The following is a 985,000-nucleotide window of genomic DNA, read 5'->3' on the forward strand; positions in this document are numbered from 1 at the left end:
GATCTTGAGGTCCTTCTGCTCTCAGTTCAATGATCTAGTGAGTTTATAATTGATGGGGGGGGAGATTGTGAGAAAGCAGAAAGGGGGAAAAGAAGGGAAAGAGGCGGAGCAGAGGAAGAGGAGGGGAGAGGAGCAGGGCAAAGGGAGGAGGGGAAAGGGAGAAGAGGAAGAGGAGGAGGAAAGAGAAAGAGGAAGAAGATGGTGGTGTTAATGGTGACACATTAGGGATGATTGATGATGACTTGAGACAGAGTTGGCAAAGCAGCTTTTCCCTCTGGGGTGAGGGTGATAATGCATATGAATTCGAGTGTACAGTATGTCTATCTGGGAGGAGGGCAGGACTTACCAGTCCTTCCTACTCCCTCCCCGGTTGGTGGCCCAGCCCAAGGAGACCCCTTTGAAGTCTTCCCTCCCCAACTCTGAAAACCAAACTCCCACCTTCCCTCCTGCCACCCCAGGTGGTATGCGTGGGCCTATGTCTTTCTTAGGAAGAGGGGATGTTAATGTGCAAAGAGCTGGGTGATTTTTGCATGCACATGTAAGTGTGTGAATGTATTTATGTAGGGGGGGGAGAAGGAGAGACAGAAAGATAGAGACAGAGACAAACAGAGACAGAGAAAGAGACAGGGGAGGGAAGGAGAGAGACAGAGAAAGGGAGGGAGGGAGGGAAGGAGAAAGGAAGGTGAGAAAAAGAGAGAGAGACAGAGGGAGGAAGGGAGGGAATGAGAGAGGGAGGGAGGGTGATAGAGACTGAGAGACAGAAAGAGAACAAATGTGTTTTCCTGCCTATATCAGAGCTTGCAAGTCTTTTCTTTTGTGTGAGCATCTGAGGGAGGTGCACATAATCATCACAATTGCTACAATTTCTACAGTGCTGAGGCCTTGCCTCGCCACAATGGGTGGTGCTGGGAGCAGCAGCCTTCTTGTCCCCAGTTCCTGAGAAAGCTTCATCTGGGAGAAGTGACTGGTGCAGGGTCACCTCGCTGACGGGCACCCACTCTGATATTTGGACTCTGACAGTCCTGCAGTCTTTAAGCTATCGGCACAGCCAGCAGGCCTTAATCGGCCCAGCTGTGTGCGCACCTGAAGCAGGGGCCTGTGGATTTGGGGTGTACCTGACATTTGGATGTTAGAGGGAAGAGCAGGGAGAGAGACTAGCAGGATATGAAACCCGGGGCCTGAACCAGAGCCTTCTGCCTGATGCTCAGTGACCCTCTCCTCGACCCCAGCCAACCTCCCAGGCCAGGAGGAAAAAGGTGGCAGGAAGGGCTCCCCTACGCACAGCCTGGGTCCCGGCCTCCTGTCCCCCCCAGGTTGTAGCTGTGCCGTGGCCGCGATGTGTTTGTGTCTGTGTCAGAGGTGGGATCCACGTCTGCATCTGGACAAGTGTGCATGCTTGTTCCTGAGTGGGGATGTTCGTGCATCTGTGTGTGTGAACACCGAGGTGTGACTGTTTCCGTGCCCCTGAGGGAGTCTCTGCGTGTTCTGGATTGTGCCCCGTGCTACAGTGGGGAACGATGTGTGTGTGTGTGTGTGTGTGTGTGTGTGTGTGCCTTTTTCATCTTTCCCTGACATCTCCCCTCCTCTCAGATGACAATGAGAGTGAGTGGGAGGATCTGGGGAGGGGAAGGAGCAGGGGCAGCAATTACTCTGTCAGTGATGGGAGGAGGGCGGGCGGGAGCCATGTCAGGTTTCCTCTGACTCTGTTCCCCCAGATCCCCCTGAAACTTAACCCATCCTGACGACACCACGGATTCCGGCCCAGACAGACACAGACGCACTCACTTACCCAGGGACCCCCGTGGACACACACCCACCCTAACATTCTCGGGCACAGACATCCTCACACTAGTTACATACCTACTCGAGAAACACACACACTCCCCCTCAGAGCCGGAGGGCCCAGGAGGCGCCCACCCCCACCCCAGAATCCCCGCTCCGAGATCCGAGGGGCCATGAGGCACCTGCCACAACCTGAGAAGCCCTGCCCCCCCACTAGGGGAGCGCCCACTCTCCTTCCCTCTCTGCCTGATGCTTCTAGTCCAGCTTTCTGAGGCTAAGAGGCTGCCTCTAATCCTTCTCTCGGGAGGACCCTTTCAGGCAGTTCCTTGGTCTTCTCAGCCTGAAACATTCTCTTTTCCTCCACCCCATTGTCTCCAGTTCAGCTTCCTAGAGTGTGGACAGACAGAGTCCTCTAGACATGGACAGATATGGGCAGAAGGCAGCCGGGCTGTCCGGCAGCTAGTCCAGGGCTGCTTTTCAGAGTCTTTGGAGGGGACTTTTTTGGCTGCTGTATCACACACAAGGTATTTCTTTACCAAACTCAGTTGCCAAGGAGCCTTCAGCCTGCCGCCCAGGTCCAAAGAGACCGGGAAGCTTTGCATTTCAACAGCCCAGAGAGAATGAGGATCTCAGACACTGGGGAGGGGAAAACGCCAACTTTACCTTAGTGTAGGGCGGCTGTAGGTTGCAAAGTCCTGAGTAGGAAGGAGAAATGAAGGAAACAAGCTTTTATTAAGGGCTGATTATGTGCCAGGTTTATGTGCTTCACAACAGCCTCGAGGTGGTAGGAGCTGTTATTTTCTACATTTTACATATAGGGAAACTGAGGCAGACAGGGTTTGAGAGCAGCTAGATGCCACTGAAGAGTGTCAGACCTGAATTTGGGGAGATTCATCTTTAATATGGCTTCAGACACTAGCTGTGTAATCCACTTAACCCTGTTTGCCTCAGTTTACTCATCTGTAAAATAAAAATACTCCAAACAGGGTCACAAAGAATCAGCCTCAACTTAAAACGACTGAATAAACCCAATGATTGGAACTGATCTTCCCGACTGCAAGCCCAGTGTTCTGTCCACTATTCCTCCGAGCTTGCCTGGGTTTGGGCCACTTCCCACATCTGAAGGATTGGACAATTCTAATCCCTACTGTAGCATCATCACAATTCCCGGCACCGATCCCGGGCTGTCTAATTGTTACTTCAGAATATACCTTCTCCATGAGGAGGCTTCTTTTCCTGCTTCCTTCCAATACCGGCCCTGGACCCACCAAGTTCCAGAGATTGGAGATGGGGAGGAAGGATTGTTACAAGCTTGCAGGATGCTTGGGTATGATGACATAGAGAGCTCTGGGAGGGGCAAGATCTAGTGTTCAAATCTAGGCTGTTACAAATTCATTGACATTGATTATATACTTTTCTTCCATGGGCTCAGTTTTCCTGTCTGAAAAATGGGACTGCACGACATAGTGAACCAGGAAGCTTTCTCTCTGACTATCCTGACAGTGCCATCACAGGCAAGCCCTTTTATTTCTCTGCCTCCTGACCAGATCTCTAAAACCAGGGCTCAAGCACACTGACAAAAATCTCAGATCTGTACCTTCTAAAAATGGGGGCAATAACTCCCGCCTTCCAGGACTAGGCTAAGAGGAACAGGATTGACTTATTGACTTGTTAGTAGAATGACGATGCTCATGGAGATAGTGAGCCAGGAAATAATGTCCTCCACCTAGTCTGTTTCCTTCTTTTAACAATTACTCACATTTCTATAGCAGCTTAAGATTTACAAAGGTTTTTTTTTTTTTTCACCATCTTGTGGGGGTGGGGAGCACAAAGGTTAATAACCCTAATTTTATAGATTGAAACTGAGTCAGGGAAGGAGATTTTAACTTGAAAACTAGAAGACTGGAAATCATTCAGTCCTCATTTTATAGATTATGAAGCTGAGACTCAGGAAAAGATTTCTCTCTCTGTTTCTCTCTTTGTCTCTGTCTCTCTCTCATAATCAAGTTTAATTAAGAGATTTTAACTCAGATCCCCCTGACTCCAGGACTCTAACCACTGCACTACCTGGCTGCTCTGAAAGGTTTCTTTCAAGGTCAGTAGCCAGAATTAGATTCAGTTCTGATTCCCAGCGGGAGTCACTGAGGCTTGGAGCCCCCTAGTGAAGGTGAGTCTCTCTCTCCCGAGACAGCCCATTTCACCTGAGAATCATTTTCCTCTTCATGGCTTCCGGCCGCTGCTCTCCATTCTGCTCCTAGGGCCAAGAAGGACCCTCTGCCCCTGTGCTTCAGAAACCTGAAGGCATCGTCTGTCCCCATCCCTCGACCTTTAAATCTTACGTGAGGCTAACCGTGCCCATTTCTTCCAAACCGACTATTGCATGGAAGTGTCACAAAGTCGTTCCCCACTCCCATAGCCTTCCTCTGGGTGTTCTGCAGGTATCCTGTGACTTCCATTAACCAGGGCTACCAAAGAGGGGTTAGGGACAGTAAAGATGGAGTGTCCCCAGCAGATCGGGGGCCCTTCCTGCCAGCGGCTCCAGGAGCAGCCTAGCCCCCCTCTGCACCCAGGCTGCATCAAGTCTGAGATCTGGGAGCTGAACACCTTCCCTGCCTGGAGTTCAGTGCCCCTAAAATCCAGGTAACAGGCCTCAGAAATCCGGGAGCCAGCCCCGAGAACCAGGCTGCAAGGCCCAGAGAGCCCAGGCAGCGCCCAGGGAGAGCAGATTGACCTTAGTGTTCCAGTGAATACAACAGTGGCTCCTGCCAGGTTCCTGGGGATGGGGGGGGGGTGACCAGAGACAAGTGTTTCTGTGTCACCTGGTGATGTGCCCAGAGGAAGAGGGAGGGAGGAGGGGGCAGGGCCACTGGGGAATGAGGTGTAGCCAGGAAAGATTCCTCCCTGAGTCCAGTTGGTATTCGTCTGCGAGCCCCCTCCCCGCCCCTCCCGGCACGCGCGTGCGCGCGCGCGGAACCCCTTCCCCCCTACACCAAGTCTTGTCCACCCCACCAGCTGGAGAGTCCTGGGGGACCAGAAGGGGAAAATTGTCCTGGACAAAACCGAGGGCGCCGTCCAGGATCTGCCTTGGGAAAGATGGGGTACTCTCCCTGGCTTCAGACTGCCGAGGACCCCGCCAGCAGAGTGGGCGAGGAGTGCCCCCCGGACCTGCACGGGGTGGAGGGCGGGGCGCTGTCCGGCCAGGCGGGGGAGGGGAACGACCTTGCCCCGGCCGGCCTGCCTCGGGGATGGGACCGGGAGGGAGCTTGCGGCTCGGACCTTGGCAAGAGGCTCCTTTTCCGAGTCACCTGCTCCCCGAGCCGCCGGTGGCCTCGGCCCGGCTGTGCCTCTGGCCCCAGAAGGCAGACGGTCGGGGGCGGGCGTAAGGGAGGCGGAGCGGGGCGAGGCGGGGCCGCGGGAAACCCGACCCTCCCCGGCCCCCAGCAGCCCGGGCCGCCCCCTGCTCCGCCCCCCGCGCGCTCGGAGCCTCCTGCGGCTGAGCCCTGCCGCCCCGGGGGAGCCGCAGAGCCGGGAGAGCGGGAGGGTGGGCGAGTCGGGCTACCGGGATCCCGAATCGGAGCCGCCTGGCGGGGCGAGCCCTCGGCACCGAACCCACGGGCCGTAGCCGCCGGGACCCAGCACAGTCCCCCGGCCGCCCTCGGGATCCCCAGCCCAAACCCCTGCTCCGCCGTCGGGGAGCGGGCTCCTCCAGCTGCCCCGCCTGCAGAGCGCTCGAAGATCGCCCGCCGTCTAGGACTTCGGAGGCCCCAGCCGTGTCCGCCGCTGCCCCCCGGGCCCGGGATGACTGGGGCTCGGGGCTGAGGCCGGCGCCGGCGCCGGGACTGGACGGGGCGGCCCCCCGGCCCCATGGGCCAGCCGGCCCAGCCCCCCCGCGGCCGCCCCCTTCGGGCTGGGCCGGCTGGGATGGAGCCACGGCGCTGCCCAGGGGTCCCCGGGGCTCGGCCGGGCTCGGGTGGCCGGGGCCGGCGCCTCTGAGGGACAGCGCGGCCCGGGAGCCAGGTAAGGACGCGCCCTCCCCCCGGCCCTCCCGCCCTCCCTCCCTCTCCCGCGGCCCTGGGGGATTGAGAGACCTCAGGGACAGAGCTGGGGTCCGGGCCGCTGCCCCTGGGAAGTGGCCCATCCGTGAGGTCCCGCCGGGGAGCGGGCGGCTCCCGGGGGAGGGATGATCCGGAGAGGCGAGCCGAAGGAGGAGGATTCGCCCGAGGATGGGGGTTGTGGGACACTGGGAGTGAGGGGTGGGGTCTGTTTGGCATGGGTCACCGTGCGGCGAGAGGGACTTCTGCAGGTGGGAGCGGAGAGGTCCGGCGGAGGCCAGTGGGAGGGGGCTGGGAATGTGGGGAAGGGGATTGATAGTCTGTGGTCTGAGGAAGACTGACTGGAAGGTCAGTAGGGAAGAGGGGCATTTCAGGGGTCTGGATTAGTGGGAGGGGAGGGGTCCTGGAGGAGAAAGAGGCTCAGCGCGCAAAGAGGGGGCCTGTCTGTGTGATGAGGAAATTTGAAAGGTTACTAGGGCGCTCAGCGGAAGGGGGGCCACGACTGATCTCCTTGGGGCTCAGGTCCCCCGTCTTCCTCTGTCCCTCATTCTGACCAGCACCTTCTGTCCTTCCTGAGCACTGAATGCGCTGAGTTCCGGGGCTTCCCCTCCTAGGGTCCCTCCACCTCCACCTTGCCCACTCTCAATGCCATCAAACCCACCCCGCCCCCACCTCCCGTCTGCCGGACGGGAAAACTGTCCTTGTCCCTTTGTCGCCCCTTCCCGGGTGAGAAGGGCTTTGGTCGGGGGCAGCAGGGGCCCTTTGGAGGCAGCGAGGGGCGGCCGCCTGCTCCCCTTCCCAGATGCAGCTGCGGCGAAGTAAACATCTGTCGGCAGCCGGTTCCCAGCCACCAGCCTGCTCTCCTGCCTGCTCACCCGGGGACACGGTGTCCTCCCCCCAGGGCGAGGCCCTCCCCCCCTCTCTTGGGGCGCTGCAGCCAGAGACCACATGGGGGCACCAGCGAGTAGGAGAAGCCGACTTCAGTGGGTCTGGGGGCGGAGGGGGTGGGGGCGTGCGAAGGTTCTGGGGCTGGCCTGGAAGGGGGGGCTGTACCTGGCTTGTCCGGAACGGGGGAAGCCGGGTGGAGGAGTGCGTGGCTCTAAACCAGCTCCGGCGCTTTCCGAGTTTCCAGGACCTTCCTTTTACTGACTCCTAGGAACTATTTAGACTAATATCCTCCCCCTTTCCCGACTCCTCAGGACCCAATACTCCCGGTTTTGTAATACTGGGGGAAACCGAGGCCCGGAGCTGGTAAGAAACAGAATTTTCTGGTGCGGAAGCAGGGTTTGTAGAAGGGAGTTAATATTTTCTTTAAAAAATCCTGTTTTCAGGAAAGAAGGATCTAAGCTTAAGGCAGAAAGTCCAAAAGAGGGAGGGGAACACCCAGGAACTGTACTAGTGAAGGGAAATGCCCCTTCTCAGCATATTTATTCCCAAAGGAAACAGCAAGATTTAACCTTGGGCTTAGAGGGCCAGTCTGGGTATCTTGGGCCCACGTTTGTGTACAGGGCTGTATGAGACAACCCCAGGGTGGCCTGGGGGTAGTTGTGGAGAGGGGAAGAGACTGGGTGCTAAGAGCCCTGTGGTCCTGCTCTGTCCCATCTGAGAGCCCTCATGGTCCTGCTCTGTCCCATCTGAGAGCCCTGTGGTCCTGCTCTGTCCCATCTGAGAGCCCTCATGGTCCTGCTCTGTCCCATCTGAGAGCCCTGTGGTCCTGCTCTGTCCCATCTGAGAGCCCTCGTCGTCCTGCTCTGTCCCATCTGAGAGCCCTTGTGGTCCTGCTCTGTCCCATCTGAGAGCCCTGTGGTCCTGCTCAGTCCCATCTGAGAACCCTGATGGTCCTGCTCTGTCCCATCTGAGAGCCCTCATGGTCCTGCTCTGTCCCATCTGAGAGCCCTGTGGACCTGCTCAGTCCCATCTGAGAGCCCTGTGGTCCTGCTCTGTCCCATCTGAGAGCCCTCGTGGTCCTGCTCAGTCCCATCTGAGAGCCCTGTGGTCCTGCTCTGTCCCATCTGAGAGCCCTCGTGGTCCTGCTCTGTCCCATCTGAGAGCCCTTGTGGTCCTGCTCTGTCCCATCTGAGAGCCCTGATGGTCCTGCTCTGTCCCATCTGAGAGCCCTCATGGTCCTGCTCTGTCCCATCTGAGAGCCCTGTGGACCTGCTCAGTCCCATCTGAGAGCGCTGTGGTCCTGCTCTGTCCCATCTGAGAGCCCTCGTCGTCCTGCTCTGTCCCATCTGAGAGCCCTCGTGGTCCTGCTCAGTCCCATCTGAGAGCCCTGTGGTCCTGCTCAGTCCCATCTGAGAACCCTGATGGTCCTGCTCTGTCCCATCTGAGAGCCCTGTGGTCCTGCTCAGTCCCATCTGAGAGCCCTCATGGTCCTGCTCTGTCCCATCTGAGAGCCCTGTGGACCTGCTCAGTCCCATCTGAGAGCCCTGTGGTCCTGCTCTGTCCCATCTGAGAGCCCTGTGGACCTGCTCAGTCCCATCTGAGAGCCCTGTGGTCCTGCTCTATCCCATCTGAGAGCCCTCGTGGTCCTGCTCTGTCCCATCTGAGAGCCCTCGTGGTCCTGCTCAGTCCCATCTGAAAGCTCTGTGGTCCTGCTCAGTCCCATCTGAGAACCCTGGTGGTCCTGCTCTGTCCCATCTGAGAGCCCTCGTGGTCCTGCTCAGTCCCATCTGAAAGCTCTGTGGTCCTGCTCAGTCCCATCTGAGAACCCTGGTGGTCCTGCTCTGTCCCATCTGAGAGCGCTGTGGTCCTGCTCTGTCCAATCTGAGAGCCCTGGGGGTCCTGCTCTGTCCCCTGGTCTCAGGAGCCCTCCTAAGTCGCATTGTGATAGCCTAACTCTCAAGTATGAAATGTCCCCATGAAGGGGAGGAGAGCTGGGATACAACAAGAGAAATAGGATGGAGAAAATAAGGAGGAGAAATCTGCCCTTCAAAGTCTCAGACTCTTCCCAGCTGTTAGTTCTCTGGACTGTCTTTGACTCTGGGATTCCCCTATCCTTGAACACAAGATGTCACATCTGGAAGGGGACTTGGACATAAAGTATCCAAGCGGGGACCAGCTTTGGGGGAGCAGGTAGTCCAAGCCCTTTATGTATGTTACAGATGAAGAAACTGATTCATGGGGAAGTTACAAAATACCCAGATTTCTACTTCTAGAAACTGTCTGTCTTTTCCACCCTCTTCTGCCCCTTCCCTGAGTCTTATCATAAGTAGGATTGCCCCCCACCATCACCATCACTCAAGAGTGTGGAACTTCATGGTTCCTTATAAAAATCACAATTTCAGATTTGGAGGGACTCTCAGAGACCCAACCCATGCACTCCCCATTCCCAAATAAAATACCTATTCTGAAAGCAACATTTATATTTATGTGTGTGTGTGCATATATATGTATATAATATACACATACAAATTTATTTATATGTGTGTGCACACACACACTGTATATATAGTCTTACCTACTCCTCTTCACAAGAAGCCTGTGAATTAGATGATATTATCCCCATTTTGTAGATGTGAAAACTGAGAGTCAGAGAGGTTAATTCTGGCCCTGTTACCATATTCAATAAGAGTCTATGGAAGGATTGGAAGTTTTGGTCCTGTACTGTCTCCATTATGCCATATAGTTATCAGCTCTCTACAAAATACTTATAAATTGACTTTCTGGCCTCCAGTGAGGGGCAGCCCATCAGCTCTTGAGGAACTGTATCCCACACTTAGGTAGTTAAGTAGTAAATCCAAGACTCAAGGATAGGGACTGAGTGGCAGATAGAGACATCCTGCCCTGTTTGGCTACAAGACTGATAATCTGGGATTCTAGGCCGGACTCAGCAGCACCCACTGGTCCGGAGCTCTGATACTTTGCTCACTCTCACTCTTGCATAACTGGCAGTGTAGCTGACTGAGCCCTGGATTTGAACTTGAAGCAATTATGTTCAATGGTGTTCAAATCTCAGTCCTGCTGTTAATAACTCTTCCTTTTCGATAGCATGTGAGCTTTTTGAAGACAGGGACAGTTCATTTCTGTATCTTTACACTTAGCACAATCCTTGGCACATAGTAAGTGCTTAATAAATACTTATGGCTTAAAGTCTCAGCATCGTCCTCTGTGAAATGGGGACATGTGCCTTCTACCTCAAAAGTGCTCTGTAAGGTTTAATAAGCTTTATCTAGAGCTGGAAGAGTTCTTAGCATTAATATCATTTAGAGAAACTGGAGCCCAACTAGGGGAAGTTCCTTACTCGGGGTCACACAGTTAGCAAAGAGAAGAGCAGACGTTATATAATGCAAGTCACTAGGACTAGTGGGAGGCCTTTGGGAGCTGGTGTTGGAAAGTCTGAGAACAATGGTGGGGGAAGGCTAGAACAAGCAGCAGTTGTGCTGGGGAGGAACCCAGAGGAGGAAGAGTAAGGGACGGGGTCGCCCTTTAAACTCCAAAGTGTTTTTGTGGCCATGGTGGCCATGTTTATTATTCCTGTGGAACCGAGGCAGTCAGAGAGGGCTTCCTGGGACACGTGGGCCTTGAAGGATGGGGGGAGGTTCAGATATTGGGAGCATCAAGTTAGGAGAAGAGAGGAACCAGAGGTGAAAAGGGAGACCCTGTGGGATTGGGAGCTGGAGGGGAGATTAACGCTTGTGGGATCCAACCCCCTTGTTTTACTGGGAGGAAAAAGGCCCAGAGAGTGCAGGATGCCTGATCATGGTCACATAGGCAGCACCAGTAAGTACCGGGTTAGGATCTGAACCTCACCCTCTGACCAAGGCTCTTTCACTCCACAAATTGTCCTGAAGTCAGTGCCATCTCTGGAGTGAAAAACCTAGATGCTTTTTTCTCCTAAGCTGCAGAACTCCTAAAGACCCCATCTGGGGGACTGAGAGATGGGATGAGGTGGGCTACAGGACTAGAGAGGTCCTCTAGGGCCAAGATCAGGGGAAAGCTTCCTCCTGCTCACTACTCCTGAGCCTCCAGCAGTACGGCCTAATCCCAGAGAGCCAGGTGCTCCCAGGGGAGGTCATTCTGTGTCACTAAGGGGGTCTGAGGTCTTTGGGAGGCAAAGGATAGGGACCGTAGTGGTCTTTGAGGAGGTGGATTCTGGGTTCCTAATAGAGGGACAGGGCCACAGAATGCCAGAGCTGGGAGGGACCTTAGAATATAGAATGTCAGAGCTGGAAGGGACTTTAGAACTGATAATGTCCTAATTAAAGAGACCTTAGAATATAGAACTGGGACAGGGACCTTGGAACATGAAATGTCAGAACTAAAAGGGTCTTGGGACATGGAGTATGAGAGCTGAGGAGACATTGGAACCTGGAACGTTAGCACTAGAAGGGACTGGAACGTGAAATGTCAGAGCTGAGAGTGACCTTAGAACCCAGGAGGTCAGAGCTGGGAGGGCCCTTAGAGATCATTTCATCCAGGCTCCTCGTTTTACAGACGAGGGCCCAGAGAGGGGTTGTCTCTTCCTGGCCTAAGGCCACACAACTTGTAAGTCTGCTTGTGCCTTGGAGTCACTGCTGGGGGTCCCAATTGTCATGGGGGCAGGACTCAATAAAAGTCAGCTTTAAGTACGGACTCTTGGCCTTGAAGACTTGATCTCTGGACCATTCCCTGTGTCAAGGCTCAGGGGAAGATGGGACGCACTAAGGCTTCAGAGTCTACACAGATGTGGGTTCTTTGAGTGGCTGGTGTATGGAGGTAGAAGCTGAGGGAGACATGGGCACTCTGTAGTGTGGAACACTGTAAAGAGATCCAGGAGCATTGGGTCCTTGTTTCAGCTCTACCACGGATTCCTTGTGTGAGTTTAAGGGGATCCCTTCTTCTTCTGGGTCTCAGTTTCTCTGCCTGAGAAATGGAAGAGTTGGACTAAAAAGTAGGGAAGCTCCTTCCCTCCTTTGGCATCTTAAGAACTACAAATCCCCTTCCCTGACCCAAGTTTCTAGGAAGTCCTCATCTGATTTAGAACTGGAAGGGACCCCCAGGACCCTGTAGCCTACCCCTCTCCTTTCACAGATGATGAGTGCAGTGTCCAGGTCAGGAAGTGACTTGACCAGGCAGCAAGCACAGAGCTTAAATCTGAATCCAGGCCTCCCAGTTCCACATCGGATGTTCCTCCCCCAGCCTGGTCTAATTGTCCACCAGAGGAATGATTCCCTGGAGCCCCGTTGTGAGGGGGAGAGGGGCTGGGATCCTGCCTCCCCGCCCTGGCCCTCAGGATCCTGCACAGCAGGGCCCAGGCCAGGCAGCTCAGCAGTGCCAGCCCCAATTAGGCTGATCCTGTCACCTCCCTCCTGCTCCCCTCCCCCGCCCCAGATGCTGCCCTGGGCGGGTGCCAGGCCAAGGCAGCGTGGTCAAGGTGGGAACTTTATGGGGAGGCCCTGAGGAAATCAGCGGGGATCCAGCCTAACTCCACCCCTCCCCACACACACACTCTCTACCCGGTGCCAGGGACCCACTAGGTTTTTTCCACTCCCCATCAGTCTACCTAACTCCTTCCACTCCCACCCCCTCAGATTCCACCCTCTCCAACCCCATTGTAGTTATGTCAGTTGAGACTGAGACAGTGACTGTTCGGGATCCTTGACTCAGGCACTCAGTTCTCAGAGCAGAGCCGGTTCTTAGAGACCTTCTAGAGCCACCTGCTCATTTTACAGATGAGGAAACTGAGGCTGAGAAAGAGGGAAAGAGGCTGAGAAAGAGGGAAAGACCTGCTTCAAAGGCTCACGTAGTCCCATCTCCTCTGATTCCCAATCCAGGGTCCTTCCCGTGAGGTAAGGCTGGAGAGCTGCCAAGGGACCCTAGAGGTTACCGAATCCACCCTCCTTCCTTATTGTTCAGAAGGGGAAACTGAGGCTCTCACATGATTACCCAACTCTGACAAAACTTGGACAAGAGCCCAGGTTCTAGGCTCTCTCGCCACTTCTGGTATTCCGGAATGCTGGTTTCACAATCGGAAGAACTGGATTCCCTTCCCAGCCCTGCTCTTTCTCACCCTGGACAAACATAATTTTCCTTTTCTGGGTATTTTTTTCCTTCATCTTTTAAATAAAGGAGCAAGATTAAATGATTTCTAAGATACCTTCCTCTCTAAATCTCAAGAATCAATGGCCTTCTCAGGTCCGCTTGTGATCATGGAGAAATTACCCTCTCTGTCAGACTGTTATAACTCCCTCCCACCCCACAATACCCTAAGACTAGGAATGGAAGCCCCAAGTTTTCCTGCCCTAGGGACTCCTGACCCCACTGTTGAGTGCCAAAGAAGAACACACTTCCAAGAGTAGTGAGCTGGTAGAATCCTAATAGAGCCTTGGATGGCTTGTCAGTTTAAGACAGATGCCCTCAGATGTCTCTGATATCTCTGTAACTCTGTGATTACTGTCATAGCTCCCAGTGCCCAGCTCACACGGAGACTCTGACATCTGAATTTCAATAAAGAAAGAAATTCAGGGGGCAACTAGGTGGCGCAGTGGATAGAACGCCAGCCCTGAATTCAGGAGGACCCGAGTTCAAATGTGGTCACAGACACTTAACAAACTTCCTAGCTGTGTGACCCTGGGCAAGTCACTTAACCCCAGCCTCAGGGGGGGGGGGAAGTAAAAAAAAAAAAAAAAAGAAAGGAAGAAATTCAAGTCTACAGATCAATACTAAACTCCCCTCCTTGCCCCCCCTTTGTGCCTAGCCACATGTTGAACAGTTCCCTGAGAGATGGAGGAGGAGCAGAGGAGCTTCCAGTGTAAGGGATAGAGAAAAGGAATAGACAGTGTCATGAGACACACTCAGAAACAGAGAACAAATGAGAACCAAAAAGGAAGGAAACAAGGTGAGTTTGAGCAAATCCTGAGATTTAGAAGGAAGGATTCTGAAAGCCTCCAGAAGTGGGCTTCGGGCATCATCTGGAGTGGAACGGTCAGGCGAGGCTGCTCCGAGAAGCTCTGCCAAAGAGAAACAGGCTTTCTGTCTCATCTGGTCCAACCATCTTATCTTATCCCTGGGAAGTGAGAAGCCATGTTCCTGATTAAGGCTGAGTGGCCTTAGAATGAAGGGAAGAGCTGGCCGGGAAGGGGAAGGCACACCAGGAGGACAGGACCGCTCAAGCTAAGTTTTCTGGCTGGGAACGAGTCTAATGCACACAAGGTAGTGAGAACCCCAATCTGGATGGAGCTGGAGGGGAGGGCAGGAGAGAAATGAGGGGCAAGGGCAGGCGGACTATGAGATGGCAAGAAGAGTTAAGGCTAGACTAAGGCTCTAAAATACCAGACTCAGTTTGGACTTGATCAGGTTGGCAACTGGGAGTCCCTGACATGTCTTGAATAAGGGAGGGGACTGAATCAGATTTGGGTTCTGAGAAGGGAGAGATGGATGGTGGGAAAAGAAGGTAAGATGCTGGCTCTCTAGTGGTTGTGGGCTGGCACCTTTCAGGGCAATATAGTCATTTCCCCAGAGTCTCAGTTTCCTAATGTGTACAATGAGGAATATAAGAGATGCCCTCTAAAGTTGTAGAAGTTCCAGATTCTCTGGTTATGTGGTTCCCTCTCTCCACCTTTTCTCACCACCCATAATCTCCTATCATCCTCCCCCACCCCAGTTCATACAGACTGTCAGGTTTTGTCCCCAGCTTCATCTGAGGTAAGCCAGATCTCTGCCGTCTGGCCAGATCCCCTTCCCCCCGGCGGAGCGGCCCCCGTGTGCCCAGCCCCAACAGACAGAGCATCGGAAACAGCTGGCGGTCCAGATGTTGTTGGTTTTCTCCCCGAATACTTGCATGTTGCTCGCCTAGGTTACTCCTTTCCTTCCTCTCTTCCCTTCTGCCCACCCCCAGCTGGCGCAGAGATCCCTGCCCAAGTGAGTCCCCTCAGAGGGGCTGAGGGAAGGGGGCTCTCCTCTGGGGCTCCAGGAGGAAGGGAGGGCGAGAAGGACCAAGGCAGGGATGAGGAGCAGAGAAATTGGTCTCTGGTTGGTAAGACTGCTCTTCCCGTATAGGAGTGGCCAAGGAACGGGTCCCCCACTAGTGAGACTGAGCAGATGCATTGGGTGGGAGGGATCCGAGAGCCCTGGTTCAAGGAGGTGGACAAATCTCTCTGGATCTTTTCTCAGCCAGATCGGGATAATCCTCCTGGCAATACCTGCCTCTGAAGCTTTTTATGAGGCTGAAATGAGATAACAGGGGGCTCGGTAAACCCAGCAGAAATTGGGCTTGTGTCCCTGCTCATTGAGGAGTCTGGGAGCTGGGAAAGGCAGACTCCTGAGATGCGAGGGCCAGAGGTCTTAGGGAGCGCCCTGAGCCCTTGTGCTATGGCCCTGATGGGGACTTGTCCAGCCTTCGATGGAACAGGCCGAACTCGGGCAGCTCATTCCACTTTGGGAGAACTCGGACGCTTGGAAGTTTTTCCTTACATGGAGCCCAAACAGGCTTCTTGGCCACTCCCCTTACTCCCTCCATCAGGGCAGACCACAGCCCCTTCGTGACTTTTGCCTCTTGTCTGTGTCTATTGTTTTTATTATTTTTGGACTGGGACCTGGGATTTCACTGCTCAAAGGGAGGTCCTGGGGGGGGGGGGCAGCTCCCTCTACGGATTCAGGTCAGCGCCCCTCCACAAGCATCTTAGTTGTCTCAGGGACCTAGGAACGTTGCTAAATGACTTGTCCAAGATCACACAGCAGGCAAATGTCCAAGACAGCACCCGAACCCTCGAGGCTGGCTGGTCTGCTTTCTACCGGGTCTCATTACCTTTCATAAATCATGGAACGCGGCAGTTCTGATTTGCCCTCTCAGGCCTCCCTGACCCCTCACCAAACAACTTATTTCTTCAAGCCCCTCTTTACCTCCCTATAAAACGAGGATGCAAAGGTGACCCTGTGTCTCTGGGTGAGGGACTTAGACCCTGGGGACTGAAGTTTTAGTTCATCCATTAACAAGGTGATAACTCCTCCTGCCCCCCAAAATCCAGAGTCAGTAGCAGGGCCAGGACTGGGCCCAAAGACCTGGAGGGAACTCCAGAGGCCAAGTTTTCATTTTTCTGACTGGAGAACTGAGGTCTTGTAGGGAGAGGATGCTGCAGAGCCCTGTGGTGCCCTACACGATCACCCCTTCTGGAGCCATTTCGTCCTTATCCGTCCAAATAAGGGGTTGGATGGGACCATTCCTCAAACCCTCCTGGCTTGAAATTTTATTATCCACTTGTCCCAGTCGGGACTCACCCACAGCAGTGTAGACGGTGTGTGGGAGTCATTTGATTTGGAATCCAAGGAGCAAGGACTGATTCTCTGCTTTGTGTGACTTTGGGCTAGCTAACTTCCTTCCCACGGGCCCTAAAGCAGGGGGACGAGGAGATGAAATGATTCCTCAATCTCTCCCAGTATCAGGCTTGCCCACAGTTACACAGTGAGTCAATGGCAGAGCTGAGGCTCAGACCCAGGCAGGAGTTTGCTGATAAATATTTAACAACCAGCTTTCAAAAAAAAAAAAAAAAAGTAACCATCTCTCTTTGAAGTTTAATTAACATTTTCCTATCTTATTCTTTATCTTATCTCTATTTATAAATATAACAATCAACAAAAACAACTAATCACGCCCTGATTTGTAGGGATTGATGATTTTCCAAGTTGTCAATGCCCAGACTGAAACTTTAATCATCAAATCATTTAATCATCAGCTCTCAAAAGCTAGTAGGAGCTAGTTTCAGGATGGCCCTGAGCCCAGGACGCCTACCTCCCAGACTGGGGTTATCGCCCATTCTGATAGACTGTCTCTTATGACAGAGCATCTCTGGAGCCCATATGCTCAGAAAGCAAGATTGCAGCCTGGAGGTGACTAGGGTGGAGCAGCCCCGGTGAGCTGGAAGGGGGTCTGGGTGAGGAGAAAAGGAATGCTGAGTCTGGGGGCTTTGTTCAGCTGTTTTCAGTCCGGTTCTATTCTCCATGCCCCCATTTGGGGTTTTCTTGGCAGATACTGGGCCTGCAGAATATGCTGTTGAGGGGGGTAGTGGGGGCTCGGAAGCAATGGTGAAAATGCTTTCTTTAAAATCAGCGAGGCAGGAGAAATGAGCCTCGGACCCGTGTCCTAGACACTGGATGAGAAGATCCAGTCTGCGAATGACTAAGGGGATCATGGTCTCGCCTTGAATGACAGGTCACCTTGTCCTCAGACCCATTTCCCAGAAAGAACTAAAAAAGAAAGGAAGAGGCTTGGTCCATGACTAACCAAGAAGGGGCAGCCCCGGCCCCATAAAATCAGAAAATCTGGTTCTATACAATGCTCAGCAAGTCTTTTACTCTCTCTGAGCTCAAATTTTCCCTCTGTAAAATGGGCACAATAACCATACCTGCTCTCTTCACCCACCTCTCAGGTAGTTAATGGATGCTTATCCATTGTGCCATTCTGTAAGGAAAAGGGATGCTCTACAGCCAATAAAAAGCACCAAAGATCAGAACCAGGCCATTAAGGATGGGCCCTCAATTCCGTCCTGAAGGCTAGAAGCCCTCGGCAGGAGGAGAGCTGTGCCTGGGGAGAGTAGCTATGGAAGACTTGAAGGTCGGTCACAGCTGGTGGCCGGAGGCTCTCTGGGGCTTGGGAGGAGCTGGGCAGGATGAGAGCCTGGTCCCCTCCAGGCCATGAGGATGCAAACACATTGAAGAGTTTGGCCTTTGGAGCCAGGGGCCCCAGGTGCAAACCCGGGCTTGCTCTCCAGGTGACGGAGCCCCCTCCTTATATAATGGGGAGGTTAGCTGCCGAGGGGGCTCTCAGCTCCACTGCCATGATGCTATGGTCCCCACGCTCCTCCTGCTCATCTCCCCTAAGTCAGCTCTCTGAGGGCAGGGCACGCATTGCCCCCCCCCCCCCCCGACTCTCTCCTTCTCAGGCTGGCACAGTCCAGGCCCGGCACACAGAGGTCTTTGGGACCAAAGGCATTGAGGGCGGGGGCGCGTGGCTGCCTCCTCGGACCAGCTCCTCTCCAGGGACGCCCTGCTCGTTCTAACATATTGGCTCCCCTGCTTGGAAGGCAAGAAAATAAGCGCAGGGCAGGAACGCACTTGGTCTCTCCTGAAACTGGCTGGGACGGCTCCATGTGGGGGCGGCCCTTCCCAGGAGATCCCCGGGCTCAGCCCTGGGGTGGGGCTGCGAGAGCCGGTGCCCCCGACTGCCACCCATCTCACCCAGGCACTCCCTGGCCAAACCACGGCAGCCCTGGCACCTTGGGCCCAGCAGGTGCCCACCGACACAGCCTTTCCCAGCAGGGCCTGGGCACTGCCCCGGGGGAAGTCCCCATCTCAGGCCTTGTCCCTCAGGCCGGCTCCTTAGAGACCGCAGGGGGGCCCGAGTGAATTCCCCCAGACTCAGGACCTTACCCACCACTCACCAGAGGGGCTGGGGGATGCTAGGGCAGGGGGCGCTGAGCTCTGGGGCCCGACTTCTCAGGCTGCTGGGGCTGTTTTTGGTTTTTTGTTGGGCATCTTTCCATGGGGCTAATGAGGCCCGCAGGTGCTGGCAAGGCAGGTAATTAGCAGTTTCTGGCGGCCCCTGCCCGCCTGCCTGCAGCCTGCCTAAGGAGAGGGCTCCCACAGGCCCGTCCCCTCTGTTCTGAGGATGGGGTCAGCACCCGACATGGCCCCCTGCTTCTCGCCTCTCCCATCAGTCAGTCAGTGCATATTCCCTAAGCCCTACTATGTGCCAGCTCAGCCCTACTGTGTGCCAGCTCTGCCCTATGGACACAAACAGAAAAGAAATATCAGGGAGTTCCCTCTCATCAAGGGAAACAACCCCCACCCATGGAAGCCGGCACAACAAACACAACCTACCATTTAAAAGGAAAATGAAGTAACGGGGGAAGCACCTAGAGCGGGGTTAGGAGGCCGGGCTTTCCTGGAAGTTCCAGATTTTTTAGAGGAAAGGTGAAGAAGGAAGGTGTTCCAGGTATGAGGGACAGTGCAAAGGCCCGGGGGTTGGAAACCAGAAGAAGGCCAGTTTGGCCAGGCCAGGGTCTGTGCAAAAGACTGGGGCCTGGTTGTGAAGGGATTTAAATGGCACATCATGGAGTCTGCGGCTGGCGCCGGAGGCCATCTAGGAAGCTCTGGAGTTTATTGAGGGGGGGGGTGGCGCAGTCACACATGCTTTGGGAAAATGACTTTGGCAGCTGGGAAGAGAATGGATTTAAGAAGGGAAAGAACTCGGAGGCAGGTCAAGCAGCTGAAAGGCTGTTGTAGGGAATGGGTGAGAGGGAGAAAGGAGGGAAGGAAAGAGAGGAGGAGTGAGAAAAAGCAAAGGGGAGAGAAGAAGGGAGGAAAAGGAAGAAAGGAAAGAAGGAAGAAGGGAAGAAAGGAAGGGGGGAGGAGGGAGAAAGAACGAAAGGGAGAGCTGAAGGAAGGAAGGAAGGAAGAAAAGGAGCAAAAGATGGAGAGGAAAGAAGGGAAGGAAGGAGAGAGGAAAGAAGGGAAGGAAGGAGGGAGAAAGAGAAAGGGAGAGGTGCAGGAAGGAAGAAGGAAAGGAGGAAACAAATGGAGGAAAAAATGAGAAATGGAGGAAGGAAGGAAGGAAAGAGAAAAGAAAGAAAGGGAGAGATAGAAGGAAACAAGGAAGGAAGGGAAGGAGGAAGAGAGGGAGGAAAGCTGCATTAAGTACTTACTTCTGTTGAGTACTATGCTAAACATACTATGTAAGTGCTTTGCAAATATAATAAACTAAGTTCTATTATTATACTTATTTTACAGTTAAGGAAAGTGAGGGAGGCAGAGACTTGTGCATGGTCACAAAGCTAATAGGTGTCTGCGATGCAATTTGAACAAGGTCTTCCTGATTCCAGGCCAGTAAAAAAAAATATCCAAAGCTGATTAAAAGGAGAAGGATGCTGAAAAAATGACAAGCATTAGCAGTTGGTTGGATATATGGGGTGAAGAGGCAAGGATTCCTCTAAGACTGAGAACTTGGATGACAGGAGGCCCTCTGCAGAAATAATTCAATCAGCAAGGAGGGTGGGCTTGATAGTGCATTTGTTTTGGACATACTGAGTATGAGGTGTCCAAAGGACATCCAATGGGACATGTACCAAGAGAAGCTGGGACAGAGCCTGAGGGCAGAGCCATCCATCCTTTGCCAAGCCTGCCATTTATCACTGTCCCAGTTTACTTCATGGTCGGGCAGAAGGGTCTGACTTGTCCAGAAAGTCTGCTCAGAAAGGGATAGGGAAATTCTGGGCTGAAAGTCAAGAGAGCTGGATTCCAGTCCAAGGGATCATGGGATTTTCAAGCAGGAAAAGACCATAAAGGTTACTTAGTCTCACCTCCCCCCCTTAATTTTTCACATGGGGAAACTGAGATGCAGAGAGGGTAACTCACTCCCAAAGAACCAAGATTTACCTTCACCCAGTGCCCTTCTGGTAAACTTCGAGGCCCCAGCACCTCCTGTAAAACGGTTTTCCTCTCTGTAAAAAGACGAATCTCAACTGAGTAATGTGTCAGGCCCCATGTGCTGCTGCAGCAGCCAGGAGCTTCTTTCTGGTATTTCTCCCAGATCATTTCTTAAAAATGTAGTTCAGCCTATACACAGGCTGTCCCGAAAGTCTGAGTCTGAGTTTCAGCTAGTAAAACTTAAAACCGCAATTAGATTTTGGGGACGTCCTGTACTTTAAACAGGCCGTTGCTTGGTTCCCGGGGTCTCCATTGTTTATAACAGTATCTTGGATCCTAGAAAGGGGCTGAAGGGCCAGAGGGACATGGGTATCAAAACCAAGGGGATAACCAGAGGCTCTGGCCCAACCGGGTCCCAAGAACTCATGGTTCCTCTGATTCTAAGAAACAGTCCCATAAATCCTCCAACTTCTCTGCATCTTCCCTTTCCACAGGGGCCATCTCTTTCCCTTCCAACTCACTGTCACTGAACCCCCCTCGTCCAAGAATCCTTCCAGATTCTCGCAGAACTAGACCTATGTCTGCGCCCCTGCCAACGTCTGTGTGGGAGTCCGCGTACATTTGTGTACACAAACACACATTGGGGCACGGTGCTGCAAGGGGCCGTGCGTACCTGTGCCTTAGCAGTAATAACAGGATGTATGAGGCGCTTAGCTGGCCCAGCCCAGAGTCAGGAAGATCTGAGTGAGTTCAAATGCAGCCTCGGATACTTCCTAGCTATGTGATCCTAGGCAATTATTTAACCTCTATTTGTCTCAGTTTCCTCTTCTGCAAAATGGGGACACTGATAGCACCTGTATCCTAGGGCTGTTGTGAGGGTCAAATGAGGTAATTTTTGGTTTTTATTTTTCTTAGTTTATTTTTTAATACACATTATTTTATGAATTATGTTAGGAGAGAAAAATCAGAGCACATGAGAAAACTATGGGAGAGATAAACACACACACACACACACACACACACACACACACACACACAGAAAAAAGAAGTGGACACAGCATGTGTTGATTTACATTCAGTCTCCTCAGTTCTTTTTCTGGGTACAGCTGGCATTTTCTATCCAAAGTCAATCGGGATTCCTTTGTAACTGATCATCACATATTCTTGCTGTTATTGTGTATAACGTATTCCTGGTTCTGTGAGATAATATCTGTAAAGTGCTTAGTGCAGGGTCTGGCACATAGTAGGTGCTTGTTACTGTTGTCATTCCGTCACATCCGACTCTTCATGACCCCATTTGGGGTTTTCTTGTCAAAGACACTGGGGACACTTGGGGGATGCACCATTTCCTTCTCTAGCTCATTTTACAGATGAGGAAACTGAGGCAAACAGTGACCTCTCCACACAGCTAGTCAGGGGCTGAGGCTGGATTTTTCTGACACCAGACCCAGATCTTCATCCATAGCACTACCTTCCCTTCCACCCAATTAAATGGTATTTGGCGTTTTCCTAAGTGCTTTTTTCCATTTGAGTCTCACCATGGCCTGAGAGAAAGGTAATAATTATAATTGACATTTATAGAGTGTTAAAGTTTCGTGAAGTGTTCTGTATACATCACCCCAGTTAGAGCTTTGCAACAACCCTGTGAGGGAAGATACTACAGGTGTCTGTACGCCCATTTCACAGGTAGTAAAACTAAGGCTTTGATGGGTAGTGATTTGCCCAGAGTTACACAGCATGTATGGTCTTTCTGACTCCATGTCCAGCCCTCTATCCACTGCTCTATTACTTTACAGATAAGGAAATTGATAATTTCTTTCCACCAATAAGATGATTCAGGACAACAGATTTGTGATAGAGAGAGAGGGACTAAATGTGGCTCACAACGTAGTATTTTCACCTTTGTTGTTGCTGTTGTTGTTTGCATGCTTGTTTTTTATTTTTTTTTTTTCCTTTTTGACCTGATTTTTCTTGATAAATGTGGAAATATGTTTAGAAGAATTGCACCTTTGACCTATATTGGATTATTTGCTGTCTATGAGAGGGGCAAGGTGGGGAGGAAGGGAAAAAAATTACAAGGTCTTACAAGGGTGAATGTTGAAAACTATCTTTGTATGTATTTTGAAAAATAAAAAAGCTATTATTATTTAAAAAACAGATAAAGAAGTTGAGTCTTGGAGAAATCATGCATATCTTGGATTCTCGGACAGTAAGTAGCCAAGCTGGAATGCAGATCTTAGGGAGTAGCTCACATTAGGCTCACCCAAATTCTTATGCTACATTTACTTCTTATATAATTATGGGGCATTTGCATGCACTGCCATGTGCCCATGTCTGCATACCCATGTACAAATCTGTTTACACCCATGGAAATATAGGTCCATGCCCTATAGTCCAGCCCCAGCTCCTCCTTTTGAACACCAGAAAGGGGAAGGGGTTTTTGCAGGTTACGTAGCTGGTAAGTGGCCCAGCCAAGGGATCCAAACTCAGGCCTTTGGACTCTCATCCACTGCTTTTTCCATGGGGACTCCATACCCCTGATGTGGGAGCCCTAAAAGGCCGGGATAGTGGGGACAACCTGGGCAGGGAGCCAGGAGACTCAGGGCCAGGACCCAGCTCAGCCTCTGACTGTAAGAGCCTCCCTTTCTCAGGCCTCAGTTTGACTCTAGGGCAAAATTGGCTGATGAACTCTCAGGGTCCTGTTGGCGCTGATTTTCTAGGACTCTGGAGGATGCGTTTGGGACTTCCCCAGATGTCCTTGTCTTGCCTTGACAGCAGGGTTTAGTCCCTCCCCCAGGATCCCTTCGCTAGCTGGGAGTGTTGATTTTGGGAGCGAGCAGGGAGAAGAGGCAGGAATCCTAAGCCCAAGGCAGCAGCCACTTCCTCTAAGCCCAATGCCACTTAGGGTTCACAGGGCCTCTAAAGAGTGCTGGAAGGCGTAGAGGGGAGAAACTGCGCTTGCATGTGGAGGAGGGGCTGGCATGCGGTCGCATGGACAGCCTTTGACTCTATCCCACACTGGCTGCTTGGGATGGGGGAGAGGGAAGGCAGCCCTCGGCCCGAATTCCTGCTTTATAGCCTGAGCCCAGCCTTCCAAGCGACTGCTCTCACAATGGGCGGGCAGGCAGGGAGGCTGTGCCAGGGAGAAACCTGTTGGGTGACCCCCCGAGGAGAAAGGCCCCATTGTTACCAGAGCCTTATCAGGGCCTGGCGCTCCTACCCCCTCCCAACAATTCCTTCCCCTTACCCCCAGACCTGAGGCTGAAAGCTGGCTCCTGGTGGGGGACGGGCATTCCAGGCACAGGCCGGGTCCCGGGGTCCCAGGCCTCGCAGCTCTCAGCCTCTCCAGCCCCACGCTGGGGCCTCTGGGTGCAGTGGGGGATGGGAACAAGGGCAGCTTACCCTCTGACCCCCCCCCCCTTTGGTTCTTCATCCCTTTTCCTCCTCAGTGACTATCCATCACAGAGACAGAGGCAGAGGTCAGAAGGCTGGAGGTCAGGGAGTCACGTCCCTGGTGGGGATCGCCTCTCCTGCCTGCAAGCACGACTACCCCACTTCTTCCTCCTCCTCACTGTTATCCTTAAGCAGACCAACCAAGCCCACCCGTGGGCAGGGACACATGGAGCGTGCCATTAATTCTGGACTCCCCAGGTGGCTGAAAGGAGAAGGGGCCCTGGCTGCCCCGAGCTCAGGGAATCCCGAGGTGACCAGCGAGTGATCATTCCCAGGCCTCCTCTCCGGGCTAGGACGGCGTCCTTGGGCCGATGCTGCTGGAACACAGGTGTGTCTCACCTGGAAAGCAGCCCCCGCCAAAGATAACAGCCCAGGTACAAGCCACCGACTCAGGCCCGAGGAGCCGGGCCAATGTCCGGTTCCCCTCCCCGACTCCCAGCCAGTCCCTAACTCCTCCCTGCTCCCCATCCCGTGGGAACAGCCCGTTCCCTTTCAGGGCCAGGCAGAGTACCAGCCTAGGTAGAGCTGCCCTTTCCCAAACCGGGAATGACTGGCTGGCACAGAACTTCCTGCTGGGGAGCATCCAGCTCTTACCAGAGCATGTAACGAAGAGACGGACTCACAATCACAAGCCTCGGCTCCTTCTCCCGGCCGGCTCCAGGGGCCTGTCCTGAATCCACTCAAGTCTGCCTCCTGGTACCTCCTTCCAGCTTCTAGCTCCAGGCCCAGCCTTCTCATCCCTCGGGCGGCTTCTTTCCTCCCAGGTCCTGCATTATCGCCTCCCACACCCTGTGCCTCGGGCTTTTATTTGGCTTTCTTTGGCTGCCAGATCTGACTATAAACACATATATGTGTTTATATATGTATATACACACATAAATACACGTTATTGTGACTTCGACATTGCAGTTTTGTCTGACTCTGAACTCATTTGGAATTTATTTGGCAAAAATTTTGGAGCGATTTGTCATTATTTTCTTCACTTCATTTTGCAGTTTAGGAAACTGATCCTGTGTAAGTTGCTTACCTTGGCCTGCCTCAGTTTCCAAACTGTAAAATGGGGATAATTATAGCACCTATCTCTCATTTATTGTGAACAAATGAGATCATGTTAGTAATTATACCAAGTCACAATGCCTGTTCCCTAGGAAGTGCTACTTAAATATTGTTAGTATTAGGAGGAAGAGTGATGATTTATAAGGTTGCTTCTATGACTGAATCTTATAATCAGTTCTCAAGAAGCAAGATATTGTGTGGTCATTCTGTCTTCCATCCTTCAAGTCATGAGCTAATGGAGTTGAAAGGAACCTTTAGTGATCACTGAGTACTATTCTTTTAGATTACAGATAGAGAAACTCTGGCTAAAACAAGGTTGGGTACCATTGGCAATAAGCATTCTTTAATGCTCTGAGCTGACTCTGAATCTGAATATTTTCTACTATATACTCAGTCCAACCCTCATTAAAAGGAATTATTATCTCTCACTTGTACATCACCTTCATTTCCAAATATATACACCACCACCCCCTCTGTCAGCACACAGAGAGCCATCCCCTGTAACAAAGAATAAAAAATGAGAGGAGAAAAGCAGGTCAGCAAATTAACCAGTGTGTCAGCAGCGTCTCTGACTGATGGCCCGGGCTGCACCTCTAATTCCCCATCTGTGTAAAAGCAAAACAAAAGCAAAATAAAACCCCACAAACCTCCAGTCAATCCCTTTATTTTATATGGATGGGAAAACTAAAATCCAGAGAGCCAGAGAAAGATGTGCTGGAGTCCAAGTCAGGTTCAGACCCTTATTACTTGTACCGGCTTCCTCATCTGCACAAGGAGGACTTGAAGTCTTCTCCAGCTTGCCCGTGTTGCTAGGGAAAGGACTCTCCCAGTGCCATTGCCTCAAGGGCATCTCCTGCCTTTGTGCTCCCTCTTTCTGCTGCATCTCAATGGGTTATTTTCTACCCCGGTTTTAATCTTAGGGAGAGGCTGGCTGAGCATGGGGAGCTGGGGAAGGAGGGAGGGATAGTGCTAGACAGTCTTCAGATCTCAGACACTTAGGGCTTTGAATCTGAAATCATGTGGCCCCGAGCTCTTGGGACCTCAGAGCTAGAAAGGACTAAAGAGGTTCTTCAGTCTAACATCTTTCTCTTCCTTGCTCTGGTGCAGGAGTTCTTAACCTATATTAACTTATGAGTATGTTTGTATTCTGGACCTTTGTGGTAGTCAGTCTGATGATTTCTGGACCTGTTTTTCAAAGCAGTGTTTTTAAATGCATAAAATAAAATCCATCAGATTGAAAAGGAAACTAAGTATATTGAAATGCAGTTATCACAGTATTAAGATTAATACAGGTTAAGAAAACCTGATACAGTATCTCAGAGGTGATCATCCACTAAGCTTGAGGACCTCCAAGAAGAGGGAGTTGAGGCTGCTCCTTTTCTCTAATGGGTAAGAAGCCCTTCCTTGCCCTGAGCCCAAATTTGCCTCCCCTGAGCCTCTCTATCATGCTGCAGTAGAGAGTCTACTGGGTTCTGAGTTGGAAGAATTAGATTTGAGTCCCAGCTGTGTGGTCTTGGGCAACTTGTTCCACCTCCATTTTTCCATCTGCAAAATGGGAAGGAGGCAAGATGATCTCTCTAAGGACTTTTCTAGGTCTGATATTCTATTTTCTATGTCCTCAGATCCCCTTCTTCGTCTCTGATATTCTACGTTCTAAGTTCCCTTCCATTTCTGGCATTTTTTCCATTGTAGAATTCTTCCCATGTCAAATTTTCTTTGTCCTAGGAGATGCTGTCTAATATTAGCCTTGGTCCTGCCTGATAGGACACAGGACAAATTTGTTCCTTTAGCTGAACAAACAATGGATTAGGACAGCAGTCATAACTAAGCCTTCCACTTGCTCCCCAGATCCCTCTTCTTGCCTGGCCTCCAGAAGGGATTCCCTCCTTCTCTTTTTCCCTTCCAGCAGGGAAGTTTTCTTTTCTATTTTTTGTAGATTAAATATGTACAATTCTTTTTAACATATTTCCATATTTGTCATGTTGTGCAAGAAAAATCAGACCAAAAGGAAAAAACTATGACAAAACAAACAAACAAAAAGTGAAAATACATTCAATTCATATTGTCTCTGTAGTTCTCTCTCTGGATGTGATTAGAATTTTCCATCCCAAGTCTATTGGAAATGTCTTGAATCATCTCATTGTTGAAAAAAACCAATGCAGCACATAATCTTGCTGCTCTGTACAGTATTTCCTTGGTTCTGCCCACTTCACTCAGCATCAGTTCATGTAAGTCTCTGCAGGCCTTTCTGAAATCAGCTCATCATTTCTTATAGAACAATAATATTCCATTACATTCATATATCATAACTTTCTCAGCCTTTTCTCAATTGATGGGCATCCATCCACTCCGTTTCCAGTTTCTGGCCACTACAAAAAGGGCTGCCACAAACATTTTTGCACACGTGGATCCTTTTCCCTCTTTTATGATCACTTTCTAGTTAGTATAGTATCTCCAGATTGGTTGAATCATCTCACAATTCCACCAGTAATGCATTAATGTCCCAGTTTTTCAAGGGAGGGTTCTCCAAGAAGAAAACTACTTGAGAATTCGTAACAATGGGCAGATTTGGTTTAGGTGAGCCCAAAGTCTGGGATGTCACAATGGAAAAACAAACAAAACACTGGATACAGAGACCTGGTTCCAAATTCAGCCTCGGAAACTTAGGAGTCTTTGTTGGTCTGAGCTTTAGCTTTCCCAAGGATCATAATGGCTTTTGTCACTGTGACACTTACAGGGCTATTATGAAAAAATTCCCGGTGTAAACCTAGGTTATAAAAATGTGGCTGCCCTCCTTTGCCAATCCTGGGAGACCTGGTCTCCCTAATGTTTCCCTTCTCAGACCTCTGGGCCCTATCTGAGACAAAGCACTGGGAAGGGGGCTTTAGGCTGGGGAGGTCAGGCAGGGCCCTTTGCCCTCTTCTCATCTACTTTTTTCTTCACACAATTCATCTGCCTCTCCCCTCCCCCCCGGGGTCCTGGCTCTGTGGAGATGATGAGAAGAAAGAAGAAAAAAATATAGCAGGAAAAAAATGATTTCTTAACCCAACCTTTCAAATACTGTAATTCAAGCAGTCTTCTAGAAGACAGGCCCCTGTTCTTACTTTTTCAGTCAAGCATTTACTAAACGCCTACTCTGTGTCAGACATAATCCTAGGCTCTGGGGACATAAAGACAAAAATGAAACATTTTTTGCTCTAAAAAGGCTTGCCTTCTATTAGGGGAGATGACAAGTACTATTGCCTATCAACGTATATGCATAATCAATATAAGCTGATAATAACTAGCTAAGTAATAGAATTTTAAGGTTTGCAAAGAGCTTTACAGATATTGGAGGCAGATAAAGCGCTGGGTCTAGAGTCAAGAAGGCTTATCGTTCCGAGTTCAAATTTGCCCTCAGACACTTACTAGCTGTATGAGCCTGGGCCAGTCACTTAACTCAAATTGTCTCAAAAAATATATCAAGAACAATAGCCAGGTTGTGAATCTAGCTGAGTATATAAAGATTATTCTTTTCCCTTTTCTTTCTAGGCTATCTTTAGTGTCGTTAATGAATTGTCATGTGATCTGATCTCTAGCCCCTCCATCCTCCTCCAATTTGTCAGCATCCTACCTGAAATATGGCTCCCAGGAGGGAGAACGATCATCCCCCTGTCCCTGGACACCAGGATTCTCAATGCAACCCCAGATCTCATTCGCTCAAAGCAACGGCACTTAAAGGAAATCCATTGTTAAGTTGTATTCATAGACTTTGTGGTCTCCCCAGACCCCTGATTTAATTCAGATTCCTCCTATGGGGGGGGACAGGAGTGTGGTAATGAGGCAGATATAATTTTCCTGATAAGGTGACTCCCCTATTCAGTGGCCGACTATTGCCAGGGTCAATTATAAACTCCCTAATTTAGCTTTGAAAGCTATTCAAAACCTGGACCCAGTCTTTCTTTCTAGCCTCATTGGATGTCACTGTACCATCCTGCCTGGTGTGATGCAGCCAAGATCTCTCTGATCCTCATGGCAACAGGCTCCCATCTCGGTGCCGTAGCTCAGGCCATTTCCCTCTGCCTGGAAGTACCCCCCTCCCCCCTCGCCCTTCACGGATCCCTCGCTTCCCTCAAACGCTTCCTTCTGACTTTGCTGGGCCCCTCAACTGCGAGTGACCTCCTTACATTACCTTGTCTTTAGCTGCCTTTAATTTATTTGTTTTTATTCTTTTTATAATATATGTACATATGTGTATAGAATATATACATGCGATAAATATAGATATATATAATTACATATATACACATAAACTGGGGAGACAAGTTTGCATATACATTGTGTATATAATATATTTATATATGTAATATATATAATGCACACAATATGTAGCTGGATGAAGTTCCTTGAAAATAGGGATTGTTTCATTCTTTGTAGCTCCAAGGGAATAAGCATTTTAACAGGGCCTACTATGTGCCAGGTGCTGTGCTAAGTGCTTTTACAAATATCATCTCATTTAGTCCTCACAAGAATCCAATCAAGTGGGTACTATTGTTATCTCCATTTTACAGTTGGGGAAACTGAGGTAAAGAGAAGTGACTAAGATGAGGTTTAAACTGAGATATTCCTGACTGCCACACAGTAGGTGCTTAATAAATGCTTGTTGATTGATTGATATGGAGAAGAAATGAGGTTGGAGTAAAGAGGGAGCTTTTTGGATGATGTGAGAACAATAAGACAGCATGGGATGTGGGGAACAAAGGGCAGGGAAGGGGATAGATTGCTTCCAGCCTTGGAGTTCAGCGCTGGCCCCAGCCCTGCCATCAGTAGCATTGGGAAGCCTGGGAGGGATATATTGAGTGGCTAAGTGTTCTTTCTGATAGCTTTGGCTTCCCCCAGCCAGTGGGCACCTGCTTTGTTCCCTGTTTGTGGCTTCCACACAAAGGGCTGCTGTAAATATTTCATTATATATGGAAAAAAATGTTTTTTGATCAATGACCTCCTTAATGTATATGCTCAGGGTCAAAAAGTATGGGTATTTAATTTATTTTTTAAATTAATTTTATTTATTTGTTTTTTTGTTGTTGAGGCAATCGGGGTTAAGTGACTTGCCCAGGGTCACACAGCTAGGAAGTGTTGATGTCTGAAGGCAGATTTGAACTCAGGTCCTCCTGACTTCAGGGTTGGTGCTCTGTCCATTGCTCCACCTGGCTGCCCTGAGGTATGGATATTATAGTGACTTTATTTGCATAATTTCATAGCTTTCCCTGACAGATAGACCAATTCTCAGTGGAATTTGCATCCTACTCATTGGGACAATGTAGACAGAGGAGCGGTGGCCAGAGAAGGGAGTTGGGATGCGGAGAGTGGCAGGGATGGTGAGTGGATCCATCGCCCTTTCCCTGGCGTGTCCGACGTGATGTTGAGCTATCACTCCCCGAGCGTGGTGGTGGTGGAGGGCATTGGGAGGACGGGCTGTACATGTGACACAGGGCAGTTGGTCAAGGTGGACGCCTTTATAGGATGGGAAGCACGGCTTGGGCTGGGGCCAGCAGAAGTGAATCTGGTAAATTTACACCCATTCACCCATCAAGACAGCTCACCTCCAATGGGGACAAGGGAGAGAAGGCCCGCTCCCCTTCCCCCTGGTCCCCGGGGGGTCCTACCTGTAATAAAGAGAGCCTGAGTTCTTTCAGTAATACCCTTCAAGCTCTTGCCCCTTAATGCTTGTGTCTCTGCCTGTCGGCATTGATGGGGAGGGGGGGGAGGAGAGGTGAGTAAGCAGGGCCTTTCCCTGGAGCCGGTACCTCCTCACATTGGCCTGGGCCCAGAAGAGGAGACAGGACTCCTTAGCTCCCGCTCCAGAAAGCCGGCAATCTGGCCTGGCCCTTGGAGCTTGGGGGAGTGGAAAGAATCCTCCACTCAGAGCCCTAAACGCCTGAATTCAAATTCTGTGTGACACTGGCAAGTCCCTTCCCTCTCTGGTCATTTTACATCTGTAAAATGAAAGGGTTGGACTACATGGTCTGGAAGTTCCCCTCCAGGATCAGAGGCTGACAGCTGACCCAATAGATAGAACCCTGGACCTCAAGGTAGGAAGCTCTAAGTTCAAATCCCGCCTCAGACATTCAATGACTATGTGCCCCGGGCAAGTCATGGAACTCTGCCTGCCTCAGTTTCCTCCCCTGTAAAATGGGGATATTAACCACCTTGCAGAGCTGTTGTTGGGAAGACCAGTAGAAAGAATAATGGTGAAGTACTTAAACCAGTCCCTGACAGAGAGTAGGTGCTACATAAATGCTTATTCCCCTTCTTCCCTGCCTGCAACTTCCATCCCTGCTCCTTCCCCTTTACCTCCCGGTTTGGATGTTGTCTGGGTCTGTTTCTTCCCCAGGACTAGAGCAGGGCTTCTTAATCACTTTGTGGGGATGTCTGAGGAAGCCTGCGGTATGTTTTCCTTCCCAGAAGACCAGTTCTTTGCCTCCATTCATAAATAGAAACGCTAAATATCTGTTAGAAGGTATTAAAAAAAGATGCAGTTTCCCCCCATCCTCTCCAAGACTCTGAACTCCCTGAAATCTGACCGTAGACCTCTGGGGCATCCCTGGGCTTCAGGTTACACCCCTGGACTTTAAGGATCTCTTCATCTCTAAGACTCTCCGGAGGGTCCTGGGGTCGGACATCTGGTTTTCCAGACCGAGCCTGACAAGAGGGATCTCAGCGTGCACTGCCAGCACCTCCCCCAGCCCCCATGCTGACCCCGTTCTGGCCACCGCACTGTCTGCCCGCCCACCCACCACTCGCCCAGGCCGCTAGACACCCCGGCCTGGCTCTGCGATGCTCCATGCTAGGGCCCGGGCCGGACCTGGCAGGCCCCGACTTCCTGTTCTGGAGAAAGTATTCAGAGCTGAGGCCCAGTGTAAATGTTTACCCGGCAGCCTGGGAATGTAAACGGAGCCCTAGCCATCCCATCAAGCTTTCCGTCCCTGGCTCCGCCCTGGCCCCGGCTTTCCTCTTCCCCCCCATCCGCAGTTCAGCGCCCCCACCTTCCACCCTCGTTGGGCCTTCCTCAGCCCTCTCCCCCTAAAAGGTGGGCCAGAGGATCCTGGGACTTGGAGCGGGAAAGGACCTCAATGGCTAGTTTTACCAATGGGGAAACTGAGGCAATTCCCAACCCTGCTTCCCCTGAGAATAGCAGCTCCCATTTCTCTAGGACTTTAGTCTGAGGATCATAGAGATGAAGGGAATCGAGACAAGTAAGTGCCGAGCTGGGTGTAAGCCGGGCTCCCCGTCCTGCTCCCTTGCCTTCGGAGCTTGGGGAGCTCTGGGACTAGGGGAAGGCTTCTCTGTATTGGGGCTGGAGCTCCAAGGCAAGGCCCAGCTGTCCAGCGAGCATGGGAGCATGGGATTTATGGCTGGAGGAGACTTTAGGTATCCTCTCACCCCTCCTCCTTCCACCCCTCTTTTTATAGTCAACCATCCCAAGTGCCTGCCAATATCCACTGCTTCTGCAGCCTCCAGAAGGCCTTTGTTCTATAATCTTCCCTAAGTGGCTTGAGAATGGCCTTTTAACATGGGAGGGAGCCTCTCAAATCCAAGTCCTCTTGGAAGGATTAGGATCCCAGGCTTTAGAGCTGGAAGGAATCTCAGCAAGCATCTAGTCCAATCCCTCCTATACATGGGGGGTGAGGGAGGAGTGGAGGCCCCCCAAGATGGGCGGCCTTGTTTGTGGTCCCCAGGACTGCTCCCATACACCACCCAGGCTCTTAAACCCCCAAGGCCGCTAAGGAGAGGGGCTGCCCCCTCCCCGGGCTCGGCTCTTTCTCCATGCGATTTGGGTGCCAAGAGTCCCCCCTGCCTGCCCCCTGTCCCCCACCCCAGACTGCAGGCATTTTTCCATGGAGCCTTGGTGAGCAAGTCCGAACAGGGCTGTCTGTCAGGGCAATTCCTGATCCCAGATCTGGCAAGGACCCGGCCCGGGGCCAGGGGGGCCCGTCCCAGCGCCAGGGATACCATCCGGCTCTCATCTCCTATCTTTCCTAGGAACTGTCGGGCCCCTGAGTCCCTGGAGCCAGCCCCACTCCAGCCCCTCCAATCTGCTTTGGGACTGCGGGTAACCCCTCTTCTATTCTGGGCCTCGGTTTCTCCATCTGAGGGGCCGGACTGGGCGATCTCTGAGCTTCCTTCTCATGCATGTGAGCATGTTCCCTGGAAACCGCTCCCTGCAGGGTTTTGTCCTTTCTCCCTGAGTTCCTGAAGCCCAGAGCATCATGCCTGGTCCTCAACCTTGAACTCAAAGCCCTTCTCCTGGGTGCAGCTCGGGACCACAGGATGGGAAGAACCTTGGTGCATTTCCCAGCACTCCATGTTACAGATGAGGAAGGGGTTCCCTGGAGGGGAAGAGCCTTGGGAGGCAGTGGCAGGACCAAGACAGAAGCCAGCCCAAGGCCCGGACCGTCTCTACCCCTGCCCTCAGCCCGGGCCAGGCCACCGCCACCTCCCAGTTCTTGCTAAGGCTGCACTCCCCGCCCCCTGGGGGACTGGGCCGGCTCCCCTTCCTCTTCCCTGCTGCACATCTTCCTTATCCTTCAAGGCCTGGCTTCTGTCCCCCGCCCCTCCCCCTGCCCAATCCCTCCCAGATCATCGGAGCCCCTGGAGAGCTCCCGGCTCTCTTGCACTTAGCAGGGCTCTGAGGGCCTCCTGGGCTGGGACAGGCCTCCGGGAATCACAGGCCTAGGACTTCCCAGGCCTAGGACTTCCCAGGGTCACCGGCTTCCCTCACTAAGTGCTGCTGCCCACGTGTCTTGCAGGAGGCCAATGTCCCGCGGCGACTGACAATGAAGCTATGGAAGGTGGCGGCCCTGATCTCGGTGCTCTGCAGCTCCATGCTCTCGGTGTGGGTGTTCAGGGAGCTGGCCGGCAGGGACCGAAGACTTGGACCTGGTGCTCGAGCCTCACTGCGCAGGTCTCCTCGGGCCTTGGACCCCCGCTGGGCCCTCATCTCACAGTGTAAGGCTCTCCCCCTCTGGGCCTGGTCCCAGCCCTCTCTCCCCATCTCTCTGCCTCCCCCTCAGTTCTTCTGTCTTTTGTTCTCTCTGTCTCTGCAATCTCTCCCTTCACTCTTTCTCTCTCTGTGGCTCTCTGTTTCTCTCTCCCTCCCTCTCTCCCCTCTTCCCCTCCTCTGTCTTCCTATCTCTTGGTCTGTCTGGGTCTTTTTGTGCATCTCCCTGTGTTTTTGTTTGTCTCTTTTCTTCCTTCCTTCCTTCCTTCTCTCTCTCCCTCTGTCTCTGCCTTTCAGTCTGTCTGTCTCTTTCTCTCTCTTCACTGTCTCTCTGTCTGTGTCTCAATCTGTCTCTGTCTCTCTCTCTCCATCAATGTCTCCTTCTCTCTCTCTGTCTCTATCTCTCTGCAGTCTCTCTCTTCACTGTCTGTGTGCGTCTCTCAGTCTGTCTGTGTCTCTCTTTCTGCCTCTATCTCCCTCTTTCCTTTCTCTCTCCCTTTATTTCTCCTGTTCGGTCCCACAGGCACCCATCTCTTATTCTCTTCTCATGTGCCCCCTCCGGTACTCTGCCCCCCAGCCACCAAAACTGAAGTAAGCAGACCTTGATTAATCTCCTCCCAAGCCCCAGGCTGGTGCCCTGCAGGAGTGGGCCCGTCTCCGGGGACCCTGGGGGGCAGGCGCTGACTCCGTGTCTGGGAGCTCATGGTGCCTTAGAGCCCGCCCACCTTGACCCCCCTCTTGGGTATCCTGCCTCTCTTTCTCACATTTGCACACAGCCCTTCTGCATGCCTTAGGTTTGGAGACTGAGGCCTTGAGTGTAGTAGTTTCTCATAAAATGAGATTTGACTCTAGATAGGATCCTGAAGGTCCCTTCCAAACCCCAATCTTGTGGTTCTCATGGGCTTCCCGGTGTTTCCCTGGGGCTGGCAGAGGTTCACTGTGGGGCTGGGAGGTAGCAGGGGCACTTTACTCAGGCCCGGTGGACAGCCTCATATTGCAGCTGGGCAGGGGAACAGGGGAACGTTTGCTTTCCCTCTCCCCTCATTGCCACAGTACCTGACAAATCCAAGTCTCTACTGCGTAAGCTCTACAGAAATTGCGCCTAGACCATATTGGCTGCTAAGCGAAGGCTAAAAAATAAGCTGAAATCCAAGATTTACACATTCCCCCTCTCCACCAGTCCTGGGAGCTAGCCAGTCCCCAAGGCCTTCCCCTCTACCTCCCAGCACCACCACCCTAAGACCTGACCCAATGTCAATAAACTCACCCCCCCTCCCCTTGGAGCCCCTGCCCCACCCCACCCCTTCCCCGGCGCCAAGCTGCGTTCCCCACAGTCCGTGGCCCTGTGCCCGGTCCCTGAGCCCAAACTGGGGGAATAAAAGCATCTCTCACACACACAGAGATCTTCCCGGAGATAGGCAGGGAAGTTCTCAAGGAGAATAGGAAGGATCATAGAACCCAGATTTCCAGCTGGAAGCTCCAGCTGAACAGTCACACAGAGAGATGGAGAGAGACAGAAACACACACACAGCGCTGAGACACCCCCCGGGACTCCCCGGGGTGCTCGGTCACACAAATAACAGTCCCTCCCCCTCCCCCCCCCCCCCCCCCCCCGTGGGCCAGGAATGGTGCTGCGGCCCAAAGGGAAAGGTAGAGCTCACGTTCTAGCAGGGCAGGTAATGAGGGGGGTGTCAAGGGGACATAAGGTAGTCTCATGGGTGAGAGCCCTTGGAGGGCCGGGGAAGGCCGGTGTCTGACTAGGGCTTGAGGAAGCTGGGAATCTCCTCGGTGCCCGGGCCCGGCGGCCTTTCTCACGGCGTCTCTCCAGGGCGGGATCTCCAGGCGGTCCCCAGCCATGGCGGTTCAGGAAGCCGTCCACTCCTCCTAGCCTTGGGATCACAAACGTGAGCAGGAAGGGTCGTGGGCCTCCAGGCTTGGTATTGCCAGCTCTCTCTGGGTCCGAGGCCCTCTGGGCAGATGGTCCGGGAAGCTTCTGGACCCCCACGTAAAATGAACCGCGGAGGGTTACAAAGGGAGCCAATAATATAGAAGTATAGTTACTGAAATGTTAAAAAAAAAAAAAAATACTGGGATCCAGTTAAAAAGCCCCCAATCTAAGCCCAACGCCTGATTCCCAGTGGACACTTTGGAGGCTGTGCAGGGACGGAGTAGCCCAAGCAAGATTCGAACCTAGAACTCTGGGCTGACTTTCTGTGCAGGATCTCTCCAACTCTGGAGAACGCTGCTGACCTGCAGCCATTCTGCGCTCAGGACCACACGAGGGGAAAGTCCCCGGGTTTGTGGGAGGGGCCGGGACCCAGGTATCCCACGCTCCAGTCCTGCTGGGGTCAGTTCTGTTAGCAGCCCTGCCGGGGAGCTCCTAAAGTTCCAGGAATGGGGTACAGTTGTGCAAACTAGAAGGATGCATAGTTTCCACAGCATGCCACGGGTGGGCGTGGGAGGGCGCAGGAATGCACGTGGGCGCTCGGACAAGCGTATTTGCAGAATACGTGCATGAGAGCTTTGGGGTGCAGGTGCAGGTGGGTGCCGTTAGTAAGCACAATACACGCGTGTGCATCTGGGCAAGCGAGATGCAGCGAGCACACGCATGTCATCCCCGTGTGCACTCACCACTTGCATGGCCAGTGTAGACGAGTGTCCGTGCTCCCAGGGGACATCACAACAGTGCTCCTGTGTACGAGGGTGCGGTGCCATCTGCCTTACCCACGCTGCCCCAAGCTGCCCTTTCACATAAAACAATCAAGCTTTATTGCATTCACAATTGACAAACAGGAGGAGCCGCACAGGCAACCACACTTCCTTCCCTGCCGCAGGCAGGAGCTTGGAAAAGCTTTCACGGGCTGTGGCTTACACAGGGAACAACTTTTACACCGTGGGCAGGGGGCCAAGGGCCGGAGGGGCCCCAGGCAGAGCCTTGGAGAGCTGCCCCAGAGACCCGGCAGGGGCCTGGGGGCCTCCTCTTCCCGAGAATCAGAGCCCTGTAGCAGCACCTCCCGCCTCCGACTCCTTCCCGGGCCCAGGCCCACCAGGCCCACCCACCAGGACTTCTCACTCCCCCTACCCCGGTGCCCGGGCTTGTGCAGACCAGGCTACTGCGGAGAGGGGGACTGGGCTCCTTTGCAGCTCCCAGACTTAGAAAGGAGTTAGGGCACAGGACTTGGTGCACTGGCGATGGAGGGGACCTGAGAATGGGCTTCCCAGAGCATCAGAGCTGGAAGGGTCCTCAGAACACAGAATGGGCTAGAAGGACCCGCACTCATGTCCAACCCTAGAGAAACTGAGACGAGAGGTGAGAAGTACCTGTGGTCACTCGATGTATCGAGGGCAGAGCTGGGGGTTAGAGCCTGGGCTCTGCTCACTGCACTGCATGACCTTGTGGAACAAGGGGAGAGAGCAGAACTGGGGGTGGTGGTGGAACATCCCCCAGCTGGGACCCTCAGCATTGTCTGGGACAGCCCGGGATTCTCCCCGGAGACGGGCAGCCACCCCTTCTGTCCCTCTGGGTCTCCGCCTACCCCAGCCTGAATCCAGCCAGCACATCTGGAACTCATGTGCACAGCTGGGGAGCCGGCTTTCCCCTGCTCGCCCCCCAGCAGGATGTCGGCTGCCAGCCTTGGCTGTAAGTGACATCCTGGGGTAGCTGAGCCACCTGTTTACCCCGACGGGGGGAATGGGCAGGAGAGCCAGCCGGCCTCAAGCTGCTCGGGCAAGACACTGCCGGAGCTCGGAACCAGCGTGTGCTGGGGCACCTAGAAAAACAGAGTGCTTGAGTTCCGAGGGCAGAGACCAGCTTGTGGAAGCTGACGTGGAGCCCCTCGGAACAGGGAACCTTCAGGGGCCCTAGAGCTTGGAAGAGGAGCAGAGCTGGGATTTCTGGCTGCCCTTCATGGGTTCAGTCTCTGGGGTGGGGCCTGGCCAGGGGAAGCAGGGGGTTATAGGAATCAGCCTTGGAAAAGGGGCACAAGCAGGAGCCCTCAGACCCGAGCCAGGGCAAAGCCCCCAGCCGAGCTGGCCACCAAGGGGCACCCCCACCCCAGGGCACAAGCCTGGGCTGCTGCCTGCTTAGCAGGGTGCATCCCGAGGTGGGGGAGCCCTAGAGGCCCCCCTTCCTGCCACAGCCACACATCTGCTCACACATTAGGCAGTGACAGGTGTGTTTATAAACAAACGGCTGCAAATTCGGAATCCTCCCCAAGAGGCCCCGGCCAGCTCACCGCGGGCCTCTCGACGGGACATGCAAGAGGAGGGACCCTTCTGCCCCTGCCGTCTCCCCTCCTAGGACAGCAGAATGACTACAGTCAGGTTTCCCTGCACCTCTTCCCAGGGAATTAAAGAGATGTTGGCAAAGAGAATCATCCTGAGAGCTGAGGAGGAAGCCATTCCAGCCACGCCCCTGTCTCTGAAAGAGCTAGGCTTCCCTCCCCTTGGCCAAGGCACTCTGCAGAAGTCTGTCTCCTTTGTCCCTGCTCTCCCCTGCCTCTGTTTCCTTCCAGTGAATATTTAAAATCCTATCCCCTGGCTGGAGGCTTAGTGCAGCCGCCATATGTAACCCCAGAGTCCCTTGTAGAGGGAAGAGGAAGGAAGAAGGGGGAGAGAGAGAGAACAGTAAGTCATGGCAGGTTATATATAATTTTGGTTGAGACCACTCCCCTCTTTTAATTTCAGTTTAAGCATCTATTGAAAGGGGACATTGGACTAGCAGATCCCAATGGTTCCCCTCTGCTCTAGGATTCTTCGCCTAATTCTGTGGTCTAAGCTTCTGGGGGGACAGGCTGGCTCAGTGGCTAGAACAGCAGGCTTGGAGTCCAAAAGTCCACACCGCAGTCCTGTACAGTACGCGCCTGGGCAAGACATTTACTGAGCCTCAGTTTCTTCAGCCTTAAAGTGGCTATAATATTATCCGCAGAGCCTGCCTCGTGGAGGGGGATAAAGGAGGCGGAGATTAAGGGGAGAGGGACTGAGAGACTCCAATGACAGAATGTGAAGCGTTCTGCTCACCCAAATTACTATGCAAATGGCTATTATTCCAGCGTCTTACCTTTAACAAATGTTTGAATTTAATTGGATTTCCCTCTCTGGGACTCAGTTTCCTGAGGGAAAGCTGAATTAGACAGTCACGAAGGTCCCTTCCAGCTCTGATTGTCCATGGTTCTATGACAAAAGAAAGGTGATAGTGGAAGACAGAGATAGAGACACAGACCGGCAGACACAAACTAATGAGAAACCAAAATGATAGAGGGAGACTCCACGGTCTACAGCAGGGGCCCTTGTAAAAATAATAATAAATTTTGTTTAATTTTATTTTTTTCAGTCAACAACTACCTCTTTTCTCTCCCTCCCACCTCTTTCCCTGCTCCCACTGAAAAATTAAGGAAAAAAACCTTGTAGCACATAAGAATAGCCCAGCTAAACAAAGCCCTTCCCTGGTCACGTCCCAAAATCGTGTGTCTCAGTCTGCCTGAGTCCATCCCCTCCTTTAGGGGGTTTCCTCAGGAACCCTCTGGAATCATGGCTAGCTGTGGTCATACTGGATCTCCATGTGCTCAAAACTGAATTTATGATGTTTCTATTGTCATATACATTGTTCTTCTGGTTCCTTCTGAATCTGGGGACTGTGAACTTGTTTGTTTTTTGTGTGTATTTGTATTACATATGTATGTGTGTATATAATGAATAGTACACACAGAGACCACACACATGTGTGTATTGTACTGTAATACATGCATGCACATATATACATGTGTGTGTAATATACTCTCCATCTCTCCCTCTCGTTTTCTTTGCAATCCTATGCGTTTTGTTCTATACATCTGAGAACATTCTGAGCTTCCTGACTGCCCAAGGGGGTCCAGACTAAGCACCTAGTCTTGCATCAGACCATACCCAGGAATCTCTGTGGGCCTTTTCTCTGTGCTTTTCCCTAACTTGCCGTGGACCTGACAGGGTCCGGCTGCCCTAAAGCCTCTCCCATCCCAGAGCAGACACCTGGGGCCCCCACTGGCTTTTCTCTCCCTCCCTTTGAAGTCCAGGTGTGGCCCCTGCTGCCTCTGGCGGGAGGAGAGTCTCCCTAATCCTAGGATTTCCTCTCTGAGCCACAAAGGACGAACAGGGCTGTGTTCCAGCTCCTGTCCTTGTGTTCCACCGGTAAATCCTAATTGTCTGGGATCCCTGAGTGGAAAAAGCAGGTTTGGGCGGGGCCAAATGGGAGCTCCAAGCCTGGGTGGCCCTCAGTGTAGTGGGACTTTGCAGAAGCTTCAGGACAGTGCAGAAATCACCAGACACCCAGTAGGAGTATCTTTCAGAGGAACCGGAACCTGTCTATCCTTAGGACATCTGGGAGGTTAGGGGTTTGCCCCTGAGGACTTCTAAGTTCCTTAAGGTCTTGCTAATCACATCAATCCCTTAGGACTCATCTGTACTCATAAAGGAACTCTGATTCCATCTAGTCCAGCTCCTTCATTTTACAGATGGGAAAACTGAGGCAGAGATGGGGAGGGTTTGCCCGGTGTCATTTGGCCAGCTGGTGGCAGGACTAGAACTAGAATCCAGCACTTAGGACTAGAACTCTTCCCATTACAGAGAAGGTTAGGGCTACAGGGCCCTCCCTCCCCGCCCCCTGCTTCCTCCCTCCTGGACTTACCGGGAAGGAAAGGAACTGCCCCTTCTGGGCCTTGGTGCCCCATCCCTAAGTGGGGATGAATGGTCCCTTCCTTGTGCAGGACTCTGCATCGGCTGAAGGTCCTAAGGACCAGTAAGTGAGCATAGGTGTGATTATCCTGGGGGGGGGGGGTTGCCGGCCCTGCTGCTCCTGACTGGCTGAGGCCCGGTCCTTTTCCAGCTGCCCCAGAAATCCTGCCCTCACTGAGCCATTGGGCAGTTGTTCTAGTCTCTGGAAACAGGTTGCAAGGAAGGACAAACGCAGCCCATGGAGGGTCAGATGTGAACCAGCTGGGTCCCACAGATGCGAGGGCTCCAGGCCCAGAGGACATTCCACAGGGATAGAGGTTCTGGAAATAGGAGTGTCTGGGACAGACAGCTGGCAGAGACAGCTCCCTAAGGGGTGGCAACCCCCCCCCCCCCCCCGGCCTGCCACGGCCAACGGCCACAGCTGGGCTTGTTCCTGGCTAGACAGGGCGCTCTGCTAGGATCAGACTCAACAAGGTGGTGGAGCAAAGGAGGCCTCAGACCTGCCCCTGGACAGCCAGGGTGGGAAGGCTTTGCTAATCTGTGTCATGTTGGGAAGCCTCAGTTTCCTCATCTGTAAATGAGATGGTGGAGCAAGAGACAACGTATTAATTACCTTGGGAAGGATCCGGGCCTTGCATTTACCCAAAAGACCTGGCTTCTAGTTCCTGCTCTGATCCTGGAACTGTGACCTCGGGCAGATTCTGGAGCGCTCCAGACCTCAACATTTCCTTATCTGTAAGGTGAAGAAGGGCATAAGAGTAGTAATCAACAGGGCTTCTTCAACTCCAGATCTGGTATTGCACCAAAACATGTTTCTGTGTAACATCTATGCACTGTCCCAAAAAATGAGATCCAGAAGGGGAGAGGGATGGAGGAAGGAAGGAAGGAAAGAGGGAGAAAGAAAAAGAGAAAGGGATGGTGGGAGGAAGGAAGAAGGGAAAGGAGGAAACATTAATTCCATACCATGTGCTAAGTAAGTCCTTTACAAATAATATCTCATTTAAGCCGCACAACAACCTTGGTTCCCACTATTATTCTTCCCATTTCATAGTTGAGAAAAGTGAGGCAGGGGTCACACAGCCATTAAGCGTCCCTCCAGACCGAGCTCTCCCAACTCCAGCTCCAGCATTTTTTTTATTATTTCTATTTGCTTTTATGAATCATGTTGGGAGAGAAAAATCAGAGCACAAGGAAAAACCATGGGAGAGATTAAAACAAGACCAAAAAGAAGCAGACACAGGCCGCATTGCCTTCCCTGGGGTCCCCTGGTTCTTTTCTGGACGCAGACGGCTCTTCCTGCCCGGGTCATTGGGCTCGCTCTGGATCCGAACCGCTGGGAAGAACCAGCCTTTCGCGGCACCTTCTTGGTTACTGCGCACAATGTGTTCCTGGTTCTGCTTGTTCCGCCGGGCGTCGGTCCAAGTAACTCTCCCCGGCCTTTCTAAGGCGGCTTGTCCACCCTTTTTACAGAATGATGACGTTCCGCTGGCTGTGTGACCCCCACTTCGCCCCGATGCCTCCACAAATGATGACAATGATTCCCCGTTCCCTTCCCGCTTGCCGGCCGTCCCCGCTCCTTCTGCCGCCCCGCGCTTTATCCGCCCGGCACCGCACTAACCCCGTGTCCGTCTCCCTGCAGACCGAGCCCTGTTTGAGAGCTACACGGAAGGGGAGCTCCAGGAGCTGATCGCGGCGCTGGTGGAGCGCTCCGGCCCTGCGGGGCACTCGGGCGGGCACGCGCTGCCCTTTCCGGGCCCTGCGGGGGCGCGGCGGAAGCGGGCCCGGCTCCGCCACCAGCCCTGCGGCCTGCGGGAGCTGGAGGTCAGCGTCAGCGAGCTGGGCCTGGGCTACGTGTCGGACGAGACCATCCTCTTCCGCTACTGCAGCGGCACCTGCGAGGCGGCGGCCAGGATCTACGACCTGGGGCTGCGGCGGCTGCGGCAGCAGCGCCGCGTGCGCAAGGAGAAGATCCGGGCCCGGCCCTGCTGCCGGCCGCTGGCCTACGAGGAAGAAGTCTCGTTCCTGGACTCGCGGAACCGCTACCACACGGTCAGCGAGCTCTCGGCCAAGGAGTGCGGGTGCGTGTGAGAGCCCCGGGCCTGCTTGTCTACCTCACCGGGGCCCGGGCCGGGCCAGCCGAGCCCTCCGGCCTCCCTCCCGGGCCAGCCAGCCCTGCTGAAGAAGTGGCCGCCCCGAGCCCAGGCCGCGGGGCGGCCCTACCGGACACTCCGGCCCGGGGTCAGGGCCAGACAGACAGAGGCGGCCCCGGGCTCGGCCCGGGAGCCAGAGGACGCTGGCGATCCGCGGTGGCCTGACCGGGCCTGAGTGTATATACTTCATTGAGTAACTGACCGACCTTGTACAGGAAATTATATTCTATATATGTGAATCTCGCAATATCTATATCTATATAAAACATCAGTGGCTACTTCTGTCCGTCTCCTTCTAGCCCCGGAGGACACTGGCACGGATCAGGGAGACCGGGCTGAGGTGGACAGGAGGGGGAGGCTGACTTCCTGCGGGCGACTTCAGCAGCAGCTGTGAACCCCCCTGGGCCCCCCAAGGACCCCGTCTGAACCCCCTCCCCCCGGCTCAGTCCTTTAAGATTCCCCTCTCCCTAACCACCCTTGGGAGTGGGATGGCTGGGAAAGTGTCCGTGGATGTGGTGAGGGAAGGGGATGGAAGGAGTGAGGTTTCCCCTGAGAGGACAAGGAAGTGCTGTGGGTCAGGGTTAGTTCTCCTTAGTGAGAAGGAGGCAGAATAATTCCGATAGAAATATCTTAGAATGGATACAGAAGGAGGGGGCCGCGGAGTAGTGTCCGCCAGAGAGGAGGGGGCCGGCGGGAGTGATCTCCATTGGGGAGATAAGCGGGAGCAATGACGGAGTTAGAGTTTCCGGTGGGGAAATGAGAAAGGAGGAGGAGGAGCAGCTAAAGTCTTCATTGGGATAATAAGGTAGTGGGATGGTTTCCCACCAAGTTCCTCTCCCTTCACCCATACTGTCCTAACCAGGCTCCGGGACAAGTCAAGACCAGGGAGGCTGGGACAGACGCTCCCAGTGAGTGCTCCGGGTTGGTTACTTTGTTTCTCGGAGTCCCAGGATCCCCGGGGCTGCGGACAGTTCAGTGGTTTGGAGTCCCCCACTTTCCTTTTGGGGCTGCCCCCCCACATTCACCTTCTGCTCCTGAACACTCCCTGCCCTGAAGCCGAAGCTGGGGGGGGTGCTGAGGTCTGTGAGCCCCAGCCAGTGCTTAAGGCGCCCCGAACCCAGAGCCCCCAGTCAGAGCAGCATGGGGCAAAGTTGGAGGCGACCTTGGCTGTGCGGAAGTCAGGGAAGACCAGACATTCACTGCAGATCTGGGACTGGGATGAGAACTGGTTTTTCTGTGCTGGAAGCCGGTTTCCTGGCCAGACTCTGGCACTGTCGGCCCGTTTTGGAGCTGAAGCCTCTAGCCGGGCTCCCACCTTGGGTCTCCCCGATTCCAAGTTCTCAGGGGGTGCTCCTCAGCGCCCAGGGAAGGAGTCTGGGGATTTGGGGAGTCATTTTACCGAGGGAGAGGCTAGGTGGGGGGAGGGGGGAGAGAAGGAGGGGAGGGGGAGAATGATTTGCCCAGTTGGTTTCCCAGCTTCCAGACCTCTCAGTTAGCACCCTGCTCCACCCTAGCACTTTCCTCCCCCCTCTCGGCCCCCAAAGAAATTCTAAATCAACCATCTCCTTTCTTGGGCTAAAAATACCTCCTTTCTCCCTCCAGGGCCTGGGGGAAATTGTTTGGGCCCCAGAGTGCCCGACCCAGTATGGGGCCAAAGCCGGAGGTGGCGCCTGGCTAAATGGAGGCCCATCCCCCGCTGGGCCCCAGCTAAGCAAGGGGGTGGAAGGGACAGGACATTTATGAGTGTTCCCAGATAGAAGGGCCCAGGTTTTATTTCTGTGCTGTTGTTGCCCCGATTCCTGACAGTCCCAGGCCCCCGGGGGGTATCAGATTTCTGGACTGTTGGCAAAACCCAATTCATCTTCCCATGGCACAGAAGACCGGCTGATCCCACGGCCCAGAGCCTGGAGTAGGAGGGAGACAGGGCCCCTGGGGGTGGGGGAGGGTGCAGGAGATGTGCAGCATAAGAAAGTAGGGCCCCTAGGCCCAGCAGCTGGGCACCCCACGGGCCTAGAGCAAGCCTGTGCCTGGGCTGGGAAGATTGAAGGAGCTGTCCCCTTGGGGGGCTGTAAGCCTCCCCTGCACTGCCATTTTCTGCTTCTGTAAAAGCTCACTTAGCTTGGAAGGGTGCTGGGGACAGACCAGAAGAAAGGGGCACCGGGCAAGGCCCCAGTCTCCATGGAGTCATTGGACCAGACGTCTTCAAACTTTCCAGCTCTCAGGCTTCGGACCTGGGATCCCTTCTGACACCAGCTGGTGGCCCTTTGGAGCCTCTGCTTCCTCCTCTGTGAACCGGAGGGCCAGTCTAGATGACCCAGACCCCTTTCTGCTCAATCTTGCAATTGTTTTTAGGTGAACTGAAAGAAGCATGGCATTCAGAAGTACAGAAATACAGAGTCCTGGCCCAGCCACAGGGTCTTTTCTTCAGTGGGGACTGACTCTTTGTGATCCCAGCTCTGACCTCCTGGGTTCTAAGGGCCCTCCCAGCTCTGACCTCCTGGGTTCTAAGGGCCCTCCCAGCTCTGACCTCCTGGGTTCTAAGGGCCCTCCCAGCTCTGACCTCCTGAGTTATAAGGGCCCTCCCAGCCCTGACATCCTGGGTTCTAAGAGCCCTCCCAGCTCTGACAGCCAAAGTTCTATGTCTTAAGGTCCCTCATAACTTTGTCATTGTGTGTTCCAAAGCCCCTCCTAGCTCTAGCATTCTGTGTTCTAAGGGCCCTCCAAGTTCTGATATTGTGTTCTACATCCAACTATCCCTTCCTGCTCTGACATGTGATATATCTGACATGTGATTTGTTGAGCTCCTCCTGTGGGGAAAGAGGGGAAAGTCAGGGTGAACATTGCTGGCAACTTCTTGCAGAGGCAGTGGGGGACCCACCCCTTAGACAGGCCCACCAGGGTGGTCTGCTGTGGGAAACCCTCCCTGTGAGCTTGGCTGGGAAGGTCCCATTCCCACCGGTCCTCGAGCCTGAGGTCTGAATCTTGCAGGGGCTGTGGTCAAGCTGTGGTTTAAAACTGGGGTTCTCAGGAACCTCCTTATGCTGATTCTGCAGAGGTCTCAGCCACTGGGGGAGAGAAGCTATAGTGTCTGTCCCCCTCCCATCCCTGGAATGAGGGTGCTGGGATGAGCCCAGGAGCCCAGGCCCTGTTAGAACAGCCCAAAGTGGGGAGCTGGATGTGTGTAGGGGTGACCAGGAGACCCCACCATTCTGAGCCCCAGCCCACATGGCAGTTGAGGGGAAACCGTGGCCCTGGGGCAGAGCATCTCCAGAACATGAGCTGAGGGAAAGGCTTCCCTGCGTGCCCTCCCACATCCTGACTTCAGCAGGCCTAGAGGCCCCCGGATGTACGGGCAGTGGGGATCCTAGTTCATCTAGCAAACCCCTGTCTCCTCCCCACTACCCCATCCCAGGCTCCTGAGAAAGCCAGAGGAAACCCAAAGAGAAATATATGAGACACCCAAAGACATGTATAAAGAAACAGATGTATTCAGTCAACAAACATTTAACAAGTGCTCATACTTAGACATGGATGTAGCCACGCAGACATAATATACACATGTAAAGACTTACACAAATACACAGACATACCCAGAAGTACAGAGACAGAGACAGAGATATTCTTTGGTGTTCTCTGATCCTGCTTTCTAGAACTCTGCCCTGGTCTGCTTCCCTTCCTTCCCACTCCTGCTCTCTCACCCTGCTGGGATTCCCGTATGTCACCCCTCTGAGGGCTCTGAAGCATGACACAGTCTAAGCCTCAGAAGGAGCTGTTAGGGGGTGCCCGGCCCCTTCCTGCTTCCAGAACATCCAAGGCTGGTCTGGAAGTCAGGGCTCCCTGCTCTGCACAGACTCTTATAGTCCCCATCTCTGGGCTATTGCTCTTCCCTGCCATGGGGTTGAATTCTACTCGGGATTCTTCTCTCTTAGTACAACTTCCAACAGTTGGAAGCCAGGACATGCTCATTTATGAGTCTTGAGACATGCTCAGAGGTAGAGACTGCTCTCCCCACTCCCCATCTCCTGCCTGGAGGTCTTCAGGAAGAGTCAGTTTGTAAAGTGTGGATCCCACAAGTTTAGGGAATTAATCAAGGGCCAATTCAAGAAGGATAATTAAATGCCTGCTATGGACCTTGGCCCTGGGCCGGTCACTGAGGATGCAAAAGAAGGCAAAACTAGCACTGCTAATGGAGGAAACAGCATGCAAACAACATGTGCAAATAAACCGGAGGCAGCTCAAAGAGAAGGGACTGGGAAAGACTGCTTATAGAAGGTTGGACTTTAATAGAGGATTGAGGAAGCCAGGAGGTAGAGATGAAGAGGGAGAATTCCAGGTATGAGGGACCGCCGGCCAATGTTAGCAATTGGGAGAGGAACCCACGTCCCTGGGTAGGGAGTAAAGCATAAATGGACTGGAAAGTGGAAAGAGATGAGAAAGCCGAAGAGAAGAAGCCAGTTGTGCAGCCTATTCTGGTGATGTGCTTCAGACACTGCATTTGAGACAGGATTTCTACAAAGATTAGGTTCCATCTGATTGCTTCTGTCCCTGCCATTTCAAAATAAGATGCTTCCAGAACCAAAAATCTGGGATGGACTTGAGTCTGTAACCGCAGAATTGCTTATAAAGCTTAGCTCTTCAAAGGAAGGAAGGTCTTTTAAAAACATTTTGGGTTGAGATCTTGGATTTGAGTGACTTGGAATACTGCATTTGAGAAGAGTGGAGAACCTTCTGGTAAGAGGGCAGTCAAGCTTCTAAGACATTGGTTGAAGAAGAGCAAACATGCCCTGTACCTCAAGAAGAAGAGGAAGAGGTTCGGGTACTGACATTGTCCCTACAAGCCTACCATGCCATGGAGAAGATGGAGAAGTTTGTATATAAGGGTTTGGTCCTGGAGGAACAGGGAGCCATTAGAGTTTATCTAAGAGGGGAAGGACCAAGGCTGGGTGGAGGATAAGTTAGAGGAAGGAGAGACTTGAGGCAGAGATCCACCTGAAGGCTCTTGCAATGCCATCATCCCGAGGACCACTTGTCCTTAAGACCCAACCTGGACACCCCCAGTCTCTCACCACGTCCTGTATCCAAGTTGTTGCCAAGGCCTGTGATCTCCATTCTCCCGCTCCTCTCGAATCCGCCCCTTCCCTTCCCGGACACTGGGGCTGGCCCTTCTCACCTGGTCAGCTGTGTGGCTCCCAGAGGCCTCCAGGATCAAATACAAAAGGCTGTCTGACATTCCAAGTCCTCCAAAACCCAGGCCCTCTTCTTACACCCTTTCATCTGTTTTTGAGCCAGGACACCCATCTCCTGGGTTCCATACACAAGACACTCCATTGCTCAGCTCAGGCTCTTCCCCAAGCCAGGAATGCTCTTCCTCCTCCTCTCTGCCTCCTGGCTTCCCTGGGGGATCCATCTTTCATCTCTCTTAAGCCTAGTGCCTTTTCTTGTCAATGATTTCCTATTAATCTTGTATATAGTTTGTTTCTATATATATGTCTGGTTGTTAGCACTGGCACATAGTAAGTGCTTAATAAATGTTGACTGATTGATTATCTCCCTTATTTGATTGGGAACTCCTTAAGGGCAGAGCCATATTTTGCCCTTCTTTGTAACCCCAGCACTTAGCACAGAGACTTCCATACAGTAGGGATTTAGCAAATATGTACTGACTAAATGATCCAATAAGGAGAGGAGAAAGACCTAGCCTGTGAACCTGGGGGGCTGGGGAAGCTGTTGATATCTTTAAAAGCAACAGGGAAATTGGGAAGAGGGAAGAGTTTGGGGGAAAAGAGAATGAGTTCAATTCTGGGCATGTTGAGCTTAAGACGCCTACTGTCTATTCAGTTCAAGATAACCAAGTGACATGTGGAGATGTGTCGGGAAGTCAGCAGAGAAGTTAGGGCTGGATAAATAGATCTGAAAATCCTTAGTAGAAGATCAATCACTGAATCCATGAAAGCTGATGAAACCACGGAGCACAGCACAGAGGGATCAGAGAGGAAGGGCCAGGACAGAGCCTTGGAGGACATCCATGGACAGCAAGTGTGATAGAGAGGCAGGTAGGAGCAGAAGCTGGAGAGCAGGATCACAAAATCAAGAGAAAAGAGACCCAAAAAGAGGGTGATCCACAGTGGGGAAAAAACTATAGAGATGGTACAAAGGATGAGAATTAGAAAACAGAACAGAGGGGAGAGTTGAGGGTTTTTGTTTTTTGTTTTTTTAATTTATTAGTTCTTAACCTTTGCTTTTATAAAATTCTGATTTCCATTTTTCCCTTTTTCTTCGCTCCCCTCTCCATAAGATAGCAATCAATCTGATACAATCAATCTGATATAGGTTACAGAAAAACAATCATATTAAATATATTTCCACATTAGTTATGTTATGAAAAAAGAATCAGAAAAAAAAGGAAAAACCTTAAGAAAAAAAATGAAAAAGTAAAAATAGTATGCTTCAATTTGCATTCAGACTCCATCGTTCTTTTTTCCCCACATATGTATTTTATTTTTTACATGTATCATTAACTTTTTTAATACACATTTATGAATCATGGTGGGAGAGAAAAATCAGAACAAAAGGGAAAAACCATGATAAGAGAAAAAACAAACAAAAAAAGTGAACATAGCATGTATTGATTTTACATTCAATTTCCATAGTTGTTTTTTTTTTTTCTGGATGCAGATGTATTTTCTATCCAGAGTTTATTGGGATTGCCTTGGATTACTGAATCTCTGAGAACAACCAAGTTTTTCATAGTTGATCATCTTGTTGTTCCTGTGTACAATGTATTCCTGGTTCTGCTTATTTCACTCAGCATCAGTATATATAAATCTTTCCAGGCCTTTCTAAAATCAGCTTGTTCATCATTTTTATTGAATAATAATATTCCATAACTTTCATATACCCTTATTTATTCATCCATTCCCCAATTGATGCACATCTACTCATTTTCCAATTCTTTGCCACCACAAAAAGCAGACTCCATACTTCTTTATCTAAATGTGGATAGCATCAAGGTTGAGTTTTTTAACCCAAGTTGTAAGACTTGACATCTATTCCTATTGTATGTCATCATTTGATTCAGGCTAACCTTCTAGTCCAGAGGTGTCAAACTTGCTCCATGTTCCCAAATCAGATTAAAATGTATTTGGGAAATGCTTAACAAAATAAAAGTACAATACAATATATATGTTAGTCAGACTGTTCACTGGAAGGTCAAACACTGAAGCTGAAAATTAAATACTTTGACCACATAATGAGGAAATGGAACTCATTGGCAAAGCCTCTGATTTTGGAAAAGAAAAAGAGATGACAGAGGGATGATATGGATAGAGAGTGTTATGAGCAATGAGAATGAGCTTGGACAGATTTCAGGAGATAGTGGAGGACATATAACTGAAGATCTGACCAACAAAAGTCAGCATAGAACTGCCTGTTTCTATTTGAGCATCCCACCCCTGCTCTAGCCTTTCTGCATCCCTGACTGACATTCAGGTATTTCTTTGGCTTTGTGTCATTAAGGCCATATTGAGAGAGGGAGTGCCATGGGGAAAACTGTAGGCTAGAAGTTAGGGAACTGGATTGTAGTCTAGCCTCAGGCCTTAACCCCTTGAGTGGTTGTATGATTAAATCCCTTTCCCTTTCTAGGTCTTAATGGTCCTGTGTATACATGGTGGAGGGGGGGGCAGAATGTCAATAAAGACTGTCACTGAGGATGTTATTAAAGATCAGCAGCAGAAGAATGGCCAGAAGTGGATGTTACTGAAACTCTTCTCTGCAGGAACTCCCCTGGGATCATTGGTGGGCAAGGTCACTAATGAGAAACCGCAAAGGTCACTTTTGATGTCTCTGAGAGTCATGGAAAGGAAAATCTCAAGTCTCCAGTGTAGGATATAGCTGCAGATCACGAGAGACAAATGTCACTAAAGGTCATCAATGGGAGATGTCATCGATGGAAAGATCCTCTGAAGGTCACCAGTGGGAGACATCACTGTGGTGGTCACCAGTGGGAATGTGACCCAACCTCACCACTGGGAGGACATTACAAAAGAACGTCATCAGGAGAGGACATCACTCGAAATATCCAGCGGGAGAAGAGGCCCCTAAGAAGGCAGTGTGCCATCCCACCTCTTTTGAACATCAGCTCACTCACTGCCACTAGAAGACCCTGGATAGGAGGGGTGCCCCTCAGGAGAACCACTTGGACAGCATCGGCAGGGTCCGGTATGTGGGGGGCTCCAGGAGGATCCGGCACGCTTTGCAGAATTCCTGATACCAGCCAGTCCTTGTTACCACCTCCAGGTGCTTCCGCCACTGGAAGTATGACAAGTAGTGCTTCTCATCTGCATCCAGCTTCATTAGGTAGGTGGCCAGTTCCTGTGGGTTCTTGAAGTCATTCACATGGATAAAGGCATCGGGCGGCAGGAAGCGCTCATAGTTGTGCCTTGGTGGCCCGTGTACCACGGGGACGGCCCAGGACTTCAGGGCATTCTGCCAAAGCTTCTCTGTGATGTAGTCCTGGTGCTGAGAGTTCTCAAAAGCCAAGTAGAACTTGTACATGGAGAGAACTCTCTGCTGATTTTCAACGGGTAATGGCAGGTGATATCTCCCATAGACGTCCACAGGCAGATAGGGCTGTAGACTCCGGAAGTACTTTACCCTCGTAGAGTCTTCATTCCAGTTACTCACCACCCAGGCCACCAGCTTGGTTTTGGGAAAGGGAGGTTGAGTCAAGGAATCGTTCTTCTGTTCCTGCCGTGGTCTGAGCCAGCCATAAGGGGTGAAGATGTCCGAGTCAGTGCGATAGGTCATAGTCAGGTTGAAGAGGCCATCCATAGCGGCGAGGTTATCTAAGTGGCTGGGTGACTCCAGGCTGAACCAAATCCAGCGCTGGCCGGCGGGCCGGGGTTCAGGGGGCAGCTGCTCGGAGGGCATGGGACTCACTTCCCGGTGGTGGATGATAACTGCGTGCGCCCGCTCATACCAAGTGCGGTTCAGTGTGATCTGGCAGTTTGCCTCCCTGGCCCAGGGGCCCAAGCAACGGAGTCCTTGAATGGAGACGAGCTCATTAAACGGCCATGTCCACAGCAGAATGGTGAACGTCGGGGTGACAAGTGGCGCGACCTGCTTAGGGGGGCAATGATTCTGCATGGACTGGGGGAGCAGGTACCAATAAGAAAGGAGGCTCAGGGTAAACAACAGTTGCAAAAGCAGGAACAGGAATAGCTGGAAATAGAAGTATTTTTTCTTGAAAGATGAGGCGTTCTCGGCCTTCATGGAGCAGCTGGTACTGGAAGAAAGTGGGGAAGGATGGGGCTGTGAAGCCAGTCAGGACTGAGTAAGCTCCCGTCCTCCCCCTTTCTCCCATTTTCCCTTATTCACTTACTTCATAGTTCCTGCCGGTTCCCTATTCCTCCAACCTCTACCTCCCATCTCTTACTGTCCATCATCTCACAAAATCTCAGACTTGTAACAGGCTCTGAGGCCGTCAGTCCAATCCCTTCCCAACTGAGAATACTGTGCAGATCATTCCAAAAATAATAACAATAATAACCGTTCAGTCCCAACTTGGAAATTTCCAGCGACTGGGAAACTCATTGTCTCCCATGGCCGTCCATTCCACTTCTGCAGAAGTCTATTTGTACTTCTTTTTCTTCAACCTAAATCTACTTCTAGGTCCCTTCCAACCCTTGCTCCAAGTTCTCCCCTCTGAGCCAAAAGATGCAGTCCCTCCCAAAAGAGAGCTCTCCACTTACTTGAAGACGGATGATTTTGCCCCCTCCCGGGCTCCTCCAACCTGTGCACAGATGGCAGGCGTCGCCCTCTGGCTGGCGGAGGGCTGCTTGCCATGCCCAGGACTTACGTACCTTCCTGCTGCCCAGGGGCTCTGAGCAAATGGCTCGCGTGGGAAGGATGGGGACCACCACGCGTGCAAAACCTACATCTGGCTGTTTACCGTCTCCAGAGGGGGAAGGGCGGAAACTCAAAACTTTTTTTTTATTTTTAAAAAACACAAATTGTTTAATTATCTAATGGGGGGGAATAAGATTATATATATATATATATATATATATATATATATATATATTAAAGGGATCTGACAACTCTGAGACACCACTACACACCTGTCAGATTGGCTAAGATGACAGGAACAAATAACGAGGGGATGTGGGAAAACTGGGACACTGATGCATTGTTGGTGGAGCTGTGAAAGAATTCAACCATTCTGGAGAGCCATCTGGAACTGTGCCTAAAGGTATAAATCAGTTTTTGATCCTACTCTACTGGGCCTGTGTCCCAAAGAAATCGTAAAAAAGGGAAAAGAGCCCACATGTGCAAGAATGTTTGTGGCAGCTCTTTTAATAGTGGTGAGGAACTGGAAGCGGAGGGGACGCCCATCCATCGGAGAACGGCTGAATAAATTGTGGTATGTGAATGTAATGGAATAGTATTGCTCTGTAAGAAACAATCAGCAGGTTGATTTCAGAAAGGCCTGGAGAGACTTACAGGAACTGATGCTGAGTGAAATGAGCAGAACCAGGAGATCACTATACACTTCAACAACAACACTGTATGAGGATGTGTTCTGATGGAAGTGGCGCTCTCCAACAAGGAGGTGACTCCAGGCGTCTCTAACAGGCCCGTGACGGGAGCGCCATTCCCACCCAGGGAACTGTGGGGACCGGAGGTGGGTCACAGCACGGTGTTTCCACCTTTTGTCGTTTGTTGGCAAAGCTTCTTGTTTTCTTTCTCATTTTCCCTTATTTATGTGACTTTCCTTGTGCAGAGCGACAAATGTAGAAACACGTACACAAGAACTGTGCATGTCCAACATTTTTAAAAAGTGTCGGAGCAAGTTCTTAGCTCTCCTCCGCTCCGCCATCACAGCCCCCCCCCCCCAGGCCGTCCCCCCACACCACTGAGGATCCCGCGGGCTGTAAAGGTTGCCCCCCCACACCCCGCCCCCGCCGCTCCCTTCTCCCCCTCCCCTTAAAAAGCACCTACTTCTGAGGGGAACACATCACCACATGCAGGTCTCGCCAGAGGATGGAGGACCCGCAGGGCTGAGAGGGAGGACTTCCTTCCCAGACCGGAAGTAGGGGAGGGCCAGACCCCGCCCCACTCTCCACCCTCCCTCTGATTGGCCGGCTGGTCTCAGCCTGCGGGGCCGGGTGGGGAGAGAAATCCCCATCTTTGGCTCATTCTCCCCTCCAACCTTAGCCCCTGGCATCCCTGAGGAACTTTCATGAAAATCCAAAGGTTCTGAGGTTCTTGAGAGCCCAAAGGATCTGAGATTAAAGTTCTAAGAGCCTAAGATCTTAAGAGTCTGAGATTCTGAGAGTCAGATCCTAAGTGTAAGGTCCTAAGTGTAAGATTCTAAGAGTCTAAAGTTTTAAGTATAAGGTTCTAAGAGTCTAAAGTTCTAAGTGTAAGGTTCTAAGAGTCTAAAGTTCTAACTATAAGGTTCTAAGAGTCTAAAGTTCTAAGTATAAGGTTCTAAGAGTCTAAAGTTCTACGTGTAAGGTTCTAAGAGTCTAAAGCTCTAAGAGTCTGAAGTTCTAAGTGTAAGGTTCTAAGAATGTAAAGTTATAAGTATAAAGTTCTAAGAGTCTAAAGTTCTAACTATAAGGTTTTAAGAGTCTAAAGTTCTAAGTGTAAGGTTCTAAGAGTCTAAAGCTCTAAGAGTCTAAAGTTCTAAGTGTAAGGTTCTAAGAGTGTAAAGTTCTAAGTGTAAGGTTCTAAGAATCTAAAGTTCTAACTATAAGGTTCTAAGAGTGTAAAGTTCTAAGTATAAAGTTCTAAGTGTAAGGTTCTAAGAGTCTAAAGTTCTAAGAGTCTAAAGTTCTAACTATAAGGTTCTAAGAGTGTAAAGTTCTAAGTATAAAGTTCTAAGTGTAAGTTTCTAAGAGTCTAAAGTTCTAAGTGTAAGGTTCTAAGAGTGTAAAGTTCTAAGTGTAAGGTTCTAAGAATCTAAAGTTCTAACTATAAGGTTCTAAGAGTGTAAAGTTCTAAGTGTAAGGTTCTAAGAGTGTAAAGTTCTAAGTGTAAGATTCTAAGAGTATAAGGTTCTAAGAGTGTAAAGTTCTAAGTGTCAGGTTCTAAGAGTCTAAAATTCTAAGTATAAGGTTCTAAGAGTGTAAAGTTCTAACTATAAGGTTCTAAGAGTGTAAAGTTCTAAGTATAAGGTTCTAAGAGTGTAAAGTTCTAAGTGTAAGGTTCTAAGAGTGTAAAGGTCTAAGTGTAAGGTTCTAAGAGTCTAAAGTTCTAAGTATAAAGTTCTAAGAGTCTAAAGCTCTAAGAGTCTGAAGTTCTAAGTGTAAGGTTCTAAGAGTGTAAAGGTCTAAGAGTGTAAAGTTCTATGTATAAGGTTCTAAGAGTCTAAAGTTCTAAGTTTAAGGTTCTAAGAGTCTAAAGTTCTAAGTGTAAGGTTCTGACAGTCTAAAGTTCTAAGAGTGTAAAGTTCTAAGTGTAAAATTTTGAGAGTCTAAAGTTAAAGTTATAAGAGTGTAAAATCCTGAGAGTCTAAACTTGAGTCTAAAGATCTGATAGATGGAAGAGTCTACGAGGGTCTAAGTTCCAAAGTTCTGCATATCTCTAAATCTAAGTTCTAAGAGTCCGTGAAAGTCTAAGGATCTAAAGTTCTGAGACTATGAGTGTAAAGTCTGAACATCCATGATAATATGAGTCTAAACCTCTAAGTGTGTAATATTCAATCAGCCAATCATTGAACAGTCATTAAGACGAGCTTTGTGCCAAGCAGGGCATTTATGTGGCACAATAGATAAGAGTGCTAAATCTGGAATCAAGAAAACTAGAATTCAAATCCCAAACTCACTAGCTGTGTGACCCTGGGCAAGTCATGTAACCCTATTTACCTCAGTTTCCTATCTGTAAAATGAGCTGAAGACAAACCACCTTTGCCAAGAAACCCTCAAATGGGGTCACAAAAAAATCAGATACAACTAAAAACAGTAAAACAACAAATGTGCCAGACACTGTGCCATCCATTAGGGACATAAAGGAAGGCAAAGACTGCCCCTGCTCTCAAGGAGCTCCTAGGCTGCTGGAAGTGACAACATGCAAACAATTATGCAAGTGTTCAGTCAGTCAGTAAACATTTATTAAGCACCTACTATGTGCCAGTAGTCTTCTGTCCTGAGAATAGTAAGAAAAGCAAAAAACACTCTCTGCTCTCAAAAACCTTACCGTTTTATTGGGAGGAGGGTGGCAATACATAGATGATAGATAGATAGATAGAAGGATTGATGGATGATGGACAGATAGATGGATAGATAAATACGTGGATGGAAAGATGATAGATAGACAGATAGATTGATGAATGATGGACAGATGAATGGATAGATGATAGATAGAAAATAATAATAACAAACATTTTTTATAAAGGTTTACTGTGTGCCAGCTATAGTGGCTAAACACTCTACAAACATCAAAAATTTTACAAAATTTAATTTAAGGTTTTTTGGTTATATTTTACATTTTACCTTTCCACCTTTCCTCTCTCACTCCCTTGCACTAGAGAAAGCACCAATTATATGTAGATATAGACGTAAAACCATAATATGCATACTTCTATTTATCAGGTTTTTTTATGGAAATGTTATATAGGCCCTTTGTAATTAATTTGAATATTTATAATACTCAGCGTAGCTTTTAGCCATATTTTTTCATGGATGTTTAGAACTTTAAACTCTCATAGATTCTTTTCTTGGTTCTAAGATATCATTTGATACTGATAATGACCCTGAGAGGTAGGTGCCATTAATATAATTATTTTACAGATGAGGAAACCGAGGCAAAGAGAGGTTAAGCAACTTGCCCACAGTCATCTAGCTAGAAAGTATCAAACTGGATTTGAACTCAGGTCTTCCTACTTGCATGTCTAAAGCTCTATTCAAGCTGGTGGTGGGGGGGTGAAAATCACATAGCTAGTAAAAGTTTGTAGTTGGATTTTAACTCAAATTCAGGACTTGAGACTCATAACCCTATCCCTATGCCATCTAGTCTGAAAGGTTCTTTGGACTTAAGAGTCTAAGATTCTGGAATCACAGATCCTTAGGGATTAAATTTGAAACCCACAATTTACTTCCTTCCTAGAAAGGTGATAGACTCCAAATGTAGTAAGAGACATGTATGCATTTATTTTTATATATTTTAAAATTTTAATAGTATTTTATTTTTTCTAATTACATGTAAAGACAATGTTTAACATTCATTTAAAAAAAAATTTTAAGTTCCAAATTTTCTCCTTCCCTCTTTCCCTTCCCCTCTCCCTAAAAAAACCAAGAATTTTAAATAGGTTATATATGTGCAATCATGTAAACCATATTTCTAGATTACTAAGAGTTCTATAACTTGATTGGGTGACATGGGAGACACCAGCATGGTGTGCCCGCCTCAGAGAAGGTGCTATGCTCTATGAGCAAAGCAGAATTGAAATAACTCAAAAGAAACCCGATATGTGCAAAGTTAGAGAATCCATCCTAAACATTCATATGCACTATTAGTGCAGAACCCATAGTAGAGCATTCCACGCTCGTTTTGGTCTGATCAGCCACAGTCAGACACATTGTAACTTGATTCTAACATAGTGATGCCATTTCCATATTAGTCATATTGTACAAGAAGAAACAAACCAAAAGGGGAAAAAATGATAAAAATAAAGTGAAAATAGTATATTTCAATCTGCATTCACATTCCATCAACTCTTTTTTTGGCTGTGGCCAAAATAAGCATTTTCCACCTTGAGTCCTTTGGAATTGTTTTAGGTCATTGTATTATGAGAAAAGCTGAGTTATTTATAGTTGAACATCGTTCAATGTTGTTGTTACTGTATACAATGTTTTCCTGGTTCTGCTCACTTCACTCAGTATTAGTTCATGTCAATCTTTTTCTGAAATCCATCTGTTCATCATTTCTTCTAGCACAATAGTATTCTATTACATTAACATACCACAACTTGTTCAGTCATTCCCCAATCAACGAGCATCCTCTTAATTTCCAATTCTTTGCTACCATAAAAAGATTATGCATGCATTTTTGACATGACCTGGGAATTTGTTATGCATATTTTTAAGAGGGATTTATTTTTCATGTTGTTTGTTGTTGCTAAATGTGTTGAAGGAGGCTACAGTAGGAGCAAGAGATAACAAACGTGTGTAAAAATGAATGAATGGACAAGTACATAAATATATTAATAAAAAGATAAAGATCAATAGATGAGCAGATGAACAAACCAACTAATGAATGAATGAAAGACTTATACTTTTAGAAACTTGGGATCATGAAGCCTTAGAACCTCTTGCTATTCCTCACATGATAGACTCCATCTCTTCATTCCGGGCATTTCCATTGGCTGTTCCCCCCTCCCTGGAATGCTCTCCTCCATCATTCCTGTTCTGCCTCCTGGCTTCCATGGCTTTTTTCAAGTTTCCACTAAAATCCTTCTTTCTGTAGGAGTCTTTCTTTCCCCTTAAAGCTAGTACCTTCCCTCTGAGAGGACCTCTAATTTAATCTAACTCATAGAGTTAGAATTATAGACGCTTAAATTCTTAAAATTCTTGGAACCTTAGATTATACTTATAGACGTGTTAGACTTACAGACTAATAGAACTTGAGCCTTGCAGACTCTTAGAACCTTTAGAATCATATTCTTAGAACGTTAGACTTAAGGACTCTTAGGATCTTTATTAAGTTTTAGGATCTTATAATTTTACATTCCTAGCACCTTAGACATATAGACTCTTGATACCGTAGACTTATATATTCTTAGACAATAAATCAATTAACATTTATTGAGTTCCTACTTTCTGTCAGGCACTATGCTAAGATACAAAGAGAAGCAAAAAGCTGTCCTTGTCTTCAAGGAACTTTCAAGCAAATGGAGGAGAGATAACATGTAAACAAATATATATACATAATGCAAATTATATACAGGATAAATAGGTAATAACAGAGAAGAAGCATTAGAATTAAAAAAGATTGGGAAAGAAAGATGAAATTTTAGTTGGGATTTAACTGAAGCCAGGGAAGTCAGTAGGTGGAGTTGAGGAGGCAGAACATACCAGTCATGTGAGACAGCCAGAGAAATTGCCTAAAGCCTAGAAGTGTTTTGTTCCTGGAACAGTCAATAGACCAGTGTCACTAGATTGAAGAGTATATATCAGGGAATCGGGTGTAAGTAAACTGGAAAGGTAGGAGGGGTTAGATTATGAAGGGCATTAAATGCCAAACAAAACATTTTGTATTTGATCCTGGAGGCACACACTGGAATGTGTGGGAGTGGGGTGGGGTAGGGAAGGGAAGGAATGACATGGGACCTGGGCTTTAGGAAAATTACTTTGGCAGGTAACTAAAATTGGGAGAGACTTGCGGCAGACAGACCCACCAGCAAACTACTGCACTGGTCCAAGGATGTGTTGTAGAGGACCTGTATTAGAGGGGTGTCAGTGGGAAAGGAGGGAAGACATGTAGATGAGAGATATTGTAGAAATTAAATAGACTAGCCTTAGCAACAGCTGGGATTATGGGGGTGAGAATTTCATGATGACCCCTAAGTTTTGAGCCTGAGGGACTGGGAGAAGAGTATTGCTCTCTATAGTAATAGGAGAAGTAGGAGATGGGGAAAGATAATAAATTCTGTTTTGAACATAGCAAGTTTAAGTTGTCTACTGAACATCTGATTAGAGATGTCTAGAAGACATTTGGAGGTGAGAGATTGGAGATCAATAGAGATTGATTTAAGAATCTTTGGCATTGGAGATGGTAATTAAATCCTTGGAAGCTGATCAACGAGAGAGGTCATATAAAGGGAGAAGAAAAGAGGTCCCAGGACAGAACACTGGGGTAGGGAAGAGATACCTGAGGTTAGAAAGTATCATCTGGAGGAGGATTCAGCAGAGGAGACAAGAGGAGTGGTCAGAGAGGTAGAAGGAGTACCAGGAGAGAGGAGTGTTGTGAAAATCTAGAGAGAACAGAGTATAAAGAGAGAATGATCAACAGTGTCAAAGGCTGCAAAGAGGTCAAGAATGAGGATGGAGAAATGGCCTTTGGATTTTGCAACTGAGAGATCATTGTTAACTTTGGAGAGAGTAGTGTTGGTGGAAGGATAAAGTCAGCAGCTGTAGTGTGGGATTAACTACAAAGGACAAAAGAGAGAGGAGAAGATCCCAGGGACAGAAGGATCCAAGTGGGGGTTTTCTGAGGAGGAGATATGGGCATGATGGCAGGCAGTGGGGAATGAGCTAGTAGACAGGGAAAGGTTGAAAATAAGTGAAAGAGTGGGAGGAATCTGTTCAAAGAAATGGGATTGAATGGGATCACTGGGCATATAGGAGGTTAGCCTTGGTAAATTTCCTTGGATTTAAGTCAAAGAATAAGTTTCCCCTCTTTGCACCGGAGGTTGGGATATTGGCCCAGCAACAGGAGGTAGAAATGGCCTTGTGCTGACACAGATGGAAGTCAATGCTTTGGGGGCATATGGAAGATGTCTAGCCTGACTCTTCAGGGAGACTCTTAGAGTTTCAGCATCTTAGTCTTTTAGAAACTTAGAATCAAAGAAACAAAATGTTAGACTCATAGACTTTTGGAATCTGAGAATTTTAGGCATCTTAGTCTCTTAGAATCCTAAGTACTTACAAAAAGTATTATTGATCTTTTTTATTACTATTGAATTCATTTCCAAGGAGCCATCCACTGTAACATAAAGCAGAGCCTTTAGCAAAACTGATACATTAACCCAGTCTAACAGAGTGCCCAAAGTTCCAATCCATTTACCTAAAGCTCAGAGCTAAGAGTGTCATGTGATTATTTGATAAACTCCAATGGCTCCTTACTAACCATTAAAGACCTCCTCATTCCTCAATCAACAAGAATATATTAAGTGCTTACATTTCATGTGCCAGACGCTGTGTTAAATGTTAGGGGTATAAAGAAAAGTTAAAGACAGTCTGATTTTGAGCAAAAGACTTTGAACATAACCTAAAGGAGCAATATGCAAATAGTCATATACAAACAAGACATACACTGGATAAATTGGAAATAAGCAACAGGTAAGGCGTGAGAATTAAGAAGGAGAAGGAGAAGCTTCCTATAAAAGGAATGATTTTTGAAGCTTACTTGAGATTTGAAGGAAGACAGGAGCCAGGAGGAGAGATGAGAAGGAGGAGCATTCCGTGTATGTGGTACAGTCAGGAAAAATGCCCAGAGTTGAGAAATGGAAGATTTTATTCAAGGAACAAAAAGGAGGCTGATGTCAATGTACTACAGGGTAAGATATAAGGAGATTAGAAAGGTGTGCAAGAGGGGGTAGATTATGAAAGGCTTTAAACACCAAACAGAGGACTTTATCTTTGATCATAGAGGTGATTGCCAACATTAGAGTTTATTGATTAGGGGAGCAATGTGGTCAGACTTTTATTTTAGGCCCATCACTTTGATAGATGAGTGGAGGATGAACTGGAGTAGGAGAAACTTGAGGCAGTTAGAAAGCTGTTGCAATAATCCTGGTGGGAAGTGATGAGGGATTGCACCAGGATGGGGGCTGTGAAATCATACAAGAGATGTTGTGAAAACACAAAAGATGTTGGAAAGATTGGGTATGGGGAGTGAGTGTGAGTGAAGAATAGAGCATGATGAAATCAAGATTTCAAGCCTGAGTGACAGGGAAGGTGTTGGTGCCCTCTACAGAACAGGAAAGTTTTGAAGAGAGAAATATTTTAGGGGAAAGACAATGGATTCCATTGGGAGATGTCCACACGAATGCCCAGACTGTCCAAAAGTCACTTGTAATTTGAGTTTGTGAATGGAGCTTAGGAGAGAGAGAAGGCTGGATATATAAATAAATAGACACATGCACAATTAAAAGAATAAGTGAATGTATGTATATATATATATATATATATATATATATATATATATATATATATATATATATATATATATGCACATATATATATACATATATATGTATTATATATAGAGATAATGATATAGAGATGAACATTTAATCAATCAAATATCACCAAGTGAGATAACATAGTATGAGATGAGAAGGGACCCCAAGACAGAGCCCATGGTTGGTGGTCATGATCCAGATGAAGGTCAGCAAAGGAGATGGGAAAGAGTGAGAACCTATTCCAGTGGCTAAGCATAAATGCTTACTGGTGGATTGATAATTCTCCTTTACCTCTGCAAAGAAAGGAAAAGAGGGATATGTTTTCTCATCTCTTCTCTGGACCCAGTATTGGTCATTATAATGAAGTTATATATAATAATTATAAATTATACTTTATATAATATGTTTAACATATAATTGTGATTATAAATTATATATAACAATTTTATATTACATAATATATTTAATATACAGTAATTATAATAGTAAATTATACAATATATTTACTATAATTATATAATATTATTATTATAAATTGTATAATATATTTAATAGACAATAATTATAATTAAATTATCTTCAGGATCCAAAGCATAAAAGGTTTGACAACTACTGCCCATTTCTGAATATTCACCTGGGAATAAAGGTTGCTACCAGAAGGAATCTAGAAAAGATTTCTAATGATTCCTGGGCAAGAAACTGATAATCAATTAGAGACATAGGTAAAAGTAGTCTCTTTATTGTTTGATGGGTTGGTTTTAATCACTGCTAAAGCCTGCAGATCAAAGTCAAAGGCTTCCAAAGATAAAATCAGATCTGGGAAGTAAACATTTGGATAATAAGATAATGTTTGAGAAGAGGTTTTTCATTTATGGACCATAATTTAAAATGTTCTGTCCAGAAATGGAGTGTGTGTGTGTGTATGTGTATATGTATGTATGTAATATATATAATATAATATAATTATATTAATATATAATATATATGTTAATAATATATAATATATATTAATAATAATAATATATATATGATAAAAGCTGGGCAAACAATTCCTTTTTCCAGAGTCTAGCAAATCTAATCAGAAAAGATTAAAAAAAAAAAAAAAGGGAGAAAATATACTCACCAGTATATCCACAAAACTATCATAGAGAGTAGTTACAATGTAGGGGGGCAAATAGGAGACATGCCCATAAATGATCAAGAGACAAAAGCCAAGAAAGGAGACTTCAAAAACCCATGTCCTTAGATGTCTATACAGAAAGCATGGTTGATGATGCAATTGAACAAGCATTTATTATTGAGAGCTTCCTATGAGCATGCCGTGTCTAACCAGTCTATGAGATTCCTTTCCATGCCTTCCCCCAAATTCACATAGGGAGGCTATCTAAAAGCTGGGGACCTTCTTCAAATTCCCTTGGTATTGCAAGGAAACACATGGGATAATTTCACTTGTCATCCTTTACTTCTGCTACAAAATTACCCATCTTTTTGAATTAAACATTTCTTTGATGATATCCTGCTGGCAAATGTTGAAAGACCAGTTTGGGAGGGGAGGGCAGAATATAAACAGGACAAACTTTTTTGGAGGCTAGGCAGTTAGGGTTAACTGACTTGTCTAGGGTCATTAACTGACTGGTCTAGGGTCACACAATCTAGTATGTGTCTGAAACCAGATTTGAACTCTGGTCCTCCTGACTGTGGGGGTGCTCTATGCACTGTACCAACTAGCTGCCCCTAGGACAAACTGAATCTGTACTGTTGACATTTTCTTCATTTAAAGTCTAAGCCAGATGTATCAAATTGTTGTAGGCGACTTGATAGGGCCAGCAAAACTCCTGAGTGAATTGAGCCAGATTAAAATGTAATTGGAAAATGTTTAACAAAACAATTAAAAGCATAATACAACACAGGTAATGTTAATTTGAGGTTTCCTAAATCAAAATGGGTCCTTTAGGGATTCACTTTTATTTGAGTTTGATATTCTTGGTCTAGACCAGGGCTTCTTAAATTTTTTTCCTTTTGTGACCCCTTTTCTCCTGAGAAATCTTTACATGACTCCATGTGTACAGATATATAAAATAGCCATACAAATCAAAAATTTACTGTAATAAATGATAATTTCCAGACCCCACATTCAGTTAAGCCATCCCATATGAGGTTGTGACCCATAATTTAAGAAGCTTTGGATTCTAGACAATCAAGAAAAGGATAGATTAAGCCTGGATTAAATACTCAAACTGAAAATTAACAATCTCCCGAGGGTAGGTTTGAGCTGACTCCAGCACATTCCTTGAATTGTATTATAATAAGAATACACCAGAGAATAGATTCAGTAGCAAGAGCTGGGAAAGAATAGAGAGCAATTGGATTAAAAAAAAAAAAAAAATCAATGGAAACAGAAACAGGAGCAATATTATTGCTTCAGAATATCAGAGACCACCTGAACAGAAAGAGGAAACAGATGGGTCCTATCAGATCATAGCTTGGCAAGCTTAATATGGCAATGATGGATGACAAACTTTCTAGATGTCTTTCTGCCAATTACAGAGTAGTTGCTCTTTTCTTGGCTTGGCTTAATAATGATATCAACTTCTTTAGAGGAGTTGATCACTGACCATTCTTATTCCCCAGACCAGAAAGCCCAGGTGGTAATTACAACGTTTTAAGGAGATGAAATAAGAGATTTTAGAAAAGAATATTATAGATGAAATGAGAACCTGATATAAATATTTGAGAAGGGAATACATAGCTTAAGTTTAGAAGATAACAAAATCTTACCCTGACTTCCTGAAGATTAGACACCAGATAAAAATCATGACTCTATGAGACAACAAAAAAAATATGAAAATATTGGGAAAAAATCAAAAGTAATTGACATGGAAAGCAGATCAAGATGAAACCATTTAAAAATCGTTGAACCAACTGAAAACCACATCAAAAGAACTCTAGATACAATATTTCAAGAATTCATAATTTAAAACTGATTAGAATTCTTAGAAGAGAGGGCAAAATAAAAACGAAAAAGAATCACCCATTCTCTCATTGAAAAGAAATTATTTTGGCCTAGGCTAATGACCCAAAGAAATGAGGGAAAGAGAGAAAAGACCCATGTGTGCAAAAATGTTTGTAGAAGAAAAAAATATTTGTGGTAGCAAAGAATTAGAAAGTAAGAGATTGTCAATTAGGAAATAGCTGAATAAATCATGGAATTTGAAAAGAATGGAATAAGAAATGATGAAAGCTAGCCTTGTCAGGGAAACCTGGAAAAACTTCCACAAACTGATGCCGAGTGAAGTGAATAGTAGAATTATCTTTGTGATAACATTGCAAAAAAGCAACAATAATCTCAACCCTGAAAGATTTAAGACCTCTGATAAGTGCAATGATCAACCAGGATTCCAGAGGACTAATGATGAAACAGACCACTTGCCTCTTGACAGAGAAATCATAGTGTTCTTACTGATAATACAAGATAAGACACATTTTCATACATGGCCATTAAGCTGATTTGTTTTACTTGACTGATTATGCATATTTCTTACAAGAGTTTTTTTTTTCTTTTCAATAGGATGGAAGTTTGAGAAGAGTAGTTAACAATAGTATTTTTAAAATATTCTTTTTGAAAAAGAAGAAAAGTGAATAACTGAAATATTTACAAATACAAACAGAAAGAGACTAAATAATCAATTAGCATTCATTAAGTGCTTGCTATGTACCAGATGCTATATTAAGAATTGACCAATTGCTAGGTTGCAGTTAACAAAAATGATTGTACATTTGGCCACTGATTCACCTGCTTATGTACTTAATAACTGATTTAGTCCACTTCCTTTAGGGAAGGAAGACTCTGAGGGAGACCAATTAGAAAAGTAATGTAATAGTTTGGACAAAACATGATGAACCTGAACTTTAATGGCTACAGGAATGAAAAGGAGAAATATTTAACAGATGATGTCGAGAAATCAATGACAAGATCTGGTAATTGATTAGCTAAATGGGATAAACAAGAGAGAGAAGTCAAGGATGTCAACAAGGTTGCAAATTGAGTAACTGGAAAGATGGCCATGCCCTCAATGATAAAAAGGAAGATCAGAAGAAGTTTGGGGAAAATACAATGAGTTCCGTTTTAAACATTTTGTGTTTGAGAGACTGGGCAAGACATGCTGTTCAACAGAAAGTTGTTAATGTGGGTCTGGAGCTCAGGAAAAAGATACAAGTTGGATATGGCGTTCTAGGAGAATCTGTATTGAGATAAAAATTGAAATCATGAAAACTGATGAGATCAACAAGTAAGAGAATATAGAGAAAAGAAAAGAGGGCCTAGGAGAAGAGAGCATTGGAGAATCCTCACAGTGAGTAAGAGTAATATGGATAAAGAAAAGGAGACTTTTTTTTTGTAGTGGCAAGGAATTGGAAATTGAATGGATGCCCATCAATTGGAGAATGGCTGAATAAGTTATGGTATATGAATGTAATGGAATATTATTATTGTATAAGAAATGATGAGCAGGCTGATTTCAGAAAAGCCTAGAAAGATTTCCATGAATTGATGCTGAGTGAAGTGAATAGAATCAGGAGAACATTGTACATAGTAATAACAAGATTATGTGATAATCAACTGTACTGGGCTTGGCTCTTCTCAGCAATTCAGTGATTCAAGACAATTCCAATAGACTTGTGATGGAAAATGCCATCCACATCCAGAGAGAGAGCTAGGCAGAGTGAAGGTGGATCAAAGCATGGTAGTAAAGCAAGGTGAAAACCTTTTAAATTCATTTGTTTGCTTTTTCTTTCTCATGGTTTGTGTGTGTGCATCTTTTTATTTTACTTTTTCTCTTTCATGTTTACCTTTTTATTTTTACCAGTATTTTTTCCCAATTGCATGTAAAGACAGCTTTCAACATTCACTTTTGTGTGACTATCAATAATCATATGAAAAAAAATCCTTATCATTAATAATTACAGAAATGCAAGTGAAAGCCTTTTGAAGCTCTATCAAAATGAACAAAAAATCTTAGCTGTGTGGCTCTGGGCAAGTCACTTAACCCCAATTGCCTCAGCAAATAAATGAACAAAAAAAGGAAAATGACTGATGTTTGGGAGACAATAGGGGCTGCAGAAGAAGGAACATTAATGCACTGTTGATGAAGCTACAAATTGGTCCAAACACTCTGGAAAGCAACTTGTGATTACACCTTCAAAGTTACCAATCATTGCATATTCTTTGACCTAACAATATCATTACTCCATTCCAAAGAGACTATAGAAAGAAGAAAAACACCCATATATACAAGAATATTTATATCAGCTCTTTTTGTGATGGCAACAAACTAGAAACTCGAGGGGTGTCTATTAATTGAAGAATGGCTGAATTATAGCACAGCACTATCACTGTACATAAGAAAAATGAAAGAGATGATTTCAAAGAAACCTAGAAAGACTTGTGTAAAATGATTCAGAATGAAGTGAGCTGAAATAGGGTGATTTATGTAATAACAATGTTGTGAGGCAAGAACAACTCTGAAAGATTAAGGTTGATGCAGTGGTTAGAACACCAGCCCTGAAGTCAGGAGAACCTGAGTTCAAATCTCACCTCAGACACTTAACACTTCCTGGCTGTGTGACTCTGGGCAAGTCACTAACTAATTGCCTCAGGGGAAAAAAGAAAGAAAGACTTAATGACCAAGTAGGATTCCATAAGACCAATGATGAAGACCATTACCCATTTCCTAACAGAGAGGCGCTGGACTCTGCAAGATGAGATTCATGTTCTTGGACATGGTCAATGGGGGTGTTTGTTTTGCTTTACTGGGTATATTTATCCAAGAGTTTTTCTTTTAATTTTTTTTCCTTTAGTGGCAAGTGGAGGTAGGAGAGAAAATAAATTAGTTGATAGAAGGTGGGGATGGGGGTGGGAAAAGAGGCTTCCCCTTCCACCCTCAAAAAAAAAAAGAAAGAATATATTTACTAAAAGAGGAAAATAAGAATAGTTTGAGGGACACTCTCCCACAAGTACATATGAAAGCGAAGGTAAAAGGCATTCAAGTGTGGAGTACACGGGACCAAGAAAGTAATTCCTGACTCCTTTAAAATCCTTTTGCTGGAGTTCTCAGATTATACCTCTTCCACCGCTCCTTGTAAAGTGCTAAAGCTGGCTTTCCTTGTTGTGTCTAGTGTCTTGTCAGCCCTCACAATAGACCATGCTATAAGTCGTTGTTGGTCCTAGGATACTGATGTTCATACTCTAATTCTCCAAATTCCAAGGCCATCCTCTAGCCCAAGAGGAAGAGAGAGTTGGGGGAAAGGGAGAGGCTCTATTTCCTTTCTAGAGCTTGACTAGACTTGCGCTCTCCTCCAAGCAACCAAATACCACAGATGATGGACTCAGAACTGGCTTAACCTTACAAAATGGTTATGAACATTATCCAAAATTGACCCCCAAATATGGAAACTTTTTAGTGGCATAGAAGGGATAGACCAGGCATCCAATTAAGAACATATAAAAGATTAGTATTTAATAAATTATAGGAAACAAACATTCGGTAAGGAAACTTAAAAATATTATCTATGGGAAAATTGACTAGAAGTATGGCTGGGGATATATTTAGACTCTCACACAGTATAGGTTAATGAATTTCAACTTATGATAGACTTAAACATCTAAAAAAATGGAAGAAGGGGGCAGCTAGGTGGCGCAGTGGATAGAGCACCAGCCCTGAATTCAGGAGGACCTGAGTTCAAATTTGGTCTCAGACACTTAACACTTTCTAGCTGTGTGACCCTGGGCAAGTCACTTAACCCCAGCCTCAAAGGAAAAAAAAAAATGGAAGAAAATGGAATATTGAAATATCACCATTTTGGAGAAGAGGTAACCTTTCCTTTTATCAAAAAGATTGATTATTAGAGACTAGATGCACTTAAATTACATTAATTTTTAAAATATCTCTGTACAATCAAGGGAATATAAATTTTTTATTAAAGCTTTTTATGCATGGAAAATTCTTCAGTACTAGCCCTTGCAAAATCTTGTGTTCCAATTTCCCCCCCACTTCCCCCACCTTCTCCACTAGATAGCAAGTAGTCCAATATATGTTAAACATGGTAGAAATATATGTTAAATCCAATATATGCATACATATTTATACAATTATCTTGCCAAATAAGAAAAATTAAATCAAACCAGAAAAAAAATGAGAAGCAAAATAAAATGTAAGCAAACAACAAAAAGAGTGAAGATGCTATGCTGTGTTCCACACCCTATTCCCGTGGTTCTCTCTCTGGGTGTAGATGGCTCTCTTCATCACTGAACAAGTGGAACTGGTTTGAATCATCTCATTGTAGAAGAGAACCGCGTCATCAGAGTTGATCGTCATAAAATCTTGTTGTTGCTGTGTACAATGATCTCCTGGTTCTGCTCATTTCACCCTGCATCAGTTCATGTAAGTCTCTCCAGGCCTCTCTGAAATCGTCCTGCTGGTCATTTCTTACAGAACAATAATATTCCATAACATTCATATAACATAACTTATTCAGCCATTCTCTAACTTTCTGGGCATCTGATCAGTTTCCTGTTTCTTGCCACTACAAAAAGGGCTGCCACAAACATTTTTGTACATATGGGTCCTTTCCCTTCTTTAATATCTCTTTGGGATACAGGCCCAGTAGAAACATTGCTGGGACAAAGAGTATACACAGTTTGATAACTCTTTGAGAATAGTTAAAGGAATATACATAATAGAAAAATCACAAACTAAGAAAAATATCTGTGGCAAAATGACAGATAAAAACTTGACTGAAGTATATTCATAATTTAAAAAATATATATAAAAGTAATTCCCACTTTACAGTGAATAAATGATCAAAGCATATGAACAGTTTTCAAATAGAAGAATCACAAAAATGTCATGAGTCAATTTGAAAATGCTCAATCTCATTCATCAAAGAGATACAAATTACAAGAACTTTGAGATTAGTTATTTTATCTGCAAAAATAATTTTTAAAAAATGACATTCAGTGCTGACGAAATCATGTAGAAATAAACTTTGCGGATGGATTTAGAAACTAGAAGAATATTTTGGGACAAAAGTCTAGCAATGTACAGTAAAAGTTACCAAAAAAGATATTACTCATTGCTTAAAATATATCTTGAAAATGTTCTATAAAAAAGAATTATTCAAAGGTTTTCATAGGATCATTATTTGTAATTTTAAAAAAAATCCCAAACCTAGAAGGAACTTAAATGTCCAATATTAGAATGTTTAAATAAATAGATTCAATCAATTAAAAAGTATTTATTAAACACCTATTATATTAGATCTCATAAAAATGAGATAGCTTCTATCCTCGAGAAATTTACATTTTACTACAAGCTTTTATCAATTTCACAGATAAGCAAGTATACAATTTTGTTGTTCAGTCATGTCTTACTCTCTGAGACACCATTTATGAAAGATACTTGGCAGAGACACTGGAGTGGTTTGCCATTTCCCTCTCCGACTCATTTTACCGATGAGGAAACTGGGGCTTGCCCGGGTCACACAGCTAATGTCTGAGGATAGATTTGAACTCATGAAGATTCAAATATGTTGTGATTATACAAGACATACAAATAAATATAGAATGGCATAGAGGAGGCACTCAGAAACAGGGGGATCAGGAAAGTCCCTTTGTTGATGATGGTACTTGAACTCTGAAAGGAACCACAGTCTCAAGAAGTGGAGGTGAGGAAGACAGATCTCCAGGCCTGGAATGCATGTACACAAAGCAGAGTTGGAAGATGGAATATTATGCATGAGAATGTACATGTGAATGAGAGAAGAAGGACAGTTTGACTGGAACACAGAGTGAGGTGGAATAATACTTAATTGATCTGGAGAAGTGGGCTGGAGCCAGATTGTGAAAGACTTCAAATGCCAAAGGAAAGAGTTTCCATTTTATCCTAAAGATAATAAGAGGGTGTCATTAGAGCTTCTTAAGACATATCTATGCTTCAGGAATATGTATTTGGCAGCTCCTTGGACTTATTGGAGAGGGAAGAGACAGGGTACAGGTAGACCAATTAGATCAATTAGGAGATGAATGGAATAATCAAGAAGGGAGGAGATCCTGGAGTAGGTATAAATATTGTTGTGGCATAAGAAAAAAGAAGGGGAAGGATGAAAGGGCTGGAGGAGATGAATCAACAAGCTCAAGCAATAGATTGGATGGGAGGAAGTGAGAGAGAGAGAAAAAACTCTAAGATGGGTTCTAGGTTACAAATCCATGTGGAATAGTAATGGAATGGAATTGTATAATGTAGTTAAGACAGACACATGTATGGATTATTAAAAGATCTGAAAAGATCTTAATGAAGTAAAACAAAGTGGAGAGAGACAGAGAGCAGAACCAAAATAAATAGACTACCCATAACCAATGATTATTTAAGTAGAAAATGAATATCAAAGACTGGATGGTGAATTCTGATCCAGGTTTAAAATAAATGACTGAAAAATTATCATGATGTTTCATTACAGAAATGAATATATTTATAGAAATTTAAATAAACTATTTACATAAACAGTTATAAAACCAACTTAATTGAATTAATGATTATTATTCAGTTTACCAAAATCAATTTTTTTAAGGACGTTGGGTCACACAGAAGCAATGCTGATATCTAAATCAATTGGTACTTCTCTCCTATTTCATTTGGTGGGATTTAGAATAAGATTCCACTGTGACTGCCTCATTTGGACATTTGGAAATCTGGCCAATGGGTTATTGCCATGGTCCATCCTCCCCAGGATTTGGCTGTCAACAATAGCTTTGCAAGGGAAAGGATTGAGGAGAGGAAAATATTGTTAGGAGGGTGGTGACCTCCTTCAGGTTAAACTTAAAGATCAGGCATTTCTACACAGGTCATTGTGCACTAGAAAAGCCGAAGCTTTTGGTCAAGGTTCTGCCTGCATCGTCTGCCCTGTCAAGTGGTAGTTTTTCTAAAAGTCAAGAAGAAAAGAGGAGACTAAAGGAGGCAGAACTTCAGATGCTCAAGACCTACGCTAGCTCTAGCCAGCCTTCACACTGAAAGGCAGAGTCTGCATGCAGCCTTTGGATTGCATGCACTTCTGAATCATCATGGCCAGTTGTAGATGCTATTGTTACCCAAGGCCCAGAGGACAGCCTTTCACTGTGGCTTTCAGATCAAGTGGGCTTGGATTCCTTCTGGAGAATCCTGATTCTATAGGGGAGTTAAGGTTCTGTTTTGGTTAAGTTTGTTTGCTTATTTCTCTGGTTTCATTATATTTGCCACCACCATCATTGTAAAACTTCAAAGAAAATCACTAAATAAAAGTTTAAGATCTCCCCAGCAATGAATAATTGTGTCCTTTTGGGAAAGGTACTTAGTATACAAAATAGATATCAGGTATAAGACAGCTACTTATTTCCTCCCCTCTTCCCTATTGATATTTTACAAAAGATTTATACTTTTAAAACATGAAACAATAATCCAATCACACCAATTAACATACCAGTTATACTCTTCTGGGAGGTAAAGACAACTTTGTAGGACTGCTAGACAGATATTTCACATTTATCTCAGATCGGTACTATTTGAGCAACAGACAAGTTTGATAGGAGTAGCTCACTAGTTCAGAATAATTCTGTGGTCAACCTTCTTTTCCCCAGGGAAGTAGTGTAGTTTCAGGAAGCATTTCCTATTGAATCACTTAGACCAACTAAGAAATCTAGGAACTCTTGAATTCCTGAGTTAACTCTCAAGGCTAACATCCATATGTTGCTATTGGTGGCTGCTGGTTGCCCAAGGCTGAAATACAGAACAGAAGAGGCAGCTGGGCACTTGTGATCCAGTCCAATAAACATGCTCTCTTGCCATTTATTCAAAATCTACCATGAGTGGTAGTGGGAGCAAAAGAGAGAAATCACCTGCCCTCCATCAATGGAAGTTCAAGAGACAACTGACAATTCCAAAGTAACAAACTCAAAAGCAAGAGGGTAGAATCTTTCTACAGCAGAGCTTCTTAAACTTTTCCCACTAGATCTCTTTGCATCCAAGATTTATGCAGTCTCAGGGATATAAAATAAATATATAAATCAAAAAATTTCTGATAATAAATCATAGTGAAATTTATTTTAAAACAAGTCTGTGCTACAATATAATTTTACTATTTATTATAGTTAAAACAAATTTGCATACTGATGAGATGATTGCCATCTTTTTTGCATAAAGAAGTAAATCTTGGTGGAATATTCGATGCTGTTTACGGTTGCCAAATTTTTCATAATCTCTACCTTGAGTTACATGACCCTATTTGGGGTCATACTTACATTTTAAGAAGCTTTATTCTGTAGCACATATGTACTACTGAGTTGTGAGATCAGTTTAGTTGCCAGTAGTCTTACACACACACACACACACACACACACAGAGCAGACAGGTCCTCACAGATAGAGACCAGAGCACATGCTCAAGCCTCCTGGAAAAGGCCTGGAACCCCACTTAGATTGTGGGGTTCCCCTAATCATCCCTCCCTGTTCATGCCATATTTTAATGAAATGAGGATTGGGGACTCCTTGAGTGGAAGTCCACAGTATACCCTATGTGTAAAAAAGGAGAGGTACCCCAAAGGGAAATGTGGAGTAGAGGGCACTGAATTGGTTCCTAATATTCATAAAGCACTGATGTAGCTACAGATAGTTTAGGAAATTGTCTAATCCAGAAATACCTGAATTCCCCCTTCCCCCCTTCCCTCCTTTGGCTCAAGTTCCTCTGTGCTCGGTCTGTGGTTTAAAAATATTTTTTAAAAAGACTTTGCATACAATGTGCTATATTCACAAAATTGCTTCATTTCTTTGGCCCCATCTGGATTGCCAGGAATATCTCCAAAATTAGAGTTCATGCCTCATTTCCTATTAATACCTTTATCTTTCTTCCCCATTTCACATAATCCAAAAAGAAACACACTCCTATTATTCCTTTTGTGCAAAATACCATAATTTTAAAAAGACACAGTAATGAATCTTCAAGCAGTGGCATTCAGCAAAAGAAACAGGGATCTTCACGATTAATACCAGTCTACCTGTGTCCTATTAATTGTTGAAAAGCTCAAGGGAGGGATGGATTCCTTTTTTCCCAGGCTCCCATGTCCTCAATATCTGTAACCAGGTGAGCTCAAATGCTTTTTGTTTGGGAAGCATTCCCTACTTCCAGAAAAGGTCACGGAATCATTAATAAATGAAAAAGCACTTATAAGCTAATGATGTGCAAAATGCTACGAAAAGTGCTGAGGATGCAAAGCTGAGATAGTCTTGGCTCTCTGGGAGTTGCAAGTCTTTTGTTGGTCATTTAAAGGTTATCTCAGTCTGGACCATTCTGGTGGTTTCCCATTATCTTTAGGATCAATTAGGAAGTCTTGTGTTGGTCATTTGTGTTTGTCTTAGTCTGGACCCTTCCATTTCTTCCCTTCTTCCTGACATCTCTTTCCTATTTTCTAGGATCCAGGCAGGGTGGGCTGTTTACCTTCTCCCCCATGATGCTTCATCTGCCGTTGACCAATCTTTGCTTTGGCTATTCCTCGGCTTGGAATACTTTTGCTCCTCATTTTCGCCTCTGATGGTTTCTTTAAGATTCACTCCAACACTCCAAGGCTTTTCCCAGTCCTCCAGCTGCTATCCCTGCCCCCTTCCATAACTGTTCATGTCCACACGATTGTTCCATTAGAAGGTAAGCTCCTTGGGGGCAGGGACCAAGTTTGCTTTTTCTTTGCATTCTCAGGGGCTCAGCACGGGCTCTGTTACTTGTCCTTCATGTGATTTTCAACTTGACATCACAAGGTGATTTAAGTGAGGCAAAACTTCACCAAGTCCCCAGCCTCATTCTCCCTTCCAGGTCCTATGGAAAGACAAAAGGTCAGGCAGGCTGGCAGAGTCCCAGGATGCAGTGGGTGACCTTGCCACGTGTAATACCGACCAAGCTTCAAGCACTCCCCAGCACCTGCTGCAGCCGCCTTCCAGGACCCGGGAACAAGGTGTTCCCATCCGCCCGTTCCGCTGGGGTAGACGCCTCTCTAACTCATCAATGGGCTTGAGGTCTGACAGTTACTCTCCACCTGGTTCAGCCCGTCTGCCAGCATGGTTTTCTTGGGGTGTGACTGCTGTGCGTGCTGTGGAGCCCCAGGTTAGACTTGGGTACCCAGTGGCCCAAAGGTGGATGAGCAGCCCTCAGAAGGGCCTCACACCAGAGGGGCTAGTCCTCAGTGAGCACTTACACCCAATTCTTGGTGACCCGTTGCCTGAAAGGTCCACTGTCAGGTAGGACATTGACTAAAGCAGATCAGGGCAAGAGGAGGAGGAAGGGGCCAGAGACCTCCCTACATAGAGATTAGCTAAAGGAATCTGGAGAAGAGAAAATTCAGAGGGATTTCGTGAGGTTAACAAAACTTCTCTCATGAACTGAAGCTTCATTTTACACATATTGCAAGGGAACCAGAGACTCAAAAGTTTATTTGCATCATCATCAGACTCTCCTTATTGGTAGAGATCAATCGCTCAGTTCCCACTTGTCCAAGAGTCTCAAGAACTGTGGGTTGTTGTTTTTTGTTTTTTTTTGTTTGTTTGTTTTGTTTTTCTTAGATTTGTCAGTAGTCTGTTTTATATGACAGGATTGTAGATTTAATTAAAGTTTGAAGGGATCTTCAAGACCCTCTACATCAGTCCCCCCATCTTACTGGGCCATGGCCCAGAGTGGTTAAGGAAGGAAGGGATTAGCCAAAGAGCACCTAGACAGTAAGGTACAGAAGGAGGATTTGAACTTGGGTCCTGATACCAAATTCAACACTTTTTATCTCGTTGCCTAGGGATTCTTCCCAGGAGTGATTATACTAAAAGAGTGTTAATTTTGGGATGTAAGTACTCCTGATTCACCCAAGGGTATTCCTGGAGAAAGTGGAAGCTGATTGTTAAATTTACATTGCAAGCCTTTACACCTCAGGATATCAACAAACACTACAAAAAAAAAAAAAAAGGGGCAAGATTTGTTTGTTCTTTTTTGTTGATTTCTAGATTTGAGAAAGTGATGGAGAAAAATGTTAAACTTAAAAGGGTTTCAGGGCTTTTTGATGAATTGATTGTTAAATATTTACCAGCAAACCCCAGATATAACACTGAAGTTTTCTCCTCTATAAAAAATGAAAGTATTGGAGCAAATAACCTCTAAGATTTATTTAATGATCTTTTAAAGGAGATTGAATGTATGCTACATTTACTTCTTTATTTTCTGTTTTTTAATCTCTCCCATTGTTTTCTCCCTTTTGCTCTGATTTTTCTCTTCCAATATGATTCATAAAGCAATATGTATTAAAAATAAATAAATTTACAAAAAGAAAAGAAAGATTTTAAAAGATTCTTTCTAGTCTCAATCTTCCATTCTATGAATTCACATTTTCACTAGGTATAATCAGAGAAATCCCACCACCTTCCATCCACTATAACTATGAGAAAAAAGGATTAATAATAACCAATAATTTGGGGAGATCCAGAGTTCTCCCCTTCTTCTAAAAACCTGATTTTTAAAAGTTCCAGTCTCTTAAAGGACATTGCTGGGAAGGAGATTGGACAATGTTGTTCAAGACTCCACCCTGGTGGAGTAGCCATTGTGTTCTGCTCAGGCTTGGGTGGGGCATATTCTTTGAATAGATTGCCCAAGGCTGGGGGTGGTCTGGCTGTGGAGGTAAATCTCTCAGTCCAAGGGTGAAATGATGTCATACTCAGCACCTCATTGAACTCTTCTGAGGGAATATAAACTGGCTATAGATGAGTTCCTCAGTAACTGGGTGTGGTTGGGAGAGAACTGGACTGGAGTATTGATGGAATTATGCCCTGGGGCAGGCAGGGAAGGGCCCTAACAGTTTAGCCTCTGTGGAGATCTGGGAAGCCCCGCCTTGCTATGTCCAGTCAGAAATCTGAGTTATATCAAACTCCTGAGATTGAATTTCCCCTATAAATGTGTCCATGGCTCACGCCATTTTGCTGAACCCTTTTTTGGGGTTCACGACACTCTGCCTTATGGTGTCTCTCCTCCATGCTGTGTTGTCTCCTCACCCCAAATGGTTCATGGTGTCTTTCTCCTTATAACTAACTCCTTTAGGGTGTTAAAATCTATTTTGCCATTTAACCTGTCACAAAGGATACACTCTAACCTCATGGGGTGTTCCCTTTCTCTTGTTTAATTGTGAGTTCCACTAGAAAACTTGTCTTTTACATCATTATTGTTAAAAACCCCTTTCCTTGCTAAATATATGCTCTCCCACTCTAGTTCACATTTGGATGCCACAGAATAGGTGGTAACACCTTAACTGCATATGTGTTGTAAAGACCACTAGTTCGGAGTGCTAACCCTTCTCTCCTTTCATACAACTCCTAGTGTCTCTATTTTATCTATTTTGTCTATAATATCTTCTCCTAAATAAACCTATCTTTTGCTAAAAAAAAATGGCAACTGTGAAGTCTTCTCATGGTTGAACCTCAACATTTGGTACAATCTCATCATTTGGTTCTGAACCCCAAACATATTATTTGGAATCAGTAATTATTCCCTAAACCACATCAGCTTTAATTGTCTAAGAGAACCAGCCAAAGGACCATCCTTTTATTAATAACATACAAGTTTTATCATAAAATGATTCAATTTCCAGAATCTATATTTTTCAAACTTTTTTAATGGTCACAGTTATGGTGAATCTGATGAGATCAGAGACTTGAATTCTAGATTCTTAACAAAAAACTGCCCTATATCTTGGGCCTATGTGGAGAGCTCTCTACCAGAAGAGTTCTTTGTTACGATTCTGGCTGTGATCTGACCCTCCCTTTTACCAGTAAGAAAATTTTATCTGGGTAAATCTATATGTTTTGTATCTGTTTTTAATGCTACAGCTTCCTAATTTTTGATCTCATTAGCACGAGGTCCTCTTGAATCCTTTTAATTGCCACAGTTAGAATTTTCCCCATTCAACATGCACTGAATTTCCTTGATAACTCACCTGAGACACCTGAGCGTGATCCTGACGGATCTGGCATGAGGGATGATATAGTAATCTTTGGTATTTGTGCTTGTTATCAGCAGGAGATGGGGAGTGCCATCAGAATCACCGCACCCTCCTGGTCTCCCATCCTAGGTCTAGGACATGAAGGAAATAACTTTGCTCCTGGGACTTTCTGTGAAGAGCCGGAACGGCCACGACACCCACAAAGCCCCTATATCGGGGCAAACTCTTCTATTTCATGTTTTTGTCCCAGAGCAATTCTGAAATGAGTCTTTCTAGCTTTAGAGGTGGCCTTGTGAGCTTGATAGATGGGAAGCTACTGGTCCTTTTGCCAGGGTGGACTACACTATTAATGTGATTGAGATTTAACAGTCGATGATGAGATTGAGGAGAGCAATTTGCACCAAATGTTGGGGTTCAGTCATGTGAAGAATTCACAATGGCCATTCTTTTTGGCAAAAAGCAGGTTTATTTATGAGAAATTACATGCAACATGAAAAGATACAATAGATACCAGGAATGGTAAAAATGAAATATATTTGGCAGAGCAGTAGGTTTACTAAGGAAAGAAGTTTGGAAGAATCTGTTAAAGGAATAGACCATGAGGCAGGAGTACTCCATTGATGGACCCACTAAATCCATAGAGGGATTTAGCCCCCTAAAAGAGAAGAGAAGGGGAAAGGCACCATGACACAGAATGCCATGGTGGGGTTAACCCAAAAGGGGTTCAGCAAAGATGGCGTGAGCCATGGGGAACTGTATAGGGAAAATTTAACCTTGGGGATTTGACCTAACTTGGATTTCTGACTGGACCTCCAGAGGGTGGGATATAAGACTGAACTGATCCTCATCAGTGTCCTCCCCTGCTTGCTTCAGGGAGTAATCTTATCAGTGCTGCAGTCTTTCTCACCACTATGAGATTTCTTCCCCATAGCTATTCCAGGGCTCTTGGAGGGGAAGATTTCCACCAGCACTAAGAACACTGGTCTGCCAAGCAACATGGGTCCCGAGGGAGATAGGACAGAGGAAGAGGTGAAGGTGAAATTCCTATATTGCAATCCCACAAAATGTTTCATGTTTTGCTATTTTAATTGTTAACCTTGTGGGAAAGGAGAATAGTAGTTTTGAGTTACCATTATTCTTTTAAGTCTTTGTCAATCTACACTTTTAGAGTCAAGATGGTGCAATTGTTGGGGTGTGAGAATTGAGGGTTGAGAGACCCCCTAACAGCAATGGGACCCTCTTTGGCCAGTGGCAGGTTTTGAAAGAATTTGTAAATCCCAGTAAATACAGGCAAAGAATGGGTTTATTTATGCTAAGAAAATAGCTTTCTTAGGGGGCAAACTCCTGATTAGAAATTAGCAGAGATAGATTGGCAGACCTTAGGGTTTTATTGGGTTTGCCCTGGCTGGGAGCTGGGACTAATCTTCAACTCAGTAGAGGAGTTGACCATGTCCCAGACCGAGATTTCCAATTAAATGAGATCACTTATCTGAGAGTTACCCTCATGATGGACAGAAGGTTGGGCCCCTCCCAGAGGCCAGGAGGGTTTGAGAGTCGGGAGCACCAAAGGTTCCTTTCCGACCCTTTCCCCAAAAAGGGGACACAGTTTGCATCAGAGTTAGAATAAACATTTTTGCCCAGCTCACCCAAAACACCTTCACAACAACCTAGAGGATATGCCAGACCAAATCCCAATTGAGAAAGCCAAGAAAAAGTCATAGATATTTTTCTGGTTTGGGGCACTTTAGGAAGATAGACAACAAATTCTGTGGACACGGGGAGGGATTGTCCAGGAGTACAGGAGGCAGTAAGGAGGCACTCCAGGAGCCCCAGGGATGGCGAGGGGTCTGAGTCTGAATAGGGGATGGAAGCACCAGGGCACAAAGAGAAGCCGTTGACTCCTGAATCAGCACTGGGAACAGGAATGGGTGCCATTTAATAGCTCTGCTGCCAATTATCCAGTTCTAAGTCCTGTTTGCAGAGCGTAGAGGAGCAGTAGGGAGCAAGAGAGGGAACAAGAGTAAGGAACAAATCTCACAGCTCAAGTCTAAGGAACCTACAAATTTGTGTGTTAAGAAAATTATTAAGCATACAGAATTAAAATATACATTAATCATACTGGGGAAATTTTAGCTCACAGAAAATATGCAAATGATCATTCATCAAAATGAGAAATTAGCTCAATCAAATAATTGCTTCGCATTATGATTGCACACACATGCTGAAGTCAAGTAGAAAAGATTCACAAGGAAGATAAACAAGGATTGGGTTTTCAGGGGGAGGAGACGTACCAAAACACCCTTCGATAAAACAATTTAACCAACAGTGGGGCTTGCAACCTGCAATGAAGGCACCATGGAGAGAGGGGAAAAGGAAGCAAGGTTTCCTTTCTGAGAGGCATCATTGGCTTTCCCAATTTGCCAGTGTTACCGATGCCTATGGATGCCCAGTGTATACCATTCTTCAGGAGTTCAAATGTAGCTTCAGACACTGATTAGCTGTGTGACCCTGAGCAAGTCACTTAACCCTGTTTGCCTCAGTTTCCTCATCTGTAAAATGAGCTGGAAAAGGAAATGGCAAAAACACTTCAATATCTTTGCCAAGAAAGTCTCCAATGAATTCAGGAAGAATCACACAAGACTGAAAATGACTGAAGAATCTTGGATTCCGGGGGGGCACTCTGCTCGATTCTTCCCTAATGGGGTGTGGGGGGTTATGAGTAAAGAGGGCTCCCCTTGCCCTTATATAGGAGAGGGTCTGGCCTTTATAACTTAGGGAAGGGGAGTCGAAATGTTCTATGTCCAAAAGAGATGAGCCTGAGGGTAACAATAGGGAACAGTGTCCAGCAGAGACAACTGAAGAGCAGAATGATGGGCATTAGCCAACAATTAATCAATCAACAGGCATTTATTGTCTGCAGTTATAGTTGTGTTGGTCAAGCAAAACAGAGCCATTAATAGGGACATATGGTTTGTGTGACCTCACATGTATAATCAATAACATATTTCTTGCCTTTTTAAGGGGTAAGGGAAAGAGGGAGAGAATTTTGAACTAAAAATTCTAAAAAATGAATGTTAAAAAAAATTACATGTAATTGAGAAATATTTAGCAAAATAAAACTGTGTGTGTATAGACAGATAATTTTTTAAAAAGGAAAACAGAGTCATAAAGACACCATGTCCAAAAATGCCTGTCTTCTTCCATACACTGAGCCCTTCACTTCTTTGATAGGAAGTGGGGCCTGCTGGAGCTAGCTCAACCCACAAACTGATGGCTGATTTTCATTGGGAACAATAACACTTTAGAAATCTGCAATGCTACAAATCAGATCTTGAGTTATCCTTTGATTGTGTAAATTAAAGAGAATAACAGAAAGATGTTAATAATACAGATTAATTTTTTTTTTTTAAAGAGCCAGTTGTTAAACATTTACCAGAGCATCATTGACACATATATTTCATCATAGGTCTGCAGGAGAGATGATTGCTCACTGCTTTAATCAGAACTCTTGAGCATTTCAAAGTTGGGTTTTTTCCCACATTATTGCTGTTACTCAAGTCAAGACAAGACAATAATAATTTATTAAGCTAGCCCTGCTGAAGCTGTAAAGAAAGACAAAAAACAAAAAACCCCAAAATCCGAACAAAACAGTCCCTGTCCCAGGGATCAACATGCAAATAACTATGTATAAACAAGTTATATATAGGATAAAAAAAAAAGACATAATTAAAAGACGGAAAGCACTAGAATTATCAGGAGCTTAGAGAGATGGTTGAAGAAGGCTTCCAATAAAAGGTGGATTTTTAGTGAGGATTTAAAGCCAAAGAAGTTAAAAGTCAAATCAGAAGAGTAATAGTCTTTCAGACACCAGGATAGCCAGAGTAAATGCCCACAGCAAAGAAAAGCAGCATCTTGTTTGTGGAACAGCCAGGAGACTAGTGTTGAAGATTGAAGAACACATGCAGGAGAATTAAACTGAAAGGTAAGAACAGGCTCCTACTTCTGCTGCTTTCACTCTGTATCAGTATACGATACTCAGGATTCTCTGAAATCATCTCTTCAATTTCTTACGGTATAATATCCATTATAAGTATAAAGAACAAGGGGCAGCTAGGTGGCTCAGTGGAGAGAGCACTAGTCCTGAAGTCAGGAGGACCTGCGTTCAAATCTGGTCTCAGACATTAACACTTCCTAGCTGTGTGACCCTGGGGAAGTCACTTAACCCCAATTGCCTCAGCAAAAAATAAAAAAAATAAATAAATTATAGAGTACAATTTGTTCAGTCATTCTTCAGTTGATGGGCACTCTCCCAATTTCCAGTTATTTGTTTTTATTTTTCTTTTAATTCCCCAGTGGAATCAATCTTCTATTTACTCATATTCCCTTTCTGGGATTAGCATCTTTCTTGAGTCATCCCTTACTCCAACTCTATCCTCACCTGGTTCCATGTTGAGTTTGATATATTTCTACACTAAACTGTGTCTACTAGGAAATGGGGGTCAACCTTACTTTGTTTACTTCAGATAAAATTGAGGTTCATTTGATGTCCATTCCTCCTACTTCTTCCTCCTTTTCCTCCATTTTTGTATATGCTTCTTCTGGATCTGAGTTAAGAGTAATGGCAAATGCCTTCCTTTTATTCTTCCTTTCTATACCAGTGTATTCCTTTTATCCTCCCTTTTCTTTACCAGCTTAAAAATCCCCATTTCTAACAACTCTGTTTTTCTTATTTGATTACTTCATTGACTTTTGAAGACTTTAAGATCAAGAAGGGATATTCGTTACTTCTCTCCTTATTAAAATGTTAGTTTTGTTTTTTTTTTATCATCATACAGACCCTTATGAGGGCTCAAATAAGTGGATTTTTCTAGGTTTCTCTTGAATGTCTGGGTTTGGAAATGAAAGGAATATACATTTATATAGCATCTACTATGTGTCAGACATTGTGCTAAGCCTTTTTACGAATATTTTTTCATTTGATCCTCATAACAACCCTTCGAGGTAGCTGCTGCTATTATCCCCAATTTACAGTTGAGGAAACTGAGGCAGACAGAGTGCCTCAGTAACTTATCCAGTCACAGAGTTAGTAAGAATCTGATGTTGAATTTGTATGTCCTGACCCCAGACCCAGAACTGTATTCACTCCACCACTTTGGATTTCAAAGTTCCTACTCCACTCTGATCTTTTATATCAGGAATGTGGAAAATCCTCATTTCCATTAAAGTTCCACCTCTCCCATGACACCTCCCACTTCTGCCTTGTTTTCAGTCCCCACCTAGGATACTCAGCTTTGCTGGGTAAATCGTTTTACGCCCCTATCTTTTACCTTTCGCAGTATTGTATTTCCAAAACTACCCTCATTCACAAGATCTTGGGTGATCTTAATTTTGATTCCTTGGTACCTGAATTCTTTTTTTCTGAATACTTTCCATCTCTCTTTTTAAATGTGAAAGCTCTAATTTTTGATTATGACACTCCTGAGATTTTTACTTCTGGAATTTTTTTTAGGATACAATCAATGTTGTCATGTTTTCTTTTGTTTTGCTTTTTTCACTTTGTTCTATGGTACTTAACAGTTCTGAGCAATTTTCATTATAATTTATTAAAATAAAGAATGCAAACTTTTTTTTTTTAATTGGGGTTTGACACTTATTAAATTATCTCCTCTTGAATTGTTTTCCAGATTAGGTTTTCTTATCTTATATTTTTCCCTCCCATCACAGTTTTTTTAAAGTCTTTTGATTTTGTTCCAATATTTCTTGCTGTATCATGGAGTCATAGGTTTTTGATCAAGTTATTCTAGTTTTCAAGGAGTTAGTAAGATTTTCCACTTTGGCTTCTAAGCTACTTATTTTCTTGTCCAACTCTTTCCTCTAAGACTTTCACTTCATTATTTACATCTTGTTTTGTTTCTTTTAGCATTTATATAGTCCAAATCCATTTTTTCCCCTTTGAGTCCTGGCTTTAATATTAAGGAGTTACTAATTACTTAATATTTTTTATTTATTTTATTATTTAGTTTTAATGCCTTAAAAATTTTTGAGTTCTAAATTATTTTGCTTTCTTTAGACCCTTTCTCACTCATAGAGAAGGCAGTCAAAATCATGCCAATTATACATATTAAATCATGCAAAATTTAATTTCATATTTGCCATGCCACCAAAAAATGAAAGAAAAATAAAATTGAAAAAACAAATATTAATTTGCACTCAGAACTCATCAGTTCTCTCACTGGAGGTGGATAGCATCTTGGATTACTGTATTGACCAAAATAGCTAATATTCTCCCCTTCTAGGTAGATTTTTGTATATCTCTAGATATGATACAGGAAGACCTGAATTCAAATTTGACCTCAGACACTCATTAGCTATGTGATCCTTAGGCTCTGTTCGCCTCAGTTTCCCCAACTGTAAAATAAGTATAATAACACCTATTTCCCTTGGTTGTTGTGAGAATCAATAAGATCATATTTGTGAAATGCTTAGCAGGGTGCCTGGCACAGAACAGCCCTATGAAAATGCTAGTCATTATTATCATTGATTTAAATTCTTTACAATGATCTTTGTCTTCCAGTCTTAATACTGGAAATGGAGCTTAGAATGACCCAATCTCTGCTTCCTGTGATGATGGGTAAAGTGGTCTGCCTTGCTGGGTCTTGCTCTGGTCATCTCTAGTGTTTTCCACCTCCTGGATTTAGACATCCCTAAATCTTTGAGATTTGGATCTTCAGGGTCATCTCTGGCATCTCAGGACATCTTCATGCCCCTGGTTTGGGATGCTGTGGTCTGAGCACTCACACACCTAGAATGATGCTTCCTGAGTCAGCACTGCAGGTTTCTGACCACACTAGGGCTCTGTCCAGACTCCTCCACTATTTCTGGAAAGCTCTGGCCATAGACCTATCATAAACCTGAAAGGTCAGGCAATTGGGGGGTCAGAAAACTGGAGAGTTGGCCAAATCCAGCCTGCTGCCTGTTTTGTATTAAGCAGGGTTTTACATTTGTAATTAAAGTTATTTTATATATTTTAAAATTCTAAATTTTAAAACATTCTTAGCTAGAAGCCTGAGAGAAACAGACTTTCTGAAACGATTTCAGAAACTGCCTTTGTGGAGGCAGAAACAACCAAAGGAAAAAAATAATGATTTGGCTCAAAATGAGGTGGACTAGTAAGAAAAATTAAAAACACAAAAAGATTGGTTTGGGGTCTTTAAACCATATTGAAGAAAAGGCTAAAAGAAAGAGCGTAAATATTGGTAGAGAGACAAAGGATAATAAAATAAGAGACTATGAAGAGAGAGAAAGCAAAGTTGTTTAACTTTTATGTTTTACATTTTTTAAATTAATTTTTTTTGGTGGGGGAAGGCAAATTAATTCTAATTCTCATTTTTGGAAGCATCTGGTGGCTCAGTGGATAGAGCACTGAGCTTGGAGTCAGGAAGACGAAATAAAATCTGATCTCAAACATATTATCTGTGTGACTTTGGGCCAGTCACTTGATTCTATTTGACTCAGTTTCCTTATCTGTAAAATGAGCTGGAGAAGAAGATGACAAACCATTCCTGTGTCTCTGCCAAGAAAACCCCAAGTGGAGTCACAAAGGATCAGAAACAGCTGAAATGACTGAACAGCAAATCTTTATTTCTTATTCTGTCCCAAGGAGTGTGATCTTTGGGCAAGGACAGACCTATCATGATTAATAAGGAGCTGAAGCTCAAGATAAGCAGTTATTTTGAAAAAGTTCTGGAGATTTTGGTGAACTGAATGCTCAACCCAAGTCACAGGATTATGTAGTAATCAAAAAAATTCATTTGAGTTTGGGCTTTCCTGAAGGGCACAGTTTCTAAGAATGGGGGAGCCAGAGTCCCCTTTACTCTGCTCTCCTCGGATGTCATCTGGAGGACAATTCTGTTCCTAATACTGTTTTTTTTCTTTGTATTTGAAGCTCTTTCTAATCATCTTCAGCCTGAATTGAAGATTTCCAAGGTTTATTGCCTATTGTTCTCCTATATATACTCTCAAGTTCAACAAAAGCAGCCAATTTGTCATTCCCTGAGACTTAGCATAACATCTGTTGACTCCTGCTTTTTCTTTTTATTTGGTATTTTATTTTCCCCCAGTTACATGTAAAAACAATTTTTAACATTTGTTTTTAAAACTTTGAGTTTCAAATTCTTGCCCTTCCTCCATCTCACCCCCTCTCATTGAAAAGACAAGCAATTTGATATAGATTATACATGTGTAGTCATGCAAAACATTTCCAAATTAGCCATGTGGTGAAAGAAAACAAGCCAAAAAAACCCACAAAAAACCGAACCTCAAAAAAAAATAAAGTAAAAAAAAAAGCTTCAATCTGTATTCAGACACTGTCACTTTCTCTGGAGATGATCAGCATTTTTCATCTTAAGTGCTTCAGAGTTGCCTTGGCTGATTATTGCTGAGAAAAGCGAAGTTATTCACAGCTGATCATCTTACAATATTGCTGTTACTTCGTACACAGTACATTTCTCTTTGCATCAGATCGTGTAAGCTTTGCCAGATTTTTCTGAAAGCATCTTGCTCATCATTTTTTATAGCACAATAATATTTCATCATAATTACATTTATTTGTTCAGCCATTACTCAATTGATGGGCATCCCCTCAATTTCTAATTGTCACCAGAAAAGAGCTGATATAAATGTTTTTATACAAAAAACTTTTTTTTTCTCTCTTTCTCTTTTTTATTTTTTTTATCTTTTTGATATAGAGATTGAATAGTGGTATTTGCTAGGTCAAAGGGTATGTATAGTTTTATGTATAGTTTTGTAGTTCTTTGGGCATAGGTTCAAATTGCTCTACAGAATGGTTGAATGAATTTGGAACTTCACCAACAGTGCATTAATCTCTTATTTTTCCCACATCCCCTCCAACATCTCTCATTTTCCTTTTATGTCCTATTAGCCAATCTGATAGGTAGGAGGTAGTACCTCAAAAATGTTTTAATTTGTGTTTTTCCATTCAATAGTTAGAGCATTTTTTAAAATATGGTTATAGATAACTTTGATTACTCTTCACCTGAAAACTGTTCATCTCTTTTGATCATTGATTAATTGAGTAATAGATTTTATTTTTGGAAATTTGACTCAATTCTCTATGTTTGAGAATGAGGGCCCTTATCAGAGAAACCTGCTTCATTCTCCTCGCCCCCCCCCCATTACTATTGCTTAGTTCCCTCCATTTATTCCCCCCCCTTTCCTTTCAATCTTCAAAAGTGTTATGCTTTTGACTACCGACTTCCCTTCTATTACTGCTCCACCCTCTTTCTCTTTCTATTTTCCTATAAGATGAGATAGCTTTCTTAATTTGCTTTCTATACTCAACTGAGTATTTTTTTCAGCCTTTTTTTTTTTTTTTTTTTTTTTTTAGCCAATTCTGATGAAAGCAAAAGTTTACTCACTCCTCCTCATCTTGCCCTTCTTTCTTGCCACTGTAAAAGGTTTAGGGTTTTTTTAGTCTCTTTTATATGAAATAAATTACCCCATTCTACTTCTCCCTTTTCCTTTCTACCAATACATTCCTCTCTCACCTCTTAATTTTATTTTTTAAAATATCATCCCTTTATATTCAATTCACACCTGTGCTCTCTGTTTCTATGTACTCTTAACTTCCCTACTAATGAGAAAGTTCTTGTGAATTACGAGTTACTTATGAGTTATCTTCCCATGTAGGAATGTAAACAGTTCAACCTTATTAAACCCCTTATGATTTCCCTTTCTTCTTTCTTATTTACCTTTTTATGCTTTTCTTGAGTCTTGTATCTGAAAGTAAAATTTCCTATTCAGCTCTGGTCTGAATGCTTGAAAGCATTTCAAGAAAGATTTTGAGAATGCTTGAAAGTCTTCCATTTCATTGAATATCCATTCTTCCCCCCTGAAGAATTATATTCAGTTTTACTGAGTAGGTGATTTTTGGTTGGATTATAGTTTTCTTGCCCTCTGGAATATCATATCCTAAGCCCTCAGATCTTTAAAGTAGGAGCTGCTAAATCTTGTGTTTGCTTGACTGTGGCTCCATGAGACCTGAATTGTTTCTTTCTGGTTGCATGCAGTATTTTCTCCTTAATCTTGGAACTTTGGAATTTGGCCATAATATTCCTAGGAATTTTTATTTGGAGTCTCTTTCAGCAGGTAACCAAAAGATTCCTTCAAATTTTATTTTATCCTCTAGTTCTAGAATATCAGGGAAGTTTTCCTTGATAATTTCTTGAAAGATGATATATAGGCTCTTTTTATTTATTTTTATTATTATTATTTTTTTTGATCATGGCTTCTAGGTGACTTTTAAATTTTAAATTATTTCTCCTGGATCTATTTTCCAGGTCAGTTGTTTTTTTCAGTGAGATATTTCACAATGTCTTCTACTTCTTCATTCTTTCGGTTTTATTTTATTGTTTCTTGATTTCTCATAAAAATCATTAGTGTCCATTTACTCAATTCTAATTTTTAAGTAATTATTTTCTTCAGGGAACTTTTGTACCTCCTTTTTCATTTGATCAGTCCTGCTTTTCAAGACATTCGTCTCCTCATTGGCTTTTTGTATCTCTTTTACTATTTGGCCCAGTCTGTTTTTTAAGGTATTATTTTCTTCAGTGTTTTTTGGTGTTGCCTTTTTTAACCAAACTGTTACTTAATTTTTCAAGATTTTCTTGTATCATTCTCATTTCTCTTCCCAGTTTTTTCTCATTCACTCCACTTTATTTTCAAAACCCTTTTTGAGCTCTTCGATAGATTGAAACCAATTCATACTTTACTTGAACGCTTTGGATGTAGTAACTTTTATTTTGTTACCATCTTCTGAATATGTATTTGGATCTTCCTTGTCACCATATTAACTTTCTATGGTCAGATTTTTTTTTCTGTCATTCCCTCATTTTTCCAGCTCATTTCTTGACTTTAAACTTTTTGTTAAAGCAGGGTGTTTCCAGGATGGATGGCACACTGCCCCAAGTTTCAGGGGTTTTGTGCAGCCATTTTTAGAGATTCTTCCAGGCACTTATAAGTTCTCAGTTCTTCCAGAGTGATATGATGAGAAAGGTGTGTTCAGTAGTCTCCTGGCCTATGGTCTGGTCTGTGAATGACCACAAGCACTCTTATCTGGCCTGGAGCTGTGATGGGGTCTGACTATGGGCAAAGCCACAGAGTCCTGCTTCAGTGCTAGCAAAGAGACCCCCTATAATCTCCTTCTGACCCCCTTACTGCCTGCTGGCTGAGAGCTCCAGAGGCAGCTACTGGTGATTCTATGGTTCCCAGTCCTGGTGTATCAGACGTTTCCTGCTGATATTCTAAATAATCTTTGACTGGAAAATTATTTCACCCCCTCTTTTTACTGATTCTGCTGCTCCAGGAATTGTTTTATGGAATTATGTAAAGGGGTCCAGAGGGACTTTGGGGAGAGCCTTTTCTCTGTCATCTTGGCTCTGCAACCCAGACAGAAATTTAAGAAAGATATTAATAAGCTTCATGGTGCCCAGAGAGTAGCCTAGATAAAGAAGGGCTTTGCTAGAGTCCAAGACACAGGAGGATCAGTTGAAAAAAGTGGAAATGCTTAATCTGGTAAGGAAAAGGCCAGGTTTGTGACAAGTGGGATGGGGGAAAGGGTGGGATTTCATAGCTGTCTTTCAGTATTTGAAAAAAGAAGGATTGGATTTGTTCTGCCAGACTCCAGAGGGAAGAAACAGTAGCTAGGGATGGCATCGACATAGGGCAGAGACAGGAAAGCATTTCCCAATAACTCGAGCTGTGGGATGGGCTGCTGCAGAAGGTAGGGGAAAGCTCTCTCCTTGGAGATGTTTTGGGCTTTTTTATGTTTATCCATAATTTATTTCATGTTGTAATATAAACATGCGATGAGCTTGTTTGAACTGTAAGTTAACATGCCCAGGAATGGAAGTCCTATAGGAGGGCACCAGCCTTTTCTCCTCACTGACAGCGTAAATCAAATCTGTTGGCAACTCAGTCTGCCCTGCTGGGAACAATCTCTTCACTTCAACATGGTTCAGAGATCTTTAGCGAGAGAGTTATTCTCAATATAGAATATATTCTATATTTTAGTGGTTCCCCCAAACATCCCCACCCAGATGCCAGGACGCCTGAAATTTCCGCTGGCACACATTCCATTGGGACTGGTGGTCCCTCTCTGACTGTTTTCTCTTAGTCCCAAATTATATCATTAAGAATCTCAAGGGAATGGGATTAGGGCTGTAAAACAGTGGAACCAGTATAAATGGAGAGAGACTTCCTTGTTTGCCTAAACTGGGTGAGAGTATTAACAAAGATTCAGAGATGGATTGTAAGTAACAAAAGAAGTGTAAAATATTCCAGGAGCTTTCTGACAAGTTAATTCATCTTCTGGGAGATTTAAATAAAAGTTAAAAAGGAAGGTGGAGAAACTGATTTATCTGAATGAATACATTAGTCAAATATTGTTGTCTCCCCAGTTGGTAGAAGGCCAAAATTCAAGTCTACTTTTCAAGTCTACTTCTATGCCTTGTTGTGACCTGTTTTTAAGGACAGGGAAAAGGGAATGCTCAGGTCACTGATTTGGGCAAATTTCTTAACCCTCTTTGCCTCAGTTTCCTCATCTGTAAAATGAACGGGGAAAAAGAAATGGCAAACTACTCCAGTATCTTTGCCAAGAAAGACCCCAAATAGGGTCATGAAAAGTCAGTGACAGCAAATCAAAGATTAACCATAAAATCAAAAATTGATTTTTTTTCCTCCTGCTATTAGCTCCAGTTCCATTGTCATAGGTTAACAATCTCAAATCACTCTCATTTATATCCAAATTCCCTCATTCCTACCCTCACACCAACCAGTTTCAAAACATCTTATAAAAATCCTATTACTAAGTAATGTCTCCTTGAGGGTCAGCTGTCCAATAATTCCCCCTTGGGGCTAACTTGATTAGCTGGTACTGTGCTTTTTTTCAACTCAGGTGTTTGTCTGTTCCAATGCTTTTTTAGCTAGAGCTGAAGAAGTTTCTTCTCTTTAACTCCCTTAGATCCCCAGCTCTCAGACGATTTGTAAACTCCCAAGCAAAAGATGGGAGAATCTTTCTGAATCAAAAGTCCCTTTTCCAGCAAGCCATTTCATGTTGCCTTAGGACGACAAGTTTCAGCTCATTATGATACCCTTATCCCGATTCCTTTGAGAGACTCTTAGGTAGATGAGTAGCTAGGGACAAAGGTATGAATGCAGCCTATGTCCGTGACAAGTTCGTTAATTAATCTGCCATTTGGATATTTGTTTCCTAACCCTTCTAGGAAGGGGAGCATCTACTTCTCATCAGCTGGCGTTCACCTTTATATTTTTATAACTGTCTTTTAGCCACTTCATATCTTCATTTTTTTTCTCACCGGGGAATCACTCTTACATCCTCAAACTATAGAATAAAAGCTATTTCTAGTCATTAGAGCAGCTATCATTTTCACAGAACTTTTAGGTCCTTAACTCACTTTACATCTATTATCCCTCTTGATCCTCAGCAACTCTGAAAAGTAGACACTCTAGGTATTATTGCCCTGATTTTATAGTTGATTAAACCAGGACTCACAGAGATTGTGACCTAAGCTAAGAAGTATCAGAGGTAAGGTTTAAATTCAGGTCTTCCTCATTCTTGGAGTTAGGCTAGAAGGATAGAACACTGAATCTGGAGTCAGAAAGACCCGAGTTCAAGTCTAATTTCAGATACTTACTGGCTATGTCACTAAATCCTGGACAAGTCACTTTTTTTGGTCACAAATTTCTCATCTATAGAATGGGTATAAGAATAGTATCTGCCTCCCAGAACTGTTGTGAGGACCAAATGCAATAACAATTGTAAAGTACTGGGCACATGGTGTGTAAGCAAGTACTAAATAGATGTTAGATTTTATTATTATTAAGTAAAGACTGGATGACCACTTGTGAATATGTTAAAGTGAAGATTCCTGTCATGTATAAGTTGAACCATATGGTCCCTTCCAGCTCCCAGAATCTGTGATAATAATGATAGTAACTATCATTACAAACATCATTTCATTTTTTAATTCTTGCAGCAGCCTTCAGAGGTGGGTGCCATTATTATTCCCATTTTACAGCCAAGGAAGCTGAGACAAACAGAGATTGCATGATTTGCTCAAGATCACAGAGTAAGTATCTGAGGTTAGATTTTAAATCAGTTTCTCCTGACTCCAACCCAGCTCTTTATTCACTTAGCTGCTTGATAGAAATAATAGAGAGATACAGTTGATGATGATGATAAGACTGTAAGAGAATATCTCACTATACACTATATCACAGAGTCCTGAAGGAATTGGTGTTTGGGATCTCTATGGTCTGATTGTGACATATGGAAGAGGTAGTCCAGAAATGAAGAAGAGAAAAAGTTCCAATTAAAAAAAAAAAGATAATAAAGGAGAGCCTAAAAACTACAAGCCAGTGAACTTGACTTCAATTCCTAGCAAAATTATAGAATCTACCATCAAAGCAATGGCAAACTTCCAGCCAAAGAAGTATTGTTAACAAAAGTCATCACAGCAGCATCAAGAAAGACCATGGAAGGCAAATCCTGTTTCCATTTTTGTCAGATTTTCCAGACTACTCTGTAAGATGAACTCTATAATGTGTTGTACAATGTATGTATATCTATAACGTGTTGTACAATGAGTTTGCCTGGCAAATAATCTATCAGAATTTCTTATGCTCTTTTTGTGGACAAGAAAGAGAAATGTGATTAGATAATAGGGCATCAGGTAGATTTGGAACTGGTCAAATGATTGGACTTCCACCCAAATGGAGGGTCAGTGGTAGAGTGCCACAGGGATGTGTTCTTGAATCCAGGCTACTTAACACTGGCTTGGATCAAGTGATGGATGTTCATCACATCTGCAGATAACACAAGATAGAAACAGATAGAGGCAGGAACCAAAAAGCCCCTGACAGGCTGGAGCCTTAAGCTGAATTAATCCATACACATTTACTAAGTGCCCCGTACAGCCGGGCACTGTGCTGAGATCCTTCAGTGCATCCTCCCGGGTGTGAATCCCTTCACTTTGCTGGTCTCCCTACTCTAGACACTCCATGTTATCAAAGTCCCTCCTAAAAGTGGGGTCCAGCACTGAACACAATTCATCTCATAAGATGAAAAGCAGCAGGTGTGTTTTCCTAGAGCCAGGTCTCCTGTCCCCGTCGGCCGTTCACGGCGGACCCTTAATTGGTGATTGTTTTTTTCTGCTACTACTCCCTTGAGTTCAGGGACCCCGCTTACATTTAATCACTTGACTTGGGAAGTTGGTGCAAAGGGATATTTGTTGCACAGATCTAGCAGGAGCACATGTGTAAACATTTCCCCCAATATCTTTGAGATATGTTCTTCTCTGCACCACATGGATTCCTAGGGGATCCTCTTTAGCCTTGGTCCTACCAAGTTTATGTTCAAACATGGAATCAATGCCACATGAGTGAGTCCTTCCATTGATCTGGGGTCCGAAGACCACTCCCAAACTTGATTCCCTTTTGCTTGGCCATCAGGGTGGGTCGCCCCTACCCTGGGTTTTGCCTCACAGATTCCTGTGGCTCATTCCTCTACAATTTAAGAATTTATACCTTGCACCAACAATCCAAGGGACCAAGTGGAAAGACCAAAGACCCGGGTTGGTCTCTCCAGGGCCATATGGCTCAGGAGGATGGAGGTCTTAAACTCTGCTCCTTCCACTAGAGTCTCTCCCAGATGCCAGGCACCGGGGTGCAGCTGAAGATGGGGAAAATAGAGGAAGCTGACTCAATCCTTTTTGATGTCGCTAGCTATGGGGCCAATCGTGGGGAGCTTACTGGAATCAGTTACAGCATGTCTACACATGCTCCACAGTTTCTCCCAAGCATTTTCCTTACACATCATCACTATTCTCTTAGAGGCAATCACCCCAGCATCCTCCATATGGAGGCGGCGTTTGATGTGCTCTGCGTACCTGCCAGGCATAAAATGTAAAGGCTTAGATTCGGGTTCACAAAAACAGCTTACTGAGTTCAAGAACAAGGAGGAGGGGTTAGATAGCATTTGGTGTTAAAAAAAAAAAAAAAAAAGAAAAAGAAAAAGAAAAAAAGGACCCCGGGGGGAAAAATACACGGGAGAAAAAATAATCTGCAATAAACTTATCCAATTAAAGTCTGATATCTAGAATCTGTAAAAACTATTATCTGACTTTAAAACTTTAAAATTAAAAATGTATAAATGATTTCTCATTTGTTCATAGAGCTATAAATAGCCAATTTACTAAGAAGGAAAAACAAATATTGATGAACTACATCTGCTTCTCTGCAACTTGCCTCCATCAGTCATGGGTGGAGCACGGGACAGAACACTGGGCCAGAATCAGATCTGTCCCCAGATACTTACTAGCTATGTAATTTACAAGTCATGGAACTGCTGTTTTCCTCAGTTTCCTCAACTATAAAATGGGAATAATAACATCACCTACCTTAATAGGGTTGTTGTAAGGATCAAATATTTATGGGTGGGAGGGGAGATTTGTTATGTACACTTTTTTTTTTTTTTACATATTTCCTTATGAATAATATTGGGAGAGAAAAATCAGAACAAAAAGGAAAAACCATAAGTTGCAAAATTATCACGACTTTAAATTAGAACTTGACCCTCAACAGAATGGAACAAAATAATGAAAAATGATAATTCTGATTTGGGCAGTGCTGCGTGTGGGGGAGTGAGTTCTATGTTATATTGGGCCAAAATCTGCCTCCCCCCATTGCCTGCTCTGCCCTCAGGGGCTGGGTTGAACAAGCTGCATGACAGTCCTTCTGACATTTGAAGGCAGCAATTATTTCCCCTCCCCTTCCATGCTCCCACCCTCCTAAATCTCCTTTTCTCCCCCAGGTTAAATAAACCGGTTCCTTCGATGGATCTTCCTTCACTATCCTGGCCTCCCTACTCTAGACACTCTCCAGATTATCAAATGTGATAAAAAAATAAAAATAAAAAAAAAGTGGTGTCCAGAGTTGGGTACAAGATGGGAGCTGGCTGGGGTACAGGCTGGCAGGACCTTCTCATTCTGTCTGCTATTCTCATGTGACATATACACATGGGTTGTCTAAATATAGACATGTTAATTGTGCATGTCACGGATGGCTATCTCTGGAATCTGGACCATTTCTTTCTAATTGATGGTCAGTTTTTTTCCAATGTGTGTGGGGGGGATTTGTTATGCACGTACATTCTTTTTTTTTTTTTTTTTGTTAACCCTATTTCCCTTATTGAATAATGTTGGGAGAGAAAAATCGAGAACAAAAGGGAAAACTATAAGAGAAAAAAAAAAAAGAAAAAAAGTGAACATAGCATGGGTTAATTTAAATCAGTCTCCATAGTTCTCTCTCTGGACATACCTGATAGGAATCAAATATTTGCAAAGCACTTAGCACAGTCCCAGCAAATAGAAAGTGTTCTAGAGATGCTTTCCCCCTCCTTTGCCATCTGGAATCAATCTGAACAAGTGTGATCTCGTCTCCCCTCAGGCCTTCAGCTATTTGAAGATCTCCTTCACCCTCATCCCTTTAGCCAGTGCTCATCTGCCATCTCAAGGACTCCCCTGGCTGTCCTCCTTTGGCCACTGTCCAGCTCATCCTTTTCCTCATCCCCATCCTTGTCAAGGTCCTTCTGAGAAGGTGATCTCCAGAACCTTGCCCCAGCTTCTGATGGGATCTGACGGGGACAGAACCTAGAAGGCACATCCCCCCACCCACCCACTGGGGATCAGACCCCACTGGCTCTCTTAATGTAGCCTAAGACCTCATTAGCTTTCTCACCTGCCATATCCTACTGTTGACTCACATGGAGCCTTGTGTTATTTTTTTTTAAACCCAATTACTATAAACTTAATAACTGCCAACAAAAACAATCCGAGAAAGACACACACACAGCATGGAGCAAACTCTTACTCAACAGTCTCAGACTTGAACGGGGCAGAACCAAAGGAATTGGCAAACAACAAAGCAAAGAAAACGCTTTTGTTCTGGGTCCCCATCTGGTTTCCCCACTTGTGTTTCTGCTTTCCTTTCTTTTCTTTTCTTTCTTATATGGTTTTCTGCAAGGGCGTAGACGGTGCTGGTTCTGCAGATTTCATGGTGCATCACAGGACCATAGAATTACAGATTTCATGCTGGAAGAGACCAAAGAAGCCATCAAGTCCAATTCCCTTTTATAAATGAGAAAACTGAAACCCAGAGAGATGAAGTGGAGTGCCCATAGTACCGCAGCTATCCGACCCGCTTACCCTTTATAGGTGTTTCCATATTTCCTTGTGTTTTTCAAGCGGATAGTTTTTGTTAAAAAGCACTATGATATTTCACCATATTGACTTTCAACATTGTTCATCCATTCTCTGATTCTTGGGCACTTAAGTTATTTCTGATTGTTTGCTATTAGAAAAGGAATATCAATGAATATTTTTATACGGATAGATTCTTTTCCCCATAATGTGCTGTTTAGAGGACAAACTGACAGCAATAGAACCAAAAGTTATTGCTCTCCGAGATAATTGCACCCACCTACAGTTACAAGCAATGGAGGAAGGACAGTGCGAGAGGAAGGTGCAGAAGACTGAGACCAGGATAGCAAAGGGTTTGGGGATCCTTCCATCTGAGACACAATTACAGAAACTGGGGGAGAGAGCTAGAGTAGGGAAGACTTGATTGTCTCCATCAGGTGTCCAAAGGCAGGTCACGGGGAGGAGGGAGGACTTTTGTTCAGCCCCAGAGGACAGTGAAGGGCAGGAGTGATGGATAGACATGGCAGAGAAGAATTGTAGGCTGAATGAGACACTCTTTCGTAATTAAAGCTATTAAAAAAGTGGAATGTGGGGCCTTGGGAGGTAATGGCTTCTCCCCGTGAGAGGATTTCAAATAATCATAATAATAATGTGCCACATTTACCCAGCACTTTAAAGTTCTCAGTGAGTTTCTGCACACAGGAACCTTCTGAGGATGGGACCTTTGTCTGGTGAGTCAAACCAAGACTACCACCTCCCCACAGACCCTGATGGAGATGATCCACGACCGCTGGGCCCTGATGGTGCTCCCCAGATTATCAGCTCTGCTTCTAGTCTGGCCCAGATATGAGGGAGGGAAGGGAAATAAATATTAAGCACCTACTATGTGCTAAGCACTTTACTAATATCTCATGTGTCATCACAATCACCCTGGGAGGTTATCTCTATTTTAATTATCCCTGTTTTACATGGAAGGAAACTGAGGCAAAGTGATTAAATGACACAGGGTCACACAGCTTTGAAGGCAGATCTTCCTGATTCCAGGCTGAAAGTCCCTAGGATAGCATCCCTGCCTCCCAAGGCCACTGGCCCTGTTTCTAGTTTAGCCTTTGCAGACCCCCTGACACCTGCCTCTGTTGGGGATGCAGCTCCCATGGACCAGCAGCCTCATCTACTGAAGACCTGGGGGGGGGGAGTTCTCACCCCCATAGGCCTTCTCACTGGCAAATGGGTCAGCATTATCATCATCAGTGGGTTTGCCGCTGCATCCCAGGGACCACAGGGTCTTTCCATTTGGATTTGCAGCTGAAACACAAGCTTCCTTCCCCCATTACAGGGTGAGCTCCTTGAGAGCCGGGACTGACTTACTATTCTGTTTGTGTCCCCAGCACTTAGCATAGGACTTTGCACACAGTAGGCATTTTATGAATGTCGGAATTCATTTAGTCGTTGGAAAGATGGAAATAATCCACTTTGGAGGGATCGAGGAAAACTCTAAATTCCATAGTTAGCCCATTGGGAAGGGCTAGATGAACTGCAGAACAGGAATGTAATGAATCATTACTATGTTTCAGGAAACAATGAACAGGAGGAATTCAGAGAAGATGGGAAAATGTATGAATAGCTTAATGATTATATACATATTTATAATAACGTAAATATTGTTATTATTCTGTTGTGACTTACTCGTCATGATCCCACTTGGAGTTTTCTTGGTAAAGATAATGGAGTAACTTGCCATTTCCTTCTCTGATATGTTTTACAGACGGGGAAACTGAGATAAATAAGATTAAGTGATTTACCCAGGGTCACACAGCTAGTAAATATCTAAGGCCAGATTTGAACTTGGGCTTCCTGATTCTAGGCCCGGCAGTGTACCCACTGAGTCACCTACCTGTATTGTAAATATAAAGATCAACAAAAACTGAATGCTGGAAGAAATATAATTATACATATATTTAAGTTTATATATTAAATTATGTTTAAAATTATAAATCCCCAAAGACAATAAATGTATACGTATGACTGGGTATGGGTGTAGACATACATACAGAGATGAATATTGATTTAGATGTAGATTCACGCACAAATATAAGGACATATAGAGATATAGCTATACTATAGAACAGAGATACACGTAGATCGGTAAGTCTAGGCACAGGTATGGACACAGACGCAGATATAGATGGAATTCTTCTCCCCGCTTTCTCTCCACAGCAGCTGCCATCCGGCGCCTTGGCTCAGGCCCTGCCCTGGCCCCCGGCCTGACCACTCCCGGACACCCCCTGCCCCCAGACTCCCTCCACGCGGGGCCGTCCCGAGGCTCTGGTGAACGCCGGCCCCGCCGCTGTCCCCGAGCAGACCCAGGAGCCCCGGCTCAGGCTGGACACTCAGGAGCGTGGCCGAAGCTGCCCAGACAGGCCGGGAGCTGCCAAGTCCCCAGACGGCAGCAGGGACGGAACGCCCAGCCCAGCGGCCACAGAGCCCATGCCAGCCGAAGGGGAGGATTAAGGAAAGAGGATTAGGGCAGATTTGGAGCTGCTGCTCAGGCGGGCCAGCGAGAGCCAAAGCAGGGAGCAGACAGGTGGGCTGAGCCCAGGCGCCCATGAATCCCCTCAGAGAACACTCAGCCCTGCCCCCCCCCCCCCCGGGGGTTGGTGGCTCCGTCTAAAGCCCGCTCGGGCTTGTTTTGTGACCCACTCGTTACTCTGTGGGGCAACAGGGGTGCCATCTGTGAAGGGAGGGGTGGGTCAGAGGGGCTCTGGGCCCCCAGCTCTGACACCCTGGGTTCTAAGGGCCCTTCCAGATTTTACATTCTAGAATCCATCTGCTTTTATGCTATTTGAGGGGAAGGACATTCTAGGCAGCAGAACTGCCTCCGCTCCCGCACTTCCCACCCTTCCTGAGCCTCTGCCACTGCTGAGACCCAGAAGTCAGATCGGACCCCAGCAGTCGCCCACGCCCGTCCAGTCGGGGGCCCAGAGCACGTGGATGTGCGCTTGTGCATAAACAGACTTAGATGGACCCCGCGCGCAGCCTCCGCCTGCACCCATGTATGTATGTGTACCTCACACAGGGACGGATTGCGCATAGATACCCATGTACACACACACAGACACGCATTTCTAGTGTTTACTGAGGGTCGGGCGCGGTGCTAAGAACGTTACGAGCCTCAAAACACCCTCACCAGGTGGTGCTTTATTTTCTCCCTTTTACGGGTGAGGAAACTGAGGCAGAAGAGATCAGGTGACTTGCCCCGGATGGCAGAGCCAGTAAAAGTCTGAAGCCAGATTTGAATGCAGACCTTCCTGGCTGCCGCCCCAGCCTTCTCTCCACTGTCACTTAGCTGCCCTGTTTAAAAATTTCATATTTTAAATTAATTTATGATTTTTGTTTTATTTTTCCAGTGCAATCCGCAGATCTTGGAGATGAGAGATGGAGATGGGTCTGGAGCAAGAAAGGGCCTTTTTCCAAGCCCGTCGGGCCAAATCCCTTCATTGGAAAGATGAGGAAACAATGGATCAGGATTTTTCCAATGACAGCAAACGGTCCGAAGCCTGGTTGACTGGCTCCAGACTGCTCCCTCTGTCTCCAGTGCTGTGGAGGCTGCTTCCCCTCCCAGCTCTGGGCCCGGTGGGGGGAGGGGCGGGGGTTAGGGGTACAGGTCACCCCTAAACCTGGAAGGGGAGGTAGGGGGTGGGGGCCCGGGGAAGGGGACGGGGAAGGCTTCCAGCAGAGGAGCTGTGGGCTGGGGACATGCTGGGGCCAGTGTGCCGGGGGCCTGGGGCAGGTATAGGGAGCCTCCTAATTAGTGAGGCAGCTGGTGGAAGGCCCTCCTGGGCCCGGGTTGGGCTGAAGTCAGGGTCTGCCCATGTCTGAGGCCCCCCACCGACCCCCCACCAGGCCTGTGACGCAGCCACTGCCCCTGGTGGAAATACCCTCCGGGGGGCCCAGATTCCCCCTTCCCCAACCGCTACCTAAGTGGGAGGGGGGCATCCTGGCAGGCTTCCCTGTTCTTTGTCCCTGTCAGCGCCAGGGGCCCAAGTTGGCAAACAGAGGCGGCGGGAAGTGTCCTCAGGGGCCCACCCCAAGGGGCGTAGGCGGGGGCTCTGAGAGAGGTGGGGAGAGACATGGGGGCTCTGCAGGAAGGGAGATGGGGACTGCAGGAGGTCAGTCCAGGGTGAACCGGGCTCCACTCACAGGAGCTCAGGATTTAAAATTGGAAGAAAAATCTATAGATGATAGAGATTGGAGGGTCAGAGAACATAGGTAGAAGGGAAAAATAAATCTTATTTTCACTAACCTCTGGTTTTCTTTAATCCCATACACAGTATTTTCTGCATTTGGACAAGTCATCGCACTGGGGTGCCCCATCCTCGGACTCCAGCAGGGATCCAGGTCCTCCCTCTGAGAAAAGCCCCCGAGGGTCCCTTTCAGCTGAGAATCCTGCAGCCTCGCATGGGGATTTTTGACTCCGGCCCATCCCGTCCTTCCCCAGCTGGACGGCTCACATTGTTAGCATGTTTTTAATCTGCCGAGCAGCCCAGAGGAGCTCACCAGACTGGTCAGCTGAGAGCTGGAGGGACATTAGAAATTACCTGGTCCGCGCCCAAAAGTTTATCGACGAAGGAGCTGGGGCTGAGAGACAGGAGGCTCTTCTCCAAGGATACTCTGGTCCCTCTGACTTCAAATCTCTTCCTCTTTTCCCTACAATCAATCACCGAACAGTTATTATGCATCAAGGGGAGGAAAGGAATAAGCATTTATTAAGCACCTACTACACACTTTACAAATATCCCTTTTGGTTCTCACAACAATCCTGGGAGGGAGGGAGGTGCTTTTACTATCCCCTTTTTACAGCCGAGAAAACTGAGGCAAACAGAGATGTAAGCTACTTGCCCCATAAGACTGGATTTGAACTCAGGTCTCTCTAGCTCCCAGCCAGCTCCCAGGCTAGACACCAATTATATAAAGACAAAAGTGAAAATCTCCCGGCCTTCTTGAGGCTTACATCCGTGAGGGAGTCAGTAAGGACTGAGTCCGTGCACGCATATGCATATTTAATACATGTGCAGGAGTACAAGTAAGTGTAGAGAGGGAGAGGAATCACAAAAGGCTCCCTGGAGAAGGTGATTCTCAGGCTGAGTCTTGAGGAAAGCCAGGATTTCAAGAGGCAAAGGCAAGGAGGGAGCACATTCTCAATGCCCAGGAGGCTGGACGGAAGTGCACAGAGAGAAGTAATATATTAAAAGCTAGAATGGTGGGAAGGGCCACATAGTGGAGGGTTTTACATGCCAAATAGAAGAGTCTATAAAATTGATCCTGGAGGGACTAGGGAGCCACCGAAGTTTATTGAGCAGGGGAGTAACAATCAGATCTGCACTTTAGAAAAACTTTGGCAGTTGGATCGGAATCGAGAGTATTAGAAGAGATTTTTTCAGGGCTTCAGACCTGAACTAGGGAGGGTGAGGTCTGGGTGGAGAGGAGGTTGGCCATCCGAGGACCAGTGACATCACAGGGATTGACGGCTTGACTTGCAGGTGTATGAGTTTCAGAATCATCCAAGTCCAGGACATCAGGCAGGGCTCCCGAGGCAGCGGGTCTCCAGCGGCTGGCCAAGCTCTGAGCATCACCTGCCCCATCCTCCCTCACGGCCGTGGGATCAGATTGTCCTCATCTGTCCGTGGCACCCCCGGTTCACCGATGGGTTTCCTGCCATCTGGTTTAGCTTGTCTGCAGGGATGGCTTTCCCGGGCGTGGCGTCTGTGAATGCTGCACCTTCCTGGAGCCACAGGTGAGAGCTGCACGGAGGTGGACACCCAAGGAGGATGGGCTGCCCGTGAACGCTCATCTCCCTCAGGGGAGAGGAGAGAGATCCGGCAGATGGCTGACTCTGAGGGGGAGACGTCTGGAGTGGCGACAGAGCTGCAAACCTCATCGCCTGGAAGAGCAGGAGCTCTGGGAGAAGGGACCGTTTGCAGGAGAAAGATAATGACTTCTACACATGTTGAGTTTGAGGGGTCTCTGGGATCTGCAGCTTGGACTTGGAATCAGCAGGTGAGGAGTTCGGAGGAGAGATCACGGATGACTGCGTAGAACTAAGAATCAGCTGCAGGGAGCCGGTGATGAAACCCAAAGGAGCTGAGCAGGTCATCGCAGAAGGCAGGAGAGTGAGAAAAGAGATTGTCCAAATGAAGCCTCGGGGTTCTCCACGGTCAGCGTCCATGGCATAGACAATGAATGAGCACAGGAGGCTCTGAGGAAACAGTTACAGAGATAATAGAAAAAACAGGACAGGGAGGACAAAGGGGGGCTTAGTAGGAGAGGCTGGCCAACATCGTCCCATGCCAGGGGAAGGTCAAGAAGAATAGCACGGAGGAGAGGCCATTGGACGGAGTAACTTTGGAGAGAATAGTTTTAGTTGAATAAGGAGGTGAGAAGTCAGATAATAAAAGGTTTAGGAGAGAAAAGGAGGAGAGGAAATGGAAGTATTGATTCTAGCTGGGAAGAGAAGGCATATATAGAAGCTAACAAAGTTTTTGTTTTTTTTAAAGATTGAGGAGAATGTGCATTTTTGTAGGAAGTAGGGAAAGAACTAGTAAATAGGAAAAGGTCAAAAAATAAAGTAAAGAAGGATGAGGGGGGGCCTGAAGATAAAAGGGATGGGATGGAATCAAAGGTACATGTAGAAGGAGTGGTCTTGGCCAAGAGAAGGACCACCTTTTCATCAGGGACTGGATTAAAGGAAAAAATGGTGGGGGGTGGCGTCAAGGAGCTATAAGGTAAAAAGAGAATGGATTTGCTTTTGTCAGCAAAGGTCACCTCAGCTAAGAGGCTGCAAGGGGAATATGGGAATATAAGATGCTGGGGACAGTTACGGGAAGTGGGATAGGGCAGAGTTTCTTACACTTTTTCCACTCAAGACCCCTTTTTGCCAGAGAAATTTTGATGCAACCTCAAGTATATATTTATTGATAATAAATAATAACTTCATAGCCTGCAGTTTCAGTTATGAGCCCCCCTGTGAGGTCCCGATCCACAGGTGAAGAAGCTTTGGATAGAGAATAGAGAAGAGTAAAAGGATTTTCTTGATGCAGGGAGGGCCCAGCGGGAGCACTTTGGCTCCTCATCTGGAGGAGCGCACCTTTCTCATGGGGTTGTGAGCATCATTGAGATTGTACAAGATGTCTAGATTTTTGTACACTTTGCAAAGTGCTTCACATAAATGTGAGCTTAGTGCAAACAACAGCACCAGTGACTTCCACATCTCACAATCTTGGGAAAATTGCTCCTAGACTCAAACCCTGCGTGGCTCAGCTCTTCGTGGGTGATCTGAACAGGAAAATTTCCTGCAGAGGCAAAAGCTCTGGACCAGGAGGCAGGAGAATGGAGTTCTGTGTCATCTTATATATGTCACTGCTCTTTAACAAGGAGATCATTGGATTCTAGGATTATTTCCAGTTCTGACATTCAGTGTCCTAAGGTTTCTCCCAGCTCTGATGTTCCTAGAATTGGAGAGCCAGAAGGGACCCCAGCAGCCATATAGTCCAAGCCATAGTGAGTATCATGGTAACGTCAATATTATACAACTGAGCGTGACTCTTTGCAACAGTGAGATGACTGAAGCCATTTCCAATTGTTCAGTGATGAAGAGAGCGTCTACCCCCAGTGGGGACTGAATGTGGACCACAACACAGCATTTTCACTCTTTCTATTGTTGTTCGCTTGCATTTTGTCTTCTTACTCATTTTCTTTCCTTTTTGATCTGATTTTTCTTGTGCAACAAGAGAATTGTATAAATATGTTTACACATATTGGATTTAACATATTTTAACATGTATAACATCTATTGGATTACTTGCCATCTAAGGGAGAGGGTAAGGAGAAGGAGGGGAAAATCTGAAACATAAGGCTATGCAAGGGTCAATGTTGGAAAATTATCTGGACATGTTTTGAAAATAAAAAGTTTTAAAAATTAATAAAAATACCAAAGAAAAATAATAAAACATGTTCATATATTTCATAATTGCATTTCTATATCCTTTATTTCCTTTGCAAGTCTATGTATTTTATTCTATGCATTTAAAAACATTACGAAGGGATTCACAAGACTGTCAAATCCTTGACACCCAAAAAGTTAAGAATTAACAGTAAAAAAACAAGAAGTCAATAAGAATTTATTAGGCACTTGGTTTACACCAAGCACTGTGTGAAGCACTAGGAATACAAAGAAAGGGAATAAAAATCCATAGTACTTGCTCTTGAGAGATTTACATTCTAATTGGAAAAAAACTCATCATCCCATTAAATAACTACGCAGAAACAAAATATAGGCAAAGGGAATGGAAATATATACAAATATATAGAAAGCAGAGCAGAAGGCTCTAACGGCTGTGGGACAGGGAAAGACCTCTTGGCGGAGGTGACATTTGAGCTAAATTGGTGAAGGAAAAGCAAAAAATTGAGAAAGAGGCTGGCTCAACATCCTGGAGAAAGTCACTGGAGGAGCTGGGCCCAGGCCCCAGGTATCTGGCTATTACTGACCCACCTTTGGGCCTGCTCAGTTTTTATTTTTTGAAGCACTCAGGGTCACACAGCTAGTAAGTGGCTGAGGCTGAATGGAACTCAGGCCCTCAGAGCCAGGAATCCATCTTTTGCTGACCCCTGGTCACTTTTTAAGATAGCTGTGGAGGACTTACTAGGAGAGGGATGAGGGATGATGGGCAGGACAGGAGGGGAGGGGGGGAGGAGGGAAGGCAGGGAGCCAGTGTGACTCCGCAGCCCTAACCACTCTGGTGGAGAGCCATCATGTTTGCCTCTGACTAGGGCTCCCTGGCTGGGAATCAGGGACGGAAGGTGGGGCAGAAAGGGAGAGGCTATGAGATGACGCCCCCTTAGAGACTCCTCACCACTCCTCCGGGCTGGTCAAGCCCTCCTGGGAGCTGCCCGCCCCTGCCACTGTCCCACACGGGCACAGTTCACACGGCTTAAGTTTCACCCCCTTCCTGGGCAAAGGGGGCATGGGAGGCCCAGCTGTGACACGCTCAATTTTCAATTTGCTGGAGACAAAGGGCCCAGCCTGGCCACTTCCTCCTTCTCTCCCATGGGGCCGGGGCATGGGCGCTCAGAGACAGGGACCCCCCCTCCCCTGGGGCATTTGGCTGGTCCTTGGCCCAGCTGCAGCTGCCCGCCAAGGAATGCACCGCACACCACGCCACTTGATGCAGAATACAACAGAAAAATGTCTTGGGGGTCAGGGATGTATTTCCCCCCCTTTCCCTTTTTTTCTAGGCTCTCAAATGTCAAAATCATTTTCTGAAGAAAATGACAGCTTTATGAACTCAAACAGGGAGACAGACTAAGATGCCCTGTCCCGAGCTGGCACAAGGCATCTGGAAGCTCGCAGACAGGAAACGAATTACACTGTCCTTCTGATCCCCAATTCCCATTCCCCCCAAAGAATTTCTAGAAGGTCCAGTCAATACGTCCCCTCCCCCAGCCTCTCACACCTGTCCAGCCCCACAGTGCTGCTGCCCACAGAGGGAGGGATCCAGGACCGGCAGACTCACAAATGACTCCCGGGAGCAAGAGTGGGAGCGAGGAAAGAGCCAGGGAAGTCTCGGGTTCGGGTCTTACCCATGACACTCACTGATCTGGGGCGCCGTCCCTTAGCTCCGGGACCTACAAAGTGAGGGAGTTGGACGGGAGAGCACGGGAGACCCTTCCCGCTCCAAATGCACGATTCCCTATGACCCCTGGAGGAGGGGAGAGCTCCAGAGCTCCTTGGAGGCCATCGCTGCTCCTGGCTTGGTGACCACCGTTCTCTCCGACTCTCCTAGGGTTACACTACATGCAGGAAGGCAGCTAGAGACCCCCCTCGGAACCCCGGGGCTCCCCATCCCGGGGGGGAATCCCACCAAGCCAGGGGGTTTGCAGGCATCGGAAGACCGGGAGAAGCCCTTGGTAAGGCTGTTAGCGAGCAGCTACTCGCCCTCCTGGTCCCCGAGGTCGGGTATTCTGGGGTCCTGCCTGAGGGCTCACAGAGCCCCCACTCAGAGGCCCTTCCTCCAGACGGCTCAGGAGCCGAGTCAGCAGCGGGGATGCGGGCGGGGAGGCCCCTCCTGGGCCCCCATTCTGAGCCGGGGCCTTCTCCTGGGGCTTCTCTGCCGTCTGACTCAGGATCACGGACTCCTGTTCTGAGGGAATAACTTAGAGCGACTCCCCCCACTCTCCTTTCACAGATGGCGAAATGGAGCCTGTGGAAGAGAGTGGTGAGTGGCCGAGGCCAGGCCAAATCCGGCTCTTTCTCCCGACCTCAGAGCACTCCTGCTCTGTCTGGGGAGGACAATCCTGGCCGCCCCCCCCCCAGGGGGGCCCAGCTCGCTGAGATCTCTCGCTGAGTTTGAAGCGAAGCTTGTGATTCTTCAGCAGAAAAATTTGGTCCTGCCCGAAGGAATAAGCGGGGCCTTGTGTCCTGGCTCGGCCGGCCTGGTAGGAAGGAGGGAGCAGGAGGGAAGGGAACCAGGCCTTTGAACCGCACACGAGAAGGGGCTGCTTGGAACAAAAGAGAGAGGCCGGGGGCCGGGCCAGGGGAAGGGGGAATGCCACCAGGGCTAAAATTAGCTTCTCCCCGGCCCACTTCCCGCCCCCTCCCTTCTGCCGTTTACCCAGCCCCCAGCACGGAGCAGCAGCCTCCCCTCCTGAGTCTGAGGCGGGCGGAGCAGGCCGGCCTGTCCAAGGGTCCCAAAGCCGCACTGGCCAGGGGGTCCCCAGGGCACGGAGGTGCGGGGAGGCAGGGCTAGGAGGGATACCGGCCGCCCCGGTGCCCGTGCTCATCCTGCTCTCCTTCCGCGCTGATGGAAATTCCCGTCCATTCCCATCCCAGCCCCATGCCCATCCTCGCTCCATCACCCAAGTCCTTCCCCGCCCCTGTCTGGAAGCCCATCTCGCCCCATCCCCACCCCCACTTCCATCAGCAACTCCATCCCGTCTGGTCCCCCGCCCCCGCCCCCTCCCCATTCCCATCCCCATCCTTCCCTCCGGCCCCTCCCCTCCCCCCTAACTTCTCTCCCGCTCCCAGGCCCGAGCCCCTGCACCCCCCAGACGGGTTTTGCCGCTTCCAGCCCGCTGCCCTTCTTCCGTGGCCGCCGCCAGGGACGGCCAAGGTGTGACTCGGGCACGCGGAGCTCACCGCCCCACACCGATGCCTAGAGCTTCCCCAGGGAGGGAGCTAGAGCAGGGGACGGAGCTGGCAGACCGGGCGTCTGTGGGCCCTGAAAAATGTGTTCTTAGTGAGGGGGCTGCAGCGCGGGCCCTGGAAGGGAGGCCCTGAGTTCGAATCCAGCCTCGGATGCTTGACCCTTAATCAACGTGTGACTCTGGAAAGTCAGCGGCGCGGATTGCCTCAGAAAAGGGGGCCGGCGTCCCTGGCAGCTTCCCTTGTGAGGCCCTCGCCTCCCGGTGTGTTCTCCGGGGGACTCACGCTAGGACTTGCCTCGGCCGGGCCGGAGTGGGGGCCTGGGAGCTGGATGGGTGATGTCCGAAGGCCGAGGCTGGGCAGCTGGGCTGGGACTGACCGTACGGGAGCAAAGGTTGGGGCTGGGGCCGGGGCTGGCAGCCTCCTGCAGGGACAGGAGCTAGAGGGTGGGCTGCAGTCCTGGGGAAATTGAATAAAGAGGAAATAAAATGCTCAATTGGAGAAAGCCGCTGATTTATAGCCCCCACGGGAGCCTAATGAGTTTCTCAGGAGCAATGAGCTAAGGCCAAGCCGAGGGGGGGGGGAGCCTGGGGGCTAAAGCGAGGGATAGAGGGGATGGGGGCGCCAGAAACTGATCTGGGCCAGGAGGGTCCCCAACAGCTCCCCAAGTCCCGCGGCGGGGCCCCCTCCCCCGCTTACACACGGTCCTGCTCTCTGCCCCAGAAGCTCTCGGCTCCGTAAGCGGCACAGTGGGGTGGGGTGAGCCGGGAGGGGCTTTCTTCCCACTCCCAGGGCCGTCGACCCCCCCTCGGAGCCCCGGGCAAGGGGGCCAGATCCTGGCCACAAAGGGGCCACTTCTAGCTGCTTTCCCTCTGGCTCAGCCCTCCGCCCGAGTCCTGCTGCCTCGCAGCCTCCCCAGCCTCCCCATCCCCGGGGCGCCCATCTCCGCCACTCCTACCCCCCCCACAATGGCGTCTCTTTTGATTTATGGAACAGTTGTCTCCCCAGCCTAAAGTAAACTCCTCAAGGGCAGAAAGGCGCAGGCTCCTCTTGTCTGCCCTGGAGCCCAGCTGGGCACACAGGAGTGCCAGGGAAATGGGAATGGATGGAGCGCGACAGAGGGGACAGAAGCCCTGTGGGACCTGGGACCAATCATTTTCTTTCTTTGGGACTCAGTTTCCTTCTTTGTAAAATGAGGGACCAGAATCAGATGATCTTTAAGGACTCCTCCACTCCTGACATTGTATGTTCTAAAGGCCCTCCCAGCTCTGACATCCTGAGTTCTAAGGGCCCTCCCAGCTCTGACCTCCTGGGTTCTAAGGACCCTCCCAGCTCTGACTCCTGGGTTCTAAGGACCCTCCCAGCTCTGACTCCTGGGTTCTAAGGGCCCTCCCAGCTCTGACCTCCTGGGTTCTAAGGGCCCCCCCAGCTCTGACCTCCTGGGTTCTAAGGTCCCTCCCAGCTCTGACCTCCTGGGTTCTAAGGACCCTCCCAGCTCTGACTCCTGGGTTCTAAGGACCCTCCCAGCTCTGACTCCTGGGTTCTAAGGGCCCTCCCAGCTCTGACCTCCTGGGTTCTAAGGGCCCTTCCAGCTCTGACCTCCTGGGTTCTAAGGTCCCTCCCAGCTCTGACCTCCTGGGTTCTAAGGACCCTCCCAGCTCTGACCTCCTGGGTTCTAAGGGCCCTCCCAGCCCTGACATCCTGGGTTCTAAGGGCCCTCCCAGCTCTGACCTCCTGGGTTCTAAGGGCCCTCCCAGCTCTGACCTCCTGGGTTCTAAGGGCCCTTCCAGCTCTGACCTCCTGGGTTCTAAGGACCCTCCCAGCTCTGACCTCCTGGGTTCTAAGGGCCCTCCCAGCCCTGACATTCTATATTATGTAAAGCCTGAACAGGACAGAGGACGAAGAACATAAACTGCCTCAGAAGGGACCTTCCATTCCCCTTCCCTCTCCTCAGCACCTTGCTGTGCTCTTTGCCCCCGTGCCCCCTTCTCCCAGGATTTCTCCAGAGGCCACACTAAGCCACCTCCCTCCATGGCTAGGACCAAGCGAAGGCTTCGGGGAGGATTTCCCAGTTGTGTCCCCCACGTGCCCTCTCAGCCCCGGAGGTGAGGGCCGGGGAAGCAGTCGGAGCATTTGGGTGCCGGAGCCCCCGCTTAGGCCTGGCGGGGGAGGGGGAGACATGGAGCACCCCTGTTCTCCCGGCTGCAGGATCGGGGTCAGAAGGCCGGGGGTCTCCTCCTGCTCCAGGCATTCCAGGCCGCTCCAGTACTGTGGGCAGGTGGGAGGGCAGGGCTAGCAGAGTCCAAAGTCCAGCCTGGGCTTCCTGGCTCACGCCGGGCCCTCACTCGGCACAAATGTGGGGATTGTATTTCTTCTTCCTTGAGGAGAAAAAGCAAGATGTCCCTGGCAGGCCGGGCGCAGTGGTGGCCGCCACATCTGGTTGTGTTTGCCCTTCAGCCCTGAAGTGTGATCTGCCTCTGTCCAGCAGCCCGGGGCCTGGCCCATGAGTGGGCGGGTAACCGGGAATGGCACCCCAGAGGCTTGGGGGGAAGGATCCTGGTGGGAAAGGCAGGCCTTAATTATGGAGGGGAGGACAAGGGGAGCCGGCCACGGCTTAGTGGGGAAAAACTACAGCAGCCCCCCGGGCAGAAAGTGGGCTCCCAGCCTTCCAGAGCAAACGGGGACCCCGGCAACTCGCGGGTCCCCGGGTATCACAGACTCAGGGAAGGGTTGGAACCCAATCTCGGAATGGGAGGGTCTTTGTCACAGAAAACCAGAGAGTGCGGAGGCCTGACACAGAAGGCTGAGTTACAGTTGGGAAAGTCAGAGAGTGTCTGAGCTGGGGGGGAGGAGCGTCCGAGCTGGGGGGGAGGAGCGTCCGAGCTGGGGGGGAGGAGCGTCCGAGCTGGGGGGACGGAGTGTCCGAGCTGGGGGGACGGAGAGTGTCCAAGCTGGGGTGCTCTTAGGAAGATGAGCAAAATGTCAGGCTTAGAACCCGGCACACGAGAGCGAGGAGGGGTCTGAGAACACTCCGGAAACTAGAACCCGACTGGGCGGCAGAAACCATTCCGGGGCAGCCAGGAGGCCCGCGTTCAGATCTGCCCTCAGACACTTAGCACTTCCTGGCCGTGTGACTCTGCGTTAGTCACTTATCCCCGGCCTCAGCCAGAAAAGAAAGAAGGAAAAAGAAAGCTGTTCCCTCCGTGGAAAAGGGACTCTCCTGACGCATACCAAGATAAACGGAACTGCCACAGTGGACACGTATTTTATTTAATGTACAAACTGTACATCTATATGTACATACACACACAGAGAGACTAATGGTTAGCTATTTAATTCTTAAACAAGGCTGGTTTTCATTTTTTTTAAATTTTATTTATAATTTTTTTTGCAGTATATATGCATGAGCAATTTTTTTTATAATATTATCCCTTGTATTCATTTTTCCAGATTTTCCCCTCCCTCCCTCCACTCCTTTCTCCCCGATGACAGGCAATCCCATACATTTTACATGTGTTACAGTATAACCCAGATACAATATATATTTGTAAAACCAAATTTCTTGTTGCACATTAAGTATTAGATTCCGAAGGTATAAGTAACCTGGGTACATAGACAGTAGTGCTAACAATTTACATTCACTTCCCAGTGTTCCTTCTCTGGGTGTAGTTGTTTCTGTCCATCATTGATCAACTGGAAGTGAGTTGGATCTTCTTTATGTTGAAGATTTCCACTTCCATCAGCATACATCCTCATACAGTATTGTTGTTGAAGTGTATAGTGATCTTCTGGTTCTGCTCATTTCACTCAGCATCAGTTGATGTAAGTCTCTCCAGGCCTCTCTATATTCCTCCTGCTGGTCATTTCTTACAGAGCAATAATATTCCATAACCTTCATATACCATAATTTACCCAACCATTCTCCAACTGATGGACATCCATTCATCTTCCAGTTTCTAGCCACTATGAAAAGGGCTGCCACAAACATTTTGGCACATACAGGTCCCTTTCCCTTCTTTAGTATTTCTTTGGGATATAATCCCAATAACAGCAATTCTGGGTCAAAGGGTAGGCACAGTTTGATAACTTTTTGGGCATAGTTCCAGATTGCTCTCCAGAATGGTTGGATTCTTTCACAGCTCCACCAACAATGCATCAGTATCCCAGTTTTCCCACATCCCCTCCAACATTCATTATTTGTTCCTGTCATCTTAGCCAATCTGAGAGGTGTGTAGTGGTATCTCAGAGTTGTCTTAATTTGCATTTCTCTGATCAGTAGTGATTTGGAACACTATTTCATATGAGTGGAAATAGTTTCAATTTCATCATCTGAGGATTGTCTGTTCATATAACAAGGCTGGTTTTCGAAGCACGAGTCAACATCTGCTAAGAGTCTTGGTCCCCCTTGTCCCTTGAAGGACGAGGTGAACGAGGCCTCAAAGAGGAAAAGAAGATTTGGCCTGAGGCCGCTTTCCACCAAAAGAAAGAAAATGAAGAAAGTGCATTTCATGTGGCACAGACTGTTATCAGTGATAAGCTTTCGTGGGAATTCTCCCTTACAGGTGCTTCTACACGTCCCAGAGACTGACGTCACCGAAGCAAGCCCTTCCTTTGGGAGAATAAACGGCCGGGAAACCGGCTCAGTGGGTAGCCGGGAGACGCGGGGACACCGGCCTCGTTCCCAGAAGCGCTTTGGAGGTTGCACGGGTCCCCCTCGGACCCCCACTCGGCCGCAGTGACGGAGGACTCACTGAAGGCTTTCCGAGGGGGCCGCCTCCTGCCCAGCGGCACAGATGAGCGCCTCCACCCCTCCTCGACGTCCCTGGCTTCTCTCCCTTCCCTTCCCTGGTTCAGCCTGGATTCAGGGCTCCGATGCACTTCCCCCGCCCCTCCCCCCCGTTGTCAGAGGGAAGAGGGGGAGGTGGGGGGCCTGGAGAAGGACACAAGCTGTTTGGGTGCGAGCGGTGCCCGGAGCGGGCCGCGGGGGTCCCTGGGGCAGGGGCCGCGCCCCCGTCACCGCCCAGGCTGAAACCGGGAGTACGTGCGGACCACCAGCCCCGCAGGAGCCCGCCGGGAGGGAGGCTTGGCTACAGGACGCCGGGTCAATGGAACGAGAGGAGCCCCTCTGGAGTACGGCCCTGGCTGACCACCGGGCTCTCACCGCAGCCCGGCTGCGGGGGGGGGGGGGGGGGGCGCGCGGCGCAGCGGGGAGGGGCTCCCACCCGCCGGGAGGGAGGCTTGGCTACAGGACGCCGGGTCAATGGAACGAGAGGAGCCCCTCTGGAGTACGGCCCTGGCTGACCACCGGGCTCTCACCGCAGCCCGGCTGCGGGGGGGGGGGGGGGACGCGTGGCGCAGCGGGGAGGGCTCCCACCCGCCGGGAGGGAGGCTTGGCTACAGGACGCCGGGTCAATGGAACGAGAGGAGCCCCTCTGGAGTACGGCCCTGGCTGACCACCGGGCTCTCACCGCAGCCCGGCTGCGGGGGGGGGGGGGGGCGCGGCGCAGCGGGGAGGGGCTCCCACCCGCCGGGAGGGTCCCATTCTCTGCTACGGAAGGGCTGGACGTTTAATCCGGCTCTCAGATTCTGGAGAGCGGGCATCCAGGAACGGAGGGGCCAGCGGAGAAGGCTCTGGGAGCCCCAAGGGAGGGGGAGGCAGGGGATGTCCGAGATGACCTCCGGAGAGCCCTCTGACGTCTCTCATATCCGGTGAGGCCGAGCCTCGCTTTGCATCCATGGAGAGGGGGAGAGGCGGTGCTTGGGACGGCCCCCTCAGGCTGTGACTAATTGTCGCTCTGGCCGAGCAGGGGCTGGGGGCCTCCGCAGGGGGGCTCCCACTCACAGGAAGGTGAGACCCACAGATAAAGGTCCTGAAATAGCTTCGCTGGGTCCCACCCACTAGATAGAGGCAGCTTTAGGGAACCGCGCTCCTGGCCCGGATACAAGACCTGAATTCAAATCTCGCCGCTCCCTCTTAGTAGCAGGGCGGCTTGGGGTAAACTCCACCTCCTCTCTGGAACTTTCTTCCTCTGTAAAAACAAAGTCAGACTGGATGGTGACTCTGGAACCCCCTGAATCTAGAACCTAGAACTCCAGGGGGGTGGGTGCCCCTCCACCGAGTGGTTACTTGGGAAGAGGGTCCTCCAGAAGAGCAGGGGATCCACCTGAGCAGCTGGGAGCCGGTCCCAAGGCTCCTGCCCCAGGCCCTAAGAAATGGCTCTCCTGCAGAGCCCCCTCCCCCTCGGTCACTCTCAGAACGGTAGGAAGGGACTGGGAGAGAGCCCAACACGCAGGGAGGAATCTCGGAGCTAGAGGTCACCTTCGCAGACAGAGTCCCACGCTGTTCTCCTCCTCCTCCTCCCTCCTCCCCGCTGCCGAGTCCTCCCCCCCAGCCCGGCCGCCCAGGGGTGGCAGATGGGCTCAGGGAGTGGAGGAACTGGATGGCTTCCTGGAACTCTACTTTCTGTGGGCATCGTGCCCAGGCCCCGTGCAGCCCCAGGCAAACAGACCTCTGAGACTAGCCAGGAGCAGAGGTTTGGGGGGCCTGGAATCCTACACTCTCCCTTTGCCCCTTCTGTCCTTCCTCTCTCCCACAAAAGATTATAGGGATATGTATATATATGCATGTGTGTGTATATTATACACATTATATATAATACGGAGACATCCTATGTATAGTGCTTGTGGAAGCAGGGCTGAGAACAAGGTTTTCTGCACCTAAATCTGCCTCTGGTTCTTCCTAGAGTCACTTTTGGTTCCTTGAGCCTCAGTTTCCATCTGTGTAAGGCAGGAGAACTAATGCTGATTTCCCTGTTTTCCATGCAGGACTGCTGGGAAATCAAAGGAGCTGAGAGAGACTTTGAAAGCACCTCGGTGACATGAGGGGCGATCTCTCCAGAGTCCTAGAGCCGACCTCTTTCCTAAAGAGTTTTAGAGTCCCGAAATCAGACGGGGATGCCGGCCCTTTGAATATTGAGCTTAGAATGATCCCCCTCGGGCACGCTATTGGACCAAGCCTTTCCTTTTATAAATGAGAGTACCGGGGCTCAGAGAGGGGCGGCCGTTTGATTATGGTTGCACAGTATCAGAGAACTAAGAACACAGAACTGAGGGAGAACAAGAACTAAGGGGTTTTGGTTCTTTCATTCCTCGTCTCCCAAGTTGCGTCCAGATCGGAGGGAGGGAGGAGCCCGCTGGACTCTCTCATGCTCTAGGAAGAGTTTACGAGGCCCGGGATCTCCCTGGGGATGAGTTTTAGGACCCCGGAGGATCAGGAGATGGCAACGCCTTCCATCCGGGGCCAAGGGAAGGGGCTGGGGGGGAGCCATACCACTGGGGGATGGCCATTGGGTCACCGCCCAGGAGCTCCTTGGGAAGCCCCAGAGCCATAAGCTCGGATGGCAGGTTAGTGGCAGGAGGGCGAGTAGAAACCTGGTCTCCTGAATCCCCGTTCCTTCTCGGGACTCAGTTTCTCCACTTGCGAAATGAGAAGGCAGCACGGAGTAGGGGAACGTCAGAAGACGTTCAGCCTCAGCCTCGAAGGTGACCTTCTTCTGTAAAATATAAGTTGGGGAGTTTCTGAGGCTGCTGCCGTCTCGAGGGGTCTCTCCTCCAGTTCTCCCCAGCTCTGGGTCCCAACGATTAGCGCAGTTCTTTGGGAATGTCTTTACCTCCTCAGCCGGCCCTTCTGGGGCTCCTTCTGGGCCGGGCCCCGGTCCCACTCCCTGCCCCCCTGCTGGACACTGGAGAAAGATTCATTAAGTCAGAGACTGACCTGGTTTGATATTAGCAGGTGGGAGGCCTGTGACCCTTCTTCCAGCTCTCGGTCTGCCGGGCCTTCTCAACGCTCGGGAAAGACCGATTCCACCTTTCTACAGATGAGTAAACTGAGGTCCAGGAAGGCTTGAGGGAGGCAGGATGATGGGCGCGGACTCCGGGGTCTCCTCCTCCATAACACGGACGATAATGCTCTTCCCACCCATTACTGAAGGCTTTTTGGACATTGTAACGATCATGATGTTGACTTCCACTCTGGGAGGCCCGACTTCAGCGATTTCCCCTCCAAAGGGGGGCTTCCCACCCTCCCCCCCATCTTCTTGGGCTTTTCCGCTTTTCCTGGGCCAGGGGCTCTGCAGTGGGACTGGCTGCCCCTGGGAACCTTAGTGGACACTGCTCCCTGGTGGTCACTGGAGAGAAAGCAACTGCATTGGCCCAGAGAGAAGGCTCCCCTAGGTGGCAGGTGGGGTGAGCCTGCCTCTCCCCTGAGGTTTCAGGACACCTTGAATCAGAACTCCGGCTCCTTGCGCTGATTTGAGGTAAATACCCTTGGAAAAGCCACTCGAGTCTCACTTTCCTAATCTGTTAAATGGGTGTAATACCCTAAGCAGTGGGTGGGAAAAAAAAAAAAGGTAGATTTTTAATCAAAGGACGGGGGATTGTACCCTGTTTTTTCTGTGTATGGTTTTTGGGTGCGTCCCTTCATTCCTCTGGGTCTCCATAATGAGAGAGCTCCCTCTGTACTTTGGCTATCTCCCGGGGCTTTTGAAGGCTCAGAACAGAGCGAGGACCACTGCTTCCCACGGAGGGTTTGAGGGTTTTACAGGTTCCTCCTAGACTTTGGGCAGCTGCCAGGCTGGACAGACCTCCTCTGTGCCTTTCCCAAGGTCACCAGGCAGGTAATGAGCAGGATAGGGCCAGGACCTGCTCAGGAGAGTGCCGCCCTGCGCGGGACACAGGCCGAGGCTGAGGCAGACAGAAAGCAGCCCGGGGCCCGGCAGACACTCACTGCCGGCGTGACTGGACCTCTGCCCGTCCTGGCTCCGGACCTGAAGCTGAGCCGGGCTCCAGGTCAGAGCCAGGAATGGGGCCGTCTCCCCCAACAACCCAGCCGGCAGAGCAACAGAGCTAAACACAGCTACCTGACGGTGCCTTGGGGACTGGGCTGGGTGGGGCAGGGAGAGCCTGATTCATTAATTTATGGCCTGCTCAAAGCTTGTCAAAGCGCGTCAGAGTTTGGGCTTCCCGGAGGCAGGTGATTCATCTCGGGAAAGTGGGCCTTCGAGGGGGATCTTCCTGGCTTCTGTGGATGCCAGACATCTGGTCCTTCAGCGTCCCCGTCATTCTGTTGTTCAGAAACGTCCTTCGTGTTTGACTCTTCCTGACACCGTTTGGGGTTTTCTTGGTGAGGATACAGGAACGGTTTGCTGTTTTACAGATCAGGAAACTGAGGCTATTTGCTCAGGATCCCCCAGCTACTAAATGCCTTGGTTAAGATTTGAACTCGGGAAGATGAGCCTTCCTGTCTCCAGACCTGGTGCTCTGTCCCCTGCACCCCATCGCTGCCCCTCTTGATCAGACCTAACGTAATATACAAATTAGTCTCCTGTTGACCCTTTCCCATTTGATTTGCTTGCCCCTTGGAATGCCAGTGGGCTGGGGTTTAGCATCCCCATTTCATGGTGGATCAGACAGGTTCAGAGGGGGATTGATTTATCCACTGTTGCCAGTAAATAAGGAACCTGGGTCCAATCTGACCTCAGACACTTAGTAGCTAGTTGTGATACTGAACTTTTACTAGTCTCCTAGTCTCGGTTTCCTCATCTGTAACATGGGGATCATAATGCAAACACCTGTCCAGATTGTTGTGAGGGTGAAATGAGATAACATAAGTCCTATGTAAATGTGATTATGATTTCTTGCGGTTATTATAATTTGGGGCTAAAACACAGCAAGGAATTATTTTTTGTGCCTCCTTGAAAAACTACCCTCCTCGTGGACCGGTACGATCCCTCCTGCTCCATTGGGCCGCAGCTAGTGAAGGGTTAAAGTGCTGTGAGCTTGGCGGAGCATCCCTCTGTGTCAGGCAGTGTTCCCGTGTGTTCATGGCCCACCAGCCGGCCAAATGTGGCTCCGGCTGCCCATCACTCTCTCCCCCCACCTGCCACAGGGCCGCAGGGTGCACAACCAGGGCTTCAGCCACGTGCTCTCCGTGACCCCACTTGGGGTTTTCTTGGCAAAGAATGGGTAAAATGAGCTGGAGATGGCGAACCATTCCAACATGCTTGCCAAAAAACCCCAGGTGGGGTCATGAAGGGGACCCTTCTCATGTGACAGGTGGGGCGAGGTGGCGCGGCCGGGATTACATGGGCACTAAGCATCTGAGGCTGGATTGGAAGTCGCGAAGAGGCGTTTTCCCAACTCCTGGCACCTCGAGATCGAGGCCAACTACATGCAGAAGGCTGGCTCTGGCTTCGGGCTGGAGCTTCCTCATCCTTTGAGGTCCATCATCCCAAGGCTCCTGTCCCATTACAGCCCCCATCAAGCTGCTTCCCCTTCTCCCTCTCCATTCGCTGTCTACAACGTACAATATGGATGGGGAAAACAAGATAAAACAAAATAAAACAAAACAGTCTTCTCTGAGACTGTACTTCTCTCTTCTCCAGCCTGGACTTTCAAGCGCCCTGCTGACCAAATTTTTCAGAGGAATTCCTTAGTGAAGCTGGATACATTATCTGGTCTCACCAAGCCTTAATTTATTCTGTGGAGTAGGGTTATTGCTCCTTTTTTGGTCTCTGAGATCTCGTCTCATCAGCCTAAAGCTCTCTGAGAATATGAAATCTCCCCTTTCCCCTTATTCCTCTATTTCTCAGCAGCTTCCCAGCTCCAGCCCACTCAATACAGGCCGGCACAGTGCTGGACAAATGAGTTGAGACATCATTCTGATTCCTGTTTCAATTTTCAGCCAACATTGGCTGTCTAGTTCTAAGATTTAGTTGGAAAGGTTGCTAATGATAATTTGGTTCATCGATTCTTAACTTGGAGTTCATGAAGCTTTTTCTTAAAACTTTGATAACTATTTCAGTGTAAGTGGTTTCCTTAATAATCCTGTATATTATTTCATAAATTTAAAAATATTCTCAAAAGTGAAAAAAGTAGCCAATTGCAAAATTTGTGTATGTACGTGTACATGTATACACACAAACCCATCAAATGGAAAATATGACCCTAAATATAAGTTTAAAAAAAAAAAAAGCAAAGTCATTGCATGTCCAGAAAAAGGCAGTTGAGATCCAAACAGCTGTCAGTGATTTATACAAAATGACTTCACTAGGAAGCTTCCTATGGGTATCCGTCTCTTTCTCAACTGACTGGAAATTAAATGAGTAAGAAAATGAGTCACCTTCTCCCAGTGTTATGTACAGGACTGATGGATTCTGGAGAAAGAACACTACTGGAGGCTGCTTTCTCCCTCCACCCAAAGTTTCCATCTTCCATTAGCAAGTTCCTCCCAAGAGCTCATTTTAAGGAAAGGCCCAGAGCAGCCATCCTTCATTCCCAGGACTCTGCCACGATTCCCTGTCCCTGCCATTCTCCCCTCCCCCCCCCCAACCATCCTCCTTGATTTTCAGCTCTTGATGCTGCCTTCCTGGAGACTGCAAGCTCCTTAAAGGATTCTGTCCTGCTTCTATTTGCATCTCCAGCGCTTGGTCCATTGTTCAGCCTTTAACTGCAAGTTGACTGGAGAAGGAGTACTTAGACTCTACCAGATTGCCACCAAGGTCCATGCAGGAAATAGCCCCAGAAAAGGGAGCGGTTTTGCATGAAGTCACAAAGGGGCAGACCCAGTCCCCTTATCCCAGATTCGATGATTCCATTCATACTCATGATTTTAGGAGCTTTAGAAATTGAGTCCAAACCCATTTCATACATAAACTGAGGCTCACCGAACAATTTACCTAGTCATGTGGCTGTTGAGTCCCACTGGAACTCGGATCTTAACCATAAATCCCGTACGGTCTGATTCACTCCATCATGATACCTGACCTGATGACCTTTACCTAATGTCACTTGTAAGCCAGTGGGAGCCAAGAACAATATAAATCCCTATTAAATGGAATTTTTCAGTCAATCAACTAGCATTTATTAAGTGCCTACTACATGCTAAGTCCTGTGCTAACTACTAGGAAAATTTAAAAAGGCAAAAGATAGTCCCCCTGAAATCAAATGGCTCAGTATAATGGGGAAAACAACAAATGTGGACAAGCTATATAGAGAACAAATAAAAAATAATGAACAGAGGAAAGGCATTAAAATTAAGAGGGACTGAGGAGGACTTCTTGTAGGAGACAGGCTTTTAGGCGGGTGCAAGGGAAACCAGGGAGGCCAGTAGTCAGAGGGGGTGGGAGAGCTTGGGCTTCCCCGTTTGTGGAATAGTGGCAGAAAGAAAGGCACAGGTGGGGCCTGGCTATGGAGGGTTCTGAAGGTGGAACAGAGCCTTTTGTATTTGATCTTGGAGGCCACAGGGAACCCCGTTGCTTCTGCACTAATCCAGGCTTTTAGCAAGGAGGGCCCGCTCCAAGTGGTGGCAGTGTCGGAGCAGCAGGCCTGGAGGGGAAGAGGACGGGGTTCGCTCACTTTGGGGTGTGTCAAGTTTAAGGTGTTTAGCGAACATCCAGTTCGAGATGTCTGGAAGGCGGCTGGGGAGAAGAAGTAAGAGAGGGAGTCCGGACGTCCTTTTCAAAGCTCTGGCCCAAGCACTACCTCAGCCCTGGGGCAGGACAGGGTCCCTGGGACTGAAGAAGACACTTCCACAAGGCATCAGCTTATTTCAGGCTTTATTTAACAGGAAAGTGAGGATACTGTTTGGGGAAACGCTGAGTGGGGTTCCTATATATATATATTGATCCTTCCTTTATACAAACTGTGTGATAAAGGCCTCACTGGCTCAGACTCGGGGCCCACTGGCCAGCCTCCAGCCTTCCATTTTGCCCGCCTTCAGAAGGGCAGCGGCAGCGCCCATGTACATACACGCCGCTGCGCCGGTGGTGTAGTTGTGCACTGAAAGAGAGGGAGAGTCGGGTGGTGGGCAGAGCCGGCCTGCAGCCCCCATGCCCAGCCCTGCAGGTGGCCGGCCCCAGACCCTCCCAGTTATCAGACCAAGGGGCCCAAGAGATCCCTTGTTTATGAGGGGACACAGAAGCAGAATGCAAAGATGGGGGTCAGAAGCTTGGGATCTGAATTCCGCTTCCCACTGATTTCCTGTGAGAGCTACTCCAGCTCTCTCAGCCTCAATTTCCTTGGGTGGAAAATGAGGGGGCTGAATGACCGTGAACCCTCCCCCCCGATGGAGCTACCAAGCCTCTGCCTGGGACTTACTCCGGGCTCCGAGGGTCAGGCCGGCCGCACAGCCTCCAAAGAAGTAGTTCAGTGGGTCGTCGGGCTTTTCCCTCACTTGAGCACTGATACAGGAAGCAATCCCAAATATGGCACCCACTGCAGCTGTAATGAGAGGGGGAGAACAGGAGAGAAAGCATGAACACACGAGACGACTAAAACCTCCCCAGCTCAAGAGACAAAGCTTTCTGAGACCAAGAAAGCCTCAGAATCAGAAATCTGGAGTGAGAAGGGACCAAACTGGCCAGAACCCCAGAACCGGCTGGGACCCAGGTGAAGGCCAAACTGAGGGCTCGCTCTAACATTTCTCACCAAGTGGTGAAGCTGCCTTCACCTAGCCGGGACCATCCCAGGATGCCCAAGATGGCCCATTTCCCTTCTCAAAAGCTTGAACAATTATGTCTTCTCACTGTTGAGCCTCCGCCTTCTCAGCATCCGCCGGTCCTAGTGCTTCTTTCTGGGTCCCGCCTGACCCCTCCCCAAATTCTGGAAGCCCACCACCACATCCCCTCTAAGTCTTCTCTTTTCCAACTGAAGGTGGCTCAGTTGATTCTAGAATGTTTGTCATAGCTGCCAGCCTCCTCCACACCCACTCTGGGGACTCCTGGCTGTTCCTCTGGCATGGCAGCTGGCCTGAAACCTATACTCAAGAGGCGGTGGGAGCAGGGCAGTGTGGGGCGAGGGCCGCCCCCTTCATGCAGGCTTCTGCCCAATAGGCCTCCACCTCTCCCCCCACCCCCTCACATCTAGCTATTCTTCTCCACTTTACACTTTTTACAGAGGAAGCACATGAAGTGAAACTGAGCCAAGATGAGTCAGGAAGGCCTATGCTGGGGCCCTGCTCTGCCACACGGGCCCAGGAGTCTTTGGGCACACCAGGTGACCTTCTGAGGCCTGGTCAGGCGGCCCCTCCAATACCTCCCGACCTATGACTGTGCTTCTGCAGCAGGAGGCCAGAGTGAGGGAGGCAAGGACAGGCCAACTCCTGCTGCTCACATGCTGCAATGCCCCTTGGTCAAGGCTACTCATGTGCCAGGCTCTCGAGGACACAGATTGGGTTTTCTGGCTGGGATCATAGGGTCTGCAGTTGGAGGGGTCTTTGAGGGCATCCAGTACATCTCCTCTCTGCTGGAGAGCTATGTCGAGATGAAGGGCAAAGCCCGGCCTGCGACACCACCTCCTGATGCCCCTGGAAGAAGCCCCAAGGGGTCTCCAGCTGTTCCAGTCCTTCTTATTAGAAAACCTGTAGACCAAAGACTGATGTCCCCAGGAATGTCGAGATGCCCGGCCAGGGTGGCTCCAGTGACCTCATTGGGGCCCCCAGCAGAACAAGCTGTATTCTGGGGCCCGAGCTGGGGCACCCCTCATCTGCTAGACCTTTTCATTCCTTCGCCCAGGGACCAGCCTTCCTTTCCTCCCAGGAACTGCCAGGGCCATGGCACCTGCTCCAAGTGGCCCTTCAGGAGAAGCTGTCACTAAGTCGTGTTCCTCGGTGGCAGAAACAGCTCCGACACCCTCCCTCATCCCAGGAGGCCTGCAGTCTTCTGCCTGGTGGGGACCGGGAGCTTCTCTTAAGGCTCTAAGGTAGAGATGAGATGCCATTTGGGGCATGGGCCCCAGGCAGGCTCAGCAAGCTTGGCTGACCGATCGGTGGGTGGTCCTCGGGGTCTAACCTGCTGCCACGACTCCCCAGCACTTTAGGACCACTGAACTTCAGAATACCCAGATAAGGGACAGGACCTCCCAAAGGCCCGGTCTGGGAGCCAGGAGATCTGGGCTGTAGTCCCACCTTACTCCCCTCTGTGGATCTGAGTGCAGATAGGCAAGGAGAAAGCAGTAAAGGCTTTTAATAAAAAAGTGCTACGGTCAGAGCAGTGCTTAGGAAGGTCCCTGAGACCATCAGAGCGGGAGGCAAGGAGGCCGATCTCAGGTCATGTGGGAATGACAAAGAACTATGGAGGGACAATTCTGACCCATGTCACGCTCCACATCCCACATGGGGGAGGCACATGGATCTACCCCCCCCCCCCCACAGACATTCATCTGTTGTGTTCCCTCACTCTCCCTGTGGCTGCAGGCCGTATCCTGTCGATACAGGCTGCACTGCTGCATTTCTACCCTTGGGGAGACACTCCCTTGTGCACTTAACCCCCTCTGCTTGGGCCCTGCCCTGGGTGCGAGGGGGGAGATGGAAAGAGTAAAAATGCCCCGTCCTCAAGGCAGCCCAAAGGCTGTGTCATCCGGCAGGGAGCAATCGCTGGCCCTGGAGCAGAGGCAAGATTAAGCAGGGTAAATACAGGAGGCAGGAAGAGGGAGGGCCAGAGCTGGAGCCAGAGGCTGGGACCCTACATTGGGGAATACGCGCGGCTTCTTACCCATATTGAATGTGAACTTCCCAGCCCTCAGCAGCGCCTCAGAAGTCGAGTCAGGGGGCACAAACACAAGGTGGTAGGCAGATGCCGCCAAGCCTGCAGAAAGAAAACGGGACTCATCAATGTCCACGAGCAGACAACGGGCCTCTGACCTCCTGAGCCCTCCCCCACAGCTCCAGCCAGCGCCACGGCAGTCCCGGGGAGAGGAGCCCCACTGTGGGAGCCTGGCCGTCGGCACGGTTACCTTCTGGGGAGCAAAGTCATGGCCATGCCGCACCCTATTGGCCCTGCTCTTACTTCCCAATCACCCCAACACTCATGATTCTCCTCATGCAACACTGTATGTACGGCGATAACCCACTAGCGCCCATCATGCAGCTCTCAAATGACCATGGGGCCGCTGCAACCCCCAGAAACTGTCCATCCCAAGACGTGCAAACACAAACACGCCTGAAGACTTTGGGTGTCCGAAGCTGGAGATCACCACGGCGTCCAAGTCTTCTTCCTGCCCCCTGCAGAGGCCGCCTGACCCAAATGTGTGACAAGGCTGGCGACGCCTAATTATCAGCCAAGTGACTATTCCTGTGTGACTGACCAGGCTGCCGGGTTCTCAATGATTTTCTGCCATTCCGGGGTGTGGTGCAACTGGGATGCAGTCACCCAAGAGGAGCTCACTCCATCCCAGCTGGCCACAAGAACTAACTTAATCTCACAAGAGTACTGTCCTGCAGCTGTCCCCTCATCTAAACCTGGGGGGCTCACCAAGGCCCCCCTTTCTACAGTGAGCCCCTCTTGCTGACCTCTGGACATACCTGGGCTACTCAGGGGCCCTCTATTATTACGTCTCTGCCCCCCTCTCCTCTGTGAGACTGTGAATTCTGAGTAAAGCCTGCATCTATTGTGACTCACATGTGATAAATGCCTCCTAAACACCCAATTGCCATTTTAGAGTAAAGGAAATGAGACCTAGACAAGAACCAAGGTCGCTGCCCCTACCTGCTCTCCCTGGAGGCCACCTCTTCAGTCTCCACCCCTCCAAGGGGCAGGAAACTCTCCAGAGAAAGGAAGGCAAGTGATGTTTAAGAGAGCCCCACAGCAATCCCTCATTTTACAGCAAAGTGCACTGAGGCAGGGATGACAAAGGTTGTACTGCTGCCTTTCCTACTAACTGACTAACTGCCAAGTCACCCCCAGGACTCTAGAGAGGCTGCGGGAGAGGGGACGTGGATGCCGCCTCTGACACTTCCTAGCTTTGGGATGCGTGGAAGCCATTCACTTTTTTCACCTAGAAAAATGGTGAGTTCTTATGTGATTTCTTTAGGAATAAACTGTACGGTGCTTTGGAATCCTTAAAGCACCATATAAATAGTAATCACTATACTCTTCCCCACACTGCCCTCAAAGCTGACAGCTCACAGACTCACGGAGCCGTTCTCAGGGAATTAGAGTTTTGGGGGGGTCTTTAGCAATCGCTGGCCCAACCCTTCACTCTGCAGGTGGGACCCAGAGGGTGAAACGCTTTGTCCTGCATCACAGCCCCTAGAACTCCAGCTTCCTGTAGTCCAGCACTGACTTCTCGGCCCTAGTTTTTCATCTCCCGGGGTTTTTGACATGTGGTATGTACAGAACGTCTCTGCCCCAAATATTGAAAGATTCATGTCAAAAATGGAGGCCTCCCGAGCCATTACCTCTCCTTAACCTCCTGTCGGCATCAATGGCACCATTCTGCTAGGGCCGTCCCTGGCTCGGCCTGACAACTGCTCCCCCAGGAAGCGCTGCCAATTCCTCTCCTCCCTCATACACACCCGGCCCATTGTCACCATCCTTCCAGCTGCACTCACTTCACACCTGGCCACCGCTGCCCCTTCGAGGGGGCCTCCCTGCCTTAGCCGCCAACGTTTCCACTTGGGTCACATTTTCCAACTCTTGATCCCCTTGCGGGGCGGAGCCTGCACTGGCCCCAGGACCGGAGTTTGGGTCTGGCTGGCGCTGAGTGGAGTGGATTCATTCCTGGCTCTGACGGGTTATCCGAGTGTTTAGACAGATCCCCAGGGAACACTAAACACACGGCCTCGCTGAGAGCCAGCCTGTCTGTACACTCCATGCATGGGGGCTCTGTCTGCGAGGTGAGGTCCAGGGCAGGCTGCTGAAGGGAGCCCCCCCCCCCCCCACCCAGGGAAACCAAGGCTTCTCTCCCAGCCGGGCCAAGCTACCAGTCTGCAACAGTAACCTCGGATGCCACTGCTTGTACAATGCCCAAGGGGAAAGGATCCTGGAATCATCCAGTCCAGTTTCTGTACTTCAGAGGAAGACCTGGGGCTCGGAGAAGCGAGCCTTGTCCAGGGTCGTGTAGCTCATGCCACTTACAAGGAGGTGAAAAGGTTCCCACCCCTGTTCACAGTTAAAGCAGAGCCCATCGCACAAGTCACCCTCAGGTGCCATTGGAGTTCGTGTTCCCGACTCAGACCATTCCCGCCCAGAATCTAAAACTTCAGGGAGTGCAACATTTAAAGAGCCCCCGCACATAAACTGGCGGGCAGCAGTGAGCCAACAGACAAAAAGACTCATCGCTGAGTCCAAGCGTGGCTGCAGGTGCTTCCTGTCTGGACAAATCACTTCACCCTGCCTCAGTTTCCTCATCTGACAAATGAGGCGGAGAGGGAAGGGCAGACTGCCATTGTGCCCTGCCAAGAAAACCCCCAGGAGGTCACAGCGAGTCGGATGGCGCTGAAGTGACTGGCAACAACACCGGCCCTTTCGTGGCCGCCTGCGGCCTGGCCCACCGAGTAAACGCTGTGTCTGCGCTGGAAAGCTCAGGTGAGAACAAAGGGAAGGACACGGAGGAAGGGACTCGCTCTGCTGCGTCTGCCCCTTAAGATGCTCCAAATCCAGGCACGTTTTATTACTTTCCAAACACATATCACACTCGGGGGGGGGGGGGGGGCCGAGAGTCCAGGGTGCCGCCAGCTCTGCTTTTGCTCACATTACTCCCTATGTCTGGGAGGGCCAGCAGCTACATGGGGCTAAAAAGACTCATCCAGCCATCTAAGGCATTTCCTAAAGCACTCAGCCCCTGCCAGGCACTGGAGACAAACACAAACGCAAACATTCTCTACCCTCAAGAACCCTACATCCTGACAGAGAAGCATTACATGGAAAGGGGAGGGAAGGAGTGCTGGGGAAGAGGTGGAGAAAGCCAGACAGCGAGTCGAGCCTGGAGGGAAAGGAGCATGGTGGTCCAGCTTCAGGACTCACCAACCAGGGAAGGGGTAGGGTATCTCTAAGGTAGAAAGCCCCCTGTGGAGGCGAGGAAATCCAGAGCCAAGCCCTGGGGGAGGTGCTGTGCCTCCATCAGGGAAGAAGCCAGATGCGAGGACTTCTCCATAGTGACCCCAGATACAATGGTGACACCATCCGCCTTGAGAAGGACTCAGAAGGCAAGTGACCCAATTCCTAACTCAACAGTAATCACCTGAAACACTGCCCACAGAGGGGACTCTGGCCTCTTCTAGTCAAGGGGAAGTCACCGCTGTGCAGGGCAGCCCACTTTACTTTTAGGCAACCATTAATGGGAAGTCTTCCTTTACACTGAGCCTCTATTTACCTCCCTGCAACTCCTACCCACCTTTCCTAATTCTGCCCTAGCAAGGACCAATCCCCATAGTCCATCTGGAACTTTCAAGACTTAAAGGGAAAACAACTACACCCAGAGAAGGAACACTGGGAACTGAGTGTAACTTGTTAGCACTACTGTCTTTCTACCCGGGTTACTTACACCTTCAGAATCTAATACTTAATGTGCAACAAGAAAATTGGATTTACAAACATATATTGTACCTAGGTTATACTGTAACACATGTAACATGTATGGGATTGCCTGTCATGTAGGGAAGAGAGTAGAGGGAGGGAGGGGAAAATTTGGAAAAATTAATGCAAGGGATAATGATATAAAAAAAAATTACCCATGCATATGTACTGTCAAAAAAAATTATAATTATAAAATTAATTTAAAAAAAAAAAGACTTAAAGGGAGTTTTGTTTTGTTTTTAAACAGGAGTCACACAGAATTCCAATGCATAAAGCAATAGGCTTGACTATGGAACATTTGAAATGACACAAGGGAAGACTCAAGACATAAAATGAGACACCTGGGATCCAAGGCTAACCCTACATTGGGGTTGCAATCATCAGAGGGGGATGGACTGGATAGAACCAGTTTTCTATTGCTAGACCCAGGCAGGGGATCAGCAGGGAGAGAGATGGTATTTCCTTCGGGGAGACTGTCTGCTGCTCTTCCTAAGTGATGTCTCCTCCACACTTAGGATCTCACTAACATAGGCAAGGACTAAAGTATGGAAGTTTTCCCAGAGGCATAGAAGTCTCCAGAGAAGGGCAAGAACGAGTCAGCGGCAAAAATGGCCCATGGTAAGCGAGCCTTTTCTGTCAGCTTCCCCCCTACTCAGAGAGCAGAGATTTCAAGCTGGAAGGAGCCTTAGTCTAACCTCATGTTCCAAGGAGCAAACTAAGCCTTGGATAAGTAAAGTGAGCTGTCCCAAGTCCCACAAATAACAGAGCAGAGCCAGGGCTTCACGCCTAGACCAGCTTGCTTTCTATTAAACCACAAGGCCTCCAGGATGTCATCAGCGCCTTCCTGATGGATAAAGAAATCTTCTAAGAGGATTCCAGGAAACTCAGAGACTGCTCAGTGAGGAGGTGGTGTTCCAGTAATCCCTGCCTCTCAGTGCTGGACAGGCCCTTGGAGAGCAGCCAGGAGAACCCTTAGGGGAGCAAAAGGCCTCTCTATAACCTCCCTAAGAAGGGATCAATTCAGCCTCCTCTCAGAGAGCTCCAATTAGGAGAGAATTCAAACTATGCCACTGAAGGACAGTTTTAATAGTTTTTAGGCAGTTCCTTCTCCTACCCCTATCGCTCCGAGGTCTGTCTTCTGAAGCCAAGTTCTATTTCCTGCGCGACCATAATTTAAAATACGAGGATGGTAGAATGTGTGCATCTGTGGAGGGAAAGGGTATGTATATTTGTGACAGTGTACAAATATGTCTAAGAGCACCACTCTGTGTCAATTCAGGAGTAAACATGTACTAAGCACCTTTTCTATACCAGGCCCTATGCAAAGTGGTGGAATAAAAAAAGAGGCAAGATACAGATCTTGTCCTCAACGAGCTCAAAGTCTGATGGAGACAACATGCAAACAAAAGTACACAAAATAAGCTACCTACAGGACAAACGGGACATGATTAATACACAAAGTATGAGGTAAAAAGTTGGATTTTAGTTGGGACTTAAGAAGCCAGAAGATCAGTAGGCCCAGCAGAGGAAAAGCATTCCAGGCAAAGAGAACAGTCAGAGAGGACGCCCAGAGCTGAGATGGGGATCATTCGCTGGGTCAGAGAGCACGCTGGGAAATGCCGTGTAAAAGGACCACAAAGGTGGCCAGTGGCCAGGTTAGGAAGGGCTTTGAATGCTATAGGGAGCCTAGGCACGTAACCCTGCAGGGGTGGAGAAGGATGGCAGCCTGTGTCCAGTGTCTGGAGTGGGAGGCGATGAGGGCGTGTCCCAGAGTGGGGCCTGTGGCACAGGAGAGAGCCCTGACTGAGGGCCCAGGGGCAGAGAGGACGACTGGGAGGATGGTGCTGTCCCCTCCGTGCCAGGGCAGGGGTAGGGCAAAGATAACGAAATCTGGTCTGGACACACTGGGCTTAAGGTACAGCGGCCTCTGGGAAACAAGGAGACCACTCGGGGAGGCAGCATAGAGGGAGCAGCCAGGGCAGAACCCTAAGGATTGGACTGAAAACACGGGCCTCAAAAAGAAACCCAATCAATAAACGGCACCAGAAGCAGCTAATCCCAGTTAGAAGGCTTGATCTGGAAGAGAACACAGCAAAGGAGACGAAGAAGAGATGAAGCAGGCGGGATGGGAGAGAGCCACGGCCTCAAAGGCATGGAGCAGCCCAGAGGACTCCCTGCCACCACAAGGGTGGCACTTTAGGGTTTGCAACATGCTCCCCGGTTACTCCTCATCTGGGAAGCACAACCCTGGGAAGGAGGGGACTGCAGGCCACATCGGTGCGTTACAGTGCCCCCTAGCACCAGCTCCTCTCACTGCAGCTCCAGTCCCTTCAAGCTTTTGTGGCAGCTGGGAACCCTGTTCACTCACATTGAGTTCCTAGTTATTAGAACCCCTCTATCAGATCTCACCCTGGTCTTCCAAGGGGGTCCCTCATCACTGGATTTCAAAGGTTTGTCAACTTTTGTGGCAGGAAAATTACATCTTGACTTTCACTAACTTTCAATTTTCTTGTTATCTCTGTATACTTTATATTCTGCATTTAAAAATATCTTGAGGCCCAGAGGCTTTATCAGACTCCTGACAGGGGCCAGGACATACACAAAAGTTAAACAAGCCATCCTAGACCTTTTTCATACAACTGTTGTTTAGCTACAATCCAAGCCCACTTTGAAATTGTTTAAATCTTATACCGGGGTCAGAAAATCAAGTTTACACTTAAATTTCATTTTGTGAGATTCACTGATCTAGCTGTATTTTTTGGAGATATTTTACTTTCTGATATATTGTCATCCAATATATTTATGAGCTACACACACACACGATATATATACATAAAGAACAGCACTAGGGCAAGCTTGATCCTCGGGATACTATAGTATAAAAGACCTTGAGCCATTAATGACTATTTTGGGGTATATATAATCATTCAATGAGGTCCAAATCCATTTATCTCTATTATATAGTCTACATCTTTTTATCTTTTTCACAAAGACAGCAAAGGGATGCTGGATACTTTCCAGAAATCAAAGTAATCCATGTCTACACTGATCCATTGAGCTAATAACAGAAATAAATTGAGACAGTTTGTTCAAAACAAAGTCATACTGTCTCTTATTGATTTCTTTCTCTGTTAAGTGCTCACAAACCATTCCTTTAATAATGGCCTACAATTTTGCCAGGATTTCATAAGATTAACGTTTATAGACTATCCCCCTTTAAAAAAAAAAAAAAAGAGTAAAGACTTGCCTTTTTTCAATCCTGTGTTATTTTCTTCTATTTTTCAAAATCTTTCAAAAATCTCTTCTGGGAATTCAGCAGTCACACATGCCTACTGTTCTCTCAGCGCCCAGGGATGTAGTTTATTTTAAGCCTCACTCTGATCTCACTGATTGAAAGGAAGAGTAGGATCTTGGTCTCAATGCTCTATTATCACTAGTTTTATTCTAGCTTTCTGAGTTCAAAGATCATTCTCTAGGGCAGGAAAAAAAAAAACCCTGAAGCAAAATAAGTTTTATAGTTTTGCTTTCTTTTATCTGCTATCATTATTCAAGCCACTCTAATCTCACGCAAAGTGTGATTGCCCTTTTACTTCCAAATGCAAGTAAAGACTGTTTTGCATCTTCAGTACCCACTACCAGTCTGACTTGGGCTTAAAGAGTTCTGATCAATTTTCCCAAATTCTTTCCCTCTTCCCAGTCCTTCCCCCATGCAATGAAAAGCTTTATAACTTTTGTTTTTCAGTACTTGTTCTTGATTCTATCATGTATTTCAGCCATGTCCAACATGGCCATTTGGGACTTTTTTGACAAAGATACTGGAGTGGTTTGCCATTTCTTTTTTCAGCCTATTTTATACGAGAGGAAACTGAGGCAAACAAGGTCTAATCCAAGGTCACACAGCTAGTAAGTGACTGAGGCCAAATCTGAACTCCAGTCCTCCTGATTCCAGGCCTGGCACTCTATTCATCTCAACACCTAGATTTCCTATCTCTTACACAAACCCTTTTTTAAAAAATCTGAATTATAGGAGCAGCTAGGTGGTGCAGTAGACAGAGCACCAGCCCTGAAGTCAGGAGGACTTGAGTTCAAATGGGGTCTCAAACACATAACACTTCTTAGCTGTGTGACCCTGGGCAAGTCACTTAACCTCAGTTGCCTCAGGGGGAAAAAATCTGAATTGGTCAATGATTCGCCTCTATCAGCCTCCTTAGGCCATTTTCTTCCTTATTGGAATAATTTGTGTTTCCGTCTATCTTTCTTGCAGGTTTTTTAAGACCAGAGAGTGCTACTTATTTATCCTCTCTGAAGTACGTGCTTCTAAGTCTTTAGTTCAGGTCACTCTAGGCCAGATTTTCCTTTTCTCTTCTAGCACAGATTTTAACATGGATCACAGGCCTTTTCTGAACCCTAAGGTCACAGAACTGGATTTGTAAGAAAAGCTCCCTAGGTTATTTCCATCATCTTCTGAGAATTAAATCATTAGTTTAATCCAGATTGAATTACTAGATTGTCTAAGAGAGAATAGGAGGGAGGAAAAAAAATCTGGAACACAAAGTTTTGCAAGGGTGAATGTTTAAAAAAATGCATATATTTTGAAAATAAAAAGCTAAAAAGAATTAAATCAATAATTTCTTGGTAACTGCTTTAAAAAAAAAAAAAGTGATTCTAGCAAATATTTGGATCCTCTTATGCCTTAGTTTTGTGGCCAGAAATCACCTAGCTTTTCCTTTGAGCCACGTGACACTGCTAATAGTTCAAACGCTGCCTTCACTGGACCTCATAGTTTCCAATTTACTTCTCCTCTTTGGTTCTAAAATTTTCCAGGGAGTTTATACTTTTTTTTTTTTTACTGAGATAGTTGGGTTTAAGTGACTTGCCCAGGGTCACACAGCTAGGAAGTATTAAGTGTCTGAGACCAGATTTGAATTCGGATACTCCTGAATTCAGGGGTGGTGCTCTATCCACTGCGCCCCTAGCTGCCCCAGTTTATACTTTTTAATACCCAATCCTATTCAATTTCTTCAGTTACTTTTAGGGGAGCCATGGAATTCACCTCCCCACGAGATCCCTTTCATTTTGCAGGTAGCTTGTGCATTTCTCTCCAGGTAAATGTCAGATGACTCACCATCTCTATTCCTGCAGGGAATCCTCCCTCCCACCGCTCTCCCAGGGACCCTAGCCCAGAAATCCCCTCCCATACCTGTGCGTCGGCGTCCAGACGCTATAACCCGAAGGGGGCCTCTTACTCTCGGTGATTCCCATGCAATGTCACCCCAAGAAAGCGCTCATTCTGAGGCTCCAGGGGTTTCTCACTCCCCGTAACTCCCCAGGGGGATTCCCTCATGCCCGTTAACAGATGCAGCGACCCCTCACTCCCAATTGGTGGGTGGGTGCGTCATTTCTATATTAAAACAGATGCAGTGACCCCCCCCCCTCTTCCTAGTCCCGGGGAATCTCCTAATGCCAGTTGATTTCCCAAGGGAAAGTTCATCGCCCCCTTTCCCGAGACAGAGGGGAACCTCACTCCTCAACCCGGATGCAGTAACTCCAGAGCATTCCCACTCATTCCCTGACCCTCTCCGGGGGGGGGGGGTCCCCTTTCTCCCATGACCATTAAACAAAGGCGCTCGTTTTCCCCCCTTGGCCTCACCAACAGCGGCGCCCATCTTGGTGGTGACATAGGCCTTGTGGTGACAATTTGTGCCATCGGGGATGTCCCAGTATTCCTTCATCAGCATAGACGCCATGATCACCCCCTCGTCCCGCCCCAAGGGCAGCTACTCCAAGTCCGGCGAGAAATACGCATGTGTCGACGTCAGGCGTGGGGACGGGAAGCGAATCCGTTTAACTTTATTGACGGCCGCTGCGCGGACACTGACACCCTAGTTGGGGGCGGAGCCTGAATTAAAGAAGAGGACGAAGTTGGTCCCAGGGTGGAGCATTTTACGAGGCTGCAGATTGGCTGAAGTGGGAGGGGCGTAAACGAGTGGGTGGCCTTGAATTGATCGAAGATGCCTGGTGAGCGCGGATTGGCTAAATTAGAGGGGCGGAATTGCCTGAAATAGACGAGGTGGGCCGGGCATGGTACAGATGGATGAGCAGGGATTGGCCGGTGTTCGTGGGTAAGGATTGGCCGAGATTATAGGCGGGGCTTGTTGAGGTGGGTAGCTGTGGATTGGCTCCAACACGTAAAGTTGTGATCAGTGATTGGTCCTCACGAGGGAGAGGGGCGGAGTCTTTGGGTCCGGCGGCGATTTCCGGAGAGAGTCTAGGGGCCCGGAGGGGCCATGTCGGGCCCGTCCCCTGTGCAGATCCGGGAGGCGAACGCTCATCTGGCAGCCGTGCACCGGAGGGCGGCGGAGCTGGAGGCGCGCCTCGGAGCGGCGGAGCGCACGGTGCGGGAGCAAGCGGAAAGTCTCATCCGCAAAGACGAGCAGCTGCGCGGGGCGCTCCGCGAGCTGGGCCGGACCAAGGACCGGTGAGAGCGGGAGCCGTGGCTGGAGGGGATGGAGCGGAGGCTAGGAGAGAATGGGGATGGGGACCCGAAAAGGGGAGAGGGGGGGCCCTACTTGGGAGATCCGATGTTGGGGGCGCTGGAAACGGGAGTGATTGGGAATGAGCATGGGGAAGACTAAGAGACTGTAGGGGGTTGGGAGTGTTGGGGGAGGAGAAGCGATGGGAGGACGGGGAGAGGGGTCTAGAGGAATAATAGGAGGATTGGGGAAAACTGCGGGGTCAAGAGGGGAATTCCGGGAGTGATGGCAGCCTGGAGGAGCCACAGGGGTGAAGGAGCTTCCAGGGGAACTGGAGCAGCGAGAGGGGACTCTGAAGGGGCGATAAAATGAGTGTGTGGGGGGGGAAAGATGTGGAGCCCAGGGGACTGAACCAGGCCTGAGCAGTGCTGAGGTGGTGAGAGTCGGGTCTGAAAGGTGAAGGCCTGAGGGATGGGGAGGAGATGGAATACTGACAAGTACCGAGGAGACTGAAGGAGGCTCAGGGGAGACGAGGAACTAAGGGCCAAAGAGACGAGGAAAGAAGCCGCGGGGACTTAGGAAGAACGGCGGTCTCGGGGTAAGGAGCCACCGTGCTGAAGCTAACATTTGTTAAGTGAGTTCCTCTCTAGCGTGTCACGGTGAGGGAGGGGCCGGGTCTGATCTGCCTCTGACACCTGCTGGCCGAGGGAGCCTCTCAGGCTCCAGGAAACCCGTTGGCAAAGGGAGTCTCCTCCCCTGAAACTTACACGAATGACCTCCCGCTGGTCTCCTCCCACATGCAGGACAGGGGACAATGGCACATGCCCGACGGAGGGGTCTGGACGAAGTAGCACAAGAAATCTGAGGAGGGGAACTCTTAGCAGGGGAGGGAGGGTGTGTGGTGAGAGGCTTAGTGGAGGCCGTGGACCCTAAAGTGGTGAAGACTAGAGGGTCCGTGGGTTGCACTGGGAGGGGGGAGGGGGGTAACAGTATTATCAAAGAGTTGGAGACGAGAACTAGGCATAGGGATGGGGGTGCTCAGTTTAGATGTATCTCACTGTGATAAGGAAGAAGCTAGTGGGGGAAGGACAGGTAAGGCTGGAGTTTTACTTTCATGGGGAAAGGGGTTAAAGAGGAAGAACACAGAAAAGTATAAAACTTCTACATTCAGAAAGAAACGAGAGGGCAAGGGGACAGTGTGTGTGGGAGAATCCAGGAGCCACTCTTAGCGGGGTCAAGAAATAGGAGGGCAAAGGTGGCAGATGGAAATAAAGTAGAGAAGTGAAGAGGGTTTATAGAAATAGGGTGAAACGAATAGTGTGGGAAAATGTACAAGTAATTATAGCTTAGAATGTGAATGGGATGAATTTGCCCATAGAATGGAGACTGATAGATTAAAATTTTGAATTCAGCAATGTGTTATTTTCAGGAAATGCTATAAAAATGAGATATACACAATAAAGGTCAAGAGTAAAATTCATTATATATAAAAAAAGCAGGGATAGTAACGATAAATTCAGACAAAGTTCAACCTAAAATAGATTTAATCAAAAGAGGAAAAAATAAGGAAACTATACTTTGTGTCAGCAATATTATTTAATATTGTTTAAAATTTTTAAATAACTAGACAATATAAAATACCTGAGAGTATACCCGCCCAAACATACAGGAGCTATAAGAATATAAACATAAAACACTTTTTTATACAAATAAAGTTAGATCTAAACAATTGAAGTAATATTTATTTTTCATGGGTAAGTAAAACCAATATAATAAAAAAAGGCAATTTTACCTAAGAACTTTTTTTATTTAATGCCTTCCCAATTAAATTACTAAAAAATTATCCGAGTTAGAAAAAAACAATAACATAATTTATTGAGAAGAACAAAGTCAGGAACTTCAAAGAAACCAGAGGAAAAACAGTGTAAAGGAAGCAGATTCAGTAATACCAGACCTTAAACCATATTATATTGTTGAAATGTAAAATGAATAATTTTGCTTATTTTAAATCAAAATTTCCTTGTATAAATGAAACTCTTGCAGCCAAGAATAGAAGGAATGCAGAAAATTGGGGGGGGGGGAAACTTTCATAGACAATCTGTCACATAGAATATGATTGGGTAGGGTAGGAAATGAGTTGGTTGGTTTAGAAAAACATGAAAAGCCTTGGATTTATGAAGGAAGATGCTATCCACCTTCAGAGACACAGATAGGATGAAATAAACATAATACAATCTTATATGTATATATATGTGCAAGACTGGATCTATGCCTATGTGTGTGTGTAGATAGCTTTACTTAATTGTGGGCTTCTTTGAGGAAGGGGAAGAGAAGGAATAAAAATGCACTAAAAACAAAAGAAAAGCAACAAGGAAACAAAAAGAAAAAAAGCTGGGCAGCTTTGAGAACAACTTATAATATTTATTATATAGATTTTCTTGAAATGGAAATTTATTGCTTTCTATTGAGGCCTCTCTTATGGTCTCTGTATACATGGCATTGTTTTTTCTTTTCTTATTTTGTATTTGTTTAAATTAAATTTTAAAATTTGAAAAAAAATCCAGTGAGGTAAAGCTGAAAAGGTAGATGGGATCAAGATAGAGTCTCAAATACAAGAGTATAATATTTATGCTTTTATTCAATGTGCATTTATTAAGATACAAAGGAGAGAGAGCACCTGAAGGTTTTTTGTTTGTTTTGTTTTGTTTTTTTAAACAAAAGATAAAGTTTTAGGAAGCTCATTCAAGCAGTAATCCATAAAGGATGACTTGGAGAGAGAAGTGATCCCTATAGAGGCCAGTTAGAGTAGAAGGCTATTCTTCTAGTCTAGAACAGAGCTGTCAGAAGCATGGTTCCTGGGGCTACACCAAACCACAGATCTGGGTGAGCCCTAGATGTCCTGGCTTGCTCTTGATTTGAGGGGGGCCCCTCATTTCCACAGACCCAGGGATACGTTTCACTAGGACAGGTTGCTTTCTAACCAGGATTTATTGGGAGGACATAAAGCAGCATATGAGCATTCTCCAGTGTCAGAAGAGCAGTTATGGAGTAACAAGAAAAGTGCTGTACTTGGGTCCAAGCCCTGGATCTTTCACTTATTAGCTCTGTGACTTTGGCCAAGTGACTATATGTCAGCTTCCATTCCCTCATCTATAAAATGGAGAGGCTACTTGTGTCACCTATGTCACAGAGTTATTCCTAGGAAGGCACTTTGCAAACCTTGAATGAGTAAAGAAATGTGAGTTGTACCATTTCCACTGGGTATAAAAGTGTGTGTGTGGGCAGTTCCCAGTAGAATGGGATGAATTGTAGCCTGCTTCAAAGTGTGCAGAGTCCCTCATATACATTTTTTGATGGGAAAATTTGCAGGTTCAGCATCTAGCTTCTCTCCTTTGAACATGGATGTCTTCTAGGATTTATCCTGGGTCCTCATTTCTCCTTTTCATTCTCCTTAGTGATTGTATCCACTCATCCAGTTATCATCCCCATGCAGGTAGATGAGCCTTAGATTTATAGATCTAATTCTAATTGATCCTGAGTCAGTGCTGTCTGTTGCATGTTTCTGCCTCTGGACATACCTTCCAGATCCCATATTCACCATGTCCAAAACAAAACTTGTGGTCTTGCCTGTGATTGCACCTTCCTCTAACCACTCTCTTTTTATTGAAGGTGTCTCTCTTCCAGCTAACTGAGTCACCTTTGGCACTTCCTCACTTTCTATATATAAAATCTGCCCTATCATTTCTGCCTCCATCACATTTCTCACATGGTTCCCCTTCTCTATACTTATGCAACCAGAACCCTAGTTTGGGCCTGCATCATCTCTCACTTGCACTAGAAAGGGAGGAAATAAGCATTCATTAAGCACCTTAGGTGCCAGTGTCAGGCACTATATAAATAGCTCATTTGATCCTCGAAACAACCTGTGAGTGAGGAGCCATTTGACAGTTGAGGAAAAAGGGGCAGGTAGGGAAGGGTTAATTGCCTTCCAAGGGCCCCCTGGCTAAGTTGCTAAGGCTAGGTTTGAACTCTTGCCATCCTGACCTCTCATTATTCTATCTGCTTTCAGCCTCTTTTTTCTCCAGATCATCTTGCATACAGCTGCTGAAGTGATATTCCTGAGTCACAAGTCTGACCATGAACATCAGTCCCTTGTGATCTTCAGTGACTTTATTGCTTTTGGGAAAAAAGTTTCCTCACTTGACATTGAAAGCCCTTCGCTTCCCACCTACCATTTCAGACCCGTTTCTCACTATTTGCCTTCACATGCTTTACTTTCAGGCCATATGCCAAATACTAGGTCCCACCTCTGCACCCTTACATCCTATGGGCCATCCATTCTCCTGCACATCCTTTAGGGCTTAGTAAGCTAAGTCAACTTTCCTGTTTCCTCCTCCCATGGTTGGTACTTTCTCTCTCCTCCAGGGACCTTGCATTTACTTCTTTGGGTCGGTAGAATGTAAGCTCCCTGAGAGCAAGAAAGGTGCATTCTGCAGTGTCTGACACAGGGTAGAATCTTAATCGATGCTTGTTGAATTGAATGAAACCAAAAGTTGTTGTTTTTTTTTCTTCCTGGTATGTGTCCCTACTCCTGCAAAGAGAGATCGCAGATCTTCAGGAAAAGCTCTTTTCTTCAGAGGGGACTGTCCAGAAGCTCCTGACTGTGATTCAGGAGAAAGATGCCCTGATCGTGCAGCTGAAGCACCGCAGTGAGCTCTTGCACAAAATCTGCCAGCGCCGGCCCCTGCTGGACAGCTTGTTGGCCTACATGGCTGAAGGGGAGCAACTGGGCCCTTTGGCCAGGTCAGGGTCCCCGAGTGGCAGCAGTTCCCCACTCCCCGATGGGACACCCGGGACTGGTGGGCCCTCCTGCCCACTCTCCAACAGCCAGGCCTTCTCTCTCAGTGAAGATGATGTAGACGACAAGGATTTGGACCAGACTATGTTTGGAACCACAGTGTGAGCTGTCCTGTATGGTAGCCTCTCCCTTCCTCCAGAGGCTTCTTTCCAGCCCTTCTCCTTGTGGTGGTAGCCATGAAAACCTGGGGCGATCAGGATTCTCCCAGGCCTCCTCCAGAGAAGCAATTCTGGTCTGTTCCTAGCCCTGCGGCACTGAGACAGTGGTCCTTGTAAACCCACCTGTCTTTCAGGAGAGGAACTGTGGGTATAAGGGCTCTAGATTCAAGGACATAGTTTCTTCCTTTATTCCCAATCTCTTCTCCTCTTAAAAAGATTTATCTTTCAGGATCTTCAAACTCAGGATGAACATAGGCTTGCATCTCAATGAGGGAGACAATGTCTTAGAGAAAAGTTTAAAGGAAAAACACAGGGCAGTTTCTCTAAATTTCCATTTGGGTTTGGAAGACAGGTCCTACTTGACAGTAGAAGAGTTTCTGGATGCAACAATGCAATGAAGTTATTGATAGGAAACCTGACTTCTTTGGGGAACTGAGTTTCCAGGCAAAGTTAACACTGCCCTGGAGAAACCTCAGACTTGGAAAAGGGAAAATCAACATGTAGTTGGGAAGGGCAGATCAATTGGCCTTTCTGAAGATCAACGTTATTGCAGGTTATTGAGGCTTTTAAAAAAACAGTAAAACCTGTGGCTCTTTTCCTACCCAATTCCTTCTGCTAGCTTCCTGTTTGTTAGCAGCCTCGACAGTGATCCATATTTTGAGAACAGTGCCATCCCTAGAGGTAGCAGAGGAATTCCTCAAGGAATTAGAATTATTCTTATTTTGAATAATACAGTAGTGATCTAGAACACAAAGGTTTGTTCATTTAATATGTAGCCTGTGTTCGAAGCCACTCACACTTTTGTAACAGCTTTAATAAGAAGTTTAAATGTATTTTAAAATGCTCTTTTTCAAATTCTACATTTTTTTATTTTTTAAAAATTCAAGGGGGAGTTGATTTCCCAAGTGGCCCAACTAACCTCCATTTAAATCATATGTTGGAAGGTTTAGCCAGGGATTATACTCCTCTATCTACTAATGTTGAGCCAACTGGTTTCCACAAGGCCTGTTACAGGGGAAACTATTGGATTAAAAAACAGTGGTTTCCATGCTCTGGTGAATAACTCTGATGTCAGATGAACTCAATAGAGCTGAATTCCAGCCTAAAAGAAGAATTCGAACCTTCATTTGAAGTCAATGGTACCAGGGTTTGACCTGGACATCTCTTTAGAAGAGCTCAGACTATGGGAATACAGACTGGGTGGCAGCTCTATATGCAGCTCTATGTAGCCAACTAGAACTCCTTTTTTATATCTAATAGATGTCTATATTTTACATGTCTGTTTTCTATGGGGGTCATTCTCAAGCTGAGCTATTAAGTGGGAAGTTCACCGTTGAGGATAAACATTTCACTTTTTTATAAAAGCAAATAAAAGAACATTTTGCCACTTAATTTCCCTAATTCTCTGATCAAATCACACAAGGTCGTCTCACATCTGTCCTGGCTTTACCCACAACAGACTAGGGAAGATTCACAGTGGACTGTTAGGGGTCGATGGAAGAAAAGGCCCATGCATGCTGTCTCTGCTTCCATGTGTCCTGCACAGGGTTCTGTCTGTTGTACTAGTGGATAGCAAGGCTTCACTTTGGAGCTGGAAGAGACCTTAGAGATCATCTAGTGTAACCCTTCTATTAGATACAGAAAGAAATGGGTCTAAAGCCGCACAGCTAGCAAGGGAAGAGCAAGAATTTGAACCCATGGAGCCTGCCTGCCTCAAGTCCAGTGTTGTTTCTTCTGGGACAGTTTCTCAGTGGTCTGATCTCTCTTCCTACCCCACCCAACCTGTCTTTGGGAAGGGTGCTGTGATAGTGCCTTTGTAGCTAACAATACTGGCTCTGTAAGGGAAGAATGTCCCTATTTTCTACTCTAGAAGAATGGGAGGGAGGTGGAGATCGCTAATTTTGTTCAGGTTTTCAGTGCCTGCCCTCTGACACTTGTAACAAAGGGAGGCAGGACTCTTGAGAATAAACCACAGGCAATGACTCCCTTGCTGTGAATGGGGAGAAAGCAGGCATGGGATACAGATCTGGGCTATCCTATTCCTCCTGTCAGCCGGGCGTGGGGCCTTAAGTGGGAGCCAATGCTCAAGCATCCATCCTCAACTTGCCTAAGTCCCTGGTGGGTAGGGGAATGGAGAGGGATCTGGGCTAAGTTGTTGATCGGTGGGGTGCCAGGATGGGGAGACCACCTGTTTAGCCCAGAAATCTGTCCTCAATCTCCCCTTGCCTCCTTGGGGGATTCAGAGGCCTGGACCATTACTGATATACTTATTTCAGTGCCATTGTCCAGCTTTTCTTGAATAGTGCCATTATAGCAGTGTAGTCCTCAGAGAGCTAAAAATTGGACCCTTCTAACTCCACATCCATCATTCTTTTCACTAAACCATATTTTTGACTGAATCCTAAGCACCAGAAAAGAGAATGGTGCCCACCACACACATACATACACATCTTGGTCTCATAATCATACCTGCTTGCCTGCAATCACAAGATCTCTGTCCTTTGCCCCGTTAGATTGAGGGCTCCAATTGCAATGGCTCAGAGTCTGAGAAACATTTAGACCCCACAGGGAACTTTTAAAGAGGATTTTGGTAAATGTCCCCATTTTACAGATGAGCAAACTGAGGCCCAAGGAACAGAAATTTTTTCTAGATCAGGCAATCTAGGAGCCAGGTTCCTACATCTAATTTGGGACTCAAACCTAGGTTTCTGAATTCCTCTATTTGTCTCTTCCCCCAGGCCATCCCTATGTGGCACTGAAGCACTGAGCACAAAGCAAGCCAAATAAATGATGTGGCTCCTTCAGGGAAAAGGAAGGGCTGCCGATGGCATTTTTGCAGGGGCCTAGACTGCAGCTACCTTGTGCTTCCTAGAACCTGGGGTCAATGATATCTGGGCCCACTGCAGAGGCCAGTCCCCATCGATGGCCTCTGGGCCATTAAAGTGCCAAGATCCCTGTAGGGATCTGAAAGGATATGAGAATTACTAAGTCAGATTCAACTGTTTACCATCCCAAGAGTAGTTGGCTTGGGGGTTGCTGACTCTAGGCAGTGAAAGGGTTACAGCTGGGAGGGTTTTAACTCCTCCCAGCCCCAGTGGACACACGGTCCCTTAGCAACATGCACTGCCAGGACGCTGACTTCTGGAGCTGGGACAGAACTCCCTAGAAGCCCAGAGGAAACATCTAGACCAGCATAATCTCTGAGGAAAAGCTGCAGGTGAGTGGGAGTTGGGCAAGGGGAACAATTTTGACCACTACTTGACCAAAGGATGGATCAGAATTTGTATGTAGTAGAATTCTCAGCTTTTTGAAAGCAGTTTGTATTGCCCTCTTAGGGCAGCCCACCCCTTATCAGGAGTCCTGGCACTTACCCAGGCTCTCTGAGAGCCAACTCAATACACTTAAACGATGCCGGGAACTGAGATCATCCATTCTGCCCCTTCCAGACTAGCAGGATCCCAAGCAGTAAGCTTTGCACTCTCAGGTTACAAAGAGATAGGCCCAGAAAGTATCTGTGTCTCTCCCGGGATTACAGGTGCAGAAACGGGGTAAGGACTAAGGTTGGAGGGGCTGAAGGGAGGATGATTATTTCCCTGGTTTACAAGGTCATGTTTAAAAAGCTAAACTCTGAAATCAGAGGCAAGGGAAGGGTGGATTACAAAATGATATCATGACAGCAGGAAGTGGCATGGGGGGGGGGGGGGGAGTAGTGTGAGGGGCCCCACTCCATCCACAGGGATCAGTCTGTCTTGCAGTTCACAAACTATGGAGGCCACCAATGCCATCGAGAAACTTCGAGCCAAGTGCCTGGAGCGGGGGGCATCTGGTATCAAAGGCCTGGCCAGGTAAATCTCCCCCCGAAGTTTCTGGTTTAGGTCCTTTCTGCCCAGCAGCCAGTTACCTCCCTCTCCATTTCCCAACCCACCAGATTTTTTCGCCGACTAGATGCCAACAGGAGTCGGGCCTTAGATGCAGAAGAGCTGCATCGGGGCCTGGAAGAGCTGGGGCTGGCCCTGGAGGCTGGTGAGGCTGAGCACATCTGCAAGCACTGGGACCGGGATGGCAGTGGGACCTTAGACCTGGAGGAGTTTCTGCGTGCCTTACGGGTAAGAATTCTCATTCCCCTTACAAAGAGCCTTGAAAGGGCACGTACCCACAGCCTGGTGAGCCAGCCAACTGCAGACTCTGTTAACAGGCATGTATTGTACCCACCAGGCCAAGAAAGCACTAGGCTCAGCTCAAAAAGCCCCTGCTCTCAAGGGGCTTCTGTTCTATTAAGGGAAACACATCCACAGACGCCAGTACAAAGTCTTTACACGTTAGATGCTTGGTCATTTGGGTGGGCTGGGGAACATCATTAACAGCAGGAAAGCCCTGGAGAGGTGACCTTGAAACTAATGTTTGCAGAGAAGGAAACCAACCAGGTCTTCTGGGAGGAGGGGGGAGCGGAGCTCCTTCACAGAACGGAACTTAGCCCACAAACAGGCATGGAGATGGAATGTTATGAGGAATAGTGTATTGGCAGGCTTGGCTTTGGGGAGAAAGTGAAGGGGAGGAATATGAGATAGGAAAGAAAGGTTGGTCCAGGTTGTGAAATGCTTTAAATGCTAAACAGAGGAATCAGCATTTTACCCTGACAGCAATAAGGGACTTGATTGGAACTATTTAAGGATGGGAAAGCCCTAGATCCGGCATCTGTGAAGGAGAAACAAGCAGCTAACAAACATAGCTAATGTAGGGGAGAGGTGAGGAGAATCTGAATCAGAGAAAAGGGGGAAGGTGTAAAATGAGGGAGGTTGTCTCTGAGGTTGAGACGTGAAAGAATAGTGTCATTCTGAACAGAAGTAGAGAAATTTAGGATGGAATTGAGGGGAAAATTGGTATGCTTAGGACATGTAGATTTGGAGGTGCCTATGGGTTATCCAGATACATCTAAAGGGCCAAGTACATTTTAATGTGGGACTAGAGGATGCCATTCTTAGTATCTTTTATGGGGGACTCAACCCCAAAGAAGGGGCTTTTCCCCCTACCGATATTAGACATTCCCCTTCCCCACCTTCCCCCAGTCCTTCACATAAAAAAAATGACACACATGGAAGGGAAGTAGTTTGCCCAGATCACAGAGAGGTAAAGAAAAGCCTAATACCAGATCTGACTCACATCATTCTATCATGAACCATCTTCTACACATGTCTACAAGTTCCCAGGCAATAACTGAGATCTTTCTACAGGTTCTGGCTTCCCCTCCCACCAGGATGAAATCTTCATTTAGCATGTTCTTTTCCCTCACTCCCAGCCACCCATGTCTCAGGCACGGAAGGATGTCATTTCAGCTGCCTTCGCCAAGTTGGACAGAAGTGGAGATGGCGTAGTGACTGTGGATGACCTTCGGGGTGTCTACAGTGGCCGAGAAAACCCCAAATTTCAGAGTGGCGAGTGGACAGAAGATGATGTATTCCGGCATTTCTTGGACAACTTTGATGCTGGTGACAAGGATGGACAGGTAGCCCCTTGGCTTCATGCACATATGCTTAGTTTATCAAGTTTCTCTGATCCCTAAGAGTTAGAAGATGATCATCTAGTCCAGGGATTTTTCACCTGGGGTTAGGACTTTTTGTTATTTTTGAATTCTGAAAGGTGTATTTCAACACAACTTGTTTCCTTTGTAATCCTAAGTATTTTATTTTTTTATTCATTTAAAAACATTTTTCTGAGGGGTCCCTAGGCTTCACCAAGCTGCCAAGGGGGTCCATCACGCAAAAAAAAAAAAAAACAAAAAAAAAACAAAAAAAAAAGTTTAAGATGCCCCAATTCTATTTCAACTCCCTCTTTTTACAAAGAGGATTTATTCAAGGGTGTGCAGCTAGTATGCAGGACCAGGAATCCAAACCAGTCTTCCTGACCCCAAAGCCAGTGCTCTTTTCACCACACTGCATGGCCTTGCTTCTTGGTACCTGGAACACCTTCCCCTTCCCCACTAAAAGGAACACAGCAGGGCACAGAGATGGGAAAGGAACAGGTCAGGCTTAGGGATGGCAGACTCCTTCTATTCCCCTGCAGGTCACAGCAGCAGAGTTCCTGGATTATTACAGTGGTGTGAGTGCTTCTGTGGACACAGATGAAGAATTTGTGGCTATGATGACTAGTGCCTGGCAACTGTGACCAATGCTTCTCAGAACCCAAGGGAAGGAACCGGAGGACCAGCCCTAGATTAGAATAGCGCCCTCCTCCCCTTCCCTCTCTCACCCAAACCAGTTCGTCTTTTTTTGCCTCAGCTAAACCACTTCTGCCTTCAGCCAACTGCTTGATAGGATATTTGGGAAAGCTTCAGTATCACTGAAATTGGAGTCAGAGGAAATGGATTCCAATTCTGACTCTACCTCCTTTGACCCATCTAACTTTGGGTGTAGTCCCTTCCCTTCCTTCTTTAGGCTTCATCATCTTCCTTTTTCAAATGTGGGGATTCAGAAGGTAGAATGAAACTAAGAGACCTTCTAGTCCAGGCCCTTCATCCCACAATGAAGAGGCTGCTCCTTTCTCAATTTGCCCCAAGAATGTTATCACTAGTCCCCTAATTCCAAGAGGGCTTCCCTCTCTTGTACTTCTCTCTCCAGAATCCTGGGCATGCATGAGAGACCCATCTAAGCCTCCTCTCCAGACCCTTTGCTTATCACTGGCCCTCCCGTCCCTGCCCCCACATCATCAGGAGGGGGGCACGGGCTGTGACCCTTTAGACAGCTTGGCTAATTAGTCTGGGAAACTACCCCTCCCCCTTTCCAAATCTACCCTCCTGTACCTGTGCTTTTCAAATAAATTCATGCTCCCTGATGGCTTCTCATTTTGTTGCCTTGTCATTCATTATTCAACAGATGGGAGGCAGGGACTGTGGATAGGGGAGGTATATGAACCTATTCAAGTATTTGGAGAGGTGTTCCAGGGAAGAGGTAAAATTGGTTTTGCTTGGTCGCAAAGGACACAACTAGGTGTAACAACACACGCAAGGTAAAGGAAGGCAGCTCTCAGCTTGATAAAAAAAAAAAAAATTCCTCATATCAGTGGTTCCAAAGTGGAATTTTAAGCAGATGTCTGGTTGGAGACATTGGTAGGAGTACAGAAGGGGAATTCCTGCTTGGACATGAGTTGGATGAAATGAATTCCTTCCTTGTTCTGGAGTTGTGAGATGGCATCCTCCCCCTCTGGCTCCCACCTTTCTACCACGTTCACAGGACGGCGGGGAAGGGGTAAAATAGGATATAGGGGATGGAAGATGGGTTGGAATCCCTTATTGTTGTCTATCACCACCTTTATGATCATGGACAAGACACTGTAACCTTTATTCATTTTAAGTTTCTCCATCTTTAATGAGAGAGGGCCTACAGTTATGACTGCTCAAAGGTACTTGTTAAGAGTGCAATGGCAAGGGTGTTGGATGGAGAAGAGAGCTGTCATCTTAAGATACTAGAAGACATTAATAAAGAGAGAGGAAGATGTTCAGCATTCACCCTGCTCAGGTAGAAGCTTGGGGAGGGGTCCAGGAAAGAGCACCACTTGAACAATGACAAGACTTTGAATGTCCAGTCCTAGTTTTGTTTGTTACTGGCTGTGTAAAGCCTGAGGTACACAGAGGGAAAAGTCTTCTCTCTGGAGTTGAGGAACAGGGCTCAGAGGGAGCCTCTGAAGTTCATGCACTGCCCAGGTACCTTTGGCTAAGTGAGGTGATTCAGTTCGCTCTTCTCCACAATGAAGGGCTTGGCGAAGTTGGCCCTTCCAACTTCTTCTGGCTCTGTGACTAAGTCACAATCTCTTGGGAGCAACCTTTCCTCAGGTTAATCAACTCTGAGGGCTTTTCCAAATCTAAATTCTAGGATTGTAATGAGTAAGAAGCTAAGCCTACGTTTGCCAGGAGGGAAAGACTCTATAGAGACACTCTACTTGAACCAGGCAAGGCTGTCAGGTTACCTAGACCCTCCTGAGAGGGAGCACTGAGAGATGAGGAATGGATGAGGGATCAGGATTTAAAAGGCAAAATAATCTTCCTGTTAAGAGGAACTTCTATTGCTCAGTGGTCTATGATTCTGGACCAACAGGTAGAAGAGAGATGGCCATGCTTCTGTGAAGGCTTTTAGTTCAAGAATGATGATCATTCCCTGAATAGTCCAAGAAACAGCGTCAGAGCCAAAAGGGAGCCCCTTCCTCCATTTCACTTTATAGAGGAGAAGACAGAGGTAGGAAGTGAGTCAGGTTTCAGTTCAAGGATGATTCAAAGTTGAAAGTTTTCCTCCTACTTGGAGAAGAGTGAGCACAAGAGAAGAGCCAAACTCTAGCCTTGTAAGACAGAAAAGAGCAAAGGAGAGACTACAGGTCTGGGAATCGATGACCAGGTTATTTTCCTGGCCCATCTGCCCTGGAGCAAGCTCTTTACTGGGCCTGTGTCTTTTTTATTTAATTTGATGCCTTTCATTTTGCAGACTCAGACTGTTAGAGATGGGAGACCTTTGAGTTGATCTTGTCTGCTCTCTTTGTTTTGTTGAATAGTACCTGCAAAGTCGAGAATCCCTAACAAGATCTCTGAACCAGTTGAGAATGCTAGTTTAGGTTCCCTTAGAAAAAGTGATCTCTAATCTTGTGTGGCAAAGAGCACAAGGCAGCAGACCCAAGTTTTTGTTAAAAGTTTTAATGTAATTCCCAAATACATTTCATATGACAATCTTACATAAATCTTCCAAAACACATGGGCATTATCTGGTTTTACCTGTCACTAGTTTTCTAAGGCTGAAAGCAGGAAGTGTAATAAAGTTTAGCTCTGGCCTATGTCTCTCATTAGATGGGGCTTCAAGATAATTCTGGGTCAAATTCACAAAAAGTTTCTTGTATGAGCTAAAGCAGAATCTGTCCCTCTTCGCAGTACAGAAAGAACTCTGCAAGGCCTTCACACGAAGCTGCCCTTTCCAACTTAGCAGCTGACAAGTCTGAAGAATGACCCCAACAGTGGGTGAGATCTGTGTGGGAGTACAGCTGGATCTTTCCAACACGACCCAAGACTTGCTGGTCCCATCTTCTCTCTGGGCTTTGGCCAAATCAGTGTGAGACCATCTGGGTTGGGGAGGGTAAGGAAACAGCACCAAGCTCACCTGCAGAGCCTGAGGACTCTGGATCTGTGAGTTTTGTCATCCAAGAGGGACTTTAACTAAGTTGAAAATGTGTTTAAATGTCCTGATATCAAGGCAGCACTGGGAGACATAAGGGGAAGAAAGAAGTCCAGAAGATAATGACAAAGTTATTTTGTCAGAAGCCCAGTTCTGATGGCACCCCTGGGATGTTAATCCTCCCAGAGAAACTGCTAATAGTCTCAGGATGAAAGTAAGTCAAAAGCAAAATAAATTCCTAGATGGAAAGGATTTCAGTTCCCACTACCATGGGAAGGACCAGGAAGAGTGTCCTATTTATGGTGGGCACCAAGAGCTCAAGTCAAATCCAGTTGTATTAAAAGGAATCACAGATTTTCTTATGTAACTATCCCTAAACTCTAGAGATAAAGCAGGGTTATGTCCTGAAAGCCAAACTTTCTTGAAACTGGTCAATGGGGTAGCTGTTCTCCCTGACATGGTGGACATAGGGCTGGGGATTTACACTACCGGCTGGAAGGACATATGAACCTGATATGGCATGGGGTGAAGTGAACAGGCCAGGGATGAGCAATTCCCCACCCTTTAACCTGCCCATAGTGGAAGACTAAGCTAGAGAAACAGTCCCTTTTCCTTCTGGTTGGTGAGGTGGGAGGGAGCCCCACTTCTTTAGCATTCTAACCTCAGCTGCTCCCATGGCGGTGTGTTCATGCAAATAGGAATTATTAGGGAAAAGAAGGAGTCATTGTATCAAAATATCAAAGGAAAGGGAAAAAGAAAAAAAAAAAAAAATTCAAACAACTCCAAAGACCTAGCTCCATGACTGGCTCCACTGGTGCAAAGACCCATTGTTTTCAGGAGTAACTAACTTGGGAGTTAGTTTTGGGGAGGCTAACAGGTGTTCCCCACTAGCTGTTGTTACTGGTAATATCTGTGAGCTTGCACCTGACCAGAACAAAACTGACTAAGCAAATGGTATATAACACCTATTATACAGAGTGGCTTAGCTCTCCCTTAAATAGTAACAGAAAAGTATAAAACAATAGAGCTTCACTTTCTCAACACACAAGAGCATCTTATTAAAAACTAAAAAAAAAACTTAAAAAAAAAAAAAAAAACTAAATTCAAAACCAACAAAAAAAATAAAATAAAATAAACCTTTTAAAAAAAAGGATCAGCACAATAGAAATCCCCCAAAACAATATTGGACACAGGAGAGGAAGGAGGAGTTAATGAAACACCCACTGGGCCCTTCAATGCTGCCTGGGGGCTTGGACCTGGGCAGCAGGGGCCAGTGGAAAAAAGAATGGGGCCCTGAGCCTGGCCAGACTGTCCTTGTGGTGAAATGGACCAGATGGAAAATACTCAGCCTGTCCATTCTCCAAGGAGCCCAAACCTGGGAGGTGGAACAGATTGAGGGTGATGATTTAAGGGACCAGAAATTACTCAGTGTTGTTTCCCTGCAGTTGGGCAGGGGTTCCAAGAGTCAGATGGTAACAAGGGCAGGAGGACAGACAGACCCAAGAGCTATGGCTAAAGCCCTAGGGGAGTGGGGCGGGGCTGCAAAATGAGTTTCCGGAGGCCGGTGCCACATGAGCTACCGAAGAAACAGAATCCTCAGGTCCCAAGGAGGGGTTGTGTGTGACAAGTCAATGTGCCATTTCAATGAGAAGAGGGGAAAGGAAGGTTATTTTTCTGCTCATCAATATGATGAGCTTTCATGTCCCAAACCACATTCAGGCAGTTTTCTGAGTCTGCTTTGTGTGGAATCTACTGATCCAGACCAAAGAAACGAACAAACAGAACAGGGATGCATGGTTCCTAAGTCCTGGAGCCGCCAACACTGCCTGGAACGATCGCGGCGCCTGCCGGGGGAAGGGGGGAGAGTGGACAAGCAGCAGCCTTGCAAGCAGATGAGCTTCCAGCTGCTATGTGCTCCCGACTGTCTGCCCATCCCCTTCATCACCGGTGCCTGAAAACAAAGCACAGGGAGGCACCTCACTCACCCTCCAAGAACAAAGTCCCACAAGTCCCTTCCCATAGGTTATTTGAGAGTAGAACTGGGACAAGGACCCATTCATCTCAGAGCAAAAAGCCTCCGGGAATTTTTTTTTTTTTAAAAACCATGTCCTTCATTTAGCTATCTTTTTAGGGACTCTATCTTGTATTTGGGAAAGAAGCCAATAACTGCAGATCTAAACAGCAGCTCCCTCTGGGTCAAATAATCCTGAGGGCCATGTCTGGAGCTAAATATGCATAATTAAGGGCTTTGGCAATTTTAATGGAGCTATATAAATGTCAGTTATTCATATCATTATGAACACATTCACAAATGACTGATTAGTAATGAGTTGGTTATTAGGGATGTCTGGCAATGATTCTAATTAAAATGCTTATGTCTGAGAAGGGGAAGAGAGAGGAAGAGAGAAACTAATCCATTCAGCATGGAGGTTAGTTCTTAGAATGTAGTATGACAGGAAGAAAAGGACAGGAGGATAAAAAATGAGTAAAGACAAGAATCTACAAGTTGCTGATATTCAACTACACTACCAGCGATTAGCTTGACCTGTTTCTACCTCTCCCAATAGGTAACACCAGATTACCAGAGTGGTCCTAGACACATAAACACTTAAAGAGACCATGCACTAGACTTATGAACAGCAAGAGGACAGGGACACTGTCCCAGATATACTTAAGGCCTCCATCAGTACACAGCACAGGGTACTATGGCCTCTTCTCAATCTTCTTTCTTCTTCGTCTCTCTGCAACTTTTCACATTGTCCATCACACTTCGCTCTAGGTTTTCATAACCCTGTTCTCTCCTGGTTCTCCTACTGTGTTATCATTCCTTTTCAGTCTCATTTGCTGGATATATATCTCATTGACTGAAGATGTTTCCCAAGGCTCTGGTCTAGGCCCTCTTTTCTCTTACTACATTATTGTGCTTAGTGATTTCGTTGGCTCCCTTGGATTCAATTAACACCTCTATACATGATTCCAGACTCTTAGGCTCACAGCTCCAATTAGATAATAGCTCATAGATATTTTAAACTCAACATGGCCAAAACTGAACTCATTCTCTCTCCCCCACCCCCCCCCAAACCCTCTTCTCTTTTGAGTGTCCCTATTACTCTACAGAGTACCATCTTCCTGATCACCTCAGTTCAGGACTCAGGTGTCATTCTCAGCCCCTCACTCTTACTACACCATCCCATTCCCATCCTCTGCCTTGCCAAGTCCTGTCCTTGACACTGTTGCAACACTTTTCCTATGTCTCTTTCACTCCTCTGAACCCAGCACAAGTCCTCATTATCTTAAGCCTCAATTATTACTTTAACATTTCAGTTCATTTTCCTGCCTCTATGGTCTCATCCCAGTCTATCCTCCACTTAGTTGCCAAAATGACCTTCCCCAACATGATTCTGATCATGTTACCACCATATCTCTCCCTCACAAATCTATCCCACTGGCTCCCTATTACCTACTTCCAGATTCAAACTTAAAAATCTGCCCAACTTAAAATCTCTTCATGACTTGTCCCTTTTATAACTTTCTGTTTTACATTTTCCTCTCTCCAGCTCTTCTACTGGGCAGTGACAGTGTTTCCCTGTTATTCCCTAAACTTGACTACCATCTCCCAGCTGTCCCTCCATGACTGCTGCTCCAGGTGTTCCTTCTCTTCCTCAATTAAAATGCTCCAAGAGGCCCATTTCAGTCCCCCAATGTCAATGGCTTCCCTATGAGACACCTGCATCTGCACTCTCTGATCTTGGAGTATTAACTCAGTCACAGTCGGGATGGCCTGGGGCCAGAGTCCTCACCCCCTCCGGTGGATGCAGAAGGAGCCAGAACATCATCATCACTGTCCTCCTCATTTGACTGTGTCACTTCAGGCTCTGGAGCTGGGATCTTGGTCTCCTGTTCTTGTTCTATCCTGCTGCGCAATGCTAAGATCCGGTGATGCAGTGCTGCATACAGCTGCCCAGTATCTTTGGAGCTGGCCTGGAAAGGCAAAGGGAAGTGGTGGAAAGAGAAAGATTAGAACTAGAGGGCAAGGAGGAGGGGAGGAGGACAAAAGATCCAGGTCCAAGGTTCAGGTGCTGTTACAAATTTCCTTTCTGTTTCAGGATTCTCCAAATAGAGCAATATTATAAAGTTTAAAGAGACATGTATGAGGCAGCAAAGACTTGGGCCAGTAATGTGTTTGAAAAAATGACCAGTCCAGGGAAAGAATCATAAAATTCATCTTCCTAGGAAAAAAGAAATAAATGCAGTTGGGGGAGGGGGGGGGAGAAACTTGGCTGAGAACCAGAAAAACCTGGATTCAGCCAAACCTGCCAAATAAAAACCAGCCAAGTTACCTTCCCTGTTTGGATCTCTACTTCCTTATATATAAAAGGAGAGAGTCCTTTCTGGCTCTAAACCCAATGATTCCAATCACCTACCTAAAGGCTTTGCTCACCAAGGTCAGCACAAGAGATGTCCCTGACTTACTGAGTCTGGACAGTGATTGTTCCTCCATCTCCACTCTGCTTCTTGTTAACAAGAGCTGAGGACATGTGAAAGCACGCTCAGCCCCAGCTCTCCAAGACATGCTCCAGTGCTACCAAAGACACTGTCCATCTTAGGAATGCCTCATGCAATTACACATTCTTATTTCCTCTTGTAGTAAATAAAGATTCTTCTGCTTAGTTTATACAGGTTTCCGGAAAGGTATCTTATACTCATTTTCTAGTTTGCTCCCCAGCCAGCCCTCTTCTACTTTTGTTAGGATGGTTTTCCTTGCTGTTCTCAACACCAGTCCAACATCATTTGTTGTCTTGATTCAGGTCACTGTCCTTGATTAGGATGTATACCCCACCCCAATTCCCTATTCTTTGACTGCTGAACTTGGAGACATGGATATAAATTCCATCTATACACAAATGTGAGCAATTATTTAAATTCTAGCTATTATTTGAGACTCAGTTCAACATCCTACTTTTTCTGTGCTACCCTGACTAATCAAAGCCTTGCTGATCTCTCTAACCCTTACAACTGCTGTCATTCAATCTAAATGCAGCCCTGAATTTTACTGTGTCTTGCATCATTCCCTATCTGGTGTCCCTTTAGGATCTTCACAGATAGGAGGGAGTCTCCCTCCTTGGGTCTTGTTGCTCTTATTCCTTCCCATTCCTCCAGCTGACGTGTCTGGTACAGACTAAGCACACAGGAGGTGCTGGGCTGGTACAACTCAAACCCCAGCCTAGGTGTGGTCAGAGGCCACGTGAAAAACAGACCCATCAGTGTCTAAGACAAGAATGAACTGTAAGCTCCTTCATGAGGAGAGTCCTGCTCCCAGAACCTACCGAGATCAGGAACACTTTGACTCCCTGATCCTCAGTGTCCATGGCTGTGATTCGAATGCTCTTCTCACTGGCTTTATCAATCTGCATTTGTGCCCACAGTTTGGTGTTGAGGATAAGCCGCAGGCTCCCCTGGGTCCGCATTACTGAAAGATACAAAAGCTGGCAGGTCAGTCAGAAAAGAGCTAAGCTTAAGCTGCAACCCTGTTGTTCCAAGAGGGCAGATCCACAAGGGGCATGTACCAGTCCCACTAGTTTTTCCGAAGTCTATTAGAAGAGAAGCACTGCAGCTAGCCATTTTCTGATTAAGCTAAACAAGGAGCTATTTGGTTTTCTACTTGCAAAAACAGAGGCTAGGAGAGAAGGTGGTAGAGGACACAAACCCATTCTTCTCCTGGAAGAGATGGGACTTAGGAGCTGGCAGAACATTCAGGACATCAAGGAAGGGAAAGGGAAAGCTTGGGCTTATCTTGGAGCTCTCCTTACCCAGTCGAGATTGTAACGTCCCATCATCTGTTGAAGCCATGTCATTAAGTCTGAGTAGTCCTCTGCCTCTTTCCACCCAAGACTGTGATGTTTTGTCAAATACAAACAACTTGCATTGGATCTGTAATACAGACAAATCCTTATTCACTGAAGGTGCCAGAGATAATTTTCCAAACCTGCTGGACAATCCTTGGGGATTCCTGACCAATAACTGGCTATAGGGTCTCCCAGGGATCAGATCAGTCTTCTCTAGCATCTGAGAGAACTTGAGGAACCACTTCCCCCCAGGCATGTAGTCCAATTACAAAAAACATACCACATAGCACCTTCTGAAATCCTAGGAGTGCCACTTATTATCAAGAAGCCCAATCAAGATGCTTTGGGCAACTACTCCTATTGCCAAGACCTTCTTAAGATGGGACATGCTGACTGGTCAAAGCTACTTCTGGTTCAGTTCCCACCTTACCTGTAACACGTTGCTCTCTGCCTCTTCCCCGGTGATCACTTCCACCTTTTCTAGTAAACACTTCCTGGCTGTGGCCTTGGTGTAGGCAGCTGCTGATTCTGCCAGTGACTCTGAAACATTATTAGCTAAACAACATTTTCCATGTTTGTTGGGAAAGGGGAACAATTTATCCATCACAAAAACACACACAAAAGATAATGAGTCTGATCATCTAGCCCCAGTATGGCAAGATGGTGGGCAGTCAGAAGAAGTGCCCCCATGAACAAATCTGAGATTAGGGTACTACAAGAAAAACTTCTTTCTTTCAAATAACAGATATATTTTTGACATCATAAGTCCCTATTAAGAAACCTCTAAACATATACCTCTACAAAGTGCATCCCTGGAAAGTTTTATTGACTGTTAATAAGGAGGATGTACCAATTACTTATGATGAATAGCACTAATAATGGCCAGTGTATCTGATAACAGAAGTTTTCCTTTTTGTTAAGTGGGAGGTAAGTATTAGATTAGTAAAAATTGGAAGAAAATGGAGATTATCTATTCAAATGGCCTGATTTTACCAAGAAAGAAACTGAGGTTAAGAAACCATAAAATGAGGCCAGATAGCTAACAAGTATTAGTAGAAGAGACCTCAATAAAAAGATCCCTGAAATGCAGACTTTAACTAGTGAAAAATAATGCTTCCAATAAAAAAGAGAGAGAGAGAGAACTATTACTAACTCTCACTAAAGATCAGCTCTTCAGGCTATATATGACTAACTCACTTTGAACACAGCATGTATAACATTTATTACCCAACAAGTCATGACAGCAGATTTGTCATTTTCAGAAATGATTCCAAAGTCTATCTGTCAAAGTTGCATGACTTCTGACTTGGAAGATTCAGGCATCTAGGCTTTCTGAACAATCTACAAGAGGTCTCTCTCCCTCTCTTTTTTTTTTTGTCCTGAATCATTGCAACTCCTTAAGTAATTTTAAATGCTATCAGCAAAACCAGCCAATCCCTAACTGCTCTCACATAGGATGCTCATGGTTTACCTTTCTCAGGGGTGGCTTCTAGGGAGGAGGATTCTGAGCCAGATTCAGCAGCAGTATTGTCCTTGCTGGCATCTATACTAGATTCACTAGATTTTGGTGGACTCTGCAGGAGACAAGAAATACATGAGATGAAATCACTATAAAGAAGAAAACTTCTAGGTGAGAATGATAGCCACTCATGAACTACAAATCTTATTTCCCCTTTCTTCTTACTTTTTTTCATAAAGGACTGGAATATCTGTCAGTGTCTGGTTAAACTAGGGATATCTGACACTGTACAGACTGGCTTTCCTGGACTCAACCTATCCACACACATTTCACCCCAGAAGCTATCCGTAAGATGTCTTGTGGGAAGTAGGAGTCAAGCTCTGTTATTTTCCACTGCCAGAGGCATCAGAAAGCCAGGTTTCGGCAGGAGATGGAAACTATTTCACTATTTTTGTTCACAAAGGGGAAGGAGCAATAACTGGCAAGTTAGAACAGTGAGGGTATTTGTTCAATACAGTTGAGCAAATGTGAGAAATGATATTTGAATTCAAACCACTGACAAAATATAGCACCCATTTCTATAACCCACTATATCACATTCAAATTTATAGTGAAGAATGGTATAGTAGCATTGGATATAAGCCAGGAAAATGTAAAATTTTTGCCTAAAATTCATCAAGGCAATGGAAGGTGAGAAAGTATGAAGTCGTATGCTCAGAAATGAGAACTAATGAGGGGAAGAGGGTGCACAAGGGGCCACAAGGAAGAGGAGAAAGAAGTAACTCACCAGCACTCTTTCACTCATGTTCTGTCCAAATATAAATTTGTTGCTGGAGGCATCAGCATTATTTGTTGAGTTCTCTAAACTGAAGAGAAAGACTATCATTAATAAGGCTAAAAGAAATACTAAACTATTAATCTGATGCATCCTCAAATATCATGTGAGCATATTAGAGGATACACATGAAAGCTGACATTAACATACTACTTATGTAAAATATCCCATTTGATCTTATCAACATATTATAAAGTTATGATTATTTCCATTTTCAGATGAGGAAACAAGCTCAAAAAGGTTAGGTTAAGATATTGTTAAGAATCAAACAAGTAATTTCTTCTATGCTGTTCACCATCACCCCCTTCCCCCAAATGCCATTAGTTGTCATAAGAGCCTATAAACTGCAGGCAATCAATACCTTTTAATTTCCTAAAATTAGCCTCCTTGTCATTTTTTAATAGCAAATATAGCTTGTTTAGCCTTTCCAAGTGAAGGGGCATCTTTCCCTTTGCCATCACAAAAAGAGCTGCCATAAATATTTTTGTACAGATAGGTTCTTTTCCCTTTTTGGGGATATTGACCTAGCAGTGAAATACTGCTGGATCAAAGGGTATGCAGTTTTATTGCCCTTTAGGCATAATTTCAAATTATTTTCCAGCATGATGGAACAGTTCACAACTCCAATTAATGCCCCAGTTTGCCCACATTCCCTCAAGCATCCAACATTTTCCTTTTGTCATATTAGTCAATCTGACAGGTGAGGTAGGTTGTTTTAGTTTCCATTTCTCTAATTGGTAGTGATTTAGAGCATTTTTTCATGACTACAGACAACTTTTTTTTCTGTCTGAAAATTGCCTTTGATCATTTATCAACTTATATCTTTATAAATTTGACTCAGTCCTCTATATATTTAAGAAATTAAGCTTTTATCAGAGAAACTTGTTTCCAAATTTTTTTCTAAATTCTGTTTTTATTTTGGTTGTAGTGGCTTTGCGCAAAAAATATAATTTCATATTTTGTAAAGCTCTCTATATTTTGGTCCCAAATTCTTCTCTTGTACATAAATGACAGATAAGCTATTCTACACTTTTAATATGCTCATAGTATCACCCCTTAGGTGTAAATCATATACCCATTTTGATTTTATTCTGATAGAGAACATGAGATGTTGAGTTCTACTTTTTTGATCCAATTTCCCCAGCAATTTTTGTCAAATGAGTTTTTGTTCCAAAAACTTCCATCTCTGGGTTTATCACACACCAAGATTACCATGCTCATTTATTATAATGTAATCTGTACCTAATCTATTCCAATGATCCATCTTTTATTTCTTAGTCAATAGACTGTTTTGATAACTATCAGTTTATAATATAGTTTGAGATCTGATATGACTAGATCACTTTCTTACTTTTTTATTGATTCCCTTGATGTCCTTGAAATTTTCCCTTCCAAATGAATTGTTTTTCCTAACTCTTTAAAATAATTTGAGTTTGATTGGAATGGCATTTAATAGATTAATTTAGGGATAATTGTCATTGTTATTATATTGGGCTTAGACTATCCACAACAATTAACATTTTCCCAGTTGTTTAGATCTGATTTTAGTGTGAAGTGTTTTGTAACTGTGTTCACATAGTTCCTGAATTTGCCATGGAAAGTAGACTCCAAGTATTTTATATTGTCTAACATTATTTTAAATGGAATTTCCATCTCCCACTCTTGGACTTTGTTGGTAATGTCTAGAAATTCTGATGATTTATGTCAATTTATTTTATATCCTGCAATTTTGCCAAGTTGTTACTTCAGCTAGTTTGTTTTTTTTAATAGAAGTATTATCTACAAAGAATGATAGTTTTGTTTCCTCATCACCAATTATTTAATTCCTTTTTCTTCTATTACTGCTATAGCTTATTTCTATAGCTAATATTTCTAGCACAATATTAAACAGGTGATAATGGGCCTCTATTAAATGCATCATCTAGCTAGACCCTCTCTTTAGTGTTTTTAATAGAAATGGGTACTATATTTTGTCAAAGGTTTTTTTCTGGATCTATTTAGGTAATTTATTAGTTGGTTTTGTTGATGTTTTCCTAATACATAATTAACAATAAATTAATAATAGTTTTTCTAATACTGAACCAGCCCAATATTCCTCGTATAAATCCCATCTGGTCACAGTATGTGATCCTTGTGACATATTGCTATAATCTCTTTGCTAATATTTCATTTACATTTTTTTTTTTTTTTTTTTTGCAATGATATTCATCAGGTGTTAAGGATTATGCTTAAGTGAAGGGGAAAATCAATTCTCTGAGATACTCCACATTTGTGAATCACAACACTTGAAGGAGTTGCAAAGCAGCCTTTATAAACGCAGATGTTCCTTGTGGATTGGGAATGAAATAAATTGGAGGCAAGAGGAGAGGTGTCAGAGAACGAAATTGCCTCTCAGTCTCCTTGATTCATTGTCCTCTCACATAAAGAGATCCATTCTACAGGTCTGTTAAGACCTCCAGCAGCCACTGGCAGGTGGCTCCTATATCACAACAATTAGGGAAATTGATCTACAATTTTCTTTCTATCTTGGCTTTTCCTGGTTTATGTATCAGCACTATATTTGTATTATAAAAGGAATTTGGTAGGACTCTGAAATTTTTTTCAAGTAGTATATATATAGTATAGGGATTGTTCTTTAAATGTTTGGCAGAATTCACTTGTGAATCCATTTGGTCCTGAGAGATTTTTTCTTTTTTGATGGCTTGTTCAATTTCTTTTTCTCAGACTGGGTTAAGTATTTTTTTCTCCTCAACCTGAGCAATTCAAATTTTTATATATATCCATCCATTTCTTTCAGATTTTATTGGTATATAATTAGGTAAGAAAGCTCCTAACAATTGTCTTAATTATCTCTTCATTGGTGTTGAATTCACCCCTTTCACTTTTGAACTCATAATCTGGTTTTCTTTCCTTTTTAAAAAGTCAAATTAATCAATGATTTATGTACTTTGTTTTGTTCAGAAAACCAGCAATTAAGTTTTATTTATTAGTTCAATAGTATTTTTACTTCCAACTTTATTAATCTCTTTAATTTGGGGGATTTTCAATTTGTTTAATTGGGAATTTTTTTATTTCACCCCTTTCTACTTGTTTTAGTTGCATGCTCAATTCATTGATCTACTTTGTCTTTATTTTACTTATGTTAAGGAATTAGATATATAAATTTTACTGTATCACTTTGGTTGCCCCCAAGAAATTTTGTCATCTCATTGTCATTTTAATAAAATTATCAATTGTTTCTATTACTTGTTCTTTTACTCACTTATTTTTTAGGATTATTTAGTTTCCATTTAAATTTTAATCTATCATGCATTATTGAATGTAATTTTTATTGCATTATGATCTGAAAATGATGTATTTACTATTTCTGCTTTTCTGCATTTGGTAGTGGTTTATATCCTAATTCATGGTTAAATTTTGTATAAATACTGTATACTGTTGAGAAGAAAGTATGTTCCTTTCTATTCCCATTCAATTTTTTCCAAGAGAGCTATCATCTCCAGAATTTTACTCACATTTTTATCTTCTTTCTTGCTTTTTGTTAAGATTTATCTAACAAAGTTAGATAAGTTCTGAGAAGGGAACATTGAGATATCCCTACAGTTTTATTATGCATTTCCTGCTGTACTTCTTTCAACTTCTTCAAAAATTTTAGATGGTATATCAAATAGAATGATATAAATTATATGGTATATATGTAAACATATGTGGCACATATATGTTTAGTACTGATAGGACTTTACTGTCTATGGTATCCTTCAGTAAGAGCTTCCCTCCTTATCTCTTAGATTTACTTTTGTTTTTGCTGAGATCATGATTGCTACCCCTCCCCTTTGCTTCAGTTGAAGCATAATAAATTTCGATCCAGCCCTTTATTTGTCTATCTCCTTCTCGTCTCTACTCCCCCTTTCCCTCCTTACCAGTGTTTTATTTTTGATCACTGACTTCCCCAATGTACTCTACCTTTTTTTGGTGTCCCTCCCCACATTGTATCAATCTTCCTTCTCCATTTTCCAGTGCAATTTTCTATTTTTTTTTTTTTTGAGGGGGAAGAGGAATCCCATCAAAGTCACCTTATATTTATATATTCTATCCATACATACATGCATTGTCATTTTTTTTTTTACTTTTACTGATAAAGAGTTACAAATATTAACTTGCCATATAGTCTTATATTTGGAAGTCAAGTTTTTTTTTTACTGAACTCTGATCTTTAAAAACCTCTATTTCATTCAATGTTCACCAATCCACTCACCTCCCTCCCCCTCAAAGACAATATTCTTGGTTGTAATCCTTTGCGCCTTCCAGCATATTATATTCCAAGCTCTCTGGTTCTTTCAAATCCTGTGTAATCCTGACCATAGCAGTACATTCTTCTTGATCTGTCATGATATTTCTGGGAGTTTTCATTTTGGGATCTCTTTCAGGAAGCAACTGATAAGATTCTTTCCATTTCTATTTTGCCCTCTAGTTCTAATTTTTAAGGAATTATTTTCTTTAATGAACTTTTGCATTTGATCACTTCTATTTTTAGGGAGTTATTTTCCTTGGTAAATTTTTTTATTTCTTTTTCCATGCTGTCAACTTGTGTGTGTATGTGTGTGTGTGTGTGTATAAGAGGCAATTGGGACTTAGAAGGACCATACACCTACAACAGTCAAGTATGTAAGATTGGATTTGAACTCCTGTCCTCTTGACTCCAGAGTCGATGCTCCATTCACTTTGCCACCTAGCTGCATCTACTGATTCTTTTTTCATGACTCCTTTGCAGTACTCTCATTCCTTTTCCCAAATTTTCTTCTACTTCTCTAAATTGCTTTTTTTTTTTTTTTTTTTTTTTTGAGGCTGGGTTAAGTGACTTGCCCAGAGTCACACAGCTAGGAAGTGTTAAGTGTCTGAGACCAGATTTGAATTCGGGTCAGCCTGAATTCAGGGCTGGTGCTCTATCAATTTCGCCACCTAGCTGCCCCCTCTAAATTGCTTTTAAAAGACTTTTTAAGCTCCTCCAGGGTTTCTTTTTGGGCCTAAGACCAAATTACATTTTCCTTAAAGCCTCCCTATATACCCATTTTGACCCTATTGTTTTAAGTTTTTGCCTTGATCCTCCCTGCTACCTTAGTAACTTTCTATAAGCAATTTCATTTTTTTTGAGTGTCGTGTTTTTTTTATTTTAGAGTTGGGCTCTGGCCTGCACTGTCCTAAACTTTTTGTGCTTGTCTTACTTTCACTGGGTTTCAAGGATTAGTGTTTTCAAAGTTTATATATATATATATATATATGTATATGTTGTAACAGTGAAAGTTATCCTTAGGTCTTATACTGGGATGGGGGGGGGGGTGTAGGATTTAGCTGCAGGCCTGCCCCAGAGGTGGGGCATATTTCTGCTAGGTTGCTTTGTAACAGTCTCTCTGGTGGCTGACCCTGAAGGAGGTATCTTGTTATTGGTTGGTCTCAGAGGCTGGGCCCAACTGCTTCGTTGCTATGGAAACACAGCCTCTCTGAAAAAGCAAGCCCTGGAGGAGTAATCTGTTCTCTGGAGGAGGATACTGCTACCGAGTGGCTATGGAAATGGAATCTCTCTGGTGGTTGGCCCCAGGGGCGATGGTTTCACTAGTGCTGATCAGTAATGGAATTAAAACCCAGCTGGTAGCTTGTGCTAAAAATGGGGTGGCTGGGGTGAAGAGCTGGGATGGAGCTTTGCCCTGCTGCACGGATTGCTCCTGTCCCGGAAGGCTGCTAGCTCTAAGCAGAGCAGGGCTTGGCAATTTCCTGCAAGCTCCTGAGTGCTCCTGGACCATACTCTGCTCCCAACCCAGTACGACAGACCTTTCTTGCTGTGTTGGTAAGCTGCTTTCCTGCTCCCAGATCAATTCTGAGGTGGTTTGGAGGAGAATTTGGAAAGGCTTTTTAGGGTGGGTTCTTTCTTCTGCCATTACAGCAAAAAACATTTCTATCCTCTTTTGAGAGATGAGGAAACTGAGGCCAAGAGAAGTGAGGTGACTTGCCAGGGTAATAAAACCAGTGTCAGGGAGGACTGCGGCTCCAAACAGCTATGTATGATGCCATCTAACTGTCTTCTGGAGCTTTTTTTTTTTTTTTTTTTGGTGAGGCAACTGGGGTTAAGTGACTTGCCCAGGATCATACAGTTATAGGAAGGTTGCTTTGTAACAGTCTTTCTGGTGGCTGACCCTGAGGGAGCTTTGAGATGAGGAGTTAACAGATTTAAATCTCTGCCCAGAACAGACCATTCGAGCAGTGGAATATGGGAAGGGAGAAAGGAAGGGAGGGCTTGGCAAAGACATGAGCAGCTTGATTTTGGATACATGTAATGAAAAGTGGGTAGAGTATCCTATAGGAAACTGGAGATTTGAGGCTAGAATTTTCAAAGTGAGATTGGCACTAGAAAGACAGAATTTTGGAGTTTATAAAAACAGAGGTGGTACTTGAAGGTGCAGAAATGAATGAGATTGGCAAAAGCTTGAAAACAGGAATTTTAAAATGCAGATGGGAAGAGAGAATGCATTCTATGTATAGAGCTACATTCAAGGCCACCTTGGAATGTAGAGCATATGAAAGGATAAAGAGGACAAAAACAAGAGAGTAAAGCTAAAAACAGACCTTTATGGAAGAAGATCTTTTATCAAGAGGCAGAAGAGGATAAGGCAGCAATCGAGAATAGAAATGATTCAAGATACAGAAAAACCAAGGGAGTACGATGTCTTTGAAGCAAAAGGAAGATATGAGTATCCAAGAAAAGTGGGTATCAACTTGTAGAAGCTCCTCCCCAACTCCCCTCCCCCCCAAAAAGGAAGAGGACTAAAAAAAAAGATCATTAGATTTGGTGATTAAATCATCTATGATTTTGTCAACAGCAATCTCAGCAGAATAGTACTGATAGAGGCCATATTCCAATGGGTTGAAGTGGTAAAGTATAGACACAGGGATAGACAACTTTTCCAACAAATTTAGCAACAAGGAAAAAAAAAAAAATCAAGACAGAAAATTAAAAAAAAAAAAAAAAAGAAAAAGATTAGCACGCCTTGAGGATGTATATTATAGGTTAGTAGAAAGATGCCAATAGTGAAGGAAAGATAACCATTCAGAATCAATCAGAAGATATGAAGCAATATAGTAGAGAAGATTTCTAATTAGATTCCCCATTTATTGTAATTGGAGAGTTCATGGCCTTTATCTCAAGGTTTTCAAGGTTTCCTTCAGAAAGGTAAATAAAATTCTTTTGTTTCCCAAGTTTTAGGTTGTTTTTGTCCATAGACCTTTGCAAAGAGCTAAATTGACCAATGTAAGCGGAATAGACTGCATGTCCATCAAAGTACTCTGGAAGATCAGTGTAAAAAGGAGAATGAAGGCATATACCCCAAAACTAACTTGATTCAAATGTTCCAATACATAAGAGAAGTAGGGATAAAATACTATGAGAGTTTTGGAAGGAGTAGTAACTTCTGAGTTGTGAAACTAACATATTAGCAGAGGAATATGTCTCATTTCACAGGGACTTCATTTAGATGCTTGGCAATAATGCTAATTCTTAATTCTCTTAACTTTCCAATTTTAAACTCATTTTTTCAGTCTTGTCATCATCAAATAAGAATACCCTCCTTCTAGCCCCAAGAGGAACAAAGCTTACAAACTTTTTAATCTACCACAATAAGTTGGAAAAAGCTCTTGGATAGGTAAAAATGTTCTTAGGAAGAAGGGCAACCTAATTACTATAAATCTTGATCAGTTCTTACAAAATTGCTAACTTTTCTATCACTGCCAAACTTTTTCAATCTTTTTTGCCAAAGATTTTCTATGGTGAGTGGTAGTGTAGAGAACAGAGATCAAATATCTGGCTCCCAAATATGTCCTGAACCAGATTAAAATGCAAATGGGAAATAGTTATCAAGATAAATACAAATACAGGGGCAGCTAGGTGGTGCAGTGGATAGAGCAGCAGCCTTGAAGTCAGGAGGACCTGAGTTCAAATCTGGTTTTAGACACTTAACACTTTCTAGCTGTGTGACCCTGGGCAAGTCACTTAACCTCAGCTTGGGGGGGAGGGGAAGATAAATATAAATACAAACAAGACATAATGTTAACATGTGGTTTTATAAATCTGTGCTTGGTTTAGTGGCATTTTTGTTTAAGTTTGATGCTCCTTGTGTAGAGCACTTGAAGAAGGAAGCTCCATGATGGTCATAGGATTATTGATTCAGAACCAGAGTGTGCTACCCAATACACACACTTCATTTTATAGATAAGGAACGCTGAGGCCCAGAATATTTAAATGTGTAGCCAAAGGTGATATCATAAACTTTCTTTGCTGCACTCCAATCCCAATATTACTGCTCTTTATTCTTTACTTATTTACTTACATGCTGTACCCCCCAGGAAATAATAAATTCCTTAATGGTAGGGACTGTTTCTCCAATTTTGTTGTTATATCCCTTTTGGCTGTGAATATTTTGTACCCAGCAGATATTTAATAAATCTTTACTGACTAGAATGAATTACAGTGGTCACCTTGATCACAACAGCACCACGTTAGAAGCCCTGCCCTGCATTCCTAGCAAAGTATTGGTAAAGAACATCACAGAAATCGTGCATCTTTGGAGCATAATTAGTAGTACAACCTTCTGTCATAGATCAGAAGATGCAACCCAGAGAGATGAACAGTCTTGCTTTGGAGCAAGAGTTGGTTACAATTTCCTACCTTGAGAATTCAGTACACTATACCATACTAATATTATTCACCCACTTCCAAGAGCACTAATTGGCTAATTATTATTAATGAAATAGAATTTATCCCCAGTTATGAAAGCATCACAAAAATCAGCTGCTCACCTGGAGCTGATGTATTGTAGGAAATAGTTGGTTGCAGAGGGTGTTTCAGAGCTCGGATGCCCTGCATTCTGTAAGTCACTTGTTTCAGCATTTTCATGTCCTAGCTAAGAAACAAAAAACACATATTTCAGACTAAGTGAATTAAGACAAGCCCAAAAAAAAAAAAAAAAAAAAAAAAAATCCAACCCAAATCCCTGCATTCTTTGGCCCACAATTATCATTTTATTATATGAACCGTGGGAAGTAAATCTCTCTTATTTTAGTCACTGGGATGAGGCGTAGGGAAGGGGACTTTACCATTTCTATTCCATCTATCTTTTCTTCCTTAAATAAAAAAATGTGAAAAAGCATGGAGGTATAAAACCTCAAAAGATCTGAGCTTGCAAAAAAAGTTACAATTAAATTGGGATCTAGATTTCATTTCCAACTTTCATAACAACAAAAATGAGATAACAGCAGTGACCTTTATTAACAAAATTTATCTTCAGGGAGCTAAAAATACCTCATCCATGTTTACTTTTTTAGTTTCTTTTTTAATCCCAATGCAAACTTACAACTCTCCTGAATTGATGGTATAACTAGGGCTCCTCCCCCCTTAAAATGTTCAGGTAACAGTGGCAAAGACAGGTTCAAAGCTTTCTTCTCATTTTCAATTCAGAAATCTTTCTATTAACCCAGACAATACTTGTATAATCACCATCAGCAGCCTCTACTAACACCTTGTCCCCAAACCCATCTGTTTTTGTCCCAAGAATAGCCCAAGAAAAATCAATTATCTTAGCTTGAAGCCATAGCAACAAGTACATGTAATCTCAAAGTCACAGATGGCACAGAATGAAGGTAATAACAAATGGTGCCAATTCTTCAAACATCTAACCTGCCATCACCATTGTTTTGACTTCTGGGTTTTTGAGAAAATACTTCTTTGGCCCATATGTTGTCAGCAAATCCATAGAATCCATTTTTCCATTAATAGGAAAGAATTACAATGTTTTGACATAGTCTACAATACAGTTTGTTGTTTCACAATCTCCTCTCTGACTAAAATGTTCCAACTACAGCAAACAAAATCTTGGGAAGGAAATTCCTTGTCTGTCTCAGTGAGAAGAAAGCAATATTAGCATTCCTCTTATCTAGACACCAAGACTCCACTTCCTAGCTCCTAACCCCCACCTACCTCATTTTACTAGAAGCTGCCCACGATAATAAAAACAGTTTTTGTCTCCTTAGACAGGTTCATTTGGACAAAGTACTCCAAAAGTACTAAGCTCACTTTGGCGTAGGTCTCCTAGAGAATAATGACTCAAGTGGATTCACAAGAGCTAAAAGTAACGTGCCCTTGGCTTAACAAAATGTACAGTGGAAAGAACAGAAACCTAAAATGAATAACAACATCTGTTCCCAGAGCTCTGATATTAATACCCAAGATTTAAGCAAAGGAATGGACTGTGCATAATATGATCCCCATGATCACCTGAATGAGAAGATAGGGCTTAAAAGAAATTCATGATAAACAACTATCTCCCCTGTGGTTGAACTTTGAGTAGAGGAATAATCTCAGTACTTCATCACATCATGCAAGTGCCGTTGCTCTGGTTAGATACCTTAACTCTGTCCCTCAAGTTTTGCCCAAATACAAATGCTTGCTGTGCAATTTGCTTTTTTCTCTCACAGGTCTCATCCTCGGAAGTATTGCTAGACTCATTTTTCTGGGGCTCTTTCTCCTAAAAAAAGGAAGTGACATTTAGCAGAGATGAACGAGATTAGCAATTTAACACTATCTCATTTAAATTGCACTTCTTTTAATCATGCGGGCATATGGATCAGCTGAAGTCACAGCCCAGCTTCAAAGGGCCATGAAGCAGCATCTCAATGGGTTAGGGTGAGGGTAGGAGAAATAGTTCAGTGAGTCCCCAAAAAGTCCCCCAAAAGTTAACATTTTAGAATCACCAAAAGCCACTGTATTGAGAGCAAGGAAGGGTATTTCGGCTGTACTCGTCTGCCCTGGTTGAAACACCTTTGGAGTGTTTAATTATAGGTGCCATATTTTAGGAAGGACTTGGATGAATTGGAACACTTCCAACAACAATTAGGAGATGGAAGTTCATCACAAATAATGAATGGCCTAATGAACAGACTGTTTAACCTGGAGAAGATAAGATATGAGGGGCTATAACAGCTCTAAGTATTTGAAACACTGTAATATTGAAAGCAATTTAGGCTTGTTTTACTTGATCTCAAAAGGCAAAAACTTAAGAATACTCAGTGGAAGTTCCAGAGAAATAAATTTAGGTTCCATATAAGGCAAAACTAAATAATCCAAGAGGAGAACAAACTTTTGTAGGCACAATGAATCCCCTCACTGGAGGGTGGGAGTACAGGCAGGATGATACTTTTCACAGGGGTGACTGCTATTCAAGTACAGAAGATGGACCAAAAGTTCTTCCATGAGATCCCTGTAATCTCTGAAACTGCATTTCAGTCACTTCATTAAAAGGATTAACAAAAAAGACTGACATTGTCTGATTTTACTGATACTTATGACAAACGAGAACCCTTACCTGAAATAAGATGCAAACTTACAAGCTAACTTAAATATTCTGGATTTAAATCATGGGAATGGCTGACTCAGAAATTCCAATTTTAAGAAGGATATGCCAAACTGCAGCTTTGAATTTCCAATCTTAACATGAACATGTGGCAATGGGCCTGAAATGTTAGGCTATTTGCCACACTATGATCTCTATATAGCAACAGTATTCCACCTTTCTCATTCTTGGTTTTAGTGGTTCCTACTTTGTTCTGCAGAATCTCAGTTTAGGAACATAAAGGCCACTCTCCTTACATTACATGTATGTGCGTGCACACGCACACTAATGGCAACAAAACAGAAACAATAAAATATAGTAGAAAGAAAAATGCTGCCTGCCAAAAATTTTTTCTAGTAACATCACATTGCTGCTCAAGTCAGTAGAAAAAACAAAGTCTTTGGGCCTAAAGTTTTAACATCGTATCACCTATATAGAGAATAATAAATTAAACTTTAGAATTATTTTTTAGAATTTAATTAAAAGCATATCCAATGGAAGAAAAATGATGTATACTACTTTTTAACCTAAGGACAGAAAAAGGGAAACACATTTCACCCATGTATTAAGTTTTAAATGTTGCATTGGTACATTGCAGACTATTAGATTTTGTTAGTCTAAACATAGGCAGCAACAGTTACGGAGAATTAACTGCAAATGACAAGGTTCTCTAGGCATTTCTGTTTTCTGAATGATGATGTGGCAATTACAAAGAGCCCTAGAACACCATCAGGGCCTTTGGAGCTAAATTTCAATATCCTTGTTCCCACTTTGCTTCTCCTCAATCCTATGTGACTCTCTATAAATGTAAGAAAAAAGGAACATTTTAAGTTTTACATGATTAATGCTGTCATGACCACTTTTCATAGATGACTGATTAATTCAGAACATGAAAACTCTTTAAAACAGACCAGAGTTTGAAAATACTAAAACTCCCCAATATTTTATGGAATCAACAATTGTTCAGAAAATCCTTCAGTCTGGGCTTCTTCTCTTTTACCTGTTGTAAGACACAAAGCCAGCTTACCTTGTCAACAGACTCAGAAGGATTCCTCAATGCACTATTATTTATTGATTCAGATGTAGCTGCTCCTAGACATTCTGAAGGTACATTAACACCATTGGTGCCACTGTTAGGAACTGCAAAAAGAAGGGAACAACCAAAGGATTAGAATAATTTTTATTTACAACCCATTTTTCTAGTTAATATTAAAAATTGCAGAGTCTCTCCTCATCTAAGACATATTTTAAACTTCTAAATACTGAAAAACACAAATTTATATGTTCTTATAATGTCTCTGTACTTCTTGGGAGGAAAAAAACAATCTCAATGTTACATTCAAATTATTCTAAGAAACAAAAAAATCAACCCCCCCCCCCAATTATATTAATTAAAAAGTTTATATACACTGTGTAAAAATGCCATTTAAAGGCAAAACTCACTAAGCTTCCACATTCTCTATCCTCAGATTTGCTAACATGTGAAATGGGAATGAGTGAATCAAAAAGCCATGTGTCAAGGTTCCAAAAGAAAAAAGCAGTAATAAGCTATTTAATCTAAAACTACCAATAATATCCCTGATTATTAGAAACACACAATGGAATCTTAAGGAAAAGGGAAAAGAGGGAAGAGAAATAGAGAAGAAAAGGATGAAAAGGTAAAAATACATATGATGCCACTGGACATCATGCAGACTGCTTGCTAGAACCTCAGAACACAAAATTCTCTGTGTTGAGTAATATGTAAGACAGAAGAAACTATATTTCTTTTTGTTTTTTAATTTGTTCCAGTTTTTTTTAATCTATTATAAATAATTTAGGAAGAGAAAATACCTAGCTCCCAAACTCCCAAGATATCTTACAAGGTTTAAGCAATCAAAATTCCTTTTGTCGAAACACCCATATCAGGTAAGGATATATTTCTCCAAGTGAATAGAGGGAGAGGATGATGGGAAGAAGGAAGGAACAGAGGGAAGGAGGGAGGGAAGAATGGGCCACATTGTCCAACTAACCAACTGGGTCCCCAGTGGGTCAAGTATTACTACTCACAGGTTGTTTTTTGTTCTTCTTTCTTGAGACTCTTGGCTAATACTAAGCTTGAATAAATAAATGAGTACAATATTTGACTCATAGTAAATACTTTTGTTAAATCCTTCCCCCACCCCCATCAGTATCAGTAGCCAAGCACTGGATATACAAATACAAAACCCTTTTTTAAATGAGATAAGATTTACATTGTGGGTAAGGAGAGGTATTTTGATTCAGAAAATCACAAGAGTAAGCAGAGCAAGAGGAGAGCAATAGCAACAATATTATTGATTGCTTAGGGAGAAACCACATTTCTATCACTGATACAATACAATTCAGGGCAAGATGGCAATCATTCCACTCCACTTAGCTCTTTAGCTAAGCCTGATCTGTGCCAATATAATTAGGGAATTTTTTTCAATGATATATTTCTAGATTTCATTAAAGAAAAAGCTTAAACTAGGAAAAAAAATTAACATTAAGAAACCCTAGACTCATCTTGCTATCTCCCCTCTAATATTAATAATTCTTGTTTTTTATCAGGACAGCAAGAAAAAAAAATCAGTGAGGATTCTGAAAAGATGGTGGAATAGGTCAGTAAATTCCAAATTCTCCAGATTTCCCCCACAAACTAAAGAAAATTGTGCCTTAGAACAAATGTAGACTGGTGAAAAACAAAACTTGAGGCAGAACAGGAGTGTTGCTGAGATAAGCAAAGAAAAACCCAAGACCAGGTGTGAAATGTAGACATCTTGAAGGTAGTTCCACAGAAACAGCAAGCAGGAAGCCCTGGGGTAACTGGGTGCAGAGATAGCCTCGGCTCAAAACCACAGGAACGTTCACCTCCAGCACAAGAGTGGGGAATCAGGGACTTGAAGATTGAGGGAGCCTCTACTGCTAAGGAAGGCAAGGATACAGCTGGGTTTTGCTGGGCAAGAAGGAACCAGCGCACCAAGTGCAGAAGTAGTGAAAAAATAAAAAAAGAATGTGAAGCATCTTATAAGAAAAACAACAGATCTTGAGAACAGATCAAGAAGATCAGGGCAGCTAGGTGGTTCAGTGGATAGAGTACAGGACCTAATGTTAGGAAGACTTCTCTTACTGAGTTCAAGTCTGACCAGCTGTGTCATCCTGGGTAAGTCACTGAGGGCAAATCCTGTTTGCCTCAGTTCATCTCTGTATTAATGATCTGGAAAAGGATATGGCAAACCACTCCAATATCTTTACCAAGAAAATCCCAAATTGGGTCACAAAGAGTCAGACACAAATTTAACAACCACAACTACTTTTTCTCATGCTGGTCAGTTTGTGGGCTATGAGATAAAATTTCAGATTAAAAAAAAATAATAATAATAATAATTTTATATATATATATATATATATGTATGTATGTTTGTATATATCTCAGTCAATTGGCGCATTTTCCCGTATGGTTGTTAATATATTGCAATAATTTTGAAAACTATTCACATCTTTATTGAGAAATAGTTTTTGGTTTTCTGTGAATGGACTATATAATTCTTAGATAACAGACCACTATGAGAGAGATTTAATGTAAAACTTTTTCAATTGTTTCGCTGCTTTATCCTCATTGCAAGAATTTTATTTGTGCAAAAGCTTTTCCATTTCACCTAACTTCAAATTCACCTTGTCCAAAATTGAATTCATTATTTCTTCATAAACTCTTTTTACTCTGAACTTCTCCATTACTGTCAAAGGTATCATCATATTCTCAGGCATGAAACCTTGATTTTACTTGATGTATTTATTGAGTTGTTAAAATTATTATTATTATTATTATTATTTTGTAGGTGTCACAATATCTGCATTTGTCTCTTCTGCACTCAACTATAGGGTACTTCCTCAACAACTCTTACATGGACTATTTCAAAAGGCTTCTGATCTTCCCATCCCAAATCTCTTCTCTTTCTATCTACCTTCTACTGTTTCCAAAGTGATTTTCCCAAAAAGAAGATATGATCATAACCTCTATATTCTAAAAAACTCCACTGGTACTCTATTAATTCCAGAACTAAGTATAAAATAATATAGCTTTTAAGGGAGAAAGGTAAGAAGTCACTTTGCTAATGAGTTTTACAAACATTATTTTATCTGATCAGTCGAGGAAACTGAAGCAAATTGGATTAAGTAACATGTCCCAAATCACAGAGTTAAGTATTTGAGGTCAGCTTTGAACTCAGTTCTTCCTGAATCAAATCAGATCCTCTATATCCACTGAGCCACCAGCTACCTCTTTAAAAAAAAAAAAAAAAAAATCCTGGCACAGTGGATAGAGCACCACACCAGAAATTAGGAGAACCTGAGTTCAAATCTGACCTCAGACACTTCCTAGCTGTGTGACCCTGTGGAAGTCACTTAACTCCAATTGCCTCAGGGGAAAAAAGGAGAAAGAAAAATGATTAAAAAAAAAAAACCAAAAACCTGATTTGGAAAGGAGGATCTAAGACTAGATAAAAATGGCTACATGAAAAAGCCCATGAAGACATTGCCTTTAAGTTTCAAATTATATTTAAAACCACTTTATATAATACAATCAAGACCAAAATACTGACCTGTTTGCGTAAGTGCCTTTGGCTGCGGAGCTTGTAATACTGCTGGGCGTAGCACACTTCGCTGCTGTTCCTTAGGTTTCTGGCTTGGTAAACCTAAAAACAAAAGCAAACTTCCAGGATTCAAGATTACAAATGCAAACTTCACCATCTCAACTCCAAGTTCCTATAATATTTAAAGGATACCACATTTGGGAGATGAGTCACAATCTTCCTTTCCACTGATCTCTGCTAATTTCTCACTTTCTGTTTTAATGGTTTTCAAGCTCAAGGAAACAAATTTCCCATCTAAATTTATTGTAGTCTTGGTTTAAATTAAACTAGTCACAAAAGATTCCAATAAGGACAGCCAAGGTATTAAAAATGAAAGCAACTCAAACCATCTACACTCACAAAGAGAACCATGGGAACAGAGTGTGGATGGAGCACAACATAGCATTCTCACTTTCTCTATTATTATTTGCTTGCATTTTGTTTTCTTTCTCAGTTTTTCTTTTTCTTCCTTCTTGATCTGATTTTTTGGAGCAATAAGATAATTGTATAAATATGTATACACATATTGGATCTAATGTGTATTTCAACATACTTAACATGTATTGGACTACTTGCCACATAGGAAAGGGGGTGGGGGGAAGAAAGGGAAAATTTGCAACAAAAGATAATACAAAGGTCAATGTTGGAAAATTTACCCATGCATATGCTTTGTTAATAAAAAGCTTTAGTAAAAAAAGAAAATAACTCAAAATACCAAACTGAAATAAGACAACTTGTTGAATGAAATATATGGTTTTTGGAAAAGCTGGGGGGTTAAAGAGGCAATGTTAAAACAAAAACACCCCCCCTCCCCAATACTCCACTAAATTTAGAGAATCTCTGTTCAAATCCTAGTGCTGTACTTATTACCTGGGCAAGTCATTTCCTCTCACTAAGCCTTGGTTTTTCAATCTATAAATTTAGATGGTTGGACTACATAATCTTTAAGGTCCTTCCCATCTCTAAATCCATCAATCCAGGTCTACTAATCTCTAGTGTAGTAGTTTTCAACTTTTAAAAATTTACTTTTCAAACACCCTAACTTTAATCCTTCAAAAATCTGTAACTGTATCAATATTGGGGCTTCTTCCATCAATAACCTTTTCACACCTTAATAGATATATGAGTTGCTAAAAGAGAAAAAAAAATTGATCCATTAAGAATCAACCTTTCTTTAATGATTCTTTTTTTTTTTTACACTTGAGTAGACTGAGTAGAAGTGATGGTAATTAGTCCAAACTTTCTAGAGCTAAAAGCTCTGCTGGAATGACTTTCAAAATCTTCAAGTCACCACATACTACTATGGTTTGTTTTTTGTTTTTTTTTTGAAGGGGAATAGGTCATATCAAGATAATGAATCTAAATAGCAATATGTGAACAAAGTTCTCCAGACTCAGAATGGGTGGGGACAGGGGTGAAGGAGGAATAGAAGTGGGGGGGTATATATAGGGGCCACAAAGCAATGCCTAAAATTACTGGATATTTTTGAGCACAACATTCATATATTAATTTTTGATCCCAATAAAAACAAAGTTCAAAGCAAAGCCAACTAAACAAAAAATGAATGTTTAACAACAATTTAATATGATATGCATAAATGAAGTCAAATTTGAGTCAGCACTTCACATCTCAATGTAGATAGATACAACCTGACCATGTCAATTGGCAGTTCATAATAAGTACTGCTACATTTATAAACTACAAGTTGAACAATCTTTGTAGGGAACTTAAAAAGAACCAGAATAATTATTACAAAGCAGCTGGCATATGGCAATTGCTTAACATGTGCTTGTAGACTGAGCACTCAACTTAATTTTAGTAAGAATAAGAACTAGATCATTTAAAATGAACAATTAGAATGAAATTGTTTTAAATGTTTTTATTAACTCAAATTTTTAAAAATGTTAAACAATATTCAGTTGTGAGAAATAAAATATTTGAAAAACAAATTCACTGAATAGCTGAAATAACGACAAGCAAAGAGAAACAATTTAAGTAATGGAAATATAGAAACACAAAGTAAAAAAGCTCAAATCTAGATATGATCTACTATATTCATCAGTGGGATTTACAAGTCTTAATATTAATAGAAAAACTTGTACTTTTTTTGTACAAATGTTTTTCTTGACAGCATAAAATTAAAAAAAGAAAAAAAAAACCCCACCCCAAAAACAAAAACCCAAAACCTGGAAAGAGTAAACATTGAGAAAAGCAAAAGAATTTTTCAAGGGAAAAAAATAACATGCCTTTAAAACAATAACAGACTTTAAAAAATGTTTCTGGTATCAAAATGATAACAAATGATATCAAAATCATTTGCTAACAGAACTGCTGAGTATCAAAGTCTCATTTGATGGAAAAAAGATTTGATTACATTTGTAGCTATTGATATAACACACACATATAAATGAGTAACAAACGTAGCTGAAAATACTCGTTTAAATGATTACACTAAATCTGTTAGATTTGTTTCTTTACAAATCTCATCACAATGCTATGCCAACAAAAAGCTCAGTACAGAAAAATTTTAAATGTAAATAATATAATGTAAGAAAATTATATTGTACAAGCAGAGATTAACCGATTTCAAAATAAAATGCAGATCTAAAGTACTAGTTAAAAACGTGGCCCCTGATGAAAACTTTATACACATTGCATGCTTCATGGGCAAGTGCATTTATCTAGAAATATGAATGAATAGCTATATGAAATTTTTCAAGTTGTTAACAAGAGCAATAAACTTTACAAAAAGTAATCTGTTACAAAGAAGACTCTTTGAAAAATCATAATTTTATAAAGGCAAAGTTATGCGAAATATATTGGTTTCTTTTGCCAAAGAATTATAAAAGGGTGCTTTGAGTCAAAAGAAAAAATGTCACTTTTCCCAGGGATAAAGATGAAGTAAATTCATTCTTTTTAAGAAAAATATTCCTTATTGCTCTGTAAGAAATGACCAGTGGGAGGAATACAGAGAGGCTTGGAGAGACTTGCATCAACTGTTGCTGAGTGAAATGAGCAGAACCAGAAGATCACTATGCACTTCAACAACAATACTGTATGAGGATGTATTCTGATGGAAGTGGAAATCCTCAACATAAAGAAGATCCAACTCACTTCCAGTTGATCAATGATGGACAGAAATAACTACACCCAGAGAAGGAACACTGGGAAGTGAATGTAAATTGTTAGCACTACTGTCTATCTACCCAGGTTACTTATACCTTCGGAAGCTAATAATTAATGTGCAACAAGAAAATGGTATTTACACACATATATTGTATCTAGGTTATATTGTAACACATGTAAAATGTATGGGATTACCTGTCATTGGGGGAGGGAGTGGAGGGAGGTAAAGGATAATTTGGAAAAATGAATTAAAAAAAAAAATTATTCCTCCTAAAACTTATGTATGTGGTAGGTATTCATGGAAAGAAACACCACTCTAAATAAATCAAGGCACAGTTCTCAAATGCATGTTCTGATCTAGAAATAAAATGTAATTTGTGCTCATGGAAAAAAAAGATTCTCAAAATGTGTCATTAGTGATGGCATTATTACTTGATTCCTATACACCCAGTCATGATAATCATTATTTTGTCTTTATATAGGACTAGCAGTCCTAGTACTGACTGGTAAGGGAGCAGGAAAGATCTTCAGAAAGTGAGATCTAAGCTGAATCTTGAAGGAAGCAAAGAAAATGAAAAGTACAGGTGGAGGAATATCAGTAAGGTGGGAATGGAGAAGACCTAAAGATGGAAAGGTACATACAGCATGGGAAACATTTGAATAGCTAATGGACCAATACAACTGAATCATAGACTGTATGGAAAGAAATGAAATACAAGAAGGGATCACGTTATGAAAAGCTTTAAATAAATAAAAGTGAAAATTCAATTTCATAAACTATACAATTCTCTTTACCTCTATCCAAAACACAATAAAGTTGTTCAGGTTAATTGTTCTTGTTTAGATGGAATAAAACCAATGTATCATATCGTATTTGTGCAACATTTATTCCTTTCCATTCCTATTTAGAAGCATCAAAATCTTAACTTTACTTTCTTATACAGGGTAACCCAAAAGTCTTAGTGTAGTTTTAAGCTTTAGTTATAATACCTTAAGAACTACTAGGAAATTTAATCTATCTGCCGAGCAAAACCAGTAGAACCAGGAATACATATTGTATATAATAACAGCAAGAATATGCAATGATCAACTATGAAAGACTTGGTTCTTCTCAACAGTTCAGTGATCCAAAGTAATCCCAATAGATTTTGGACAGATAATGCCAGCTGCATACAGAAAAAGAACTGAGGAGGACTGAATGTGAATGAGCACATGCTATGTTCACTTCTTTTTCCTAGTTTTTTTTTTTTTTGTCTCCCCTATGATTTTTCTGTTTTGCTCTGATTTTTCTCATCACGATTCAGAAAACAATGTGTATTAAAAATTAAAATAATAAAAAAAAGAAACTTAATCTATCATTTCAAGCAACTAAATGGGTGCAAATTTTCTATGCACTAGTGAGTTTCAAAGGCTAGGGAGTTTCAGTGGACAAGTGAGCTAGAACTAAAATATGTTCATTGCTTCCCAATATATAGCTACAAGAGCCAACACAGGGATGCATCTACTTTTCTATGCAACTCTTGGGTTCCTAGTTATTCCATCTTTTTTTTAAAAGGTGTTGGCAATTTAGATACAATTTATCAAGATCCCAGAATTTCATTAAAATATATGGCCCAGACACTGTCATATATAACATTCCCCTCTACCTCTTCAGGAGATGTCAAAACAAAACAAAACAAAACAAAACAAAAAAACCAAAAAACCCTCTATGGAGGAAGGCCCTGAAAAAGTATCACTTACCTTTCTTTTCCCAAGGAAAAAAAAAATTAATAAAAGATTGAACATACCTGCACTGGGTGCCTGACCATGGATTAGTGTGGGAGGCTTCAGTCGGAATCCACTGCTCTTTTCCTCTAGAAGTACAATACAAAAGGTAAGAAAGCAGGCCTTCGGCTGATGTCTAAGCCAGAGATGCAGCAGGGCAAAGAAAATGAGGGCTGCTGGTCCCAGCAGTCAATGAGGGAGGCCCAAAGAAGTAAGGAAAAGACCTCAAAGGACCTGAATTAAAACAAAATGGAAGAATCCCCACCCCCACCCCCCCCAAGTAAGAGCTACAGAGCTGCTGAAATGAGTATGTTTTATAGACATTACTAATGAGTGATACTGATTCATTCAATGGCTCTGTAAGCGGATGGGAGTTGACAACGAAACAGTAAACTGGATAATGACTAAGAGAAGTAGAAGCAGGAAGTTACAGCACAAAAAGATACTTTTCTAAGAAGCAGTATTATAGTGTTTAACAAAAGATGGTTAGCTACTAAAAGTCTACAGTGTACAGACACTCCTGAAGCTGGAAATGTTTTAGAATTTAGAATGTTTTTAAATTAAAAATAAGCAAAAAAGAAGGATCCTATCACAGACATGTTTTCACTGTGGAAAAGGATTGATTGATAACCAAGAATTGTAAAAGAACATGAGTCCACTTAATCCTGGTCTAGACCTTGATGACTTTACCAACTAAGAGGGGATAGTAACATATTATAGTAACTCCTAAAGTATTATATTGAAGGACTAAGAGTCATCATAAGGAATATGTTAAATGTGATAATCCTAAATGAAAAAAAAAAAATCTACTTCCAAAATCTAGTAGAAATTCTCCTCTATAAGTAGGAAATGTTCCTAAAAGTCTTAAAAGGTCCAATTAACTATTCAATGAATAGTAGCATCCCAGGAGTGTAAAACTCTCTACATACCAGAACAGATAGATACCATAATTCTAAAAGGCAAAACTAGGAAAATTCAGCTACAATTTGATATTAAAAAAAATTAATCCTACCAGGATAACTAGTTATCACCCGTAAGCCAATGTTTTAGAAAATGAATTTCATTAGCTAATTCATATTCTTTACTCTAACCCTAGAATAATCCTGGATTCTAATCTTACTCAGACCCAGGACTTCCTTCATCTTACTTCCAATCTTTGCCTTCTAGTTCCCTCTACTTGTAAATTCCTACAGGACAAGAACTATCTCACTTGTACTTGTATACTCATAGTAAGTGCTTAATAAGACTTTTGATTTTTTTTTTTGGGGGGGGGGGGTGGAGAAGGAGATTGTGATCATGGACTTCCTTTGGAAGTCTGATGAAACTAGCAGACTCTTTAGAATATGCTTTTAAGTAACTGATATAAAGGCTAAATTAGTCAGAGATTAGTTAAAAAATAAAAACTAAAGATGCAATTTTTTCCCTATTAAAGTTCATATGTTCCATGGGTCCATATGACCCAGATTAAGAACACCTGGTTTCATTTTTAAGTCCTTTCCTACCTTTTCCTCCCCTCTCATGGGATTAAAGAAAATCCAGAAATCATCTGATTAAGAAAGCTCTCTATAACATCCAACATAAATTGTCTCTATGTAATGGGGAAAATCCCTAAGCATTTCTTAATAACAGCATATAGACTAGGGAAGCTCACCTGGTTCTGAGTCAGAATTGCCTGCAGATGGTTCACAGAAGGTTGATGGCATAAAAACATTGTTTTTTGATACTGTCATCAAGGTGATATGGGGGAAGGAAGAGGAAAAGAGTGGGAGGAAATAAAAAAGCATGAGTAAAAGGGAAGACACATGAGATCACTTCTCTGTCAACTTAAAAATACAAATGGCTTATAGCCATGAAATGACATGTCATCATGGACAAAAGATTTAAAATATTCAACAAAACAAAAACAAAAACAAAACAAAACAAAAAAACACCCTTTAAAATCAGTGCTGTATTCATGTAGCTATCTCTTTATAGTGAAACTCAGGGACACGATCAATGATAATCTTACATATCATAATAAACTCTTGATTACTCAGAGTTGGTAATCTAGTACAACCCCCTTAGCCAATGTATCATTTCCCTGTACAACATTAACAATTGGCCAATTAATAAATGACTATTTCCAGTGAAGTTTATTGTCCCATCCAAAATTCTGAATGGTAAGAAACTCTTCCTTCCAAATCAATTTCACTGCAATTTGCAATCACTGGTTCTTTTTCTGACTTTTGATGGTACCCAGATCAAATCTAATCCCTCTGACTTTTGATAGTCCTTCAGAAAGATGAAGACAACAATCATGAGTCTTTCCCCTTTCCTAAAGTCACATCTTCTCCAGTTTAATGGTCAGTTTACCCAACTTCCTCACTAGATAGTTTCATGTTCCCACATTTAATCAAATGGCCTCATTCAGTTATTATGCTTCTTAAAATGTCTTTTAAGAGATGAACATGAATTCCCCTGTTTTAACAAGGAAAACATAGTGGAATTGCTTATTTTACCACTAGGGGTTTTTTTTTGAGTTCATAGTTTTAACTGTTTAGATATTCATTCAAGGGAATGGAATGAACAGAAAAAGGCCAAAATAAAAGATTTTAAATTACAGCCCCGTTCTTGATTATTCTTGCATCACAAATTTTTACTCTTAGATTGGATGTCAATCACCAGCCTTCCAGATACCTCCTGCCATAATTAACTGAGGTATTTATTCTCTGGGAAAAGAAACCAATTCTAACATTAGTGTAAGCAAAGCGCAGCTTATCTGTTACCAAGGGCTGCTATTATCAGCTTCTGCATGGAGAACTCACAATATGAATTCCTTACACACAATAATGATTGCAAAGAATTATAAATTTAGGGCTGGAAGGTTCTCTCTTACTTAGTAAATAGGTCCCAAGGGGCTGCATGAGGTAGTGGTTAAATGACTTGATCAAGGTCAGAGATGTAGGAAATACCAAAGTTAAGGTTTAAATATCACCCTCACCTTCTCCCACTCTTTTGCAACGGACATGGGTAAAAGAGTAAGAAAGGGTGTCCACAGAATATTACATACACTGTAAGTTTTTAAAAAGTATACTTAGTGTATTTAATATACTGTATGTATATGCCTAAAATTACAGTATATACAGCATTTGATATACTGATTTCTGCCCTGTTCATCATCTTCTTTTTAAAAACAATGTTATAAATAAAGGCTCTCTGAGGAAAAAGTGGTGAAAGGAAATGGAGAAATGTAAATAATGTAAAAGCAAAAGATAGAAATAAAAAATAAGAATATGTATATTGAAACACACACAGTGTCTTTCTGATTCTAAGTTTCAGATTCTATCTACTGCACCACAAGCATCTTCATCTACATGCCCAATCTCACCTGATCTCAGAAGAATCCCTAAGCAAGATTAGGTCTGGTTAAGTGTCTGGATGGAGTACTCTCAATAAAAGTTTCAATGCATTTCAAATCTGAAATATTTTTAATTATCCATACCATTAATCTCTTCCTTTTCTACAGATAAGAGATGAATGCTTTTTAAAAAAAGTTACCCCAAGGTCTAAGGAAAGCGATATTTAATATAAGATGATACAGGATTTCGAACTGGAAAGGACCTTAGAAATCATCTAATTCATCCTCTTTATTTTAGATGAGGAAGCTGAAAAAAAAATCAGAAAACTTAAGTCTTTACCAAGATCATAAAGGTAATGAAGCCAGGATGTGAATCCAAGTCCTGGACTCCAAAACTGGCAATTAGTTTTACTGTTTAGATCCTTCTTCCAAGGAACTGGCTAAAATCCAAGGCTCTTCTTTTGTGCCATAGTGCCCTGGTAAAGATGTCTGATGGGCCTCAACCTACTCGACCTTCCCCTGAATTCAGAATGCCTATGTTTTGTGGTAGCAGTGGCACTGGATGAATAAAAAAACTGAATAATTATATCCTTAAAACTAATGATATAGTTTATATATGAAATTTGTTTTTAAGCATGAATAAATCTTTACATAAGATATAAATTCTAAGAAAATAGACCCATGTTTCTAAATAGTTAACAAGTTACAGATAGAGAGCACAGGATAATGGTGACAGATATAATGGTATTAAAAATGAATTGGTAGAGGGAAGGAAAAGATAGAAACCAAACCATTTGACCTAATGTAATTCAAATCTTCAATAGCTGCCCTCCTGCTACAAACTTTTATTAAAGCCCTCTCCAAATTAATCTCAAACCTGACTTTTCAGTTAATCTTATCACCTGCCACTTTCCCATATGGTCTCTTTATTCCAACCAGATATTGATCCTCTCTCCTATGCCTTTTGCTTTGCACATATGTCCTGTCCTCTGCCTAGCAGTGCGCCTTTTCTGTCTATATATATCCCATCTTTAAAGATTCAGCTCATTTATATCCCTCAATAAAGCAGTTCTTTCTCCTTGCAACAGAACATCCAACATAACTGAGAATGCAGCATTTTATATACTGGACCATGACCTTTCCTGTAATATTTAATTTTTTATGTCTAAGTCTTATCTTTTCAAATAAACTCTTATTTTTTTGTTCATTTGGCTATCAATATAGTCAATTATACTAAAAGTTTTCTTAATACTGAACTAGCCCCGCATTCCTGGTATAAATCCTACTTGGTCATGGTATATTATCCTGGGGATGATTTTTTTGTAATCTCTTTGCTAATATTTTATTTAAGATTTTGGCATCATTATTCATTAGGGAGCTTGGTCTATAATTTTCTGTTTTCATCCTACCTGGTTTAGGTATTAGTACCATGTCTGTGTCATAAAAGGAATTTGGTAGGAGTCCTACGTTCCCTATTTTTTCAAATAGTTTATATAATAATGGAGTTAATTGTTCTTTAAATGTTTGATAGAATTAGCATGTAAATCCATCTGGTCTTGGGAATTTTTTCTTAGGAGTTGATTAATAGCTTGTTCTATTTCTTTTTCTAAAATGGGACTATTTAAGTAATTTATTTCTTCTGTTAATCTTGGCGATCTATATTTTTGTAGGTATTCCTCCATTTTTCACTTAGGTTATCAAATTTATGACATAAAGTTGAGCAAAGTAACTCCTAATTATTGCTCTAATTTCTTCTTCATTGGTGGAAAGTTCTTATTCTCATGCTTTGCTTATTTGCTATCTTTATTTCACAGTGGGCTCAAAAGTACTACTGATAAGATCATAGGATTTGAAGTAGGATAGTTCATCTTGAAGATCATCAATACTATTTTGTGGAGGAGAAAGTCAGGGCCCCCTAAAAGGTAGATTGTCCAAAGTCACATAGGTAGTAGCTGAATACACATTTCAAAATTCCAAATGCTGTGTTCTCTGCATTACAAAGTGCACTCTACCTTTTATGTGCTGATAACCTTAATTTGATAGACAAGGTCCAAAGCATATAACCAAATAATCAGTCTTTAATTTAAAACTATAAGATAGGACTGTATGACTTAGTGTGACCAACAGAGCAATCCCTTAGGGAATGGATAACCTTTTCTCATCCCTCCTTCTCCAATGTAGAACAAGCATTCATAAGAGGTGGTACTTCTTAGTTTCTAAGAGAGACTTTAGGAAAATCACCCTGTTTCATGTCCATTATTTAATTACACTCCAGATAAATGATAATTAGCCCTATATTTAAGGAAGAACTAAAATAACTTTCTATCTTCATTTTTGATGGAAATTTAAGTCTTAGATTCATTTTTTACGGACTTATAAATCATAGCTATTACACTCAGGCAGTTGAAGGGTGAAAAGGGAACAGGTGACATAAGAATAAATATGCCCTCTCCTCTCATTTTCTGGGATAATGATACTTTTTTTTTTTACCTGACTGTGACGGAGGAAATTGGGTTAATGAAGAAGTTCTTTCCCGTTTTACAGGAGGACAGTAATTTCCATCTTCTCGGTCAGAATCTGCAAAGGGTAATGAGAAAAGGGAAACATTTATACGTGTGTGTGTGTGTGTGTGTGTGTGTGTGTGTGTGTGTGTGTGTGTGTGTGTGTGTGTACAGGCTATCCCTTTAACAGATACTAACACATCCAATATCTGGCAGATTTCCTCACCTTCTCCATCTTCTGGACTTGAACCATCAGCGGATCTCTGAAACAAAAGCATAACAATAATAAAACAGACTTGCCCTAATAATCCATTTAAGTTCTAAAACATGAATTATAAACTATTACTCTACCAAGATCTATACATATACTACACAATTATTAAAATTATATTCAGAATTTCAACCAGCAGATCAAAGGATGATCATCAGAACAAAACATTTCTATATCTGGCTTATAAACACACATAGATCAAAGACATTTTTTTATTTACCTCCATAGATAATATTTACAAAATAAAAGATTAGTCATCATTATTTTCATAAATTATAACATTTTTGCTAACTGCAGTATTACCTTCAGAGGCCAAAAATATGAAAGAGTATTTTCAAAATCACTATGCCTATCACTGAAATATCTACTATCTCTGCAGAAGAGCCCAGCAGGCTGTATAAAAAGCACAGAATACTAACTTATGGAGCATTCCTAACAAAATAGGGACCTCTTAGTCTGAATCAAGCCATGAAAATTCATTCAGTAGGTCAGAATTATGGGATTTTTGCCTTTGGCACATAAAGCATTAAATTTCAGAACCAAAAATCAAATTTATCAAATATATTCAAGTAGATTACTTTTTACAATCTAATTAAATGCCAGAAGACATTAAATGAGAGCAAGATAAGAATTTCCTTATTCTGACCCCCGATCTTGAATTAAATCACTAAGTCAGCAATGAAATTGGCCTAATACTATTTTAAAATCCCTGACAAAACAAACTTTTCTCAAACAAGCCTAGTCCCCGAGCTTGAATTCACTGAAATAAATATTAAGTAGTGCTCAAGCACAAAGTCCTCTGGCTTTTTTGATACTCTGATGAACTAACCAAAATGCCATCTATCATATTATGACCTAAAATTTAATTTAGGAGCAATAAGAATATAGAGCTTTCAGATATTCAAGCAAATTACCAGAACTAAAAATCAGGTTTGGTTCAGCTAACCCAAGACTAGTTTATAAGGAATGATATGATACTGTAGACATAAAACCTTGAATTACAGCAACTTTCCCATCAGATCGCAACACCCACTCTGAATAACATGTTCTCTAATGGAACATCAGGTATCTTAATCCAACAGAATTCCAAATCATATTCTAGCATGCTGAATATATAATACTGAACAAAATGATGCAAACCACTGATGGCTAACTAACCCTATAGGAAAACTCTTTTTAAAAAAAATTTTCTTCACTAATATCAGAGCTCCTTTCAATAGAACAGATTAAAACCCATTAATGTTTTGTGGGTATTTTCTAATTTGCATTTCTAATTTCTCATGTGAAGGAAACCTTCCTGAAGCCTTTAAAATATGCCAGATATCAACACAAGTTATCAACTCCATTATCTCCCATTCATACTATATGACTATCCCAACTCTTTTTCCCATTTCTTAATTGCCCATCTATGTGACAATATTTAAAAAAGAAAATCACCATAAAATACATTTCAAACACTAGTCAACTTAAGCTATTAATGTAGGACATGACGAAAAGCTGTTATATTAATCCCATTATTATCAGCAATAAAAGTCCGGAGCTGCCAAACAAAAACATTGGTTGCTTCTTGAAGGATACAAAGTACTGCCCTTTCCTCTTTACAGAATCACAATCTCAGAGCTAGAGGAGTTTTCAGAAGTCATTTAGCCAACCTATAAACTAAATAATCAAAGAAGTACTCTATAATTCACATCAAAGTAGTAAACATGCAGTTTCTATCAAAATATTAAATGAAGACTAAAGTCATTATCTCCTCTCAACATTCCACCTCCGGGCAGCTCTGACCTGCTAGGAAATATTTCCTTACAGTAAACTGAAATCTAAGAGACTTCTCTCTTATAGTTATTTGTTCTGCATTTAGAGGTCAAATCTAATCTTTCCTTTTCCATGAAAGCCCATTAAATACTTTTAGATAATTATGTATTCTCTAATTTTTTTTTTCTTTTTCAGGTTAAAAATCCTCAGTCCCTTATGAATGCTTCCTATGAATGCTCCCTCATACCTTTACCATCTGAGTCAACCTTCTCTGGTTATATGCCATTCTGTCAATGTTTTTCCTAAAATGTGGCACCATAGAAATTAAAGATCTTAAAGGATCAACTCCCTCATTCTGCAGATAAGGAAACTGAGGTTCAGAGACTGAAGGTATTGGTCCAAGCTCACAGTTATAGAAAACAGAGGAGTTGGGATTTGAACTTGGGTTCTCTTGGCTGAAACCTTGTTTTGTTTTCAACATAATCTGTTGTCCTGGCTAAGATTTCTGGTGGTTCTTTCCTTTTTCAAATTAACCCATATCTCTACATAAGTCTCCTGTTTTCTAGATATCTGATCAGGTCAGAATGCAATGGGACTACTACCTACCTTGTTCAGACTCTGGCTCTATCAATATAGCCTCATATATATTTAAGCTTCTTTGAGGGCCATATTTCACTCATTAACTCATTGAATTTTCAGTCCATCAAAACTCCCATATATTTTCACACATCCAATCATCTGAACACTTCAGGAAGTGTTTTGACCTTCTGTCCCTATATTTGTCCCTTTTAAATTATATATTATTTTGACCCATTCTGAAAGAATGGAAAAATGACAATATTCATCAGCAAAAAGTTCATCATTCTTAAAAGTTCAGGTCTGCTATTACCCCTCCACCTTTTAAGTGAGTTCCAATCGCTTCCCATTGCTTTCAGGATTAAATTTAAAATCTTCTGTTTGACATTCAAATCCCTTGCCCCACTTCTACTTTTTCCATTTTTCTTATACTTAATCCCTACCCACCACTCTTTACCCCATATATAATGAGCAATCCAGTGACATCAGCCTGTGTTATTTTTCACACAAGACACTTCATCTTCAAACTGCAGGCATTTTTTCTAGCTGTCTCCCATTCTCTTCCTCCTTTTTGCCTCTCAACTTCTTTTACATCCCAACTTAAAATTTCACCTTCTGTAAGAACCACTTCCCTCAAACTCCTTTACTGCTAGTGCCTTCCTTCTTCAATTTGTTCTATATGTGATCTGTCTTTACATAACTGTTTGCATACTGAGTCTCCCATTAACCTGTGTACTTCTTGAGAGCAGAGATCATCTTTTGTCTTGTGATCTCAAATGCTTAGCACAGTACCTGGCACAGAGCAGACAGTTAAACAATGTGTAGTGACTGACATTCATCTATGTTCTCTGAGCTGTGCATAAGCTGGCAAATCAATTTCCTTATATAAAACAGAAAGCTGTATTAGCTAGTTTCTAATATTTTATCATCTTCTAATTCTAAAATTGTTGCCTCACAGCAAATTCAAATTTAAAGTAGCTACTTTTAATTAGTCTTGGAAAAAATATAGTCTTCTAAAACTTTGATTTCACAATATCTTCCTGAAGAGTCAAATAAAAATAATGGCGACAGCTTCAGAGGAGCTAGAATCATTGGCTAAAAAGGCACATGAATAATAAAGAAGAGACCAATTACAGAAAAGTACAAGTAATACATGGGTAAAGAAGATGACAGTGGAATGTATAAAATCCAGCACTGAGACCCCACACTTTGGAGACACTATCAACCAATCAACAAAAATGTATTTAGTACCCACTATCTACAAGGACCTGTCCTAGATGCTAGGGATACAAAGTAAAAAAAAAAAAAAAAAAAAAAAAAAAAAAAAAAAAAAACCAACACAACTTCAGCACTCAAGAAGAACAATCAGTGAAGCCTTTTAAACCACTAAAACTAAAATATGTGTAATGACTTATTAAATAAATGTATAATCTGAACTATGCATTTATGATATGCAAAACCACCGAACTTCAGCTATACTGAAGTGTAATTACTATTTGGGTAAATGACATTTACCAATTATATGTGAAAATACCCAGTTTTATTTAAAATTGAACAATGATAGAATTCTCAAATTTCATTTCAGCCCTTCCTGATGAGTATATGGTCTCCTTTCTCTCCCTGCCTGCTCCCCCCCCCCACTCCCTTCTCCCACTTTTTGCAACAAGGCAATCTACATGAGCTTTCCATCTTTACCTTTATCTCTTATTTCATGTCTCCAGAAAGAACTTCCTCTTCTCTAAAGCTAGTTCAGTTAAATAAATTTAATTCAGCATTTGTTAGGTGCCTACTACATGAAAAGTAATGGGAACATAGAATAAGCTCTTGGTAGAAAAGGGAGAATGAGACATTCGCAATTATTTAATGCAAACATTTCTAAGTGCAAAAGAGAGATGAATAAAGTACTATAAGAAATAAGAATAAAAAAGTACTATAAGAAATTTGAAAATGAAAAGATCATTTTTCATCTAAGAAAGGTTTTATGGAAAAGATAGCATCTAAACTGAGATATGAGGGAATCAATTTCAATATGCAGAAATAACAAAATAGGAGCAAAGTTCCAAAGAAAGGAGATGACTATGCATTTTGACTTGAACAAAAACAGTAGGCATTAAAAATATGAAAGAAAACTGAACCTACACTGTAGAAGACACTGAAAGCCAAGATAATGTGTTCATATTTTATTTTGTAAGGCAATGGAGAACACTGCCTAATCTTAGATTTGGCTTGAATAGGGAATAATATAATAGGAAGAGTATTAAAGCTTCAACATAAAAATGGATAGGAAAGAGTCAATGTCATAGAAAAAAAGATCAATTAGGCCAGCTATTTCAGTAATTCGGGTGAGGGGATGATAATGGTCTGCAGTGAGAATAGAGAGATATTATGGCCTGTGGAACACAATTTACCAACTGATTAACTGTAGAGAATGAAAATTATATTTAAAATTGAAGATGATTTCAAAATTAAGAGCCCAGTAAATTGAGATTTGTCAACAAAACCCAGCAATAATGTATATACTGGGGTAAGGCCAAGGTTAGTTGAGAAGAAGAGCTCTACTTTGGACAAACTTAAGTTTGAGAAGTCAATAGAACTTACAGGTGCAGCTGTCCAGATTTTTTTTTTAAAGGGTCTAAAAGAAGCACAATCTAATAGACTTGTGATGGAGGGAGCCATCTGCATCCAGAGAGATTACCATGGGGCTGAATGTGGATCACAACACAGTATTTTCACATTTGTTGTTGTTTGCTAGCTTGCTTGTTTTTTTCTTTCTCATTTTTTTCCCTTTTGATCTGATTTTTCTTGTGCAGAATGATAAATGTGGAAATATGTTAGAAGAATTGAACATGTTTATCTTATATTGGATTACTTGCTGTCTAGGAGAGGGGGGGAGGAAGGGAGAAAAACTTGAAACTCAAGGATTTGCAAGGATGAATGATAAAAATTGTTTTTGCATGTATTTAGAAAAATTAAAAAGGTATTGATGGAATACAGTTTCTAGGGGAAATATGGCAACAGCCCTGAGGCCACTAGGCTTTGGCAGTGCCAATAGTTCCACAGATAATGCTGGCTGTCAGATACTAGGGTTTACAAGACAAATGGTGGGGTACTCTTCCACTTCTGCCTCTAAACCATAAAATTCAATTTTGAGGAGCATGATAAAATTAGCATACCAGTGACATGAAGCACAAATCTCTCTGTCCTTTTCTTATAAATTTATATCCTCTATCCTGGTTCTTTGCTAAATCCTTTTGGAACTTAGTCTGCTTCAATTGGCATTTAAAATAAATGTTGCCCCCTGACCTGGATATGGGTTCAAGCCTGAAAATTCTTTGAACCTCAACACTATTATTATTGGGAAAGGAAAAGAAGGGAGGAGAGGAATGGAAATCAAATAAGGCTAGAATTATTATGCAGTATGGATGAGAGAATGACAACCAACAATATAGAGCTTTTCATTTCCTATATAACTTAGTTTTTCTGCCATGGAGAATGATTTTCAGGCTAGAAAGGATAGAACAAAAACAGCTAACAGAATTCATGCTAAATATTCATGCTGAACCCATTGTCACTAATCTTTTTAAGACTGTTAAAAAAAATTTTTTTTTGTTAATATAAAACAGCTTTGGAGAAAGAAAAATGTTATCTTGTTCTTAAAAAGAGGTGTCAAGAAGGTTAGAATCTGCAAATTATAGACTAGTGGGCTTGAGTTTAATTTTTTTATTAAAGCTTTTTAATTTTCAAAACATATGCACAGATAATTTTCCAATATTAATCTTTATAAAATTTTGTGTTCCAACTTTTCCCTGCCTTCCTCCCACCTCCTCCTGTAGATGGCAAGTAATCCAATATATGTTAAATGTTAAAAAAAATATATATATATGTTAATGTATTTCAATTTAACATGTATTGGACTACCTGCCAGCTAGGAGTGGGGGAAAGAAGGGGGAAATTTGCAACAAAAGTTATGCAAGAGTCAATATTGGAAAAAATTACCCGTGCATATGCTTTGTAAATAAAAAGCTTTTATATATATGTTAAATCCAACATATGCATACATATTTATACAAATATCTTGCTGCACAAGAAAAACCAAATCAAAAAGGAAAATAAGAAAACAGAATGCAAACAACAAAGAAGAGTGAAAGTATTATGTTGTAATCCACATTGAGTTTCTTTTTTTTTTTTCTTTCTTTTTTTTTTTTTTTGGTTGAGGCAATTGGGTTTAAGTGACTTGCCTAGGGTCACACAACAAGGAAGGAAGTGTTGAGTGTCTGAAGCCACATTTGAACTCAGGTTCTCCTGACTTCAGGGCTTGTATTCTATCCACTGGCACACCTAGCTGTCCCCCATTGAGTTTAATTTCTAAGCAAAACTCTAGAATATCTACTATTTACACAGCACTTTAAGGTTTGCAAAGCTTTTGCAACTATCTCACAACCTTCACAACAACAATAACCCCAAGAGGTAGGAGCTATTAGTATTTTATAGAAGAAAAAGGCTAAAATTAAATAATCTACCCATGGGCATGTGACAGAATTTGAACTCAGGTTTTCCTGACTCCAGCCAGGTACTCTATCCCCTGCAGGAATTTTTTTTTTTAAAGGAATAGTTTGTAAATATCTAGAAAAGGAAGCAATAATGAAATGACAAACAGATTCATCATGAAATGGTCATGCCAGATTAACCTCATTTCCTTTGTTTTGGATAAGGCTAAATTTGAAGATCAATCTGATATTGTAGATATAAATTAGCAAGAGTTTGGCTTTTTCAAAATCCCTCATGTTGTTATGAAAAAGAAGAAAACAAGAACTACCAGATCAGCAAATTACCAACTAAGTTCATGATCCAAGCCCATAAACTAAGAATTTTTTGTATATTTTTAAATACCTACCACAGTAGGTGGTAAGACTATTCAGAACTGGTTGATTGGTCAGTTAAAAACAGAAAGTTTTCAGTAGAGTGTCTAAGGATCTGTATTTGGCCCTAGGCCATTTGACATTTTATTAATGTCTTGCTTTTAAAAGTATAGATTGCGGCATACTGATCAAATCTGGAGATCACACAAAACTGAAAATAGTAGCTAAACAATCAGTGATAGTCAGGACTGAAAAAAGATCTTGAAAAGCTAAAAGAATGGAGCAAATCAAATTAATTTTTTAATTCTGTTCTGAATCTGTGCTTTTATCACTGTAGGAAACTCTTGGTGAAGAAACTTCTACTTTCCAAGAAAATCAACAGTTGCAATTGATTTGCCCATGGCATTCCTAATTCCAACATGAGTTCTCTATCTACTATGTTAAGCTACCAGAAATGTAACAGAAACAAATGCAAAAAATAAATAAATAAATAAAGATCGATTTCACAAGCACAAAATGAGAGGCCCGTTTTAAAAACAATCTGAAAAATGTGGAGGTTGTAGTGGGCTAAAAGCTTGATGCATATACTATGATATGGCATCTAAGAAAACTCATCAATTGGAAAAGCAACTAGGAAGCAATGAAAGCAGCAAGACATCCAAAACAGGGCATTCAGGTGTGGATGCATTTTGGAAGGACACAGTGACTATGGAAGAATCATGGAGAGCCTTGAATTTATACCATAAATATTAGTTGAAGGAGGAGCTGTTCAACCTAGATAAGTCAAGATTTGGGGAAGAGGGAAGGATGAGAAGGAAGAAATGAAACATGATAATTGTCTTTTAGATATTTAGGGCCCTCACCTAGAAGAGAGATTAGAGACTTCTGTTTACTCCTGAGTGCAAAATCAGAAGCAATTGGGTAAATGCTGAAAAGAATCAAATTTAGACTAGACAGAAATAAATTTTCTAACAATGAACACTTTCCAAAAATGTTCCTTCAAGAGAACTCCAAGAAAAAAGCTAGATGACCATTTGTCAGGTATTTTGTAGGGGGATTCAGATATAGGTTGATCTGAATTTATCTCAGAGCTCACTCCCAAGGATTAGACCATGTGATGTGATAACCAAAACAATGACAATAAATATGGCTGCTGAGTCAGTGTGTATGTGAGCCAAGGATAGAATCATAAAATGTAATCACATTTAAGGAGAGCAAAATTGAGGGAAATACTTAAGCACAGTGAGAAGGATTAGTCAGAAGAATAACAGAACTATGTAAATGTTAAATACCATGGCAAGAGTGGAGTGAATATCAAGCAACAAAGAGATGCTTTTTATCCCATCCCTTATTGATTTGTTAGGAACATCTTTAGTACACCTAAAACTTCCTTCTCTAGAAACGTCAACATTTTCTTTGGCTTCAAGACTTGGAAAACCTGTAATCATTCTAGCTACCTTCCTATTTTTCTCCTTTTCACTGTCACATATATAGCATCCTGCTATCTACATAGCATCTCCATTTCATCACTATTTATTCACATGCTATAATTTCACTTCTTTGCTCTACATAACTAATAAAGCTTCTCTCTTGAAAGTAACTAATTACCTTTTCACTACAAAAAAAAAAAATCCTTTTTCTTTTACTGCTCTCATTTCTAATGAAATCAGAAAACCTGAATTTGAGTCCTACTTCTATAACTCAACAACGTGATGCAAATTACTTCACCTTTTGAGATTTCAGTTTCCTCATCTGTAAATGAAAGAATAAACATTCTGTGATGTTCTGTTTCTCTCAATTGTAATCATTCTCTGGGAGCAGATCTCTTGGGGAGCTTCTGGAGGCAGCCTTAGTTTCAGTTCATTTAAATAATCCAAAAATGCAGCCAGGAGTTAAGTCCAGATCCTTTTTCGTCTCTTTCCAAATCTTATCTCTTTCACTTGGGGCTCAGCTAGCCTTCCTTACTCCTTGGTTCCCTAGAGCTCTTGTCAGAATGTCTCCAGCCTCTCGTCTCCCCAATGTCTCCAGCCAGCACAAAAGTTGAAGTGGGAATGAATCTGACTCTGCCTCCAAGAGTGTGGGATTGTGGGTTTCTGCCTTGTTAATCTCCCAGAAGTCAATCCTAGTTCTGAATCTCCTCCCAGAAAGTAGGCTTGTCCTTTTATATGCTCTCTTAAAGGTGTGAATTCTGAACTAGAGAATTGTTAAGTACCATACTAAATTAGATAATTATATCCATTCCAGTTACTTAGCACCTTGTAAGAACTAAGAATCTTCTTTAAAATCTCTGCTCTGCTAATGCAGAACAATCTAGATATAACAGTCTAATTCTTCAAACTTCTTAGATGGTCTTGCCATCCCTTCAATGTAGCAATTCTCCCAGTTTCATTCTTCAGCTTTCTGATCTCTAAACTGAGTAAGGGAGTTCATGTGTTTTCTATAATTCCAACTAACAATTCTATATTTCTAAATCTTTATCTTCAGTTTTCTCAACTTAGTTGTAATCAACAGATTTTGGACTCACAGGATTTCTCTTTGGTTATCCTACTCATCACTTTATTTCCCAAACAAGCTCTCCTTTGTAAAAATTTCCAGTCTCCATTCCCACCAGGCCAGAAATCATTTTAAATATCCCTTCTTCACCCTGAGTAGCCTCTTAAGCCTTGTTGACTAATCCAACTCCCTGACCTAAGTTTCTCTTCAGCATTGCTGGTTTCATTTTAATTCATTTAGATTTCATAAAATAAAGAAAAAAAATGTTAATAAATTAAATATGCACATGGGACAGAAAGCTAATTGTTAAACATTTACCAGCATACTCCTGTGCAGAGATGAATCTGAATAGCACTCCATCAGAGCCCAGAGTAATTTATAGCAAGCTGAAAAAAGTACCTAAGCTTTAACATTGTCTCAGCCCAGTCCAGATAATTAAGTTTGGAAAAGTTAAGCACAGAAAGATCTCACTCCAGGTAATAAAATGTTTTTGGCCATAGCAATTAACAAAACTAAGGCATGAAGAGATTTGATCTATGAAGGTAATACATATATTGATAAAAATGCAAATCTTAAAAGTATACTGTCTTCAACAGTTCATTAATTATCTCATGTGTCTGCTTAGTTTCTCTAATGAGTACTTCCCTGATGAAAAAAATCATATTCCTCTTATATTCCCTCCACAATCTCACAGGAAGTATTCAGTATAGATATTAAATTATCTGAACCAAAGTGAATGCTGACATCAATCATTTCATAAGCCTAGATTGAAATGAGGTAATTAAAATTAAAAGCAGTTTAAATAGTTCTTGATCTACAATAAAATGCTATTACACTTCTGTGCTTCTTGAAAACATCTGAGCTCTTCCTTCAGTGAAACAAAACTGAAGGTTAAAATCAACTGAAATCTTCAAATAACTATTTCCATCACTAAAGCAAGACCATGACAAAGAAATGGAAGGAAGCTATTGGTCCAGTAAATTATAGGTTCCCTATTATAGGGAACCTATAATTTCAATTTCTGTATCTCTAACTTCTAGCACAGTGCCTTGTATACAATTCGTGCTTAATAAATGCTTGTTCAATTATTAACTACTTGGTACCTGGAGAAGGCTGAGTTGACAGTGAATGGACAAGAAAAACAGAGCTTCTACAATCAATATTAATGGGGAACAACTCTAGTGAAAACATTCATCTTATATGCTAATATACATAAAAATTGTCTAAAATGATTCAACTTTAAGAGAACATTAAACCAATCAACTCCCCATTACATATAATAATAGGATAGGGGAAGTGGAGCAGATAACATGAAAAAGAGGTCCGATTTTGTTGAACTTGTCGCTCTCTAGTCTATTTCTTTCTACTTTCTATTGAGATTTCTCTTGTCCTTTCCAATTCTCAATCTATGAGCCTATGTCTAATAAGTTTGAGGATAGACAGCATCACTTAATGAATGCCCACTGTCTCTATCTAAAATTGAGTTTAAGTTCACTTGCATTAAAGGAAGGTTAAGTATTATCACACCTTATATTTCCATAGTGCTTTGCTATTTTCAAAAAGTTTTTACAAAGATCATCACATCTGAACACCACAAGACAGAAGCAGGACAGGTATTATCCTCATTTTACAAATGAGAACACTAAGGCTCATAAAGGAAGTGACTTGCCCAACATCACATAGCTTGACAGTGACACAGCCAGAATTTAATCCCAGAGCTTCAGACTCAAAGGTCAATGTTTGGGAAGAAAGCAAGGTTCTTTCCCCTTTCAAGTTTTCTCTGGACACAAATAAATTAAGATACTCTTAACTACACAAAACACTTCCCCCCCCCCCCCTTCATTTAAATACTGTAGGTAATTAAGTTAGTACTTTTTTTTTTTTTTTTTTTTGCTGAGGCAATTGGGGTTAAGTGACTTGCCCAAGGTCACAGTTAGGAAGCGGTAAGTGTCTGAAACCATATTTGAACTCAGGTCCTCCTGATTTGGGGGCTGGTGCTCTATCCACTGCCTGTCACCTAGCTGCCTGTTAGAACATTTTTGAAAACAATTTTAGGAAGGAGAAGAGGGGCTGTATAATTTTAATATATGTGTGTGAATAAGTCCCTGTGAAAATAACTTGCAATACACCCTACCTATTCATTCCCTCCCATCCCCAGCCAAACTATTACCTACCAGTGCCATCACTAAACTTTTCTTTCCCTCCTGAATTAGTCCAAAACCCCAGAGGAAGTCACTCTGCCCCACTCTAGACTTAAGAAAGAAACCAAAATGTAGTTAACTTATGTGGAGAGTACTTTATTTAAAATAAGCTAATAAATAAATAAAAGGATAGTTCACCCAGATAATCACCCCTCTAATACTATCCTGAAAGATGGAGCATAATGAACTTTCTAATTAGTTCAAAATTGAGAAATATCATTTCTCAGACAAATCATTATGACAACATTTGGGAAATAGTTGTAACAACATAAAATCACAATATAAGAAAGACTCTTGAGAAATAATCATTTCTTTTAAGATGACACTATGGAATGCCCTATCACTACTGCTAAAAGTTTTATCAGTCCTGTAAACTTAGGGAAAATATGCAGAGGTAGCCACCTTACAAGTTTCTTCTGTTGGAGTCAGAGCTTTCTCTGCCCAGGAACCAGTCGTAGCCCTGGGTGAATGAGGCCAGATTCTCTGAGATGGATTAGCCGAATATGACTCAGTTGTAACCTCTAATCCAGCATGAGATTGTAGACTTGGAAGGCTTCTGTCCTTTGTATAAAGGATGAAATGGCATAAATAAAAGTAGTTTTATTTATTTAAAGAAAAACAACATCATCCTCCCTCCCTCCCACAGCACATGATGCCTTCTACTTGCTTAATAAGCTTGGAATGGAAAAGGCACTTGCCAATGGAAAATCAAATTATCATGTCAGGATGTTACTCCTCAGCCTTGCTAGTTTATAATATCTAGGACTGGGACAGCCCTCTATTCCTCAATTGCTCTCTAGGTTTCAAATGAAGCAGAAATAAGTTTACCCATTTGTTAAATGCTATGGAAAGAAAGATAGGGATATAATAAAAAAAAAAATACAACTTTTTCCACCCAACTGCCCAGAAGAAAGAAAAGGGCAATGATTTCCAATCAAACCCTTACAGAGGATCCTGAAAAATCAGTAGACTGTTTATAAACAGAGTATCACTGTTGGGTTTGGACTCAAAAGACCTCAGCTCACATCTTGGTTCTGCCACTTATTAGCTATATGACCTTAGACAAGTCCCCTGTCCTCTCTGGGCCTTGATTTCCTCCTTTGTAAAGTAAAGGGATTAATTAGGATCAGGTGTTCTTAACCTGGGATAGATTTCAGCAGATCCATGAACTTAGATAGGGAAAAAAAGTACATTCTTATTTTCACTAGCCTATACCTGAAATTGAGCATTTCCTTCAATTACTTAAAAACATTACTCTAAGAAGTGTTCACTGGTCTCCTTGGATTGCTAGGAGAGTCCAGGACATACACAAAGTTTAATAATCCCCAGAATGGGTGATCTCTTAAGGTCTCTTTTACATTTAATATTCAGTAAATCTGTGACCACAGTTAGGGGATATCTAAAATGAATTATAAGCATTTTGTGTTTTTATTCTGCCCATACACTATTTATTCTGACAATCATTATTCACTGATTGACTTGTTAAGTCTCTATTATAAAATAGCAGATAAAAAGACATTTCTGTTTCTTGAAATGAGGGAAATGGTTCAGAAAGCAAACACATTAACTATTAAGTTAAAAGCTGTAAAGGTTTGAATTAGCATCATTTAATAAGGTAAAACTCCATAAAAGCCATTGTTTGAAAGTTAAGGAAGTATTTGCATTTCAACTTCTGTTACAGGAATCAGAAAGTAAAAGATAGTTTATCTATCAAGAGTGTCAATCTAAAATATTTCAAGATTTCTACATCTTCCTAGATCTAGTCCTGGTCTATTTTCTCAATCTATTAACATGATGAATTTTTGAAAATGTCTTATTTCTTATGACCAATATGACAAATCTACTATCTTTTGACAACCAGGCAGCTGGAAAGAAGTTTACTTAGCATTAGACCCTTACTGGCTAATGGTCTGATTCATTTGAACAGTAATAATCTTTTATACTTAGCAATATATAATAAAAATTCTATTTTCTCTGGTTTTGAAATATTCCCAGTGTCAGGAAATAGAGGAGAGCAAAATAAAGTATAACACGTGATGTCAGGACAAATACATTATTTTCTGAACTCTATTCCATTAAAGAACTAAAATCTATCTTAATTAGAAGTATAAGTATCTAATCTGTGAATACTTCAAAGTATCTGTAATGCCAACATGTCAAATGTAGAGAAGTTGTGGGATCAGAACTCATGTAAGCAGTGGCCATAAGGTCATAGATTCTCCTTAGCAGATGGTCTTTTGAGTTGAGTGCCCTGAAATTCAAGTCCATTTAATGGTTTTCTGGTATTTTAAAAGTTTAGGGTTTTTTTTCACATGCAGTGAGGGGAGGAGCCGTTGGCCTGAAAACTGTGATGCAAGTTACTGCTGACTACATGCAGATACTATGATAATACCATTAATGGGGGGGAAAGGAACACTTTTTTCAGAAAGTCAGAAGGTCAGAAATGACCTTCAATAAATAGCTTCTCACATACTGGTTTCTTCACATGTTGATGCATCTTAGGATTTTGATTCAGAATCTTTTAAAATGAAGTCTGACTTTGTTTATCAATATTAACAGCTGACTATTTCTAAGAATCAGAATTTTTAATAAGGTTCATGAGTTTCAGGTTTAATCTTATGTAATGATAGATATTCTCACATATAAGATTTTGAGGAAAGGGTCATTCTTTGGTGGGAGTGTCTAACAAGAGAAATAAGCTTTGAAATATAAAAATCGTACAAAAGTTATTTTGAAGATTAGCTGAAGCACCAACATTTCCAAAAAATTAAACAATTTTTAAACTTTAATTTCAAAATTCTGATTGTTTAAATTATTTACATTTTGAGTCTTACCTATCCTATTCTTCTTGAGAACCAGGATGCTAGTGAAGTGTATCAAGATCCTGTTGGATGGATACATCTGTTGGACAAATATTATCTGTTCTTGGGAGAACAAGAAGATGCTAGAAAACTTGTAATTTATCTTTTTGTATACACTAAAGCCAAAGATGGAATAATGAACAATATGAAACCTAGAATAACTGTTCAGAAATTCCTTGGCAAAAAACCCCAAATTTTCTCCTGTTCATGGTGGTTCTCATAAAGCCCATACTAGCACATCAATCCTGTAAGAAGACTTGTCCAGTAATACTTGTTTGAGGCTAATTTTTTAGGATTAGCATAAATTCACTTTGTTGACTAAAATATTCATGTTCTTAAAAAACTAGATTTTGTTATAGGTCTTGGCATATGATGATGATAATGATTATTTCTTTAGCACTTAACTGCTTTTTTCAAAATGCTACTTCTATGTAAATATAAACTATCTTCTCTTCCTGAAAGTCCAAGTATTTGACAGTTACAGATAATTTAACAATCTCCTTAGAAAACTACATCTTTTGCACTGAATAAGCTATATAAAAGATACTTAAGTCAAGAAAGATATTGAAGAAAAATTCATTTTGTACATCTAGGATTTCTTTTACTTCCAAATACAGGATCCTTTCAAGAATGCTGATTTTTAACTTCAGTACTTCATTGATATATTGAGGTCCTTTCAAAAATCTCTTTTAAAAACAAAAACTTTCTCCTTTGAATCATATGAACAAGATGATATGAAAATATAGTTTTTCTGTAGAAATTTTTTCTTTGATAGTGAAACAATTTGCTTTTCCTCATGTAGAACTGTGCCCAACAAACTTCAAAAATTTATGTTTTGTGTTTTGTAGTATAATGCCCAAAAGTCTTAATAAAAATGACAAATTCATGTATATTCAGAGGACTCCTTTCCTCTTCTTGATCTGATTGATTAGTCAGCAATCTACCTAAGCTCCACCTGAAAACAATCTATCTCGAATCAATCTTGTTTAAACTGGGTTAGAAAATTGCCCTTCTATCTCAAAGGAAGACCTGCTTTTTGGATTTATGAAGCATTCAAGAATAATGTCCAAGTACCGAACAAAAGAGACAAATGCCTTGACTTGATTTTATTTTGCTACCTACATCTTTTACGATTCATTGGTGAAACAAGTTTCTATGGACATACTCTATTAGAGAAGTCTGAATTTAAAGGAAAATTAATTTCTGCTGACTTTTTATTTTTTATTTAAATAAACTAGAAGGAACTGAATAATATTCTGTTATTTTCCTCTAAGTTAGCATTAACTGTTAATTATTCTAGGACTTGGATCCAAGAGAAGAAAGGAAAGGGGCAGGGAGTATACTCTAGGTTGGGACATCCTGAGCAGTAGTAGTACTGGGTAGATTTGAACTTACCCCTGCCAGTTCTTGTTGAATAGAAGTAGGCTGGGCTTCAGAAGCGGGAGGCGGAGAAGCTCTGGCTGAGGCACTAGCGGGAGTGGGAAGCTCTAAGACATGCTCACCAGCTGACTCTGTGTGACCCACACCATGGTGGGGGGACTCAGCCTTCCCCTGAAGCTCCTCTCCCGAATCCGACAAGCCTTTTTGCTCTGCAGAGGACTGGGAGCAAAAAAGACAATTTTCCTTCAATGCACAAGCTGCAACATGGGGGAGCAGTTGTCACAGTGCCAGGATATCTAAACCTTTTTAATAACTTCTGCCGGTTACTGGGAGGAGCTGCTCCAGGCAGAAGTACCAATGAGCAAAAGCACAGAACAGGTTTAAGAACCTGTTTAAACAAAAAAGTACTTCCAAATCAATAGCAGAGAAAATAAACCAATTTGGATCTGCTGCCAATTTGACGCTGCTAGAGGTTCTCAGATGGGATCTAGGAAATTTGGGTTGATTTTCAAAATTTCCAACAAAATTTTCATACCTGTCAGTTTTCTATAACTAAGGTAGCAGAGTGGATAAAGCACTGGTTTTGGAGTCAGAGAACCTGGTTTCAATTCTCAACTCTGCTACTAGCTAAAAGATCCTTGAACAAGATACTTCCCCTTTCTAGGACTTAGGAGGACAAAATGACATCTAAAGTCTTTTCCAGCTGTAAATTCCATTATCCTGTTTTTTGTTTTTGTTTTTGTTTTTTCAGTTTGTGGCACTCAAAAACAAAAATGCAGGTGTTTCCTCCCCTCACTCTTGATTTAGAGTGACTACTGATAGAATCTAACTGAAATGAAAATGTGTATATATTGTAGATATAGAGAAAGCTATTGAGTTTAAGAAAACAGAAGCTCAGCAAACCAATACAATCAAATCAAGTTGGGCAAAGGGCCAACAAGTTGGCCTGAGAACCTATAAGCCCTCTTTCCTATGCTTTTATCATGCTTTGAAGTGGGGCACCTGGATTCCTAAGGAATACCTTTAAACTGATACCACCAGTAGGGAATAACAAATTCATGGAAATTTATCCCAGGCTTGTTTTGCAGGAATTTAGGCACAATTTTCTGACTGAACTTAGTCTTGTTTTCAAACACCATTAAATCTAAGAATCTCAAAATTTGCAAAGACACCCTCAATGTACACAGTCCAACTCATACTTAAGTAGAAGTCTCATCAACAATATTCCTAATATGCCTCAATTGGTCACACAATTTCCTCTGACATACTACCAGTGAGAGTGGAAATGAATGATTAGTACTCATTATCTCCTTTTCACTTTGGGAGAATTCTTATTGTTCTTTCTTATATTTATTTGAAATGTACTACTCCTAGTTCTACCCTTTGAGACCAATAAGAACAAGTCTTTTCCTTCTACTTCATGACAGCCCTTTTTATTTATTTAAATACATGAAGAGAGCTCTCAAATATCTCTAGTTCCTTCCAGAGAGCTTTTTATTACATAGTTTTGAGATGTCACAAAATGGTGCAACTGCTAAATGAGTGGTACAGATAGTAAATCCTGATAGAAGTATTGTTCTATACTTCCTAAATTTATCCAGTACACAGGACTACACCGAACCTGCTACCACAAAAAGTCCCATTTGATCCTGGGGAATTAAAGTAGTAACATAAAATATATATAATGTGGACTTAAAATAACTGTTAACTGATCCACATCACTAACTATGGAACATTTCAATAGTAATCTGAACAGATAATTGGATAGAAATAACCTGAGAAGGAAATATAAATAGCTATATTTATCTATGTATGAGATCACTTTTCCCCCAAATAGAATCATTTGAATTAAACAAAAAAAGAGAACTAGGTTATTAAGTATACCCAACTTTTTACTTCTGGATATAAATGATCAAATCCCATCACAGCAAGTAAATGCTCAAAATCTAGGCCAAGAAATTAATAAGAACAAAAATCAGAGGCCTAACAAAATTCATCACCTTTGGTTAAAAAGTTTTACTACAGGTCACTAATATTAAAGAACTTCACACAGCAAACTAATTCACTCTTAACAACAATCTTAAGGATTTTACAATGAATTAATCAAATGATTAACAACATGCAAAGCACTCTGAAAATCTTAAAAAGCACAACATAAATGTTACCTATTATTGTTACAAATCACCAGAGAAGTCCTTCTTCTTTAAAGTTTTCCAATATTACATTTGTATAAATCAAATACCTACAATTCATTAGCTTCTGATATCACCTAAAAATAGTTTTTGTTTTTTGTTTTATCAAACATACTTAATTCTATATAGTCAGTACCTTCAGAGTTTTGAAATTGTTTTAAACACATGAAACAACATGTACAATCTTTTACATCAAATCAGTATTTTTAAAATCTATAATAATTTCCACTTAAAGTGCTATTCTAACATTTGAAAGTGATACTCTTTCAGGAATCCAGTTTATTAAGTCAAGGAAAAGAGATTAAATCAATGGAAATAACCAACACTAATGATATCACTGCACTGCTTTATCTTTTAGATGATTCTGAAGTATTTTTTAAAACCAAATGGCCAGTTATATTACTTGTATAAACTTAAAAATCACTCCTTATTTCTAAAATGCTCATAATAATGCAAAAAGACAATGAATTTAAAGTGGCTGAATCCTACACCTCCCAACTTTCTATTCTTCAAACCTCCCTCCTACTATTTTCACTTTCTGGCTCTGTTACTTTATCTTTCAAGTCTCAGCTTAAGTTGTACTTTCTCTAAAAAACCTTTCCAAGTTCTCCTAAATCTTAGTGTCTTCCTTCTAAAATTACCTCCAAGATGTTCTGTATAGATCATTTGTACAAATTTTTACGTTTTTAATCTCTCCTTCACACACCCACAACTAAAGTTCAGACTCTCCTAATGTCAGGCCTAGGCTACAATAGATGTTGGCCTCAAATCTCCCTTTAGTTCAGCCCATCCTCCATGTTGGCTCTCAAACTAATCTTCCTAAAGTGCAGATCTATCGGACTATGTCACCTGAGAGGGAAGGGGGATTTTCTTCAATAAACTCCTGGTTTATTGTGGCTCCCGATATATGTAAAATTCTGGCATTCATAGTTTTTATATTCACTCCCATTGTTCCAGTCTTCTTATAGTTTAATACTTCACTACACTTTTCCCAAATACTATGCAATCCAATCACACTGGCTTCCACCTAGCTGCTCACCCCCCTCCCCCCAAGCATTTTCACTGGCCTTATCTTCATCTTCTGGCTTCCTTCAAGTTCTAACTAAAACCCAATTTTCTACAAGAAGCTCTTAATGCTAGTGTCTTCCCTCTGGGTTCATCTCTAATTTAGTTCATATGTAGATCTTGCCAAATCTTTTTGTCATTATTTTCATATTGTCTCTTCTATTTGAATATGAGCTTCTTGATAGCAGGGAATGTCATTTGCCTTTTTTTGTTATCTTCAGTACTTAGTACAGTGCACAAGCACACAGCAGGCACTTAATAAATTGCTTGCATATATTTGTTTGCATGTTGTTTCTCCCATTGGACTAACTGTAAACTTGCTCCCTAAAAAGTGGGTCTAGCTTTTGTTTGGCTTTTTTTAGCCTTTCTTTGGATCACCTGCACTTAGCATAATATCTAGCACATAGAAAGCACTTAATAATTGTTGAATGAAACATTTAGCTAACATAAAGCAAATGAGAGAATGGGTTTCTTTTACCCAGATAAAATGATGGTTCCATAGAACTTGCAACAATTGGTATTTTTTTCAACTCCTGATCCAACACTCCTCCCCACTACTACTGTCTATTTCAGCTCTTTCAAAGTACTAGATCAAAAAGTGCTGCAAATGTGCCACTTAACAAATATACCAATCGTAGGAGTTTGTGCTGAACATGCAAAAGAAATGGAATTAGCCAGTAGCTAAATACAAGGCTTCATTCTCTTTGTCTGTCAATTAACAGTACAGCAATTGCAAAAGTTCTGCGAACTGCTTTTGCTAAGCACTAAATAAAATGCACATTTAACAGTATTCTATGAAAATTAAACCGTTAAGGAGATGGTCTAGCATTCCATATGCAATCCTATTGCAACTCACATGTTTGCTGGGAACAGAAACTAGATCAATTCTCTCCTTGTATAAGAGAAATTAATTGATTTTCCCAATAAACAAATATATTTGTATGTACATATATATATGTTGTGTACACACACAACACACAACTAATGTTCTGATAGTTTGTGTTTAAGCACAATTTTTATTTAAATCAATATTCAATAAACAGAATTTGAATGAAGCTATTTTCCTAAAACATACATATTTACAGGGTTGTCTTATTTGAAAAGGTGGGAAGGAAGAAGAATGGCTTTTTCCTGTCCCAATCATGTGTTATATTTGATAGGTAATTATGATTAACTAGTAATAAAGGAAGCTTAGATAATACGTCAAGTAATAGAAAAAAAAATCTACTAAACACAATCTTAAGAAGGTAAGTTATAATGGTTTTTGAAAGTTTGCTTTCACGTCTAATCTTGTTTGCAATACCAAATAAAGGAAACAAAAAGCTGACATTTAATAGACATTCTGATGCACTGCACTAACTTTTTTTCTCATTTGTAAGAAACAATGAAGGAATAAATGCATTATGTTCATTTCAATATTCAGTAGCATCATAAGCATACTACCTGATGAGAAGATATCTCAAAACAGGCAACAACTGGAATCACTGAAATGTTAAATGACTAATTTTTAGGGCTTTGTGAAAAATCACAATGATCTTATGACAAAAGTGTTGCTCAGTTAGCTCAGTACAAGATACCAAGATACTCTGCACCAAGGCACCAGGCACTTAAGTGCAATCTTTCATATAGAAAACTATCAGGGAGTTTCCTTCTAGCCGTTCACATCTGTTTACATTTAACCACTGTATTTATTTAATATTCCATGGTGCCTTTCATCTCACATTGAAACCAAACATACCAATTCCTTTATTAGTTTCCCAAGGAAGCCATTTTTCATGTTAGTTCCAACTTCTTTATGTCTTCTATGTTTGTTGATGTCAATACAAATGTAGCTCATTTCTTTTAGTACTGAAGTACTTACAGTCTCTGTACAAAAATCTCATATTGAAGTTAACAATAATTAAATTCACATAAGCTGTCTTAGACAAAAGGCAGCTTGTTTGCCAAGGATTCCTGAATTTGTGTTCCACTGTCAAAGATTTTGAAAATTCAGAGTTATCTTATGATGAGGCATTTAATTTGGATTTTTGTTGAACCTAAATTAACTCATTATTCTGATTTAAGGGGGTGAGGGGGAGAACACAAACTGGGAAAAAATAAAAGTAAAAAGCCCTTCTCATATGTTTTCCATGCAATTTCATCACAAATTATGTGATTTACAAGTGCCTCCTCTGGATCACACAGCAATGGAACTGCAACATCTATATTACTGGTAACTGCAAAAGAGGTGGTTTATCAGCAAGCAATAAATAGTTCTTAAACGCCACACAAACACACACACACACAGAAAACTTCTGATTTTCTTAATAACATATACCTTAAAAAGCAGTCAATTTCTATTATGAATATTAAACTAAAATAGATGGTTCAGAGGATTAAGAAAATCCTCAAAATTTGCAATTTATTGAACATATAGGGGAATTAGATCTAATATGACCCTAACCCTAAAACATAATCATAAGTTCATCTCTCAATGCCTTCATACTCATTTCTTTCACACACACCCCAGGCTGGGGTTAAGTGACTTGACCAGGGTCACACAGCTAAGAAGTGTTAAGTATCTGAGACCACATTTGAACACCGGTCCTCCTGAATTCAGGACTGGTGCTCTATCTACTGCACCACCTAGCTGCCCCCTTCATACTTATTTCTTAACAACTTAGGAGCTCATCTAGAAACTCTTTACATAGAATACTTAAAGCACAAAGAACAAGATTTATAAATAAACAAATTAGGGAAGAAGGTATCTTTATTCAGAATAGAAAGGAACATGAAAATCACTTGGATTATCAAACTCTGGATATTTTTTATGTTTTTTTTTTTTTTAACAAAGGAATCAATAATGGAAGGAGTTTAAATTACTATTTGATAAAAAATACAAAATGTTAAAAGTGTTATAAACCAGGTGAAAAATCAAATAATACAAATCCCTTTAAAGTTCATATTAATACAGTAAATATTGTGTGTGCAACAAAAGGGAAGGCTATTTTTTTAACCTGGTTTAATCACCTAGTCCTCTCAGTGATAACTTCCTGTAAAAAATGATCCAGAAAAACTAATCCATAAGATATCAGGATTATTTCACACATTTGTAGATAATACTTCAAGCAACAGAAAAGTATTATACGATCTTCATGTTATTTCTCACCGTCCTGGACTGACCAGCTTGATTTTAGCTGTTTTCTGTGCACTGTACTATAAGTATATGAACAAACCTAAAACTCATTTTGAAAAAAATGCCTTCATGGGTAAAGATGCCCATTAAGTATAAAGCAAATGAATTTGTAATTATTCTAAGTTATATTATCAACAATAACAACTCAAAACAGACATGTGACTGAAACTATTCCTAAAGGTATGAACAGTATTAATTTTTTCTGTTTTAATATCCACTTTTATCTCATCTCACTTTTTGAAAACAGAATTCTCTCATCCCATAACAAATCTGATCATCAATCCCAAAGTAACCTTATGGCCTCCTTCACTCTACTTCCAAAATTTCAGCTCTGACACTCTTTCTAGGTTTCCACAAATTTAGAACAGGCTTCTGTTATCTTATTCATTCGTATAGGTGAAATGCAGAATAAAGAAACCAACACATAGAAGATATAACTTACTGGCCCCTTACCTTTTGTCCTTTATCCTTCTGAAACACAAAGACGGGTGGTGCAATGGCAGGCTTTTCTGCAAAAAGAAAAATTGGTTTTTTTCCCCCCAACACTTAAAAACAACACAAAAAGCCATCATCTCCAAAGAATAACATATTAGGCAAAACAAAATAGCAGTAAAAAAGTGAAACCACATTGCATATACTCTCTGGGAGCTTGCGCCACACACCCCTCTTCCCCCCTGCCAAGACCACCCAGCAAGACCACTTGCCCAATAGCAAAACTTGTATTCCAAACTGACATACTAATTTAGAAGCTCAAAACAGCTTATTTGTCACTTTGGGAGTTTAATTTTAAGAAATGTTGCCAAAGGAATGAAATGGTTATCATAGGATAATGGGCACAATGAAGGAGTAGCACCAATGTGGGACAAACAAGACAAGTTGGATGGTATTTTAAATTTTTCTCATTCACTATTTTGATGCACATCTGTCCAGGAACTTGGCAATGAATGATGACAGAATCCCCTCCGTACCAATAACTAGAATATCCCATCCCTTTGTCTTTTCTGCCCATTTCTGCCAAAAGTTATGATTAAGCCAAGATAGGTTCAAGAAACTCAAAGGTGTCTCTTAAGGTAGGGGTCTCTTGGAAACCTCCCTTGTTCCCAATCCCATAGCTAAGTTATGTGGTAGTTAACAGTCAGGAGTGTGGTAGTTAACACTCTGTTGTCTTGGTCCCTAAGCTATCTTAGTTCCAACCCAGCTTATGAGATATATGAGAAAGTTCAGGATTCCAGTATATGCCCCAAAGCAACCCAAAGGCAGGCAAGCAGTAAGAGCTAAGTGGTGATTGCTTGTGACAAGCTAGCAAGTTCCCATAATGTTATTATAACAAATATTTTGGACTATATCTGTATGGAGGAAAAGCAGAACATAATTCCTATGGTAAAATTCTATAGGGCAGAGACATCCAACCCAGAATGCAACTCAGTAAAATATCTCTGCCATACTCTTTTGATGTTTAGTAAAATTCAGTTAATATGTGCCAAGAAGCCCTTTTCATATTCCATGTGCCAAACACAGGGTCTTGACAAGATCTTGTTTTGAGTTTCACTCAAATACCTTCTACAGTACAAATCCCAGTTACTTTTCTAACAGGATGATACAATCTAGGAACTGATGTAGCTAATATTCAGTTGTAGAGAGGTCAAAACTAGTCAGCTCTTCACAGGAGTTCTCACCCATACTAATATATTCCAAGAGATGGATATGGCTCTGGAACACTGGAGATGTCATTACTCCATTTACCTCACTTGGTTTCTGAAAATAAGCCTCTCTAAAGAAACTCTTTTCATTAAGAGAGCACAGCACCAATTTATGCCTAGTGCTGAGTTAGACAAAGAGCTCTAATTAGATGTTGCTATTTGAGTTCAAAACTTAATGGGAAGAAGTGGTCCCAGGGAAGAAATAGGGTGAGACTATAAAAAGGACAGTAAAGGGAGCATGGTCAGTAGACAGAAATGAGGTGCCAGGTTTTAGAGAATGTGACACATGAGAAGGTGTAAAAGAAACATTTGGATAACAGCAGGGAGGTCTTCCTAGTAGTGAAATAATTTGAGTTGTGTTTGAAGGGATGTAGGCATTCCCTAAGAACAACCATGCAGACAACTCTAAAGGAAGTTTAAACTCTCTCTGGAGGTCTAAGAGCGAAAAAATATTAAAAAGCCAAGCGAACACACCAAATGAAACAAGAAAGGATTATAGACACAATTCTGCTTGCTTTACCAACAATTCAAAAATTCTGCAGAGCTGCTTAGATACCTTTTTTTGTTGTTGCTGTTGAGGCAAATGAGGTTAAGTGACTTGCCCAAGGTCACACAGCTAGGCAGTGAGACCACAGGGCTGGTGCTCTATCTACTGAGCCACCTAGCTGCTCCTGCTTAGATACCTTATAAAAGTTCTCCTGTATTGCTGCTTTTAAATCAGTTGCAATGTGATCAACAAACAAACATTTAGAGAATTTACTACATAAATTGTACTATGGATAATATGCAAGGAATATTGAAGGGGGAAGGCTCTTCATAATCATTAAGGATGCCAGGTTAGAAAACCTTTGAATTAAATTTTTTTCCCCCCCTGTGAAACCTACTATACTGATAGATCCTTGGATCTCTTGGGAATTTTATAAGTTGAGAATTAAAAACAAACAAACAAACAAACATCCTAGTAGGATAAGAAAAGGAAATACAGGCCAAGATAACGGGAGAGAGGAGCAGAAGAATCACAGAGATGGGGGATGAATGATATCAGCATATATTTAAGCTTATCAAAGATTAAGCTTCTTGCTGCAAATGCTTGGGACTAAATACCCTATCTTCCAATACTATATTAAAAGTAATGTCTAAACATTACCAAAGACAGAAACAAACCAAAGTATAAAATACAGAAATCAATGATAAATCACAGTATCACAAACCATCTTAAGGACATAGTCAATTCCATTCTGCTAAAGTCACTAAAAGTTTTGAGTACAGAAGTAACTAAGAGTAGATGCAATACAAATACTTAAGTAGAAACCCCTCTATATAGACAAATCAGCAAATCAGGTATTTATAAAAATGGAAACATTTCCTTCCAAACAATTTCAAAATGTACATTCAGTTACTTAAAAATAAAAATTTACCCATGTTGGAGAAATAAATTTAGATTACTTTACATGAGTTTTGTGTAAGTCAACACTGAGTTCCATTCCCCTTCCAAACATATCTCCTAAAATTTCTTCCTGGTGAGTTGAATAAATGCTGTTCTTTTCTAGTTTTACTGCAGTTACCAAACAAACTTTGGATCAATACCAGAATTCTGAATCTCCCATCCAAGATCTTTCATCACAGTGCCCTGAACTTCATTCTTGTCATTATCCCTTCTTGGAACCTCTAGTCCAAAGGCCTCCAGCCAGCCCCTTATTCTCAAAGCTTTTAAAGAGCTCTGGAAATAACATCTCTTCTGTGAGGCATTCCTGGATCAACCAAGGGATTATCAACTTCCATAACACCCAATCAGGACCCCAGAGCCACATCTCCTTTGTCCCCAAAGGCACTTTTATTTGAGTCAAAATAAACACCGAGTTTATTTAGATTATAGCTTTTGTTTTGTTTTGTTTTGTTAAAGTATGTTTTAGTTAAAAGGAAATGAGAAATACTTTCAAAAATATTCAGACAAAGATTTGTGGGAAAGCATGGTCTAGCAATTAAAGACTAGTGATGAGTAGGGCTAATGTAAAACTTTAGACATATTCACTCTGGCAACCCTGCTATTATGCTGAACAACAAGAAACATCAATGAGAATGAAATCATTAAACTATCAGACAAAGAATCAGACACATTCCAAGGTTAGCACCTCAATGTTGAAACAAATGTGTACTGTGTCTTTGGTCAAATATTTAACCATGTAGCACTTTACATATACAGAATGTTAAAGCTTAAACAGAATAATAAAATATTTTTCACAAAAATGCCTTCCCAAAATATGAAGTGTGAATCAAGTAAACAACACTTCAGTGGCTCCCTATTAGCTCTAGAATCAAATAAATTCTGTTTAGTTTTTAAAGGCCAGTACAACCTGACTACTATTTTTCCAGCTTCTAGAACAATAATACCCTCTTCTCTAACACTCTTGATCCAGTCAAATTGGCAACATCTCTGTGGCTTGCATATACCAACATCCTCCAACTTTCATGCTTTTGCAATGGCCATTTTCCAAGTTTGAAATGCACTTATATCATATCCCATTAAGCCTTTACAGATTCCCTCAACTGCTAGTGCCCTCCCCTCTCAAACTACCTGGCATTTACCTGCTCTGTGTTTTATTCACTTTGTATTTATGTTGTATATATTTCTGTCTCCCATGAAAAAGCCCTTTTAAAGTAGGAATTTTTTTTAAATTTGTATCTCCATCATTTAGTTCAAGATACTGAATTGTTCATTTTTAATTGGTAATTCTAGGACCTGCTTGGGATACAAAGAAGCAAAATATGAAGCGCTATGAAACATAAGCCTTATAACAAAGAATAGGTACTGACAAAGAATGAGAAATTTCTATGCTAATTAATCAAATTTGCTTAGGACAGGCACATAGTAGGCCCCAAATAAAGGCTTATTTACTTGTTCCCTCTCCCAAAATGTAGGTGAGGAGTAGAGGAGAAGAGTCAATGACAAGGAAGGCTTCAAAAAAGGGGTGGCACAAGAATGGAGCCTTAAAAGAAGAGAAGAGAGTTCAATAATGGAAATGGAAGGAAAAGAAATCCACTCTAGTTAAGAGAATGACCTAATAAAGATGGAGAGAAAGACAAAAGGCGGGCAAGGGGGGAGGGAGGTCATTGTTTGACTGAAATGTTCAAACCATGAAGCCAGGTAGGGAGATTGAAGACAGACAGCTCTTAGTGAACCTTGAATACCAGGATCCAGTATTAATTTAAATAGAAATAAAGCAGTCAAAGTCCCTCAGATTCCCAAACTCTTTTCAATTTGTTTGCCTCCTACCATGATGACCCTTCTCCTCCTCTCTAACAGAATACAAAAAGAGGAAACATGGGAAGCTGAGAATTATTTATATTTTATATATATAAATCTTATTAACTGAAGAATCACAGTAACATCAGGTAACAGCTCTCACATGGAATGCCACTTAAAGTGAACAAAAAAATGCCATCAAGATGTCCAGGGAAGGCTTAATCCTAGTTAGTTGATGTTTCTTAATCTTCTTAACTACTAAGACAACATGGAAAGCATCATCATACCAAAAATAACAGCTCATTAGTAATATGATATCAGCCTTAATCCCTGCACCTGCTAGTTACTATAAACTCTACAAGTTATTAATTTTAAAATAAATTACCAACAGCTCTGAAATGAAAATTAAGGATAAAACAATTGCTAAGTGAACCATAAACTCATTATTTTAGGGTTAAAGCAAAGTTTTATGTAAGACAACAATGAATTCAGCTCCCTTCCCAAATATATCTCACAAATTTAATTTAAAATGAAAACAACAATATATATAGAAAGAACTACTACAAAATAACCAAAAATGAATGATGCAAAATCATAAAGAACAAGAATAACAACAAAGAAAAGGTATTAGAAGACACTTCCACTCCATTCCTTTACAGAAGTAGGAGAGGTCTATGGGAAGTAAATAAGTTTGATAAACTGATCAGTTTTACTGATTTTTTTTCCTACTGTTCTTCTAAAATTTTGTCATATGGATGTTAAGATTATTTTTGTCAATTAAAAAAACAAAAGTTATCAAGAAAATTTTATAAAAAGAAATGTATGGCATATACACACCTCAAAACAAGTCTCAAACAATAGCATCATTAAGCTGAGTCATTCAATAATTTATGAGATAGTAATTCACAAAATAATATAAATAATTTCTGATACAAAAAATTTTTTGTACAGTGCCAATTACTTTTAATAGGTAGATTATAAAAGGGAAGCTTTAAAAAAAATCAGGTTTTTATTGGTTTCCTGTTCAGAACTCTTCCCTTTAGCCCTAACATACTGAGAGTAATATCATAATTCCTAAAAACTACAAGTTGTAAACTTGCTGTACTTAATTCATATATACATTAATCTCATGCAGATAAAATTCATCCCCCACAGAACCATAAAAAACAACTACCAACTTCACTGCCAACTGGTAACAACATTTTCATGTTAAGAGCAGCATAATCCAAAATCTTTTCTATTGTGCTGATTCCTTATACCTTTCCAGACAAAAAAAAAGAAAAGGAAGGAAGTATTTTGGTTTAAAGATCTCAGAGATTCAGTTCATTAAATTTTTATTAAGTGCCTTCTGGGGAAGATACGAGTTTACACAAGACAAAATTCCTACCCTCTAGTAACTCAGAGTCAAACAAGAAAATATGACAACCACACAAAGAACATGGAACATGAAATAAAGTTTATATATAAGTGAGATAGGTAAAAAGTGCTCTATGTAAAGCCTGAAATGGAAGAACCAAAAAGATTTCTGGTAGGAGGTAGTAGTATCTGGACTGGAATTTAAAGACTGGGAAGGAATTCAACAGGTAAAATGATTATGGCCACTTTAAAAGTCTCAAACCAAATTAACATTCAGCGCAGTCTGCCCCCTACACCTCCCCTACCCCCCAAGGCAATGATCAGCCTAGTTTAACTGTGGCCTAGAATATTGCATAGAGGTAGATAACATATGAAGACTAAATGGCTGGCTGAAACTTTTGAAGAACTTTTAAGTGCCAGATTTCATCTGCAGGCAATGAGGATTCTTTTGTGAAATTCTGAACACAGAAGTGACATGTTACCTATGCATGAGGATTAATCTGAAAAGTGTTGACTAGAATGAAAGAGATTAGAGGAAAGGATGTTAAAATGTTATTATAACAGCCCAGAGGCAGAGGATAATAAGGGTCTATCAGAAACAACAGCAGGTTTAGGAGAGGAAAAACAGGAGAAGGGAAAGTAAAGATGACAAACACTGGATAAGTTTAGGATGGTAGCAGACCACCATACTTAGATCACAAGTGCAATCTCTTCATTCTATTCCTGAGGATGCCCAGAAGGGAAGTGACTTGCCCAAGATAGTCAATGACAAAGCTGGGTTCCAAACTAAAATCAACTCCTCTAACTCTGAGGGAAGTGCTCTTGGCACATGTTACTGATGTGTAAGTAGCTCAGGATAGAAGCTGGAATTGGATAAACAAATTAGGGAATCATCTGCACAGACTAGCTAGTAGAATCAATAAGTGATATGAGGAAAGACTGGAAATAGATGAGAAAAAATAGGAGTAAAATCCTAGACACATTAGAAGAAGCTGGGACCTAACACAGATAGAAGGAATGAGCTTTAGCAAGATGTACTCTATGTAACTATATAGAGAAGAGAAAAAAGGCTGGTAATACTAAGATATTTCATCGAGTGAAGCAAGGTGTTCTTAATATTCTCAATGAAATGGGAGGTTACTTTATTAATTCTCAGTAGGGGGAATGGGTGTGTTGTTGGAGAAGAGAAGAAAAAGTTTGAACAGTGTCAGTGGGGAAGGAGAATAGGAGTCAGGAGTTAGGTTGGTATGTGAGAGATAGCTAGCATTTAAAAATGACTTCATAGGGGCATCTAGGTGGCGAAGTGGATAGCACCAGCCCTGAAGTCAGGAGGACCTGAGTTCAAATCTGGTCTCAGACACCCCATTGCCTCAGCAAAAATAAATAACTAAATAAAAATTAAAATGACTTCATAAATAACTCCGTCTGATCATCTCTATAATAGCATAACTTGTGAAAAGAGAATAGCAAATTTGAGCGTGAGAGAGGGGTTCAGACCTTAGCTCCCATACTGGGCGGGCAGCTCCTTGACCACAGGAAAAACATCTTTCCTCATTGGTGTAATGATGATAATAGCATTTATATTACCTACTTCTTAGATTATGAGGCAACTGCTCTGTGAACCTTGAAGTACTACAGAAATGAGAATTCTAATTACTTCTGATAAGTATATGTAACTTCTCCAGAGCTGACCAGTTTTTTATTCTTACACTAGTAAGCAAGAAATAAAATCCAATTGTACAAGTTTTCTGCTACACAAAAAGAGTTAAAATTTTGGGGAAAGTCATGGTCTTATCCAATTTAAATATACCTTAAATGAAGAAAAGCTTCTATGGATGGAATTTATGGTATACGGTACTTTTGTTCAGGCTGTCAACCAAAATCAAAGATCCTTTTTTATAAAGGCCTTTCATAACAACAAAGCCTGAACATATGTCTCTTTGTAATTTTATTCATTTTGGATTTTAAGACAGGTGGTAGTACCAAAAGTTCCAGTAATAGCAGGGATATTTATTTGAAGTAGTTGGCTACTTCAAGTGCTTATAAGAGACCATATGCTGTTTGGGAATAGAAGTAGTCTTCTTTATATAATGGACCACAGGGGTTTGGGCTGGAAAGCACTTCAGAGATTTTTTCAACATCCTAATTTTATATAGGATGAAAACTGAGGATAAGGACTGCCTTTTGCTTTACTTGCATCACCACACCCTGAGCACCATGTCTCTGGCACATGTAAACAGGCATTTAATAAATGTTAATGAGTTGAGGCCCAGAATAGGGGACTGACAAAAATGACAAGTAGAAAAAGGGATAGGATTTTAACTTAGGGTTCCAGATTCAATGCTCTTTTCACCAACAAAAGCACGTAGGTCTAGGAATTTCTTAAAAGTTTTCTGTGCCTAAAAGAAACTGTGATCATCTACCACCTGCCAGGCAGGCAGAGGGACCCTTCTCTCCAAAATGATGAGGACAAAGGAAAGAAAATAACTTTTACCTGCAAGTTCTCTTGCCATATAACGATTTTTAAAATGATGAACTGTGTTGTTGATAAGAACCTATTAGAATGAGAGGTACTGATGGCAAGGACTCAGTGCTCGTCTCTCAGTTGGAGTTGCTGCTTCAATTATGTTACAGCCTTAACTCCCAATTGTATTTTGCTAAAATGTATGCTTGCCCTGGATCCCAGCCAGTCAAATCATCCCTAACACGCTGCCTTAAAAACATATTCACATCTTCACTTTAAATGAAAGAATTCAGGTCTTAGCAAAGCTCCAAGTACATACAATAAAAGGTGTTTTAATCTAGTTGTTTTACATTTAATTTAAGAGGTTACATACTCTTTGTCAACTTGGTTTGTGTAGAAACTTCATTTGTAAGCTCAATGTCATATAGTACCACAATTTTCTTCATCGGTTTCAAACACATCATCTTCTTATTAGTTACTAAACTTGAGTACCAGGCTTTTGATGACTTGGGGGATTTCCCTTACACATTCCTTCATGGTACAGTATAAAAAGTAGCAAGTCTTTACTTCCAGATCAATCAGTAGCTTGCTATCATACTGGGTAAGTTATTTAATTGAAGGTCCCAATTTCTCTAGCCATAAAATAAGAGATGAAAGAAATAGACTTGATTCTTAACCTGGAAACCAGAAATTTAAATTCACATTTTTTCTATAAATATATTTCAATAAAATTGGCTTTCTATGTAATCTTATACATTTTACTTTATGCATCAATTTCAGAAGTCCATAGACCTTTCTAAAATGCCAAAGGAGTTTATGATACCCCCCCCCAAAAAAGGTTAAGAACCTTTAGATTACATGACCTAAGAAAAGGAAATTCTTAAACTAATGAAAAATCTATGGACCTTTTCTCAGAAAGTTTTTTTTTTTTTTTTAATAATATAAGAAAATGCTAAATTCCACTTGATAAGTTAGTGAAAATAAAAATGTAATTTTTTTTCTAAGTTCATGGACCCCCTGAAATCTATATATTGTCCAATTAAGAATTCCCAATTCTAAATCCTATGATCTCTAAGGATTGTTCCAGTTCTAAAAATTCTGTAAGCTTATGATCTCACTTTGAGACACTAGGTAGCAGTGATTTAAGATGCAAAGGGCAGGGAAAACTTAAGATTCCCTCATTATTGAAAGGAAATCTTCTAATGATTACTTTACTACCAAATGGGATCTAAGGTATGAAAATTAATTAGTAACTTTTAAGTCAATAGTAAACAAACCACAGGCTCTGCTACATGCTAGTTATGTGACCACATTGGCAAGTTACTTAACTTTTTTGGATCTCAGTATCCTCTTCTGAAAAAGGAAGATAGTTAAACTAAATTCTCCATCTGGCTCAAGTATTCAATGATTAACTCATTTTGGGACCACAAGAAATCATTTACTTGAGTCTACCACCCACTACAAGCATGAAAACCCTTCAAAATAACAACATGCCTGAACTTCAACTAAGAATATAATGGTTTAATAGCACATAAATTAGCTCATAAGCAGTTAATTACAAGCTTTTGGCACATCAATTCTTAGTCCTGACAAGAACTACAGAAAGCTCATTATCTTTATATGAGCTATTGAAAAATATCTCAGTTCTTTATACTAAGCTGCACATATACTTTTTTGGACAACAATTATATTAGTGTACACTTCAATACTTTGAAAATAAGAAAAAAAGCAAGTCTATCTGAAGAGGAAAAATTTCTTTAAGCAAGCATACATCACAACCAATATTTCTTGAATTAAAGTACCATGGAGAGCTACTAAAAAATAAGTTACATTTCTTCAGAGTGGTCTTCTCTCACAAGTGATTTTGATCACAACTCCCCTTCCCAGAAGTTTTCAATTGTTCCAATTTCAAATTTCTCAACCAAACGATCCTAAAGCCACATCTGCTTGCCCTCATATCCTATACAGCCCTTTCTTTACTTACCCAGGCAAATTAGATCAAGTTTCGGATTCCATGCTAACTCCAAATCACTTTCAGGTTTTTGCCAAAACAAGTCCTCCCCACTTTCTTTCAAAAGTGTAAGACCTATGTTCATTGACTTCATCATCCAATCACTCTAGCAAGCCTCCTTAGAGGTCCAGCACTGTGATTAACCAAAATACTTGGGAGAAATGAAAGATTAATTCAGTTTTCCAGTTAAGTAGAAAACTCTTTATATCTTAATTTACATTGCTGAAAAACTGCCCTTTCTTTAGTATATGGAAGACAATTTCTGCTTTGGCAATTAAAGATTCTGAAGTGCTTCAAGATCAAGGAATATCACTATGCAATTCTTTGGATGTAAGAGGCATTAGGATATGCTAACAAGCATTTTGAACCCAGGACATAGTCTAGATTTTTTTTTTTTTTTTTATGGGGGCAGGTAATGAATTCTTGCTAGGATGTTTGAAAGGCAATTCAATAATTATCTTCAATTTCCTAATGATTTAGTGCAAGGAGAAAAATGTGACTAGTGGGAGGTTTTTAAAGCTGGGTTTCAGCTAATCATGTGTTACCAGTTACATTTTTATTTTGAACACACATGGAGGTATTCACTATACCTCTCTCAAACTATATGACAGTATATGCTGTAGAAAACCATCTGTGAAAGCTTGTTCCTTTCTTATTTGCATCTAGGACAGCTGTGTCAAACTTAAATAAAAAGTGATCCTCTAGAGTGGCAAACTGATTTGGAAAATTACAAATTAACATCATCTATGTTGTACTGTATTTTTATCTTATTTCCCAATGTATATTTTAATCTCATGGACTGCACTTAATAGAATAGTTGTGCAGGCATTTGACACATCTGATCTAGAATATATTCTTTGTGAACACAGTCAGAGATTTCATAGTTTCACAGAGGGCAGTTTGGTCGATAATAAAAAAGAGAAAGTTGTATATGCGCTATTAGGAGATATCTTCTCAGGTGCAGGTTCATAAGTTTAGAAGTAAAAGGTAGAATGCACCTTAAAGGATGTCTTTTTTATCCCTTACATTTTAAAGATAAAGAAATTGATACCAACAGAGGTTAAGTGAAATGCCCAAGGTCATACTGATTAAGTGGCAAAATTCAAGATTTAAAGCAGGAGTCAACTGTTAACTCCAAACCCAACAAGATCCATTGTACTGCACTGCCTCCATCTTTTAGAAAATATCACCTTGTCTTCTTATATTTTTATTTCCTTAGTTCCTTTCTCTTAGGTTATAATTCCTCAAGAACAGATTCAGTCTTCGTTCCTACATACAGTGGGCTATATTACTTGACTATCTGGTGATCTAGTATTGGAATCATGTTTCTTCCTCTTTCATCTCCAATTGTTCAACAATTACCCAAAGACACTTTCTTTCCATTTCTCATTAGTACCATATTGCCTCTAGCATACTTCGATTGGAAAGGAATTTTAACCCTTGAGTTCAGGGACTTCTATCTTAATCATCTTTGTGACACCTCCACAAAAACAAGGTAGTGAGTACTCAATGTCTGCTGGATACATGGGGAAAAAAAGGAAATGAAAGGAAACAAAGTAATTGTGTTGTACCTTAGAAAAATGTTTGGTAGAATTAAATTTAATCAAAGGTTTTTCTAAATTTGTAGATTTGATTTAAATTTCTTCTATTCCAACAGACTCCTAATTTTTAACTAAATTAGGAGCAGCAGTAAAATTTCAGTTATGTAAAATCCATGAATTATGGTGATTCTTCTAGGTATTAGCATTCAATTCATGATTATTAGTTCTTGATAATTGTTCTCCTTCTTAAATTAGAATCATTTCTGCATGTCCAGTCTCATTCCCAAGAAATGAGCCTTAAAGGATTTAAGGTGAAATGTTCCTTAAAGTATACTCCAAAAAGTAAATGTTTTGGAGACACAGCTAACATCTTATATATAATTTTAGGTAAAGTGCTGAGACCATCGTGGTGGTGAAAGGATTTAGAGCTGGAATAACTCTTAGAAGTCATTCTTAGAAGTTCTAGTATAACCCCATCATTTTATAGATCTGGAAACTAAAGTTCAGAGAGGCAAAATTAAATTTGTCTGTTTAATGTTACAGAAAGAGGCTAGGATTCAAACAAGTGCTGTGATTCTAAATCTACTGGGTTTTACACCACACTATTTCCTAAATTCCATAAATATTAACTAATACACTGACTTGATCAAGTATCATGGGGAAATATTAATTTCAGGATCCCAAATCCAGGAAAGAATTCAAATCCATATTCTTGCTCTTTTCTCGCTTTCCTTTCACATTTGCAATGACAATTATACCTCAACAATCAATTTTTAAATCAAAATAGGTAGTCTGAAATAGATAAATCTAGAGTTTAGGCTTAAATGTGAATTACTGAAGTACTACAGTAAAAAAGTAGAAAGATAACAATCAAGCTGTGTAAGTGGACAGAAAAATAGCAGATGAGCCACTATATACAAATGTAAGAAAGAGTATTCAGAGAAAAATAATCTGAACTCTACTTAGGATCAATTAGAGCTTGAAAGGACTTTAGCTCTCAGGTTATCCCATCTCATTTTCTAGATGAGGAAACTGAGGTCCAGAGAAATTTAATTATTTTGACCAAGTTTAAACTGGAACAAGTGGCAGATCTAGAATTGAACCCAGTGCTCTTTCTACTGTACTATAATGTTTCTCCAATGAGGAGCTGTGAGTTATCAGTAAACAACCAAGTTACTACAGCTTACTCCCTGAAGACAACATCCCTGAAGACAACAAGTGTGCTATGATTGCTGTATAAATCAGAAAAATGCTAGGCATCAATAACTGAACAATTATTAGATGCCTTTTTTGCTGTCAAGTATCCTGCCTGGTGCTAGATGGGACAGGAAATATACCAGAATGCATCATTCCTCTCGTTTGGAATGGAGAATTATGGTACAGATGCATCCAAATTTGCTGGATTGTTACTGTGGTCATAACTACAGAAATACCAGAAAAGAGGAACTAAAATTATCAAAAGAATGGAGAATCTTATGAGAACATATGACAAAAATAAGACCTTTTAGTATGAATAAAGGCTAAGAAATGATTTTATATGATTTCTTATCATAAGATATGATAAATTTATAAAATTACATATAGGTAAAGGTAAGCATGGCTTTGTTGGGGTTCATGGATACATTAAATGTGAATTTGTTAATTAACTCCTAAATTAGTGTCCCATCCTCAGAATTTCACATAGAAAAGAAATTTAGGTCACAAAATATGATGCCCCATTTTCCACTGAGGGTAATAAACCTATGTAATTCATCCCAAGAGCTAAAGACTGAAAAAACAAATTGATTAAAACGGAGTTTTGGTAAATTTGTGAAGAGTATCTAAACTGTGAGTTATCTGGGCAAAATAGGAATCAACTTAATCTAGTCCAAATCCTCCGTAATTATTCCCTCTGGAAAAAATGTCCTTTGGTGTCAGGTTGGCTTCAGAGATTAAGAGGTTGAGTAGGAATTCTGGACTGGATGGAATACTAGGCTGACTAAAGACAGCATTTTCTTAACTTATTACTTAAAAAAGATGATTCTATTTACCCAATTTATACCTACCTGTTTTGTATGCAATCAACAATTCATTAAATATTTACTATCAGTTTTGTGACCCGTGATGTCTATTTCTATCCCCATTTTAGTATGTCCAGTAAAGTAATAAAGAGCCAACTTTTTCCACCAGTGTTCGGATGTCCCTTAAACCTGTATTACCTCTCATTAACATTCTCAGGAAACTTTTTTCTATGTTTGACCTTGTTTTGGCCAATCTTTTTGTATCTTGGCCTCTTCTGTCAGCATTTGTCAGCTTAGCACGGTGGCGGAGTAAAGCAAGTCTGATGGCCCGTGCAGGATCCTATACTAAAAAATACAAGGAAGCTAAAAATATTACCTAGGAGTCATGACTCCCTCAATCACTTATAACTGTTTAAGAAGACACCTGTCCTAGAACACCGGGAGCCTCCTCTGGCCAACTCGGGACCGTAATCTCCAGAGGATTAATTAAGTGGACAAGTAGATGTTTCCGAGTATCTGGGACCCGAGTCATTAAGTGTCGTCTCACTCCAAAAGGCAGGAGCCCAGTCACAGCCTCCCTCCAGGTCCGGCAGAGCAGCCGAGAGGACGCCGCCCGCGGAGGCCCGGCCAGCAGGGAACCGCCGGCAGGCTACAGGACACAGCCAAGGGGAGGGGGAGGGGAAAAGGAGGAGGAGGGGGAGGGCCGAGCGAGCCACCAGGAGGCTCAAGGGAAGAGAGCGAGGGCGGCAACACATGAAGGCTGTCCCGGAACACGCCTCGGCGGCCGCGAGGGGTAAACCCGAGAGGCCCGGCCGGCAAACGCCGCTCCTGCCCTAAGAAAGGAACTGAAAGGGACGGCGGTGACAGGCGTGCCGAGCGGGGCAGGGAAGGACGGCGGCAGGGACGATGGGGGTCGCAGGAGCGCGCCACGGCCAGCGAAGGGCACCCCCTGAGGCAACAAAGTTTAGGGGGGGGCGGGCCTCCATGGCCGGGTGGCACAGAGCCGAGAGCGGCGGGGCGGCCCGGACGTGTTTACTTTGGAACCCGGGGTGCCCGGGGCCGCGCCTCTGCCCAACGGACCGAGGCTCGACCGAGGACATGGGACGGGGGATATGGAGAGGGGAAGCACAGCTCCAACAAGGTCGGGGCGGGACTCCAACTGGGGAGTCGAAGAGGCAGGGCCCGGTCCCAGGGCCCAGGACGGAGGAGAGTGGGGACTGCCCGGGCCGCGGCCGTGGGGCCAGGACGAGGGGGAGGGGGAGGCCCGCGACGTCCTCCGCCGAGGCCAGCTTGCCTGCTGAGAGCCCCGGGGCCACTTTCCTTTGGCGGGAGGAATCCCAGCACCCGGGGTTTCCATTCCTCGGGCCAACGGCCCTCGGGCCTCTCTCCCCGCCAGCTGCCCCGGGTGGCGCTTCTCCTACCTTCGTTCGCCAGGTCCGCCATTTTGCTCTCTTAAGCCCTCCCACAAGGCACCGCGCCGGCCCCAGCTCCCCTGCTTTCAACCGGGGAGTCCCGCGCCTGCGCACCCGCCACTCGTCCAGGATCTGAGCCAACAGCCGAGTCCTGGTTTCCGAAAGTAGCCGAAAGCTAGGATCTTTACTAAGTGAGATTAGGCGCCCCGACCCGGGGGCTGTGGAGTTCGCGCCTGCGCTCAAGAAGACTAAACCTTTTTTACCTCTTTTACCAGAGAAGGGATGCAAGAGGGGGAGGGGAAACACGAGGACTTGCGTGCGCGCGCGCGTAAAGTCTTGTGCGCGGGCAGACTTGCGCTGCGCTCACGGTTGGGCGGGAAAGGCCGAGCTGCAGCCGCCCTCCGGGATGCTCCTGAGCTCGGACTACCTCGGCAGCGCGCGGCACCGCCCCTTATGACGGCGGCTGAGCAGCCCCGAGCAGAGGGGCCCGACCCGACTTGGGGGAGCTCTGAGGCCCAACCCACGTGTTACCTTCTGCCGAGGTGGGGCCCGGTCCTTGCTCGCATCTCTCTGGGGAGGCCGGAGTCAGGTAACTAGCGGTGAGGAATGCGGGAGCTCGGCGGGGGCGGCTTCGTGTGTGGCCCCCACCCCCCAAGGCTCGGGACACGAAGGGAGGGGAAGCCACCGCGGGTTGCAGCACGGTGGGGCCCAGTGAGCACCCCAGCCGAGCGCCCCCCTTCCCCCCCACCCCCGCTGACACTGCCTTCTCCCCTTGTGCTCCGTCACCGCTCCCGATCTCCTGGAATCCCCGCTTTCCCCTCCCCCATCCCACTGTGTACATGTTTCCCCTAGTAAACCGTCCAGGCCTCGAAGGCACGGATTGTTATATTCCTGTAACTTATTTTTTACAACTTGTGTGCGACTGAATATAGAGCAAGCAGCTTGGCCGAAGCATGAGCTGGTAGCGTGAAAGCTCTGGAAGCGCGGGGGCCGGAGCGTGCCGAGGGAGCCAGCCTTGCAGAGGGCGCAGATTCCGGGGCAACCGAGTGCAAATCCTTCCCCAACATTTAGTAGCTGTGTGACCCGGACAAGTTGCCTTCCCCCAAAAAATAACTACAACCCCCAATGTGGTCACTGAATGTCAGAAACGACTCGTCAACAGTATTAAAATTTGCAAAGTGTTTTTCATGTGTTCACTTATTGGTGCGGGGACTGGAATGCCAAATGAGTTAGTTCCAATAGTCATAGGGTTAGGCAAGTGACATCAGGATCTTAGTTTAGGAAGCTCTTGTTTTCTTCCTCTCCTATGGGTGGCTGGGTATGTGGGGGGGAGTTCAGACATGACCCCATTTCGGGTTTTTTTTGATAAAAGATATTCAAGTGGTAGTCCGGTCAAGAAAGTTCCTTCACTGTCTCCAGTGCTACCTGCATGGCAGTGTAAGCGCACAAGTGTCCTGTGGGCATGCAGAGGTTTGGGGTAGTCAGACTTTTTCCATACCAACCCACCAAATGACGGAATGCAAGGGTAAAACACCTCAAAAGTCTGTTGGGGTGAAGGGCCAGTGTCTCGAGTTGTCTCAAAAGAATGTGTAGACTTCCAAATGAAGGGGCAAAGAATTTATTATGCTTCTAAGAGTGAGCTAAATTCTAAAAGAATTTAGGTTTTTTAGTAAAGTTTTTTAGCAATGAGTTTCCTAGTGGAACTCAGATGGGAGGAACATGCCATTAAAGCATTGAAAATGGGGGATTATGAGGATAACCCCAAATTTAGGGGTTTAGGGTCCTAATATGTGTTAACTACTGTGATGTTTAGCAAGTGGACTGATCCCAAAAAGGAGTTAGCTATAACAAGGAAAAGAAGCTGTAAAATGGTGGGCTAACCGTAAAAGGAGGTGGCAAGTAGTGAGATACAGTTAAGACCTTTTATAGGGGAAATAGAACCGTGGATGTTTGACAGAATAACTTGGCTCTCTAATTGGATGCAGAACAATGGGGTTACAACACATCTCCAAGTAGGGAGGGACTACAAATCAAGTCCACTTAAGGCTGAGATGATATTATCAGAGCCTCTGGAAGTACCGTGTTTCCCCGATAATAAGACACTGTCTTATTATTTTTTTGGGACTAAAAAACACCAGAGGGCTTATTTTCAGGGGAGGGCTTATTTTATCCTCCATCATGCCCATTTTAGCCTCCATCATGCCCCCTGAGTGCTTATTTTATTCTCCATCGCTTACTGAACTTACCGAGTTTTTAGATGGTCCTGTCTCAGCTCTACTCCGCGGCGCTGCTCTCAGTAGCGCCAGCAAGCAAATCACCAGGGAAGAAGAGGATGACGCGCTCACTGCTGCAGCTCTGATTGGATGCAGCTCGGAGCGCCACGTGCGTTTCACCCGGGAGGGGAGGGCGGCGCTGCTTACTGAAGGTACCGCTACGCAGCATATAGCGCAGGGGATCACCATGATGACCGTTTTCATAGTAAGTTCGATAGGGCTTATTTTCGGGGGAGGGCTTATTTTAGCGGAATATTAAAGAGTATGTGGGTGTCTTATTTTCAGGATAGGTCTTATTATCGGGGAAACACGGTAGCTAAACTTTTCAGATTATTTATCGAAAATCAGGCTTTCTTTCCTAAAGCCCACCTGGCTGCCAAGACTTAATAGGCAGACTTTTTGTATGTGCTTTGCATATAAATGTTGAACCAGCTGCTTTAACATGTAACTAAGCCTTAGGTTTGCCACCTACAAAATAAAGTGGGGGGAAATCTTTTAAGATTGCTTCCAGCAGGGGCAGCTAGGGGGCGCAGTGGATAGAGCACCAGCCTTGAATTCTGGAGGATATGCGTTCAAATGTGGTCACGGACACTTAACACTTCCTAGCTGTGTGACCCTGGGCAAGTCACTTAACCCCAGCCTCAGGGGAAAAATATTGCTTCCAGCTTCAGTTCCTGTTTTTAAAATGGTTGCCAGAACAGGGGAAGCATCAAAGAGATGATTAGGGGAGATAGAAGCAACTGGTTAATTTAAGTGAAGTGAAAGGGAGGAGCCAGGGATGACAAGGAACATAGGGTGGCAGAATGATAGTGTCTTGGACAATGAATTTGGAAGGGGTGGTGGGTTTGGAGAGCAAGATAATGAGATTGTGATTTCTTTGGATTTGAGATGTGATTCATAGAAGCCTTCTAAGAAATGACTGGTAATGTGGAACTGAAACTCAAGAAAGAGGCTAGAACTGGATATATATGGATGTGAGAGTCACTGGCATAAATAATTGAAATTTTAAAAGCTGATGAGTCACAAAATAAAGTAGAAAGAAAATATCTAATATAGTTCCTTGAAGTACACCCATAATTTGTAGGTGTAGCACAGGTGAAGACCTTCTTTATAAAGATTTTCTTAGTGTATTGGAGTTAGAGAAAAAAAGAAACTAAGGTGCTGTCAGAGAATAAAAGCTTGCCCATATGCTACAGAAGTAAAAAAGAAATACAAGTTGAAAAAAGGCCATTAAGAGGTGTCAATTAAAAAATCATTGGTAATGTTAAGAGAGCAATTGTGTGACAAGAGCCCAGATTTCAGAGAGAAGAGAAAGTCAAGGCTGCTAACATAGATGACTTTTTCAAAAAGATGGGCTGAGAAAAGATTTAAGATCATGAGTACTGAAAAGGATAATTGGATCTAATGAAAGATTTTTAAAGACTGAAGTGACCAGTAATCTGTTGCTACTTTTGGGTGGACTTTAATCCAGTCTTCATTCTTCTTGATTTATGTAGAGCTTTTAGCTATTGACAATTCTGTGAATAGAGCTGCCCCGTGGGGGACCTAAATGGAACTAGATGCTTGAGCAACACAGCTCTTCCTTTCTTCCTTTCCACATATCCTTACCTGTGGATGCTCCGCCCAAATTTCTTTTGTAAGGACCTTGTCTTAAACCCAAATCACTCTGGATCTCATTGATTAGCCACCAATAGGTCCCAAGTCGAGCTCCTATCAGTCTTTGTGTGGGCCCTGATTAACTCAGTGAATATAAATAGCAGTTGTTTTTCTTTTAGTTGTAAACTATTACCCCCTCTCAGATAGTATTTTTTTTTTTTTTTGGACTAGGTGAAAGAGGGCATTCTTACTTAGCCTTAGTCACTGAATCAGTGTTGCCTTACACAAACTGAAATCTATTAAAGAGCTTGTTTAAAAAGGCCAAAGTCTCTTTAAGATGGCGGAGTAAAGGCAAGAACTCACCCAACCTCTCCCCGAGATTGCTCCAAATTCCTCTAAATACTTAACAAATTGTAGAACATCAGAACACCCAAAAGGATGGAATAGAACATTTTCCAGCTATAGGCAATTTAGGAGGTCAGCACTGTTGTCTGGCAACAGATTGGGAGTCCGATGTGCAATACCAATGCAGGCAACACCAGTGCAGTCCCCATCCCAACACCAGCAAAGCAGGATCTCTGAATCATTGGTAGTACTTGCAGTTTCCTGACTTCTAGGTCCAGAGACATCAAAGACCACTTGCAAGCTTGGCAGAAAAGGTCCCTCAGCCTACTGAGCCTACTCTTGCCCTAGCAAGAGGGTCTTGGTAAACCAGCAAACCAAGAGTGGTATGAGCAAAGCAGTAGCAGCTTTTGGGGCTTCAGCTCGCAGGAGGTCTTTTTATTAAGTGAGGAAGATGTTGCTTTAGCACACTATATCTTACAACTATAGTGAGATGGGGACACTACTAACAATTCTAGGCCAGAAAAGAGAGTTTGTGTTGGGTCCCTACAAGGATTTTTGAAAACAGCTGTACAAAACCCTTGAAGCTTGGGTCAGTGTACCCTGTGTTCTAGAAACAAGAGCCCTACTTTAACAGAGTTAAAAGCCAAGTAATAGGCTAAGAACATGAGTAAACAACCAAAAAGTTTCTAACCAAAGAAAGTTACTATGGTATCAAGGAAGATCAAAACACATACTCAGAAGATGATAACAAAGTCAAAGATCCTACATCCAAAGCCTCCAAGAAAAATAATAACTGGGCTCAAGCCATGGAAAAGCTCAAAAGGGACTTTGAAAATCAAGTAAGAGAGATAGAAAAAAGATTAAAGAAAAAAAATGAGTGTGCTAAAGAAAATACAAAAAGCTAATGAGAAGAATATCTTAAAAGGCAAAATTGGCCAAATGGGAAAGGATATGCAAAAACTCAGTGAGGAAAATAATTCCTTAGAAATTAGAATTGAGCAATTGGAAGCTAATGACTTTATGAGAAATCAAAATATAAAGCAAAACCCCAAAATTGAAAAAATAGGAAAAAAAATTTGACCTGGAAAATAGGTCCAGAAGAGATAATTTAAAAATTATTGGTTTGCCTAAATGCCATGATGAAAAAAAAAAAAAAAAGAGCCTGGACATCATCTTTAAAGAAATTATCAGGGAAAATTGTCCTGGTTTTCTATAACCAGAGAGTAAAATAAAAATTGAAAGAATCCACCAATCACCTCCTTTTGAAAGAGATCCCAAAATGAAAACTCCAGGAATATTATAACCAAATTTTAAAACTTCCAGGTCAAGGAGAAAATATTGCAAGCATCCAGAAAGGAATAATTAAAATATAGTGGAGCCACAAAGTCAGGATAACAAGATTTAAAGGACCAGAGGACTTCTGATATAATCCAGAGAGCAATGGATCCAAGATTATAATCAAGAGTAACCTACCCATCTAATCCTGTCCTTTCTATATTACAGTCTCTGACAGCTATTTCCTTCTCTTCTTGGCACCATTTAAATCCTAATTGCCTATCTCCTGAACTATTGTAAAAGCCTTCCTAACTGATCCTTGGCCCTCTTCAGGTTTGTTTTGTTTTGTTTTGTTTTCCTCACACAAGAACCTCATTCACTCTTGTGATTTCAAAAGTTACCCCTATGTAGATAATATATCTTTCCATATTTCCAACAGGCTGCTATGTATGCTATTACTTCAAACATATATAAAACTGAACTCATGTTGAACTCCACAGTATTCCCTTCTCAGGGCTGCTTCAACTTTTTTAGGTCACCATCATTTATTTAGGAATTGCTGAATCCTTCCAATTTGCCTATAATTGCTCATCCTTGTTCATATTCAAATGGGTCGAAGAGTTATTTTCCACCAGATTGAGCACCTTATTATCAACACTTACCATAGTGTATAGAACATTAGTAGGTGCTTAGTCAATTTTTACTGATTTGACTGCAGATAAGAGGACAAGAATGTCTGAAAAATTGTGAGCTCCATTGATCAGAGGGAGCGTCTTATATCCTTGATCCTCTTTCCTCCTAAGTTTGAAAAACTTTATTATTCTAAGGCTTGTTTCCGTTTCTGCACAATAAAGTGGGTGCATGCATGGCTAATGGGGTTAAGAGGAAGCTTCCTATGCAAGAAAACAAAACTAGAAGCTAGGGGGTACAGAGGCCAAAAGACAAGTTCAAATGTGACATTTCCTAGCTGTGTGTAACCTTAGGGTAAGTCACTTGACTTTGATTCACTGTAGTAAGGATCAAATGAGTTTGCTAATTATTAAGCTAAGCACTTAGTTTAGCACAGTGCCTAGCTTAGTAGGCAATACTTTTCTCCAAAAAATCCTGCCACTCCCCCCAAATACTCAGATTCTGTTATAGCATCATTGTCTTCCCATTGGCTTCCCCTCTTCCTAACTAACACCATAGGAAAAGTTGCCTAAATAGCATAACTCTTTGTTAGACCTAAGTTTGAATTCTGCCCCAGGCATTTACTTAGCTTCTTTGAGGCTACATTTCAGCCACATGGAGTAGTGTACAGAAGGCCAGGAGTCACACCAGAGTTCCCTCAGATACTTCCTAGCTGTGCAACCTTGGACAAGTTACTCAACTCCATTTGTCTCAGTTCCCTTATCTGTCAAATGAGCTGGAAAAGGAAATAGCAAACCACTCCAGTATCTTTGCCAGGAAACTTCAAATAGGGTTGTGAAGAGTTTGACTTCACTGAATGACTACAACAAAATGAGGATAATGGTACCTGATACAGGTGGTAGCCCCTTTAAGATTCCTTTTCTGATTCCCAACCCCACTTTGGGACTGACCTTTGATTTACAACATCTGGTCAAAACCACCCTTTTGTATTCCAAGGGGAGAGATCAAACCTGAGCTAACTTAGGTTGTCCCCAGCCCCCCATTCTAATTATCTGCTCAGGTTTCCCAACTCCCACCTGGTGGGTTCTGGCCCTTGAGGAATCAACCTGGGACTCCACCCATAGGCCCCTTCAAGCCAATAAAAGAGCCAAGCTGCAATAATCTCTTTGCCGAGGGTCAAAACATGCAAGCACCATGCTTTGCATCACAGACTCTCTATCCCCCGCTTTTGGTATATTTCTTCCTCTAATACCTTTCACTAACCAGACTTTAACCTTACTTCCAAACCCTAGAACAAACCTTTTTTTTTTTTTTTTTTTTTTTTCTAATCAATCTAGGTTTTCGGGCATGTAAATTCCTTTACAGGGGACTCTCCTGCAGCCACTAGAACTCATTTAATTTTGTATCCTTGTGCTGAATCCAAAGGGATTGCAGGGGAGCTCCATTTGACTCCCTGTACCCCAAACCTGCCACTAGACCTCAATTAATCCTAATTTTATTTAAGTATCCCTTATCTAGACCTCATCATTTGGTTATACCTCATCAGTAACAATTTCACAATATTGTTGGGAGGGCCATGTGAGATAATGCCTGTAAAGCATTTGCAAAAGATAAATGTCAGCTATTACTACTTTCTGCTTAAGAATCTTCCCTGGTTCCCTGTGGCTTCTAAGATTAAAATAAAAACTTTTCAGCTTAACATTTAAATCCCTTCATTTTAGTTCCAAACTATTTTTCCTGGCTTGACTTGAGTTCCCAAATTGAATTACAAATTTTTAGTTCATTTGAAAATACAAAGAAAAAAAAAATCTCATCCAAAACCCTTTCCTGATTTAACTGAAGAAGACTATCAATACTTAATCAAATTTCTCAGTAATGAGTATCTTCCAATAAAATCCTTTTCCCCATTCTCTTGGGAAGAGATTTGGTCAAGAACTAAAGCTAAGACCTTGAAAAATGGAATTATATAAAATAAGTGATCCAATATAAAATGAAAAGTAATTCCTAGCAAGCTAGGTTCATTGCCTTAGTCTCTTTCCTGAAGGGATTAGAGGTGTTTACCCTCTGATTAAGAGTTAGGGTTTAATTTACCTTTGAGGGGTGTGATACAGGAGGTATTATATGGTTTTTAGGAAACCTCAGCCTCGGTCTCAAAGTGATTATTGTTCTAGAATCAAAAGTACTAACTTTGATCTTATCCTACATTGTAACTATATTATTTTTCCTTGTCTAGGATTCTTAAGAATTTAGAGATGTTCAAGGGCTTAAGGAGACATTGTCAGTGAAGTTGTTTTCTCCAAGCAGAAAAGTCCTTAGATTAGAATGATAAATTATGAAAATTTTCTCTAGAAGACTTATTCCTAAAATTTAGAGTATACTGTTGATAGTTTTTTTTTTTTTTTTTTTTTTTTTTTGGCCACATACTTTCCCAGAGTTCAGCATATCAACTCTTGTGCTTTAGCCCAGGCTATCCTCTTGACTGAAATGCATTCCGTAATGGATCAACTCAGAGTGCCCCTTCCTCAATTTTCCTGGCTGTAGTTGTAGAGTTGTAGAGTGTTGTATCATTTCAGTAGAACAAGCTCCCTGATGGCAAGGACTTAATAATTTTGTTTTTCTATTTATCTTCAAAAACAAGGCCCTTAAAAATATTTGTTAAGAGGGAAGCTAGGTGGCGCAGTGCACCAGCCCTGAATTCAGAAGGACCTCAGACACTTAATAATTCCTAGCTGTGTGACCCTCGGCAAGTCACTTAATCCCAGCCTCAGAAAAAAAAAAAAAGGGAAAAAAATATTTGTTAAATTGTAGGTACTATGTGAAGAAGTATAACATAAATAGACAAATAACTTCAAAGTAATTTGTATAGGTCGAGCACATTAGCATTTAGGAGAACTAGAAAAGTGGAGCTGCTCAGCAAAGGTTCTGAAAAAGAAAATCCAGTTTGGTAAGTAAAAAGGCAAATTTAGCAGAAATGGTACATGAATGGAAAATTTAAAGGCAAGCCAAAAAGGCAGGCTGCAGTGAGAAATGTGAAACACTTTAAATGTCTGGGTGAAAAAGGTGTTTGTTATCCTAGACTTTTGGACCTTTTTTTCCCCCCCCACACTGGGAGTTTTGTTTTTGTTTTTTTTTTTTGTTTTTTTTTGGTTTTTTTTGTTTTTAATTAATTTTATAATTATAACTTTTTTTTTTTTTTGACAGTACATATGCATGGGTAATTTTTTACAACGTTATCCCTTGCACTCACTTCTCTTCCGAACTTTCCCCTCCTTCTCTCCACTCCCTTCCCTAGGTGGCAGGCAGTCCCATACATGTTAAATATATTATAGTATATCCTAGATACAGTATATTGTGCAGAACCGAATTTTTTGTTGCGCAGGAAGAATTGGGTTCAGAAGGTAAAAATAACCTGGAAAGAAAAACAAAAGTGCAAACAGTTTATACTCATTTCCCAGTGTTCCTTTTCTGGGTGTAGCTGATTCTATCATTGATCAGTTGGAACTGAATTAGATATTCTTTTTGTTGAAGATATCCACTTCCATCAGAAAACATCCATACAGTATCATTGCTGAAGTGCATAATGATCTCCTGGTCCTGCTCATTTCACTCAGCATCAGTTGATGTAAGTCTCTCCAAGACTCTCTGTATTCCTCCTGCTGGTCATTTCTTACAGAGCAATAATATTCCATAACATTCATATACCATAATTTACCCAAACATTCTCCAGTTGATGGGCATCCATTCATTTTCCAGTTTCTAGTCACTACAAAAAAGAGCTGCCACAAACATTTTGGCACATACAGGTCCCTTTCCCTTCTTTAGTATTTCCAGTAGTAGCACTGCTGGGTCAAAGGGTATGCACAGTTTGTTAACTTTTTGGGCATAATTCCAGATTGCTCTCCAGAATGGCTGGATTTTTTCACAACTCCACCAACAATGCATCAGTGTCCCAGTTTTCCCACAGCTCCTCCCACATTCATCATTATTTTTTCCTGTCATCTTAGCCAATCTGACAGGTGTGTAGTGGTATCTCAGAATTGTCTTGATTTGCATTTCTCTGATCAGTAGTGATTTGGAACACTCATATGAGTAGAAATAGTTTCAATTTCATCATCTGAAAATTGTCTGTTCATATCCTTTGACCATTTATCAATTGGAGAATGGTTTGATTTCTTAATAGTTCTCTATATATTTTGGAAATGAGGCCTTTATCTGAACCTTTAACTGTAAAAATATTTTCCCAGTTACTTCCCTTCTAATCTTGTTTGCAGTAGTATTATTTGTACAAAAGCTTTTTAATTTGATGTAATCAAAATTTTCTATTTTGTGATCAATAATGATCTCTAGTTCTCCTTGGTCACAAATTCCTTCCTCCTCCACAAGTCTGAGAGGTAAACTGTCCTATGTTCCTCTAATCTATTTATGATCTCCTTCTTTATGCCTAAATCATGGATCTATTTTGATCTTGGTATATGATGTTAAGTGTGGGTCCATGCCTAATTTCTGCCATGCTAATTTCCAGTTTTCCCAGAAGTTTTTGTCAAATAATGAATTATCCCAAAAGTTGGGATCTTTGGGTTTGTCAAACACTAGATTGCTATAGTTATTCACAATTTTGTCCTGTGAACCTAACCTATTGCTGACCTTTTTGAGCAGGGAACTGATAAGTCCCAGTTCTTTAGGAATATTAATTTGGGAGATATGTAGAGCATGGTTTGGAGAGGGAGAGTCTGGAATCTCTTAAGAGACTGTGGCAAATAGCTGGGGGAAGAACTCGGCCATGTGAGCAAGGGCAGATATGAGATGTGAGTGGGAGGACCACGTACTGATCAAAAAGTGTCATGGATGACTTTGAAATTCAAACCTGGGCTCCTAAAAAGATGGTGGCACTTTGAACAGAAAGAGAGAAGTTTGGATCAGGTGCAAGTTTGAGGGGAAGCTGAATCTAGTTTGGCTGAGTTTGAAAACATGTTAAAGGAGATCCAGATGAAAGTAGTGATAGGAAAAACATCAGGAAATGATAACTGAAAACAGAGACTTGGGAGATGGTTTTCATAGAAAAGACAATTGAATTCATAGGAGCTCAGCCCCTCTCTGGTCACCAGAGAGAAAAAGAGAGCCCAGGATGGAGCAGGGACAAGTGAGGTGATATCCCTTGAAACAAAAGCCCTTATCCCCTGCTGTATACACGATGCTGATATTTGCCATTTCTTGGATACGATATGTTCTTCATACTCCATGTCTTTGCACTGCTGTTGCCCACATCTGAAGTGCTCTTCCTCTTCACCTCTGCCTTTTAGCTTCCTTCAAGATTCCAATTTCCCCTTTTTTGCAGGAGGTTTGTACTGGGCCTCTAAGATTGCTTGTAATTTACAGTCTGCATCTTATGAGGACGTGTTTCAAGTTGCCTCCTATGTTATACTGTAAGCTCCTTGAGGGAAAGGACCATGGTTTTTACTCTGTAGCCCCAGCACAAAGACAAGCACACAGTCAAGGCTGTAGAAATTGTCTTTAATAGTGTTTGGATGACAGAGCAGCAAATAAAACTGAGGGAGCAGTCCAGTAAGGAAGAATAGATTTAAAGTTGCAGAGTACCCAACAAAGCATTTAGTCTAACCTCTCATTTTACACTTGAGTGCCATCAGATGCTTCCTGCGCCCCTGGCAGTGTCTACACCCTAGAGACTTTGGGCAGGGTCTGATCAGCAGCCTCTCCACTTTACTATGCTGCCTTTCAAGTGAATGTCATGGGGGAGAGAAGGGAAGAATGGCAGTTGACATGGGAAGGACGAGGTCTGAGAAAATGCCGTGGGATCTAGTGGCCAGGAGATCACTGGTAACCTTGGAGAGAACTTTCCAGCCAAGTGGTAGTTTGAGGAGGCAGGTTGAGAATTGAGATGGAGAAGCCAGTCGAAGATAAAATGGCTATGAGAGTGTGGACAGTTTTTCTAGGAGTGAACAAAGGGAATAGAGAGATAGCGGATAACACCGATATAATAACTTAAAGTGAAGCCATTTCAGTGCTGGTGGAAGTAAGTACAAAATGCAGACCACAGAGAAAATTAACGTGGATAATCAGAGCCTGCTCCCCAGAAGATGGGAGGGGAGAGAATCCAGGTGACAAGTAGAGGCAAAGAGACTAGAACAAAGGCCTTAGGGAGGAGGGCGTCTTTGGGGGGTGGAGCATGGGAGGAGAGGGCATGAGATTTGGAGTCTAGTATAATGATTGCTGCATTACAGTCAGGGCTAACTTGAGTTTGGGTAACATTTGTGTGATTTCTCACTGGCATTCAACAGAATGTGATTTGTTTTGGTAAAAGGTTTCTTAAGGTGGGGTTTCAGACCGTGTAAGCAGTGTTAGGACATTCTGGGGTAGAGGTCAACAGGTAACTTGAAACTTAAATGGTTAATAGAGGGTTCAAGACTATGAAGGAAGAAAAATTTGGCCACATCCCAGATGGTGGTCTGGCTTAATCAAGAGGAATTAAAGAACTGAGAAAATAGCAGCAAATGATCAGAAAGAGGAACAGAGTTTATGATGATGAAGGTAGAAGAATCATGGATTATGGAGTGATCAAAAATGTACAGGTCTGGGCAGTTAGGTGGTGCAGTGGATAGAACACCTGCCGTGAAGTCAGGAGGATATGAGTTCAAAATCTGTCCTCAGACACTTAACACTTCCTAGCTGTGTGACTCTGGGCAAGTCACTTAACTCCAAATTGCCTCAGCCAAAAAAAAAGTGTGGTCTTAGAAATTTAGGAGGTTAATGAAATGCAAGACCAATTGAATAGTAGGGCAAAGGGAAAGTGGTAATTTTTTACAAGGGAAAGTGGTTTTGTTTTAGGAAAGAAGAAATCTGAGTGCAACTTAGAAGGAAAAGTCAGCAGAAGAGGAACTGTTATAGCATGAAAGGAGATTAATAAAGTCAGTATGCTCATCTATCTTGAGAGGTATTGGGTTCCTCCCACAGCTTCAGAGGAACCTTCAAGGTGCAGCTGATTGGGTACTAGAAAGTTTCAAAATGAGTTAAATGGCCTCAAATTCTTTGTAGCTCTAGGTGAAAAGGTGTGAAAAGACTAAGATGTGCCAGGAGTGGAAATACAACCCTCTCTTTTTTGACCCTTGATCTGGGGAATCACCATCTAAATCTTTTTTTCCCCCTTGTCCCATTCCTTGCCGGAAGTGCATGTGTACACGTCTGTCTGGGTCTATGTGTTTATAATAGGGAGAAGAGGGAACGGTAGGAGAGAGGAATAAAAATCTGTTAAGAGTCTTAACCCGTGCCAGGCATTGGGCATTGAGACTCCGAATTTCAAGACGACTTCTCTCTGCTCCACAGCTCAAAACATTGAAGACATAACAATCTAATGGAGACTATATGGAAGGGTGTTGGAAGCATGGCAAGTCCTGGCTATCAGTGTGATGAAGCCGATTTGGGGAGGCTTGTCAGCTTTTCTCAACAAGTAGCATACCTTTCCAAGGTGAAAACAAACTGAGTCTAGCTTCTACACTTGGTGTTCTCCTTCACTATGACCTCTGATAGGCAGTTCACTAAAAAAGACACTCATGCTCAGAAAAAAAAAAAAAATGTACCTTCCTAGAGTATTTTCAGAGAGAAGCCTTTGAAGACCCAGAAATGGAAGGCAGCTATGTTAGGCAGTGGCCACTGGAGGACAGCAGATCATCAGGAAGACAACATTTTTGGAAATCCTAAGGTTTGGAGAGTCGTTATGGGAACACCCTTTGTCCAGCACTTTGATTTTTATAGGAAGACCTAAGCCCATTGGGAAGCATGGCCAAGATTACAAAGATTTCAACACAACCTTGGAGGGTTTGGGAAGCTAGTGGTCATTTCTTGGGGGGAGCTGAATGAGGGTCCAACTACTTGGTATTTGTGTCATGTTTCTTTAATTCTGTGTGGAACTTCCCCTTGTTCTACACTGACTGTCATACAGGCAGAGAGACAGTTAACCCAGAAGAGTGCCTATTGCACCCAAAGCACAGCATTAAACACAGGGGAGAGGAAATGAAATGGAAAGAGTAGGTATTAGAGGCACTTATAGTATGAAAAGGGAAAAAATGAAAAACACAAGGAGAACTTGAGGCTGAGCTGAATATAATAGGAGTGATCGTGGAAATATTTCTGGAGATGAATTTTTTTTTTCCCCCTGAGGCTGGGGTTAAGTGACTTGCCCAGGGTCACACAGCTAGGAAGTGTTTAGTGTCTGAGACCAGATTTGAACTCAGGTCCTCCTGAATTCCAGGCTGGTGCTCTATCCACTGTGCCACCTAGCTGCCCCCATCTGGAGATGAATTTTGAGCTAGTTTGGAGAATTATCAAGAAATGGGACAAGCTTTCTTCTCTGCACAGGATGGTTCCTGACACAGCTCTCGCTTTCCACTTTGTCCTCCCTCTAACTTTTACAGTGCCAAATGAATCTGCATTATACATATATCTAGCCATGTTACTCCTCTGGTCAAAATTCTTGAGTGGCTCCCTATCAATCATAAAGTTGAACCTCCCTTGCCTGGTATTAAGAGACTCCCAATCTGGGGCCACTTTGCTTTTCTACACTTCCACATTTATGTTCTAAGTAATATGAACCATTCGTTGGCCCTTATGCTTTCTGACCTGTTTTTGCTCTGTTCACAGAAACATCCTTTGTTTTCCATCCCTGTGAGTTACTAACAATCTTTAAAGTCCAGATAAAGTAGTTTCTCCTCCCTGAAGCCTTGTTGATTTTCCCAATCACATTGACCTTCCCTTTAAACAGTGTTGTGTATCTCTGATACATTCATTGTGTATTTTATATTATAGTTATCTATGTCCTATTCCGTTACTAAATACGCTCCATAAGAACAAGAATGTCTTGCTCAATTTTTACATCTTATTTAACTTTTTTACATTCTCTGTATACAGGTACTTAGTGATTTTCTAATTAAAACTTGGCAGTTGAAATTCAGGGTTGCCACCTTAGTCTGAAAAGCTCCTATTTCTTCAAGCTTTCTAAACTACCACACGACACACATTGGTTCCTTTGCTTGGAAACCTTCAGCAGTTTGAACTTACCTTTAGAAATGAAGTTCAGTTATGCCCAAAGAGCTGTTAAACTGTGAAAATCATCTTTGATACCATCTCTGATCCAGCAATGTCTGTACTGGTCTGTATTCCAGAGAGATTACAAAAGAGGGAAAAGGACCCACATGTGCAAAAATGTTTGTAGCAGCTCTTTTAATAGTGGTGAGGAACTGGAAACTAAATCAATGTTCATTAATTGGGGAATGGCTGAATAAATTATGATATATGAATGTTATGGAATATTATTATTCTATAAGAAACAATCAGGAGGATGATTTCAAAGAAACCTGGAGAGGCTTACATGAACTGATGCTAAGTAAAATGAGTAGAAACAGAAGATCACTGTACACAGCAACAAAAAAATTATGCAATCAATTCTGATGGCTCTCTTCAACAATGAGATGATTCAGGCCAACTCCCAATAGACAGATGGAGAGTCATCTGCATCTAGAGAGAGGACTGTTGGGACTGAATGTGGATCACAACATAGTATTTTCACCTTTTTTGTTCTTTTTTTTAATTTGATTTTTCTTGTGTAGCATAAGTGTGGAAATTTATTTAGAAAAATTGCACATATTTAACCTCTATTGGATTACTTGCTGTCTAGGGGAGGGAGTAGAAAAAAATAAAAATGTGTAACACAAGATTTTGAGAGGGTTTATGTTGAAAACTATCTTAGCATGTATTTTGAAAAATAAAAAGCTATTATTTTTAAAAAAAGAAATGAAATTCAGATGTATTACCTATCAATTAATAAACATTAAGCACCCCCTATGTGCCAGGAAGTATGCTAAGCATTAAGGATACACTAGAAGTATTCTCAAGGAAATAAAAAGCTATTATTTTTTTTAAAAAAGAAATGAAATTCAGATGTATTACCTATCAATTAATAAACATTAAGCACCCCCTATGTGCCAGGAAGTATGCTAAGCATTAAGGATACACTAGAGGTAGTCTCAAGGAATTTACAATCTAATGGGGAAATAGGATGCAAACAAATATATACAAAGCAAGCTGCCCACAGGATAAGTAGGGAATTGACAGAGGGAAGATACCAGAATTAAGAGAGCATACATAGGGAAGGGCTTGTGGTAAAAGTAGGGATTTTAAAGTTGGGATTTAAGCCAGAGAAAATTCCTGGAGCTAAAAGATGAAATGTCTTGTTCCTAGAATAGCAAGAAAGCCCAGTATCTTTGGATTAAAGAGTATGTAAATTGTAAGAAGACTGGAAAGATAGAAAGATCCACAAGATTAATGCTTGAGGAAAATCACTCTGGAGCTACTGCCTACGGGTATAAGTGAGGAGGGGCCACACCAGAATGATAGTGATATCAGAGGAAAGAAGAGGAACATATTTAAGAGAGTTGCAAAGGTGAAAAAAAGCCTAAAATTCAACACTTCATACATCTTATCTTCCACAAAATTCAACATAAACCTAAGACTCAAAAGACTGATTAATAATGCAAGTGTACAAGATTAGAGTTTTGTAGGTACAAGGAAAACTCATCAAATTGAACCCCTACATCTTGCAGATGAGGCAACTGAGACCAGAAAATTTAAGCTCAAATTCAAGCTCAAGAGCCTGAATATCTTTGAAGTACAGATTTTTTTTTCACCATGACAATTGATGACCATTTCTGGATCATGGTTTAAAATATAAAAGTGTGGCCCCTTGTAACTAGCCAGACTTGTATGTAGGGCATTGCTTTGAGTTATACAACTAAGTCTTAAGCTAAAAAAAAATTGAGGGTGGGGAACCATCTGCATCTAACCACCAAATTAAATACCTTACAGAGTAGCAGGAGAGTAAGAAGAATAGCAATAGACACACAGAAATTCACGGGAGACAAAAATCTAAGAAAGGAGCCAGCTACAAAATCCATGGCCTTAGATGTCTGTATGTAAAATATGGGCAACACATGAGGCAAATCAGAAATCTTTGAGGATGCAGCTCACAGACATCCCTGAGGCAAATTGGGATTGTTGAGGGATAAGGCACCCCCAACAACATTTGGGGGTCCCCAGATTGGTGTCACAAGTGTGGCAAAAGAATTCACAGACCCAGTCTCCAAGTTAAGTGAGTAAAGAGTTTATTACTCTGACAACAGTGGGCTAAGTTTCAGGAAGGAATTTTAGCAAGGAATCAAAGGGAGGGAGATAGATTTATATAAAGTTGGATCAGAGTTCATGTTACTTATATGCTAATTTTATGGTTTATGAGTAGGTTTGAGAAGTGGTCTATTCACTATTGTCTCAGGAACCTGAAAATTACCGACCAAGAAGGGACTTTAAAGTTGGGACTCTTGTTTTGCTTTAGGTTTCCTCTGTCTGAAGACTGCAAAAGGTGGGACAAAATGAATGGCTAACGTTCATATCCAAGATAAGTAGGAGAGCAGCAAACTGCTAAGGATGGGTTAAATCACCAGGCGCAGATGAACTTCTTTCCAAGTTAATGAAAAGGGAAAAAAGGCTGAGCCACTGTCTATTGGAGAACAGAAGAGGTGCCACAGGATTAGAGGAGAATAAATGGATTTTTTTTTTAATTTATTTTTAAAAGATAGGACTTCCCTATTTTGACCAGGCTGCTTTCTGGTTCTACTCTGATTGCCCTTATCATGGTTCTTTAGGGAACTTGGTGGTTTCCTGTTTCTGGGGACTCATCATGGGTAGACATTCAGATACCTAATAGTTTAGCATACTACAACTTAATCCACCTGAAGTTAGATTTGCCATTATTGGTATCCCTAGTAACCTTATTACAGGCATATGTACAAGTTATATATTTGGCAAGTTAGCAGACACTCAAACAAGCAAGAGGTTTCATCAGGAAAAATGACTAACATTGGGTTTTTACAAAACTGTCATTCTGTTGTTATGGAAAATAGATGATCTAGATGATAGTATAGTAAATTTTTATAATTCATTCAGAATTGATTGAAGCTAAAGAATATTCAATGATGCCAACTGGTTATGGGTTATCTGTTCCATTTAACATTTTTAGCAATTAAATAAAAACATTTGTGATAGGGAATGTTTTATGTTTTATCAAGTTTATGGATGATACAAAAATCTTGATAAGCTAGGATGGATTAAATCTAATAATTTTTTTTCAAATGAACTAATGACTAGCAATGTTTCCCCCAACTTTTTAAACTCATATTAAGACTTCATACTTATCCCTAATTAAATTCCATTTTATTAAATTTATGCGCTGAGCTCAGTTAAGTGGGCCACATGTCAGGAAAGGCATTGGTTAGTTGGAATGTGTTCACAGAAGAATAAACTGGACAGAGAAAGGAGTTATATGAAATTGGGTGAAGGCACTTAGGCTGTCAGTCACCTAGAAGAACTTACTTCTAAATACTTGAGAAGCTGTCACATTGAAGACACTTTGAGATTTGTTCTCCTTGTCCCATCTAAAAGGCTTAACTGGAAGACTTTTTGTAACAAGGAAGCTATGGGGAATGACAGAAAAAACCTCCAGGAGGCCCATCTACTTTGGGAATACTCTGTATTCTAAAATACTCTTATCTAAAAATAAACTGGGCTGCCTTTAAAGGTAGATTTTCCCCCTCCATATGGAAGTTCAAGAAAAGTCTAGATATTCTATGGTAGAAGGGCTTCTTAAATGAGGGGGATGGATTGTACTAAATGGCCACTCTTGTTGTGAGGTTCTGGGTTCACACTTAAGAAAGGTTTCTTTTCTTTTCTTTTTTTTGCCAAGGAAATTTGGGGTCACATAGCCAAGAAGTGTTAAGTGTCTGAAGCCAGATTTGAACTTGAGTCCTCCTCACTTCAGGATTGGTACTCTATCCACTGCGTTAGAATAATTTTTTTATAGGCTTTTCTCCCAGAGTTATGAGCAAAGTCCTTTGTTAAACTTTAAAAAACAAAGTATATGGAATGTTTATTTGCTGGGAGGTGGAGATAATACATAACTGAATTCATGTCTTAAATGGTGGTCTGTGATCTATATATGCTGAAGGGTAGATCACATCATCAAGAATTGATGTCCTCTTGTTTCTACCTTTCTAACATCTCTTTTGCAAAGCCCCTTCTGCCCCAACATCCTATCCCTTCTGAGCTAGCCTGCTAATTGGTTTTCTTGTCTTAAGACTCCATCCTCTACTGCCAAACTGATCTTCCTATAAAGCAAAGGTCTGACCACCTCACCTACTTTCTAGCTAACAAACACTAGTCATTCTCTACTACCTCCAGAAATACAAAATCCTCTTGTTTGGCTTGGAGGGTCTAAAGAATGTAGGTCTGGCAATCTTCTGGCAACACTGAATAAACTCTGAAATTCACTTCTCCATTCCTCCAGGCTCTGAGACCCCCTCAATCCCTGTGCTTGGAGAAGTTGGGGGCTCTCCATGTGAGAAGTAGGTCCAGTGCAGCTAACTCATCATGTGCTTTCTGGTTCCAGATCATCATAGTTTGTTTCCCTGCCCTTGCCACCCACCATCTCCTCTCTCCCTTTGAGGGCAGGGATTGTCTTTTGCCTTTTTTTTTTTTTCCATAATAGTTTTATTTTCAGAATATATGCAAAGTTTTCCACATTCACCTTGCAAATTTTTAAAATGTATTTTAATGTATTCCCAGCACACTGTCCAGCATCTAATAGGTACTTTTTTACAATTTGAACTGTGTATTATTTTAAACTGGACTCAAACTCCATAATAAGACTTTTAATCCAGTTTTTAATCCAATCTGCCTGGATGGATAATTTCAGCACTAGTTTCTAGGAGATAACTGCTCTCAATGTCCTCTTTATCAAAATGATGCTTTTCGATTTAGTACATGAACATCTCTGTGAACTAGAAACTCTGGGCTTCTGGTTACCTGAAGTAGTGGTCTCTGGATTCCTCAACTTGTAAACAAAATAATAGATAAACAGAACCAGCCTGAGCAGCCACCGAATGAACAAGGGCCCATGGGTAATCAAAACCATGTGTTGGCAATCAAAAAGTCGGAATTCCGAATCTGACATTTCCTACTTGTGAGGTGCTGAGCATATCACTTAGTCTCTTCAGGCCCCAGTTTTCTTACTGATGAGAGAATATTAAAATTCAGCCTCACAGGGTTGCATTGTAAATGCTTTTTAAACCTTAAAGTGCTACAAAAACATCAATTGTCTCTGCCTTTTTTTGTTCTTTCTAAATTGTTTTCTTCCCAAAACAATCCTTTCATTGCTCCTCTTGAGTCCAAGGAACAGTTTTTCCTGATGTGGTTTTTATTATCTCAGAAGTCAAATTTCTAGAGCCATATTTGAGGACTTTTCAAAAGTGTTAAAGCAAACAGTCCTAGATGAGTGTGATGGGTGTGTGAACACTGGTGTAAACTGATTAATTTTCATAGTGGGTGGATATGACAAAGATGAAAAGAAGCTGGAATAAGGATCGGATGTTTGAAATGAGCAAAAAATCCTTTTGACGCAGCAGTAGAGCCAAGGACAAAAGTTCAGGAGATTGTGCTTCCTGTATCTTGCCACGGCAAAGATTCAGTCCCTGGGCACCATGAGGGTAGCACACTAGCCATAAAACCACACTGGGCTCTTATTTCCATTCACTTCCTACTTCAATTCTAATCCCCTTTTAGCTTTATCATGAGAACCACCAGGAGTGAGAGGTCTGCCCATGAGCACCAGGGAGCCAAATGGGCCAGCTGGGAGAACAACAACAACAAAAAAAAAATAATGAAAGAAAAAGTCACAGTCCAAAGCATGGAAGATTATTTCCAAGATGGGCACATTCAATGTTTATTGCTATTAAAAATGAAAGTGTCAATGAGATTTTTGTGCACATCAGTTTTGGCATTTATCAAAAGGGCTAATTCAAAAGGGCTAATCAAATATAGTCACTGTGGTATACACCTACACTTGACTTTTAACTTTGCTTGTTGGAATTCTTGCAAAGGAATAGATTGTATCATGAGGCAGAAGTTCATTTTTGTTGGGTTACCACACGTGAAAGAAAAACCAATTCATCACATTCCATAAAAAAATTAGCATAAATTTCTTCTAGGAAAAGGGATTTCTAAAAAAAAAAAAAAAAACCCAACAAAAAAAAACATTCTTTTGGCCTTGCTTCATTATAGATCCTGAAGCATTCAACCAGACAAATCCTGTAACTAGTACAGATTTTCTGAAATAAAAATGTGTTTTATTTACTCCCTACTCTTCCTGTATAAGCCCACATAGACTTAGGAATGTAAAGAGCCCTGTCAATATACACATCTTTCACTTCTCATGAAGTCATTTTTAAAAGGCCATCTGAGTTTCGTTAGTACCTTCTGCATTAATAGAATATTTGGGACAGAATATATTCAAATATACACATTTATAAGAAAATCCTGAAAATCATCAGAGCACAAAACTATCAGTATAAACATTTCCAGAAGGAAAAAAAAAAAACTATTACCTTTCATAATGTAATGCTAAACCAGATTTGACCTTTTTTTCTTTCTTTCTTTTTTTTTGTTTTTTTTTTTTTTGTTTTTTTTGTTTGCAATTTGGTTTTTGGCACAAAATTGTTACCTTGGAGCTAACCAATAATGCAAATGTTAATGTTTTACAAATATCTGACGTTCAAGACCACAAAGGCATTTGTGTTCTTCTTCCACAGAGGAGAACATTTATGTACTAAGACAATACAAGGATGGCTGTTCCCCCACATCAGATTGCTACAGACAGTGCCATTAGCTCAAAGCAGTCCTTGGCAATTAATGAGGGAAAAGGAGATAGATTCAGATTTTGTATTATGAGTAACAGGCACATCTGTTTGAATATCAACTAGAAACGGAAAATAAAATAGGCTAGTTGGTCCTCACTAAGGCACTGCCCTGTAACACTGATAATCCTCCCCCACCCACTACCCCTCAACTCATAGATTTGGTAAAAATTTCATTGCAGACACGCAATTTGGCGTGAAAGTAAATATGACCTTTAACAAATTTCAGAGGGGAAAAAAAAATCATTCTTTCCAATAAAATAAAACCAACATTTGAAGCTTGGGGACTGTTTTTTTTCTCTATACCAGAAAAATCTATGTGCTCTAATTCTTTAATTTTCTCTTTGTGCCATCTGGCTTGAGAACTGCTGAAGCTGAAGTACAGGGACTTGAGGGGTTAGCTGCTACTTCTAGAAAATCCTTTGATATCTAGAGTCAAACAGAAACCCCTGTACATATTTTGAGGCTATCTGAATTCTAAAAAATTTGTCTGCCCCTTGTACAGCAAAATAACTGCCCAGTATTGAAAAAAAAAAAAAAAAAAAAAGAAAAAAGAAAAAAAAAAACGGCTGCCAGATAGGCAGATTAATTCTTCCCATAAAACACCACTCAATGAGGAAGCAGATAGGCCAGGACCCACTTTTAGCCCATAATAAAATGTATGCTTCTGCTCCCCAAATGTGGGCCAGAGAACCTCTCCTTACACTTGTAGGGAAACCAGAAAATCTGTCACTTCTCACACTATGCCTGAGTTGCTTCTACCACAGTGAAAATTAATCAAGGCTGCAGCCGAAATGTGTGCACAGAGGAATAAAAACTGCTAGAAGGCGCTAACCAACTCACCGTGCCCCAGGCTTCAAAGAATCAGCCTAAAGTAACTGTCACTCTAGCTGGGACTGGCCACCGACATTTCAGAATGCCAACAGAGGAAGCAATTTATTCACAGTGATGGAAACATTACCTGAAGTAACAGAAGTATGAACTACTTAACTTAGAATCCATTCTCTCTCTCTCTTTCTCTCTCTTTTTCTCCAATGTACTACATGTACATTTTTACCCAATGGGAAGGAAGCACCATCCCAAATCTGAATTTCTAAAATATTTAAAAACTGCTTTCCCTCTTAAAAAATACTGCATCCTTTATACACAGACCCCTTTTCAGAAGCCCTTCCTTGAGTAGAAGTAAACATTTACATAATCTAAGAGGCACTAATAGAGTGGAGTCCTATAAAATCCAGGTTTCAGGAATTCCAGACCCAGATCCTTTGAAATCCTGTGAAATTTCTTCTGCTCAAAAAACAAGTCAAAGTGCTAGATGTCCTGTAAGGAGTGATTGGGATCACCACGTTCTCGCTTCACCAGAGGCTCACCCAGACCACGGGCATCTGTGTCTGTTTCACTGCTGAGATCACTGATGTCATCTGCAGACAACAATTGATACAGTAGGTTGGCATAAGGGAAGAAAGAAAAAAGGACAATTTTTATTGAGGGATTCTGCTAAAAAATACTAGGAAGGCACTTTAGAGGCCATCTAGTCCAATCCATACCTGAACAAGGATCCCTTCTAACATAGGCCACAAGAAATCATCAGTGCCTAACTGATGCCCAATAAGTAAATACTTGTTGACTTGACTAGCCTTTATCTTCCAAATTAACATCATCTATTGACAGTTTGAGGTAGCCAATTATTAGGAACATTCTCCTTCCATTACTTTAGATTTGTCTTTTGGCAATTTCCACCCCCTGTTATTAAGCTGAACAAATCTAGTGCCTCTTCTACAAGACAATCCTTCAAATACTTGAAAATAATTATCATGCCTCCAATCCTAACTACCCCAGCCCCGCCCTCCAAGTCTTCTCTCCAGGCTTAGTTCTCATAGAGTACAGTTTAAAGACCTAACTTCATGAATAGCTAATTGGCTAAGGCTCATTTCTATATATGTATTTTCTGTATCATCTTAACATAAGCTTATTTTTTTTCCTCTTTCCCTCCCTTCTCATTAGAATAGAAGGGAGGGTGGCAAGTTACCATCTTTCAAAGCTCTCTGGCCTCCCCTGACAGCTTTCCTTAGATCAAGAATGGGTCTTCAGTACACCCATTCAAAATGACTGTACAAGAAGCCTTGGACTGACCACCAGGATTTGGTATGTGGAGGTCTAGGAATCAAATAAATGACCTGAAGGTTCAGCATCAAAATCTGCATATTTGGACTTCCCAGTCCAAACCAGTGGTGAAAACAGTTTTTCCTTCTGTCACAGTTGGGTCTGAACAGGTGGGGATCATCTTTTTGAATGTCACCCTATTTACTACTGGACTAGGTTCCCATCATCTATTGGTCCTGAATTTCTAGAGGCTACTAGGAGATAGAGTTGACAGTGTTGGACTAGGAGACCTGAGTTCAAATGTTGCCTCAGTTTTTGACGAGCTATGGGAAATTGAACAAGTCACCCTTGCTCAGCCTCAGTTTCTTCCTTGTTTATAAGATGGGGGTAGTAATAGGAGCTACCTCCATAGGTTATTGTAAAAACTAGATAAAATAATATGCAGTGCAAATATTATTTTATTCCTAAACCTAGTTCCTGTTTCTACTTATTGTTAACAGACAGGATAAAAAATAAAACACTAAGTTAACAACAAGTCTTAAATCGCCCCCCTCCATCAGGATGGATCTGAGATCTTTCCTCTCTGCCACAAAAAAAAAAAAAAAAAAAAAAGCATATGATACCAGCACACACCTTTATCTAGCAGTGTCAGTGACAGGGAGGCAAGGTCATTGAACTGAAAGAGAAAATTAACATTTGTAATGATAAAAGGAATTCAAATTTATGCCAATTAAATTCATAACAAAATACTTTAAACATTTCTTAAGGACCTACTTCATATTTAAGATATTGTGTTAAAGCCTAAGGAATATAGAAAGCTCAGACTAGGCATAGCTCCAGCCATCAAAGAGCTTATTGTCTTAAGCAACTTCAACAGAGACAAAGCTGTTTTGTTTTTTCATGTCCTACAAACTGTTTTATATCCATTGTTATTACTTCATAAAAGTAGTATTTTCAGACCTTTGATTATGTCCACCTCTACTTTTATTTTGCCAAATAAACCAGGATCTTTACTCAGGACTTACTCAGGTATAAAAGGAAGAGTGAATTCTATAGTGAAAAACCCAAGTGACTAAGTGCAAACAGATCCCTCTCCAATAGGTAATTATGACAATTCACATATTCTCACATGGAATGCATGGGACAAGTAGTAAAATAAACTAATACAAATGAATTCCATTTGGCTTCTGGTGTTGCTGTCACTGTGAAAGAAGTAGAATTTCGATTAAAAAAAAAAATTGTACATTATTAATGTGAACTCCAGTAAAAATATTTCAGGTATCTTCCCTGCTATTTTTACACTGAAGGCTTGGTTCTAATCAAGTAAACACAAGCCATTTGCAGCCCTGTGGATTTTCTGAAACTTAATCTGTGGTTTACATGAATCATTTCTTTATCCAAGAGTGATTTGCTTAGAGTACATTTACAACCTCTACCCAAGAATATTTCTTTTAGAAGTTAAAATAGGCTTTCATAACTTATTCTTCAAAGTCTTAATGAAACAAGCATTCCATCAAGCACTAAGAGCAATGACACACTAGTCCTTTGTATTTATGTTCAAGGTTATTAGCACCTTGATGGAAAGAGCTCGCACCTCGCCCATTACAGCAATTGGCGTCTCTCCTGTTGCTTCAGCAACTCGATGTTCAACCAGGTAAAACATGTACTCATCATACAGCAGGCGAATCAGGTGAAAGGAACCAAAACTGGCTGCACTCCGCAGGGTGAGATCACGAATCACCATGGAGCTAGAAAAGTTTTGAAAACAAAAAGCTATTTAAAATGTTCTAGAAGATATTAAAATAGATTTCTCTATAGCAAAAAATAGGATTTGTTATCAAATTTTCACTTGTTTCCTTTGACCCCCAAATGCCCTTGTGACCCTTAGGATCCGCCTACTTGGTTGAGGCCTAAAATAGAAGTGCCCTCTCCAGCCACACCCACCATGTAAGTTATTATTTGGTCCTGGAAGTTGGAGCACAGAGATTACAGTAACATTCACATGCTAGGAGCCATGAGCAGTACAGCTGGAGTTTCTTGAGATCAGGAACTGTCTGTCTCATTTTGGTATCTATATTAGCACTTAATTATTTTCATTCATTCCTTCAGTATGAAATACTTTAGCTTTTTAGAGTCACTGGCAAAATGCAATAATGATTTTTAAGGTTTTTTAAATGAAGAGATATTAAGTCACACTGATTTACTAATTAGAGTAAGACCAGATACCCAATGCTAGTCTCCTATTTTCATTAAATTAAGCAAACTAATTCAATAGGACTTTGGGGCAAAATAACAGTCCCACATTTACTCCACCAAAACCTGAAAATCTTACCCAACTAAATGATTAATTAAAAATTAAAAAAACAAAACAAAACAAAACAAAAAAAAACACTACAGCAAGTGTCTTCTACCTCAGAACCGTACCAAGTCAACCAAAAGCCTCCCTCACAAGTATGGAAAAGGGAGCTTCCAGTATCAAGTAAAAAAGACTATACTCTCCCAAAAGAACCAGAAATACATGTAGCAAGTAAGGCTGTATGTCCTTAGATACTAAAAGCAAATGGCTCCCCTTTGAAAGTTCTAGGGATCAGAAACCCAAACTCATATCATTTGAAGATCCCATGTTCTGAATCTCAGATCCAGGAAAGCCTAATCAGGAAGGGGGAAAGGAGGGAAGGGGAGATGAGACCAGACGGAGGTTAGCCCAAGAACCTAAATAGCCAAAGGTGAAACCAAGCAAGGGCAATTAGCCACTCCAGAATTGCAGCTGACCCTGGCATAAAGCCCCAATTGAGGACTTCAAGCAGGAACTTGAAGAAAGAATTTCCTACAAAAACTAAATGAATACCTAAAAGAAATGAAGCAAAGATGAAATAAAAGAAAGAAAAGCTTCCATTAAAAGAACTGATTAACAGCTTAGAAGAAAAAAAGATAAACCTTACTCAAGAAACAGGCTCCCTCAGAAAGCTGGGAAAAAATTTTTTTTTTTTTCTTACAACCAATGTTTCTGATAGAACTCATTTCTAAATTATATAGAAAACAGGGAAGCACAATAGAGAGAGTACCAGTCTTGAGTCAGGAGAACCTGAGTTCAAAACTGGTTTCAGATACTTAACACTTCCTAGATGGGTGGTCTTAGGCAAGTCACTTAACCCCAATTGCCTAGCCAAAAAAGAAAAAAGAAGAAAATAAAACATATAGAGAAATGAGTCACATTTCTAAGAAAACAAGTCATTCTAAGAAAATGACAATTTTCAGATAAAGAAATTAAAGCCCTTTTTATATGAAAAAAAAATGCTCTAAATCAATACTGATTAGAGAAATACAAATTAAGACAACTGAGATAGCACTTCACACTTCTCAGATTCGCTAAGGTGACAGGAAAAGATAATGATAAAAGGGGATATTGGGAAACTGGGACATTAATGTAATGTGAAATGATCCTACCATTCTGGAGATCAATTTAGAACTATGTCCAAAGGGCAATGAAACTGTGCATGTTGTTTGATCCAGCAGTGTCTTATATCCCAAAAGAGGGAAAAAGATCCACATGTCCAAAAAAGTTTCTAATAGCCCTTTTGTAGTGGCAAGGAACTGGAAACTGTGTGGATGCACCATCACTTGGAGAATGGCTGAATAAGTTATGGTGTATGAATGTAAATGGAATATTATGGTTTTATTAAAAATAATGAACAGGCTGCCTGATTTCAAAAAAGCCTGGAAAGACTTACATGAACTGATGCTCAGTGAAGTGAGCAGAACCAAGAGAATACTGTACACAATGACAAGAAGATTATGTGATGAGCAACTATGATGGAATTGGCTCTTCTCGTGTGAAGAAGCAAAACAATTCCAATAGATGGAAAATGCCATCCACAGCCAGAGAGAGAACAATGGATACTGAATATTGCTCACCTTTTTTGTTTGTTTTTTTCCCTTTCATGGTTTTTGTTCTAATTTTTCTTGCACAGCATGACAAATATACATATATATATATATATATATATATATATATATATATATATATATATATATATATATATATATATATATATATATATAAATATGTTTAGAAGAATTGCATATATTTAACCTGTCAAGTTACCTGCTGTCTTGGGGAAAGGGAGGGAGGGAGAAAAATTTGGAATACAAAAGTTTTTACAAAAATGAATGTTGAAAACTATCTTAACATGTATTTGGGGAAAAAAATTATTATTGAAAATTGAAAAAAAGGAAAAGAAATAGGCTCCATGAAACAGAAAGAAACTTGAGGATAAAATATAAAATATCTGCTCTCAAAAACAACTGATTTGTATAACAGGACAAAGAGAGACAATTTAAAAATCTTTGGACCCCCTGAAAACTATGATTTTAAAAAAAGCATGCAGACTATAGTTCAAAAAATAATTGAAAACTGCCTAGATCTGTTAGAGCCAAAGAACTAAGTGAAGACAAAAAGAATTCACCAATCAATTCCTGAAAGAAACCCTAAAAGGACAAGTCTAAGGAATGATTATCATAACCAAAATCTAGAACCAAATTCAAAGAAAAGAAAACTAATACAAACATTTAGAAAGAAGCATTCAAATTCTAAGGAATGAACCAGAGTTAGAATCTACTATGAACAAAAGGAGATTTTAGAATGATCTTCCAAAAGGAAAAAGGCTTACAACCAAAAATAGCTTACCCAATAATCCTATTGAGTAGGAGTGGATAGGAAATGTATTTGTTACTAGAATAAAAGACTCCCAAGCATTTCTGATGGGGAAAAAAAGAGCTGAATAGAAACTCTGAAATATAATCACTACTTAAGAAAAAGTTTAAAATAAATGGCAAATTAGTTCTCTTCTAAGGTTTGTAAGAAGGGAGAGATAAGGAAGGAATATATTACTGCCGCCAAAAAAAAAAAAAAGAGTGAAACTTGATATATCTGATTATTGAGCTGGGTGAAAAGAAGAATATGAAACAAAACCAGGAAGAAGAGGTGGAAGGAAGGGGCATCACACTACTGCATGAATATTTTGCATGACTGCTTATCTGTTATACAATTGTTTGTTTGTTTTTTAATTCTTTCACTTTCTCAGCTGTGGGAAAGGTTAAGAGAGGGGATAATAGTAATATTAATGGGGGGGGGGGAATCTCATTGAAACTTTTAAAAAGATATACAAAAGAAAACAGAAGGATGCACAAATAAGAAAGTTTTGAAAGTAATGTGGAATTTCAGATGTAGGTATATTATACACAAGGATAAATATATATTATATGTAAACTATTTTACATACATAATCCCATGTAATATGAACTAAAGATTTACAATTTCATATTTTTGTGTTCTATCATGTATATGGTAATAGTCTCTTTTTTGTTTAAATTTTTAAAAATTTAATTCAATAAATTTTATTGAAAACCTACTCTGTTCAAAGACTGTACTATATCTTTTAAGTGTTAAGGAAACATAGAATAAGATAAATTTCCTGTACTCGGAGTTTACAATGGAATTCTTTCTTTTCTAATCTCAGTATTTCAGGTTACTTAACCATATCATGCAAGTCTTTTAAACTAATGTTATTATTAATCATTGTAAAATTAGATATTTTTGGTAGGGGAATCTATCCACCAACCTAAAAGTGAGGAAGGTTTCCTAGTGATACATACTAGGCACGTTTCCCAAAGAAACAGACATAATGCAACCAAACACAAACAGAGTGCCATATTGAACACTCAAATACCTCTCTCAATAATCTAGTTAATGAGTATTGTAATAAGCAAAAGAACAAAAAGTAAAGAGACATAAACACAGTCATTTGTTTTGGGTGACTATCAATAAAGTTATAGAGAGAACTAGGTTATCCAGTAAGAAAAGGAGATAACTACTCATTTCAAACCTGTTTTTTCTGGGCTAATACAGTAGTCATAGAAATTGTCAAAAGCAAGTGATTGTGTTTAGAAAAGAAAAAAAAAGGATCTAGACTTAAAATAAGTATGTATCTGAAATTTCCTAGGGGCCAAGAAATTAAGGAAATTGATGTTGCTGTGAAACCACTTAATTGTTATCACCTATTTCCATCACCCATTTCCATTTTTTTGTTAGTTTTGAGGTGAGGCAACTGGATTAAGTGTTCTGCCCAGGGTCATACAACTACTAAGGGTTAAGTATCTAAAGCTACATTTGAACTCAGGTCCTCCTGACTTCAGGGCTGGTGCTCTATCCACTTCAATATCTAGCTGCCCCAACATCACCCATTTCCAATCAGGCAATTAAAGGGAAAAAAAGCAACTTTTAAAATGTCCAACAATATGAAAGCCACAATTAAAAGGGAAAATATGGAATAGTCTAGGATTTTTCTGTTTAGGAGCTATTTTTAAAAAAATCTATATGCCATTCTGCTAACACTTCCAAGGGGTAATTCAATAAATTTGAAAAGGAGCCATGTAAATGTGAATCCACGCCACCTCAGAGCAGGGCAGCAACATTTAATTTCTCAAACACAGTGTCAACAAATTTTTTTCCATATGTAAATTTAGCTACAAAAATGTACAATGGGGGAAAATAAACCATAGCCAGGACATTACAACTCTGAAACCATTAAGAGGAGTGTGTGTGTGCCTGTTCATAAGCATACACAACCCCTAAGAAGACAATGTCTGGGACTTACCTGTAAAAGGACCATTTAAGCAGGAATTGTCTCGCTGCTTTAGGGAAACTAGGACTGCCAGCATGGTGCTTCAGAACCTGGGTGACAACATTATCGAGCCACGTGGCCCATTGATCCAGTGAGCTTTGTTGTTGCAAAGTCAGCTTGAAATCTTGCTCCAACTTCTGTACCATGCTCTCTTCACACTGGCACACCCATGAGGCTTGTTCCTGGGAGTGAGCACAAAAGGAAATCAGAAAAGAATTTAATGACAGATTTGAAACTAGTAGCCCTAAAGTTCCTTTCAACAATAAGGCATATGAAAACACAAATGTGACTGATAATTTTTTCACTTTTCATCTCTAATAATATTTTCTATAATAATTTTGGACAGTATAGAGGTTTTCCATAAAATTCAAAATTCAGTCAACATTTACATTCTTATGTGCAATACTATGTTAACATTAGGAATATAATTTTATAGTGACAGAGTCTTTGCCTTCAAAGAATTTACATTCCACTTAGGAGAGAAGCAGGATGGGAATATAACATGTTCAAGGAAAAATATAAAACAAAGGGAGTGATCAACAAGGGGAAAAGAGAGATAAACTACCCTAGGAAATTTTGAGAAAAGAGATCTAATAGGAGAGACTTATTTTAAAAATTAGAAAGGAATTAGTTTGTGGAAATATATTTAACATGATTGCACAAGTATAACCTATATCAGATTGATTGCTGTCTTGGGGAGGGGGAGAGAAAGGAAAGAGGGAAAAAAATTTGGACTTAAAAGTCTTAATAAAAGATGAATGTTTGAAACTATATGTATAATTGAAAAAAATACTATTTTTTTAAAAGAAAGGAATTGAAGGAAAAAAATTCTAAAAGGCAGAGATGAAGGAATAATTGAATGATTCTCTGAACAGTTTTATGTTTGTGTTTAGTTTATGTTGTGATGAAGATTTAGTTTCCACAGAGTTACACAAAAATTTAAAAAAAAATTTTTTTTAAATTAAAAATCCAGTAATGAAACATAAGAAATGAAACTGAAAGGTTAGGCTGATGTGGAACAAAATAAACAAAACTTAGAGAGAAAAGTCATAAAGTAGAATAAGAAACACACTTTAGTAGATGAAGAAGGGGTATATACACTCAAACCAGGGTAAAAGAAAATAAGGGCTAGAGCCCTTGAAATGTGGAGAATGGGAGTTGAAGTTAGGGGAGGGACCACCAATACAGACATTAATATATGACCAAATAAGACAGCCACCAATGGGAGATATAATCAGGAGTAGGGACTTACACTCCTGTAGGGAAATTAGGTTCTTCAACTAGACTATGTAACCTCTGTAAGTACTTAGCAAACAGAAGAAACAGAAGGTACTTGCATTTGGGGACAAAGAATAAAAGGCTGTACTTTTGAGATTCAAGGGTATGCCTACTGGCCGGGACAGTCCCTGTTAGAAGAACATAAATAAACATCTTTTCCTAGATTTATCTGTAAGTTCATTTTTCATAATGTGAATACATAAAGACAGAAGATGGAACATCAAGTTCAACTAAAATATAGACAATATGAAGGAGAATAGAATAAGGTAAGCATGGAAAGAAAGTTTGGAATTAGATTTTGCATGACAAATAGTTTATATTTTGTCCTTGAGGCAATAAAGAAACAAAGTTTCTGAGGGATCATTGTCTTCAGAACTTCTTCATAAAAGGGTAGAGAAAGCCAAAGTGTGTTCTGCAGAGCCTTATGATAGCGAAGAAACATTGTAAATAAAATATAATACCTCATAGAGCTACGAATACATACAGATAAAATACACAAAATCTCATGAGCTAAGGACGAACCGATGCCATTTAGTCTGATCCTCCTTCTACCACGTAGGTAAGTAAGTAAACATCTTTTTTTGAAATCTATGGTGAAGAATTCTCTACCTCCAGAGACAGTCCATACCATTTCAGAAATTTCTAATTATTATAAAATATTACATGAGATTCAAAAGAGAAAGTTCTTAATAGAATGGAGTGAAAGAAAGATAGGGAAGGGCTTTCTGGTACTTGTGATTTGGGCTTCAAAGGATGGATAGTAATTCAGTGAAAATTAAACAATGGACAGTTTCAAATATAAGTATTAATGTAAACTTCAGCATGGAGTGAAGAAAGCATCTGAAGAACAAAGAGAACAGTTTAACCAGAACAAAAAAAAAAAAAAAAAAAAGGCATTTCAAACAAATGGAATACAATTGTATTCCATTAATACAAAGAGGAATAATAATTATATATACTTGGAAAGGTAGAAGAATGCCATAGTGAAAGGCTCTAAATGACAAGGAGAAGAACTTAACTTAGTAAACAATAAGGAACCACTGAAGATTTTTGAGAGGTATAACATGACCAAATTAACACATAAAACAGATTATTATAGGAGCAATATAAATGGGGGAGGGGAAAGATTAAAAAAAAAGAAGAGAAAAGATTAAGTTGGGAAGTATTGCTAATAGACATTTATAGTACTTCAGGTGGGTGACAATGAAAGCTTTGTGTTAGGATGGTGACAATGAGGGATAGAGAGGAGAGAACAAATGTAAAAAAGGGTGGCAGAGAAGGAATTGAGAGGATTTAATAAATTAGCTTGTATTTACTTACTTTTGTAGATTTTGTATCCCTGGGTAGAATTCATTCATTCATTCATTAAGTACTTATTAAAGAATGCAAATTCCTTGGGAGCAGGAATTTTTGTTTTTGTCATATATAGATTTACGTCATAAGAAGTTTTGTTGAACAGACAATCACTTGCTTATTAGAGGATTTCAGGTTACATGAGTAACAAGATGGAGAGCTAGACATTTTCTCATTTCCCTATGACCTCTGAAACCTCTCCAAAATAGAAATTGTGTGTCAAAGATAACAGCAATTTCAGCTGTCTCCATGATCTAGGACACCCAGAATCCCAAAGAAAGTTTAAAAAAAAAAAATCAAACCAAGAAATGTTGCTTGACACTGAAATCACTTAGCACTTCTCCCCTACTTATCATACTACAACTAGCAGACTCAAGGACATTAAATAGGTTAACAACAAAATCCACCATTATACTCCAGTACTCTTTCACCAAAACCCCCTTTTTCCAGTGTTAGTGGAGACCCTGATTCCAGTTGGCAAAAGTTGTCTTATGCCATGACAGCCAGCTTGGTTACAGCCCTTTAGAAAAAAAAAAAAGTTTCTAAGAAGATTACAACCCTATAGGATCAGCAGTGCAAAGTTGTTGTTCTTTTTTATTTTTTTCCTGAGGCTGGGGTTAAGTGACTTGCCCAGGGTCACACAACTAGGAAGTGTTAAGTGTCTAAGACCATATTTGAACTCGGGTCCTCCTGAATTCAAGACTGGTGCTCTATCCACTGCACCACTTAGCTGCCTCCCTCATTGCAAAGTTCTTAACTGCCAGTGCTGGACCAGAGAATTGAGGAGCAGAGGAAGTGGAACAAGTCACCCTGATAGGACATACAGGTAGGTAGCTGGGTAGCACTCCTAACTATCATGGAAAAAAAAAATAGCACAACACCCAACTCAGACCAGTTCCAATCATCCAAAAATCATATGGGGCAGAGACCTAGGCTGGTGAGTCAAATTCTTCAGTGTAGGAGGAAATTAAGACAAATTGAGATCCTATCCCTAAAGGGAGGGGACCCAGGGGAACAGAGAGGAGTATGGAATGTACACAAATGGACAAGTTCTTTTTACCGATTCTCCAGCTAATGTTTTCTTTAAGATTCAGTGCCCAGAATCAAACACAGGATTCCAGTTGAAGTTTGATGAGGGCAGAGTACAGAGGAACAATCACCTAATTCTTTCTAGAATCTATTCCTTTCTTAATGTAGTCCAAAATTACATTAACTGTTTTGGATACAGAATCAAACTGCTAACTCTTGTCAAACTTGTGGTCTAAAATCCCAAGATCTTTTTTCATACAAACTAAGTGTCACAGCTTCCTCATCTTATATTTGTACAATTGATGTTTTGAACCCAAGTATAAGACTTTATCTTATTGGAGTCACCCTAATGTTCTAATATACAAATTTTTTTAAAAACTGTGTTTCCAAGCTAAACAGCCAAGACCTACAATTTTGAAGCAGTATCTCCAACTTCAGCATAAAATGGAGAATTTAGTATCAATGAACATGGCATAAGCTTGTCAATACCCACATCAAATGTTTCAAGTTACTCATAAACTCTATTTTTCTTTCCCTTACCAACCATTTACTCCATAGAATCCAGGAATTTTAGACATTAAGTAATGTACTGCAAAATGACATTAAAATTCATCTCTATTTCTTTTGGAAGAAAAAACATTAGGAAGTCACCTGCACATTAGCAAAGTCCACTCGATTTAGGTCACTGAGCATCTGATTTATCTGGGAAGTGTTCTGGAGAACTGCCCGGGCTGCCTGAGCAAGGTGATTCAGGGATGTGTATCTCCGCAGAGTCTGTGCAAAGGCACTCACTACTCCAACCTGCAACACAGAAGATACTGAATGATTAATGCACATAATGCACCACGGTAAAAGCTTTACAAATTTCCTTATCATCTATTATCATTCTGCCTCTTCCCTCTTGCTTTACAACTTCAAAACTTGTTCTCAGCAAAACCTCTAGTCTCTCTACTACTCAGTTCTTTCCCAGGCGATTAGTGCTATATTGGTTACATTCATCTCTCTTCATAACCTGACCTCCACCTACTTTTCCTGTCTTCTTATACCTTACTCTGCTCCTCCTTCCCCTACATGACCAGTGATCCAGTATACACTAGCCTGTCTAGTTCTGTTCCTCACACAAGACACTCTATTTCCTAATATTAGGCATTTTCACGCCATTCCCCATATCCCTATGAATTTTCTCCCTCTTTATCTCCATCCTCTGACTTATCTGGTTTCCTTCAAGTCTAAGTTAAAATCCTATCTCCCACATGAAAACTTTCTTAATCTTTCTTAATGCTAATACTTTCTGATGAATATTTCCAGTTAATCTTAGTATATGGCCTGGTACATAGTAGCTTCATAAATACTTGCTGACTTTATGACATATTTATAATGCACTTAAGACAAAAATGAAGAATATGAATATATCTGGAAAGATTTTTACTGAATAATAACAAAGTAAAAAAAAGCCACTGTGATTATGTGTATCCATTCCATCAGTAGATTTTGGAGCACAGGATGATTAGATATTATAACAGGTTACCAGGGAATGGTGCAGAATATGCCACCAGATATTTATGAAGAGGTTCCAGCAGGCATCTGCTATTTTAGACAATCTAGATGAAGGCCAGATGTACTACCTCTAAAAAAAATCCATTCTAGCTAACTTTACTCCAACCACCTCTATACTCCAATTTATACTGCATCTATACATAAAAACATATATATACACAGTTATTTGCATATTGTCTCTCCATTAAACCACAGACTCCTTGAAGAACAGGGTCCCTCTTTGCCTTTCTTTGTATCCAGAGCATTTAGCACAGTTCCTAATATAAAGGCATATAGTAAATACTGAATGCCGCAGAAACATGGGAAGAGCTTCATAGAGCAAAATAAGCAGAACCAAAAGAACAATATATACACAAAGATTACAACAGTATTTTAAAGATCACTAAAAGGAAATTGAATTCTGAGTAACTGAAAAGCCAATGAAATTCTAAGAGAACAATGAAACATACCATCTTTATGGCCAAGAAGTGGGGTACTACACAGTACATCAGATGTGCTCCTCATATACCTCCCTCAATCTCAAATGCTGCCTCTATCAATGAAGCTTGAGAATAATTATTCTAATTATATAAAAAAGGGAACTTTGCTATCTGATGCAAAGAACTATTCATACTTTCCAAGAAAAGAGAACAACAGATTCATTATCTTCACATTACTTTCATTCTCTGATTTTAGTTCAGTAAATTAGGACAGTACATCCATACTTGGTTTTGTAATTTAATCATTACCTCTTACTCAATAGTCAATAATAATAATTCATTCAGTGATTATTTGATGAGGGGTAAATCCCTTGAAACTGAGAATTTGACTAGATTTGAGTACTCCGATCAAGATTTACCATTTGTAATTTAAGTACTAATAACTAGCTATTATTGGCTCTTTTCCCCAAACTAATTACCTTTGTTTGAATAACCTGCTGGGGAAAATCACTCATAGCATTTGTCAACCAGCCTTCTAAGCTCTTTGCAAAATTTCGGATTGCCTGTGTCAAAGTACCTATAAAAAAAATCAGAATATTAACAAAGAAGATTTTCTTATGCAAGTAAATTTTATTACAATTAAATCTTTCTCATATCACTTACTTTTCATCTCATTTGAGCTGCATTTTTGCCCAATCTTTTTGATAATATCTAACTTTAACCTACTTAACCTACCTGACCCAGCAATCCTCCTCCCAGCATCTTCCCTTTCCAATTCATTCTGAATAATGCCACCAAATCAGCCTTCCTAAAACACAATTTTATTTGTTCAAAAACTTTAATTCCCTATCCTACCAAATAAAGTCCATAATCCTGCACTTAGCATCCAAGGCTTTTCCATCTAACCCACCTTATCCCATATTTTATCCATACATACAAAGTACATTCTAGGCAAATTACTCAGTCATTCCTGAGTAGAACTGGAACTTCCCTATCTCCATATCCTTGTTCAAATTATTTACTCAAGGATCCACTGTCACTACTTAACAAAATCTTACCCATCTTTCAAGACCTAGCTTGAATATTTGTCTTCCTCATGAAGTTTTCCCTATTCATTCAGCCAGAAGTGACCTCTTCCTCCCTGAACTCCCTTAATGCTTTGTTGTTTTGGATGTCACAATCACATTTTACATTGTGTATTAGCTATTTAACAACCTATTTTTAAAAAATGATATGGTAAAACTATAAAGTCCAGAAATAATGTAACAAAGAATGGTTAAGAAATAAAGATAATAATCTGGCCTTCAGAAGTGAAAACTAAATGAATATATAAAACACAGGAAAGTTATTATTCCTTCTCTCTACTGAGAACAAAATTAAGAGGAAAATACATTTCATTTGTATCAACAAAGATATAAATTAGAAGGAAGAATTTATCTAAATTCCTGTTATTTATTAGCATACCATTTAGTACTTAATCATGTAATGTCTCACATATTTTATGTATACATTTCCTATTCCAATGTCTAGCACAGTGCCTTGGATACAGTTAAGGCAAATATTTGCTGAATGATTGAATTAATGAATTTTATCCAAAAAAGCCTTCTTTTACAACATCTAATATTGTGTATAGCACATATTAGTGAGTATATACCTATGAATCCCATAACTAACATACCCTTTAATACTCTTAAGAATGCAGCCACTCAACGTTTGGTCAGCAGGAGGTTTAGTTCTCCTGACACAGTCTTATAAAAACCCAAGTATCCATTCCATCAGTAGATTTTGGAGCACAGGATGATTAGATATTATAACAGGTTACCAGGGAATGGTGCAGAATATGCCACCAGATATTTATGAAGAGGTTCCAGCAGGCATCTGCTATTTTAGACAATCTAGATGAAGGCCAGATGTACTACCTCTAAAAAAAATCCATTCTAGCTAACTTTACTCCAACTAACAAATAGTGAATGATTTTTCCCATGAGGTTTCACACAAACATGTCTGTTTGGTATTCCATAATGAGGGTCATAAAAACTAATTTAGTTGTCAAGATGGCCAATTTACAGACATATCCCAACCAAGGTACTTGGGAAAGATTAACTTCACTTAAATGTAAAACAAAACAACAACAAAAACAAAAACAAAAAAATCCTAGTTAAATGCCTTTTTTCTACAGTAAACCTTTTTTTGCCAGCACAGGAATTAGTAGCCTCAGACAATGACATTCTTTTTCTCTTCTTGATTTGGTAATAAGGAAAAACATCTAGACAAGAGAAAATATCTTAGGCATTAATTATATTAAGATGTTGTTTTAAGTTATATTTTGTACTATGTAGTTAAATATACATAAGAGCACAAAGACATGTTTCTAACATCAAAAGACTAGAGCTGAGCTAGAATAAGAATATGGAACAGAATTTGCTTACTGGGCACCGGTCTCAGCACATCAGGGATGAGAATCTCCACCAGAGCCTGATACAATATGTGATCACAATTTCTCATCCACTTTAATATAGGGTCATATTTACATAGTGTAATAAGCTTGTCCTTTGGGATGACAGCAACTTCATGTTCTTCTTCACTGTATGGAAATGGGCAAAATAACATCACTTGCATTCAGAGCAGTTATTTTAAGCCATAACATTCTGCAAATATTTAATGCAAGGAGAGGTTGCCTAGTGAAAATCTATTGAAAATGACTAGAAACAAGCAGAAAATATTAAAAACATGACCAAGAAATCTGGAAAAAGCCATATTTTTTAGATTTATTTTTCTTTTCATCACCAGGCCCCTACTACTCCTCTGTTTTTTTCCCTGTTCAGATGCTATATTAGAATATTGCTTCTTACTGATTTATAAATGTCTTTTCATCCTGTACTTTGCATGAAGCTGCATACTTTTTAGTGAGTATACTTCATCTAAACTCACTAACTAGCAAATTACATATAAAAATTATTTGTAGTTTTTCCTAATTTGGTTATACAAAGATATCTGAAATCTCTCTCTCTCTCTTTTTTTTTTTTTGTAATTCAAGTTGAAAAGTTTGAGGATCAGCAACCTGAACCCCTTCTTATACATTATGACAACTAAATAGAAAACAAAACTATCTGTTCTTTCTGAGGTTCTTTCTAGGTAACTAAGTAGTATAGTGGATAGAGTGAGCAAGACCTAAATTTAAGACCAGTTTCAATTATTTACTAGTTGTGTGATCCTGGGCACATCACATAACCTCTGTTTGCCTCAGCATCCTCAACTGCAAAGTGGGTATAAGTAACAGCACCTCCCTGTTATAGACTCAAATGAGACACTATTTGTAAAGCTATTTGTAAAGGATATAACAGGTACTTAATAAACATTCATTTCCTCCCTTCCTAAGGAGGTATCATTTGTATCTTTGATATCATTTGATTACTTAAGAGTAATTAGTAACCTCTGGTTTGCATGGTAAATTTGGACTAAAAAGCATTTTCTATGAAGCAGGCATAGGCAGCCCGGACTTGGGTAGGGCAGACATTTCTCAAAAGCTGTCCCTAGAGGTCACTGGGGCAAAATCCAGTTTGAAGGTGAAGCTTGCATAGGTTTTCCATTTCCTGAATTGGATGATCAAAGTATAGTCACTCACGTGGAAGGTAGAGCAGTGGAGCCATCACCTGAAGGTGGTTTTGAACTCCAGAATGACAGCCACAGCTTCTCAATGTAGTGAAACTGAAGATTCATTACAACATCCAAAGTTGCCTAAACAACAAATCATGATAAGGTATATCCAAGATGTAAAATAAGACTTCATTGGTTTATATCAGCATTTTAAAGAAATAGTTACTTTTTTCAAGAGGAAGAATGTGCTTCACCGATTCCTTCCTGGTGCCTTTAGAATAGATTGAGTTTTAAGTACCTGGTTGAGGATTTTGCTGTAATGTTTTCTAGAACATCCTCCTTGGCCACCTTGGATTATAAAGAAAAGCTACAGAACCCAAATTGACTGTGGTAGAAAGGGAAACATATAATTCTTATTGCTAATGATAATGAAAAAGCATTAGCTCATCAAAGACTCGCTCAAGCTTTAAGTGACAACTTTTCCATAACAGCAGTTGGCAAAAGACATGCCCATTTCCAATCATGAATTAAAGCAAAGTGTAATACTCGAAGGTAAAAAAGGCAAATTCCTAGTATGGCCAGCTTTATTCCCTTTAACTTTTGCTTACATAAGAAGTTGACGCTGACCAAAATGCATACACTGTTAAGTTTCCTGCTTAATTTTCTAAAATGAAAAGCAAATGATTCTGAAAAAATAGTAGTAAAAATGTTCTATTTTCTATGTTCCTTGTAACTATTGCCATTATGATATAACTGAGACTTTTGGCTTGGTTAAAAGGAAAAAAGCCATGGACTGCAGTCCTCTTCCAGGATTCTATCTTATCAATTCTATTAATATAATTATAATACTAGTGTCAGATATATTACTTAATAACGCTTATGATATATGTATTTTGTTTACAATCCAATTTTACTCAGTAATATGCATATAAACTGAAAACCTGAAATAAATGTAATTACTTATTTTTTAAAAAAAGGTGCTAAAAATAAAGATGACTTTTAAAATAGTCCTTATCTCATTAAGTTGAGCTTTCTTATCGGCAAAGAATTTGTGAACTGGACTGACATCATGCCCTACAGCAGTAAAGGGAGCTGCATTTATCTTTTTCAGTAAGTTTCTATAAGCAAAGTACTTTGGAAAATCCTAAGAGCATTAAAGAAATGTGAGCCATTATTGTTATCAAAAAGGGCACACGATGTCTAGGACATATATAGTACTACTCAACTAAATGGAAAGCAAGTTGATCAAAAGGCACAAGAAGTGCCTTCAACTGCCTGCCCAGAGAGAATCCATTATGTAAGCCAGAATCAGGCCCTAATTTTCCTATGAACAAAAGCAGACATATTATTCATATTGGTACCCTATTAATACTTGTATCTCCTCTATACACTACATTTCTCACTGGTCTATCGAGCCTCTATCTTTTTTTTTTTTTCTTTAGTCCCTATCCTTATATTTGTAATGTTCATCACTCTTCATTCCTGTTGAAATCTTTCTTATCCTTTAAATCTAACCTCACATGCTAAAGGAAGACTTTCCTGATCCTATTTATTGATAATGACATTTCCCTTTACGGAGAATTTTGTTTGTAACTCTCAAATCAATTTATCATTTCTCATATTTGGATGGATGCTGTAACTTGATGCTCAAATAGTATGGAAGGTCCTTGAAAGAAGGACATTTTATTTAAACTCTAAACAAAGCTAGCACAAGAATCACAGAACTGTTATTTAATATTTATTTCTTTGCTTATTGTTACTATAAGATGTTCACAAGAAAAATATCTTGTGCTATTGAAATCATACTAAATCTGTTCCATGCCACCCCAGAGTTAATCACAAACTCTTTTCCCCCCTAAATTTTGTATCACTAGTGTTTATTTCACAATACTTTGTACATATTAGGGTCTTAATAAACGTTCATTAAATTGTTGGATAATCCATTGATAATAAATACAAGAATATTTAGGCAATGAAATTCCAAAATACAAACTTACTCCTTTTTAGAAATAAGGCGTAATTAACAAAACAAGACCACACAAAAGGTAAAACAGTCACCTCGCAGTGTCTTCTGTAAAGAAGTTGTAGGGTCTTTATGTCATTCACAGTGATCCCCTCCTGTAAGAATACACTGCCTAGATCAGGAGCTGGGAATTCTGGAAAGACATGGGAAACATCTAGATGGCAGAAAAGGACAAAAATAATAGCAAAGCAAATATTAGGAAAATGAATGATAAACCAAAAATTAGATCAGACTACACAGAGAAAGAAAGCAACATAGGCCTAGTCAAAGCATATAACCAAAAATAGTACTTGGAAATCATGGTTGCCTAGTACTACTGGCAAACAGCATAGAGATTTGGCAGCTAGATCTAAGGTCTTTATTAAGCTCACCATATCCAAAGGAATGCAGAAAAAGTTATGGTCAGATCAAAAGATGCCAATGAAAATATGCCTATTTTTAGTAAAGAAAGTTCTCCCTATAATGGCAGAGAAGTAAGTGGGGGTGGAGAGGGAGTCCTAAAGGCTAATCTTATTCACTTCCATTTGTAAGGGCTTTTTGTAATCTGACAGAAAGGGTTCAGACTACAATAGCTAGACAGTAATAATAAAATAAGAATAGTTAGCTGATCTGTAGTCAAGCATCTCCTTTAGATTTCAGTGAGAAAATTCTACTATTCTGTTAAGAAGATGGGACAAATTTCCAATGAGTGTCACAGTTTCCAGGAAGGAAGGTCACTACTTAAAGCTCACATGCCTAGAAGATAACCACATTGCTTTCTAGAGGCCATGTGAAGCGGTCCCTCTTTCTCAGCTCCCACAAAAGGTATATTTGGGGCAATGTTTAAAAATATAAATGTGTTTGTATTTATGCATATGTATTCACATATTAAAATTCAAGAATCTGATATTTTGAGAATATGAATAATTTTTTTCCATTGACACTGATTGCAGCTCCTCTATAATTCAATATATGGTCTTCTTGAGTTGCTGTGGCTAAAAAAACTCTTCACCCTCTGGTCATCCTGGACGATGAACCACTTTAAACTCAACCAAGGAAGTCCCTGTATAAAAGAAGTGTCTTCTACCAGGCCTGTTACTTGAAGCATTTCCAGCTTCAGTAAGGGTTTCCAATGTTTGTGATCAACTAATATAGACTATGAAAACTCTGAATCATTTCCACATCATGATTAATTATTAACAGAAGTCTTTGCTAGAAGAAATATATAGGTAGACAAGTAGGTAGATAGGTAGGGTAGGTAGATAGATAGATAGACAGACAGGCAGAAAGATACCTAACTTTAAAAAGTATCACTAATTTTAGGAATTGTGGTGCCTATAATGGAAGAAAAAAAGGTTCCTATGAATGTCTAAATATGATACTGAAATGTGTCAGGCAGGTAAGAGATGAAATTCAGAAAATGACAAGCCTAGATATTCACTACTGACATCTGTTTGCTTTAAGGTTTACCTCAAAATTCTGGTAGTTTTCTTATGGTCATTTTACAAATTAATTACGTTGATGTCTACTTATACTAGCAGCATAAACTGATAAATCAGGTAGAGATATTCTAAAACTACATAAGAACTAAGTAAAATCCAAAGAAAGCTACCAACTGCTTATTTTTGGTACAGTTAAGTAGGGAAACAGATGAGCATAAAGTACAGCAACCCTGGCCTCCCAGAAGACAAAGTGAAAGTCATCCAACTCAGAAAATCAATAATACATTATGAAACCAAGGGAAACAGAAACAGTCAAGATCACAGGATTGTATTTCATCACCTATGAACTGTTGGTGGTGTTGGCTCTGAGCAGCTACTGACTGCTCAGGTGTGGCATGCAAATTGCTGTTAGAGCCACTTTCCCCAAGGCCATCCATCTTCTGTGCTGGCCTGTATCTTAAAGGAAGAAAAAGAAAAACCACAGAAATTTAATATTCATTTCATCATGTTAATTCAAGTCAAAGAAACATATTAAAATGTGCAAGGCAATGAGCTAGACTGTGAAAGTTATTTGGCCAACCAGTACATTTAAGAAACAATTCTTGCCCTGGTAGAGATTGTACTTCAGTAGTGCTGAAACACATATCCAAATAATAAAGAAGATAAAGTAGTTGATGCATATGAAAAGTACAAAGTATAATTTGCACTCAGAGAAAAGATTATTTACAACTTGAAAAAATTGGGATTTTCATTGAAGAGACAGCATTTGAAAGGGCTGAATATGTTGATGTTACAAACTTGATGGGTCCAATTTAGTACTCTTTGCATGTCTATGTTACTAAATGAGCTCAAAGACTAAATTAAAAAAAAAAAAAGTGTGCTTCTTACCAAAACAAGTTTCTTAAAAAAAAAAAAAAGAAAGAAAGAAAGAAAGAAAGAAAGAAAGAAAGAAAGAAAGAAAGAAAGAAAGAAAGAAAGAAAATTAACATGACATACCAAACTACTATGAATATGGATGTACTAGTGTCTGGGGAACCTGTGTAAGTTATAGACCCCATCAGCCTTGATTTCTCAAAGGTTTACAGGATTAGAGCTGGAAAAGAAGGAACTTTCATTTTGAGAGGTGGAATCACTTGCTCAAGACCTCACAGGCAGGATGTTTTCTTACACCAGAATAAAACAGACAGGAGGAAAACAACCAGGAAGAAAATCACATCACTAAAGATGGTTTTTGAACTGACACGTGTTAGTACTCAGACCAACAATAAACACTCAATTCCTTGAAAAAAAAGATTTGTTCAACTTCTGGGACTCTTATCTTTATTGAAATTTACTGATAAAAAACTTACTACTTTTGATTTGCTCTTCAAGAGCTTATCCCTCAAAAAAAGGTTGTAGAGATTCTACTTTAATTCTCCTATAATACTTTATATTTCTGAAGCCATGACTTAAAAGAAAAGGTGAAATAGAGAATACTGTATACAGCAGCAAGACTATGTGATGATAAATTTTGATAGACTTGGCTCTTTTCAACAATGAGTGATTTCGGCCAATTCCAATAGATTTAAGATGAAGAAAGCCACCTGTATCCAGAAAGAGTACTATGGGGACTGAATGTGGATCACAATATAATGTTTTCACTTTTTTTGTTGTTGTTTGCTTACTTTTTTTTCTTTTTCATTTTTGATCCAATTTTTCTTGTGCAACATGATAAATGTGGAAATATGTTAAGAAGAATTGCTTAGGTTTAACCTATATTAGATTACTTGCTGTCTAGGGAAAGAGGAAAGGAGGGAGAAAAATTTGGAACACCAAGTTTTGCAAAGATGAATGTTGAAAAATTATCTTTGTATGTATTTTTAAAATAAACAGCTATTATTTTAAAAAATGATACCAAAAAGAGAAAAAGAAAATTTAAAAATAAAAAACCTTTTAGCAGCACACACACACACACATATATATGTATATGTGTATATATATATATATACATATATATATATATATATTTCACTCTAGGCTTCATATCTCCCATCTCTCTATAAAAAGGTAGATAGTATGCATTTTAATATATTTTTCTGAAGCTAAGGTTGGTCATATTATTAATCAGAATTAGCAAGTCTTTCAAAAAAATGTCATAGTTACAAATTGTTTACCTAGTTTTGCTCACTTCACTCTTAATAACTAAGTTCCCTCAAGCTGAATCCATGCTGATTGCTTGCCTTTTTTTCTTTTCTTATTCATGTGCTTTAACTATTTAACTATTAAGAAATGATTGTTTTTATATATTTTATATATTTGAAAGATTTTGCTTAAATCATTTGTTTCCCTTATAATTTAAAATTTATAAATAATCAAAAATGTCCATTTCATCTTTTCTGGTTCTATCTTTAGCCATGAACTCTTTCTCCAAATCCATAACACAGAAAACATCTCCTTCCTTGCTCTTCTGACTTGTTTGTGTGACTTTTAATATGCAGATGATGTATTTATGCATTTGGAATTTTTGTTAAGATATAAAATGTTCTAAATTTAATTTCTACCAGGCTAATTTCCAATTTTCTCAACATTTTTTGTCAAAAATGGAGTCCTTATCCCAGCACTTGGGGATCTTTAGCTTTGTGAAATACTGTTTACTTTGTTTTATGTATTCTATACCTAATATGCTTTGCTGATCAACTTTTTTGTTTGTAAATCAGTATAAAATAATTTTGATGATTACTGCTCTGAAATACAGTTTGAAATCTGGGGCAAAGCTATCTTTTTTATAATTCCTCCCCCACTTTTTTTAGATTTTCACTTGAACTTTTGTTCCTTCATCTGAATTGGTTTGTGGTTTTTTTCCCCCTAGTTCTACAAGATAATCTCTTGGTAGTCTAATTGATATGGCACTGTATGTATGTATTTCCTGTAAATGAAATAAATTTTTAGTAAATTGGCATGGCTCAACCAAGAACAATTACTATTTCCTCGTTAGATCTGCCTTTATTTCTATTAAAGTGTTGTTATCTTATTATATTTACATTATACATATGACATTAATTATATTCTGTACAATTATTTTGAGACATCCTGATTTGTTTTGGTAAAGTATCAAAAGAACCCTAAGTAGCTAATGATATTTATGTGGTTTTATTTTATATACTACTACTTTGGACAAATATATTTACAATTAATTTTTAGTTGAATCTGTTGAGTTCATATCATTTGCATAAAAGTAATGATTTTGTTATTTCTTCACTTATTCTTCATGGGTTGCTGGGTTTTTTTTTTTAGCTATAGCTAGAATTTCTAATATTATATGGCAAAGAGTATTTAAAATATGTTCTTACTTTAATTATAATCATATTTGAAAAATTTCTAGTATTCCCACATTATGTATCATGTTGGCTCTTGATTTTTGATAAGATACTCATACTTTTGGAGAGATATTCTTTTGATTTTAGATTAATATTATTTACCATAATAAGGAAATGTCCATTTGTTCCCATGCTTTTTAGAACTTTTAATGTTAAATGAGTATTGTATTTTATAGGGCAGTTATAGTGCCACTCCTGAAGTTAGAAAGACTCATCTCCCTGAGTTCAAATCTGGCCTTAGTCTCTTAATAGCTGTATGACTGGGCAAGTCACTTAACCCTGTTTGCCTCAGTTCCTCATCTATAAAATAAGCAAGAGAAAGAAATGACAAACTCCAATATCTCTGCCAACGGAAAAAAACCGGAGCATAAAGAATCAGATATTATTGAATTTACTGCACAACAAAAATAATATTTTTGAAATACCCTTTCTGTATCTTTTGATATAATCAGACACCTAGGTGGTGCACTAGATAAAGTGATGGACCTGGAGTCGGGAAGACTTGAGTTACATTCTGACCTTACACAGGGACTGTGGTCCTGGGCAAGTTATTTAACTTTTGTCTCCCTCAGTTTCCTCATTTGTAAAATAGGGAAAATAAAAGTACCTATAACCTATATATATAATGAAGATTAAATGCACTTTACAAATCTTGAAGGGTTAAAAAATGCTAATAATTATTATCAGCAATAATAATAATAATTTGATTTTATTGTTACTATTACTAATGTGATCTGTTTTATAATGTTCCTAATACTGAACCAAGTCTTTTTATAATGTTCCTGATACAGAATCAACTTTTCATTCCTGATTTAAATCTAGTCTAGACACAGCACATCTCTCTAATTAATTTTTCTGGGGCCTCTGCTAATATTTATTGTTTTTTGCTTTAGTGTTCATCAGGGATTTTGGTCTATAGCTTTCATTCTCTGCTCTGTCTTTCCCTGGTTTAGGTATTAAGATCATATTTGTATCATCTTCAGAATTAGGCAAGGTACTTCCTTTTCCCATTTTAGCAAAGTGAAATATCACTGTTCTATAAATAACTGATATAATTTACTCATAAATTCATCTGGTGCTGGGAAAGTTTTTTGGGGAGCTAATGGCTTATTCAGTTTCTTTTTCTGAGGATGAATTCTCCTTTTTAGTGTTAGCATTTCCTTCCCCCTTCCCCTTTAAAATGTTTTATTTTTATGTTCCCCTACCCCCACTCCCACCCCACCCTCAAAAAACATGGCTTCTAATTATATTTGTCACTACAATTTTTTTACCTGCATATCTAATTCATTGACTTCTCTCTCTCTCCCTTCCTCCCTCCCGCTTTCTTACCCTCTTCTCCTTTGACCACTTTCTTTCCCTCTCTCTTTCTCTTTGTGTCTGTCTGTCTGTCTGTCTCTCTCTGCTAACAGTCTCTGTTTCTTTTTCTCTGTCTTTCCCCTGTCTTTCTCTCTGACTCTATCTTTTCTGTCTGAAGATTTTATGCTCTAGAACATTTTGGTTTTTAAAAGTACCATTGGCAGCTAAAAACATCTTTCAATACCCATTAAATAATTATCAGACATCTACCATATCAAATTTTTAAAAATTCTATTCAGATCATTAATTTCTTTCCTCTTTCATAGTAGGCTTAAAATAGGCTTTAACTATTAATTTTTTTGGCTTCAATTTCACATTGTTGATTCACAGAATTTGTATTCTTCTAAAATCTCAAAAGCTTTTTTCATAGTAATTATTGTCTAACCATGTCTCTACCCATTTGGTATCTTGAGATGCCAGTTGTTTTGTTTTTTTTAACTCAAGGGTATTACCTTACATTTATCTGTACTAAATTTTGCCATATTTGATTTGGTTCATACCATGTGTTTTTTTGGGGGGAGGGGGGTCCATCTTTCAATTGTGTTCATATCTGTTGCTTTAGACATTACTCTCCAGTCCTAGGGACATCTCTTACTCTCTAAGGCCCAAGAAAAAAGAGGGAAAGGAGGAAACATTCAGGGAGAAATTTTCAGCACATTAATTGCACATAAATCCACTAATGGTAAAGCTGCAAGGAAATAGCTTATTAGAAAAGTCATTCACAAGAGTGTACCCTTTACAAGAAGTATCAATAAACTTCTATCACTACAGGCCACGTATTGTTCCCTGCTGTTAAATAAGATATCAAAAGATTGTCAAAAGTTCATTGAACTCTTGACATAAATTTCCTTTTCAGTATGAACATACATTAATTTTTTTTTGTTTTTTTTTACATTAAATTTAAAAAGTACTTTTTTTAGACCCAGATTCTGTGATTATAAAATATTATTTCTGCTAACTTCTGCAAATTTTAAGCATGCTATCTATGCCTTCATCTAAGTAATAGATAAAAATGTTGAATATATAATACAGCTAAGCAGCAAATAGATCTCTGAAGCAATCCACCAGAGAATCTTTATATTGAATTTGATTAATGCCATTTAACCAAATTTAACCAACCCAAACATACTAAAATACAGCTTACATCTATCTATGTCATCTAAAAGCAGGCATAAAAGACTGTATGGAAAGTGCAGCTAGATGTCACAATGCTGAGGTAGCTGGCCTAGAGACACTGAATACTTCCTGGCTCTGTGACCCTGGGCAAGGCTTTTTTTTTTTTTTTTTTTTTGCCTCTCCAGACAAACAAATAGGGACTTAGGCATTTTCCTGATCTATCAGGTCAGTTATCCTATCAAAAGCAGGAATAAAGTTAAGTCTGGTCTAACCTATTATAACTGAAACCCTGCTAACTTTTAGTGTTCATTGATTTCCTTCTATATGCCTTTTTTTATGAGCCAGAACTTGAAACAAAGTGCTAAGTCAGTGGAATTGATAAAGACATGGTTGTTTAGCATAATGCTTAACAGTTCTCTAGTTCAGTACATATATAAGCTAGGAACCTCAACCAGGATTCAGTCGGGGAGATTCCGAAGCCAGAGACTACAGAAGGCCTGTAAGAAAGCTAACCCTGCCTGTAAGAAAGCTAACCCTGCTGCAGGAAAGGAGATAAGACTTTGAAGGAGACAATAAAGGATTTGGACTTTAATACCTGGCTGCATTTGGGGTGATTACTGAACTAAAACTAAGGCTGCCTCCAGAGACCCCAAGGAAACCCCAACAAGAGAAGATTACATTTTAGAGAAGAATATTACACCTTTTGACTGACATTTTAAAAAAATACACTCTATAATTCTGACAAGGTTAAAAATCAAAAAAGAATAACCTATAAGGACAAAAAAAAAGATGAACGTTTATGAATATAATGTTTTTTATTACTATACATGTGCTTTTTTGAAATGGAAATTTATTGTTACATATTTTGAAATCTCCATGATATTCTGTTGGGCATGTAATAACAATGTATAGTCTTTTTTCCCTTTTCTTTCTTTTTTCTTATTTTGTATTTGGTTTCAATACATTAAATTTTTTTAAATGTCAACATTCATTTTTCTATAATGTTCAGGCTTTAATATCTTCTTCTTTCTCCAAGCCTGTTATACTTTTCCCATTTTCCATGATTTATCAAAGACCATTCACAGATGCTAGTAAACACCTCTGATAGTTTTTTCAGTATTCTACTTCTATATTTCATCCAGGCTTGGTAAAAGGAGCTCTTTGTGGGACTGCTTGCCTTCTTACTAATCTTGGGCTTCTACTTCCTGATAGTCATTTTTGTTTTATCCTACTCCAAAGAAGCAGTAACACTGTCCTTTCTTTAATCTTCCTTTTGCTTCCAACATAAACAAAAACTTTTTTTTTTTTTTTTTTTTACATTTTTTGACATTCATCACCGGCCCCAACTTATTCTGAGCTTTAGTGCCCCTGAAACAATTCTTAGGTCTTAGCAAAATTATGTAGACATTGGGCAGCTAGGTGGCGCAGTGGATAGTGCACCAGCCCTGAATTCAGGAGGACCTGAGTTCAAATTTGATCTCAGACATTTAACACTTCATAGCTGTGTGACCCTGGGTAAGTCACTCAACTCCAGCCTCCAAAAAAAAAAAAAAAATATGTAGACATTTCCAATTACTTGCTCTTACTTCCATTTTCTTTACATGTCACTAAAAAAAGAAAAATCTGAATTTCTGGATAAATCTACAGTGATCCTTTTAGTCAGTTTCCCTTTTTTCCTACTGAACAAAAAGATGAAGGATGAAGCAACTGCTAATGTCTTCAGAATTTCATTCCTGAAAGCTTTCTATTCCTGCTGACTTCCCTTTCAAAATATCAGATCACTTGAACCTATCTATCTTTTCTGAACACTTTTGAAATCTGTTCTACAAAAATCTAGGGTTCATTTCCTCTACTTTTCAAATGTATCAGCTGGTCTGCTTTTAGTAGAGCTAAAAGAGTTCTGATAGTCCTCTGTTATTGTATTATGTTGCTATGCAAAGTTTGTGATATTTTCCAAGTTCTTTATTCAATTTTTCCTCCTTTTTAGTTGGTCCATAGTACAGCTTACAATATTACTTCTCTTTCTTACTCTACTGATCTTTACTTAATGCTCTCAACCATGTAACTCCTTACATAAGTACAGATTATTAATATGTGATGCTTTTCCAAGCATTTTAATCTATTCAGCTTCAGCTAAATAAGGTATATCACTTAAAAATGCAAGTATAGTCATGACCAAGTGTTAAGTAATACCAATTTTTTAAAATAAGTATTTTATGATGTCTTTTGTTTTAGCATCATCATAGTTTACCCGTATCTCTCCTCTTCCCCCTCCAAAAGAACCATGCCATGCCACAAAAAGTATTTCTAAGGCAAAAATAAACAAATAAAAATAATTTTAAAATTAGCACACCCAATCAATATATTGAAAATGTCTACAGAGGCAGCTAGGTGGTACAGTGGATAGAGCACCAGCCTTGAATTCAGGAGGACCTGCGTTCAAATCTGGTCTCAGACACTTAACACTTCCTAGCTGTGTGACCCTGGGCAAGTCACTTAACCCCAGCCTCAGGAAAAAAAAAAAAGAAAACGTCTAGAAACATGCATGGTATAACACCACTTTAGAGCTCCAACCTACAGTAAAGAGTGGATTTGGAATGTCATCTTATATGTCGTCTTTCAAGCCATATTTATTCTTTTTGTCCCATACTTATTCTTTAAAATTTTTCAATATTCACTTTTGATTCTGGGTATATGGTTCTTTATATTTACATTGGTGCCATGAGGTCTATTATTTTCTCGGTTCTGCTTACTTTACTCAGTTCACATAGATATTTCTATTTCTCACATTCATCATTTCTTACAGCAAAGTAATAGTCCCTTTACATTTATGTATTACAACTTGTTTAGCTATTCCCTACCTGATGGGCATCTAAATTTATTTTCAATTCTTTGCTATCAAAAAAGTGCTGCCATAAATATTTTTGTGTATATCGGAGATTTTCCTTTTATCAGTGGCTTTCTTGGAGTAAAAGTCAGGTTTCAAAGGGTATGAATAATTTTTTTTTTAATAATTCCAAAATGCTTTCCAAAATGACTGTACCAATTCATAGTTCCACTAATCAAGTTCCTACTTCCCACAAATTTTCCTACATTGACACCTTTGCTAATTTTCAGGGTGTGACATAACATTTCTTTTATTATTAGTAATATGGAACATTCTTTTATGTGGTTATTAAAAGTTTGCAATTTTTATTTTCAGGATTGTTCATATCCTTTGACTTCTTATATATTGGGAAATGGCTACTGCTCTTAATATCTTAGATATTAAACTCTTATCAGAGAAATTTGATAGAAAGATTCTTTTTTTTCCATTTGACCATTTCCTTTCTTATGGTAAGTATATTAATTTTGTCTGTGCAGAAGCTTTTCAGTTCCATGTATTTTATCTTTTGAATTTCTTCTATTTCTTAAAAATTGAGATTATATTTTAAAATCTGATAATTTATCCATATATGAAACTTTGCAGAATTCTCTTGCAATGATTATTATAATAGCCTTCTATTCGGTCTTCATCTTCCAATTAATTGATACTACATTAATTTTCCCAAAGTACTAACTTGCGCTCTCTTACTCAAAAATTTCAGTGGCTTCCTGCTGTCTGCAAAAAAGTATAAAACAATGGCAATTACAACCCCCTTCCCCCCGAGGATACCCAGACTTCTCTTTTCTTTTTTTCTTTTTTTTTTTTGAGGCTGGGGTTAAGTGACTTGCCCAGGGTCACACAGCTAGGAAGTGTTAAGTGTCTGAGGTCAGATTTGAACTCAGATCCTCCTGAATTCAAGGCTAGTGCTCTGTCCACTGCGCCACCTAGCTCCCCCAGACTTCTCTTTTAAACCCAATTCTCCACTATTCCCTAAACGTGTACCACATACCAACCAAATTAGATTATTTTTTCATGTCCTTGCTTTTAGGTTTTCCTTCTCTATATCTCTTAACTTTTCTCAAGCAGTTTTCTACAACTGGAATGCTTTCCTGCTAAAGTTCCATCTGTCAAAATCCAATGCTTCCTTCAGGACTCATATCAATTTCCCCTTTCCTTTATAAAGTTATTTTCCTTAATCCCCTTAGCTAATCTCTACTCTAAGCCCCATCAAAATTTGTGCAGTCCCTCCCTGCTCCAAATCTATGATCCTTTTTAAAAATAAAATAAAATAAATATGAACCATAGACTTTAGACTTAAAAGAGGCTTTTTTCAAAATCATCTAGTAGAATGTCTTCATTTTATAAAGATGAAAACTGAGGCTCAGAAAGGTTATGTTACTAGCCCAGGTCACACAGAGAGGTTAAGTGATTTACTAATAAATGGCATGGTGGGAAGAGAGGTTTAGATTCTCTGGGCTCCAAATCTGGAATTCTTTTCATTACACCACAATACACATAGACAGTTACCATATTTTACCTTGTTAATTGTAGACTAACTCCTATTCCTCACTAGATTATAAATTGTTTGGAGAATTGGGTAAGAATAAAATACAAATTCTCTATCACCCAAAGAGGCTAACATAGGGCTGTGCACTAAGTATATTCTCAATACATATTTGTTGAACTGATACCAAAATTTTTGATGTGTGTCAATTTCCCAACTACATTGTAAGCTTTTTTGAGGGCAACAACTGTCCTCAAAGTCCTCTTAACTTTCTTGTATTAGAATTCCCTGATAAGTCTGTTTTGAATGAATATAATTTTAGGAAAATTCAGTTAATCACATCTTTGTAAAATGGGTTTTCTAAAGAATCTTACCTGTTAGCGATAAAAATGTTGAAGGACTTGTGTTTGTTTTGGGGGTATAGCTTTATCTATGTGTAATCTGCCTTGTAACTCTATTTGTTTCTGAACTGTCAATTTTGATTCTCATTAATCTGGTAAAAACCCGGAGTCTAAACAACAATAACAACAACAAATAATGTATCCTTTTCTGTATTTCTTTAGGGCCTAGGCAAAATACCTTACACAAAAAAGACCTTCAATAAATATTCAATTCTAAATGTTTTTTGTCTCCTGGCCAATTTTCCAAGGGAGCAACAAAATCTTTGGAGTTTACGTAAAAGACATGTCTAAGTAAAGCTATATTTGGAACTGGTTCATGGTCTTGTCTGGCAGAATAAAAAGGAGTAGCCACTTACCTTTGCTTCTGGTGTATTGGCTGTTGCCTCATTGCCATGTATTGTGTGTCCTCCTGTAATCGATTCAGTGGTGAGTCCGGCTTTAGACGAATCCCATAATAATGATATTTGGAATTTCCCCTAGGAAGAAAACATTTACTACCCAGATATCTTTACTGTTTAAATAAATTTGTCTTTTCAATAATAGATAATTGATAAATAATAACTTTTATATTAAACTTAAAAGTCTGCAAAGCACTTTACTAAAAATCACAGAAAAAATTAGGAAGGGAGTGATAACTAGAGGTTTCTCCTCCATCCCTCTTTCCTCCAATCAAGCTTCCAACAAGCTATTTTAGATAGGCTGTACCTGCTATTTCTCCTATGCTTAATATTATCTAAGAAATTCTACAACCTTTCCCAGCAATACATTGCTTATTCAATTCCCTAGTTAATTCAGGAAAGAGATAATGCCAAAGACATTTTAAACTATTTGACAAGTCAATTAAGTCAAAATTATCAACATAAGAGATAAGGTGCGTAAGAAGAAAAAAAAATCAAAATAAAGAGTTAAATTTTTTAATACAGCAAGATACATACATGAATACATCAGTGTCTTAGGAGTCCTGTCCCCCAGTTCCCTTCCCAAATGGGGCCCACTCTGAAAGCCAAGAGCAATGGAAAACAGGCCGAGCCTGGGATCTCCTTGCTGCCAAAAATCCCCTTTGCATCATGGTGAATCAAGTATGTGTCCAATAGAATACTGGAAAAAAGGAAGAAAAAAAGGGAACCAAAGCAAAACCCTAAAGTGTCACCTAGGAAGATTGGAGACAGGACACCCTTAAAAGACCCATGGTACAGCTACAGGAGAAAGTGGGAGAGATGGAGAGAAGCAATATTATCATAGTGTGGACCTCAGGTCCAATGATTGTAGTGTCTTCTGAAGACTTCAATTTGACCACCTTTGCTATCTTTGTTTGCTTTTCTATTTCCTCCTTTTCCTGTATCTTCTATGTTCCAGAGAAATTAATTACAGCAAGTTTAAAATGACAGCTATGTAAAGAAAGCTATGCTTTCCTTCTTCAGGGATCTGATATCATCAGTGTATTCTTTTTTCCACTGTTGCAGACAATAGTCACTCGAAACCTCATAAAGTTATTAAGAGCTACTGTGGTTGAAAAAAATTCCTCCCATGGTAATTAGCTACTAGGATGATTTAGCCAGGGCCGAGAGAATGTCAAAAGCTGCTGCTGGAATTGTATCCCAAGCTCCAAAATGTCTTCATGCCATTCTGAGGCATCCGAAGAGGACTTCAGTGGAGAGCTTTGTGATTAACAACAAAAATCATTCCCTGACCTATTGTAACAATTCAAAGAAAACCACAAATGTTTAAAACCTAATCCATTTTGGTTGTAGTCCAGACAATAAGCAGATATAGAAGATACCAAAGATGTTGAACCATGAGAGCACAGATAGAAGTAAAAAACAAAAACAAAACTGTACCACCACAGTAATTAGCCTTGCCAACAATATTTATTTTATCTCAAAGAAATGCTTATCTTTTCCAGGTAAAAAGAACTTGTGGATGGGTAATAAGCAATAAAAAGTTCCTGGTAGAATATGACATTTATGGCAATGAAGACAAAGACAAAGTCCAGTAAACCAACCTGTCCCAAGAAGAATCAAGAAGCATTAAAATCAAATATAGTGAAAAAGCAAAGGATGATTCTAAACATCAAAAAGGACAGAGTTTTAAAAGTTGAAGTTTAAATTAGCTTTTTGAAATTGATTCCTGCAGTATAAAGAGGTCTATAGTTGCTAAATGATACCTCAATCCTACAACAGGTCTAAATACCATCACAGTTCTCGTTGCTAGCTCATATAAACCCCAGTGTGCTAATAAGCTTGAATCAAGTTGGTGTTAGTTCTAATTTGGGAAGAATATCTATGCAGAGTTTGGAAACTGCATAGCTCCTAAGATATATGTCTGGAAAAGGGAAAAAAGGAATTGACAGAAGTCAGATATATATATTCAATCAAACTCCTTTGTACTAACCTTGTCCCCAACCTTCGTGTTCTCAGCCCCACAAACACAGACCGAATCAGTTTTCCAAAGGAAGCAGCATTCACAGGATCTAGTTTATGTTCCTGGCAGTGCCGAAGATAATGGTTATAAAGAGAACTTCTTGGGAGGCTCACACCTTCAGCAGTTTCATAATTATCAAGGAGCCACTGGAGCTAAAGGAAAAAAAAAGTATTGTAAAAAAAATGCTGGAAATAACATTTAAGCGGGATTAGTTTTTAATACTGTTATTTGCTTCGTTCCTAATCAACTTAATCAGGAGATCCAACTATGATATGATCTACATTCAAGACACTCTAGAAAGGATAATTTACCTGAATTTTTGTTTTCCTTCAGTATATAAAATCTGAATTTGAATAAGAAGCTAAATGTCAGAATCTATTCTTCAGTCAGTTACTTTGGAAATTAAAACCATAATTTTTTGGAAACCAGCACTACTAATTTTATTGGAATGAGATAAGTTCCAATACTAAAATAATATAAAATATAGATAAGCAGAAAGAAAAAACAATTAGTAAGAATCTAATTATTTTGCTTACTCTTAAATTCTTATTATCTTTCCCAGTCTCCCTCAATGCTAGTGCCTTCCCTCAGATTATCTCCAATATATCCAATTTAACTTGCTGTTACATAGTTGTCTGCATTGTCTCTTATTAGATTAGAGCTTCTTGGAGGGACCCTTTTGCCTTTCTATCTGTACATAGCAGGTACTTAATAAAAATGTTTGTAAACATGACATTCCCAAAGTTTAAGTTTGATCCTACCAACTATCTCTTCTCCTTTTCACAGCTAAATGCTTAGAAAAAAGCTGTCTCCACCTAGTTGTAGCTACATTCTCACCTCTCAATCAGCTAGATAACACAGTAGATAAAATATTGACCCTAGAGTCAAAAAGATTTGAGTCCAGATCCAGCTCCAGACTACTAGCTATGTGACCCTAGGCAATTACTTAATATTTCTTCTTTAGTTTCCTCAACTCTAATCCAGGGATCATAAATAGCACCTATTTCCTACAGTTATTGTTAGGATCAAAAGATATGATATTTGTAAAGTGTTTGGCACATAATAGGTGCTTAATAAATGCTAGTTCCCTCCACTCCCCCCTTTCCCCGTCACTTCTCAATCACCAACAATCTAACTTCTGACACCATCATTTGACTCAAATTATTCTCTCCAAGGTCACTAATAACCTCCTCATTGCTAAATCTAATGATCTTTTCTTGATTGTCACTGTTCTGGACCTCTACTGATTGCCCCTTCCTTATATACTCTATGTTCTCTTAGTTTTATAATTTAGGTCCCTCAAGATTTTCTCTCTACCTAAGAGATGCTTTCTTGGTCTTCTTTGCAGGTTCATAATTCATGTTCCACCTCTTGCATGCATGTATATCTCTCCTGGTCCCTCTCCTCTTCTATATCTTGGTGATCTTATCTTTCATGGATTTACCTATTATTGATGATTTCTAAATCTAGATATCTAGCCCTCATGTCTCCTGAATTCCAATCTCACATCCCCATCTATTCCTGAAGATCACCATCGAGATTTCCCATTTTCAAACTCAATAGATCCCAAACATAATTATTTTGTCTCCCAAACACAACCTTCATCCTAACTATCCTCTGTTTAGGGTATCGCCATTCCTTCAGGCACCTCGATCTGTAATCTGAGTCATCCCTTACTTTTCACTCTCTCCCCTTAACTCCTACCCAATCAGTTATCAAGTTGTGTTAAGTCTATTTAATATCTCACATTAACATCCATAAGCACCATAATCAGTCAAGACCCCCTTATCACTTAGACTACTGCAGCTACTTTCTAATAGGTATTCTCTGCAATCTATCTTCCATACAAATCCCTAAATTGTAGACCTGCCCATCAGGAGCATACTCTCTTCAAGCCTGGTTTAAGAAGATTAGTGGGTCCCCTCTGTCCTTGGGATAAAATAATAAGCTTCTCTGGCTTAGACTTCTCTGACTTCAACCTATCTTTCTAGGTTAATTATATTACTTCCCCTTATGTCTTGTCTTCTATATTCCATTCCATCTTCTACCTCTGGGCCTTTGCACAAATTGTTCCCCAAAACTGGAACCGTCTCCTTCCTTATCCCTCAAAGCCCACCTCAAGTGGCCTTTCTGAATTCCTCCACTTGTTAATTCCCACCAACTTTCATCATGTATTTATTTTGTGTCTATCCTAAATGTACTTCTCTGGGAACATGGATTATCTTGTTTTTGTTTTGTATCCCCAAAAGTTAACAGAAGGCATGGCATGTGATAAGTGTTTAATAAATTCTTGTTGACAGATTATTGCTTTACAATTTTCAAATCCTCTTCACATTTATTATCTCATTGAGGCTTTCACCATTCTTAATGAGATAGATTAGGAAGACAGACCTTACTATAGGTAAGAAATTTAAATTTAAAGGTAAAGTAGCTTCTCCAAGGCCCCATAACTAACAAATGTAGAGTTCCTGTGAGAACCTAGGCCTTATGATTCTAAGTCTTGTACTGTTTCCAAAGAGTTGGAGAATTTTTTTTTTTTGGTAGCAATGACATAATTAGGTCAAAGAAATATTTTAGGCATATCATTCGTTCTGGCAGTAATAACCAAGATGGATTAGAAGAAAAGAAATCATTGGAATATAAGATGGAAGGCAATTTTCAACCAAGTTTCTCCAAGTAGGGCTGGGTACAGAATATATCATAACATGGCAGATCAACCAGACAACTCCTAGAAAAGTTCCATAAGAGAACTTCTCACTGACAGAATTAATTATTAGTTGTTCAATGTTGCTCTCATGCTTATCTTGACAGTTTTTTCAAAACCTGTACCTAAGTATTATGGAATATCCACCAATGCAGGATACTATTGATTTCAATCTTCTCCCTCATTTGTTTCAGTAGTTGAACATTATGTAACCTGAAAGAGTTTGTTTTTGTTTTTGTTTTTTAAAAGGCATCAAGTACTTTAGTTAAAATTAAGTTACTGGTTAAATTTCCCATAAGAATCAAAGAATACCTACCCCCATACCAGTTCCATTAACACAAAATCAATCATCGGGAAGTTTAAAATTGATTCCTACCTTTGTTAAATGTAATAATTCTAATACATACGGCTTTAAGGTTTGGTAAAGTATTGTTGAGAGGCCCAAAGAAAATAATGTATATAATGCATTATTTTCTTTGGGCCTCTCAACAATACTGTCTTATCCCCAAGTCAACTAAAGCTCAAAGATTAAATAATTTGCCCACTGTCAAAATTAGTTGAATGTCAGAGACAAGATTCTTCCTGACTCCAAGTCCAGCACTCCTTCAGGTTGAGATGGCCTCCACAAAGTAATTGAGTCAGATTCTTTGGATGGTAGGCTTCTGAGTTATCTCCAAAGGAAGGAGGAGATAGAGATGAGGATGTGGATGTGGATGAGAGACCATCTGTGATTTTATCAACATAGAAAACTCCTAAAAGATGAAACTCCTATCAGTGTAAGCTAGCAACTTCTCTCCAACTTACAATCTAGAGAACTGCCCAGAGCACGACGAAGCATAGATATTTTGCTTAAGGCTATACAGCAAGTGTGGACTAGAGGCAGGACATGAACTGAGAATATCAAGATTTTGAAGCCAGATTTCCAGCTATACACACACACACACACACACACACACACACATACACACACACACAGAAACCATGCCTCTTAAAGATAAGAAAGTACAAAAGGTAATGTTTATCTAGCAAGCTGAGTGCCTCACAATTTTTTGAAGTTCCTATCTCCAAATTTCACCAGGCAACACTGATGGTAGCTCCCATAATTATCTAGGAAATGGGAACAGAAGAAAGCCTTATAAACTAAGAAGAGAGCAAGAATTTATCAGTTTTTGTTCTCGCCACATCCTGGGCATCTCTATCACAAAGAATAGTAATAGGTCTAATATTAAATTTTTTTAAAGCAATTCCCCCTAAATTTTTAAAAACACATTTCATGTTATTCTCCACTAAAATCTTACTCTAAAGTCCTTTCCTAACATGGAATGGCTTTGTATTCTTATACAATACCTGGAGTATGGGAACTCCAAGACAAAATCAGTTATGTGTGGGGCAGGTTGATTACTAGTAGGTTGGCCACTAAGCAATACATTTTTCTGTCTACACAGCAATTAGTGAAAATATCCCCCTATGATTTGGAGCATCAGTGGATATCATGAAATCATAGATCTTTGGAAGTATTTTAATAAAGATGAGGCCCATTTATTTATATGCACATAAACTATAAAATGCCAGAATTCTGCTGTATAAAGTGATGAATGTTCAAGAAGGTAATATCCAAAATTGCAGAAACCAGTATGTTTTATACATACTTGTCTCTGTTAAATCTGATTTGTCTTGGACTGAAAGATCCTAGATCTTCAACCAAATATTGGCTTAAATTACTCTGAAAAAAGCCTCAAACAGTATACATATATAAGTAGATGCTTGATCGATTCTTTATAATTATGGCAATAGTCATTTATTAGAAACATGGGCACTATTGTGAAAAATAGAAAGCATAAAATCATAGAAAGCAGAGAAGGGCTTGAAAACAAAGGAAAACTAAACAAATGCTGCCAAAGTATTTTTTAAAAAATGTTGCGAAACCTATCTATCACTTAAGTAACTTGGATCCAGAAACAAGAATTTGGCATCTTTGAGAGAAGGTGAAAAGAACTATCATTATTTAACCTGTAAAAAGAAGACTAAGGGAAGTCACTTAAGCATGCATCTCATGAAAGCCCCATGCCTCTCAATAACTGGCTCCGGGAGGTAAGTGTTGGTTTGCCCCACAAGTGAGAAAAGTGTTGATTTAGTAACAGAATTCCCTTTCTAGCTAGGTAGATACTGGCCACTGAGCCTCACATGGACACTCCTCTACTCATTCAGACCACTGCAGTAGTTTTCTAACTGGTCTTCCTGTCTGAAGTCTCTTCCCTCTCTAAACTCTTCTCCACTCAACTGTCAAAGCTCTTTTTAAAAACACTGTTCTACCCTGCTCAATAAACTCCAATGACTCCCTATTATCTCCAAAACAAAATAAAAACTTCTGTGGGGTTTTTAAAGCCCTTCACCACCTGGATCTAACCTACTTCCAGCTTTATTATCCATTATTCCCTTTGGCATACTCTGCAGTCTGGCCAAACTTATCCCACTGTTCTTCTTTACACAGAACAGCCTATCTCCCATCGTTGTGTCTACATAGGCTGTCCTCCATGCCTAGCATGTAGTCTGCAGAGGTGACACTCTCTCTTGGAATCCATTTCCTTAAAAACTCAGTTCAAATACCTCATTGTACATGATCCTCTCCCCCAGCTATCAACACTTTCCTCTAAAATTATCTTGTATTTATTATAAATATATTTTTGGTATCTTTAAATGTCATCCCCCTTTCCCCCAGTCCATGCCTAGAATATAAGTTTTTTTGAGATCAGAAACTGTTTAAAAATTTTGTCTTTCTATCCTTGGTGCCTGGCATTTATAGCAAGTGCTCCATAAATTCTTACTGATTAACTGAGCCAATACTAATCAACACAGCAACCCATTTTCTAAAACCCTCAAGTTTAGGTACTTCAGAAATACATACAATATAAAGATATAATCTGAGTTAGTTATGTCTATATCTGTGTGTTTGTTACCTGTGTTTTCATTCTTTTCATATTGTTCTATCTTTTCCATTAAGTTGACTCTATAAAAAATGGTCATACACTTCTTGGTTTTTCTTCCTACATACAAATACATATACATATGTACACAGTATACCTGTATATAGCACACACATACCTAATTCCAGATTCTAATTGACTGACAGAAATATATAATCAGCAAACATTTGGTAAGTGATTCCTCTATACTAGCCATCAGGCATGGTGCTCCATATCAGGAAAGCAAATACAAAGGTGAGAGAACCCCACTCTTAAGAAACTGATAATTCTAATGGAGAAAACAATACATACATAAATAAGCAATACAGAATATCATATCTACCAAATGAGTACAAGGTAATGTGGAGATGGAAAGTCCTGGCAGGGGAAGGAAGTTTGGAGAATAGAAAAGGCTTCATGGACAAGGTGTACCTCAGCTCAGTTTTGAAGAGAGTCTATAGACCAGGCACTTTTTATTATTACATTATTCTGAATAGAAATTTTTGAGAGAGTCTTTCACCAATCTTTCATGGTAGTTGGCTCTTCCCTGCTATTTCTATTTTGAAAGTTCTTTCTTAAGCACAGAGTAGACACTTAGAAATGTTTGTTGAGCTCAATTGAATTTAGAGGGGAGAGATAAGAAGACAGACAGACTGCCATAAGCCCAACCTACTTAACCTGCTCTGGCTGCATTCTTTATGCCTGAAGAATCTGTAATGCTCAGGAGTATGGGGGCAAGGGAGCTGGGGTGGGGATCTAGTTATAACACTTAATTCCCCATATTTATGAATGATCTTAATTCACCATGCTAAGGCAAGATACTAACACTAGCAAGTTAGCACTTTAGCTAAGTAGTCAAACATTTAAAAACATTGTTATGAAAGCACCAGACAAAGTGCTAACAATTATATTGTATTTTATGACATACTCTTCCATTTTTTCTCTTTAAAAAAAAAAAATCAAAGTTTATTTAGTAGTGATGTTTTTTAAACCTCTCTACTTCTGTTACTTCTTTTTACTTTTAAGTCATAAAAATAAGCAAACAAAAAACTCCTAAGCCCTATTCAATGGGCTAAAGGAGTAAAGAAAAATTTATAACAAAATATTGGCAAGAAAACACACAGCAAATTTAGGCTAAAAACAAAGAGGCAAATTTGTAGAGAAGTAATCAAAGAAAGTTTTGCTTCAAAAGAAATTGGTTAGACAATCTTAAGCATTATTTGTATTCAGAGAGATGAGAGAAAATGTATTTTGTCATAGACACTTTAATTTTTAGTGGACACACCTGGTCTGGTCTATCTTAGTTTTCGAGATACTACTACAAAACTTTGCTAGTTCTTCCCAAAACAATTATGCTGTGCAAGTATCATACTTGGATAATTACCAAAATGACATAATAAAGTGCTACTGGAACAATTTTAGTTAGAGACATCTATAGCACATCTATTCCATGTTCCACAATATAATTTGATTTTCTTTTTTGAATTAGGACTTCAAGACTAACACTGAGAATAAAAAGTAAGTTTTTGGTTTTTTTTTCCTCCCTCTGAGGGTGATTTATAATGACCACATAACTCTCTATTATATAACTAAGGTGATAGGGCCAGATCAAATACAGCTTGGAAGGTGGGGAATGAAATCAGAGCCAGGAGCTATCTGACCCAGAACTACCTTTGATGTACAGTAGCTTGATTTGGGACTGAAACCTGTGAAGTCCAGGCAAGCAATGACATTCCTTAGGACTTCCAACTCTCAAGAATCTAGCACTTTTATGAATGATTGCCTGCAAGAATCCATAAACACTTATCCTCTGGAATAGTTATATTCTAGGACCTTGTATCCAAATTTATATTCAGGCCACTGACCCCACACACTCTCTAATTTGTCAGGTATCACTTAATTTCAAATCAAATAGGATCCTTTCTCATCTCTAGCAATGACAACAAATAGTGTGTTGTATTCTGCTCAGGACAACAGATTCAAGCTGAAGACTGGATCTAAATGAAGATTGAGGATGATTTTTTTTTTTTTTACAGGTCAGAAAAAATGATCGGTTATTCCTTAGGAAGTAGTCATTTTCCCACAAAGCAACAAATCAGAATCCATTATAACTTCAATAGTCTGTCTGCTAAAAATGAATTTCTAAACACATACACATGACCTAGTTCAGAAGACTTGGCAGAACTAGACAAATGTAATGGGGAATAAATAATTCCCCAACTTAACCTTAAAAAGGAAGTCTTCTATTAAATTATCTATTCCAGTAATATCTAATCCACATGTTCTTACTGAGCTAAAGACAATTAAAATTCACTTGATAGTGTTTTCTGTCAAAAATAGAGAAACTAACCAAGTTTTTCCAACATACTTAACAAGAAATGTGCAATATTCCCCTGCAAGGTTTGGAAAATAATAGCAGAGTAAAAAAAATATTCTCATGGTTTTTTAATAAAAACTAGTTTGTGCAACAAATTTCTTTTAAAAAGTTGTCTCAGAAAAATGAGGCTACAGCAACTAAGGTTGTTGCTTATCCGGTGTCATTTATTGGTTTTTAAAGTGTCTATAAATGCTACTTGCAAAGTAGGGACAGATTGTAAAGTTAGACATTAACTTACATGGCTGTTGAGTAAACTGCTTTTGTGTGATGTAATCCCTTCATTTTTTTGTAGGTTTTCAATCGCCATTTCAAGCTAAAGAAAATGTGTGCAGGAAAACAAAATAAAATGGAAAAAAAAAGGAAATCAGAGAGTTAGCATCAGCCAAGATTTGTTTTTATTAATATCCAAATTATGATTAATGCTTCCTATCAAAAAAGACTTGTGACATAAGGCAGGTAAATGAGGCACAGTTTTTATGAAATAAAGCTGTAGCAAAGAAATGTTATTTCATTACATGCAAGGAACCAAAGAGCCTTTCAAACATAAAGCAGCCCAGTGAGGTCCAGTGCTTTAGCCTTTCTGGGTTTGATTGTTATGAGCCATGCACAGTGTGCACAAGCGTTCACTCCCTTCAGCACAACTTCCCTCCACAGCAAAAAAAAAAAAAAAAAAAAGCTTGATTGTCACCTACTCCCCTTTAAAGGGCTTGGCTCTCTGTCCAAAAGCACTGTTCACCCACAACACTCAAGCATTGTTCTAGGGACCATAAAGAGATTCACAAGAAATAAAACTGTCTCCCTACTTTCCAGACTTCTGTGAACTCACAAGGGACTCTACAAGCAGATTAATGTAATGATGCCCATAACATGACCCAGTGGCATGCAAATATTATTGAACAGAGAACAGAAATGTGGGAGGGCATAGGGTGAAGGGGAAACCCTGGTGGAGCTAGTAAGCTGTTAGCTGGGTCTTATAACCAAACTGGGGGATGAAAGGAGTGATATGACAAGCTAGCAGACCAGGAAAAGCTAAGGGAAGGAAGCACTGTAGACAGTACTGGAACACTTCCTTTACCCTAACTGAAGGGCTAGCATTAAAAAGGAAGCTCCAACAGACTTGTAACTCCATCTCCAACAGTATTCACATATAGCCTGCAGAATAATTTGGAGCACAAAACCCATTGTACAGAATGCTCTACTAGCTATTAAGAGAAATTAAAAGGTTAGATAAAATGTGGTCCCTTAAGTTTTCATAGTTCATAATAGGAAACATAAGGCAGATGGATAGCATTGTCAGGAAAACCCGAGTTCAAATCTCAGACATCTGTGGCCATTTTTGCCTCTGTTTGCCTCATTTTCCTCCTTGGTAAATTGATTAATAATAGCACCTACCTCACAGGGTTGTTGTGATTCAGATAATTTTCATCAAACACTTTGCAAATCTTAAGGCATTATCTAAATATAAGCTATTATCACTTTTATACGATGAAAAATATAAAAGCAAGTGTTGCCCAAGAAGGAATGGGGAATCCGTAAAGATTTGGTAGAGGAGGTGGCATTTGGGTAGAAATTTGAGGGACCAAGTGAAATTACTTTCCCTCTACCTTGTATATACAGAATTATATACATGTATGTGGACTCCCGCATTAGAATGTTAGACTTTTTGTTTTTCTTTGTATCCCCAATGTTTAATATAGTGCCTTAGCATACAATACCCATTTAATAAATGCTTTCTGATTGATTAACTAAGAAGTTAATGCTCTGATAAAATATGACCATTCTTAGGACAAAGGTTGCTTTACTTTTGTTTTTGTATCCTTTGTTCCTATAATAATGCACTTGGCACATAGTATGTATTCAGTAAAAAAGGAAAAAACAAAAAACAAAAAACAAAACAAACAAACAAACAAAAAAACCCAAAAAAATAAAAATAAAATAACCCACTTATGATGTAGTGCTAAACCTGAAATCAGAAAGACCTGAGTTCAAATCCTTTCTCATAGACTTACTACTTGTATGTCTCTGGCTGGGGTAAGTCATTTAACCTGTTTTCCTGAGTTTTCTCAACTGTGAAATAGGTGTCACAACAGTATTTATCTGCCAGGGTTGTTGTGAGGATCAAATGGCATCATATTTGTAAATTGCTTAGCCAAGCACCTAGCATGTAGTAGTAAGAGCTTAATAAATGCCCCCTTGATATCTTATTTAATAGGCAATGAGAAATTTCCTTCAAGTGAGCCAAGTGGGCAGCATATCACCCAATTCTGATTTGGATGTCTTGGGGGAAAAAAGTAGTGATCTTTCCCTAACCATTTGCCATTGATTCTAGGAAATTAGAAATGGATATGGAAAAAGAGATTGGGGGTGGGGAGGCCGGTGAAATGTGGCTAAAGGCAGTATCCTCAAGATAAATAAAACTAAATAAAAATCCTCATCTGATAATTTTCACTATTTCAGTAATTTTGGTAAGTTCTGATCTGTAAACTCTAGCCAGTGAAATAGGTATTGATTTTGTTTCTACAACCCTTAAACGTTGGTAATCTCAAATTCCTCTTGAGCACCAATCATCCCCAAATGAGCCCAGGATGTGCTCCAGTAGCTTTGGGAAGCCCAATGGAAGACTCAGGAAATAAACTTCCTCAGTTCAGGGAGCTTAAACTTAGGCTCAACTAAATGTTGCATTGACCTTTGAATAGGGCAGATCTCAAGTGGGCACTTCCTCTGGTGTAGATTACAGAAATATCCTAGAAGAGTGTTATGGAGCAATTAAGGAGAGCATTCCATAAAAAGAAAGAAGCCAAAATAATTCATGAAATGATTAAAAGTAGAATTTAAGTAATGCAAAACCCTGGAGCATGGTCAATGTAAATAATAGCCAACATACATGTAAGTGTTTTAAGGTTTGCAAAGTATTTTACATTTGTATATTATATATCTCATTTGATCCTCAAAATAAATTATGGATATGCACTAATGTTATTACAACCAAACATTTATTTAATATCTACTACTGTATGCAGAATATTATACTAGATATATCAGGAGATAAAAAAGTTTTTGACTTTGTCCTACCAAGTGACTGGTAGAGGAAGAAACAGATACATATAAAATATCATAAAGGCTCATAAATCTATTTTTTACCAATATTAAGTGATAAAATAAAGTGAGGGTATAAACAGAAAAGGTATTACCAATGAAGTGGGAGGACATAATCAAACAAGCCTTTTCCAAGGAATTTTAGAGGTTTAGAGTTTAATATGGCAATATGAGCTAAAAGTGAGTGGGAAGTGGGGGGAGGTAAAGTGTAAAGATTCTCTTCAGAGTGCTGACTTTATCTTGAATGGCTTTAGGCTAGAAAGTGATTGGAAATTGGATTTAACCAAATGGATGGAGGAAGAGAAGAAAACAATCTATTCTACAGTATTTTAGGCTATCTTGTGACATTCCATTAGGTTGAGAAGTTTCCTCTAGCTCTTGTTTAAGAGTAAACAAGTAACAGGTAAAACAGGCAACACTGAGACTAAAATGATCACAAGTTTGTATTGTAGCCAATAAAATTTCAAGTTCCCCATTTACTGTTCAAGGCACAGGATCACACAGAGAACAGCTGCTCCACTGGATTAAATGGTAGTAGAGTGTACAATTAGGATAGATCCAAAGGCAAATTTAAAATAATCTCCTATTTAAGAAGTGACTACCATTCCAGAGCCCAGTAGAGGGAGCTTAAGCTCCACTATATAACAATCATTGTTACAACTATCTCAAACCCTAACAATTTGAAATAATGAAGAGTAAGAGAACTTCTGAAGAACTAACTAGCTTGAGTTTATGATCTTAAAATGATTCTTATAACGGACTATAATATACAAAAAACACTTGTAAATGAACTGATTACTTTTGTATTTTATGCCATTTTGGACTCAAGTTAACTAGTTGCTGCAAATAGCCATATGACAAAGGTCTTCCAGTAACAAATTTGGGGAAAAAATGTCTTAGTAGCTTTGAATTTGGCCACGTGGTCCATATAGACAAATAACTGTATCAGATTGCTGTCTTGGGGAGGAGGTAGGGAGGTAAGGAGAAGGGGAAATGGAAATACAAATTTTATAAAAGTAAATGCTGAAAATGAAATGGCAAAATAAGTGGGGGAAGAATAATATTCTAAAAGGTACAATAATAATTTGGATAAGTGAAAGAACCTAGATATTAGTGCTAGCAAAAAGCAATATTAGAAACAAGAAACTATTAAAAAAATATTGTAAGCAAAAAAAAAAAAAAAAAGTTAAGGGAATATGTAGGATTCACCTAGATCTAATATGTTGTTAACAAAACTTTTATAAAATGCTTGTCTAGACTCTAATGGCATTCAAATTTGCTGAATATGACAAGAAATTTTAGAAGATACAAAAGAGAACTCCATTAAATGAAGTTTTATGTACCTTATAAGATTAATTAAAACAATAAATCACTTGAGAAGGCAGAGTAGCAAAAGCAATATAGCCAAGTTCTCCCAAAAGACTTAGAAAACAGCAGACTAAATTCTGATGGGGAAATCTAGAAAATGGTCACAGTGAGTCATTTATCCAGCCCAGGTTATTTGAGGAGGTCTGCTGTCACTGAATGGATTAGGTCAGAGCAAATTCCAGGAGCACCACAGCATTCAGGGAGAGGCTATGGATTAGGTCAAAGGGAGACTCCAGATTCTTATCAAGGCACTCCAATAGAGAAAAGTGCAAAGTAACCACCTTGTTGACCATTGCCTAGTTCTGGATGACAAAACCAAGGTGAACTTAGACAAAGACTGGCACGAAGAGTGGTATACTCAGATAGGGACACCTTGGGCAGTATACTGATAAAGGAGAAAATTCAGAAGTTAACAGCAACAGTGTGGCTCTGAGCTCAGCAACAGAGCCTCTTCTCTCAGTTCCAACATCTGTCCCAGACCAAAATGGAGTTTACTACAATTCTGTAACTGAATCAACAGGAATTTTCAAGCTGGCTAACAACAGGGGCTAAATCCAACAGCATTCTACTGATGCTCAGAAGAAAACACAGGTCAGGAACTTGCAAAGCTCAGACTAGAGGGCAGCAATCAAACTTTACTCTAGATCAGATGATTTGGGGAACAATAAAAGCTTAAAGGTCCTCACTCTGAGTTATTCTTGAGATCCCAAAATAACATAATACTCAATGATCCAAGAAAATACTATGTTAAGCAGGAATATAATAGATATTTACTGATTTCATTAAACTAAGTATTTTCTTATTCATTAGCTAATAACTGGGCCAGAAATTTGCTTTCAAAGTTTGAGATTTTAGGGGGAGAGTGAGGGAATAGTCTATTGGTGACTCCAGAACTGATCTTTGAATTCAGGACAATAACATCCTCCTGACCTTTCAAAAAAAAAAAAAAAAAAAAACCCTCTTCTAGGCCCTACCAACATCACATAAAGCAGAAGGCTCAGTCATTTTTATATCCTACATGTCTCATGCATCCTAGGATGGTGTGCTTTTTATGTTGGCTTCTTTTTTAAAAAACCATAATACTACACTGATCAAACATGTTCAACTGTCAGCTCTCTGTGATCTTTGTGTCCTCTGGTCATCTTATTTGTATATAACTATCCTAATTTCCCAGAGTCTACCACCTGAACTGGCTATTAACTTTGTTGATCTATTTCTTTCTCCTCTGCACTGCTTAAGTCTAATTTAAGTCTCTTATATTGCCATGAAATAGAAAAGAATGGAAGAGACTGGCAGACTAAACTTAATATACGTTATAAAATCTCACACAAATAGCTAGTAAAAATTTGGACTAGAAATTAGCCTTTCAATTTTTAACTTAAGTCAAATTACACCTGAACATACCGTCTCTAATACATATTGGCTAATGACTCAAGTTAAGTCACTTAACTCTAGGTAACTTGAAGACTATAAATTACAGAGAAGATACTTTCCTACATTGGTAGAAGTTCCCTCATCCAGGAGTTCCCTAAAGCAAAGAAATCATAAATCTACTCCCTAATATATTCACTTAACCAAACTGGGACATTTTAGAAGATATGAGAGCATGTGTGCTTAATTTTCTCTGACAAAGGCTTTTATTTCCTTGAAGCCAACTTCATAGTGAGGGATACATACCAATATGGGGGTCAGATAGACTTCTAAGAAACAATTCAACCCACTTAAATCTAAGCTCTCTAACAATTTCCTTTAAAAGACACCAGGAAAAAAATTTTTTTTCCAATGCAAATCTTATAAAAATAACAATAAAGCTATTTACCAAAAACAGTTTTTTTTTTCTTAAATAGCATTCAGAATTAAATTTTAAGTCTCAACATACAAATGATTATGTGACCTCCCCAACTATTGGATTTAAGTGATCATTTATGTTCTTAGTGATCTAAAACTATCTTAGATACCATGCAGAATGTGTAGCCTTCTTTTCCTTTTTTTTCTTTTTTTTCCTTGAGGCTGGGGTTAAGTGACTTGCCCAGGGTCACAGAGCTAGAAAGTGTTAAGTGTTTGAGAACACATTTGAACTTGGGTCCTCCTGAATTCAGGGCTGGTGCTCTATCCACTGTGCCACCTAGCTGCCCTAGCCTTCTTTTCCTAAAGCAAAGAAATATGTTTCCTAATGTCTCTTAGAAGACGACTACCACTCCGAGGTAAGAATTGACATCTATCTGAAATGACAAATGCTGCATAGAAGGAATGAAGGGAAAAATAGATATACTAATGAACTGTTGGTAGAGTAGTGAACTGATCCAACCATTCTGGAAAACAATGGGTAACTGTGCCTGTCCTTTGATCCAACAATACCACTAATAGGTAGGTCTGGCTCATAAAAAGATCAAAGAAAAAGGATCCTTATGTACAAAAATATTTAAAGCAATTCTTTTTTGTGGTAGCAAATAATTGGAAATTGAGAGGATGCTCACTAATTGGGGAATGGCTGAAAAACTTGTGGAATATGGTCATAATGAAATATAATTGTGCTGTAAGAAATGACAAGGAGTAAGGTTTCAGAAAAATATGATGAGATCTATATAAACTAATAAAATGTGAAATGAAAAGAACTAGGAGATTATTGTATACAGTAACAATAGTATTGTTATAATGAACAATTTAATGATGATAAAGACTTGGCTTATTCTGATCCATACAATGATCCAAGACAACTCCAAAGCACTCATGATTAAAAAAAAAAAAAAAAAAAAACTTCTCTAGAGAGATAACTGAAGAATCCTGAGTGCAAACTTAAGTATAATTTTCTCACTTTATTTTTCTTACTTTTTAAAAAATATAGCTAGTATGGAAATATGTTTTGCATGATTTCACATGTATAATTGGTATATTGTCTGCCTTCTCAGAGGATGGGAAAGAGTAGGAAGCAAAGAGAATTTGTAATACAAAATTTAAACATAAAAGAATGTTAAAATAAATAGTAAAGCAGGAGCACAAAAAAAAAGTGAGGGGCTTTAAAGCATACATGATACATGCATGTATACAGTTATACCCATGCATACTTTTGAAGAATCTAATTTAGTAACATGATATCCAGATTTCTCAAGAATCCTTTTTCATGTAAATATTACAGAGCATGCTATTATAATGAATATATTCACATAAACTAAATATTGAAAATTCATTTCTTTTCCATTTATTAGCCCTGGAACTAAGATCACACCAAGCAGTTATGACTTAAGGAAGACTTCACATGCCTTTAAAAAAACTTTAGCTTTTATTATATAGCAAGGTGATTACTATTGCAAAGGGAATAGTAAAGGGTCAGCATTTAGCAAAACTTTCATCACACAATAAATTATACTAACCTCATTTAAAAAAAAAAAAACAGCCAAAAAATGACATTAGAAACAAGTGAAAAGACATGCAGATGTCCCACCTGTGATCCATCCCAGATAGTCCCCACTAATAATATTTTACTTTACAACATATATCAAGTTTTGAGATCATAGACGTTTAAAAATGAAAGTCATTTACAGGTCACTGCATGATAGAGTGGAAGCAGATTTCATTTTCTATTAAGAGGAAAGCTGAGATCTTATTAGAACCCAATGGAGCTAGTCTTGGATTCCTAGGTACGCTATTTCACCCCCTCAGGATTCTCCTCATTTCCTGATCAGAGAGAATGTGACAATAACTGAACTCTCTAGCCTCATAGTTTGTGGTTAGCAAAGTGCTTTGTAAACCATCAAGCACTTTATACATATGAGTGTAGATGAGAGGATTCAAAAAAGGATCAGAGATCTGCTAGCCAAAGTGTTGATTCTGTGTGTTATTCAATTGTCAATCTGAGGAAGCACCTAGAGCCCTTTGCACAATTGTTAACAAAATGCATAGAATAACAAAAGAAACTAATTCTGTTGAAATATCAAAATCATTTGAAAGTTATCGAAATATTTTAAAAATAAATTTGCAAATCCTGATCCCTAGGTTAAGAACACCTAACTCAATCCAACCCCCTTATTTTACAGATAAGGAAATTGAGGCCCTAGGAAGTTAAGTACCTTTCCAAAGTTCATTTATGGAGTATTAAAAATTAAGAATTAATTTCCTTTTACTACATCATGCTGGCTCTTCCTTCTGGAAACATTGGCATTGTGTTACCATATGCTCTATAATCGGTTGGAGTCAATTACTTTTAAGGAATTTGAATTTTAAAAATTCTTGTTTTTAATGAAACAAGACAACTAATAAGACAGCTAATATTGAGCTTTTCCTGGCTTTTGTTTTTAGTGAGTATCCCCAACTAGGCAGAGCTCAAACTTGTCAGTCCTTTGCAGCCGCTGACATAGCAATGAGGAAATAATTGAAAATGTCAGAAGAAAGCACCACTATCTAAAGTTATTCATAATACAAATAAAAGGGAAAAAATGTAAATCCACAAAGTTTAAATTTCCTTAAAATCTCCAAATGATAATGTCTGAATGTCATGATACCACAAAATTGTTTCTACTTTAGTGGATCTTTTTAGATATAAATTGATAGGACCACAGAGCTTGGAGGCCATTTTACAGATGAGGAAACTGAGACCTATAGAGGCTAAATAGCTTATCGAAGGGTCACTGAAGTAGGAAACATCAGAGATGGGCCTTGAACCCTGGCCCTCTGATTCCTGAGCCATGGCTCTTTCCACTATACCACTCTCTTCATAAGCTGCTGTTGAAATTGAAGCTCATTCATTTTAACGTGAAGCTTTGAAGAAATCGGTGGAATTTCAGTTGAGAGAGGCAATTTCCATATCCTCAAATGACTAACAAGTCTTTAATGGTGCAACTTTAATGAGAATAATATTTAAGCTTTTTGTTTAAAATCAGATTTGAATCCCTTAGAAGTGGAATTGGAATATGTACATGTAAAAGTAGGAAGGGTAAAAATGTAGGAAGATGGGATGCAAAAGATAAAACAGGAAAGGGACTCCCACTCCTAAAGCCATCTGCACCTCCAACTTGAGCTCCTGTCCTGTGGGAAGGCACTCAGCTCCTCTCTACTAAGGCTTGATCTAAAGCCTTATTTATATGTTTATATTATATGAAAAAAGTATGAAACCAAAAATGTTTAAACAACCATTTTTTGGGTCTCATAAAACGCATCATAATATAAAAGGTTAATAATGCCAAAGGAGGAAACCAGAATAATATTTCCAAACTTAAAGGACTCCATCCTTATAGAATGGACACAAGGTTAGAATAAGCCTGCAGAATACAACTTTATTGGGAAATACCTTAACATGACTTTCATAAATGTGTCTGCTGCTTCATCCATTTTAAAACTGGAAGGAACTTCAGGGATCATTTGTAGATCTCTCTCTCTCTCTTTTTTTTTTCCTCTCTCTCTTTGTTTCTCTCTCTCTCTCTCTTTAGATAGATAGATATATAGAAAGATAGAAAGATAGATAGATAGATAGATAGATAGATAGATAGATAGATAGATATAGATATATGTTATTAAGCTATGCCTAACTTCATAACTTCATATGGGTTTTCTTGGCAGAGATACTGGGGTGGTTTTCCATTTTCTACTCCAGCTCTTTTTACAGATAAGGAATTGAGGCAAACAGGGTTAAGTGACCACAACAACTGAGGCCAGATTTGAACTCAGGAATATAAATCTTCCTGATTCTAGGCCTGGCACTCGATATCCGCTATGTCACCTAGCTGCCCCTATAATATGTGAATACCTTCTGTAATATCCCTGGCAGGTGATCATTCAATTGAATATTTCCACTGATTGAATGATTTCTACAGATAATGATTCAAAAATTATCTGCATTTGGACTAATGATGGAAGAATATCAGCCTGAGATAGTACACAGACAAACATCACAGGAGCATTCTTTCATTCCATGGACTTTTTAAAAAACAAAAATGTTCAGAAAGCTACTATATTCCTATTTTGGTTATAAATTTCACCAGTATCATTTTAGAATTTATTCAACTTTAAAAAAGAAATAGGGGATTGGAAGACAGAAAATAAAAACTAGGTAAACCAGTGATTTTACTGGTATAGGAAACTTTGCAATAAAGACACTCTAGTTCCCAGGACATTATTTTTCTCTGCAAATCAGAGACTTAAGAGAGTTGCTTGGACCAGGGGCATTAAATTCAAATAGAAACATATACAAGTTAGTCACATCTGACTTAAGAAAACTACATATTAATATTATTTATGTTTTATTTTATTTTATTAAATTTTATTAAATATTTCCCAATTATGTTTTAATTTGGTTTAGGCTGCACTCAGGAGTGTTGTAGTCTGTTTACACATAGCTGACTCTCTAGCAGCCTCGAGTCCTAACAGTTAAATGATTTGTCCAGGGTCAACACAAACAGTGTTTCGTCAGAGAAGGGACTTGAAACCTAAGCCTACAAAGCTATGCCTCCTCTCAAGCAGTGATAGTTAGTATGCATTTTAAAGTATGATTAAGTGATTTCATTATTTAAAGATAAGTAAATAAACATTTTAAAAGCATATAAATATATAAAACAGATAAAGTATTAAAACTCTTAAAAAAAGAAATTATTGGTTCCTCCAGTAAAATCTCTAATGCTTCCCAGTGAAATAGAAGTAATCTTTGTCTTCTAAAAGGCTAGACCATCTCTATGTTTACCTATAACAGAAACTACCAAAATGGAATGGACCTTCAAGTATGAGTGCAGGAATGAGCTATGTTTAGGGTCCACAGATCTAAATTCAGGGAAGTTCCTTTACCAGGCTAGCCATGTAATACAATTTTTTTCAGCCATAACCCTCAAACTAACTCACTTAATCAACTAAGATTTGTGTTAGTCAGCCTGTATCAATGAAAATCCCAAGTCATTGGCATATTTTAAGTATTGTTTAAAATAAATTGATATGTACTTATTTACTATAGAGATATTTTGTAGAATTACTACTTTAAAGTACCCTGAAATTACATTTTTCTATTGCTTAATTTTTTGGTGTAAATATAAAAATCACAAAAAATCTGGGTAGAGACAATCTGTAAATGGTATTTGTCAAATATTAGCATACTCTTAAATTAAAATTCAGGGCAATTCCCCCATTTTTATTCTTAGAAAGAGGACTCAGCTCTTATGACACCTCTCTCAGTGAATAGATCCCAAAACTAAGCACCAACAACAAGGCAGAGTCCTGTGTAAAGGTTAAGAATTTAAGCCATATCAGAAATAATCTTTTTTTGATGATTCCAGAAACTTTGGTCAGTTAAAATCTTGTGAAACAAATTTAGAAATATTACACATAGAAAGCCACGTATTTCTCACAAATCTATGAACATAGTTGTCAAATCTCATAGATATATCAAAAAGATTCATCAGTTACTACTATTTTAAGGTTTTTGATATGACTTACACATAAAACATTAGTGACATTTGATGACTTTATTCTGGTGAGTGCCAGATTACATTCTAATTCTAATGCATAATGCAAATTAAAATTAAAATATTGTGCTAAAAACATGAGCCTACAAGACTAATAGTGATTTAATTTAGACTGTAGAAAAATTCCTGGCCATAGCTATTATTTTCTAAAGAAAATCAAAGGAAGCAGAGACAGATATGCTTTAGAATAGGGGCCAATAACCTTGGCTCTATAGAGGACTCTGACGTTAAGTCAGAGCCAACAAAGAAAGAGACCAAATTCTAACTAATCCACAATTCTAAGCTGGGCCCAGGATATAGATAATAAGCACAGCTGTGATTATACCAGCAAATGCTGCCCTTGGGAGGATCAGAAAATTCCCTTCAGACAAGAAACAGAGGAAAAGAAAGAGTGTATGATTTTTTTTTCTTTCTGTCCCCCTACCTCTGGAATTCTACTCTGGACTCAGCAGGGGTGAAAAGATTATGGTGGAAGACAGTCTTTGATGTATGTGATACCTAAATGTAACCTTTAGAAATGAAGAGTAATTAGGATGGAGTCTGCCAAGGATAGTAAAATGTTAATCTCTGTTTTGAGAGAATTTTCAGTACATGCTGAGGAACAAGTAATTAACTTAAAGAAAGCACTTGCTTTCAGAAATAGTGTGCATAGATAAAGAATTTATTTTCTAATCTATAATTACACAAAAATGTTCTAGCTTTAATATCCATTGGATAAAATATTTTTACTAGTAAAAAGCTAGAAATGTCAGCATGCTCACTTAACTAAAGAGTTTGATCCATGATTACTTTTTTCACTAATGAATCTTTAGAGAATGATATCTTCCAAGTGACTTTCAACAAAAAATTGCAAATTTTAGAACTGGGTTCATGACATTTTTCAAAGGGTTAATTAGTTCACCGATATTAAGGTGACCTCAAGATATGCCTTTACAACTATCCTTATATATATAAAAAAATTTAACTATTAAATGCTCTTATGTGATTATACTATGATCAACAGATATCAGTGTTACCCAAAAAAACTTTTTAAAAAAATTGAAATGAAACATGAAATGTATTCCCAAATTCATAATTCCAAATCTGGCTGAGATCTTAAACCATCTGAACCGTTAATATTACAATAGTTTAAAGGGTCATTAAAAGACTGTATGATTTGCCAACTTCAAGGTGCCTTATTTGTTTGCAATGGCTAACAGGAGTTCATACAAAGTGAGTTAGCCACATTCTTGAAATAGGCGCTGTTAATCACTCTTCAGGAAATACAAATGGTAAGCTCCTATTTTAAAAAGGAAGAAATTGAGGGGAGGAAAAATCCATCATTCCACTCAATTGTTAGTATATTAGGGAAATTTAAAATCTTCCTATAGGAGAAAAATCTGAAGCAGTTTATTTCACTATTATCCTAACTTTTTAGAATTATAATTAACATTAGCAAGTGAGAAAATCTTGTTTTGAACAGGACTTAATAATATATGAAAGAGAAAATAAAATCTGGAACTTAAAAACATTTGGAAGGTTAGAGCTTTAAAGCAAGTAATAACTTGCTCTATAAATAAAAAAGTAGGTTTATTTCTTAAAGGAATAAAGCCTATCTGTAATAACCTAATTCCTACTTCAACCCAGCTTTAAATAACTCAAAATGCTATCATCTCCACTGAGCATGTAGGCCAGAACATAACTATTTCTAGTGACTTAGGAATACCTGGTCTCACCAAGCTAAAGTACATACCGTTGCTGGAGATGAACGTGAAGTATGGGACAAAGAATGTCTAGTGTTATCCATCCCCCCATGAATGAGATAGGCTCCTGAGCTGGAGATGATCTGACTCCCCCCAACGTCCATGGTGATGCCCACCATACTGTGAGAAGGAATGGCTGATGGAGAAGATGCCACAGTAGTCACCTGAGCTCCACCTCCTGGTGACTCAAAGTAGGAAGCAGCACTGCTAGGGGCATAGATCTGAGCTTCAGTATTGTAGGAATAGGCAGTTCGTCTGTTAAAGGAATTAGAATTTATTAATTAAAGGAATTAGAATTTATATACAAGTGATTATCTAATCTCAGTTGCAAAAGAATTTTAGTAAAAAAAATTTAGTAAAATTTCATTGATGCCTATCTATTAAGACATATCTAAACATACTGTGACATATGAACATAAAAAATAATTTATAGTAAGAATTCTAGGAAGCATAGTATTTGATTCAAAACATAGTAGACAGAATCAAGAAAATAATATATACCACTACTACCACAATGTAAATGGAAAGAGCAACAATCAAAACTGAACATCATATAATTATGAAGACCCAGACAGGCTCTAAAAGAAAAGATATTAGAATAGAACTTCCTTTTTCTTATTTACTGTGGTATAGCACTGTGAGTGTGAAATAGTGCACATACTGTTAGACTTGGATGACACATTGGTGAGTTTGGCAATATTCTTTTTTACTCTTTCCTTTGAAATCTATGATAGAGGCTATCAATAATAGATTGGGAGTTATTGCTAGCTTTGGCATATATATCTTTACTAACATTTCATAAAAATTATACTTTTTGAAATGCCACTAAGATTGCTATGAGGTATCATAGTGTGTCTTAGGAGTTGCTACCAAAGCTACACCATGCCTAAATGAAAGACATCTTTTCAACTATGCAAGAACATAGACAACAGGTTTTTGAAAAGGAAAGTTTCACTTACATGGCTCCATTAGTGTAGACAGTATCTCCTCCTTCCACATACTGAACTTGGGTTGGATAGACATGCTGAACAGGTTGTACCTGGAATTGAATATTAAATATTTGTATTATGGATACCATAATTAAGTTTCTAAAAATTTCAGACATTTTAAGTCAAAATTTAAAAAGTTTTAAGATAAAACTATCGAATCTAATGATACCAATGATAAAGAGGTCTACTATAATAGATCTACTTACTTCAAATAACAAGTTGCTTATTTATCCTGCCATGTACAGGGGAAGCAGGTTGTCACAAGTTTTTCAAATATGCATAGGAAGGGATGAGAAACATATACATGAAAAACATGCTCCCTATATATCTATTGGGTCTACACATATTTAAAACTCAGTAGAAAATAAAATGAGAATTGTATATACAGCAAAGAAATAGATAGCCTAGCTAATAACCACTGGAAAAAGTAAGGAGCTTTCAACAAAGCTCTGATGAAACCTTTGATTATCCTTACTGGTATCTCCTCCTCTGTAAGGACAAAGTTACAATTATTTCAAAATAACTACCTTTCTTTGTTGCAATAATTAGAGCTAAGAGCCCACAAGATGCTACTAGTGTCTAACATTCTCTTCTCTACCCAAACAGTAGCCCAGGTAGAGGGAAAAATAATAAATCCCAAGGTTGTATAACAGAAATATGACCTCATGGTGCTGATCCCTTAATGGCAAAAAAAAAAAAAGAAAAAAAAAAAGAAACAGAAGGCAAGAAGAGATGGCTGCTATCAGAAATGATTAATCTGACTGACATGGCTAAGTGACTTTGACCATGTCATTTGCCCTCTATAGTCCTGACTGTTTTCTTATTTTTAAAATGAAAGGATTAGCTTAAATAATTTGTAAGATTCCTTTCAGCACTACCATCTTCTCTAATTCAAGAAATACTTTACACAATGTTTAATAACAGAGAAACACTTTGAATCTTTCTTCCTCTTCCTCCACCTTTCAATGCCACTTTCAGGAAGTCTAATGGTACCATCACCAGAGTTATAAATTAATCACACACATGAATTATTATTAAGTGTAGGAATATGAAAAGGACAAATGCAAAGGAAGGAGGGGAGAAGAGAAAGAGAGTGTTGGTGGTAGTAAGAAAGAGAAGAATGGGAAATGATACTTGCCCAGGGTCACAAAGCCAGGAAGTGTTAAGTGTCTGAGGCCAGATTTGAACGCAGTTCCTCCTGACTTCAGGACTGGTGCTCTATCCACTGTGCCACCTGGCTGCCCTTTAGTGTTCTCCTTCTACTGGGGCTTTAATCAAAGACTATGTGCATGTCCTACTAGCTGAGCTGTAGAAGCCCAGCCCACTGCATCACAGAAAATGAGAAGTTGCAAGGGATAGACAGCAGGCTCTTCCTTTTACTGATAAACAAATTGAGATACAGAAAGTAGAGATGACTTGTCCCAGTGATCATAAGCTAGGTAGTGAAAGAAGTACAAAATGGAACTTCCTAATTCCCAGACCAGGTCTCTCTCTCTTCAGCATATAACACCTTACAAATAAATCTCAAAGGTTTTTCCAATGACAGAATAATTCCTTTAAAGATGTTCTTGGGAAAGTAGAAGGATAATATTATACAAGAGAATAGTGTTCTAATATAATAAGCTTTTAGATTTTTCCTACTTCCTAATTTCCACATACCTCTACCCTGCCCACATTCCAATGTCTCACAGATTTGCCCATCTTTCTCACTATTCCCTCTGGAATTATTAAAGTATAATTAACAAACTTCCTCCCTGGAAGTTATTAGGCTAGATAGGAATGCTTCAAGGAGTATGGGTCTGGTGACAAGACTATCATCCAGTGACTAGTTTAGCTAAGTTTTGAGAAGCTAGATTTTGAAAGCCATAAAATTGGCTACTAGATGATGAATTTTGGACCATAGCATTATGCTTGTCAGTAGATGTGGGTTTGCAAATTGCATCATTGGAAAAAAGTATCCTAACTAATGAAATCAAAGATCTTTTAAAGTATTAGAGTATATTCTCAGTCTCATTATAAAGCATACCAGATTAGCAACAATGCAAGGGCTAATGTAAGGCCATTTTCTTTTGTTTTTTTCTCTAAGCTTCCCTGAGAAACTGAATAGAAACTTTAAAAAAAATGTACCAGTAGCTTCCAGAACAACTTTTTGGGTAAAAAATTAGGATATGCCATCAAGGAAAGAAAACATTTAGGTAAAAGTCAAAGTTTAATCCTGAAGTTACAAAAAAATATGCCAGTGTGCTAAACCTTGACCTGGGTTTGAATTTCACGTTAGGCACTTTCTGACTAATGTTAGTAAAATCATTTAACCATTCTGAGCCTCCGTTTCCTTATCTGTAAAATGAGACTGGACATAATGACCAACCTTTAAGGTCTCTCCCTTCTAGCTACAAATATTTAGTCCTTTTATCTCACTAACACATGTACCAGGAAAATGTGACTTTCCGCTGAGCACTGCTTTTACATTTAACTCCTTCTCCAAGTTGTATATGCAAAAAGAAGCTTGCAAACTATGAGAGGGCACCTGCATTTCTCTGCCTTAAACTCTCATATGAATGAGAGAGAGAAAAAAGGAGACAAATGAGTATGTGCAGATTCAAGCAGGTAGGGAAAACAATCTGCTCAAAGAGTTATTTCTGGTAAGAGAGAAAGTTATCTCTGAGAGGTGAACCCCATGAGTATGAAGATGAACTGAATCCTAAGTCTGATATTCAGTGTGGCTTCAATATTTTGTATTGAGTACTCCAAATTCCCAATCAGCCAAACCCATAGTCAAAATACCAAAGCCAAGTACAAATGATTTTTGCAACTCTCTTAACTCATCTGGATTAAATGTATTAAAGTTCCTTGGTCTCACCCCAACCCAGTAATCTAAATAATTGCAAGATGTTTATATATTCTAAAGTAATGAATCCATCTGAAAATACTAAAAGCCACATCATCATTTTTAAATAGATATATAGAGAAGTCAATACCTCAAACTCAACATGTTCTAATCAGAATTTTAACATCTTTCTCCAAAAATCAATTCTTTCTGACTTCTGTTTCTGTCAAGGACACATCATCTTGTCCCCAACACTCAAAATTTTGTTAGAGGTTTTTTGAAGCTCTTTCTCCCTTCTCCACATCCCATATACAAATCACTTAACAAATCATACTATACCTTCAGTAGATCTCCTAAAGGGACCATTCCTGATGCCAATGATCTCTGAAATTAACATCAAGGCAAAAGCTTCCTAACAGATCTTACTACCATACTCCAAACCATTCTCTATTGCTGTCAAACCAATTTTCTTCTTAATTGCTGTAGAAAGTTGCTTTCCCCATGTTTCTTTTCAGCTCAAAATCCTACAATGGTTTCCCTCTTCCCTGCTGAACAGAGTTCAAACTCAAACTCTGACTTCAATGCCCTTCATATCTTTTTAGCATTATTTCCTACTACTCCCTTCTACATATATTCCAGCTAAAATGGATCACTTTCTTGTCCTATGTCTTTGTTAATGCAATTCCCAAAGCTTGCAGGCAACAAGCATTTATTAAAGACAGATTAAATGATAGGGATTCTGTTAGATACTGTAGTTACTTGGGATACAAAAATAAAAGTGAAAGTTTCTGCTCTCAAGAAGCTTGTATTCTTATCAGAGATTACACGTACAAATAAATACAAGGTAATCTGCAGGAAGGAAAGGCACAAGCAGCTGCAGTGATCAGGAATAGCTTCTAGTAGGAGGGAGCACTTGAGATGAATCTTGAAGGAAGTTAGAAGTATAGGAAAAAAGAAAAACATTTCAGGTATGTAGGAGAGACAGTGAAAAGTCAGAGAGACTGGAGATGTAGTGGACGTGTGAAGAAGGGGAAGGACAATTTGGCTGGACCTTATGGCAAGTATATGAAAGATAATAATTTGTAACTGGAAAGGGAGAGATTGGGGCTTAGTCCTTATGAAGGTCTTCAAACTGAGACTGAACTTTTTGGATATGAAATAATGAAGAATTTTTTTGTATATGGGCTGGATTACATGACTTTGAACTCTCAAATTCTGTCTGTGACTTTGTGAAGTTGTAAAGGACTTAACATGCCAAAAAAGTTTATATCGGCCCTTAAAAGTTAAAAGGAGCCACTGAAGTTTACCAAGGAAAGTGGCATGAATATACTTATACTTTATTTTATTTATTTTATTATTATAGCTTTTTATTTACAAGATATATGTATGGGTAATTTTTCAGCATTGACAATTGCAAAACCTTTTGTTCCAACTTTTCCCCTCCTTTCCCTCACTTTTTCCCCCAGATGGCAGGTTGACCAATATATGTTAAATATGTTAAAGTATATATACTTATACTTTAAGAAAATTATTTTGGCAGCTATGTAAAAGATGGGGGTAGCTAAATAGCACAGTGGATAGATTTCCAGATCTAGAGGTGGGAAGCCTCAGACATTTACTAGCTGTGTGACTATGGGCAAGTCATCTAATACTATTTGCCTCAGTTTCCTCATCTGTCAAATGAGCTGGAGAAGGAAATAGCACACCAGTCAAGGATCTTTGCCAAGAAAACCCCAAATGGGGTCACAAAGGGTTGGCCACAATTGAAATGACTGAAAAATCATAAAAATGTAGAAGATAGATTAAAGTTGGAAAGAGCTTGAGGCAAAGGACTTCCCTCTTCCTAATTTCTAACTTTTGAAATACTACTTTTGTTCTATAAGACCAGCTCAAACACCATCTTCTCCATAAAGTATTCTTTTATTATTCCTATCAGAAATGATCTTTCCTTCTTCTAACTTTGCACAATCTTCCTAACATCTTTCATATATGTATCTCTCTTTTCTCTGATACTAATCTCACCCTGAGGTATAGGCCCTCATTTTCTCACATATAGATACTTACAATAGCTTTCTAGCTTTCTGGTTGATCTCCCTGCTTCAAGAATCTCCCCAATGTAGCCTATCTTCTACCCTGCTGACAAACTGTTTTTCCTAAATAGCAGGTTTGAAAATGTTACTCCCCTATTCAATAAATTCTGTTACCTCTAGAATCAAATACCAAATCCTGTTTGACTTACAAAGCCCTTCATAACCTAGCCCCCTCACATATATGTGTATATGTGTGAATGTACACATATATATGTATTAAATAGTCATTTTTTATTCACTATATTATATGACACAATTGTGTATATACTCTCATGTTAATATTATAAACTTCATAAAAGTATATATCTAGCACATACTAATGCACTTTGCACAATTAATAAGTAATTGTTGAATGAATTAAAGGAGGGACAGATGACAAATAAAAGGAAAAAAGATAAAACTATCACAAAATGCAAAATGAATTGACATAGTGCATGCCCTATAAGATTTTAGAGCCTAAGGTAATACCAAAGTGGAAAAATCTAAATTCCTTTTTCAACTGCAGCAACTGTATATAAGTAAAACATTTAATATATTCATACCTGCATAATGTAATCAGATAAATGGAGAATGAATCATGGGAATTACATAAATAGGGGTTTCCTCTATAGGAAAATTAGTCAATAACTTTAATGGAGTTATTGTATGCATTGTGAGCAAAGCTCTAAACTAAGCCTACAGCAGTGGTGGTGTCAAATGCAAATGAAAACTCCTTGCAGGCTATATATTGACTTATAAAACCACAAATTAATGAACACTATCTGGAATTTTGCAGCTGAGTCTGACCCAGAAGGCTATAAATATCAAAGACTTACTGATAGATCAAGATGAAAGGTAGAACAAAAAATAAATACAACACAATAGTATCTCACATCTAATGGGAAAATAAGATTTCAGGAATCATTTTGAATGATAGAAAGAAGAGACTATGAAAAAGATTCAGCCATGGGAAAATGATAACATAATACATACTTAAGGAGTGAATACTGGGAACAAGATTTGGGGTGCATGTAAGGGAGAGAGGTGTGAGAAAATAATGTAGTTTTGGCATCTGAGAAAGGTCAATGAAAGAAAATTAGAACACTGGCCATGTTTTGCAAAGGAGAAGAGAAGGCCCTGGAGGATCTTAAAAATGACTACTCAAGGGTATAATGGACTGCTTTGGGAAGTAGCATGACTTATGATCAAAGCCAGGAATAAAAGAAATGATCCTGACAGCAGAGGAAAAGATCAGCCAAAAGGTAGCTGAGTGGTAGAATAAATGAAAGGAAATTATGCACCAGGAGAACATCGTAAAGGACTAGGCAAGACAATATCCCACAGAATTTGAGATACAATTATAGCAGGATGCAGAAATCATTCAGTACAACTCCTTTCATTTTATGGGTGAAGAAACAGAAGCTGAGAGAATTGTCATCCAAGCTGCACAGCTAGAGAGTGGCAGAAACAAGCCTTAAACATGAATCCTTAAAATCCAAATCCAGTGATCTTGTGATTACACCAGACTGACAAATGCCTCATATTTCACTGATAAAATTGAGATCACAAAGGTTTCCCTTTTCCCCTTTGTTTCCCATCTCATATCACTTAGATGCTTACTGCCTCCACCTCCTCTTCCTTGACCCATTTCCCATGAAGAGGTGGTCTTTTTCTCCACTTCAAGCCTAATTCCTCTACATGCTCAAGTTATCCCATTCCAGCCAATCTCCCCAAGAAGTGCTCCCTATGTCATATCCCTACTCTCTCACAAATCTTCAGTCTCTTTTTGTCTGCTGGCTGCTTCCCTGTTGCCTACAAAACACCCACATGTCTTCCTCAGTCCTCAAAAAAACTCTTACTTTATCCATCCATCCTCACTATCATCTAATATCTCTTCTTCCTTTCATGGCTAAATTCTATGAGAAATTCATAGTACATCTACTTCTTTTCCTCATACTCTTCTTTTATCTTTGTAGCCTAGCCTTTGACTTCATCCTTCAACTGAAACTGCTCTCCAAAGTTTCTAGTGATGTCTTAGTTGCCAGCTCTAATAGTCTTTTCTCAATCCACATTCTTCTTTACCTTCCTGAAACTTTTGACACTGCTATAAACTGCTTCTTTTTTTCATGGATGTGTCTAACACTATTCTCTCCTGGTTCTCCTTCCTGTCTGGCCATATCTTTCCTATCTTTTCCTGATCTTCATTCACATTAAGTCCATTAACAGTAAGGATACTACAAGACTTTGTCCTGAGCCTTGCTCTCCCTCTATATCATTCCATTGGTGATCACATTCACTCCCATGGTTTTAATTATCATCTCTGTGCAGATGACTCTCAGATCTACATGTCCAGCCCTAATATCGCTTCTAAACTCGCTTCTAAACTCTAGTCTCATATCTTCAACTGTCTTTTACACGTCATAAATTGAATGTCCCAAAGATATCTTAAATTCAACATTCCAAACTGAATTCATTGTCTTAACTACCCCCTTTGCAAATCTTTTCCTCTTCCTAACTTCACAATATAATCAAGGATACCATCATCCTCCTAGTCAGCTGAGCTTGCAATCTAAGTTATCATCCTCAATATTCACACTCCCTCCCATGAAATCAGTGGTCAAGTCTTGTCATTTCTATCTTTATAACATCTCTTATATAAGCTGCTTCTCCTCTGACACTGCTACCATTGTGATCTGGCACAGTTTCTCAGAGCCTCACACCTGAAGGATTGATATAGATTTCTGGTTAGTTTCTCTATATCTACATTTCTATTATCAAGTCTCTCATCATTTCAACCTATTCTCTACTCAGATGTCAAACTTAACTTCCTAAAATGACCATATCATTCCTTTATTTGATAAACTCATCGACCTCATTGTGGCTCCTCATTACTTCCAGTAACAAATAAAAAATCCTTTGTTTGGCTTTCAAAACCAAACAGAACCTGCTTCTTTCCTACTTTTCCAGTTTTCTTATACTTTATTCCTAATGGACTTTATCATTACCCATCTAAACACAAAGTAACTGCTCCCCTCATATCCTTCCATTTACCACTTATTATTTTCTTTTTTTGTGTGTGTGTATAGTCTTCTCCCATTAGATTGTGAATTCCTGGAGGAAGGGACATATCTTTTATCTTTCTTTGTATCCTTAGCACTCAGCATAGTACTTAGCACTGAGTAAACGTTTACTGACTTTCCTCCATGTATTCTGCAATTCGATGACTGGTCTTCCTTCTGTTTCTTGACGATGAGAGCTCATCTCTCAATTCCCAATGCTCTCCTTTCTCAGTCTAATGGGGAACACCTTGCAAACAATTTTGTACAAACAAGATATATCAGGATAAACTGGAGATAATCTTATAGGGAAGGCACCCAGATTAAGGAGAATAAACTCTAGTAGCTCCTCCAGGATACCTCTCCAGGATACCACTCCATAGTTAAAAGACTTGAAGGAAGATAAAAGGTTCAGATAAGGAAAGAGAATTCCTGACATAAGGAGGAAGTCTGGGAAAATGTTCAGTTAGAAGAGAAAATGTATTGTGTGAGGAACAACAATGAGATCAGTATTACTGGCTTCCAGAGTATTTGGAGGGGAGTAAAGTATAAATAGATTAGAAAGGTAAGAGAGAGCCAAGTTATGAAGGGCTTTGAAAGACATAGAATTTTATATTTGATCACATGTTACTATAGCTGGTAAGACATTAAGCATAACTTTGCTTGCATGAGAAATGAATGCAACTTTTTGGTAATTTGTACATTCTTTGGCATTGCCTTTCTTTAGGACTGGGATGTAAACTGATCTTTTCCCATCCAGTGACACCTATTGAATTCTCCAAATTCTATGGCATATTGAGAATAGCATTTTAATAACATCATCTTTTAGGATTATAAATAGGTCAACTAGAATCCCATCACTTTTTGTTTAGTTCTTTGGGGTATTGTTGCCATCTCTTCTGTTAATACCATTTTTGTCTTTTATCATATCAACTTTTACATGAAACATTCCCTTGATATCTTTAATTTTTTTTTAAGAGATTTGTCCTTTCCATTTTATTTTCTTCTATTTCCATTGCTCATTTGAGAAAAACTTATCTTTCTGTTCTCTGGAATTCTACATTCAATTGGATATATCTTTTCTTTTCTTTCTTTGCTCAACTATTTGCAAATCCCAATCACACAGCCATTTTTAATTCTTAATTTGCTTTTTAATTTGAAATGTTTTTTTCTTACTATTTCCCATACAATATCAAGAGCCTTTATGTATAGTTCTCTAGGCATTCTATCTACCAGATATAATCCCTCAAACCATTCATTATTTTCATGCCATACTCATAAAGAATGCTATTTAGGTCATACCTACACAATTTCTTTTCTTTTTTTTTTCTTTCTTCTTTTTTTTTTTTTTTAGATGAATGGCAATTTTTTTTTACATGTAATGAACAGAAAAAATTTTTTTAAAATTAAAAATATTCAGAGAAAAGGTCCATAGGCTACACCAGAATGCCAAAGGGATCCATGACACCAAAATGGTTAAGAACTTTTGACTTAGATGATATTGGAAATCTCTTCTGTCTCTGATTCTATAATCCTTTGAAGATAAGCTTTGAGTGCTCTTCAGGTTCTTTTTTTTTTTTTTCTTATTTAGAATTTTTTTCCCACAGTATATATGCATGAGTAATTTTTTAAATAATATTATCCCTTGTATTCAGTTTTCCAAATTATCCCCCCTACCCCCGATGACAAGCAATTCCATACATTTTACATGTGTTACAATATAACCTAGATACAATATATGTGTGTAAATACCATTTTCTTGTTGCACATTAAGTATTAGCTTCCGAAGGTATAAGTAACCTGGGTAGATAGACAGTAGTGCTAACAATTTACATTCACTTCCCAGTGTTCCATCTCTGGGTGTAGTTATTTCTGTCCATCATTGATCAACTGAAGTAAGTTGGAGCTTCTTTATGTTGAAGATATCCCATTTCCATCAGAATACATCTTCATAAAACATTGAAGTGTACAGCAATCTTCTGGTTCTATTCATTTCACTCAGCATCAGTTGATGTAAGTCTCTCCAAGCCTGTCTGTATTCCTCCTGCTGGTCATTTCTAACAGAGCAATAATATTCCATAACCTTCATATACTATAATTTACCCAACCATTCTCCAATTGATGGGCATCCATTCAACTTCCAGTTTTTAGCTACAACAAAAAGAGCTGCCACAAACATTTTGGCACATACAGGTCCCTTTCTGCTCTTTAGTATTTCTTTGGGATATAAGCCCAATAGCAGCAATGCTGGATCATAGGGTATGCACAGTTTGACAACTTTTTGGGCATAGTTCCAAACTGCTCTCCAGAATGGCTGGATTCTTTCACAACTCCACCAACATTGTATCAGTGTCCCAGTTTTCCCACATCCCCTCCAACATTCATCATTATTTGTTCCTGTCATCTTAGCCAATCTGACAGGTGTGTAGTATACCTACACAATGTCTTAAATTTAAGTCTAAATTTTGCAATAAAAAGTTTGATCTGAGCCACAATTAGTCTCAAGTCTTTGTTTTAATTTGTGGATGCAAACTATATAATCAATATGACTTTGATATTGACCATCTGATCATGTCCACGTGTAGAGTCACCTTTTGGATTGTTGAAAAAGAATATCTGCAATGGGATGATTTCAGAAAGGCCTAGAGAGACTTACACGAACTGATGCTGAGTGAAATGAGTAGGACCAGGAGATCGTTGTATACTTCAATAGCAATACTAAGACGATCAATTCTGATGGACGTGGCCATCTTCAACAATGAGATGAATCAAATCAGTTCCAATAGAGCAGTAATGAACTGAACCAGCTACATCCAGCGAAAGAACTCTGGGAGATGACTATGAACCACTACATAGAATTCCCAATCCCTCTATTTTTGTCCATCTGCATTTTTTATTTCCTTCACAAGTTAATTGTACACTATTTCAAAGTCCGATTCTTTTTGTACAGCAAAATAACTGTATGGACATGTATATATATATATACATATATATAAATACAATATATATATATTGCATTTAACTTATACTTTAGCATATTTAACATGTATTGGTCAATCTGCCATCTGGGGGAAGAGGTAGGGGGAAGGAGGGGAAAAGTTGGAACAAAAGGTTTTGCAATTGTCAATGCTGAATGAAAAATTATCAATGCACATATCTTGCAAATAAAAAGGTACAATAAAAAAAAAAAAAAGAAAAAGAAACCAAAAAAAGAAAAGAAAATCTGCAATGTCTAGCATGTCACCTTTACAAAATCCTATTAGTCTCTGCCCTGCTTCATCCTGTACTCCAAGACCAAATCTGCCTGTTATTTTAGTTATCTTTTGGATTTCCCACTTTAGCATTCCAGTCCCCATCATGATGAATATGACATCTTTTTTGAGAGGTATTATTTCTAGAAAATGCTGTAGGTCTTCATAGAACTAATAGAACTTTGGCCTCTTCAGAATTAGTAGGAAGAACATAGATTTTACATTACTGTGATGTTAAATGGTTTACCTTCGATAACAACAGATATCATTGCCATTTTTGAGATTACACTTCAGTCCTGCATTTTTTTTATCCTTTTATTTATTATAAGGACTACTCCATTTCTTCTAAAGGATTCTTGCCCACAATAGTATATATAATGGTCACCATTGACATCCGTGATGTTGATATTTAATCTGTGTTTGACCACATCCAGCTTATTTTGGCTCACATTTTTTTTTCCTTTTTTTTTTTTCCTGAAGCTGGGGTTAAGTGACTTGTCCAGGGTCACACAGCTAGTAAGTGTTAAGTGTCTGAGACCATATTTGAACTCGGGTCCTCCTGAATTCAGGGCTGGTGCTCTATCCACTGCTCCACCTAGCTGCCCCTGGCTCACATTTCTTACATTTTCATTTTAAGTCTTGTGCAATTTTGATCTTTACAGCACTGAGTTTTCCTTTCGTCATCACATCCACAGCTGAGCTTCCTTTTGTACTTGAGCCAGTCACTTTATTAGTATTAGAGCTCCTTGTAGTTGTCCTTCACTCTTCCCTAATAGCATATTGAACACCTTTCAACCTGGGAGGCTCTCTCTTCTGATGTCACCTCTTTTACCAGTTTAATTTTGTCCATGGATTTTTCTTGGCAAAGATACTGGAGTGATTTGCTATTTCCTTCTCCGATCAATCACCTTTTGTCAAAATTCCCCATTATGACCTGTCCATCTTAGGTAACTCTACACAGCATGACTCATAGTTTCACTGAGCTATGCAAGACAAGGCATTGAACCTAAAGCATTGGTATTAAACTCAAAAAGAAATAGAACTCTGTTGCTGCATGCTGACTTAGAAAACTGCAAATTAACATTATCTATGTTGTATTTTTATTTATTTTGTCAAACATTTCTCAATTATATTTACTCTGGTTTGAAACATACTAGGAAAGTTTGGGGGCCTATGAGCCCTGAATTTGACACCTCTGATTTCCAGACAGTATAATTCGTAGAACTATATGACTAGAAAGGACCCTGTCAATCAATTTATTTAACCCTCTCAGTTTGAGGAAGATCCAAAAACTGAAATGATTTGCACAAAATCACAAAACTTCTATTATGACAAGGGCTCACATTAGAAAGGAAAGAAAAGAGAATAAATATTTATAGTGCACCTTACTGTGTGCCAGGTACTATGCTAAGTGATTTTTTTTTCCCCCTGAGGCTGGGGTTAAGTGACTTGCCCAGGGTCACACAGTTAAGAAGTGTTAAGTGTCTGAGACTACATTTGAACTCGGGTCCTCCTGAACTCAAGGCTGGTGCTCTATCCACTGCGCCACCTAGCTGCCCTCATGCTAAGTGATTTTAAAAAAATAAGTATTACCTCATTTGATTCTCACAACAAACAAAACTGTAAGGTATTATTATTCCCATTTTATAGCTGAGTAAGCTGACTTCCTCAATTGAATACAGACTCAAGACTTGTCCAGTTCCATATAACTGATGTCTGAGACCAGATCTGAACTCAAACCTTCTTGATTCCAGGATCAGCAATTTATCTACTGTGCCTCCAGCTGTCCCAGGTCCAGAATCTATATCTCTTGAGAATATAGCAAGCAGTCTTTTTACTAAATCACAGATGCTTAGGGTTGGAAGATGACACTGAGTCATCTAGTATAACATCACAAATGAGTAAAGAAACCCCTCCACAATACCCTTCAATGAGCAAAGAGATTATAAGTCCTTAAGGGAAGAGGATGCTACTACATACAAAGGCAGCTATGACAGCTCACATGCTAGGAAGTTCATTCTTACATTAAATCTAAATTTGCCTCTTTGCTTTCATTTCTTTTATTTGTTCCTGGTTTTGCATAAGGAAAAAAAAATCTACTCTCTCTTACACGTGACAATGCCTTCAATATTTAGCTTTTCATAGGGATAGGGAATGGGGATAAACTTATGAGTCCATTAACATAGGGAACTCTGGAGTGAACAGACTCCCTTCTGGAAATGCAGGTCTGTATCTTTTCTGCAACAAATGACTGCCTATACTTAAAATAAGCTAATTTATTATATTTACACTTAAAAGGAATTAAAAACAGATTTTGAATTTGGCATGTTTTATTTTCACCTTGATTCTAAGATCAGGGGATATTTTTATAATCTCATCTCTTTTTTTCCCCCACATACAATACAACAGGCTCAGATAATTGACCCTGCTGTCACCAAAATATATTGTCTGATCCTTTCCTACTGCTGTTGGGCAGCTATGTGGCACAGTGGATAGAATGAGAGGCCCTAAGTCAGGAAGACCTAAGTTCAAATCTTGCCTCAGACATTTATTAGCCATGTGATCCTTGCCAAATCACTTTATCCTGCCTGCATCTGTAAAGTGAACTAGAGATGAAAATGGCAAACCACTCCCATTTCTTTGCCAAGAAAACCCCAAAAAGAAGCCATGAGGAGTCAGTCTCAACTGAAAACAGCTAAACAAAAACCTTTTGAAAGTACAACACAACAAGCTTAAATAATTGACCCTGCTACATCATTGGAAGATTTCTGTTTGTTTCTGTTGTCATATAATTCTAATTTGCCACCATAAATTTCTAAATGACTCAATTCTGCAAAACAAGTCTAATTTTAATTTTAATTCTTGCCATTATCTCAAAGTAATTCTTAATTTGAAATTTTTCCCATTAAACTCCCTTCCCCAATCTTGTAATTTTCAATTTTAGACCAATAATTTCTAAGGATATTGTTCCATTTGCAATTGAATAAAAAGCACAAAAATGACAAAGGAAGATGAATTGTTCTTATAATTCAGCCTCTGGAAAAATCACTTCTAAAATTGTTTATTTACTGTTTTCACTTTTTATCTTAATAATGAAATTTAGGGTTACAAAAAAAGATAATGAAAACAAAAAATTATAGTTATTCCAATGGTTTAAACCAATGCATTGTCCTAGATATTATAAGCTTATTCCTTAAATTAATATTTCTTTGGAAGAAATTATATATAAAATTTTCATGGGCTGTCCTTTATTCCTTGAAAGTTCTCTTTCCTCATCTCTCTGCTTCTTGGCTTCCTTCAAATCCTTGCTTGAAATCTCATATTCTATATAAAGTCTTTCTTAATCTTCCTTAATACTAGTGCATTCCTTCTGTGATATCTCCTATTTGTCCTGTATATAGCTTATCTGTATGTAATTATTTGCATGTTATCTCTCCCAGAGATTATGAGTTTCTAGAGAGAAGGCATTGCCATATGTATATTAATGTATCCCCAGGTTTAGGCACATTACGCTAGATTCTTAATAAACATTAATAGACTGAAAAAAATTATTCTGAAACCCTTTATATAAATTAAAGATAAGGTATATTCATTCTTTTCATAGTTGTTTTCTTCATGTCAGCTTTAGTTTGTATTCTCTCTAATAAAAGCACTTTGTATAAATTACATTTGGAGAGGATGCAGAGAAAAAATAATAGGCTATGTATATATAGACCAAGAATAAGTCAATTCAGAAAAATTTAGACACTTTTTCTATTGTTCAAAAATTTTAAGCACTTAAAGAATAAAGACCAATGAGCCAAAATCAACTATGGTTTCACTTTCAAAGTTGAAAACAGCAGTGATTAGGTTACCTGCTGGGAGGCTGCCACAGGCTGAACAACTGGGGCCTGAGCAGATGCTGATGTGCGTAGTGCCACAGAGGTTGCTGAATCTGATCCGCCCTCTGGATTCTGCATGCTCAGTTCTAAAGAAAGAAAAGAAGAGATCAGAATTGGGTGGGAAAGTATTTCTTACTTTAGTCAGAAATCCTAAAGTAGAAAATTATTAAAAGCACAAAATTAGAAGACTACCATAGAAGAGTTATTCTTCCAAAGACTAAATACAGAAATCATACTATTACTGTGCCAGAAAGAAAAAAGGTTGCACAATTGTTCCATAGAAAGAGAAAGGAGAGGAGGGAACTGAGAATGTGTTTCTAAATATAAAATCTTAAAAAGCTTTAGGAAATTTCTGTGTCATAGCACAACAGCAGTTATTCCTCAATAGAAAGGCAATTTCACTTGGGAGGCCAAGAAAAATTGTCTCCTTTACAGAATGAATGAGTTCAAAGCATCATTAATAGTAATATTAATAATACATTAGCATTTACAAAGCACCTTAACATTCCAAAGAACAAATATTATCTAATTTGATCTCCCCAGAAACTCTCAAATGTTATCTCCATTTTATAAATGAGAAAACTGAGTCTGGCAGAAGTTAAGTGACTTGCCCAAGATCATACTTTTAGTAAATATTTGATACAAGATTTGAATGTAAATTGTTCTGACTCCAAGAGCTGCTCACTGACTGACTACTTATGCAAAAAAAGGAGAAATTTTCATAGGTTGCCCAGACAATTCTAATAAAAACCAGAAGACATCTTAATAATAGTGCTAAGAACATAAACATAACCAAAGCATAAGCCACTCCCCATTTTTTTTTTTTTTAAAGAAAATAAGATCATAGATTTAGGACTTGAAGAGAAATCAAAAATCTTATCTAGTATAACTCCTTCGTTTTACAGATAAAGGAGATGAAGCCTGGGAAAATGAAGTGATTTGTCCAGTGTTACAAAAGTATGTAGTAAAGTTGGGAATCAAATAAAAGTCACTTTGACCCTGCCTAGTGGTCTTCCCATCATACCAAGCTTGCTCAACAATAGGACATCAAACATAGTAAGATTACACTTCAACAGAAGGATAACCACAATAGTGAAATATCACCTTTACAAATTAAATGATTAATCATTTCCTAATCTCATCCTACTATCTCTATACATGGGTGTAGAACATCTTCCAAGGCTGGAATACATAAGCTCCGCATAATTATCTATTGAAATCCTTCTCCTTCAAAGCCCAGAACATATATAGTCTTCCTCCACAAAAATTTGCCTAATCTTCACTTCTTACCTCAATTTGATCTCTTTCTCATTTCAAATTTTCCAAGAGCATTTTATCTCTGCCCTTCTTTTGTCCCTAACACATTCTATCTGGCTAAGATTATTCATATACATATTGTATCCCCTTCTTTACTATCTGTGTCTGGAATACTTATTAACAGAGATTGTCATTTTTCATTCTCTCCTCTCCCTCCCAGAGCCCAAATATGTGAAGTTGATTACAAAGGGATTAGCAATGCCTACCTCTGTTCACACAGTTGTCTTTTTTTTCTTCAAAAGAATGTTAGGGGCAGCGAGGTGGCGCAGTGGATAGAGCACCAGCCTTGAATTCAGAAGGACCTAAATTCAAATCTAATCTCAGACACTTAACCCTTCCTAGCTGTGGGCAAGTCACTTAACCCCAGCCTCAGGAAAAAAAAGAAAAGAAAAAAGGAAAAAAAAAAAAAAAAAAAAGGAATGCTAAAAATTATATCTCTTTTATGTTTGACAAATAGAACTTTTATTTTTAGTGAGGCAATCTGGATTAAGTGACTTGCCTAGGGTCATACAGCTAGTATCAATTGTCTGAAGCTGGATTTGAACTCAGATACTACTGAGGCCAGTGTTCCATTCACTGTACAATGCAATTACTCCAGTTAAGTACTTTCTAATGTGTAATTCAAAAATTTCTACTTTATAAGTCAGTGCAGGAATATCAAAATAGAAGAGAAGAGATTTGGTCTACCCAAATACCATAGAATCTTTAAACGATCTTTATTTGCAAATAAGCAACTCATCTGCCTAATTAAGAATTCTGAAGAATATTCTATACCCTACAATCTTTGCTGAAAGCAAAGAACTAAAGAAGTCACTATTTTCATGTCTTACATGCAAATTGCTTAATCAATTAAAAAAAAATTCCTGCAAAATGGCAATCAATGTTGGAGAAGTTGTGAAATGTCGGACACCCTATTACATTTTTGGAGAAGCTGTAAATAGTATCACCATTTTGAAAAGCAACTTGGAATTATGTAAATAAAGTGACTAAAATGTCCGAACCTTTAGTGGACAAGTACCACAAGGAAGCCATTGGTAAGAAGAAAGTCCCCATATATAGCGAAATATTTATAGGTGCACTTTATGTAATAGCTAAGAATCTGAAACAAAATAAATGTCTACTGTCTGGGGAATGACTAACTAAAATGTAGTACATAAATGTAATAAAATATTCCTACATTTTAATAACTTATTTAAAAAACAAAAACAAAACAAAACAAAAACCCCACCTCTGCTTTCAAGATCCCTGGTAGCTATTTTATATTTAATAATCTTAGCCTAGAAGTTTTACAAGATTATTTTAAAGCTGGAAATTTGCATAGTTTTTATGTACCTTCAAGAGACTCTGCCCCTTCAGGAAGAAAAGAATATTATAAAAAAGCAAGGTTAGTGAGGAGGCCTGAGGGAATAGTACATTTCCAATAGCAGTTTTTAAATATGTATATATGTACTGGGCACAGTTAGTGGAGGAGTGGGTAAATCTCAATATTTATTTATACACATCCCATGGTGTCACTGTCAGAGCCTTAGAATACACAGCTGAATGGACTGATCTGACCCATAACTAAAACAGGATCCCCTATATACCAAGGGTACTTAAAGCCTCTGGGGGTAAAATTGGAAAGGAGTCTGGGTCTTGGCTCAACTGCAGAAGACTGCTTCTAATATGGTCTTGAGTAAGTCAATTAGATTTTCTTTTCTCTATGTCCCAGGTTTCTCATCTGTAAAATGAGAATAATACTACTTACATTCCTTGCCTCACTGGGATGTTTTGAGGAAAGCATTTGATGAAAGGGCTATAAATGTGAGCTATTGTTAGGTATTGTGACATCTCCCGAATTCTTTTCTACTTAAACCACATAGTTTCTAGTTGCTGGGCTTACTACCTGTTGAATTTTCTGAAAATCAGTGTTATCCTCTGGATTTTTTTTTTTTCTTTCATCCTCCTGCTTCATAAAAATTTTCATCACGCATGGCTTCCTGCTTACAATCTAATAGTCTCATCATCTATCAACTACTGATATTCAAGGATTTGGTTTAGAGTTCTATAACAGGAAACAAAGAAGTGACAGGAAGAGAAAGGAAGATAGCCTGAAGTGAAGGTCACAATATACTAAAGATAGAAGCAGAGAGCTGACCTGCAGAGATCAGTTCCACTCACAGAAATAATCTGCTGTAGGTGTCAATCTTATTGTCCACACTTTGCCTACTCAGCTGGAAACAAGCCTTAAGACTCTGCAGCCCCCACCACTCTCTTCAGTATTTGCCCTGCACAAAAAGTAGGGCCAGAGCTTCCCGTCACCTGGAACATTTCTCATTGTGCATTCCTTACTTGTTTATCCTTTTAAATACCAACTCAAACAGGATCCCTTCCATGAAGCCTTTCTTGTAAGAACAAAATTTGCATTTAATAAGATTTTAAGTTTGACAAGTATTTGATAACAGTCCTATGAGGTAAGTAGCAAAAGCATTATTATACCATTTTTTAGATAAAGAAACTGAGGCTCAGAGAAGCTAAATGACTTAGCCACACTCACAAAGAGAAGTATAAATGTGAACTACTGTACACAACAAGATTATGTAATGATCAACTCTGATGGACCTGATTTTTCAACAATGAAGTAATTCAGGCCAATTTCTTGTGATGAAGAAAGCCATATGAACTCAAAGAGAGGACCATGGAATGTGGATCACAACAGTATTACACCTTTTTGATTGTTGTTTGCTTGCTTTTTTACCCTCCCTTTTTTACTTTTTGATGTTTTTTTTTTCTTGTGCAGCATGATAAATGTGGAAATATATATAGAAAAAATTGCACATGTTTAACATATGTTGGATTGCTTGCTTCCTGTGGAGTAGGGGGAAAGGAGGAAGAAAAATTTGGAACACAAAATTTTGCAAGGGTGAATGTTGAAATCTATCTTCACAACTATTTTGAAAATAGAAAGCTATTATTTTAAAAAATGATGTTCAATTAAATTTCGATCTAATGTGTTCAGTGAGAAGGGCAATGATTAAGAAGTAGTTTTCTTGATTATTATTTCTTGAAGTTAAATGTTATCAATTTTCATGAATTCTAAGAGACTAGGCAATTTGCTAACAAATGAATCAGGAAGCTATTAATATTTTCATTTCAAGAAAAAAATAAATTTAACTGTGAGCTTCTACATATTAGATTCAAGCCTTACTTTTTAAAGAAAATTCTCTATTCTAAATTGTAGCATAATATAGTTATCATCCCCTTGTATCCTATTCTCCTACTAGACCATGACATCCCAGTAGGATGTATCTTTCACAGCACTGGCACAACTTACTTTGTGTCTGGAGAATGAACTAAATAAATAAATGAAAGTTTTTATATATTACCAACAAAGTCCAGCAGCAAAAGATACAAAGAGAAATTCCATTTAAAATAACTGTAGATAATGTAAAATATTTGGGAGTCTACCTGCTCAGACAAAGTCAGGAACTATATGAACAGAAGTATAAAACACTTTCCACACAAATAAAGTCAGATCTACTCAAATGGAAAAATAATCAAGTACAAGGTTTACAATACTACCTAAATTAATCTACTTATTAAGTGCTATACCAATCAATCGCCCAATAAATTACTTTACAGAGCTAGAAAAAATAATAAAGTTCATGTGTAAGAACAAAAAGCCAAGAATTTCAAGGGAATTAATGAAAGAAATGCAAACTAAGGTGGCCTATCTATACTAGACTTAAACTATATTATAAAGCAGTGGTCATCAGAACCATTTGGTACTGGCTAAGAAATACAGTGGTCAATCAGTATAATTTAGGTTCCAAGATACAATAGTCAATGACTATAGTAATCTAGTGTTTGATAAACCCAAGACCCCAGCTTTTGGGATAAAAACTCACTATTTGACAAAAACTGCTGGGAAATTTGGAAATTGGTATGAAAGAAACTAGGCACTGAACTGCATCTAATATCCTATACCAAAAGACAGTCAAAATGGGTTTATGATTCAGACATAAAGAATGATATTATAAGCAAATCAGAAGAGCAAAGAAGCTCTCAGATCTGTGGAGAAGAAAGAAATTTGTGGCCTTAGAAGAAATGAAGTATATTATTGAATACAAAATGGATAATTTTGATTAAGTTAAAAAGTTTTTGTACTAACAAAACCAATGCAGACAAGATTACTTCTAATAGCAATAAACTGGGGGGAAAATTTGCATTCAAGGATTTTGATAAAGGCCTCATTTCTAAAATATAGAGAGAACTGACTCAAATTTATAAGAATTCAAGCCATTCTCCAATTGATAAATAATCAAAGATATGAATAAACAATTTTCAGATGAAGAAATTTCTAGTCATATAAAAAGGTGATGAACCACTATTCATCAGAGAAATACAAATTTAAGACAACTCTGAGATACCACTATACAACTCTCAGACTGGCTAAGATAATAGCCAATGTTGTGGGATGTGGGAAGGGATGTGGGAAAACCGGGACACTAATACATTGTTGGTGGAATTGTGAATGGCTACTAACCATTCTGGAGAGCAATTTAGAACTATGTCCAACAAGTTATCAAACTGTACATACTCATTGACCCAGAAGTGTTACTACTGGGTCTATATCCCAAGGAAATCTTAAAGGAAAGAAAGGGACCCACATGTGCAAAAATGTTTGTGGCAAGAAAATGGAAAGTGAGTGGATGCTCATCAGTTGGAGAATGGCTGAATAAGTTACAGTATATGAATGTTATGGAATATTACTGTTCTGTAAAAAACGGTCAGCAGGATGATTTCAGAGACTTACATGAACCGATGCCAAGTGAAATAAGCAAGAACCAGGAGATCATTGTACACAACAGCAACAAGATATATGATGATCAATGCTGATGGAAGTGGCTCTCTTCAACAATGAGATGATTCAGACCAGTTCCGATGATCTTGTGATGAAGAGAGCCATCTACACCAGGAGAAAGGATTATAGGGACTGAGTGTGGATCACAACATAGGATTTTCACTCTTTTTGTTGTTTGCTTGCATTTTATTTTCTTTCTCATTTCTCCCTTTGATTTGATTTTTCTTGTGTAGCAAGATAATTATATAAATATATATGCATATATTGAATTTAATATATATTGGATTATTTGCCATCTAGGAGAGGGAGTGGGGGGAGAGGAGAGAAAATTGGAACACAAGATTTTGCAAGGGTTAATGTTGAAAAATTATCCATACATATGTTTTGAAAATAAAAAACTTTAATAAAAGATAATAAAAGTTAAAAAAATTAAAACCATTTCTAGTCATATGAAAAGATGCTCTATATTACTATTGATCAGAGAAATGCAAATCAAGACAACTCTGAGGTACCACTACATACCTCTCAGATTGGCTAAGATGACAGGAAAGAATAATGATGGATATGGAGAGGATATGTGGGAAAACTGGGACACTGATGCATTGTTGGTGGAGTTGTGAACTGATTCAACCATTCTGGGGAGCAATTTGGGTTTCTCCCCCCCCCAGGCAACTGGGGTTAAGTGACTTGCCCAAGGTCACACAGATAGAAGGCGTAAAGTGACTGAAGCCAAATTTGAACTCAGGTCTTCCTGACTTCAGAGCTGGTGCTCTATCCACTGCACCATCTAGCTGCACCTTCGACAGCAATTAGGAACTATATCCAAAGGGCTATCAAACTGTGCATATCCTTTGATCTAGCAGTATTTCTACTGGGCTTATATCCCAAAGAGATCTTAAAGGGGGGAAAGGGACCCACATGTACAAAAATGTTTGTGGTAGCCCTCAATGTAGTGGCAAGAAACTGGAGAGTGAGTGGATGCCCATCAGTTGGAGAATGGCAGAATAAAGTATGGTATATGAATGTTATGGAATATTATTCTGTAAGAAACAATTAGCAGGGTGATTTCAGAGAGGCCTGGAGAGAGTTACATGAACTAACACTAAGTGCAATGAGCAGAACCAGAAGATCACTGTACAAGGCAACAGCAAGATTATACAATAATCAATTTTGATGGACATGGCTCTCTTTAACAATGAGATGATCCAAGCCAGTTTCAATGGTCTTGTGATGGAAAGAGCCATCTGCACCCAGAGAGAGGACTGTGGGAACTGAGTCTGGATCACAGCATAGTATTTTCATTTTTTTTATTGTTTGCTTGCATTTTGTTTTCTTTCTCATTTTTTTTTCCTTTTTGATCTGATTTTTCTTGTGCAACATGATATTTGTGGAAATATATATATATATATATATATATATATATATATATATATATATATATATAAGAATTACACATATTTAACATATATTGGATCACTTGTCATCTACGGGAGAGGGTAGGGGAGAAAGGAGAGAAAAAATTTTGAACACAAGGTTTTTTAAGGATGAATGTTGAAAATTATCGATGCATCTATTTTGAAAATAAAAAGCTTTAATTAAAAATAAATAAATGAAAGTTCAGCAGCCTCAGTCTGAGACAGAGGAATAGCCTATAATCCATGCCATAACACTAAACAGGATTCAAGAATTGAGCAACCAAGGAAAGCTCAAGACTGAATATTCCCAGACATACAGTAACCCATAAAGTTTTGGCTCTTATCACAATGTAGCCCTGGATGAAGCTTCATAAGAGCTAAGGGAACCATGAAGAAATATGATCAACATTTTGAAAGCAATAATATTCCAAATGCCATCTTATCCATAAAGCTTTTCTTGATAGCCCCCATCCCAAAACTATAACAACCTCTCTACCTCCAGATTCATAAGGTATCTAACCTTTGTACCTAGTAGGGCATTTACTGTGTATTATTTTACTTTATAATTATGTATATAATCTTGCTGAATGAATGAAAATTCACTTATTAAGCATGTACTTTAGTGTCAAGCACTGTGCTAAACTAGGCAGACTTAATTGAATATCTCTAATGCAATTTGTTTTCTTCTAAAGCACCTATGCAACAAACAAATGTGGTGCCTAGAAAGCTGAACAAAAAATTGTACCACCTTCCTTTTTTATCCTTTAACAAAACAATAGAGTATCATATACCTAGAAGCCTATTTGTGTAATATTGGTTCCTGTTCTTCAAAAATCCAAGGGAACCAGGTCTTCCAAAATCTACTGCATCTCCTCTAAATCATCTTTCACACCACTGTCAAAACAATCTTCTTTTTATATGAAAAATAGCATTTTCCCTATTTTCCCATCTTTTAAAGTAGGAGTTCTTACCATACCTGCCCATACCTCCAAACTCCTTTGGCATTTTGGTGAAACATGGATCATGTTTCAGAATAATGGAAAATTCAATGTATAAACCATATAGGATCATACAAAGGAAACCAATGATACTGACATACAATTAGCAACTTTTTTAAAAAACAAATTCACAGACTCTCCCCAGATTAAGAATTCCTGCTTTAAAGCCTAACTCCAGGACTGCCACCCCCAAAAAGTCTGCCCTAATCACTTCTGATACATAGTCCTTTCTTAGCACTCTCCCTATGCCATTCTGATTGAAATCCCACACAGTATACCCCTGTACCAGACAGTAATAAGCATGCCCCACAAAGACAGGCAAGAGCAAAGAGAATGTTCTCTACTTCATACATGTCTATTTAGCTGATTAATTGAGAAGCATGAGTGCAATGCCTAGGCTAAGGTCCTGAGCAGCCTCTTTATTTTTCACCAGCAGAGGGCAATGAAACAGAATACTAGGAAAAAGAAACAAGAAGACAAGTTTTCAAGGGAGATCAAGTAATTGAATTTATAGGATACTCAAATTCTACATATTCGTGGGGACAACTGGTACCTGGGGAAGCAAGAGGAGGGAGGGAAGGATCCTAGAATGGATACCTGGGAAATTTCTATTACAAAGAGTTTACAAAGAAAGAGACCAGATAATTAAAGGGATCGTGATTTATGATCAAAGAACAAGATGATAGGTAAGAGAAAAAAAAACTTATTTTTGGAAAGGGGCGCAAAAATGAAATATTAAAAACTAATGAAAAGGACTACTTAAAGGGAAAGTGAAAGGAGGAGGAATCTACTTAACTGAGAGAAAAAAGGAGGGACAAATTATATAATATGAAAGCAGAAGAGAAAAAAGAACTAATAAGCAAACATTTAAGGAAGGGATCAAAGGTGCAAGGAGGACATTCAGTGGACATAGGACACTTAAAAAGATTAAGTAACTAAAGAAATATAATAGTACTTCTTTTACAACAAAAGAAAGGGAGATGAGAGGAATCATAATTAGAAAAAAATTTAGAGGCAAATAAAGGAAAAAAATCTAAGCCTAAATCTTAATACTTTACAAGTGAATGAATTAAATAAGCCAATAAAACAAAAAGGAGTGCCAGATTCGATAACAAAATAAAACCAAACCTTACGATGTGTGGCTTACAAGAAACACATTAAAAAAATACATAAAATAAAACTGAGGGATGCCAGTATCATTAATGAACATTAATGAATTGGCTCAAAAAATTTTAACAAAATCCTGTTCAAAAATATCCAAACCTCCATAATCATCTTAATAAATACAGAAAAAGTCTACAAAAGAACTTATAAAAAAAAAAAAAAGCACAAAAAGTACCTATCTAAAACTGTTTCCAGTAAATATGAAAGTAAAGTAAGGAAACTCACTTTCTTCTTTATTATTGGATATAGTTATATAAATGCTAACATCAATAATAAAGAAATTTAAGGCATAAAGATAAGTAAAGAGGAAATAAAATTATACCTTTTTGCTGATGATATGACTTGGAAACTGTAGGGGATCAACAAAGTTACTAATTAAGACAATAGCTTCAGCAAAATTGCAGCTATAAAATAAATCTGCAAAAATCAACAGCACTCCTCCATAATAATAATAATGATAAAGAAATCACAATAGAAAGGGAAATTTCATTTCAAATAACTACAAAATGCATAAAATGTCAAGTAAAGCACACAAAAGATTCAGATTCAATTATAAAATGCTCATTAAAGAAATAAATTACAAGAGGAATAATCGGTGCTCACAACTTGATAGTGCCAACATAATAAAAAATGACAATACTACTAAAGTTAATTTACACGTCAATGCTATGCCAATCAAATTAGCAAGAGACTACTTTATAGAACTTGAAAAAATTATAAAATTCATTTAAAAAAAGAATATCAAAGGAAATGATAAAACGAAATAGGAACAAAAAGGAGAATAGCACTTCTAGACCTCAAGTTGTATCAAAAAGAAACAATCATTAAAACCATCTGGTATTGGTTAAAAAATAGAGAAATCACTGGAATAGATTAGACAAGGGAAAATAAAAAAAAATAGAACTCAAAAACCCAATGTTTGATAAAATGAAAAAGATAGATTACCTAGAAAAAATTCTTCATTTCAGAAAAAAAAGCTGGAAAAACTGAGCAGAAATTAGGCTTACCCAACATTTTACGCTGTATTCTACAGTATATTCTAAATGAATAGATGACGATAATATTAATGATCATACTACTTAAAAATTTAGAAGAAAGTCATATCTCATTACTTAGCTTTGGTTTGGTACCTTTCTCTGTATCTAATTTCTCTAATAAAAATTTGGTGTCCAAGATATAGAAATATTACATACATATACATGTGTGTATGTATGTGTGTACATATATATGACTAACATTCACCAATAGTCTCAAAAGAATTGCAAAATATTTACAAGCTGAAAAAAAGAATACTCCAAATCATTAATAATGAGAAATGCAAATCAAAATAATCTTGAGATTTTACCTCATACTCTGCAAGTTAGCAAAAATAACCAAAAGTAGCACTAGTCAATGTTGGAGGAGTTGGATGGACCAAAAAAACAATTGCCATAGCAACTAGAACAATGTAAATGGAAAGATTAATTATACAGCAAAAAATCAAAAGCAAATGTAATAAAATCATAAAGATCAAGAAGAACTTAATGGAATGAGAGGATATCTCCAACCCACCCCTCTATAAAGATGGAATGGGTCCCACAGGTGTTACATTTTTGGACTTTTTTCTATATATTGATCAGTTATGCTGATTTCTTTTTCCCCCTCTAAAAAATACAATGTTACATAGAATGGGGTCGCTGGAAAGGGAAAGGGAAGGGGAAAGGGAAATAACACTTAAGAAAACAATGATGTGTATACATATATTGTATTTAATTTATACTTTAACATATTTATTAACATCTATTGGTCAACCTGCCATCTGGGGGAAAGGGTAGGGGAATGAGGGGAAAAGTTGGAACAAAAGGTTTTGCAATTGTCAATGCTGAAAAATTACCCTTGTAAATAAAAAAAAAACTATAATAAAAAAAGGGAAAAAGAAAAAAGAAAAAGAAAACGATGAAGAGGTAGCTAGGTGGCCCAGTGGATTAGAGTACCAGTCCTGAAGTAGGAGGACCTGAGTTCAAAATTGACTCAGATATTTAACTCTTGATAGCTGTGTGACCCTGAGCAAATCACTTAATCCCAATTGCCTCAGGAAAAAAAATCAAACAATGATGATATAAGAAAAAATTTATCAATAAAATTTATTTTTATAAAATAAGCACTTTGAGGACAGATAACTTTCGTTTAGCTTATATTTATATCCTCAATGTTAACATTGTCTGGCCCAGAGTAAGGGCTTAATAAATGTTTATTGTTATCTGCCTTCTTCTCCCTTCTCACTCACAACAGGTGTCATAAAGAGATGTCATCAGTCAACCAACTAAATTGCTGATTTTATACAGATGAATTGGTTCCTTACTAGCTTCCTTTCTCAAATTTTTGGTTCACTGCCCCCTATATCTCAGTTTTTAAAATTATGGTTCATGACCCTATAAGGGGTCTCAACTGAATGTGGATAGATCACAAAATTATGATTTATTATCAGTAAATGTTTGATTTGCATATCTATTTTATATAGCTACATATTCAGGATCATGTAAATTTTTTTCAAGCAAAAAGGAGTCATGAATGAAAAAGTTTAAGATGCTGTACCTCCCTACACAAAAGAGAAATATTCAAGTGAAAGCTTAGATTCATTCGTTTGCAGGTGGTAAATAAAGAGCATGTGGCTGGCATCAGAAATCTTAATATTTAAGGAGGAATGGTGTGATGCAACAGAATAGCAAAAACTAGACCTTGGCTTTTGCTCAGTGATCAGAAGAATCAGCCTTCTACTTTTTATGTACAAAATGTAATTTCTAAGTCAAGAAGACTTTATTTGCCTAGTAAAGGTTTAATCGTCAAAATTGGTTAAGAGAAATGTAAAAAAGTGAGACAGGAATCATGGAATTGTTTACACTCAGGTATGTTTTGGCTCTAACTAAGAAAATAAGCATAAAATGCAAATGTCCTTTTGGAGGGGCTTCAGTAGAAACTAAAACACAAGGAGATCTCTGCTTTGGTATTTAAGAGAAGACATAAGGAATTTTTAAAAAGGAACTGTAGCCAAGTCCAGATTAAAGCATCAATGAATGAATCTGGCTGGATATAAAGGGAAGAAGCTTCTGTTTACATGCAAATATTCTGGTAACCAAGTAACTAGCAATGACAGGAAAGAAATACAAAAAAAGATGAGGATAATTTTTGGGCTCCATTCTTCACTCACCTACTACCTCACCTTGACCTTAAGCAATCTTTTTATTATTTTCTTTTTGCTTGTTTCCCCACATTTTAATATGGGGAATAATAGTGATAACTATCATCTACCTTACACAGTAAGAACTAATATTAACAAACTAACATTTGGATAGTAGTTTTAGTAAGAACCAGAAAAATATTGAGTCACCTTAATTACAGATGAATACACTGCTTACTTTGAAGAGACAAATTATTATTATTATAGCAGCTTTTTATTTACAAGATATATGCATGGGTAATTTTTCAGCATTGACCCTTGCAAAACCTTCTGTTCCAATTTTTCCCCTCCTACCTCCTTCCCCCTCAGATGGACTAATACATGTTAAATATGTTAAAGTATATGTTAAATACATGTATACGTATCCATACACTTATTTTGCTGCAGAAGAAAAGTCGGACTTAGAAATAAGGTAAAATTAACCTGTGAAAGAAATCAAAAATGCAAGTGGACAAAAACAGAGGGATTGGAAATGCTATGTAGTGGTTCACACTCTTTTCCCAGAAATGACAAATAAATTCTTTTTGACCACCCTAATAATATTTAAATCATATTTCCAGGTATTCAATGGTACCTTTGTGGAGCAAAAAGTTCAGTTCCCAAAGAATAATTTCTCCCTATTTGTATGTAGGAATGAATTTTTTTTTAAATAACTATTTGGAACTAAACTAGAGTGACACTTATGAATACTAGTTTAGTTTGTATACTAGTTTATAGTAATTCTTTACTAAGGTCCTACTCCAATGTATCATTGTTTATGGAAGTAACCCCGGATTCTTAATGGTTATGATTCTAGTACACAAACTCTTGACAAATGCCTCTAATCCTGAAAAAGCTGTTAAAATGTGTCTCTTGCCTTAGAACTAGCCTATCAAAAGAAATCGAGGCTTATCATGACAAGACTGAAAAAGTGGTTGATAATTTTTCTTTTGGACATAATTTAATCTATGTCAGTGGTAGTAGTATCCTTACCAAAGCAAATATTATCCTATCACCAATCACATCTTGCCAAACCTCAACCTTTTATTACTCCCACCATCTGCCTCCTTTAATCCAATGTAAGTGCTGATAAACAAAGAGGAGGAAATCAGAAAACAGCTGACTGGGTCTACTGCAAAATTACATGACAATTTCAACTGGATCTTTACAGCAGCAAGTAAAACCTTTTGTATCTATCAATTTACTATTTCACATACAACAGTAGCTGTTCTAAACATACACTTTCAGTTGAGGAACCTGCCTTATACATAATTCAATGAAAAAATTGAGACCATTCACCAAGAACTCCTCCTTCTCCCTACCTTCACAAGAGGTCTAATAACATGCCTTAAACCCAAATTATTCTGGCTCTCATTGACTGCTTAGCAATAGATCTCAGGCAAAGTCCCACTTGGTCATTGTTTGGACCCTGATTCTTTTTTTTTTTTTTTCCCCTCAAAATCAGAAGTTTTATTTAGAGGGTAGATGGGAATACAGCCAGAATGCTACCCTCTCCCACCCAGACATCCTCACTTGGCTGCTTCCTCAGCACTCCTCCAGAGGGCCCTGTACCCAGGACTCTCCATGCAGGACCCGCCTATGATTCAGACAGCTTTTTGGCATATATTAGTGTCTTGGCCATCATGGCCTTCAAGCAGGCTACGGTAGGTAGAGATCTCCCACTCCAGCCGGCTCTTGATATCCATGAGGAGCAGATATTCCTGGTTCTGGCGCTCTGTGTCTGCTTGGACGTCACTCAGCTGAGCCTCAATGTTGCTGATGATGACCTTTATCTGTGACAGCTGGGCCCCATAACGGGCTTCTGTTTCCGCCAGTGTGCCTTCAAGAGCCGCTTTCATGCTGAGCTGAGACTGCTCAATTTCTAGCCCCTGAAGGGTCCGCCGGAGGTCAGTGACTTCAGTCTTGCTGGTCTGGAGCTGTTCTGAATGGACCGCTACTTCTCTATTCAGCTCTTCTGTCTTCGTGGTGAACCAAGCTTCTGCATCATTCCTGTTCTTCTCAACCATGGCTTCATATTGGCTTCTCATGTCATTCAGGATCTTGGCCAAGTCAATGCCTGGTGCAGAGTCCACCTCCACGCTCACCTGGCCACCTATCTGCCCACTCAGGGCACTCATTTCCTCTTCATGGTTCTTCTTGAGATAGGCCAGTTCCTCCTTCAGGCCTTCAATCTGCATCTCTAGGTCAGTTCTAGCCAGGGTTAACTCATCAAGCACCCTGCGCAGGCCGTTGATGTCAGCCTCCACACTGAGACGCAGGGCCTGCTCTGTCTCAAACTTGGTTCGGAAGTCATCCACAGCCAGCCGAGCATTGTCAATTTGCAGAACAATCTTGGAGTTCTCAATCAATAGTGGCGCCAAGAATCTGATCGTGGAGGTCCTCGATAGTCTTCATGTAGCCGCTGTAGTCCCGGGCGGGTCCAGGGCCCTGCTTCTGGTACCACTCCCGGATCTTCACCTCCAGGTCGCACTTGGCTTCCTCCAGGGCACGCACCTTGTCCAAGTAGGAGGCCAGGCGGTCGTTGAGGTTCTGCATGGTGTTCTTCTCATTGCCCGCCAGGAGTCCGTCGGTTCCCCCACAGCTCAGGCTGAAGCTGCTGCCACTGCCCCCGTAGCTCCCACTCACGCCCGAGGAGACAAAGCGGGACACGGACACCCCCAGGCCCCCAGAGCCTCCGTGGATGCTGGGCGCCCGGAACGCAGCCCCGCTTCCAAAGCGCACAGAGTTGTTGCTCCCCAGCCCCATGGTGGAGGTGGAGGACGACTGGCGGTAGCTGTAGGAAGTCATGGCGATGGCCTGGGAGGCTGGAGGCTCGGACCCTGGAGGACAGCTGAGTGCTCGGAAGTTGGAGCGGAAAGTTGGACCCTGATTCTTAAGAGTAAAAGTAAATAACAATTGTTTGTTTTGGCCAGAAACAATCTTCTTCTCCCAGACAGATTTTTTTTTTTTTTTGAAAATTAAGTAAAAGAGGCCATCTTTGCCTCATTTCTTACCTCACTGTATTCACTGATTGGATATAGCCTCAGTCAAACTGAGACCCTTTAAAGACCTTTAGCTTAAAAACCTCTCTCATTGCATCCAGGATCAAGTTCCTCTATGTTGCCACCTAATAGCTCTAGAGGAGAAAGTAAAGTTGTTGCCTTTGGACAAAACTCCCTCACCTTAAACCTAATTCACTTATATGTCATGGCATCACCTGATGTCATGGACCTCTTTTAGAATGAAGGACAAACCACAACAACCTCATCTCAACACTCCATGTCTTCTTCCATCATTGAGACTCTTTTATCCTGTCCCACATGAAAAAATAGTCCCTCTCTTCTATAAGGCAAACCATTTCACCTATCCTTAATCTCATGGCATCCACTGAGTTTGGTTTGGTTTTAATAAATTTCCCCCTTTATCATCCCTACTTCTAATCTCCAGTCATTCCCCATCTAGTGACTCTGATAACATACCCATGTCTCCTCCAATCTTAAAAAACTATCGCTTGATCTGACCATTCCTGACAGCTATTGTCCTATAACTCTCCTCCCCTTTTAAAATACTAAAACTGTCAAAATTTGTTAAGCACTTCCACTTTTTCTCCTCTCACTTGCTTTTAAATCCTCTGCAATCTGGCTTCCAATTCCAACACTAAACTAAAACCACCCCCTCCAAAGTTACTAATGAGCCCTTAATTACCAAAAGGAACCATCTCTTCTTAAGCTCCATTCTTCTTGGCCTATCTATACAGCCTTTAATAATACTAATGATCACCCAAATCTTCTGGATACTCTCTCCTCCAGATTTTTATGACATTGCTCTCTACTGATTTTCTTCCTACCTACCTTAGTTCTTTATCTCTTTTGCTGGGCCTTCATCCAGGGAATTCTCTCTAACCATAGGTCTCCCCCAACGGTCTATATGCTAGGCCTTCTTCCCTTCTCTATTTCAAGGGTTCTTGACCTTCTTTTGTGTCATGGAACCATTTAAGAGTCTTTTTAAAGAATGTGGACCCATTTTTGGAATGTCTTTAAATATATAAGATTACAAAGAAAATCAATTATATTGATAATATTATTGACCTCCAAATCAGGAATTGATGGACTAAGAGTACAGATATGATACATATTTTTTTCCTTTCTTTCTTTTAAAAAACATATAGCTAATGCAAAAATTTGTTTTACTCGACTTTGTATTTGTTTTATATTTCTTAACTTCTCGGTGGGTAAAGGAACTAAAGGAAGAGAAAAGTATCTTTAACCTATCACAAGGGAAAAAAAATTAATTAAAAATCTTTTTTCTTTTTCTTAAAGACTATTCTTATAGGGGGCCAGTGTAGGAATTAAGTGTGGAGATCTTCCATTGAGCAAATTCCTTTACCTTCCCTGCAGCATAGTCTTCAAAGAGTTGCCTACCTAAAATTAGCAATCTGATAAAAAGCATAGAAACCTAGAAAGCAATAGCCTTCCACCTCACTCATCAATCTCCTTCTCTTGTACCTCACTAATTCATCTCCCACATACAACTGCCAAGTAATATTTCTACTTGACAGACCTAATCATATTATTCCCCTGTCCAAGAGGTTCCAGAAGTTCCCAGTTATTTGTAGGAGAAAAGATAAATTTCCCTATAGGAAAATTAAAGCCCTTCTCAATCAGCTATGGCCCTCTACTTCCAGAACTATTGCACATTACCCTCTTTATAAGATCCTGTGTTCTAGTCAAACTGTGCCACTTGCTATGATATTCATCATCTATGACTTTTCATATCTTCTGTCTGTGCCTCTTGGATTTATTCAAGGCTCTTCCACATGCCTAGAAAATATTCCTTTGTTAACCTCCATAGAATTTCTTCAAATTCTCCCTCTCACAAGGCTTATCTTGATCCCTATCTTTCCAATGTGGTATGTACCTTGCCCCAGGAAATTACTTAGTAGTTTTAAATATGTATATTGTATTTGAGAAATAGTATTACATAGTGGATAAAAAAGAGATCTCAAAGCTAAGAAAAACTTGGGTTAAATTTCCATCTCATTAGAGGTCTCTAATAATGTGATCCAGGATAAAGTCATATAACCTCTCACTACCTTCACACAACTCTCATAGATATCAATAAAAATTTTTTAAAAACATTTAAAAATTATGTCCATAATATAGTATGATATTAATTGCCACTTGACAGTTTTAATAAATTCAAAGCAAGCCTTTTAAAATATTCTAAGAACTCTTTAGTGTTTACAAAAAAATTTTATCTAGCATATATCATTTTATCCAATAATTAAAGGTTAACTATTTATCAGAATTTAAAAAGACAAATATTTGGTTTCCTAGAAGAAACTGATAGGTACTGGTGACCACAAATAAACCATTCACATTATGGAATCCTATATTCGACAGGAGTTTGAATAACATAAAGAAAAAAGATTGATTCATCTATAATCTACAGATCAAAGCAAGAAAAATGACTGAGAACATGTTAGACAGTAGATTTATTTTACACCAGATGTTTTTTCCATTAAATTAAAACTGTATTAAGAAAACGCCAAATCACCATTTTCTACATAAAGGTGTCAGCTGGAGAGTGAAAATAATTCCAAGATTAGTTTTAGGAATCTCTAATGTCATTGGGGTAGGTAACTGCCTCTTATCAATATAGATTATGATCTCTGCATAAATTAGTAGATGGTCTAATCTACAAGAATTCCCACAGCTGAAAAATGCATCACTCTATGACGTCTCCAGAGTTAAACTCATCCTTAGCTAGCAGTTCATTCCTGGGTCTATAACCAAAGCTTCTCCAGTTTGGGAAGACCTACCAGCACTTATACTCTGCTGGCAGAGAAAACAGAAAACCATAATGAGACATCATTAATTGCCATGGAGAAGATAATTCAAAAATAGAAGTTACTGTGAAGTTTAGAAGAAGAGAGCTGATATTTTAGAGGATGGCATTAGTTTACTAGGCCCCCTTTTCACATGAAGTTTAATAGGAATGACTTGGATGACTTTCTTCAGTTACAGATATTAAGACTATATATTATTTTGAAAAAACAGTTAATGTGGAGTGAGTCCAAAGGAATGAAATTAAAATAACAAAAGAGTTTAGAATAATGTGATTCTAAAATTTACAATGGTATGCCCTTCACAATCAGGATCCAATCAGTCTTTCCTAACTTATTATGTGTCACTCCCTTCTGTATTCCAGTGTTAGTCAAATTAATCTTGTTCTTCCTCACATATGATATTCTGTCTTTATTTCACACAGGCTGCCTACCATGTTTGAAAACCATCTCCCTCATCATCTTCATCTTTTACAATCTCCACTTTCCTTTAAAGCTCAGTTCAAAGGATACCTCCTATAAGGGCCCACCTCCAGGTGTTAGTGCCTTCTAAGGGAATATGGGAGTGGTGTTTCATCATTTGTATAATTATGTATGTTTTTGTTGTATCCAAGTAGGATATAAACTCTTTGAGGAGAGAGACTATTTCAGCCTTACTTTTTTATCTCAATGTCTAGCACATTATCTAGTAATAATAGTAATAGTATCTAGTAATAAAGAAAAAATTAAAAAAAATTTTTTTTCCTTAAGAATATACATATATATGGGGCAGCTAGGTGGCACAGTGGATAGAGCACCAGCCTTGAATTTATGAGGATCCGAGTTCAAATGTAGCCTCAGACACTTATCAAGTCCTAGCTGTGTGACCCTGGGCAAGTCACTTAACCCCAGCCTCAGGGAAAGGAAAAAAAAAAAAAAAAAAAAAATATATATATATATATATATATATATATATATATATATATATATATATATATATATATACACATACATACATATATACATATATGCCTCTTTAATAGGGGGGGGGGGGAAAGCTGTTTTTTTGGTACAGTGAAGATTTCACTTCCCTTCTCTTATATCTTGCCAGTATATTCTAAAAAATACTTTTTTCTACCTAAAATGAAAAAGGGATTATGGTAGCTGAGAGAAGTGACTCCAGGGTACAGAAAGAGAATACAAATTCTCTTTAATATTGCCTCAGGACAATTCACAAATGAGGCATTATTTTATTTTAAGATCGTTTTGACCTTTTAAAAAACAGTATTTTGTTTTTTCAAATACATATAAAGATAGTTTTCAATATTCACTTTTAAAGAATCTCTGTTCTAAATGTTTCTCCCTTCTATACCTCCCCACTCCCAAGATAATCTGATATAGATTAAATATGTGCAATGGTTTTAAACAAATTTCTATATCTGTCACATTGTGAAAGAAAAATCAGGTCAAGAGGGAAAAAAAATTAAGAGAGAAAAAAATAAACAAGCAAAAAAAAAAAAAAAAAAAAAAAAAAAGGTGAAACTACTTTGCTTTGATCTACATTCAGTCTTTACAATTCTCTCTTTAGATATAGATGGCATTTTCCATTCCAAGTCAGAATTGTCTTGAATCACCACATTGCTGAGAAGAGTCAAGTCCATTACAGTTACTCATCACATAATCTTGTTATTGCTTTGTATGATGCTTTCCTGGTTCTACTTGATCCTCTCAGACTTCATGTAAACCTTTCCAGGTATTTCTAAAATCAGCCTGTTCATCATTTTTTATTCCAACAAAATATTCCTTACTTTAATATACCATACTTATTCAGTCATTTCCTAATTGATGGGCATCTACTCATTTTTTTCTTTTCTTTTTCTTCCTTCCTTCCTCCTCCTCCTCCTTTTTTTTTTGGTTTTTTTTTGGCTGAGACAATTGGGATTAAGTGACTTGCCCAAGGTCACACAGCTAGGATATGTTAAGTCTCTGAGATCAGATTTTAACTCAGGTCCTCCTGACTTCATGGCTAGTACTCTAGCCACTGAGCCACCTAGGGCTCCTACTCTACTCATTTTTCAATTCTTTGCCACCACAAAAAGAACTGCTACAAACATTTTTGCACATGTGGGTCTTTTCCCCTCTTTTATAGATTTCTTTGGGATACAGACCTAGTAGTGAAACTACTATATAAAGAGTATGCACAATTTTATAACCCTTTGGGCACAAGGGACACAAATTGCTCCCCATCATTTCACAATTCCACCAACTTGTTCCAGTTTTCCCTCATCCCCACCAACTTCTATCATTATAATTTTCTGTCATCTTAGCCAATCTGAGAGATATGAAGTGATAGAGAGGCATTATTTTATGGCCAGTTTTTTTTTTTTTTCTTTTCTTTTTTCTGAAGCTGGGGTTAAGTGACTTGCCCAGGGTCACACAGCTAGTAAGTGTTAAGTGTCTGAAACCAAATTTGAACTCAGGTCTTCCTGAATTCAAGGCTGGTGCTGCTCTATCCACTGCAACACCTGATTGCCCGAGGCATTATTTTAAAAGATACTTCAATATTGTCAACTCCAAGTTACTATGAGAAAATTCACCTAATTTGAGATTATTCAGGAGGTAAAATACATTTGAATCATAGACAATAGGTTCCTCATCCCCACCAAAAATTTTATAATCTGGTTGGGAACTTAGAATATACCCAAATGGAAAAGATTTCCAAACATTTACAAAGTTAGAACAAGACATGTTATTTAAGTCTATATGTACCAAAATGTCTAATTTCTAACAGGATATGAAGATAAATGCTAAGTAAGGTTTTCAAAGCTAGAACAGACAGAAATTAGTGAAGAGAAGAATAATAATATTCCCTGACAGAGTAAGACAAGTGTGAAAGCAGAGAGAAAGATAAGGATGAAAAGCTTATTCTGCTTCTGGTTAACTCCTCTAACTGAAGAAAAAGCCAAGCTTCTTATTCATGACTTATGTTTCACTCACATTTGTCTGCATTTTACACTACAATAAAGCATCTAATGTTTTCACTCAACAGTGACAGCTTTACAAAGCAAAATTTGAAATACCATATCTATGTGCTATTTTCTGAATTTAGAAGTTAATGTAACTTAGTTTGCCACCTGAATGTAAACATTAATAATGGTATGAATCATTATATAATTTTTGCTTTTTGTCCATTCTTTGTCCCTTCTTGTTGTAGGGATAACAGACATTCACATTTAACCTCAATTATAGAATCTTACAAACAGTTATTATGGAGAAAATATAAAAATAGCCAACACATATAGTACTTGCTATGTGCCAGTCATATGCTAAGCACGTAACAATTATTATTTATTTGATTCTCAAAACAACTTTGTGAGGTAGATGCTATTTTGATTCCCATTTTATAGATGAGAAAACTGAGGCAAACAGAAGTTAAGTGATTTGCCCTGGGTCACACTGATAGTAACCATAAGAGGTTAAGATGTGAACTCAGGTTTTCTGGTATTTTACAACTCCACCCCTAATTGTCCCCTTTTAAATTTCAATGTATTTCCCTGTAGAGTTCAAGAATTAATATTATTCTATTATATCACTAATCAAATGTTCTCTTTTCTATTCTCTATCCCCATTACTATAAACCTATTCATCTACTCTTTTGGGGTCTTCTTCCTCACTCTTTCCACTATTTACTGACCTTTCTTCTCCATTAGCTACAATTCCCTATCCATTAACCTTCCCCTACTTCATTTTTACCTTCCCACATTCAATCATCATTTTCTCTCAAAGTTACACTTATCTCTTTTCAATTTCACAAGCCTTCCTCTTTATCCATGATCTCTAAGCATCCTTCTATTAAAGGTAACATCTGTTTTGCTTCTTATCTTCCTTAGGGATGGGGATAGATAACATGGTCCAAGGTGAAAATGTAGCATCATGACCAAAGTATTAAGAAAAAAAGTAGAGCCTGTAAGGAGTTGAAAATAGACAGGCATGGTAAAATTTAGCACTGTTGAGTAGAGTGGCTGGCAGCCCCACAAAGAATGAAGAAAATATGGAAGCATGAGAATACTGAGAATCTAAATGACAGTATCTCAGAGCTGGATGATACCTCAGAGGCTCTCTGATACAATGATACAAGCATTTAGTCAGCTAGTCAACAAGCATTTAATAAGTAGCTAAGTATCAGACTACCTGCTAATTCTTAGAGATATAGAGATATAAAGACACAGAAACCATCCCTGCCTTATTATATTAGTCATATTGTAAAAGAAAATCAGAATAAAAGGGAAAAAACCACAAAAAACAAAAAGCAAATAAAAAAAGAGGTGAAAATAGTACATTTCAATTCACATATAGTCTCCATAGTTCTCCTCTGGAAGCACAATTTTATAGCCCTTGGGCACAGTTCCAAATTAGTCTCCAGAATGGCTGAATTAGTTCACAACTCTACCAACAATGCATCAGTGTTTCAGTTTTCCCACATCCCCTCCAACATTTATCATTATCTTATCTTGTCATCTTATCCAATCTGAGAAGTGAGAAGCGTTGCTTTAATTTCTCTGATCAATAATTATTTAGACAATTTCTTCTGTAAATTGTTCATATTCTTTGACTTGTATTCTTATAAACTTGACTCAATTTTCTACATATTTCAGAAATGAGGCCTTTATCAAAAATATTGGTTGTAAAAATTGTTTCCCCAGTTTTCTACTATCTTTCTAATCTTGGCTGCATTGGTTTTGTTTGTGCTAGAACTTTTTATTTTTAGTTTATTTATTTTTAATAATTATGTTGGAAGAGAAAAATCAGAGCAAACAGAAAAAAACATGGAAGGGATTTAAAAAACAGAAAAAAGAAGTGAACATAGCATGTACTGATTTACATTCAGTCTTCTAAGTTCTTTCTCTGGTCTCAGATGGCATTTTCTATACAAAGTCTATTGGGATTCCTTTGGATCACTGAACTATTTAGAAGAACCAAGCCTTTAATAGTTGATTATCACACATTCTTGCTGTTATTGTATACAATGTATTCCTAGTTCTGCTTGTTTCGCTCAGCATCAGTTTGTGTAAATCCTTCCAGGCCTTTCTATTATCAGCTTGTTCATCATTTTTTGTAGAACAATAATATTCCATTACTTTCATGTACCACAACTTGTTCAGCCATTCCCTAACTGATGAGTACACACTGCTTTTCCAATTCTTTGCTACCACAAAAAGAGCTGCTACAAACATTTTTGCACATGTGGGTCCTTTTCCCTCTTTTTTGATTTCCTTGGGATACAGACCCAGTAATGGTATTGTGCAAGAACTTTTTAGTTTAATGTAATCAAAATTATACATTTTGTGTTTCATAATGATTCCTAGTTCTTCTTTGATTATAAATTCCTCCATTCTTCAAAAATCTGACAGATAAATTACCCAGAAGACACTAATATTAAGAAAGGATGGAAAAAGCAAAAAGTGGGACTTTAGCTAAGACTTGAAGGATGCCAAGGAAGCCAAGAAACCGAAATGAATAAGGAAAGAATTACAGACATGGGAGAATCCACTCTAAGTCTAAATTAAATTGACCAAGTAATCATCCAGCCTTTCCCTAATATCTAGTGAGCTAGATCCCATTACCTCCCAGAGTTATCTGATCCTATTTAGAATGGTTGACTGCCCAGTAAAATGATGATATGACTATCTAAAGAAGTCTAGCCCTACCATCAAATACTTCTAGCTCAGAACTTTAAGATCACAAGAGAGTTGATAAATGTTCAAGAAATCTAAAAAGAAACGCCATAAGCTCCTCTAAGCAATCAGAACTAAGGAAGAATGTAGCAGAAGCTTGGGGATACTTGAAGAGGGGACATGGGAGAATAAGGTCCATAAATGGGACCTAAAGCCAGTGGGGTCTCATCCTTAGCCTATCAGAATAGCAGTGGGCAACAGAGCCAGCCCCAAGTTGGAGACAAGAAAAGGCCAGGCATTACATGCATGCCTCAGGAACTTTCAAAAAAAAACCTAAAACCTAAATTTTATAGAGGGGAAGGGCTCTCAAGAGACTTTGCTACCACAATCTCAAACATTTCATTAGAACCTATCAGGACCATATCAGAAGACAGTCAACTGCTTGTTAGGGTAAGACCCAAGGCCAGCATCAAATTAAGCCACTCAAAGAGATGAAAAGGAAGGTTACAGATTGTTGCAAAGAATAGGTATTGGTCAAAAAACCACATCCAGTAATGCAGTGGCAGTGCATCCCAGACTACAGAGGAGAGTTTGTCTAAGTAAGAACTGCTTAATTAATACAAGAGTGTGGGAAGGGGCAGAGTCTGACTCCAGAACAAAATTCCAATTTGGTAACTGAAATGGAAGATATGAAACAACAGAAAAAAACTACAACTGCAAAAGAGATACCATGGGCTAAGAGAAGCCCAAGAGGTAAACTCAGAAGAAAAAGAAAACTTTTAACCTGTTGAAAAGGCCAAGCCAAGGCAGAATTTTTGAAAAGTAAATGTAAGAGACAAAAGAAATCAAAAAAAGTGAATGCATTTAAATAACTGAAAGGAGTTAAACAATAACAGAATAATAGGCACACCAATTTTCTGGTCCAATGTGAATGAGGGTAGAAGCAAGGCTAGTTGTTCCTCAGCTTTTCTCTATATTGTAATAATCACAAAAGGATAATAATAATCTACATTTATACAATATTATTTACAAAGAGGTTTCTACACATTAACTCATTTGACTCTACAAGGCAAAAGATGCAGAATAGAAAAGCTGAAATAGATATAAACATGTGGCCTAGAAAATGATACCTGAACATAAAATTTGGATTTCTAGATTTGACAGTTCAAAAACTAAGAATGATAGGTACAACTAGCCAGGGAAGTACACCTAAAAAGAGCTAGTAAGAATGTATTTACCTGGAGTGCTGCAAAAGTAATCAAAATGGCTTTAAAATGAAAAGCGGAGGGGGAAAAACTATATATAAAGCTACATATTATAAAGAGTAGAATTGGTCCAACAGAATAATACAGAAGAATAGTAACAGCAATGGAGATACCTAGAAATTTAAAAGAAATAAAATCCAAGAAAGAAACTAGTTGTAAAAGCCATGCTCTTAAATGTACAATATATGTCCCTTGAGGATATGGACTGATTCACAATTGTCTTCGTATCCAGAGAACTTGATATGATTACCTGGCACTTAATGAATGCCTGACTAATTGATTTACACAAAATGCATTAAGTATATAGGCAATAAGCAAGACAAATTAGAAGTCCTAATGTCAGGAGGGAAAACAGACCTTATGGTTATCTCTGAGATGGAATATGTCTCTGGAATAGTATACTCCATCCAAAAGAAAATGAATATGAAAATGAGAGGTTAAGTAACACTGCATATTAAAAAGATATATGGAGACAAAGTAGAGATGACAGCATAGCAGGAAGAAATCCAGTAAACTTCCCCTTCCCCCACAACTCCTCCAAATAAATATAAAAAATGCACCAGGCTGAATCCTGATTGAGAAATCCAAGAAAAGATCATGAGTCATTTTTCCAACATAGGTTGACAGAGAGAGACAGAGAGAGGTCTATGGATATTCAGGACAGGGTCTGGCCAGAAACAGACCATGGGGAGCATTCCAACACAGGGTGAGGCTATGTACCATAGTAAAATGAAGCCTCAGATTTTGCAGAGAGGAGCCTAAATTTATATAGGGTGCACTAATATGCCAATTGGTAGCTCTGTTGTTCACTACCCAGTTCTAGGTCCAGGGGCAGACCTGGCCCTAGGGGTAGTGGCATTCCATACTGAGGAGTGCTTATAGGCCCTATCCTACAAGTTCAGAAGTGAGTAATACCTATGGAGCTCCAATTCCCAGAGTAAAAGCAGGGTCTAAATCTTGTGGTTCAGAGGAATAACTAAGGCAAGAATCCCAGAACAAAGGAAGAACTATAATTCTGTGACTGAACCAGATAGTAACCGATTCCAGTAGCAATCTCCTGAAACTCCAAATGGGACAAACCCATATGCTTAGTACAGGCTGGAACACAGGTCAGAAACTTGTAGAGTTGAGATCAGGAGGGCAGCAACCAAAGTTTACCCTGGATCACTTATGAAGCACTGAAAATTTACAGATCTCAAATCTGAGTTGTCCCTGATCACTAGAAGTCCCTGTTCTTCCACAACAAACTCAATACCCTAAGAAAACAGCAACAAGATCAGCCCAGACATTCCCTCCCAAGACAAGAATAGAAGTAGGGTGTAAGAATAAACAACAAAATAATAATAATAATAACCCAACCACAAAAAGCAAGCTGGCATAGCAAACAGAGTACAGTACTTGTAGTAAGACCTAAATTTGTATCCAGTCTCAGTGATCCTGCGTAAGCCATTTAATCTGTCTGTCTGAGTTTTCTCATCTGCTAAACTAGAATAATAATAATACCTGCATCCCTCAACCCCCCATATTGTGGGAAAGATAAAATGAGATATTTGTAAAATGCTTTGCAAACTTTAAAGTACTATATAAATGCTAGCTATTGCTTTTATTATTACTAGGCATGATCAAGACAAACAGAAGAGGAGGATAATTTTTTAAATATCTAAAAACAAAGCTTCAAAGAAAAAGACTTTGGGCATAAAATCAACAGAATTCCTAAAAAAGATAAAACAACATTTTTAAAAAAAAGTTTACTATGTCAAATCAAAAGAGAGTGCTAGAGGAAAAAACTGAAAAAGAATTGAGAACAAAGCAAAAATTTGGAAAGGGAATTAATAGGTTGGCACAAGATGTTAAAAACCTTACCTAAGCAACAAAACTCTTTGAAAAATTGGAATGTAGCGAATAGAAGCCAATGAATTGACTCCATGAGATAAGAAATAGTAAAACAAAGTCCAAAGTCTGGAAAAAAAAAAAGATCAAAAACAAAATAAGGTATTTTTTGGTGAAAACAATTGATCTAAAATATAGTTTGAGAAGAGATAATTTCAGAATCACTGGATTACCTAAAAGCCATGGATCCCATGTACCACTACCCCAAAAAGAATCTAGATTTCATGTTTCAAGAAATCATAAAAATAACCCAATCATCATCAAGCATCATGGCAGAAATCTAGTTAGACAAAAAGCCTGAGAATGGTTGCATTATGTCTTGATGAATAGAAATGCAAAGAAAAAGGTAATGGAATTACACTCAGGGGGAAAATGGGGAAGAAAGGAAGGGTAGGGAAAACTATCTCACATAATCAGGATGTAGAAAATAAATAGAAATTTATTCAAACAATGAGAAAGAAGTCAAGGGGAACAACTGGTAGTTGAACCTTAATTCTCATCTGAAGTAGTTATAAAAGGAATAATACACCCACATACACAAAGTTGGATATAAAAATATAATTCATTTATAACAGGAAAGGAGTAGAGAGAAGGGGGAATTAAAGAGAGGTCATTTTAATGGAGAGATTAATAAAACAAATTCTAACTTAGAAAGTGCAAGAATATTTATAGCAATTCTTTTTGACATAGCAAAGAATGAAAACTCAAAGGGATGTTCATCAACTGCCTAAACAAATTATGATATATAAATGTGATACTTTTATGCTTAAGAAATGATAGGATCTTTTCAGAGAAAATTGGGAAGACTTGTATGAGCAAAGTAAGCAAATCAAGAAAACAATTTATACAGTGACAATAATATTGTAAAAAATTCTGATCAATGTAAGGTCAACCACAACTCTAGAAGCCTCCTGATGAAATGCTACCCCGCTCCTGATAAAGAAGTAAAGGACTCAGAGTGAAGTGAGACAATTTTTTTTCACATGCTGATGCTTGTCCATTTAGCTTGTATATACAAATGTACTGTGTATATGCCTTTACTAGGGGTTTTGTTTTTCTTTCTTTCTCAGGCAGGGAATTTTCAAGAATTGAGGATAGGAAGATGCAGAATATGTTGAAGAACATTTGAGGGAAGATCAAGACAGACAGTAATATTATCATTGTACACGAATGACTATATAAATAGTGTTACAATCATAGAATCACAGGGAAGGATCTAAGCAAGCATTTTGTCTCTATTACAAAATACCTAACAAATGGTTGTTGAAAAGCTAAGGAATTTAGAAAAGAGCCAGGAAGTCTGGTATGGAGACATGGTGATAACATCTGCTACAACACTTTCTTAACCAAAAGCAGAGCATCTACTAACTTCTTGACTAATCATAAAAATAATGCCTTATAAAAGGCAGATGAATCTACAAGGAAACTTTTTATTCTGGATCCAATTCTCATTAATTATAATTATAGAAAAGATAGGAACCTTAGGGATGGGGGAAGATGGACCATTCTATCTTACAGTTTAGTGATAAAGAATAGTTGAAGATTTCAGAGGGTTCAAAGGAAGGACTAAGAGGATGCCACAGATCGAAAACGTTAGAGATATTCTGAAGACACAGATAAACAAGAGACAGGAAAGGTAAATCCATTAAAGAAGCAAAAGGAGAATGAATAGTCTAAAGAGACTGATAAGAATGCAAATCACTAACCAATTTTGATTTTTAAAAGATGGCCCAGATTAAATGACAATGAATATGCACTGGAAACATGATACTTTAAGAATAGTGTCAAGACAGGTTTCTGAACATTCTCTTTTTCTGTCTGGTGGACAGCCTTCAGTTGGTAGCAGGAAAATAAATCCTAGAAATCAAAACTAAGAGAAAAACTCGGACATCAGAAATGAATAAAATTCTGGTACTCTGAATTAAGGCCACACATTATAACAATCTGAAGGAGAAATGTAGTAATTCAGTTACTTACTAGAAATCCATATTTAACAATTATTCAAGTAAAATTTATTAAGAAATATTTAAAAAAAAGAGTGTTCTCAAGAGTTCTAAAACTCAGAATGAGCAAGCAAAACTAATAACAAGAGAATGTTATTGAGATGTTTTTTGTTTTGTTTTAAAAGTCATATTAGGAAAAAGAGGAGGAACAAGAAGGAATAGGGCTGCTCCTGGGATTGGATAGAATTAAATTATGATAATTCACAAAAGCGGGAAGACTTTCAAGTTGTGTTTCTTTCCTTTTTCTTTTTTTTTTTCCTGAGGCATTTGGGGTTAAGTGACCTGCCCAGGATCACACAGCTATGAAGTGTTAAGTGTCTGAGACCAGATTTGAACTCAGGTCCTCCTGATTTCAGGGCTGGTACTCTATCCACTGCACCAACTAGCTGCCCCTGTTTCTATTTTATTAAGGAGAATGATCTTTAAATGGGAAAGGGTAGAAAAATTACCAATAATGAATTGATACCTAAGAGAAATAAGTGAGAATAAGACAGTACCTTAATTAACCTTGAAAAATTTAACATTGTATAATGGAAAGAATACTGAGTTTTCCCACTCTTCTTGGAGTCATGGGATCTTAGTCTGAATCCTAGTTCAGGGACTTACTGCCCATGTGAATGTAAACTTAACCTTTTTAGGCCTGGCCTGAGTTTCCTCATTTGTAAAATGAATGAGTTTGACTTATGACCTCAGAGGTCTATATCTATGATCTATCATCCTATATCTAGAATGCTATGATTTTAAGAACTCAAGTCACTTTATCCCTAGATGACTACAAGTACTTAAAGCTCTAAATGGAAGGTGTGATGGCAGAACCAATCAAGGATATCATAGATTCTACCATCAAGGATATCTGAAAGACCATGGAAGGTGGGAGAGGTTTGACAAAGTTACAGAAAGGAAAATACTCTTGATTTTAAACAAAGGGAAGAAAATAGAATCTACAAACTATAGACAAGTAAGCTTGATTTCAATCTCTAGCAAAATTTCAGAGTTTGATATTAAAGAAATTCTCTCACAAGCCACTGCCCTATTCCAGACTCTCTCATTATTTTTCACTTATGTTATCGCAATTACCTCCTATTGATCTCCCTGCCACAAATCTCTCCCCATTCCAATCGAAATTCAGTATAAAGTGACTAAAGCATATGTCTGACCTTGTCATTCCCATACTCAATGAATTCCAGTGACTCTGTTACCTCTAAAATAAATTGCAAACTCCTCCATTTAAAATGTTTACATCCTATTCCTTTTCTACCTTCCAATCCACTTACACATTAGTTCCTTGTAGCTTCTTTGGTCCAACCATACTGGCCTACCTCTAGTTCTTCATACAGGTCAGCACCTTTTCTATCTCTGTGGTCTTTGCACTGAATGTCTTCTATGCCTGAAAGGCTCTCCTTTGGAAATAACTGGTTTCTTTTTAGGCTCAATTCAAGTAGAATGCCTTTCCTAATCCTCCCCTCCACTTCCTCCTAGTTTCCAGAGGCTTCTCTTCTAAGATTACCTTATATTTGATTTATGTATGAATTGTTTCAATCAATCAACCAACAAACATTTACTAAATGCTATGTGCCAGGGCACTTTACTAAGCACTGTGGAAATAAAAAGGAGCAAAAACAAAAAACAAATACCAGTCCCTTACCTCAAGGAGTTTACAATCTAATGGGAAACACAATATGAAGACAAATGTACACAAAGCAAACTATATACATACATATATACATATATTTTCTTTTTCTTTTGAGGCTGGGGTTAAGTGACTTGCCCAGGGTCACACAGCTAGGAAGTGTTAAGTGTCTAAGACCACATTTGAACTCAGGTCCTCCTGAATTCAGGGCTGGTGCTCTATCCAATGCACCACCTAGCTGTCCCCATACAAAATAACTAAAAGAGGGAAGGCAGTGGAATTTAAAGGGACTGGGAAAGACTTTCTGGAGAAGGTGGAATTTCAATTGAGGCTTTAAGGAAGCCAGGATGGTTAGTAATTGAAGCTATATAAAATCCTACTCTGTTCTCCACAAAGTCCTATTCTGATGCTTTCTTGTGTGCTGTTGACTCTAGATATGTGAAGGATATCCTAGCATAATACAAAGCATGCTAGAAAGGCTTTGAATAATGATTCTAGTAACAGATCAAGTCTATTCTGCAAGAAGCAACTCCACTTATTATGAAGAAAAACGGCTACCTGGTAATAACTAGGGAGGAATGGAGATGAGGAAAACAATTCCAGAAATAGGGATAGCCAGTGAAAATTCATGGCACTGAAAAGCCAGGAGGCCAGTGTCACTGGATCTCAGAGAACAGAGCAGAGTATAAGAAGACTTTAAAAGGTTGGAAGGGGCCAAAGTTATGAACCAATAAGAATTGTTCAGTGTGGATCTTGTTCATCATCTTTTATTTACCATGGAAATATGTTTGTCTTATATCACTCAGTAATTCAGTGAGACACTGACCTCTGATGTTCTCTGAAAGACCCTCTATCTCCCAATGCTGTGCATTTTGACTTGCTTTTCCTCGTGCCTGGAACTCTCTACCTTCTAGCTTTCCCAGTGAATCCTTTCCCTTGAAGGAAGGATTCCTTCAAGTCCCAGTGAAAAATTCTACTTTCTAAAAGAATGAACATCTGTTGACTATTTCTATTCTCTCTTGTACATAGGTTATATATACATGATTACTTGCATATCCTCTCCTCCATCACATTGTGAACTTGGAGGCAGGAATTATTCTTTATATCAAGGCACAAAGGAAGTACTTGGCTGATTGCTAATATCTTCTTTCCACTGATCATCTCCAATTTATTCTGTCTATATATTGTCTATTCATAGTTGTTTGTATGTTTTCTCCCCAATTGTGTGATCCTTAAGAGCAGAAACTGTTTTCTTGTTTTGCCTTTCTATGTATCTACAGTGCCTGACACACAATAAGTTTTTGAAAAATGCTTGTTGACTTGAATTGATAACCAGTAGACCAGAAACTCTCCTCCTTTCCACTATCATCTTCTGAGCCCTAAATTTCACATTAAAAGGTAACTGCTGGCCTGATAAGCAGTGACACTGAGCAGAGGGTGTCTTGTGACTAGATCTGCCTCCTACTTTAGGCAGTCAGAAGTTACTTTTCTTCTTCCTGTTATTGGTAGTGCTGGTGGTCTCCTCCCAATTCCTAGCTCTCTGTCACAACTTTATCATAACATGAAAAATTTGCAAAAGTTCCGAAATGATTCTACCACAAATCTGGAAATTTAAGGACTACTCAGAATCAATCTTGGAAATTATGCACAGTAAGTACTTTTAAAAGGATGAATTTAGTTCATATCCCCCACTCTGAAAATTAGAAAACCAGATTCAAAGAATTAAAGAAGCTTTCCTCAAGTCAAATAGTTTGATAAGACAAAAATATTTCTATATTAAATAAAAACAGCAGAAGGTTCAAACTGAAAAATTTAAAGAACTAAAATGAGGCAGTAAGATTTTTTTTAAAAACCCACCCCACCCAAGAGCTGAAGAAGAGACTCAAAATATCTTTTTGAGAGAATGACTATTAAAAAAAATGTATTTTTTAAATATATGATGTTCTTTCAACAATAAAGTAACATATTTTATTAATCTTATCTAAAACTGCAATTTAAGTTAAGGAATGATCAATTTGATTCTAGTAGACCTGTTGTAGAAGACTCTTATTAGATCGTAATAGATGCTACTTTAACTTGGCTAACTCAGCCCAGATCTAGTTCCAGGATATGATTCTATTATGAAAGGAAAGAGAACTGGGAAATCTTTTCAGCTGCCTCTAGTTTGTTTTCACAACACTGTTTGCAATTCTGAAATGACAGACATTTCTTCTGACATTCAACTACAAAGACATGACTCAAAATAAAATGGAAAAAAAAAAAAAAGCACCAAGTATAAGGACTTTTTACTACAAAAACACCTGTGAGGTAATATAACATAGAAGACAGATTTTTGGTTGTTTTCACATCAAAAGGTAGACTGTATTCTAGCTGATTAAAAAAGATCCCATCAAAAACCTGGATTCATACTTCTTAATTTACAGCTCTGAAGTCTACCCAGAGAAAGAAATGTGTCACTGCCTTTGAATGAAATATTGTTGTAATATTTACTCAGCAACAAACTCTTGTAAACAATCAGTATTTTTGGCTCTCTAACAAGGTGGAGAGGTGGGGGAAGGGAATGAGAGTATTTTGATCTAAGGCCATCCTGTGGTTGCAAACTGTCTGGCCACAGAGTGACACAAGTTTCTACCATTCCCTCAAAAGCAATAACTATTTCTCTAATGCATTAATAGCAACATGCAGATTATGCTAACAAACTTATCAGTAGCACTGTAATCAGCAGAAAACAAGATATGATTTTAAATTGAGCATTAGGGTTAAAAGATTTTGTGAGTTTATCTCCCAGCTTTTGCAAACTGCAAAAGTGAATAGCTGTAAAATGTCACTGAAAGCTCACATCCCTGGCTTTGTTTTCCTCTAGAAACAGCAATAACAGCATTACTATGAAAAATGTTTAGGAATTTTGTAATATATATAATTATTTAAACCATAAAAGGTTAGCTAAATAAGTATAATATATACACTAATCTTGATGTGGAATCAGACAGGAAAAAAAAATTTCTGCTTAAACCACCAGGACTAAAATAAGTCTTCTCTCTTGAGAATAGTTTCAATTCTATAGAACTTAAGGAAAAGCACACTCTTTTTGTCCAACTGAAATACTAAAATATATTCATATACCTTTCTGGTAAATAATTCCCTCAGTAGACGTATGTATATCTATTTTGGCAAATCAATCTCAAACACTATTTAATCAGAGGAAAACACATGCAGATGTTCAATTAAAAACCGAGAGTCCACAGTCTTGGCTCTGTTTGCCCAGGCCCTCATTGTTTGCTAAGTAACAACGGTTGCTAAGGGTAACTCAGTCCACTCCCGTTTCCAAGAGCTAGTTGCTCAGCGACCAACTGAATACTTCCCAAACCAAACAATGTCATCTCCTAAGCAATCCTTCCTCCCCCCATTAACCAGATCTAAAAAACACAAAATATGTAATCTATTCTTTTCAGGAGCTGTAAGAGAACCCTCCAATAATTTTTTCTCTATAGTTACTGAGGGGGAAAAAGGGCTTACTCTATTTGTCCTGAAATAATATAAGCAAAAGACCAACTATCTTCATTATAAGCTATAGGTATTGAAATAGATTTTTCTAAATCCTTCTCATTTAAAAAATAAAACAAATTGCCCTTTCCTCTGAGCATAATAAATATGAAGCATGTTTTCCTGAAAGCAATGCAAACAATTACGGAATGGCCTGAAACCTCACAAGTCTGTCTAGAGTACAAAATATTATGCAAAATAAAACTAAAAGGATTAACTTTTTCAAAATATATGTAAAATGAGAGGCTACCACAATTTAAGTCTTTGTGAGATCCTCTGTGTATATGAACCAATTTTTAAAATAGTTTTTATTTACCAGATATATGCATGGATAATTAATTTCATAACATTGACAATAGCCAAACCTTTTGTTCTAATTTTTCCCCTCCTTCCCCCCCCCAGATGGCAGGTTAACTAATACATGTTCAATATGTTAAAATATAAATTAAATGCCTTCTTCAGGAACAGCCCAGAAAGGGGGACAAGTCATCCACATCTTTAGGCACAGCAGCACTATATGCTTCTTGAACAAAGTTTGGGTTTTTTGGTTTGTTTTAAGTAATCTAAAGGGTAAAGTATAAAGTGTATGTAATATATGGCTTCGGGGAAAGGTCCAAACTGGAAGGTAGAAAACGTTTGGCAAGTCAACATGATGGAAGAAGGATGAGGAGAGGAGTAAGTTTCTAGGAGGAGACAATGGAGTTCTATAGAGAGAGTTTGTATTTTGGGAGTAAACAAAATAAGAATATTTTCTGGCATTATGGAATGGGAATCATTTGCACAGTACAAAAAGGCTAATTACTTAAGGTTATAAATATATACACAGTAATACTCATAACCATAATGATTCATTTCAGTAGAATTTTTCACTTTACAAAGTATCTTCCTTACCTCAATTGTGAGGTAATGGAAAATTATTAACCCTATTTTACAAATAAAAAAAAAAGTAAGGCATAAAGATGGTTAACTGACTAGCATATGATCATATACTAGTATGGGCCTGCTCCTGTATTCAAACTCAGGATTTCCAACTCCAAATACAGGATTTCTCCCTACTACAAACACATATGCATACTAACACATAATATCCTTTAAGTGTAATCAGAACTCTCAACTTCAATTTTTTTCTAACAGAAAAGGAACTTTGTTTTCTTTTTAAAAATCTAATTCTCAAGATGTTCCTAGAATAAACAGGAGAGAATTCTATTTATCTAGAGAATTCCATTTATCTATCTCCAAATATCTATATGCTTCAAGTTTATGGTTCCACAAAGTCTAAGAATTTGAAACCAGAGACTGGGATCCCTCCTTAATGCATTGCTGAGTGGTAAAAGTTGATTAGTTAGTTATTTATCTCTGTGCCTGGATATAAACTAGAACTTATTGAAAAGGCCAATAAAAATGGACAATCAAAAACTGTAATTGGATAATTATACAAGGATTATCATATATCAATGCAAGAAATCTGGTTCCAAATATTGCAAACCTGAATTTGGAAGAAAGAGGAATCTTCTCTTATTAATAATCTTATTACTAACCTCACCTACAGTAAGACTGCATTATTATAACTAACCACAGAAAACCCATTCCCAAATTATAGGATTCTAAGTGTGCGCCTGAAGATTCATGGGTAAAATAAAAACTGCATCATTAGGGAGTGCAACTTTCTTATTTTTTGGAAGTTGGTTAGGCCTTTGTAATGTGAGGCCTCAGGTTCCACATTATAGAGTTCCAGTAATTTCCTTATAGCTAGGAATGGGGGAGTATGACCAAGAAAAATCCTATGCATCTTCCCTGCTTCAGGGTTCAAAAATTTCTATCAAATCATTAATCTTCCCAAGGTTCCAACTGGGAGACAATGAAGTAGAGCCAGAAAAGCACTGGAGTTAAAGCTGAGATTCTTAACCTTTTCTGCATCATGGATCCCCTTGGCAATCTAGTAAAACTTACTCTAGCTCCGAATAAATAAAATTGTATGTAATAGGGCAGATTGCAAAAATGATATAGATTAAATATGTGTAGTCCTTTTAAACATATTTTCATATCTATGGTACAAAGTAGGATTTTATAAGAGAGGCCAGACTGATGACAGCTTTTGTTGAGGAAGGCTTTCTAGAAGAAGTACTATCCCAAAGTTCTTCATGTAATACCACACAGAGAGAATCAGCTCCATTTTATAGATGAGAAGACAGATTTTAAAAGACTGAGCGATCTGCTCTCATGTATGAGAAAAGCAGAGCGAGAAATGGAATTTAAATGTTGCAAGGATGTTTCTAAATCCAAAATCCTTTCATATTATGTAATCAGGGATATAATAAAACTATATTCCCTAGTTTTGACAATCTACATACCCACTTAAACCTTTTTAACCTTATTCTTCACAATTTTTATTCCTTATTTTGAAAGTCACAGAGCTCTGATCTTTAACACATTAAAGTATTATTAAAACTGAATTTAATAAATCTAGATATTTCTTTCTACATAAATATTCAATTTATCACAAAGCAGGTTAAATTTTCAGATTCAGAGGAATTACAATTAAACAGAATTATAATACTATAGTAACATAAGCCATAGAATAAAGTTAGCACTTGCCAATTAAATGACTTAGTTTTCTAGAAAAAAAAAACCCAGAAACTATTTCTGTTTTGCAGATATTTCATGCTGTAACTATGCAAGATTACCAAGAAACTAAATGCAATGCAAATGAGCAAGGCCAGAAATTCAACAGTGATTAAGCCTGAGGTGGAATTCTCAGAGTCCTGGAATAGTAAATTTAAGTGGCACTAATAGATCCCCTTCTTTGAATCTTTAAAGAACAGAATCTTGCAGTGCCCTTAAGTGACTTTTATTAGCTAATATTTAGATTGGCTTCAACAGCCCTGAGAGCAAGAGAACCAAAAGTTGAGCATCTGCTTCAAGGGATCTCTGAAGAACTAAAAGAAACGAGAAGCAAAAAGCTAAAATATTTCTTTCAACTACCTGACAACTCATTAACTCAATTTTCAGATATATTCCAACTGGAACAACAAAAAGCATATTCTATTTCTGTTTCCATATAAGTATCTATCCAAAAATAAAGCCTCCAAATAGAATGCCAAAATATGGAGAACAGATATTAGGAGTTTCCCATTCTAATTTAGAGAAGCTCATCACTAAATTGACCACAAAAGGAAGTGTTTTTCTGCCTAACAATTTTCAAAGAACAAATACTAAGACTTAAAGAGTTGTTAATTGCCTAGTAGGAATGCTAACATTTAGGAAGTCACTGGTATAGACAAGGTCTAGTTAAACCCAAAGAGAAACCATGGGACTCCTCTCAGTTTTTGTTTGTTTGTTTTGTTTTGTTTATTGATCCTGATCAATTATTAGAAAAAAGGACTATTTGTTCTGTTTCAGAAAGGTGATCTAAACAAAAGTTCTTGGAAAAAGCAAGCAACAACAAATTTTGAAACAATTATTTTATTCAATATTACTAAAATATGACATCGCTATTTTAGAATAACAGGACCTTAGAATTGAAAGGGTAGCCCATAAAGGTCATTCAGTCCAAATTCTTAATCAATGTTTATATTCCCTATACAATATGCTCAACAAATCTAGCTTGTGTTAGCAGTTTATCCCAGTTTTAAACAGCAATAATTGTTAGGCGCAAAGAGTCAGTTAGACCTGAGTTCAAACCCAACATTAGTCATTTATGAATTATGTAACCTTGAGCAAATCACTTAATCCTGTTTGCCTCAGTTTCCCCATCTGAAAAGGGAATGACAAACCACTCCATATCTTTGTCAAGAAAACCCCAAATGGAGTCACAAAGAGTTAGACAAGACTGAAATGACTGAACAACAACAACAAAAGTTGTTAGCAAATTTTTTCTTATATACAGACAAAAATCAGGATTGGAAAAGGGCAAATGTTCCATTTCTGAAGAAAAAAAAAGGAAGAAAAGGGCTGGAGGTAGCACAATAAATAAATTAAACAGGCTCTGAAATTAGAGAATTTGTGTTCAAATCCCAACTCAAAGGTTTCCTTATTGCACTACCTAAAATAAATCATTAAAATTTACTAAGCCTGAGTTTTTTCATCTGTAAAATAAAGGAGATGGACTAGCTGGTTTCTAAAGTCCCTTTTAACTATAGGTCCATAGGCCTAAAGGCATAGTCTGCAAACTATGGTCTATGGTCCTTCAAGTACCCAAAAAGATTCCTCAACTTATTAAAAGTGACAGCCTGTAAATATTTTTTAAAATAAATAGGAACCAACAAAACTCATCATGGTTTCATCAAGAACAGGATGGATTAAAGAACATAGACAAAAAAAGGGGGGGGAGGTCATTGCCCTTTAAATTGCTCAAAAGGATGTTAAAATGAAAGTACAGATAAGCAGGCCCGCTTTGAAAATAACATGAAATGTAAAGGGCTGAAACTCTTGAGTTGATGCACTGAGGTCCAACTGAGCACATAAGGCTAATTACCGATTGGACAATATTCTATTCACATATTCTTGGAAAATGGCCCTTCCCACTATTCTGTGCTGGCTTGATAATTGGTGTATACAGAGAATTGTAGGAGGGACTAGGGGGTGGAGTAAGATTAGCCAGAGTCACTTTTGGGCAGTACATGAAGAGGAGGAGAGGTCATGGAGATCATTCAGGATCCTGCATCCATCCAATTCATTTCTACCCTTAAAGACTAAGAATAAAAACCAAGGACTTTTGCTTATCCTGATTCCGGCTGATTCTAAGGTATCCAGGGAGCTAACGTAGTCATCACAGTGAAAAAGGATTTTTTTTTTTAAGACCTAAAAAATTATGTGTTGACAAACTTTAGTATTTTGTTTTGTGGTTAAACATGTATAATGCTTTTAAACAAATTTCCATATTTGTTATATTATGCAAGAAAAATCAGACCAAAAGGGAAAAACTATGAGAAAGAAGCAAATAAGCAAAAAAAAAAAAAAAAAAAAAAAAAGTAAAAAATACAATGTTACAAATCCACATTCAATCTCTGCTCTCTGGACGCGGATGATATTTTCCATCCCAAATCTATTGAAATTGTCTTAGATCATCACATTACTAAGAAGAGCCACATCCATCACATTTGATCATCACATAATCTTGCTGTTACTATATATAATGTTCTCCTGGTTCTGCTCATTTCACTCAACATGCATAAGCCTTTTCATGCAAGTCTTCACAGGTTTTTCTAAAATCAACTTGCTCATCATTTCTTATAGAACAATAATATTCCATTACACTCATATACCATAACTTATTCAGTCAATCCCCAACTGATAGGCATCCATTCAATTTCCAGTTCCTTGCCACCACAAAAAGAGCTGTTTCAAACATTTTTGGACATGTGGGTTCTTTTCCATCTTTTGTGATGTTTTGCTGGATCAAAGGGTAGCACAGTTTTTATTTAGCCCTTTGGGTACAGTCCCAAATTGCTCTCCAGAATAGGTAGATCAACACTACCAACAATGCATTAGTGTCCCAGTTTTCCTGTCAGCTTAGACAATCTGAAAGGTACGAAGTGGTAAACCTCTACTCTTTGTGGCAAAAAAATACTTTTTCCTATCTAAGACCTGACCTGCTCCACCTAAAACAGCTTGATAAGAAGCACATTTCCTCTTTAGTTACTCTTTCTCTGCACAGTAGCTCAATATGCCAGAAAATATGGAAAACTCCACAGTGGTCCCTGAATTGGAAATGAATATAGTTTACCGCCCAATCCTAAAAAAGGACAAAACCAAAGAATGTTCAAATTACCAAACAACTTCCATCTAGGCTTCAAGAATATAAGAACTAAGAATAACCAGAAGAGGCAGATGAACCAGAGATCAAACTGCCAACATTTGCTTGATTATAGAGAAAGGAAGAGAATTCCAGAAAAACATCTACTTCTGCTTCACTGACTACACTAAAGCCTTTGTGTGGATCAAAACAAAATGTGGCAAATCCTCAAAGAAAGGGGAGTGTCAGATCATCTTACTTGTTTCCTGAAGAACCTTTATGTCAAGAAGCAACAATTAAATTGATTAGAGAAATGAACATTAAAACAATTCTGAAGTATCACTTCATACCATTTAGATTATTAAGATGACAGAAAAAAATAACAAAAAAAAGAAAATAAATGTTGGAGGAAATGTGGAAAAATTCAACACTAATGTACTATTGATAGAGTTTTGAACTGAGTCAATGATTTTGGAGTGGAATTTGGAACTATGTCCAAAGGGCTATATAAAACTGTGTTCCCTTTGACAGAGCAATACCACCTTGGGTCTGTTTTCCAAAGAGATCATTAAAAAAAAAAAAAAAAAAAGGAAAAGGATCCATATGTATAAAATCATTTGTAGTAGCTCTCTTAGTGGTGGCAAAGAATTAAAATTTGAGGATATGCCCATCAATAGGGGAATGGCTGAACAAGATTTGTATATGAATGTAATGGAATACTATTATTCTACTACTCTGATGCCAAAAAATGAAGAATTATAAAAAGTCTCTTAATGAGAGTCAAAGAGGAAAGTATAAAATCCGGCTTGAAGTTTACCCTTAATAAAACTAAGATCTCAGAAACTGGTTCCATAATTTCCTAGCAAATAGAAATGAGAGGGCTAAAGGAAAAAAAAATGTGAAAAGAGAGCTATGGAAGAAGGAATTCAAAAGGGAATTAAAAGCTTGGCACAATAAATATGTATAAAACCTTGCCCAAGAACAAAATCCCTGAAAACCAGAGTGGACCAAATAGAAGCCAATGATTTCATGAGATAATAAGAAATGATAAAGCAAAGTCAAAAGATTTTTTTGTTTGTTTGTTTGTTTTTGCTGAGGCAACTGAAGTTAAGTGTTTACACAGGGTCACACAGCTTGGAAATGTTAAATGTTTGAGACCAGATTTAAACTCAGATCCTCCTAAATTCAGGGCTGGTGCTCTATCTATTACTGCACTACCTAGATGCCCCTAAAAGACTTTCAAAAGAAGAAAATATATCTCCTGGAAAAGACAACTGACCTGGAAAACAGATCAAAGCAAAATAACTGAAGAGTCATTGGAATATCTGAAGGTCATGATAAAAAAGCCCCTGATACCATGTTTCTTTAAAAAGAAAACTGACCATAACTTTTAGAACCAGAGGCCAAAATGGAAAGAGAAAAATATCTACTGGGCTCAGCAAGATGGTACAGTAGATAAGTACTAGCTCTGGAGTCAGGAGGATCTGAGTTTAAATTCAGCCTCAGATATAGGACACTAGCTGCGTGACTCCAGGCAAGTCACTTATCTTTGCCTTATCCAAAAGAAAAAAGAAAAAAGGAAATAAAAGGAGGAATCCACTAATTGTCTCCTGAAAAACTTTCAAAATTAGTACTATCAGAAACATTATAGCCAAAATCTAGAGCTTTCATATCAAATAAAAAATATTACATAGCAGCTAGAAAGAATTAAGTACCAAGGAGTTATAATCAAGATTACACAAGATTTAGTAACCACAACTGAAAAGGAATAGAGATCTTAGAATACAATATTCCAAAGAGAAAAAGATAAAAGGTTTACCACCAAAAATACAGAAAAACAAAATATAATCTTTAAGGGGAAGGGGAATGTATCTTTAATGAAATAAAATATTTCCAAGCATTCCTGATGAAAAGACCAGAACTACAACAGTAACTTTCAAACACAGGAGTTAAGAGAAAGATAAAAAGGTAAAGATTAAGGAACAATCATAATGGACTAAACAAGGATAAACTACTTACATTCAAATACAAGGACAGGAAATAGTTGTCTGCACTAAAAACATTATCAGAAGTCACAAAAGTTGTGAGAAGATTTGAAAATAGTTCCATTATGTCTTAATCATCTAAAAGTTTGGAAAGAGGGGAAAAAAGAATACATTGGGGGAGGGCAGGTGAAAGGAAGAAAAGAAAAGTTAAGGAAAATTATCTCAAATACTTGGTATGTGCAAATAAAAATCTATACAAAAAAGGAGGAACAAATGAGGGAAAGAGATGACACTTGAACCTCACTCTCCTCTGAACTGGTCAAAGGAGAGGAGAATATATACACATGCACATAGATAAATACAGAAATGTAACAGGGAAACAGGAAGGAAAGAATAGAATGAAGAAACAGAGTTAAGTATAGATTAAAGAAGGGAATAATTTTTTTTTTTTTGAGATGACAAGGAATGGGAATATTAGGGAAGGCCCATCAAAAGGGAAATGGCTAAAATACATGCTAGTATATAAATGTGAAAGAATATATATATTTTGGCTGAGGCAATTGGGGTTAAGTGACTTGCCCAAGGTCACATAACTAGGAAGTTTAAGAGTCTGAGGTCACTTTTGAACTCAGGTCTTCTTTAATTCAGGGCTGGTGCTCTACCCACTGTACCACCTAGATGCCCCAAGAATACTTTTTGTGCATAAATGTGAAATAATGGTTTTTGTGCAACTAAGAAATAATGAAAAGAATATTTTCAAAGCTGGGAACTGATTTTGTGAATTGATGCAGAGTAAAGTGAATAGTAGCAGGAGAACAATTTATACAATTACAACAATGCTACAAAGAGAACTTTTAAAGACTTAGAATTCTGATCAGTATAATGACAAATCACAATTCCAGATGACTAATCATGCACTTAATATGCTATCCATTTCCTAACAGAAAGAAAATGATGTAGATTGTGAAATGAAATATATGTATGGATGAAGCTGATGCTTCTCCAAAAATGTTTGGTACTTTTCTTTTGGAAATAATTTCAGTATCTATTCATGAGACAACAATGAAATTAAAATACTAAATTACTCAGTATTAACTATAAATGCAGAGTAAGGAAAAAAAACATCAATGTGAGCTGCAATGTTCAGTGTTTATAAGGAGTTAACCCTTGAAGGATAGATAAAGATGTGAATGGTAGACTGGAGGTAGAGAGAGTTTGGAAGAGAGAGGAAGGGAAGCACAGAGACCAGGAACAGAGTTGGAAGGCAGTGTATTTTATGCCAAAGGTAAAAGTCTGGATCTTGGAGGGGTGAGGAAAGGGAAAAAGAGAGGATAGAGGGGTAGAGAGTTAGGAGGGTCATTACAACATTAGTTTCTACTTATTGTTTTCATGAAATATAATATATAATTAAATATGTATAACTATAATACAAACTTTGAGGTAAGAATATTTAAATGTAAATGAAATGAAAATATTTAAGGTAAATTAAAGAACATATTCTGGGAATGTTAGTGATGTAAAAAAAGCAAAACACTAATATCTGAAGCTTTAATAAATTTGGGGGAATCAATATCTATGGACAAACACATTTTAATTGTATTTTCAGAATGAATACATTAAGAAGCATACATTGGTATAAAGAGAGAAAGATAGCTATAGTATAATTTTTATTTTAAGTATATGAAGAAAAAGTATATGAAACTATATAAGAAATGGAAAAAGAAGAAAATTTTAAAATTCAAATACTTTTAGCCTGATGTATCTCTTTAATAAGGGTTTCTGTACCTATGAGAATAGAAGAGCAAAATATAACAACAGATAAGCCTTCATTAGAGTAAAAAATTATACCAAAGGGCAGTCGGTTTTCAAATGTCAGCAAGGCCCCACATTAATAAATAGCCTTCTTCCTGTTCCTTACAAGTTACTAGTCTACACCTTGTAGCTGTACCATTTTCTTTGCCAGATACTATACATGGCTACAACATCTACAACTTCTTTCCTCTCTAGGCAAACCCAGAAGAAGGCACTTAACGTAGCATTGATCCCTCTAGTATTGTCATTTGTTTCCTTCTGGGCCTAACCTATGGAGAACACCATGGAAGGAGGAGTATACCCCAAGAAGCAAAGCAGTTTCTGACATCTTTTCTTTCTTTCCCAACAGAGAGGGATCTCCTATGGAGAGATCAATGCTGTACTATTATCATTGAGATAGGAAGAAGGCCTCTTTTTTTTTTTTTTCTTTTTCTTTTTTTTGACGAGGCAATTGGGGTTAAGTGACTTGCCCAGCATCACACAGCTAGTAAGTATTAAGTGTCTGAAGTTACATTTGAACTCAGATCCTCCTGACTTGAGGACCAGTACTCTGCGCACTTTGCCATCTAACTGCTCCTCATCCTGCTTCTCAACATTAGTGCCATTCTCTCCCCTAGCTTCCTCTTAAATAAGCCATGTTGCTTTAAAAAAAAAAGTCCCAATGTGATCTGATATACTTCATGATGTCCTATACTTTAACAAAATGGCCCACATCAATAAGAAAATTCTAAATTGGAAAGACACAGTCCATTATGTGCGCTGTATTCTAGAGTAAAATAAATATTTTTTTCCACAATCTTAATGAAAAAAGAATAAAAACTAAGATTAATATTTCTTATATTCCTAAAATAGTTCCTTTAAAATTAAACTTAGAGAATTCTATGCAAAGTTCAAGAAATATTTTACAAAAACTAACCCAAATTGTGCTGATGGCAGTCGTACAATGAAAGGCTTCAGGACTTCGTCACCATATAAAGGCAAGTAAAAGAATAATAGTGATCATCATAATGTCCATGTTATAAAGATGGGCTACAACTATAATATGAAGAAGAGAAATCAAGTTAATTTCACTATTCAATTTGTTAATGCGAAATAAATAATGGTTCCTAATTTATGTTATCTTTTATTATGCTGTTAAGTTCAAATCAACCATACCAAGTCCTGATGTGTTCACTGATTCGGGGTACTTGTAACCAATTATTCACAAATTCTATTACTCAAAAACTGAGAATCTGCAGTCATTCCATTTTTAAAAATATAAATAAAAACATACAGACAACAAAATGGACCAGATTTTAATACTATAATGGTATAGAGTTTGTTTGGTTGTACCTCCTATCTTTGCAGGGGTAAGAGAGTATGGGTATGAAAAAACTGCATATACTATCAGAATAGGTGTTGATTAGTGAACTGTTAATTTTTTTAAATTCTCTTGTTTTAATTTAAAAGTGATGAAAATGAGAAGCAATATGTTCAGAAATGAAGGTATTGTGGAGGCTTTGGGTCTTGAGGCAAGTGAGTGTCCAAGAGGACTCAAGAAACTCTATAATTACTATCTCCCTCCACAGTACCAGAGCCATAGCCATCTGATAACCCCAAGGTCATGGGCCTCAATAAAAGCCACACAAAATTACCAAAAATGTTTTGAAGCCATGACGCTGCCACTGCTGTGAGTACTTGACCAACCATACTAAGTCTGTGAGATATTTGATCTAAGAGGTGTGTAGGTTTGCTCTCTAAGAGAGGCAGGCCATGGAATTATTAAAGGTCTCTAAGGATAATCGTATCTTTAAGTTTATTTAAAAAAGGGTAGAAACTCACCTGAGTTCCACTCAGGGAACACTTGAGCCAAGAGGAAGAAAGAGGAGCCAAGCACAATATCCCACCTGCCACGAAGGACTAAAGTAGACCTTGCCTACCTTGCCCCTTAACTAATAAAAGATTTCACAAATTTAAAAAAAATGAAGGTTATGTGAAAACAAAATATGCCCCCAGAATTGTAAACATTTTATGTGTGGTCTGATCATAACAAAAGTCAATAGAAATCTCACTCCCTTTGTTGTAGATAGCATGTTTTATAAATGCTGCCTAAGAAGACCAACTTTTTTGACTACCACTTCTCACTGCTGACCTCTATTAAACTTATCTACTTTTTTAAAAAATCCCTTTTACATTAATTTATCTATCTTCCCTACTTCTGTATTATATTGATTTTGTAGGCTCTAATATCCCTATTAATTTTCCCTATCCAATTTGATGTTTTTTATGTTAGCCTGTTCTAGAAGAAGGGAAGAAGTACAGGGGGAAATCCAGAGTACACATGATTAAATGAATATACATCAAAGGAAACTAAGAAGTTAAGTTGTTGCCAAACATGTAGGTCAGAGGAGAACCAGGAGAGGAAAATGGCAAAAAAAAAAAAAAAAACTTGAGAAAAGGGTGATCAACAATGTCAAAAAAGTTAAGATCAAAGACAGAAAAATTTACTTAATTTGGCAGTTGAGAGATCACAAATAACTTTGGAAAGAACAGTTTCATTTGAATGATGAAATTGGAAGCCTGTCTGAAGAGAGTCTGACTGGGGATGGGGGAGTAGTTGGAGAGGGTAAAAGGAAATGGAAGCACCTAATGTACACAGTTTTCTCAAGTTTAAGCACAACAGGAAACAAAGATATAGAATGACAACTAGTGATAATGGTTGGAGCAAATGAGTCTTTTAAGGATTTTTCTAGCTATGTGTTATTTTACCTTGCTAGACCTCAGATCATTCTTCTCTAATATGAAATGTGCACTAGAAGATCTCTAATCTACTTTCCAGCTAATATTTTCTTTCAGCATTGGCCTCCTCATATATAAAATGGGAATAATACATTTACTCAAATTATATGGGCAGAGAACTTGAGACTACTTATTACAGAGAGAAAGGGGGGAGAGAGAGAACAAACATTAACTTTCTATTTTGTGTCAGGCAAAACCTTGTGAAAATACTTTTCTTATCTTGTGAAAGTAGGTCTGCTTTAACACCCAATACCTTGTTATTTCCCTCAGCTAAGAATGAAAAAATGAAGAGCAGAGGATTAAACTCCTCTCAAAGTTTCCCTTTTATAGAGGTCAGGAATTAGACTTCTACTCCACTCTCCATCTGCAGCTCTGCTTGGTTTCAACTTCAAGGAACAAGATGATGCTCTTGCACCAAGTATTCCTTGACATCCCTAGGATTTATTGCAGTACTGAAATACAGTAGATGCCCAAATATTTACTGAATTGAATTAAATCAATATTTAGACTAAACTCAATATGCTTCTGATCCAGCTACATGTTATAGTCTGAAAAACAAAATTTTTTTATGGTGTTTTCCTAGGGTGGCTAGTTAAATTCTGTTCGAATTTGGATTTCACTGGAAAGGCTTTTTAATGTGCAATTAATTTAATAATTTCATTTAATAATAATAATAATTTAATTATGCAATTAATATAATGTTACTTGTGAAATAGCAACAATTAGCAAAAGTCATTACAGATAAGAAATCCTTTTGTGTAAGCTGCAGAGCTCATCTTCCACAAAACCAACACCTTAAGTAGGCATATATACTCAGCTAATCATTGAACAGATTCCTATGATGAAAACTGTACAACAATATATAACTTTCCTGAAGGATAAATGCTTGAAAAATCTTTAAAGATATATTGTTTTGTTCTTCCCTGTCGATTCTTTTTTTTTTTTTTTTAAACAGATACAGGTATATCTTATGTTTTTCCATATCTCTCAGGTAACTGAGGTAACCAAAAAGTTTTAGAACTGAAGACAGTTGGTGAAAACCTACTGGACCTCTTTTCATATTTTCAAAGTGAGAGGCCATTCTCTTATTTTATAGAGAAAATAAAGTGGGCATGTTAGTTCCTGAGGTTAAGTTGTTGCCTCCTCTATTTTGGTTAAGAAAAAAAAATCATCTGATGATTTACATTCTTTTGGAACCTTCCACTTTTGAGAAAAACTGAAAATTGATTTCTGAGCACTTTTAAAATTGTCACCACCAGCATGAATTTATTCTGGTCACACCCAAAAGCTTTTCCTGACAATCTTCTGAAGCCATTGTTACTTCCTTTTGTATTATTTATATTAACAAAGTGGTCCTTAAACTCTTTTGCAGTGATAGGATCCTTCAATTTAAACAAAACTTTGGCAGGATTCTTATAGTAAAATTTCTAAAGTTATTATTCTTAAAGTCTATCAACAGTATAAGATTCATTTTTAAAAAGCAAATTTGGGGTATTTTTGAGTTACAAATACAATATTACATTAATGGACACATTAGGGACCAAGAAAAGAGCCAAATATTGTAGCTCTACAATTATAACTAAATGAGATCACTATAAAAACAAGGGCAATTTTTTGTATTTTGTAGTTGCTAAAAACTCCTCTCAGGATGATATGTCTTGTCTAAATATCTAGCCAAATTCTCTAGAGACAATTTGAAAAACAAAAAAAAAATCACTTTTTGAAGTGATACTTTGCATCAATTTCTATATTATTCTTCTCCATACTATTTTACAAATGATCTTGTACTCTAATTTGATTTTTAGCCTAGGAGAGAAACGTTAAGAATTCATTTATTCAACAAATACTTTTCTGTAATGAGAAAGACCCTTGAGAATCTTAAAAAAATAAAAATTCTTGACATGAATTCTTGATTCATGAATTACAAGTTATATTACTATTTAACTTCATTAAAATCCATAGAAATCCTGTGGTAAGAAAATGGGAATGATCCTAAAGACAAATAGTATATTATTGACCTATATATATGGTGTTACTATATCAATACAATATAGACTATCACTATTCTATCCAGGAGCTACATGAACACAATTTACAAAACACTTCATATAAAGATCTAAACAACTGGAAAAATATAAATTGTTCATCCTAACATTGTGCTAAGTACCGACTACAATTGACTTAGTTCTTCTTAGCAATGATAAAAGACTGATAATGGAAAATGATATCCATATCCAGATAAAGAACTGATGGAATCTGACTACAAATCAAAGCATACTATTTTTCACTTTATTTTTTTCACATTTGTAACCTTTTGTTACCTGTTTTTCTTTTACAAAATGACTAATATGGAAATACATTTTAGTATTTTACATAATTATACATATACAACCTATTTCAAACTGCTTTCTATCTTTGGGAGGAAAAGGGACTGAGAGAGAAAAAAATTTGGAACTCAAAATATTATCTGAAAATGAAGGTAAGAAATTTTCTTTACACATAAGTAAAAGAAATACTATTTAAAATATTAATTGATCACGGAAGGTCAAACCAATATAACAAAAAATGATAATTATGCCTATACTAATTTATTAATTTTAATATCATAGCAATCAAACTACCAACGAATTAAAGTTAAGAAAAAAAATAACATAATTCAACTGAAAGAACAAAAAGTCAAGAATATCAAGGAAATCAATGAAAAAATGTTAAAGAAAGTAGCCTGGCAATCTAGATTGTGAACTATATTTCAAAGCAGCAATTATTAAAATAGTCTAGAACTGGAAACACAGTAGTTGATTAATGGACTAGATTAGGTATACAGAGGTAAATAACCACAATAATCTAGTGTTTGATAAACCCAAAGATCAAAGCTTTTAGAGCAAGAACTCCCTATTCAACAAAAACTGCTGTAATAACTGGAAAACAGTCTGGCAGAAAATAGTATAGACCAACATCTCAAATTGTACATCAAATTGTACATCAATACAATAAGGTCAAAATGGATATCTGCTTTAGACATAGTGATATCATAAACAAATCAGAGAAGCATCAAATAAATTATGAGATTTATAAGTAATGTAAGAGTTTATAATCAGTCAAGAGATAGAAATAACATAGGAGATAATAAAATGGATAATTCTTATAACATGAAATTTAAAAGTTTCTGCTCAAACAAAACCAATACAGCCAAAGATTAAGAGAAAAAACAAATAGGAAAATGGGGGGCAGTGGATGGAAGTTTTTCTGATAAAGGTCTCATTTCTGAAATATAAATAAAATTGAGGCAAATTTATAAACTAAGGGCCATTACCTAATTGATAAATGGTCAAAGGATGTGAACAGATAAGTAAAAAAAAGTAAAGCTATCTACAGACATATGAAAAAATGCCATAAATCATAATAATTAGAGAAATGCAAATTAAAACAACTCTAAGCTACCACCTCACACCTCTCAAACCGGCTATTATAATAGAAAATGAAGACAGCAAATGCTGAAGGGGATGTAGGAAAATAGAGTCACTACTCCATTGTTGGTGAAGCTGTGAATTGACCATTTTAGAGAACAATTTGGAATAATACCCAAAGAGCTACAAAATTGGACACACCCTTTGATCTAGCAATACCATGACTAGGTCTATCTCAATGAGATAAAAGGAAAAGGACCTTTGTATTAAGATATTTATACCAGCTCTTTTTGTGGTAGCAAAAAAATCAGACATCGAGGAGATGATAGCAACTGGGGAATGGCTGAACAAGCTGTGGTATATGATTGTGACAAAATACTATTCTGTTGGAAGAAAAAACCTGAGAAGATTTACATGAACTGAAGCAAAATGAAGTGGCAGAACTAGTACACTGTACACATTAACAGTACATAGCAATAATGATCAACAATGAAAGATTTAGCTTCTCTGGGCAATAATTTAAGACAACTCCATGATGAAAATGCAATCCACCTTTGGAGAAATGACAAACTCTGAGTGTAGAATGAAGCATATTTTTTTCACTTCCTTTATTTTTCTTAGTTTGAGGTTGTTGTTTGTTGCTGTTTACAATATGGCTAATAAGGAAATATGTTTTATATGACTTCACATGTATAAAGGGTATTATATTGCTTGCCTTCTCAATGGGTGGCTGGCAGTTAGAAGAGAATTTGGAATTCAACATTTTTTAAAATTAAAAAAAAAAGCATTTCATTATCTTGGATGATATAATATATGCATATAACAGTTTGTAAAGTATTACAAGTATTATTACTATTAATGACAATTGTTTAAAAAAAAGTTATCAGTGAAATTTTTATCAATGAATCTGTTATCTTTTAACTAACAGTAAAAATAGCTTTTTTTCCTCAATAAAATCTAAAGGTAACTTTCTGGATGACCACAAATTTCAGTGTCTTTAAGTATTTCATGGGCTATTTGGGCCACAGTAAACATCTATGACCTAAAATGTTAATTTTTCTCTTGAAATTGGAAAGTTGTTTTCTCTAATGATAAAAGACACTGGAATGTTCTAAGGCAGTAACTTGTGAGTCAAGCATATCTGAATTGTCAAAGTGCTGTTCCTGTTGTCATAAGACAAAATGATGTGGAAGCAATGAAAAATGAAAAGTACTTAGAAATGATCAATTCAAGGATATAAAAATTAAATCCAATAAGTGTTTCTCAAGCACTTATGTGGCAGATGCTGGGGATTTTCAAGGTCTTAGATATACAAAGACAAAATGAATTCACACCTGTGGTTTTGTTTTTATTGTTAGAGAAAACAAGATTATATTATATGGAAGTAAATAACATGTATACAGACAAGTAAAAGCAAAGTATATAGAAAATAATTCCTGGGTAGATGCAGGGGTGGGAATTCCAATAGGCTTCCTGTGAGAGGTGGCACTTCAATGGAGCCTCAGGACATAGGGATTCAAGGAGGTGGAGGTGAAAAAGAGTGCATTTCCAAAAAGGAGGGGCAGGCTGGGCCAAGTAAGGCTGGAGCCTAGGGACAGAATGTCATGGAGAGGAAATAAGTAAGCCAGTCAACCAAGAATAATAAGCAATAACCCCAGAAAATTAGGAGAGCACTAAGATTGTTAAGAGCTTTAAATATTAAAAGGTGGTGGCTGTATTTTACTTTAGAGGCTTAAAAGAATCATTGTAATTTTAGGAATAACATGATATGACCAGCATTTTCCAAATATCAAAGACAGGAGGGCAGAATCCAGGAAAGAAGTCTATTGTACTAGACCCAGAAGCAGTCCATTCAAGTGCCCCACACCTTCAGCAAAACCCTAAAGTTTCATATTAGAATAATGATAAAGCAATTAAATAATAAACTATAGTAAGTTACTTCTTCCAATCCACAATTTCACAAAGTCCCAGCAGACAAAGAACAATAAGAAAGGAAACTTCCTAAGCAAAGTTGGCGCCAACAGGAGAAACAGAAAACACATAACTTTCAAAGCTCTACAGAGGACTTGAAGGGAGAGTGATGGCTATATGAATGGAAAGAAGGTGATAGATGTGAGATACTCTATTGATAGGGTCAATAAGATCTGAATGTAATAGGTAAGGGAGAAGGAAAAATTGGGGCTCTTTTGGAGGTTGGGTGACTGGAAAGATGATGGTACTCTCAACAAAAAAGGGAAGTTAAGAAGAAAGTTCTTTCACAATTTCCAAAGAAAAACTAAAATATCCCAATATATTAAAATTATTTCAATATCCTAAATATAAAACTATAATGCTAGTATTTGTTATTCTGGTACTTAATCATATTTCCAAACTTCTAGCCAAAATTTAATGAGCTTTCTATGATTTATTTTTAAGTACCAAATAGTATAGCAGATCGCAATTTCTGAAAAACCTACCTAATTAAATTACAAATGGAAAGATAATGATATCTAGGATGACATTACACTGTTTTGATTTTAATGCTACTTTAGGATTTATTTTGGAATAGGAACTGGAGAAAAGCAGATATTCAAAAAGGCATAATGCTGGTTTGTGAACAAATAGCATATAGAAATTTAATATTTTATGCAAGGAGTTTTGGATTTAGAGGAAGCATAGAGCCAATAAATATGATATTAATATAGAGATCATTTGAGAAATGTTCATTGTTGGGGGTTTTTTCCATTAAAAATAGATATCAAACAATGTGAAAAGTTGCAACTATAATAAAACCTTAATCCCAATTAAATATCCAAATCTAGATGAAAGTGAAAAAAAAAAAAAAGTGAGGATGGTAGAAAGTAAAGCATGGCTACCAAAAAGAAAGGCAGACCATTCAACTGCCCCACAATTACTTCAATAACCCTTAAGTTTGCACCAGTAACAGAGAAACAGTCAAGAAATGTAATAAGAAATTAGAGACTCTTCTACCTCAAAAGTGTAAAAGAAGTAGGCCAGAAGACAAAGGTCAATACAGAAAGCCTCTGAAACAAAGCCAGAACCAACAAGAGAGACAGATCACACATAGCTTTTAAAGCTCTGTATAGCTTGCAAGGTTTTGTGTTCAAAGGCAATAAGAGCAAAGATTCCAGTTAAAAAGCGCCAAAGTAGAGACCTTGAAACAGAATGTCAATAGGTACCAGGATGAATAGAAATTACATTCCAAACCAGAAGTCACTAAAAACTCTGACATGGAAATCAGAAGGCCATGAAGGCGCATCGTGGAGTATCAATGATCCAAAGGGGCCAAACCTAAGAAATGGAAATTGGCAAAAGAATTCAGGAGTCCCTAAATTCAGGGAAAGGCAAACCAGTATTGACTACCACCACACTCTATAAAGTAAACCGAGGGGAAACCCTGGTTCTGACACAAAGCCCCAATTCAGAAACTAAAGGTAGAAAAATGAATAAATCAAAATAAATATCTACCAATATTTTAAAAAAATCTATTGCAAATCTAACTACATAGCAATAGCTAACAGAAACTTATAAGAAATAATCGATTTTTCACAAGGACTTCTAATCCTTGAATATTTAAAAGAAATGAAGTATGAGATAAAAAAAATGAAATAAAAACTGAAGGAAGGAAGGAAGAAGTAGTTTAGTAAATGGCAAACTTTATCGCAGAAATGGAATCCCTGAACAGTACACATCAAACAGAAATCAAGTCCATGAAATAGCAAGAAATGTCAGAACAAAAATCAAGAATACTTTTTAAATATAAGAAAATACTATGTTTTATATCAAGAATAACTAATAAGAAAAACCAGTCAAGTAAAAATAGTTTAAGAATCTTTGGGTTCTGAAAATTACAACCCAAAAACAAAAAAACAAAACAAAACAAAACAAAAAAAACTTGAACACTATATTTCAAGAAATAATTAATGAAAATTGTCCAGATTTATTAGAATCAGACAACAAAGTGAAGAAAAAAAAAAAAAAGATCCACTGATTATCTCTTGAAAGAATCCTCAAAAGGAAACATTCCAGGAATTAATATTATAGCAAAAATCCAGAGCTCCCACATCAATGGAAAAAATATCAGAAGTATCCAAAAAAAAAAAAAAAAAGTCCAAATATCAAGGAATTGCATTCAAGATCATAGAAAACTTGGTAGCTGCTACTATAAATAAGATCTCCTAGAATACTGGAATATTCCAAAAGGCAAAAGACATATGATTACAATAAGAAATAATGTATCCTGAAAATGTGGGTGTAATTCTATGAGGGGAATTAGGGGAAAGAGAAGGTGGACCTTTTATGGAAAAAATCTGTAAATACTTCTGATGAAAAGAGCAGAGTTGAAATTTTGAAATTATAATACAAGATATCTAGAGGGGTAAATTCATCTGAGTGATAAGAAGGAACTGCATGATGATATAGTGCTAACATTCTAATGAAGAGGTCTAATGAACTTTTAGACTCAATATATTCAAAGGCTATTAAAGAAGTTAAATAATAAAAAGAGGACCTCAGAGTTGATTTGTTCTTTTCTGAGAGTTTTAAAGAGGAAAGAGAATGTGTAGAAAAAAGGAAGAAAGGAATAGAACTCTATTTCTCATATTTGATGTACATAAGAAGTATAGGATTCATCTTGTGCCACAGTTCCCTTTTATCATCCTGCCTCAGTTTTCCTAATTATTCTGCCTCAATCCCCCTGGTTGCAACCCCCATCCCTGACCATTAGGATTGAGATAATTAGGACTGTAGAGATCTGACATTCCAAAAGATAAAACTACAGGTGTCCTATTCTCAGATACCTAATTAGTATCCTCTATCTCTAAGTTCCAGACTTACTGTCTCTAACTATTCCCAGTTTATGAGAATTTATGGTCCTCCCCTTCAACCTGTCAGAACCAGATCGAGGGTCCGTCCTTGCAAATTCTGGCCGTTTACCAATGCTCAGACTCCACCTCCTACCTTTGTTTACCCTTATCACTTAGAGCCCCGTATATAAAACCCACTGGAATCTCACATTCAATACTGTTGCTGATGCTGACTGCTTTGAGACATCAGCCCTGGCACCAAAATGGAGCCTTTGGTCCCAGAAAATCTCCCCCTCTCAGAAATCCAAATAAAATATTAAAAACTCTCTAATCTCTATCTTGTCTCAGTTTCTCTAGCATTACAATCTGAAATGAACAAAGAAAAGTGAACACACACAGAGTTTGGCATAGAAGTGCATTAAAGTCATCCTGGAAACAAGTGGGAATAAAGAAGAGTATATTTAAGAGGAAGACCAATAATGTGAGGGAATAGCTATAAACTTCCTAATTCTACAAGAAGAATTAAAATGGGAGGGGAGGGAAAAAAGAACTAGACTCTAAGAGGTCTTAAAAGAATGCCTCTTTGACAATTGAAGATTATCTGGGCAAATAATATTATTGACTTTAATGATAAAAGATGATTTCAGAGAATCCTTGGTAATGTGAACTGACAGGAGGTAAAATGAGCAGACCTAGGATGACAATTTACATAAAGACAATACAATGAAAAACAACTTAGAAGACTTTGATCAAAACAAAGATCAACCACATTTCCAAAGCAGAGCTTTCAAATACTCAGCCATTCAGGTATTAAGATATCACTAGGACTACAATGTTCCCATGTGTAATAAAAACCAGATTAAAATGTCAGTGGGAGAAATGGTATTCAACTTGACAGAATTATCTGAAAGTAAACTTTTTTGGAACATATGTATTGCTCTAAAGAAGTAGCATAAAAAAAGGAGTAGAATATAGAAATGGAAAAATTATAGTTTTCTTTCTGCTCGCCTTTTATCCATATTTTCTCTTTTGTCTTTTCCTATATTTAATTCATTTTCTTTTTCCTTTTCAGAACTGACTAGCATAATGGAGATTTCCAAATGAGGATAGAGTGGGGTTAATGGGTGGGAGGTAAAATGGCAAAACCAATCAATCAACAAGCATTTATTAAATACTATGTCAGATATTACCTAAGAGATACTAAAAGTGAGAGTCCCTTGCCCTCAAGCAACAATACATACTCATCAAATTATTTTCCTCATGAAAACCAATATAGAAATTGCTGTTTCTAAAAAAATGAAGTTTATAAAAACAAAATAATCATCAAGTCCTATTGTTACTGACCAATATTTCCCTAGCAGGAGAAAGATCTGATTAAATTAGTAGACAATCTATAGAATCTTAACTGAGAAGAAACTGAAAACCTAAGCAAAAGATCCAAAAAGAAGTGTGACTAAGGTGTAATCTTTTGATCTTACTGTTTACAAATATGCATTTTTAATGCCAGAAAATTCTGCCTTCTATAAGTAGGAACAGGTATTTTATTCTGGGGTCCTTCAAGTCACATGTATTACAGTAAAGGTTCAAAGGCTCCAATGGGACATTACATAGGCCGTATAAATTTTAAACTCAAAGAATAAAAAATTATAACTCTTCCTTATGACACAATATCCTATATCTCATTTAAGTCACAATTTCTCTGTCAAACATTCAGGGAAATGAGAGTGAACTATATGTAATTATCCTCGTCCCCTTAACTATTCTAAAATTATGATTCTAGGTTCATAGGATAAGAATTTAAAACTATTGGAACAAGAGGTTTGGCAATTGTCAATGTTGTAAAATTACCCCTGCATATATCTGGTAAATAAAAATTATTAATTAAAAAAAAAAAGAATTTAAAACTAGAAGGGACCTTATATTTGGAACTTACTTCCTTAACCTGTACTTGTCCCTTTGTATCAGGATCAATTTCTCAGCTTACAAATGAGTAAACTGAGGACAAGAGAGATTTGTTAAGTACCTTGCCCAAGGTCACAAAGCTAAAATCTGAACTTAGTATGTAACTTAGTATTCCCTCCAGGATCCACTACTTTTTCCAAGTAAATTACCTCATCTTCTTAAGAATCTAGAGAAAATATAGTTTGAAGAAAAAGTGAATGGTTATTTTTTAAATGCTCAAAATCTTATAAAATGAACAAAGTGGGACCTTAAGGAAGCCTATGAATAATGTATCTCAACTTTGGTTTGTTTTTTTTCTTGCTTTTATAAGCAGAACATATATTGCCCTGATAATGACAAGCAGTTGAGTGGGTAACCCTTATATAGGTTTTACCAATGAACTCCTAGAAATAAATACAAAAAGATCCTGATGGTCTACATTTAGGCAGTTAAAATCTTTATACTGTCAGAATAGTTTGTCTTTTTAGCATCAATATTCTCCTAGTAGTGCTAAGTACCTACAAAGTAAAGAACACAATAATTAGGCCTCAAGGGAGATGTGGCAGCCAAAAAGAATCAATTTTATTAAAAGAGTAAAAGGATATGGAATTTAAAGAGATTTTACACTGTTTTCTAGACTGGTTAGACAATACCTGGTTATATTTTAGGAAAAACACCGATCAACTCAATGACTTCCACTGGTGTTGACCATAAGAATGAAGGGCCCTAAGATCATGCCATACCTTTAAAAATTGTTTAAAGGAATGATAATAAGATTAAAAAATGGTAAGGTGCCTTAAAAGAGACATAATAGCTTTCTTCAGGTTTTTGAAGAGTCAACATTTAGAAAAGGGATGATATCTGCCTAGCCCTAGAACACTTAAGTTTCAATTATGAAATCCTATAAATCTCAAAGATTACTCAAAAAGTAAAAGGAAGATGTATGGCACATACAAGCATATTGCTGCATATTACTAATAAAGACTTGTGCAAGATATGACATACTTATCAAAAATATCTATGATTACAAAAAAAGTGAGACATATTTACAAAAATATTTATCGCAACTCTTTTTGTATTGGTAAAGAACTGAAAAAATCCCCTTCTATTGGGAAACGGCTGAACAAGTTATAGTATAATATGATGGAATACTATTGTGCTATAAAAAATTAGGAAGGGAAGGGTTTCTGAAAAATCTGGGAAGACTTGTATGAAATAGTGCAAACTGAAATAAGCAAAACCAGAAAAATAACACATAATGCTGATTATTATAAAGATAATAAATTATGAAGACTTCAGTATGTCTGATCAACAGAATTATCCCACACAATTCCAAAGGACTCATGTCTAAATTTGCTATCCATATCAAGGAGGCAGTGAGGTGGCCTAGAGTCAGAAAAATTCATCTTCGTGATCCATTCTCATACTTAGTAGCTGGGTGACACCTAGGCAAGACACTTAACCCTGCTTGCCTCAGTTTCCTCATCTGTAAAATGAGTTAGAGAAGAAAATGGCAAATTGTGCCAGTCTCTGCCAACAAAACCCCAAAATGAGGTCACAAAGAGTTGTTCACAACTGAAAAATAGTCTGAACAAAATCAACAATAAAAATCTATCTCCAGATAGAAAAATGAAGGACTCAGAATGGAGCCTGAAGTATTTTTTCTTTTTATTTTCTTTTTTCTTTCCTTTTCTTTTTTTTGAAACATGGCTAATGTAGGAATTTATTTTTATATGCTTATATGTTTTTGTTTTTCTTACCTTCTCATTGGGTGGGGAATAGTAATAATTATTGCTACTGTTATTTTGTGGGGTCTAGTTCTTCATGACCCCAAAAACCACACTGTCCATGGGTTTTGTTTTTTTTTTTTAATTTGGCAAAGATACTGAAATGATTTGCCATTTCCTTCTCCAGTGGATTATGGCAAAAAGAGGTTAAGTGACTTGCTAAGTGATACAACCAAAAAGAAGTATCTGAAGCTAGATTTTTAACTCAGGTCTTCCTGATTCCAACCATGACACTGAGTCACCTAGCTACTTCCTAATAATTACAATAGCTAACATTTATAAAATGCCTACTCTGCTGCAAGGCACTGGGCTAAGTGTTTTACAATTATTATCTCAATTGATTCTCACAATAACCCTGAGAAGACTGAGAAAACTGAGGCAAACAAGAGATTAGGTGGTTTGAGGGGTCACACAGCTAACAAATGTCTAAGGCTGGATATGAACTTGTCTTCCTGATACTAAGTCCAACACTCTACTATACTAGCTCACTACCTGAAGGAGGAAAGGACAAGAATTTGGAACTAAAAAAAATGGATTTAAAAAGTCTTTGTGATGGGGAGGAAAGGAGAAAGGGAAGGAAGGAAGAAGGAAAGAAGGAAAGGGAGGGAGGGAGGGAAGGAGGAGAAATAAAAGGAGGAAAGATAGAGAAAGAGAGGGAAGGAGGTGGGAAGGAAAAGAAAGGGGGTCAGCATGGTATAATGTAGTATGCTGACTTGGTCAGGAAATAGAGATTTGAATATTGGCTCTGACACTAATCTATATGATCACAGGCAACTCATAAACTCATACAACTTGCTTCCTCATTAACAAAATGAGAATGATATTTGGAGTATCTCTTTTTACATGGCTGTTGGGAAGCAAACACTTAAAAACTTTAGAAACTATGATGAATCTATGATCATGATGATTATATTGTTGTATTAGCTTTTTTAAGAATGACATTCAGCTTCTTTCTATTGCCTTTCAGGATATTTGTAATTTCATTTCTTCAGAAGTTATGATGTGCCAAGATTTGTCACTGTGAGAAGAACATCTATATTTAAAAAAAAAAAAAAAGAAGAAGAAGAAGAAAAAGAAGAAGAAGAAGATATTTGCAGTAGGGTTAAAAGAACTGCCCACTTATATCCCAAAGAGATCTTAAAAAAGGGAAAGGGACTTGTATGTGCAAAAATGTTTGTGGCAGCCCTCTTTATAGTGGCTAGAAACTGGAAATTGAATGGATGCCCATCAATTGGAGAATGGTTGGGTAAATTATGGTATATGAATGTTATGGAATATTATTGTTCTGTAAGAAATGACCAACAGGATGATTTCACTGAAGCCTGGAGAGACTTACATGAACTGATGCTGAGTGAAATAAGCAGAACCAGGAGATCATTATACACGGCAACGAGATTATTGGATGATCAAAATCTGATGGATGTGGCTCTCTTCAATAATGAGATGATTCAAACCAGTTCCAATTGTTCAGTAAAGAAGAGAATCAGCTACACCCAGAGAGAAAACTTTGGGAAATGAGTGTGGACAACAACATAGCATTTCCATTCTTTCTGTTATTGTTTGCTTGCATTTTTGTTTTCCCTCTCAGGTTTTTTTTTCTTTCTTTCTAATCTGATTTTTCTTGTACAGCAAAATAACTATATAAATATGTATACATATATTGGATTTAACATATACTTTAACATATTTAACATGTATTGGACTACTTGCCATCTAGGGGAGGAAGTGGGAGAAGGGAAAAAGTTGGAACAGAAGATTTTGCAAGGGTCAGTGTTAAAAAATTACCCATGCATATGTTTTGTAAATAAAAAGCTATAATGATAAAATAAAAATAAATTTTAAAATATATTTTTAAAAGGTTAAAAAAAAAGTGCCCACTTCTTGATAGTAATTCAGTCCCATCTCTTTCTCCTTTAAGTTGACAACTAAGCTTGATGGCTAAACTTAAAAGCAGTGTTATGAATAAATGAGAAAAGCATTTATTAAGTGCTTATTATGTGCCAGGCGTGCCAAACCTGCATATAAATATATGCTGTTCTTATAGTCTTTCCTCTCTCCCATACATCCTTTACATAGCTACCAAATCAATCTTTCTAAAGCACAACTCTGAACTTCTGGGTCAGAGGACTAGCCATTTTCTCCAATCCTCATGAATTGTCAAAATTCTCCAAAATAAGAATTATGAACAAGAAGTAAGGCAATTATAGCTGTTGTCACCATGTGCTAAGGCACTAAGAATCCTCAGGAATGAACAGCACAGAAAGCTAATCTCTAACACACTTGCTCAATACCCACTTCCCCATCTGCCTCTACATTCTGGCAAGGCCTTAAGACCTGATCTGACAAGGTTCGTGGTCTGGGTTCTACCCCTTACTACCATAGCTGCAGTCTTTCTGCAAGTTAACTACATTCTCTCCACCCTTATTCAATAGCTATTTAACCTTAATCATTAAGTGAGTATGGTCTTAGTCAAACTGAGACCTATTAAAGACCTTAGCATAAAAAGGCTAAAGTCTGCCACTACAGCCAGGGCCATCTCTAGCCCTCATCTTTATCTGGCCACTGGACCCTGATGGTTCCAGAGGACAAAGTGAAGCAGCTGACCTTGCACAGCTTAAATCCAATTCATAGACATATCATGGCATCACCTTTTTGATGTCATTGTCTTCAAGAATGAAAGAACAAACAAGCAAATCAATTCTGAGGCAACCAACAAAAGAACTTGACTCTGCCTTCCTTCACTCTATGTGACAAAGTGGGAGTACAGAAAAGCAAGCAGCTTGCTCTGCCTGAGGTAGCAGTGTCCAGCCAGAAAGCTCAGAAACCCAGGTAACTGAGGTAGGGAAGCAGTAGCTAAGAGATTGGAGGGGGGGAGGTAGCATTCTACCGAAGGGAAGAGAACTGATCTTTAGCTAAGGCCAGTTCTATCCCCTCAAAAATAACTTGGGAGAATGAGGCCAGTGAAGAAGAAAATGAGAGGTCTGGGGTCCAGTCCTGAGAACTGCTATCAAAGGGAAAGCAACCAAAGCAAGTGCCGGGGGAATTTGAAATCCAAAAACTGATTTTTCTCTTTAAAAGAGACTACCTTTTCAAGCTTATTTGCATATAATCTCTCTATAATTCTAGACCTGTCTATAATGCTTGAACATATATTCTATTTCCCACAATCATATCTATCTCCTTTGCCTGGGATGTACTTTCTCCTTCTTGCCACCTCATAGAATCTCTAGCTTCCTTCAAAATGTATCTTAAATGCTACCTATTAAGTGTAGTCTTTGATTCCCCCAACTCCTAGTGACTCCTCCCTTCCCCATGGCCTTGTACTTATTTTGTACTTATTTAAAAGTGTACATGCTCTTTCTCCTGTTTGAATGTAAGATTTGTGAACAGGAACTGTTTTGTCTTTATATCCCCAGGGCCCTAGTACAGTGTCTGGCACTGTGCCTAATAAATGTTTGTTGACTATCGTATAGAAATAATAATAATAGAATTTATATAGCACATTTTATACATGTTATTTGATCTCTATAAAAATCCTGGGAGATAAGCACTATTATTTTCATTTTACAGATGAGGAAACTAAGGCAGACAGAGATTAAATATCCTGCCCAGCATAACAGAGTTATCAGAGACCAGATCTGGATTCAGGTCTTTCCTTCAGATTTAACAGTCTTATTCACTATGCTACATACATGTCTATTAAGAGTAATTTTAATATTCTGAATTTCATAAACACTTTTTGTGTTTTATATAACATACGTTCAGACTCATTTATTTTGTATGTGGATATTGTAGATGTGTACCTACTGATAATCTCATAGAAAAGTCAGATCTATTTTTAGGAAATTCATTAATTCACAAATAGAAAAAATAAATAAAGCAGTAGCATAATAAGCAACAAAGACTCGTAGCACAAAAGCCAAATTCATGCTCCAGACATTAGAAATAAATTCCAGGACAAAGAATTGAGATGAACTAAAGCTGTTTCTAAGGACTGACTTCAAGTTGTGGCGTGTACCTCAGGACAGTCCTCTGCTCCAAATGGCCTATTTCCAAACTCCAACTGAGCTGGCATTCAAAAGAGAGATAAAAGAAGAGAAACTGGTTTCAAAATGTTTGCAGCAAATAACTTCTGTCTGTAGTTTGGCCATTTAATATAACCTAGCAATAAACATGATGCTCTAATACTGAGTTAGAGAGATCTACATTTGTGGTACAGAATTTGGGTCAAAATTCTTTTTTTTTTTTTTTTTTCTCATTCTATACTTAAGTTAGCCATTTGACCTAAATCTGAAGTTCTACCTAAACCAACTTTCAGAAAATGAATTCAGTAGTGGAGGCAGGATGGTACAATTTGAGGAATCAAAACTTAAAATAAGAAAATGTATAGCTGAACTCTAATATATACTTGCTGACTTACATTAGACTTATGACTTTATCTTTGGGCCAAATGAGTTGTTTAGGTTAAAGCAATGCTAAGGTCGATTACACCTTTGACTTCTGTGATGTTTATGAAAGTCTCCCCAATAAATCAAATGATTTCAAGTTCATTAACTCAACCAATCAAAAAAATATGAGACTTCTTTTTATGTGGTCAATATTTTTTTTTTTTTTTTTGCTGGCCAGCACAGAATATTTTTTAAACCATCATTTTGAGTTGGTTTCCCTAGCTACTTAAAAATCAACCAAGTGATTCTCGTTTCAGGTATTGACTATCTAGTCTATTAAATTAGCAGTTTGTCAAGTCTCCTACATTAAAAAACATGGCACAACACATAAATCCTCTCAAGATTTTCCATTCATAAAGTTTTTCTATGTAGAAGTTCAAGTTTTTCAGAGCCATACAAATCCATATTTGTCTTTTGCTATAAAGCTTTCTAAATTATAATAACTTACATCTCTACAGAATTTAACAGGATTTAGTTTGATTTGCCTAACCAAAGTACAAGACAGTGAAAGAAGCAAATGTTGCAAAAGTTATTATCTCCACTTTACAAGAGAGGCAATTAGGATCAGAAATACTGTGTTGTGTAAAAAAGCTGCTACTAAGTGGCAAAGATGAACCACATCATCCTCAATTCTCTCTTTGTCCTGAACTTTCAAAGGATTATTCTGTCATGGTTTTCCTTTCTATTTGATACTTCTTGTCTCTCCTACTCCAGCCTCCATACCAATTTGGCTCATGTCCTTATACTACTAACAATAACATTCCTCCCTCTTCCCTATGCCTACTTTCCCAGTGATCTTATAGTTTTTAATACTTTTGGAGGAAAAAAAAACTCAACTATATCTCAAGTTCCAAATTTCTATCTTAACTAGAAATTGTGTCCTACAGGGAAGCATCTAATCACAATCTAGTTTAAGTGAGGAAAACAGGGCATTTAAAAATTTTATACACACACACACTATTCTACTCCTAGTTTAAAAACTTCTCAGAGTAGCATGACTGCCCAATTATTATTATTATTAATTATTAAAGTTGTTTTAATTTAAAAATTAAAAGCAGAGAATAAAATGTATACATTGTTCAAAATCCAGTTAGGAAACCTTTGGGGTATTAAGAAATAAAGGTTTAAAATAATAAATATTAAGATAAAGGATCTTCAATGTCTATGATTATATAATGAAAAGAATCACTCACTCATTTTCTTATATTTTGAGGTCCCTTAAGGTCCTTCACAATGTTGATACTAATGCCTATGATTTCCAAATGCATTAGTAATCTTTATTCTAAATCTAAAATTTAAGGGAAATGGTACACTATATTGGGGTAAGCAAGTGGGTAGGAAGCCCTAAAGCACAAAAATGAGGTCCAGATAAAATTTCAATTTAACCCACACTGATGTGTATTTATATAAGTCACGTTTTCATAGTAAACACTATTAAACTAATAAACTATAATGTGGTCATCTTAAATTAAGGTGAAAGAGTTCTTCCACAATGATAACCAGGCTCATGATTGAAAGTTAGTAATATACGAACTGCCTGTAATTTGCTTTTTAACTTTGGATAATTAAATTATCCATTAATTTCTCATTGAGAATTACAAATTGAGGAGCAAGGCTCATTCGTTTATTTGGAATGGTTTACATAAAGTGTTCAATAACTAGCTCTACTTTTTATGAAAACTATATATATATAATTTTTACTAAAAGATCAGTTACTTGGGAGCTATTATTCAACTATTATTCAGGCTCCAACCAGCTGACATACAATATTTCCCAAAAGTCAATATAACAGTTTGTGTTAAAATTTAAAACTATCCAGAATATTAAAAACTCCCAGACACTGGCTCTAAGACTCTGGGACAGAAATTGACCAAAAGTCTTAATAATATTGTTTTAAGTTTATTGTTGTTGCTCAGTCAAGTCTTCATGAAATTTTCATTGAAATTTTCTTGGCAAAGATACTAGAGTGGAATGCCATTTCTTTCTTCCACTCACCTTATACATGAGGCAAAGAGTGGTATGTGACTTGCCCAGGGTCACACAGTAAATTAAGTGTCTGAGGCCACATTTGAACTCAAGCCTTCTGACTCTAGGCCCACCACTTTCTCCACTGAACCAGCTAGTTGCCCCCACTGTTTTAAGTTAGTTGAGCTTTACTAGTCATGAAGTATAAAATGTCCCCAAAATCTAATTACCATTACTAAAATGATACTAAGACTTTTGGCCCAGACATTTTTGTTTTAGGCACTTTTAGAGTAGCCTCTTATAGGCCAATAAAGGCGTTAAGAAAACTGGACAAGAACCTAAATCCATTTGACCTGTCTTTTCTCATTAAGCTATATAGTAAAATTAATACAATCAGCTTCCCTTTCTGCAGGTTTTCGTGCTTGAGAAGGTGAGCGCTTATTTCCAAAGTTAGTTCATATCTTTTAAGACTGAGCATTAGGAAAAAGGAATGGGAAGTACATTCCAAAGGCCAGAGAGGAAATTTCCTCTTTACTACAAACTTAAAAAAAAAAAAAAAAAAAAGTTTCAGTACTTCAAAGATAGAAACTTAAAAATAAAAATCATCAAGGAAAATGGAGCAAAAGGAAGTGAGAAGAAAAGTTGAAACTGAGAAATCTCACTGGATAATACACTGAGAGGGGAAAGGCACTTCTGAGGCTACTATCATCGAGTTCAACCACCTCATTTTTGAGCTGCAGAAACTGAAACCCAGCAAGATTTAGTCACTTGCCTACACAATTAATGTCAGAGGTGGGATCTGAGCCTGGATCCTCTGAAAGAAGCTGAATCAGTGCTCTTTTTCACTATACCTTGCATTTTACCCAGAAGAATTTTTTTAAAACAAAGGAAAAATCAGAACTTCAGTAATCATATTGAGAATCATTTGATAAAAACAGAACAATGTAAGCGGCGATCATTTTAGAAAGGATGAAAATTGCTAGAAAACAAGAGGTGGATAATAAAGAGAAAAAAATTTTAAAATCAACTTAAATAAGTATTCCATTATCTCCCACTGTCTCCCCCCCCTTAATTATTCCTGCCGTAACAAAAGTTTAAAAACTGAAAAATGACACTTGTTTAATCACATGAATGGCAAGAATATTATGACATTAGAAGTCTCATTTACATATCAAATTTTAAAATGTCATTCCACCAAAGACTGTAAAGTTAGGATAGAGCTTCCCTTTTTGGGACCCGGGAATCTGTTTAAAAACAAACTGAAAGGGGGGAAAAACTACACGGATGGAGAGGAGTTTGATGTCGGCAATCGCTGTGTGAAAATCATTTAAAGAGAAACGTAAGGAACTTAGATGAGACCGATTTTTCTAAAAGGAAAATGAGGGAGGGAAGAAAATCAAAAGAACTGTTCTGTAGAGAGGGTTTGCTTTAGTTCTGACTATCAGGGAGGGGGTGATGCCCAGGAGATTCGGGGCCAGCTCAGGAGATACTGGCAGCTTGTCCGTCTGAAAGCTGGCTACCGAGGGAAAACTTGGTCAAGTCCCCAATTCGTCTAAATACGGAGGCGGACAGAGAGACGGCAGGAGCCGGGGCGGGGGCACGGCCCGAGGAGCAGGAGCGGATGGTGGGGAGGCAGGGACTCCCCAAAGAGGGAGGAAGCTGTGGCAGCGCCTGGGCCGCGACCAAACCGGAGGGGGCTCAGGGGGGAAGAGGACAGTAGGGGGAGGAGCTAGCAAGTAGAGGGGGGAGGGGGCCCGGAGACTCCGTTCCAGGGGAGAGAGGAGAGAAGGAAGAAATGGGGGGGCAGTCCCAAAGTCAATGTCAACTCTGCCCAACTCTGCCAAGTCCTTAAAGTGAGCCGGGTCCCATAGTAGGGGAAGGGAAAGAAAGGGGGGACGGGAGTGGGGGAGGGATTAAGCCCCCCCCCCCCCCGACGGCGTCGGCTGGAGTTCCGAAGCCTGGGAGGAGAGGAGAGAAGGGCTCGGAGTGGAGTAGGGAGGGGGGGTCCTCCCGCTCTCCGCGGCGCCCCCTCCCCCGCCCAGCCGACCCCGGACTAGTGCGGGTGAGGGTGGTAGGACAGGGCGAGAGTGACAGCGAGTGCGGCGTGCGGCGTGCGGAGGGAGCGTGTGCGCGGGGCCCGGCCCGGCCCCGAGCGAGAGAGGAGGCCGGACAAACTTTCCCCTCCGGCCCGGGCCGGCCGGGTCGGGGCTCGCTCGCTCGCATCGGTCACCTGCAGCGGCGGCGGGGGCCGCGGCGGCGCTGCCTCTCGCGGGCTCGGCCTGGAGTTCGGGCTGTGGCTCTGGCGGCTGCGGTGGCGACTCCGGCTGCGTGTTGCTCCCCGTTGGTAAGTAACAGTATCCACGGCTACTGTCTCTATGGCGGCGGCAGCGGCGGCGGCGCGGCCGCTCCCGCTCCTCCTCCTCCTCCCAGCTCTAGGCTCCTCCTCCTCCTCCTCCCTCTTCAACCCTCGCGCTCCGAGCCCAAGCGGGAGGGAGCGCGCGTGCGCGCACCCCGATCTAGTCGGAGCCAGACCGGGCGCTTCTGGCTCTCCGGGAGGGGGAGGGGCGGAGAAGAGGGAGGGAGGAGGGGGAAGGTTGTTAGCGGCAACTGTTACCACGTTCCACTCAACCGTCATCCTCCCTACTCTGTGCATAACGGGCGGGGCCCAACCTCGCCCTCTCATTGGCTTTTCCGGATGTCAGTCAAAGCTCGAGTTTGGGCCCGCAGTCTGGCCAACCGCGGAGACTGTAGAGGGGCGGGCCTTGAAAGTTTGGCGCTCGACTTGGAGCTTCCTGGAAAGGGGGTGGTGTGAAGGGAAGGGAAAAAGAAGGAGGGCTGAGATGAGAAAGGGGCTACGAAGGTTGTAGGGCGAAAGGGAAGAGGGGAAAAGAAATTAGGACGAGGAGCCGAGCGAGAGTTGAAGGGGACTTTTCTGGGCGGGGAATGGGAGGTGTGAAACTGCGTCCCGGGCCTGAAGAAAACTATTGAGGATCTTTCTAAATGGGGGGAGGGGTCTTACAAGTGAAGGAACCGAAGCAGGAAAAGTTCTCAAATTTTACCGTGTGCCGGTACCCTCCTTCCAAATGACTTTGTAACTTAACTTTGTATATAATGACATTGCTTCACCTTATACCTGTGGTGTATGCCCTGTAACAAGGTATATTTTACAGATGACATCATACATCAAACATATTGTATACGAGACATTCCACAGGTTTAAGCTATTAAAGTGGACCCCTTCGCTAAAACTTTCTCTTCTCAATGTGTATATAGTCATGTCAACTCTCATCGGGCGCGTAAAAATCCTCTCTGCTATATACAGAGATACTTGTGTATGTGTGTGTGTAAAGTCAACTCATCACTTAGCCTTAAAATCTTTCAGTTATATGTCAGCTCTCAATATGACTTTTAGCTCTTTTCAACTATGGGTATTATATATATAGAATTCCACATCAACTGTGGAATTGACAGGCACGTTTCATCGCCCACTGATGCTGTGTGGCACTTAAGTAAACTGTAGTTTACATGTTTGTACTCGGTGCTGCCTTGAGCAAGTAGCTAATGTTTATATTCTGCATATATAATGAATTCATTATTGTGTGGGTGTATATACAAAGTTAGGGGTATATCCGGTGGAAGTGCAAACACCAAAACAAAACTGGCACTGCTTTCCAGGAATGTTTTTGGGGCAGACAACCCGTACCCAGTTAAGTATATGCAAATGTAAGTAAATACAAAATGAAGCCACCATCGGCAGAGGCTAAACAACAGGTATTAATATAAATTAATACTGTGTGATTTTTTCCTTCTATCTCTTCCTTTCCGGATGTCCACATAGGGTGTTGGTGCTGTACCCCCAAAATGTAAATTTTAACCACTGAAAACTAGCAAGATATCTTGGGGTTTACTGGTAAGGATCTTAAACTCAAATCACTCTGACTTTCATAGATTGACCAAGAATAGATCCCTGGACAAGCCCAGTTGGTCATTGTTTGGGCCCTGACTGGCTGGAGGTGAAAGTAAATAGCAGGGGATGTGGGAAAACTGGAACACCGATACATTGTTGGTGGAATTGTGAGCTCTCCAATTCTGGAGAGCAGTTTGGAACTATGCTCAAAGAGTTATCAAACTGTGCATGCCCATTGACCCAGCAGTGTAACTGTTGGGCTTATATCCCAAAGAGAGCTTAAGGGAGGGAAAGGGACAAAAATGTTTGTGGCAGCCCTTTTCATAGTGGCTAGAAACTGGAAAATGAATGGATGCCCATCGATTGGAGAATGGTTGGGTAAATTATGGCATATGAAGGTTACAGAATATTATTGTTCTGTAAGAAATGACCAGCAGGATGAATTCAGAAAGATCTGGAGAGACTTACATCAACGGATGCTGAGTGAAATGAGCAGAAGTAGGAGATCATTATATATTTCAACAACAACACTATATGATGATTAGTTCTGATGGACGTGGCCATTTTCAACAATGAGATGAACCAAATCAGTTCCCAATTGTTCAGTAATGAAGAGAACCAGCTACACCCAGGGAAAGAACTCTGGGAAATGAGTGTGGACAACAACATAGCACTTTCACTCTTTTTGTTATTGTCTGCTTGCATTCTTTTTTCCTTTTCAGATTATTTTTACCTTGTTTCTAAATCCGATTTTCCTTGCAGCAAGATAACTGTATAAATATGTATACATATGTCATATTTAACATATACTTTAATAGATTGAACACGTATGGGACTACCTGCCATCTAGGGCAGGGGGTAGGGAGAAGGAGGGGAAAAATTGGAACAGAAGGTTTTGCAATTTGCTGAAAAATTACCCATACATATATCTGGTAAATAAAAAGTTATAATAATTTTTTTAAAAAGAAAAAGAAAAGAAATAGCAATTGTTTCTGTTTTGGCCTGAAACTCAGAGGGTCTTCCCCTCCCAGATTTTTTTTAATTAAGTAAAAAAAGCCATTCTCTTTTTTTCTTTTTCCTTTTTGCTGAGGCAATTGGCATTAAGTGACTTATCACACAGCTAGGGTCACACAGCCAGGAAGTGTTAAGTATCTGAGGCCAGATTTAAACTCAGGTTCTCCTGACTTCAGGGCTAGTGCTCTGGACCAGCTAGCTGCCCCTTGCTGTGTCTTTTCTTACTTAGCTTAAATTGCTGATGGGGTCTTTCCTTAATCAAACTGAGACCTGTTAAAGACCATAGCTTAAAAAAGCCAATGTGGTTTACTGCATGCAGAGTCATCTCCACTCATCCTGATCTATATCTTGCCATTGAACCCAGATGGCTCCAGAGGACAAAGTGAGGCTGGTGAATTTGCACAGCCTTCTCTCACTTAAATCCAATTCACTTGTTTGTCCTGAAATAATCATCCTGATGTCATGGTGGTCTTCTAGAAAATTAGACACCATACAAAGGCTAAAGTGAAACAGTCCTTCTCAAGAAGCTTAAATTCTAAAAGGGCAGACATTTATAAAATCATGATGTATTTAATACATATAAAATGAATTTAAGGTAAGAGGAAAGACTGACTAGCAACTGAACAGATCAGAATAGGCTTCATATAGAAGGTAACTGAACTTTTAAGAAAACCAGGGAATTCTATGACAAAGGTGAAGAAAATAATACATTCCAAGCATATGGGTCAGCCTGTGCAAGGACACAAAGACAGGATATAATGTATGTGAAGAACACCAAGAAGAGTAGTTTGACTGGTTTGTGAAGTACACAAAGAAGAGAGATATATAATATACCTTTAAAGGTCATTTGGGGCTCTTCTTTCCTGCCAACTACGTAAAGCAGTCACTATAAGATCTCTTTTTACAGAGGGGGAAACAGAATCAAGAGAGTTGACACAACCTAGAATAAGTAAGTATAAGAGCCAGAATTCAAACTTGGGGCTCCTTAACTGACTTGATAAAAGTTTACACAGTCTGTTGCTAGAACCCAGGTCTTTTAATCCAAGTACCTTGTACTTTCCACTACAAGCTGCTTACAATGGAAACTTGCATTTTTGTACTTTCAATGTCCAAAATAATTTGTTGCATCACTTAAGTATAGTTCACTTAATGCCCAAATAAAAGTGCTTCACATTTGGCAATAAAGTGAATATATAGAAATTGAATCATCTCTATAAAACAGGCTCAACCCTTCTGTGAACTTGTTGGAGTTTTTAAACATTTTGACAAATATTTTTCAATATAACTAGTTTTCTTTGCAATTCTATATATTTTATTTTATGCATTTAAAAACATTCTTTTGAGAAGGCTTGGGCTTTACCAGCCTCTCAATGGGGCCAACAACAAAAAGGAATAAGGATCACTGCTAAAAAAAAAAAAAAATTATATTCCCATAATGACAATAGGCACCCTTCATCCACTTGTTTATTTGGATAAATAGGCCAAACTCTTTTTGCATGATTATGGATCTCATTTAGGAGCTTTTGCTCTAGAAGTTGATGAAATTGGCATAATGTCACCCACAAACAGGAATATATGGAAAACTAAGCAGTCTAATGAAAATTAGGATTCTGCTCTGGTCATAATGCTGGTAGCAAACACCTTTGGTAATCCCAAAAATAATTGGGTGGGCATCTTTTGATAATGTTAAGCAATAGTGGTCTTTTGGTAGGATTCTTACAAGGTGCTAAATCATTAGAATAATTATCTAATTCAGTATGATTGATCTGACCCTACAAGGAGATGTTATAGGCCAGAACTTGAAACAAGGTACTGAGTGGAATTGAGGAGACAGTGGTTAAATCTAATTTAGCAGTGATTTAATCCTACAATAAATAACAGTTTCCTAGTGATGAAATGATTGGTGTATGCTGAGTGTACAGCATATAAGCAAGGAGCTCCTACAAGCCCACAGAAACCCACAGTCCCACACTCTGGGAGGCAGAATCTGATTCATTCCCACTTCTACCTTTGTGCTGGCTAGAGACATTCAGACAAGAGCTCTCGGGAACCAAGGAGAGAGGAAGGCTCCAGAAAACTAGCTGATTCCCAAGTGAAAGAGATAAGATCTTGGAAGAGACGATAAAAGAGCTGGACTTTAATTCCTGGCTGCATTTGGGACTATTGAACTGAAATTAAGGCTGCTTCCAGAAGCTCCCCAAGAAAGCTGCTTCTAAAAGAACGATTACAATTTAGAGAAGAGAATACTACATTTTGGTGCCCAACGTGGGGCAGCCAGGATCCTGATTTCAGTGGAAAAGCCTCTGATCCTGATCCAGTGGAAAAGTATCTCTGACCCAGAAATTAGGGTGGGTACAACAAGGAAACTTTATTAAAGAGCTAAAGTAGAATTTCAGCTAAAATGGGGCAGATGTTTGAAAACAGCCTGCTTTTCCAGTTCAAGGGAAAATGTGTTGAAAACTTGGTCAGATTGATAAAAAAAAATCAAGGTTTAATTATAACTTGGGAGGAGATCACTGAACTTTTAAAAATTGTAGAGTACACATCTCCTTGGTTCTCTAAGGAAAGAATTGAATCCAGACAAGTGGAAATTGGAATTGTAGTATTCACCTAGTTGCTCTCCTACTAATTTCCTAATCTAAACTAATCTAAACTCAATTTCCAAAGATACACTTCATACATACAATTTAATACAAGTGGCTTTAAGAAATTATATAAGTGTTAGACTAAGGAAAAAGAAGAAAGAGCAGGAGGGGGAGATGCCAATTAAACTAGGTGAAAAGGATGAAGACAACAGACTTTGAGCAAAGTTGCCTCCTCATTTAAGGACTCATAATTTTAACATATATATGAGAGACATCCTAGTGGAGGAGAGGCTTTGAGGTAGCATTTCTCTACTGAATCAAATAGTTTTTATAACCTATAGCTTGGGCAGCTAGGTGGCATAGTGGATCAAGAACTGGACCTGAAGTCAAGAAACTTTCATCTTCCTGAGTTTAAATGGGACCTCCAAATACTATCTGTGTGACCCTGAGCAAGCCACTTAACCCTGTTTGCCATAGTTCCTTATCTGTAAAGTGAGTGGAAGGAGGAAATAGCAAACCACTCCAGTATCTCTGCCAAGAAAATCCCAAATGGGGTCCCAAAGAGTCATACACAACTCAATAACCAACAACAAAAGATTATAGCTTTCAGTTAATTATAGGACTCATAAAGATATGGCCTACTATAGATTATCATTTATGAAAGTCTTGCTTTCTCCTTCTTCCCCTTCATCAATATTGATATATATGAATATATGCATAGGCCATTCTCCTAAATAGTTTGTAGAATTAGAAAAATAAGTTTATATACTGGAAGAACATCTTTTGTCCAGATTCTTTCATGTAATTAGATGAAGCTGGCCCAATGAAACATAAATAGCTTGGCTAGACTTAACAATTGGATGAGAAGAGCCCAAAAATTAGCTATAGGAAAAAGGGCCAATTGGATTGCTTTTAGGAAATGGTATAGTGCTTTTTAATGACCCCAAGCTTTTCAAAGTTTTATCAGTTAAAAAAAAAATACTGTGAAGTATTAAAGTTACAGGTAATCCAGGATGTCATTCAGAGGTTTTAGTACGTGTGAGAGGATTGTCATATGTTAGTAATGAAAAATTATTCATAAATTGTATGAAACAAAGGAATCATATTAGAGGTCATGTATCCCACAAAACCTAAAACAGACTACAATGTAATAGGAAGGTGCTTAACAAAATAAAATTCAGAACAAATACAAATAATGTACATTTGTGATTTTCCAAGTTAACATGTAACTAGTAGGAATCCCTTTCGGTTTAAGTTTTACACCACTGAAATAAATTATATCATCATCAAATGACCCGGAAAGGAAGTAGGCTGGTCATACAAAGAAAACAGAGATAACCAATAGATAGTCCCTTCACCTCCCCCATCCCCTTGGCCACTCTGCAGTATCAGAAGATTTAGAGAGAGGTACCCAGCTACGCAGTTGATGCCTAGGGTAAGATTTATGAGAGCATATGGATAGGAAATGATGAGACGGGCTAATATTCCCATGTGAAGACAGGGAATGGGAAATGGCTCCAGTGAATAAAAATCCAAATGAAAAACATGGTAAATCTCTTAAAATTCCACATTCTGAGGAAAATTATATTTGCCTGGTAAATGAGTTCCTAGTAGCTCCATGTTGGGAATGATAGACAGGGAAGGTTCCATTGCTTTTCCTATTACATTTTTTTTTAATCTCAGCAAAGTGCTTTATATTGTCATAAGATTTTAATTTTTTTAAAAGATTTTAATTTTAAAATGTTTTAAAAGATTCTAATATTAATAACAAAAGTATACTACTATAAGAAAATACTGCTACAAAACTAGTACAGTTTTCCTTCTCTGCTTTTTTGGTAATTGGCTGCATCTAATCAACAAACCTCACGATGATTTTGTCACCTACCTTAAATCTGAGGAAAATACATAGTATTCAACTAGGTCCACTTCTGTTCACCTAAAAATCACTTAAGGGCAAAGAACTAGGCTGATGTACAATAATTGTCCAGTGTGGAAGAAAGCTAAGATGTTCTGAGATTCAGCCCCAAGGAAACCACTATGAGGGGAGTCCAAGAGTCAGAAAGTTAACAATAGGAAAAAATAAGTGGTGCATGGTTGGTGGGATTGGGGGTAGAGAGAAGTTGTCAAAGATCTCAGGAAGAAGGAAGTGACCTTGGGTTCTTGGAAGCTATTCCAGTGAAGCACAAGCTCTGACAGGTTCTACCATGTCCTAAAAGCTTTGAGAACAGTCCTAGCAACAGCCTGTTTGTTTTCCAAGAACCAAACTAGCTAAATATGGAAATGCTCATCACTAAACTAGCTGGTGATAAAGTTTTTGACTGTAGCAACTCTTGAAACAAAAGAAATACAAAAGGTGCCTTCAGTTCTAGGGAAGAAGGGGCCTTTTGCAGAGACTGTTAGAAGAAGAAAAAAAGAAAATACAAAAAATTAACACATTTTAGATCATATTTAAATTCTAACTTAGTTGTTGGTGCTCTAAATGTAACATCTTTGTCTAGTAACCAATTAAAGAGTTTCAGGTTGGAAGAAATGAATCATATTCATCTTGACATTCTCACTTTAAATGAAACTGTAGACAAAAGGAAATTTTAGCTAAATGGAAGGCTGGATTATAGGTTATCCTTGGAAAGATGCAAAAAGAGTCTGACTTGAGTTCGTTTTATCATACCTACTAAGGCAACAAGAACACAGTATATTTAGTTAAAAAATAAAAGCTACAGGTCACCTAAAAGGCAATAGGAAGTACATGGTTGTCATAAATAGACTGCAACATACCCCCCAAATAATTGGGCAGGTAAAGATATCAAGAAGATATCAAAGAGATTAGTGAGCAGAAAAGGAAGCTCATACAGTGACCGTGAGAAACAATTAATGGATTCAGTTAGTATACAGACAACATTATGATATGTGGAGGAAAGTCACTAGAACTTTGGATAGACTCCATCTATGGAGAATTTATAAAGACTAATATAATAGGCACGGGGCATTAATAGTATGCTTTAAAAAAAAAAGTAATTCTTAAAAATGTAAAATTTGTTAGTAGTCACTCAGTAAACATTTCTTACTATGTACTACGCACTGTACTAAGTGCTAGGGCTACCAAAAACAAAACAAAAAACAAAAACAGTTCCTATGTTTAAGGAGTTGACAGTCTAATAGAAGAAACAAGAAACAAAGATACATATAAACAAGCTAGATGCAGGATTAATAGACAATAATCAAGAAAGAATAAAATTAAGAGGGGGTGGAAATGGCTTCCTGTAGAATATCAAATTTTGCTTGGGACCTAAATGAAGCCAGTAGGTGGAAGAGTAGAATATTCCAGACATGGGAGATTGCTAAAGAAAAGAGATGGAGTGTCTTGTTTGAAGAACTAGAAAGAAGTCAGTGTCATTGAATTGATAAGTTCTGATGGGGAATAGAGTATAAAAAGACTATAAAGGTGAAAGGGAGCTAATTGATGAAGGGATTTGAATGAAAGAGAATTTGTTACTGGAATTAATTCTGTAGGGAGATGAAATGGTGTGTGTTTTAAGAAAATTACTTTGTGGCTGAATGGAGGATGGATTAGAGTGGGAAGAGACTTGAGGTAAACCAACTCACCAGCAGGTTATTGTAATAGTCCAGGCATAAATGCTGGCAGTATCAGAGGAGAGAACGAGGTGTATAGAAGATGCAGAGATGAAATAGGCCTTGGCAATAGGTTGAATATAGAGGGGATAATGAAGTCAAGGATTATACCTGGGTTTTCTTTGTGTGAAGAGTAACTTATATAGTAGCAGAATCCCATTCTGTAATTCTCAATTACAAACAAAAACAGCTACTTTAAGGTTTACAAAATGCTTTTTTTCACAACTGAGGAATGTGAGACAAATTTTTTTTTTCATTTTATAGATGACAATATTGAGGCTCATCTATATGAAATGACTTGCCTACTGTTTTTTCCACTATATCACAGCAGATAAATGTTTTTTCTTCTAGATTTTTGTTTAAATATCATTTTGAGGCAAATGTGTTAAAGAACACTGGAAACTTTTTCCTAAATATTTTTTGCTTATTCTATATTAGATCAACAATTAACATAAGTATTACTGTAATGTTCTTCTCTAAATTATAATCTTCTCTGGGAGCAGATTTCTTGGGGAGCTTCTGGAGGCTGCCTTAGTTTCAGTTCAGAGTAACAATCACCTTAAATGCAGCCAGGAGTTAAAGTCCAGATTCTTTATTGTTTCCTTTTAATCTTGTCTCCTTTCTGGGATCCGGTGAGCTTTCTTAGAGGCCTATCTCTCTCCTTGGTTCCAAGAGCTCCCTCTGAATGTCTCGGAATCCAAAGGTTTGTCCTTCAGCCTCCAGCTAGCACAAAGGTGGAAAATGGAATAAATCTGACTCTGCCTTCGAGAGAGTGGGCTTGTGGGTCTCTGACTTGTGAATCTCCCGAAGTCAATCCTAGTTGAGGTTCCTAGCTTATATATGCTTTCTAAAGGTGTGAACTCTCTTAAAGGTGTGAACTCTAAAGGTATGAACTAAATACATAAGCATTGTCTCTATCAATTCCAGTGACTTAGCACCTTGTTTCAAGTTCTGGCCCATAACATCTTATTATGCATAAAGAACAGAAAAAAAACATGTACATTACAATCAGCTTTCTATTTTTTAAAAAAATCACTTTTAAAATTGTATTACTTCTCTGTATCTCCCTTTAAATGTTTTCTATTCTCTTCTATGTTTTAAATGTGTCAATAACCTAATCTTTCTATTTTCCTTTCTTTTAAGATCACTCATCTTTTTCCCTTCCTCTAAAGATCTCATCCTCAGATTTTTTTTATCTCATAAACAAAATAAATCCACATATTAGTTATATGTCAAAATGTATGTATGTCATTCTGCATCTCACATCCCTCAGTCAGTCAACTAGTATTTATTAAACATTATATATCAGGCACTATGCTAAGTGCTAATGATACCAAAAAGAAAAAAAGAAACAAAAATAATTCCAGTTCTCAAGATGTATACATTATGATGCAGACAACAGTAAATAAGAGAATACATACAAGAAACACACACACACGTTTATATATGTATATGTGTGTGTGTGTGTGTGTGTGTATACACAAAATACGTAGAAGGCAATCTGAAGCGAAAAATGTATTAGTAGCTAGAAAGGATTTGGGCTGACTTTAGAAAAGGAAACTGAGAGGCAGAATTGAGGGATAGAGCATTCTGAGCATGGGAATTTGCCACTACAAAAGGCATGCAATTAGTACAACTGGAGTTCAAGGAGGAGAATTAAAGTGTAAGAAGACTGAAAGATAGGAAAGGATCAGATTATGAGGAGTTTTAAATGTCAGATAATATATTTGATCCTGGAGATAATAGGGAGCCATTAGAGCTCAGTGATGGGGGAAGGATAAATTGATCATACTTGTGGTTATTTTTTTTAATTGCAAAGTTACAAATGGCTAAATATTCAAAACACCTCAGTCTTAAACATTTAAATAAAAAAGACCCTTTTGTGTCAATATATACTGCAGCTCTGAAAACATTTAAATGGATACATAGTGTTCAACAAGAAGCTTAAATGAATGGCTTTGAGAAGTAAAGGTTTTTTGTGTTCTTTACTCCTTGGTAATTTTTCAGGGGTGGGGGGAGAAGGGTAGGAGGTGCCTGGTTTTAGTTTCAAAAAGATTTTGTTTTTTCTTCTCAGATATTTTTTATGTTCAACTGCATCTTCCATTTTGTTATCTGGAGTATAGATGACTTCTTTGCCACTTTTAGAATGTTCATGGTGTTAAGATGGCACTTTTCTTCTTGGAGATAGATTTGAATCGCAGTGCTGGGAATAAGGAGTTGTCACTCTTGTTTCATTTGATGGGAATGTGGTGGGACCAAGAACATCATCCACCTGCTTTAAAAATAAAGCATTGTGAAAAGTTTCACCATGGAATGTGATTGAAAGTCATTGGTTGGGTATTGAGCATATGAGACAGAAAATCTTTTAATAGCAGAACCACATGTGGCATCATCTGTGTAGCTTTTTATAGTGATTACAAGCATCATCTTATAGGTTAGATGCACTTAAAGAACCTTCAAGCACTGAGTTGCTAAACAGGATTTCACAGCAAGACCTTACTGCCTTCTGCTTCTGGTCTACAATTTTTTTCTCTTCTCATAAAATTAATATTTTCTGACACAACTTCACTTGCCTTCCTAGACTGTGGAAGAGAAGATTTTTTTAATAGGATCTGATACCAGGAGTTTGAAAATTACTACAGTTCTATCAGGCTCATCCTTATTACATCTATGTGCCTCATCATTGCATTCACATTTTCTGCAAAATTTCTTTTTTACTTCATTTTCTCTTGAAGCAGGTTTACAACCATACCCATTTGGTAAATTTTTGCTTTCTTCACAGCTTTTGGCTCCTGAGCTAAAGTGTAACTCAACATGGAAATCCTCTTTGGAATACAGATTCTTGTTGGATCCTCATAGAACATGATAACAATCAGGCAGATCTGTGCTATAGAAAAGCACCTTAGCAATGCAAGATTACTTGTAATAAGAAGAAACTGGAAGGAAAGAGACCAACCAAAGTCTTTGGCAATATTTCCAATGAGAGATAACGAAGGCCTAACTATGACTAAGCTATAAAAGTAAAGCGAAAGAAACATATACAATAGTATTTTAAGGGTACAAACTACAAAATGTAAGGGGCAGCTAGGTGGCGCAGTGGATAGAGCACCAGCCTTGAATTCAAGAGGACCCCAGTTCAAATCTGGTCTCAGACACTTAACACTTCCTAGCTGTGTGACCCTGGGCAAGTCACTTAACCCCAGCCTCAGGGGAAAAAAAAGAGCAAAGTGAAACTACAAGATTTAGCATTTGATTGGATTTTCAGGATAAATGCAAGTAAGGAGTCAAAACAGGTATTTGCTTGAGCTTTCTCATATTCTCCAAATAACATTAAAATAACGACTCAAAAAGAATTCAAAAGCAGCAGGACCAAAAAAATGAGGGATGAAACACTTTTTCAGCCCAAGACAACTTAAAAGGCCCAGAAAAGTTCTGTTTCATTGGAGTGAGAGTGGAGTGGAGTCCAGTGCATGCTATGCCAGTACAAACTGTACCCCAGCAAGTCAGCAGAAGTCTTGGGGTCAACTAAATTGGCAGCAATTTCTGCAGTGCTCAGCCCACAGAGGAAAAGGGGGTCAGATGAAGATTACAAGGGCCTCTTTGCTAACACTGGGGGCATTGCCCATATGAGATTCCAGATCACAGTCCCAGAGCACTAGCAGAAACAGGACTCTGCACAATTCCAGGGCAAAAAAAGAGTGCTTGTGGTAACTCAGAGACCAGAGCTCAAGCCAGAAGGGCAATGACCACCTTAGAAAAACTGAAAATTTACAGATACAACTCCCATTCTCATATAGCTCTATAAACAGCAACACAAAAAAACCCTAAATTTTGAGACAATGCCCTTTTCACCACAGGGGAAGAGTTCAACTTTAATATAAACTTAAAGGTTAAGAAATAGATTGAAAACTAAGCAAACTAAAATAAACAAATAAAAACTTAATCACAAAAAGTTTCTATGGTGACAGGGAAGATCAAATCCCAAAGAAGCCAACAATGTTAAAACAGTTACATGCAAAACATGTGAATTGGTCACAGTTTTTTCAATCCTCTATCCCTCTCTCCCCCCCAAAAAAATTCCAAGAAGACCTCAAAAAGGAGGTTCAAAATCAAAGAGAGGTAGAGGAAAAATTAGGAAAGAAACAACAGTGACGCAGGAAAATAATGAAAAAAGAGTCAACACCTTGGTAAAAGAGGCTACAAAAAAACTTTTAAAATAATACATTCTCTAAATGGGTATATGATTTATGCACAAAGGATGACTCCATAAGCAAATTAGAATATGATGATCTATTTTCCAAGAAAAACAACTAAAAAACTACTAGAAATAATGAACAACTTTAGCAAAGTTGCAGGATATAAAATAAACTCACATAAATGATCAGCATTTCTTATATGTTACCAGCAAAGCCCACAAGCAAGAGATAGAGAAATACCATTTTAAAATAATTATAGATAATATAAAATATTTGGGAGTCCATCTGTCAAAGCAAAGCCAGAAACTATATGGACACAATTATAAAACACTTTTCACACAAATAAAGTTAGATCTAAACAATTAGAAGAATATCAAGTGCTCATGTGTATGCCAAATTAATATAATAAAAATGATAATTCTCCCTAAATTAATCTACTTATTCAGTGGCATATCAACTATACTGCCAAGAAATTACTTTATAGAGCTAGAAAAAATAACAAAATTCATCTGGAAGAACAAAAATTCATCTGAATTTCAAAGGAATTAGTGAAAAAAAATGCAAAGAAAAGTGATCTAGCTGTACCAGACTTAACATTATATTATAAAGTGGCAGTCTTCAAAACCATTTGGTACTGGCTAAAGAATGGAAAGTTGATCAGTATAATAGGTTAGGTTCCAAGATACAATAGTAAATGATTATAACAACAATCTAGTGTTTGATAAACTCAAAATTTTGGGATAAGAACTCAGTATTTGACAAAAAATTGCTGGGAAAACTGGAAATTAGCATGGCAGAAACTAGGCATTGACACCCTATAAGGTCAAAATAGGTTCATAATTAAGACATAAAAGGTGATACTATAACCAAATTAGAAGAATAAGGGATAATCTGCCTCTCAGATATATGGGGGAATTTATGGTTAAAGAAAAACTGGAGAATATTATGAAAGGCAAAATGAATAATTTTAATTACATTAAATTTTAAAAATTTGCACTAACAAAATCTAATGTAGCCAAGATTAGAAGGGAAGCAGAAAGCTGGGGAAAACATTTTATAGCCAGTGTTTCTAATAAAGGCCTCATTTCTAAACTGTATAGAGAATTGACTCAAATTTATAAGAATACAAGCCATTCTCCAATTGATAAATGGTCAAAGGATATGAACAGACAATTTTCACATGAAGAAATTAAAGAAATTTCTAGTCATGTGAAAAATACTCTAAATCACTATGTAAAAATTTTTCTGGTTATATATGTATATTAATTTTATAAAAAAACATTTCTTTATGAAAAATGTTGGGAGATAAAAATCAGAATAAAAGAGAAAAACCAGGAGGGTAGAAAAAAAAAAGTTAACATAGCATGTTTTGATTTGCTTTGTTTCCATAGTTCTCTCTCTGGATTCAGATAGTGTTTAATATTTAAAGTTTATTGGGATTGCCTTGAATTACTGAATCACTGAGAAGAACCAAGTCTTTCATAGGTGTTTATTGAATAATCTTTCTAATAGTATGTACAATGTGTTCCTGATTCTTCTTGTTTCTCTCAGCATCAGTGTGGGTAAGTCTTTCCAGGCCTTTCTGAAATCAGCTTTTTCATCATTTCTTATAGAACAATAATATTTCATTACTTTCGTATATCATAACTTAGTTAGTCATTCCCCATCTGATGGGCATCCATTCATTTTCTGTTTCCTTGCCACCACAAAAAGGCTGCTAAAAACATTTTTACATGTGTGGATCTCTTTTCCTCCTTTATGATCTCCTTGGGTATAGCCTCAGTAGAAAAACTGCTAGATATGCAGTTTTATAGCCTTAGAGCATACTTCCAAATTACTCTTCAGCAAAGCTTGGATCATTTCACAACATGATCAACAATGTATTATTAGTGTTCTAGTTTTCCCACATCCCCTCCAATATTTGTCATTATTTTTTCCTATCATCTTAGCCATTCTGAGAGGTGTGTAGTGATACCTCATAGTTGTCTTAATTTGCCTTTCTCGAATCAATACTGATTTAGAAATGCTCTAGAAGGAAAAAGGACCCACGTGTACAAAAATGTTTGTAGCAGTCCTTTTTGTGTGTCAAGGAACTGGAAAATTAGTGAATGCCCATCAACTGGGAAATAGTTGAATAAGTTATGATGTATAAAAGTGATGGAATATGATTATTATGTAAGAAATGATAAATAGGATGATTTTAGAAAGGCCCAGAAAGACTTACACGAACTGATGCTGAACGAAACAAGCAGAATCAGGAATACATTGTACGCAATAACAGTAAGATTATGTGATGATCAACTTTGATGACTCTTCAACAATGAGGTGATTCAAGACAATTCCAATAAATAGACTTATGATGGAAAGTGCCATCCACATCCAGAGAAAGAACTATGGAGATTAGATGTGTATTAAAGCATAGTATTTTCATCTTTTGTTGTTATTGATTGTTTTCTTGTTTTTTTTCTCATGTTTTCTTCCCCCTTTTGATTTGATTTTTTCTTGTGCAGTATGATAAATATGGAAATATATTTAGAATAACTGTCTATGTTTAACCTATGTTGAATTGCTTCCTGTCTTAAAGAAGGGGGGAATTTTGGAATTTTAAAAGGTTCTGGAAAGGTGAATGTTAAAAACTATTTTCATATGTATTTGGAAAAATAAAATACTATTTAAAAAAATAACACTTTAAAAATAGACTAGGTCAAATGGTAAAAGAAGCCCAAAGATCCAGTGGAAAAGAGCTCCTAAAAAGAAGAATTGACCATATAGAAAAATAGGCATAAAAATTCCCCAAAGGGAAAAAAAAAACTCCTTAAAAAGTGTAATTAGGCGAATGGAAAAGGAGGTCCTAAAGAAAATAATTGCTTAAAAGTTAGAATTGGGCAAGTGGAAGCTAACGACTCCATGACACAATAAGAAACAGTAAAATTAAAACAATGAAAAAATAGAAGAAAATGTGAAATGGCATTGGAAAGATTATTGACTTGGAAAATAGATTGAGAAGAAATAATTTAAGAATTATTGGATTACCTAAAAGCCATGAGCATTATCTTTCAAGGAATTTTTAAGGAAATCTGATCTGATATCCTAGAACAAGAGAGTAAAATAGAAATCTAAAGAACCCATTGATCATTACCTAAAAGAGATCTTAAAATTAAAACTCCCACGAATATTGTAGTCAAATTAAGGAGCTCTCAGGTCAAAGAGGAAATATTGCCGACAGCCAGAAGGAAATAATTCAAATATCATAGAGCCATAGTCAGGACAGTACAAGTTTCTTCCTATGCTGAAGGATCAGAAGACTTGGAATATAATCTTCTAGAGGGCAAAAGAACTGGCGTTAACATCAAGAATCACCTACCCAGCAAAAATGAGTATAATTCTTCAGGCAAAATTGGTTATTTAATGTAATTGAGAGAATTCTGTAATGCTGAAGAAACTGAGGCAAGATAGAGATTAGAGAGTATTTAATAATTTATTTAAAATTGAGAGATTTACTGGGACCAAATGGATCCATGGTTTGGTCCCAGGGCTGAATGAAACTAGTCTCCAAGAATCCAGCAAACAATGTGAGTTCTCAATGACATATATACAAACAGCTTAAACTCAAGGGGTAGACTGAAGCAGGGGTGGGCAGGGGCGGAGTCAGGATGCTGAGAGCAGGAATGGGACTCTGACAGGGTGGATCGAACCCCCTGAGATGGGATGGCATAATGGGGGGAGGAATCCTAGCGATGGGGAGAGGCATTTTGATAAGACGGTATCTGATATTCTGATAGCTTGGGATGGGGAGAGGCATTTTGATATTCTAAATATAAGATCTTTTATCCTTTCAAATATTCTGATTAAGAGAAAAGGGTAGTCTTGCAGGATTGAGCAGAACAATTATAAACTGAGGTAGAACAATTAGGGAAACTGAGTCAGGATAATCAAGGAAACTGAGTCAGGACAATAGAAGAGAATTGTGGCATAACAATTTAAGCATTCCTGATGAAAAGACAGAAGTTGAATAGAAATTTTGATTTTCAAATACAAGACTCAGAAAAAGCCTAAAAAGGTAAACATGAAAGAGAAATTTTAAGAGAGTCAATAAAATTAAACTGTTTGCATTTCTACATGAGAAGATGATAATTGTTACTCCTAGGAACTCTTATTATTATTAGGGTACTGAGGAGTATGCATAAGTGAATGGCATATGTGTGAGTTGACAATGGTGAGATATCAAGAAAATAAAATTAAAATGTGAAGAAAACAATGAATTGGGAGAGGGGGAAGGGAGAGCTTGGAAGGGATAAATTTAAATTAATATCACATAAAAGAGGCATGAACAAGAGTTTTTTACAATGGAGGAAGAAATGGGGAAGAGGGAGTGTCAGGCAATGCTTAAAGCTTATTCTCATCAGAATTAGTTCAAAAGGAATAATATACCCACTTAATTGAGTATAGAATTGTATCTTGCCTTTTGGGGAAGTAAGAGGAGAAAAAAATAAGAGTAGGAATGGGATGGGGAGGACTGATAGAAGGAAGGTAGGTTGAGGGAGGTAGCAGTCAGGGGGAAAAATCATTTTTGAAAAGGGACAAGGTGAAAGGAGATAGGGAGAAGAATAAATAGGGGGGGGAATGAAGGGAAATAATGATAACTATGAAGGTGAATGGGATAAATGCACCCATAAAAATGAAAGTGGATAGCAAAGTAGATCACATGATATATACATATGGATGATACTATAAGCAAATTTGAGGCAATCAGAATATTTTTATCTGTCATATTTATGGATAAGAAGAGAATTTATAAATTAAAAAGTGTTGGAGAATATTACAAGACATAAAACTGATCATTTTGATTAATTTAAATTAAAAAGCTTTTATACAAACAAAACTAATACAGCCAAGATGAAAAGGAATGTAGAAAACTGGGGAGTGGGGAAATTTATAACCAATTTATCTGGAAAAGATCTTATCTTTCAAATATATAGAGAACTAAGTAAAATTTATAAGAATATAAGTCATTCTTTACTTGATAAATGGTCAAAGGATATAAATAGTAAATTTTCAGTAAAAGAAATCAAAGCTATCTAAGGTTACATGAAAAATACTTTAAATCATTATAGATTAGATACAGGCAAATTAAAACAACTCTGAGATACCATCTCACACCTATCAGATTGGTGAATGTGACAGAAAAGAGAAATGACAAATGTTAGAAGGGATGTGGGAAAATTAGTTGTATATGATTATGATAAAATACTATTCTGCTACTAAGAAAAGACAATCAGGATGATTTCAGAAAAAACTAGAAAGACTTACATGAGTTTGAGGCTAAGTGAAATGAGCAGAAGCAGGAGAACATTGTACATAGTAGAGTTAATATTATATAACTGTGAATTAGTTAGCTATTCTCATTAATACAAAGATCCAAGACAATTCTGGACTTATTATGCCCATGACATTTTCATCTTTTTTTCCCCTCTTTCTCATGGTTTTCCTCACATTTTTCACAACATGATTAGTATAGAAATATGTTTAAAACATTGTACATGTATAACCTATATCATATTGCTTGCTGTTGTGGGAGATGGGGTGGGGCAAAGTTATTCCTAATAATTTCTTTTTTGGTTGTTAATTCACCTTTTTCATTTTTGATACTTTAGTTTTCTTGGTTCTTTCTTTTAAATCATCAGCTAATGGTTTTAATTTATCTATTTATAATTTGAGAGTGAAAGTCCATTTACATAATACCTCTCTGAAAGAGATAATTAATGAATCCTTCATGCCTACAAGAGAGTCATTTGATGAAAACCTGGGAAAAGAGAAATCCTGGGCTTTTGGCTTTCATTTTAGAATGAAGATGCACCATCAAAACCAATTTGGTACTGGCTAAGAAATAGAGTAGTTGATCAGTGGAATAGGTTAGGTTTATAGGACAAAATAGTCAGTGACTCTAATAATCTAGTATTTGATAAACCCAAAGTCCCCAGCTTTTGGGATAAGTATTCACTATTTGACAAAAACTGCTGGGAAAATTGGAAATTAGTATAGCAGAAACTAAACATTTACCCACATCTAACACTCTATACCAAGATAAGGTCAAAATGGGTTCACAATTTATACATAAAGAGTAATATTATAAGCAAATTAGAAGACAAAGGATAGTTTACCTCTCAAATCTGTGGAGAAGGAAGAAATTTGTGGCCAAAGAAGAATTGGAGTTCTTTATTGAATACAAAATAGATAATTTTGATTATATTTAGTTAAAGAGTTTTTGTACAAACAAAACCAATAAAGACAAGATTAGAAGGAAAGCAGTAAACTTGGAGGGGGGGGAAATCTATATCAAGGGTTCTGATAAAAGACCTCATTTCTAAAATATATAGAGAATTGACTCAAATTTGTAAGAATTCAAGCTATTCTCCAATTGATAAATGGTCAGAGTTTATGGACAATTTTCAGATGAAATTAAAACTATCTCTAGTCACTAAATGCTGCCCTAAATCACTATTGATCAAAGTAAGACAACTCTGAGGTACACCTCAGACACACCTCTGAGATTGGCTAAGATGACAAGAAAAGATAATGATGAATGTTGGAGGAGATGTGGGAAAACTGGAACACTGACACAATGTTGGTAGAATTGTGAAGTGATCTAACCAATCTGGAGAGCAATTTGGAATTATGGCCAAAGGGCTATCAAACTGTGCATACCCTTTGATCCAGCAGTGTTTCTATTGGACTTGTATCAGAAAAGAGATCTTAAAGGAGGGAATGGACCCACATGTGCAAAAAATGTTTGTGGCAGCCCTCTTTGTAGTACCAGAAACTGGAAACTGAGTGGATGCCCATTAATTGGAGAATGACTGAGTAAATTGTTGTATATGAATGTTATGGAATATTATTGTTCTGTAAGAAATGATCAGCAGGATGATTTCAGAAAGGCCTAGAGAGACTTACACGAACTGATGCTGAGTGAAATGAGCAAATCCAGAAGATCACTGTATAGGGCAACAGCAAGATTATGTGATGATCAACTTTGATGGCCATAGCTCTCTTCGACAATGAGATGATTCAGACCAGTTTCAATGATCTGGTGATGAAGAGAGCCATCTACACCCAGAGAGAGGAATGTGGGAACTGAGTATGGATCACAACATAGCATTTTCACTCTTTCTGTTGTTGTTTGCTTGCATTCTGCTTTCTTTCTCATTTTTTTCCTTTTTAATCTGATTTTTCTTGAATAGGATAATTGTGGAAATATGTATAGAAGAATTGCACATGTTTAACATAGATTACTTGCTGTCTAGGGCAGAGGGTGGGGAAAGGGAGGGAAAAAAATTGGAACACAAGATTTTGTAATGGTGAATATTGAAAATTATCCATGTATGTATTTTGGAAATAAAAAGCTTTAATTAAGAAAAGAGAGAATAAAGACATATAGTTTCAATTTTTTTTTCAGGTTTCTGAAAAAAAGAGTAAGACTTGAAGAAGAAACCAACATGGAGAGGAGTTGGCATCTCTATTATGTCACTATCCTTAGTTTACTACACTAAAGACTTTGGAGAATTTCCCCTTGGGTGAGATCTTGAATATTCTTTATATTGCTTGGTATATTTCCATTTCCATACCTTCTCAGTTTTCTCTTTCCCGGTTTGGATAAACTGATTCCTTTGCTTTTCATTACATGTGTTCTTTGCATAACTGGCATTAATGGACAGGAGTTGACTTTGGGTATGTAGCTTAGTCCCTCTTCCATTAAGAGATAGCAAAGTTCAGCTTGAACCTAGAAATTCTCTTCTCTATACTAACAATATTTAGGAAGAGGAGGAAGATAGATATAACTTTACCTTAGTAACCTCTCTCTAGGGAGAACAAAGTTACCAACCTCTGGCCCCTTTCCTGGCAAAAATCAATCTCCCTTGGATAAGAGTATGTGAAGTAGAAATATCTATTCATCCCTCTCTGAAAAACAATTCAAGACAGACCCACTATAATCTACATGACCAATACATACTACCCCTTGGATTAAAAAAAAAAAAAAAAAAAAAAAAGCTCCTAGTTTACTAATTTTGTATATTGGCTTGTTTTTTTTGTTTTTTGGTTTTGATTTAAACTTTATTAATCTCTGATTTGCTAGAGTTCTATTTTGGCACTTAATCAGCAATATTTAATTTCTTGGTTTCTTAGTTTTCTAAATTGCCTGCCCGGTTAATTTTTTTGTTTTAAAATGAGGGGATCATGGAATATTTTATCTGTTAGACCTATGTATAAAGAAAGAATTGATAGTCAAACATGTAATAGCATTACAAGACATAAAATGTTATATGAATTGATAAGAGAATAAAGTACACAGAACCAAGAAAACAATCTACACAATAACTACAGCAATGTAAATGGAAAGAACAACCAGAGATACTTAACAGTTAATATTGCAAAATTACAAAAAAACAAGCATGGTTTGAAAGAAAATATATGAGAAAACTCCTCTCACCCCCCACAAGTGTATATTGCTCATATTTTTAGATTTTTTTCAAAATATTGGTCATTTATATTGATTTTTATCCTCTCTATTTTTCTTCTTTTTTTTTAATCCAAAAAGTAGTATTTGTTACATGGGATGAATCTTGGGGAAAGGGAGAGGAATACTAAGGGAAATTACAATAATGGTTAATGATATAAAAATAAACAAAATACTTAAGAAAAAAGATCCAAAAAAGATTTATTTGTATGTAAATACAAATAAATAATATAATTATATGGATATCATTATATAAATATATAAATGAAACAATTATATTAATAAATATGAAATATAAAAACAAAAAACAAAATATATAAATAAAAACTTATTTTAAAGAAAGAGTTCATTGATAACTTTTGAAAAGAAGCTTCAGATTAGTGATAATACTAGAAATCAGGAGGTAAGTAAAATGCTAAATCATGGTTAATAATTGCTAAGATTTCAAAAATCTCTTAAAGTCAATTTTCTTCCTAGTCTGTTCTAATCACCCATCGTAAATTAGAGGAGCAAAGAAAGAAATTACTAAAGTCAATTTTCTTCCTAGTCTGTTCTAATCACCCATCATAAATCAGAGCAGCAAAGAAAGAAATTACTTGTTAGAGCTACAGATAGGAAAAGAGATCATAACCAAACAAAAAATAAAGATCACAGAAAGTAAAATGGATTAATTACATTAAAGTTTTTGCACAAACAAAACCAATACAACTCAAATTAGAAGAGAAGTAGGTTAATGGGGGGAAAAATTTCTGCACCAAGTTTCTCTGTCTCATTTCTAAGATATATAGGGAACTGATTCAAATTCATAAGAAAAAGAATTACTCCCCAATTGATAAATGATTACAGGATACAAAAAGGCTGTTTTCAGAGGAAGAAATCAGAAGTTATCAATTTTGTTCAATTGTGTCCAATACAATCCCTTTGGGGGTTTTCTTGGCAAAGATACTCATTTTACATCTGAGATGTAATTTATCAGGATCGCATAACTAGTAAGTGTTTGAGGGCAGATGTGAGCTCAGGAATGATTTATCCTGTCTACAGGCTCTGCACTCTATCCATTGTGCAACTCAGAGGCCAACTTACCAAGAGCCATATGAAAAATTCTCTAAATCTAAATAATAGAGAAATACCAATGAAAAACCTATATACTATCCACATCTACCTTATACCTATCAGAATGGTAAAATTGACAAAAAAGGGAAGATGATAAGTGCTGGAGGGAATGTGGGAAAACAGGTATATTAATGCATTGTTAGTAGAGCTGAGAACAAAATGTTATGCTAAAAAAAAAACATTGTTCTAGTTTTGCTCATTTATGTATCAATTCATACCTATCTTTCTAGGTTTCTTTGAATCCATCTCTTTCATAATTTCTTAGCATAATGGTATTTATTCCATTACACACATGCGTGCGCACACACACGAAACATAACTTGTTTAGCCATTTCTTATTTGATGGAAACTTTTATTTTCTAGTTCTTGATTACATCAAAAAGTGCTGCCATAAATATCTTCTTTATGTTTGTGTTCTTTCCCTTTAACTTTGATTTCTCTGGGGTAGGGGCAGATAGGGGGCGCAGTGGATAGAGCACCAGCCCTGAAGTCATGAGGCCCCGAGTTCAAATCTGATCTCAGACACTTAACACTTCCTAGCTGTGTGACCCTGGCCAAGTCACTTAACCCCAGCCTCAGAAAAAAAAATAATAAAAAATAAAAAAATTTAAAAAAGATTTCTCTGGGGTATAGGCTTAGTAGCAATATTGCTGAGTCAAAGAATATGTATAGTTCAGGTATAAAATCAAATTGCTTTCCAAAATGGCTAGACTAATTACAACTCCATCAGTACTTTGCCTCTCTTCCCATGTCTCCTCAAGGAATTTTCCTTTTCCTTTTTTTTTCTTCAGCATGCCCCCAGGAACCTGTGAGGAACCTCATTATCCTATAACAATCAGTTTTGCCAATCACACCTCATCAGGATTTTCTCCCCCTCTGATTGGAGGGTAGAAGGAACAGCTGCTCCCAAAATGTCCAAGCCAGACAACTCTCTTCATTTTCTACGCAACTGCATGATTTTAAACTTTTCCAACATGCACCTAATCAGATACTTTCTCTTTCCTCTTAGATCATCAACTCCTTTAGGGTAGGGACTGTTTTGTATTGGTGATCCCCATGCCTAGGCCATAAGAAGCACTTCCTAAATGTTTATTAACTGGCTGATGACTCACTTTTTTTTATTATCTTTCTCATATGTGTAAGGTAGAACCTTAGTTAAAGCAAGTCACCATCAAATATAATTTCTGTGCATGTGTTCAATAGTGTGTGACTTCAAGAATCAGTCTGGGTGTTCTTTCAAACAGTGCGGAGTGTATTCCTTGCATGTTAGAGGAGTCGGGATTTGATGGTCCACTTTTTTGTCAGGGAACTTCCATCACTGCAGTAAGCAGACTGTCCTCAGAAGCACAGCCACTGCTGCTCTCCAGGATGGTATTCAAAGATGTAGCAGCCTGCTAAAATTCTATAGGTTTCCTAAAGGCTACTGCAACTGTGAGGGGCCACCTAGTGGTTCTCTTTAATAGCCAATCACTTCATTACCACAATTTAATTGCACTTTATTTTTAATGACCAATTGGAGAAAAAGAGGGAAGAATCAGAGGGGAGAAGAGAGAAGGGAGTTGGAAAAAGTGAAGTAGGAGGAGAATGAATGACCTTCCAAGACTGGGATGAGAAGAAGCGTTAATGTATGGACAGAGATGACTAAGAATAGTTAGACAAAGTGATAGCTTTTAGAGAATAGGGTTACGTAATTACACTAGTAGTAAGAAAAGGAAGCAACTCCTTTACAAAGTAATGAAAAGTGGGTGAATAAATTATGATTTATTCCTGTCTTACTGTGAATCTTGGCAAGGTACTTAACCTCTACTGCATCAGTTTCTTCATCTGTAAGATGACAAACAGCACCTATCTCATATGGTGGTTGTGGTAATATGCCACAACACTCTCTTCCCACTTATAAGGGGGATTCCTTAGTCAATTTGTTGATTATTTGTTATCAGCCTGTGGCAGGCATCTGAGAGGCACCTACATCATCCCTATTTCGGCTCCTGTAGGTGGGTCTGTTTTTGCTGTTTGCCTTATTTGTCTTTAAAGGATATTGTCCCTTCTGTTATGCTGCTTTTGACTACCTTGAAATATATAAATTTCCCCTAATAAATATATTGGGGCTTAGCACTTCTGTTTGCTTTAAATAGAGTGGGAATAATGGGCTAATCCACTGGGTCACATATACACCCTTTAAGTTAATATTGGAAGTTGCATTTTATCTGAGTTGTGCCATTTTTATTGTCGTCCTGGTTTGACAATTCTCTCAGTGTCAATTCCTCCAAGTCTTCTGACTTTCTTCAAATTTGTCATATTGGTTATTCCTTATGCTATGATTTCTTTGTCAGTGAAAACACATTCTCAGATTTTTGCTTTGAGAAGTGCTGCTAGGAATAGTTTGGCATTTCTGAGCCATATTTTTTCCTTGAAATATATGACTTCATAATAGGATAGCTGAGCCAAAGTGTCTGGACAACTTAGTAATTTTTCTTACACATTTCCAAATTGTTTCCCACATAAATCCAGATAAATAAACCCGTTTCTAGATACATCCCAGGATCTATATCGCTAAATGTTTCTGTCTTTTATCATCATTTAAAATGTCTTAGCTGGGGCAGCTACATGGCTCAGCAGATAGAGCACCTGCCCTGTGACTTCAGTCACTTGACCCTTCCTGGCTGTGTGACCCCCAGCAAGTTTGCTGTCTTCAAAAGTAAAAATATGTATTTAATTTTAAAAATTAAATTAAAATTTGATGGCTATAAGTTGAAATCTCATATTTTACTGCTATTTAGAGCACTTTCCCATGTAGGGAATGCTAATTTACAAATGGTAGTAGTTTTTAGAAGTTGTTCATACCCTGGTGCACTTACTGAGCAGTGACTTTTAGGCTTATGAATTTGCGTCACTTCTCTACATATTTTGTATGGAAGATCTTTTGTTTTGTAACTTTGTTGTTGTTAGAATTAAAAATCACTCATTAAGCCCTTATTCTGCCCTAGGCGAGCTTTTGATTATGTTCCTACAAAATCTCTTAAATTTTCAAAACCTTTGCCCCTGGTATTGGCTCCCTCCCTCTTTTGTTTGCCGGAGTTTTAGCAAAGCATTTTACAAACTCTCTCAGCCGCATTAACGTGCCGCAGGTTCTATTCTATGGGACACTTAGTGTAGCCCTGTAATACCTAACTGCCTCTTCCCAGGGATTACAGCCGCCCGAGAGGAGCTCAGGCCAGAGGCAGAGCTGCTTGTGGAGCCGCAAGCACTTAACTTACTCGGACCAACTACCGCGCCGCGGAGGCGCCTGCGCCGGAAAACCTCCCACCACCACCCCCGCTGTGACGTTTCCAAGCCCCCAAACCTGGCTGCGCCTCCGCTGCTCGCTCTGGGAATGACGGCGGGCCCGTGGGGATCTCCGCCGGCTCCGTCCCTCATTCACGGGGGTCGCCTCTCCGGGGCGTGAGAGCAACGGAGTTTGGCGCCGCGATCCCGGTTCGGCCGTCAGGAGGCGCTGCGGGACAGCCGCGGAGCCCCCGGCGCGCATCCTTCTCAGCGCGGTCCCTGGGGTCCCTGCTCGGCGGCGGCTCCGGGGACGCGAACTCCGTCCCCCGCAGCTGGGGGGAGGCTGAGGTTGGGGAGGCCTGAGCGCAAGGCCCGAACTTCGGTAGGGGACGGCCGGAGCAGGCCGAGCGCAGCATCTCTCCTCCGCTGTGCGGAGCAGGGGCGGAGCTCCGCGGGGAGCCTCAGGAGCGCTCATCATCCCGCTCCGCCCGGGAGGTCCGGCTGTGAGCCCGTTATCTTTCCCCGATTCCTCCTCCTCCAATCTGCTCCTGCCGAGGGGACTCCCACCCGGGCTGGGACCCTTAGCGTCACCCTTTCCTCCCACGCTCTCCAGTCAGTGGCCAAGCATCTCCTCAAGCACCTGCTCCTCAGCCCTGACACCCGCCGCCCTGAAGTGGGCCCCCAGCCACGCAGAGCTGGACCGTTACCGGAGCGCTGGGACTTCAGCCCCTCCCACTCCCGGCTCTTCTCCAGCCAGCCATCCCCACTAATCGAGCAAAACTACGCGTGACCATGTCACCCCCCACTCTGAACTAAAAGGCGGCTTCCAGAATTAAAGCACAATTCCTCGGTTCCATTTAAAGCTCCGCCCCTTCTATCTTTCTAGTCTTCTTACTCCTTCCAGCCTCCCTCAGACACAGGCGGGAGCCCCGTGTCACGCTGTTCCTCTCCTGAGACTCTCAGATTGTTTCTGTCCCTTGGAGCGGAGACAGTCTCCGTCCTCTCTAAGCCTGACTTTCCCGGCTTCTCTGCCACGTCTCCACCTCTCGTACGAGGCCTCTCCGTAAAGCGGGCGCCCTTCCTCCGCGGAAATCTCACACCTCCATCCACATCTGGCTTGGTCCTGGTTGTTTGCACACTGACTTTCCCGGAACACTCCGAGCTCCTTGAGGGCAGAGATGGCCTTTGCATCGCCAATATTTAGCACCGTGCCGGTGGCACTTAACAAATACTATGGATTTGGTCAGAGTTCTGAAGCCTTTTCCAGTCTCCTCTCCAAGCGAGACACGGGTCTTCTGCCAAAAGGAGCTTCCTAAAGCACGCGTTTGATGCTATCTTTGCTTTACTTAAAATTTTTAGTGGCTCTTTATTTCCTGTGGGATGAAATACAAACTCCTGAGTTTGACATTTAAAGTCCCTCACAGAATTTGTGTAACATCGATCTCCTCCATGCATTCTAAGTTTCAACAAAACTGTCTGACATTCCCCAGGCTCCGCTGTCCATCTGTCTCCTATGTCATCTGTCTCAGAATCTTTAACATGGTTCAAGACCCAGCTTAGGCAGCCTCATCCTGTGGAAAGCTCTTCCCCACTCCCTCTCTAGTATTCTCTCTGTTTTCATGATAAATTTATGTCAGTTTAAATGTATTATCTTTTCGTAGAATGTAAACACCTCGAGAGTGTTTTTCTTTTATCTTTGTAGTATTTAATACAGTGCCGTATACATCATTGTTGAATGAACGTGGTATAAGATAGAAAGAAATTGGTGATCGAGGTTTCTGGAAAGTAGCAGTGTGTGTGTGTGTGTGTGTGTGTGTGTGTGTGTGTGTGTGTGTGTGTGTGTGTCTGTGTCTGTGTCTGTGAGTGTGTGTGTGTAGAGGGTTGGGCAAGGAGATTGCCAGATGAGACAAAAGATTGTATAAAAGAGCATTTGAGATTGAGACAAGGGATCTGTGATCAAATTCCAGCTTTGCTACATCCTCTGTGATCTTGGGAGAATTATTTAATCTCTCTCAGCTTGTTTTCTCATCTATTAAGTGAAGACATTGGAGTAAATGGCTTTTAAGGACCTTCCAACTGTATGGAATGGAGTGAGATAAGGTGAAGAACTTACAGGAATGTATGAATTCTTTTTCTGTATCTATTTTCATTATTTCTGTGTTTCCCCTACAACCTGTATAATATGTGCAGGCTCATATTTACTTGAGCGTTGGCCAGCAATAAACATATTTACTTAACTTGAGCTGATGACATTTATCAGTATTTGACATTTATTGATATTAGTCTATTATTAGCTGGACCATTACCTGCTTGATTAAGCCTGAAGGCCTGAATTTCTGTTCCCTAGAAATCAGGAGATTTCAGGGAAACAAATCTACCATTCCAATCTTTCCAAATAGCAATAAACAATTAGATACCTCCCCCTCCCCTTCTCAATGCTCTCTTACTTGTGATGTAATTTCTGGTATAAAAGCTATGTATCTTTAATACTTCTTCAGCCCTCCTACCTCGAGCTTTCTCTTTCTTATCTCATGATGGGCGGCTTATCCTCCGGAGGTTTTCAATAAACAACTTTTCTGCTTTTTACTGAAGGATCTCTGAGTAGTCATTTTGGGTAAGGGTCTTCTACATCCCTCACACGTCTCTTAATTCTGTGATTCTAAAATTATATGCCTACATTGAACTAGCCTGTGATCACTTATAACTAAGTATTATTCTCCTGACTCCCCCTACTGGGGCCTCAGTACTTTGATGAGAGATCTTGAACTGAGCGCTACCTCCTGTGGATTCCTTGACTGTGGTAGTTAGGATCTTTGTAAATAAATGGGTTCATACACTGAAACTTATGCTTATTTTTTTTAAAAGAGCTACAGCTCCATTCTCAACCTTTCATATAGACTTAAAAACGCAATTAAGCTGAGTTCTCTAAAGTTATTTGATTTTTCTTTGAATCTGATTGGGGCTTGATATTTCAGCATTTTTCTGAATCCAGATACTGTTATTTCTGTGGTTACTCTCTCTCTGCCGGTGCACATCACAGACAATTCACATCTGGTGCAATGGAGCCGCAGAGTGGTTAGAGCTATGTCATGGGAGTCTGGGAGAACTGGGTTCAAATATTGTCTCTGATAATTACTAGCTGTGTGATTGTGGCCAAGTCTGTAGCCTCATCTCTAGAATACAGATAATTTCACCTGTAGTGGATTATTATAATAGCATTTGTAGAACACTTTGAAGATTTTAAAATGTATCCGAAGGTAAACTATTATTAATGCACATGTCTTGCCATAAACTAAACAGCTGTGATGTGTTAGGCTTTAGAGACCCTAACTATAATTTTAGCTTAAATTAAACAGATAGAAACAAAACTGAGTAAAAAAGAAATCATAGATATTCCCACCCTTTATAGAAGTGGATTTCTGGGAGTATGGCACATTGCATGTATTTTTAGAATTTTTGATGTATTAATTAGTTTTGCTGATTTTTTCCTTATTTTTCCTTTAAAATATTATTTATTAAAGGGGATAAGTGTGGAAAAGGGAGGGTGGGGGATACTGGGAGAAATTTTGGTGATGCTAAAAAAAAGATATCAATAACAATTAATTTTTTTGAAGTCAAAAAGAGTAGTAAAAGATAGTATCCCTAAAGGAACCACTCAGAGGACAAAAGGCAAACAGGAGCAAAATAAAGCTACCATACAAAAAGAGTCATGAAACCATAGATAGAGAACTGAAGGGATTTAGATGTTATTTAATACAATCTTCTTAATTTATAGGTGAAGAAATAGAGACATAAAGAGGTTAGTTAAAGGTTACATAGGTGTAAATGGAAATGACAAAACTTTAACTTACACCTTATGATTTCCAATTCAACACCATTGTATTACATTCTAGCGAAGGATTTTGTGAGAATTGGGTTGATCATGTAGGTTAGGTATGTTCACATGATTCTTGTCTGGATGTGGGTCAAAGAGAAAGAAGCATGAGGAAGTATCTCTAGAATATCTTCTAGAAAGCAACCACTGTTCTCCAAGAGAGATTCCTGCCAAGAGAGCAAGAGGTTGGGGCCAAAAACTTTCCTCAGAGCTAGGGTACCAGGCTAGGATTATCTGTCCACTTCCTTAAATATTGTTAGTCTAAGGGAAGTTGTTTTTAGGGTCAAAATGAGTTCCTGATTGCCACTCCATTATCAGGGAAAGAGTGCCCCAAGACAAGCTATATGTGCTAGGTTTTATTTTCTTCTCATCAAATATCAATTTCACAAAGAACACTGGTACTGAATACCAAATAAGCACACTTATTTAAATCAACAGAAAACAGAAATGAGAGGTGGGGGGAGAAAAAGAGGAGAGGAGGGAGAAAAGGAGAGTAAGAGAGAGAGGAAGAGAGAGGGGGGGGGAGAAAGAGAAAGAGAAAGAGAGAGAGAGAGAGAGAGAGAGAGAGAGAGAGAGAGAGAGAGAGAGAGAGAGAGAGAGAGAGAGAGAGAGAGAGAGAGAGAGAGAGAGAGAGAAAGAGAGAGAGAGAGAGAGAGAGAGAGAGAGGATCAGTTTCACTTCTCACCCAAAGGGAAATTCCACCAGTGTGGGGAAAGTCTTATACAAATGGACTATGAATCATCATTATTCATTGCTGGGTGGTGGCAGAGGGAGTAAACTGTTGCCCTAAAGGGTTTGGTTAAAGAGAAGTTTCCCTCCCCGGCCCTGGTTGCCTACAGAATGCAAACTGAGGAATTTTGCTAGTTCTTCCAGTTTAGTTAGGCCTGTTGGCACATTATAGTTCCATTTTTACAAACCAATCATTTCTCTCTAAATGCAAGCTTCTTGTTTTCTTCCTACATGCAGATTTGTTCTTTGATTTCCAACTGGATTTTTTCCTGAAAGAGCCAGCTTAATTCTCATCTACCTCAACAAGGTAACATCCAGGGTTTCAGAAAAAACCTGGAAGGGAAATAGGGTGGAATGGGGGGACATCCAGATAATACAAAAGAAATCTGCTCTAGGTGAAGATAAAGATGCAGATGAAAAGGAATGGAAAATAGCAGGGGACCACAGGGGATGCCAGAAGAAAGGTAGCTCCCAGAGAAGATAAAGGGGAACTAAAGGCAGAAGGGAAGCTTAAGGAGAATGACCTTGACTTGTCTCAGCCCCATTTATCCTGGTCTTTTAAATGTTACCCCATAGAAGATGTGAAGAGCCATGTTAACAACCAAGTGTCCTTGCATTAATCATACCTAAGCTTGAACAGTTTACCTGAAAAACTTTGAGGAAGTGGCACTTGCAGCTTACCCTTACTGTTCCCATGATAACACTAGGCTTGGAACATATAAACAAGATCTTAGAGCCATCCGAGAAATAAATGTTGGCTTATGGCACCATACTAAAATGGCCAAGGAAAAATGAAGTTGAAACTGTTGGGTTAGATGGAGCCTTGGAATTAGTTAATTAGGAAGATATTTTGAATGTTATAGTAGGTAGGGGGCAGGAACAGATATGTGTGGGAGAAATGGAAAGGGGATAACCATATCATCTTAGTTATGAAAAATCGTTGGACTCTTAGAATTGTCCTAGACAATTTTTTGTTTTATTTTGTTTTTTGGGGGGAGGCAATTGGGATTAAGTGACTTGCCCAGGGTACACTAGAGAGGTTCAGGTACTTCAAAGCAGTATCCAAGAAGTTATATGAATTTAAGCTCTGGATTTCCAAATATGGACTGAAAAATGGGCCTTCTTGTGTTTTGTTATTTGCAAATAAAGACGGAGAGAAATGAATAAATGAATGAATGAAAAAGCATTCATTAAGCACTTACTATGTGTTAAGAGCTGGGAATACAAATACAAAAAAGTAAAATAGTCCCTGCTCTCCAAGAGCTTATATTCCTCAAATAGAGGAAGATAGCAGCCATGGAGGGGTGTTTTGTTCAGAGAAGCCACAATAATAGTTAGAAAGATGGGAAGGGGCATGAAGATGACCATCAAGGAGCAGATTGGTGGGGCTGGCTAGTTCCAGAGGTCACTTCTTAGTCAGGGATCCAGAGCAGATTTAAGTCTGCTCAGAAGTGGAGACTAGATCAAAAGACCATGGTCGAGAGGACTTCAGTGGCCTTCACAGGAAGCCAAGCCACATTGTGGGGGTTTCTGGGTCAATCTTGATGCTTCTGGGTAGAGGTAAAAGGAGACTGTCAACAGGTAGGCTCTCCTTGTTTTCCCTTTGCCTCTCCCTGTTTTGTTTTGAAATGCCAGCCATTCACTGAAAGTGTTGCCAGTCTTCCATCAGTTCCAAATTCTTTCCCTCTTTCCAGCCTCTCCCTAATAGATTAAGAAGGCAACAATCCGATAGCTATTATATTTGTGAAGTCATGCAAAACATATTCCATATTAGCATTTGAAATAAAAAAGCAGAAAAAAAGTAAAAAAAGAAAAAAGCTTCAATCAGCATTCGAAGTTCATCAGTTCTAATTTTTTTTTGTTGTTGTTGATTATATAGGGTTCTCTAAGTATGTCAGCATAACTTTGCAAAGAATGATAATTTTGTTTCCTTGTTACCTATCCTTTTTCCTTCAACTTTTTCTTGTATTATTGCTATAACTAACATTTTCAAGTAAAACATTAAATAATCATGGTGATAATGGGCATTCTCTCTTCATCTCTGATCTTATTAGGAAGGCTTCTTATTTATCTCCATTACAGATAATGCTTTCTCTTGGTTTTAGATAGATACTATTATCAGTATAAGAAAAGTTCTACATGAGCAGAATGCTCTGAGAAATTCTGATCTCATCATGGGCTTCATAAGGCTTTCTGAGGCTCTTCCTTGTGTGAACCTGGAGATCTACTTGATTGAAGCAGACCAGATCCAGGCCCAGCCTTGATGGGCTCTTGATGGAAACACTCTGGAAGGGAATCCTACAAACCTGTGAATTTTGATGTGGTTTGGGTTTTCATTTCTTCTTCATCTGTAGAGGCTGCAGAGTGGGAGGTATAAAATCACATCTCTTCCAGAGGAATCATCAAGGCTCTAGTCAGCAACAGGATAAGGGGCCTTGGATTAAATTCAAGAAATGAGATTTGACAATGGAAGATTTTTTTTTTTAACAGGAGTTTGGGATGTATGCTCTGAAATGATAAAGTTGCTGAGGCTGATTGACTTATTTTTTTCCTATGCTGGCCAAGTAGGCAAGCCAAGAAGCTGTTTTTGGTGAAACAAAAACAACAAATCGAATCTGAGTGGAAGGCCTGAAGATGGCAGTTCTTAGTAATAATTTACCAATTAATTCACTAAATTAAATTTACTTAATAAAAGTGTCTCCCCAATGCAAGGGAGCTTTTGCTCCTGGACCAGAAACAGTTTAATGTAGTTGCTAAATATTGTCGAGAGATCTATAAGCTGGACGCTAGTATTTCCTTACAGCAGCTTCAGGTGGAGTCTACAGAATCCATCACCTTTGTAACAACTTCAGACATAATTTAAAAATAGCCGCCCAGCATGGCTTTCATACTATAAAGGTTAATGATGAAGAAATTGCCTCAAAACAGCAAAAAACCTTTCTAGGTTTTCCTTTGTGGAAAATTATTTAAGCACCTGCTCTGTGAGAAAGATGATAGAAATTTCAAGAGATTTCTTAGAGAAACACCTGAAAAACCTTCCAGGAAGTCAAGCAGCAATTTCAGTTTGGAAATCCTAGAGTTCAGCCATGGGTGGTACAATCCAATTTACTCCATCAGGTCGGCCAATCACCACCTAGTTTTGAGGAACGAGGCATCAGGAAAATTCCTTTCCTTTAACTATTCCATTGAGAGGGAATTCAGGATAATAAACACAGGAGACTGTGTTTGATGGTAGATTGCAACCCAGACTAAGGAATGACGGGTTTTAGGATCTGCACAATCCCAGTCATGGAATGGCTCATCGAATGTTTTCCACAACACCTTCCTAGAGCATAGAAGACAGCAACAGTGTAGGGAGATTCAGGCTAGACAATCTGATCTTTAATCCAGAAAAGACTGAGTTGCTCCTTGACTGAGAGCTGCCCATATCAGGAGATCCTTTCTCAAATGTTGCCTACAACTGCCTAGCTTATATTTGCCATCTGATTTTCCTGTCATAAAAGGTTTGAGTAATTTAGATGTTAATCAACTAAGAATCCCTACTGCCAAGGAGTATATCAAAATGTATTGCCGTCAAATAGAGATCTCTACAAACTGGAGCTTTAACATGCTCTTCTTCTTCTGAATAATTGCCATCCTAAGAGAACATACAAATATTCTTTCAAAAGTCAGTCAAATTCAGCAACTGCAGAGCAAAGTGGAAAGCTGGCTAAACTTCATGTCTAACCTGGCGTGGGACTTTGCTATCAAGGAAGTACCTTCAAAGAGTACCAAATTCAAGACTTGATCCTACTGCCAGTGGACCCATCAGTGGCCGCTGTTTATCCCAAATGAAACAAGATGTTGGGTGATATTTTTCAAAGCATCTCAGGCTGCTGCCTCCAAAGGGGTCCTGATAATATCTCCAGAGGCCCTCTCAGAACCACTCATGGATCTCCATCACAGACTGGAAAGATTCAGAGAACTTCATGTATATTCCATTGATTAGGAACTGAGAAATCACCAGATGTTTGAGGCCAAATAGACACCACCTGTACAAATTAAAGAGATCAAAGAAAAAGCTTTGTGTGACTATGAATTTCTTTTTTTTTCTTTTTCATATTTTTAAAAAGTTTTTTCAATTTTCAAAACATATGCCTATATAATTTTTCAACAATGACCCTTGCATAGCCTTGTGTTTCAGATTTTTCCCTCCTTTCTCCCACTCTCTCCCCTAGATGGCAAGTAATGCAATATATGTTATACATGTTAAAATATGTTAAAACCCATATGTGTAAACATACTTATACAATTCTCTTGTTGAACAAGAAAAATCAGATCAAAAAAAGAAAGTAAATGAATAAGGAAACAAAATGCCAGCAAACAACAACAAAAAGAGTGAAAATGCTATGTTGTGGTCCACACTCACTTCCCATAGTCCTTTCTCTGGGTATAAATGGCTCTCGTCATCACAAAATCATTGGAACTGGCCTGCATTATCTCATTGTTCATTAGGATTGATCGTTGTATACTCTTGCTGTTCCTATGTACAGTGATCATCTCAGTTCATGTCAGTCTCTCCAGGTCTCTCTGAAATCCTCCTGCAGGTTATATTTCTTTAGAACAATAATATTCCATAACATTCACGTACCACAATTTATTCAACCATTCTCCAACTGATGGGCATCCACTCAATTTCAGTTTCTGGCCACTACAAAGAGGACTGCCACAAAAATTCTTGCACATGCAAGTCCCTTTCCCTGCTTTAAAATCTCTTTGGGATATCAGCCCAGTAGTAACACTGCTGGATTAAAGGATATGCACAGTTTGATAACTTTTGAGCATATGAACTTCTTACCAGTTGAGACAGCACCGAGAGGAAGCATGGGGCAGAGTTGACCAACCTGGAGTACACAATTTGTGTGAACTTACGGGCAAGTCCTAATATGCCTCTGAAATCTTCAAATTCTCTGCTCCTGACACAGGGAGACATGGAGCTACTGGTGAGATATGGAACCAATGAGCAGAAGGCCCAGCGACATCTTCCTTTACTGGAGGGGAAGATCTGCTCGTGCTTTGCTATGGCTGAGCCCCAGGTTACTTCATTGGCTGCCCCCAATATTGAATCTTCAAGAGAGGAGAACAGAGTCTACATCAGAAGTGGTCATCAGTGATGGATATCAGGAATCCTGGATCCCCATTGCCAGCTCTATGTGTTTATGAGAAAAACAAACACAGATGCCCCATGTCACCAACAACAATCAGTACTCTCAGGGCCCATGGGTACCCCAGGGGTGAAAATCCTCAGACCACTAAGCTTGTATGGACTGGAAGACCTACCAGGTGGCCATGGGAAGTTCCTACTGGGGAATGTGCAGGTACCTAAGGACCACATGGTCTTGGGCTTTGGCTGAGTCTTTAAAATCACCCAGGACTAGCTTGGCCTCAGGAATGCTGGCTTTCATGAAAGCATGGGTGAAAACGCAAGTGGCCTTTGGGAAACTTCTGGCAAAGTAGGTCACAGTTTAGACAATATTGCCAAATCCCAGGCTGATATTGCTCAGGCAAGACTGCTTGTTTTGAAAGCTGCCCACCTCGTGGATGGAGCAGGAACCAAGGCAGTTAGCCGTGATCAAAATGGTAGCTCTGATCATGGGCCTAGAAATGACAAGACCAAACTATTCAGGCTCTTGAAGCTGCAGGACTGAACAATGATTCTCCCCTGGTCCAGAGTGAAAATATACTTTGGTTAGCCAACAGACCTGATAGGGTTCCACAGGACCCTAGTAGCAAACACCGAGTTAAACCGTTAGCCATTAGATTGCTGAACTGCAGCACAAGGAATGCTGTGGGAGGAATTAGAAAGTTTGGGGATTAAGAATGATGTAATTCAAAGAGACTTCGGTGACTTGGAGTGGTACCTCTTTCAATATGTTAGATCTTAGGAATAATCATTGTGGTTTTTTTGTTGTTTGTCCATCTTCTGGAAGATTATCAAGGAGGTGATAAGATGATAATACAAGTGAATTGTATTTAAGTGCAGGAATTCTGTAAAGTTACCAGCCTTACTTTCTCCTTCAGAGTCATCAGGGTCCAATGGCTGTAGTGACTGCATTAGTACTCTGGATATCTTAGAATCAGCAGGAGTCAGGATAAGCAAAAGTCTTTATTTTTGGTCTTTTGGGGATTAGATATAGGAATCTCCACACCTCCTTTCTCTCTCTCCACAGCCAAAGAATGAATCTGCTTGTCCTACTCCACCCTCTGATCTCTCTCACCCTTCCCTGTCCACACCCACAGATCGAGCCAGCACTGCATAGTTGAGCTGGGTCATCCTCCAAGCATATGTTAATAGAGTATTGTCCAATTGGTAATTAGCCTCTAGTGCTCCGTTATCTAAATGCATCTGCTGAGTTCTAGTGGCAAGATATACCTAATTAAAAAAAAAAAAATCAATCTGGTATCAGAAAATCTTTGGCCAAAACAGAAACAATTGCTATTTACATTGAATCTGAACAATTCAGGGCCCCCCAGAAACCGACCAAACGGAGCTTGTTTTGGGACCTACTATTGGTCAATCAATGAGAGTCAAAGTGAGTCAGGTTTAAGATATGGTCTAAGCTTGTAAATCCCAAGATCTCTTTGGAGGTTTCAGTGGTCAAAATTTATATTCCTTTGCACAGAGGGAAGAGAAAGGAAAGAAAAGAGACCATCTTCTGCCTCATTTCTTACCCAGCTATCATACTGATGGGTATTGTTTCAGTTAAATTGAAACCAGTTGAAGCCTTAGCTTATTAATTAACTAATTTACTTATTTTTATTTGTGAGGCAATTGGGTTTAAGCGATTTGCCCAGAATCACATAGCTAAGAAGTATTAAATGTCTGAGACCAGATGAACTGGGGCCCTCCTTACTCCAAGGCCAATACTCTATTCTCTGTGCCATCTAGCTGCCTAAGATCTTAGCTTAAAAAGGCCAAGGTCTCAAAATGCATCCAGTTACTCTGATCTACAGCTGGCCATTGGACCCAGATGGCTCTGGTGACTTTGTACAGCCCTTCCTCACTTAAACCCAATTCATTTGCATGTCTTGGTATCATGTTCCTGATGCTCTTCTGAGAAGGAAGGATGAATACATTCAAATCAGGCTGTGTTTAAACTTAGGTCTTCCTCATTCTAGACCCAGAATATTCTCTACTGCACTATCTAGTTTTCTCAACAGAGATAGGTTTTATTTTGTTTTTTGAAGTAGTATTTTATTTTTTTTCCAATTACATATAAAGATAGTTTTCAAAACTGATGCTGAGTGAAATGAGCAGGACCAGGAGATCGTTGTACACTTCAACAACAATACTTTATGACGATCAATTCTGATGGACGTGGCCATCTTCAACAATGAGATGAATCAAATCAGTTCCAATAGAGCAGTAATGAACTGAACCAGCTACACCCAGGAAAAGAACTCCAGGAGATGATTATGAAGCACTACATATCCCTCTAATTTTGTCCGCCTGCATTTTGGTTTTCCTTCACAGGCTAAATGTACACTATTTCAAAGTCCGATTCTTTTTGTACAGCAAAACAACTGTTTGGACATGTATACATATAGTGTATTTAATTTATACTCTAACATATTTGACATGTATTGGTCAACCTGCCATCTGGGGGTGGGGGAAGGAGGGGAAAAATTAGAACATTGGCAATTGTCAATGTTGTAAAATTACCCATGCATATATATGGTAAATAAAAACTATTAAATATATATATATATATATATATGTATATATATATATATATATAAAAGATAGTTTTCAAGATTCATTTTTTAAGTTCCAAAATTTTTCTCCCTCCCTCTCTTTCATCCTCTTTGCCCAATTTAGCAAGTGATATGATATAGGTTACATATTTCCACATTAAGTGATCTTGTGAAAGAAGAAACAGAACAAAAGGGAAAACCCACAAAAAAAAAAGATGAAAACATTATGCTTCCATTGCATTCAGATTCCATAGTTCTTTCTCTGAATATGGATAACATTTTCCACCATGAATATTTTGGAATTGTCTTTTATCATTGCATTTCTGAAAAGAGCTAAGTCTATCACAGTTGATTATCACACAATCTTGGTTCTGTTACTTCGGCATTCAGATTTTTCTGAAGTCTGCCTATTCATTATTTCTTATAGAATAATAATATTCCATTATATTCATATACTTGTTTAGCCATGTCCTAATTGATAGGTATCCCCTCAATTTCCAATTCTTTACCATCACAAAAAGAGCTGCTATGAATATTTTAAGGTTTCTCTTCTTTTTTTAATGAAATCTTTGGGATACAGACCTAATTGTGGTATTGCTGGGTCAAAGGTTATGCACAGTTTGATTACCCTTTGAGCATAGTTCCAAATTGCTCTCCAGAATGGCCATGATCAGTTCACGATTCCACCAACAATGGATTAATGTCCCATTCTTCTTCAACATTTTTTCATTATCTTTTTCTGTCATCTTAGTCCATCTGATAAGTGTGAGATAAAATATCTCAGAATTGACTTAATTTCTATTTCTTTAACCAATAGTTTTTTAGAGCATTTTTTCATGTAACTATAGATAGCTTTGATTTCTTCTGAAAACTGTTCTTATCCACTGAGCTTTTATCAACTGGGGAACAACTTGCATATTTATAAATTTGACTCAGTTCTCAAAATATTTCTAAGAAAGATCCATGGCTGGGGATTAACCTCTCTGAAGTTCTTTGGTTTTCTGCTGTGCACCTTATTTACTTTATTCTTTTTTCTCCCTTTCACCTACTCAAATACCTCCAAGCAAGCTGCAGTTAAGAAAAGATATATTTACATTTTTCTTATCCCTGCTGACTCTTTACTTAAATTCTATTCCCTAACTTGCCTTGCTATTACTTAACCTTCCCCCACCCAAAATCTCTCTTGTCTTTTTCTTCATCTTTTGCTTCTCATCCACCCATCTCTATCCCCTTATTTCTTTATAAATTTGGAAGGGACATATTCAATACCGAAGGTAGCTAGTAATATTGTAACACTAGCCTAAAAGGTATATAAACTCTGGCACTCAAATTAATAAATGGAGATTGCAAAGCTATCTTCCTCCTGGTCTGGGATATTCATTCACACTCTAGGTATTCACTGGACTCTAACATTGGATTCTGGTTTTTGATCCACTCTGCTATTCATTTCCATTTTACGGGAAAGCTCATCCCATTCCCATTCATAATTATGATTACTATGATTATTTATCATTCTTCCATCTCATCTTTCCTCGATTTATACTTTTTCCTCTCTCTCCTTTCAACCTGTCTCTCCTCAGCAGTGTTTTGTTTCTGACCATCTTCTCCCTCAATCTGCCCTCCTCTCTATCACTCCCCCTTTTCTTTTTCTCTTCCCTCCTTCTTCCCTAGAGAGTAAGATAGATTTTTTTTTTTAGGTTAAAGATGTGCATTTTTTTCTCAACATATTTTCACATTTATCATGCTGCATGAGAAAAATCAGATCAAAAAGGAAAAAGAAATGAGAAAAAAACAAGCAAGCAAACAACAATAAGAAAGGTAAAAACATTATGTTGTGATCCACATTCAGTGCCCATAATTCTCTCTCTGGATGCAGATGGCTCTCTCCATCACAATTCTATTGGAATTGGACTGAGTCATCTATCTCATTGTTGAAAAGAGCCAAGTCCATCACAACTGATCATCATGTAATCTTGTTGCTGAGTATAATGTTCTCTTGGTTCTACTCACTTTACTTAGCATCAGTTCATGTAAGTTTCTCCAGGTCTTTCTGAAATCATCCTGCTGATCACTTCTTAGATTCCATCACATTCATATATTATAACTTATTCAGCCAGTTCCCAAGTGATGGGCATTCACTCAGTTTCCAGTTCCTTGCCACTACAAAAAGGGGTGCTACAAACATTTTTGCACATATGGGTCCTTTCCCTCTTCTATGATCTCTTTGGAATATAGACCTAGCAGTGGGATTGCTGGATCAAAGGGTACACACAGTTTTATAGCCCTTTGATTAATTTCCCACATCCCCCTCCAATATTTATCATTATCTTTTCCTGTCATTTTGGCCAATCTGAGAGGTGTAGGGTGGTACCTCAGTTGTCTAAATTTTAATGTCTTTAATCAATAGTGTTTTAGAGCACTTTTTCATATGACTAGAAATAGCTTTAATTTCTTCATCTGAAAATTGTTCATATCCTTAGACCATTTATCAGTTGGGGAATGACTTATATTATATCTTTGAGTCAATTTTTTATTTTTGAAATGAGGTGGTAAAATACATTTCTTTACCCAATTGTATGTTATTCCCTCTTTGAGCCAAATCCAATGAGAGCAAAGTTCTAACAATCTTTAGCCCTCCTTTTTTGCCTTTACTGCGTTTTCATGTGATATAATTTGCCCTATTCTGTCTTCCCCCTTTCCTCTTCTCCCAGTATAATCCTTATTTCACCTCTTAATAAAGTATTATTTTTTATTGTAACATCAAAGTCAACTTATATCCACACCCTCTTGTCTCACTGCCTTAATAAAGATAGTTCTTTTTTTTCCTGTTTTTGCATATTGGAATATTTATATTTGGCAATAATTGCTAAATCTATGAATTTTTTTATACTTTTTTTCACAGTATATATGCATGAGTAATTTTTTATAATATTATCCCTTGTATTCATTTTTCCAAATTATCCCCTCCCTCTCTCTACTCCCTCCCCCCGATGACCAGCAATCCCATACATTTTACATATGTTACAATATAACCTAGATACAATATATGTGTGTAAATACCATTTTCTTGTTGCACATTAAGTATTAGCTTCCGAAGGTATAAGTAACCTGGGTATATAGACAGTAGTGCTAACAATTTACATTCATTTCCCAGTGTTCCTTCTCTGGGTGTAGTTATTTCTGTCCATCATTGATCAACTGGAAGTGAGTTGGATCTTCTTTATGTTGAAGATATCCACTTCCATCAGAATACACCTTCATACAACATTGAAGTGTATAGCGATCTTCTGGTTCTGCTCATTTCACTCAGCATCAGTTGATGTAAGTCTCTCCAAGCCTCTCTGTATTCCTACTACTGGTCATTTCTTACAGAGCAATAATATTCCATAACATTCATATATCATAATTTACCCAACCATTCTCCAATTGATGGACATCCATTCATCTTCCAGTTTCTAGCCACTACAAAAAGAGCTGCCACAAACATTTTGACACATATAGGTCTCTTTCCCCTCTTTAGTATTTCTTTGGGATATAAGCCCAATAGCAGCAATGCTGGATCAAAGGGTATGCACAGTTTGATAACTTTTTGGGCATAGTTCCAAATTGCTCTCCAGAATGGCCGGATTCTTTCACAGCTCCACCAACAATGTATTAGTGTCCCAGTTTTCCCACATCCCCTCCAACATTCATCATTATTTGTTCCTGTCATCTTAGCCAATCTGACAGGTGTGTAGTGGTATCTCAGAGTTGTCTTAATTTGCGTTTCTCTGATCAGTAGTGATTTGGAACACTCTTTCATATGAGTGGATATAATTTCAATTTCATCATCTGAGGATTGTCTGTTCATATCCTTTGACCATTTATCAATTGGAGAATGGTTTGATGTCTTATAAATTAGGGTCAGTTCTCTCTATATTTTGGAAATGAGACCTTTATCAGAACCTTTAACTGTAAAAATATTTTCCCACTTTGTTACCTCCCTTCTAATCTTGTTTGCATTAGTTTTGTTTGTACAGAAACTTTTTAGTTTGATGTAATCAAAATCTTCTATTTTGTGATCGATAATGATCTCTAGTTCTCCTCTGGTCATAAATTCCTTCCTCCTCCACAGGTCTGAGAGGTAGACTATTCTCTGTTCTTCTAATCTATTTATGATCTCATTCTTTATGCCTAAATCATGGACCCATTTTGATCTTATCTTGGTATATGGTGTTAAGTGTGGATCCATATCTAATTTCTGCCATACTAATTTCCAGTTTTCCCAACAATTTTTTCCAAATAATGAATTTTTATCCCTAATGTTGGTATCTTTGGGTTTGTCAAAGACTAGATTGCTATAGATGTACCCTTTTTGTCCTTTGTATCTAATCTGTTCCACTGATCAACCGGTCTATTTCTTAGCCAATACCAAATGGTTTTGGTGACTGCTGCTATATAATATAGCTTTAGATCAAGTACACTTAGACCACCTTCCTCTGACTTTTTTTTCATTAGTTCCCTTGCAATTCTTGACCTTTTATTCTTCCATATGAATTTTGTTGTTATTTTTTCTAGGTCATTAAAATAGTTTCTTGGGAGTCTGATTGGTATAGCACTAAATAAATAGATTAGTTTGGGGAGTATTGTCATCTAGTAAAGATAATTCTTAAAAATTACAAATATCATCTTCCCATCTTGGGATATAATCAGTTTAATCTTATTGAGTTCTATTTTTTTCTTACTTTTTTACCTTTTTATGTTTTTCTTCAGTCTTGTATTTGAAGATCAAATTTTCTATTCAGTTCTTTTTATCAGGAAAGTTTGAAAGTCCCCTGATTCTTTGAGTATCCATTTTTCATTCTAGAACATTATGCTCAATTTTGCTAGATAGTTGATTCTTGGTTGTAATCAAAGTTCTTTTACCTTTTGGAATATCACATTCCAAGCTGTCCAGTCCTTTAACATAGAAACTGCTAAATCCTGTGTAATCCTGACTGTGGCTCCTGGATATTTGATTTGTTTCTTTCTGGCTGTTTACAATATTCTCTCCTTGCAACTTGACTACAATATTCCTTGGAGTTTTTACTTTGGGATCTCTTTCAGGAGGTGATCAGTGGATCTTTTCTTTTTCTTTTTTTTCTTTTTGCTGAGGAAATTGGGATTAAGTCACTTGCCCAAGGTCACACAGCTAGAAAGTGTTATGTATCTGAGACCAGAATTGAACTCAGATCCTCTTGACTTCAGGACTGGTGCCCTATCCACTGCACTCCCTAGCTGCCCCATCAGTGGATCTTTCAATGATATATTTTACCATTTGGTTCTAGGATATCAGGATAGTTATCGTGGATAGTTTCTTGAAAACTTTTTTTTTTCTTTTGATTATGACTTTCAGTTCATAATTCTTAAATTATCTCTTTTAGATCCATTTTCCAGTTCAGTTGTTTTTTTTTTCAATGAGGCATTTTCATTTTATTCCATTTTTTCATTCTTTTAATTTTGTGTGACTGATTCTTGATGCCTCATAAAGCATTAGTTTCTACTTTCCTAATTTTAATTTTTTTAAATTATTTTCCTCAATTAGCTTTTGTATCTCCTTTTCCATTTCTCCAATTCTACTATAAAAGGAGTAGTTTTCTTCAATGTATTTTTCCTTCAGTTGATCAATTCTATTTTTAAGGAGTTTTTTTTTTTTTTTCAGTTAATTTTTGTACTTTTCTAAGCTGTTGATTTTTTTTTTTTTATAATTCTCTTGCATAATTCTCATTTCTTTTCCCAATTTTTCTTCTATCTCTCTTACATGATTTAAAAAATCCTTTTGGAGCTCTTCCAAGAGAGTTTTTGAGTTTGAGAGCAATTCATATTCTCCTTTGAGGCTTTACATATAGGCATTTTGACAGTATTGTCCTCTTTTGAGTTTATGTTTGCATCTTCCCTGTTGCTGTAATATCTTTCTGTGGTCAAGGCTCTTTTTTGTTTTTTTTTTTTTTGTTCATTAATATAGGGCACTATCCCATGTTTCTTGCAGTGGGGCCTGGGGCCTGGTCACTGGCTTTCTGTGCTGGGGTCCCTGAGGCTGGCAGCTTGCCCACTGTGGTAGGTGGGCCTAGTCATGCCTTATGCTTCCTGGTCAGTGTTGGTAGTTTGTCTTCTGTGATAGGGCTGGAGGCCTCACAGATGGCCTATAGTGCCACAGGCCTACTGAACCTGTACTACTGGGCCTTGGGTGCTGTTCTGTGCAGTGACTAAGAGCATCACACTGACTTGCTCAGATACTGCCTGTACTGAGCTATGTACCCTTTTACCCAAGTGAAACAGACTTTTTCTGAAATCCCTCTAAGTTATCTTGGTCTGGAAAATTGTTGCACTGTCTTTTTTGTGGATTCTGTCACTCCAGAATTCTTTTAAAGGGTTTTAAAGGGTTGATTTAACATTGTTCCCAAAGGAAACTGGGGATAACTCTTGCAACTTCCTGGCTTCTCTCTTCCATCTGGGTGCTACCCCCAGGACTATTGTTTTTGTACTTTTTTGCCTCCTTCACTAAGTATAATCTACCTCCTTCTGCAACTCATTCCCAGTGCTGGACAAGTCTAATTAGGAAGTTTTTCATTGCATCATATTAATCCTTTTGCAGGTTCTATCTATTACTTCCAGTTCTACTTCTTTTATATTTATATTCTCTGGGATGGACATCTTAATTTTCTCATTTGGCTTGGTTTTATGCTTTTTCTCCATCCTGATTAATCATATCTGGACATTCCCTAACTTATCAGTATCCTTCCTTCCTTCCTTCCTTCCTTCCTTCCTTCCTTCCTTCCTTCCTTCCTTCCTTCCTTCCTTCCTTCCTTCCTTCCTTCCTTCCTTCCTTTCCTTTCCTTTCTTTCTTTCTTTCTTTCTTTCTTTCTTTCTTTCTTTCTTTCTTTCTTTCTTTCTTTCTTTCTTTCTTTCTTTCTTTCTTTCTTTCTTTCTTTCTTTCTTTCTTTCTTTCTTTCTTTCTTTCTTTCTTTCTTTCTTTCTTTCTTTCTTTCTTTCTTTCTTTCTTTCTTTCTTTCTTTTCTGACTGGGGCAATTGGGGTTAAGTGACTTGCCCAGGACACACAGCTAGGAAGTGTTAAGTACCAGAGGTCAGATTTTAACTCAGGTCCTCTTGCCTTCAGATGCTCTCTCCACTGCATGACCCAGCTTCCCTGTTAGTGTCCTTTCTAAATTGTGATTGAACACATTATTGGGACAGTTAAAGCGACAAACCTAGAGTCTGTAAGCCCTGAATTCAAAACTGGCCACACTTAACTGGCTATATAATCCTGGGCAAGTCACTTAACCTTATTTTGCCTCAGTTTCTCCATCTATAAAACAGGGGTTAAAAATAACAACTACTTACCAGGATTATTGTGAGGATCAAATAACAATATTTGTAAATTGCTTAGCATAGTATCTGGCACATAGTGGATGCTACAGAAATGTTAGTGATTATTATTACTGCTCTACAAGTGGTCTGACTAGGGCAGAATATAATATGGCCATTGTCGATCTAGTCCTGGACACCATGTCTTTCTGAGTTTCTCTGATTCCTAAGATTGCATTTACTCTCCTGGCTGCCCTTATCACATTTTTTAGTCCTTCTCAATTTGCATCCTGTGAAAATCCTGATTATAAGTCTGAGAGTCTGAGCTTCTTTGCTGGCTCTGACACAAATACCTGTGTTAGTTAGTAAATGAGGTGATCTCCCTGGCTTTTGGCTATATGTCTCCTTGTGATGATCTCAAAACATAAGACACGTCGACATTTGAAGTACAGAACAAAAGCCCATAGTTCTTCTGCTTGGCTGAACTTGTCCTTCCTGAAAGAGCTTAAAAAAAGAGTTCTCTTTATATTCCATTAAATTGGCTAGGTTCAGAATTATAAGACTTTGGAGATCATCTCAGCCAATTCTCACATTTTATAGATTAAGAAACAGAATCCCATAGAAGTTAGCCTCGTGTCAAGAACAATAAATAAAACCAAGGGTGGAACCTGTCTTCTGACAATCCAGAATTCTTCCTGGTATCCATATTCTCTGTCTGGCTGCCAGCTATGTGGGGAAGGGGAGGGGAGCATGAATAATCAATAGACATTGAGATTAGATTATGTTTGTTGTCACCTAAGCAACTTCAGCAGAGTAATTAATGAATAACTGCCCCAGAGACAGTAAACCAGGCAGCTATTTGGGAGCCAAATTCTTAGCTATTCTACTTCCTGGATGATAATCCCAGGGTAAACTCTTAAAATATGTAATTCTAAATTAAAAGGCTGCTCTTTATTATTTGTTTTTATGAACCTGATTTGTTTTGTCAGGTCTAACTCTTTATGACTACATTTGGGGTTTTCTTGGTAAAGATAACTGAAGTGGCTTACCATTTTCCTTCTCAGGATCATTCTATAGATAAAAAAAACTGAGGCGAACAGGGTTAAATGACCTGTCCAAGGTCACATAGCTAATTGAGGCCAAATTTGAATTCAGGAAGATAAGTCTTCTAACTTCCTGACTCTATCCACTGAGTCATCTAGCTGCCCCATGAATCTGGTACATAATTTTTTTAAAATGATTTTTATTTTAATATTACATCCTTCCTTACCTGATATTGTGCCAGAGTTCCTTTTAAAAAAAATTATTTAAAGTTATGAAGCCTTTATTTTTTTCTCTTACTTCCTCTAATCACTGAAAGAAATGAAGCAAGTAAGGGAGGGAGGGAAGGAGAAGGGGAGAAAGAAAGGAAGGGGAGAAAGGAAGGGAAGAAAGGAAGGAATAAAGAAAGAAAGGAAGGAATGAGAGAGGGAAGTGTGTGGTACGGAAATGGTGAGGGAACACCATTTAATAAAAAAGCTGGAGAGAGCTCTAGAGAAAAGCAAAGTTTATTGTACATTCTCGCGAGAAGGGCATCCCACTCTTCGAGTAGACTATCGAAGAGAGGAAGCGCCTCCTGTGGGCAGGACAGCACCTTTAATCCCTAACGCAAAACGCCCCCTCCCACCACTGACCCTCATCCTCATTGGCTGAGAGTCTTACATTCTAAACGCGAGATCTACCCATGAAATTGAACTTGACCAATAAGTACATAGTTGTCCATATTTGGATGAAATAGGGAGATGTCATAGGAGGGGAAGGCAATGCCCTTCAGAGTCCTTCAGGCCTACTCGAACTCTGAAGTAGATGAAGCCTTACTCGATTTTCACAACTGTCTTGAAAGATCTCACCTCATCTCATTCAGTCCCTCCTCTTATTTTGTACACTGAGATCTCTTCAAATTTTTGTAACATAATTTCACATTCCCTATGAATTCCTCACTTCCTTCTGGTTTCCTGTTGGCCTTGGGCCACCGGCTCCACCCTTACCCTTTTAACAGCATCTATTTAACAGACCCTTCAGCTTTCTCTTCCAACCTGATCATTCCAGATGATGAGTTTTGGACAATTCTGGTTATTAATCTGATCAAACAAGGGATGTAGATAGGGAATAATATAACACCACTAAGAGCTATAAGGCCAAACCAAAGGAGCTGCTTCCACCAGCTTCCCAAACCAGGACCATCAAGAAGTATTGAACAGTGAGGTCCAAGTCTGTACAGGAACATGAGCAAGTTTCCTAATGTTCTTAGTGATTTCCTTCACTAGATTACCATTGTTACCAATCTTTATACAACATGTGGATAAATTTAGTTTAGCACAAACTCTCCCTTCCTCAGCCAACAAATAATCCAGCACAAGTCTATGTTGTAAAATAGCCTCTCTGGTTTGAGTAGCTTCATCAGCCAAAAGATGTAGTGCCTCAGCTGTCTGATTGGTGATAATCTCTACAACTGCCTGAAGCCTAATTATCCTGTTCAACATGTACATTGGAGTTCTATATCCCCAACTTCCATCTTGAGCCCAGGTCGCTGGCCCATACTCTTTGACTATTCTTTCTGGAGGCCAGGCCTCACCCCAACCATTTGCATCTCCAGTCCAAGTGATGGAGGTATCTAAACTCCGTTTCTCCCTTCCCAAATCATCATACAACTGAATCCCTAAATATTGGTTTGCTTGTTAGGGAAGAAAGAAAAATCTTGGCCTTATTAGTCCAATATAACAATTCCCTGTCCAATTGAGAGGCAGGTGATTATAGGCAGTTAAACCACAGATCCAATAATGACCCTTTAGAGCAGGTTGTTCCCTTGGAAATATGTCTGAGCTATTCCTTGTAAAAGGGTAATATTGTTGGTCTCTCGTCCCTAGGGGGCTTCCCCCCACAAAGGGGTCATATTGGCATTTCCATAAACCTTGCTCTTTTCTCCAACTACAATTGGCAACTGGCCACTGGCCTGTTAGATTAGAGGTACTCCAAAATGTGGAAAACAGAGTCCCATGTTGCCCGGGTGTTCCTGGGGTGGCATTATACCAACCCCATTGGTAACTGTACCCAATGTATATGTTCCTTTTCCTCTTATTCTCTTTTATACATCTTAATACATCCCATTCTACTTCATCACACTCAGCAGTAGTGACTTGTTGATAGCAATATCCCTGCTCTCCTATTTCTGGGAGAACATCCAAGGTACAGTCTTTCTAGTCCTTCCCACACTTCAATTGAGGATTCCTCCCCGTATCCCGCCAATATTTAGACATTTTTGTACAGTCAATTGTCTTTGGCCTCAGGTCTGTTCTCGAATAGGTCCACTCACAAACACTATTTCCCAGCTTCAAACCTCGTTCTGTCTGATTTAAGCAGTATTTCCCTTTCCTATCTTTGTCAATGACCACTGATGTTTCTCTTCTCAATTCCAGAAACCGGTCCCATTATGAATTTGGGATCTGTTGCTAAGGATCCAGGCTGGGCTTAAGGGGACAGGTACCCATGGCCATTGGTTCAATTGTTGGGATCCACCACAGATCCAACAATTCGATAAGTTAAATGTGCTCCCTATATTCTGCATGAGCAGGAGAAATTGGTTCTCATCTCTAGAAGGTCATAAGGAAATAGATAAACCCAAAGCTTAGGGAGAGCCTCATAATGGTCAACTATTATAACACCGTGAAGTTAAGGTGAACTTCCCAAAGGAAAATATATCAAATCACACAAACAGGCAAAGAGACCCAAAGTAAGAAAAGAGAAGTCATACGGTTACAATGCACTGGATTCAGAATCAGTGTTCCCATTCAGTGGAGGTCCCCTCCTCTTATGTAATTGGAGGTCTCCCCTGTCTTCAACTGTCCACTCTGATAAAGGTGGCGCCACAGGTCCTTTTGTCCTGGTGTGGTGTGTCCAGCCTCGTTCCTGGGTGCGAATCGCAGTATCTGAAGTCAGTATCACTTGGTAGGGTCCGTCCCAGCACGGAGTCAGCTTCTCGTCCTTCCAGGAACGGATCAGCACCCAATCACCAACCTGAATTCTATGAACAGGGAAACCTAGAGGAGGAGTCTGAGCTATTAGCCCTTTTTGTTGAAGTCCTTGCAAATGTTCTAGCAATGATTTCACATATCTCTTAACAAACAAATCCTTAGTTTCTAAAATAGGGTCCCAGTCTCCCTTAGGATAAGCCTGGAAAGGATGACCATACAATAATTCATAAGGTGAAAGCCCAATATCTCTACGTGGCTTGGTCCTGATTCTAACCAGAGCGAGAGGAAGGCATTTCGTCCAAGGTAGTTGGGTCTCTAAAGATAACTTAGTCAGCTGCCGTTTTATTTCTTGGTTCATCCTTTCTACTTTCCCAGAAGAGGGAGGATGCCAAGGGGTATGGAGATCCCAAGTGATTTCTAAGGCCCTAATCAGATTCTGCAATACCTGGGCAGAAAAATGTGTTCCCTGATCCGAGTCTATCCTCTCCACCATTCCATATCTAGGAATAATTTGTTCTAATAAGACCTTACTTACTGTCGAGGCAGTTGCTCGGCCTGACGGGAATGCCTCCACCCATGAGGTCACTATGACCAGCAAGAACTTAAGGCGACCCACTGGTGGCAGCTCAGTAAAGTCCACCTGGATGCTTTGGAATGGTCTGATTCCAGGAGGTCGTCCCCCTTTTGGAAGCTGGCGTTGGGCAGCCCTGTTAGTCCTTCGACAAACAAGACAACCGTCCACCAGTTGTCGAGCCATAGTATATAGGCCGGGGGAAACATACCTTGTCAGTATAGCATCACACAGGTTTTGGACATCCCAATGGCTGCCCTGGTGCAGTTGCTGAAGGACTTGCCTCATACTTGCTTTGGTCAGTACCTCTCTGCCGTCAGGTAAGAGCCATCGTCCTTCCGAGTTCTCAACTGCTCCGAGAGTTGAGGCTTTCTCTTTTTCCTCCTGAGTAAAACTAGGAGAGGGTAGACTAGGGGGAAGTACAGGTATCAAAGCCATTATATGAGAGATTTCCTGATCTCCGGCTCCCTTGGCCTCCCGGTCTGCTAATCTATTTCCCCTTACCTCAAAAGAATTTCCCATCTGATGTCTCTTTACATGTATTACTGCTATATTCCTAGGAGTCAGAATATTTTCTAGTATCTCTCTGACTAGTGTATGATGAACCAGTTCTTTACCTTTACTGTTTACAAATCCTCTTTCCTCCCAAATCCTCCCAAATACATGCACCACACCCCAGGCATATTTAGAATCAGTATATATATTCCCATCTTGGTCACACAATAATTTTAACGCTTGATTTAAAGCATACAATTCACAGCAATTCACAAGTTTGAGCAGACCAATGGGCAGGTAGACTGCCTTTGGTAACAGTGGAAGTTCTAACAAACCCATTTCTTTTCCCATTTACCATCCTAGAAGAACCATACATAAATTCTAAACAAATATTTATCATAACCTTGTGTTGATAACAATAAGGAATTTGTCCCAATGAGTTTATATCCAAGTAGATCTTTCATAAGTGAACATTATTCATACAAATCAGTTTGTTTTTAAAAACATCCAATGCAAATACAATCATATACAGAATGTCTAATGACACACAAGAGAATTCAAGAAGTTTTGATAAGAGATTCCCATTAACTTGTAATGGGAGAGACATTCTGCTATTCTGAAACATAAGGTCTTATCAAGTATTCTGATAAAGAGGCAGGGGTTTTTTTTTTTTTTTGCAGAACTAAGAGGCAGGGAAACTGAGGCAGGACTGAGTCAGGACAATAATTCAAAGTTAAAACATAAGCTAGCCAATCATAGTCTAGCAAATTTTCAGCTAGAGTCCCCTGTAAAAGCCTTGTCTCTGCTGCCTTCTCCAAACCCCGCATCTGCTAAAATCAGGTGTGTCTAGCTAGTGGACAGGTAAAGAGCTTTTTCAACTTTTTGCAGCCTCTCCCTTATCTGTAGAGACAAGAGAGCGAGACAAAAGGAGACCTTTCGTCAATCGCAGCAATTCTTAAAAGAATTGTGCCGAGCATAGAGCTCTAACAACGATCCAGGCCAGAAGCAGCCTGGATGTCCGCTGCAAAAAAGAAAAAAAATCTTTTACCTTTTCCAGAGTTCCATTCAGTACCCAAATTATGTCTATTTTTCGAGGTCCTTCATCAGGGAACCAAAATGATGAGGTAAGCAAAGAGTAAGTAGTTTCCAATTCGTCCTGAACTGAAATAAGACATCAGTTTTTTCCAATTTTCTGACCAGTTGAAATCTCAGTTTCCCTTCCCCCCCTGTTTACAGAAATTATCAGATTATACACAACAGACTAGTAAATTTCCCAAAATAGCAATAGTCATACAGTTTTATACAGCAATAGTTCTGTTCTCCAGGGGACAAAAAGGAAGCAGGATTAAAATTATGATCTTGGATTATGGAACATTCTTTTCTAATAGTATTGCCTCATGTTTCAACACTATGGAATCTGTGAGCCATCTCCCAGCCCTCTAGATTTAATATTGTTCTAACTTGAATACCCCTTCATTTCATCTTCTCTGCATATTTAATAGGGGATTGAGTGTCAAAAGTTCTTTCCCCACCATGATCATGTAAAACATGAAAAACGCATCTGAATATAGATCTATAGTCAGGAGTCTAGGATTGGGGTTCCAGAGATTGCCAGCTTCATCTCAAAAAGAAAGGCAAAGTGGGAGCGGTCCTAGCACTGTTTAATTCACTGACCACTTGGCTCTGACTACAAACATAAGAGGAAAAACCAGGGGCATGATTTAAGGCAGTTTTACTTCAGGTAGCTGTCCTAATTTTAACCATCCCACCTCCAGATGGTGGAGTTTAACGACCTCTGCAAACAGTTATACCTGAATTCAAAACTCCAAGTAAATATTAGCTTCAGTCCCAAAAGATTTTATCTAAATGTAGGCTGTTCCTTTAAACAGTAGAAATAATTAATATCTAAATCAGCAAGGAGGTGCAGTTATTAAAAACAAACTAACAAACAAAAAAAACCCCCACTATACTTAATGGGAGGAGGGACCTCTCCACGTGGTCACCCTTCCCCCACACCACCATAGCTCCATTTAAACTATTAATTACTTTTACAAATCAATCTTTCCTGTCCCGTCTTTAAGTAAATATATATGTATATATTTTTAAACTGTACACTTCAATGTTTGCACGTAACTGACCCAAATTTCATAAAACTTAATACATGCCCAACAGAGCTGACAAATACTTAAGGCATAGCTCAGTTACAAATTACCCAATACCTCTAGCAAACATACCATCTAAGTAGGGAGATACAACCACAATCTCCCCTAAGTAAGCTACCAGCATTTTGTTTTAAAAACCTATGTTTTAACTAAAAATCCCAAACACAGCTTTAAATTCCCAATAATATAAAACTACTTTTGCCATCACATTTAAAACAATGAACTTCACTAAATAGCGGTTTCTTTCCCCCGGCCCATGTGGCCCTGCTGCAGTCAGGACACGTGGGAGGAAGAGGAAGGAAGCCACCATCTTCACTGGCTCAATCCCACATACTTCCCCATGTACAGGGTTTCTGATCCCAAATGGGATCTACTAACAGCTATTTCTGGTCAGCTGAAACGACCCCTGCTTCAAAAGACCTAGTTCTCCTCCCTGCCCGAAGGCCACTGGAAGGGCTAATGGAATTAAATCCTCTCAGGTCCTTCCTTTCAGGTACCATTTAATCCTTTTGGCACCACCAGTCTGCAACAAAACAACAATACCTTATCCGCTTTTTCTTGCTTTTTATTTTTCCTCATATTTTCGCAGTTTGTTCCAATTACTTAATTTATCTCCCAAGGGACTATCTACCGGTATTTTCTGATATTTTTCTCATTTCTCTCCGCGAGGGCTGGCTGGGACTGGGCCACACCCATTGAATTTGGAAGGAGTTTAACAGACTCCTAAACGCCCAAACACGCTAACCGTCGCCGGTTAACTCAGTCACCCAGGAAGGCCTAGCTCTCTTCCTGTCTACCGTCTACAGCCCCCTCCAGAACCTATAACTAGACTCAAGGGGCTTCACAGGACGCTTACCTCTGGGTTGCTGCGCAACAAATTACTTGACTGATCTGTCCTCCACCAACCGGTTGGGATTTTCACCGCGGAGTTTCCGTTGCTTTTCTCTGAGTTTCTCCACTTCGGGTGCACTCTACGTCAGGGAGCAAGGAGAAGCCCCTGGATGCTGGCGGGCTGCCTAAATCAAGGCAGGGCGCCATCCCACTAGCACCCAGGAGTTCACTTACTCACCGAGTAAAGGATCCCGGACGAGCCCCCAAACTGTGTGGTACGGAAATGGTGAGGGAACACCATTTAATAAAAAAGCTGGAGAGAGCTCTAGAGAAAAGCAAAATTTATTGTACATTCTCGCGAGAAGGGCATCCCACTCTTCGAGTAGACTATCGAAGAGAGGAAGCGCCTCCTGTGGGCAGGACAGCACCTTTAATCCCTAACGCAAAACGCCCCCTCCCACCACTGACCCTCATCCTCATTGGCTGAGAGTCTTACATTCTAAACGCGAGATCTACCCATGAAATTGAACTTGACCAATAAGTACATAGTTGCCCATATTTGGATGAAATAGGGAGATGTCATAGGAGGGGAAGGCAATGCCCTTCAGAGTCCTTCAGGCCTACTCGAACTCTGAAGTAGATGAAGCCTTACTCGATTTTCACAACTGTCTTGAAAGATCTCACCTCATCTCATTCAGTAGGAAACATTATCAAGGAAAACACATTCCCCACACAGGCCACATCAAAAAATGTGTTTAGCTCATCATTTCTACCATGAAGTAAGCAGAATTCTTCTTTGGTCCTCCATTATCATGATCCGTGATCTTGTTTTTTTTTTTTTTTTTTTTTTTTTTTTGTTTGTTTGTTTTTTTTTGTTTTTTAATAGCTTTTTATTTACAAGATATATGCATGGGTAATTTTACAGCATTGACAATTGCAAAACCTTTTGTTCCAACTTTTCCCCTCCTTCCCTCTACCCCTTCCCCAAGATGACAGGTTGACCAATACATGTTAAATATGGTAAAGTATAAGTTAAATACAATATATGTATCAAAGTTCTAAAGTCTTTGAGAATTGTTCATTTTTACAATATTGATATTAAAGTATTAACTAATCTCCTTGTTCTGTTCATTTCACTCTGTATCACTTCTAAAAGTTTTCCGAGATCTCTCTGAAACTATTACTTCTTACAGTTCATAAGTATGACATTTTATTTGTGTTTAACCATTCGCCAACTAATAAGCAATCCCCTAATTTTTGTCATTATAAAATAGTTGCTATATTTTTGTACAAATAGGACCTTTTCTTCTTTATTTGTATCTCTTTTATGATAAAACCTTAGTAGTGGTGTGATTGGGTAAAGGGGCATGTCCTTTTTAGTAACTGTTGAGGTATAATTTCAAATTACTTTCCAATTGACAGATCCCATTGATAATGTATTAAAGTATCTATTTTTCCATAGCCCTTCAAGCATATACCTTTTCTCCATCACAAAACCATTGGACATCTGGCCTCACTTATCTCATTGTTGAAAAGAGCCATGTCTGGAATATTTTAAAATATGACTACAAAGAGTTAAAATTTTTCTTTCAAGAGCTACCTGTTCATATCCTTCAACCATTTACTAACTTGGTAACTGCTCTTATTCTTACAGATTTGAATTAGTTCCTTACATATAGCTCTTTGAAATGAGACTTTTATCAGAGAAACTTGCTGCAAAATTTTTCCCAGTTAATTGTTTTCCTTCTTTACTACATTAGATTTGTTTATGCAAAACTTCAAATTTAACATCATTAAAATGGTTTATTTTGTCTTTTAAATAAATCCATATAAATCCTATGGCACTGAATAAGTAAATTAATTTAGGTAGTACTGTCTTTTTATTATATTGACTTGGCCTACCCCTGAGCAATTAATATTTTCCAATTATCTGTATTTACTTTTGTAAATAGTGTTTTGTAGTCATGATTTTTATGTATTTTTTGGTAGATAGATTACCAAGTATTTTATATGTGTTGTAATTTCTCTCACTATTAAATGTATAAGTACTATATAGAAATTCTGGGGATTCATGTGGATTTATTTTATTTAGTGTAATTTTGATGAAGTTTAATTTTCAGTTAATTATTTTTTATTTTTTATAACAAAGGTTAAAGACAGAAAAAGAAATAAGTCTAGCAAAACCAACCACCACACTGTCCTATTCAGTTTATTCACTATACTGTATCTCTAAGTCCCCCACTTCTGCAATAAGAGGAGAAAAGTATATTTTCTTAACTCCTCTGGGGCCAAGTTTGCTCACTGTTTCATTTTGTTGTTCTTTCCAATTACATTTTAGTCACTGTGATATTGTTGTCCATATTCTGTTTATTCATGTCCATAATTTCTCATTTATTATCCTATGTTTTCCTGAATTCTTTATTTTTAGTCTTCATTCCTTATTGGCTTAATAAAATTCCATCACATTCATGTGCCATGATTTGTTTAGTCATTCCCTAATTGATGGGCAACTACTTTATTTTCTCCTCTTTGTTATCCTACAGGCAGAATGCAGCTACTTAAACCATTGATTTAAAACTTCTGGTTGAAAATTAGAAGGGAAATAGAAAACTGAGGGGAAAAAAAAGTTTATTTCCAGGATTTCCGATAAAGGGCTCATTTCTAAAATATATAGAGAATTGACTCAAATTTATAAGAATACAAGCCATTCTCCAACTAATAAATAGTCAAAGGATTCGAACAGATAATTTTCAGACAAAGAAATCAAAACCATTTCTAGTCATATGAAAAAATGCTCTAAATCACTACTGATTAGAGAAATGCAAATTTAGGCAAATGAAGAACCACTTCACACACCTCAGATTGGCTAAAATGACAGGAAAAGATAGTGATAAATATTGGAAGGAATATGGGAAAATTGGGACATTAATACATTGTTGGTGGAATTATGAATTGATCCAACCATTTTGGAGATTAATTTAGAATTGTGCCCAAAGGGCTATAAACTGTGCATACCCTGTGATCCAGTAATGTCTCTACTTGGTCTGTATCCCAAAGAGATCATAAAAGAGGGAAAGGGACCCACATGTGCAAAAATGTTTGAGGCAGCCCTTTTTGTAGTGGCCAGAAACTGGAAACTGAATGGATGCCCATCGATTGGAGAATGGTTAGGTAAATTATGGTATATGAATGTTTTGAAATATTATTGTTTTGTAAGAAATGACCAACAGGATGATTTCAGAAAGTCCTGGAGAGACTTACATCAATTGATGCTGAGTGAAATGAGCAGAACCAGGAGATCATTGTATACAACAACAACAAGATTATATGATTATCAATCCTGATGGATATGACTCTTTTCAACATTGAGGTGATTGAATGGAGAGAGACATCTGTCCAGAGTGTGGATCACAACATGTATTCTTACTTTTCTTCTTGTTTTTGTTTGCTTATTTTTTCTTTCTCATATCTTTCTCCTTTTTGATCTGATTTTTCTTGTGCAGCATGATAAAAATGTACATAGAAATTCCATAAGACTCCTACAGAGTGGATTTTTAAATGAGAAAGGGCTTAGAGATCATCAATCTCCTAATTTCATGAAGGGGAAAATTGATTTTGATTGATTACTTAGGAGTCACCCTAGATTCTCTGACTCTTCCCCCACCCAAGCAATTATTCCCTCTGCTGCACTAGGTTTCCCATATGCATCTTTTGCTATTATTGTTTTGTTTTGTAAGTTTTTTGGTTTTTAAGTGAGACGAAATGTACTGGCAACTGTGTTTATGCTAGCATTGTGTCTCCTTTTTTTGATAGAGAGTTTGCAAATATATTTATGAGAAAATCTGATCCCTACAGATTATTGCAAAATTTTTTTTGTTTTTGTTTATTTGTTTGTTTATGTTGCTTGGACCTAACTTTAATATTAAGTCACAGTTGTCTATATCCCCATTTCTAATCTGTATCTTTAAATCCTTGCTTAAGGTACAACCTTGGGTACCAACATATTGGGATAGATTCCACAAGCTGAACTTCTTTCTATTTCTTCTTTGATAATTTATGTGAGTCAGTTAGAACAAATCATTGCATTTCCCAAAAACTGTTTCCTTATCTGTGAAATGAAAATGGGATTTCAGAATATCAGAGATGGCCAGAGATTAGGTAAAAGAGCCTGCTAAATTAAGCCCCTTGGGAGAGAGATGGCAAATACAATGAAAAGAGCACTGAGTATAAAGGTCCTGGGTTCAAATCCACCCCTGGTGCTTATTCCTTTCTTGTGTGACTTTAGACAAGTCAATTCTCAGGCTTTAGTTCCTTCGACAGTAAAATGAAACTAGGGGATTTTGTACTAGATGATGTCCAGGATTCCATCCAGTTCTGAAGCTATGCTCCTATGATTACTCTGGGTCTCAGATTTCTTACCTGTAAAATGGGAATAGAATCATAAAATATGAGTCCTTCAAGGGACACAAGATACCATTTCATCTCTTATTTTACAGATAAAAAGGAAAGAGGCTAGCCCAAAGACACAAAGCCTAGTAAGAGGCAGAGCTGAGATTCAAATCAAGGTCCTAGAGGTAAGATGAGGAAAACACTTTGTAAATGTTAAAGCTAAGACAGAAATAGGAGCTGTTATTTTTTCCAGCATGAATAACACTTGTGGGAGGAATTCCTTTTTTGTCATGCAGACAACCACAAGCCAAACCAATGTTTTCTAGGAGAGTCACTAGCCACCTATTAACTGATCCCATTGTCATTGTAGGATGGATGCTACTTCCCATCTGGAAGCTGTACATTCTGATACAATTTCGAAATCAAGTTGGGTATCCATTTCCTCATCTATAAAATGATACCCATCAAAGCACAAAGCCATGGGCTGTGCAGGGCTATCCAATCAATCTTTGGGTGCCAAGAAGGCAAAGGAAGCAAGTCCAGGGAGCCCTGGTCAGGAGATTCCCCACATTACCCTGATTTGTACTTCTCGATCAGGCAACCTTATGTGACCCTATAGCTATTGTGAGGAGCAGAATTTGGTCCAGATCTGGGATTTCATCTAAGGTGAGAACCCCTACTGAGGAAATTCTCTGTCAATGCAGACTGGCATTTTGTTCTTCAATTTATTGTCTTAGGCTATTTGTTATCTGGGGCAGCTAAGAGGCTCAGGGACTTGCCTAGGCTGTGCCACAGCAGATACTTGGACCCTGGTCTTCCTGGCTTTGAAGTCAGCTCTCTAGTCACTCCATAGTGCTGCCTCTCTGGGAAATATAACCAGAAATGAGAGAAGCTTTGGTCCCAAAGGGAGCCCAGCCAACCCATGGCTAAGTCAGAATCCTTTCCTCAATAGACCCAAGCAGTGTGGTCCAAGTTCTCCTTGAAGGCCATCAGTGAAGAATCCCCATTCCCCTAATGATAGAAAGCTCTAACTGATAGGAAGTTTTCCCTTGCACTCAAACTTAAATCTGGCTCTCTGCTTCTAGTCTTGGCTCTGGCACTTACTAGCTGTGTAATATTGGCTAAATCACCATGTCTCCCAGGAGCATCAGTTTCTATATCTGCAAAGTAGGGATGAAAATATTTACACTGAATTACTGTATAGGATTTTTGTCTGTAAATCTTAAATGTGCAATTGAACTGTTCTTATTATGAGCTATTGTTACTCATGGCTCCCTGGTTGTGTGCCTCCATTGTGGTAGATGCTCTGAGGGACTAGTTAATTGGTCTGTTAGATTTAATTGCTGGAGAACCAAAGATGATAGAACTAACTCATTCAATACACATATAACTCTTGTATGTAAAAAGGCTTTACTAAAACATTAAACAAATCAATCAGATTTTCCTCTTATCTGTGAACCATAGAAAATCCAATAAGAGCAATATCAAAGCAAATAAATAAATAAAACACTGAATATTTGTGATCTGCTTTTATTTTTCTAACTAATGGTTTCTTTATCTTTCTCTCATAGGCTGTCCCCATTTATGGCCTTGTTTATTTCAGCCTGTAACCCATACTGAGGGAGATCATCAGGAAAAAAAAATCATCTCCTTATCATCTTTTTGTCAGTTTTACTTAGCTGAGTAAATGCTGAATCTCCTGGTGAACAATAAATTCCTTGAGGTAGACAAATGTCTAGTTTTTGTGTCCCCAGCTCCTGGAACATAATGAATGCTTTAGGAAAGTTGGCAAAATGAGCTGTCTGGTATTCTGCACAGAAGCTTTCTCTACAGGTGTAGGTTTCCTCAGATCAGTGATTTCCAGAATGTACAAGGGAGTGTATACTTCAGCATAGGAAGACATTTTAGAACATGCATTTCTATCTTCATTCTTAAAAAGAAAAGGAATTTGAGCTTTAATTTTTTGTATCCTTGACTGGACCATAAGTTAGATTGTTTTGTGTGATGGAGATGAAATATCTTGAAGGAGTTGGAATTTCATAACATGGCATATTTGACTGTGGCAGCATCAAGCAAGCCGGTATTTATTCAACTCTTTCTATGTTCCAGACATTGCTCTAAGCACTGGAGAATACAGAAAAAGGGAAAAATATAGTCCTCTCAACATGAGGGTGACAACATGCACATGACTGTGTTAACAACCAAAAACCATCAATAACTATCATTTATATAGAGCTTGAAGTTCATTTATAGTGCTTTGCCCAGAGCCTTACAAATATTACCTCATTTGTTCCTCACAACTCTTGGAAGTAGATATTATTGTCATGCTCACTTTACAGATGAGGAAACTTAATTAGACAGAGGTTAAGTAACTTGTCTAGAATCACAGACCTAATAAGTGTGAATTCAGGTCTTCCTGACTTGGTCCAGTATTCTATCCACTGAGGAGAGGGGCCCACAGATGAGAAGAAAGTACCTTTTAAATGCATGACCAGTTTTGACTCAATAGCCAAAAATCTGTTTCTTATGGACCAGAAAATAGCCATAGATGCTCATGGATCGCATCAGCCAAACATATCATGCATGCTCATAAAGGATAGGCTTGGTCAGAGATCCATTATATGTACAATTTAGAAATAGAATAAATATATATAGATTAAGGGGATACACAATTTTTAAAAAATTTAACGGGGCGTGTGAGTAAAACAATCTGGAGACTTCTATTCTAGACCCCAGCTTCTTAAACTGTGGTTCATGACCTCATAAGGGGTCTCATAATTGAATGTCTGGGCTGAGAAATTATGACTTATATTGGCAAATATTTGATTTGTAGGTATCTATTATATATATATATATATATTTGTTTCTTGGGTGAAAAGGAATTAAGAGTGGGAAAAGTTTAAGCAGCTCTGTTCTAAAGGACTTACACAATCCCTCTAAAAGTCAATGGTGATGTCTTGGCTGTGAAAGAATGATTTCCTTTGCATTATGGCCTGGTTTCTTAAAGAAACGAGCACATATGTAACCATCAAAAAAATTTTAATTATAAAATTAATTAAAAAAAAAAAAAAAGAAACGAACACATTCCAAATGTGTTGGACCTTACCCAGTTGAAAACATAGCCTAATAAAGTATTGTTGGACTTGTAATTATTTTGGTTTCTTTACATCTCCCAAATGAGTTTCATTTTCTGGAGTTCCAACAGATCCCATGCAGAGTCCACCTGGTCCAGTTGTTTGCAGCTCGGTGCCCAGGAGGCCAAGGACAGAGGGAGTAATGTCTGCATCCTGTTTAACTTGACGCAGACACCGCTTTGCCTTGGCCGGTGACTGACCTAGTGCCCCTGCACAGATGCCCGCCCAGAATCATGGAGTAAAAGAGCTAGGATGGCTCCTGAGGAGTGGGAAAGCAATTGGAACCATGACATCCTGAGCCAAAGAAATTCTGATCTCCTTGGAAGACTGCTTCTGAAGCGCCAGGGCCATGTCTGAGCGCCCGCCATGAAAGCAGATTGGAGTAAATTAAAGGAGGGTGGCCAGGATCAATGGGAGGAACTGGAAATGCTTATTGTCTCTGAAAGGCTAACCCAGGGAAGGCTGGCATTGGTCTCTTAGGTCCAGAGGGCAGAACTAAGGACAGTGAAAAAGAGATGCAGAGAAGCAGGCTTGATTTTAGAACTTTCAAACAATTAGGTCCAGTCTCAAATGAAATGGACTGGAGGGAGGATATTTCCTGTCTTTGGAGGTCTTCATCAGTTTGATTAGTAGCAGGATTCCTCATAGGACTGGGTTAGAAACAAAAGGTGGCCTTGGATGTGCCTTCAAACTTCAAAATGATGTGATTCTATGATTTTGAGGTTATGGCCCTTCTAATGGCAAGTCAGTATATATAGTGAAGCAGGTGATTGGAGGATCTGAGTGCAGCCCTCAGAACAGTAACCTATTTACAAGGTTCTTTAAAGTTCCCGAACTGTGAATAGGGGAATTATTCAGAGCATTTCTGGCAAGGTTTGTGTTTTACTTCCTCCAGATCACAATAACACATTAAAGTAGGATTTTGTAGAGTGTGTACAGCTATAATTACTGACCTCCCTGGCTTCCTTTGAGTCCCAACTAAAATCTCACTCTCTATACGAAGTCTTCCCCAAGCCTTTTTAATTCCAGGCTTAATTTTCTAATTATTTCTTCTTTTCTGTAGCTCCAAGAAGCTGTAGCATACACAGTGGCCATATTTGTCCAGCAGATGGGCTAAACCAGGCTGAGGGTAACCTGTTGGTGAGTTGAGGCATCCTCCCCAAGCATGTGAAGACTTTCCCTTGGCAGAATGGGCTGATGAGAACAATAACAACAAAGTTGGTTGAAGCAGGAGCTGAGGAGAGCTTAGAACTTGGTCAGGCATTGGAGACACCAAGGGCATCCACTGCAATCCAATGCAATCCACCGCATCCTCAGAACACTTCATCATTCCTAGCTGTGTGACCCTGGGCAAGTCACTTAACCCCAATTGCCTCAGTGAAAACAAGTAAATAAATGCTTGTTTCCTTTCTTTTCCACCTGAACCTTCCTTCAACATTCCACCACCCCTTGACTTCTCTTCCTCCGCTGGTGAGTTCTTTCCTGGATGAGGCTGGATCTGATCTCAGAACTTCCTGACTCCAGGTGTGCCTGTATCCCCAGCACAAGGTAAGGTAAGCACAAGGTATCCTGGGCCAAGGTAAGCCCTTCATAAAGGCCCCTTGCCTTGCCTGGCTTTGTCTAATATTCAGTGAAGGTGCCCCCCGAGGGCATTTGTGACCCCCTGAAGCTGTCAGTGTACCATCGTCCTGAAAGCCCTCAGCTCACTGTTATGGATCTGAACTGTATTTCTCCATGGGCCTCTCATAGCTCCCAGAAGAACTGATGCACTCTAGGACAGGAGGCCTTTGTGAACCCAGACCTAACCCTGGCCCTAGATCAATGTATGTTGGCTGGAAAGAATGCTGAGAAAGTGAAGAAAGCAGGGCAAAGAACAGAGTAACAGGTGAGACAACAACCTCCCCACCCCACCCAGGGCAAACATGGGGAAAGTGGGGCTAACAGCTGACAAACTGATTTTTCTTCCCATCTCCTGCCCCCACCGGGCACTTTGTGTTTGCCTGGAGGTGTCCTTTGTGTCAAAATAAAACAGAGCAATAAGGGAGTCCTGGCAACTGCTGGTAATCCTGGGTAATTGGTGATCAAAGTTCTAGGCTGCAGTGGGCTAAGCTGATCAGATGCCCATGCACACTAAGGTTGGCATTATAGTGATGGAACAAGGGAGGGAGGAAGGGAGAAAGGAAGGAGAAAGGGAGGGAAGGAAGGGAGAGAGAGGGGGAAGGAGGAAGGGAGAAAGGAAGGAAGAAAGGAAGGAAAGAAGGAAGGAGGGAAGGAAGGAAGAAAGGAAGGAAAGAAGGAAGGAGGGAAGGAAGGAAGAAAGGAAGGAAGGAAGGAAGGAAGGAAGGAAGGAAGGAAAGAAAAGGGAGAAAAAGGAAGGGAAGGAAGGAGAAAGGAAGAAGGGAAGGAGGGAAAGAAGGAAGAAAGGAAGTGTGTGGTACGGAAATGGTGAGGGGTCACCATTTAATTAAAAAAAAAGCTGGAGAGAGCTCTAGAGAAAAGCAAAGTTTATTGCACATTCTCGCGAGAAGGGCATCCCACCCTTCCAGCAGACAATCGAAGAGAGGAAGCGCCTCCTGTAGGCAGGACAGCCCCTTTAATCCCTAACACAAAACACCCCCTCCCACCACTGACCCTCATCCTCATTGGCTGAGAGTCTTACATTTTAAACTCGAGATCTACCCACGAAATTGAACTTGACCAATAAGTACATAGTTGCCCATATTTGCTGAAATAAGGAGGAAATATCATGAGAGGGGAACGCAATTATGCCTTTGACTAGATGTTCAGAGTCCTTCAGGCCTACTCAAACTCTGAAGTAGATGAAGCCTTACTCGATTTTCACAACTGTTTTGAAAGATCTCACCTCATCTCATTCAGAAGGAAAGAAGGGAAGGAGGGAGGAAAGAAAGAAGGAAGGGAAGGAGGGAGGAAGGAAAGGACTCAGGAGGGAAGGAAAGAGAGAGAAAGGGAGAAAGGAGGGGAGGAAGGAGGAAGGGAGGGAAGAAAGTGGGAGAGAGAAGGAGGAAGGAGGGAGAGAAGGAAAGAAAGAAGAAAAGGAAGGAAGGGAAGAAGGGAGGGAGGAAAGGAAGGAAGGCAGGGAGGAAGTAATGAGCACCAGATGTGGAATCAAAGAACTTGAGTTTAAATTGGCTCAGTTCATTAAAACCTGCACATCCTTCTGCCTCATCTGTCTTGCCTCTCACTCTGTTGCCATTTGCCTGGCACATTGTAAAAGGATTCTTCTTCAGAGTGAGCTGGACAGCTGGGTGCCTAGTGGTCAAGCACTGGTCCTGGCATCAGAAAGAATCTGACATCTGACCCCTTCTGGCTGAGTGACCCCCAGCACAACATTTCACCCTGTTTGCCTCAGTTGCCTCTACTTGTCTATTTGTCTTCCTGCAGAAGGAAATGGCAAACGCTCCAGGGCTGTTGCCAGGAAAGCCTCAGATGGGCTGGTAAATACTTGGGCCCAGCAGAACAACCAGGGACTGGACAGGACAACTCTTGCAGGGCCCACACTGTGCCAGCTGGAGTCTGGAAGTGAGTCTCCCAGCAGGGAGCCCGGAAAGACTTCCAGGGAGGGAACTTGTGACTTGCCCAAAGTCACACAAGGATTGTTGAACTTATTACATCTGGGAAATACCTTGACAATCCTGTGTGACTTTGGACAAGTCACAAGTACAGTGCCCAGCATACAACAGACACTCAAGAAATGTTTATTGATTCAGTGGTCTGAAAAATGAAAAGATTTGGGCTCGGTGACCTTTGAGGTCCATTTTTGTTCTGGGTCTACCATCCCATGATCCTGTGACATTCTGGAGGGAAAATTTGCCCTTTTTCAACTTTTACCCACTGATCTAGTTCTCTCCTTCAAGCCTGAGTTGAATAATTGAATGAAAACAAACAAAACATTAATTAAGCTCTTCCTGTGTATCCCATCTAATCCTTCCACAAGACAAGATTCAAAAACTTGACCACTGGCATCCGGGTTGGGGGGGGGGGGAAGTCTAAGGCTTCGTTTTATAGATGAGGACTTTGAGACAAAAAATAATGACTTGGTGGAATTCACAAGGAAGTCAGGGGTGGGGGCGGAACAGAACCCAAGTCTTTTGGCTCTTACCCACATGCCTTTCCACTACAGGAACCTTTAGGAATTCTTTCATTCCCACTGTTGCGTCTGACTCTATGGACTTTGCTCCCACAGGAGAGCTGCCTTCTCCCCTTCCTGGAACATCCCTCTGCCATACCAGCCCCTTTCTCCCATGGGCAAGTTCCATTTGGGGGTGGGCTTTGGGCACCTGTGCTTCATTCCCTCCTGGCTGTGCTTTAGACTCCAACTTCATGCCCCTATGAGGACCTTCTCTCCCCTCCCCACCCCCATCCCTCTTTCCAATTCCCTTTTATGTATTCTTTCCCCATTAGAATGGAACTTCTTGAAGGTAAAATCTTTCTTTTTGCTTTTATTTATCTTCAGCCATAGCTCCTGACACATAGCTGCCTTGAAATAAGAGGCTTAGCTTGGGTTAAATCTAATAAAATAAAGCTTAATTGAGATAAATGACTTTTCATAGAGTTAAGTTTTAAAAACAACAGCTTGCTAAGATCTGGATGGATAAAGAATAACTAAATAACAATTTAGTAAAAAAAAAAAAAAAAAAAAAAAAAAAAAAAGACCTGGAAGGTTTTAGTGCTTTTAATGACACTCCACCCACCCCTACCCCCCCACCCCCTCAAACTTTTCCTAGAAACAAAGACCAATTTTTTATTTTTTAAATAATAAATTTTTCAAGAATGTTGAAGTCAGGACTTCAAGGAAGAATTATGCAACAGAAGTGTCATATGGCCACCAAAAAACTAAATAGATAACTGGAGAAGGTGGACTAGTCATGTGGTAAGACTAAGAGATGACTATGAATAGCATGTGCTGTTCATAGACGGCCAAGAAAATTGGACAAAGTCCCTAGGATGCAGTGAAGGATTTATATACAGATTTAAGGGTTTCCCTTGCATAGGGTTTATACAGAATAAGCAAGAAGTGAAAGGGTGTGGAAAGTTTGTGATCCATATGGTGAGGAGTTCCATGAAAGTATCAAAGCAAATATGTCTTTTTAAAAATTTTTCAATAGTATTTTATTTTTCCAAATACATGTAAAGATAGTTTTTAAACTTCTTTTTAAAAAATAGCTTTTATTTTCAAAACATTCACTCTTGTAAAACCTTGTGTTCCAAATTTTTCTCTTTCCTTCCTTTGCCTCCTCACTCTCCAAGACAGCAAGCAATCTGATATAGATTAAATACTTGCAGTTCTTATAAACATATTTACATTTTTGTCATGTTGTACAAGAAAAATCAGACAAAAAAGGGGAAAAACACAAGAAAGAAAACAAATAAACAAAAGTGAAAATACTATGCTGATTTACATTCAATCTTCATAGTTCTTTCTGGATATAGATGGCATTTTTCATCCCAAGTCTATTGGAATTGTCGCATTGTTGAGAAGAGCCAAATCCATCACAAATGATCATCACATAATCTTATTACTTTGTACAATGTTCTCTTGATTCTGTTCAATTCATTCAGTGAAAAGTCTTCATGTAAGTCTTTTCAGGCTTTTCTGAAATCAATCTGCTGATCATTTCTTATAGAACAATAATATTCCATAACATCCATATGCCATAACTTATTCAGCCATTCCTCAACTGATGGGCAGCCACTCAATTTCCAGTTCCTTGCCGCTATAAAAGAGACTGCTATAAACATTTTTGCACATGTGGGTTCTTACTATTCCCTTTTTTATGATCTCTTTGGGATATAGACTATATAGAGACCTTGCTGAGTCAAAGGGGGAAGCACAGTTTGGGCATAGTTCCAAATTGCTCTCCAGAATGGTTCCATCATTCTACAGCTCCACTAACAATGCATTAGTGTCCCAATTTTCCATATTCTTTCCAACATATATCATTTTTTCCTTCCATTTTAGCTAATCTGAAAGATGTGAAATGGTACCTCAAAGTTGTCTTAAGCAAATATGTCTAATACTTAAGTTCATTTTACAGTTGAGGAAATTGAGCCAAATAGGTTAAGTGACTTAACCAAAGTTACCTAGCTGGTGAATGTCTGAGGCCAGATTTGAACTCAGGTTCTGTCTCAGGCCTGGCACTCTTATCCACTGTGCCAACCTAGCTGCCCAGCAGCTATGTATGCCCAGCATATGTAATAGGACAAAAATTCTGTAACCAAAGAGCACCTTAATAGAGGCATTAATGTTAATATTAATATTCAGAAGCAGGAAGTTGAGAGGTCCTTTATCAAATCACCCCTAGAATATTGTGAAAATTGTGGCCATCTGTTATGACTTCTTTCTTCTTCTTTTTTTCTATACCTTACATCAAATAAAATGAAAAACTCCTTTACCATTCCCCATTCTCTACTTTGCCACATTTTCTGAAGAGGTAACCCTTCTCCCAGCCAAGGCGAACCTCATTGGTTTCTTTCATAACTATTTCCTTCTGAAGCTTCCATGTGGAAATCAATCATTCTCTCCCTCTTCTCTCTCTTTCTCTCTCACACACACAAAATCTTTAATCTCTCTGTTTCCTGGTTCCATTCCAGATGTCTATAAAACATAGCTAAGTCTCTCTATTTCTAAAAACAAAACAAAACAAAACCTTTCAGTTTAAGAGTTCTGATCAATGCAGTGAAAAACCTGGAATCCAGTAAAGTGATGGTAGGATGGTAGGATATGCTTCTCTCCTTTTGACAGAGGTCAAGTGCACTCAAGGTGCAGAAGACATGACTAATGTGTGGATCTATTTTGCTTGATTATGACAGTTTGTTGCAAATATTTTTTTTTCATTTGAAGAGTGTAGGATCAATCTATAGTGATAGAAGAAGAAAGAGAAAAAAAAAGAAAAAGAAGGAGGAGGAAGAGAGGGAGGAGGAGGAGAAAAGAGGATTGATTGAAGCATTTTTTTTTACATGTCCAGAATGACAGAAAATAATATGTAAAGAAACATAGACAAGCAGGACATTTTTGGAAGTCGTTAAATTTATTTTCTACTATAAAAAATCAAGTCACATACAAATAAGATTCATAATTTTGCATATAATTCTTTTTTTCTGTCCAATTCTCTATATGGAAATGTTAGTGCTAGTTATGTGCAAAATTTTTTAAAAATTAATTAAAAAACTCTTCAAATGACACTGTAACCCCATCAAGAGATTATTTTATCATCATCTCATCTCCAGCAAAATTCTTGCCTTTGTATTGCCTCGTATCACTACCTATAAATTCATTTTTAATCACCAAAGACGTTGAATTTTTTTGAGTCATCTTCTCTTCAGGCTTTGATTCAACTGACCAACCTCTTCTTGGGTATAAGTTTTCCTTGAAGATGGGATTAATTGTTTTAGTCATCTAGGTAGCACAGTAGATAGGATTCTTTATTTAAAAAAAAAAAAAAAACTTTTTCCCCCCTCAATATTATTTTATTTTTTTCAATTAAATGTAAAAATAATTTTTAGCATTCATATTTGTAAGATTTTGAGTTCCAAATTTTTTTCCCTCCCTTCCTTACCTCCCCTTTTCTCAAGACAGCAAGCAAATGATAAAGGTTTTATATATATATATATATATATATATATATATATATATATATATATATATATATATATATATATATATATATATATATATATATATATATATACATATATATACACAATCATTTTAAACATATTTCCATATTTGTCATGTTGTGAAAGAAAAGTCAGAAAAAAAGGAAAAAATTTGAACAAACAAAAGTGAAAATAGCATGCTTTGATCCACATTCAGTCTCTCTCTTTCTGAATCTAGATGGCATTTTCCATCACAAGTCTATTGGAATTATCTTGGATCACTGCCTTGCTGAGACTCAAGAGCTAAGTTTATCATAGTTGATTATCACACAATCTTGTTACTGTGTCCAATGTTTTCTTGATTCTGCTGACTTCACTCAGCATAAATTCACGTAAGTCTCTCCAGGCCTCTCTTAAATCATCCTGTTGGTCATTTCTTACAGAACAATGATGTTCCATAACTTTCACATACCATAACTTATTCAGCCATTCTCCATGATGGCCATCCATTTAATTTCCAGTTCCTTGCTACTCTATCAAAGGGCTGCTATAAACACTTTTGCACATGTGGATCTTTTCCCCTCTTTTATGATCTCATTGGCATACAGACTCAGTAGAGACACTGTATTCACAGTAGTGGATAGAATTCTGGACCTAACATGAGGAAAACTAGTGCCTTCAGACACTAGTTTTGTATCCCTGAACAAGTCACTTTTGCCGCAGTTTCCTTATCTGAAAATGGGGATAATCATAGTAGAGTTGTCAGGAGGATCAAGTAAAATAAAATTTGGGGAGAGGGGCATACCAATTTGGGCATTGCTTATTTTAGCAATTAGTGGGATCTTGAGACTCCTATAATAACATTAAGTGAGGTACCAGTTGTACAATTTCCAGTTTGATCACTGTCTTTTCAGCACTTTGAGCAATTACACGACTCTCTTAGTCTTCCTTTTATAAAGCATGGTTGGTAGGGAAAAGTGCTTGCATCTTTCTTCTCTCCTCTCTTCCCACATAGGTTATTTTGTTTGCTTCCATCTTCTCATGCAGTACGTGAATTATTCAGCCAGTTTAGTACTATTCTTGTTTATGGGCTACTGAGAACTGCAGGAAATTTTGTCTTTGTGTTGTACTCCAGTAGAGACAAAGGTATTTTTTTTTTCTCTTAGTATGTTGAGCACACACTTCTTTGAGTACAATGGCAAACAAGAGCAAAAGGTGCAAAGGGCACACTTTCTCCTCAATCTTGCAGAAACTATCTGTGGATTGACTCCCCAGGGACATTCTGTCATTGCAATAGCTCAGGCACTTGAGCGCTCTCTCTCTCTCTCTCTCTCTCTCTCTCTCTCTCTCTCTCTCTCTCTCTCTCTCTCTCTCTCTCCCCCCATATCAGCTCCTGTTCTGTATTTTAAAATGGATTTATGAAAGGCTGCCATCATGAACTTTAGATATTCCAACATCTGGAGAGTGTCCAATTTTTTCATAGGGCCAATTTTTATTTGTAGCTTGGGTTTTTATATGAAATTATGTTGTTATTGTGAAAAACTGTCACCTTCAAAATATATATACTGGTAATCTAGACTGACTTATTTTGGTATGATCATTGATTGGTAAAAAGTAAGTGGAATTGCTGCTTTAACACTGGTATTTTGGATGAAGGTTGGAAGTTTTGTGAGCTAAAATAGTTGAAACAGTCACATTTCAAGTTCTAAAACCTGCATTTGCTGTGAAGTAAATCTGCCTTGTGCTCTAGTCATCCAAAATATGTGTAATCAAGTTGTCTGTTCAAAGACAGCTTGAATGTTCATTTAAAAAAATAAATTCACTTATTAAACTGAAGTTCACTTTTTGAAAATTCACGAGGGTATTAAACATTTTGCTCCTTGTTTTCAATTGACAGGGCAAAGACAAAATTATCCTTTCCCATCCTAGCCGAAGTAAAAGGGGAAAAGAAAGGCTCTACAGCACGTGGATTAGGGCTTCACAAGTTTGAGCTAAGATACCTCTGGAGCTTTAGGGATCAATGGAAAGTTTGTGCCAGGTGGTGACACTGACTTTCTCTTTAAGTGCCAGGTGCCATCCAGTTGTTGGTAGAATGCTTCTAAATGCAATTAGAGCGCACCTTCCAAGAAGAACCCTAGGTATCTGGAGCCTGAGTTACCTTAGAAACCTGCTCTGTCTCTCCCCGGGTCCTTCAGGGGCCTTAAGAGCAGTCAGGAAGTCTAGCAAACAATTCCCTAGTTGTGTCCTCAGGCAGCTGTTCTCCAAGGGAAAAAGCTCTTCTTGCCACTGAAACTTTCTCCTGCCTGGATCTGACGGGGAGTGGATTTGGTGATGGGGAAGTCCTCTTAGTGGGGCCGAAGGGGTTGGGGAAGAGCACAGGAAATGATGCAATGTCCTGCCTTTTCAGATTCAGTTTCCCCTGGGGTGGAAGCTTTCACTAGAGCGGCTGGGAGGCGCTCTTAAATCTTAATTATTAACCCTTTAATTCAGCCGCCAGCTCCACTACCTAGAGCATCTAGCTTCTTGGACTGTTGATTCTGCTTCTTTGGGACAGCTTCCTGGCTTTTGGGAGAGCAAGGAGAGGTAACAGCATTTATTGAGTGCTTACTATGCAGCAGACGCTTTGTTAAGTGCTGGGGATACAAAGAAAGGCTGGAAAAAAAAACCCGCCCTCGGGGAGTTTACAGTCTAATGGGGGAGACAATATGAAAACCTCTATGTACAAGAAGACATAGCCAGGATAAATTAGAGATTTGTGGCCCAGTGAGTAAAACACCAATCAGGAAGATCTTGAGTTCAAATTTAGCCTCAGACACCCGTTTGGTGACTCGGGGCAAGTCACTTAACCCTGTGTGCCTCAGTTTCCTCATCTGTAAAATGAGCTGGAGAAGGAAATGGCAAACCTGTCAGGATCTCTGCCAAAACAAACAAACAAACCCAAATGGGAACTCCACGGAGCAACAGAAAGAAGGTTGTATGAAGAGCTTCTTGGAGGAGAGGTTTTAGTTGGGACACGAAGGAGGCCAGGAGGTGGAGGTTCCTTCTATTAGGAGAAAAGGGGGAAAGCTCCAGGCGGGAGAGAGAGCCAGAGAAACTGCCGGACCCTGAGATGGCAGGTCAGGGGTCAGGGTTACCGGATCTGAGGGTGAGGGATGGCGGTGATGAGGTCCTGGGCCCTAGTGGGGCAGCTAGAAGTACGAACAAAGTTACTCCCAGCGGGAAGCAGGGAAGGACTCGAATGGGACGAGCTCACGTTTACAGTCCCACCCCAGTGCAGGTCTGGGGAGCTGAAGGCGAGCCGAGAGCCGACCGACAGAAAGTAGGGGGAGGGGAGGGATTTCAGAGAGGCTGTGCAAGGTCACCGGCCTCACTTTCCTCCCGAGCCGCCCGAGTCCCGCGTTGAGGACGGCCGGAGACAGCCCAGAGCGATGGGAGGCCTTGGCCTTTTACCGGCTTCCATTTGCCTAAAGCAACACCCATTTGGTAACTAAGACTAAGTAAGAATGGAGAATTTTACCCAGTCCAGTTAAAAAAAACATTCCTCCAGGAGTAGGAGACCTTCGGGGTTTCTCAGCCAAAATAGAAACAACTGTTATTTACATTCACTTCCGGGCCAACCTGGGCCCAAGTGAGCCTGAGGGGCTCGCCTCGCGACCTCTACTTGGTCAGTCAATGAGAGCCAGTGATTTGGGTTTAAGGTTAGGGGCTAATATTGCAAGTGTTTTATCGATCGAAACTTATATTCCTTTGGTCAGAGCATCTCAGATAAGGGCGTTTATACCCATGTGGACAAAAACAGAAGGAAAAATCTGTTTCCCAATAGCCGGTTCTGGTTGGGTCCCCAGTGGGCAGCTCCCATCACTCCCAGGGCTCGTTGGAAGGACCATGGCCGCGGGAAGGCGACGCCCGGACGGGCCAGATGGCCCCTGGGAAGTACAGTGACTTGCCAGTCACCCTGCGTTTAAGTCCAGCGCTCCGGCCCCGTGGCCTCGGAGTGGGCTAGGGCGCGCTTCCTTCCGGCACGCAGTTGACCCCACGCTTCTGCCCCGGGTACATGCTTAGATGCAGACGCTGACCTCGGAGCGGCTCCGGGCTTTACAGACCGCCACAGGCGCCGATTAAAGCTTTAACTGCGCTACAGGAAGTTCTCAGCCTGGGGTCCACAGACTGGAGGCAAGGATCCATGAAGGGAAATGAATGAGGATAGAAAAAAAAATCTTTCCATCATCTGACGAGGGTTTAGCATTTCCTTCAATCATTAAGGACATAATTCCGCAGAGGCAACGTCCTCTCCCAGCCCAGGCTGTCTGTCACTGGGGGGCCCGGGCCTGGGCTGAACCCTGTCTCTACGGCCTCTTTGGGGTTTTCTTGGCAAAGATGTGCAGGAGTTCGCCGTTTCCTTCTCCAGGGATAAGGCAGAGATGCAGTGATTTGCCACACAGCGATGGGGAGTCTGAGGCTGCACTTGAACTCAGGACTTTCTGACCCCAGCGCTCTACCCACTGGACCATCTAGTTGCCTGAGAAAGTGCTCGCTTTTGCCGGGAGATGTTTCTAGGGCCTAACCCTGCCCTCAGTCTGGCTCCACTCCGCTTTCCCGGGCCCAGTCTGGCTAATTGCTCCCCCAGAGCCCTCCCATTAGCAGAGCGCACGGGCCGCCGGCTCCGCCAAGGTCAATGACCTGGGGTTCCCTCCCCGAGGGAAGAGGTGGGTGGGGCCTGGAGGTGGTGGTGTGTTCCCGGTCCCTGGCCCCTGATTGGCCGCGTCCCTCAGAGCGCGTGCCCGGCCCCGCCTCCCGAGCCCCCACCCTGCCCCGGCTGCGACTCGCGGGTCAACTAGTCCCGCCACCGCCGGCAGGATCTGGTTCAACCTCTTCCAGGCAGGCGTCGCGGCCCGCCCCTCGGCCGGCCGGACTAAAGGCGGCGGCTCCGCGTGCCGAGCCCGCTATCGCAGCTTCTGCCGCTACTCCGAGGAGCTGGTGCCGGGCGGGCGGGAGGCTGCCTGCACCCCTACCTCAGGGTAAGGCGGCTCTGGCTCGGCGGGGGGCCCGGACTTCTTCCACGTGCGCCTTAACAGCTCGCCACCTGCGCGGCGCGGGAGGAGCGTGTGGGGCACGGGGGCTGGGGGAGAGCCCTCCTCATGCCCTCTGGGTCTCCGCACATGCTCTCCGCCTGCCTTCTGGCTCGTCCACGTCCCTCCGCCTGCCCAATGAGTCCTTATACATCTGTCCCTCCACCTGCCTTCTGGGTCTCTGTACATCTGTCCCTCCACCTGCTTTCTGGGTCTCTGTACATCTGTCCCTCCACCTGCCTTCTGGGTCTCTGTACATCTGTCCCTCCGCCTGCCTTATGGGTCCCCTGTCCCCTCCACTTGCGCCTTCCTTCTGTCCTCCCCTTCGGCTCTGTCCGCTCCCCTCCCTCCCTTCCCCCTCCCTGAGGCCCGAGCTTCGGGCCGAAACCCCCGAGAGATAGGTCCGAGGCCCCGACGCTTGTCCTGTGGGACTTCGGGAAAGTCCGGACCCTTGCTTCTGGGGCGCCGCCCGCGTCCCTCCGGGCTCCAGTGGGACCGCCCCTGGGGTCCGCTTCTGTCTTTCACGCTCCGGCCTCGACTGCTTTGTGGGGTGCTTTGGTGGCGGGCGCGGGGGAGGAGAACGGGGTGTGGGCTGCCTCCGGGGCCTCCACCCCCAGCGTTCTCTCTCCGCGTTCCCCGGCGCTCTTGGGGAAGTTGGGGACAGCCTTGCAAACCTTCAGACTGACGTCCGGCAGAGACAAACTGTGAGCAGCCTGTCCCCTGTGAGCCGGCTGGGGAAACTGAGGCGCGAGTCAGAACCAGCGTCCTGACTCCCTCCAGAGTCCTTGCAGACCCCTAAGCCTCTGTGCAATTCCTCATGTTGGGGGGGGGTGTATAGCACTAAAAGGGATCCTTGAATAAAGGAACGGTGAGGTAGGAACGCGTGCAGGTGAGTGCTTGGTTGGGCTGGCTTGCCCCCCCAAAAAAGTTTAGAAGAGTGGTCGCGGTAAAGGGGAACACTCAAGAGTTAGTTGTGCTTGAGGTCAGTAGGTTGGGCCCCTTACCAGTCCACGGACCGTTCTGGGCGGCGGGAAGTCATTTTGGTAGTCATTTTGGTACCCGTTTCCTCTGCAGTGGGAGTGGCACTTGGGAGGGAGGCTGCCTCTCGGCTGCAGAGTGGGCCTAAGTACACCTGTCGAGCTTGTGGAACAAATCTGTGGGAACCTTAGAAAGCCGTCCCAGTGACTCTTTTTTTTCTCAGAGGCCGCTGGGCTTTGTGGGAGCTGCCTCTGTTGGAGGCCCTCTGTTGTTATTCCACGGAGAGGGAAGCTGATGAAAGGTCTTGACAGAAGGAGATTAAAAAAAAAAACCTGTCACCCTGGGAACAGGAGCTGAGGAACAACAGCCGCTGGCGGACTCCCAGGAGGCACGGAGAGGTAGCCGAGCCGCCCCCTGTTTCAGGTGGTGTGGAAGTTAATAACAGCTCGTGTTTCAGTGTTACCTCTGTTAAATCAGCCCCGGCCTCCCGGAGCCCTGGGGAGTGGCTGCCTCATCATCCCCCACTTAGACAGATGAGGAAGCAGAGAGTTTATCTGGAGGTGGGACCCCCTGGCCCTGCAACAGAGGGCTGTCCCGAGCGGCTGGTCAGTGGGGGCTCAGCAGGGGTCTCCCCAGTGCTAGCTGGGCCGGCTCCTTGCTCTGCTTTTAAAACTCCATGTTTGGAGGACTTATGAGGAAGGACAAGAATGAATTTTTTTTTAAATAATAATAGTTTTTATTTACCAGATATATGCATGGGTAATTTTACAGCATTGACAATTGCCAAACCTTTTGTTCTAATTTCCCTCCCCCCCATATGACAGGTTGACCCATACATGTTAAATATGTTAAAGTATAAATTAAATACAATATATGTATACGTGTCCAAACAGTTATTTTGCTGTACAAAAAGAACTGGACTTTGAAATAGTGTACAATTAGCCTGTGAAGGAAATCTAAAATGCTGGCGGACAAAAACAGAGGGACTGGAAATTCTATGTAGTGGGTCATAATCATCTCCCAAAGTTCTTTCTCTGGGTGTAGCTGGTTCAGTTCATTACTGCTCCATTGGAACTGATTTGGTTCATCTCATTGTTGGAGAGGACCACGTCCATCAGAATTGATCATCATACAGTATTGTTGTTGAATATGTAATGATCTCCTGGTCCTGCTCATTTCACTCGGCATCAGTTCACATAAGTCTCTCCAGATCTTTCTGAAATCAGCCTGTTGGTCATTTCTTACAGAACAATAATATTCTATAACATTCATATACCACAATTTATTCAGCCGTTCTCCAATCGATGGGTACTCACTCAGTTTCACAAGAATGAATTCTAAAACAGGTTGTCTGAGGTGGAAGGGTTAGTAAGATGTAGAGGATTTCCTAGCAAAAGGGACCTTAGAACATGGGATGTCAAAGCTAGAACACAGAACATCAGAGCTGGAAAGGACCTCTGAGATCCCCAGAGCCTAAGGAGAGGCCAGTTCCTGAGAGTGGGGGTTCCTTGTAGAGGTGGGATACAGCAGGGTGGGAGGCGAAACTGAACCCAGGATCAGAGAGGCACCAGCCCCCCTAGCCATCTGACTGGCTTTCTCCATCATCTGTCAAAATGAGCAATTTCTAGATAATTCCGAAGTTTTTTGAAGTCCTAGGTTAAGAACTCAGTATTGACTTCTCAGTAGCAAAGAATTTTACTAAAAATATAAGTTTTATTGATATCTCTTGTTTTTGCTAATTGTCTAATTTGCTAATTGAGTACCATCCTTTACAACAAAGAATTTTTTTAAAAAACTGAAAAAAATTCAACAAAACCAGTAGTGAAACAGTTTTTTAAAAAATCTGACAATATATACAGTATTTCACACCAGTGAGGGCCCTCTACCTCAGTAAAGGAGTAGGGGGAAGTATCAGTGAACTGGAAGTATGTACCTATAATGTTCTAGTTAAGCAGTGGGAATAGATACAGGAAAAAATGCAAAAGATGGTCCTGGCTTTTCAGGCGTTCGTGGTCTATGGTATCTTCTCATTTCTCTGGACGTTCCTAGTCATTTTGCAACCTTCAATTTTGGTTGTTTGGTTTTTTATAGTCACTGTATATCTTACTTTCTTGGCTCTTTTTCAGTTGCACTAGTTAATGAAAGTCTTCCTATGATTTTTTTTTTTGTCACATTCTTTTCTTTTTGTTGTTCATTTCAGTTGTGTTTGACTCTTCATGGCTCCATTTGGGATTTTCTTGGCAAAGATGCTGGGAGGGTTTGTCATTTCCTTCTCCAGTTCATTTGACAGGCAAACAGAGAGGGAAGTGACTTGATCAGAGTCACACAGCTAGTAGGTCTCTGAGCCCATGTTTGAACTCTATCTCTTGTCCTCTGCAACTTCTAGCTGACCAGTTAAGTTAGATTGTGTAGAAGAATAATGTACTGTTACTATAGAAAATTAGTGTAGAAAGGTGGCCACCTGCCAAACATGGGGGTTCGTTATTTTATCTAAGAGACAGGAGGCAGCCAGGGGGTTGATAACTTTTGTTTCTGCTAGTTGCAAAAGGGAAGGTGGAAGGTGGTCTGAGGGTCAGCTGGGCTGAGATGAGTAAGAACTTCCAGGTAGTCAAACTTTGGAGTGTAAGCTTGGAAGTGATTGATTTATCTTCAAGAAGATAAATCTTCAAAGGTTTTCAAAGGCCATAAATGGTTAAACATAACAATTACAGTGATACCAACAGACATTTTTTATGGTACATTAAAGTCAAGTGCTCTGCAATAACTTTTCTCATTTGAGCCTTACAAAATTAGAAATTACAGTATTATTATCTTTATTTTATAAATGAGGAAATCAGAGTTCAAAGAAGTAAATTAACTTGTAATTCATTGTAATTGTCAGTAGATGTAGAGGCCAGATTTGAAACCTCTCTAACTCAGTCCTCCATCTACTTTTTGGAAATGGGGAAAGCTAAGTACCCTCTAGCAAAGAAGCTAGTGGCTGGGAGTGGGAATCCCCGAATGAAGCTTTTCAGAATTAGAAGACCATCTAATCGGACCCATTTCTAAAAGAAAGTTATTACATCATCTCTAGGAAGTGCCCATCCAAACAGCCTTTGCTTGGAGATCTCTCTAAACCAGCCTTTCCTCAGCCCCTGGTGATTTCTTTTCTTTATTTCTTTTCTTTTTTCTTTTTTTGTAAATTTTTTATTTTAGACTTAAATAACAATGAGAAAAGACAAAACAAACAAACAAACCTATTGCCATGTACACAACAGATAAGAAGTAAGGCTTCATTATAAAACGATACATTTCCACTAAAAGAAAACCTATAAAATAAATACTATACATTGTCTTCAAAGCTGCCCAGCTTTCCTTTGCTTCCTGATTGATTTTCTTTTGTTCTCTGCTATGCATTTTTTACTTTATTTTTTTCCCCTTTCTCCCCTATCACTCTAAAAAAGGCTACAATTAAGTGTTGAACTAAATAGATAGATGGATACATTCACATATCTCTATATCTCTAGAGATACACATATCTCTATAAACATCTTTCTATGTGTGTGTGTGTGTATGTATACACACACACACACACACACACACATATATATATATATGTATATATATATAAGACTGAACTATACTTATTTATTCCTATCATCTGTTTCTCTTCATAAGTCCAAATCTTTTCATGTTTTTCTAAATCAACCAACTCATTTCCTACACTATAGCACTATTCCAAGTGAATCATATCCCATCTGGAATTTATCTATGAAAGTTTTTTTCTCTATTTTCTGTATTTTTTCTTTTCTTGGCTATATAAGTTATAGAAGAAAATTTTAATTAAAAATCAAAATGATTCTTTTTACACTCTAATAATGCTCTCATCTCATAATGTAGTTTTAAGGTCTAATACTGCTGAATCTACTTCTTTTGCATCATTTACCCTTGATCTCTTCAAAGCTCTTGACCGTTTTGTTCTTCCAAATGAGTTCTGGTAGTATTTTTTCTCAATAATTGAATAATTTATTTTTTTTAGTAATGTAATTGAATAAATAGATTATGTAAAATTGTAATTTTAAGAATTAGCTTTACCCACTCATGAGCAACAAATATGACTTCAATTATTTAGATCTGAGGTTGTATAATAAGTGTTTTATGTTTATATTCATATAGTTTCTGTGTCTGTTTTGGCAGGTGTACCTTCTTGTGTTTTATAGCATGTAGATATTTTAAATTATCTAAAATATTATTAAATAATGTTGCTAACACATAGTGTAGTTTCTGTTTTTCACTTTTGATTAAATCTATTTTAAATTTATCTTTGAGATCATGATTACTATTCCTGCTTTTTTATATACTAAATTCTTTCCCCTCTTTATTTTTATCTTCATATATATTTAATTTTTTAATGTTTCCTGAAATCAACATATTGCAGAATTCTTTTATCCACTTCATGATTAAATTTATCCTATTCACATTCTCATTCACTTTTTCAGCTATAATTACTTGTTGTGTATTTCTTCCTTTTTATTTTTCCTCCCTATTCTTCTCATCCTATTTACTCTATCCCTACTCACTTCCTGTGCTTCACTTCTCCTTGGTACTTTGCCCTCCTCTAAGAATCTTTTCATTATTTTCTCCCTACCCCTTGGTCTCATTTCTTTCTGAATTTAAAAGACTTTTATATCCTTCTAGATATATAGTATTCCCTTCTTTGACCCATTCCAGATAAGAGTAAGATCCTAATATCCCCTCTATTAGCTGCTTCTACATCAGTTTTATCTTTTATGCCTCATTTGTATAATTACTGTGTTTTTTTTTTTTTTATCTCTCCCTGCAGAGTTTCATTTATTTATTTATTTATTTTACTCCATCATATTCAACTCATCCCATGCTTTTCTTTCAAACTACCCAAATAATGGAATCTCTTTCAGGTGATGATCAGAGAATTTTTTTTCCCTATCTTTATTTGCTCTAGAACTTAAGGGTAATTTTCCTTGATAATTTCTTGGAGAAAGATTCTTTTTTTTCCTTGTAATTTTTGGATAGCCCAACTAATATTATTTCTCCTTGATCTATTTTCCAGACTGGTTATTTTACTAATGAGATGTTTCACTTTCTCTTTTATTTTTTTATCCTTTTGATTTTGTGTTATAATTTATGTTTCTGAGAATGTCATTAGCTTCCCCTTGCCCAATTCTAGTTTTCAGGGAATTATTTTCCTCCTTAAGTTTTTGATTCTTTAATTTCAACTGGTTGACTTTCTTTCCATAATTTTCTTGATTTTTCTTGAATTGCTCCTTTTTTTCCTCCTATTTTTTTTTTTTTTACCTCTTTTATTTAATTTTTAAAGTTTTTTCAAGAACTCTTTTTGTGCTTGGAACCATTTGGCATTTCTCATTGAAAAAGGATTGACTTTTTTAGTTCCATTGTCTTCTTCTGAATATGAACCCAGGTATTCTCTATCCCAATAGTTAACTCTCTGTGGTTGGGTCCTTTCTCCTTTGCTTTTATTTAATTATTTTTAATTTAAAAAAAAAATATATATATATATATTTTTTTTTCTTTTGTTTATTTATTTAATTATTTGTTTTTTAGCAGCTATTAGTGTAATCAAGTTGTAGTCCCCAACATATGGGAAATGAAGCCTTAAGTCTCAGGTTTTCTGAGGTTTGTTCCAGGGTCCAAACTTGGGCTCACCCCTCTACTACTAAGCCATGGCCAGGGCCCTCCAACCACACTGCCCTGCAAATGATTTTGCTCCCACAGCTTTCTTTTCTGCCCTAGAACTGAAATCAGGGACCCTGATCCTGGTAAGTGCCCACAGCCAAAAGGGCCCTTAGCCTTCCAGCTGTTGAATTCACCAGGTTTATGCAAGCTTCTTCTCCCTGCAGCTGCAGTCCCAGAGGTATGTGGTAAGCATCCTCAGCGGGGGAAGGTCCTTCCATCTGCTACTCAGCCCTCAGCCCCCATCCTGTAAAATGAAAGTTTCTAAAGCTGAGTCTGCCTCCCAGGCCTGGCTCCCCCAGGGATGGTCTGTTAGTTGATTCTGCAGTGAACCTGGAGGTGTTTGCACTTAGGCCAGAAGTAGGCCCTTGGAGGTCGGGTCTTTCCTGGGCTCTTTTCAGATTGGTTTAGGAGAACCATTGTTTTACTTGTGTTTATTTCTGCTGCTCCCAGTCTGCAATTTTTATCGGAAATTTGGAGAACCAAAAGTTTTCTGCCTATTCTGCTATCTTCCCCGAGTCCTTTCCCTCCTTAGGTTTTTTCCCTTAAATGAACCTTCCTCTTTCCAGTTTCCAGTCATTACTTCAGATTCTGACTTCTGGGGCCAGAGTTTAGTGGACATCATCTGGGTCATTGCCTCTATGTCTGAAGGCTTTCCCAGTTTACAGAACAATTTTGAAAGGTTCATTGCTGTACCTGAGGCCTTTCCACCTGAAATTCTAATTAAAAACTGGGGAGAGAACTAGAAGGGAGAGGGGTACAAGTGAGTTAGTTTTTGGAGAAAGGGGAAACTGCTTGTGTGTCTGCAGGTTTCTGTAGCTAGAGGCTTTCCCTCTTTGGGAAATATATATATGTGTGTATATACATATATATATATATATATATATGTATATATATGTATATATACACACACATATATATAAAGACCACATATCTAACCTAATTACACCTTTCTCTATTTTACAGATTGAGAAACTGAGGCCCAAAGAGGAAAGAGGCCCAAGAAATTTGATAGTGGCATTCACCTTTTTCTTGTAGCAGGAGCCTCCCCAGCAATTTGTCCAGGATTTTTCGGTCAGTCTTCCTTGATTAAGCAATAGAAATCCCTCTGTCTTTTTTCTGAAGCTTCTGTTATGGAGACTGGGCCACACTTGGAGTCAGGGAGATCTGAGTTAAAATTCTGCCCAAGAAACTTAGCAGTTGTGTGATCCTGGGCAAGTCACTTAAGCTGCTGTCTCCCCTAGTTTCCTGATCTGTAAAATGGGGATAAGAGAACTTAGTTCACTGAGGATGTTGTGGAATCAACTTAGACTAAGTGTGTTCTTTGCAAACCTTAAAGCTGTTCTAGAAATGTTAGTTATCTTGTGAAATTGGAGTGGGGGAAGAGGTTAGTGTGTCCCCTGTTCTTTGCTCAGAATGGAGCTGTACACCTGGCTAGAGTGCTGAGAGAATGCCCCTTAGGCAAGATCTCTGTCCCTTAAAGTCCCTGGGAGGTATTCTTCCCAAGTCAGGAAAAGAGGTAGAGAATGACTGGTTCAATAGTAACAGTACTCATGCTTTTCTCAGCCCTTAAAGAAAGATTATTAACCATTTTGTACATCCTGGACCCATGGGCTGTCAGCTATGGACCCTTTCACAGAGTAAATGTATTAAAATATATTTTAAAAAAACCAACTCAAAACAGAGTTATCATCCCGGATGATAGTCAATAGGATAATCAATCTATCAAAATAGTTTTTGAAATCATTTTCAAAAACAAGTTCATGAACCTCCAGGTTAAAAGCCTCTCCTTTTACTTAGCCTTAGTTAGCTGAGAGTCAGTTGACATGAGTTTGAATCTCCAGCCCTCCACTGAGCCTTTTGCTGTGTTAATCTTGGTTGATTTGTCTGTAAAATGGGGATAATAATTCCTGCTCTGTGATGCAGGAAGAAAAGAAATGTGGGAATAGAATCCCACAGTCTAGCTATGAGGCCTTCAGGGTGATTTAGTGTGGCCCCTTCCACAGGAGGTCCAGAGGGCAGAGCCAGAATCCAAATCCCTACCCTGGGTCCCCCATTGACAAAGTGGCCAGAGAGCAGCCTAGTGTAGCTAGAGATTTCTTTAGAGTTCTGGGCTGGGTTACTGTAGGCCATTAGCATTCTTGGCTACTCCCACTCCTTTTTCCCTGTCCCTTCCTAGCATTCTACCCATGTGTTTTTGCTCTTTCTATATCCCTGGAGGAGCCTCCCCAAAACACACTGGTTATTTTGATATTTTGAAGTCACAGCATTTATCTGCCATCCTTTATTCTTGCTCCTAACTAACCAACTTTTTCCCCTGATCATAATGTGGATAATTTCTGTGTCCAGTTAAACAAACGGCCTTTGAAGTAGGCAGTGCAATTATTATCCCCATTTTATAGGTGAGGAAACAGGTCTGGAGAGGTCGAGTAAGCTTTTCATAGGCTGAAGGGGAGGAGAACCTTCTGAGGCCATTTAGTTTAGTTCATGGAGGCTAACTGTCCCACCCAGGGTCCGTCAGTGTCAGAGGCAGGATTTGAACCCAGGTCTTCTGACTTCAGAGCCAGGTACTTTTCTTGATGTCTTTCCTGTACCTTCTCCCTTCTAATTGGCATCAGGCTATAGCCTACATACACAAACCATGTGATTTTCAGCTTCCCTTTGGTGATTCCTGGGGGCTGTCCAACCCCAGGAGTGACGTCTGACCCCTGACTGCACTGGGGACTAGGAGAAGCTGGACAAGCCCAGTCCAGGGCCTCCTCACTTCCTGGAGGCTGGTAGGCCAGGCCCAGAGCCTTTGAGAGACCCGAGGGAACCCGTGACTTAGCCAACTTGGTCTATTGTGGTTCCCTGAAATGTTCTCTCTGGGAGGCCTGGGTTGCCCCCGCTTCCTGCTTGCTTGCTGCTGACCTGATCCCGCAGTCAGCAGTCACTGAGTCACAGAGTGAGGGCGATCGGAGGGTTGGGGGTGATTGACTGTTCTCCAGACCCCTTCTGAGGCTTCTCCATGCCTTACACCTAGCAGAACTCACTCCTTTCCCAGACAGCCTGTAACTGTTCTAGGGGATTCTTCTCTGGACCATGTCCTTCCTGGGCTTCTGGGGCCCTTCTTAGGGCTCCGGAGCACAAGTCTGACTCCTCTTCTACACCTGTGGATGACCTCATTGCTGTTTACTAAAGGCCTTCTTTGGGCAGGTCAAGGAAGATACTAAAAGGAGGAAGTTGCTCACAAATATTTGACTGGACATGCCTTTTTTAAAACCCAGGAGACGTTCAGAGCCCAACCAATTAGTGGTTTAGATCTCTGCCAGTATTGGCAAAGAGCTTGTGCTCAAATTATCTCATTGATCCTTCCCATTCCTGGCTATCTCTTGAGCTGTGTATACTTCCTGCTCTATCAATAGAAGACTTGTCTTTCACTGGGGATATCAAATTCAATTTAGGGTCGTGGTTCAGACTCAGACTCAGAGCCAGAAAAGGATCTTAGGGGGGAATATCTGATCTAACCTGTTCCTATTATAGATGAGCAAACTGAGGAGAGAAATAAGGTCATGGAGGGAGTCAAATTGGGACCCACATCCACTGGTTCCAGACCCTATGCTCTTTCCACTATATCAGGATATCTAATTAAGATAAGCATTAGTAAGCACTTGCTATGTACCTGATGCTATGTTGTATACATATTGGGGATATAAAGACAAAAAATGGAAGTAATCCCTGCCAGCAGGAACTTACATTCTGTTGGTGGAAAATGGCATGGATATAGAAAAGGAAATACAAAATGTACGTAATGAGAATCTGGCACCCTATCCAGACTCCATCAGTTGTTGAGATGGCGTCATCCATCTATAAGTGACCGTTTTAGTAGACTCAGATATTTACCCAGAGCTCCCATCCCTCAGATACTTCTGCCGCTCTCTATCTCACATAGAAGGGTAGCAGCTCTTGCCACAAATTCATCTCTGCACACAAGTGACCCCTTTCAATTCTGTCCCCTCTTTTCCCACTGTTCTCTCCTGAATCTTCAGTCTCTCTCTGCCTACTGCTACTATATACACCCCCAAGTTTCCTGCTTCTTCAGAAAGCCCTTCCTTATTTATTCATCTTCTCCAGCTATCATACCATATTTTGCCTCTCTTTTATGGCTAAAATGCTGGAGAAGACTCAGCAGTTGATATCTCCATTTCTTTTCTGCTTACTCTCTTAACTATCTTCAGATTAGCTCCTAGCTTTATCACTTAGCCTTAAACTGATCTCCAAAAGGACTGGTGATCTCCCAAGTCCCAATTCTAATGATCCTTTCTCAGACATCTTCCTCTGGACTTCTCTGTTGCCTTTACACTCTCAATTACTGCTGTCTCTCCTGACTTTTCTGCTATCTATTTGGCAGTTCCTTCTTAGTCACCTTTGCTAGATCTTCATCATTATAATAATGGTGTCTCCCTCTGTTCTGGTGGGCTTCTCTTTTCCTCTATACTATTTCCCTTGGTGATCTCATCAGCTCCCATGGTTTCAGTTTTCTCTATGTTGATTCTCAGTCCAGCCCTAACCTCTTTCTTGACCGCCAATCTTTTATCTCCAACTATCTATTGGACATTTTGAATTAGTTGTCCCATAGATATCTTAAACTCAATATTCCCTAAACTTGAGTTCATTTTTTTCTCCCAAGCCTTCCCTTCTTATAGCTTTCAGGTTGTCCACTGATTTTGATATTATCTCTCCTGGATCTATTTTCTAAATCAATTGTTTTTCCCTTGAGATATTTTACATTTTCTTCCATTTTTTTCCATTCTTTTGAATTTGTTTGATTTGATTGATCCTTTTACTCAATTTTAACTTTTAAGGTGTTATTTTCCTCAGTTAGCTTTTCTACTTTCTTTTCTATTTGGCCAATTCTACTTTTAAGTGGTTTTCTAATCAATTAACTCATTTTTTTCATAATTCTCTTGCATCATTTTCAGTTCTTTCCCCTGTTTTCTTCTACCTCTCTTATATGGTTTTAAGGTCTTTTTTAAGCTTTTCCATGAGTTCTTTCTGGGCTTGAGACCACTTCACTCAGTTTTTCTCTGAGGTTTTTGCCCATTGTGCCAGTGGCAGCCTAGGTGCCGGCCTAGGTGCCGAGGCTCCAGGGGAGCCTGTATCTGGTGCTGCCTGAGGGCTGGGCTGGAGGGGGCAGCTCACCTGGTGCAGAGCAGGCTCCCAGTGGTCTTGTTTGGCTGTGCTGGGGACTAGTGAGCTGGAGGACGCCCCTGTTACCATTGAAGTTTCCTCCCGGTTCCTTAGGCTGATAACTTGGGTGTTATCATTAGACTTCAGAGCATCTGTTCTCTGACCTATCCCCATCCAGATGCAGGCCCTGCTTCAAGTTCCTTCCCATTCCAGTGCTGTTAAATCATCTCCCTGAAGCTCTGGTCAGCTCCCTGTTAAATGAAATCTAATGGTTCCTGGTTATCCCCAGGATCAGTTAATGAATCCTCTGGCTTTGAGAGCTCCCACAATCCCTCCTACCTTCCCAGTTTCTCAGGCTCCTGCCCACCAAAGGCTCTTTGATCCTGGGCCTCTGGCCTCCTGGCTATAGGATTATGAACACTGCAGCTCTCGGCGCAGGCGTTCTCCCAGCTAGTGGAGATGGAGCATCTGGTGTGAAGCAGCATCTGTCCCCTGTGTTCTCTGACTTCTTCAGGTCCCTGCTAAAATCCCACCTTCTAGAAGGTGCCCTGCCCTAATCCCCATTCTAGGGGCCTCTCCCTCTTGTACATCCTGTCTGTATCATAGTAGCCCAGAGCGTGTCTCTTCTGTTAGACTGGAACTCTTTGAAGGCAGTGGCTTTGACCTTCCTATACCCTCAGGCCTTAGCATGGTGCCTGGTACCTAGTAGACACTTAATAAATGCTTACTAATTGAAGGGGTCTGCCTGTGGTATCAGATGCCCATTGTATACATGTGGAACATTCAGTGTGAGGGGTACTATCAACTGGGGAGGTTCAGAAAGGCTTCTTGTAGGGGGGTGGCCCCTTTGCTGAGTCTTGATGAGATTTCCAAGAGATAGCAGTGTTGAACTGATAATGTAGTTAGCATGAGATCTAATAAGAAACATTTAATAAGCACCTACTGTGTGCCAGGCATTGTGCCAAACACTAGGGACACAAAAAAGGCAAAAAACAATCCCTGCCCTCAAGTAGCTTAGAGTCTAATGGGGGCTTTTTTGTTGAGTAGTGTTGACAGAGAAATTGGAGAGAGAGAGAGAGAGAGAGAGAGAGAGAGAGAGAGAGAGAGAGAGAGAGAGAGAGAGAGAGAGAGAGAGAGAGAGAGAGAGAGAATGTAGAAGAGAGAGGGAGGGAGGGAGATAGATACCGAAAGAGATGGAGGGATGGGGTGGGAAGAAGAAAAAGGGAGGGAGTGGGAAACAGAAGGAGGGAGGGGGAACGAGAAAGAGGGAGAGAAATGGAGGGAAGGAGGGAGAGAAAGGGAGAAAGAAGGAGGGGAAGAAGAAAGAGGAGGGGAGGGAGAGAGAGAATACACAGAAAGATGGAGGGAGAGAGAGAGAGAGATGAAGAGAAGGGAGGAGTGAGAGCACAGGAGAGCGAGAGTGAGCAGGCTGTATGCAAGATAAATGGCAAATAATTAGCAGAAGGAATTGAGAGGGATTGGGGAAGGTTCCTGAAGAGGTGGGATATTAGTTGGGCTTCAGAGGAAGCCAGGATGGTCAGTAGTAGGAATAGTGGGGGGAGTGTTCCAGGTACGCGGCCCAGCTGGAGCTGAGATGGCTGAGCTGGGGCTTGGAGGGGTATCCAGAAGGATACCTAGAAGAAGGCCCTTGGGCAGATTTTCTGTGAGAAATTTATAAAAAGCTAGAGACAGGAATGGCGGAGGCTGAGGGCTGCACCAGCAGTCCCCACGTTCAGCTTGTGGCTCCAGAGAAGCAGGGTTTGGGAATGTACTTTCCATGCTCGTGAGGAAAGTGCTTGGGCAGCCTTAGAAGCCGCATCTGTGACAGGGCCTGGGTAGTGCAGGGGACACCTGCAGTCAGGTCTCCCTGAGCTCAGAGCTGGCCTCAGACATGTCCCAGCTGGGTGACCCGTACACGTCCTCCAAGCCAGATAGCCTCAGTTTCCTCCTCTGTAAAATGAGCTGTAATTCTCAGTAGTGATATAGAGCATTTTTCCACATGCTTAGAAATGGTAGCGCTCATATGGGTCTCAGTTTCCCAAGTCAGGATATCTCAAGGGGATGTTGTCAAGTTCAGGAGAGATCATGCGCTCTGTACATTTCATGATTTTCTTCTTTCCTCACAAGTTTCATCACTTTGCCAAGGATGTTCCAGGTGCTGACAAAGTCCACAAGTGTTCCTGTGCCCATCTGATTTGGGAAAAGCTGAGTGTGCCGTTGATTCCTCTGCACATCAGAACCTTGACCTTGAGACAACCCTCCACTGACCTCAGCAAATTTCTTTTTGTAGGAAACATGCCTAACGAGTATACTCTGTGTGCTGCAGTTGCAGAGTCGGGGCCTGACCCTGTGCTCTTGAAGTCCTATGAAACCCTACCTGAGAGCTTGGCTCTGGACAATATTTCCGTGAACTCTGCCTCCAGGTGGGTCCCATTTCCTCATGTCACTTTCTGTAAAAAGTTTTAAAAATTGTTTTCAGTGAACAAGAATCAATTTTCTCATCCTCTTATCCCCGCGCTCTCTACCACTTGGGGAAAAAGAAAAGACAAAGACAAAACTTTTGGTAAATAATACGGATCATTCAGCTGAACATTTCTAGCCTTGGCCATATGAAGTCAAGGGCCTTTGTGTATGCCAGTCAATCTCTCCAGTCATTGCATTAATCCTAGTTTTCCAACCATAGGTTTGTCTGTATGGCATTGTAGTCACTGTGTAAATTCTTGTTTAGATTCTGCTCCCTTCACTCAGTATTATTTGATATGAAATATATTCATATTTTTTCTGGATCATCATTCCATCTTGTAGGGGGGATAGATTTTAGAGCTGAGAGGGCCCTCAGGGACTAATTAGGCCAGCCTCTTTCTTTTACACACAAAGTGATTTGTCCAAGGTTATGCCGGCTAGAAATAACAGAGCTGGGATTCAAACCAAGAATCCCACCTTTCGCTGAGACTCCTCATCTGTAAAATGAGGAATTATGCTGGCACAATCTATCTCACAGGGTTGTCTTACAGATGAGGAAACTGAGGCTCCAAATCCATCATGCTGTTTGGGGAATGGGCTTCAGAATGTCTCTGACTTAATGTGCAGAGTGCAGGGACTCCAAGAATATTATCACAGAAAAGATCTTGAGATGTAGAGTGCAGAATGCCAGGCAGGAAGAGATCTTGGGATGGAGAGCCTGATATTTCAGATTGTGATGGTGCCACGTACCTGTAGGACTCCCTCTTTAATAAAATGTGAAGTATTGGTGCCATTCTAGAGAAGGAAAGGAAACCTTAGAGACCGTCGGACCCAAGCCTTCCATTTTACAGATGAAGAAACTCAGTCCAGAAGGGGAGCTGCGTTGTCCAAGAGTCTCCCAGGCTGATGGATGCCTTTTCTGTAGCTTGTCCATCTGGCCCCTGGCAGAGGGCAGCTCAGCCTGGGAGGTGTTAGCAGGGGACCTTAATGAGAAGGGAGATGGTGACTAACATGTTAGCCACTGTGTGCTGGGCACTGAACCCATATCTCACTCGAGTCACACTTGAAGGTCTCCAGGGCTTCCTGATGCCAGGAGTTCAAAAGGAGCCTAATTGTGAGACCCTGGGACCTCAGTGGGTCACAACTACAGACCAGGAGGCTTGGACTAGCCAGTGCTGCCCTCAGGTGAGGGCCTGTGGTCAGGGCTTCCGGGAAACAGGTGTTCCATTCCAGCCTTCCTTCTGGTGCTCCTTCTCAGGCCTTGGGGAGGTTCGGGGGCCTGCTCTGGGCCAAAGGCCAAGCAGCCGGTGGATCTTCTGATTATATCTGGGACGAGAAGAGGCGCAAGGAAGTGAATGAGCATTTATATGAGCCGGGCACTGTGCCAAGCACTTTTACAAATATTTTCTAACTTGATGCTCACAAACTGGGAGGCAGGGCTGTTGTTATTCCCATTTTACAGTAGAAGAAACTAAGGGAAGTGGAGGTTAAGTGATTGTCTGCAGTTGCTGAGGTAGATTTGAACACAGCTCTTCTGGATTCCAGGCTCTGATCTCTGAGCTATCAGTCAGCTGCAGGGTCTCAAGAAAGCAGACGAGTACCTTTTTTTTTTTTTTTTTGAAAGTTTTTTTATTTTTAAAATACATGCAAAGATTTCAACATTTACCCTTGCAAAATCTTGTGTTCCAAATTTTCCCCCTCCCTTCCCCCCCTTCCCTTAGATGTATAGCTTAAACATGTGCAAATCTATACATTTTCACAATTATCATACTGTACAAGAAAAATCAGCTCAAAAAGGAAAAAAAAATGAGAGAGATCAAAAAGCAAGTGAGCAACAACAGAAAGGGTGAAAGTACTGTGCTGGGATTTACACTCAGATCCCAGAAGGGGACCCCCAGTTGTGTCCAGTGTCCAGCAGAGGGAGGCCATCTGAAGGCTGATCTTGAGCCAGCCTCCCTTCCCTGGGCTGGATGGAACCCCTCCCTGAGGTGGGGGAGGAGAGAGGGTGAGAGGTCACAGTGATGTCATAAGTGCCAGCCAGCCAGGAGAATTCCGAGAAGCTGAGTTTTCCCGTTTGAAGGTCAGGGGAAGTTACCAGCCTGCCTACCACAATCAGCATGCCATCTGTCAGCCATCGGTGACCAGAGCAAGAAAGGGAGGAGGGTGCCACCCCTAGCTCCCTGTGGGGCAAGCAAAGTTAGTAGAAGGGAGGGACACGGGGAGAAACTGGGGGTTTTGGCCGCCCAGCCCCTTAGCCAGTGAGGGACCAAGGGCATGGCCCCGGAGTGACAGTGTCTTGTTAAAAGCCCAAAGGGAACTTAGAAAGCCCTGCCTTTTTACAGAAGAGGCAAAGGAAGCATTTATTGAGCACCAACTGTATGCCAGGCTCTTCATAAATCTCTCATTTGATTCTCACAACCACCTGGGGAAGTTAGGACAACCCTTATTTTAAGTTGAGGAAACTGAGGCAAACATGTAAAAGAGCTTCCTGGGGCCAGTAAGTGTCTGTGGCCAGATTTGGACAGAGATGTCCCTGGCTGCAGGCCTAGCCCTCTGCCCACTGCAGCACTTAACTGCCCAGTTACCAAGCTCATCAAAATCCTTGGATCCAGGAGCTTTGGTGCTTCTTACCTGAGCCTCACAATAAGCCTGTGAGGTAGGTGTGGCTATTCATCTCCATTTTTGTGTAGATGGGGACACTGAGGCAGCCAGCCTTATGCAGCCAGTGAGTGTCTGTGGCAAGATTTGGATGGGGGTGGGGAGTGGGGGGGTGGCTTCCTGACTTCAGGCCCAGCACTCCATCTCGGAGCCACCTGGCTGCCTTAAGGAGCTAGCATAGCAGGTACCCTGGAACAAAAATAATTTATCCTCTTAAAAGGTTTCTAAGCTTTTTTGACTGAGCACAGTGATCCTTTAAACATTTTACACCCATTCCTATCCCTTGTCATATGGCATTTATTTATAAATTATTATACCACTCTACTACAATGTGCATGTACCCATGTGCCACTGATGATATATATTATATATAATATATAATGGTTACATAAATTAGAAAATTTAAAAAGGCAAGATGGACATGAAATAATATTTGATAATATTTTCTAGAGTCACTGGGGAACCATTGTCATTTACTGAGTAGAGGAGCGACCTTGTCAGACCTGCCCTTTTGGAAAATCACTTTAGAATAGAAGACACATTGAAGAGGGGAGGCAGGGAGGTCAGTTAGGAGACCATGCAGATGGCCCCCTGAGCCAGGTCCTGGGTGTCATGTGAGTGACAGCAGGGGGCAGATGGGAGACAGATGGTAGGACCAGATTTGGCCAGGGCCTGGTGTAAGCTGAGGTGAGGAGGCAGGAACAGCTGGCCCCCTAGCAGAGAGGGGATTGGGAAAAAGGAGAGTTTAAGATGTCTGTGGGACATCCGTTCTAAATGTCCACTAGACCCTCTGTGGTGTGGGCTCTGCGCAGAGGAGACAAATCTGGGGCAGGACCCCGGGGTCAGGAAGACCTGAGTTCCTAGCTGTGTGGTCCTGGGGAAGTCACTTCACATATTTGCCTCAGTTTCCTCAGCTGTAAAAGAGGGGCTGTAAAAACCTACCTTACAGGGTAGTTGTGAGGATCAAAGGAGATAATATTTTTGAAGCGCTTGGTGCATAGTAGGTACACAGTTAATGCTTGTTTTCTTCCTTCCTTCTTTCCTTCCTTTTTTCTTCCATTTCCTCCTCCTTCTTTCCCTCCCTCTTTCCCTCCCTTTCTTCCTTCCAATCTTTCCTCCCATCTCCTCTCTTCCTTCCTTCCCCCCTCCTTTCCTTCTTTCTTTCTTCCTTTCTCTTTGTCCTTCTTCCCTTTCTTTTTCTTTCCTTCCTTTTTTTCTTCCTTCCATTCTCTCCTCCCATTCCCTTCCTTCCTTCCTTCCTCCCTTTTCTTCCTCCCTCCCTCTCTCCCTTCCTCTTTCTCTCTTTCTCCCTTCCTTTCTTTCTCCCTCCTTTCCTCTCTTTCTCCCTTCCTCCCTCCCTCTCTTCCTTCCTTCACTTCTCCCTCCCTCCCAAAGTCACTCGATGAGAAAGGGTAAAGAGAAGTGGGCCCTAGACAAAGCCTTGGGGCACACATACCCCCCAGTTAGGGGACTGAGGAGGATGCTGACCAGGAGAACCAGGAAAGAGCACTGTCATAGAGACAGGGAGGAGAGAATCCAGGAGGAGAGGGTGGTCCCGTAGGGCCAGATGCTGCCAAGATCCAGAAGGATGAGGCCTGAGAAAAGACCGTCAGATCTGGCAAGTAAGAGATTGCTGGTGACTCCGGAAAGGGCAGCTTGACTTGTGTGAGGTATCAAAGAGAAGGCAGAGGCTGCTGGTATTGGCAGAAGCAGGGACTTTTGGCAGGGGAGGTTTGGGACTGCCCCTCCTGGCTTGTAGATTTTGTCTTCCTCCTGCTTTCCCATGAGCACATAAAAGGAGCAAGGAGGGATAAGGGAAAGATGGCTCTAATTCATTGGCCACTCCTGGAAGCCCTGAAGGTTAGCTGTGGGAGATGATGGCCTGGGGCCATGAACTAGAACCAGGTGTTGGGGTGGTGTCAGAGACAAAGCTGTGATTGGCTGGGGGAGGGTGGAGGGATGGACCTACTTTCCGCCCTTTGGTTGGTTGATTACCTATCCCCTAGGGTCCAGCCAACCCTGTGAAAATCGCTGGTTATAATTAGGGGGAAGGTTTTTTTTTTTTTTTTTTTTAATAATTTTTTTATTATATATTTTTTTATAACATTATCCCTTGTATTCATTTTTCCAAATTATTCCCCTCCTCCCTCTACTCCCTCCCCCCGATGATGGGGGAAGTTTTGAAGACAAGTGCTTGCTCCCCAGTTCCTACCCAAACCCTTTCTTACCCGATAGACTCCATTTAGTTCTGCTTTGAGAAGCCAGGGATCTCGCTGTGCCCTGAGAGGGCCATGGAGGATGACTTTAGTCTTAATGTCTGGGCAATGAAGGGGCAAAAGCAGGCCTTGTTCGCCTGGCACTTGTGTTCTGTCAGGGAGATACAACAGAAACGCAAGTAAGTGAGGGTGCTGATTCCTGCAGAAAGAGGGCTCTGAATCTGTGCGGGGAGAGCTGCAGCTGGATCCAGGGAGGTCCGCCGGGCAAGTCTCTGTTTCTTTACCTACAAAGTGGTGATAAGAAATAGCATCTGCCATCCAGGCCTGTCGTGAGGGCCAAATGCCATAATAATTGCAAAGTGGCACACAGCAGGCTCCATATTAATGTTAGCTCTTTTTATAGCTTTTTTTTTTTTTTAAGTATGTAATAAATATAACATGTTACTTTGAAAGCTGTCTTGATTGTGCTTCCTTCTGGGCTTCCTTCTGTTCTCTTCTGTGCTTTTCATAAACATGTTTCAGTCACTTTTTTCTTTCTTTTTTAGCAGCATAGCTTCCCTTTGCCTCTCCACCTATTGATTGAGGGGAACAAACAACAAGCCTTTGAAAGACAAAAATTCCCACATTGCCTGTGTTTGAAAATGTCTGTCTTTTTCTGTATCTTGAGACCCATCCCCTCTCTCTCAGGAAGCTTCCATGGTGTGCTGCTTCTGTAACTGTTCTCTGCAAAGTTGCTCTTTGTATTGGCCAGAATTCTTAGGTCTTTACAAGGCGATTGTTGTATAAATTGTTCTCCAGATTCTCTGTATCCCTTCATGTGAGTCTTCCCAAGTTTCTCTGAAGTCAATTCTTGTCATATCTCTTGGCAGAATAATGTTCTGCTATGTTCAGATGCTGTAGTTTGCACAGCCATTCCCCGACTGATGGGCACCCTTTTGGACATAAGAAATATCTGTATTGGGGCAGCTAGGTGGTGAAGTGGATAGAGCCCTGAAGTCAGGAGGACCTGAGTTCAAATGTGGCCTCAAGCATTTAACACCCTGTATCACTTAACCCCAACTGCCTCAGCAAAAAAAAGAAAAAGAAAGAAAGAAATTAAAAGTAAAGTAATGTCTATATTGCTATAAATAGGTACCTAGAGGTCCTTTTCCCTTTTCTTTGATCCCTTTTGGGGCATTGGCCTGGTAGTGGTATCACTGGACCAAAGAATATGTGTACTTTAGTGACTATAAAAGCATCTTTCCAGAACATCTGCATCAATTCATCAACATTGTGTCATTTTCCTTTTTTTTTTTTTTTTTTTTTTTTTTTGTTGTTGTTGTTGTTATCCATTTCTTTGAGTCATTGTGATTTGGAATATTTTTTGACATGCTTGTTTGCTTGTTCTTCCTTTCAAAACCACTTGTTAGTGTTTTAGACCATTTATCTATTGAAAAATGGCTGTAACACTTATGAATTTGAATTAGTTTTTTCAATATCTTTGATATGAGGCCTTTATCAGGGAATAAAAGTTTTTCTCTATCATGGAAACTTACTAGAATTTTTTTCCTAGTAAACTATTTCCTTTCTAATTTTAACTACACTGGTTTTCTTTTTTGCAGTGTTTGCCTGGGATGAAGAGTTAGTAGAGAGAAATAACGTGAAATAAGCAAAAGTGGGAGCCAGATTGTTAACCCTATGTGAAAAATAAATTTGTTTAATTCCTTTCAGGTTTACAGAATACTTTCCTCATAGTTCTGTAAGGTAGATAGTATAAAATAGGTCCTTAACCCTGTTTTGCAGATCAAGAAATTAAGACTAACATATCATGTCTCCTACCCTTGGGCATGTAGTGCCTTCCTAGAAAATTTGGGCCTTGAACCCAAGCTTGTTACTCCTGGGTCCATTGTTCTTTCTGTTGTGCCTCTCAATGAAGGGATGAGTGATCTCTTCAATCCTTATTAGCTAATTTAATGCCCCAAATGTCTTAGCATATTGTCCTATACATGCAGTATAGGTGCTCAGTGATTAACAGTAGGTGCTTCACAATTAATAAAGCTTTGTAAGAGTGTTTTATTTGATTTATTTTGATTTAATTTTTATTTGATTTATTGTTTCATTTGATCCTCACAAGGTAGAAATCACAAATATCATAGTCCCCATTGTCTAGATGAGGAAACCCAAGAGAATTATTGCCCATAGTTACATAGTTCCAAAGTTAGGATTTGAACTTGGGGTTTCCCAACTTCAAAGCTATCACACACTATTATGATAAACTAAAAATACTAAATAGTTTATGGCTTTACTTGCACCCAGTTTGATCTTAGACTTGGAGAAAACTAGTGTCTCTTTGCAGGGAACAGGAGGAGACAGGAGGTGAAGAAACTTTTGGACTGTTCCTTAATTGATCAGCATTTATTAAACACCTTCTGTGGGCCAGTCATTCTGTGAAGTTCTGGGGATAAAAAGAAAAGCTAAAAATAGCTTTTGCTCTTGAGGAACTCATTTTATAGTAATATAGAGATTGAAAAGCCCCCCGGAGCAGTTTGATCCTCCAGATAACAGGGAGCCCCTGGCGTAAAGAGGGGGAATCATTCAGCAGCTGTGTGGGAAAAATGGGAGACAGGGACAAGGGAGGAAGGACCCTGGAGGTCTGCTGAGCATAGCAGGGAGTCTGATCCAGGGCTAGTGACAAATGTGCAAAGGACAAGAATTGGCAACTGATGCATGTGGGAGTGAAGGACCAGGTGGGCCCCAGAGCTGTGAGCTTGGGAGTGACAGGGTAGGCTGGCATGTTTTGGGCATGTTGAGTTGGAGAGCCTGGGAGGCCTCTGGGTCAAGACGCTGACCTGGCGCTCGGGTGGGAGATAAGAGCTGTATAGAGCTAGGATCCTACATCAGCATAGAGGTGATCATTGAACTTGGGGGAGTTGATGAGATCTCCAGGTGAGAATTTAGAAAAGAAATAAAGTGGGGCCCAAGAGAGTCTTGGTGGCCACCCACAATTAGTAATGTGGATGAAGAACCAGAAAGGAAATGGAAAATGAGCTATCACAATAATAGGAGAGATGAGGGAGAGCAAGGTCACAGTAGCTGACTGAAGGGAATAGCCCAAAGGAGAAGATTGTTAGCAGGGTGCAGAGGATGAGGATTGAGCAGGGCTTTTCATGTTAAAGCTGGCCATTAGGAGGCCTTCAGTCACTTTGGAGAGCAGTTTGTTAATAGTAAAGGTTGGAAATCAGATGTTTAGAAAAGAGTGGGAGGAAGCAGTTCCTGTGTAGTAGGCTTTCTCATCAAGTTTACCCCAAAAGAAGAGGAGAGTTACAGGATGATAGCTCAGGTGATGGTAGGACCAAGTAAAGGTTTTGGGGGAGAGACAGATGTATTTGGAGGCAGCAGGGAAGCAGCCAGTAGAGAGAGATGCAAGTTTAGAGAGAGTAAATAGTGTAGGTGTAGAGGATGGGGGACAAAAATCCGATGGAGAAGATGGGAGGGAGGGGGATTGGACACATCTCTAGAGGAACTGGCCTAGGTAAATAAGATTTTGGAGGAGAAGGGGAGAAGGAGGACTCTCATCCAGTTGCCTCCATTTCTGTGCTGAAGTATGCTGTGGAAGGTTTGTGGGGAAGAAGCAAAGGTTTGGAATAGCTGCTGTGGGGCCCTAGTCCTCATATTCAGTCTTTATTTTTCAGCTCTGGGACGAACAGTCTCCATGTTCCAGAAAAGGGTAAAACTGAAAATACTCAAGAAAAGGAACCTCAGGCAGAAACTCATCCACCCAAAATGGGGGAAGGTAAGGAGATGGGCAGAGCAGGGCTACAATAAGAAGGGAGTTTGAGGTTCCAGATTTGTTGGTTTGAGGCTCCTAGGCAATGAGGGGAATTTCAAGAGCCTTGTTGAAATTTGAAATACTTGAACACCTATTATTCATAATTCTGATTATGGTTTGAATGTGGCCTCAGACACTTAACTAGCTGTGTGACCTTGGCCCTCAGTTTTCTCATCTCTTTTCCCATTTCCTTCTCTATTCCACATGAGCTGGATAAGGAAATGGCAAACTGCTCTAGAATCTTTGTCAAGAAAATCCCAAATGGGGTTGTGACTGAGTTATAACTCGGATATGATTTGTCTAGATCAGAGGCCATTATCATTCTGAATGCTCCATCTCCCTTTAGTCATTGATTAAATACCTACTCTATTCTAGACACTCTAACTGCTGAGGGTACAAAGAAAGACCACCCCCCCAAAAAAAAATCCCATATTTCCTGCTTGTGTTCTAAGGGGGGGAGGAAGAGGCAAAAGCTGTATACTAAATACCAACCAAGTAGAAGGCTGGTCTCACTAAGAAAGGCCTTCTGTCAAAGAGTTTCTGGTTGATATCTGGAACAGCTGTTGTTTCTCTGGGCTCATTCTGGGCCTTTGTGTTCTTGACACCATTGGCCCAAGATCACATCCATATTTAGTTCTTGCCCCACACTTTTCCTTTCCTCCTAATCTCTCTCAAGTTCCTGTAGAAAACTTCAGTTGGATGAGCTCCCTGTGCACCAGCCCGGGCTCCTTCAGGCCCTTGTGGCCCACAAGTTGGGCCAGTGGCCCTTCACAGCCCCTTCTTTTTGGGGACCCTGGCTCTGTGGGCAGTGGCTCACTGCAGATCCTCTTGGTTGACCTTCTCAGATGGTCATGCTCTCTGGACTGTGCGGCGGGATGGAGAAGTCCAACTAAGGATAGAGAAGTTTGGCTTTGGGAGTGAGACTCCGATGACCATCCATCAGTTCGTGAGGGAAGCGGTCGTCAGATATGGCCAGTACATGGCTCTTGGAACGAAGAAGAAAGACAGCTGGCATATGTTATCTTATACAGAGTATTACTATGAGTGCTGGAAGGCTGCTAAGTCTTTTCTCAAGGTAAGCCAGTGTTCTTCCTTACTGGGTTGAGGGGAGTGAAGGACCTGGGTCTAGAAGGGGTTATCTCAGTTGCCCAGATCCCTTCCAGCTTGGAAAGCCTGCACTATCATAATCCATGATGTTACTTGCTTCCCGTTAAAGAAATGAACCCAAAAGTCTTAATGTACTGTCATCCTTGTGGGTGCAGGGATGGCCTGTGTGTCCAGCTCCCAGACAAGATCCCACTGGAGTCCCCCAGAGGTGGGGTTTGTAGGCTCAGAAACACTCTGGAAGACAGAAGTTGTTGCAGGGGCAAAGGTTAGAACTTGCATCCATGGAAAGAGTGCCTGTACTGGAGAGAAATGAAATGGTGATTTTAATAAGGAAAGCCAGTAAGATGAGGAATAATATCATGTCATGTGAAATGTTCCCGGCAGGGCTCTTTAAAGATACAAATTGCATTTCACAAAACTGGACTTGTCCTTCCAATGCAGTGCTTGTGACATTAGGGTTGGGCAGCAGGCCAGAAGGTCCCTAAGGGTAGCTCATGTTATTAGACTTTGCTTACAAAGCAGTAACTTTCCAAGGCAGATAGCTTCATTTTAGAGACATAGAAATCAAGGTCAGGTCACGTGTCCAAGGTCACTTAACTTAGGTGCTGCCTCTGGGAGTCCTAGGGGGTTTTAAAGATCACCTCCCACAGATCTAGAGGTCACTTAACAACAATGTCTGCCGTGGTTCTAGGGGTCCCAGAAATGATCTGAGAATGCTTCTATCATGATGGGATGAGGCAGGCAGCCCAGGCACTGGTGTTCTAGTTTACAGCTGAGCCTGTAAAGTCTGACAGAAGCTAAATAGGTAGTCTGCTTGTCAGGGTCACACAGTTAGTAATGGTCAGAAATGTGCATCACACGGAGACCTCTCCTGCCCCCAAGTTCTTCTGGACTCACGGCCCATCAGGGGATGGAGATGGTGGTAGGAAAGATGAGAGCAGCTGTTGCTCAGCCTGCGTGCCACAGGCGTGCATTACACAGGTTCCTGTAGGAGCGCCTCCTGACAGTCCTGTGAACTAGCTAGCCCAACCCTCATAGTCAAGGGGATGAAGGCCTGAAGTGAGCTGGACTAGCTAATGTCAAGATAGGAGTCACACCCAGGTCTTCCTCACTGCCTCAGGACACTGCCCTTAGGTCTCCAGGGCCAGCCAGATGGAATTTTTCCATTCTGTTTTCCAGACCTCAGGATCTGCCAAGGATGCCTTTGTTGAATACCTGTTTACCTTGGTCCCCTGTCCCCGTGTTTGAAAACCCAGGTTTCCAAAACACATGAAACACAAAGCAGGGTTTCCCTTGGAGCAAAGAAGGATAACCCTGGGCCCTTGCTGAGCACTGTCTGGGCCCCTGAGGCCAGGCTGTCTGGGGAGCCTTGATCAGTTTCCATCATGGGATCCCATGTCATTTGTTTCCCGGGCTGGGGCCTCTTGTAGCTCAGCCTCTGCTTCTCACTGGTAGAAATCCAGGGCAGCTGACTTTGCAGGGCCCCAGGAGCCTGCTTGACGACCACCACCCTTGCTGCCACCCTCCCTTTCTGTGTGCCCTCTTTCCAACACCAAGGCACAAGAGGCAGCAGGAAGGCCCAGGTTTGGACAAGGCGTGGCCTGAGAATGAAGTGGTCCAGTTCTGCTTCCTTTTCCTCCTCCCAAAGGAGTATCTGCCTGGAGATACACAGAAATGAGGCAGCCACACCATCCTGGGAAAGTGCCCTGGTACATGTTGGGAGACAAGGGCCCAAGTTCCAATTCCACTGGGAATACTTTTGTAAGCTGCTGCTTCTCCCTGGGCCTCCGTGTCCCACCTGTAAAGTGAGGAGGTCAGAGTCCTTATACTAAGTCTGTTGTCTTCTGCCCTCATCAGGCCTCTTGCTAAAAACTTTGTGTCTGGTGTGTCAAGGCCAGTTTTGGAAGGGACATTTTTTAAAAAATTATTTTCCCCAGTTACATGTAAAAACAACATTTTGTTGTTGTTGTTTATACAGCAACAATCTTTTTTTTTTTTTTTTAAACATATTTCCTCATGAATCATGTTGGGAAAGAAAAATCGGAACAGAAGGGAAAAAATAGTAGAAAAAAAAAAAGAAAATGAAAAAAGTGAACATAGTATGTGTTGACTTACATTCAGTCTTTATAGTTCTCTCCCTCTCTATTTGGATGGCATTTTTCAACCAAAGTTTATTGGGATTGCCTTGGATTATTGAACCGCTGAAAAGAATCAATTCCATCATAGTTGATCATTGCACAATCTTGCTATTGCTGTATACAATGTTTTCCTGATTCTGCTTTTGTTTCTCTCAACATTAATTCATGTAAATTTTCCTAGGCCTTTCTAAAATCAGCTTGTTCATCATTTTTATAAAATAAGAACATTCCATTACTTTCATATATCATACCTTATTCAGCAGTTTCCCCTTATTGGGGCATCTGTTCATTTTTCAATTCTTTGCCACCACAAAAAGAGCTGCTACAAACATTTTTGTACATGTGGGTCCTTTTCCCTCTTTTTAGATTTCTTTGGGATACAGGTCCAGTAATTGCACTGCTGAGTCAAAGAATATGTGCAATTTTATAGCCCTTTAGATATAGCTCTAAATTGCTCTTCAGAATGGTTGGATCAATTCACAATTCCACCAACAATGTATTAGTGTCCCAGTTTTCCCACATCCTCTCCAACATTTATCATTATCTTTCCTATCACTTAGCCATTCTGAGAGGTGTGAGGTGATAACTCAATGTTGTTTTAATTTGCATTTCTCTAATCAATAATGATTTAGAGCATTTTTTTCAAATGATCTTATTCATCTGAAAATTGTCTATTCATGTCCTGTATTTATCACTTGGGGAATGAATGACTTGTATTCTTTTTTTTTTTAAATTTTATTTAGAATTTTTTCCACAGTATATATGCATGAATAATTTTTTTATAATATTATCCCTTGTATTCATTTTTCCAAATTGTCCCCCCCCTCCTTCCACTCCCTCCCCCCATGACAGGTAATCCCATACATTTTACATATGTTACAATATAACCCAGATACAATATATGTGTGTAAATACCATTTTCTTGTTGCACATTAATTATTAGCTTCCGAAGGTATAAGTAACCTGGGTAGATAGACAGTAGTGCTAACAATTTACATTCACTTCCCAGTGTTCCTTCTCTGGGTGTAGTTGTTTCTGTCCATCATTGATCAATTGGAAGTGAGTTGGATCTTCTTTATGTTGAAGATATCCACTTCCATCAGAATATCTCTTCATACAGCATTGAAGTGTACAGCAATCTTCTGGTTCTGCTCATTTCACTCAGCATCAGTTGATGTAAGTCTCTCCAAGCCTCTCTGTATTCATCCTGCTGGTCATTTCTTACAGAGCAATAATATTTCATAACCTTCATATACCATAATTTACCCAACCATTCTCAATTGATGGACATCCATTCATCTTCCAGTTTCTAGCTACAACAAAAAGAGCTGCCACAAACATTTTGGCACATACAGGTCCCTTTCCGCTCTTTAGTATTTCTTTGGGATATAAGCCCAATAGCAGCAATGCTGGGTCAAAGGGTATGCACAGTTTGATAACTTTTGGGGCATAGTTCCAAATTGCTCTCCAGAATGGCTGGATTCTTTCACAGCTCCACCAACAATGTATCAGTGAAATGACTTGTATTCTAATAAATTTGGCACAGTTCTTTATATATTTTAGAATAAGGTCTTTATCAGAAATACTGGCTGTAAAATTTTTTTTTCTCTAGCTTTCTGTTTCCCTTCTAATCTTTTCAATTTAATGTAATAGAAGTTGTCCATTTTGCTTTTCATAATATTCTTTAGTTCTTCTTTGGCCACAAATTCCTTCCTTCTCCCTTTGCATTCCTAGTTTGTTTTTAGTATCACTCTTTATGCCTAAATCATGGAACCATTTTGATCTTATCTTGGTGTGGGGTGTGAGATGTTGGTCTATGTCAAGTTTCTGACATTATTTTCCAGTTTTCCCAGCAATTTTTGTGAAATAGTGAGTTTTTATCCCAGAACTTGAAGTTTGAAGGTTTATCAAATACTATATTATGATACTTGTATCTAACCTATTTCATGACCCACCGCTCTATTTCTTAGCCAGTACTATATGGTTTTGATGATTGCTGCTTTATAATAAGAGTTTTTGGTCTGGTATTGCTAGGCCACCATCCTTTGCATTTTTTTTTCATTAATTCTCTTGATATTCTTGATCAAAATTTTGTTCTTCCAAGATGAATTTTATTATTCTTTTCTAGTTTTATAAAATATTTTTTTGGAAATTTGGTGAACAAGTAGACGAATGTAGATAGAATTGTCATTTTTATTTTATATTAGCTTTGCCTACTCATGAGCAATTGATATTTTTCCATTTGTTTAGATCTGACTTGATTTGTATAAAAAATGTTTTGTGATTGTATTCATTTAGTTCCTGCATCTGTCTTGTAGACACCCAAATATTTTATTTAGTCTACAGTTATTTAAGTGGAATTTCTCTTTCTATTTTTTGCCACTGGGTTTTGTTAGTAACATAGAAATGCTGATGATTTGTGTGGGTTTATTTTATATCCTGCAACATTGCTAAAGCAGTTGTTTCAAGTAGGTTTTGGGATGATTGTCTAGGATTTTCAAAATGCACCATCATATCATCTGCAGAGAGTGATAATTTTATCTTCTCATTGCCTACTAATTCCTTTCATTTCTTTTTTTTCTTATTATTATAGCCAACATTCCTAGTACAATATTCAATAATTCTGGTGATAATGGATATCTTTGTTTCATCCCTGATCTTACTGGAGGGAGATGCATCTATTTTCTCTCCATTACAAATAATGTTTGCTGCTGGTTTTAGATAGATGCTGCTTAACAAAACTGCATTTATTCCTGTGGTCTCTAGTGTTTTTAATAGGAATGGGTGCTGTACTTTGTCAAAAGCTTTTTATGCATTTATTGAAATCAAGCTGATATTTTATTTATTTGTTTGTTTGTTTTCATAATTTCATTTTATTATGACTATGGCTACACTACTGTATTTTTAATTTTTTTTTATTATTATAGCTTTTTATTTACAAAACATATGCATGGGTAATTTTTCAACACTGACCCCTGCAAAACCTTCTATCCCAAATTTTTCTCTCCTTCCCTCCTTCCCCTAGCTCCCCTAGATGGCACGTATTCCAATACATGTTAAAATATATGTTAAATCCAATATATATATATGTGTGTATATATATATACACACACACATATATATATATATCCATACAGTTATTTTGCTGTCCAAGAAGAATTGAATCTAGAAAGAAAAAAAACCTGAGAAGGAAAACAAAAATGCAAGCAAACAACAACAGAAAGAGTGAAAATGCTATGTTATAGTTCACACTCAGTTCCCATAATCCTCTCTCTCAGTGTAGATGGCTGTTTTCATTACTGAACAATTGGAATTGGTCTGAATCAATTCATTGTTGAAGAGAGCCATGTCTGCTGATATTTTATTTAAAATTTTTGCATCAATGTTCATTAGAGAGATTGGCCTATAATTTTCTTTGTTTTGGCTCTTCCTGGTTTAGGTGTCAGCACCATGTTTGTGTTTTAGAAGGAATTTGGGAGGACTTCTTTGTTTATTTTTCCAAATAGTTTACATGGTATTGGAATCAATTGTTCTTTAAACGTTTAGTAGAATTCATTTGTAAATCTGTTTCAAAGGGACATTCCTACCTACCTGTGTAGGCTTTGGAAGGGCAGTGAACCTCAATGAGCTTTAGCTGGGGCAAATTGGGGATCTGGATGAGAAGCTTTTTAAGGATCACTTTCAAGCTCCTCCCCCAATCCAGGAGTCCCCTGGAATGGGGTATTAGGATGGAGTTGGGGGGAGTAGGATTCTTAATTAACTTATACAGGAATCAGTGACTATTTGATGAAAATTATCATTTTTCTAGTTTTTATACAAACAAAATTAATGCAGACAAGATTAAAAGGGAAGCAATAAACTGGGAAAACATTTTCACTGCCAAAGGTTCTGATAAAGGCCTCATTTCCAAAATACATAGAGAATTGACTCTAATCTATAAGAAATCAAGCCATTCTCCAATTGATAAATGGTCAAAGGATATGAACAGACAATTCTCAAACGAAAAATTAAAACTATTTCTAGCCATATAAAAAGATGCTCCAAGTCATTATGAATCAGAGAAATGCAAATTAAGACAACTCTGAGATACCACTACAGGGAAAGATAACGTGGAATGTTGGAGGGGATGTGGGAAAACTGGGATACTGATACATTGTTGGTGGAATTGTGAATGGATCCAACCATTCTGGAGAGCAATCCGGAACTATGCTCAAAAAGTTATCAAACTGTGCATACCCTTTGATCCAGCAGTGTTACTAATTGGGCTTATATTCCCAAAGAGATTTTAAAGAAGGGAAAGGGACCTGTATGTACAAGAATGTTTGTGGCAGCTCTTTTTGGAGTAGCCAGAAACTGGAAACTACGTGGATGCCCATCAATTGGAGAATGGCTGAATAAATTGTGGTATATGAATGTTATGGAATGTTATTGTTCTATAAGAAATGACCAATAGGATGATTTCAGAAAGATCTGGAGAGACTTATGTGAACTGATGCCGAGTGAAATGATCAGGACCAGGAGATCATTATATACTTCAACAACAATACTATAGGAAGATCACTTCTGATGGACGTGGCCATCTTCAACAATGAGATGAACCAAATCAGTTCCAATAGAGCAGTAATGAATTGAAAACCAGCTACACCCAGAGAAAGAACTCTGGGAGATGACTATGAACCGCTACATAGAATTCCCCATCCCTCTATTTTTGAACACTGCATTTTATATTTCCTTCACAGGCTAATTGTACACTATCTCAAAGCCCTATTCTTTTTATACAGCAAAACAACTGTTTGGACAAGTATACATATATTATATTTAACTTATATTTTAACATATTTAACATGTAATAGTCAATCTGCCATCTGGGGGTGGGGGAAGGAAGAGAAAAGTTGGAACAAAAGGTTTTGCAACTGTCAATGCTGAAAAATTACCCATGCATATATCTTGTAAATTAAAAGCTATATAATTAAAAAAAGAAAAATGATAATAAAATGAAAAAGAAAAGAAAAGTATCATTTTTCTGCTAAAGTCTTTCATGTCTGAAAGCTAAATGTTTAAAAGAAGTAGAGTATATAGAAAAGCCCTGAGCCTTGAGTCAGAAAACCTAGCACTGCTGCTTGAATGAATAAGTGAAAAAGCATTGATTCAATGTTCAGTGTGTGCCAGGTGTCAGGATATATGGACAAAATAGGCTGAAAAATTAGAGTGGGTTTGGTAGTCTTCATATATTCAACAAGGAAAAGGGGAAGAGAGAACTGGCAGGAAGGCGTAGAGGAAAAGATCCCTGTGATACCTGGAATCTTAATAGCTCTATATATCTTTATATAAGGTACTTATTTGCTCTTAGTTTCCTCATTTATAAAAAGAGGACAGTAATAATTTTTTAAATTCAAGGCAATTCTACTTACTTATTTAATATTTTCCCCCAGTTACATTTAAAACAAATTTTTAACATTTATTTTTAAAATTTTTGAGTTCCAGATTCTTTGCCTTATTGCCACTCCTAGTCCCCATTAAGCAACCACATTTGAAGTTATGTAAAACATTTCCATAAAAGTCATGTTGTGAAAGAAAGCATAGCTCTCCCACTTAAACCCCCCCAAAAATCCTTTAAGAGAGAAAGGGGGAAGGGAAGAAGGGAGAAGAAGAGCAGATAGAGACACAGAGAGACACACACACAACACATGCAGAGAGAGAATATGTTTCAGTTTTTATTCAAACACAATTAGTTCCCTCTCTGGGTATGGATAGGATTTTTCATCCTAAGTCCTTCAGAATAGTCTTGGATTATTGTGTTCCTGAGAATAGCAAAGTCATTTCATAACTGATCATCCCCCAACATTGCCATTACTTTGTATACAGTACATTTCACTTTGCTTGAGTTCAAGGAGGACTTTCCAGGTTTTTCCCTGAGAACACCCTGCTTATCATTTCTCACAGAACAATAATAATCATTCCATCATAATCACGTCACAACCCAATCAGCCATTCCCCAGTTGATGGGTGTCTCCTGAACCTATCTTTCCACCCTGAGAAGAGAGCTGCTATAGATACTTCAGCAATTATGGGTTTCCTTCCTTTTTCTTTTATCTCCTTTGGGATCCTGCTATGGTCAAATCAGAGGAAATGCATGAATTTATAGCCCTTTGGGCGTAGGTCATGTCTTTTGCTCATTTATCAGCTGGGACATGGTAAGGACTGTAATCCCTGACAGGGAACTAGGCAGTCCAGTGGATAGAATGCTGGTCCTGGAGTATTCTTCAGATTGAAGAATTGGAATTCAAAGACCTGAGTTCAAATGTGACTTTAGACTCTTAATAACTGTGTGACCCTGGGTCACTCACTTCACCCTATTTGCCTCAGTTTTCTCATCTATCAATGATCTGGAGAAGGAAATGGCAAACCCTAAATGGGTTGGACATGACTGAAATGACTGAACAACAGAAACCTCCTTGGACCAGGAAGAATGCAGTTTATAAACTTCAAAGCTCCATAGAAATGCTCCTTGAGATTTCCTTACTGTCATAATTAAGCAGTGGGAGAACTCTGATCCGAAAATGGTAAAGGCAGGAGATGGGGATGGCAAGCATATTAGCCTTTACCAAACTCTAGGCTCCCTATCTTTCTCTCCCCTTGGACTCTGTAGGTACTTCCTACTTAGGAGAGTGACCAGGTGATTGCTGGGTTCAGGTTTCCTGAAAGAAGCATATGCAGGACTGGACAGTGGCAGCAGTGTCTGGAGAGCTCTTGTGTGTTATTTCCTGCTTTGTAGTCCGTGGGCTGTGTTTAAGAATCCCTGTGTTTGTGTTTCTCCAGCTTGGCCTTGAGCGCTTCCATGGCGTGGGGATCCTGGGATTTAATGCCGCAGAGTGGCTCATCGCTGACATTGGCGCCATTTTCGCCGGGTAAGGTACCTCCTGGCCAAGAGGTATGGAGACACGGTCTCCAGGCAAAACCTAGCGCTTGGTGTTTGCCTTCTCTAAACAGCAAAGACCAGCTTCCAAGTGTGAGGTCCCTCTAATTACAGTGCTTCAGCCTCTGATTGGACAAGGCAGAATTTGGAGGTTATTTGGCAGTCTGCCCCTGGCCTTCATCTGCTTCTTGAACTCCCTGGAAAGCCCTTTTGAAAAGATGCCTTAGTCCTCTTCCTTTGAGAAAAGAAGAACTCATAAGGAAACTAAGAGGCCTTTCAAAATAACCTGAGTGATGGGGAATGGGCCCCATGTCCTTCAGCTTCCTCCCTCTTCACCCTTCTTTTGTTCCCTTGCCCTTGCAGAAAGGTGAGAGCTTTAGAATCCAGGATTCCTGCCTTAGCACAGCCTGGAGGTGATTTTTAATCATTTTGCTCACTTTTAAAAAGTGACTATGAAGTGCTTGTTAGTGAATTATACTTAATTTCAACATGTAAAAACTTGTGGTGGCATTTTAGTCATTCCCTTTGAAGTCCATCAAAATTTTTTTTCCCCCCATTCAGTTCTTTTTGCCTCTCATGTGGCCATAAGTAATGTGGATTTCATTCTTCTGACTTTTTTTTTAATTTGCATTCTTTCATAAAAAATCTTTCCATACATATTTATGTTGTATATTGTATTATGATATTCCATTATATTAATGTGTCATGCCTTATTTCATCATTTTTCTGTTGTCAGACATTGAGGTATTTTCTAGTTTTTTATAGTCACAAATAATATGGCTGTGAAAACTCTTTGAACAGATGGTTCTTTTGGGAGGAAGAGAAGGGAGATTTGAAATTAAAACTTTCAGGTTCTCTTCCTAGCAGTTAAATTATTGGCCGTACAAAGCAGGATTATTTTTTGTGTGTTCTAATAGATTGCTTTCCAACCAGATTCCATGAGTAGCTAGACCATAACTTGTTCATCATTACATAAACACATACATACACATATATGTACACATACCTCTTTTAGTATTACATACAAAATTGCTTTGGATACTTTTGCAGATAGTAAGTACTTTGCAAAACAAAAGGTTGTTTACTATTTGTTAAAAGAAAATTGGGTGCTTCTGCTTTAATTAGTATTCCTACTGTCTAATTTTTTTTAATCTCTATTTTGTTGCTTTTTTTCTTTGATATAAACATTATATAATTGTCATTGTGTGTATGGTTTGGGAGCTTTTTTTTTTTTTAATTTTGACAATTGTTTTAAGTCTGCACATTTCTTTGAATTTTTCACATTTGTTCCTTATAGTAGAGTTAGCACCTTCCATTTAGCCACCAGGACTTGTTTAGCATTTATCTAATCACTGGGTAAATTGATACTACCAATTTGATTATATCAATTGCCAGTAACCTCCATGGAGCTCATTAATTGTGGATTCATTGAGGTCAAAAGATAGGAACAATCTTGTTTTTCATCTGAAAAACAGTGTGAAATTCTAGAACAGTTGGAACAATTTAAAGTTCCTCTAGCTGTGAATTACCCACCACGCCTGTTTCCCCACAGCCTTGCCAACATTGCATCTTTCCATCTTTGCCAATTTTATGGGTGGATTGGGGTGATGTCTCAAACTGTTCTGACTTTGAATTCTCTATGAATAAATTTGAGCATTATTAAAATTATAGTTTCATAAGTTCATAGATATAGAGCCCAAAGAACATCTAATGTACTTTACAGATGGAGAAACTGAGGCTCAGAGAAAAATGAATGGCTTGCCCAAGGTCCCTTAGATAGTGAGAGAATTTGAATACAAGTAGTTCTTGGGTGTCTGTATTGGGGGAGGAGGTGGAGAATTTATTATTTGTTTCTATCTTTTGTCCACCCAGGATTTCTCCTTCCTTCCCCCTTTTAGTTGGGCAAGTTTTAATACAATTAATAGGCAGTGCCTCTTCTCATACAATTAAGATTTCCTCCTTTGGGGGTGAAGTAACTCAAATTCAAGATAGTATAAATTTTTTTTTTCTGAGGCAATTGGGGTTAAGTAAAGATAGTATAATTTTATGACAACTAAGCTGCCATCAAGATGTGTGGGAAGAGGGGGCAGGTACCAGGCCTTCCCCCCACTAAGGTCCTTTCTGTGTTTCTCCCACAGGGGATTGGCTGTTGGCATTTATACCACTAATTCTCCTGAAGCTTGTGAGTACGTCCTTAACCACTCTCAGACTAACATCTTGGTGCTGGAGAATGAAATACAGTTACAGAAGATTCTCCAGGTAACTGGAGGCCAGCCTTGCTTCTGATGACATCGACCTTACCCAGGGACCCTTGGGTCCCCTCTAAGATCCTGGATTCTCCTAGTGGGAGCAGAGTGCCAGGGGGTATAGTGACAAGAATTCTGGGTTGGAAGTCATTTTGCTCAATATGACCCAAAGGCATTTTCCATTTGTAGGAGTCTTTGGTCACCATTCTTTATTTTTCTAGTTCCTTACAATTAAATATTCTCCTAATAGCAATCTCAAAGGGAGGATGATTGAGTTTTACTATCCCCATTGTACAGAGGGAAAGACGAAGCCAGAGAGAGATTATGATTAACACAGGACAGAACTATTAAGCAGCAGAGCATGCACCGATGTCCTTGCTACCACTTCGCATAAGATCCTGGTCCTCAGAGCTGGGGGCATAGCTTGAGAGACCAGGACAGAACGAGAAGCCTCTCTATGACATCAGTTAATCAGCCAGTGTGCTTTTATTAAGCACCTACTAAATGCTGGTCATGGAGAAAAATAAAGCAGTCCCTACCTCCGAGGACCTTACATTATACAGCAAAACAGCATGAATACATACACATGCACAGAATGTGCAGAGTAAATACAAGACAGATTTTTTTTTCCCCCCAATAAGGGAGAAGCACTAGTAGCTGGGATATGGGGGTGGAAAGACCTTATAAGCCCTGACCTGGGAAGGAAGTTGGGGCACCTAAGGGGCATAGATGGGGAGGGGTGAAAGCTCCCAGGCAAGAGTACAACCTTGGCAAAGGTGCCAGGATGGCAGAGTCAGGTAGGTTGGATGGAGTGTGTGAAGGGGGAGAGATGCTTGTAACAAGGCTGGCCTGGAAGGCCAGGGCCCAGTGGCCAAGGGTCTAAGATACCAAACGAGAGCTTGGGCTCCATCCCTGAGGCCCCAGGTCCAGTTTTCTGCCTAGTTCTCATGCTGTGACTGGCATTGTTATGCGTGGCATTTTCATGCTAAAATGTGCTCCCCTCCTTGGCTCCCAGGTGTGAGACAGGATAGGTATTCAGACTGGGTGGAATGCAGTGCCCTGTGTGCTTTGTCTCTGCTTGGTACAGCTTATGTGAGATTTTGTGGGCACTGTGTGGGTCATCCTGTTGTAGAATTCTAGAACCTTGGATCTGGGAGGGACCCCAGCCCACCCTAGACTTGGTTTGATTTTGGGTTTTGGGGGTAGTCAGGGTCAAGTGACTTGTCCAGAGTCACACAGCTGGTGTCCAGGGCTAGATTTGAATCTTCCTGCCCTTGGGCTGGTGCTCCATGCAGTTCCCCACTTAAACTTGAACAAAATTCTGCAACCTTAGCAGCCAGGGATCATCAAGCCTACAACTTTCTACCTGCTACAGCTAGTTCTCCCTCTAGGGCCAAGTGGAATGCATCCAGCTCAGTGACAGTCCTCTGGTTACTTGAAAATAGCAATCACTCCTTTAACTTTAACTTTTCTAGGCCAGATAACGTCAGTTCCATCAACCTAGTCTTCCAAAATAGTGGGCTGTTTTCTATGTCTTTTACCATCTTCGTCTCATCCTCTGTGTACTCCAGATTATCTTTCTTAAAATATGGGCCCTAGATCTGACTACAGGCCTCAGATGTGATCTAACCAGGGCAGAGTACAGGCCTGTTTTTGAGGTTAGTGAGGTGCCGAATAGTCCTTCTCTTTATCTGGGATCATACCTCTCAGGACCAAGGGAAGTCACAGTTCTTGGCTTCACGTTTCATACCTGACTCATTTTGAGGTGGTAGTTTGTGATCACCCCCTTCTCCTTCTGCCATGACCTCTTGTCCTACTCACTTCCTCCATTTTCTATACTGATTATCTCTAAATTTGCCTTTATTAAATTTGAGCCATTGTGTCTAGCCTGTCTCATTTTGGGTCTTGTTCACCCAAAATGTTAGTAACCTCACCCAGCTTCTTATATTTATGCATAAATATCTCTGCTTCCCCTTATGTGATGATGATGTTGTTTTTCAACTGTTCTTTTTTTAGTTTAATAGTATTTTATTTTTCCAAATATATGCAAAGATAATTTTCAACATTCATCTTTGCAAAATCTTGTGCTCCAAATTTTTCTCCCTCTCCTCTCCCCTTCCAAGACAGCCAACAATCTGATATAGGCAAAACATATGCAATTCTTCTAAATATATTTCCATATTCGTCATGCTGCGCAAAAAATATCAGATCAAAAGGGGGAAAAATCACAAGGAAGAAAAAAACCAACTAACCAGAAAACACCACGAAAAGGTGGAAATACTATCCTTCGATCCACATTTAGTCTCCATATACATCTCTAAATACAAATAGCTTTTTCCATTAGAAGTCTGTTGGAATTGCCTTGAATCACCTCATTGTTGAAAAGAGCCAAGTCCACCACACTTGATCATCACATAATCTTTTTGTGGCTGTGTATAATATTCTCTTGGTTCTACTCGATTCACTTAGCATCAGTTTATAAAATTCTCTCCAGGCTTTTCTGAAATCAGTCTGTTCATCATTTCTTATAAAACAATAGTATTCCATTAACATTCATGTATCATAATTTATTCAGCCATTCTCTAATTGATGGACATCCACTCAGTTTCCAGTTCCCTTCCAGCACAAAAAGGGCTGCTACAAACATTTTTGCACATGTGGGTCCTTTTCCCTCTTTTATAGATCTCTTTAGGATACAGACCCAGAAGCGAGAATATTGGATCAAAGGGTATATACAGTTTCATGGACCTTTGGCATAGTTCCAAATTGCTCTGCAGAATTCTTGTATCACTTCACAGTTCCACCAACAATGCACTAATGTACCAGGTTTCCCGCATCTCCTCCAATGTTCATCATTATCTTTTCCTGTCATCTTAGCCAATCTGAGAGTTGTGAAGTTGTACCTCAAAACTATCTTGATTTACATTTCTCTAATCAATAGTACTCTAGAAATGGTTTTAATTTCTTTATCTGAAAATTGTCTGTTCATATCCTTTGACCATTTATCAATTTGGTGAATGACTTTTACTCTTTCTAAATTTGAGTCAGTTCTCTATATATTTTGGAAAAAGGCCTTTATCAGAAACCTTGGATGTAAAATTTTTTTTCAGTTTTCTGCTTCCCTTCCAATCTTGGCTACATTGCTTTTATTGTAATCAATTTGATTTAATGTAATCAAAATTAATGGATAAATATTGTTGAATTGTTGTCAAAGATAGATCCCTTGAGAGTTCTGTTAGTGTGGGTCTTCTACCTTGGCCTGGAGCTATTAGTGACCACACTCTGGGCTTGGTCCCTCACCTAGTTTTGAATCCCTCTAACTGTTCTTTTTTAAGCCAAATCCTTCTGATGAGTAGTAAATGATGGGTAGTAAATTGAGGAGTAAATTGTGGTCTAAACAAAGATGGATCTGTTCCTTTTCTCTCTTTCCTTCCTTCCCCAAAGTAACCAATGGCGGGTTCGGCAGCAAAGGAATTTGCTACTTAATGCTGTATGGAAACATAGTCTTTATTGATTAGAATGGAAACACCGGAGAGCCGGTGGGCAAAATGGCTGCATGGTACAAGGCCATTTGCAAAGAGAAGATTCCCATTCTCTCTTTTATGCAGTGATGTAGGGAGGTTCCTGAGAGTGATGTAATAAGATAAGGATTCTCTTGTTATCTTTTGAGTAGAGACAGAAGTCTCTTCCCAAAAAGGAATTTCCTGATGCCATTTGGGTCTGTCTGAGCAGATTAGAATGGGGGCTGTAAAACCCTGGCCACCTCAGATAGCCCAAACTAGTTTCACCAGATCTTGTATCAAAGATCCAAGTCCCAAAGGAAGTTGGAAATCAAAGAATACCAAAGGGGCTACCGCCCTCAACACTTCTGTCTTGTCTGAGGAAAGCATTTTCAATTTAGCAAGTGATTACTGAGCATGGACACTGAGTCAGGTATTGTTGTTCTGTCCTGTTTGACTCTCTATGAGCCCACTTTGGGTTTTCTTGGCAGAGATACCAGACAGTTTGCCATTTCCTTCTCCAGCTCATTTGACAGATGAGCAAACTGAGCCAAACAGGATTTTGCTCAGAGTCACACAGCTAAGCAAGTGTCTGAGGCTATATTTGAACTCTATGGAAACGAGTAGTCCTGACGCCAGGCTTAGTTTCTATCCACTGGGCCAGCCTAGCTGCCAGGGGCTGGGTTTATTACCAAGACAAAAAAAGTAATAATCCCTGCCCTCAAGGAGTGTCCCTCAGGGAATACAAGATCTGCCAATCAGTCCAGAAACTTCACTGTTATGTATCAGGTACTATGCCATGCCCTGGGGATACAAAGGAAGGCAGAAACAATTCTTATCCTGAAGGAGCTCTTATTCTCCTAGGGTTGTAAAGAGTGTAAATAAGAAGGTACATGGGAGATATGTACAAGATAAACTGATGAAGGTTAGAGATAGACTGCTTAACAGGTGAGGAACAGCAAGCAGCCCTATTTGGCTAGCATACCTGGTATGCAAAGGAGAGTCATGGGCAGTCAGCCTGGAAAGAGAGTTTAGAACCAGATTCTGGAGGACTTTCTGAGTCAAACCAAGCAGTTTTTATTTCATCCTACAAGCACAAGGAAGGCAATGGAGATTTCTTATCTAATTCTTTATTGAAATCCAGAACTATTCTATCCATGGCATCCTTTTTTCCCCCCTCAATAATAGTATTTTTATTTTTCCAAATATATGTAAGATTTTTAGTGGAATTTTTTTCTTCTCTTTCTTTAATCTCTTATTTCCTCAAGATAGCAAGCAATCTGACATAAGTTAAATATAAGCAATTCTTCTAAACGTATTTCCATATTTGTCATGTTGTGCAATAAAAATCAGGCCAAAAGGGGGAGGGGGAAACCAAAAGAAAGAAAAAAACAAGCAAACAAACAAAAAAGGTGAAAATATTGTGCTTTGATCCACATTCAGTTCTCTCTCTGGATGCAGATGATGTTTTCTATCCCAAGTTTATTGCAATATATGACATTCTTTTAATCCTGTTGTTCAGTTGTTTTCAATGGTTCTTGACTCTTTGTTTCCGCCTTTTGGGGTTTCTTGGCAGAGATACTGGAGTGGTTTGCTCATTTTACAAGTGAGGAAACTGGCAAACAGGATAAAGTGACTTGTTCCAGGGTCACATAGCTAGTTAAGTATCTTCTGATCTACCAGTCTTGTAATCCTGTTGAAAAATGAGAGGAGGTTAGTCTGGCATGAATCTTGCTTAATGAAGCCACTTTGGTGCTTGTTGATTCCCAGGGGAAATAGTCTGGTATATAGGATTTTAAATTCTACCTCCCACAGCATCTAGCTGTGCTGTCATAAACAAGTCACTTAACCTCTTAGATCTTCAGTTTTTTCATCTACAAAATGAGAATAATAATATTTAACACTGCCTTAAGCTTCATGAGTTTTATTGTGAAGAGGCATTTTGCAGCCTCTAAAATGCTATAGAAACATGAGCTACACTTTTTCACAAACCATTCTTTTATGTTATATTCTAGGATTTTGCAAGGAATTGAAGTCCATTTCATGAGGCTATAATTTGAAGATTTTACTCTCTTTTTATGAAAATTGGCATTTTTTTGTCTTTTTTTATTCCACTTTTTTCTGTTTGCTAAGATTTTTTTTTAAAGTGGTCACCGAAGGGCTCTGCAGTCGCATGCCAGTCCTTCCAGTATTCTGAGGTGTGGAGTTCACTAGATTCATCAAGGGCTCCTCTCTTCTGACTGACCTTATTATATTTCAACTCTTTGCTATTTGATATTCTACCCTCCTGCAACCTGGAGCATTCTCTCTGAAAAGAAAACGGAAATAAATTAGGTTTCGAGTAGTTCTGCCTTCTTTCCATTGTTTGTTGTCATCCTCCTGCCTTTCCTGAACAGCAAGTGGTCCTTGAGCATGCGTTAGCTCCAACCATAAGCATTTATCAGGGTCCTACTATGTGCCAGGTGCTGTGCTAACACTTCAGCTGTGTCGTGACCTCCTTTTGCTTGCCTGCATCCTTCAGCAGATCCTGCCTTTGTTCTGAATCTCATTTATGTCCAGACTGTCCCTGGGTCCCTCCACCATTGCACATTCTGTTGGAATCAAAGCCCTAAGTCTGTCTAGGCTCTGCCATTTGCTCTCTGTGTAAGACTCAGGAAAAGTCCCTTATCTTCCAGGACTTTGGGAGGGGTCGGACTAGAGGATCTCTAAGTTCCTTCAGCCCTGGAGCTGTGATCCTGTGACTGCAGTCTCTCCCAGCCCTGACATTCCCTGTTGTGACATCCTCCTTGCCAGCTCTGGCTTGTCTGTGTTTTGGCTCATAGGATGGAATGCTTCTGGGAATCCTCCAAATGTTGACCTGCTGGGGGAAAGAGGAGGGGATTCCTGCTCAGCTGGGCTGGCTTATCCACCCAGGCCTCCTGAGCTCAGTGTACTTTAGGATGCTCTGCAGCCACAGAATTGCAGAAACCCAATGGCTTAGCGGTGGAAGGGTCCATCCTGGCTCTCTGGTCTGAACCTCCCCTTTGGCAGATGAGGATTTTGAGGCTTCGAGGGGCCTGCCAATTTGTCCTAGTCACCGAGCTAGTTAATTGGAGAAATAGAATTCAAATTCAAGGTTTCTGACTCCTAAGTCCAGAATACTCCTCCAGACCATGAGACTAGAGGGGACTCTCCCTGCCCTCTGTGTGTAGGGCAAAGAGATAAGAGGTCTACTGCAAATGCTTGAGGGGGGTCCCTTCTCCTAGAAAACAGGCCACTTACACACCTATCCTGTGAAGGGCCCATTGCTGGGCCTTAGTATTTCCCTCATCCCCCCAGAGTTCACTCTGCTTTAGGCTAATGAACTATTTAACTATAGCAGAGTGTCTGCAAGTTGATTATTGCTGTTCTTGGGGCCCCAGTACCCAGTGTGCCATAGGTCCCTAACAAATGTTCATGGGAGGATTGCATGTTAGAAAGGGAAGAAGGAAGTATCTCATCACTGCTGGGTGGCTGGTGGACATTTCCACCAGTGTTCTGCTTAGTTCTGGATTTTATCTGCCATGGCCTTCTGGGGTGGGGGGAAGGCTCTGATGGCCGGCTGAATAGTTTTTGGTCTGTGTGGCCTTGGTGCTGTGAAGTTGGGACAACTTAGAAAAGGGAGGACTTGGGGGTGACCATAGGGGAACCTGAGCATTGCCCTCTTTACGTGAAGGAGTGTCAAGGGACAAAGGGAAAAGATTTGGTCTTTAGTGCCTCGAGATGGGGGGAATCTGGCCCAATAAAACTGGGGGTATGGTGAGAGATGGCAAATTCTGTCTCGGTGTAGGAAGCACTTTCTAGAAACAGAAATCTACATTGAGGAGCTCTGATGACTTGCACTTTAGTTATAGTCTGGGTGAAGTGGTCCCTTTGTACACTCTCAGTTCTGAGATTCTAGGGTCTTCTTTCATATTCTCTTTTCTGGCAGCATTATCACATTTCTTGGCTGTGGTCTCCCCCACTATAAAAATCTAAAAGGTTGGATGAGATGATCTCCCAGCATTCCTCCTGGCTTTGAATCCTGTGACCCTCTCTGACTCCGACATTGAGAACCAATCATTCTTTTTCAGGTTAAGGAAAAATTAAGTCATCTGAAAGCAATTATCCAGTACAGGGGGAAGATCAAAGAGAAGGTTCCAGACCTTTATTCCGTAAGTATGAGCTTCACTTGGGATGGGGGTAAGCAGGAGCTCTGGTGGCAGTGGGTGAGGGACATCAGAGCGCTTTGAATTTGGCCAGTCTGTGGCCCTGGGCTTTGAGAAAGGCTGGAGCTGGCTCTGGGGGTTGGGGAAGGCCCTTCAGGGATGCACCAGCCAGGAGTCCTAGTTAAGAAGGGCTCCTGGGCTTTGTTTCAGCAGAGATGTAAGTTGAGCCTGCAAGGCAATGGAGGTTGGAAATGACTTCCAGGAAGCCCAGGGACCTCTTGACTCCATGTCCCTGGAGGGTCCACTTCACATCCCTTTTCTGAGCCTTTTGATGCTCCCTGATGTCTTGTGTGGCCTTCTCTCTCCTGATACAGTGGGATGAATTCATGGCCTTGGGGAAGGATGTGCCCGATGAAAAGCTAGAAGAAATCCTCGACTCACAGAAGCCCAACCAGTGCTGCACACTGATCTATACCTCGGGGACCACTGGGCAGCCTAAGGGGGTGATGCTCAGTCATGACAACGTGAGTGTCTTCCTCTTCCCCATGTCAGCTCAGGTGACATCAGTGTGTGTTGAGATCCTGCGAAATAGTTTGCCTCAGGGTGGTGAGTCCCCATCTTTGAAAGGGTATAAGCGGGCAACCCCTTTTCAAAGATATTGTGGAGGGGATCCCTTTTGGCTCTCAGATTCTGTGATGACACATGACACCTTTGGATCCTGGGAGGACACTATAGGTGGTGGAGAACCATATTTAACTCTCCGGGGACTGGACCTGATTTGTTAGCAATCATTGTCATGTTATTCTCAGTTCTTACCCTGGAGATCTTTGGGATATGGGTGCTGTTTTCAATTGAAGGCTGTTGATCTGAAGGCAAGAGTTTACTTCCCCTGCAAGCCAGGGATCTGCCATTAATCTTTTGGACCTGGTAGTTTTTCCCACCCTATTTCTGTTTAGTATTGACCCAAACCTTCTCCACAGAAAATGGACTTTCCCCTGTTCCCACGGCCACACGCTGTGTCTGGACTTCTACTATCTGTCTATTTTGAGTCCTTGGGATCATTCTTAATTGGGTACTGGCGCCGTGCTCTGTGAACAAGCAGTAGCTCAAAAGAAATGGGAGAGGCTCAGTTTTAGGGATTTCTCCATCCCAAGTATTCATGCAGACGTTTTGTGCCCGCCTGGAATAGAGCACTCTGAGCTCAGAGTGGCCTGATGAGTCAGGGTCAGACATGCTACAGCTTGACCCCAATGTAGTGTCCCTCAGGCATGGATGACAACCAGCAGCTTTTGGGTATACACTGGGTAACCCTAAGTTCACTCTGCTTTTAAATGGGGTTCATCCTCCTCGCTCTTCCTCCTTTGGGTGGATTGCTGTGGTTGAAGCTCTGTGACCTAAAAGTGCTCACTTTCTAATCTGACCTAAAAGCTGATGATTAATTTAGCAAATATTAATTGGATCCTTATTTGGGGATGTTTTGGTTCTTCAGACACTCGTCAGGCTGCTTGCCTTGTGCAGCATAGGGGATGTAGAGATGAAGTAGATAACTTGCATTCAAGGAGCTTGCTGATGTTTGGGAGGAGAAATGATGGGGCACATCCCTGGGAAAGGGGAGCAGGGATGCTGGGCTGCAGGCCCTTGGCTACAAGGAGTACCTGTCTTTTTTTTTTTAATTAATAATAGTTTTTATTTGCCAGATAATTGCATGGGTAATTTTACAATGTTGACAATTGCCAAAACTTTTTTTTCCAATTTTTCCCCTCCTTCCCCCCCAGATGGCAGGTCTACCAATACATGTTAAATACAATATATGTATACATGACCAAACAGTTGTTTTGCTGTACAAAAAGAATCGGACTTTGAAATAGTGTACATTTAGCCTGTGAAGGAAATCCAAAATGCAGGTGCACAAAATTAGAGGGATTGGGAATTCTATGTAGTGGTTCATAGTCATCTCCCAGAGTTCTTTCGATGGGTGGAGCTGGTTCAGTTCATTACTGATCTATTGGAACTGATTTGGTTCATCTCATTGTTGAAGAGGGCCACGTCCATCAGAAGTGATCATCATACAGTATTGTTGTTGAAGTATATAATGATCTCCTGGTTCTGTTCATTTCATTCAACATCCGTTCATGTAAGTCTCCCCAGGCCTTTTTGAAATCATCCTGTTGGTCATTTCTTATAGAACAATAATATTCCATACTATTCATATACCACAATTTATTCAGCCAATCTCCAATTGATGGGCATCCACATAGTTTCCAGTTTCCAGCCACCACAAAGAGGGCTGCCACAAACATTTTTGCACATGTGGGTCCCTTTCCCTTCTTTAAGATCTTGATAACTTTTTGAGCATAGTTCCAAATTACTCAAGGAGTGCCTGTCTTTCAGATTACATGGACGTCCGGCGCGGCCACAAGCAGCCTGACCTTGAGCTCACCTCCGAACCATCAGGAGATTGTGGTGAGCTACCTCCCCCTTAGCCACGTGGCGGCCCAGATGATGGACATCTGGTTACCCATGAAGATTGGGGGGACCACATACTTCGCTCAGCCCGATGCACTCAAGGTAAGGAAGTCCAGGGGGCAGTCTGGGCCACATCAACCCAGTGTCTCATTGTGGGGTTGAGGGAACAGAACACGCAGCTTGGTGCCTGGCAGTGGGGCCTGATGGTCGCTCTTATGCAAATCCTTCTGGTTCCAGAAGGCCTGAGACCAAGAGGGCATCTCCACTCCTCACTGCTCTTCCCTGTCACATCGTCATAAGGCTTTCATTTCTGTTATCCATGACAACCCTGTGAGGAAAGAGATGCAATCCCCATTTTATGGATGAGGAAACTGAGACAGAGAGATTAAGTATCTTGCCACAGTCATGTGACTTCAGCCCATCTGATTCTCCAGTCTCCTCTTGCCATTAGATCAGGTCCTTGTGTGTCCTTTGCTGTGTGGGGAGGTAGTGTTGAAAAATGGAAGTGTGGACCTGAAGCAGCGAGAGGCACAAGCAAGAGGTGCTCTTCTGTGAGTGTCCCTTCCTGGAATATGGGGGCAGTAGCCACAATAATAAAGCAGAAAAGCGTTCCATGAGTTATCCTGCCTCACGGTTATCCTGGGTGTTTGTTGGGGGGGGCTAGTAGGTGGTCTTCTCCCCATTTTACAAAGGAGTAACCGAGGCTGAGAAGGTGAAAGGACTTGCTCAGGGTTGTATAGCTTGTATATATCTGCATAGGTTTTGAACATTGGTCTTTCTGATTCAAGTTGAGTTTTCTGTTTGTTGGACTTGGAATCAGGAAGTGCCTGGGTTCAAATCTTGCTTCTGATATTTATTAGCTCCTTGATCCTGGAAAAGACTTCCTCTCAGACTTCATTTTCTCAACTGTAAAATGAGGATTGTAATATCAATAACACCCATAATTCCTACCTTATGAGGTTATTGTGAGGTTCAGATGAGAGTCATGAATAAGTCATCCCTTAGCCTGACACATAATGTATTTATTTGCTTTTTAGCTTATTCAGAGCTTTAGAAAAATTCAGGGATGTGTTTTTTAGGCATATTATTTTTTGTTGATAAAATTGCAATCATTTACTACTTTGGGCCCCTATCCCAATTCACTAAATATTAATGATTTAATGAACTGGAGAAAACCTTTTTCTTAGAGGTGATTTTTTTTTATTCTGTATAGTGAATGGCTTAATTTCCTCTGATTAAATATTAAAATCACTGACTTTCATACCATTTAGTAATACATTTTATAAACTCACTATTTATACCAGGTCATTTTTTCCCCCTGGTGAAAGCTTAGTTCCACATTAAGTTTTCTCACAATACCAAGTAAAGTCTGTTCTAAAAAGATCTCATTAAAAGATGAAAACATTAAAAAGTGAAAACAATTTCTTGGAAAAAATTCTTCTTTGGCCTCTTACCAGCCATGGCAGGAGCACTATCTTGAGCTTCTCTCAAGCTCTATTCCTTTTCTTTTGCATTTATATGTCTTTCTAAAAAAATTTTTTTTTCACAACTACATGTAAAAATTTGTCAGGTCTTTTTTAAAATGATAGTTCTTACTGATTTCTTTTGCTTTTACATTACCTGGATTTTTCATGGTATCGTTCTCCCTTATCTCTCTTTCCCTTGCCCAGAGCCATTCTTTATTTATTTTTAACTTTATAGTATTTTTTTTAATTACATATAAAGATAGTTTTCAACATTCATTTTCATAAGGTTTTGAGTTCCAAATTTTTCATCATTTTTTCCTCCCCCTCCCCTCCCCAAGATGGCAAACAGTATCATATAGGATATGCATATTCAACCTTTTTTTTCTTTTTAAAAATAATCCATTTAATATTTTCTCCCATTTACATTTAAAACAATTTTTTTACACTTTTGAGTTCCAGATTCTCTCCCCCTTAAGCTCCCACTAAGAAATCATATATGAAGTTATGCAAAACATTTCCATAAAAGTTGCATTGTGAAAGAAAACATACATTCCCCTACCCTAATTTAAAAACAAACAAAAAACAAACAAACCCTCAAGAAAAATAAAGTTGTTAAGAGAAAGACTGTATGTTTCAATTCAAACACAATCAGTTTCTTATTTGGGTATGAATAAGATTTTTCATCATAAGTCTTTTCAGAGTAGTTATGGATCATTGTACTGCTAAGAATAGCAAAGTCATGGATAATTATTTTAAACATTTCCATATTTAGTCGTGGTGTGAAAGAAAAATGAATAAAAAGGGAAAAACCACGAGAAAACTGATGGGTTTCTCTTCTTCCTTTAAAGAAAATTTCTTTCTTACAAAAGATGGCTTTGCATGTGGATTTCAGAAAGGAAGAAGATAAAAAATATTAGAAAAACCTTGAAAGATTTACATGAATTGATGCTGAATGAATTGAGCAAAACCAGGAGAACATTGTACACAGTAACAGCAATATTGTATGATGATCAACTATGATAGACTTTGCTCTTCTTAGCAATATAGTGACCCAGCACAATTCCATAGACAATTCCATGGAAAATGCTATCTGCATCCAGAGAGAGAATTATGAAGACTAAATACAGGTCAAAGCATGTAGTTTTCTCTCTCTTTTTTAATAATAGCTTTTTATTTTCAAAATATATGCAAAGATAATTTCCAATATTCATTCTTGCAAAACTTCATGTTCCAAATTTTTTCCCTCCCTCTACTCCCTCCCCTACATAGCAAATAATCTAATATATGTTAAATGTATTTCCATATTTATCATGACACAGCATACTCTTTTCACTATTATTGCTTTTTCTTTCTCATGGTTGATTTTGCTTTTACAACACTTCACATGACTAAATAAGGAAATATGTTTAAAAGCATTATATGTGTGTAACTTATATCAGATTGCTTGCATAGTCAAACAACCAAAATTGTTAGAGATGAGACTTAAACCCAGAACTTTCTGACTAACTAGTTTTCTTTCCTTTATACTACATTTTCTCGATATTCTTATTTTTTCTTTGGTTTCAGTCATGTCCAACTTTTCATGACCCCATTTGGTGTTTTCTTGGTCAAAGATGCTAGAGTGTTTTGTCATTTCCTTCTCTTGCCCGTTTTACAGATGGGGAAACCAAGGCAAACACAGTTAAGTTGTTCAGGGTCATCCAGCTAATAAGTGTCTGAGGCTGGGTTTGAACTCAGGAAGAAGAAAGAACCTTTCTGATTCCCAGCCCAGGGCACAGTGCACCATGGCCCCACCTAGCTGCCCTGTTATTAGTAACCTAATAAATATTTTTGAATTGATTTGAATGGATGAGCATCTGATTTGGAGTCAGGTGCAGGTGTTTGAATCCTGGCCCTAATATACTCCTATCCTGTATGACTTTGGGCAAACCATTTTTGTTCCTTGGGCCTCAAGTTTCCTGTTCTGTAAAATGAAGGAGTTGGACTCAGTGACGTGGCTCTAAATCCCCACCTTCAAACTCAGCACCTTTCTCGCTGCCCCACTTGTCTCCTTCCTTGTTTGCTTGGCTTCGGTATGTGGGAGTCACCTACCACCTGGTCACTTGGTTCCCCGGTAGGCTGGAGTCTTTCATTCAGCATTTATCAAACTCTCGATTTATTGTGAGTAATGTGCTAAGGGCTGAGGAAAATACCAAGAAACCCAGGTAATAATTCTCTTGGTTTGGACCTCAGCCTTAGATCTGTGTCTAACCCTCAGAGCTTTAAGCTTATGGGCCTGGGGCTGAGGCTGAGGCTTCTTAATCAGAATGCTGGGAGGAGGGAGTGGAAGGAGAAGGAGACCTGGGGAGCTTATAAGGATGGTGTTTAAAATTTTTTTTTGAATAGTTTTTTTATTTTTTCAAATTCATGCAAAGAGTTTTCAATATTCACCTCTACAAAATCTTGTGTTCCAAATTTTTTTCCCTCCCTCCTCCGGTCTTTCCCTCCCTTTCAGTGAGCAATCTTATATAGGTTAAACACGTGCACTTTTTCTAAATTTATTTCCATATTCATTATGCTATGCAAGAAAAATCAGATCAAAAAGGAAAAAAAGAAAAACATAAGGAAAAAACTCAAATGCAAAAAATGGTTGGAAAAACAGACCAAAAAGAAAAAGAAAGAAAACAAACAAAAAAAGGTGAAAATACTATGCTTTGATCCACATTCAGTCTCTGTACCTCACTTTCTGGATGCAGATGGCACTTTTCCATCCTAAGCCTATTAGAATTGCTTGTATCATATGGTGAAGTTTATGGGATCAATTGGAGGAGAATAAACTTGAGTTCAAATCTGGCCTTACATGCTTATTGTGTGATACTGGACAAGTCACTTCATCCTGTTTGCCTCAGTTTCCTCATCTGTCAAACAAGCTGGAGAAGGAAGTGGCAAACTGCTCCAATAGCTCCAATATCCAGGAAAACCCCAGAGGGGATCACAAAGGGTCAGACAAAAAAACTACTGCACTCTGACATGTGTGGGTCCTTACTTCTCCCTGTAATTGGCTGGGTGACCTTGGGAAGGGGACTTAGTCCTGCTTGGGGAGAATGTGGGTGCCCGCCTGTGATCACAATTGGCCCTAGGGCAGTGGGGGGGGGTTTGGGGGAGGGAGGGATGGAGAGCAAGTTGTGTAAGCCATTGATAGAAGTTTCATTGTAGCATTTGATTATATGGTTTCAGATTAATTCAGCAAATGTAGCCAGCTGTTTTGTGAGAATCAACCCCCACTGTTGAGTGCCTACTATGTGTCTGAAGCACTGTAACTGCTACTGCTGAGGGTCTTACTCTCTCATGGGGGAGACACGTACCTATAAAAATGTCAACGGCTTCAGGTTAACAAAGGCACATGGACAGGGGGAGGCAGGAACAGTTGGAATCATCAGGAAAGGCTCTAGGTAGAAGGTAGCTCTGAGCTGCATTTTGCAGAGGATTCTCTTATGAGCATAGGAAAGGGAGGGAGTCTTTCAGGCATGAGAGACATGGTGATGGGTCACAGCTTTGTAAGGGGCCAGAGTTTGGAAAGGGGCAGGGGGTGTTAGTGATTGGAGTTCAGGTTGTATAGACCTTGAAAAGCTAAATACTGAAGTTTCTGTTGTTTCCTGCCAGAGGCCGTAGGATGCTGCTGGGCTGGGCATCCTGTTTAAATTAGCTCCTGTCTTTGTGGAACTCACAATCTAACAGGGAGGTAAAGAGCAAAGATAGTATTACAGTGATTAATCCCAGTGTCCCTGTGCTTGTTGCTAGAGAAGATGCCGTGGTAATAATTGCAGTAATAGCATTTATATAACGCTTCAAGGTTTACAAAGTATTTTACATCTATCACTTCATTATCTTTCCCATTTTATGGTCAAGTCATTTGGGGAAGGCAGAGATTAAGGTCCCCCAGCTAGTAAGCATCAGAGTCAAGGTCTGAATTGGATTCTTCTTGAGCCCAAGTCTGAGAAGCCTCACCTTCCCCCCTTTGCCCATGAGTGGTCTCTGCTAGGAAGTGGATGATTTCTGCTAATTCTGGGGGCTACGTGTCTTCAGCCCCATCTTGAGACTGCATCTGTCCTCCTGGGAGCTTCCCCTGCCAGTTTAAAGCTCCAGAGGGAGAACTCCATTCTGTCGGTAGCTCTTGGCCTTATACTGCCTAGCCTGCAATGCAGTTAACAAGCACTTGTGGGTCAATCACTGGGTAGCAGGCTTTGGCCTTGGCTGAGACCCAATGGGCTTAGAGCTGAGGATACCTCCATGGATGAGATCTTTGATCCACTAAAGAAGCTTGGGGCTTTCCATTGGGACCCCAGCAATGCCTTCCTTGTGGCTATTAGCTTTGGAAGGCCTTGTGTCCATGAAGGCCCTGCTGTGGCCCAGAAGATGGGAAGTGAGCCTGGAGTCAGGTCCAACCTCTGACATCTGTCTATGGGGCCCTGTGACTTTCTTGGGCTGCAGGTAGCTCTAAGACAAGAAGTTGCTGACCTGCCTTCAATTCAGAGAGCATTTGTGAGGTGCCTACTATGTGCCTAACACACTAAAACTAAGCATTGGGGATGCAGAAAGATGCCCAAGGAACTTGTAGTCTAATGGTGAGGGGGAGAATAGCATGCAAAGAAATATACACAAAGCAAATAGGAAATAATGGAGAGAAGGCACTAGCATTAAGAGAAGTTGGGAGAAGGGGGAAAAAAATAGAACAAAAGGTTTGGCATTTGTCAGTGTTGTAAAATTACCCATGCATATATCTGGCAAATAAAAACTATTAAAAAAAAAAAAAGGAGTTGGGGATGACTTCCTGTAGGAAGGTGAGATTTTACTTGGGATTTAAAGGAAGCTGGGGGGGATCAGTAGGTGCGCGATGAGAGAGAACATTCCAGAGATGGGAAAAATGCAAGAGAAAATGTCCAGAGCCAAGAGATGAAGTGTCCAGTTTTTGGAACAGCCAGAAAGCAGGGGTGACAGGATCCAAGACTATGTATTGGAGAGTGAGAACTAAGGAGCCCAGAAAGGCTGGGTTGTGAAGGACTTTGCCAAGTAAAGCATTTTGTATTTGTATTCAGGGAGCCACTGGAGAAAGGGCTGTGTGTGTGAGATGTCATCCCTGTCTTTGGACATCCCTTTGGGGACTGAATGGAGGGATCTGGAACCCTTGGGGAGTAGATGTGGGAAAGGGTACATAGGGGAAAAGAATGGGTCAAAAATGGTCCACAGACAGGAGGGCCAGCCAGAAGAGTTTTCCCCAAGCTTTTTTCTAGCTGCTATTTTTGTTCCATATAACTGAATTGACTTTTGAGGTGGAAGGGGTCCTAGCCCAGTTCCCTCAGTTTACACTGGGGAGATAGAGGAGTAGTATTCAGGAATGTACTTATATCCATGTTGTCTCCCCATGACAAAATAAGCCCCTGGAGGCAGAAAATTTTCCCCTTTGCATTTGATGTATAGCAGGTGGTTAATAAATACTTAATTGATTAGGTAGCCAGAGAGGGCTGGGGGCTCATTTATGGAAGTCCCTAATCAGGGTCCAAGCTGGGAGCTCATCATGGCCGCAGTTCTTGTGCTATCTCTCCGGCCACCAGGTCGCTTGGACCTCCCGGCGCTACCTAATCCTCCTGCTTTCCTCTGCCTGGCTCAGGGCACCTTGGCCACGACCTTGAGGGAAGTGAGGCCCACAGCCTTCCTGGGTGTGCCCCGCGTCTGGGAGAAGATGCAGGAGAAGATGAAGGAAGCCGGCGCCAGTTCTTCCTCGTTTAAGAGGAAGGTGGCCACATGGGCCAAGTCTATCGGTCTTCAGCAAAACGTGAGACGGATGAACGGGTTAGTGTCCAGCCTGCTGCCAGTGGCCTTTTCTTTAGTGGGGGCGAAAAGAGACTTCGAAGGTTCCAGCCTCCACTTAAAGGGGCCTCCCTGCCTCCCTCCTGAGGCAGCCCATTCCTCAGTCAGTTGGACTGTAAGCTTCTTGAGGACAGGACTTAACTTCCCTTTCTCTCTATTCTTGGCATAGAGCCTGGCACAAAGCAATCGTTTGATAAGTGCTTGTTAACCAGATCGCTGCCAATTCTGATTGTTAGGAAAGTTTTCCTGACATCAGGCCTAAATGTAGGCCGAGTTCTGGTCCCCAATCTGGCCCATGATTTCTGAAGATATCATACTCATCCTCCAAGGCTGAGGAAAGTGGGCCGGAGTGGAGCAGGCCCCTGGGGCTCTTGGAGCCCCAAATGCCTTATGCTGATGCGGTCCTGGTGCTGTTTTCTTTTGAAGGGAGGCCGATTTTTCTCTGCGGTACCATCTGGCTAAGTGGCTGGTGTATTCCAAAGTCCAACTTGCCCTGGGCCTAGACCGCTGTGCTCAGTACTTCAGCGGGGCTGCACCCATCACCAAGGACACTCTGGAGTTTTTCCTGAGCTTAGACATCCCTGTGTGTGAGCTGTATGGCATGAGCGAGAGCACGGGGCCCCACACCATCACCCACCGAGACTGCTTCAGGCTGATGAGGTACCGGGAGCAAGCCTGGGGAGGGAGAAAGGGCCCTCAGCGTCCCAGAAGGAAGAGGAGCACCTGGCTTTTCCACTGTAGCCTCTGTACTTTTATTTATTGATGATGGGGGTTAATCAGGGTTAAGTGACAGGTCCAGAACCCCATGTCGAGCCTGGGTTTGAGCGCAGGTCCTCCTGATGCTGGTGCTCTATTCACTGAGGGCTTTGGGTTTGTCAAACACTAGATTATTAAAGTTACTGAACTTAACCTCTGAACTTAACCTATTCCACTGATCAACTAGTCTATTTCTTAGCCAATACCAAATGGTTTTGGTACCCGCTACTTTGTAATATAATATTAGATCTGGCCACCTTCATTTGATTTTTTTTTCATTAGTTCCCTTGAAATTCTTGATCTTTTGTTTTTCCATATGTACTTTATTTTTTTCATTAAAATAGTTTTTTGGGAGTCTGATTGGTATAGCACTAAATAAATAGATTAGTTTAGATAGTATATCCAAGAGCACTTAATATTTTTTCCAATTGGTTAGATCTGACTTTATTTGTGTGGAAAGTGTTTTGTAGTTTTGCTCATATAGTTTCTTATTTTCCCTTGGCAGATAAATTGCTAAATTTTATACTATTGGTAGTTACTTTAAGTGGAATTTCTCTTTGTATCTCTAACTGTTGGATTTTGTTAGTGATATATAAGAATGCTGATGACTTGTGTGGGTTTATTTTGTATCCTGCAACTTTACTAAATGTGTAGATTATTTCTAATAGCTTTTTAGTAGAATCTCTGGGGTTTTCTAAATATACCATCATATCATCAGCAAAGAGTGATAATTTGATTTCTTCATTACCTACTCTAATTCCTTTAATCTCTTTCTCAACTCTTATTGCCGAGGCTAGCATTTCTAATACAATATTGAATAATAATGGTGATAGTGGGCAACTTTGTTTCACTCCTAATCTTATTGGGAATGGTTCTAGTTTAACTCCATTACATATGATACCTACTGATGGTTTTAAATAGATGCTACTGATTATTTTAAAGAAAAGTCCATTTATTCCTATACTCTCAAGTTTTTTTTAATAGGAATGAATGTTGAATTTTATCAAGTGCTTTTTCTGCATCTGTTGAGATAATCATATGGTTTTTGTTAATTTAGTTATTAATATGGTCAATTATACTAATAGTTTTCCTAATATGAACCAGCCCTGCATTCCTGGTATAAATCCTACTTGGTCATGATATATTATCCTGGGGATGATTTTTTTGTAGTTTTTTTGCTAATTTTTTTTTAGGATTTTGGCATCAATATTCAAGACAGGGAAGCTGAAGCCACAAAGTGGGAGGTTCAGGATCATATTTATTTATTTGATGACAGAATTGAGACCAGGACCTAAACAATGCTTTAAAAAAAAAAACCAACATACACTTTACAAAAAAATCATATTAATCTTCTTTCACTATGGTCTAATCCCCTTTCTATCTCTTGGCCATTGGTTAAAACCTAAACTTGGTATTAGGACAGAGGGATGGCTCCCAGGCCTGATCACTTAACACTTCCCAGTTTAATGCTGGTACTAGGGATTAAAAAGTTGCAGAGATAACCAGAAGAACAACTAACTCATTCAACTCTTTGATGCTGGCAGAGCATTTGGCCTGAGTTAGCTCATTTGACCCTCAAGGTAACTCTGTGAGATCACTGCTATCATTATTCCCATTTTATAGATGAGAAAACACTTGTGAGGATGTTTGTGTGACAGGGTCACACAACTAGTAAATGTGCAAGCCAAGCTTTGAACTTGGGTCTTCTAACTCCAGGCCTGGCCCTCCACCCACTGCACCACCTCGCTTGTCTTCCGAATGGGAGTTTGGCTTTAGAGCCTGCAGGGACCCCAGGGAGCATCCAATCTAGTTCATGGCTGAATAGAAATCTCTTCTGCAATGCACTTTCAGCCATTTTTTAGGCAGCTAATTTCATTTTTGTTTAATTGTAATAGGAAGGTTCTCTTCCCTAAATCTGCTCATCCTTTTTGGCTCTGGTGTCAGTAGGTTCGCCCAGACTCCTAGAACTTTTTCCCCAGGAGATGTTATCTGTTCAGATCTTCCTCATCTGTTACTTGGAGGCTTGATAATATGGACCCAAGTCCAGGACTAGAGGGCTTTCCTCATGCACTTTCATCATCTCAGATTTTTTCTCATTTTAGAACTCTTAACACTGGCCCTCCTTCTCATGGGTTCAGCCTTGTTCCATGCTGTCCAGTGTTACCTTTTCCTTAGCTATTCTTTCTCTCCCTTCTGGGACTCTCTCTGTGATTGTCTTGGGCTCTCACAGAGACCTCACCAGTGTGCCTGGATGTCCTGGGGGAAGAGAGAGAGAAGGGTAGGAGAGGAAAGCTAGGCTCCTGAGCTCCACTAGGCTCTTAAGAGGTGCTTCATAAATGTTTATTGATTGGTTACCTATTGTAGTAGAAAGAGCTCTAGACTTGGGGTCAGGCAAGCCTGACGTCTAAATCTGGGCTGGAACACTTTTCCTGCAGTCTTGGAGCCTCAGTTTCCCCATCTGTAAAATGGATATCGATCTTTGCATTACCTACTTCATCAGATTATTATGTAGAAAGCTTTTTGTAAACATTAACTCACATTGGAATTAGAGCAGCAGAGAATGGGAACTTATATTTCTCTTAAGCTTTACTCTTTATATAGTATTTGCAGAGGAGAATCAGGTTCTCCATGGTCCCAGGCTGTGGAAACAGGCCGGGCTGTGGGAGGGGACTGTTTGTGAGGCTCCTCCTCTCTCCTGCCAGCTGTGGGAAGGTGATACATGGCTGCAAAAACATGATCTATCAGAAGGACCACGAGGGCGTCGGGGAGGTCTGCTTCTGGGGTCGCCACGTCTTCATGGGCTACCTCGACATGGAAGAAAAGACCAGGGAGGCGATCGATGAGAAGGGTTGGCTCCACTCCGGGGACCTCGGGAAGATGGACAGCGACGGCTTCCTTTATATCACAGGCAGGATCAAAGGTAATCTGGGGGAGAAAGGGGAGGGAAGGAGAGAGGAAGGAGGGAGTAACAGTAAAACTGCCCCTGGACTCTGTGCTCTGTGCTGTAGGGAGATTTCATTTGATCCCTATGATAAGCCTGGGATGAGATCACTGCCATTTTAAAGGTGGGGAAACTGAGGCAGTCAGAGGTTAAGGGACTACCCGAGGCCATCTGCTAATAGTGTCTCTGAGTTCACTCTTCCTGACCGTAGGCCCACCTAGCTGTTCCTGAGCTCAGATCTGTCTTCAGACACTCACCAGGTGTATGACCATTTGTTTCCCTCAGTTTTCTCATCTGTAAATTGGGGCTAATAATGGCACCTAGGGGCAGCTAGGTGGCGCAGTGGATAGAGCACCAGACCTGAAGTCAGGAGGACCTGAGTTCAAATGTGCCTTCAGACACTTAACCCATTCTGGCTGTGTGACCCTGGGCAAGTCACATAACCACAATGGCCTCAGCCCAAAAAAAAAAAAAAAAAGAAAGAAAGAAAGAAAGAAAGAAATATTAATAATGGCCCCTCCTTCCCAGGATTTTATGATCAAATCAGAGAAGGTTTATAGAGTGCTTAGCAGATGGCAGCACCTAGCAGGGCTGGAGGCGCGTCGGCCTCTGGCAATGAGAGTTCATGAGGGATCCAGGTCAGTTCTGCGCAGCAGATGGTTCCTTGGCACCTTTTGCCTGGGTCCTGGGCTCGCTGACCTCCGGAGAGAGCCCTGACACTCTGCTTTGTTCCAGAGCTCATCATCACAGCTGGAGGGGAGAACGTCCCCCCCGTCCCCATCGAGGACCTGGTCAAGGAGAAGATCCCCATCATCAGCTTTGCCATGCTGGTGGGCGACAAGGCCAAGTTTCTCAGCATGCTCCTAACTCTTAAGGTAACCCCTGCTCTGGGGCCTGGGTGGTTTCTTGGATACTGGAGAACAAGAGGTGGAGCCCCTGACCCCCAATTCCCTGAGCCGACCTCCTCGGAGTGTGGGTGTGGGCTTTCATCGGCCTTTCTCCACCAACAGTGCCAGGTCAACCTAGACACTGGGGAACCTGAAGATGACCTTTCACCCGAAGCCCTGGAATTTTGTCAGAAGTTGGGGAGCAAATCAAAAAAAGTATCAGACATTGTGAATGGCAAAGATCCCCTTGTCTATGAAGCCATTGAAAAGGGCATTGAAGCGGTCAACAGGGAGGCCACCTCCAATGCCCAGAGGATCCAGAAATGGATGATATTAAATAAGGACTTTTCCATTGTTGGTGGAGAGCTGGGTAAGTGGTGGCCCATGGGGTTCTGGGGCCGGAGGTGGGATGGGCGGGCAGGAGGGGCTTGACAGCTGTGTGGGAGGAGGGCGGTGGGAAGGTTCAAACTCTATTCTGCTTCCTCAGGCAAGCCCAAGTGACCCACACAGCCCCTGAGCTGAGCCTTGACTTCTGCCATCTTCCTCTCCTTGTAGCTTGGCTGGAATCTGCCTTGGGGCCCAGGATCCCAGGGGGGCTCTGCTTGGGGCAGTGAGGGTCTGGGAATAGGAAAAGGTACTCGCCCCTAAGGGCTCTGAAGTCTGTCTTTTATAGCCATCAGGGGGACGTCACCTGAGAAGGTGAAGGTGGGATAACTGGGAGAGGCAGGATTTGAACCTGGGGCTCCTGTCCATAAAGCAGTGGTCCTTCACCTGTTTTTGTGTCCTGGACAACTTTGGGCAGTTTGAAGGTCTATAGACCCCTTCTTACAACTCTATTTGTATGTGTACAAAATAAAATGTAAAGGTCACAAGGGAGCCTATTATATAAACTTATCAGAATATTTAAAAATAGAAGAGCATTAAAAAAAGGTTCCCAGACCTCAGATGAAAAACACCCACATTCTAGGGTCATTATATCTGTCATGGGTGAATGAAGATTCCTTTTTCCTAGCTAATCCAGTTGATTTTCATTCACACTCCTGCTCCTGCCTTAGGAAAGGGGACCATTCACTCTGCTCCTCTTCTCCTTTGGGGTCCTTTCTTTAGGGAGCACTTCTAAATTCACACATGCATTTCTCCACAACTACAGTGGAAATGCCCCATTTTGTAGATTAGAAGACAGAACACTCAGTGGTTTTGCCTCCCTCGGGTTCCATGCCCTGCCAAGGGTGGAGCCAGGCCTGGGTCTTCTGAATCAAAATCCTGCGGTGTGGCAGGAAAGGGTATGGGACCCTGAGCCTGTTCTCTAGCCCTCTGCCATTGACCTTGAACCCTTCCCCCCAGAGCACTCCCACTCATCTTGGTGGAAGAAAGCCATGGTCTGAATTTTCTCCCACAGGTCCCACCACAAAACTGAAGAGGCCCGTAGTGGCCAAAATGTACCAAGAACAGATCGAGAGCTTCTACCAATAGCTTCAGGCCGCCCGGCCGGGGCTGTTTATCTTCATAAAGCTTAGTTTTTCCAGCCTGGGAGGCTGTGCAGTGAACATTTCCAATCCTACAGACTGGCGCTGATAACTCTGCCTAGGCCCACGTGTCCGTCTGAAGACTCACTTCTCTGGGAGTGAATGAAGAGAAGAGTATTCTTATTTGTATACATGTTGTCCATTATATCTCTGGGTGCTTAGCCTTCCATGTGGTCTGAGTACTTCCTAGAGCTTCAGGATTGGGGCTCTGGGTGGGTGGGCCCAGCTACCTCCACCCTTCCCTGCCGGCCCCCAAGGGGAGCCCCTGCCTCAGAATGTGGGAAATTTATTTATTCTCTACCAAAGTTTTTCAGCATTGAATGTCAAGTACCTTGTTGCCTGCACCCAGCATGGAGGGCGCAGAGATGGGGGAATGCGCCTCTTGTGTCGAGCAGAGAGCTTTTGACATTAAACACACAAACCTCTCTCTCTCTTCAGCTTTCTCAGGGCACATCCAGGGGAAGAGGGGGGAGTCACAGCATCCCAGCAGGCAAACGGGAATCCTCCCCTCTTCTCCCCCCTCCTTATCCCCCCCCCCCGTTTCACCAGCATGATGGGAATTCCCTCTGGTCCCTTGGCTGTTACTGGGCCCCAATCTGCACAACTGATGTACTTGTGGGTCTCTCAGCCCCTCTGGCTTTTTCCCCTCCTGGCCCAGACAAGAGCTGTCAGATCTCCTAATAAATTGAGACCAGCTTTACTGCATCAGTGCAATAGCCGAGCCGGGCACCAGATGATCTCGAGAAACCATGAATGGATAGCCGATTCCAGAGTTATTTCCCCACGGCCTTTTGCTCCCTTTATATGGCCCAATGTACATACAGTTCAGAGATTTGACTCCCTCCCTGGAATCCACCAAAGACAAAGTAGAGCATGGAATAAAGGGCCATTTCAGGAGAGTGGCAGCCAGGGGTATTGCCTACTTTGCACAGGTTAGAGTTTTTTATATAAGATATTGGATTTATGATGAATCAGGACCACCTTAAGGAACCCACTCCATTTTGCAGATAAAGAACAAGGGGCCAGAATAACTTCCCCAAGGTGACACAAGGTTGTAAGGGGCAGAGATGGGATTCAGACTCTGCTTCTTGACTGCAAAGCCCCTGCTCCTTTCCCACTCTAGTTCCAAGGAAGGAACCAGGTCATCTTTTCATTCTTTTGATACTTGTGGTGAACACCTGCAAGATCCTGGGGCTTGAAATGGCTTTCAGCTCCTCACCTGCAATTCCCATTGATGCTCAGGAACATTTTATGGAGTCCAACCTCTTCCTAACATGGCAATGATGAAAGTTTTAGAAATCAAAGCAAACTGTGGCTGGATCCTCCAGTCCTTTCGAAGCAGTGGGAGTCCAGGAAATTTCCCCACCTTTCCAGTAATGGATGAACACCATCCTAGCCACAATAGTTGACATCTGTTTGGGGCTTGAAGATTTGCAAGTGATTCTTATTTGGGGTCTCAGAGGAAGGTGCTGCTCCTATTGCTATTGTATTGATGGGAAACTGAAGCAAGGGACTTATGTAGCTAAGTATCTGAGGCTGGATTTGAATTTGGGTCTATCTGCCTCTCAAGTGTGGTATGGCACACTGTCATTTTGGGCTTGGCTCTGGTAAGTGCATCCATATCCTTTGTGAAAACCGGGCTGGCAAATTGGAGACATCTTGCTGATTTAAAAGGCTTTCTGGTGGGCTGTATCAGCAGGTGACAGGGCCTGGCAGGGGCCTTGGCCATTTTGGAGTGATCTTTTCAGGAGACAAGGCCGGTCTTCATCAAATAGCTCAGGAAACCAGCAGTAAGCCCTTGACTAGACTACCTGAGACTTGTGTCCTCCAGATGGATGGTGGAACTCCATTGTGTCTGGGGTTGCTTTTCACAGGGATTGTCTGTCAATAAAGCATTTCTTTAACTAGTTCCCACGGTGTTCTCTCTTCTTTCTGGTCGGGGCTTTTGTTTTGAAAATGGCAGCCTTGGTTTCCTCGGTGTCATGTGTATGGCATCCTGGCAAATATTCTGGATTTTAATAAAGTAACAAACTTTGCTTGTCTCATCTTTTCTTTCTTGGCTCCTACAGCTTTGCTATTTTGATGTATCTGAGAGTTCATCAATATGGAGACTTATTCCATGGAGACGAGTCACACCCTATGTGCTGTCTCATCTTGGGCCATGCTTAAAAGTCTTTCCATAAAGCCCAATGTGTTGGGCACCTTATGTCCCTATAAAAGTCCATGGACACTACAGTGATTCTGTCCTCCTCTCTGTCCCTTCCTCCATTCACTTATGCAGGGGGATTGTGGTGTATTTTAATAATGGAGGGGGCCCAAGTTTCTGCCTCAGTTTACAAAGAAACTGAAGGCCCGAGAGGGAAAGGAAATCAGTATGTGGGATTTAATCCAATTTTCAAATCAAGTATTCTACCAACTGTCTATTGAAACAGTCAAATCAAAACTGATAATATGGTGGGCTTCCTACTTCCCCCCTCAATACAGTTTTCCCCTATTCTGCAAATAAAAGCCCCCTTAACTGCTAAGGTCAGGAACCCTGACATTTAAGAATGTAGTTAATACTATTTTATATAATTAGTTGTAGGGAGTGCAGCTGGTTTCAAGGGGAAGTTGAGTTAGGCTGTGCCTTGTGAGGAGGCTGTCCTGACATAGTGCTCTGAATAAAAGGGATCTGGGCGGCCAGGGACAAAATCCTTCCAGGAATTGACACCCCTTTAGGCTATTCCAAAGCCCTCTCCTCTGATCTATTCTGAAGGAAAGGCTGTTTTTATATGATTGCAGAGCTGAAAGGGACCTAGATGGCAACCTAGTCCAACCTACAGATAAGGAAAACGGATAAGAGATTAGGTGAATGTCCCTCACTGGTCCTGGGTTTCTGCTACTTGAACTATATATGGTCTTGATTATTTTCATCTCTGAATCAGCTGCCTTGAGCCTTTAACTCCTCCTGTGTTCTGTCTCTTAGATCAGGTACTATAGTTTGCAGGATTGTTAACAGGATATAGTGAGCTGGTGGGAATCTCTCAAATGGAAGAATCTCCAGAGATTTTTTTGTCCATAAACTTGTTGATCATTATGTATGTGGGTGACAAAACTCATGGAGGTAGCTAACCAGCATTCCAAAAAAGGCTAGTTAGAATTTTTGGACCAAATCTGGTGAGATTAAAATGGGATGTTTTAAGTTCCGCTATTAAGATAAAAAAATCTCCGCTAGTACAGGTTGGAGGATAGGGGCTGGATAGATGGTAAAACATAGTCTTTTGTAAAAGATGTGGGACTTAAGTGATTTAGAAATGAATTGAATAACCTGACAATGACATTCTCCCCTCAAACAAAGGGTCTGGAGGTTTTAGTGGACACAGTGTCTACATAAGTCAGAAGTGACATAGTTATCCAATAACCAGTGCGACCTTGGAGTTCGTTGAGTGACCTGCTGTTCTCTCAGAAGTGTTCAGCCTAGGTGCTCCATATTGATATTCCAGGATAGTCATAAAAAGCAGATGTTGGAATGAAAGATGATCCTTATGAGGAAAGGAAGGGGGAGAGAATCTCCTAAAGAAAAATTTGGGTGTCATCCCTGAGTTCTCACCCCATTGAATAATTCCTATTGGATCTTGATGATTCTCTTACCTCGTCCCTTTCCCCTCATATTGCTATCATCTTAGTCGTCATCTCTGACCTGGACTAGATCCTTAACTAGGAGGTTTATGATACAACTCCTGAAAATTCTCCTAATTAGCATCCTGCTTCTAGGTTCTGTTTTCCAGTCACTATATAGTTGCCAAGAAGAAGTCTTCCTACTATACATGTCTCAAATCTGGGCACTCCTTTGCTCAAAAAATTCCAGTGAATATCAAAGTCCAATTCTTTTTGTTCAGCAAGACAACTGTTTGGTCATGTATTATTATTATTTTTTTTTTCCTGAGGCTGGGGTTAAGTGACTTGCCCAGGGTCACACAGCTAGGAAGTGTTAAGTGTCTGAGACCACATTTGAACTCGGGTCCTCCTGAATTCAAGGCTGGTGCTCTATCCACTGCGCCCCCTAGCTGCCACCTAGCTGCCCCCTAAATATCTGATAAATAAAAACTATTTAAAAAAAATTTCAGTGACCCCAGATTAATGGAGGAACTCTTGGACCTCTCATTTAATCCTCTATCTCAGACAATTCCACCTTCCCCCAGATTGCTTCCTGCTGCATTCAGAGACTTATCATCTAGTCCCTACATAGCTTATTCTATATTAGTCAAAAATTAAAAAAAATTATATATCCTAGGTTACAATCTGATTTCAATCCCACCTCTCATCTCCTTTGGTATCATTTGGACTTTTGTATGGCAGTGATTTGCTACACAGGGCTTTGGGGTAGCCAGCCTCAGAGAACTTTTTAAAATTTAAAGCCTTTTGCCAGACATTCAAGAACTTTCATAGTTCAACACTACTCTGATTTTAAATTCCGCTTTATTAAGGACCTGCCTTAAAAATTGGAAGAAAGAAGAAGACACCATCTTCAAGATACGTATAATCTCCTAGGAGGGAAGCCTACAAAATAAATATAATGCAAAGGAAATCGAGTAGGGAAAGAGCCCTGACTGCATTTCTAAGAGGTAAATCTGAGTTAATTCTTGAAGACGGCTGGGATTTGAGGATTCTGAGAGATGGAAATGGAGAAGGGGAGCACTTTAGGCATGCAGAAGCTGGGGGAAGAGTGAACATCTCAGTGAGATAGGGGATAAGACAGAGATTTATGAGTTTTTTTTTTTTTGTTTGTTTTGTTTTTTTATCATTTTGATCTTTTGATTCAGAAACTGGCTAAGATAATGGAGAGAAGTCCAGGAGCTTGCTGACTTGGGCAGGTAGCTGAAGGCTTTGGGCTCCATCTGGTGCTTATCTTGCAACAGTGCACATGACTCCCAGAAAGTTTCTTAACTGTAGGATAAAGCCATTGTCCCCGTGGGACAGAGAACACCTTCCAAGGACACGGTAAGGACCCATATCGATGCCTTATCCCTCGCTACTACCCTGCAGTCCTTCCAGAAACACATTACCCGAGATCGCATACTGGGGCAGGTTCCCGAACCAAACAGCCGCCCTCTCCTCGTGCCCTCGGAAATACCAGGGCTCCGTTCCACTCCCCCCGCCCTCCCCCGGCCCTGCTGTCCGCAGGTGCCGCCGGAATGCTCAAGGGTAACAAAGGCGGACTCTGTGGCTCCAAAGAGTCTAAAACTAGAGGAGAAAATTGAGGCCCTCACTGGGAAAAGAGACGCCCCTAAAGTTATACAGGTAGTTAGCAAGGTTCTCTCCTAAATCAGTCCCTTCCCTTCTCTGGGTCTGTTTTCCTCTCTGATCTAATGATCTCACGTTCTCTAGGGAATAACGCCTTGACAGGGAAGGGAAAGGCTAACAACACCAGGGGTTAACCTTGCTCTGTCCCTCCTGACCCTTCGGGCCATTTTTGTATGATTCATTCTCTTTCGGCCTTTCGGGGTCTCCTTTTGTTGCCCAAGTGGGTGAACAGCTGAAGAACCAAGGTTGGAATCGGCCCGGGCCATCAATGACGCTGGGGAATGAGGGGAGCCCGGCTCACTTTTTAGGTGATAGGAATACACCATATTCACAGGATATTCCCCCTCTTCCACTTCCTCCCCTCCCCATCCATTCATCAAATCCTAATTCTGCCGAGAAACTGAACAGGGAGGAATGTGTGTGCACTGAGGGGAGGAAAGTCATTCGCCTAGAATCACACAGTGGGTGAGTAAACTGGGCCTGGAATCCTTCCCATTTTTTCTCCTTCTTTTTCCCTCTCTCCTTCTTTTCCTCTTTCCCTCTTTCTTATTTTTTCTTTCTCCTTCCCTCCTTCTTGCCCTCTTTTCTTACTTCTTATCTTTTCCCCTTCCTTCCCTCTTTCCTTCCTTCCCATCCTTTTTCCTTCCTTCCCTATTTCCTTCTTTCTCACCTTTTTTTCCCTTCCCTCCCTCCCTCCTTTCCTTTCTTCCCATCTTTTTTCCTTCCTTCCCTCCCTCCCTCCTTCTTTCCCTCTTTTCTTACTTCTCATCTTTTTTCCTTCCTTCTCTCCCTCTGACCTTCCCCCTACCCACCAATGCCTCCCTAGTGGAGGCCACCTGACTTACTGGGCACGCTTACAGACAGACGTTCAGCTACACACCTGTGGCCAATATCTTAGGGTTAACCTTTATTTTAGATCCCTTAGCAATAATCAACGAGCCTGTTACATTCATAAGGTCTAGAACTAGAAGACTCCCATTTTATATATGAGAAGACTGAGGCTCAGAGCAAGAAAGTGAGTTATCAAAGAATACCCAGGGAGTCACAATTCAAATGCAAGTCTTCTGGATCCAAGTCGAGGGTTCTTTCTATTTAACATGTAGTTGTCTCTTTCATTAAATACATGTGACCTGAGGGAAGTTTAGGATTCTTCAGGAATAGTTATCTTGTGAGAGGCGGAGGGTCTTTTGGCAAGAGCTGGGGCGATATCGAGGAGATGGTGTGGACCCCCGTGCCCTTGGGACTGAAGGTGATTCACCAGGGGATGGGCTGGGAAGAGAAAGGGCACAGTGATGTCACAAGTGCTGTCTGGCCAGGAAAGTTCTGAGAATCTGAGTTCCCTTTTGAAGCTCAGGGAGGGAGCAGCCTTTTTGTTCCCAGCATGCCATCTGCCAGCCAGCAGTGAGCAGGCCCCAGAAAGGGGGAGAATGTTACCCTCTCCCAGGGTTCCTGTGAAGGGAGCAAAACTGGTGGAAGCAGGAACCGTCTGGAAGTTCTACGTGTCCCAGTCATGTTTGTTAGCCACTGAGGGACCTGAGGGTGCAACCCATGGAGAGACAGGTATGGCGGCTCTGTACCTCAGGAGAGGGGAGCTGGTACCCACAGCCAGGGCCAGCGGGGGCCCACACCCATCCTGAAGCGTTTATTCCCTTCTCGCCAGACACGAGAGCAGCAACAAACAAAAGTAAAGCACCTGGTCCCCTTCACTGGATCCCATACCTGACCCTAGACTGCTCATTTATATGATCACAAAGTACTGGAAGAGCCTTAAGGAATGTGTGGTCTTGCCCCACAGTCAGTAAGATAGCCTGGCATAGCACAGAGAGAGCTGGGTCACCCTGGACATTTGAGTCTCACCTCCAACATAGAACCACTGTGTGACCCTGGACAGAATCACCTAATCTCAGGACCCTGGCCAGCTCTCTATGACTCTAAATAATTCCAAGGCAGTTGTGGATGGCGAGCTCCTTCCTTCCTTCCCTCCTTCCTTCCCTCCTTCCTTCCTTCCTTCCCTCCTTCCTTCCTTCCTTCCCTCCTTCCTTCCCTCCTTCTTTCCTTCCTTCCTTCCCTCCTTCTTTCCTTCCTTCCTTCCCTCCTTCCTTCCTTCCTTCCCTCCTTCTTTCCTTCCTTCCTTCCCTCCTTCTTTCCTTCCTTCCTTCCCTCCTTCCTTCCTTCCTTCCCTCCTTCCTTCCTTCCTTCCTTCCTTCCTTCCTTCCTTCCTTCCTTCCTTCCTTCCTTCCTTCCTTCCTTCCTTCCTTCCTTCCTTCCTTCCTTCCTTCCTTCCTTCCTTTCTTCCTTCCTTCCTTCCTTCCCTCCTTCCTTCCTTCCTTCCCTCCTTTCCTCTTTTCCTTCCTTCCTCCTTCCCTTTCTTCCCTTGCTCCCTCCTTCCTATGACTCACTCATGGTCACAAAGTAAGTTTCCGAAGTTGGATTCTTATTTTCATCTTTCTGAATCCAAGCCTAGCTCTAAACTTATGACCTCTAACTCTTACATCCTGAGATGCTTTAATTTGCCCAAGGTGATATCCAAAGGGTAGTCTGTAGACCAGGAGATGTGCTGCCAGCCTTGCCCCTCGTACATGGCAAAGTCTCCAAAAAATCAGTGCATCTGAGCTTAGGGGGAGAATCTTGGGACCCAGAACTCTAGCGTGTGACAGCTGGAAGGGACCATTTCTCCCCCTTATGTTTACGGCCTCCTGGAATCTAGAGTTGGAAGGTACCATAAAGAATCATTTGTCTACTCTCTGCATTTTACAGATGAGATAGATAATTGAGATTCAAAAAGAGACTTATCCAACCAAGGCCGCAGTTAATAAGTCAGAACAGTATTCCAGCTCAAGTCCCCGTGGTTCACATTTATCACTCTTTTTCCTGGATGAGGAAGATTAAGTTGTGGTGGACAATGGGGGAGGGGAGAAGTAAGAGGAAAAGAAAATAAATACTTGTTCATTGACAAAAATTTTAAATGAAAAAAAGGAAATCTAGCAACCATAAAATATATTTATATATGACCATAGAAATTAATATACAGGAGATGAGGAAATATTAAAATCACCAAATTTATCAATAGCGACCCCATCAGCAAGGTGCTCATTGGGCTGCTCAAGGGGACCTCTAAATTTGCTTTTTGGGCAGCCTCTCTGGGGCTGAGCTGGGATGAGGGTAAGTGGGGGGTGACACAGACATACAAGACAAGGTAGACAAAACCAGGAGTGGAATAGGCACTGCTGCTTCTAACCCTATTTCTGCTCTGTGCCTGCAGTTCTGAGAACAGCATCAATGAAGCTACAAAGTGAAATCTAAGAAGTTTGAGCAAAGGAAACTGAGGCAGGAGAAACTCAACTAGACATGAATAAACCAAGTGAGTTTATTTCTATAAAAGCCTCTTATCAGTTACTAAGATTGGGTGGATAATGCATTTGGATCAGTTATTCTCCCCATGTATTTATCCCTGAAGCTTGTAGCTTGAAATAAGTTGAGGGAATCCATTAAATGTTATTTTAGGGGGGTTGGAGGATGGAATCGGGAGTGCTAGCTCTCTGGAATAAAAAAAAATTTGGGAAACTCTGAAGGAATAAAAGAAGAAATTAAGACTTTTCATTCTGGAAAAAAAAATCTGCTCTTCATTCATCAATTCATTCAACAACATGTTCAAAGTCTTAATCTGAACTTTAGATCAAAAGCTCCCTTCTGATGACCCAATGGTCCTAGGAACATTTTAGGGACCTCCTCTTTACCTAGTTCCCTGACTCCTAATCAAGTGAAAACTGAGAGCATCAGAATGTGGAATTCTACCAAAGATTGACTCTCAGTTTCTTTTATAAGAGTTAAAACATATACCAGTGTTATTTATACCCCAAAATACACAGAAAGGAACTCCAGCCTAACCTAAGAGATTTTCTTCTTTTGTATCCCACCTGCAGTTAATCACCCTTCCTCCTGTGACTTATTGTACAGTTCCTGTATGTTAGTTATTCTTTGTCTTTGCTGATGATGAGACCTTAGGGTTCAAGGAGGCAACTCTGCTCCCTCTCCTCTTGCCTTGCTGAAAAAAATCTTTGTTCTGCTTTCCAGGTTTTTCTGAGAGCATTCTGCTCATCATTTCTTATAGTGCGATAAAATTCTATCACAATCCTGTAACACATCTTGCTCAGCCTTTTGCTGATAGATGAGCAGCCTCTCAATTTCCAATTCTTTGTCACTACAATAAGAGCTTCTTTAAATATTTTTGTGTATATAGGTCCCTTTCCATTTTTTAAAAAATCTTTTTGGGAAATAGACCTAGTAATGATATTCTCTAATCAATAGAGATTTAGAACATTTTTACATGACTATACATAATTTTTGTGTCTGAAAACTGTTCATATCCTTTGATCATTTTTTATTAGGGAAATGGCTTAAAATTTTTTTTTTTTTTTTTTTTACAAATTTGACCCAATTTTTTATATATTTGAGAAATGAGACTTTTACCCAAGAAACTTACTATAAAAATGGTTTTGTTATGCTTATTGTGTATTTCCTTCCATTCTATTTTCCCCCTGTCTATCCTACTCTGTCTCTCTCTTTCTCTCTGTCACTCTTTGTCTTTGGGTCTGTTTCTCTCTTTTTTTCCTTTCACCTTATCCATTCTCAGTAGTGTTTTGCTTCCACCTCCCTCGATCCACCCTTACCTTTCTCTTATTCCCTTTCCCTCCTACTTTCCTGTAACATAAGGTGGATTTCTATACTTACCTGAGTATGTATGTTATTCCCTCTTTAAGCCAATTCCAATGAGAGTTAAATTCAAGTGCTTCCTCTTTACCTTTCTTTCTACCATAAAACCTCTTTTGCACTTCTTTTATGTGAAATAATTTACCCCATTCTTCCTCTTTCTTTTATATTTTCCAGATGCATTCCTCTTTCTCGCTCCTTTTTAAAAAAAATTAATGTCTTGGGGCAGCTAAATGGCCCATTGGATAGACCATCTCAAGTCATGAGGACCTGAGTTCAAGTTTAGCCTTAGACACTTAACACTTCCTAATTATGTGATCCTGGAAAAGTCACTAACCCCAGTTGCCTTACCAAAGAATATATCCCATAGTTCACCCCCTACCAGTGCCCTTTGTCTATGTATACTTTTTCTAAGTGCTTTATCATGAGAAATTACATTTTGTCATCTTCCCATGTAGAAATGGAAGCAGTTTAATATTATTGAATTTCTTATGATTTCTTTCATGTTTGCCTTTTTATGATTCTCCAGAATATTGAATTTGAAAATCAGATTTTTCTAGTCTGCTTCTGGTCTTTAATAATTTTTACCTTTTTTTTTTTTAATAAAATTGAATTTCAAATTCTCTCTTTTTTTCTTTGTCCTTCACTTAGGAAGCAAGCAATTTGATGCTATCTGCATTTAGTCATGTAAAACCTATTTCCATATTAGTTATGTTGTAAAAGAAAGCCAAGAACCTCCCCCCAAATAAAACTTAAGAAAAAGAAAGCTTTTTAAAAACTATGAGTTGATTTGCACTCAGACTTCATCAGTTTTTTGTTTTGTTTTGTTTTTCTGGTGGTGGATGACATTTTCATAGATCTTTTAGAATTGTCTTGGACTGTGATATTGTTGAGGACAGTTAAGTTCTTTACAATTTATCATTGTACACTATTGCTGTTACTATGTACAATGTTTTCCTGGTTCTGCTCATTTCATGGTAACTTTCTATGGTTAGGATCTCTTTTTTTGTAGTTTGCTCATTTTTAGCTTATTTCTTGACTTTTAATTCTATATTAAAGCTGTTTCTGCTCCCAGTGTAAAGTGGATATTGTCCCAAGCTTGGAGTTTTTTTGGCAGCTAGTTCTGGGGTTCTCTATGTTTTTGCTTCTTCCAAGGTGACATATGATCTAAGGAGAGTTGTGTTTACTACTCTCTTGGCCTGCAACCACAAGCACTCTTTTCCTGGTTGGAACCATGACCAGAGTTTCTGCTTCCCTATGGCCATAAGATCTGCTGTGCTCCTCCTTGTCCTAGGACTCAAGACCTAGATCCACGTATGGGCAACACAGCAGAACTCTGCAGCAAGAAACAGCAAAAGGAGTCCTGCCTTCTCTTGCTGGCCAGTTGTCCAACTGCCTTCGCATCTGTGGGAGCCACTGCTGCTGATTCAGTTGCCCTTAAGGCCTCTTGATGCTGGTCTTTGCTCCCTTCATATTCTGGGGCAACAGATCTTTCTTGCCAACCTAAGTTGTTCTGGGCTAGAATATTAATTCACTATGTACATTTGTGGATTTTGCAATTCCAGAATTCATTTTAAGGCCTTATTTATAATTGTTCAGAAGAAAAATGTTGAGAGAGGTCAGTCTTTCTCTGCAATCTTGGCTTTGCCTTTGACTCCCAAGATTGGAAAACCCTTCCTTAGTCACCACTACTATATATATGTATTGTCTTTCCTTATTAAAATGTAAGCTGCTTGAAGACAAGGATTATCTCACTTGGGTCCTTATTATCTAGCAAAGTATCTGGCTCATAGTTAGTTTTCAAAATATGGTTTTTAATTTATTCATTTTGTTCTTAATACAATATTAAATCACATGAGTTTTTTTGGTTGCCATTTATTAGCTGAAGGTGGTGAACTCCCAGAAAGGGAGACAGAGCCAGATGTTTCCATGGGTACCTCAGAGATGAGTGTAGTTACTCTGAAAAGAAAAATGATTAGAATTCTGCTGATCTTATGGATTTGCTGATCTAATAGAGGGAACAGTTATCTGTATAATGACTCATGTTGAGCTTGTAGTCTATTAGAACCCTAGAACTTTTTCATATGAACTGTTGATCAGACATACTTGTTTTGTTCCATGATGATGGAATTGATCTTTTGAACCAAAGTGTAACATTTATTCAGATACAACTGTAATCTTATCCACTTGGATGTTCTCTCCAATGATACAGATAGCAACTTACGTGTACCTACCAATTCTGAATGAATTTTTTTAATCTATAAGTTTGACAGCTACGATCTTGCTTACTTTCTCAAAGATAAAATAGAATATTTGGGCTGTCCTCCAGCAGTCCCTTGTCCTCATTATATGGCCAATCCATCTTTTCTAATCATACATTTCCTTGGCAACATTGTCTATTCTTGTTCTTTTCTGATTTTGTTTATTGGTTCTAGTTTGATTCCTGATCACACCCACCCTGAACTTCTTTATTGCCCTCTGATACTAACTTTCAATTCTTTGGAGAGTTGTATTCCATATTTTGCCTACATATAACACCCTTAATATTGATAAAAAAGAGAGATTTCCATTTCTGTTTGACTGTCCTCCTCTTTTTCAATTCTGTGTCCAACTCATTATTCATTTATATACTATTTGTGCTGGTATGCATAGTAATGGACAAACTATAAGATGACTTTTTGCTGAATATTATCATCTAGAATAATAGACATGCTTCATCCATTTGGTCTGTCCTGTGTGAATGGTCATTCCAATTTTTAAAAAAATGGTTACAGATCTCTTTCAGGAAGTTCTGTAGGATTCTAAATCTTGATACAACCAGTCAGTCATTCAGTAAGCATTTACTAAGTGTTATTATGTGCAAGGCACTGCGCTAAGCATCTGGTTTACAAAGAAAAGCAAGACAGCTCCTGCTCTCAGTGGTGAAAATACAAATAACTATATGCAAATAAGATATAGTGGATACATTGAAATTGGTCAACTTCAGGAAAGCATCAAGGAAGATTCTTAAGGTTGTGAGATTTTATGAGCAGAACCACGAGATCAAGATTATAAGATGATCAATTCTGATGGATGTGGCTCTTTTCAACAGCAAAATGATTCAAACCAGTTTCAATGATCTTGTAATGAAGAGAGCCATTTACTCCCAGAGAGAGGACTGTGGGAACTGAGTGTGGTTCACAACACAACATTTTCACTTTTTTTGGTTTGCTTGCATTTTATTTTCTTTCTCATTTTTTCCTATTTGATTTGATTTTTCTTGTGCAGCAAGATAATTATATAAATATGCATGCTATATTAGATTTAACACATTTCTACCATGTTTAACATATATGGATTACATGCCATCTAGAGGAGAGGGTGGAGGAAGAGGGGGAAATTAGAACACAAGGTTTTACAAATGTTAATATGAAAAATTATAAAAATAAAGAATAGCAATAAATGCTTGTTCCCTTCCTCTAAAAATAATGGTGAGATTTTAGCTGCAACTTGAAGCCAGGGAAATCACGTGGTAGAATTTAGGAGGGAGAGCATTCCAGGCATGGAGAACAACCAGAAAAGGTACCTGGAATTGGGGGATGTGTGGAGATCAGCAAGGAGGCTGGGGTTATTGGGTTGCAGATTAGAGGTGGGGAATAAGGTATAGAATAAGTGAATAAAGCAGCAAAGTTGGGAAAGGCCCAAGCAATGAAGGCTTTAAAGGTCAAAGAGAAGGTTTTATAATTGATCTTGGAGTTAACAAGGAGCCAGGCAGGGGAAGGGGGAATGGGTAGATGTGGTTTAGGAACATCACTTTGATAGATGAGTGGAGGATGGCTTTTAGAGACTTGAGGTACAGAGAACAACCTATTGGCAATCGTAATAGTTGGGTGGTTGAGATGATGGGGGCCCGTAGTGGGTGATGACAATGTCAGAAACAAGAGAGCCCCATGTGAAAGATTCCTTGAAGGTAACATTGAAGGACTTGGCAGACTGACTGAATATGGAGGGCAGTACAGTGAGGAGTAAAGGATTACAACAAGGTTTCAGTCCTGAATGATGGGAGGATGGCAGTACTTCCATGACAATAGGAAAATAATTTGGGGAGAAAGATAATGAACTCAGTTTTGGACATCTATGGGACACTGAATTCCATAGGATTGGCAGTCACTTGGAGATGGGAGTCCGGATGTTAGGGAAGAGTTTAGGGATGGAAATGTTCATCTGAGAATCATCAGCATAGAGATGATAATTGAATATACAGGAGTGGATGAGCTCACCAAGTGAAATTGTTTAGAAGGAGGAGGATTGAGGCTTGGGGATACCTACAGTTAATGGGCTTGACCTAAATAAATATCCAGTAAAGGAGACTGAGTGATAAGGAGAGAACCAAAATAGAATAGTACTATCAAAGCCAGCCTACTGTCATTTGTAAATGGGACATTTTTTTTAAACTTTGGTATAAAATTATTCTCTTCAGTGGGGATACCATTTCTGTTCTTCAGTAACCATTTTTTAATCATAAATTATTTAGTCAAATAATTTAGGATTAAATTATTTCATTGTTTTCTTTTTTTTTTTCCCTGCTAGCTAATGAGTAATTTTGATCTTTGCTCTATCACTGTCAAGGGTCTGACTGGAGTTGGTCGGGTCATTCAGAAAGGCTGCCTACTTCAATAGCACATCTTATAAATAAATTCAGTCTCATTGTTTGTGTCTGGTGTTATTTATTGCTTGCCATATCTAATATGTTCCAGTTTTGTTCTTGAAAAAAAGTATTTGTGAAATAAAGGCATGAGCTTTTGGTGTAATTTCTACATCTGGCCTCTCTCATGCCTTCTTTCTAATCCATGCTTTGTGACATATTTTTTACCATCTTCACTTACAAAATTACTAAGTATCATTGTATATGTTAATTTAATTTGGAGACTTTTTTCAAGGCTAATTAGAATTTTTCAACTTCTTCATGTCGGGGCATAAGCTGCATTTTTCTAGTGAGTTTTTTTGCAAATATTTATCGTGATGACCCCAATTTCCTTTTTTCTTCTGGTTTTATTCATAGCAAGAATCTCAAAATGTATATGACTCCTTCTCCCACAGTATGTCAACTTGTTGGCCATTAGACAAGGCTCTCACCATTCCAGTACCAACAGCCAAGTCCATGTTTACAAAGGATTTAAATTATTTTGATTCTTAGAACTCTCTTGTACTCTTTTCCATCATCCTGACCCTGTCACTTCAGAAGCAGAGGGAAAACCACTCAGGGTTCAAGGCTGCTGTGTATTTTACTTTCTTTCTTGGGTTGCCAGAGTGAAAAAAAAATCAAACAAGTATGTCAGCCTCCTGGAAATGAGCCATTCTAGCTAACCAAGTTGGTCATTAAAAAGTAGACTTAGTTTGTGCCAGGACTATTAAATTTTATGTAATTAGATAGGATCAATTATTTTAACCTCATTGGATCCTTTTGGAGACTGTCACACAACAATTTAGAAATCCTTAATGTTTTTTTGAAGAATGTTACAGCTGAAGTCAGAACCCTGGAGTATTCCTTCCACTTATATCAATCATCCACCTATCATTAATTATTCTCTGGGTCTACTCTTTCAATTGGCTTTATTTGGTTTTATACTCTTATCTATTTCATACATTTCCATCTTTTCCACAAAAAATAGCATGAGAGATTACCAAATGCTTTACTAAAGTCTAGGTATATTGTTGATTCTCCTGGTCTGTCCAGTCTCTCATATATTAACTCACCTGCCTTCAATTTAAGTACATTCAGAGTAACCTGGGAGAAGATGAGAAGTTCTTTTCTGGGGAGATACCAACAGTTAACTGACAAAAAACTGTGCTTATGAGAGAGAATTAACTGATGCCTCTGAGAATGTCTGGAAAGACAATGTGAGAAACTGAGTTAGCTCATTCTGAATTTCCTGTGTCTCCTGTCATCTGTAATTACTTGAGGCATAATATCTATAGAACAGCCACTAGATGGTGCTCCAAGCTCAAATCACTTGAGGTCCCACTGACCAAGTAAGTATCCAAGGAGCTCCTAATTTTATTTTGAGCTATTTTCTACCAAATAGGTAAACAGGAATCCAGCTCGTTCCCCCCTCTCATTTCCATTCCCAATCAATCAGCAATCATTTATTAAAAGCCTTCTTTGCGGCAGGCACTATAATCAAGGATTTTGGCTTTACAAAAATGAAATAACTCCCTACCTTCAAGAAGAGAGATGAGGATAATAATAAAATGTATTTCACAATATACATGAACATTTTTGGGGACTGCTTTGTAGTTTGGAGGTGGCAGTGGTCACAGAAATTAGGAAACTCCTTATGTAGAACATAGTATTTGAAATGAGCTTTGAAGAAAAATAAGGACTCTCAAGAGATGGAGGTGAGGAAGGAACACAGTATTATTAAGGGGAGGGAGAGATAGTCTATGCAAAAGTACAGAGAATGGAGATGGAGTATCATATATAAGGTGACTACCTTGGCTCAACTACAGAGTTCCTGAAGTAGGTTAGTGTATGAAATGAGACAAAAATAGGTATTTTGGAGTTGCAAAAAGCTTTAAATGCCAAGGGGAAAAGTCTATATTTTCTTGTAGAAGTGATAGAGAACCACTGGAATTCACTGAGTAAGGGAATAACATGGTTAGATCTATTGGTGCTTTAGGAACACTATTTTAGCAGCTCAGGTAGAGAGGTGATCTGAGGCAGGAAGATAAGCAAGAGGCTATTGAACTGCTCCAAGAAAGAAGTGATGATGGAAGGCATTTTTGATGTGGTCTCTTGAGTCTAGCCAATGCTAGCTCGCCCTTGGACATTCAGCAAGGAGGTCTGGGGGAATTATCTCTCTTCCCCACCTGTAGCAGCCATGGTCATTATAAGCACATGGTATCAAGAATATTTGTTTATCCAGGAGCTTCTGAGACTAGACCCGAGTTCTTGGCTGCCTCTTCTGCTTAGCACAGGTAGCTAAACAGCAATCTTCAGAGATGAATGACTCCAGCTTTTTTGGCTTCTGTTTGAGTTTGAGCAATCCCAAGTTGGGTGCTGTTTGCCAAGGAAGAGGTGATTTCCACAAATACTTCACAGAGGAGGACTCCTGCTAAGATATTCCTTCAACTGGAAGGACTCAAGAACCATGGGGATTGGTCATTGTGACCACTAAGGTGGGAAAACTAGACATTTTTTTCTGATCCTTAATTCCTTTCAAATCTTTTTAAAATATGAATTATGACTAACAGGTAAAGCAATTTCAGTTTTCTCCATAGTTTAGTATACTTAGAACTCAAACAAGACAAAAACTCATTGAACTAACAACAGAGAAAGTTAACAATCCCTAATCTCTAAAGAGAAATGATTGGCAGAATCAAAAACAAAATAAAACATGAATTTGTGGTTACAGGTCTCAACAAAGAAACAACAGAGAAGGATAGATGATTGAAAATGTAAATGCATGGAAGGGAATGACAATCTGGAGGAAAAAAAGCCAAAGATAGCAACATTAGTAACATTTCGCTTTATTGAGCAAAACATACTGATATCAAGCACAAGAAATGTAAGGATTATAAATCACTCAGAACACAATAAGTAAAAAAAATAAAAACAAAAAAACTTGAATATGCAAGAAAAAATACCCCCCAAAATTGCTTAGAATATTTGAACATAGAAAACAATTGGAAGATAATCTCTAGGAAAAAACAAAAACAAAAAAACATGTTTATAAACTCTAAGACATATAGTGATTGCATTGAGAAACAATAAATTCTATTAGTGACAAGGAGAAAGATCTTCAAATATGAATGAATGGAAATTTGAATAAAACAGAACTATTATGTACATACCAGAAAACACAGGAGGAAATAGAATAATGGGTGCAGTTCAGTGTGACAGCTCTGAGTGATTATAACTGAAAAAAAAATTATGGTCCGTTAAAAAGAAAGAAAAAAAGAGGTGGTCTGACCATGCCTACAAAGAAAATTATACCTGAAGAAATTATTTGCTTCTTAAATACTCCAGACAATAGAAATAAAAAAGAGCAAACAAATATAGCAACAAGAACAACACAATAATATCAGAAAGATTTCCTTCTAAATAAGGAAACAGGAGTGAAAGCAGAGATCAAATCAAAGTGATGAGAGGGAGAAAGTGATGAACTAAACCTCACCATACCTTGCTTGAGGATGGACAAATGTTTTTTGTGGACTAAATTACAGAATGGGAGGATGAATAAAAGGGTGAAGGAAAATTAATATAGAGAGAAATAGCGTGGCACTTTAATAAAGTCAAAAATTAACAGTGAAGGGAAAATGTAGTCTTTTGGTAAGAAAAGAGCTTACAGGAAAACGATCAAGGAGGAAAGGAAGGAATTAAAAGAGGGAGGAAATCTTGTTTAAATTGTGGGAGGGATTACCATTGATGAATATTCCTATGGGAGAAGAAAGAAATAAACTGTTATCCTCTCCCTAACTACTACTTTGGAAGGGGGCCAGTGTGCATGTTTAGCCCCATTGACCCCATGACATTTAGTTTTTAAAAGTTTTACTGGAGTTGTTTGTTGTTGTTTTTTGACATCACAAACATTTCCTAATAACCTTATGTAACCTCTTATTGCAAAAAAAAAAAAAAAAAAAAAAAAAAAAGTTAAGATAAACCAGAGCTGCTTGAACTTTTTTCACTCATGACCCTTTTTTGCTTGAGAAATTTTTACGTGACTCCATCAAATCTGAGCCAAAGTATTTCTGGCAGTAGTTGTGCATGTGCACGTGTGCTTTCAGAACAAGGTTTTAGTGAAGTCAAATGATGCAACGCAGGCAAACGCTGCCAGAAACACCTCAGATTCATTTGTTTGATTTCTAATTAATTTTTGGTTGTTGCCTTCAGAAACTTTACTGTTGTCAATTTTTTTTTTCAGTTCCCACATTCAATTAAGTGACCCTATTTGGGGTTGTGACCCATAGTTTAAGAAACTTTGAGCTAAATCAATTGATAAAACAACTACAGCTGACAGTGTATGCAATATTCTGCATCCATAGTCCTCCACTTTTCTACAAAAAGGGAAGAGTTGTATTGTAATGCTGGAGAAATTGAGGCAGGATAGAGATTAGAGAGTTATAATAATTTATTTATTAGGGAGCTTAATTAAATGGCTGGATTGGACTTTCATCTCTAAGTATCCAGTATCGAATGTGGGATTCTAGAGATTTATAGGGATCAAGAAGAACAATGACAGAATGGGACATTTTGACAAGTAGGGAAGGCCTGGGGTCATGATGTCTAAAACAGAAGATCTTTCTCCTTATCAAACATCCTGAGGATTAGGAAGGAAAGGTGGTGTAGTAGTCTGGGGATTGGGGCAGAACAACTGAGATAAGACAATTCAAGGAGACTGTGGCATAACACATTTGCCCTCTGCAATTAATACTAATTTTTTAATTTTTAAATTAAAGCTTTTTATTTTTAAAACATATGTGTGAAGACTGAATTAGCTCCCTGGATACTTTATCCAGAATCAGGATAAGCAAAAGTCCTTGGTCTTTATTCTTGGTCTTTAGGGGTAGAAGTGAAGGGAATGGACACAGGATCTCTGCAATCTTCTTTCTCTTCTTCACCGCCAAAGTCCCTCTGGCTTGTCTTATTCCATCCTCTAATACTTCCCACAATTCTCTGTCTACACCAGAAGACTGAACCAGCACAAAAAAGTGGGAAGGACTATTTTCCAAGCATATGCTAATAGAGTATTGTCCAATAGGTAATTAGCCTTAAGAGCTCTGTTGTCCGACCTCAGTGCCTCAACTCAGAGTTTCAGCCCTTTTTACACATATGCATAGATATTTTTTCAACATTGACCTTTGCAAAACCTTGTGTTCCAAATTTTTCCCTCCTTCCCTCCATCCCCTCCCTTAGATAGCAAGTAATCCAATATATGTTAAACATGTTAAAATATATGTCAAATCCAATATATGCATACATATTTATACAATTATATTGCTACATAAGAAAGATCAGATCAAAAAAGAAAAATAAATAAGAAAATAAAATGCAAGCAAACAACAAAAAGAGTGAAAATACTATGTTGTGATCCACCTTCATTCAGTCCCTACAGTTCTCTCTCTGGGTGTAGATGGCTCTCTTCATCACAAGATCATTGGATATGATCTGAATCATCTCATTGTTGAGAAGAGCCACATCCATCAGAATTGATCATTGTATAATCTTGCAATTAATATTAGTTATTTCCTTTAATCTGAGTTCAGCTGATTTTTAATGTTATCTAAATTATTGTAGGCAACACGTGTGTACTGGTTCTGCATGTTCCTCTCTGCATCAATTCCTACAAGTTTTCCCTCATTTCTCTGAACTCTTCATGTTTGCATTGCCTGAATTCTTTTAGGGGGAAGCCAAACCTAGACTTTGAGTATGAATTCTAATCACTTGTTTGTGGCAGAAAAACAAAAATTGTCTTTGACATTCAAATCATTATGAATTTTCTTTACTTTTTACAAAAGTACTGGAAGTGTCATTCTTAGTTCTTGGGGCTGTTAGTAGCTTGCCTAGGGATATTTGTAGTGTCCTATCACTTACATCAACAAGGCTTGTGATAGGTTTCCTCATTTATTTCCTTCTACCCATAGCACACTCCCATAAGGATATTTATTCTGGTTTTCCTTTCCACTGACCCTTCCTTAGATATTTTCCATTATATAGATTTCTCATTATCTATATCTTCTCCTGAATACGCAATGCTATTCTCTTTTCCTTATTCTGTAGTCTTTTTGAATAAAGAATATTCTTCCATGAATGGCTAAAAAATAACTTTTTAAACACTTGTTATCTGTGGAGCTCTGAGGAAGACAAGTGGTAATTCCTGTTACATTCTAACAAAGGAAGATGACACTAGTAGGGTGCTGGTGGCCAATGGGAGGTATTTTAGTTTGGAAAATTAAAATGAAAATATTTTATTTTATTACATTTCACTATACTTCATCCTTCTAGCTAATGTTGGGGGCCACAGGGGGACACCCAAGCTGCGATTAAGGTCTGGGCCAGATCAAATTCAAGGATTAGAATTTTAGGTTGCGATAAGTGAGGTCCCATATTTCATAACTAGCACGTATAAACTACTTTAAGCAGACATTGTATTTACAGATATTGTTTGAGACTTATAACTACTCTGGAAGATAAACATTATTCTGGTATTTTTTTTTTACATTTTTACAAATGAGGAACTGAAGGCTCAGAGAGGTCATACCATTAGTAGGTATCAGAAATGTGGTTCAAACCCAGGCCAAATTCAGCCACCAAATCACTATGTTATGATTTGCCTCAACCTGCTGACTCCATTCACAGAGTCCATCGATTTCTTCACTTGTCAGCTGGATGGTGAAGTTATTCTGAGGGATGAGGAGCAAGAAGAAGGGCTTCAAAGTGGTGCAATAACTGTTCATGAGCTGGTGCTTGAGACGGTCACTAAGTATCCCCATTACATTGCTCTGGGGACAAGAAAAGCGGATGAATGGGAAACCTTATCCTATATCGAGTATTATGAGTTGTGTCGGAAAGCAGCAAAATCCTTCCTCAAGGTAATGTGGTACTATGTTCTTTGCCATCATGAATGTGGCTCATTAGCCTTTGGTTAGCATCCAAGCCACAGTAAAGATCACAGTTCCTCAAAATGTGGCATTGAAAGGGTAATGTTCTGTTGTCTCTAGATTTGCGATCGTTCTCTGGGAGGAGATCTCTTGGGGAGCTTCTGGGGAGGCAGCCTTAGCTTTAGTTCTGTATTGTGTCTTTCAGAGTCTTAAATCTTTTCCTCTCAGAATCTCTCCAGTCAGCTTCAGTCTCTAGCTCACTCTGAATCCAAAGCCTTCAGTCAGCATGAAGGTAGAATCTCAAATCCTCTTTTTCCTGAATCCTGGCTCTGAATCTCCTCCAGCTTCCCTCAAGTTCTCCTGGGAAGTCTTGTCCTTGACCCAATCCAGACTCTAAATTCTTCCAGACTGACTCCTTCCAGACTGCCTTCTTCTAGAATCCTGGCTACTTTTATCTTCCCAGAGAATGGGCTTGTGGGTATTCCAAAGGTGTAAACTCCTCTTAAAGGTGTGAACCAAAGGTGTGACTTCTGAGCTAGAGAATTGCAAAGTACCGACTTACCACTTAGTAAGGAACCTAACAGAAAGGATCCTTAGATGTCAGATCTGTGGGGGAGCGAATGTAGAACATAAAATGTCAGCACTAAGAAGTATCTAAAAATAAATAAACAGATTTGGAATCAGAAGACATGGACTTGAATTATAGCTTTGATGCTTATGGGACCTGAGACAAGCCATCTCCTCTCTCTAAATCTGATTTTTTTCAACTAAAAAAAGGAAGAATATCTAAAGATTTTCCTGTCTTCAATTTTATAATTCTGTGAACACAGATCCTAGGATCTCTGAGCTGAAAGTGTCTTTATAGGTGGTTTAACTCTTTCTTTTTACAGAAGAGAAAATGAAGGCCCTGACTGTGGGAAGGTCATAAAAGAAGTCCCCAGGTCTCCTAGTTTTCCAGCTCATAAATCTCTATACTGCATCTCATCTTGTCCATATTTTTGGCAAAGCCCACTGAATAGATTGGGAGGCATCCTGAACCCACAGTTTACATAGGTTTTACAAGTAGGATTCCAGAACAAGAAAGGACCTTGGATGTGCTCTGAGATTCATCTTGTTCTAAGTCCTTGATCCTGTGCTAGGTAAGGCTTATGAAAGATTAGAAAATCCTTTAGAGCATTCTAATGTCACATCTTTTTCTTTTTTATTACATTTTTTAATTTTCAAAAAACATACAGGGATAATTTTTCAACACTGACCCTTGCAAAACCTTGTGTTCCAAATTTTTCCCTCCTTTTCCTTCACCCCCCTCCCCTAGATGGCAAGTAATCCAACATGTTAAACATGTTAAAAATATGTCAAATCCAATATATGTATACATATTTATACAATTATCATGTTGCACAAGAAAAATCAAATCAAAGGGGCAGTTAGGTGGTACAGTGGATAGAGCACTAGCCTTGAAGTCAGGAGGATCTGAGTTCAAATCTGATCTCAGACACTTAACACTTCCTGGCTGTATGACCCTGGGCAAGTCACTTAACCCCAATTGCCTCAGCTAAACAAAGAAAAAAGAAAAAAAAAAGAAAAATCAGATCCAAAAGGAAAACAAAATGAAAAAGAAAACAAAATGCAAACAACAAAAAGAATGAAAATGGTATATTGTGTCACATCTTTTTCTGATGTTATCTTTATTTTACTTGGCCCAAATTTGGATTAATAAGCCTAGTGGGTGATGGGTACAAGTGTGTGTTGTGGTATCACCTCTGAAAGAATTCAGGCTCAGACAGTCTCCATTCCAAGCAAAGGTACTTAATGAGATTTGCATCCTCTGTGGGCTGCAGTTCTTAAGGGAGATAGCAGTTGAGCAAAGCAAGACTAGGATTTTTTATAGAATAAAAAGATAGTGATTACATCATAAAACATGTAAATTTTGAAGTTATAGGAGGGAGGTCCTAAAGCCTTGGTGGAATGGCACATGTGGATATCCAGCATGCATATAGAAAAGCCCATTGGGAGTGGGAATGGTATTAATAATATTATAAGAAGATTGCCTGTGTCATGACTTCACCTAAGGAACAGCAAACAAGGATAGTGAACGGGTCCCACATTGGGTAAAGTCCCTTCTATGGTTTGCACTCCGATTTCCTGCTCTGCATCCATTTCTTATTGAATAATTTTCGGTATGTCTAGCCAGGTGGAGTGGTCACAAAGCATGCTGACCTGCTTGTTTCTCTGGTTGCCCATGACTTGGGTGGGGTTCTGGTCTCAAGCTCAGGGCAACAATAAGAATTTTATCAATGGTGTTCTCTGATATCACCTTATGACATGTAGGAAGCCAGAACTTTGGAAGTCTCTGCCAGTGGGGTTCTGGTCTTATTTAGTTTGAAAGACTTCACAAAGGGGACCAGCATGTGTCTCTAGATTTAAGACATATCTTGAGATTGATAAGACTCTCCCCTCTCCCTTGCCCTCCTTTCCCTTTTTCTTCCCCTTCCTTTCACTTCCTTTTCCTTTCCATGTCTTTTTTTTCCCCTACATCTTCCCTTCCCCTTCTCCTTCCCCTTCTCCCTCCCCTTCCCTTCCCTTCCCTTCCTATTCAAACACTAATTTTATGCCCAAATGAGCCTTGTAAGTCATTAGACCAAATTCAAGGCTACAAATATGAAAACCCTGCATCCTCCTTTGTTCTCAAGTTGCTGCCTCTAGAAGGGCATAAGGAGAACCCAACATTTACACTGAGAAGCACAACATGAAGTATACTGTGATGGGGGCAAAGGAATGATCCCCTCCGTGTACTTTGGGGGACATGGGGTGGTGGGCTGGAGGAGGGCGCTTTCAGCTGGAGGGGGATCAAGAAAGACTCTAAGGAGGGAGTGGCCCTTGAACTAAGCCTATCCTCCTAGGATGAGAGGAGAATTTTAACAGGTGGAAATGAGGAGGAAGGCAGTTCCTGTCCTGGTAAATGGACTGCCTGACTACAGAAGAGTGGGAGCCTCTCAGATCTGGAGAGTTGTGGAGAGTTCAGTATATCTGAAGGAGATTCACATGAAATAAGGCCAAAAGATGAATTAGAACTAGACTATGGTTATTATCAACCAACTTCAGGACATAGGAAAGAATGCTGGGTTTGGGAGTCAGAGGCTCTTGAGTTCAAATTGCACCTCCATCGCTTCTTGTGTGACCCTGGACACATTGCTTATTCTCTCTGGCTCTCAGTGTCCTCATCTATATTTATGGAGAAGGGCTCATCTATAATGCATACTCAGAAGCCAATTCATCAAGGGATTAGAAACAGGTAGGGCACAGTGCTCATATGCTAAAAAAAAATTAACCCTTACACCTTTACTAGCTATGTGATCCTGGACACTTAACCCTGATTGTCAAATAAATGAATGAATGAATAAGTAGACAGATAAATGAGCAAATGAATAAATGAATGAATAAATGATAGATAGGCCTTTTTACACTCCTAGTGCAAAGGGGAAGTTAAAAGAGTGAGCTTAGAGCCTTTGCTAGATATGAATCGAGGAGCTAAGTGGCATTGGGGTTAGAGCTGTGGGCTTGGAGTCAAGAAAACCTGAGTTGAATCTTGATTTAGACACTTAGTGACTGCATGACCCTGGGAAAATCATTTAACCACCGGCTACCTCAGTTTTCTCACCTGTAAAATAGGGAGAATGATAGCACCTATCTCTCTAGATTGGTGAGAGGATCATTGTAGAGTGCTTTGCAAGGCTTATAACATTTTTGTTTGTTATTACAACTCTAAATCCATGGTCCCTATCATAAGGGATGGGCTGAAACCAATCCACACCATTTTATACCTTACCTGAGTGAGAATATGTCTGTTGTCAAATCAATCCAAAGACCTTTCATTAAGTGGGATTTTTTTTTGAAAACTTGTTAGTGAAATGAAATAATGACAGATAAAAAAATCTATTCCAATTGGCTGGGGTGATATTAATGGTGGTGAGGATGAATGAGAAAATGGGTTAATTATACCCTCAGGGTCTTATATAAAAGCATCAAATTAGAATGGAAAAATTTCCGAAAAATTAGTGTGTGTGGAATTCTAGCGTTCCCCTCTGAGAATGAGCTTCCTGGAGGAAAAGAATAGATTTAGCCTCAATCAGGTCCTCTCCCATCTCCTCTACCCCTCTTCTCATCTATGACCAGAGAAAGATTTTCTAACTTCAAATGTTCAGATGATATTGGACCTTCAGTTTTCTCATTATTGTCATAAATGTTGCTTCAGGATCAGCTGGAGTTTTTGTCCATCACTGGGAGCCAAGGACAGACTGGGACTCAAAGCTCTACAAAGAATTCAATACAAAGACCATGTCTGGGGGGAATTTCCCTAAGAATAGAAGAAAAGTATTTCCAGCATCCCAAAGCTGTGCTCTGCTTCTTGGTGCTATATGTGGTTTCTGAGCTTAAGAAAACTTTCCCCTGGACCCTCTATGTGCAGTATCAGAGTATGTCACAGACTCTTAGGGGGGAAGCTTTGTACCACCTTAATCCTTACTAAAAGCTACTTGAACCTAGCTGAGGAACAGTTTTTCAATTAAGAATCTTGGGGGGGAATACCAATAGGGCTCAAGGCAATGCCATCAGAGAATAACCACTGACCCTTCCGAGTTACCCCTAGAAACATTTTAGGTAGATGCTCTGTGGACCTGACTGATTGAGATAATTGAAATAAGCATCTTTAGAATTTGTCTGGGTTACACTAAAATCCTTCATCTGGATATCCTCAATTGTCCAATCAAACTCAATTCCACTCCCCTCCCCCCACCAAAAAAAATTTGTCCTTCCTCCTAATTTATTTCTGCTGAGGGCACTACTCTCCATTCTACCTCTTAGATACACAAGAGGTCATTGGTTAGTGGTCTTTTATAAAGTAATTTCAGTAAAGTGATGGAATCAACTCTACCGTTGAGGAATAAGTGAAGAGGCAATGGAGGCAGCCAGTGCAGATTACTTTAAAGAGATATAGTTAGCAGTGAGAGACAGAAAAGGAGGTATAAGACAATAGCTTTAGACAATGTTCTGGGTCAGTAAAAAGGGGATTATTGCTTTTTGGAATGGGGAAATTTGAGAGATGGCATGTTATATGTAGTGGTTTCCAAAGTGAGCTATACAAAATCTGTTGAACTAAACTAACTCTCTCAAAATGGACAAGTTGGCTTAAAAGAAATCTTGCAAAGAAACCCAGATTTGGCAGTATGATTGATACAAGTCTGAGCAAAGAACAAGAGAATGGCAAAGCTGAAAAGCTCTTTAATAGCTCCATTAGAAGTAAATCTAGCCTGATAAATCTGCTTCCTCATTCTCCACATTTTGAAATTGTCAAAAATATTATTTTAAATATGGATTTTCATGCATTCTTATTAAAGATCAACTTTGCCCATAAGAATGAAAAAAAATTAGAAGAAAATCTGGGATACTTACTGGAAAAAGAACTGACATGGAAAAATAAATTGGGAAGAGATAATTTTAAAATTATTTGACTTGGGTCAGTTAGATGGTATGGTGGATGGAGCACGAGGCCTGGGAGTCAGATAGATCTGCATTCAAATCCAGCCTCAGACACTTAACACTTCCTATATGTGTGATCCTGGACAAGTCACTTAATCCTAAGTGCCTGGAGAGGGGGAGAAAAGAAAAATTAATAAATTACCTGAAAGTCATGATAAAAAAAACCCTAGATCCTGGACATCATATTTCAAGAAATTATCAAGGAAAATTTCCCCAATATCTTAGATCTAGAGGGTAAAATAGAAATGGAAAGAATCTATCAATTACTTCCTGAAAGAGATTCCAAAATTAAAATTCCCAGGAATATTATAGGTGGGTCAAATGTTCTCAGTCAAAGAAAAAACATTTCAAGCAGTCAGAAAGAAACAATTCAAATATTGTGGAACCATAATCAGGATCACACAAGATTAACAGTTCCCATGTTAAAAGACCGCAAAGGAGCTAGGATTACAACTAAGTATCACCTGCTCAGAAGATTTAGTAATTCTTTAGAGGAAAAAAATTTTTTTTTCTTTTTCTGAGGCTGGGGTTAAGTGACTTGCCCAGGGTCACACAGCTAGGAAGTGTTAAGTGTCTGAGATCAAATTTGAACTCGGGTCCTCCTGAATTCAGGGCTGGTGCTCTATCCACTGTACCACCTAGCTGCTCCCGGAAAAGAAAAATGTAATGAAATTGAGGATTTTCAAGCATTTGAAAAGACCAGAGCTGAAGAGGAAATTTGACATTCAAACAGAAGATTCAAGAAAAGCAATAAAAAAGTAAACATGAAAGAGCAATCATAAGAAAATTTTAACGAAAACTTTTTTTTTGGCAGTTTTTTATTATTAAAGCTTTTTAGTTTCAAAACATATGCATGGATAATTGTCAACATTCACTCTTGCAAAATCTTGTGTTCCAAATATTTTTCCTTCCTGACCATACCTCCTCTCCTAGATGGCAAGTAATCCAATATATATTAATGCAATTCTTCTATATATAGTTCCACAATTAACATACTGCACAAGAAAAATCATATCAAAAGGGAAAAAAGAGAAAGAAAACAAAATATAAGCAAAAAACGAAAAAAAAGAATATTATGTTGTGATCCACACTCAGTTCCCACAGTCCTCTCTCTGGGTATAAATAGCTCTCTTAATCACAAGATCATTGGAAAGGGTTTGAATCACCTCATTGTTGAAGAGAGCCACATTCATCAGAATTGATCATTGCATAGTCTTATTGTTGTTGTGTACAATGATCTCCTTTTCACTTAGCATCAATTCATGCAAGTCTCTCCAAGCCTCACTGAGATCATCCTGCTGGTCATTTCTTACAGAACAATAATATTCCATAACATTCACAATTTATTCAGCCATTCTCCAATTGATGGGCATCCACTCAGTTTCCAGTTTCTGGCCACTACAAAGAGGGCTGCCACAAACATTTTTTCTTTGGGATATAATCCCAGTAGAAACACTGCTGGTCAAAGGGTATGCACGGTTTGATAACTTCTTGAACATAGTTCCAAATTGCTCTCTAGAACAGTTGGATCAATTCAGTTCCACCAACAATGTATTAGTATCCCAGTTTTCCCACAGCTCCTCCAACATTCATCGTTATCTTTTCCTGTCATCTTAGCCAATCTGGGGGGTGTGTAGTGGTATCTCAGAGTTGTCTTAATTTGCATTTCTCTAATCAGTGATTTAGAGCCAATTTCTTCATCTGAAAATTGCTTGTTCATATCATTTGACCATTTATTAATTGGAAAATGGCTTAATATAATTCTTATAAATTTGAGTCAATTCTCTAAATATTTTAGAAATGAGGCCTTTATCAGAACCCTTGACTATAAAATTTCCCCCAGTTTATTGATGAAATTAATTTTTAATAAAGTTTAATAAAGTTAAACTTTTAAATAGTTAAACTGTTTAATTTTCCTATATGGAAGATGATATTTATAATTCCTAAGAATTGTGTCATTATTAGAACAGTTAAAAGGAACTTACATAGACGAGGAATGAATGTATTTGGGATGATCTCTCTCAAAAAATGAAGAGTTGAGAAAGAGGGATGCACCAGAAGGAAGAAGGGAGAGGTAGAATGGGAAAATTCTTCTCACATAAAAGAAATGTACAAAGAAGAGCTTCTAAAATAGAGTTTGGACAATGCTTGAATCTCACTTTCATCAGAATTCGTTCAAAGATAGAGGAATACACACATACACACACATTCCAGTTGTGGATAGAAATATAACTTACATGATAAGGAAATGGGAGAGGAAGAGGATAAGAAAAAGGAGGGAGATGATAGAAGGAAGGGCAGTAGTTAGAAGCAAAATAATTGAATAGGATGACTTCATCCATAAAATGGAAGCACATGGCAGAATGGATTAGAAACCAGAATTCAACAGTATGTTCTTTGCAAGAGAGAGTTGAAACAGAAAGACAAACACTGAGTTAAAATAAAGAATTGTAGCAGAATCTAATATTCTTCAACTGAAGTTTTTTTGGGAAAAAAAATACACCATAGCAATCATGATTTCAGGCAAAGTAAAAGCAAAATTAGATCTAATTAAAAGAGATAAAATAATGAAGCAAACTACATTTTGTTAAAAGTTACCATAGACAATGAAGCAATATCAAAAAATTTACAAGTTTCTTTGATAAAATACTCATTTCTTAAGTATATACTAAACATAGAACTGAGTTGAATTTATAAAAATGGGAACCATTCACCAACTGATAAATGGTCAAAGGATACAGACAGGCAGTTTTTAGAAGAAATCAAAGATATGGATAATTATACTAGAAAATGCACTAAATCATTATTGCTTAGAAAATGCAATTTAAAACAATCCTGAGGTGGACCTCATACCCATCAGAAATGACAAGTCCTGAATTGTTAGTAGAATATTCAGTTGGTCCAACAATTCTGGAGAACAATTTGGAAGTGAGCCCAAAGATCTGGACATACTCTAAAAATAAACTATGCTATACATAAATGCATGTATAAGTAACACTGTGCATATCCTTTGTTCCAGCAATATCACTACTAAGTCTATATCAAAGAGATCCAAGAAAAAGGAAAAGGGATCCATATATATATATATCAGCTCTTTTTATAGTGGTAAAGAGAAAACGAGGGGATGTTTATCCATTTGGAGAATGGCTGAAGAAATTGTGGCATATGATTGTGTGTTATTAGAAATGATAGGATACTTTCATAAAAACATGGTAAGATTTGTATGAGCTAATGACAAGTGAAATGAGAAAAACTAGGGGATAATTTTGCACAGTAATAACAATGTGTAATGATGATCAACTGTGAAAAACTTATATTCAGGTCAATACAATGATTGAAGTCAATTCCAAAGGACTCATGATTAAAACAAAAGTTATCCATCTCCAGAGAGCGAGCTGATGAATTCTGAATGTAAATTGAAGTATGATTTTCCACTTTATTTTTCTTGTTTTTAAAAAATATATATACTAATATGGAAATAATGTTTCACATGATTTCACATGCATAATTGATATCATATTACTTGCCTTTCCAATGGGTGGAGAAAGATGTGAGAGCGAGAGAATTTTGAACTCAAAATTTATAAAGAAAAGCTTGCTAAACATAAATGAATAACATTGATTTTAAAAAATAAACAAAGATAAATCTTGCCTTGAGATTATTGTGATAAAGTATTAATTAATGAAAGTATGAGTGATTAGTAAGACATTTAAAAACATAGTTTTGTTGCTAAAAACAGTTGTAGGTCACCTGTGAAAACATTCATGTCTGAACACTTTAAGAACTTGGAAACAGAACTATTTGAAAACTTCTAAACAAAAAGTTTCTTTTTTTTTGTTTTGTTATTTTTAAACAAAAAGTTTCCATGGACTTTGAGTCATTTGTTAAAAAATAGAAAAATATACCACCATCTGATTGATATATATTGATATTGGAAAAAAAGCCAGGGGGCAGCTAATTGGTGCAGTGGATAGAGCACCAGCCTCAAGTCAGGAGGACCTGAGTTCAAATTTGACCTCAGACACTTAACCCTTCTTAGCTGTGTGACCCTGGAAATCACTTAATCCAAATTGTTCCAGCAGAAAAAAGAAAAAGAAAAAAACAATATCAAGGAATAAATTCTAATAAATTTCTATTGGCCGAATTTCAATAAAATAAAAAAATCTCTCCATAATTAGTAGATTGAAAAAATAATATTGTGATTTAGTAAGTATATTCCAAAATGTACTTCTTCCATATGGATCCCTGTTTCTCTTTTGAGATTTTTTTAAACTAAATTCAACTTAGAACACACCTTTGAATTGCTGTTTCACAAAGACAGGGGAGGACATAGAAGGATACAAGTATTTATTAAGTACCTTACAAATGAAGAAACTCAGGCAAACAGAAGTTAAGTGATATTATTCCTTATTCCACTTAGCAATGTTAAGGCAAGAACTGAACAAAAAATGAAATAGTTCATCATATTGCTATTATTTAAGAATGATTTATCATAATTTTAGTAACAGTAAAATGACTTTGTACCATTGTGTAAAATAATTATTTAAAATATATTGGTTTTATTTTTATCTCATTCTTTAGAATATCTATTAGCATGTTTTATAATGTAAATAATATATTAGTACATGTACATAACCTATGCATCACTGATTATATTTGTTACCAATGTGGACTGGTGCAAGAAGGAAGGGTTGGGTAGTGGAACTATGCAAGTTTTGAGATGTAGGGGAGGAAGATGGAAAGTTCAGCACAGAAAGTCTTAATTTTCTTAGTAAAGTTGAAGGTGAATACATCTGATGAAGAGAAGGAAAGGAAAGGAAGGGGAGGGAAGAAAAGGGAAAACCATTTTACAGATGAAGGAACTGAGGCAAATGGAGGTTATTACTTGCCAAGGATCATACAGGAGATTTGAACTCAGGTTTTCCTGACTTCAGTCTCAGTGTTTTATCCACTGCACTACCTAGTTGTGGGGAGCTTGTTTCAGGGGGCACTTGGGGCTTGAGGAAAAAGAAAAGATAAGAAGCCTATTAGAGATAAAAAAACAGATTACCAAAAATTGAGTTAATTATAACCCTTAGAAGCCCTAGATTCAAGTCCTGCCTCTCCTACCTGTGTAGTTATTAAAAAGTTGCACATTTGAACCTCAGTTTCCCCATCTGTATGTATTACTATAACAGAATGTTACATGTTAAATGAGAGAATTTGCTTCTCCAAGTCACAGGAGATGGAAGGGGCAGGGCTAAATGGGGCTCAGAGGATGAGACTTTTATCCAAGCAACAAATTGAATGCTTTTTAGTTGAAATGATACCCAAACAATTATAATTGTGACAATAAAATTCAATTACCTTGTGAGAATGGAAACCAGATAGTCAGAATAGGAAGGGCTTTTAGGAAATATCAATACCCTCTTTTACAGATGAGAGAAAATGATTTATCCATCCCAACTGAGATTTCACCATAGCACCCCAAGGGACAGCTAATTCTTTCTTTTGCAATCCTCATATAGACTCCCAGATCTGGAAGAGAAATCAGGATGCCTTTGGTCCAACTCTGCATGAGCATGATTGATTGAGCAAAAATTCCCTGCAGAAAAAATATCTTGGATCAGTGGTTATCCATGCAGCCCTCTAGCTAAAGAAAACCCACTCCCTCCTCCAGGAATTCATTCTGCTTTTGGACAGCTCCCCACATAAGGGAGATTTCTCTTTTGTTGAACCTAAATCTATTTCTTGCCAATTCCATTCATGGTTCCTAGTCTTTTCCCTCTCCGGCAAAATAGAACCTATCTTATCTCTCTTCCATATGGCAGCCCTTTGACTATTCAAAAACGACTGTCATGCTGTTACTAAGTCCCTTATTCTCTAAGCTATAAATTCCTATTTCCTTTAACTGGTTCTCATATAGGACCATGGAATTTAGATCTAGAAAGGACTTTAAAGGTCAACTGATCTGACCCCCTCTTTCAAGGAAATCAAAGTCCAGACTCAAAAACCATTTACCAATGGACAAGTTGAATGGCTTGTCGAAGATCACAGAGTTAATGACAGAATTATGAGTTTTGAGACTCTTCCCCCATCCTGGTTGACTTTCTGAAACATGGCAGCTAAAACAAAATCTCAAAATGTAGTCTGACCAGGATAGAGATCAACAGGACTTTCACTTCCTTCTATGCTTTCCATTCATTATTATCCCCATTCACATTATTGATGTGGTTGTAAACCCTTCATTCAAATCATTGTCATAATCCATTGGTCCATGAATGGGAACAATTATTTTACAGACTATTTTAACTGAGCTTCCACTCTGACAGAGTTTTCCAGACTGGCAAGGCTGACAACCATAGGGGAGTCTTTCCCAATTCCCATCAATTCTAGCACTTTTCCACTGGAAATTATCTTCAATTTATCTTGCCTACAGCTATGTTTGTACATAGCTATTTACATCTTGTGTCTTCCATTTGACCATGAGCTTCTTGAGAGCAGAACTGTCTTTGGCCTTTCTTTGAATCCCTATATTGCTTCCTGTTGGCTTGAGATCTGTGGAGAGAGCCCCCCCCCCACATTTATGAAATTATGCGTCCCTGAAGTTTTGAAATATTAGTGTTATCATTATCATTACTAGAGAAACCAACTCTAGTTTCCTCAAGTCTAATGTATGATAGTTTTGCTTGATCCATGTTTTGATTGTCTTAATAGGTACCTGAGAACAGTAGAAATATTTTTGTGTTTCCACAGCTTGGTCTCGAGCGCTTTCACAGTGTGGGGATCCTGGGCTATAATTGCATCGAATGGCTCATTTCTGACATTGCCAGCATTTTTGCCGGGTAAGGAAAAAGATGGGGTCAGTTCAGGGATGTTTTGACTGGTTATAGCATGGGTCTTGGAGATAAGAATCTCAGACACACACACAGAATTCATTAAGGATGGGATGGGGAGGGTCTTAGAAGTCACCTACTCCCATATTTTATAGATAGGAAAATCAAGGCCCTAACAGGGGAATTGGATTGCTCAAGGTCATATCATGAGTAAATAATGGAGATGGGTCTTGTACCTGGTCTCCCTTTCGCCTATGTGCTTTTCCTGTCATGTTGGGACTAAATGTTCATTTTCTTTTAATAATAGTAAAGCCAATTTGGATCATGAAGAAGTCAGTTGAATTTAACTTTCTCTTCAGGTGCCTGAGGGTCTGTGATAATTGCATTCATTGAAGGGTGGCAATATATAGTAGTAAAGAACTCAGGACTGGAAACCAAGGAAGCTGGATTTGAGTCCTGGGACCAACAATTACTATGTGACTGGGCAAATGTCTTTGCCCCTCTGGACTTTATCTCTTTTTTGATATAGTGGGAATGAGATTTTCATTCCTTTCCTCAAAGACTTATTGGTGCTGAAGTACTTTGTAGACTGCAAAATGTTAGAGAAACATAGATAAGAATCTTGTGGGAAGCAGCTGATAGGAGAGGGTGACTTTTTTTAAGGGTGACTTGACTTTGTACCTTAGCTTTGGAGTAACTTGAATCTAGGGCCCTTGAATCCAATCTCAAATGCCAAATTTGTTCCTTTGGACTCAGAGGAAATGCTATCAATTTCATTTAGTAACCATTTACCAAGTGCCCAAAGTGAGCTCTAGGCTCTGCCCTGTTAAGATCTGAGGGAGATAACCAGAAAGAAGAGACAAATGGACATTAGACCATGTAAGGGCTGGTTAAAGGACTAGAGAGGTTTAGCTTAGAAAAGAGACTTAGAGAGACATGAGTCTTGACTCCAGAGGGAAGAAGTAGGAATATTGGAGAAAAGGAGGAGTTTCAGGGAGGTTTATTTTGACTAGGCAGAACAACTGGCATTTATATAGTGTTTTAAGACTTATGAAATCCTTTACAAATATTATCTCATTTGTCCTCATCACAACCCTGAAAGTTAGATGCAATTTCTCATTTTGCAGATGAGGAAACTGAGGCAGATAGTAGCTAAGTGACTTTCCTAGGATTACACAGCTAGTTAAGCATCTCAGACTGGATTTGAACTTAGGTCTTTTTTTTTTTTTTAATTTAATTTAATTTAATTAATTTAATAATTCCAGGTTCAGCGCTTTGTTCTTGTGTTACCTGGCTGCTTACAAGAAAAACAAAAAACAAAAAACAAACAAAAAAAACTTCCGTAACAATGAAAAATCTCTGAAAGTCAAATGGGCTTCCTCAAAAAGTAGTGAGCGCTCAATCTTTGGAGATTCCCAAAGTGAAGGTGGAGGACCACTTGTTGGTGATACTGAGTAGAAGGGATGGTGTACAGGGTAGAACAGGTGCTCTCTGAGGTCCTTTCATCCTCTGGTCCTGGGAAAGAGCAATGGGGAAGGAGCAGCAATTCTGATCACAAGGACTTAGATTCAAATCATGGACTTGGATTCAAATAATGCCTCCAGCTATTTCTAGCTGAATGACTTTGAGTAAATCTCTTTTCCTTGAGCTTTAGTTTCCTCATTTTTAAAATGAGAAGAATGGAACTAGATGGATTCTATGGATTCTACAATTGGGACATAAATACTGGGGAATCTCTGCCTTCACAGGATCCTTTTGGCTGTCATTTTTTTTTCTTTCAGAGGCGTTTGTGTAGGCATATTCCCCACCAACTCTTCCCAAGCCTGCCGGTTTATTGCTGACAACTCCGAAGCTAACATCTTAATGGTGGAGGATGACTGGCAACTTCAGAAGATTCTCAAGGTAATTTTCTCTTTCCCAGGGCAGGGAGCCTGAGAGGGCATCAAGTCTTGCCAAAATTAGGGATTGAGACTCCTAATCTCTTCCTGGATGTCCAAGATGAGGCAATCGATATATCCTCTCTGTGATACCTAACCATTCAATTAGTGTTGACCAAATGCCTACTGTATATTTAGCCCAGTGGTCAGTGCTGAATGAATTTTGTGTGTGTGTGTGGGGGGGACTGGATATAGATATAGGAGATATAGATATAGATAGGAGAATCCATCTCTTATTGGAGAAACAATATGGCAAATACTTATCAAGCACTTGCTGTTTCTTGTATTGGATTTGTACTGGAGGTAGCAACAACAACAACAAAAAATTCTAAAGAAAAAGAAGAGCAAGGAAGTAAAATGCCTGTCTGAGGATGGATCATAAATATTTGAGGAAAGGAGAGAAGAGGTAGATAAAAGAGCAGGGGAAAGATATATCCAGCTGAATGCAGAATTACAGAAAACAGCAAAGAGAGATAATAAGGTCTTTTTTTTTTTAATGAGCACTGCAAAGAAATAGAAGAAAAAAGTACAATGGGAAAGGCAAGAGATTTCTTCAAGAAAATTAGAGATATCAAGGGAATGCTTCTTGCAAAAATGGGCATGACAAAAGACAAAATGATAGGGATTTAACTGGAGTGGAGAATACTAAAATACTAGAAGGAGACAATGTACAGCCTTGCATTGGTCAATCTCCTTATTCATTTAACTTATATGCAGAGTACACCACATAAAATGCCAAAATGGACAAATCAAAAGCCAGAATTAAGGCTGCTGGGAGAAATATCAATAACCTCTGACATGCAAATGATACCTCTCTGGTGGCAGAAAGTAGTCTTAAGAACTCTCTTGATGAGGATAAAGGGGAGAATCTAATAGCTGACTTGAAGCCTCAGTTTTTTTTATAATATAATATTATGTCATAATATATATAATATAATCATAAAATAATAATAATACTAACAACTCTTATCTTCCCAGGTTGTTGTGAGGATTGCATGATATAAAGAACCCTAAAGAGCTATATAAATGTTAACTATTATTCTTATTATACATTTATAAATATTTTTCAAAATATACTTATTTAAATGTCAGCTTTTAAATGATGACAATGATGAGGATGATGCTATTCATTAGATTGTAAGCTCCTTTTTCTTTTTTTCCCTTTTATCTAGTCTTTAGCACTTTAATCAATACTTGATGATTGACTGATAAGTGCACTGGGCAAGGCAAAACAGTTGATATCACATTTTATAATATATAATTTTATGTATATAACATATATTTCTATATTATATGTAGCATATATGATATCATATAATGTTATAATACGTAATATAACTTTCATGCACCCCAAAGCCCTGAGTATCTATCTATTTCTTCTTTGCCATATTCTTTTTTTTTTTCAGATCCAGGATCACTTACATCATCTGAAAGCTATTGTCCAATATAAAAACAAACTGACAAAGAAGCTACCTAACACTTACACTGTATGTATGAGCTGTGAAGGAGGCAAGGGAATAGAGAGGGAAAGACTATTGAAAATACTGGGCACTAATTAAAAAGGGATGAAAGCCTGGGTGAGACAGGTTGGCCACCAGATTAAGAACCAAGCACATAGAGCCAGTAGATGGATATATCTGGTGGGCTAGGAGGAGACAGGGGCATTCTTTTCACTTTCTCTCCAATCTGGATTATCTGAAACTATGGCAGACCTATCAGTTGAAAGCTAGAGAAAGAAGCCTTGGGAAAATGTGATAGCAAGAAGAATTGGGGATATTGCTAAGCAGTAGACAGACTATGAGTAAGAAGAAATGATTGCAAAATGACCACCTTTGAAGTTCAGGAATCTGGTTTTAAATTTTGACTTTGATTGTTGCCTGTACATACTTGGGCGTGTAATCCACTTCTCTTCTCTGGAACTTATTTTCCTCATATGTGAAATGTAAGGATTGAACTTAATGACCTACAAGGTCCCTTCCAACTTGAAAATCCTATTGATCTAGATACTAGAGTAATCAAGACATAATGAAAATAATGAAATAGTTTAGCTTTTTATAGCTTTATAGTAGTGGTTCATAGTCATCTCCCAGAGTTCTTTCGCTGGGTGTAGCTGGTTCAGTTCATTACTGCTCTATTGGAACTGATTTGGTTCATCTCATTGTTGAAGAGGGCCACGTCCATCAGAAGTGATCATCATACAGTATTGTTGTTGAATATGTAATGATCTCCTGGTCCTGCTCATTTCACTCAGCATCAGCTCATGTAAGTCTCTCCAGGCCTTTCTGAAATCATCCTGCTGGTCATTTCTTATAGAACAATAATATTCCATACTATTCATATACCACAATTTATTCAGCCATTCTCCAATCTATGGGCATCCACTCAGTTTCCAGTTTCTGGCCATTCCAAAAAGGGCTGCCACAAACATTTTGGCACATACAGGTCCCTTTCCCTTCTTTAGTATTTCTTTGGGATATAAGCCCAGTAGTAGCACTGCTGGGTCAAAGGGTAGGCACAGTTTGATAACTTTTTGAGCATAGTTCCAAATCATTCTCCAGAATCAGCCCATTAGTTCTTAAGCCAACTCTTGAATACTTATGTCTGCTTTGGTGTCTGGGGTGGTCTTTGGTCACATTGCTGCCAGTCACATACCTTTTGAGGGCTATATAATTAAATCTCCAGCTTGGGGCAATATAGTCTCTTTTGTAATGATTACATGACCAAGCAGGTGGAATATGGCCACAGTGCTGAACTTGGCTGGCACCAAGAGCCAGGAGGGTCCAAGAGCTTCGAGGAAGGCTCAGTAGACATTGCAAGACTTGTCAGAATATTTAAGGACCCCTATGTTAAGGAAAGGAAGGATGTGGAAATGGTTCAATTATACTATGAACAATGAGTTGAAAATGACTTAAAGGGACCCTGATGGCTTCTCATAATTACTTGGGGAGACTGGTTTCTACAACTTCTCTTAATGGTTTAGAGAGTCAGGCTATGGATTCTTCTTTATGTCCTAGTCATCTGTATGCTTTTGCCTCTCCACCTATACAGTGGGAAGAATTCCTCACCCTTGGGGGAACTGTTTCTGATGAAATGCTGGACAGTATCATTGATTCCCAGAAACCCAACCAGTGCTGTATGCTGTTCTATACCACGGGAACCACGGGAGCACAGAAGGCAGTTATGATCAGTCATGACAATGTAAGTGTCTTTCTCTGAGGCTTCCAAATCTTTGTGACTCCTACTCTGTGACCCTATGTTTTCTGAAGGCCCTGGGCATGGGCACTAGAAAGCAGTGTAATATATCAAAGGGATACTACATCTCATGATTTAGCAATCAATGGGGGGGGGGGAGGAGAGGTCTAACTTAGCTTGGGTCTGAATTTTCCTATCACTAGGTCCCCTAAAACACTCTCTATGGACTTCTATTTCATCCTTTGTAAAGTGACAGGGAAGGGGTCACTTGTAGTTGAACCTCTTTAGAACTGACATTTTAAAATTTTATAATTTATAAATTGGAAATATTAATGTACATTTTTCTAACATTTTGAAGATAAGATTATAACAGCAACAACAGTGATGTAGTATTTTAAATTTTGCTAAGCTCATTCAAATATATTTCATTTGAACCTCACCATAAGTCTAAGCTAAGTTATATGCATTATATAAATTAGGCAAGTAAACCTCAGAGGTTAACTCCAATTTACAAATAATGAAGATGAGGCTGATAGAAATTAAACTACTTTCTAATGGTCGTGTAATGTCAGAGCCAAAGTTGGAACTTAGGTCTCCAAATTCCAAGACCATTTTTTCCTTCCAAACTCCCCTATTATTGTTGAAGGCCCTGCCATATTTCATTGTTTGATATGTTCAGTGTTTGATTAATCCAGAGGCAGTCCATTCTACTCTTAAAAACTCCATGTTGTTAGGATGTTCTTTCCAAGTGGCCAGCCAAAAATCTGTCTCTTTGCATTGGCAATCATCAATGGATCTAAGAGCTTGTATGAAGGGCCTACTATGTGCCAGACACTGTGACAATACAAAATCCATTTCTGTATTAGCAATTATCAATGGATCGAATAGCATTTATGAAGTGCCTACTATGTGCCAGACATTGTGGGTATATAAAATCCATCTCTGCATTGGCAATTACTGATCAATCTAACTGCATTTATGAAGTGCCTATTATGTGTCAGACACTGTGGAGACACAAAATCCATCTCTGCATTGGCAATCATCAATTGATCAAATAGCATTTATGAAGGGCCTACTATGTTCCTGGCACCTTGAAGATACAAGAAAAAGCAAAAAAATAGTTCCTGTCATAAAAGACCTCAGTGTGATGACCACATGCAGACAACTAGGTCCATACAAGATACATAGCAGGTAGATGGGAGGTAGTCTCAGAGAAGAGTAGAAATGGAGGTGGGGGAGAACGGGGAAAGGCTTCTGGCTATAATAGAATTAGAGCTGACTCTTGAAGGAGCCATATCCAGTGGGTAGAGGTCAGGAGGGAGAGCTTCTAGGAAGGGAAGCAGATATCAAGCCTTTGGGCCCTGAGCTGGGAGATGGGACATGGGATAGACCAGTTCAGAGGGATAGGGCAGATTATATGAATGGTAATCCAAGGCAAGAACAGAAATGTAGAAGAGATTCAGGTAGCCAAAGACCAAAGGGGGATTTTATATTTGCTCCTAGAGGTAACAGGGAGTCATGATGGCTTCAGTCAGTAAAAGAACTGGGATTTCAACCCAGATTTTGTAGTTCTCGATCTATTACTTCTCTGCTGGCCTTTAATAATCAACATTATGAGGACAAAACTGGATCCCATTTCGTATAAAGATAAACCTTAGCCAATTCGCCAGGGCCTGGATCTCCAGGAACTCAAACAGTAACTAATTCACTGATGGATTGGCTTGGAATGCCTTGTATCTTAATAACAGCTAGTAGCTGTTGTGACCCTGGGCAAGTCACTTATCCCCAACTGCCTCAGCAAAGATAATAATAATAATAATAATAATAACAGCTAGCATTGATTTAATACCTAGTTTGTGCCAGGCATATCCAGATATTGTCTCATTTGACTCCCACAACCACCCTGGGAGGTAGGTGTTATAATTACCCCCATTTCAGAGTTGAGGAAACTGAATCAAACAGTTAAGTGGTTGTGTCCAGAGTCACTCAGTTCATCTCTGAAGTGGGATTTGAATTTAGGTTTTCTTGACTTCAGGCTCAGAGTTCCCTCCATTGTTATAGGAACATGTTTTAGCTGGATAGACTGGTGCAGGTGTTCTTAACTTTGTGTCCATTTAAGTAGACTGGAGAGGGGTCCATGAACTTGATTGGGAAAAACATATGTCTTTCTTTTAACTAAACTTTAACTGTAATGTATTTATTTATTTAACTTTAACTGTAATTTAGCATTCCTGCTGGTTATTTAAAAGTATTCTTCTGGAACAAATGTTAAATTTGTTGTTAATTTGTTAAATTGAATGTTTAAAACTATCCTTGCGTATATTGGAAAAATAAAAAGCTATTTTTCCTTAAGATTCTTCTTTAATAAAATTTCCTGGATATCTGATTTTCATTGTCAGGAGTGTATTTCTTTTCTTTTCTTTTTTTTTTTTTATTGAAGCTTTTTATTTTCAAAACATATCCAAGGATAATTTTTCACCACTGACTCTTGCAAAACATTCCCCCTTCTTCCCAGCCCTTCTCCTAGATGGAAAATAATCCAATATATGTTAAACAAGGTAAATATATATTTGTAAATCCATATTTATACAATTATCTTGGAAAAAGTTAATTTTTAAAAAGTATTTTTCTAAGGAGAGGGACATAGGATTCCCAGACTGCTAGTGAAGTTCAGGACCCCTAAAAGGTTAAGAACCTCTGATCTAATTTAATCTCCTAATTTTAGAAATGGTCACATGAAGGCCAGAGCTGGAGTCAGGGGACCAGAGCTCTCCACTTGTCCAAGGTCACGTACAAGGTCAGGAATTGCATCCCAGTCTAATGATTCCTAGTAATTAGAGGTGACTAGAGTACTCAGAGGATAGAGCTGGCCCTGGAGTCAGGAAGAACTGAATTCAAATGCATCCTCTGATTCTGACTGTATTTAATCAATACTTCTTTTCCCCACTTTTCCCCACTTACACAATTTGTGTTTCAGATCACGTGGACCACAATGGCTGTGCTCCAAAACCTTGCCTACACTTACCCTCCTGACAATCAAGAGATGCTGGTGAGCTATCTCCCCCTCTCTCTGATCACAGTTCAGATTTTTGAAATCTGGATCCCTATCGCCACTGGGGCTGCCATCTTCTTTGCTGAACCTGATGCCATGACGGTATGTGCCTCTGTGGGTAAGTGCAAGGTTTGAAATCCCAGCAGACAAAAGCAGCAGGTGAGATTGGTCTGCGGAAGCCCCTTCTAAATCTGGAGCCTCATTGCTAAAGACAAACATCTCCCACCAGGTTAATGGGTGCTAGGGGCTTGATGTTACCATGTTATTCCATGTATTCTTTGGTGTAACTCAATGTATCTATAAAGACAGTTGCCCAGTCTGTGCAGGCAATACAGGGGAGTTATCATGGGACTGCAGGCCAAAGAAGTCATCCAAATACAGGGAACTCACTGCTGTGAGAGCTTTCATTCTATTCTCCTCCTCCTCCCTTCCCAACATTATGGATGGGGAACCTTATAACTGGAGATGAACATTAAGCTTACCTGGAGAGAGAATGAGAATACTGGATTTGCAATCAGATAATCTAGTTTTTCATCTTGTTTGTCACTTACTATCTGGATGTCTTTAGTCCCTTTACCTTTGGAGCTATCAAATTCCCTCATTAGTCAAATGAAGGGACTGGCTTTAATGGTCTAATCCAGCAAAAATAAACATATTATAGTAGAAAGATCACCACATCTTGAATCTATAGACCTGAGTTCAAATCCCACATCTGATGCTTTCTACTTGGTGTGATCTTGGTTATTTAATCTGCCTGGCTGTCAGTTTCCTCATCTGTAAAAGGGAAGGGAAGAATGGAATAAAACTGGATTAAGGGACCTCTGGATTTTAATCTCTTTCATCTCCATATGCCTTATGGACTCAGTATGTACAAAACTAAGTTCATCTTAACTGAACCCAAACCTTCGCTTTTTCCTAAATTCTCTATTTCTCCTAAGGGTGCCATCATTCTCCCGATCACCCTAATCCAATTTGTTAACAAAGTCTATTGATTTAAGCTCTTCTCCTTTTCTTTTTCTAGCCCTTCTTTCTTTGCTTTCCTTCCTGAGTTTAAACAATCTATGACTTTTTAGTTATAGAAATGATGTTGGGAGGTTAGGTGAGCTTAAACAATGTATGATTAAACAATTTGCCTTTAGTGGTAGAAGTGAGAATGTTGTGTAAGCACCACATGGGCAGCTAACCTGGGATGGTTCATAGAAGATGAACTAGTCAATAATTTTTGAGGGCTATCTCATACTGAGCTGGGACTTTTGTAGGAGGAAAACTTATATAACTCTGGAAGAAGGGTACTACAGAAAAAGCCCTGGGCTGGTGGTGGGCAGGTAGTGACAAAAGAAATGGGCTCTAGTCTTGTTTTACTACTGACTCATTGAGTGACCAGAAGCAACTCATTTTCCCTTGAAAACATCAATTTTCCCTTCTGTAAAATGAGAGTTTTGGACCAAGTTTTCTCTAAGACACATCCTAGCTTTGACATTCTGTTTTTAAATTGTCTTCCAACTCTAACATTCTGTATCCTAAGATTTCCCCCTGATCCTGTCATTCTATGTTCTAACATTCTCCTAACATTCTATGTCCTGAGGACTTTTATGTATAGCTCTGTCATTTTTTTTACTTCAAGTTCCCAAAACACTATTTTAGAGATGGAGAGGCAGTGATCACTATGCTTGTGAGTAGTCTTACCAAGATTTTCTGAGTTCAAGGATTCCTAAGCCTGGGAGAGGAATTGTTTGGGTCTTGATAGTCTAAAGTGTGTTCAGTCCAAAGTTAAGGCTTATAGAGAAAGCAAGATCTGGCAACTTCTCTACTTTATTGATGTTGGAAATATACACAGATATTAATGTTAACTTTAGCTCTTGCTGTTCAAATGAATATAATAGCATAATACTAAGGATTGAATCCCTGAGTCTATTCATGTTGAAAATGGAATGTTAGAGATGGTATTAATCTTAGAATATAGAACATAGAATGTCAGAATGGGGAATGAGCTTATAATCTACAAGTCAAGGCTGGAGGGCCCTTAGAACCCAAAATATCAGAACTGGGAAGGATCTTTAAAGCATAATCAACAAAAAGTTATCATGTGTTTATTAAATGCTTATTACATGCCAGCCGCTATGCTAAGTGCTGGGGGTAAAAGGGCAAAAAATAGTTCCTACTTTCAAAGAGTTCAGGTTTTATTCATCTATTTATCTGGAGACAAAATGCCTTGAAAAAATACAGTCAGCTAATAAAAATATTTAAATAGAGTAGGAAATTCCCAAGGGTAAATGATGCTATCCAGATTTTGTTTTTTAAACATTCATTAAAAAATTTTTTTTGAGTTCCAAATTCCTTTCTTCCTCCTTCCTCAGTGAGTTGATAAGCAATTTGATCTAGGTTATGCATGTGCAATCATGTAAAACATATTTCCATATTATTCATGTTGTGAAAGAAAACACAGACCCAAAGGGAAAAAAATAAAGTGAAAAATAATATACTTTTATCTGCCTTCAGACTCCATCAGTTCTTTCTCTGAGGATAATAGCAGTTTTTATCATGAGTCCTTTGGAATTGTCTTGGATATTTGTATTGCTGAGAATTAACTCACACCCTAATGGGGGAGACAATATGTAATATCTACATATAAATAAGATGCTTATAGATTAAATTGGAGATGATCAACAGTGGACGTACTAACAGTGAGAGGGTTAGATAAGGTTTCTTGTTGAAGGTGGAATTTTAGCTGGGGCTTGAAAGAAGGCAAGGAAAATGGGAGGCAGAGATGAGGATTTTTTTTTTTAGATTATTCTAGTCCTGGAGGACAGCTAGAGAAAATGCCCTGAGTGCTTTTTGAGGGGAACAGCCAGGCGGTCAATGTCACTGAATTACTGAAGATGTAGAGACTAACATGGTGTGAAGAGACAAGACAGTAAGAAGGAGCCAGCTTATAAAGGTTTTATAAAGCAAACAGAGGATTCTTTATTTGATCTTGGAGGAATAGAGGGCCATTTATTTAGATGAAGAAGAAGGGACAAGGACAAGGCTTAAAGGGATCCTCATGGATAATGGGAAGAGCCTCAGTGAAGAAAGAGCATAAAAGGCTAAGAAGGAACAGTCACAGAAAAGGAAAATCAGGAGAGAATAGTATCAGGAAAACCTAGGAGAGAAACGAGGAAAGAGGAGAAGGTACAGAGAGGTCGAGGAGATAGAGGATTGAGAAAAGATTGAAAAAATCAGAGCTATAAGGGACTTTATGATCTAGAATATCAGTGCTAGCACCTAGAATGACAGAACCAGAAGGAATTTTAGGACTTAGAATATCAGGGCTGGGAGGACCCTTAGAACTCAAGATGTCAGACTGAGAGGGACCTTAGAACTCAGGATGTCAGTGCTGGGAGGGTCCTTAGAACACAGGGTGTCAGAGCTGGGAGGGCCTTTAGAACCCAGGAGTCAGAGCTGAGAGGGTCCTTAGAACCCAGGATGTCAGACTGGGAGGGTCCTTAGAACACAGGGTGTCAGAGCTGGGAGGGCCTTTAGAACCCAGGAGGTCAGGGGTGGGAGGACCCTGAGAATCTGGAAAGTCAGACCTGGGTGTAGTCTCAGAATAGAGAAAATTGAGTGCCAGTGGATCTTAGAATATATTCCTTGAAATGGAACAAAACAAACATTTTTGAGTACATGAGTATATTACTGCTCTAGAGGCCAAGAAAGACAGTTAAGATAATGTTCATGTCTTCATGGAAGTCACCGTCAAAAAGGGGGAATAAGATACCAAAATAGATGGTTACACTACATAAAAATTACATATGGTAAAGCAATGGAAAATTTCAAAAGAAAGTTTCTATATGAAGGTTATTGGGGGTTTGTGGGGAAGGTTATTACTGACAAAGGGGAAAGGGCTTGGACATTAAAAGAGAATCCTCTTTCTGGAGAAGGCGGCATTTGAACTGGACTTTTGAATTAAAGGTAGAAATTCAACAGATGACGAGGAGGAGAGAGATAGAAAACAGTGTAAGCCAAAATTGGAAATGGGAGAGTCCAGGATATACTCAGGAGAAAGAGAGTTCTCCAGTTTGAAATTGAGCTTAAAATTAATAAGCTGGGGTTATAGGTGATAATCACATGGTGGGGGTTCTACCAGGTTGTTAAGGATGAGCAGAGAAACCTTCGTTTCTCAGATCCAGTTTGACGCCTTTCCTTTGATAGTAAACCTGAGGCCTAGAATGGATCAGGAACTTGGGTCAGTGGCAAGCCTGAGACTATTTGAGACTGTCTGGCTTCCAGTCTAGGGATTTTTCATAATTCTTTTCTGATTTCTTGATTTTCATCATGTCAGATTCGGGAATCTCTGATAAGCACGCTGCGGGAGGTGAGACCTACTACCTTCTGTGGAGTTCCTGAAGTCTGGGAAGAAATACAGCAGAAACTGTATTCAGAACAGATGCTGGCCACCCCCTTCAAGAAGTCTCTGATCATCTGGGCCAAGAAAGTGGGACTGAGAACTAACCTGAGCCGGGAAAATGAGTGAGTAGGAAATCATTCACTTTTTCTCTTTCTTTCTTTTATTCTCCCAGCTTTGGCCCTACAAACATAACAATATGTAGAGCAGTGTGCTGGGTTCTGGGAAAGTACAAAGATAAACAAGGACAGAGACCTCTGGGTCCCAGCTATTTTCTACCTGGGTGGCTCATAGGTAACTCCAACTGAGCAGATCCAAAATGGAACTCCCTCACAAGGCCCAGCTCTAATGAACTTCACCATTATTCTTCTAGTCACCTAGATGGACAATTCTGGAGTTTTGAAAGGAAGGAAGGAAGGAAGGAAGGAAGAAAGGAAGGAAAGAAGGATGGAGGGAGGAAGGAAAGAAGGGAGGAAGGGAGGGAGGGAGAGAAGGGAAAGAGGGAAGGGAGGAAGGGATGGAAGAAAAGAAGGAAGAATGGGAAGGAGGAAGGAACTTAAACTCCTACTTAAATTTAAAGGAAGGGAGGAAGAGATTTAAACTCCTAATATGAAAGTTACATGCAAATCAATGCATAGTACATTTAAAGAAATTAGGTAAAAATTGATACTGGTAGAAAGACATAAGAACAAATAAAATAAGAGCTCATAAGTAGCAAAAATATTGTAAAATGGATTAAAGCTATTATTGAAAGCTAAGAGAAAGAGACAGAGTTTTTTAAAAACCTAATTAAATTTAAACTACTAAAAATACATTTTGTTCAATTAAAAATTTATTTTAAGACAACTCCGAGGTACTACTTCACACCTCTCAGATTGACTAAGGTGACAGAAAAAGTAAATGTTTGAAAGGATGTGGGAAAACTGGGACACTAATACATTGTTGGTAAAGTTGTGAACTAATCCAAGCATTCTGGAGAGCAATATGGAATCATGCCCAAACTTTGCATACTCTTTGATGCAGCATCTTATTACTGGGCTTATATTCCAAAGAGATCAAAAAAGGGGAAAGGGCCCCACATGTGCAAAAAGAAGGTAAATGTACCTGTATGTGCCAAAATGTTTGTGGCAGCCCTTTTTGTATTGGCTAGAAACTGGAAAATGAATGGATGCCCATCAATTGGAGAATGGTTGGGTAAATTGTGATATATGAATATTATGGAATATTATTGTTCTGTAAGAAATAACCAGCAGGATGATTTCAGAGAGGCCTGGAGAGATTTAAATGAACTGATGCTGAGTGAAATGAACAGAACCAGGAAATCACTGTACACAGCAACAAGACTATACGATGATCACTTCTGATGGAAGTGGATATCTTTGGCAATGAGAGGATCCAAATCAGTTCCAATTGATCAGTAATGAATAGAACCAGCTACAGCTAGCAAAAGAACACTGGGAAATGAATGTGGACCACAACATAGCATTTGCATTCTTTTTGTTGTTGTTTCTTGCATTTTTGTTTTCCTTCCCGGGTTATTTTTACCTTCTTTCTAAATATGATTTTTCTTGTGCAACAAGATAACTATATAAATATGCATACATATATTGTATTTAACATATACTTTAACATATTTAACATGTATGGGACTGCCTGCCCTCTAGGGGAGGGAGTGGAGGGAAAAAAGGGAAAAGATGGAACAGAAGTGTTTGCAAGGGTCAATGTTGAAAAATTACCCTTGTCTATGTTTTGTCAATAAAAAGCCATAATAATTTTTAAAAAAGAAATACATGCAAAAAAATTCTTCCCAGAATTAATGAAATCAGTTTCACATTTCCACTGTGAGAAGTCCAACATTAGAGATAACCTCTAGCGTGAGGAGGCTTCTGTGGCATGGTAGGGACAATCCCAGGAACAAGAGAATCAGGAATAAGTCTTTGAGAGGAATAATCTCAAAGTTGAAGTTAAAACAGAAAGAATTCAAATACATAATAAGGATTTTATATTTATATGAAATGCTTCTATTAAGATTGAGAATGTATCAGTTTAAAATAAAATTTAGCATTAAAATTTATTTAAAAAAAAAACCTCACAGATGCACAAGAAATTGCTAGATAGGAAGTCGTATGAATTAATGAAGACTAAAGTAAACAGAAGTAGGAAAACAACACATACAATGACTAAAACAACATAGAACAAAAAACACCTGTCATATAATCATAATAATCAACCTCAGTCCAAAAGAGAAGATGTATCTGCCTACAGGCAGAGGGAATAGGGTGCATATGATGAGACAGTTTCTTATACAAAGAATTGAAAGGAAAAAAAAGTTTATAAACGACAATATCAATCTCTGTTTTATGTCTTGTTTTTTGTAAAGTACACCTTAATTTAAACATAGTAATTCAACTTTCCAGTTTGTGACCCTTCTGAACTTTTTTTGTTCCCTTTTACATATTTTAAAAATGTTTTATTGATACTGTTTCTTTTTAAAAATTTTAAAATTTGTATGTCTATCACTACAGACCCTCCACCCTCATAGTTGCCCTCCTTCCATTTCAAAAACCTCTTCCTTGTAACAAATACATCAACAAGCAAAATAGATGCACAGATTGGTAATGTCGAAACTGAATATTTTGTCTACACTTCTAGTCCATCACCTCCTTGCCAAGAGGTGGGAAATTAACTCTGTTATAAAATGAGATACTTAACACATCCTAGCTGTGTGGTCCTGGGCAAATCATTTAATCCCAATTGCCTTGAAAGAAATCATATGTCCTAGTATATGATCAATTTTTGTATAGGTTCCATGAATTGCTGAGAAGTATCTTTTTGTCTCCATTTAGCTTTCGCCAAAGATCGATCATATCAAACTTTTCTAGTATTCTATTTACCTCTTTGACTTCTTACTTATTTATTTTGTGGTTTGATTTATCTAATTCTGAGAGTACAAGGTTGAGATCTCACACTATTATAGTTTTGCTGTCTATTTCTTTTTGCAGCTCTCTTAATTTCTCTTTTAAGAATTTAGATGCTGCACCACTTAGTGCATATATGTTTAATATTGATACTGCTTCATTATCTATGCTACCCTTTAGCAGGATATAATGCCCTTCCTTATCTCTTTTAATTAGATCAATTTTTGTTTTTGCTTGATATGACATGAGGATGGCTACCCCTGTTTTTTTGGCTTCACCTGAAGCATAGTAGATTCTGCTCCACCAGGTGTGTTTCCTGTAAACACTATATAGTAGGATTCTGGCTTTTAATCCAGTCTGCTAACTGCTTCCTCTTTATGAGGGAATTTACCCCATTCACATTTATGGTTAGAATGACTAATTCTATATTGCTTTCCATCCTGTTAACCCCTGCCTATGCTTTTCTCTTTTCCTTCCCTCTCACCCCCCCTACCCAGTATTAAACTTGTGAACACCACTTGCTTTTCACAGCTCTCCCTTTTTAGTATCCCTCCCCCACCTTAAAGTTCCTCTTGCTATTTTACTCCTTTTTCTCACAATTTCTGTATTCCCTTCCCCTTAGCTTACTCCTTCCCTCTCACTTTTCAATGAAGTGGAAGAAGTTTCACCATAAATCGAATATGTTTATTGCTACACATTATGTTCATCCCCCTCCTTTCTTTCTCTCAGATATAATAGGTTACCTTTGCCTCTTCATGAGATGTAGTATCACCACTTTACCCTTTTTTATGATATAATTTCCTTTCCACCTCTAATTTCTAGGATAAATTATACATGTGTTCTTTACATATCTTTGTGGCAGAAATATAGTTCTCAAGATTTCTTTTTTACCTTTTTAGAAATATCTTGAGTTCTGTATTTGAAGATCAAACATTTTGTGTAGATCTGGTTTTTTCATCAAGAATAGATGGAATTCGGGAGCAGCTAGGTGGTGCAGTGGATAGAGCACCAGCCCTGAATTCAAGAGGACCCGAGTTCAAATCTGGTCTCAGACACTTAACACTTCCTAGCTGTGTGACCCTGGGTAAGTCACTTAACCCCAGCCTCAGGGGAAAAAAAAAGAATAGATGGAATTCATTTATTTCGTTAAATGTCCATCTTCTTCCCTGGAAAACAATGCTCATTTTTGCTCTTGGCTGCATACCAAGTTCCTTAGCCTTTCGGAATATCATATTCCAGGCCCTTCGCTCTTTTAATGTGGATGCTGCTAGCTAGATCCTGGGTTATCCTTATTGTGGCTCCTCCATATCTGAATTGCTTTTTTCTATCAGATTCCAATATTTTTTCCTTTGTCTGATGGTTCTTGAACTTGGCCACTATATTTCTAGGCGTTTTGATTTTAGGGTCCCTTTTAGTAGGTGATTGATGAATTTTTTCAATGTCTATTTTACCCTCTGTTTCCAAAACGTCTGGGCAGTTCTCTTTGATAATTTCCTGGAAAATAGTGATCAGGCTCTTTTTTTCCTCACATTTTTCAGGGAGTCCAATTATTCTCAAATTGTCTCTCCTAGATCTGTTTTCCAGGTCTGTTGTCTTTCCAATAAGGTACTTTACATTCTTTTCAATTGTTTCATTTTTCTGGTTTTGCTTGACTACTTCTTGGTTTCTCCTTGTTCGAGTCTAATTTTCAATGATGTATTTTCTTCATTCACTTTTTTTATATCTTTTTGTAATTGTCCAATTGAGTTTTTAATCTTCTATGGAATTTTTTTCCATTTCATCCATTTTATTTTTTAGAGAGCTGTTTTCTTTTTCCAGCCCACTAATTTTATTTCTCAATGATTTGTTTTCTTTATCCACTCTGTCTTTAAATGCATGGAATGACTTCTCCAGACTCTCTTGCCAAGCTTCCCTTTCCTTTTCCCATTTCTCTTCTAGCTCTTTTGTGAGAGCCTTTTTGATTTCCTCTATGAGATTCTTTTGTATTGAGGAGCAGCTCATATCCTCCTTAGGGAATTCCTCTGGAGACAATCTGCTTTTCGTCTCCTCAGGGTTTGAAGTCTGCTCTCTCTCCATACAGAAGCTGTCAATGGTTAGAGCCCTTTTGAATTTTTTGTTCATTTTGTCAGAGCAGGAATTGAAGAAAACAAATTGACAAGAGAAACAATTGGTCTGTTTCTGGAGGGGAATAAGGCTGGATGGTGTCACAGAGCTTCCTCTACAGACTGCGGGAGACAGCAGTGAGGCACTAGCAGGACAGCGATGGTTCTAAGAACGTGTTGAGTCACTCCTGGTGGGGGTGGGGATGGCCGGGTCCTGAGAAATGCTAGCTTTCTGGGGTTTTATTCTTCACCTACGGTGTTTACACCCTTTCCGCTGCTCCTGGCTTGCTGCCAAGACGGAACATTCACACTGGGGTAAAAGTCTTTTGGCAGAAACAGAAGAGATAGTACCCCTCCCTACTCTGGTCCGGGTTGTGTGAGTTGCCTGTCTCCCTCTGGCTGCCTGCCCTTAGTCTGTGCCCAGTCTGTTCGACCCTCCCCCGAGCAAACACAGACATTTTCTGCTGAATTTCAAGGATGTCTTCTGTTGATGATTATTTGTGGGGGTTTTTTCTGATCAAGCATTAATTCTGAGGCTTGTCATGAAATAAGTCCTGAGAGAAAATGGGGAGCTCAAGCAGCTGTGTGCCTCCTCGCTACCATCTTGGCCGGAAGTCCTGAAAGAAATCATAAAAAATGAAATTAGATATTTATTTCAAAGCTACAAAATTTGAGAGTAACTCAAATTACATTAATCACATCAAGTTCTTTCCAAAGTAAGAAAAAATCACGTGTTCATGACTGGCCATTGCTCTTTGATCACAATTCTTAAGTCTTTCAGAATTGTTTTCCTTTACAATGTTGCATCTCATTTTATACATTGTTCTCCTATTTCTAGTCACTTGACTCTGTAACATTTCATACTAGCTTCCTCTGAATCCATCCTTTTTAAAATTTTGAATGGCACAATAATATTCTATTACATTTATATGCTATACTTTGTTGAACTGTTCCATAAGTCCATAGTTTGTTTTCAATTCTTTGCTATGATAAAAATCCTTCTGTAAATATTTTTATTCATTTATTTTCCCTCTTTTTTTGATCTCTTGGGAAAATGTTACCATTCAGTAGCATCACTGAATCAAAGAATATTCACAGTTTAGTGACTTTTGGAATATACTTATGAATTACTTTCCAGAATAGCTGAATTAATCCACAACTTTGCTAAGTGATGCATGTGTACCCATTTTTCAACAGCCCCTCCAAAAGTTATATTTTTCCTCTTTTGAACATCTTTGAGAACCTGGTGAAAGTAAGTTAAAATAACCTACAAGTCATTTAAATTTACTTTTCTCTTATAAATAGAAATTTGGATCATTTTTCTAGGGTTATTAATAGATTATATTTCTTGTTTTTGAAAACTTCTTGTTCACATACTTCAATCTACAATTTATATTTCTACTAAACCATCACTGAAAAAAAGATAATCATTTTATTTCTCTTTAATTTTGTTTCACACTCTCACTAGAGACTTTTCTTAAATTTTGTCTTTTCTCTTCAACACCCCACCCCACCCACTTAGGCCAACTTCATATATTGATTTAAGCGTTAATGATAAAACAAAGATTATTTCTTAGGACTGCCATATTTTCTTCTCAACATATTTTTCTCTTCTTTATTTTATTTTTCAGATACATGTAAGAATTACTTTAAGATTCATTTTTAATAATTTTGAGCTCCAAATTCAAATCAATATGATTATACATGTGCTATCATTCAAAATTTATTTCAAAATTATCCATGTTGCAAGAGAAAACACAAACAATATTATTTATATACTATATTTCTATTTTACATTTATTTCTCCGTGTACATATTGCCTCTCCTGATAGACTGCAAACTTGCTGAGGACAGGGACTCTTTCATGCTTATCTTTGAATCACCCAGTGTAATGTATAGTGCATATTAAGTCCTTAATAAATATTTATTGTTTGATAGAGTTCTCCATCACCACAATACCATGTCTCTGTGCCAGGTTTGGCATCTAATTCCCAAACCTGTCTATTTCTCTTTTCTGTCCAACTGACTGGTGACATAACACAGTCACTTCTGTTTCTCCCTCCAATGACCTTCAAATGTCCTCGGGGGAGATCTTCTCTGAATTGCTGCTTTTTCCATCTTTGAGAGATAGCATGATATTGACACATTAATTTGGGAGGTTGAGAGGGGCATTGATCAAGATACCCCAATCAATTGAATCCTTCACATCCCAACTGTAATTAAAGAAGGTTAACAGAGACAATGTAGTATTTTTTAAATATTGTAGTAAGTTTATTTATTTATGGCAATGTAGAATTGGATTATTAAATAAATAAAAGACTCTTCGTAGTTGCCTCTATGTGAGATGTGATATTCTTTAATTCAAGTTCAATGGAATTAGAGAATGGTTAGTTACCATACATTTCAAATGGTGACCCAAAGGCATGTGTTTAAGCACTATATTAAGCAGAGGGAATACAAAGAAAGGCAAAACACAGTCCCTGCTCTCAGAAAGCTCATAGTGTAACAGAAAAGGAAACAGGCAAACAAGATACATGCATACACACACACACATATATTCACATACACACTGTATAAATACATATATGTAATATATATATATATATATATATAATATATAAAATAAATTAGAGATAATTTCATGGGGAATGTTTTGCCTCAAGTCTGAGGACTGAGAAAGGCTTCTTATAGAACATAAGACTTTAGATGAGACTTAAATGAAGTCAAAGGAACTAGGGAAGGTAGGAAAATGAGGAGAGGAAGCTGGATCCCCTGGGGACAGCTAATGAAAATGCTATGATTTTTTCTATCAAATGAATCAGGAGATGGAATGTTTTGTTTAAGGAACAGCAAGGAGAGACTGATGTCACCAAATCAAACAATATTTATACATTGAAGTAGAGTGGAGTAAGGTTTGTAAGAAACCTGGTAAATGTCTCAAATGCAATTAATGCAAAATATAACTCATTTTCTTTCCTCTCTAACTCAATCCCTTCCTATTTTCCCTATTTCTATCAAGGGCACTACCAACCTTACAGGCACCCAGGTTGGTGATCTTGTAGCAACCTTTATTCTCATCCCAGATGTCCATTAGTTGCCAAATCTTGTCATTTCTACCTCCAAAGCAACACTTTTTTTCCTCACCCTTTTTCTCCCTTTGGATTCAATCACCACCCTATTTAGGGCTCTCACCAGGACTCTTTATTTAAGATCCTGCCTCATTTCCTCCTAGTCTAATCTGTCCTCCAAGAACTACATCATTTATGTGGAAAAGATGCTGTACTTTTTTTTTTTTTTTTTTTTTTTTTTTAATGAGAGGCAGAATACCTTTGGCGAGATCCTGGATCACTAGGGTTGGCAGCCTGAAGAACAGATAAAATTACTCCTTAAGGCAAGATAAAATTGCTCCTTAAGGCAAGTAGGGAAGGTTACTGAGGGGGATCAACTCAGCCTTATAGGCCCACCCTGTGGAGGTCTTGGGTAGCCCCAGTTAGAAATCCAAGCTATGTGAAACCCTTGAGGTTAACATTTCCCCTACAAATCTGTCCATGGCTCACACCATCTTTACTGAATCCTTTTAGCTCTCCAAGGTTCTTCCTCATGGTGTCTTTCCTCTCTCCCTTTCCCCATGGTATCTTTCCTTTTATCCACCATGTCTTACAATGTCTTTTTCCTTTTTTCTATTAACTCACTCTTTTAGAGTGCAAAATCCTTTTTAAGATTTAGCCTGCCAGTCAATGGCATACTCCTCTCTCCTGGAGTATTCCCTTTCTCCTGGTTAATTGTGAGTTCCACTAGGGATCTTGTTACTTGTTAAAACCCCTTTCCTGTCTAACTATATGCTCTCCCAATCCATTTCATATGTACCATTCCTATACCTCTTCATTTTGTCTGTAACCTCTTCTCATAAAAAAAAAAAAAAAACATTTTTTGCCAAAGTGAATAGATACTGTGAATTCTTCATATGATCGAACCCCAGTATTTGGTGCCTCCATCAATCTCAACATTTGGTGCTGAAATGTTCAACATATATTGGATCACTTGCTGATTGGGGGAGGGAAGGAAGGGAGGGGAAAAAATTAGAACCCAGGTCTTTGTAGGGGTGAAAGTCAAAAATTAACCTTGTATATATTTTGAAAATAAAAAGCTTTAATTAAAAAAAATTTGGTGCAGAACCCCCAACATATCATCTTAGTGGAAAGAACATTTGGTCTAGCTTCAGAAGGTCTGAGTCCTAATCCTGATTCTGACACTTATTACCTGAGTGACTTACAGGAAATCTTTAGATTTCAGTTTCTTCTTCTGTAAAGTGAGAGGTTTGGAGTATATGTCCTCAGACCTTCCGGCCCCAATTTACAATAAGTCTTCTAGCAATGTCATACATCTGTATCTTGTGAAATGATACCTCAGTTCATCACCTCTCACCTGTTTTATTGCCATAGCCTTCTAACTGGTCTTCCTACTTCTCCAAATCTGTTCCCCACTTAACCATCAGATTCATATTTCTAAAGCATAGATATGACCATGCTATTCCAATGAACAAAAACCTTCAGGGATTTCCTCTTACCTCTAATACAAAATATAAATTCCTTTGACATTTAAAACCTTTCATCTCCAAACAGATTTCATATTACTCTAGCTGTGTCCTGAGCAAACTGGCCCACTTGCCATTTCTCATATCTGATATTTCATTTCCAAGCTCTATGCCTTTTCAATATCTGTTCCCCTCAAGACTTGGAACACTCTCTTTACTCTTAACTATAAAAATTCCTAGTATACTTTAAGAGTCATCTCTTAAATACTTCCCCTTAAAAGATGTCTTCTTAATCTTTCTACTCCCACTTCCACCAGTTGTTAGCACTCTCACTTACACTTGAATTATGTCATAATAACTTAAAATTAATAAATTAAATTATGTCAATGGATTGTTGAATTTTTATCATTGTGCCCCAAAGCCTGGCGCTGTATTTTTTGCACATAGCTGCTATTTAGCAAATGTCTTATTGAATTTAATTGAATGGAAACTGAGGGATGACCAAAGAGTGATGGAGAGGTTCAAGGCAGGCAGAAGCAAACTGCAAAATATTTTTAAATGAAAAATTATTCCAGAATAGTGGAATTTGATAGGTCATCAGAGAAATGTCCAACTGCAAAAAAGAAGATGATCATGTAATGACCATAACTGCTGTAAAGTCCACATAGTATCTCTACTGGTTTCTGTACCAGGTTATGAGGTGGTGTTGAATCCTGTCACAGATTTATGGGAGGATATAAGTAAGAGTCAAAGGGCTATGAGAACATGGATCTATTGAACTATCAATAATTAAATATTTTTCCAATACCATAAAAAATGAAATAATACCTCAACTACAGAGAAGAGGAACATCTTAATTAATTAAGAGGAAAAATATTAGGGACAAATAATTCAGTTTATACATAAAAGGATTCTACACATCCAGAATCCACACTTCTAAAATAAAAAAGAATAGGAGTTAATGTGAAACAAATATCTGCAAAAAATTAGATATAATGATGATACACACGATGATATAAATAACAGTAAAGCATACTTCTCACTAGTCAAACTGGACAATATGAAAGAGATATAATATAAATGACTAATAATATGAAAAGATATGGCGGTTCTCTAATAATCAAAGAAATACATATCAAGACCACTTTATAATTTTATATCCACCAGGACAAAAATAGCAACAAATGATAAAATTAAAAACTGACAGTACTGTGGAAAAATAAGTATTCCATAGTATTTTTGGTGGGACATTGGACTGATGCAAACTTTTGGGAGGGGAATATAAAAAAAATTTATAAAGTGCTTGAGGCTACACTAAATATTTTATATATAATACTTTGCATTTGCTTAGCACAGTGCCTGGTGGGTGCTTAATAAATGTTTATTGAGATTATTTGTAAGCTATTATAAGGCCATTTAGAAAATATTTAACAAATAGCTTCTATAAAATGATATCCCATTAACACTTTTCAAAAGGAAAAAAAAAAAAAACTTGTTTTAAATTATGAGTTCAGTTGTTTTCCAGTCCTGTCCAACTCTTTATAACCCCATTTAGGATTTACTGAGCAAAGATACTAGAGTGATTTGGTATTTCCCTTTCCAGTATTCATTTTACAGATAAGAAAACTGAGGCAAATAGAATTAAATGACTTGCCCAAAGTCACACAGCTAGAGCTAAATGCCTAAGGCCAGATTTGAACCCATCAAGATAAATTTTCCAGACTCAGTGCCCTTTCCACTGAACCACCTAGCTGCCCAAATTATGAGTAGTACAAGGGAAGTCCAGCTATCTCCATCTTGTCTTGGCGATTTTTAATTCTGTAAAATTGTCCTGTGAACCATTTTATGAAATTATAATAGAATTACTATTGTAAAAACCAAATTGACTTCATAAATCCTTAATTTACACATTATAAATGTTAATTTTATACTATTTGGCTTTTGAACTGTGTATGTATTTGTATATTCTTAACTTTTCAGCAAATAAAAACTTCCTCATAAAAATGATAATGCTTGGCTAAGATTACAGGAACAAACAATGATGAATGTTGGAGGGGATGTGGGAAAACTGGGACACGGATGCATTGTTGGTGGAGTTGTGAAAGAATCCAACCATTCTGGAGAGCAATTTGGAACTATGCCCAAAAAGTTATCAAACTGTGCGTGCCCTTTGATCCAGCAGTGCTACTACTGGACTTATATCCCAAGGAAATACTAAAGAAGGGAAACCTTTATGTGCCAAAGTGTTTGTGGCAGCTCTTTTTGTAGTGGCTAGAAACTGGAAAATGAATGGATGCCCATCAATTGGAGAATGGTTGGGTAAATTATGGTATATGAATATTATGGAATATCATTGCCCTGTAAGAAATGACCAGCAGGATGAATACAGAGAGGCTTGGAGAGACTTACATCAACTGATGCTGAGTGAAATGAGCAGAACCAGGAGACTACTATACACTTCAACAACGATACTGTATGTAGATATATTCTGATTGAAGTGGATATCTTCAACATAAAGAAGATCTAATTCACTTTCAGTTGATCAATGATGGACAGAAACAGCTACACCCAGAGAAGGAACACTGGGAATTGAGTGTAAACTGTTTTCACTATTGTCTTTCTACACAGGTTACTTATACCTTCGGAATCCAATTCTTACCATGCAACAAGAAATTTTGTTTTACACACATATATTGTATCTAAGTTATACTGTAACACATTAAATATTTATGGGATTGCCTGTCATCTAAGGGAGGGAGTAGCAGGAGGAAAGGGAAAATTTGGAAAAATGAATACAAGGGATAATGTTGTAAAAAAAAAAATTACCCATGCATAGGTACTGGCAAAAAAAAATTATAAAATTAATAAAAAGATTCAAAAGAAAAAAAATAATGTTAATATCTTTCCCATTTCCTAATTCGATGTTCATTTTATCACACTTCACTTACAGAATAGAGCATAGGCCAGAAGAGCAGTGACCACACCTGTCTTTAGATAATATTATCTTAAAATAATTGAAAATTTACAACTCCCTCCTTCCCTCAGAACTAGTTCTGAAAACAGTAGCATGAAAAAGTGAAGTTTGGAACAGTTCTCTCCTTCACTCTGGGAGCAGAGCACAACTTTAATAAATTTTAAAAGTCATGAAATAGGCTAGAAAATGAGCAAACAACAAGAAAAGAACATGGCCTTTGAAAGTTACTGTGGTGACAAGGAATATCAAAACACACCCAGAGGAAGACAATATAATCTAAGAACCTATATGCAAAGCCTTCAAGAAAAATGTGACTTGGTCCAAGGCTCTGGAAAAGTTAAAAAGGGGTTTTAAAAACAGAATAAGAGAAGCAGAGAAAAACTGGGAAAAGAAATGAGTGATGCAAAAAAAAAATCATGAAAAAAAGAGTTAATAGCTTGATAAAGGAGGAACAAAAAAACAGTAAAGAAAATAGCACCATAGAAACCAGTAAAAAAGGAGGCATAAAAATCCATTGACGAGAGCTCCTTAAAAAACAGAATTGGCCAAATGGAAAAGAATGTATAAAACCTCACTGAAGAAAAAAAATTCCTTAAACATTAGAACTGAGTAAGCAAAATCTAACAGCTCCATGAGACAGCAAGAAATAATAAGACAACAACAACAACAACAAAAGAACAAAGAAGAAAATATGAACTATCTCACTGGAAAAACAATTGACCTGAAAAATACGTCAAGAGGTAATTTAAGAATTATGTAAGAATTATAAGGCCATGATCCAAAAAAGAGCCCAGACATCATCTTTCAAAAAGTCATCAAGGAAAACTTCTCTCATATCCTAGATCCAGAGGGTAAAATAGAAATTGAAAAAAATCCACAGTTCACCTCTCGTCAGAGATCCCAGTAGGAAAATTCCCAGTGATATTAAAGCCAAATTCCAGAGTTCAGGGGTCAAAAAGAAAATTCTGCAAACAGCCAGGAGGATACAATTCAAATATCATGAAGCCACAGTCAGGATAATAAAAGATTTAGCAGCTTTACACTAATGGATCAGAGAGCTTGGAATATGATATTCTGGAGAGGAAGAGGAAGCAAGATTATAACTTACCCAGAAAAAAAACAAACCCAAAACCCTGAGTATTATCCTTCAGGGGAATAAAATGAATATTTAATAAAATTATTGTGCATACTCTTTGATTTAGCAATACTACTGTATGCCAAAGAGATTTAAAATAAAACCCCCAAAGGAACCTATTTGTATAAAAATATTTTTATTAGCTCTTCTTGTGGTGGCAAAGAATTGGACACTGAGGGGATAGCCATCAATTGGAAAATGACTGAATATGTCAATATATGATTGTAAGGTATATGATTGAAATGGAATACTATCATGCTATAAGAAATGGTAAGTAGGATATCAGGAAAACCAGGAATGATTCACATGAACTCAAAAATTTTAAAAATAGAGAATGTTAAAAAAAAAAAAAAAAAAAGAATGACAACAATGAGACAACATACTAAAATTTATGGGATGAAACCAAAGTAGTACTTAGGGGAAAATTTATATCTCTAAATGTTGACATCAATAAAATAAATAGTAGTATGTAATTGGGAAAAAAACTAGAAAAATAACAAGTTAAAAGTCCCTGATTAAATACATATTAGAAAACCTAAAAATCAAAGGAGAGATTAATACAATGAAAGTAGGAAAACCATTGATTTAATCAAACAAGGAAATGGTTTTATGAGGGGGGGGAGAAACAATAAAATAGATAAATTACTGATTAATTTGATTTAAAACAAGAAAAGAAAAACTAAATTACCAGTATAAAAAATGAAAAAGGTGAATTTATCACAAGAGAAAATTTTAGCAGTTATGAGGAGCTATTTGCTCAACCATATATCAGCAAATCTAAGTAAAATGGATGAATATTTACAAAAATATAAATTGCCCAGATTAACTGGAGTAACTGAAGAGGAAATAGAATAATTAAATCACCCTGTCTTAGAAGAAATTGAACAAGCCATGAGTAACTTCCTAAGGAAAAAAATCTCCAGGGCCAGATGTATTTACAAGTGAATTCCACCAAACATTTGAAGAACAATGAATTCCAATATCATATAAACTATTCTTTTAAATAGGCAACAAAGAAGTTCTACAAAGTTGTTCTTATGACACAAATATGGTGCTGAAACCTAAACCAGGAAAAGCAAATCAGACAAAGAAAATCACAGAGCAATTTCCCTAATGAATATTGAGGCAAAAATGTAAACTAAAATATAAGCAAAATTATAAGAACATATCACAAAGACTATATGCTATGGCAAAGTAAGATTTATACTAGAAATGCAGGGCTAGTTAAGTATTTGGAAAATTATTAGTATAATTGACCACATCAATAATCATACAGTTGTCTCAAAAGATGCAGAGAAAACTTAACAAAATACAACACTCATTCTTATTAAAATACTAGAAAGCATAGGAATAAATGAAGCTTTTCCTAAAATGATAAGTAGTATCTATTTAAAACCATCAGCAAGTGTTATATGTAATGGGCTGTAGCAAGCTGTCGTCTCCAGAAGCTGCTGGATCGCTCTCTGGGAAGAGATCTGCTGTGTCAACTCAAATCTCTTGGACAGATTCTTCTTCCTGTAGTGAACTGTTGTCTCCAGGCACTTGCTGTTAACTCTTGTCCAGAGAAGTGACTTCCCTTCCTGCAGAGAGCCCCGTCAAGCCTGATGCAATGCAGAGTCTTCTTCTATCTCTGGGAGTCCTCTCTTTTATTCTCCCAGAGAATGGGCGTGGGATAATGCAAGGGCTTCTGGGAAGAACCACCTCAGCCAATGAGCCTGCTCCTTCCATCAAGTCAACCTGAGTTCTCACCTTGTAATTGTCCAACCTGAATTCTCACCTTGTCACTATCCAGACAACCCGAGTTCTCACTTAGTAATCCTAACATCTCCCCCTTTCTTTTGATTTAGAACATAGGACAGTCATGACCTTGAAACATAAATCCATCAATATGGGAAGTATTACAGATAATTACATAAATTACATAAGCACATAGTAACATAGTAACGTAACACATGCTAGAAGTATATAACATAATCATAAATTGAAAATTTATAAATGTCCATAAGTCCATTGTCCATTAGTCTCATCTTGTGTGAGGAAGTCCAATGATTCCTGCTGGTTTTTAAAGTTTTTTAACAGTCTTCTTATTATCCATGCTCTTTCAGTGTCAGATGTTTCTTAGATCTTCTCCTTTATTTTGAGGTCTTTCTCTTTTTCTGTCTCTCTCTGATGGACAAGGCGAATATGACTCGTTGGCACCCATCTGATTCCTTCTCCTGCTGAAGAAATACAAGCAAACCCTCTCTCCCAGGCAGTTAACCTATCTAATTACCTTCTATTTACCACTTTCTAAATTTCTTCTCATCATCTGGCAATTACATTGGAGTTGTTTGCACTGGACACAGCCCTGTTGGTTTAAAAGGTCTGTATTCTCCCCACGTGTAATCCATTTTTGCAATCTGATTGTCTTTTGGCTGACTGATTGGGTAATCCCTTTCTTCCATGTGATTGTTTTTCAGCTGATAGATCACATCAGAGTCCTGACCTTCAAAAGGCTTTTTGGGTGTAATATCAGCTGCCATCATGCCCCAAGTCTTTTTTGCTTGGGGCCCTGGACCTGGGCCCCTCATCCCATTTCCCTGAATTATTCTACACTCTGATGCCCAATGGAATCCTCTGTTGCATTTTGGACATGGGGTTTTAGGTCTTCTTTCACCCTGTCTTCTCACTGTATCTCCATATCTACACTGAGCTCTTAGATGCCCAATTTTTCCACATTGAAAACATCGCCGAGTTTCTCTAGAAGTCCCTTGCCAGGAGGAACCCTGCCTTTCCACATTCATCATTGTCCGGGTGTAAAAAGCATTTGTTCCCACTGTAGCACAGCGTCTTATGATCTCCTCTAAAGGAGCATCTTTGTCTAATCCCCATATAATTCTTTTGCAAATCTCATTGGCATTTTCCTTAGCCAGATGTCTGGTCATTATTTCTGTAGCTGAATTTTCTCCAATAGTTCTTTTGACAGCAGTTTGCAAACGTCCCACAAAATCTGCAAAAGGTTCATTGGGACCTTGCTGTATTTTAGTGAAAGCCTCTCCGCGATCTTTCTGTCCAGGAAGGACACCCCAAGCTTTTATTGCAGCCTTAGCAATTTGTTCATATATTGTCATGGTATAATTAATCTGTTCCGATTTCTCTCCATACTGACCTTCACCAGCTAAGTGCTCAAAAGTGAATTGTGTGTTAACTCCTATTTCCAAATTGCATCTGACTTGAATTTTACATAATTCATGAAATTCCACAAGCCATAATAAATTTTCTCCAGGTTCCAGACATGTCCTTGCTATGGATTTCCAATCATTCGGGGTTAGGACTTCATAAGACAAACCATCTAGTAACATTTTGACATAAGCTGATGTAGCCCCATAAAGGGTACAACCTTTTTTCAAATCCTTAATTTTATTCAAATCTAAAGGTGCATATCTTCTCCTTTTTTTACCTACAGAGTCAATCTCTTCAATCACAGGATATGCATGTATAAAATCACTTATATCCTGTCCTTCTCTCTTAGCTTTAACCAATGCTTTTTCTAATCTTGTCATAGGCTTAGGCTTCTTCACAGGCAATTCTGTTTGTGTTTCTGCCTCTTCCCCTCTTTCTTCCTCCATCTCTGAAGGTGGGGTTGATGTGGGCCTGTCAATAATCTGTTCTCTAGGCAGGGTTGAAGCTTCTTCAAGAGAATCATACCATAATTCCTCATTTAAATCCACTTGCTCTAGGGAAAGATCTTGATCTTTCCTTTTTTCCTCACACTTCCTCCTCTGTTCATTTTTAAAACTTTTCCTTCTCCTACAACTTGCTTGATAGTTTAAGGCTAATTGAACTATGTTGTAGATATAAAATACTTCTGCAGAAATTGAACGAGGCCCATTTTTTGCTTGAAATTCTTTCATTTCATATCCCACTAGCTTCCATTTATCTACATCTATCTTTTCTTCCTCTAAGAACCAAGGGGATGTGCATCTTAATGCAGCCAAGAGTTTAGCAATCTGTACCCAGGTTACAAGTAAACTCTGCTCCTCAATTATCTTGATTATACTCTCTATAGTACCACTCCTGAATGGGGGTGGAGCTGAGGTTGCTTCTGGGGCTGGGGATGAGTCGGCTGAGGTCCAGGGATTGAATATAGCTAACATCTGCCCCATTTCAGCTATAAGAGATTCCTGGTTTAGCCCTTAACAAGTTAAGTTCCTTATTTATCTATTAGCACACTCACTTAATCTTTAACAAAGTTTCCTCGTTACTCACGGTTCTGTGTCAGAGAGACTGAGATCTAGATCAGAAGCTTTTCCACTGGAATCAGGACTGTGTCTGTCCCTGTTCGGGCGCCAAATTGCGAAGGTCTGGTCTAGCTCCTCTTGTCAGGATAAGCAAAAGTCCTTGCCCCACGTTGGGCGCCAATTTGTAGCAAGCTGTCGTCTCCAGAAGCTGCTGGATCGCTCTCTGGGAAGAGATCTGCTGTGTCAACTCAAATCTCTTGGACAGATTCTTCTTCCTGTAGTGAACTGTTGTCTCCAGGCACTTGCTGTTAACTCTTGTCCAGAGAAGTGACTTCCCTTCCTGCAGAGAGCCCCGTCAAGCCTGATGCAATGCAGAGTCTTCTTCTATCTCTGGGAGTCCTCTCTTTTATTCTCCCAGAGAATGGGCGTGGGATAATGCAAGGGCTTCTGGGAAGAACCACCTCAGCCAATGAGCCTGCTCCTTCCATCAAGTCAACCTGAGTTCTCACCTTGTAATTGTCCAACCTGAATTCTCACCTTGTCACTATCCAGACAACCCGAGTTCTCACTTAGTAATACTAACAATGGGCAAAAGGTATACACTTTCCCAATAAGATCAGAGGTAAAGTATCACTCATTATCATACTATTATTCAATATTGTACTAGAAAAACTAACTATAGCAACAAGTTAAGAAAAAGAAATTGAAAGAATTAGAATAGTTAATGAGGAAATAAAACTATTTTTGTAGATTATGTGATGGTATATTTGAAGAACCCTAGAAAATCAATTTAAAAACTTGGTTGAAATACTTAACATCTTAAGCAAAATTGCATGATATAAAATAAGCACATAATGCCAAAATGTTTGTGGCAGCTCTTTTTGTAGTGGCCAGAAACTGGAAGATGAATGGATGTCCATCAATTGGAGAATGGTTGGGTAAATTATGGTATATGAACATTATGGAATATCATTGCCCTGTAAGAAATGACCAGCAGGATGAATACAGAGAGGCTTGGAGAGACTTGCATGAACTGATGCTGAGTGAAATGAGCAGAACCAGAAGATCTCTGTACACTTCAACAACAATACTGTATGAAGATGTATTCTGATGGAAGTGGATATCTTCAACATAAAGAAGATCCAACTCACTTCCAGCTGATCAATGATGGACAGAAACAACTACACCCAGAGAAGGAACACTGGGAAATGAATGTAAAATATTAGCACTACTGTCTATCTACCCAGGTTACTTATACCTTTGGAATTCAATACTTAACATGCACAAGGATTTACACACATATATTGTATCTAGGTTATACTGTAACACATGTAAAATGTATGGGATTGCCTGTCACCTAGGGGAGGGAATAGGGGGAGGGAGGGGAAAATTTGGAAAAATGAATACAAGGGATAATGTTATTTAAAAAATTACTCATGCATATATACTGTCAAAAAATGTATAATTATAAAATTAATAAATAAAAATAAAAATAAAATAGTGTTCTACAGAGAAAAAAATAAAATAAGCACACAAAAATCATGGTAATTTTTACATCAAACTCAATAAAGTCAACCTAGAAGAGAAAGAGAGGAAAATTCAATATAAAATAAATGTGGACAATACAAAATACATGGGAGTCTACCTGCTGAGACAAGTTTAAGAACTACACAAACATAATTATAAAATACTTTTTATACAAATAAAATTAAGATCTAAACAATTGGTGAAATAATTGCTCATGGACAGGCTGAGTCAATATACTAAAAATGACAATTCTACCTAAATTTAGTTACTTATTCAGTGCCATAATAATCAAACTACCAAAAAATTATCAAAACAATCTGGACCTTGCTATGTAATAGAGTGATGGATTAATGGAACAGATTAGGGACACAATACATGGTAATAAATGACCATAGTAATCTTTGACAAATGCAAACAACTAAGCTTTTGGGACAAGAAATCACTATTTGACTAAAAGTACTGGGGAAACTGGAAAGCAGTTTGATAGAAATTAGGGTTTAGGCCAACATTTCAAACTGTATACCAAGATACGGTCAACATGGGAACATGATTTAGATATAAAGGGTGATACCATCAGCAAATTAGAGGAGCATGGAATAGTTTACCTGTCAGATCTATAGAGAAGGGAAGAATTTATGACCAAACGAGATAGGGAAAATTATATCATATAAAATGGATGATTTTGATTACATCAAATTAAAAGGTTTTTGCACAAACAAAACTAATGCTAAGATTAGAAGGAAAGCAGAAAACTGGGAGAATTTTTAAAATATTAAGTTTCTCTAATAAAGGCCTCATTTTTCAAATATGTAGAGAACTGAGTCAAATTTATAAGATGACAATTCATTCCCCAATTGATATAAAGTATATAAATAGTTAGTTTCCAGATGAAGAAATCAAAGCTATCTGTAGTCATATGGGAAAATTACTCTAAATCACTATTGATTAGAGAAGTACAACTTAAAATAAGTGACATACCAACTCACAACTAGTGGATTGGTAATATGACAGATAAGGAAAATGACAAATGTTGAAAAGGATGTAGAAAAATAAAGATACTAATGCATTGTTGATGGAGTTGAGAACTGATCCAGAGCAATATGGAATTATTTCCGTAATTCCACATAATTCCATAAAACTGCATAACTTGACCCAGCAATACAATTTCTAGATTTTTTTTCCCAAAGAGATTTTTGAGGAGATGTCCATAAATGGCTGAACTAATTGTGGTAAAAATACGTTATTTTAATGGAATATTATTATGGTATAAGAAATAATGATAAAGATATTTTCAAAGAAACCTTGAAAAATTTATACAAATTGATACAAAGGCAAGAAAGCAGAACCAGGAGTACATTATACACAGTAACAGCAATATTGTATGGTGATCAATTAAAAATAATTTAGCTACTCTCAGAAATACAATGATCCAAAACAATTCCAAAGAATGCAATAGATTCTGAATGCAGATGGAAGCATATTTTTTTACTTTATTTTTCTTAGTTTTTTTTGGAGGGGGGGGACTGTTTTTCCCCCAATCACTAATATGGAAGTTACTAATTTCCATCACTAATCACTAATTAGTGATCACTAATCATCTAATCACTGATTATGGAACATCACTAATATGGAAATATATTTGGTTGAATTCCTGACTCTATTAGCTTCTGTAATGACATGTATAAGACAGAAAATGACTGAGGAAAGAAGGTTCTTCAGTCATCTTTCCCCTGTCATATTGGATGACTCTGAGGTCAGTTATATCAAACTCTCTAGACCTCAATTTTCCCGTCTATAAAACTGGGCGGTAAAACAAAGTGATTTCTAAGCTCTCTTCTAGAAGCAATTTGAGAAAGAACTAGATGTAATTTTATAGAATTAAAGTTGGGTTAAAATTCTGACTCAGATATTTCTCACCCCCAAAATGGAGAGCAAAATTGCATCCGCTTCATAGGTTATTGTGAGGATCAAATGAGAAAAATGCTCCCCAAACCAAAAACTATGTATGAAGAGAGAGTTTTTCTATAGCAGAATAAGGTTTTCAACCTTAGAAATTCTAACCTTGTAAATATCTGAGTCTCACAACAACCCAGAGATGTAAGATTATCCCTATTTTACAGATGAAGAAACTGAGGTAGATGGAGGTTATGTGATTTGCACATGGATCTGAACTCAGGTTTTCCTGACTTGAGCTCAGGGCTCTATGCACTGTCAGCTATCTCCTATAACTTTGAGCTGCCCCCTAAATTTTTCTAACCTGCCAGCTCCCTCTTTTTTGCTTCTTTTAAAGTGCCCATGCTCCTGTTGGCTTCCGCATGGCCAAGAAGCTGATATATGACAAGGTCCGACGGAATTTGGGCTTTGACCGCTGCCTCCAGTTTCTGAGCTCCGGGGCTGGTCTCTCCAAGGAAATCCAGGATTTCTTCCTCAGCTACGACATCATTGTGTTGCAGACATACGGCTTGACAGAGTGCACGGGAACTCATTCTGTCGCCAGTGAGAAAGACTTCAAGCTGTACAGGTAGTTAGACTATGGCTGGGGAGCGAGGGGCCAAAACCCAGATAACAGGAAAGACAGGAACTAAGTGTATTGGGTGGAGGGGTGGGAGGGGAAAAGGGAGTGGAGACTTTTGGGGGTGGTATGACCCCAGGATGGTCCCTGAGCCTTGATGGAAGGAAAAGAGGCAGTTGCCATTCTTTCTCTCTCCCTAAGCTTCCAGGGGCCACAAAGGGCTATCCAGAGAAGGAAACCAATGAACCCTGGAGGAGAGTTTGACCAGTCACTTTTCCCCGTGGTCCAGCAAAGTACCTACTAACTGTAGAAAGCTGTCCTATACACTGAGCAAAGGACGGGACTAGGAAAGAATAGCTATCATTTTAGAACTCACAATCTAGTAGCAATTAGACCCAAATACAAGGACGGATCACAATACCCAAGCTTTAGCTGCAGGAGGATCCAAGGAGAATGTGGCCGCTCACTAGTGTATGTCTGAGAGTTGGGAGGGTCAACTTGAGCTGGACCTTAAAGGTTGGGTAGTCTTGTAGTTGACCAGCAATAGGTTTAAGCTCTGTGAAGATGACAGGGGGTTGTGGTCATGAGCAAAGAAACTATATAAATATCTTCCATGATAAACCTAGGAGTCTTGAATGGGATAATGGTAGTGAAAGTATATCTGATGAATATGAAGAAGTCCTGATGTCTAGAAAGGCTTGGTAGGAGAGTTCTCAGATTCGTTTTCTGATCTATAAAATGGGAAGAATATTATCACCTATCTCTTAGAGTTATTGTGAGGATTATATGAGATATCTGCAAAGCTTTTTGAAAACCCTGAGGCTCTGTATAAATGTTAAGTATTATTATTATTATTAACCTTAACAATATTATAATTATTATCACAATTGTACACAATACCTGCAAAAACTGAACTGCAAAAACTTTAACACTGTTGAGTACCTTCTCCTAGCGACACTTTTCTGGTTTCTTTCTTGTGGTTCACTCCTTGGCTGGCTGCTGACTCCTCAGCATCCTTTGCTTAATCATCAGGTCACTTAGTCTAACAGCAGCTGCATCCCAAAGTTACATCTGAAACCTTCTTTTCTCCCTACTCCAATCTATTCTCCATGAAGTGTCTTCCTAAAGTGCAGGCCACTCCCATACTCAGGAACTATTACCTATAGATTCACCAATAAACTCAGCCTTTAAATTTTGCCTCTTCCTACTTTTAAGCCTTATTACATTGTTCTCCTTCCCCTACTCTCTGGTCCAGCACAACTGTACTTCTTAGTGTTTCTTATGTGTTCCATTGCTGGATCTTATACTGTCTATCCCACAGGTCTAAAATGTATTCCTTCCTCATGTCCACCTCTTAGAATTCCGAGTTTCCTTCCTTCAAGACTTAAGATCAAGTGCCTTCTTCTACGTGAAGCCTTTCTTGACTTTGTTTATGTTGCCTCCCTTTTCTTTTAAAAAATTGGCTTTCCTTATTATTATTATTGCTGAGGCACTTTGGGTTAAGTGACTTGCCCAGGGTCACACAGCTAGGAAGTGCTAAGTGTCTGAGACCACATTTGAACTCAGGTCCTCCTGACTTCAAGGCTGGTGCTCTGTCTACTGCATCACCTTGAATTATTTTTAATATATTCTGCACATGCCTATCTCTGCACACATTATCTCCCCTGATAATATATAAGCTCTCTGAGGGCAGAGAACTTTCACTTTTGTCTTTATACCTCCAGTATCTAACACAATACCTAGCAAATAGTAGGTGCCTAATAAAAGCTCATTCATTGGGTATTTGGATGTTTTGAGGTGGGAGGGGCTTAGACTTGGTTCTTAGGCTTCTTTTAGCCCTTAAAGTCTTGTGGGAAGGCTATACTGACACCCAAGTTCCCAGTTTCTTTTTTTATTTTTTAATTAATTATTTTATTAAAGCTTTTTATTTTTCAAAACATTTGCATGGATAATGCTTCGACATTAACCCTTGCAAAATCTTGTGTTCTGAGTTTTCCTCCCCTAGATGGCAAGTAGTCCAATATATGTTAAATGTGGTAGAAATATGTTAAATCTAATATATACTTACATATTTGTACAATTATCTTGCTGCACAAGAAAAATCAAATCAAAGGGAAAAAATGAGAAAGAAAATAAAATGCAAGCAAACAACAAAAAGAGTGAAAATGCTATGTTGTGATCCAAGTTACTTAAGTAGCTCCATTCATGCTTTCAACCTTTCTCTCCTACTTGCAGAAATCAACATATGCAATATGTCTTCTGCAGCGTTCCGGCCTTTGCCTAGGCTGTTACTTGTGCATAGAATGCCCTGTGCTTCCCCTGTTGAAACACCTTTCCTCAAGGCTCAGTGCCATCTCAACTCCACCTCCTATCTGACATCTGTGTTCATTTGCCCAGTACTTACAGCTGCCCCTATTTTCCTTGTAATTTATTTGTATTTATCTTGTGTATGCTTTACATTTAATTGTCTGTGTGGATATCATTACTTCCAGTAAAACTAGATGGTCCTCAGAGAACTTCTATGACTCTACGAGGATGAAAATAAAGGGCAGAGTAAGCTCCTTGAAGATTTGGGAGGGGAATTTATTTTTAATTTATTAAATTTATTTATTAAGCATTCACTATATGTTTAGCACTGTGCTATGTACTTCATAAATAATATTTTAATATAATTTAATAATTAATGGGTCCTTATGACATCACTTAGAAGTATGCGCTATTATGATCCCATTTTACAGTTGAGAAGGTTAAACAGAAGTTAAATGATTTATTCAGGGTCACAATAAAGATACCAAGTGTTTGAAGCCAAATTTGAACTCAGGTCTTCAGGCACCAGACCTAGCCTTCCATCCAATGTCGACAGGGGCTTTATCGTTCTCAATTCAACAAACATGTAAATACTTGCTATAGTCAAGATACTGTGCTGGATGCCAGGGATACAGAGACAAAAGCTTCCTACTGAGGTGATAAAGAATATATAAGAACCATGTGAACACAATCCAGTCTTGGGAGGGAGAGGTCACGAAGAGCTGGGAATGGGGTCAAGAAAGGTGGACCATTGGAAGGGAACCAGGAGGAACGTCACTGACAGGTAAGTTACCCGTGAAAGTTGACTAGAATGGAATGGAGTTAATATGGGTCAGTACCAGCAAGGTGAATGGAAGCCAGTATGGTGAGGGTCTTAAGGGTCAAAGAGCAAGAGTGGAGGGATGATGACATCATTAGTTGATTCTTAGAAATATTGTGTGTAGCAGGTGAAGGATGAGGGAGAGACTCAAAGCAGGGAGCCTTGTGAAGGCTTGTTGAGTTGAAGATGATAAAAAGGGCAAGTTTTGGTTGAGTGCAAGGGGAAATATGTTTGTAATCCTTAAAGCTATCCTGAAGGGGAATGGACTGAGCCAGGGTTTTTTAACAGAGAAGAGGTAACAGGACTGGGACTTTTGAGGACCTGAGGGAACTGATTCTATGAGGTGGAAGAAAGGATGGGGTGCAACCTAGGGGCCCAAACTGCCTCCCCCTGCTTGAGGGGGTCCCTGAATCCTCAGCAGGTCCATGTGGGGGGCTCAGAAGGAGGGGCCTTTCCTACTGTTATCCTGTCTCTCCTCAGCTGCGGAAAGGCCATCCCGGGCGCCAAAAGCATGATCCGGCGTCCAGACCAAGATGGTATGGGCGACTTCTGTATCTGGGGCAGGCACCTGTCCATGGGCTACTTGAACAATGAATATAAGACAAAAAAGTTCTTTGACAATAAAGGATGGCTGCTTACTGGAGACATGGGCATCCAAGATCATGAGGGCTACATCCACATCACTGGCAGGACAGAAGGTAACTGAGAGGGACACACATTGGCCCACTTTCTCTCAATAGCCTCTTTCTCCCTTGATGACTTATGGATAAATACAAAAAATAATTTAAGAAAAAACATTTAAGAAGCTCTTTCTGCGGGTCAAGGTGCTCTGCTTAGTGCTGCAGGGGTAGTCTCTGCCCTAAAAGAATTCATATTCTGTGCCTTAAAGGATTTTATATTCTGTGTCCTAAAGGATTTCATCTTCTGTGCCTTAAAGGATTGTATATTCTCTGCCCTAAAGATTTTATATTCTGTGTCCTAAAAGATTTTATATTCTCTGCCCTAAAGGATTTTATATTCTGATTGATAGAAGGGAAGATAGATGGGGAGTGTTGGCCTAGGTGGGCTCTCTTGCTTGGAGAAGTCAAGGAATGATAGGTGAAGTTAACAGAGCAATAGATTGTCCAGGAACAGCAGCACTGACTGGATTACTTTTCCCAAATTAGGGCAGAGGAGTCATTATGATAGAAAGATGGTGGGAATAAGCATATATTATACATACTACATGTCAGGTGCCTTCGCAAATATAATCTCACTCGTTCCTTACAACCACCCTGGGAAGCAGGTGCTAGTATTATCTTCACTTTACAGTTGGGGCAACTGAGGCAAGTTAAAGTTAAAATGACTTGCCCCCAGAGCTACATAACTAGGATGTCTCTTAAGGTTATATTTGCACTCAGGTCTTTATGACTCCAAGCCCAATATTCTATCCTTTTTGCTATTAGTTGCTTCTGTAGCAGCAATCAGCTAGTTTCTGGGTTAGACCAGTTACAAACCCCAGAATCCTGGGAACCCAGGCAGGGGCCAGAGTGTCAGTTTGGAGGTAAACACTAGCTTGTAGGTTCTTCTACTCATAGGATCATAAACTTTGAACTAGGACCTCTGAGATCATCCAGTTTTTATTTTATAAAGCAAGGACTTAGGTGATTTAAGTGGCTTCCTTGAAAGTAATGAACCTCACATAGGCAAATAAGCAAGAGTGAGAGAATTCAAATTCAGATTCTCCAATTTAAGTCCTCGGCTATTTCCATTCTACCTCATCCCAGAATAAGACTTAACAGAGATTTTTAAAGTAGATTTTTAAACCTCATTAGCAGGAACATAGAACATAGGAATTCAAGGGAATAAGGTCCACTAATCTTGCCACCCTTCTCAGGAAATTGCCAGGTGCCAAATGAATAGTTTTGGATCCACTGGCAATTGTTCATTGAAATTGCAAATTAATTATGTAATTGGATTCATCTGCTGCTCAACATGTGATCCAACATTCATTTTTACAAAAAAATTTACAAAATATTGTGGTCCAATATTCATTTTTCCAATAAAAGGAAAGAGACTGCCTAGGACCAAACAGTAGAGTAGAACTTAAAATCTCCTCACTTCCTACTCAGAATGTTCCTCATAGGACTGTGAAAAGGATCATGACAATCCACATTTGCAAAGTATATAATAGATGCTCTATGGAATACTTTCCCCTCCTCACCCTATTTGAAAAGGACTATTTTCATTTTATTGGTAAGGAAGCTGAGACCTGGAGAAACAAAGTGAGTTGTTGCAGCTCGTGTCCAATTAATTGTTGGAACTGGAACTCAACCATAGATTTACTTCTTTAATTCTTTTGGCTCTAAGAGCAGGATTCTATTATTCTACATTACCTTCAGGATGATAATGGCAAAATGGACATGGAAGTACTTTACAAACTGTGAGCTTTGTAAAATGGGACACTGGTCTGCAAGATGTAAAGGGGTTTGTAAAATGTGGATTACTCTGCAAACTGTAAAGTATTCTGAAAACTGTCTAGTACTTTATAATGAGTTTCTGTAAAGCTTGTATATAAAGTTTGACTGTAAAGCATGGGGGGGGATATAAATTATTCCTATCTTGAGGAATATAGTTGCTTTGTTGGCAAAACAAAACATTCCCTTATGTCCTAAAGGCTTTATTTGGGGGGGGGGATTGTTTCAGAAATCATCGTAACCAATCAAGGGGAAAAAATCTTTCCTGGACCAATTGAGAATATGGTGAAAGAATATGTTCCCATCGTCCACTACGCTATGATTGTGGGAAACCAAGCCAAGTTCCTGAGCGCACTGCTGACACTGAAGGTCTTCTGCTTCCATTAACTGGTCCTTAAGGGACACTGGGCGTGTGGGGGGTGGTACCCTCGTTGAGCTCTTCGGTGGGGACAGTCTATCCAGGATGCATGGTCAGCCAAAGCAATGGTGCCTGCCTATGCACCCCGGGGAAGGAACCCCTCCCTAGATGTCTTCCATACACAGACAGCTCCTTCTATACAAGCCTTTCCTCAACCTACTGCTTCCATTTGCTAGTGCTCTTCCTCAAAATTACACACTTTGTGTCTCCTGTATTTTACACAGACATTTTACAACATATGACATGTACACAGTATTTATTGTTGCATTTTGCATCCATTTGCAAGGGGCCACGATGGGCAGCTTTGGGACAGGCCGACTTGTGGAGGTGGCCACCATCCAATGCAGAGCTGTTCCCTCAGCGGCCTAGGCAGCTCTCTGGGAGCGCTGATCTGAAGTGCAGAGGAGGCATTTTCCTCAGCTATACTAACAAAAGCCCTGGTCTGGTCCATTGATATGGGAATCCCCAAATCTCAATGCGGGTTTTGGGCTTCTCTAGCATATTTTTAACGGCTTACACCATCACCACAGAGGCTTCTGGGACACCTGTATTCAGGTTTTGGTTTCCCTTGATGGAGGCTCTTTTTTCTTTGTATCCCCAAATCAGGGCAGTGCATGAAGCATTTAAGACATCTCATCTCCTCACCCCAGGCTTTTCACTAGCTGTCTCCCACATCCCTCTCATGGTTTCTCTGATCTCCTTGGGCAAAAATGCCACCTTCTCCAAGAAGCCTTTCCTAAGAACCCTTCATGCCAGTGATTTTTCTCTGCTACTTTTCCCCAGTTTATCCCGTCTACACCTAGTTTGTACCTAGTTACTGGCATATCACCACACCCATTCAACAAAGCCTCTTTGAAAGCAAAGACTTACTTTTTAGGACCAGAATTTCGGTGGCAGACAGTAGGCAATAATAAATATTTGCTGACTAATGTGCTTAGTGCCAGAGAAAGTGTTCGCTGTGAGTCCAGGAGAAGCGGTTCTTGGGTGGCAGTTTTTTTGAGGGGCCTAGCTGGGTATCTTGACCCACCTCTGGACACAGCAGGCTTTGGGGCAAACCCTTGGAGTCACATCCCAGGGTGAGAGATGGGACACCTTCAATGCCAGTGAGTCGGGGTGATTTCTCTCCCACAGTGTGAGATCAGTCCGGACACTGGCGAGTCTTGCAACGTGCTGACACAAGACGCCATCAATTATTGCCGAAAGCACAACAGTAAGTCTGTCAAAGTGACAGACATCATAGATAACCAAGATCCCATCATCGACGCATTAATACAGAAGGGCATCGATAAAATCAACCAGAAAAGCGACTCTGATTCTCACAAGATCCTCCGATGGAAAATCTTAGAGAAGGATTTCTCAGTTACAGGTGGAGAATTAGGTAGGTAGGGATTGCTGCTCATCCTCCAGAAACCCAGGGTGGGGGTTTTTAGGGTCCTGGATCATCAGTCATAAGGCACCTTAGAACACACATATTAGAGCTAGAAAGGAACTTAGAATTTAAAGTCTCAGGGCCAAATGGGTCTTTAGAACAACTTTCTCTGCCTCCTCTTCCTCCTTTGCCCCACCTTTGTAGTTCTGGGGAAACTGAGGCCAAGGAGTAGACAATATGTTCAATAAACCAGTGTTAGAGCCAGAACTACAAGGCAGAGAGTCCCTTACTCCTGATCTCCATACCTCTTTCTTCCAAACTGTAAGCACTGAAGGTCGGATCAATGCAGGTAGACTTGATTTTTAAAGATTAAGCTGCATTATTGGTATTTTTTCAATACCTTCTTAACTCTGGAAAACCAAGAAAACAAGTCCTAATTTGTAGTATTTAAGATTCTATCATTGAAAATTTAACTATAGGAGCCTTATTCTGCCCTCTACCTCGCTTTTTTAGTAAAGTTGGGCCACTTCCTCAATAAATGTCCCAAGTTTGTTTGTGTGTCGTGTGTGTGTGTGTGTGTGTGTGTGTGTGTGTGGTGTGTGTTATGTGTATGGAGTGAACATGAGAAAAAACCTGTTTGGTCAGAGCTCAGGGTTCAGCAGGTAAATGGGAACAAAGGTAGAGATGAAAAGTGGAAGGAGGGAAGGGCGGGCTTGAAGTCAGAGGACCTAGGCTCATATGCTGTCACTGTCATTTGTATGATGTTAGGCAAGTCACTTAAATTCTCTGGGCTGGTTTCATCAAAGGGAAAGTGAGGGGAAGCCTTTTCAGCTCTAGGTCCATTTATTTACAAATACAAATATCTGTTTAGCTGTCCTAAAAAAAAAAAAAAAAAAAAGTTTTACTTGGTCCTATGTTTAAATAATGGGATGTGTTTAAAAGCATCCCCTGACTGACTGGAGTCCCTCCCTCTGTAAAATAGGAATGGTAACTCTTGGGTTGCTTTCCCCTATATACCAAGGAGAGAGAACTTTGTAAACTGGAAAGAACTCCCATCACATGTAAGCTATGATCCTTCTGAAAGCTTTTCAAGCACAGAAAGGGCAAAAAATAAGACAAACAAAACACCAATCTCCAGCTTCTCTGTTCTCAATGGTTTTCCAAAAACACTGGCAGATGTGCTGTGCAGCAATGTGGGTATCCCCTCTTCTGGTGTCCACATCTTCCCCCACCACCACCATGATTAGGAAGGAGGCAATCCTGAAAGTCTGTCTTTCCATCTCAATCAGTTCTACCTCCCTTTTGGTGCACACCTATTCCTGTAGATGCTACCTCCCAGGTGTCCTGGGTAGCAAGCTGTAGTTTGCTTATATTGCCCAGGTGTCTTTCTGTTGTTCTTGGGTGCCCTGCAGGTGTGATTAATTTGACATCCTGTTGTCCAGGATTTAGTCTTAGGTCACAATTAGAAGAGCAGTAGCAGCAGGAGGCCATACCTCTTTGGCCCTTTCAGGTATATAAAATGTCAAGGAAAGTAATATAAGAATTATCCCCATTTTATATAAAAACTGAGGCTTAAAGAGTTAATTAGAGCCCTGGCATGGCCCTTGGCTTGTGAGAACATCTGTCTTCCTCTCTGAATCCTTTCCCCTTATGTAAACAAGGGGCTTAGATTTGGTCTCTAAGAGCCCTTCCGGGTCTAGATTCTCTGAGAGGAAATTTGAGTGCTCAAGAGCACTCAAATGTCAGAGTTGGAATTCAAAAGTAGGTCTTCTGATCCTAGTTCCTCAAATACACTATGATTTAGGGTGTCTCACTCCTAGGCACTTGAGAGCCAGCACCTGTCCAAGTGGGATCTGCTCATTGTCCTTCTCTCCCTCAGGTCCCACCTTGAAGCTGAGACGGTCGCATGTCATCAGAATGTACCAAACGTTAATCTCCAGTTTCTATATCTAGCTCTTTCTGTGGTCTTGGGTCCAGGTTTCCATGAACTGTGGAAGGCTCTCTCCTTTTTTATCATTCGAATGTGGTTCCATGAAGAATGTGATGATCCTGAAGTTGTCAGTGTTTATAAATCTCTTGGGGAACAGGATTTAAAATAAAATTCTATCTCCCACAGGAGATCAGGAAAGCCCACAGCAGCATTATTCAGTCTCTGTGACCAAAGAAATGGTGAATCATTTACCTAGAAAGTTCCAAAGAATGATGCTCTGTGTGGGATCTCCCCCACCAGGACAGGTCCCCACACTCCAATCTTGTAGAATTCTAATATCCTTCTAAAAATCCTCCTCAGAGGATTTTGCCGCTGTATCACCAGGGCTTCTGATGTTGTGGAGTGCCTGTCAGCGTCTCTCTTGTTACACATCTGCTTATCTCCTTTTAGTCATATCTGCTGTTTTTATAATTTTGCTGAGAGCAATTTTTTCCTGACCCCCTGCATTTTCTGATTCACCTGATACAAGATGATATATCAAAGTAATGAACAAAAAACTGAAGTGTATGTTAATCCGTTTACTGCCATAGAGCAGACTTTAAAGTGTGGAAACTGAAGTCATAAATTCAGAATACTGACATCTCAATTTTCTTTATGGCTTTTCACTACCCTCAGCTCTGGGAATAAGCAGATTTTTAAGTCTCAAACTACAGCACTAGATCATGAGAGCAAATGTCCATTTCCATGCATCTTAATTATAAATCTGCCATAGGGGGATGAATTTTTCAGCCATTAAAACTCTTGAAAAACTGTTACACAATCCGACAATCTCGGAGATCTTCTAGTCCAAGCTGTACTTGGATGAGAGTTCTTCCACAACTGCCAATACATAGTCATTCAGTATGCCTGAAGACCCTCAGTGAGGGCAAATCCAGAATTTAAGTTGTTTCTTAATCTGTAGAGAGCAAAATCTACTTCCTTGCAAATTCTGATCACTGTGATGTGTTGATAGAAAGTATATTCACACTGACAAAATTACATATCTGTGAAGTTTGAGATAATTCCAGCACACAAAGCATGTTTTTTTTTTTTTTTTTTTTTAAGTATCTTTCCTGGAAGAACTCCCATGAAGCAGCAGTTTGGGGGCTCTTCCCTGAGTTAGCATCTCAAAAAAAAAAGGGGGGGGGAGGGAGGAGAAGGGCACTGGAAGAGTGAACCATGAAATAATGGCGAAGAGCTCCAACCATTAATAACTGACCACCATCTTCTTTTGCTGAGGTCTGAGACTGGGGTCAGATAGTATGGATATACTGAGATTAAACACTTACTGGCTTCCAAGCCAATAATCCCTGGGAAGCCTTATGAGATAGTTTCCATTCTTGGAAGCAAAATCAGGGCACAATAAGTCCCTTTTTGTCTCTAAGCCCCAGTTTTCTCATATTAAAGTAATGGGGATGAACTTGTAGGGCCTATAGGATCCTTCCCAATTCCAAATTATTTAAAGCATTTATTATATCTGGTGAGTGATGGAAAAAGTTTGGTTTCTCAAAGCTGATGAAATCCTCTTAATTGCTATCTGACTACCTTTTCCTTAAAGCCAGATCAGATTATCTGGGATATTTTAACAGGTCAGAAGAACTCTGGACACAGAAAACCTACATCTTTCCCAAGCATCTACTAAAAGCTTCTCATGCTATCCTTGGGATGTGATGGAAAGACTTGAGTTAGATGAGCTCCTAGCTAAGGGCATTCCCAAAGCGATGGAATGTCTAGTGCTCAAGAGCAGGATCTATTTTAGGAGGGAATAGTCATACTAACAAAATCCTAGATGCTTTAAAGCCACAGGTTACAAAGGAAGCACCTCATTTCAACATTGTCTTCAGGTGATGGTAGGAAATCCATCCTGGTCCTTACTCCCAGACTGGAAAGAGCTGTCCTAACAAACAATAGCTATAACACACTTAGAGAATGTGCTCAACCACTTTTTTCTTACTTTATGGATAGCAAACATATGCATGGATACTGACCATTAAGTGGTAAAGACAGAATGTTTTGCTTGAATGTATGGAGAGTTAGAAGTAGAACAAGAGGTTGCCAAGTCTTCAAGCAGAAGCCAAGAGCCGCCTTCTGTGGGGATCTGCCCACTGGGCGGGAAGCTGGACTGGATGCCTCAAGATCCCTTGTTCTATAGTTTCATCTTGATTTTCATGGTGCTGATTGTCCCATTTCCTCTTATTCCTGCTCTTCTGCTCAACTAGTTCACAAATTCTCCAAGGAGTTTCTTTTCAAGGATTGTGGGTGAAAGTCAGTCTCATGAGCTAAGATGAGGCCATTTCTTGTACCAATTGATGACTGACACATCAACCCAGTCCTTGCCTTTGGACATTTCCCTGGGTCTCCTGTGCCTTTGTTTTTCTCAGAGCTTCTTTCCTGTCTCCTTCAGCTCAGTCTTTTGTGTTTGAGCACACCAGAAATCAGAATCCAACCCTTGGAAATGAAAGCTGATTGACCTAAACTGCTGGAACCAGGAGAGCCATAAGAGACAGAGGAGGGCCCTTAGGAGTGGGCTGGGCTGGGGCCCAAAACGATCCCTTATATTCTATGCTCCTGGCACTCAGGCTTACTTTATGAGGCAGCCAGGGCCCCATGCCCAAATGCTATGTGATGAAACAGAGATTTAGGTATATAGAATGACTTGTCCTGAGGTTCCATGGTTAGTGTAAGAAAACAGACTAGTTCAAAGCACTGGCACTTTAAATAAGAGTGAGCCCCAGGGAAAACCAGCCCTATCTGATTTAGACTGATTAAAAAGGCTTGGGACCCTAGGGGCTTCAACAAGGGTCCAGCAATCCTGAAACTAAGGAGGCTGTTTCCTCCAGGGCAGTCCCCACTCCCATAGCAGACCTCTAAAGTCTAGATGATGAACCAGAATATTAAAAAACAAAACAAAACAAAAACTAACAATCATCTCTAGACTTTTCCCATCTTACTTTATTTCACTGTTTTCTATAAAACTCCTCTGGAATTTCACAATTTAACAAAAAAAGTTTAAAATCCAGGACACAAACAATCCTGTAACTTATTACAAACATGATTCTCCTCATTTCTTTGATCCAGGAGTCTGTCTCCAGGCAGAAGAACATATTAATTAGTTCAGTGCCAGAGATGTTCTGTTAAAAACCCTCCTGTCATAGAAGGTATTTAATACCTTTGCTTTCGGCATTTTTTTTTTTTTTTTTTTTTGTTCATTCAAAGACACAGCAGAATACAAGGAATTAACACTCAGTTTGAGGCTTACGTACTTACATACTGTTTGTAAGGAGTGCAAAGGCAAGTCCCTCTCTTCTACTCCAGTCTTGCAGAGTCCTCGCCAGCAGAGGCGGGCCCCACAGCAGGCGGGGGTGTATGTGTGAAGGGATGCTCCTGAAACCCTTGCAGGCTTCTGAAGAAGCCCAAGTGTACAGGGAGGCCCCCACAGCCTGCCACATGGAAGGGATACCTGACAAACCTTAACAAGCACAGGGACGTTTTTTCCCTTAGGGGGTTGGGGTGGGGCGAAGGAAAAAAATCTAGGACATTATCCAGCAGAGTGAGTGAGGACAATCCAGCAGGCATTCCCCTGGCAAGAACAAAGGGACCAAGGACTGGGTCCCTGCCCTCACCTCCCTCACTCCTTATGTCCAGGTCTCCTGGAGGGAAGCCAACATTCAGACTAACCAGTGCTTAAGGAATCTGCTCCAGATTCAGGGAATAAACACAGGCTGGGGTCAATGGCCCTCAAACCCCCAAAGTGCCCTTAAAAAAAAATCCTGATGCCACAGATATTACAAGATTGTGGCAAGCTGTAAGGTGACCACTAGCAATTCAGCTGTTGGCTGCCTGTGCTCTCTGCCTGAATACTTTAAGATGGCTGGTTTTGTAGACATTTTTATTGGGGGGAGGAGAGGCTGAGTTTCAAGGCAATTACCAATCTGAGGAATGCTGGGAAATCTACCTCTCAGACCTGTCTGCCCTGAGTGTGGAGTACAGGAGATGTGGTCTGTACTTTCTAGTATTCCCGAGATATGGCTGTCACCACAAGTTAGGACAGAGGGAGGGCAAGAAAGGGGAAGCTTCTATTTTGAGGTCTGAGGTACAGAATCGGTCCTTGAGGGGTAATCTGATTGCAAAAAGCACCCATTAGAATTTCCTTGGGGGCCTCAAATGATGGGAGTTTCCTACTGAAAGCTGCCATCTGGAAGTGCCAGAGGCTACCAAGGAAGGAGAGACTTAGGGTGCTGCCCCCAGAGCCAAAACGACTTGTTTAGGGGAATCCCATCCCCAGTCCAACTGGGGGACAGGGAGGTCCTGGCTGCGAGCAGATGGGATGAGGTCTGTGGGGCCTGAGGGATGCTGCAGGAAGGCCCCCTGCCCCATGGCTCCCAGCAGAGACACAGACCCAAGCGCCAGGCCCCAGGCCTGGAGAGGGCCGCAGAATTTGTTCTACAGCAAGAGGAAAGAGGCGGGCATGCTTTCAGGAGAGCTGGGCTGGGACTAATGCTGAGTTGGTAGAGATCTCTTGTTCTTATGGGGCTTCTATCTAAGCTGGTGCCAGAGCCAGGGGAAGAACTGACCTGGCCATATCTTGGCGATAAAACAAATGAAGAAGAGTGGGGGAGGGAAGGTGGCACACAATGGGCCCCTAGTGAACAGGAAGAGGATCCAGGTGGCCCCACACTAACATGCTCATTATCTATCACCACAGAATAAACAGCTGCGCCAGAGCTGGCAGACAAATGGGAGGAAGCCAGGATGGGGGAGAAGAGAGTCCGGCTGTTAACTGGAGCAGCAGGGAAAGCGACGAGGAGCGCCCCAACCTTCCTGGGGCACCGTCTGTTCCAATCTTGCTTTTCTCCCACCTTATTTGGCAAAAGCTCCATTTTCAAAGTTCAAAGAGTACTAAGCAAAAGGAAGAGCTGAATCCAGGAGACAGCTTTAAGCGCACTGTATTCTGGCTACGGAATAGTTGGTGCTCAGAGACTGCTGCTAGTTTCACTAGGCAGCCATGCGCGCTCGATGTCAGAATGCTCCCTCCCCTCAGCTAGAAACCACGGCTCCTTAGTGTTCACTGGGGCGGAGCCAGAAGGCCTTCAACTTGGCCAGAGCAGGGTGGCGTCCACACCCCAATGTTCCCTTGTTCTGGTTTCCTTGGGCACAGTCAAAAAACTGGTAGGGAAAGGGCTTGGAGTGAGGCAGTGCTGATGGGGAACAACATCCTGGATGACAAGGCCCATTCTGGCCAAAGGAGTCTCACCCTGACTGACTTCTGGATATGGCAACTAAACCAACCCTCCCCACATAATCCCCCAAATCCTTTGTTTTTAGAGTCAAACTTTACTAACTGCCTTCCTCCTCCCATGTGCCATTGAGATTCAGAACAAGAACCAGGTACATACACCCTAAAATCAGAAGCCTGACTCGGCGCTCATACATACATACATACATATATAGAATATATAGAGAATATATACAGCATACAGAGGCTTGGAATCCTAGGACAGTTAAAGCAGACTGGTAGGAGGGAGGCTCTGAGGTTGGCCACCATGCTCATGGCTGAGACACAAGGCATCCTTACCATAGAGCCAGACTGATGCCTTCCCAAGACCTGGGGTAGGGTGGGATGGAATTGGGGGTGGGTGGGAGGGAGAACTTTACTTGTACCAAACTGTTTAGGGAGGGGAAACTAGGCAGGACCAAAGGGTGGGGGGAAGGGGATTAGGATTTCTATTCCACAGGAGCCGACTCAGACGGCTCAGGAAGCCCCAACTGTCAAACCATTGCCCCCAACATGAACAACCCCCCTCTCCTCAGAGCTGAGAAAAGGCAGCTGCTGCTTTGGGGGGGTTGGTCGTGAGGTCAGGTGAAGAAACCGTTTGCTGTGGTGCCAGTCAAGTTCTTCCTGTCTCAAAAGAGAGAGACCCGATGTGTTTCTTGACATAAAAGCAGTTTTCAAAGTAAAACCGAATACGATGACTCTCTGTGGGGGAAGGATGCTCAGCTCCTCTTGCTTTGCTCAGACCTGTGCCCAGGACTCTCCCCGTAACCAAGGGGAGAGGCCTGTTGAGCTGTGCATTCAGAGAGCATGGCTGTTTGCTAAGGCAGTGCTGCGGGTGAATTGAGAGAGTAAGGTCTACTTGTGGGGACTGGTTTCCTGGTACTGGGAGACTGGCCTGACGGTTTCCCAAGGCGCCTGCCATCTGGACCCAGTGTCATGTGGCCCCGGCCTCGAGGTAACTCTGCAGCTTGCGGACGGTGGTCTCATCCAGAGAGAAAAGGTCAAAGTCAAAGGTGGTGTTGGTGACATTAAAGTGTCCGGTCTCCTCGATGAGGTTGACAATCTAAAAGATAGGAGATGGGGAACTTATTTAGGGAACACTAGGTAGAAGGGGGGCCAAGGCCAAAAAAGGATAACCGTTCTCCAGAGGCATCCCCAGGAGGAGGTGTGGGGCAGGGAGAGAACGGGCAGCCATTTTTAATGCTAAGAGCCCTTGGAGTTAGGGGAGAAGACACCCTAGACACCCTGGTCACAGAACCCTAGGATGATGGTCTGGTCCTCAAGTCCAAACATGGAAGTTAAGAAAATAATGTAGCCAAGAGAAACCAAGCATAGGGTCATCTCTGGGTCCTAGCAGTGTGAAGAAATCCTTGTTGGTAAGGGTATCCCCACACTAAATTCCAGTTCTTCAGGAGCCTCTGAAGGGCTTCTCATCTGCTCTGTAACACACAAAACCTACCCTCTGCACGTGTATCAGAGGGGGTGACGTGGTACACAAAGTTACACCTCAGGGATAATTAGAGGTACCCCACATCTACAGGGCAGAGAAGGGCCCAAGCCAGCTCCTCATGTGCCATCCTAGGATCCAATCATCACGCCCAGGAACACCATCTACCTCTTCTTGATGGCTAGACTCTGGTTTTGGAGGTGAAGTCTCACTACCCCCAAAGAATCTAGACCAAAGGGACCATAAAGAAAGGTAATGACTGATACCTGCTGCAGTACATTGCGTTCACGAAGGGCCATGAGCCGCCGGTGAAGCTCCACCAACTCATCCGTGTAGGCCTGCAGTGGGAGACATGGGTAACGTAAGCCTTTACTCAGGCTACTTCCCCTTCTGCCCTGCAGCTGACCACCCGAGAAGCAATGAAACTAAAGGGGAATTCTCTCTAGGACCATCCAAAGGCAAAAAGGAAGTGAGTTCCTGACTCACACCTGGGATCTGTCAGAGAAAAGTAGCTGCTCACTAAGTTGGGAAGTTCAAATGAAGTCATGTAAAAGCCCAGGAAGGGCAACTTCAGATTATAGAAACTCAAAGGTTCCACTTAACTGTCTTCCCTTCTGGAAATCTGTTCTGGGCCAGGAATCTGTGAAAGACCAAATGAATCAGCTCCACTGATGACTTGCCAATGAAGAAAAGTGAGGAGGATAAAAGATCCTGTCCCTAACATTGTCATCTGGGACAGACATTTAAAATCCAGGGAAGTGGAAGGAAAGCTGTGACACGGAATCTTTCTAGCCACCTTGCAGTTTTCAGATAAATGTCCCAGGCCCTCTGGCTCTTTGCATGACATTTTCTATATGACCCAGACTCAATCCCAGTTCACCTTGTCATATGTCCCCTTCTTTAGAATTTTTTCTGGTTTACTGCAGGATTCTGGACTCTTCCTTCCAGATGCCTAAAGGATTTAAAAAAGAAAAAAAATTTCAGCTTCATTAAGTTTCAGGTAATATATCCAAAAGCTGGAGAATGTCTTAGTATATGATAGTATGAGAACAGTTATATTAAGGCATTATTAATATTTTGGAGGTTGAGGGGGTGGGCTGAAGTGAATTTTCCAGAGTCACACAGCTGGTAAGCCTCTGAGGCTGGATTTGAACTCAGGTCCTTCTGACTCCAGGTCACTATTAATACTACTGTACTAAGAATGACACATATGAAAACTACAAAAGAATGCTGGGAAAACTACGGCAGAATGAATCCAGCAGCACTAGGATGCTAACAAAGCTAGATAAACATGTTAGTCCATTCCTTTAGTTTCCTTTCTCAAGTCTATCTCCAATTCAACTGAATCTCCCCAATTACTAAAGTGATTTTTATTTTTTTTTAAAGCAAAGGTCTGATGAAATTACTCTGTACTCTCCCAGTTCACATACGCCACAGCTCCCTCTAGAACCTCTTGGATCAAGTATAGGAATCCCCAAAGTCTAAGTGCAACTTTAAGCTTCAATCTTATTCAGTAATAATATAAACTTCTTTGGCATTTAGAACTCTTTACAATCTGTCCCCCCTGTTCTGGATTCTGGCCAGCCACACTGGATCCTGTGTTTCGCTCTGAGTCTTGGCACTGGCTGTCTCCAGGAATGGGATCTTTGTCCTGCTCATCTCTCTCCCTCTGAGAACCCTTGGCTGCTGTTTATCCTCAGCTCAGATCAGCTTTGGCAAGAGGCCTTTTGCTTCTAAGGTTCCTGTAACCATTCTGGAGGTACATATTTATGCCCATGTTAATTTCTCTCATTAGAATGTACATTACTTCAGGGCAGAGTCCTGCCTTATCCTCAGCGAGGTGTTTCTACCAGTGTGGCCTAAGAAGGCATTGATGTTTCTGAACCCTTTGCTCCTAGGAAGTTTGAAATCCACTAAAATCTCCCAATCTTTTTCTATGAACTATGGACTAATCAATGTCTCCCCAATTCTAGTCTTGGAATCACATTTCCAAGGAAAAAATTTTGGTAAGGTATTTTTCAAAGAAGTCAAACTCCTTTACCTCATTATCTTCAGGTATATGAGGCTCATTAAGCTGTGACTAAATGCCTTGCTAAAGAGAACCCTGAAATTTTGTTGTACAGGGGCTCTGCAATGCTGGGACACCATAAGAATAAATCCACACTGATCACAAGCTCATCTAGATCTTAAGACTTAAATGCCTAGAAACATCTAAGTAAGCCCATCTATCATAGGTCTTTTTTCCTGAAGAAAATGCTATTGGGAATGGATGTAAAGGGCAGGGCTGAAAAGAGGAATGGTTTAGTGCATATGTGCCTCTCTGCTCTCAAATACCTTGCTGTTGGCCGGAGGCATTTTCTGAGCAGGAGGGGGCTCTCGACTGGGCAGGCAAGAGTCTGCACTGTTGTCACTGTCACTGTCACTGAAACTCAACCTGAAAACAAGAGAGAAGGAGAGTGTGTACAGGTAAGCAATCTATTTGCATGTTCTTGTACCTTGGCAGAGCCTCAGTGTATTTTACATGACAGTGTTCCTATGCCAAGAGATAGGGCTCTACTGAGACTGCTTCACATTCAGAGGCCTCTGTGACCAATTGCTGGCTCAGTACTTCTAGGGAGACCTCTTCAAATACAGTTGGAGTCGTAAGGTCTGAGAATTACCAAACCAAGGAAATTAAATTCTTCCCCATTCCCAGGGCCCACAATGATTTTATAAACTGGCAGCTCACAAAATGACAACTGGGGCTCCAGCTTCACCTCATGGGCTGAAAGAAACTGTGTCCTTAAGCTATTTTTTTCTAAGTGGAATGCCCTTGCTTTTCCTCTTTACTTGATGAATTCTTACCCATTCTTTTAAGGCTGAATAAAACACAACTTCCATCATGATGTCCTTCCTGATATCAGCTTCCTGGAAGCTGATAAATCCTACTCCTCAGAAGTCTGTTTGTTCTCAGACCTGTCTAATGCACTAATTTTGTAATACTGTATGTTATCTTATCCTTTCTTCCTACTAGATCATGAAATTAGGGACTTCTTAGTTAACTTTTGCCTCTCCCTGGTATCCTGTCACAAAATTCTGAGTAGATACCAGGGAGAGACAAAAGTTAACTAAGAAGTCCCTAATTTTCTTGTTAGGGAATCAGGTCCAAAAGGGATTTTGCAAACCAGAGTGCTTTTGCACAAAAGTCACATAGGTGAACTACCCTAAAAGCCAATATTAGACTGAAGTGGATGCTATCTCTCAAGTGAGTAAACAGCCAAACAAACCAGTGGTACAGTATAGAGCCTGGATATTAATGACTCACAGTAAAGATATGAGCAGCCTGCTATAGTTTTTGACCAATCAGAACAGTATTCAAAAATAACAACTTCAGAGAGGGCTCAGTTGCCAATCCTCGGAACAGACGTATCAGACTGAGAAACTAGCAATTTTCTCTCTGACTGCTTAGGATCACAGGGCTGGGGGGAATACTGCAGAACATTTAAGCCATTTAACAGAAGAGGAAACCAAGGCCCAAAGAGGAGGCACAGTAAATAGCAGAGCTCAAGATTAAAAAACTCAAATACTTTAATCCCTCAATCCAAGGCCTTTCCCTTGATCATCAAGCTATCTTCTTCAAGGGCAGAGTGTAAAGATTAGGAAGATAGCACTTGGAAATGTTTTGTGCTTTGAAATTTAAGAAAGTTTATCTTTTGAATCTTGGGGCCTCAATGACAAAACCCTCATATCACATAAAACCTACTCCAAAGCTAGATCTTTCTTTATCTTGGCTCTGGTCTCAATGAAGGGAGTTAGATGTACATCCCATTACTGATTAAAAGAACCAAAAGCTTCTAGACCATGCACTGCAACTGATTCCAAGTGAAGATTCCTTTCAGCTCTAACATTCTATGCTATATATCTTCCAGCTTTTATGTTTTGTCTCCATTTTCCTTCCAACTCTAACATTTTATGCTCTAAGTTCCTTCTTAGCTTTTGCATTTTATCTTTTAAGGTTCCTCCCAGATAGAGTATCACCTGCCATAAATGCAAGGCCAAAGGGAAAGATTCTCCATTGTTGCCTGCAGGATGATTCTAACTCTAGAGCATGGATAGGAAGAGGATGCTCTTAGAAGTTATCTATCACCTGGAATCTCTGCCTGGATTCGTTTTGACAGCAGCCTCCTCACCAGAAGAAGAATCATCTTCATCTGATTCCTCTGATTGCAGATCTTCCACCATAGAACGCAGAGGGCCTAAGTTTTCAGGGGGGGATGAGAAAAGACAACAGTAAATAGAAAAAACCAGAAAATCTCTACCACATAGTCAAAAGAATCTCTGACAGTGCAATAGATATTCAACAGTCCATAAAAATCCCATTTCCAAATTGCTTTATTGAGATAAAGATAGAGATATTAGGCCAGAAGAGACCAAATGGACTCTCACATTCTTTTTTTTTTTTTTTAAGCTGCAGGACAGTTTGATTTAAAAAAAAAAAAAAAAAGAATATATTTGGTCCCTCATTTTGAAAGCTGGGCCTCCTCAACTCCAGTTCCATTCAAGAATCCCTTTTCTACCTTTCTGACTACAAACTGAAATTTTTGGGTCAAGTCAGAGCCTAGACCCACGATGACACATTGGTTCCACAGTTTGGAAGAATAATAAGAAAGCATAGCTGTAGCATTCAGAGCAGAGATACCACCAATGTGTGCCAAGAGGTTGAGAGAAATGGCAAGCTTTACACTCCCCTCCCTGCTTCTTCTTCCTCCCAACCCCTCCCCCAGCAAAAGACAATACTAGAGGGAACAGATAAGCAATGCATCTCAGAGCCTATCCTGCAGTGCTCTCATTCTGGGGCAACTTCCTCACTCTGATGAAAATTGGTATGGGACTTTTGACTTGGGTCTCTATTTACTCCACTCAGTGATCCCATCCCCTCCCAGTCAAGCATCAAATCTTCAGAGAGGCTAACAGTTCCCCATTCCCTACAAACTGCACCTGGCTTATATTCATGTTTCCATAGCAACAGAGGGACATGAAGCCCCCTTTTACTTGGGTCACATGGTACTGTTTCAGTCTATCAAAGATAGTTGGATTAGATGGTCTCTAAGGTTCCCTCCATCTGGAAAATTCTACGATTTGATGTCTCTCTCTAACCCCTAATACAAAAATCTGTCAGATTCCTAATCTAATAATTACTTTCAGCAGCATAAGTAATAGAAATGCAAATGGAATCCTGAAATCCAGGGAAGAGAAATCCCTAGTCAAACCCATTAGAAAGAGGAGCTTGTCTAATTAGACCTGGAGGTTCAGTCAAGAGGCTGACCAGATAAATGGATTAACTCCCAGCTTTAAAACTTTATGATGAATGGACCTCTAATACCTGATGATGTAAGGGAGCCTAGCAATCAAGAAGTGGGGACATGTCAGGACGACAACATCCCAAGCTACAAGCTCCGCATTACATACTGGTTTATCTTGAGGCAATATTCTAGGCAACTTATCACTTTTTGAACAAACTCTCAGCTTTGACTTTGACATGGGTTATTATTCTATCCTTTTTTTCTCTTTCCCCTTCCTTGAGATAATAAGCAATTTGATATAGCTTAAAAATGTGTGATCATGTAAAATATATTTCCATATTAATAATTTTGTGAAGAAAATAGAGTATTGTTTCCAACTAGCATCTTTTAAAGATAAATTCCATTTTCTTGTATTATGAATTTAATGAGCCTTGAGGGAAGGCAGAATCATCAGAAAATAAATGATAACTTTACATGTAAGCATTATTATGCAAATGTCTTAAAGAGAAGTAAACGTTTTCTCCAAATCACCAAACTATTCAAAGTAAAATCTAGATTATTTCAAAATTGAATTACTAGTGTATGCTGACAAGAGCTTTAGGCAAGCAAGAGGGCAAATGGCTAGACAATATACTTAGGCTGAACACTGACAAGCCCAAAGACAAGAGTTTGGTCCTGGAGGCTCAATGGGAGGGGCATATGGCAGAGCTGACCTTGGATAGCAAAAGAACTAATAATGGAACTGACGAAAAAAACAGGATTCTAGCTCACATCTGGCAACTGGCCCAGGTACAACCAGAAGCATCAATTCAATAGGCCTCCATGTGTTACTGCTCCTATAGCCCAAGCTGGAGAAAGAAACACTTGTCCTCCACTCTGGGTGGTTCCACCTTACTGTTCTTAGCAAAAACATAAAATACAAAGTCATCATGCATTTTTAAGACATTTGCTTTACTTCCAGCCATTCCTAGAGCTGCCCTCTTGCACAATTCAGTTTACAAAGTTCAATGTGGACACAACCCATAGGAAAAATAAATCTGTTGGCAGGTTAGTCACTGGGGCTCAGCCTTCCTTCTTGAAACTTTGCCTACTACCTACCATTGGTACATTAAAAACTACCTACCATTGGTACATTAAAAACACTCCCCCCCCTTATGGCTTTGGTAATGTATTTCCCTAGTGGGATATTTTTTGCCTTTGAACACTGAATCATTCTTTGTATTTGCCTGGGGACTTTTAGTTCATTCAAAGAGAACAGCTATTTTAAAACACACACACAAAGTGAATGACAGCTGACCCACTTGAGCAATGTGTAAGACTGTACCTCCCACATGTAATGCTTTAGTAATTAATTTTGTAAGGTTACTTCCTGCCCAATCTTTGTTTGAGTACCAAAACACAACTCTCTTGTCCTTTCCCAACTGGCCCTCTGCTGTGACCAAATTGGGAGGAAAGGGTTTCCCCATGCTCTAGCCCCAAGAAGTAAACTTTGGATTTCAAGAACTCTTAAAAGCAAACATAATCACATCTACCAATATTCCTTTCTTGTAACAGACCTTGACTGTGGTTCTGAGATGGCTCAAAATCCGAATCTGAACTGGAATCCGAACTGGAGCTGGAGTTGGAAGGGCTGGACTGGACAGACTTCACCCCCCATAAAAAGGAAAAAAAAAAAGGAAAAAGAATCTTAATCTTTCAATCCACAGCAGATCTGGGAAACAATTGGAGTATATCTAATAGTACAGATACTTGGGCAAAACTGCTTCAAGGTTAAGAAAAGTTAGAGACCTATGCTCCCCAGAAAGGATGGAAACTGGCATTCCCATCCCACCCTTCTGAAAGCAAGCAACCAAAAGTGCTCTGACATCATTGTCCTCGGCTAAGAAATCTCTGCCCTATGGACTTTGGAGCAGTGCAAACTGTTTGATCCTGGGCAAGTCACTTCCCCATTCTGGGTCCTATTTCACCAAATTAAAAAATCTTTTATGAAGTTTTTGTGTGTACACGCATAGCACCATGATACTAGGAAACAAGGTTAAAATAAGACAATTAATAGTTACATGATCCTGGAATAATTTCTCTGAGCCTCAGTCCTCATCTATAAAATAGAGACAATAACTGCACTCACATCATGAAGTAGTTGTGAGAATCAAATGAAATAAAGTAAATGGAGTGCTTTGGGAATCTTAAAATGATATGTAAATGTGAATTTTTATTAAAATACAAAAAACTTATAGATATACCACCTACACAAAGGCAAAATGTGATAAGAGACTGGAGGGAAGATGGAGACTGCTTTTAGTTTTTCAGTTGGCTCAGAGCCCGATGGAAGGAATGATACACAGGATCATAGATTTAGAGCTAGAAGGGATCTCAGAACTTAAATAGCCCAATCCTCTTCACCTAGAGATGAAGAAAGAGAATACAACAAAGTTGGGAGTTGGACCTAGCCCTAGAGCTCCAGACCAGTGCTTTTTCCAGGGAAGCATGGCAACTGAGATGGCAGGGCTCGAAGGATTTCAACAGAAAGAGGTAATGGCAGTGAGACCTTTTGCAGACGTAAGGAAAAACACATGCAAAGGTCCATAGGTTGGCAAGAGTGCGATGGGAAGTGGTGCCAGTGAATGACTGATTTGGTTGAAATATGGAATATGCAAAAAGGAGCAAGTGGCTTCCACAAGCCTGGCCACTTTCTTCTGCCACCTACGACAAGGGCTTTAGCAAAGGATGCCAAATCTACTGATGCGGACAAATTCTTGACAACCCAACTGAGGTCCATGTGCCCAACAACTACCATCGATCAAAGGCTGAGGCTCTAGGTTCTGACTAGTTGGGTGGCCCCCAACACCCACAATGTTCATGACCTTCCCTGATCTATAAGGGACAGACACTGGAATCCATTTCAGTCACTATCTGATAAAGGCATTACTTTCTATGTCAGTGAAAATAGCATTTTATCCCAGACAAGACCATGACTACAAGTTGACCACCAGATGTCAGTAAGCATCTCTCAGATGGTTTTCAGAGCTCTCTTCCTAAGAATAAATTCTGAGCCCTCAAGTAAGAATATAAGGAAAGGTCCCCACCCCTTAGTGAACTGAAAAGCAGGATAAGGGTTTTCAGGGTAAAGGAGCTCCTTCAATTCAGTATCTCCATTTGCAGTGAGGGTCCAAGTTTAAGGAAGACTTCAAACAAAGGTACGTCATAAGCTATCTATCACAAGATAGCAGAATAAAACCTGAATAATGAATTATCATCTAGTGTTGACATAACAGCTATTTTGAAATCTTGAGCACAAAGGCCCCGGAGAAGGATCTGCTCAGCATCTATTCTTTGTGGACACTCAAAGATTATTGACAGTGGCTGAATGGTAACATTTACTAGTTCTTTCATTACCTAAAAAGTAACCACAATTCATCAAAGGGTTGCTGGATTCTGTCTTATCATAGGATCAACTCCCTATTAGTTTTATCCAGCACATTCCAGTCCAAAGATCTTTGTCCTTGGCAAAGAAAAAAAGCAAAATAAGCTCTATATTCTTTCCATCCTTCCAGTCCTCCTTTGAAGCAGTGCTAACCCTTCTTTGATTCCCATTTCCTAATGCAGTTAGAAAAAAATGCCCTGACAATTGTTGACTTCAGCTTTCCTGGACAGTCTTTACTCATTTTGAGCTTCCATATTTTTGATACTGTTTTTAAAGAACTATGATACCTGTCAGATTGGCTAAGATGACAGGAAAAGATAATGTCGAATGTTGGAGGGGATGTGGGAAAACTGGGACACTAATACATTGTTGGTGGACCTGTAAATGGATCCAACCATTCTGGAGAGGAGTTTGGAACTCTGCTCAAAAAGTTGTCAAAATGTGCATAGCCTTTGATCCAGCAGTGTTCTCTACTGGGCTTATATCCCAAAGTCATCTGAAAGGAGGGAAATGGATCACATGTGCAAAAATGTTTGTGGCAGCCCTTTTTGTAGTGGCTAGAAACTGGAAATTGAGTGGACACATCAAATGAAGAATAGCTGAATAAATTATGATATATGAATGCTATGAAATAGCATTGTTCTATAAGAAATGACCAGCAGGATGATTTCAGAGAGACTTGGAGAGACCTACATGAACTGGTGCTGAGTGAAATGAGCAGAACTAGGAGATCATTGTACATGGCAACAACAAAATTATACTACCATCAATTCTGATGGATGTGACTCTCTTCAATACTGAGATGATTCAAACCAGTTCCACTTGTGCAGTGATGAAGAGAGCCATCTACACCCAGAGAGAAAACCATGGGAACAGAGTGTGAACCACAACACAGCATTCTTACTTTCTGTTGTCATTTGCTTGCATTTTGTTTTCTTTCTCAGTTTTTCTTTTTCTTCCTTCTTGATCTGATTTTTCTTGTGCAACAAGATAACTATATATATATGTATACATAAATTGGATCTAACAAATTACAACATATTTAACATGTATTGGACTACTTGCTATCTAGGGGAAGGGGTGGAGGGAAGGAGGGGAAAATTTGGAACAAAAGGTTATGCAAGGGACAATGTTGGAAAAATTACCCATGCATATGCTTTGTAAATAAAAAGCTTTAATAATGATAATTTTTTTAAAAGAAGAATAAAAAAATGATACTTTTTTATTGCCATACTATTTCTACTGTTACCAGTCCTTGCATCTATTTTCTGCACATCTTTAAAATTTTAAATGACTGACTTGGGACACGTAAGGGACTTGGTCCTATAAAACCAAATTTAGTGACCTGGATAGGCCCACATCTACATTTTCCAGGGCAGTAGCCTAAAATTCAATAAAGCAGAACATGTCCTGAAAGATACTGACAAACAGGTCCTGATACTTGGTGGTCATAAGGCCTTCTAGAATTTGGTAAACTAACTGCCCATCACCCTAAATATCTTGAAGAACAGAAAGGCAGTTTAACAGCGCACACAGGCTCCTCTCTTGACAGTCAAGTATATTCATTCCTGCTAAGAATATCTTTTCTCTACTGATCACAACGGATTATTAAATGAATCTCAGAGTTGCAAAAAAAAAAAAAAAAAAAAAAAAAAAAAAAATTCATACACTTCTAGTTTAGTTCAGACTTGAACAGGAATCTTTTCTATAAATGTAGTGGTCATTTAGTCCCCACTTGAAGATGAGGATTTTACACCTAATAAGTGTTGAGGAGTTTACACCTAATAGTACCTAGGTGGCACAACAGATAGAACTGAATCTGAAGTCAGGAAGATCTAAGTTCAAATATGGCTTCAGATACTTACTTTGTTCAGATAACTTATAAGTCCTTTGATTGCTGTCTGCCTCAGTTTCTTCAAATGTAAAATAGGGATAATAGTTGCACCTGCCTCTCAGAGTTGTAAGAATGAAGGGAGATATTTATAAAACATCTGCAAACCTTAAGGCACTTTATAAATACTAGCTACTTATTGTTAACAAGGTAACACATTCTGCTTTTGAAAACCTCATTAGCAAGATCTTTCTTTCCTTTTTTTTTTTTTTTTTTTTTTCCTCCGGTGAGGGGGAAGGAGAAGGAAAGAAGAGGGAAAAAGGAAGCTGAAATCTGTCTCAATACAACTTTCCTAAGTCATTAAAGTAAGTCCAACTCATTAGTTTGGTCTTGACTTAACAAGCATTTCTTAAATGTCTTCAAAACTGTAGGTCCTGTATTGAGTGCTATGGATAAAAAGACAAGAATGAGATAGTCCTTGCCTTCAAAAAGCTTACATGAAGGAAATAACATGTACAGTAGAAGAGAACACAAAATTTATAGGAATAGCAGATCAAACTCAGTAACACTCAGAGATGTCTTCTTGTGGAAGTCCCTATATGGGTATTAGCAGAGATTGTCTGAGCCTCTCCTGATCATGAAAGCTGCATGGCCTGGTAGTGAGCAACAGGTATCCTCTCAGGTCTCTTCCCTTCAAAAGGTCTAGGCCAAACTGCAGTGATTTGATCAACATTTTGGCATCTCTTGTTTGGCTTTCATCTTTGCCTTCTTGAGCATGTATAAGAACCCCAAATGATAGTGACAAAAACAAAATTCTTAGAGTGGCCAGATGCCACTCAACTCATAGCAGAAGGGTCAGACTTTTCTAATGTATGGGACTATAGTATAAGAATCACAAGAGCTGTTCCACTGATAGGTGATGGCCTGCATAATTTCCAGCTCTACTTCTTGCCTGACATGATTTAGCAGTCTTTAAATGATCTCCTCCCATCTGGAGAAATCACAACTCTAGAAGTACACAAGGAAAAAAAAAAACAGTTAATATCTCTCTGATTCATTTTAGTTTTCAATGGTCCAATCATATAGGATGAACAGTGATGTAAAATCACTTGAAAAGTAGTATTTCGGTGTGATCTCACACATGTTACCTCCTTTCTCTGAGCCTTTGCAGTTTTATCTGGCTAAAGAGAAAGTGTTAACTGCATTTTTGGGCAAGTACTGGGTTCTAGTTGTTATAAGGAAAACATTTTACAAATCTAAAAATGCTATAGATGTTACCACTACTGCTATTGTTGTTACTTCTTCAAAGTGCCAGGATTTTGTTGGTGTGGGCAATCCTTTCATAGAAACACTTTATCATAGCCTCAAAAGCCAAACTAATCTAACTCCACAATTTTAAAAATGAAGACGGTGAAGCTCAGAGATATTAGGTGATCTGTCCAGGATCACACAGCTAGTGTCATGGGTAGTATTTGAACCTGACACTCTATCCATTATACTGTATGACCATCCATAGTTTAGTAGATATTAATGAGGCTTTAACAAAATGCCCCAGTTAGAAGGTATCCATTCCACTTCTTCCAATGTCTATATAAAGCAATGATACTTTTCAATTTGGAAAAGGAAATCTCTAAGTGAGGTCCTTGAATTCCCAAATAGCATCATTGGTAAGAAAACAGCAACTGAAGTTTGGCTGGCAAATGAATATAATCCAGCCAATTCGCCTCGGAACCCCACCAAATCTACATTGCAAAAAGGAATGAAAATGGGCTTGAGTTCAGATATGCAAACATCAGGAGTCATTCAAGAAGCAGTTTTACAACTCTCCATTTCCCCCTGGCTCAGAAGAAATCCATCACTGACCTTGGCAAAGCCTGGGATGGTTCCCAGGGGCTCTAAGTCAGACTGCACATTTGGCCCTCTTCAATGCAGCTTGCCAGTTTAACCTCTGTAAGTTGCACTCCTGTAAGCGTAGGCACTATAGACAATTATCCCAGGATCCCACTATACATCTTCATTACCATGACCAAAAGTGTATCAACTTGGCATCCAATTGTGGTACAGTTAAAGGTGAATATGCAATATAAAATCATATGGCTATTTTTGTTCCCCTTACATCAGATCTTATTAACACATCCTAATGTGTACTAATCCCTTCAAAACAGTTTACCTGGGATGCTTAGTCCGACAAAAAATGTCAACTGTTAAATGTCTAGCAGGTCCCTCTTAGAAAGGGAAATTTTGTACCTATGAGTAATCCTTTCAAAATGGCTTCTATGGTAGCAAAATCTTTGCCCTTTATAGATGAATTTGATTCTTGGGAATGTTCAAAAGTCACAAGGAACCAAGGAAAGTGATGGCAGGTGATGATGCATTCATTCACTCACTCCCATTCATTCATTCATTCATTCATTCATTCATTCATTCATTCATTCATTCAGTGGCTACAACATGTAAAGAGATAATAGGAAAAAGAAAAGGACAGAATTAAGTCTTTGGAGTCCTGAAGTCTGGTTTTAGCTCTGTCACTCACTTATCAATATGCAGTTGGAAAAGTCACTTCTCCTCAAAGCCTCAATTTCCTCACATCTTCCTCATTTGGAGTTTGTGAAAATCCACTGGGACAATATAGGTTAAAACCCTTTGGACCCTACAGAGGACTATAATGAAACGTTTTTCAATATTACCAAGGCAGACAGTACTGTTTGGTCATAAAAAATTAGGTATTAGTACAATATAAAAAATGGCAAGTGATTCAAAGGAGACCCTGATTGGTGTTAAGGAGGATACTACCAATAATAACTACTTGCAAGCAAAAGAGTAGTGTAGGGAATGTATGAACACATACACTCTGATCATACAAAATCTGATGTATAGCTAGAAAAAGGATGTAAGTCAGACTTGTAGCAAGAGTGAAAATACAGCAGCAGTAATATGGACCAGTGCCTAGTAAATGTGAAAGAGATATATAAAGGAGGCTTCCATAATATTGGGAAGATCTTTACAGAGGATTCATGGGGAAATCCAGGAATTACAGACTGAGAGTTGCAAGGGCTCTCCAAGGTCTAGAACAACTCTCTTATTTTATAGATAAGGAAACTGAGGCTGAGAAAGGGGAAGTGATTGATTTATCCAAAGTTATCTCAAAGTGTCTCAGTATCTGAGCCAGGGCTTTTATTTTGATGCCCAATTCTTGATGCACTTTCCCACAAAGGAAGACAAACACATCTCACATGATGAGTGTGCATGGCTTGCAGTTAACACTATGGGAGAAAGCATAGACACTGAAGAGAGCAAAGATTAACTGACTCCCCAATCGGGGCCTGGCTGCCTTTCCAGCTTAAAGGTGGTAACTCCCAGGGAGGTTCAGAGTGATGGGCCCTCAGTGCACCTGACCCTTGGCAGTTACTTATCTTTTTATGTGTACGTCCTGTCTCCCCAACCAGGGTGGGAGAGCCCCTGCCCTAGAGGGCAGGCATGTCTTCGTCCTCTTTAAAAGCCCCAGTGCCTGGCCCAGTCTGAGTTAAGGAGGTCTTGTTTTAATAGGCCAGCCAAAGTGTCAGCTCTAAAGGCTGTATGAGTTCTGATGTTTGTTAAGCCATTAGTCACATGATTTTATAGTCCCACCTCATCCAAGATGTATCCAACTATAAGAGTGATGGAGACAAGTATTTTAGATCAACCATCAAGTTCACAAAACATCTGAGAATATCTTGGTTTCCTCCTCTCATTAGAAAGGAAATAGTTCTTAGAGATTATTTAGTCCAGGGGTTGGCAAACTATGGCCCACTTCCTGTTTTTGTACTGCTCCCAAGGAATGCCTTTTGCACTTTAAATAAAGTTTTACTCTATTTAAAAAATGTCAAGACCACTCTTAACAAAGAAGCCCTGATCTTGTCCAGATCCTTTCATTTCCCAGAGGAGGAAACTTAAATCTACAGAAACCCATAGGCTCATGAGAACTAAGACTTGAACTTAGGTTTTCTGGACTCCAAATCCAGTGCTTTTTCTACTACACTTGAATCTTAGGAATGGCAAATATCAATGTGCAAGCTTCTATTTTATAGGAAGAAAACCAAAAAAAAGTTTCCAAGGAAAGACATCAGTACAGTGAAAAGAGCACTAAATTTGGGAAAAAAGGGTCTGGTTTTCAATCATGGCTTTGCTTCTTACGTTAATGAGCTTAATCAAGTCCATTCTTTCTGGATTTCCTCATCTGTGAAATGAGAAGTTTGGGCTTCATAGATTCCTTTAAGTGTTAAATGTTATGGCAGACCAACTCCATATAAAGGTTAGAAAAAAGCATAATAAGCAGCTAGTAAAACTCAGGAGAATTTTTAGATTATAATATATTTAGCAAATTTACTTATTTCCTTATATTTACTTATATTCCCCCAAATCACTGAGGGCATGATTACTTAATCTAAATTATGAGGTAATTTCATCTTCCTAGCTCCCATTTAATTATTATTAAAAGCACCTGAACACCCACAAAACATCCAGAAAATCAGAAGGGATTTGCCCCTCTGCCCAACTTGAACGGTTTACTTCCCCTCATTCTCAGTGACAACACTTTCTCCCTTGGGCTTGCTTTACACATGGCCCTCGCTGTGAAAGACCTTCTTTCCTGTCAAAATACTCAGGAGATGACTGACTAAAGAAAGGAAAAAAGCCATCCTCACCTCGGACTTGAAGGAAGCTTCATCTTCAGAATTAGACTCTTCCAGATCCACAGGTTTTTTGATCTCCTTGGGCTCACTCTCTGATTTTACCTTCTCAGCTTTGGCATTCATCTTCTCCTTAGTCTGCTTCTTGTCTGAATACGAGGAAGACGAGGTTCTAGGAGAGGTTGCCAAGATGTTCTTTGTCCCTTTGGAGCTGCTTTTTTTTTGTTTTTTGGCGCTGGGCTTTGGTGAGTCCACATTGGCAGGCCGCTTGCTGGAAGGCTTAGGCTCTGGCTGGGGCCCACCTTTTGGAGACATATTTTCCAATTTGGTCTCCTTTACTGCCAGTTTTGGTTCCTTGAAAGCTGCTTTTGGAGGTACCTTCTCCTCCTTAGGCAATTTATTCTCAGGGGGTTTCCGGGAGCTGTCCTTCGGTGGCTTAGTCTGTTCACGATCCAGGTCTTTGGAGGAGCCTTTGCTCTCAGAGTCTTTCCTTGGCTTCTCTCGGTGTTCCTTGGTCACTTTATGAGGTTTGGAGGCCTTACCGCTTTCCTTATTTGCATCCTGAAATATAGGAGGAGAAACAAAGTCAAATGAAGTCCCCTGGAAAGAAACTGCCTAGGAAGAAGAGTACCTTTTACTTTTACTACCTGCCTCCCTCTCTCATTTCCAAGAAAAGTAAATGAAGCCTGTGCAGTTCAGGACTGAACACTTCTCCCAAAAGTGTAAAAGTCAGTCAGCAAATTAAATTATAATGAAGTCTTAACAGACTTCCATATATGCTGCAATGACATTTCCTGATGATTAAAAGGAATGCTAATGTTATATCAGATATTGTAAAGGTTCATTTAATAAAGCCACATACATACCACCATCCCCACCCTTGCTCAAAAACTTGCAGTAGCTTCCCACTGTCTAGAGGAAAAAGCTGATACGTCTTAACTCAGTGTTGGTGGTTCTCGATGATTTGACTTCAACCTACCTTTCCAGCCTTCTCCCTCACAGATCCTCCTTACAGGCTGACTGCTCCTGCCAAGCCTGGTTTAGTCACTGGCTCCATGCTACATCATGCACATTTGACCTTAGCTCACTTAGGCTGTATGGCCCACCAGAAATGATCTTCCCTTGATTCTTGCCTTCATCCCCCCCCCCCCATTCCATCCCTACCCCTTTTTGGGCTGATTCAGGTCCTGTTCTTATCTCAAATTATCTCAATAAAATTTCCCCACCAGTCTTCAGGAGATTTTCTTCTTCTACTTCACTATCCATTGAATCAACCAATACTTAATACCTCAGTATAGACAAATGTTCTGTAATTGGTGTTGAGGCTGAGGTGAAGGATATAAAAAAAATCTTAGTCCTTAACCCACAGGTGTTTTGCTAACTTGGTTCTCACTTCATTCTCCCTCTGGTACTGTTATTTTTCATTTATGTGCATTGTCCTTGCTCTTCAGTCAGGCTTTGGCTTAGCAAACAGCACAGTGTCTGTATGCAGTAGGTATTTAATATAGGTTTGAGTTAAGACAAATTAATAATAATGACAATCCCTTATTAGCTCTGAAAATTACAGGCAATCAATTACATCAATGATCAACTCTTCTTATTCTCATGAAAGCACTGTCTGTACTAGATGACAAATAAATAGAGAAGACAACCAAGACTAGAATCTCCTCCGATTAACTTGGGCAGGAAGGCTGGAAATATTGGAAAAATCATTATAAAAATTTATGCTGAGCCCAAGCTAAGGAAAGGAGATGCTTCAATGAAGGTGTCATCCACCAGTTCCTGGGGTTGGGGGAGAATGCTCTGATAAAGAGAAGAAAAAGAAAAGCAGGAAGGTTCATCTGAGTAATAAAGCAGTATGACCTCTACATTAACTCAGGGGCCTAGTCAATCTGATCATCCTTGTAGTCAGCCTAAGGCTAAGGGAAATTACCCTAAGGAAGAACAGAGTAGAAGGAGCAATCTATTTCTCTTTTGAAGGACTTACATTTAAACCCCCCAAAATTCCTACATCAGATCTAAAGAACTTATAGCCATTTGTGGACAATATTTGGGCTTCCAAATGAAACTAATGGGAAAGGAAGCAACACATAAAAAGTGTTGTATTCCAAGTCAAGAAACCCAAGTTAAAAATCTGGCTCTAAGATTATGAGCAAATAGGCAATTTAGTTAATTTTGTACTTGTTCTGTAAAATGGGACTATTACAAACTAAATGTGCATTTTTATTACCAATAACAATAACCTATATCAAAAACTCGAGTTTATTCCCCCAACACCGCCCCCCACCCAATCTACAGGCTTTAAGCTAATAAGGGTACTTCCACATACATCAAGGAACCAATGGAAAGAACTACTATCACTTTCTGATTCTGTATTGACTGGTACCAATCCCATGAAAACAGCCCCAATTCTGGAGGGAAGAGAAAGACCAGCATGCAACAGGATAAATAATACCTCCATCCTTGGCTCAATCTATATTTCCCCGTAATCTTCTGATGTGCTAATCTCCCAAAACAACCCTGTACACGTTAACAACTCTTACGTCACTCAATACAATCCACTGGAATCCGATCAACGAGAGTCTTCACTTGAGAATTCTGAAGACTCATCCATTAACAGCTTGGGCTGCAGTCACCAGGTGGAAATCTTGGCCACAAAGAGGTCAACGAAGAGAGGTCCTGCTGTTGGTTTACCAGGAAGGTTACCAGGCCAATGGCCAGGAACCATTTGTAACCAGACTAGTGTCTACTTTATACCTTCCATAATGAAAAGAAACAATGGACTATAGAAACAAAGTGCTCTCTACCATTGTTTTAATAAACACTATCAATATAGCTTCTTTCATCATGATAGAAGCATAGTTTTTTGAGCAGAAAGGAGCCTTAGAGGTCATCCAGTACAATCCTTTATTTTTAAGGAGAAAACCAAGGCCCAGTGAGTCATGAAGGTCCAGGATTTGCTGGTGGTGACACAGGGTAACTTTGCTTACTAATTAGATTAGCCTAGGATAATTATGATAGAATCCCACAGTCTTCACAGGATTCAGGTTTACCTTTCAGTCTATCCAACTGAAGAAGGGACTATGCTGAATTCCTACCTGATATGCAGCCTTCTCAAAGTTTGCCTGGGATGGATCTTGAGGGAGACAGAAATCATCTAATTAACTAGGGATTTTAATCACTGGGTTTTTTCTTCCCTTGCCTAGTTATAGCTTAAAGAGATAAAAGGAGTACAGCAATTATATTCCTGTGGCTGTCCAAGGGAATGGAAATAGTAAAGGAAAGAGAAGAAGAGCTACAGAAAAACATCCTCTAAGCTTTCTCCTCACCCATTATCTCCTACTTGGCTCCATTTGTAGGAAAAGAATAAGCACTCCAAGAAACCAGAAGAAATTAAGATGTTTCTCTTGTATAAAGCTTAGGGGGAGGGGGTCATAAAGACAGTCTAAAAAGAGAGTTCAAAGGAATAAAGTTTCTGGCAAGATGGAGAGATAGCATTTCTTGAGCCAATCTACTTCTAAGATGGTACAATCAGGGCTTGACTTAAAATGTCATTAGTGAAGAAAGCCAAGTCAAGAGGGAAAGTTTTTAGAGGCAAGTACAGAGTATGCTTGCTTCAGTTCTGAATTTTCTTTCTGCTGATTGAGAAACCTAAATGGATTTGTACCAAGCAGGCAACTAACTGATAATTCACTTGGCTCAGGAAGGCTGCAATTGGAAGCTCATTCATGTACCTCAAGACCTTTTCCTTTAAGGGCAAGGGATTGAAGGAGGTATATCATGGTTAACATGACACTTGGTCACTCTCTTGGACTACACAGCTTTGGCTAAATGATAACCACAGATCCAACTGCCTAGCTGGGCTATTTCTTTCTGGGTTCAGAACCAGACTCTTCTCAACAAGTTCTGGGTGACTTTTGAATGATCAATTAGCCACTGCATGTTATAGGATTGTGGGGGTAGACTTTAGTCAGAAAACATAAAAATGACATATAAAAAATCTTCAAGTGACAAGATCTTTGGTGAAAGAATTCCCTCTCTTTGACAATTAGATCATGAGGTCAAAGATGAACCACTAGAGTCAACAGTAGAGAAAATTCCAAATATGTACATCCATTCTGTCCACTGATGTTTTGATAAAACAAGAATTTCATATATTCTCCAGATTGGAAATGACTTTAGTTTGTTATATAAATTCCCCTCTAAAATGAAATATTTATTTCAGAGCCATTTGACTGGCATCTCAAGGGGAAAAAACAAGTAAGACACCTAAGAAGTTCCCACTGACTCAGATAAGTATAGCCCTTTTGTACAAATAGCCTATTCTGTAGATTAAGGTACTATAATCTCATTTATGCTGGCTCTTTTGTTTTTCTAACTACTAAAAAGGTCAATGACATAAGAAAGCTAGAAAGAAGAAGTTAAATAAATTGGCTTATTAGCTGTTGTTACAGGAGAAAAATAGCTACTTCAAAGACTGAATGTACCTGAGCCACTAGGGATAGTTTAAAAATGAGGGGAAAATGAGGGCACCAGATGGTGGATGACAAATGATCATTAAGAAGTTTGTATTTATATAGTAACAGCTAGTGGCATTTCAAAGGGTTGATTCTGTAACCTTGCCTCATATACTTATTCAGACAGAGATGATTCATGAAGATAGAAGGAAATCTGAGTGGATCTGGAAGAAGACATGGGTCTCTATAAACTATACTTTCTATAACCCCAAGGGTAAGGAATTAAGGTGGATGTACTGTACTCTACTCTTCATCCATCCAATCCCAACAGTCTTTTGTAATAAGTTTTCAGTCATTACTGAAAAAGCAATGCTGCAGAAGCATCATTAATACTACATGTGATAACTCATGGGTTTGGCATTAAAGCATTGGTCTAACAACTGTATGTAAATAGTTCAGGAGATTTGAGAAGACCTGCAGAGAAACTCCAGAAGGAAAAAGAAACTCTATTCACTGAAGACGATCAAAGATGCCAGCCCATGGTCCATCATGCAGGAGGAAGCAGCACCACTAATTTTAAGCTGAGCACAGTAAAAGAAGCATTTACTACTCTGTCCAGTCACTTTTCCAAATATAGGAAAGCCTGTTACTCTGGGTAGAGGAACTACTCAAAGATAAGTACATCCCAAGCCAGGGAGAAAGCAAAGAGGGAAGATGCCAAGGGGAGGGCATTCCAGAAACTCAGAATCAGACTACACCTGAGGGAATTGCACTTATACAGGAACCCTCCAGCAGCTGGGCCACAACGCTCCCAAATGACTGTGTCTCCAGCCTCACTAACCTTGGAGCCATGGGATGGTTTGGTCTTCTTGGGATCTGAGAAGGCAGAGAGTGGTATTGTGGGCAACATGGGGTAGTCAGGACTGGGCCTGGATACCGTTTCTGCTCCTTCTGGCATTACCATCACCTAGTAATAAAGAAGAGACAGATATTATCAATGAGCAAGGAGAAGAGTGGAAACCCAAATGGGAGGAGATAGGTGCTGTTATCAGCCACAGCTAAAAGCACCTGGAAGTCTCCTTCATAGGCAAGGGAAAGGGTGGTTTATGGTCCTCCTTTCTTCTAACAAGTCAGATATCTGTTAATGTCATTAACTTAATTCTCAGCACTCAAAATGAAGGGTGATGAGGTATACTGTTACATGCCGGTCCTACCAGGAAAGACAGAAGGATTGCTGTGACAAGGAAATAGCCAATATGAGATACACTGAAGTACCATGGGCAGCACATTTTGATACAGATGTTCCCAGAAGAGTGCTATGGGTATTTTGAAGAATTAGGGCTTCTTTTTTGCTTAAATTTGGCTTTTCCTCTGTTTTTGCACAATTTTGGGAACACAATGAGAAGCTGGATAATCCTAGTAATAAGCAGTCTTATGGCTTCTGCTAAACATGAATAGATGAATAACAATCTATGAAGTCCCACATATTCTTGATCTAATATAGGTGGCAAGCAACCTGATTTTTCAGGTAGATGGTGATGATTAAGAAACAAAGAAATTGTTAAGTGACTTGTTCAAGAACATTCAGCAAGCCTAAGAAAGAATCAGGAGAGGAATCAAGATCCTGAGATTTAAGAAGGACACTTCAGCTCTTCTCTTTGCAAATGCAATTCCTCAATACAACTTGGTACAGAAGAGCTCTTCAATGATCTTTTTGTTGAAAAAGTACAGGAAATTAAAGGATCCAGAACAACCACATCAGTGTGAGCTCCCAGGGAATCCATACCACAAACCTCTCCCCAACAGAAAGAAAGTTTGCCAAGTCAGCAGAGAAAGCCGAAAAGGAAAGGAGCTAGCTACCTGAGTGCTAAAAGATAACATTTGTTGCTCATTCCAGAATCTGGGTCACAGCAAGATGTGCAATAAAAAGACAGGAATAAGCCTTTTCAAAACCTGATTCAGCCAAAGAAGCATTAATTATACAGTCTGTCACTTTTAATTCCATAGTGAACAAAATTAATAAATTTAGCATAAGCTAAAGGAGAGAAGGAGAAATTATGAGGGCACCTGCCCAGAGGAATGTTTGAAAAGAGGGCTCATGTGGCCTCTCACACTAACCACTTTGAAACTGTAAAGCATGAGGCCAAAGTGGGTGATCAGGACATATCTTACTATGAAATTCATGACAGTATCATTAAGAAGATGGCTGAAAGAAATTGATCCATGTGCTTCCCACCAGAATGACTACATTAGCTGAAAATAAAATAGGAATAACATCCCCCACACATATAGACTCCCAGAAAAGAGAAGTGGTAAGCAAGTACAAGGAAAAGATGCAAGGGAAAAACTGAATCCCCAGTTAAATCTGTGGCCTCTGCTTTATCCACAGATTTCCTTGAGGTTCCCAAACTCCTATGGATTGCACTGTCTATCACAGGTCTTTTCCTTCCACTTAAAAGCTGGACTTGATTCTCTCTCTTCAAATTGACTACCTTATTCCCTATAGTCTGACATTTTCCTAAGGTAAAAATGTTTTTTTTTTTGTTTTTTTTTTTTTCATTTTTCTTAACAAAGTTAAATCCATAAAAAGAAAAAAAGGAAATCAATTGAGTTAATGAACAAACCCCACAGCTTGAGAAGACATCACTAATCATGTATTTCAAACTCCATTAACTTAATGGAGGCACAGAGCTGGGGATATATCCACCAGAATGGTCAATATTCTGTCTAAATCTACTTTGGATCAAGTCTCACACCAGCAAAGCTAATAACCAAGCCTAAGGCATATGTGCAAGCAAGCCAATTATTATCTTAATATTTAGCTTGATTTTTTTTTTTTTTTTGGTAGAGACTTAAGGGAAAGCAACTAGTCTGTTGTATTTAATAGGTCCTTGAGATATGAACACAATAAGATGCTAAAGGCAAAGCTATCCAACAAATAAAAAATTAGTCTCCCTCATAGATTTCAACAGGATACGTGCCAACAAGAAGCAAGGCACTGTTATAGGTCTGAAGACTCATTCTTCCCAATCCAGAAGTCTTGAGAGAGAATAAAGCTAGATCCCTTTTGTAGGATGTTGGCTTTGGTGGCACTAGACTTCAAAGCAGGTAGCACAGCCAATGCCATTAGTCTTGGGACATCAGTGCCTGATTGGCTGTATAAGAGCTGCATGGAAACCACTGGCTTACAATCCTCCCCCTCTTTAAACCCTTATTGCTACTCCCACCCTCCCCAACAAACACAGTCAGCATCATTTAAAGGCCTTGGTTAGAGATAATTCAAACCAGCTTCTAACAAAGCCTTCTTCCTTTTCTCAGCAGCACCCAGGACAAAGACTACTAATACTTACACTGTATTCCATAGCTCAGGCTCCTTCCTTACTGATGATATTCTTTTAAGATCTGGCTTAATTATGGTTTGTATTACTCCTACCCATCTTTCTTTCTTCTATCTCTATTTTTTAGATGCTATTATTAATTACTACCTTTTTTTCTCCTATGAGAAGAGATAGCACATCAGAGTCCTGAAGCTATTTGGAGAAAAGGTTGCAAATATCTACTGTGAAAACACATCTAGACTCATTTAGTGCTGAACTTTGGCTTTTGCAGAGATTCCCATAGCCAGCAGGAGACTTATTAATCAATAAACTTGGCCCCTTTCCCTTTCCTCCCATCTCTTTTAAAGGGGAAAATAAAAGAAAAGAAAAGTTGACAGAGCTGGATAACCATGGAAGGAAATGCCTCCATCAACAATGTACATGAAAAGCTCTCCTTCTCAAGCCCTTGTGTCTTCTTTGCCAAATGGGTAGTTTTCCTGATCAGGAAACCTAGTTTTAGTAGTGTCTCTTGCTGGTGGGAACTCTGGGGAGGGAGAGGGACTTGGGATAGTACAATTCTTGCTTTATGTTTTCTTACAGAATAAAAATTACAGCTTTCTCAATCCCTTTTTTCCTCTATCACTTTATTATTTTCTACTGCCAGTCTCTTCTTCCCTTGCTCCTCTATCATTTTATCCCTCCCTCTCTAGTCTTTCACCTATCCTCTCTTCTAGTCTCTCCTCTATCAAGTTTTTAGTACATGTTGGGTTTGAAACATTTTGCATAATACTTTATAATTAAATCCCTAAGAAAATGAAGACAAAAAAAGAGCACAGTGTGAATAATCTCCTCAAAGTTCAGAGGCTTCATTTCATTCTAATTCCTAGACATCAATAGACTTTGGGCATTGCTCTTCCACTTTACTCTTCAATGTTCAAACCCCCCAAACAGCTTCTGCGATCTTCAGCTATAGACAAACAAAGCTTCTAAAGACTTGTGTTCTTTCATGATTTCTAAATCAAACTTATAACCTGAAGGTCTCAAACCTCTGGAAGCACAGCATATTTCTCTTTCAACATTTCCCTTCCCCACAGCAGCATCACCAATTCTTCCATGCAGGGCAGAGACGTGCAAACTAAGGACAAGCCAAAGCAATCATGACACTTCTCACAGCTCACCAATATGAAACACAGCTGTCACTAGAAGCTTTTGACACAGTCTAAAGACATGGATAATTCAGCAAAACACACAGAGAAGCCACTTGGAACATCCTAAAACTGAACATAGATCCAGGAACCTGCCTCACCAGGAACCTCCAAACCAATGGACTTAGGAAAGTGACTGATAGGCCTCTCACCTTCTCTCTCTTCATCCATCCCATTCATTGGCAGTAATTTAACAGCAGGCAGCCAGAAAGGTGAGGGGGAGACAAAGAGCATCAATAATCCACCAATTAGATAATCAGCTCCTAAAAAAATCCAGAATTGACTATACTTTTGGGCCTGACACCTAGGGACTGTTCTAGAAAAATCCTGTGTTCTTATCAGAATCTATCATTAACTCACTATATTGCCTTGACAAATAATCTGCTCTTCTCTCAGCCTCACTTTCTTTATCTATAAAATGGGAAGTGGGGAAGGGGTCCAATTATATGATTTTTAAGGTTCTTCTAGTTTTAATAATCTAGTGCTAAATTCTGAGAGGAGCCAGCTAGCTGAGAGGAATGTAGATGGCACCATCTGCCAGACAGGAAAGGCAGGGTTTTAATATCAACAGAAAACCAGCTTTATTATGTAGCAGGCACACATTTCAGCCTTAGCAGAGTTTCTATTTCAGAGTACCAGGTGCCTCCTCCCTGTCAAAAATGAAAAAGTTTCAAAGCCTGCCCCTTGGGCACTCACCCCTCCTGCCCTCAGAAGCTTGGATCTAAATTCCTTGGTGGGGTTGTTGAAAGTCAGTTTCTCACAACGAAGATGATTCACAGGCGGATTTCCCTCAAGATTCAGGAACAGGTCATATGTGAAGCAAACCTTCTTCGGCTCCTCCTTAAATCAAGAAAACACAGAAAACCAGTTTTAGAGCTAAGACATAGGATTGCAGAGATATCAGTGATACATGCTACACACCCAAAAGAATTTACAAACATGTCTTAATATACAATTTTCCAAACACATTTACTAATTCACTAACCATCACAGAAGCCTTTTCCTACCAATTTTCTTTACATTCTCAATTCACTTACCTCCCCTCTTCCCCCCATTTTTATCCCCTTTCTCTCTCAGGAACTCAAACTACCATAACTACTGCCTGTGCCCAGCTGTACTTTTTGAGTAAGTGGCTGTCTGGAGCCATACTTGGAATGCCCCCAACTCAAGTTGCCATGGAAAGGTCATAGCCCAGCTTGAATGGGGTATAATGGAAAGAATGCTAGACCTGAAGTCAGAAGACATAAGTCCTAATCCTAAGTTTTGACACAAAAACTGCAGAGCTGTGAATAAATCCTTCACTCTTCTTGAATTCAATATCCTATTCTGCAAAATAAAGTAGCATTACTTTCACTATCTATCAAAGTGGTTGTGTGAGAATCAAATATAAAACATTTACATAGTGCTGTAAGTCAGTTTTCATCCTTAGGCTCTCAAAAACTGGGGGGAGGGGAAGAGATAGGGAGAGGAGTATCAAATCACAAAAAGTCCACTGAACTTGCCTGTCACAGAGTATTGCTCCCCTCACATGCTTTCTCTGAATCTCCTATTCACATTCATCAGGAGGGCTGAATGCAGGGCAGAAATGAGTAAAACAAATTGGTGGTTGTATTTTGGAGCCTAGAAAAATTCCCTCTGGTTAATCAATTAAAACCTGTCTGAGAGGCAGAGAGCAGCATGATATGGTGGAAAAGAATACAAAATTTGGAGAAGATAAGTTAGGAGACCTGGGCATAAATCCCAATGCTCAAACTCACTATATGACCTTGGGAAAATTACTTCCCTTAGTGAGTCCTTAGTTCATCTGTAAAATGTAAGAAGAGGATGAGAAATAGTTTCTTTCAGCTTTAAAGTCTGATTAACTATTCCATAGATAAGAAATAAATTACTAGGCATAAGAGACAGAAATTAATAACAACAATTGATAGTTAAACTAATTTACCTATATCATGTTTGCCATGTTCTAGGCACTGTATTAAGCATTTTGCATATATTATCTTATTTGATCCTCACAACAACTGTGGAAGGTAGGTGCTATTATTATTATTCCCTTTTTACAGATGAGGCAACTGAAACAGAATTAAGTGACTTGTTCAAAGTCACATAGCTAGTGAATGTCTGTAGCCAAATTTGAAATAAGGTCTTCTAGACTCCATACCTTGTGCTCTATCCATTGTACTATCTAGTCCTGAAATCTTAAGTATAGTTAAATATCTCCCAAAATTTCTGAGTTTGGGGTAAGAAAATTTACTGAATCCACAGAATCTATTCATGTCATGTAAACTCAGATCCATGATTCATTTACCTATTAAAAGTACTTGGGAGGGAGGCAACTAAGAACTTTATCAACATTAGGGACAGTTAAAAGGAGTTTATGTAGACAAGGGAGCATTGATTTGAATTAATTATATTAGAATGATCCACCCTCAAAAATGAAGGGATGAGGAAGAAGGATATACTAGAGGAAGGGGGAAAGGAGAGAGAGAATGAGGGATATTTTCTTACATAAAAGAGAAGTGTAAGAAATAACTTTTACAATAAAGGGGAATTTGAGGTTAGTAGGCAATGCTTGAAGCCCACTCTCATTTGAATTGCTTATAAGAGGGAAGAATATATATATACATATTCACTTGTGTACAGAAATGCAACTTAGTGATAAATAGGAAGGGAAGGGGATAAGAAAAGAGGGGATGGTGACAAAAGGATAATTTAAAAGAGGTAGTAGTTAGAAGCAGTCTTTTGAGAAAGGACAGGATTAAAAAGAGAGGTGGAAACAGAAGCACTGGCCTTGGAGTCAGGAAGGAGGGCCTGAGTTCAAATCTAACCTCTAGACACTTAATTACTTACTAGTTGTGTGACCATGGGCAAAGTTACTTAATCCCAAATGTCCCTCCGAATGCTTACCTCCAAAGTTTCAGGAAGCCCGATTACAGGGAATTAGTCAGTAATAGCAACTCAGCAGTAATTTCAGATGCCCTCAGCCCAGAGATGGTAAGGAGATTGGAAAAATTGTCAGAAAGAGATTAAATGGGATCTTTTGCTGACAATGACTGGCTCTACTGCCCATAAGTAATTTTGGGTTGCAATTCCAATGTGGAGAAGAACATTGGTAGATGATAAGAAGTGGACAGCCTTGGTCACAGTTCCAAAGCAAAGCACTAGTGCTTATGGCTGCTGGAGCTGGGTAAAGACCAGAATGCAGACCAGGAAAGCAATGACCACACTACCCTGGAAGCACTCAAAACTTGTAGACTTTTCTCCCCCATCCCCCCCAATTAGATCTGAAAACAGCAGCACAATAAAGCTTGAAGTTTGGCACACTGCCTCCCTAGCTTCAGGTGAGCAGAGCCCAAGTTTAACATAAAATTCAAAGTTAAGAAATAGGCTGGGGAAATAAGCCAACAATAACACATGCAAAAAATTTAACCATAATAAAAACTATTACAGTTGTAGGGAAGACCAGACATAAACTCAAAATAAGATTTAAAAAAACAGGAAAACAACTACAAATTAGAAAAATGACAACTGAACCCAGGACCTACAAAAATTCTTGGAAATGTTAAAAAGATAAAAAGTGGTGGAGAAAAAACTGGCAAAAGAAATAAGAGTGATACAAGAAAATTATGAAAAGAGAATTAACAGCTTGATAAAACAGATACAAACCCCCCCTTCCCCACAAAAACACTGAGAAAAAAATAACACTTTAAAAACCAGAATTGGCTTAATAGTAAAAGCAGCACAAAAAAATCACTGGAGAGAACACCTTAAAAAAGCAGAATTGTCCAAACAGGAAAAAAGGTACAAAGATTCACTGAAGAGTTCTTTTCTTCAAAAAAAGAAAGAGGAGTTCTTTCTTTAAAATTAGAATTGGGCAAGTACAAGCTAATGACTCCATGTGACATCAAGAAACAATAAAACAAAATCAAAAGAATGAAAATTAGAAGAAAATGTGAACTATCTCAACTGATATGGAAAACAGATCAAGGAAAAAGAATTTAAGAATAATTGAATTACCTGAAAACCATGATCAAAAACAAGAGTCTACAATTCCAATGAATATTGTGATGGGAAGAGCCACCGCCATTCAGAAAGAAGACTGTGGGGACTAAATGTGGATCACAACATGGTTTTTGCACTTTTTTTTGTTGTTGCTTGCTTGCTATTTTCTTCTTTCTCATTTCCTCCCTTTTTTGATCTGATTTTTCTTGTGTAGCATGATAAATATGGAGATGAAGAACTTGGAACATGCAGATTTATAGGGATGAAGGTTGAAAACTATTTTTGCATATATTTTGAAGATAGAAGGCTATTATTTTTAAAAATAAATTCTATCAAAACCCAAAAAACCAAGAGCCCACACATCATATTTCAAGAAATTACCAAGGAAAACTGCTCTAATATCTTAGGTTCAGAGGGCAAATTAGAAAAAGAATCCATTAATTATCTCTTGGAAGAAATTCTAAAATGAAAACTCCTAAGAATATTACAACCAAATTCCAGAGTCCCCAAGTCAATAAAAAAATGCTTCAAGCAGTCAGAAAGAAAAAAATCCAAATACTGTGGAACTACAACCTGGATCATACAAGATTTAGCTGCTTTCATGTTAAAGGAGTGAAGAGCTTGGAATATGATGTTACAGAAGGCAAAGGAACTATTACAACCTAGAATTACTTATGTAAGAAAAAAAATGAGTATAATTCTTTGGGTGGAAGAGAAAGGAAGGGAAGAGAAATTTCATGAAATAAGAGGATTTTCAAGCATTTTTTAAGAAAATACCAGAGCTGAATAGAAAATCTGTCACACAAAAACAGAATACTCAAGAGAAAGATTAACATGAAAGATCTTGTAATTATAAAGGTTCCAATTTACATTCCTATATGGGAAGATATACCTGTAACTATACAAGATTTTATCACTATTATCATGAAAGGAGTTTATATAGACGAGGGAGCACTAATTTAATTTTGTTGGAATATTATATTTATTGGAATAATAATCCAAAAAACGAAGGGGTGAGAAAGAAGGATGGAAAGAAGGAGGAAAGGGGAAGGAAGAGACAGAAAGGGATATTTTCTCACATAAAAGTAGAATTCAAGTGATGAAGGGAGCCCTGAAACTCTCAGACTCTGGGGGAAAGCTTAGGAAACTCCCTCAGAGAAGCTCTTCTTTGAGAAGCCCCTCCCCTCCCCCAAGGAATCAAGATAAAGTGGTTTAATTCTGTTTGAGTCTAGGACTACTCCTACTTAGCCCAAGCTGGAGATGAGATTTCTATCCAACTCTATTCATTCAAATGGAAAATTTCTATTCAATGAGAAAATCTCTGATTCCAACTCAAACTGCCCCCTCCCCCACCTCAGATTCCAGCCAAAGTTACAATAATAAAAAGAGGCAACTTGGGGCTCATTCCTTGCAAAGGACCTAATCATGCCAAGGAAACTCTCTCTCCCCTTGGCATAGCTGTAATCCTCTACACTTTAAAGACATTCTCTTTTCAGCGTTACTCCCTCTTTATTTCTCTCACTATTTTCCTCTCTATCAGGATTTCTCTGCTGGAAATTTACAGCTTGCAAAAGCTGACTTCTAGTTAAACTTTTTGGGTTTTTAAATTCATTTACAAAGGACCTGCGCCAACCAGAAGGGGGTTCCCATAACTCCCTGCTCTGCTTTGAACCTCATTATTTTTGGCTCCCTGACTAGGAATTGAGCGGAGCCGAACCTTATCACAAGGAACAACATTTACAGTAAAAAGAAAATTGAGGGTGGTAGGCAATGCTTGTACCACACTCTTAATTGTAATTGCTTCAAAGAGGGAAAACTTGTGTACAGAAATGCAACTTAAGGTCAATGGGGTTGGGGGGTGGGCAGAAGGAGATAAAATAAGAGGAGATGGTAATAAAAGGATAATTTAAAAGAAGTAGTGGTTAGAAGCAAAACAGACTTTTGAGAAGGGACAGAATAAAAAGAAAGGTAAAAACAGAAGAAAATGGGATGGAGGGAAATATACAATAATCATAACTTGAATGTGAATGGAATGAGCTTACCCATAAAATGAAAAGTAGATAGAATTAGAATCAGAATCCAACAATATGTTATTTACAATAGACAAACATGAAACAGAAAAACAAACCCAGAGTTAAAATAAAGGGCTAGAGCAAAATCTAATACACTTCAGCTGAATTAAACCAACAACAAAACCAGACAAGAGTAGCTATCATGGTCTTGGGCAAAAGAAATGCTAAAATAGATCTAATTAAAAGAAATTTTTTTTAATACTTCCTAGCTGTGTGACCTCAGGGCAAGTCACTTAACCACAAATGCCTCAAAAACAAACAACCAAAGAAAAAAAGATAAATTTTGCTACCAGATACTATATATGATGAAATAATACAAAATAGTTTTATATCAAGATTCTCTGATAAAGGTCTCATTTCTCAAATATATGTTGGATATAGATCTTTGTTAAATTTATAAAATTAAGAACCAATTCCCCAATTGATAAATGGTGAAAAGACATAAACAGGTAGTTACACTAATAAATTGCTAATGATAAAGAACTGATTCAACCATTCTAGAGAACAATTTGGAACTATAACCAAAGTGATGAGGTATGTGAATGAATGAATGAGATACCTTCTGCTGGGAGATTAGCAGGTTCAGAAGTGAAAAATTCATTAACTCCAGAGTCTGTGGCAAAAAGGAGATTTTATTTTACACTAAGAGGCTTTCCCTTAGCCGGCCTATTTCTTAATGAAGAAATATTTTTGCCAAGAATGATTGGCAAAGACCCACTTTAAGAGCAAATCTGGGGCGATTTGAATTGATAATCAGGATTTCTCAATTGGAAGAAAATTTAGAATTTCCTGAATGAGGATATGACTTCCCAAAAGATCAATGGGAGTTGATTTGCCCTTTAATAAGCTAGCTTATCTCATCCTGGGAGCATAGGCCCTCTCTTGACTCCTCAGCCTGGGAAACCCTGATCTCTCTTCCTTGCAGATCAAAGGGCACATGATTTTCAATGATTATTCTACATAATTTTTCAGTGATTATTTTACACAATTTTACAGAGTTCATTTACATGAAAAGGGCTATAAAAGCATACAAATCCTTTTCAAGAGGGCACCCTGCTACTCTGAAGCTCCTTGGAGAAAATCTTCAACCTTGCCTCAAATAAGAGACACTGCCCCAAATTTTTTTTCTTAAAAGAATTTAAGATTTAAGTGCTTGTGGGGGGAACTGATGCTGGCCGTAGCCCCCTTTAAGATTCCTTTCTGATCTCCAACCCCCTTTGGGACAAGACCTGATCAAAACCACCCTTTTGTATTCCAAAGGGAGAGATCGGGATCTGAGCTAACTTGGGCTGTACCCAGCCCCCTTTCTAATGATCTGCTCAGGTTTCCCAACCCCCACCTGGAGGGTTCTGGCCCTTGCCCAGTTCAGCAAGTAATCAACTTGGGACTCCACCCATAGGCCCCTTCAAGCAAATAAAAGAGCCAAGCTGGAATCATCTCTTTGCAGAGGGTGGAACTTTCCATCACAGACTCTCTCTGCCACTTATGGTGTACTTCTTCCTCTAACTCCTTTTAATAACCAGACTTTAACCTTATTCCAAACCCTACAATAAACCTTTTTTTAAATCAATCTAGATTTTCGGGCCTGTAAATTCCTTTACAGGGGTCTCTCACACCGCCACTAGACCTCATTTAACTCTGTATCCTTGCACCAAATCCAAAGGGATTGCAGGGGAGCTCTATTTGACTCCCAGTACCCCAAACCTGCCATTAGACCTCAATTAATCCTAATTTTATTTAGATATACCTTATCTAGACCTCATCACTTTGATCCAGTAATACCAGTACTAGGTCTATTTCTCAAAGAGATTAAAAAAAAAAAGGAAAAGGACCTATACAGTATTTATGAAAATATTTGTAGTATTTCTTTTTGCTGTATGATGTGCATCATTATTACTTAGAGAATGCTGAAAAAGCTGTGGATACGATTCTAATGGAGAAGAAATGAACAACCACAAAAATAAGAAAGATTAGATTATATTCACCAGACTGGTTAACTCATAAGGAAGTTTCCTCTAAAAACATTTTGGTTCTAAATTTTCCACTCCAGCCCTCCCTGTAAGACTTCATCATTGTATGAAGGTGAAATTAGATTCCTGAAGGATGTAGCAACACACTGCAAGCTTTGGCAAGTCCTATCTTGCTAGAAAAACTTTTGAGTTTGGGTCTAGGATCAGACTCTGTGTTTGTTCTTTGAAGCCCAGACTAGTTAAATGAAAAGGTTCATCACAAGGAGGATATGCAATCAGGTAATAATTTTTTTTTCAGCCACAGCAATTCATGCAAGTCTCCCAATACAATAAAAGGTTGTGATCTGTGCCTAAAGCACTGATATTTTGAAATGATCTTCTGAAATACTGACAGGTAGGAGGTAAATTTTAGGTACCAGGAAATTTATTTTACATTAAATAGGTAATTCTCCCAGATGAATAGATTTAAGCTGTTGAATAAAGTTCACACAGCCTTTTATTTGATTCAAATTCACAAAACGTTTATTAAGCATCTCTACATGGTGGAGAAGCAAAAACAAAAACAAAGTACTGCTCAACCTTTCATCAAATTTAACTTAAGAAAGCTAAGTGGCACAATGGGTAGGACACTGGCTTGGAATCAAGAAAATCTGATCTTAGACATGTCCTGGGTGGCTTTGGAGAAGTCACTTAATTTCTGCCTCAGTTGGGAAAATGGAAATAACAACAGCACCTACCTCCCAGAGTTGGGGGAATCAAATGAGGTAATATTTGTAAAAGTCGGACATGTAACAGACATTTAATTCTCATTATTCCCTACCTCTTTCCCCATTTTGTTATTATTGTTCAGTTGGGTCAGTCTGTCTGATTCTTTGTAACTTCATTTGGTTTTTTGTTTGTTTGTTTGTTTTTTTTAGCAAGGACACTAGAATGGTTTGCCATTTCCTTTTCCAGCTCATTTTACAGATGAGGAACTGAGGCAAACAGGATGAAGTGACTTATCTACAGTCACACAGCTAGTAAGTATCTGAGGCTGGAGTTGAGCTCAAAAAAAAAATGAGTTTCCTGACTTCAAAACTAGCACTCTATCCAACTGTGCCATCTAGCTGCCCTAACTTCCCTTTATCAGCTTGAATTTTACTGAGACATACAAATATATACTAAACATTATTGTGCAAGAAAAAAAAGAGAGCTTTAACAAAGCAAAGGGTAAATAAATGACAGTAAAGGCTGCAAGGAAGAAGTGGTACTTAAGAAGAAGAGTCTTGAAATAAGAGAATTCTCAGGAACTCAGAAGAGTTTGAAGAAAGAATGTTGGATTTGGAGGAATAACTATGGTTTAGTTTGCCTGGAACGCAGAGTTCATGAAAAGGAATAGTATGAAAATAAGCCTAGGAAGACAGTGAAGAGGGCCTTAAATACAAGCTAAGAAATTTGTGTTTTTCTTCTGACAATAGGGAGCTACCCCGAAAGGTCTATTTTTAAAATTATTTTGATAGCTGGTGAAAGATGGAAAGGAGAGGCAAGAGAATGGAAAAAGGGAAACCAATTAGGCTATTTCAGGAGTACTTGGAAATAGCAGTAATGCCTGAGCTGGGGTGTTGACCATGTGAACAATGCTAAAATGGGAAAATTGACATAATTTGGTTAAAGGGAGAAGGGAAGGATGGCTTCAAGGTTGTGAATTTGGGTGACTGGAAGGATGGTGAAGTTTTTAATAGAAACTAATAAGGTTAGAGAAGGGTGATGGTGAAAAATACATGTTCAAAATGGTACTAAATTTTTTGAGATGTTTTGTTTGAGATGTTTACGGGATATTCAGTAGGAGAGAGAGTCTGCAGAAGCTGATACACACTGGAGTTCAGGAGAAAAATCTAAACAATTATGTTGATGCCTGAACTCTATGCAATTCAAAATATACTTTCTTGACTTCCCAAACTGGCTACAGTTTAGCGGGCTACTGCCCTCTAAAAATACATCCCCCCATCAAAAATATCTAAAGCAACTGATCAGAAGATTTAAAAAAAAAATTAAACAAATAAAAACACCACAGGTTGCACACTAAGGACAAATTCATACTGCCCTGTCACAACTGAACTGCCCTTTGACCTTTACCCAAGTCTAGTCACACAATATCCCTTCTGTTCTGGTCCATTAGTTAGCTTAAAGAGGAAAAAAAAAAAAACCCAACTCCCTACTTGAATCTCTGGGTAATGACATTCTTCCTCAGCTACATAAAAACCAGCCAATTGTCCACACATCACATAGCAACCATCAGAAGCCAGCACCCCGGAGAGGATGAGAGGCTGAAAGAGACAGGCCTGCCCGCCTTCTCAACTGCAGAATGTCCTTAGGAGGCAAGGGGAGGGGAGAGAGGGGGGGAACTAGCCCCAAGTTGGCAATTTGGGAGGCCTTCCTCTTCCAAAGTATAAAAGAGAAAGAAATAACAGTTCAAGAACTAGTTTAAGACAGAGTCAAGGGATAAAATCAATTAGGAGGAACTGTTTGAATAAATAAATAAAACAAACTCCTGTTTGAATAATAAATTTGCTCAAGACCAGCCCTAAACTGACTTGCATTTTTAAAAGTCAAGCAGGACCAATTAACTTGAACTAAAGTTTTAGACACTGGTAGAAAAGGCTTTTGACCCCATCCCATTTCAGCTACAAAATCTGTGTGCAAAGAAAAGGAGTGAAGTATGGATTTTATTCTCTGGGCACTTGGTCAGATCTTTCAGCCAAGAACTAATTAGCATATCCAAAATTCCAACAACAAAAGGGGTCATTGTGTTCAGGTGCTGATCCTAGCCACCAAGCTCAGGTCAGCAGAAGGGCCATAAGTATTTGGAGTCTCTTAGGAAATCCCTATAGTTGCTTATTTTTATTTTTTCAAATTTATGAATTTTAAAAAATAAAATGTTCAAAAGTTGTCCAATGACATATACAAGTAGTCTTTTAAAATGTATAGATAATTGCTGACAGAATTGTCAGGTAGCAGCATGGTAGACACAAAGAACAAGAAATCTGTTATCTGAGGCTTAGGGTTCTAATGAACTTGGACAAGTTAACAAGCTCTTGTGCTCTTAGTTTCTTTATCAAGCAGAAGATTTGACCTGGATGATTTCTGAAGGTTTTTTCCAACTTCAAATGCTATGTTTATGTTTCTAAATTCACAATTGTGGCTAATGTCCAAATACTCAGTCAACATTATGAATTTTCTAATAAATTAGATTAAATATCTAATAAATGTTTAAGGTGAACAAAGGAAAGCAACTGTCACATCTTCTTTGGCACTGCTGTGGTTAATCAACAAAATTAATTAGGAGAAAAAATGTTCCCACCTCATTGACTTTTTCCTGAATACTTAAACCAGTCTAACTTAAACAGCTGGTCCAATATTAGACATCAGATTTCACACATGATTATTCTGTCTCTATCATCTCATAGTTTTCATATCCATTTATGTTTGACAGAACCTTCATTCCAGAAACTTAATTCTTCATTTTAAAAATCATGACTAGAATATCACTTTTTTCATATTATACACACATATCTATTTGAATACATATCATGAGCACACACAGAGTAATTTATATTGGAAGGGATAAAGCTTTATATTGTACCCACTATATACAAGAAACTGCATTAAGCATTTTTTATAAATATCTCAATTGATCCTCACAATAACCCTGCAAGGTAAGTGCTAATATGTTTCTCATTTTACAGTTGAGGAAACTGAGACCAAAAAGGTTAAATTATTTCCCCAGGGTCACACAGCTAATAAATGTGTAAGGTCCTATTTGTATTGAGATCTTCCTGATTCCAGGCCCAAAGTTCTAATAATCACTGTGTCACCAACTGCCTCCAACTGCTTTTCTCACTACAACCCTACTGATGTAAATAAAATAAATATTGTTACCCTCTCCCTTTCTCTGTCTCCCTTCCCTTTTAACAGATAAACAAACAGGCTCTAAGCAGCTAAGTGACTTGCCAGAATCATACAGCTCAGGATTCAAATACAAACGCAAAAATAAATCATTCCCTATACTACCTAAGAGCTGTTTAGTCAAAGTGTTGCAAAAGCTAACAAAAGCTACTCCTCCAGAATCCTCTCCAAAGTCTAATATCATTAGCACAGGACCCAGATCATAAAGCAAAGAATTTCAGATGCTTAGAAGCAATTTAGACCAGAGTTGTGAACTTAAAAAAGAAAAGTTAGTAAGTGTGTCTGAGTATTATTGACTTCCTTTGTAATCCTATCTATTTTATGCATTTAAAAACATTCTCAGCAATGTTAGGCTTTCTCAGACTGCCAAAAGGGCCCAATTTACAAAAGGTTAAGAAACCTTGATTTCATCTAACCCCTGTCTTGCAGATACGAAAAATCTAGGCAAGATAAGTGGTTTGCCCAAGATCACAGAGGGTATTTATACCATGCTCAGGACTATATCTATTTTGTATAATTTATTACACTTTATTCAAAGGCAAATTCCAGCTTTAAGTTAACAGAATTCAAAAAAGGCCAACTCCAAAACTGTCCTGAAGCCAATCCTGGGTTATCTCCTTTTCTTTTCTGAGATATTATTTTGAGTACATCATCACAAATAACCAACCTCAGGACATGAACAAGTACTTCTATGTGGCACTACTTCAGGGTTATTTACTCACAACATGAAGATAAGGTCTAAAATGTTTCATACTAAAATAAACCTGCCACATTTGGAGAGTCAACACAAAAGAGGGATGTAAGCAATACTAGAAGAGAAGTTCTATTTAGATCAAATGTGTAAAATATCTACAAGTTAATCTACCAGAGTAACCTTAATACTTTCATAGATAGTTACAAAATGCTCTTTAAAGAAATAAAAAATAAATAACTGGAGAAATATTGAAGTGTTTGCAGTCAAACCATCTCAATTTAACAAAGATAGCAATATTACCAAAGTTTAGAGATTTTGTATTATGCTAATTAAATTTCAAAAGGAATATTTCAGAGACCCAGGCAAAATAACAACAAAATTCATATGAAAGAACAAAAGAGCTAACATATCAAAAGAAAAAAGGGGGAAAAGATAAAAACAAAGGAGAATAGCATTCCCAAACCTCTAACTATATGTCTGAGCAGAAATATCATCCATCAAAACCCAGGAAAGTAGCTCAATTAAACAGTCTAGACAAAGAAAAATCAGAAATAAATGAACTCAACAATTCAAGTGTTCAAAAACTGAAAAATATAAATTCCTTAGGAAAGAACTTCCCATTTGACAAAAATTGCTGGGAAAACTATAAAGTAGTTTGGCAGAAATTAGGTTCATATTTTTTTACCATATCAAACAAAAAATTCAGAATAGATATGACCTGAATCATACCATATAAAATTGCTATCATTAATCTTTCACAACTATGAAGAAACAATTAGTTTAAAAAAAATTTTTATTCTAATCTTAAACACCAAATAAAGTGAAAATTTCCAAATAAAAAGCAGAACATAAAAGAATTATATCTAAAACTGAAAATTTCTTATGTAGTTACCTTTTCCTTTTAAATATAATAAATACAACAACTCTTTTCTTTTTGTTTTTCTCTTTCTTCCTCTATATCCCTTTCACCCTTCTACTTTTCTCTTTCCTCCACAGATAAAGAACTTCCTTGATGTAAATAGTCATACAAAGTAAGTTCCATAGAGACTATGTTTAAAAAATGTATGAATCTTTTACCTGAATTATCAAACCCTTTGCTAGGAGATAAGGAAGAAGCTTGTTTCCTCATTGGTGCTCTGGAATTATATCAAACCTATTTTCAATCATCAATCTGGATCTGGATCTTAATTTTCTGAGATCTCAAAAGGAATCCTCAGGAAAAAAAAAAGACAAACTCAAAACTTTTCTTCTCTATGGCCAAAATTTATGCATCTAGGATAAGAATGGAAGAAAGCTAAAGGGAAAAATCCCAACATCATATTCTCCGATAAAGGCTTGGTATCAAAGATATAGAGATAACATAGAAGTATATAAGATCAAAGTCAATAAGTAGTCACAGAACATGAACAAATAGTTATCAAAACAACTGTAAACTGTTAGCAACCATATGAAAGAATGTTCCAAATTACTAATAAGAGAAATGAAGATCAAAGCATCCCTGAAATTTCACCACACACCAACACACATTGGTAAGATATTAAAAAAAAAATGTCAATGTTGAGAGGGTGTGGAAAGATAGGACGACTAATGCATTGTTGCTAGGGCTGTGAGTAAATAAAATCATTTTAGTAAGCAATGCGGTATTATGTAAGTAAAATATCTATACTCTGACCCAGAGATTCCACTTATAAGCGTGAATCCCAAGGAAGTCACTGATAATAAGACAGGCAAAATATTTAGAGCAATAAATGGGTTGGCAAAGAATTAGAAACAAAGTAAATGTTCATTGCTGGGGAAATGGCAAAATATCATGCCATTATCTATGCAATGTAATATTAATATGCTACAAAAATGAATATGATAAACAAGAAAAATTAAGTCATTAATACTAAAAAATATAACTTTATATGAAATAATAAAGAATGAAATAAAGAAAACAAAATACACACTGACTATAAGGTAAATAGAAATAATCATTAAACAAAAGTGAATACTGTAAAAGAATACATGGCCCATAAAAAGAGAAGAGAATTAGAAGACAGCTCCCTTAAATCCTTTATTGAGGGGTAAGATCCTTTTCTGCCATTTTTCTGTTAAATTTTTTTTGATTATATGGGATGATTCTCTGAGACAAGGGAAAGAGGAAGATTCAGGAGGAAATTTATAGGGCAACATAAAAGCAGAATATATCAATAAAATTTATTTTATAAATCAATTTTTATTCTGAACTTAAAGAAAAAAAAAAGAACATTTCCATATAATACAGAACCTAAAAAGAGGATTATATATAAAGTAAATCTCCATTTCACATCACTTACTTTTAAGTATATGACAAATTTCACGTTATTTTTAGAACTGTTCTCTGGATTTTCTTCTGAACTTCCTTCTGTTCTCTTCTGTACCCTTAAAAATTGTTACAATGGACCTTTTTCATTTGGAATAGCCCACTCCTAGCACCCCAATTAAAAACAGAAGAAAAAAGAAAATAATCCTTACAACAAATAAGCAAGCACAGTGAAGCAAAAGAAAGCCCTTCGGTATCCATGGTCAAAAATATATTTTACTTTCTGCACCTTGAGCCATGTGTGTGTGGGGTCAAGAAATTTTTATTTATAATATTGACCTTATATAAAATATTCATCTCATTCTGCTTATTTCAATCTGCTTAACTGCATCCTACCCAAGACTTTCTGAAATTATCTCAATCATTTCTTTTATGGCAAAATAATATTCCACTACATTTAAATACATTGTACTATAATACAATTTGTTCAGCCATTTTCTTACTGATAGGTGTACACCTAAGAGTCTAGTTTTTTACTGAAATTCACACTTCAGGAACAGGAAATTGGGAAGAGGTGAAAGTTGTTGGTTTTTTTTCATGAGAGCTTTGGACTTTTGATTATGACATTTCTGGGATTTTTGAAATTTCTTTCAGGAGGGCATGAGTAGATTCTTCCTATCTTCACTTTGCCTCTCTTTCAATAGATATAGTTTTTATTTCTGATTTCTTTGGGTGATAGGTGGTAGAGTGGTGAAACCATGGCTTTCAAGAATCATTTTCAATTATCTTGCTTTGACCTGTATTTCTAGGTCAGTTGTTTTTTGATACCACATATCTTAAATTTTCTTTCATTTAAAAAAATCTTTTGATTTGATGTATCAGGGTGTATGTCAGGTAAAATTCACCACTCTCTCTCCTAGGTTATTTGCCTTCCAATTCTTTCTTTCAGAGTTTTTATTAAGTTTTTAAAATTTCTTGCTTTATTCTTTTTTTTTTTAAATAAGTACTCATGTAATCCATATGGAAAAGCCATTTCCCCCTTGAGTTCCTGTTGTTTCATAGTTACTTCCTCCCTTGTTTATCTGTGTTATGTGAAGGATATTTAGAGCTACTATAACACGTACATAAAATATGTTGGTGTATTCTTTGATTTACTTCTCTAATTCCTGAATTGGGGCTCTGTGCCAGAATTAGCCTCTGTCACCAGTTATAATTCTGATGGGTGGCTGTTTTTACTTAAGTTTTCCCTTCAGTCATCTGGGTTCCTGGAATGACCTCTATCTCCTGGAGTTAGCTTCCCCTGTACCTTTGAGGTTCAGAACCTTAGACCTTCAGGGCCCTCCATCAAATGTCTCACAACAGAGTGCTAAGGATCATAGAGCCCTTGGGAGTGTTAGTCTAAGCCTTATGTTACTATTGGTCTCTGCCTCTACCCAGGGTTTCCATATCCTAGGGCTTTCTTTTCTTGCCTCCAGACAAAGCCTCAAATCTACATTTGTCTTTGCAAGCTTGTTCCCCTACACTTGGGCTAGCTAGCTTCGATGGATGCTCCCTTTCCTGTTGCCTATAGGTTTCTAGCTGACTTTTTATAGGATTCTAGGGAAGAATTAGTCATTTATTGTATTTTCTCACTGAATTCCTTGATCACTATTTGGTCTTCTGGGAATTGCAGGGTTTTGCTGAAGCAGTTTTTTGGAAAATGAACAATCTGCCTCCTTTCAGGAAGTCATCCTAGGCAGAAGAGTGAGAATTCTTAACCAAAGAAGATATAGAGCCAATTATAAAACAAACAAACAAACAAAAATACTAATTTGCATTGCATTAAATTGAAAATCTTGCTACAAATAAAATTAATACAACTAGGAGAGAAAAACAGTGGTCAACTAGAGAGAAAAAAAAATCTTTCAATCAAATATCATAAATTACAGACTGAGCAGGTAGGGAATTTAAAGGCCAAATCTAATCTCTTTATTTTACAGATGAGGAAACTGAAGCTCAGAGAAGTTAATTGATTTGCCCAAGTCAAAGAGATAAGTGGGGTTTGAAGCCAGATCTTCCTAACTCCAAATCCAGAGTTCTATTCCCTACTTCATGTTCACATTGATACTTGGTGGTCATCACACATGGACAACTACCAAAAATATAAAAGACAAAAACCACCCTCCAATAGAGAAGTTATCGAAATATATGAACAAGTGTTCCAGATGACTAATATTAAGAGAAATAACAATGAAAACAAGTCTGAAGTTTCTCCTCACAAGAAATGTTCTGACCATTTTGGAAAGCAACTTAAAATTATGTATGGAAAAAAATCTAAAGGTCCTCTCCTTTTATATACTGTATTTCAAGAAGGTCAATGATCAAGAACAAGGTATTCAGATACACAAAAATAATGATAGCTATACTTTTTGTGGTAGTAAACTAGAAATGAATATTTCTTGATGCCTATAGATGAGGAAGGACTATAACTATAATATGTAACTGTAATGAAATATTATTGTAAAAAATTATGAACTTGATGACTATAGTGAAATATGGAAACATTTAAATGAATAGACACTAAATAAAATAAGCAGAACCACAAAGACAACTTATATAAGGACTATAACAATTGTAAATGGAAAAAACAAAGCAAAAACAACAGAAACTAGATACCATGAAATTATAATAACCATATTTGAGAAATGAGAAGATACCTCCCATCATGTATATAAAAATATATATATATATTTTTACACAGGTAGAAGACTATGAATTAGAACATTCACTATAACACTTTTTAAAAATATGTTGTTTAATTTTGCTGATTTTTAAAAAATTATTCTTTATACTAAAAGATTCTTAATAAAAGATTGTCATCACTGAATGAAAGTAAAGGAAAAATATAGTGGGAAATATAGGTCATGTGAAACCTTTTGTTTTTGATTGTTGGGGGATGGTGGAGGAGAGGAAGGTAACTGAAAATTTAAAAATTATACAAAAGTTTTGGCTCTCAAAAGAAGCAAAGATAACCAAAAACTCCAGACCTATGTCTTGGAGGACTTAAAAGATGAGTATGTTTTGATTCTTGACCATTCTAATATCCTAGCTCCATATTAGTTCAAAGTCATAAAGAAAAAGGTCCAAACTGGTCATACTGAAATTTTGAGTCTACGAACCCAGATAAACTGCCAATGGGTATTGAATTAATGTATCAGCAATGTAAGTAGGGTAAAAATAGTATATACTATTGCTCATCCAACTTAGAAATTCAACTGCAATGGCTCAAAAAGATGGTTGTTGACTAATAATAATCATCTAGTCTATTAAACAGTTAGATTCCTATTACCTCCTTCCTTCTATCTGATCAGCTAGCCTATCTAAAGCTGATAGTCTAACTCATGCCACTTCAATACAAATAAAAACATGATTTCTGGGACACTATTATGTCCAAGCACTCATTCAACTATAGAACTATTAATTTCAAAGCACAATAAAAATTTGTGTTCCTTAATGACCAGCAGGATGAATACAGAGAGGTTTGGAGACTTGCATAAACCGATGCTGAGTGAAATGAGCAGAACCAGGAGATCACTGTACACTTCAACAACAATACTGTATGAAGACATATTCTGATTGAGGTGGATATCTTCAACATAAAGAAGATCCAATTCACTTCCAGTTGATCAATGATGGACAGAAACATCTAAATCCAGAGAAGGAACACTGGGAATTGAATGTAAACTGTTTGCACTATTGTCTTTCTACCCAGGTTACTTACACCTTCGGAATCCAATTCTTACCATGCAACAAAAAAATTGGATTTACACACATATATTGTATCTAGGTTATACTGTAACATTTAATATGTATGGGATTGCCTGTCATCTAGGGGAGGGAGTAGAAAATTTGGAAAAATGAATACAAGGGATAATGTTGTAAAAAAAAAAATTACTCATGCATATGTACTGTCAAAAAAATTATAATTATAAAATTAATTTTTTAAAAAAATTTGTGTTCCTTGAAAATTGCAGCCAAGAAGTTTCCTAGCTTCTTGAGCCAAAAAAAATTCAAACCATTAATTCTGAGCTGATCATAGGACAAGCCCATTTTTTTTGACCCAAGGGGAAAAAAATTCTAGAGATCCCCAGGAAAAGGCAAACCTGAAATTTGTCACAAAATACCAAGACTATTACACATTTTTGTAACTAAAGCTTTCCTTTTTAAAAATTCTCTTTCAAATATGTTTATATCAGGGGAAAAAAAGTCTCCATCTGGTATCTCAAGGATAATTGAGAACCTAGGGCTGGGTAAGAGGAACTAGAATAACTGAAATGGAGATTAATACATTTTCTAATAAGCATGAATGATTCCTTTCAATTCACCTTTATATAACCTCATATTCCTGCTCTTCTCATTAATTTCACTATTTGATCCAAGGTCTATAGAGATCTTTGGTATGTCACTTACATCTCTAAGTTTTGGCATTTTAATTTGTAAAATGAGAATTTTGAACTAGATAGCTTTTAAAATTCCTTCGAATTCTCAATGTATAATCTAATGGGTTCTATACATTCTCAATCTTATATCTCCTTTCCCCCTAATATACTTATCACTGTCACTATAATAAAATCCTTTCCTTATCAGTTGGTTGGTCCTTATTGTACTGCTCTATTAGATTTAAGCAGACTTTTAGAAGTAGTAAGTTCCGTCAGATATCTTCAACTAAAGACTGGCTATTTGGTAGGATGTTGTATAGATTTCATGTAAAAGTTTCAGTCTCAAAATCTCTTCAAACTTGATTCTGTGATTTTGTCTCCATCTTTAAAAAGCCATCACCAAATCCTACATCTCTTCCTCAAACTCCTGCTCTCCTCCCTTTATCTAGATTTTCATAAACACTTTTGATTTTAATGAACATTTTTTCTTTCTTCTTTTAAAGAAGTGCTTCATTCCTCTCTGGCTTATTTCACACTGTTTCTTCCTCTCCGTCAAACTCAACTATTGTTACTTAGTTATAAATCTGATATATCTTCATATAGCACTTACTTCATTTTATATCATACTTCAATTTCAACAAATGAGCATGTTAAAACCCTTTATTCCACCCACTATTAATCTGGCAATTTCTGCCAGAGCTGTTGAAAGAAAAAAGAGACTAGCTTGGCATACCTACTACCCAAAAGAATGCTTGCAGGTACCTGCCAGTATTAAGCTTCCCTCATGGATACTCTAGGTTGTTGCTCTTTCTGTCTATTCTATTCTGTCAGCAAAGAATTATAGGAAATAGAGGGAAACTCTGCATAGAACAATCCATCCAAATTGCTGATATCCAAACTATCAAAACCCTCCATCTGTTCATTGGGATCAAGCAGATCTAGTCTATGGAATTACCCTTCCAAGTGATAGCCCTTCAAATACTTGAATACAGGTTTCTGCTCTCTAGACTAAACATCACTAACCAGTTGCTCGAATTAATCTTTGTATAGCAGGCTATATCCAGGCGCTTCTTCATCCTGTCTCAGTCTTGCTAGTCAATGTTCTTTAGGAAACGTGAAATGAGTACAAGACCAAAAGTGTTCTAACCAATGTAATAGGAATACAGTAATGGCTTTTCTCCCCTTACTGTATTTTAAAACTATTAGCTCAAGAATTGCACATGTTTAATCTTTATTGGATTGCTTGCTGTCTAGAGGAGAGGGGAGATGAGGAGGGAGAAAGAAAAATTTGGATCACAAGGTTTAGCAAAGGTGAATGCTGAAAAACTATCTTTGCATGTATTTTGAAAAATAAAAAGCTATTATTATTTTTTAAAAGACTTAGTTAGCTCTTTTAGTTATCCTACCACACTAGTGACTAACTTCAAACTTAAATCAAAAGACCTAAGATCTTTTTTCAGACAAAATAATGTTTACCTTTCCCCATCTTGTATCTATAATACTGATTTTCTGAACTGAAGTGTAAAACTTCACATTTATTTCTATTCAATAATCCTTATGTCTGATGTTTTTGTTTGATGAGATCTTTTTGCATCCCAATTCTTTCACCCATTTTGTTAGCTATCTTTCTGAGCTTTGTGTCTATATATGTAACAAAGTCTGCCCTCTGTACTTAACTTCAACTAAACGATCGACAATATTAAACACCACAGGGCCAAAGAGAGCTTTGCAAAGATTCCTTCTTCTTGCAAAATGACAAGGAACCATTAATGACTATTTTGGAGATAAGATCATTTAACCACTTTTGATGAATTCAAAACTATATAACTATACTATTGACTCCTTCATTTCTCTTCTCTCTTACCATATCATCTTATATAAAAATAACAATGGATTTGCCAAACACTATTAATAGAGTCTAGGAAAAGTGTATCTACAATATCACCCTGACCTACCAATCTAATATGCCTGTCAAAATGTGGCACTAGCTGGGGTGATTAGACAGTGCAATGAATATAGCACTGGTCCTGGAGTCAGGAGGCCCAGAGTTCAAATCCAGCCACAGACACTTAACACTTATTAGCACTGTGATCCTGGGAAAATCACTTAACCCCAATTGCCTGTCCTTAACAAAATCAGGTGGGTGACCACTTCCCTTTCCAGATATCCACTTACCACTGCCTTAACAATCCACATTTTTTTTATTAGTAGTATAGTTTTTGATTTACAAAACATATGCATAGATAATTTTTCAACACTAATCCTTGTATAGAGGGCTGAAACTCCAAAAAGGTATGCTTGAATCAGACAACCAAGCACTTAAGGCTAATTACTTATTTGATATGAGACAATGGCTCTATTAGCACATATTTGGATAATGGCTTTTCTCACCATTGGTGCTAGCTAAAGGTTTGGTGTTAAGATAATCTTAGGCAAGGATTTGGGAGGGGGGGTAGGGGTAAGGGGAAAGGGAGAAACAGAGTGACTTGGCAGTAGGACCAGAAGGAGGGAGGTTGGTGAGTGAGTCCAGAATCCAGGATTCTGCTTGCCTGTCTCCTTCATTTCTCCCCCTAAAGACCAAGGACTTTAACTTATCCCAACTCTGGCTGACCCAGAGGCCCTCCAGGGAGCTAGCCTAACTTTACACCCTTGCAAAATCTTCTATTCCAAAATTTCCCCTCCTTTATCCCACCCTCTCCTCTGGATGGCAGATAGTGCAATACATGTTAAATATATTAAAGTATAGGTTAAATCCTATATATACATACATACATACAGATATATATATATATATATATATCTGTATGTATGTATATATATATTTATGCAGTTATTTTGCTACACAAGAAAAATCGGATCTAGAAAGAAAGAAAAAAAAAAAAAAACCCAAAAAGGAAAACAAAAATGCAAGCAAACAATAACAGAAAGGGTGAAAATGCTATGTTGTGGTCCACACCCATTTCCCATAGTCCTCTCTCTGGGTGTAGATGACTCTCTTCATTACTGAACTATTGGAACTGGTTTGAATCATCTCATTGTTAAAGAGAGCCTGATCTTCCTATAGTCTTGTTGTTGCCATGTGCAATGATCTCCTGGTTCTGCTCATTTCACTTAGCATCAGTTCATGTAAGTCTCTCCAGGTATCTCTGAAATCATTCTGCTGGTCATTTCTTACAGAACAATAATATTCCATAACATTCATACACCACAATTTATTCCAGTTTCTTGCCACTACAAAAAGGGCTGTCATAAACATTTTTTACACATGTGGGTCCCTTTTCCTCCTTTAAGATCTCTTTGGGATATAATCCCAGTAGAAACACTGCTGGATCAAAGGGTATGCACAGTTTGATAACTTTTTGAGGATATTCCAAATTGCTCTCCAGAATAGTTGGATTCGTTCATAATTCCACCAAATGTATCAGTGTCCCAGTTTTCCCACATCCCCTCCAACATTCGTCATTATCTTTTCCTGTCTTCTTAGCCAATCTGAGAGGTGTGTAGTAGTGTCTCAGAGTTGTCTTAACCTGCATTTCTCTGATCAATTGTGATTTGTAGCACCTTTTCAATGCTCCAAAATTTAAGAAATAGTTTCAATTTCTTCATCTGAAAATTGTCTGATCATATCCTTTGACCATTTATCAATTGGAGAATGGCTTGATTTCTTATATATCTGAGTCAATTCTCTATGTATTTTGGAAATGAGGCCTTTATCAGAACCTTTGAATGTAAAAAGGTTTTCCCAGTTTATTGCTCTAATTTTGTCTGCATTAGTTTTGTTTATACAAAAAGTTTTTAACTTAATATAATCAAAATTATCTATTTTGTGATCAATAATAATCTCTAGTTCTTCTTTGGTCACAAATTCCTTCCTCCTCCACAGGTCTGAGAGGTAAACTATCATATGTTCTTCTAATTTATTTATAATATCATTCTTTATGTCTAGATCATGAATCCATTTTGATCTTATCTTAATCCATGATATTTTTAATGAATTTTTTTTCAATATCACCTTCATTTTCTTTTTCTTCCCCTGAGGCTGGGGTTAAGTGACTTGGCCAGGGTCACACAGCTAGGAAGTGTTTAGTGTCTGAGACCAGATTTGAACTTGGGTCCTCTTGAATTCAGGGCTGGTGCTCTATCCACTGCACCACCTAGCTGCGCCCTTATCACCTTCATTTTCAAATATATCCTTCCTCTGTCTCCCTCCCAATGGGCTATCTTTAGTAACAAAGATTTAGAAAAAAAAAAAAACAAGTTCAGCAAAATGAGGGAGGAAGGGAGGCAAGGAGGCAGGGAAGGAAGGAAGGAAGGGAGGAAAAGAAGTACATTTTCTCCTCTTTGGGGCTAAGATAGATTATTTAATTATGGATAATTCAGTTTTATTTCTGGATTCTATTTACATTTTTGTGGTCACTTCACCAGTCCAGATCCCACCATTATCTTTCTTTCCAGACAATGTAACCTAAAGAACTCTGACCCTTGTTATCATCTCTGTTGCTGAACTATAAGGACTACCATTCTACCAGCTGTGCTGTTCATCTCTCACATAAGTACTTTCTCTGTAATTAAAAGAAAGGGGTATATGGGTATTTATTTGTATTCCTACAAATTGGTACATAGTCAGTGCTTGATAAATATTTTTCTAGCCCATACATTGTTTTCCTGGATCTTCTTTATATCAGTTCATATTCATTCCCTTTCTTACCTAAGCTTTATAGTTATTAATTTTTTTATTTTATTTATAAATTTTTGACAGTATATATGCATGAGTAATTTTTTTAATAACATTATCCCTTGTATTCATTTTTCCAAATTATCCCCTCCCTCCCTCTACTCCCTCCCCTAGATGACAGGCAATCCCATACATTTTACATGTGTTACAATATAACTTAGATACAATATATGTGTGTAAATCCCATTTTCTTGTTGCACATTAAGTATTAGATTCCGAAGGTATAAGTAACCTGGGTAGAAAGACAGTAGTGCTAACAGTTTACATTCAATTCCCAGTGTTCCTTCTCTGGGTGTAGTTGTTTCTGTCCATCATTGATCAACTGGAAGTGAGTTGGATCTTCTTTATGTTGAAGATATCCACTTCCATCAGAATACATCTTCATACAACATTGAAGTGTACAGCGATCTTCTGGTTCTATTCATTTCACTCAGCATCAGTTGATATAAGTCTCTCCAAGCCTCTCTGTATTCCTCCTGCTGATCATTTCTTACAGAGCAATAATATTCCATAACCTTCATATACCATAATTTACCCAACCATTCTCCAATTGATGGGCATCCATTCATCTTCCAGTTTCTAGCCACTACAAAAAGAGCTGCCACAAACATTTTGGCACATACAGGTCCTTTTCCCCTCCTCAGTATTTCTTTGGGATATAAGCCTAGTAGTAGCAATGCTGGATCAAAGAGTATGCACAGTTTGATAACTTTTTGGGCATAGTTCCAAATTGCTCTCCAGAATTGTTGGATTCTTTCACAACTCCACCAACAATGTATTAGTGTCCCAGTTTTCCCACATCCCCTCCAACATTCATCATTATTTGTTCCTGTCATCTTAGCCAATCTGACAGGTGTGTAGTGATATCTCAGAGTTGTCTTAATTTGCATTTCTCTGATCAGTAGTGATTTGGAACACTCTTTCATATGAGTGGATATAGTTTCAATTTCATTAACTGAGAATTGTCTGTTCATATCCTTTGACCATTTATCAATTGGAGAATGGTTTGATTTCTTATAAATTAGGGTCAGTTCCCTATATATTTTGGAAATGAGACCTTTATCAGAACCTTTAACTGTAAAAATATTTTCCCAATTTGTTACTTCCCTTCTAATCTTGTTTGCATTAGTATTGTTTTTACAGAAACTTTTTAGTTTGATGTAATCAAAATCTTCTATTTTGTGATCAATAATGATCTCTAGTTCTCCTCTGGTGATAAATTCCTTCCTCCTCCACAGGTCTGAGAGGTAGACTATTCTCTGTTCCTCTAATCTATTTATGATCTCATTCTTTATGCCTAAATCTTGGACCCATTTTGATCTTATCTTGGCATATGGTGTTAAGTGTGGATCCATATCTAATTTCTGCCATACTAATTTCCAGTTTTCCCAACAGTTTTTTTCAAATAATGAATTTTTATCCCTAATGTTGGTATCTTTGGGTTATAGTTATTTCTTACAGCACATTCTATCACATTCATATAACAATCTGTTAAAGCCTTTTCCTTATTTGATATACATTTCCTTTATTTCTTAATAATCCATTTTAGAATTATACCAAAAAAGAAAAGTCAAGCTTAGTGACCTATAGTTTGCAGGGTCCATTTTCTTCCTTTTTTGACAATAGAGACAACTATCTTCTTCAATACTTAAGTATGTCTCTTGCTCATTACAATTTTTTTCAAAGATTATAAACAATAGTTCAGCAATCATATGGGATTACTGGGATAATCTCTTTTTTAAAGGTCTTTGCCAATATTTCTTTTAAAAAAAATCATTTTATTTACTTAATATTTTCCAATTATACGTAAAAAAAATTAACAACCATTTAAAAAAAATTTTAGGTTCTAAATTCTATCCTCCCTGTTTTGAAAAGACAAATGACTTAATATTGATTATACATGTCAAGTCATGTAAAACATTTCCATATTAGCTGTGCTATAAAAGAAAACACCAATAAAATAAAATAAAAAATATGGAAGGTGGGGGAAACAATGTTTTATTCTGCAACCAGAACTTAGGAAAGTTCTCTCTCTGGAAGTAGATAGCATCTTTCATAATGGATATTTTGGAACTGTCTTGGGTAATTGTCAATATCAGATTAGCTGAGTTTCACAGCTGATCATCCTGAAATATGTTTCACTAACATTTTATGATATGAACTCAGCATGGGCAGTGATGTGATATCATACCTTCCTATTTAGCTAGGATATCAACTTCCTATTAACTATTTTGTTTTGTATATTCTACTCCAAAGGCCTCTCCTTGGAAGAGAAAAGAGAAGCAAGGTCATGTTAAATAATAATAAATAAATAACATTACCTTCTCTTGATCATCTGTTATCATCTTATCAGTCCCAAGTAGTGGTCATAGACTTCTCTTTCCATTCTCAGATAGAAAACACAGGCAAAACCCACTGGCACCTGAAACACATTCCTGGCCTAAGCTCCCCAGTAGAATTTTAGGAGAATTCTACCTATATTTTTTCTGAACCCAATTGAAATTCTGCTCTCTAAAAATCTAGGGTATGGGTCAAACCGTAATCAGTTTTCCTTTCCTTCTCTATCACAAATTCTAAAATGGACCCAACACTTCCCTAGGTTCCTACCATTTCTATTCCAGAAACCAGTTAGTCCATGTTACTTTTACCATCACTTGAAAGTTGAAATCATTATCTATGTAAGCCAAGAAATTATGGAGTTGTTTTAGAGACCTCCAACAAATCTGGATGACTGAAATCCTCCATCATTAATAAATAATATTTTCTATGTTTCTCTGTTTCTCCTTTCCTTGTAATTTGCTTCTTTTAAAGGTAATACTACTTAAAATTTTTCTATCATCATCCACTATGATTTTACAAACGATTTGATAAACTAATGGTATCCTAACCACATTTTTTCAATCTACTCAGCCTCAAATTCTACTCTTCTATTCCACTTAACTTACACAGGCATGTGATCTTGCCAATACCCTTAAGTGGATTACTTCCTTTATCAAGAAATATGAAATTCTTTTATCTCATTACATATGAGAAAATAAAGAGTATTAGGTATGAGCTCCTTCTTTCTCTTCTCATTTCAAAAACCCTTGACAACAATTACTCTGTATAATATCTTATGAAAACTCGGTATATATCTTAAAAGTATATAGTTGTTTGTATGTTATTTTTCCTGATGTATGTGAGCTTCTTGACAGTAGGGGCTATTTTTGCCTTTCTTGGTATTTCTACAGTATCTGACACATTAAAGTGCTTAATAAATGCTTGGTGACTTGACACCATTCCCTGCTACCTTCTCCTTTACTGCTGCCTCTAATGTTAGTCCTTCTTAGGTAAGATCTAACTATATGGCATCTTGACCCCATCACCTATCTTCTCTAGTAGATTGCCTACACTATCATTCAGTCTTTCATCCCTATTACCTAAAGATGTGACCTAATACCTTGCATTCTAAACAAAAAATGAACCCAAAAGTCATTAGATTCTACTATGCTATAAAGCCTTCCTCCCTTTCTCAGCTAAACTCCCGGGTAAAGACAACTAAAGTCAGTTTCTCCATTTTTCTTCTCACCCTCTTCTAAACCATTTTCAATTTGGCTTCTCATATCATCATACATGTGAAATAGCTATCTTCAAAATTACTAATAATGACTTAATTGCCAAACCTAATGGCACTTGGAAAGCCTTATTATTCTTAATCTTAGTTGCATAACCACCACTCTCTTTCTGGATAGTCTTTCTTCTCATGATACCCATAACTGTACCCTCCAGGGTTTGAGAATTCTATCTTAGACGTCTTCCTATGTTCTCTCTACATTCTATCATTTCATGACCTCATTAATTCTCATTAATTATAATTATTTCATAACTATGTAAATGATTCATAGATATACATATATGAAATCCAAATTTCTCTCCCTGCCTCACATCACCAATACTGACTTCAAAATATGTATTTCATTTCAAAATGACTTTCACAGATATCTCACTCAAATTAAATACAATCAAAACAGAATTCTTCATCTTTCCTTCTAAACCTACTCTCCTTTTAAACTTTTCTGTTTCTGTGATAGGCACAATTATCTTTCCAATTCACCTAGACTTACACCTTTGGTGTCATTGAGATTCTTTTTCATCTGACACAGCCAATCAGTTACTAAGATCTATCATTTCCTTCTACATAACATCTCCTGCATCTATATGCCCCTTTCTATTTATACAGCCATCATCTGAGTTCAGGCCCTACTCACATCTTTTCTGAACTACAGAAATAATCTTCATTCCCCAAGTCTTTTTCCTTTCCAACTGATTCTCCAGAGTATGATTTTTACTCAACAAATTCCATTGGCTCCCTAACACCTCCAGGATGAAATATAATCTCCTGTTGAGCATTTAAACCACTTCACAAACTGGTTCCACTCTTAAATTATTTCCCTTCAAGCACCATATACTGGCCCATCTAAATTAGCCATGTAACTATTGTGTACTTGTGACACTCCCTCCCCTAGGCCCATGCTTCTGGACTGGCCATCCCCCACGCTTGTCAGCTGTCTTTTTGAATCCTAGGTTTCCTTCTGGACTCAGTTCCAGCACCCAGTCCCCTTAGTTATGGAAGCCTTCGGCTGTGTGTGTCTGAGACCTATAGATGGGCACCTATATTGTTGTGAGTGTTTTGCTTTTGTCTTAGGACCCTTAATATTTTGAGCAGTTTCTGGAACGCAGTAGGTGTTTAATAAATACTTGTTTTGATTTGGCTCTCCATAACTGATATCTCTTGCCAACTAGCAAGATGATAAAGTGTTTGCTGGATGCAGAAGTTTCTAGAGTTTTTTGGTCTTCTTATCGTGGTGATTTAATTATAGTAAACATTTCAGGAAATAATGATTATTACTTTTATTTCATCCATTTCCCTTTTTTTAGTTGTAGCAACTCACTTAAATAGATGAAGTTGGAGATGCACCTTATTTTATCATTTTTATTCTTTCTTGCTTTTTTTTTTTTCTTTAATAAGTCAGTGATTTGGGAATCATTCATATCACTAATCAGTTGTTTCCTGTCCTAATTAAAATTAATTTTTGTATGTGTTCATAATGATCAACTCTGCTTGAATTTTCTCAAGGAAAGAATTTTGTTATATAATGATATGAGACTTTTGAATAGCCTACAAGATTTTGGCTTCTCTTGTTTCTCATTGCTAAACTATTCTGAAAACATTTTGGGAACAATCCTTTTATATGTCCATCTCTGCGATAAAATCACTATTATGTATTGATTTAATTTGGAGAATCCTATCAAGTTTGTCATAGATTTTTCCTATTTTCCCATTTTCTGCAATAAGAATGGTACATAAGCTACAATTATATTTGTGGTAATTTTTCAGCACATACTTATTATAAGAGACCAAATGAGAAGACCAAATGTTCCATGAAATGTTTCCTGTTGCCACTGGACATAAAATAAAATCAATTCAGCAAAGCCTTTTATTTGCCTCTCCAAGAACAATCTGTGAGCCATCTTTCCACTGGGCTGTACCTTCCTTTTGTCTTGTTACACATATTCAGAATGTTGACATAATATGGTTCAGTTCCTCCAGTAGTATAGCCATACTTTGGTCACTGAACAAGAATATCCCATTTAGAATGTCAATAGTTAAGTTAGTATTTACAGAATGTCTGGAAATTGTGTGATTCTCAACATTTTCTGCCTTCTTTCAGGCTACCACAGAAGTGAAAAGGAATCAAACAATTAATGGAAACTTTGTATATTCATTTTTTTTAAATATCATGGAGGTCAACTTCACATCAGGATGAAGCCTCTATATCTGATTTAATCACATGTTTCAAAAACATACTAGGGTGCATCACCATCTAAATAATTGCTATTGCCTTCAAAGTTGTCACCTACTAGAAGGCCCCGGGAAATAAGCATTATCTTAATTTATGGAAATTGTTTTCAGAGCCTAAGTCAAATGCTTTTCAATAGCTTTGATGGTGGGAAATCTTTGTACTTTTGGTAATAGATTTGATTTTTTGGAATAGCCAAGAAATTCAGAGTACGGTCTAGTGAATAAAATGGATAAACATCATTTGAAATCAGTAAGCAATATGGTCATTTTCCTTGTGACCCTGAAGGCAATTCCCATAGAGGAACTTCTAAAATACTCTGAGCAAAGATTGTACCATTGGAATAAATGTGCACCCTTTGAAGTGATGATTCTGAAGGACAGTTCCCATTAGAAGGTGTAAGTTCTCTCCAGTTTCTGAAATAAGAACTCACCATGTGACAAAAATGGCTGGGAATAACCAGAAAATAATGTCAGAAACTCGGCATAGACCCACACCTCACACCCCATACCAATATAAGGTCAAAATGAGTACATGATTTGGGCATAAAGGATGATACCATAAACAAATTAGGAGAGAAAGGGATAATTTGCCTTTGGAGAAGGGAGGAATTTATGACCAAAGGAGAACTAGAGAACATTATGAAAAGCAAAATGGACAACTCTGATTACATTAAATTAAAAAAGTTTTTGCACAAATAGAAAGTTTTGTACAGAAAAAAAGAGAGAGAGAGAGAGAGGAACAAGACTAAAAGGAAGTACAAAGCTGGAAAAAAATATTTATAACCAGTGTTTCTGATAAAACTCTCATTACTAAAATATATAAAGAACTGTGTCAAATTTGTAATACAAGTCATTCCCCAACTGATAAATGTCAAAGAATATGAACAGACAGTTTTCAGATCACAAAATCAAAGCCATCTATAGTCATATGAAAAAATGCTCTAAATCACTATTGATTAGAGAAATGCAAATTAAAACAACTCTGAAGTACCACCTCACACCTCTCAGGTTGGCTAAGATGATAGGAAAAAGTAATGATAAATGTTGGAGGGGATGTGGGAAAACTGGGACAGTAATGTATTGTTCGTGGAGTTATAAAATCATCCAACCATTCTGGAGAGTAAACTGGACCTATGCCCAAAGGGCTATCAAACTGTGTATACCCTTTGACCCAGCAGTGCCATTACTGGGTCTATATCCCAAGGAAATCATAAAGGAGGGAAAGGACCCACTTATGCAAAAATGTTTGTAGCAACTCTTTTTGTGGTAGCAAAGAATTAGAAAAAAGAGTGGATGCCCACCAATTGGGAAATGGTTGAATAAGTTGTGATATATATGAAGGTAACGGAAAATTATTGTTCTATAAAAAATGATGAACAAGCTGATTTTAGAAAGGCTGGAAATACTTATATCAACTGATGCTGAGCAAAATAAGCATAACCAAGAATATATCGTACACAATAATAACAAGAATGTGCAATAATTAACTATGAAAGACTTGATCCAAAGTAATCCCAATAAACTTTGGACAGAAACTGCATCCAGAAAAAGAACTATGGAGATTGAATGTAAATCCACACGTGTTATGCTCACTTCTTTTTTTTTTTTCCCCTCTTTCATGCTTTTTCCCTTTTGTTCTGATTTTTCTCTCCCAACATGATTCACAAACCAATATGTAGTAAAATAAATTAATTAAAAAACAAACAAAGAATCATAAATTCTGGTATATTCTGGTTAACAATCAATTTCATTATTTTATACTCACACCTTATATTTGGAGACCAATAATGCATTAGCTAACTAGGTTCGAAGACCTAAATCTGAGATGGTAGTCTGTCCTTAGTTCAGAGTAATGTTTTAGTTTTTGTAATCTTTCAGAAAGCTTATTTTATTATTATCATTATAATAAAAATAAACATTGTGCTTGATATCTGAGGTTCTGATTTGATTCCAAAGGAGCAGGACTAGGACTAATTATAGAGTGTTAGTTGTAGGAAAAAATTAATTTCAGTTCACTATAAGAAACAATTAACCATCTCAAAACATAATGGAGCCTTATAGAACAATGTACGTTGTTATTTTTATCTTCAAATTTAGAACAAATTGATGGCATATGAAAACAACCTTCTATTTATGGACTACAGCTTGAAGTACAGAAAGGACAGACTCCTTACAAGAGATGGAATACATCTAACAAAGGCTACTAAAACTTTATTTGCTTAGAGTCTTGCAAATTTAACTATGCTTAAAAAAGTAAAAGAAAAAATGGCATATGGATATTCAATAAGCTAAATATCCTAGCTTCTACCATAACAATATGATATAAGCAATAAAGTATAAAAGTAGGAAAGATATAAGCAGTAAAGAGCAACAGAAAAAAAAATCCATAAAAGGAGTCAATCATAAACCCATGACTTTATATGTCCCCCCCCACACATATGACAAAATATGGCGAAGAATCAAGTTGAACTAGAAAACCTGATTCATAAATGCAAGATAAATTCTCCATTTGACTTCATTCTCTATTCTCCCACATATCTAATCAGTTGCTAAATCTTGCTTCTACCTTTAAAACTTCTCTTGCACCTATCTCCTCTGCACTCATATGGTCACCACACACTTTCTGACCCTCACCATTTCTTGACTGGACTATTACAAGGGCTTCCTAATTCCAGCCGCTCCCCTCTCCAATCTATCCTTCTCACAGCTCTCAACGTGATACTTTGAAAGTTTGAGTCAGACAATATTATCCTCTACTCAAAAGCTCCAGTGGCTTCCTAGAGCCTCTAGGACCACATCCAAACTCCTGCTTAGCACTTAAATCTTATGCCATCTGCTTTTGGCCCACCCTTTTAGTCTTGTTGCACACTATTCTTTATGCCTTCTATTTTCCAATCACATTGACCTCCTTGTTCTCATCACATGACATTCTCTCCCATTTCTAGGCCTTTTCACAAGCCCCTTCATGCCTAGAATAAACTCCATTCTCATCTATACTCTAGAATCTCTAATTTATTTCAAAATTCACCATAAGGGCCATTTTACATATAAGGCTTTTTTTGATCTTCTCTACTAACATTCCGCAAAAAATTACAGTTGATTCTTGTCATCTGAGGTAATTACATAATCTATAAAGTGTGAACTATGAACACTGAATTAGAGAATACTGCACTACTGCCTCTAGAGGAAATAGAGTTGGGTACCTGTGAGTCTCTGGTCATAACATTTACTTAGCACTTTCTGGAGCAGTTTCACTTGCAGAGCAATAAATGGTCTGTTACTTTTTCTGGATGCACTGTATTGTTGATCAATAGAACTCACAGTCAATAGCACTAGCACCTATGCTTGAACAAAGCACATATTTTCTCCATAAGGCATCTCAGTGTTCTGATGCTTAAGAATACTAGATAGCACTATGCTTTGGGAATCATTTTAAAATACAAAATCACCTATAAAAAAAGGCACAAAAATGTGGGGAAATGTGGCACTAAGTAGATTGAGGAAAAAACACGTGTTTATATTATGAATACTGAAAAAAGGTAGAACACCATTTTGTTCAAACTCAGATAGGAACATGCCTGAGAAAACATTTTTATGTATTCATAATGCTTCTTCCCAGTAGAATGAAGTTTCTTAAGAATTAGGACGTTTTAATTTTTGTCTCTGTAAGTACCAGAATCTAGGTTGATGCCTAAACTGTAACAGGTGCTTAATATATGCTTGGTTTTTTTTTTTATCGGTTGTCCTCATAAGCTTCACTGAGATTTGGTGGGATGGGACCAACAACAAGAATTCAGCACTGGAAGGATATATATTTTTGGAAATGAGAAAAAAAGAAGGGCAAAAGGAGTGATTATGATAATAGCTATTTATTAAGAAGATAATTTTTGGGGGTAGTCAAAAGACTTATTATACTAAATACCAGAAAGAACTAGATTAAAATGATACACTTAAAGCATGTGAGGAAATCTAGAAACTAGGGAAATCTGGATAGGGAACATTTGGGAAGAGTTAACAGAAGCAGAAATAGAAACAATAATGTCACCTTAATATATACAGTAAACCACCTGAACAGAAAAAAAAAAAAAAAAAAAAAAGCAGAGATGATGGCAGACTAGAGAAGTCATAAGACATAGGCATGATATAGTAGCAATATGACTTCGATTATTGGATACCAGCCTGAAGCAAACTCAAAGGCAAGCTAAGATTAACTGAAATGGATTTGGAAAAGCTTCCCTGGGAAAACTATGAACACCACATAAGACATTTAACTGTTGCCTGAGATGGAGAAGAAAAAAATCTTGGAAATGGAAAGAACAGAACAAAAATGGTGAATAAAGATTTGATATTTAAGACAAATAAGGTGGTGGTAAGACAATAGCTATCTTCCTTGTTGAATGCAAAACACCAGAATCCAGTAAATTAGATCCCAGAGTACAAGGAAATGTGGTAATTGAGACATTGAATGACCTCTGACAGAACACAGAGATTTGGAAAAAAGGCAAATGTCCCAATTTTCAAAAAGGAAGATTTTGGAACCAACAGGCTATTGCACTTGACTTCACTTTCTTACAACATTTTGGAATACATTGTCCAAACGATAATATGCGCTTAGAAATGGAAGTGGTATCAGCTTAGTTTCATCCAGATTAGCCTCATTTCCTCTGACAAGGTTACTAAACGGTAGAGTTGTGGAGAATGCCATAGTTAGAGATTTAGCAAAGTAATTTACACAATCTCTTATGGCACTTTTAGGAAAAAAAGACAGTACAGTCAGGTGGATTTAAAGATAATTAAATTAAATGACTTTGACTCAAAGAATTATTCCTGGATCTGTCAAATTGGAAAGTTTCCACTGGAATACTTCGGGTATAAATGCTTGGCTAAGTGTTAACATTATCAATAATATGTTTATCAAATCTGCAGATGACACAAAACAGCAAAATAGGAGAAAGCAATGTCATGAATACCCATAAGTGAGCAATGTCATGAATACCCATAAATGAGACCAGTACAAGTGATACACCAGTATCAAAGTGGTCAATGGTATCAAAGGCTGCAGAGAGGTCAGGAAAGATGAGGACAGAGGAGACAACTTTAGAATCAGTTATTCAATGTAATGTAATGCAATGTAATGAGATATAAGTAGTAAATTTGAAAAAAAGTGTCATTTTAGTAATTAAAGTCCAAAATGCAAAGGAATCATAAGGGAAAGAAGAAAGTAAAAGCAGATATTTTGTTGTTTAGTTATTTTAAATGGAATTTCTCTTTCTATCTCTTGTTGTTGGGATTTCTTGGTCATATAAAGAAATGCTAATGATTTATGTGTTTTTCTTATGTCTTGCAACTTTGCTAAAGACGTTAATTATTTCAAGTAATTTTTTTAATTGATGCTCTACAATTCTCTAAGTATGCCATCATATCATCTTCAAAGGGTGAGAGTTTTATTTCCTTATAGTTCTAATTCCTTTGATTTCTTCTTTTTCTCATTGCTATGGTCAGCATTTCTAGTATTATATTGAATAACAGTGGTGATAATGGGAATCCTTGCTTTAACCCTAATTGTATAGGAAACAAGGAAAACACTGACAAGAAGAGATACCTCTCTTCTTCAGAGACTGGAGAGCAAAACAGTAGAGCAGAGTGAATAAAGTCTTTTTCAGTAAAGCATAAAGTAAAGTCTAGTACTGAGAAGAAAGACAGGAAAAGGTACAGGAGATTTAAAAGAGAAGTAAAGTTTTGCAACAACTGTTATGGGAAGTGGGACTTGTCTTTCTTTACTGACAGCTCATCTGAAAATAGATAGCAAACCTCTCATAGAACCATTCGGCATGGTTCTATGACTTCTTTTAGCTCATTCAGCAGCACACTGAGTATGAGTATGCCAGGAATAATCCAGAGTTAGAATTTGGTGAGTCATAAGTACTCAGTAGAGAAGGCAAGAAATTCAAGCTCAATAAGGACCAAAGAATGGTTAGATATCAGTCTGACTAAAAAGACCTGAGTGTTTTGGTGGACTGTAGGCTCTATGAATCAAGAGCACAATAGTTCAGCCAAAAAAAACTAATGCAACATTAAATAGAAAGTTGTCCAGGACGAGAAAAATAGTTTTGTTGTACTCTGCCCTTACCACATCAAATCCAAAATAGTCAATTCAATGAGTATATTTTTAGGAATACACTAAAAGGCTGCAAATATACAGAAAAGGAATATCAGGGTAGTAAAATTCCTCAATTAAGAATAGTGCTGAAAGAAAAAGGGGAAGACTTAATTAAAGAGGCATGTGACAGTAGTCTTCAAGGATCTGAAGGTTTATGACCAATATAGATTAAACATGTGCAATTCTAAACATATTTCCATATTTGTAAGGCTACCAAGAAAAATCAAATCAAAAGGGGAAAATACTATGTTTGATCTACAATCAGTCTCTATAGTTCTCTCTCTGGATGCAGATGGCATTTTCCATCACTAGTCTATTGGAATTGCTTTGATTCACCTGTTAATAATTTTTAATAATAAAGGGATGATCTCTGAGAATAAGACAACAACTTTACACACTGCCCATGATGAGATAATACATTATGTTATCAGTCAGTAAACATCTATTATCTGCTATGTGCTGGTTATCACATGCATTAAGTACTGGGGATACCAAGAAAGGCAAAAAATAGTCCCTGATCTCAAGGAATTCACAGTCTAATGGAAGAGATAACATGCAAAAATATCTGTACCTGTAACTATATGCATCTTATATGCATATACACACACATACACACAACCTATATACAGGATAAACCAGAAATAATGAACAAAGGGAAGACACTAGTATTAAGGGGTACTGGTAAATGCTTCCTATTGAAGATGGAATATTAGATGTGACTTAAAGAAAGCCAGGAGGGAGAGAATTCCAGGCATGGGAGATAGACAGCCAATGAAAATGCTGTGTCTGAAGATGAAGCAGCTTACTGAAACAGCAAAAGAGACCCGTGTCACTGGATTGGAGGGAAGGGGTGGGGGGAGAGAGGGAGAGGGAGAGAGAGAGGGAGAGGGAGAGAGAGGGAGAGAGAGAGAGAGGGAGGGAGAGGGAGGGAGAGGGAGAAGGAGAGGGAGAGAAAAAGTATGTGTGTGTGATGGTATAAAAACGACTGAAAAGGTGGAGAAGATTATGAAGAACTTTGAATGCCAATCAAGACTTTACATTTGATCTTGGGGATGACAGGGAGCCACTGGAGTTTACTGAGTAGGTCAGATCTGTACTTAGGCAGATTATTTTGATGGCTGAATGAAATGGACTAAAGTGGGAAAAATACTTGGTACACTATTGCAACTGTCATAAAGGCCTAAAGAAATTGGATCTATGATCCAGTGTGAAACTTTTTGCATTTCCATAGCACCACAAAGTCCAACCAATCTTTCAAGTTGAAATATTTGGGAATTTAAATGAACGAAGATTTGCTGTTGTTTAGTAGTAGATTTTCAGTCATGTCCAATTCTTTGTGACCCCATTTGGGGTTTTCTTGGCAAAGATATCAGAGTGGTTTGCTATTTTTTTCTCTTTTATAAATGAGGAAATTAAGACAAAAATAGTTAATAGTTAAGTGACTTCCCCAGAGTAACATAGCTATAATAGCTAAAATAACTTCCATTTAATACTTTAAAGTCCAAAAAAATTGGGATCTTACTAAGAAATATTAATAAGCACATATTAAGTGTTTACTAAATGCACATAACACTGTGCTAAGCTCTGATGAGAGCTTGACTCCAGGGAACTCAATTGCTTGATAAATTTTCTTCACTAAATGACATATTTCATCTCACAAAACCTCTCTGCTACTTATCTAATGCCAACACCAATGACATCAAACATGTAGAAAAGTAGAAACACAACAGTAAGCAGTCTGTTTCAAAATCTACTTTACTGTCTAATTTCTACATCATAAAATTGGTGACTACCAGTACCAGGAACTTCTCTCTAAAGGTAAATCGGGAATTAAGAAAGAGATTCCAAATCAGGTCAGGGCTCAAATGAAGACTCCAAAGACCACCTGCTGTCCTCAGTGACAGGATGGAATTGACCTTGGGAATTCCAAGTTGAGAATTTGGTTCTGAATTTCAAAAGCCTTAAAAATAAGGTTTGGCAGCCATTAGATCTTGGCTGTTCAGCTTCCAAATGAAACTTACATGCCTCTTTTCTATCAAGTTCAAAGTGACAATGTGAGTCAGTCTATCAATCAACAAATCTAGTCTGTTAAATACTGTGGTTTCTAACTAAGAAGATAAGGGACAAACATCTAGTTCTGACAAGTGTTCTGAAAGTTAGATCACTCATAAAGGAAAAAGCAAAACAGGTGCACCTTTCCATCATAAGTCATACTTTAATCACTAAAATAGTATCTTATAGCCCTCAAAACATAATCTCTCCACATTATCTGATATTCAGGAACTGCACTGACAAAAACCAACCGTCCCTGCCCAGGGGAAGAAGACGCCACTGCTAGTCGGAAATTCCAGTAAACCATGGAAAGAGATGTATAGGGTGGTAACAGGATTGGAGACTTACTAGACAAGACTGAGACAGACTGACAGTACTTGTAGATTCCTGCCTCAACATGCCATCTGACATCATAAACCAATACATCTATAGAGCAATATTAGTTCCAGAATAAACACTGGCTGGAGAGGTAAAAAGAAGAAAACAAATATTTATTAAGCACCCACTATGTGCCAGACACTGTGCTAAGTTACCAATATTATTTCATTTTGTCCTCATAGCTCCAGAAGGGAGGTACTATTATATGCTTTATAGATGAGGAAACTGAAGCAGACACAGTTACACAGTGACCTATTATGAACCTATTATGGTCTATTATGAACAATATGAACATGGAGCTACTTGCAAACTCCAGGTCCAGTTTTCTAATCATTGTGCCATCTAAAGAAATGATTTAGGAAGAAAAATTCAAATCCAGTAATTAACAAAATTCAAAGAACTTCTTCAACATGACTTAAATAAGTTCCTTCATATAAAATAAACTTAATTCAAAGACAGCCACATTTATATAGACAAACATTGTTCCTACCCCCCCCCCCCAGATAACGAGAAACAATGCCATTCCCTCTGTACAGGTTTATCTCTCCTATTCCTCATTTGCCAATACCATACAATAAGCTTAAGAAAAAAAATGTACAGAATAACACCTATTAAGAACACTGTTAAGACCAACCCTCTTTCTAGAAGACCAAGGAATGAATTCTATCCCGTAAATGAAAGAATGCTATCTACCCCCTGATTAACTAGATGATAAGAATAAATAGGCAGACTGAGACACATTTTTGAATACAATGAAACTAGGAATTTGTTTTGCTTATCTATGCATTTTTGTAATAAAAATTTTGTTAATTTGAATTAGTAACTTTACTGTTGTTTTATTTGTTAATTTAAGAAAATTAATAGTTAAAAAAAAAAAAAGACTATCAACCAGGAATATCAACCAAAGTATAAATAAATATTCATTTCGAAAACCATTTCCTTGCTTTGTTACTTACACGTAGGAACTAATACTGCTCAATGATTTAATCCATAATAGTGATCAAGCCTTTTCCCCACCAAAATGAGTCTTTTTTTAAACTCTTAAAAGAGACAATATGAAAGCAAGTATTCTATGACAATGTATTCCTGCAAAAATTGCACACAATTTCTGCTCAGACCAACTTCCCGTTGGGTGAAATATCTAAGATTTCTTCTCAAAAGTTTATCAATGTAAAAAAATTTGAGTTCACTCATCCTAACACACTCACTTTGGAAAGTAGCATGAATGATCAAGATAGTAAAGTTTCACACAGTAAAGTTACTAATTCCTCTAAGTCAAATCCCTCAACAAGGCTTTCTTGTGACATGGAAGTGATGCTGGGTTCCATCAGGTGATGCCCCTGGAGCTCAAACTTCAGGAAACCCTATCTAAGCCAAAGAATAATCAAGCACAGGCCAGATAATAAACTGTGCTCTGTCATCTAAGGACAGACTTAAAAGGGGTTGTGCTGGTAAAGGGAATACCCAAACGATCAGACTTGGGACTGGGTTCTATTTATCAGAGAAAAAGAAAACCAAGTCCCTTCAAGGTCAGGAAACTCAAGGTAACCCCAACCACCTACTGAGCCTGGGAAGAAACAAAGTTAAAGAGAGCAAATTCTTTACCTTGTTCTTGAAGTGAACTTCAATGGGCATGATGAAACCCGCATAGCCAGACTCCTCCACTTTGTAAGGGGGCTCTTTGCACACTAGAAAGGAAGAATTGGAAATTGTTAAATTCCTAACAATAACTGCCTAGCCATTATCACCTTTATACACACCAAGCAACCTTATTTATTGTTTGTTGACTCTATTATTAGCCTCCTTTTCAATAAGGGGTTTTTGGGTGACAGGGCTTTCATTCACAAAAATCAAATTCCACATCCTCCTTTATATCATGCCCCAAACAGTAAATACCTGTGAAAGGCAAAGTTATAAGATTCTAAAGGGGTAAAAATAAACACTGGAAAAGTAACTTAGCTAGAACATATAAAAATTGTAAGAATACTTAAGAGATTCTCTAGTCCAGGGACCTTAAGCTGGGTTCTGTTAACTTTTTCTTACAGTAACAGTATTTCGATACAATTGGCTTCCTTTCTAATCTTATGTATTTCATATATAATACATTTTAAAACATTATTCTGAGAAGGATAATGGCTTCCTCAGGCTTTTTCAAACTGCCAGAGAGATTTACGACATCTTGATGTAGCCCAATACCTTCCTCTAAAAGATAGGGAAGGAGAGGCCCAGGAAGAAGGGCCTTCCCCCAAGATTATGGAGTCAGGAATGTAGGTCTCTACTGTGACCAATGGCATTGCAATATACCATGCAAGTTTTATTTCAGGCATGAAGCCCTCAGACAAGCTCTCACTTCAATACTTCCAACATGTAGTAGAGTTGTATAATCCAATCACTGTGGAGAGCAATTTGGAACTATGCCCAAAAGGCTATCAAACTTGCATATCCTTTGATCCAGCACTGTCACATCTAGGTCTGGAATACAAAGAGATTTTTTTTTTTTTTAAACCCAGGAGAGGACAAAACCTTTCTGTACAAAAACATTTACAACAGCTCTTTTTTCAGTGGCAAACTGAGGGGATGTCCACCAATTGATGGACTACTATGCTATATAAGAAATGATAAACAGGATATGATTTCAGAAAAACATGGGAAGACGTATATGAAATGATGGAAAGTGAAATGAGCAGACCCAGAATATTTTATACACAGTAATAGCAATACTGTACTATGATCAACAGTGAATGATCTAGCTATTCTCAGCAAAACAATAATCTGAGACAACTCCTACAAACTCATGATGAAAGATGTTCTTCACCTCTAGACAAAGAACTGAAAGAGTCTGAACGCAAATGGAAGCATTCCATTTTTTATTTTCTTTATGTTTTCTGAAGTGTTTTTTCCCTTTGGGTCTGTGTCTTCTTTCACAAAATGATTAATATAGTAATGTATTTTGCATGATTGAACACATATATAAATAATGATAACCTAATAATTACAATGCTTACCATCTCATGGAGGAAGGAGTTGTGAAGGAAAGAGGGAAAAAATTTGGAACTAAAATTTTTCAAATGTGAATCTAAAAATTGTCTTCGTATGTAACTGTGAAAAAAAAATTATTCTCCCCAAAAAGGATTTCCAATATGAAGCCTCTCCTGATTCTTCCCCTGACCACTAGAACTTCCTTCCCAAAACTATCTTGTATTCATTTTGCATGTTATATTACTTAATAATACACACACTCAAATACATCTATGGGTATAGAAACCATATGCATGTTTTCTCCATTAGAATGTAAGCTCCTCAAGAGTAGGAATTGTTTCATTTTTGTCTTTATATCCCCAGTGCTTAGCAGAGTACTTAGCATGGAGGTAGTTAAAAACAACAACTGCTGATTGACTGACTTCTCTGTTAAGCTAAAATTCATTCTAACCTCCAAATCTGTAAAGAGACAAATTTTGCCCATTGTTCTATAATAGGCAATTCCCCGAGAAACACATATATAGAGATATAGATAGATAGATGGACTTAGAATCTGAGGATGAATCTATATGAAATTTCCCAGATCCCAGTACGATAAACTACATCATCTTGGTCAAATCATGTCACTTCATGCTAGCTCAGTGTCTTGCATCTCAAAAATGGGAATAAAAACATACTTGAGGGAAAAAAGCTTTACACACACACACACACACACACACACACACACACACACACACACACACACACAAGACTGACTAATAAGAAGTATGTTTAAAGTATGGCAATTCAGGAGAAACATCTATCATGGTATGAAACTAGAGGACTATTGTGGAGAGCTGCAGTGAAAAAACAGAAAAAGTTTGGTAAACTATTAAACAAAATTTACTGAGTTATCAAACTTGCTATAAAAAAGGACAAAGATAAAGGACCAGGAAGAGTTTCAATCAAAATGATAACTTCTTATGCTGCTAAATATTTCCAATTCCTCCTGCAAACTCCTACTAGTCCTTTTAATTGATCATCCTGGACATTATGCAATCATACAAGCCATTGCCAGGCATATGGCTGTAGAAGATGGGAAACATGCGTGACTAAGAGAGTAGGTCAACTCATAGTTCATAGAGATGGAAGACACCATGGAGATTATCCAGGTTCAACCCCTCATTTTTACAGACAAAGAAGTGAGGTCTAGAGAGGTTTTGTGACTTGTTCAGGTCACATAGTTAAGCATCTGAGGCAGGATTTGAACCTGCCTTTGGTTTACCTGGCCCTATATACTACATTATGTTGTTCCTGAGACAAAATACTGCATAAGCCTGGTAGCTTACATGTTCTAATCCCTTTCTTAAGGAAAGCAACAATTGCTAAAGAGGCCACAGCTATACCTAACTGTTCTTCACTTCTCCAGAAACTAGGATACCTAAGGCCAAGGTAGTCCATTTCCCTAAGACCTTGAAAGCTTTGCTAAACTATCAGGAGAGTAGGTTTTTGGCAGGAACAGTGAGATCCCACTGGGCCATCAATATTCCATTGCTCAGTCATCCTACATGTAAGTATCAAGTAAATAAATGAGGTCAAAAGCAGCAGATTTCAGGGACTTAGAATAGTTCCTGAATGGTCTCCTTAGCTCCACCTTTTTCACGGCTTCTCTGTGTATAAGCAACTTCTGATCAATGTATTCACACCTATCATGGAAGCTGTGGAAGCAATCTGCTATAACCATAACTTTTTATATGTAAAAACCAAAATGAGATACAAGCTTTCTTATTGACTAAAGTTCACCCTAAAATAATCATTGAGTTTTCAACTGTTGTCATTTACTTATATAATAACAGTTGAAATCTATAAAGAACATTAAATTTTATAAACCATTTTCCTTACAACAACCCTTTAAGATAGGCAAGATACCAAAGTCCCCATCTGTAGAAGAGGGACCTGAGACTAGGGTATCTAAGTGATGTTATGAAATGAAGTAAGCAAAACCTGAAGCTATTTTCCTGACTCCAAGTCAGTGGCTTTTTTTATTAGGCCACCTTGACTTTTTCTAAGAGGTATAGAGCAAAAAAATGGATTCTTTCCATGTTAAACTAGCAGACCCCATAAAATTAGAAGGCAGATAATAAAGAGCTAAATGCTATAAAACCTGAAGACAACTTAAATGGCTTATATCTAGTTAATGACATCTCAAAGAATATAGGAGTGCTCATTAAAAATCACAAAGCAGACAAGAGCTTCATTTCTAGATATAATCCCCAAAGACCTCGAGTACTGGGGCTGAGCCAAGGATATCAAGTACTACTAAACATTACCAATGCCGTACTTCTTCAGAAGGGTAAAGACCTTGTCTTCGGATTCATTAGCATCCCTCCATGTGATCTACTGAAATATTCTATACATTGCAGGATCACAGAACTAGGAGAATTTAAATTCCCTCTTGACATCTTTGTAAAAGATTAACCACTCAATGAAGAAATAAACTGAGGAATTAGAAGGAAAAAAAACCAAAAAACATTGAAATTTAAGCCAGTGCCTATCAACTGGGGAAACCCTGAGTATGTGACATATGAAGGCAGTAATTATTGCACCATAAGAATTTATGAAAGAGATAAATTCAAAAAGAAGTAAATAATATAAATTGGCACAGAGTAAACAAGAACAGAACCAACAAAGTAACTTAGAAGATGGTAACCTTATAAAGAAAAAGAAATTGTGAAATGGTGAAACAAGGCTTCAGAGAACATAGGGTGATATTTTCTAACTTCTGACAGAGAGAGGATAGAATCAAGATGTATAGAGAAACACACTTTTGACTCTGTGCATTTCTATTGCCTGATTATGCTTGGTTGTTTTTGTTTTTAAAAATATCTTGTTTTTATAATTGAAAAGGTTAAAGGGAGAGGAGCCTTAGCAATAGTGACGCCTTGCACCCCCCAAAAAAATTTAAAAAATTTTTAAATGGAGAAAGAGAATGGAAGAAAGCATAGACTGAAAGAAGTTTTTAAAATAAAGTATGTAATTATATATTTTTAAACAAATATGGTTATCTTGCTTGCCTGTATTTCTTGCTCATTAGTTTCTTCATCTGCAAGAAAGTGTGCATAATAATAGCACCTACTTCCTCAAGTGATTATGAAGGTCAAATGAGATAATTATAAAGCACTTAGTACAGTGCCAGGCACATAGCAAACATTATGTAAATGTTAGCTATTAATATTATAGTACACATAATGATATTGCATGATGCTATAATTATTTATATATATATATATAAATGCATGCATGTATGTATATACATATTTATGTATGTATGTATATTTATATTACCCACAAATATATATATGTATACATACACACACACACTCTCTCTCTCTCTCTTACATATAATTCTTTAAAAAACTTTGTATCCCCAGCAATTAGTAGACTACCTGGCATATAATAAGCACATAATAAATACTTAATCTATCCAAAAACAAAAAAGAGCTCAAGTGAAAGAGAATCCACCAACTCCTGAGACATTTGATTCTACCTTTGAATATGTCTCATTGTTAGAATTTAAACTGTTCTCTTTCCACCTGTTACTCATACTGGGACCAAGCAGGATTCATTCATTTATCATTCAACAAGCTTTTGTTAAACACCTACTATGTGCAGCACACTGGGGATAATAGATGCTGGAAATAACCCCTGCCCTGAAGGAGCATATAGTCTTCTAGGAAAAGGTCATGTACCCAGATAAATCAATAAAAAACATAAAAAGCAATTCCAGGGAGGAAAATACACATGCAAAGGGTTGGAAGAGAAAGGGTTTGAGGGGAGAAAGAACAGAGAAAAGCAATCAAGAGAGGTTTCAGACAGGAAGTGGCATCAAGCTGAATCCTGAAAGAAACTAAGGATTCCAAAAGGGAGAGGGAGAAAAGAGCCCACATTCTGGATAGGAGAAGTCTCTGAAAAGGCAGGGAGTTGAGGACAGAATGCCATGGAACAGCAAGTGGGCTAGTTTGTCTCCTCCAAATGCATGAGTAATATGAGTTGATTTGGAAAAACAGGTTGGAGCCAGATTGTGATGGTCTTTACATGGTTTCCATAACAGAGGCAATGCTTGAGCCACTGGAGGTTCTCAGGCAAACAAGTGGAGTGATAAGCTCCTAGGCTTTAGGAATATCATTTTGGAAACTGTAAAAGATGGATGAGAGAAGGAAGAAACTGACAAGAGAAAGATCAACTGAGAAGTTATAAAAACAAACTAGGGAAGAAATGATAAGGGCCCAAACTAGGTTAGTGATCAGTGAGGAGAAAAGAAGCCAAATATGAGATACTTACAGGCAGAATCAACAAGAGTTGGTAATTGAATGCATAAAGGAAGTAAGAGTGAAGAGTTCAGGACTAGCTATACTATGAATTCTGATGACTTGACAAATGGTGGTATCCAAAATAGAAAAATGAGAAAGTATGGTAGATTTGGTGGACAGATAAACTGTTTGGCACATGTTAAATGTGAGATGCCTATGATATTTGAGTTGGGAAATATACAGGTGAAATATACTCTTGTGAACATTCTTGTATAATAAAAAATAACAAATAAGAAATTGAGACAATTTCTCTATGGGAAGAATTGTTTGGATCCATACACAGAATAACTAAAACAATATAAATAAAAGAACAGATCACTCAAAGGAGATGAAACTCGGAATGGATGTTTTCATATCCATTAGGACCCAGGTTCTAATTTGGACTCAGCCACTTATTATACTTGTATACGCAGATTCCAAATCCAGCATTCTTTGTACCTCACTTTTAACATATATACACTGATGTCCCTAAAACAAAAAAAAAGTGTGTATGTGTATATATATACGTGCATAAGGAACTGGAAATATGTAGGAAGACTGAGCTAAGTAATGAATTCCTTTAAGAGAAAATAATCTGGGACTTGGTAAATATCTGCCAACAGGATTTTGAAAGGGTGACACTTAGATAAAATGCAGTTCCAGTTATAAAAGCTGCTCAGTAATCAAGGCAAAGGGAAGATCTAAAAGGTATGGTGAGAAGCAAGGCATATGCCTACTTTTTCTGAGTCAATAAGTTGCTGAGTATGAAAAATGGTATATGCAATCTAGAAAATGTTAGTGTCCTAAGAATGCCAGAAAAAAAAAGACTAAGATGAAGAAAATTTTGTTGATAATAAAATGGAGACTCCAAAGAATTCAATGGAACAGGTGAACAGAACTGGAGAAAAAATTTGGGAAAAGTAGCATTGAGATAAACAGGAATGAGAGAAGAAAGAAACAGTACCAAGTCCCCGCAGACAGTCAGGAGTCTACTATCATTATAAGTCTACTCTCTCCTTCTAAATAACAACTCTCCTTTTTGGAGAATGACTGAATAAATTATAGTATATGAATGTTATGGAATATTATTGTTCTGTAAGAAATGACCAAAAGGATAATTTCAGAGAGGCCTGGAGAGACTTACATGAACTGATGCTGAGTGAAATGAGCAGAACCAGGAGATCATTATACACGACAACAGCAAGACTATACGATGATCAATTCTGATAAGAAGTGGCTCTCTTCAACAATGAGTTGATTCACACCAGTTCTGATTGAACTGAATGTAGACCACAACATAACATTTTTAATCTTTCTATTATTGTTTGCTTGCATTTTGTTTCCCTTTTCAAGTTTTTTTTTCTTTCTAGATCCAATTTTTCTTGCAGCAAGATAACTATATAAATACATATACATATATTGGATTTAACATATTTAACATGTATTAGACTACCTGCCATCTAGAAGAGGGGGTGGGAGTGGGGGGGAAATCTGGAACAGAAAGTTTTACAAGGGTCAATGTTGAAAAAAGTTGCCCATGCATATATTCTGTAAATAAAAATATATAATTAAAAAAATAAAATTTTTAAAAACAAATAACAACCCTTTAACTACTTAAAAACAATTATCATGCTTCTCTACATCTTCTTTATCTTCTTTCTCTAAGCTAAATCAGTTCTTTCAACCAACCTTCATATGGTCTAGTCTTCTTTTCTTTACTTACCCTGGATAGCCCTATTCTATACAAGTGCCTTATATGTAAATGTCCTTCCTTTGATGTGGTACCCACTATAGGCTAATCAATAAACATTTATTAAGAATATATATAAATGGTCAAAGGGTAAGAACAGGAAGTTTTCAGATGAAAAAATTAAAAGGTATCTACAGACATATGAAAAAAGTGCTCAAAATCATTATTGACCAAAGAAATACAAATTAAAACAACTCTGAGGTACTACCTCAAACCTATCAAATTGGCTAAGATGACAGGAAAGGGGAATGATTAATGTTGGAGGAAGTATAGGAAAACTAGGACACTAATGCACTGTTGGTGGAATTGTGAACTGATTTAACCATTATGGAACTATGCCCAAAGGATAATAAAACTGCAAAGCCTTTGATCTAACAATACCACTATTGGGTTTATTTCCAAAGAGATCATTGGGGGGAGAGGAGGGGAAGGGAGGGAGAAGGACCAACATGTTCAAATAAAAAGCTCTCTTTGTAGTGGCAAGGAATTGGAAATTAAATGAATGCCCATCAACTGGAAAATGGCTGAAAAAGTTGTAGTACATGATTATAATGGAATACTATTGTTCAAAAGAAATGATGAGCAGGCAGATTTCAGAAAAACCTGAAAAGACTAACATGAACTGATGATAAGTAAAGTGAGCAGAACTAGGAAAACATTGTACACCATAAAACAGCAACACTGTGTGATAATCAACTATGATTGTTAACTTTTCTCAGTAATAATTACGCAAGATAATTCCAAAGGATTTGTAATAGAAAATGCCATCCACATCCAGATAAAGAATTATGGAAAATGATGCAGATTGAAGCATATTATTTTCATTTTTTAATTGTTTTTTGTTCTTGTGGTTTTCCCCGTTTGTTCTGACTTTTCTTTCACAATATGACTAATATGGAAACATAGTTAACATGATTGTATATATATCAACCTGCTTGCAGTCTTGGGAAGGGGGAGGAAAGAAATGAAGGGAGAAAAATTTGTAACTCAAAATCTTATAAAAATGAATGTTGAAAACTAATTTAACATGTAATTGGAAAAAAAATAAAATACTATTAAGTGGAAGGGAAAGAGTATATTATGTGCCAGGAACTCTAGTATAATCACTGGGGATATAAAAAGAGGTAAAAGACAGTTCTGTCCCCCAAAGAACTAATGATTTAAAGGGAGGGAGAGAGAAAACATGCTAACCACTATGTATAATGCTATTTCCTTTTAAACCCATTTGTAGGATAAAAAGGAAATAATTAAAAGAGGAAAGAACTAGAATCAAGAGATATTGGGAAAGCATCCTGAAGATGAGATTTTAGTTGGGACTTGAAGAAAAGCAGAAAAGCTAGTAAGCAAAGATGAAGAGGGACACCATTCCAGACAGAGGTAGAGTCTGAGAAAAAAGGAAGGAACAGAGTGTTTTGTTCATAATACAGCAAAAAAGCCACTAATTCATTGAACAGTACATGGTAGGGAGTAAGTAATAAGACTGGAAAAGTGAGGTAGGATGGGGATATTAGATTATGAAGTTAAACAGAATTTTGTATTTGAACCTGGAGGCAACAGTAATCAATAAAGTTTACTAAGTAAGAGGTGATGTGATTAGTCCTGTTATTATCACTTTGGAAAATCACTTTGGTAGCTAAATGGAAGATGGATTGAATTTGGGAAACACTTGAGGCAGGCTGACCCATCAGCAGGCTAGTGAAATAATCCAGGTGTGAGGCAATGTACTGGAATAGTGGCAGTATCAGAGGAGAAAGGGGGGCATATTCATGAGATGCTGCAAACGTGAAATCAAGGCTTTGGCCACAGATTGGATGTGGGCAGGTGAGAGACAGTGAGGAATAGAGGATAGCAGCAAGGTTCCAAACCTGAAACTCTGGGAGGATGGTGGTGTTCTCTAAAATAGGGAATTTAGAAGATGGGGAAGAACTTAAGATGATGAGTTCAGTTTTAAACAAGTTGAGTTTAAGATGTCTACTAGATATCTAGTTTAAGATTCTCTCAAAAGACAATTGAAGATGCTATTTTGGAGATTGGCAGACAAATTAAGGAAGGATATATTTGAGAATCATTAGCATAGAGATGGAATTTAATCTGTGGAAACTGATGAACATACTCATATCAAGTGAAATAGTACAGAGGAGAAAAGGGCCCCAGACACTACCATAAGGAACACCTATATTTATAGGGCATGATTTGGATAAGGATCCAGCAAAAGAGACAGAGAAGTGATCTGATAGGTAAGAGGATAAGCAGGAGAGAGTAGTATCCTGAAAAACTAGAGGGAAAGCTATAGTATATAGCTGAATATATGGTTTTATCCAAGGATGTTTTCTCCTTTTTCAAGAAGACTACATTAACTTTTTTGGCTGCCATGACACACAGATAACATATTGCAGTACACTTGCAATAGACTAATCACCTTAGATTTTCACACAAATTATTCAAACCTGTACGTAAATATAGATTTTAGTGGTGTGATGGAGATTAGAGACTATTTGCTCCAACTTTTTCATTTTATAGATGAAGGAAGTAAGGAAAAAAGAAATTTTTGCCTAATGACAGAAAAATACTAAGTGGTAAAACTAGAATACTAGCTGACTTTTTGAATCCAAGTAAAGTACTTTAAATTTGTCTGTATTAGGTTTCATTTTAACTGACCAATAAATATACACATAGAACATGATTATATTTTTGTAACTGTTTTTTTTTTTTTGTAACTGTTGTTGCTATTGCTCTTATTAGATAAAGAGACTTAACAACAGTTTGGATTTAATAGATAGGGCCCTCTAAAATGGCTCTCTAAAAATGCCATTATTACCCACTACACCATTTTCTAGACTCAAAATTACCACAACAAAAAAGCAGAAGCCCTAGAAAAGAAAGTAAAATCACCTTTGATTATCTGGGAATCAATTTTCCATATTCTAAACCAACCCAGCCTTTCTTTTCCCCTAACTGACTGACTCCCTATTAGGCTATCTCCTTTCTCCTCAAATAATAAAGAATAGTCTCCAGGTTCATATGAGTGCAGAATTCAACTCTGGCAAGTTTCCTTTATTGGCAGTTCTTTTAACTAATTGTGGTAGGAAAGGAAAGGAAAAATGAGTAAAGGGAGTTTTTCCAAGTATGCTCCCCAGTTCTTTCTTCCTAAATGAAAGTGTAGTATAAGGGAAAAGTTATTGGGTTTAGAAGTCTTGGGTTCAATTTAACAAATTACTATCTGCATGATTTAGGCAAGTCCTTTTACCTCTGGTAGCTTTAGTTTCCTGATCTGGAAATCAGAATTGACTCTCTCTCTCTAATCCTTATGATTCTATAATCCAAATAAGGAGAGAGGTGACCGAAAATGAAGATTTCTGCTGTGTATGTTAAGTTTTTTAATACCTTAATAACAGACTTACTGGGTTAAGTGTATGAAGTGGAAAAAAAAGAAGTGAAAATTGGGAGTGATGAGAAAAAATGAGGGAAAGAAGATGGGTTAGCAAGTAATTAAGTCAAACATTTATTAGTTACCAACTACTACATATCACTACATTAGGGTAGCCTTTGCCCTCAAACTAAAATTTAATATAAAAGAAACCATAATAGAAAGAAAGAGGAAAAGTTATCTGGCCACCACCAATCTATATGGAGCTATTTCTCATCCCTATCTGCTACCCATTGATGCTCCCTGCTCTGGTTCAATTATTCAGGGATTATCCACATAGCTTTCATCTCTTTGTTGACATTACCACCTGTTCCATTTACTTCATTATTGACATAACTGTTTACTCTTAGAATTCAATCAGTAGCTTAAGCTTAAAAGGAAAGTTAGAGGTTCTCTCTTCATACTTTAGTTTAGTTATCAAGAAAGAGCATTTAAATTAAAAAATGATTACCATTACTGTTCCCTACATCTACTGAAAATGAGTCACACAGCAAGCTTAATAAAAAGATCAACTCCACTTGCTGAAGCTTTGCATCATTCTGAAAGCATCAGCTTTCCATTTTCTAACAGTGAAGCTGGACAAAAGAAGGCTAATAGAAAGTTAAAATAAGCTTGCATTTAATGAGCTTGTTTTCAATATTTTGTCTAAAATGTTATTCAGTCTCCAAAAAATTCCCTTGGAATTATAAAATTATATAAGCAAATAGAAATGATTTTGGACTATCCTGTTACTCTTTACTTCCATTAAAAAACTAAGAAAAAAGTTCATTCATCAGTCACTGTGTCCTTCTCCTTCTTCCTAGAATTAATTCAAACATATATGTTCTAATGGTCCAAATAAGAAAAGAGAAAAAGTATTTATTCTTCAACGAAAAGTCATATCCTGTCTAATTACCTTCTAAATAAGAGAGCCCAGAGATAAGATCTCTAAAGTGGATATATATGTGTTCTACTGTTCCCTTGGAAAAAGTTGGAACAAAACTTAAAATATCTGAAGACTAAGAAGTTTGAGGTTACATCCATTCCAGGCAAGTTTATGAGAACCTGGATAGCACTCACCCCGTTTGGGTTTTGGAAAGCTATCATGTAGGCGAAACACCACTCTTTCCACGAAGTGTTGGATGTCACATTGCTCTGGACCTCGAACAAACACCATCCAGTCATGAGTGAATCCCTCAGTGGTGGGCTTCTTCCTCAGCTGGGCTCGGTGTCCCAGCTCTAGCTTCACCTGTACAGTGCACTAAAAAGGGGGGAAAAAAGTTTGACTGGGGCCAACACAAAATAACCAACAGAAGAATGTGGTAGGGAAGGGTTAACAAGCTGGGACTCTAATATGTCACACATGGTCTTCTATAACAGAGAGGTTAGCAAAGGAACTATACAAAAAGCCTCCTACATAATTCCAATATACCTTCAAGAAATCTTTCTTGGATTAACTAATGCCTTTACACTCTCCTTCACCCCAAATAGAGAACAAAGAGTTACTTTTCAGGCATGCATATTATCAACAAAAACATCAGCTGTAAGTTTTCAAAGCAAAATCTTGATTACCCATGAGGATGTAAAGGCAAAAATGAACCAACTCATTTTCACATTATAGCTGCAATCAGCAGCATAGTTCACTTAACTACAGAGACCTGATTTATTGCTTAAATATAAAGAAACCAAGTGTTTTTACAGTTATACTTAAAATTTCTATGTCAAAGGGTCATCACCACATCAGCCAATCAGCACCATTTATTAAAAGCCCACTGTATGCAAATCACTCCATTAAAAAACAAAAACAGAAACAAATTTCCCCACAGCTCCTAAAAAGCTAACACCACAATTGGACAGCAAGCTGTAAGTACACCCAGGGAGAAAAAGCACAAAGCAACACAAAAACAAGTACAATGGGTAATTTAAGTGCAGGGAAGACAGACAGGATAATCAATCAGTCAGCTTAATTCATTCACTGAACTGAAGTTTACTAAGCACCTACTATTCCACAATGCCCTGGGTGCTAAATGTTGTGGGGAACACAAAGATAAATAAGTCCAAATCTTTGCCCTCATGGAGCTGTGTAATAGAGCTAAAATAGGAACAAACAACAACAACAAAAATATAAAGCAAAATGTAATAAGTACATGAATGTGATAAGTCATCAGGAAACCTTTCCTAGAGGGAGATTAGGCTAGTGGTGTGAAAGATGGGTCTTCCCTATGATAGAAGAATGGAACTAACATGACAAAAATATTGTAAACCATGGTCAGAGGAAGTCTCTGTACTAGATTTTTTTTTTTCTTGGTTGTTTTTCTTCACCACAGGGAAGGTGTTTCTTTTGGCCTTTTCCCCAGAAAATACTGGTGTGCAGAAGGCATTCATCCATCTATGCATCTACATATCTATCTTTTAGGATGGGAAGAATGCTGACTGGCAGAAAGTAGAGGGGCAGTGGAAAAGTGCGTGGAAAAGCACTAGTAAGGTTTGGCGCTGGAGAGAATAGGAATGGAACTAGTTCCTTTGGCAAAAGACAAGTGCTATTGAGAAATTTTTAAAAAGGGGAATGAGCTATGGAGAAGATTAGTTGGTAGTGGGATTCAAATTTAAGCTTTTAGGCCTGATCTTATGGAAATAGGAGTTGACTTTAAGTTCCTGAATGATGAGATGGAAACAATATGTAACTGGGATTATTTTTGTAGTTCTATGTAGAATACTTTCAAGAAAGAGCTGCAAGTTCAGAATGGTAGAGAAAATCAAATAGAATTGTGTCATATTTAGAAGGCTGAAAGAATTAGAAAGATGGTGGTGCTAAAAAGGGATGAGTTTGGTTCACAACATGTTAAGCTCCAGGTGTTGGTGGATATCCAAGGATAATGTCAATATAGAATGAAAGAAAGGATATGGATGGAAAGGTAGATTTGAGAACCATCTCTAGGTATCTGTAGTGAACAAAAACCTTACTGTTTATAATAGCAAATAAATCTGTACTTTCGGATGAACCATAATGATCACAAAGCTATCAGCCACTGACTGGCTTTCTGCATGATCTGTTTTTTTCAACTAGGTGGCTAAAAAGGTTACAGGCAAAAATACTTTGAAAAATGGGCTGAAGTCTTTGAAAATTGTTTGATCTTTTAGGTATTAAGATTCTCTGAAAATCTCCTTGAGGGCAGGGGCCACATTTTATTAATCCTTGTATTGCCCACAGTTTTGCTTCAGGGACTTGTACATACCAGGCACTTAATAAATATTTCTAGAATTCATTCATTCAACACACAATATTCAAACATCATACCACTGTTAGTATCCTTTGTTCACCCATTCACAACGCTTAACAAATTACCCATTGGCTTTCTGGTATTTGTGATTAAATTTGGGGTCCTCTACAGGACATACATGTTGCGATACAGTTACTGGAAAAGAATGGGAGAAAGCAATTTAATCAGAAGGGAAAACATAAGAGCCAAAATAAGCCTCCCCAGCCAAAGTCAACAGGCAGCTCGGAGGCAGTGGCAGGCTATTATTTCAATTCATGTGCCAAAATGAAGGAATGGCATAAAATGCCAGTATTCTTTGCAACAGCAACCTAGTCTAATGCTGTCCAAAGACTGGACATCAGGTTCTGGCCAGAAATAATTTGGCTTTTAATTGCTTCTTGACATGACCATGATAGGAAGAAACATTGTTTCAGCCTGGAATATATGTATTAGTTATATTTACCAAAGGGTAGGTGAGAAGGAATGCACTGATAACTGTGCTATAAAATAAAAGAGCCCAAAGACACTTCATCTCTTTCCTGCCATACAGAAGGAATTAATGATGAAGCATTTAGCTGTTCAAGGGACAATATGATATGTCAAGATGAGAAATTTGTCATTTGTCAACTTGGCTAACTGTTACAATTCATTTTCTAATTATAGTATGTTGTTGGAACATAACTAGATCATATAATGGCAGTGGGAAATAATTTAATCAATTCCAATCCATGAGGTAGAATATTCAGTTTATATCCCACCCATTCCTTATTCCACCTCCAGATATTTTGGTCATTTCTTTTTAGAATTTTAGAACAAAGAGGCAACATTGCATAGTGTACTAAATGCTGGACTTGAATCTGAGAGAATCCTACTTTGAACACTAGCAGTGTGATCACACAGACATTCAATCTCTCTAAACTTCAGCTTCCTTATCGATAAAAAGGGAATAATACTTTGAACTACCTATATCATATGGCTGTTGTAAGGAAAAGTACTTTGGAAATCTCACATATGTTTGTGATTTGGGTTACTGTTCAACCTATTTAGTTATTTCTTTACAATTCTTATAAAGGGTAGAGAGCAGAAGCAGTGAAACAAATGGTTAAGTCAAGCTTGAAAGGTCTGAGAATTTCATTTATTCTTTAATATGGGAGTGGTTAAGGGAAGGATGGTGGAACTCTTTCCAGGTATCAACACCATCTGATAGAAAAATACCATGCAAGGCCCTTATAATCATTAGCTGAAAAATGACTTCCTATTTACTGCCATTCCTCAGATTTTCTGAGGATCCCTTTTCCCTCAAAAGAACAAAAGAAAATAAATCAAATAGCTTTTTGGGTCATTTCCAAACACTCTTGGTTATCCCATGCCAATGCCAACAGATACCTCGAATGGAATTCTGAAAGCAACAAGGGACAAGGAAATTAGCAGATTTTTTTTTTTTGCTTCAACATTGCAAATGCTGTACCCCTAATCCTAAACCCCACAGGGAGGTCTTTATCACGAATTTATATATAACACTTCCCATGAATTTCTTGTGGGAATTCTTTCCAACAGATGCACTTTCCTCTGGGAATTCACACATTACCAAGTGATATAATTATCCCTTAAGTTTTATTATTGCATCTAATTCCCTAGAACAAAACAATCCCATTTCCCTTATAGGAGAAAGGATTGCATTACTCCCCTTTTGATTCTGCTAAATCCTATTGGATCTAATTTGGGAGCAACATACTTCTGATAAGCTGCCCATATGTGGAAAATATAGGAAAAGTAACCCTTTAATGTGATCACAAACCAAACTTCTCAGTTGTCCTCTAGGTACTTTTGACCTTTGGATACAGTTATGAGACCCTACAGAAAGGCCATTTACTTGATCCATAAAGACAAGTATCAACTACTCTTCTCCGCCAAACATGTAATATTAAGAAATAAAGACAATGCAAAGGCTCAGATACTTCTTGCTTACTGTCTTATAAGGCACGGATCCCCAAAGAATGAGTCTAGGGATCACTGACAGCCAGCACCCCAACTAAACTCTGGCTGTCTCACACTATTTTCTATTCTAAGTCAATGGTGGACAGTTGAAGGGATTAACAGTCCCAAGAGCTGCAATACATTATTTCATAATCACACAATCTCAGAGTTGGGATGCTACCAACTATCTAGTCCAACCCAGACCTGAACAAGAATTCATTTTTGTCAGTCAGCCTTTGCCTAAAATCATCAAAATCAGAGAGAATCTTCACTTCCCAGAGGAAAGCCATTCATTGCACTTTTGGACACCTCTGTTGGAAGTTCAACCAACCTGGTGTTCTCACACCTCGGGTCATTGAGTGAAAGATGAAAAAACAAATCAACCAACCAATCAAAAATAAATAAATAAATAAAAAGTTCCTAGAGAATATACCCGTGGCTTTTCCCAGGATATTAGCTGAATGGATAAAAGTGTGTGCAGGTCCTTCAAGGTGGGTAAGAATTTCTTTAGTAATAGGGATAGCATAATTTCGAAGCTAAAGAACACAATCGGGGTTGTGCCAGTTGATCAGGTACAGGGCAGAAGTTCAGAGTGTATTGGTAGGAAAAAACCCCAACAAAGCTTAATACAGGTCAGAGATAGCAAGCTGTTACTCCTTCAGGAGTTTGCATGCTTTCTGTAGAAACATCAATGAACTGCTGTAAATCCTTCCTTTCCCAAAATAAACTCCACACTACCTCTCACGTGGAACCCTTGAGCCCTTCAACTTGGCACATTTCACCAGTCAAGAAAAGACCACACATCCCATCTTAAACTAAAATGGCAATGGTCAGCAGGCAACAAAACCGCATGTCTGATCTCTCTCCGCTACACTGGTTAAAAACCGCTTGATAAGTTAACCTGAGACACCTAGGCTCTGAAACAACACTACAGCTTCCCCCAATTTTTTTAAAAGAACCATCAATCACCTCCTGAGCTGTGACCTTGTCTTACTTAACGCCGTAGATATTCCAACCAACCTTCCCCCCCCCCCACACGTCCCTCCCCCGGCCAATCTAGGGGACAGGGCACTGGGAAGAATGACCAAGTTCTGAGGGACAAGGCAGAGGAGCGCAATTTTTTGAGACAAAGATGATGAGGGGTTTTGATAGACTTCAAATTTGGGCAGTGAGCTGGCCTTGGGTTTTTGAAAAGGAATAAGAGAAAAGGCGACGGTAGAGAAAAGATGAGAATGGGAAGGTTCTGAAAATTGGATGGATGGGAGGGGGATGACTGGGGGGGGGGGGGGGTCCGAAAATGGTGGGGTAGAAAGCATAGCATGAAATACCTGGGACATCCGAAATCACCCCGTCCCCCAATTCTCTATGTCCCCTGGGTTCTGAAGGGACCCGGGAAAGAGATGACCCCTAGGGTATTGAAGGAGGGTGGGGAGAGCAAGGCAAATAGTAGGAAAAATAAAGGGAAAGGAGGTTGGAAGGGGGAAGGTGAGGGAAACGGTGCTTCGGAAGAAACGAGTCGGGAGATTTTTTTTTTTTTTAATTGTTGGGAGGAAATAGGAGGAGGAAGAACTCCCAGTTTTAACGGGAGTTGGGGGAGAGAGGGGCCTCCGTGTGGGTGAAAATCGAGGCTCCTTGGGGTTTGGTCAAGGGACATGCATGGGTAATCGTAAATATTTGGGATTTTTTTTGGGGAGGGCGACAGAAGATAGTCCCATTTGGCAGGGAGGCGCCAAGGCAGGGTGCCCAGTGCGAGTGAAGCACACCCTTCCCAGAAGGGCGGGAGGTGGAGGGAAGACTGGAGCAGAGGACCGGGCCGGGCACCGGGAAGGGGGGAGGGGGAGGAGGAGGGGACGAGCATCGGGGAGAAGGGGGCTCCGTGGCCCAGGGTCGGGTAGTCTGGGGGGGAGGGCCGGGGACCCCGGAGCTCCGAGGAGGGATACGGGCAGGAAACCGGGGGCCGGGCCAGGGAGGGGGGCGTGCGGGGCAGAGGACCCCGGGCCCGGCGGCGCCTCCTCACCTGATTGTCCATGGCTGGCGCCCCGCCCCCGCCCCCCAGGCCCCGCGTCGTCCCGCCTCCTGTTCCTCCTCGCAGCCGCAGCCGCCGCCTCAGCTTACGGCCGGCCCGCCGCCCTCATTGTCTGTCAGGCGCCCGCCGCCGCCGCCGCCGGCCGCCGCTCCCACCGGCCGCCCGCCCGCCGCCCGCCCCGCGGAAACCGGAAACCGACACGACCCGGGTCGCGAACCGACCGCAGCCCCCGCCGCCCTCTCGGGCCCCGGCCGAACCGAACTGACGGCAGGCGCGGCCACTGAGATGCCGGGGGCTGGCGTTTGGAGGGCGGGTCTTCCGGCCATCCTGGGGGAACCCGACTGCGGTCGGAGGGACGAGGCGGATAGCCAATGGGAGACAAGTTTCTGGAGGGGCGGAGCGAGGGCCGAGAGAGGCTGGGGACGGAGAGGGGAGGGAGAAGCCCCGAGGATTAGAAGGTGTGCGGCGCACGTGGAGGGAGGGAGGCTGGGAGAGAGGGAGAGGACTGGAGGAGGGGGCGGGGCGGCCTGCAGGGGGCGCCGCCTCTCCCGGGTTTCTGAGCTTTCTCTGGACCATCAGCCCTGCCCTAGAGAATGCTAGAGCCACGAGGTTTGGTCCGAGTGGGCCGATTGAGAGGGCGATGGGGAGGGGGGGAAGAGAGGAGCCGAAGAGGGAAACCTCTTTTTTCCCATCAACCTTAACCTTCTGAAGACAACCTTCCAAGGTGGGAATGGGATGCTTGAGTGCAGGCTCTTCTCCACAATGGATGAAAAACCCAGAACCCTGGGATTCAGACCCCCCTTTTGATACCCCCTCGCCTTACAGATGCAGAGAAAGTGAGCCCAGAGAGGGAAGGGTCTTTTACGCTTCCACCTCCCCCCTTGTCTGAGAAGATTCCTGGGCCTCCTAGTGGGAAAGGACCTCGACAGACCCACGTGGGGGTCAATGCGACCCTGCCAGGGAACACGACCCCCCTGCCTCCGAACCTCCGCCACCCGCCCCTTTCAGTCCCACGCCGGCCCGAATTCGCCTGAGACTCTCCCACCTTGTTCTTGTTACCATGGGGGTCAGAATTCCCTGAGTTCTCTACACGGACCATTCGGCCCACTTTTAAATCCCCCCCCCCCACCCCCGTCTATGGCACAAAATGTAGAAGCCCAAGGGGAATATGCTGTCTCAATGAATAGCATGCAGGAAGGCATTTGCCAAATCCAGTATCAGAAACTTGCTACTTGTGGGACTCCGGGCAAAGCAGTCTCAGTTTTCTTCATCTGTGAAATGAGGATAGTAATGGCGCTATCTCCCAGGCTAACTGCTAGTTAGTTCTGGGAATGATGATGAAGAAGGTGTTAGAGGAGGAGGAGAAGAAAGGAACTAGTCTAAAAAGAATTCCTTAACAATCTTTAAATTAAATAAACAAATACATCATTTTTAAAATTAAATATTTAGTTTTGGCACAATCGATAGCTCCCAATGAAATCCTTTATAAAGTGTATCCTCAAGAAATGTCTTTCTGGATTGTTAAAAGAGCATTTTTAGCTTGGATGGGATAGTAATAATCATCATAATAATCAGCATTAATATGGCACTTTGTTTATCTTATATAATTTTTTTAAAGGTCTTTTTCAATCCCTACTTTACCTTGTGATACTATTACATCTGGGCAGTTCTCTTTGATGATTTCCTGTAAAATAGTATCTAGGCTCTTTTTTTTTCATTATAATTTTCCAATGATCCTTAGATTATCTCTCCTACATCTATTTTCCAGATCTGTCATTTTTCCAAGTAGATATTTAACAATTTTTTCTAGTTTTTTTTTTTGTTTGTTTTTTTTTTTTTTTTGCTTGACTGATTCTGGATGTCTCAATGAATCATTCATTTCTATTTATTCAGTCCTGATTTTTAATGAGTTATTTTCTTCATTAGCTTTTTTTACTTCTTTTGTATATGTCCAATTGAGTTTTTAAATGGATTGTTTTGCTCTATGGAATTTTTTTCCATTTCACTAATTTATTTTATATTATTCTTAAAGCAACCCTGTCTGACAGGAATTATTACTATCCCCATTTTACAAATAAGGAAACTTAGGGTAAGGATGGTTTAGTGACTTTCCCAGAATCATGTAATTTCGGTCTCAGGAAGTACTTGAACTCAGGGGGCACTGATTCTTGTCTAACTTGGATTTACTGAGTGTAACACTTTTTAGTATACCACTTTTCTGCCTGGGCAATTAACAGTAACAAGTGGATTTGACCAGCAATTTTGTTGCCTCTCCAGACTGACTTTATTGACATTGTTGCTATTTTTTTAATATGTTATCATTGTCATTCAATTGTATCCATTACTATTTGGACTTTTCTTGGTGGAAATATAAAAGTGGCTTGCTATTTCCTTCTCTAGCTCATTTATGACAGGTGAAGAAATTGAGGCAAACAGGGTTGTTTGTTACCCCAGATCACACAGATAGTAAATCTCTGATGAACTTAGGAAGACAAATCTTTTTGCTTTCATTCTATTGAGTCTGCCACTTAGCACTGCTTTGAAGGTGATTGTTATTAAGAGGGAGGAACTGGTGTCTGTGAGGTAAGGATATGAGAAACTGTGGGGAGATAATGCCATTATTATCCTCATTTCACAGATGAAGAAACTGAGACAAGAAACTGAGACAGACAGCAGTTAAGTGATTTGCTTTTGCCCAGAATCACACAACTAGCAAGTTTCTGATCTGAGAAACTCCAGGAAGCTGGAGATGACCAGAATCTTGGGTGATCATTTACTCCTAATGTTTAAGATTGAGGAGAAAAAATCTTTGCAAAATCTGATTTGCACCCTAAATGTTGAACTTTGTGGTTCAAAGGAAGGCAAACAGGATTCCATAATCTAAAATTCTATAAGGGAATTCAGCCCAGGTTGGGAGTGGATTTAGGAGACCCAAAGAATAAAGATACAAGGAAAAATCTTTCTAAAGAGAAAGAAAAATGGGAATTGTCTGAAGAAACATGGATCCAACAAACACCCATATATACACACACAAATAATAGAGTAAATAGGCAAATAATAGAGTAAATTTAAGTGTGTTTAAGTCCTATGAAAATAATATCAGGCTTGCTAGAGCTCAGAATAAGCTGAGGTTAGCAAGTGACACTAAGAACCTGAGGAAAGGGGTTTTTGAAAAGCTCTATTTGGAAAAAAAAAAGATAAAAGAAGGGGTACAGTATCTACTTGAGGTGGACAGAACAATGCTAATTGACAAGGGAGAGAAGGCAGAACTGCTTAACGCTTAATTTGTTTTCTCTGCCAAAGAGAATGTCCTCTGCACTAGAAATGACAGAACAAAAAATGGCTAACAAGATGAATAAGGAGATAGTAAAAGATTAATTCAAATTATCTAACCCAGATGAAATTTATCCTTGGTTGTCCCGAAATTCACCCCTCAACTCCTAACTTCTGTCTATTGTTTATTTCTAACTTAGCCTATATTTGTGTTTGTGTGTAGTTTTTTCCAAAGCAGCTGGGGGGGGGGGGTATAAGAATAGATAAGTGGTACAGGGATAGAGCCTAGTGTAAGGAGAACCTGAGTTCAAAACTGCTCTCAGATACTACTGTGTGACTGTAGACAAGTTATTGCCTCAGTTTCCTCATCTGTCAAGTGAGTTGGAGAAGGAAATGGCATACCTCACTAGTATCTTTGCCAAGAACCTCTAACAGGGTAATGAACAGTTGAATATGACTGAACGACAACAACAAAATGTACCAGACACTATATAAAGTGCTGAGGATCCAAAGGCAAAAGAATGTATCTATGGATAAACAAACTATGTATAAGATAAATAGGAAATTATCAACAGGTGAAAAGCACTAGAATTAAGAGGAATTAGAAAAGGCTTTGGGTAAAAGTTGGGATTTTTAACTGTGACTTGAAGGAAGCTTGGAGTCAGAGATGAGGAGGAATGGGGGACAGCCAGAGAAAATGCCTGGAGTTAAGAGATGGAGTACCAGCAAAGAAGCCAGTGTCTATTATTGGAGATGTAAGGTATAAGAAGCCTGAAAAAGTATAGGGGAAGATGCATATGAATGGCTTTAAATGTCAAACAAGGATTTTGTATTTGATCCTAGAGGCAATAATAGAAAGCTGCTGAAATCGGTGAATATGGGGAGTGGCATGCTCAGACCTTTGCTTCAGGAAAATCATTTTGGTAACTAGATATACTAGGTCCATGTCTTGTGAGAGAGACTTGTATCCAAACCAGTGACTATTGCAATAATTCATACATAAGAAAAGAAAAATCTACATAAAGATGGTAGCAGTATTAAAAGAGAAAAGTGCACATATTTCAGAGATGTTGCAAAGGTGAAAGAAATCTAAGTCTTTCCAATAGGAATTAAGCTTATGAGCCTAAGAGAATATGAAGATAATGGTACCCTTGACAGTAGTAGAGAAATTTGGAAGAAGGGGAAGATTTGGAGGGAAAACCTAGGATATACTATAAGAAATTTAATATGTATGGGAATGCCTGCTATCTAGGGGAGGGGGTGGAGGGAAGGAGGGGGAAAAACTCGGAACAGAAGGGAGTACAAGGGATAATGTTGTAAAAAAAAAAAAATTTACCTATGCATATGCACTGTCAAAGAAAATGTTATAATTATAAAAATTAATAAAAAAAAAGATTTGGAGGGAAAGATAATGCGTTCTGGTTTGGACAAGCTGAGTTTAAGATGTCTACTAGACAGTTACTTCAACATGTGTAAAGGTAGATGAGATGAAACTGGAGATCAGCAGACAGGTTAGGGCGGATTAGTAGATTTGAAAAGTATTAGCATGGAAGTGATAATTAAATCCACAGGAGCTGAGATCACCAAATGAAGTTATATAGAGGGAGAAGAGAAAAGGGTGCTGGACAGAACTCATGACACACTCAAGGCTAGTGGTCATGACTTGGATAAAGATCCAGTGAAGAAGTCTAAGAAGAATTGATCAGAGGAGAACCAGGAGAGAATAGAATCCCTAAAGACCAAGAAAGAAGAGAGTGAGAAGGGAGTGATCTACAAAAGCTGTAGAGAGGCCAAAAAGGAAGTAGTCTGAGAAAAGGCCATTGAATTTGTCAATAGATTATTGGTGACTTTGGAGAGAGCAGTTTCAGTTGAATGCTAAAGTTGGTAAGAAAGCTGCGAGAGGAGAGAAAGTGGACCCATCTATTGTAGATGGCCTGCTCTCAGGGAGTTTAGCTACAAAGGGCAGAAGAGATATTGACTATTGGCAATGGAAAGTTCAAGTAAAGGTTTTTGAAGATTGAAGCAATTTAGGCATGTTTTCAGTGAACACTACAAATTAGAGCTTGCTTTATTGTTTTATTTTCTCCTGGAGAGCTCATGGTTAACCATTTACTAGCATTACCCCTACTTTTAACAGTGAAACCCTAGGTTTATTTCCTAATTCTACTAAACTTATATATGAAAGGAATACTGTTACTATAATTTATCTAGATTTTGAAGATTGGAAGAATTCTTCTAGTGTTTTACTTCTCTGTTATCTACAAATCCATCTTCACTTCTCTTAAAATAAACTAGATCCCATTATCCCTCACAAGTTATCTCTCCTTATCTCTCCTCCCTTTCTTAGTCAAGCTCCTTAAAAAACTACCATCACTACCTTCACTTTCTCTTCTCATACTCTCTTAAAACCCTGAATGATCTAACTTTTAATTTTTTCTCCATTATTTATTTATTTTTTAAACTTAATATTCTTATTACTTAGCTAAAACTTGCTTACTTTTTATTATTTAGCTAAAAATGCCCCTTCTGAAGTCATCACTAAAAATCTCTTAATTGCCAGATCCAATGGGTTTTTCTCAATTTTCACCTTTGATCCCTTTGCACTCTTTGGCAATAACTGATTACCCTCTCCTCCTAAACATTCTCCTCCCTAGCTTCTCTTCCTCCCTGTCTGTCTGCTCTTTCTCAGTCTCTTTTTCTGAACAATTACTGACAACAGGTTTCTCTGACTATGGGTGTCTCCCAAGCAACTGTGGTGGAAATGTGTAAGAATCAGGCCCCTCCCCCAATCATACACACAAAGTATGCCTCATACACTTTTAAGTTCAATGTAAACTTTAGTAACATTTTCTCCATCATTTTAAAAAGCAATAATTAAAAAAAAAAATAAACCCAATCCTGATTTGCAGAATTTGCTGATATCAAAGGTGAAAATTTAACCATTACTTCTCAAAAGTAGACTTTGATTCCTATAATCTCTTACCCTCAGAGCTATATTCTAGGCCTTCTCTTTTTCTTTTCCCCCTCTTCTCTTCTCATCCCATATCTAAATTTTCCAGCCCATTTAATGTCTCTCTTGGGTGATAATCCCATATCACAAATTGCCTACTAGCATTTCATTTTGGATATCTTGTAGGCACTTCAAACATTTCCTGCTCAGCCCTCACCCCCATCCTTTTTCCAAAGTTCCTTATTTTGGTCTAGAGCATCATTATTCTTTTAGCCAATCAGGTTCACAAAACTCATTGTGGTCCTCAGCTCCTCACTTTCATTCACCCATGTCATTCTATCTCTATATCTCTCACATCTGGGTTCTATCCACTCTTGTATGAACCAACCTAGTTCAGGCTGTCATTACCTCTCCTCTGGAATAAAAAGCATTAAAACAAACAAACAAACTTTGCTATATGTCAAGTACAGTTTCTTAATTGTCTCTATCTCAAGCCTTTCTATACTCCTATCTAACCTCTGTTCAGTTCTAGGGTGACTTTTTCTGAAGGGTAGGTCTAACTATGTTCTTCCCTTGCTCATTGAGCTCCTGTAATATTCTTCTCTAAAATTTAATGTTCTTTGGGAGCAGGTTTCTTGGGGGGCTTCTGGAGGCAGCCTTCGTTTCAGTTCTGTGTAATAATCACCTCAAATGCAGCCAGGAGTTAAAGTCCAAATCCTTTATTGTCTCCTTCCAAGTATTGTCTCCTTCCTTGGGCCTGGTTAGCTTTCTTAGAGGCCTATCTCTCTCCTTGGTTCCAAGAGCTCCTGATGTTAGTTCTTTGACTCTACCAGCTTCAGCCTCCAGCCAGCACAAAGGTGGAAGATGGAATGAATCTGTCTCCTCCTCCAAAAGCTTCTAGTGGGCTTGTCCTTTCTGGTCCTGAGATCTCCTCTTTATATGCCCCACACTGAGTATACACCAATCATTATATCACTAGGAAACCATTATTTGTTGTGGGATTAAATGAATGCTAAACTAGATTTAGCCATTGTCTCCTCAATTCCACTTAGTACCTTGTTTCAAGTTCTGGCCCATAATATCTCTTTGTAGGATCAGATCAATCATACTGAACCATGCTAAAATAGATAATTATTGTCTCTATCAATTCCATTGTCTTAGTACCTTGTAAGAATCCTAACAAGCTCCAATAGCTCCCTATGATCTCCAAGATAAGATGCAGACTTCTCTATTTGGCCTTTCCCAACCGAACTCCACCATACTTTTAGAGCCTTGTTGCAAATTGTTCTTCTCCATAGATACCCTGACATTGATGAAAACATGGACCTTCTCAGATAGTCATCATATACCACACTGCGTCTTCTACCTCTATTTTGATCCAAAGTTGTTCTCTATGCTTAGAATACATTTTGTCCTTTCTCAGAATTTCTAGTTTCCTTCAAGATTCAGCCCTTTCTACTCTAGTAGCCATTAGCTACTAATGTCTTCCCCTTTCCCCTAATCATCTTCTATCTCTTTGGTATCTACCTAGGTAGATTGTGTCTTATGGTTAGATGGTAAATTCCTTTAGAACAGGGACTATTTCACATTCTTTCTGTGTCCTCAATGGCTAGTACAATGCTTTATACATAGTAAAGGCTTAATAAATGCTGTGGATTGATTGATTGTTTAGACAATAATGGTGGTTGAGTAGCTGGATTTGAAGAGTAGCTTAAATGGGTCCATGTAGAAGGAGGCCTCCAGTGAAGTGCCCCCAAGAATCTGTGTTTGAGCTGGAATCACTTAACATTTTTATGAGTTATTTGAATCCAGGAAAAGATAACATGCTCACCTGGTTTTCAGTTGACACAAAACCCAGAGGGATAATCAACACATTCAGTGCTTTAAAAAAAAAAAAAAAGTTAGGCAAGAACACTGAACTAAATTTAATAAGGTGAATTTCAATAAGGATAAATGTAAAGTCTTGCACTTGGTTCAAAAAGTCAATCTTCCAAGTATAAGAGAGTAGGGCATGGTTACACAGCAGTCTATCTTTAAAAAAAAGATCTGAGAATTTTGGTTCACTGAAAACTCAATATGAGTCAGCAATATGATATAGCAGCCAAGAAAGCCAATGTGATCTTGGGCTGCATCAAAAAAATTTAAAAAAAAAACAAACCACAAAACATCATTTCCAAAAATGAGAAGGCAATAGTCCTTCTGATGCTCTGATCATACCACATGTGAAATATTGTATTCAGTAATGGGTTTTAATAAACAACAAAGTGGAGGCAACAGAGATAGTAAAAGATTTGTCATAACTTAAGGATGTTATTCTTCAAGCTTCTGAAGAAAGGCATTAAACTTGGTCCTGGAGGGCCCAACCAGTGGTACTAGCCACACGTTGCAATGAGGCAGAGTTAGGCTTGATATCTGGAATGCTTCTGAATAATTAGAGCTGTCCAAAGGAGGAAGGGGCTACTTACTTTAGGACATGGTAGGCTCCCCATCCTTGGAAGACTATAAAGCAGAAGCTGGATGACTACTTCTCAAGGGATTCTCTTGGAGCATGTGTTAGACGGATGATTATTAAGGGCCCTTTAATATCTGATTCTGGGATAATGAGGACTTTCTGTTAACCTCACTCTGCATCAAATCATATAAGTCATCCCATAGTTCTTTGATTTTTTTCATATTCATCATCCCATATGGCATAATGGCATTCCATTATAATCATTATACCTTAATTTGTTTGTATGCTCCAATAATTAGGCACATACTTGGTTTCTAGATTTTTATTACTATAGGGATTAACAATAATAGTATTTAAATAGCAATTAATATTTGTGAAGTACTGAGATAAATGTTTTACAAATATTATCTCATTTGATCCTCACAACAAACCTGGCATGTAAATATTATTATTATCCCCATTTGATAGTTGAAGAAACCAAAAGTAAGTGACTTGCTCAAGATGACACAAGTCAGTGTCAAATTTGAACTCAACTTTTCCTAATTCCAGATCCATGTTGCCATCTGGCTAATATGTCCAATAGCCCAAAAATCTTCAAGAACTTTGGTCTTCAAAATGTCAGGTTCATTCAGAAAGGCCTGGAGAGATTTACATGAACTGATGATGAGTGAAATGAGCAGGACCAGGAGATCATTATATACTTCAACAACAATACTATATGATGATCAGTTCTGATGAACGTGGCCCTCTTCAACAATGAGACGAACCAAATCAGTTCCAATAGAACAGTAATGAACTGAACCAGCTACACCCAGCGAAAGAATCTGGGAGATGACTATGAACCACTACATAGAATTCCCAATCCCTTTATTTTTGTCCTCCTGCATTTTGGATTTCCTTCACAGGCTAATTGTACACTATTTCAAAGTCCAATTCTTTTTGTACAGCAAAATAACTATATGGACATGTACATATATATTGTATTTAACATATACTTTAACATATTTAACATGTATTGGTCAACCTGCCATCTGGGGGAGGGGCGGAAGGGAAAAATTAGAACAAAAGGTTTGGCAATTGTCAATATTGTAAAATTATTGTCAATTATTGTAAAACTATTAAAAAAATGTCAGGTTCAATCCAAGGTTTTGACCTTGAAGGGTCACTTCTCTCTTTGGCTTAAGCTCCTATCATAGAGTTTTACTCTGGAGAAAATTCCAAATTAAAGATTAGGTATGGGTCATATCTAATGAGCAAAACAGATAAGTAGTACAGTGAATAGAAGAATTCTGGGTCTGGAGTCAAGAAGATTTATCTTCCTGAATTCAAATCCAACTTCAAATACTTACTAGTATTTGTGTGACCCTTGGCAAGTCATTTAACCCAATCAATTTCCTAATTTATAAAATAAGCTGGAGAAGAAAATGACAAATCAGTAACTTTGCCAAGAAAATTCCAGATATGGTCATGAAGAGCTGGATATGACTGAAATAACTGAACAACAACAGCTATGACATGGTTTTCCCCAGGTCTTCATATTCCCCATGGAAGTCCTCAATGTCTGTAAAGCCATTCAATATACAATATAGCATCAGAGAAGAGAAAGCTTTTATTTTACCCATATAACATACAGAAGACATGAACAACTCACAAGAGTCTATGAAAAAAAAATACAAATGTAAGTCACTCAAATAGGCCATTATACTCCTTTAATGTATAGACCATTATACATTAAATACCTTTAGAAATTAAATATACACTGAGGGTTTGATGAACAGTTGAACATAGACTCTGAATATCCCAGGAAATCAGAACAAGAGCAAAGTTTTCAAGGTCCATAATTTTTTAAATTTAAAACTTAAATAGAAAATTTGAAAAATGAAATAAAAAAAGAAAAAAAAAGTGTCAAGTGCACAGCAGAACATACAAAAGGATTCAAAATATGTAATAATAAATTTCTACTCCAGGAAAGTGTATATAATAATAAAACACATTATATTCAAAATTATTCATCTTTTCTTTTTTGCTTCCTTATAGGTTTTCTTTTGTTTTTTGATGCATACTTTTTACTTTATTCTTTTTTTCCCTTTTCTTCTCCCTTCCTTCCCTAAACTGACTATAGTTAAGCATAGATATATTTATGTCTACATATACAAAACATATGCATGCATGCATATACATACATACATATGCAGGTATATACACACACATAGCAGATGGTTGTTGATCACTTAGTTGGTTGTTCTTAAAAAGGACCAAAATGACATAACTATGTTAAAGTCAAGCTGGTGTGCCTGATTGTGGCTGATCAAACAGTTCAAGATCAGAATGCTTTGCCACAAATGAAAATAGTTCCTATGAATATTTGGGGTGGATTCTCTAATTTTGTGCATCTCACCTTTTTTCTGAGTTAATTCAATTTTGGTTTTTCAGAGAGCATAGCACCTTCTCTGTTAAAGGCATACCATTCTGAGTAAGCCTGTACCAGTGTCTCTCATGTCATACAATCAATGCTAAAGTTCTTAAGAAAGACCTTTCCAACCATTCTGGAGAGCAATTTGTAACTATGCCCAAAGGGCTATCAAACTGTGCATATTCTTTGATCCTGTAGTGTCTCCATTGTGTCTATATCCCAAAGAAATCATAAAAAAGGGGAAAATACCCACATGTGCAAAAATGTTTGTAGCAGCCCTTTTTGTAGTGGCAAGGAACTAGAAACTGAGTCCATCACCTGGGGAATGGCTGAATAAGTTATGGTATATTAATGTTATGAAATATTATTGTTCTAAAAGAAATGATCAACAGGCTGATTTCAGAAAGGCCTGGAGAGATCTACATGAATTGATGCTAAGTGAAGTGAGTAGAACCAAAGGACCATTGTATATAGTGACAAGATTATGTGATGATCAACTGTGATGGACTTGGCTCTTATCAATGAGATAATTCAGGCCAGTTACAATGGTCGTGTGAAGAGAGCCATCTGCATCCAGAGAGAGGACTGTAGGGACTGAGTGTGGATCACAACATAGTATTTTTTGTTGTTGTTTGCTTGCTTTTTGTTTTCTAAATTTTTTCTCCCTTTTTGATATGATCTTTCTTACCCAGCATAATTGTGCAAATATGTTTAAAAGAATTGTACATGTTTAACATATATTTGATTAGTTGCTATCTAGGGAAGAGAGAAAAATTGAAACACAAGGTTTTGCAAAAGTGAGTGTTTTGAAATTATCTTTGCATATATTTTGAAAATAAAAAGTTATTATTTTAAAAAATAGAAGAAAAAAAAAAGAAATGATGAACAGGCTAGTTTCAGAAAAGCCTAAAAAGGCTTACATGAACTGATGTTAAGTGAAGAGAGTAGAACCAAAAGAACATTGTATATAGCAACAACAAAATTATGTGATAATCATCTGTGATAGACTTGGCTCTTTTCAACAATGAGTTGATTCAAGATTTTCAAAGGAAGGAGCCATCCACATTCAGAGAGAGAACTATAGAGACTGATTAAAGCATAGTATTTTCATCTTTTTTTAGTGTTGTTTTCTTGCTTGTTTTTTTTCTCACTTTTTTCCTCTTTGATCTGATTTTTCTTGTGCAACATGATAAGTGTGGAAATATGTATAGAAGAATTGCACATATTTAAGCTATATTGGATTGCATGCTGTCTAGGGAAGAAAGGAGGGAGGGAAGGAGAAAAGTTTGGAACACAAGATTTTGAATATTGAAAATTATCTTTACATATATTTTGAAAAATAAAAAGCTATTTTTATATTTAAAAAAAAAGAGAGCCCTTGAGTGTCCTTAGTATTACTTTTTCTGACCACCTTGTGAGCACTTGCTCTGTGAGAGTTCTCCATAAAATAATCTTTTTGGCAACTGTACATTTGGCATTGAAACAATGTGGCCAGCCCAACAGAGTTGTGCACTCTGCAGTAAAGTTTGAGTTCTTGGAAATTAGTTCAAGAATGGACCTCAGTGTCTGATATCTTATCCTGCCAGGTAATCTTCAGAATCTTCCTAAGACATTATCTTGGGTTTCACAGGAACACAACAATGCTGTCTGTAGACCTTTAGCCTGGTAGTCAGTCTATACCTCTTCCTCTCCCACACTTTCCTTTGGAGCCTCCCAAACACTGAGGTAGCTCTGGCAATGTAGGTGTTAACATCATTATTGATACTTATAAACCTGAAAAATATATTGACAAGGTGAGTGAACTTATCCACAACATTAAAAACTTCACCATTTATTGTAATTGATGGTTCCAGATATGGATGACATGATTCTGGCTGATGGAATATCTCCCTACATTTTCTTGATGTTCATTGGTCAAAATTAGAACAAGCAGCAAAGAATCAATCCATACTTTGTTGCATGTCAGTTTTGGAGGCTGCATTGAATGTACAATCATATTCAAACAAAAAATCATTCACCAACACTCCCTCCACTTTAGTTTTGATATTTATAGCCTTTTCAAGTTACCATCAGTGCAATAGGTGATTTTGATTTCATGTTTGTCTTCACTGAAGACATTTGACATCATGGCTGAAAACATCATGCTAAAAAGCATGGGAGCAAGCACATGGACTTGTTTCATTCCTTTGGTGACTGGGAAAGCTCGAGAGCATTGTCAATTGTCCAGAATCTGTGCAAATTGTCCATCATGAAATGGATTTACAATACTGATGAACTTCCCTGGGCAACCAAATTTTGACATAATTTCCTTAAGTCCTTATGACTGCCAGTATCAAAGGCTTTGATCAGATCTACAAATGGTGTGTGTGTGTGTGTATGTTCCTCTCTTGACACTTTTCCTGGAGTCATTAGGTAGCAAATACTTTATGGACTGTAGCTCAACCTGTTCTGAAACCACACTGACCATCAGGTAAATGATGTAGGATCATAAGATCACCCTATTAAAGAAGGATTTTGGCAAGAATCTTGCCAGCAATTATTAAGACAGAGACCCACCTGTAATTGACACATGACAATCTTTTCCTTTTACCTTTATCAGCACATTCTATATACTGATGGTGAGTGGAATCAATTTTGTGGAAGTTTTTGTATATTTTTTAGTGCTTTGACCACAGGATAGAATCCTCATCTGCCATGATAATGAAGCCAAAGTTGGGTAAGCCAACAATTTTTAGGGCACCTTTTCTAACCCCTTTCTCACACGTGGAGGTGATCAGTGCGATCCTTAAAATGCTACTCAGACACCAAGTGGATTGCTGAATCACATTAGGTGATGGACAGTGGAAGCATCCTTGAATTCCTGGGACATAATTTCTTCTTGCCATATAATCTGGAAATTTTCAGTCAGCTTTTGTATAAGTTGACTCCCCACCTTGTAAATCTTGGGTGGAATAGAATCAGCACCAGTTGCTTTGCCACACTAAAGGAGCCTAATACATTCAAAACCTTCTTCAATTGGAACTTCAGCTAGGGAGTGATTGCTCCTAGGGAAGTCAATTGCCTCAGCATTAAGTGAAGATGAACTGTTGAGAACACTATGGAAGTGTTCAGCCCATGTCTCTAGAATCATTTATCAATATGGCTCCATCAACACTGAGTAGTTGAGATGCACCATAGATCTTGGTACCTATAAGATTACTATAGTCATTGGCTATCATGCCTTGTGAACCTAACCTATTCCACTGATCCACTACTCTGTTTCTTAGCCAGTACCAAATGGTTTTGATGACTACTGTTTTATTAAATAGTTTTCGGTCTGGTACAGCTAGGCCACCTTTGCTTGCATTTTTTTTCATTAATTCTTTTGAAATTTTTGACTTTTTGTTTTTCCAGATGAACTTTGTTATTATTTTTCTAGCTCTATAGAGTAATTTCTTGGCAGTTTGATTGGCAAAGCACTGAATAGGTAGATTAATTTAGGTAGAATTGTCATTTTTATTATATTAGCTTGGCCTACCCATGAGCACTTGATATTCTCCTAATTGTTTAGATCTAACTTTATTTGTGTGAAAAATGTTTTGTAATTGTGTTCATTTAGTTCCTGGCTTTGTCTTGGCAGATAGACTCCAAAATATCATATATTAACTACAGTTATTTTAAATGGAGTTTCTTTTTCTATCTCTTGCTGGTGGATTTTGTTAGTAACACATAGAAATATCCTACAACTTTGCTAAAGTTTTTAATTGATTCTTGTAGTTTTTTATTTGATTCTTCAGTATTTAGACAAATGTCTTTTCTGCATCTATTGATATAATTATATGGCTTCTGTTTGGTTGTTGATATAGTCAATTATGCTAATAGTTTTCCTGATAAGGAACTAGCATTTAGTCATAGTGTATTATTCTGATGATAAGTTGCTATAATATCTTTCCTAATATTTTATTTAAGATATTTGCATTGGTATTCATTAGGGAAATTGGTCTATAATTTTCTTTCTCCGTTTTGATCCTACTTGGTTTAGGTATCAGCACCATATCTGTGTCATAAAAGGAATTTGATAGGACTCCTTTCTCTATTTTTCCAAATAGTTTGTATAGTATTGGAATTAATTGTTCTTTAAATATTTGGTAGAATTCACTTGTTAATGCATCTGACTCTGGAGATTTTTTCTTAGGAAATTCATTAATAGCTTGTTCAATTTCTTTTTCTAAAATGGGACTGTACCCATTACTGGGTCTGTATCCCAAGGAAATCATAAAGGAGAGAAAAGGGTCCACATGTGCAAAAATGTTTGTAGCAGCTCTTTTTGTGGTAGCAAAGGGAAAATGAGTAGATGCCCATCAATTGGGCAATGGATGAACATGTTGCAGTATATGAAGAAAATGGAATATTATTATTCTATAAAAAATGATGAACAAGCTGATTTTAGAAAGGCCTGGAAAGATTTACATGAACTTATGCTAAGGGAAACAAGCAGAACTAGCAATACATTGTACACAATAACAGCAAGAATGTGTGATGATCATCTATGAAAGACTTGATTCTTCTCAATGGTTCAGTGATCCAAAATAATCCCAATAGACTTTGGACTGAAAATGCCATCTGCATCTAGAAAAAGAACTAAGGAGACAATGTAAATTAACACATGCTATGTTCACTTGTTTTTTCTGTTTGTTTGTTTGTTTGTTTTTTTCCTCTTTCCCATGGCTTTTCCCTTTTGCTCTGATTTTTTTCTCCCAACATGATTCATAAAGTAATGTATCAAAAGTAAATAAATTTGTTAAAGACAAAAGATAAAATGAAATAGCACTGTTTAAGTATTTTATCTGTTAATCTGGGCAATCTATATTTTCACTTAGATTATCAGATTATCAGATCAATTAAAGGTCTATCTATTTTATTGGCTTTTTCATAAAATCAATTATTTGTTTTGTTTATTAACAATTAATTATTGTTCAAGATTTTCTTATTTTTAATTTTATTAATCTCTCCTTTTATTTCTGGAATTTCTTTTTTTTATTAATTTTTATAATTATAACATTTTCTTTAACAGTACATATGCATAGGTAATTTTTTTTTTTACAACATTATCCCTTGTACTCCCTTCTGTTCCGAGTTTTTCCCCTCCTTCCCTCCAGCCCCTCCCCTAGATGGCAGGCATTCCCATACATATTAAATATCTTATAGTATATCCTAGGTACAATATACATGTGCAGAACTGAATTTTGTTATTGTTGTTGTTGCAAAGGAAGGATTGTATTCCGAAGGTAAAAATAATCTGGGAAGATAAACAAAACAAAACAAAACAAAACAAAAAACAATGCTCACAGTTTACACTCATTTCCCAGTGTTCCTTTTCTGGATGTAGCTGATTCTGTCCATCATTGATCAATTGGAATTAGATTAGCTCTTCTCTATGTTGAAGATATCCACTTCCATCAGAATACATCCTCATACAGTATATTTCTGGAATTTCAAACTTGATATTTAATTGGGGTTTTTTAATTTATTTTTCCAAGCTTTTTTAGTTGCATGCCCAATTTATTGGTATTCTCTTTCTCTATCTTATTTATATAAGTAGTAGAGATATGAAATTTTCCCTAAGAACTATTTTGGTATGTTGTCTCATTATTGTCATTCTGTTGCATAAAATTATTGATTGTTTCTATGATTTGTTTCACCCACTCATTCTTTAGCATTAAATTATTTAGTTTCAAATTAATTTTTGGTCTATTTTTCCCTGACCATTTATTACTTATAACTTTTATTGCATCATCATCTGAAAAAGATGCATTTACTATTTCTGTCTTACTGCATTTGATTTTGAGGTTAATTATCATGTAGCTTTCAATGAGCCACCAAAAAAAAAGTATATTCCTTTCTGTCCCTATTCAATTTTCTCCAAAGGTTTATCATACCTAACTTTTCTAAAATTTACCTCCTTTTTCCGGGAAACATAATACTTAGTTTTGCTGGGTAATTGATTCTTGGTTGCAGTCCAACCTCCTTTGCTTTCCAGAACATCGCATTCCAGATCCTTCAATCCTTTAAAATGGAAACTGCTAGATCCTGATTGTGGCTCTTTGATATTCTGATTGCTTGTAGTATTTTCTCCTTGGTTTGATAATTCTGGAATTTAACTACAATGTTCCTTGGAGTTTTTATTTTGGGGTCTCTCTCAGGGGTGATTGATGGATTCTTTCAATAGCTATTTTGCTCTCTGGTTCTACAATATCAAGGCAATTTTCTTTGGTGTCTTTTGTTATTGTTGATCACTCTCTTCTCGATACTCTTCTCTCTAGATCTTCTTCTATTCTCTCCTGGTTCTCTTTCTAGGGTCTGACTAATCCTTCTTAGTCTCCCACTTACCATAAGCATCTCATAGGATACTCTTTTCTTCTCCATCTCTACTACTTCATTTAGCAACCTCATCAACTCTCATGGATTTAATTATCACCTCTCTGCTGATAATTCTCTAATCTACTAATATACCTTTAACTTCTCTGCTGATCTCTTGACCTACATGATCTCTGTCTTTTAGACATCTTGAACTGAATGTCCATCTAAAACTCAACATGTCCAAAACAAAACTCATTATCTTCCCTATTACTGCTTTTATTACTATGAAGGTCACCATCATCATCACAGTCCCCTATGGCTGAAAGCTAGGTATTATCCTTGACTCATTATCTCTCACACGCTCCCTTGTCCCTCCCCTTGTATTCAAGTTGTTTCCAAGGCCTATAGATTTTACCTTTGCAACATCTTTGAAATGTGTTCCTTTCTTTCCTCTGAAACTATGTTAGTGCAGACTCCTAATAGCGACACTATTATAGTTCCCTATTTGTTGGTCTGCCTGATGCAAATCCCTCATTCCAATTCATCTTCCATTCATCTACTAAAGTAATTTTCCCAAAATGTAGGTCTGATTATGATATAACTCAACATCTTCCCTTCACTCCCTTCAACTCCAATGGCTCATTATCACTTCTAGGAGCAAATATAAAACCTTCTCTTTGGCATTCCATGGCTTTCAAAATCTCACCACTTCTTTCCTTGGCACATACCCTTCAATTCAATGACACAGGCCTCTACCAAGTTTCCTTAGCAAGACACTCCTTAGCCCCAGGCACTTTCTCAAGCTGTGTTAAAGACCTGAGAATACCTCTTCATCTCCCCTTCCTGGCTCCAATCCCAACTTCTACAGGAAACCTTCCCAATTCTTCTTAATTCTAATACCTTCTATTGACTATTCCTAACTCATCCTATAGGTAGCTTGTTTGTACATAATTGTTTACATGTCATCTCCTCCCTTTATTTGTGAGATTCCTTGAGAGCAGGGACTTTCTTGCTTTTCTTTGTATCTTTAGCATTTTAGCACAGTACCTAGCACACAGTAGGTGCTTAATAAATGCTTATTGACTGGTTGACCCTTTTTTGCACCCTGGTTAGAAGTCCAAGAGAGAGTAGACAATGTTCTATTTTTCTCTGCTTATCTCTTTATTCTTTACCATCCAGGGCTATTTCTAGTCATCTTGATCTATATCTAGCTACTGGATCTTAATAGCTCTGAGGGGAAAGTGAGGCAGGTAATCTTCCCTCACTGAAATCCAATTCAGTTGCATGTCATGGCATCCCCTCCTTGATGCCATGGGCCTTTTCCAAAACAAAGAACAAATAACAATTCTTTATTCCCTGAGTATCTGGGAGGAAGTCCAAGTCACTACGAAGCAATCAGAGAAATTCCCAATGATTTCAGATGCTTACTGTAGAGTAAATGCCTGTCTCCAAGGGAGACAACTTCCAGATAAAGGTTCATACCTAGTAATGTCTTCAAAAGGATAGGGGCTTTGGGTAGGAAACTCATCTAATTCATTAGGAGCTGTTACTTACTCTATACTTCTACTAACATTTTTATACAAGTAGGTCTTTTCTCACTGTCAGAAATCTACTTAATAGTGAGATCTCTAAGTCAGAGGGAATAAACAATAGTAACTTTTCTTACTTAATCCTAAATTATTTTGGAGAACAATTGAACCAATTCAAAACTCCAACAGTGAATTAACATGCCTTTCTTCCCACAACCCTTCTTACAATGAGTTTTCCTAACTCTCAGAATCTTTCCTAACTTAATGAGTGGTGACTTGCCTTTCTCAGGTTGTTAGTAATTTTGAACATTTTAAAGGAGAAGTTATTAATAGAGTAAGAGAGCTTGCCAACACATGTCCAGATGTCCTAACCTGGGGGCACTCTACTTCCTGATTTTTTCCTACCAAGTTGGTGGGAATAACCTCCTTTGATTGTCTGCTTAGCCAGCTGGAGATTGCTGTAAAAATTGCAAGGTCCAGGACAATGTTATCCTTACTCTTTCACAGGATTTGGAGCCATGGTGAGTGTGGAGCAGGGATTGCTGCTGGGATAATACAGTCAGCCAGCCTGGAAGGGAAGGCCTTAGAACCCAGGGGGCCTGTGACTGAAATCTTGTGGGGATTTGGGACTTGGAACTTGAACTATGTTCTAGAGGAACAGAGCTAAATTTTTAATATATTTTGTTAAGGGAATTTTAAATTTCCTTTTTTTTTTTTTTTTTTAATGTGGGACTTGAGGTTATTCCTCCTACAAATTTTAATTAAGTCTCTCATAATATTAATTGAATTTGTCCAAAACCTGATTCATGGAATAATAATATTAAGGGAAGGTCAAGGCAGTTTCTCTTAGTTGAGAAGTTGTTGTGATGATCAAAATTTGCCCCATGGCATGTGAAAATTTACTTTAAGCTTTAAACATTCCTAAGATAAGAAGCCAGAGGAAGAATCTCAACTGTCCCTGACTCCTTGGAGAAATAAAAATCTTCTTCCTCAATTATCCTACTTGTGAACATTCTAAATATAGTTTAATCTGTAACCTCAATTAATTTACCTATAGAATTTGTTCGACTAGGTTTGTTCCTTAGGGAATGTATGAAATTATGACTGTTTAAATTTGTTCAATTTTTATGACATTGAAGGAAGCATGGGATTATGAATCTATCTTCTTTTTAATTTTTATGGTTTAAGAGAAATGTACAAGATTACAATATGTAAAAGAATAGTTTCTCTATCATTCTGACATAATTACACCTATACAAGGACTTGTAAGAATCCCAATGGTGGTTCAGGTTTTCTCTGAGACTTGAACCTGTACTTGCTCACAATAATAAAATCTAGGTTTTTCTACAATTTCTGCATTACCTCATAACTGAACTATATCAATAGCCAGGGGATTGGTCTTCCTTCCTCTAGTATCTCTCCATTCCAATTCCCATTCTCCACTCACCGGGTCTTGCTAAAGCTCATGTCTATGTCATCTTGAAGTTTTTTTATTTCATATTTGTCATAATTGATCATTTCCAGTGGCTCTCTTTTGCTTCTAGAATTAAATATAAATTCTTCTCTTTGACTTTTAAAGCCCTTTTCTATCTAACTTGTTCCTACTTTTCTTTTTTTCCTTATTAGTTGCAATTTATTTATCTTCTTTTCTAGTTTTCTTACACTTTATTTTCTTCTACATATGTCAATCCATGGTCACTGGTTTCCTTGCTGTTCTTTGATCACCACACTCCAGCCCCCAATTCAATTCAATTTCATTGGCTATTTTCCACACCTAGAATTCTCTTTTTCCTCACCTCTGTATTCTGGCTTCTTTTAAGATTTAGCTCATATTCTATCTTCAGCAAGAATTTTTCCCATTGAATACCTGCCATCTAGGGGAGGGGGTGGAGGGAAGGAGGGGAAAAATTTGGAACAGAAGGGAGTACAACTGATAATGTTGTAAAAAAAAAAATTACCTATGCATATGTACTGTCAAAAAATGTTATAATTATAAAAATTAATAAAAAAGAAAAGAGAAAAAAAAAAGAATTTTTCCCATCGCTAGTGCTTTGCCTTTAAAATGATCTCCCATTTATACTATATATATCTTGAATGAACACTTATCTACATATTGTCTCCCAGATTGGAATGTGAGCTCCTTAAGAGCAAAGACTCCCCCCTTCTTTGCATTCTCAGTCCTTAACAGAATGTATAGCTCCTAGTATGTACTGAATAAATGCTTGCTGACTCACTGTAATGGAAAGTCATTTATACTAAATAGCTGAGTCATAATTTGAACTTCTGGGAAAGAGTACTTTCCCACTGATACCATTCTCTTTGATTTTGTATTTTTTCCTTTGCACATGGGTCATATTCCTTGACCACTTGTCTATTGGAGAATCTCTCTTAATCTCAGATATTTTTGTCAATTCCCTATAGATTTTAATAATCAAATTTTAATCAGAAATAAATATCTAGTGCAAAGCTTTCCCCCAAGCCTTTGTTTTCTTTGCACAAAAGTTATTTATCCTTTTTATAATCAAAATTGTCTGATTTTATGGTGGAATACTACTGTATAGTAAGAAATAATGAACTGGTTGATTTTAGAAAAACATGGAAAGACTTGCATGAAATAATGAAGGTGAAATGAGCAGAATCAAGAGAATATTGAATATAGTAACAGCAATATTGTTTAAAGAAGGAGTCACTCTGAATGATAGCTATTCTGAGTGTTGTCAATACTCAAATCAACAAAAAAAGGACCTGTGAAGGAAAATGCTATCCACCTTCAGGAAAAGAACTGATAAACAGAAATAACATAGTATCTATGGTATAGTTTTATATATAAATAAATGTACATACATAGTCTATGTGTGTGTATGTGTGTATAGTTAATTTTAGTCTTCTCTATGAAGGATGGGGAAGGAGGGAGAAAAAAGTGCACAGCAAAGAACAGAAGGAAGCACAGAAAAGCAGGATGGATTTGAAAATAATGTGTAGTATTTATAACACAGCTTAAAAAAACCAAACAGCACACAGTACAACACAAAAAGAGGATTCAATAATACATAAAATCATTTTGTTTTTTTTTCCTTTTTTATTTAAGTTCAAAATTTATTTAAAAATTTTTAAAGAAAAAAAAAAGATTGTTAGCAGCTTGTAAAAAAAAATAAGTCTAGATCAACATCTTAAACCTTATGTAACAATAAAGCCTAAATGAATAAATCATTTAGAGAGAGACAAGATGAGACAGTAGATAGGATCAGGAAAACCTGGATTCAAATCTTGCCTCTGACACATACTGCCTAAACAACTATGGACAACTTATTTCACTTCTCAGTTCTTTAAGACCTTTCTTTTTTATGTGTCCTCTTATCTGATCATGAATTTTTTATAAATAATTATGAAAGATATATGAACCTCTATTCTCTCATTTTAATGATGTGCTTTTATACATATATTTATATTCACATTTATATATATATATATATATATATATATATATATATATATATATATATATATATATATATATAAACTGGATTTATTTTGTGTCTGGATCTGTGATTTCATCAATGAAAGACAATGGTTCTCAAACATTATTATTGATTTATTCATCAATTAATCTATCTATCTATCTATCATAGCCCAGCACTCCTTGCCATGATGAATTGTGACACAATAAACTTTTAAGCTGGCAACAAAGAAGGGTTCCCTGGCAATGAGGATCTCCAAAGTTATTACTTGACTCTCAGGATTCCTTTATTTTCTTTTCCCCTCATCTTCTCACCCTATTATCTCCTTATTTCCCAAGTACTCACAGTAAAGAAAGCACTTTTGAGATTGTATATGAAGCTGTAATTGTGACCTTACAAATTCTAAGCTTGGAAAAACAATCAGCAGGCCATAGCTGGGGACAGGAAATGGAAGTGCAGGAGCCTTGAACTCTGGGTAGCAGTTTTGTGGCACATTCAGACAAACTCACAGCATTCCATGTACCATAGGCTCACTTTTTTTGAGGTGGTGGGGGTGGAGGGCAATAAGAGCTAAGTGACTTGCCCAGGATCACAGAACTAGTAACTTTATATAAGACCAGATCTCAACTCTGGTCCTCCTAATTGCAGGATTGGTGCTCTATCCACTGCAAAACCTAGTTGCCTCATCCATGGCTCACTTTTGAAGAACCACTGATTCAAGGGGAAAAAAACCTTCCAGTGATTCATTCCAACAACTCTAGTCTATAACTAATGATTTTAGATAATTACCTAGACTATTGAGAAGTGAAGCAAGTTGGTCATGATTGTTCAGGCAGTATGTGCCAGAGGCAACCCTTGAACCCTAGTATTTCTGATCCTATCTACCATCCTATATTGTCTCTCTCTCTAAATGATTTATTCATTTAGGTTTTATTGTTATATAAGATATAAGATGCTGATCTAGACTTAATTTTTTTTCCTAACCTGTTTTCCCCATTATTCCCAATAACTCTTATCAAAATAAGAAGTCCCTTTCTTAGAAGTTTGTGCATTTGATTTCTGTCTCCATCTAGTTTCTAGATTTTTCTCTAATTTATTCTATGCACCCACTTTCCACGTTTTGGATCGGTCCAAGTAGGTTGAAAATTACTACAACATAGTATAATTTGAGATGATGATGACCATCATCTTCCTCCTTCTGTTCTTCATTATGTCCCCCTATCATCTTTACTTTTTTGTTATTCTGTGTCAATTTTGTTTTTATTTTCTGTCATCTATAAATTATTCACTTGGTATCTGCTCTTTCACATAAATCCTCAGAAAAGGCATCCCAGGTTCAAGATATTCTGTGGGTTTGAATCCATTCAAAATTATAACTCACAAACCCCTATTAGTATGTTACTAGAGGAAAAAGGACTCACATGTGTAAAAATGTTTGTAGTAGCCCTTTTTGTAGTGGCAAGGAACTGGAAATTGAGTGGATGCCCATCAGTTGGGGAGCTGCTGAATAAATTATAGTACATGAATGTAATGGAATATTATTGTTATATAAGAAGTGATGAGCAAGCTGATTTCAGAAAAGCCTGGAAGGACTTACGTGAACAGTCCTGCAAGGACTGGGTTCTTTTCAACAATGCAGTAATTCAAGGCAATACCAACAGACTTGGGAAGGAAAGCATCATCTGTGTCCAGAGAGAGAACTATGGAGCCTGAATGTGGATAGAAGGATAGTATTTTCACCTTTTTCTTATTTATTTGCTTGTTATTTTTTTTCTTTTTTGTGTTTTTCCCCCTTTATCTGGTTTTTCTTACACAACATGACAAACATGAAAATATATTTAAAAGAATTGCACATATCTAACCTAAAAAAAGGATATTTCTACTCATCATTTAGTGAATGCTGTTAGTTTTAAGCAAAGGCCTTTAATGAAACATAGTATGAAAAACAAGTGGCATATTCTGATCACTCATCTGGGATGCATTCTTCCATGAATACATAGATCAAGAATGGAGAAAGGGGATGTATAAAAATCAGGAGGAAGTTATTATTTTGAGATAGACGGAACATGGGAGAGGACTATCCAGTATCCCCATCAGGGGTACTGGATAGGTACAGGAAAAATGGGCTATAAATCCTGCCTCAGACAAGATTTGCTTGGACTATTACAATGTTCTCCTTTCTCTTTACTTCCTAGCTTTTTCCACTTAATCCATTCTGTATACTAATAAACTTTTGAATTTATAATGATGTTACATTTGAAGTTGTTTTCCAGTATTTTCTTTGCAACAGACTGATGCACGGGAGGAAGGGTAGGTGGAATATTTCTTTATACTTTTGATATTACTTGAGAAGAATTAAATTTTTCTCTCTATAAGACAACACTTTTTTCTCACTTTTTTTATTAAAGCCTTTTATTTTCAAAACATATGGATAGATAATTTTTCAACATTGACCCTTGCATAGTTTTGTGTTCCAAATTTTCCACTCCTTCCTCCCACTCCTCCTCTAGATGGCAAGCAATTCAATATATGTTATATATGGTAAAATATATGTTAAATCCAACATATGTGAACATATTCATATAATTGTATATAAGACAACACTTTTAGTGATTACTTGGCACTTGATTTTCATCTCTGGCTCCAAGAAAGTGTAGCATGTACAAGGCCGCACCCTGGTAAAATGCCTAGACAGACAGGCTAAACCAGGTTGAAGGTAACTCACAAGTCTCAATCCTGTTGATGAGTTAGGGCGATATCTACCCCAAGCATGTGAAGACTTCTCCTGGTGGAATGGGCAGGAAAAAACAATTTGTTCCAGTGGTCATGAAAGCAACCCAAGCAAGGTCTGTGGAAGGCTTAGAACTTGGTTAGACCTCAAAGAAGCCAGAGACGGTCACTGTATCCTGGTCCATCGAATCATCTTGATTTTTGTCTTGTCACCAGACTTTGATGCCTCTGGAAAAGGGATCGAAGCTAACAGCTTTGTGTAATTCTGCCTCACTTAAATCCAATTCATGCTGAAGTCAAGACATCACCTAGGATATCATTGGTCCTCTTCGAAAACAAAGAACAAACAAGAGGTCATGTGTGTATGAATGTGGTAGGGGCACATTATGTGGTTAGGATGCACTCAGAGCATTCAGCCATTGTTCTTGCATAAAGATGCAACCCATGTTTCTAGTGCATCAGGGTCACTTTCTTTTATTTTATAATTTATATATTTTATAATATCATTGGGCTACTACTCTCTATGGAGTCACTATTGGACTGTTTTCAATGCTGGTTAACTACTGGGTCTCTGCTGTAGTCTTTAACTGAGATGCTAACATTTCCACACAAATTAATTCTGTCTTCTCTCTCTCTTTCTCCCTCTCTCCCTCTCCCCCTGTCTTTCTCTATGTTTTTGTCAAAAGGTTAATCTTCAAGTTTTTAATGAGAAAAGAAGGCTTTACATAATATGTAGTGGAGATAAACTGGAATCTTTCCCAGTAAGATCAGGAGTGCAACAAGGTTGCCCACTATCACCATTACTATTCAATATTATATTAGAATTGCTAGCCTCAGCAATGAGTCGAGAAAGAGATTAAAGGAATAAGAGTAGGTAATGAGGAAATCAAACTGTCACTCTTTGCAGATGATATGATGGTATACTTAGAGAACCCCAGAGATTCTAATAAAAAGTTATTAGAAATAATTCACAACTTTAGCCATGTTGCTGGACACAAAATAAATCCACATAAATCCTCAGCATTTTTATACATCACCAACAAAATGCAATAGCAAGAGATACAAAGAGAAATTCCATTCCAAACAAATGTTGAGAGTATAAAATATTTGGGAATCCATCTATCAAAGAAAAGTCAGGAATTATATGAGCAAAATTACAAAACACTTGCCAAAAAAATAAAGTCAGATTAAATAATTGGAAAGACATTCAGTGCTCACGGATAGGCTGAGTGAATATAATAAAGATGACGATACTCCCCAAACTAATCTATTTATTTAGTATTATACCAATCAGATTCCCAAGAAACTATTTTAATGACCTAGAAAAAATAACAACAAAATTCATATGGAAGAATAAAAGGTCGAGAAGAGAAAGTTTTTTATACACTTATTCATCATTTACAGGAAAAAAATTTCCCTCCTTATAGAGAGAAGTTTGTTAGCTCCAAGATTCCTAGACTTAGGATTTAAACTCTTGTGAGCACAAATCAGCCAGCTAATTCTAACTCTGAATTAGTCTCTCTTTAAATTTACTTCATCCTACTTAACTAATAGCATCAAAGTCCCTATGCCAAGCCTGTATTTGACTTTGAGTTAGAGTTAACTCAGCTTTAACTTGAATTAACCTATCAACCTTTAAGCCATTTCATGTAAGGAGAGAAGGACAGAGAGGGCTGCATTCTAATAAAATGTGAAGAACTTTGTGGCTTTGAGTTACCAGTTTCCCTTAGCCCCTCAAGTTCTTTTGAGTCTACCATCTACATGATTAAGTGGGAAAAAGTAAGAATAAAATGATTGGGTGAAGCAAATAAAAGTCTGTCATTCTCTATCTTATAATTTTTGTCCTAAATTCTTGCCTTTCCTATGCAATCTATTTGCAAAGAAAACCTTCCAGGCTTTCAGCTGCTCAATAGTCTTAGTCTAGCAAATTATACTGCATTACAATAATATCTGTAGATATACTGCACAACTTTCAGAAATTAACATATAATTGAATTCCTAGTAATCATCCTAACTATAAAGCTGGGGTTCTTAAACTACAGCACATGGCCACTGAATACGTTTGTGTGGCCCTGTCAAGTTATGGCAAGTGGGCTGAGGGGCGGAGACAGAGTGTGAGTTTTTGTTTTTACTATAGTCTGGCCCTCCAACAGTCTGAGGGACAGTAAACTGGCCCCCTATTTAAAAAGTTTGAGGACCACTGCATAAAGCATGGACAGGTAACCTAATACAGGGTATTCATATAAGATTTTCATGAAGTTAAGCATAATTTCAATGTATTGAATTCAATACAATGCAATCAATCCATATCACAATACATGGCACCTGTGCCTAATGTAATACATTACAATAGTACATATAACAAATTTGCATGTGGTAGCAATTTAACTTCAGGGTAGGAGTTCCTAAATAGAAATTCTTCTAAGATATAGGGATTGGTTTATGGAGATCTCACCTGAAGAATGTTATTTTTAAATAGAGAGAAATGAGATGACTACAGAGGTATGGAAAGATGGCCCCAAGAGGAACTGAGAAAATAAAATCTAGCCTTCTGAGCCTTGGATCCCTCCTTTTTAAAATGAGAACATTGAACTAAAAGATCTCTACAATCCCTTCCAAACATAAAATTAATCCTATGAACACCATAGGACACTCTTTCTCATTTCCTATTATTTCACTAGATATTCTTGACTTTTAAGGTTTTTAAAATTCATTTTGTTATTATTTTGCCTCTCAAACATGTAAATGGATTTCTAATTTTCTCAGTGTCTATATTAAGGTCCCAATAAGGACTTTGCTTGGATTCAGGTCTCCCCATAATTTCCTGCAGTCACTTCCAAATCATGTCCCTTATTCATACCTCTGACTCTCACTTCCTAGCTCCCCATGAGGCAGCTAGGTGGTGAAGTATTGAACCTGCAATTAGGAGCACCTGGAGAGTGATCAAAACTGGCCTCAGATACTTGGTAGTAATGCAGACCTGGGCAAGTCCCTTAACCTCTGTCTGCCTCAGTTTCCTCAACTACCTTTGATAATTAATCCCTCAATGCCCAAAAGTATGTCATCTCCAGTATAGATCTCTTCTATAAATACTTGCTTCACTTCCTCTCTAAGTACATCTGTAATTGCGATGTTAGAATCCAAATATGATAGTGATGATGATAATGATAATGATGATGATGATAATGATGATGATGATGATGGGGATTCATTGCATTCCAGGAAGTGTACTAACTACTGGGACCATAAATACAAGCAAATAGGACAGTCTCTGATTTCAAAGAGTTTATATTCTAATAGGATAAGACAACACACAATAATAATAACAAGCATTGTATAGTGCATTAACTTGTGCAAAACTCTTTCCTTATGGTATCCAACTAAATCATAACAATAACCTTAAGAAGTAGGTGCCACTATCTGAGGCAGGCAGAGGTTAAGTGTCTTGTCTAAGGATTCACAGCTAATAAATGTCAGAAACCAGTTTTGATTTCAATTCAAGCCTTCCTAAGTGTTGATTCAATATTCTATCTATTGTGCCACCAAACTGCCTCAAGGAGAGTAAGGAAGTGAGAGTCAGGGGTGTGAATGAGGGGAATGGTTTGGAAACTGGTAGAGAAATCTCCACCATTTTTTGCAAGTGAATTCATAATATTATAAGACCAAGTATATGTTCATTTGGGCTATGCTGGGCTGGCATATCTCTCCTTGGTAAGTTGAACATTTGCTGACTAAAGTTTATAAGGGGCTTTGCAAATTTTATCATTGTAAATCCATTCTCATTGGCTGAACTTCATGAAATTATTTCAAATTCAATTGATGTCCTTCCATTTTTTTTCAGTGAGAAGTATCAATACTGTTTTTTAAAAAAGTTTATGTGTCTTTTCTCCTTTTAAAATTCTTCTAGTTTCACATAGATCTTTATCTTTTTTCTAACATATTAATGGCCTGACTATATGGCTCTTGATTAATAATAATAGTGTTTATATAATTATTCAAGATTTGCAAAACCCTTTATAAACATCCTGGGAAGTAGGTGCTATTGTTATGTCCATTTTACAGATGAAGAAACTGAAGTGACTTGCCCAGAGTTATATAGAAAGAAAATGTCTAAAATCAAATTTAAACTAACATTTTCCTGACTGAGAAGCTCTATTCACTATAACACTTAGCTGCCAGTAATAATTGGCACTTAACAATGAGTCATTTGCTATCTACTAAAAGGTAATCAATTTCATGTTTTTGGGATTTTATTGTGTGTTCACCATTATCTAGTACTTTCCAATTCCTTTTTTGAAGAAAGTGTTAATGTTGCATAGACACAAAACTTCTGTGCAGCCTAAATATTTCTGGCTTCTTTCATTCCTTATTCCTAAGCTTTATTTTCTAATAGTTTTCACCAACCTCACTTTCTATCTTCCCATGGAATAGGTTTGGTCCTGGAGACCCAATTCCAGAGATCTGTTTCTCTCTTTGACTCATTATGCTTCAATCCAAACTAAAACTAAAGGGAAATCTCTAAAACAATGGTAGACCTTATGAAAAGAATTTCTTCATGAGTATTTCTAAAAAAGATGACCCTCAAATTGATATATCTAGCCTACTTTCTTTCCTGCACTCTGGTTCCAATCATCAATTACCTACCCAGTATTTCCACTTGAACTTCCTTTGGCATCTTAGGTTCAAGAAATCAAAAAACAAAACTCATTATTTTTCTACCCAAACTATTTTTCTCTATTTCCCCATTTCTTCTGAGAGCACCATCTTTCCAATCATTCAGGTCCACAAATTCCCTGTCATCAACTCCTCGTTCTCCTTCACCCCACATATTCAAACAGTAGATGAACTTTATCCTTTCTACCTCTACAACTTCTTTCACAATAATGTCCTTCTTTCTAATCCCATAGTGAATCCTCTAGTTCAGGTAATCATTGCCTCTCACCTATACTATTGCAATATCTTCCTGATGAGACTGCATCAATTCTCTTCTCTTTCCAATCCATTCTTCTCCAAAGTGATATTTCCTTTGGAACATACACACACACACACACACACACACACACACACACACACACACACACACACACACACACTCTATGGAGATATAGCCACCAAAGGGATTTTCCTAAAACAGAAGACTGACAGAGATACTTCTCTGTTTAATAATATCTAGTCATTTTCTATTTCCTCTATAAAATCTTCTGTTTGATAATTTAAAACTCTCACAATTTGGCCTCAACCTACCCTTCTATATTGCTGTTCCCAAAATCACCCTAACCTTGAAATGAGATACTGAAAAAAGACTTTATAGAAGAACCCTGATTAATTCTATAAAATATTCACTTGGCTACTTTATTGATATAGAACTAAATCTAACAGGTATTTAATATATTTAATCAATTAAACATAATATATAATTTAATAATTAATAAATACATTTATTTAATATTATATATTATGCATTATATGATATTTTAATGCTTATTGACCATGCAATGGTAGTCATAGCAGAAAATGGAGAAAAATATTGAGAAAATAAATAGAATAGTTGTTTCAGGAAGTGGTGGGCTCTTCCTCCCTAGAGACCTTCAAGAAAAATATGGATGAACCCATTTGGGATATGCTATAGAAGGGATTCTTGTGTAGGTAAAGGTTAGACCAAAGGGCCTCATGATCTCTACTAACTTCAAAAGTCTGTGAGTATTGAGCCTGGAAATCAGAAAAAAAACATGGACTCAAATTCTGCTTGAATACTATCTGTGTAATCATGGACAGATTGTTACTTCTCAGAGCCTTAGTTTCTTACCTGTAAACTTAAGTACCTTCCTATCTTGTAAGTAATTCCTATCTTGTAAGGAATGATATATGATATGGGACTCAAATGAGAGACCAGGATTAAGAAATGAGTAATACTTTCTGGAAAAGAATTTGAAATTATGTTTTAAAACATTAAAATGTTCATACCCTTTCACCCAAAAGACCTACTGATAGACATGCACTCCAAGGAGCTTAAAGACAGAAATGTCCAATATACACTAAGCTCTACATGAAGTTATTTTTTGTGGCAATAATGAATAGGAAATAAAGTAGATACATATTGATTGGGGAATGACTAAATAATTTGTGGTATATTAATGTAATGGAATAAGAAAGGGTTTGTAAAAGAATTCAGTGAAGCATGGAAAGAGTTTTATGAATTGATATGCAGAACCAGAAAAAAAAACAGAATACCTAATAATTACAATAATATAAAAAGAAAGAACATTGAGTGAATGAATTAAAAATCATATAAGTGCTTACTATGTAAGTACTATGCCCCAATAATTACAAATAAAAGAAGAGATGATCTCTGCTCTCAAGTAGTTTATATTCTAATAAAAGACAACAACACATATAGGGGAATGATGTCTGGGCAATGGTAAAGTTAAAGGAATGATGAGTGGAACCATAGGGCAATTAAATTAAGTATTTTCTCCAGAAGCAATAATAGTATTTTACTGTTTTCCCCAGAGCATAGGAGAGAAAAATGAGGGGGAGGATACCTATAGGGCAACATGGCAGGAAAATATCATGGTAAGGTGACTGGGACTGGCTAGATGAAGTGAGATTAAATCAGTCAAAATGGGAACCAGAGATCTAGTTGGAAAAGTTCACAGCAGAGTGGCAGGAACAGTGTGGCCAGAAAATTTAATTAAATTAAATGACATGTAATTATAATGACCAAACCTTATCCTGGAGAAAACACACCACCATCCCTTCACTGTGAAGGACTATGGGTATTAATTATAGCATACATTGTCATATAAAATTGATACGTTTGTTGGTTTTGCCTGGACTATAGTAAGTACTATATACATATTAGATGTTATTAGTAGTTATTATTAACATATGCACTAAGGGTACAGACAGACCATTTCCCCTCTTTTTTCTTATTTAAAAAAATACTACTAATATGAAGATATGTTTTGCATGAGTAATTGTGTATAATGAAAATTGTAATTCTTGTTTTCTCAGTAAGTAGGGTATAAGGGATTAAAGGAGACCCTTTGCTGGCACTTGGTGCAGCTGATTGACAACCTTATTGCCCATAAACAGTCCTGGGTCACAATTCCAGGGTGAAGAGGAATGCTTGTGATCCATCACAAGAAAGCAGGGTCCTTGATTATAGTTCCAGGGCCAAGAAAAACATTAGTACTTTCTCTTTTTTTTTTTCTTTTTTAAATTAATTTTATAATTATAATTTTTTGATAATACATAGCATAGGTAATTTTTTTACAGCGTTATCCCTTATACTCACTTCTTTTCTGAATTTTCCCCTCCCTCCCTCTACTCCCTCCTCTAGATGACAGGCAATCCCATACATGTTAAATGTGTTACAGTATATCCTAGATACAACATATGTGTGTAAAACCAAATTTCTTGTTGCATGATAAGAATTGGATTCAGAAAGTAAAAGTAACCTGAGTAGAAAGACAATAGTACAAACAGTTTACACTAAATTCCCAGTGTTCCTTCTCTGGATGTAGTTGATTCTATCCAACATTGATCAACTGGAACTGAATTAGATCTTCTCTATGTTGAAGATATCCACTTCAATCAGAATACATCTTCATATAGTATCGTTGTTGAAGTATATAATGATCTCCTGGTACTGCTCATTTCACTCAGCATAAGTCTCTCCAAGCCTCTCTGTATTCCTCCTGCTGGTCATTTCTTACAGAGCAATAATATTACATAACATTCATATACCATAATTTACCCAACCATTCTCCAATTGATGGGCATCCATTCATTTTCCAGTTTCTAGCCACTACAAAAAGGGCTGTCACAAAATAGAGGTCCCTTTCCCTTCTTTAGTATTTCTTTGGGATATAAGCCCAGTAGTAGTACTGTTGGATCAAAGGGTATGCACAGTTTGATAACTTTTTGGGCATAGTTCCAGAATGGCTGGAGTCTTTCCCCACATCCCCTCCAACATTCATCATTATTTTTTCCTGTCATCTTAGCCAATCTGACAGGTGTGTAGTGGTATTCTCAGAGTTGTCTTAATTTGCGTTTCTCTGATCAGTAGTGATTTGGAACACTCTTTCATGTGAGTGGATATAGTTTCAATTACATCATCTGAAAATTGTCTGTTCATATCCTTTAACCATTTATCAATTGGAGAATGGTTTAATTTCTTATAAATTAGGGTCAGTTCTCTATATATTTTGGAAATGAGGCCTTTATCAGAACCTTTAACTGTAAAAATATTTTCCCAATTTGTTACTTCTCTTCTAATCTTGTTTGCATTAGTTTTGTTTGTACAAAAGCTTTTTAATTTGATGTAATCAAAATTTTCTATTTTGTGATAAATAATGATCACAAATTCCTTCCTCCTCCACAAGTCTGAGAGGTACACTATCCTATGTTCCTCTGATCTATTTATGATTTCATTCTTTATGCCTAAATCATAGACCCATTTTGATCTTATCTTGGTATATGGTGTTAAGTGTGGGTCCATATCTAATTTCTGCCATACTAATTTGCAGTTTTCCCAACAGTTTTTTTCAAATAATGAATTCTTATCCCAAAAGTTGGTATCTTTGGTTTTGTCAAACACTAGATTGCTATAGTTGTACACTATTTTGTCCTGTGAATCTAACCTGTTCCACTGATCAACTAGTTTATTTCTTAGCCAATACCAAATGGTTTTGGTGACTGCTGCTTTATAATGTAGTTTTAGATCAGGTACAGCTAGGCCACCTTCATTTGATTTTTTTTTTCATTAATTCCCTTGAAATTCTCAACCTTTTGTTCTTCCATATGAATTTTGTTGTTATTTTTTCTAGGTCATAAAAATAGTTTCTTGAGAGTCTGATTGGCATAGTAGTACTTTCAACTATAGGAGAGCAGGGACCCTTCCTGGGTAAAGACCAGAATACAGACCAGGAAAACAATGACTATACCTTTCTTAGGATAACACTATCTTTGCAGCTCTGAAACTTGCAGATCCCCAAAACTGGCTCTGAAAACAGCAACCCAAAGAAAGCCTAAAGCTTAGAACTGTGCTTCTGCTATCCCAGGTGAGCAAAGCCTAACTTTACTATAAAATTCAAAGTGAAGAAAATAATCAAATACCAGAAAAAGAATAATAGAAAAAAAAAAAAGGAACTAAAAAAGTAACTATGATGGCAGGAAACACCAAGTCGTAAACTTAAAAGATGACAACAATGTGAAAACAGTTAAAAGTGAAGACTCAGAGAAAATACTAGCTGAAATCAAGGTCAGCAAGAATTCCTGGAAGAATTAAAGAAATAGTTAAGAGTAATAGAAGAGGGGCAGCTAGGTGGCACAGTGGATAGAGCACCAGCCTTGAATTCAGGAGGACCCGAGTTCAAATGTGGTCACAGACACTTAACACTTCCTAGCTGTGTGACCCTGGGCAAGTCACTTAACCTCAGCCTCAAAACAAACAAACAAACAAACAAAAAAAGTAATAGAAGAAAAATTGTGAAAGGAAGTAAGAGTGATCCAAGAAAATTATGAAAAATATATTAACAGGACTTCTATAGGTAGTACTAAATTGGCAGAGTAGAAAGCCATTCAGTTTTTCCAACATTTCCCTCCAAATAACTTTAATGCCTTAAATTGTATTCCAGAGTGGCAAAGAGAACAAAAGGTTAGAGTGAGACCTTATTCCTGTTCAAGACAACAAAGGATGTTGATTAGAGGGTTCTGGGACATGGGAGAGGAGACTGGCTTAAATTCATGTGGATGAAACACCAGTGGTGTGACTAAGTGATTGTGACAGAAGCAGTATCAGTTTGGGCAACTCTCAAGCCAGATATGGTAAAAGACCCTGGCAACTGGTTAGGAAGAGATGTAGGGGATTCTGTGCTGACACAGGACCAGATACTGCTTGGTAACTCCATTGATTCCACCCACTTTAGGGTCAAGTTCAAGGATAGATTATAGTTAAAACAAAGTAGGAAGCCTGAGGGTCAGCAGTTTCATTGCCTATGCCTATTTCAGGATCACAATTCAAGGGCAGAGAAGAATACTTTCAGTCAAAAGGGAGTGGAGGATCCAATCATTCTGGAGAATAATTTGGAACTATGCCCAAAGGTCTATAAAATTGTGCATAGCCTTTGATCTAGCAGTGCTATTACTGGGTCTGTTACCCAAGGAAATCATAAAGGAGGGGGAAAGACTGATATGTGCAAAAATGTTTGTAGAAGCTCTTTTTGTGGTAGCAAAGAATTGTAAAATGAGTAGATGCCCATCAACTGGGGAATGACTGAATAAGTTATGGTATATGAAAGTAATGGAATATTATTCTTTTATTAAAAAATGATGAACAAATTAATTTTAGAAAGGCCTGGAAAGATTTACATGAACTGAGACTGAGCAAAACAAACAGAACCAGGAATACTTTGTACACCGTAACAACAAGATTGTGCATTGATCAACTATGAAAGATTTGATTTCTCTCAGTGGTTCAGTGATCCAAGGCAATTCCAATAAATTTTGGATGGAAAACATCATCTGTATCTTGAGAAGTAAATATGGAGACTGAATGTAAATCAATTATGTTCATTTCCCCCTGTTTTTTCTGTTGTTTTTTTCCTCTCAAGGTTTTTTCCTTTTGTTTTGATTTTTCTCTCCCAATATCATTCATAAAGAAATGTGTATTAAAATTTAATGTACTTATATAACCAGAAAAAGAAAACAATAAAAAATTAAAAAATAAGAATTTGATTAAAGCTAATATCACTTTGACTACCTCTTGAAAAAAAGAAAAAGAATTAGGCAAATTGAGGTTCATGAGACAGCAAGAAACAATAAAACAAAGTCAAAAGAATAAAAAAACACAAAAGAAAATGTGAAATATTTCATTAGAAAAATAACTGACCTGGAAAATAGAGAAAGGAGATAACTTAAGAATTATTGAATTACCTGAAAGCCATGAACAAAAAAAAAAAAAGAAAGAAAGAAAGAAAGAAAAGAGAAACCTAGACATCTTTTTTCAAAAAATTATCAAGGAAAATTGCCCTGATATCTTAGAACTAGAGGATAAAATAGAAATAGAAAGAATCTACCAATCACCTCCTGATAGAGATCCCCAAATGAAAATTCATAGTAATATTTATTATTGCAAAATTCCAGAGTTCACCGGTCAAGGAGAAAATATGGCAAAGAGCCAGAAAGAAACAATTCAACTATTATGAAGTTGCAATCAGGATAACACAAGATCTAGCAACTACCATGTTAAAAAGATGGAAGGCTTGGAATATGATATTTTGGAGGGCAGAGAAGCTAGGATTACAACCAAGAATAAACTGTTTAGTAAAACTGAGCATAATCCTTCAGAGGGGAAAAAGACATTTTTAGAAATAGAGAACTTCCAAGCATTCCTAATGAAAAGACCAGAGTAGAATAGAAAATCTAACTTTCAAATAGAAGACACCCACATAATTCTCTAATCTTACTTTCATTAGAAATGGTTCAAAGAGGGAAGAATATTTACTTGGATATAGAAATCTAATTCATCCAGTGGAGAGATAAGGGAATGGATGAGAAGTGAGTAGGGGGGTGGTTATATGAAGAGTTTGCATTGGGAGAGGCAATGATTGGAAGCAAAACAGATTTTTGAGGAGGGACAGGATAAAAGGAAAGAAAGAAAGGTACACGAAGGAAAATAGGTTAGAGGGAAATATATAGTTAATGATCATAATTGTGAATGAGCTAATCTATAGCATGAAAGTAAACAGCTCAATGGATGGGAAACCAGAATCTAGTATGGAAAAATGCCATACACCTCCAGAAAAAGAACTGAAGTACAAATTGATACATGTATGTAGACACACACACACACACACATAAATATTTTTGTGATATAATTAATACCTAAACATGTTTCACATTATTTAATATGTATAATTGATATCATATTGTTTTCCTTCTCAGTGAGTTGGGAAAGGGTAATCTGAGTACTCAATCAGAGTAAGGGAATCTGATTTAAAAAATAATGCTAAAAATAATTAAAATTTTAAATTTTTTTCTTAAAAATTAGGTAAGAGATAGGGTGGAGGGAGGGAGAGAATTTGTAACTGAAATTAAAAATAAAATTGAATTTTTAAAAGGGAAGAAGAGCCATTTATAAATCAGTTGTCTATGCACAGTTATAAGATCACATTCTTAGAACAAAGATCAAAATTCATAGCAAACTGAAAGTATAAAAATGAGAAGATAAGGCATACAATTGAAGCTGCTCCATGCTCACTTATCTAAACTAATTACTGACAACTTCCCCAGACAAAAGAACAGATACTGACAAGGGCCATCACCTTTTCCTGAGGAATTTTAAGCTATATTAAATCAATGTCACATGTGCATCAAAAAAAGACTAAAAATCAATAAATTGGCAAATATCTGTTAAGTACTTACTATATGTTGGATATGCTAAACATTAGATATACTAAGAAAAGTGAATATAGCCCTTAACCCTCAGAAACTTCTCCAGACAGTGAATACTTTATCTTTTTGTCAAAATAAGAACTGTAACAGTCAAGGGCAATGAGTTTAGAATACAAAATTTGTAAAAGTAGATTGGTGAAAGCTTATATGAATAATGGTATGTTAGAAAACAGCAAAAAGCAGCAAGAGGGGGAAAAAAGTTTACTAAAAGTTAACAAGAGACCCAAGTAAGCCTGGGGGCATACCAAGGTGAAACCAGAAAGAGAACATTGAATGAAAAATGGAGAAGATCTGTAAAACATTCTATAATAAGCTATTTTCTGGATTAAAATGAAGTTGCCATATTCAGGTTTTAACATCTCAGTGCCAGATGTCTTGCATGAAGAAGTAGGAACGGTTTTTTAAAAAACAAAAAATGACAAGAAAAGCTGAATTATACAAAGTTAATACAGAACAAATCTGTGCTAGTTGCTATATAATTTTAAGGGCATTAAATATACATTTTTTAAAAAGCTACTTTTTTCAAATAAATTTCAATTGTTGTCTTTTATTTTGGACCACTATAGTTCCCTCCCCCCTTTCTTTCTTTCTCTCCCTTACACACGCACACACACACACACATTTTGTATCTTGTATGTCAAACCTTATCAAAAAAAAATTGATCGAAAGATTTCCCTCCATTTTCCCATTTTCCTTTTTATCCTAGAGAATATAGATGGCACAGTGGATAGAATACCAGGCCTGGAGTCAGGAAGACCTGAGTTCAAATCAGCCTCAGACACTTATTAGTTTTGTGACATTGACATGTGACATTAAACCTATTTGCCTCAGTTTCCTGGCAAATCCATTGCCTTCACCAAGAAAATTCCAAATGTAATCATGAAGAGTTAGACATGATTAAAATAATTGAACAACAACTTCTTATCCTAGATACATTAATTGTGTTTGTTAAATAAACTCTAACTAGAAAGGTAAAAAAAAGATGTTAAAAAGTTTCAAAAAAATTTTTTTAAATTTGCAGAAAACAACAAAAAAAAGGAAATTCAGAAGAAATCATAGACAAGCAAGACAACTTTTAAAATAATATGTTGAACATTGGGAAATGAGTGTAAACTGTTTGCATTTTTGTTTTTCTTCCCAGGTTATTTTTACCTTCTGAATCCAATTCTTCCGGTGCAACAAGAAATTAATTTCTGCACACATATATAGTATCTAGGATATACTATAACATATTTAACATGTATGGGACTGCCTGCCATCTGGGGGAAGGGGTGGAGAGAAGGAGGGGAAAATTCAGAACAGAAGTGAGTGCAAGAGATAATGTTGTAAAAAATTACCCATGCATATGTACTGTCAAAAAAAGTTATAATTATAAAATTAATTTAAAATTTAAAAAAATTAAAAAGTAATATGTTGAATTCAATCTACATTAAAGAGCAAATTAGACACAATCTAGATTCTCATTTTCACATATAACTCTTTTCTATTCTATTTTGTAGATGGAAATGTCCTTTTTGGAGGATGTTCATTATATTCAGAATAAACTTTTTATAAAAAAAGCAAGAATTTCCCCAAATATAGGGTGTGTAGGTAGAATTGAATAACTTTGTCTAGTTTTATACTTGAGAGCAATATTAAATAGCAGCTTTTAGGCTAAAATTCAGAAACTGGTCCAAGGAAATTGTTTTCTTGCTTAGACATTTGAAGCAATGCAGTTTGCAGCATGGGCTTAACATAAGCCCATAAATCAGGGTGGGTGGCTACTTTTAATATAGCACCTCAAGTCCCAGATGGTTGTTGTTGGTGTCGATGAGTCATTGTTGAGTTGTATCCAGTTCTTTGTGACCCCATTTGGGGTTTTCTTGGCATAGTTACTGGAGTGCTTTGCTATTTCCTTCTCCAATTCATTTTACAAATGAGGAAACTGAGGCAAACAAAATTAAGTGACTTGCTCTGAATCACACAATCAGTAAATATCTGAGGCTTGATTTGAACACTCACACCATCCAGCTGCCAGTGCCTAATGAGGTTTCCACTAAATACACATACAAAGTCAGTGTCAATGAAGTTAAAAATCATATGTCCAATAACTGATTTTTTAAGATGGTTTGAGAAAGACAGTTTTAAGATATTCATCAAGTAAGTGTCAATCAGATTTTTGTGTGGAGTAAGAGTGAAGTCTTAAAACGGTATTTTTTAAAAGTCAACTTTACAAGTTAATTTTATGGCAGAGGTCTGGCTAGGCAATGATTCATCTGAAAAAGAGCTAGAGGTTTTAATGAACCATAAACTTAAAATGAATCAACAGTGTGATATGGTAGCCAGGAAAAGTAAGACAATCTTAGACTTGATTAGAAGAGTCATGTCTGGGACTAGGCTAGTGATTCTGCCCTAGTCAGAACACATCTGCAATATACTATGCAGCTTACATATTAGTAGTGATATTAATAAGCTGGAGAGCATCCAGAGGAGGGCATCAAGGATACTGAAGGTCCTGAAAAAATTCATACTATCTGACATAAACTGAAGGAATGGGGGTTATTTAACTTGGAGAAAAGAGGGAGAAGAGGGGAGGGGAGGGAAGAGAAAGGAAGGGAAAGGGAGGAAAAGGAAAGGAAGAAGCATTTACATTATACTTGCTATACGCTAGACACTGTTAAGAACGTTTTGCAATCTGACTTAGAGGGACAAAACTCCTGTTTTCAAACACTGAATGACTATCACATGAAAAGAAGGGTTAGATTTGTTTTTCTTGACTCTCAAAGATAAATCCAGAAGAATGGGATCTTGAGTCTCAAAGGCTATGACATAAAAGGTATGGTAAAATTCTACTATTCTGGTAGGTTTTATAAGGTAAGTAGACTCTATTAATCTGGAAAGACTTTTTCAGTAGAGTTCCTACAGCAATGTGTCTGCTTTCCAACAGTTATTTAGCATAATTAAATTCTTTTTTTTTAATTTAGAATTTTTCCCCACAGTATATATGCATGAGTAATTGTTTTTTATAATATTATCCCTTGTATTCATTTTTCCAAATTGTCCCCCCCTCCCTCCACTCCCTCCCCTTGATGACAGGCAATCCCATACATTTTACATGTGTTACAATATAACTTAGATACAATATATGTGTGTAAATACCATTTTCTTGTTGCACATTAAGTATTAGATTCTGAAGGTATAAGTAACCTGGGTAGAAAGACAGTAGTGCTAACAGTTTACATTCACATCCCAGTGTTCCTTCTCTGGGTGTAGTTGTTTCTGTCCATCATTGATCAACTGGAAGTGAGTTGGATCTGCTTTATGTTGAAGATATCCACTTCCATCAGAATACATCCTCATACTGTATTCTGATGGAAGTGGAAATCTTCAACATAAAGAAGATCCAACTCACTTCCAGTTGATCAATGATGGACAGGGGTAGCTGCACCCAGAGAAGAAACACTGGGAGGGGAATGAAAATTGTTAGCACTAATATCTGTCTGCCCAGGTTGCATGTACCTTCGGATTCTAATGTTTATTGTGCAACAAGAAAATGATATTCGCACACATGTATTGTACCTAGACTATATTGTAACACATGTAAAATGTATGGTATTGCCTGTCGTCGGGGGGAGGGAACAGAGGGAGGGGGGGTAATTTGGAAAAATGAATACAAGGGATAATATTATAAAATATATATATATATAAAATAAAAAAAAATAAAAAAAAAATAAAAAAAAAAAAGAATACATCCTCATACAGCATTGAAGTGTACAGCGATCTTCTGGTTCTATTCATTTCACTCAGCATCAGTTGATGTAAGTCTCTCCAAGCCTCTCTGTATTCCTTCTGCTGGTCATTTCTTACAGAGCAATAATATTCCATAACCTTCATATACCATAATTTACCCAACCATTCTCCAATTGATGGGCATCCATTCAACTTCCAGTTTCTAGCTATAACAAAAAGAGGTGCCACAAACATTTTGGCACATACAGGTCCCTTTCCCCTCCTCAGTATTTCTTTGGGATATAATCCCAATAACAGCAATGCTGGGTCAAAGGGTATGCACAGTTTGATAACTTTTTGGGCATAGTTCCAAATTGCTCTCCAGAATGGCTGGATTCTTTCACAACTCCACCAACAATGTATCAGTGTCCCAGTTTTCCCACATCCCCTCCAACATTCATCATTATTTGTTCCTGTCATCTTAGCCAATCTGACAGGTGTGTAGTGGTATCTCAGAGTTGTCTTAATTTGCATTTCTCTGATCAGTAGTGATTTGTAACACTCTTTCATATGAGTGGAAATAGTTTCAATTTCATCATCTAGAATTGTCTGTTCATATCCTTTGACCATTTATCAATTGGAGAATGGTTTGATTTCTTATAAATTAGGGTCAGTTCTCTATATATTTTGGAAATGAGAACTTTGTCAGAACTTTTACTTTTAAAAATATTTTCCCAATTTGTTACTTCCCTTCTAATCTTGTTTGCATTAGTATTGTTTGTACAGAAACTTTTTAGTTTGATGTAATCAAAATCTTCTATTTTGTGATGAATAATGATCTCTAGTTCTCCTCTGGTCATAAATTCCTTCCTCCTCCACAGGTCTGAGAGGTAGACTATTTTCTGTTTCTCTAATCTATTTATTATCTCATTCTTTATGCCTAAATCATGGACCCATTTTGATCTTATCTTGGCATATGGTGTTAAGTGTGGATCCATATCTAATTTTTCCCATATTAATTTCCAGTTTTCCCAACAGTTTTTTCCAAATAATGAATTTTTGTCCCTAATGTTGGTATCTTTGGGTTTGTCAAAGATTAGATTGCTATAGATGTACCCTTTTTTGTCCTTTGTATCTAATCTGTTCCACTGATCTACCGGTCTATTTCTTAGCCAATACCAAATGGTTTTGGTGACTGCTGCTATATAATATAGCTTTAGATCAGGTACACTTAGACCACCTTCCTCTGACTTTTTTTTTCATTAGTTCCCTTGCAATTCTCAACCTTTTATTCTTCCATATGAATTTTGTTGTTATTTTTTCTTGGTCATTAAAATAGTTTCTTGGGAGTCTGATTGGTATAGCACTAAATAAATAGATTAGTTTGGGGAGTATTGTCATTTTTATTATATTCGCTCAGCCTATCCAAGAGCACTGAATGTCTTTCCAATTATTTAAATCTGACTTTATTTTTGTGGCAAGTGTTTTGTAATTTTTCTCATATAATTCCTGACTATTCTTTGGTAGATGGATTCCCAAATACTTTATACTGTCAACATTTGTTTGGAATGGAATTTCTCTTTGTATCTCTTGCTGTTGCATTTTGTTGGTGATATATAAAAATGCTGAGGATTTATGTGGATTTATTTTGTATCCTGCCACTTTGCTAAAGTTCTGAATTATTTCTAATACCTTTTTAGCAGAGTCTTTGGGGTTCTCTAAGTATACCATCATGCAAAGAGTGATAGTTTGATTTCCTCATTTCCTACTCTAATTCCTTGAATCTCTTTCTCGGCTCTTATTGCCGAGGCTAGCGTTTCTAGTACTATATTGAATAGTAATGGTGATAGTGGGCAACCTTGTTTCACTCCTGATCTTACTGGGAAAGATTGCAGTTTATTTCTATTGCATATTATAGCATAATTAAATTCTACTAGTTACTCTCCAGTAAGATGGCACCTTGGGGATGAATTCTTTGATCATAGCAACCCATGAAACAAAATGTGAAAATGGCCCTTGGTCCTGGAGGGCCTCCTTCTCTTCCTACAGGAAGCATAACTGAGTGTGCTAAGAATCACCAAGTTATCTTAAATTTTTACTTATATCTTTTGTTTTTACATTGCCTAAAGTTCCCTTGGTATCAATCATTCTCAAATTTATTTTTTAAGAAGAGGAAGAAGAGAGAAAAATCAGCAAAAGCAATGAATATATTTAAAAATCTGAAAATATGTGATGCTCCATAACATTGCATCTCCTGCCTTATAGCAAATGATTCAGGGGAGATTCTCACATGTCTTCTTTGGGGCTTGTTCTCCATAATTTTATAATATTTTAAATTGTTTTGTGGTTGTTCTTTCCACTTACATTGTTATAATTCTCTGTGTTATTCTTGTCTCTGCCTACTTCCCTTTGTATCAGTTCAGATTAGCTTTTAATATTTCTTTTCATTTATCATATTTGTTGTTTCTTATAGTACAGTAATATTCCATTATAATCACATACCACAATTAAGTCAGTTGATGAGCATTTACTTTGTTTTCAGGTCTCTGCTAGCACCATAAAAATAACACCTCTGCTACATATATATATGGAGTCCATTTCTTATCAATAACTTGCTTAGGATATGTGCCTGGTAGAAATCACTAAATTCTTCTTTAAAAACTGTCTCTAAATCTTAATGAAATATGAAATCCTGCTTAATATTAATTCAGCATTTATGGTGTGCCACAACTTACGTTAGGTACTGGAAGTAGAAATAAAATAAATGAAACAACCCCTCCTTGAATAGAGCTTACATTCTAAAAGGAAAGATAATGAGGAAATTGGTAGATGTGCACAAATTAAAAGAAATTTTAAAGAGTCGTACAATGGATACAAACTAGAAAAACAAGCATATCAATCCCCATGTAAAAATAAATCAGGAGAAGGAAGTTGTAATAGAGGATTTGGAGGAGTTAATTTTATTGTGTATCCAAAATCAACAAGAAATATAAGTTCAGGGGAAATGTGGCTATCTTACATTGTAGTGACTGATGAACTCATCTGGGCCCATGGATTCAATTGTCATCTCTATCCTGATGATTCTTAAAACTATTAATCCAGCTCTAACCTCTCTCCTAACCTCCAGACTCACATCTAGCTTAAATTGAATATTCCATAAACATCTTAAATACATGTTCAAAATGGAATTCATTATTTTTCCCAAAAAACCTTCCTTTCTTCCTAACTTCCTTATTATGATTACTAGCACTACCCTCTCAGTCACCTGAGTTCACAACATAGATGTCATCCTTGACTCCTTATTGTCTCTCATTCCCCAAGCCAATCACCTACCAACACCTTCACCATATCTGTCATATACATCCCTTTCTCTCCTCTGACACTGCTATGGTTCTGGACTATTATTGCAATAGCCTGCTTTTGGTTTCCCTGTTTCAAGTCTATCCTTACTCTAGATCATCCTCAACTGTCAGATTGATTCTTAAGTATTTATTTATTCATTTTTAACATTCTTTTTTTTTTTTTAATTGGGTTCCAAATTCTCTATTCCTCTGGTCCCTTCCCTCCCCATTGAGAAGGCAAACAATATATCAATTATACATATATAATCATGCAAGAAAGTTAAAAAAATAAAGTAAAAAAATGTTTCAATCTATGCTCAGGGTTCATTATTTTTCTTTCTCTAGGGGTACATCCCATTTTTCATCATGAGTCCTTTAGAACTGTCTTGGTTCATTGCATTGATCAGAGTAGCTGTCTTTCACATTTGCTCATTACAATGTGGCTGGTTTTCCTAAAGCACAAATCTAACCATGTCACACACACTCCCTTTCAATAAATTCCAATGGATCCTGTTACTTCTAGTAGCAAATATAAAATCTTCTGTTTTGCTTTAAAACATTTCCTAACCTGACCTCTTCCTGTCTTTCCAGTCTCTTTATATTTTATTTCCTTTGGTGTAATTTGCAACTCGGGGCACTGGTCTCCTTGCTGCTCCTAGCATGACATTCTATCTCCTGACTCTGGGCTTTTTCTCTAGCTGTTCCCCATGCCTGGAATGCTCTTCCCTCCTCATCTCTGCTACTGGCTTCCCTGGTTTCTTTCAGGTCCTACCTAAAAATCTGTCCTTCAACAGCCTTTTCTGATTTTCCTTAATTCTAGGGCTTTTCCTCTGTTGATTATCTGCAATTTATCCTGTCTGTGTAGCTTGTTAATACATAATTGTTTGCATGTTGTCCTTTCCATTGGACTTATTGCTCTTTGAGAATCAGGACATTTGTTTGTTTGTTTGTTTTTCCCTTTGTTTATTATTTATTGTTGTTTATCCCAGAGCTTAATACAATGACTGGCACATGATAGGTGCTTAATAAATGCTTATTGACTTGACAATGACAGAACTCAGATATTCTGTCTCCACATGTGTAAGCAAGCACCCTTTCCACTGAACCAAATCGTTCCTCACCTTCCCCACCTTTCTCCTGGAAGACCAATTTCATTTTTGTAGTTTTTTGTATCTCCAGTGCCTGAAACATAGTAAACACTTAATAAATTCTTATTATGTATCATAATGCTTGTAACTTTTATCTCCAAGAGATTGTGAACTCCATGAGGACAAGAGCCCTCTTATTTGTTTCTCCTCTATTGTTAACAAAGTATTCTCTACATGGTAATGAACTAATTAAATGTTTCTTGAGGCTGACACAGGAGAGTGAGGGGCGGGGAGGGGGAAGGCAAACCGCAGGAGGTGATACAAAGCATCGGCTTCCTGACTTTTTTTTTTTTTTTTTTTTTTTTTGCATTTTTTAAAGAAAAACAGCTCTTGTGGCTTTTCTGAAGCTGCCCCGGGAGGGAAAATTTGCCCAGCCAGCTGCATATGGCAAGAAGTCAAGATAGTTCCTTTCTGGAAGTACCCATCTATCTATCCCCAGGGCAGGAGAGCTGCGCCAAGCTCAGTGTTGGGGGGGCAGATTGCTGGCAAGGGGCCCGCATGGGACCGTTGGCCCCAGTTCTACGTCCTGATGCAAAATGTTGCCAGATGTGGTAGCTGAGGTTTTTTTGGTTTTGTGTTTTTCTGCAGACGCTCCAAGGCCTCTCACCTCAGCCCCAGAAGCAGAAGCAAAATCCGTTTCTTCCCACCCCAGAGACAAGTGCATGATCCTGCAGGCTCAGGATGGTGGGTCAGCGGGACCAGAGGGCCGGAATCCCTCCTGCCTGTTTGTTTTTTAGAAGTGAAAGTCAATCACCTTATCTTATTTGTCCCTTGGAATCTCCTACACTTCAAACACATCTTATCCCTCCTCCCACGGTGTATTTAGCTTTGTACTGATGATGGGGGAAGGGAAGAAGCGCCCAGTCTGGGTAACACACGGGCTCCGACTCCACGTCACCTGGAAACAGCCTCCCGTGTGTAAATGGATGATTGTTAGGAGAAAGTTCTAAATTGTGCCCCTCGAGTAGCAAGTGGGAGGATTTAAGAGAAGGGAGCTGAGCTAGCCAGAGAAGACTCCAGAAGGAGAGAGGGAACTTGGAGCTAGAGCTTAAAGAATGCTACGGGCCAGAGTAGGAATTAATGAGTTATGTGGGGGAGCAGGGGGGAGAGGAGGTGGAAGAGCCCAGTCCTAACCCTGAGGCGTGGAGAACATCATCACATGTGGTTCAGACAGAATTACATGATTACTCTGCCTCTTTAGAATCTGGGGTAGAGGAGATGGTAGGAGGGGCTGTGAAAAAGACTTGGAACATGGCCCATGTGAACAGACTCTAGTCTCCAAATGCAGGCAGAACCTCAGAAAGTTAGAGCTGAAAGAGCCCTTAGAGACCTCTAATAGAATCAAACTCCTGGGAGGCAGATACTCTTTGTTTCCTTCCTTCCTTCTCTTTCCTTCCTTCCTTCCTTTCTTCTCTCCCTCCCCCCTTCCTTCTTCCTTCCTTCCTTCCTTCTCTCCCTCCCTCCTTCTTTCCTTTCTTTTTCTGTCAGTCTTTCTTTCTTTCTTCCTGCTTCCTTCCTTCCTTTCTTTCTCTTTCTCCTCTTCCTTCTCCTCCTCCTCCTTCTTTTCCTCTTCCTCCTCCTCTTCCTTCTATTCCTCCTCCTTCTTTTCCTCTTCCTCCTCCTCCTCTTCCTTCTTTTTCTCCTCCTTGCTCTTTTTCCTCCTCCTCCTCTTCCTTTCTCCTCCTCTTTTCTTCTTTTTCTTCTCCTCCTTCCCCTTCTCCCTCTCCTCCTCCTTCTCCTTTTCCTTCTCCTCCTCTTCTTCCTCCTCTTTCTTCTCCTCCTCCTTTTATCCTCATCCCCAGTATCTACCACAGTAATACACAGTAGTCATTTAATAAATATTAAATTGAATTGAACCTAAATTGAAGTTTGTCCAAATTCACATAGCTGCTAAGTGTCAGAGCTAAGATGTCAACACAGGCATTCAGACAATACCAAAATTTTGATTTAATTCCAAATAGCAATTATTTTGTCCACTTAGTCAATAGTTTATGGGACATTTCATATATTAAAAAATAATGCCAAGATATATGTCCCAAGATTATGTCTATCTGGACTTCATAGAAAAAAGATGAATAATAATGAAAGGACAGACCAAAAAATATCCATACTACAAATTCAGACTTCAAAATATCCATGATAATTGAGTATATGAACTGTATTACAACTGGAGAATTATCACAAGTAATGCTGTTGCCCTCAGTCAGTCATCCAGATGGAACACTGATTTAGAAACATTTTAATCAATTTTAACAAACTGAATATTTATAATTGTCAACATATGTGAAATGAAAAGCTTTCAAAATAGCAATATGCCAAAAAGATATGGGAATGGGATAAGGTAAGTATGATTGAGCATTACCATCCTATCTGCTCTTGGAGTTGTCCCACATCTACTTTCAGCAAACTCATAGAAGAGTACCAATGCTATTATTCGGTTACAAAAAAAAGCAGTTACTTTATCCTTCTTTACAACAATCTGAAGAACATTTAATATAAAAGAATTTTGCAATCGTTCAGTCATGTTTGACTCTTTGTGACCCCATTTGGCATTTTCTTGGCAAAGAAACTGGAGTGGTTTTGCCATTTCTTTCTCCAGCTTGTTTTATAGGTGATGAACAGAGACAAATAGGAACTTGCCCAGAATTACATAGGTAATATGACAATGAACTCAGAAATATGTCTTCCCAAACCCCAAAACTATATGAACACAATTACAAAACACTTCTCACTTGTATAAATTCAGATCTAAACAATTGGGAAAATATCAATTGCTCAGATCTAAACAATTGGGAAAATATCAATTGCTCATGGGTAGGCTGAGCTAATATAATAAAAATAACAATTATGTTTAGATTGGTCTACTTGTTCAGTGCTGTGCCAATCAAACTGCCAAAAAATTATTTTATAGAACTAGAAAAATAATAAGAAAATTATCTGGCAGAACAAAAGGTCAAGAATATGAAATTAATGAAAAAATTAATGAAAAAAACACAAAGAATAGTGGCTTAACAGTATCAAACCAAAAACTTTATTATAAAGTAAAATCATCAAAGCCATTTGGTACTGGCTAAGAAAGAGTGAGAGATCAGTGAAATAGATTAGATATACACAACACAATCATCAAAGCCGATAGCAAACTAGTAATTGATAAATCCCCAAACTCCAGCTTCTGGAATAAGAACTCACTATGTGACAAAAATAGCTGGGAAAACTGGAATATAATATGAGAGAAAATCTGCATAGACCTACATCTCATACCTCCTACCAAAAATAAGATCAAAATGGGGACATGCTTTGGGCATAAAGGATGATACCATAAACAAATTAGAAGAACAAGGGATAATTTACCTATCAGATCTTTGGAGAAGGGATGAATTTATGACCAAAGAAGAACTAGAGAACATTATGAAAGGCAAAATGGACATTTACATTTACATTACATTAAAAATGTTTTTGCACAAACAAAACAAAAAAAAAATTAAAAGGGAAGTACAAAGTTTGGGGGGGGGATCTTTATAGCCAGTGTTTCTATTATTATAGTTTTTTATTTACAAGATATATGTAATTTTACAGCACTGACAATTGCCAAGCCTTTTGTTCCAATTTTCCCCCTCCTTCCCCCCACCCCCTTCCCCCAGATGGCAGGTTGACCAATACATGTTACGTATGTTAAAGTATAAATTAAATACAATATATATATTTACATGTCCAAACAGTTATTTTGCTATACAAAAAGAATCAGACTTTGAAATAGTGTACCATTAGCTGGGAGGAAATAAAAAATGAAGGCAGACAAAAATAGGGGTATTGGGAATTCGTTCTATCTAGTGATTCATAATCATCTCCCAGAGTTCTTTCGCTGGGTGTAGCTGGTTCAGTTCATTACTGCTCTATTGGAACTGATTTGGTTCATCTCATTGTTAAAGAGGGCCATATCCATCAGAATTGATCATCATTCAGTATTGTTGTTGAAGTATATAATGATCTCCTGGTCCTGCTCATTTCACTCAGCATCAGTTCTTGTAAGTCTCTCCAGGCCTCTCTGAAATCCTCCTGTTGGTCTTTTCTTACAGAAAGCAATATTCCATAACATTCACATACTACAATTTATTTAGCCATTCTCCAACTGATGGACATCCACTCAATTTCCAGTTCTGGCCACGGCAAAGAGTGCTGCCACAAACTTTTAGCCAGTGTTTCTGATAAAGGTTTCATTTCTAAAATATATTAAGAACTGTGTCAAATGAATAGGAATACAAATCATTCCCCAATTGATAAGTAATCAAAGGATATGAACAGACAAATTTCAGATGATAAAATTAAAGCCATCTAGTCATATGAAAAAATGTTCTAAATCACTATTGATCAGAGAAATGCAAATTTAAAAAACCCTGAGGTACCACCTTATACTTCTCAGATTGACTAAGATGACAAGAAAAGATCATTATAAATGTTGGACGGGATGTGAAAAGTAGGACACTAATGCATTGTTGATGGAGTTGCCAAATGATCCAATCATTTTGGAAATCAATCAGGAACTCTATCCAAAGGGATATCAAATTGTGCATAGCCTTTGACCCAGCAGTGCCATTACTGAGTCTGTATCCTAAGGAAATCATAAAAAGGGAAAAGGACAAACATGAGCAAAAATGTTTGTAGCAGCTCTTTTTGTGGTATCAAAAAATTGGAAAAATGAGTAGATGCCCATCAGTTGGGGAATGGCTGAACAAGCTGTGATATATGAAGATAATGGAATGTTATTGTTCTTTAAAAAATGATGAAGAAGCTGATTTTAGAAAGGCCTGGAAAGATTTACACTGATACTGCAAAAAACAAGCACAATTAGCAATACATTGTACACAATAACAGTAAGAATGTATGATATTCAGCCAGGAAAGACTTGGTTCTTCTCAGTGGTTAAATGATCCAAAGCAATCCTAATAGACTTTAGACAAAAAATGCCATCTGCATCCAAAAAAAAAAAAAAAAAAAAAAAAAAAAAAAAGCTATGGAGACGGAATGTAAATCAACACATGCTATGTTCTTGTTTTTTCTGTTTTTTTCCTCTCTCCCATGGTTTTTCTCTTTTGCTCTGATTTTTCTCTCTCAACATGAAGCAATATATACTAAAAATAAATATACTAGAAAAAAATACGTAGACTGCTGGGCTTGAAGTCAGGAAACTTCATCTTCCTGAGTTCAAATCTGGCCTCAGATACTTACTAGTTCTGTGAGGCTGGGCAAGTCATTTAACTCTCTTTACTTCAGTTTTCTCATTTGTTAAATGAGCTAGAGAAGAAAATGATGATCCCTTCCCGTGTCTTTGTCAAGAAAACCCAAAACAGGGGCAGCTAGGGGGCGCAGTGGATAGAGCACCAGCCTTGAATTCAGGAGGACCTGAGTTCAAATTTGATCTCAGACACTTAACACTTTCTTGCTGTGTGACCCTGGGCAAGTCACTTAACCCCAGCCTCAGGGGAAAAAAAAAAGAAAAAAAAGAAAACCCAAAACAAAGTCACAGAGTCAGATATGACTAAAAGGACTGAACAACAACAGCAAAGTGTTTAATAAATTCTTATGGACTGACTGACTGAGAGAGTACAAGTGTGGGAGCTGGGCTTTTCCTGGGCTACTTTCCCAGAGGACACATGGATACAGGGCTGATTTGATATCAAGAGGGCTAGGCTGGTAGGGTAGGTAGATTCCAGGCCTAGCTTTGATACCAACTGGCTTTTTGATCTTAAAGGAATCTCTTCCCTTCTGGGGCTTCAGGTTTCCTCCTGCATAAAATAAGGTGATCGTACAAAATGGTCTCCCAAGTTCCACTTTATTTTTGATATTCTGAGAAGCTAAAATTGTGTTTTAATTTTTTGGGGGTATTTTTTAATCTTTGTAATTTATAATTAATTGTATTTTTTATTCCCAGGCTATGCAAAGGAAATTCCATTTAGGCAGGGGCGGGTCAATGGCTCTCAAGCTGCTGAAGCTGCCACCTTGTGGTTATCAAATCGATGCGCAACTGGCCAGTAGGAAGCAGACAGGATCTAGACAATTATGCTTATTTATCTTTTTTTTTTTAATTAAAAAAAATTAGAAAAAAGAAAAACAGAAAAGGAAAATAAAACAAACCAAAACTGAATAGAACATTGTCATGTGAACAGCAGAATATTAAGGAGGATTAAAAATAAATAACAATAAATTACCAGTTCAATAAAGAATATATAATAGTAGAAAAAATTATATTCATAAGTGTCCATTTTTATTTTGTTTTCTTGTAGGTTGTTCTTTTATTCTTTGCTGTGCTTTTTTAAAAATTTATCCCTTTTCCCTCTTTTAATCCTCCTACCTCTCCCAAACAGGTTATCGTTAAGAATAATTATATTTATATATACAAATATACATATAAACATGTACACAAATACCCACATCCACACACCCCACCTCCCACATATGTATACATATATATTCTCACAACCACTCACAGCTTCACATATATATATCTATACACACATATATTCACCTATATCTATTATATATATTTATATACACCCATACATAGGATATGCCTATCTACATATGCTCAGATACACAGACACACAGACACAGACACACAGACACACACACACATATATATATATATATATATATATATATATATATATATATATATATATATATATTATACACACATTTACCCATACGTAAATATGCATCTAAAACAGTATCAGTATGGCTGACATATACTAGAGATTTCTTTTGATTGAATCTCTAAGTTTGATTTTGTCTAAGATCAATGATTATTAGCCCTACTTTTTTTCCCTAATAAATTCTACTCCTGATCCTTATTGTAGTGTTTGTGTATCTCTCTCTCTCTCTTTTTTTTTTTTTATCCCTGCTGACTCTTTTAGTTCTGCTCCATAATTTGGCTTATTATTACTTAACCTCCCCTCATTCATGGATCCCTCCCTTGTCTTCTTCCCTCACTCTTTGCTTCCTACTCTGCCCATCCCTCTCCCCTTATTTCCTTATAGATTTTTGGAGGGTGCTATATATGTAGTATATATGTAGTGTTGCCCGTTGAACCCAATCCAAATGACTAAGTTTTCTATACTATACACCCTCCTGCCCCCTAATTTTTCCTCTGTACCTTATTTGTCTAACATAATTATTATTTTCACCTTTTCCTGGGTGTTTTTGTTTTTTAGAGTCAGATCACACTCAACTCTGCCCCAGTCTTTCTTTTAAGCTAACCAATTGTTGATATAAGTCTTAAAATATGGTATATGTTTCTATGTAAAAAACAATTTGTCCATATTAAGTTCTTTGACACTGATCTTTGATTTTGGCTCTTATTATTAAATTTTTTATTGAGTCCAGGGTTGGTTGAAAATCCTGAAAATCTGCAAATTCATTGAATGTCTATTTTTTAAATTGAATATTATGGATAATTTTGCTGGATAGATATTTTTGGTTGCAGGCTTTTGATTGCTAATACATATTATTCCAGGACCTGTGGTCTTTTATTGTGATTGCTGACAAATCCTGTACAATCCTAATTGTAACTCCAGCATATTTGAATGTTTTTTTTTTTTTTTTTTTTTTTTTTTTTTTTTTTTTTTTTTGGAAAATCATCTTTTTGATCTGGGGGCTTCAAAATTTGTCAAAAAAACAAAAATGTGTTTTCCACAAAGGATCTTGTTGAGGTGATGCTTAGTGGATTTTTTCTATTTCTACTTTCCCCTCCTGTTTTATCACTCCAGGACAATTTTTGTGGATTATCTCTTGCATTATTGTGTCATGGTTTTGTTTTGGTTTTGGGTTTGGTTTGGTTTTTTTGTCACAACTTTCAGATAGTTCTATTATGCTTATATTTTCTTTTCTTGGTCTGTTCTCCAGATTTCATTTTCTTATAAAATGCTTCATATTCTGTTCTATTTTGTCATTCTTCATAGTCTGTTTTGTTATTTCTTGGTCTCTTATAGCTTCACTGGCTTCCCCTTGCCTAATTCTAATTTTCAAAATTCAAATATTCTTAAATGCAGATTTAAGAATCTGTATCTCCTTTTCTAATTGATTTTTTTTCATAATGTCTTATTTTTCTTGAATAGCTTTTATTTATTTTTTAGTTTTGCCTCAATCTCTCTCAATTGATTTTTAAGGATTTTTTAGTTCTATAAAGTCTCTCTGAGGAGAGATCCATTTAATGTTATTCTTTAGGGTAGAAAATTTGTTTTGTTTTTGTTTTTGTTTTATTTCACTGTTCTCCTTTGAAGATGAACCTGGCCTTCCCTATTCCCATAGTAAATTTCTATAGTTGGGTTCTTTCTTGACTGTTCTTTTTTGTTGTTGTTAATGAGAAGTATTAGTGTAAGTACCTCTAATTGTGGAATGGGGGGATGATACCTCTAGATTAACTTCAGCTCTCCCCTCTGACCTGAAACCCCAAACTAAAAGCTCTATGCCTCCTGCAAGTGCCCACAGCAATCATCACCCCAACCCCATTGCTTCTGTACCAGTGCTAGTACCTTCTCAACCAAAGCCAAATCTCTGAAGCATAGCTGAGCCTAAATTCCCTCAGTCTTCCCAGACTTAGATCCCAACTCCCACATGGGAAGTAAAAGTGTCTGTGATTCCTGTAGATGCTCCAGCCTACCCCAGACAGTCCCAGGAGTCCCCACTTAGTGTTTCTGCTCAGCTAGCCCAGAGGTGTTTGCATTGCACACAGGTTAATCCCAGACTGGGATCTTTTTAGGATATTCTTGGGTTGGACCAGGAGGACCCCTGTTCTGCCCCATGTCTTCTTGATTTTTCACCAGTCCTATTTTCATCCCAGAGGCAAATTTTTCTGTTTGTGGGGGAAATCTGGAAAGTCTGAACCTATTTAACCATCTTCCCAGAATCCTTCCCTATTTAAAAAAAAAAAAAGTTTGTATTGTAAGAAGGGTTTGCAAATTGAACATCCTACTCTCCTCTTAATTTTCATTTTATTTTTGTTTTTGTTTCTTTGCAGAAGAACTTCAAATGCCTCTTGTGGTAAGGATCTATATTTTTTAATTGGTGATCAAGTTCAGTCTTCCAAAATGTGCAATTTGGGATTGCAGCTTGAACTCCTGGGCTTTTGAGAACATACTGGAGAGCTAGATGGTGCATTGGATAGAGCACTGTCCAACTCTAAACTGGAGTTGGAAGGATGCGAGTTCAAATTTGCCTTCATCACTTAACTAGCTCTGTGACCCTGTGTAAGTCATTTAATCCAATTATTTCCTGAATAAACATTTTAAAAGGAGAAATTCCATTTTTTCTCCTATTGCTTATTTAGGAAACTTGAGTTACTTGAATTAGTGTTCCTTCAGAATCAAGTCAATAAGTATTTAAGCAGCATCTACTATATGTTTATTTGTTATTTATTTTAGCACCTGTTATATCAGACACCGTGCTAAACACTGGGGATATAAAGGAAGGCAAATGACAGATCTGTTTTCAAGGAGCTCAGGGATGAATGAAAAGGTTCTGAAATGAAGGACTTTTTCTGCCTCCCTGAAAAACTTGCTTGCTAATGAGCTTAGGATTTTTCTCTAGTAGTGATCTATGGACTTGATCAATCAATACTTTACTGTATGCATTCACAAGGTCTGAATAGTTGTGTTTTTTTTTTTAATTACTGTGACATGGCATATAGTTTTTTTTTTTTTTAAGTTATCCTTTTCCCCCAGGACACCTAATATTTTTATCTCTCTGAATCCTGTCTTCAAGGGTAGTTTGCTTTTGGCTAATATATAATCTATGTTACTCAAGTTACTGACTTTTACTTCTCTTTTGTCAAATTTTCTTCCACTTTTTTTTTTTGTTTCAGATTTGTTATTTTCTTTTCAGAGTCTCTACTTCCTTGGAGAGATTCTCCAGTATTTATTTTAAGTTTTCTACCCTGCTATTTATTTCCATTAATTCTAATTTATGATCCAGTTTCTATCAAAACGTCTTCTTTTAAAGTTTTTTTTTCCTTTTGAACCATTCTTGAATTTCTTGCTGTTGCTCTATGATATTTTGAGAATCTAGAGAATTCTTATTTTTTAATTCACTTTTACTTTGTTTTTATTCTAGATTTTCTCCTCTCTCTTCCTATCCATAGAAAAAGCAAGAAATACAAAATCCATTACAAATATGAAATCATAAAAAAATTCTCATTTCTACTGAAAATTTTTCTTCATTTTTCTTTATAGTGTATGTTCAATGTGTTTATGATCTTTGGATTTTTATACACTTATCTTTTTGTCTTTACACATCTTACCATTAATTTATCTACTTGGTAGTTAGGCTTATACTTGACTTTTTTTTTCTTGGATTTTATAATCTTTCAGTTTTTTTCTTGTATTTCAATTTCTTAACTCTAGCTTCCTACCTTCCCACCTCTTCCTTCCTACTTCCATTCCTTCCATTTCCATTTCATCACAGAATTTTGAGATTAGTTGTCTGGCTTCCTTGCTGGATGCAGAGTGAGGAGCAATGCATGAAGATTTTATTGGATCCCTTCCTAGAGTAAATTTTATGGGTAAAGAACTGACCTTAAATGAGTTTCTTCCAGTGACAATAACCATCAGGTTCCCATCTTGCCTTACTAGGAAGGATCAGTGGGGCCTTGAGAGGAAGCACATTTTAGCCTTTATTGGGTGAGTAGGTACTGTTTGCAGAGCAGAAAGAGAAGGAAAATTGGGGAGAGATAGGAAGTACTTGGGGTAGTTGGTGGAAAATGGGGGGAGATGACACTAGAGAGAACAGGGAATTACTGAAGATAAGAGGGAATATACTGAGTAGAGGAAAGGAGGAAGCCTGATGGAAAGGAAAAGAGACAATCATTGATTGGCTTTCTTGCTGCTTAAAATCACAGTTACCAACAAAACTAGAAATAAAACGAGTGTCGTTTGATTTGGAAATGGATTAACATATTTTAAGAATCCAATGGAATATGATTATGCTGTGTAACCAGGAAGTGTCTCTGTGGAGTAAAGTTTGGCTGGCCTCTTTCCCTTCTCTTCCTTCCCTCAAAAAAATTGGGAAGATCTGATTCCTCCCAGATCACTTTCTTCTCCTCTTACTAAGTAGCCCACGAGACAGATAGCATCTTTCTACTTGTCCACACCTCTACCCCATCTCCCTCAGAGAAAGGAGATCTGTCTGAGGTATCCAAAATTTCAGCCAGCTGATCAGAGCACAGGTAGGTCTCTTTCTCTCTGCTTTTTATGGAGCTTATAGTTAAATAAATAAAAATAATAACAATCATCACCATCTTTAGCTCAAGGATAAATTTGTTCTAACATACATAGGTCTCTTTCTGTTATTTTATGGAGCTTATAGTTAAATAAATAAAAATAATAACCATCACTATAAGATCTTCTCATACATATATCCTTGGAGCTCTAAGAGAGGGACCCTAATATTTGGGCAGAGATTTAGATCTTTGACCTGATTTAATCCTGTTTTTTAACTACCTATTAACAACCTTCCATTGCTATTCCATGACATGGAATAAATATACAGAGGTGTAGGATCAAACAGTCATAATTGATCACATTTTCTTATATTAAAAGAAAACATTTTTAAAACAGTGACATCAGTACTGATGACGAGACTTAAAGAGCAAAAAAAGTTTAAATTAAATGTTTGCCATTTCTAGGAGATAATGCAAAAAGGAAAAAAAAAATTAAGTTAAGCATGTTACTGGTTTATTCTGGTTTTTGGAGAGAAATGATTCAACCTCTTGGGGAGTTGTTTCTTTGTTGTTGAAGGCTCACCCATAGAAGAAAAGCCTGCAAGGATCAGAGTCCAGTCTCCACATTTTTTTTTTGCCATCACAGTCACTGCTGTCATCAAATTTTTCTTCTAAAACAAAAGCAAAAAGTCCTCCTTTCCCTTTGATGGGAGGTTCTCCAGTTTGCTAATTCCCAGTGGCAGGAAGGGGATGCAAAACTGCAACAAATGTTCTTCCTTTAAACCCAATCCTCCTTCTATTCATGGCATGGATCACAGAAGTCTGATCCAATCTTGAGGCTTCCTCAGCAGAAATAGTGCCAGGCGATATCCAGAATTATTTTTCTTTGGTAGAATTTGTGTCAGTTGACATACTGGGTTATAGCTATACGAAATAAAGAAGATGAGAAATTCAGAAAAACGGAAAGATGTGTTATGAATTGGTGTAGAATGAAAAATTAAAATCAGCAGAAAAATATACACAGTGAATATAGTAACATAAATGAGACAACTCAAAAAGCAGTTCTGAGTTTGAGTAACTTTTTTGGAATAATGATTTTGGAGATACACTTAATGTCATACATCTACAGTTGGAAGGGACCTTAGAGTGTAATTCAATCCCTTCATTTAACAGTTGAGAAAACTAAAGACCAGCAAGATTAAATCACTTGCCAAATGTCCCAAGGTAGTAAGAGTCAAAAGTGGGATTTGAACTGAAGTCCTCAGATTTCAGAGTAATGCTATCTCTATTGTGCCGTTCTCTGGGGAAATGGATTGTAAGAAGAGAAAATTGTGTGAGGTATTTTCCAAACAAGTTTCCCTTCAACTAACTTCATGAGCTTATAGGACAGAAAATCTTTGGGGCTTCTAAACATATCTCCTCCTCTATCCTTGATGCAAAGGTGAGGTATCAGTGAAGAAGACAAAGGAGTTTTCCAGATTAAGTCACAGAAAGGGAGAGAATTCTTTCAGTGACTGGGAGTCAACCCCAGTTGAACCTGAATGGCTTGGGCTCTGGAGGACAATTTGTTAAGGAGATCTATAGAAAGAAACTTCTTTGAGAACTCTGCATTGCTTCCCCCCTCTTTCCCTTTACTTTTTTTTTTTGCAGAGGATGATACAGGAACTTAAAAGATATTAATAGATATTTTTTGCATTGTTGCACATTGTAATTAAATATGTTTGCCCAGTTTACTAGAAAAGAGAGTTCCTGAATAATATTTGTCAAAATATTGTCAGTAAAAAGTACAGGTCAAAAACCTCAGGGAACCCGATATGTATTATCTTAGTTCAAGAATTAGCAAAATGCTGGAGCAAATCAAGTCAACAAGAATTTATTAAACTTACTATGTGCCAGGCACTGTGCAAAAAGCTGGGAACACAAAAACAAGAAGAAATAAAATAATTCCTTGTTAAGATTACCAGGTGAGAACTCAGATTGTCTGGACAGTGACAAGGTGAGAATTCAGGTTGTCTGGACAATTACAAGGTGAGAACTCAGGTTGACTTGACAGTTCTCTGGCTCAGACCTTTGGTTTGGGCCTTTAAAGGGAGTTTACACCTTAGAATTCTAAGAGGAGCAAGTTCATTGGTTGGAGTACTTCTTCCCAGAAGCTCTTGCATTATCCCACGCCCATTCTCTGGGAGGATAAAAAGAGGCAACATTGAGCCTGGAGAGCAGTCTGGATTGGGGAAGGACAAGAGCTGGAGGAGATTCAGAGCCAGGATTCAGGAAGAAGAAGAGGCTGGCTGGAGGCTCCAGAAGCCTCCCAAGAAACCTGCTCATAGAGGAAAAGATTATACAGAAAAGAAACCTCTTCCCAGAGAAGGATTACAACTGAGAGACGACCAGACCCTCACAATTCAAGAACATTACAATTCCTTATCTTCAATAAGTTCACTTTTAAGAGGAAAAGAGAAAATATAAAAAAGGAAGCTGAAAAACAGAGATATAAGCTTAGTAGAATAGATTTTTTAAAAATTAATAAGAATGAATAAGAAATAGTAGGAAAGTCTTGAAGAGTGCATCTTGGAGAGAAATAAAGACCTAAATTTCTGAATTGGAGGTTCTGGTAGAAACCAACTAGTTCATGGAAGATGCATTAAGGAAGAATGTGTGAGAACTCCAGAATGAACTTCCAGAATGAAGAGATTTCTGTGACACTATAGGGAAAGTCTGGGGAATCAGGAGGAAGCCTGGAGAGGAGAGAAAAGCTCGTTCACATAGTCTGAAATGAAAAGTTTGTGGTCATTGTTTTTCTGACTCCCTGCTTCCTCCCTGGAGGAGGAGACCCTGAGGCTGCATGATGCCAGACTCAAGTCTTCTCTCCTGAGGAAGGAAATTTCTTAAGCAGATAATTTATAGAAGGAAAAGAATCACCCACATGGACCCTGAAGCTCGAGGAGCAGTAAGGGATGAAAGTCGTAACACAAAGAAACGAAAAGCTTTGCCCTCCACTGTTTTCCAGAGTTCTTCAGGAAAAGATATTGACCAGCAATTCCAAAACTATGCTTCTTTTCTGGGGGAAGTCTAAATTATGGGGTGGAACTGAGTGTGGAGAACTATAAAATTTTAAGGAAAACTGAGACTTGTCAGAAAGAGAATACAACTGCATAGATTGTGAACTCTTATGAACTTTTTATGTGAAGTTTTTATTATCTTGCACTTGTTTATGGACTATTGTTTGTGTGTTCTTTGTTTTTTCTAAACTCCCTGGGAGGTAAAACCCTGTTTATACTGCACTTGGTACTTTGAGTCTTATGCTTTGTATGAGAATTGGAAGAGATCTACATTTATGGAAATCCAGACACAAGCTATATAGATAAAACTATGGTGGGGGAAATAATGCATAGAGGCATAATGAGTCAAAGAAATATAGTCTCTCCTCAATATTTGTGCATTTGACTTTTGTGACTTTTAGAATTTGCATGATTAAAATACTGAAGAATTTTTTAAAAACAGAATAAGCTAACTGGTAAAACAGACACAAAAATCCACTGAAGAGAATTCCTTAAAAAGCAGAATTACCCAAAAGGTGGGGGGAAGGTTGAAATGTTTTTCTTTTCTTTCATATTAACCAATAGGTTGGGTCCCTTAGAGTTGTGAATGAAAAGAAGAAAAAAAAAAAAACTCTTTAAAAATTCAAATGGGAGGGAGAATTCTGGGAAGATGGTATAAGGTTTCCAAATTTACCCTACAAACAGATCAAATTTGTACCTCAGGGTGAACATAGACAGATGAAAAATCAAAACTTGGAGCAGAACAGGGATCTTCCTGAAACACCCTTAGAAGACCTGAAGAAAGATCCCAGAATAGGTAAAGTACACTGAAGTATAGTAGTTTCTGCACTACAGAAACAGTGGGGAACCCCTGGGCTAGCTGGGTTCAGCTAGGGGCAATCAGGGGCCTAAGTTCAGGAAAAGTGAAGTAACCCATACTAATTAAGAACATCAGGCTATCCCCCCTATTAAAGATGAGTACAATCCTTTAGGGGAAAATAGATATTCAATGAAATAGAGGACTTTTAAGCATTCTTGATGAAAAGATCAAAGCTGAATAGAAAATTTGACTTTTAAACTCAGCAATACCACTAATAAGTCTGTATCCCAAAAAGATTTTCTTAAAAATCCATATGTATACAAATAGTCTAGCAGTTCTTTTAAATGGCAAAGATTTGAAAATGGAGGGAATAGTATACGTTATTCCCTCTTTGAGCCAATGAGAATAGGATTCAGATACTGATCCCTGCCACCTTCTTCATTTTTACTGGCACCATTAAAAACTCTTTCGTATTTTTTTTTTATGTGAGATAATTTATTCTACTTCTCCCCTTCCCTTTGGCCATGTGAGATAATTTATTCTACTTCTCCCTTTCCCTTTGGCCAGTTCTATTTTTAAGGAGTTTTTTACTTCAGTAAATTTTTGTACTTCTTTTTCCATGTGGCCAATTCTGATTTTTGAGTTTTTTAATTTCTCTATTATTTTTGTGCCTTGTTTACCAAGCTGTTGACTCTTTTAAAAAATGTTTTTCTCATATTACTCTAATTTCTTTTCCCTCAATTTTTCCTCTGTCCCTCTTATCTAATTTTTAAAAATCCTTTTTTTAGTTATCAAACTGTGCATACCCTTTGATCCAGCATTGCTGCTATTGGGCTTATATCCCAAAGAAATACTAAGGAGGGGAAAGGGACTTGTATGTGCCAAATTGTTTGTGGCAGCTCTTTTTGTAGTGGCTAGAAACTGGAAGATGAATGGATGTCCATCAATTGGAGAATGGTTGGGTAAATTATGATATATGAAGGTTATGGAATATAATTGCTCTGTAAGAAATGACCAGCAGGAGGAATACAGAGAGGCTTGGAGAGACATATCAACTGATGCTGAGTGAAATGAATAGAACCAGAAGATCGCTGTACACTTCAATGTTGTATGAAGATGTATTCTGATGGAAGTGGATATCTGCAACATAAAGAAGATCCAACTCACTTCCAGTTTATCAATGATGGACAAAAATAACTACACTCAGAGAAGGAACACTGGGAAGTGAATGTAAATTGTTAGCACTACTGTATCTACCCAGGTTACTTATACCTTCGGAAGCTAACAATTAATGTGCAACAAGAAAATGGTATTTACACACATATATTGTATCTAGGTTATATTGTAACACATGTAAAATGTATGGGATTGCCTGTCATCAAGGGGAGGGAGTAGAGGTAGGGAGGGGATAATTTGGAAAAATGAATACAAGGGATAATGTTTTTAAAAAATTACTCATGCATATATACTGTCAAAAAAATTATAAATACATAATTTTTTTTAAATCTTTTTTTTTTTTTTTTAGCTCTTCCAGGGATTGTTTCTTGGGCTTGAAACCAATTCACATTTTTCTTTAAGGCTTTAGATATAGATATTTTGACATTGTTGTCTTAGAATTTTGTATTTTGATCTTCCTTGTCACCACAGTAATTTTCTCTGGTCAGTTTCTTTTTTTGTTGTTGTTTTGTTTTGTTTGCTTGTTTGTTTACTCATTTTCCGTATTATTCTTGACTTTTTAAACTTTTTGTTAAAGTTGGACTCTGCTCCCAGGTGTGGAGACCCTGTCCCAAGCTTTATATTTTTTATGCTGTTGTTTTCAAAACTAGTTTGGGGTGGGAGGAGGGGTCTATAACTTTTCATTTCATCTAAGGTGTTATGATAAAAACAGAGGTGTGTTTGCTATTCTCCCAGTCTGTACTCAGGCCTGCAAGTAACCACAAGCATTGTTTTCTACCCTGGAACTGTGACTAGGGTCCTCCACTCTAAGCATCACACTACTCCACTACAAGTTTTGGTGTGCTAGTGCTCCTCCAAACTCTGGGACTGCCATCCAGGTTTGTATCCTTGATCCAGACCCCTATGATCTCCTTTCAAGTAGATGTCTGACTTCTTTACTATCTGTGGGCTGTGAGCTCCAAAAGCCACTTCTACAGATTCATTTGTCTCCAAGGCCTGCTGCTGGTTTGCTGCTCTACTCTTACCCCAATGCAACAGCCCAACCTTCCTGCCAACTTTTTATGTTGTACTGGACTAGAAAATAGTTTCATTCCTTCCTGTAAGGAAGGGTTTTGCTACTTCAGAATTCATTTTGAGTAATTATTTCAAGTTGTTTGGAGAAGAACTTGGGAAAACTCAGGCAAGTCCCTGACTTTTCTCCATCATTTTGACTTCACCCTCTCTCTTGCAAATTTAATCAAAAAAGACTTTAAAACAAAAAAGAATGGGGATGAGAGAAGACTGATTATTCATAGATACCATAGGGGGCACCTAGGTGGCTCAGTGGATACAGCACCAGCTTTGAATTCAGGAGGACCCGAGTTCAAATCTGGTCTCAGACACTTAACACTTCCTAGCTGTGTGACCCTGGGCAAATCACTTAACCCCAGCCTCAGGGAAAAAAAAAAAAAAAAAAAAGATAGATACCATAGAAAGTAACGACAGTAAAAGAAGACTACTTTGATAAGTCTCCAGAATAAGAACAGTAGTTGCAGCCCAAAAGTTTATAGATGATGAAAACCAAAAATGGAACCAATAATAAAATCACCAATAGCTTCAAAAACCTATATGCAAACACCCAAAATCCAGGCAACAAGCAAGATGAACTTTCATTTTCAAAGAGGACCAAAATAACATCACTATCTTAGAGCTGAGTTATACTGTGTCCAGCCAGGACTGACCAGATCAACAGGAGCTCGGAGTGCTTGGCCACGGGTCAGACACAAATAGTCCCTATGAACATTTGAAGTAATTTCTCTAACTTTGTGTATTTCGTGTTTCCTTTGGGCAATTCAATTCTGCTTTGTTCTTGTACTGCTTTTTCTGACTACTTTGTGAGTGCTGGCGTTGTGTAAATTCTCCATAAAATAAATTCGTTTGGCAAGTGTACATTTGGCATTTGAACAATGTGGCCAGCCCAGTGGAGTTGTGTTCTCTGTAGTTGAGTTGGAATGCTTGGCAGTTTAGCAATGGTCATTTGTTATTGAATACTTGTGCCTCATGACCTTCTCATCACCAATACTGTATTCTATTTACCTAAACACAATACAACTTTGTGGCAACAATACAACCCTCACAGCAAATATCGGCATTTAATAAACTATGTGATCGTAAGAAGAGACAGGCAGGATGTGAGAGTGACCAAGATTCACATTCAACAAAAGAGGCAGTCCCAAGGCAAAAAGACTAGCAGAAGAATTAATATCAACAAATTAAAGTGTTTCTCTGAAAGGGAACAATTTGTTGCCAAATTGAAGAATAAGTTGAGTCAACAGATAGTTGGCAACAATGGAGCAGAAAAGGAGTGGACAGCTTTCAGAAATTTGATGTACAAAACTGCATTTGCTCATCTGGGTCAGAATATTCACAAACATCAAGATTGGTTTGATGAAAATGATGGGGAAATTCAGAAGATGCTAAATGAAAAATAAGACCTCCACAGGCTATACCAGCAGGATAGTTCATCCATCTCTAAAAAGGTAGAGTTTGGTTACATCAAAAGTAAAGTAAAAGTAAAGTACAATAGAAACTTAGAAATGCAAGATTCTTAGCTCAGTAAAAAGGCAGTTGAAATTCAGTTTTATGCTGATAGTAATCCAAATGCAATGAAGATTATTTATCAGCCAAGACTTGTGGTGCATCTCAACTACTCAGTGCCGATGGGGTCACACTAATTAGTGATAAGGACATGATCCTAGAGAGAAGGGCTAAATATAAATACTTCAACAATTATCAATCAATGCTGAAGTTATTGACTATTTACCTCAAGTTAAAATCAATCACTCCCTAGCTAAAGTTCCAATGGAAGAAGATGGCATTAGGTTACTAGGGAGATAACATGGCACTGAAGAAAAGGCACTGGCTTCAGAGTAGTGAGATTAGGGTTCAAATCTTGCCTCTGATACTACCTTTGGAACATTGGGCAAGCCATTTAATCTACTCTAGCTTTGGTTTCTTTATTTGTAAAATGAGTGGTTTAAATTAGATGAACTCTGAGGTTTGTTCCAGCTCTAGATGGATGAGCTTATGGTTCTAGACATTCTAATGTAAAGAGGAAAGTATGACATCATATGGATCATTGATACTAGTATGGTGGAACCAATAATTGGAAATTGCTTTGTATGGATGTTTTTTATTCAAAAGAAATAAGTGAAATTCCAAGAGCCAGAGTGGGATAAGCAAATGGAGAGCATTTGGATGAAAGGTAATGCAGGGTGGATTTCATCTTTGTGATACAGTGGATAGCTTGGACTGAAGGAGTAATTATATAAGGAATTTGGGAAACAGATAATCTTGGGACAGAAGCAGGCTACAGTAGTGAAAGGGGGGGGGGAGACTTTAATCTGCTGAAAGCAAAACTGAGAATTTTTTGACATTTTTTATTGATAAATTCATCTTTCAAAAAGTCAAAAAACAAACCAGGGGGAATTCTATTCTTGATCTGCTTATCACTATCCCTCTTATTTGATTTTTTAAAATACTTTTTGAGCTCTTCCAAGGAGTATTTTTTGGACCTGAGATCAATTCTCATTTTTCTTTGAGGTTTTGGATGTAGATATTTTGAAACTGATGTCAACTGGTTCCTGGAATGGGAATAATGGGAAACCTAGAAGCAAATGATCACTTCCTCTTAGAGTTTGTGACAAGGGAGAGGAAGTCTAAATATACTCTGATATACATTCTATATTGCAGAAGAGTTTTCAAAGGATTCAAAAGATATACCAAAACTTTACCTTCATAGTTGTCACTACTCCATCCCAAAGCCACACTCATCACCTCTGCTCTTCTCAAGTTTCTTAGCTCTCATCCAGTGAAGATTCCTCTCCTCCTTTAATTAAATGCTGTTTGAGTTTCAGACCTCCCAATCTACACATCAAATAACTGTTGTTAATGGTATTTTAAATTTAGTTTCTTTGTTTTTAAGAATATGCCTATTACTATTATGGTAAAAAGAGAAATGCTTGGGTAGAGGAAAATGGGAACAGTGGAAAATGAGAGGAGGAGAGCACAGAAGGAATAGATAAATATTAAAATATCTTAATTCAAAATAAAAAAAATAGATAAAACAGGGGCAGCTAGGTAGTGAAGTGGATAGAGAACCAGCCCTGAAGTCAGGAGTACCTGAGTTCAAATCTGTCCTCAGACACTTAACACTTCCTAGCTGTATGACCCTGGCCAAGTCACTTAACCCCAATTGCCTCAGCAAAAATAAAATAAAATAGTAAAATTAAAAAATAGTAAAATGAAAGGTCATCATTGGGACAAAAGAAAGGAAATGAGGCAGAGAGAGGGACATGTTAGGTAGATAATAAGAGAAGGGAGGTGGAGATGGGGGTGAGAGAAAAAGAAAGTAATAAATGAAAAGAAAAAATAAGGAAAGACTTGTAAAAGATAAGGAAAGGAGAAGAGGCAGCCAAGAAGTGAAGTGAATATGGGGAGAAGAATAATACTAGAGAAGATAGAGGACACTGGGGGAAATAGGGCAAGTAGGTGTTGGAGGAAGACTGAGGACATGGAGTATTAAGAGGGGTACATTCAGGAGAAGGGGAAAGATTTGAAAAGTGAGACATAAGGATAGTTAAGTGGCATAGTAGATAAAGTATCAGCCCTGGAATCAAGAGGATCTGAGTTCAAAAGGAGCTTTGTACATCTACTACCTGGGCAACTTACTTAATCCTAATTGCCTCTGAAAAATTTTTAAAGGAAAATAAAGGTGAGACATTGAGGGGAAGAGGGGATGTTAGGGAAATAAAGTGATATTGAGGAAAAGGAGGGAATGTGGGAAGAGATAAATGGATTCAACATGTTTTTTGACACAAGAATCCTTTATTTCATTTTCTAAAGATACATATATATATATGTATATATATATATATATATATATATATATATATATATATATATATACATGCAAAATTTAATTTTAAAATATATTTCATTGGGTATCCAGTATCTTTATTTGAATTTTCAGTTTCTCTTTTTTTGTATATTTTCTATAACTGCTTTGTAATAGTGTTTTAAAGTATCACATGATGCAGAATGTCTTTACCCTTTAGCTATTTTTCAGTTGCCCATGATACATTTTCCCATTTTTCTATGGTTGTGAGTGTGTGTGTATGTATGTATATTTCATAATAATTTTATCCTTATCAAAAAGTCTCTTACTATTTTAATTTGTATTGATAAAAGTGTTGAAAGTAGAGGATCTTTATTTTATATTTGATTTTTGTGAGATTGCTTCTAATGTGCTACCATTACATGCTAAATTCCTTTTTTGGTTTAAGGTAGATATTTTTATCTATGTCTAAGAAAAATTCTTCTATTCCAATTCTTCTCCATCTACTGATAAAGCATATTTTATTTTTGTTTATATGCTGCATCATGCTCATAGCTTTTCTGATGCTGTACAAATCTTGCATGCCAAATTTAAAGCCAGCTTTGACACACTGAATAATATTCTGAATGTCTTCTGCTAGACAATATTTTATTTAGTAATTTTGTCTATATTGTGGAAAAATTATATTATGTTCACATTGTTTTTAAAAATTCATGTTCTTTTTTTGCTTTTACACAATAATTAATGTTACATTTCAATTTCCAAGGAATTCTGTAGTTTTTAATCATGCTATTTTTATTTCACTCCAGTTTAATTGCATTAAGTTCTTAAATACAGTACATGTAATTCCAATCCTTTTTTAATTTGAAAGAAAATTTATTACCTTTTTCTCTGTTTTTGTTTTCTATATATATCAATTAATTCCCAAACTATTAAACAATGCAAATGTGTAAATTATTTACTATTAATTTATCTGATTTGTCATCTTCTGATAATGGCATGTTGAGATCCCATGCTATTATTACATTTTTATTATTCTTATACTTGATTTATATTTATTTTATATACTTTGTCTAATTCTTTGGCAAATATGCATTATTATTATTAGATATTTTTATGTTTTCTTTCATTTTCTAAATAAAATTTCATTTTATCAGTATCTGATGCCTCAACAATCCTGCTTGCATTTTTAACTTGTAATTGTATGATAAAAGGCATGCAGATTCAAATTTTATGTGTTTTTGCATCAAACGAATTTTCTGCATCCTACATATTGATAGGTTTTGCTTATCAACTTGTTCTATAATTTTTAATACTGAGCCTTATTGTTTATGCATAGTGGTCAGCATATAGCATATAACCCAGAAAGAGAGGCAATACTTGGGAGAGAAGGAGGCTGCTACAAAAAGAGTGGTACATAGGAATGACAGAGCAATAAGGAGATGCTGTTTAAATATGGGAATTACTCAAGGCTGTGTGCAGATTCCTCTCTTTCTACATTCTCTTCCTGGGTGATTTCGTATGTTTCCATGGCTTCCATTTTCACTTTTTCAAACTTTCCAGATTTACAAATCCAGCCTTAATAGCCCTTAAGCTTCAGTTCCACATTTTTAATTGTTTGCTGGATATGTGTTCACCTGGGGTTCAGCCCATCCCTTCAAACTCAACATGTACAAATACCTCCCTTGGTATCTCATCTACCCTCTCAAAAGAATCTTCTTTTGATCCTATCCATCTTGGGTCTCCTAAACTCCTAGAGAGAACCATACACCATCTCTCTTTCTTATCATCCCCTTTATCTTATTCAACCTTCATGGTTTCATTGAATGTTTTCCCCTCTACCTTAACTGAAAAATTCAATAGCCTTTCATCAGTCCTCATTCTCCTTGACCTTTCCACACTATTGACACTATTGACCATTTCTTGCTCCAGAATGCTCTTCCCTCCCTCAGATTTCATGGCAATGTTCTCTTCTCCCCCTACCAATCTGACCACTGCTCCTTTTGATAATTCAGCAATCTGCTCCAATTCACCCAGGGTTTCCTGAGTGCCCTCTTCTCTCTCTGTTCTCACTCTGGATGATTTCATCTGCTTCCATGGGTTCAATGAACATTTTCCTGTAGGTCACTCTCAAAGCTGTTAATCCAGCCTCAAACATGTCCCTGAAATGCCAGTCTCACTTTTCTAATGGACTCCTAGATATCTTACTTGAGTCTCTTAACTAACACACCTCAAACTTAACATGTTCCAAACTTGATTCTCTGCTAATTTTTCCTATTTCAGTTCTCTCACGTTTCTTATATATTCCTCCCTTTCATGCAGTCTATAGTCAAGTCAAGCCTACCCAAAAAGCAAGAATGCTTTTCTTCACACACCACATACCCTCTCACATCTCAGTGCCTTTGTTAAGACTGGTTCCCACATGTGGAATATACTCTTTCTCTTTTGCCTTTTAGAATCCCTTTAATCTCAGCCCAGTGCCATCTTCTAAATGAGGCTTTCTGGTAGCTTCCCTCTCTTCCTGAAATGGCTATAATGGAGGAAATTGATCCTGATCATCTGGTCACTTCTCACATTATTGTTATCATGTACTCTGATCTCAAAATCTTCAGTATAACTCCCATTAACCAGGACACATAAGAATACATGTGTGTGCCTTAGCATATGGCCCACAGGTAGAATCTCAAAAATAGACTTAGCCTCAAGGGAAACACCTAATCAAACAAATCAGAAGAGCTCCCTGATTAGCCTTATCTAGTATTTACTTATCATCATCATTATTATTACACTGCCTAGTATTTTATTATTTGACCTTTATTTTCCTACTGTATGTGTTGTTCCCTTCAACAGAATATAAGGTTCGTGAGGGTAGAAACTATTTCATGCAACCTTGGAGCTACTCTTAGGCTCTCTCTGTCCCTGATTCTGTGTTTCTGTTTTTCTTTTTCTCTCTTTGTTGCTCTCTCTCTGACTCCATCTTTGTCTCCCTGTTTCTCTGTCTCTATCTCTCTTTTCCTCCCCCCATTCTGTCTCTGTCTGTCCCTCCTTTGCTCATTTTTCCATCTCTGTCTGTTTCTCCCTTTCTCTCTGTTCTGTTTCTCTCACATTATCCACCCCCAATCAGAGGCCAAGTTCCTTTAATTTACTTCTTCATCAGGAACCTTCCTCTCCCTATTCACTATCAGCATCCTAGTTTAGATCCTCATTATCTTTCATATGCATTATTATTATAATAGCTTTCTAAGTGGTCTTCCTGCCACCTATAGGTTTTCCCCCTCTCCAATGCATCCTTCATATTGCTACCTGAGCAATCTTCCTGGTGTATGATTTAGGTAAATAAAGGTCACCCATTTACGTAGACCTTTCCTGTGTTGTCTTCCAAATAAATGATCTTGTCAATTAAGCCTTGTCCTGTTTAGCTCCAAGTGACCTTAACTTTAGTGCCATCTTTTTGCTGATTGTTTCCAATTTATCCAATATACAGTTGTCTGTACCTAGCTGCTTGTTTCATGTTGTCTCCCCCACTGATCTCCTTGAAGATGGAATTTCTGTCTTTTCTCTTTCTTTGGCTCTCCAGTACTTAGCATGGTACTTGTGGCATAGCCTTATCTCACATGGTCTCTCTCTCTCTCTTGACTTCCTCTACAAGTTGCACTACTTCCCAACTCATATTCTTGTGCTGCCAACGAATTTGGCTCCTCTGACTACTCCCTTCCCCTTCCCCATCTTTAGGGAAAGAGGTCTCTCCTTCCTCAGATTTCTGGACCTCTCCTTGGCTCCTCTGCCAGCCTTCCTTGTATCATGTACTTTTGAAGTCAAGGACTGTTGTTTTCTTCTTGGTGTCCACAGCTCTGGGCACAGAGCCTTGTTTAGTAAATATTTGTTGAATTGAGAAGGGAGACATCAATGAAGGAAGGCACTGAGAAAAAGAAGGGATACTGGGAATAGCTGGAAACACTGAAGAGAGGAAGAAACTGAATGAGAGGAAAGTCTGCATTATACAGGAATGGGACATTAAGGAGAGAGGAGATATTGGAGAAGGGACGGGAAGAAGTCTACTAGTTAATGAATTGATGAGGGATCTAGAAAAGTAGCCCAAGAGTCATTCCTGCTGCTAATTATTTTTATCAGTAACTTGGATAGCATACTTGACACATTGCTGGGAGAGGTAGCTAATGGGCTAGATTGTCAAGTCAGGCTCTAAGAAGATCTTAGAAACTCAGAAGGGTAGGCAGAATCAAATAGTTACAATATTCCAGAAGATCTGTCCATTTATTCCTGCTAGGACTTCATGGATGCAACCATCCCTTAGTGGATGGGTTCTTTCTCTAGTATTCACGAGCAGCATATTTGTTACCTGGTGGCCAATCTTTCAATGACCATACATCCCACTCTGCTAGGCTGCTGCTCAGGTATTAGGTTTCTATTTCCCAGCTTGCAATAGCCCACCAGGGTTGCATTCCATTGACATGGCCTTCATGGACCCAAGGTTCATACCACAACAAAGTACTGAAGGAGTTCTTTAGTAGGGGGATATAATATTTAATAGGGATAAATGTAAAGTTCCACAAAGATTGAAAAAGAAATATCAGCTGTATAAGTGTTGGTTGAAGCAGCATTGATGAATGAATGGATAGACGGATGGATGAGTGAATGAATAAATGAATGGATGAACAATTTGTATGCAAGTTTTAATGCATTTTAAGCTCCTGTAGCTGAAAAAAAAAAAGCTAAGGCAATATCTGACTTTAGTGTAATACAACTTTCAGAATAGGTTACTTTGGGGGGCAAAGAATGCTCCTACAAGGTATTATGTTGCAACTCTCATGCAATGTAACATAATATTTAAGTTTTTTGTGAACAAGGCATGCATTAACCTACCCCCTACTTGGTGGTACCTTTTCCATACTCAGCAAGATTAGGTCCTCCAGACACATGTCCATTAGCCCTGAGAGAACCTGTGCTGTCCTAACAGCCTTTTAAAATCCTGGGGATGCCTCTACATCATGAGGAGGTACCAGAGGATAACTTGGAAGAAGAAATACAGTCTTATGCCATCTTCATTGAAGAGCAATTTCCAGAGCAAAGGAGAGTCATCTTGTTGAGATACCCACATGGGATCCTAGATTGAGACTTGATCATGACCCTCAGCAGTCATTTCTAGTTTAACTCCATTTTACAGAGAGGAAATGACTAATTCAAGATCACATAGATAAAGGCAGAGCAGAACCAGGATTTGTCCCCAGGCCCTTTGCTTCTGAATCTTAGAACACTTTCCATTCTTGTGGTCAATTCTGGGGCCATCCTTTGTAAAGGACATTGACAAATAGATTAAGTCCTGAGGAAGGACCTAGGATGCTAAGAGAATGGGAGACTCTGTCTATAGGAGAATCATTTGAAGGAAGTGAGGATACTCAGCCTGGAGATAAGCAAGATTTAGGGGAGACATGAGAGCCATCTTCAAGTTCGAGATAGGCTAAGACCTGCTCCATGTGATCTCTTATGGAGGAAGTAGGAGCAAAGTGGAGCCATTATTTCAAGGGAAAATTTCCATTCATGGAAAAGAAAAATTCCCAACAATCTGAACTATTCCAAAGTGAAATGTGCTGACTCAGGAGGAGCTGGGTTCCTCATCCCTGGAGGTCTTTGAGTGGAGGCGGATGGTCACTCTGGGAATAGATGAGAGAGGACTCCTGTTCAGATAGACAGCTTTCTGAAGTTTGTGCCAGTTTCAAGACTCAAGGATTCGTGTGATGCTATGGTCAGTACACTGAGGAGAGAGGCGGGAGGGGATGAGGGACACAGAGGACAATTAGAGAAGGCTAGAAAGACAAATATAAGGAACCTCAGCCAGGGCTTTGTGTGGTAGGCTGGGTAGCCACTTGTCGAGAATGGTATTCCTGCTCAGATAGTGGCTGGATTAAAAAGCCTCAAAGGTCTCTTCCAATTTTCAGATTCTGTGATCTTGTGATTCTGGGAGAGAGAGACATTGTGGGGGAGAGGAAGAGGAAATAAGCCTGGAGGTCACTTCTGGGAGAATGACCAGGAACACAGACCTAGGTCTCAGAAACATGGAAGTAAATGGATGTTGATATGGAAGCAATGATTAGTTTCCCCAACCTCAGCCTCAGGCATGGATCTTCTTGGAGCCTGGGATTTCTCTTGTCCAGCCCCCTTCCCAGACTGGTCTCATCATCCAGGATCTATCAGCATCAAGTTGAAGAGGTATATTAGTTGTGGAATAGGGAAATCTGAGATGGTAGGAGAAGAGAAAAGAAAGAGAGAAAATAGAGAGCTGAAACCCTAAAGGCCATTTCTCTGCTTTTGGTCGGGACCACAAGACGGACCTCTCTAGGTGCAAGGTAAGGATTTCATGAGACTAATACAAGGAAGCTAAAAGATCTAGTCTAATCTAATTGTCTGGTAGCTAGGAATTCTGAGACCCAGATGGGGAAGGGATTTGTCTAGGGTCACATAGGTAGTTAGGAACAGAACCTGGACTGGAACTCAGGTCTCCTGACTCCTTTTCACCACGCCCATTCTGATCCTTTTCCCTTTGTGGAATGCCATGTCTCAGAGAGATGAAATTTCTCTGTCTTCATACCACAGAAGGAGCTGGAGGGACTGCTGGGGATCAATGAGTCTAACATTCATTTTATAAGAGGAGAAACTGAAGTTTGGTGGGGGGCAGGGACAAGGTCACCCAGGGAGCTGATGTCAGAGGTGTGGAGTCTCACACCCATTAGTATACGTGCATGTGCTGTGCCAGGTCTCAGGCTGGCTGGTGTGTATGTGTGGGAAGGCTGGAGAAGCAAAGAGAGTAGAATCATAAGGATGATAAGACTTGGAAAGGGAAGGAACCGAAGAGATACAATCTTTCTGAGGTTCAGAGGGAGGAATCAACTTACCCAGGATAAGATGGTAAGTTAATGACTGGCCAGGACTCAAACCCAGATCCTGTGACCCAGGTCCATCATCCCATACCCATACCCGTAGACATCAGAAACACTTTCCCATCTATAGCCTCCTCTGTTGTTTCCTTTCCCAGAGGGGCTGGTTCCTCTAACGTGGGAACAAAGTACCCTGAACCCCAACCCTGCTCCCTTCAGTGCCAGGGGTGGCAGCCTGAGGTTTCTGTCTACAGGACAGATTTTTTTTCTTGCCTAGCTCAGATGCCCCTACCTGGTCCCATTGGCCCTACAGACCTGCTATTCCAAGCTCTGGGGCCGTCAGCAGTTCTTGCCCCCATTATTGACCTTCTCGCCCTTGAAGGTCACATAGGGCAGCCCCATAAACCATTCATCCCGAGGCCAGTAGTGGATTTCCAGGGAGTTATCCTGCATCTCATACCGGCCATCCAGAATAATTAAGACATCCACTACATATGGGAACACAATGCTGATAAAGATGTGCCTAGAGAAATAGGTAAAAGAATTTCTATGAATTCACCCCTTACTGATTCCTCATCCCATAGGAATCCCTCCAAACTATCATAATCCCAGATCCTCCTAATTTCTCCCAGAACCCCTGAAACCTTACAAACTCATCCTTCTCCCAACCTCCCAGCTTCTTACTAGGGACTCTTCCATATTTACAACCTCTGAGATTACTGAGGCCCTATAAGGAGCTCCCCAAACCCTGTCCCTCATCCCAGTCTAACCCTTACCAGAGGCTGTGCAAATAGGCAAAATTGATCTGTTGCCAGTAGGAGCAGAAGATCCGGTCACATATCCAGGTGGACACAGCCAATAACCACCACAGCACAGATACCATGATCATATGATTCACTTGAGCATGTTTCCTGGGGAACACATGGAGGGGAATCTATATTATAAAGCCAATTCACAGAATGTAACCTCCCCCAACTAGAGGGAGAGGAAGGGGACCCACTGTGGGAAGACAGAACAAGTAGGTGCCAGGGTGGGGGGTGGGGGCGAGTCCCTTGGAAGCATGGGTCAGCATCTCTGTATCTGCAAGGGTTTTCACTGAAGGGGTGGAGGGGAGGGACATGGGTGCATGTTTGTCCCTTTATCCTTATCTGTAAAACGAAGGGGTTGGATGAAATGATCTCCTGAACCCTTCTAACTTAAAAAAATCCTTTGATCCTGTTGGTGGTCTTAGTCTCTGTTGGTACATTGACAAGGCAGGGGGATTTCTGGGGTTGGGGTCTCAGTGCACACAGACAAGGCTACTCTCTCCCTCCCTCCCTCCCGTGCCCCCCAGACCAAGTTCACTCACTTCTTGTACTCTTTTTTCACAAAGTAGCAAATGTGCAACGCGATGGAGTTGAGCACGTAGGCATTGACCACTGGCTTTAGGAAGGCCAGGAAGGTGATTATGATTGAGATGAACAGGACCATGTAAGTGAAGTGCGACCTGCAGCCCAGAGGAGGAGGGAATGAGGCCCAGCAGGGCAGAGGGCAAAGGCCCAAGCTGGCCACCTCCCTTTATACCTGTTCCGCTTCAAGAAAGCAGGAAAGTAGCAGCGAGGAAACCAGATGCAATAGCAGGTTGCCAGCAGCCAGAGGATAGCCAGTTCATCCAGGATCTGCCCCAAGAAACTCAGCGTCATGTGGAAGTACACAGAGAACGCTCCTAGAATTAATAAGATTGAGGTCTGGACTTAGCCACCCCTTGCTCCTCAAAGAACTCTCTCTTGATGTCTATTCTTTTCCCCCACCAGGACAGAATCACTCATTCCTATTTCCTATTCTCTGAGAAGGTGGAGTGGGGGGATACTTCCAGACTTGCTGGGTCCATAATATTGACCCATAATATATAAACTCAAGTCCTATGATCCTATCCATAGTAGGATCATAGGACTTAAAGAGTTTATAGCTGAGAAGGGACTTTAGAAATCCAAATTCTTTTTATGAATTAAGAAACTGAGGTCCAGAAAAGGGAAAGATCACCAAGGCAATAAATGGCAAGATTGGGTTTTGAATATAGGTCTTTTACTCAAATTCCAGTTTTATTTCCATTACAGATAGCCAAACAGTACCTGCCTGGTTCTAGGGACCCAAGGGCTAGAGAAATACTGACCAATTGATTCCAGATCCTGAGAAACTCTGATCTGTGGGGAATTAAGGGTTGGAATGATACAGACTAGGGGATACCAGAGCCAGAGATACAGGCTGGAGGAGATACTCAGCATGGGACCTCAGGATAAAGAAGATGCTGACCAGAGGAGCCTGGAGCCAGGAAGACACTGATCAGGATTGGAAAGGTCTTAGCCAAGGGTGCCTTTGTGGGACTGGGGAGACACTGATTGAAAAATCCTATAACCAGGGAGATGGCCAGAGTATGCAAGGACTGGCTCTAACATACCTACTAACATGAAGAGGACCCAGGGCAGCTGCACGATGAGGGAGCGCTTCTGAGCATAAGGATGCATCAGGTACATCATGAGAGGCCCAATGAAGAAGAAGGGAGCATTGCTGATCTATGAGACAACAACCATGGCCAAGGTCAGGTTCCGAGGTGCAACCCTAAAATCCTTCCCCTCACCCATCACACAAAATAACAAAAAACAACAAAAAAAACCCAACAACCAAACTTATGAGCACCAGCCCTGAAGTCAGAAGGACCTGAGCTCAAATCTGCTGTCAGACACTTAACATTTCCTAACTCTGTGACCTTAGGCAAGTCACTTAATCCCAATTGCCTCAACAACAACAAAAAGAAGGAAGGAAGGAAGGAAGGAAGGAAGGAAGGAAGGAAAGAAGGAAGGAAGGAAGGAAGGAAGGAAGGGAGGGAGGGAGGGAGGGAGAGAGGGAGGGAGGGAGGGAGGGAGGGAGGAAGGAAGGAAGGGAGGGAAGGAGGGAGGGAGGGAGGAAGGAAGGGAAAAAGGGAGGGAAGGAGGGAGGGAGGAAAGGAGGGAGGGAGGGAGGGAGGGAGGGAGGAAAAAAAAGGAAAAAAAGAAAAGAAATTATCAAATTATTGGACCAGAAAAGAAATTATTGGACCATCAGTCCATTTACCAGGCCTGTAACTTCCTCCCATCTTGTTTTCAGATTCCAAGAGTAATTGTCAATGGTTCCATCTCAACGTGGCTGGAGATTTCCATAGAGAACTTCAGGGGCTTGTGCTTAGTCCTGCCCTGTCTAACACTTTTTAACAGGGGGATAAGCACCCCTCTTTGACTTGGAAGAAACAAGCTTCCCTGTCCTACTTCCAAAGCCCATTGCAAGTAGTTTGCAGCCTTATCCTTCACTGAAATCTCTTTATACTAATGGGAAATGACTTGTAATAATCAGAATTTACTGGATTCACAGAGGAAATGGTCAAAACATATTGTCAGAGAAAACTATCAGTCATTTGTTTTCTTTTCCTACCATCATTTGTGATAACAACAAAGCTTTTTTTTTTTTTTTTTTTTTTTTTAAACCTGATCTGTACTTGAAAATTATGAGCTGGGAAGAGTTGCATTTGTTGCTCTGTGGCAGCTAGGTGGTACTGTTGGGGGCAGTAGCCCCTTGATATTCCTTGTTTGATCTCCAACTTCTTTTGGGACTTGGACCTTTGATACAAGATCTGTTCAAACTAGTTTGGGCTATCTGAACTGGCCACGGTTTTACAGCCTGCATTCTAATCTACTCAGATAGACCAAATGCCAGCAGGAAATTCCTTTTCGGGAAGAGACTTCTTCAGTCCCCAAAAGATAACAAGAGAATTCTTATCTTATTTACATCACTCTCTGGAACCTCCTTACATCACTGCATCTGAATGATTGTGCTCTTGTATAAAACAGAGTCCTCAAAAATCTATTCTTTGCAAAATCGGCCTTGTACCATGCAGCCATTTTGCCCACCGCTCTCCGGTGTTTCCATTCTAATCAATAAAGACTGTGTTTCCATACAGCATTAAGTAGCAAATTCCTTTGCTGCCCAACCCGCCCTTGGTTACTTTGGGGAAGGAAGGAGAGGGAGAAAAGGAACTGACCCATCTCGGTTTAGACCTCAGTTTACTCCTCATCAGTACAGTGGATGGAAGATCAGATCTGAAGTCACAAAGCCCTGGATTCAAATCCAGCCTCAGATACTAATAGATACTAAACTGTCTGACCTCTATTACAATTTCCTCATCTGTAAAATAGGGATGATTACAGCATCTACCTCTTTGTGAAGATCCAATGAGAACCTGGTACATAGTGAGTACTATGTAAATATTATCATTATTTTCCCTTTGAAGAGATATAATTTAATGTCAGATTAGAACAGTAGGATGGATTTAATCAAATGAAACTGAATAGAATATATTGTACCTAGGATATACTATAACATATTTAATATGTATGGGAATGCCTGCCATCTAGGGGAGGAGGTGGAGGGAAGGAGGGAAAAATTCGGAACAGAAGGGAGTACAAGGGATAATGTTGTAAAAAATTACCCATGCATGTGTACTGTCAAAAATGTTATAATTATAAAATTAATTTAAAAAAAAAAGAAAATAAAAAGAAACTGAAAAAAGCTCTTACATTTGGGTGCAAAATATTAAATTACAAGTATAGGATGAGATAGATAGGGTTAGAGAGTGGTTTATATGAACAAAAACAGAGTTTTAGTGGGATACAAACTTAAACATGAGTCAAGAGCATGCTATGGAATCCAAAAAGAGTAACATAACCCTGGGCTGCACTGAGAGGCATTGGGGCACCCTGGAAAGCTGGAGAGCTGTGGGAGAACACCAGGTGTTGAAGGACCTTTAATTTACATCATATGAAGATCAGTTGAAAGACATGGACATGTTTGACCTGGGGAAGAGAAGTCTCAGCAGGTCACAATAGCTCTGTTCAAGTATCTGAAGGCTTGTGGGAAGAAGGGAAGATGAGAATTTGCTTTTTTTGGCCTCAGAGGGCAGAATCGGGAGCCATGGGTGAAAACTGAAGTGACATGCCGTCAGGAAACATCTCTTAACCAGTTAGAGCTGACCAACAGTGGAATGGGTTGCCTCAAGAAGTCATGGGGTTTGACTCTCTGTGACCCCACTTGGGATTTTCTTGGCAGAGATACTAGAGGGGTTTTCATTTCTTTCTCCAGATTATTTTACAGATGAGGAAACTGAGGCAGCAGGGACTGCTAAGTGTTTGAGACCAGATTTGAACTCAGGAAGAGAAGTTTTCCTCACTTTAAGCCTGGTACTTTATCCACTGAATGACTTAGTTGCTGACCCTTTGTTCAGTTTTTTTAGATAGGTATCTTTTCAGCTATGGATTGGACTAAATAGGGCTGATAAAGTCCCTTCCAACTCAAATTCCACAATTCCACAAATGACTTGCTATCTCCCAGCCTCAGTTTCTTTATCTATAAGAAGGACACAAGAAAACTGTTATTATTCTAGCTCACAGGCTATTAGTGTTGTGAAGAAAGAGCTTTGTGAACCTTAAAGCACAATGAAATGGGCAATTTTCATATAAAATTTTTATATTAATTCTTTTGGGCCCAGAACCCTGTGAAACAGCTAAAAATTAAAAAACAAAACTCTCAGTTCTGTCTGGGAACCTTCTTATGTTTTCAGTGATAGTTATGGAGAAGGTGGTGTGTGGTACAATCTTGGGCTATTTACAAATTACATTTAACTCTTGGTGAATTTAATGTGAGATTTTTATCCAGTGGCCCAAGAGAAGACATGGCTTCTGGAGGAACTAAGCCACACCTGCACTGCCATTTTCAGGGTCAACAAAACCCAAGGACAAAGAGAAGCTGTAGTCAAGTGGAAGGCTTCCTCTCATTGGAAACACAGATAAAGGAGCTGATGGCTTTGGTATCCTCACGTGACCTGCCAAGGAACAAGGAACACTGTCCATCTCACTGTGCTGATCCTATGATCAACATAAGCCAAAAGAGAAAGCCAGCCTACCTTCCAGGAACTGTTGAAGATGGAGAAATAGAGAAAAGGTATGAAGAAAGGAGCTAGGTGGAACAGTAGATAGAACATAGATTCTGAAGTCAGGACTTCCTGAGTTCAAATCTGGCCTCAGACACTTAATACTTCCTAGTTATGTGATCCTAGACAAGCCATTTAAACCTAATTGACTTGTCAAAAAAATTTTTTTAAAAGCCATGAAAAATTTGGTAACCATATCTAAGCCCTTTTACCACGTAAATAGTAGGTAACTTGAATGGGAAAGTGGATAAGGAATACATGTGTGTGTATTTTTTAAAATGGTTCAAATTAACAAAACCCTGTAAATATACCTGGGAAGGTAGAAGGTTCGTGTCTGGGTATTATGAATTCTTCTCTTAAGAAGAGTTTGGTGGACATTGAGGTATTAAGTTGTCATACAACCTCTTTATCCATTAAACAAAGCAGCTAAAATAATTAGCAGCCAAAGTACATCTTAGGGCTGCTTAGTGGTACCATGGTGCATAGAGTCCTGGGCCTTCCTCAAGAAGGCTCATCTTCCTGAGTTCAAATCTGACCTCAGTCAGCTACTAGCCTGTGATCTTGGGCAAGTCACTTAACCTTCATCTATAAAATGAACTAGAGAAGGAAATGGCAAACTTCTCCATTATCTTTACCAAGAAAACCCCACATGGGATCATAGAGAATTGGACTTGATTGAAACAATAATAACAAATGACCAAGGCCAAGAGAAGGTAATTAATTTACTCTGGGTCACATTCAGATTCAGATTTTCCTTGCTCCAAGATTAGCTTCTGTCTACTGAGACTGTCTACTGAGCTGCCTCATAGAGAAGAACTAGAATGGATTGCTTGTATTTTTTATAAAGACAATGGTGCCCAAGGTACTATGGAAAGATGTGCAATTGGTACTCAAGAGGTCTAAGATGAGACTGGGAAGAGCAACTGACCTTTTCAAATACATTCAGAAGGTATCCATATTGGAGAAGATAGGACTTAAAAGTCACTCAAGGACCTAATTTCACAATTATCTCAAAGGAGGGAATTTGAAAGACTAGTCCAGAAAAAAAATCATAGCATATTAGCAACAGAAAAAGTTAATACCAATTCATATGCCTACTTTCTTATCTCTAGAAAATCATTTTAAGAATGGTTTATGAAGGCATTAAGGACATCCTTGATAAAAAACATGGGAATGAACCATATAAAACATGTTTTAGCAGATAACTTTCTACAATAAATTTCAGCTAACCAAGAAGTTAAACAATACAGGATGTTTATTTTTTGTGAATTATCAGAAAGCATTTGAACTAATGGCATAAAATGGTTTTACAGAGTCTTTCCTCGAAAAGAAGAAAACTCTTTCCTTAAGCAAACTATCTTCCATGACTACATTAAAATCAGTTAGGATTATAAATGGCAAAGAGAAATCATGCCTCTTGACAGAAGGCTAATGTAATAGAGATGACAAATGACTCAGGTTTTCTTGACATGACCAAGTGTAAATTTTATTTTTGTTTGGCCACATTTACTTATCACAAAAGAGGGATGGAAAGTCAGTTATAGGACAACAGAGAAAGAGAATAGTGATGACTAAAAAAAAGGAAATAAAGAAATCAATCAATCAAATATTAAAAAAAAAAAAAAACTACACAAAAGAGAGCAGAGGGAACTTCAGAGATCCAGACAAGCAGGACCATTTTAGAACTACTATGTTTAAAACAAATAAACAAACAAACAAACAAAAAAAATGAAAGAAAAGAAAAGAAAAGAAAACAAAAAACAAAGGGCAGCTAGGGGGTGCAGTGGATAGAACACCAGCTCTGAAATCAGGAGGACCTGAGTTCAAATCTGACCTCAGACACTTAACACTTCCTACCTGTAACACCCCAAGGTTAAGAAAACCCCAATTGCCTCAGCAAAAAGAAAAACAAAAAACCCAACAAAACCTTTATGGAGTAAGATTACAGATTTCTTGTACAATCCTTTTTCAGTTCTTCCTTGTCTGAGAAATGATCCTAATTGTTTTTATTTGTCAAAAGTCCATAATACTAAAAAATAAAAAGATGTTTAAAATACACTTCATGGCAGTTATGACAAAGATAATAGTTTTGTTCAATGTAGATTGAATTCCAACATCAAGTAAAGTATATAAAATACATCCATTAAAAAAAGTATTCCTCGGTATCATTGGGAATATTTTGCTCTAAGTTTAACTAAAAGAAGTATTGTCTTTTGATGAGAAGAATCTTGACTATTATTTGGTGATAACATCTGATGAACTGAACCGGGTCTCAGAATAGCATTTAGTTTTACCAAAGAAGTTCATAATCTTGGGATTGCTCTAACCATGGACAAAATGGATGAAAACTCTGTATTTCCCATTTTATGACATGAAGCCTAGTCCGTTAGGACACAAAGCTTAGAAAAGCACTGCCAATGGATAATGAGCTAGAAATAGATGGGAATGGCTGGGAACTTTAAATGATCTCAAGGTGCTTGCTGTCACAAAAGCTCATTTCCTAAGTATGGTACTCTTTTGGTGATATCATGTGACTAAGTAGTAGAATATCATGATCAGTAGAATTACATTTGAGGGTTATCCAAAGGGTGATAAAAAGATGCAAGGTGGGTTTAAACAGGCTACATATCTTCCTCCTTTCTTTGAAGAGGTCTGTGGTCTACAGGACTTTGGATATACTGTTAGATTTGGTCACTGTGTGTGTTGTTTTTACTCTAACTGGCTTTCTTTCAGGAATAGGGAATGGTGAGTGGAAAGACATTTATTTATGGAAATGTAAAGATAAGAGATATTAATAAAATATTAATTTAAATATAATTAAATTATAATGTTTATGACTAGAAGAAGTGGGATGAATATTTAGTGAGACAAAGAGTTAATACAGTGGTCCTCAAACTTTTTAAATAGGGGGCCAGTTCACTATCCCTCAGACTGTTGGAGGGCAGGACTATAGTAAAAACAAAAACTCACACTCTGTCTCCTCCCCTCAGCCCATTTGCCATATCCTGGTGGGCCACATAAACGTCCTCATGAGCCACATACAACCTCCTGAGTTAATAGACCACCCAAGCACTGAGTTGCTATCTACAGAATTTGAAAGACAATGCACTGGGTATATCTTCAATTAACTATTTATGGGGAAAGGCAGACAAGAATCCCACATGATGAGATATAGATGGGTTGGCTTCTGTGTCAGTAGGAAAAAAACCAGAGGTATCCGTGAGACCCCAGGTCTGACAGAGTATTATGTGCTAGGCTCTGTGGGGGCCCATCTCTGAGATGAATAATCCACAATTTCTTACCTCAGGATGTTCAGAGTCCCAGGGCCCCCTAGGAGACTGGGTACAATCTGTTCTGAAGAGGCCAAAAGCCAGGCTCCCAAATGATGAATGCTCAGGAATATTTTCTAGAGGACCGGACAAAGCTAACTTTCTTCAGAAGCCCAGCTAAAGCCCCACTGTGGTCAGATCCTCATCTGTAGTTTTGTTTTGAATTCTAGGGGCACATTTAAAGAAGAATATTGAAAACCTGGAGTGTAAAGAGAACAAACCCCATTGATGAAAGGACCAGAGACTATGCCAAACAAGAATTCATTGAAAGAACTGGAAATAATAATGGCTAATGTTCATACAGCTATTACTGTGTGCTAAACACTTAATAAGTTTTATTGCATTTGATCCTGCTATTACTATCCCCATTTTATAGTTGAAGGAACTAAGGCAGACAGAATTAACTGACTTGCTTAGGGTCGCACAGCTATTAAGTGTCTGAGGCCAGATTTAAATGGGCTAGTACTCTGTCCACTGAGTCACCTAGCAACCCTCTTGGTGGCAGCTGGGAATGGTCATCTCATACTAGATTGGAGATCGGTCTCACAGAAGGATTAGATTTATTCTGCTTAATCTGGAACTATGCCCAAAAACTGTACATATCCTTTGACCCAGCAGTGCCATTAGTGGGTCTATATTCCAAAAAAATCATAAAGGGAAAGGATCCACATGTGCAAAAATGTTTGTAGCAGCTCTTTTTGTGGTAGCAAAGAATTGGAAAAGGAATGGATGTCCATCAATTGGGGAGTGGCTGAATAAATTGTGGTATATGAAGGTAATGGAATGTTATTGTTCTATAAAACAATGATGAACAAGCTGATTTTAGAAAGGCCTGGAAATATTTATACAAACTGATATTGAGCAAAACAAGTAGAAACAGGAATACATAGAACACAATAACAGCAAGAATGTGCGATGATCAACTATGAAAGACTTGGTTGTTCTCAGTGGTTCAATGATCCTAAGCAGTCCCAATAGACTTTGGACAGAAAATGCCATCTGCATCCAGAAAAATTATGAAGATTGAATGTAAATCAATATGTACTACATTCACTTCTTTTATCTTTTTTTCCCCTCTCCCATGGTTTTTCCCTTTTGCTCTGATTTCTTTCTCCCCACAAGATTCATAAAGCAATATGTATTAAAAATAAATAAACTAAGTGAAAAAAAAAAAAAAAAAAAAAAGATGTATTCTGCTTAGTCCTAGGGGGCAGAATTGGTTGTGAGGTTTAAGAGCAGAAGATTTCATTTCCTTTGAAGACTATCCAAAAAGGGAAGAGGTATCCTTAGAAGGCTGAGAGCTCTCTTACTGGAAGTGTTCCAATGGAAGTTGGATGAGTTCTTGTTGGGAATATTACCAGGAAATTCTTATATGAGTAAGAGTTAGACTAGACACCCTTTGAGGTTCCTTCCAATCCATGAGCTCCTCAAGAGCGAGGATTGTCTTTTATCTTTCTTTGTACCTTTAGTTTGGCAGAGTGCTGGGCACAGGATAGACACTTACTAAGAAATGCTTGCTTAATGACTTGTTGACTGACTGACCTGAATTCTAGAGTCAATATCTCCCCCATTCACTTTCTCAGATCTTGTTCCTATAGCTACAAATAATTATAGAGTAAAGCTGAAAGAGCCCTTAGAGGTCCCCTAGTTTCATCTCATTTTATTTGTCCAGAAAAGTTAGGTGACTTGCTCAAAGTCACGAAGAGGCCAAGCTGAGATGGAAACTCTGGTCTTTCCACTGAACCAATCCTGCTTATAATTGTTTAGTATGACCCCTGGTTATAATTAATTTAGCATTTGATTGAATAGCTCCAATCAAGGACCTAAAAAAAAAAAAAAAAAAAAGTTGTCCCAATGTATTCTGAGTGTCATGTCTCCCCATCATGCTTGGTGGTTCCCTGGCCCTCCTGTTTTGTCTTTCTCAAGAGGGAATTGGAACTGCGGAACTACCTCAAAGTAGAAAAAATTGTTTTGACAAGTAGTGAGACTCTTGTCTTTAAGTAGAGGTTAAATGAATACTTAATAGGAATATGGTAGAGGGAATTGTTACCTGGATATGGGTTGGACAGCTAGGTGGTACAATGACAGAATATTGGGCCTGGAGTGAGAAAGACCTGAGTTCAGATGTGACATCATACACTTCTTAGTTGTGTGACCCTGGGCAAGTCACTTAGTCTTGTTTGCCTCAGTTTCCTCAACTGTAAAATGAACTGGAAAAGGAAATGGCAAACCATTCTAGCATCTTTGCTGAGAAAACCACAAAAGGATTGCTCAAAACTCAGCATAGTAGTTTCACCTTTTTGTTGTTTGCTTGTTTTTTTCCTTGTGTTTTTTTTCCCTTTTGATCTGATATTTTGTGCAGAATGACGAATATGGAAATATGTTTAGAAGATGTGAACGTGTTTAATCCATATCAGATTGCTTGTCATCTTTGAGAAAGGGAAGGGGGGGAGGAGGAGAAAAATTTAGAACACAAGATTTTGCAAAGATAATTGTTGAAAACTTTTTTTGCATGTATTTGGAAAAATAAAATACTAGTTTAAAAAAAACCCCAAAGAATCAGATATGACTGAAAGCCACACCATCAGTGGGTTGAACCTGGATTCTGGTCCTACTCTGCCATTAATTTGCTGTATGATCTTGGGCAATTCCCTTTCCTTCTCTAGATCAAAATTCCTCCTATAAACATTTTGATCTTTTCTAACACTGCTTTTGGCTCTAAGTACTAAAGTCCTATTTTCCTTCTGAGATTCCTTCCGGCTATGAGATTCCTAGCTTCTGCAGGGCTGGGCTTTTCTCTTAACAGCCCTAGTAGTAGTGCCAAGGGGCAGAGGGCCTCTCCAGCAAGAATGGTGGGTGTCTGAGAATTACCAGAGCCAGAGAAACTAGGGGAGAGCAGCAGCTGAGCGGGCAGGCCCGGGGATCTCAGATCTCTGATGCTATCAGGCTTCCCTGGGGCATGTTCTAAGCCAGCCTCCAAGTGTCAGATTTAGGCCACACCCTGATGCTCAAATAAAGTAGTTAATGAGCAGATATTTCTTAAGACTAGCACTAAGATGAGGAGGTGGATTTCAGAAAAACTTGAAAAAACTTACATGAATTTAAGCTAAGTGAAATAAGCACAACCAGGAGAGCACTGTACACAGTAGCAGAAACATTGTGCAATGATCAACTATGAATGACTTAGCTCTTCTTAGCAATACAATGATTCCCAAGACAATTCCAAAAGACTCATGATGGAAAATGCTATCTACATCCAGAGAAAGAACTATGGAATCTGAATGTAGTTTGAAATATATTATTTTCACTTTTTTTGTTTTTCATGGCTTTTCTTTTTGTTCTGTTTCTTCTTTCTTTCTTTCTTTCTTTTTTTTTTTACTATTCAACAAACTTTATTTTTAAATTTTTTTCCACAGTATATATGCATGAGCAATTTTTTTTATAACATTATCACTTGTATTCATTTTTTCCAAATTACCCCCCCTCTCTCCACTCCCTCCCCCCATGACAGGCAATCCCATACATTTTACATGTGTTACAATATATCTGTTTCTTCTTTCACAAAATGACTGATATGGAAATATGTTTACATGATTGCACATGTATAACCTATATCAGATTGTTTGCTGTCTTGGGGAGGAAGGATAAGAAGGAAGTTGGGAGAAAAAAATTGAAACATAAAATTTTACTTAAAAATCAGTGTAGAAATCTGTCTTTATATGTAATTGGGAAAAAATAAATATTACTTCAAAAAAAAAAGACTGACATTTAAGGCACTTTGTCACCTTAGCCCGTACCACCTTCTCTTTTCTCACCCAGTCCTTCCATACTCTAGATTTAGCCCTGCTTCCCTCTCCAACTATTCTCAGGTTCTGTCCCCCTTCTAAAACACCTCTAGATTACTGTATTAGAGGATGATAAAATTTAGTGCTGCAAGGAACCTTAGAGACTATCTATTCCAATTACTTCATTTTACAAATAGGTAAAACTGAGTCTCAGAATGGCAAAATGATTGTCTAAGGCCATATTGTTAATAAATACAAAATTAGGAATTGAATCCAGATCCTCTGTACCCCAATCTCGTTTCCCTTCTATTAAGCTTAGAGACTATTTCAAAGTACTTCATTTTACAAATAGGTAAACTGAGCCTCAGAATGGTGAAATGATTGTCTAAAGTCAGACTGTTAATAAGTATAAAATTGGGGTTTGAATCTAGATCCTCTATACCCCAAACTCTAGTTTTTCTAAAAGCTGAAAGAAAAAGATCTCAAGTCAGTGAGGTCAACTTTAACCCAATGTGGAATCTCCTCCACAATCTCTATTTCCCCATAACTGTCTCCATTCACCTCCTCCAGTCCTGGATCTGTCTTTTTTGGATTCACAGAATGGCACATCTTCTTCTCCTTTCTAGATTTCACCAGTTTTTCAAGCTTTTCTTCCCTCAGAAACGCTTTCCTAACCACTCCAGTTTCCTGGACCTCTCTCCTCTATTTAAGCCTTTCTTGATCCCCTCCCTTGGCCACCAGGCTAAGACATATATCCCTGGGTCTCCAGGTTGCTTAGGATGGAGAGGTCACTCATTCCTACTCTTGTGCTATTACTAAGCTCCATCCTATCGCTGGAACTGAGGACAAGGGAAAAACCAAAAGTGGAAGGAGAAAGAAGAGGAAAGAGAGCACAGAAGACAGATAATTAATAATTGCTGGCTTCTCCTCAAACTTTAAATTTAAAGTTCTTGCCTTGACAACCCTGTAAAATGTCAGGGTAAAGATAAAATGACATTTTGTGCTCATTTTAAAGAGAAGGAAAATGAGGCTCAAAAAGGAATCACTTGGACTAGACTTGAGAGTCAGGTCCTAGATTTAGGACTTAAACACAAGTTTCCTGAGATCCAATCAGCCCTGAACTGTCTCTACCACAACCACCAGGAAACAAGGGACTAAAGGAAAAGGCTAAAGGTTTGGAGGTTTTCTCAAAGACTAGAGATAATTAATAACAGACATTCCTAAAGGCATCTCTGCACTGTGCATGGATGGAAAGGCATTTTGCTAGCTCCACATGGAAGCTAATAGAGATTTATGGTAAACATTAGACCCGAAGGGCCATTAGTTCAAAATGACTCAAAAGACTGGGAAAAATAATTTTTTTCAGATATAACTGGACTTCTCTGAGAGTGGACTGGTTCAACTCCATCCCACCCCAAACTGCTGGTGTCCTCAACAACCCTCACCCCAGCCCTATTTCTCCCTTTCTGGACTTATAAAACTCACAAAATACTAGAATGGCCCTTAAATGAAATCTTATTTTGTGATTTTATGAGTCTAGACTCAAAGAGGGGAATAGATTAGGCCAAAGAAACACAGCCAATAAATAGAAGAGCTGGGTTTAGAATCAGTGTTTCCTAATCACATTTTAATGTTTTCCCCATGTAACCCTTCCTCATATCTACTCAGTGGCTCCTTACACTCAAATCTCCTCCCTGGTGCCCCAGAGGTCCCCAAGAAACCAGGTCAACTTAGGACATCCAGAGTCTTACCCAGAGAGAATCTTAGGATCTGAATTCCAGATTTTCTATGTGGGTAGCATCCTGAGTCCTTACCTTTGCTACCTGGTTTAGCACCAGAATAATTCACCACCCCCATTCTCACCGAGTTGTAGAACTCAGCCACCAGATTTGAATGCTGGTAATTGCTTTCACACCAATCGACCTCGGAGCTCTGATACGAGAATATGCTGGCCATGTCTCTTCTGGGTTGCCTTTGGCCATGGAGGCAGAAGCAGGTGAGTTTCTTACAGGTGAGCAGTCAGGGAGGAACCCATTGGGAGGGACCAAGGGAGGCGGGCAAGGATGGAAATCTGGGCTTGACAGACATTAAGAAGAAAAACCTGATCTTCTGGCTCCATCCTGATTATACCAATATCTCAGAAACTAGCAGCTCTAGGACTATGGGATTTCACTATGAGGCCAGGCAGGAATTAGAACCAGGTAGTCACATTAATAGCAAGGGGAAGTGGAAGAAGAGAATCATTGTGGAGAAGACTTCTTAGATAAAGTCATAGAACTAAGTTTTTATTAGAGCTGGAAGAGACCTTAAATAACTTCTAGTCCATTTCCTCTCATTTTAGCTAAAAGAACTCTGAAATCTAAAAAAGTGACTTTCTCCCCATGACCTTTTTTAAAAAAAAAATATTTTGCATATATGTGTGTGTGTATATATATATGTCTATGTTTTGTGTATGTGTGTGTATGTGTTCATACTATTTACATATGTCTGTGTTCATGCAATTTCTCTCTAATAAGAATGTAAGCTTCTTGAGAGAAAAAAATTGATATTTTGTCTCTGTCACCTAGCATAATACCTGGTATATAGTGGACATTTAAAAAAATGCTTTTTGAAACAGCACTACTAGATTAAGTAATATTGTCAAAGCTTGGCTCTAAGAATTGTACCTCCTTCCCTCCTTTGCAAAGGTGAAAAACTATAGATGTATAAAACTGCCTATAATGTCACTTAGTTATTGTGCTCATTTTGCTGAGATGTTATAAGGAATAGTTCTTTATAGGAGAGGAAAAACCTAAAGAAAGGAAATTGGGCTAGCTAAGTCCACAAAGGTAGTGACAGATCCAGGATTAGAATTCAGGTTTCTGATTTAAAATGCAATTCTTCTTCCAGGAGAGACTCTTACCCCAACCTTTGCTTAATAATACTCTTCCCATTACAGGCTGTCTGTGACCATGAACTGGCTCTTCTACAATTTATCTTCTCTGTTCCTCCTTCCTCAAAGTTCTCCATCCTCAAAAAATAATCACTCAGTCTCACTGCCTAGGAACCCTCCCCAAGAAGGTAACCCTAGTTGAACAAGTCATAGCTGCTTCTGAAGTTAAAAAGTGCTTTGAGGTTTATGAATTCAGTCCTTTAAGATCCTTCAGTATATTAAAGTCCTAAAATACCTTGAAATCCTAGGATCACAGGATTTTCAATTAGAAATAATTTCCCCTATCACCCTCATTTTCCAAAGAGTTTATCAAGCATGTTCCAAGAGCTTCGAGGTTCTTATAAGGAGAAAAGGTTCAAAGTGAGGCCCTCTTCTCTTTCCAGTTACAAAGGTCCCTTGTTCCTTGAAGGAAGAAGGTACTTTTCCCCTTCTCCACATATTACTGCTGGTCTGGGTGATCTTCTACAGGGCCAGACTTTTAGCTCTGAGGAGACAGAACTACTACATCCAGATGGTTTGGACTTAAGTGTCACCAATGCTTTGATGACTTTGGTGTGGGTGCCATTTTTGTCAATCTCAAAGTCTTATTTAGGAATTCTTGTTAATCTCATGTCTAGTTTGGAGATCTCCAAGCATTTATAGGACTTCTAGAAAGGAAGATTTCAAAGAATTGAGAACATTGAGGGATTATTTAGTGCCCACAGGATACTAAAGATCCTTTTTAATTTAGAAAACTTCTCTGCAAAACGATCCTATAGTGTTAAATAATTTCTAAGGCCTGTTTCATTTGTGTTTCATGATCTCAAGTCATCAGAATAGGATCTTAGAATGGCTGTGAATTCTCAAGTACTTAATACTCCAAAGATATCACAGATCTTTCTGGGACTAGCAATGGGCACAAGCTGTTGCACAAGGTACCATGTGTGCTTGGCAAAGATGGGGTGTAGGCAAGACATTTCTTCTCTTGCCCCAGGTCCCAGCTATTTGTCAATATGCTTGCTAAGTGATTTCTTCCCTAAATGGGAGCCCCACCCTAGCAATGATAGAAGCAGAGAGAGACATCTCCTAATCTCTAGATTTCAGGGGGATTTTTTCCCTGTTGATTCAGCTGGCCTCCCTTGTCCCATTCCAGAACTTCTAAGGCTTCCTGGGCCCTTTCTCCAAAGCCCAATCTTATCTACGTTGAGTAAACTCCATCCTTTACTGAAAGGGGTGCTGAGGGCTTTGCTCTGGTTCTGTGGAGTAGCAGGAAGGGAACTGGCATTCTCTTTGAGAGCTGCCTCTAGGACCCTTAGCAAACCACTTTTCTCTGGGCCTGAAATTTTCTTTTTTGGAAAATGAGGAAGGTTGGACTAAATGGAGTAACATATAAAGATATAATGGAAAGAGCTTAAAATTTTATATTGAAAAACCTGGATTCAAGTAGTTTACTGTTCAAATTATTAGCTCTGTGACTTTTGAAAAATCTTTTTTCAACTATAACAGACTTGGTTCTTCTCAGTGGTTCAGTGATCCAAGGCAATCCCAATAAATTTTGGATGGAAAACACCATCCACATCCAGAGAGACAACTATGGAGACTGAATGGAAATTAAAACGTGTTCACTTTGGGGGGGGGGGCTTTTTCTTTCTTTTTTTTTTTTTTGTCTCATGGCTTTTCCCCTATGTTCTGATTTTTCTATTACAACATGATTCATAAGTAAATATACCAAAAAATGTACATGTGTAACCCCCCCAAAAAAAAGTTGTTTTTACATGTAACTTGGGGAAAATAATTTTTTTTTTTTTTAAAAAGTCTTTTCTCCTTTCTAGGTTTGAGGTTAGCTATTTGTAAAATGGGTTGGATGTGGTCCCTAAGGCACTTCTGACCCTGAGATTTTTTGGTGCTCTTAGAAAGGACATTTTGAAATTAACAAGAAATCCCTCTGTACTTCTTCCCAATTTCCACCTAAGGAGCCTTGAACAGTGAGACACCTCTATAGTTAACTTTAAGTTGAGCCAGACTCAACTTAACCTGTTTCTCCTTTTCAAAGCTGACCTAGCAGGAGCTGAATCTGAAGAGGTCACTCAAGCCAACATTACTAAAGAGGGATGGGGAGAGGTATCTCCTTCCTTCAAAGAAGAGGCAAAAGACAAGCTGGAAAGTGAGGAAGACTTTGAGACTGACCTTTTGGTCTTGCTTGAATATAGGCACCTTTATCAGGATCTCAGTGGTTTTCAGGGGCAAGGGAGGGAGGGAAGGAGGGAGGAAGACCTATTCCAAAGACCTCTAACCTCCTCTGAGTATGAATAACCCTTCTAGAGGACAATGTTCCCAGACTTATGCAGAAAAACAAAAGAAATAAGGTAAAGGGCTGGCAGCCTCAGGCTCAAGTTTGACCTATTAAGAGAGCCTTGAGGTAGAGATGTGCTAGACTAGAGTCAATGTGTGGATTTGTTTGACTTGACCTGTTTGACTTATTAGAGAAGATTTTATTGGGAGGTGGAAAAGAGAGAGAAGTCACTGAAGAAAGATGGAAGGAAGTGATGTAGGGAATCCCAATCCCGTCCTGACTTGAGGTAGAAACTTCCTGAAGGAGAGATTTTCCTTGAACCCTTCCTTTTACAAAAGACCCGTCCCTGGGAATCAAGATAAAGTGGTTTCACTCTGTTTATTTTGGTGGGACTAGTTGAGTCCAGGACCACTCCTACTGAGCAGGACCTGGAGATCTAGATTTCAACCTCTATTGAGTTGGAGATTGGTTCAGGGATATTCATTCAAATGGAAAACTTCAATTCCAAGATTTTGGTCTGATTTCAACTCAAATGGCACCCAGCCCTTAGCCAAGGTTCAATTATAAAAAGGGGTAGCTGGGCTCAATTCCTTGCAAAGGACCTAAAAGCAGGTATTCATGCCAGGTCAAGGGACCTCCCTTGGCATAGCTGTGATCCTCTGCCTGCGGAGAAGGCATTCTCTTTTCAACGTTAATCCCTCTTTATCTCTCTCACCTATTTCCCTAACAGGACCACATCCCTCTTTATCTTTCTGTCGGGATTTCTCTGCTAGGAACTTTCTCTCTGCCGGGACTCCTCTGCTAGACCTTTACTTCTCTGTTGGGATCTTACCACGAAGAAAGTCAGCCTCCTAACAAAGGCTGGCTTCTCAGTTCCAACAATAAAGTTCTCTTGCCAGTCTAACTTTTCAGGTTTGTGAATTCTTTTACAAAGGACCTGCACCCACCATAAGTGGGTTCCCACAATTCTCTGCCCTGTGCTGAATCTCATCAGAAGGAAGGAAAGGAGGGAGAGAATGAAGGAGGAAAGAAGGGAGGGAAGGAAAGAGGGAGGAAGGAAAGAAAGTAGCAAGAAAGGAGGGAAGGAAAGGAGGAAAGTACAGAGGGAAAGGAAGGAAGGAAGGGAGAGGAGGAAAAAAGGGAATGAGAGAAGAAAGAAAGGAGGGAGGAAAGGAGGATTAAAGAAGAAAGGAAGGAAAGAAGGGAGGGAGGGAGGGGGGATGTGCAGATCTGCTTGCCAGTGACCTTGTGTTGGTCCTAGAATTTGAACTCTGTGCAAAACAATTTGCCAACTCTTTGTCAATACAACTCTAGGTGGTCTCCTCTTGCCCATCTGAACCGTTGATAGTCCCCCACCTTTCTATCCCTGTCCACTCCCAAGAGGGTAAAAGAACTGACTTGAGAGCTGCAAAGCTTGGCACATTTCTGGTTCTGCTGCCAAACTTGTAAAACATTGGGCAAGTTATTACTTCTCTCTGGATTTTGGGTTCTTCACTTGTGGGAAAGGGGCAATCAGATGGCCTCTAAGGTCTTTTCCAGGTCTGAACTATGTTCTGAGATCCCTTCCAGCTTTAGCATTTTGTAATTCCATAGTTCTGTGATTCTCTAGCTTTATATATTAAAAACAGATTTTCATGCATTTCAATCAATCAAGAAGCATTTGCAATGTGTCAAGCACTATGCTATAAACACTGGGGATACAAATAGAGAGTGGAAGAAGGCCTACCCCTGAGGAGTTCACATTCTAATCAGGGAAACAATTTAGAAATGACCTGGTATGAATAAGATATGAACAAAGTGGGTGAAAGGTGGTTTCAGTTTAACAGCTGAGAGGACTGAGAAAAAAACTCCTGTAGAAAGTGAGCTTTGAGCTCGAAGGAATCTAAGAAAAGTGAGAGAGGCAGGGATGAAGAACAGGACTTTGGGGGGAAGGGGGAAAGTAGGGGGCAAAGGCATGGAAATGGGAAACTGGGAGGAGGGTTCTATGTGAACTTTGAGTAGCCCAGTGCAGCTGGATGGTAGAATGTATCTGGGAGGACCACAAGAGTAGAAAGGGGCTAGTTTAGAGAGATCTTCCACTTCCCCACATGGGCATTTGCATTTGATTCTGAAGGACTGGAGCTGAATAAGAAAGCCATTGTATGGAAATGTTCTCTATACATATATCATGATCCTTTTAACTCGAGTCAGAATTATGGTATCTCCAAAGGCATCTAACCCATCTCGATCAGAAAGCCCTAACAAGTGGTCATTTGACTTCCACGGATGAAGCCTTGGGCAGCCCATTCCATTCTTAGACAATTTCCATTGTTAGAAATTTCCACTGGATAGTTATCCTATAACTTATTCTAATTCCTCCCCTCACAATTAGTGGAGGTGGTGACTGGGGCTGGGGAGGAATTATTTCTGCCCTTTGGGGACAAGCCCCATAGACCTCCTGAAGGACAGCATTCAAATATTGGAAGACAACATCTTCTCTGGGCTGTCTTTGTATGACCATCCCAGGCTGCCCTCTTCTGGACATTCTCCAGTCTACTAATAATGTCCTTCTTCAAATATATACAGAATATATCAGATGGGGCTTGAGAGGGACAATACAGCAGGAACAGAATGCCTCTTTTATTTTGGACGTCCCATTTCTCTTGGTTCAACCCAAGAAGATAAGAGCTGCTGTGGCAATTATACATCATGCTGAGTTATTAGCCAATTAAAACTCTTAGGGTCTTTTTCTCAGGGCATAGTTCTTATTCTATACTGCTCTTCCATTATTATTAAAAAAAAAAAAAAAAAAAAACAAGGAAAAAAAAAACCTAAAACTAAAAATAAGTGAAGGACTTTATATTTTTTCTTATTAAATTTTGAGAATGAAATTTCATTTGTTAGATTTGGTCCACTGTCCTGGCCTATTGAGACTTTTCTAAATCCCAGTTCTGTCTTCCAACATGTTAGCTATCTTTTCAGATTTCATGATAACTTCAAACCTGATATAGTTGCCTTCTATGCTTTCATCCAAGTCATTGAAAAAGAAAATTGACTTATCAAAAGGTCGAAGACAGATCCCTGTAGCATTCCACTAGCGACCCTCTCCTAAACTGATACTAATTCATTATGACCACTATCAAAATAGTCACTCAATCAGTTCCAATGTTGACTATGTATGCATGGGGATAATGATGACCTGGATCCTTTGATCTGTTGTCACACATGATTTTGATGGAATGTTACTGTACTATAAGAAATGATAAGCAAGATGCTGTCAGAAAAACCTGGAAACACATGAACTGATGTGAAATGAAGTGAACACAACCATAAGAAGATCATACATAGTAACAAAAATATTGTACAATGATCAGTTGTGAATGAGCTGTTTTGAGCACCATGATGATCCAAGAAAATTCTGCAGTACTGAAGAGGAAAAATGCTTTTTATCTCCAGAGAAAGACCTGATGGAGTTTGAATGCAGATCAAAGCATACTTTTTAAATTTATTTTTCTTGTTTGTTTGAGGCTTTTTTTTTTGTCTGTGTTTTCTTTCACAACATGACTAATTTGGAAATATTTTACATGACTGAACATGTATAACCTATTATCAAATTGCTTGCCTACACAATGAGGTGGGGAAGGGAGAGAATTTGGAATTCAAATTTTTAAAAAGCAAATCTTATTTGTTTCTATATGTAATTAGTGGAAAAATAAAATACTAAATGACTTGTGTTTGCAGCTGAAATTTCAGGGATCTGACACTGTAGAGCTTGGTACTTTGTATAGATCTGGACATCTCTGGGAAATGACAGGGAGAAATCTAATTTTCTGGGTGATAGAAGAGTGTATAGCAATGGGAAAAAATATGTTCTTCTAGAAGGAAGAAAGAATGGAAGGAAGGAAGGAAGGAAGGAAGGAAGGAAGGAAGGAAGGAAGGAAGGAAGGAAGGAAGGAAGGAAGGAAGGAAGGAAGGAAGGAAGGAAGGAAGGAAGGAAGGAAGGAAGGAAGGAAGGAAGGAAGGAAGGAAGGAAGGAAGGAAGGAAGGAAAAAAAGGGAGGGGGATGAAGGGAGGGAAGGATGAAGAGAGGGAAGGGGAAAGAATTTATTAAGTGTCTTTTATCTTCCTGGCACTGTGTTAAGCATTTTGCAATTACTCTCTGATCCTCACAACAACCCTAGGAGGTGGATATCATTATTAACTCCATTGCACAGTTGAGGAATCTGAGGCAGAGTTAAGTGCCTTGTTCCAGGGCATACCAGTAGTAAGTGTCATATGTTACATTTGAACTTGAGTTTTCCTAATTCCAGGTTTAGCTCTCTATTATCTACTATACCACTTAAGTCTCCTAACAAAATGACTTCTCTCTTGATTGAGTTCAACTTTGTACTATGAACCAATGGGTAGAACTTAAATATATTTTATGGTGTTCTAGGGATAATGAAAATAGTTTGAACTGGAGGGGGGAGAGTATTAGGAGTAATAGCTCAGCTACTTCCTGGCCCTAGGAATGTTAAGTAAATGTTTTCAAATGGAGGCCTGAGGAACTGGCATAGGGTTCTGATTAGCCCAAAATAGTTTTGAAAACCATAGAAAGATACACCAACTTAATGCTGGAAGGTTTCTTTTGATTGTCTACTGTGGTCCTATAATAAGTTTGTAATTTAGTCCTTTTCTCCCTTATAAACAAACCCTTGAAAAATCATTTATATTCTTCAGTTCATGGTAGGAAAAAAAAAATGGGACAGTGGGAACTACAGTCAAGATAAATCTAGAGCCTTAAAATTTAGAACATATACCTTTCAAAGCCAGTAAGGCCTTCTAAAACAGGGTATCTGAGCTGGGAGGACCCTTAGAACCCAGGAGGTCAGAGCTGGGAGGGCCCTTAGAACTCAGGATGTCAGGGCTGGGAGGACCCTTAGAACTCAGGATGTCAGAGATGGGAGGGCCCTTAGAACTCAGGATGTCAGGGCTGGAAGGGCCCTTAGAACCCAGGATGGCAGAGCTGGGAGGGCCCTTAGAACCCAGGAGGTCAGAGCTGGGAGGGTCCTTAGAACCCAGGATGTCAGAGCTGGGGGGGGCCCTTAGAACCCAGGAGGTCAGAGCTGGGAGGGCCCTTAGAACAGAGAATGGCAGAGCTAAAAAGTTCTTTAGGAATCATTAGCACATAATCCTACCATACCCCTAACCTTACACATCACCTCCATTTTAGAGATGGAAGAATCAAGGCCCAGAGAAGGAAAGATGCTTTCAAGGTCACATGGAGATTCAAGGACAAAGCTAGGAAACCCCACCCCACCCCAGCTCTCCTGGATTCTTTCTCCTATTCTAGGCTCAGGAATATATATATATACACACACATAGCCTCAATAACTGAGGCTAGTTTATTGCTTAGGTTTTTACTGATCCCTATTAAGACCCCTACTATTATAAAAATTTTAATGAGATGAGTCAAAGGAAAGGAAGAGGTCACCAACTTACAGTGATACATATAACCTATACATAGATTCAGAGTCCCAATCTTAGTTCTTCAATTTCTTATTTGTGCAACCTTGGGAGATAATAATATACAGCAGTCCTACATATACAATAATTTTGGGTTTTTGAGTTTCATAACAGCCTTAAAGATAAGTAAAATTGGAAATTGATATTCCATTTTATAGGTGAAACTGGGGCTTTAGAAGGGTTGAATAATTTTCCTTGTCAGAAAGCTAGTAAGTTTCAGAGGTAATATTCAAATCCAGATTATTTCAAACACCAAATCTAGCATTTTATCCACTACGTCATACTTCTTCATGCAGTCTTTACAACCTAGGATCTGTTTCTTCTTCCACAAAATAAAGGTATTGGACTAGATAATAAAGTCTCTTCAAACTCTAAATTGCATGATTTATGGGGGTAGCTCACTTGATGTCATCAAGATCCTTGACTTTAGTTAAGACTAACTCACTCAGGTACTAATGACTTCTTGTCTTTCTGGACTAGTTGGTAAAATTCATTTCTTGGATTTCCCAGTCTCTCCTGTAACCTTTATAATAGGCAATGACAGGCAACAGTTGGAGAAAAGAAATGAGTATCATTATCCCTTTCATAAATGAGGAAACTGAACTCAGAAAACCTGGGGCAGGGAGAGAGACTTGTATAAGATCAGGAGCAGAACTAAGACTAGAATATAGGTGTCCCTAACTCTCAACCTGGACCTCCAAAAGATAAGCACTGAAGCCTGAAGAGTTCTGGCAGGAGGGAGAACCCCCCTGGCTGCTCACCAATAGTACCTCACAGGAAATGTGGCCCTGGAGGCTTCTCTCTGGGTCTTGCTCAGTGGATAGGGGAGCAGAGATGAAGATCTGATTTAGGGGTGGGGGGCCCACACCCCTTCTTCTTGCCTCACAAAATTAGTGACAGGGCCCCACCTACCCCCAGGCATTCAAAGAGACACGAGGGCCCAGGGAGTGGTTATGTGCTAATAGTTATGTCATGGGCCCCATTGTGCTGGTCATTCTGAGGGAGCAGGGATGGTGACCAGGTTTATCCTCAAAAAAAAAGGGGGGAAGCTGGGCAGGAGAGGAAAAAAATCGAAAAAATATCTTTGTACTTGGACTTCTCTGAAAACTTAGATTCTCCTGGATAATCAGTTAGCCCATGTAGTCTGAGTGTATGTATTATCTGTATCTATGAGCAGGTAAGGAGGGCAGAGATTGAGACTTATTCATCTTTGTGTCTCCTCCTCCCTGCCTCTCCTCCTTCAGTACTTCCCAAAGGGCTCTGCAAGGAGGAGAAAAGTTTGTTAAATGCTTGTAGTTGGAGGAAAGAAAATCAAAAAGAGATGAAGTTTGAGGAGGGAAATAGGAGGAATAGGAAGGGGGGAGATGAAGGAAGAAAAGAAGATATTAAAGAAAAAGAAGGAAAGAAGGGTGGGGGAAAAAAGGATGGAAGTTAATAAAGGAGAAAAGGGGAAGGGCCAGGAGCAGAAAGAAAGAAGTCCTTGAGATAGGAAGGAGAAGATAATGTCACAACTTTTGATAGTGGGCTCCAGTCTCTAAGAGTCTGATTTGAGGCTGTGGGAAAACTGGCTGGTCCTGTGTGCCTGCTTTTTTGCAATCTTCTTGGCTGGGTGACAGCTACGGTTAGTCATTATGGAATCTGGGGCAGCCTGTCAGAGCTTCCCTTGCCCAGGACTTTAGGCCTGATCTGGCGCTGTAGGAGTCTAGAAACTGCAATAGAAGGGGAGGAGGGGAAAAGGCACGGGCTCTGGTCTTTCTGTGAAGGAGCTACCAGATAGCTTGTTCCTGTGGCCCAGAAGTGGCCCTGGGCTGTGTGTCCTCGGGCCCCCCAAGGCAGACCCAAGCAGCAGAGGGGCAAGGAGAAAGTTCTGGAGAATCTGGGCAGATTCTTGATGAAGCAACACTAAACTAGACCTTGAAAGACAGGGAGGCAGGAAAGGCTTAGAAGCGCTTTGCCCCTGTGATGGATGGTGTATATAGGGAAACATGGGGGACATGGAGGTCCCTGTCCACTATGGGAGGCTGAAGGATGAAAGCAGCCCCTAGAAAGGGGGAGCATGACCAGAACAGCTGAAGAGGTGCATTGGGAAGAGACAAGACACTGCCCCACTGAAGACAGACACTCCTCTTTCCCTATTACTTTCATGATCTGGCTCTCACACAGACCTGTAAATGCCGTTCTTCACTTCTGTAAGGAGTCTGTTGATCTTCCCTATTTGCCAGATGTTCTCAGCAAGTATCCAGTTTTTCTAATATTGTTCATTTTGTACTGATGTGTCTTCAAGGGAAAAAAAGTAAAAGCCCTAAACTTCTGAAAGTATAGGTCATTTTGGGACAAAAAGAGAAAAGAGATTTTCTTTACCATTGGCATTTCTACCAAATGCTCCAGATTTTTATCGATAGCCTATTATTAAATTCAATAGAATCAGAGCTTAAAGTGAATCCAGATAGGCTTTGGGGTTCTCTTAGACACCAGTGAAGAACAATATTCTGGAAGGAGAAAACTTGATAAGTGGAAGCTTTTCTCAGAAGCTTGAAATCCTTCTCTCCCACTGTAGTTCAGGCTTTAAGAGCCCAAGGATTAGAGGTGAGGCTGGTGACTAAAAGCAAAACCCCACTGGAACCCCTGAAGGGAGTGTAAATCTGGCTATCTACCCACATGTGGTTTAGGGGTCAGAAAGAGAGGAACATGTTTTCCTCTTCAATCCCCAAAACAAATTTAAAAACCCCCTTCACATGGCTCCTGCTTGGGTTTTTGTTGTTGCAGTTTTTAGCTTTTACCTCAGAAGGCATAATCACAACCATACAAATTTACTCCCCTAACAGGTGGGAGCCATAATCCCTTTCTTCCTCTTTGTATCACCTCAGTCTTTGGGGAGGAAAAAGGGATTAGGTTCACAATTTAGCTGGGTTCCAACCTTCCCATCCCCTTGAGTCCCAAGCATGCTGACCTGACCAGCTGCACCATCTTGCCTGCAAGATCTCCCTGGCTTCAACCAGACTCCGGAACCTGAAGTAAGGGAGGAGAAACAACAGAATAGAAAAAAATCCTTCCCCCTCCCCCTCCCACCAGGCTTACTTCTCAGGGAGAAAGGGAAAGGAAGTCCTTTCCTTCTTCCCTGTTTACTCCATGGAGCCCATGCAATGTCTGAACTGTGCAACCTTCACCTTTTGGATACAACAAATTGAGATGCTGAAAACAGCAGAAAGACACTGGCAAAGATTCAGTTTTGCCAGTTTTAAAGACACAGAAAAGACAGTCAAAGGGAACCACATGCTAGGAGATGAAATTAGGCAAAATGGGGATGTTCAAAGGCTCCTTGAGACAATCTCTGGGCATGTTACACATTTCCTACAGTTTGAAATTTGCCATCCTAGGAAAGTTAGTGCAAAAATGATTCTTTTTTTCACATCATTCATTCTAAAAACTGAACATTTCTCTATGTTCTCTGACAAGGCATAAGCAATGTCCTTTTACTTGCTTCCCCACTGCCATACATACCATCAAGTTTCAAATATCATATGAAATCTCAAATGTACAGATGAAAATCAAAATATTCTCAAAATTTAAAGTTTTATGGATTTATAGAAGAAGGTAGATTTCAAGAAGCAATTTACAAAATTGACCACTATGCTTATTTAGTTTTAACTTTATAGTACTTCTTTCCAACCTTCAAGACAAAGAAAGGACTGCTCAAGCAGAAAACCTAGTCCACACTAAGCTTTTTAAGTTACATAGAGTTCTCCCACAGAGATAAGGGAACTGGAGTCAACTGAGTATTGCCCCTTTCCCAAATGAGAAAACTCCTGGGTGGAAATTTTTCCAACAATTCTCTCACAATGCATTAAGGTCACACAATTGGTATCTGCCAAAACAGGGCAAGATAGTCTAAAGGTTCCTCTAGAATATTTGATCCCCACAGAAGTCTAAGCAATTTTCTCTGAGCAGTCTCAAATCTGACCTGGTTGATGGCCTAGGCTAAAAGCATTCTTAGATACTGTAGATTGTCTCTGTATCCTAGGAATCTCCACATCTGAAGCTCTAAACAAGAAAAGTGCTACATCTATCAGGTTGGACCAAAAAAAGGAAAGTGATAAATGTTGGAGAGGATGAGGGAAAACCGAGACATTAATACACTGCCCTTGATCCAGCAATAGTACTGCTAGGGATCTCTAAAAAGGAAAAGAACCTACATGTGCAAAAATACTAATAACAGCCCTTTTCATGATGGCAAAATATTGGAAATTGAAAGAATGCCCATCAATTGGGAAAATGGCTGAATAAACTATGGTATATGAATATCACATCACACAAAATGATTATGCTATAAGTAATGATGAACAGATTTCAGAAAAATCTGTTATTATATGATCTCATGCAAAATGAAATGAGCAGAACCAGGAAAACATTGTATACAGTATCAGCAACATTGTGTGATGATCAATAATGATCAACTCATCACTTCATAGCAACATAATGATCCAAGACAAGTACAAAGGACTCATGAAAGAAAATACTCTGCATAACCAGCTAAAGAAAACTAATGCACTCTGAATATAGATTGAAGCATATTTTTGCTCTTATCTTATTTTTTCATGCTTTTTTTCCTTTTAATTTGTTTCCTCTTTCACAACTGTGACCAATATGAAAATGTTTTAAATGATAGCACATATATAAACTACATCAAATAGAACCACCATCTTCAAAAGAGGGGAGGGGAGAAAGGAGGAAGAAAAATTTGGAACTCAAAATCTTATAAAAATAAATGCTAAAAGTTTTCTAGACATGTAACTGGTAGAAAAATACTATTAAAAAAAAAAACTGTTGCCTATGGCCTTATTCTCTCCAACACCAACTCAAACCACAGTAGTATGAGGGTGTTAAAACAGAATAATAAAACAGATTTTTAAAAAAGCTATAAGGGAGGCCTCCTCAAGAAAGAGGGAGTGCAAGAGTTTTCCAAACCATGAGCACACCCTATTTGGGATTGTTGGGGAGGGGGCAGGCAGAGAGCAATTGGACTTATTCAGATGAGGGCATCAATAAATATTAACTCCTATGGAGACACATTCTTTTTTTTTTTTTAATTCATTTTTCCAAATTATCCCCTCCCTCCCTCCACGCCCTCCCCCCGATGACAGGCAATCCCATACATTTTACATGTGTTACAATATAAGCTAGATACAATATATGTGTGTAAATAACATTTTCTTGTTGCACATTAATTATTAGCTTCCGAAGGTATAAGTAACCTGGGTAGATAGACAGTCGTGCTAACAATTTACATTCACTTCCCAGTGTTCCTTCTCTGGGTATAGTTATTTCTGTCCATCACTGATCAACTGGAAGTGAGTTGGATCCTCTTTATGTTGAAGATTTCCACTTGCATCAGAATACATCTTCATACAGTATTGTTGTTGAAGTGTATAGTGATCTTCTGGTTCTGCTCATTTCACTCAGCATCAGTTGATGTAAGTCTCTCCAAGCCTCTCTGTATTCCTCCTGCTGGTCATTTCTTACAGAGCAATAATATTCCATAGCCTTCATATACCATAATTTACCCAACCATTCTCCAATTGATGGACATACATTCAACTTCCAGTTTCTAGTTACAACAAAAAGAGCTGCCACAAACATTTTGGCACATACAGGTCCCTTTCTGCTCTTTAGTATTTCTTTGGGATATAATCCCAATAACAGCAATGCTGGGTCAAAGGGTATGCACAGTTTGATAACTTTTTGGGCATAGTTCCAAATTGCTCTCCAGAATGGCTGGATTCTTTCACAACTCCACCAACAATGTATCAGTGTCCCAGTTTTCCCACATCCCCTCCAACATTCATCATTATTTGTTCCTGTCATCTTAGCCAATCTGACAGGTGTGTAGTGGTATCTCAGAGTTGTCTTAATTTGCATTTCTCTGATCAGTAGTGATTTGGAACACTCTTTCATATGAGTGGAAATAGTTTCAATTTCATCATCTGAGAATTGAGACACATTCTTTTTTAAATGAAAAAGTTCAAATCAAGGTCAACAAAAGCAAGATTAACCAAGCAATTCATTCTGATAAAGACTGCAGTGAATTGATTATTTAATATGGTATTCACAAACAAGGTCAACTTTGGACTGGCATTGTTGAATTCTGAGAAGGGCACAAGCTGCCATGATCAGTCATCATTACCATCAGTCAGTATGTTGCCTTGTCCCTGATGAATTTTATTGCGTCTTGTTGCGCTTGAATGTTGATAGGTTTTTACTAACTGCTAAGTCGGAACTTAACAATTTTCTAGTTCCGGCCTTTAGGGGAGTTTTACTCCTGTGAACTCCTGGGGAGGTGTAACATGCCCTCCTAGCAGTTACAATTACTAGTCTGTCCTAGACCCAACAGAGTACCTTTGACCACTGACCTCTGCAATGTCAACTCTACCCGGCTCGCCTCCTCTGAGGCCTTCAAAGGTCTCTGGCCACAATCTCTTGAATCTATAGTTTAATAACCGGTAGCGCGCTCAAGGACAGCCACGTGTAATCTTAAATTATACCTACTCACATAATGCCCTGACTTGTTGGTTCCTGAGTGAACACCTGGTCAGAAGACCCACGTGTTCTCTACCAAACTCCTTACCTCTTTCGGTACCCATCTCAGCTTGGCCTCCCAGACTAGGGAGCCAGGGTAAAGAGCGCCAGGTTAAAAAGAGAGACTGCTGTCTGCAGTGGGCTTATAAAGGGCCTGTGAGGTCTCACACACAGCCAACCAGCGAGAGAGTTGTCACACATTACAAAGCTATCTCAATGTGGCCAAGATCCCACCTACAAGGCAGTCCTAATATCCATAGAGATTACTTCCTGGGGGACTCAAATCTCCCATTACACTGTGTCCGCCCATTTAAAGGGCCCTTACAGGGAGGAGCTTACATGTTTAGGAGGAGCAAGTTCATTGGTAGAAGTAATCTTCCCACAAGCCCTTGTGTTATCCCACACCCATTCTCTGGGAGGATAAAAGAGGGCGGCACTCGAGAGATTGAGAGTCTTGTCTGGGCCAGAGTTGGGGCTGCTCTCTGGAGGAAGAGGAGTCTCTACATGAGGTCAGAGTTGGCGGCAGTTGAGACAGCATATCTCCTCCCAGAGAGCAATCAGCAGTTTCTGGAGACAGCGGCACATTACATATTGGCATCCACAATGCGGGGCAAGGACTTTTGCTTATCCTGACAAGGATTTATTCTGAGCCTTCCAGAGGATCTAGCCCAGACCTTCGCATTTAAGGACTTATTCTAAGCCTTTCAGAGGAGCTAGACCGGACCATTGCAATTTGGCGCCTGAACAGGGACAGACACGATCCTGATTCCAGTGGAAAAGACTTTCTGACACAGAATTAACCGTGAGTAACAAGGAAACTTTGTTAAAAGATTAAGTGAATGTTCTAATAGACAAATAAGGAACTTAACTTGTTAAGGGCTAAACCAGCAATCTCTTATAGCTGAAATGGGGCAGATGTTAGCTAAAGACAATCCCTCCACCTCAGCCAACTCAGCCCCAGCCCCAGCCCCAATCAGGAATGGTACTATAGAGAGTATAATTAAGATAATTGATGAGCAGAGTTTACTTGTAACCTGGGTACAGATTGCTAAACTCTTGGCTGCATTAAGACACACGTCCCCTTGGTTCTTAGAGGAAGAAAAAATAGATAACTGGAAGCTAGTGGGATTTGAAATGAAAGAATTTCACACAAAAAATGGGCCTTGTTCAATTTCTGCAGAGGTATTTTATATCTACAACATAGTTCAATTAGCCTTAAACTATCAAGCAAGTTGTAGAAGGAAAAGTTTTAAAAATGAACAGAGGAAGTGTGAGGAAAAAAGGAAAGATCAAGATCTTGCCCAAGAGCAAAAGGATTTAAATGAGGAATTAGGGTGTGATGACTCTGATTCTCTTGAAGAAGCTTCAACCCCACCTAGAGAGCAGATTATTGATGGGCCCACATCAACTCCACCTTCAGAGGTGGAGGAAGGAGGAGGGGGAGAGGCAGAAACACAAAAAAATTGCCTGTGAAGCAGCCTAAGCCTATGACAAGATTAGAAAAAGCATTGGTTAAAAAAGCTAAGAGAGAAGGACAGGATATAAGTGATTTTATACATGCATATCCTGTGATTGAAGATATTGACTCTGTAGGTCAAAAAAGGAGAAGATATGCACCTTTAGATTTGAATAAAATTAAAGATTTGAAAAAAGGTTGTACCCTTTATGGGGCTACATCAGCTTATGTTAAAATGTTACTAGATGGTTTGTCTTATGAAGTCCTAACCCCGAATGATTGGAAATCCATAGCAAGGACATGTCTAGAACTTGGACAAAACTTGTTGTGGCTTGCAGAGTTTCATGAATTATGTAAAATTCAAGTCAGATGCAATTTGAAAATAGGAGTTAACACACAATTCACTTTTGAGCAATTAGCTGGTGAAGGTCACTATGGAGAGAATTCAGAACAGGTTAAATATCCCATGACAGTGTATGAACAAATTGCTAAGGCTGCAATAAAAGCTTGGGGTGTCCTCCCTGGACAGAAAGATCGTGGAGAGGCTTTCACTAAAATAGAGCAAGGTCCCAATGAACCTTTTGCAGATTTTGTGGGATGTTTGCAAACTGCTGTCAAAAGAACTATTGGAGAAAATGCAGCTACAGAAATAATGACCAGACATCTGGCTAAGGAAAATGCCAATGAGATTTGCAAAAGAATTATATGGGGATTAGACAAAGATGCTCCTTTAGAGGAGATCATAAGACGATGTGCCACAGTGGGAACAAATGCTTTTTACACCCAGACTATGATGAACATGGAAAGATAGGGTAGGGTCCCTCTTGGCAAAGGACTTCTAGAGAAATTCGTCGATGTTTCCAATGTGGAAAAAGTGGACATCTAAGAGCTCAGTGTAGATATGGAGATAAGAGTGAGAAGACAGAGTGGGAGAACAAGACCAATACCCCATGTCCAAAATGCAACAGAGGGCTCCATTGGGCAGAGTGTAGACTAATTCAGGGAAACGGGATAAGGGGCCCAGGTCCAGGGCCCCAGGCAAAAAAGACTTGGGGCATGATGGCAGCTGATGTTACACCCAAAGAGCCTTTAGAAGGTCAGGACTCTGATTTGATCAACCAACAGAAAAGCATCACATGGCAGAAAGGGATTACCTGATAAGTCAGCCAAAAGGCAATCAGATTGCAAGAATGGATTACACTTGGGGAGAATACAGGCCTTTTGAACCAACAGAGCTGTGTCCAGTGCAAACAACTCCAATGTAACTGATGAGAAGAGATTTAGAAAGTGGTAAATAGAAGGAAATTAGATAGGTTAACTGCCTGGGAGAGAGGGTTTGCTTGTATTTTAACAGACAGAAGGAAACAGATGAAAAAGGAAACAGATGGGTGGCAACAAGCACTTGGAGAGAGACAGAAAAAGAGAAAGACCTTAAAACAAAAGAGGAAAATCTAAGAAACATCTGACACTAAAAGAGCATAGCTAATAAGAAGACTGTTAAAGAACTTTAAAACCAGCAGGAATCATTAAATTTCCTAACACAAGATGAGACTAATGGACAATGGACTTATGGACATTTATAAATTCTCAATTTATGATTATTTGATCATGTTATTTGTTACATACTTCTAGCATGTATTATGTTACTATGTTACTATGTGTTTATATAATCTATGTAATTATGTGTAATGCCTCCCGTATTGATGGATTTATGTTTCAAAGTCATGACCACCCTATGTTCTAAATCAAAAGAAAGGGGGAGATTTCTGGGTCTCTCCAGAAATCTCTGAAGGGCTCAGAATAAGTCCTTGTCAGGATAAGCAAAAGGCCTTGCCCCGCGTTGTGGATGCCAATATGTAATGTGCCGCTGTCTCCAGAAACTGCTGATTGCTCTCTGGGAGGAGATATGCTGTCTCAACTGCCGCCAACTCTGACCTCATGTAGAGACTCCTCTTCCTCCAGAGAGCAGCCCCAACTCTGGCCCAGACAAGACTCTCAATCTCTCGAGTGCCGCCCTCTTTTATCCTCCCAGAGAATGGGTGTGGGATAACACAAGGGCTTATGGGAAGATTACTTCTACCAATGAACTTGCTCCTCCTAAACATGTAAGCTCCTCCCCAGGAGTTCAGAGGGGTAAAACTCCCCTAAAGGCCGGAACTAGAGAATTGTTAAGTACTGACTTAGCACTTAGTAAGAACCTATAATCTCATTATTTCATTATCACTTAGTAAGAACCTAACAGAATGTAGTATGTAAATTGAAGTGTGTAAGCTAAAAAAAAAAAAAAATCTCTTTGCAGAAATTGAGAGTACTACAATATTGGTTGTTTCCCAGAAGTCATTAATTTTTATTAAGGGCAATATAATAAACTGGTTTCCCTCCAAAATGATGATTTTTTCAATATTCAATTAATTTGAAGATGGTTACAGATAATATTTTAGAATTCTCAATTATTAATCTAAATCTGTCTACTATGCGCCAAGCAAAGTGCTAAATACTGGGGATACAATGAAAGGCAAAAGGCAGTCTGTGTCCTTGAGGAACTTACACGGTAATAAGGGAAGACAACACATAAAAAAGAAGCTGAGTCAGGGCATAAATAAGTCCTACAATGGATGGGAAATGATCCTGACATGAGGAAGAATGAGGGGTTCAAGGTAACAATAAGTTGTAAACTTGGGTGCCCAGAAGGATTGAGGTACCCCCAAAAGAAATAAGTCACTTCAAAGAGTGAAAAAGACAATTATTTTATTTGGGGCATTTTGAGTTTGAGATGTCCATGGGATAGCCAGCTTAAAATTTCTAATGGGCATTTGGTGAGGCAAGATAAAGCTCAGGAGAGGGCTACATATGGAGATCTGGGAATCATTTGCAAAGATTTAAACCTATGGGAGCTAAGGAGGTCACCAAAAGAGAGGGTCTCAACCAGAACCTTGAGATATATCCATTACTAGGGGCAGAAATATGGCAGATGACCCAGAAAAGGAGACTGAAGAGTGAGTAGTCAGACCAGGAGGAGAAGAACCAACAGAAAACATCATGGAACTCTGGAGAAGAGAGCGACTACCCAGGAGCAAAGAAACAGCACCAAGGTGACCAAGAGACACAGAACGATGAGGATGGAGAAAGGGCCATCAGATCTGCCCACTAAAAGACCATTGGTAACTTTGGGAGAGCAGTTTCAGTTGAAGAATGAGATTCCAAAAGGTAGAAGAGTAAGACAAGTGGAAGAAATGAGAGCAGGTAACTTTTTCTAGATGAAGGATGGAGATAGGATTATAAATAGCCCATAACTACATAAATCTAAACATAAAATAAATAATAAGGAAGTTAAGGACATGAATAGAAATTAAGAAAAGTTAGATATGATAGAATTCTGGAGAAAATGGAATGTAAAGAAAGAAATATACCTTTTTATGTGCTGTACATGGCATCTTCACAAAAATTAACCAGGTATTGGGGAATAAAAACCTCACCAAAAAATGCAGAAAATCAGAAATAGCTTGAGATCATGGTAGGATTTTTTTTAAGATAAGGAAGATGTGGAAATAAATGTGGTAAAGTATGGGCAGCAACTCTGCTGAATTCTCCCAACATTCCCCTCCAAATCACTTTAAAATCAATCTTCAATTCAAATTCTGGAGTGAGAGTCCACAAAAAATGCCAGAGACTTTTTTCCAGCCCAAGATAACTTAGGAGGATGTCAAGAGGTGTCACAGAGACACCAGAGTCAGAGCATGTACAGCAGCAGCAGCTTCAGGAGCTCTCAGCCCAGAGAAGGCAAAGGGCTTGGAGCCCTGGCCAGAAAGAGATCACGGCGGACCCTTTGCTGGCTGGGGTGCCTATCGCTTATATACAATTCCAGGGTAAAGAAGACCCCCAGTATTTCTGGGGCCCAAGTCACAGTTCCGGAGCCAAGAGGGGTGCTAGAAGTTGTGGCTGCAGGGGTCTCTACATGAAAAGGACCAGAGGCCGGCCAGGAGGCAGTGACCACACCTCTCCTAGGATCGTATCACTTTGGAAGCACTAAAAACCTACAGATCCCAAGAACTAGTGCTAAAAACAGCAGGATGGAAAAACTGAAGCTGGGAAGTATTCTTTCCATGTCAGGAGCAAAGTTCAACTTTAATGTAAATTAAAAGTCAAGAAATAGGCTGGGAAAATAAGCAAAGAACCAGGCCAAAGGACCTGATCATAAAAACCTATTTTGGTGACAGGGAAGAATAAGACAGCTGTAGCAGAAATCTATTATGCTTCAGGACAAATTAAAAAAAAAAAAAAAAAAAAGCAGATATGGCAATCTTGATCATAGACAAAGCACAAGCATAAATATATCTAAAAGAGATACATAGAGTGGGACAAGGTGAATTATAGAAGGATGTGCAAAATTATGGTAGTGGGATATAATGAGAAAGGGATAAAAAGAGAAAAGGTGGGTGTTTAGATTAATGGGAATAGAATAAGGTCTGTAGATCTATGGGAATAGGATAAAGAGGGAAGGAAAAAGTGGGAAGAGAAGATGAGAAGAATCCAAGGGTTGGAAGAAGGATAAGTAATAACAAGGCAAGTAAAGAAGTAGAATTATAGATATACACCAACACTATAACAAGGATTAGGAGGAGAATTCATTAAGAAAAAAAAAAGTGGGGCTAGTAATCATTGATCTCAGACAAAATTATACCAAAAGACTCAATCAAGAGAGAAATTTACATTATACATCAGCCATATTAATAATTTTAGATGCATATCTATAAAAGAGACAAGAAGGGATACTACATTTTGCTAAAAGTACCACAGACAATGAAGTAATATTAATACTAAACATATATGCATTAAATAGCATAGTATCCAAAGTTTTAAAGGAAAAGTTAAATGAGTTACTAAAGAGAAAAACCATACTAATGGAGAAACCTCAACTTTCCCTTCCCATAGGTACGTAAATATAACTGTAAAATAAAAATAAGGAAGTTAAGGAGATGAATAGAAATTGAGAAAAGTTAGATATGATAGAACTCTGGAGAAAACAGAACAGAAAGAAAGAAGTATATACTTTTTTATCTGCTGTAGAACATAAAAAGCTCACCAAAAAAAGGCAGAAAATCAGAAATATTACATGCTGCCTTTCTAGACCATGGTCCAATTTACATTCAGTAAATGGCCATGGAAACTTAGTTTAAAAATTATTTAGAAACTAAATAATAAAATCCTTAAAAAATGAATAGGTCAAAGAACAAATCATAGAAACAATAAACAATTTCATTAAAGAGAATTACAACAATGAGATAACATATAAAAATTTACTGGAAATCACCAAAGCAGCACTTAGAAGAAAAATTTATATCTTCAAATATCTAAATCAATAAAAGAGAGAAAGAGCATATCAATGAATTGTGCATGCAACTCAACAAACTAGAAAAAGAATAGGTTAAACATCAAATTAGAAATCCTGAAAATCAAAGAAGAAATTAACAAAATTGAAAGAAAAAAAAAAAAAAAACCATTAGGAGTAACTAGGTGGAACAGTGGATACAGCACCAGTCCTGAAGTCAGGAGGATTTGAGTTCAAATTTGATCTCAGACACTTAATACTTCCTAACTGAATGACCATGGGCAAGTCACTTAATGCAAATTTGCCTCAGCAACAACAACAACAAAGTAAAATTATTTTTTTAAAACCAGTAAAACCAGTTATTTTTTTAAACCAGTAAAATAGATAAACCATTGGCTAATTTAATTTTTTAAAAAGGAAAGAAGAAAATTTACCAGTTTCATATTACCAGTAACAAAAATGAAAAGAATAAATGTGCCACCAATAAAGTCATAAAATTAAAGCAATTACTAAAAGATATTTTCCCAATAATATGCCAATAAATCTTACTGTAAATGAAATGGATGAGTATAAAATATATAAGGTGCCAAAATAAAGAGAAGAATAAATAAAATAAATAACCCCCTTCTTAGAAAAAGAAATTAAATAAGCTATCAATGAGCTTCTTAAGAAAAAAATCCCCAGGACCAGAGGGATTCCTAAGTGAATTTTATTATACCTTTTGAAAACAGAAGCAAAGGTGAATTCCTACCAAATTTCTTTTACATAAACATGGTGCTTATACCTAAACTAGGGAGTATAAAAAGAGAGAAGCAAAACTATAGACCAATTTCCCAATGAACATTTATGAACAATGATATGATAATATATTATAAAAATCATATGCTACAAGTGGGTGGGATTTCTACTAGGAATGCAGGATTTGTTCAATATTAGGAAAACTAGCTGCATAATTTACCACATCAAAAACAAATAACAATCATGTTTATCTCAATAGATACAGAAAAAGCTTTTGACAAAAATGCAATACTCATTCCTATTTTTAAAAAAATACTAAAAAGCAAAGGAATAAATAGAGTTTTCCTTAAAATAATAAGTGGTATCTATGTAAAATTACCTGTTGAAACAAGGGTTGAAACAAGAATGTCCACTATCTCTACTGTTATTCAACAGTGCACTAAAATGCTTGCTATAGCAATGAGAGAAGATAAAGAAATTGAAGGTATTAGAATAAGGAAGCAAAACTATCACCTTTTTGCAGATAATATGATGGTATACTTAGAGCATTTTAGAGTCAACTAAAAACTAGGTGAATTAATGAACAACTTTAGAAAAGTTTCAGGATATAAAATAAAGCCATCAAATCATTAGCATTTCTATATAATACCAACAAAGTCCAAAAGGAAAAGATAGAAAGAGAAATAAAACAAAATAAAGTATTTGGGAATTTACCTATCAAGACAAACCTAAGAACTGTATGTACTCAATAAAAAAATACACAAATAATGATAGATCTAAACAAATAAAAACCAATTGCTCATGGGCAAACTCAATCAATATAATACAAATGATAATTCTACCTAAATTCATTTACTTTTTCAGTGCCAAACTACCAAAAATTATTTTATTGAGCTAGAAAAAAAGTTAAATTCATCTGGAAAACCAAAAAATAATATCAAAGGAGTCAATTAAAAAAAAAAAACGTAAAAGAAAGTGGCTTAGCAATGCCAGATCTCAAACTGTATTACAAAGTGGTAATCATTAAAACAACCTGGCACTAGCTAAAATATAGAGTAGTAGAAAATAAAGAATAGTAGAACAGATTACCTACACAAGACCATATTAAACGACTATAGTCATTTAGTGTTAGATTAATACAAAAATCCAAGGTTTGGGGGCAAGAATTCAGTATTTGACAAAAAACTACTGGAAAAACTGGAAAACAGGTTGGTAGAAACTTGATATAGATTAACATCTCACACCCTTATACCAAGGTCAGAATGGGTACATGATTTAGACAAAAAGGGTGATACCATAAGCAAATGAATAGCATGGAAAATGTCAGAGCTATGGATAAGGGAAAAATTTATGGCCAAACAAAAGATAGAGAATAGGAAGTAAAATAAATAATTTTTCATTACATTAATTTAAGTCACATTTATGTATGTACAAATAAATCCAATATAGTCAAGATTAGAAGGAAAGCAGAAAACTGGGAAGAAAATTTTAGAGAAAGTTTCTCTGATAAAGGCCTCATTTCTCAAACATATATAATTATAAAAAACATAATCAAACATAGAGAAAACTGAATCAATTTGTAAGATTGTGAATCATTACCCAAGTTTTTTTTTTCCTCTTTTTCTTTCTTATTTATTTATTTATTTAGTTTTATTTACTTTTTATTTTATTTTATAATTATAGCTTTTTTTTTTGACAGTACATATGCCTGGGTAATTTTTTACAACATTATCCCTTGCACTTAATTCTGTTCAGATTTTTTCCCTTCCTCCCCCAACCCCCTCCCCCAGATGGCAGGCAGTCTTATACATGTTAAATATATTACAATATATTCTAGATACAATATATGTGTATAGAACCGAATTTCTTGTTGCACAGGAAGAATTGGATTCAGAAGGTAAAAATAACAGTTTACACTCATTTCCCAGTGTTCCTTTTCTGGATGTAGCTGATTCTGTCCATCATTAATCAATTGGAATTGGATTAGCTCTTCTCTATGTTGAAGATATCCACTTCCATCAGAATACATCTTCATACAGTATCATTGTTGAAGTGTATAATGATCTTCTGGTTCTGCTTGTTTCACTTAGCATCAGTTGATGTAAGTCTCTCCAAGCCTCTCTGTATTTCTCCTGTTGGTCATTTCTTACAGAACAATAATATTCCATAACATTCATATACCATAATTTACCCAACCATTCTCCAATTGATGGACATCTATTCATCTTCCAGCTTCTAGTCACTATGAAAAGGGCTGCCACAAACATTTTGGCACATACAGGTTCCTTTCCCTTCTTTAGTATTTCCTTGGGATATAAGCCCAGTAATAGTATGGCTGGGTCAAAGGGTATGCACATTTTGATAACTTTTGGGGCATAATTCCAGATTGCTCTCCAGAATGGTTGGATTCTTTCACAACTCCACCAACAATGCATCAGTGTCCCAGTTTTCCCACATCCCCTCCAACATTCATCGTTATTTGTTCCTGTCATCTTAGCCAATCTGACAGGTGTGTAGTGATATCTCAGTCTTAATTTGCATTTCTCTGATCAATAGTGATTTGGAACACTCTTTCATATGAGTGGAAATAGTTTCAATTTCATCATCTGAAAATTGTCTGTTCATATCCTTTGACCATTTATCAATTGGAGAATGGCTTGATTTCTTATAAATTAAAGTCAATTCTCTGTATATTTTGGAGATGAGGCCTTTATCAGAACCTTTAACTGTAAAAATGTTTTCCCAATTTGTTACTTCCCTTCTAATCTTGTTTGCATTAGTTTTGCTTGTGCAGAAACTTTTTAATTTGATGTAATCAAAATTTTCTATTTTGTGATCAATAATGGTCTCTAGTTCTCCCTTGGACACAAACTCCTTCCTCCTCCACAAGTCTGAGAGGTAAACCATCCCATGTTCCTGCAATTTATTTATGATTTCATTCTTTATGCCTAAATCTTGGACACATTTTGATCTAATCTTAGTATGTGGTGTTAAATGTGGGTCCATGCCTAGTTTCTGCCATACTAATTTCCAGTTTTCCCAGCAGTTTTTGTCAAATAATGAATTCTTATCCCAAAATTTGGGATCTTTGGGTTTGTCAAACACTAGATTGCTATTTTTATTCACTATCTTGCCCTGTGAACCTAACCTATGCCACTGATCAACTAGTCTATTTCTTAGCCAATACAAAAATGGTTTTGATGACTGTTGCTTTATAATACAGTTCTAGATCAGGTACAGCTAGACCACCTTCACTTAATTTTTTTTTTCATTACTTCCCTTGAAATTCTCGACCTTTTGTTGTTCCATATGAATTCTGTTGTTATTTTTTCTAGGTTATTAAAATAGTTTCTTGGAAGTCTGATTGGTATAGCACTAAGTAAATAGATTAGTTTAGGGAGTATTGTCATCTTAATTATATTCCCTTGGCCTATCCAAGAGCACTGAATGTCTTTCCAATGATTTAAATCTGACTTTATTTTTGTGGCAAGTGTTTTGTAATTTTGCTCATATAATTCCTGACTCTCCTTTGGTAGATATATTCCCAAATATTTTATACTATTGACCGTTATTTTGAATGGAATTTCTCTTTGTATCTCTTGCTGTTGGATTGTGTTGGTAATGTATAAAAATGCTGAGGATGAATCATTACCCAAGTTATAAATGATCAAAAGATCTGAGCAGGCAGTTTTCAGATAAAGAAATAAAAACTATCAACAGTCACATTAAAAAGCCTCCAAATCACTATTGGTTAGAGAAATACAAATGAAAACAATTCAGAGTTGTATCTCACATATGTCAGCTTGACTAACATAACAGAAAAGGAAAATGACAAATGTTGGAAGGGACATGGAAAAATTGGGACACTAATGCACAGTTGGTGGAGTTTTGAATTGATTTAATCATTCTGGAGAGCAATTTGGAACTATGCCCAAAGGACTGTAAACTCTGCATACTTAGCATGGTAATTTCACTTCTAGGTCTGTTTTCCAAAGAAAACAATGGCAAAAAATTAGAAATTGAGGGAAAGCTCATCAATTAGTGAATGGCTCAACAACTTGTATTATACGATTGGAATGAATATTATTGTGATTTAGAAATGACAAGAAAAGCCTGGGAAGATTCCTTTAAATTGACAGTAATCATTATTCAAGACAAGTCCAAAGAATTTATGATGAAAAATGATAGCCATCTCCAGAGAAAGAACTAATGAAATTTATATGCAAATTGAAGTTTTTTTTTTTTTTTAAACTTTCTTTCTTTCTCCTTTTTTTCCTCTGGTAAATTATTATTATTTATTTTGATTTATTTATTATATTATATATTATCATTAATCATGGTTAATATGAAAATGTTTTACATGATTTCACATGTAAAAGTGATAATGACATTTCTTGCCACCTTAATAGGTGAAGGAAGGATGGGAGGTAGAGAATTTGGAACCCCCAATTCTTAAAAAGTAAATGTTTAAAAAAAAAAATATAGGGGCAGCTAGGTGGTGCAGTGGATAGAGCACCAGCCTTGAATTCAGGAAGACCAGAGTTCAAATCTGGTCTCAGACACTTAACACTTCCTAGCTGTGTGACCCTGGGCAAGTCACTTAACCCCAGCCTCAGGGAAAAATAAATAAATAAATAAAATATTTTTAAAAACCATTTTTTTAAATTAAAAAAAAAAGATTTTTTTTTTTTTTAAATACAGAAGACTTGAATATATTTGTAAGGAAAAGGTCGAGATAGGATGAGATTAAAAAGTAGAGGGACAGGGATTGTGGGAATAATTTCTTATAAAGAGACTAGAAAGAATGGGATCATGAATAAAAGTAGTGGAGTTGATCTTTGTGAGGTTAAAGTCCATTTCTTTATCAAAGACTGGAGTAAAACAGAAAAGAGTAGGGATAATACCAAAGGAGTCTGACATACAAAAAAAAATTAGGAATGAGTGGTTTTTAGCTGAGAGAGTAGAAAAAGTAGGTAGTGGTTTGGGAGACTTGAGAAGGAAAGAGCCAAAATAGCCCTTGTGATATAGCTTGTGATAGAGAATCAATTAGGAAGTGGTAAAAGAATTGTGTTGCTAAACTAATGGTCCAGTTTATATTAGAAAGCACAACTTCTAATTCAGTGGTCTGTATGGTTGAGTAATTTCTTCTTTGAGTGATTTAATTAAATTAAACAAATATATTTGATTAATAGCAATCAATAAACAAGGTCAAAGGATATGAACAGACAATTTTCAGATGATAAAATTGAAACTATATCCACTCATATGAAAGAGGGTTCCAAATCACTACTGATCAGAGATGCAAATTAAGACAACTCTGAGATACCACTACACACCTGTCAGATTGGCTAAGATGATAGGAACAAAAAATGATGAATGTTGGAGGGGATGTGGGAAAACTGGGACACTAATGCATTGTTGGTGGAGTTGTGAAAGAATCCAACCATTCTGGAGAGCAATATGGAACTATGCCCAAAAAGTTATAAAATTGTGCATATCCTTTGATCCAGCATTGCTGCTATTGGGCTTATATCCCAAAGAAATACTAAAGAAGGGAAAGGAACCTGTATGTGCCAAAATGTTTGTGGCAGCCCTCTTTGTAGTGGCTAGAAACTGGAAAGTGAATGAATGCTCATCAATTGGAGAATGGTTGGGTAAATTATGATACATAAATGTTATGGAATATTATTGCTCTGTAAGAAATGACCAGCAGGATGGATACAGAGAGGCTTGGAGAGACTTACATCAAGCGATGCTGAGTGAAATGAATAGAACCAGAAGTTAGCTGTACACTTCAATGTTGTATGAAGATGTATTCTGATGGAAGTGGATATCTTCAACATAAAGAAGGTCCAATTCACTTCCAATTGATCAATGATGGACAGAAACAACTACACCTAGAGAAGGAATACTGGGAAGTGAATGTAAATTGTTTGCACTATTGTCTTTCTACCTAGGTTACTTATACCTTCGGAATCCAATTCTTACTGTGCAACAAGAAATTTGGTTTTACAAACATATATTGTATCTAGGGTATACTGTAACACATTTATTATGTATGGGATTGCCTGTCATCAAGGGGAGGGAGTAGAGGGAGGGAGGATAAGATTTGGATAAGTGAATACAGGGGATAATGTTGTAAAAAAAATAAATTACCCATGTATATGTACTGTCAAAAAAATATAATTATAAAATTAATTTTAAAAAATCAATAAACAATTGGTTATAGTCCCTAAAAAAAAGAGACAAAAGGTAGGCTCTGTCCTCTAGGAGCTTACAATCAAACGGGATAGATAAATATATACAGAACAAAAAATATAAAAGATGAACAGGAAATGACAGATATAAACAGAAATAAATCTATATAGAACAAACGATATAAAAGATGAACAAGAAATAATAGAAAGAAGCACTAGAATAAAGAGGAGTTAGGAAAGGCTTCCTGTGATTGAAGGGATTTAGTTTGGATTTAAAAGAAACTAGAGAAGTCAATGGGCAGAATTAAAGAAAACTGCCAGAGAAAATGCCTGAAGTTGAGATGATTTAGCAGCACTCATAGATATGAGGAAGGTAGATGATAATCAATAAAACAAGGGAATAAGGGAACTTTAAAGGGTGGTTTAGCATTGCATTAACTAATTATATAGTCAAGATTGAGAATGAGAAAAGTTGAGTGAGAGCAAAGGTGATGGCTTGGACTGAGGAGGTGGAGGGAGGAGTGTAGCTCTAGGTGAAGCTAAAGAATAGGTTGCGGAGGTGTGAAACTTCAGAAGATGCAATAAGGGAAGATCATGATCAGATAAGAATTTCAGAATCCTAGAACTCTGAAGTTGAAGCACTTGTGGGTGCTCCAGAGATCAAGGGTGTGGTTAGGTCTATGTTTAGTCCAGACTAATTAAAGAAGTAAAGTAATAGGAACTGAGCTGATTGAAGTCCTGAGGAAGTAGGGGTATGACAGGAAGCATCAACAGTTAAGTAGAAGAAATGAAATAAAAGAAAGCAAAGACCCAGCTTCTTAATTGTTTGGCTATTCCATCAAAGCAATTCTCCTTTTGATTGTTGTTGTGGACCTATTCAGTCATGTCTGACTCTTCATGACCCTGTAGCCATGGGCCCTTCTGTCCTCCACTAACACTCTGTTGTCATTGCTTCCACTATCTATCGATCTCATCCTCTGCCATCCTCTTCTTTGCCTTCAATCTTTTCCAGCATCAGAAGCTTTTCTAATGAATCCTATATTCTAATTATGTGGTCAAAGTATTTAAGCATTGCCATGATCTTAGTTTTGTGTTTGTTTTTTATTACGCTTCAAGACAACTTTTATATTTTTCTCTTTCCCCTTTATCAAGAAATTTCCTATTCTGCACTCTCTGCCACCAGAGTGATATTGTCTGCATGTCTGAGATTGTGGTTATTTCTCCCAGTATCTTAATTCTGAATTTTGATTTGTCCAGTCTGGCATTACACATGATGTACTTTGCATATAACTTAAATAAGGTGACAATGTGCAGTCTTGTCATACTCCTTTCTCAATCTTAATTTGATCGTTCATTTTTGGGTCTAACTATTACTACCCAGACCACACACAGGTTCCTCAGGAAACAAGTAAAATGATATGATTATTTCCATCTCTCTGAGGACTTTCATGCATTTTGTTGTGGTCCACACAGAACAAAAGTTTTAATGTAGTCAAAGAGGCAGAAATACATGTTTTTTTCTGGAAATCTTTTGCTTTCTCTATAATCCAGATACTGTTGGCAATTTGGACTTTAGTTCCTCTGCCTCTTCAAAATCCATCTTGTTCTTTTGGTAATTCTCAGTTCACATACTGCTGAACCCTAGCTTGTAGAATCTTAAGTATAATCTTGCTAGCATGGAAAATAAACATGATTATTTGATAATTTAAACATTCCTTGGCATTGTCCTTTTTTAAGAGTATGATGTAAACTGACCTTTTCCAATTCAATAGCCATAGTTGGGTTTTCCAAAATTGCTAGCAAATTGAGTGTAGTGCCTTAACTGCATCATCTATGAGGATTTTAAATAGATCAACCAGAATTTTATCACAGGATAACTGATTCTAGATCAATAACTACACCATAGAGGTTATCAGTGGTGTTAAGATCTTTTTGGTAGAATTCTCCTACATATTCTTGCTACCTGTTAATCTCTTCTACTTCTGTTAAGTCCCTACCATTTTTGTCTTTTATAATATTCATTATTGCATAAACTGTTCTTTGATATCCTACTAATTTTCTTGAAGAAATCACTATCTTTCCTATTTTATTGTTTTCTTATATTTCTTTGCAATTCTCATTTAAGAAAATCTTATCTCTTCTCGTTATTCTTTGGAATTCTATATTCAATTGGGTGTATCTTTCCCTTTCTCCTTTTTCTCACTTTTGTTCTTTCCTCAACTATTTGTAAAGCTTCACCAGAGAGTTGTTTTGCTTTCTTTTTCTTTTTCTTTGGAATGTTTCTTGTTTCTTTCTCCTACACAATATGCTGATGTTCTGTCCATGGTTTTTCAAGTACTTTATCTACCAGATCTAATCTCTAAACATCACTTCTATTTGATGTTCATTAAGGATGTGCTTTAGGCCATACCTATACTGTCTGATAGTTTCCCCTCTATTCTTTAATTTAAATCTAAATTTTGCAAAAAAGAAATTCATGATCTCAGCCACAATCAGCTTCAGCTCTTGTTTTAACTGACCATAAAGAACTTATCCACCTTTGGCTGCAAAATATAGAGCAGATGAACTTTGGCCTCTTAGGCATTAGGGGCTGGAGCACAAGATTTATATTACTGTGATGTTGAATTGTTTGTCTTGGATTTGAACAGATATCTTTCTCTTTTGAGATTATAACCCAGTCTTGCTTTTTTACCTTTTTATTGATTATTCATTTTGACTTTATTTTGCCATATGGTTTAATATTGGTCTATGCCCAATTCCTATCAAACTGTCTTCCATTTTTTCCCAATAATTTTTTACCAAATAATGAATTCTTACATATAATATTTTTCCAAATACATGTAAAGATAGTTTTCAACATTCATTTTTGTAAGATTTTGAATTCCAAATTTTTCTTCCTCTTTCCCTTTGGTGTCCCCTCTCCCTAAGACAGCAAGAAATCTGATATAAGCTATGCGTGTACAATCATTTTTTAAAAAGTGAATAATGTTTTATTTGTTCAAATTTACATGTAAAGATGGTTTTCAACATTCATTTTGGTTTTTAATTCCAAATTTTTTCTCCCTCCCTCTTTTAGCCTCCCCTCTCCTCAAAATAGCCAACAATATGATAGAGGTTATACACTATACAACCTCTAATATGCTAAACATATTTCCATATTAGTCATGTTATTATGGAAGAAAAATCAGAACAAACAGGAAAAACCATCAAAAGGAAAAACCAGCAGCAGTCTCCAGATTCTTCAGCCCATAGAGGCCAAAGGCAACTCAGCAGGAAAGGTTTGGTTCACTAGGGTGTGAGGGGAGCCCTAGTTCGGGATCCAGTTTTGGGAGCCACTGAAACAATAGCAGCAGCAGCAGCAGCACTGCAGTAGGATATAGCAACTGTCAATCACAGGTAAGAGGGCACAGACAGTTGGTCAGAGGGAGATTGCAAGGGCCTCTTTGTTGGCATTGCAGCAGGATTGTGTTGCATAGCCTATACTAGATCTGGGTAGCAATGCTAGCTCATAGTACTATGGTGACAAGGAAAATCAAAATATCCACTCAGAAGATAACCAAATCAAAGCTTCTACATCCAAAGCCTCCAAGAAAAAATTAAAATTGGCCAAAGGCTATGAAAGAATCCAAAAAAGATTTTGAAAATCAAGTAAGAAAGAAGAAAATTTGGGAAGAAAAATCAGAGTGATACAAAAGGAAATACCAAAAACTAATGAGAAGAATACCTTAAAAAACAAAATTGGCAAATGATAAAGGAGCTACAAAAGCTCACTTAAAAAAAAATTTCTTAAAAATTAGAATTACACAAATGAAAGCTTAAGACTTTATGAAAAATCAAGATGCAATACAACTAATCCAAAATAATGAAAAAAATAGGGAAAAACATGAACTATTTCATTGGAAAAATAACTGACCTGGAAAAGAGATCTAGGAGAGAGATTTTAAAAATTATTAATCTCCCTGAAAGCCATGATCAAAAAAAAGAGCCTGGACATCATTTTTCAAGAAACTATCAAGGAAAACTGTCCTGATCTGATAGTCTAAAACCAGTGAGTTAAGTAGAAACTGAAATAATGTACCAATCACCTCCTGAGATTCCAAAATAAAGATTCCCAGGAATATTGTAGCCAAATCCCATAACTCCCAGGTCAAGGAGAAAATAATGAAAGCATCCAGAAAGAAACAATTCCAGAACACTGGTACTATAGTCAATTAACACAAGATTTACTAGCTTCTACATTTAAGAATTGAAGAACATGGAATATGATATTCTGAAGAGCAATGAACCTCGGATTACAACCAAGAACTACCCATTTGCAAAAGTGAATATAATCTTTCAAGGGAAAAGGTGGATATTCAATGAAGTAGAAGATTTTCAAACACTTGTGATGAAAAGACTAGAACTGAATAGAAAATTTTATTTTCAAATACAGGACTCAAGAGAAGCATAAGGAGGTAATCAGGAAAGGGAAAACTTAACAAAGTCTATCTGTTTACATTCCTACATGGGAAGATGATACTTTTGTAACTCATAAGAACTTCCTCATTATTATGGCAGTTAGAAAAAGTACATAAGAAGACTCAGATGAAGATGGAGTTGAATATGAAGGGATAATATTTTAAAAATAAAATATAATAGAGGAATGTACTGAGAGAAAAGAAAAGGGAGAAGTGGAATGATATAAATTATCTGCCATAAAAGAAGCAAGAAAAAGGTTTTACAATGGAGGGGAAGGGGAAGAAGGAGAGTGAGTGGACCTTATTCTCAGAATTGGCTCAAAGAGGAAATAACATACATATTTAATATGGGTATAGAAATCTACCTTACCCTGCAGTTAAGTAGGAGGGGAAGAAGAGAGGGCACATTGGGAAATAAGTAGATTAATTTAGGCAGAATTGTCATTCTAATTTTATTAACTTGGCTTATCCATGAGCACTTGATAATTCAGTTGTTTTCATTTAACTTTGTGTGAAAAGTGTTTTATAATTGTGTCCATACAGTTTCTGGGTTTGTCTTGGCAGGTAGACTCCAAAATATTTTATATAATCTACAGCTATTTTAAATGGAATTTTTCTTTCAATCTCTTGAAACTTAGCTTTGTTGGTAACATACAGAAATGCTAATCATTTAGGTAGGTTCATTTTATATTCTGCAACTTTGCTAAAGTTGTAAATTATTTCAAGTAGTTTTTTAGTTAATTCTCTAGGTTTCTCTATGTATACCATCATATCATCCACAGAGTGATAGTTTTATTTTCTCATTGCCTAATCTAATTCCTTTAATTTATTTTTTTCTTTTCTTTTGCTAAAGCTAACATTTCTAGTATAATACTAGATAACAGTGGTGAGAAAAGGCACCCTTGTTTCATCCTTGTTTTATGGAGGAGTTGTGCTGTGCTTTGTTAAGAGCTTTTTCTGCATTTATTGAGATAATCATGATTTTTGTTAGTTTTGTTATTGATATAGTCAAATTATACAAATAGTTTTCCTTTCTCTCTTTTGGCTCTTCCTGGTTTAAGTATCAGCACCATATTTGTGTCATAAAAGGAATTTTCAAGGACTTATTTTTTCTAAATGGTTTATATAGCATTGGAATTGTTCTTTAAATGTTTGGTAGAATTTACTTGTACATCCACCTGGCACTGAAGATTTTTTCTTAGGGAATTCATTTGTGACTTGTTCAATTTCTTTTTGTAAATGCTTATCCATTTCAATTAGACTGTCAGATTAATAACATACAGTTGGGCAAAATAGATCCTAATTTTTGCTTTCATTTCCTCTTCATGGATGGTGAGTTCACCCTTTCCATTTTTTGATACTGATAATTTGGTTTTCTTCTTTCTTTTTTCTAATCAAATTAACCTTTTTCACAAAACCAATTGTTAACTTATTAGTCCAATAGTTTTCTTACATTCAATTTTATTAAATCTCTACTTTAATTTTCAGAATTTAAAATTTCTTATTTAATTGGGGATTTTTAAAATGTTCTTTTTCTAGCTTTTTTCGTTATATGCCCAATTCATTGATCTCCTCTTTATTTTATTTTTGTAGGCATTTGTAGACATAAAATTTTCCCTAACTTCCCCTAACTTGGATAAAGCAAAAGTAAAAATAGATCTTACTAAAAGAGATAAGGAGGAACGTACATTTTGATAAAGGATACTGTAAATAACGAGGCAGTAAAGATACTAAATGTGTTTGCACCAAGTGGTAGAGCAGGCAAATTCCAATTCTAAGCCAACTACAGGAAGAAATAATCAGCAAGACTATACTAAAGGCAGAATTCAACCTTCCCCTCTCAAAAACAGACAAATCTAGCCACAAAATAAACAAGAAAGAAACTAGGGAGGTTAACAGGATTCTAGAAAACCAAAATATGATAGACCTCTGGAGAAAATTGAATAGGGACAGAAAGGAATACACCAAAACTGAAGGGCATAAAAACCTCACAATAAAATGCAGAAAAACAGAAATAATAAATGCTTCCTTTTCATATCACGATGCAATAAAAATTATACTCAATAAAGGGCCACAGGGAAAGATAGACTAAAAACCAATTAGAAATCAAATAATCTAATTCTAAATAATGAGTGGGTCAAACAACAAATCACAGAAACAATCCATAATTTCATTCAAGAGAATGACAATAATGAGACAACATACCAAAACCTATGGGATGCAGTCAGAGTAGTTCTTGGGGAAAATTTTATATCTCTAAATAGCTACATGAATAGAGAAATAGAAGAGCAATGAATTAGGCATGCAATTAAAAAAGCTAGAAAAAGAACAAATTAAAAGCCCCAAATTTAATACCATATTAGAAATTCTGAAACTCAAAGGAGAGATTAATAAAATAGAAATTAAGAAAACTATTGAACTAATAAATAAAACTAAAGGTAGGTTTTATGAAAAAATCAACAAAATAGATAAACCTTTGGTTAATTTGATCAGAAAAAGGAAAAATGAAATAAAAAATGAAAGTATGAACTTATCACCAATGAAAAAGAAATTAAAGCAATAACAAGGAGCTGTTTTGCCCAAGTGCATGATAGCAAGTCTGACAATCTAAATGAAGTAAATGAATATTTACAAAAATATAAATTGCCCAGGTTAACAGAAGAGGAAATAAATTACTTAAATAGTCACATTTTAGAAAAAGAAATTGAACAAGTCATTAATGAATTTCTTAAGAAAAAATCTCCAGAGCCAGATGGATTCACAAGTGAATTCTACCAAACATTTAAAGAACAATTAATTCTAATAGTATGTAAACTATTTGGAAAGATTGGTAAAGGAATACTGCCAAATTCCTTCTATGACACAAATATGATACTGATATCTAAACCAGGAAGAGCCAAAACAGAAAGAAAATTATAGACCAATCTCCCTAATGAATATTGATGCAAAAAAATGTAAATAAAATATTAGCAAAGATTACAGCAATTTATCACCAGAATAATACACTACGACTAAATATGAGATTACAGCAAGTTACCAACAGGATAATATACCATGACCAAGTAGAATTTATACTAGGAATGCAGGGTTGGTTCAGTATCAGGAAAACTATTACTATAATTAGCCATATAATAACAAAACCAACAGAAATCATATGATAATCTCACTAGATGCAGAAAAAACTTTTGACAAAACACAGCATCGATTCCTGTTAAAAACATTAGAGAGCACAAGGAGAGAGTTTTCCTTAAAATAATAAGCAGTCCCTATCTAAAACCTAGAGCAAACATTATTTGTAAGGGAGATAAACTGGCGGGGCAGCTCGGTGGCACAGTAGATAGAGCACCAGCCCTGAAATCAGGAGGACCCGAGTTGAAATCTAGTCTAAGACATTTAACACTTCCTAGCTGTATGATCCTGGGCAAGTCACTTAACCCCAATTGGGAAGGAGGGAAGGAGAGAGGGAGGGAAGGAAGGAAAGGAGGAAGGAAGGGAGGAAGGAAGGAAGGAAGGGAGGGAGGGAAGGAGGGAGGAAAGGGGGGAGGGAGGAAGAAAACTGAAAAATAATATGTCAGAAATTTGTCATAGTATGATGGTATACTTAGAGAACCCCAAAGACTCTGCTAAAAAGCTATTAGAAATAATTCAGAATTTTAGCAAAGTTGCAGGATACAAAATAAATCCACATAAATCCTCAGAATTTTTATATGTTACCAACAAAATGCAACAGCAAGAGATACAAAGAGAAATTCCATTCCAAACAAATGTTGAGAGTATAAAGTATTTGGGAATTCATCTACCAAAGAATAGTCAGGAATTATATGAGCAAAATTACAAAACACTTGCCACAAAAATAAAGTCAGATTTAAATAATTGGAAAGACATTCAGTGCTTTTGGAGAGGCTGAGCGAATATAATAAAGATAACAATACTCCCCAAACTAATCTATTTATTTAGTGCTATACCAATCAGACTCCCAAAAAACTATTTTAATGACCTAAAAAAAATAACAACAAAATTCATATGGAAGAATAAAAGGTCGAGAATTGCAAGGGAACTAATGAAAAAAAAGTCAGAGGAAGGTGGTCTAAGTGTACCTGATCTTAAGCTGTATTATATAGCAGTAGTCACCAAAACCATTTGGTATTGGCTAAGAAATAGACCGGTAGATCAGTGGAACAGATTAGATACAAAGGACAAAAAAGGGTACATCTATAGCAATCTAGTCTTTGACAAACCCAAAGATACCAACATTAGGGATAAAAATTCATTATTTGGAAAAAACTGTTGGGAAAACTGGAAATTAGAATGGCAGAAATTAGATATGGATCCACACTTAACACCATATACCAAGATAAGATCAAAATGGGTCCATGATTTAGGCATAAAGAATGAGATAATAAATAGATTAGAGGAACAGAGAATAGTCTACCTCTCAGACCTGTGGAGAAGGAAGAAATTTATGACTAGAGGAGAACTAGAGATCATTATTGATCACAAAATAGAAGATTTTGATTACATCAAACTAAAAAGTTTCTGTAAAAACAATACTAATGCAAACAAGATTAGAAGGGAAGTAACAAAGTGGGAAAATATTTTTAAAGTTCTGATAAAGGTCTCATTTCCAAAATATAGAGAGAATTGATCCTATTTTATAAGAAATCAAACCATTCTCTAATTGATAAACGGTCAAAGAATATGAACAGACAATTCTCAGATGATGAAATTGAAACTATTTCCACTCATATGAAAGAGTGTTCCAAATCACTACTGATCAGAGAAATGCAAATTAAGACAACTCTGAGATACCCCTACACTCCTGTCAGATTGGCTAAGATGACAGGAACAAACAATGATGAATGTTGGAGAGGATGTGGGAAAACTGGGACACTAATACATTGTTGATGGAGTTGTGAAAGAATCCGGCCATTCTGGAGAGCAATTTGGAACTATGCCCAAAAAGTTATCAAACAATGCATACCCTTTGACCCAGCAGTGCTGCTATTGGGCTTATGTCCCAAAGAAATACTGAGGAGGGGAAAGGGACCTGTGTGTGCCAAAATGTTTGTGGCAGCTCTTTTCGTAGTGGCTAGAAACTGGAAGATGAATGGATGTCCATCAATTGGAGAATGGTTGGGTAAATTATGGTATATGAAGGTTATGGAATATTATTGTTCTGTAAGAAATGACCAGCAGGATGGATACAGAGAGGCTTGGAGAGACTTACATCAACTGATGCTGAGTGAAATGAATAGAACCAGAAGATCGCTGTACACTTCAATGCTGTATGAAGATGTATTCTGATGGAAGTGGATATCTGCAACATAAAGAAGATCCAATTCACTTCCAGTTGATCAATGATGGACAGAAACAACTACACCCAGAGAAGGAACACTGGGAAGTGAATGTAAATTGTTAGCACTACTGTCTATGTACCCAGGTTACTTATACCTTCGGAATCTAATACTTAATGTGCAACAAGAAAATGGGATTTACACACATATATTGTATCTAGGTTATATTGTAACATATGTAAAATGTATTGGATTGCCTGTCATGGGGGGGGGGGGGAAGGAGTAGAGGGAGGGAGGGGATAATTTGGAAAAATGAATACAAGGGATAATATTATAAAAAAAAATTACTCATGCATATAAACTGTGAAAAAAAAATTATAAATAAATAAAATTAAAAAAAAAAAAAAAAGAAAAAAGAAATTTGTCATAGACCTACATCTCACACCCCATATCAAAGTAAGGTCAAAATGGGTATATGATTTAGACATAAAGGAGGATACCATAAACAAAATAGGGAGAACAAGAGATAATTTACCTCAGTGATCTTTGGAAAAGAGAGGAATTTATGACCAGAGAAAAACTAGAGAACATTATGAAAGGTAAAATGGATAACTGATTAAATTTAAAAGTTTTTGCACAAACAAAACCAATAGAAACAAGATTAAAAGGGAAGTACAAAGCTGGGAAAAAATCTTTACAGCTAGTATTTCTGATAAAGGTCTAATTTCTAAAATATATAAAGAACTGTGTCAAAGTGTATAAGAATACAAACCATTCCTCAATTGATAGAGCATATAAACAGACAATTTTCAGATGATAAAATTAAAGCTATCTATAGTTATAAGAAAAAAATTCTCTAAATCAGTATTCATTAGAGAAATGCAGATTAAAACTACTCTGAAATACTACCTCCCACTTTTCTGATTGGTTAAAATGACAGGAAAAGATAATGATAAATGATGGAGGGGATATGGGAAAACTGGAGCACTAATGCATTGTTGGTGGAGTTGTGAATTGATCTAACCATTCTGGAGAGCAAACTGGAACTATGCTCAAAGGATAATAAAACTGTACATACCCTTTGACCCTGTAGTATCATTATTGGATCTGTATCCCAAGGAAATTACAAAGGAGGAAAAAGCACTCACATGTGCAAAAAAATGTTTGCGGCAGCTCTTTTTGTGGTAGCAAAAAATTGGAAAATGAATAGATTCCCATGAATCAGGGATTGGCTGAACAAGTTGTGATATATGAAAATAATGGATTATTATTGTTCTTAAAAAAATGATGAACAAGCTGATTTTAGAAAAGCCTGGAAAGATTTACAAGAAGTGATGTTGAGTGAAACAAGCAGAACTAAGAATACATTGTATACAATTACAACAAGAACTGGCGATGATCAACTATGAAAGACTTGATTCTTCTCAGTGGTTCAGTGATTCAAAGCAATCCCAATAGCCTTTGGACAGAAAATGCCATCTGCTTCCAGAAAAAGAACTAAGGAGACTGAATGTAAATTAACATGTTGTGTTCACTTCTTTGTTTTTTTTCTTTCTCATGGTTTTTTCCTTTTGCTCTGATTTCTTTCTCCCAACATGATTCATAAAGTGATGTGTGTTAAAAATAAAATAAAATAAAATTTTCCCCAAGAACTACTTTGGCTGTATCCCATAAGTTTTAGTATACTGTCTTATTATCATTCTCTCACTAATTCTTTAGGATTATTTAATTTATAATCAATTTTCAGTCTATTTTTCCATGGCCCTATAGTACATGTAATTTTAATTATGATCTGGAAAAGAGTACATTTAATATTTCTTCATTTCTACATTTGATTGTAAGGTTTTTAATGCCCTAATACATAATTAGGGCAGAGCTATATCATATCTAACTTTTAAAAAATTCTGTTCACCTCTTTAACTTCTTTCTTTTGTTTACCTTTTGGTTAGATCTATCTAATTCTGAGAGAGCCTGTTTGAAATCTCCCATTAGTATAATTTTGCTGCCCATTTTTTTCTTGGAGGTTTCATTTTGGGATCTTTTTAAGAAAACCTCCGAGGAGATTTTACAGTTTTCCTTGATTTCTTAAAGGATGTTGTCCAGGCTCCTTTTTTGGTCATGGCTTTCAGTTAGTTCAATAATTCTTAAATTTCTCTCCTGAATCTATTTTCCAAATTAATTGTTTTTTTTCCAACTATGTATTTTAGATTTTCTTCGTTTTTTTTTTCCATATTTTTAGTTGTTTGATTCTTTGTCTGAGTCATTAGCTTCCACTTGCCCGATTCTAATTTTTAATGAATTATTTTCTTCAGCTAGCTTTTGTAACCAATTCTACTTTTAAAGAAGTTGTTTTATTTCTTGGGTCAATTTCCCTATATAATAACTTGTGGATCGTACTGCTGTTGGAAGATTGAGATCCTTTGGCTTTAGATTCGGATTATTAGAACTGATGCTAGTTTGTGAACCAGCCCCTTTCCCTAGAACATCCTCATTGTTCCTACAGATTTCTATTTACTCCATTCTGATCCTTTTGCCAATTTCTTTCAGCATCTGTTAATTTTCTTGTGCAACTGCATTTTCACTCATTCTCTTTGATTAGTGGTCAAGGCAGGAGAATTAGAATACTTCTTGTTCCCTGTAATTTCCAGGTTCTCCTCTACTTAGTAATCTCTTTTCCTTTAAAGTTCATGCTATTCACATCAACTGCCAAATGGAAATCCCAGTAGTTGTCTACATACAAACTCTCCCCTTCCCTCCAACCAGGTTACTTCTTCAATGAGTTCAGCAGCTGGTTCACAAAATTTCTCTCCTCAAACTGACGCTCATACTAGGGGGTCAACAGAAACACTGATTCCCTATCAAATACTCTAATCTCTCAGTTCCTCAACTACTCAATCTCCCATGAATTACTTTTTAAATCAACCTCAGCCACACAAAGATGGTCAGACCTTTGATCTTCCCATCTCTCACAAATGTATTACCTCTATAATAAAAAATTCAGAAACCCTCTTAATCTGATCAGTATCTATGAGATTCTTACCTCTCTGTCTTCCCTTATAAAATTCTACTCTTTTCCCACACCGTAACTTCCAATCCTTTCTCAATTCTCTCCTAGTCAATTTCCCCATGCACAAGCAATCTTTCTGCTTTTTACCATCCTGATCTTGTTGAAACAATTCAACTCTATACCGTCTTCCTCTCTTGAATCTCTATCCCTTTTATGGAATTGCCAATTATGCCCAGGCAAGTATTAGTCTTGGATCACTCCCATTTTTTGTTTTACTTCTTTTTACAAATATGCTGCTGTACGAAGTTAGAGAAAAATCACACAATTATTCTGACTGGATTCATACTACAAATTTTTGTTACATAATTTCACCTAGGCCCTCACTACAGCTAGGAAATCCTGTTATATATTCCTTTTAAATTCTTTTTAAATATCCCTCTAGAGACTCTTCCATACCTTTTCATTCCTCTTACAATCTGGCTTCTGTTTTTATTCTAAGTTACTAATGATCTCATAGTTGCCAAATCCAGTGGCCTTTTCTCTATCCTCATTTTCCTTGGCCTCTCTGCAGTCTCTGACACTATTGACCACTCTCTCCTCCTTGATACTTTCTTCTCTGGGTTTTTGGATCTCTCTTTCCTGGTTCTCTTCCTATCTTACCACTCCTTTCTTCTTTGCTAATTCTCCAGCTTACACCCTCTGTCCATATATGTCCTTTTCTCTTCTCTTTCTATAAAACCTCACTGAGTGATCTCATCAATTTCCAGAGATCTCATTGCCATGAGAAAGGGCTCAAGACCTAGAAATGATTATGTTGTAATCCACCTTCTCCCTGTATCTTCCCCCACCCCCTCCCCAACTTCCCACTTGTGATTTATATGAACTCTGCCTTTGTTTCAGCATGATATAAACTCTTCTTAGAAGAACATCAGATTCATACACTGCATTGCTCACTCTGAAATTAATTAATTAAAACATTATTTGATTGCTGGCACACCTCCTTTGACCTTTGCTTTGCCTCCCAATTATTCCCAGATTAGAGCTCAGAACAGTAAAATTTTATGAACAACCTTAAACTCAACATGTCCATAACAAAGCTCATAATCTTTCCCTTGTCACCAACCCTTACTCCTACCTTCCCTATTACAAAGGTCAATACCATCAGGTAACCTGAGTCACCCTTTCCTTCTCACAGTCTCATTTCCCCTATCCAAACAGCAGGGGAAGCCTGCTGATTTCCCCATTGCACCATCTCTTGATCTCCCTTCTCTCCTCTGACACTTCCATCACTCCAGTGCAGGACCACATCAGCTCATACCTGGACTGTTGGTGCTAGTGAGTCTGCCTGCCTCAAGATTCTTCTTACTCCAATACATCCCCAATCAGCCACTAAAGTGATTTTCTAAAACACAGGTCCAACTGTTGGGGTTGGGAAGGGAACCCCAAAAGTTTGGTGTCACAGACTGGTGTTGCCGTGGTGTCTCAAAAGAATTTGCAGGCTTGAACCTATTCCAAGTCAAGGGGCAAAATTTATTGTAATTGTAATGCCATTACAAAGCAGGCTGAATTTCCAAAAGAAATTAGCAGAGAAACAAAAGCAAGAAGACACATTTATCCATCTTTTTATCACTGATATGCTAATTCTGTGGCTCATAGGTAGGGTAGAAAAATGGTCTCCGGAATTTGGTTCTTGCTGACAAGATTATCAGACAGCAAGAATCAGGCAGATTGTCAGAACAATAGCATTCCTAGTTGTGGGAAGGGGCAGAGCCAGAGGGCTTTAGAATCACAGATTACCAGAACAGAAGCCCCAAAGTCAGAGGATCCCAAGACCACAGCTATATTTTCCTAGAAGCTATACCATATCCCAACCACATCCTTTCCCTACTCAATTCCAATGATTCTCTGTTGCTTCTAGGAACAAATACAAAATATCTATTTGGCATCCAAAGTCCTTTTATAAGGAGTCCCTTCCTACCTTTTCCAGTCTTCACACATCCACTCTGACACTGGCTTCCTATATTTCTAAAAACAAGATCCACCACCTTTCATGTTGGGCATTTTCTCTGGCTTTCCTTCATGCCTGAAATGATTCTCCTCCACTCCAACTGAGTGAAGTACTGAGTGAAATGGGGAAACTGAGGACTTCTCAGAATAATAACTGGGTAATTCAATACTCAGTACCAAGGATCTATTAATCATTAAGGCTCTGGGAAGAAGAGCAAAAAGACTTGCTCTTCCAGCAGAAATAAATACCTGAGATAACCTCCTTGACCTTTACTCATTTGCTTAGAGAAGAACCTGATTAATTATTTAATGGCCTGGAGATATTTAAGAAGTCTCCAAACTAGCTATCTCTGTTGATTGAGAAAGCCTGTGGTAAACCAAGTCTCCTTAGTTATTTTATTTTATTTTTCTTAGTTATTTTAGAAACCTTTAATCCCCTGGCTTAATTGATTACTTACCTCTAAATAAATCTCATTATTGTAAGAGTAAGGGTTTGTATCTATGTGGTTTCTCATAAAGTCATTAACTAAGTAGATTGAACCTATAACCTAAATTTTAGTTTATGAAGGTCTGATGGGTTTGGGGAAAATGGAATTCTTTGTACAAACATTACAATAAAGTGCTCATATCAGATCAAGGAAGCATTTGTAAACACATCTGCAACAAGTCACCTATGTTGGCTTGACTAGAATTTAGCAAACCTTTGCTACTTCCATCTGAGCAGGCAGTGAAAATTAACCAGATGAGGGGGTTCCTATGACTATTTAATTGTTTCTAACACTAATCGGCAGTCTCCTCTCTCTGAGACTCCAGTGAGTGGATTGTTTGTTTCTTGTGAGATTCTAATAAAGTTTTTGATCTTCTTGAGAAATCTCTGAATAATCATTTTGAGTAAGGAATTGTGATGCCATTCCACACAGTACCAAATAAAATCTCAACTACTACAGGAAGCCTTCCCCAACACTCAGTGCTCTCTCATTGTTAATTATTTCCTAGTTTAGTCTTTGGGTAATTAATAATAAGCATATTAATTGGGTTAGCCTGTAATCAATAAATTGATAGTCACTGGTTTCTCTCAGTAATCAAAACTGCAAAAGGAGGTTCTGAGTTACCTTAAATTGGGTGTGTGGCTTCTGACAAGGAACTGCACAGAAAAATGTAACTCAACCTTAATTGGTGGACATTTAGTAAGTAGGTAGACTAAAAGTCTTCGGGTTCTGTTACAGAGAAGATGACCTGATCTTGAGACAGAGCAGCCTCAAGCTTTCTGGGCAGCCTTTTCCATCAGGACCTCTCTAGTTTTATCCTTCACAAACTGAATTATTCTAAACTCAAGGGAAAGGACCAAGGTATGGGGGGGAGGGTCATCCCTCAGGCAAAAGCCTGTCCAGACTGGATTCTGTTTATACTCTAAATAAAAATTGGGTGGATCTCACCCAACCTAATTAATGAGTATTGCTTTGAGGATTAGGAGTAATCTCATCACTCATTCTTGTCCTTAAGAGAGTGAATGACTTTTTTTTCCTGAGGCTGGGGTTCAGTGACTTGCCCAGGGTCACACAGCTAGGAAATGTTAAGTTTCTGAGACCAGATTTGAACTCCGGTCCTCCTGAATTCAAGGCTGGTGCTCTATCCACTGCGCCACCTAGCTGCCCCCTCTACCTATTATTCTTTTAGATTTTTTCTGGGATGTACATGGGAAAACTGGGCTTCTCAAAAACTTTTCCTATCAACATCTTAATTGGAATTCTATTTTTACTTGAAAGATGTAGATATTTCTAAACATGAATGAACAAAAAACTCATTTGCCAAGCTCAAATAAGACACATTTGACTTCACTCCACTTAAAAAAAAAAAAAAAAAGATTTGTCTTGTGATGGTATTTTGAAAAGACTTGAACCTGAAAATATTATTACATCTTGACTATATATGAGTAAAGAGTTTTCTGATTAATCATATAAAAATGTACCATATTTTACAAAAGTTTGTAACATCTTGTTTGTGTAAAATGGAGTTTTCTTCTGTACTTGTCATAATTGCAAAATATTCATCTTTATTAGTGATGTAATACTTGTAGGGGAGACAGCAATAATTTTAAGATCCCCTGACCTTGGGGGCTTCTGTTCTAACAATTTGTCAATGATTCTAAATCTTCTGGCTTTGGAATCTGATTCTGAGGCCATCTGTTCTAAGAATGCTGCTATTATGTCAATGATAACAAATGTCCTCTGGACTAGGAATATAATATTTCTTTCCTTAAACTTTAGGTAAGATATATTAATGATCCTGAAATGGACAAAAAGCTGGCCCCCTCACCTGCTGGGTCAAGGGGGCTCAGGCTTATAGGAAAAAGTTACTTAAACTGCTTTTAGGGAAGTTCTATGTATAGACTGGGCCCCATTCCCTGGAGCATGAGACCCTGGATTTTCCGAGAAGTGTTGAAAGGCCAAACTTTCCGGGAAGTGTAAGGTTAACAAAGACAGGACAACATTGCATAAGGTGTCGAAAGGGTCCGTAGTGTGTGTTTAACAAAGTCACTTCCCCATTGTAAATGAGAAACTGTATCAGCGATTCCCAAAATTTGTAACCACAAGGCTGTACCAGGATGTGGTAAACAGGCTTAAAAGTGTACCTCAGTAAAGGTTTGAGGCTGATCTCTACTAGCCTGTCTAATGGGGTAAGTCGCTGGCCAGCTAATAAATGATGTTTTAAATTTAATAATCTGGTCAGAGCTGTCTATCTCGTGTCTGTCCATTTCAATCCTAAGACTATTGTTCTATCAATCTGTCTGTCAATGATTTCAAGTTTCCTGGCCTTAGAATAGTCCTACCAACATTATTACTGTTGTTGGTCAGTGATAACCAAATTCTTGAGACCATTCTTTGATTCTACCTCTAGGCTATAAAATTAGTATATCAATGACATGAACTGGATAAATTTGTCTCTTTGCTCCATATTCTTTGCTAAACTCCTGGACTTTAGCCTGCTTCAATTGGCATTACAACTACAACAAACTTTGTCCCATGACTTGGACATGAGTTCGAGCCTGAAAATCCTTTTGAGATATCTCACAACATTGGTCTGTGACTCCCAACTTTTTGGGGTCCCTTCCCAACCTCAACATTAGTGTGACAATTGAGTCTATGTAAACTGACCAACAGCACCAAATTTTGAGAAAGCTTGAAAAAAAAAAAAGCCAATCTATGGTAGGAGAAACATGTATTACCAATCTTTTGCAGGTTATTTCTTCTTCATATTTTTGCTAAACTCTTTATACTATCTTTGAACATCTTAACTAGGTGTCCCATAGGCATATAAAATTCAATAGTGTCAGGATAGAATCCATCATCTTACTCTTCCAAACCCTACCTTCCTCCAAACTTCCCTATTGCTCTCAGAGATACTACCTTTTTAAACTAGTTTCCTAGGCTAGAAGTCCAGGTATTATCTTTGATTTTTCTCTTATTCTCACTTCTTGTTTGGTCATGTAGTCATATCTGACTTCTTAACAGAAAGTTTTCTTGACCTCTTTCATGACCACATGGATCACAGAACACCAGACCCTTCTATCCTCCACTATCTCCTGAGGTTGCTTTCATGACTTTATCTACCTCTTCCTCTGCTATCCCCTTCTCCTTTTGCCTTCAATCTTTCCCAACATCAGGGGCTTTTCCAATGGACTCTGTTTTCTTATTGCAAGGTCAAGGTGTTTAAGTTTCACCTTCAGTGTTTGATCTTCCAGTGAATAGTCTCAGTTAATTTAAGTATTGACTGATTTGATCTCCTTGCTGCGCAAGGGACTCTCAAAAATCTTTCTCCAGCATAATTCTAAAGCATTTAGCTTTCCTCATAGTCCAACTCTCAGTCATTCATTGTTACTGGAAAAACTAGAGCTTTACATATGTTATCAAGGTGATGTCTCTACTTTTTGGTACCCTGTCCAGTTTTGCCATAACTTTGCTTCCAAGGCAAATTTCATGTGTGCAGGTGCCATCCGGTGTTCTTTGAGCCCAAGAATGTAATATCTGACACTGTTTCCATTTCTCCTTCCTCTATTTGCCAGGAAGCATTACCATGACCTTAAGCTTTTAAAAAATTTTTTTATTAATACTAAGCTTCAAGACAACTTTTATATTTTCCTCTTTCCCCTTTATCAAGAAACTGCCTGATAGTTCTTTACTTTCTGCCACCAGAGTGGTAATGTCTCTGCATGTTTCAGAATGCTGATATTTCTTCCAGCAATCTTAATTCTGGTTTTTGATTTGTCCATCCTGACATTTCACATGATATACTATGCATATAAATTAAAGAACAATGTACAGCCTTGTCATGATTTTTTTCCTAATCTTAAATCAGTTGTTTCACGTTTAGTTCTAATTGTTGCCTCTTGGTCCACATACAAGTTCTTCAATAAACAAGTTAACCTGGCCCTGGGTAGTGGTGAGGGATCTGGGGTCAGGGGTCATTAGGGAGGGCAGGAATAGTGTGACCTGAGTTTTTGAGTATTGCACATACTCAGTTTATTTTTAAAATAAAATTAAAAAAAGAAAGTTTTTAAAAAGAAAGTTTATTTACTTTCACAAAATTTCTCATATGTGCCTTCTACTCATACACACAGCCATCACACTGGTAGAGTTTCTCATTAAATGAGAACATATATAAAGCACTCTGCAGACCATAAAGTGCTGTACAAAGACTAGCTTATTATGACTTTTATTAACTTAATTAATCTTCCTACCTCAAATCTCTCCTTACTCCAATTCATTCCCATTCAACTGCCCAAGTGATTTTCCTAAAGCACCAACCTAGCCTTGTCACTCTCATGCTCAATGTTAGTTACAGTGACCAGTGAACTATAAGATCAAATGCAAATGTTTATGTTTGACATTTAAAACTCTCTACAATCTGGTCACCTTTAGCACATATAACCATATCATTTGTCTATTTAATAAGCTCCAAAAAGCCCTGAAATCAAGACAACCTGAGTTCAAATCTGGTCCCAGACACTTAACACTTCCTAGCTGTGTGACCCTGGGCAAGTCACTGAACCCCAATTGCCTCAAGGAAAAAAAAAGTTCCAATGACTCATTATTATTATCTCTAAGATCTTATATAAAATTCTTTGATATTTAAACCTTTATAATCTGGCCCTTTCCTACTTTTCAAGTCTTTTTACATGTTAATCCCTTACTTGTTAATTTCCTGAACATATCATTCCATCTCATATCTTAATCCCTTTTCACTAGTTGGATATCCATCATTACTGGAATGTTCACCATTACCATGGATTTTTTCAAGACTGATCATATATCTAAGCTTTTGGAGGAGACTTTCCCAGGTCTACTCCTTTCTCTAGACTTTCCCCCTTCCCCATATTCCATTTCTACTATGTATATCTTGTATATATAAGTATTTGTCTTCTCTACTAAAATGTGAGTTCTTTGGGGGAGCTGGAACCATGACTTTTCTCTTTTTTTGTAACCCCAATGCTTAGCACAGTAGCTGGCATACAGTAAGTATTTAATAAATGCTTCTTGACCTTCATAAATATCAACATTTCTATATATTGCTGACAAAGTCCAGCAGCAAGAGATAGAAAGAGAAATTTCATTTAAAATAACTAGACAATATAAAATATTTGGGAGTCTACTTGCCAAAACAAGCCCAAGAACTACATAAATGCAATTACAAAACACTTTTCACACAAATGAAGTCAGACCTAAAAAAGGAAAATAACAATAGTACCTACTGCATGACAAGTTCATTTGATTCTCAAAACAAACCTGCAAGGTAGATGCTGTCCCTATTCCCATTTTAGAGATGAGAAAACTGAGGCAAAGTATAGATTTGCTCAGGGTTACACAGCAGTAAATACTGAGGCCAGGTTTGAATCCAGTCTTCCTTTCTCTAGATTTGGCACTCTCCACTGTGCCACTTTCAGAAATCTCATCTCTGACACAGAACATTCAGGGTTCTCATTTTCTAATTTGTAAAACAAGGGGGGGATCAGGCGGGTAATGAGAATGATGGGGAAAGAAGAGAAGAAAGGCATCAAAGAAACAGAAGAAATCAATAGTTTAGAAGAGGACTCCTCTTATTAGTATTGTGTTGGACAATTCACTTAAAACATTGTATATAAGCTCATAGTTTCAAATATAATCTTTTCTGTTCTTTGTCCTTTGAAATGTTAGTATTTGTTAAGTTCACACGCAGGCAAAATGAAATTAACCATACTCTTGTGAACAAATTCAGGAGCCAAATGGTGAAAGCTGCATGGAAAGCATTTGGGTCAGGTCCGGCAAGGGAAGAAGCAAAAGCAATTGTATCTTCTGAGTCTTCCCCTTTAGAAATGAGTAGTTTGGGGCCGCTAGGGGGCGCAGTGGATAGAGCACCAGCCTTGAATTCAGGAGGACCCGAGTTCAAATCTGGTCTCAGACACTTAACACTTCCTGGCTGTGTGACCCTGGGCAAGTCACTTAACCCCAGCCTCAGGATAAAAAAAAAAAAGAAAATGAGTAGTTCTGAAAATGCATCACAAGTGTGGAAACTGAAGCACAGTATAGTAATGACGGTCAGCAGCAATCATCCAGAAATGTTGGCGCTGGCTTTCCTCAATAACTTTCCAAAGGCAGAGGGAAAGGCAAAGAAAAAAAAAATCTTGATTTTTTTTTTTTCTTTTTAAGGGAGTAAGTAATTACTAAGATGGGAATGGTTGATTATTGTTTAAAGAGGACCAAAGTGACATTTGTCTGTCCAACCGCAGCAGTTCTGCTACAAGTGAGGCAGGAATAGTCACGTGAAGGAAATGTTTCTGGATTTGCTCATCTCCTTCCGTCTGAGCCGGTAATTCTGCTTTGCTTCCAGAGCACAAAAGCTCTGGACCATGTCTGCCAATCAAAGCTCTTCGGGGGTAGCTTGAAAACTTCGGAGCTCCACGTCCACTTACCTTGAGCGAATTCTCCACACAATCGTCTCACAGGCTATTTTCATTTTGGGATGAAAGGAACGGAAGCGGCTATATGGCCTCTTGCTAATTAGTTGTGGTGGGTATTCCTTTTTGATTAGGACTTCAACTAGATCAACACTGAGGCTCCTTCCATATCTAGTCTATAAAAAGTGGCCGCTAGGTGGTGCGCGCCTACCCGAGGGTTCCTCTTCTCGCGCTCAGAGTTGTGACCCCGAGCACGTCGCTTCGCCCCGTTTGCCTCAGTTTCTCCTCCGTAAAACGAGCTGGTGGAGGAATGGCAAACCGCGCCAAGAAAACCTCGAATGGGGTCTCGGAGAATGAGACACAACTGAGCACGGGAGGGCCCGGCACAAACGAAAACAGGGCGAAAACTAGGCCCGGACTTGCAGGGCCCTTCCCGGCCTCTTGGCGATAGGGCGGGCCGGAGCTCGGCTTCTGGATCTAGGCTCAGGAGACGCCAGAAGAGGTGGGATGGGACCTGGGCGCCATCTCCTTTTCTTTCATCACTTCTCCAGCCCGGGGGGATGCGACACTAGGAGCCTCAACTCCGGCCTCCAGTCCCATGCCTGAGACTCACGCGCCAGTCCCCGAGTCGAGTCTCCACCCCTTTGAGCCCCGCGAGGCACGTTGGGACATGTAGTCCTCTAGGCGGAGCCTAAGCCCCGCCTTCGTCCCCGTCCCGCCCCCGCCAAGGGTAAGATCGCTTCCGGGTAACAGGCGGCGTGCTGAGCCCGCGTCACCAGCTCTTTTGACTCCGCGGCTTCGGCTTCGGAATGTGGCCCCGGATAGCGGTGCGGGGTCTGGGGTCAGAGGTCACTAGGGAGGGCGGGAGTCGAGAGCCCTGAGAGAGCGGTGGGGCCGGGCGAGGCAGGAGGGGAAGCTCGGGCTGGTGGGAAGAGGGAACTTGGAGGTATCCTGGAAGGGTCCCGCTCACCCATTCATGTCCCCTCGCAGCGGCCTCTCCAGGTGCGCCCCTGGGCGGGCCTGGCCTTTCGTAGCCTGCATGGAACCCCGACTTGGGCGCGGCCCCTCATCCCCATCGTTGTGGAGCAGACGGTAACTCCCCCGGCCCCAGCCCCTCTCCTCCCCATCCTTCAGCCCGAACAGAGGCTTTCCCTGTAATGCCCTTTTGTGTCCCGTTCTCCGAGTCCTCTGCTGGCCCCCTTCCTCGTCTCTCATCTGGTGCAGTCAGCCGGCACTTAGTATGCACCTGCTGTGTGCTGCAGGAAGTCAGTAGCGAGTACTACTCTCCATGTCCTGCGCCACCTCCACCGTAGGTCTGTTGTTATTCCTCCTTTTGGTTGAGGAAGCTGAGGCAGAGGTGGAGTGACTTGTGCTGAGCCTTAATTAGGGCTTTAAAAGAAGCTAAGCGGTTTGTTTGGTCCTGGATCTATGTCTGACTCTCCTCGGCCCCATTTGGGGTTTCTTGGCTAAGATAACAGGGTGGTTTGCCAATTTCTTCTCCAGCCCATTTTACAGATGGGGTAAGGCAGGTTAAGCGGCTCGGCCAGGGTCACATAACCAGTAGGTGTCGTAATCTAGATTTGAACTTGGGTCTTGGTGATCCCAGGCCTCCACTTTTTAGATCCCCTGGTCCTCCCCTCCTAGAGGTAGTAGCTGCTGGAATTGTTACAATTCGGTGTCAGGATCAGAGAAGTACTGGCAGTGTAGGACAGACTGCAGAGGAGTTTCAGATGCTCTCCCGGAGAGGTGGTGGGGCCTGGTTGTCCCAGGAAGCACCTCCAACAGTGGAAAGTGGCCCTGGAATCAGGAAGACCTGAATCCCGCTTCAGATGCCGAGACCCTGGGCAAGTCACTAAGTCACTGTTTCCCGAAGATTCCACTTAATAAGTCCTTATTCCCTTCCCCAATTTGTCCCTATGCTGCTGCCTTTGTGTCCTGTCACTTCCCTTTTCCTGTCTCCTTGCCTCACTTTGTCTCTTGACCTCTCATCTTTGCCCCATTCCTCTGCCTCTGACCAATTCCTTTCTACCCCTGTTCACCCCAGTGTCTTCGCCCTCTTAACTCCTCGCCCCGGCTTCACTCTGCTCTCTTCACGTAGGGCCGGGGAGAAAGGGCCTATGACATTTACTCCCGACTACTTCGAGAACGGATCATCTGTGTTATGGGACCTGTGAGTATAATATTTGCCGCTCAGCCCATTGCCCAGCCCATGGATCCCTCCTAATGTTAATCTCCTCTTTACCCAGATTGATGACAGTTTGGCCAGTTTAGTCATTGCCCAGCTGCTTTTCCTTCAGTCAGAAAGTAACAAGAAACCCATTCACATGTACATCAATAGTCCTGGTGAGTGACTACCCTTCCCCACCTTAAAAACCCTACTTAACCCCCCCCCATAATAATCCAATAAGGTCCATAGCAGAAAGGCAAACTGAGGCCCAGAGAAGGGAAGGGATATGCTGAAGATACCTTAGACATTGTGAAGGAACATTGGAATCTGAAAAAATCTGAGTTAGAATTCTGGTAAGGAAACTCCCTCCACTAGTGCAGATAACCCATCTGGGCTTCAGTTTCCTGTCTCTAGAATGAGGGAATGAACTTGACCTCCAAACAGTTCCATGAAGGAATAGAGCCTCATCTGTGTGGTCTATGAACCCTCCGGGAAACTGGGTCCCTAGCTTCTCTTTGGGGAAATTCTGTAGATAGCTCCAAGAAATCTCAAGAGCTCCCAAGAATCCCAGACTGGGGGGAGGAAGAAGGTGATCTGGTGGGAAGTTGGAAGAAAGTACTCGATGGGTGTTCTGGGGGGTGGACATAGGCAAGGGCAGGTTCCTCAGCCTTGAGCCAAGAGTTGCAACTGGATCAGGTTTGGGTTGGGGAACTTGGAGCCGGGGCATGAAGATGGCTTGGAGTGGAAGCCTGTCTCCATCCCGTCCTTGTCTGATTGGCAGGGGGCATTGTGACTTCGGGCCTGGCCATCTATGACACTATGCAGTACATCTTGAATCCCGTCAGCACGTGGTGTGTGGGCCAGGCCGCCAGCATGGGCTCCCTGCTGCTTGCGGCTGGCTGCCCTGGCATGCGCCACTCACTGCCCAATTCTCGAATCATGATCCACCAGCCATCTGGAGGGGCCCGGGTGAGTCACTTACTTGTAGCAGCAGGCAGCCCTGCCTCTCTCCGACCCCAGTTGGCTTCACACACCATTGTCCCATCTTTCCCCTCGCTTCCTAGTTCTTTTATCTTCTCTTACTCTTCCTCTGTTCTTCCTCAGCCTCCCCCATCCCTTCTTGCTCTAAATCCCTGCCTTCCTCAGTCCTTTTCCCCTCCCTCTGTTTCCATTCCAACCCCACTCAGCACTCTCCCTATGTCCCTGCACAGTTGAATCTTGTGTTTATAGGGTACTTTGCAGTTTACAAATTGCTCTCCCAGCTGTTCATTTATATAACTCTTTGGGGTTTATAAAGCACTTGAAACTCCTTAACTGCCCTCAGGTCCTGAGTGCATAACAATGCCTCATTCCACAGATAGGGATAGTGAGGCCTTTAGTATTGACTGTAATATTATTTTAGGACAATCCTCTGGAGAGGGAAGGGGTAGAATGTTTCAGGATTGTGTTAAAATGGAGAGACCCCATCTTGTACACCCCCTGCCTTCTTTAAATTCACCTATTTCATAAAAACCCAACTTAAATGTCATTGCCTCCATGAAGGCTTCACTGATCTTTTCAGCTGGTAAAGAGGGTCCCCTATACCCACCTCTCTTCTCCTTTTTGTCACTTGTGTTTCTCTCATTCTCTTATATAATACATAGCATAGAGGCAGACACAGACCTAGTATTTCATTTATAAAGGGACCTCCCAGGTGAGGAAACTCCCTTCACTAGTACAGATCAGCACATTCTCTGGGACTTAGCTTCTTACAGAGTTATCTAGAACAGAGATGTCAAGTCTCAGAGGGTTATGGATTTGCATCTTATTCCCCCTAATACAACTTCACAAAAAAATAAGGAATGTTCCATGGAAACCTTGTATCTTTATCAGTTCATAGTTCTGTTATATTGTATAGGGAAAGGTACTGGATTTTGTATTAAAATTGACTGGGATTTGTATTCTGGCTGTTAAACATTCTGCACAGCACCCAGTTCATAGTAGGTAGGGATTTCACCAACACTTAGTGATATTGTATAGGGAAATTAATTTTTAAAATGAGGGCGATAGTCCTTTGTACTGTGTCCCTCACAAAATTGTCATGAGGAACCACTTCATAAATTTAGAACACAGTATAAATGTGAGCCCTTATTAGGCACTTAATAAGTATTTATTGAATTATTGACTGCAGGCTGGGCTCCCTGCAAGTTGGGAAATGTCCCCTGAGTGGGCCGTCCCTGGCTGTTCATGCGGTCCCCTCCTCCCCCACCCAGGGCCAAGCCACAGACATTGCCATTCAGGCTGAGGAGATCATGAAGCTGAAGAAACAGCTCTATGGGATCTATGCTAAACACACCAAGCAGCCTCTAGATGTCATTGGTGAGTGCCATGCTGGGCCGCTCTTAAATAAGAGCAGCTCACATTTTAGGATTGAGTGGTTAGAGGTTTTCCTTACAATAATCCTTTGAGATAGAAAGTTTGTTAGCCCCATTTTACAGATAAGAAAACAAACCCAACAAGGTAAAGTGGTTTGCCCAACTAGTAGGTGTCCAAGGCAGAATTTGAACCCAAGTCCTGACCTACTTTGGCCTAGTTAAGAGAACTGTGGATGCATAACCAGAAGCAGGTTCTGGACAGCTTTACAAATGGCTGCCTTTGGTTGGTCAGGCCCTAGGTATGAGGGCGGGGCAGGGGGGAAGGGAGGAGTGTGCTGGGTTCAGAAGACCATGTCTGTTGGATATCTAGGTCCTGACTCCACTGTGTGCTCCCTTGCAGAGGCTGCCATGGAAAGGGACCGATACATGAGTCCTATGGAAGCCCAGGAGTTTGGCATCTTGGACAAAGTGTTGGTGCACCCCCCACATGATGGAGAGGATGAGCCAGAGCTGGTACAGAAGGAGTCTGCAGTAGTCCCTGCTCCAAATGGGCCCTGAGCATGAATGAGCCCATTCCTTCCTGGGGACAATGAGGAGCAACACCTCCCTTCCCCCCACAAAATGATGCCCTGTGTCTCCACTGGTTCTCCCCTGACCTTTGCACTGTGCTGCTCTGCCCCAGGACTCCTGGTTGTAGCTTTAGATTTCAGGGGCTTCTGGGGTCCTGTATGGGAGCAGTGTCTGAGCTGGCCTACTGTCCCAGAACTGACTCTCCAGGGAGTATGGATTTTAAATTAAAACTTTGGTCACTTTTTGGTCCCTATTGTCTTCCTTTTTCTTAAGTCATCCAGAGAAAAGAAAACTTTGGCATCCCTCTGTTCAACAAATATACCTGGACAGTTCGGTGGCTCCCTGGATAGACCACATGCCTGGAGGACCTAAGTGCAAACTCAGGCCTGGGCAAGCCCCAAATGTCTCCAACACAAACACACACCCTGAGCCTCTCGCCCTAAATTTCCTCAAATATAAAGTGGACATCACAATAGCACCTGCCACCCAGAGAAGACTTGTACAGAGCTTTCTAAGTGCTCCAAGAATGCCCTCACCTGCGAGGGGACATCCTGCCCAGAAATCCCCTTGCTTCCTGCCCGCCCCACTCCCCCAAGCTGCTAGAGAGCACCGGAGTTTGCTGCCTGGGACCCCACCGGGGCGTCCTTCCGTGGGCCAGATGGAACTAGAAGTTCTCTGGGCACACTTCCGGCCGCTAAACCATTACAGCATCACGAGGTCAAGTCTAGACTCGTGACAATTTAGGGATGGACATTAGGGGCCATCTTCAGACCAGCCCCTTCCTGCAACAAGCCAAAGTCTCGCGGCCAAAGAGCAGAAGCGGGGTTTCAGTCCAGTACAACTGGCGCCTCTGCCTTAGTCTCCGCGTTCCCGACCTCATTGCGGATCCCGGACGCCCTCCCCCGCTCCTCTGACTGCCGCTTCCTCGGAACTGGGCGGGCTGCCCTGGGGGCCACGTGCTCTAGGGCACCTGGGGAAGGCCCGGGGTCAGGAGGTCCATGTATTTCCTCGAGGGCGCCTCAGAGGTCACCGGGACTGGGGCGGAACCGGCGGTTTTCTGAAGTGGCCGCGAGTCGGATCGGTTAACGCCTCGCGGTGCCTTCCGGAGCATAGGGGCGGGGCCTGGAAGTAGCCAACAGCATTAGACCTCCGGAATGTCGCCACCCAATCGCTGAGGGGAAGGGGAGGGCCCGGGCTGGGCCCCGCTGCCCGGGCCGGCTGCGCGATGGTGTGGAGTGGGCGCCTGGCCCTGGGGGCGCTGCGGGCCCCGGGGCTGGGAGTCTGGCCCGGATGGCTGCGCGGCTCCGGGCCCACCGTGCTCCGCCGCTTGCGGGGTGCGGCAGTGGTGCGGCCTGGCTTCCTGAGTGCAGCGGAGGAGGAGACGCTGAAGCGGGAGCTGGAGCCCGAGCTGCGGCGCCGCCGCTACGAGTACGATCACTGGGACGCGGTGAGTGAGGGCGGCCGGTGCCCCCAGGGGGCGGTGTCGCACTGCCTACCTCCCCGTCTTTGTACCCCCCTTCCTCCGTGTTCTACCATCTTCTCCAGCCTGTGTCCCCGCAAATTCCCGGTGTCCCTGTCTCCACTACCTCTCCTCCTATTCCCTCCTCTCCCAAGTTCCCCCTGTACTCCCGGCACCCCCAGGACTCCCTGTAGCTGTCTCCTCCCGCCGCCCCGCTCCCCTGCCAGGTTGTCTCCGTGCGGGCCGGGGTTCTCCCCTTGGCCCCGCCAGGACCCCCATCCTCATTCCGCCAGCTGCCCCAGACCTCGCATCGGGACCTCCTCGGTGTTCCCTCGCACTGCGCCTGGCCCAGCGGGCGCCCCCTTGTGGTCATTGGCCACCGAGGACTGTGTGGCCCCAGTCCCTCAGCCCCGGAGCTCCGGGCTTTGCCCCCAGTCTGGCTCCCTCCCACTCTCTCTCCCAGCCTCTTCCACTGGGGTCCATTGGCATCCCAGTAGCTTCCGGGCTCCCCGGGACTCAGAACTAACCACTTGTTCTGCTTTTTGCAGGCTATCCACGGCTTCCGGGAGACAGAAAAGTCCCACTGGTCAGAAGCAAGCCAGGCCATTCTGCAGCGCGTGCGCGCCGCTGCCTTCCCCCCAGCTCTGGCCCAGCTTCCCATGGTTCATGTCCTGGATCTCCATCAGAACGGCTACATCAAGCCCCACGTGGATAGCATCAAGGTGGGCGGGGCACCCAGCCTGCAAGGGCAAGAGGCCGCTTCCCCAGGAGCAGGAGAGGCCCTTCTCTGGCATTGCCAGGAGATCCAGGGTCCTCCCGTCCTCCCCTCCCCTTGCGGGACTTTTGAAGGAGCCCTTTCCCTTTTTGGGAAGGATAGAAGGAAGCACTTATTAAGCAACTACTGTGCACCCAGCACTGTGCCAAGTGTCTTTTCCTCAAAACAGCCTGTTAAGTGGATGCTGTGATTCTCCCCACATTAAGGTTGGGAACCCTGGGACAGCTAGGTGGCGCAGTGGATGGAGCACCAGCCTTGAATTCAGGAGGACCCGAGTTCAAATCTGGTCTCAGACACTTAACACTTCCTAGCTGTGTGACCCTGGGCGAGTCACTTAACCCCAGCCTCAAGGGAAAAAAAAAGGTTGGGGACCCTGAGGCAGAGGTGAAGTACCCTCACCCATGACATCATGCTGCTAGGAAGTATCAGAAGCCAGATTTAAGCTCTCACCACAGCTTCCTCTGGGCCATAGCTGCACTCACTGTGATCTGGGTGCTGTCCGAAGTGCTTTACAAGTCTTACCTCATTTGATGCTGAGCAGAAGTTAATGACTCCTTCCATATCCTACCTAGTGAATCCCTGGGGCCAGATTTAAATCCCCTCTGCCCAGCTCTATCCACTGCGCCACCTAGAGGCTTCTTGAGCCTCAGTCTTCCCATCACTGAAATGGGATGATCCCAAATTGCCTGTCTCCCTTCTGACTTCTTGTGGTTCTAATTCTCTGGCCAGTTCTGTGGCGGCATCATTGCAGGCCTCTCCTTGCTCTCTCCCAGTGTTATGCGGCTAGTTGACACCCAAGATCCTCAGGAGTGGTTGGAATTGCTCCTGGAACCTGGGTCCCTCTATATCCTCAGGTAAGACCACCAGAGGGTTAGAGCTCCTAGAAATGCGGTCCTAGATCTTTGGGGTCTCTTTAATTGACTTCATCCCTTGGCCCTGTGTCAGTCCTAGCCACTGGAATTCTAATGCTTGTTGTACTCCCAAGCAGCACATAAAGGGCACCGTGGTGGTGGGCAGCAAGCCAGTCCCTCAGGAACTGACCTAAGCCTTTCTTACCCTTCACACCAGAGGCCCTGCCCGATATGACTTCTCCCACCAGATCCTTCAAGATGAAGAGTCCTTCTTTGGAGAGCACCGGGTCCCACGGGGCCGAAGAATTTCTGTTATTTGCCGTTCCCTCCCTGAAGGGGAATCAGGCCCTCCATCTAAATGACTTCAAGTTCCCCGCCACAGGGCACTTTGTATAAAGTATTTATGAATAAAGTTAGAGAAATGATACTTGACCCCTGGATCTGGCTGCTATTGAACAAGAGAGAAAAGAACAGCTTCCCAACTGGATGGATAAAGGGCTTATTGCAGTCAGCCCTGAAGAAGAGAAGGACAGAGCCTGGCACACAACTAGTGCATAGAAGTCACAACACCCGTCTTTTTATTAACAATGTCCCTCTTCCCCCAAAGCCTCGTTTCCATCACACATTCTGGAGAATAGGATTAACTTTACCTCAGTTACCAAGTCCATAAATGTCTACTCTCAAGTGGGCCGAGATGCTGCTAAGGAGGACACAGTGGGCCCTGGCACAGAAGAGAAATGCATTTTACATCCAACCTCAGAGAAGGGAAGGGAGGGCAGGGTGGGTCTCAACAGGGGGCCTTTCAGATCCCACAGCCACAGGCGGCGGCAGACAGCTGGGGCAGGTGATGCCAGTGGTGGTTGTTGTCCAGGAAGGCCACATCCTCGTATCGGGTGGGGTGGCAGCAGGGCTGGCCCATAACCCGGCCCTCAGCTGAAAGCCTGGCCAGTGTCAGGCCATGGTGGGTATAAGGACTGTGGCAGCTGCCTGCACAGTATCGGAAGGCAATGGTCTCGTCAGAGTTGTAGCCGAGGCCCAACTCGGTCACTGGCAGGAGCAGGCTCTGCAGCTGACATTCAGTGGCAGAGCTAGGCAGGTCCCTGGATACCCGGGCTCTGGAAGCAGGTGGCAACAGGTGGTCCCCTAGAAGAAAAGAGAAGAGCAACTCATTAGGTATAGGGTGATTACAAGTGTAGGTAAACTGGAGACCTCTTCTGGAGAACACAGATCTTGCATCATTCTCAGAGCAAAGCTGCTTAAAATTCTTAAAATGATCTGGATAGGGTCATTAACAAGGTAAGGGTCAAAAAGTTAGGGTTTAAAGGTAAATGTTTGATTTGTATACCCATCAGATGTACCTATAAACACAGGGACATGCAAAAGGAATTTCAAGGAGAAAGTTTGAGAAGTCCTAACTTGAACACACCACCAGCCCTTCCCCTACCCTGCTGGGGAATCCTTTACCTAGCCATGGCCTCTTGGTCCTGGAGGTTGGAGGCAACTTTCCGAGTCTGAGGTGTGAAGATCCAGGAACTGGACTCAGTTCCCCAGATGTGGGCTTCTCTTCCAGAGGTAGCCCTGGAGTTCTGAGGACAGAAGGCAGTTGCCCCAGACTAGGAGGCAACAGAAGCAAAAAAGTGAGCAGGGTTGGTACCCCAGCCATGATGAGCTGCGGATTGTAGGAGGGCTAGAGACTGAAGAGTTCCATGCACACCATTTTATCTCCCCCCACCCCCAGCAGGAGGAGCTGGACAGAGCTGGGTGGGCGGCCCAGAACATTAACTCTTGCCTTGCCCAACTCATGCACCTGGAGCATTATCCATCATGCCTACCATTTAATCCCCAATGCTTATAACACCCTATTGGGTGTTCAGCATTGGGAGAGAAAAGTGAAAGCAACATCTGTGGACCATTAGGGAAAAAGTTGCTCCCTCCCTCATGGTTCCAGAGGCTTTTTTCCAATACTTTTATAATGTAGTTTCTCCAGCCTGGGCTGGAGGTGATTGCATCTCAATGCCAAAAATTTAGGGTAAGACTTTCCCCAGTCAGAATGGCCCAAGTGCACATTGCTGACCCATCTCTGATCTCTCAAGTGGAGTTGGAGGGAAAGGCAGAATAACCAACGGTAGGGGGACACCGAGGACTGCCTGCCACATGTGCAACAGATGCTTGGAAATCCCTCCTCTACACTTCCTGGGTTCCAGGCTCCAACGTGAGCAGGGGGGATTAAGGCATCATGCCTCTGTCTCCGGCCTGCCTGCTCCAACATCAAAACAGGAAACACCCCATCACAGCCCACATTTTCCCTTCATTGAGCCACAGATTATGAGGCCTAGGAACTTGGTGTTCTTCCACAACGGTCTGGGGGACAAGGCAGAGTGAGGCTGGGGATCCCCTCCAGCCCCTGTTGCTAGGCAGAGAATCAAGCTGTCAGACCTCAGTCCCTGAAAGCCGGGCCTAAATTTGTTTAGGACAGGGAAGGAGGAGGAAGAGAGCCGGGGGTCCAGAAGAGCCTGCTTCCTCTTGGATGTTCCCCTCCAAGGTGGGGGGTGAGGAGATGGGGAACAGGAGTCTCCTCCTAGGAATACCAGGCATTTCCCAAGAATTAGCTTGACATGCCAGACATTCCCAGCAGCCACCAAGTACAGCGGGGGGAGGGGGGGGGGGACACTGCAGGAAGGGAAGTTTCCACACCTGGATTCCAGACTAAATCCCTTGATGGAAGGCAGTCCTGCAGGGATGAGGAAGGGGGGCAAGGCCTGACAGCCCAGACCAGTCCCTTTGCTGCCGTGGGGCTCAGTTTCCCCACCTGTAGCCAGGGAGCTGCCCTCAATGGTCTCTTGGGCCACCGGCTCCCAAACCCACAATCCTCCCCCCCAGAAAGTCACACAGAGCCCGAGAAAAAGGCCGAGCAGCTTTTATTGGCTCTGCTGTGTCCCTGCAGCTGCGTCACTCCTTAAGGGAGAAGTGCATCTTGTCATTGATCATCTTGCGCTCCGGGTTGAGGCGCTTCAAGATCTGGGCCAGCACGTTGACTGTCTGGTCACTGCTGAGCCCCGTCTTCTTGGTCTGGAACTTCTTCAGCAGGTCCTTGGTGGTCATGGGCTTTCGGGTCAGGTAGCGCCTGACCGCGTCCTCTGTCACCTGCACATCACTGGGGGGAGAAAGGTCAGGGTCAGAGGGTGGAGGCTCTGCTGTCAGTCCCAGAAATGGCCCCTGACTCACCTATTGCAGCCCAGCCCAGGCCCCTCCCCCCAATGGGTCCTGATTCACACACTGCTGCCCAGCCCAGGCCCCCCCTTTCCCCCTCCCCGCCAAATGGCCCCTGACTCACCCACTGCTGGGCGTGGACTTGCCAGACTGAGGCTGGGGGGTGGATTTCCCTGAGATGCTCTGAGGCCCCGCATCCAGCCTCAGGCGCTTGGCAGCAGGTGTATCACTGGGTCCCGTCTGGCGCTTCCCTGCATGGAACCATCCAACCTCCAGGTCAGAGCTGGAGGGGTCTCTCAAAACTCAGGCTTCTCTACAGCTGAGCAGGAGCCCCTTCTTCAGGACCCTCAGAAAGCCTCCCCAACCCCTCTCTCTCAGAGCCAGAGGATGGGGATTCAAGCTCGGACCTGCCTCCCTGGGCCTTGCTTCCAAGGCCCACACCATCCTAGCCATCTTCCTCTGGGCTGCCCCCCCCACCCCATCACTGTTCGCACAAAGTGGGCCCCAGGACTGAATGAATACTGCAGTGGTGGAGGACGGGGCGCTCTCCCCTCCCGGGTCTGAGTCCCTATACCCCCAAAATGAGCTTCTCTGGCCTCAGAGGGGCCAACAGAACCTCCCAAAGCGAGAAGCTGGGAAAGTGCCCAAAAAGAGGAGAGAGACAGGGCCCAGGAGCGGGCTCCTGGGGGACACGATCTCATGGGGGAGGGGTAGAGACCGGGGTCCACCTCACCTTGCTCCAGCTTGCTGGCGGCTGCCCGCAGGGTGGAGGACGTGCTGCCGCTGTCCACACTGGGAGTGCTAGGGCGGCTGTTGCCCCTGGAGCTGCTGCCTGAGGCCTTCCGCTCCCTCTTGGGGGGAGTCTTCTTCTTCTGCACAAAGGGGCAAGGGAGACTGAGCTGGGGAAGGCAAAGACGAGCCCACCCCCCCGTTGGGGTCCCCCCAGACCATACTCACGGTCATGAAGAGGGCCGAGGACGCCTCGTTGTCGATGTCACTCTCCTCGGAGGTGTCCGACTCCTCGCTGCTGTCTCCTGAGGGCCAAAAGGGAGCCTGAGTCCCGGGGCCGGCCAAAGGGGCACCTCACCCAGACTCTGCAGCCTCAGGGAGCTGTATAGAACCAAGCCCAAGCAGCAGCCGGGGCTCCAGAGAGGGGACCTGGGGGAGGCAGGGAAGTTGGAGGAGCCAGAGGGGTTTCTGGGGGAGGAAGGAGAGCTTCTGGGGCCTCCAAGTGCATTTCCCCCAGCAGCTCAGGGGCCAGGGGAGAGGATGGGGACTAAGCACAAGGAGAGCAGGAGTCTGAGAAGGGAGGGGCAGGGACCCGTCAGCCAAGAGGGCATCTGGGACGGCCATGGGAACACCGGCTGTGCAGAGGCAGCGTGAAGGCCTCGAATGCCGGGCCGGCTCCTCCTCCAGCCATTGAGCTCACCTTTCCTCCTCTTCTTCTCCTGTGGGTTGGGGGCCTTCTTATCTTCTTCCTCCTTCTCCTCCTCCTCAGGGGGCTTCTCCTCCTCACTCTCCTCACTGCTTTCACTTTCCTCATCAATGCCTGAGGGGGAAACCAGAGGGTTCTCCTGGTCCAGGGACCCCGACCTGCCCCTGCCTTCGGCTCTGCTGCCAACTGGCACCCCGAGACTTAGCCTGGGCTTAAAGCATCCTCTGCAGCTAAAGGCCTGTGGCTCTCTGCTCCCCTTCCCAGCCTTCCTCACAGAAAGTGTTCCCTCCCCTGCCACTGCCTTCTCAGCTCCTTACAGGAGCCTGGCTTTTGGAAGCAAAAATGACTCCATTTTGCAACCACTGTCATCAAGGTTGCCATTGGTCTCCTAATTATTAAACATAATTGCCTTTTTCTCTTTCCAACTGGATGCTGCACACATGCATTTCCAATTCAACGTAAGGAAAGCAGAGTTTATCACATCCCTCCCACACCCCACAATCCTCTAACTTCCCTATATCTTTCTTTCTTTTAAAAATTTTCTCCATTGATGATCCAGCCATTCTGGAGAATAATTTGGAACTATGCCCAAAGGGCTATAAAACTGCATATACTTTGACCCAGCAGTGCCATTACTGGGTCTGTATCACAAGGAAATCATAGAGGAGGAAACGTGCCTAAATGTTTGTGGCAGCTCTTTTTGTAGTGGCAGGGAACTGGAGACTGAGTGGCTGCTCACTAATTGAGGAATTGCTGAACAAACTGTGGTACATGAAGGTAATGGAATATTCGTTCTATAAGAAACAATGAGCAGGATGATTTCAGAACTGATGCTGAGTGAAGTGAACAAAACCAGGAAGTGACTGTAACAGTAACAGCAAGGTTGTATGATGATCAACTGTGAAAAACAGCTCATCTCATCAATGTGGTAGTTCAAGACAATTCGAATAGACCTGGGATAGAAAATGTCATCTATATCTAGAGTCTCCGCTACGGAAACTGAATGTGGATCAAAGCATGCTATTTTCCCCTTTTTTATTTGTTTGCTATTTCTTTCTCGTGGATTTTTTCCCTTTTGGTCTGATTTTTCTTGAACAACATGATGCATATGGAAATATGTTTAAAAATGTCATATATGTCTACTCTATGTCCGATTGCTTGCTCTACTGAGGAGGATCTGGAACCCAAAACCTTACAAAAATAAGTACTGAAAACTACTTTTGCATGTAGTTTGGGGGAAAAAATACCACTGATATAAAAACAATTTTCCCCCAATTTCTTTTAAGAGTTCAAGATTGTAAGCTTGAGTTGTTCCATTCTTTCCTCTCCCTCACCACTTATATAAAGAGAGTTGTCACTTTATTTCTAATTACTCTTTGTCCTCTCCATTCCTAATTTAGATCCTCATCCTTTCTTACTCAGATTTCTCCAACAGCCTCCTCTCCTGTCTCCTTGCCTCCAATGCTGCCCCCCCCACCCATCCTCTAGAATTCAGCTTCTTAAAACTGGGTTGTGACCTCATTTGGGATGATGTAACTCAATGTGGGGGGGGGGCCTATTTACTGTACTTTACCCACAATGGCTGAGCCTTTGAACAGGCCAGGAGCCCTCCTTTGCTTGGGATGCTCAGCTCAGTTCAACGCTCTACTCACGCCGACGCTTCCCATTTGAGACCTTTTTGGATCATAACTGTGAACCTCCTTCCTAAAGTTACTTTGAATTGCACCTCTCTGAGTCCACATTCTCCCAAGTACAACGTCAGCCCCTTGAGGGCAGGGCCTTTTTCTCTCAAGCACAAGGCTCCTCAGTGGCCGGCGTTTAACCAGTATTGGCTGACCTGCTCTGCCCTGAATATCCTGGTCTTCACAGGGAAAGGCAAAGAGAAGGATGGGTCCTGCCCTCAGGCCCACACCTACCTTTAGGGCCGTCCTCCTCCTGCTGGACCACCTTGGTTTTCCCTACTGCCTCCTCCTCAGAGCTGCTGCAAGGGAAAGAACAGGCTGCAGGTGAGCAGGTTGTGGCGGGGGCTCCGAGTCTGGAAGGAAGAAGGGGGTCTGGAGCCTGTGTCCCTTACCTGGAGCCATCTGACATGTAGTCCACCTCCTGGCCCTCAAAGTCCCCATCATCGCTGTCCTCAAAGGCCTCATCATCAGAGCCCTTCTTCTTCTTCTTCTTGCCCCCCCTGGAGGGAGCCGCCTTCTTCTTGCTCTTGGGGACCTTCTCTCCTGGGGAGAGCAGGGGAGGTCAGGGCCTACACTGTGCCGGTCCCTGATCCCTGGGGGCCTTTCCCCCAGCACACCCACAGCCCCGCCCCCATCCTCACCCTCCTCCCCACTGCTGTTGCTGTCCTCAGAGCTCATCTCCAGGTCGTCCTCCAGGTCATGGATGCGGAGCTCACTGGGCTTCTTCCGGCTCTTCTTCTCTTTATGCTCATCTTCATCCTCATCGTGGTCCTGGTCCTTCAGCCGCCGCTGCTGCATGATGCTGAAGTGGTTCAGGACTTTGTTCCTCCTGCAAACAAGGCTGTGCATCATGCAGGGTCTCCGGGAGGGGCAGCCCTTCTACCAGGAAGCCCTCCCTGACTGAGGACGCCCAGCTCAGAACTCTCTGCCTCCCCTCAGGGCTCAGGCCCAGTTTGTTTGCACTGGGAGGTGTGTCTGTCTGTCTGTCTGTGGCTCTTCCAAAGCCGAGAAGCAGGGGCAGAACCCTTCATACGGAATCAGGAAAGTGACAGAGGATCCCCTGCCGTGATCTTCCCCTGGATCCTTGGATCACAGAAGTCGAGCCGGAGCAAGCTCAGAAGTCCTCTGGCCAAGATCTCAGAGGCAGGAGAGGACTGTCCCCATTACTAGCTCTCTGACCCAGGCTGTGGCCAGGAGGAGGCAGAGGACACGTGGAGGAGCCTGAGGCAAAGGCTGAGCAGGGAGCACGGCTGCCCCGGGCCCTGCAGGCTGCCCTGACTGACACACAGGCTCCCCCGCGGGGGATGGGCCCTCCCCGTCTCCCTGCCCGCTCACCTCTCCCATTCCTCCTCGGCCTCCTCGGCCGTGAGCGTCCGGTGCCGCGCCAGAGGGGTGAAGTTGTACCAGTTGTGCACAGGGAAGGCTTCGAAGGCCCCGTCGGGGCACTGGGTGAAGATGTAGTACGAGGTGTTTTCCGTCACCCCGCCCTTCTTCACTCCCTTGAACCTGCAGCAGGCAAGAGGAAAGGGGACAAAGATGTCTTCCCTGCCGGGCCCTGCCAGGCCTGCGGGGCTGCTCCTCAGAGGGCCCCCCTCCTCTCAGCCTGGAGCCCCAGGCACCGACAGGCCTGGAACATGGCCCGGGATGGGGCCGGAGCCTCGGGGCCGAGCCTCGTCCCCCAAAGCTGGGAGAATGTTCCAGTCCCGCTCCCCCTCCCAGGAGGGACAAAAGGCCAGAACCCGGGCCAGGGCCCCCCCGAGGCCGCTCACCTCCTGCCCGTTTTGCCATTGACTTTGAGTAGCCAGGGCTGGTCTTCAGCCTTGAAGGCCTTGAGGATGATGCCGTACTTCTTCCTCCTGGCCTCGTCCCGCAGCTTGCGATTGAACTCGCTGCCGGCCCCGGACTCCGGCATCTCCTCCTCCTGGTAGATCTTCTTGTTGCTCAGGTCCCGCTCCATCTTGGCCTGCGGGGGGAAGCCACCTCGTCTGGGGGCCCCGGCCGGGCCTGGGGGGCCTCAGCTCCCCCGCCCCCGCCTGCCTCCTCCGGGCCCTTCCTAACCTCTTACCCTCGGTGTCCTTCAGGGCCGTGACTTATTTTTGCACTGCAGTGTTTAGTTACACACCCTGGAGGGTGTTTCCTTTATACCTTGTTAGGTATCCTGACAGACTGAGCACACAGAAGGGCTCTAATGAGTGCTGGGCAAACTGAAAGAGGAGGAAGATGCCCTTTCTGGTACCCGTGTACCCCTGCGCCTGGAAATCCCCAAGCCCTCCTGCCTCCGGCTCAAAGCCCTCAGAGCTCTCCTGGTCCCGGACTCTTACCTGGTGCCAGGTGGAGAAGTTGACTTTGTCCGCTGCGTTGAAAGCCATGATGTTGTACCTCTTGAGGTTGTTCCTGTGGGAGCAGAATTGTGAGCCCTCAGGAAAAGTCGGTGGGGGAAGAGAAAAGGACTGAAGCTGGGACTTGGGCTGCCCGGCCCATGCCTCCCCTGCCCCTGCCCCTCCCGGCCGGCAGAACTCACTTGGGAACTCGAACGACATACTCGGTCACAGTCTGGCTGCTGGTCCCCTGCACAGAGAGAGTGAGTCAGGGAAGCGCGCCACTTTAAAATGCCGGGGTCCAAAAGAAGCGCGTGGGTGCGGGGCACAGCCCCTGCCCGGGTACAAGGGGTACGTACACACAGCCCCCCCCAGGGACTCCGGGGAAGGCGCGGAGCTGCAGTGGCCACACCCACCAGGCAGAGGCCGCTCCCAGAGGGTCAGAGCCGCTCCCGCGGGTCCCACACACCTGCACAGCGCTGCTCCCATCCACCCACTCACCAAGCTCGTCATCTTGTCCAAAGCTGGGCCCGCTGCGTGACCGCGTGGAGGGTCAAAAGTCGTAGCGCATCCGGCTCCTAATCTGCCCCCCGAACCCCGATGCGACTACGATGCGGGCCAGGTTCCTACCTCAAACAAGGAAGAGCCACCGAGGGAAACTTGGAGTCCCAGCAAGCGCTGCGGTTTGACCCGGAAACTAAACTTTCCGCGTCGTCGTCTTGACTACCTTTAGCGGCCTTAGGGGAGTGGCTCAAGCCCGACCCAAGCGGCGGGCCATTGCAAGCGTCCGAGTTTGTGCAAATCTCTGTCTCCGGGGCCCAGCCTTTCCCCACAATGTAGACAGGCCTGGGTGTCGCGCTGCGCGGGCGGAATGGGTCCCTTCCCCATCCTCGGTCGTGGGAAGGAGTCAATCGGGCTTCATTAATTATTCATGAGGCGGCAAATTTTCTGCGCGGGCCGGACTAATCTAGCATTTCCTGTGTCGTTGTTGTCGTATAGAACCATACGGGCATTCGCAGGATTTTCGTTGCAGTGCGGCGCATTTCGGGATTCGTAGTTCTTGAATCTCCTGGACACGGAGAAGAGCCCGAGCCCTTTGCGCAGGCGCACTCTCACCGCTGTTTCGTTGCGTTGTCACGGCAACTGCGAGGCCATGGCAACTGCATTCTAGGCTTCCCCTCCCTTCCCCCTTCCTGGAAACTACAGCATCCACCTCTAGACCTGATGTGGACCTTAGGGGGTCTGTTCCCACCCTCCCTGCGGCACAGCCTGTGACAAGTACCCAGTCAGCGCTGCTGAGAAACCTGCCCGAGCGGGAGGAGCCGCCGTGCTCCTTTGTACCGCGCGGCCAGGAACTGCTCTAGCAAGCTTGCGTTTGCCTCATGGATGCTGCCCCCTGTTTATCCCCTTCGGCGCCAACCCTCCTTCCAAAGCGCTGAAAGCGAGGAGCCCGTCAGTCCTCCGTGGCAGTCCTCCGGGACGCCCCCGCTCCTCAACGCCCCAACATGGGGTCCCCGGGTCCGGGCGCAGCAGCACAGCCGCAGCCGCGGCTTCAGTTACTCTGCCGCGTTATTCCGTTCTCTCGTATTAAAACTGGAGCCCAACAAGGGACACTCCGACTGCGGGAGCGCGTTTGGGGGAGGCGGGTCACGGGGTGACTGAGGAGGGAAGGCCGAGCCTTCCGAGCTTGTCCGGGCTGGGAGTGACATCTCGCTCCCAGAAACTCCGCCCGCCCTACTTCTCTCCCCTTCTGGAGATGCTGACTCCTGCAGGAGGGCCCTTCAGCCTTGCGTAGTGCTAGAAACAGAGTAGCGCTCAGCGGGGGGTCCCTCCCGCCCGCAAGCAGTCGTCCGGCTTCAGCCTTGGAAAGCGGGACTGGGGGCGCGCTGCCGGGCTCCGGGTGGACCTCCCAGCTGAACTGACTTTCCCTTATCGCCTCTCCTGAGCCGGGGTTGTGCAGTGATAGGGTTTTGTGGCGCCTGATATGTGATCCCTTAGCGGTCTAGGCAGTTCTCTCAGACTGTGTGGCAGAGAAGATGCTGGCCTGCATTGGTAGAGGGAATTTTTTCATTTGGGATTTCCCTAAAATAATGGAATCATGCTCCCAGAATTCATCCCCATCTCTTCCTTAGCAAACCTTAAGTTCCACCACCAAGATTTTTTCCCCTTGTTCCTTCCTTTCTCCTCTAGTATTTTACTCCAAAGATCACTCTCTGGAACAACGGGAATTCTTTCCTTGGAGGCAGGCTTTCTGATCAGTGAGATTTTCTATATCAAGCCAGCCCCAGACCCTATTTTGGGCCTAATCTTGTTTTGAAAGTTAACCAGATGAACTCTACATTGCATCTGAAAAGGGCACATTGATTCATTATCCCACAACTCACCCTCCGAAACTTCCCAAACCTCCTCCTTGGGGTCAAATTGTGAAGGGCTTTAAAAGCCAAGAGGGGCCCACCAGAGAAATCACATGACTGGGTAATCACTAACCATTTTGGCTGCTGTGTGGAGGAGTTGAAATGGTGACTGATGAGTGAAGGGGATCCGATCCAGTCGGATCAGGGGGCATTATTACAATGTTGAGAGGCAAGGTCTGAATAAGGGTCTAACTTAAAATCACATAGGTAAAGTCATATTTGTGTGAGTGGAAAGATGGCAGAGCTGTGGGGGCAGGACCAGTAAGATTCAGCCATGGATTGGATAGAAGGAGGAGGAGAAATAATTGAAGATGACAATGTTGTAAACCTGGGAGACGGAGAAATGATGGTGACTGGCAGAAATGGGGAAGTCTGGAGAAAGAAAATCGATGAATTGTGTTTTGGACAGAGTAAATTTTAGCTGCCTATGGGTCATCCAGTTTGAAATGTCCTTTGGGTATCTGATACTGTGGAAGCAGAGGTCCGAAAAGAACCTGAATGATAGCAAGCTATTCCCTCACATCAGGAATCTTTCCTCATCGCTTCTTATACACTGAGAGACAGAAAAACCGCACCCGCTTTGTAGGTGCTTTTCCATCAGTTACTGTGGCCCATGTGGTCAGTGCTCTGAAGATAGTCTGTACTCTTTGGACAACTGCCACACAAGCTCGCTAGGACTTGCAAGAGCACCTGCTCCCCTGACACAACCTTTGAACTCCTCCTCCGAGTTTGAGGTAGAAGAGAGAGGAAAGAGAAGAAAAATGGGCCCTGTAAGCCAGGCCACCCACAGGGAGCAGTCGGTTGCTGTGGGGACCACTGAAGCTGTGGCCGAGCCTTTACCTGGCTTAATCAGCACAGCAGTTGAGTCCCAAACAAATAGATGCAGGCTGTTTTCTAGGAATGGGGGGCCGGGGGCAGGGTGCTGATGCCTCCCCGGAGGGAGTGAGCTGAAACAGAGTGTTGGAAGGGCACTTAGAGCAGCAGTTTCTGGGAGCCATTAGTTGGTGAAACGGAGGGAAGATTAGGTGCTTTACCCTAACTAAAGATGTCCCAACCTTTGTAATTCCTGCCTCTGATCCTTTCAGAACATGGGGAAAGGAGAATGCAATTAGGAGTAACTATTGGGAAATGGTCAGGAGGAGGGAAGAAGGAAGGATGTATCCAGAGAGCCAGTTGGATTGGAAGGAGTTTGCCAGCCCAAGGTAAGGCAGAGTCACAGAGACATTTCATAATTTTTCTAGATTGAGGGAATGTTACATCTGCTGAGTGAGGGTGACTGATCTTCTCAGCCTTGAAGTGGTGCAGGTAAGAGATCATTTTGAATAGTCATTGGAGACACCTTGTTTGAGACCCTCCGGAGGTGATACACAGAGCATGGTATCACCTCCTGAAGAAATTATAAATTTTATTCCCTTGCTTGCCAATTGAGTAATTGCACAGTGGCCTGCTTCTTTATAGATTCAGCCATTGGGGCAAAGACCTAGGGGTAGATAGGTATAGGTTTGGCAGTCCCACCTAACACGTCATGTTACCTTTGTGGAAAAGACTGGATACATGTGGATTATAAATGGTAGCGTTAGGCGAATGAAAAAAAAGTTGCACATTTGGACTGAAAGAGCTATTAATGGTTCCTAATCAGCTCAGAAGGAGCCCTCTCAACCTCCTGCCTTAGCTACCTATGTTTAGTCCTGCACTGTTTAATAGTTTTATCAATTATTTTTTGGGGAAAAGGCATAGGTGAAATGGTCATATTTATTGACACAAAATGAGGAAAGTCAGCCAACCCTTTGGACAGCAGTCAGGATCCAAGATATTTAATAGGCTATAAAAAAAATTGATCCAAATGTAATGATTTTAAAACATTAACTTTATAGCCATTTCTTGATACATACCACCCCCTCCCTTAATTTTTTTTTTTTTTTTTATCCTACAAAATAAGGACTGGCAGTAATAAGTAACATCCCATACCCTGCCTCTAGGTGGAAAAAGATATTTCTTCATTTCTTGATCCTTGAACCTTATGTCTAATAGCAACATAAAAACAGTTTAGTGAATTTTCTTGAATAATTAAATTTTCTGGAATGGTTGGACCAATTCTCTGCACCACCGCCAATGTGATTGAAGAGCCCTAGAGGATGTCCTGCAAGTGAATTGAGTCCATTACACATTTATGTTGCCTGGTTTCATTTGGGTCTTCCTTGCAGCAGCAAGGCAATCTTTTTAATGCTCTCTGATTCCCTACCTCATTTCAACCCAGAGGATATTTCAGACTACTACTTCTCTCCTCAAGCTTCCCATAGCTCCTATCCCCTGCCCCTAATCTCCACATCATATCAGGACCTCAGGACCTCATCTTATATTTTAATGAGAAAATAAAGATCATTCTCTATGAGTTTTCTTCTTTTCCCACATTTTACATCTCAGCACACTTGATTCCAAGTTTGAGGAATAGATGGCTGTTCTTGATAAAGTCAATCTTTCTACTTGTGCATTTGATCCCGTCCTCTCTGAGGTCTGCCAGCAGATTGTTCTCTTAATCATCCTCTGTGTCATCTATAAACATGTGGGGGAATTTGGGAGTGAAGATAGGGTGGGGAAGGGAGAGGTATTGATGTGTACAGAGTTAGGCTGAATTATAAGGAAAAGCTTAATGTCCATTTTTCAGTCACGTTTGACTCTTCATGGACCCATTTGGGATTTTCTTGGAAAAGATACTAAATTAGTTTGCCTTTATTTCTCCAGTTCATTTTACAAATGAGGAAGCTGAGGTAAATGGTGTTAAGCAACTCGCCTGAGTCCCATAGCTAGTAAGTGCCTGAGGCCAGATTTGAACTCAGGAGGATGAGGCTTCCTGACTTCAGGCCCATCATTCCATCCACTGTGCCACCTGGTAAAGAGAATTATCTGACTATGGAATAGGTTCCCTTGGAAGATAGCAAGCTTCCCAGGACTGGGAGGTTGAAGGAACATTTCTCAAGCCTGTGGGTATTTCCCATATAGAGATGTGTACAGGTACCAGTTATTTGAGGTTCCTTCCTGAATGAGAATCAAAGCAATTAATGCCTGAGAGAAATGTGGCAAATTACCAAAATTATCCATTGTACACCTCTGCTGTCTCTTATTTATATGGCCAAGAGGCCTTGTGAATAAGAGAGAGAGATATTTGGGGGAGCCAGATAGGAGGAGCGGGTAAAAAATGCATACCGTGGTGTTCAGCAGGAATAGTGGTGGAGAGAAGAGCCAAAGTTATCTTCTTTGACTTTAATGTCGTCTTTATTATTTTTGAGCCTATTAGTAAAAGCAGAACAAAACCTTTCCTACAGTCCAGATGTCACAGAGACTTAAATGAACCCAGATATGGGAGAGCATGGAAATTCATTTTCTTTAAGGCACTGAATACAGAGGAGATCACACTTTGGATGAAGAAGTATGGAGGAAGGACCACTGGATTTGTAATCAAAAGACCTGGCTTAGACCCCAGACTCCACGCCCCACTAAGCTATGTGTTCTTGGACTTGAGTAAGTCTTTGACTTTGACTCTCTGTACCTCAGTTTCCCACCTGAAAAACAAAAGGTAAGACTACTTTAGGAATTCTTAACTCAGGGTATATGAATTTTTAAAAATTTAGCTATTTCAATATAATTCATATATAAATCTGTATGTATATTTATACACATACCTACATATATAAACATAAACACATAGACTTACATACATGAATGTATGTCTATATGTGTATGTGTGTATTTGCATTTAAACATTTTTCTGAAAAGAGATCCATAGCCTTTACCAGACTGCTCCTTGACACAAATAGGGTTTGGAACTCCCGGATTAAATTATCTCTAAGATTTCGTCCAGATTCTGTGTTGGCTCCCAGAGTCCAATGCTACTCTCTTTTCCTGGCCCATGTATGTCTCTTTTCCCTCCCCACCCAAGGTAAGGGCAATAGTAGGGGCCACAGAGTTCCTTATGACATCAGAAAGCTGGGGGAGCAGAGGTGGGAGGGTAAAGAGGGACAGAAAGGCTGAGTTAGGACCAAAGGGGTTCTGGAAGTACAAGATCCAGGAGGGAGAAGTTGGCGGGCAGGGTCATTAAGCCCCCAGGGCTACTGGGAAGATGGGCAGATGCCATTCCAAGCTGCCCCAGGTGGGAAAACCCCTGAGGCCTCAGCAGAAGGGTAAATCTCTAGGCACCCTCCTGGGGGCTCAGCTTCTCCCTACCCTATCCACATGCCCGTGGCCAAGCGGAGGGGGCCAGGATCCAGGCAGAAAGCCCAGTACCTTTCCTTGAGTTGGGGAAGAAAAGTCGAGGGGACACCATTGCAGCCTTCCTCTTGTTTAGTGCAGGTTGGAGGATAGTGCCAGCCTTGCAATCAGAAGGCCTGGGTTCAAATCTTTGGCAAAGACCAAGTCTTAGTTTTCTCATTGTATGAGACCATATGATCCTCGCCAGCTCTGCATGGTATAAAAGGGGGCATCCCCATTCTGTATGCAGCAAGCACAAGAGTAACCATGCACATACATGTGCCAACTGCATACAGCTTACCTTCTTCCTCCCGCTCCCCAGATCTGCTCAAGTCTTACCGGATCATCTTCGTAATGGGGGGACCAGGATGTGGCAAGGGGACACAGTGTGAGAACATGGCAGCCAAGTACGGCTTCTGCCACGTGGGCCTTGGGGAGCTTTTGAGGGAGGAGGCAAATCAGGCGACTGTGCGGGGCCAGCTGATCCGGGACATCATGCTGAAGGGCCTGCTGGTGCCCACGGTGAGGACCCAGCGTTTCCCCCTGCTCCCCACAGCGCTGCCTTTGTGGCCAGAGCCTAGAGGGGTTGGACGGGGTCCTTCCTCATGGCATCTCAAAGGGCTCTTCTGTGGCCCATAGGAACGGAACGGGCCACTATACCCATTTCACAGATTTGGGTGATTGTGTCCTTGGGCCTGGGTAACTAATTGCATGGGGTGGAAAATCAGGCTCCATTTTTCAGATATAACTGAAGCAGCTGTGGAAAGAGCCAGGTGTGGAGCAGTCAGATTGTTTAAATCTCGGGGGTGGAGGGGGTAGGTCTCAGTTTCCCCAGCTGTAAACGCCGTGGTTCCCATGATATAAAGGCTCCCAAAGTTCCCTTAGCAAGTTAGTGCAGGACCCCACACAGCCTCCCTAATGCCCAGTCTCTGCCCCACAGGGTGTGATTCTGGACATGGTGAGTGACAACATGTTGTCCCGCCCAGACAGCAAGGGCTTTCTCATAGATGGATTCCCTCGGGAGCTCAGCCAAGCCAAGGAGTTTGAGCGCATTGTAAGTGTCTGCTTCCTCCCAGCCTCCGCCGGCTCAGCCATCTTCTTGGCCCACCTCCCACCCCCCACTTTATTAATAATTCTGAGGAAAACCTGAGATTCCAGCGCTCACCCAAAGTCTGGGGATGCCGCACCCCTCCTTCCCAATCCGGCCATCTCCCTCAATCCCCCTTCCTTCCAGAGCAGGCTGCCGCTTTTTTTTTTTTTTTCCTGAGGCAATTGGGATCAAGTGACTTGCCCAGGGTCACACAGCTAGGAGGTGTTAAGTGTCACATTTGAACTCAAGTCCTCCTGACTTTGGGCTGAGCTCTATCCACGGCGCCACTGAGCTGCCCCTAAAGCAGGGCTTCTTAAACTTTTTCCACTCCCTTTTTGCTCAAAAAAAATTTTTACATGACCCTCAGGCATATAGGTATATAAATAGGCCTATAAATCAAACACTTATTGATAATAAATCACAGTCTAATAACCCCCATGTTCAGTTATGTGATTCCACATGGGGTCAAGATCTGCTTTGTTGTAGAGAAATCACCTTTAAGGGGTCTGGGACAGGAAGTGGAGTGTGAAGAAGGGGCGTGTCATCCAGTAGCTGAGGACCTGAACCAGGCCATGCAGATGCAGCCAGCGCAGAATTTTCCTATTTCGGGTCAAAGAACAGGGAATTGCAAAACAGAAAGATCCTTTTAGTCTTTGGAGTCCTTCTGCAGTCTTTCCAGTATTTATTAAGCGCCTACTGTGTGCCAGGCACAATATAAAGAATGGCAAAAGACAGTTCCTTTTTTCAAGGAGTCATAATGTAAAGGGAGGCAACATGCCAACAAATAGGTCCAAACAAGCAAGCAAAAGTCACAAGTTACCGGATGGAATCAACAGAGGGAAGGCATTAGAATTAGGAGGGACTGGAAAAGGTGGCAGAGAATGCCTGGTTGGATGAGTTGAAAACAGGGAGAAAGGCGATCTTTGGAAAGGCAGTGCAGTGTGCTAGAAAGAACTTGGAGTGAGAGTCTGCGCTCCCTTAGGACCTGTGTAATGGCAGGCAAGTTGCCTTCGGTCTCACAGCCTCACTGGTCCCATCTGTAAAACGAGCCAGTTTGACTCAATGATCTCTAAGATCTCCAGATCTAAAGTGATGAAATTAAAGCAAAATGCAATAAATTTGGGCTGAATTTCTAAAGAAAAAAAAAAATAGATTCAGAGCCTTGGAATTTAGAAACCAAGACCATGATGTGATGATCTTGGGCAATTAAAAAAACAGCTTTTCTTTGCCTATCACTTTTATTTCCAAATCTATGCCTTGCAACAATGAATTTAAAAAGTAAAGAAAAAGTTGGTCAGCAGAAGACCTCGTTGTAAATTGCTTAGTTTCTTTAAACATAAGTTTGCTTTTGAGTCCAAGTCATGTCTGACTCTTTGTTGAGTCTGTTTGGGATTTTTCTTGGCAGACATACTGGAGTAATTATGCCACTTCCTTGTCTGGCTCATTTTTACAAATGAGGAAACTGAGGCAAACAGGATTAAATGCCTAGGGTCACACAGCTCGTGTCTGAGGCTGGATTTGAACTCAGGGCCTCCTGACTCTAGGGCCAACTTTTCCATCTTGCTACCCATAAAAACATAACTTTCCCCGTTGTGTAAAAATGGAGACACACAACTTATCAGAATTGTTACCAAAAAAAAAAAATACAACACTTTGTAAAAGTTGCTATAAAAACTTGATTTTTGATATTACCTATAACAACAGTAATAGTTCTTAATCTGTATAGTGTTCTACAGTTTACAGAACATTTTCTTAAGAACAGGATTTTTGGGGGGGATTCCCATTTTATTCCCATTTTACAGATGGAAAACCAGGGCCCGCAAAGTTTGAGGTAAGTGACTTAGAAAGGTCACACAGGCATGTGTTTCATAGTTTTTTGAGATACGAGAGACCTAAAAAATCATTTAGCTCAAACTTAATCATTTTACAAATGCAGAAACTGAAGCCCAGAAAGGGAAAGTTTGAGTTTTGAACCCAGACCTTCTGATTCCCTGTCCGTTACTCTTCCTTTGACATTCTCAGAAGCAGTCTCAGAGTTAAAAAATACAAACAGCCCCCCCTCCCTCCAAACCTACTCAAGAAGGCTAATTTGGCTTTTACTACTACTGTGACTCTGGGCAAGTTATTAAGTCTCTTCTCAGTTACCTCATCTGTAAAATGGGGCATTAATAGTACCTGCTTCCCAGGTACCATTTTGGATCAAAAGCTTAGAGCACAGGGCCTGGAGCCTAATAAACACTATGTAAATGTTACTACTCATCACCATTATCATTACTGATTTTACATGTGTGGGTGAGCCAACCTGTACACGAGTAGGATTGCTCCCTCTGACACCCCCAAGCACGGCCATCCATTCTCCTCTTGAGCACCTCCAAAGGCAGGGCCCTGATTCTTGGAAGGCCCATCTGCCCTCTTCACAACTGCTCCTAACTAGGCCCTCACTGCTCCCTCAGTCAGCATCTGAGACTGGAGGGGGACAGCGAGGGGGGACCCCTGCAGCCTCTTCCCTTGCCTCACCCCACCAGGTGGGCCGCTCCCCCAACATCGTCATCGTCTTTGACTGCTCCACGGAGACCATGATTCACCGGGTGTTGCTTCGAGGCCAGGAGGAGCACCGTGAAGATGATGTGGAGGACATTGTACGCCAGCGGCTGGAGACCCATTACACCCTGTGCGAGCCCATCCTGGCTTTCTACCAGCAGAAAAACCTTCTCCGGAATGTAGGTGCTCCTACGGCCTGTGCTCAGGCTTTCCCCTGTAGAAGTGAAGGGGGGTGTGTGTGAAGTATTCCCTGCTGGGAGAGGGCTGAGGAAAAGGGGAGGGTCTCTGCTTCCATTTACAGGAAAGTCTGGAGGGCAGCAGAATAAGAAGCAAACCGAAAGATCCCAGCCCAGGACTGGGTCCAACAGTGGCCCAGCCACTTGGTTTGTGACCTAAAGCAAACCATTTCCCCTCTTTGAAGCTTTTCATTTCAAGATTGTAAGATAAGGGGGGGCGGGCTGGATGATGTCTAAGTTCCCTCTGCACTCCAGCATTCTGTGTACTATGAGCTCAGGTTCCCCTGACTCATTTAACATTCTACATTCTGTGATCTGAATTCCTTCTAGCTCCATTAGTCTGAGTCATAGAATCTTAAGTTGGAAGGGAGGGGACCCCAAGGCCCAGCTCAACCTCTCCTGAACCCCACCCAGCCTGGAAAATGCCATCCAGGTTGGGCTTGGAGGCAGACCCCTTGCAGGCAAGCCACTCGACCTCTGTTTGCCTCGGTACCTCATCTGCAAAGTGGGGAACAATGTGAGGAGGATTGATAGATAATAAAGTGTCTGGCACATAGTAAGTGCTATACAAATGTTTATTGTTATTATTAGCTGTTATTAGTGAGGCACAAGTCACTGGTCTGAGCATCCCATCCCATTCTAACATAGCTCTAATTATGTGGTAGTTTTTCATCACCTCAAACTTAAATTTGTCTACTTACAACTTCAACTCATTGTTCCTAGTTCTGGGACTTTCCCTTTCAATGACTCATTTTTTTTCCACCTGAAAAATGGAAAAGGGAACAGAGTTTTGTCCCCTGAGAATCCTGGGCAGTTATGAGTGCCCTAAGATACCCACGTTAGCCAGGGATGAGCTGCCACTCTTTTTGGGTCCAAGTCACTGCCCCCTCTGTAGGTCTGTTTTAGGGGGGTGCTCATTTCCAGTTCTGATATCCCATGATTTATTCTCCTCTTCAGCCATTTTAAAATAGAAAATTACTTTTTAAATTTATAGCCAGTGAGAGGTGATTACTGCTAATCTTGTTAGCAAACCATAAGCTGCATGATATCTTCTTCAGCTCTTGATCAGAATTATCAGAAAGCAGCCTAGAGCAGGGGACACAGATCTAGCTTCCCCCTCTGATGTTGAAATGGCATGTTAGATGTCAGGTTGGGCCTGCATTTGAAGTCAGAGCAATGTGGATTTAAATCCTGACTCTCAAATTTGTTCTGCTCGTGTGATCTTGACATTATTTCTCAGTTTCCTTATCTGAAAAATAAATGGGGTTGATATCTGAAGTCCCTGACAACTCTGCCTCCCATGACAAGTAATCCCCATTTCTGGGCATGGGGTGGTGGTAGTGATGCACTTGGGGGGAAGTAAGGACAGGGGTCCCTCCTCACGTGGCCTGGACCTGACCCTTCCCCCTCCATACCTACCACCTCCTTCAGATCCTGGCAGAAGATGCTGCAGAAAATATCTTTGCCAAATGCTGTTCCGTCATTGACAGTCTGCAGTAGAACCAGAGGCCCTCCCCCTACCCCCACTGGAGGACCACAGCTCCAAGATGCTCACCGCCAGGACAGCCCAGAGCCTCAGCATTACCAACAAACACTTCCTGGGGCCCTCCATGAGGTAAAAGGGAGGGGGCCTGGGATATCCCTGTACAGCAAAGTCGAGCAACGCAACGGGCCAGGCCCGTGTTCCCCGAGCATCACCTAAAACACCCGCGTTAGCCAGGGATGGTCAAGTCCCAAGGGCCGGTCCTGCCACTCTTTTTGGGTCCCAGTCACCACCCCTCTGTGGGTCTGTTTCAGGAGTGCTCCCCTCCAGTTCTGATAACCCATGATTTATTCTCTCCTTCAGTTCTCGATCAGAATTATCAGAAGGCAGCCGAGAGTAGTGGAATAGAGTAGGGGAAACAAGAAAATTGGATTCCAATCCCATGTCGAAGTCTAACTTACTGGGCGCCCCGGACACATTGTCTTGCTGGTTGTCTCTCTCTATAAGATATTATGGGCACCTATGGGCAGTTGGACAAGTGCCAGTGTGGAGACTGGGCGACCCGGGTTTAAATCAGGATTCAGATGCCTGCTAGCTGCGTGAGCCTGGGCAAGCCCAGCGACCTGTGGAGCCTTTTTCCTCAACTATAAAACAGCTAATATAATTCTCGTGCCATCTAATACTTCAAGGGGTTGTCATGAAGAAAGTGCATTATGAGTCCTACAGGGCTCTAGAGAAGGAGACAGTGCTTTCCCATCCTTGGAGGACCGAGATGGCCGGCCTCTTTTCCAAGGGTTAATGGGGGTGTAGAGACAGTAGTCTGTGGTACAATGGGAAGAATAATGACTTTCAGAAGACCAGAGTTTGACTACCAGCTCTGGGCCACTGTGGACAAGTCACAACCTCCCAGGGTGCTCCATTCCCTCTGTAAAATCCAGCCCCAAACCCTGTGATTCTCATGTAACCAATAGCTGATACCCTGAAAAGCAAAGCTGCCTGACTGTACTCACGTCTCCCTTCTCTCCTCAAGACTACACTGTGTCTCCTTAGAGGGTTGCATTCTCCTCCTCAAATCTCTCTCCTCCATTTCTCTTTCTTTACCCTCCCTTCCCCCCTTTCTCTCCTCTTCCTTCTTTCTCTCTCTCGTTTCTATTTCTTTCTTCTCTGTTTCCCCGTGTCTATCTTTCTTCTCTCTCTGTCTCCATCACTTTGTGTCTGTGTGTGTCTCTCTCTGTCTCTGTCTCTCTCCTCACCTCTTTCCCCCTCACTCCCTTCTCTCTCTCTTAAGGGCAGCTGGTAATGAAATCAAGTGCTAGGCCTGGAGTCAGGAAGACCTGATTTCAAATCTGGCCTCAAATACTTACTACCTGTGTGACTCTGGGCAAGTCACTTAACTTCTGTCTGCCTCAGTTTCCTCAGCTATAAAGTGGGGATAATAATAGTACCTACCTTGTAGGGTTGTTGTGAGGATCACATGAGATAATTTTTAATTAAAAAAAAAAGGGGGGAGGAGACTTAGCACAATGCCTGGCACATAGTAGGTGCTATTTAAAGGCTTATTTCTAGGGAATGAAACAGGAAAGGCATTTGATGTCTAGCCCCAGTTACCCAAGTTCTCACTGTACTGCTTTTTAGTACATGGGGAAAAGTAAAAGTTCAGTTTAAAATCCCACTGTTTTGAAGATTTATCACTTCCTAGTAAAAACACATAAAAATGCTAAGTTCTAAGATCTGGTCACTAGAACAGAATTGATTCTTCTGATTTTTTTTTTTTTTTTTGTACTTTTATTTCAGCTAACTGCTGGCATCTCCCATCAGCCCACTATGTATTCCACTAATGAACAAACAGGCCACCCACAAATGTTATGTTCAACCATAGCTTTTATGTGAAGAAAAAATCAAAATAAAGAAACAACTTAAACCTAGTGAGGAAACATATCACAAATTGATGCCAGCTAGTGACCAGCAATGGGGAAAGGAAATTTGGAGAGAGGACATTTTTTAACCCTTTCTCAGCCTCTTGAAGAGAAATGGTTTGGTTCAGTCTCCTTTCTTAAGGAATTTTATATAAGGAATTTTATTATATATTCCTTATTTATATAAGGAATTTACACACACACACACACACACACACACACAAAATACATCCACATGCACAAACATATATAAATATAGATAGATATATACATACACATATATGTCTTTTATGATCAGAAATACAACTAAAAGGCTTTTTTGCTAGATTAAGAGGGCAAAATCCTACAAGCCTCAGGATTCTTGGCAAGGTTTTAAACTATTTCCTCTGTGAAAGTTCAGAACTCCATCCTGCCCATGGGGGAATCTTGACTGGTGAAATACCCCATTTCACTAGAGAAGGAGCCTTTTTAAGGGGGTAAACATTACTTCATTGGTTCTCACTCATAACACATGAAGGAGGTTGGTAGAGAAGTCATTAACAGCATTTTCCAGATGAGGAAACTCAAGATCCAGGAAAGGAGACATGAGCAGGTGACATTTCCATCACACCTGAAGTTTTGCAAAGCATTTTCCAACTATTTTGTCATCTCAGCCTCCTGCAAAGCAGGTACAAATGACTTGTTTCCTGTCAACCAGGAAGTAAGGAACAGATTTGAACTCAACTCCTTTAGATCCGGGGATGTTAGATCCGGGGATGTTTCTCCAGGAAAAGCAGTGTTATGGGTTCTCTTGGGAGAAAAAAAGCCATGGGAATATTGGGTACCAAGCATTAATCGATAATCCATAGTTTCACAACCCACAACCTCCCAAGAAAAAAGTCTCAGTTCTCTAGTACAGGAAAATAACTGAATAGAATTCTAAAGGGAGACACCAGGCAGGTGGCTCTGGGTCCTCCTAGAATGGACAGGAGGACACAGGAGTGAGGGAGAGGAGGTCTGGAGCTCCACTCCTGCTCCCATCCACCCCCAAGTAGCACTGTCTCCCACTCCAAAAACAGTAGTGCCATACATAAGGTGGGTTTGTTTTTAAGCAAAAAAGGAGGGAAAGGGGAGAAGAAAAAAAGTGGATCTATGGAAAACTCTTTCTCTGTGTATCTCCCTCATTCTCTGTATCTGCCTCTCTCTCTCTATCTTTTTCTGTCTTTGTTTCCATGTCTCTGTTTCTCTATCTCTCTATCTCTTTTGTCTCTATCTCTATTTCTCTGTTTCTTATCTGTCTCTCCCTTTTTTCTCTCCTTCCCCTTTCCCCTCCCTTTCTCTCTCTCTTTCCCCTCTGTCTCTGTATCTCCCTGTTTATGTCTGTCTCTCTCTTTTTATTTTTTTATTCTTTCTCCTCTCTGTATCTCTCCCTCCTCCTTCCCTTTTCCCCTCCCTTTCCCTCTCTCTTTTCCCCTCTGTCTCTTTCTGTATCTCCCTGTCTCTCTGAATTTCTCTCTCTGGTTTTATTTCTCTATTCTTTCTCCTCTCTGTCTCTGTCTCTCTCTTTTTTTTTTTAACAGGAAGAGCATATTTTCCCAGTCCCCATTATCAGGCTTTTACAACATCTATACTGAACAACATCCGCTTCAAAACCCTATGATCACAGACAGCAGCCAGCGGACACAAGGGGAAGTTTTGTTCTCATTTATTTGTGAAGTTCAAAACAAGAAATAAAAAGTAAAAATTTCCATACTTTTTAAATGCTTTAAAGGGTCCCCCCATTTTATTTTCATTTTCAGTCTTCTCTAAAACAGATAAAATATAACAGACCAGTCCTAAGTACTGGGGGATGGGGGGGAGGGTGTTGCTACTCACAGAGGAGAAAATGAGGGAGAAAATAGACCAAGAGGGTTACAATGGGCTTTGTTACTTTGGGCTGGTACAAAGGAGATACTATTCAATATTTTTTTCCTGAAGCCTCAATATCTACAAGTAATGTTTGAAATCTTAACTTTTAAGAAAAAAAATTTTTTTTTTCCTTTTGAAAAGTTAGGGCTGATGATTTGATAGTGACATGTCACTGGTAGAATAGAGTGTGTTAACCATGGGAAAAAAAAAAAGCTGAGAGAAAAGATTTTTAAAAAGAGATTTTGTTTGCTTGCTTTGGGGGCAGAGATTCCTATGACCGGTTCAGCATAAGCAGTCCTGAGTTTTGGAGGAAAAGCTTACATAGAAAAAAGTGTGAGAATAAGCAGAGAGAGAAAGCACAAAGCAACAAAAACACCCACAGGTGCTTTCTCTATTGTGGCCTCCTTCCCCTTCCCAAGGTAGCCATTGCTCTCTTGCCAAAAATAAATGAAATCAAAGGACTGGCAAATGAAGGCCCCATCCTTTAGACCCGCACTTCTGTCTGCTCCCCATCCAACCCAGGGAATTTTCGAAACTTGATTTTGGCCATGATGTATTATGAGTATTATGTTACTGCCTTTGAAGATAGAAGGCCTGGTGAAATAGGAGAGGCTTAACTGAGACTGGATGTACCGTATGTACTGTAGTCCATACCAACATTACAAGAGGCCAGTCTCTCTTCCCTGGCGGCTTTCCCGCCAGGACGGCTCACAGCGGACAGGTCGGGGTGGCCAGCGGACAAGCGTCTGCGCCCCCTCTTTTGTGATAGGGGGCTGTCTGATAGACCCAGTTCTTCTGAAGTCTGCACTCGTGGCTGGTGCAGTTCCCCCATAGACGAGGAGGGAGTTGTGACAATGAGTAATGGAACTTGAGAGAATTTGGAGCGTATTCCACAGACATTCGCCACGTTATTCTTGTTGTTATTGTTCGTTTTCAGTCGTGTATGTCTCTTCATGACCCCATTTGGGATTTTCTTGGCATGTACTTCATGGAAAATGCCAATCTGATTGGTTGCTATTTTCAAATCTAAACTGGAGGCACTATCAGAAGCCTTTAGATGCCCTCTCAGCTCCTCTCAGTGTTACTCCTTTGTTGATGGTGTCTGATAAAAAACTATAAAGGGAGCGGCCGTGGGCCTTCTCCCTTGGAGGCTGACCTATAGCTCCGTGAGTACAGGTTTCAGCTCTTTGCCTGGGTGTCCTTTTATTTTAGAGAGGAGATTGGAGACGGTATGTAACCTTGAGACTTTCAAAAGGTCAGGAGAGTGAGCCCCAGCGGGTCTAGACATTTGAGGAGTCCAAGAGGATGGCCGTGAGGAGTTTAAACAGTGATACCTCAAGGTGGTGTCTGTCTTGATTTATGACTTTCAGGTTTTCCACCTAAGCAAGTTTATCTGTGATTGTGGAGGAGGTTGAGGTGGGGAGGGGGCCGAGGAGTCAGAACAGGAGCTGGAATAGAAAGAAGTCTGAAAAAAGAGCTAGGTGATCGGTCACTAAGCATCCTACTATGGGGAGGGTCCTAGTCCTCCTGAGGTGAGCTCCTGTCTCCAGGAATGAGGATATGGGACAAGGGCTGGGGGCACATCCGGAAGAAATAAAGACCATCTGAGAATAACTAAGCTAATGGCGATTCATGGATGAGGCTGGAATTCTGGTTCCAATCCCAATTCTGTTTCTTTTCCTGAAAATCATTTTATGTTCTTTTCTGGACTGACCGGCCCTATTCCTATGGAAACGGCCCTTTCAGTGAGAAAATGGAAAACAGCATGCAACAGAGCAAACAGTACCCATCCTTATGCGTGTCAAGCTATACCACATAATGCTCCATTTTCTTATTGTTTTTAGCTGCTCTGATCTTCCAAAATGACACTGTATAGATGAACCACTCCTATCTCTCAATAGTTCACAGTTTACTAGAACATGCCCAATGAAAACCTTTCCTTGAGAACTCTGAAGAATCATCCATTAGCAGCCTGGGCTCCAATCACTGGGAAGAATTCTCAAAGAGAAAGCCTGTTGCCAGGTTACCAGAAAGGACAGGCCATTGGCCAGGACACCATTTGTAACCAGGCTAGAGAATGCATTCTTCTATCTTCCATCCAAAAAAAAAAAAAAAAAAAAAAAAAGATACAAGGATGAGGGACTCTCTACCATTTCTATAATGCAACATTGTCAATTTAGCTTCTTTATCAAAATGGAAGTATAAATTAGATAGTTAAATAAATATATCTACCCCCCCACACATGTTTTATACACATAGATGCATAGATACAGAACAGAGTCATACAGATCAGTATAAATCCTTCATTTTAAGGAGGAGGAAACTAAGGTCTGATGAATTGTGAGGATCAAGATTTGTTGGTAGTAGCACTCTATTTTTTAACTGCATAATTAGGACTAATTATGATAGCGCCAAAGTCTTCCCAAGGTTCCAGTTCACCTTTCAGTCCATCCAAGTGAATAAAATATGCCAAATTCCTACCTGCTCTGCAGCCTTCTGAAGGTTTGCTGTGATGGGTCTTGAAGGGAGACAGAAGTCACAGAGGTAGCTAGAGATTGGGGTCACTTGATTTCTACTTCCCTGTCCAAACAGATAATATATGCAAAATGCTTTTCAAACCTCAAAGTGCCATAGAAATAATAGCTAGTATTATTAATTATAAAAATGATCATAATCAGAAATTAATTAGTCCAATCCTTCATTGAAAAAGAAATCACCCTTTGCAAGGAAATGTCTCTTTCGGTGTCATATGCTCTACAGTAATGAGACCCATAACACTATTGCTCTGAAGAACTAAAAATGGACATTACACAGAAGACTACAGAAAGAGCCATGGTGACGTGAGCTGCCAACAACCTGTGGCCAATGAGGTACTTTGAGGAAGTCATCAAGGAATTGGGTGATATAAAGGGAAGACTGACTGAAATGGAAGGGGGACAAACAAAGGTCTCCACTTGTAGTCTCATAATGTCAGGAGAAATCAAGAAAGGTTGTGCGTGGGTGGGCTGCCTTTGGTGAGGGACATGGATGGAGAGTCACACCAGATGGACAGGGACAGACGGATGGATATAGCATTAAAGGGAACTCATGAGTCACTAAGATCACAAATCCATTTCCCTAGTGTCCTAGGGAAAATTATAGGAAGACCATTGAAAAGTTTTCTCTGAATGAACTCAGGAATGGCTCTTTTATACAAATGGCTGGTTGTGTGGAATTAAGACCATGACCCAGGCCATATTGGCCCTCTCACTTTTCTAACTACACAAAAGACCAAAGAGAGATATAAGGACATTAAGAAAATTAGTTCAAAAATACAAAAAAAAAATAAAATTAAAAAAGATATAGTTCATTAGCTACAGTGACACGAAGAAACAGCTGCTTTGAAGATTGACTATACCACTGCCATCAGGGAGCATTTAAATGAGAAGAAAGGAGCACCAGACTATGGATAACAAATGAACAATAAAGGGTTTATGTTTATATAACCACTACCTGTGATCATTAAAAGGGTTTTTCCTATCCAATCTCTTTAATTTTTCTAATATGTTTCTTCAGACAAGGACAATTCCTGAAGATAAAATAATATGGGACTCTACCCTGAATATCCCCAGTTGAGTATATCATGTTCTCTCTATCCACTCATCCCCCTTTATCTTAAAGGTCAAGTTTTCCTATCATTACTGAAGGAGTTGTATTTGCCTGCTACTATCAAGGCAGAAGATTTGATTGACATCACAACATGGAATAATTCACATGCTTAGAATTAAAATACTGATCTAACAACTGTGTAGAATTCAGGGTATTTGAGAAGTTCTTCAGAGCCTCTCCAGAAAGGAAATATTGTGCAAACTAAGCCCTTTTTAGTGAAGATTCTCTTATCACTGGTTGTTAGGCACAGTCTTGGGCAAGAAGCCTAGTCCTAATTCAAGCATAATGGGTCAGTCTGCTCCTTGGTCCAGTCATTTCTCAGAACACAGCCTCTAATAGAGGCTGGTGATTCTTTTGGTTTTTCTTTTTCTTTTTTGCTGAGGCAATTGGTATTAAATGACTTGCCCAGGGTGTCACAGCTAGGAAGTGTTAAGTGTCTGAGGCCAGATTTGAACTCCGGTCCTCCTGACTTCAGGGGGGGTGCTCTATCCACTGCCCCACCTCGCTGCCCCTGGTTCTTCATTCTTGAAGAGGACCAAAATGACACTATGTTAAGTCAGATTATAACGTGTCCAACTGTGGCCGATCAACATGAGCTCAGAATTCTCTGCCACAGATCAGAGACAATAATCCATGTGAACATTTGGAGTGGATTCTCTAAATTTGTGCATCTCAAGTTTCTTTTGAGTTGAATAAATTCTGCTCACAAAGCACATCTTCTCTAATGAGGGGACGCCATGCTGAGAGGTTCTGTGCCAGTGTCTCTTAAGTTATCCAATTCCAAAGTTCTTGAGACGTGGGAGTGTTCTAAAAGGACACTTGATAAATGAAAAAAAAAAAAAAAGCAATAAAATAATTAAAAATTATAATAAAATAATATATAATAAAATATATTTTGTTATAAAATTATAATTATAATAAATAAAAGGGAAAAGCAATAAAATTGCTTTTCCTGACCACCATGTGAGCAATTTATGTGAATTCTCCGTAAAATTCTCTCTTGGGCAAGTGTACATTTGGCATTCAAACAATGTGGTCAGTCCAAATGTGCTGTCTACAGTAGAATGTGAATGCTTGGCAGTTTAGTTAAGAAAGGATCGGATATCTTCTCTACTCAGGCGTTCTTCAGAATCTTCCTAAGAAACAGTTCAGTCTCCTGGCAGGGCGCTGGCAGACTGTCCAGCTTTCTCAGACACACAACGGCTCTGCAGACCTTCAGTTAGGTAGTCAGTCTAATTAATACCTCTCCTCTCCCACACTTTTAATTCACTGAGCTAGCTCTGGTAATGTGTCTCAACCCCACTGTCAGTGTGTACCTACCTGGAAAGCATACTGCCAAGGTAAATGAATTTATCCAAAGTATGGTTGCACATATGGACGGCGTTCTGCCGGCTGTTTTTTTGGGTGTTAAATTTTGGGCCAAAATTAGCACAAGCAACAGAGAATTCTTTGCTGTATTTCATCTTCAGAGGCTGCATTGGGTGCACAACCACCTGCAAATCAAAAAGCATGCACTAACACTCCCTGCACCCTAGCCTTGGCTCGCAGCCTTTTCAAGGGGAATTTCCTATCAGTATGGCAGCTGACCTCCATGCTGTACAGTTCATTCTCATTGAAGGCACTTGGGACCAAGCAACCAGCCTTGTTCCACTTCGCGCATGATCCCATCGTGACAATGGTGTGCAATCCTAAGGAGCTTTTCTAGGCAACCAGACTTTGACATAATTTCCCATAAACCCTAACTATTGACAGTATCAAAGGCCTTGGTCAGTTCTACAAACATTGTGTTAAGATCTCTGTGCTGAGGGGCAGCTCAGTGGATAGAGCACCAGCCCTGAAGTCAGGAGGAGCTGAGTTCAAAGCTGGCCTCAGACACTCAACACTTCCTAGTTGTGTGACCCTGGGCAAGTCACTTAACCCCAATTGCCTCAGCAAAAATAGTCACCTAGATTTATTATTTATTTGTTTATTATTATTATTTTCCTTTAAAGCTCATCCTTTTGTGGCACACTGATGATAAGGGTCTCCAGGTCTTCATAATTCTTTGACCTGATCAGGGTTTACCAAGGTGGAACCACAGGCACTGATGGTGGGCATCATGGCACAGCATTTTCCCGCAAATGGCAATCAAACTGTCACGAACCTGTTATTCACTCCTTTCAGTAGGTATACCAGCTTGTTGACTAGATTAGTTTTGATTGCAAAACCCACAACTACTTCACAGTATTTCCCTTCACTAGTGCCAGAAAATGTGTATCCAGCTTCTGCTTCAGGAATCTGACTTTCATTTGCCAGGGATGCAATTTGGATTTGATATCTGGCAAATTTTCTTGCCACAAGAACTGCTCATCTTTTAATTTACTGGATTTTGTGTCTAAAAGTGTGCACATATGCCATGTACTGATGATGAGTGGAATATGCCATGTACCGATGATGAGTGGAATCATCTTTGCAGAGGCTTTTGCACTTTTTTTTTGCATTTTGACTGCAGGATGGGATCCCCACCTGACATAGTAATCAGGTCAGGGGTGGGTCAGCAGATGATTTTTAGGGCACCTTTTCTTTTTTTTATTAAAGTTTTTTACTTACAAAACATATGCATGGGTAATTTTTCAACATTGACCCTTGCAAAGCCTTCTGGTCAAATTATCCCCTCTTCTCCATCCCCTCCCCTAGATGCCAGGTAGTCCAATACATGCTAAATATGTTAAATTCAATATATGTACACATATTTATACAATTATCTTGCTGCACAAGGAAAATCGGGTCAAGAAGAAAAAAAACTGGAAAAGAAAGCAAAATGCAAGCAAACAACAGAAAGAGTGCAAATGCTATGTTGTGGTTCACACTCAGTTGCCACAGTCCTCTCTCTGGATGAAGATATCTCTCTTCATCACTGAACAATTGGAATTGGTTTGAATCATCTCATTGTTGAAGAGAGTAGGGCCCTTTTCTAACTCCTTCCTCATACTAGGAGGTGAATGGGGGCAATCCCTAAAAGGCTGCTCAGGGGGCTGCTCACTGATGCTGCCAGTTAAAAGACAATTCTCTGGCCCGGATTTTAAAGAACAAGAAAAAACTGCACAAGAAAAATCAGATCAAAAAGGAAAAAAATGATAAGCAAACAACAACAAAAAGAGTGAAAATGCTATGTTGTGGTCCACACTCAGCTCCCACAGTCTCTTTCTGGGTGTAAATGGCTATCTTCATCACAAGATCTTTGGAACTTCGCCACACACTTGAGATAGGTAGAAATGGCAAAATGGAATGGGTGATGTTCACCAGAATAAGTCTTCACCTCCCTAACTCACCAACAAGTTTGGGGTCCCTTGTTACCCTCAATCTGATTTAGCCCACTTGCCAAAATGATTTACTGTAGTCTGACTATTAAGCATATGACAGCTTTGGGGGGCCACAGGTAAGAGTTAGGTGCATCAGGTGGATACCAAAAGTGGAAATCAGCCCTGTAAGATTCAGCCTTCAGTTCAGAGATACTAGCCTTCCCTGAACACACCTTGCACCCTCCTCTTATACTATGTGGGCAAAAGAACTACCCAAAGAATATTAGAGTGCTATTTGTTGCACATTTTTGCATTAAAAGTGCTAAGAAGATTTCTAATATCATTATCATCATTACTACTATTACTAATAAAAAAATAACTAACATGCATAGTGCTTTAAATTAAATTTATATATTTACATATATAATTTCATTTGATTCTCACAATCTTGTGAGGTAGACAATGGCAATGTTTTTTAAATCATTAAATGAAACAAAAAATAGTAATGGCAAGAAAAGAAATGCAGGAAGTGAAACTTTGTTTACATGATTTTGCCAGTAAAAGTATAAATTTTTTCAATGATACTTTTTTTTTAAGTTAAAAATTGTTTTAACATGTATTTGGGGGAAATATAATTTTAAAATAGTTGCTTTTACATTATCAGTTTTTAAAAGTCATAGTAATAACATCAATAATAAAAGAGGAAAATAAATAATTGATATTGTATATGTTAATGTAGTTTAAAAATGGGTGGGGGGGCAGAGATGGTGGTGGAACTTTGTACCTCTATACTGCTGTATCACAGTAATGCATAATTTTTTTTTTTGTCTTTTCAGTCATGTCTGACTCTTTGTAACTCCATTTAGGATTTTCCTGGTAAAGATAATGAAGTGCTTTGTCATTTCATTCTTCAGCTTCTTTTACAGATGAGGAAATAGAGGCAACTGAGATAAAGTAATTTACCCAGGATCACACAGGAAAAGTCTTCCTGATTCTAATTAGGGCTGGCATTCTATCCACTGTGCAACATAGCTGCCCCTACTAACATTATAGTTTGTTTTTGAGCTTCCTGAAAACCAAAGAAGTGATTTGAATTGATCTTTTCATATTTATGTTTAGTAGACAGTATAGATTTGTCTATTTTTATTCATAGTTAATCATAGAATACTTTTTAATTTTTTAAAAATAATAAACTTTTTATTTTCAAAATATATGCAAAGATAGCTTTTAACATCCACCTTTGCAAAACCTATTGTGCCATATTTTTCTTCCTTCCTTTCTCCCCATCTCCTCCCTTAGATAACAAGTAATCCAATATAGGTTAAATATATGTAATTCTACACATTTCCATAATTATCATGCTGCACAAGAAAAATCAGATCAAGAAGGGAAAAATGAGAAAGAAAATAAAAATCAAACAACAAAAAAGGTGAAAATATTATGTTGTGATCCACATTTAGGACTTATGGTCTTCTCTCTGGATGCAGATGGTTCTCTCCATCACAAGTCTATTGGAATTAGCCTGAATCACCTCACTGTTGAAAAGAACCAAGTCTATCACAGATGATGGTCATCTGATAGACTGTGATGTGACCATCACATCATCTTGTTGCTATATACAATGTTCTTTTGGTTCTACTCACTTCATTTAGTATTAGGTCATGTAAGTCTCTCCAGACTTCTCTGAAATCATTCTGCTGGTCATTTCTTATAGAATAATACACATTCATATACCATAATTTATTCAGCCATTTTCCATGATGAGCATCCATTCGGTTTCTAGTTCCTTGCCACTACAAAAAGGGCTGCTGCAAATATTTTTGCACACGTGGGTCCTTTTCCCTTTTTATGATCTTTTTGGGATATAGACCTAATAAAGACACTGCTAGATCATAGGATATGCACAGTTTGGTAGCTCTTTAGGCATAGTTCCAAATTGCTCTCCAGAATGGCTGGATTCTTTCACAACTCCACCAACAATGTATTAGTGTCCCAGTTTTCCCACATCCCCTCCAACATGCATCATTACTTTTTTCTATCATCCTAGCCAATTTGAGAGGTGTGTAGTGACTGTACCTCAGAGTTGTCTTAATTTGCATTTCTCTGATCAATAGTGACTTAGAACATTTTTTCATATGACTAGAAATGGTTTTAACTTTTTCATCTGAAAATTGTCTATTCGTAACCTTTGACTATCAATTGGAGAATGGCTTGTAGAGAATACTTTTTATTAATTAATTAAAAATAAAGTCTTAAATATAAGAATAAATTTGGTCAAGATTCATAAGTCATAAAAGATCATAAATAGATCATAAAAATCCCATTTCAGAAGTGAATTCTAATAAGACCAAGATATCTATAAATGGTACAATCTAAGTGACTGTTAAACAGTGTCACTGATGTTGATGGGATCCTGGGTCCTTGGTAGCCAAGTAAATCTAAGGAAGGGTATTAACTGGGGAGGGCCTATATTACTGTAAATAAATGGGAAGTCAGCTACTCCCTAAGGGAAGCCAGGAAGAGCACTAACAATCCTTTTACTCTTAAAAGGGCTTTTTATTATCCTTTTGTTATTCCATTGACAAAATTATCATGACCCTACTGAATCCAAGGAGAAGACTAAGCTACAGAGGTCAACCCTAGAGGTCATTTTTCTCCTATTAAAAAAACATACTGGTACCCTACTTCTTTGATTACTTCTTTAGGAACTACCCACCTTATAGCAGCAAGTTCTTTAGGGATTTTGCCTTATTGGTGTCGTTTCCCCTGTTATAGCTAGTTTATTAAAAACTTAGCCCCATGTCTACATGTCTCCTACAACCAATGAACTTGCTCCTTTAAAGATGTAAACTCCTTTTCAGAAGTCTAAAGGTGTAAACTCCTTTTCAGAAGTCTAAAGGTGTAAACTCCTTTTAAAGGTGTGAACTAAGGGTGTGAACCCTGAGCTAGAGAATTGTTAAGTACTGACTTAGCACCTAGTAAGAACCTAACGCATGTCTAATGACTAAAACTGCCTTTTGGAACAGAAACATAATAAAAATTTTGCTTCTTGATTTGGAGATGATCTAAGCCTACAAATTCTTTTGAGATACTTCATGATGCTGGCCATAAACCCTAATATATTTGGGGGTTCAACTCACACCTCAACTTTTAGTTGCCCATGTGGGAAGAGCCTTGGAACCCAACATATTCTTAGGGTTCAGCACTTCTGTACTCCCGTTACCCACTAAATGTAACATTTTCTTGATTTGTTCTTTAATTTTAAAACAATTGACAAAAAAAGATTTTGATTTTAACCATATTTTTCAACTTCAGTAAAAACACCTCATTTTGGAAAAAAAAATTGCACTTACTAAGTAAAAACTGATAGTCACACTATTTTGTTCTTTGAAATTTTAAACATAAAGATGTAAAGACTGAGCATGGCTAAATCTGAATCCTGTGCCCTGTATCCTGCTATGTGAGTGGAGGTAGCTTCTTTTGACTGGTGTCTTAATCAGAACAGGCTGACATCTAAAACTCACGGAAGTAAAGATTTCTATGTAAATCTCATCTGACTGTTAGTGGCTAAATAGAATTGGGATGCAGGCCACCTACTCCCCTACAATCAGAGGAACATCATTGGTAGAGAGCCTAGATGCTCATAACTCCTTTTGGGGTACCAGAGAACCCTGTGGGAAAGGATGAAATAAGACGTACCTGGCCTTCAGACAATGGGGGCTAAGGTGGCCAGTGTTATTTCTAAATTAAAACTCCAAGGGGTCGTTATAGGATGACACAAACAAAGAGATTTGAATTCTCTTTTCTTTGTACAATCACAAGCATCCTAACTGTTTTTACACACTATTTGTGCCCGACCTGTTGTTCCGGCTTCTGAGCTTAAACTGGTCTGATCAACCACACTGAGACACATTGGACATTAAGCCCCATGTCATGGGCTCTTCATTTGGGGGCTCTTCAAGTACCAAGAACCCCAACAACCGAACGCTCACTGTGCTTTCCTTGTTTATTCCAAACCCTCAAGAATATGGAAAACCACAGGAGATGGAGATATAAACTGCTCAAAGCAAAGTTACAAATTTACTCTCAAAATGAACATATGTAGCTGAGTTTGTGTGTTTAGGGGCCTACTGTGGTGTTTGCTGAATTAGCCTCCAAGTAGAACACAATGTTTATTGTTTTTCTGTTTTCTGCCCACATTGCCTGACCTTGGAATGCCAGAAGAGGTAGGTGCTATTATTATCTGCATTTTACAATTGAGGAAGGCCAAGATCACCATTGGAGAGGAGTTCATAATAATCTCTCTTGGCCTGGGTCACCCAAAAGGGAGTTCTCTGAAACTTCTCTCTAGTGTCTTAGACTATACTGTTAAAAAAAAAAAAAAAAAAAAAAAAAGGCTCATTATTATCTGAAAGCTCTCTCAAAGAGGCATGAGGAAGGCAGATAAGCCTAGAGTGAGACAAAACTTCAAAATAGGGCAAAACCCTTCAAAAAGTGCCAGTATTTGGGGGATCACTGACTCCAAAAGTTGGTTTAAAAAATGGAGACTGTCACAGTTCCCTATTAATGTTGCTTGTATTCTTTAATAGCACCAAATATTAACTAGAATCCTATACATTTAAAAGTAAGCTCCTGTGTGTGACATTTTCTAATGTACTTATATAATTTTTCATGTCTTGTGTAAAATTTTGGAAGCAGAAGACATAACTGACACCTAAAATCTAGGATTTTACAATGAAATGCCTTCTGTTAAACATGTATAGATGGATACTAGTCCATAAAGGCCACATCACTCTGCCTAGCTTGGGTGGTAAGCAATTTGATGTTTTAGATAAATGGTATTAACTTAGAAACAAAATGTGTCAGGTAACTTATTCATGAGTCATAACAAGCCTGAGAGTGGAATCAAAATCCCCAGATGCTAGAAGGACACTTAGCTCTTCTCTGCAAAAATGCAATTAAGTTTGGGACAGAATAGCTCTTCAGTATACTCCTTTTTTTTTTTTTTTTTTTTTTTTCCCTGAGGCTGGGTTAAGTGACTTGCCCAGGGTCACACAGCTAGGAAGGGTTAAGTGTCTGAGACTACATTTGAACTCAGGTCCTCCTGAATTCAAGGCTGGTGCTCTATCCACTGCGCCACCTAGCTGCCCCCTAGTGTTCTAAAGAAGAAATTTAAAACACTGAAGAATGTCCAGGTGTCATACCTGTGCGGATTCTGAGAAGATCCACTCTACAAACATCTCCACAACTTAAGGGAAGTTTGCCATGATGGCCACTATAGGCAAAGAAAACTGAAAAGGGAAGGCCCTGAATTTGTTCGAAACTGCAGAATCTAGATATACAATAAAAAAAGACTAGAGCCAGCCTTTTTAGAATTTGATTCAGCCAAAGAAGTATTAATTAGCCTATATATCAACTTTAGCAAAATTAGCAAATTTAACCAAGAAAGTTAATCTGAAGGGAAAAGTGCTCTAGAGACCCCTTAGGAGAGGGCAACTACCCAGAGGGATGTTTGGAAACAAAGCACATTATCCCTCATCTCTGTGCTTTTACGTTGGCTGACCCCATGCCTAGAACTCCCTCCCTCCTCACCTGTGAGAATCACTTTCTTCAAGCCCCTGCTGAAGTATCACCTTCCACACACAAAACCTCTCATCTCCTCAGATGCTAAAGACCTCCATCCAGAACTGTCTTCTGGTGGCACATCGTGCAGTATTTTGCACATATTGTTAGGGAAATAGATGGAGGAGGGGTGAAGCCCACTTGTGATACAGTCAAAAGCCGAAGGTAGAAGAGCTCGAGAATCCGCAATGTTAATACCTCTCCTTCCCTTCTTCTCTGCCTTTCCTCCATCCCACTTTCTATCTTCACTCTCTCCTTCCTCTTTTCCTTCTCCCTCCTTCTCCTTTTCTCTCTCCTCTTTTTTCTCCCTCTCCTCCTTTCCTTCTCTTTTTTCCTTTCTTCCCTCACTTTCACCTCTCCTTTTCTTTTTCTCCCTTTCTCCTTTCTCTCTCTTCTTCCCTTCTATTTATTTCTCCCTCCTTCTCTCTCTCTCCCTTTCCTCTTTCTCCTTTTATTGTTTTAAGATTTCTTTCCCTTTCTCCCCTTTCTCTTCCTCTATCTGGCTAGTTAAGGAATAATACGTCTAAAGAATATTTATTGTTTCTAAATAAGGAATAAGGTCTAGAGAGAATTTATGGTTTCACGGAATGGATTATAAATCATCTACTTTGGTCTTTATTTTTTCCTCTTATAACTTTGGGCCAATGTAAAATGAAGTCAAAGCCAGCAGTATAAAGTTGGTGAGTTTCCAGGCAGAACCCATTGTTTGACTGCTGTTGTAGGTGACGGCCCAAGGTCAGCTGAATGCTGGATGCTCAATTTTATATCTATCTATCTATCTATTATATATATAGATAGATAGATAACTCAGTTTTTTCTTTTTTTTCTGTGTCCTCATTTGTTTATATATTTTTTCACAGTATATATGCATGAGTAATTTTTTTATAATATTATCCCTTGTATTCATTTTTCCAAATTATCCCCTCCCTCCCTCCATTCCCTCCCCCCGATGGCAGGTAATCCCATACATTTTACTTGTGTTACAATAAAACCTAGATACAATATATGTGTGTAAATACCATTTTCTTGTTGCACATTAAGTATTAGCTTCCGAAGGTATAAGTAACCTGGGTAGATGGACAGTAGTGCTAACAATTTACATTCGCTTCCCAGTGTTCCTTCTCTGGGTGTAGTTATTTCTGTCCATCATTGATCAACTGGAAGTGAGTTGGATCTTCTTTATGTTGAAGATTAGATCAGTTTTTTCTATCATCTCTAATGCTCTTGGATTAATCACATAAGCAAGGCTAGTCTACTAAAATAACATATATAACTAATAATATATTTATAATTTTACATAATATAATAATATATTTATAATTATATATACAGCTATAGATTTAGTGATAAGATCTGAATACCAAAGATTTATATACATATATATGATAGTATAATAAATATTATATTATTAACATAATACATTATATAGAATTAATAAAATAATATATATATATATAATACATTAAATATATATTATTTTATTAATTCTATATAATGTTATATATATATATATTTTTTTTTAAGATCAGTTTTTTTATTCCATCTCCAATGCTCTTGGAATAATCACATAAGGCTAGTCCACTAAAATAACTTAAAACATTAAAGAAGCCCTACCGACATAAGAGGGAGAGTTAAAAGAAGAATGAATAAGGGTAGAGCTGCTCAATACAGACATGGAAACCTCAGCAGACAGTAAGTTTCTGACTACAATAAACAGAAAGGGACTTCTTGATTAAATATGGGTGGGGGTGGATGGAATTCATCAGCACCTGCTTCCTCAGCTGGGAACAGAAGAGGAAGTATCTCTAAGGGGGCAGTCTCAGACCTAATTTTGATTGGCTGTGGAGACATTCAAAATGATTTATCAAATTCTAACTATGGCTCCTTTGTTTCATTTGCTTTTGTGGGATTTCTGTGACTCTGCTCATGGTATCTGGTAAGAGAAGTTTAATTTCTAATCTTGGGAATTTTGAAAGGCCTGTAAAATAAACCTGAAAGGCATTCACTGCCCATATGATCTGAACCTACAGAAAGATAAAATTAAATTAAAAAATAAAAGTTTAAATTTGTACTGAATCTAAGTTTCAATGGCCAAATGTTTTGCCTTCAGTAGCATGTGTCCTATTATAATGGGAAAACCCACACTCCTTCAACATAGATCAAAAAGGGCAGCAATTCTTTGACCCGCAGCTGATCGATTACATTGGCTTGAAAAGTGTAAGTCGCTGATGAAATGTGCCAAAGCCCTCCATGCACATGTATAAACTACCTTGACCAAAAAAGCAGAAAAACTGGTCTATCTCATGCAAATTGGTGACTGGGTTTGTGTAGGAGTCCATTAGCAGAAAGCTTCCCTGAAGTCCTGTTGTAGGAGCTTTGCCCAATTGCATAAAGTTACCAAGACCCAGATTTATGCTGTACAAGACCACTGGCTTCCCAGGATTCCTACCGACAATTATTCAACTTGTTTGGAAACCCTCTGCTGATTTGTGTCAACCCAAATATTGACTGGCAAAGGCCCTTAGATATATATTAGTAGATATATATTGTCTGCAGAAGGAGGGGATTTGCCACCATTCCCTCCCAAAACAGAAAATAATGGATTTTGTTGGCAGTCTGGCAAAGTCTACAGCTTCTTTTTTTCCCAGAGTAATGTTTTTAAATAACTGAAGGAAATGCTACATTTCAGGTAAAAGTTAGTGAAAATAAAGGTCTCACCATCCCTTTACCTAGCTGAGGTGGATTGAAGGAGTGGGTCATGGGAAGTGAGCAGATGCAAGAACTGGAAGTTAGGTTTTTTGAAGGATTATCAACTTGAATGCTGAAGTTCCCTTAGTATAAGGACAGGAGTTGGAAGAGAGAGACAGGTACTAAACTCCTTGAGGAAGGCGAGGGGATGACTTCCTGGGAGGCCAGTAGATCCAGCTATAGATATATGATAAGATCTGGATCCACTAAAGAATATCCTGACTGATAAAAAGCAGGGAGAACATGTGGACCAGCAGCAGGAAGCAGACTCACTCATAAAAACGGGGATTTATCGGAAGAGATATAAGAGGAATGACTAAGAATTCAGTGTCTTTGGGGGAATTAAAGGGTCCGTGAGTGCCAGGTGATGAAAAGAGCACAAAAGATCTAAAATGATGGAAAGCTTGTATTAAATACATATTTACTGGGTGAGTATTTATATCCTAAATGTTCCGTCCTACCTCCTGTACCATACTATAGGATGGTGCCTTTCTTATTTGGACATTATTTACTGAAAGGGAGTGTAGAAAAAGGACATTTCTAGGAGAAACGCTGAGAAAAGCAGCCTCTCAGTACTGAAACAGACACACAAGCTTAAGATATGAGAGAAAGCATCCACTCATGGCAAAGGGAATTGCTGAAGATAAAGATGGTCCCAGTGTTGTTCCTAGAGATTCACCTTGGACACCCAAATAGTTAGGACCATTTAGTTGCTTTGGGACAACTGTACATTGCTTGTCTCTGGTGTGTCCAACAGAAATGTGCATTTTAGTTTCTCATCCTATGGTAGAGGAGTCACATCACACCAAGAAATCCTGCTTTGAGGGAAGCAGGGTCACAGAAGAGGAGAGAATAGAGAGGGAAGGGGGAAGGTGAAGGATTAGTGGGAAGAAGAGAAAGGAAGGGGAGTCTAGTTTCACTTAGGAGCATCCATTATCACTGAATGGCTTTCACCAAGATGGTCTGCCTGCTGCTGGGACCTGATCTGATGGGATGCTCTGCTTTTTGAAAGCTGACTGGAGAAGAGAGGACCCTTTCTTCAGTTTGTAGGGCTAGCTAGGACAAGGAAAGGTTAAACAAGCATTGACTTTTACAGCCATTTGCAGGTAGCTTCTGATCTGGGAAACCCTTCTGAGCCAAGGGGAGAGACTGACTCAGGTAGCTGTTTAGATCCTCAGTTTAAGGGAACTGCTTTTGTTGAAAGAGCTAACAGTGTCTAGCAATAAAGTGGACTTGAGGCTTTCTGTTTTCATTAAGAGAATTCAATACTGTTTCAGTTGCTTATGAGCAGCAGCCAAACAACCCTGCAGAAGAGTGGAGACGCCCAGAAGAGGAGCAGCTCTTTCTGGTAGGTGACAGGTAGTACAAACTCTTCCTTAAAGAAATGAAAGCCTCCAATCCAAGCCTATGAGTAGCCCTGGGTACAAGCGTGCACAAATCAGACAAGGAGGGAAAACCCCTGTGTGCAGTGAAAGAGGGGATGTAGCTTTCTCCATTGGATAGATTATTCAGAGATAACAGATCCTCCCAGTATTCCTTACTTCCCAAATCACAGTTCCCCCTTGCAGTTCCCCTCCTTGTATCCTCAGTATCTTGAAAGAGATTAGAAGTTCATCCACACTTGCCCTGACCCTCTTTCCAATATTCTTAAACTATATGGGAGTCAGCTCCAAGAAAATTCAAACCCTGTGACCTCCCTAGTGCTCCCTAGGGACTAGTGTCAAGGCAGCCCTTAGCTACCTAAAATTCAGGGTGAAAGAGCTCTCCCTGTGACAGTAATAAAATGAGGTGATAGTTGGCAATTAAGGTTGAAAGAGGAAATGTCAGAGTAAGGTTCCTGACCACTTCCCAATAGCCCACCTTTATTCTTTATTCCTCCAGGAAGAAGTGCAGTTCTGCACTTCTAAAGGACCTCAGATCCATAAAGAGAAGCAAATCCTTGGGGAAAGTTGGGGGTGGGGGGGGCAGAAAGAGCACATGTGCAACAGATGCTGGGAAATCCCTCCTCTATCCTTCCTGGGTTCCAGGCTCCAACGTGAGCAGGGGGGATTAAGGCATCATGCCTCTGTCTCCGGCCTGCCTGCTCCAACATCAAAACAGGAAACACCCCTTCACAGCCCACATTTTCCCTTCATTGAGCCACAGATTATGAGGCCCAGGAACTTGGTGTTCTTCCACAACGGTCTGGGGGACAAGGCAGAGTGAGGCTGGGGATCCCCTCCAGCCCCTGTTGCTAGGCAGAGAATCAAGCTGTCAGACCTCAGTCCCTGAAAGCCGGGCCTAAGTTTGTTTAGGAGGGGGCAGGAGGAGGAAGACAGCCGGGGGTCCAGAAGAGCCTGCTTCCTCTTGGATGTTCCCCTCCAAGTTGGGGGGTGAGGAGATGGGGAACAGGAGTCTCCTCCTAGGAATACCAGGCATTTCCCAAGAATTAGCTTGACATGCCAGACATTCCCAGCAGCCACCAAGTACAGCGTCGGGGGGGGGGGGAGGGGGGACACTGCAAGAAAGGAAGTTTCCACACCTGGATTCCAGACTAAATCCCTTGGTGGAAGGCAGTCCTGCAGGGATGAGGAAGGGGGGCAAGGCCTGACAGCCCAGACCAGTCCCTTTGCTGCCGTGGGGCTCAGTTTCCCCACCTGTAGCCAGGGAGCTGCCCTCAATGGTCTCTTGGGCCACCGGCTCCCAAACCCACAATCCTCCCCCCCAGAAAGTCACACAGAGCCCGAGAAAAAGGCCGAGCAGCTTTTATTGGCTCTGCTGTGTCCCTGCAGCTGCGTCACTCCTTAAGGGAGAAGTGCATCTTGTCATTGATCATCTTGCGCTCCGGGTTGAGGCGCTTCAAGATCTGGGCCAGCACGTTGACTGTCTGGTCACTGCTGAGCCCCGTCTTCTTGGTCTGGAACTTCTTCAGCAGGTCCTTGGTGGTCATGGGCTTTCGGGTCAGGTAGCGCCTGACCGCGTCCTCTGTCACCTGCACATCACTGGGGGGAGAAAGGTCAGGGTCAGAGGGTGGAGGCTCTGCTGTCAGTCCCAGAAATGGCCCCTGACTCACCTATTGCAGCCCAGCCCAGGCCCCCCCCCCAATGGGTCCTGATTCACACACTGCTGCCCAGCCCAGGCCCCCCCCTTTCCCCCTCCCCGCCAAATGGCCCCTGACTCACCCACTGCTGGGCGTGGACTTGCCAGACTGAGGCTGGGGGGTGGATTTCCCTGAGATGCTCTGAGGCCCCGCATCCAGCCTCAGGCGCTTGGCAGCAGGTGTATCACTGGGTCCCGTCTGGCGCTTCCCTGCATGGAACCATCCAACCTCCAGGTCAGAGCTGGAGGGGTCTCTCAAAGCTCAGGCTTCTCTACAGCTGAGCAGGAGCCCCTTCTTCAGGAGCCTCAGAAAGCCTCCCCAACCCCTCTCTCTCAGAGCCAGAGGACGGGGATTCAAGCTCGGGCCTGCCTCCCTGGGCCTTGCTTCCAAGGCCCACACCATCCTAGCCATCTTCCTCTGGGCTGCCCCCCCCACCTCATCACTGTTCGCACAAAGTGGGCCCCAGGACTGAATGAATACTGCAGTGGCGGAGGACGGGGCGCTCTCCCCTCCCGGGTCTGAGTCCCTATACCCCCAAAATGAGCTTCTCTGGCCTCAGAGGGGCCAACAGAACCTCCCAAAGCGAGAAGCTGGGAAAGTGCCCAAAAAGAGGAGAGAGACAGGGCCCAGGAGCGGGCTCCTGGGGGACACGATCTCATGGGGGAGGGGTAGAGACCGGGGTCCATCTCACCTTGCTCCAGCTTGCTGGCGGCTGCCCGCAGGGTGGAGGACGTGCTGCCGCTGTCCACACTGGGAGTGCTAGGGCGGCTGTTGCCCCTGGAGCTGCTGCCTGAGGCCTTCCGCTCCCTCTTGGGGGGAGTCTTCTTCTTCTGCACAAAGGGGCAAGGGAGACTGAGCTGGGGAAGGCAAAGACGAGCCCACCCCCCCGTTGGGGTCCCCCCAGACCATACTCACGGTCATGAAGAGGGCCGAGGACGCCTCGTTGTCGATGTCACTCTCCTCGGAGGTGTCCGACTCCTCGCTGCTGTCTCCTGAGGGCCAAAAGGGAGCCTGAGTCCCGGGGCCGGCCAAAGGGGCACCTCACCCAGACTCTGCAGCCTCAGGGAGCTGTATAGAACCAAGCCCAAGCAGCAGCCGGGGCTCCAGAGAGGGGACCTGGGGGAGGCAGGGAAGTTGGAGGAGCCAGAGGGGTTTCTGTGGGAGGAAGGAGAGCTTCTGGGGCCTCCAAGTGCATTTCCCCCAGCAGCTCAGGGGCCAGTGGAGAGGATGGGGACTAAGCACAAGGAGAGCAGGAGTCTGAGAAGGGAGGGGCAGGGACCCGTCAGCCAAGAGGGCATCTGGGACGGCCATGGGAACACCGGCTGTGCAGAGGCAGCGTGAAGGCCTCGAATGCCGGGCCGGCTCCTCCTCCAGCCACTGAGCTCACCTTTCCTCCTCTTCTTCTCCTGTGGGTTGGGGGCCTTCTTATCTTCTTCCTCCTTCTCCTCCTCCTCAGGGGGCTTCTCCTCCTCACTCTCCTCACTGCTTTCACTTTCCTCATCAATGCCTGAGGGGGAAACCAGAGGGTTCTCCTGGTCCTGGGACCCCGACCTGCCCCTGCCTTCGGCTCTGCTGCCAACTGGCACCCCGAGACTTAGCCTGGGCTTAAAGCATCCTCTGCAGCTAAAGGCCTGTGGCTCTCTGCTCCCCTTCCCAGCCTTCCTCACAGAAAGTGTTCCCTCCCTTGCCACTGCCTTCTCAGCTCCTTACAGGAGCCTGGCTTTTGGAAGCAAAAATGATTCCATTTTGCAACCACTGTCATCAAGGTTGCCATTGGTCTCCTAATTATTAAACATAATTGCCTTTTTCTCTTTCCAACTGGATGCTGCACACATGCATTTCCAATTCAACGTAAGGAAAGCAGAGTTTATCACATCCCTCCCACACCCCACAATCCTCTGTCTAACTTCCCTATATCTTTCTTTCTTTTAAAAATTTTCTCCATTGATGATCCAGCCATTCTGGAGAATAATTTGGAACTATGCCCAAAGGGCTATAAAACTGCATATCCTTTGACCCAGCAGTGCCATTACTGGGTCTGTATCACAAGGAAATCATAGAGGAGGAAACGTGCCTAAATGTTTGTGGCAGCTCTTTTTGTAGTGGCAGGGAACTGGAGACTGAGTGGCTGCTCACTAATTGAGGAATTGCTGAACAAACTGTGGTACATGAAGGTAATGGAATATTCGTTCTATAAGAAACAATGAGCAGGATGATTTCAGAACTGATGCTGAGTGAAGTGAACAAAACCAGGAAGTGACTGTAACAGTAACAGCAAGGTTGTATGATGATCAACTGTGAAAAACAGCTCATCTCATCAATGTGGTAGTTCAAGACAATTCGAATAGACCTGGGATAGAAAATGTCATCTATATCTAGAGTCTCCGCTACGGAAACTGAATGTGGATCAAAGCATGCTATTTTCCCCTTTTTTATTTGTTTGCTATTTCTTTCTCGTGGATTTTTTCCCTTTTGGTCTGATTTTTCTCGAACAACATGATGCATATGGAAATATGTTTAAAAATGTCATATATGTCTACTCTATGTCCGATTGCTTGCTCTACTGAGGAGGATCTGGAACCCAAAACCTTACAAAAATAAGTACTGAAAACTACTTTTGCATGTAGTTTGGGGGAAAAAATACCACTGATATAAAAACAATTTTCCCCCAATTTCTTTTAAGAGTTCAAGATTGTAAGCTTGAGTTGTTCCATTCTTTCCTCTCCCTCACCACTTATATAAAGAGAGTTGTCACTTTATTTCTAATTACTCTTTGTCCTCTCCATTCCTAATTTAGATCCTCATCCTTTCTTACTCAGATTTCTCCAACAGCCTCCTCTCCTGTCTCCTTGCCTCCAATGCTGCCCCCCCCCACCCATCCTCTAGAATTCAGCTTCTTAAAACTGGGTTGTGACCTCATTTGGGATGATGTAACTCAATGTGGGGGGGGGGCCTATTTACTGTACTTTACCCACAATGGCTGAGCCTTTGAACAGGCCAGGAGGCCTCCTTTGCTTGGGATGCTCAGCTCAGTTCAACGCTCTACTCACGCCGACGCTTCCCATTTGAGACCTTTTTGGATCATAACTGTGAACCTCCTTCCTAAAGTTACTTTGAATTGCACCTCTCTGAGTCCACATTCTCCCAAGTACAACGTCAGCCCCTTGAGGGCAGGGCCTTTTTCTCTCAAGCACAAGGCTCCTCAGTGGCCGGCGTTTAACCAGTATTGGCTGATCTGCTCTGCCCTGAATATCCTGGTCTTCACAGGGAAAGGCAAAGAGAAGGATGGGTCCTGCCCTCAGGCCCACACCTACCTTTAGGGCCGTCCTCCTCCTGCTGGACCACCTTGGTTTTCCCTACCGCCTCCTCCTCAGAGCTGCTGCAAGGGAAAGAACAGGCTGCAGGTGAGCAGGTTGTGGCGGGGGCTCCGAGTCTGGAAGGAAGAAAGGGGTCTGGAGCCTGTGTCCCTTACCTGGAGCCATCTGACATGTAGTCCACCTCCTGGCCCTCAAAGTCCCCATCATCGCTGTCCTCAAAGGCCTCATCATCAGAGCCCTTCTTCTTCTTCTTCTTGCCCCCCCTGGAGGGAGCCGCCTTCTTCTTGCTCTTGGGGACCTTCTCTCCTGGGGAGAGCAGGGGAGGTCAGGGCCTACACTGTGCCGGTCCCTGATCCCTGGGGGCCTTTCCCCCTGCACACCCACAGCCCCGCCCCCATCCTCACCCTCCTCCCCACTGCTGTTGCTGTCCTCAGAGCTCATCTCCAGGTCGTCCTCCAGGTCATGGATGCGGAGCTCACTGGGCTTCTTCCGGCTCTTCTTCTCTTTATGCTCATCTTCATCCTCATCGTGGTCCTGGTCCTTCAGCCGCCGCTGCTGCATGATGCTGAAGTGGTTCAGGACTTTGTTCCTCCTGCAAACAAGGCTGTGCATCATGCAGGATCTCCGGGAGGGGCAGCCCTTCTACCAGGAAGCCCTCCCTGACTGAGGACGCCCAGCTCAGAACTCTCTGCCTCCCCTCAGGGCTCAGGCCCAGTTTGTTTGCACTGGGAGGTGTGTCTGTCTGTCTGTCTGTGGCTCTTCCAAAGCCGAGAAGCAGGGGCAGAACCCTTCATACGGAATCAGGAAAGTGACAGAGGATCCCCTGCCGTGATCTTCCCCTGGATCCTTGGATCACAGAAGTCGAGCCGGAGCAAGCTCAGAAGTCCTCTGGCCAAGATCTCAGAGGCAGGAGAGGACTGTCCCCATTACTAGCTCTCTGACCCAGGCTGTGGCCAGGAGGAGGCAGAGGACACGTGGAGGAGCCTGAGGCAAAGGCTGAGCAGGGAGCACGGCTGCCCCGGGCCCTGCAGGCTGCCCTGACTGACACACAGGCTCCCCCGCGGGGGATGGGCCCTCCCCGTCTCCCTGCCCGCTCACCTCTCCCATTCCTCCTCGGCCTCCTCGGCCGTGAGCGTCCGGTGCCGCGCCAGAGGGGTGAAGTTGTACCAGTTGTGCACAGGGAAGGCTTCGAAGGCCCCGTCGGGGCACTGGGTGAAGATGTAGTACGAGGTGTTTTCCGTCACCCCGCCCTTCTTCACTCCCTTGAACCTGCAGCAGGCAAGAGGAAAGGGGACAAAGATGTCTTCCCTGCCGGGCCCTGCCAGGCCTGCGGGGCTGCTCCTCAGAGGGCCCCCCTCCTCTCAGCCTGGAGCCCCAGGCACCGACAGGCCTGGAACATGGCCCGGGATGGGGCCGGAGCCTCGGGGCCGAGCCTCGTCCCCCAAAGCTGGGAGAATGTTCCAGTCCCGCTCCCCCTCCCAGGAGGGACAAAAGGCCAGAACCCGGGCCAGGGCCTCCCCGAGGCCGCTCACCTCCTGCCCGTTTTGCCATTGACTTTGAGTAGCCAGGGCTGGTCTTCAGCCTTGAAGGCCTTGAGGATGATGCCGTACTTCTTCCTCCTGGCCTCGTCCCGCAGCTTGCGATTGAACTCGCTGCCGGCCCCGGACTCCGGCATCTCCTCCTCCTGGTAGATCTTCTTGTTGCTCAGGTCCCGCTCCATCTTGGCCTGCCGGGGGAAGCCACCTCGTCTGGGGGCCCGGCCGGGCCTGGGGGGCCTCAGCTCCCCCGCCCCCGCCTGCCTCCTCCGGGCCCTTCCTAACCACTTACCCTCGGTGTCCGTCAGGGCCGTGACTTATTTTTGCACTGCAGTGTTTAGTTACACACCCTGGAGGGTGTTTCTTTTATACCTTGTTAGGTATCCTGACAGACTGAGCACACGGAAGGGCTCTAATGAATGCTGGGCAAACTGAAAGAGGTAGGAAGATGCCCTTTCTTGTACCCGTGTACCCCTGCGCCTGGAAATCCCCAAGCCCTCCTGCCTCCGGCTCAAAGCCCTCAGAGCTCTCCTGGTCCCGGACTCTTACCTGGTGCCAGGTGGAGAAGTTGACTTTGTCCGCTGCGTTGAAAGCCATGATGTTGTACCTCTTGAGGTTGTTCCTGTGGGAGCAGAATTGTGAGCCCTCAGGAAAAGTCGGTGGGGGAAGAGAAAAGGACTGAAGCTGGGACTTGGGCTGCCCGGCCCATGCCTCCCCTGCCCCTCCCCCTCCCGGCCGGCAGAACTCACTTGGGAACTCGAACGACATACTCGGTCACAGTCTGGCTGCTGGTCCCCTGCACAGAGAGAGTAGTCAGGGAAGCGGCCGGACCATGGGGGCACCGAGAGCAGGCCGCACCCACCATATAGGGAGGAGTCACTCCCCAGGGCCCGCCCTGCACGCACCAGCTGGCACTGGCAGGGAGGGAGGCGCCCCCATCGCCCGAGTGCACGTGCACCCCATGAGCAGCCCAGCGCCTGCACAGGAAGCGCCACCCGCATGCCTTCACCCCCGAGGCCGGCACTCAGAAGCCACGCCCACGCGCCGCGGTCACTCGTAGGGACCCCCGTGCCTCCCCTCTCGGGGTTCTCGGGGCTGACACCCGTTTGCACAGGCACGAATGCCGGGGGCGGGGCCGGACGCCCCCACTCACCAGGGCCCCACGCGCGCACCCACTCCCGGCTGGACAGTCATGCGGGCCGCCCCCCCTCTACTCACCAAGGTCGTCATGGCCAGTGCCGGGCAGCGCAGTGAAACGCCTGAAGGAAGGAGATCAGGGGGCTCCGGACAACCGGACCCAGCTCCACACCAAGCCGGCCTGGAGTTCCGGCACAGAGGCTCCGGCACCGGCTATTTAACCATTGCCGGATCCGGAAGTGACTGCGTTGTCGTCAAGACAACCGCCGGCCCCTTCCCTTCTCTAACTTGTGAACTCTTCACTGAGGGTGTTAACTCGTCCCTCTCGGAAAGCTCGGTCCTCTGTTAGGTTACAGGCAAGCCTGAGGGCAGGCCCGGAAGGGCCTTTGGTCCCTTTCCCCTCCACCCAGACTAGGACTAACTCCAGGGCTCTTAGCGCAGCATTAATTATTCATGAAGCTGCAGATTCCCCGCGCCCAAGAGATCCCAGCGTTCACGCTCCCCGTGTAGTCTCGTAGGTGCCCTGCGCAGAGCATCCTGGGAAATGTAGTCCTTCACCCTCCAGGGCACGGCAAAAAGCGGCGTAGCTTTGTGCGCAGACGCGCACATTCTGTCTTTTCTCCCCATCCCCCATGAATGTAACTTTCGTGTCCTCGTTACTATGGCAACCGCAGCCTTTCCTCATTCCCGACCTCATCCCCCCTGGTCGAAGCTGCAGCAGCCACATCTCATAGCTGGTGAGATCCCGGGGCGCTCGGTCCCACCCTCTTGGCAGCGCAGTCTGTGACAAGTGACCCCTCAGTCCTGTCCGAAGAGCGCCCGCGGTGCGAGGCGAGTTGCTCCGTCCGGGAGCCGGCGGCAGCCGCTCCTCCGCTGTGGGATCGCTCCGAAGTGTCCGGAAGTTTTTCCTTTTCTTGATATCTAGCGTTGATCGCTTTCTCTGCAGCCATTTGGGAGCTAAATAGAGCAAGACCAATCCTTTCCCCTAGAAACAGCCCCTCCGACGCTCCTCCTGAGTTTTGAAATGCGACAATATCTGTTTTAGTTTATTGTTAATTCATTTCACCAAATATTTCTCAGTCACGGCTTAATTGATTTTAGTTACAGTTTAATCCCGCTGCACATAGAGATACCAGATCTAGGCTTCACACCTCTGCTGTAGAAGGTCTTAAGGCAGCCAGAGAAACTAGGAGGTGGACCTGAGGGAGGATTGAATTCCAGCGGGGGGAAGGCCCAGAGGTGAGAGGCGGCTGCCCTGTGCGAGGGACACTAAGGAGTCCCAAGGAGCCAAGAGTAGTGGGGAGGTGGGAGGGGTACAGCGCTCCTCAGACTTTTTAACTAGGGGCCCAGTTCCCTGTCCCTCGGACTGTGGGAGGGCCGGACTCTGTCTCCGCCCCCCAGCCCGTTTGCCGTAACCCGGCAGGCCGCAGTTTGAGAAGCCCTGGAGTCATCTAGAAGGGAGGGGGCAGGTTAGGAAGGGCTTGGAATGCTAACAGGTGAGAAGTTGCTGCTAGAGGGGGGGTGACGTAGGCCTGCTCTTGGAGAGGATCATTCGGTGTCTGGGGGATGGACTGGAGTAGGGAAAGGTGTCAGGGCCAAGAGGCTGCTGCAGCACTCCAGGCTGAGGAGATGAGGGTCTGCCCGTCAGTGTCAGCGTTTGAGAGAAGGGGGAATCGTTTCTGACAGATACTACGAAGGTAAATCGGACTGGATGTGGGAGGAGGGGTGGGAGCGAGGAGCCCAGGAGGACTCGTCAGTTTCAAACATGGGGACTAGGGAGGGTGGTAGTTCTGACCGCAAGAGGGAAATTTGAGAGTGGGGAGAGTGCAGCGCAGCATCTGTAGATGTGAAAATCACCTGCATAGAACTGATAACTGAATTCATGAGAGATAATAAGAGAATCAAGTGAAACAGTATGGAGGAAGAAGAGAAGAGGCCCAGGATGGAGCCCATTGGGACACCTTTAGTTAAAGGGTGTGATCTGGATGAAGATTCAGCAAAGCAAATTGAGGAGGAACAGATAGAAAGAGATCAAGGAGAAAGTGTCTTGAAAACCTAGAGAAGAGTATCCTCTACTTTTTTTTAAATTTTATTTTATATTTATTTTATTATTTATTTCTTTTTATTTTTATTTTATTTGTAAATTTGTAAGCATTCTACCTGTGTTTTTGTCTAAATGTAAAGGTATCAGTCTTTGAAAGCCCAGAACCTAATCACATAAAAGCAACCAATAAAATGTTACATTCAGTGTAAACATGATAAGGAATTTATACTGCAACATATCCCTTGAGTGAATTGTAAAAGAAACATAATAATTAGCTACACTTCAATGTGACCTTTAAAAGGCAGTTCTGCAACTCGAAGAACTTAGACCGGAAACCCAGCTCTTGACCAGACAAGAGGATGCATGGAGTTGGAGAAAATGAGGTGGTGAGTTCACAAATAAGGTGTTCACAAGTGAGGCTGTATGGCCAATTGAATACACACACATACACACAATCTCAAAGCTGTAATTCTATATATTCATTCTTCCTATGTGCACTTCTGAAATCTCTCCCTTTTGACACAGGAAAATATATATTTATCTTTATTTTAAATATTTTTATTAAGTGTTAACCAACGTCCTTGATAATGTGGGTGTACAGATAAAATGCACCATTAGAGACTCCTAAATGGAGTTAAGAATCTTCTCCAAAAAAGTAACATGTATTTTTGTAGAAACAACCATGGAGAGTTTGAGTCAACAAAATGATAGTCATTGTGGAATTGACAGGTCTCTTGTTCCGAAAAAATGAGTGCCTTCATGGAATACCTCATAGGATTAGCTTTTGGACTTCAAGCAGAGGGCTTGAAAGAAACCCATCCTGGACTCACATGGCAAAAACTTTTCGCAAAGCCTAGAGAGAGAATTTGAGGTCCGTGGGATTCCACAGCCAAGCATGTGCTTGTTGAGACCTCCATTTAGTCCAAAGGGAAAAAGATTTCCTTATCATTTGTGTTATCAACTAAATATATTGTTATTGAAGAGAGCAGGAAAGCCTGAAGAAGCAGAGGAGTCTGAAGTGGTTAGAGCTCCAGCCCTGAAGTCAGGAGGACCTAGCTGTGTGACCCTGGGCAAGTCACTTAACCCCAATTGCCTCAGGGAAAAAAAAAAAAAAGCAAAACAAAAATAATAGGACTGTCTGAAAGCTGTGACCAAAAAATAAAAAATAAAAAAAAAACCTTGATACAATATTAAAGAAATCACCAAAGAAAATTGTCCTGAAGTGAATTGTCGAGTGGAATGATTACATTGATAATTTCATAGAGAACCCAGGGACGAAATGGAAATCTTCCTGACATTAGCACCCACCAAGTTTTAGATAGTTGATGGACACTGGGTGGAAGTTGGAAGGAGTGAAAAGCCACCTAAAGGGTCCGTAACTTTGGGAGGACCAAATCTCCCCTAATCATTCTCTTGTGATGGAAGCAGACGAGGAAATTAGTGTAAATGCGCAAAATGGAACTGTGGATAAAAACAAGCCAGCTAGCATGATATGCAGACATTGTTGCCAGGAGACCACAAGAAGGGCAGATATCTCTAATATAACTGCAGAGAAGATAGTCATATAGTTTGGACATAAAAAGAGAATGCAGCTTTCAGTTCTAGAAGCCAAATTCTGCAGATCTAACAATAGGAAAAGAAGGTGGGACCAGAAATGAAGATTATCATCATGAAGATACTAAATTCCTTTTCTCTTTTAGAAGCAGTGGGAAATCCTATTTTCTCAGTGTTTTAGTCTGAAAGCCTTAGTCTCATCTGAGTAGAAAAACTGTTAGTACTTAAATTGCAAGTAAGTATCCTGATCTAAAATCTTTTTTTACATACTTATTAAAAATCTAACCAGTGAAAGATTCTGAGGAGATGGTAGAAGAGGTCAGAAAAATCCAAGTTTTCCAGATTTCTCTCATAAACAAAACAAAAATTGTACCTCAGGGCAAACATAGCCAAGAGACAGAATAGGGAGACAGCTAGAGATGACCCAAAGACAGACCGCATGATGCAGATTGGCCCAGAATGAAGTGGTAACACCTCCAGGCTAGCTCTACAGGAACAGCAAGTAGCAGTTTGAAGGTGGGCTCAGCCTGGACCACAGGAACTTTCACCTCCTGGACATTGTGAAGAGTCAGGGGTCTGAGTCCAGGAAGACAGAGAAAGCCTCTGCTAGTAAGGAATGCCGTCTGCTTTTCTGCCATGGCCCTGGGCCAGAAGGAACCAGTACACCCAAGTGCAGAAGCAGTGGGGCAAAGAAGTCGCTGGCTGTGAACGCTTACAGGAGGATGGAGTTCTTGGATTCCAAGCCAGAGGGGAGAACTGAAATCAGAGGCACTGGCCCCACCCCCACCCCCATTCCAGGACTACAGGTGATTATACTACAAAGTCCTTGTTTTTTTAAAAATGGGCAGACCAAAAAAAAAGAACCCAGTCATAGAAAGTTACTATTGGAATAAGGAAGACAATGGTTCACCTTTAGAAGAGGACATTGAAGTTAAAAAAAAAAAAAAAAAAAAAAGCCTCTCACGCCAAAGAATAATGTTAAAGAATCCTTAAAACTAAAAAAAGACTTTAAAAATCAAATGAAAGAAATTGAGGAAAAACTTAAAAAAAAAAAAAAAAAAGAACCAAGGAAAAATAAGAAAAGGAGATCAGAGTTTGGTTTTTTCTGTTTTTTTGTTTTGTTTTTGTTTTTGTTTTTGCTGAGGCAATTGGGGTTAAGTGACTTGCTCAGGGTCACACAGCTAGGAAGTGTTAAGTGTCTGAGATCATATTTGAACTCAGGTCCTCCTGACTTCAGGGCTGGTGCTCTATCCACTGACAACCTAGCTGCCTCAGTCCAATTATTTTTGAGTTTTATTCATATCTTTTGGGGTTTTGTTTGTTTTACATTCTCTCCTATTTTTCATTATATTTTATTTCTTGGCCTCATAACTTAGTGGCTTCCCATTGCCCAATTGTGTTAAATAAACATTTTCTTCTTTAAAACTTTGATCTCAGGGCAAGCTAAATGGTGCAGTGGATAGAGCACCAGTCCTGAAGTCAGGAGGAACTGAGTTCAAATATGATCTCAGACACAATACTTCCTAGCTGTATGACCCTGGGCAAGTCACTTAACCCCAATTCCCTCAGGAAAAAAAAAAGCAAAACAAAAATAATTGGACTATCTGAAATCTGTGACCAAAAAAAGAATCTTGATACAATATTAAAGAAATCACCAAAGAAAATTGTCCTGAAGTATTAAGATTACAAGGTGCTAACTCAGGTTGTCTAAATAATTCTCTAGCTCAGAATTCACACCTTTAGTTCACATTTTTAAAAGGAGTTTACACCTTTTGTCTTCTGAAAGGAGTTTACACCTTTGGAATACCCACAAGCCATTCTTTGGGAGGATATAAGGCCACCAAGGCTGCTTCCAGGGAGATTGAGTTTATACGGCCAGTCTGGAAGGAGACAGTCTAGATTGGGATAAGAACAAGACTTCCCTGGAAAACTTCAGGGGAGAACTTCAGGGAAGCTCGAGGACATTCAGAGCCAGGATTCAGGAAGAAGAGGATTTGAGATTCTAACTTTGCTCTGGCTGGAGGCTCCAGAAGCCTCCCAAGAAACCTCCTCACAAAGGAAAAGATTTTACAAAAAAGAAACCTCCTCCCAGAGAACCATTTCAATTGAGAGACCATCAGGACATTACACTGAAGTGGTACAACATGAGAGAAAGTAGAAATAGAAAAAAATCCATTGATCAATGAGGTGGTGATCACCACCTCAAAGAGATCCTACAAGGAAAATATATAAAAACATTGTTTCTCAAAGAGAAAATTTTTATAAGAAACAAACAAAAATCCAAATTAAATATGGTGGAGCTACAATTATAACTGCACAGGATTTATCAGCAGCTACAATAAAAGACCACATAGAGTGTTATATATTTACAGTCAAAAGAATTAAGCCTCTGGTCAAAAATCTTAAATTCAGCAAAATTAAGGATAATCTTGAATTTTTAAAATGGGCATTTGATAAATTTTCAGATTTTCAAGATTTTATCTAAACCTTAATGCAATAGAAAATTTAACATAAGAAGAAATATCAATGGCTAAATTGAAAGGACTCAATAAGGACATGCTTTATATGTGGAAATGTAATATGTTTAAGATTGACCTTAGTAATTGAGTAGTCCAAAGGAAAGATTGAGGAAGAACTGAGTATGATCTGACTATAAAAAGCAAAAACCATCCAGTAAAAGGTGAACATAGTAATTATGTTATACAAACAAAATACAGAGGAAGAACCCATATAGAAGAATTAGATGGGGAAGAAGACAGGTAGTTCTGAAAACCTCACATCAAGAATTGTTTAAATAGGGAATAATACATGTATGGTAAATAGGTATGTGTATTTGGATTTTTTAGAATATGCTGAAATTAAGCTGTTATAGTAGCTCAAAAACTCTAAACTTTGTACCATTGTTTAATCTTGATATTAGATTATTATATATATAATATATATAATATTATGTAGATAGAATATATTAATATATATTATATTATTACACATATAATTATATATAATATATATTATATAATTATAAGATATAATATATAATGTATATATATTCTATATAATTATATAGATTATATAGATTAGTGCCTAGAAGTTCAGTATCCAGACATGACCAATCAGCCAGGAAGCCATTTGATGGGAGAAAGGGATTACAATTGGGGAGAATAGAGTGATATGCAGCTGGGACAACTGAGATATCCCCTGGAGAGGTGAAATCTGTTCCTCTCCAGCCTATAGATCCCTTGCCTCCAGGCACAGTAAGCTTGACCATTTCACCTCCTGAGAGTACTTACAAAACAGTGTCCATCCATACACTGATGTGGGAAACTGGAGAATGTGTAGATAATATCCTGGTCACTAATACAGGTAGACAAGGTGTGACTTATCAGCCAAGAGAAGTAGTAGCATCAAGTTTACTGATACAGCCACCTAATAAGCAAACTGGTGATAGTCACCCAGATTCTGACTCCAAGCAAAAAAAAAACCCCAGGAATATACTCGACAGCAGCTGTGACAGCTGACCAACCTATGCTTAAAAGAACGCTAAATTATTAATATTAATTCTTAATATATGTTTCAAATGGCAAAGCATTTAAACAGTTGAATGAAAAGTGAGTCAAATTATCGGAAGAAATTAAATATTTTTGTGTGTGCCACTTTCACATCTGGAAAAAAAATCTAGCAGGGCAAGTCATTTAACCCTGTTTGCTTCAGTTCCTCATAACCAATCTAGTAACTTGGTCAAGAAAACTCAAAATGAGATCATGAAGAGTTATGCATTGTAGCGAGCTGTCGTCTCTAGAAGCTGCCGGATTACTCTCTGGGAAGAGATCTGCTGTGTCTACTCAAATCTCTCAGACAGATTCTTCTTCCTGTAGTGAACCATTGTCTCCAGGCAGTTGCTGTTAACTCTTGTCCTTAGAAGTGACTTCCCTTCCTGCAGAGAGCCCCGTCAGGCCTGATGTAATGCAGAGACCCTCTTCTTGAATCCTGGCTCTGAATCTCCTCCAGCTCTTATCCTTCTCCAGGCCGATCTGCTCTCTGGGCCCAGTGCTGTCTCTTTTATCCTCCCAGAGAATGGGCGTGGGATAATGCAAGGGCTTCTGGGAAGAACCACCCCAGCCAATGAGCTTGCCCCCTCTATCAAGTCAACCTGAGTTCTCACCTTGTAATTGTCCAGAAAACCTGAATTCTCACCTTGTCACTGTCCAGACAACCTGAGTTCTCACTTAGTAATCCTAACAATGCATGACTGGAATGAACAACAAAACTAATAAAGTATTGGCTAATCTCATTTTTAAAAAGTAAGAAAAACCAAATTACCAAAATGAAAAAAAGGAGAAAAGGAAAATCTACAAGTGAAGAGGAATTAAAATAAATTATAAGAAACTATTTTGCTCAATTATATGCCCCAAATATTGGGAAATGAAATAGATGAATATTTACAAAAATATAAACTGCCCAGATTAATTGAACAAGACAAAGTAGTTATAAAACCCAATTTCAGAGAAATAATTTTTAAGTTTTAAAGAAATTTCCAAACAAGGAAAAAGAAACAGGATCAGATAGATTTGCAAATAAATTTTATTAAATTTTCAATAAATTTCAAAATTACATAAATTGTTTACAAAAATAGAAGTAAAAGGGATTCTACCTAATTACTTTTTTGAGATAAATTTGGTCCTTATGTCTAAAATAGGTAGTGATAAAACAGAAAAAGAAAGCTATAGACTACTCTCTAATAAATATCAATACAATAATGTATTATAAAATATTATTCAAAAGGCTTCATCAAGATTACCTACTATGAACAGACTATTTTTATACTATTAATTTAGAGTTTGTTCCAAGTTAAACATAATAAAATATGAAAAGAATATAATAAAACATAATAAACAATATCCACAAGTCACACAATTATATCAGTAGATTCGAGAAAGGCTATTGACAAAATGTCATTTTCATGTTAAAAATATATTTTTTAAGTCACATATGTAGTAAATAGTTGAGCTTGGATTTGAACTCAGTTCTTCCTGCCGCTAGAGTCAATGCTCTATCCACTGTGTCACCTAGCTGTTCCTATGTTGATAATTCTAAAGAGCATAGGGATGAGACTTCCCATGCTAATGTGGAGCACTGAGGAAGGAACCTTCTGAAGCTCTCCCAGATTCCCTTCCAAACAACTAGAAAATGAACTCAGAATTGATGTAGGAGCAGAGAAGCCAGTTACTCGCATTTCAGGAAAGGTTTGTCTCACTGGGGTGTCAAGGGAGAGAGGTCCAAGAACAGTAGCAACTTCTTCACAATCCACCAAGGAGGCCCTATCAGCCTGCAAATCAACAGCCTCATGGGCAAGGAAGCAGTCTGAAAAGCATAGCAAGGCCCTAATGTAGCAAACCCACTCCCAATACTAGCCACCAGGGGGGCTTGACCCCATTGCTGACCAGTAGTGAAACCCTGCTCCACAGCTGGCCAACAGCAGCACCTCACCCATGGGGCCTGCCAGCAGAGAGACTCCGTTTCCATAACAACCCAGCATCAGGGCTCCATGCCTGCAACCCCAGCAACAAGATTTCTTCTCCAGAGCCAAACACTAGAAAGATTCTGTTACCATAGCAACCCAGAAGAAGGACCCCTACCCCTGGGGCAGGCCAGCAACTAAACCCTACCTACACCCAGGGGAAGATAAAAGGGAGGCTCCCATCTTCCCTACCTCCCTCCACTCAGTACAGCCAGAAGGGTAACCTACCCTCCAATAAAAGCAAACAGCTAATTCCCAAAGCCTAGGGAAAGTTAACAGTAGTAAGACCTTGAGCTGCAGCACAAAAAAACTTGGCACAGTGCAGGACCAGAGCCCAACTCTCCTATAAAAACACTAAGTTCAAAAAAGGCAGAAGAAATGAACAAAAACAAAGAACTTGATTATGAGAAGTTATTATAGTTACAGGGAAGATTAAAGCATAAAGGTAGAAGAGAATAACTATGACAAAATGGCTACAAGTGAAACCTCAAATAAAAATATAATTTGTTCTCAGGCCCAAAAAAGAATTTCCAGAAGAGCTGAAAAAGGATTCCCCCCCTCCCCAGGCTGGTGTTAAGTGATTTGCCCAGGGTCACACAGCTAGGAAGTGTTAAGTGTCTGAGACCACATTTGAACTCAGGTCCTCCTGAATTCAGGGCTGGTGCTCCACTGCACCACCTACCTCCCCCTTGAAAAAGGATTTTAAAAGCAAATTAAGAGAAGTAGAAGAAAAATTGGGAAAAGAAATGAGAGTAATGCAGGTCAATAGCATGGAAAAAGATAATACAAAAATTTATCAAGGAAAATAACTCTCTAAAAACTAGAATTGACCAAATGGAAAAGGAATACAAAAGCTCACTGAAGAAAATAACTCCTTGAAATTTAGAATCAAGCAAGTAAAAGCTAATCACTCCATGAGACAATATCAAAATATGATAAAAACAAAAGAAAAAAATTAAAGAAAAAAAAAGGGGGCAGCTAGGTGGCACAGTGGATAGAGCACCAGCCTTGAATTCAGGAGGACCCAAGTTCAAATGTGGTCTCAGATACTTAACACTTCCTAGCTGTGTGACCCTGGGCAAGGCACTTAACCCCAGCCTCAAAAAAAAAAAAAAAAAAAAAAGAAGAAGAAAATGTGAAAAATCCTCTTTACAAAAACATCTAACCTAGAAAATACATTCAGGAGAGATAATATAAGAATTACTGGACTATCTTAAGGCCATGAGGGATAAAGAGAGATCTAAAACTGTTAGGATTACAGGCAAGAACTCAGGTTGTCTGGGCAATTCTCTAGCTCAGAATTCACACCTTTAGTTCCAACCTTTAGGGAGAGTTTACACCTTTGAACTTCTGAAAAGGAGTTTACATAACCTTCAAAAGGAGCAAGTTCATTGGTTGAAGTATTTTCTCACAAGCCCTGTTGAGTTCTCACTACAATCTCTTCAAGGATAAAAAAGGAGGGCAGGAGGGCAAGTTAGTTAGTCTAGTCTGGGATTGAGTTGAGACTGGCAGTTCCCAAGGACAACTTAGAGACCACCAGACCTTTACAATTCAAGAACTTTACATAAAGCCTGGACAATATCTTTCAAGAAATGACCTGATTAGAAATTACTCTAATATATTAGAACCTGAGGGCAAAATTAAAGTAGAAAGAATCTAAAAATCACCAGTTAAAGAGATCCCCAAATGAAAACTCCCAAAACAAGAATGGCCAAATTCCAGAGCTGATAGATCAAAGAGAAACTACTGCAAGCAGCCAAAAAGAAACAATTCAATATCGTGGAGCTATAGTCAGGATTACACAGGATTTAGCAGCTTTCACATTAAAGAACTGGAGAGTTTGGAATCTGATATACCAGAAGGCAAAGGAATAAGGATTACAACCAAGAATTATCCACCCAGCAAACTTGAATATATTTTTTCCACTCTTTTGGATTTGTTTTATTGATTTTTCATAAAGTCATTAGCTTCCATTTACTCAATTCTAATTTTTAAGGAATTATTTTCCTCAGTGAGCTTTTGTACCTCCCTCCCCATTTGGCCAATTTTACTCTTTTAGAGCATTCTTCTCCCTTAATAGCTTCTTTTATTTATTTTTTCATCATTCTCATTTCCCAGTTTTCACTCTACCTCTCTTACTTGATTTTCAAAATCCCCTTTGAGGCTCAAAGAAAGAATATTAGATATATTTGGTTTCACAGAGAAACTTCTCTCACCTTATAGAAAAGTGGGAGGAGAAAAGGGAAAAGGGAAGGGGTCGGCTAAATAGAAAGTAAAACAGAAATAGTAGCAAAAAGGTATAAAAAGGGGGGAGGGTCTCTAAAGAGGGAGGACTGCTTGAGGCAAGTAGTGCTCATATGTAAAATACTTGGGAGGAAGGAAAGTGTAACAAGGAAAGAGAAAAGTATAATTTGGGGTGAATAAAATGGCAGGAAATACAGAATAAGTAGTTTTAACTGAAAATGTGAATGGGGTGAACTCTCCCATAAAACATAAATGGATAATAGATTCGATTAAAAACCAGAATTCTACAATATGTTGTTTACAAGAAATACATTTAAAGCAGAGCGATACATACAGAGTAAAGATAAAAGGCTGGAGCAGAATCTATTATGCTTTAGGTGAAGTAAAAAAGCAGGTGTAGCCATCCTAACCGCAGATCAAGCAAAAGCAAAAATTGATCTAATTAAAAGAGATAAGGAAGGAAACTGTATCTTACTAAAGAGTACCATAGATAATGAAACAATATCAATATTAAACATATATGCATCTAGTGGTGTAGCATCTGAGTTCCTAAAGTAGAAATTAAGAAAATTGCAAGAAGAAATAGACAGCAAAACTATAATAGTGGGAGATCTCAACCTTGCACTCTCAGAGTTAGATAAATCAAACCACAAAATAAGAAAGAAGTTAAAGAGGTAAATAGAATACTAGAAAAGCTAGATATGATAGATTTTTGGAGAAAATTGAATGGAGACAGAAAGGAGTACATTTGCTTCAATGCAGTTCATGGAACCTATACAAAAATTGACCATATATTAGGACCTAAAGACCTCAAAATCAAATGCAGAAAGGTAGAAACAGTACATGCTTTTTTTTTTTTTTTTTCTTTTTTTCAGATCACGATGCAATAAAAATTACATTCAATAAAAGGCCAGGAGAAAATAGACCAAAAAGTTAATTGGAAATGAAATAATCTCATCCTAAAAAATGACTGGGCAAAACAGCAAATCAGAGACACAATGAATAATTTCATCCAAGAGAATGACAATAATGAGACAACATACCAAAATTTGTGGGATACAGCCAAAGTGGTAATAAGGGAAAATGTTATATTTCTAAATGCTTACTTGTACAAAATAAAGAGAAGATCAGTGAATTGGGCTTGCAATTAAAAAAGCTAGAAAAAGAACAAATTAAGAAGTCCCAATCAAATACCAAACTTGAAAAATAAAAAGAGAGATCAATAAAATTGAAACCAAAAAATTGAATAAATAAAACTAAGCGTTGGTTTTATGAAAAAACCAACAACATAAATAAACCTTTAGTTAATTTGATTAACAAAAGGAAAGAGGAAAATCAAATTGTTAGTCTCAAAAATGAAAAGGGAGAACTATCCACCAATGAAGAGGAAATTAGAGCAATTATTAGGAGTTACTTTGCCCAACTTTCTGCCAATAAATTTAACAACCTAAATGAAATGGAGGAATACTTAGAAAAATATAGATTGCCCAGATTAACAGAAGAGGAAATAAATTACTTAAACAGTCCCATTTTAGAAAAAGAAATAGAACAAGCTATTAATCAACTCCTTGAGAAAAAAATCCCCAGGACCAGATGGATTTACATATGAATTCTGCCAAACATTTAAAGAACAATTAAATCCAATACTGTATAAATTATTTGAAAAAATTGGGAATGAAGGACTCCTACAAAATCCCTTTTATGACACAGACATTGTACTGATACCTAAACTAGGTAGGATGAAAACAGAAAAAGAAAATTATAGACCAATCTCCTTAATGAATGTTGATGCAAAAATCTTAAATTAAATATTAGCAAAGAGATTACAGAAAATCATCCCCAGGTTATATACATCACCAAGTAAGTTTTATACCAGGAATGCAGGGCTGGTTCAATATTAGGAAAATTATTAGCATAATTGGCCATATCAATAACCAAATTAACAAAAACCATATGATTATCTCAATAGATGCAGAAAAAGCATTTGATAAAATCCAAAAGCCATTCCTATTAAAACCACTAGAGAGTATAGGAATAAATGGGCTTTGTAACCTCCTACTCTGAGGGGATACTGATTGTCAGGGTCACACATACAATCTTCCCTGAATACACATGAAGATGAGCTGATGTTAAGGTGCCAAACAGCCTTTTTTTATTGGTAATCTCAGCAGGGGTTAGCAGGAAGCAAGAGCAGGTGTATATATATCTCTGTGTCTCTCTCTCTGCATCCCTGAATCTCTCTACATCTCTGCTTCTCTCTACTTCTCTCCACATCCTTCTTCTACGGACTCAAAGCTGGCCATTTGTATTTACTCTCCTCTGGGATTACCCCATGCCCAGCCTACTCAGCACTGTGTAGGTGGATGCGCAGAAGGGAGACATCTGGAGTTAGTGCTGCATCCTAGAAAAGATCTAACACTTGTAAGACACAACCTCCTGCCTCAGAGGCCAGGCCTCCTTCTACCTCCTGGGTCCACCCTACCAGCTGACATGGCATACATGGCAATTATCAGAAGGAAACTCCCTAATGTATCCCCCTGTAAAGAGCTGAAACTCTTAGTTGATGCACTGAAGTCAGACAACCAAGCACTTAAGGCTAATTACCAGTTGGACAATACTCTATTAGAATATGCTTGGAAAATAGTCCTTCCCACTATTCTGTGCTGCTTCAATCTTTTGGTGAATACAGAGAATTGTGGAAAGGATTAGGGGGTGGAGTAAGACAAGCCAGAGTCACTTTGGCGGTGGAAGAGGAGAAAGAAGGTCACAGAGAACCTGTGTCCATTTCCTTCACTTCTACCCCTAAAAACCAAGAATAAAGACCAAGGACTTTTGCTTATTCTGATTCTGGCTGATTCTAAAGTATCCAGGTACTAACTCAGTCTTCACATTTGGTGCCCAACGTGTGGACCAAGGACCCTAATTTCACTGAAGAAGTCCCTGTGACCAGAAAATAGGGTGAGTATTTTAATAGACAAACAGAGAACTTACTTTGTTAAGGGCTAAACTAGTAACATTTTCTAGCTTAAATGGGGCAGATGTTAGGAAAAGATTCTCCCCCCACTCCCAGCCCCACCTCCACCCTCATCTGGAGAGGGTGCTATAGAAAGTATACTTAAGTTGATCAAGGGACAAGGCTTAATTGTAACTTGGGTGCATATCTAGAGTCTTGGGTACATTAGAAAACACATCCCCTTAGTTCTTAAAGGAAGAAGAAATAGAAGCTGATAATTGGAAACTAGTAGAAGATCAACTATGTGAATACTACAATGATAAAGGTCCTGGTTCAATTTCCAAGGAAACATTCTATATACAACATAATAAAATTGGCCTTAAAGAATCCTGCAAGTTATAGAAAAAAAAAAGAAAAGTTCTAAGAACAGCCAGATAAGGAAGTGTGAGGAAAAAGAGGAAGACAAAAAACAAATTAATGATAATATCACAAGAGGACATGAGGATTTAAATGAAGTTGAAGGGCGTGGTGAAGGGCTAGTAATTTGTGCTCTCACAAGGCAGTTTCAACTCAGCCTACGGAGCAGATACTTGACACATCCCCATCAACTCCTCCTTCCAGGATGGAGGGAAGAGGAGTAGTGGGAGGGACAGTGATACCACCAGCACTCTCCTCCCCCACCTAGTAATCACCCTCTCCTATGACTAGATTGCAAAAGGCACTACATAAAGCCACAGAAAAAGGGCAGGATTTAGCTGATTTGAAAATAGGAATGTATCCTGTGATTCAACAGTTTAACTCTTCAGGTCAAGAAAGTAAAAGATATACCCTTTTTGATATAGAAATCCTCAAAAAGGCTTGCTCTCTTTATGGGGCTACATCAGCTTATGTTAAGACGTTATTACACAATTTGGCTTATGAAGTCTTAACCCTTAGGGACTGGAAATCTATAGCAAGGACATGATTAGAACCTGGACAAAACTTGTGGCTTTCTGAATATAGTGAGCTCTGAGGATACAAGCCCAACAAAATAGTCATAGTGGAGTTAATTCTCCAATCACCTATGAACAACTAACAGGTGTAGGTTCTTATGCAGACATATCAGTACAGATTAATTACCCCATAGCAGCCTATGAGCAAATTGCTGCTGCTGCTATCAAAGCATGGGCTTTTCTCTCTGGTAAAAACGACAAGGGTGAGGCCTTCACAAAAATTGCCCAAGGGCCAAATGAACCCTTTGCTGATTTTGTGGGACTTTTGCCGATAGCTGTCATACGAAGTAATGGTGAAAATGCAGTAACACATTGTGATAAGACAACTTGCTAAAGAAAATGCTAATGAGGTTTGTAGAAGAATTATACTAGGACTAGACAAGGATGCTCCTTTAAAGGAGATCATAAGATGCTGTGTCACAGTGGGCACCAATGCCTTTTATAGTCAGACTATGATGCAGACTTCCCGAGATCCGAATATGGGAAGATAGGGTCCCTTTTGGCAAGAGACTTCCAGAGTGACTTGTCATTGCTTTCAATATGGTAAAGTAGGGCATCTGAAAGATTAATGTTGTATAGAGACAGAGTGAGAAAACAGGTTGGGAGAACAAGACCCAATACCCCATGTCCAAAATGCAACAGAGGCTTCCATTGGGGATCAGAATGTAGACTGATTCAGGGAAAAGGGATGAGGGGCCCAAGGCAAAAAATACCTGGGGTATGATGGCAGCCAATGCTACACCCAGAGAGTGCCTAGAAGTTCAGTACCCAGACATGACCAATCAGCCAGGAAGCCATTTGATGGGAGAAAGGGATTACAATTGGGGAGAATAGAGTGATATGCAGCTGGGACAACTGAGATATCCCCTGGAGAGGTGAAATCTGTTCCTCTCCAGCCTATAGATCCCTTGCCTCCAGGCACAGTAAGCTTGACCATTTCACCTCCTGAGAGTACTTACAAAACAGTGTCCATCCATACACTGATGTGGGAAACTGGAGAATGTGTAGATAATATCCTGGTCACTAATACAGGTAGACAAGGTGTGACTTATCAGCCAAGAGAAGTAGTAGCATCAAGTTTACTGATACAGCCACCTAATAAGCAAACTGGTGATAGTCACCCAGATTCTGACTCCAAGCAAAAAAAACCCCAGGAATATATTCGACAGCAGCTGTGACAGCTGACCAACCTATGCTCACTATCTATATAAATGGCATACCATTAGAAGGATTGGTAGACAATGGTGCAGATCACACATTCATTAGAGGTGCCAACTGGCCCAGTCACTCACCAAAGATTAAGGCAGACACCTACATGTCTGGCATAGGAGGATCAATAGCAGCTGAAGTTAGTGCTACCCCTTTGAGATGGATTTTTGAAGGCAAAACAGGAGTTTTTACTCCTTTTATAGTTGAAAAAATCCCCATCAATCTGTGGGGAAGAGATATTTTACAACGATTAGGATTAAAAATGAGTACTTCGGTTTCTTAGGCAGGGCTGCTGTTGAAAACCTGCCAACACTTTCACCTGCTCCTATCCAATGGAAAACTGATACACCAGTGTGGATAGAGCAGTGGCCCTTAGGTAGCGATAAAATTCAGGCCTTATTAGATATAGTACAGGAGCAACTTGACCAAGGACACTTACAACCTTCTCTAAGTCCTTGCAATTCCCCAGTATGTGTTGTAAGAAAGAAATCTGGAAAATGGAAGATGTTGACTGATTTAAGAAAGGTAAATGAACAGATGGAAACTATGGGAACTCTTCAGCCTGGACTTCCATCTTCTACTCAGTTGCCTAGAGAATGGCCTCTTTGGGTTATAGACAGTAAAGATTGTTTCTATTCTATTCCTCTAGATAAGGAGGATATGAAAAGATTTGCCTTTTCAGTGCCCAGCATTAACTTAGCTGAGCCTTATAAAAGATATGAATGGACAGTTTTGCCACAGAGAATGAAAACCAGCCCTACTATGTGTCAAATGTATGTTGTTGCTGTTCTTACTCCAGTAAGAAAAGCATTTCCAAAAGTAATGTTATTACATTACAGGGATGATATTGGGATGTGCGCCTGAGGAACAAATGTTAGAAGCATGTCTACAAAAGACCATGGAAACACTAAGGAATTACAAATTGCACATAGCCCCAGAAAAAATTCAAAGACATGCTGCTTTTCAATATTTAGGATATGAAGTATACCCTAAGGTGCTTACAGTACAAAAACTTTCCTTAAGAACAGAGAAGCTTAACACCTCAAATGACTTTCAGAAATTGATAGGAGATATCCAATGGAAGCGTCCAGTGTTAGGCTTGACTACCTATCAATTGCAACCATTATATGACATTTTAAGGGGAGGCAGTGCTTTAAACCACGCCAGCTTACAAAAGAAGCTCAAGAGGTTTTGAGAGAAGTTGAATTGGCTTTATCCAATATAGTTGAAAGAGTCACTCAGAAACCCTCGGAAATATCAGTTTTTGCTGCACAAGAGGCACCCAAAGCAGCCCTTCATCAAGAAGACAAGGTTCACCCACCTCCCAGCATAAGCAGAACAAAGCCTTACTCCTTACTCAGTGCTTGTGGCTAGAATTTTATTAAAGGCCATTAAGCGAGCAGTACAATTATCTGGGATAAGACCTGACAAGATATATGACTTTTATACTAATGCACAAATTAATGTATGCTGTGAAACCATCCCAGAGTGGCAAATTTTATTAGCCATGGCTCCATATTTTACACACGGGTCTCCATTAAAGATAACCAGACTGTTACATAATTGGCAATGGATCCTTGAAGAAAAGGTTTCTAAAGTTCCTCTTAAAGGACCAACTATCTTTACAGATGCATCCAAACATAATATTTTCTCTGTATACTCTTGTGACTTAACTATAAAGAGAATAGTCAGAACTCCTTTTCAGTCCACTCAGCAGAATGAATTGTATGCAATCATTCTAGCTCTTACTTATTATCCAGGAGATATAAATATAATATTTTATTCGGCCTATTCAGTAGGTGTGGTACAAAGAATTGCTACAGCCCAAATAAAATTTGTAGCCTCCAATTATATCAGCTCTTTAAGGAACTTCAAGAGCAAGTGAGAAAGCATCCAGGTAAGATTTATATCTTTCATGTCCACTCTCATAGTGGACTTCCAGGTCCTATTTTTGATGGTAATTCAAAGGCAGCTAGCATTCTAATCAGGTTGGCCAATACTCCTTTATTTCAAGAAGCCCAAGAATCTCATTTTAAATGTCATCAGGCTGCTCAAGCTTTACATTTACAATTTGGAATAAGAGAGGAAGCTAGGAGCATAGTAAAAGCCTGTCTAGCTTGCCTTCCTTTCCATGCTCCTACACTCCTTCCAGGGAAGAACCCTTGTGGTTTGAGACCTAATGAAATTTGGCAAATGGATGTGACCCATTATAAATCTTTTGGTCGTCTGTCTTTTATCCATGTTGTGGTAGACACTTTTTCAGTATTCACTTTTGCAATACCAGTAGCAAAAGAGACAGCCTGAGTGGTCACTGAATTCCTTATCCAAGCATTTGCAATGATGGGTGTGCCACACACAAGCAATAAAAACAGATAATGGACCTGCATATACTTCTAAACATTTTGCACACTTTTGTGCACAATATAAGATTTTACACACCACTGGCTTACCCTTTAATCCTCAAGGACAGACAATAGTACAGAGGAGAAACAGAGACATTAAGATGCTCCTCCAAAAACAAAAGAAAGGGGAAGCCACGGGTAACCCTAGAGAACTTCTAAATCTAGCTCTTTATACTATTAACTTCTTGCTTTTTGATGCACTGGCTCCAGCAGACAGGTTTTATAACCCACTGGAAGGGCAGTGTCCAGTGCGAGCAGCTCCACTATCTTTAGATAATCACCAGGTGATGTGGAGAGACCCAGAAAGTGGTGAATGGAAGGGACCAGATAAGTTAACTGCTTGGGGGAGAGAGTTTGCTTGTATCTCTAAAGATGGAGAAGGAATCAGATGGGTGCCAACAAGCCGTATTCACCTTATCCATCAGAGAGAGATGGAGCAGACCCTTGAAACGAAAGGGAAGATCCAAGAAACATCGGTTAGTTCTGTTGCAGATTGTGCCCACCACTGAAAGAACATGGCAGTTATGGCATTTGACTCATGGACATCAAAAATTGTTGGACTTCAAAACTCTCAGGAATCATTGGATTCTCTGAGACATGAAAAGACTGTAGTAGGACTTCAAAACTCTCAGGAATCATTGGATTATCTGAGATATGATAAGATTGTTGTAGGACTTGAAAACCCTCAGGAATCATTGCATTTTCTGAGAAATGATAAGACTGTTGCAGGACTTCAAAAACTTGTGGGGATCATTGGATTCCCTGACACATGAAGCAATGGACAATAGATTGGTTTTGGACTATCTCTTGGCTGCTGAAGAAGGTGTATATGTGACTGTTGTTTACATACCCTCCTTCTAGGACTTTGGGAAATCTTTTACAAGACCATGTTGATTTATATTGTTTGTTATATCACTACTTATATGTACAATTCATGTTTGTTACACCACATTGAGCCTGCACTGGTTGTGGGGAGAGTCATCACTAATAGCCTATGTGTTATTACTATGTGCTTGTGTAATACCTCCCATGCTAATAAGTTTGTGTATACCTGTTTCAGTCCAGAAACCCACCAGCAATCCCCACTTCCCTTTGGTGCTTTTCATCTCCATTCCTGAGATGTCAAGGAGGATGTGTTCACCTACTTTTTAGTGCTTTCACCTCCCTTCCTTTTAAGTCAGGGGGAGGGGGCAGCTAGGTGGTGCAGTGGATAGAGCACCAGCTCTGAATTCAGGAGGACCAGAGTTCAAATCTGGTCTTAGACACTTAACCCTTCCTAGCTGTGTGACCCTGGACAAGTCACTTTACCCTAGCCTCAGAAAAAAGAAAAAAAGAAAAAAGAAGAAGTCAGGGGGGTGTGATCATCTCCTTTTTGGTGTTTTCATCTCCTTTCCTGAGAAGTTGGGGGGGGGGTGACCACTTATATTCTAAAATAAAAGAAAGTGGGAGATGTAAAGGGCTGAAACTCTGAGTTGATGCACTGGGGTAGGACAACTGAGCACTTAAGGCCAATTATGGATTGGACAATACTTTATTAGCATATGCTTGGAACATGGCCCTTCCCACTATTCTGTGCTAGTGCAATCTTTTGGTATATACAGAGAATTGTGGGAAGGATTACGGGGTGGAGTAAGACAAGCCAGAGTCACTTTGGCGGCGGAAGAGGAGAAAGAAGGTCACAGAGATCCTGTGTTCATTCCCTTCACTTCTATGCCTAAAGACCAAGGGCTTTTGCTTATTCTGACTCTGGCTGATTCTAAGGATCCAGGGTGCTAACTCAATCTTCACATTCCCCTTTCTGTTTAGCAGGGACCAATCATAAAAGCAGCTTTGATTTTTAAAATAGCTCACTTATAACAATATATTTACATATAAAACAAAGGCTTAAAGTAGAAAAAGTAACAATACAAAGATGCAATAAAGGCCGTGGGAAGTATGTTTGATCAGGTGTTGGTATCAGAGATATAGAAGAATTTCCCTACATTTTCTATAAGGGGCCACCTCAAGCAGTCAGATCCAGATTCATCTGTGGCAAAGGGACGATGGTCTCATCTTCTAGAACTGTTTTAGGCTGATAAGGGGCATAGAACTGGCCTTGCCCAATGGGTCTGGACTGAAGAGGGGAGATGAATGACTTGTGGGTGGCAACAGCAGCATCCAGTATCAAATATCAAGATTACACCTAAGGTGATTTCAGGTTGACCAAGTGGTTGGTATTTCATGATTCAGAGTCTGGAATAATCAACTTTCCTTATTTTCCTTCTGAAATCCAGCAGCCTTCTCCATCAGGACCTGCAAGACATAAATATACTGGCCCTCTCCAAAGTATCAAGATTGGACCTTGCCAATGTTCTTTCTCGTCCTTTCAAAGGACCTTTTGAGTGTTCTCTGACACTTGAAGCCCTGTTTTCATAGGATCTAGTTTTCTGTCCTGTAAGACTTTATCCACATCCACCCGTCTGGCTCTCTAACTTACACAGCTGTGTCATGGGGCATGATCCTGGTAAAAGTTATACCCTGACCCATTATGCATTCCTGCCTTTCCCTTTCTCAATGAGATTGTTTAACCTTCCCTTGTGGGCCCTGGCAATCCTCACTTGTACCTTCTCCCTCAGAAATCACTGACTGCCAGCATGCCTAATCCCAGGCCTTCCAACATCTCCGGCCACTGCCACCTCAAGAAGTGGTTCTTGTTCAACAGAGCACCCAGACACAGGAGCTTGTGAGCTCAAGTTTGAAAGCCAACATTCTCCCATATTTTTGTCATCTCCCATCTTTTTATCATCTCCTCAAGGCTTGCGTCCCCATCTATGGAGAATATGGCTTTCTAGAAATGGGTGTTAGTGTTCTCTCTAGCTAATGTCCAGATAAGAAGACCAGCTGCTTCTCCTTTACCTACAGCCACCTGTAGGTGAGCCACAAAATTAGGGAAAGGTTCATCTAGATCCTGTTGCAAAGTTTTTTTGCTGAGTTTGAAAACAGTCATCCATTGCAGAGACTCCCCAAGTGTAAGGCAGACTTTAACAATAGTCTTCCAATTATTGGGGGTTAGTATGTTGCTGGAGGCTAGGTGAGCCAGCAGCTCCTTAATTTATGGAGAGTTAATCCTGTAAGTGTTAACTGCCTCTTTCAATTCCTTAAATTTCTTTCACTCTAATGGGGCCCCGTTCTTTCCTAGGGGCTATCAAACAGGCCAAATCCTTGCTTTCTGATTCCCTTGTTTGCTGCCTTCTGTAACATACATCCTAATTCTGACTGTAAATCTGTCTACTTCCTGCTTCTTTTCCACTGCCTGTTCTTGTGATGTCACATCTACTTTTGCCTTGCTTTATCAGTCTTGGGTCTCTTTTCCCTTCCCATAATTGGACCAGCCAAACTCATGAGGTCCCTGGCCAATCCAGGCCCTGTTCAGTCCCCATTTGTAACCTCCCATACTGAGGCTACTAGTTGCCAGAGCCATACATACCGATCTTCCCTGGTTACACATGAAGATGAGCTGATGTTAAGGTGCCAAACAACCTTTCTTTATTGGTAATCTCAGCAGGGGTTAGCAGGAAGCAAGAGTAGGTGTATGTATGTCTCTGTGTGTTTCTCTCTCTACTTCTCTCTGCATCCTTCTCCCAAGAAACTATTTTAATGACCTAGAAAAAATAACAACAAAAGTTCATATGGAAAAACAAAGGATCAAGAATTTCAAGGGAATTAATGAAGAGAAAAGCAAATGAAGGGTGGTCTAGCTGTACCAGATCTAAAATTATATTATAAAGCAGCGGTCATCAAAACCATTTTAGTATTAGCTAAGAAATAGACTAGCTGATAGTGGAATAGGTTAGGTCTACAGAACAAAATAGTCAATAACTATAGCAATTTAATATTTGACAAACCCAAAGGCCCCAGCTTTTGGGATAAGAACTAACTATCAGACAAAAACTGCTGGGAAAACTGGAAACTAGTATGGCAAAAACTAGGCATAGACCCATACCTAACACCATATACCAACATAAAGTCAAAATGGATTCATGATCTAGACATAAAGAATGATATTATAGACAAATTAGAAGAACATTGGATAGTTTTCTTCTCAGATTTGTGGAGGAGGAAGTAATTTGTGACCAAGAACTAGAGGTCATTATTGATCACAAAATAGATAATTTTGATTATATTAAGTTAAAAAGGTTTTGTACAAATAAAACTAATGCAGACAAGATTAGAAGGGAAGCAATAAACTGGGAAAACATTTTTACATCCAAAGGATCTGATAAAGGCCTCATTTCTAAAATATATAGAGAATTGATTCAAAGTTATAATAGTTCAAGCCATTCTCCAACTGGTAAATGGTCAAAGAATATGAACAGACAATTTTCAGATGAAGAAATTGAAACTATTCATAGTCTCATGAAAAGGTGCTACAAATCACTATTGATCACAGAAATGGAGAGCAGTTTGGAACTATGCTCAAAAAGTTATCAAACTGGGCATACTCTTTGACCCAGCAGTATTAATATTGGGCTTATATCCCAAAGAGATCTTAAAGGAGGGAAAGGGACCTGTATGTGCATAAATGTTTGTGGTAGCCATATTTGTAGTGACAAGAAACTGGAAACTGAGTGGATGCCTCTCAACTGGAGAATGGCTGAATAAATTATGGTATATGAATGTTATGGAATATTATTGCTCTGTAAGAAACAATCAGCAGGATGATTTCAGAGAGGCCTGGAGAGACTTACATGAACTGATGCAAAGTGAAATAAGCAGAACCAGAAGATCATTATACAGGACAACAATAAGATTATACAATGATTAACCCTGACGGATGTGGCTCTCTTCAACAATGAGATGATTTAGGCCAGTTCCACTTGTTCAGTGATGAAGTGAGCAATCTACACCCATAGAATGAAATGTGGGAACAGAGCATTCTCACTCTCTCTGTTGTTATTTGCTTGCATTGTGTTTTCTTTCTCAGTTTTTCTTTTTCTTCTTTCTTGATCTGATTTTTCTTATGCAGCAAGATAACTATATAAATATGTATATATATATATATTGGATTTAACATATATTTTAACATATTTAACATGTATTGGACTACCTGCTCTCTAGGGAAGGGGGGGGAAGGAGGGGAAAATTTGGAAAAAAAGGTTCTGCAAGGATCAATATTGAAAAATTACCAATGCATATGCTTTGTACATAAAAAGCTTTAACAATTAAAAAAAAAAAAAAAAAGCTCTTCAGTTACAGAAAAAAAAAAAAAAAATCCCCTTTAAGCTCTTCTATGGCCTGAGCCCAATTCTTATTTTTCTTTAAGGCTTTGGATGTAGGAGCTTTGATTATTATCCTCTTCTAAGTTTGTAATTTAAATTTTCTTGTCACCATAGTAGCTTTCTCTGGTCAGAATCTTTTTCTGATGTTTACTCATTTTCCCAGCATATTACTTGGCTTTAAACTCAATTAAATTAAAGTAGGGCTCTGTTTCCAGGGTAGAGGGCAATATCCCAAACTTCAGGGGGTTTGTTCAGCTATTTTCAGAGATCCTTCTAGGGACCTGTACTGTGAGCTAGCACTTCTACCGATATTTTAGTATGGGCAAAGCAAGAGAGTCTTGCCAGAATGCCAGCAAAGAGACCCCTGCAATCTACCTCTGACCAATTGTCTGGCCCCTCTATCAATGGTCTAAGATCTCCAGAGACCTTTACTACTACTGCTACTACTGATTCATTGGCTTCCCTAGGAGTTCTGGAGATCACTGTTGCCAATTTAGGAATCCATTACCTATTTCTGATTTTGTGGGGCCTTGGGCTGTGCTGGCCCAGACTTTGCTGAGATTGCTCTCCAGACCCACCCTGAATGCAACAGACCGCTCCTGCCTACCTTCTCAGTCATCAGGTTATATATATTGATTTTTTTCAGTCATTTTTCTGTTCTTTCTGATTCTTCGTTGAGTTTTCTTGATAAAGAGACTGCAGTGGCCCATATTACAGATGAGGAAACTGAGGCAAGTGACATAGCTAGATTTCCAGGCCAGGCACTATATCCATTGCATCATCTAGCTGTTCTCTCTGTGTGTCTGTCAGCTTCTCTGTCTCTCTGTCTCTCCCTCTCTCTGTCTCTGTCTCTCCCTCTCTCTGTGTCTCTGTCCCCCTCTTACTCTCTGTCTTTGTCTCTCTGTCTCTGAATCTCTGTCTCTGTCTCTCCCTCTTACTCTCTGTCTTTGTCTCTGTCTCTGTCTGTCTCTCTCTCTCTGAATCTCTGCCTCTGTCTCTCTCTATCTCTGACTCTGTCTTTGACTCTCTCTCTGTTTCTCTGTCTCTCTCTCTCTCTGACTCTTTCTCTCTCTGTCTCTGACTCTCTCTCTCTCTGTCTCTGTTCTCTGTCTCTTCCTCTTTCTCTCTCTCTCTGTCTCTGACTCTCTCTCTCTCTCTCTCTGTCTCTGTCTCTGTCTCTCTTTCTCTGTGTATGTGTGTCTCTCTCTGTTTCTCTGTCTCTATCTTTGTCTCTCTCTGCCTCTCCCTTTCTATGTGTCTCTCTCTGTCTGAATCTCTCTGTCTCTCCCCCTCTCTCTCTGTCTCCGTCTATCTCTCTCTGTCTCTTTCTCTCTGCCTCTCTGTTTTTCCCTCTCTCTGTCTCTGTCTGTCTCTCTCTGCCTGAATCTCTCTGTCTCTGTCTGTCTCTCTCTTTGTCTGTCTCTCTGTCTCTGACTCTCTCTGTCTCTCCCTCTCTTTCTCTCTCTCTCTGTCTCTGATTCTCTCTTTGTCTCTGACTCTCTGTCTCTGTCTCTTTCTCTGTGTCTATTTACTCTGTTTCTCTTTCTCTCTCTGTCTGTCTCTGTCTCTCCCTCTCTGACTCTCTCTTCTCTTCTCTTCTCTTCTCTTTTCTCTTCTCTCTCTCCTCTCCCTCTCTTAATTAACATTATGTTGCATTGTATTTTTATTTATTCTGTTAATACATTTTGATCTGGTTCTGCCCTTCTGGGAAGTTTTGCTTTCCCCTCAATTAAATGCTTCTGCCCTACACAGCCCCTTCTCACCCCCGCCCCCTTGGCAATGGACTGCCAAGGCTCCTGGAAAGGGGGCTTCAGCGTGCTCCCTCCCCAAACTCCCCAAACCAAAACAGCCTCTCTCCAGCCGCCGCTGCTCCTCAGTGTGCCATCTTCCCCTGTCGGAAGGTAAGCTCCCTGAAGGGGGGGACCGTCTCTCCTGGAGATGTTTCCCCACAGTCAGCCCTTAACAAATGCATTTTGGTTCAGTCAGTCAGCTGTTAGTTCTCGGCAGGGTTTGGAGGGCAGGGCAATGACCCAGATGTGGATGGCTGTGGTTTGTTCTTCCTTCTTGAAGATGGCCCAACGTCAGGGATGCGGTGCTGTGACTGGAGGGAGAGGGAGCTGTGCAAGGTCCCTGTCTTATTCTTTCCTCCAGGGCCAACTGGACTCAATGATGAGATGGAGACCAGGATGGCTGGAGACGGACCGTCATCTTTTATGCTAAGATCTTTTCCCAAGTCTCAGTTTGTCTGAGGAAATGTGCATTCAGTGATTAAGTATAGCTAAGAAATGGGGTAAAAAAAATAACTTCTTTTACCTAGTCAAAAAATTTGTAGAAAAAAAAATAAGAGAAGTAAATGAAGTAAATGGTTAGTGAGAATAGAGAATATTTTATGGTTGGACCATAAGAGGAGCCATTAACTAAATAATTAATTAATTCCATATCATCTTCCAAGGAAGTCCCTCTAGCATGGGGGTTCTCCCCATGGGGTACAAGAACTTGGTTTTTTAAACTAGTGGATTGCTGCAAGCACCTGTGCTGTGGAACATTTTTATCAAGGTCTTGCATAGGCAAAAAAGGCCTGATTTTCATATAAACAGTGGGCACACAAAACTGGGAAGAAAGCAAACATTTTGAATAATAGTATCCGAGACTTTGATATTGCTCCAATATAATAAAATAGTTTTAAAATACATTTAATCTAAATCTTTGATTTCCATGATATACTTTCCTCTCCCTCTAAAAAGAAAGAAAGAAAGAAAGAAAGAAAGAAAGAAAGAAAGAAAGAAAGAAAGAAAGAAAGAAAGAAAGAAAGAAAGAAAGAAAGAAAGAAAGAAAGAAAGAAAGAAAGAAAGAAAGAAAAAGAAAAAGAAAATAAAGCCTCTTGACAAAGAAAATCAGTTAAAGCCAACTGGCATGGTGAATGGAAATGTTTACTATATTCCCTATGCACAACCCCTCCCTAGTCTTTTTCTTTCTTCCTCCCTCCCTTCCTTCCTCCCTTCTTCCCTTTCTCCCTTCCTCTCTCTCTCTCTTTCTTCCTTCCTTCCTTCCTTCCTTCCTTCCTTCCTTCCTTCCTTCCTTCCTTCCTTCCTTCCTTCCTTCCTTCCTTCCTTCCTTTCTCCTTCCTTCCTTTCTTTCTTTCTTTCTTTCTTTCTTTCTTTCTTTTTATCAAAAAGAAGAAATATACTCCTTTATCTTCTAATCCTCACAATTAGTGTCATGAGGAGGGAGTTATATTTTCTCACCAGTTCTCTAGGACCATTATTACTTTTTCAGTTTCTCAAAGTTTGGCTTCTTTCTCTATCATTGTTGTTGTTGTTGATATTATTTATGGGGTTTTTTTTGTCCTTATATTATAGTCATGTCTGAGGAAAAATAAAAAGTTTTCCTCCTAGGTAGCAAGGAGTATAGAGTGCTAGGCTCAGAGTTGAGAAGATCTGAGTTCAAATTCTGCCTCAGAAACTTCCTAGCTATGTGACCCTGTGTAAACTATTCTGCTTGCCTATTTCCTCAATTGTAAAATGGGGATAATAACATTTACCTCACAGGATTGTTGTGAGGATCAAATGTAACAGATCCTGGTATATAGTAGGCATTATATAAATGCTTATTCCCTTCTCCCTCTCTCTTCTAAATTCCACCTTCACTTGTATTCATTTCACTGCCTTCCTCTCTAACAAACCATTAATAGGATCGATTTTTTATCTAATCAGTTTGGGAACTAATTAAAACATCAAGAAATAGCTTTAAAGAAATCAAAACCTCTAGATGAGATCCATCCTCTCAGCCAGAAAAGAAGGGGGGAAGAGGAGTTCTTTAAAGAAGGGGAAATTTCACTACCAATTAGAAATACTGCATACTCCAGATTCAGCTGTCCTATCTACCTCATCTACTGCAGTGGATGGAAACATTGGCAGCCTTAATATACCCCAGTTGTGTTTAATACCAGCTTTAGCTGGCCACCCTTCTTTACTCTGTCTTCTCAAGGTCCATCTTCTCTCCTCTTTGCCCTCACTCAAGTGATTGCAGTTGAACCCACACCTGCCCTTCATTCACTCCTATTTGATTTGACAGGGAAGGGGCAGATAGACACATCTAAACACCTTTGTGGGGAGCAGCTAGATGTCTCAGTGGATAGAGAACTGGCCCTGAAGTTCAAATCCAGCCTCAGACACTTAACATTCCCTAGCTGTGTGACCCTGGGCCAGTCACTTAAAAAGAAAGAAAGAAGGAAAGAAGGAAGGGAAAAAGGGAGGAAAGAAAGAAAAGAAAGGAAACTTTGTGGAGCTCTTGGAATCCTGGACAGCAAAGGGACGGGAACTGGTCTCACCATGCTCCAAATCAAGTTCATTGCTTTCAGAACAATTGTCTCCATGTCCTGAAAAGACCCCAGCTGAATCCTCTAATCTTCAGCTTGATAGATATTTTGGCTGGCTGATTCTCGTTCTTTATGCTCAGAGAAGACAAAATGACAAAAATGCACAGTGTGTCTAGCTGTGACTGATCCAAGCTTGGAAGGCTCTACCATAGATCAGGCACAAATAGTCTGTAAGAACATTTGGGAAGGAGATGTCTCTAAATCTGCACATCTCATGTTTCTCTTGAGCTGCTGCAATTCTGCTTTGCTCACAAAACACAGTGCCTTCTTTGATGCAGACACACCATATTTCAAGGAGTCTCACTTGTAGAGTTGTTTTGAATGTTCATACGGACTATTTCCCATTCGTAGCTCCTACTCCCTCTCACCTCCCTGGGATTCAATATCCTCATCTCTAAAAATGAGAACATTCCCTGACCGTTTTTACCTTTCCGTGTTTAGAAGGAAGGAAACAAGTGATTATTAAGCACCTGCCTATCTCTGAAAAAACAAGTTCTCGATCCTCACAACCAGCTTGCAAGGAGGGTGCTTTTTATTATCCCCATTTGTGAGGACACTGAGGCAGAAGAACTTAAGTGATTTAGTCAGGGTCACACAGCTAGGAAGGATCTGAGTCAGGATTTAATTCAGGCCTTCCTGACTCCAGGCCCAGCACTGCACCACCTGGCAATTTGGAGAGTAAGATGATAGATGGAAAACTGCTTAAAACTTAAAAACACATTACCCTTTTGGTATTCCCAGCACTCAGCACAGCACCTGGCACATAACTGTGGCGCTTAATAAATGTTTATTAACTGATGGACTGAATGCAAAGGGTCATTCAGATTACTCCCCAGGGACACAAAGAATTATCTGGTTTAATTAACCTTTGACATTGTGTGGAGAAATTCCCTTTCTCAAACATCAGATTTGCTTAAAACAGATCCAATCTGATGGACTCGAGGCATCTTAAGAGATGGCAGGGAATGAGATGAATAAGCACAAGATTTAGAATTGGAAGATAGGAATTAAAATCCCAGGCTACTATTTATTGTACTCGTGTGATCTGGGGCTGTCTCTTCTCTGGGTCTCATCCAGTAAGAGAAGGGGTTTGATTTTGAAATCCTTTCTAGCTCTTGATCTGACTAGCAATCTGCATTCTTGCATAAGGGAGAATGTACTTGGAAAGGTGAGAGCAGGAGCAAAACTCACCTGCTCCCCAGACCCGGGCCCTGACCACTCCCTTGGATACTGCCAGAACCCCTTTGCCAAAATGCCATTACCGAGTCTCTGTGGAGAGTAATTACCTCCTCCGACGGCCCTCCGACGGCCCTTTTGCTCCATCTTTGTCCTTCTTGGACACTTAGCAGCTTTGACACAGTCGACAGCCTCTTCTCTTCAAAGTTTTCTTGTTTCTAGAATTTCAGGGCACCCCTCTCTCCTGGTTCTCCGCTGTCCCCATCTGATGGCTCTGTGTCCTTGGCTGGATTTTCACTTAGATCAAGCCCTCTTACCACAGGTGTTCCTGCTTCCTGTTCTCCCTCTATACTACTTCACTTGGTGATCTCATCAATTTCCTAAGGATTCAATTAGCTCCTCTGTGCTGATTACACGCAAACCGACTTACTTCTGCCACAGTAGCCTCTCTGATGACCTCCAGTCTTACGTCCAGTCTTGCATCTACAACTGGATGTTCATCTCTACCAGGATGATTTGCACCTATCTTAACCCAGCATGTCCTCCTTGAACACCCTGGACTCTTTGTTGTTCCATGAATGAGACGCTCCATCTCCCCAATTCCAGGTATTTTCTCTGGCTTATCTCGTGTCTAGAAGGATCCTTCTCTGCCTCCTGGCTTGTAGCCCCAGCTAAAATCCCACCTTCTATAGGAAATCTTTCCCAAGCTCTTAACCCACCAACCTTCCACTCTTCCAAACCTCCTCCAAGATTCCCACCTGTGTCATCAACTCCTAATGTCACTCCAAATGTCCTGTTGGTACCAAGGCCTGTTGATTTTATCTACATTAATTCCTCTTGAATTCGCCCTCTTCTCTCCTGACACTTGGAACAGTCCGGTGCTAAGGACTCTCCTGCCTTTTACTCAGAAAATTCCAGTGGCTCCTAATCACCTCTAGGATCAAATATCAAATCCTGCTTGGTATCCAAAACTCTTCACAACCTAGGTCCCTCTTACCTTCAATCTTCCCTGCTATGATTTAGTGACACAGGCCTGGTTGTTTCAGACAAGAGATCTTGTAGACCCTTGGCCATCTTCTCCAGTTGCCCCATGCCTGGAATGTTCTTTCTTTTCTGCTTTCTGGCTCAAGTCACAGCTAAACTCCCTTTCTACAAAACACCTTTCCTGAGAATTCTAGTGCTTTTTCTCCGATTAATTTATCCTGTATATAGGGTGTACATTTTTAAAATCTCTCCCATTATATTTAGCTTCTTGAGAATAGGAACTGTCTTTTCCATTTCTCCAGGTGCTAAATAAGTATTGCTATTGCCTGTCTCTGGGCCTGTTTCTTGGGGATTTATTGGGTCTTTCAATCCTAATATCGAATTGCACAAGACGGCATAGGGTAGTGGAACAAGATTCAGATCCTGCTTCTAACATTGTGTACTTTGGAAAAATCACTTCACTGAGTTCTTCACTTGTAAAACAAAATTGGTGCCATTGAGTAGTGGAATATGGGTCAGACTTGGGAGTCCTGTACTTAAATCTGCATTTTGATTGTTAGTGATATGAACCCACTAAGTACATTCCTGTACTTCTTCAGCCCTTTCTTATTTAAAAAAAAAAAAAAAAAAAAAAGACAATGCTCTACATACCTTAAGTCTGTTGTGCCATATGACCCTGGGCACACAAAAAGGGCTGTTGTGAAGCAAATGTTTTGTAAACCCCAAAATATTATAAGTGGATTTTTCCTTTGCAGGAGAGCAGGGGCAGTTTCTCACAAAAGTCAAGGGGTTTCAGCACAATCTAAAACAAGAGGCTGTGTGGCAAACTGGCAGGAATCCTGGCTTTTCAGGAGCGCAAGGGCACCCTAGAGGTCTGTTTCCCCTCTGTTCAATGGAGTTGGAAGTAAATATTCCTAAAAATAAACACCCCTTTCAGTTCTAGATCCTATGGAAAGGTGGGGACATATCAGCTTGTTGGCTCTCTCCCCAAACCCAGGAAGAGGTCCTAGAACCAAAGCACTTAAAAGAGTTATATGGAGTCTCATCTTCTGTAACACATGAAGAACTCGACCCCAGAGAGGGGGAATCTTAGCTGACACTTATGACCTGATGGAGGGTTTCAAAGTACTTTCCAGTTCTTCTCTCAGTTAAGTCTCACAAGAGCCCTTTAAAGTCAGCTGCCACATAGCCAGCAAGTAGCAGAAGTGGGATTTGAACCCAGGGTCCTCTGAATGCAGAGTTGCCTACATTACCTATCTCTTACTGCAAGGCTAAATCTCTCCTCTCGGCCCTCAGCACTTGGGGCTTTCTACCAGGAGACTGCAGCCATGGGAACATTGGGTGCCAGGCATCAGTTGATGCTAGTTTCTCCACCCCCAAATCCCAAGGGAAAAAGTCCCTAGTTCCCAAGCACAGAAAAATAACTATAGAAACTGTGCAGAAAACATGCAGGTGGCCCTCAGCACTTCCAGAATGGGCAGAGGGCTATGGGGAATGAGGTTCAGGGCTCCATCCCAGATCCCACCCACATCCCCAACGGCGCTTTCCCCACCAGCAAACAACTGCACCCAGCACAAGGTGGGTTTTTTTAAAACAAAAAAAGCACTTTATTTAACCAAAAAAAGAAGAAGAAAAAAAGCACAATGCGCCTGCAGAAAACTATTTTCTTCTGTATTTTTGTTTGTTTTCTTAAAAAAAGAAAAAAAAAACAAAAAACAAAAAAAAAACCAAAACCCCCCCCCCCAAAAAAAACAAAACAAAAAAAACCAAAATGAAACAGGAAGCTTGTATTTTTCAATCACCGTTATCAGGCTTTTACAACATCTATAGTGAACAATATCCGCTTCAAAATCCTACGGACAGAGAAAGGACAGACAGCACCCAGTGGACACAGGGGGAGGTTTTGTTATCATTTATTTGTGAAGTTAAAAACGAGCGATAAAAAGTAAAAACTGCCATACAATTGTTTTTTTTTTAATTTTTAAAAGTTTTTCTTTCCCATTTTGTTTTCAGTTTCAATCTCCTCTCGAACAGATGAAATATGACAGACCAGTCCCAGGAATTTGAGAAGGGAAGGGATGGGAAGGGACGCACGTCAGGAATCGCTACTCAAAGAGGGCAAGAAGAGAAGGATGGGAGACCAGAGACCAAGGGGGTTCGAGTGGGCCTTGCTGTTTCAGGAGGGGGCAAGGGAGATGTTTTTCTACTTTTTCTTGCAGCCCCAACACCTACTCCAAGGAATGTTCCAACTCTAACTAAAAAAAAAAAAAAGCAAGATGATTTTTTTTCTTTTGAAAGTTTATTTTAAAAATAAGAAGGGGGCTGGTGGTGGTGATGTGTCTGTGGGGGGAGGGATGAATTGCCTTACCCTGAAAAAGGCAGTTTTAGGAAGGCAAGAGGAGAGATAACGAGGAGAGGGAAAGAGGGAAAGCAGGGGGGAAAGAATGGGAGAAGAGGGGAAGGGCAGACAAAAAAGAGAAAGAGAGAGAGAGAGAGAGAGAGAGAGAGAGAGAGAGAGAGAGAGAGAGAGAGAGAGAAATTTTCATATGTTCTATTTGTTTGCTTTTTGCAGAGATTTAGTTCTTCTATGGCCGGCTCAAAATGAGGAATCCAGAGTTTTGAAAGAAAAAAGTATGTGAGACAGAGAGAAAGAGAGTGAGAATGAGTGAGAAGAGAGCGAGAGAGCGCAAAACACTCAGCAAGTGCTCTATCCGCCCAGCGGGGCCTGCTTCTCCCTTCACCCCACTCCCTCCTCCCCAAGGCAGCCATCGCTCTCTTGCCAAAAACAAAACAAAACAAAAAAAAAACAAACAAAAAAGATTTTCACAGATGAGGAAGTTCACATTCATTCGATTCATTGAGCCTGCGGAGAGGGAAGAGATAGGAATTGGTCACTACCAGGGGAAAGGGAGGAGCGGAAGAGGAGACTAGAAGGGTCGCCAGGATGGGATTAGAACAGCCTGAGGAGCAGTGTTTTGGGGGAAAGGGAGAGAAGAGAGGAAGGCAGGGAACTCCCCCCAAACCCTGTGGCGACGCAGGCCAAAGGGTGGAGTTCAAATCCCTAGGCAAGTGCTCCGAAGTATGTATCTGAAATCAGACTCTCTGGCTCTTTGAACAAGAAGAATGAGAAACAACCACAGAACAGGCAGGAAGAGCGCGAGATGACTGCTCCTTCTTGGGGCGCACCCTCGTGCGGAGGAGGGCGATTCCCGGCGCTTTATCACAAACATTGTTCAAGATCATGGTGTCCCCACAACACCCCTGTGAGGTAGGTTTGAGGGTGGCAATGATCGTCATGCCCACTTCCACAGACAAGGCCGGGGTCGGGATCGGAGGCGCGGGCACGAGAATGACACAAAGGGGGAGTTCGCAGAAGAGACTGAGCCAAGGCAGAGTGGGGAGGGCAGCAGCCGGGGAGGGTAAGAAAGGGAGACCCCGGCCCTCCCCGGACGGTCCCCTCTTCTCCGCCAAAGGTGGCACTGACCCCAGAGAGGGGGTGCCTGCAACACACACAATCACTCAGACTTGGGGAAATGATCGCTGATAAAAAAATAATAAATCCATAACCTGGGGGAGGGGAGGAGAAAGGCTTTTTAAAACTCAAGTGGCCAGATTTACAGATTGAGAGAGAGAGAGACAGAGTGAGTGAGAGTGAGTTAGTTGGCTGGGATGGCAACCAACATTCAAGCTATCTGCCCGCCCCCCACCCACCCCAGGACCACCCACCAGTTCAAAAGTTCCACCTTGTATTTTTTTCGTGTTCTCCCCCAACATCACGACAGCTTTACACAGGAACAAGCAGGCTGGCGGAGGGAGGCCTCTTCTGTTTAACCTCTGGGCCCAGCGCACATTGTCCCCCGTCTCGTGGGGACTCCCGGAGACCTCCGGCCACACGGCCCCCGACGCTGGCATCAAGGGCATACCCCGCAGGGGAAGGGATTTCCGGCGCTACCCACTAAGGCAGGATGGACGGTAGCCGGGGGTTGGAAGGAGAAAGGAGGAGGAGGAGGGTGGCAATTCCCACTTGCCTGCTGTCCCTGCTGTGTGGGAGGTGGCTGGGGGCCGCCAGGACCAGGGGTCTGTCCGTAGTAGGCGGCTTGCTGTCTGTAATATTCAGCCCAGGCAGCACTATAGTCAGGCTGGGAACCCGGGGGGGCTCCAGGTCCACCACCAGTAGCCACTTGCGCTGTGGTTGGGGAGGAAGGTGGAGACACAAAGTGAGCTAGGTCCTCTCCAGTCAGACCCCCCGTCCCCCCAAGCCTAGAAGGCAGTGGGCACCGGCTCACCTTGTTTCTTATAATACTCCTCCCAGGCTTTTGTGTAATCCTGTTGGGGGGGAGCACCAGGCTGCTGAGGCTGTTGGCCTAAAGAAGCATGAAGAGATGGGGACCATCAAGGGTCATGGCTCTTGCCAAACAGGGGACTCTTGGCCAGAGGAGAAATGGTATCCACATCAATCCATTTTCTTTTTACTCCCTTGGTCACTGATGCTTCTCTTCCCCTCGAGAGGCATTCACCTTAACCCTGTCTTCTTTCTCAGTGGTCCCTCTTCCCCAACCTTACCTATTTTTTTGTAATATTCTTCCCAGGCTTTAGTGTAGTCTGACTGTCCTGTGGGTGGGGGTTGTGGGGGTTCCCCCTGGGCAGGTGGGGCCGTGGGGGCTGGCGCTGGACCTGGCACAGGGCCTGGAGGCTGCTGGTAGTAGTGTGAGTAGTAGGCAGCCCAGGCGGCATTGGGATCTGCTGCTGCAGCTGCTGCTTTATCTGGAAAATAAAGACAGATTTCAGAGGGAAAGTGTGTAGGGGGAAACTGAACCTCCTTCCCTTCCCCTATAGCTGATTACTTACTTGGGTCATGAGGAGCAGGTGGCTGCCACTGTGGATAGGTGTTGCCCCAACCTTGGGGTGGGTACTGGTGAGGAGGGGGCCCTCCAGCACTTTAAAAAGATAAGGGAAAAGGGATTGATGAGTAACAATGGAACTCAAGAGTGAGGAATTAAGATGGCAGGAGATTCTGGATCTATCAAATATATCGCAGTGTGACCTCAGGTAAGTTCTTTTATTAGACACACATTTTGAGATCAATGGCTGGAACTTAGAAACCAATCTTGGCTGGATAGAAGAAAAAACATCAATTTGACCTGTCAATAAATGGATCAGCCTGTCTTGGTAGTTAAAAATGCCCCATCTCTAGAAACTTTCATACAGAAAACAAACAGCCCCTTATCTTGGACATTGCCAATCTAATACCATATACCAATAAAGAAAAGAACCCTGGTTTTACCAACAGACCAGAGTTGTTTGGCTGACATTTACTACAGGGTGAGCCTATGAACAGCCTCTTAGATCTTGCTTCCTCCTATGCAACTAAAAACTTCTAGCTGTGTGAAAACAGCCCTGGCACTGCCACTTCACAGAATCAGGGTAAAGAAGCACCACAGAGGAGATCACCACCTGGACTACTTGACTTCTGAGGCTATTTCAGCTCCCATGAGTAATTTGAAAATCTCCAAGGGCATTTTCAAGTTTTGACAACAAAAGGCTCTGAAAGTTAAATCCAACTCTTCATTCCACCAAGAAGAAATCAATAGCAAATATCAGAAGGTACTTCCATGTTACTTCATTGACACAATGGGTCTTAAAACCTGCCCCTACCCTGCCATTCTTTCTTCTCCCAGATTCCCAGAGTCATAAAAGATACTCACTGAGGAGGAGCTCCTGGAGGCCCCTGGTTGAAAGGCCCTGGGTTGAAGGGACCCATTGGGCCAGCAGGACCTGGTCCCCCAGGACCTGGACCAACTGGACAGAGAGGACCCTGGTAGAAAAAAACAAAGTTTGGGGTTTAGTACCACAAATTGCAAAGAGACAAAGGCTGTGGCCACATACAGTTTTTTCTTTCTTTGCAAGGCCAATGGGATTAAGTGACTTGCCCAGGGTCACAGTCAGGACATGTTAAGTGTCTGAGACCAGATTTGAACTTGGGTCCTTCTGAATCCAGGACTGGTGCTCTAACTGTGACATCTAGCTGACCCCCCAGATAATATTTTCCATAGCCTCATCCGCTGTTCCCACCTCAATCTTCTCCTCAATAAGCTGCTTGGCATGGTCAATTTGTTGAGGGGATCCCCGGATGATAAAGAGTTTGAAGTTAGGGTCCCCATTTGGTGGGAGCTGCCGAGAGATCTCCACAAAGGCGCCTGTTTGCTGATTTATGGCTTTCACATTCTCCCCACCTATAGTAAAAGCAAGAGAGGCTTCTGAGTATGGCTGACAGAGGAAGAGAGCCTAGCCTAAGAGGGAAGAGGAGCCTGTGGGGAGGGAGGCTCACCTCTGCCAATGACCAGTCCACACTTGTGAGTTGGAATGGAGAAAGTCATCTCTCCACCAGGAGGCCCCCAGTTTCCCTGGCCTCTGCCTCGGCCTCTGCCTCCAGGGGGCATGCCCGGGCCCCCAGGAGGTCCTGGGGGACCACTCTGTAAGAGAAGAAGACTAGGTGAGCTTCAGCAAATCCAATGGTGACCCTGGAATGAAGCAGCAGCAACTACAAATGGGATTCAGAGGCCAGCTCTGCTCTTTATGCAGACACATCAGTTAGTTTTCCTGGGAAGGCCTAGACTGCAGGGGACCGTCCCCATCACCTTTAGTCCTATAAACCTAAGAGCAGTCTCGAAAATGTAATACATTGAAGACAAAGGCCAAACGAGTACAGATGGGACGTTGGAAGTTCTGCTCCCAGCTCCTCAGGGTGCAGCTGGACATTTTGGCCCCCCATTCCTGTAGGCTCCCTCCAACCTCCACTCTGGAGCCTACCCTTAAACTCTGGAGGAGGTCGTTGATGATTCGGGCGGCATGCTCACACCGGTCTGGGGGTCCCATGATATGGGCTATTTTCTCAGGACCTGTTCCATCATCTGAAACCCAACAACAATAAAAGTTCAGTTTTAAAAATAATACTATATGCCTAAAATAAAAGATTGTGAGGGGAGAAATTAATTTGAAATTAAAGGAGGTAGGTTTTCTGTTTAGTACCCATGTTGCTTTTGGCAAAACTGCTCAACCTCTCTGGGTCTCCTTAACTAGATAAATTCTAGGGTTCCCATCCATGTCCTGTGAAACTCCTATGAAATCTAGCAGCTTTGTCTGCAATAATTAAAAAGACAAGAGAAATCTTGAAAACATGGGGTTTTTAAAAACTAGGGAAGTGATGTACAAATTTTGACATTTAATGAAGTGACAAATATTAAAATGAAATCATAGTTAAGCCATACAATCAAGAAAGCAGCACCAGAACATTTACACACTAGGACAACATAAATTCAGAAGATACAAGTGCCTAGATATTTGTTCTTTTAATTAAGTTCATATGTATCCTTTGAAGATAAAAGGTAAAATTTTGGAGCTCATATTTCTATGTACAATTACTTTCATTGTATTTGGAATCATTTACTAATTGTTACTAAGTTAAACAACTTTTCTTGTTAAATCCTGTGCAGCACTGATTGTCATGGAAAGCAGGGATTACATGACTTCTGAGTCCCCTCCCCACCTTTGATAGTTGGTCCAACACTATTTGCTCACTTGTAGAGCTGGATTTAGTAGAATATCTGATAGAAAAGCTTATGGTCACTGTCTGTCTCCAAGACATCTTTTACCCTTCATTACCAGGATAGCTGTGGGCAGTTAGTCCAACAAAAGAGAACTGGGCTAGTTAATGTAAAGCAGTAACAGGTCAACTAATCCCTCTCCCCTAGCAATGACTCTGGATCTTAAATGCTGTACTCTCTTCCCTCAGAAATATAAACAGGTCATACATAGTAAGTGCAATCTCAATCTCAAGCTGATTTGCCATTGAAAGGAAATTAACTTGAGAGCCAGGGTTCAATGCAGGAAGGCAAAAGTGTGGATTGAGGAAATGGTGTCTTCATTGGGTACAGGTGTTATGACCCACTCTTACACAGGAAGGGAAATTACATACATAATACATACTAAGGGAGAAATAATATTCTTAGTGGAATCTGAGAATCAAGGACTCCCAATATACCTCCAAATATCTGAAGAAAAATATAAAAAGTCACAAAGAGGCAATTTCAACTCAATTACAAAAGGATTTTAGATTTTATCTGGGCTTAAGAATTAGCTTATGAGGAAAAAAATTTTCTAATAATCTGAGCAAATTTAATAATGGAATTGGCGTTTCTAAGGATAATTGAGTTCCTGGTCACCCCAGGTAGAAGACAGATAGATGACCATAGGTAGGATGCTCCAGAGTCCTATCCTGGGTACAAGATGAACTATAAACCCCTTGGGATTCCTTCCAATGCAGACTCAAAGGAACTAGTCTACACATTGCCTGTAACTTGTTAAAAGGAGTCTGACCTTGTTTGAACTGTATCCGGACACCAGCGTCACTTTGTATTTTTTTGATCATTTCTCCACTCCGGCCAATGACCACACCAACAGAATGTCTGGGCACTGGCACCTGAGTAAAGGACACAAAAAGGAAAATCAAGGTGATCTACATTCCCCTGTCTCTGCTGCCCTCTGCTGCCAGGCACAAAAGATACCCTTCACAATGCCCACTCTCATTCCTGATCCTGGTGACCCAGGAGAAAGCATTCTTACATCTATCCCGCCGCCAATCCTGGATCCATATTCATTCCGGTCCCCAAAGCCTCCTTGGTCACGTTCTCTGAGGATATCCATCACCATCTCACAGGCTTGCTACAACATGTGGTATGCATAAGCAGCAGCACAACAGCAATGGATTCTTCCCCTAATTACTTTTTTGTTCCCCCAAACTCCACCACCCCAGTAGAAGATGTAGCAGTCTGCTGGATCCCACCAGAATACCCACTATACTCAGGAGAAGCTTAACGTTACTGATGGCCCATAGACAAAATTGGATCCTAGGGTCAAAGGGAAAGTAGAGGGGAAAAACAACTTTGTAGGCATATAAGAGCCAACTACTCCAGAGGAAAAACCTAAAATAAACTAGGCCAAGGAGACCTTTGGGGTACCAGGGCCAAAGAGCTGGGGCAATTTTTATCTTCTTATATTCAAGGAAGTCAGAACTGAGGGAAAAAAATGCAATCCCTTTCCTCAGCCATGATCTTTGCAAAAACCATCTCCAATGAAGCCTGAACTCCACTTCTTTCTGTCCAACCCCAGTCTACAGCAATTTAATTAACGTCTCAACCCTTCAAGTCTTCCTGATCACCCTTTTCCTCTCTTTTCTTTACCTGTACTTTATAAGGGTCTCCAATAATCCGGAGAGGTTTGTCCCACATTGGTATTTTGGGATCCATCTTGAATTAAAATCATCTTCACTCCAGCTCGCTCCTGTATAACCACCAATGCCACAGTTAATGATAGACTCTTGCTCAACAGGTCAGGGCAAGGGCAAGGGCTGGCAGTATCATAGGATTCAACACAAAGGATTCAGGGAAGGACAAGTGATAAGAGGGCTCTGAGAGACTCTGCTGAATGTTGGCAGAGAACAATACCAAGCCCTATGGTACTGTTCAAGGTAAACCTTCTTGAGAAAGGGAGGGGACTGGATCTGGAAGAGAGTTGTCCTTAGGGTCATTCTCACACCTGCAGCTGTTTAATGGTCTCCCCGCCTTTGCCAATCACCAGTCCTGCCTTCCCTGCAGGAATCATGATCTCCTGCACTGTGCCGTTCTGACCCCCATTTGAATTATCATGGAATTGTCCAGGAGGGCCACCTCGACCCCGAGAAACAATATCATCCAGCATCATCTTTGCTTTCCTGGGAAGAGAGAAGAGGAATATACCAATAAGGTTATGTTGGTTTCCTGATCAACAACATCATTAAGGAATACAGACAGATGTTTAGGGGAGAAGATAGCCAGTCATTGCCTAAGTAATTGAACCAGCAAGATGTAGAACTCAATTTCTGAAGGGCAAAAAAATGCCCGGAGAAACAAACATTAAACTCCAAATATTACCAACCCTTCCACCCTCCACCCCATATACCACACCAATATTCATTCATTCATTTCTGAGAGGCCCTAAGCACATGGATGTGAATGTATTCCCTTCCAAGAAAGAGGCAGCAAAATCAAGAGTACATACTGCACTGATTCTGGGGCTCCTGTCAGTGACACACTTCGCTCTGGTAAGCCACCACTGTCTGAAAAAGAAGGACATAGAGTCAGGGACCAAGATCTCTAGAAAAAAGAAACTTTCCCTGATTCAGATAAAGCTGGAGAAACTCTTCCTAAAATATTTCTTTGGCCACCCACTCAGCCTAAAGAGAAGTATTTGTTTTTCTGAAACTTCAGTCATGTCAATTCTTCATGATCCCATCTGGGATAGGTTCAGATATATGGTGAACTATATGAGTTCTGAGATAGTGAGGGATGTGTGTGTGAGAGAGATGTTTCAGAGAACCGATTGTCAAAGACGCAAAAATAGGAACAGTCAATCAATGTAGTTCCAAAACACAAAAGTCTGTATTCAACAAAAACCCAGGTTAATGCACTCCTTGACTACAGACGTGGAATCAATGAATAAATTGTAGATCCTCACAAGGAGTCTTCTCATACCTGGTGAGATCTGTACTTTGCAGCCTGAGTCCTGCTGGATCTTGTTGATTTGTTCACCACCTCTGCCAATGACTGGATGGGACAAAATTAAAAAGAAAAAATGTAGACAACAACCCAGCACTCAGGAGGTCTTTGTTTTGTAGTAGCTAATATCCTCAGGAAATATCAGCTAATATTTTCAGGAAAGAGGGCAGCAGCCACTCCAAAAGCTACAGTGTCGAGAAGATAGGGTGGAGTGAAGGGCACAATTAAAATGAGAACAGAGACTCTTTCAAACCAAAGACGTCTGGCCTGGCACAATTTCACAGGAAGCTGGACCTCAGAAGCTAAGATAATAGGGCCCCTGACCAAGGTGAGGCTGACAGCTTCTACACCCCCCCCCCCATTTTACTTTAGCACAGGCCCACACTTACTTAATCCAACCATGCCATCAGGGACACGGTACTCTTCCGTCATTGAAGACCTGCAAAGGGAAATCACAGATTCAAAAGTGAAGAAGGAATATGGACAAAAGATTTGAGGGGTCACCTAGAACAAGAGCAGTGCCCTAATACAAAGAACTGCAGGGATTGCTCAACTCAAAAATATATGCACCAGCCAACCTACATATTGAGAAGAGCTTCTTGAAATACTATTGGCTGCCTACATAAAAACAAGGAGAACATCTGAGTGATATGGATAACCTATGAAACCTCAAGCAGTAGACAGCAGCACAGATCATGATATAACATACCTTTCCCTTCCCAGGCCAGAGGCTAACCTTTTATCTTTGAGACCTGAGATCATGTTATTAAATGAGATAACATATAAAGTTCTTTACTAATCTTAAAATGCTATATAAATGCTAGCTATTATTATTCACCTCTCTAGGCTTATTTTTTTCTATTTACAAGAGGAACTTGGATAAGATGCTCTCTAAGGTCCTTTTCAGCTCTTACTCTACAGTTCTAACAGATTCTTGGGACAACCCTAGAAATGTCATTACAGGAAACAAGCTATGACAGAAGTCATATAAAGACTCATACCAGTCCCTTCCCCCTCCCATCATGAAAAAGCAGGAATAACTGAACCCACCCCTTCCTTGAGCCAATAGAAAGTTATAAATTTCCTCCACAAAACCCATGGATACAAGTATTAAAAAAAAAAAAAAAAAAAAAAAAAAAAGTAAGATTAATTTTAATTTTCTCTACTTAATTTCTCAAAGAAGTTCTAAGATAAAAATAACCAAATTCACTAATTTGAATAATCTAAATAACTGTTATTCTGATGAAAGGGCTCTGTTGGCAAATCTGAAGGAAGGGTTAAGAGCAGAGAATAAGACATTCTTCAAACTGTGGCTTACCTGGGAGGAGGATGGATAGGCCCAAGTTGAGAACTGAGAGCTGGGGGAAAAAAAAAAAAAATCAAAAGGAATATTGGTCTGGTGCTAACTGGTAGCCAACAAAAAGTCTTGATTCTATAGCATTTTAAGATCGACAAAATGCTTTCCTTACCAGTACAAGGAAAGGAATGTAAGGATGGTGGCACACCATTTAACAAATCCCTAAATCCTCTATACTTTGTGTCCTTAGCAGGTACTCAGAAAATATCTGGGAGCCTGAGAATCAGCATGATTGGACCTAACTACCCAAGCATTCCATATTAAAGAAAAATTAACACTTGGCAAATACAAAGACCACTCTTACAACCAGGCCCCTGCCCAAATACAAAACACTCTGATACCACATGAAAATGGACTTACAGTCGCCTTGGGCTGCCAGTTTCTTGCTCTCAGGCTGATCTGTGGAATTGAGAAGATATTAGATACAGCCTCTACCTATTGCTGCTTCAGAGCCAGCATTAATGCCACATGTTTTTAGGCATTCCTAATTTGGAGAGACTGACTGTAGACTGAAAAATACATGTGTCAGATTTTCAACTCTAGGGGTAAAAAAGCCCTTTATAACAAGTGGAACAATGATTTAAGGGACAAAGCCACAGCATTTCCTGATGAGAAAGAGCCAAGCTTTTACTAGTAATAAGAATGAGGTTTCTGGATGAAAGAGTTGCTTTGGCTTATTATCATGGCTGCCATTGGTAACTTTGTGTTTATCTCGTACCAAACTCTAGATCAGACCTCATGTTTGCCATGTTCCATGTGGGAATTTTTTTTCCTGGAATTACTATATTTGCAACTATATCAATTGTCTCATCCCAACCCAAATTTAATATTCTGCTATTGTAGGATACCAAAGGAAAAAAAAAAAAAAAGAATCAACAGAAGTTGGTGAAACTTTTGCAAAAAACACAACAGGTTTTTAAATTAAAAAATAAAAATAAAATCTGACATCATTTTACCACACAGCCACTATCTCTATGTCTTTCTCCCAACCTTCCCCTGAAGTTAGGAGTTACCTCCATCTTCCAACTGTCTCTTTTGGCCCCCAAACCCAAAATCTGGAGTGCTGTTATTGACCGTAGTAGCTGCATCGCCTCCAATTTTTGCTGCTATCTGAAAGTTAATTAAGAGGAGCAAAAATTAATAATAAAAAGACAACGGTGTTTAAGGATATGAAAAGAGGATATAAGAGAAAAAAAAGTTCTTCCTCCTGTAGACATTAGTTTCCCCAAATTATCACTTGCCAATTGATTCTTTAGCTGACTCCTATTCACTTCTAAAGAGCCTTTTAGTGAAAATATTAAAGTTTTGTTTAATATCTCAAATTTGAGATTTCATCTAAAAACTTAGTAATTCCCTCTTTTTTTTCCCCCTTGGTGTAGTAGCTGAATCTAGAAAACTTTCCAGGTCAAACAGAAGTGAAACTATAAGGACCCAAAGAACTATTTGGTCCTTTTACTGAGGTCGGGGTGGCCGAATAGACTCTGCCCCCTTGATGTGCCCATGACAGCAAGGTATCCGTGCATTTCTTGACATTCCCCAAGTTGCTCTCACTAATGGTGCGGGCCAGGGTGCTCCGGGTGTGTCAGTCTCAGAAATGTCAGAGCTGCGGCCCCCAGTTCTCGCAGCCCGTTTCCAGCAGGCTCTTCCTCAGCTCACTTTCACAGACTCAGTTTTAAAGTTCTCAGTATAGAAGCCCATGTTCCTAGGATTCCAATTTGCATGGGCCACACAGCTTCCTGGAGGCTGGTTCACAACCAAGGAAAAACCACTTCAAACAAACTCAACCTCCCGAAACTAGACCAGGCTCTGCGAGGATAACTGTCCAGCAGTGAGCGCAAGAAGCAGCGCTCAGGACACTCACACCCTGGCCTGGGGCGGAGATCCCCCTCAGCAGGCTCGGGAGCACCTCATCCTCCCTCCACCGCAGGCGATGCCCACAAGCCACAGGCAGGCGTGTGGGCGTTCCTCTAACGGGACCGCGGAGTTTTCTCCAGTCCTAGCACCCAGCTCCCCCAGCAAGGCTGGCTCCCGGCGTGACAAGATGTGGCCGTTCCAGGCTGGAAAGCGGGTGCGGGGAGGGAGGCCACCCATCGGAAGAGCTCCAGCTGCCGCTTGCAGGGACCCGGCCGAGACAGACTTCCAGCACCTCCCCGGCCTCCCCCACTTCAGATGACCGGAACACACCACGTTCCCTCCAGAGGATAAACAAGAAGAAACCCGCTCTTCACATACAAAAAAGTCAATCATGTTTCTACAGTGCTGCTCTAACCATAACATCCCCCCCAGGAAAAACGTGAGCAGCGCTGGGTGCTGAGGAGTTACTAAGCCCCTCACGCTGGAGAGCCCACCCAAGCCCTCTAGGAGAGCCCCACCCTGCCCCGTCCCAACTTAGGTAAACCTCAGAGCCATTGCGGGGAAAGCCCGGGAGCTCAGGCGCCCGAAGGGACTGGGGGGAGGTGGAATCATGCCCCTTCCTGAGTCTCCCTCCTCCCACGGAGCAGAAAGAATGAATGGGAAAGTCACTGCACCCACTCCCACTCCCCCCACGTGCCAAAATCTAAGCGAGAAGGTCACGGTGCCCCTTCCCACACTTAACTTTTGCCTCCCCCCGCACTGACATAACGAGTAGAGGGGCGCTCGCACCTCCTGCCTTTAGGGCTGGGGGGCTACGGTCCCTTCCTCCTTTTCTCACTCCTGGGAGGAAGAAGCAATTAAGATGATGGGACACTCTTCCTCTCCACTTTTCCCCGCCTCCCAAAGTGCAGGAACGAGGAGGGCCCGGGGTTGCCGGGCCCTCGGCTGGCCGAACTCCAGAGGTTAGGCCCCCTAGAGAACCCGGCTCCCAGCCCCTGTCCTTAGCCCCCATGGCCCCCACGTGCCCCCCCCAGCCCCGCGCGCGCGCGCGCGCACATGCCCCCTCCTCAGCCCCCCCACGTGACCCCGGCCTCGCGCTCCCTCCTCCCCCCGCCCCCCGGCGCTGCCGCCGCCGCCGCCGCCTCCTCCTCCTCACCTGCCGGGCCCGCTGCACGGCATCCGCGAAGGCGTCCTTGCGTATTCCCGGGGCTCCCCCTCCGGGTGGTGGGGCCGAACCGGGGCCTGGTCCTCCGCCCCCTCCACCTCCCCGGTCCCCGGCGCCCGGCGCTCCTGGCGGCGGCCCCCCGGCTCCCCCGGCGCCAGCCCCGGCTCCGGCTCCGGTCCCGGCACCTCCTCCTCCTCCGGCAGGCGGCGGAGGCCCCGGCGGCGGCCCCCCAGTGCTGTAGTCCGACATGGCGGCCGGGCAGGGCGTCCCCTCAGGGGGCGGGGGGGCGAACGGGGCTGAGGCGACGCGGCTGGGCCCGGGCTGAGGCGGCGGCGGCTCAACGCGGGAACAAGGCCTCGCTCCACACGGCCGCAAAGGAGTCTGGGAGCAGAGCGGCTGGGGAGAGGAGGAGGGCGGGGGAAGGGCGGCGGGGCGAGACTGGAGGGGGGAGGGAGGGAGGCTTGTTGCTGGCGTGAAGGGCAGCACCACTCAGCCAATGGCCAAGGGTCTCGGCGTTTGCAGAGCCAATGGTGAGCCCTGGATCAGGCAATGAAGGCCAGCAATTCGGGAGGACCCCAGGAAGGGAGGGGTGGAGGTTGTGGGGCACGCAGTCAGCCAATCCAAAGGAGACGGAGTCGTGGGGGGAAGGGAAGGCGGGAGACGCAGGGAGATGGACAGCTCGCAGAATCAATCCACGGTGAGTGCTCCGTGAGAAGGTGGAGAATTCCGGACCGCCAGAGAAAACGAGAGGACCAATTAGACGAGAATTCCAGAATCGGGAGGCGGATTCGAGACAAGATTGACATCTACGACAAGGCAATCGCACGGGAAGGACGGCCAAAGTGAACTCTCTCCTGAGCGCCAGAAGGAAGTGGGCTGGCTTCCAAAATGATTGATATTTTTGAGATCCAATCAAGTTTACTTAAGAGTAGGGGGCAAGTTAGTATAATGACTGCTATGAATATAAACCAAACCCTGGCGAATAAAGAGTTGCTGAGGCTGGTCTTGTTTCATGACTGATGTCCACAATAGCCACTCCTCTTTCAGCTGTTATACTGCCAAACAAAGTCAAAGGTTAAATGGCAGGGGCGGGACTTACTTGATTGATCTCAATCCGAACAAATAGAAAGGAGATAAGAAAAATCAATTTTGATGGGAGCCAATGGAGAGATACCTGCATCAGGGCGGGCCAAACCTCCAGACGGCAGGCAAGAATTGGCTGAAGGAGAATGACTAACTGCTTTGCTGGCCAATGTGATAAAGGGCTCTTTTCCCTCCCTTGCGCTGTAGGAATCTGCTGGCGCCTGGGGTCTGCAGGGGAATTTGAGCACGTGGTCTGGGGCTACATGCCCTCAAATGAAGCCAGGCGTGGGATGCGAAACAGAGAAAACTCAGCATGTTGGGACACTAGTTCCCCACCCCACAGACCGGGCACTCTAAGAGCCTTTGAGCCAGAAGTCTCTTTCTATGCTTAGTTAGCGTCTTGCACGTGGGTTGAAGGTCTCCAGATCCTCAAGCCCACCCCCTCCCAGTCTCCCTCTTCCTGGGCTATTCCATCCTCAAGGCTGTCCCCGGCCACCAGCTCTGGGCACAGAATTGACGAGCATTTAGTAGCGCGCTGGAAATCCAAGGGCAAAAGCTGAACGGGTGCTGCCCTTCGGGAGGTCACACACTTCACAGGAAGATACATTGTCTCTTTGAGCTTCCACCTATTGTTCCTAAATCTGCATGGGGCTCCCGCAGAATAGTCTGTTTCGCCTTTCACGTGACCGCTTGTGAATCCTAGAAGATGCTCTCTTGCCCCTCCTAGTTCTCTTCTCTAGCTTTAATTTCCTAAGTGTTTGCCTTGAGACCCTTTCTCTTACTGATTCCCTCTGAATGGCTTCTAGCACATCTGGCATTCTAGAATATCCATATTTTCTAGAAAGTGTTATAAATAACCAACATTCTAGGTGTGGTCTAACAGGGCAGAGGACGTCATCTCCCTAATCTTAGACGTGAGGCTTCTCTTGATGCAGCCTTATAAGAAAATATAACCCAAAGCAACCTGTTGATTCATGCTGAGTTTATAATCTGGAAAAACTCCAGATCTGTTTCAGACCATCAAGTTGTATCTCCCCCTCCCCCCAGTTTGTACTTTTGGAATTTGATTTTTTAAGCCAAGTATAACACTTTTACACTTTTCTCATTATATTCAACCTTTTAGAGTTGGCTGCACAATCTAGCCGAGGGCCAGCAAAGCAGAGCCAGCAGGAGGATGCATCCAGTTTGTGCATGAGTTTAAAAATGATGGTTTATTTTAACAATAAAAATGTATTTATTATTTTTAATATTTAATTTTTAAAAGGCAAAACCCAATGTTTTCTGGTAAACTCCCTTCACCTATCAAGATTGTTTTGAGTGTGTACTAAATCATTCCTGTTTTGTACTTTGTGCAAATATCTTAAGCCTGCCATCTTATGTCTTTATTCAAGTGAATGATGACAGCAGAAGGCCAAACACTGGAACCTGGGTGGCAGTATTTCATTGGAAACTTCTATCCAATGTGGTGTAAACTATTAAGGACTCTTGGGGTCTTGCTATTCAATGAATTCCAAATGTATTGTACTATCACTGATTGAATCCAGGTGGCTCCCTCCCTTCTTAAGAATAGCAGGTAAAAACTTGCCGGATGTTGCTTAACGGGCTCAGCGGATAGAGGGCTGGGCCTGGAGTTAGAGCAAACCTGAATTCAAATCCAGACTCAGTCACTATGACCCTGATCGAGTCACCAAACCTTTGTTTGCTTTAACCAACTAGAAAAGGAAATGGCAAATCATTCCAGTATCTTTGCCAAGGAAATCCCCTGCACAGTTATGATCCCTGGAGACTTGACTATACAATCACTGCTGAAACACTTTTGTGTCCACACAGGAACAGCTTGGGTCTTGATTGTGATTATAGTAATAGAAGAGTGGAGATAGACATTCTTGCCCTATGTAATGTAAATAGAAGACCCACGCCCCCAATTCTAGGTTTAAACAAGGTTTAACTAGGTGCAATAAGTCTTTAACCAATTTGAGGGAGAGTGAAGTACTTTGCCTCACTGGGCAAAAGCAGATAGCCCACATAGGAAATGTTTTATTCTGGTTGAAGAAAATCAGCCTAGTCCCTTTCTTCAGTCCCATGGTATTTTTTCCTTTCTTTGCAAAAGATTTGAAAGCTATTGATTATGGCTCAGCAATCATACCTTTCATCTGTGCCAGGTAGTCTGTACTCAAGGACAACCAAATGATCTCTTATTGTTTCCTGGTTAATCTTGGATTTTAACCTATTTTTAGGCAGTTCTTTCCAAACCAAGGAATTAATCAGAGAAAACAGAAGCAAACTTGCAGTTGTCATCACCTGATTTAACCCAAGCAGCTGTTTAAGTGGCCCCTTCTTTGATATTTCTGTTTCTTCAATATAACAAACAAGTCAACAAACTCTATGAGTAAACAATAACAACAAAATAAAAAAATCCACAAACTTTTTTTGGGCCCAAGCTGGCATCTCCAGTACTGGGTTTAGTTAGCAATCAATGTTTATTTAGCACTTATGATGTGCTAGGCATGATGCTAAGTACTGGGTACTCTAGTAATAATGACATTATTCTTTTTATTTTTTATTAAAGCTTTTTATTTTCAAAACATATGCATGGACAATTTTTCAACATTAGCCCTTGCAAAACCTTGTGTTCCAATTTTTTCCTCCTTTCCCCCATCCCTGCCTCCAGACAGCAAGTAATCCAGTATATGTTAAACATGGTAAAAAATATATGTTAAATACAATATATGCATACATATTTATATAATTATCTTGCTGCACAAGAAAAATCAGATCAAAAAAAAAAGAGAAAATAAAATGTAAGCAAACAACAAAAAGAGTGAAAATGTTGTGATGCATACTCAGTCCCTACACTCCTCTCTCTGGGTACAGATGGCTCTCTTCATCACTGAACAATTGGAATTGGCCTGAATCATCTCATTGTTGAAGAGAGCCAAGTACATCAGAATTGTTCATTGTATAACCTTGCTGTTGCCATGTGTAATGATCTTCTGGTTCTACTCATTTCACTTTGCATCAGTTCATGTATGTCTCTCCAGATCTCTCTGAAATCATCCTACTGGTCGTTTCTTACAGAACAAAAATATTCGATAACATTTATTCAGCCATTTTCCAACTGATGGGCATCCACTCAGTTTTCAGTTTCAGGCCACTACAAAAAGAGCTGCCACAAACATTTTGGCACATACAGGTCCCTTTCCCTCCTTTAAGATTTCTTTAGGATATAATCCCAGATATCTTCAACATAAAGAAGATCCAACTCACTTCCAGCTGAACAATGATGGACAGAAACAACTACACCCAGAGAAGGAACACTGGGAAGTGAATGTAAATTGTTAGCACTACTGTCTATCTACCCAGGTTACTTATACCTTCGGAATCTAATACTTAACGTGCAACAAGAAAATTGGATTTACACACATATGTATCTAGGTTATACGGTAACACATGTAAAATGTATGGGATTGCCTGTCATCTAGGGGAGGGAGTAGAGGGAGGGAGGGGATAATTTGGAAAAATGAATACAAGGGATAATGTTATTTTAAAAAAAATTACTCATGCATATATACTGTCAAAAATTTTTTTATAATTATAAAAAAAAAAAAAAAAAAAAAAGGATATAATCCCAGTAGGAAAACTGCTGGATCAAAGAGTATGCCCAGTTTGATAATTTTTTGTGCATAGTTCCAAATTGCTCTTCAGAATGGTTGGATTTGTTCACAACTCTACCAACAATGTATCAGTGTCCCAATTTTCCCACATCCCCTCCAATATTCATCACTATTTTTTTTTCTGTCATCTTAACTAATCTGAGAGGTATGTAGTGGTACCTCAGAATTGTCTTAATTTGCATTTCTCTGATCAATGTGATTTAGAGCACCTTTTAGAAATGGTTTCTTCATTGGAAAATTGTCTGTTCACATCCTTTGACCAAGTATCAATTGGACAACGGCTTGAATTCTTACAAATTTGAGTCATTTCTCTATATATTTTAGAAAAGAGGCCTTTATCAGAACTTTTGACTGTAAAAATGTTTTCCCAGTTTATTGCTTTCCTTCGAATCTTAACTGTATTAGTTTTGTTTGTATAAAACTTTTTTAACTTAATAAAATCAACATTATCTATTTTGTGTTCAATAATGATCTCTAGTTCTTCTTTGGCCACAAATTCCTCCCTTCTCCACAAATCTTAGAGATAAACTATCCTTTGTTTTTCTAATTTGCTTTTAATATCACTCTTTAGGTCTAAATCAAGGACCCATTTCAATCTTATCTTGGTATGTGGTGTAAGGTGTGGATCAATGCCTAGTTTCTGCCATACTAGTTTCCAATTTTCCCAGCAGTTTTTGTCAAATAATGAGTTCTTATCTCAAAAGCTGGGGAATGACATTATTCTTATGGAAACAAGCCAAGTTTTTTTATTCATCCCTTCTCTCTATCTTCTGTAAAAACCTTTTTAAAAATCAAAGTTGATTTTTTTTTTTAGCTGAAACAATTGAAGTTAAGTGACTTATCCAGGGTCACACAGCTAGGAAGCATCAAGTGTCTGAAGTCAAATTTAAACACAGAGTCTTCTTACTTCAAGGTTGGTGCTTTAGCTACTGAGCCATCTAGTTGACCTAATTTAAATTGATTTTGAACTCATATGCTTCAACACAACTCTTTAGACAATTCTCCTGAATTATTTTTTATGTCTTCAGATTTTGATTCTTAAGAGCTTCCCTTTCTTCCTGGACTGGCTTACCCTATAGAACTTTAATCAAGGAAGTCCTCAGTTTCTTTTATCTTTTATCTAAATCCTTTGAAATCTTCTCTCTCCAAATCTAGAGTGAATGGGAAATTATTTCTCAGTTTCCTATCTTCTATCATGTTAATATGGAATGATCTCTTCCCCTCATTTGATGGTCACTCCCATCATTTCCTTGTTGATTTAAGTCATATGCAAAATGGTTTTACTATAACCCTGGGCTTCTCAAACTCTGGGTAACAAAGACTGAGCCTAATATCATGGACTTCCCTGAAAAACTCACTATTTTTCTTTGTGAATATCCAAATATAGCTTGTATGTGTATATATTTCTACAAATGTGGGTAACTATCCCAGCTCCCATATAAGTACTTAAGATAACATACATCCCTTGGTTGAAGGCAGCCTTTATTTCAACACACACATTTGCAAGATTGGCAATCAGTAGACATCCATGAATTTAATTACCATCTCTATGCTAATTATTGTCAGATATACTTATATAGTTCCAATCTCTGCTGACCCATAAATTCACATCTCCAATTGCTTTTAGACATCTCAAAAAATGTCTGTAGACATCTTAAATTCACTATGTTCAAAATGAAATCTTTCCCCCACACTTTCTCCTCCTACCCCTCCTACCTTTTCTATTGCTATTCTATGCAATATCATTTTCCCCTCTCGCATGCTCATAATGAGGGGTCATCATCAATTCTTCACCATCTCTCTCTCTTCCTCCTATCTAATGTGTTGATTTTACCTTTGCAATATCTCTCAAAGGTGCCCCCTTGTCTCCTTTGACAGTATCACCACTCAAGCAGACGCCTTTATCACCCTTATCACCTGGATTATTGTAAGAGCTTGTGAGACTGCCCATCTCATCTCTCTCTCAGCTCCAACCTATCCTCCATTCAATTACTAAAGTGATTTTCCTAATACACAGGTCTGATCATGTCATATCCCTGCCCCCAGATAAATAGGATCAAATATCAAATGCTCTGTTTGGCATCCAAAACTCTTTATAACACAGTCTTTTATATTTTGCTTCCCAACATGTGCTCTTCAATCTAGTGTCCCTAGTTGTTCTCTAGGAGCAAGATCCTCAATCTTGTCTCTGGTCATTTCCTTTAACTGTTTTCCTCTCCCACTCTCAACCCCATACTTGGAACATCTCTCCTATGGTTGACTATGGCTCTCCCTGGTCTCCTTTAAGCTCCAATTAAATTCCTATATTCTAAAGGAAGCCTTTTAATTTTAAAGCTTCCCCTAAGTTAATTATTTCCTATTTATCCTATTTATATTATTATATTTTATGGTATTGTTATACTATCACATATTTATTATATTATTATATATTTTATCTATTAAAAAAGACAAAGTCACTCACCATTCCTATTTTTTTTCTTTTTGAATAAAATGCAACAAATGTAATTGCAGTGAGTTTCAGTATTTTTCTTTAGTTTTGTTAGGTAACAAAGAGATGGCGATTGAAGTGGAAAGATTCAATTATCACCAAGGACCAGATCTAAGGGTTTCAACAGGTCATAAACCCCATCTATAATGTAAAATGCTATCTTTTTGTGGTGGTCTGTCTCCATCTCTATCTCTTTGTCTTTCTCCATCCTTGCCTCTCTTGATGAGCAACCACATCATAACAGGTAGCGTAGTGGAAGATCCGGGACAGGTGGACAAAAATAAAGACAAACAGGCAATCAGAGACAGTTAGAAATGGGAAGAATATGCCAGAAGACAAAACAAGACAGCAGTGCTTGTCGGGAGTAACATAGGTTCTGTTGGAAATATTCCAGATGCCCTACAACTATCATAAGATACTATTGGGTTATCAATTATTCTTACAGCACTTGGTGGAGGACCAGTATTCATCAACTGGTGAAACTATTCCCTTTCCTCTTTTTGTGATGTTGATATTGGTGCAAATTTGTTATTCTCCTCTACAAATGACCTTTGAGAGAATATTCTCCCTTGGAAAAAGGAACGTTGAAAATTTATTTCTTAATGGGAGAGGATACAAATGCTGGGATATTTGGATCTCAGAATTCCCTAGAAGCAGCAGGTTTCCAGTTGCTAAGGAGATCAAATGTGGCAATTAAAATGTCTTTTTGTTCTAATTAATAAATTAACTTTAAGCTGTAATGTGAATGTGTGGTCCTTGAGGATTGGAGGGAGTTAAGACTCCATTAGATGGGGACTGAGTAATTTTGGTAAACTTCAGAATCAGTGATGATCCTCTTCAAACTTTCCACCCTAGATTTACCAAGAAAAGATAGAATTTAAGATAGAATCAGCTTCAATGTTGAAAAATTGCCCATGCATATGTATTGTAAATAAAAAGCTTTAATAAAAATTTTTTTTAAAAGATATTACCTGCTGATTTCGAAGTCACTGGTAGGTTGGGCAAGCCAGTCTTTCTGATTGGCACAGAAGTCCTGGCTGGCAATCCACATTCCTACATGAGCCAGGACTGAGACCCGATAGCCAGAACCTGGTGCTCCACCTGGTGGCACATGCAGAAACTCCATACTGAATAAACCCTGCAATCCACCTGCTATGTTCTTCCTGAAATCCATTCAAGGCAGGTGTTCCTGTGAAGTATAAAAATACTGTGCCTTACAAAAGTATATCCTTCTAGAACCATATTCCAGTAATGAGTTTCATCCTGCCAAGTCTCAACGATTCCTAAGGGATCAAATTTGCTTCCATGCAATGGGATATCCACTTCCTTTTATTTGTCATTCACATATTGTACATTTGAAGCCAGAGTTTTATTAACTGCTACTTTCTAGGATTTTGTCTCCTGTGAACTTCTAGGTGTCTCTATTTGTTGTTCCTACATCATATCTATATTCAGTTATATCTACTTTGATGGAGTCTTATAAATAATTATTTCCCTCTTTCCTTTCTATTCAAGATTTTTGAATGGATTTGCAGGACTGTCAGCAAACATTTTTATCAACCCTTATTTAGGAGTACTCTATCCCTGTCTTGTCTGCATTTTAAGGCATAATATGGAAATTAAAATCTCATTATCATATGCCATCTTTTTAAAATGAAAACATATACATTTTATTTTGAAAATATCACTCACATACACTGTAATTAAGAATATCAATGGACCATTCATAAGCACAGGTATATCTGTGCTATTAACATTATCTCTTCTTGCATATAACTTATAGCAACAAGGCTTCTTTTCAACAAATTTTGAATTTACTTGAGGAATAGGAATTTTAGGTAAAAAAAAAAAGGTTTTTTAAAATTTTTGAAATTTTACCCATCCTAAATAGTATTGTGGATAGTGGTGGGCTAACAGTCAGGAAAATAAAAATTCAAATCAAATGACTGACAATTGCTAGTTGTGACCACAGAAAAGTCATCCAAACTCTCTGTACCTCAATGTCAAAGGTTATTAACTGTATTCCCAATGGCAAATCAACAAGAGAACTCAATAAAGATATTATGTTTAGAGAATTATTCTGAAATTTATTTTCACAGATTAATTATATAGATATAATGAGGAGGCTTTAAATAGCACAAAGGACTTGGTGTTTTGGTACCACGTAGCAATTCCTGATTTATGCCATCTTAAAAAATTTAGTAATGCATTTTCCTTTTTATACACCAAAAAATTCAATCAATCAATCAATAAACAAGCAGCAACTTTGTGGTGCACATTATGCTAGTTAGGTTTAGAATCATATAAATATAAAAGTGAAACAGTGTCTGCTCTAAAGGAACTTATATTCTACTGTCAATATGATATTGACAAAATTAAATACCAAGCAAACTTCTTTATAACGTATAATTCCTGGTGGGGGAAAGTAATATGAATTATTATTATTAGAAAAGGCCATAGGATCATAGATTTAGAGGTAAAAGGGGCTTAGAAGTCCTCTAGTTCAACCCTGAGGTCCAGAGCCATGTATCCTTTGGCAAAATGATCTTAATGTTGATCATTAAATTCCACCAGAGCATGATTGCCTGTTCATTCTTGGTTCACTTGTATTGTTGTAGTCACTGTGGATATTATTCTTTGGGCTCTGCTTTCTTAATCTGCATTTAGAGTAATCTTTTATTTTAAAATATTTATTTTTTAAATTAAATTCTAAATAAGAAAAAAACAAAACAAAAATACAGAAAAAGGAAAATTAAAAAACAACAACAAAATACTGTCATGTACCCAGTAGAATTTCAGGGAAGATTCAATGTATATTACAATAAATTTCAATTTCAAGAATAGCATATAAAATTATAAAAGACATTATATTCATTTTCTTTGCTTCCTTGAAGATTATTTTTTTGTTTTCTGCTGTGCACTTTTTACTTTATTCTTTTTTTCCACTTTTATTCCCTGTACCTCTCCCAAGAAAGCTAGAGTTAAGCATGGATGTATGTGTGTGTATATGTACATGTATATCTATATATACAGATACACATACTTACATACATGGGGTACACATGCACACACTTACACACACTAGGCATGCATCTAAAACAACATTAATATGGCTGGCATATAATATAGATTTCTTTCTTGAGTGAATCTTTTTAAGATTGATTTTGCAATCAAAGATTACTAGCTCTACTTTTTTTTTTAATAAATTCTGTTCCTGTTCCTTGTTATTATGTTTCTATATATTTCTTATTTCCTATCCCTGATAACTTTTTTACTCTAGTTCTACTTCTTAACTTGCCTTATTACTTAACCTTCTCCCACCATGGATTCCTCCTTTATCATCTCTCTTCATCCTTTCCCTCCCTCTTTATCCCATTCCAATTAATCTAACTATCCTTCTGTACCCCATCTTATTCCTTCCCCTCTTACCTTTGTAGATTTTGAAGGATGCTATATCCTTCATAGCATATGTAAGTATACAAATATGTATACACACACACACATATATATATGTATTGTTCCCTATTTAACCCATTCCCAATGTAAGTTTTCAGAACTACCAGCCTTCCTCCCCCATCTAAAGTTTCTGTGTCAGTTTTTCCTTTGCACCTGATTTGTATAGCATAATTACTATTTTTACCTTTTCCAGACAAGTTTACTTTTTAGAGTCACATAATCAGCTCTGCCCCAATTTTTTTTAATTACTCAGTTACTGATCTTAATCTTAGATGTATAGTTTATATTTCTATGTATATAAAACATAGAGTTCATTCTTGTTGAATCCCTTAAAATTTGTATTTGATGTTGGTTCTTATATGTTAAATTTTCTATTGAGCTCATGTTTGTGACAAAATCTTGAAATTTGGTGAGTTTATTGAATATCCTTTTTTTTTTCATTTAATATTATGCTTAGTTTTATTGGATATGATATTTTTGGCTTCAGACCTGTTGTTTTGATCGTCAATGTATAATGCCTGTGGTCTTTTATTGTACTTGCTGATAAATCTTGTACAATTTTAATTGTGGCTCCACACATATTTGAAATGGGTTTTTTGTTTGTTTGTTTTGTTCTTGTAAAATTTTCTCTTTGATCTGGGGGTTTTAAAATTTAGTAATAAACTTCCTATGTGTTTTCCTTGTAGGATCTCTTTGAGGTGGGGATCAGTGGATTTTCTTTCTATTTCTACTTTCTCCTTTTGTTTTATCAATTCCGGATAATTTTCTTTGGTTATTTCTTCTAATATTGTGTCAAGGTTCTCTTTTTTTTGATCACAGCTTTCAGATAGTCTAATTTTTCAATATTCTCTTCTTGATCTTGGTCTTGATCTTCAGATCTGCTGTTTTCCTAATATTTCACATTCTTTTCTATTTTTTTTTCATTTTTCATATTTCACTGATTTCCTTCCCCAATTTTTACAGAACTATTTTCTTCTTTAAGTCTCTGTATCTCTTCGAGTTTATTGATTTTCTTATCATAATCTTCGTGGTTTTGTAGATGGTTCTTATTTACTTTAAAAAGTTTTTCCTCAATCTCTCTTTTTTGAGTTTGACTTTTTTGTGTTCTTCTATAAATTCTTTCTGGGCAGCTAACTATTTAACTTTATTCTTTGGGGCAGAAGATTTTTTTTTTTTTTTTTTTTACTTCACTGTCCTCTGAAGATGAACCCCTTTCTTCCCTATTCCCATAGTAATTTTCTATGGTTGGATTTTTTTCTCCTTTGCCTGCTCATTTTAAAAAATGAGAACTTATTAGTGTAACCACTTCTAATTCTGGGGTTCAGGGAGAATGGTTCCTCTGGCTTGATTTTAGTTCTACCCTCTGATCCGGAACCCTCAAATTCTACCCTCCTATAAGTGCCTGCAGCCAACAATGTCTCTACCCCCACTGCTTCTGAACTCATCTTGCTTGTGCTGGTTCCCCTCACCTGTCTTTCCAAACTCAGATTCCTGATTCCCCTCACAATCCAAAAGGTGAAATTTCCCTGCTTGCTGTTTCTGCAGAGTTAGCTTGGAATTATTTACACTTACACCAGTTAAACCTCCATCTAGGGTCATCTCAGGTTGTTTCAGGAGGGTCTCTGTTCTGCCCCAAATTTGTTTTGTTTTTTACAGGTCTATATTCACTCTAAGGTGCAATTTTGTTTTATTTTTGAGGGAAATCTGGAGAGCTTGGAATTTTCTGACTTATTCCACCACCTTCCCAGAATCCTCCCCAGTCTAATCTTTATTTTTAAATTTTTTTCCTCAGACTAATCTTAATGAGCCATTCCCTTCTGAGATCCGCTGGGTAATATATTTGATAGAACTATGAGCTCCAGATTCAGGAAGTCATGAGTTCAAATCCTGCCTCAGGTACTTATCTGTGTGATGCTTGTTTCAATTTGCTCAGCTGGAAGATGGAGATAGTAAATGGGCTCACCTCCCAGATTTATTGTGAAGTTCAAAGGAGTTCCTGCCACCTATCAGGCATGGAATAAATGTTTCCTCCTTGTCTTCAGTAGGCAACAATAAGGAAAACCCCACCTATCCCCCTTCAATTTATTGTTTAAATTTCATTAATATTAAACAATCCTTTCTGAGTTTTTCCTGACATTGAATTGACTGCAGTATCACATGGCTGAGAATGTACATATACATATAAAGCCCAAAAAAAGAGTACTTGTGAACCAATCAGAAAAGCTCCAGAGGCCTTCATATATAAGCTGAGCCAAGACAATATCATCAGATAAAAATTAATTCTCTATAAGGAGTCACTTACTATCACCATACCATCCTGTTTCCCTGATCCTTGTGAATGACCTTTCATCAGTCAATCAGTCAGTCAGTCAAAAAACATTTATTAAGTGCTTAGTATGTGCAAAGCACTGTGCTTTAACACTATATAAAAAGAAGGGCAAAAAACAATCCCTTGCCTCAAAACAATCCCTTGCCTCCATGAGCTCACAATATAATGAAGATATAAGAAATAAACACACATATATAAGCAGCTATTTATAGGATAAATAAGAATTTGAAATACTATTCCATCATATTCATATACCAAAACTTGTTCAGCCATTTCCCAATAGATAGGCATTCCCTCAGTTCTTTGCTAACACGAAAAAGACCAGCTATAAATTGTAATATTCTTTCTAAAATGTAATGTTCTCTTGTTGGGTTTTCTTGGGGTCTCTGGGAGCAGCCTTCATTTCAGTTCAGTAATCACCAAAAGTGCAGCCAGGGGTTAAAGTCCAAATCCTTTATTGTCTTTTTCAAAGTCCTATATCCTTCATTTGGGGCTCCACTAGTTTTCTGGAGGCCTTTCTATTTCCTTGGTTCCAAGAGCTTGAGCTCTTGCTTGCCTTCTCTGGCTTCTGAATCTCCCCGAAATCAAAGGTTTGTGCTTTAGCCTCCAGCCACAGCAAAAGTCGAAGATGGAATGAATCTGTTTCAACCTCAGAGAGCTTCCAGTGCTCTTATCTTTTTGGCCCTGAGAGCTTCTAGTTTATGTGCCCCACACTGAGTATAAACCAATCATTATATCACTAGTAAACCATTATTTGTTATAGGATTAAATCAATGCTAAATTAGATTTAACCATAGTCTCCTCAATTCTACTTGTTTCAAGTTCTGGCCCATAACATCACCTTGTAGGATTAAATCAATCATACTGAATCATGCTAAATTAGATAACTATTGTCTCTATCAATTCCACTGACTTAGTACCTTGTAAGAATCCTTTGTTTGAAGTTCAGAGTTCTGGCCCATAACAATAACAATTTTTGTATATATTTGTACATTCCTTCCTCCCTCCCTCCCTCCCTCCCTCCCTCCCTCCCTCCCTCCCTCCCTCCCTCCCTCCCTCCCTTCCTTCCTTCCTTCCTTCCTTCCTTCCTTCCTTCCTTCCTTCCTTCCTTCCTTCCTTCCTTCCTTCCTTTCTTCCTTCCTTCCTTCCTTCCTCTTCCTTCCTTCCTTCCTTCCTTCCTTCCTTCCTTCCTTCCTTCCTTCCTTCCTTCCTTCCTTCCTTCCTTCCTTCCTTCCTTCCTTCCTTCCTTCCTTCCTTCCTTCCTTCCTCTTCCTTCCTTTTCTCTTCCTTCCTTCCTTCCTTTTTTCTTTCTTTCTTTCTTTCTTTCTTTTCTTTCTTTCTTTCTTTCTTTCTTTCTTTCTTTCTTTCTTTCTTTCTTTCTTTCTTTCTTTCTTTCTTTCTTTCTTTCTTTCTTTCTTTCTTTCTTTCTTTCTTTCTTCTTTCTTTCTTTCTTTCTTTCTTTCTTTCTTTTCTTTCTTTCTTTCTTTCTTTCTTTCTTTCTCTTTCTTTCTTTCTTTCTTTCTTATCTTCTTGTGTTAGAGACCTAATAGTAGTAGTAGTGTTGGGTCAAAAGGTATGTAATTTTTTAGCACTTTGGATATAATTCCAAATTCTCCAGAATAGTTGGACCTATTATTTTCCACCAACTCTACCAACAATCCATTAGTGGACCTATTTTTTCTATATCCCCTCCAGATTTTTCCTTTTCTCTCATGTCAGCCAAGCTGAATGGTGTGAAGTGATACTGCAGAGTTGTTTTAATGTACATTTCACTAATTAGTGATTTAGAATATTTTTTCTTATGATTATTGATAACTTTGATTTCTTCTGAAAACTGCTATTGATATTTTTTAACTATTTATCAATTGGGAAATGGCTCCTATTTTTGTAAATTTGGCTAAGTTCTCTATATGATTTAAAAATGAGACCTTTATCAGAGAAACTTTTAAGTCCCTTTCCTACTCTCCCAGTTTCCTACTTTTCTTCTAATTTTGGCTGTATTAATTTTGTTTGTGCAAAAACTTAAAAATTTTACATAATCAAAATTACCTATTTTTGTTTTGTCATGAATTCTACTATTCATAGATTTGACAAATAATTTCCTCCATGTTCCCCTACTTTGCTTATATCATCTGAATATAATATATAATTATAAATATAATAAATTGAATAAAAAATTTAAAAATTCAATAAATAAAGTTTTGAGTTTATCTTGGTATAAGTGAGATTCTGGTCTATGCCTATTTTCTGTGAGGCTACTTTCTAGCTTTCCCAATAATTTTTGTTAAGTAGCGAGTTTTTGCCTCTATAAGCTTGGAATCTTTGAGTTATCCCCCAGTAGGTTATTATTATGTTCATTTGCTTCTGTTCATTGCATACCTAATCTGTTCCATTTATCAACCATTCTTTCTTATACAATACTAAAGTATTTTGATGATTATCACTTTGTAATATAGTTTGACATCCAGTATAGTTTGACACCTTTCTTCACATTTTTTCTCCATTGATTCCCTCGATAGTTTTGCTTTTTGTTCCACCAGATGAATTTCTTTTTTTCTAGCTCTATAAACTAATTTGTTAGTAGTTTGATTGGCATGGTACTATATAAGTAAATTAAGTTAGGCAGTATTGTGATTTGTGTTATATTGGGCTCAGATTACCCATAATCAAATAATATTTCTCCATTTTTAGACCCGTTTATTCATGTCAAGTGTTTCATAGTTGTATTTATATAGTTCCTGTGTCTTTTTTTTTTCCCCCTGAGGCTGGGGTTAAGTGACTTGCCCAGGGTCACACAGCTAGGAAGTGTTAAGTGTCTGAGACCAGATTTGAACTCCAGTCCTCCTGAATTCAAGGCTGGTGCTAGATAGGTGCACCACCTAGCTGCCCCTCCTGTATGTCTTGACAAGTATAATCCCAAGTATACTATCTACAGCTACTTTAAATGGAATTTTTCTATTTTGTCATGCTGGGTTTTGTTGATAATATATAGAAATTCTGATGATTTGTATGGACTTTTTTTTTTATTAGTTTTTTTGGTTGATTCACAAAAATTCTTTAAGTATACTATCATATCATCTACAAAAAAAATTATAATTTGTTTGCTTTTTCTCTATGATTGTTCTTTCAGTTTCTTTTTCTTGTTTTATTTGATATTTTCTATTACAAAATTGAATGATGGTTCAGTGGATAGAGCACTGGCTCTGAAGTCAGGAGTAACTGAGCTCAAATCTGGCCTCAGACACTTAATACTTTTTAGCTATGTAACTCTGAGCAAGTCACTTAACTGCAATTGTTCCCTCCCCCCCAAATTGAATAATAATGGTCATAATGGGCATTCTTATCTCCCCCTTGATCTTATTGCAAAGTCTTTTTAGTTTATCCCTATTGTAGATTTTTGCTCTTGGTTTTAGATAGACATTCCTGGTCACTTTTAAGAAAAGCTCCATTTATTCCTATGTTTTCTAGTATTTTTAATAGGAATGTTGTATTTTGTCAAGAGCTTTTTTTGTGTCTATTGATATAAACATATGATTTTTGTTGTTTTAAGAAAAGTTCCATTTATTCCTATGCTTTCTAGTATTTTTAATAGGAATGCTGTATTTTGTCAAGAGCTTTTTTGGGTCTATTGATATAAATATATGATTTTTGTTGAAATGAACAATCATTTCTGAATATAGTGTCCGAATATTGAATCCGCATTCGTGGTATAAATCCAACTTGATCATAAAAATCCATCTGGTCTTGGTTTTTTTTTTTTTTTTATGGGAATGGGAAGGGTGGGAGGAGAGGTATAGGACGAAGGAGGGTGGGGGTGAACTTATTCATGACTTGTTAAATTTTTTTTTGTAAAAATAATGTTATGCAAATATTCCATTTCTTCTTCTATTAATCTGAAAAAAAAATTAATTTTTGTAAACATTCATCTACTTCATCTAGATTGCCAGTTTTATTGGCATATAGTTAGACAAAAAATAGATCCTAGCTATTGCTTAAATTTCATCTGGTAATTTTATCTGCTTCTTTCTTTTTAAGTCAGTCAATTGCTTATTTATTTTAAATTATGTAAGTATATCCAGGCTTAAAAATAATGTAACAAAAAGCTAGTGGTCAAATACCCAGCTAGTCAATTACATTAAGTAATAATTGCTAAGAGAAGCAGTTCCCATCCACCAATGTCATCCCTATTTTGTACAGAAGAAGTTATCAATGTCTTAGATAGTTATCTAAGACAAAACCTGTAGAATTAAAAAGAAATTAGGAACTCTAAGGGACACATTAAATGCCAAAGCTGAAGTACAGTAAATTGGGCAAATGGAGATAACATATATTTTATTTGATTTTATTTTTCCTTAGGCTGGGGTTAAGTGACTTGCCCAGGGTCTTTCATAAAACCAGCTCAATTTCATTTGTTCAATAAATTTTAAAAGTTCATTTTATTATATTCCTCTTTTGATTTTAAGGAATTCTAGCTTAGTGTTTGGAGATTTTAAATTTATTTTTTCTTCTATTTTTATTAATTGCACGCTTAATTCCTTGATATGCTTTTTGTCTTTTTTTTTATTGATGTGTTTAATGTAAATTTTTTTCAAGATACTGTTTTGATTGCAACCCACAAATTTTAATATGTTGTGTCATTATCTTTAATAAAACTGTTTCCAAGATTTGTTTTTTAATTCATTCATTCTTTAGGATTTGATCATTTAGTTTTCAATTAACTTTAATCTATGCTTCAGAAGGCCCTCTCCTGAGGGTAATTTTTATCTCATTATAATTTGAGATGGATGAATTTAATATTTCTGATTTTCTGTAGGTTTTTGGTTTTTATGTCTTAATACATGATAAATCCTGTGAAGATTTTATGCATGACTGAAATATAAGTATACTTCTTTATATTCACATTCAATATTCTTCATAGATCTATTTTATCTAACTCTTATAAAATTCCATTCAGGTCATCCATTTCTTTTTGGGTTCTTTATCTAGGCCACAAAGAAATAAATAGTATTCCACTATTTTAAATTTATTGTCTATGTTTCTCTATAATGCATTTAACTTTTTTTTTTTTTTATAAGAATTTAAATGCTATTTCATTTGGTACCTATAGTACCAAATAGTATATAGTTTGCATTGATAGGAGTAGTTGGGTGGTACAGTGGCTATTACTATATTCATTTTTTTATGATATCTTTCAGTGAAATGTAGCTTGTTTATCTCTTTTTTCATAGAGTCTACATTTCTCTGTTGTTTTATCTGAAATTATGATTGCTTCTTCGGTCCTTTTTTACTTCAACTTATACCTAATCGATTATTATCCAGCTTTGTACTTTAACTTTGTGTGTTTTTTTGTTTTTTGTAATTCATATATTGTTAGATTCTACTTTCTAATATGTTCCTATATCCTCTTATCATCTTCTATTTTCCTTGCTTTTTGTCTCTCTCTCTCTCTCTCTCTCTCTCTGTCTCTCTCTGTCTCTCTGTCTCTCTGTCTCTCTCTCTCTCTCTCTCTCTCTCTCTCTCATTCTCTCTCTCTTTGCTAAAGCAATTGGTGTTAAGTGACTAGCCTAGGTCACATAGTTAAGTATTAAGTGTCTAATGGCAGATTTGAACTCAGGTCCTCCTGACTTGAGGGCTGGTGCTCTATCCACTGTGCCATCTAGCTGCCTCTCTTTTCTTCTCTTTAAGCATTTGTTTTGCTTCTAATTAATCTCTTCTTTTATCTACCCTCCTTTCAAATCTCTAAATTTTCTTTTGTTTCCCAGGCAGGTGAAATGTACTTCTGTACTCCACTGCATGTGTATCTGTGTGTTCACATGTACTCTTTTCTCCTTTGCTTAATTTAGAGAAGTGAAGTTCAAGTGCTGTTTGCTCCCTCTCCAACTCCATCCTTTTTAATTGTATAGACTTCTACTTGCACCTCCCACTTATGTGAGATAATTTTCCCCATTCTTTTTCTCTTCTTCTCCCAGTGTGTTTCTCTACTCTTCTCTTTCTATTAAAAAAAAAAAATCAGTAAAACATATTTATTCATAAGCTTTCTGTCTAAATATATTCCCTCTATGACCATTGATGATAATAGAAATCTGAGTTATTACATGTATCATCTCCCATCTTTTTTAGTCCCTTATGATTATTCACTCATGTTAACCTTTTTATACGTCTCTTGGTCCCTGTGTTTGTCAAATTTTCTAATCAGCTCTGATCTTTTTTTTTTTTTTTTAATCAGTAATACTAGGAAGTCTTCTATTTTATTAAAAATCCTTTTCTTTCTCTCTGTGGGATTATATTCGATTTTATTTGGTAAGTTATTCTTGAATGTAAGCCTGGATCTTTTGCCTTCTGAAATATCATAAGACAATCTCTCTGCTTCTTTACAGTGGTGGCTGCTAATTGTGATCCTGACTGTGGCTTCTCAGTACTTGAATTCTTTTTATCTGACGGCCTGCTGTACTTTTTCTTTGACCTGGAAGCTCTGGGTTTTAGCTATCATATTCATTTTGGAGTTTATTTCAGAAGATGACTAATGGATTATTTCAATTTCTACTTTGCTTGCTGGTTCTAAAGGATCTGAACCATTTAAAAAATTTTGTGAAATATAATATCTAGGATTTAAAAAAATTATGGCTTTTATGTAGTCCAATAATTCTTAAGATTCTTTTTTCCCCCCTCTGAAGCAATTGGGGTTAAGTGACTTGCCCAAGGTCACACAGGTAGGAAGTGTTAAGTGTCTGAGAACACATTTGAACTCAAGTCTTCCTGACTTCTGGTGCTCTATCCACTGTGCCACCTAGCTTGTTCTTGGTTGAAAGTTTAAATAGGCTACTGTTGGATTCATGCATTATTAGCCCAGTAGGAGGTTCTGGGCATTTATAGGGTCAAGACCAAGTTTTTCTTTCATCTAGGATATCTGATCTGATTATTCCTCCTGCAGCTTAGTCTACAGGCTAGAACTGAGTCTCTGCTCTTCTTCTGGAATTAGAACCACATAGTCTGCATCTGAACTTGTTCCTTGCCCACTACACAACTAAGACCCAGATTATTCCTCTCAATCATCCTTAGGTACAGATTCCTTCCTCAACTGACCTATATCTGTGATCCAAAACTAAATAGTGGGCTTCAGAGCTGTCAGGTAACATCTATTCCTTCAATCTGTCCTAATTCAGAGATTTCTTCTGATCTGGTGCTTCTTGACCTTATGCACAGTCATGGCCTTCTTTAGGTCCTTGGAATCCCTAGAATACACTTTATGTTCTCCTAACCAGACTCTATTCCCTATCTCTATCACTAAAATTCTTTAGACTAAGACTAATTAAAACTAGATTAACATTAAGACACTAATACTAAGATAAACTGAGTTTTTCTTAGATTTTCTAATCACAATTCGTGCATTTTCTAGATATATGTGGAAGAATTCAAAGTGGGGACCTGGGCTCTACTTCTCCTTGCTACCCCATCATCTTGACTTTGTCTCCCCTTTTTATACTTTTTAAATGAATATTTCATCCTTTCTGATCTCTTCTAGGAGGGAGACCAGCTTGCATTTTTAAGGAGCAATCATTTACTTGGCAATGAAAAACTACAAACGTCATATATTTACTAGAGGTCACAGTAAAATTATCTCTGTTTTCTATACTTACCAGGACATCCCCAGTCCTTGACATTCTTGCTAGTAGCTTCCTTGGGAAACTGTCATGACAAACTGTTTTTGGAGTAGTCTTCAATACCAGAAATTACTGTTTTTACTTTGTTAGTTCACCTTAACAGCCACACCCAACTTCCCCTTTCTTCTCTAGGCAAGTTCTTACCAAGCTTGTCATACCAGCTTGTCTTACTTTGTCTAACCTTATCTTATTTATATTCTTATCAGCTACTACCTCATCCTAGAGTCCTTCTCTTTCAGCTCATCTTCCTCTTTGAATTCTCATTCTTCTCTTTTTTTTTTCCTTTTTCTCCTTTTCCATATGTGTGTATATGTTTAGGTGTGTGTGTGTGTGTGTGTGTGTGTGTGTGTGTGTGTGTGTTACCAATAAAACCTAGTAGGAAGAAAAAGAAGGAGAAAATCCATTTAAAATAGCTGAAGACAATAAATATTGGGGTCTATAAAGGCACACCCAGAAATAATATGAACACAGTTACAAAACAGTTCTCACACAAAGACACAAATTAAACAATTGGAAAAATGTTAATTACTTGAAGTAGGGTAAGCCCATATAATGAAAGTAACAAAACTAGTTAAATTAATTTTCTTATCCAATGCCACATCAATCAAACTAACAAAAAATTTGTTTATTGAGGTAGGAAAAATATTTCTTTAAGTATTCATGTAGGAGGACAATAGATTAAGAATATCAAGAGAATCAATGAAAAAAAAATTAATGAAGGTGACCTAGCAATATCAGATCTTAAGACTACTACAATGTAGTGATCATCAAATCAATCTGGATAAGAAATGGAGTGATTGATCAATAGAATACATTAGGTAAAGAAGTGAATGACTAGACTAATTTGTGTTTGATAATAATATTTGATAAATTCAAAGATCTGCAATTTTGACAAAAACTGCTGGGAAAACTAGAAAGTAGTCTCAAAGAAGCCAAGCATAGATCAGCATCACATACTATACCAAGTTAAGCTCAAAATGAATATATGATTTCGAAGCAAAGGACAGTATCATAAGTAAATTAGGGAAATATGGAAAAAATTATTTATCACAAGTATGGATAAGGAAAGAGTTCATGACCAAATAAGACATAGAAAGGTCTATGGGAGATAAGGAGGATAATTTTAAGTTTTTATTCAAACAAAATCAATGTGGTCAAAATTAGAAAGAAAGTAAAAAACTGGGAAACACATTTGACAGCAAGTTTCTCTGAAGGTCTCCTTTTTAAATATAGAGAGAATTGAGCAAAATTTATTAAAATAAAATCTATTTCTAATAGATAGTCAAAGGATATGAACAGGCAATAATATTCAGAGAAAAAAACCAAAGCTATTAATAATCATATTAAAAAGCTCCCAATCAATAATCATTAGAGAAATAAAAATTGTAACTGTGAGTTACCATCTCATCCATCAGATTGGCTAATGTGACACAAAAGGAAAATGACAAATGTTAGAGAGGATATAGGAAAATAGGTACACTCATGCACTGTTGGTAGAATTGTGAACTAAGAACTAATCCATTCTGAAGAACAGTTTGAAACTATGATCAAAGTGCTATAAAATAGTACACATACTTTGATCCAGCAACACCACTATTAGGTCTGTAACACAAAAAGATTTTTAAAAAAAAGGAAAAAAAGAAAAAAGGACTTATATGTACAAATATATTTATAGCAGCTTTTTTCTTTTTTGTGATTGACAAATTGAAGGGCTGCCCTTCAATTGGGGAACGACTAAACATGTTATGGCATATGATTGGATTTTTAAAAAATTCTATTGTATTTTATTTTTCCACTTACATGTAAAGATAGTTTTCAACATTCACTTTTGTAAGACTTTGAGTTCCAAAATTTTCCCCCTCCTTCTTTTACCTTCTTCCCTCCCTAAGATAGAAAGCAATCTGATATAGGCTATACATGTACAATCATTTTAAACATATTTTCATATTAGTTATTTTGTGAAAGAAAAATCAGAAAAAGAAGGGAGAAATCATGAAAAAGAAAAAACAAACAAACAAACAAAAAGGAGCACTCAGTTTCTCTAGTTTTCTCTCTGTATGAGGATGGCACTTCCCTTCCCAAGTCTATTGCAATTGTCTTGAATCAATGTATTGCTGAGAAGAGCCAAGTCTATCATAGTTGATCATCACCTAATCTTGGTGTTACTGTGTGCAATGTTCTATTTCTGCTCATTTCACTCAGTATCAGTTCATGTAAAATTTTCAGGCTTTTCTGAAATCAGCCTGCTCATCATTTCTTCTAAGACAGTAATATTCCATTATGTTCCTATATCATAACTTAGTCAGCCATTCCCAAATTAATGACTATTTACTCATTTTCCAATTACTTGCAATCATTACATCCTGAGGTTCTTCATTATTCTATGATAGAGCTAAAACAACGATAACAACAATAACAACAACAACAACAACAACAACAACAAAGAAGTCATTTTGTCACATTCACCCATTGCTCCTAATTCTGCCTTCTGAGAACAAAACAGAATTCCATCTCCATGTGTCAATCCTTCAAATAATTGTATAACACATGGCTCCAATGCCAGGGTTTCATAAGGGCTGACCCTCTAAAGATTAATTTTTCTCTTTTTCCTCTTGTGCTCCCACCTATAATTTTACTCTGGGAAGTCTCCAAATATTTTTCACAAGTACAGTTTTCCACTGATGTGCATAAATGGGGTCCCCATTTTTTCCGTAAAAAACTCAAGTTAATACATTTTTCCACCAAACATAGAATAGGCATTCTTGCAGAATTTAAAAAAATGTCCTGACAGATAAGAAAGCACTATTAGGAGCACATAAATAGATAAAATATATAAAAGCAATTACAATAGTTTCCCCCAAGAAGTAAACTAAAATTTGGGACTTCCAGCAGGGGCAAACATTCCATCCAACATTTTTGATAAGTCCCAGATTTTTCCATTGTAACAAAATATACCTAATCAAGTAAAAAACAATTTTTCTACATTGGCTTGAGTCTAGAAATGTCTTTCCCAAAATCTATAGTGAGTGCTCTTTGTGACTCAGACTATCAGTAGAAGACAAACATAGTTTGGGGCTACTAGACAGGCAATTTCTTTCAATCAGATCTGCATTATTATATGGACAATTTATTGTAATAGTGGAAGATGGCATGGAAAGTTTTTTTCTAACTACATCATGGTTTTCTGTCCTTACTGCTTTCCAGATGCAGCAAACATATGATAGTTCTCTTTTCCCCTCCAGGAAATATGCTGTTCAGAACTCTTGGACTTGGGTTTTTCACAATGTACTCCACATTGCAATCCAAAAAATCTCCAGCTAGAAAACTAGGCTCTGGTGTCATATGGCCAAGGAAATAACTCCTCCCTATACTTTTCCACAGAAGAGATTGGAGTTCAAGAACATTGTTTAAGATTTCTTTCTCAGGCCATAGAGATAATCACATAAAAGCTTCTTTGATACTTCATAACTGTCCTTGTTGGTGCTTTATTTTGGGTTAGAAAAGTCCATTCTTATGTCCATCAATTGGAGAATGGTTGGGTAAATTGTGGTATATGAATGTTATGGAATATTATTGCTCTGTAAGAAATGACCAGCAGGAGGAATACAGAGAGGCTTGGAGAGACTTGCATGAACTGATGCTGAGTGAAATGAGCAGAACCAGAAGATCACTGTACACTTCAACAACAATACTGTATGAGGATGTATTCTGATGGAAGTGGAAATCTTCAACATAAAGAAGATCCAACTCACTTCCAGTTGATCAATGATGGACAGAGGTAGCTACACCCAGAGAAGAAACACTGGGAAGCGAATGTAAATTGTTAGCACTACTGTCTATCTACCCAGGTTACTTATACCTTCGGAAGCTAATAATTAATGTGCAACAAGAAAATGGTATTTACACACATATATTGTATCTAGGTTATATTGTAACACATGTAAAATGTATGGGATTACCTGCCATCGGGGGGGAGGGAGGGGATAATTTGGAAAAATGAATAAAAATAAATAAATTAATTAATTAATTAAAAAAAAAAAAAGAAAAGTCCATTCTTAGGAACTCCTTTCTGACTTTCTGAATAAGCAAAACCTCTATCTGCTAAATGCTTCTGCCTAGAATTACCATTAACAGCTTGGGGAGAGAGAGAGGGAAGGGAGACCTACTCCTTCTGAAAGAAAGGTACAAGGGAAAAGGGAGAAAAGAGGCTAAATAGTTTACTTTTAAAGGCTCTTGCAAAGGGATGACTCCTCCATTAAGATGTTATCCTTTTGTGTCTTAACCTACCAAATCATCTTATGAGGTTGTTAAACCTCATGCCCTAAGAAGGGCCAAAGGGTGATAGCTAATTCATCATGAGAAGATTGAGTTTCGGAACTCTAATCATAAGTTCTCTGTCTTCTTGAGACGCTTATGGTCATGTCCATACAGGAAGTTTCTATATGGACATGTTCTGTAAGAAAATAGATAAACTTTAAAAACTGATCATCTCCTTTATATATGAAAATAGATCTCATCTGTCCTAACTTTTCCTTTCATTGACTCACCTAACATCATCTTAAGACCCTATACTCTACAATTTATCAATCTACAGCTTCCTAAAATGTAGCATTCAAAAGGGAAGATAATAAGCTCATCCTGAATACCTATGCACTTCAAAATTCTTATAATCCAACCTGTAGCATCACTTGTCCCACAATTTGTTCCACTGATTGTACTAATTTTTTTTTAATAACTTCCACATTTTCTGGATGATTGCTATTTGTAATATAGTTTGAAATCTGGTACTGCTAGTCCCCTTCCTACACTCTTGGTCTGGGGACTTGAATTCATCAGGAACATTCAAATATCCTCTTGGGAGGATATTTATGTTGGGACACTTTGTCAATCTTAATGCAGCTTTATTACTAGTTTTCTTGTGGACATCATAATGCCTACTCATATTGAGTTGTAATCCATTGAAATCCTCAGATCCTTCTCAATGAATTGCTACTCTCTAGCTGTGTCTTCTCCACCTAATACTTGTAGAGTTGATTTTTTAAACCTCTAAACCATAATTCAGAACCATATCACTGATTTTTTTACCTAGACTAGGTTTCATTTTAACATGTAATACTCTTTTTATCTAGTACCTCCACCCAGAATTTCCTTTGGGAACTTAGGAATTTGGCTTACTTGTAGGTGTCTATGTAAAAAGCAAAAAAGAAAATGTCCTCTCAGTTCCCATATAAGTACTCAAGCTAACAATATATTAAATACAGGACAGACTATTTAAAAAGGGAAAATAGAAAGGATTTGTATCCAAACCTAAATTATTCTTTTAGGCCTTAATTTCCCCCTAGAGATTTTAGGACATTCAGTTCTATACTACATAGGGGTTCCATTGAAAGAGAAAATAGGGAGTCAATCAATTCCTTTCCCTTAGACATGCACAGTCCGCATATTAAACAATACTAGTGGACATAAGTACTCGGTTTCCTCTTCTATGTAGCCCTGATTCTTATAACACTGAAGTGCTGGCTCCTGCTTTGTCCAGAACTACCCTTTCTTCTCTGTACATCTGCTTTTGGAATTTCATTGTACTGTTCCATCACACTGATACCTTTCGTCCACTGCTGCTGCCTCTGGCTCCTTTAGTTTCTGGATTGACCTAGGAACTTCTGTTCTCCCACATTCTCCAATAGCTGCTATCTCTGGGACCACTGGAGTCTCTTCTCTCAGGGGACCACACAGTTCCCTGGGAGGAATTTCACAAGAGCACAGATTTCTCTTCTAGGGACCACGTTAATGTGTCTGTAGATAGCCTCTCTTCTATCTGCACCTCTTAGTTTTGGTTCTTTCCATCAGTTTCCACATGTCTCTGCTTATCTAAATCTAGGGGCATATCCCAGTTGCAAACAGCCCATAGCTCAATATATTAATCTCAAACTGGATCAATATAAGAACATTCATACTATGTATAGTAAGATTTTAATGAAAAGACTAAAGGAAATCTCCAACCAATTTCAGATTTTTTGTTTAGTATTTAGTATTTTCCACAATTACCTGTTAAAGACAATTTTCAACATTTAAAATTTTGAGCTCCAAATTCCCTTTCTCCCTTCCCACCCCCTCATTGAGAAGGCAATTTGATATAGATTATCCATGTGTAGTCATGCAAAATATATTTCCTTATTGAAAAAAACAGTGGATACCCCCCCAAAAAAAAAACTCCAAGAAAAATACATTTTGATTTGTATTTAGATTCCTTCAGTTCTTTCTCTGGGAAAGGTTAACATTTTTTTTCATCATATTTTCAGAGTTGTCTTGGATCACTGTATTGTTGAGAATAGCTAAATTACTCATAGTTTATCATCTTACACAATGTTGCTGTTATTGTGTACAACATTTCTGGTTCTTCTCATTTCACTTTGTATCAATTCATATGTCTATACAGGTTTTCCTGAGAGTTCATTGTTTCTTATGGCACACCAGTATTCCATCACAATCATATACCACAACTTGTTCAGCTATTCCAGAGTTTATGGGCATTCCCTCAATTTCCAATTCTTCTCCAGTGCTATAAATATTTTTGTACATATAAATTCTTTTTCTCTTTTGGGATACAGATCTAGTAATAGTATTGCTAAGTCACAGAGTGTGCATGGTTTTTATAGGCCTTTGGACTCAGTTCTAAATTACTCTACATAATGGTTGAATCATAAACTTAGATTTTTAAAAGATGTGTACAAGAGACAGAAATAAGGCCGGATAAAAAGTGACTAGAACAACATGACATAGAACTATAAAAATGACATCCAGAATATTAAAGCCCAGAGGGAACTGAAGCTGATAAAGGAAGCTAAAGACTTAAAAAAAAAAAAAAAAGAAAAAGCATTTATATAGCACCTATTATGTGCTAGGCACTGCTAAGCATTTTAAAACAAATATCCTCATTTGATTCTCACAACCACCCTAGGAGATAGGTGCTATTTTTATCTCTATTTTACAGTTGAGGAAAGTAAGGTAGCCAGAGTTTGATTGACATGCCCTGCAAGCAAATTTTTGAGGCTGGAATTCCTGATTCCAGACCCAGCACTATATTAAGTTATCTACCAAGGTTTTGTTTTCTAGCTATATTAGGAGAAAAAGATAAAAGAGGGGATAGATCTTTCTTTGGGGGTGAATAGTTTGATGGTAATTTACCAAACAGACAAAAGAAGAGCTGCTTATTTTGTTTTCTATGTGCACAATTGCGTGATGAAATAACAGAACAAAAATGCCTAATAGGGAGTTGAAATCAAGATAAGGAGATAGCAATATAGGCTTTGATTCCAGGGAGTAAAAGAATGAATTCAATGAATTCAAGTCATCTAGTCCAGATGAAATACCTTTCTAGTGCCCCCCAAAATGGACATTTTGATTATTAAGAGACTCTAAATGATATTTGAAAAATGATGGAAAAGAGGAAAGGTGCCAAAGATTAGAGAAGAATAGATGTCCTACTTTAAAAAGAGAGAAGAGTCTCTGAAAAACTACATGTTCTAGAATGGAGATATAGTTGGTAAGCATCTAGAAATAGAAATTGATTTCAAAAAGCCAGTCTGGCTTCATCAAGCAGAGTTTATGCCAGAAAAACCTCACTTTTTTTTTTTTTTAAATTATTTTCTTTTTTTGGACAGGATTACTAGATGAGTAAAATACTAAGATGATAATTTACCTTTATCTTAGTGGCTTTAAAAAAATAAAGTTTCTCATACTATTCTTAAAGTTAGAGATGTGGATTAGATGATTCTACAATCAGAAAGACATTTGATCTGGTTGGATGTCCGTACTCACCAAGTAATTAATTTTTCATGGTTCAATATCAAAGTGGCAAAGGTTTCCAGTAGAGAATCCCAGGACTCTGTGCTTGGCCCTATTTCTGGTCAATCATTTTTATCAATGATTTTGTTAAAAAAAAAAAATTGGTAGTATGCTCATCAAATTTGTAAATGACACAAAACTGGGAGAAATAAAACACTAGATTAATAGTCAGGATCCAAAAGTATTTTGACAGGCACAAATATTGAGCTGAATTTATTAAGATAAAACTTAATAGGAATAAAAGTGTCTTGCATTGCTTCTTCCGTTCTACTTCAACTTTACAAGTATAAGATAGGAGATGTATGAAAGAACAAAGAAATAGAATCAAGGTCTTAATGAACTAAAAGCTCAAATATTGTGATATGTCAACAACAACAACAACAACAAAATTTGATTCCATTTTTAGGCTAAATGGAGAGACATCTCTTTCAGGAAAAGGGAAGTAATGGTTCTACCATATTCTGTCTTTATCAGTATTGTGTCCAGTTCTGGGCAACATCTTTTAAGGGCATTTATCATTTGGTTGGAGTGTATCCAGAGAAGTATAACCTAAATGGTAAAGGGCCTTGAATCTTTGACATATTAGTTGAAGGATGCTTATTCTGGAAAAAAGATGACTTTGGGGAAGAGTAGAAGGGGGAGACACGATTTATCTTAAAATATGTAATGGATTGTCACATCTAGAGGTAGGATTATGTTTGTTCTATCTGGCCCTAGAGAGCCAAACTGGGAGTACAGTGCATGAATTGCAAAGCAGCTAGATTTAGGCCAGTTGTCAGGAAAAACTTCCTAGCAAGGAGACAAACCAAAGTTGGAAGGAGCTGCTGTAGGAAAGGCTGAGTTCTTACTCCTTGGTGGTGTTCAGGCAGGGACTGGATAATCAGGTATGCTGTAGTGGGGTTTTCTTTTGAATATGGGTCAGAATAGATGGTCACTGAGGGTCCATTCTAGCCTTAATTTCATGATTCTGTGACAGTGATATAAAGCAAAGTGGCAAAAGATGGTAAAGATCCAGGGCAATTCCCAAGAGTACACTCCCAACATTCCCAAATGTAAGAATTTAGGTTTTCACCCTTACCTATTACATTTCACCTTATTAGGCCCAAAGTTTTAGCCTATCAGGAAATTTTTGAATGCCAGCTTGTCATTCAGTGTGTTAGCTATTCCTAAGCACCTTCGTATCATCTTTTTACTCAAATCATTGATAAAATGATGCTCAGCATAGATCCCTGGAGCACTCTGTTAAGAGATTAACTTCTAAATTTTCACTGAACCATTAATGATTCCTCTTGGGTTTCAGTCGTTTAACTATTTTCTGAACTCACATCTTTACAAGCCCATGCTTTCCATAATTTGTACAAAAAGAGAACAGGTTATCTTACCTAATGCTTTTGCTAAAAATTTAGGTAAGTTATACAGAATTACCCTTATGTATCTGTCTTAGAAACCCTGCTAAAATTGGAAATGAAATGCTGTAATTTGGGCCTCTAGATCTGCTCCCACAATCCAAGTGTTCTGGGCCCCATTTTCCCTTGCATGTTTTAGGTAACCTGGATCCCAGCATCCCTTTTGTAGTCCAACTGTTCTGAGCCAGAGTCTTCCTCCTACACCCCCAGCCTTTGGGGCTTCCATTCCCCCCAGCCACACAACACGGACTTTCACAGCTGTCTTGGATCACCCAACTGTTGTTCTACATTTCATGTAAACTTGGTCCACCCCCCACATTCCACCTATACACACAGATGACACACAATAGATGACTTTATTCCTTTATCACCACTTTCACTGTCTTCCCCAAACCTGAAGTTGGGCCTGGGGAAACCCCATCTGGCCCCCAGAGAAGATTTGAAAAATGGGTCCCACTCTAGAGTCCTCCCTGCCTTTCCCACCCTGGGGCTAAGAGCATTGGAAAGGGCTCTGGGCCGGCCTTCTGTGCCTAGCATCTCCTTGGCCCAAGCCTGCCAGGCTCCCTGGATGGGGGGCCCTGAACCTTTAACCAGCTTCTGCTGGGGATCTCTGGCCCTCTAGCCCTTCAGACAAGGGGGAAGGCTACTTAGCCACCCCCAGAGCACTCTTCATGGCTTCATACACCACGCAGCTGATGCCCACTGCTGGCAGCACTTTCAGGAGGGTGGGAGTCACCCCCCGGTACAGGCCGGGCATGCCCTGCTGGGCTAGGATCTTTCCAAAGACACCTCGCATGGTGGGATTGGAGCCCTCCACAGTGTCTGTAAAGGATAGGGAAGGGTTAGTATTATCCTTATCAGGACAAGAAGTCATAGGCCCTCAGGGATCCCTCTCTGTCCCCCACCCAAGGGAACAAGTGAAAATAGGATTTGATTTGCAGGGCCCCAAGAGATGGCAATCCACAGCAGGAGAGAAATAAGGGAAATCTAATTTTCTCCCTCACATGTGTCTTCTGTATGACCTACTTCCAAAGGGCTTCTAACTATCCCTTCCACAGTTGTTATCCTGCACCCCCAGCTTCCTTCTGATGGTGGAGGGATCTCAAGTCCCTTCCCACAACATAGATCTTCTGGGCCCTGGTGCCCATTGGAATTTGGAAAAAGTGGGTATTTTAATAATGGGGAGATAGAAGTCAGACTAGAAAGTATCTTACCTTGGGCCTGCATCCTTGTCCGCACCAGTGTCAGGGGGTAGCTAGCCATCTGGCCACAAGTGCTGGACAAAGTGATGGACAACAGGCTGACCATCCCGCTGGGATTGTTGGAGTGGAACCCTAAGTAGAGCCAGACCCACTTGAGCGCCTATAAGGAGGGGAAAAATTGGAAGGGGCTGGGTTGGGCCAAAAAATGTGCCTCCTAGGCCCTTCCCCTTGCCCTCAGTGAACCCCCATCCCCTCACTGATACCCGCTCCCTCAGTGATCCTCTCTCCCATCACTGGGAGACTCAGGGCAGCCCATGCCCTGGAGTCCCTGACCTCATAGATGGCCAAGTCGGTGCAGGCATAGGGCACAATGCCCAGCATGTTGGGCAAATAACCCCGATAGAAGGCTCGGGCTCCCTCACGCCCTAGGATCTGGCACGCACAATCCAGGAGCCCGTTGTACTGGCCCGTCCGCCGGAGCATCAGCCGGGTCTTCAGTACCTGGAGTTGGAGTCAGAGGATCTGGATTCGAATCCATTCTCTGCTACTTACTAGCCATGTGATTTAGAGCAAGTCCCTTCGTCTTGCTGGCCCTCAGTTTCCTCATCTGTAAAATAGTCAAGTTGTACTGGATGGTTTCTAAAGTTTCTTCTAGCCCTAAATCTTATGATTCTAGGAGGCCTGGGCCTGGAGGATGTCCTTGGGGAACAGGAGAGCTTGGACAAGGGACTCAGAAGGAATTGGACATCCTGCCCCCAGCCTTGTCATGCAAAGCCCCAGAGGGAATGGCCTGGTTGGAGGGACTCTGGGGGAATGGCTCCCAGGCATTCTGTCCCAGTCAGTCCCATCCTGCCTGATTGAGGCAACCATGGATTAGGCGCTCACCTCCATGGGGTTGATGAGAGTCTGGGAGATGGCCGCTGCCAGGGAGCTAGCCAGGATTCTTTCATGAAAGGGCTGGGGGTTGTCCTGGTTGCAGAAGGAATTCTTACACTGTGGGAAGTGAGGAGGTGACAGGGAAGCGGGGGTAAGGGAAGATCCACTAATCCTATAACTCAAAGCCCTCTCCCAATTCCTTCCCAGAGTCCCCTCCCCCAAATTCTTTTTCTGACCTCCCAAACCCTCAGAGCTGGACAGAAGAAAGGGCAGAAAGGTGGAATATGAAAGAGAACGTGTCCTGTTGGGATGATAAAAAGAGTGGGCACCTGGTGGGGCTGGGAGAAAGAGAGGGCTGTAGGATGAGGTTCAGAGTACACATGTTAAGGCTGATTGGCCCTGAGTCAGAAACAAGACAGGTTAGGATAAAAATAAGGTTGAGAGTGAAGGTCAGAACCTGGATCAGGTGCAGATCTGGGCTCTAGAAGGCGAGCATGTAGTGCAGGGTTTGTGCAAGAGTGAGGGCCTAAGCCAGGGTCAGTCCAGGTCTCGGAGAGGTATGTGGGAAGAGCCTCAGCCTGTCCCCCCACCTGCTCAAAGACGGAGAACTTGATGGCGTACTCAGGTGCGATCTTGAGCACGTTGATGCCATTTCCCCGCCACAGGGAGCCGATTCCACCTTCTTGGATCATGCTCCGCATCCCCCCCAGCAGATTCATGATGTTTGTTTTGGAGGCGTAGACCTGGACACACAGGGAGAGGATGTCCCCATCCCTGTGCTCTGTGCTGGCCCATCCCCAGTTCTCGAGGCGGCTCTTTGCTGCCATTCCCATCTCCATCACCATTCGGCCCTCATCCCTGTCCCCAGCCTTGGCCCAGACCGGTCCGCACCTGCATGAAGACTTTAGCCCTGTCCAGTGGGGCTGTCCCAGTACGCGACACAGCCCCAGCCACAGCCCCCGAGACCAGGAATTTCCACCAGGTTGCTTGGTTGGTTTCTCGCAACACTTCTACCGGGACCATCAGCTGTTCACCGGTGTCCAGTACCTGGCCAGATCAAGTCCCAGGGTCCCCACAAAGCAGCTCAATAACCCGACCCACAGAACCCCCCTGCTCCCCCAGATTCTAAAGAGAGCACACTAATTGGTTATCTCCTCAGTGACTGCCCCTTCTAAGATGCATTTTTGGATTGAGATGTAAAGCCCTGCCCCGGCCCCTATAGCACACCTCCTCCCATGCTCTGTACTATCCCTTAAATCCCTCCCCCCGCCCCTCCCCTCGCCATGGAACCTAGCCAGGCAGTTGGATGCTATTTGTTCCCCAAAGCGGTCTACAGCAACGGTATGGGCAATATGACCTTTGCCCTCCACCCCCATCCCGGGAATGGGGACCTTGGAGATCCCTTGTCTGGACTTGGCCCTCTGAGTTCACCTGCTGTTTCTCCTGGTGGTGGTAGGGATGGGGCCCAAAGCTCTGGACGTAAGAGATGGGATTCCTATCATGGGGCTCCATGGTAGCCGGGGGTGGGGGTGGGTGGGAGAGACTTCAGACAGTGGGATTCCTTCCAGGACTCTGGCTCTCTCCCGGTTGGAGGGAGGAACCCCTTGGAACCCTGGCCCTCCCTTGGGGAGTAGCCATGATGTCACAGAATCATTGGTGAAGTCACTGAATTCTGTTACCCTGGAGATTGGAATGACATCTAACTTGGGGGAGTGAGATTTCCTAAAGTTGCAGGTTCATAGAATGTTTGAGGCAGGAAGGCCCTTAGAAAAAGGTCAGTCCAACTTCACTGTATTATTTTTATTAATAATATTTAATAATCCTATCAATAAATTCTATTATCATTAAAATTCTATAAGCCTCTTGGGCCAGCCCAAGTGATTATAAACATTATTTCTCTCCTTTTGAAATACACTGTTAATAATAGTTCATTCAAGTTTGGTGCTTTAAGATTTACAAAGCGCTTTCCTCATAGTAACCTTAAGAGGCAAGTGCTCCAGGTATCATTATCCCCATTTTACAGAAGAGGAAACTGAAGTTTAGGAGAGAGTAAGTGATTTGCCCAGGTTTACACAGGAGAAATCAAATGAAAATTTGAACTTGAGCTTTTATTTCCTGACCCAAAGCTCGGTTCCACTTATACAATAAGATAGCACTAACTTCTAGTCACTTGGAAAGGGATTTAGCCTTTTTTTGTATATATCCTAGAACACTGGCTTCTCTCCCCCACCTAGGCTATCAGTCTGATGAAGTCTAAGGACCCCTTCTCAGAATCAGGTTTTTAAATGCATAAATGAAATACATAAAATTACAATAGAAACTGATTATATTGAAATAATTATCAAAATACTTTTTTAAAAAATCCAATTTAATGAATCCTTTGAAATCTATCCAAAGGCCCAAGGACCTCTGGTTTCAATCAACCCCTTTATTTTACAGGTGAGGGTCAAAGAGCTTTTCTGATCTCACCCAACTATGAGGTATAAACTGGAATTTAAACCCAGATGTAATCTCCTAGAGAGGTTAAAAAATACTAGATGTGAAATCAGGCCTGGCTTTAAGCTTCTAAGTCATTGTATAACCTTAAGAATATTTGTTTCAGGGGCATCGGATGACCTGAGTTCAAATGTGATTTCTGACACTTAACACTTCCTAGCAGTGTGACCTTGGGCAAGTCACTTAACCCCAATTGCTTCAGGGGGAAAAAAGCATATTATTTTCTGTCTCTAACCCTTAGTCGTCCCCATCTTTGAATAAACATGGTCTTTGAAATTCTTTGGGTCTCTGACTCCTAGTTTAGGGTCCATAATGTCTGTTCTATCTACCACATTTTAAAGGAGTCCTAGTATTTTATGGCATTTCCTTATTTCTGCTCCATCCTTCCTCCCCTCCTTGGGTTTCTCAAAGGCAGACATTGGAAGCTCTTCTATCTTTTTATCTATGCTCCAGGGTAGAACAGTTAGGGCCAGGGGACTGGGGCTTGGGATACCAATGTCTAGGGAGAGGGTGGGTTCTGCCTGTCGGGGATCCTCCAAGCTCACTATCCTGTGCTTTTGTCTATCTGCTGGCCTATGCAATAAGGTGACTGGCTGCCTTCCTGGCTTAACGGTCCCAGGTCTGGGGCAGGGGGAGCAGGGAGGTTGCCATCACCCACAAGAGCCTCCTTCAGAAGAAGGGCTCTGGCCTTGAGGGATGGGTATATGCCACAGGGGCATGTACTAGGCTCTCTGGGAAAGAGTGTTTCTCCACATCAACTGTACCTGAGGCAGGAGCCAATCTTCTCTTGTCAAACCTGCTCTCTGCCCGTGATGTCGCTTCTGGCACAATAAATCTTAGCTACAGTTTTGCTCCAGGGACGGTAAGTTTTGTGCAGTGCTGAAGTCCCCTTGAACCGTCTTCTTCTCCCCCCCCAAATAAAGACACCACACAGCCTGGCTTTGGGGGCTTAGAAAAATGTATTCATTTGTTTCCCTTTGAAAAGATGCACACACAGGCAGATAAACTGAGTGGGGAGGGAGCATGAGAGGGGAAGAGGGACCTCTGGATACTGCTCTCCACAGGTACTAGATTCTCTGCTCTCAGAGAGAGAAGGAGACCTTTTAACACCTTAATTCTCAGATCTCACCTCCACCCCCAGCCTCAGAATCCAGCTATAAAATGCAGTAGAGACAGAGATTCTCTGGAGGTTGGGGAAGCTGTGGAATGTGTGTGTATGTGTGTGTGTGTGTGTGTGTGTGTGTTGGGAGAATAGCTGTTCTTTACCCCAATAGAAAAATAGACCTGGGTGGGGTGATGTTTAAGACTTCTTTCTTTCTCTCTTTATTTTTTCCTGCACTATTGGAATGTGTGTTTGGAGGATGCTGGAGGGAGGGGCATAGACCTAAGTATGGCTCAGCAAGAGGTCCTAACCCTGTCCTAGGTCCCTTTTCAGCCTTATTCAAACTCATCCCTTACCTAAACTGAGGCGTGAGAAAAAGGGGGAAAGTAGAAGGTTCATCCTTCGCTGTGGGGTCCTGGAGGGTCTCTGCCTAGGGCCATGGGGAGCCCTCCCTCTGGCTGGGATTAGCTAGTGTGTCTCCCTGACCCTGCATTCCCCCCACAGATGTGTTAGGCTGAGTTGTCTGTGGTGACAGGGTTGTCAGGGCTGGAGCAGAACAGTGTCACTATCATGGGGGGATATGGAGGAGGGATCCAGGGAATTTGCACTGCCATTGAGGACCCAGTGGAGCCGCAGTACAGGGGGATGGGGAAGAGACCAGATGGTTCTCATGTCAGTGCAGTGGGGAGGGGGCCTAGGGGTGAAGGGCCACCGCCATCCCCACCTCCATCAGAGGTTGGGAATCCAGTGTCAATGCCATGCAGAGCAGATCCTGGGGCAGGTTCCTCTGGTGATCCAGTGTCAATGACCAGGTTGGGGTAGATCAGTTGGTTGCAGGCTCCAGGAGCAGCCGAGAAATCTGGCACAGGGGGTTGGTCTTATCACCAGGATCCAGAGGGAAAGGGACAGGATCCAGCAGGGAGGGGAAGGGGGGGAACCCCCAGCCCCTCACCTGGTGGTAACCCCTAGGGCTTGTTTCATGTTCTCATAGACGACATAGGAGATGCTGACAGCTGGAATCACTTTCATGAAGTTGGGGGCGATGCCTCGATACAGGCCCCACACCCCCTCTCGGGAAAGGATGTGGCGGAAGAGACCCAGCATGGTGAGCTGTGGGGCACCCTCGATGGAAGCTGGGAGAGGCAGTGCAGGCGCAGGGGTCAGATTGGGCTCAAAGGTTCGGATCCAACCCTTCCCTGACCCCCTTGGGGCCGGACTCTGGACTGGGGGATGGGAAAAGTGTCGTACATGCTCCAGCCTTAGATGGAGGAAGGGCAGGCTCAAATCAGGCCCTAACAGACCCAGAGCAGCAGCTGGGCCCAAGGAGAAGGTACCCCAGAGAGAAGCCTCAGAGACTCCCATGAGCTGTCAGGCTCCTATCCATAACTCTCCATTAATTGTGCCTACATGGAAAAGTTGGAAATGGGGAGGACGCGTTGCCCTGAGAAAAGGAAGCCTCAGGATGATGCACCACTAAGTGTATTCACAAGCAGATATTCTAAAAATGCAAACCTTTGATAATTGTTCTCAAAAAACTAAGAAGCCTGAAACTAGAAATACATGGATAACCCCCAAATCCAAACCCCACAAACAACAGTGAAAATAAACCCACAGACAACCCTCAAACACCAGCTGTTACAGAGTCTGGAAATAGAACGAGCAGTTGGGAGAGCCCTCTTCCCTCTAGTCCTGCCCAAGCTACCTTGTGGAGCCCCGGAGGTTCTAGAGATTTTTGTCTTGACACACTACCTCCCCTGTTGGCTCTCGGGCACCAGAAGCACTCATGTGGGGAAAGGAGAATGGAGGGCCCAGAATGATATTCCACAGTCAGGATCAATGTACCTCCTGGAGAACCAGGAACCTATTGACTTCCTCCTGCCCCCTCCTTCCACCTTGCAAAGTGATGGAGAGATTAGCCTGGCTCTCATTATCCAGGATTTTAGGCCCCCTTGGAGGTAAGAAGTCAACCCTGACCCCAGGATAGGTGAATCCTCCATTCAGTCCTTCCTCCTCAATCTCCCTCCCACTCTCCCTTCAGGCCCCACTTACCCTGAGCTTGCATGCGTGTTCGGACCAGAGCCAAGGGATAGCTGGCAATCTGGCCACAGGTACTGGAAATGGTGCCGCAGGCCAAGAGGATGAGGATCCCTGGGTCAGCCGAGTGGTGGCTGTCCTGCTGGAGCCACCTGTTCTTCAGGGTCTGGAGGAGGAGGATCCAGAGCTGGGGATCTCAAATCGCCTTTACAGCCCAATTCATGGGCTTTCCCTGGGAGTTATGTCTTCCTGTGCTACTGGAGGATAAATTGAGGCAGGGGGTCCTTGGCTGAGGGGAGGTCCAGGATAGTTTCCAGGATTTTAGCCCCATAGAGAAGGGGAGGGGCTGACTGACCTCATAGACAGCCAGGTCGATTCCTGCGTAGGGGATAATGCCCAAGACGTTGGGCAGGTAGCCCTTGTAGAAGGCTCTAGGGCCCTCCTGCTCTAGGATCTGCCGAGCACAGTCCAGCAGTCCTTTGTACTGGCCAGTCTGACGGAGGGTTAGCCGTGTCTTCAGCACCTGCAGTAGGGCCCCAGAACAAGTAGACAGGGAATCTATAATCTGCCCCTGAGGGAGCTACTCCCATGACAAGTATCCCAGAATAGACATACACCTAAGATAAATGCCCCCCCCCCAGGTATATACCCCTAGGACAGGTATAATCAAGACAGGTGCCCCAGGGCAACTACATCTTAGAGACAAACTTGAGACAGTAATTGCTTCAGTTAGGCACCCCCTTCTTCCTTTCTGATAATTACTGGGGCCACAGGTTCTTTTTCCAACAGATAACCCCAGAATTATCCCCAAAGTAACTTCCCCAAGAATAGCTACAGGGGCTGCAGCTGCCCCAGGACCAACCACCCCCAGCGCCCGGGTAGCAGTCATAGCTGCAGCTATTGCTCTTTTCAACAATCGCAGTCTGAGACTCCAAAAGGGAAGCTGACACCCAGACCTCCCCCAGTGCTGCTCTGACCTCCCAGGGACAGGTGTGCCTTGCCGTCAGGGCCTCCCTGGATGGTCTTCCCTAGCGAAAAGCCCAGTCCTTTCCCTGGCCTCTCTCACCTCCATGGGGTAGATGATGGTTTGGGCTGTGGCCCCAGCCAGGGACCCTGCCACAAAGCGCTCCTGCACCCGCAGCGTCTCCTGCTGCCCCCGAATCGCCCACTTGATCTGAGGTGTTCACAGGGCATTGTCAGGATTCTGGCATCTGTCCACCATCCCTTTGGAGGGCCCTCCCTCTTTCTTTCCCTGCCCAGCTCCTGGAGAGACAATGTCCTGCCAAGGGGCAGCAGGCAAGGGCACAGATGCCCATTCCCTCATGCCAATCATATTTTTCTCATGCCTGTAACATGCTTTTCCACAGCAATTGCATCCCCACAGTCCAGCTGTAAACTAGCTCACAGTCATCAGGCACTTGCTCAGATTGGTACCCACCTGCTCATACGCCATGAATTTGATGGCGGATTCAGGGGCAATCTTGAGCACATTGATGCCATTTCCTCGCCACAGGGAGCGGATGCCTCCCTCTTTGACCATATTCCGCAACCCGCCTAGGACATTCAGTTGGTTGGTCTTGGAAGCATGAACCTGCCAAGAGGAAGGGAGGGACAATGTAGAATCTTCCAGCCCAGGCTCTCCAGAAGATTCTGGGCACAAGAAATATTTCTCCTGGTCTAGGACTGAGGGGGAGCCATGGGTCAGACCCGAGAGGAATATGGGATTTGATGAGTTCTAGGAACCGGGGAAGCAAAGAAGTAGGTGGGGATCTAAAGCCTCTGTGCCTGCTGATTGGGGAATTAGAGTAAGGGGAGAAAGGCTGTTCGGTGACTTTGGCCTAGGATGGGTTTTATCGGGGAAGGGTTGACCTTCACCTGCATGAAAACCTTTAGTCGGTCAAGCGGGGCTGTGCCTGTCCGTGACACAGCCCCTGCCACAGCTCCTGCCACCAGTTGTTTCCACCACATGCCCGACAGCTTCTCTTGTTCTGAGAACTCATCCGGCACTGTCAGACATTCACCTATGTCCAGGACCTGGCCAGGGGTAGGAAGAAGAATTGAAGTAGGTCACTCTGGTAAGGAGATCCTTCTCTCCCATGGGATCTATTACTTAAAGATTCCTACCCACTGAGAAGTCCTGCCCAGAACATCTGTCTCACTCTTGGATCCTGATTGGATCCCATTTGAGCCCTTCAGGAGGACTCAGCATGCCAGATTTTACCATCAAATTCCAGCCATATCTCCACCAGGATCCCTTGACACAAATCTAGTCAGGGCCCAGGAGATATTTTTGCTTTTGTCCCAGTGGCAGGGAACTAAAGAGGGGGCCTCACACACTTGACTTCTCCAGGAGTTTAGCAAGCTTGAGAGCCCTGGTGTTTCTGAACTCTGTTCCCAGGGCCCAGAGTAAATCCTCTAAGGAGATTAGAGCCTGAGGGACAGGAGCGGGGAGGGAGGAAAGGAGAAATCTGACCCAGAACAGCTCCTTCCCTGAGGTCTGGCTGCTCTGTTTGACACTATTTTTCTTTGGGAACCTGGGCATCTGACTTTCCAGCTCCTGGCCCTCCCCCTATTTGTAGTGTTATTTTCCCCTTCCAGGGTATGACCTTGACCCTTTCCTTCCACTTGACTAGACCCCAAGGCCTTGTTCTTCCAGTCAGCGCACCGTTGAGTGCTTCCAGAACTTCAGGACATCTTCCATGTTCTCCAGGGGTTGTAGCAGGAAGTGGTCTCGCCATTCTTGCCAGTCAATGGTCATTGTCCCATCACGGTCCATGCTGGGAAGGGAGGGAGGGAGGGAGGGCTGGGGATTGGGAGGAGGGGGGTGGATGCCAGGGTTCAGGCTGCTGGGTAGACATTTGGGTCTAGATTGTGTATGTGTGTATGTATGTGTGTGTGTTCTTGGGGATGGGGGTGGAGGTGGGCAGACATCTAGGTTCAGTCTGGAGACAGACACCTAGGTTCAGACTATGTAGGGGAGAGATGTCTTGGTTCAGGAGGGTGGAGGTAAAAAAGACAACATAGATTCAGGGTTTATTTGGGGGGGAGAGGAGAAACTTAGCCTTAGAATGGTAGGGGTGGAGATGTAGACATGGGTTCTGGATACCTAGGACACTTACCTGTGCAGAATTTTTTCAGCTTGTTGCAAAGAGATGGAAACGCCCAGGCTTGGAAGCTCTGCTGGATTTCTGAGGCATCTATGTGGCCTGGGAGGACAATAGGGGAAAGAGGTTTCCATGGGTTGAATCCACTTGATTTTGAATGAGGGAAAAGTGGGGACTGATGAGTTGGAAGAAATGAGATCCATAGAAGAAAATAGGAAGGACTCCTTTCCTAGGAGCTTAGGATCAAGGAGATGGGAGGTAGGACCCAGGAGACCAGAGGCTGGGACTGAATAGGAAACAAGTGGCCAAGAAAGACTGTAGTCCTAACACAGGCATTTGGGATAAAGGAGGTCACTGGAAGCCAATCCCCTCATTTTATAATTGAGGAAACTAGGCCCAGACAAGAGAAGCAACTTAGGTCACCTAGGGACTGTGAAAAAGCAGAGAAAAGATCTGAATCTAGAGCTAGATGATGGAAAACCCTAGGTTCTCTATTCCAACACAAAGCTTCTCCCAGTCTAGGAGGGGGAGCCATGGGTCAAGTCTGAGAGGAATATGGGGCCTGGGGCATCCAAGGAAGCAAAGAAGTAGGTGGATCCTCTGGGAAAGGAGGGAGAGAATAAAGGAGGGAAGGAGGGGCCTTAAGAGCTGTTCTCAAAATAGTCTGTGAGTCACCAGGAAGAAGCCACCCCCCTTCTTCCCTCCCCCTAGGACTGTCACCCTGGATTGTCTCCCTGCCAATGACACCCCTGAAGCTTGGGCTGGGGTGGAGGGCACAGAGGCAGAGGAGAATTCCCTATATTAGAATCCTCAGCCCAACCCAGCCCAGTTTGGGCCGTACCGTCCTGGTTCCGGTCCAGGCTGTGGAACATGAGCAGCAGCCGTCTCTCATGTTCCTGCAGGTAGCGGGTGAACTCCTCAAGGGTCAGGCCCCCATCTTGGTCTATGTCCCCCTCCTGGAGAATGTCCTGGGGTTAGGAGAGGAAATAGGATGGAGTTTGTCGGGGAAGGAAACAGTCAACATGCAGTTTCTAGACAGTGACTCCTCTTGCCTTGTCCTTAAATCACGAGAATTTAGACATGAAAGGGATCTTAAGAGATCATTTCATTCAACCGGATCATTTTTAGATGAGAAAACATCTAAACCACATGGTGAGATCCACCATGTGTAAGTAGCTTGTCCAAGGTCACCTAGGTAGCACATGGCAGACTTAGAAATTGATTTTCTGACTCCAAATCACTGTTTTTCCCACTATCTCTTGTTCGTTCTAGAGCTAGAAGCACGTCACTGGGAACTGGGCCATCAGCTGGTACAGCAGACCACCCATCTCCTTATTCTGCTTGGGAGCCTTTCCCTTTTCCAATTCCTGGGGTCCAAAGCCCAGATGTTCGAGTCCCCCAGCTCTCTCTGGGTAGTTTCCAAGACAGAAACAGGCCTGAGCTAAAACAATCATTTTCACTTCTTTAGGAGTTCAGGGTTTATAATGTGCTTGTCTTGGTAGGTAGGGAATACAAAGTCATTTTGTAGGTGAGGAAACTGACTCAGAGGGGCCGAAATGACTATCACTATGTCGTAACAGAAAAGATTTCCAGTTAAAAGGTCTGAGTTTGAATTCCGAATCTACAAATTATTACCAGAATGGCCTTGAACCCTTCCCAGGGCTTCCAAAATGGGGATAATAAACCTTGCACAACCTGATGGGAGCAGTGTGGCCTCTAACTAGCCTTTTCACTAAATTTGTTCTGGGAGGAAGCCCAGCTGTGAGAGATTCACTCCCTGGGAGATCCTGCCCTTGCTTAGCCTTTCCTAAGCAGGAAGGAAGCTGGAGGATAGGACTGGACCCCTAAATGAGCACACAAGCACACACACACACACACACACACACACACACACACACACACACACACACACACACACACACACACACACACTGGCCTGCATGCAAGCTAGGCAGGGTGGACCAACACCCCCACCCCCAACCCCCACCTCTAACCAGCTCAGTGTGTTTACATTCCAGGCATCAGGCTCACTAAGTCCCATGACCAAAAGGCTCAAGGAAGGGAAAGCTAAGTGGGCACAGTTTCTCCAGGGAGCTGTGTTCTTGTTAGATGGAACCAGCTCAGCTACCTTCCAAAAGAAGCCTGTTGATTACTGAAGACAGCAGGAAAGGAAGGGCTAAACTCTAGGGTCTCTAGAGGCCCTTGAGAAGAGCTAAATGCCCCAGGGAAGACCAGTCTCTAGAGGGCACTAAAGGATTCCCCACCCCCCACATTTGACCCATTTTGGAAAGGCTGTACAATATGGTGAAGAGAGTCTTGGATTTGGAGTCAAGATCTAAATTCGAATTCCGACTTGGCAACTGATTACTACTGTGACCTTGGGCAAGTCTCTAGGGCTCAATAACTGCTAACCCTTATACAACTTCTCTGAGCCTCCATTTGGGTCCCTATAAAATGAGGAGGTTGAACTAGAATGTTTCTAAGAATCCTTCCAAATAAATGCTCCTATGATGAGCTCTCTGCCCCTCAGTGGGTGCTAGTGGGTTCTGGTTCATTAATATAAAGGGGTGAGGCCCCCCCAACTGTTTGAACCAAGCCCTTCCAGGCTTTACCACTCCTACATTCTTTGCTTTCTCTCCCCTGACCTACTGGATTTCGTCAGAGGCTTAGGAGGGCAATGATGGAGAGGACCTAGTCTCCCAAGGTGCTTATGCAAATTGTTTAGGATGATTCTAGATTCTGATGGGAACCACGAGGAGAGACCTATGAAATATCAGGTGGGGGAAGGTACTGCTCAGGAGAGAGCATTTATGGGCACCAAAGTGAGGACTGCCCAGGGTGATTTGTGGCACTAGCAGGTATTTCCCCCTTTGGGAGGTACCTGCAAGGACCTGCCAAATGAGAAGGTAGACGGACTGACTCCAGATCCTGATAATTCAGATAAGCACTGCCTGGTGCTGAGTTCATCTAGGCACGGCCAGGGAGATCCTAGGCTGGGGATGGACACCATCAGGCGGTTCTAGCAGGGGCTGCCGGAGCAGACTGGTATCACTGAGATTTTAGGCTAGGGAGGGAGGGAGAGGACCTGTTCTACGTGTGTTTATGTAGACAAATAGGTCCTCCCAGTCTGGGAATGCTACTGACCTGTTGTCCACTTGCGCACCACCACCCCCAGACATATCCATACCTGGCCGGCGCTGTCCGGGGTCCTCGCGCCTAGCCGGGCCAGCCCCAGGCGCAGCTCGTGAATGTCCACGCGGCCATCCTTGTTGCTGTCCAGCTCGTCGAAAAGGAGGCCCCATCGCTGCTGGCGCTCGGGGTCCCCGGCAGGGGGGCTGCGGCCCGGACTGGTCCTGGCCATGGCTGTACCGTGGCTACCACCCAGTGCCAGAGCCAGTGGCCGCCAACCTCATTCTCTTGCCCCGGCCCGGCCCCCCGGCCCTCGGGGGAGGGGGAAGGGGGATGGAAGGAGGGGGGGAAAAGGAGGGGGTGGCCCGGGCTCAGCTGGAGCTTAGAGGCTCCCCCTCCCCCTCTCCCTTCCCCTCTCCCAGCCGGCCCGCACCCGGCAGGGCCGGGCCGGGCTGGGGCTGAAGCAATGACTGCTCTCTCAGAACAATCGAGTCCCTCCGCTTAAAGCCTAGACTACTGCCCCGGGGCTGGGAAAGCGACCCGGAGGAGGAGGAAGGTTGGGAGGGAGGCTGACTGGCTGGCAGGCAGGCAAGCAGACAGGCTTTCTGTGCTTGTCGTCGCCGCCCGGAGGAGATCTGGCACCTCCTCCCCGCCCCCACTACCCTTACCCTTGGCTCGGGGGAGCAGAGAGCGGGGGGATGGTGAGGAGCTGAAGAGCCGGCACTCTTGGGTTTAGGGATACTCCCCTCCCTTCTCTAGACACGTGGGATCGGGTGGTGAGGAATGGGACTTCTGCACCGCCCCACCCCCACTCCCCTCTTCACCCACTCGGTGGGTAACTCGTAACAGAAAGCGTGGGATCATGAGGACTCGGGGGCAGGGACTCCTGGGTCCTCCCTTCCAATACAGCTCGAGTGAGAGCGGGGGATGGTGAAAAGCTGAGATTCCTAGATTCTTGGTCTTCCCCTCCTCAGTCCCGTGGGACCTGGGAGTGAGAGGAGACAAGAGGGCAAGACCCAGTTCTGAGAGAGAACAGAGAGAAGGGTAGTGAGGAACGGAGAGACTAGAACTCTTGGGGTCTCAGTCCTCCATTCCTTCAGCACCAGGGCTTCAGAGGATCATAGATTCAGAGCTGCCAGAGGCATCCGAGATCATCTAGTCACCGCGAGCTGGGGATGGTGAGGAGCTGGGTGGGAGGGAGAAATTTCTGGGTTCTGGGACTTATTCCCCTCCATCTCAGTCTTGAGTGTGTGGAGAGCAGGAAGGTGAGGAACTAGGAGGGGGAGGAATTACTGGACCTTGGGTCTTCTCATCCAAGGAACTGAGAGATGGCTGAGGGATGGGAAGTGTAAGGAGTGTGTAAGAGACACAGAAGAGACAGAGGGAGAGACAGAGAGAGAGAGAGAGAGACAGAGATAGAGACAGAGACAGAGAGAGACAGAGACAGAGACAGACAGAGACAAAAAGAGGGGGGAGAGATAGAGACAGAGACAGAGGAGAGAGAGACAGAGACAGAAACAAAGATAGAGACAGAGACAGAGGAGAGACACAGAGACAGAGAAGAGACAGAGAGACAGAGACAGAGAGACACAGAGACAGAGGAGAGACACAGAGACAGAGACAGACAAAAAGACAGAGGGGGAGAGGGGGGAGAGAGAAAAGATATGGTATGTGTACAAGCACAGGGTGGGGAGGTGGGGCTGCTGTTAGGACTTCTAGGTTTAGCGCATAAAACTGGAAGCGAGGTGGGAAAGACCATTGGGGAGTCGGGAAGCAGTGATGACAGGAGAAACCAGATAAGAGGGCTCTTTCCAAACTCAGAAAGCGAGGGTGCAGGAGGAAGCTAGAGACCAATCCCGTGTGCCTGGATGCAAGCGCTATTCCAGGTGCCTTTGCGTGACTCAGTTTCCCAGTTTCTTGGGAATCAACACCTCCTCCCCTAGCAGCGTGTGAGGGAGAAGAGCCCCAGGATCTTTCTAGAGTCGGATAATCTCCCTCAAGCGATTAGGGTCGAGGGGCCCCAACCTGATTTAACGCTAACCCTCCCCCCAGGTCTGGTAAAAAGGTGCCTTGTTGACCGAAAATGAGCCCGCCCGCTCCTTTCCGAGGCATAACTGTGGTTGAGAATCCCAAGATCAAAGCTCGGCCACGGCTCCTTCTTCGGCTCACCATTGGCTCCGGCTCTCAAGGCTGAGCTCAGCCTCCTCCCGCTGACCCCCTGCCGGCACGAGCCTCAACCTTTAGGCTCCGCCCGTCTCCGGAACTCCTTAAAGGGGCAGTGACCCAACATGTACAACAGGTGCCTCGGGTCAGAGAGTATTCAAGGTTCTCCTCCCCCCCCCTCTCCCCCCTCTCCCCTGCCAAATGCCGGCCATGCGTTAATCTCATGTCTAATGGAAGCTCCCAAAATGAAGAGTAGGTCCATTCTCTCGGTGCAGTTTCTCATTTCCACCACTAGGAAGACGTGCTTGGTTGGGGGAGATTTGGTAAGGGTCTGTAAGAGGAACTGATCCAATGAGAACTAGGGTAATGAAACAGTTTCTCAAAAATAAAATAAAATAAAAATAAAAATAGAACCCTTTCCTCGAATTTAGTCAGTAAATGAGCATTTATTAAACGCCTATTTTATGCCTCCTGTGCTGAGCACGAAAGACAAAGGACAGTTCCTGTTTTTAATTGTTACACAATTGCAAACGCCTTTGTGAAGACCATTTTGGGACTCACAGGCCCTGAGGTTAGCAGGGTTCGGGAAAGAATTCTTGCAGAAGGTGGGACTTTAGCGGAGATGTAAACATAGGCAGAGGAATCAGGAGAGATGAGGACGAGAGAGTTGCAGGCATGGGAAACAACCAGCAAAAATAGCTGGAATCTGGAGAGTTCTCGTTTTGAGGAACATCAAGAACAACAATGTGATAGAACTGGAGTACATGGAGTTGGGAAATAAACTTCCCAGTTAGGCCTGGAAAGGTAGGAAGGGCCCAGACTGGGAATGCTAAGCAGTCTGGTTTCCCCTCCATAGGAACCAGTGTGGAGTGGAGTGGAAAGGGTGGGATGATTAGACAAACTTTAAGATCATTGATAATTGAGCAGAGGATGATCTGTGGTAAGGAAACACTGGAAGCAGGGAGATCAACTGTTGGAATAATTCAGGCTTGAGGTGATGAGATTCTGCCTCAGAATGGTGGCAGTTTCAGAGCTAGAGAAGGGGCCACGTTAGAGAAATAGTGCAAAGGCAGAAACAACAGGACTTAATTAATTGGAGGTTAGTGTGAAGACTTGAAAATGACATTTAGGCTTCCAACTTCAAGGGTGGGATGATAGTGGTGCTCTTGGCCATATGAAGAGAGTTAGGAAGAGGAGAAATTGGGGGAGAGGATGAGTCAGTTTTGGACATGTTAAGTTTAAGATGTGCACAGCACATCCAGTTAGAGATGACTAGTAGAAGAGAGCAGAGGGGCTATGTAGATAGTCTCAGTGCAGATAGTTTTTGGAATGCCACTGTGTGTACTCCTGATACCATGGAAAGAATGCTGAATTTGGTGTTAAGGTGCCTGAGTCAGAATCCTACCTCTGCTGCTGCCTGTTTAACATTGGGCAAGTCATTTTAATCTTTCTGGACCTGAATTTCCTTATCTACAAAATGAGGGTTTGGAGTAGATTTCTGAGGTTTCTTCAAGCTCTTTTCAAAATCTATGAAATTGGGGCAGCTAGGTGGTGCAGTGGATAGAGCACCAGCCCTGAATTCAGGAGGCCCCGAGTTCAAATTTGGTCTCAATTAACACTTCCTAGCTGTGTGACCCTGGGCAAGTCACTTAACCCTAGCCTGGAAAAAAAAAAAAAGAAAACATCTATGAAATGATCCTATGTGCCACATAAAGGTGTGTCTCCACATAGGTGTTCTCCCATGAAGTCATATTTCCAAGACACAGTGCTTCTAGTTAATTTCCCCCTCCTTACAGGTGTGGCTCAGAGACGTTTCCCTTTCCCCTTTATCATTATCCATTTGTTATTATCACTCTCCAGTGGTTGCCTTGGTGATTCTTTAGTACTGGTGGAATCTGGTGATTCTTCAGTCAGATAAATCTTGCTTACATTTTCCCACATACTTGTATTTCTCCTTACAGATGTGTTTCTATTCACTGATATGGTTCATTCACAAGTGTGGGAGACACACCTGTTAAAACTCTCACTCATAATATCTGGGTCTTCCCAACAAGTATGTGGTCCCTCCTAACAAGTCCCTTATTTTAGGTGTTTACTCCAACGAGTATGTTTCCATCACTATAAGCATGACCTTCATGTTTTCCCTCTCCTTTGAAGTCATTTTTCAGTCATGTCTGACTCTTCATGACCCCTTTTGAGGGTTTTCTTGAAAAAAATACTGGAGTAACTTGCTATTTCTTTCTCTAGCTCATTTTATAAATGAAGAAACAGAAGCAAATGGGGTTAAATAACTTGCCCAGGGTCACACAGCTAAATAGTGCCTGAAGCCAGGTTTGAACTCAGGATGATAAATTTTCCTGTTCCTGGCTAACTATTTTGTCCACTGTGGCACCTAGCTTCCCTTCAGACTTCTTTAATAGGATAGCTTTACTCCCCATTTGTGTTTTTTTTTCCCTTCTATTACAGGTGTATATTTCCCAAAAAGTGTATATGTCTCCAATATTTCTCCCTATGCACCAACAGGCACACATTACAAATGTCTTTCCTAAAAATTGGTCTCTCCATTTAAAGTACTTCTCCTTTGGGGCGTATCTACCTATTAAATTACAGTAGTGTATTCTTCATTATGTTTTTACCTCATTAAAGATGTCTGTTCTCCCAATACAAGTCTGTTTCTCCAACAGATATTCCTACATGTTTCCCATTACAGATGTGTCCCCCTATGGGTTTAATGCTCCATTTAAATGTATGCTCCCTCACAGCTATATGTCCTCCTGCTACAGACATGATTTTCCCTACAGATGTATGTCCCCCACCCCCAACAGGTATGTCTCCTTAATAGGTGTTTCCCATTAGAGATGTATCTTGTATTACTGGAGTATGTGCCCCAATACAGTCATTCCACCTTACAGGTGTGAGTCCTCAGTTACAGGTGTGTCCAAGTTAGCCCTGCCCCCTACCTGGGGCTCAGGTGCACAGACAGGAAGTTCGCTCCCCCTCCCAGGTGAGTGACTAAACTTTCCGGGTCACGTGAGCGGGTGGAGCCGGCTGGAAACGAGTAAGGGACAGAAGGACCGACTGGCAGACTGAGGACCAGAGCTAAAAGCTGGCGCCAGGTAGGAGGTGGGGCAGCTCAGCCCAACTCTTCAGTTCCCTCAATTTCTCTCCTGGATCTCAAACCTTCTTCCGGGCCAAGATAGGTTAATCTTTAATTTCCAGCCAGGAAGAGCGGATGAGGGAGCTGGGAGGCGGGACTCGAGTTCCTTTTGGGCTGGGGGCACCTGCCCTGCAGGGATCCTGGGTCTGTTCCCTCCCCTTCCCCTCCCCCTCCCCCTCCTGGGGCCTTGGGCTCTCTCCTTTCTTCCCCTCTCCTTTCCCCTTCACAGTAGCCCGAGATGCAGTAGCCACCGGAGGTCCTGCAGTTTGGGAGCAGGAGCCAGGTCAGCCGAAGCATAGGCCTGGTTCGGTTCCCCAGGGGCCCATGGCGAGCAGCCCTGGCCTGGGCCTGTGCTTGGCACTGAGCCTGCAGCTATTGAACTCCCAGCCCGCCTTGGCCCCTAGTAAGTAACTTCAGGTACTGGTGCCTTGTTCAGAGGTGAGAGCCAGGGTGCTTGTGTTCTCCACCCTGAGAGAAGGGAGACAGATTAGAGCTAAAATCCCAGTGGGGATACCTTTCAGGATATATGATTAGAACTGGAGCCCAAGGACAGAGATCTTCTGTTTAGGAGGGAGGGTGGAGGTGGTGGTGATGAACATAACCAGAATGTCTATACCAGATGCCTGGAGACCTGGGAGGTTGTCTTAGCTGGGTTTCCTAAGGATCGATTTAGTTTGGAGAAACCAGCTGGAAGCCGGGACACTTGGATTCCCTCCTGGGAAAGGTCTTAGGATTTGTGTGCTGAGAGTAGGTAAGGCAGGATGCCAGGATATCTGGGGGAAGGGAGAAGAAGGTATTTGGAGCTAGAGGAATAGGAAGCCAGATTTTGGGAAAGAGGGGCTGAGGTTACATTCAATTTTAGTCCTCCTGGCTTCTGTCTGATATGCATGTTGTGTCCGGGCAAAGTCCCTTAAAGGGAAGGGGGTGGAGTTTGAAGGGGGACTAGAGTCGAGGAAAACTGGATTAGGGAAAATCTCGTTTCTGTTCTTGAACTGGACATAGGTATTCTAGGATCTTCGGCCAGCTGGAGCCTTCTTGGGGAGTGGCTGTAATCTTTCTACTAGTTTCGGGAGCCTGGGGGGGGGGTGAATTTTGGTGACTCAGGCACTCCAGGTCTAAGTAGCGAGGCCACACCTACAGCCTGGGGTTGAAATGGCCGGAGGTGGGGAGGGAGGGGGCGATGGCTTTAGTTTTTTGAATGTGACTGCCGGAACCCTCGGCTTCCCCCTTGCTCTCCTTTCTCCCATAGACACTGACTACACTGGGTATGAGAACAACACTACTACCCCTTCCACAGCACCACCAGCCAGTGGGACCCTGGTGAGTTTGTGGCAGGGAAAAGCATTTTCCTGGTAATATAGTATGATAAGGGGAGGCAGGAGATGATATTTATCCCTCAGTGACCTTGACCCAAATTCTCTTTTAGCCTTTATCTTCCCATCTGTAAAGTAGGATGGGAGTGGAGTGGGACTTGGCGTTCCCTGGCAGCTCAAACTGTTCAATATTGTAATCTGTCCAACCCTGACCCTTTTAATAGAGAAATGTGGCAACTGGAGGAGGAGGGGGGAGGCGGTGTGGAGACTTGGGGGGAGGGGATTGACTGAAGATCCCGAATGCCTTGTCAGTGGGTGACTCCCCTCCTTCCCCCTAGTCCCAGGGAGCAGTCACTGCCATCATCACTGTATTCTCAGTCCTGGGTATCCTCCTCCTGGTAGTGGCACTGGTCCTGCTAGGCCGGAAGCTTCGTGAGAAACGCCAAACAGAGGGCACCTACCGGCCCAGCAGTGAAGAGCAGGTGGGTGCCCGGGCTCCACCGCCCCCCAACCTGAAGCTTCCCCCCGAGGAGCGGCTCATCTGAGCACTTCATCCCCCTCTTCCTGCATGTAATCCCATGTCCCATTTCTGGTTTGGGACCTGCTTGACATTGGGCATTCAACCACTGTGACCAGCCCCTTCAGGGAGCATCTGGAGTGACGATGAGGGCTTCAGATGCTAAGGGCTGGTAGGGAGTGGGCAGGGGGGCCCTGTCTAAGCTGCTGGCCATGGCCGACTTCACTGCACCACCAAGCTTGCTGCAGACTTTTGACTTTGGTCTGTGGACATTGGCCTGGAGATGGCGGCTACTTCTGCTTCTCCTGACTGGAACTGTGGTGGCCACCTGGCCTTCTTCCCTGATGACCTGCTCCTGCCTTTCAACCCTGGTCTCCTTGCCTTTCAGTTGTCTCACGCGGCTGAAGCAGCCCCAGGGCCCCTGGACTCGAAGAACAAGGCGTGGGGCTGGGTGTCCTGCTGGGGTTAGGGTGTGTGCAAAAAGCCTGGATCCCCTTTCCCTTTGTGGGGAGGGGCAGAGACTTGGGTGGGTACCCACCCTGAGCACCCCTTCCCCCTCCCCAGGCCATTTGATTAACATTCCACCCTCCCAAAGACTACTTAACTCTCTCAGGACTAACCTTCCCCTCCTGGTGAATAATAATAGGTATTTGTACTGAAAAGGAAGTGCTTGGAAAACTCTTCCTCTCCCCACCCCCTTTCCCGAAACTTATGTCTCTGGTCCTTTCTTTTTTCCTCTCTACCCCCCAGACCACTACCTCCTATTCCCTAGAACTGTCCCTGAGAAGGGCTGCTTGATTTGTATTTTTTATAAAGACGGTCATAAGGTCAAACCCAGTATTTTATCGAGTAGTGGTTGGGATATGGGGTTTGTGCCCCGGGGTAATGGCGAGTAGTAATTAAGTTTTTCCTTCCATACATCTTAGCTCACCTGATTGCTCAAGTTGCCTTTCTGCTCTAAACCCTAATTCTTTCACTAGTGAAAGCAACAGTTCCAGAATGTGTGACTAGGGTTTGATGCCAGAGACTCTAGAGGGGTCCCATAGCTAAATGGGAATAGTAACTGAAATTTTTCTGGTGATTTTAAAGCTTGCAGAATTCTATACCTTCATTATCTAAAGCTTAAGCACAACTACATGAAATAGATACCCAAAGTGTCAATGTTGATTTTACAGATGACAAGAGGTTTGGATCTTCTGTTGTATCACACCTAGTTTAGCTGTTGATGGACAGAGTTGGGATTGGAAGCTAGGGCTTCCTGACTCCACATCTAGCACATTATTCTAAGCCATTTAGTTTGGATTAAGGCTCTGGTGCCAGTTGTGTTACTAAGCGCTTGAAAGTTTATTTGCCAGGGGCCACCATAGAGCACAAAGTACTGTCCTGGCATCAAGAAAATTATTCCCAAGTTTAAAATCTGGCCTCAGACACTTAACTGGTTGTGTAACCCTGGGCAAGTCACTTAACCCTGTTTGCCTCAGTTTCCTCATCTGTAAAACAAACAGGACAAGGAAATGGTAAACTACCACCTTTGCCAAGAAAATTCCAGTTAGTGTCACAAACAGTTGGACGTGACTGAACAACATCACCAAACTGCAAAACGTTTTGTTTCTAGGTGAAACAGGTGAAATAACCCTAGATTTCCAAACTTCTCATTCTGTGATTCTAGCATGTCCCTCACCTGGGGAACCAACAGTCTGGCTGGGAAGGTCTGAGGTATGCCAAGTGGCAGAGCTTGGGATATGTATGGAACAATCCTGCCTCTCCCAGGAGTAAGGATGGAGACCACCGGCACTGGACAAACAGTTTTATTGGGGAGGCTTCAAGGCATAGGATGGGACTTGGTACAAATGAAATTGGTATTGTATGGAAGTGGGAGGAGATCCAAATCAATCTTGGATTTTTTTATTCTCAGCATGGTCTGAGCAGAAAAATTGCCCCTAGCCCTCAAATCGCTTTTTGAGCTGAGCTACCTTGGGATGAATGAAGACCCCCTCTCTGAGACGTGGGGGTACTCCTCTATGAATGTCCTGGGGAACTGGTACAGGACTAGGGGGTCTGTATTCTGCACAGATGTTGGGTATCTCTGACTCTACAAAGACTTTGGAGGACTGAGGTACAGCAAAGGTCCCAGAGGGTAGCAATTGTGGCTCTTGAAATTCTTCCTCAACCAGGAGTTGCTGATGGCTTGAGGAAGGGACTTGGGGGGCTACAGTCTCCATGGAGGTATGAGAAGTCCTGGGTTCTTCCAACTCCTCACTGAGAAGAGCTGCAGTAGGCACTTTGGGGGATAGCAATTGTTCCTTTGAAGTTTCTTCCAGAAGCATCTGGGGGAGAGACCGGGTGGAGAAAAATCAGCTGAACTGAAGTAGTAGGCAGATCTGATAGAGCACTTGAGATAGAGCCAAAGTTCTTAACTCTCCTTGTGAAATGGGCTGCCTGGAGGGATTGTAAGATCCCCTCTACTAAAAGTGGATGACTACTCGGTGGGGACAAGAGTCTTAGAGATGAAAGAAACTAGATAGTCATCTAGTCCAACCTCATTTTGTAGATGAGTCTCCATAGACATTGAGTCTTGTCTAAGCTCACTTTACCAAATGCTAGAAATCAGGATTCTGTTAAATCACAGCTTCTTGAACTTTTCTCATTCATGACCCCTTTTCACCCCAGAAATTTTTACTCAACCCTGACTCAGGTCTGAGCAGCTTTTGATTGTATTTTGTGACATGAGGGTAAGTGCAGTGTAAAATGAACATGTGTATTCAGAACCAAAGCTCCAGTAAAATTGAGCGATGCAACATGGGCAAGCACTGCCAGAGACACTTTGGGATTCAATGTAGGTTTGATTTTTGTGTTGACTTGGTTGTTGCTTTCAGAAACCTTTTACTGTTGCCAAATTTTTTTTCCAATCCCACATTGTTACATGACTGGTGGTGACCCACAGTTTAAGAAGCTTTAAGCTAGATGACCTGTGAAATCTCCAGCTTTGCATTATTGTTTAGAGGTAGAAAGAAAACTAGAAATTTTGGAAAGAAGGATGACCCAGGCAACTGATGGAACCAATGGATTTAGTGCCACCCCTCCCCCATCGTAGGGAGAACCCGTTAATTGAGGTAAACGGTCTAGTGGCTGAGCTGGAGGCTCTAAAAGAGGACTCACCAAGTTGAAACAGCTGCTCTGGTCTAAGTGGCAGCTGTCCAAGCTATGGCTGGGGTGCAGACCAGGGGATTCTTCAGGCCCAGACATCCCAATGCTGAGGTTGTCAAGGATCTCCCCAAGCAGGTCCAGTTCTCCTGAGCTCAGGAAGTTGCTATCGAAGTCATCTTGTCCCCAGGGCTCCTTGAGCCCAGACAGAGATTCCCTGAGGGAGGAAAGAGAACTCAAACTTTATATTTATTTAGTATTTTTCCCCAGTTAGATTTAAAACAATTTTTTTTACATTTGTTTTTAAAACTTTTGAGTTCCAGATTCTCCCCCTTTTCCTCAGCCTCTATTAAGAAACTACCTGTGAAGTTATGTAAAACATTTTGTTCCCAAATCTAGAATCCCAGGCCTGGGAGAATCCAACCTACCTTTGTTCCTCTCTCCCAGGAATCTCGTCCTCAGGTCGAGATTGGGATCTTCGGTGTCGGGGACGAAGGGGCCTGGACTAGAAGTGATATGTTGTGGAGGTTAACATTTCCCAGACTTTTTCCTTCAGGGTGTAAAGTGGCTCTTGGGTTTTGATCATGTATCCATGTGGTGATCTGTACATGTCGGGGTAATCTGATGTTCCTTACCTGGCCAAAGTGGTGGGTGATGGGTAGACGATGTTGAAGACATTCAGAGCGGTTGTCTGGGGTTGGGACCCGAAGAGAACCCCACCTCTGCAGCGAGAGGTCATTATCCTGTGGGGGAAGGGGAACTTGTAACCAAAAACCTTGTCTTCACCCCACTTCCAGGCCTTCCAGTTAATCCCTCTCAGTCTTACCTTCCACTTCAGCCGATTTTGTACTCCTTTGAGTCCAATCTTGGCCTGGGGATGGGAAAAAAGAAAAGGAGATGTGGTTGGAAGGGATTCTTAACTAATAGCTGACATTTTGAAGCCCTTTAAAAAGAAAAAAGTCTGCAAAGTAAATTACATTCTGTCATTTGATCCTCGTGACAAGGGAAGATAAGGAGTTTGCTGGTATTGTCCCCATTTTACAGATGAGGAAACCAGGTAGTAAAGTGACTTGCCCGGGCTCTCTGGTGTGGGATTTGGGTCTGAGTCTCAATGCTTCCCAACCCAATACTGTTGAACCTTGCAGCAGTCTAAGTTAGAAAGGCCCCATGCACCAAAATTTAGCCGGTGCAAGAATGTAACACGATAGATTCTGCAGTTTTAAAATTTGTTACATATCCTTTGTGGAAACAGTCACTATTTGAATCAGCTTTTTTGAAACTAGTTAGCAAGGAATCTATCAGATTGTACCACATCCACGTCTATTGGGTGAGCTCCTCCCCTTCCCTGATGGTAACTCCCTATCCTGGGCTCCCTGGGTCCCTCCTTGCCCCTGAGCCCTATATGCAAGCTCTGTATTCTCCTAAGATTCTTTGCTCCCACCCAGCACCCAGCTTGGCACCCAACTTTGATGCTGCCCCACCCCCATCTCCTGCCTGCTTAGTGCTTACGGATCGGTACATGTTCCTCACGGCTGGCTGGGTTTTGGCCTTCACAGAATGCAACAGGGCTCCTCCACCTTTCTGGAGATGGATACAGGAGAGGCTCATTGCTGGGAGTAGTGGGGGAAAAGGGCAGGGAGATAAAAGAATGGCTAGGTTTAAAGGAATACAGAGCAAGAATTGAGACCCTGGGGGAATTTTTCTTACTTTCAGATTATCTGCCCAGAGCTGATAGGATCGCAGGTTTCCTGGTTTGGGGGAGAGAAAGACTTTGGCCACCAGTGTAATGACTGGTCTATTCCCCATTCTTCCCTTCCAGCCCCAGTTTGAGGCTGGGAACGTGATCACCCCCAGGCTGGGATTCTAATGTCTCACCTGAGGCCAGGCCATTGCTAGTGATCTCTTGTTCAAACAGGTCTGAGAAGCCTTCCCCAGAATTCAGCTTCTCAAGGCGCTCATCTATGAACTGGGGAGGGACAATCAGATTTATAGCCAGCCCTGGCACTTGGGGATACCCCTTTCTCCTGGGCCGACTTCCTTGGCCTGGATATACCTGTTTGAAGAGTTGGAGGTGGATGGCACTTTGTCTGAAGGTTTGTAAGGGTCCTGGCTTCTGAGCCACAAAAACTTCTTCTTTGAACTTCATAGGTTGTCCCTGGGGAGGGGGGGGATGTGCATCCGAAAATGCGTTTCCCATTTTCATCCTTTCACCTTGATCAGAACCCCAGTCAAAGGGCTAACCCTTGATTCCACCCCATCACTGCCACCCAGTTGAGCTGACTAAAAGGAAAGTAATAGAACCCAAGGAATTCTTTATTCTTTGTATCCTTGACTACACCCCCATGGCTTCTTCGTCTTAGGAGTCTTGCTCTTCATACCCCAGTAGTCTAATCCCTTCCCACCCTCCCCAGGGCCTGGGCATCTGGATGTCTGCTCACAGGACTGCAAATCAGTGCATCTCTGTAACCACCAAACAGCATAGCTTGGGCCCTCAGGAAGAGTCGAGAGACACCATCACCAGCAGCCAAAGCTTCCTTTCTTAGCCTTAGTCTCAGAAGAGACACCTGGTCCAAGAAGAGGTAGAACAAGGGAACCTAAGAGGGATCATCTTCCCCCTCTTCTTCCCAGCAGGTGTGTGAGGGACTCAGCCCCCAGAACATAACACTATCACAATGCATCTGGAGACTAAGCCAAAGGTCCTTGGGTGGTTTATAAAGAACTTGGAATGATAGAGCCATTCATGAGGCCTAGAATATCAGTATAAAAGGCATCTTTCTAGACTGGGAACTATAAAGACATGGAGATCTTCCAATACTACATCCTCAGTTTGCATGGGGAAACAAGTCCCAAGAATTTAGAGAAGGGGCCTAAGGCTACTCAGGATAGCAAAATCACGATTTGAAGTCAGATTGCTGACTCTAGTTCTCTTTCCCTCATCAAATCCAACCTCCATATTTTACAGAAGGGGAAGTTGAGACCTAGGGTGTGAATGAATAATGGTTTCCTTAAGGTTACATCTTGAATTCAGAACAAAAAAAGGCAAGAATTCAGGACTCCTGACTCCTAGCCTATTATTTCAGCAATTTGTAGGTAATGCCTCAGTTTCTAGGAAGACAGGGGTCCGTGGGAGTGTTTTGCATTTTGTTCATCATTGTAAAATTTAGAGTGAAGTATATGTGCCCTACCTGCACCCAGACAATCTTAGAATGCGATGATATTAGATGGGGAATGGTTGTCAAAGACGAAGGGAGCCTTGAAGGAAATCACAGGGAAGGTAAGAACTGACCACGTCAGGGGGTAGTGTGTCCACATCCTGGAATGGTGACTCCAAGGTGTTTGTGTCCACATTCAAGATGACCACATCCTCCAGGCCCTTGTCCCGCACCCTCTGAGAGGAGAGAATCAGGTTGCCCTCTGGTTTCTGGATCTTAGAGAACCAACTGTCTTTGCTTCCCAGCCTCACTCACCTCAATAAGGCTGGTGTGGACACCGATGAGGTAAGGCATGGGGGCACTGCAGGTAGAGGGAGAATGACTTAGGTGAGATAAGGAAGGGATAGCTAAAGAAGGAGATCACCATGCTCACGGCCTGCCAATTTCCTCACCAGCAATAGTCCAGCAAATGGGGGGGTAGTGTGGGGATGAGTATGTGTTCCCAATGCATAGGATACAGCAAGCCACAGGATGCATGAACACAGGCTGTCAGCTGGGAATGATGGAGATCCAAAGAGAGGGAGTTAAGGACCCATTGTCCAACCATATAGGCTCCCATAGTCTGAAGACTGGTCCTTTCCTCTAATGTTTCCAGAACCAAATTCCTTCCATTTCACATTCACTCCCTATCACACTAGCCCAGAGTTAATTTCCCATCCATAGATCTGCCTTCCCTTCATACCTGTCCCTTCTAGACCCCTGGTATAAGCATCCTTGTTCATATTCTGTATTCAGAGATACTCATGACTTCGTAAGTTCTGGGCCACTAGGCCTTGTCTCCTAGCCTAGAGGTTCTTCAGTAACCTGGCTTTGTGTTCCCTTTCCTACCAAAAGGATCCTGAATCCTCATCCTTACTCCTCTGACCCCAGAGACTCAGGGCCGGCAGAGCCACTGCCATCATTGCCGAATTTTCCCAGCCCCTGAATTTGCATCCCCACTCCTTTGTTGCTTAGGATCTCATTGCCCTAATCTGTTTCATCTTCAAGCCAGATGAGGACCGAATAGAGCTGGGTCTCACCGTGCTGAGTTTGCTGGCAGTGAGCAGAACTCTACGCTCACTGAGCAGAGAGCTATAGAGGCCCACGATATTCTCTGAAGCCACAGCCACCACCAACTCAGTCAGGTTCCTCTGTGAGCAGATGGATAGACAAGGGACAGCAGTGCCAGTTGGGCTTGAAGCCTCCTGTCTCTGGCCAATCCAAGTTCCCATCCTCAGCCCTGCCCATTCTAATCTTGCTCCCCCGTTGAACCACAACTCACATTTTCTGGGATGGAGGGCAAGCATGCAGAATTTGGAGCAATGAAGCAGGAAAGCTGAGGTTGGGAAGAATATCAAGGTTTCAGATCAAGCTCCTTCTTGACTTCCAGATCTCCAAAGGAATCCAGCTTCCCCATAATTTTCTCACCACTCCCTTCCTGATTACTCCTGGCTTTTGTTATCAGATCTCTCCAAACTAACCAGAACCCTCCACTTGATCTCTCCTGACTTTCAATACCATCTTCTGAAAGGTACACCACTCCCAACAAATTTCCACACAATCCCCATGGAGTTTCACAAGGTAATGCTATTTGGTTTACATCAAAATACTTCATTAGATCCCACCAGGTACTAGGTTTCCTGTCAAGATCTAGATAATTGGGGGCAGCTAGGTGGTTCAGCGGATAGAGCACCAGCCCTGAAGTCAGGAGGACCTGAGTTCAAATCTGGCCTTAGACACTTAATACATTCTAGCTGTGTGATCCTGGGCAAGTCACTTAACCCCAGTTGCCTCAACAACAACAACAAAAAGATCTAGATAATTGGATCTCCCTGGGATGCACTCTATTATCTGTAGTTTTCTAGATGTTTTACTCCTTGCCCCCAGACTCCAGTTCCTACCCCAGCCCTTTCCCAATTCACCAGTTGGTTGGTCCCAGGTGCAGGAGGCAGGGGACTGGGGTGAGTGGTAATTTTCAGCTTCCCTTCCTGACGGTCCTGAAGGTGCAAATTTAAGAAGTAGGGATGAAGAATGGGGCCAAGGCACTTTTCCACTCCAGCCCAAGAAGCTGGCTATCCCAGTTGGAACTTTAAAGTAATGGAGACCCAGTGTTCCAGAATGGGATACAGACCAGAGACAGTCCCAAAGAGGCCTCTGGCCCAGGTACTGGATGCAGATACAAGGCAGAGAGAAGTTCTTCAGCCTCAGAGACCTGTGAATGGAGGCAGGAGCACTCAGGCAAACGGGGACAAGCAGGCAAGTGGAGGTGGGGAGTGGAGAGGAAAAGGGGCCTTACCTGATTCTGGGCTAACAGGTCCCCAACATTGTTGAGCAGTTTGTAGAAAACCTCAAACCAGGGCAGATCACTGAGGGGAGAAGGGGCAGCTGGCTCAGGAGGGGAGCAGGATTCCATCCCAGCCCCTGGGTGGGGGGGACTGGAATAGAACATTCAAGCTGGAAGGAGCCTTAGAGAATGTCATTTGGGCATGCTCCTCTCCACCCCCCAGCTTTTGACAGATGGATCTTCGAGAGCAGATGGGAACCTACCCAAGTTGCACAGCTAATCTGTGACAACTAGGGACATCCTAGGCCTGCTGGTCCCCAGCCCATCATTCACTCCCACCCCTTACCCTCCAACCTGAGTATGCAGAGGCAGCTTCTGGCACTGGTACCCAGGCGGCAGAAGCCAAATCTTCGGCTCCCAGACAAGTCGGTGAGGACAAAGGTGAAGTGCTGGGCAGCTAGAATGTGGCCTGCTCTGGTAAATGTGGGAGGGAGGGAAGGAAAAGCTGCTCAATGCCTCTGCCCCACCTCATGCCGCCTCCCAGGCCCCCTCACCCACAGCAGAACTCAAATTCATCCCAGCCATCAGTCTCTCCTCTGTCCCTCCCAGCCTCAGTCTCCCTTTGTCCTGCTGTTTCCCTCTGTCTCTTTGGCTTTGGGTCTTGATGTCTCTTGTCTCTCTGTGGATCTTTCTCCATTTTTTTCTCCTCACCTCTCCAAGTCGAAAGGGAAACAGAATTTGGGTACCGTTTGCATTAATTCCTAGGGATGAAAACAGTGAGGGCAGTTTGGCCAGGGGCAGGGTTTGGGGGATGGAGGGTGGAGAAGGTCCAAACCTGGACATAGAGGCCTCCTTAGGCCCTTCCCCATCCCATCAGGGCCTGGATGTCTGGGTTCTTTCATCCCTCCCCCATCCCTTTCTTTGGTTGGGGTCCCCACAGAGGAGGCAAGGGATGGCAGGGCTAGAACCCTGGCACATA

The 985,000-nt window shown here is 40.1% G+C and overlaps 23 protein-coding genes, 3 long non-coding RNA genes and 4 pseudogenes across 112 annotated transcripts in view; 15 read left to right on the forward strand and 15 right to left on the reverse strand.

Moving 5' to 3' along the window:
• Positions 1 to 42,802, forward strand: part of NRTN (neurturin) — a 51,927-nt gene extending 9,125 nt beyond the window's left edge. The window contains exons 1-3 of one of the 3 annotated variants that reach the window (XM_074308812.1): positions 5,252 to 5,799; positions 33,476 to 33,674; positions 42,014 to 42,802. In XM_074308812.1, the coding sequence (XP_074164913.1) occupies positions 33,503 to 33,674; positions 42,014 to 42,462 (621 nt within the window). In that variant the 5' untranslated portion in view covers positions 5,252 to 5,799; positions 33,476 to 33,502 and the 3' untranslated portion in view covers positions 42,463 to 42,802. Of the gene's footprint in view, positions 1 to 5,251; positions 5,800 to 29,772; positions 29,887 to 33,475; positions 33,675 to 42,013 lie in introns of those variants that run through there. The other 2 variants (XM_074308822.1, XM_074308803.1) reach the window with 2 other exon arrangements.
• Positions 42,803 to 49,010: 6,208 nt separating this feature from the next.
• Positions 49,011 to 77,806, reverse strand: FUT6 (fucosyltransferase 6). The gene is made up of 2 exons (XM_074308845.1): positions 77,467 to 77,806; positions 49,011 to 51,807 (listed from the first exon to the last, which is right to left on the reverse strand). The coding sequence occupies exon 2, from the start codon at positions 51,792 to 51,794 to the stop codon at positions 50,706 to 50,708; it is 1,089 nt and encodes a 362-aa protein (XP_074164946.1). The 5' UTR covers positions 51,795 to 51,807; positions 77,467 to 77,806; the 3' UTR covers positions 49,011 to 50,705.
• Positions 76,741 to 76,846, reverse strand: LOC141552399 (U6atac minor spliceosomal RNA; annotated as a pseudogene).
• A 41,756-nt stretch (positions 77,807 to 119,562) lies between the features above and the next one.
• Positions 119,563 to 132,166, reverse strand: NDUFA11 (NADH:ubiquinone oxidoreductase subunit A11). Its single transcript, XM_074308858.1, has 4 exons — positions 131,968 to 132,166; positions 122,514 to 122,606; positions 120,121 to 120,243; positions 119,563 to 119,802 (listed from the first exon to the last, which is right to left on the reverse strand). Exons 1-4 carry the CDS (start codon positions 132,062 to 132,064, stop codon positions 119,690 to 119,692), a joined length of 426 nt encoding a protein of 141 aa, XP_074164959.1. The 5' UTR covers positions 132,065 to 132,166; the 3' UTR covers positions 119,563 to 119,689.
• Positions 132,167 to 132,548: 382 nt separating this feature from the next.
• On the forward strand, positions 132,549 to 139,198 carry VMAC (vimentin type intermediate filament associated coiled-coil protein). Its single transcript, XM_074309076.1, has 2 exons — positions 132,549 to 132,795; positions 137,390 to 139,198. Exons 1-2 carry the CDS (start codon positions 132,605 to 132,607, stop codon positions 137,751 to 137,753), a joined length of 555 nt encoding a protein of 184 aa, XP_074165177.1. The 5' UTR covers positions 132,549 to 132,604; the 3' UTR covers positions 137,754 to 139,198.
• A 115-nt stretch (positions 139,199 to 139,313) lies between these two features.
• On the forward strand, positions 139,314 to 144,644 carry CAPS (calcyphosine). 3 transcript variants are annotated; one of them, XM_074309061.1, is made up of 5 exons: positions 139,314 to 141,023; positions 141,543 to 141,651; positions 141,735 to 141,912; positions 143,103 to 143,309; positions 143,867 to 144,644. In XM_074309061.1, the coding sequence occupies exons 2-5, from the start codon at positions 141,572 to 141,574 to the stop codon at positions 143,966 to 143,968; spliced, it is 567 nt and encodes a 188-aa protein (XP_074165162.1). In that variant the 5' UTR covers positions 139,314 to 141,023; positions 141,543 to 141,571; the 3' UTR covers positions 143,969 to 144,644. The 3 variants fall into 3 exon arrangements, with proteins under 3 accessions (XP_074165162.1, XP_074165148.1, XP_074165154.1); XM_074309047.1 differs by having other exon boundaries at positions 141,550 to 141,651; XM_074309053.1 differs by having other exon boundaries at positions 141,562 to 141,651.
• A 1,820-nt stretch (positions 144,645 to 146,464) lies between these two features.
• On the reverse strand, positions 146,465 to 220,582 carry RANBP3 (RAN binding protein 3). 19 transcript variants are annotated; one of them, XM_074308881.1, is made up of 19 exons: positions 220,449 to 220,582; positions 205,165 to 205,220; positions 198,295 to 198,498; positions 194,441 to 194,599; positions 182,110 to 182,146; positions 181,873 to 181,959; positions 177,697 to 177,768; positions 176,069 to 176,134; positions 171,126 to 171,218; positions 167,552 to 167,664; positions 165,541 to 165,660; positions 163,937 to 164,040; positions 155,045 to 155,123; positions 154,270 to 154,372; positions 153,229 to 153,338; positions 152,763 to 152,883; positions 152,280 to 152,422; positions 150,753 to 150,933; positions 146,465 to 148,903 (listed from the first exon to the last, which is right to left on the reverse strand). In XM_074308881.1, the coding sequence occupies exons 1-19, from the start codon at positions 220,468 to 220,470 to the stop codon at positions 148,860 to 148,862; spliced, it is 1,914 nt and encodes a 637-aa protein (XP_074164982.1). In that variant the 5' UTR covers positions 220,471 to 220,582; the 3' UTR covers positions 146,465 to 148,859. The 19 variants fall into 19 exon arrangements, with proteins under 19 accessions (XP_074164982.1, XP_074164971.1, XP_074165019.1 ...); XM_074308870.1 differs by having other exon boundaries at positions 153,229 to 153,353; XM_074308918.1 differs by lacking the exon at positions 194,441 to 194,599 and having other exon boundaries at positions 153,229 to 153,353.
• Positions 220,583 to 220,893: 311 nt separating this feature from the next.
• On the forward strand, positions 220,894 to 221,622 carry LOC141565676 (uncharacterized). The gene is made up of 2 exons (XR_012489090.1): positions 220,894 to 221,028; positions 221,372 to 221,622. It is a non-coding gene; the product is annotated as an uncharacterized LOC141565676 (long non-coding RNA).
• A 21,766-nt stretch (positions 221,623 to 243,388) lies between these two features.
• RFX2 (regulatory factor X2) lies at positions 243,389 to 382,459 on the reverse strand. Of its 4 annotated transcripts, none has more exons than XM_074309160.1 (17): positions 382,268 to 382,459; positions 314,586 to 314,698; positions 299,499 to 299,578; positions 298,530 to 298,794; positions 285,130 to 285,204; positions 276,818 to 276,999; positions 274,783 to 274,902; positions 264,168 to 264,283; positions 262,442 to 262,560; positions 260,412 to 260,524; positions 259,216 to 259,370; positions 257,266 to 257,363; positions 255,462 to 255,611; positions 251,124 to 251,332; positions 246,062 to 246,215; positions 245,101 to 245,143; positions 243,389 to 243,785 (listed from the first exon to the last, which is right to left on the reverse strand). In XM_074309160.1, the coding sequence occupies exons 2-17, from the start codon at positions 314,688 to 314,690 to the stop codon at positions 243,676 to 243,678; spliced, it is 2,094 nt and encodes a 697-aa protein (XP_074165261.1). In that variant the 5' UTR covers positions 314,691 to 314,698; positions 382,268 to 382,459; the 3' UTR covers positions 243,389 to 243,675. The 4 variants fall into 4 exon arrangements, with proteins under 4 accessions (XP_074165261.1, XP_074165282.1, XP_074165290.1 ...); XM_074309181.1 differs by having other exon boundaries at positions 298,704 to 298,794; positions 382,268 to 382,396; XM_074309189.1 differs by lacking the exon at positions 285,130 to 285,204 and having other exon boundaries at positions 298,704 to 298,794; positions 382,268 to 382,396.
• LOC141565681 (keratin, type I cytoskeletal 19-like) lies at positions 329,135 to 330,409 on the reverse strand. The gene is given in 2 exon segments (XM_074309098.1): positions 329,135 to 329,911; positions 329,913 to 330,409. Coding segments are annotated over 2 exon segments (1,203 nt in total). The 5' UTR covers positions 330,354 to 330,409; the 3' UTR covers positions 329,135 to 329,149.
• Positions 382,170 to 442,109, forward strand: LOC141565722 (uncharacterized). The gene is made up of 5 exons (XR_012489101.1): positions 382,170 to 382,381; positions 402,823 to 402,940; positions 413,099 to 413,168; positions 440,485 to 440,562; positions 441,949 to 442,109. It is a non-coding gene; the product is annotated as an uncharacterized LOC141565722 (long non-coding RNA).
• Positions 414,335 to 416,202, forward strand: LOC141552184 (acyl-CoA dehydrogenase family member 10-like; annotated as a pseudogene).
• On the forward strand, positions 416,117 to 417,082 carry LOC141552185 (acyl-CoA dehydrogenase family member 10 pseudogene; annotated as a pseudogene).
• On the forward strand, positions 417,706 to 418,836 carry LOC141565718 (acyl-CoA dehydrogenase family member 10 pseudogene; annotated as a pseudogene).
• Positions 442,110 to 444,618: 2,509 nt separating the features above from the next.
• On the forward strand, positions 444,619 to 445,393 carry LOC141565725 (uncharacterized). Its single transcript, XR_012489107.1, has 3 exons — positions 444,619 to 444,651; positions 444,987 to 445,064; positions 445,261 to 445,393. It is a non-coding gene; the product is annotated as an uncharacterized LOC141565725 (long non-coding RNA).
• A 10,570-nt stretch (positions 445,394 to 455,963) lies between these two features.
• On the forward strand, positions 455,964 to 517,069 carry ACSBG2 (acyl-CoA synthetase bubblegum family member 2). Of its 5 annotated transcripts, XM_074309119.1 has the most exons (17): positions 455,964 to 456,146; positions 462,945 to 463,065; positions 463,851 to 463,958; positions 470,344 to 470,476; positions 479,062 to 479,162; positions 480,044 to 480,273; positions 489,263 to 489,351; positions 491,498 to 491,618; positions 499,197 to 499,277; positions 499,646 to 499,795; positions 501,663 to 501,839; positions 508,851 to 509,032; positions 509,477 to 509,710; positions 512,509 to 512,726; positions 513,483 to 513,622; positions 513,758 to 514,004; positions 515,034 to 517,069. In XM_074309119.1, exons 4-17 carry the CDS (start codon positions 470,349 to 470,351, stop codon positions 515,105 to 515,107), a joined length of 2,172 nt encoding a protein of 723 aa, XP_074165220.1. In that variant the 5' UTR covers positions 455,964 to 456,146; positions 462,945 to 463,065; positions 463,851 to 463,958; positions 470,344 to 470,348; the 3' UTR covers positions 515,108 to 517,069. The 5 variants fall into 5 exon arrangements, with proteins under 5 accessions (XP_074165220.1, XP_074165212.1, XP_074165230.1 ...); XM_074309129.1 differs by lacking the exon at positions 462,945 to 463,065 and having other exon boundaries at positions 456,010 to 456,146; XM_074309111.1 differs by lacking the exons at positions 462,945 to 463,065; positions 463,851 to 463,958 and having other exon boundaries at positions 455,967 to 456,146.
• A 3,417-nt stretch (positions 517,070 to 520,486) lies between these two features.
• LOC141565733 (long-chain-fatty-acid--CoA ligase ACSBG2-like) lies at positions 520,487 to 593,071 on the forward strand. Of its 2 annotated transcripts, XM_074309236.1 has the most exons (14): positions 520,487 to 522,003; positions 523,706 to 523,804; positions 536,492 to 536,724; positions 549,007 to 549,095; positions 550,868 to 550,988; positions 552,430 to 552,510; positions 554,072 to 554,221; positions 557,193 to 557,369; positions 561,589 to 561,776; positions 583,352 to 583,582; positions 587,181 to 587,398; positions 589,386 to 589,525; positions 590,706 to 590,952; positions 592,823 to 593,071. In XM_074309236.1, the coding sequence occupies exons 2-14, from the start codon at positions 523,792 to 523,794 to the stop codon at positions 592,894 to 592,896; spliced, it is 1,962 nt and encodes a 653-aa protein (XP_074165337.1). In that variant the 5' UTR covers positions 520,487 to 522,003; positions 523,706 to 523,791; the 3' UTR covers positions 592,897 to 593,071. The 2 variants fall into 2 exon arrangements, with proteins under 2 accessions (XP_074165337.1, XP_074165328.1); XM_074309227.1 differs by lacking the exons at positions 520,487 to 522,003; positions 523,706 to 523,804 and having other exon boundaries at positions 536,458 to 536,724.
• Positions 593,072 to 595,842: 2,771 nt separating this feature from the next.
• Positions 595,843 to 682,210, reverse strand: MLLT1 (MLLT1 super elongation complex subunit). 3 transcript variants are annotated; one of them, XM_074309259.1, is made up of 12 exons: positions 682,084 to 682,210; positions 675,910 to 676,090; positions 663,972 to 664,054; positions 624,514 to 624,657; positions 620,137 to 620,262; positions 614,854 to 615,399; positions 606,473 to 606,560; positions 603,761 to 603,869; positions 601,969 to 602,068; positions 600,515 to 600,586; positions 599,901 to 599,972; positions 595,843 to 599,250 (listed from the first exon to the last, which is right to left on the reverse strand). In XM_074309259.1, the coding sequence occupies exons 1-12, from the start codon at positions 682,093 to 682,095 to the stop codon at positions 599,122 to 599,124; spliced, it is 1,662 nt and encodes a 553-aa protein (XP_074165360.1). In that variant the 5' UTR covers positions 682,096 to 682,210; the 3' UTR covers positions 595,843 to 599,121. The 3 variants fall into 3 exon arrangements, with proteins under 3 accessions (XP_074165360.1, XP_074165350.1, XP_074165369.1); XM_074309249.1 differs by having other exon boundaries at positions 606,473 to 606,568; positions 614,853 to 615,399; XM_074309268.1 differs by lacking the exon at positions 620,137 to 620,262 and having other exon boundaries at positions 606,473 to 606,568; positions 614,853 to 615,399.
• A 57,383-nt stretch (positions 682,211 to 739,593) lies between these two features.
• On the reverse strand, positions 739,594 to 822,337 carry ACER1 (alkaline ceramidase 1). 31 transcript variants are annotated; one of them, XR_012489156.1, is made up of 10 exons: positions 780,469 to 781,816; positions 770,874 to 771,081; positions 765,199 to 765,424; positions 758,339 to 758,453; positions 757,465 to 757,606; positions 757,250 to 757,387; positions 756,678 to 756,812; positions 756,194 to 756,424; positions 747,909 to 748,041; positions 739,594 to 740,025 (listed from the first exon to the last, which is right to left on the reverse strand). XR_012489156.1 is itself a non-coding variant. In XM_074309451.1 (9 exons), the coding sequence occupies exons 4-8, from the start codon at positions 758,415 to 758,417 to the stop codon at positions 756,241 to 756,243; spliced, it is 678 nt and encodes a 225-aa protein (XP_074165552.1). In that variant the 5' UTR covers positions 758,418 to 758,453; positions 765,199 to 765,391; positions 770,874 to 771,081; positions 780,460 to 781,817; the 3' UTR covers positions 754,956 to 755,214; positions 756,217 to 756,240. The 31 variants fall into 31 exon arrangements, 7 of the variants coding, with proteins under 7 accessions (XP_074165489.1, XP_074165481.1, XP_074165470.1 ...); XR_012489149.1 differs by having other exon boundaries at positions 770,874 to 771,086; positions 780,460 to 781,816; XR_012489148.1 differs by having other exon boundaries at positions 756,217 to 756,424; positions 770,874 to 771,086; positions 780,469 to 781,814.
• Positions 822,338 to 822,398: 61 nt separating this feature from the next.
• CLPP (caseinolytic mitochondrial matrix peptidase proteolytic subunit) lies at positions 822,399 to 827,027 on the forward strand. Its single transcript, XM_074309464.1, has 7 exons — positions 822,399 to 822,514; positions 822,678 to 822,779; positions 823,786 to 823,857; positions 823,934 to 824,030; positions 824,636 to 824,823; positions 826,107 to 826,212; positions 826,609 to 827,027. Exons 1-7 carry the CDS (start codon positions 822,497 to 822,499, stop codon positions 826,764 to 826,766), a joined length of 741 nt encoding a protein of 246 aa, XP_074165565.1. The 5' UTR covers positions 822,399 to 822,496; the 3' UTR covers positions 826,767 to 827,027.
• A 582-nt stretch (positions 827,028 to 827,609) lies between these two features.
• ALKBH7 (alkB homolog 7) lies at positions 827,610 to 830,295 on the forward strand. Its single transcript, XM_074309476.1, has 4 exons — positions 827,610 to 828,225; positions 828,786 to 828,959; positions 829,742 to 829,866; positions 830,081 to 830,295. Exons 1-4 carry the CDS (start codon positions 828,004 to 828,006, stop codon positions 830,223 to 830,225), a joined length of 666 nt encoding a protein of 221 aa, XP_074165577.1. The 5' UTR covers positions 827,610 to 828,003; the 3' UTR covers positions 830,226 to 830,295.
• Positions 830,296 to 830,414: 119 nt separating this feature from the next.
• Positions 830,415 to 832,654, reverse strand: PSPN (persephin). The gene is made up of 2 exons (XM_074309568.1): positions 831,328 to 832,654; positions 830,415 to 831,006 (listed from the first exon to the last, which is right to left on the reverse strand). Exons 1-2 carry the CDS (start codon positions 831,524 to 831,526, stop codon positions 830,666 to 830,668), a joined length of 540 nt encoding a protein of 179 aa, XP_074165669.1. The 5' UTR covers positions 831,527 to 832,654; the 3' UTR covers positions 830,415 to 830,665.
• Positions 832,655 to 832,764: 110 nt separating this feature from the next.
• Positions 832,765 to 839,598, reverse strand: LOC141565757 (general transcription factor IIF subunit 1-like). Of its 3 annotated transcripts, none has more exons than XM_074309291.1 (13): positions 839,010 to 839,598; positions 838,712 to 838,758; positions 838,512 to 838,584; positions 837,960 to 838,153; positions 837,526 to 837,696; positions 836,832 to 837,019; positions 836,583 to 836,733; positions 836,425 to 836,489; positions 834,503 to 834,622; positions 834,031 to 834,107; positions 833,807 to 833,945; positions 833,198 to 833,324; positions 832,765 to 833,017 (listed from the first exon to the last, which is right to left on the reverse strand). In XM_074309291.1, the coding sequence occupies exons 1-13, from the start codon at positions 839,019 to 839,021 to the stop codon at positions 832,813 to 832,815; spliced, it is 1,569 nt and encodes a 522-aa protein (XP_074165392.1). In that variant the 5' UTR covers positions 839,022 to 839,598; the 3' UTR covers positions 832,765 to 832,812. The 3 variants fall into 3 exon arrangements, with proteins under 3 accessions (XP_074165392.1, XP_074165401.1, XP_074165382.1); XM_074309300.1 differs by having other exon boundaries at positions 839,139 to 839,506; XM_074309281.1 differs by lacking the exon at positions 838,712 to 838,758 and having other exon boundaries at positions 838,512 to 838,607; positions 838,974 to 839,482.
• Positions 839,591 to 854,124, forward strand: LOC141565838 (adenylate kinase isoenzyme 1-like). Of its 8 annotated transcripts, XM_074309537.1 has the most exons (8): positions 839,591 to 841,656; positions 842,164 to 842,227; positions 844,312 to 844,496; positions 845,490 to 845,689; positions 846,108 to 846,221; positions 848,783 to 848,977; positions 850,466 to 850,649; positions 853,993 to 854,121. In XM_074309537.1, exons 4-7 carry the CDS (start codon positions 845,522 to 845,524, stop codon positions 850,532 to 850,534), a joined length of 546 nt encoding a protein of 181 aa, XP_074165638.1. In that variant the 5' UTR covers positions 839,591 to 841,656; positions 842,164 to 842,227; positions 844,312 to 844,496; positions 845,490 to 845,521; the 3' UTR covers positions 850,535 to 850,649; positions 853,993 to 854,121. The 8 variants fall into 8 exon arrangements, with proteins under 8 accessions (XP_074165638.1, XP_074165627.1, XP_074165649.1 ...); XM_074309526.1 differs by lacking the exon at positions 842,164 to 842,227 and having other exon boundaries at positions 839,591 to 842,124; XM_074309548.1 differs by lacking the exon at positions 839,591 to 841,656 and having other exon boundaries at positions 842,156 to 842,227.
• An 18,223-nt stretch (positions 854,125 to 872,347) lies between these two features.
• Positions 872,348 to 879,270, reverse strand: LOC141565866 (general transcription factor IIF subunit 1-like). 2 transcript variants are annotated; one of them, XM_074309589.1, is made up of 13 exons: positions 878,769 to 879,270; positions 878,300 to 878,346; positions 878,100 to 878,172; positions 877,548 to 877,741; positions 877,114 to 877,284; positions 876,420 to 876,607; positions 876,171 to 876,321; positions 876,013 to 876,074; positions 874,086 to 874,205; positions 873,614 to 873,690; positions 873,390 to 873,528; positions 872,781 to 872,907; positions 872,348 to 872,600 (listed from the first exon to the last, which is right to left on the reverse strand). In XM_074309589.1, the coding sequence occupies exons 1-13, from the start codon at positions 878,778 to 878,780 to the stop codon at positions 872,396 to 872,398; spliced, it is 1,566 nt and encodes a 521-aa protein (XP_074165690.1). In that variant the 5' UTR covers positions 878,781 to 879,270; the 3' UTR covers positions 872,348 to 872,395. The 2 variants fall into 2 exon arrangements, with proteins under 2 accessions (XP_074165690.1, XP_074165680.1); XM_074309579.1 differs by having other exon boundaries at positions 876,013 to 876,077.
• A 32,026-nt stretch (positions 879,271 to 911,296) lies between these two features.
• On the reverse strand, positions 911,297 to 924,752 carry KHSRP (KH-type splicing regulatory protein). Its single transcript, XM_074309603.1, is given in 20 exon segments — positions 911,297 to 913,585; positions 913,686 to 913,763; positions 913,963 to 914,163; positions 914,248 to 914,336; positions 915,105 to 915,214; positions 915,472 to 915,632; positions 915,728 to 915,872; positions 916,210 to 916,310; positions 917,776 to 917,878; positions 918,022 to 918,120; positions 918,639 to 918,680; positions 918,682 to 918,738; positions 918,994 to 919,168; positions 919,495 to 919,552; positions 919,968 to 920,039; positions 920,381 to 920,430; positions 921,310 to 921,349; positions 921,709 to 921,747; positions 922,362 to 922,458; positions 924,359 to 924,752. Coding segments are annotated over 20 exon segments (2,250 nt in total). The 5' UTR covers positions 924,617 to 924,752; the 3' UTR covers positions 911,297 to 913,310.
• Positions 924,753 to 954,646: 29,894 nt separating this feature from the next.
• Positions 954,647 to 959,708, reverse strand: SLC25A41 (solute carrier family 25 member 41). Of its 2 annotated transcripts, XM_074309780.1 has the most exons (7): positions 957,819 to 959,708; positions 957,279 to 957,434; positions 956,978 to 957,130; positions 956,397 to 956,504; positions 955,845 to 956,012; positions 955,524 to 955,671; positions 954,647 to 955,131 (listed from the first exon to the last, which is right to left on the reverse strand). In XM_074309780.1, exons 1-7 carry the CDS (start codon positions 957,897 to 957,899, stop codon positions 954,953 to 954,955), a joined length of 993 nt encoding a protein of 330 aa, XP_074165881.1. In that variant the 5' UTR covers positions 957,900 to 959,708; the 3' UTR covers positions 954,647 to 954,952. The 2 variants fall into 2 exon arrangements, with proteins under 2 accessions (XP_074165881.1, XP_074165890.1); XM_074309789.1 differs by lacking the exon at positions 956,397 to 956,504.
• A 115-nt stretch (positions 959,709 to 959,823) lies between these two features.
• Positions 959,824 to 968,912, reverse strand: SLC25A23 (solute carrier family 25 member 23). Its single transcript, XM_074309768.1, is given in 13 exon segments — positions 959,824 to 960,803; positions 960,805 to 960,844; positions 960,938 to 961,118; positions 962,035 to 962,185; positions 962,375 to 962,542; positions 963,086 to 963,193; positions 963,458 to 963,610; positions 963,895 to 964,053; positions 964,685 to 964,796; positions 965,139 to 965,187; positions 965,190 to 965,225; positions 965,965 to 966,091; positions 968,311 to 968,912. Coding segments are annotated over 13 exon segments (1,608 nt in total). The 5' UTR covers positions 968,485 to 968,912; the 3' UTR covers positions 959,824 to 960,653.
• Positions 968,913 to 973,403: 4,491 nt separating this feature from the next.
• On the forward strand, positions 973,404 to 976,235 carry CRB3 (crumbs cell polarity complex component 3). Of its 2 annotated transcripts, none has more exons than XM_074309803.1 (5): positions 973,404 to 973,531; positions 973,802 to 973,975; positions 974,822 to 974,892; positions 975,224 to 975,367; positions 975,791 to 976,235. In XM_074309803.1, the coding sequence occupies exons 2-5, from the start codon at positions 973,897 to 973,899 to the stop codon at positions 975,869 to 975,871; spliced, it is 375 nt and encodes a 124-aa protein (XP_074165904.1). In that variant the 5' UTR covers positions 973,404 to 973,531; positions 973,802 to 973,896; the 3' UTR covers positions 975,872 to 976,235. The 2 variants fall into 2 exon arrangements, with proteins under 2 accessions (XP_074165904.1, XP_074165913.1); XM_074309812.1 differs by having other exon boundaries at positions 973,424 to 973,531; positions 973,805 to 973,975.
• A 960-nt stretch (positions 976,236 to 977,195) lies between these two features.
• Positions 977,196 to 985,000, reverse strand: part of DENND1C (DENN domain containing 1C) — a 10,984-nt gene continuing 3,179 nt past the window's right edge. For 3 of the 13 annotated variants that reach the window (XM_074309682.1, XM_074309665.1, XM_074309676.1), the window contains exons 2-19: positions 984,733 to 985,000; positions 984,368 to 984,495; positions 983,869 to 984,103; positions 983,660 to 983,734; positions 983,020 to 983,073; positions 982,778 to 982,888; positions 982,151 to 982,251; positions 982,014 to 982,059; positions 981,833 to 981,934; positions 980,985 to 981,110; positions 980,422 to 980,701; positions 980,254 to 980,294; positions 980,056 to 980,127; positions 979,373 to 979,417; positions 979,182 to 979,289; positions 978,975 to 979,051; positions 978,562 to 978,763; positions 977,196 to 977,729 (exon numbers count right to left, since the gene is read on the reverse strand). The exon at positions 984,733 to 985,000 is cut by the window's right edge. In XM_074309682.1, coding sequence (XP_074165783.1) covers positions 977,343 to 977,729; positions 978,562 to 978,763; positions 978,975 to 979,051; positions 979,182 to 979,289; positions 979,373 to 979,417; positions 980,056 to 980,127; positions 980,254 to 980,294; positions 980,422 to 980,701; positions 980,985 to 981,110; positions 981,833 to 981,934; positions 982,014 to 982,059; positions 982,151 to 982,251; positions 982,778 to 982,888; positions 983,020 to 983,073; positions 983,660 to 983,734; positions 983,869 to 984,103; positions 984,368 to 984,495; positions 984,733 to 984,864 — 2,322 coding nt within the window. In that variant the 5' untranslated portion in view covers positions 984,865 to 985,000 and the 3' untranslated portion in view covers positions 977,196 to 977,342. The remainder of the gene's footprint in view (positions 977,730 to 978,561; positions 978,764 to 978,974; positions 979,052 to 979,181; positions 979,290 to 979,372; positions 979,418 to 980,055; positions 980,128 to 980,253; positions 980,295 to 980,421; positions 980,702 to 980,984; positions 981,111 to 981,832; positions 981,935 to 982,013; positions 982,060 to 982,150; positions 982,252 to 982,777; positions 982,889 to 983,019; positions 983,074 to 983,659; positions 983,735 to 983,868; positions 984,104 to 984,367; positions 984,496 to 984,732) is intronic. The other 10 variants (XM_074309756.1, XM_074309647.1, XM_074309656.1 and 7 more) reach the window with 8 other exon arrangements.

This window comes from Sminthopsis crassicaudata, chromosome 1, assembly GCF_048593235.1.
Source record: "Sminthopsis crassicaudata isolate SCR6 chromosome 1, ASM4859323v1, whole genome shotgun sequence".
NCBI lineage: Eukaryota > Metazoa > Chordata > Mammalia > Dasyuromorphia > Dasyuridae > Sminthopsis > Sminthopsis crassicaudata.

Excerpts from the sequence above, each read along its gene's own strand:
- CAPS (XM_074309061.1), top strand. The coding sequence starts at position 141,572 with ATGGAGGCCACCAATGCCATCGAGAAACTTCGAGCCAAGTGCCTGGAG. Across the intron at positions 141,913-143,102 it reads AGTTTCTGCGTGCCTTACGG|CCACCCATGTCTCAGGCACG; the intron begins GTAAGAATTCTC and ends CCTCACTCCCAG. Across the intron at positions 143,310-143,866 it reads CTGGTGACAAGGATGGACAG|GTCACAGCAGCAGAGTTCCT; the intron begins GTAGCCCCTTGG and ends ATTCCCCTGCAG.
- RANBP3 (XM_074308870.1), bottom strand. The coding sequence starts at position 220,470 with ATGGCGGACCTGGCGAACGAAG. Across the intron at positions 181,960-182,109 it reads AAGTCCAGAAGATGGAGAAG|ATTCTGACCGAGAAGATGGA; the intron begins GTGAGGAAATCT and ends TACCCTTTGCAG. Across the intron at positions 165,661-167,551 it reads CTTCTGAGTCTGTTGACAAG|GAGAAAGAGCCCCAGAAAAA; the intron begins GTAAGCTGGCTT and ends TCCTTTTTTTAG.
- RFX2 (XM_074309160.1), bottom strand. The coding sequence starts at position 314,690 with ATGCAGAATCCAGAGGGCGGATCAGATTCAGCAACCTCTGTGGCACTA. Across the intron at positions 262,561-264,167 it reads ACACCACCAACAGTTCATAG|ATGTTTCCCATGTCTTTCCA; the intron begins GTGATGAAATAC and ends TCTGCCATCTAG. Across the intron at positions 259,371-260,411 it reads TCCACTGCTCTACCTTCCAC|TGAAGAAGAACATGAAGTTG; the intron begins GTGAGTGACTAT and ends ATTTCCATACAG.
- MLLT1 (XM_074309249.1), bottom strand. Across the intron at positions 606,569-614,852 it reads AGCTTCCTTCAAGTCCGAGG|GGGTGAAGTCTGTCCAGTCC; the intron begins TGAGGATGGCTT and ends CCTTTTTATGGG. Across the intron at positions 603,870-606,472 it reads ATCTCAGAACCACAGTCAAG|GCCCTCTGCGTTCTATGGTG; the intron begins GTCTGTTACAAG and ends CTGAAAACTTAG.
- VMAC (XM_074309076.1), top strand. The coding sequence starts at position 132,605 with ATGTCGGGCCCGTCCCCTGTGCAGATCCGGGAGGCGAACGCTCATCTG. Across the intron at positions 132,796-137,389 it reads CTGGGCCGGACCAAGGACCG|AGAGATCGCAGATCTTCAGG; the intron begins GTGAGAGCGGGA and ends ACTCCTGCAAAG.
- ACSBG2 (XM_074309119.1), top strand. The coding sequence starts at position 470,349 with ATGCCTAACGAGTATACTCTGTGTGCTGCAGTTGCAGAGTCGGGGCCT. Across the intron at positions 479,163-480,043 it reads TCCACCCAAAATGGGGGAAG|ATGGTCATGCTCTCTGGACT; the intron begins GTAAGGAGATGG and ends TGACCTTCTCAG. Across the intron at positions 509,033-509,476 it reads AACGTGAGACGGATGAACGG|GGAGGCCGATTTTTCTCTGC; the intron begins GTTAGTGTCCAG and ends TTTCTTTTGAAG.
- ACER1 (XM_074309335.1), bottom strand. The coding sequence starts at position 820,722 with ATGTTCTGTGTCAGAGATGAGATTTCTGAAAGTGGCACAGTGGAGAGT. Across the intron at positions 756,813-757,249 it reads GTGAAAAAAGAGTACAAGAA|GAAACATGCTCAAGTGAATC; the intron begins GTGAGTGAACTT and ends TGTGTTCCCCAG. Across the intron at positions 756,425-756,677 it reads GCCTATTTGCACAGCCTCTG|GCACATCTTTATCAGCATTG; the intron begins GTAAGGGTTAGA and ends CTATTTCTCTAG.
- CRB3 (XM_074309803.1), top strand. The coding sequence starts at position 973,897 with ATGGCGAGCAGCCCTGGCCTGGGCCTGTGCTTGGCACTGAGCCTGCAG. Across the intron at positions 973,976-974,821 it reads CCAGCCCGCCTTGGCCCCTA|ACACTGACTACACTGGGTAT; the intron begins GTAAGTAACTTC and ends TTTCTCCCATAG. Across the intron at positions 975,368-975,790 it reads GGCCCAGCAGTGAAGAGCAG|TTGTCTCACGCGGCTGAAGC; the intron begins GTGGGTGCCCGG and ends CTTGCCTTTCAG.
- ALKBH7 (XM_074309476.1), top strand. The coding sequence starts at position 828,004 with ATGGTGTGGAGTGGGCGCCTGGCCCTGGGGGCGCTGCGGGCCCCGGGG. Across the intron at positions 828,226-828,785 it reads AGTACGATCACTGGGACGCG|GCTATCCACGGCTTCCGGGA; the intron begins GTGAGTGAGGGC and ends TGCTTTTTGCAG. Across the intron at positions 828,960-829,741 it reads CCCACGTGGATAGCATCAAG|TTCTGTGGCGGCATCATTGC; the intron begins GTGGGCGGGGCA and ends TTCTCTGGCCAG.
- LOC141565866 (XM_074309579.1), bottom strand. Across the intron at positions 877,742-878,099 it reads ACTTCTCCACCTGGCACCAG|GCCAAGATGGAGCGGGACCT; the intron begins GTAAGAGTCCGG and ends TTCCCCCGGCAG. Across the intron at positions 874,206-876,012 it reads GGAGGAGGACGGCCCTAAAG|GCATTGATGAGGAAAGTGAA; the intron begins GTAGGTGTGGGC and ends TTTCCCCCTCAG.
- LOC141565757 (XM_074309281.1), bottom strand. The coding sequence starts at position 839,021 with ATGACGAGCTTGGTGAGTGGGTGGATGGGAGCAGCGCTGTGCAGGTGT. Across the intron at positions 838,608-838,973 it reads GAGCAGCGCTGTGCAGGTGT|GGCTCACAATTCTGCTCCCA; the intron begins GTGGGACCCGCG and ends ACTTTTCCTGAG. Across the intron at positions 838,154-838,511 it reads ACTTCTCCACCTGGCACCAG|GCCAAGATGGAGCGGGACCT; the intron begins GTAAGAGTCCGG and ends TTCCCCCCGCAG.
- LOC141565838 (XM_074309495.1), top strand. The coding sequence starts at position 845,040 with ATGGGCAGATGCCATTCCAAGCTGCCCCAGGTGGGAAAACCCCTGAGG. Across the intron at positions 845,690-846,107 it reads AGGGCCTGCTGGTGCCCACG|GGTGTGATTCTGGACATGGT; the intron begins GTGAGGACCCAG and ends TCTGCCCCACAG. Across the intron at positions 846,222-848,782 it reads CCAAGGAGTTTGAGCGCATT|GTGGGCCGCTCCCCCAACAT; the intron begins GTAAGTGTCTGC and ends TCACCCCACCAG.
- LOC141565733 (XM_074309227.1), top strand. The coding sequence starts at position 536,458 with ATGATTTGCCTCAACCTGCTGACTCCATTCACAGAGTCCATCGATTTC. Across the intron at positions 536,725-549,006 it reads CAGCAAAATCCTTCCTCAAG|CTTGGTCTCGAGCGCTTTCA; the intron begins GTAATGTGGTAC and ends GTGTTTCCACAG. Across the intron at positions 554,222-557,192 it reads TTATGATCAGTCATGACAAT|ATCACGTGGACCACAATGGC; the intron begins GTAAGTGTCTTT and ends TTTGTGTTTCAG.
- PSPN (XM_074309568.1), bottom strand. The coding sequence starts at position 831,526 with ATGGCTGGGGTACCAACCCTGCTCACTTTTTTGCTTCTGTTGCCTCCT. Across the intron at positions 831,007-831,327 it reads GACCAAGAGGCCATGGCTAG|GGGACCACCTGTTGCCACCT; the intron begins GTAAAGGATTCC and ends CTTTTCTTCTAG.
- CLPP (XM_074309464.1), top strand. Across the intron at positions 823,858-823,933 it reads TCATCTGTGTTATGGGACCT|ATTGATGACAGTTTGGCCAG; the intron begins GTGAGTATAATA and ends CTCTTTACCCAG. Across the intron at positions 826,213-826,608 it reads GCAGCCTCTAGATGTCATTG|AGGCTGCCATGGAAAGGGAC; the intron begins GTGAGTGCCATG and ends GCTCCCTTGCAG.
- NDUFA11 (XM_074308858.1), bottom strand. The coding sequence starts at position 132,064 with ATGGCGTCTATGCTGATGAAGGAATACTGGGACATCCCCGATGGCACA. Across the intron at positions 120,244-122,513 it reads GAAGTTCACATTCAATATGG|CTGCAGTGGGTGCCATATTT; the intron begins GTAAGAAGCCGC and ends CTCTCATTACAG. Across the intron at positions 119,803-120,120 it reads CCTGACCCTCGGAGCCCGGA|TGCACAACTACACCACCGGC; the intron begins GTAAGTCCCAGG and ends CCTCTCTTTCAG.
- SLC25A41 (XM_074309780.1), bottom strand. The coding sequence starts at position 957,899 with ATGGAGCCCCATGATAGGAATCCCATCTCTTACGTCCAGAGCTTTGGG. Across the intron at positions 957,131-957,278 it reads GGGCTAAAGTCTTCATGCAG|GTCTACGCCTCCAAAACAAA; the intron begins GTGCGGACCGGT and ends CTGTGTGTCCAG. Across the intron at positions 956,013-956,396 it reads CTCTCATCAACCCCATGGAG|GTACTGAAGACCCGGCTGAT; the intron begins GTGAGCGCCTAA and ends CTCCAACTCCAG.
- FUT6 (XM_074308845.1), bottom strand. The coding sequence starts at position 51,794 with ATGAAGGCCGAGAACGCCTCATCTTTCAAGAAAAAATACTTCTATTTC.